General features: G+C 40.3%; 2 protein-coding genes and 1 non-coding gene across 7 annotated transcripts; 2 read left to right on the top strand and 1 right to left on the bottom strand.

The window, feature by feature from the left end:
• Nucleotides 1–231,943: 231,943 nt before the first annotated feature.
• On the top strand, nt 231,944–232,840 carry TAS2R1 (taste 2 receptor member 1). The gene is given in 1 exon segment (XM_061187649.1): nt 231,944–232,840. A coding segment is annotated over 1 exon segment (897 nt).
• Nucleotides 232,841–310,873: 78,033 nt separating this feature from the next.
• On the bottom strand, nt 310,874–310,943 carry LOC133091629 (small nucleolar RNA SNORD123). Its single transcript, XR_009700960.1, has one exon. It is a non-coding gene; the product is annotated as a small nucleolar RNA SNORD123 (small nucleolar RNA).
• Nucleotides 310,944–313,658: 2,715 nt separating this feature from the next.
• On the top strand, nt 313,659–806,178 carry SEMA5A (semaphorin 5A). 5 transcript variants are annotated; one of them, XM_061189117.1, is made up of 23 exons: nt 313,659–314,127; nt 439,441–439,535; nt 490,455–490,651; nt 541,497–541,596; nt 558,383–558,428; nt 627,250–627,312; nt 640,223–640,321; nt 641,912–642,125; nt 660,457–660,742; nt 665,488–665,623; nt 675,205–675,409; nt 705,740–705,947; nt 720,991–721,108; nt 729,390–729,571; nt 735,478–735,621; nt 745,838–745,985; nt 778,600–778,825; nt 780,068–780,286; nt 783,770–783,940; nt 785,473–785,628; nt 787,036–787,083; nt 791,863–792,074; nt 799,245–806,178. In XM_061189117.1, the coding sequence occupies exons 3-23, from the start codon at nt 490,531–490,533 to the stop codon at nt 799,362–799,364; spliced, it is 3,222 nt and encodes a 1,073-aa protein (XP_061045100.1). In that variant the 5' UTR covers nt 313,659–314,127; nt 439,441–439,535; nt 490,455–490,530; the 3' UTR covers nt 799,365–806,178. The 5 variants fall into 5 exon arrangements, with proteins under 5 accessions (XP_061045100.1, XP_061045101.1, XP_061045102.1 ...); XM_061189119.1 differs by lacking the exon at nt 313,659–314,127 and adding an exon at nt 315,222–315,398; XM_061189118.1 differs by lacking the exon at nt 439,441–439,535.
• Nucleotides 806,179–1,153,433: the final 347,255 nt, after the last annotated feature.

The raw sequence follows: 1,153,433 nt of genomic DNA, 5'->3' as shown, positions 1-1,153,433 counted from the left end.
TAAAAAAAGAGAAAGTCCTCTAGTGTGGGGTCTTCGATGAATCCAGCTTAACTTTGGAACAGGCATAAAAATAATTTAAAAAAGAAGAGGAAAAAAAGTCCTATGGCAGTTATGTCCTGCAGCTTGAAGAAGGTAGCAGAGATGAGGTCTTAGTAGGACTTTGAGATGCCACTCTGGCCTTAAAGGTCTGACTCAGAGCATGAAACAGGACCCCAGAATCTCCACCTGAGGGATAAATGCTGGGCAGTCAGTGAAGAGAAATAAGGTTATTTCTCCACTTTTAGATTTTGCAGATTTTTAAAAAGACAATCACAACAATAGTTTTTCCTGATCAACCTAACGTTGTCAACATCTCACTTTGCCATATAGGATACTGAATATAAAACAAAGTAAAACTAGTACCATCTACTATCTCTATCATTTTATAAGATAAAGGACTTTTTTAAAACCAAAGAAGTAGGATGGGCATAATCTCAAAGTGGGAACAGTCCTTCCAAAGAAAAATAGTTGGCAAGTTTATACCAACAAGGTAAGAAAAATAAAGGATTTTGTTTAAAATATCAAATGCAGAGAAAATACATTATACAACTTTACATTGTATATTTTGCTTTTACAATAATTTTGTCAGTTTAGGAAGATATATTTGATGCTGTGAAATCAAGTGACCCTTAGTTACCCAACTCATTCCATGTGATGCTTTGTTTTTATCACAGTTGACACTGAGAATTGGGCTGGTATGGAGTTTTGATAATATTTTACATATGTGGAATATTTTCTGCAGTCTGAGAGGAAGTTAAAAACAGTCTATTTTTTCCAGTGGCTTCTCTCACTTTCCCTGTGCAGGACCAGAAGAAAGCAGGCCAGATGCTTAGTTGTATGGGCTCCAAGGGGGTCATTTAGGATTGCCAGTCTGAGGTCTCCAGCGTCCATCACAGACAAAGAATATACCCGAGAGGGACCCCGGTGCCCAGGGAAGGATGGTCAGTGGGTGGCACAAGTCTGGTACAGTGGGTGAGGCCTGGGGCTCAGAGGTGGACTCCCAGGTTGACGCCAGGACCTCTACTTGTTAGCTTCAAACTCAGGACAGGTTACCTAACCTGAATTCTTTATTTCCTTGTTCGTAAAGTGAAAATCAGAATAGTCCTACCTCATTGGGCTATTGTGGTATCTTTGAAGTTCTTAGGACCACTCTTGACGTGCCATACACCCTCAAAAGACAGTTGCAGTTATTACAAGACCAGAACATTACCTGACAGATTAATGATTAATGGAATAAATGGATGACCTAATGATAACAGGGCACCAGTGAATTTTAGGATTAGACATGCTGTTTCTTCAAGTCAGTTATGCGTCCGACAGTGTGATTATCATCTGTTGCTTGCATATGTTATTTCCCCAGCTTAATTAACAAATCATTTCTTCATGTGCTAGAATTAAACTATTTAATTAATTTACCTAAATCATCTTTGGTTAGTGGCCTGGGGGCAGGATGAATTTACAGGTGAAATTTAATTTCTGGACATATTGGTATTTGTCTGCATTCACGTATCATGTTTCAATTTTAGATAGAAAATTCCAAAGTTGTCATAAGGGCCTTGGAAAATAAAAAGTGTGAGGGCCATTTGGAAATACTTGATTGAGTATCTAATTCCAGCCTACTCTTTCTGTTACCCAAAGTGATGGGTGGTTAGAGACTGGACTAAGGCTTTTGATTTTTGAATGATGATTATTGGTTTTGTACTGTCTTGACCAACAGGCTTTCTCAAAGGGGAAAATTATGAAAATTAGAACTTGTCGTCATAGATATGATTCTCTCTTTGTTAGTGCGAACTACTTTGGAGAAGTCATCCTCCAATCAAGCTAATGGTGACAGTCTAGAAAATAAAAAGTTAAACGGCTGGGTGTGAATTACATTGCTATGTCTATTTGCCGATCACTGTACCATCACTGAGCTCTCTGAATTACATGGAGCCTTTTGGGAAAATTGCAGGAAATATTTTCTTTCTTGTTTTTTAAGGCCACAATACTGTAAAAAGTGTTTATAAGCATGGAAGCAAAAATAATATATATAAATAAAGGTACTTTTGTTGACTTAGAAAAAAAACTATGTATTATATTAGTATATTTGCATACATAGATATAACTTTATTATATAATAAAATCTATACTTTTGAAGTTGGCAATGAGTCAAGATTATTTGCAATCACTTTATTCCTATTGGTTTTCTTTTTCTGCCCTGAGCCTATGTCCATATTGGAGATTTACTCTTTGATCATTGTGTTTGTTAACAATAGACAAATTATGACACTTTGGTTGAATTTCCCATTTCCTAGGATGTATTTATTTGGTGGTGGGCAGGGCATGTCTTGTACACATTAAAAAGCTCAGTGGTAACTAGTGCAGCCACTTACCCACAGAAAATTTTTGACAGTTGTTAAAACGAATACCAGTTATCCTTGGACTGTCCTCCTTTGTCTGGGCACCATTTGGAGCAGAGGGAGAATTTCAGGAGGCACCTTTTCACCCATGAAGGGAGGAAAGTCCTGGGGTAAAATTCCTCCTGTGGACACTATGGGTCTCAATGAACACGCTCCCCGAGGCCAAGTCTGAGCAGTGGGGCAGGCGAGCGAGGGGTTCTCTGTGATTGCTCTGGCGAGCCCGGGCTGGGGTCCTGTGTCTGTGTCCAGGGATGCAATTGGGCCAGGCAGAGCGGACACTGTGGTGAGATTTGAGATGTGCCAGGAAGTCATTCTTCACCCAAACCTTCCTGTGAGTAGTAATTGTGACATTGACTATAGGAAAATTGATGCTGATGTGAATGCAACCAACTTCTGAAACAGCAGATGTTAACTATTCTCTGGACAACCTTGGAAAGGACATGGTCAAACAGACACTCCCTGAGAGCCTCTCCTCCACCCACCCTGTAATCATCAAGAGTTGTCTGGGGAAGAGACTTTGCCCCGACTACTGGGGTCTTTAACTGGCTTCCTTATCATAATTCCCTCCTTTTAAAGATTTCCTCTCATAATCCTTTTTGCTCACATTCCCCTGATGTCCCCTGGAACTTGAATCTGGCTCTTGTCTCTTGCTCTCAGGAAAGGAAAGTGCTTACCAGCTGCTCTCTTGAGAGCTAACGGAGACAGACTTGTCCAGAGCCTTAATCATTCAAACCCCGCATCATTCAGCAAAATTCTAGAAACGCTAGTTCTTTTATTTCATTAGATTCTCTTGGTAGTTAGGTTTTCAAATGAATGCTCTTTTAAGAAAATTAATACCTTGCATTTTAAATTAGCTTAGTTCCTGTGACATTTTCTGTTGCTGTTTTCCATAGGCATAGTGACTTTGACATGGCCGTTTCTCCCTGCAGTGTGCATTTCATCCTCTCATCCATTCTGTCTTTATGGAGAATACCCACTGAGCTGTCAAAATGTAGCTTAAGCATCCCTTCCTCCATCTTCTGGGAGATCTGACCACTTCCCCTTTTGAACACTCATTGTATGTCCTGACTTTGTTCTGTATTCACATTTGTCATTCTTTATGGTACTTATTTATTTCTATGTCTGCCACTATTTACTGGATGGGTTCCATGTGTTAACTATCTTCATATCCCTGGTGTCTAACAGGATGTATGTAGTAGATGCTCAACAAAGTCTTATTGTCTGAACCCAGAAATTGAAAGGATTGTGGACAGAGAGGAGACACACTATGCGATAGCTAGGATTAAAAAGTTTAAGTGGAGGCACGAAAAAAGTGAAAAGTGTAGGTGAAGAGGAGGTGCTGAGAGGCAAAGCAGTTGGTTTGTTTTTAATAGGAATGTTGGAATCACCCAGCATTTGGGGTAACTCTGATTTATCTGAGAGATAAGTAGGCTGTTCAGCATCCAGTTTTAGAGCCTGAAAGGAAGATCGAGGCCAAAGCTGTAAATGTGTGAGTGCTCTGTACATAGGAGGTATTTGAAGCTGTAGGTGTGGATAAGAGTTCCCAGGTAGAAAGGATATCATGAAAAGAGTAGAGGGCCCAGGAATCTAAAATCATGTGCTTGCAAGTTTGTCAGAGGAAGAGAATAAGAAGTAAACCCCATGACAAATGATCAGTAAAAGGCAATGAAGTCATGTTTCCAGAAAGATGGATGGTCAACAATGTTAGTGCTGTTGAAAGATCAAATGAGAACCAAAGAAATACCTGGTAGAACAATGAATAAATAACAAGTCAAGTAAGATAAAGAGTACCTCAAACTTAATCTATCCGAATCTGAAATCATTTTTGTTCCCAACTCAACTGGTCTGTGTTCAGAGGTCTCCAAGACCACTGCCAAGGTTTGGGGATTCCCTAGAAGGACACACAAGACTCAGCATATAGTCATACTCATGGTTATGATTAATTATGGAGAAAAAGGATCCTGGTCACAAGTAGCAAAGGAAAAGGCATATGGGGCGAAGTCTGTGGGAAATTAGGTGCAAGCTTTCAAGAGTCCTCTTCCAAATGGATTCACAAAGGATGCACTTAATGTGCCCTAGATATGGGTTATGACAACACGTGTGAAACGTTGCCAACAAGGGAAGCTCATTAGAGCTTTAGTACCCAGGGTTTTGGCTGGTCACATTGGCACCCTCTGTCTGGCACGTACTCAAATTCCAGACTCCCAGAAGGAAAGCAGATGTTCAGCATAAACCAATAGTTATTATAAAATGTTTAGGCACAGCAAGATACTCTTATCAGTAATGACAGGAGCCCTCCAGAAGTCAAGTTCTCAGACTTCAGCCAAGGGCTAAACTTGGATAGCAGTCAGGCCTACTGTGTTAACTCTTTACTGCAGAGTCCTTTTCTAGAATCCCTTGTGTTGGTGAATGACACTATCACCAATTCTCTTAAGCAAGTCAGAAACCTAAGCATCTTCCTAAGCCAGCTTTTGGCTGACTGTGTGGTTTTAGATCCATGGGGAATAGTGAGAAAAGCTATAACACACATGCACACACATATACATATATATGTTTGAAGGCTTCAAAGAGATACAAAGACAGTGAGAATTTCTGGGGCTAAGATACAGAATAAATGAGAAATAAAGAGAGGTGTTTGGCATCTACAGTTGCTTTTGCCCAGAAAGCAAATGCAAAATCAGAAAACAAATGTGGCATCCGAGAAGTTAAGATTCTGAGCAAAGCCTTTGGTAGTGTCACAAGGCTGAAGAGTCAAAAATTGTAGTGAAGGACCTTTTAAGAAGAAGGAGAAGTCCTATAATTGCTCCAGGTTTTTGGTTATTACACGAAAGGCCTGCACCCTCAAAGTAAGGCTAAACTGAAAACATCCCATAACTCACAAAGACTGAAAAACAACTCTCAACCAGCTTAATCCTAGACAAGAAAAAGATGATCTGCCAGAGGAAAAATTAAACACACTTGGGAGGGTAATAACCTTATCCAAAGCCTTGAATAGTCTCTACAATTTTTTATACACATTTGGCACCCAATTAAAAAAAATCCAGGTATACAAAAAGACTTGACCCAAAACTAGAGAAAAAAAGAAGTAATATAAACATACCTTTAGGCAATAAAAAATTGGAGTTATTGTACATGAACACTAAATGTCTGTAATTAATATGTCCAAGAAATAAAATTGAAAGATGAGGAATTTCAGTAGAGAATTAGAAACCATAAAAAGATTCAAATTGAAATCCTATAATGGAAAAATAAAAATAAATAAAATTGAGATCTTAATTGATGGACATAACATCATATTTGGGTGAACTGGAAACAAGCTGTAGAATATATCCAGACTAAAGCATAGAAGGACAAAAGACTAAATATAAAGAAAAGAAGAAACATATGAGACATAATGAAAAGACGTAACTGTAGTTCCAGAAAAAGAGAAGAAAGAAAATGAACAGAAGCAATATTTGAAGAAAGAGTGGTCAAGAGTTTTTCAAAACTTTGGAAGGACAGCAAGCCTCAAAATCAAGGCCTATGAACCCCAACAGAATTAAGACAAAGAAAATCAAGCTTTAAACACATCACTGTAATTTCTAAATACCAAAGACAAAGGAAATCTTAAAAGCATTCAGAGGTGTTGAAAATGCAGAGGACTTTGAAACAGCAAGGCCAACAACTGACTTCTGATGGGAAACAATGGGAGTCACAAGACTATTGAACAAGTCCCACAAAGTGATGAAAGAAAATAACTGTGAACTTAGAATGCTTTATTCAGCAAAATAATCTTAAAATATGAAGGTGAAATAAAAACACTTTCAGAGAAGCAAAAATTAAGAATACTTTCCAAAAACACATGAAGGGAGTTCTTTAGTCAGGAGGAAAATGATCCCAGATGCAGATATAGAATGCTGAAAGGAAGACTAACAGAAAATGGAAATGGAACTAACTATAAAAACAATCAAAATAGCATATCAAGATGTTTAACAATACGTGTTAATTACAAACATGAGAAGTAAAGCACAAGTTTTGGAAGCTGCGTAAATGGAGTGTATTAAGTACTAAGTGCACTTCATTGCATTATGAATCCACAGGTACAGTGGGAAACAATCATTCACTACCACTGACCTTGTTTTACTGATTTTACATCCTGCTCGTCCCTTGAATCTCTGTCCTTCTCTCCATTCCTGCACCCACATCTAGTCCAGGCTGTAGACGATCTCTCTTTCCTGGAAGACTGCAGCCACACCCACTGGCCTCCCCACTTTCCCTCTGCAACTCATGCAGTCTGTTCTCCACCAGTAGCCAGAGTGATCCTCTGACAGTCTAAGTGATTCTGTCTCCATAATCACTTCTTTCTTGTCCAGATCCTGCTCTTCCTCCACCGCCTGGATGTGGTCATTCCTGCAATGCTCTCTGACCTGAGGAAGGGAGAAGGTATGTAGATTCCTACTCTTTGCTGAGCTGCCACAGCGCCTGGCTGGTGCCCTTGTGATCACAGCCCCAAGCTGGTTCCTTGGTCACAGGGCAGTTTGGCATCCCTCTCTTCTTTTGTAGCAGGGCCCTCCTGTGGGTCTTAGACTGAAGTTTCCTTCTTCTATCTGTGCCCTGTCACTTTCCATCCTTCTGGAATCCCTCAGTTTCTTGTTCAACAAGGAATGCCTTTCTTCTTTACCATTACATTAATGGGTTAAGTTTTTAAATGTATAGGAACTGGGTGATGATGTGAAGGCTGTAAGGTAGGCAACTTCACATTCTAGAAAGGGATGGGAAACTTCTACAGAGGCTTCCTATTTTCATGAGGTGGGGAAAATATGCTCCATCTCTTGCCTCTCTCTCCTACACACATGGTGTGCCACTCGCTCAGACAGAGTAGGGCTCCCTGGCTGCTCCCTCAGGTGTATGTTCCAGCACATCTGAGGGTCTGTGCCTGCCACCCTGAGGAAGGCTCAGCAGGACAGGGTTTCCCTCTACCTATCGCCAGGAGGAATTTTCCTTAGCTTGTTTTGTTCCAGTTCAAACTGGTGGATCCAGATGTCTTTAGCTGTGTGGGTAGTAAGAGTCAGGTTTTGAATAGAAAACCCTTGTTTGGCCTCAGTTCTAGGCCATGTTCTCTAACTGAGCATTTACTAGAAAACCCACTTCTCTCCTGGTTACTGGGGACTTGCTCAGCCATTAATTGGGTTCAGACCATGGACTCTATTTGGCTAACTGTCCTTTGAACACATTCTTTATGGTCCAGAACTTTGGGAGGAGAGGAGTGTGTTCATACTGGTCCTTAAATATCAACATCACCATCAAAGTGACATGTGATTGCTGTTTATATGATCATCTTCATAGCTTGCTCTTATGTCTTGGGCAGTACTGAGTCCTGAGCACTGAGAGCAATCTACCATGAGTCAAGAAACATGGGATTAGCTCCTAGCACCAAGAAGAAAGGTCAGTGACCATCTTTGGGCCTCAGCTGCTCTCTGTGTGAAATGAGAGACTAGGTCAGCGATGCCTACTTCAGAATCTTGTTGGGGAGATAGTGTTTGGTTTGAAAAGCTTATTTAATATTGTAGTATATATTTATATTGGGGGAAATTTTTTCATTGTTTCTATTTTTTTTCTTCTGCTGGTGTCTGGTTGTCAGCTGTGTGATATGATCCTGCATGGTTTGCTGCAAGGACAGCACTATACTCCATCAGCTGGGTGTGGATGTTACGGTTTCTGAGGGCCTGGTCCCTCATCTAGCCATAGGGCATGCGGGGGATGTCTGATGGGTCACTCATACTCTGGGTATTCGTATTGGCCTCAGCAGGCTGGCTAGAACCTCTGTCCCTGTTTTCACTCATTTCTTCTCTGGTCTAAAATCTTTATGTCTGATGAAATCATCCTTAACCATTGGGGCTTAGAGACCTCTTCGTCACCCTCTGCCTCTCACTAAGCTTGCTTCCATTGTTCCCATTACATACTCTATACAATATGAAACTCTAAAGCCTACTGGCTTCTCAGGATATAGAGCAAGGCAGAGGTGAGGTAGAGCTGGGAGCCAGCATCTTTTGAGGGCATGCACATTTATTGTGCTTATTAAAAGTATAGTTTTTAAATAAAAGTCTAAGAGAAAGATGGACTGCACACCTGCTAAGACCCCTCCTATTGTAATGTAGTGAATTCTTTTTTATTTTATTAATTAATGTAATTTAATTTAATTTTGGGAAGAATACTTAACATGAGATCTACTGTCTTTACAAAATTTTAAGTCTACAATATAGGTACAATGTTTTAGGCAGATCTCTAAAGCTTATTCATCTTGCTTAACTGAAACTTTATGACCACTGATTAGTAACTTCTCATTTCTCCAATCCCCCAACTCCTGGAAACCATCATTCCATTTTTGATTCAACGAGCTTGACTACTTCAGATACCTCCTGTGAGTGGAATCGTGCAGTATTTATCTTCCTATGACTGGCTTGTTTCACTTAGTACAATGTCCTCAAATTTCATCCACATAAAACACTGCAGAATTTCCTTCTTTTTAAAGACTGAATAGTATTCCATCATATATATATAACACAGTCTCTTTATCCATTCATCTGCTGATGGACTCTGAAGTTGTTTCCATATTGTGGCTATTGTGAATAATGCTGCAATGACCATGGGAGTGCAGATTTCTTTTTGAGATCTTCTTTCTTTTAATTGAGGTGTAACAGACATTTAACATTACAGTAGTTTCAGGTGTACAATATAATGGTTCAATATTTGTATACATTGTGAAATGGTCACCACAATAAGTCTAGTTAATATCTGTCACAGTTATAAAAATTTTTTTCTTGTGACAAAAACTTGTAAGATTTACTCTCCTAGCAAACATGCAATTACTAGCTATATTATTAACGATAATCACCATGCTGTACATCACATCCCCATGACTTACGTATTTTATAACTGGAAGCTTATACCTTTCAACCCCCTTCACCCATTTTGCCCATTCCCCACCTCCTGTCTCTGGCAATCACCAATCTGTTCTCTGTATCCATGACCTTAGTTTTTTTTGTTTGTTTGTTTTTGTTTTTAGATTCTACCTATAAGTGAGATCATATGGTATTTGTTTTTCTCTGTCTGACTTATTTCACTTAGCATAATGACCTCAAAGTCCATCCTTCCTATCACAGATGGTAATATTTCCTTCTTTTTTATGGCTGAACAATATTTCATTGTATATATATACCACAACTCCTTTATCCAGTCACCCACCAATGGACACTTAGGATGTTTCCATATCTTTAGTTATTGTAAATAATGTTGTAATGAACATGGGGTTCATATATTTTTTCCAATTAGTATTTTCATTTTCTTTGGATAAATACCCAGAAGTGAAATTGTTGGATCATATGGCAGTTCAATTTTTAATTTTTTGAGGAATCTCCATACTGTTTTCCATAGTGGCTGCACCAATTTACATTCCCACCAACAGTGCATGAGGGTTCCCTTTTCTCCTCATTCTCAACAACACTTGTTGTTTTTTGTCTTTTTGGTAATAGCCATTCTAATAGGTGTGAGGTGATATTGTGGTTTTGATTTGCATTTCCCCAATGGTTAGTGATGTTGAGCATCTTTTCAAGTATGTATTGGTCATCTGTATGTCATCTTTGGGAAAAAGTCTATTCAGGTCCTCTGCCTAATTTTTAATTGGATTTTGTTGTTGTTGTTATTGAGTTGTATGAGTTCTTTATAAATTTTGGATATTAACCCATTATCAGATACATGGTTTGCAAATATATTCTCCCATTCAGCAGGTTGCTTTTGAGATCCTTGATTTCAATTCATTTGGGTAAATGTCCAGCAATGGAACTGCTAGATTATTTATTTGGTAGTTCTATTTTTAATTTTTTGAGGAACCTGAATACTGTTTTCCATAATGGTTGCCCCATTTTTCTTCTAGTGGATTCTTTATAAACTTACTTATGCCTTGGAATAGCGGGTTCAGTGACAAAACATATGCAGAAGACTCTGCAGTCTGATGCATTGAAGGTGCTCTGTCAGACTTATTCAATACTTCTGTTCCTCCCCGATGGTTTTTCTACAGATGAGGACAACAGAGCAAGTTGCCCACAAACTGAAGGTTCTAGCTCTCTGCCTCGTGTCAGGCTTAGATCTAACTTTGAGTTTTAACAGCAGCAAAATTTGACCTCAAAACACAAACCTCTAGTCTTTTAGCTGGAGATGGATGCAGCAAATATAAGACAGTAAGAAATGAGTTGAAAACTTGACTCATTTTTTAGACTTAAAGTTTCTTGTTTTTAGCAAGTTAAATGGACTTGAAGGAGCCTATTTGCTTCTAATGGATTTGCCAGTCCCTCCTGGTAATCAGATTGCACGGGGCCTGCTCTCCTTTATCATCTGGTAGTCATTTTCAGAGCTAGTGAGACACCATGGGGGATTGTCTCTGGCAGGCAGTTCTCTGTTTGATTTGCACCATTTGTCCATGTGCATTTTTATGCATTTGAGGAACGCACATCACATCATCACTGAGCTTGATTCTTTCCATCATGCCTAAGTGTGTGTTAGCTCTGGGGTGAGGACCCCACATGCCTGGCTGCCCTGGAATGTGGCCCAGCAAGTATTTTGTAGCAATGCTTCAGGCTGCATTAGGGCCAGCAAAGGAGCTGAGATAAGCATTACTTCCCTGTGCAAACCCACTCTCTCCTCCTAAGTTTAGGAGGGGAAGAAAGAATCCCCGCATGAGAGTACAGCATGTGCAATGGTAGCATGCCCATTGCTGGACGCACACCCATTCTGTGCCGTTCTGCAGCTACTTTGCTCCCACCCACTCCTGAGAACAAATGCACTCTACTGCTGTGTCTGGAGTCTCATTTTCTTCCTTTGGTGTCAACTTGGTTCTGTGTGAACTGAGCAAGGTTAGCCCCAGACAAAACTTTGAAACAAGTTCCTTTTCTTCATCACCACCAACCCAAACAATATCTTCCAGTCCTCTGTGAAGATAGCACACCATTTCATTGGCCAAATACTTCTTTAGTAGCTACTATGTGCCTGGAATTCTTCCAGACCATTGATTTGCCTCAATGATCCAAACAGACAAAATCACTGCCCTTAGAGGGTTTATATTCTGACAGTGACACAGGCATGAATGCAGGCCAGTCAAAAGTTCAGATGACCAGAGGGGACAGTCAGTAAAATAATGAGTGCTGTGAGCTAGTGTAAACCTAAAGGAGTGGTGGGGACTGTGGCCACCTGGAGAGGGAAAGTGCACCTGCTCTTCTGTGGGAATGTTGGCCCTTTGCATCTCATCTTGAGAGAAACTGGAAATCTGAATGTATAACATGTAAAATCTCTGGTTTCTTAAATGTTGGTAACTAGCTCAAAAGTTTTAAAAACATTATCAATCCCTAAATCCAAAACCAGACAAACAACAAAAACAAAAAATCATCTTTGCCAGATTCTATCCATCACAGTCAGTTTGTGACTTCTGTGCTGTAGGTTAAGCAGTTAAAATGGGCTTTTTAATTTCAAGTGACCAATAGATTAGGGAACATAGTTCTTGAGAGGCAGCTGCTCAGGTCTGTCTCCTGCTACAGGAGACATAAGTGACCAATGGTCCGCTTTATTCACTCCCCTTCTTGCCCACTGGCACAGTTATACCAAGGCCACCCTTGCTGCAGGCTGCAACCAGCCAATGACTGGGCATGGCTGGGTACCAAAGCACGATGCAGACTCCTCCAATGGGCGACTTTGTCTCAGGATTGCCCATAGACTTGGCCAAATTTGGTTCTTCCTGCGGCTGAGGTTCTTGCTCCCCAGTCTTTCTTCCTTCCTTCTCTCCTTCCAGAGTATCAGACCTGCATTGCAGTCTCAACCTCTTCCTGCCTTCGCCTGCTCTCTCCCAATATATCCCTTGCACGTCGAATATTCAGCAGAACCAAACTAACACAAGGTACCAGAAGTTCTGATTGAATGGGAGTCTCCTTTCTAATTCTGGTTCCTCCTTAGCTTGTTATTTCCTATTGTTTTGTTTTGTTTTTCCTGGCTTGTTACTCGATGCCTCAGATAGTTTCAAAGGCACCCAGAAGCTGGGGAGATGAGCTGCAGGGCAAGGAGATGGGCTGGAATTCAAGCGGGTGGGGAGGAGAGTGGAGCTTGGCAATGACAAAGTTCCGAGGGTGGAGGTAGCACAGGCTAAGAGGTTAGGGTAGACAGGTCTGGACAGTGGGCTGCGATGGTGGGTTGTGTCTTTCCTGCAGAGGGCAGTGAAGGCCTTTCCCAATAACCAGCTTTGCCATCTGATTCCTCAAAGGTTCAACTGAATGTTTTCGTATAGTTACAGAGCAAAGAGGTCATGGTCTCCCCTTTATTGTTTCTTCTTTGGATTCCTTTCCTGTCTGTCTCTTCTCCTTCTTATCCTTGTCATCACTCCCCTCACTTAACACTTAAAACACACACTCAAACACAGGTGAGCGCACACACCACACACACACACACGCACTTCCAACTTAGGTCTCCGGAAGTTCACAACCTGCCAGATAAGACATTAGACTTTGGGGGTGTTACACAACGGGATTGTTGACTTGATATTTTATAACAATGCACTTGGTACTTTTAGCTCCTTTATACTGATGTTTTCAGTCCATTTTTATTTGTTCAGTTTTTCACTGAATCCTGTGAGAGGTAAGAAGCATCGTCCTTGCCATGATGATGGTGATGCAGACTTGAACCCACTCACTCTAGTACTCAGGGGCCGTCGTCCAGACAGTGTAAAGACTTGTCAATGCATGTTTGTTGACAGTAGCTGGAGTAATATATTCAATTCTGTGGAAGAAATAACCAGCCACTGAAGTTTCTAATGGGCAGCTTTCATCCGGTCCCTCAGCATTGCTTTGCCTGTGAGTGTGTGTGACTCAGGACAGAACTGCTTTGAAACCAAAACAACAGACCCTCCCCAGTCACTTAGGTTCTAAGAGATCTGTGGCTTGTAGGGAGCAGAATGCAATAATCAATGGGACACTCTAAGCAAAACCATCTGGGGCTCTTACATCAACTTGAAAAAAATGCACCTTCGAAAGAGTGCTGAATTTTCAGTTCTTAAATGAGGATGAACCTACTCTATGAGAAGGAAAATGTGGTTTGTACGTGAAATACATCCACTGGTGGGCAGAAAGTTCTTGTCCTCATTTTTAATGCCTTAAGCTTTTTCTTTCTATAGACTAACATCTCCCACCACTCTGTATCTTTGCTTTTATTTGATTTCTGCCATAGATTTCTTTCTCAGCTACCTTGACCATGTGGTGAATCCAGCCCAGGTTAGAGAGGATTGGAGGTATATTTTGGGGGCCAAGGGGAGTGGCTGACCTAAGACCCAGGGTGCTGCTAAGTGAGGGTTTAATTGTCCCCGACAGACAGGAAAAGACCATTATAATGAAAAGATTCTTGAGCTGGTAGGGAATTAGTAAAAAAAAAAAAATCATTTAAGAAAAGACTGTTATTGTTCTTGCATCTGACACTTTAAACACAGCTATTAAACTCGCCTACTTCTTGGTGACTGAGACAGGAAAACCAGCAGTCGACACCAATTCATATACCCAATTGTGCAAGATTTTCTGTGGCTTACCTGCTACCTACCAATTCTTGTTTTCATTTTTGAAGTCTGAGACTTCCTAGAGACATTGCCTTTTGTCAATTATTTTTCTTGGTTTTATTGTGGAATATAACACATACAGAAAGGGCTTACAGTTGATATGAACTGCTGTTTGATGAACACTTATAAAGCAAACAACCCCATAACGGCCACACCGTCGAAGATACAGAGGCTTACCAGGCTCCAAATTTCCTTCTCAGATCTATTGCTCGTCCAGGGGCTAACCCTTGTCCTGGTATTTTCAGTAATCATACCCTTGCTTTTCAAAAGTATTTTTGTCTCTTATAAATGCATGGCTAAACAATATAATTGAGATCATCCCATTCTTGAACTAAACATAAATGGAATCAGAGTGAACGTGTTCTTTCGTCTGACTTCTTTTACTCAATACTGTTTGTGAGCTTCATAAAGATGTTGTATGTGGCCGTCATTCATGCATTTTTATTATTATAGAGTATTCTATCCAATGACTGTATCACCATTTAAAAATAATTCAAATGACTTTTGTCGGACATTTAGATTGCTTTCATTTCAGCCTTGATACACATATCTGAGTTAACACAGTAGAAGTCCCTCTGGGTTGATACCCAAGAAAAATATTGCTGGGTCCCATGATATATTTATCTCCAACTTTATTAGATAATGCAGGTTGTTTTACAAAGTATTTATACCATTTACACTCCCATCAGCAGTGTATAGGCTTCCACTTTGCTGCACATCCTCATCAACACTTAGTATTGTAAGACATCAAGTTTTGCCAATTTCATTTGAATTTCCTGATTATGTAGGGGGTTGAGCACCTTTCCATGTGTATTTTGGACAATTGATTTTCTTCCTTTCTGAAGTTCTTATTCTAGTCCATTGTCCATTTTGTTTTTTCCTTTGGAGTTGTTTTTTGCTTTTTGGCTTGTAGAAGTTTTTTATATATTTTGTACAGCAGTCTTTTGTTAGCTATAAATGTTGCAAAAAGCGTCTCTTCTGGTTTGTCTTCTTTTTAGCTTTAGATTGCTTTTTATGAACAGAAGTTCCCAATTTCAAATCAGGGACATTTATCAATCTTTTTATTGTTGGTGCATTTCAGGTCTAGTTTAAGCAATCCTTATTGACCCCAAGGTATCTGTCAAGAGCTGAACCGTGTCCCATCCCCTCCCTCATTTATATGCTAAAGTCCTAATCCTCAGTTTCTCAGAATGTGACTGCATTTGGAGATAGGGCCTTTAAAGAGGTAAGGTTAAATGAGATCATATAGGTGGGCTCTAATCCAATCTGACTGCTGTCTTTATAACGAAGAAGAAATTTGGACCCACACAAAGATACAAGGGATGCACACATAGAGAAAAGACCATGTGAAGAGGCAGCAAGAAGGAGACCATCTGCAAGCCAAGGAGAGAGGCCTCAGAGGAAGCCAGCCCTGCTGGCACTGTGATTTTGGACTTCCAGCCTCCAGAACTGTGAGTAAATAAATTTCTGTTATTTAGGCCACCCAGTCTGGGGTATTTTGCTGTGGTAGCCTAAGCAGACTAATACAGTATTGAAGATATTCTCATACATGATCATCTAAAAATTTTATATTTTTGGTCTTGGCATTTAGCATTTAAATTAAACTGAAATTTATTTCTGTTTGTAGTGTGAAGCAAGGGTTCAATTTCATTTTTTTTCCCTTAACGGATACCTAATTATCTCTGCGCAGTTTACTGAAAAGTTCATCTTCAGTCACTTATCTGCAACGCCACCCCTTTCACTGATCTAATATCCACATAAACATGTGTATGTTTTTAGGCCATATATTCTGTTTCATTTGTCAGTTTGCCTGTGTCTGCACCAAGACTAATGTGTCTTCATCACCTAAGATTTATAACAAGTCCTCATATCTGGTAGAGCAAGTCTAAACCCCCTGTTCTCCATCAGTGTCTTGGCTACCCTTGGGCCTTTGCATCATCTTATATGTTTTAGAATCAGCTTTTCAATTTCCACACATGTCCACACACACATTAACCTGCTGGTGTTTTGATTGGGATTGCATTTAGTGTATAATTAATTTGAAGAACTGACATTTTAAAAATCTTTAAAATATTGAATATTTTATTCCACGAACATGATAAATTAATTTATTCAAGTCTTTTAATGTCTTTCACTAAAATTTATTGATTTCCTCTGAAGAGGTGTTGAACATAATTTGTTATATTTATTCTTTATATTTTTGATGTTACTGTCAATGGTATCATTTTTAAGGTTTTACTTATTGTTTATTGTAATGTATATTTCCAAATATACGTAAAATTATTATTTCATATGTATGCAAAATTGATATTTTACAACCTTATTGAGGTGTAATTGAAGCATGATAAGCTATATTTAAAGTCCACAATTTGATCTGTTTTAACACGTATATACCCATGAAACCATTACCGCAATCATGGTAAACATTCTACCAACCCCACAAGTTTCCTTGTGCTCCTTTGGAAGCCACCTCTTCCTCTGTCCTGTCCTCATGCTACCGCTTACGTGCTTATTGGCCACTTGTATAGCTGGTCCCCGACTTACGACGGTTCAACTTGTGATTTTTTGACTTTATGAGGGTGCGAAAGTGACACACATTCTGTAGAAATTATACTTTGAACTCTGAATTTTGATCCTTTCCAGGGCTAGTGATATGTGGTGTGGTACTCTCTTGTGATGCTGGGCAGTGGCAGTAGCCACAGCTCCCAGTCAGCGACGCAATACACTTACACCATTCTGTACCCAGACAACAATTCTGTTTCTCACTTTCAGTGTAGTACTCAATCAGTTACATGAGATACTCAACACATTACTGTACCATAGGCTTTGTGTTAGGTAATGTCACCCAACTGTAGGCTAACAACCTAACTGTTCCTTGCATGTTTAAGTTTTGCTGGGCTAAACCATGATGTTTGGTGCATTAGGTGTATTAAATGCATTTTTGACTTATGATATTTTCAACTTACTGTGGGTTTATCAGGAAGTAACCCCATCGTAAGTCAAGGAAGATCTTTATTTTTTCTTTGATAAAGAATAAGTCTTTCGCCCATTTAAAAAATTGTGTTCTTTGTCTCAGTACTGACTTGGAGTGGTTCTGTACATGTTCCTTAGACAAGTCCTCTGTCAGATACACATGTTCCCAATATTGTCTTCAGCTCTGTTGTCTTTTAGTTTTAAAATTACATCTGTTCAAGAACAAAAGTTTTAAATTTAAATAAATTCCACTTTATCATTTTTTTCCTTTTCCATTTTATGCTTTTTGAGTTCCATCTCAGAAATCTTTGCCTTCTATAGGGTCACAAAAATTTTCTGCTATTTTTTCTTTTAGAAATGTTATAGTTTAGGTTTTACTCTTTGCCTATGATCTATTTTGAGTTAATTTTTATAAATGATGTGAAGTAAGGGTTGGGGGTATTATTATTATTATTTTTTCTATATGGATATCCATTTGATCCAGCATCATTTGTTGAAGACTTTCCCTTCCACACTGAATTGCCTTAAAAAATTTGTCAAAAATTTATTGACCATATGTTTGTGGATCTGTTTCTGTACTCGCTAGTCTGCTATTCTGTTTCATTGATCTATGTCTATCTTTTTGTCAGAACCAAACTACGTTGATCATTATTGCTTTATAGTAAGTCTTAAGCCAGGTTGGGTAAATCCTTCATCTTTGTTCTCAGCTACAAAATTTCTTTGATTATTCTAAGTTCTTGCATTTCCATGCACATTTAAAAATCGGATTGTGAATATCTACTAAAAAACCTGCCAGAGTTTTGACTGGGAATGCACTGAATCTTTACATTAATTTGGAAGGAATGGCATTTAACTATATTGACTCTATTAACTATATTGAATCTTCCAGTTTATGAACGTGGCATGTCTCTGTACTTAATTCTTCTTTAATTTCTTTCAGCCATGTTTATAGTGTTTATTACAGAGGTTGTGATGTCTTTGTTACATTTATCCCTAGGTATTTTATGTTTTTTGATGTTACTGTAAGTGTAATTAAAACAATTTTTATTTTCTAATTGCTTGATGGTAGTACAGCATCGAAATGTAAAGTACAATTGATTTTTGCATTTTGCCCTCATTATTGGGCAGACTTACTAAACTTATAATTTCTGATTAGCATCTTTAGATTATTTTGGATTTTCTAAAGACACAACTATACTGTCTGAAAATAAAGAGATCTTTGATACTCCCTTTAAAATTTTTTTGTACATTTCCTTCCCCCTCCCCCCTTTTACAGTGTTACTATACTGGATAGGACCTAGAATACAACCTTACACAGAAGTAGTGATAACAAACATTATTATTCTATTCCTGACAACAAGGTGAAAATTTTCATCATGTTATTATCAAATAGGAAATGACTTTTAGATTCCCCTTATCATGTTTGGGAAATTCTCTTCTATGCTTTGTTTGTATAAATGATTTTATGAATAGATGTTGAATTTTGTCAGTTTGGCAGCATCTACTGAGATAATCTGTAGCTGTTGGAAATGAGGTACATTAATTCAGTTTCTAATATTAAATCAAGCTTGTTTTCCTAGAATAAACCCATTGACTTATTCTTGGATATTATATACTCTATTTTTAAAAATAAATTGTTTAATCAATGTGCTAATATTTGTTTAGGATTTAAAATTCTTGATATCAGGAGTTTGAGTTTTCTTGGTTTCTATCTATTTATTTTTAATTAACCTCAGGAGAAGTTTTACAAATAAGGCAGCATTCACAGGTTCTGGGCTTTAGGATGGAGAAATACCTTTTGGGGGGCAACCATTCAGCCTACTACAGGCATATATGAATTAAAATGTTTATGTCTTCTTGGTGAATTAAATCTTTTATAACTGTATATATAACTTTTATATATACAATTAGTATACAGTTACTAGTCTTTTATAACTTTATAAATCTTTTAACTAGAGATAAAGAGGACCCTCTTTATCTCTATCAATATTTATTGTCTTAAAGTCTATTTTATCTAATGTTCAAACATCCGCGGCTTTTCTCTTTTGGTTAGCAGTTACTGGCATATATATTTGAATCATTGTCTCCAGTCTTCCTGAGTCCTTATATTTTGGATGTATCCATTATGCACAACATACAGCTGGTCTTTTAGAAATCTATTGGCTGATCTTTGCTCTTATCTGAAACATTTAATCCATTTACATTTAATATAATGATTTAAATGTTAGGGTTTAAATGTATCATCTTTTTATTGCACTTTCAATTTGCCTCTTCCTATTTATATTTCTTTTTCATTTATCTCTTGTTTTATTTTTGTGTGACTGAGTAGTTCTTATTAATCTATTTTTTCCATCTTCTTGTTTTGAAGTGATATGTCTCTGTCTTTTTTAGTAGTTATTTTAGAAATCACAACCTACATACTTAATTTATCACATTTTAAATTTAATCAATATCAATAACAAAACAGTTCATTGTTGTATATTTAATTATATTTCCCTTTAACATCTTTTTTTTTTTTTTTTCCAGTTCCTTACTTTCCTTTTGTGGTTACTTTCCTTCTGCCTGAATCATATATTTCAAGATTTCCTTTGTGAAAATCTGCTGGTGGTAAATTATCTCAGCTTATGTTTACTGAAAATATGTTTTACTCTCATTCTTAAATGATATTGTGACAGTTGGAAGTTATTTCCCTTAAGCTTAGTTGAAGACATTATTTCACAGTAGTCTTGATTTTATTACTGCTTAAGGGTTCAGCTGCATTTAACTGTTGCTTTTTTGATGGTATTCTATTTCTTTTGCTTTTAAATTTTCTTTTTCTTTTTCTTTTTCTTTTTATCTGATTTTACTATGATGGATATTTATGTAGATTTCTCTTATTTCCCTGCTTGGGATTTGTTGGGTTTCCTATATCTTTTACTAGTTTTGAAAAATTCTCAGCAATTTTACTTTTAAATGTCACTTATGCTCTGTTCTCTCTCTATTATTCTTTTGCAGTTCTGTTTAAATGGATGTTAAGTTTTTCTCACACTAACCACCACACTTTTCTTTTTTCTTTCTCTCTCTCTCTCTCTTTTTGTTTTTGTTTTTGGTATCTGTCTCTCTGTGCTGTATCATGGATAATTTCTTCTGGGTTATCCTCCAGATCATCAATTCTACATTCACCTGTTTCTAATATGTTGTTAAACTTGTCCATTCATTTAAAAATTTTTTTCCTATATATTTTTTTATTTCTAGAAGTTGTATTTGGCTGTCTTTCAAACGTGCTAGGTCACTTTAAAAAAAAACCCTATTCCCTACATGTAGTAATCATAATTATTTTATAATCTATTTCTGACGATTTTAATACTATAGTCTTGTAAATATAATTCTGCTGTCTGCTGTTTCTTCCTAAGCTTTCTCATGGTGATTTCTTTCCTGGTGAGCTTGGTTGTTGGTGTGCTGTTCATTATTCTCAGAATTTTATTATGGTAATCTTTTGAGGGCCAAGAGAAAGGTGATTTTCTCCAGAGAGGATATGCATTTGCTAGTGTCAAGTTCTAAGAGTATTTCCAGTTTGGGATCACCATAACCAAGTTTGTAACTTGAGGATACCTGCATTACCCAGGCAATGCTGTAAAGGTTAGCCCATGGCTATAATTTCTTAGGGATATTTTTTCCTTTCTTTTTTACCTATGACAAATGGGGCCAAGACAACCTCCTCTACAGTTTCCTCCATAGATGTGTAAGAAGAGTTTACTTGTAGCTCACTGTTATTCTTTTTTATGAGGCGCTGATCCCTCTGCCTGAGGAGGAACATACAGACTGTTATAGAAATATTGTTTAGGGGGTGTTATGAGTTGAATAGTGTCCTCCTCAAAATTATATGTTGAAGTCCTAGCTCCCAGTATCTCAGAATGTAACCTTATTTGGAAATAGGGTTATTGCAGATGTATTTAGTTAAGATGAGATCATACTGAAGCAGGGTTGGTCACTTAGCCAAAATGACTGGTATCCTTATTGAAAGGGGAAATTTATACACAAAGACACACTCATGTGAAGAATGACACATGAAAATGAAGACAGAGATCAGGGTGATGTTTCTTTGGCCAAAGAACACCAAACACCAGCCAGCAGACCTCCAAGAGCCAGGAGAGAAGCATGGTCAGATTCTCCCTCAAAGCCTCAGAAGGAACCAACACTGCTGACACCTTGATCTTGGACTTCTGGCGTCCAGAACTGTGAGACAGTAAAATCCTGTTGTTGGAGCCACCCACCACTCTACTTTGTTACAGCAGCCCTAGGAAACTAAAATGGGAGATTGTGTGAGTTACATTGAAATGAAGGACGATTAAAAAATAGTAGAAACCCTTTCAATTCAGACCAATAGAAATTATAGGGAGTTGGGTTTGGGGTTATATGTTAGTACCCCCTTAGACCTTCTCTTCACTCTCAAACATGCTTTTTCTTATTGTGACCCTCCATCATGGATCACTCTGCCTGAATTCTTCTGCCTCAAATACTCTCACATGTCCATTCCCACTTTGCCAGGAGCCACTGTTACCCAACAAAGTTACATTCCTGTAGAGGCACCCTTAGTTATCCCCAGTTAGAGGACCCAGGGACCTCCGATGGTTTCATGTATATCCAGGGATAAAACCAATTTTCCATTTTGGGATATCAAAGATTACATGAACTGGTACAGGCAAAGGCAGAACTACTTTGTCTTAAGTGCCCTACCCTCCCTCCCAGGCACAAAGTGAAAGAATGATTTTTATATTGTATTTTCCAATGCCAAAACACTAACTAGCTCGGCTAGAAAACTTTGAGATGGTTACCTGGGAGAAGTGTCACCCTCATTCATTGACTGGGAATAATGCCAAGGGGATGAATGAGACATTTTTTTTTTCCTACAAGAGGGAAGCCAGAGATAGAAGCGACCAGTTCAAATCAAGCCAAGGCTGAAAATCAGTGTCATTTGTCACCATCTGAAGCTATACAGGGGTGTCAGCATTGTGGATGAACCCACCAATCCTCATGGGCTATTTTCTAGCTGTCTCATTTTAGAGAGGATTTATATTTTAGAGTCTTGCTACAGATTACTTCTGAGACAGATGAAAGGAAACAATTTATAATTGTTTAACATGTGTGCACAGGTCAACATATACCACCTCCAAATTATCTGCCTTCTTAGGAATCACAGTTCTTTGGAGATTTATAGAAGGCACTGGGTTTCAATCACAGTATTAAATTCAGTGACCTTCAAGGGAAACAGGGAGCAAATTACAGCTTCCTCAACTTGTACATGCCAAGAAGGAGTTGGCCATTCATCCTGCTACCAGACAAACGAACATTGTAGTGACTTCCTGCCAGGGAGAGTAGAGAATGAAAAAAAAATTCTGGTCAGTGAAGACAAGTTTGGACACACTTATGATCTACAGTTAAGTCATCCAAAGATGCTGAAATCAAACTCTTGGACTAATTCTGACAGAAAAACCAGTGGGTTCTGAATACTTTTGAAGCTCTTGAAATGCATGTAAATAAAATTAGAGATTAATTTCTTCAAAACTTGTGATGTAAAATATTCCAGAGGCCAGGTCTTGACCCATTATTAAAAATAAACTTGCTTTTTCCTTGCAGAAAAATATTTCGAGCACAACTGGGATGCAGAGTAGAGCTATATGTTATCCTCCATTGTTTAATCAATGCAACATTCCAAGCTGTCACAGTGAGATAACCCTTCTACAGCAGATATTTAAACTTCTCTTCTATCTTATTCTTTTTCAATGTCTCTGAGCCACATTTATGATGGATGCTTAATCCCCAGTCAAGTCTCTGCCTGGAGCTGTCTGGAAACAAGGAACAACTTAAAAGGCAGACAATAAACAGACTGTATGGATTTGATCTATACAGAAGCCCCTGGCACCCCTAGTGTGACCAGCAAAGCTTGGGGTCTTTAAAGGTTTCAGCTTCCAAATGTTACAGCCCTGAATGAATATTTATAACCCATTTTGGAGACTGAGCATCTTCTAGTACTGGGCAGCATATTGGTCCAGTAACTGGGTCACCTGCTGGCCATTGGCCAGTTTTGCCAGATGATCTGCTTTCCATTCTGTGGCTTCCCTGAGGTGCTATAGCTGTTTGGCACGTTCTGCCAATGACCGACTGGGAAGTTCGAGCTGCACTTCTTGCAGCCAAATGAGTCATGGGTACATTAGAGTTTGGAAAGTAAAAGTAAAACCACAAATCCCAGTGGAAGAACTTACTTGTGAGATCTACCGTGCAAGATCAATGCAGTTCCTATTTGTTTTTAGTGTCTCAAAAAAGACCAGAATTAAAGTGCTTTAGAGTTGTAGGTGGTATTATTTCTTTGTCAGTTGCAGGCTTTTAAAATTGTAATGTATGCCAAAGGCCGCATTGGCTGCTCCCTAGGCTGACTGTGTTGCCTAGCCAGTTCAGGCCGTCAGATTATTAAGATAACTCCTGAGTAAATAAAGGTTTTCAGCCTGGGTTGGGACATAACTGCAACTGGGTTATCAATAAGGTGGCATGTTGAGCGCATTATTCTTCTCTCTGAGCCTATGTGGTTGGAACATGGTTTATAGATTTTGGCTCAGATGGGAAGTTTAAACTTTTATTCACCCCTGTGTGTGGAAGCACACCAGGCCCTGGGAGGAGTGTCTGTCCTCCTGCTGCCTTGCTGGCAGCCCTAGAAGCCCCATTCATGGATTTAGCTGCTGCCTTAAATCTGAACTCCACCTGGAAGGAGCATCTACCCCAATCCACAGGTACCACCAGCCAAAGCTTTAAACGGAGACAGAATGTTTTCTTTCATCTCTTTCTCATCCTTACTCCCTCCTCCAGGTCTGGGACTCTTTTTTTTTTTTTTTTTTTTTTAATAAGAGTAGCATTTAGTAACAGGAAATATAGGGTTTTGGTTTTCCTAATTCTACTCCATCCTTTTCCCTCAATTTTACAGCAATTCTTAAATTTACTTATTTTTATTTATTTATTTATTTTTGGCTGCATTGGGTCTTCGCTGCTGTGCACGGGCTTTCTCTAGTTGCAGCCAGCGGGGGCTACTCTTCTCTGTGGAGTGCCGGCTTCTCACTGTGGTGGCTTCTCTTGCTGTGGAGCACGGGCTCTAGGCACGTGGGCTTCAGTAGTTGTGGCACGCAGGCTCAGTAGTTGTGGCTCATGGGCTCTAGAGTGCAGGCTCAGTAGTTGTGGCGCACGGGCTTAGTTGCTCCACGGCATGTGGGATCTTCCCACACCAGGGCTTGAACCTGTGTCCCCTGCATTGGCAGGTAGATTCTTAACCACTGCGCCACCAGGGAAGCCCTGGGACTCTTTAATTAATGGTTTCTCAAATTAGAATATGAGGGTAATTCCCTTGCAGCATCTCACATAACACAGCAGTGTGCTTTTGCAGTTTGGATGGGGTGACACCATGTGTGAGAGACAAATCTTTTATTGGGAGCTCCAAGTGGATGTGCATGCTTGCTACCCAGCACACTTACATTTGTGCCCATCTGTTTGGGTGGCAGGAGGCCTGCGGAGGGTGGCGCAAGCCAGTTCCGAGAAGGCTCGTTTGCCAACGGAGGATCTGGTTCAGAGGTGCGGACTGCAGAATGCGGCATGCACCAACACTCCTGCCAAGAGTACCTTCTGCTTGGCAGCAGTGCCTGAACGGGGCAGCGTGCTGCTCTGCAATGGGCAACATCTGCCGGTGGGAAACTGGCAGGAGATATGCCCTCTGTGATTGATCCCATTGCACACTGTCACCCAGCTCCCTCTAGAACAAGCTAACGGTGAATACCTCACAAAAGCAAGCCAGTTCTAACATCACTTACTCTTTGTGGAAATATTTATTGAATGCCTACTATTTGCAAGTCATTGTGCTAGGTGCTCCTGGGTGATACAGATGAATTTGAATGGATCCCAGCTTTTCGAGGCAGACACACATGTTGAGAGTTGGTTGACTTGAAAGGAACACTAGAAGCATAGAGACGTATGCACCAAAGCTACAGAGATGTGCAATCAGAGTCCAGAGGATGCTCAGCTGTGGGGCTGGGCAGTGGCGTGTGCACTGGGCCGTCAGGGTGGGGAGGATTTGCATCTGTGGTTAGGTGGGAAGGACCACTCCAGGTGGAGGGGATGGAGGGAATTGTATGTGCCAGCAAGAGTGAGGGAATGTAGCGCTTGACTGGGGTGTGGAGTGAACCAGGAGCCGTGAAAGAGGAGGGAGGAAAGATATTCTGAGGACAGATCACAGGAGGACCAGGCACCAGTTTGAGAGTTTGGCCTCGGAGAGCTGGTCAAGACAGAGCTCTATTGCCTGTGGGTGCGGGGAGAGGGGTAGGGGGGAGATGGGGGCTTGGTTAAGTGACCACAGCAACAGCGCTGACCCTCGGTCCCTCGGTGCTGAGAGCCATATTAGGGCTTCATCATTTATCGCTTAGCCGACACTTCCTGAACTCCTTGCGACAGGCTCCTTGTGTGGACCACGCCAAACCTGGCCTCTCCACCTAGGTGGGGAGTTAAATCAAGAGACCTTTGCAACTCAGTTCAATGAAATAAGGTCAAAGCTACAGGAATTCCTGTGGAAATCTGGGAATCCAGAGATGGGGGTGTAGAAGCAGCCAGACGCCTGAAATGTCACCCACAGAACAGGAGACAGCATGACCTTCATAGCTAGGGCTCCTGGGAGGGTCCCAGCAGTGTGGCTTTGGGCAAGTTGCATCACTTTTCTTGCCTCACCTTCATCACTTGTAAAATGAGCCTAAAAGTAGCACCCACTTCATAGGGTTGTTCTGAAAACTAAATGCGCTAGTGTATGTTTAGGGCATGGAAACATGATTGTCCTCCAGGGTCTGACCAGGGCACGTGAGCTGTTGTTGGTGTCATTGCTGCAACACACAACCAGGGTGGCGTTTCACCGACTACTCATTTCTCGTTCATGCGTCTGGGGGCTGCAGGATGTCTCTGCTGGGTTTGACTTGCTGGACTCAGGCTGAGGGTCTGGTTTAAGTCTGGTCCACATGTCTCCATGGTCTAGATCCCAGGAACCCCTCCCATCAGAGACATCACGGCAGAGAGCAGGAGTGCTGGGGTCCAAGCCAAGCAAAGTGTCCCCCTCGGCAAACATCACACCTCCTCACATTCCACAGCCAAGAGCAACCTCAGTGGGGGAGGGAAAGGTTGGAGGTGGGGAGGGGTAGTGGATATTTGGTAAATAATAACAATATATAATATCTGTCATGAAAGCTTTCCTGGAAGAGGTGACAGAAATAGATCAAAAAACAGTTGGGTAGGCATGTTAACTAGAGGTGAAAACCACAAATATAAAGAGGTAAAATTGAGCAAGTTGCGACCGTGTCGTAATGAATTTTCTTAATTTGGAGTAAAGTTGGCATTGCAGATGACAAAAAAAGATTAAACTTGAAGTAAGGAGTGTTCCTGTTGTTTAAACTCGGTTCAGATGCTTACAATTTGGGGGTCTTTGTGGTTCCATTTGCCAAAAGTAGGGAGCTAGATTAATTAACCTCAAAGTTTTCTTCCAGTATTCTGTGATTCTGTTATAACTAACAGCCACGGAGAAAGAGGGGTTGCTGAGATGGACCTTTGGAGGAATAGAAGATGTCTAATTTGGACGAAAGCATTTACTGTTAACCTTGGGAGTTTATTTTTGAGTAAGAGTTACTACCGGCTCTTGATTAGTGGAAAAATACTCATATGGGACTTAGAAATGTTCACGAGCTCTGTGTTGAATGATGCAATCTTTAGTATGTGGCAGAATCAGCTGGAGGGCTGGTTAAAACACAGATTTTTTTTGGTCCCGCCCCAGAGCTTCTGATTTGGTAGGTCTTGGGTGGGACTCAGGAATCCGCATGTCAAAGAAATTCTTGGGTGATGCTGCTGCTGTGGTCCAGGGGTCACACGTTGAGAACCACTGGTGTCAGGGATGTCGCTGGTGTCCTGCCCAGATGCCCTCCACCCATCCCCATCTGCTCTGAATATAGTCACACCCCATAGCTGTCCTGTCTCTAGGGAGTTGCCCTAACTGAACCCTCTGGGAGGTAAAGCACCCCACCCAACAGGTACACACTATCAAAGGCTTGTCCTCTTGTTTCAAGGTGGAGTCAACTCTGTCTTGTCACTGATTCTCCAAAGCTTCCCTGTGACATCGACTCAAGCTAATCTCTGGTTGAGAACATATTTTTTGTTAGCATTTTGACCTTGCTGTCCTGGGTGTCCCCCCCTCCCCTTCTCCTGAGAACACCCCTTCAGTCAATCACAGGGATCAAGAAATTGTATCTCAGATTCTGCTTCTAGTGAAACTTACTTGAGACAGATGGTCTAGAGCTGGGAGAGCCCCAAACAAGGAAACCCATTGGTATATTGTTCAGGGATTTAGACATTAGGTGATGAGAACACAGTTTTGTGGAAACAGAAGTAGGACAATCCAAATAACTTTTGTTAAAAAAGAAGAGCTAACATAGATCCACTCACCACGTGTAATATTTTATATAAGATTAGACATGGGGCAAAGGAGAAGTACAGAAGTTTCCCAGGTGGTTGACATCTGAAGTCTGTGAATATGATGAAGCTCTCTGTAATAATGGACAATTTGAAAAGGTGGTTTTGAGAGAAGACCAACTTGGGTTTTAGCTTATGAGAGTTTTGGATGTTTTAGGGTTGTCTGTGAAGGTTGCCTGTAGGTACCTGCATACACAGAGCTTGAGAGAGGGTGAACTGTCGGGGCTGGACTGCAGCTTTGGGAATCATTTTTACACTTTGTAGTGAGATTGTGAGGGTTAATGAGGTTACTGAGACATTGAGCAGCAGAGAACAGATGGCCTGGGACAGAAATTTCGAGGCTGCCCACTTGGGTTATATCGAAGGGAAAAGCAGACTTTAAAAGAAAGTAAGGAGACAATCTACACGAAATTATAAAAAAGGATCAGTGAGGCTGGAAAATGGGGGACCCATTTTGTTTTCAGTTGGTTAACTTTATTCGACATATGTTGAAATATTGGTGTTATGAACTTCTGAGCCCTTGAGCAATTTTAGGCTTTACAAGTAGTGTTCATTTTTGTCTTGTGTGTGTGTGTGTGTTTAGTGATTGGTTTAGACATGAGCAAACATTTTCACCTAAATGCAGTTTCTCAGAATCCTAAATAAATATATTCAGAGAAGGTGAACACTGAACATTTTTTAAGAGGAGATAGGCATGCAATTATGGGCAGATGGGGGAAGGTTATTTCAAATGGCCTTTATTCAGGCTATTTTATCTTATTCCAAGAGAGATGGGAGGTGTGTGTGAAGGCAAATCCATAGAACTGAAGTGTCAGGGAAGCACCAGTAGTGTGACTCAAGTTTATCCGACACTCATTGTGTGTAGGGCAGTATCCGAGAGTCTGAGGAGGAGTCCGGGATGAGTAAGACATGACTGCTGCCCTCCAGACTTGTTTTCTTGTCCCCAAGAGACAGGGTCTTATTTAGGGAAACAATGTACAGGTATTAATCAATAGGTGCTCAAAGTTTCAGGACCTTGTAAACTTTTGCACATTGTTATTTTCCCCTTGAAGTTCCCATTTTCTCCACTGAAAGAACTTTTTTGTTCTCTAACCCTTCACTGGAAATCTTCTTGTTTCATATAAATCTCATCTAATTATATATATGGCTCTCCTCCCTTTTTTGCTCTTCTAAAAAATAGTTTATTGCTTCCATTTTCTAGCTCCTTCCCTGCAGTAATTGGTCCCAGAGTGAAACATTATCCTTAAGCTCGTGCTAATATAAGAGTAATATTTTTTCACTTCTTTCAGATTTTATTTAGCATTTGACATTGTCTCTCCTGTTTTTGTTTGGTTTATTTTTATTTTTGTTCTTGTTTTGGATTGCTTTCCCAGAATATACTTCTTTTGTTTCCAGGATATTTTTGACTATGTTATCCATAATCATTAAGTCTGTCAGTAAATCAAATTAAAAAGAATAACAGTAATACTCCATAGCACATAGAGGACACCTTCCAAGTGTTTTCTCATTTCATCACTTACTTTGGTCCTTAGTTTAGGCTTCATGTGCAAACAGGTTCATTTTACTTTGGTTTCAGCTTCTATGCATCCTCCTTCTTTTGCTCTCCTGATGTGACGCTAGCTCTTGTCTGTCACATTTCTGAAGTACTTAAGGCTCAGTTTCATTTGAATTAGTGCACCATACTTGGTGCCTTGCATCTTTTTCAAACTTGACAACTAAGACACACTGAAGGACTGTCTTATCCCTGGAGAGCACTAACATTTCTTTTGCCTTCAGTTAGGAGCTTAAGCAGAAACTGATTTCACTTGCGTCTAATTTATTCCACAAATATTATTAAATGTTTACCACATGCAAAGCACAAGCCCAGGTTCTATGGGGGAGATAAAGCAGAATAAACTGAGCTTTTTATTTAGTAGCACAAATGAATCTGTCAACGAACACTATCCCAATAATACCCAGTACAAGGCAATATGGAATCAAGACTCTATGAGGGGTATAAGGTCAATGACAACGGAGTGTTGAGAAAAAGAAATTGATGGAATTCATTGAAGGTAATTATTTTCTAGCAAACAACGGAGGAGGAATTTAGTCTGTTGATCATTCAAGTCAGCTGAGCCAGCCCCACTTATATTTCAGTACAGACAGTGGTAAGCTGGTAAATGTTTATCAATGGATTCTCTGGGGTGGCTGGGCGGGGGCGGGGGGGGGGGGGGACAGTGCTTATTGCGGCAGTTGTGCATAACCATGGTGTAATACTCCCAGTACAGCTGATTTCAAGCTATCAATCTGATGTTACTGGACGTGAAGTTGGGAAGAAATGCACGGAAGTGACTCTCCTAAGCCAGTGTGAGCTGGCTCCATCGCCCCAGAATATGGGCCAGAAATAACTACTAATAGAATATTTTGAATTTCTTAAATTTTTTCTAAATTCACCATTTGTTCCCTGTAAGGAACAGTAGTAACTAGTTGAAAAAGAAAAAGAATCCCCTGTTTTTGTACAACCAGAGCCATGAAGAAAGACCACATCTTTTTACTGGGTTTGGTTTACCACTTTATATCCTGAGAAGAAAAGTGGGCACAAATAGAAAAAAGTAAGGTCAGTGGACTTAATCTGGGGGGCCTTGGGCCTCCAGGAAGAAAAATAGATGCAATGGTATAACTGCGGGTGGCAGGAGTGGGCTCTGGGGTTAATTGTGCCCTACATAATATGAGATATTGGCCACTAAAAATGAACAGAATTCATTATTGCGGATTCTAAACAGTTTATTATATGTTTAACAGTGGGAAAAAAACCATGGTTTCATGTAAAATGTAAAAGCCCCACTATGAATATCTAATGACAGCTTATTTTGACTTTTATTTCTGTATCATATACTTAATGTGGTGACATTCATGGAGAATATAATATTCATGTGCTCTAGTTTTTTATTTGTTATTACTTCACTTATACATTTCCAAGTATCCTCACATACTTCAGTTTTTAAGGATTGATGTAGGTCTGTATGAGTTTAATAATGGGAAAGAATCTAAGATACAGACACAAAATGGTGGAGCTGATAATAAAGCCTGGTTGGTACGTGAGGAACAGCAGGAAGCCCAGCGGAGCCTGGGATTTAGAGGGGTGTGTCTTAGCTCAGGCTGCTAGAACGAAATAGCATAGATTGGGTATTTTGAACAGCAGAAATTTATTTCTCACCGTTCTGGAAACTAGGAAGTCCAAGATCAGGGTGCCAGCAGACTCAGGCCCTGATGAGGGCCCTCTTCCTGGTTTGTAGACACCTGCTTCCTTACTGTGTCCCCACGTGGCCTTTCCTTGGTGCGTCGGGGGTCTCCCCTTATGACATCATTTAAACGTAATTGCCTCCCAGAGGCCCCATCTCCAAATACTATCACATTGGGGATTAAGGCTTCAGCATATGAACTCTTGGGGGTGGGGAAGAGCACAAACATTTAGCCCAGGGTATAATAAGAAATAGGTTTGGAAAAGTTGGTTAAGCTCAGATTACAGAGGACATTTCGAGGCCAATAAGGAATGAAAGTAGAAAAAGATTTGAAGTTAATTGATACCATTAATGTCATTGATCATAAGGATATCATGATCAGTGATATCCTGGTTCTGTCCTCAAGAACTGGCTGGCTTAGGAAAGACTTTGACTATAATCTTTTTTTTTTTTTTTTTTGTAGAAGAGTGTATCCACTGCAAAAGGCCTCAAGGAAATGCAGAATACAGAATTCATAGCTGATGAAGAAGTTGCCCATGGTGCCAGTCAGGTCTGTGCAGATTTGCAAAGAGTTTGCTGCTGGTCAACCATGAGGTTAGTACAGAAATTGAGAATAAGCATTTAGAAACTTTTGTTTGCTGAATTTTAAAGAGTTGGACTCACATTTTATTATTGTATTTATTTTTAATAATTTATTTTTATTGTACTTTACAAAGGTATTGATCCATGGTTTCTTGGAAATTAAGGATAATACATTAAACCTTTATTAATGAGCATTTGAGAAGCACTGACCTGGTAGGGCCATTAATAGCAGACTCTGAGGTTGTTCTATTCTTGTTCAAATCCTCACACTGTCAGTTGCCATCTACTTAACCCCAGGCAAGTTATTTAACTTTTCTGAGTCGTATTTCTTGGGATAATGGTACCCACTTTATAGGATAGAGGCAATGTGAGTGTTAATTGAGATACTCTATCTAAAATTGTCTGCCCAATGTTTAGTATTTAGTGTTTAGATTGTATTCTGTAATATATATTATTATTATTGTCTCAGGAGTGCACATGAATAGTGAAAGAAATTTAGCAGAAACTGGATTTTTTTTTTAACATCTTTATTGGAGTATAATTGCTTTACAATGGTGTGTTAGTTTCTGCTTTATAACAAAGTGAATCAACTATACATATACACAGATCCCCATATATCTTCCCTCTTGCACCTGGATATTTTTAAGGTGAGATTTTTGTCCTAGAAACGCTCAAATCTTTCCTGACAATTATCCTTTCACCCTATTAGGTTTCTGTGAAAGTAACATATGAAACAATAGATAATTAGGAGTCAAAACACCACTTTATTAATAGTTGCACATACACAGTGCAGAGCTGGTAAAAACCTGAGTTCATCTGCTGAACAATTATTGAACAAACGCATCCTGAGGGTCTCCTGTGTGCCAGGCAGTGTGCTGGGCACTGAGGATTCAGTGGAACCCAAACCAGACATGACACTTGACTTTACAGAGGAGGGGGAGGGAGGAGAAGAGGGAGGGGGAAGGGAGGAGAAGGGGAGGAGGGAGGGAGGAGGAGGAGACAGACTAAAACAAAATCATTCCATAAATAAGTGGATACTGTAACTGAAATTACAAAAGAGATGTACTTGCGGCCATGTAACAGGGATTTTTCCTGATTGGGGATGTCAGGGAAAACTTTTAGAGGAATTGTGCTTATATTGAAATTTTGAGAATGAATAGGCATTACCTAAGTAAAAATTAATGTGTGTAGAAGAACTGCCTGTGCAAAGGCCCTGTGATTAGGGGGAGTAGGACAAACATCAGGCCTAAACTGTGGCTGTAGTACAGCTAATAGGGGATGGCGTAGCATGAGATAAAGATGGAGAGCTTGGGTTTAGATCATGCGGCTCTTTACAAGTCACTCTAAGAAAATATTTTTTCCTAACAGTAATGGCAAGCCATTGAAGGGGGTTAATCTGAGGAGGCTGATGTAAATGCCCACTGGTTATACACCCGGTATAAACCCCTCTCCTTGAGTATGGGTAGAACCTGTGACTTTCTTCTACCTCATAGAATAAGGTAATGGGATGTCACTCTGATGATAACATTACACCACATTAGACTCTGCCTTAACAGACTAGAGTAAGACATTATCCCCTGGCTTGATGAAGTGAGCAGGCATGTTGAGGAGGTTCACATGACAAGGAACTGAGACCTGTAGGGTCTGAGGGCAGCTTCTAGTGGTCAGCCAGCAAAAACCTGGAGCCCTCAGTCACACAGCTGCAAGAAGATGAATTCCACCAACAACTTGAAGGATCCTAGAAAAAGATTCTAACCCAGCCAAGCCTTCAGATGAAAATACAGCCCAGCTGATAACTATATTGCAACCTGGTGAGACCCCAAGGAGAGGACATAACTAAGCTGCGTCTGAATTTCTGACCCAGCTGTGAAATGATAAATTGTGTTATTTTAAGCCACTGAGTTTTGGCAATTTGTTATGCAGCAATAGAAAACAAATACTTTATTTTAATGTAACATCCCTGTGGTTGCTTTTCGAGAACAGATTGAAAGAGAAAAGAGTGGATGAGGACAGATCAGTAACATAGGTGAGAGATGAAGTAATGGTGGGGAGATGGGGAGATGGAGAGGAGTAGAATGATTTGAGAAACATTTAGGAAGTACTGAGTGGAGAGGGTAAAAAGAAGGGCATGTAGGAAGTGATTCCTTGGATTCTGGCTTGTGGTGGATCAATGACTTTCCTGAAAAATTGAGAAAATGCAGATTAAATATATTGAAAAAATATGATTAAAGACATTGAAGAAATACTGAAGCAACCAAGACTTGAAAGGCAAATAATCCAGAGGAAAGGGAATTACAGAGAGGTAAACTAACTTTCTGTGAGCTACTTATTTCTTCAGAACATTTACAGTGGGTGAGGGGTTGAAAAACCAGGAGGAGATCCCTAGATATAAGGTAGAGAAAACAACCAAACTTCTAGCATGAGGTCGGAGGACAAAAATCTGTAATTTGAAATTGCCAAGGTAGGTAGAACAGGAGATGCCAAAGTCTTGGAAATAAGCATAGCATAGAGAAGTAAGTCCAACCTTCAGTGATTTCCCCCCTCAGGATATTTGCCTGATTATTAAGCTGCTCTGGGAAAGATGCTAAGAAGCTATTAAAAAGCAGAAAAGAGGTTTTGGCTGTCTTGAGGTTTTCAGTAGACAAAAATTGGAGGTCAGGACTTACCAAGGAGGAGAGGCGCCAGTTAAACATCACATACCCCAGGCTTCCAATTGGGACCAATGGATAGCTTTATCCTAGAAGTAGAAATGAACCAGAGACAGACAGAGACTTACAAAAACTTCTACCTTGCCTCAAATCAGTTTAGCATGGGATTTGAGCTTAGATTAGATTCAGGTGGTCTGTTTCAATATAGACTGCCTACCAGAATGTAGGGTGAACTTTCCCTGCAGGAAGATAATGTGCTCTAGAGACTTTTCTATTTTTAGTAGATAATGCCTGACTTTCAATAAAAAATTACCAGACATACCAATTAACAGGACTGAGAAAAAAAGACAATAGAAACAAACCCACAGATGATAGAGTTTTCACATATGTACATGAAAATAACTGTGCTTTAATTTTCCAACTTTCTTTTTCAGATCAACTGTTTATTGATTTTTTTCCCTAAAATACTATATATTTAAGGAAACTTCTAAATTGAAAAGAGTTGACAAATTTTGGTAAATCTATAGCAAAGGAATGAGAATTTCTGCTGGTAAGTTTTCATGACAAACACAGTTATGCATCCGCTTTCCAAACAAGACATCAAGCTCACTGGAAACATTGAGTTAAATGTATAGCTTGTGGTGGTGGCAGCCATTTCACTGATGTTTGCGTTACACAAAATAAAGTTTCGCTCTCCCTCCCCTGCCCTGTGATTACAGTGTAGCTTCCTGCCCCAGCATGTCTGCTCCATGATAATTAAGGATGCTCTGAAGAAACCCTCATGCTATGGAGTGAGACCCAGGTTTTGTTTGTTCATAAGGAATATGGTCAACTGTGAAATCTGCAACTGCTGGGAACACATGGGAGCTTGTACAGTGTTCTGCTGTGGAAAGGACTAAGGCTAGTTAGAAGTTGGACCTACAGCTGACCAGTGAGGATAGACTTCCCTGTAGTAGGCTCCATTTAAATTTGTGCAGCCACTATGGAAAACAGTATGGAGGGTCCTCAAAAAACTAAAAATAGAACTAACAAACATATGATTCAGCAATTACATTCCTGGGTATATATACAAAAAAAAAATTAATTCAAAAAGATCCATGCACCTCAATGTTCATAGCAGCATTATTTACAATTGCCAAGATATGGAAGCAACCTAAGTGTCCATCAACAGATTAATGGATAAAGAAGATGCGGTAAATATATACAATGAAATACTATTCAGCCATAAAATGAATGAAATTTTTCCATTTACAACAACATGGATGGACCTAGAGAGTATTATGCTTAGTGAAATAACTCAGATAGAGAAAAACAAATACTCTTTGTTATCACTTTTATGTGGAATATAAAATATAAAACAAATGCACATATAAAACAAAACAGGAACAGACTCATAGATATAGAAAACAAACTAGTGGTTACCAGTGGTGAGAGGGAAGGGAGGAGGGTCAAGATAAGTGTAGGGAATTGAGAGGTACAAAATACTATGTATAAAATAAATAAGCTACAAGGATATATTGTATAGCATAGGGAATATACCCATTATTTTGTAATAGCTTTAAATAGAGTAAATCTATAAAAATTTGGAATCACTGTTATACACCTGAAATTAATATAATATGGTAAATCAACTATACCTCAATTTAAAAAAAAACTGTGCTTGATTGTCTGGGCTGGAATTTGACTTCACCTTACTTTCAAGATAATACATTAATCTGTTGCTGTTTCATGGATGCTGGCAAAAGACATGAGACTCCTGGGTCAGAGGAAGGACTTTATTGCTCTTGGCTCAGCAAGCAGCATGAGCATTGGCAAATTTGCATTGCTCCTTTCCTCTGAAGTTCCACAGGGGTAATGTGATATGGCGCAGATGAATGCTACATATTCAGTGGGTTTGCATGACAGCTGAGGAACACTGAATTTAGGAAATCCCTGCTTTATAGCTAGCAATAAGAAAGCCTACTCTTCGTCCTAGAGAAAGACATTGCATTATTCCTCAAAATTGCTGGATGAAAATGCAATCTTGAGAAATGGTCTAGGTAAAGGGCGGCCAGGGCCTTTCATTCTTGGCATCCACAGCAGAAAGAGAAAGTGATGCTTAGAGCCCAAGAGAGATTGCCTCTCCCAACATGCTATGCTCCAGAAAATAGATGATAGAGTGGAGAATGTTACCAAGTACTGAAATCTGTAAAATAGAATCATTTGAAACTCTAGAAGTAAAATACTCAATAAACACAATTAGAAACTCATTGGATGAATGTAATAGCAAATGTAACCAATCAGAAGAGAGAATTAGTGAACTTAAACTAAGAGAATAGAAAATATCCAAGCTGAAGCACTGAAAGGCAAAAAGTTGAACACATATAAAGTAAGAAACATGAATTACTGTGAAAAGTGTTAATATATGTATAATTGTTGTCCTCAAAGAAGAGAGAAAGAGGCATAAGCAATCTTTCAAGAGAAAATGATAGATTAAACACATTCAACCCCATATTCTAGAAGCTCTGTGATTCTCAATCTTAATAAATTTAAAATATTGCAATAGTACTGCAAAAACCAAATGACAAAGAGAAAACACTTGAAAGAAAGCAGAGAGGAAAACAAGACACAAAGGAGAAAAAATAATGACAGACAACTGACTTCTCAAAGAATATGATGGAATTCAGATGATAGAATGACATCTTTAAAGTGCTGAAAGAAAATAAAGACCAACCTAGATTTTTATGTCTTGTGAAAATGTCTTTTAAAACTCAATGTGAAATAAAGACATTTTTAGATAAATAAAATCTGAGAGATTTTGCACTAGCAGACCATCATGGAAAAAATTCTACAGGGAGTTCTTCAGGCCAAAGGAAAAGAATCCCATTGGAAAAACAAAAATACAGTAAGAAATGAAGAGCAAGAGAAGTGGTAAATATAAATGGATATTGACTCTACAAAATAATAACAAAGTTTTGGGATCTAAAATATATGTAGAAAATACAGAATTAAAATGCATGACCATGATGTTTCAAAAGACATGAGTGGGTAAATGGAATTAATGTTTCGTAACGTTATTTGGAGAATAACGTTACAAAATCTTACTTCATGTTAAATTTTAAAGAGTCAAGGATGCATGCTGTAATCTTTACAGTCACCACTAAAAGACAGTAAGATAACGTATAAACTAAAAACAGAGGACAGAGATAGGAAAATATAAACAGAGTGAATATTGGTGTCGTTCATTCAGATGGTGAACTCTGGAAGAGTTTTAAGAGGAGATGTAAATTTGGTGGTTGGATGAATTAATGTGGCTCTCAGAAGAGATGTCTGGGCCAGGGATAAGCTTTTTTGAGGCATCTGTTTTCCAGGTAGAATTGAAGAAGAGTGAGGAATATTCTATTTGCACAGGTCAGTCCTCAGTTTATCTCACCTTCTCTGTGGCTTACAGTGAAGTGACTGATGGAATGGGTAGCAAATCCCCAGGAAGGAACCAGATGCACCTGAAATACAAGGCAGTGAGGGGCACAAGAGTCGAAAGCTTCTAGTGCATAGTCATCTCTTTTTCTGGTAATCACGATCCATCCACAGTCACCCTCCTAAATGATTGGATTTAGAGCTCTTCTTGGAGTACAGAAGTTTTGAAATGATGAGTAGAACTGGGTCTGATATGAGAAGGGGGGTGAAAGTTACTTTTCCCCTTGAAATGTCATAATGAATAATATATCACATTAAATATTCTATATTAAATTAGCCAAGATATAAACACAATTGTTAAATGTTGGAAAGCAAGAATAATGACTGTAATTTTAAATATATAATTTCCTGTAATGGACTACTTTTTAAAAATTTTACATAGGTGTGTTTACCTTTACACCCCCTGACAAAACTGTACATAAAAAATACCCATCTGCTTTTGAGTCTTGTGAGATACTCAATACCTCTGGTGTGAAACTTGGGAAGAATTTTGCTCATTCGTTCTTTATTGACAGCATAACTGAGCTTTGGGTCATTTTGCCTTATTGGGTTCCTCAAGCACAATTTCTCATGTTTTGGTGCAGAAAAACACCTTCCCCATGTTGAAACTGTCAAGGGTGTTGTGATCGTAATTTCAAGAAGTTCCATCATTTCACTGAAAGCTTATCTTCTTTATTTTGTCTTAAGGAAAAAAAGAGTAATGGACTAGATTTTCATTCACTTATGAGATCTGCTTGTCTTTATAAAAGACTAAGGCTGTCTTTAGTGTATTTCATTGTTTTCTAAAACAGGATTTGTTTTATTGCTGATATTATGTATGAATTCTTACCTCTTGCTTTTCACATGGCAGCTTGAGAGTCAAAAACCTGGGAATTCAGCCTAAATTATTTTTCCTTTTTGCATGTGTGCAATGAGTTCCCATCATCCTCTCCTGCCTTCATGCCCACCCCCTCTGCTGCTATAACAAGACCTGGTTATATGGCACACCTGTCTCCTTGGATTCCCAATGGCAAGCACAGCATCTTGGTTCCCCTGGTGCCTGTGCAGCTCAGTCTCCATCACAGCAGTGGTGACAGAGGCTTGTCTGATGCTGACTATGTCATGGTCCTGAGTTAAGAATTTAAAATTTAAAACATGATGTCTGCCAACTACAAATTGGCACTTGCCATCTACCTCCACAAGGGTTAAATCATGAGCTGCTGCAGCTGCTGACCTTCAACAATCCCTGAAAGGGGTTCAAGGTGGCGATCAGGAATGAGGCATTCTCTGCTCTGGGAAAAACTGGCAGAACAGGTCTTCAGATAATTAGATATTTTCAGGAGAAGATTTTATGAGCCCAATTCTTCCATCTCCTGGTATCTAGAAAAGCACTAAAATTTTTCATGGTGACATCTGCTCCTCCTGACGACTAGCAGTAACCTTCATAAGACTAGCAGAAACCTTCTGCAAAAAATATGAGCTTGATTGCAAGTACTCCCCCTTCACCAAAAACATATATACTGACCTTCCCCCCTACCTCTATGGAGCAGTTTCTCAGAGCTATCTGAAATGCTGTCTTCCAGGCTAGAGTCCTCATTTTGCCCCCCAAGAAACTTAACTCTCAACTCTCACTTTGTGCATTTTTTTTTCAGTTGACATGTCTTTTCACAGGCTTCTGCAATAAGTGCTCCAGCCTGCACGTACATATCCAGTTAGTCTGAAACTCGAGTCTCCCAACCTCTCCACTCACATGACATTTCAGATCGCTGGTTTAGTCCGCTGCTGCTGTTTAAACACCTAGCAGAGAAAACACTGAAGGTCAGTTTTCTCGATGTGAATCATTTCCAGCTCTGAAGATGACCTTAAGGGACTGAGCTTCCTTCACAATGAGATCATCGCACCTTACTCCCTTCCTAAAATATTCATATCAAAGAATTCTTTTCCCTGGGCTTGTTATGGTGTGATGCTGAGGAGAGCTGCTCTTTCAGAACGAAAGTGTTGTTCAGTGTTTAAAGCTCCCAGAACTTCTGATTGATTTCATCTTGAGAACTGCGGACATTAAAATCAGAGGCAAATGTCAGTGATAACCCCCAGTTTCTGAAGAACAGAAATCTCTACATCTCGAGGTGTCACTTCACATTATTTATGCATAACTTGCATACCACAAGTTCTGTTTGCAGCTTTTTCTTTGCATACTTGGGGCAAAAAAAAAAAAAAAGGGCTGGGAGATGTCTCGGCTGTCACGATGGGTGGACCTCTCCTCAGGCTGTTTAGATGAGGCACCTGCATTTTAAGACGAATATTCTAGCCCCCTCTCCAATCTCCTGTGCTCTCACACACTCTTGGGGACTCTTGTTCCTACACTGAGTTCTCAGACTTGGGTTCTGGGGAAGAACCAGGAGCCCACTGATGTTTCTGGAGGAGGTCAGGGATGCAGAGTGTGAGTGGGGCAGAGCAGGGCACCCCCAAACTGCCCAGACACTTTTACAGATTCCCAGGCCCCAGCCCCAAACTAGAGAACCAGAATTTCAGGCACTGTGCCCAGGGGTCTGTGCTCTTTGAAAGCTCCCCAAACGGATTCTGATCATCATGCTGGTTTGGAAACTGCATCCCTGGGGCCGAAGTCCCTGCATATCGCCCATGGGCTTGATGGAGACGTTCACCATAGCCAAGGCTTGGTCTGTGGTGTGATGAGATTGAGGAAGCAAGCCTGGGACTTGAAGATATTAGAGAAAAGGGGAGACCATTAGAGACACACACTGTCTTACACAACAGCAAGCAGATGTTTCTTTCAACACCTCTTTATTGTGTACCTACTATGTGCCTAGTGCTTTTCTTGATGCTGGGGACACAGCAGTGAACAAGACAGAGAAGATCCCTGCTTTCAAGGACCTTACAGTCCAGTCAGGCAACCAACCAACCAACCAACCAACCAAGTAAACTGTTAGAGCCACTTCCATCTACATAAACTAACAAATCCAGAAACATTCATCAATACACCCTGATTGATAAATTAGGACCAACCCAGTGTTAAATTTTATGCTCTGTAGTCTAACAACATTAGAATCTATTCTCATGTACATTCCCCAGGTTTCTGCTAATATAAATGGGCAAAATCTTGAAATTCTTCTTGAGTACACGTCATTTCCTCCTGGTCAGACTTTGTTTATGCCTCTAGAGCATGAAGGGCACCAGGGGTGGCTGGTCTATTTATTTTGTGGAAAGTTTATCATTAACTATCAAGAAAAGGCGATTTCCTAATTCTGCCTCTCACTGTTATCTCCTTATGTTCAATGTGTATCCGATGAGCAGCAAAGAATTGTTCTTGCAGTTAGATGTCCAAGCATCCCATGATAATATACAGTAGTGGTTCTCAACTGGGAGTAATTTTGCCCCCCAGGGGACAAAGGGCAATGTCTGGGGACATTTTTTGGTTGTTACTACTGAGGAGGGGAGATGTTAATGGCATCTAGCGGGTGGAGGCCAGGGCTGCTGCCTAACACCCTACAATGCACAGGACCGCCCTTCACAATACAGAATTATCCGGGCCCAAATGGCTATAGTGCTGAGGTTGGGAAACCCAGATATAAAGGGATGGAATGATGATAGATTTTATTTAATGCTGAAGCTCAATAACACACAGAAACCTGATTTTATCTGGGCTCTGATGATGAATTTATTACAGACTCAGTGTCAGCTAACATTTACTGGGTTTCTCCTGGATGACTTCCTGCACAATTATCCCAGACACCCTGGGCTCTAGGCATCACCAGCCAAGTTTTATAAAGAGGAAACTGATTCTGAGAGGTTTTTGCCCAACCTCAGAGCACCCCTGAGGGGCAGAACAGGAATTTGAACACTGGATCTCTGCTTCCGAGGCCCAGCTCAGCAGGACACAGCTGTCACGGTGGCATCACGGGCTCCTTATTTGGCAGGGTTCCTCTTTCACAAGGTGTCGTTGGTCACTTGAGGTCTGGCTGTGTGATGTCATTCACGGCATCAACAGACTGCTGACAAGTGGTACTGAATTCTTTTCTTTCAAAACTGGCTCTTTTAGAGACTGAATGAGTGACGGCAAGCAATTATTCCTTTCTGTCTTTTGCCTGTCTTCTCTGGTCTTATTCAGAGGCACAAAAGAACGTTTCTATGGGCGTAAGTGCCAGCGGATGGCTGTGAATGGGTCTGAGCCACATGACTCGGAGCAAATGCTGAACAGACCATGTCCAGGCATTTCTCACAAGAGGCCGTGGCTGCTTGTCTTAATTCATGAGTGTGGTGACGGCGAGGCCCCTCCTGGCCACAGTGGAAGGATACTCTGGGAGACCCCTGGCTAGGGACCTGGACTCTTGGGCCCCAGAGCATCACAAAATCCTGTGTGTACATGTCTCCCCTTCACCAGCCCAAATACTGCCCCGTGCTGCCCTGTGCTGGCTCCTCGAAACATGCAACTGCCTTGGAAAAGGAAACTTTTCATTCCCTTTGCATTTATGAACCTTGCAAAGCTGGGGCAGATGTTTCTCTGAGACCCAGCAGTGCCCCTGGAGCAAGGGGGCAATCAATTTCTAAGCTATTGCCGGGCAGCTCAGGCGTCATGAAAGAGACTTAATCTCCAACGATTAAACATTAAGTGCTTTCTAACATTTAAACATTAGGCTCGTTTTATGATTGTGAAAACAGCAGTAAAGCAAGGGGGAGAGAAGTTTACTGCATCTTAGCTTGTGCAGCAAATTGAATTTCTATCGACAACAAGTGCTTCTCCCCCAGAAGAGCCCTCCAAGTGCCTGGATGGAGAAAGATGGGCAGAGGTTTGTGGGTTTAAAAAATACAGTAATAACATTTATAGAGATAAGGCTGTCAACACTGCCCTTAATACTGCAGATTAGTTTTGACAGTCATCTTTATGATGCACGGGGAGAGGGATTGCCCACATCCCGGGGGGATGTCTACAGAGATGAAACTAGACCAATGCAACTATTTAATGTGGTTGCTATCCTGTGTTTGATCTTAAAAATTTTTTTTTCATGCTATGAACTTTTTATCCATAGGTGTGAATTAGCATAAAGAATTAGCACATTTAAAAAATATTTTATTTTATTTTATTTTTATACAGCAGATTCTTTTTTTTTTAACATCTTTATTGGAGTATAATTGCTTTACAATGGTGTGTTAGTTTCTGCTTTATAACTAACTGAATCAGTTATACATATACATATATCCCCATATCTCTTGCCTCTTGCATCTCCCTCCCTCCCACCCTCCCTATCCCACCCCTCTAGGTGGTCACAAAGCACCGAGCTGATCTCCCTGTGCTATGCGGCTGCTTCCCACTAGCTATCTATTTTACATTTCGTAGTGTATATATGTCCATGCCACTCTCTCACTTTCTCCCAGCTTACTCTTCCCCCTCCCCATGTCCTCAAGTCCATTCTCTGGTAGGTCTGCGACTTTATTCCTGTCTTGCCCCTAGGTTCTTCATCACCATTTGTTGTTGTTGTTGTTAGATTCCATACATAAATGTTAGCATATGGTATTTGTTTTTCTCTTTCTGACTTACTTCACTCTGTATGACAGACTCTAGATCCATCCACCTCACTACAAATAACTCAATTTTGTTTCTTTTTATGGCTGAGTAATATTCCATTGTATATATGTGCCACATCTTCTTTATCCATTCATCTGTCCATGGACACTTAGGTTGCTTCCATATCCTGGCTATTGTAAATAGAGCTGCAATGAACATTGTGGTACATGACTCTTTTTGAATTATGGTTTTCTCAGGGTATATGCCCAGTACTGGGATTGCTGGGTCATATGGTATTTCTATTTTTAGTTTTTTAAGGACCCTCCATACCATTTTCCATAGTGGCTGTATCAATGTACATTCCCACCAACAGTACAAGAGGGTTCCCTTTTCTCCACACCCTCTCCAACATTTACTGTTTGTAGATTTTTTGATGACGGCCATTCTGACTGGTGTGAGATGATATCTCGTTGTAGTTTTGACTTGCATTTCTCTAATGATTAATGATGTTGAGCATTCTTTCATGCATTTGTTGGCAATCTGTATATGTTCTTTGGAGAAATGCCTATTTAGGTCTTCTGCCCATTTTTGGATTGGGTTGTTTGTTTTTTTGATATTGAGCTGCATGAGCTGCTTGTAAATTTTGGAGATTAATCCTTTGTCAGTTGCTTCATTTGAAAATATCTTCTCCCATTCTGAGGGTTGTCTTTTGGTCTTGTTTATGGTTTCCTTTGCTGTGCAAAAGCTTTTAAGTTTCATTAGGTCCCATTTGTTTATTTTTGTTTTTATTTCCATTTCTCTAGGAGGTGGGTCAAAAAGGATCTTGCTGTGATTTATGTCATAGAGTGTTCTGCCTATGTTTACCTCTAAGAGTTTGAGAGTGCCTGGCCTTACATTTAGATCTTTAATTAATTTTGAGTTTATTTTTGTGTATGGTGTTAGGGAGTGTTCTAATTTCATTCTTTTACATGTAACTGTCCAGTTTTCCCAGCACCACTTATTGAAGAGGCTGTCTTTTCTCCACTGTATATGCTTGCCTCCTTTATGAAAGATAAGGTGACCATATATGTGTGAGTTTATCTCTGGGCTTTCTATCCTGTTCCATTGATCTATATTTCTGTTTTTGTGCCAGTACCAAACTGTCTTGATTACTGTAGCTTTGTAGTATAGTCTGAAGTCAGGGAGCATGATTCCTCCAGTTCTGTTTTTCTTTCTCAAGATTGCTTTGGCTATTCGGGGTCCTTTGTGTTTCCATACAAATTGTGAAAGTTTTTGTTCTAGTTCTGTGAAAAATGCCAGTGGTAGTTTGATGAGGATTGCATTGAATCTGTAGATTGCTTTGGGTAGTAGAGTCATTTTCACAATATTGATTCTTCCAATCCAAGAACATGGTATATCTCTCCATCTATTTATATCATCTTTAATTTCTTTCATCAGTGTCTTATAATTTTCTGCATACAGGTCTTTTGTCTCCTTAGGTAGGTTTATTCCTAGATATTTTATTCTTTTTGTTGCAATGGTAAATGGGAGTGATTTCTTAATTTCACTTTCAGATTTTTCATCATTAGTGTATAGGAATGCAAGAGATTTCTGTGCATTAGTTTTGTAGCCTGCTACTTTACCAAATTCATTGATTAGCTCTAGTAGTTTTCTGGTAGCGTCTTTAGGATTCTCTATGTATAGTATCATGTCATCTGCAAACAGTGACAGCTTTACTTCTTCTTTTCCGATTTGGATTCCTTTTATTTCTTTTTCTTCTCTGATTGCTGTGGCTAAAACTTCCAAAACTGTGTTGCATAATAGTGGTGAGAGTGGGCAACCTTGTCTTGTTCCTGATCTTAGTGGAAATGTTTTCAGTTTTTCACCATTGAGAGCGATGTTGGCTGTGGGTTTGTCATATATGGCCTTTATTATGTTGAGGTAAGTTCCCTCTATGCCTACTTTCTGGAGGGTTTTAATCATAAATGGGTGTTGAATTTTGTCAAAAGCTTTCTCTGCATCCATTGAGATGATCATATGGATTTTCTCCTTCAATTTGTTATATGGTGTATCACATTGATTGATTTGCGTATACTGAAGAATCCTTGCATTCCTGGGATAAACCCCACTTGATCATAGTGTATGATCCTTTTAATGTGCTGTGGGATTCTGTTCCTTGGTATTTAGTTGAGGATTTTTGCATCTGTGTTCATCAGTGATATTGGCCTGTAGTTTTCTTCTTTGTAACATCTTTGGCTGGTTTCGGTATCAGGGTGATGGTGGCCTCATAGAATGATTTTGGAAGAGTTCTTCCCTCTTCTATATTTTGGAAGAGTTTGAGAAGAATAGGTGTTAGCTCTTCTCTAAATGTTTGATAGGATTCACCTGTGAAGCCATCTGGTCCTGGGCTTTTATTTGTTGGAAGATTTTTAATCACAGTTTCAATTTCAGTGCTTGTGATTGGTCTGTTCATATTTTCTATTTCTTCCTGGTTCAGTCTTGGAATGTTGTGCATTTCTAAGAATTTGCCCATTTCTTCCAGATTGTCCATTTTATTGACATATAGTTGCTTGTAGTAATCTCTCATGATCCTTTGTATTTCTGCAGTGTCAGTTGTTACTTCTCCTTTTTCATTTCTAATCTATTTATTTGAGTCTTCTCCCTTTTTTTCTTGATGAGTCTGGTTAATGATTTATCAATTTTGTTTATCTTTTCAAAGAACCAGCTTTTAGTTTTATTGATCTTTGCTATCATTTCCTTCATTTCTTTTTCATTTGTTTCTGATCTGATCTTTAAGATTTCTTTCCTTCTGCTAACTTTGGAGGTTTTTCGTTCTTCTTTCTCTAATTGCTTTAGGTGTAAGGTTAGGTTGTTTATTTGAGATGTTTCTTGTCTCTTAAGGTAAGATTGTATTGCTATAAACTTCCCTCTTAGAACGGCTTTTGCTGCATCCCATAGGTTTTGGGTCGTCATGTTTTCATTGTCATTTGTTTCTAGGTATTTTTTGATTTCCTCTTTGATTTCTTCAGTGATCTCTTGGTTATTAAGTAGTGTATTGTTTAGCCTCCATGTGTTTGTATTTTTCACAGATTATTTCCTGTAATTGATATCTAGTCTCATAGCGTTGTGCTTGGAAAAGATACTTGGTACGATTTCAATTTTCTTAAATTTACCAAGGCTTGATTTGTGACCCAAGATATGATCTATCCTGGAGAATGTTCCATGAGCACTTCAGAAGAAAGTGTATTCTGTTGTTTTTGAATGAAATCTCCTATAAATATCAATTAAGTCCATCTTGTTTAATGTATCATTTAAAGCTCGTGTTTCCTTATTTATTTTCATTTTGGTTGATCTGTCCATTGGTGAAAGTGGGGTGTTAAAATCCCCTGCTATGATTGTGTTACTGTCGATTTCCCCTTTTATGGCTGTTAGTATTTGCCTTAAAAATTGAGATGCTCCTATGTTGGGAGCGTAAATATTTACATTTGTTATATCTTCTTCTTGCATTGATCCCTTGATCATTATGTAGTGTCCTTCTTTGTCTCTTGGAATAGTCTTTGTTTTAAAGTCTATTTTGTCTGATACGAGAATTGCTACTCCAGCTTTCGTTTGATTTCCATTTGCATGGAATATCTTTTTCCATCCCCTCACTTTCAGTCTCTATGTGTCCCTAGGTCTGAAGTGAGTCTCTTGTAGACGACATATATATGGGTCTTGTTTTTGTATCCATTCAGCCGGTCTATGTCTTTTGGTTGGAGCATTTAATCCATTTACGTTTAAGGTAATTATCAATATGTATGTTCCTATTACCATTTTCTTAATGGTTTTGGGTTTGTTTTTGTAGGTCTTTTCCTTCTCTTGTGTTTCCTGCCTAGAGAAGTTCCTTTAGCATTTGTTGTAAAGCTGGTTTCATGGTGCTCAATTCTCTTAGCTTTTGCTTGCCTGTAAAGATTTTAATTTCTCTGTCAAATCTGAATGAGATCCTCGCTGGGTAGAGTAATCTTTTTTTTTTTTTTTTTTTTTTGAAAATGATAAAGGCATTACCTGTATTTGAATTGAATTGCACATGAGAGAATATATATGGGAAAATTATTTAGCCGAATTCTCTGATTTTTTTCTTGTACTTTTTTTTGTTTTTTTTTAAGAAGACAATTTCAAGAGTTATATTGTACTCACAATTGTTTCCTTTTTTTTTTGTTTGTTTTCTTTTTTTTTTTTTCCACACACACTGTATTTTATTTTTACAAGAGATAAATAGACTGACACCAAGCATTGTACATGGATGACCACAACAAAAGCAACAATGATTGCAATTACCAAACATGAAACACACTCATACTATGTCATAATATTGACATTCAGTCCAGTAATCCTCCACTGTAACAGCTCCTTTACTTTGCAGTGAAAATTGATTTGTATATTCTTTGCCTCTGAGTTCTTGTGGGATTTTTTCTTTTTTTAAATTCAACCAGAAAGTCACAAAAATTATACTCATCCTCATCAGTTCACTCAGTCCCATGTAATTAATTTTTTTTTTCATCTTGATCTTTTGTTAGCACTTTTATGAGCTCATCAGTTTTTCATTAGAGTTCTGAAAATGCTTATTCATTCAGTTCAGCAGTACAGTCAGGTACCAGAAACCTGTACTTGTCAGAGTCTTTTCCATGAATTTCCTGAAGATGAAACCCTTTTATAGGAACATATTTACAAAAGCATCAGAGTACACCCAGAACTGTCTGTAAATGACAAAAGACTTAAAAATGACCACGGTTAAAGATTTGATGAAAGTTCATAATAATGCAGTTGACAAGAAAATTAGTTATTTCTGAGATATACATTTTAAAGTAATAACTAGGATTATGACTTATAACATTATACCAGAACATATAAGATTTTTAGAAATTTCATGTAATGTCTGAAACATTTATATTAACATATTTCCATACAAATAACCCAATGAAAGTTTAGTATTAGTTGTTTTGTTTGTTTGTTTATACTGCAGGTTCTTATTAGTCATCAATTTTATACACATCAGTGTATACATGTCAATCCCAATCGCCCAATTCAGCACACCACTATCCCCACCCCACTGCAGTTTTCCCCCCTTGGTGTCCATATGTCTGTTCTCTACATCTGTGTCTCAACTTCTGCCCTGCAAACCGGCTCATCTGTACCATTTTTCTAGGTTCCACATACATGCGTTAATATACAATATTTGTTTTTCTCTTTCTGACTTACTTCACTCTGTATGACAGTCTCTAGATCCATCCACGTCTCAACAAATGACTCAATTTCGTTCCTTTTTATGGCTGAGTAATATTCCATTGTATATATGTACCACAACTTCTTTATCCATTCGTCTGTTGATGGGCATTTAGGTTGCTTCCATGACCTGGCTGTTGTAAATAGTGCTGCAATGAACATTCGGGTGCATGTGTCTTTTTGAATTACGGTTTTCTCTGGGTATATGCCCAGTAGTGGGATTGCTGGGTCATATGGTAATTCTATTTTTAGTTTTTTAAGGAACCTCCATATTGTTCTCCATAGTGGCTGTATCAATTTACATTCCCACCAACAGTGCAAGAGGGTTCCTTTTTCTCCACACCCTCTCCAGCATTTGTTGTTTGTAGATTTTCTGATGATGCCCATTCTAATTGGTGTGAGGTGATACCTCATTGTAGTTTTGATTTGCAATTCTCTAATAATTAGTGATCTTGAGCAGCTTTTCATGTGCTTCGTGGCCGTCTGTATATCTTCTTTGGAGAAATGTCTATTTAGGTCTTCTGCCCATTTTTGGATTGGGGTGTTTGTTTCTTTAATATTGAGCTGAATGAACTGTTTATATATTTTGGAGATTAATCCTTTGTCCGTTGATTCGTTTGCAAATATTTTCTCCCATTCTGAGGGTTGTCTTTTCGTCTTGTTTATGGTTTCCTTTGCTGTGCAAAAGCTTTGAAGTTTCATTAGGTCCCATTTGTTTATTTTTGTTTTTATTTCCATTATTCTAGGAGGTGGATCAAAAAAGATCTTGCTGTGATTTATGTCAAAGAGTGTTCTTCCTATGTTTTCCTCTAAGAGTTTTATAGTGTCCAGTCTTACATTTAGGTCTGTAATCCATTTTGAGTTTATTTTTGTGTATGGTGTTAGGGAGTATTCTAATTTCATTCTTTTACATGTAGCTGTCCAGTTTTCCCAGCACCACTTATTGAAGAGACTGTCTTTTCTCCATCGTATATCTTTGCCTCCTTTGTCATAGATTAGTTGACCATAGGTGCGTGGGTTTATCTCTGGGCTTTCTATCTTGTTCCATTGATCTATGTTTCTGTTTTTGTGCCAGTACCATATTGTCTTGATTACTGTAGCTTTGTAGTATAGTCTGAAGTCAGGGAGTCTGATTCCTCCAGCTCCGTTTTTTTCCCTCAAGACTGCTTTGGCTATTCGGGGTCTTTTGTGTCTCCATACAAATTTTAAGATGATTTTTTCTAGCTCCGTAAAAAATGCCATTGGTAATTTGATAGGGATTGCATTGAATCTGTAGATTGCTTTGGGTAGTATAGTCATTTTCACAATGTTGATTCTTCCAATCCAAGAACATGGTATATCTCTCCATCTGTTGGTATCATCTTTAATTTCTTTCATCAGTGTCTTATAGTTTTCTGCATACAGGTCTTTTCACTCCCTAGGTAGGTTTATTCCTAGGTATTTTATTCTTTTTGTTGCAGTGGTAAATGGGAGTGTTTCCATAATTTCTCTTTCAGATTTTTCATCATTAGTGTATAGGAATGCAAGAGATTTCTGTGCATTAATTTTGTATCCTGCAACTTTACCATATTCATTAATTAGCTCTAGCAGTTTTCTGGTGGCAGTTTTAGGATTCTCTATGTATAGTATCATGTCATCTGCAAACAGTGACAGTTTTACTTCTTCTTTTCCAATTTGTATTCCTTTTATTTCTTTTTCTTCTCTGATTGCCGTGGCTAGGACTTCCAGAACTATGTTGAATAATAGTGGTGAGAGTGGACATCCTTGTCTCGTTCCTGATCTTAGAGGAAATGCTTTCAGTTTTTCACCGTTGAGAATGATGTTTGCTGTGGGTTTGTCATATATGGCCTTTATTATGTTGAGGTAGGTTCCCTCTATGCCTACTTTCTGGAGAGTTTTTATCATAAATGGGTGTTGAATTTTGTCAAAAGCTTTTTCTGCATCTATTGAGATGATCATATGGTTTTTATTCTTCAATGTGTTAATATGGTGTATCACATTGATTGATTTGCGTATATTGAAGAATCCTTGCATCCCTGGGATAAATCCCACTTGATCGTGGTGTATGATCCTTTTAATGTGTTGTTGGATTCTGTTTGCTAGTATTTTGTTGAGGATTTTTGCATCTATATTCATCAGTGATATTGGTCTGTAATTTTCTTTTTTTGTAGTGTCTTTGTCTGGTTTTGGTATCAGGGTGATGGTGGCCTCATAGAATGAGTTTGGGAGTGTTCCTTCCTCTGCAATTTTTTGGAAGAGTTTGAGAAGGATAGGTGTTAGCTCTTCTCTAAATGTTTGATAGAATTCACCTGTGAAGCCATCTGGTCCTGGACTTTTGTTTGTTGGAAGATTTTTAATCACAGTTTCAATTTCATTACTTGTGATTGGTCTGTTCATATTTTCTGCTTCTTCCTGGTTCAGTCTTGGAAGGTTATACCTTTCTAAGAATTTGTCCATTTCTTCCAGGTTGTCCATTTTATTGGCATAAAGTTGCTTGTAATAGTCTCTTAGGATGCTTTGTATTTCTGCGGTGTCTGTTGTAACTTCTCCTTTTTCATTTCTGATTTTATTGATTTGAGTCCTCTCCCTCTTTTTCTTGATGAGTCTGGCTAATGGCTTATCAATTTTGTTTATCTTCTCAAAGAACCAGCTTTTAGTTTTATTGATCTTTGCTATTGTTTTCTTTGTTTCTATTTCATTTATTTCTGCTCTGATCTTTATGATTTCTTTCCTTCTGCTAACTTTGGGTTTTGTTTGTTCTTCTTTCTCTAGTTTCTTTAGGTGTAGTGTTAGATTGTTTACTTGAGATTTTTCTTGTTTCTTTAGGTAGGCTTGTATAGCTATAAACTTCCCTCTTAGAACTGCTTTTGCAGCATCCCATAGGTTTTGGGTTGTCGTGTTTTCATTGTCATTTGTCTCTAGGTATTTTTTGATTTCCTCTTTGATTTCTTCAGTAATCTCTTGGTTATTTAGTAACGTATTGTTTAGCTTCCATGTGTTTGTGTTTTTTACACTTTTTCCCCTGTAATTCATTTCTAATCTCATAGCGTTGTGGTCAGAAAAGATGCTTGATATGATTTCAATTTTCTTAAATTTACTGAGGCTTGATTTGTGACCCAAGATGTGATCTATCCTTCCTGGAGAATGTTCCGTGCGCACTTGAGAAGAACGTGTAATCTGCTGTTTTTGGATGGAATGTCCTATAAATATCAATTAAATCTATCTGGTCTATTGTGTCATTTAAAGCTTGTGTTTCCTTATTAATTCTCTGTCTGGATGATCTGTCCATTGGTGTAAGTGAGGTGTTAAAGTCCCCCACTATTATTGTGTTACTATCAATTTCCTCTTTTATAGCTGTTAGCAATTGCCTTATGTAATGAGGTGCTCCTATGTTGGGTGCATATATATTTATAATTGTTATATCTTCTTCTTGGATTGATCCCTTGATCATTATGTAGTGTCCTTCCTTGTCTCTTGTAACATTCTTTATTTTAAAGTCTATTTTATCTGATATGAGTATAGCTACTCCAGCTTTCTTTTGATTTCCATTTGCATGGAATATCTTTTTCCATCCCCTCACTTTCAGTCTGTATGTGTCCCTAGGTCTAAAGTGGGTCTCTTGTAGACAGCATATATATGGGTCTTGTTTTTGTATCCATTCAGCAAGCCTGTGTCTTTTGGCTGGAGCATTTAATCCATTCACGTTTAAGGCAATTATCGATATGTATGTTCCTATGACCATTTTCTTAATTGTTTTGGGTTTGTTTTTGTAGGTCCTTTTCTTCTCTTGTGTTTCCCACTTAGAGAAGTTCCTTTAACATTTGTTGTAGAGCTGGTTTGGTGGTGCTGAATTCTCTTAGCTTTTGCTTGTCTGTAAAGCTTTTGATTTCTCCATCAAATCTAAATGAGATCCTTGCTGGGCAGAGTAATCTTGGTTGTAGGTTCTTCCCTTTCATCACTTGAAGTATATCATGCCACTCCCTTCTGGCTTGTAGAGTTTCTGCTGAGAAATCAGCTGTTAACCTTATGGGAGTTCCCTTGTATGTTATTTGTCGTTTTTCCCTTGCTGCTTTCAATAATTTTTCTTTGTCTTTAATTTTTGCCACTTTGATTACTATGTGTCTCGGCGTGCTTCTCCTTGGGTTTATCCTGTATGGGACTCTCTGCGCTTCCTGGACTTGGGTGGCTATTTCCTTTCCCATGTTAGGGAAGTTTTCGACTATAATCTCTTCAAATATTTTCTCTGGTCCTTTCTCTCTCTCTTCTCCTTCTGGGACCCCTATAATGCGAATGTTGTTGCGTTTAATGTTGTCCCAGAGGTCTCTTAGGCTGTCTTCATTTCTTTTCATTCTTTTTTCTTTAGTCTGTTCCGCAGCAGTGAATTCCACCATTCTGTCTTCCAGGTCACTTATCCGTTCTTCTGCCTCAGTTATTCTACTATTGATTCCTTCTAGTATAGTTTTCATTTCAGTTATTGTATTGGTCATCTCTGTTTGTTTGTTCTTTAATTCTTCTAGGTCTTTGTTAATCATTTCTTGCATCTTCTCAATCTTTGCCTCCATTCTTATTCCAAGGTCCTGGATCATCTTCACTATCATTATTCTGAATTCTTTTTCTGGAAGGTTGCCTATCTCCACTTCATTTAGTTGTTTTTCTGGGGTTTTTTCTTGTTCCTTCATCTGCTATATAGCCCTCTGCCTTTTCATCTTGTCTATCTTTCTGTAAATGTGGTTTCTGTTCCACAGGCTGCAGGACTGTAGTTTTTCTTGCTTCTGCTGTCTGCCCTCTGGTGGTTGAGGCTATCTAAGAGGCTTGATGGGAGGCTCTGGAGGTGGGTAGAGCTGACTGTTGCTGTGGCGGTCAGAGCTCTGTAAAACTTTAATCCACTTGACTGTTGCTGGGTGGGGCTGGGTTCCCTCCCTGTTGGTTGTTTTGCCTGAGGCAACCCAACACTGGAGCCTACCCGGGCTCTTTGGTGGGGCTAATGGCAGACTCTGGGAGGGCTCACGCCAAGGAGTACTTCCCAGAACCTCCGCTGCCAGTGTCCTTGTCCCCACGGTGAAACAGAGCCAGCCCCCGCCTCTGCAGGAGATCCCCCAACACCAGCAGTTATGTCTGGTTCAGTCTTCCCCAGGGTAACTGCTCCTTCCCCTGGGTCCCGATGCACACACTATTTTGTGCACGCCCTCCAAGAGTGGGTTCTCTGTTTCCCCCAGTCCTGTCGAAGTCCTGCAATCAATTCCCACTAGGCTTCAAAGTCTGATTCTCTATGAATTCCTCCTCCCGTTGCCGGACCCCCAGGTTGGGAAGCCTGACGTGGGGCTCAGAACTTTCACTCCAGTGGGTGGACTTCTGTGGTATAAGTGCTCGCCAGTCTGTGAGTCACCCACCCAGCAGTTATGGGATTTGATTTTACTCTGATTGTGCCCCTCCTACCGTCTCACTGTGGCTTCTCCTCTGTCCTTGGACGTGGGGTATCCTCCTTGGTGAAGTCCAGTGTCTTCCTGTCGATGATTGTCCAGCAGCCAGTTGTGATTCTGGTGCTCTCGCAAGAGGGAGTGAGAGCACGTCCTTCTACTCCGCCATCTTGGTTAATCCTCCGAGTAATCTTGTATGTAGGTTTTTCCCCTTCATCACTTTAAATATGTCCTGCCACTCCCTTCTGGCTTGCAGAGTTTCTACTGAAAGATCAGCTGTTAACCTTATGGGGATTTCCTTGTATGTTATTTGTTGTTTTTCCCTTGCTGCTTTTAATATTTTTTTTATATTTAATTTTTGAATAGTTTGATTAATATGTGTCTTCGTGTGTTTCTCCTTGAATTCATCCTGTATGGGACTCTCTGTGCTTCCTGAACTTGATTAAATATTTCCTTTCCCATAGTAAGGAAGTTTTCGACTATAATCTCTTCAAATATTTTTTCAATCCCTTTCTTTTTCTCTTCTTCTTCTGGGACCCCTATGATTCGAATGTTGGTGCGTTTAATGTTGTCCCAGAGGTCTCTGAGACTTTCCTCAGTTTTTTTCATTCTTTTTCCTTTATCCTGCTCTGCAGTAGTTATTTCCACTATTTTATCTTCCAGGTCACTTAGCCGTTCTTCTGCCTCAGTTATTCTGCTATTGATCCCGTCTAGAGTATTTTTAATTTCGTTTATTGTGTTTTTCATCATTGCTTGGTTCTTCTTTAGTTCTTCTACGTCCTTGTTAAATGTTTCTTGCATTTTGTCTATTCTATTTCCAAGATTTTGGATCATCTTTACTATCATTATTCTGAATTCTTTTTCAGGTAGACTGCCTATTTCCTCTTCATTTGTTAGGTCTGGTGTGTTTTGACCCTGCTCCTTCACCTGCTGTGTGTTTTTTTTTGTCTTCTCATTTTGCTTATCTTACTGTGTTTGGGGTCTCCTTTTCACAGGCTGCAGGTTCGTAGTTCCCGTTGTTTTTGGTATCTGTCCCCAGTGGCTAAGGTTGGTTCAGTGGGTTGTGTAGGCTTCCTGGTGGAGGGGACTAGTGCCTATGTTCTGGTGGATGAGGCTGGATCTTGTCTTTCTGGTGGGCACGTCCACGTCTGGTGGTGTGTTTTGGGGTGTCTGCGGCCTTATTATGATTTTAGGCAGCCTCTCTGCACATGGGTGGGGTTGTGTTCCTGTCTTGCTAGTTGTTTGGCATAGAATATCCAGCACTGTAGCTTGCTGGTCGTTGATTGGACCTGGGTCTTGGCGTTGAGATGGAGATGTCTGGGAGATTTTCACCGTTTGATATTACATGGAGCTGGGCGGTCTCTTGTGGACCAATGTCCTGAACTTGGCTCTCCCACCTCAGAGGCACAGCCCTGACGCCTGGCTGGAGCACCAAGAGCCTGTCATCCTCACGGCTCAGAATAAAAGGGAGAAAAAAAAGAAAGAAAGAAAGAAGAAGATAAAATAAAATAAAGTAAAATAAAATAAAATAAAGTTATTAAAATAAAAAATAATTATTAAGAAAAATTTTAAAAAGTAATAAAAAAAGAAAGAAAGAAGAGAGCAACCAAACCAAAAAACAAATCCACCAATGATAACAAGTGCTAAAAACTATACCAAAAAAAAAAAAAAAAAAAACAACAGACAGACAGAACCCTAGGATAAATGGTAAAAGCAAAGCTATACAGACAAAATCACACACTGAAGCATACACATACACGCTCACAAAAAGAGAAAAAGGGGAAAAAATATATATGTCGTTGTTCCCAAAGTCCACCTCCTGAATTTGGGATGATTTGTTGTCTATTCAGGTATTCCACAGATGCAGGTACATCACATTGATTGTGGAGATTTAATCCACTGCTCCTGAGGCTGCTGGGAGAGATTTCCCTTTCTCTTCTTTGTTCACACAGCTCCTGGGGTTCAGCTTTGGATTTGTACCCACCTCTGCATGAAGGTTGCCTGAGGGCGTCTGTTCTTCGCTCAGACAGGATGGGGTTAAAGGAGCAACTGATTCGGGGGCTTTGGCTCACTCAGGCCAGGGGGAGGGAGGGATACGGATGTGGGGCGAGCCTGCGGCGGCAGAGGCCGGCATGACATTGCACGAGCCTGAGGCGCACCGTGTATTCTCCCGGGGAAGTTGTCCCTGGATCATGGGACCCTGGCAGTGGCGGGCTGCACAGGCTCACGGGAAGGGGATGTGTGGATAGTGACCTTTGCTTGTACACAGGCTTCTTGATGGTGGCAGCAGCAGCCTTAGCATCTCATGCCCATCTCTGGGGTCCACGCTGATAGCCGCGGCTCACGTCTCTGGAGTTCCTTTAAGCGGTGCTCTTAATCCTTTCTCCTCATGCACTAGGAAACAAAGAATCAAGAAAAAATCTCTTGCCTCTTCGGCAGCTCCAGACTTTTTCCTGGACTCCCTCCCAGCTAGCTGTGATGCACTAGCCCCCTTCAGGCTGTGTTCACACCGCCAACCCCAGTCCTCTCCCTGGGATCCGACCGAAGCCCGAGCCTCAGCTCCCAGACCCCGCCCATCCCAGTGGGTGAGCAGAGAAGCCTCTTGGGATGGTGAGTGCTGGTCGGCACCGATCCTCTGTGTGGGAATCTCTCTGCTTTGCCCTCTGCACCCCTGTTGCTGTGCTCTCCTCTGTGGCTCCGAAGCTTCCCCCCTCCGCCACCTGCAGTCTCCGCCTGCGAAGGGGCTTCCTAGTGTGTGGAAACCTTTCCTCCTTCAAAGCTCCTTCCCACTGGTGCAGGTCCCGTCCCTATTCTTTTGTCTCTGTTTTTTCTTTTTTCTTTTTCCCTACCTAGGTACGTGGGGAGTTTCTTGGCTTTTGGGAGGTCTGAGGTCTTCTGCCAGCATTCAATAGGTGTTCTGTAGGAGTTGCTCCACATGTACATGTATTTCTGATGTATTTGTGGGGAGGAAGGTGATCTCCACGTCTTACTCCTCCACCATCTTGAAGTTTTCACCGCCATCTTGAAGCTCTCGCCTCAGATTCTTATTAGTTATCTATTTTATATTTAGTAGTGTAAATATGTCAATCCCAATCTCCCAATTTATCCCACTACCCCCGCCCCCCCACCCCCGCTTTCCCCCCTTGGTGTCCATACGTTTGTTCTCTACATCTGTGTCTCTATTTCTGCCTTAAAAACTGGTTCATCTGTACCATTTTTCTAGATTCCACATATATGCATTAATATACGATATTTGTTTTCCTCTCTCTGACTTACTTCACTCTGTATGACAGTCTCTAGGTCCATCCACGTCTCTACAAATGACCCAATTTCGTTCCTTTTTATGGCTGAGTAATATTCCATTGTATATATGTATCACATCTTCCTTATCCATTCGTCTGTCAATGGGCATTTAGGTTGCTTCCATGACCTGGCTATTGTAAATAGTGCTGCAATGAACATTGGGGTGCATGTGTCTTTTTGAATTATGGTTTTCTCTGGGTATATGCCCAGTAGTAGTATTGCTGGGTCATATGGTAATTCTATTTTTAGTTTTTTAAGGAACATCCATACTGTTCTCCATAGTGCCTGTATCAATTTCAATTCCCACCAACAGTGCAAGAGGGTTCCCTTCTCTCCACACCCTCTCCAGCATTTGTTGTTTGTAGATTTTCTGATGATACCCATTCTGACTGGTGTGAGGTCATACCTCATTGTAGTTTTGATTTGCATTTCTCTAATAATTAGGAACGTTGAGCAGCTTTTCATGTTCCTCTTCACCATCTGTATGTCTTCTTTGGAGAAATGTCAATTTTGGTCTTCTGCTCATTTGTTGATTAGGTTTTATGTTTTTTAAATATTGAGCTGCATGAGCTGTTTATATATTTTAGAGATTAATCCTTTGTCCATTGATTCGTTTGCAAATATCTTCTCCCATTCTGAGGGTTGCCTTTTCGTCTTGTTTATAGTTTCCTTTGCTTTTCAAAAGCTTTTAAGTTTCATTAGGTTCCATTTGTTTATTTTTGTTTTTATTTCCATTACTCTAGGAGGTGAGTCAAAAAAGATATTGCTGCAATTTATGTCAAAGAGCATTCTTTCTATGTTTTCCTCTAAGAGTTTTATAGTGTCCAGTCTTACATTTAGGTCTTTAATCCATTTTGAGTTTATTTTTTTGCATGGTGTTAGGGAGTGTTCTAATTTCATTCTTTTACATGTAGCTGTCCAGTTTTCCCAGCACCACGTACTGAAGAGACTGTCTTTTCTCCATTGTATATCCTTGCCTCCTTTGTCATAGATTAGTTGGCCATAGGTGTGTGGGTTTATCTCTGGGCTTTCTGTCCTGTTCCATTGATCTATATTTCTGTTTTTGTGCCAGTACCATATTGTCTAGATTACTGTAGCTTTGTAGTATAGTCTGAAGTCAGGGAGTCTGATTCCTCCAGCTCCATTTTTTCCCCTAAAGATTGCTTTGCCTATTCAGGGTCTTTTGCATCTCCATACAAATTTTAAGATTTTTTGTTCTAGTTCTGTAAAAATTGTCATTGGTAATTTGAAAGGGATTTCATTGAATCTGTAGATTGCTTTAGGTAGTATAGTCATTTTCACAATATTGACTCTTCCAATCCAAGAACATGGTATATCTTGCCATCTGTTTGTGTCATCTTTGATTTCTTTCATCAGTGTCTTATAGTTTTCTGAGTACAGGTCTTTTGCCTCCTTAGGTAGGTTTATTCCTAGGTATTTTATTCTTTTTGTTCCAATGGTGAATGGGATTGTTTCTTTAATTTCTCTTTCTGATGTTAGTGTATAGGGATGCAAGAGTTTCTGTGCATTAATTTTGTATCCTGCAATGTTACCAAATTCATTGATTAGCTCCAGTAGTTTTCTGGTGGCATTTTTAGGATTATGTATAGTATCATGTCATCTGCAAACAGTGACGATTTTACTTCTTTTCCAATTTGTATTATTTCTATTTCTTTTTCTTCTCTGATTGTCATGGGTAGGACTTCCAAAACAATGTTGAATAATAATGGCAAGAGTGGACATCCTTGTCTTGTTCCTGATCTTAGAGGAAATGCTTTCAATTTTTCACCATTGAGAATGATGTTTGCTGTGGCTTTGCTGTATATGGCCTTTATTATGTTGAGGTAGGGTCCCTCTATGCCCACTTTCAAGAGAGTTTTTATCATAAATGGGTGTTGAATCTTGTTGAAAGATTTTTCTGCATCTATTGAGATGATCATATGGTTTTTATTCTTCAGTTTGGTAATATGGTGTATCACATTGATTGATTTGTGTATTTTGAAGAATCCTTGCATCCCTGGGATAAATCCCACTTGATCATGGTGTATGATCCTTTTAATGTATTGTTGGATTCTGTTTGCTAGTATTTTGTTGAAAATGTTTGTATCTGTATTCATCAGTGTTATTGGTCTGTAATTTTCTTTTTTTTTTTTTAGTATCTTTATCTGGTTTTGGTATCAGGGTGATGGTGGCCTCGTAGAATGAGTTTGGGAATGTTTCTTCCTCTGCAAGTTTTTGGAAGAGTTTGAGAAAGATGAGTGTTAGCTCTTCTCTAAATGTTTGATAGAATTCACCTGTGAAGCCATCTGGTCCTGGACCTTTGTTGGAAGATTTTTAATCACAGTTTCAATTTCATTACTTATGATTGGTCTGTTCATATTTTCCATTTCCTCCTGGTTCAGTCTTGGAAGGCTATACGTTTCTAACAATTTGTCCATTTCTTCTAATTGGTCCATTTTATTTTTATAGAGTTGCTTGTAGTGGTAGCTGATGATGGTTTGTATTTCTGCAGTGTCTGTTGTAACTTCTCCTTTTTCATTTCTAATTTGATTGATTTGAGTCCTCTCCCTCTTTTTCTTGCTGATTCTGGCTAAAGGTTTATCAATTTTGTTTATCTTCTCAAAGAACCAGCTTTTAGTTTTATTGATCTTTGTTATTGTTTTCTTTGTTTCTAGTTCATTTATTTCTGCTCTGAACTTTATGATTTCTTTCCTTTTGCTAACTTTGGGTTTTGTTGTTCTTCTTTCTCTAGTTCCTTTTGGTGTAAGGTTAGATTTTTTATTTGAGATTTTTCTTGTTTCTTGAGGTAGGATTGTATTGTATAAACTTCCCTCTTAGAACTGCTTTTGCTGCATCCCATAGGTTTTGGGTCGTCGTGTTTTCATTGTCATTTGTCTCTAGGTATTTTTTGATTTCCGCTTTAATTTCTTTACTGATCTCTTGGTTATTTAGCAACGTATTGTTTAGCTTCCATGTGTTTGTGTTTTTTACATTTTTTCCCTGTAATTTGTTTCTAATCTCATAGCATTGTGGTCAGAAAAGATGCTTGATATGATTTCAATTTTCTTAAATTTACCGAGGCTTGATTTGTGACCCAAGATTTGATTTATCCTGGAAAATGTTCCGTTTGCACTTGAGAAGAAAGTGTAACCTCCTGTTCTTGGATGGAATGTCTTATAAATATCAATTAAATCTATCTGGTCTATTGTGTCATTTAAAGCTTGTGTTTTCTTATTAATTTTCTGTCTGGATGATCTGTTCATTGGTGTAAGTGAGGTGTTAAAGTCTCCCACAATTATTGTGTTACTGTCAATTTCCTCTTTTATAGCTGTTAGCCTTTGCCTTATGTATTGATGTGCTCCTATGTTAGGTGCATATATGTTTATAATTGTTATATCTTCTGCTTGGATTGGTCCCTTGATCATTATGTAGTGTTTTTCCTTGTCTCTTGTAACATTCTTTATTTTAAAGTCTATTGTGTGTGATATGAGAATTGCCACTCCAGCTTTCTTTTGATTTCCATTTGCATGGAATGTCTTTCTCCATCCCCTCACTTTCAGTCTGTATGTGTCCCTAGGTCTGAAGTGGGTCTCTTGTAGATAGCATATATGTGGGTCTTGTTTTTGTAACCATTCAGTGAGCCTGTGTCTTTTGGTTGGAGCATGTAATCCATTCACATTTAAGGTAATTGTTGATATGTATGTTCCTATTACCATTTTCTTAATTTTTGGGGTTTGTTTTTGTAGGTTTTTTTCTTCTCTTGTGTTTCCCACTTAGCGATGTTCCTTTAGCATTTGTTGTAGAGCTGGTTTGGTGGTGTTGAATTCTCTTAGCTTTTGCTTGTCTGTAAAGCTTTTGATTTCTCCACCAAATCTGAATGAGATCCTTGCTGGGTAGTGTAATCTTGGTTGTAGGTTCTTCCCTTTCATCACTTTGAATATATTGTGCCACTCCCTTCTGGCTTGTAGAGTTTCTGCTGAGAAATCAGCTGTTAACATTATGGAATTTCCCTTGTATGTTATTTGTCGTTTTTCCCTTGTGGTTTTAATAATTTTTCTTTGTCTTTAATTTTTGTCATTTTGATTACTATGTGCCTTGGCTTGTTTCTCTTTGGGTTTATCCTGCCTGGGACTCTCTGTGCTTCCTGGACTTGGGTGGCTATTTCTTTTCCCATGTTAGGGAAATTTTCGACTATAATCTCTTCAAATATTTTCTTGGGTCCTTTCTCTCTCTTTTCTCCTTCTGGGACCCCTATAATGCAAACATTGGTGCATTTAATGTTGTCCTAGAAGTCTCTTAGTCTGTCTTCATTTCTTTTCATTCTTTTTTCTTTATTCTGTTCCACGGCAGTGAATTCCACCATTCTGTGTTCCAGGTCACTTATCCATTCTTCTGCCTCAGTTATTCTGTGATTGATTCCTTCTAGTGTATTTTTCATTTCAGTTATTGTGTTGTTCATCTCTGTTTGTTTGTTCTTTTAATTCTTCTAGGTGCTTGCTCTCTAATTCTTCTAGGTCTTCGTTAAACATTTCTTGCATCTTCTCGATCTTTGCCTCCATTCTTTTTCAGAGGTCCTGGATCATCTTCACTATCATTATTCTGAATTCTTTTTCTGGAAGGTTGCCTATCTCCACTTCATTTAGTTGTTTTTCCGGGGTTTTATTTTTTTCCTTCATCTGGGACATAGTCCTCTGCCTCTTCATATTGTTTATCTTTCTGTGACTGTGGTTTTCTTTCCACAGGCTGCAGGATTGTAGTTCTTCTTGCTTCTGATGTCTTCCCTCTGGTGGATGTGGCTATCTAAGAGGCTTGTGCAAGCTTCCTGATGGGAGGGACTGGTGGTGGGTAGAGCTGGGTGTTGCTCTGGTGGGCAGAACTCAGTAAAACTTTAATTCGCTTGTCTGCTGATGGGTGGGGCTGAGTTCCCTCCCTGTTGGTTGTTTGGCCTGAGGTGACCCAGCACTGGAGCCTACAGGCTCTTTGGTGGGGCTAATGGCGGACTCCGGGAGGGCTCACACCAAGGAGTACTTCCCAGAACTTCTGCTGCCAGTGTCCTTGTCCCCAAGGTGAGTCACAGCTGCCCCCTGTCTCTGCAAGAAACCCTCCAACACTAGCAGGTAGGTCTGGTTCAGTCTCCTATGGGGTCACTGCTCCTTCCCCCTGGGTCCTGATGCACACACTACTTTGTGTGTGCCTCCAAGAGTAGAGTCTCTGTTTCCCCCAATCCTGTGGAAGTCCTGCAATCAAGTCCTGCTAGGCTTCAAACTCTGAATCTCTGGGAATTCCTCTTCCCATTGCCAGACCCCCAGGTTGGGAAGCCTGACGTGGGGCTCAGAACCTTCACTCCAGTGGGTGAACTTCTGTGGTATAATTAGTCTCCAGTTTGCAGCACATTCTTTAACATAAAGAATTCTGTACCCTGGGCATATTTTTATTCTGTTTGTGTGTGTGTGCAGATTTCTTTTCTGGAACTGCACATGTCTGCCAAAATATAGAATCACAACACTAGCTAATATTTACTGAGTTTCTTCATGGGCTGGACACTTTTTGGTATGAGCACTCTGCTCGTGCTAATTCAGGGCTCTTAATCTTCAGAGACAGACTGTGCCTCTGTTTTCCAAGGAAGGAAGAGGAAACAGGATATTGAAGAAATGCTGGGGAGTAGCACGGCTGGGACTTGACCCCAGGCAGTCTGGCTCCTGAGTCTAAACTCTGAGCATCTTAAACTGGACCATGTGCTTCTTGCTTCCCTTTCTGAACATGCGAGGGGACCTTGTGCTGTTATGGGATTTGTGACCTCCAGGCCATGGACCTAGAAAGTGAAAGTGGAGATTAGGGGAGTGTTGGGGAGTCAAGTAACCTCCATACTGAGCTAAGAAATCACCAGCCGAAGGCCACCCCTCCCCACACCAGCAGGAATCACTCACTTAAGTTGTTCTACTCTCTTGTTTTACTTGCTTGATTAGTAAAGGTCTTGCTTGATGTGTAAAGGTCATCTTTAAGTTAAGGCGTTTAGAGCTATAACAAAAGGATTGGCTTGAAGGAACTCAGTTCCCACTCTCAAGGGAAGCATATGCATCTTATATATTAATTCATTTTCTTAAACCATATAACCTGCATATTAAGCTATTCTTGACCTACCAAAACAGCAATTTCATATGATGCAACCATATACATGCTTATGTTTATAGTTATAAATACAAAGGAAACAACCCTTACTCAGATTTGGTGATTTGGTGGGATGATTTTTCCTTTATGCCATCCAGACATTTTTCTTCTTTTATAGATATTTATTCTTAGTCCTCTTCCCCTCTTTTGGGATAACAGCATTCCTTTTTACCTGATGTTAATCGTCACCCAGCTGTCTTCTAGTTTGCATTCAACCATGGACTGTAGGTCGTCCTTTTATTTTTAATCCTTCTTTGTCATTTTACCTTAAGTTAGTCTTCACAACTTACCAAGGAGAGTCTTCTATAGTAAAGGATATTCTTAGCAATAATGTTGAAAAAGTTAAAGGAAGTTACATAACATAGTGAAATATTTTTAGAGCCCTTCAATTCTATTATCAATATTTTGGCTCATTATATATTTTCATTTCTTTTAATTAATTTTGTTTCAAAGTTTGCCTGCTTGCATGGAGTCACTTGCTCCATTGATGTGTCATGATCTTTTTTTGCTCACTTTACTCTGTTCACATGTAGGTGATGTGTCTCAGAGGGAAACTCTTTGAATCTCAATGGTTAACTGTCTCCTCTGCTTCAAGGAATGCATAATCATCATACAGATTAGGATTCTAATTTCAAGAGAAAAACTACTTTTCCAGCGTGGAACGGCTGTAGGGAGAACCTTGGCCAGGAGCAGACGTTGGCAGAATTGTCAGCCTTCTTTCTCAAGAGTCTGGCCTTTTGCTTCAATTCATGATTCATCTTTTTAGTAAAGTTTCCAAACATTAATCCATACTTATTTTCAATCATGAGTCTTCGATTGTATTTCAGGACAAGCACAGTTGTCCTTTATATGAGTTGCCTCCTGTATTCTGCTAAAACTCATCTCTGCTCCTTTCCAGTATGTGCATAAGGACAGCATGAGGAAGTCTGGGAGTAAAGGAAGGAAAATGTTGCTCATTTATTTTATTGAGAACTGGTGCAATGCAAAGAGGTCAATGTATGCATAGTTTCATTTATCCTTATGTTTAATCAACAACAGAACTATGAGAATGAGACCCAGAGTAGGTTGTAGATCAAAGAGGATGAGAACCCAACCTGGAGATGAACTGGACTTGCTAACAGGTCCAGCTATTTTATATAAATAAAAGAATAAATGAAAAAGCTAGCCATGGTGCTGATTGGTTCTGTGAAACCATGAAGGGCAGGTCATTTCTCTCAGCCTGTATTTTTTTCCATTAAAAAGTGTCAGAGTTAAACTAAGATAACTCTAAGAATCTCCTAACAACTTAGTGATCCTATGAGCTCTCTAATATGTCAGAATTTTCTTTGGAAAGTTCTTAAACAAGGACCTTGAGATCTTTTCAGGAAAGAGTAATAAATATAATTAAAGAGTTGGTAGGTAAGACCTGTGAATAAAATGGTTAAAAAGCAAAAATTATTGTGCCTTGGCAAAGAAAAGACAAGAGGTTGATAATAATTTTAAGATAACACAGTAATCTAAAAAAAATGAATCTAGTAAGAAGTCTGGCTTGTCTTTAAAGCTAGTATGTTATGATTTGAAAAAAATGCAATATGTTCATTAGAGAGAACTGTAAAATCACCAAAGAATTCATACACACAAAAGCAAAAGCATAATTGAACCCCCAAACTCACCTTTAATCTTTCATTGATTTTTTTTTTTAGCACTTTTCTCTGGTTAAAAAAAGTCTAAATAATGTTGCATATATTCAATTCAGTGTCTTGTTATTTTGTATTTATATTAAAATGAGCATTTCTAAATGTTATTTTTTGTAAACATTTGTATGGCTACGTATTAGTCTTTTCTGAGATTGTGCCACCATTTATATAGTCATATAATTTTTTGCTTCTATGATAACCCTGTAGAAAATATCTTACATAACACTTTACTCTAGATTCTCACTATTTCTCCATAATGGGATATTATTCCTGAGCTTCCTGGATCAATGGAAATGAACAAGTTTGAGGTTGTAGATTATATTGTGAAATTGCCTTCCAGAAAAGTTCTATCAAGTTGCATTCCTAAAAACTATGTGTTTTCGGTCTCACCAGTGTACTCTCCAGCAATTATAATTATAATTTTATATCATATTTTAATTATGTAATTATGTTATAATTAGAGGCTAATTTGATAGAGAAAACTATTACTTGCTTCAATTTTCTCTCTCTGTCTATCTCTCTCTCTCTCACACACACACACACACGAATACTTTTACACACACACACACACACACACAAATACTTTTACATAGTTTGTTAACAAGGTTCCTTTCTTCTTTTTGTAAATGTCTCTTTAAGTCCTTTATCCATTTATTTGTTGATGTCTTAGTTGTTTTGACCAGTCACCGGAAACTTAGTTTTCCCAAGGACCTACACACATGAGATGATTTTTAAAAATCCATGGTGCATAGGAATTTATTGGAAAGACTAAAACCTCTGAGTGAATGCAGCCTCAGGGAAAATGCCACAGCTTGAGCAAGTCACTTTTCTTCTCCACATCTGTATTCAACTCTGTTAAGTAGGTATCAAATGAGATCATCTTAATGACCACTGAACTATGCTCTTGGAGAAGATGGAAAAAAGAGACTTCAGAGTTAGTGGCCTATCGGTTGGAAATACCAGAGCAATGACTCTGATTTTGGTATCAGATAGACCTCAAGATCCTTTCCAACATGATTCCAGCAAAGGAATCTTCCAAGAAAGATTTGATAATTTGATACCCAGATGTCTGCTTTTATCTATCTATCTATCTATCTATCTATCTATCTATCTATCTATCTATCATCTATCTATCCATCTATCTACCTATCTACCTATCTATCTATCCATCTATCTGCCTATGTCTTGTCTTTCTTTATTCAGTAACTCCTTGAGCAAGCCTAGTGCTCTTAACACCTATCACTTCCCTCCCCAGACAGAGCTGTAGGTGTTGTACACAACAGCCCTTGTGACCTCATACCGTTGCTCAGGTAATCTCCCCCATCTCTGTTGCCTTGTCTTCTGAACCCCCTGTTTCTGCTGCTGTACTGCCTCTGGTTTTGACTTATACTTCAACTATACCTCTCTGTCCTGATCTCTGCAGGGTCTTCTTGTCTGGGTTACTTGGACAGTTCTAGAGCTGAAAGGACAGTTCCTGTCCCTCCAGGACCTGACCCCTCAGCTGGGGTTTAGCAGCCCAGGTTTCTGCCTTTCCAGCAGGGTGCTGAGGCAGAAATTAGTAGGGGTCATTTTTCTCTCTTGCAATCGAAAGCAGAAAAAGAGATGTATCTGGATTCTAATTTCAACAATTATAGTTAAATTAATTGGTCATCAAGAGGAGATTTTCATTTTGAATCATATAAATGACTTTTGAGGATGAGAAATGTTTTTGTCTATGATTGCAAAGATAGGTTAAAGTCTCAATGTCTTGAGATGTTCTCAGAGGAATGACTGGGTAGCATGTCTGGAAGCCTTTCCTGTTCCATGATTCTTGTCTCTTTATGTTACCCACTTGTCATGGCATGGCATTTTTGTTTTGTTTTTAGTAGGAATTATCAGAGCTATAGCTTAATAAAACAAGAGCCTTTAATGCCTTTGATTATTCAAAATTTTTATTTCAGAGCTTTTGCAGAAATTTTGGCCTCTGGTTAAACAATCATTACTTTGCAGTAATTTTTCTCCCTAGCAGTATGTAAGCTTACATTTGCTGGCTTCTCTTTTGACATAAATCCATTTATTTCAAGTTCTCAACACAGCTGAGGTTCTTTATCAATGGCTAATTATCACTCACACTATGCAGAAACACATTTCCTCTGTATTCATGACATAGCACTTCTGTAATCTTAGCCTCACAGTGAATGTGCCTGCAGAGAAGGGTCCATATACCAAATAGATGCAATAAAACTATTCTCTACTAACCTGAAATAATACAAGAGATTATACCTTATTTTGGGGATCTTGTTATTAAGTGTGATGTTTCAAGGTTAATGCGTCATCTTTCTGATTTACAGGAGTTTGGGAATATGAATATATGATAAAGTATGATTTACTGCCTTTAATTAAGAATAGACAGCTATTTACAATGATCTGGAATCCAACTGTATCATTCAGAATGATTTTTTCCCACCTATCTCTACATGACGCTACAAGTTAGACACTCACAAGATTTTTTAGCTTCAAGCACAGAATAATGAGGATATGAATCAAATCAGGAAGTTCCCAAAGAACACTTACATTTAAGGGGTAAGGAGAAGAGGAGACTTCAAAGGAACCTGAGAATTTGGTGGCAGGAAAATCAAGGAGCGTGTTCCATGGAAATGAAAAAGAGAATGTTTCCAAAAGGAGGTAAAAGCCAAATGCTGCTTAGAGGACACACAAGGTTAAGGCTAAAATGTGTCTCAATTAAAAAAAAAAAGTTAACTATGTTTTAAGGTCAAAAGTAGTACATGATCACTGGAAAAAAAAAGCAAACTGATGTGTAGCTATAAAAAATATCTTGTCTGAGTTTTTAAAAGATGCTAACTTATCTATAATATATATTAAATGAAAACTCTACTAATTAGTAAAGTTAACTTTGCAAGAGTGAGACATTTTTATTTCTTATGTACATATTTGTAAAAACAAACAGTGAAAGAATAAACAAGGAACCAATGAAATAGTTACCTACTGAGACATTTCAGTGTATTCCTTCTTACATCAACTTTTGAATCATATAGGTATTAGTAAATTTTAAAGCAAATTGAAACAGATATATTTGTATATCAAATTGGTAACATAACAGAGAAAAGATTTATTTCAAGTGACTAATATATAGTACTAAATATAAATCTTTAATATCATTCATCTAAAGATAAAAGAGTTGTAAAAAATTGTAAAATTCGTTCAGTGGTTTTATTAGTAGTTATAATATTAGTGTCATTATTTTAAATTTATTTTATATATGTTGTAAGATAAAGCTAAGAACAGTGTAATGGTAAAATTAAATTGAAAATAGCTTATATATTTATAATTTAAAAATTACATTTTTTATTTCTGTCCACTGATATGACCTAGAAACAATATCACCTCAGTTGTAATGAGCACCCCTAACAATCAGATCTTGGCCTTTAATACTGATACTATTCACCCCAGAGGGGATCATGGCGTCTTCGATAAATGACTTATTTCAGGCTAGGAAAGGTACAACTTGAGACTGGAACAGCTTGCTATGCCAGAGAGCAAGGAAGATTTCTCAGATTAGTTGACAAAAAGACACAGGGTTAAGCTAGAAAGTGCTCCCATTGGCCAGTCATAACAATTTGAGCATAAAAGTGATTTTGGTTGATTTCTATAGGGTGTATATGTGAAAATCCATGCATCTATAACATTTTTTTGGGAGAGGGTGGAAAAAACTTGCTTCTTCTATCTAAAGAGCACAGTTACACATACAGTACATAAACAGATATTCAGCAAACCTGTAGTATTCAAATTTTGGGGTAGGGGGCGATTGGAGAAAAAGTCTAAAATGTCTGAAGAGGGGATGAAGATGATAAAAGAAAAAAAGTTGGGAAACACTGTGATATATTTCCAAAGTGCCTCCTCTCAAGAAATGTCACAGCGTTTTACACTCCTACCAACAGAGGGAGACTTGTTTCCTTTCTATTTTTAAGTCTCTAATCAAAAAAACAAAACAAAACAAAACAAAAAACCAGAAAAATCTGTCTTTGTTCAAGTCCTTTTTCTTTTAATAGTGATGTTTTGTAGTTATTTTTTGAAAAACATAAGTTCGTACCTTTCTTATTCTGTTTTTCCAAGTTCAAATATTTTTTTTTGGGGTGGAGAGGATGTTTTCATTTTGAGAGAGGGGTCCAGTTTTAGCCACTCATCACTGTCTACTTTCTACAGCAGCAAAAGCATTTATCCCTCCTTGCAATCGTAACTTTGTCATAGTATCTTGAATCTCTTTGCAACCCTACTCCACCATCTCCCATTTATTATCATGCTCTTGTTTTCTCATCTTTCATTTTTGCCTTATGGATATTCTGCAGGTGTTTCAAAATAGCCAGACCTTGCATTCCTCTAAAATTGGCAAACAATGGCTGCAAAATTCATCTGTCCAATGCAAAAGGTTCATCCAAGATCTGTTCCACCATTGATCTTTCAGATTTGAAGTAGTGTTTTCATTGATACTCATCATCAAACAAGGAAACATCTGTTCCAATAGAGTGCTTGTGAAGAAAGAAGGCAAGCAGCAGGTGTTCTTGAATCTTCTCTCTGCCCATTTGTGAGATGAATGGATCTCTCCTTGAATCTACAGTTGGAAGGGGGTGCTGTTGATGTTCTCCTGCTAGGATTCCCAGCCTCTAAGTCTTTCCTCCTGTACATCTGTTCTCCCGAGAGAGACACTGCCTGTGTAGTTTCTTATACTCAGATCCAATGAAGTATATGAAAAGCTACAATTCTTGGCTTGCACTGCTGTCAAGACTGTCTCTACACCCTCCTCTAAAGATTTATCCCTGAGACAGCATCAACCAGAAAGCACCAAGGTTCTGCTAGCATCTTCCTCCTTACTTCCTGCCAAGCTGTTTCCTGGGATTTGTATTTCTGTGTAGATATCAGTTGACAATGGCAAGACAGCATAGGAATGTTGATGGAAGTAAAGCCCACTCATCTGCTGGTGCTTCAAGAGTGGCCTGGGATTATGGGCCAGAATGTCAGTGTCTTGGTACACTGTTTAGGAGGTGGAAAATATCTTCTTCTTTTAGTCCTTTTGTTTTCACTTTTAGAATGAATTTGTTTTATAAAGTACCGTTTGAGGTTTCCATGAACTGAAGCCTGGGTGGATTTATCTTAAACTCTTTGTGCTACATATGGCTATTTCCTCCAAGACTGCGGAATCAGTCTATCCCTCATTTTTAGTTTTTAGTGCTATGAGTTTTCGTGCTTCATTTAGGACAGAAGTTGGAAGAAGCTAGACACTATTTCAAGTTGAAAATGATTATGTGATCTTCATAACCAACATTTCTGATGGTTCTATGTTACTTCATTAAACTGATGTACCATAGTTGACTTAATGATTTCCCATTGTTGACCATTTGATGTATTTCCCAATATTTACTATTATTATGAATAGTCCTGTAGTGAACACCTTTGTGCATAAAACTTTTTATAGGCTGTGAACATAGGTAGATGTTCTGACATAGCCTGGTTAAGTCAGGGATTTCTTCTTGTCCTATGATTTCTGTTTCTCCTTCTTCGATAGAAATTCAGCTCCCGTCTCTCAGTCTAAGACAGAGATTGTATCTTCCAGTCTTCTTTTCTAGTGATTTCCTTTCCATGTGACTAATTTCTGATGAATGGGGTGTGAGTGGAAGTGAAAAGTGCAAACTCCAGGAAGTTTCTTTAAAGGAAAGGGATATCTGCTTCTTTCTCCTTCTTCCAGTGATGGCTGGAGACCCAATTCCACCTTACACCATGAAGCTGAATAGTGGCAACAAGGTGAGGTGGGAAAAGTGGAATCCCATATGGTTTCATGTCAGTGCTGGTCTCCTTACTGACAACAAATACATTTCTATCTTAAGTATTAATTTTTGAGGTCTTTGTAACTTGCAGTTGTGTGCAATCCTACAGTATACCTGTGGTAACATGAAGGTACTAGGTTTTAATGTGTGATCGGTAGATGGCAAGAGAAAATAGAAATCCTGGAAAGTAAGGTAAGAATGTGCCTTATATAAGCTTGACATTTCAGAGTATTTTCCTCTATGATTAATCTGGCTTATAAGATCTGCTTAAAGGAACCTCAGGTCAACATGCTGCACCCATCCATGCCTATTTGTTCACACCTTTAAATGGCATGGAGCAGATACAATTAGTCCCATTTCTTACATAATAAAACTAAACTTGGCCAAACTGGGACACTTGCTAAAATTACAGGTTTTTGTACTAAACCCCAAACTTTTGGGGTCATAATATCTGAGAATGGAGCCCAAAAAGAAGTATTTTTAATAAATTTACTGACCAATTCTGATGTGCTTCTACTCAATTCTTCTTTATTTTGAGATTATTGCTATTTGCCCAGTTATTTGCTCTCAACCTATAAAATTAAGCCACATGAAATGGATCTGGAGAAACATGTGACTTGACCTGATAGCCTCATGTTCGAGGGATGGTGAACTCAAGCATATAAATAATCTTTTGTTTTAAATACCAAAAACTCAGAACCTTCTCTTGATGCAGACTCATTGAGATGTCTCTAAGTATCCCTTGGCCATCCCTAGACCTCCCTCAGCAATCCTCATCTGAGGTTACATAAGGGCTACAGCCTTCCTTCCTGTTGAATCAAACTTCCTTCTATCTACCTAAAATAGCAACTGAGGAGCTCTAAAGAAAAGGGGGGTACACAATGATGAGGGATACAGATGCATTTCAATTCACTTGGGTATGTTTTCTCTAGTGAAAACTCTCTCTCTCTTTGAATAATACATGGCATTGAAGTCATTAAATCATCATGTTCCTTGTGTCCCTCTAGGAAGATTAGTCCTGTGAATTGAGAACCTTTGAATGTTTATTTCCTTGTGTTTACAATTTTGGGGTCTCCTGTTAGGGGCATGTTGTGGGTTGCTTTCAAAAAGCAGCTACAATGATTCCCCTCCCTGTATCCCATGCCTCACAAGGTGATGCCATGGTTCCTCCCATTGAGAGGTGGAGCTTATGTCTCCACTGCTGGTGTCTGGACTGGGCTGTGATTCATTGATCGCAAGAATGTGGATGAAGTGGCCTGTGCTGGTTAAGAGGCTTAGCTCAAGAGGTCTTGCAAGCATCACTTGTCCACTTGGAAGCCTGCTGTGTTGTGTGAACATGACCGGGCTAGCCTGCCAGATGAAGAGAGAGATGTGGCCATCACCCCAATCCCCCAGCTCACAGCCAGCCAACCTACCTGACCTGCAGCTGAATGTGGATGCTGAGTGAGCCTCGTTGAGCCCCAGCCCAAATGACTAACCTGCAAGAATCTTGAGCTACATAAATGGCTGTCATTTTAAGCCACTAAATTTGGAGATGGTTAAATTTTCAGCAAAAGCCAGCTGATAGAGGCATCAACATGGCTATAGAACATGACAAAAGGCTCAGGGTGACCACACCAAAGGCACACGGTCTTGCAAAATTCTCTAACTCTGAGTTAGGGAGGACATTTCAGACATGAGGTGAAATGTCTTCACTGAGAGTCTCTTCTTGATGTAGCCAAGGTGTCTACCTGTACAATGTAATTTGGTTAAAAAGGTCTTAGTTGTGTGTAAGATGGGCTTGAGAATTCTACAGCCTCTGCTGGTCGTCCTGAGCATCCTGTGTCTGTTCATCATCTTCTACTTTTTGGCTGGAAAGAGACACAGTGATTATGGGGGAACGTGCCCAGGTAATTTTCTCTCTTCTTCCTCTTCCTCCTCCTCCTCCTCCCTCCTCCTCCTCCTCCTCCTCCTCCTCCTTCTTCTTCTTCTTCTTGTTCTTCTTCTTCTTCTTCTCCTTCTTCTCCTCCTTCCCCCTCCCTTCCTTCTCCTCCTTCTTTTTCTTCTTCTCCTTCTTCAGATACAATTCACATACAATAAAATTCACCATTTTAAAGTGTAATGTTCAGTGATATATTCACAATGTTGTACAAATATCTAATTCTATAACATTTCCATCACTCCCCAAAGAAACCCCATACTCATTACCTCAGTGACTTCCTAAACTTTTTTTCAGTTTGCAGAGTTTCCAAGATGAATTTTTTCTACATCAGTTCTTACTCTGCAATCAGAAAATGTGTACATTTGTGAGTCATGTAGGATTTTCATTGAAAAAGTCAAACTTTTTCAAGGAAACCAGAAGGATTTTTTTTCTCAAATAGAAGAAATATGGAAATAAAAGCAATGTGAAAATTAAAAGTGGGTACATGTAAAATAGAAAGTAAAATCCACTCTCACTCCCATCTCCATGGAGACAACTGCTATTTTCAGTTTAGGGTATATTTTTCTAGGAGAAGAGGATGTTTTTACAGATATTAATGCTCATCTACACATTCCTTCAACTTGTGACATGTGAGTTTGAAAATAATTTTCATCATATTCTGCTTAATTTTGTAGACCTCAGAATCTTATTAAAGACTTTGACTCACATAAAGTACCATATATAGGGAGACATTTTGTAGGTAATGAAAATATCAATAAATTTGGAAAAATTAAATATAATATTGAAATGTTTTATTATAAAATACTAACTGTATATTGCAGAAAATTTGGGAACTACAGTAAATAAAATTAAAATGACCCTTAATGAGACCCACCCTAAATTAGCCACTGTTATCATCTTGGTGTATTTCATTTAAACATTTATTTTGCACATTTTAATTTAAACTTTAAGAATTGGGATGAGCTTGGTAGAAAATTATACTTAAAATATATAAATTATCAACTATATTATTATTAAAATCATGAACTGCTTTGATGTTTCATGGTTCTCATACATATGTGTGGATATCTTTTACGAAAACTATGAACAGGCTGAGAGAACTTGATGATTAGAATGTCTCTATAACAATATTGCTTTGTATCACACCTAATAATGAAATGTTTCTCCCTAGATAAACTATTTCTGGCTATCTCTGATAAGTAACTCCGATGAGTGGTAGCACGACACTATCCTGAGAAATGTCTACAGAAAAAAAGCAATAGATTTTTCAATTTATGCTCATCCATGATTCAAAGGCTGTTTTTATTACAAGGATTTTATATTGTGCTTTAATTTTGTTCCATTTCTGATCATTGTTTCATGTTTATTCCAGGTTTTAAAACCTTATTTTAACAAGAGTATGTTTCAGATCTTCACTGTCTTTGATTGAAAGACAATGAAGCAAAAAAATCAATTGTAATTGATTATCCCACATAGTAATATGTTATTTTATGGGCAGATTAACATTGTATATTATTTTTTCAAGAATAATGTGCTAGATGGATTCAGGCTTAATACCATATTCATAATTGATCATGTTGAAAAGGGGGAAAGAAAATAATCAACACAGGGTGTAGGTGACAGTTGATAAATTATAGATCACAAAATATTCAATCTTTAATGAAAACTCATAATTTTGTTTTACAATAAAGACATATAACCCTTGAGAGAGGAAACTTACAACTTGATAAATTCATCTCTTTTGACACCTAACAGTTAATTCCTCAATCAGTTCAAAGTGGGGTCCCTCCATGTGTTCAGGCTATTGGCAAGTTGAAGCATGCACATATATTTTAAAAAGGATTAAAATGCCAGTTTCTATGATGGTACATTTCAGGAACATTAATGACCCTAAGAGGGTGACCACTTCCTATATATGTAATTTCAAAGGAAGTAGAATTATAGAGTCCTGGGAAATAAATATAGATTTGCTTTAGCTTGAGTTTCCTGAAGGGTGAAAAATTTTGGAACAAATATAAGCCATATTCATTTTGTGGAGTTTATGAACTAGTTTGCAAATGTAACCTGAAGAGAAGCTAAAAATATATGTGGGCTGTTGAGTATGTTTATGCTTGTACTTGTTTTTACTAAAGTTTTTTTTTTTTTTGCCAGGCACCAGAATTTAGTCAACGAACAACACAGACCTCTGTGGTTACTTGCTGTGGATCCTCTGCTATCCTTGATAGCTTGCATATGTAGCAGAAGGAAATCTTTCTCTAAGGGTCTGCAGATCTGTAGAGCTTTCTCTCTCCTTTCTGTGAGACATCTTGGCTTTTCACTATTAAATAAAAACATAGGTTGTATATATATTTAATTGTACATACATAAAGAAAAGAAAGAGAGAGAAAGAGAAAGAGTTCACTTATACCAATTGTCAATCTGAGCGCAAGGTTTCAGACATGGAGTTTGTTTCTCCATGCTGACAAGTATCTGATCCATACTTCTGGTGCTTCCCCTCCATCCTGTAAAGTCTTTAGATTACACTGCATAGATTCTCTGTTGGTTACCCCAATCTGCCTTTCATCTCCAGTGTCAGGGAACCTGATGTACTACTTTGATCAGTTACAATCTTCTTTTCCATTCTTTCTTTAAGGGAAGTTTATTTGGAAAGCTTTTAGAAAGCTTAATTATATTTCCTTTTATCCATCTCAAAATAAATAGCATTTCATTTACATGGGCCATGTGTTCACCATTCTGCCTTGCCTCCTCTGACAGGACATGGGAGAGGGAGAAGGAGAAACATTGCATTAAGTTGTATATTTCATGCAGAAATTTCAAAATGTCCTGACAGATTGCAAAAATAAATGCTAAACAATAACAGTGTTTACACTCAGTAATGAGATAATTTATTAGTAAATTAGTGGGACTTTGCTTTCTTTGTTTTGCAAATGAGGAAGCAAAGTCAGAGAAAGGATATTTTCTTTTCCCAAGGTCACACACTCTTTCTCTGACAGAGCCAGGGAAAGAAATACAATTTTTCCGTATTTTATCTTCTGCTTAGTCCATTGAGCCTAAAATTTTGTAAGTAAAGATGGATCATAGAGAAGGTAAGTTATGTCATTGTTGGATGATTCAAATGTATCCATGTTGCTCTTCATTCTAGAGTAAAAAAGAATGTAGGACTGACTCATTAGTTTGCATTTGTAGACAAGTGCTTCAGTGATTTTTAATTTTTATCTGAAATGCAGAATGGATCCCTTATTTGAACTTTCATAGGCTGTCTGTATGAGAAAAAGGCTCAGGAACAATGGAATTCATCGTAAGGAAAACCCTGAAACAACCTGTGTTTGATGTTCAAAAGTTTTACTCCAGATATTCCAGCTTAGATAAAAGAAAATTCTTGCCATGGAGTTTCCTTAAAGTAAGACAGAGTTTAATTAGCATTTTGTGCTAGTACTTTTTTTTTTTTTTGGCCTTTTTTCCTTTTACTTCTATTGGCTAAGAAAAATCAGGCATCTAGGTATCAATTAACAGCAAATCTGTATTTTAATGTCGACATTTTCAAAAGGCCAAAAATGTCTAGCCAAGTCCCATTGTCACTGGATTCTATTTCGGAAAGAAGTCCCTTTAATTTCAAAGGGGATTTTACTTCAAAGCAAAAGAAAGAAAAGGTGGATGAGTATTTTGGGAAAGTGCTTTACCTGTAATGATGATGGCTGAGTCACATTCAACTGTGCCTGGGTTGAAAAGAAAAGAAGAATCATGCAGTGGCAGGCTTGTATTCCACAAAGCATTTTAAACTTGAAAACCAGATTGGAGTGAACTAAAGGGAATATTGTGGTTGAGGAGATAAGAAGAAAACATCTCGGAAGGGGTGTTTTAAGTTATTTGCAGATGGAAAGAGAAGTAAGGTTGGCAGTGAAAACCAAGTTAGTTGATGAGACCAATGAAATTGGAGGTTTAGGAGGCAGTGATGGCTATGACAGGATGTACTTTAAATTCCATAAACATGATGAATAATGTATAACAATGATGAGAGGCCAAGTGTAATTCAATGGAAGTAACATGTCAATCTATTTACAGCTAACCATGGCCTCTATGCAAGATGTATCACTTAGGATATAGGTTAAACTACTGTAACAAAAGGACCCTAAACACAGTGGCTCCGAAAAGATAGACTGTCTTCTGTAACAGTCCAGAGTGGAGCAGTCTACGGTGCTCTGTTCAGAGAGGTGTGGTTCTACCAAATCAACATGTGGTTTCCACTCTGGACCAAAGATGTCTGCTCTAGATCTAGTCATCCGCAGGCCAGCAGGGATGGAAATGGGCCAGGAAGTTCACCCATATCCCTTTCTAGGGTCATGAGCTAAAAGTGGAACCTGCATTAGTTTGCTAGTGTTCCTGAAACAAAGTACCGCAGACGGGGTGGTTTAAACAACAGAAATTTATTGTCTCTCAGTTCTGGAGACAAGAAGTCCAAAATCAAGGTGTTGGCATGGTTGGCTCCTTCTTACGGCTTCGAGGAAAAAAATCTGTTCCAGGCCTTTCTCCTTGCTTAGAGATGGCCATCTTCTCCTATGTGTCTTTATGTCATTTTCCCTCTATGCATCACTCTGTGTCCAATTTTCCTCTTTTTATAAGACACCAGTCATATTGGATAAGAACCTACCCTAAGGACCTAATTTTAACTTGATTACCTCTATAAAGACCCTATTTCCAATTAAGGTCATATTCTGAGCTACTGGGGATTAGGACTTCAACCTGTGAATTTTGGGGGTGACACAATTCAGCCCGCAATGATATGCCTCACTTCTGCTCACATACTGTTGCTAAAATTTAGCCAGGTCCACAACAAACTGCAAGGGAGGCTGAGACATGTAGTTATCACCTGGGCAGCTAGATGCTCACGTAAAATGCAGGAGAAAGGAATTTATGGAAAGCACAGTCTCCGCTAACAAACCATTGTCTTTCACCAACCATGAACTGTCTATGGGCAGGGACCGTGTTTGTTTTGGTCACCACTCGTTTCCTGTACCTACCATGGTGATTCATAACTAAGGGGTTTCCCCAATTTTTTGATGATAGACTAAGAGTTGCGAGCAGCCCTGGTGCCCTGATGAGGGTTTAGTGTCACTCTCTACCCTCAGCTCTCGTTGGAAGTTCACATACAGGTGTGCATTTAGACCCCCCCGAAGTCTCAGTCCCATTCTGCGAGGATGCTGCAGGGTTAAGGGAATGTGTGGGACAAAGAGTACGTGGAGGGTTTCCACTGTTGTTCCTGCCAGCATTTCTTCCACGTTCAGCATTCCTGACCCACATGGGAGACAAGGCAGAGGAGTTAGTGGGAGCTGTGAAAGTGGTGCTGACTGAGAGGTCACAGGGACCAAGGTCACAAGCAGTGCAAAACGAGCAGAAAAAAACACAATGGCTAAGTTCCCATCTTCCTACAGGCTGACATGTTCATATCTTGCCACAGAGGACTCACAGCAGCCAAGAGAGAAGAATATTTTCAGAGAAGGGACTGTATCAAATGCTAATGAGAGGTCAAGTAATAGCTCAATCACTTCCTTTGGTTTTGGCAGATGGAGACTTTGGGGAACTTGCTGAGAGACGTTTCCTTGGATGGTGGAAGCAGGAGACAGATTGGGGTCCTTTGAAGATTGACTGGGGTGTAACTTTCTCTGGCACATGTGCTAAAAGTGGGCTTGTTCTGTCCCAGAGACCATGGCAAAAATCAACCTATGGTCTACATGTGTTTCACATACATGCAAATCAATAATAAAATACAGGATAAGCGAAGGAGAGGAAAAGGACAAATGGGAGAGGTTCCGTGCAAGGTTTGTGATCATGAATCAGCCTGATTATATATCTAGTAACTTTAGTTGTTCACTTGTAGGTGTGCCAGAAAGTTGGCATCATCCAGGATTAAGATGTGGTTTTTAAATGAAAACTTTCATTTTGAGACAACTGTAGAATCACATGCAGCTGTAAGAAGAAATACAGAGAGATCTCATGTAAGGATGAGGGTCTTGACAGGTATTGACAATGAAAGGAGAGAGGTGGGAAGGGCAGAGAGTGTCATCGAGGTGGTGGTTTTTATTAGTGGATCAAGGACTTTAAGCTGGACATGCAGAAAAGTGAAGTGTAGAGAGTCAGCGAGCAGAGAGTGAGAAAGAGGTGGCATGAGAAGGACTGGGTGTTTTGGTGCATCAAGACGGCTGAGCAAATATTCTAGAAGTAGAAGAGGAAGAACTCAAAAAAATGGATGACCGAAGTTCTGATTGAAATTTCTGCCCATAATAAGGCATGACTATCGTGCAGGTGGCCGAGGGGGAGGGGAGAATGGTCACTGGAGGCGAGGAGGCCAAGGGACCAAGAGGCTAGGAAGTTTGAAGAGTCATCCAGAGGAAGCACCAGTCACCCAAGCCAGAATTTTGGAGGTCATGCTAGGGCCTTCCTTTTCTTTACTTCCTCCGTGCAAATTCGTTAAGATTTTACCTCCTAATTCTTGCTTCTGCTCCGTGTTTTCCATACCCACCTCCTATGCTCAGTTCCTCTCTCCCCAGGAGTAACCTCACACCTCGTCTCCTTGTCTCCAAGCCTCCCCCTGACATTCAATATCCACCCAGGCACCAGGGGGATGACCTTCAGCTCATGACCTTCACAACCATGACCCGCCAGACAGAGCCCTCGTTTGGCATCCATTGGTACTGCAGGAGATTTCCCTATCTCCCCTTGCTTTCCACCTGGTAAAGTGGAGCTGCTTGGAGGTGTCCACACATCTGCTTGCCCTTGCGCTTCTCCTTAGTTTGGCCAGTTCTTAATAATCTTCCATCACAGGCCTGTCCTTAGTCCTTGACTGTGTCAAGTACATTCCCTCTTGCTCTCGACAAGACAGAGTCCCCAGTACAGAGCTCCCTGTACTGGAGAGCACCCCTGCATTACATTGGGAATGTGTGCTTATGTGCCCTGAGTAGACTGCAAGATTAGCACAGGCAGAAAGCATGTCTCATTCGCAGTGATCTGAACCCAGATAAAATTACCTTAATTACCTTCTCTCTATACTAGGATCTCTCAGCTTTGACACCACTGACACTTGGGGCTGGATCATTGTCTTGTTGGGGGCTGTCCTGTGCATGGTAGGATGTTGAGCAGCATCCCTAGTCTCTACTCACTAGATGCCAGTAGCATCTCCCAGTTGGGACTGCCCAAATGTCTCCAGCCATTGCCAAATGTCCCGCTGGGGACAAAATCACCCCTGGTTCAGAACCTCTGGTATATACTAGGAATACTCAGGAGGAGGAGATCCCAAAGAAGAAAGAAACAAGCCTGCTCTGAGGTTCACAGCCAAGTTCGTGTGTGAAGGCATCACCTCTGCAGTCTCTACCTTTTCCCCAAGTCGCTAAGTCTCATCTGTTGTTTCACATAGGCCAACGTGTATTCAAAAACGCTTGTTGGATTTTTTTATAACAAAATAATCTTTTAAAAAAGTTTCCACTGAAATACTGTGTCAGTAAGTTTGTAATATCCTCAAAATGCCACTGAGAGGAAAATGCACTTGAGAACACACGTATTAGCGCGTTTGAAGCTGTGACAGCCCTCAGGATGTAGCACTCACTCTTCGGAAAGGACAAGTCTTCAGTTTCTTTAAAGTGGAGCGAAAGATGCCGCGAGATGTTTCTTTCTTTCTCCTCTTCCTTTTTGACTTAAATGCTTAATTGGAAGAATTATGCCCCCTAATTTAGTAATGCAGTGACAGAGTTGCAAATTATTTCAGAGGATTCGTGAAGTTAACACGGTATAAAAATACACAGCTGGATTGTTTTAGTAAAAGAGATAATTAGTTATGTCCGGACTGCTGTATATTTCTCCTTCTTGTTCTCATTGAAACAAAGATGCTCTATGGTGTCAGCCACCAGCTGGTGTAAAGGGCGAACCCTCTGTCTGATGATACCCTAAGTTTTCGGCCTTCTTAGCAAATCTTCCCAATTCCATGCAGCCTGGTTAAGTCTCCTCTACTTGCTAAGCGAACTCTCCTTGGAAGGTTATCATGTCAGATAACTGGGAAGAAGCGGTTATCATCACTATGTATGACATGGGTGGGAATTCAGGAGTGGGAGGGACTGTATTTTGGAAAATATTTTGAGTTAGGTGGCCTCCCATTCATTTAGTGATCTGAAAAAGATATGAGGTAAGACCAATGCTTTTCCACCTTTGTAGTGAGAAGGTGTTTTTCTGTGTGTTTGCACAATTCAGAAATATGGAACTTTCTCGGCTGCTTGGACTTAGGGGCCAGGACAATAAATTTGGGTTTCCCAAAATGTCTTATGAAGGGACTTCATCTTTGGCATCATTTAAAATCATTTTATTTTATTTTATTTTTTAATTTAATTTTTATTTTATATTGGAGTAGAGTTGATTTACAATGTTGTGTTAGTTTCAGGCGGAGAGCAAAGTGATTCAGTTCTACATATACATATATTCATTCTTTTTCAGATTCTTTTCCCATATCAGTTATTACAGAATATTCCTTGTGGATTATCTGTTTTATATATAGTAGTATATATGTGCTAATCCCAACCTCTTAATTTATGTCCCCCCACCCCCATCCACTTTTCCCCTTGGTAACCATAAGTTTTTGGGGTTTTTTAATTTTTAAAAATTTTAAAAAATTTTAAATCTTTTACACTTTAAAGACGCATCCTGAAAAGTGACCAGATTACAGTCCCTAATGGGGATGAGATGCATGATGAAAGGGCAGTGCAAAAGCAGCTTAGAAGGAGAGGCCCTCTTTACATGGTTTTGTTGTGAAGGTCATCACGGGCAAGGAATCATCTGAGTGGTGCTCAGTGGGAATGGTGCTTGGGTGGGTTTTGAAAGACAAAAGGGAGAGGAAAGCTAACTCTGGAGAGTCTACTAAGGAATCAAAGGGACCTGGAGACGTGGAGTCGAATAGACCTGCCACCGCCCTGGGTTCTGTGGCTTTGGCGAGTTGTTTGACTTCTGTAGGTTCAGTTTTCTCATCTGTGAAATAAGGAGAGTAAGAGCTGTCTTGTGAGATCCTTGAGATCCTGGCACAGCGCTTGCACCCAGCCAGACCCTGCACTCACATCACAAGGGCCCTCGTCTTATGTCACCTCTGCACCATGAAGAGCTCTCAGCTGCAACTTAGAGGCATTGGTTTATTTGAAAACATTTACATGAGGGTTTTTCTATTTGACTGAAGGAGAAGGAGGGTAGTTGGGGCCATTAGGGTATGGAGCGGTGGGAGGGAAGGAGATTGGGGTGGGAGTTGGAACAGCCAGGAGGTGTCTGAGTCCTGCTTGACCAACAGATCATGTCTGAGCCAGAGAGGAGGCTGCGGGCAGAGGGCAGGAGCAGCCCTTCCTGAGATTCTAGAAGACACTGAGCAGGGAAGATCTGATGCCCTGTGGGCACAGTACAGCAATGTGCAGGGCTGCATCTTGCCCATACAGTGTTTTTGTTCAAATTAGTGTCTTGGTTCAAGTTAGAACGTGCCCCTCCTCTGCGTGGTCATCATCATACATGGGGCACTGAGCTTAGCAAGCAGAGCACAGATGGATTTCACCTCCTACTCCTGTCCCCTTGGCTGGGTGTCATTGTGCAGTCAACAACCTGTACAACTGTACATGGAGGCTCTAGTGTCCCAGCCCACTTGGTGGGGCTACAGTTCTGCCTGGGGAATCCCCCCAATAGGTGGGGTGGATATTTCCTAGTTCCTCTTTGGGTATATGGGCACAGAACAATGGTGAGGTGCTTGCAGTCCTTGACCTTTTGAAGAGGCGGGAGTTCCCCCGAGGATAATCCTGTTTGCTCACCTTCATCCATTATCCCCCAAATAGGATGAGCATGGTGAGGTGAGCCAACTGTCCTGTCTTGGGAAATGAGGTCTGTGTTTGTGTTGCATGTCCCAGGCTGTTGTCCAAAGTGGGAGAAGTGGCACCATGGCCCGACGTGGGAGAGGAAGAGGAACCCCCTTGGGCATGAGTCTACCTGACTGAGAAGACCCCGCGCTGGCCCTTCTCTGGCCTGACAGCAGACATCCTCATCTGTGACACCCTCGTCTGTGACTGGGGTAGTAATAGGAAGGAGAGCCCCTCCTGACGGCTAACAGGGAGGGTTTGGGAGAGAGAGTGCCTCAGCCATCCATGTGGTCCTGGACTTGCCTTATATCTGCACAGTCACCTACTCTCTATAAACTGAAGTGGGCTTCAAACATGATTTGATTATTATAAAGTAATGACTTATGCTCATGAGTTAAGCTGTAGGAGCTGCTCTTCCTGTTGAAATGTGAGTAGTCAGTTAACCAAATCTCACAGCATGAGAGACGGACAGTACCTCAAGGGTTGCTGGTCACTTTACAGTTTGGGAAACTGAGTCCAGGAGCAATCAGCCTTGCCTTCAGTTACACAGCTAATTAGGGATAGAATCGAGACGAGGACATTAAAGTCTTTTTTTCCCAATAAAGTGTTCTTTCTATAACATTCTCTACCAAAGATTAGAAAGAAAATCCTTCCAAGTCTGATAGATTTTTTGGTAAGAGCTTTATTGAGGTATAATTTACATACCATAAAATTCACTTGCTTTAAGTGTGTAATTCAATGATTTTTAGTAAATTTACTGACTTGTGCAAGTTTCACCACAATTCAATTTTAGAACATTTCCACTAGACCAAAAAGATCATGAAGGCCAATTTGCAGTGAATTTCCATTCCTGTCCCCCCTCTCCCAGCTCTAGGCAACCACTAGTTTGCCATTTCTATAGATTTGCCTTTTTAAAAAACAATTTTTTTCATATTAATTGAATCTTACAATATGTGGTCTTTTCTGTCTGGCTTCGTTCACTTAGCATAATGTTTTTGAGGTTCATCCATGTTGTAGCCTGTATCAGTACTTCATTCCTTTTTTTTTTTCCTTTAAATTTTATTTATTTATTTATTTTTGACTGCGTTGGGTCTTTGCTGCTGCGTGCGGGCTTTCTCTAGTTGCATTGAGCGGGAGCTACTCTTCATTGCGGTGTGCAGGCTTCTCATTGCGGTGGCTTCTCTTGTTGCGGAGCACAGGCTCTAGGCGCACAGGCTTCAGTAGTTGTGGCACACAGTCTTAGTTGCTCTGCGACATGTGGGATCTTCCTGGACCAGGGATCGAACTCGTGTCCCCTGCACTGGCAGGTGGATTCTTTTTTTTTTTTTTTTTAATTAATTAATTTATTTATTTATGGCTGTGTTGGGGCTTCGTTTCTGTGCGAGGGCTTTCTCTAGTTGTGGCAAGTGGGGGCCACTCTTCATCGCGGTGCGCGGGCCTCTCACTATCGTGGCCTCTCTTTTTGCGGAGCACAGGCTCCAGACGCGCAGGCTCAGTAGTTGTGGCTCACGGGCCCAGCTGCTCCGCGGCATGTGGGATCTTCCCAGACCAGTGCTTGAACCCGTGTCGTCTGCATTGGCAGGCAGATTCTCAACCACTGCGCCACCACGGAAGCCCCAGCAGGTGGATTCTTAACCACTGCGCCACCAGGGAAGTCCCTTCATTCCTTTTTATTACCAAACAGTATTCCCTTGTATGGAATGGCTATACCACATCTTGTTTATCTATTCACCAGTTGATGGGCATTTGGATTGTTTTGCCTGTTATTAGTAATGCTGCTATGAACATTTGGCACAAGTCTTTGTGTGGATGTATCAGTAAATTTTTAAAGGGAATTTGCAAAGTGTTTCAAAGAGAATTCGTTATACCGCTGAAAACAACACCAATACAACATCCTTCTTCCCTCCTCTCCTAGTCACAGGGTATTACACAATTATAACAGGGAGAAGAGCTGGAAAACCATCAGTGACATAATCAACATCATTAGATCGTTGCCAACAGCCTTTATTAGGCTCTAATTCTTCCTAATACCTGGGATGGGTAGGAGCTATATTTTTCCTATAGACTGAAATTTTTTGCTATTAATTTATACTCTCTTCTCTCTCCCTCTAAAAGGAAGATGTTTTTCTCCTTCTCAGAAACAGTGAGAATCTTCATCAGAGAAGGTGATAAATGTGCAAGCTTTGGGCTATGTTATCTTCAAAGTCCCCTAAGTGCCCTAGGACCAGCCCCTGAGAGTACCCCCATTACCCTCGACACTACTGACATTGGACTCTTTGCAGTGGAGGGCTGTCTTGTGCATCGTAGGGTGTGTTAGCAGCGTTCCAGCCCGCGACCCACTGGACGCCAGTGGTAAACCTCCCAGTCGTGACAACAAAGACTCCAACATCCCTGGGGGCTGGAACACAATGATCCCACTGGAAGGAGATGTTAGGGGAAGGGTCTGAGACCACCTCCTGCCCTGCTCTTTCTCTGGAGGGGGCTGAGGATTGGTGATCCAGCCAGGCCTCTCCCAGACCCTGGAGGATCCCACGAGGGTGCTGAAGGCTCAGAGACAAGGGGGTCTGTAAATGGGTCCATGTTACCCATGACTGGAGCAGCATTAGGTTCACTATGAAGGGAAACATGTTTGGGCTCAGAGGAGGACGTTATGGGAAACGAGGGGATGAGAACATGGCAGCCTGAAGGGGAAATAACTTTTTATTTAACTCTGATGTGAAGTTAACTGCTGCTTGAGTCAAAAACGGCCGCCCACCAGATGGCCACGTCTGCCACTTAGAGAGGAACTGGTGCTCTGTGTCCCTGGCAAAGGGGCACAGGGACACTTTGATCTTTTGCAAAAAAAAAAAAAAGAGCAGTTTTCCACACGAAAGGTTTTCCTGGGTGTTTTCAAATGACACACTTTTAAAAGACTTCTGGGCCACTCCCTTGTTTTGGCTTAGGACGGAGCTCTGAATACTTCCCCCGAAGAGGGGAATTTGGGGATTTTCATTTGTAGGACAATCACCCAAATTTTCAGGGACTGAGAGGTGTCCCAGGACACAGGACTTTCTGGGCTAATGCCAAGACCTTGCTCAGAAGAGGCAGCGTCCTGCAGCAAGTCCTACCTGTGACCCTGGCTGGCCCTGTCACCTTGAAAAGCCCTCTCCACCCTGAAGCTGCAGGGTCTTCTCATGGAGCATGGGTGTGGTGACACATGCCTGCGTTCCTGCGGGGCCGGCCCATGGGCGGGGCGGGACGGAGGCTGTGAGCAATGAGTCAGTGCAAAGGGTTTTGTCCAGAGTGGAGGGCGATGGAAGGCACATCAGTACAGTGAGTATTCGGGTGCCTACTGTGTGGTCTCATCCAAATTATCCTACTGAGCTGTTATATACTCTAAATTAAGTTCTTTATCCAACACGTAACTTGGACATGTTATCTCCTGTCTGTGGGTTATCTTTTCATTCTCTTACTAGGGTATTTCAAAGAGCAGAGGTTCTTAATTTTGGTGAAGTTCAACTTATAATTTTATTTCTTTTATGGGTCATGATTTTGGCATTGTATCTAGAAAACCTTTGCCTTACCCAAGGTCACAGATTCTCTCCAGTACTCTTCATTAATTCGTATAGGTTGCAGTTTCATTCTGTTGTCATTTTCCTTCTGCTTGAAGAGGTTTAAAATGTTTGGTAGTGCAGGTCTGTTGGTGATGAGTTCTTTCAGTCTGTGCATATCTAGAAACATTTTTTTTTTTTTTTTAGAAACATTTTCATCTCCTTCCGTTTGCCTGACACACCGCATGGTTGACTCTCTTGCTGTACAGTTGATGCTGAGTCTTGAAGAGTAACTGGAGGCCCCTGGCAGCCCCTGACATCTCGGTTGGGGTTGATTTATCATCCACTTGCCCGCAGAGCTAGCTCAGAGAGATCCCAGGAAATGGACAGAGGTCAGGGGGTTTGGCAGTGGGGAGGACCTGGGAAGTATCTGGAGTGCTGACCTTAACCTTTTTGACTGTAGGGCCCTTAGAGAACAGGGTGGCAGCTGTTCTCTAATGGGGATCCTCTCTCCATAAGTATTTACATGTACCCCACTTGGGCACACAGGTTCAAGGACTCCCCCTTAGACCCATCCATGGTCCCCTGGGTATAGGGATTGGGATAAGGACCCTGACCCAGAGCTTGGGGGCTCTGTGAACTGGGCAGGGTTCCCACATGAGGGATCCCTGAGAGCACAGGAAAGACCAGAGGGGAGAAACTTGAAGAAAGGCACTGTGCTGGAGAAAAGTGTTCCTACTTTGCCCGGGGCGGGTTCTCCAGGGGCTGAGCATGACCAGGGGAGGCAGGTTAAGCATGAAGCCCTAAAATGCCGCATCTTCTGAGTCCCGGAGATGCTGCCTGAAACCCTCTAAGGCTCCTGCCTTCCGTCTTGGCTCCTTATTCTCCTGGAGGAATAAGGCAATGACGGCTTGATGTCAGGGGGACTTCCCTGGTGGTCCAGTGGTTGAGACTCCACACTTCCAGTGTGGCCGGGCAGGGGTTCCATCCCTGGTCGGGGAACTAGGATCCCACCTGCCTCGTGCCGTGGCCAAAAAGAAGGCTTGATGTCAGGGAGCTGAGAGTAGGGGGACCCCAATATGCTGAACACCTACTGCGTGCTAGATGTGGTGATGAGCCCTTTTCTTGTTAAAGAGCTTTTAGCTTTTGAAGCCATTGCTTTTCTCTCCAGCCCCAAGGGGAAAAAAAGCTTCCTAGAAATGCAATAGTTTTAGCTGTCCAGTCTAAGGACACTTGACAATGATGCTGGTGGAGTGCATGTGCCTCCAGTTTTCAAGTGGACATAAATAAGAGCCAGATTGTAAATTGCTTCTGGTTGCTATGTAGCAAACACTGATTAGACAGCCAGTGGACGTGCTTCAAGAACCAAAATGCTAAAAATATCATTATTACATTATTATTGGGTGGAAGGTGAATGGTTGCAACATAGATACTATACTAAAAAATATAGCCTTCAATGCAGTAGGGGCTTTAAAATTCACTGCAATATAAGGATCACTCTTCAAATGACTATTTAAAAAAACCAAAACAACCCTACTGATATTTCAAAGCAAAATGTGACCTCTTTCTGAGTCTATTTGAGGTATACAATAGTTTAGATTTTTTTTAAATGACATTTTAGTAAAGATTTCATCTGAGAAAAGACTACTTAGAATAATTTTGTTTAAATCAATGCTCAGTTCTTAAAGTGGAAAATTAATTTTTTTCTCAAGCTGTTAAGTTAAAATGTCAAATTTTGTTTTAACTAATAACTTTAATAATTCTGGTATAAAATAAAATAACTGCTTGTGCTTATGAATATTTGTTTAAACAAATTAAACAAATAGGATTAAACAAATGGAAGTCACCTAAACAACCAATCAAACTTAGAAACTTAATTAGTTAAATTTACTTAAGCATTTTAAAACTCTACTCTCGAGAAACTTAATTAGGTAAATTTACTTAAGCATTTTAAAACTCTACTCTCGAAATTTAATATATCTGAAATATTTCATATCTCCCACAGGACAGACTTACAAATCTAATATGTAAATTCCTTCTAAACACTTACTCATCTCTTATAAATATAACAAGTGAATAAGCCAAGTTCTAATAAACTATCAACAACTCTTTACAAACTTAATCAAATTCTCTTCCTTTCACACTGAAACCACAAGTCTACAATCAACTGAAAATTTCAAATCAAACCCCTGGGCCAATATGTCCTATGCTCTGATATGCTGAAATCCTATAGATTTTTCAAGTGATTTAAATGACACAGATTTTTTTTTTAAATGATGATTACATAATTCATTCCTAAATTCAGTACAGAAGTACTAATATTGTGGGTTAGATTTGTCTCATTATCTCTGAACTTTTTTCTTCACCTTCCTGATTACAAAGTTGCTTAACTGTCCCAAGGGAGCTAACTTACCTTTAAGGCTCAGTTCTGGAAAGTGGTTCAAGATCCAGGGTATGTTTGCAGAGTCTGGACCCAGACAGAGATCTGGCACCATGTCCAGAACAATGGGCTCATAGGCGATAGGACTTCTCAGAGCATCACTTTTCATGCTTCCTGATGTTTCGTGCTGTCTCTTTACCCACTTTTTAAAAATTAACATCCTAATGATTCATAGCCTTTAATGTCTTGACTTAAATTGATAAGACTCTGCACCCTTTAAGTGTTGCATCTGGTTTCTCTTCAGTTGACCACATTCTGCATCCAACGCCAAAGGGTTCATCTCCCTCAGACTGTGGACTTGATGCCATCCTTAATGAAGAACTGCAGCAGAAACCTACACCATGGATGCATACAGGGTATTTGGGCTCATTTTATTGTGTCTTGCAAGGGCTGCTTTATTATTACAGCCTCACAAGCTAACACTCTCCTTTTCCATCTGTCCTTAAGGTTTTCCCATTTGTGGTATTTGGTTTCCTTTGAAGTGATCAAAGCTTTGTTTTCTCTTTGTTACTTGAGTTGAAAGAACTATCTATTTACCGATTAGCCCTTAACACCGTGGGTAGCATCCAGTTGTTTCTAGAATATACCTCAACACATATCCTATCTCCCTTGACCCCCTACCATTCCTCCATAAAATCTACAAAAGAAAAATAAAAGGGCTCCATTATTCTGATTAGCACTTCTTTCTGGGACTTTAGTTGGTTGAATGTGGTCCTTCGCAGCCTCTTGGTGGCCTTCACGTTCTATTTGTAGATGAGCCCAAGGACATTCTCTTTCATGAAGGTGCTCTCTTTTATGCTATGTTATCCCTACCAACATAGGGAAGAGATTTGGGCTTCTTGCTTTTAAAGATTTAAAAAGAAAAATAATTAGACATTGGATTTTATTTTATTCATTTATTTTTTGCCGTGCCGCGCAGCATGTGGGGTCTTAGTTCCCCGACCAGGGATGGAACCCGTGCCCCTTGCACTGGAAGCGTGGAGTCTTAGCCACTGGACAGCCAGGGAACTCCCTGGGCTTCTTGCTTTTAATCTTAAGATTGTCTTCACTTCCAAGAGCATACACTTGGATTTGAGGTAAAATGAACATTTTGATCCAAATATCACCAGTTTAAAGATGAAAAGTGGAAAAGATATAGGGGCCTCAACTTCTTCCTCCCAATCAGCTCTATTTTATCTCCCAAAGTAAAGATTCCTAGAGAGATCTCTTCTCATTACACACATCACTTTCCCCATGAGATTAATGATCACTGCCACATTTCCTCATAAGTCGTCAAGCAGGAGTAGTCTTTTGGGAGCTTCCCAAAGATGTAGTATTGACACCTGAGCAAAGAAATGCGGGGTCGCCAACATTCATACTCACCTTTGAATTTTTTATCCTTTTGGAATAAAAGGTCTGTTGTCAGTAGCTTCAGTGCAAGTAATTTTTCCTCTTCAAAAGTCTGGTTGATTGTTGTTAACATTTGTAACCCACTCAGATGGTTAGACATTTCAAAGTTAGAATACATGAAGAAAGTCTTCTTGCTCCAGTAATAATGTAATCCACCACAGGTCTTCATATTAACAAGCTATCAGCTGAAACAGATGGGTTCGTTCTATATCTATGACCTTGACAACCTAAGAGGTTTTTAAAAGAGCAGAAGTTCACCACCTCTTCAAAACTGCCATCTGTGAATACATATGTTCATGCATGTATATACATATATATGTGCATACATATACATGTATGAAACTTAAATTATACGGCTTTAATTACATGGAAAAGCAAATACTATCAATATTATATGTATATACCCCCCCATATATATACAGTAAAAAAATACTTAGATTAACTCAGAAAAAATGATAATAACACCAAAATAGTTAAATGCTATTCCAAATATTCTGCCCATTAGTGGCAATATTTTTACTGCTTACTTTCTGGTGTAATTTTAGGCTTCCTTTACACAGACCCACATGATGTCATCATAATATAGAAACATAATTTTGAAGTAGAAGAAGAAAAAACTAAATTCAGGTAAAATATCTTCTCATAAATTTAAAGTGTGGAAATAAAATCACCAAAAAAAAAAAAAGCTAGTCATACTTCAATCCAAATATAGTAAATCCCAGTGTCTCAAGGAACCCAGTTTGAAAACTCTTGATTTTAGGTTGTCTACCCAGATTCAAGTGATATAAAGTAGGAGGCAATCTCTTTTAACTATAAATAATCAGGACCTCTTTCGAGAGATAAAATAATCCAAGAATAATTCTAAAAATGTGTACAAAAATGAGCACACTTTTGTATCTGTGTAGCACAATTAATAAGTTTCATCCCATAAAGAGCATCTTTGTAAACTCAGAATCCCAGGAAATGTGGACAGAGGAGGGCAGGTGGCAGTTATTATTTTTAAGCCCATTTAATAGAGCAGAACACTGAGGCTCAAGGAGTAATCAAATCAGATCAGGAGTCCTGGGTGTGCTACTCAGATCCTGACTCCTGGTGGCTCTAAACACTATCCAACCTCTTTCTCTTTCCTGCCCCTAAATTTGAACATATTTATGTAGTGGTCCTGAGAGTAACGGCGAGGATTCATGTGCTCACAGGAGACCTTGACAGCTCTGTGCCTAGCTCACAAACAGCTCACTTCACAAGTAGATCTTCTGTCCCCCACTGCATCAGAAACCCCACCCACAGTCACCTAAGAAGTGTTTAAAAACACGGATGCCCCAAACCAAATGAATCTCTGAGGGTGGGGACCAGGAACCAGTATTTTTTAAAAAACATCTCCAGGTGATTTTAATGTGCAGCTGGGGTTGAGATACCTAATCTGTCCTTGTCATCACACTTCCTCTGATGAATGGAATAACCCTCAGATGTTCTTTCCTCTTGTCCTGCGTGCTGGGGCTCCAGGATGCAGAGAGGAGTGGGGAGGGGAGTCATTCTATTGTCCCCATGATCCATGCACGCGTGTGTGTGTGCACGTGTGTGTGTGCACATGTGTGTGTGCACGTGTGTGTGTGTGTGTGTTCATTCTAGCGTAATACACTTCACAGCTCTGAGGCCGATGCCATTTATAATACTACTTATCACACTTTATTGAGCACAGGATCACCTGCAGATCTTGTTAATGTTCTGAGGCAATGGGTCTAGGTTGGGGTCCAGCAGTTTTGCATTTCTAACCAGCTCCCAGGGGACATCAGTTGCTCTGAGCCACAAACCATACTTTGAGGAGCCAGGATGCAGCGCACTTAAAGACTAATCAGTAAATCTTACTTTACACACACACATACCATTTTTCGTTGATTGTAATATTTCAATTTTTCCCCACATTTCAGTAAATGTGCAATCGTCCAGACGATGATGTCTTATGTTTGCTGTTGACCAAGAAAAGCCAACACAGCTGACATTGCCCATGTGCAGGTAGACTTGGTCCTGGCTGTCACACTGATGGTACTTCAGTGAGTCATGAGTGTGATTAGTAACTATATAGTTAAGTTTGTCTGACGGTTAAAAGATCTCTGAAAATTACCTACGATTTGGCATTTAAAGGAAAATTTATTAAATACACAAAAAGGCATGAAAACAGAGTAGCAGGGTATAATGTGTTGTTAGTAAAGCAAACATGGCTTTTTAGTAGAATGGCATAGTCTCCTATTTCTCGCAGAGGGACTGCCAAAGGCTTAATGGCGGATTATAATATTGGTTCAAGACACTTGCTGCCCTTCTCTACCGGATCCCTCCCTCCTTCTTGCATCTACTTGTAGGAGGAGCTTACGTCATGCCAAATCATGCCACGCTTGACCACGTGACTTCCTTTGGTCAGTGGCGTGTGAGCAAAGTGATGCATGTATTCCTGAACAGAAGACTTAGGAGCCATCACACTGTTCACTTTCCCTCTTCCATGAGAATGGCACGCCCCTGGTAGGGGTCATTCTCTCAGTCTGGTCCCCAGAATGAGGACCTGTGGAGGTGAGCTGCCACAGCCAACCCGAAAGCACACTGAACCCAGCGAAAACAGAACCTTTGTTGTTGTAAGCCCCTGGGATTTTGGTGATGGTTTTTACCATACATAACTTATCAAAAGCTGACTAATAGAGGGGCCTAAGAGAAGAAGTAGGTGGAAATAAAGTACTACGGAAATCTATGCAGACGGATTGCCTATTGCAGGGCCACCAACGCAACCGAAAGTGAGAGAAATCGCCAAATCCCAGAGAATAGAACAAAGGCGTTCAGGCAAGGAGAGAATGGTGTGATCAATTCACGCATCTAATTCACAGACTGTCATTAAGGCATCCCTCTGTAACCTAATTTACAATTTGTTTTTCTCAGTCATTTGAAAAATAAAAGTGTGTCTTGCAATCATGTCGTCTTAGAATTCATGAAACAGTAGCTGTCCCACTTTGTGGCGCCATGTTTCGTTTTGTTTCACATGCTGAATCACTTGTGCCCATTTCTCAAGCATTCTGAATGAAAAATCTGCCAGAGAATTTGTTCATTTCAAGGCAGTTTAATGAAGAAAAGGACTCTGTGTATGTATATCCTACAAGTAAGGAATAAATAGTGCTGTTTTTAAAGCAAATGTCAAATTGTTCCTGGAGGGAAGATCTAAGGCCTCCCATTGTTTCCTTGCTTTTGAAGTCATTACTTTGTCTCCAGTGCCCCAGAGGAAGCTCTCCCGCTCACAGCTGATGCTCCTTTTTCTTATTTAGATGGCAATTTTTTTTAAAACAATGGATAAGTTATTTGGATGTGAGGGAGGGATAGGTCAAGAGAGTTGCGTCTGCCAACTCACTTTTGTTGTATTTGCTTTCAAACAGGAGGGGACAGTTATCATCATTATGAAATCGTGATCCATATGAGAAAATAGATACTTAGGGTACACAGGTGCCTGTAAAAACTCAGGCACTGTTTGTGCATAGCTCTTACCTATGGGTTGGGGGGGGAAAATTAATCTGAGACTGCACTTCTATATTTCTTTTTCTCTTAATTTTGTCTCTATATTTTGAAGACAATTTATTCTTGTTTTAGAACACAAAACATTTTCATTTTTCACTCACAACCTCCACTCTGTAGTCTCTTCCAAAATACCCTAACAGCTTCTAATGAGTTGAATGTGGTTCAGCGGAAATCAACCCACAGGCTACACAAGACTCCACATTTCCCTCTGAGATGAAAGGCAAGGCAAAGAGAACTATAATTATATTTCCTTTCGGCTTCCTATCTCCTCCTTTATTCCTTTTTTTTTTTTAAAAAAAGAGACAAAGATCTTAATAGAAGTGCTTCTACCCTCACATACCTGTTGGAAACTATTTAAATCCCAAGAATTAACTTTCGAGGATTTTTAGGTCAAAGATAAGGGTCAGCCAGACTTGATGAGTGACAGCAAAATAACTGGATGCCAGCGGGGATTAGTTGAGCCGTATTAGAGATACACAGCAGAAGTGAATGGATATAAACCACTTGTACAGCTCCAACTTGACTTGCCCAAGTTGATACAGTCAGTCATCCTTAAGCTGCCTATAGGGTAAAGAGTCAACTGAAGTTCTGAAAAGCAGCTGCTGTGTTTGGACAGTGCAAACAGCCAATTTAGAGCATGCAGGCAGAGAACTCCAGTTAAGCCTGCAAATCTGGATAGGGCACGCATATACCTACTTATCTGTGTGATCCTTCAGCAAGAAACCATTAAGTCTCTGCTCTCTCTTAGTTCATCTGCAATACGAAGGGGCGGACAGAGATGATCTCTTGACCCCCTTTGAATGCTGACCACCCTGTGATTCCGCTCCATCCTCATCCTGTGGGACCCTTGACCGCCTTCAACAGGCTCGCCACGTGCCCAGCACTGCAGAATCTCCTGGAGCGTGCCACATTAAGCTTGACAGGGTACATAAAGCATCCGCCAGCCAAGCGCTGTTGGTCCAATTGCTGTCATTCTGCAAAGTCTAATCCAGAGTGCCACACGATTGTGAGAAACCCTGGATAAGAACTTCATCTTTAACAGCACGCGCTGCACTTGGCAGGAGAAGTTTGCCCTTGCTTCGGCTCCAGCACTGTTTGCTCAAATGCAGACGCTCTCCAGAGACCTCTCTTTCAGACTTGATTGTTGGTAAGGAGTTCTGGCAGTGTCTCTTGCGAAGTTGCTGGAAAGGAGTAGCCCAGGGGTTACTGAGCACACAGGAGATGTTCGGTTCTTAATTGTCTGGGAAGACAGTCAAGGAATAAATTACCAGGTTCTGATATTTCTGAAGTGTCACTGCCATTTGGCTACTTCGCTTGCAAGAGATGATTGGCAGGTCAGCAAATGTTTGCAGCCATGTTTCAGGGCATTGCAATCTCCCCAAGGGAAAGCCTTTCATCTGAAGGGCCACTTGTAGAAATTGAGTATCTTATATTTCCAACAGGCTGGAAAAAATTCCTGGCTACTAAGATGCTTTTATGTTACTTGGCCTTTTTTTTAAAAAATTTCAGCTTTATTAAGGTATAACTGACACATAAAATTGTAAGATTTTTAAAGTGTACATCATGATTTGATACATGTATACATTGTGAAAAGCTTCCCCATAGAGTGTTACTTGGCTTTTTAAAATAAGGACAAAGGGGGGAAATGCAGACAAATTTATAAACACTGTATAAAACGCAACTAATTCTATATTGCCCTCCTTTTCCATAATGTTCTCATCTAAGATTTTGGATGCTACCATCTACAAAGAAAATTCTCTTTTAAATGTGTATACCTGTCAAGATTATACATTTCCCAATATTACAATTGATGATATTGATATTACAATGCTTCCTAATGTGGTCCTGCTTCCTGACTTCATCTCACAATCATTTGTTGATGGGCCACCTGCTAGCATAGGTGATGGGAACCTGAAAAGAATGGGCAGAATCTCTGCTTTTAGGATGTTCACTGGTGTCAAGTGGAGAACCTGCACCAGAACAGATCACTAAATGCAATGCAGTGAGTTCACACCTTAGAGGATCATAGGGAAGCTTCACTGAGATAGACCATGGGTTGAATTGCCAAGAACAATCACAGGTCTTTAAGGAAAGATTCCTGGAAGCGGTAAGGACACATGAAGGAACGGAGGAGAGAAATGGTGTGGTTTATGCAGAGAAAGTTCAGTTCAGCTGCTGCAAGAAAGTGCAAGAAGTAATTGGAAGGAAGGCTAAAGAGCGAGGTGTGGATCAGATCATAGAAGGCTGTGTTGCCACTTGAAGGAGGTTATTTCTCATCCTTAACTTTATCTTATTTCACAAACAGCCCTTCTAGTTTTTAGCAATTTTAATCCTTTCCACTTCTTAAACTAAAGATTTAATCCTTTAATCTTCTAGGGATGTGGGTCTAAACTTCTGCTGCACATTAGAGTCACTTGAAGAGCTTTCTAGAATCTCGATGCTCAGCTGCATCCAATACTATTTAATTGGGATGCAGGCATCAGTACTTTTAAAGCCTTCTGGGTGGTTACAATGTTCAGCCTGGGTTGAGAACCACATTACTATCTGCTATTTAAGGAAGGTAAGAAAGGCAAATTCTAGGCAACACTCACCTTTGAAATTCACATCCCTTCCTAATTGCAATGGTCCTTTGTCACTTTTTGCATCAAGGTTTACAGCATCTGTCAAAGTCACACATAAATTTACAAGTAACTAAAGGAATGGAAATTTCATATGGCATCTTTGTCAAAAGCTCTCAAACATCTTCCTAGGAAATATTCTCCCAGAAATGGCAGGCATACATAGCAACTTTAGCCCTGGTAAGATTTCACGGGTCACCACTGTCCGCCCTCAGTTCAGAGCCTGAAATCCCAGGTTCCTGCCTCTCTCACCACTTCCTGATGACTCACTGCCCCATCGTGTATGAGCTAATGTTTCTATTCTGCCCTTAGAATCTAGACCCTTTTTGTGTAACACATCTGGCTCTAAAGTCAAGTCATTGATTTTAAATAAGCAAAGGAGAATTAAAACAGTTCTCTGCAGAGTGGCTGCATCCTGGATAGCCAAAACTTCAAAAATTTTTGGTCTGCTTCGTTGTTTTGTATCTTTTCAATAGTCATGAAACTTTGCAAGGTGGGTTTGGGAACAACCGAATCTAGATTTTTCTGAGCCAGTTCTAGCAAATGAGATGAGGTTTCTCTTATGAAACCCGAGTGAAGTTCTTGCGGGATCAGTAGATTAGGGGTTGACTCCTCAGTCTGACCACTAGGCTACACAGCCTGGTGTTCACATCCCAGAGACCCCTTCCTTATCTGTAGGTGAACTTCACCCCCTTGAACTGCTAGGATAACTAAATGTGATGGTTTATGTAGAATGTTAAACACTAGTCTCTTGGACCCTAAAATGTCAGTGTCTTTCTCAGGCAGGAATGAGATTACTTAGGTCTCAATTCTACTGGAGTTAGAGTTGACATTTCTGAAAAATGCTTTAGCTGCAACTCAAAGACACACGTGTTCATTGGCGAGCTATCCTATCTCAGGGGCCGTGCTAGACTCAGATAAACAGAGATAATGGAAGAGCAGCCCTGTCCCCAAGTATCTTAAGATAATCACGGTTAATGTTTGTCTAATGCCCACACTGTAGAATGTATTACACAATCGTTAAAAATAATGATAGAGAGCCTTATTAGATGGCTTGAAGGGATTTCTCCTAGATGTTATGGTGCGAGAAAAACAAGGTTCAGAAAAGGCACAGCAAATATTTTAGTTTTTAAAAAACTAAACCCTCCCCTGAAGATGCACATTTACATCATAAGTGTATGTCTCCAAAGACATGGGCAGGAACCTATGGGTAAATATAGGCATCTGGAAGGATACAGGTGTCAACATAGCTCACCTGGTAGTGGGAGTGGGGTGATGGGGGGAGCTGGGGAGGAGGTGGTAGCAGTGGTGAAAACAGCATGTAGGGTAAGATCTCATTCAGGTAAAAGTATGTGTATGTATGGCTTCATAAAGAGATGCATTCATTTTTTGTTGTTGAAAAAGACATAAGTTCTTTAATTTAACATGGGAGACTGTTATAGGCTGAATTGTGTCTCCCAAAAAAGATACATTGAAGTCCGCAGCTTCAGATTATGACTTCATTTAGAACTGGAGTCATTGCAGACGTACATGGTTAAACTGAGATGAGGTCATCTGAGTAGAGTGGACTCCTAATCCAGGAGATTAGGACCCCTGTCCTTATACGAAGATGGCCAGGTGAAGACAGACGCATGGGGGAGCATCACATGAATGATGCTAGCACGACAAAGGAGCACCAAAGACTGGCAACCAGCAGAAGCTGTAGGAGGTGAGGAAGTGTCCTCCCTTAGAGCCTTCGGAGGGAGCATTGCCCAGCCCAAACCTTGATTTTGGACTTCTGGCCTCCAGAACTATGAGAGAATACATTTCTCTTGTTTTCAGCCACAAAGTTTGTGGCACCTGGTTACAGCAGCCCTGGAAAATTCATACAGACACAATTCTTGATTCTGTTTTATAACCTGACCTTTTTCATTTAACAAAATATTGTGAACATCTTTCCATGTCATTCAAGTTTCTGCTACAATATCCAAGATTAAATTTTATCTGTACTCTGAAAGTATGGCTGCATTTTGTGTCCTGTAAATTGACCTTATAAAGTGAACTATGGGCCTTTCTGCTCCAGTTGGGTCCTCAAGGGCAGGTTGGGGATTTGGGGAGGGATCCTTTTCACCGATGCTTAAGTAGAAGGCTGGGACCCTGTCTTATTCCTACTGCCTGACTGTTATCATTTCTTCTTTGCCTGTGTTGAGTGCAGGGCACACTCCAGGCCTTGTACCAGGTGCTGGGAATACCTGTGCCTGAGGTGTGTCCTGGCATGTGGACTCTTGGGAGACCTGGGCAGAGTGCTGTGGTCCAAGCCTGCCCCAGGAGCCCAGGACCTGCTGGAGATCACAGGGCCTGGCAAGGGTCTGTGCAGACAGACCTGGGCCTGCTGACGTCCCAGGGACTCAGAGGCTCTCCCTTCCCCAGAGGAACCCCTGAAGACCAGAAGTAAGTTTCTTGCTAGTCTGGTTAGATGGATTCTCAGAGTCAAAATTATATTTATTTATAGAAAATTAAGAATGAATGATCATAGTAGACCTTTCTATGGTACAAGATTGTCAGTACCATACTTTGTTCTTTATGTTAATTAACTTATTTAAACCTCACCACTTCCTAATGCCCTAGGTACTGTTGTCATCCTCATTTTACTGATGTAAAACTGAAGCAGAGAGAGATGAAGCCACTCGCCCAAGGTCACAGAGCTAACAAGAGGAGGAGCTGGGACTTGAATGCAGGCAGTTCGGCTCCCAGGGGCTCAGTCGTGACCACTGGATGACACAGCCCCAAGACTCCTGGTCACTCCAGGGCTGAGCAAGTACCCGTTCTGAAGGTGTCACGTTCATTAACTCCTTAAGTGCGTGTGGTTTCTTCTGAAATATGAGCTTGTGAACTGAGACACATTTTGGCTACTGTATATTTCACAACATTCTGGCCTTCCTGAGATGATAACATACAGTTTTGGTGTTTTACATTTACATTTTAAAGCTCTAGAAATAACCAAAAGAAAAAAAAAAAGAAAACATGGAATAATCTTATTCCTTTAAAAAGGTGTAGAATACTTTTATTCTAGAGGAAATCAGACCCAAAAGCCTATTCAGGAAATGGTCATGCAGAGAAGAGGACATGGGCTTGAGGAGTTCAGGTGAGACATGAGGAAGGACTTCCTGTAGGGGCAGGGCAGGCCCAAAGGTGATTAAGTAGAACTGCACCCCTGGCCCCAGTGGAGTTCAGATGGACACAGTCCCGAGGACGACTGGTTTCCGGAGGATGAGTCTGGCTGGGGTGTCCCCCGGGCCAACCAGGCCTTTGCATCAGCTAAGCTGACCAGATGCTCTTGGGAGCAGCTCCTGTTTCAAGGGCCACTTGGGCCTGCTGACATTACTGCTTTTCTTAATAGCTAAGGAGTTAAAGTCGAATCATTGAGATGATCTTTCCACGTGCCTGAGTGAGATGATTCACGTGTATGAGGAGAGACACAGGTTGTAATGATTCTTTTAGGTGAAGGGGAGCCAGCCTATGCAAGCATTTAAACGTCCAGATTTAAAAGTCAGAAGCCAATCGAGGGAAGAGAGGGGAAGGCAGTGGGGCTGCAGCAATTTGATGGAGGCTGGAGACAAGCCCCTTGCACAGCCATCGGGAGGGGAGGACCGTCTGCAAACCTCGCAAACGCCTGCCCTTTGTCAGCTCCAGCAACACCCACCGGAGAGCCACAACTCTGTCTTCTTGTTCAGGAGTTTCTGCCCTTCCCCAGCTGTCCTCATTCGGAGGAGTTTTCCTGGTTTTGATTGCAGCGTGTCAATTGTTAGCCCTTTTGCCCCATCGGTTTCCAGATAAAAATCATTCCCCCTTTCCCCAAAGGATGTTTTTTATAAGTAGGAATCCTTTTCCTTGACAATACAACATTTAGTTCCAGCATTAGAAGGAAAAGAAAAAGCTATTGCCTTTAAAAGTGTTTTGAAGTCACGGATGAGGTAGATGCGAGTTCTAATACGCATACCTTTTAGTCTCTGGCTAATGTGCTCTTGAGTGATGGGAAGACAGGTCTCCGATGCCTGGAGATGGAGCAGCTGATAGATCCAGGGTTCTAAAGGGATGCCTGGCTGGGTTCCGGGGGCCTCTCTTTGACCTGCTCTGAGGCTCAAATGTTCAGGTCAGTTTCAGCAAGATCAGGACTTACTGTGTGGGTGGGACCTCCCCTACCCCATCGGGGTGCCCACCCAGGAGAAATCAGCTTAATATGAGCATCTGTTTTTATTTTTTAATTGGAGTATAGTTGCCTTACAATGTTGTGTTAGTTTCTGCTGTGCAGCAAAGTGAATCAGTTCCACTCTTTCTTAGATTTCCTTCCCATTTAGGTCACCACAGATCATTGAGTAGAGTTCCCTGTGTTATACAGTAGGTTTGCATCAGTTATCTATTTTATACATAGTAGTGTATATATGTCAATCCCGATCTCCCAATTCATTCCACCTCGACTTCCCTCCTTGGTAACCATAAGTTTGTTCTCTATATCTGTGACTCTATTTCTGCTTTGCAATAAGCTCATCTGTACCATTTTTCTAGATTCCACATAGAGGTGATACTATACGATATTGAGCATCTGGTTTTGCAGGGGAAAGAGCAGAGTGGGGGTGTCTGTAAACTGGATATTGTGTTGTTAAAAGTAGTGCTCATTTCCAAACCTTCCAGAAGCCGGCAAGCCCAGCCCACTGCACCTGGGCAAGAGGATGATGAGCTAGTGCAACTCGCAGGAACTGGCCTGTCTTTCATCCCTGAAGACCATCATTAGTCAGAGGAGCTCTGCCATGGTCTGATTGTTTGTGTCCCCCTAAAATTCGTATGTTGAAGTCCTAACCCCCAAGTCATGGTATTAGGAGGTAGGGACTTTGGGAGATGCTTAAGTCATGAGGTTGGAGCCCACAGGAATGGGATTAATGCCTCATAAAAGAGAGCCCGCACCCTTTCTGCTGGACTAAGACAAGCTCCCAGCACCCCCTAAAGATGGGCACCTGCCCTGTGCCAGGGACTGTTCAAGGCACTTGAATGAGAGGCAAGTCCTTGTCCTCAAGGGGCTTCTACTCTAGCGCAGGAGAGAAATAAGGCAAAAACGCATCAAGAAGATACATTCACAAGACGGCTCATTCCTTCCACACGTACCAGGTGTCCTCTGTGCATATGGGAGATGTCATGTAAGGAACAGAAAGGCTGCCTTCTAGGGGAAGGGCTAGACCATGCAGGTGAGGAGTGAAATAAATGTAGTGAGGAGGTTATGGACCCAAGGGAGAGTCAGAGCAGGATGAGGATGGTCAGAGCACTGGCGCGGACAGGTGTGCAGGTTGGAATAACAGGCTCAGGAGGCCTTGATGAGAAGTGAGATGCAAGTAAAGACTTGAAGGAGGAGGGAGTGAGCATGTGGGTATCCGAGGAAGAGCATCCCAGGCAGAGGGAATGTTCTGGCGTCAAGGTCCTGGAGATTGTCTGCTGTATCTAAGGAGCACCAGGGGCCAGTGTGGTCAGAGAGGTCCACATAAAGGGCAGAGCAGAAGGTCTGGTCAGTGAGGGAAAGTGAGCAGATCCTGTAGGGCTGGTGGATTGTGGTGAGGATTTGCCTTTTATTCTGAGCGCAAGGTGGAGATGGAGTGTGGTCCAGAGCAAAGAAATGGCATGTTTCAGGTTACATCTGAAGAGGATCACTCAGGTTGCTGTTGAGATTAGGGAACAAAGGTGGAAGCGTTTCAGATGCGATTACAGCGTCCAGGCCAGAGGTGACGGTGCTGGGGGCCAAGGTGGTCTCAGAGGAGGCTGTGAGAAAGGGAGCTTTAACAAGATTTGCTTGAGGGGTGTGAAAGGGAGGCCTTAAGAAGGACTCAGAGGTTTAAGAATGGAGGGCTGGACGGATGAAGTTGCCACCAAGTGAGATGGAGAAGTTGGCAGTAAAGTTCAACTTTGAAGATTGTGTTGGGTCTCCAAGTGAAAATATTGAGCTGTCAGATACACAAGTCTGCGGTTCAGGAAAGTGGCCTAGACTAAAATATGGATTTGGGGAGTCACAGCACATGGATGGTTAGTTGTATGTGTCCACTTGGCTAGGCTATAGTACCCTGTAATTTAATCAAACACCAATCTAGGTATTGCTCTGAAAGTATTTTATACACATAGTTAGATGTAGATGTGGTCAAATCTGTTGACCTTAAGTCAAGGAGATTACCCTCAACAATGTGGGTGGGCCTCACCCAATCAGTCTAAGGCCTTAAGGGCGAAACTGAGGTTTTCTACAGAAGAAGGAATTCTGCCCCAAGACAGCAGCATCAGCTTCTGTCTGAGGGTCAAATAATTTTTTTTGGTAAGATGAGATGATTCATAGCAGGTTTCTATGCTGATGAGGATGATCTTAGAGAAAGGGGGGAGGTTCATAATATATTTAGGAGAGAAAGGGGGCCTGGCTGGAGCAACGCCCTTGAGTAGGGCAGAGGGGATGGGAAACACAAAAGGTTGACCTTTGATGTAGCTAATCGTGGGTTTCTCTCAAGCAGTGTTTGTCAACCTTGCACCTGCATCAGAATTCCCCAAGGGCTTGTTCAAACAGAGTTCTGTGATGTGGCCTGTGAATCTGCATTTCTTACAGGTTCCCAGAGCCCCTGATGCTGCTGGTCCAGGGCCACACTCTGAGAACCACGGACTTTTGTGAGAGCAGATGGAAGGCAGAATATGTAAACACAGATGTTTGGAAGAAGAGAGATGGCGTCGGGACAGTCTGAACATCTTCCTCGGAGTGCTTCCAGTTTCCTAGTCAAGTAGAAAGCCAGGTCACTAGCTGAAAGTGGGGAGAGAAGATAAGGTTTTGGGAATTTGAGGAAAGAGGAAAAGTTGGTGAAGCAGTCATTAAGGAGAAATGGGAAAGTGAGTAAACCAAGGTCGATAGATCATATGCTTGACATTACTAAAGTTCCACCTGAGTTTCTTCATCGTGAATTTCAAGTGAGATCAGTCAGTATGTGTTTTTCTCCAGCTACATTCAATTGGCAGAGATGGATTTCAGGGTAGTGGTTTTGCCAAGCAAGGATGACAATGCATGAAGCCAAGAGAGTCAAGGATATGGGCAAAGAAAAATTGTAATGGTCACCCAAGGAATGGGAGCCGAGTAAGGAGGGAGAGAGGGAGGAAAGGTGGAAGGGCTGAGGCGTTGTGGAAGAGAGGAATTCAAGGAACTAAGCAAGAGTCCACAGGCTGGACTATAGGTGTATTGAAATTGCCCAGAATAAAAGAGAGTGGCATTGGGAGAGTGACACTGACTTAGGAAATCATACCTGCTAGAAATGAGAGGGAGAGTTGGCAGCCTCATTAGGGTTAGTGGGTAATATAGTCTGGGGACATGAGATTCAAAGCTGGGATCTTTAGGGAGGAGACAGAGGGATGGTGAGTATCATGAATGGAACACAACCTAGCAGTGACATAGGGAGAGTGGCTGGGACAGGGGCAGAATAGGACGGTCAAGGCAAATCCTCTGAGCAAGTGACATCTGGGCTGAGTCCTGTAGAAGTCAGCCCGGTGGAGAATGCAGGTGGAACGTTCCAGATAGAGAGAGTACACTGGCTCCTAGGAAGAATGTAACTGGAATGTGTGGGAAACACAAGGATGGATGGACGTGTTGGATGGTATTGAACCAAGAGGGTCCTGGTAGCAGATGCAGTCAGAGATGGTGCAGGAGAGAGATCACGCTTGTGCGCCCCAGGAAAGAGGGTGGATTTGATTCTAATAAAAAGTGGAAGCCAATGCAGGGTGAAGTGGAAGCAAGGGAGCCATGTGATGTGTTTATGTTTGTTTACCTTGGCTGCCGCCGAGGAGATGGGCTGTGAGGGGACGACAGTGGAAGAGGAGAGACCGGTCAGGAGGTCTATTGAAGACCAAGACCCTGTGAGATGGTGTTCACTATGTGCCCCTCAGCAACCCCAGGAGACTGGGACATATTACTACCCCCATTTTACAGCTGTGGAAACAAAGGCACAGATTTAACCCAGCTAATAAGGGGCAGAGGTAAGAGTCAAACCCTGGTGGTCTGGGTCTAGATGTGAGGCTCAGAGCCAGGTGCGATGCTGCATCTGTTGGGTAAGAGATCTGGATGGCTCAGACGCGGGAAGAAGTAGGAGAGTTGGTGAGGAGAGAGCAGGATCAGGGTATATTTTTGAGATGGAACTGGCAGATATGAATTACACATGAACTGCAGGGTAAAGAGAGAAATGAAGGATGGCTTCTAGATTTGAGGTCCGGGCGACTCTGTGGGTGGGTAGTACCATTTGCCAAGATGGGAAGAACCATGAAAGGAGCAAGTTTGGAGGAGAAAATAATAAGCTTTGAATATGATAAGGTATGCATGCCTTCCAGAAACTTCTGTGGATCTGTGGCGTAGGGAGTCGGATGCGCTCATTGAAGCTGTGGAGAGGCTGGGGCTGGAGAGACGGATGTATAGATCGTGTATAGATGTATAGACAGATGTATAGATGTATAGATGGACCCATGGAAAGGAGGAGACTGTACATGAAAGAGAAAGAAGATGGCGATTGAGTCTGGGACTCTCCAGCCTCAGTGTCAACGAGAGGGGATTTCAGTGAGAGACTAAGGGGGAGCAGCCAGGGATGTGTGAGGAAACCAAGGGGGGGTTCTGTGAGCTCCCAGCTCTGACCAGACTGTAACTAACCACCCCACCCCAAGGACTTGCTAACCCTCTCTCTCTCAGTGCTTTAACCTCTGCCGATACTGTGCGCTTCTTCAGCTGAACTCATGGCATTCCTTCCCTGGCTATTTCCTGAATTTGGGAACAGACAAGGAGCGACCCTTGATCGGAGTCAACCCTCTAAGATAGGAATTGCTGGGACAGAAGAGAAACTCAGGCTCACCCAGATAAACGTATCAACACAGTGGTGCAAGGTCTAGCCCACATTGGGAACACCAGCCTGATTTTGTATTTGGCTGATGGTTGTGTATGGGGACACCACAGGCTGGGGGATGGATATGGATCTGTGATCACAGCCTTATCAGGGGTTATGAGACCTATCCAACCAAGGTGGCTCCTGGGATCCTTTGGGGGATTCAGAACCGGCCCAGGTAGATCTGCAACGTGGGAAATCCTACATCATGGGCTGTTTCGTGTTGTTTTGCGTCCTGCCTTCTTTCAACATCTCTGTTTTGTTTCCATAAGGAAACCCCCAAGAAGGAGGGCCTGAAGTCTGTCTTAGTCTGATCCTCAGCCAGCTTCAAATTTTTTTAAAAAAGAGTAAAATTAAAAAGTAAAACATTCTCAACCACTCTTTCCCACATGTTTGGTTTCACACAGTAACTGATTTTGAATCTAAAGTAAGCATTTGTAAACATTTATCTAACATCTTTTTGCATTAAAAATATTAAACACCTACATAGTCAGGTTTATCTAGGATTCTTGAAGGTTTTCAGCAACGAAATTGAAATATTCCATTATGTTGCTTTTCTAGATGGATGATAATGATTTACTCTAAAAAATGCATTATAAGATCTTTGGCTTTTGTGCTGTATTCTTGTATAAAGCTTAACTATTTTATTTGGAGATGATGAAGAATAAATCTGAAAGGCCAAGTAGCATCCTGGCTATGAATAACTCATCCATATGTGATCACAGAGCACCAGACAACAAGAAAGGCAATTCAGATAAAATATTAATAGAATGAGATGAAAACGTATTTCTCATTGCCTTAGGCCACCTATCTGTGCATTTGACACACTGATGCTTTTGTCTTAGTGTAATCTAGTCTATGTCCTTGTGGGACATGAAAACACAGTTTTAACGATATGCTGTAAATTTATTCCAGGAGCACTGATGTGAGGACTTGCTGTAGAATTAGGTACTGGATCATTTATTCTTGTATTAGGTCTTCCATTATTTTCATCTCTGTATGTCTTGCTGTCATGTTTCTGCCACCATGATGAAGGGACTCTTCAAAGCTTTCCATGCCATCTGGCAATCCAGCAAAGGATGGGGTTGTTTCCTGCATCTAGAATCCCCTCCCAAATGGTGGGACCCTAAAAATCAAGTGTGGGTGTGATATTCCCACGCCCATGGAGAAGTAGCCGTTGAAATATTGATCAGGAATGGGCTATTTTTTTTTTTTTTGATACATCACTGACTACTTCTGTTGTATGTGTGCAGGTTTGGCTGGCATTTATTCATACCTACTTTGTGCTACAGTTGTATTTGGCACTTAAAATATGTGATTTTAATTAAATTATTCCATTTAATTCCATCTCAACTGAGGGGGCATATATTATCTGAGATTCATAAAAAAGCAATAAATTTGTCTGTGTTAATATAAGAAAAAGTGATAGTCAAAGTTCAATGCTGTTTTAAGCCTCACGACCAACACTTCACTTATTTTTTATTTAAATTAATTATATACTATTTTTATTATTTTAAAAGCTACATATGCTCATTATAGGGAAAATTTAGTGGTATGAAGAGTAAAATTAATGTTGCGTTTCTGCCACCCAGAGACAACCACTGTTAACTCATTTATATGTGAACTTTTAGCCTTTCTCTAGACGTGTGTTTGTGTATGTACGTTATTTTAACATATTTAGCTTCATGTTATAAATAAATTTTATATTCTACTTTTCATCACTTGATATTGTATTGTGAGCATGTTCCCATGTTATTAAATTTTCCCCAGACACAGTTTTTATAAATAAGCTCATGGCTATATCATGATTTATTTAACCTTTCCCTTGCTAGTGGCTGTTCAGGGGGTTGCTCCTTTCTTAACTGAATTTTTAAAAGATGCCATAAAAAATTTTTATGCATAAATCTCAGTTGAAATCTCTGGTTCTTTCTTTAGGTCTGGCTTCTAAAACTGGGATCACTGGGTCCTGGGCCATCTGCTCTTGTTTGATACATCAGGAGAAATTGTTTCCCATACAGATGCTTCTCTGAGTTAGGACAGAGAGGGTGTGAATGACCTGGAGGGGGTCACTGATCAGGGATAATGGATCCATGATCACAGCCTTATAAGGGGTTATGAGACCCATTCAACCAAGGTAGTCTTCTTTGAGGTTGACAATGAACATACACGTTAGTAAATACATTCTAATTCGTCTTAAATTTGCCTTTTCCTTATCAGAAATTCTTCCTGGACCCAAGCGATAAGCTGACTGACTATGCTTCTTAGTTATGCTGGAAGTGCGAATTTTGTCTTTACAGGTGGTCTTTACATACCTGTATTTAATACCTGTATTTAAATAAGATGCTGGGAGCAGCTCAAAAAGGCTAGCCAGAAGTTATTTTAATCTTAAAAACCCCAATCCTATCAGGGCATTTTAATCTGAAAGATACTTTCAAAGGTGACCTTTGAAATTTCTATAGAACTAAGTGTTTTCCTAAAAAGCAATGAAAAATGTTGGAACAAATATGAGAAGTAAGTCCTACCAGGGAATGAAAAGTAATTGCCACACTTTTATGAGGATTTCAGATGCACAAGTGATTTATAATCCTTCCCAGAATTAGGGTAAAATAATGATGAATTTTGCATTTAATTTTTCAAAACCCAACTTTGTCTCCCATAGACTATCACCCCTCTTCTCCCAGGGCCCCTTGTTATCCTTCTGCAGTCTGACTGTTAAACACATGACCTTTTAATTTATTTTTGAGTAGCATCCCTGTGGAAATCTAGGGAGGATAAAGGCTAGGAAGTCATTTCGATTTTCCCTTCAATCTTTTGTGTCTTCTCTTTTATCCTCCCTAAATTGTGAAGTAATTAGATTCTTACATTATTTTCCTTTTTGAACTTCTACAAACATTCATTTTTATTTTCCATATTGTTTTACTAGCTAAACAATGCCGCTCTAGATTGGTTAGGAGCACACAGCAGTTCATTTGAAAATCGTCTGTTTCATATTTATTTCCTACTCCTTTGTTCCTGGCAGAGTCCAATGCCCCATCACTGTGGATTTGATGGATTTAATTCTCTGTTGTACCCCGGGCTCCCGGTACTATCTCTCTTCCTGTGATTCCCTATGTTCCCCCTGATTCTCACTTTCCTCTCCTCTCTGCCCCTTGGCAGAGCAGGATTTCAGATGTTGGTGCACATCTGGTGCATTTATAGACAATCCCGTATGATTGTTTCTTTTTCTAGATTTTCGTTGGGATTCATGGAGTCATGGAATGAATGCTGGCATTGCTGTTTTCTCTCATACATAATATATCTAACACCCCCTTTTTGTGACTTTCTCAATTCTACTTCTTCAGTTTATTTTAAATCCTACAAAACTAATTCTCCAAAGGTTAAGCTTAAACAAGGTTTTGATATGGGCATTATTGAGGAAGAGTAAAAGTGAATTTAAACTCATGCTTCAGCGGCTACCTTCTGTTATCACAAATCCACATATATTTTTCTCTGAAGGGGCCATGTATAAAGAGGCTTTCTGGAATATTATCTTTTATTATCTTGGCATGTGTTTGTAGAAGAGAATTCCATTGAGAAATGGCAATGGGACATATTTTTTCTTTCTTTTTGATAGGAATTCCCCAAAGAGAATTCTTTCTGTTTCCAATTTAGGCAAAGCTTCTCATCCCAGAGGAAATATTTCCAACATAAGGTTAGAGACAAGGAACTCTTACAAATTGCAAATCATTCTCAATGGCCAGAAGGGTGTTTTTGAAAGAGATCCTCTTCCCAAGCAGTGCGAAGTTTGAAGTTTGTCACCCTTTCCTTTCTGAATTTACCAAGTAGGTGTCAAGCCCAGATTTGTTAACAGCTTTTGTGCTATCTTTTAAAAATGAGGAACGAAAGGAAAAGATTCAGATCATTGCGAACTTTCACACAGAAACCTAATTTGGAAAAGGGAAAGTTCCCAGCACAACATACCAGCTCTGTGTTGCAACGTACACACACACTTATGCAGGTAGTAACGCAAATGGTGTCTTTGTTGTGGGTTGGGTAAGATGCATTACCAACGATATAATTTAATTGGAAATGCTGTGAAATCTAACATATTTTTATCCTCTGTGAAGCTGGTGATATAAACTAGGTTTTAGTAATTGTAATAATCCAAGATGGGGTCCTTTGGCTCTTCTGAAAGAATAAGAGGTACAATATCTTGTTTTGTGCCTTTATGTGTAGAAATTCCTTTCAATAGATATTTTGCTTCTTAGGGTTCTTTTACTTTGTGGGCTGTGTAGGCGGGGGTGGGAACAGTGAAAGGAGTGCTGGATAGGCTAGAGATCCACCCTTGGCAGCTTCAGCTTGCTCGGTAAGTGTGGAAGGAATTTAGACAGGATATTCTTCTATCATTAGCAACGTGAGGCTGAAGAAAGGGTCTCACATTCTCAAAATAGAAGAGAGGGATGTGGTGTTTTGGAGAACTCTTCTGGCTCTTTGAGGGCTCTGAGCATTCAGGAAAATAATGGTGGGTAGTGCAAGGCTCGAGGGGACTCACATACACTAGCCTAAAGACAGTGCCCCTTAACATCCTCCAGGCTCCTATTGTTGCATCTCTTCAGAGGAGTACATGGGACTAGCTCCAGGATTTGGGGATTTTGTTAGATTTCAGGGTTCTGGAAAACTGTTCAGTGGAGCTCCACAAAAACTGGGTAAAGTAGGCTTCATGAACGAAAACTGTCTGGAGCCAAACTAAATGTCCAGATATGGTCTGAACTTTTATGTCTGGTTTTATTGCAGCGATTACTGGGCTGTTTAGTAACAGAGTAATAATTACTGTCTCAGTTCTTGTGTTTGATGACACACACACATCGTCAGAGAACAGGCACAGAGAGTCATAACCCACTGAATAACTGAGCAAAGGCACTAAACATCTATATAAAAAAAATTTCAAAAGGCAGGTGGAGTTTAGAGAAAAATGATAAATAGCCCTTGTTTAAACTAAATGCATAAGAAAGAAGAAAATTATCAAAATTATTTTGCAAAGGTATTAACACAATTTTCTCTATCCTTCTGAACCTTTGAAGTAGCATAGAGATTTAAGTCTTCCATTTTATCATTTGTATAAAGGAAGGATAAATTCCCCATTTTCCTTCATCAAACTATACAGTTTTTTCTTTCTGTTATTAAAGTACAGCCATCAAGTCCATCTTCTTGATTTAGGTCACTTACCAGTTAATACCTGACTCTTAACTAGAATCCTTTCTGTCATCCAACTCCAAAGAAAATCTAAAATGAATACAAAGTAATTTTAAAAAGCATATGTTGGGCTTCCCTGGTGGCGCAGTGGTTGAGAATCTGCCTCCTAATGCAAGGGACACGGGTTCGAGCCCTGGTCTGGGAAGATCCCACGTGCCGCGGAGCAACTGGGCCCGTGAGCCACAACTGCTGAGCCTGCGCGTCTGGAGCTTGTGCTCCGCAACAGGAGAGGCCGCGACAGTGAGAGGCCCGCGCACCGCGATGAAGGGTGGCCCCCGCTCGCTGCAACTAGAGAAAGCCCTTGCACAGAAACGAAGACCCAACACAGCCAGAAAAATTTTTTTTAAATAAATAAATAAATTTTTTTAAAAAAGGAATTTACACTTGTTACTACTATTAAAAAAAAAAAAAGCATATGTTGTGCTACTCTTTCACAAGATTATTAATTCCTCAGGGGAAGGTGTATTTTCTCCTCAATTTGGCCACAACCTTCTCAGAGTAGCAATGTTAATTTATTTGGGTTAACATTTTTCCATAATGAAAGATAAACCATTTATAAAGAAGCCATTGCCTTTTGTGTGTTAACCTTCTGTCCTTTGATTTTGTTATACTCTCTTATTGGTTCCAGAAGTTATTTTGTAGATTCTTTGGGATCTTCTGCATAGACAGTCACATCATCTACGAATAAAGGTGGTTTTATTTCTTCTTGTCCAATCTGTATAATTTTTATTTATTTTTCTTGTCTTATTGCACTAGTTAGAATTTCTTGAATGGCATCTAATAAGACTGGTGAGAGAGAACATCTTGCCTTTTCCCCAGATTAAGAGGAAAGTATCTAACTATAAATCTTTTAAAGGAAAAACATACGCAGAACACACTTTGACGTAAATTGCAGCAAGATCTTTTTCAATCCACCTCCTAGAGTAATGAAAATAAAAACAAAATAAACAAATGGGACCTAATTAGACTTAAAAGTTTTTGCACAGCAAAGGAAACCATAAACAAAATGAAAAGACAGCCCTCAGAATGGGAGAAAATATTTGCAAGTGAAGCAACCGACAAGGGATTAATCTCCAAAATACACAAACAGCTCATGCAGCTCAATATCAAAAGAACAAACAACCCAATCAAACAATGGGTGGAAGATCTAAATAGACATTTCTCCAAATAAGACATACAGGTGGCCAAAAAGCACATGAAAAGATGCTCAACATCACTAATTATTAGAGAAATGCAAATCAAAACTACAATGAGGTATCTCCTCACACCAGTCAGAATGGCCATCATCAAAAAATCTACAAACAATAAATGCTGGAGAGGATGTGGAGAAAAAGGAACCCTCCTACACCGTTGGTGGGAATGTAAATTGGTACAGCCACTATGGAGGACAGTATAGGGGTTCCTTAGAAAACTAAAAATAGAGCTACCATATGATCCAGCAATCCCACTCCTGGGCATATATCCAGAGAAAACCATAATTCAAAAAGATACATGCACCCCAGTGTTCATTGCAGCACTATTTACAATAGCCAGGACATGCAAGCAACCTAAATGTCCATCAACAGAGGAATGGATAAAGAAGATGTGTTACATATATACAATGAGATATTACTCAGCCATAAAAAAGAATGAAAAAAAAAAAAAAAAGAATGAAATAATGCCATTTGCAGCAACAGGGATGGACCTAGAGATTATCATACTGAGTGAAGTAAGACAGAGAAAGACAAATATCAATATCTTATGATAACACTTATATGTGGAAACTAAAAAAGGGGTACAGATGAACTTATCTACAAAACAGAAATAGAGTTACAAATGTAGAAAACAAACTTATGGTTACCAGGGGGTAAGGGATGGGGGAGGGATAAAATGGGAGGTTGGGATTGACATGTACACAGTACTATGTATAAAATTGATAACTAATAAAGACCTACTGTATAGCACAGGGAACTCTGCTCAATGCTCTGTAATGGTCCCTATATGGGAAAAGAATCTAAAGAAGAGTGGATATATGTATATATATATAACTGATTCACTTGGCTGTACCCCTGGTACTAACACAACACTGTAAATCAACTATACACCATAAAAATTTTTAAAAAATAGGAAAGCATCTAGTCTCTATATGATGTTAGCTACTGGTTTTTGGAGATGTTTTAAACAAAGTTGAGAAAGTTCCTGTCTTTTTTCAGTGTGCTGAGAGTTTTTGTCATGACTGGGTGCTGAATTTTCTTAATGCTTTTCTGCATCAATTGACATGATTATGTTATTTTTCTTCTTTAACTTGTTGATATGATGAATTACAAGGATGGAATGTTGAAACAGCTTTGCATGTTTCCTAAAACATTTCCCACTTCATTGTAATGTATAATTATTTTTATATATTATTGGATTTTATTTTCTAATTTTTGGGGGGATTTTAAAATCTGTGTTCATGAGAGATATTAGTCTGTAGTTTTCCTTTCTTGTAATGTCTTTGTCTGGTTTTGACATCATGGTAATGCTGCCCTCATAGCATGAGTTAGATAGTGTTTCCTCTACTTCTATCTTCTGGAAGAGTTTGTAGAGAATTGGTATTATTTCTTCCTTAAGTGTTTGGTAGCATTTACCAGTGAACCCATCTGGGTCTGGTGCTTTCTATTTTGGAAGGTTATTACTATTAATTTAATTTCTTCAATAAATACAAGCCTATTTTAAAAACTTCTTGTATAAGTTTTGGTAGTTTGTGTTTTTCAGGGAATTGGTCCATTTCATCTAAGATATAAAATTTGTGGACATAGAATTATTCACAGTATTCTTTTGTTAACCTTTTAATGCCTGTGGGTTCAAGAATGATGACTCCTCTTTCATTTCTGATATTGATAATTTGTGTCTTCTTTCTTTTGTGTCAGTATCGTGAGAGGTTTATTGAGTTTATTGATTTTTTTCAAAGATCCAGCTTTTGGTTCCATTAATTTTCTTTAAACCATTTATAAGAAAGGAGGAAGTAAAAGGCAATAGAAATGAGTAAAAGGAACTGCACGTTGGTTTACAGCCGCACTCTGGTGAAGCCGAGTATGCACTCTAAATCTTATGCCAGGTATAATGAACAGTGGTAAACTACCACTTTAGAAATAGTGACAATCTGGTTTCTTTTCAATGTCATTCCAGAAAAGTTTAAATATGGGTGACCTTTGCTTTGAAGGCACTAAGTAATGTATCATTTACCAGAAAAACTCAAAAACTATTTTTCAATCATAACTGTTTTTTTCCTCCCAGGAAAAAAATTTTAAACTTGAGTTTGGGTAAGAATAATGTGGAGATTATTTAAAATGCAAATTTCTGATCTCACCCAAATTCTACTCAGTATGTCTGTAGAGGGGACCAGAAAATTATTATTTTGAAGGGGGGGTAAGGGAGTTTTTAAATATACAATAAGTAATTCCTTACAGTGATTTGAAAAAGTATGAGAACAGATGAACAAATAAAGCCTAGTGATTTAGGATTTACTTTTGTAAAATCAAGTTGACCAATATTTAAATGTTATACTTGCATTTTAAACATTATAATATAAATATAAAAACACAAAACATCCAATGTTACACACTGATCTCCCATGCCTGACTTGGATTTAGATATTGAGTATTTTATATTCTATAGAAAGGAACTTTCAAAGTTTTGTCAATGCTTATACACTATTATTCCTCATCAAAATCTTCATAAAATCTAAAAGGCTGGTATTAAAAGTAGTTATTTGTCTTCTTGAATATTCTAAAACGTGCCAATTTGGATTAACCTTCAGATTTTAAGGGCTTGTAGGATATACAAAAAGTACCCAAGATCGTTTTAATACATTTAGGATAAGTTTGTTTACAGTTATGACAGAAATACTTTGGACTTTCAGATGTTGAAAAAAATATCCTAAGCACACATAAAAGGCATTTTAGGCCAAGTTACTTATTAGTAGAAATAACACACCAGAAAATTATTAATTGTGCAAGCACCCCAGTTGAGCACAATGCAGTGGCCTGCTGACCTTTCACTGAGAACGTTGCCATTGACCGTGGAGCTGGAAAGGCCTTCAGAGTGCATGCATCTTGACCCTTCATTTTATGCATGAGATACTGGACCTCTAGAGGGGGCAGTGCTGTTAGTCAGTGTCTGTGCTGGAAACAGCCCACGATTTCTGCTTCCTTGTACAATGATGTACTGCTCAGGACACTGGCAATGATTGTCCAGCTTGATTATCCAACTAAATTTTGAATGTACTTTAACAATTATAAAAATCAAATTTTAAATAAGGAACATACATAATTGCTTTAGAAATTATAAAGAGCATGTGACAGATATGATGTTTCATCAACAGGATTAGAGAATGGTGTCACCGCTGTCTGCTTTGACGTCTACAGTCAATACCTACGACTTGCGGAAGCTGTACAAAATGACATGGTTCACTAATCCAGCTGAACATTCTAGACACAGATGCTTACATATCAGAGTTCCCTCATTAATTGAAGAGGAAAATAAAATCTTTCACACGTGTTTATATTATGTTCTTAGGAGAGTCATGGGTTTACATTTGAAAACTATTTTTTCTAGCTTGGAGGTCCCACTGAGATGTCAGGATTTACCTGGAAAGTTGTCTTGCTGGAGAAGTGTGTGCCTTGGACTGCTTAAGCCTGTGTGGGGTTTTTTTGGTTTGTTTTTTGCTTGGCTTCCAGTCTGAGTTCCAAGAGACCATAGAACTTTAACATTGTTGATGCTCTATTTTATTTTCTTCTTTTTCCTTGATTTTGTGTTTAGTCTTTGTTTCTGGTTCACACAGGTGGTTCACATAGAAGCTAATTTACTCCCCATTGGAGTCAACTATTGAAAATTTGGTTCTATCACCCATGGTTTATTAATTTCTATAGATGGAGGATAGTGATCTATTCTCTCTTGGATGACATACAACAAAGGATTCATATTTTCAGTCCTTTTTGTTTGTTTGTTCGTCTATTTTGAATTCTAATTAAGAATTTCTGGGACGGGGCACAGCTTTTTGAGATGTGGACCACAGAGTTTTTGTGTGTCTGTGTTTACTTTTGACCTGAGACTGATATAGTAGAACTGAAGCTGTAAGTTCTCTATGTGTCTTCATGTCTATGTGTCTGTGTGGGTAGTTGAGAAAGGTATTTTCCTCTCATTGTGTTAGCAGGATTTTTTCCCCTTTCTCCAGAGAATATTAATGACTTAGGTTGTTATGTCACTTAAACTAAAGGAGCTCCCTTCTGATTGTTTATAGAGGTAAATATACACTTATATAAATAAAATATTCTTAAAGCTCCTGCAGAATAATGAAATTGAATTTCTAATAATTTAAGAGAGTTACCCTTAAAAATTATATTGCTAGATCAGAAACATTTTAAGGATTCAATTTTACATAATTAAGATATAGGTTTGGCAAATTGGACTGGTATAATAATTATGGTTTTCAAAAGAAGTCTGTGTCCTTTGTCTCATTTACCAGTATTAACTACATAAAAGCATATATGTTATTTTAGTTGATTGATTTTCTCATTCACAAAGAGCATAGTCTGAACTTCCTAAAATTATGCCAGTTTCATGATCAAACAAGCTAATAATACTCCCACACAGTGTTAAAAATTATGAAAAGTAATTTGTGCTCAACTAAATTGAATCATTATTCCAGCAAACTTTTTATATCAATAGTAATTATGTTTTGTAGTGTGTCAGCTTAAACATAATTTCCAAGGTCTTCAGGTAATTTAAAACCTTAAACTAATATTAAATTGAGCTAATTAATGGAGAATTCTTAGATAGCTAGATATTTTCTAAGTGATATGGAATTCTGAAATACTAATGTCTAAGCATAATTTTAAGCTTCATATTTCTATATGCTACAAGGGTCTGTATCTTTGGGTCATGTTACTGAATATGTTCATTTGTGCTACCTTAAGAAGGTATAAAAGCAACGAGTGTAGAAGTAGAAAGCTGTGTTAAGTATACTCACAAGCAATGTCATCCTGCTAAAAAACTACAGAGTGACAGATGGTTCTCAGTCATATATTCTCTAGTTTTCTCTGTGAAATAGAAAATTTTCACGCTGGTCAGGAGTTATAATTAACGTGCGTGACTGAGACTATACTACAAGCAATGATGATGGAGAAATGCAAGGGGGTGTGTGCCTTTATTTTCTAAAGAAAAAGAGTAGTTTTGTTCTCATGTGAGTCAGTTCCTTCCAGAGTATGAAAGAGCTTGAAAAAAGGCAAGACCCAAAAAATAAATTTTATTTGATTCGGTTTATAACAACTGAATCTGAAAAGAAGGCATAAGTTAACATTTTAGCTAAGGTTGCTCAGTTTTGATGGGTTGGTTTCATCAGTTTACTGCATAATACCTTCATTTACAAGATGAAAGAAAATTCTTTACCTTTTGCAAAATCTGTCTACATAGCAGAGAACCTGTGTCTACCAGAACAACTTTTTGTGCATTATGTTAACTATATTATGTCCTTGGTTGTTAAAAAAAAAAAAACCAAAGAACAAAGTTTTCTCACTGTGAAAGAGCTGAGGTTCTTTACGAGTTTCTTACCTTTTATGTGTATTTCAAAACATTTTGTTGTCACTTTGATTAAATAGGTCACCATGCAGTTGGTTCTCAGGCACCTATGATCCAATCAAAATCAAGTGCTCAAAATCTCCTCTGACAGCTGTTTTGATTTTTGCCTTACCAAGATCGGCTCCTATATTTAGAAAAAATAAAATAAAAACTTCAGGATATCTTTTACACCTAAAACTATGTTTGAGATTTTGCAAAGGCCCCAGAGCAATCTCCAAGATTTATTTTTTACCTCGTAAAATGAGAAACACTAGAAATAATTGTTATTTTAATGTACTATATATCTCTTAAATTAGCTCAATGCTATCGCAAGAGCTACATGGGAAAAGTCATCAAATTAGAAGAGACGTTTAGCCTTCTCTTGAGTTTGTTGATGTACAATGCTATTAGTATAAATATTACAGACAGTATGTGTCTTCTGAGAAGACTCTGGAGGTTTGTCTTACTCTCGGGGGAATGCACTGATCCAACCCTTATGAAACAACTATGTACTGTACTCCAATAGGGAGTTTATTCTCTTGCATTCTGATATTATTGATGATACTAATCAATAAGTCTTTGTCATCTACAGGTAATTTTTATTGTTTTCTGATGCTGGCCTGAAGGCTTTACTATAAGGTACAGGTGAGCAGTTCTGTCTATAGTCTTAGATCCTCATGGAAATGACTATAGCAGGTACTTTGATCTATTGATTCTTCAAAGTAAAGACTCTTGGGTACAGGTTTCTGAACTGACATCATTTAAAGGCTGTCAGATCCTACCACTGGCCTGAGGCAGGATCTCCAGGACTCTTCTTAGTCTGGAAGCAGAAGGCTTCATGAAACAGGCTGGTGACCCACGATTCAGCAGAAGAAGAGACCGAATGAACTGATGACAGAAATTTTGTTGTGATTAGTTGCTTGGAATTTTTAAAATATTTGGTTAATGTTCTATTTTTCATGTTTATATTAAGAGGTCCTTTTTCTTTCTGAATCATCACTAACTGATAAGTAGACTCTGCTTTTGTAAAGTGAAATAAAACATTTTGAAATGATATCTGATTCTCACTCATCCCTCAGAAATCATCAATTTTTACTGAGTCTTTTCATGGCAATATAGTTATTTACGTAGGCGTAATGCAAATCTCTCCACCTTTTTACCAGAATATAATTAGATTGTGCAACCACGGCCCCTCAAGGGGTGTCATATTTGAAAAGAACGGTTATTTAATCAAGAATGGCAAGCTATTTTAAAGAAGAAAGGTTATCTCTTAGGGTTAGCCTGACTTAGAGTCCTGGCCTTACAGATAGTGAGGAAGGTCACTTCCGGTTGGGCCAAGAAACTTAGCAAGTTTTGGGGACATTGAGAAGGAAGGAATTCACATAAATTTGTAGGCCTAGTCAGTGAAATCTGGTAGAGAAAGTTTCTTTGAATTTTGGTTTCCTAGCTTCTGGATAGCAAAAGACAGAGGCTTTAAAAAATAAAATTCAATCTCCTTATGAAAACTTTGAGACAGAAGTTAATTCTGCAGCCTTAGTAGTAGCACAGAATGGCATGGTTCTCAATTAACAAAGCAAATACATGGTTAATTAGCCCTTGGGCAACACCTATGGAAATAAGAAGGCCAAACCAATGAGACCAGCACTTTTGTGATCAAGCAGAATATTAGCAGATGGTGTTTATGATCCCCAGGGCAAGCTTGTTGGGAACATTTTTGAAAAACTTTTAAGGTTGTCCTTTTAAATACAATGCTGGGAATTGTCTAGCAGATCCTCCAGAGTTACTTGATTATGTAGAGGGATGTACCTTTGATTGCCTTTGTCTAGGCTATACCACAGCTCTGTAAGTTGTAGAAACCTGGTAGAAATGCAAATGACTCTTGTCTACAGAAATGCAGATGAACTTTGTTAGTGATACAACTCATTGCTACCCTGTAGAAAAGATGATCCAACTATCATTACAAAGATTACATTTTGCGTCTAGTTTTGCATCTATCAGCAAATTTAGCATTTTTGATATTCTACATATATCTGGTCTTGAGCCTCTTCTTTGAACCAGTTACATATGTTCATTTTATATTATACAACAGTTGTGATTTTGTGAATTTGAAAATGATCCTTTTGAAAAATCATCTTTAAACAGTCTGTCCAGTTCACATCGTTCATCTAACACCAAGCAGCTCATTGGATTTGCCTGTTTCTGAGTCCATGTTTGGAGCACTCTTTTGATAATTCTGCTTTTGAGGTATGCAGGAGTGGGGTAATGAACCATAGGCTTTGTAATTAACCCACCTGACCAATCCCATGTCTCATCAAACAAATTCTAAAACCCAAAGTGGAAATTATAGGAAGACAATATTGGACAAGAATTTAATGCTGACATCTTAGCTAAGAATCCCTAAATGAGAGTTGTGTGTTCAAGCACAAAAACAGTGTGTGTTAAGTTAGAAGCCTGAGGCTGTAATACTGAGTACAAAAGTTCCTTCATACTTATTTTCTGCCATTACCAAAAGTTAATCTTGGCTGACAGGACACTGAATAACAGGACACATGCTCACCTGTCCTTGTGAGAATCTGCACATTCAACCCCCTTCTCAAGACCAAAGAAGTATTCAGCCTCACCCCAAATACACTCTGAAAATGCCAGGATGGAAAGTGTTCCTAACTGAACACAAAGCGTTGTTTTAAAAAAAGATTTCCAACCTCTGCTGTATGCCTGTGGATATTGATCATGCTTTTGGGTCATATTAAATCTTTTCCTCTTTCCTTTGTTTCCTTGGGAAACTACCAACTGTAATACTCTGATATCTTAACCTTCCCAGATTTGTTTCTATGTACAAATTAAAGTTGGGAGCAATGAAAACTTTGTAAGATTATCTGTAATGTACTGCCAAGTATTTAATGCACAATTGGTCAAAGACCCAATTAGAGTGCAAGTAAAACTGAACCTATGGTTAATTAAAGCAACTGGCCAGTGAAGCTGAGAGCTGGCGGTTTAGGTACCTTAGGACATGTAAGTCAGAAAACTTGGTCCATTAAGAGTGGCTCAGAATCATTTTAAAGTTTGTGCTTTGGACAAGAGTTTGGGCAGAACAATTACTAGTTATTTAAATAGGTGTTTTAGGATTTGGCTCCAACTTGAGTAGTTTAACTGTGTCCTCTCACTTCATTTGGATGAAATTATTGTCAACCTCATGTTCTGTATAGAGTCACTGAGAGTAAAATCAAAATATGAAATGTAAAGCAAGTGAGGGACTCATTACTGAGTAAGTAATGGAAAAAGAAACAGAAAATATTATTTGTAACATATGCTTCTATGGCCTTCTGAAGATGACATATTCAAAAATTTTAAAAAATAAGATGCAGATTCAGATTTACATACCTCTATTGAGTGTCAACTATACTAAGACAATTTTATTGTTTTATGAGAATATATTATATGCTTTTTCATCTGGCCAATACATTGACCAGAAATGAACATAGGATCATCAAATGTTAGATCAGGCAGAATCATTGGACATCATCTAGCCCACTGGTCCTAACCTTTTTCTTGAGGGGAGAGATAAAGGATGTTTTGGTGCTTTATGAAACCTGTGAATCCTTTCTGTAAAAATAAAATCAAACATACAAATATATTCCAAAATTTGCACAGTTTTAGCAGCTCTCATGATATATCCATATATCACAGGTTAAAAGGCTCTTGATCCAGTTGCATCAATTTACACATAAGAAACCAGACTAGAATATGTGGCCAAGGGCCTCCAGTCAGTTACTAGGAGAGCATGGTCTGGGGTCCCTGACTCTTACATGCTACTCTAAGTAGTATGTAAGAGTCAGGGGAGTACTACATCCTGTGCGCCCTCGGCACATCTGTTCAGGATTGGGTATTATGCCTACCTCTGTCTCGTTGTTTTAATCAATCAGCAAAGTATTTCAAAGATAACATTGTGTTTCTGCCCCTTCTGTGACAGTTGTGTAATAGCTTCTTTTTTTTTTTTTTTAAGAATTAAGTCCAGACCCTTTATTTATTTATTTATTTATGGCCACGTGGCATGTGGGATCTTAGTTCCCCAACCAGAGATCTAACTCGTACCCCCTGCAGTGGAAGCACAGAGCCTTAACCACTGGACCGCCAGTGAGGTGCCTGTAATAGCTCTTTGAAAGCTACTCCACAACGTTTTGTATGTGAGGGCACATCCAATCACTACTGCTTGAGGTCTGTGACTTGCCTTGCTTATTCTTGTAAAGCTAATGGTTCCTCTTCTCTAACCTGAGAGGAAACAGCTATCTCAATCTGATTGCCAGCTGGTGGTTAATTTCGCAGTTTTGTCATTTGATCACTGCTTTTGGAAGTGCTCCAGTTTTCTTCACACCAAAAAGGAATTGTGATGAGTTATGTGCTGTTTCTAATGATGAAAGTGGCAAAGTGACCATTTTCTCTCTAGCTATCACGTAAATCACATTATACTGATTGCTGGGCCTCTATGATAGAGACTTCTGGTCTTTACCAATATTGGGTTTTTCTTCCTCTGGAGTAATTGAGGGGATTAAACTTCCCAGGCCCATTGTAGTTAAGCAGGGCATGTAACTAATTCTGGTCAATGATTTCAAGTGGAAATGACATGGGTCATTTTCAGACCGAAGCATTTAAAATCTGGGTAACTGAAGAGAGTTTACTAAAGGAGTGTGTTGGATTTTAAGTTTGCAAACATGTGGGCTAGGTTTTAAGAAAGCAGCACGTGATGGTGGTACACTCTGGTCTAGTAACAGTAGGGAGGCATTACAGCACCTGGGCTTGAAAAGACAAGAGAAAGGGTCAGTATCAGAATGCAGAGAGAGAGAGAGAGAGAGAAAGTTCTGGTCCTCAGTAGAGGGATGCAGCCAGGCCACCATGACGCCACAGACTATGAGTGGAGGAGTAGCACCCCGAACTCATTTAGCTTCTCCTGGTGTGGTACACCCCATCGGTCAAATGCAACGAGAACCAGAGAACAAGATCACACAGATCAGACTCTTGCGACTGAATAGGATGGAGAATGCTGGCAAGGGGCTCTGGAAGGGCAAAGGGAGCTGTCCAACACAGAATCCTTTAGCACCCTCTCCCCTGCAGTGGGCACCATGGAAGAGACACGAGTTCAGAGCAGCCTGGAGGGCTCAGCTCCATACTTGGAGGACAGCTGTCCTGAAGGGTTGCTGGATCCACCAATAAGTTTGCATGCGCAAGAAATGATCTCGCTGTGTTGTCAGTGAGATTTTGTTTGTTTGTTTGTACTTGACTAAGACAACCACTCTGAATAGGCACTTAGGCACTTTGCAGGCGAGGAGTTTTGGTGTTCCTCTTGTTTGTGTGCAAAGATAATAATCCCTTCAATGGCTGGATGGAGGAGTGAAATGCACCTCCTTGTTTCCCTGTGGATTTACAAAGCTTCATTATCCCGTTCAAAACCCATAAAGGGGATTTTGTTACTGGCTCAACCTAACCTCAAGTCTCCAATGAGTCATGTGATCAATATTCCTGTTCATTCCTTTTCGTTCTTTCAGTATCTGGAATATTATGCCTAAAATATATACATGACATACATGACCAATAATTCAAATTTTGTGCAGTGTCAGCCACGGTACTGTGCCATGGTCAATTTTTCAGAGTTATTGATCACCCTTTTATCCACTTAACCCCTGCCCCCTTTTGGAGGCAGCCTTCAGTGGTTGGGTCTACACTCCAAGGTGACGGCCATGCTGGGTCATTCTCCAATGTTGACATCACATTCGACAAAAGCTGCTCTTGTACTGAGATGGCTGTCCCACAACTTAATAATGTGTGAGTTCTTTCTCCTTGTTCCTTTTTTTTTTTGTTTTTTAATATTCCTGTCCCAGTCTTCCAAGAAAAATTCTGTATTTTCCAGAACTGTTCCTGGATCTTTTATGATACAAACCTTTGAATCTAGAGAATGGTTAGAGAGAAAAAAGCCTGAGAAGTAGGAGGAAAGAGAAAAGAATTTAATGAAAGAGCTTCAGTTTATATTCATAACACAGAGTCAGAGAGCAGGAAATGAGAAGAGGATAAGAAAGTGGTCACAGGCTGGGTATGAAGAAGCATGTTTGGTGTCTGATGTTTGAGAAGCTCTGGAGAAACTATAGGAGTGAGAGATTCATGGGGGAGTAGAAAGAGGTTTGAGAATTTTTTCTTTGTATTATGAATGAGATTTTCCATCATGTTGAACATCAAATAAGTTTGCAATCCCTTTTTAAATTACTTCAGACCACTCGATTAGGGTTTTAAAAATTCAATCCTATGCTAAGATGGTACCACTTGAGGACGTTGGATTTATTAGTATTAAAATTTTGGTTTAAATTCTAGAACATCTATCTCTCTTTTCAAAATTAAGCATTTAGATAACCTCAGCTCCTACTTAACAAAAGAATAAAAAGCAAACAGATGGCAACTTTATCCGTTTTCCTCTGTCAGACCTAAAAACTGACCTTCAATCTCCTACATCCATCCTTTCCTCACTCCCTCTCACCAGAGCAGAACACACGTCTCGGACCGCCATCCATAGCACATCCCTTCCCTTCTGTTCTGGATCCATCCCCTCATGATAATAGTTATCTCCTAGTCAACCTAAATTATCAACCTCATCTTCTCTACTGCCCTCTTCAGATCATTGTTTCTCTCTTTTAAAAATACAGTGTTTTTTCACAATTCCCTATCAGTCGACTTCTTCCTTCTCTTTTTTTTGTCAAGCTTCTTGACTTCTTTTTCCCTCTTCTTCCCCTTGCACTCATCCCTCCTTAACATCCTTCAGGACACCTCTGTCCCCACTTTTCCACTAAAAACATTCTCATTCTTGCTCCTAATGGTATCCCTATTGCAAAACTCAATGCCCACCCTTCCATCTTGCTCCATCTCTCAGCAGCATTTGGCACCTTGGATTACATCCACAATCTTGAAATGGTCTGTTGGCTGCCGTAACACTGAATTCTCCTGGTTTTCTTTCTCTCTGGCTATGCACTTAATCTCCTGTGTACATTCTTCTTTGATCCTACCCCTTAAAAATAGTGTTCCCCAGAGTTTTCCCCTAGATTCTTAATCTATACATTTATCTTGTGTACTGTCATACCCAATGGCCTCCATCTGCATTCAGGTAATGATGACTCTCAAATCTATGTTTCTAACAAAATCTGTTCTTTGAGCTGGAGATTGATATATCCAATTATTATTATTTCCCACAATTGTTTACTGTCCTCTCCCCCATTACAACCTCAACATGTCCAGATCAGGGCTCATTATATTATGACCAAGCATAATATATCTCATACTCAACCATAGTATCTCATGCTCTGCACCTACTAAATGCTTATCATCCACCCTGTTGTCCAAACTCAAAAATTGTAATCCCCACTGACTTCTTTCCCTCCCTCCTCCAGTCACCAATTCCTGCCAATATTACCTCATAAACTTTCCTAGAATTCATCCTTTTCTCTCCACTCCCATGGCCACTCTCCAAGGCCAAGCCCTTGAACCTCTTGCTAGCGTTAATGCAGTACTTCCTACCTGGTCTTCCTGCTGACTTTTTCAAACAATTCATTCTCTGTACTGTGCCTAGAATGAGTTTCCACAAACTCAAATGTTATCGTGTCAATTGCTTGGTGCCACTTCAAACCTTATAAGATAAAGTTCCTTGTAAGATGAAGTTTCAAACTTTTATCACCCCAGCCTCATCTCTTGAATAAAAATCCGTATTTTGAACTTTGAACAAGTGGATTTTTCTTTAGTTTAGTGCAGTTGCAAATTTCAAAGATTTTCTGAAACTTCGCCATTACATTGTACAAATATTCATAAAACATAATAACTGAGTCAAAGTGGAGAATTTAAACATGATAAGCAGTTCCTGGATCTTAAGACTGAGCTTTGTGTTTTGTTTTTGCCTAGTAGGTAACCTAACACAATCAGTTTCCAAGGATTAGATTGTGGACCTCTTTGGGGGCCATTATTCTGCCTATCATAGCTATGTACAGTGAGACAAAACTTTCCTTGTGGAGCTGATAATCCAGTGATACCATGTGAGACTCAGCAGCTTCTTAATTTACACCCACACTTGTAATAAATAATCTTGATTAATAAAGTATTTACCAACCTCCATTAGCAAGTTTTAATGAACACACTACTTTTTTGTGTATGAATTTATGGTTTCCAAGGTTGTGATCTCACCTGGCTGAAAGGAGTACTCACGCTTCTTCTATTATTTTCCCATTTTTGTATTATGTTCTATAGAAACTGAAGAACATGCCATTTTATTTAATAATTTCCTTTACATATTTAGGGAGTGCCTATGACTTCTGAGCCCAGTTTTGGACACTGAGAAGGGGAGGGTTTGCGGAAGTATGGAAATGTCATAGATGTAATTAACACAAACAAAGAGTTTGACAGTCATATCTTACATAATCTAAGAAATGTCAAAGGATATACTTCCAAGGATCCAGGCTTGATAAGTTCAAAGAAGGGAGAAAAAAAACCGTATCCTGAGCTGGTCTTGGACAGAGGGGAAAGGAAGAAGGGCACCCCTGGTGGAGGAATTACAGGCAATTTGGGTGCAGAGTGGTCTGGTCTAACATTTTTGTCAAAGTGTTCAAACATGAATGATCCAGAATAGTAGGTGATACCAAATTAGACGCATTTGGCTTTAAACTCTGTTCTTTCAAAATTGTTTTAGGAAATTATGTTCCACTTAGGAAAATATATAAACGAAATGGCTGTCCTAAACATAAAAATGTGCTAACAAATTTATGTATTTTTAAATCAGTTCCAAACAGAATATTTCCCCCTCCTCTCCCCCTCATCACTTGCCTTCAGGAATATCCACCCAGAAACATCTTTCTAAAGTTCTACCATGAGAGGGTTTACTTAGTCTGGGTGAGAGATCTTAAGATCCTCTAGAAGCAAGTGCCAAGTGCGTGTCATGTACAATTTGCAACATTCTTAGGTTCTATAAAATATTCATATTTATGCAATTGTGTGTTGTATAATCCACACTCATTTATATTTCCATGACTTACTGGGTAATGACACTAAGTATGCAGTTGGCAGAGAGGAGTGAAGTGACAGTCATGACGATTTTGTCAACAGTAGGGTGTTTGATTGTAAACTGTTTCCATCAAGAAATCCTCCAAGTTAATTTATTTTGTCTGTATTGCCAGTGGAAAAGAATAGCACTGCTCAAGGCAGACTGTGAAACTTAGAACTCTCTCAACTTCATTAGCATCCAGAGGGGAATCCTGGGAGAGAGAAGAGCAAAAGGGAGTTGCTTCTGGTGCTAATTAACAGTAAAGGCAAACAATGTAGTTGGTAACGTTAATCTGGAACTTTTTGCAAGTACAGTCTCTTTTGTGCGTTGTCTGGTTGGAGAAAATGGAAAAGAAATGAGCACAAGCATTTTTCTGCATTACTTATTGCTTTTCACGTGTCAGCAAATTTGAGTTTGCCCTTCTGATTGGTTCCTGACAGGGGCTTTTGTTTATGTTAATAATGTCTCCCAGTCACTCCTCACATTTGAATTTACCACTCTCGTCTCTGACCCTCTATGTCACCAACTTCCCCTGTTCAGGTCTAACCTAGACATGCATCTCTCATTTATCTTTTGGGTTTTCTCTTACTTTACCATTTAGGGCTTCAGGCAGGTAAAGATTTTCAGCCTCTCCTGTGAATGACACTGAATTAGGTTCAACCAAGCCTCACCCACCTCCCATTTCAAATCTTCTCGGCACATGAGGTTATTAATGTGGCACATGGTGACAGCAGTAATTTGAGTTAAAATAAAGTCTGCGTATGGAAAAAAAAACAACTAAGTATTTTCTTAAGAAAATCAGTACTAAACTTTGCATTGTTTTTCACAGATCTTAGCTATAGAAGTGAGGAAAACTAGGAAGTTAGGGTCAAATTCAGAGATATTTTGCCCATCTGAAGTATTTTCCCCTCTAAACTTGGGTTTTTCTGTTTTTGCATGTAGAAAATATCATGTTAGAGAGATAGATTGTGTCTAAATATTTTGGGGGGAGTACAGTTGTTTCACTAAAGACTCAGCATGTGTTTTGTATGATGCTTCAGGAGTAGGTATGCAGGTAGAAGTTCATTTCCATGACACCTGACACCCGGCTAACGTTTTCACAAGGGTGATTCTCAGCAGTGAAGGAGACAGGTGAATGCTCTCTTTCTATGTCTATTCCTTGGAGATCATGTGTTCACAAAACATTGAGAGATTAACAGGAAGTCTTTTACTTGAAATCTTGTTTGTGCTGTTGTATGTTACATGACACAGGAGAGAAAGCCTCATTAACAACGACACTTACACTGTAGAGCAGCCCCGCCTACAAGAGGGAAGGCATCTGAATGGAAGAGGAGCTCCTGGAGCTCCAAGGCACTTTCAAGGGTCAGTTGGCTCATTTCCCTCCCTCCCCCACTGCGTTCAAGTCAGCTGCTGGTCAGCCTGTTTTCCAGATGTGGGGCTGAGACCCCAACAGGTCCAACGTTGGCTGGGTATCTCAGAGGTGATTGATGACAGATGAGACCACAGGTCCCCTGTCTGCCATAGATGACAATCAACTCACAGTTCTGTCTTCCAACGAATGCAAAATAAAATCGCTCTTTTTTTCATGTAAATCTTTTGTTTGATGATTTTCTAATATCCCACAAATGTCCTTATTTTAATGCATTTCACATCAACATTTGACATTAATAACATCTGTCATTCTGGGGAGAGTGTGGGTGTTTTGCCGTAGATAAGTAACTTAGAACAGCAGGAATCTGTTGGTGGCTTTCAGGCACTGGCTTCAGTGGGACACTTTGGAGTGTTGTGGGCTGGAAAATTCACTGGGACAAGAGATGGGAGATGGGTTGCACTGCCAGCTGTGGGCCTTTGGGGAATCTCAGTTTACTTGGATCTCTTTCTCTGATGGGTCAAATGAGGGGAGTAAGGTAGACTGTCTCTGAGATCCTCTTCTGATTTTAAAGTTCTCTGAGTCTGTGGATGCTGAAGGAGTGTGTGCTTGTGTTCTGACCACCCTCTGGGACACCACGTTAGCAGTGATTTGTGGTATTTTAGTGGAGGGAAAGGTATAATGATCCTACCCAAGTGGCAGAGGCTGGTTGATGAAATATGGCATGGGAAGAGAAAAATACCTAATTCTTGATCAGAATTTAATGAGAGGTTGCATTGGGGCTAAGCTCTGTTTATAGTAAGTCTCACCTGAGAATGATTCTTTTGTTAATAAACATCTTTGAGTTTCTCTGCTGCCACCAGGATGCATCAAAAGAACTAATTACTCAGATTTTTGTTTAACGGTGCTTATCTTAATAAGTTAGGCGCTTCTGAGTGAAAACAATAAAAATGAAAATGATTATAGTGCAGTGCAGCAAAATCAGGATATTTGCATAATCAGAAGTGAAGGCGTCGCAAAGCCAGCAACATGGACTTGCTGCTGGGCGGTGTTACCTGCTCGAGGGTTCTGTCAAATTCAAGGCACAGGGACCTGGAGCAATGGAGGTGTCTTTGCTTATCTCTTAGCTTCTGTCTCTGAACCTGTACCTGCTCTGAAATTGTGCTCCAAAAGCTGCTCTTGGCTCTTGGAAGGCATCAGGTGACAAATTCCAATGGACATCCCAGTGCGCTAAAAAAATCCCACAACTGGGGCTTCCCTGGTGGCGCAGTGGTTGAGAATCTGCCTGCCAATGCAGGGGACACGGGTTCGAGCCCTGGTCTGGGAGGATCCCACGTACCGCGAAGCGACTGAGCCCGTGAGCCACAATTGCTGAGCCTGCGCGTCTGGGGCCTGTGCTCCGCAATGGGAGAGGCCGCGATGGGGAGAGGCCGCGATGGGGAGAGGCCCGCGCACCGCGATGAACAGTGGCCCCCGCTTGCCGCAACTAGAGGAAGCCCTCGCACAGAAACGAAGACCCAACACAGCCATAAATAAATTAATAAATAAAATTTAAAAAAAAGAAAAAAATCCCACAACTGAGGTAGTTGTTGATCTCCAGTGTGAAATTATCTTTAACTAGATTCCACTAACTTGCTGGTTTTGAAATTCGTAAGGCAGTGTTTTAAGAAAGAGAGAACTGTACCATGGTGCCGTACTAGCGTCACTGAAAAATGATGCATGAAATAGTGCTGCGTGGTAGAAGTACTGGAACTAGAATGGGAAGATCCAGACTGTATTCCTGCCTTTATTACTTATTGGCTGGGTCTTTGGGGCAAATTGTATAATCTCTTGGGGCCTTATTTTCTCAACATTTCTATTCACCTACAAATCAGTCCTAAGAAAAAAGTTTAGTGGTCAAATAAGTGAGGGAAATCCTGAACACTAGAACACCCATCATTTATATTAGGGCATCAAAGAACCTGAGAAACTTTGTCACGTCACTTCCCAAACTTACTAAACAATGAAACCTTTTTGCATTAAATTCTATCACCAAGGAACACCCCTGAGGAACATGGGGCCAGATGAACTCTATAATCCTTCCCAATTCCATGAGGAGGTCCACAGACACGATTTCTGTGAATTTTGAGAAAAGCTACTGAGATATGAATTAAATCCAATAACAAAGTTAACCTGCTTTTGAAAAGACCTTGAATTCTAGAAGGACTCATTTAGTTGCTGTATTTCATAGAATCTTAAAATGCCACCAGTTATAAAATGCACCATTATTTTATGTACTTCTAAGGAAAAAAATGCTGCTAGTTAAACTATGACATGGCTTCTGTTATAAGACTCATCCTGATTGAGAGATATCTTAAATTCCCTAAATTCAAGTAGTACTCACGTATTTAGAATTAGGAATGCTTTGGCTAGTAGGGCTTGAAAGGAGGAGAAGGAGAAGAGCATTAGAAAGAGATTTTTAAGCATTAAAACCTTTATGTTTGAATCTCTTAAATATAATTTTTGCATGAATAACTTTCACCATAACTCTAAGGAATTGCTGGGAATCATACTTGCCTTTTACAGACTATGCAGCTAAAGATGTAACAAGACTGGGCATCACCAAAGATGACAGAGTGAATTCCAGCATTTTTTCTGGATGTTAGTATGGGTTTACATGGCTCGCATTGTAACTACTTCAAAATATCATTATTTATTAATCCTTAGTTTTACTAATTCCATTTTCAAGTGAGTGAATCTGGAATCTACTTTGGGCTTCCCACTGCCCAATAAATAGTCCCTCCTGTGGCTGGTAAGGCAAAGCCCCTCCCCTCCGGGGCACTGTTGACCCACCCGAAATGCAGGGGGCAGAGGAAGGCTTGAGGAGGTGACTGGGCCAGAGGAACCAGATGGGCCACTGTTCACTGTGAGAGCGACCACTTCACCAGAAAAAGTACCAAAGGGGAAAGACAACTGGATTTGAACTCATAGGAGTGAGGGGGCTTGTGCTCTACAAATAAGCGAATACGGACTAGTGTCTTGGAAAAGGAAGGGCACGGAAGCAAAGGGACCGAATTCCATTACTGAGGAAGGTAAAGGCAGTTTTCCGTGTTTCTAGTTTCCAGTTAGCTTTTTCTAGAACTATGCAGGCACTGAAGAAAATTTGTGTTTTTTTTCAAACTGAGTTAAAACAGTCAGAAAGATACGATGATATGAGTTTGGCTTTTCTAGCAGCTTGACGTGGGAATTACTGGCAGAGCTTATCTCTACAGTGTGAAAAAAAATTAAACTCAAGCCTTAGCATATGTGCACCCAGGGAGAGAGACACCCAGGGCTGTCTGAAGGCCAATCTGCACTGAAGCTTGTTCTCCGAGGGTCTCCAGCAGCTGACATTTGGTTTATAAGTCATTAGTTTGAGTCGACACTAAACGTCAGATTTCAAGGCAAAGTTAGCATGGTGACTGTTATTCCCTGTCACCACCTTAGCATGAACTGGCTCATCAATCAGCAGGTTGGTCATTCATTAGTGCCCTGAAGAAACAGAAATGGGGTCAATTTAAATAATATAACACTCATTGCTGGATTGGTTAATGACCATTCTCAACTTAGACTAAACAAAGGTGGTGCTGTTAGAATAATATTGTGTCACATTTTGTGACCCAAAGTAAGGACTGTGCTTTGACTTCAGGAAAGCTTGGAATCAGGGATCTAAACCCCAGGAGACACTATTTTCTCTGACCTCCTCTCTCCCCATCTGCTTCCTTCACTTCTGTGGCTCATTTTTCAGGAAACAGGACAACTACCAGGGCCTGAGTGTCCCCTCTCCCAGGTCAGGGCACACAGAGACTGGTTTCTCATTTCCAACAGTAGCTCCAGCTCTGGTTGGATCATGTCTCACCCATGGACTTAGAACTCTGAGAATGGAACAGTAATAACTCCGGAAAAAGTAGTAATTTCCCAGGAAGTAAAAAAAATGTCAGACCCTGAAGAGAAAAAAAAATCAAATCTTGCAGGAGAAGGGAAGGAGGCAGGAAGAGAGAGAGAGAGAGAGACACACACACACACAGGGAGAGAGAGAGAGAGAGAGAGAGAGAGAGAGGGAGGGAGAAGTCAGAATGGTGAAATGATTTATATTCTTTCAACCACAAGCATGAGGGCAGCTGGCGTGAAGTGGGTCTCCAACCAGGTGGGAACAGCTGGATGAAGACGGCCCTGTGCATGTTCTTCTCTGGGTCGTCCTGGCATGCAAACCCCACTGATGGAAATAGCATCACATGGGGACAAAACACACGCAAGTGAAGGACTCAGTCTTTAGGAGGCAGCCCCACTGCTGAGAGTCAGCTCCACCCTGGAGAAGGTCTGGGAGGGGTTTGGAACACTTTGGCTCATAAAGAAGGAAGTCATGAAGGGGAGGAATTTGACTTATGAATAGAAAGGCTAATTGAGCCTCTGTCCTTCAGAGTTTTGGGATACTGCTAACTTACTCAGGTTAAGTTAGTGTGAATAACTAACCATTCAGCTGCATGTCCACAATGTCCTGCCTGTTGTTTGTCCACAGGGCCACCTGGAAGGAGCCAGGAAAAGGAACGGCAGCACCTCAACCTCCTTGTGCTTATCTTGTCGGGCTGGAGACCACATCCCTCTCCCACCCTCACCATCACCCCCCAGAGGCTGGGTCTGCCCCAGGAGGGAGGAAGGATGTCAGCCACAACTGACATCAATCAGAAGACTTTGATGTGCCAAGTGCTGTCAAAAATAGTAGTGCTTGTCATGCATTATTTCACCTAATCTCATGAAGACTTAATGTCATAGTTATCACTATTGTTCCCAACTTCCAGATGAGAAAATTGAGGCTACGAGAAGTTAAATAACTACCCGAAGTCACTCAGCTAGTGATAGAGCCACGTTGGTCAGATTCCAGAAGCCCTCACAGCTACATTGGTTCATCATGTGCCTCAACACCCCAGTTGTTAATGGGGAAAGAAGAGTCTACATCCTGGCAGGAGGTGAGATTGTGGGTCCTTTGAATACACTGGGAAAGAACGAAGACCAGGGCCACTGCTTACTCTCAGAATCTATAGGGATAGTGATATCTCTGGCTCTACAATTTGTCCATTTGTACGACTCAGTCAAGACTCTAGTACAATGAAAAATGGTAGAGTAGAGTTGCTGAAATCAACCAAGGTCTCAAAATATATGAATGGGAAGAGTTGAATGAAAGGTCAAGTGTGAACAGTGTGTAGGGAACACCTGATAGAGAGTGAGGGCTGGAGTGAGGCGGGCAGGGTCATTCCTCTCTGTGACCTTGCATGTGATACAGCAGAGAGATTTCCTCTTCTATCCAGGTCCTCTTGGGGATCTGCAAGACTTGCTAGGGTGGAACTCAGGACTGAAATAAGAGACAGTTCAAGAGAAGTGTACGTTGAGCAGGGGAGGTGGGGTAAGTCATGGATCATGTTGACTTAGTTTGGATTCCCAGGAGATCCCAAGACAAGGGTTTCAACACGAGTACTTTGTTGGCCATCCCAAGTAACACCACGTAGGAGGTGGGTTTTTCGAAGCAAGCAAGGGAGAAAGGGTGCATCTCCAAGCAAGTTACCACTGTGGCCACGTGGAGGACAAGCACATTGGGAGATGGTTTAGAGGATGCACCTTAAAGTTATCCCACAAGAGGACCAAGGGCGCTAGGGTGGTGACCCACCACTCTCAACCCAAGGGACATTAATTCCTGGACACTTTGGGTCTGCACCACAGGAGAGCAGATGGGACTCCTGGCTGACCCTGGACCAATGTGTGAGCACAGAGGGGTGGGTGGCGTATTGACGCATGTGCAATCTGTCTTTCTGTGGTTCTCCAGCCAGGGAAGCTACAAGCAAGTCTTTTCAAGAAGGTTGGCGTCTCTCACAGATAAATTCTGACTTTGCCTTGGCGGGTGAGAAAGAGAAAGAGGACCATAGGCAGGGGTACCCATTTCAACAGCACCTGTATGACGCATTGGGACAAACAGTGGACCGTTCGACCATGCTTTTATATGGAACTGTGCACTGAGAATAAGGTGAAACTAGTTAAAATGCAAAGAACACTAGAGGATTTATGATGCATTTTCAGTATAAGGAAAGAAGTATAAGGTCTGCAAATTGGATGAATGGAGTCTTGGCAGGGGTGACAAAGAAAACTGATGCTCAGATGCTAAGTTCTTGTGTCCTCTCTGTCACCCATCAGAGAATGTGGACCAAATATTGGAGGGAAAGTTGGCTGTTTCAGGGCTCTCCATCTAGAACATAAGGACAGGCATATTTCCGTTATATGAGATAGCTGTGCAGGTTCTTAAATGAAATCATGCATTCTTTAAAAAGTTACATTCCTAGATAGAAACAAACACTATTCAGGTCAGCCAAGAGGAATACAATTATATAATTGATTATTTCGGGGTAGCAATTTCTGTTAAGTTAGGGATAGCACTTCATGCAGTGGTTGGGATGTGGGCTGGAGGTGGGTCTTTCAGCCCGGCTTGGTTTCTCACCTGTAAACCTGAGATCAAAATGTACGCATCTCCCAGGATTACCATAGAGATTACAGGGGATTTTCTATGCAAAAAACATAGTATAGCACGAGGTAAATAGTACCATGTATTATATTTACAATACATGATAAAGTATTGGAGTTAATTTTATTTGATCAAGCATTGTGGGATTTTTTTGTCTTTTGTAAAAATTAATTTTATTTCATCATATGCTTATATTATTATGTATTTTTCTCACACCTTGGCAATAAAAAAAATCTAAAAATTTTCCTTTCAGTTGGTATTTCAACAAACATTATTTTGGTTCAGATATAGGATGATGAATTGAGATATGAGTCAGTTGGTTTCAGCAAAGTTTACCCCCAAAAAAGAAACGACGGGATGGTGGGAAGGGGGGAGTTTCCAGTGATAAGATAAAATATTCAAATATATCCCCTGGTAGACAAAACTTAGGAATAATTATGTGGGAAAACTATTTCATTAAAATTTTAAATGTCATCATATGCTCTTATCAGAAAAAAAGCATTACAAGTTTTTGAAAGTTATTTTTCCCTCTTTTCAAGGTGATGATAAGCTGCTTAAAAATTAGATGAAAACGTGAGCCAGTTGCTACTTGCAAAATCAAGCAAGTGGGCCGGGTTTGCCTTGCAGGTGCTATTTCCTGTGTGAGGTTTCTTACGAGTTGGCGTTTTGTCCAGAGGCCCCAAGCTTTCATTTTTGAGCAGTGAGGTAACAGTTGCCCTGTGCCAGATTGTGAGCTGCTTTGAAGGCAAATGCAAATGCTTTGGATTTCTTTCCCCAATATCATGTTTGACTATTCTTTTAAAATTTCCCCAGATCTCTCCTGGGTTCAGACCTGCTGACTATTTGAATCCTGAATCTTTTCCATCGAGCAGTCGCATTGCCTTGCCTGAGTAACTCCACAAATGTTTTCTGTAAAGGACCAGGTAGCAAAAACACTTCTGCTTTGCGGGCCACTTGGTCTCTGTCACAAATAGTCAACTCTGCAGTTGTCACGCAAAAGCAGCCGTAGACAATGCCCAAATGAATGGTTCTGGCTGTGTTCCAAAAAAACATTTCTCACAGCAACAGGCGATGGGCAGGATTTGGCCCCCTGACTGTAGTTTGCTGACCTTTGAGTTATACCATTAGTGAAGTCTAGCAGTTTCTATCGAGCAGTTATTTGCAGCTCTGATGGTTATTTTTATGAACTTGGCTGGGCTAGAGTACCCAGTTATTTAATCACACACTAATCTAAGTGCTGCTGTGAAGGGCATTTGGAATGTTTGATGTGATTAACACCTATAGTCAGTTGACTGTAAGTAAAGGAGATTATCCTCAATAATGTAGGTGGGCCTCATCCCATCAGTTGAAGGATTTAAAGGGAAAAAAACAAAACAAAACATAACCCTGAGGTTTCCCTAGGAAGAAGAAATTTTGCCTCAACACTGAAAAACCAGTTTCTGCCTGAGTTTCTAGCCTGCTGGTCTACCCTAAAAATATCACATTTGTCAGGGCCCCCAGGCACGTGATATATATATATCTATATATATCTATATATCTTAAGATTTGTTTCTCCGGAGAACCCTGGCTGATACAGGAGAAATATGCCTGATGAACTACTTTTTGCCCTGAAGACTCATTCTCTTTTACTGTGTTATTATCTTTACATATTTGTTTGTTTATTCATCCGTCCATCCACCTATCCACTCAACCATCCATCCATCCATCCATCCATCCATCCTTTCAACAATCTTTTCCATCTCAGGAAACCAATCCATCAGTTATTAAAGCCAGAATCCTTGAAGGCAGCCCAGCCTCTTGCTTTTGCCTCTGAAACATATTTCCTTCCCATCCTCACCTTATTTACATGGCTCCATCCTACTCTGAGCCCCCTCTGTGGTCTGTACCTCATTGGCTTACTTGCACAGGTATAGTACACCTGCTTATATGTGCTGCTTTGCAGCTACACATAAAACACATCAGATACCAAGCCTTGTACTTTATTTCCAAAAGCTCATCCTGTGAAGATGAGATTTTTGTCTCAATTGCCATTTATGCACAGCCAAGATGTAAATTTCTTCCCTCAGCCTACCCCCCAAACTCACTATGAGGGTCAAGGAGACGGCAGTGGCGGAGAACCCAAACCTTGGATGAAAGAGGCCAAAGTATAATTTTTCCCTTGGTTCTGCCTGAGCCTCCTCTTCATGTCGCAGTGATCTTTGGAATCCATATGTGTCAAAATCATCTTTAGGTCTTTTGAAAAAGTTAATATCTAAAGATGCACATAGACGAATAGGAATCATTCCCACTATAGCCTATGATTTTATACTGGTATGTTATACAAGATGTCTTTAAAAACATAAAAACAAGGAGTTGTTATTTATGTTTATAAACTCTAAATTTCCTCCCGTAGAATTTCCTCTTCTGAACTCTTGCCTCCTTCATCTAACCTGTCCACCGTTCACACATTCGGCAGTTTCATCACACAGAATTAGAGGGAAATGTCCGTGGGTATCAGCATGAAAAGTGAGAAAAAGGGGAAAAAAGAAGCTTAACACTGCTCGATGAAGTGTAACTCAAAATGTGACCCCCCCCCCTCCACGTCCCCCGAGGGTCACTGAGTCGGCCCACATACTGGCAGCAAACTTTGTTCTTTCAAGTGCGTCTTGGAAGACGACAGTGTCGACGTTTCTCTGAAATAACAGGCAACTGACCATTAACCACTAACATTTTAAAAGAATTTCTAGGCAAAGGTAGACTTTAAAACAACTTTCCAAGAAGTGTATGTGCCTACTTGCCCCATTCTGTCTCTGGTTTAACTCACTCTACCCTAGTTGTCTCCATTCTGGTTCAGGAAGGGACTTTTGCTGGCTTTTGGTTTCCGGAAGCTTCTTCACGACTTCCCAGACATTCTCAACAGGGAGGCTGGTGGTGGTGTGTCGGTAGGGGATGTACCCAGGAATAAACAGGGGCCCCAGTTAGGAGCAAAAGGTTGTCACAGCTGGTCAGGAAGGCGGAAATTAAGGCCGACTGGCGCATCACTTTCTCCAAGCTGCTCGGTGATCGGAAGGCCGAGGCCAGGCCATTGGAACACGGACCCCTACTCTTCAATGATCACCCTGTGATGTCAGAGACCACAGACCTCTCCCTGAGAGCGTCGCCCCTGCGAGGGCATGAGTCCTTCTTGCTTAGACCTTCTTTCCTGCACTCTTCAACAGCCACCCCACCAAACACACACACGCATCCATGGCGAGTCGGGTCCGTGTCTCCGTCAGACCCGGGTCCACCCTGGCTTTACCCCTGAGTGTGGGGTTTTACAAGACGGGATGAAAAGGCCAGGACTGGAGGGTAAGAGAGGCGGCAGTGGATGCTGTTTTCTTCCCCTCTGAGCCACACGGGAGCCTGGCCTGGTCTGGTGACCTGCCTTCTGCCTGCTCCCCTTGGTCCTTCACAAGACCCCCTCCAGGCCTCAGTTTCTCTGCAAGAATCTTCCTTCTCCGGGTTCCAGGAAGCCTCTGGTTTTCTCCAAGAAGCAAGTGTGTTGAGTCTTTCAAACTCCTAGCCCCAAGATCTTGACACTCAGGGCTGGAAAAAGGACAGAAGAGGACACAAGCTCTACGTTCAGATGTGCCAGCTCCCCTCTGCTTCCACTCTTCTTGGCCTGGCCTTGCCTGGGATCGGGCTTCTCTTTCCCTGTGCCTCTGCATCCCAGCGGCTCCCACTTCACGTTCACTACTCACATCCACACAGAAATGGCCACGCTGGTAGGACAAGCTTCCAGAATTCGCAGTGAATTCGTTTTGGGCAAACTTGACTTCTAGCAGACTTCTTAGAGTCCTGTTCTGTTTTCTCCCTTGAATACTTAAAAACACGACACTCAATGGCATTCTTCAGCAGTGACAGTGTAGGGAAGGTTGGACTATTTTGTCTACGAACACTTGGATTTCAGGTAGTGAAAATACTATGTAAACAGAATGTTATATTGGAACTTTGTTTGTTTTCCCCCTTATGTTTTTAGATGTTTCAGTTATGATACCAAGGAAAGCTGTGTTAAAATCAGATCTGCTGTACCTTCATTTCTGTATTTCAGGTGGCACACGTTGTCCATGGCATTGGGTAGATCTCATTCTGCCCTGTCTTGGTGTGCAGGAAATGATATTTCTTTGTTCTTCTGTAATTTACCTTTATGACTCTATTGCATTGGGGTGGTAGAAATGTTTGCCAGCTTGGGGTTATCCCAACATTTCCGGGGTTGTATATAAGTTCTAAGAGGATTGCAAGAGAAGATGGGAGAGCTCTTATAACATTTGGCACTTGTATGTCCAGAATTCTCAGCACCTCCTGTTGTATGTCTGGTCCTCGTCTCTGCATCATCCTGCATCTCTGTATGGCTCACCTGTAGATCCGGCGACTGTCTGAACATCTCTACCAAGGATTTATCCTGCCTTTCCTCCACACACACTGGGCAAGAGCAACTCCCATAAGGCTGAGTGTGGTGACTTCCATGCCATGCTTGGGTGCATCGAGTGTTCAGCCATTCCTGCACCTCACTGCGGTTCCAGGAACTCTGCAAGGCTGCTTTAGTTCTTCCAGCAAGACACCCTACACAAGCACTTCTACTCTGGGTCCTGCTGCTTCCTTAATCCCCATGTGGAGCCGGACCCAAACCCCCAACCACTCTGGAATCCTTGTCCACACCCTCAGGCGCGGATTCTGGGGAGCACGGGTGCCATGCTTTGCTCAGAGCCCTGCCAGCATCTTTGCTCCCATTGTTTTTATGATGATTTTTCTCCTTCCAGCCTGCGGATCCTTATCTTTCCTGGATGAAAAGGTTGGAAAGACTTTTTTTTACTTGGAACCTAGACTTGTAAAACTCTAAAGCCTCTTCACTGCTTTCCGCTGTGGCATTCCTTACCTGAGCTCATGAATTCTCTCCTTCTGGTTTCCCCAGTAGAGTGAAAGGGTGAAAAGTCCAAGCCAATACAGAAGGGTAATGTCAGCTAGTACTGAAAAGTTTTATCTGAGACAAAGAGTTTCACTTTTTCATCAGCTCTATTTATTAAATGACCATTTATTGAAAGTCTCTTTCTGATAGAAATGTACTAAGGTTATAGGATGCATAGGTGAATATCAGACAATACCTTGTCTCTTTAAGGCCTAAAAACTCAGGAAGGTGATGAAAAAAATGAGCTGCCTCGGTGTGAAAAGCGTGATAATAGGGTGTAACCAAAGCACTTTGGTAGCGCAGATCAGGTCACCTGGGGCTACTGGAGCATCTGCATTGTTTCTTGGGTATTGTTTGGAGCTCAGGAATTGCTGTGTCCAGAATTTGAAATTACTGCTTTACCATGGATGTGAAGCAATTTGGTGATGCTTCCCAAAGGGATGGAGCAGGACAATTTGCAGATCCTGTTTTAAACATTGAAAAATGTGTCCCTCAGCTGCTCACGGCTGACATGAAAAGCTTCATCTGTCGGTAGGTACACCAGTGTGAAGACAGGTCTTCCATAGGGAATGCATTGCGCTGATGAACACTCTCTTATCATAAGAAAAATTGCTTGATGAAGGCTTACTGTTTAGTCCCTCTGTTTAGAAGTCACACTTTTAAATTTGGAAAACTATGAGAGATCACACCCAGTAGGCTCTAGGGTTCCTTTAACAGGTTCACCCCATTCTCTCAGGAGTTCCCCCTGCGTCACTATGCACACCGTATGTTTAGGGCTCAATGACCCAGTGCCCCACGTGGTTCATGGATAGGAAAAATTAATATTCTTAAGATGTCTATACTACCCAATGTCATCAATAGATTCGACGCAATTCTTATCAAAATTCCAGTGGCATTGTTCACAGAAATACGATCCTAAAATTTACCGTATCACACAAGCATGTCCAAACTGGACTGCCTGAAGAAATGCCTCCCTGACTCCAGGGCTTAAGGCACACCTTCTCAGGATTCTATACTTCTGGATTTATTGATCTTATCACTGCTCTGGAAGAATTACATTGCAATCAGTATTTTTTCCTAACTTATAAAGTCCTCAGAGAGAAGTTTCTCCAAACCATTTTCAACTTTTTGCCCAGCGTCTAGCCAGGTGGCCGCACGTGGTACACACTTAGGATTTGGCCCTGAAGCCATGTCATCAGAGAACACTTGCTCGTAGATCTCCCTCAAGGGAAAATCATGTTGAAGAAATGTGGTCATTCTTGGGCTTCCCTGGTGGCACAGTGGTTAAGAATCTGCCTGCCAATGCAGGGGACACGGGTTCGAGCACTGGGCCGGGAAGATCCCACATGCCGCAGAGCAACTAAACCCGTGCGCCACAACTACTGAGCCTGCGCTCTAGAGCCCGCAAGCCACAACTACTGAAGCCCGTGCACCTAGAGTCCATGCTCCGCAACAAGAGAAGCCACTGCAATGAGAAGCCCGCGCACGGCAATTAAGAGTAGCCCCTGCTCGCCGCAACTAGAGAAAGCCCGCGCGCAGCAACAAAGACCCAAAGCAGCCAAAAATAAATAAATAAATAAATTTATTTAAAAAAAAAAGAAATGTGGCCATTCTTGTACTCAGATTGGCCGCATGATATCCGGGACTTGTCCGTTGTTACCCGCACAAGGATACAATTTGCCGCCATGGCTCACAGAAGGCGCTAGGTCTTGTTGGAAGATGTGCTTGAGAAAAGCACAAAGACTACATTTGTAGTCCATCCACGGTGCAGCAGAATTTAAACAGTTTTTTTTTTTCCCTTGGAAATAAAAATTGGGAGAAAGTTTCCTTTTGCATATTGAGTGATTCATTTATATTGTATCTCCTTGCAAAGATAGAAAATGGTTTAAGAAGATGCAATATTTCAACATAATAAAAAATTTAGGAATATCTAAGACAAGCATTTTTAGATAGCCAAATAAAGGATAAGGGGTCTGAAATGAAAACAGAATCAGAGGGAGGGTCTCCTGGCAGGTCAGACAGTATTACACATAGTAGGAGGTAAATCACAAATTTAGTTCTGGGCCCGATGAGGTCGAAAAGAAATCAGTCTCAGAATTGAATTTCAAAAAGGTGTAGAATAGTCAGGAAAGTATTTGCTCCACCTGACACCAAGAAAGGAACTATTTCTTCCTTGAGTCTTCACAGGGAAAGTCTTTCTGCAAAGGGATGAACGCGATTCTCAATCACAGGCCTGCAGGAGACTGTCTGAGATGTGCCCCAGGTCCACAGGTCAAGGGTCGTGAGGTCATTCCAAAGGGATGAAGGAAAGCAGACAGAGGAGGCTCTCCTTTATTTCAGTGACGCTGTTCCCAGTTTTACTTTGTTGTGACACTACATTTTCTTTATCTCTGAATCAAATATAAAAGCTTCCCCTTGGACTGAGAGAGTGGAGAGCACTTCTTTCCCCCCAAAATGTGTTTTATTTTTCAAATATAATGGCAAATATAATTGTATATAAGCAGGGATTGTAAAATTTCACCTTTCTTATATATTCTGTTAAAAAGAGTCATTTTACCATAACAGGAAAGTGAAGTGTGGCCCCCAGTACACAGAGTTGTCAATGTCTCCATGCTTGAAAGCTCAAAGCTCCAGCCCTTCCCTACCTGAGGTCCAGGTGCGTGGAGAGGGTGAAGAGAGAGGCCAATTTCTGATCTGGTCTCCGTCAGGTGTCCTGAAGGCAATTGACACTGATCCTCTTGAGGGTGGAATCAGCCTGGGTTCCTTGCTGGTGATGGTCAGTGCGCTTCACTCACACGTGGACGTCTCTTTGCAGATGTGGCCCGGTCGGGGGCTCTCTGTCCTGCAGATGCCCGCATTTCTTTTCTTTATAAATTGTCTTTCTTTTTAATAAAATAAACCCTGAGTATTTTCCTGGGCCTGGCTCTGCTGGAGAACCCTGAGCAGGCTGGTTGGGCCCCGCCCCTGGGAAAGTCATCCCAGATGGGTGGGGTCATCCCTGACCAGTGCCACCAGGGGTGGCCAGCAGCTGTGACAGCAGGTGGAGGGCTCCCCAATGTTCCTAGTGAGGCGGCAGATCCTGGTGGGGCATTTATAGGGATTGAGAAACCTAGGCCAGGAGAAAGCAAGGGGCTAGGGCAAAAGCACACGCTTTGGGACAAAGCCCAGTTCTAGAACAGTGGTTCTCAAGTAGGGACAATTTTGCTGTCCAAGGGACATTTGTCAGCAGACATTTTTCATTGGCACGAATTGTGGTGTCCTACTGGCACGTACTGGGTGGAGGCCGGAGATGCTGCTCAATATCCTACAAAACACAGGGCAGCCTCTCAACAAAGAATTATACAGCCCAGAACGTCGGCAGGGCCAAGGGTGAGAAACTCTGCTCCAGAAGGGAGCACAGAGAAAACTGGGCCCAGCGTGGGAGAGCTTAAAGCAGAGCCATGCCGAGGACAGAGAGAAAGCAGCAGTAGCAGGTAAAGGCAAAAATAGAAAAATTCTTATCGGAGAAGCAGGTACCACACACACACGTGGACCAACGGTAGAGATAAAGGAAGACGGGGTTTACAAATTTCAATAAAAGGCCACTATGGATCTTAAAAAAAAATCAAATGTGCGCAGTCTGGGTGGCGTGACACTGGCTTTGCCCAGGTAATTCATCAGTGTTGCAAACTGGTGCCGGTATATTTGTGGGGAGGGATGTTGGGAGAGCAACCCTACTCTATGCTGAGCGGTTTGCATCTATCTCCCCATTTAATTCCCACAAGAATCTTGTCAGGTAGGAATTGTCATCCTCACTGCAGAGATGTGTAACCTGAGGTTCAGAGAGATGAATGACTTTCCCAGTATCACACGCTGGGTAACTGGCTGAGCTGGGACAGCTGCCCAGATCTGACATCAAACCCACGCTCCTTGCTGCCCTCCTGCTGGAGACCTGGGAGCTTGGGGTCTTAGTGACTTGAAGGCCTTGGGTGTTACGATGATTAAAAAAGAAAAGGCAGGAACGTGGTATTTGGTGAACAGCAGCGAATCTTTTCGTATGGAAATATGTTCTCCAAGTTCTATCTGCTTCTCACCGTAAAGCAAGAATCCCCAGGTTTTCCCCCTTCTCAATCCAGACCCACTTTCCGGGAAAACTATTTTAACTCTTTGAGCTGTTTCCTCCAGTAGTTAGGTCCGTATCACGAAACAAATGTCTTCTGTGATTCATTATTGATATGTAAATATTAAACTATTTATTGACTTTCTATTATGATAGATGCAAATCTAGCTCACACCCGCTCTACCCCACCCCACCCCCGCCCCTTTTGCCTCCTTCCAGTAGAGCTTTACTACTCATTGCAGTGAATTCTATGTAGTTGTGCTTGGCATTGAAGACACAAATGTGACGAAGACACAATCTGTCTCCTTCATGAAGTTTAATCACAGTTGGAGGAGACACACAGAAAGACGCCATTACCTTACAACGTGATAACTTCTGTGAGCGCAGTGCTCACAGGAAGAGGAAAGAGACACCTGATTCTCCCTAAAATGTTTAAGTCAAGTTTTAAATGATGCATAGAGTTTGCCAAAGAGTCAGAAGCGGTGGTGCGCTGAGTGACAGGATAGAGGTACTGGATTTTAAGCAGTAAATGTGCACAAGTTCTAAAGCTTGAGAGAGAATGAGCCATTCAAAGGACCCCAGTGAGAAGGGAGTAAGTACAAGAATCCACACGCAACACTTACACACTTAGTACAGCACTTGACAGGGAGGACATCTGATAAATGTGGGGTGATGGTTCCGTGGTTATTTTGGGTGATGATAATTTTGTTGTTGTTGGTTGGGATGGTGGTGGCGATGTTGTGGTGGTGATTGATAGGGGCCATGGTGGCTTTGCTGCTGCTGAGGGCAGTTGTGGTGGTGGTTTTTTTTGTTGGTGGTGACGGTCGTGGTGGTTTTGTTGTTGTTGGTTTTGTTGTCATTGGTGGTGGTGGTCAGTGTGTTGTTTTTGGTGGTAGTGCTGCTGGTGGTTTTGTTGTTATTGTTGTTGCTGTTGGTGGTAGTTGTGATGGTGTGTAAGAAATTGTCCACGGCTGGACCACAAGGAATAAGAGCGGCTGGAGTTGAGGTTGGCCTCACCTCTTCAATTTGTCTTCTGTTCATAAAAAGATGTGCTGTGGGCCCCCCGTGACACAATGGAGAGATGGGTAATAAGGTTTTGTCTCTCAAAGTCCACAGTGACAATGCACTCTCCCCTTAGGAAAAGACTACAGGCACCTAATAATTAGATGGTAAAATATTGGAGCCTTAGAGCTATCGACCTCAGCTGTCTTTTGATAGAGCATGGGCACGATCTTCATGGCAACCGCAGAGAACCATTGAATCTATCCCCAAGGTTTAAGAATTTCAGAATGTCAATCCATCTGCAAGCTGGATTAGCAAACTTGGAACCCTGGGGCAGCAGATGGTGGGAAGCTCCCAAATGCCAATGCGACCCCAGACGGAAATATTTCTGTGCACACTCCTGATCTCCACCCTGCTTTCCCTCGCGTCCATCTGCTTTGGAGGCAGGTGGCCCATTCGAGAACTGGGCAAATCTTTGTCCTGTAGCAGAGGCACACTGATGGGCTGCTCTGTTGGGCCATTTTGCAGCCTGAATGACCATCTCTGTGTAAGCAGTATAGGCCGAGCTGATGGCAGCTGGCAAGGGCCTAATCTGGAGTGATGGTGCTGGGTATACGCCAAGCGTCAATTTTTCAGCCTTGGCATCACTATGCGTTGTGAATACGCCTGCTCACTCACAATGTGCTTTTGACATTCTAAGTACTAGGTGGCATTTCTCTGTAGTAAGCTTAGGAGGTTGTGTGAGGGATCAGTTTTGCAGAGACTAGCATAGGCAATAGAAAGAAAGAAGATAGAACCATAGGTACTGGATACAGGTGAAAAGAATATGGGAATTTAAACATTTGCTTTGCAAATCTGAGGCCAACCCATGATGATGAGGCTTAGCATTTTAATTTTTTTCAGTAGAACCCTCCAAAACAGCCATTGCTCGAAAGGCAAGTGTAGTGCTTTGGCAAGAATGCAATCCACTGGGTTTCTCTAGAAAGCTGCAAGTTCAACCTGTTCGCCTCTTGGAGGTTAAACCCAAATTTTCTTATCGTGTTTAGTACAATGTAGATGTATCAGTTAGGTATTTGTTGCATAAAAAAATTACACTGTGTTACAACTGACTAACCTCGGTTGTTGGTCTGGGGGCCTCAGTTCCTCTCTGACTATTGGCCAAAGGCCATCCTCAGTTCCTTGGCCCCCTCACCTCACAAAACAGCAACTTGTTGCAGCAGAGCAAACAAACCAGAAGAACCAAAGAGAGAGAAAGGAAAAACGGGAGGGAAATCAGTCTTGTATAAGCTATCTCAGGAGTGACATACCATCACTCTTGCTGCACGCCACTTGTTAGAAGCAAGTGATGCCCAGCCCACCCGCAAGGGGAGGTGATTACACGAAGGGGCTAAAAATATTCAAAACTAAATCTGTCAAAATTGAGTAACACATCTGAAGTGGATGAGCAAGAAAGAGAAAAAAAAAACAAACTCCAGCAACACTCAAACTATGATGATGATAATACTTTTTGTTGGACATTTTTTAAAGGTTTTATTTATTTAGTGCTTACTGTGGATTAGTCAGGATACTAAGGGTTGTTTTTTGTTTTTTGTTTTTAAGATTTTTTTTTTTGATATGGATCATTTTTAAAGTCTTTATTGTATTTGTTACAATATCGCTTCTGTTTTATGTCGGTTTTTTGGCCACGAAGCATGTGGGACCTTCGCTCCCCAACCAGGGATCGAACCCACACCCCCTGCATTGGAAGGCTAAGTCTTAACCACTGGACCATCAGGGAAGCCCCCTAAGGTTTTATTTATTCAGTGTCTACTGTGGGTTAGTCAGAACACTAAGGGCTTTTAATACAGTCTTCCGTTTCACTCGTATACAACCCTGCAAGCTTAGGATGGGCTATATTTTATGGATGGAGAAATGCGGTCTTGGGAGAGTTAAGATGACAAAGCTGGTTAGCAGCACCAGGGCTGTGACCCAGCCTAACCCCAGAGCCTGTAGCTTTAACCTTTATGCTCCACAGCTCCTCCATATTTCTGGTTTTAGAAAGTACTCTCATATATAGTTTTCTTCTGGACCATTTGAAAAAAAACAAATGCATTAAAAAATGTGTGTAGCTTTTGTATCAAACATACTATTCTCACAAGAGCCATGTTTTGGAAAGCTCCTTTGCTCTTTGCTGGTGTATACATTGCTCCTAGCCTGTCAGAGAACTTTTGCCAAAACAGGCTTTATTAGCTGTCGATGTGAGCAGCTTACCCACTGGCAGGGAAAAGCTCACATACACACCTGGTTCTCAGCTACCGCCTCGGGAAGGTGGGGATGGGGAAGTGAGGGGATGGGACATATGGGGGTCCCAGTGGAGCCACATCACCTGTAGGGTCCAGGGCAGCACAGTAGCCACTGCACATGCCCAAAGGAACTGGAAATGACGGCACCAGGAGAAGTGCGGGCAGCAACCCCCCAAGTTCAGTGTGACACCCCTGAAGCTCCCCAGAAATGTGGGGTGGGGAAAGAAATCTAAAAACCTTAGAGAGTGGAAGATCTGGCCTTCCATCCCCAAAAAGACAGGCTCTTTAAAAACCTCCACGTAATGGATATTCCAGGTGGATGCTCTGTCTGCCCCCTTCCTGACACCTGTACTTACCTGTGTCCCCACCATGAAGAACACTGGTCGGTCCCCAGTGGCTCCTCACCAGGATGCCTGCATGCTTCCGCTGCCATCATTTCAGTTACAGGGACCCTTACCAAGAGCCAGTTGAGACAGTTTCCAAGTGGCTTCATACTTTTTGCTTCTAGAGGGTTTCAGACCCATCCTTCCCTGTGGCCATATTGTTTCCGGTGAGCCTTGGCCATTTTTCCCACTGGAGACTGAGTATCCTTCTTTGCTCCTTGACTGAGTTTGACCTTCGATTTTCTTTAGCAAATGGCATGTGAGTAGAAATGACAGTGAGCCGGTTTGGGGCCCAGGGCTCCAGAGACATAACTAATTTCTATTTGCTTTCTTGCCTTCTGCCATTGCCATAAAAGCATGTCCCAGCCAACCCACTGCTCCATGGAGGATGAGACACACACAGAGCAGACCAAGACTAGCCTGTAGCTTAGAGCCATGGCCAGAAAATCTCCACCAAGATCAGCCAAACACTTCCTGTATGCATATAAATATACATCTATTCATGTACACATAAGAATGCATATACACATACGTAAACACATTTTTGAAGACAGTCACAGTAATTTCAATCTATTCCCATAAGGTTCTTTCTTGCCTTCTCCATTTCCCATATAAACATGTCCCTTCTTCCATAGTGAGAACTCTGGTTTCCAAAAATATTAGCATGTTTACTAAGTTGCTCAGTCCCATAATATATCTAAAATAGTGTCAGAATTGCTTCGTCCATATCACTATGATAAATAAACTTGCTGTTCCTCTGTATTTGGCTTATTCCACTTAGCATAATGTCATCTATATCTATTCATGTTGTTGCAAATGACAGAACTTCCTTCCTTTTTTAAGGCTGAATAATATATCATAGTCTGTATAGAATGTATTTTCTTTATTCATCTCTCAGTGGACATTTAGATTGCTTCCATGTGTTGGCTGTTGTGGATAATCTACAATGAATATGGAGGTGCAGATATCTCTTTGAGATCCTGATTTCAATTCCTTTGGATATATACCCAGGAGTGGGATTGTTACATCATATTTTAGTTCTAGCTTTAATATTTTGAGGAAACTCCATATTGTTTTCCATAGTCACTGCACAAATTTACATTTCCACAAACAGTGTACAAGGGTTCCCTTTTCGCCACATCCCTGTCAATACTTGTTTTCTTTTGTCTTTTTGATAATAGCCATTCTAACAAGTGTTAGATAATATCTTGCTGTGGTTTTAATTTGTATTTCTCTGATAATTAGTGATGTTGAGCACTTTTTCATATATCTGTTGGCCATTTGTATGTCTTCTTTGGAGAAATGTCTATTTAGTTTCTTAGCCTGTTTTTAAATGGAGTTATTTGGTGGCTTTGTGTGTTTTTGTTTTGTTTTGTTGCTACTGAGTTGTAGGAGTTCCTTACATATTTTGGATATTAAATCTTTGCCAGATACATGATTTACAAATATTTTCTCCCATTCCATAGTTTGCCTTTTCATTTGTTATTTCCTTTGCTGTGCAGAAGCTTTTGGTTTGGTGTAATCACACTTGTCTATTTTTGCCTTTGTTGCTGTGCTTCAGTGTTATATTCAAAAAACCATTTCAAAGGCCAATGTCAAAAAACTCTTTCTCTATATTTTCTTCTGGAGGTTTTACAGTTCCAGGTCTTATGTTTAAGTCAAATCTATTTTGAGTTGATTTTGTGGATGGTATAAGATAAGGGTTTAATTTTATTATTTTTCATGTGGATATCCAGTTTTCCCAACACCATTTATTGAAGAGACAATCCTTTCCCCTTTGTATATTCTTGGTATCCTTGTCAAAGATCAGTTGACCATATATGTGTGGGTTTATTTCTGGGTTCCCTATTCTATTCCATTGGTCTGTATGTCTGTTTTTCTGCCAATATTATACTGTTTTGATTACTGTCGTTTTGTAATATATTTTAAAATTAGGAAGTACAATGCCTCTAGCTCTGTCCTTCTTGCTCTATATCGCTTTGACTGTTTGGGGTCTTTTGTGATTCCATATGAATTTTAGGATTGTTTTTTTCTATTTATGTAAAAATTTCCATTAGGATTTTGATTAAATTTATAGATGGCTTTACAACACTACAATTTTTAAAATAAATTAGTAACATGAATCCTTTTTTCTATAATATATGTTGTCTCTTCTTCCCATTTGTCTTTTTTGACATTGCTTATGTTGTATTTATGCCATCCAAAATTTTTATTTTATTTTTACAGTTAAACTTAATCTTTTATGGCATTTAATTTTAAGTCATACTTAGCAAGCCTTTTACGATACTCAGTTTATAGGAGAATTTACCCTGTTTTCTTTTAGTATGTATATGCATATAGTTTTCTTTTTCACATTTAGCTCACTTTTCTGTTGGGAATTTATTTTTATGTATGGTTTGAGGAATGGATCTAATTTTATCTTTTTCCAAATGACTGACCAATTGTCCCAATATCATTTATTAAAGAGATTATTGTTTTCCCAGTGATTTGAGATACCTGTTTGCATTTTTTTTCCCTTTACTTTGCATTCTGTTCCACAATTCTGTCTGCTCCTGTGCCAGTACCACCCTGTTTTAATTGTATAGGATATGTATTATGTTTTAACATCTGGTAGGCCTATTCCTCCCCACAAACTCCCCCACCCACTGAGCTCTTCCTTGTCAGTGTTTTCCTAGCTATTCTTGTGTGTTTATTTTTCTAACTTGTCTAGCTCCATTGAGAAGCTCCTTAGAATTTTTATTGGGATTGCATTACATTTATAAATTAACTTAGGGAGTACTGACATCTGGATAACATTGAGACATCTGAACGAAGAACAAGGGATGTTGTTCTTTTTGTTCAGTTATTCCGCAGGATACTTATTTCCCCCTGTTATTTCCTTTTTTCCCTTCACTGCCTCATCTCCAAGGATTACCATGTCTTTTCTACATGTCATCATCTCTCCCACAAGTAATGCTTCTTTGAGGCTGTCTCTCTGGTCTGTCCCACTTCCAAGCTCCTTTTCCACAGCAGTCTTATGAATCTCCAACTCCTGACTGCTGTTGAGTAATTTTGCATTTATAATTTCACCTCCTCTTTCTGGGGCTGCTTTTTTCTATACTTCTTCTAAGCCCTCTATTCCCTCTGTTCTTTTTCACAGCTGTTCCCAGTCTCCCCTCTCTGCTCTCTCCATCCACAGGTTCTCAGAAGCAAAGAGTGGACAGAGGAGCACCAATGGAATTTGTTGCTGTTTTTCTCTACTCTCAAGTAACCTAAAGGTTGTGGCTTTCTCTGTCTTCTGGCAGTGCTGAAGGCATGAGTTCTTTTAAGTTTCATTTCTTTTCCTTATTGATTTCATGGTTGTTTTGGAAAGGAAGCCAAGGTTCAGAACCTTCCCATCCTTGTTCTCCCAACCCTGAAGACTGTATTTTTAACAAGCTTGATATCTAGGCAAGCCTAGAGTTAAATTTCAAATCAGAAGTTGTCTTTCCCCCAACTGGAGAAAGACTTGAGTATGTTCACAGACTATGGAGTAAAAAGAAGGTGCAATTTCAACTGATGAAGAAATTCTGTGCCTCTACACAAAAGGGGCTTGTTCAGGGAAACTTTGAGGGCAGAGATTAGGGAATCCATTTAGTCCAATGTTTGGGTGATTTTGAGGAAAGAATTTCAGGAGTAAGTTCAGGTAAAAACTATAAAACATAGACTTGGTGGAAATCTGGATTTGACTTAATTTGACTGCCTTCCCTGAGGCTTTGTCCCACTATAGTAATTTAGGCACTCTAATTTAGGTTGTGTTTAAATTAATAAGATTCACAAATGAATGGCACCATACACTGCTCCCCACACCCTTCCCTGCCATGTTCTGACTTCTGGCAGTAAAAAAGTATCTGACTTGTGAAATTGGGTGTGCCACTCCCTATTTAGGGGATGCCATAATAACATGATAGGATGTAACTGGTTTACTGTGACCTCTGAACTCTGAAATATACAAACAGGAAATGACTTCATTTTCCCCCCACTCATATTTTCAATCTTGCTCTGTTGGAGTTTCCCTCTCTGCCCACTGAAGACATCTTAGGGAGATTCATAGTTTTCTTGATGCTTTGGCTCAGTTTTAGAGAAGATTCACTGTCAGGCATTACAAATCTAGTTAGATTAAAAGCTTGAATCTTACATTCAGTGTAGAGCTGCTCCCCAACCCCAGCTCAGGGTCCCGTAGTGGGGAAGGGAGACACCTTCTGCTCCAGCCCTCCTCTCCTGCCTTTTTCCTTCTCCTCACCTCTCCAAGACAGAAGCAGGGCAAAACTGAATGGAAGAAACGGGACAAATCTTCAGTGCTTGATGCTGCTGCAATCCACCTGCCCCCTCTGTGTGATTGGTTCTCCAAAGTTGGTACTTCTTTTGAAGGTGGTTCTGTGGTTGTCGGGCAGCCCCATAGAGGCCTCTGCAAATATATGGGTGAATTCAGTGGGGGACCTTTTGAAATCCTCCTTCTGCTTTTGTTCTGATGGTATACCCACGGCCTCCTGGTGAGGGGACCCTCACTTCAGTAGGCTCCCTATGGGTGGGTGCTTCCAAACTTCATGGTTTGGCCACCATCTCGAGTATCCTTATCTTTCAAGATGGTGGGCACAGAAGGGCCCCAAGTGGGTCCTCTCTCCCTAGCTCTTACACTGCACTGCTCCAGCCAGCCTCTCATCTTCCAAATTCTCCAGGAGAGAAGCAGGCAACAGTTTCTTCTTACATATACCCCTTAATTCTAAGAAACACAGATCTAACCCTCCCAGGAGCTCCCTTTCTTGCTTTACTTAACATGCAGGGCATTGGCTGTAATGGGTAGAAATATGCCAATCTCTCCCTCTTAAAGTGTGTATAGTTTCTTCTGATATCTCTTCCTGGAGCTTCCTTTTCCTTAGCTTGAAAGGGTGGGCAAGCACCCTACTTCCCTCTCTCCTAGAGGGACAGTCCACAGCAATCTCCTCCCTGGTTGTCAAATCTTGCTTTGGCTCATTCCCTTCAATGAACTCATTTATTCACATATATGTATGTGTGTATATAAATATTCTATATAGCATATATATGATGTGTATATATATATATGATATAGATGTATAAGTTGCATATTGCACACATATTGCATTATCATGCTAGACACAGTTTGGTCACTAGACTGGCTCTTCAGTCTTTTAAAAAGTCCAGAGGAATGTGTTAAGCACTTTACTTTGGACCACGAGGGGCTTTCCCCCTATTCGTTTGACGCTTCAGCCAGAATCCTGAACCAAAGGGAAGGGTGTCAACCATATTTTGTTACAAACACCTTCTACCATTTTTGATCGTCTCTTGTGTGCCAATCCCTATTCCAAATGCTTGAACTAATTTTCATTTTGTTCCTGTAAGGTGGCTTTTATTTACCTCCTTTTACAGAGTAGGGTACTGGGGTTCAGAGAGGCAAAACATTTTGCCCAAGATCACACATCTGGTGAGGCCAAACCTGGATATGGCTGGAGCTCTGTCTGATTACAGAGACTGTGTTCTGTACTTCATCACAGCATCAGATGGTTCAATAGCATCAAATACATTCGCTAAATGAAAGCAGACTTCATTCTCCTGAAAGTGCTGATGAAAAAGTTCAGTTGGGACACTGAGTTTGTTACCATGAACGCTGGTGTGGATAACACCAGATTCCCTGGAAACCATGAAGATATTATCTACATCCTATTTACAGATGTAATACCAAGTAAAGACTGCAAACTACTGTCCTTCAGGGAGGATAATCAGCCCATCATTAGTGACTTGTTCAAGTTTCTGGTTCCTCAGTGCATGCTGATTTTTGACATAAAGCCATTTATGCACATGGCATAGGCTGCATGCAAGGCTCTGTGCTGGCTGAGAAAAAAAGGTTTGAATGTGTAGGTCTGTCATTCAAAGAGCAGAACCAGTGCCACCTTTGCTTTTATATGTTGACATGAAGATATTACTCTATTCGCCTTAAACAAAATAATTTTTAAACAAATAATTATACTGACAGTAGAGGAACAAAAGGAATTCTGACTCTGAATTTGTTCATAGTTCTACCCTTTTTTGGATATAAGCCAATGTTTGGTCTTTAGCTGAAACAGACATTTAACCATCAACCATTGGTCAGAAAGATCAATTTACCCTGTTATTTTAACTCCCTCATCTTTCCTGACTATACCACACACATTTTTTCTCACTGACCTTCCAACATGTTCCCAGCTTTCATGAGCTTTGTACTTCAGTTATTAAATTACGAAAGAAATGGAGCAAAAGGGCTAAAATATATTTCTCAGAAATACAGCTGTGCTAGCAACTGGCGCCGCGTGTAAAGTATGTCTCTTATCAAACTTCTCATCACATTTCAGCAAATAAATCTGACTCTCTGTGTCTAAAGTTATTCTCTGTGTGTCCTCCTCAGTGACAACATGTTAGGATTCATCTGTTTATTTCTTCATTCACCAGACAGAACAAGAGTCAGTTCCTACTCTGGTAGCCACATAAAGGAGATCGTTATATTCCAATCTGACATGTGCATGGAGGGGGTACTGCAAAGTAAGTGTCATCAGGGAGGACCTCGTGTCCCAGGCTGCATGGTCATGGGAAGCTTCCTGGGCAAGGTCATGGCTGAGCTGAGTCTTAGAGGAGGAGACAGTGATGGTGGTGAAGGTGGGGGCAAGGTGACCTGGGTGGAAGGAGGTGGCGTGACTGAGGCCATGGAAGATAGAATCAGGAAGGATGAAGAAGGTGGGTGTCTTACTCTGCTCAGGCTACCATAACAAAGTACCAAAAGCTGGGTGGCTTAAACAACAGAAATTTATGTTTCCACAGTTCTGGAAGCTGGATGTTTATGACCAAGGTGCCATCAGGGGTGGTATCTGTTGAGGGTTCTCACCTTGGGTTGCAGGTGGTTGCCTTCTTACTGAAAGTTCACAGGGTCTTTCCTCTGTGTTGCTGTGGAGCAGGGGAGAGAAGAAGGGACACAGACAGAGATTACTCTATCTTTCTCTTCTTATAAGGACACCCATCCCAACACGAGGGTCTCACCCTCATGACCTAATGTAATCTTAATTACGTCACAAAGGCTCCATCTCCAAATATGATCACATTAGGGGTTAGTGCTTCAACAATATGAATTCGGGGAGACAATTCAGTCAATAGTAGTGTGTATATTAGTCAAGGTTTTCCAGAGAAACAGAACTATATGTATCTGAAAGGAGAGAAACAGAATTGGCTCACACGGTGTGGAGGTTGGCAAGTCCAAAATTTGTTGGATAAGCCAGTAGGCGAGAAATTCAGACAAGAGTGGATGTTGCAGTCTTGAGTCTGAATTCCACGTGGCAGGCCAGGTAGGCTGGACAGGGTTTTCTATGTTGCTATCTTAAGACCAAATTGCTTCTTATTCACGAAGCCTCAGTCTTTGCTCTTAAGTCCTTCAACTGATTGGGTGAAGCCCACACACATGATAGAGAGCAATCTGCTTTACTCAAAGTCCACCAATTTAAATGTTAATAACATCTACAAAATCTTCACAGCAACATTTAGACTAGTGTTTGACCAAACAACTGGGTCCCACAGCCTAGCCAATTTGACACATAAAACCCTCTCAGTGGGTGATGAGTCAAGGAGTGGTGAACATGATAAATCAGTGATCTTGGGCTGGATTCCAGAGAAGCTGAACTGTGCTAATGAACTACCATTGCCCTGTAGATCTGGGATCATAAACACAGATGCCTAAGGGAACCAGGCAGGTAAGATAGATGGGTGAATTGAGACCTGCTTATATTTCTTACACTTTGTTTACATACTAAACACATGAGAACATTCTTTTTTATAAAGGTGGTCCCCCAGCTGCTTTTTTAACAGAGACTTGTTGGTCTATTTTTTCCCCATTTTGGACAGGCACAAGAGTATGTCTCCATTATGCCCCAAATAATGGTACAAGCAGGGATAAAAAATGGCAACTATCATGTGTCCTTACTACCATTGAAGGAATAATAGTGGAGGACACTCAATGAATTGGAATTGAATTTTTAAAGGAAACATTTATTTTTAAAGGATCCCCTGGCCCAGCACATGGTGCTCTGTAGACATGGGGAGCTAGTGTGGCCAGTTGTTCTGATGTTTATGCGACATCTCCTAATTTGAAATGTCAGTTCAAAATATTTAAGTCTGCGGACCAAACATCACTTGCTGGTAAGGGCAGGTCCTCTGCTCTAAGTCGTGGGGACTACTTACAGGTTTTAAACAGGACAATTTCACATTAAGTGAATTCATTATCTATTGCTGCATAACAAATAATCCTCAAATGTAGTGGCTCAAAACAAAAACATTTATTATCTCACAGTCTCTACAGATCAGGAATTGGGGAGCAGCTTTTGTGGGTGGTTCTAGCTCAGGGCTTCTCATGACTTGTTAGTCAAGATGTCAGCTGAGGGCTTGACTGGGGATGGAGATCCACTTCCAAGCCCACTCATGTGGCTGTTGGTAGGAGGCCTCAGTCCTCGCTGTGTGGACCTCTCCATAGAGCTGCTGAGCATCATCAGGACATGACAGTTGGCTTTCCCCAGAGCAAGGGATGAGAGAGCCCAAGATGAAGCCACAGTGCCTTGTATAATCTAACCTCAGAAGTGAAATTCCATCACTTCTGCCATCTTCTACTGGCCACCCACCACCCTGGAACAATGTGGGAGGGACTACATAGGGTGTGAATACCAGGAGGCAAGGATCATTGGTGGCCATCTTTAAGTATGGCTACCACACTAAGTATTGGGCTAGCATTTATGTAGAGGATAGATTTGAGGTAGGGACCTTTTAGGAGAATATTGATTCAATAGAATGTTGATGAGGGGCTATTGTAATTAAAAAAAAGAAAGAGAAACTGAGTTGACAAATACTTAAAAAATAAAATCATTGAAACCTTGTGACTGATTCAATGACTCATTTCTAATCAATAAGAGAGTCTGATGGTGGGAACTTCTGGGAAAATTTTTCTATCCTGATCAAAGAGAGAGCTGAAGAATGACGGTACTAAAATTTCCCTGGCTTCTTCCTGAATTTTCCTGTCTTTGAATATAACTGTGTGGGAATGTGATGCATGGAGCTGTTGCAGCTATTTTGTGACAATGAGGTGACAAATCATTATATTTGATGTGGTGGAGTGGGAGGATGGGCAGACCTTGAGTGTCTGGTGATATTGTTGAGTCACCAATCAACCCTAGAACTTGTTACATTAATAATAAATATCTTAAGAATTTAAGCCACCATGAGTTGTCCATTTTGTCATGTGCTGCTGAAAGCATTCCCCACATATAGGGGGAGAGAGAGGCATTTCAAGCTCTAAGACTGATTGGTTTAAGGCTAGATTAAATAAAAACTATGCAACATTTTTGTTTCATAAATAGTGTAGATGATGGTGATGTTTGATAAAATGAAAAAGATAAAAGGAGAGCAGGGTCCAGTCCATATGAGTTCTGCTGAAATTGACCTGCTTGTGGGACATCCACATGAAAAAGACCAGCAGGTGATGGTTAAAGGAGAGAACCATGCTTAGTTCATCTTCATATTCCTCATGTCTAGTATGATGCTTAACACATGCTGAGGAAGTGAACAAATGAATGAAGGGAAGGATGCTGAGAGCCTAAACCAAGGTAGCAGTCATGGGGCTAAAAAAGAAAGACTACTTGTCTTTGTTTTGCTACAAAACTCCAATGTAGATGGTGAGTGACAGACCCTAGTGAAGCTTTTAATCAATGTGTGTGAAATTTAGACTGTACAAAAAGAGAGACATCACTGTGTATGATAATGCATTGCTTTATGAGGCTCTTCATTTTCTGTTCCCTCTCTATGTGTATTTCTTTAAATGGTAAGTTGCCTTTGAAGAAAACGGTATCTCCATTTTTTCACAGAAGAAAACTATGTCAGAGAGATGAAAATCAAGTGAACAAAATTGAATCTGCCATGTGGCCCAGCATTTCAAGGATTCTTATTTGAGAACCGAAAGGAAGTGACGGTCTGTAGCCAAGCAGGTTCTGCCATCCGTATTATACGTTCACTCTCATTTAAACTGAGTAGCCTGAAAGCCTCAAAGTGCTGGTTGGTCAGCTAATTTCATTTGAAGGATATTCTATGGGATCTTCTTTTTTTCCCCTTTGGACTTTGAAGTTTATTTCCATTTTCTAGGCTACCTTCAAATGATGACATATCCTAGTAGGAGCTTGTACCATAAAGACAGAGTATTATGGTCGAGTCCTTTCTGTTCCCTCACTTTCAATAGACACTAGAGATAAGAGTTACAGATGGAGGCCTCACGGCTGAGCTCAGCCAGCAACCCTGAGTGGGAGGCAGCCCCAGGCAGAGAGTCACATGTGTCTGCAGTGAGAAAATAGTGTGGTTTGGACCAGCGAGTGCCACCGGGGTCTCGGTAGGGGTCTTCACAGCTCTGGTACAACAGTTAATCTGAGTTATTTTGCATCACTTCCCCACAGGATTGGTGCCCTGGTTCCAGAATGTTACACAGTGCCAAAGCTCAGGGACAGATGGGATGAGAGCTCCACAGTGGCTCTTGAGGCATCACTTAGGCTTTGTAAGTGGTAAGTTCAGGTGGGCAGGCTCTCTGGTCTTCCAAGCCCATTTGAGGTGTAGAAACATTTGTGAGGCCATCCAGGGTCCTGAAGGATGAAGACCAGACATTCCCCACCATGGTGTCTTCTAGGGATCTGGCAGCTCCACCTGGCATTCGGGGTACAATTAGGAGACCTCTCTGTTCTCCCTGGGCTCCTGCTTCTTCAGCCCTCTTCCCATCTCTACCACCAGCAAGAGGAAATCCTTCCCTAGCCTTGAGGAAATCCTTCTCTTCTCAAGGGTTTGGAAATTTTGTCTCTGGAATTCTCTCTTGGCTTTGGAGCAGCAATAAAGGTCTTGGGATCTTTCTGTCCTTCACTCTGTCACATCCCACCCCGGAGGCAACAATGCGCAGAGTAACTCATAGGTATCTTGCATGGGAAGACGTGAGGAAAGACGGAGAGTAAAATGAAGGAAAAAACCCCCATACAAGAAAAACAGCATCATTTAATATCTCAAAATATCCCTTTAATGTCAGGGTCTGCTTTCACCAGTCCTGCTCAATGAAGGTTCAAAATTTCACTACCTTATTTGTAAACCAGGCCTTACCAAGCCTGAAGCCCCCTCCCCACCAGTAGCCAGTGTGCAGAACTAGCCTCGATGCTCTCTGCTCTTTATCAGGCAGCATGTGGTGAGTTCTGAGCACCCAAATAGCCTCTGAGCTCTATTTTTCTGCCTGCCCTTCTCAGTTACTCAGATACACCTGGGTCTGCAGGGCTGCACAGCGCAACTTCTGTTTGGTTTCCAACAGTATTTCCCCCTTGATGAGAAAGGTGGTTTTCCCTAAACCCTTGCCTGGTTGCATGGAGCATGGCCCCCGCATCTAACACTCACTGGCCAGGTCCCCACCAGTGTTTTGGGGTTTGCTCAGAATATTACACAGGAGATGGGACCCCAGCACTCCAGGAGTTGCTCGGTACTCCCTGTCTATCCACTGGATGGTTCCTTCTTATCGATGTCTTGGCCCCAGTGGAGCCTGACCTGGGCACTGAGGTTTGGGTTGCTGGCCTTAATGGCCAGGCCAATTCCCCTGGCCCCCAGTATGAGCACAGCTCAGCGTTCTCCTTCACCCCACTGCCCTGAGGTAGCCTCGGCATTCCTTAAAGCTGCGGTGACCACACTTGAATTGTTAGCACCATGGAAAATGGTGCTAGTTTGTAGTAGCAGCCCCAGAATTATTTGTTGAGGGTCTGAGGAAGGTTTAAAAGCAAACACCCATCTTCTGGGCCTAAATTCTGATGGAGATCAAAATATTACATGTATTTCGAACAGAGCTGATTTTAGAGAATGTGTCTTAGGAAGGAGGGCCAAAGGGACTTGATAACTCCTTCCCCCAAACTCGGACTGGACCTTGGAAAAGCCCACCCATAATAGCTTGGGTCCTATTGAGGAAACTTGCTCACCCAGGTAGCTGCATCTCAGTGGTTCCAGTTGGGTGACTACCTTGTGCCCAGACTGTCCTGATTTAGCACTGAAAGCCCTGCATCCAGAAACCCCTCAGTCCCAGACATGCTGGGGAAGTTGGTCACCCAAGACCCCTAGAATCCCCTGGGCTCAGGACTAGGTTGACCAAAACGATGATTAGGATTTGGGGATTTTTAGATACAATCAATAGGAACAGAATTTCAATTTTAGTTTACATCTCTGAAGTAATATGGCTTCTTTTCACTACGTAGTGATTAGAAAAGCAATATAAGCATAGTCACAGGAAATAATTCAAACAGGACGAAACAGTTCAGCATAACAATTAAAAGTCATCCTCCAGGGAATTCCCTGGTGGTCCAGTGGTTAGGGCTCAGCACTCTCACTGCCGAGGGCCTGGGTTTGATCTCTGGTCGGGAAACTAAAATCCCACAAACCTCAGGGGTGTGGCCAAAAAAACAAAAATAAAACAAACAAACAAAACCATCCTTTAGATCTTCCAGCCATTAGCCCGGGGCTCTCTCAAGAGTTTCCTGATGATAGTCTATTAACATTCAATGCATATAAATGCTTCTTTATACACAGGTATACATGCATTACAAACAATTTTCCACATTTTTTTCCTTGCAGTAACTCTATTTTGAAGTTCCACCCCTAAGAACACATATACATTTATTTAAATTTTAAAAAATGACTGTATAGTTTTCTTCCCACCAAAGAGCAATGTCAAATTGGCCACTTGTGGATATTTAGCTCGTGCTTTCTGCTATTATGATCTGCAGTGAATAAACTAGTAAGCACATTTGTGCCCATGTACCTACTGGATAAATTGCTAGAAGTGGCAATACCACCGTATATGTCCATTTTACATTCTGACAATTTAGAAGTGTTTACAGATACATTGCACCAATTTACATTCCTATTGACAATGCGTGAGAATGTTTTCAAACTCTCTTATCATCTCTGGGTATTATCAAACTTCTTCATCTCTGGCAATCTGATAGTGAAAAATAAGCTATAATTTTATTTGCGTTATTTTAGTCATAAATTAAGCTGAATCTCAGTTCACTGCTGGCCTGAATAAATTGGTCACTAACTGGCCACTTGTTTGATTTGTGTGTGTGTGTGTGGACTAATTTTTCATATCCATTTTTCTCCTTCTTTTTGAAATCTGCATGCTTCTGCCTCTTTAAAAAACCTATAGTTTTAGGATGATTTTATTTGCTTTCTTCATCATGAATTGCCTTTTGTTGTTCTTTGAGGGTATTAACTGTTTACATTTAAATACTTAAATCTCACTGAAGCTCATGAACAGTCAGCCTGCATCTCATGGGATCTATTTCACTTAGCAAATTAGATTTATAATATCTAAACTTTTTTCTCAGTGGAGCTGTTGCTGCAGGAAGTGGATAAAGAACATGGGTCAATAAAAAAGAAGATACTCTAAGGAGGGTTAAGTTTTTGAGGGAAGAAATGGTGATACAGAAATTTCAGATGAACATAACGTAAAATAAAAAGCTAAGGCATTTTTAAACTCATGGGGTCCGACACTTGTGATCTGAATTCAGATTTCATCCTAAGTTTTCTATTGTAGGGAAATCACTGCATTTGTTTTTTTCTTGTAATTTTTTTTACCCGTCCATCAGAGTGTCAGTTAATATTTCCTATTTAATTTAAATAGAACATAGTACAGTTAAAAATTTTCTAGACTAGGAATTCAGAGTAAATAACTCTTTGTTTGATTTTACTACAAATCAGCTTTATAACTTTGACCACTCTGGAATCACTTTCCACTATAATAAAGTTGAATCTTTCAGCCCTAAAATCTTGATCTTATAGGATATTACTTGTTCCCAGAGGAAGAATTTCATCTAGTGGCTAAGACACTTCATCTTATAAGAATATGAACAAATTCTCCTTCAAGTCAGTCCTGCCTCATCATCCACTCAAATCTGAGCAGTTGTGGGCACAGATGCAATGTCAGCCAGGCTCTGAGTCTTTACCTGGAAAATGAAGGGATTGCCAAGTTTCCCAAAAGATCTTGGCTTTCATGTTCTGAGAACAGTTACATGGTTTCTTGGTAGCCACTTAAGTTCTGTTCAATGGCTGGCCATCCTAGCTTACCAAGGGTTGGTCTACCTCATTTCTTGCAGTCACTTCTGCTGAGTGGGATGAACTTTTGTGTATTTATGGTTGGATCCTTTCTGCCTGGATGTTGCCCCTCTTGCCTCCATGTGGCCCTTGTTGCTTCCCCCAAACTGGTGGTCTCATAGCTGTTCTACAAAGTGAGGGTTCCCTAAAGTGACTGTCCTTCTACTGGATGCCCAATTTGACCAGTCTGATGAGCTCCGTTTCTAAAGCACTGATCAGTGTTGTAGACTTATTTATTCATTTTTTCCCCAGTCTTCTCTTTGGGGGATGTTGGTTTGAAAAGTACTAGAGTCTGTGTCTCTCCTGAACAGTATCACACCCAGAGTCACCCCAGCCACAGACCAGCCATGGCCCCTGATGGAATGCCCGTGCCTCCTCCTCCTCCCTCTCCCACCCCCTCCTCCTCCTCCTCCTCCTTTGGACATCTTCTCTCTCCAATAAGAACTGCCCTCTAGTTGTTGGCAGAGGGGGTGCCCTTAATCCTGGTATTATGAGTATTCTGGTATTAGAGTCCCAAATCTCTACATCTCCTCTCAGGAGAGCAATCAAGTCTCCAAGAGTACCCTGGTACATGAGGCTGGAAAGAATCTACTGGGGTTTAGCTTTGTTTTGGCTTTAAGGCGATGATGTTATGGGACTTCCCTGGCGGTCCAGTGGTTAAGACTCCGTGCTCCCAATGCAGGGGGCGTGGGTTCCATCCCTGGTCAGGAAACTAAGATCCCCCATGCTGCATGGCACAGCCAAAAAAAAAAAAAAGAGGCGATGATGTTAAAGGAGATATTGTTTAATTGGCCCTTTCGGTGCTTCTCTTACTGGTCTCTCCATTTCATCTGATTTTATTTTCCCCTTTGTTGTTGGAACTTTCCTTTCCTTTTCATTTCTCGTCACTGTTGGCTCCCTTAGCTCTGTCTCTCTTGTGTATTTTTTCCCTCCCTCACTTTTGTTGGCTCTCTCCATCACTCCACCATCCCTTTAAAACCTGCCTATCTCCAGCACTGCATCCTTCTCTCCTCGTCTCTTCTAGCTTGACAAGATCATTCTGGGTGTTCTCATCTAAGCCAATTTTTTAAATGACCAATTCATGTCAATTAGCTATTTCCATGTAACAAATCACTCCCAAACACACAATGGCTTGAAACAATAATTATTGAACCCATAGTTCTTCTGATGAGCAATTTAGGCTGGGCTCAGCTGGGTGAGTTTCTGTGCACTTATAAGTTTCTACTTTATGAGTTTATTTTTGTTTCCAAGGATCTGTCACATGGTTTTTCACCCTTGAAACTATTTGCATTTGGACCAGATAATTCTTTGTTTGTGTGCGGGGGTGGGGGGCCTGTCTTGTGCATTGTAGGCTGTGTATCAGCATCTCTGGTCTCTACCTGTTAGATGCTGGTTACAAACCCCCTCCTCAATGTGACAACCCCAAATGTCTCCAGACGTTGCAAATGTCCCTTGAGGCTGGGATGGGGGAATTGCCCTTGATTGAGAAGCACTGACCTGTTACAATAGCTGAAAGACTGAGAACTGAATAAACGTATGTTTAATAAGTGAATGCGTTTTTTTTTCCCCACAGATGCAAAAATTTTAGAAGCATTTGACACTTATTGGACAGACGTTTGATAGATTCTTACCAGGAGGAGTATTTCAAGGCTTAAAAGAAAGAGAGGAAGGAAATAGCCTTGCAACTGACTGCCTTAGAGAAATGAGAGGATGGAGGACACACAGCTCTAACAGTAGATTCAGTGCTCACCATCTCTTCTAAAGTTTTCTTGAGATGGGACATCTAAATTTCATTCCGTTCTACATAAAGTGACCTTTGGGCCAGTTTTGTCCCCTGCAAGTCATACTCACCTCATTCCAGCAGAGACTTTAACTACATTAAATTTTAAAATAGTCCATTCTAAAAAAGACTCTCTAACTTTTGAGAAATATTTTTATCATGAATGGTAGCAATGTGATTGCAAGAAAGAAGAGAAATTTGTGTAAATTTGATTTGGGAAATGTTTAATAATCTTTCAAGACATATGGAACATGTGAAAGCCTGTTGTAATAAGAATTGGAAATTTTTTTCCAATATATGAAGAAACAACTTTACAAAAGTATTTGGAGTTAATACACATACAGGTATGCTTTAACATTTGTATTTGTTAAATCATCATTGGTTCTAATTTCCAGTGTTTAGGTTTCCTTCAGTTTATGTATACCGATCATTGGTTTCTTGCTTCACAGAGAAACAAGCATCTTTTTCCCTTTGTCATTGTACCAAGTTATACTCATATGCAATATTAATAAGACTTTTGAAACACCAGTGTCACCCCATCACATTTTATTTTTCTTGTCAGAAAAGTAGTTTGCTCCATGCAGTAACTCAAAGTTATCCAACCTAGTGCCAGAAAAGTTGCTGTTCATCTTGCCAGACATATGAAGAGAAGGAATTTCAATGAAAGAAGAGTTCAGGGAAGAAAGAGATGAATATCATTACAAGACTCCCTATGTGATATGTCTGCCATATTGCGAATGAAATAGTAACCCCTTTTCAGCAAGAATTGCTTACCGCCTATGTACATGGGGAAATGTAATTTGTTTTTACCACTTCTACTTTTGAGAGACTAGTTGGCCAGTGGTGTTCCCCTATATCAGAACTGTTGAACAGCTCCATCATTCTTTTGAGAAATGTTGTTGCAATGCTGGTGTTTCCTATATGCTATGGACTGAATTATGCCCGCTCCCTCACCCAGAATTCACATGTTGACATCCTAACCTCCAGTACTTCAGAGTGTGACTATATTTGGAAATAGGGTCTTTAAAGAGAGAATTAAGTTAAAATGAGGTCACTGGAGTGTGCCCTAATCCAACAGATTGGTGTCCTTATAAGAAGAAGAAATTAAGATACAGACATGCACAGAGGGATGACCATGTGAAGACACAGGGAGAAGATGACCATCTACAAGCCAAGGAGGAGGCCTCAGGAGAAACCAACCCAGCTGACACCTTGATCTCAAACTTCCAGCCTCCAGAATTGTGTGAATATATTTTCTGTTGTTGAAGCCACACAGTCGGCGGTACTTTGTTATGGTAGCCTTAGAAAACTCATATACTATATTCCAAATCTGTTGTGCAATTGTGTAATATAGAGTCCTTAAATTACTTAGAATGACCTCCCCAGTCTGTCTTTTCTACTGCTTCCTGACCAACTCTACACATTGAAAATAAGGGCAAAGATAATGAAGGGCATCTCCATGGAGATACATGTATATATATATTTTTTTCTTTTTTTTTTCCCTTACATCTATGGCTAGTCTGTAACTGAATTCTATCAATACATTGCCTAGATCACAATTTTCATTATTTGTTAAATTGTACTCATAATGGAACTAGAGTAGACACAGTTTCTGGTCCGAAAACCGCATTATTTCAAAATTGTGAACTTGATGAATGATTCAATTACAATGTTAGGAAACATAAGCTGGATTCTGAATCAGAGTCATTTTTAAAATCAACTCACTTAGAATCTTGATGAGACGACAATGATGAAAAAGATCAGAAAAAAATCTCACCGTGTTCAGAATTTTATGGATTAGTTTTCTTTGTTTAAGGCAGAGTGAAGCTCTGTTTTTCATATATTGGGATTAGGTTAAACACCAGAATTTCTTTGGAGTTTAAAAGATACTAAAATCGATTATCAGAGAAATGGCAGGCTACCTTTCTCTGAAGAACTTTGAAGAAATAGGCTCAATTCTTTTCCATCAAAGATGCATAGTTTTGGTTATTCCTTGGGCTGATGATGACCCACAGACCCTGCTAACTTTATGTTGGTATAAGAAAAAAGTGAATGATTACTTCGAAGGTGTTATAGGCCTTTAGCTAACAATGTCTTTGTAGAGGGCAAAGTAGTCAAGAATCAGAAACAGCATGTCACAATTAAAAGAATATAGGCTTGTTGAGAGAAGAAAGGCAAGGTGGCCGAGGGACAGTTGGCCTGTAGCACATCAGGGTCCTATCAAGCTGCCCACAAGTATGACCAAACAACAGAGCACTTGACTTTCCGGTGAGTAATGTAGGTCCACAGGGGGAAGTGTGTTTAGAGACAGACTTTTAGATGCCAAAAAAAAACAATCACAGAATCCCGGAGACCATATGAGTTTTGGTGATAGAATCTCACTTTGGCTTTTGATGTGAATCTCTGTTATTTGGTAGTGGCTCAAGGCATTAGGCACAAGTAATGAAAGAAGATTGTAACATTGCAACTCATATAAATCTTCTCCAGAGGAACAAACCATCCTTAGAAGTCAAAAAGCTGCATCAGCTACATATTAATAGGAGCATGAAACATCAGAGGGAACTGATTTTTTTCATGGATGTTCAGCTTCATCACTTTGACTTTGGTGCATAGAGTTAATTGCACCTCTGATTGGACTTACAAGGTAGATCATTCTGTATGTTTACATGAACTAGATGCTTTTAATCATTATGTTTGTTCTATAGTTTGAGGGTGACTGTGAGAACAAGTTTATTTTTATATGTCTTGGCCTATTCTCACTGAATTCACAGTTTACCTATATAATTTTCCTTTTAAACAGCTTGTTGAGATATAACTGATGTACAAAAAAATACATATATTTAATATATACAATCTGATAAGTTTAGACATATGCACACACCCATGAAACCATCACCACAATCAAGGTAATAAACATATCCATCACCTCCAAGAGTTTCCTGCCCCTGTACCCACTTTTTCAGTGGTAAGAACACTTAACATGAGATCTACCCTCTTAAAATTTTTAAGTCTCCAATACACTGTTGTTAGTTATAGGCAGTATGTTATACACTAGAGCTCTAGAAATTATTCATCTTGCATACCCGAAAGTTTATACCCAGGAACAAAAACTCCCTGTTTCTCCCTCCCCCCAGCCCCTGACAACCACCATTTTACTCTCTGCTTTTCTGAGTTGGATTATTTTAGTTACCTCATATAAGTGGAATCATGCAGTGTTTTTTTCAGTGTCTGGCTTATTTCACTTAGCATAATGTCCTTCAGGTTTATCCATGTTGTTGACTATGACAGGATTTCCTTCTTTTTTAAATACTGAATAATATTCCATTGTAAGTATATATCCTTTATCCATTCTCTTTATCCATGCATTCATGATGGGCATTTGGGTTGTTTCCATATCTTTGCTATTGTGAATAATGCTGCAATGAGCACAGGAATGCAAATATCTCTTCGAGATCCTAATTTCAATCTATTCTTTGGGATTGCACCACCTGACATTTCTCTTGAAATTCCTCCAGCTGGGTGTTACACACGCTGAGGTAAGCTGGGATCTATTTTCAGCTTAGTTTTTAAATAGGAAAGTCTCCTTTACTGTAGAACTCCTTTCTTGCAAAAAGAATAACAGGCTGTCACTCCATTTTCACTGTATGTACTAAAATATGGGAGAATGGGGCAAACGAATTTGGAACACAAACACTGAGAAAGAACATATACAGAGTCATTTTCTTTGAAAATCTTTTTTTAAAAAATAACATTCTTTCATGAAATCTGTGACCTCTGGCTGTATCTGCATACAGTTTAGCCACTTAACTTTGGGGTTCACAAGAATTTCACAAACTGTAAAGGATGCAGTTTCCAGAATATTCTCTGCCTTCAAGGGGTGTAATTACTAAGAATTTGTTGTCATTGTTGTTAAAATAAAATCTGCTGATTTTATTCTCAGGTGTGTTTGTATTTGTGAGGATATCTACCTCCTTCCTTTTAAGTTTTCCTGCACATTTTTAAACTTTGCAAGTCAATGGAAAAATTTGTCTCATGTTCACTAAAAACAAAACTAAATACTACAACTTTACAGAAAGACACTTTTTGTACAACCGTTGAAATAGATTAACCAGGATTTTAGGATTCCAATTTTGATATTATGTTGACAATGTTTAAAGGTGGCATACATCTTATGTTATGATATTGCTGTAGCAATCACATATAAATAATTCATTTGAAAACTATTAATAAAGAATACCTAAGCTATTTATACAAGCTTATTCTTTCAAGACGTTTTGAATCATGTTTTTCAAGTCCCAAGAAAAAATACTACTGGGATTTTGATTAGAATTCCATTAGAACTATGTATTCACTAAGGAAAATGGACATGTTAAAATATTCATCATGTTCTTATCTGAGAACATAGCATGTTGCTCCTTCAGTTTTTTAAAAAATATTTTGTCTTTCACAATAACATTATCTTTCCTTAATGAGGTTAGTCCTTGATGCTTTATGTTCCGAATGTGCTGAGAACAAGTTGCCTGCCTATAAAATATTTCTGGGACAGAGGCTAAGATTAATTTTTGTCATCTTTACTGAGTTTTCTTTCTAATTCTCAGAGATTTTTTTTTTATTGATTTTCTTGGATTTTTAAATCTCCTTTTTTGCAGTTGGTAATAACTTTTGCCTTATCCTTCCTAATGGTTACATTTTAATTTTTGTTCTGTGTCTTATTGCATAAATCAGACTTTCAGAATTATATAAAATAATAACAGCAATGATTATCTTGTTCTTTATTTTAACCAGCGAGTCCTTAGTATTTTAAGATTAAGTGTGGTAGTTGTTGGTTTGATACTTAAAAAAATCGTCTTATGAAAGTAATCTTTTATTTGTATATTACCCAAGCTTTTTTTAAAAAATAGTGTTAAAATAGTGATAAAATTCCATGAATTTTTTTTTTTTAGCAAATAGCATAATTCTTCATTTTTCATATTGGTTCTCTTAATTTATAAAATTATATTAGTGGATTTCCTAATATTAAACCAATTTGCATTGGTGGTGTCAACTTTCTTTTCTGGGGTACTTTTTTTCAAGGTATAATTAAATTGTATTTAACACCCATATTTCCAAGTGAAATTAGACTTGAGTTTTCATTTATTTTGTGTTATATATGTTACACATTGGTCAAATGCTCTTCTGCTAGCTTGATAAAACGAACTGGATGGCTTTGTCTATTTTCCTATCCTCTGAATTATTTACATATTATAGGGACTACTTCTTTCTTTAAAGTTTCAAGGAACTCATCTGTAAAATAGCTCTGAAATCTTTATGGTGTGTAGTGTTTTGTAGCTTTTGTTTCATTCAGAATACACACACATATTTCCTCAGAAATAATCCATTTGTTAAAAAACAATCTTAAATTCCATTGTAGATATTATATGCTGTATTCTTTGTCCAGCTTTATCAATATATAACTGACATATAACTTTGTGTAAAACATATTGTTCTGATACATTTATATGATTACCAACATGTCATCAGTTAACATCATATAATTACCATCGTGTCACATAACTATCATTTCTTTTTGTGGTGATAACATTTAAAGTCCACTCTCTTAGCAACTATTCAAGTATATTATCAAGTATTGCTAACTATAATCACCACGTTGTATATTAGATCCCCAGAACTTATTCATCTTGTAACTGGAAGTTTGTACCCTTGAACAAAATCTCTACATTTACCCCGCCTCCAGCCTATGGGAACCAACATTCTACCTTCTGTTTCTATGAGTTTGTCTTTTTTAGATTCCACACATAAGTGATATCTTATGGTATTTGTCTTTCTCTGTCTGCCTTATGTCACTTAGCACAATGCCCTCAAGGTCCATCCATGTTGTCACAAATGACAGGATTTCCTTTTTCTCAAGACTGAATAATTTATCATTGTATATGTATACACACATCTTCTTTATCCATGCATCCATTCATAGATACTTAGGTCGTTTCCACATCTTGGATATTATGAATAATGCTGCAGTGAACATGAGGTGTGTAGATATCTCTTCCAGATCTTGTTTTCATTTCCTTTGGATATATGCCCAGAAGTGGGATTGCTACATTATATTAAGATTCTAGTTTTAATTTTTTGAGGGACCTCCATAGTGTCTTTCATAGTGAGTGCATCAGTTTACATTCTCACCAACAGTACACAAGGGTTCCCTTTTCTCTGTATCCTCGCCAATGTTTTTTATCTCTTGTCTTTTTGATAATAGCCATTCTAACAGGTGTAAGGTGATGTCTCGTTGTGGTTTTGATTTGCATTTGCCTGATGATTAGTGATGTTGAACATATTTTTTACATACCTGTTGGCTATCTGTAGGTCTTCTTTGGAAAAATATCTATTCAGAGCTTCTGCCCATTTTTAATTGGATTTTTTTTGTTGTTGTTGTTTTTGCTATTGAGTGTATGAGCTCTTTATATATCTTAAATATTAACCCCCTATGAGGTGTATAATTTGCAAATATTTTCCCCCATTCCATAGGTTGTCTTTTCATTTTGTTGGTTGTTTCTTCTCCTGTGCAGAAGCTTTTCAGTTTGATGTAGTCCCACTTGTTTATTTTTGCTTTTGTTGCTTGTGCTTTAGGTGTCATATCCAAAATATTGCTGCCAAGATCCATGTCAGGAAGCTTTTATCCTATGTTTTCTTTTGAAGTCTTATGGTTTCAGTTCTTATGTTTAAGACTTTAATCCATTTCCAATTAATTTTTGTGAGTGATATAAAATAGGGGTCCAATTTCATTCTTCTGCATGTGGTTATCCAGTTTTCCCAAAATCATTTGTTGAAGAGACTATCCTTTCCCCATTGAGTATTCTTGGCTCCCTGTCAAATATTAGTTGACCGCATATGGGGTTTAGTTCTGGGCTTTTGGTTTTGTTCCATGAGTCTAGGCCAGTACCATACTGTTTTCATTACTACAGCTTTGCAGTATAATTTGAAATCAGGAAGTATGATGCCTCCAGCTTTGTTCTTCTTTCTCAAGATTGTTTTCACTATTTGGGGTCCTTTGTGGTTGCATGTGAGTTTTAAGATTGTCTTTTGTATTTCTGTGAAAAACGTCATTGTAATTTTGATTGAGATTGAATTGAATCTTAGATGGGTTTGGGTAGTGTGGACGTTTTAACAATATTAATTCTACCAATCCATAAATGGATATCTTCCCACTTGTTGTGTTTTCTTCAATTTCTTTCACCACAGTCTAGTATTATTTTAACTGTAACAAAATCTTCTGTGCTTGGGGGACAATTTCCCCTTTCATTTTCCTGATAGTATTTATTCCTGTTTTATCTCCTTTTTGTTTCAAGAGGTTATCTATTTTTTCTTTAAGACAGTTTTTAGATTGAATTTGAATTCAATTATTTCCATTGCAATTGCTTTCCCTTCCTCCTTCTTTCTTTCCTGCTTTCCCTTCTTGTCCTTCTCCTTCTTTTTCTTATTTATTGTTCCTTCTGAACTTCCTTAGTTGATTGCTTTGTTCACTTATCTTTGTTTTATCTCATCGGTAATGAAAGCATTTAAAGCTGTGAACTTTCCTCTGATTACATACTTGGCAATATGCTTTAACGTTTTATATGGTCTATTCTCATTATTATTATTATGTTTATAGCTTGTGATTTTGATTTTATTTTAAACCAATGGTTATGTAGGTTATTTTAAAATTTGATGTATTTACAAAAGTTGTTTAACCTTCTATTTTCAAAGGGAAGACTAAAATCTCTCCTTTACCTTGACTCCACCAGGTAATAGGAAAAATCACAGAAGTTCTACTCTCCGTCTGCCTTTAGTAATATATCCTGAGACTTTCAAAATAAATTATTGTCATTAACTTATTATTTTTTGTCTTGTGTTTGTTTTCTTCTGTACTGTCAGCAGCCCACTTAAATTCATCCATTATATAATTATTTTCTACCCCATTATTGTGGCTTATTACTTTCTTTAGTGTATATTTTATGTAGTTCACTTAAACACTTTTCAGGTAAACTCTATTTCATCCAGTGTCTTTTTCACTGAAGCCTTTCTCTTTGTGTTCTTCTCCTTGTTGTTTCTCAGCAGTGACATCTTCTAGCTTCCTACTTGTTTTGTCTCCCTCACACTCCATTTCCTGAATCATGCGTCAATTGCTATGGTAAATATTTGACTGAGGTCGGTCCCCCTGCTGCATCTTCAAGATGCCATTCCCCCTGCTCATCCTGAGGGGATTTCTCACCGGTGCTGCTTGGGTGTGAGGGTCTTTTCTTCCTGTGGTCATCCTCAGCTGCAGTCATGGAGACCCGCCATTTCTCTAAGTTTGAGTCTCTGAGCTCCAGACAGCCTTACTCTCCATCCCCTTGGGGGCACCCACACAGCTTTTTAGATATTCAGAGGGAAGTTCTGTCGATCTTTACAGCTTCAATATCCAGCATCTAGGTTGAGCTTTCCCCCACCTTCCTTAGTTCATTGTGTAGGGAATATGGAAGATCATACAGACTTTCCTTTGGCCCAAATTTAACTCAAACCAGTTCCATATGTCTCAGGGTTGATGCAAACTTTTTCCAAATGCTGGAAATAGAAGTGTAACTCTGTCAGATGTAGATCTAGTTTATGAGTTTTCATGTTCCCTTGTATCTTCAAAGTTGTTTTATTGAGAGAGGAATTGTGGCTTTCTTGAGGCTTTCTCAGGGCTATCGTGAGATGACAAACTGAAACAGCAAAAACAATAATGATATTACTACTAGTTACAGTAAAAACAGCAATGACAGAAATGATTTTGTTAAGAGCTTGCCTGAGCAGCAGGCGTGAATTACTGAATTACTTTATTAATACACTCTGTGTAATAGATAATATTATTCCCTCCTGTTTACAGATGAGGAAAGGGTCACAGAGAGGTGAATTTGCCCCTAAGCCACACAGCAGGTAAACAGTGGTTGGAACATCCAGACAGTTTAACTCTGGAATCAGCACTGCTGACCGTGCACTGGAACAAGAAAGAATTTTACATGTTACTTAGTCTACCCCCAGAGCACAAGAACAAAACTCTGAACAATGTCATGGAATTGAGAAAAGTCCTTTCATGGTGAACTAGTGAAGTAACATGATGGAAAATTGAAAATTCAGTGAATTCTAAAGACAGCTACTAAAAAAGAGACAAATTTCTGGAATGACTCCCATGGGATAGTAATGATCAAAATTAACCTAACTAATCCATATACGAGAAAGAGCTAAAGAATAATTGTTTTACTGGTTTTCAAGTTAATTTTCACATACCATCCTCTTCAATGCTTATGTTGTAACTGTCACAACTGTCTACCAAACATCATCACTTACAAAACTAGATTTAAAGTGAGATAATAGAAAAAGATGTAAAATTAAGATCAAACAACATAAACCCATTAGAAAGCAATTGGCCCTTTAACTTTTCCCTTCACAGATTTACGGGTGGCAAGAAGAAGTAATATACTTCAAACACTAAATGGCACCTATTAAAATGTTGCAAGCCAAAATTAATAAAAAGTTTTATTTTATAAGTAGGGTAACACAATCCCCTCTTCTTATTCTTTTTACCTTTATTTTTGGAAGAAAATATTAGTTTCAAGGCCTTAGTTTCGTGGCCCTTAAGCTAAAGACAAGAAATCACTGTGGGTTCGTCTCTTGTTTGATTTGCAACTACTTAAATTTCCTTTGATCTCAACTTAATTTCTTCCATATTTTTGTGAATTAAAAACTTGTTTGATTTTGTTTTTTCCACTTGTTACAATTTATCATCTGCCTTCTTGTTGTCAACAGCTGCGAACATCTTTAGAGGCTGCACTTAAAAGGGTTGATTTTGTGATTCATTTGTGTCTTAATTTTGGCAAAGGGGACCTAATTAGTTATAAATCTTCCCTTGTGAATTACTAAGAAGCAGTTTCCCTGCATGGTAAAACTAGGGCTGGAATAGCTTTGTTAAAATTGATGCCACACGGGAAAAAATTAAAAAGCTAGTAATTTCTTTGAAGATAGTCTATGCTTGAATCTTGGAGGTGAGGGTTATTGAGCTGGTTTAATGCTATCAAAATGTATTACACTCTAAATTGTTCTTGAGCATAAAACTGACCATGTTATGTAGAAAACAAACTTCTGGTTACCAGGGGATAAGGCGGGGGGAGGGATAAATTGGGAGATTGGGACTGACATATACACACTACTATATATAAAATAGATAACTAATAAGAAACTGCTGTTGGGACTTCCCTGGTGGCTCAGTGGTTAAGAATCTGCCTGCCATGCAGGGGACACGGGTTCGAGCCCTGGCCCGGGAAGATCCCACATGCTGCAGAGCAACTAAGCCCGTGTGCCACAACTACTGAGCCTGTGCTCCAGAGCCCGCGAGCCACAACTACTGAGCCCACGAGCCACAATTACTGAGCTTGTGCTCTAGAGACCACGAGCCATGACTACTGAAGCCTGTGCACCTAGAGCCCATGCTCCGCAATAAGAGAAGCCACTGCAATGAGAAGCCCACACACCGCATCAAAGAGTAGCCCCTGCTTGCCACAACTAGAGAAAGCCTGCACACAGCAATGAAGACCCAATGCAGGCAAAAATAAATAAAATTAAAAAAAAAAAAAAGAACCTGCTGTATGGCACAGGAAACTCCACTCAATGATCTGTAATGGCCTATATGGGAAAAGAATCTTAAAAAAAAAAAAAAAAGCGAGTGGCTATAGGTATATGTATAACTGATTCACTTTCTTGTACACCTGAAACTAACACAACATTGTAAATCAACTATACTCCAATAAAAATTTAAAAAAAGAAAAGAACTGGCCATGTTATTTAAACTGCTGTATGATAACTAACACTACACACAAACCAAACTCCAAATGGACCCATGCATTGATTAACTGCTGGCTGTGTGATAAAACATATTTTTTAAAAAAGGCAATGTAGTCAGCAAACTCAGTTTGGCAACAGAAAGCATCACAACAGAGATCGTGCTACCACTGGTCAAGGGATACAGATAACAAGAAATTTAAGAAAGGCATTTGCCTCTTTATTGTGCCTCTCTATTGAAAAAGGTTTGAGGAAGCTTTGTAAAATGGCTGAAGAAGCCAAGTGTTTTAAATCGTCATTGTACAATGTATCTATCTGTATTTAAGTTTATATATATTTATTTTTCATTTGGTGGACTGAAGGCAGACAGCCATCTCTGATTCACCATCAACTTTGTGTTTTGCTCAAGCCCAGGGCTCATCCACTGATGGGTAGCAGCCTTTCAAAACTCTTCTTGTGGAAATAGCTGGGTGGGGAGGGAAACGGCTTCTGAATTCAACAAGTTCACACAGGCAAGAGAAATGATTCTTCCTTTAACATGGGTCTCACACGTCCTCAGTGAACGTCATCTTTCTTGGTAAATAAGTTTTTAGAAATAAGTGAGAAAGTCAGGGTGAAGAAAAAAAAAAGTAAGATGGCGCCAGGATGAGGCTTATGGATGAAGAGGTGAGCCGCAAAGCCAGCTCCATGTCACGCAGAGAGAACATGCTTTGTCATGTAATTCTTGGCATCCATAAAATATAAACATGTTATTCAAGGGAGGCGCAGCTCTTCTCAGTCCTCTCATTGCTTCATGAAGACAGTGCCCTGGGATGTCATGAGCTACAGGGTCCACTATAGTTGGACCACAAATCAAGTGAGAATCGCCCTTTGGTTCAGTATCCCTTACTGGAAGCAGATGGCATCAAACCAAAGTGCTATTTGGTTTGAGCATCTTAACAGGTAACCAAACTATGTGCCTGGGCTCTTCGATAGTCTGAGTTAATTCAAGAATAAAAGCTTAATATTTAAAATCATTGTGTTTTATAAGAATGGGCTATAACCCCCATAAAATTGTACGCAAAAATTGAGTGTGTAGCCTTATGAAATTCCATAAGGTCAGCAGGCTCTGGAACAGAGACCCGCACGTTTTAAGAATCACCAGTCTGGAGGAAGGGTGGTCTCTGATTCTCAGGCAACCCTAGGCCAATATTTTTTCTCTGAGTTGAGGTATTGGTAACCCTTGACTGGAGGCCAAGGTGTACTCTGCCTGGCACGTAGAAGGCTGGTGTCCTTGACAACCAGAGAAGAAACACAAGCTTTGATAATCACTGGAGCTGGGCTCAGTGTGGCGTGGAAGCTAAGGACACAGCCCAGGTATAAGGCCACTGCTCTTCTTCATGAGAATGAGAAATAGCTGAGGACAGAGGCCAGACTTCTTTTTTTTATTGAAGTATAGTTGATTTACAATGTTGTGTTAATTACTGCTGAACAACAAAGTGATTCCGTTATACATATATACATTCTTTTTTAATATTCTTTTCTATTATGGTTTATCACAGGATATTGAATATAGTTCTCTGTGCTACACAGTAGGACCTTGTTGTGTATCCATTCTACATATAAAAGCTTACATCCTCTAACCCCAGCCTCCCACTCCAGCCCTCCCTCACCCCCTCCCCCTTGGCAACCAGCAGTCTGTTCTCTATGTCTGTGATTCCGTTTCTGTTTCATAGATAGGTTCATTTGTGTCATATTTTAGATTCCACCCCCTCCAAACAATAGAGAAAGGATGGCCCACAGGCGGCGTCTCTGGCTGTGGCCCCGAGGCATTCGAGTCCCAGGGAAAGGGCCATGGGGGGCTGCACTTCACCCCTGTTTAATCCTCCTGGAATGTATCCTCTGATCTGCCCATACCTGAATCTCAGCTTCGTTTTTAAGGGACAGGTAGTCTGTAGACATTTTTTTAAGTCTAAGCTGAGTAAGTCCTATTTGTAGAATCAGAAACTAAGAAAAGACCTCAAACAAAGCACTAGACATCTCATTTTGTTTCACCAAGTAATCAGCATTGCAGGGCTCCCTCGTCCTGCCTGTTCCCTGACTAGAACATTGGCCCACACTGGTTGGCTCTAGAACATGACTTCGCTTCACCTCTTCCATAGTCATGCCAGCATTACTTTCCCTTCCCCTTTTATAATCACCTATAATACAGACTAAAGGCGCATTTCTCACCCTCCTGGAATCTTCCCAGAAGCTCGGAGACAGCAAGCTCTGCACATTTAGGAAGGTGGCATTTGCAAGCCTCATGCAATCGAAGAGTGTGGGTGCTGTTTCCTGGGGCTGCTGGGACAAGATACCACAACTGGGTGTCTTCCGACCACAGAAACTTATTCTCTCACAGTTCTGGAAGCTGGATGTCTAAAATCAAAGTGCTGGCAGGACCGTGCTCCCTCTAAAGCCTCTGAGGGGGCGGTTCCTTCCTCACCTCTCCCAGCTCCTGGTGGCCCCAGGCGTTCTTGGCTTGTGGCTGCATCACTCCAGTCTCTGCCTCCATCTTCACGTGGCTTTCTTCTCTGTTTCCTGTGTGTCTGTTTCCTTCTGTGTGTCTCTTCCTAAGACACTTGTGAATCTAGGGGACACCAGCGTATTCCAGGATGATCTCATCTTGAGATCCTTAACATCATTACAAATACAGTCCCATTCCCAGGCCCCAGAGTTTGGGATGCGGACGTATCTTTTGGGGGGACACCATTCAACCCACTGCAGTGCACACACCCCCCTCCCCCACACACACACGCACAGGACTGAGTTATCTCCTGGGGTTACACGCATTTCTGGAAAGAGTGAAGTATGGTATTAGAGGGAGGGGCTTTGGCCTGGGTTTGAAGGATCTGAGTTCAGCTATATGGTAGAGTGGGTAGTGAGAAGGGTTTTCTTCGTTCATTTTTTCATGACCTCCCTTTTATTCCTTGATTGTTGGCAGAGGATGGCTTGCTCAGGGGGACGAGTCCCACCAGCACGATGGAGGCAAAGGTGTTGGAACTGAAGCCAGTTGTGTCTTATTGCACGCGGTCAGCAACCTCAGTGGGCATCTCTGCCTTATTTATCTATCTCTCCATCTCCACTTTAGAGTTCAGAAGTAAGATGGTTGGTCAAGGGAGGCATCAACACTTTTAACTGAAAATGAAGGCAGACTTTCCTTTTTCCCTGACAGAAATTAAGGCTGACTTGATTGGGTTGACAATGACTCATTCGACTCATTAGATAATAGAAAGGCGATTTTCCGCAAGCTGAGTTATGTCCTTAATTTTAATGAGAATAGATTTAAAGCACCTGATAAGACAAAAGCATTTGAGGGCCACCACTTTGTGTCTATCCAGGGCTGCCACTTGTGTTAGAGTCTCTGCAAATGTTATCCCCTTAAGTTGGTCAGTGCACAAGCTGTGTAGTCAGACTCACAAACCTGGACATTTTATTTTTTAATTATTATGCAATAATATAATTCATAAAATCTTATTTTCCCAAATGCTTGTGAGTATATCAGATTAAACAAAGTGTTTCTTCAGGAACGTCATTTGATAAATCTTGGTAACTTTTTTTTTTTTTTTTGGAATGTGTATTCCAGAAATTATAATAATGTAGTGATAATAAGGTAACAAATTCTTTTACCAGTTAGATGAGTTCAAATCCTTTGCTTTCAATGTAGAGAAGGTCCTAGTCATGTTATTAGGTTATTAAAGATAACTTTTGATGCCATATTACTATATTGTTTTGATCACATAATTTAGACAAATTTCAATGAATTGAGTGAAAATGTTTTAACAAAACTCTCTATATTCCTATCTATTTATTTATACAAACATAGTTTTCAACATTTGACATTAAATAAGAATAGAATTGGTGAGGATTCTTAGCTCATTCTATATGTGAGAATAAAAGACAATCACTCATCACATTAAGAGACGAATCTGTAATAATATTTTGTTTTTGGTGAATAATATCAAAGTTGGTATCATATAGTTTTTCTCAATTATTTATTGTAACATAAATTATAATAATAGAAGAAATCTTTAACATTTAGAAACTCATAGACTGAGGAAATTTTTGAAGATAATTTATATGTATCTCTATATCTATCTATCCATCTATCTATATTTATTCCAGAGAAGTATGATAGAGTAACCCATAAAAGACTCTCCAGCCTAAAAAATGTATTACACTACAATAAAAATCTATGGAAGAAGAGCCCAAGGAGAAAAAAGAATGAGAGAAATTTTCCAACTGTTAAAAAAGAGCTTATTGTTATATATGTAAATTTAAATGGATGATGGTAGATGTTAACTCCCTATACAATAGCTTTCAATCTTGAAAATGTACCAGAATCATCTGGATGGCTTCTTAAACACTCCTAGAGTTTCAAATTCAGTAGGTCTGGGATGGAACTTGCAAATTTGCATTTCTAACATGTTCCCAGGAAATTCTGATACTACTGGTCCGGGGACTACACTTTGAGAAGGATCACCCCTAGGTATCTGGAGTCCATTGGATATTTGGATATTTTTACAGGAGTGATTAATTGAGTATATGGGCAAAAATGTTAAAGGTCACAGGATAGATAGATAGATAGATAGATAGATAGATAGATAGATAGATAGATAGATAGATGGAAGGAGACTGGCCAGGCCAGAACAAAGCAATAGGGTTGATAAAAGTAAGTAAATGGGCAGGAATCAAGAGTCCTCTGTTCAGAGTGGTCCTGGAACAGCTTGCAGGGGCACCTTAGTTAGCTCAAGCTTTTAAATGCCCTATATTAGCAGATGCAGGTGGTGCCCATGTAATGATGGTCAGGGCCATCTTTGCTGAGCACTTTTTCCCAGTGTCCAGTTCTAAGTGATCTGTGTCCTGTACTCAGGCAGCCAGTCCCCAGGCATGAAGCTGCCAACATGGAAAGGCCCTCAAGTTCTCCATTTTGCCCTGATTTGCCTTCCTACAGCCACAGTTTTTACAGTGTGGTTACACAGTGGGCTTCTGGACCTGGTGGGAATGATACCCTATGGAGCATCTACTGGGCAAGGTTCTTCACATTCCTAGCATTTCATGGCGTTTGATGTGATCCCCATAATAAAGATGCAGACGCTGAGCCTTCCAGAACTTAGGGGACTCACCCCTGCCCCCAGAATTGTGTGGAAGTGGGCATCTACTTAACACCAAAGTCTGTCTCTTTCCTCTGTCTGCATTGTCCAGCGTACATCAGAAATACATGCATCCACATATAAGCAATATCGTATGACATGTGGAATCTAAAAAAATGGTACAGATAAACTTATTTACAAAACAGAAACAGAGTCGCAGATGTAGGAAACAAACTTATGGTTACCAAGGGGGGAAGGGGGAGGGATAAATTGGGAGATTGGGATTGACATATACACACTACTATATATAAAATAGATAAGTGATAAGGACTTACTACTGTAGAGCACAGGGAACTCTGCTCAATACTCTGTAATGACCTATATGGGTAAAGAATCTAAAAAAGACTGGATATATGTACATGTATAACTGATTCACTTTGCTGTACAGTGGAAACTAACACAACATTGTAAAATCAACTACATGCTAATAAAAATTAATTTAAAAAAAAGGAAAGAAATACCTGCATCCAACTCACCTATGGTACTTGTCGAAAATGCAAATCCCAGCCTTGTCTCAGATTTATTCAATCAGAATCTTTGAGGGATATCTGGGAATCTCTATTTTTAAAAACAATCCCAACAGATTATTCTTTATTCAGTAGACTTCTAGAATTGCCCTATTTCTGAAAAGGACACATTTTCATATAACCATGTAAGACTTCATTTAACCTGCGCAAGTGATAAATCAACCCTCCGTACATGGCAAGAATATTGAAGCTTTGTAAAGGTCACTCCATTAATGGTTTAAAGGGTTCCCAGATTTCTATTGATAGATAATTAATATCACTTAGCATAGTTATCTAAGCATAGGATGAAAAATTACATCTTTGTTCTGAGGTTTCTGGTACTCAAATCTCCCAGGCATGGGGCAATGGTTCATTTGCTGCTTTGTTTTGAAATAAGTTTTTGGTTACTTTTTTCTCTATGCAAGAGTCCGTTCTCCCATGTCAGTGACTCCGGGGATTTCTCGCAGTGCCTCTTTTGATTGGACCTAGGCACATCCAGCACCAAGCTACCCACGAAGTTCCCCATCGATTCTCATCTATAGAAGGGCTCTCACCTTCTATTCCTCAGTGCCTCATTCAATTAGAGTTAAACAAAGCAAGTGCTAATTGAAGACCTACTGCAGGCGAGCCGTCTCTGCAGGCGATTCAGAGAGCCGTAAAGGAGGATGCGACACCAATTCTGCCTTCTTGAAGCTTTAGAGAAAGTACAAGGATGGAGCTGATGACACCAGGAAATTTACTGTCATTGGACAACCATTTCTGCCCTGCTCTGTGCATGGCCCTTGGAGATGCTGGGGACTATGCTGCAGGCACAAACGACTCTGTTGGCTAAAGGGAGTAGGACAATATAAAGCAGAAAGAACGGATCCATGCTGGGATCCTTAAACCTTCATCTGAACCCAGGGCAGGCTTTGCCTGGCCCTTCCACTCCCCACCACGGTCCTTCAGTCTCATCAAGCAGTTCTCCTGGGGCTCTCACTGACAGGAGGATCACAAGATAGAAGTGCATAAGGACGCCAGCATCACCTGAAAGTCAAAAACCTTTCCCAAGTAGAGTGAAAGCATCCACGCTTCCCCTTTCACTGGTGGCCCTTGTTTCATCTGGCAATGGTTTAGTATAAGCAACAAAACCACGGATAGAATTCTCTGCAGCCTGTAGATATTTATGCTCTTAAGACTCATTTCCAGTGATGTACTGTTATGTCATAATGCACTGGCTTCTGAGAGATCATTAGATATGGCAGGCTCTGTAAATTGACACACCAAAGCAAGTTCCATTTGTTCTGTGGGTTTTTTTTAAAAGGCATCATAAGTTAGTGACTCCGAATTAAAGTACATCATATATTAGGACATGTATTTGAATTATATATTAATAACTCAAGTTATCTTTCTCTTGTCTATACAAAAACATCACGATTTAAAATTTTTGTTGAATATTTTATATGTGTGAAAAATACACACACAAGAGGTAACTAGATATTTATATTGATGGGTAATACAGAATAATAACAAATACAGAAAAACAGGTGGAAGGATATAAAAATAATCCATTAAACTGTTACCAAGATATAATTACTATTAATGTTTAGGTTCATTTTTATAGTAACAAGTGTTTTAAAATAAAATTGGAATTTTGGGGTATATAGTACGTTAAATTCTACTTTAAAAAGTTAACATTTTATTAGGAGAATTTCTCCATAACATTAAGTTTTTTGAAAAGCAAATTTTCCCAGGCATATAGTGGCTAGTTTCCAGTACATGGATATAATGTTATTTGTTTGGCCATTTCCTCGTACGTTGGACCTTTAGATGATTTCTTTTCTTCGCTCCTATTTTTTCCCTCCTTCCCTTCTTCCCTCCCTCTCTCCCTTCTTTCCTTCCTTCCTTCTTTCCTTCCTTCCTTCCTTCTCTCTTTTTTCTTGCTACTCTTGTAAATAAAGTTACCCTGAACATCACACTACAGGTCTGTGTGTGATTAATAACATGACAAAGCAAAGTCTCAAGGAATTTCTCAGGATTAATGGCCCCTAGGAAGGAGTTCACCGTGGACCAGATCTCCCATCTGGTAATCTAGTCTCTGGGAAATGCCTAGTGGTAACAGTAAGGACTGCTGGATCAACATTCTTTTTTCTTTCCTCAAGAATAAGAATTTTTTTTTGTTTTTTAGATTTTTCCCAGTGGCAACAGCTTTGTCTTCCTGATGACACTCTGGCATTCAGGACAGTTATCTGTTTTTGAGTTGCTGATGAATAAATCTAGGAATTGAAGATTTTATGAAACAGAGGCATTCAATTGCTGTTTAAAAGATACAATCAAAATGGCGTGATCTGTAAAGTTTGCCTGCATTACGTAGAAACACTTAATTCTATATATAGGACAATGCCCTATGCTTTTCTTAAAAATGATTTGTAGTGGGCTTCCCTGGTGGCGCAGTGGTTGAGAGTCTGCCTGCCAGTACAGGGGACACGGGTTCGAGCCCTGGTCTGGGAAGATCCCACATGCCGCCGAGCAACTAAGCCCGTGCGCCACAACTACTGAGCCTGCGCGTCTGGAGCCTGTGCTCCGCAACAAGAGAGGCCGCGATAGTGAAGAGGCCCGCGCACCGCGATGAAGAGTGGCCCCCGCTCGCCGCAACTAGAGAAAGCCCTCGCACAGAAACGAAGACCCAACACAGCCATAAATAAATAAATAAATAAATTTAAAAAAAAAATGATTTGTAGAAATAATTAGACTTCTTCCTTGGCACCCTATAGTGTGACTTATACTAGTATATGTCATTTATCAACTGCCATCAGCTCTGGCTGGGTGGTTTGCACCAGCACTATACACAGTCCTACAAGACCTGATGCTAATATATAACAACAAAACAAATATGCCCAGACTTCAGCCCAGTTGTTAAATATGTGACTAATCCCAGTGGGCTTGTGGTTCCAGCGTACTTGATTTCCAAGAGACATTTTGTCCAGTTTCATTTTTATATTTATGATATAACATAATACAATACTATAAAATGTGATAGTGTAATAGAGCTTACTATAAATATATAACTATATTATAGATATAATATACAAATATTAATTATTGTATCTTTAGCACTCCAAAAGTGTTTTTCCTTGACATATTTTAGTCGAGATGAAGTGTTTTCTATGCTCCTGTAAGGTTGTATTGTGTGGTCAATTAATCCATTTCAAAGAGCAAAAGTCCACTTTTTTTCTTATAGTCTCCCCTTTGATTGCTTAAATGATAAAACTGCTCTCTAGTGCTTTCATCAGGAGAGAATATTACCAGGTTATGTTATAGGTCCCGTTCCCTGTAGATTTGCCTGTGAACTTTACCTTGATGCCTCTCATACCTACCCCTGGTGCAGATCCAGTCTACCTTTGCTCTCCAGACCCACACATGCAAAGGCCTCATGCATGTGCCCTGTGAATGCACCCTACTTTCAGCAAATACAGTCCGGACATGTATGAGCTGCAGAGCCAGTTCTGAACCCTCCAAAGTCTCTGTTCTTTGGGGTGTAGATTGCAGTGGAGGAGGGTGGCAGGGATATCCTACCAAAACCTCAGGCTCACTCAGTTCAAACTGAACTTGTTCTGGGCTTAGCTCAGACCTGCTCTTCTCCCCTAGTCCCTGTTTCAGTTTTTGGCACCTCCCTTGACCCATTCTTCTAATCTGATAACAAAAATGTGCCACGCACTTGGCTAGATGCTGGCAACATGACAGTAAGGCGTATAGAGCGTGAGCTGACATTCTGAAAAGATCACAGCGAAAGCAGAAGGTGCGGAGGCATGTACATGCAGCTCTGTGGATGGGGGGAATAGCGGGTGAGAGAGCAAGGTCCCAGCTCGGGAAAGCAGATAGTTTTCATTTCATGTGCAAACTCCAATCAATTCATCGTGGCTGCCTCGAGCTCTGGGTTGAGAGGGCTCCATCTAGGTTGAGACAGAAGACTGCTGTGATCAATTAGTGATGTCTGCCAGGGGCAGTAGCTAGAGGTATATGGTCATGAATTCTAAGCATTTACATCCTATATTCCTAACATAGATTGCTTTCTAACAGAACTAGGGGAAACCACCACTGGATGTTTGCCTGAGCATAAGAATGGTTTGCTGAGTTGTGTTTAAAGCCCCTTGTGCCCCAGGAGGACTCTGCTCCCCCAGGGTAATTATATCAGTACTCAAACCTTCCAAAATTGTGGCTGCCAAACTGTACTGTGTTTTTTTAATGTATATGACTAGTGAGTATCATCATCTTAATTTTTTAAGGTAACGTACACATGGGTCTTAAATCATTGTGTAAAAGGCTGTCCAGAAAGACTTGGAAGCTTATGGAGTATGGTATTCTGACTGATGGAGGATGATAATAATATGACATTATAATATTACATTTTTATAATGCATATGATACTATAATACATATAAACCAAAGATTTTAGGGAAAAACACAAATTTTGTGAGTTCAATTGTACAAAAGGCAAAGAATAAATAATACTTCAAATGACATGGTTCTGAGCTCTTGTAGTTTTGTATTAGACTACATTCAAAGATCTTTCCACGTCCCTGGTCATCTCAAAATTCAACTTATTTCTGTTGGTTGGTTCTGTTAATCAAATGGATTAACGACGCCATTATGTGTCATATTATGTAATTTTCCAGTCAATAGAGGAAGAGATTTTGGAAAGTGAGCTCACTGGAAGAAGTGGAACAATAGTGGCCCTCATTCCCTTCAGTTTGGTGTGACTAGTTGGGGCTGGATGCTGAGCCAGGCGTTTTAGACCACCCTTGGCTTACCTGGAAACCACATGGAGACAGTTCATATCTAGTTTGGTTCACAGTGGAGCAGCTCTAAGGGTCTCATCCTAAAGAAGGCAAAATGCAGCCAAGTCAAGCCCTTCAGAATTCTATATGCGTGTCAGTTGCACCATCTTCACTCTGTGATTTTTAGTTCTTCAGGATCTTATCTCGTGTATTATATTTCTGTTTTCTCCCATAATCCCTGTTCTTTCCTTTTTTCCTCTGAATTTCCCACTGTGGGTAGCAGTACTTATCACTTCACCAGGGTAACCTACTAACTATTCACTACAGGAGGGAGGGAGCACGGCTGCCTGAGAATTAGAAAGAAGACCCTGACCAGGTTGAGCAGGCACCTCTCTTTCCACTCTTTGGGCTCTGCCTGGAGAGGTAACAATACAGGTCTGTGCCTCCATGCCTTACGTTTTATAAGAGCAGATCCCCATTCCCCAAGGGGAAGCTTAGATAAGCTTTATGTCTGCTTAATTCTGGGCAAGGTGTAAAGAAGCTGCCTAGCTGTAGAGCAAAGTCATGTTCTCCCAAATCAGCTTTATCGGCAATAAACTTGATGTTTTGTACATCATCAGCCTGACCCTTGGCCTGTCTCTCCGTGGTTCCTAAATTTTGACAAGGATAAATGTAGTGTTAGGTATTAACCGATAAAACTTATATCTTTCCAATACAGCCTCTCATTTAATGTGTCCTTGAGCCAGTCATTAATTCAGTTCTGTTCCCATGAATGTCCCAGATGCTGTGATAATATTGGAGATAAAGAAAAAACAAATGAAACATGGCCCCTGTCCTCAATGATTTCATAACTTGGCAAGGATACAGACAATTAAAAAAATTCAGAGAACCACATGTGAAGGGCTTGGAGAGAACTAAATTTTGGATGCTCAAAGCATTTCCAACTGTAATGTGGCTACAAATCATCTGGAGATCTTGTTAAAATGCAGATTCTGATTTTGTAGGCTTAGGGTGAGGTAAGAGTCTGCATTTTTAATGAGCTCGCATGTGATGCCTATGCTGTTGGTCCTTGGACCACACTGAGTGGCGAGTAGCAAGGATAATACAAAAAATTGCACTCCCTAAGAGCCAAAGTGCACAGAGAAGGTGCATTCACTCAGTCCATTCTGGAAAGGCCAGGGAAGACTTCTCTGAGGAGGGGACAACTAAGCTGAATCTTCAAAGATGAGCCATTTGTCAGGAAAGATCTGGAGTAAAGGAATTTCCAGTTCCAGGTGAGGAACTGTGGAAGAGAGTGATTTTTTTTTTGTTTTTTGTTTGTTTGTTTGTTTGTTTTGGTTGTTGCTGAACCATGAAAAGCTCCCACATGTGTGAAATGGAGCGTGTATTGGAAAGAGGAGAAAATAAGTGATGGAATTCAGTGCTAAGGATGGAGTTTCGATCTTATCCTGCAAGTGACTGGAGATATTAAAGAACTTAAAGGGAATTTTCATGATCTAATTTAAAATTTTAACAGACTTTAATTTTTAGAATAGTTTTAAATGTACAGAAAAATTGAGAACATATTACAGAAGACTCCCATATTTTCCCTACCAATCTTCCCCGTTATTAACATAGTACATTGGTTACAATTAATTAACCAATATCCATATATTATTATTTATTAAAATCCATACTTTGTTCATATTTCCTTCATTGGTATCTAATGTCCTTTTTTTTGTTGTTGTTCCAGGATCCTATCCAGGATACCACATTAGATTTAGTTGTCATGTCTTCTTAGGTTTCTCTTGGCTCTGGCTGTTTCTGAGACTTTCCTTATTTTTGATGACTGACAGTTTTGAGGAGTATTGGTCAGATATTTTGTAGGATGCCCCAATATTGGGATTTACCTGGAATTCTTATCCTGATAAGACTGGGATTATTGGTTATTGGGAGAAAGACCACAGAGGGAAAGTGCCATTTTCATCCCATAATATTGAGGGTACATAATATCAACATGACTTATGACTATTGTTATTGACCTTGAACTAGTATTTTTCAAGTTTCTCTATGGTGAAGTTACTCTTCCCCCAACCCCTTTCCAAACTGTGCTCTTTGGAAGGTAGTTACTATGCACGATTCACACTTAAGGAGTAGGAGTTACACTCCTTCTTGGGCATAGAGTATCTACATAAGTTACTTGGAAATACGCTGCGTAGGAGATTGGTCTCTTCTTCCCATTTACGATTTTATTCAATCATTTATATCAGTACCGACTCATGAATACTTATTTTACTCTTCAGAGGCTATCTTATTTTATTTACTTTACTATTCAGTGCTTATTAATTTTATCGCTCACACTTTCCAGCTTTGTTTATTGGGAACTCTTCGAGTGGCACCTATGTCTTATTGACATAACCCATCATGAGGGTGTTTCCTTTTTGGTACTTTCTCATTATCTGGGACTACAAGAAGCTCCAGGCTTACCTTGTATTTTCCCTGCCCCAGTTCTAGAACCAGCCATTTCTTCAAGGAGCCCAGATTCCTTCTATTGGAAGATGGTATCAGATACCAAGATTTGGGTGCTAGGGGTGTTCATTGCTCCTAGGGTGTTGTTTCTTTTAGGCTCTCTCAGGTGATAGAACAAGGAAATAAATGGGTATATATTAACCTTCATGTATACGCATAGCTATAAATATTTCTGTAGGTAACAATTTACGTTTGTATTAGGCTAAACATAAGTTCACACTCATGTCTCCATCTCTAATCCAGTACCACAGGCATCATTCTAGCCTCCTCCCTGTGCTTACCTGTAAATTCTCAGTCCTACAGTGAGAAACCTGCCTCCCACCGCTTGCCATTCATTTACTTATTTGTTTAATTCCAGGGTGCATGTAGAGCAGTATCAACGTTAACCCACACCGCATGGGAAACAACTTTATCAACTAGGGTACTGTGTTTATGAGCAGTTCCTTTGGCCTTTAGTATTAGAGACTCTGCTCATTTCCAAAGTCACTTAGGTCAGCAACTTTTCTCTTCTCCCCTTTTAATGAGGGCGAGGAGAAATTATACACATTTGTAATAGATTTAGATTCTCTTGTCACATTCTGTATCTCTTATTAGGATAGCCCAACATTCCAAATGATTTTTTTTAATTTTCATACACTAAGGTTCACTCTTTATCTGGTAAAATTCTATGGATTTTGACAAATGCATAACATCATATATTCATCATTATGTTATCATAAAAATAGTCTTATTGTCCTAAAAGTTTCCTGCTCTTCATCCATTTAATCTTCTATCCCTCTCCCTGAGCTCCTGGCAACCACTGGTCACTTTATGGCCTTTATAGTTTTGCATTTGCCATAATGTCATATAGTTGAAATCATACAGTATCTTGCCTTTTCAGACTGGCTTCTTTCACTTAGCAATGTGCATTTAAAGTCGCTGCTTGTCTTTTTGTAACTTGATAGCTCATTTATTTTTATTGCTGAATAACATTCCACTGTATGGATGTACCACAGTTTATCCATTCACCAGTGAAAGAATCTTGGTTGCTTCCAGCTTTTGGTGATTATAATAAAGCTGCTATAAATATTCATATGCAGGTTTTTGTGTGGACATAAGTTTTCAAGTCAGTTGAGTAAGTGCTTAGGAGCACAGTTGCTGGATCATATGGCAAACTATGTTTAGCATTTAACTTTGTAAGGAACTGCCAATCTCCCTTCCAAAGTGGCAGTATTGTTTTGCATTCCCACCAGCAATGAACAAGAGTTCCTATTGTTCTGCACCCTTTCCAGAACTCAGTATTCATAGTTTTTGGATTTTGTATGTTATAATAAATGTGTAGTGGTATCTACCTGGTTTAATTTCCACTCCCCTAATGAGAAATGATGTTGAGCATCTTTACATATGTTTATTTTCAATCTGTATATCTCCTTTGGTGAGGTGTCTGTTCAGATCTTTGCCCATTTTTTAATTGGGTTGTTCCTTCTGTTATAGTTTAGTTTTAAGAGTTCTCTATATATTTCAGATAACAGTCATTTATCAAATAAGTCTTCTGTAAATATTTTCTTCCAGTCTGTGGCTTGTCTTTTAATTCTCTTAACTGTGTCCTTCATAGATCCAAAACTTTAACTTCAATAATGTCTAATTTATCAATTTTTTTCTCTCTTGTATTATACTGTTGGTGTTATATCTGAAATTCTTTGCTAAGCTCAGTCACATATTTTCTCCTATGTTTTCTTCCAGAAGTTTTATAGTATTGTATTTTGTATTTAGATATATGATCTATGTGTGTTAATTTTTGTGAAAGTTGTATGTCTTTGTCTAATTCACTTTTTCTGCAATATGAATGCCCAATTGTACCAGCATCATTTGTTGAAAACACTCTTTTTTCCCTGTTAAGTTACCCTTGCTTCTTTGTCAAAAATCAGCTAATGATATTTGTATGGGTCTATTTCTGGGTCCTCCATACTATTGTGTTGATCTTTGTATCTACTCTTTCACTACTCTGTCTTGATTACTATAGCTTTATAGTAAGTGCTAAAGTCAGGTAATGTCAGTCCTCCAACTTTTTTCTTCTTCAGTATTGTGTTGAGTGTTCTGGATCTTTAGCCTTTCCTATAAAGTTTGAAACCAGTTTGTTGATATCCACTAAATAACTTGCTGATATTTTGACTGGGATTGTGTGGAATCTATATATCATGTTGGGAAATATGGATATAGTAATAATATTGAGTTTTCTAATCTGCAAACATGAAATATCTCCCCATTTATTTATAGATTCTTTGATTTCTCTCATCACAGTTTTGTAGTGTTCTGTATATCCATCCTATACATATTTTGCTAGATTTATACCTAAGTATCTTATTTTGGTGCTAAGTAATTTTTTTTAAGTTCAAATTCCAATTATTTATTACTAGTATATAGGAAAGCAATTGACTTTTGAACATTAGCCTTGTATCCTGCAACTTTTCTATAATCACTAGTTAGTCTCAGGAGTATTTTTGTTGATTTATTTGGGGGATTTTCTACACAAACAATCATGTCATCAGTGAACAAAGACAGTTTTAATTATTCCTTCCTAATTCACTTACCTTTTCTTTTCTTGTCTTATTGCACTACCTAGGTTTCCCAGGATGAAGTTGAATGGGAGTGGTGACAGATGACATCCTTGCCTTATTCTCATAATTTAAATTTTAAATGATGAATTTCTGAGTTACATGAGAAAAGGAGTAGAGGTAGAAAAGGAGGCAGTATTGCAGTAGCCTAATTAAGAAATGATTTTCAAAATTGTGGAAGGGAGAATTTAAAGGAGAAGATGGATTCAAGAAAAATGACAAATCTATAGAACCTGGTGACTATCAGCAAGTATAACGTAGCTGGCTTGGACACTGAAGCAGTGAAGCAGCACCATTCATCAAGAGAGGAAACTCTTAGAAGTATTAAGAATTACCCTGAATGCATTTACATATATTAAACTCAATATTTACTAATCTTTATGAGGTGGATACCATTATTATTCTCAAATTATGGATGAGGAACAGAAACATGAAGAAATTAAGTAACTTACTGAAAGCTACCTAGTTGTACAGCAGGAACTAGATTTAAATCCAGACCATCTGGCCCCAGGATCAATGCTCCTAACCATATATAATTCTTATATGCATGTAATACTGGGTGAAAATTAATTCAGTCTTTGGCATATATGTTCTAGGAATATGTGGGATGTTTAAGTGGAAATGTACTCATTTGTTTCTTAAGCTATGCTGTTGGTACATTGTTGATCATTATAGTATTCTTCATACTTTTTTGAATATCTGAAATGTTTCATAATATAATATTCTATTCAAGATTAATGGTATGAAAGTATTGGCTTGACTCTTCTGTAGGGCCTGACATAGCTTGCAGGTAAAATACAGTTATTGGGGCTACTCCATATTTTTGTTATATGTATGTCTACTCTCAATCTCAGTCAGCATTGAAAACCAGGAGAAAAAGCCATCCTGATGCCAGAAACTGTGAAAAAGGAGCATAATTGCTGATGTCATCTTTTGTGAGGGACCAGCTCTCCTCAGAACTGACTGAAGCAATCCTAGGAGAATCTCCCAACATTCTCTGAGTTGGGCAGAGAGGTTGGAGGCAAGGGCAAGCCATGAGCAGTGGTTGGGAGCACAAGTATCATATGATGATTTTATAGTAGTTATTAGTGTAGAAAAATTGTAAATAGATAAAAGCATAAACAAGCATGTAATAAAAAAGAAATCATAATGCCTACACACTTAACATTTGTTATATCTCCTTCCAGTCTCTTTCTCCTACATGTATATTTAAATTATTAGTACATTAATTTACTTTTTTAAGCTTAAATTTTAAAGCAGAGACTCTACTCACATCTGTTAAAAATATGTGTTTTCAGTTTCTAACACAATACCAGGCACATGGTAGACATGCATTAAATATTTATAGGAAAAATGAACTCTAGAAATCAATACAAATATTTCATGTCTCATGAATTTCCAGTTTGGAACATATCAATTAACTACATAAAATGACCATTTTAAAAAAAATTTTGCCTTGAAATTGACTTTTTAATTAATATTGTTATTCCTACTTCTCTTTGTTTAATTTCATTTGCCTTACATATTTTCCCATCATTTTATTTTTAAGCCATATATTATTTTTTTAAGTGTGTCTCTTTTTGAATAGCATATAGTAGAATTTGCTTTGTGACTCTGTGAATCTTTTGTTTTATAATTGAGTTCAACTCATATTTACTGTTGTAACTGATATGTTAGTTCTTACTTCTGCTTTCTTTGTTTTTGCTTCCTGTTTCCTTTTTTGTTCCCTCTCATCTGCTGATCTAGATATTGTTTCCTGTATTTTTTCACTCTCTAGCAAGTTGAAGACATGCAACCTATTTTTATTCTACTATTATTTAGTGTTAAGGTTTTACCAGTATATTTATACTGTAAATATGCTAGTATGAAAATATAACATATAATTTCATTGGGAAAAATCTGTTTTTTTTCTGAGTATCAGCTCCAAGAAAGGAATAGTTCTTGTTTTTCTCTCAATCATCTGATAAATTACCAAGTGCTATTTCACAGATGAAGACTTATCCTTCCCAGATATCATGAGTATTAATAAAGATATTTTGTTAGACATTAAGAGCAGTTTCCATAGCTGTGGTCAACCAGGGGACATGGAATTGTAGGGCAGATGCAAGCTTTGTAGATACCTTCATATTATACATCAGAGCTGTCCGTGGAGGACATCGGCGGCTATGTCAGCTATAACACCATAGTTATAGCAAGGGTCTTTCAATCACAGAGATTGTTTTAACTATTTATTAACTATGTTGTGATTTTGCTCTCAGTCAGAGCAGCTGCTTCAATAAATAAAACTCTCCAAATCCTCTCTAAAATGAAACTTTTTTAAGAACAGAAAAATATCTTTTTACAATTATTTTCCCACTTAATAACCTGTCCGGAAATAGGTTCCAAAAAAAAAATCATGAAGTCCCTTTTATATAATTTTCCTGAATCCATTTCAACTCCTCAAATGATTAGTGAGCATCTAATTCATAGAAATCATATTCCTTATCCCCAAAAGTAGGTTGAAACTTGGTGAAGATACATCTTACAGTATTAGCTGAAAAGTAGGGTGGTGTTACAATCACAAATACTTCAACTTTTAAACAAGTTATAAACTATCATGGTGTAATAACATGGGAAAAATCACTTCTCAATTGCTGTCCTCTCTGTCTCTTTCTCTCTCCCACCTTATGTTCATTTATTTTTATTTATTTAAAATCACTTCTACGATGTTTGCCATATGCCAGGCAATGTTCTCAGGCTTTTACAAATATTAAGTCACTTAATTCTCATAACAACCCTTAGAGGCGGATATTGATATTACACCCATCCTACAGATGAGGGAACTGAGTATTTGACTCCAGACAGGACGACTTAGAGTCTGTGGATTTAGACATTACACTCTACCATCTCACTAGCATCCTCAGAGTTTACTGTTTGTGTTTCCACAGCTCAGATCTAGATTAAGGTGAGTTTAAGGAGGAAGTGGGACATAGCTCAAAGAATAAAACAGATTTGGGTTTACAGCCTTGGTCTGTCCCTTACAAGCTATGAAAAATGTGGGTAGGCAGAATTATATCCCTAAGAACATCCCAATCCTAATCTCCAGGACTGAAAATGATGAGATACCACACCCATGAATATGTTACCATACACAGCAAGGGGACTTTGAAATGTAATCAGGATTACTAATCAGTTGACCTTAAAATGGTTAGATTATCCTGGATTATCGAGGCGGGCCCAGTGTAATCCCAGGAGGGCTCAAAAGCAGAGGCAGGAGAGGAAGTCGAAAAGATTCAAAGTACGAGAAGTACCCGATGTGCTGCTGTTGACATGAAGACGGAGGATGCCGGGTGTCAAGAAAATGGGGACCTCAGTCCTACAACTACAAGGAACTGAATTCTGCCAACAATGGGCCTGAGATTGGAAGCAGAGCCTACCAGAGAGCCTCCAGAAAGGAGCACAGCCTGGCCAACACCTTGATTTTTAGCCTTGAAGGATTCCAAGCTGAGTAACCAGTCCTGCTGTGTTGGGCTTCTGACCAAAGAACAGTGAAATAGTAAATTGGTGTTTCAAGCGACTAAGTTTGTGGAACTTTGTTACACAGCAATAACATACTAATACATTGACCTCAGACAAGTTCCTGAACCCTGATGAGTTTGTTTCCTCATCTGTAAAGAGGGCTTTATGGTAGGTGTGTTCTTTGAAGAATAAATGAAATCATTACATGACAGTCTGGCATAGCACCTGACACTTAGTAAGAGTTCAATAAATGTGGCTGCATTTCACAGGTATAAAAAATAGATTGTAAGAGTCAAGAGTGAAAGAGAGAAACTAAACAAGGGAAATGGCACTTTAATTGAACTTTGAGAGGTAGGCTGAGTTTTGATAGACAATCCAGATTACAATTAAACCAGTAAAGAATTGAGAGGAGAAGACTCTACAGTTTACCCAAATCTATCACTCGTGCAGAAGTATGAATTTGCATTTTAATAGGCAGAAGAACATTAACTGATCTCAGACTGTGGCATCTTTTGGAGGCAACTTTCAATCCTGGAAAACAAAATAGGAGCAAAAAAAAAAAAGGAAATCAGTATAGAATATATACAGTAGTTTGTAGCCCATATGTTCACACAGCCAACTGTCAGGGGCAGGACCAACACAGGGCTCATTTTTATTTCACCTCTGTACCATTTACTCTGTATGTGCAAATGAGAGCTAAAAAATGACTGTGTAAAACACAAGATGCACGTTCACATCTGTGATTGACACCTGGTATACGTGGTATGATAACCATCACTCTTCTACAGAACTCAAAGGAAGTCTTGTGAAATGAAATCACTGAGATTTTAAACAGCATTAATTCAGAGATTATGGTTCTGCTGCCTTGTTGGGAAATGCCAAAAAAAAAAAAAAAAAAATGTAGGAGGGAAGGCAATCCTGAGAGACACGGAGGGTCTTCTTAGGTTCCTAGGACTGCCACAAAAAATCACCCCAAATTGGGTGGCTTAGAACAAAGGAAATTTATTCTCCCACAGTTCTGAAGGTGAGAAGTCTGAAATCAAGGTTTTGGCAATATTGGTCTCTGCTGGAGGCTCTGAGAGAGAATCTTTCCTTACCTCTCTCCTGGCTTCTGGTGCAGCTGGCAGTCCTTGGCTTTCCTTGGCTTGTAGATACATTGCTCCAATCTCTGCCTCTGTCTTCACGTGGCCTCCTCCTCTTTCCTTCTGTCTCTTATCAGAACACTAGTTATTGGATTTGGGGCCCAGCTGGGCAATCCAAGGTGATCTTATCTCAAAATCCTCAACTCAATTACACTTGCAAAGACTCTTGATCCAAATAGTCACATTCACAGGTCCTAGGGGGTAGGACTTGGGCATATCTTTCCTGGGGTTGGACACTCAAATCCTTAGATGGACTATTACCTAAAACCTATTGAGAAATAGCATAAACCTTCTTAAATAAATGTGGAATTATACGAGGAAAAAGAGAGCAAACCCAATGTGGCTAATTTATGGCGGTAGCATTTTAAGTTAAAAAAATTCTCTAATTTAGATTTCAGGTAAATATTAGTATAATCTTCTGCATGAAGAGAAAAGCTCATTCTTAGAAGAAGGAAGAAAAGATTAAGTCCCTGACAAAAGTTGGGTCATTGTATGCAACTAGAATTTATAAACCTCTCCTCCTACTACATTCCAGACTTGTAAAGATTCCAACATAAAAAATAATAAAATATTAAGAAAAAATACAATTAAAAAATACAAACTATTTTCTACCTTCATTTCAAAGTTTTAAAAAATATTACCATTAGTTGGGTCCAGCAATTCTAACTGGTGGTCGAGGTGATTCAGTATTTGGTTTGCCTTTTTTTTTGAAAGCACATATGTTGTTTGTAGAATCATCTTTACTTAGCAAGTTTGCATGAGAGCAAGCTAACTTCTAATTATTGTCTTGATAACTTTGTTAAAATATTTGTAATAATGCTTTGTAATGTAGAATCGTATGCAAATATAAAGTGGAATTTCATTGGCCAAATCAAGTCGCATGACAGCATTTAATTTTACTTGGGTGGGGGACTAACCAGCACTCAGAAAGAGAAAGAGACTGAACATTTGTGAACACCCGAGCTACCGCAGCTTGGAATGTCCAAAGACTTACTACAAAATGGCAAAATATCTTTTTCATCAGATTGTGGATAAAATCCTTCCATATCTGATCAAAGGTAATTGGATATTGACAAGCAAATTCCATTTTCATCATTATCTCTGGAACAAACAGGAGAGAATTAGTCTTCCTACTAAAATTTCTTATGGAAAAGACAAAAATACTATCAATTTTGTTATTTTTCTTTCTCAACAGATAGAAGATATAATTTCCAGAACACTGATAGCATTCTGGACACTTCCAAATATTTGAGCTATCTGTGTGAAACTAACAGATTGACAGGGTATGCATGTATGTGTGTGTGCATATATATTGTGTTGCTTATTAGCATATATATTTGCTCGTATTTGAGTTCCCCTCTTTGTAGGCACATGATAAGGACTTTGCCTCCCATTCCTCTGAGGTCAGGTGTGGCCTTGTAACTTACTTCGGACCGTGACTGGCTGAAGGTGACTCATGTCACTCCTTGACAGAGCATTTAATTGCCCGCAAGACACCTGACTGGTATCTTTCCCTCAGCTATGGTAACCAACCCAGTGTGCTCTGCACCGAGGAAGAAATCCATCACCCCACACTTCCTTATGAGGAATAATGTGGAGCAGAGCCCCTAGCAGACCAAGGTGGGCATGCAGCATTAGTAAAAATAAATCTTTGAGATTTGGGGGTTACGATAGATTATGAAAATAGCCATAAATTCCTCCGTCACCTTCACAATGTGAATTGTTGCTCTTCTCATCAAGGGGTACATTTTCTTTCTCCAGCCCCCAAAACTGGGCAGAGCTTGTGACTTTCTTTGATGAATAAACTGAGAAGTAACATTGAGGGAGTCCCCAACAAAGGTCTCTTGAGGCCTCGTAACTTCTGCTTGACCTCCATGCTGCCTTTGGACCACCCTGTGTAGCCAGCATCCATAGGGAGGGACCATGTGCAGAGAGAGACCTGGCTGACAGCCAGGATCCACCTCCAGGCATGGGAATAGACATGCCTTGGACCATTCAGCCCTGGATGGGCCACAGAAGACTGAACTACATGAGTGACCCCAAGCAAAACTCACAGAAGAACTGCCAGCTGAGCCCAGCCCAAACCACTGGCCCACAGAACTGTGAGTGAATACAATTTTGTTGTTTTGAGCCACTAAGGTAGTGTAGCTTGTATGTGGCAATGGATAACAGATGCAGCTTAAACTAGCTTATCCTGATTAATGCGTGTGTGTAGTTACGTGTTTGTGTGTCATATAAATGTGACTATATTATATATACACATACATATATGTATCGTTGTGTGTGTATAGTATAAATCTGTATATACATTAAGTATATACATATACACATGTACTGATGTGTATATGTCAACATAATTTTTATCAGCAGACTGGGTCAAGAATGTGATTCAGTTTTTATTTTATAAACAAAGAAATTCATATGTTCACTGAAATTTCCCTCATTCCTATCAAGATAATCTTAGCAGATGGCTAGATTAAAGGGGTCTTAAAATTTGGACTTGAGGAAATCATTCTCTAATAGTTGATTCTTCTGCAGACAAATGATATTAAAACCAGATTGTGAGGTTAGAAGATCAGTATCTTTGTTTTTCCCTCTACGCCCTGATGCATTCCAGAATACACTATGCAGTCATTGCCAGATGTGATTGAGACCACCTTCAGGGTCAGGAAGATAGCATCCATTCTCCTTTTGGAGTTCAGGATTACATCACTCCTAACTGACACTGCTGTGATTAGTCAAGCTGGAATCACTTGGGCTAAAATGCAGCATGGAAATCCACTGATGCTTTTAATATATTTGAAAAGTTAGTATAAAAATTATAAAAACATTTCTAAATTATCTCAACTGAGGAAGGGGATTGGTTTACAAGACAGAACCAGAGTTCAGGCTGATTAAAGTCTTCAACTGGAAAGAATAGGATTGGTTAAAGTGGAAAGTTTTTTTTTTTTTAATTGAAATATAGTTGATTTACAATGTTGTGTAAGTTTCAGGTGTATAGCAAAGTGATTCAGTTTTACATATATATGTATATAAATATATATTCTTTTTTCAGATTCTTTTCTATTATAGGTGATTACAAGATATTGAGTACAGTTCCCTGTGCTAGACAGGAAGTCCTTTTTGGTTATCTATTTTATATACAGTAGTGTGTATATTTTAATCCCAAATTCCTAATTTATTCCTCCCCACCCTTCCTAATTAGTAACCATAAGTATGTTTTCTATGTCTGTGAGTCTATTTCTATTTTGTAAATAAGTTCATTTGTATCATTTTTGAGATTCCACTTATAAGTGATATCATATGATATTTGTCTTTCTCTGTCTGACTTACTTCACTTTGTATGATAATCTCTAGGTCCATCCATGTTGCTGCAAATGGCATTATTCATTCTCTTTTATGGCTGGTAACATTCTTTTTTATGGCTGAATAATATTCCATTGTATATATGTGCCACATGTTCTTTATCCATTCATCAGTCGATGGACACTTAGATTGCTTCCACGTTTTAGCTATTGGAAAGGTTTTAATTAAAAAGGAAATTTGCATGAAAACTATGTATTCGTTTTCTGTTGCTGCTATAGCTAATAAACACAGATGACATGGGTTAAAACTACACACATCTATTATCTTCCAGTTCTGGAGGTCAGAAGTCCAGTCCAGTGTGGGTCTCACTGGGCTCCAATCCAGGTGTCAGCAGGGTGAGTCCCCTTCTGGAGGCTCTAGGGAAGAACCTGTTCCCTTGAGCATTCAGGCATTGGCATAATTCAGTTCCTAGAGGTTGTAGGACTGAGGTCCCATTTCCTTGCCGGTTGTCAGCGGGGAGCCGCCCTTACTTTCCAGAGGCCTCTCTCAGATCTTGGCACACTCTCCCTACCTCTAGATCTTCCTCATGCTGCCATCTCTCTGACTCACTCCCCTGCCTTCCTCTTCCAATTTTAACTCATGCAATTAGATTGGACCCACTCAGATAATCAGGGTAATTTTCCCATCTCCAGGTATGTCCCTTAATCACATCTATAAAGTCCATTTCACCACATAAGGTGACATATTCACAGGTTCCAGGGATCAGGATGTAGGCATTGTTGCCAAGGGTGGGGCATCATTCAGCCCCTCACAGCCTACAGAGAGGCATAGGATGATTAGAGGTGTAGGTCTTAAATACCTCATAACTACTGGGTCTCACTTCCCAGTCTGGGCAGTTTGGGGAATGGATTAGGATATCTGGGGAACTCGGTGAATGCTAGGGCATGCTCTGTGTAAGGAAGAATGAGGTTCATGTGTAGGCCTTATTTTTTGCCAATTTGTTTAGAAATATATCGGACTTTTCCATAATACCTTTTATTTATTCTTAAAAAGCATGTTTAACTACCTCCTTCTATGTGGGAATTCCTTCGTAGCTGAATGCTTAGTGCTTTTCATTCCCCAGTCTTGAGAGACTCGCTGGTGAATTCGGGGCTCAGGGTGAATCTGAGTCTTGACGTCTGAGTCTCTTCACTGCAGAGTGAGACAACCTGAAGGATGTCCCACAGTCTCCTCTCCTGACTCTGTGGGGAATGGTTCTGACCCAGACAGGTCCCCCTCTTTCACGGTAAGCACAGGTGAATGGAGAGTGCAAATAGCAAGAGAATTTATTTGGGACCATTGTTTGGATTTCGTTCAGAGGCAGGATGATAAATACAAAAGGGAATCCAGTAATAAAATGAAGATCTTCTATTGGGCCTGACCCCTTATGACCTAACAAAATGCTCATGTCATGTGTTTTCCCTTCTAATAGCTTTGGATTGTTGTGCCATGGAGCCATCACTAGGTATGTGCTCACTCACCAAATTCTTATACGTCAGATAGACCTGACTGTGGAGCCAAATGATGTCATGTGGTTCTGTCCACTGGCCACCAGCATGGTAGCTCTCCAGGGTGCTCACAGGGATGGAAGACCTCCCAGCAGGAGGAAAGCAGTCCCATGCTACTGCCCTGGCTGATTTTCTAAGCAGTGGAAGGTCAAGCCTGAGATCATTATTAAGGAGGCAGTACTGTCATCCTTCCTGGAGGGCAGCTGGTCTAGGTCTTGAGTGTTAGGCATAATTAGGGAAGTCCAGGTGGCTTTTCAGAAGCCAACCTCAGTCATTGCAGTCCCAGTGTCTTTAGCAAGAAGGAAGCTCTCTTTCCCCTGGGGCAGGAGTTCAGGGCGGTCCCTGTGCCCCCACAATGGTCACCAGAAGTCTGGATTCAGCTGTCCAATTTGAGAGTCCAGGGACTGGTTTTGTCGGTTTTCACAGAGATTATCAAATCTCCTTGAAATCTTTGGGAGTTTGAGCCATTTAGGAAAGTTAATAGCAGGCAGATTTATTAAACTGAATGCCGATTTGCTAATTTGCCACAGGGGATAGACTTTGCAGGCGTAAGGATACTTATATCCAAGGCAACCTCTCCAGGAAAAACAGATGTAGACCAAGAGCAAAGGGAGCACGAGGGCTTTGTGGGATGTTGTATTCATATTGTGTCTTCTATGACTTCTGAAAACGAGGCTCTAGTGATTAGAAGAACATGTTGTGCTGTTCAGGCGGTTTTACAGTAAGTGATACCCCTCGGTTTTCCATTGTTCTGGACTCCCAGCAGGCTTGTCATGGGAAGGCATCATCTCATACTTGCCGCAATGTAGTTGAATAAGTAACAGCTTTTAAACTGGATTATCTACCAACTTTGCTACCAATCACTGCTATATCAATAGGAAGTCATTTGTGGTAAATTAATTTGATCCGTGGGTAACTCATCCATTACTAATTGTTTACTAGATTTAATTCCAGAAAGTACAGGTACTTTCTGGAAGTAGCTGTGCACTTTGTTGCACCCCTTCGTGTCTGCAGAGCTGCTCAGCTTGTGGGTCTCAGACCGAAGTATTGGCACCACCTGGGAGCTTGACAGACATGCAGGTTCACGGTCTACTGAATCAGACTGTCTGAGGACGGAGTCCAGGAAATGGTGTTAATGAATCTTTTGGGTGATTCTTCTGTGCATCAAATGGTTAAGAGCATGGATCCTAGGGCCAGACTGCCTGGGTTTGTATTTTGGCTATTCCACTGCAGGCTGGATATTCTGGGGAAATTACTTATAACTTCTCTGAGACTCAAGTTTCTCATCTGTAAAATGGGTTTAATAATGGTTCTTACCTCCCGGGGTTGTTGTGAGGGTTAACCAAGTCAGCCCAGGTAAAGTGTGTTCTGAACAGTACCTGGCAAATAGGAAGCACGTGCTAAGTGTTTGCTATTATTATTGCTTTCCTTCCAGGGCTGATAGAGTGAGAATATACAAGTGTCTGCTTCACTGGTTCTGATTTGCTGAGAGCTCAGCCTCTGAATGGTGGTGATTGAAGGCTGAGGAGCCCCAGATATGGCACAGGAAGAATAGGCTTGTATCTCCAAGCCCTCGGCCACACCATTGAATGTATCTGATGAACATTTCTTCACCACCACTGGCCTGTTGGTTTTTAAGGTCACTTTTGTCTTTGAAACTTTCTTTCTAAACATCATCGCAGTCTCTTGTCCTGCTAGGGTAACATCAGGCAAAGTGTAGGCCAGTGTTCAGACCAATCAGGGCAGGAATATTTGTAGTAGAAGCAAATAAAACTTTTAAGGAGAGGATCTCAGTCATCTGCTTTTCATTTCAATACTGAGAGATTGAACTTCAAGGTGAAGCCCATCACTGTAAAGATAACAAAGCTTCCAAAGCACAAGGTTAATGTTCTGGTTCTTTAAAATTGCACAAATAAGTCATTTTCGTTGAAATAAAAATTAGAAAACACCAGGGGCTTCCCTGGTGGCGCAGTGGTTGAGAATCTGCCTGCCAATGCAGGGGACACGGGTTCGAGCCCTGGTCTGGGAAGATCCCACATGCTGCGGAGCAACTGGGCCCGTGAGCCACAACTACTGAGCCTGCACGTCTGGAGCCTGTGCTCTGCAACAAGAGAGACTGCGATAGTGAGAGGCCCGCGCACCGTGCTGAAGAAGAGTGGCCCCCACTCGCCGCAACTAGAGAAAGCCCTCGCACAGAAACGAAGACAAAACACAGCCAAAAATAATAAATAAATTAATTAATTAAAAAAAAAAAAAAAGAAAACACCAGATTAGCAAAAGGAAAAAATTCACCCATAATTCCATTGTCTGGAGAAAATACCAATTAATTTTTTAGATGTATGGTTCTGCAGGTTTGTCTGGATATATATTTTAAATTGAATTTAGATTATACTATGTTCTCTTTTTAACTGGGTTTTAAAACTTAACATATTGTGAATGAGTTTTTAACACGAATAATTATAGGTTGTATATCACTGTTAATTATTGAATTGTATTTTATTGTAATTCCTGATTTATTTAATTACTCCTTTAGGTATTTTTAAAATATTTTTTTCATCTTATAACCAATGAGCAATGAAATCTCATGTTCCAATATTCATGGACACATCTGATAATTTCCTTAGAACACATTCTTAAAGGCTGACTTGCTAGATCAAAAGGGCAAAGCATTTTGAGGGCTTATATTAAATGTTGCCCAATTACCTCTCTCCTCCCAAAATTATACCTGTTTCTGCTTCCACCGGTAGTGGGTACAAGTGCCTTAATTTAAAATTTTGCCAACACGGGATATTGTGCTTCATTTTAATCTTTCCCAATTTAAAAGTGCACTCTCAGTCGATGAAACATCAAGAAATATTGATTAGGAATCTGTATGTCCCAGGCACTCAGGCTCTATCACTGTCCTTACAGAATTGATTATCACAGCGATTGTCAGAAGAAAGCTGCACCTTAAGTGCAGTAAGGTGAATGCCCTGCAAGGGAGCATGCATGGCACAGCATTGCAGAGCCAGGGTCCTTCATCAGAACTGGGAGTCAGGAGAAACTATCGAAGAAGTGACATCTGAATTGAGATCTTGAGGATTAATAGGAGTTACCCAGACTTCAAGCTGGGAAATGGTGGTCCTGGAGAAAGAGTGGAAACCCAGTGGCAGGAGGAAACAGGGCAAGGTCAGGACAAGGCATGCAGTTGTTTTAATTTGTATTTCTTTGATTTCTAGACAAGTTGAACATTTTAAATACTTATTGGTCATATATGTATATCTTTCTTGTGAACTGTTTATTCATATCTTTTGCTTAAACATCCAAGGGTTTGGTGTTTTTTGGTCTTCTAAGAACCCTTTTAGAGTTATATTAACCTTTGGTCAATCACACATTTAAAATAGTGTTTAGGGCCTATATACTTCTTTAATAAATTGCCTATTTTATAATTTTTGTTCATTCAGTGGATTTTTTTTTTTTGTCTTTTTAGTTTTGAGATTTCTTTCTAAAATAAAGTATCCACTCAGTCTCTTATACATAAAGTTTTTTTTTCTGGTTGTTACTCATCTTTTAATATTGTTTATTGTTTTTTTTGATCCCACAGAAATTTAAAGTCATATTTGTCAGCCTTTCCTTTCAATATTTAACCCTCCTCTACTTAATAATTTTATTAAGATATAATTGTCATATTATGAAGTTTGTAGTTTGTTGAGTTTTGACAAATCTATGCACCATGTAACCACCACTGCGATGTAGTTGTGGAATATTTCTCTCATTACAAAAAGCGCCCTCCTGTTCTGTACTAGTCAATTATCTCCACACACCATGCTCTGACCACAGACCACCACTGTTCTGATTTCTAGCATCAGAGACTCATTTTGCTTATTCTAGAACTTCACGTAAATACAGTCACACAGTATTTACTTTTTCCACCCAACATAATGTTTTTGATATCCATCCGTGTGGTTGCACAGGGCAGTACTTTGTTCCTTTTAATTCTGAACAGTAATCCATTGCATGATTATATTTCAGTGTAGTTATCTATTCATCCAAATGTCTCTTGGTGGACATTTGATTTCTTTCATGTTTTTGGCTATTATGAGAAAGCTGCTATGAACATTCTTTGTACAAGTCTTTCTGTGGATATATGCTTTACCTCTTTTGGTAAATAAAGAGATAGGAATGAAATTACTGGATCACTGTGTATGTCTAACTTTATAACAAGCTGGCAAACTATCTTCCAGACTAGCCATATCATTTTCACTCCCACCAGCAAGACACTTTGTTCCTCATTTTCGCCACTTGTTTCATTTTTAATTAATTTCCGTATAAATTCTGAGGCAATAGGAATCTGACTTTATGTCTCCCTGGGGGCTTAGCCGCTTACCTCAACAATGCTCATCAAAGAGTCCACAGCCCCTCCATTGCTTTAAACACCCAAATGCTTTTATATACATTTTTCTTTTTCTGGACTATCATTTATTCTCTGGTTTTCTGAGGCCAATGTTGTTCCATTTTAGTCACTGTCGCTTCATAATACATTTCAATATCTGAGAGTGAAAGTCACTCCTCTTTACTCTTTTCTGTCATTGTTGTTCCAAAAGGTTTCTGGCTTCTTTTATACCTTTAGTTTTCCTTGACGTTTAGGATTATTTCCCTAAAAGTTTGATTTTTATAAGTCAAGGAGTGATGGAAGGATAGAGAATAAAATTAAGAGATTGTTCCAGCCTTCTGTAAATTTTTGCCCAAGGGAATAACAGCTCAAAATATTATTATTATTTTACACTCAAGTATTTTTTAATGTGCAATCTCAGTAGTAGTCATCTAAATGCAAATTAAAACAATCGTTATCATATGTCAGATTGTAAATCAAAAGAAAAATGTAAAAGACAATAGTTGTTCCGTATAGGTGAGAATGCAGGGAAATGAGTATTTTTCCACACTGGTTTTGGGAATGTAAATTAGGTAAGCATTTTGGGAGAACACTTCGGCAACATCAATAAATTTTTTAAAATTTCATACACTTTTTGCCAGCAATTCCATTTCTCAGGATTTCTCCTATATACCTCTGACTTCTAGCATCTAGTGTTACTAATAACAGTCTAGTTTTCATTCCTTTCAAGTCACCTGTCCCTTCCCCCAACTTTGGAACTTTTTAGGAGTTTCTGTTTATCCTTGTTCCAAATTTCATGGTGATGCATCATGTTGCAGGGTCTTTTCCCATTCATCTCAGTCACCCTGCAACAGGCCATTTCAATTTGGGCCATTTTGGCAATGGGAAACTTTGTATAATTTCTTTGATAATTGCCTTTGCTTTGGTTTTCCTTTTCTTCTTTCTGGAACCCCTGTAACATAGATGTTGGCCATCTTTTTTTTTTTTTTTTTAATATTGGAGTATAGTTGGCTTACAATGTTGTGTTAGTTTTAGGTGTACAGCAAATTGATTTAGTTATATAAATACATATATCTATTCCTTTTCAGATTCTTTTCCCATATAAGCTATTACAGAGTATCGAGTAGAGTTCCCTGTGCTCTACAGTAGGTTCTTGTTGATTATCTATTTTATATATAGTAGTGTATATATGCCTATAATAAAAATATTACTTTTTAAAGAAACAGGTGTATTTTCTACACAGCAAATGCAGGAAGGATTTTTGTTTTTGTTTTGAATTCCATACTGAGTTGAAGTTCAGGAGTCCTTTTAATTAGACCTTCAGGCACTATGGAAATTCCTATGGAAAGTAATTTTAAAAGTTCTCGACTTCCTGGAATCTATTTTTGGAAGGGAATTTACATTTCTTGTTAATTTGCTCCAGATAAGGTTACAAAACTCTCAAGGCATATGACCAAAACAGCCTAGCTGAGCTGTCAGATCCAGACCTTGCTGGACGTCACCCACGGATGGAGCAAGTTGTTACCTGGAGATCACTGACTAACCACGAAGCCACCTGCAACTTTACTTCATGCTCAGAAGTCACCGTAGGACCATGAGGCTTGGTTTGGGGAGAAAGAGTGGCTGTGTTCCACATCAAGGAAAGAAGAGTGGACTTCGAATATTTAGGAATAGCTCTTATTTGGGGACTAATTTTCAGAGATGTTGATTAAAATTTAAGACAGTAATTGATGCAATAGCATGTTGTTTTTTCCCTTCACATGTGCTGGGTGTTAAGATCCTAGGAAATCCAAATAGAAAAGAGAGTTAGTGCAGATGTAGAGAAATTGGAACCCTTGCGCCATGTTGGGGGAACGTAAAATGGTGCAGCTGCTGTGGAAGACAGTCTGGCAGTTCTTCAAAAAATGAAAACTAGAACTAGCATATGATCCAGCAATTCCACTTCTGGGTATATACCCCAAAGAATGGAAAGCAAGAACAAGAACAGATATCTGTCCACCCATGTTTATAGCAGCAATATTCACAATGGCTAAATGGTGAAAGCAACAGAGGAACAGATAAACAAAATGTGATCTCTACACACAACAGAATACCATTCAGCCTTAAAAAGGAAGAAAATTCTGACACTTGTTACAATAAGGAGGAGCCTAGAAGAAGATGTTATGCTATGTGAAATATGCTATGTAAAAAGGACAAATACTATATGATTCCACTCAGATGAGGAACATAGAGACAGAAAGTAGATGGTGGTTGCCAGGGGCTGAGGGGGCAGGGATGGGAAGGTGATTAATGGGTGCAGAGTTTCAGTTTTGCAAGAGGAAAAAAGTTCTGGAGATGGATGGTGGTGATGGTTGCACAAAAATCTGAATGTACTTAAGGCCACTGAACTGTACACTTAAAAATGGTTAAAATGGTAACTTTTATGTTACATATATTTTGGTACAATATAAATAAATCTTTTTAAAAAGCCAATAAAACATAAAAAGATCCTAGGAATTCCAGGTTCTAAAAAAACTTTCAGGATCATTGTATTAGTCATGGTATATTAACTGTGAAACAAACAATCCCCCAAATTTGGACGACTCAATGCAATAAAAGTTTATTTCTCACTCATATTTCCGCCCATTGTGGGTTTGAAGGGGGCAGGTGGCAGTGGGGATGACTGCTGCATGCGGTCATTCAGGGAACCACATTCTTCCATCGCGTTAGCCCACCTTCCTCTGGCTTTTTGGAGTTCTCTCTATTCAGCCAGGCAAAGAAGAAGACGGTGAGGATAGTGCTTGGGCAGTTTTTACAGGCCAGACGTCAGAGGGGCCCATATCTGTCCTGGTCATATTCCACTGGCCTGAACTCCATCACAGGGAGACACCTCACGCAAGGGACACTGGGAAATGTAGTCCAGCTGTGTCAGAGGAAGAGTGGGTCTCAGATATTCCTGGGAACTGCGGGTCTCTGCTACAGACATTGTGCAGGACATAACAACATGATAAGAAGATCAGTAACAATCCTAGCAGTCAGAATTTTGTAGGAAAGATATTTCTCATGGAGAGAAGAGAAACATGATGTCTACCCGATCAGTCCCACACCGCTGCCTTAGCATGATAATATACAGTCATATGACTATACATATAGTTATTTCAATTAAGCCACATTTTGATATGAAGATCGGTTGCTTCAGCAACTGACCTCGAAGCTTCTTCCTGACGTTCCAAGTGAAGTGACTCTTACCGTGCTAGTCATTACTAGGATCAGATCAAGTTCATAGAAGTGATGGTCCAGAAACTTGACAGGCACCACTTGTACAGATGGGAATATGGAAACCCAGTAACTAGAGGCTCACTGCCAGGTTCTAGACAACTTTCCCATCTGTAGTGTAAGCTTGGACAGTCATTTGTTTTTCCCTTTTTTATAATGCAAGTGCCCGACTTAAGCTTTGATGCTGAGGCATCCCCTTCAAAGAAAGCTAATTCGAGTAAACACAATTGTAGCCACAGGACTAGATGGAGATCAGGCTGCGTCCTTGCTCTGAGGGTCCTTTGCTTTAGAGAGCCCAGCTGATTTAGATAACTGACCATTTGGGCTACTTGTTTTTTTCCCTTCCTGTTCTATAAATTCCCCCTCTCATGTTTTAAATTCCCAAATAAATAGTGGACCCTTGAAACCCTAGACCTCCACCCTCCATCTCAATAAAATCAGAACCTCAGGCTCACCTCACCACCCACCCATCTTCAACACTGCAATGTGGCCCCAGGTGTGCTGTGTAACTTCCAGGTCTTGTAAGTAATAAAACCTCTATTTTTTCAGTTTCCTGATGGTTATTATTGAAAAATATCTTGCAATCATAAGAACCATAAGGGCTCATCCAACTCCAACACTGGTTATCAATAGGCTGAGACCAGCACAAAACGCCATCCAAGATGCTCTGGAGCTGAAGTGGAGGAGAGTGGATAGAGGGGCTTAGGGGGCTGCAGAGCCCCAGCCATAGCTCCTGTGGATTCTAAGTTGGCTCCTGGTCTCTGGAGTGTTCATTATTCCTGAACCCTCACCAGGGCTGCTTAAGAAACACCAATATCTACACAGTGCTGAGCTGCACTCATTCAAAGGGAATGAGCTATAAATTCACCTGTATTTATATTATACATATATTCATAAAATTTTGGGTCTGGGTTATAATTTTTAAAAAATGAAAGCTTTAAAATTTGTTGCAGATTTCTCCATTAAACATGCCCACGTTAAAATGAAAAATCTTCATGAATGTGAATCACTTCCCAATTTATCTTGTTTATCAGCTCGGAATTTAGCATGTTGGGTGATTTTAAGTAACACTGTGGAATTATTTCACACTTTTCTTTCAGAAATTTTCACTGCCTATTTCTGGATTGGCTCTCTTCTCCAACCCAAGACCTTATCCTCCTCCATACTGGTACCTGTGTGAATAATTATTGACCCCATTATTTAAAACAGTAGTCTCTGCATAGATTTGTGTTAATTAAATCTAGTAGCTGCATTGAGGATCAATTCAGAGATGTATGTATGAAACTGGAAACATTGCCCCTCACCCAGGCTGCCAAATCAATCACCCTAAGAGCATCAGTCTGATGGAGTCTGATGAGAGAGCATGTTCAGTTCTTCCATTTGGGATTTCTCCACACCACAGCACAACACAGTATCTTCTGATACTTTCCATACTCTGAGTCTGTCTGAAACACATGAAGTGATCTTGATATTTGCTAAGTGTTCCAAACAGTAGCCATTATAATAATTATTACCCAGCCAATCTGCAGGCGGCATTCTCTAGTGGACTTTCCACAGTGTCATTGAGGAACAGAGGTATTTTTATTATAAAAATTTAATGATGCATCCATTCATCAAAGAATTTTTAGCACCTACTATACGTATCAAGCACTATCTAGTTACTGGGGATACATCAGTGAAAAAATTTTTCTCTTTGTTAATGGAATTTTAGATTCTAGGAAGAGGAACAGATAATGAAATATGTTCGGGGGGAACCTTCAAGACGGCAGAGGAATAAGACGTGGAGATCACCTTCCTCCCCACAAATACATCAGAAATACATCTACATGTGGAACAACTCCTACAGAACACCTACTGAACGCTGGCAGAAGACCTCAGACTTCCCAAAGGCAAGAAACTCCCCACGTACCTGGGTAGGGCAAAAGAAAAAAGAAAAAACAGAGACAAAAGAATACAGACGGGACCTGCACCTCTGGGAGGGACCTGTGAAGGAGGAAAGGTTTCAACACACTAGGGAGACCCTTCACTGGCGGAGACTGCGGGTGGCAGGGGGGAAACTTTGAAGCCACAGAGGAGAGCGCAGAAACAGGGGTGCGGAGGGCAAAGTGGAGAGATTCCCGCACAGAGGATCAGTGCCGACCAGCACTCACCAGCCCGAGAGGCTTGTCTGCACAACCGCCGGGGTGGGCGGGGGCTGGGAGCTGAGGCTCGGGCTTCGGAGGTCAGATCCCAGGGAGAGGACTGGGGTTGGCTGCGTGAACACAGCCTGAAGGGGTTAGTGCACCACAGCTAGCCGGGAGGGAGTCCGGGAAAAGGTCTGGAGCTGCCGAAGAGGCAAGAGACCATTGTTTTGGGGTGCACGAGGAGAGGGGATTCCTTCCCTGTCTGCCTGCAAAGGGCAGAGCACCACCCAAATGAGCTCCAGAGACGGACGTGAGCCTCAGCTATCAGCACGGACCCCAGAGACGGGCATGAGACGCTAAGGCTGCTGCTGCCACCACCAAGAAGCCTGTGTGCAAACACAGGTCACTCTCCACACCTCCCCTCCCAGGATTCTGTGCAGCCCGCCACTGCCAGGGTCCCCTGATCCAGGGACAACATCCCCGGGAGAACACACGGCACGCCTCAGGCTGATGCAACATCACGCTGGCCTCTGCCACCACAGGCTCGCCCCGTATTCCGTACCCCTCCCTCCCCCGGCCTGAGTGAGTCAGAGCCCCTAATCAGCCGCTCCTTTAAACCCCCTGTCTCAGCAGGGAACAGTCACCGAAGGCAGCCTACACACAGAGGTGGGGCCAAAACCAAAGCTGAACCCCAGGAGCTGTGCGAACAAAGAAGAGAAAAGGAAATCTCTCCATGCAGCCTCGGGGCAGTGGGTTAAATCCACACAAACCAATTTCATATACCTTGCATCTGTGGAATACATGAATAGACAATGAAACATCCCAAAATTGAGGCGGTGGACTTTGGGAACAACTGTAGACTTGGGGTTTGCTGACTGCAAGTGATTTGTTTCTGATTTATGTTTATCATAGTTTAGTTTTTAGTGACTGTTATCATTGGTGGATTTGTTTATTGGTTTGGTAGCTATCTTTTTTTAAAAAATTATTATTATTTCTATGTTAATAATTTTTTTTTCTTTCTTTCTTTCTCTCTTTTCTTCTGAGCTGTGCAGCTGACAGAGTTTTGGTGCTCCAGCCTGATGTCAGGCCTGAACCTCTGAGGTGGGAGAGCTGAGTTCAGGACATGGACCACCAGAGACCTCCCAGCCCTAAGTAATATCAATTGGCAAGAGCTCTCCTAGAGATCTCCATCTCAAAGCTAAGACCCAGCTCTACACAATGGCCAGCAAGCTCCAGTCCTGGATGCCCCATGCCAAACAACTAGTAAGACAGGAACACAACCTCACCCATTAACAGAGAGGCTGCCTAAAATCATACTAAATTCACAGACACCTCAAAACACACCACTGGATGCGGCCCTGCCCACCAGAAAGACAAGATCCAGCCCCACCCACCAGATCACAGGCACCAGTCCCCTTGACCAGGTAGCCTACACAAGCCACTGAACCAACCTCACCCACTGGGGGCAGACACCAAAAACAATGGGAACTATGAACCTGCAGCCTGTGAAAAGGAGACCCCAAACACAGTAAGTTAAACAAAATGAGAAGACAGAGAAATACGCAGCAGATGAAGGAGCAAGGTAAAAACCCACCAGACCAAACAAATGAAGAGGAAATAGGCAGTCTACCTGAAAAACAATTCAGAGTAATGATAACAAAGATGATCCAAAATCTTGGAAAGAGAATGGAGAAAATACAAGAAACATTTAACAAGGACCTAGAAGAACTAAAGAGCAAACAAACAATGATGAACAACAAAATAAATGAAATTAAAAATTCTCTAGAAGAAATCAATAGCATAATAACTGAGGCAGAAGAACAGATAAGTGACCTAGAAGATAAAATAGTGGAAATAACTACCACAGAGCAGAATAAAGAAAAAACAATGAAAAGAATTGAGGACAGTCTCAGAGACCTCTGGGACACCATTAAACAAAGCAACATTTGAATTATAGGGGTCCCAGAAGAAGAAGAGAAAAAGAAAGGGTCTGAGAAAATATTTGAAGAGATTATAGTTGAAAACTTCCCTAACATGGGAAAAGAAAAGGTCAATCAAGTCCAAAAAGAGCAGAGTCCATACAGGAAAAATCCAAGGAGAAACACACCAAGACCCATATTAATCAAACTATCAGAAATTAAATACAAAGAAAAAATATTAAAAGCAGCAAGGGAAAAACAACAAATAACATACAAGGGTATCCCCAGAAGGTTAACAGCTGATCTTTCAGCAGAAACTCTGCAAGCCAGAAATGCGTGGCAGGACATATTTAAAGTGATGAAAGGGAAAAACCTACACCCAAGATTACTCTACCCAACAAGGATCTCATTCAGATTCGATGGAGAAATTAAAACCTTGACAGATAAGCAAAAGTTAAGAGAATTCAGCAGCACCAAACCAGCTTTATAACAAATGCCAAAGGAACCTCTCTAGGCAGGAAACACAAGTGAAGGAAAAGACCTACAAAAACAAACCCAAAACGGTTAAGAAAATGGTAATAGGAACATACATATCAATAATTACCTTAAATTTAAATGGATTAAATGCTCTGACCAAAAGACATAGACTGGCTGAATGGATAAAAAACAAGACCCGTATATATGCTATCTACAAGAAACCCATTTCAGACCTAGGGACACATACAGACTGAAAGTGAGGAGATGGAAAAAGATATTCCATGCAAATGGAAATCAAAAGAAAGCTGGAGTAGCAATTCTCGTATCAGACAAAATAGACTTTAAAATAAAGACTATGACAAGAGACAAAGAAGGAAGCTACATAATGACCAAGAGATCAATCCGAGAAGAAGATATAACAATTGTAAATATTTATGCACCCAACATAGGAGCACCTCAATACATAAGGCAAATGCTAACAGCCATAAAAGGATAAATTGACAGTAACACACTCATAGTAGGGGACTTTAATACCCCACTTTCACCAGTGGACAGATCATCCAAAATGAAAATAAATAAGGAGAAACAAGCTTTAAATGATACCTTAAACAAGATGGACTTCATTGATATTTATAGGACATTCCATCCAAAAACAACAGAATACACTTTCTTCTCAGGTACTTATGGAACATTCTCCAGGATAGATCATATCTTGGGTCACAAATCAAGCCTTGGTAAATTTAAGGAAATTGAAATCGTATCAAGTATCTTTTCCGACCACAATGCTATGAATCTAGATATCAATTACAGGGAAAAAACTGTAAAAATAGAAACACATGGAGGCTAAACAATACGCTACTAAATAACCAAGAGATCAGTGAAGAAATCAAAGAGGAATTAAAAATATACATAGAAACAAATGACAATGAAAACATGATGACCCAAAACCTGTGGGATGCAGCAAAAGCAGTTCTAAGAGAGAAGTTCATAGCAATACAATCTTACCTCAAGAAACAAGCAAAATCTCAAATAAACAACCTAACCTTACACCTAAAGCAATTCTAGAAAGAACAAAAAAAACACACCAAAGTTAGCAGAAGGAAAGAAATCATAAAGATCATATCAGAAATAAATGAAAAAGAAATGAAGGAAACAATAGCAAAGATCAATAAAACTAAAAGCTGGCTCCTTGAGAAGTTAAACAAAATTGATAAACCTTTAGCCAGACTCATCAAGAAAAAAAGGGAGAAAACTCAAATCAACAGGATTAGAGATGAAAAAGGAGAAGTAACAACTGACACTGCAGAAATACAAAGAATCATGAGCGATTCCTACAAGCAATTATATGCCAATAAAATGAACAAACTGGAAGAAATGGACAAATTCTTAGAAAAGCACAACCTTCTGAGACTGAACCAGGAAGAAATAGAAAATATAAACAGACGAATCACAAGCACTGAAATTGAAACTGTGATTTAAAATCTTCCAACAAACAAAAGCCCAGGACCAGATGGCTTCACAGGCAAATTCTATCAAACATTTAGAGAAGAGCTAACACCTATCTTTCTCAAGCTCTTCCAAAATATAGCAGAGGGAGGAACACTCTCAAACTCATCCTATGAGGCCACCATCACCCAGGTACCAAACCAGGCAAAGATGTCACAAAAAAAGAAAACTACACGTCAATATCGCTGATGAATATAGATGCAAAAATCCTCAACAAAATACTAGCAAACAGAATCCAACAGCACATTAAAAGGATCATACACCATGATCAAGTGAGGTTTATCCCAGGAATGCAAGGATTCTTCAATATACGCAAATCAATCAATGTAATACAGCATATTAACAAATTGAAGGAGAAAAACCATATGATCATCTCAATAGATGCAGAAAAAGCTTTCAACAAAATTCAACACCTGTTTATGATAAAAACTCTCCAGAAAGTAGGCATAGAGGGAAACCTACTTCAACATAATGAAGGTCATATATGACAAACCCACAGCCAACATCATTTTCAATGGTGAAAAACTGAAACTATTTCCTCTAAGATCAGGAACAAGACAAGGTTGCCCACTCTCACCACTATTATTCAACATAGCTTTGGAAGTGTTAGCCACAGCAATCAGAGAAGAAAAAGAAATAAAAGGAATCCAAATTGGAAAAGAAGAAGTAAAATATTCACTGTTTGCAGATGACATGATAATGTACATAGAGAATCCTAAGATGCTACCAGAAAACTACTAGAGCTAATCAATGAATTTGGTAAAGTAGCAGGATACAAAATTAATGCACAGAAATCTCTTGCATTCCTATACACTAATGATGAAAAATCTGAAAGAAAAATTAAGGAAACACTCCCATTTACCATGGCAACAGAAAGAATAAAATGCCTAGGAATAAACCTACCTAAGGAGACAAAAGATCTGTATGCAGAAAATTATAAGACACTGATGAAGGAAATTAAAGATGATACAAATAGATGGAGAGATATACCATGTTCTTGGATTGGAAGAATCAACATTGTGAAAATGACTATACTACCCAAAGCAATCTACAGATTCAGTGAAATCCCTATCAATCTACCAATGGCATTTTTCACAGAACTAGAACAAAAAATTTCACAATTTGTATGGAAACACATAAGACCCCGAATAGCCAAAGCAATCTTGAGAAAGAAAAACGGAGATGAAGGAATCAGGCTCCTGGACTTCAGACTATACTACCAAGCTACAGTAATCAAGACAGTATGGTACTGGCCCAAAAACAGAAATATAGATCAATGGAACAGGATAGAAAGCCCAGAGATAAACCCAAACACATATGGTCACCTTATTTTTGATAAAGGAGGCAAGAATATACAATGGAGAAAAGAGAGCCTCTTCAATAAGTGGTGCTGGGAAAACTGGGCAGCTACATGTAAAAGATTGAAATTAGAACATTTCCTAACACCATACACAACAATAAACTCAAAATGGATTAAAGACCTAAATGTAAGGCCAGACACTATCAAACTCTTAGATGAAAACATAGGCAGAACACTCTATGACATAAATCACAGCAAGGTCCTTCTTGACTCACCTCCTGTAGAATTGGAAATAAAAACAAAAATAAACAAATGGAACTTAATGAAACTTAAAGCTTTTGCACACCAGAGGAAACCATAAACAAGATGAAAAGACAACCCTCAGAATGAGAGAAAGTATTTGCAAATGAAGCAACTGACAAAGGATTAATCTCCAAAATATACAAACAGCTCATGCAGCTCAATATCAAGAAAACAAACAACTCAATCCAAAAATGGGCAGAAGACCTAAATAGACAATTCTCCAAAGAAGATATACAGATTGCCAACAAACACATGAAAGGATGCTCAACATCACTAATCATTAGAGAAGTGCAAATCAAAACTACAATGAGGTATCACCTCCCACTGGTCAGAATGGCCATCATCAAAAAATCTACAAACAATAAATGCTGGAGAGGGTGTGGAGAAAAGGGAACCCTCTTGCACTGTTGGTGGGAATGTAAATTGATATAGCTGCTATGGAGAACAGTATGGAGGTTCCTTAAAAAACTAAAAATAGAACTACCATAAGACCCAGCAATCTCACTACTGGGCATATACCCGGACAAAACCATAAATCAAAAAGAGTCATGTACCACAATGTTCATTGTAGCTCTATGTACAATAGCCAGGACATGGAAGCAACCTAAGTGCCCATCGACAGATGAATGGGTAAAGAAGATGTGGCACATATATACAATGCAATGGAATATTACTCAGCCATAAAAAGAAACGAAATTGATTTATTTGTAGTGTGGTGGGTGGACTTAGAGTCTGTCATACAGAGTGAAGTAAGTCAGAAAGAGAAAAACAAATACCGTATGCTAACACAAATACATGGAATCTAAAAAAAAAAAAAGGTTCTGATGAACCTAGGGGCAGGACAGGAATAAAGACGCAGACATAGAGAATGGACTTGAGGACATGGGGAGGGGGAAGGGTAAGCTGGGATGAAGTGAGAGAGTGGCATGGACATATATACACTACCAAATGTAAAATAGATAGCTAGTGGGAAGCAGCTGCATAGCACAGGGAGATCAGCTCGGTGCTTTGTGATCACCTAGAGGGGTGGGATAGGGAGGGTGGGAGGGAGACGTAAGAGGGAGAGGATATGGTGATATATGTGTACATACAGCTGATTCACTTTGTTATACAGCAGAAACTAACACAACATTGTAAAGCAATTATACTCCAATAAGGATGTTAAAAGAAAAAAGTTAATATGTTCAATAGTGTTAAGTGCTATGGAAGGAAAGGAGACTGAAGCGGGGGCGGGGCGGGGGGCGTGAAGAGTGATGATGGTGTGGGATCGGGAAATCAGATAAGGCCTTTTTGATGAGGTGACATTTGACCTGAATTAGGAGAGGGCCTGAATCGTGTGGCTATAGAAGAGTGTTCCAAGCATGTTAAACTCAGGCTACCTGGATAGCGACACCTGCACACCACAGGGTCCATCCTGGCATGGGGTACACCACAGCCAACAAAAATCCCTGCAAAACCAGAGGCATAAAGTCCCATTATCCCTGATGTGGCAGATCTGGAGCTTCATAGAGGAACCAGGCAACTCTATAGAAATGCCAGCATGGATCCATGCACTCTACACGGCCAAGGGTACATGGGAAATGCACTGCACAGGTGAAATTGTTATTTTGCTTTCCCCCCCTCCATTTGGTGTTCAGTGTTTTCAGGGGCAAACACTGTTGATGATTTTTTTTAAAAATCCGATTTCTTTCATTTGGAAAAAATTTTCCTATGGTGAAGCAGCTATAAATAAGTCCAGCATGTATATAATAAGATGATAATTCTGTAGCTATGTTAGGGAAGATTTTTTCTATCACCTTACTTAGAAAACACAAAGTTTCTTATGGATGTACTCTTTATTTGTAGATCTTGGGTAAGAATTGGCTGTCTCTAAAACACCTCCTTGGAAATCACTAAATGTCTTTTATTCCTCTATTACTAATTTTATTTTTTGTATGAAAATTTCCAGCACCAATTGCAGACTGTATAACTATCTCCATTTGGGCTGTAAACTGCTTATAATTAAATCTGCTTTTTAATTGCATATTTATATGCAGGCTATTATACCTGGTTTAAAACAGACAGGCATATATTTTAGTACTCTCAGCTTTAGATAAAACATAAATGCCTATTTTTTTTTTTAAAAATGCAGCCTTTTCTCCAAAATGAGGCATATTAGCTGTTCTGTTAGTCATGAATCTAACTTTACTTGAATAAAATTTTCTTTTGCTTGAAAGTATTGACAAGAGTGGATGCAGTTTGCATAGTTTGACCTCTTCAGTCACAAGTGCAAAACAAATGTAAATGTGGCTCCACTTTTAATACACTTTTGCGTAGCACAGAATACCTTGCTGGAACATGCAGTGCATATTTGTGTGTCATTAAAAATCCATATTTGAGATAGAATTTGCCCTAGGACATGTGACTGCTGGCTTTTGATTGAATTACAGGAAATTGGGAAACTAGAAGCTGATAAAGTTACATTCCAGAGAGACATCAGCCAGGAGTAGTTTGGAAAGATAAGATGTAGCTTGAGTAACCCTGAGACGCTACACTGAGGCTACAACATTGGAGTCGGCAAGCTCTTGCACAGATCTTTTGCAAACACTCCCAACTCTTGTTAACTATACTTCTCTACGTAACATTTGCTATATTATGGCCTCTAAAAGAAAATAGTGGCAAGTAACTTATTTCAAATGCAATCGTGAACAGTTTCTTGTTTTTTGTTTTTTAATTTATTTTATTGAAATACAGTTGATTTACAATGTTGTGTTTATTTCTGCTGTAGGGCAAAGTGATTCAGTTATACGTATATATACATTCTTTTTCGTATTCTTTTCCCTTATGGTTTATCACAGGATCTTGAATATAGTTCCTTGTGCTATACAGTAGGACCTTGTTGTTTATCCATTCTATATGTAATTGTTTGCATCTGTTAATCCCAAACTCCGAAGCTATCCCTTCCCCGCCCCCTTGGCAACCACAAGTCTGTTCTCTATGTCTGTGAGTCTGTTTCTGTGAACAGTTTTTTGAGTAGATAAATTAACTTAATCATTCTGCTGCTTCCAGACTTTGCTAATGAGGCATATGAATAAACACATAACACAGTAGGTGGCCAGGAAGTATTTGTTCAGTGGACAAATAAATAAGTGCAATGTCAAAGACCTGTGTGTGCCAAGGTGCTTGGTACATTTTCTGAATGAAGTAGTTAGTGGATCTTTAAGATAGCTTTCAGTTGTTAAATCATTCCTACACTGCTTTGGTCAGGTCCATTTTTGATGATGACCCTCAGAATTAAGCAGATGTTTCTAGCTCCCTTTTAGCAATGAGGAATGATGGACCTCACAAGAAACTCACTATCAGAACCACAAGATAAAAGAGCTTTAAATCAGAGTCAGGAGTGAGCTGATGGAGAAGGGGCTTTCCGGATGAGACAAGCTGGAAAGGAGACCCTTCAAGGATGCTTTGGTACTGATGCTGCTTCCCACCCCTCTACATGAGTGGACAGCCTTGCTAGGACTGAATTGAGGTTGAGATCCAAATGTTTGCTAGATGTCACTGGGCGTAGATCATTATTATAGATTCTTCCTACTTGATGATACAAGTCCCTATCAAAAAAGGGCAGAGGTGTCAAAAGAAATTGAGGTCTTCATTTTGCCAGGACCCTGCTTTGCAAAGAATGTGTCATGCCTTACTGCTGTCCCTCCAGTAGTGGCGATTATGGGGCCGACGGAGACCTAGCGAAAGTAGGTGGCCTCTGCTTCTGCTTGGGGTAGCCATCATGTCCCTCAAGGCCCAGTGCATGGGAGCTTCATCTAACCTTACAGAGGGTGCGGTTCTGGCCTCTTCCTGTCACACTTCAGCCCACCTGAAATGTTGCAGAAGCAATGCAGATCACTTCCGTTGTAGACCTGATAGATTATTTAGGGGGAAAAAAGGCATGAAAATAGGTTTTATAAATCAGTTTTAAAAGTGGTTAGAAACTAAAATGAGGTCTAAATGTCTGTTCCTGGCAATCTGGGTCAACACAAGAGATCTGAGCTGCATAAATTAACAGTCCATATAATTAAGATCATGTATCTCTCTCATGTGTCGTGCTGTTCTCCCCTCCTCCCCTGCTCCATACCACTGTATATCCACGGTCATATTTACTTTCTCTTTCTCCGTTTTAGATCAAAGCATGATGCATTCGGAATATCTCTGACAACAATTACTTTGGGGTATATTTGATCTCATCTTGTTTTTATAGCCAAAATTTCTTTTTTCATGATTGTGTGAATTCTTAGGAGGAAGTAAGTCTTGTAAATCACTGTATTAAGCCATAACTAGAAAAAAAGAGTCACCTAAACCTAACAAAGAGTCACCTAAACCTAACAAAAAAATTAAGCTACTCCTGATTGCTTAATTGTTAACATTACCCAAATCTCCTCTGCTACAGTAGAATCTATGATTATCTAAAACATGTTTTGTGCATGGAAGGAAGAGCAGATTTTAAAAATTGGTATTATCAATTTAACTATAATAAGACAATATTCAGATTGGTGGGTAATTGAGGAAGGATAATATTTCATAAAATGAAAATTCTCTATCATCATTTATTATATATGTAGGGAGCCTTAAATGTACAAGGGTAAGTATTAATGACAACAGAAAATTATAATGAAAGGTTGCCTTTGGGTTTCCATTTCTAATATATTACCTTGCAATTTAAATTATGTTGGACCAATTTTAATCTATGAATGGCTGAAGAGCCTTGGGTACCATTGTTAAATGTTCTTTTTTTCTCACATTTGGAGAAAAGAATGCAAATTCCTGTGTCTATACTTTACAGTCAACATTGGTGGGATACAGGTACATATATGGGGGGTTTGCACATCTCTCCCCCGAAAAATGGTCATTAGTCATGCCTTGGAAGGACCATAGCCACCATGTTGCATTCATCAATGTCCTACCATTATTCCATCCTGCTCCCATGAAGGCTGCCCTAGTCACAACTAGGAGAAGTAAATCCACAGTATCCACTCTTCTAGAATACATCTGACTATTCCCTGGAATAAGTCAAAGAGAATTGTATATCTTTTCTGGGATTCTGCTTTCTCTTTCTTCATACAATAAGGAGTTGGCACAAATAAGCACTAATATCCTTTGCAGATCTGAGGTGATATGGTTCTGTATTAAGTTTACTGTATTGAATTCAGAAAGTCAAGTTCATGTTTTCTTTTTTTTTCACTCCCTCTGAATCAGTGCGATTCATTCTATTTCCCAGTCACAGGTTGTATCTTTCATCCCACTCACGTGTCCCAGAAATGTTCACAACAGGTAGATGCTAGACTATGGCGGGTAGATGGAATAATATTCTGTGCCCGAGGAAAACCATTACAAAGATTATGTAATACTGAAGTCTGACTAGCAACACCTTCGTAAAGCTGAGAAGCTTTGTTTATTTATATTTTCATTGTTGTTCACTCAGCAGATGTTTCCAGAGTATCACCGTATATATCCACACATATATGTCTTTTCTTGGATGCAGGGGATGGGCCATGTCCCCAAACCACAGGACATGGGAGACCATGAAGCCTACTCCCAGCTGCTGGGGAAACAAAGCAAGAAGCAACAATCTGGGTCTTCTAGAAGTTGACAAAATTATGTCTGGAGAAGCCTGTCTTGAGGGGGAGAAGGAGAAACAAGTCTTTATGCATGAAAACACAGAATGCCCAGTCCTACCATTTCATTGTAATTCCTAAGTAATATCCTTTCTCTGTGGGGCAGGAAAAAGAGTCTCAGGTCCTAGGTTAAAAGGGAACCATTCAAGATTGGACCAGGGCAGAAACCGCGCTATGGTTTTCAAGACCACATATGCACCGTCTTCATCCATGTGTCCAGTCTGATGGTTGCAACCAACATATACGCCAATGCAGATTAAAGTCTATAGGACCATGCATCCTCTGAACAAAGTGTAGCCATTCAGTGTTCAATGCCAGTGACAGTCTATGCAGTGTGGAGTGAATAAAACTGATGTCCATATGGTAACCTCATGCTTTGTGAACTCTTCCTATAGCACAATAAAACCCTGAGCTGTTCAAGTGAGTTTGTGACGGGGAAGGAATCATTAAATGTATAGGGAGGGCTTCCCTGGTGGCACAGTAGTTAAGAATCTGCCTGCCAATGCAGGGGACACAGGTTCGAGCCCTGGTCCGGGGCGATCCCACATGCCGTGGAGCAATTAAGCCTGTGTGCCACAACTACAGAGTCTATGCTCTAGAGCCTCCAAACCACAACTACTGAAGCCCGAGTGCCTAGAGCCCGTGGTCTGCAACAAGAGAAACCCAAGCACCACAACGAAGAGTAACCCCCGCTCGCCGCAACTAGAGAAAGCCCGCACGCAGCAACGAAAATTCAACGCATCCAAAAATAAATAAATAAATAAACTGGAAAAAAAAATGTATAGGGAAACCCCAGAAAAGAATTTTTTTATTTTTTCTAAACAACTCTCCTACAAATATGTTTGAAAAAACTTTGAATTTAGTGAAGAGAGTACTCAACTTTAACTTCACAGGTTTGGGCCCTAGGAATATCACTAAACGCCTGGCTATAGGAAAGTCACTTCTCTGGCTCTAATTCTTAAATGTGAAAAATGAAAAGCACATCTCTGCTTTTCTATATAGCCCACAGCTATTATATTATAGTACATCCAGTGTGAGAAAAACCCACCTCAAGCTTTCTTCAGCAAAAACTGGGAATTTAAACGTTCATTTAAATGTCAAGGCCAACAGTATACGAGGGCTGACTCTGGAGGCTGATGAGTTCTGAGCACTGGTCTTGCTCTCTCTTCTCTGGGCACTGATGTTCGTTGCATAGAGTCCATTCTTTGGCAGGTTCAGGTCCCTCCTCATGGTGGCAAGATGGCTGCCAGCAGCTTCAGGCAAACATCCTATCTCGGACAGAGAGGCTCATTTTGCCCAGTCTGCTATATCAAAAATTCTGGGATTCGTTCTGACTAGATGAATTTAGACCTCATGCTCATCCTTGAATGGATCTCCCCTGGGCAGGTGTGTGGTTATGTTAACTGTTAACACTTGGTCATGTGCTTCTTCCTGGATTCAGAGATGAGGACAGCCCCAAATAAGAGACATAACAAGGATGGAGTGCGGGGGTGTTGGTTCCTCCAAAGGAAGTCAGGGTAAAGAGGAGGGAACGAATGCAGGGAAGGCCAAAAATAGCTGTTGTCCAACCTTTATCCCTAAACCACTCAAAGGCACTTCCACTGAGCTTTAACGTGGGAGGAAGTGATGCTTAATGTTTAAGGACACAAATAGTATTTAATATCAGATTTGGGTCCACATCTTGGAAATATTACTTTTTAACTACATGTCTTTGGGCAATTTCCAATCCTCTGTGCACCTCAATTTAATCATCTGTAAAGTGGAGATAATGTTGATTTCATAGAGTCTTCAAAAAGGCAAATTGATACTGTGTCTGTCAATTGTTTAGCATTTTAAGAGCTAAATAAATGGTAAGGATTCTGCTCTTTCCCAAAAGCTTCTGGCTTCAGATTCTTTCACTGCGAATTCTTTCCATTCCCCAAGAAACAGATAATTCCCATGCAATTTAAATTGTTCTGGTGCATAGAAAATAAGAAAAGCTTAACAACTTTTTGATAAATCTAGCATAACATGGATAATCAAATTGATCAAATATAGCACCAGAAAAATCTCCGGACCAATCCTCCCTGTAAATAAAGGAGTGGTATTTCTAAGTTAAACAGCAAATAGAATAAGCCGTATATAATGAGATTAGGCTCCCATAACTGGTAGGGTTGATTTCAGGGTTGCAAGTATTAACTCACGTACTCTGCTCTCATTACCCTTCCCTCCCCAGAGAGGTGGCATCAGACAGGACAGTTGGAGTGACTTGAGTGCACAAAATAATTTCTTATTTATAGAACTTGGGCACTCCAGTTGGCAACCTCTTCCCTACATAATCTTGTCCAGCCTCATGGACATGCAAGTAAATTCCAAGTGCATATTTCTAGCCCTTGTGACTCCCCCAAAACTCCAAATTTATCACCCACTGCTTAGTAACAGTTTTTCCTGGAATAGGCACGTAAGACTGAAAATGCCTACAATAGAGCTCTTGATTTTAACTTCCCCCCAATCTTCCCTTCTTGAAAAATGACACCATTGCTCACCGGTGGGGCATGCCAACAACCCCAAAGTATTCTTGATTTCTCTCTTTCCCTTACTCCCCCTATCAAAACCATCTTAAATCCCTGCTGGGATTTCAAATCCAGATATTTCTTTCCACCCTCTTCTACCAATCTCATCTGGGGCAACAGCATCCCTTGCCTAGTGTACCGCAGCAGCCTTCAGACTGGTCTTTCTGTTCCCACTCTAGTTCTTTCCTGACTCCCAAGTCTGTTCTCCAGAGGAAATGCTTTTCTTTTCTTTTCCTTTACTTTCCTTTTTTCTTCTCTTTTCTTTTCTTACAGCAGTCAGAGTAAATGTTTCAGAACATAGATCTGATTATGACAAATGCACCCCCTCCCCTGCCAAACACATACACTCACACAAACTTTGCAATGGTTTCCCATCACATGAGGATGTAACCTAGTCCTTACCGTGGCCCAAAGCCTGACATGATCTGGCCTTGCCTGCCCCTCTGTTCTCCCTTCCTTGGGCTCTTCCTTTTGCTCATGTTCTCCAGGCACTGCAAAGTTTGGGCCTTTGTTTTTCTGGAGCACTTCAAGCTCTTTTTTTGATTCAAGGGGGCATTGCTGTCTCCTGCCCTCTCCACTTGAATGCTCATTCCCTCGATATCTATAGATGATTGCTTCTCGTTCAGTTCTCTTTTCGGTTATCACTTCCTCTCTGGAGGAGCCTACCTTCCCTGACCATGCTCTCTAAAAGTTCACCTCTCTCTGCATTACCTGGAAGTATTTATTTCCTTATTTGCTCAATTCTCATCTTCTCAACTAAGATGTAATGTCCAAGATGACAGAGGCTTTGTCTGTCTTGTTCATTGCTACATGTTCCATGCTTAGAATAATGCCTAGTCATAACACACCCAATAAATATGTGTTGACACATAAGGAGGGAAGGAGGGAGAGAGGAAGGGAGAAGGGAAGGAAGAAGCAAGGAAGGATTTGAAATTCCCCAGCTCAGTTCAGAGCTGAAGACAAAATCGTGAGAACCAGTGGTTACTCAAGTGATATAAGTGCAGCATCCCTTTCCTCATTGTAACTAACAAGGGAATCTTGCTTGTAAAGCACTTTGAGTTCTTTATGTGTAAGACGAATTCAATGTATTACATGGCTCCATTATTCTACTTGCTGTAATGCAAGTAAATTTCAGGACATTGAGGGGAGTAAGGAAAAGCACAGAAATATATTATCAGGATAAATAGAGCAGAGGAGGGACAAGCATCTGGGAGTGACCTGAATATTAAAGACAAAAATCTTAGTCCTAAAGATCAACCTCAAATTCAAGTGGAGAGAAGCAAATGAATGGATTTAAAGAATTCTTAGTCTGAAAGACTCTGGAGCTTTTCAACCAAAATGTTGTGAATTTTAGATGGAATAAATTCCATATAGGCTTTCTAAGGGCTGAGCTATTCTACAGGGAAGGTTCAGAAAGGATGTCTGCCTTGGTTTGCCCAGAGTCTATTTCTTTCTTATTTGAACAATCTTATTAAATATACAATAACGTTAATACAGATGCATGTTCCTTAAAGCAGGAATTGTTCCCTTGATAATGAAGTGGGAAGACCCACTTGGGAAAGGTATTAAAACTATCGCTCACTTTCATGATGACACTAATCCCAAAGTAAATGTCCGTGTTCGCTGGAAAGCAGAAGGATGATCATTATAGCCTTCTACCTGGTGAGAAGCTTGCCAATGTCAATTTAACCGCATGTGAAAAAAAATAGCACTTTCTTTGGAGGAGCTGAATGATTTGAATATAAATAAGCGACCCTCTCCGCCTGTCAGTTACCTCAAGAATATTTAGTATTGTCTCTTTTAATGACTGCTCATTACAGATGAGTGCAAGTGAGCAGATTTAATCAGGGTAATATGGGGTAATCATCATGTGAATTCCTCCACATCAGGATTTGTTCCATCTGTTCCGAGCCATTTGTCCATGTAAAACTGTCACCATTCCGAGCTGATGACTGACAGGTGAGGCCAGACTTCTGTACGTTTTTCATCTCAGAGTCAGAAATTCTCTGATGTGTCCTTCTCACTAAAACAAATGGCTTCAAAGACACAAAGCGGTTCTGTATTCAGGACCATTTTCCTCTGTTTGGTTTGCTGCGTTGCTCATTAAAATACTTAGCTCACCCTCACTTAGCACAAGAGCACAACCAACGACCATGGTTATCTTGATTGATGTGCTGGACTCTAAGGGGAAGGCTGCACCAGGCGACCTCGGAGGTCTTCCCACGAGCACTGAAATGCAGCCTCCGGGGCCCAATGGCATCAGTTCCACAGCGGCAGGAAGGCTGCGCGCCGGGGACAGACGTTTCTTATCCCCCCATCCTTCCACGGAACCAGTGCGCGTCTCAGGCGAGTTGATGCGCCTTCAGTAGCCTTTGTGTGTGCTCGCTGAGGAGACTGGTGATGGAAATTACTGAATGGAAAAAAAGTGTAGCTTAAGCCTCATGAATTTTTATTTTTTACTCCTCGAGATTCCTGCGCCAGAAGACCTGTTCTACGTGAAATACAGTTCTCTATGAAGAATTACTGCTACTCCCCAAGCTAGTTCTCACAAAAGTCATAATAGAATATTTGAGAACCAAATACCCACTCCAGGTGCTTGAATTCAAAAGACAAACAGCACATGAATACGTAGAATCCGGCATGGTTATTTCCTTTAAGTCTTCGGTGTGCTGTGCGTTACCTCCGCTGGTTCGAGTCGGTGCTGAATAACGATGTTGCTGGTCTAGACTCAGAACAGAATTTTTTTTTACATTTTTTTCCCCTTTAGTGTTACCATGACTTTTTTGCGAAACTGAAGTGCGCAGACCATGCTGAAGGGCTCAGTATGTAAACGTCATGGCAAGACTGGGGAGAGAGGGAAGAGGCAAGTGCTGGTCCTGTGACCTGATGTCTTTAGGAACAGAGAATTAGAAAACAAAAGCTCTCTTTTAAAGTGACTTTGTAATATTTTTTTCTCTTTCCTTTGCTATGAAAACCCTAATATAATTGAGTTTTGTTCTACTTAAAAATGTACCATCTGCCAAACACCAAAAGGGAGAAGGAATTCTGGAGATGAGAAGAAAACCCAGATGTGCCCTCCCAGAGTCTGCAGGGTACAGACAAGGACCCAGCATTTGCAGGCAAAGTGACAGGCACAACAATGGAGGTTTGATGGAGAAATCACAGAAGCTGTAGTCACTGCTGTTTTGAGAGCTCGTGGCTTCCTCATTTCATAGGAGGATGCCCTGCCCTTTTCACTTTTCCTGCCTGCAGAATGTAAAATTGGTAAGTTTTTAGTATTTTTCCCTTTCCATCCAAGGGAGAAGAACAAGGTTTATCCTGATCGTCAGACTTGAATCTGGATCACTTTTGATAGGACCCACCCATGAACCACCTCCCTCGACATCTCCTTGAAGATGTTCACGGCTGTTCCCTACAACTCATTGAAGTTGTAACACAAAGAACAGAGTAGAGTCCTAGGTGGCACAGACACTGCATATTCAGAGAAGAATCACAAAGAAACCTAGGCACCTGCTCTCACCTCGAATGGTTTCATATGGTTTCCCTTCCAGTTTTCTAAAAGTGAGATTCATCCTAAGAGACCTTCAGGACACCTTCAGACAAAGTAACAAGTATCCATAGGGACATATGCCCTATTTGGGGCTCTGCTGGGTCCATTGTGATCAACTGCTAGGTTGGAAAAGCTTCTATTCCACAAAGGTTTAATAAATCTCTCCCCACTTTGTGCTCTGTTGGTGAATTCTACAAATACTGAATTTAGTTTTATGCCACACTGTACAAGGTGACTTGCTTTTATCTGCCTTTAGTTTCTGAATGCTTTGAGGAAAGAAACTGTTGTATCCACCTTTGTCCCCACATGTTAAGACAGTGGTGTTCAATGGGGGGTGATTTTGCCACTCAGGGAACATTCGGCAAAGTCTGGAATCACTTTTGGTTGTCACACCTGGGGCAAGTGGTGTACTGCTGGCATCTAATGCTTAGAGGCTGGGAGACATGCTATATTGCACAGGACAGCATCCACCAACACCCCTTAAATATCCAGCCCCAAATGTCAACAGTGTCAAGATGGAGAAAACCTGGTTTAGCATAACACCTCACACAGAATACATTTTAATAAACGCTCATGTAATTTTTCCAAAAACAGTCCGTAAGATAGTTATAACAACAAATTGAATCATGTACTTTTTTATCATTACATTTTTCCTGGAACAACCAGCTCATGTCATAAAATTGTCATAGTTTTGAAAAACTAGTAGGGAAAAGGTTTCAAGCCCTGTATTATCCTGCAGATGGTTGGCTACTGATGGGAATGGTGCTGAATGGCTCTTATATTACCTTCCTTTAAGCTTTTGACCTACTGTGTACACAGACCTGTAAGCTTAATTACTTTGCCATTATAGTATGTCATGCTTTGTGTTTTATCACATATGTTTTAATATATATCTCTTCTAAATTTTAGGTGGTCCTAAATTGCTCAACAATTGCGTATTGGAGAACTACTAGTTAGGAGGCTTGTGTTGCCGATTGTACTACATCATTATAGCACAAGTGATGGTTTCAAAAAAGAGTTTTCTGTAAAGAATGCCTCACAGGCAGGACCTTCAAGATGGCGGAGGGGTAAGACGTGGAGATCACCTTCAGCCCCACAAATACATCAGAAATACATCTACACGTGGAACAACTCCTACAGCACACCTACTGAATGCTGGCAGAAGACCTCAGACCTCCCAAAAGGCAAGAAACTCCCCACGTACCTGGGTAGGGCAAAAGAAAAAAGAAAAAACAGAGACAAAAGAATAGGGATGGGACCTGCACCAATGGGAGGGAGCTGGGAAGGAGGAAAGGTTTCCACACACTAGGAAGCCCCTTCGTGGGCGGAGACTGTGGGTGGCGGAGGGGGGAAGCTTCGGAGCCATGGAGGAGAGCACAGCCACAGGCGTGCAGAGGGCAAAGCGGAGAGATTCCCTCACAGAGGAGCGGTGCCGACCAGCACTCACCAGCCCGAGAGACTTGTCTGCTCACCCGGCAGGGCGGGCGGGGCTGGGAGCTGAGGCTCGGGCTTCGGAGGTTGGATCCCAGGGAGAGGACTGGGGTTGGCGGTGTGAACACAGCCTGAAGGGGCTAGTGCACCACATCTAGCTGGGAGGGAGTCCGGGAAAATGTCTGGAACTGCCTAAGAGGCAAGAGACCATTGTTTCGGGGTGCTCGAGGAGAGGGGATTCAGAGCACCGCCTAAACGAGCTCCAGAGATGGGTGCGAGCCGCGGCTATAAGCGCGAACCCCAGAGACGGGCATGAGATGCTAAGGCTGCTGCTGCCGCCTCCAAGAAGCCTGTGTGCAAGCACAGGTCACTATCCACACCTCCCCTCCCGGGAGCCTGTGCAGCCCACCACTGCCAGGGTCCTGTGATCCAGGGACAAATACCCCGGAAGAACACACGGCACGCCTCAGGCTGGTGCAAAGTCACGCTGGCCTCTGCCACCGCGGGCTTGCCCCACATACCATATCCCTCCCTCCCCCCGGCCTGAGTGAGCCAGAGCCCCCGAATCAGCTGCTGCTTTAGTCCCGTCCTGTCTGCGCGAAGAACAGATGCCCTCAGGCGACCTACATGCAGAGGCGGGGACAAATCCAAAGCTGAACCCCAGGAGCTGTGCAAACAAAGAAGAGAAAGGGAAATCTCTCCCAGAAGCCTCAGGAGCAGATTTGATTAAATCTCCAAAATCAACTTGATGTACCCTGCATCTGTGGAATACCTGAATAGACAATGAATCATCCCAAATTGAGGTGGTGTACTTTGGGAACAAGTGTAGACTTAGGGTTTGCTTTCCACATCTAATTTGTTTCTGGTTTTATGTTTATCTTAGTTTAGTATTTAGACTTTATTATCATTGGTAGATTTGTTTATTGATTTGGTTGCTCTCTTCCTTTTATATATATATATTTTTTCCTTTTTCTCTTTTTGTGAGTGTCTATGTGTATGCTTCTTTGTGTGATTTTGTCTGTATAGCTTTGCTTTTGCCATTTGTTCTAGGGTTCTGTCTGTCCATTTGGGTTTTCTTTGTTGTTTTTTTAAATTTTTTTTGTTTTTTGTTTTTTATTTATTTATGGCTGTGTTGGGTCTTCGTTTCTGTGTGAGGGCTTTCTCTAGTTGTGGCAGGTGGAGGCCACTCTTCATCGCAGTGCGCGGGCCTCTCACTATCGCGGCCTCTCTTGTTGCGGAGCACAGGCTCCAGACACGCAGGCTCAGTAGTTGTGGCTCACGGGCCTAGTTGTTCCGCGGCATATGGGATCTTCCCAGACCAGGGCTCGAACCCGTGTCCCCTGCATTGGCAGGCAGTTTCTCAACCACTGCGCCACCAGGGAAGCCCCTGTCCATTTGTTTTTTAGGGGTTTTTTAGTTTGTTTTTTTCAGTATAGTTTTTAACACTTGTTATCATTGGTGGATTTGTTTTTCAGTTTGGTTGCTCTCTTCTTCTTCTTCTTCTTTTTAATTACTTGTTTTTATTTTAATAATTTTTTAATATTTTTTATTTTAATAATTTCTTTTCTTTTTTTCTTTCTTTTTTTATCTTTTGCTCCTTTTTCTTCTGAGCTGTGTGGCTGACAGGGTCTTGGTGCTCTGGTCGGGTGTCAGACCTGAGCCTCTGAGGCGGGAGAGCCGAGTTCAGGACATTTGTCCACCAGAGACCTCCCGGCCCCTCATAATATCAATCGGTGAGAGCTCTCCCAGAGATCTCCGTCTCAACACTAAGACTCAGCTCCTGTCAATGACCAGCAAGCTCCAGTGCTGGACGCCCTATGCCAAACTACTAGCAAGACAGGAACACAACCCCACCCATTAGCAGAGAGGTTGCCTAAAATCATAATAAGGTCACAGATACCCCAAAACACACCACCGGCCATGGCCCTGGCCACCAGAAAGACAAGATCCAGCCTCATCCACCAGAACACGGGCACTAGTCCCTCCACCAGTAAGCCTACACAACCCACTGAACCAACCTTACCCACTGGGGGCAGACACCAAAAACAATGGGAACTACGAACCTGCAGCCTGTGAAAAAGAGTCCCCAAACACACTAAGTTAAGCAAAATGAGAAGACAGAGAAATACACAGCAGATGAAGGAGCAAGGTAAAAACCCACCAGACCAAACAAATGAAGGGGAAATAGGCAGTCTACCTGAAAAAGAATTCAGAGTAATGATAATAAAGATGGTCCAAAATCTCAGAAACAGAACGGAGAAAATACAAGAAACATTTAACAAGGACCTAGAAGAACTAAAGAGCAAACAAACAGTGATGAACAACACAATAAATGAAATTAAAAATTCTCTAGAAGGAATCAATAGCAGAATAACTGAGGCAGAAGAACAGATAAGTGACCTGGAAGATAAAATAGTGGAAATAACTACAACAGAGCAGCCTAAAGAATAAAGAATGAAAAGAATTGAGGACAATCTCAGAGACCTCTGGGACAACATTAAACACACCAACATTCAAATTACAGCGGTCTCAGAAGAAGAGAAAAAGAAAGGGAGTGAGAAAATATTTGAAGAGATTATAGTTGAAAACTTCCCTAATATGGGAAAGGAAATAATCAAGTCCAGAAAGTGCAGAGAGTCCCATACAGGATAAATCCAAGGAGAAACACACCAAGACACATATTAATCAAACTATCAGAAACTAAATACAAAGAAAAAATATTAAAAGCAGCAAGGGAAAAACAACAAATAACATACAAGTGTATCCCCAGAAGGTTAACAGCTGATCTTTCAGCAGGAACTCTGCAAGCCAGAAATGCGTGGCAGGACATATTTAAAGTGATGAAAGGGAAAAACTTACACGCAAGATTACTCTACCCAGCAAGGATCTCATTCAGATTTGGTGGAGAAATTAAAACCTTGACAGACAAGCAAAAGTTAAGAGAAAATTCAGCACCACCAAACCAGCTTTACAACAAATGCTAAAGGAACTTCTCTAGGCAGGGAACACAAGTGAAGGACAAGACCTACAAAAACAAACCCAAGACAATTAAGAAAATGGTAATAGGAACATACATATCGATAATTATCTTAAATGTAAATGGATTAAATGCTCCAACCAAAAGACAGACAAGCTGAATGGATACAAAAACAAGGCCTATAAGACACTGATGAAAGAAATTCAAGATGATACAAACAGATGGAAAGTTACACCATGTTTTTGGATTGGAAGAATCAACATTGTGAAAATGACTATACTACCCAAAGCAATCTACAGATTCGATGCAATCCCTATCAAACTACCAATGGCATTTTTCACAGAACTAGAACAAAAAATTTCACAATTTGTATGGAAACACAGAAGACCCTGAATAGCCAAAGCAATATTGAGAAAGAAAAACAGAGCTGGAGGAATCAGGCTCCTGGACTTCAGACTATACTACAAAGCTATAGTAATCAAGACAGTATGGTACTGGCACAAAAACAGAAATATAGATCAGTGGAACAGGATAGAATCCCAGAGATAAACTCATGCACATATGGTCACATTATCTTTGATAAAGGAGGAAAGAATATACAATGGAGAAAAGAGAGCCTCTTCAATAAGTGGTGCTGGGAAAACTGGGCAGCTACATGTAAAGATTGAAATTAGAACACTTCCTAACACCACACAAAAAAACTATGCTCAAAATGGATTAAAGATCTAAATGTAAGGCCAGACATTATCAAACTCTTAGAGGAAAACATAGGCAGAACACTCTATGACATAAATCAGAGCAAGATCCTTTTTGACCCACCTCCTAGAGAAATGGAAATAAAAACAAAAATAAACAAATGGGACCTAATGAAACTTGCAAGCATTTGACAGCAAAGGAAATCATAAACAAGATGAAAAGACAACCCTCAGAATGGAAGAAAATATTTGCAAATGAAGCAACTGACAAAGGATTAATCTCCAAAATATACAAGCAGCTCATGCAGCTCAATATCAAAAAAGCAAAAAACCCAATCCAAAAATGGGCAGAAGACCGAAATAGACAATTCTCCAAAGATATACAGATTGCCAACAAACACATGAAAGGATGCTCAACATCACTAATCACTAGAGAAATGTAAATCAAAACTACAATGAGGTATCACCTCACACCAGTCAGAATGGCCATCATCAAAAAATCTACAAACAATAAATGCTGGAGAGGGTGTGGAGAAAACGAAACCCTCTTGCACTGTTGGTGGGAATGTAAATTGATACAGCCACTATGGAGAACTGTATGGAGGTTCCTTAAAAAACTAAAAGTAGAACTACCATACAACCCAGCAATCCCACTACTGGGCATATACCCTGAGAAAACCATAACTCAAAAAGAGTCATGTACCACAATGTTCATTGCAGCTCTATTTACAATAGCCAAGACATGGAAGCAACCTAAGTGTCCATTGACAGATGAAAGGATAAAGAAGATGTGGCACATATATACAGTGGAATATTACTCAACCATAAAAATAAATGAAATTGAGTTATTTGCAGTGAGGTGCATGGACCTAGTGTCTGTCATACAGAGTGAAGTAAGTCAGAAAGGGAAAAACAAATACCGTATGCTAACACATGTATATGGAATCAAAATAATAATAAAATAAAATGGTTCTGATGAACCTAGGGGCAGGACAGGAATAAAGACCCAGATGTAAAGAATGGACTTGAGGACATAGTGGGGGGAAGGGTAAGCTGGGACAAAGTGAGAGAGTGGCATGGACATATATACACTACCAAATGTAAAATAGATAGCTAGTGGGAAGCAGCCGCATAGCACAGGGAGATCAGCTCGGTGCTTTGTGACCACCTAGAGGGGTGGGATAGGGAGGGTGGGAGGGAGACGCAAGAGGGAGGGGATATAAGGATACATGTATACGTATAGCTGACTCACTTTGTTATACAGCAGAAACTAACACACCATTTTAAAGCAATTATACTCCAATAAAGATGTTAAAAAAAAAAAAAGAAAGACTCACAAATGTTAAGTAGAATCACACCTGTAGGCACAATTAAATATTCATGGTAGAGATGAAGGATTAAGAAACTTCCACGGCTTATGTAGTGGAGGAGCCCTTCTCCCAGCCTTGAAGATGATTCCACCATTCGCTTGTGGTGAAGTTGAAAGCTAAGTAGACCTGGAAAATGCCAACCCCATCATTAAGAAGCAAATTGTTGCCAGAGTCTCTTTCTTATTTTACTGCCTTGGAACTAAATTGAGAAAACAGTGATACAAACAAATGTCCACCACATTGCTACCTCATTGCCTTTATTGTTAAGGGTCATGTCCTCCAAACGCATTTTAATCTAGTTGAAGAAAAATAGAAAACTTGAACAATCCAAACTGTCCAAAAATCTATAGCTATATCATTTTTTACAGTAGGTGATTTTTCTTCTCAAAATGCTGGAGTCTCACCTCACTAGCCACCTTTGTTTGGCAGTGATACAATTTCTCGTTGGGGTTTTAGTAAATGGCATCGTTGTGGTTGTGAATGGCACTCACTTGATCAAGCAGAGAAAGATGATTCCATTGGATCTCCTTGTTTCCTGCCTGGCGATTTCCAGGATTTGTCTGCAGCTAGCCATCTTCTATGTTAACCTGGCTGTCCTTTCCTTGATTGAATTCCCTCAGCTTGCTGAGAAGTTCGTAATTCTCACATTTATAAATGAATCGGGACTTTGGTTTGCCACATGGCTCAGCCTTCTCTACTGTGCCAAGATTGTCACCATTGCTCACCCACTCTTCCGGTTGAAGATGAGGCTATCCAAGTTGGTTCCTTGGCTGATACTTGAGTCCCTGCTATATGCATCTAGCACGGCTGTTTTCCACAGCAAACACAGATGGATATTTCCCAAAGAACACTTCCTGGGCCTTTTCTCCCCAAATGCAACCACTCAAATCAAAGAAATACCTGATTTACAGTTTGCCTTTCTTTTTGCTGAGTTCTCATTGCCATTACTTATCTTCCTTATTTCTTCTCTGCTCTTGATATTTTCCCTGGGGAGACACACCTGACAGATGAGAAACACAGCAACAGGCCCCAGGAACCCTCGCACATGCGTGCACATCAGCCCTCTTCTCTCCATCCTGTCCTTTCTGGTCTTCTATCTCTGCCACTCCATGACAGCTGCTTTGCTCTTTTCTCAAATTTTCAACTTTAGAAGCTTCATATTTCTGTTCTGCATCTTGGGGGTTGGTTCATACCACTCTGGACACTCTATTACCTTAATTTTAGGAAATCCTAAAATGAAACAAGGTGCAAAGAAATTGCTCCTTCACGGAAAGCGCTGTCAGTGAGAGAGAACTTTGATCCGATCAAAGAACTGGCAGTTCAGAGAGTTAACAGTGCCTACCATGCCTCCCTAACCAAACGAAGAAGTCTGTTCATAAATATACAAAACATCATCTAAAGATTATTTGTCCAACCTGAGACATTTTTATGGATTCTCTCCTTTTTCAAAGGGTTACACTGATTTTCAAAGCATAATGCATGTTGCTGGATTACATCAATGTCAGTACCCTTGCCAGATGTTACCTAACTGGTGAAGACTGGGTAAGTGTTACAGGGATCTTTCTGTATTATTTCTTACAACTGCATGTGAATCTACAATTATCTCAAAATAAAAAGTTTAAAGAAAAAGGGAAGCACAGGTTTGAACTTGTGATGGCAGAAAGATGCACGAATGTCGTGGGGACCCTGTGTGTCTGATGCCTGGTCTTAGATGATTTAGCCTGGCTGGAAGCGCTGATTGCTCATTTCTTGTCTACCTGGATATTATTTCTGCACTGTTTGTTAGGGTCACAGACAATAGAACCATTTTTCCTCATCAGATCAGAGAGGAAGCTGAGGACAGTCTGGCTTTCTCCGTCCTTGTAAGCAGACTCACCTGCTCCATGGTGCCAAGATCCTAGATGCCGTGGTGACGTGTCCCATCAACTGGTAAAAAGGCAGACAGATGGAAGAGGAAGAGAAATCAAGGGCTGAACTCTTATTTTCCATTTCCCCTAATTGGACACACCGAACAGACAATAGCTTGCAAATATATTTCACTCTGCACTTGTGTTCTCAGCTTTGGGACCCTTTCAACTGATGGTGGCAATTTGGAACTCCTACCACATTGCATGTCTTCCAATGAAGCGACATCAGTAGGTGGGTGGGCTGGGGGTATCTCCATCTGCTTGAAGTCACAAATGCATTTTCTATTTGACGATGATGTTGGATGCTAGCTAAGATATATATGTATATTTCTAAAACAACTTCAGAACGTTTCTGCTCCCAGTGAAGCAAAAGACGTTCCTCATTTTGGCTATAGCTTAAAGTTCACACATGATGACAGAAAATGTGTTTAGGTTTGGATTTGCCGATCACCAATAATGTGGATTCAAATATTGGTTTATAAGCCTAAGACACGCAGGCGTGGTTGTTCTAAACTGAGGTCTTTGTTTCAGAAGATCCAGGGAAGTATTCATCTTCCTGGGTGTGGGAAAGCTCTGAGGCTATTCTTCCTCTTCCCACAGAGGAAGGAGCAAAATAACAGCCTTGGTCTTCCCGCTATTTTGTTTTCCCATGTCCCAATAGGTGGGAGGTTTATAGCTAACTGTGCAGTCAGGTGGTCAACTCTGGGAAGAGCAGTTGTGTAATGGAGGTGATGATTGCCCCTTCCTTTGGAGGGGACAGTGAGGGATCACTTTTATTTTCTGTACATCTCAAGTTCAGATGCCTTATCCTTGAATCATGGTGTGTATACCTGCAGGTGGAGAAAAGGAGAGCAGAAGAGATTTCAAATATTCAGGGGAAAACTTGTAAATATACCACTCTCATGTGACTTTTTTACTCAGAAGCCAAATTCTCATTCAATTTCATGCAACTCCTGCTTTAATAATGCTGGTTAATAAGATGAACATAAAGGTATGATTGTTTGTATACTTAAAAGTTACCAAAGTTATAAAAAAGATAATGCATGCTAAAGCAAACTCTTCTAGAAACACTTTTGCAGTCTACTTTCCTAGAAATATATTTCTTCCAGAAACGTCGCCTAGCTATCACGTTGATGGGTAGTGCGTGGGACACTCATTGCTCCATCATTGAAGCAAAACTAACTGGGTCTTCTGTGTCTCTGGAGCCACCCTTATGTGGACTCCCTAACCTTGACAAATTGTTTTTGTCCTGCTCATTTAGCATGGGGTTAGCCTCTATCATGGTATGGCATTGTCCTCCACCCCGTCCCTGAATTTTTTGAGATGGAGTGGGGCACAGTTTCCCAGGAGACTTGGCTGTGGGATCACATGCCCATGGGTCCAGCCAGAGGAGTGCTGCCTGCAGGATAAGGAGCTGTCCACCCTTCCCCTACTTCCTGTGGCCTCCCTGCTCCATCAGTAGCAAAGGAGATGCGCAAAGAGGCAGGCTCTCACTGAAAAGGGGGCCAGCAATAGCATCCCATTCCATTTCAGAGAGAGGTCAGACACCCCCAAACCAGGAGACAAATGTTGCCACTTCGCGTCCCATTCTCCATTCTGATGTTGACCCCTTCAGTGCCCAAGGTCCAGGGATTCTCCGAGGTTTCAGTGACCATAAGATTGTGACTCCAACCAAGAAGGTTAAATCTGTGTGCTTATAGCCACAGATTTCTCAAAATATAAATGCTGCAACAATTTGACTCAGGAAGTAAACGCAACAATTTTAAAACTCTCACAGATTAAGAATGCCTTTTAAATTCTCAGTCTCTCGTTCAAATGTAGCAACGGCTTGAAGTTAGAATAGTCTGGACCTAAAAATGGGAGGAAGACATTAGCATTTAATGTTTGCTTGTCTTCTTTAGGTTAGGGACCACCCATTCTAGAGACTTCAGACAGTTTAAATATTATGCCCCATATGCTTAAGTACAGTCGTTCTTGTCAAACTATAAGTATTCTAATTTTAGGCTTGGGAAATCTGATTTCCACAACTTTTGGGCACGTATACCTACATCTCTTTGGGTGAGAGGAGGGATAGGTAGTCAGAAATATCCAAGAAAGAAAGAAACCAGCCAGATCATGCAAATCAACTTTGGCAATCAGTGGGATAACAAATGTTGCAGACAGATGGCACTCATATTGGAGAACAATCCAAATGACAGAGGCAGGGAGACTCACCTGTTTTAAAGAGGATCTTGCTAGGGTATGAGTTTGGAATCACATTAGAGATTGTATTAACACAAACTTAATGTCAGTGGTATATTCTTTTTGAAAGAATTATTCTTTTGCCACCTAATCATTGTAGACTGTCATCTGAAAACTTTATGCTGGGAAAAGGGTAGGGACTGAGAAAATCGGTCACCACGAGCTGAAAACATGAAGCTTTTGGGGAGAGTCAACAAAAATTCAGATAGCTCGTGGGCTTTTGTTTCACTGTCTTCCTATGTAAAGCTAGCATCTCCCCCTCTCTCTCTCCTTGATACATTAGACCATCCGATGCATCACTCCATACCTTTGCAGGATGAAATAATGATTGGGTTTAAGATGTGATTTAAACATTTGGCGTCGTATCTGTGACATCTGGATCTACTTAATCATTCTGGTTGGGGGTCAGGTTGGTGATTTTAGCCTGTAATTCAAAACATTCAAATCAATGAAGTGTGGGTTTCCTTTTTTCTTTTCGGTGCTCTATTTGTTTCTGTTTTAAATGTTTCTCCACAAGATCAGCAATACGACATAATTTTGAATAAAATATCTACTTAAATCTCTGAAAACATGTCTGTTTTTAAAATGATGACTGAAGATTCATTTTATTTCAACCTCAACATTCCTGAGCAAAAACACACGTTGTGACTGTTTCAATTTTTGAGGTTGGAATGCATGTTCTTAAGTGAAATCTTTAGTTTCTAGTAACTAAAATCTCCTCCTCTATAGATTTGTATAAGTCATATAATATAAGCACGCACTGTGTGTTAACCAGGTAGAATTTGAATTTAGGAGTATCTAAGGCCCCGTAGCTAGACTGGGCTCAGCACTTGGTAAGCACGCTCTGAATGACCTAGATTCCAGAACCACTGGGGAAACTTCAGCTTCTTCTGAAGATAAGCAGGTGGAAAAGGATTGGAAAAAAAAAAATAAGTGGCTAAAAGCCAGCTGGGATATTGTATTACTAAATATATGGAAGGCCCTCTGGCCGCAAACTCACTCATTTGGACAGCAAGAGCTATGCTTGTGATTGCAGATTAACAAGTTTTACTTCACTTGAAACCCGGAGAATTGGCTTCCAGAAAGCATTGACCAGCTATAGTCAAAAAACTTGGTTTCATGACAAATATTCTCTAGCATATGCACCACTGCGTGTCTGCTGTCATACTTGAAATTCTTGAGTCAAGGACTTGTGCCTTTGATCACGGAGGCATGATGTCCTTAATGGCACCAGTTGATGATGGATGTGGAGAGCAGGTTCTATGGGAGGAGAGAGGAAACCTTGAGCATAATAATTTAGATTGGGAGGCTAAGTAGATTTGTGTCATACCTTATAGAGATCAGAAACTAATCCATACACAAGACAAACCACTGTCTTCCAAAGCCAGTAACTTGGTCTCCTCAGTTCTTGCTAGAACTGCCCCTGCTTATTTGGGTCATTTATGCAACGTCTGTGCAATGCCGTAAGCGCAGTAGTGAGCTGAGCCTCTGTTCCTTGATCTGTAAAATGGGGATGATAATGATAAGTACCACGTGCCTAATAAAGTTCCAGGTATGTAATTGTGAGCAGTAGTGAAGGCAAATCCCAAGTAAAGGGGCTGAAATAGATACGGTCACAGGGAATCTCCAGCAGCACCTTGGGGTGGGGTGCGGGGCATTGGGGAGAAACTTGTTGAACAATAGAGGGTCATATTAAAGCCTGATTTGGAATCTAGACCCAGCACTCGTGAGCTGGGTGACTTGACGAGCCTGAAGCTCATGTTTCCCCATCTTTGAAGTGGGCACACGGATTATCCCAGGCTGAACGAGATACGCTAATGAGCCAGTGGAATCCATGCCTGGCTGCTGCTAGTGTTGTTTTTTGTTGTTAAACCATATGTAACTGCTGAAATGGGGCCATTTTTGATCTGCTGAAATGACAGTTTCCTACGGTTCACCCCAATAATCAATCAAACAAACAATCACAGAGTTTGGAGGAGAGCTAATTCCAGATAAAGGAAGCAGCATGTGTAGAGGTATCTGGCAAAGAAAGGAAATAAAAACATAGAAAAGTGCAAGAGTGAAAGGAGGAATGAAGGGTGTATCAGGCTGCTTTGCTGCAGTAACAAGTGGGGCCAGCGTTTCCGTCCTCGCAGCCACGAGTTCATTCTCATGTACGTTGCGTGATGGCTGTGAGTCTGCAGCAGCCCTGTTGCTGTTCTGAGTCCTGAAGGAGCAGCCCCTGTTTGGGATGCACTGTTCTTGAGGCAGAGGGAAAAGAACGAAGGCTGAGGAGTCACAGGGCAGTTCTACAGCTTCTTCCATATCCACTCCCAGGGGCAAGTGGCCAAATCCAACATAAAGAGGGGAGAGAGATGAAATCTTACACCAACTATTTGAGAATAAAAACAATTCTACCATATGGGAAAGTAAAATGGGGAAGCTGCTGTACAGAACAGCTTGGTGGCTCCTCAGAAACTTAAACATAGAATCACCATATGACCCTGAAATTGCACTCCCTGGTATATGCCCAAGAGAACTGAAAACAGAGACTTGAACCAACACCTATAAACTGATATTCACAGCAGCATTGTTCACAATTGCCAAAAAGTGGAAACAACCCAAGAGTCCATGAATGGGTAACAAAAATGTGGAATAGGGGCTTCCCTGGTGGCGCAGTGGTTGAGAATCTGCCTGCCAATGCAGGGGACACGGGTTCGAGCCCTGGTCTGGGAAGATCCCACATGCCGCGGAGCAACTGGGCCCGTGAGCCACAACTACTGAGCCTGTGCGTCTGGAGCCTGTGCTCCGCAACAAGAGAGGCCACGATAGTGAGAGGCCCGCGCACCGCGATGAAGAGTGGCCCTCACTTGCCGCAACTAGAGAAAGCCCTCGCACAGAAACGAAGACCCAACACAGCCAAAAAAAAAAAAAAAATATGTGGAATAGACATACAATGGGATATTATTCAAACACAAAAAGGAATGGGATTCTGATACATGCTACAATATACATGAACCTTGAAAACATTGTAAGTGATAGAACACAGACACAAAAGGACAAACCCTGTATGGTTCTGATGCCGAAAGCTTGGCGTTTTTGCACCAGTGTCGAAGCCTGGAGACAGCTTTGGGTGAAGTAGAAAAGAAAGCTTTTATTGCTTTGCTAGGCAAAGGGGGACACAGCGGGTTCCTGCCCTGAAAAACTATGTGTCCCAAGCCGGGAGGATCTGATGAGGAGTTTTATAGCAAAAGTTCAAGGGTGGAGTTGCTGATAAGATTAGGGTGTGTGCAGGGCCTGCACTCCTCTAATCTGGTCTCGGTAATCTTCTTGATGAGCTTCTCTGGTTCCTTTAATGTAGCCTCAGGTGGTCTTTCTATGGTATGAAGAATGCTGACATCTTAAAGCCCTTAAAGACATTGTTATGTGTATCCTTTGAGGTGGAACCAAGACCCTGCCCCAAGGCTGCACTGTTGTTTCTTGGCTGCCCCTCCCTTGTCTTTTCATCCCCTCCTTTCCTGGATTAGCAGCTGTTGAAATCTGCCCTTTGGAACTCAGGGAAGATCTTGGAGGCTGGAGTCAAGAAACAGGAAACAGAAAGGCTTCCATGCCCAGGAGCCCCACAGGGTCCTGCTCGGCTTCAGTTCCACTTATATGAGGTACCTAGAGAAGGCAAATTCATAGAGACAGAAAGTAGAATAGAGGATACCAGGGATTGGAGGGAGGAAGGAGTTATTGCTTCATTGGTACAGAATTTCTGTTTGGGATGATTAAGAAGTTCTTAGATAGTGGTGATGGTTACACAGCACTGTGACGTACTTAATACCACTGAATTGTACACTTAAGGTGGTAAATTTTATGTTATGTATGTATTACCACAATAAAAAAATTCTATCAGAAAAGGAAACAGGCAAGGGCTGGGTGTACTATTTTCTTTTTAGTTTAATTTTTATTTTATGTTGGAGTATAGTTGATTTACAATGTTGCGTTAGTTTCAGATGTACAGCAAAGTTATACATATACATATATCCATCTTTTTCAGATTCTTTTCCCATATAGGTTATTACAGAATATTGAGTAGAGTTTCCTGTGCTATACAGTAGGCCCTGGCTGATTATCTATTATATATATTGTAGTATGTATATCTTAATCCCAAACTCCTAATGTGCTGTGGTATGGTTCATGGGCAAAACAAGTCAGAGATAATTCTCCATCATGAATTAACTCACTGTTAAATCTTACATCAGCCTTCCTCATTAGAATCAGCTTGTACGAATAGATAAATATTACGAACCCAGATGCTTTTAGAATCTAAATAGATAATTACCATTCGAATAGGAGATCCTACTCCACTAAGTACGCAGGCTTTTACAGGACATTGACCCTAAGAATATGCAGTGGTTGTTTAGAATAGAGAAAAAAAATCAAGTCCTCTGACATCACCTTCAAAAAGTTCATCTCAAGGGTCAAAGACAAATAAACCTAAAAAGTAAATTTCTTTTCTTTCTTCCTTCCTTCCTTCCTTCCTTCCTTCCTTCCTTCCTTCCTTTCTTTCTTTCTTTCTTTCTTTCTTTCTTTTTCTTTTCCTTTTTTTTTTAATAGGCAGAGGGCACTTGGGGCAAATTGCCAGGGAATGGAAATTCTTACCCCTCAGGGCACCGAAGTTGTACTTGATTGGCTATAGCAGAGAATTTTAAAGGCTGATTCAGTCACTGGTAGCTAATTCAGAGAGAATAAACTGATTACAAACGGCCTGCTTCCAGAACCTTCAAAATAAAAACACTTCCCTGGATGGAACCAGTATCTGTCAACGTGAGCCCCCAAATGGAGCAAGCTGGGGTGCCTCTTTGGGGATCGTTGACCTTGTCCAGTTATGAATGTGACTAGCGTTTAGTTCAGCTAGCTCACCTGGGCAATTTCAGCTGAAAATGTAGTACTTTTTTTAAAAATTATTAGCACCTTTAATTATTATTTTATTTATTTATTTATTTTTGGCTGTGTTGGGTCTTCGTTTCTGTGCGAGGGCTTTCTCTAGTTGAGGCAAGCAGGGGCCACTCTTCTTTGTGGTGCACGGGCCTCTCACTATCGCGGCCTCTCTTGCTGTGGAGCACAGGCTCCAGACGCGCAGGCTCAGTAGTTGTGGCTCATGGGCCTAGTTGCTCCGCAGCATGTGGGATCTTCCCAGACCAGGGCTCGAACCCCTGTCCCCTGCATTACCAGGCAGATTCTCAACCACTGCGCCACCAGGGAAGCCCAGTACTTTTCTTTTTTTCCCTGCTTTGTTACCCTCCAGGTTTCTGCCCTTGCAAATCGCAACTGCTTCTTCATCCCTTCCACCCAGATCTACTGGAATGTGCTTATCAGTTACAGGCTGAGCCTCACTCCTTCTGAAGAATTCCTGGAGGGATCCGGAGTATGAATAGCTCTCGTTCTCCCTGTTTTTACAGGAAGAGAATGAACGGACCTCGTGTGAAATAACTCTCCAGCATGTTCTCTTCGGGGCTTTAAATCATACTGGAGAGAACAAAAATAAAATAAAGCAGAACAGGGCAGACAAGCTGGCAAAGACTAACTGAGAAAGGCGCCTTGGGCCCTCGGGGCTGAGCCTTTGCGGCCAAGATCAAGTGAGACCTGACCGTTTCCCTGTCAAGTGTGGGACATCCTGAAGGGACTGTGGGCTCCAAAAGTCCAGCCGTCCTCTCAATGGGCTGGAAGAGGGGATTTTTACATTTTTGATTAGATTTTTTAATTTACTGCAAATAACGTAAAAACGACTAACAAGCAGCGAAGAAGAAAAATCATCCAGAATTCACATCCTAATAAATCAGCCATTTGGATCTGTCCATGTTCCCATTCAAATGCTGTGAATTAAAATATTTAATTTTTACCTTATTATCATCATGGCAAAGATATATTTTTATAAATTTCATTTCCTTTATTATTTTTTTCTTTTTGATTATTTTAATGACTACAGAATATTCTGTTGAGCTGATATGTAGCACCATGCCTAGAAACAGAGGCAATTAACATATATTTGTTGAAAAGATGAATTAATATATTTTTACTTATCTACTTCCTTATTTGGGGCATTGAGTGTGCTTCCATTTCGACTATTATTTTCAATAATGTTTAATGGCTCTTATGATTTTTCCTACTCTTTGCATAATTTCATTAGGAAAAGTTCTTGGAAATAAGATTCCTAGGTCGGTGACTATTAAGTGCACCAGCAAATTCCTTTATGAGAAGATTGTACAGATTTGCTGGACTGTCACTTCGTAATGCATAAGACAGCTGGGTTTTTTATCTCCTGAGCAGCACTCTTTGGTTGACTTTTTTTTTTTAATATTTGCTAATCTCATAGGTGCAGAGAGAGTGAGAGATTTCAATTTGCAAATCTCTTTTAAAATCATTACCGAGTAACTTTCGCGTTTTATCTTCATTTTAGAAGCCTTTTCCTACGGCCTGACACAGAACTGGATCCGCTTTTAACGTTTCTCAAGAAACCTTTTTTCAGCGAGTCGGAGAGTTTCAAAGTGAGCATGGGAGGCGTCCTGTACTGGCTCTGTGTGGCAAAGGGGACAAGTTTGAGTCACTGGACTCTCCCTAACCACTTAACCACCCGCAGCACAGAGCCTGGCCCATGGTGGCTGTCACTGCGTGCTGTCACTAAATTCTTCTAGGGCAGAGGCCCAAGGCTCAGGGTGGACCCTGGCTGGCAGGGAAGGCTCTCAGGCGGGATGTGTGTGGAAGACCGTGAGGTTGTTATTGACAATCCTCCCCGAAGCCCTCTTGGGGTTGGCAGCTACCTCGTGCTTCACATCGGCCAGTCTGTCCTCACATGGTCATCAGTTATTTATTAAATCTTCATGGTGGCGTGCAAGGCGGCTTCACTTTCATCCTCATTTTCCAGATTCAGGATGGGGCCCTGGGGATGTTGTTTGCCCAGGATGCCTCGGCCGTTGGGATCCAGGCTCAGGTGATCTGATTCCACAGATCGGAGGGCTCCTTGCTCGGAGGGCTGCCCTGCAGTGCTGGGGCACAGGGACACCCTGGGCTGGGTGTGAGTCCTTCAAAGTCTTACCTGGAGTGACGTTTACCCAGAAAGAAGGTCACACGTGTGTCAAATGATTACACCCTCTCTTCTTCTTTATTGTTTAGAAATTAATATTGAATCAATAATACATGGAAGTACCAGTGATGATGAAGATGATGACGGGCACTAATTGTCCTGATCTTAGTATTTTAAAAACTGAGACCTGAGTAGGTTTTTGTCGACCCGACTACAAATGAGGAGACTGAACCCCAGAGATAGAGTGGCGGGCACAGCCATGACTCCCAGCGGGTCTCCTAACTCATCTGCATGAGGGGCAGGATAGCAACGCCGGCCCTGAGGGCGCGCTGAGGGTGGGATGCTCAGCAGCGGGTGTGGCACACAGGACCATGGATGACAGGAGAGAGAGCAAGCGGAAGCCACGTGTGCAAGAAAGTGGCCGGGGGTGGGGGCTTTCAGGAGAGAGGCTGGTACGTGGGCTCAGGGTCGTCATAGGCGACCAGGGGCAGGAGGAGGGGCGCTGGGCAGGGAGAGATGGGAGACCCTCTAGATGTGTTGCTGGGACAGTGACAGACAGGATGGAGGGTCCAGGGCTGGCTGGAGTTCACCTTGAGCAGGAGAAGGAGCTAAGAAGGAGGTGGAGAGGGACCTTGAGAGCCACCTGTGGGCCTCGTGTTTACTACAAAGTAGGGGCTGAGGATGGAGCCGCAGGGCCACCGCAGACCTGCGCTTCCGCAGTCAAGCACTCGGGAAATTCCCAGTGCCCTGGCCAGCAGACTGGCTGGAAGTTTCCGCAGAGCCTCTGCTGGTGGATTTTCACAATATGAGGGACCCTCAAGTCACACTATGGGGGTGACACGACCCAGGGCAAGGGGCTGGCCTAGCCCCCTGAACAAAGCTGATTTTCCAGAACCTCTCCATCAGTTTAGCAATGAGCCCTGTTTCCTCATGTACGTTCTTCCTGCATCACTCAGGTTTCTCCAGGTATAGGTCAACATTTTCCTTCTTGGATTAAACTGAGAGAAAACCTGAAAGGGACCGTGGAGGAGACCCTTTTCCTCGTTGATCTAGACCAGGTTTCTCAACTTCAACACTATAGGCACTTGGTGCTAGGTAATCATTCGGGGGAGACAGGCTGGCCTGTGCACGGAGGTGATGAATGGCAGCACCTCTGGCCTCTGCCCTTTAGATGCCAGGAGCGGGACTTCCCCTCCCTGATGTGACAGCACGAAATGTGTCCAGTTGTTGCCAAACGTCCCTCAGGGGCAAAATCGCCCCCGGGTGGGAACAACTGTCTTAGCAGAACTCGTTTATTTTACTCTACAAAGGGAAAATGGACTAATAAATATGTAGATGGACACTTGTATAATTTAAAAGTAATCTGTGACTATGGTACTAATTATACAATTAAATAATAGAGCACTGAGTCTCTGTGAATATCACCTTCCAGATAAAACTCAGAACTGTGCCATTTGAACCAGATTCAAATTCTGTTCTTGTCTTTCTCCCAGAAGCTTTCCCCTGGACATGGTCTCCCTTGTTTCCTGTTTCAAACCACTGTTTATGGTCTCTGAGAAACAGCTGTTATATCCCCAAAATAAGGACATTTCAGTGGTATGGGTACGTACTAGCCTCGTGCTTTTGTTTGTAGTTCCTCTTAAGGAGGACGCTGTCCTTAAAGCTCGGACAACACCAGCTGATGCTCTGCGTGGGTTTTAGAGCGCAGAGTGCAAATGGGGGCAACTGCAGTGCAGGAAGACCAGGTCAGACGCTCCTCTTCCGCGGCGTCCGCTGTCTGCCTGCCGGGTCACTGGGGGTGCAGACAAGCCTCTGCAGAGAGTTCAAGGGTGTCTCCAGCACCGTCATCCATCACTTCTTTAGATGCGTTCGGGGAGAGGTCAAGTCAAGCAGGCGGGCTGTCCAGCCAGCAGTGCTATTGCCCTTCGCCTCCTTCCTGAGAAGCTATGTGTGGCCACTCTCAGAGCTGGGGACAGCACTTCCCCCTGAGGAGGGATTGTGTCTTATCTGATGGGAGCCCGTGCAGACCTCCCTGCAAATGGCGACAGGTTGATTGCTCTCTGGAGACTCTGACCGTGCAAGCAGGGTGAATGTCACAAGGAATGTTTGTGAGTGTAACAGTGTGCAGTGCTAGTGTAACAGTATGACTCTGGTTTTGTTTTGTTTTTTTATAATTTTTATTGGAGTATAGTTGATTTACGATGTTGTGTTAGTTTCAGGTGTACAACAAAGTGAATCAGTTATACATATATCCACTCTTTTTTAGATTCTTTTCCCATGTAGGTCATTACAGAGTATTGAGTAGAGTTCTCTGTGCTATATGGCAGGTCCTTATTAGTTATCTATTTTATATATAGTAGTGTGTGTATGTCAATCCCAATCTCCCAATTTATCCCTCCCCCCGCTTTATCCCCTGGTAACTGTAAATTTGTTTTCTACCTCTGTAGTTCTATTTCTGTTTTGTAGATAAGTTCATTTGTACCCTTTTTTTAGATTCCATATATAAGTGGTATCACATATTTGTCTTTCTCTGAGTATGATTCTGTTTTAATTTTTTTTTTTTTTTCTCACCAGAATGCTAGGGGGACCAAGACAGACAGCTGGGTTAACATGTAAGTATAAGTCTTTACCAACAGAAAGATAAACCGCGTCCTGATAGAATTGAGGGCGGGAGAGGTCTTTCCGAGCAGAAACTCAAAAGTCAAAAAATTCGCAGATCTGATGACAGAAACATTTCAAACATCTCTACAGAAAAAAAATCTGAAAGATAATCATCAGAATATTGGGAAACAATCACAGCCTATACAACAGAATTAATATTAATATAGTAAGAACTCTCAGAAGCAACGAGAAAAGATTTAGTGTGCTCAACAGAGCCGGCAAAAGATAGGAAGTAGGCGATTCAACTAAGGCTGGAAAATACATGAGAAACTTGTACCCAAAATGCAAACTGGAACAGCAATTGGGTAGAACCGTAGTTTAGCTGGCAGGTAAACAAAGATGCAGAAGGATGCGGTAGCCAGAGCTGGAGATTCTGCGGGTGGAGGACGTGGTGTGCGGGTGGGTTTGGTATCAGCGTAGAGTTTTTGAGAACCGTTGGCCATTGTACCTTGAGACTGGAAAGTCTGAATACTTTGACCTGGCAACTCCACATCTAAGTACTTAGTATCAAGAAATAATAAGTACTCCAAACAAAAATTTAGAAAGCTTCATGACGTGAAGCTATGAAGGCAAAAATGTGGAAAACCCTAAATTACTAGAAGAGAGTTTAAATAAACCCCAGTTGAACCATACAATGGAATAATCCTGAATCTATTAAAAATATTTATGTTGACCTACACTTACGGACATGAGGATGTTTATAAAATACTAAAGGCAAAAAATAGATTTAAGGTATTATATATGATTTTATTTATGTAAAATATCTAAGTATACTTACATATACTTATACATAAATATATAGAAAAATTGGAACTACGTGTATCAAAATATCATTCAGTAGCTATCTGTAGATTTGCAGATCAGAATGATTTCATTTCTTCTTCTCTTATCTGTAGTTTCTAAGATTTTGACAGGCAACATGTATTATTTGTGTAGTAAACTAATAATAAAAGCAAAATAATAAAAATGAAAAGAGACCCTGTGACTCTTGAGCAGCCTTTTCACTACCTATTCTGATTCTTGGAACTTGTTCGAAGTGGATGACTCTTTCTGACTTCCCACTTTCTCCCTTACCTTCAAAGCTGGGCTTTGGTCTGAATCCTCCAGACTCTCCTTTAACTCTTTCTCTCATTTTTATCAGGCCCACATCCCATGTTAACTCCTGCCCAGCCGTTCCCCGCGGGACCCAGCTCCTTTAGGCTTCTGGTTTCACACCAAGAATGAGTTCCCAGAAGCAGAATTGAAAGCAAAAGGAGGCCTATGGGCACCAGCAGCTGCTCTAAAATATGTAAATCTGGTTTATCGCTCTGCTGCTCAAAATCCTCCATTGTCTCACCTTCAAATTCAGAATTAAAACCATACTCTCCCTGTTGCTTATAAGATCCCATGAAATCTGAGCCCTGGCACCTCCCTGAAGTTTTTCACTCTCTCTTTACCTTACCTGGTCTGCATGGGACACAATGGTCTCAATGCTGTTCTAGTTAACACACCAAGTCCATTTCCACCCCAGGGCCTTTGCACTTGCTTCCCTTGGCCCAGAAAAATGCATAGTCAGCCTCTCTTCCTCACTTATTCAGGTCTCTGCTAGAGTGTCACCCCCGTTAAGAAGCCTTTCCTGATCATTTAATCTAAAACAGAACCTTCCCCATCATTCCATTTCCCCTGATTTACATTTATTTTTCCGTAAAGCTCCTCAATCACCACCTGATGAGTGGTTCGTTGTTTGTTTATTGCCTCTCCTGCCTGCAACAAAACTCCATCATGGGGAGATTTTGGCTTGTTCTTTGCTGTATCCACAATTCCCCCCCCCCAAAAAAATTCCTGGTCCATATTTACTGGTGAAAAGAAAGAGAGGGAACAATAGTAGAAATTAATGAACTGGAAGACAGAGAAACAAAACCACAAAAGCAAAAGCTGTTTTTAGAAAATAGAAAATAAACTACTGAGAAAGCAGGTTAAATCAAAAAGAGGAAGACGCAAAGAAATTATATTAATGATGACAAAGGAGGTAAAACAGGTAAAGGAAAAGTTTTAAAAATTATAAAAGACTTCCCTGACCGACTTCATACAATAAATGGAAGATTCCGCTGAGTTGGGGGCCCTGCCTGCCCTGACGCCCCCTGCTGGCCATCTGTACACAGCGGGGACAGGCCCAGCCCAGGTGAGGTGCGGGTTGAAGCTTATACAGAATTAGATAATGACATGAGAGAAAAATCACACAAATTTACATACTAAAAAGCTGACAAATATCACAAAGATCGTAAAACCCAGAAAAATCACGTGACATTGTTATTAGTAGTAGCCATAACCGACTTTCTGCCACACGTCTGCAATGCTCATTTCTCTGGGTTTTCCTTGTACATTTTTATTGCTTCCTCCTATGGCAATAATTTAGCAATATCATTTTCTGTAGAGAGAACAGAAAGCTAATTCCATCTTTCCTCCAGCAAGGTTGACAGAAATTTGTTTTTTATTGTTGATAGTTTGGAAAAGCTGCTTTCGGCGCCACCTCCGTAAATGGCAATGTCACAGTGGTAACTTTCTGTGCAGTTTCTTGCTTAGTGTGTCCTCCCAGCAGGACTAGGGAGGGATGCAGAGTCAAGGGAAGCCCTCGGGGACCTTGGGTCTTTCTTGGCAGGCAGGTAGGATGGGTTCAGGATCAGGTCAAGTCCTCAGAGGTTCACAGCCTTCATCCCCCAGGCTCTCTGGATATGGCCTCCCCCAGTCACTGCCTCAGTGGCAGGTCCATCCTCCCACCAGGGGTGGTCCTCTCCAAGCAGAGGACAGAGCAGCACCTTCAGATCCTTCTCCTTGAGTTCAAAGATGCTCCATGAATCCACAAGAGACAGGCTGATGCTGGGGCCACAGGATGGAACATGGTACTGGCAGTTTTCTGGTCCCCACAAGCAGGGCATAAAGGTGACCCTAGGATGGGGCAGTGCTCCATGCCTCTGGCCAGCAGCTGGAGCTGCTGAAACCTCCCTGCATCCCTGGAGGAGAGCACAGCTTGTGTAAGCTTCGTTCTCTTCATGGCAACCTCACTGCTGAGCAGGAACCAACTTTGGAGCAGGTAGGAATGGTTCAAAAGCCTGCAGGAGGGACAGATGGGACTGCCTTCTAGGGTAAGGGGACAGGATTTACTGCCATGGTTATGCTTCCAGGTGTTCTTCTACATGTGTTCTTCTCCTGGTCCTTCTTCATTCCTGCCGAGTCCTGGTATTGGCCATCAATCCCCTCCCACTCCTTGTACCCTAGACAAGAATGCTCACCTTGCTTTTACATCTGACATTTAACTGTTTGTTTTCTATATGTTTTATGTCTTTTTTTGTTCCTCTATTTCTCTATTACTGCTGTTTTTTATGTTAGATACCTGTATTCTAGTGTACCATTATAATTCTATTTTCATTTACTTTACTATATATTTTTGAGTTATTTTCATAGTGGTTGCCCTGGGGATGATAAGTAATGTCTTATCATATAACAATCTAGTTCAGATTATATCAATTTAATTTCAGTGTTATGCAAAGACTTTGTTCTTGTACGGCTCCATTCCCTCCCGCCCCTGTGTGGTATTATTGTCACAAATTACATCTTTGTAAACTGTATGCCCATCAACACAGATTTATAGTTATTTCCTTATGCTGTTGTCCTTTACATTTGATAGGAGGAAAAAAGTTACAAATAAAACAATCATTTATACTGTCTTTTATATTGACTTATGTTCTCACCTTTATTGGTGCTCTTGATTTTTTTGTGTGGATTCAAGTTGCTGTCTGATGTCCCTTTACTTCAACCCGAAAGACTCACTTTAGTAGTTCTGGTAGTGTAGTTCTGTTAGAGACACATTATCTCAGTTTTTGAAATATGAGACTATATTCATTTCTCCTTCATTTCTGAAGGATAGTTTTGCCAGATATAGAATTCATGGCTGACAGTTTTTTTTTTTTTTTTCTGTGCTTTGAATATGTCATGCCACTTACTTCTGATCTCCATGGTTTCTGATGAGTAATCAGCCACCAATCTAAAAGAGGATCATTTGTACAAAATCAGTCACTTATCTCTTGCTGCTTTCAAGATTCTCCCTCAGTCTTTGGCTTTTGACAGTTTGATGATGATGTATATATGTGGATAGCTTGAGTTTATCTTACTTTGAATTCCTTGAGCTAATTGGATGAGTAGATTGTTTTTCATCAAACTTGGGACATTTTCAGCCATTATTTCTTCAAATATCCTTTCTGTCCCTTCCTTTCTCTCCACTCCCTCTAAGATTCCCATTATTCATATGTTGAGAATTTTGCTTGTGTTCCACAGTCGCTGAGACTATGTTCATTTTTCTTTCTTTTTTTTTCTTTCTGTTTCTCAAAATAGATAATCTCAATTGACTATCTTCAAGTTCACTCAGTGTTTCTTCTGCCTGCTCAGAACTCAACTTCAAGAGCCTTGAAGTGAATTTTTCATATTAGTTATTGTACTTTTCAACTTCAGAATTTCTATGTGATTTTTTTTTTCTAACGACTTTCTCCAGTTTATTTATTTATTTATTTATTTTTGCCTGTGTTGGGTCTTCGTTTCATGCAAGGGCTTTCTCTAGTTGCGGCAAGCGGGGGCCACTCTTCATCACGGTGCGCGGGCCTTTCACTATCGCAGCCTCTCTTGTTGCGGAGCACAGGCTCCAGACGCGCAGGCTCAGTAGTTGTGGCTCACGGGCCTAGTTGCTCCGCAGCATGCGGGGTCTTCCCAGACCAGGGCTTGAACCCGTGTCCCCTGCATTGGCAGGCAGACTCTCAACCACTGCGCCACCAGGGAAGCCCCTCTATGTGATTTTTAATGATTTCTATTTCTTTATAGACATTCTCTATTTGATAAGACATCATTTTTTTCCTTTAGTTCTTTAGACACAGCCTTCTTTACACTTTGAACATATTTGAATAGCTTATTTAAAGTCTTTGTCCATACTCTGGTTTCTCTTCAGATCATTTAAATCTTTCATCTTTGTCTAATAAGTCCAATGTCTGATCTTCCTCAGAGACAGTTTCTATTGATTGCTTACCCCCTGCCCACCTGCTGTGTATGGACCATGCTTTCTTGTTTCTTTGCATGTCCCATAATTTTTTGTTGAAAATCAGACTATTAAAATAATATAATGTGGCAACTCTGAAAATCAGATTTCCCCCTGCCCCCCACCCCTGCCCCACCCTGGATTGTTGTTGCCACTGTTGTTTGTCTGGTGACTTTTCTGAGCTAATTCTACAAAGTCTGTATCTTCCTCATGTGTGGCCACTGCAGTCTCTGCTCAACTTAGCGGTCAGCTAGTGATTGGACAGAGATTTCCTTAAATGCCTGGACACCGATGTCTCCCAGTTTTTTTTTTTCAGGCTGTCTATTTGGCATTTACTTATCAAAAGGCCACAATATAACTTTTATTCTCGGGAGGCAAAAGCCAGAATGAAAACAAAGACATGTGGTCATATTTCCAGAGTGAAAAACAAAACTTTTACAAAGTTGACAGATAACATTTATTAAAACATGTCATACACAGATGAACCGGTTTGCAGGGCAGAAATAGAGACCCAGATGTAGAGAACAAACATATGGACACTAAGGGGGTACAGAGGGGGGCTGGGGGGTGGTGGGATTAGGATTGACATGTATACACTAATATGTATAAAATAGATAACTAATAAGAACCTGCTGTATAAAAAATAAATAAAATAAAATTCAAAATTTCAACAAAAACCATGTCATACAAAAGGGCATGGTCTCTTGTATAAGAAGAAAATATTAAACAGTAACGTTCAATTGAGTAAAACATGTGTACACTGAGGACAGCAATATATAAAGACAAAACTATTCAACTTTTGCAACACAGGCATAACATTTCACAAAATATCCATAAGATATGCACCTAATGATAATCTGTTTATCATGAAATGGTTTTTTGGTCTAAGAGTCACCTGACTTGCATAAATAATTATCTATTGATAGAAGAAATATTGGGAACCTCATAAAAGGAAAGAAAAGTCTCCCAGTTTTTGCCAAGGGGCTCTATATGTGTTTTGAGGTGCTCCTTCAACTCTCAGTCAGGCAGTTGATAATGTTGCCTTTGCCTTCCTTTCCTGCTTGCGCAGAGCTTCAAGGTCAGCCAAAGGTGAGAGCAGGACCTTCTTAGGGCTTTCCTGAGCAAGCACACCATCCAGGGCATGTGCGCTGTCTTTCTAGATTCCCAGGAATATGTCAGAGCTTTGCTAAGCCCCTATGAATTTCTCATTCCCCAGTGTTTTCTCTTAAGCTTTTTGGTTAGTCTAGGGTTTCTCCCAACTGTTATCCACCACCTCAGGCAGCTACAAAGTTAAACATGTCAACATTAATTGTTTTCAACAAGCATCCCTTGGGGAGAAGGCTTTTTGCACTAGGCAAGCTCTAAGTCAGGTTAAATGCAGATAACCCTGCAAGTGAGATCTTCCAGGGAACACTGAGACAGGTCGAATAATGACAGTTATTTGGGACCGGGGCTTTGCAAGCGCCCCAGCTCCGTTCTGTTACCTCTAGTGTTTGCTAGGTTGCAGTGGAAATACAGGCTTTCATTTTTCAAGGTCATTATAGATCTGGAGAGCAGGGGATGGGACTAGAGCAAGTTAAATGCCATGAAGCTCACTGGTCTTACTGAGATTTAGCCAGTTATTCTCTAATAAATGCTCCTCAGATTACTCCATGCCTTTGGTTAATTTCCAGAGTTCTGAAAAATTTGATTCTGACAACTTTTGCCAGTTGTCTCGTTGCTTTTATGGAGAATAGAATATTTGGAGAAAAGAATTTCCTGCCTTTTTCACTGATGTCATTTAACTTTCTTTTGATACATGAAATATCTTAATTATGCTCCTTTTATGTAACCTCAGCCTGACCTGATAGCTCTGTTCCTGAAGGAATTTGACCCTGATTCTTGGTCCTTACTTATCCCCCTAGGCCCAAGTTTTCACTGTCCTATAACATGAGTACACTCCTAAAATGTGTATTTATTGATGGTATTCAAACTAGTGTATATACTAGCACCACTAAAGTTTGTATAAGGAAGTTTTATAGTGAAATATTACTCCAAGTGAGGCCCCAACCAGCAGTGTGAACATCACTTGTGAGTTAATTAGAAATTCAAATTCTCAGGCCCTAACCTGATCTATTAAATCAGAAACTGGGAGTGGAGCCCAGATAACTGTTTTAACAAGTACTTCAGGTAATTTTTATGCTCACTGAAGTTTAAGAACCACTGGAAAAGAGAAAAGTGTATAATTTACTGCAGTTAAATATTCTAATCATCTGAGTAGCCATTTATTCCCTATCTCCACTGAATTGAGTGATCTTAGATGAGTTACTTATTCTCCTCTGTAGGCTTTATATCCAAACCTGTAAAATGATGGAGTTAATATATAATCAAAGAGATAAGGGGGTTATTTTGCTTTGGTTTTTGTATGGTATCTGAATTCCCAGTCTTGCTTAGAAGTACCTTCCCCTCTTAATGATTATTTTTAAAAAAAAAGCATAACTCCTGTATCTTATTATATCATTAAATGGGTTGTACCTTTCTAGATCTTTAATCAATCTAGAAATCATTTTTAAATTTTGTATAAATGCATATATTTTTTTCTTTTATAAATTGTTAGCTATTTGTCCTAGTATCATTTATCATATATTAAAAACTTAAGCATTTTTGGTTTGATTTCTGGACTCTATGTTCTGTTTTACTCATCAATTTTTCTATTCCTGTGCCAGTATTCCCAAACTATATTGTTTGGATTAGAGTAGCTTTAACATACATTTAAGTATCTGGAAAATAAGTCCCTTATAATTTCTTTTCCAAAACGTTCTCAGAAATGATCAAGGTTATTGTTCATATGAAATTTATAATCAGTTTGTCTAATTTCAAAAGCAAGATCAGAATACTTAAACAACCATTAGGATTCTGATTGGAGTTGCATTAACTTTACACACTGATTGGAGATGCATTTATGATATTCAGTCTTCCTATTCAGGGATATGACATATCTTCATTTACTGAAGCTTTCTTTTATGTCATCTATAAAATATTAATATTGAAAAAATCTTATGACTTCCTTGATAAATTTATTTTTAGTCATTTTGTAGTTTTAGTAGTTGTCATGAATGGAATCTTTTACCATTTCAACTTCTAAATGGTTATTGAGTAAAACTGTTGGCTTTTTCAAATATTTATCTTATATAGTGACACCTTCATATGGTGGTGTTTTAAAAAATTAGTTCTAAGAAGTTTTCTTTTAGTTAAGCCTCCTGAATCTTCTAGGTATAAAATCACATTAGCTGCAAAAAGTGATACTGCTTTCACCTCTTTTCCAATATTTACACAGTTTACTTGATTCTGGCTTATTGCATTAGCTAAATTCTTCTAGAAAAGACTGAATTTTAGTAGGCAAATCCCTGACCTTGGTCCTGTTTCTAAGTGTGGTAAGAATACATTTAGGATTTTACTATTTAATATAAGGTTTTATAATAATATCTGGTATTATTTTAAAAATCATTTTAAGAAGTTTTTATTTTATTTGAAGTATTTAATTAGAAATTCTATTTTACTTAAAGTTTTTAATCACAAAACTTTCTTCTTGATTAGGTTTTCCTCAGGATATGATGATATAAATATTTACTCAAATTTTTATTAATATATTTAATAATATTTCTAGATTCCTTAAAGTTGAACCATTTTCAGCAAGCCTGGAATAGAACTTTTGTGTAATGCATGTAGTAGAAGATATCATAAATAAAATTACAAGGTAAGTGGGAGGTTTAGAGAAATTATTTTCAATACAATGCATACAAATTGCACACTACATAACATATGTTATATATAGTATATATTCACAATATATACACTATATATGTTATATATTATATATTTAGAATATATAATATAATGTGATCTCTATTAATAAAAAAATAGAAACTAGACAAAGGATATAAATAGACAAAACAAAGATGAAAAATACAAATGAGCCAATAAATATATGAAAATATACTTAATCTCACTAATAATTTTTAAAATGTAAATTAAAATGAGATGCAGTTTTGCCTTTCAAAATGGCAACATCTAAAAAGGTTAATAACATCAAGTGTTAGAACATGTGTGGGAAAAATTGATTTCTTCATGTGTCTGTAGTGGGAGTATGAATTAGTACAACCTTTTAAAATATAATTCATATATTAAAATTTTTAATATGTATATATGATAATCCAGCAATCTTACTGCTAGGAATCTATACAAACACCATATTGTGAGTTGGCAAACATAAATGTGTCAGAGTTTTCACTGCTACATTGTATATAACAGTTTTAGGAAAATCTCTCAAGTGTTAATTGATAGGGAGCATGTTAAGCAAATTATGGTGTAGGATACAGTACCACGGAACATCATGGTTGTTGATAAGAGATTACAGGTCTAAAGTAACTAGTGCATACAGCAGACTTCCATTCTTAAATATGAAAGTACATTGTTGCTTATATGTGTATAGATTCTGGGGAGATGTTTTCACAAGGCTAGGACAGCCAGGATCAGACCAAGTTAGTAGTTGCAAGTAACAATAACTAATTATGGCAGATTCAGCAGAAAAGAAGAGACTGAAGAGCCCTTGATATTCTTGAGACATCTGAGAAATAAGCTCCCCACTTACAGGAACTGTGTCCCAAACCATGTACAAAGACTGGCGTGACAGTGACAGTGGGACCTTTGCTGTCACTAAGCTGGGATGCTACAGTGTGCACTGCTTCCAGGCTTGACCACAGTCGCAGCTGCCCCAGATCCCACACCACTTTCGTTCCAGGGACTAGGTAGGAAAGCGCGGCTTCCCCCAGGAGCCACATGCCTCCACCAAAAGTGGATTCCATTGGAGCCTCTTTTCTCAGGATGCTCTTTCCCAAAGCAGGGCCTGTGTGTGAGGATCAGCTTGGTGGAGGCTGGAAACACGTGGGGTCCAGCTTCCAAGAGCTGGGACCCCAAGTCCTCTGGGATCTGCCTTAGGGAGGTGGGACTCATGGGGCTAGAAATGCCCAGACATACCAAGGGTGTTCAAATTTGCTGTGAAGCCAGAAAATATGATGTGTCCAGCAGAGATAGGTTCCAAACTAATGTAGACAGTGATCATCTCTGGAGGGTAAAAACAGAGGGGTTGCTGTGGCTGGAATTCCATGGTAGAATTTCAGGGAGTGTTGATCACATTGGGATGGCACTTACAACATGGAAACACTCCTTCGGGGTGGAAGGATGTGTGCATAATATACATATATACACAATGGAGTTATTTTAACCTATTGTGCTTTTCATTATTTTTCATATACAAAGCTAAAAATAAATTAAATGAGCTAATTGGGACCCTTTGAGTCCTGTAACATTTTTATTCTATTATTGCAATAGAATAAAAATCAAGTGTAAAGCACAATAAAATTCAATATTAAAGTTTTTGATATCACTGTATTTCACTTATACATTATACAGCTCACTGAGAGCAAAAAGTAACTTGGAGTCTTCGAGTTCAGCAACTGGATTTGTGAAACACCAGGTCCCAGATGGATTTAAGTGATGTGCTTTAGCCAATGTGCTGATACGTGATAGAGCCTATTCTGGGATTTCAGGTTCTTGATTACTACTCCAGTGTACTATGGTGATGGCCAGTGAGACCACCAGTTGGACTTCATCTCTTTCTAGTTCTTTCTAATCATGAAAAACCAACAGCTTCCCATCCCATGAAGAATGGAATCCTGGTTCCTTATAGGATCCCACACGCCTGGCCACTGTCTGAGTCTCTCATCTGCCTCGTGATCCCTGCTCAACCCCACCGACCTCTTGCTCCTGGAGCTTGCCAACCTCATTGTCACCTGAAGATCTCTGCACGTCGTCTCTTTGCCTGGAATGTTCCCTCCTCCCCCGGCCCCAGGGTCTCCACATGACTCACTTCTTCATTCCATTCCACTTTGTGTTCAAAGACCTCCCACTCAGTGAGGCCTTCTATAACACACAGTAGAAAACCTTACTCCCTTCCCCCGCATTCTCCAGCCCCTCACCTGCATTGTAGCAGGATCTCCTGTTCTTCCTCGGGAAGGTTAGCTCCGTGAGGGAAGAGACGACTATGGTCTGAAGTTTCCGTCTCTGCCAAGCTCGTATATTGAAACCCTCACCTTCAGAGATGGTGGTAGGAGGCAGGGCCTTTGGGAGGTACTTAGGTCATGAGGGTGAAACCCTCATGAATGGGATTAGTGCCCTTGAAAGAGAGGGTCTAAAGAGATCCCCAGCCCCATCTACCATATGAGGACACAGTAAGAAGGAGCTGGCTCTGAACCGGGAAGAGGGCTCTCATCAGAATACGACCATGCTGGTGCCTTGATCTTGGACCTCCCAGCATCCAGAACTGTGAGAAATAGTCTTTTTTGTCTATAAGCCACCCAGCCTGTGGTGTTTTGTAACAGCAGCCTGAATACTGCCTGATTCACTCCTGGTATCGACCGAGTGACTGCACATCTCAGTCCTTCAGTAAACAGAGGTAGAAGCGATGAGCCATGGCATTAGTTAAGGAGACCACCAGCTGAACTGAAGGATATTGAATAGACTTGCTTCCTTCATAGTTCTTTTGCAGGCTTCTTTCCTGTGGAATCCACCTCCTGTTGAGCTACTATCAACCAAACACACATGGAGCTGATTTCAATACCAGTCCTGTGAATAACAAAGACTCTTTTCTCCACACTGGCCTCTTCCATTGAGCTCCCAGTCCCCGTGGCCTCACCCCACTCACGAACGCAGTGAGGACAACCAGCCATGCAGCTCATCATTCCTGCTCTGAGCATCTTTGCACAATATTGTGAGTGGCTCAAAATCTTTCTACCTGCCTACTTGGGATCAGCTTGTCCACCTACATTCTTCAAATAGCTCCTAATAGTTCCTAATTATTTCTGCTGCTTGAGCTACACTCTTCATAGTAATTCACTTCTGGATGTAGCAGTCCTCAGATCAGCAACAAAGAAAGGTCCAGACGTCATCTGGTTTGGTTTTTTTTTTCCCCTCACTGAATCCTTTTTATTAATGTCCATTCAGTTTCTATGCATTCAGTATCTGAAAACTAAATTCAGCAGAAAGTGCAATGTCATAGAGTTTTCTTATAGAGAAATTGCTCATGGCCTCACAGACCTCTTCCCGACCACACCAAGACATTTTACTAAGAAAACACCCTAAACTTTCCCAGCTTTGATTGTAACAAAAAACCCAAATATTTGTATTTCTTTGTCTGGTGTCCTATACAACAGAAAACATGTAGGCTGCTTAAAAAACATAACCTGAGTCACTGTTGGATTAAACAACTGTGTCAATATTAGCCCACAAACTGGTGTTCCATCTTGTTTAAAGTGACCTCTTCGATTACGAAATTGAATGTCTTATTGTACCTTCACCTTTTGACGCCATGTGCTACAAGCCTCTGCAGTTCTACCAAGCATGGAAAATAAAGGTTAACGTTGTTTCCATTATTCATTCTGTGCTTGACACAGGGTGGAATATCACAGGAGAAATGAGAAATAAGAATCTTTGCCACAAAGAATCTGTGGTCAGGGAAATCATGAGTAGGGGTCGATGCCATGGTTTATACCAGAGCATCGAAGAGAAGCATTTCTGTAGGACAGAACTTTTAAAGGAAGAGAAGGACAGTGCTCTGTTATTCCTGCAAGGGACAGGAGTACCAGGGTGGAAAATAGGAAACCAGGGAAAATCCATCCATCTAGTATGGAGTGATGACTGCAACCAAGTTTGAGAAGATTAAGGGACAAAGGGAAGTAGGGTATCTTGTAAGTGGAAAGCTTCTACACTGAGAAGCATCTAGGTAGAGGGGAAGAAAACATGACTTATCTCTCCATCCTGCTTTAGGAATTCATCAGCTTTTCCAGGCCATACTTTAGGCAAAGAGGAGAATGAAACTGATGTCAACCCAGAGGGAAGACTGTAGCCCATTATGACAAAGCAACGCAGATCTAGATGTTGTTCATCCTTACCTTTGGTTACCATATTTTTAATTGGGTGCCATTTTTTTTCATTGGGTGTTCCTCCCCCCACCCGGATGCTATTTTTAAGGCAAAGATACTCTGCCTGCAAAGAGGCTTCAAACTCTAACTTCAAAACTTCCTGATAGTGTCCCAATTTTGAGTTTCACAGCTCAGAGCTGTGAAAAGCTCTCATTCTTTTTCACTCTTCAGCATCTGCACTCTTTCTTATGATTGCACCTTGCCTGCTATGTAGACGCTGTTTTGGTGGCCCAGATGCCCTTCCTGGGCCAGCGTCCCCAGCTGCTGGGAGCATTGGCTGCTAAAGATTCACCGATGTCCCCTGCCTTTCCAGAGCTTCCACTTCCTGGAGCCTGTATTGGTTCTTAGAGAACCCACAGCAGAGAACCGGAGACTGGGTGGCTTAAACAAGAGAAATTTATTTCTCACAGCTCTGGAGGCTAGAAGTCCAAGGTCAAGGTATTGGCAGGACTGGTTTCTCCTAAGGCCTCTCTCTTTGACTTACAGGTGGCCATCTTTTCCCTGTGTCCTCATATAGCTTTCCCTCTGTGTCTGCCTGTGTCCTAACCTCTTCTTCTTTCAGGGACACCAGTCATATTGATTTAGGGTCCACCCATCTGATCTCATTTGACCTTAATTACCTTTTTAAAAGCCCTATTTCCAAATGCAGTCATATTCTGAGGTCCTGGGAGTTAGAATTTTAACACATGATTTTGTAGGAAACACAATTCAGCTCATAGCAGACTAGAAGTCTTTCCTTCTTTTCCCCCTTTCTCTTTTTCTTTCTTTCCTTCCTTCTTTCAAGAAAACCCTTTCTAAAGCTATTTGGAGTCCAGTCACTAATAGCCTCTGAGTATTTGACCCTGAGACAGTTTCCTGGTCAGTAAGCCTGCAACCACAAGAACTGTTCTACTAAAACTCTATCTGCTTTCTTTCCCAAAGTCCTCCTAAGATGTGGCCAAGGAGGGATGTGACACAGACAATGAAGTCCATCTTAGGGAGCAAAGCAGGAGTCAGGGAACCCCTCCGAGGTCACAGAACCAGCAAGTCCAAGAGCTCACTCTATCGCTCGGGTGGGGCTGTTCTCACCCGGCAGTAGGTGGTGACACCACAAGGGACCACCTCTGCCATTACCACTCACCCTTCTCCTGAACGAGAGTCCCAGATGGATAAAAAGTAGAGACTCTGTACTGGACCAGAACAGACCCATTTCCTGTAGCCTTCCATAGTTGTTCAGCAATTCCTTACATGTTGAGGGCGGTATCATAGCCTCATTAGGCTGACTATGACCCCCAAAGACACCACGTCCTAATTTCTGGTGCTTGTGAATATGTGACTTCACATGACAAAAAGGACTTTGCAGAGTGATTCAGTTACGGATTTTACTGGGGAGATTATCCTGGATTACCTGGTGGGTCCAATGTCATCATAGGATCCTTATAAAAGGGGACTGGGGCGGGGGGGGGATGGTCAGAGTCAAAGAAGAGGTGACAGAGAAGCAGAGATCAGAGAGGAAAGAAGATGCTGTCCTGCTGGCTTTGAAGATAGAAGAAGCGTCCACAAGCCAAGGACTGCAGGGGCCTCTAGAAGGCAAGGGGCAGATTCTCCCCTTGGAGCCTCCGAAGGAGCACAGCCCTGCCAACACCTTGATTTCAGCCCAGTGAGGCTGATTTGGGGCTTCTGAGCTCAAACTGTGAGATAATCCATTTGTATTGTTTTAAGTCACTAAGTCTGTGGTCATTGTTACAGCAGTGATGGGAAACTCATGCAGTATGTAACGGGTATGGATGTGTGTCACAGTGCTTTAGTCCAAGAAACACATTAATTTCTAACATGTATGTCATCCTAGAAATATAGAATATCATCTCATATTTAAACCTAGAACTAAACTGGCTTGAATTGGGATGATAAGGAAAGGTGTTTTATGAGTCAGTATCGATCTTTCTCCTGGCCTAGGATCTCACCTGTATCCTTGAGGACTTAGGTGATGCAGACGATTTACAAAGGATCTCCTGACTTCAGGCTCTGACAAGAACAGCTGAGGTGCCCATCATCTAAACCCACATTCCAGGCTAACCGTTCAGGCGTTAGCACATTATTATTATAAAGAGCCAGGTAGTAAATACTCTAGACTTTGTGGTCTCTGTCACAACCATTCAACTCTGCTCTGGTAGTGTGAAAGCTGCAATAGATAATACGTAAACAAATGGACACGGTTACACTCCAATGAAACCTTATTTAAGGAAACAGGCTGCAGCCTGGATGTGGTCCACACACCACAGTTTGCAGACTTTTCCTTGGACCACCCAAAGGTAGGCAAACTTCCACTCCCTTGCAACAAATCTGGTGACTTGGATCTTCCATGCAGCCTCAAAGGGCACAGCTCTTAGGGGTAAGTCTTCAAGCCATTACAAACTACCTTAATAGGTGGCTACAAGATGAGGTGCTCCCTGGAGGCCAGGTGTCCCCAGCAAACTCCCCATCAGTATCCATCCCCGAGCCCCAGTGCTTCCTGCCATGTGCGCTGGCCCACTCTCCTCTCCCTGTCCCTTTCCACACCTCTTCTGCAAGGATCCAGCTCTTTCCTTCCAAGAGCCCTTTTCCATTTGAGAAAAGAAAAGGAAATATGCTTCTTTTCTTTTTATAACCACAGGAAAAAAATTAATGTCCTCAATCGGGTTATCCTGCAGTTCCATATTATTTACAGTCTGTTGGGTAGACTTAAACTGATGATTCAGTAAACTATAAGTAGTTTTCATTCTATATGAACAGCCTTTATCAGTCAATCCCTTTGTGCCTTAAAGAGTCACAGACAGCATTGCAGATAAACATCTAGACGGCATGCAATGTAATTGAAAACAGTCCAGGTTCTAACAGCCAGCGCTGGGAGGCTGGGTGACCAGCTTTCCTTACATAACAGCCCATTAACCAGGTTTATTCCCATCTGGGTGCACCACGCAGGCTGCCCTTGGCCTTTCCCTGGTTGTCTGCTCTCCTCTACAGGTCATTGGTGTGGTTGTAGGACTCCCCTCCGTCCCTGGTCCAAACGATTGCATTTGTAGATATGAACAAAACCAAGCTAAATAGGCTTATACAGAGGAGACAAAGCAGTTGTCCTGGGTTTCAGGCACCTGCCTTTTCTCCCTTAGCGTCAAAACAAAACAAGCTCTTTGGGGCTTAGTGAATACACATCTATTCTTTGGCTTCCCACCTCACACAAAGCTGATAGCTAATCTGTTAGTATTTGGACAATGTTTCCAATTGCTGTGTATTGGACTTAATTACAATAAAGAAAATGTTTAATGGGTTCATCTTGAACAAAATGGTGCACTTAATGGCAATTTTAAGAATAGTTTTATTCAACAAAGCTTCGTGTTTGAAAGAAATGAATTTATAGCCTCAGAAAAAAATTTTAGCAAAGGTTATAGAAATGACAAACTATGCTATTTTCTTCCCTTTTTGTTCTCTTGCTATTCAACCTTCCTTCACCCACCCACACTTATTGAAGAAGAGTCTTTGCCTACTGACATGCTAGCTTACCTTCCCTGGCAAGAGCTTAGGAATCAACAGGAGGTGAACAAAGGCTCTGGAAATCACAGGTAGGCTAATTGTCAAATCATATTTCTTGACTTTACAGTATAATCTGAATGAATGGGAAAACTGCAGAGACTCACAGTGGAGGCAAGTTAATCCGCCGACTAGGAAGACAAGCTAACAATTGCTTCTTCTACAAGTTTGCAAAAAGAAAGAGTACAAATGGATAGAATGTGAGCAGAAAAAGATTTTTCTTTCTTCCATTATTTGGAAGAATCTGTTTAACTTATCTGGAGAACTTGAAAACTCAGGTGTTTGAAACTAGGAAGGATGAACTATCTTGCTTTCTTTTCCAATCCTCCAGTTTTATATAATTTTTTTTAATGAAATCAGGACAGAAAAAGTGTGATGTGTCGTGCTGACATTGCTGATTAACTTTTGTCAGTTATTCCTTTAAACTAAGGAGAAAGATATATGATGAGAAGTAAGTATTGATTGTCCTATAGAAAACACTAGAAATACGGCTCATGCTTATTTTTGTTAACTTAAGAAATAAACTATAGGCTTCTCTTCTCCCAGGAATTCAGGAATTGCACTCTGCTGCATGCATGGATACCCTTCAATTTAATGTATGCTGTACCAACATTAACTGGAAGCTGGAAATGGCAAAGCAGAGATTGTGGATAATAGTATTCATTCCTCACAAGCCATCTACCTAGTCCCCTAACAAGGTAAGACACCACCTGAGTCATCCAAATTAAAAGAGCAACATTATCCTTTATCTCCAAAAGCATTATTTTTTCCCCTGAGTCTGTGTTCTATTTTCTTCATAAAGTAGGAGTTGTGGGCAATAGAATAATTTATTTCCATCATATGGAACCGTCCAACTTTCCAGAACACTACTGCACTTGCCATTGTGGAGACAGCCTTTTTTTTTGTTTTGGTTTTTTTTGGTTTTTTGTTTGCTGAAGACAAGTAAAAAATAACTGTTCTTTGTTGCAGTGCAGACACCTATAAAATTTTAATGTTCCATAGGAAAAAATTAAGAACTGGGAGACTAATATTTAATAAATCAGAATACCAATTTAAAATACAGCTTAGTTTCATGTACTTGTTAAAAAAGGGAGAAGATGGTCAGGAGAGAGGAAGCAAAATGGAAAATGAGAGCAAGAGGGAAGAGAAAACCCACAGAGGGAGAAATGGGAATTAAATAGAAGGAGAAAAGGCAGGTCTCAGGCCACTCTGGCTGCTCCAACAAAAATACTCTAACAAGGGACTTCCCTGGTGGCCCAGTGGTTAAGAATCCACACTTCCACTGCAGGGGGCATGGGTTTGATCTCTGGTTGGGGAACTAAGATCCAGCATGCTGTGCAGTGCAGCCAAAAAAAAAAAAAAAACTCTAACACCACAGTTCTGGAAGCTAGGAAGTCCAGCCTCAAGATGCCAGCAGAGCTGGTGTTCGAGTTCTGATTCCTGTACAGCGGACTTCTCTCTGGGTCCTCCTGTGGTGAAAGGGGAGAGGGAGCTCTGGGGCCTCTTTTATCAGGGCACTAATCCTTTTCATGAGGGCTCCACCTTCATGACCTAATCACTTTCTAAAGGTGCCACCCCCAAATATTCTCACATTGAGGATGAGGTTTCAACATAAGAATTCTGGAGGGGCACATACATTCAGCCTAGAGCAAGACACAGGGCTGTGGTGGGAAGGAGGAGAAGAAAGCAGGGTCTAAATGTATAATATTATAGAGAAGCTGGCAGCAGGGCAGGAGGATGGTCAGGGAACACGATGAATGAGCATAAGAAGAGATAGAGGGAGGGTAGTGGAAACTGTACTGTGAGGTACCCAGCTCACCCTGCTGCCACCCCCGGACCCAATACTTGTCTCTGGAGTAAGTTATACCATGTTGTCACGAGGCACTACAACACTGGTTATTCATCCAGCAAATATTTTCGGGTGCCTATTCCTTGCCAGACCGTGTTCCAGGTGCTGGGATACATCAGTGAGGCTCAGGTTCAAGTGAGACATGCAGTGCTTTCTCTACTAGGAAAAGCGTTTTGTTTTCATTATAAAATTCTAGAGTTTATATTTCAAAGAAAGATTATTTTACCCCAGATTTCTTAAGCCTTTGCATCCACAGGAATGATTAAGGGTTTAAAGTTGTAGCCTGCATTTTTGGTATGAATTAAAAGGCTTATTTCATATTTGAAAGCAGCCAGATGCGTTTGGGATTTGATGAGGGGTTTGTTTGGGGAGGGTGGGGAGAGGGGGCTGAGGAATAGGATGAAATTATTTCATGAACCTAAATGTTACGTTTGGAAAGGTGCTCATTTCATTGTCTTGGCCCTTTTTTCCCTCTGAAATCAAATCCACATGTCTTCTTAGTCCAATTGAGTCTCAGAAAGCAGAGTTCTTGGCACTGTTATGCAGGGAATTAAGAGAACCTTCAGGTTAAATAAAGGTGTGAGACTCAATTCTCACTTTTGCAACTGCTCTTATCAAAATGTCAAGCTTCTCGGTTGGTTCTGAAGGCGTGGGCCTTGGTATCCCCCCACACTTGTGATGGTTGACATTGCAAGTGAGTTGTTACACAAGGAGCCGTTGCGCAGTTCATTAACACTGATTGCTTCTCTAGATTTAACTGTGTCCGTGGCAGGTCACTCTGGGGTCATCCCTCTGGGGCTGGCGTATGGCCAGGGTGACGGTTGCATGGGAGGATGGTGTCATCCCAGAGATACCCTAGATGTAGCATGCAGCAGAACTTGAGTGGAGAGTGGGATTTCCAAAGGAAAATCCCTTATGATTTCCTGTCCTTATGCTCGAGAAATTATTTTGGAAAAAAATACTGTTTGATAAAATCTTTTGGCAACAGATACTCATTTTCCATGGGAAGGGAGATTTCTTTGAATTATTACACATGTTCAATTTTAGTAAAATTCTGGAACTGGATAGATGTGATGGTTGGTACAACATTGTGAATGAACTCAATGCTACTGAACTGTAGACTTAAAAAGGGTTAAAATGGTCAATTTCATGGGATTGACATATACACACTATTGTATATAAAATAGATAAGGAATAAGGACCTACTGTATAGCACAGGGAACTACTCAATAGTCTGTAATGACCTATATGGGAAAAATCTAAAAAAAGAGTGGATATATGTATACGTATAACTGATTCACTTTCCTGTACTACTGAAACTAACACAACACTGCAAATCAACTATACTCCAATAAAAATAAATATCAATCAAGCAATCAATCAATAAAATTGTCAATTCAATGTTATCTGTATTTTATCACAGTAAAAAATTAGTTGGTTGAGTGTATTATAAAACAAGTTGCAAGAAATAATTAGGCATCAATATAATAATACTTTTGGTTTTAAATCAATGGGAAGAATGAAATAAATTCACCAAATTTGAAATAATTTGCTTAAATTAGGCTCATAATTTAGTATGATTTGATAATAAAGCAGATTCATAATGGACATTAATTTCTTCTGCCCATAGCTTCTGAGTTTGTCTTCTGATGCGGGAATATTTTTTTAAAAAAGGGACAAAATATGACCAAAAAAAATCCAGAGCTAATCACTGTATCAGGAACTAAGACGCGAGTAATCAGGCTCCTATGAGATAAATTGCACCATTTGGCATATAATCCACTCTGTTTAGGAAATACAGCATTCAGAGGGAATGTATCTGGTAAGAAAAAAACATCCTTTTAATCTTATCAGAAACAGCTCTGCACCTGGAGTTTCGAGCAGCGCGTCTCCCTTCATTAGAGTCTCAGCTTCCAAAGCCCTAAAGGACTCCATTTGAGGAGAAGCGAAGCTATTTACAATCATTTTTCTCCCTTTGCAAGCCGAGCCATGTGAGTATTGAGAAGCAGCTCTATCAGATCCCCAGGCAGAATGAGGGTTTCTAGAAAATGCAGAAACTTACTTTTATGACAAAATAATTCACCTGAAAAAATTAACAACTTATTCCGAGCCCCTAATATCTGCAGTATAAAATTCATTTTTATTTTGTTTTCTTTTAAACTTTATAGAACTGCAGAGACCATGCATATGCTCAGCTGACCGCTCTGGTAAAGAAGAGGTTGATTTAGTATATAAGGGGCAAAGCCTTAGTAAATGTTTCCAAATTTGATTTGAGGGAGGGGGGGTGGATCTGGACATTAATTCAATGATACTATCAATACATTTACCAGGATCTTAACACCTCACAGCCTCCTTAGACAATGAAATGCAGAGTCAGCTCTTTCTAATGTTTAACCTAAGGTGACTCTGCTATTAATGAAATAATTTCTTTTTTCTCCTCTCTAGGAAGACTGAGGAAATCTATTTACATATTATCAGCTCATCTACTTAATGTCTGTGGACTGTGTCCCCCTGTTCCTTATCCGTAAGCTAATAAATACAGAACCTTTCACATCTCCATCAAGAGATTATTTCCCCACATTTTGATTATGCGGTCATTTTTCTTTAGGCGTTCTTTAGGGTAATCCACTGGACAAATTGAACAAAATGGAACTAAGTTATTGTTGATCACCCAGGAGACCCTCTAATTATGCAGAGTTAACACGTATATCATTGCCTGGATGGAATGTTTCTCAGTATGACTATACTCACCCATTGAGAACAAGGGTTGGTTCCGCTCACCTTGCTGACTGAGGGTGTGTCCTCCCCCTCATTACAGAAAGTGCTCCTCTTTCAAAACTACACCAGGGAAGAAAAATAAGTGATGATTGTCAGCATCTCGTGTTCTCAGTTCCCCCAAAGTTCCCCATGTGGGAGACTGCATCAGCACCCAGTCTTATTCAGTGCCTTGAAGGGGACCACGTGACTTGTCTTTGCCAATGAAATACGAGTGTGTTTGGATGGAAGCTTTACGAGCCAGCCCCCTGCTCCCTTTCCCTCATCTGAGATGATGAAAGCAGGAAGCCCCTGGAAGCCAGGGTCTCTGGGATATTAAGATGAGTGGAGCCTGCAGCACACAGTGTAAGCAAGAGATAAACTATGTCATCTACCACTGTGATGTTTCAGGTGGTTTCTACAGCATTGTCCAATCTATCTTGTCTGATACCTCACCAATCACAACTGGAAAATTTTTTAAATTTAATTTTTATTTTATATTAGAGCATAGTTGACTTACGAGGTTGTGTTAGTTTCAGGGGTAGAGCAAAGGGATTCAGTTATACATATACATGTATCCATTCTATTTCAGATTCTTTTCCCATATAGGTTATTACAGAGTATTGAGTAGAGTTTCCTGTGCTATGCAGTAGATCCTTGTTGATTAACTATTTTATATATAGTAGTATGTATATGTCAATCCCAAACTCCTAACGTATCTCTCCCCCTACCCATCCCCTTTGGTAGCCATAAGTTTGTTTTTGAAGTCTGTGAGTCTGTTTCTGTATTTTTGGTTTTTGTTTTTAATATTGTAAAACAATGATACTTTATTTTATTTTATTTTTTTAACATCTTTATTGGAGTATAATTGCTTTACAATGTTGTGTTAGTTTCTGCTGTATAGCAAAGTGAATCAGCTATATGTACACATATATCCCCATATTCCCTTCCTCTTGTGTCTCCCTCACACCCTCTCTATCCTGCCCTGCCAAGTGGTCACAAAGCACTGAGCTGATTTCCCTGTGCTATGCAGCTCCTTCCCACTAGCTGTCTATTTTACATTTGGTAGTGTATATATGTCAGTGCCACTCTCTCACTTCGTCCCAGCTTACACTTCCCCCTCCCCATGTCCTCAAGTCCATTCTCTACGTCTGCGTCTTTATTCCTGTCCTGCCCCTAGGTTCATCAGAAACTTTTTTTTTTTTAGATTCCATATATATGTGTTAGCATATGATATTTGTTTTTCTCTTTCTGACTTACTTCACTCTGTATGACGGAATCTAGGTCCATCCACCTCACTACAAATAACTTGATTTCGTTTCTTTTTATGGCTGAGTAATATTCCATTGCATTGTATATATGTGCCACATCATCTTTAACCATTCATCTGTCGATGGACACTTAGGTTGCTTCCATGTCCTGGCTATTGTAAATAGTGCTGCAATGAACATTGTGGTACATGATTCTTTTTTTTTTTTAACATCTTTATTGGAGTATAATTGCTTTACAATGGTGTGTTAGTTTCTGCTGTATAACAAAGTGAATCAGCTATACGTATACATATATCCCCACATCTCCTCCTTCTTACATCTCCCTCCCACCCTCCCTATCCCACCCCTCTAGGTGATCACAAAGCACCGAGCTGATCTCCCTGTGCTATGCAGCTGCTTCCCACTAGCTATCTACTTTACATTTGGTAGTGTATATATGTCCATGCCACTCTCTCACTTCATCCCAGCTTACCCTTCCCCCTCCCTATGTCCTCAAGTCCATTCTCTACGTCTGCATCTTTATTCCTGTCCTGCCCCTAGGTTCTTCAAAACCATTTTTTATTTTATTTTTTTTGATTCCATATAACACATATCTATGTGTTAGCATATGGTATTTGTTTTTCTTTCTGACTTACTTCACTCTGTATGACAGACTCTAGGTCCATTCACCTCACTACAAATAACACAATTTCGTTTCTTTTTATGGCTGAGTAATATCCCATTGTATACATGTGTCACATCTTTTTTATCCATTCATCTGTCGATGGACACTTAGGTTGTTCCGTGTCCTGGTTATTGTAAATAGAGCTGCAATGAACATTGTGGTACATGACTCTTTTTGAATTATGGTTTTCTCAGGGTATATACCCAGTAGTGGGATTGCTGGGTCATATGGTAGTTCTATTTTTAGTTTTTTAAGGAACCTCCATACTGATCTCCATAGTGGCTGTATCCATTTACATTCCCACCAACAGTGCAAGAGGGTTCCCTTTTCTCCACACTCTCTCCAGCTTTTATTGTTTGTAGATTTTTTGATGATGGCCATTCTGACCAGTGTTAGGTGGTACGACATTGTAGTTTTGATTTGCATTTCTCTAATGATCAGTGATGTTGAGTATCCTTTCATGTGTTTGTTGGCAACCTGTATATCTTCTTTGGAGAAATGTCTATTTAGGTCTTTGGTCCATTTTTGGATTGGGTTGTTAGATTTTTGATATTGAGCTGCATGAGCTGCTTGTATATTTTGGAGATTAATCCTTTGTCAGTTGCTTCATTTGCAAGTATTTTCTTCCATTCTGAGGGTTGTCTTTTCATCTTGTTTATGGTTTCCTTTGCTTTTAAGTTTCATTAGGTCCCATTTGTTTATTTTTGTTTTTATTTCCATTTCTCTAGGAGGTGGGTCTAAAAGGATCTTGCTGTGATTTATGTCATAGAGTGTTCTGCCTGTTTTCCTCTAAGAGTTTTATAGTGTCTGGGCTTACAGTTAGGTCTTTAATCCATTTTGAGTTTATTTTTTGTGTATGGTGTTAGGGAGTGTTCTAATTTCATTCCTTTACATGTAGCTGTCCAGTTTTCCCAGCACCACTTATTGAAGAGGCTCTCTTTTCTCCATTGTATATTCTTTCCTCCTTTATCAAAGATAATGTGACCATATGTGCATGGGCTTATCTCTGGGCTTTCTATCCTGTTCCATTGATCTATCTTTCTGTTTTTGTGCCAGTACCATACTGTCTTGATTACTGTATAGTCTGAAGTGAGGGAGCCTAATTCCTCCAGCTACATTTTTCTTTCTCAAGATTGCTTTGGCTATTTGGGGTCTTTGTGTTTCCATACAAACTGTGAAATTTTTTGTTCTAGTTCTGTGAAAAATGCCATTGGTCATTTGATAGGGATTGCATTGAATGTGGAGATTGCTTTGGGTAGTATAATCATTTTCACAATGTTGATTCTTCCAATCCAAGATCATGGTATATCTCTCCATCTGTTTGTATTGTCTTTAATTTCTTTCATCAGTGTCTTACAGTTTTCTGCATATGGGTCTTTTGTCTCCTTAGGTAGGTTTATTTTTCATGATTAGTATATAGGAATGCACGAGATTTCTGTGCATTACTTTTGTGTCCTGCTACCTTACCAAATTCATTGATTAGCTCTAGTAGTTTTCTGGTAGCATTTTTAGGATTCTCTATGTATAGTATCATGTCATCTGCAAACAGGAACAGTTTTACTTCTTCTGTTCCGATTTGGATTCCTTTCATTTATTTTTCTTCTCTGATTGCTGTGGCTAAAACTTCCAAAACTATGCTGAATAATAGTGGTGAGAGTGGGCAACCTTGTCTTGTTCCTGATCTTAGTGGAAATGGTTTCAGTTTTTCACTATTGAGAACGATGTTAGCTGTGGATTTGTCAAATATGTCCTTTATTATGTTGAGTTAAGTTCCTCTATGCCTACTTTCTGGAGAGTTTTTATCATAAATGGGTGTTGAATTTTGTCGAAAGCTTTCTCTGCATCTATTGAGATGATCATATGGTTTTTCTCCTTCAATTTGTTAATATGATGTATCACGTTGATTGATTTGCGTATATTGAAGAATCCTTGCATTCCTGGAATAAACCCCACTTGATCATGGTGTATGATCCTTTCAATGTGCTGTTGTATTCTGTTTGCTGGTATTTTGTTGAGGATTTTTGCATCTATATTCATCAGTAATATTGACCTGTAGGTTTCCTTTTTTGTGACATCTTTGTCTGGTTTCGGTATCAGGGTGATGGTGGCATCGTAGGATGAGTTTGGGAGTGTTCCTCCCTCTGCTATATTTTGGAAGAGTTTGACAAGGATAGGTGTTAGCTCTTCTCTAAATGTTTGATAGAATTCACCTGTGAAGCCATCTGGTCCTGGGCTTTTGTTTGTTGGAAGATTTTAAATCACAGTTTCAATTTCAGTGCTTGTGATTTGTCTGTTTATCTTTTCTATTTCTTCCTGGTTCAGTCTCAGAAGGTTGTGCTTTTCTAAGAATTTGTCCATTTCTTCCAGGTTGTTCACTTTATTGGCATATAGCTGCTTGTAGTAATCTCTCATGATCCTTTGTTTTTCTGGGTGTCATTTGTTACTTCTCCTTTTCATTTCTAATTCTGTTGATTTGAGTCTTTTCCCTTTATTTCTTGATGAGTCTGGCTAATGGTTTATCAATTTTGTTTATCTTCTCAAAGAACCAGCTTTTAGTTTTATTGATATTTGCCATTGTTTCCTTCATGTCTTTTTCATTTATTTCTGATCTGATCTTTATGATTTCTTTCCTTCTGCTAGCTTTGTTCTTCTTTCTCTAATTGCTTTAGGTGTAAGTTAGGTTGTTTATTTGAGAAATTTCTTGTTTCCTGAGGAAAGACTGTATTGCTATAAACGTCCCTCTTAGAACTGCTTTTGCTGCATCCCATAGGTTTTGGGTCATCGTGTTTTCATTGTCATTTGTTTCTAGGTATTTTATGATTTCCTGTTTGAGTTCTTCAGTAATCCCTTGGTTATTTAGTAGCATATTGTTTAGTCTCCATGTGGCTGTATTTTTTACAAATTTTTTTCCTGTAATTGATATCTAGTCTCATAGCATTGTGGTCAGAAAAGATACTTGATATGATTTCAATTTTCTTAAATTTACCAAGGCTTGAGTTGTGACCCACGATATGATCTATTCTGGAGAATGTTCCATGAGCACTTGAGAAGAAAGTGTATTCTGTTGTTTTTGGATGGAATGTCCTACAAATATCAGTTAAGTCCATCTTGTTTAATGTGTCATTTAAAGCTTTTATTTCCATATATATTTTCATTTTGGATGATCTGTCCATTGGTGAAAGTGGGTTGTTAAGTCCCCTACTATGATTGTGTTACTGTCGATTTCCCCTTTTATGGCTGTTAGCATTTGCCTTATGTATTGAGGTGCTCCTATGTTGGGTGCATAAATATTTACAATTGTTATATCTTCTTCTCGGATTGATCCCTTGATCATTATGTAGTGTCCTTCTTTGTCTCTTGTCATAGTCTTTATTTTAAAGTCTATTTTGTCTGATATGAGAATTGTTACTCCAGCTTTCTTTTGATTTCCATTTGCATGGAATATCTTTTTCCATCCCCTCACTTTCAGTCTGTATGTGTCCCTAGGTCTGAAGTGGGTTTCTTGTAGACAGCACATATATGTGTCTTGTTTTTGTATCCATTCAGCCAGTCTATGTCGTTTGGTTGGAACATTTAATCCATTTATATTTAAGGTAGTTATCGATATGTATGTTCCCCTTACCATTTTCTTAATTGTTTTAGGTTTGTAATTGTAGGTCTTTTCCTTCTCTTGTGTTTCCTGCCTAGAGAAGTTCCTTTAGCATTTGTTGTAAAGCTAGTTTAGTGGTGCTGAATTCTCTTAACTTTTGCTTGTCTGTAAAGGATTTAATTTCTCCATTGAATCTGAATGAGACCCTTGCTGGGCAGAGTAAACTTGGTTGTAGGTTTTTTTCCTTTCATCACCTTAAATATGTCCTGCCACTCTCTTCTGGCTTGCAGAATTTCTGCTGAAAGATCAGCTGTTAACCTTCTGGGGGTTCCCTTGTATGTTATTTGTTGCTTTTCTCTTGCTGCATTTAATATTTTTTCTTTGTATTTAATTTTAGATAGTTTGATTAATATGCATCTTGGCATATTTCTCCTTGGATTTATCCTGTATGGAACTCTCTGCGCTTCCTGGACTTGATTGACTATTTCCTTCCCCATGTTAGGGAAGTTTTCAACTATAATCTCTTCAAGTATTTTCTCAGACCCTTTCTTTTTCTCTTCTTCTTCTGCGACCCCTATAATTCTAATATTGGTGAGTTTAATCTTGTCCCAGAGGTCTCTGAGACTGTCCTCAATTCTTTTCATTGTTTTTTCTTTATTCTGCTCTGTGGTAGTTATTTCCACTATTCTATCTTCCAGGTCACTTATCCGTTCTTCTGCCTCAGTTATTCTGCTATTGATCCCTTCTAGAGTATTTTTAATTTCATTTATTGTGTTGTTTATCACTGTTTGTTTGCTCTTTAGTTCTCCTAGGTCCTTGTTAAATGTTTCTTGTATTTTCTCCATTCTATTTCCAAGATTTTGGATCATCTTTACTACCATTACTCTGAATTCTCTTTCAGGTAGACTTCCTATTTCCTCTTCATTTGTTTTGGTAGGTTTTTACCTTGCTCCTTCATCTGCTGCATATTTCTCTATCTTCTCATTTTGCTTAACTTACTGTGTTTGTGGTCTCCTTTCACAGGCTGCAGGTTCATAGTTCCTGTTGTTTTTGGTGTCTACACCCAGTGGCTAAGGGTGGTTCAGTGTGTTGTGTAGGCTTCCTGGTGGAGGGGGCTGGTGCCTGTGATCTGGTGGTTGGGGCTGGATCTTGTTTTTCTGGTGGGCAGGGCTGCATCCAGTCGTGTGTTTTGGGGTGTCTGTGAACTTAGTATGATTTTAGGCAGCCTCTCTGCTAATGAGTGGGGTTGTGTTCCTGTCTTGCTAGTTGTTTGGCATAGGGTGTCCAGCACTGGAGCTAGATGGCCATTGGGGGGAGCTGGGTCTTAGCGTTGAGACAAAGATCTCTGGGAGAGCTCTCGCCGATTGACATTACATGGGGCAGGGAGATCCCTGGTGCTCCAATGTCCTGAACTCAGCTCTCCCACCTCAGAGGCTCAGGCCTGACACCCGGCCAGAGCACCAAGACCCTGTCAGCCACAGGGCTCAGAAGAAAAGGAGAAAAAAAGAAAGTAAAATAAAAGAAAGTAAAATAAAATAACGTAACATAAAATACAATAATTTTTTTAAAAAATTAAAAATTATTAAAATAAAAAATAAAAAAGTAATAAAAAAAAATAAAAGAAGAGACCAACCTAACAAATCCACCAATGATAACAAGCGCTAAAAACTATACTATGATAAACATAAACAGGTCAGTCACAGACAGCAAACCTCAAGTTTACAGTTGCTGCCAAAGTCCACTGCCTCAATTTTGGGTTGATTCATTGTCTATTCAGGTATTCTACAGATTCAGGGTACATCAAGTTGATTGTAGGGATTTAATCCGCTGCTCCTGAGGCTGCTGGGGAGATTTCCCTTTCTCTTCTTTGTTCGCACAGCTCCTGGGGTTCAGCTTTGGATTTGACCCCACCTCTGCGTGTAGGTCGCCTGATGGCGTCTGTTCCCACCCAGAAAAGATGGGGTTGAAGCAGCGGCTGCTTAGGGAACTCTGGCTCCCTCATGCTGGGGGGAGGGAGGGGTACAGTAGTCATAATTGGAATGCGGGGTGAGCCTGCAGCGGCAGAGGCCAATGTGACATTGCAACAGCCTGAGGAGCGCCATGTGTTCTCCTGGGGAACTTGTCCCTGGATCATGGGACCCTGGCAGTGGCAGGCTGCACAGACTCCCGGGGGTGGGGGAGCACATGTGTGGATAGTGACCTGTGCTTGCACACAGGATTCTTGGTGGCTGCAGCAGCAGTGTTAATGTTTCATGCCCATTTCTGGGGTCTGAGCTGATAGCCAAGGCTCGTGACTGTCTCTGGAGCTCATTTAGGCAGTGCTCTTCCTTCTGTGGGCATGTGGGGTAGGAATCCCCTCTCCTTGTGCACCCTGAAACAATGGTCTCTTGTCTCTCCAGCAGGTCCAGACTCCCTCCTGGACTCCCTCCCAGCTAGCTGTGGTGCACTAGCCCCCTTCAGCCTGTGTTCATGCAGCCAACCCCAGTCTTCTCCCTGGGATCTGAACTCCAAAGCCGGAGCCTCAGCTCCCAGCCCTGCCGGGTGAGCAGACAAGCCTCTCAGACTGGTGAGTGCTGGTCGGCACTGATCCTCTGTGTGGGAATCTCTCCGCTTTGCCCTCTGAACCCCTGTAGTTGTGCTCTCCTCCGTGGCTCCAAAGCTTCCCCCCCGCCCACCCTCCATCTCCACCAGTGAAGGGTCTTCCTAGTGTGTGGAAACTTTTCCTCCTTCACAGCTGCCTACCAGAGGGCAGATCCCATCTCTATTCTCTTGTCTCTGTCTTTTCTTTTTTCTTTTGCCCTACCCAGGCACGTGGGGAGTTTCTTGCCTTTTGGGAAGTCTGAGGTCTTCTGCCAGCGTTCAGTAGGTGTCCTGTAGGAGTTGTTCCACATGTAGATGTATTTTTGATGTATTCGTGGGAAGAAAGGTGATCTCCACATCTTACTCCTCCGCCATCTTGAAGGTCCCCCCTCTTCAAATATTTTCTCAGACCCTTTCTTTTTCTCTTCTTCTTCTGGGACCCCTATAATCGGATGTTGGTGCATTTAATGTTTTCCCAGAGGTCTCTGAGACTGTCCTCAATTCTTTTCATTCTTTTTTCTTTATTCTGCTCAGTGGTAGTTATTTCCACTATTTTATCTTCCAGGTCACTTATCCGTTCTTCTGTCTCAGTTATTGTGCTATTGATTCCTTCTAGAGAATTTTTAATTTCATTTGTTGTGTTGTTCAACTTTGTTCTTTTGTTCTTTAGTTCTTCTAGGTCCTTGTTAAACATTTCTTGTATTTTCTCCACTCTATTTCTGAGATTTTGGATCATCTTTACTATCATTACTCTGAATTCTTTTTCAGGTAGACTGCCTATTTCCTCTTCATTTGTTTGGTCAGTTATACATATACATATAAACACTCTTTTTTAGATTCTTTTCCCATATAGGTTATTACAGAGTATTGAGCAGGTTTCCCTGTTCTATACAGTAGGTCCTTGTTGGTTATTGATTTTAAATATAGCAATGTGTACATGTCAATCCCAAACTCCCTAACTATGGAGTCCCTGGGCTCCACTCAGCCTACCAAGGGATAGGAAAGAAAGCCAAGGCGCTAAGGGGCTCCTCCTGCTCCAGGATAGCCCAGCTTCCACGTTCCTGAGACCTTATGCTCACATCTGTGGATGAGCAAGGACAGAAGAAGATGAACATCCAGGGAAACTTCTGAGTCCTACATGCCATCCTGAAGCTCCATGAATGCAGGGTTGGTTTATGCTCTTATCAAGGTGGCGGAACTAAGCCAAAAGCACACCCAGAAGCTTTTCTCCTCTCTCACAGAGTCCTGTGTCCCCAGCACCAGCTACAGGTGCCTTTACATTTTCTTTATTTTTTCACTTTATTTATTTTTATATGATTTTATTTCATTTTTTCTTCTTTATTGAAGTATATTTGTTTTACAGTGTTGTGTTGGTTTCTGGTGTACAGCAAAGTGGTTCAGTTTTGGAACCTACCTTGTAGCGCAGTGGTGAAGAATCCACCTGCCAATGCAGGGGACACGGGTTTGAGCCCTGGTCCGGGAAGGTCTCCCATGCCGTGGAGCAACTAAACCCATGCGCCACAACTACTGAGCCTGCGCTCTAGAGCCCGTGAGCCACAACTACTGAACCCGTATGCCACAACTACTGAAGCCCGCACGCCTAGAGCCCATGCTCCTCAACAAGAAAAGCCACCGCAATGAGAAGCCTGCGCGCCACAATGAAGAGCAGCCCGTTTGCCGCAACTAGAGAAAGCCTGTGCGCAGCAACAAAGACCCAATGCAGTGAAAAATAAATAAATAAATAAATAAAAATTTTTTAAAAGTGATTCAGTTTTATATATATATATATATATATGTGAATATATATATATTCTTTTTCAGATTCTTTTCCATTATAGGTTATTACAAAATACTAAGTAGAGTTCCTTGTGCTATACAATAGGTCCTTGTTGGTTATCTATTTTATATATAGTAGTGTGTATATGTTAATCACACCTTGACATTTCTTTAAATGTCCACAGGATAAAGATGTTCCTCCAAACAAGCAGAAAGAGAAAACAAAGAGTGAGACACAGAGACTCCATCTGGTCTTGATGGGGTTTTGCACTGATTATGGAACTCCAGTTTTTATTTTATTACTTATGTGTTTTACAGAAATTGGAAGGAGGGAGTCAAAGTCGTTCAGGCATGAGCATAAAATCCTGCCACCTGCCTGGGATGTGCCTCCTGCTTCCACTGAGACAACTTCTAAACAGAAAGGAAATAACTTTTTTGATACTTGATGATGTTAAAGCCTTGTTGCATTCTCATCCCTAAAGTTTTTTAACCCTCATAGCCCTGAAACGCAGACATTGTTTCAACTTTACAGATAAGGTAATGGAGGCTCAGAGAGAGTATTTGCTGAAGATCACACAAATAGTAAATGACGAAGATAAGATTTATTCTAGGTCTGTCTGACTCTAAAGTTGATGATCTAAAGTGATATCAATTTTGAAAGAAGATGTGGTACATACATACAATGGAATCTTACTCAGCCATAAAAGGGAATGAAACTGGTTCATTTGCAGAGACATGGATGGACCTAGAGACTGTCATACAGAGTGAAGTAAGTCAGAAAGAGAAAACCAAATATCGTATATTAATGCATATATGTGGAATCTAGAAAAATGGTACAGATGAACCTGTTTGCAAGGCAGAAATAGAGACACAGACGTAGAGAACAAACACATAGACACCAAAGGGGGAAAGCGGGGATGGGAGGAATTGGGAGATTGGGACTGACATATATACACTATTGATACCATCTATAAAATAGATAACTAATGAGAACCTGTTCTATAGCACAAGGAACTCTACTCAGTGCTCTGTGGTGACCTAAATAGGAAGAAAATCCAAAAAAGAGGGGATATATGTATACATATAGCTGATTCGCTTTGCTGTACAGCAGAAACCAATACAACATTGTAAAGCAACTATACCCCAATAAAACAAATAAAGTGCTACCAATGTTGGTCTCAAATATCATAATGGTCCTCAGGACATAGATTTTTATTAACTCTATAAAAACTCTATGACTTCTTTCACAAGCAGCAATTCGATTCTGTGCACGGTACTTATCATACTGGCCCTTCATATATTCTTATTTTTGACAGACCTTTTAAAATATTTTAAAGGGTTGGTTTTCCAGTTATGGACATGTAGGCAGTCTCAAAGTCTCTAGTGAACCAAAATATTCTTAGCGGACTGGTTTACTTTGACATGAGTAGTTTTATCTCCAAACTCTACGGTAAGAGAGCAATTGACGATCTCACCGTATTTTTCAGTGTGGCAGGAAACCATTCAGAAGTAAAAGAAAAAACTCCTTGGGCACATTTGTGTGGCAGATGAAAATGACCGTCTTGTGCCAGAAATGGATAATCCCAGGTGTTCTTCATTCACATCTCTACCTAGATCTGAGACTTGGCATTGAACTTCCCAGAACTTTGGTTAAACTCTCTTGGTCTTGTCTAATTCCACACAAAGTGTCCAGAGAAACCTGCTTCCCCATGCCTTGGCTGCAAATGGGTTATAAATGAGTTTTTAAAAATCTGAATACATCTGAATCCGAAAATTCTTTGAAGCTGCTGAGTCTGCAGATGTTCAGATGTCTGGAGAGAGAAAGTCTTGCCAAGAAAAGAGCATTCCAAATATATCGGCTACATGGACTACACTTTCTTGGGTGAGGTAGAGGAATTACCTACATAGGGAAATTAAGATGGGCAGTACACAGAATGTGAGTACCTCGAAGGTTTTCATAGTAGATTCCCCAATTAATACTTATCATCTTTATGGAGTAGCTGTAAAATGGAAGTAGCCAAGCTTTATGGAAAGTAGATATAAAACCAAAGACTTTAAGTAACTAGCCTGTGGCCACACAAATCAATGCTGGGAGCTGAGAATAGAAACCAGTCCTCCGACCTCTTGTCTGAGACTCTATCCATCATCCCTGTCTCCCTGGGACTAAAATATACCCTTTCCTTTAAAAACAAATGAAACCCGTATGATCCAATGGAATTGAGTGTCATTATGGTAACTGTCATAGCAACCAGATTTAGAATTCAAAATATAAACTTTGATTTTATATTTTGGGAGGGCACTGGGGAGATAGTAGTAAGAAGCCCTTCTCCAAGTAAATAAATAAAGTTTAATTCTTCTATGACTTGAATCCAAATGCTTGTATAGAAAGCTTTAGTGATTTGAGCTTTAGAACTTCCAGATGGGTAAATATAACTTTTTCTCACAGATTTTTTGCTGTTTCTCTGGTTTAACAAAATGAGAATCCTATTTTAATTCTATGGTTATCTTTACAGTATTCAAGGTTCTTTAGAAACTTGATGATTCAATATATACTTAATACATTTTACAGGATTTCAAATAATTTCTAGTCGGGATGTAATTCTATGTATCATCATAATGAATAGGCAAATGTTCTTCACTTATTTTTTTTCTAGCATTATATGATATGATTGCTTTAAAAAAGAAAATTGTTCTCCAAGAGTAGTCCCTAATGAAAGTGCTTTGCATGGTAAGAGGTTATAATTATATGCAAGAGAAACCTCAGTTGCTCCCCAGTTCCACCTTCCCCTTTTCCTAATTTTTTTTCTAATCTTTTTGTCGCTAAGCCAAATGACTGCTTACCCACATTCATCAGAGCTAAATGTGGCCATGTGTTTTGGTTAAGGAAATGTAAGTCGGAGTGTTTTGTGCAAGTCACAGGAAGTGTCTCTAAAGGAACCAGGGCCACCTTCTTCCTTCCTGGACCATGGCTGTGACGGCTAGAGCTCTGGCATTCAGTTGGGACTCTGAGGTCCTGGGGCACATTCTGGGGATAGCAGAGGTGTCGGCTGGACAAATCCTGTGTCCTGAAGACTTAGGGGAGCAGGCTCATGCATGCCGTCACTGTTGCCTCTGGACTACTTTTACAGGCAAGACAGGTAACATATCTAATTTGTGTAAACCACTGCCAATTTGGGCTTTCTGTCCCATACAGCCGAACCTAATCCCAACAGATATAAATGATGTAAGATGGCATTATTACTGTTGGGTTGTTTTATCAAAATCTAACCTTCTAGGGTCACCAGAAGGAAACAACCCATCTCGTCTTTTCTATACCCACTCCTCCCATCCACATCACAAACAGTGACCAGTTTCCCTGGACTATGCCTGACATTCCCACCAGCCTCCCTCAGGGACATTTACACCTGGCGTGGGTAAGAGGAGTTTGCAGCCCTCTCTGCAGAGAGCAAACAGCCTTTGATGACAAGGATGTATTCCTAATAAGCTGGCTGTCCAGGAAGTGTGGGGATGGCCAGCTACTTCATCAAGGTGCAATCTCCAGTCTGTGAAGCACCCTGATGAAGGCACCTTGGTACAATTAATTTATGATCATTACCGACCTGAGGTTTAGAATAACCACAGAACGGCCACCTAAGGCAAGTGGGTGACATTCTGTGAACACAGGCCTGATGCCCTTGTCTGTCTCATCAGTGCTGTGCGCCCAGCCTACATGCCCAGAACAGTGCTGGGGGAAGCCCCGTGCTGGTTAGCTAGTTATGTTAACCAGCCTTTAGGAGCTGACTGCTTTGGAGAAATGCAGACAGCTCTCTTGGATCAGATAACAAGTTACAAAAGGACCTGGCATGGACACATATACACTACCAAACGTAAAATAGATAGCTAGTGGGAAGCAACCGCATAGCACAGGGAGATCAGCTCTGTGCTTTGTGACCACCTAGAGAGGTGGGATAGGGAGGGTGGGAGGGAGGGAGATGCAAGAGGGAAGAGATACGGGAACATATGTATATGTATAACTGATTCACTTTGTTATAAAGCAGAAACTAACACACCACTGTAAAGCAATTATACTCCAATAAAGATGTTAAAAAAAAAAAAAAGGACCTGAATTTTTGGAATAACTTTGTCAGGGAGACTGTGTCTCACACATGTGCTTCATCTTCTGAGTTGAGGCCCCAGCTGTAACCTGACCTTGGGCAGAGGAGGAGGAGACTATCCAGGTGTGGACAGTTGTTATTAACCTCTCCAGGTGCAATGCACACCACTGGACACAAACACGTCACCCTCCACCGAGCTGAAAATTCAGATCTGCAGCAAGGCACAGGATGATTTTCATTGTCAACACAATTTACTTTTTTTTTTTTGGCTGCATTGGGTCTTCGTTGCTGTGTGCGGGCTTCCTCTAGTTGCGGTGAGCAGGGGCTACTCTTTGTTGTGGTGCATGGGCCTCTCATGGCGGTGGCTTCTCTTGTTGCGGAGCATGGGCTCTAGGCGCGTGGGCTTCAGTAGTTGCGGCATGCGGGCTCAGTAGTTGTGGCTCACGGGCTCTAGAGCGCAGGTTCAGTAGTTGTGGCGCACGGGCTTAGTTGCTCCACGGCATGTGGGATCTTCCTGGACCAGGGCTCGAACCTGTGTCTCCTGCATTGGCAGGTGGATTCTTAACCACTGCACCACTAGGGAAGTCCCACAATTTACTTTTAAGATGAGGAAGTCTAAAAGCAAGTCGCCCTTCGGGTGGGTTTTTGGTACAATAAGAGTAAGCAGCAAATAGGCAAATATTTGCATTTCTTTTGAAATACGAAAGCTTCTCTTATTTCAGAAACAGCCTTTTGGGACAAAAAATACTTTATCAAAAATACTACCTAAATATATGATCTCTGCATGAACCTAAATATGCATTACACAATGCTCTAGATGTTAACCGTTTAAATGGCAAAACGTGCATTTATATATGAAGCTATGTTACAAATACAAATATTAACCTTATTTTTTTATATTAATTTTATTAACATAAGCCATAAACTTAAAAGCTCAACCTCTAATAACTTTGATTTAAATAGTAAGAGATTGTTCCAATTCAGTGATCAAGTTCTCTGATTTTTAAATCTGAAAGATTATTACTAATCATTCAACTTCATCATAATTGTGGTTTAAGGGTTTTTATGTGGAGAAATTACTATCTTTTTTCCTTGAAATCCCCAAATGATGATTTAATTGAATCTTTTTCTCTTCCATATTGTTTTACATGATTTAGCAAGTGGAATGCTGGCTCTCTCCAAAAGTGTTTGCTCCCAAAATAAGGAGGCCAATTATTTGCTGGAGGTTCTGAATCTACCAACTTTGGAAGTGTTGCCAAATTGTACATTCTTCCAACGTGCTATGTCATAATCTCAGTGCAGCAAACCGGTTACACTCATTTAGATGCACCTCTAGGGAATCTACTCACACGTTGTTTTAAATGTTTGGTTGTTTTTGCTGGCTTATAAATGTTCCGAAGAAAAAGAACCTGGCTTCTGTAGAAGGCAGTTATAAACTGGAAAACTCACCAGGAGGGGAGGTTTCTGAATCAGTCAGTTTTGAAGAAGGGAACGAAGGGTCAATTACCAGCCCAGGTTGAAGAATCTTGGTGATGCAAAACAAGGAGAGCAGAAAGAATTAGAGAGACAGAGAGGAACCTTGGAATGAAATGGACTTGGCATTGGAAGTAATAGGGGTGTTGAGAAGGTCTGTGATGTCTTGGAAAGGAGGAAAAACAAAAGCTACGTGTAAAAAAAAAAACTTTGGTCAAGCTTATATCTGATAAGCATTATTCATTATTCAGGCATCCTGTGATTGTTACTAAAGCTTATATTTCTTTTACTATGTGCTCTCTTTGGACCGTGCTGCTTTTAACAAGAGCATCTACTTTGATGAATCTGTGTTTTAGTTTCTTAGTGAACGGGATCTCCCTTGACAGATGAGCCAGGGAAATTGAACTGGTAGTTTATTCATTCAATGATTCAACAAAATTAATTGAGCCATATACATTTTTATATCTGTATATTTACAGATTTCCATGAATAGTCAATTATCTTTGCATTGCCTTGAGTAACTAATACAATATTTGGCTGCTTTATAAAGATCTGTGAATTGTATCAAGTGTTTGTAAGAAAAAAAGCACAGGTTCGTATATAACCTCCTCTCATTTGAGAAATGCCTACCTGTTGGGTTTGCCAGCTCAGGTGGTGGTTCTCCAAAATGCAGGCTGCATTTGTAGTGCTCCAAATCTCACCTTCCCAGATTCAAATCTAGACATTGTGATCTATTAGCTCTGTGACTTTGGGAAGCTTACTTAACCTCTCTGGGCCTCAGTTTCTTCATCTACAAAATGGGGATAATTGTAGACATATAATAAAGATGAGACATTGGAACAGTGAGAATGGCAAATTTTTACCTTTGGGCGTAAAACCCGATTCTTGAAATTACTAGAAAGATAGGGAAGAAGAAGGATATTTCCTTGCCTCATGGGAGCATACAACCTAGTTTGGCAACAAGAAAATATACAAAATTATGAGGAAAGGTACCTCTGAATATACAGTGATGGCTATCAGGTTATAGGGAACCTGTGATAGGTGTTATTAGTTGCAGTTTTTTGGATTTCATCTGGGTTTTAAACTAAGGGTCAGATTTAAATTCACAATGAGAGTTATACATACCCATAATCCCAATCCCATATCCACAATTCCAAAATTCAAAATGCTTCAAAAACCATTTTATTCATAACTCACGTGGCTACAAGAAATGACCTAATAAACTTTTTAGTGAAAACTTGACATGAACTGATGTGAGGCTATTTATAATTGCTATTATCCCACATCGTGACTATTTCTAGATATCTCTATACTGGTGTATACCAGTTATCTTAGTGCTATGCAAAGAGGGACCCCAAAACTTATGGCTTCGAGCAGCAATCACAATTTATTATCTCTCAAGATTCTGCGGTTTGAGGGGCTCATCTGGGTGACTCTTCTGCTCCGGCTGGTGTCAGCTGTGGGCGAAAGTCATCAGAGGTCCACCTGGGCAGGGACTTCTGAGATGGCTCACTCACACAGCTGGCAGCCAGTGCTGAGCCGGGCCTTGGGCTGAGATGTCTCAGGTCTCCTCCGCAACCTTCTCTCTGTGACTCATTTGGGCTTCCTCAGAACAGCAGTTGAATTTTGAGAGGATGAACTCCAAGAAGATCGAAGAAAAGCTACAGCTTTCTCAAGGCACAGGCTCAATGTTTAAGGTGTCACTTACACTGCCTTCTAGTGGCCAGAACGAGTTACACACCGGCCCAGATTCAAGGACCAGGGTAATGAACTCTACCTCTCAATGGGAGACGTGGTAAAGAATTGGTGAAGTGGGGGAGGGGTAAATTGGGAGACTGGGATTGACGTATACTCACTACTATATATAAAATAGATAACTGATAAGGACCTACTACTGTATAGCACAGGGGAACTCTACTCAGTACTCTGTAACGACCTATATGGGAAAAGAATGTAAAAAAGAGTGGATATATGTATCTGTATAACTGATTCACTTTGCTGTACAGCAGAAACTAACACAACATTGCAAATCAACTATACTCCAATAAAAATTAATTAAAAAGAAAAGAATTGGTGACCACTCTTAACCCACCACAAGATGCTATGTACTCTACGATACAGGCACCAAAAACCTTTGTAAACATACATCTCCAGCCCCAGGAGCTTTGGGTGAAGATCTGTGCATCCTTCCACTGTGTGCTTTTAGCCCAATCAGGTGCATGCCGATGTGGAAATGCACCAACACCGAGACTGACATCTTCAAATATTTTTCCTAACAGAATGTTGAATGTGTGAATGTTTCCCTTCACACATGTTTAGGTTAATATCCAAAATGTCTTATCATAAATTTAAATAATTGCAAGGTTATAATTTCAAATGTCTTGTCAACATTGGAAACTTAGAGTTAAAACCCTAATATTTTCTCTTTTAAATATATTTAAATATATTCAGTGGAATCTCAATCCCAAAGTGATCTGACATCCACCACCAGCTATCTTTACATGAACAAACTCTTCTTTTACAGGAGAAGATTTACATCATTTCTTTTGCTCATTAAATTTGCATTTCCATTATGCTTCTCTACAATATAAATATGGGTCTGTATTTAAATTTAATTTTCTAAAATATCATGTGATATTTTAAAAACCCTGCTCTACATTTTGAATAATTACTTCCAGATTTAGTTATCATCACAATAATTACTATTGCATAATGGAACAAAAATGAAAATGTCTCACAAACCTTGATAATTATAAGAAAGAACATAACATTTTATTGAAAAAAATGCATCATTAGTGAAATGGGTGATTTTTTTTCCTTCTTTTTCTTTTCTTTTTTTTGTTCTGTTTTTTTCTTTTAGTTCATATATCTCTGGATGAATATTACCTATTGCTAAAATGAAAGAGGATTCAGTATCAATTCTATTCCTATTATGTTGCTGAATTCTTTGAACTCTTCCAAGCTACACTTCAGAAATCATATTATAATCTATCATCAAAAATTACTTTCAATATTTGATGAGCAGACAATTCAATTAAGTTCTCCTTTAATTTTGTTGAAAAAAAATTGGAAACCAATCTGACTTATTATCAAGTCATTAGTATAGACTCATTTCCCCATTTCTCGAAGTGTGCATCTCTGAGACAGCTACCTTGGAAGATCAAGGAACAGTGAGAGGAATGCTTTTGTTCAGTAAAATGACTTTTTACCCCTTAAAAAGCTAAAGAACCGCTGGGTCCCCTGGGTGAGCAGAAAGCACAAAAAGGAGTTGGGGAAGGGAAGTGGAGAGTATGGTCTCTGGGGCTGTGAGTCATGGCTTCCAACAAGGAAAGCCAGCTCAATGTCTATGTTTTAATAAATAGGGCACTACCAGGAGAACAGCTCCCTGACTGACCCATAAACCAGAGCATTCTGAGGAAATGAACAACAAGTTTAACACGTTGGAGAGAGGGGTGGAGAATCAGTTAACAACACAATTTATTTCCCTTTGGAAAATCCTTAACAAATTTACATTAAAAATTACAGGTAATTAAATTAAATACTTTATACTGACCGGAATGTAAAATGAGACTTCGTGCCTAGATCCTAGTAGGAGAATAATGAATATTTCTGAATGAATGAATGAGATAATTGAAAATTATCTGAATTCCTTCCTAGGGAATAACTTTCTGAGGTCATCAGATTCAATATTTTTATAGTATCTGAAAGAAGGAATGTGTGATTTGCATGATACCATGTTTGTCCCCACCCCCAAATCATGAGTGTAGACTGAAACTCTCCAAATGGGCCCAGTAGTACTAGATGAACTAATTAATTAGCAAGTGTTTATACAACAGTGCTTTGAGAACTGGAATGCAAATTGTTTCTATAGAAAGATGGAGTCGGATTGTGAATAATTCAGTGCTGTATGTAGACGTTATCCCTTGAATTTCAAAATAGAATTGACATATCATTGACATAAAAGAAGGTCAGTGTTTTTAAATATATGGGGGAAAAAATCATAAAGTATATTACCCCACCAGGTGATTATGGCAGGAAACTAGCTATAAACCCCAAATTGTGCTCCTTTCTTCCACAATATAGAGACATTATGGTAGGTGGTTGCCCAACTTAGGACATTTTTCAGCTCAGCTTTCTATCCACGTCTGGCCATGAACCATTTCTCTCCAGTGAGATATGAGCAGAAGTGATGGGTATCACGTCTTCGCTGGGGTATTTAAGAAGCAGAGGAGCCTTATCCACTGTCTTTTTGCCTTTCTGCTGGTTGAAAACAATACTTCAGGGGTCCAACACAGCACCCAGGAATGGTGGAGCCACAAGATGGAAAGTGTTAGGATCTCTGAATCACAAGTTAGAGGAAAACTGCCTACCAACCAGGAATTTCTCCTTGTACTATTACACGAACAAGAAGGAAAAAATCCCATTATCTTAAAACACCCAAATGTTGGGTTTATTATAGCACTGCCCTAATAAAACCGAGGTATAGGTTGAAAAAAAGTATACAAATAAAAAACAACTTAAGTAAATTAATGCATGGTAGGTTTATATTTTATCTTTAAGCAAATATAAAGTGTTTATATTTAAGGAAACATAAGGTATACGTGTGGTTATATTTTCCTATTGACTGGGAGACTCCAAGGTGCCTCTTTTACTGTCAGGACTACACTCATACGTGCTAATTTTCCTGCAATTAAAAATACTTAAAACTTGTTGTAAAGCAACTATACTCCAACAAAAATTAATTTAAAATAAAAGGAAAAAAAAGAATATACTATATGCAATGTCACAATTAAAAAAAGACAACAAAAACCTTTCACAACTAACCTATGGATTTTATCACATTGTGAATAATTCTTTGGAAAATATTGTCACTCCAGCGTGTATCAAACAAACAAAAATAGCAGGGTGTCACTTTATTAAAATGATTAAGATTTGATTAAGCAAAGTCAGAGTGATGGCATAGAGTGAGATGAACAGTTGTTCTGGCCATGGTATCTGTTAATTGTACTTGGGTAGCACTGCCGCTGGGAAATGTGTCGGCATCCACAATTGGCAGTGGAAGAGGCTGCCTGGCCTGAGTCTGCCACCCATCCATCTTCATTCAGCCTCCTTCCTAAAGGCCAAGGTTATTGATACTGTAACAAGCAGACTGACAGGCTTTATCAAACTTCTGTTTAGAGTCCACTGATCAAAGGAGGGCAACAGCTTTCCTGGCAATTTATACAAATGACTTTGAATATGTGAGTTTAAATGTTGATTTTTAAAAAAAAAATAATCTGTTGAGTCTTCATATTTTTATCTGGGGTAAAAAGAGAGGAATAGGGCAAAGAATACCAGTGTGTCAATTCTCCTCTAAAATTAACTTATATAAAACAGGAGAGGGGACTTCCCTGGAGTCCAGTGGTTAAGGCTTCGCCTGCAGCGGGTGCGTGTTTGATCCCTGGTCAGGGAGTTAAGATCCCACATGCTTCGTGGCCCAAAAACCAAAACATAAAACAGAAGCAGTATTGTAACAAATTCAATAAAGACTTAAAAAAAAATGGTCCACATCAAAAAAAATAAAGAAAGAAAAATAAAAACAGGAGAGAAATCAAATAACATTTGAATCAGTTACGGGTGGATATCCCATTCTAAACTCACAGATATCCAGCTAAAAGAACTTCTGAATTTTGCTTCATCTTTGAAAGAGTCAGTTTTGATTACTCCCTGAGAAAATCACAAACAGCACACATTACAGTTAGGCAGAGTGCAAGCAAGTTCTAATCACTGGGTACTTCTAAATTCAAAAGCATTAAGAATTCTTTTGTTGTTTACATGCTGTCAGCCCTTCATCTTTCAGATTTTTTAAACTTTAATTGACAAATACCTTTGACTATATTACATGACACTTCACAGGCAGAGCATTGCTTTGTTCTCCTTATGGGAATAATCAACTAAACAAAGAGTTCAGTTATTCCAGAATCCATCCATCAGTTTTCAGAGTTTGCTGTAGAGACAACCCCCGAATCTCTGGTTTATTTCTCACTCACACTTGATGTCCTTTGTGGGTCAGTTTCAGGTATCTTCTTTCCAGCACCAGAGCTGGAGGAATGGCCCCTGATGGGGACATGCCATGGATTTGGCTAAAGGAGCAGAACGAGAGAGGTGGGGCAAACACTGCGTGATTCTTGGAGCTCCTGCTCAGAGGTAGCCTCACACCTGTCAGCTCACACCTGTCAGCTCACACCTGTCAGCCACTGCAAGTCACACGGTCAAGTGGGAGAGGAGGAGCCAATAGTTGACAACAGTAGCAAAAGCTATCCCAGTGCAATCTCTCGGTCACAAATATTCCTTTACCCACCTCTGCACACAACAGACATCACCCTCTTGCAGAGGAAAATATTCCCCAGAGCCCTTTCAATCAAAGTTCAGGATTTCACAAAGTCTCTCCATCAGGTCTTATCTGGAGACCCAAGAACAAGAGCAACAACAAAAACAAACAAATGGCCAAAAAGTTATCTTTGAAGAAAAAGCACACAATAATCACTCTTTTTTTAAGGAATAGGAGGCACACATCAGTCACATCAGCTGGGCAAAGTTTGCTAAGTCTCCTTACCCTGGGGTAGGGTATTGTGATTCTTGAATTCTTTACAAGAGTTACTGATTTGCTATGTTGGAACTTTACTATTGTTCCCCTCAATGCTATTGAAACACAAATGGGTTCCTTAGCAAGTGGTCCAACTATTTTAAAAAACTCCCTAGTTTGACTTTGGTGTGTTTCCCCAGTTGTGGCTGGGTAGGGTGTGTGGAAGGTTTTCTTCTCTTGCTAATGTTATGACTGATACAGAAGCCCAAAGACTGACATATTATGCATGACACCATTATCTAATAGTGTAACCTTACATGTCCCAGGGGAAAACTCATGATCATTTCCGGGCAGTGAGTAAGGATTTTTGCTTTTCTTTTTAATATATTTCTATCTCAAAGGTAGAAATGATAATTCCTTGGTGTGCCTCCTTTCCATTTTGTATGAAGATTGAGGTACAGCCGTTTCCCTAATCCGCAGAGAAGGCTGGCAAAGTAGAGAAAGTAATCCAGGGCAGGGGATGAAAGACTGCAGGCTCTCCTCACAGCTGGGGCAAATCCAGATTCCAGAATCAGGACCATCAAATAAAGAGACTGATTTTGATGCAGGGTACTGGTGAGTGTAGGGTTGGATCAGATAAACTTACTTTATTTCCTCTTGTCCTTTTTGCAACTTCATTTTACTCTCTTATCTTGCCCCCATAAGCAGACACGAGAAGGCCCATAAATCAGACTTAATCTTGATTCAGAACTTAAATAATAAAGAAACACAGTGGGTTCAGTTCCATGGAAGTGTAGGTAGAACTTACTCAGGTGGGTCATAAAGGGCAGAGATACAGTAAAATGTGGGTAGCTTGGAAGGAGCTCTTCATTTGGCTTTTCCCCTATTTCTGAAGCTCAATAAACGTGGACAGTAGAAGAAAGATGAATTGACATGAGACTGATTTCATCGTTTAACCTGAAATGAGATCTAAAGTCCATGCTTCCCAATTAGACTCAGGTGATCAGGCCTGGCACTGAGGGGCTCTGGGGAAAGGATGAAATCTGCTCGTGACGCCTCTCCTATCCCCTCCTTTCTGGACCCCTGGATGTTCTCCCTTTAACAGCTCTCCTCTTTCCCACCACCCTCCCCCATCACAAGCACTCTGGTTCCTCCAGACAATCTGGGAATCTCAGGTTCCCTGGAGGAGTAAATCCTCTTAAAGCCAATCATTCTGCTGTTTTAACAATCAGAGCAAGAGCTACTTGAGCATCTCGAGTTAAAATCACACAGTGGTGTCTGATGACTGCTTTTGTGAAATCAGCTTTTAAAATGTTGCCTATTCTTCTGCCCAGTCACTCTCTAACTTCTGGTGTTTTCAGTTTTAAACTTTAAAGGTGATATTTCCACCCTTCCTTGCTTTGTGAGTCTTTCTACCTTCTGGGGTCAAAAGCAGTAAAATGCTGACACAATCTTAGTGTTAAATAATGTTCAACCCTTGCAATGTTTGCATTTTAGAGGGGACCACAGGGAGAGGGAGGAGGTGGGCTCCACTGGTGTAATTTAAGACTCGCGAGATGAGATGTCCTGGGTTGGAGGCTTTTGCAGGGAGCCCTCACATCAAGGCTGATTTATTAGACCTTATATTTATCCATCCATCCACCCATTCAAAAACAAATATGATTGAGCACTTAATATCAGCTTGGCACTGTTTTCAGGACAAAACAGGTAAAAATCCCTGTCCTTATGGAGCTTATTTTCTAGTGAAAGTATCCTTTTCCTAATAAAAATAGAATGTATAGTTTGTTATAAAGTGATAGGTGCCCTGGGGATGGGGGACGAGGATGGAGCTCCATAGAGGAACTAGGTGTATGGGGGGGGGGTGACATTTTAAATGGAACCATCAGGTAGGCACCACTGGGAAACCGACACGTGGACAAATGCTTGGAAGAGGTGAGAGCGTGTAAGAAAAAGTTTGACCCCATTTTGATGTATGGCTGCTGACAGCTTCCAAGGGAACACCGCTGCTGTTCCCTCCCCATCTGCCCCAGATGTCAGCGAAGCGGTGGTGCCCCAGGAGGTCTAGCCCAAACCCCTGCTAGAAGGAGCTGTGCAGCCCGGGCAGTCACACAGCCTTGCTCAGATCGGCTTCACACTTGGTTTAATGCTTGAAGCCACATCTAATGGCCACATCTTGAAATTCTTGATCATTCTTGAACATGACCCCCCCCCCCAAGTTTTCATTTGCACTTTGTCCTGCAAATGATACACGTAGTCCTTTCTCCCAGATCTGAAACAGAGGTTGAGGGAGTTCTAATATCATATTCAAACATGGCCTTCCAGGTTTCAAAAATAGCACCTTTTAACTTTTGAGATAATTATAACTTTTGAGAAATTGTAGATCCACATGCAGTGGTAAGAAAATCTCCAGCGAGATCCTAGACATGATTTACTTGGTTTTTTTCTAATGGCAACATCTTGCGTTAAAAGTATCTTTTTTTTTTTTCAGTGTGAGGATTGAGCATCTTTTCTGTAACAGCTTATTAGTTGCATTTACATTTTTAAATATTTAGTAAAGTGGGCCTCTTTTTACTGTTCATTCTGTCTATAAATGTTAGGAGATAGTTGCAAGAAACCTTTGAAAAATGGTCCACGCTCCTCCATTTCTTCCCTCACCAGCTCTCAGACTTCCGCCCCTCTACTCCCAATAACTGTTCTCATCGATTCATGTGATTAAATCCAGTGGGTGTGTCTCTGTTTAGCTGACCTCTCAGCAGCATCAGTGGATTTGATTTCCACCCCTTCCCTGGACCTGCTTCCTTCTCCTGGCTTCCAGGTAACTGAGCCATCCCTGGTTTCCTCCTATCTCATTGGGCACTCCTGAATCCATTGCTCGTTCCACCTCCTCCCACCCCCGAATCCAGAACTCTGAGCTCTGGGGCTCACTCCTTGCACTTTGGTCTTCCCCATCCCTGTATCCCTGTTCTTAGCCTGTCCAATCATATCTGAACTGAAGACTCCCAAATCCCTCTCTTCAATTTCAGACTTGTACACCCCAACTGCCTGCCCGAGGAATACTTTGTATCACCACTTTGCACCAAGACAACCTCATTTCTTAAACCAAGACTAAAAGCAAAATAATATTAGAAAGAGAATATACATTATTTTAAGATGTACTTGCTTGACCGTTTGCTAATCGTTGCCCAAGAACTGCTAACATTTTTCTGCTTTTGTTTCTAGATTACATTTTACTTTATTCTTCTTCTTTGAAAACTTCAGGAATAATTTGAGATGCATATTTCTTCTACTCTGATATGAACTATGTATTTTAAAATTGGATTTTCTGTTTTTGCATTATTTCCAGCCATCTGTAGCTTTTAACATTTGAATTAAAATTTATTTTGAAATACCTCACAAATCTAATCAATTTATAAAATGTTGTAAATTTTTTTTCAGGCTTATTCTTCTAAACTGAAGGCAGGTGGAAACTGTACTTTTATATATATATATATAATATATATATACATATATATATTATATGTATATAAAGCCCATTTCAATGTCAGTACTCCAACCTGACCCTGTAAACTGATGGGTGGGAAAGTATTATTCTAAAAATACTAAGTAAAAATCAACCAATTTGTGCTTATGTGAAAACACTGCTCAGAGCCCTTACAGCTCTACCCAGCATCATTGCCTACGTGGGGCAACCAGCTAACTGGAATGTCTAATCAATCAGGAGAAAGATTTTTCCACTAAATGAGGAACAGACACAATTGAAGTAAGTTAAACCAGTTGAAAGTTTTTTCTACGGAAGTAAAAAAATTGTTAAATATTGGCACTTGCATCTGGTTGAACCTAATATGTACGGGCACCTCAATATGAAGAGTGATGAAATTGCTAACTAGCAGAACAACTCAGAAAGAGATGATTCCGAACAAAGGAAAAAGAAAAAAAAGAAACAAAAAGGAACGCAAAATACGAGTCTTCAATAACGACAAACAACTCAGGGAACATCCTGACCGTGAGTGGGACCCCTCCAAGCCCAGAGCCAATGTGGTCCCCATGGATCCTCCTGGCAGTGGGCAGTGACCAGGAGGGACCAGCCCTGGTCATGGGAACACAGAGCCATCCTCTCTGTGAGCATCTCTCCAGACATGTACATCAGGGGAAATGGGAGTAAAAACTCTAGAGCCATGGAAACCCAACTGATAGCGACAATATAATCATAACAATGGCTTTTGTTGTCCTTTTCATTGACCATAAAGCTAACCCATGTTCATTGTGAAAAATTGAGAAAATGGAGAAATTCATGATGGAGAAAGTGATAATCACTCATCTGTATACATACTTCTAGTTGTTTTGTCATGAATACTTGTATAAATACAAAATCAGGACTATATATTTTACATACTTTTACATACTGTGTATTTTTACAACCAGTGTATTTCACCTATGTCATAACATAATTACGTTGTAAATAATTTTCATAAGAATGTCATAAGCAGTTTCCCATGAGTTGAAATAGGCTTTGAGAAGAAAGTGAGGTTCAAATGTTTCCATACTAGCTATGTAATGGATGGAAAAACATGTATTTATACTTCTCTTGTGAGATATTTATGTTGCTTCCATCTTTTTACTGTGTATAACTGTGCCACTGTGACAATCTCTGTCCCCAACTGTTGTAAACCTCTTACTATTTCTTTAAATTAATTTGGAGTAAAATGGTGTGTTCATTTTAAAAGCTCTTGCTAAATATTTCTCTTCATAACATTTATATAAATTTACATGCCCATCAGTCAGAAAAATAAGAAGGTAAAATACATATTTGATAACCTTTGTCAATTTGGTAGATGAAAATGATATTTCATTGTTATTTAATTTTTTAGTAAAAATAATGTGTATGTTTGATATCTATTTTCTTGGTCTTTTTATGAATTATCCTTCATTCATCTTTTATATGGGATTTTCTTTTTCTTTAGCACTCTGTGTATTTAGCATCACCCAGGTGGTCCACGTCTTCGTGGTATAAAGTCACCCTAGCTTTAGGGACCCAATCAATTATGGAAACTTAGTCGCCCCCAGATTGATTGCCAGGAATCAGCTCACTGAAAAGCATCCACTCCCTATTACTTCTGAGAGACCCCAGAGGAATTCCACCACATGCTAATTATTTTTATTTTTATTTTTTATTATTTTATTTTTTTGTGGCCATACTGCATGACAGCAGAATCCTAGCTCCCCGACCAGGGATTGAACCCATGCCCCCTGCAGTGGAAGCACAGAGTCTTAACCACTGGACCACCAGGGAAGCCCCCCGACCACATGCTAATAAGCCGAGCTAGTGAGCTGCCATCACCACCTGCTGTTTGACTTCTGTCCACCTTGGTCTGCCTCCCACTTGCCATGTGTACCATCAAGACATCATACCGGGAAACCATACAGCTGCCATCAATGGGCAGGAATACTCTTGGGAATAAACAGAGAAATGGTCTTCTCTAGGGTGGCAAAGCAGTAGTGTCATTCCTGTAAACTCTGCGGATGGCTGTCCTTCGGGTGCAAGAATTTGCCAGGCTTAAGAGAGGGGATGAGTAGCCTGGGAAGGGAGGTAGAACAGCTGTCTATACCTAGGAGCATCTGGGATCCAGCTCAAATAGCCAGATGTACCCTGATATACAAACACACTAAGGCTTTGTCTGTGACAAATGTTGCAAATATTTTCTTTTAGCCTGTTGCTTCTGCTGTAATTTATTAGGTTGAAGTATGTAACTTCCTCTACATGAACAAAATAAGGAGTTGACTTCTTTTTATGGAAACATGGTCCACTAGGTATTCTGAAGTGCAGAACACCAGGAAAGGCTGGATAAAAATAAACCAAACTTCTTTAAAATACATAGCTGTGCTCACAACAAAGTAAGGAAACCCTCAAGGGTTAAAAATAAAGAGAGAATAGAAATTCACTTGGTTGCTTTGTGCGAACTGGGGGAGAGGGTAGGTAGGGCAAGCCTATCTTGGTGAGCAATAACCAAGGGGTTTAGATTTTAAGGTCACAGGAAATAAGGCCTTGGGGCATGCAAGAGGGTATGAGGACATTGTTTCCCCGCCCTCCACCCCAAAAGCCCTTGATTGGCTATATCCTCAGTGAAAGGGACTGTGAAACGTCCACTCACCAGCAAAGAGACAATAAAGTGACTTTCTCCTGGGCTCATGGTGGGAAAAACTCTTCTCTTAAAAATTATAACCCTGAGCTTTCTTTCACGAAGGTTTTGAGTTTGATGTTACTACACATGGGATCCCCAAAGGAGGAAATTAACAACAACAAAAACATAACCCCAGTCTGGTATCACTCCTGGGAAACCCCAAACCTTCTCCAAGGGACATATTTTAATCCAGGACACTCAGGGTTTTCACAGATAAAGTCCCACTGAGCACAAACTCACAATCTAAACTTAAAAATCACAAAAGAACAATCTACCATGTGCACAAGGGAGCAGAAAACACAAACAGTAGATTCAGACAGTAGAAAAATAGGATACTGAGGACAAAATTAGCCTACTTGAGATGACTAATGCCACAGAAGAAAGCAGAAAATAAGCTCAGTGTTCTTACAAAAAGACCACGTACATTCTAACAATGAAAATTATGCCCATTGAAAATAAAAGCCCAATGGGCATGTTAAAATAAGGAGTTAAACCAGTTGTATCTGAAATGAGAACTTCAAGCAGTTACTTAATGACTTATTCACTCAATTTAATGTCATTTCAGATAGAAGGACAGCCTGTTCTGGCATCACCCAGGGTGGATGCCCACGTCTGGGAACAGAGGGGAGATCAAATGACAGTGGAGGATGAGGTAAATTGCCCTAATATTTCGAATAAGGAATTTCCTGAAATTTCCTTGTTGGCAATATTGCCAATATTCTAGAGGAGGGAGATTCAGAGGTAAAAATGTATAGTCGCCCTGCAATTACATCCATAAACTAATTATAGGTTGTTTTCTAAATATTTATGCTTCACATTAAAAAGATTCCATGATGTGGCAGGAGTTCCACGATATCAACTTCCCTTCCTTCTCTAGCAATAAAAACCTTGAGTTTTGTCTGGGCACTAAGCCATGCTGAAAAATTAGTTTATTCTTAAGATTTAATTCTGAATAATAGGATTGAAGAGAAATGATGTGTGAAATCTCCAGGGACATAGCATCCCTTGTTCTGCCTCCTTACTGGTGGACATGGTCCTAAGAAATGTTGAGCCTTGAAGACCAGAGAGTTACCAAGGCATGGCAAGGCAACCAGGAAAAAGGATCCTGGGTGCCTGGTGACCCTGTGGAATAGAGATACCAGTTTAGATTCTGAGTGAGAAAGAAGTCAACTTCTAAGCCATCATAAATTTGGGTGAATCTATAGAGCAGAATTTGATTCCTGGGAGTGCAACGTTGCCTTTGTTAGAAACTAAAATTGATGTCATTGTCTTAGAGGAAACATTTTGACAGTGGGTGGCAAAGACACAGATCTTGGAGGCTGGAAAGCTGGTGATCCTTGTTATGCAGCGACAAAACATTCAGTGATACTGTTTTCTGCAGTATCTTGGGAGGTAAAACACATGCCATCACCACCAATCAGGAAAATGATAAGAAAATTCAGAACGTTGGTGCGTTCTGCCTGCTACTTGACACATAGGAGAGGTGAATTACAACTAGAGCCAGCGAGACATTCAGCAAAAATGGAAGGACCTCAGCTCTGCTAAGTCACCTTCTCTCTTGAGGAAGCGACTAACTCCCCTGTAGTCAATTGAGTTGACTAAGGTTCCTCTTGGGACTTGGTAAGGCTGATAAATCCACACCCTACCCCAAACTGAAACAGTGACAAGAGGTAGCTTAGAGAAGACGACAAAGGCAAGAGCTCGTAAATTGTTCTCATTCTCCTCAAATAAGGAGTTTCCTGTCAGACAATGGGAAACCAGAACGAGGAAATTTCCTTATTTCCTTGAGACACCCTCAAGGCAGTCACCATTTACTTGAACTCTGGCAGAGCACCGAGGTGAGGAAATAAAAATGCTGAATTTTAAGGTTGAAATGGCAGTCACTGCTAAGTTTTTCTGAGAAAAGCGTGTTGTTAGGGAAACCACAAGGCGAGCCTGCGTACATATGTGATTGGTGACCCACTGTCATCCTGTTGGAGGTTGTGCTTGCCCCAGCTGGATCACACAGGCTAAGGGACCACAAGGGCAAAGGGACTACACAGGTACACCCAGCAGACAAAGCTATGCAAGACAAAGGACGAGGATGTCCTTCCAGAGAGCTCTGCCCAGGGCGTCCAGATGAAGTGACCAGAGACTTGACTCCACTTCCTGGGCAGGGCAACTTCAGAAGGATGTGCTAACCAGTAAGAACCCGTGGCTGCTATTTGTCTTCCACTGGGAGATTTTTTTTTTCATTGAAGTTTCCTGTTCCTACTTTACCATTGTATATTGGATGTGATGGTTGGGCAGAAAACTTATCTTTTAATGTATACTTGCTAGACTAGGGGACCAAGCCTGGACCTGGTGAAGACAGCACACATTAGGAGGCGAATGCAATGACAATATGGGATTGCCTGCCTGGGGTAGGGGTTGGATGTGTCTTCACATGAGAAGATGATTAGGCTTCGATATTTGGATGGCCAGAAAGGCCAATTAAGACAGAACTAATGCAAAAGCAATAACCATTGTTTCTTCTATAGTATGTAATTCCATACACTATATTTAGCTGGGCACATGGTGATTCAGAATCTATATCTGACTGTGTAACTAAGTTCCAGCCAAGGTCATGTGTGTGCAGCCTCCAGGGCATGTCCACATGAGAAAGAGTATGCATTCCCTTTCTCTTCCCCTCCCTTCTTTCATGGCTGGAATTTTGGGGTGGTGGTTAAACATGTTGGACCGTGAAGACATGGGAAGCCCACTACGAATGGCCCCAGAGAGGAGCCAGGCTCCTGAGGAATTTTGGAAGTGATCTATCATCACAGCCCTGGCTTTTCCTTTGCCCCCAGGGTTTAAGCCCCTGTTATTTTACGTCTCTGTCATATAAAGCCCAATTAAATCCTTGTTACCACACATAGCGAGGTTAAGTCCTACTTGAATAATTCTTTCATGGTCTTTGCACAATATTTTGCTGACAGATCCAAGTAATTATGAAATCTCTGAAAATGGGGGACTAAACTCAAATGTATAGCCAAATAATTATTATAGATGCGTGTACACCTGTGCACATACATGCCCATCGGAAGGTGAAGCAGTGAGAGGTAAATCACAGCCCCTTTCCTGTAAGGAATTAACGGGGAGAGTGAAGCACAGGGGCGGGGGGCCTGGTTTACGTGTCAGGAGGCCGGGATCAGATGTTGCTCTGTCCCCAACTGGCTCTGTGAATCCAGAAGGGACACGTCATCTCTCCAGCCTCAGTGTCTTCATCTGTGTGATGAAGTTCAAGATCAATGATCTTGAAAATCCCATTTGGCTCTCAAATCTTATCTTGACATTAACAAAGTAATATTAATTTTGCAGTTTCCTAATCTGCAGTTATACATTCTCGCCTTCAACTCCATCTGTTTGCCGACCTTGGGAATAGAAGCCATTAAACTTGGAATAAAAACACTTAGAAATTAAGTTTGCCTTTTTTTTTTTTTTTTTTTGCGAGGGCTTTCTCTAGTTGTGGCAAGTGGGGGCCACTCTTCATCACGGTGCGCGGGCCTCTCACTATCGCGGCCTCTCTTGTTGCGGAGCACAGGCTCCAGACACGCAGGCTCAGTAGTTGTGGCTCACGGGCCCAGTTGCTCCGCGGCATGTGGGATCTTCCCAGACCAGGGCTCGAACCCGTGTCCCCTGCATTGGCAGGCAGATTCTCAACCACTGCGCCACCAGGGAAGCTCCAAGTTTGCCTTTTTTGTTATGAAATAAAATTAAAGTGCCAAGAGTGTTTTGTCAGTTCAAATTAACATTTGGACACAGGACGGCCCTGACGCTTGGGTACCAAACACAGCGAACAATCTTTTCACTCTGCTGCTGCATTCAGTTTTTCCCAGAATTGGGAAAAAAGAAAAGAAAAATCATGCTTTGAAGCTAAACAAGATTCCTTTTTCTTTTATTTCAAATAGTTTGGAGAACATTTAAATTTCCCACCCGTTTTTCTAAATAAAGAGAACCGGGGGCCCTGATGCCCTTATGGTTCGGCCAGGGCACTGAAATTTGTTAAGTGGCTTGCTCCTTGCCTTACATCTGGCTACTTACCCCGAAGGGGAGTCAGTCCGGACAGGTATCCTGTGCTCGAGTTATTTCTACACATGTCCAGTCAGCCTTAACCCAATCTTTTAACAGTAAGATCTGTTGTTGCCTAGATTGCTAATGCCTTTTGTGAAATCCTATAACCTACAACTCCTTTTGTCTCCAGTCTTTAAGGAATATTTTGACAGGCAAGGGCTTCTTCTATGGAGAATGGCAACTCCGAGCAGGCTACATTTAATGTGACTTGGACAAAACTCAGGACTGTTTTAAAATGTAGATTTTCCTTAAATTTGTGAAGTGGGAAAAATTAGCTACTATACCATACAAATGATTTCCCCACACCGGGTCATGTCATGCTCTGAGTCTGAGTAATTTACTGAAATCCTTAGTATTTTTGTCACATTCTAAAAAATGTTAGAAATAATCTAACAGAGCACTAGAGTCATTCATTTTGTTTTCACTCTACAAGAAAATAGTTTTGAACTCCTGGTAACATAAGCCACTATGCCGGCACCTGAATACCAAGAAGATAAAATCTGGTCCAGGTCTGAAAAGCTGATGTTCCTGAAACAAAATTCCTGAGAGTAAAGACTGCAAGGGGAAGGAGATGACAGGGATTTAGTTATAGGAATGGCAAGACTTTATGGTAATTCTGATTTACCTTCAGAAGATAACATGCAGGCTGTGTGTGCTAACATTCCCCGTGGCTGCCGTTCTCAAAGGGCGGTCCCCAGACCCACAGCATTGGCATCACCTGGAGACAGGTTAAAGATGCAGTCTTGGGCCTCTCCCAAGACCTAATGAATCAGACACTCGGGAGGGTGTTGGGCACCAGTTTGGTTTTAATGAACTCTCCCAATGATTCTGAGGCATGTTCAAGTTTGGGTGCCACTGGGATCAGCCACCCGGGGGCCAAAGGTGGCCCTCCACCTGCTTTTGTAAATAAAGTGTTATTGGAACACAATTCATTTATCTCTTGTCTGGAGTTACAACAGAGACCCCCATGGCTCACAAAGCCTAAATATTTACTACCTGGCCTTTACAGGAAAAGTTCACCAACCTCTGGTCTAGTGCATAGTAGAGGTGGTGGAGAAGATCCAGCCTCAGAGGACAGCCATCTGAATCCCATCTATGCCTCCCAGTTGTCTGATTGTGGGGAAAATGACTTAATCTCTCTGTGCCTCAGTGTTTTCATCCATAAAGTGGTGATAATAATCGTTTCCAGCATGTAGAGATTTTGTGAGGACTTAGCAGGTTAATAGCTTAAACCTTTAAGCCCAGAGCCTGGTAAACAGGAAATACTCAACACACGTCAACTATTGATACATGAAAGACACTGTAAGACACTTGGCTGGGGACTGTCTGAGCCTCAGATGTTTGTGACTTCACCTGAGCAGTCACCATAGATGATGAATCACATGCCCTGAACAGCACGAGGCTCTGAGGAATGACATAGAAGACAATCCTGCCTACTCGGAGAGGGTAGTAGTATTGGGCTCGGTGGAGGCTGGCAGGTGTGGCATAATTTTCTGGGAATGAGGTGAAATGAGACTTTATGGTAATTCTGATTTACCTTCAGAAGATAACATGCAGGCTGTGTGTGCTAACATTCCCCGTGGAATGTTAACACACACAGGCCATTTCCTCACCCACCCAAGAGTCTGACATGTTTCCCCGGGGTGAGCTGGAATGATATCATCTCCTGGGGGCAGTGAAAGGTGAAATAAATATTATTGTAGCTCCTATGCTTGCATGATTAAAGAAACATGTCTGTGCCGGTTGAGCTGAGAATTTAGGGTAGGGAGAGAGTAAACAATGGTCAAAACGGTCTTGGTGCTACTCAATGGGGAATCCTTTCTCAGTCCATATCCCACAGCAGGTGCTTTCATCCATGCACAAAACTGCAAACTCTGATCCTAGCAGAAGAGAAAAGTGTGTGTATGTGTGTGCATGTGTGTGTGAGACAGAGACAGAGACAGAGGCTCTCATAATACAGGCAATCTCTAAACTAATAATCGAGGCAACATTTTGCAGGAGATACTACAGATAAACAAAATATTCTATAGAAATCAATTGATAAAAGTTGATTTTTAATGAATTTTGGGGCAAGGTGAGCAAATATTAAGAATCTGCTCTGATTATATAAGATTCTAAACAGAAAAACGTGTCTCTCAATATAGCTTAGTATGGAATGAGTTGCTCTATAGGCTGCTCAGAGCAAGAATTCCAGAAGCTTAGAGATGGATAGAAAAACACTCCCAGTTGAGCACGCAAGCCTTTGTTCTATTGGATCGTTTCTTCCTCGGGACGATCAGAACCACTCACGATTTAGAGAGAAGCAAGCTTTTGAACTGACAGTAACCCGAGTCAATATGGGCTGTGTTTCAGACTCATCCAGGGAGCTTTTTCAAAATCACATATCTGAACTCACCCCCTAGGGACGAATTCACTGGGTTGAGGGTCAGCCTGGGCTTGTGTTTGTTGACAAACTCCCGAGATATTTCTGATTAGTCACACTGGTTAAGGACTGTGATGATCAGTTCCTTCTAGAAGAGATACAGGAGATTAACATCGAATTCCATTGCACAGTGATTCAGGTTTACTGTGTTGAAACTTGTATGAGAAGTTTAGTACAGCGGGAAGAGGGTGGCGTTTGGAGTCCAACCCTTCTGGGTTCCTCTGGTTATTAGTTTGTGGGTTACTTCATAGAGGCTCATTCTCTCTGAACCACATTTTCAAACTCTGTAAAATGAATAAGGTGGTGCCCCTTTCTCGTGGCTGTTGTCTGCTCACCTGCCTGCGTCACCCTGCCTCTCTCACTGAAGGCTCCTCCTGGTGAATTCAGCATCTACACTGATCACACATCTAAGATGCTGGGCTTCTGTTCCATGACCCATCTGTCCTCCCCACTTTCAACAACCACTAACTTCTCCCCCTTGGCCCCCGTCTCCATGGAAACACCTTGATGCACTGCACCTCCTCAACCTCCCCCTCCCCCATAACAACTTCTCTGCTTCACTTTCAAAGGGATCCCTTGCAGTGATTCCTGACTTTATCTTATCCTGCAGTCCACTGCCACCATCATTTTTGTCCCCACGTCCTCCTTAGTTGGCTTCCATTGCATAACTGTAAAGTCACTTCCTTGTAAACATCTTCAGTTTTCCTGCTTTTCTCTTTTTCCGTTGCCTGGAGAAACCATCTCCTGGTTGGACCCAATCACTGGCCTTCCCCACACCAGTGCCTTGGCTGCTGAACTTTGCTGGAGAAAATGGCACAAGCACGTGGATGGGGTTCATTTTATGATGACGACCACAAGCCTCATTTGTCATTCAGTGCAGCATGGAGATCCCAGAAAGTTTGTTTTCCTGATTTCCAAGATGCTGATTTCACAGCTTCTCTTCTCTAAACTTCATGCCCTCTACCTACTCCCCACCCAAACCTGACATCATTACTTCACTAGCAAAACAAAAGTTATCAGAAGGGCAGGCGTGCATCTGTACCAACAAAGCTCCATTCCCGCCTGTGCCTGGTCTCTCCCTGGCCCTCTCTCCTATGACAACGCTAAGACAAACCCCTGCTCTCTCCAAACACAAATTCTATTATCTCCTATTTTCCCAAGGACTTTGTTCCTGGTATTATCTTTTTTCCTCTATTACATAGGCAATTTCTTTCTGTCTCTGAAGGTATTTCAATCCATGTATAAACATGCTTCAAATGACCCACTTTAACAAATAGCCCTCTGTACACACATCTCTCCAGCTGGTACCGGTCCTTTTGTTCCTCTTCAGGACAAAACTGCTCTAATGAGTTTTCTTTGCCTACTGTGTGCACTTTCTTACTTCCCATGAACCTTCTTTATTGAATTATGAAATCTTGTGAGCATACAGAAAAGGATAATAATCTAATGAACACCCACCAAACCAGCTTTATCCAATCTTAACATTTCTCAATGTTGCTTCATATCTTTTTTTTTTTTAAATGGAAAACAGAATCACAGATAAAGTTGGTGTCCCTTGTTTATTCTTCTACAATCTCCTTCTCCCCTCCCTCCCCAGACATGAATGTTTATCATTTCTGTTGCTATTTAACTACTGTGTATATATCCATACATTATACAGATATGATTTTTGGTTGTACTACTTTATATGAACTGGCAGTATACTGGATGTCCTCTGAAACTTTGCCCACTGGGCTGTATGGAATGTACATTTTCACCTTTATAGAGGTGGCCAAAATGCCTTCCCAAGTGATTGTACCCATTTACACCTCTAAAGTTCCCCTAGTCAATATGTGATAGCAGTTGGTATTGCCAGACTTTTTCGTTATCGCCACTCTGATTGGTTTGGCATGGTGCCATCTTGCTTTAACTAAATTTCCATGATTATTAGGGAGGTTGTATTCTATTCTTATGTTTATTGGCCACTGAGCTTCCTGTTCCATTTGCACATTTTTCTATTGCTTCCTCCTTCTCCAGTGGATGGGTGGGAGTTAGAAGATATATTCTGTCTACCATCTTTTGTCATTTGTATGCACTGACAATTCTCCCGGGCTATGGCTTGCTTTAAGTTGTATTTTGTCATATGCAAGTTCTAAACTTTAATGTTGTTTGCTGTATTGATCTTTTTTATTTTCTTTAAGACTGGTCTTTGTATCTTATTTTGAGAACTGCTTCCCTACCCGGAGGTCATATAGATAGATGCTTAACATGTTTTTCTAAATGTTTGAATGTTCTGCTTCTCACTTTGGCTTTAATCTACTTTGAAGTTATTTCTATGAATGGCTTGAGGGAAGTATCTGATGAAATGTTTTTGCATCGGGATAGTCAATTGTCTTAGACCCATTTGAGCCCCACCTCTCCCCAGTGAGCCCCTTTGTCGCATGTTAAAGCTGGCATACGTGGGCGTCTGTCTATGGACCCTCTGCTCCATTGTTTTCTCTGTCTCTCCCTGTGCCAATATATAAATGTCATAATTGCTATAGCTTTATGAACAGTATTGATATCTAATGACTCCCATCTCTCTTGTTCATTTTCTACAGAAATTACTTAACCACTCCTAAACATTTGCTCTTGCTTTGCTTATACATTTTAGGATCTACCTAAGTTCCATAGAGCCAGTCGAGATCTTGATTGGACCTAGGTTGTATTTAAGGATGAATTTACGGAGGATGGACATTTCGAAATGAATATGTCATGTTCAAGATATTATACACTGAATCATTCCACCCTTAAATGTGAGATAGGATTGATTTATTTAGATCAACTTTAGGATCTTTAAATTTAGTTTTATAAGTTTTCCACAAAGGTTCAACATATCTTTTGCCAACATTATTCCTAGGTAACAATTGTTTTTTTTGGTTAATGTTATCTTTTCTAAATTATATTTTCTGCTATTTGCTGCTGGCTTATGGGAACACAATTGATTTGTATGTTGAGATTCTATCTAGCAACCTTGCAGAACTTTCTCTTTATTCTAATTATTTATCTGTAGATGTTCTTAAGTGGTTTTACTGGAGACACTTATACAGTCTGTAATTTAAAGTTTGTTCCTTCCTTTTCAACCATTGTTTCTGTGTTGAATAAAAGTGTTGATATGTGCATACTGGTCTTGATCTTCTCTTTCAAGTAAATATCTCCAACTTTTCACAATTAAACATCAAGTTTGTTTTTTTTTTTTTGTACATAGTCTATTAGATTAGGTAAATTTCTTTCTACCACTAGTCTATTTTTTTTGAATTTTTGAATTTTATTTTATTTATTTTTTTATAGAGCAGGTTCTTATTAGTCATCATTTTTATACATATTAGTGTATATATGTCAATCCCAATCTCCCAATTCATCCCACCACCACCCCCCCGCCACTTTCCCCCTTTGGTGTCCACATGTTTGTTCTCTACATCTGTGTCTCTATTTCTGCCCTGCAAACCAGTTCATCTGTACCATTTTTCTAGGTTCCACATATATGCGTCAATATATATTTGTTTTTCTCTTTCTGACTTACTTCACTCTGTATGACAGTCTCTAGATCCATCCACGTCTCTACAAATGACCCAATTTTGTTCCTTTTTATGGCTGAGTAATATTCCATTGTATATATGTACCACATCTTCTTTATCCATTCATCTGTCGATGGGTATTTAGGTTGCTTCCATGACCTGGCTATCGTAAATAGTGCTGCAGTGAACATTGGGGTGCATGTGTCTTTTTGAATTATGGTTTTCTCTGGGTATATGCCCAGTAGTGGGATTGCTGGGTCATATGGTAATTCTATTTTTAGATTTTTAAGGAACCTCCATACTGTTCTCCATAGCAGCTGTATCAATTTACATTCCCACCAACAGTGCAAAAGGGTTCCCTTTTATCCATACCCTCTCCAGCATTTGTTGTTTGTAGATTTTCTGATGATGCCCATTCTAACTGGTGTGAGGTGATACCTCATTGTAGTTTTGATTTGCATTTCTCTAATAATTAGTGATCTTGAGCAGCTTTTCATGTGCTTCTTGGCCATCTGGACATCTTCTTTGGAGAAATGTCTATTTAGGTCTTCTGCCCATTTTTGGATTGGGTTGCTTGTTTTTTTAATATTGAGATGCATGAGCTGTTTATATATTTTGGAGATTAATCCTTTGTCAGTTGCTTCATTTGCAAATATTTTCTCCCATTCTGAGGGTTGTCTTTTCGTCTTGTTTGTCGTTTCCTTTGCTGTGCAAAAGCTTTTAAGTTTCATTAGATCCCATTTGTTTATTTTTGTTTTTATTTCCATTACTCTAGGAGGTGGATCAAAAAAGATCTTGCTGTGATTTATGTCAAAGAGTGTTCTTCCTATGTTTTCCTCTAAGAGTTTTATAGTGTCCGGTCTTACATTTAGGTCTCTACTACTAGTCTAATAGCTAAGAGGTTTTTTAAAATGATAAATATATGTTGAATTTTATCAAAGCATATTATGTAGCTTCTGAAATGATCATACTGTTTTTCTTTTTTATTCTGTTGATGAGGTGCTTTATATTGGTATATTTCCTAATGATAAAACATCCTTGAATTTTGGGGAGTTTGGTCTATGGTTTTTGTATTCATTGGAATAACTTTCATAGAATAGGGATTAATTGTGCCTTGAATATTTGGTAGAATCTTCCTAGAAAACCATGCAGGCCTGTTTGCTTGTTCTTCTTTTTACTGATTCAGTTTCTTTAACGGTTGTAAGTGTTTTTGGATTTTCATTTCTTCTTTAGTTAGTTTTCTAAAGCTGATTTTTTTCTAGTGAGTTACATGTCTTTTCAGAGGTCTATTTTATTAATCTTTTATGATTTTTTGAAAACAGTTTTGGTATTGTCCATTCTCTCTATTGTATCTTTATAGCCTATTTCATTAAAATGTGATAGTAACTACATTATTTTCCTTGCTCTGTTCTTTTTCTGGGTTTTTTTTTTTTTTTTTAAAGAAATGGAGGCCTTACTTGATTTTTTTTTTAAATTTTTAAATTTTATTTATTTATTTATTTATTTATTTTTTTATGGCTGTGTTGGGTCTTCGCTTTTGTGCAAGGGCTTTCTCTAATTGTGGCAAGCGGGGGCCACTCTTCTTCGCGGTGCGCAGGCCTCTCACTGTCGCGGCCTCTCTTGTTGTGGAGCACAGGCTCCAGACGCGCAGGCTCAGTAGTTGTGGCTCATGGGCCCAGTTGCTCTGCGGCATGTGGGATCTTCCCAGACCAGGGCTCGAACCCGTGTCCCCTGCATCGGCAGGCAGACTCTCAACCACTGCGCCACCAGGGAAGCCCTTTCTGAGTTTTTGAGTTAGACATTTAGCTTGTTAATTGCCGTCCTTCTTAGAGTTCTCATCCCCCCAAAAAACCATTTTTTTCTATTTCTTTAAATTTGTATCTATATGAGATGGTGGATGTTCACTAAACTTACTGTGACAATCTTTTTATGGTGTAAGTCAAATCATTATGCTGTACACCTTAAACGTATACAGTGCTGCATGTCAATTATATCTCAATAAAGTTGGAAGAAAAAAATTTCACTGCTAAAATTTCACTTAAGGCTAAATTTCTCTGTAAATATGACTTTACCTATAGCACGTAAGTTTTACATGTTCTATTTTTATGCAACATATGAATTTTTCTGATTTCCATTATGTCTTCTTTGTCACATGTGTTATTAGAAATATGGCTTACAATTGACAAATGTGAAGTTTTCTAAATTCTTTTTTAAATTATTAATTTGTAACCTAATCATGCTACTAACTATTCAGAATTTATTGAGGCTTGCTTTGCAGCCCCAGACTTGATTAATTTTTCTAAATCTTGCACGAGCATTTGATACATCCATTAGAATAACCTTGCTAATTGCTTTTCTCAGGATATCTAAATTCATACTATTTTTTTTCCTGTGGATCCGTCAATTAGTGAGAGAAATATGCTCCATCAATGATTGAGGATTTGTGATTTTCCTTACAATACTGTAGATTTTTACTTTTTATATTTTGAAACTCTTTTGTTAGTTGTATACGTATTTGTATTTCCTAATAAACTGAATCTTTTTTAGATAGTAAATATTTTTACTGAAAAAGATTTTAATCTAAATATTTGTGTTTCTGATATTAGTATTTGTAAACTAGCTTTATTCTGACTGATGTTTGCCTGATGTATTTTTTCCCTTGGTGTTATTGTGCTTTCTGATATAACTAGATTTTATATATTTACTTAATTTCTTCTAGTTTTTCTTTCTACAATTTTTTTCTTTACACTTGTCTTCGTTCCCTTTCCAGCCTTCTACTGGATGGATCAAGTTGTCTTTATTTCATCTTTTTTCCTCTCTACTGTTTTAGAAGATTCTATCTGAGGCTGTTCTTTTGCAATTACGATTACTATCCTTCATATTTTAACAACTGTGTATGAGTTAACTTCTAAAGTTAAATATTTCTGCTTTTTCCTGGAATCTTACTCTCTTCCCCCATTTTCTTGTTAGTCACTACTCATCCTTCCAATGTCAGCTCAAATGCCACCTTCTCAATGATGCCTGTTCTGACTCCCCAGACTAAAGCAGACACTCCTAAACTTGCCTTTCATAGCACTTCCCAGGGCTTATGCTGACACACTTGTGAGATCACTCATTGATTCCCACCTCCCCAAGGGAATTCTGAAAGGGCGGGCATTGGCTGTGTTGCTCTCCCTTCTACTCAACCTGCATCCAAGTGCCGGGTACATGCCAGGCAACAAGCTATACTGAAAGCAGAAAAGCAGCGTGAGAGGGAGGGATGGAGAGAAGGAGGGCTGCATGGGGGGTAATGCTGAGAGATGAACCTGCAGGGATGCTGGATCTGGAAGAGTCTTACATGTTCTGTCAGTTAGAAACCCCATTCTTCTGCGAAAACCAGAATAGAGACAATGATGGATAAAACAGAAGGGAAAGTCATTTCTTTTTCATGTTACGAAGTCTGCAGGTAGCAATCCCGGGCTGATAAGGAGGCTCCGTAAAGTCACTAGGGATTCAGGCCTTTTTTTTTTTTTTTTTCTTCCCAGCTTTCCTATCCTTAGCTCATAGCTTATATCCTAAGGTTACCTTACAAATCCAAGATGGTGGCTGGAATTTCAACTATCACAACCAAGTTCCAGGCAGGAATCTGGAAGGGGGAGGGAAGGGCAAGAAAGAGCACACCCAGGTAGGTGTTGCCCCCCTTTATGAAGCCTTCCTTAGAATCTCAGGGACTTATATCTTATTCGTCATGGCTAAGTTCCACGGTCAAACCTAGGTGCAAGAAAAAAAATTATTTTCAAAGCCAGGAAGATTGCAGTTTAAATATAATCAGGGGGTCTGTGTTATTAAGGGTGATGGGGGCAGGGGTTGCTGTTTGCAGATGATCACTGTGGCATAGTGATATAGACTAGGGGTGACAGGGAGACAGGTAAGAGGAGGGGTTGGTGTTTTGGGTGAGAGAAGTTGACATTCTGTATTAAGGCAACAATAACGGGAATGGAAAGGAGGGTCTGAAATGAGATTTGACAGACGGTGCGACAGGATCCTTAACAGTTCATCTTCCTGCTGATTTGCTTCAGAAGACACTTTGCCTACTGGTGTAATTTCACTTAGTAGATATTCTTTTCATTGAACTCAAGATCATTATGAGTTGATCTCCCTGGTAAATGATGGAATAAACTAAGACAGACTAATTTGTGTTTCTAAATCTATGTAGGATAAGCATTATTTTTTAAAATATATTCCCAAATGTACTTATTTCCCCACCAAAGCTCTATTTCCAAAGACAGAGGAATATAGAGGACATTAATAAGTATCAAACATATATATATTTTTAAAAGTACAGTCTTTCTTTGCTTATAGATACTCAAGATATATACAAGGCTCAATGTCAGAAAATTACACTCAGAAGTGTTTTATCTCCATGCTGCAAACCATTTGCATTTCCTCTAGGTATTCCCGCAATCTTTTAAACCTAGCATTTCCCCATCCCCCCCTCCCCCTGCCCATACAATACTTATAAAAAGGCGACTTGAGGTATTTTGAGCATACCGATTTTATTTTAAGGAAAGTGGGTTGCTAGAAAAATATATCTAGACATTTAACCATAAACACAAGGAAAAATACTTCAGATTTCTAGAGTACTTTGGTCTTCTGGATACATAGCTGAGGTAAAACACATCTTTTATTAATAGACCCTTACTGAAAGTGAGATTAATTACTAAGCTTTTCTAAGTAAAAAATAAGTGAGCATTTCTTGTTGAATATATGCTCGGATTGTTGTATCCTTGAGTTCTTGCTGAGGTCCGCAGTAGACAGATTTTAAGCAGGCTGTTCCCTTGAACGTGGCTGTGAGGTCTGGGAAGGTGGTTTTCACCTGTGAAGTGAGATCAAGAGAGCTCATTGGTGAGCAGAGCTCACCTGGATGGGGCGAGGGCCAGGTTACTCTGTGCTAACCTGCACGGAACAACCGGCAGTGGCAAAGCATGTTCACCTGACCAGACGTGGGAAGCCTGAAGCAGGCCCTGGATGGACTTGGGTGGAAGCTGAGACTTCAGAGAAGGGGACACGATGGAATGTCCAGTGCACAGACTGGCAGAGCGCTGGTGCCCACGTGGTTGACCTGGTCCTTCCATTTAAGGTCCAGGAAATTGCACTTTGTCCCATGTCCATGCTCATTCTCAGATGTGCCATAACTATTCTTTCTGTTCTGTCCTAGTTTCTGGGCTGCTTTTGTTGAATAAAACTGGTCTGCTTACCTCTGCCAGGGGAGTGGGCTGCTACACCAAAAGGGGAGTGAGCGTTTCTTGGGTTAAAAAAAACCCAAAGAGTTTCTGGGGAAGCTCAAGGGATGTGAGTAGGAGCTGATGACTCCCTGAATTCTCCTTTCTCAGTGATTCTTCATCTGTAAAAATTCTGGGGAGCATCCCAAAGTCACCTGCAACCTTAATCATGGGTCTTCCAAATACTTAAAATTGGTGAACAAAAAGCAGCATTGCGCAATTTTAGTGATGCTCAAACAGATATCTTTTTATCAATGTTTGGCCATTTTAAGAAAAAAAAACTGATGGGGTTGATCAGATGATCCAGCAGTTGTTTCAATTCTTAAACGCCATGGATCTAAAAGAAGGAAAACAGGGGTGAAAAGAGAACATATGTTGATGGTGATTGTAACGTGTTCCCGCCTCATTGGTAGGAAAATCCAGTTACGATGTAAATGTCTAGAGGAGTCACAACTTCTGGGCTGAAGTTTTTCATGATATTAATATAATCTCATCGCATTGTAAGGATCACAAACAGCAAGGTTTCCCTTTAAGGTCACTTGTGACCCACAGCAGCATCATGAGCTCTTCTGGGTGATGTTCTCTGCAGCCCCCTCCCGGCTTCTCTCCTCTAAGGTGGCAGTTTAACCATGAGGCTGGAATTCAAGCACAAGAGAGGGAAGTAAAGACAAGACAAAATCAATTACTTATTTCAGAGACACAAGAGATCCTTCATAGTTCCACCCAGAAACTGAGGTGAATCAGGAAATGGATGGCGTTTTTCAAATCACATGAATCAGCGCCCCATAATTCATCATTTCCACCACGTGTTTGGTTGGATTTCTCATTCTTTTACATTAACTGCACGGCTTACCTAACACAGTTTAGGGAAAGCTATGATTTCATTTTTAAAGGAAGAGAACTAAACAGTTTTGTTTTGAAATGATCACCTCCAGTTTTGACTGCGATGTGTAGCAGCTTAATGCCAGAATTTCTTCAGTGAGTAGTTCTAAGGAAAAAATCCCAGAAATTGCATTTGGAAAAAGGAAACACCTGTGGATTCTTTTAAATAATTTTTGTTGTAGAGAGCCTACTTCTGTGTTGGGCCCTGGGTGAGTATTTCACCTATGTCACTTTCTTTTTCCTTTAATGTTTACAAAGGACCTATGTGCCATCAGGTTTGTTTAAGCTCCTGATGAAGACACTATACCTCAGAAAAGTTCAAGACCTTTCTCCAGGTCACAAGGCAAAATCATGACTTCAGTTTAGTTCCGTTTTGCTTTAAAACTAAGGATGCACCCTAAATTATTATTTGGTTTCTCCCATTCCTCATTTTTATTATTAATGTATTTGTAATTCATTATCACTAAAAATACACATTTTAATAATGCTTCGGTGTAGTCTGTAAAGTACCTGTAAAATCGACCCCCCCAAACATACACATAAAGTTACATAACTTATTGAGTTAAATGTTACTAGCCCTCCTGGGTTATGGAGTAGATAGCTACTTCCTTCCCACTGCTTAGCTCTCTATATGCAGAGAATTTTTTTTTTTTTTAACGCCTTTAACTGTAGTGCTGAGGGGCAAAGAACAAGGAGTAGTTAAACACATTTGGGTTCCAGTTTCTTTCTCCCTTTGCCCTGGCGTCTGGAGGATACAAGGTCGGCATATTCACCCAAGGGTTGCAAGGTCAGGTGTAAGGCAGTGTCCTCCCTCCCCTCCCCACCTCCCCAGGGACAGAGCAGCCGGGCTAGACCTTGGCCAGCCTCCTCCTCCCGGGGGAGCGCTCCTGGGCCTCTGTGCCACGTAGACAGGAGAATCGGAATGTCGGGAATGGAGCTACTGCCCCACGTGTCAAGCACAGAAGGAGGCGTGTTAAGTTTTTCATTAAGGCCCCAGGAGCCCGGCAGCTGCCAGGCACCAGGCTGAGCGCCCCCAGCACAACCCAAGGAAGAACGCACCTCCGAGACCCGCCCAGCTACTGACATTTCCTCCGGACGTCTTAAAGGAAATCCGAGTGAGGCCTTGAGTACCCACAGCAGCTCCATCACCAGCGCTACAGAGAGACTGGAGTTCTGAGGCTGGGCTGAGCTTCCATGGAAACCTGCGGAACTACTTTCATTTAATTCTTTTATTAAAAAAATATTTCTAGAAAATAAAGACAAATCAATGTCAATTTGATTTTCGATTGTTTTTCTCTTGGATCTGCGTGGCTACAGCGGGAGCCATGACACCTTGCAGCCAGAGATGGGTTCTTTGTCTTGTAGATGAACTCAAGGGCACAGTCTTGGGCACGCTGGGCCACTCCCACTATCGGGAATCCCAAGACCCGGCCACTGGCCCTGGAGCGGCTGTGTGAATGTGGGCCGTAGAGCTTTCCATTGTCACTGCGGTAAGAGGGTCGTGGTGGGGACGTTCATGAGTTTCATTACGCAAGGGAAACTTGAAAGCCACTCTCTGAGGCCGAGATGGAGAAAAAAGGGCCCAGAGAGACTGTTCCCCACCCCCATCCAGAAGGAGAGGGTCAGGCGCGGCCCTACAGCTTTCCCTACCGAAGTTTTGCAACAGAGTATCAACAAATTTTGCAACAAATTCCATGAGTCTTGAAAGGTACTCTGCTTTCCAATTACGAATCTTTTCACCTGAGTACTTGCTCGATAAAGGCGAAAGATCCGGCAAAAGGGCAGCAAGTATCAGTAACATTTGCCCCATAATTGGACGAGATGACTTTGTCCATCGGGGGGCCCCTCTCTTAACGCTCAGCGTGGCCACCTGGGGACCCCCTAACCTGCCTCCCTGGTTCGCCGCATCTGTTCGTTTCTCTAACTCAACTCTGCCGAAATTGACCCCATCTAGCCGGGAGGCGCACCCCCAAATCACTCCTCCAAGAACCCGCAGCAACTCCCTCGGTCTTTAAGAAGTTTCCAGCTCAGAGCGCGCAGGAGGATGTCGCACAGAAAGAACAAAATCACAGACTCGGAGTCGGGAGGACCCCGCGGCCCCTGCCCCCGCTCTCATCACACGGCCGGATTCAGCCGGGGGACGCGCACGTACCTGGAGCTGAGGCCGGCGGAGTGGACGCGCCACATCTCGTGTCTCCGCCCGCGCTGCCTCCGGCCCTTTATGCCGCCCCCGCACTCTCCCCCCGGCCCCCTCCCCCCGCAAGAGCCACGTCGGAGCTGCGGGACCGGGGGCGGAGGAGCTACAGAAAGTCTCTGCAAGGCGGGGGAGAGGGAGTCCCCGAAAGTCCACGCTCGGGCGCAGTCGCACTGGGCAGGCAGCAGTGGCGCCCCTGGAGTCCGGGGGGACGCCGGGGGAGCGGAGGGGGTCCGGTCCCGGGAAGGGGTGGTGCCAGGAGATGGGCCCAGGGAGGTCAGGCACGGGGAGGGGCGCTCGGGTTTCAGCCGGGCTGGGAGGAGGAGGAGGAGAAGGAGGCGCGGCGGCGGGGGCGGGGCAGGGGCGGGGCCGGGGGCGGGGCGAGGCGGCCCCGCGCTCCCGGCCCGTGCTCCCCGCGCAGCTCTACTCGCTGGGAAGGCGGCGCCGGCGGCGGCTGCTCTCCCTGCGTCCGCTCCCGCACGCCGCGCTCCCGCCGCGGGTGGGCTCCGCAGCGCCAGGCCGCTCGCGGTCCCTCCCCGGCGGCGGCCCCCACCCTCCACTTCTCTCGGCTGGGGCGGCCCGGCCCTTGTGGCGCATCCGAGGGGCTCCCCTCTCCCACTCGGGCTCCTCTGCGGAGCTGGCTGGAGCACCCAAATTTGCCTCCTCGTCCGACGACCCCGTTGGGCGCGAACCTGCTCAACCGCGGTCCGGCCGTGCGCCCGGGGACTGTGCGCCTGGCGCTCGAGTCGGCGCCCCAGCCCGGAGCGCAGCGAGTTGGGGGTGGCTCTGGGGAAGTGGCGGGGGCGGCGGCTGCTGCCTCGACTTCCCTCGCCGGGCGCTGAAGAAGACCCTCAGAGCCGCTCCGGGTCCCCGGCGCTGGATGACTGGCACGAGGAGCGCGCCTCCCACCTGGTGAGCGACCCCCCGCCCCGTCCCCGCCTGGCCGTAGCCGCAGCCCCGACCGAGCCCCGTTGGGGCCAGGACCCGGGGGCGGCAGTGGTCGGCGGGTGGGTCGAGTCGATCTCGGGCCGGGTCGATCTGCAGGCACTGGGCGGGGGGCAGCCCGGGGGCAGGGTCTGGACTACCGTCAGTGCAGCGGCGCGCACAGTTGAGCTAGTACACTGGTTGGAAGTTTGTCTGCCTTTGCAGAGGTCTGAGTGTGCAGAGGTAAGGAGCGGAAGCGACCCGGTGGGCGCCCGGGCGGTGGGAGAGAGGGCACCCCTACCCAACACCTCCATAAGGTGCGCAGTGGAGGTCTTTGCACGCAGCCGGCGCGTGTCCAGGCTCGCATCGTCGGGAGCTAAAGGCAGGGGTCCCGGTGGCCGACACTTCTTAGTCCGGTAATCGCCGCCTGGGGCAAGGTTTTTCTGGTCGAGTTACTGGGGCTTTGCGGCGCCCGCGAGAACCCGGGAGGCGGTGGGACTTGGGCTCAACTCCACCGAGCGCTTTGGTTAATGCGGGAGACTGAGGCTGGCGGTCGCCCTGAACGCCGCGGCCGGGGATGTAGGGGCCTGGGGAACCACTTGCTCCATGGGCTGTAGCCAGGCCAGTCCCTTTCCGCGGGCATCTCTACGGCGCTCCACGATTTCGCATCCCCTGGCTCAGGATTTCGGGGCCGGAGGGAAGACGTGCGAAGGAGCCGCCGCCGAGGAGTGATCTCCCCGGGATCGCTCCCCGCGGCGCTCGGTGCCCGGCCTAGCGCAGTCAGATCCCGATTCCCCGGGCTTTGGCGGGAAGCGCGTTCACCTCCTCGCCCTTTCCTCGCTTTGCACCTGGATGCGGCTGTTCAGAGTTGGGATTTAACTTTCCTGCACTTGCGGCGTCCCCGGGATCCCCGGCAGGGGGCGCTGAGAGCGAGCGCAGGAAAAGGGCGAGAGGATGCTAGGAGCACTGTGCTGGGTGAGTGGGTGGAGGTCCGAGTCAGCAGAGCGAGACCAGGCGGCTCTTGCAGCAATTTCACAGAGGGAGGGTGGTGGAGGAGTTGATCTGTTGACCTGAGGGAGCTGTCAGCCTTGTTAGAAGAAGGGACAGGAAAGGTGGTTTCCAAACTCAAGGCCCTTAAGTAGAAAGACTCCTTTCAGAGACAAACGTGTCCTTGTAAACTCTTCCTGTTTGTGCATCTGTCTTCCTCCCTGTGACCGCTGTATTTACTCAGAAAGAAATCGAAATTGAGTGAAGATAAGGTGAGTTATGTTTAATATTGACATTAAGTTCTCAGGTGCACATTAGTTAAAATGCCAGGAGTTACAAATGATTGTCGCATCTTTTTTTTTTTTTTTAATTGAGGTTTATGTTGAATCTCGTATTTAAGCAAAACAATTGTATGTCACAGTTAGCTTATCCAGAAGAGCTCTGTCACGATGGCCACCTTTGGAAACGACAGATATGTATGTTATTAATTATAGAGTTAGTCTTTCCTAAGGAGACACAGAAAGACGAAAACAGACTTTACCAGGGAAGATTTTTAACACCTAATTAGGATTGCTAAATTAATTGCTAGTTAATGCCACTTTCATTATTGAAGAGAGGGTAAAATTTATCATACACTATTTTGAGCGACCAATTCACACTTTCAGTTCAAGCAGATAATACCTTAACTTGTGTATCATTTAAATAACTTTTGCTGTCTATGTCTGCGTTTACTGCAGAGGAAACAGGGATTTTGTACCCCCAAAGATTTTTTGCCATGCTTGTCTTAAATGAAAAAGCAGTCTGAAATGTAACTGCTTGGGCCCCTTGAAGCAGATTTCTTTTTTCTTGAGTTTCTTCCTTGCAGAAACTTTGCCACGAAATAGCAGCTCACGCTCATCATTTGCACACTCATGGAATCGTGGGGGTGATGAACTGGTACCTGCTTTTACATGCTTTTAGCCTTGTACGTACTTCCTTAATAGGGAGAAGATGGATGATGCTAATCATTTTATGCCTTTTACAAACTGCACTAACTTATTTGGTTGCTTTAATGGCAAACAGCTGTGAGATTCCTGCTGCGAGCAAAGACTTTGGTCTCCTGGGTGGTAAAGCTTGCCTTTGTCCAAAAGAAGTTTCTGAGATGTTCAAAACTAGGTAAAAATAAGCCTGTGCTCTTCACTGCTGTCTCCTTTTAAAATGATTCCTTCTCCATGTCCGGATAGAATGAAACACAGAAACGTATAGTGCAGCGGCTGTTAAAAGGTGTCGGCCAGTGGGGCATGATGCATTACGGACGTTCTAATCTTTTGCTTAAGTTTTAGCATTTGTAGACCTTCTGAATCCCCACTCACAGCTTTGCAGTGAGAAATCTTGCTTCACTTTAGATTCTTGATCGGAGATGTTAAAAAGCAGCAAACTTTTCTCTGTGTTGTATGCTAATTGCTCAAAATAACAGATGCTAGTTCCTTGGGACTCTCTCATATGCCCCTGATACTAGAGAGAGCTGCTTAGCTGAATCATTACATAATTTTTATTAACTTCGTGATTATTTTTAATGATTCCAAATGTCTGTTTTTGTTGTTATAAAGTCATCGAAATTAAGGCTTTGCTTCTGATATGCATACCGGAAAGTGGCAGAGGGGGGAACAGACCTTTATTAAAGGTCCAGCCAAAGGTCTAAAGGCATTCCATTATGTAAACAAGTGATCAGCAACTCTAGAGTTAACTAAGGTTAGGAACTAATCCCTAACAAGAAATTTGGATCACAAATCCTCCAGTTTGTGAGACAGGACAAGTTAATTAGTTTATAATATGTCAGAGTCAAGGATTGCGTTTATGGAGTAGTCTACGCACAGGTGTTTGAGAAAAGTCCCACATCCTGCTGTAAATCCCCCAGAATTCTTGATTCTAAAATCACACCATATTTGTGTTTAAAAATGCTCCTGACATTGTTGCTACAGGTACGCAGACAAATTGCTTAGAGTATAATTATAACACCAAAGTGACACGTTTTTACGTTTAGAGTTCAATAATTTTTAAAATGTAGCTTTTGCCCTCGAGCAAACTGAGTTACACCGAAGTGCAAAGTTTGCGTGCAGAACCTGGTAGACTTCTGCCCACACGTGTCTATTTGCATGTTTATACAGAGAAAGTGAACGATTTTCTTGAGTCCCAAGATGAGTACACATAAGCACTTTAAGTTGTTTATACTATCTTTGTGTACTGTTGTTGATAACGTAGACACTTTCACATATGTCTCCGGCTACCTTTTAAAATTGAGATGCAGAAGTTTTGTTGAAAATTACTGGCTTTTATCACTCTGCTTGCTGCCTTGTAGAAACAATCAGCTGTAGATAGGGGGCAATCTGCTGTCTCTACTTCCTGCACAAATTGGTGGCATCTTAAAGATAAATTCAACAGGTGAGGAGTAGCTAGTTCATTGGGAAGCAGTTTGAAGAAGCAGCTTTTGTTGTGCTTGATAAAGATATCACTGATTTCTTTGATGAATTTACCGGGTACTGGTTATCTTAGATATATATAGAATCAATTTCTAACGGCAAGAAAAGAGGAAAAAAAATTAAAGCTGGAATATACGTAGACAAACTTGTTTTGATTCAGAATTTATGCCAGACAGAGCAAAGCAAACGAAAACTTGATCCAAGAGAAGGTCCAGTATAACAAGTAACTTATTATAACATTACTGGTATTGACACAATTAATCTTTGCCATCTAAAGGTTCTAGAGCTAGGGAAACTTGGCTCTGAATTTCGCAGAGTATTCTGAAGCAACTTCAAAGACAAGTTATATAGTTCCCTGGGGTGTGACATTTAAAATAGGATGAACCCAATGGTGGGCTCAAGAAAACAGAAAATTTTCTCAAAGGAATTGCTGTTGCCTTTGTCTTTTTCTTTACCTTCTTTTATTGTCCGAGATGAATGGTTGTTTGACAAGAGCAAAGCTGAGCACTTTACTTCTCTTTCCTAAGTTTTAAAATATATTAGCGTAGTACTGTTGCATTTGGAAAAAATTAAATCATTCCATTCTTTCCTCTTTTTTTCCCTACATACACTAGAATTGGCTTCCTGATTAATATTGAAAAACACTATATTTTAGAAGAGAATAAAGTTTTAGAGGGTGAATTTCTTTTATTTCTGGAAGGCCATGAACTCACTAATCTTTATCTTCCCATCTGTCATTCATTACTTGTCACCATCTCTCTGGGGAATCAGCTACACTAGGATTCACGTAGAATGATGAGGAGGTACACATTGGAACAATTTTATTTTATGTTGCATTTTTATGTCCATTTGAGAGTAGATTACATTACTGCAATAGGTAATTCAATTACAGATATGTATGATAAATAACCAGGAGACTGATGCTATCAGAAGGCAACTCTACTGGAGAAATAATACTGTATTTGCTGAGATGTGAAATTAAATAAGTTCTAGGCAAGTGACAATCAGGATTGAGCAAGGACAAATTGTTCACAGGAAATAGAGCCTCTTTCAATCGGTTCAAATTCACCCAACATTTGGCAACGATATATGATATGCCTATGCAAAGAAAAACAGAGTCAAAAAAAAAAAAAAGCATTAAGAAGAATTCTGCTAAGCCGTTTCCTTAAGTTGTCTGCAGAAACATAAGATGGTTAGTGCCTGCTGTGACTTCCCGGAAGAGATCCGTTTCTCACCAACTGACCCCAATACAATTCCATACAAAGAACTTCCCTTTCTGTAAAAGAAACTGGAGATGTGACACATCTTGGGGAGGGCTTCCAAAGCTGTGCTCAGTCAGCCACCAAGGATGCAGCTGCCCCGCGGCCAGGACTACTCAAGCACTCAGTGCCAGGCCAGCGTCCCCGACAGAGGCCAGGGACATTTATGGCTGGACATCCTGCAGCCAAATGGGCTTTCGCATCACACCCTGCTTCTGTGATTCCTTTTACATGGCTGAGATTTAGATCTGCTGTAAAACTTTACCGATTGTAAAGCTGACAACATTGTTTGTAACTGGTGGCATAAAGCAAAAATAATTGCTCTGGATGTTAACCTGCCTTTCTTTGTTCAGCAGACATTGCTCTTAAGCCATGGTTCATGCCAGTCGAGGTACATGTGGGAACTGAGTAAGAATTTGCTTCTGAGACGCTTGTCAAGTCAATTCCTGCCTCTTCTAGCTGTGGACTTGACTTTGGGAAAGTTAGTGCTAGGAAAGCTGGGTAGAATAAATTACCAGAAGCCCGGGCTTTAATAGAGTACTTGCCTAATTGGGCAGGGCAGTTGGGAGAGGCCTCAGCCTCCGATGAAGCACTTGATGGCCAGGGAGAGGTCCCCACGGAACAGGCCCGCCTACTGTGCTGGAGCGATGTCAGCGGTGGTTGGACAGGTTGCAGGCCAGCTGCAGAGGGGTGATGAGGGCAGCAGCAGCTGACAGTGGCGTAACTGTCCCCGTGTGACTGAGGGGTGTCAGATAGAGGTCCCGGGAGGGCCCTGCACAGAGGATGCGGGCGGAGCATGTGGATGGACTTGGAGACGGCCAGGCGGCAGTGGTGGGTCAGGATGCCAGGCCTGCCTCGCCCCTGGGGGTCCTCCCCTTAGAAGCAGGTCCTCCAGAAGATAGAAGGGGAGGAGGAGCCAGGAGGTGGGGTAGGACTTCCCTACCAGAGTGATGAAGATGTTGGGTTGCTCCAACCCAACATGCTGTATTTCTTAAAGACTTTCACCAACAGAGAATGGAAGCCCAGCAGTCACGTGAGACTGCCACTGGTGAGTCTTCCATGTCTAACACAGCGCCTGGCACACAGGCTGCCCTGGGTTCGTACGTGTGGTGAGTGAATGAATCGGTAGATGCCTTTATGTGGTATATAAATAGTACAGACTGTGATATAGTGTCCTGGATAAAGGCTGTGACTTTACTAAGACTTTGGGGGCCAATCGTGGAAGCTAAACACTATTCAGGGGGAGAAAAGTGTTTCAAATACCCCCAAAGTGATTTATTTGCACAGTCTTGAAATAAAGATGTCTTTGTGAGCCAAAGACTGTGCACTTCACATATCCTAATACAGGGCTATTTGCACTGCTGTAAATGCTTGTTCCGCGAATTGATGACCTTGCTGGACTTGGAGATTAGCATAAAACACTTTGTGTGTATTCAAATAGTTTATGTTTATTAAAACATAAAAAAGTGAAATTCAGGGATGTTGTTTACTTATTGAAACCAGCTCTCCTCCCCTCGCCCACCCATAGGCACAAAAATTCCAGGGAATGTATTGTATCCTCATGATGTATTTTCACACATTACAGAGACTTTTAGAAATTCTAGAATATTTTAGAACTAGGGAAGCCTTTCTTATTTTATTTCTGCGAAGAGGCCCATAAGCCTTGTCACTTAGTTGGATTTATAGATTTAATAAGCTGAAACAGACGAGTGGATAAATAAAATGTGGTCTAGCCATACAACGGACTACTATTCAGCAGTCAGATGAATGAACTCTTGATAGAGGCTGCGGTAAGCGGGAACTTGGAAACATTGTGCTTAGTGAAAGAAGCCAGTCACAAAAGACCGCATGTCGTATGATTCCATTTATAGGAAATGTCTAGAAAAGGTAAACCTGTGAAGGCGGGAGGCAGATTCGCAGTTGCCTGAGGCTGGGGCTGCAGGTTGGAAGGCACTGCAAATGGGCAGGTGGGACTTTTCAGGGCAATGGAAATGTTCTAAAACTGCATTGTGGGGACAGTCACACAGCTCTGTACATTTACTAAGGATCGTCGAATTGTACACTTACGGTGTGTGAATGTTATGTCATGTAACCTATACCTCAGTAAAGTTGTTTACAGAAAAAGAAAACTGGGACATAATCTCTAAAGTTAGAGTACGTGAAACCGCCATGGCCTAAACAAATCCTGCTGTGTTTCCTGGGAACTGTGTCTGTGTTTCCAGGATTTTCACAAAGCCCAGTGCCTTGGCCACCAGATGCCAGGATGAGCAGCATCTCTTTGATCCCGCGGCACTTCCTGGGAAGTGTATCGGAGCTGTGATCTCTGTCATGAAAACAAGCAAACCCAGGTTGTTTCCAGATGAGACCATGGAACCGAATCAAATCCATTAAACTCATCGGCCCACCTGGCTACTCAATGTTTGCTACACCCCGATTCCCAGTTGTTGGTTAGAGGGTACTTCTCTTCTGCCAGTTTTATTGGTACATGGACATCGCTCCGGGAGGGGGGGTGGAAATCTTTGAAAACATACAGTCTCCTGATCTCATTAGAGCTGCAGGGTCTGGGACTCCCAGAGCATGGCTCTGCTCGCCAAGGGATGCTGCTTTCCTGGGTTGGAGCAAAGTGCACGACACCTGCTTCTGTATCCTTGTTCACTTAGCAGAGCTTTTGCTTCCCCTGTTGAGGTTACTTCTAACAGCCAGAGCCAGTGGCAGAATGCAGATTTTTGAATGCCCAGAGCCTGAATGGTTAAAGTGGAGAGTGCCTTTTTTTCCCCCCATTAGAAGAAGAGCCATAGGATCACTTCTGGCTCTTTCTATTTTTCTTTGACATGTTTTTGCAGTTTAAAGCACAAGCTGAGATTAGGTTATGGGTAGAGATACATGTGAATTGCCTATAATTTCACTCTCTTGCCCTTCCCTCCTCTGCTTCAACTCCCTCCCCCATGTGAAAGGGACTTGCCAGGCTTTGTTTAGACAGTGGCATCTCCAGTACCTGGCTCTTTGCTCTGGGGATTCAGAGCTGCTGCTGGATGCTGTGATATCATAGGTTTCATCGACGGACATGCTCTTTGGCTCAGTCTTGTTCCTGGGCTGCTTCATGTTGGCTCGTATAGGTCAGTCCTCATCTAGGTCAGTTACAAGTATGACGGGAACGCAGTGGCTATTTAATTTCATCCCAGCATTTGTTTCACATCTGATGGTGCTCTCGAGCTGGGAGAAGCATGCATCGGCTTATCAGGTGAGAGAAGCACTTGTGAGAAGGCAGTGGGAACCTCTCCATCCCTCAGCCTTACATCCTGATGGAAGAGATCGGAAGCCTTGGAGCTATGCTTCTCAAGGCCCTTCCTCTTCTCCACCTTGAACTCTGACTTCCCTGGCCCCTGGTCACAAAGCTGGTGCCAGGAAGGTGAGGATACCTGAACCCAGATGCTTGAGTTGACAGTATTTCCCGCTCTACCTGTCTATCCCCACTTTCCTTACAATGCACATCTGAAACCAGTGTAAATGCCCCTCGTGGATGGAAATTGCGCCGTAGTCGGGGGCGGGGCTGGGTGAGGGTGGAGATGGGAGGTCCCGGAGCTCTGCACCTCCAGGCCGGGCACACGGGCTGTCAAGGCTTCCTAAGCAGACTCCCAAGTCAGGCCTGGAGCCAGATGTACCCCGTCTGCCGGCAGTGATGGAACCCCTAGCTTCTGTCGCCAGCTCGTGAAAGGAAATCATTCAGGAAACTGCAAGCTGGTGAGTAAGAATTGCAAAGCTTCATTCACTCGAAAGCTGACGCCTGAAAATTTTATTTAAGTTCGAACAATTTCTCCAGGCCCACCTGCTGGGTTTCCATCTCCTTGTGGTTTATCTTGGTGCAGAGGAAAGTCCGTGGTGGTAAAGGGCTCACAGGGGGGATCTTGGCGGACACGCCCCAGAGATGGTACTGGCAGAAGGGCCTTCTGGATGTCCCACACCGCACTCATCCCTGACCCAGGAATCTGTGCAGTAAGGTCCACTTCTTTTGAACTCCGTGGAGTAAATACCAGTGCTTGGACGTTAGTTGCTAAAGCTGTAAACCCCAGTTAGACCGTAGAGGGGAACAGTCAGTCTTCATAGTGGTTAGACACCTTGTCAATTCAAATACCTTGAAGACACTTTTAAGAAGAGTGTCTGTCAATGAATTAATTGTTTATTGAGGGAAGCTCAAGGAAATCAATGCTTTGAACTTGGACCATGGCTAGAGGGGAGACTGACTTGCCCAACATGGGGAGGAGAATACAGAGAGTAACATACCTTACATTTTTGATTAGGAAGAATAGTACTTCCCAAGGCCTACGTAGTATTTAAAAGGGACTTTTTTTTTTTTTCTCATATAATGAAAATAATAACAGAAGATCAAACACTTTAGATTCAAACCCACTTTAGAAGTATATTTGATTTATTTGTTTGGGTTTGTGAATGGGAGTAGTACTAGCTTTGGAGTGAGTTTGGGAAAGAGAAGACCAGATAAACATTCTTCGTTTCATCTTTGGGACCCTGAGTTCCTTGATAATCTTTCAGAAGAATCTCAGTTTTTCTTCTGGTGGCCAATTACTTAACTCTTTTCTGTCAAGAGGGAAAAGAATATCATGACCTCTTACCTAGTAAGTATGGATTAGAGGAGAAACTCAGTCAGGTGCAGATCTTGTTTCATACTTCTCCAGAGTGTCACCCAGATATTTGTCCTCTATCAGAATGCCCAGCTCCATTGGTGCATTGGTTTGGGCTCAGCATGAAGAAGGGACACAGAAAGGAAAAGAGTGTCCTGAATGCTGGAAATCCTTCTGCACTCCAGAGAACATTGGTTCCGTTTAGTCTTTTTTTTTCCTTTTAATAAATTCTATACTGACTTTTTCTGTCCTCCTCCTGCAACCCAGACAGTGATCCTTTTTTTGCAAAAGCAATCACAGCTCCGATCCTTCCCGTCATCAGCGAGCTTGTGATCTGCAGAAGAGCCACGGAGCACCATGTCACACATTTACGTGGGAGCACAGCCCCAGTGGACTGGGACACTGGCCAACCTGCCCCTTGGAGTGGGTGCCATGGAGGTTGTGACCCACAAAGCGAGGCTATGAGTTCAGCCCCGGATGATCTGTAATCTGGAGTCTCTTTCATTTCTGGTGGTAGTGCGTGAACGTTGATGCAGGTTTTGGATTCGCCGCTAAGTGCCTTTCAGTGGGCTTTTAATTTTTCGTTTTTAAATTAAAAGTGTATGTTTGCTGGAAGAACTGGCTTCGGGGCCCAGATTTCCTGCCTGGAGGTTGTTGGAGATGGGGATAAGTGGGAAGAATTAAAATCGTGATCGGAGGCTTGGCAAAAATCATCATTAAGAGGCCCGGGCAAAGGGCACAATTAGCGCACGGCTCAGATCGGGGACTGATGTGGGAGACCCGCAGGGCCAAGTGCCCTTTGTGGGTTCTTCTTTAATTGCACCTTTGAGTGAACACCCAGTTTAATTAAGCCTGCGGGGGTAGATTTACGAAAACAAGTCAAAAGCACGTTAGGGAAGGCTGCTTGCTTGAAAGAGTGTGGGAACCCTCGTGTTTATCGCTGTTAACTCTTCAGGTGAGTGCTACCCTATCTTTTTATCTTATTTAAAAATTTTTAAATTTTATATTGGAGTATAGTTGATTAACAGTGTGGTGTTAGTTTCAGGTGTAAAGCAAAGTGATTCAGTTATACATATACATGTATTTATTCTTTTTCAAATTACTTTCTCATTTAGGTTATTAGAGACTATTGAGCAGGGTTCCCTGTGCTATACAGTGGGTCCTTGTTGGTTATCCATTTTAAATATAGCAGTGTGTACACGTCAATCCCAAACTCCGAATTCATCCCTCCCTGTCCCCCCCTCCCCCCACCTTTCCCCTTTGGTCACCATAAGTTTGTTTTCTAAGTTGGTGAGTCTGTTTCCGTTTTGTAAATAAGTTCATTTGTATCATATTTTCTTTTTTTAGATTCTGCATATAAGTGATATCATATGATATTTGTCTTTCTCTGTCTGACTTACTTCACTTAGTATGAAAATCTCCAGGTCCATCCATGTTGCTGCAGATGGCATTATTTCATTCTTTTTAATGGCTGAGTAATATTCTATTTTTTTGTTTTGTTTTGTTTGTTACAAGGTATTTATTTATTTTGAATTTTTGAATTTTATTTTCTTTTTTTTTTATACAGCAGGTTCTCATAGTTATCCATTTTATACACATCAGTGTATACATGTCAATCCCAATCTCCCAATTCATCCCACCACCACCACCACCCCCCTGCCGCTTTCCCCCCTTGGTGTCCATACGTTTGTTCTCTACATCTGTGTCTCTATTTCTGCCCTGCAAACCAGTTCATCTGTACCATTTTTCTAGGTTCCACGTAGATGCGTTAATGTACAATATTTGTTTTTCTCTTTCTGCCTTACTTCACTCTGTATGACAGTCTCTAGATCCATCCATGTCTCAACAAATGACCCAGTTTTGTTCCTTTTTATGGCTGAGTAATATTCCATTGTATATATGCACCACATCCTCTTTATCCATTCGTCTGTCGATGGGCATTTAGGTTGCTTCCATGACCTGGCTATTGTAAATAGTGCTGCAGTGAACACTGGGGTGCATGTGTCTTTTTGAATTATGGTTTTCTCTGGGTATATGCCCAGTAGTGGGATTATTGGATCATATGGTAATTCTATTTTTAGATTTTTAAGGAACCTCCATACTGTTCTCCATAGTGGCTGTATCAATTTACATTCCCACCAACAGTGCAAAAGTGTTCCTTTTCTCCACACCCTCTCCAGCATTTGTTGTTTGTAGATTTTCTGATGATGCCCATTCTAACTGGTGTGAGGTGATACCTCACTGTAGTTTTGATTTGCATTTCTCTAACAATTAGTGATGTTGAGCAGCTTCTCATGTGCTTCTTGGCCATCTGTATGTCTTCTTTGGAAAAATGTCTATTTAGGTCTTCTGCCCATTTTTGGATTGGGCTGTTTGTTTTTTTAATATTGAGCTGCATGAGTGTTTATATATTTTGGAGATTAATCCTTTGTCCGCTGATTCATTTGCAAATATTTTCTCCCATTCTGAGGGTTGTGTTTTCGTCTTGTTTATGGTTTCCTTTGCTGTGCAAAAGCTTTTAAGTTTCATTAGGTCCCATTTGTTTATTTTTGTTTTTATTTCCGTTACTCTAGGAGGTGGATCAAAAAAGATCTTGCTGCGATTTATGTCATAGAGTGTTCTTCCTATGTTTTCCTCTAAGAGTTTTATAGCGTCCGGTCGTACACTTAGGTCTCTAACCCATTTTGAGTTTATTTTTGTGTATGGTGTTAGGGAGTGTTCTAATTTCATTCTTTTACATGTAGCTGTCCAATTTTCCCAGCACCACTTATTGAAGAGACTGTCTTTTCTCCATTGTATATCCTTGCCTCCTTTGTCACAGATTAGTTGACCATAGGTGCCTGGGTTTATCTCTGGGCTTTCTATCTTGTTCCATTGATCTATATATCTGTTTTTGTGCCAGTACCATATTGTCTTGATTACTGTAGCTTTGTAGTATAGTCTGAAGTCAGGGAGTCTGATTCCTCCAGCTCTGCTTTTTTCCCTCGAGACTGCTTTGGCTATTCGGGGTCTTTTGTGTCTCCATACAAATTTTAAGATGATTTGTTCTAGTTCTGTAAAAAATGCCATTGGTAATTTGATAGGGATTGCATTGAATCTGTAGATTGCTTTGGGTAGTATAGTCATTTTCACAATATTGATTCTTCCAATCCAAGAACATGGTATATCTCTCCATCTGTTTGTATCATCTTTAATTTCTTTCATCAGTGTCTTATAGTTTTCTGCATACAGGTCTTTTGTCTCCCTAGGTAGGTTTATTCTTAGGTATTTTATTCTTTTTGTTGCAATGGTAAATGGGAGTATTTCCTTAATTTCTCTTTCAGATTTTTCATCATTAGTGTATAGGAATGCAAGAGCTTTCTGTGCATTAATTTTGTATCTTGCAACTTTACCAGATTCATTGTTTAGCTCTAGACGTTTTCTGGTGCCATCTTTAGGATTCTCTATGTATAGTATCATGTCATCTGCAAACAGTAACAGTTTTGCTTCTTCTTTTCCAATTTGTATTCCTTTTATTTCTTTTTCTTCTCTGATTGCCGTCGCTAGGACTTCCAAAACTATGTTGAATAATAGTAGTGAGAGTGGACATCCTTGTCTTGTTCCTGATCTTAGAGGAAATGCTTTCAGTTTTTCACCATTGAGAATGATATTTGATGTGGGTTTGATGTCGTACATGGCCTTTATTATGTTGAGGTAGGTTCCCTCTATGCCCACTTTCTGGAGAGTTTTTATCATAAATGGCCGTTGAATTTTGTCAAAAGCTTTTTCTGCATCTATTGAGATGATCATATGGTTTTTATTCTTCAGTTTGTTAATATGGTGTATCACATTGATCAATTTGCGTACATTGAAAAATCCTTGCATTCCTGGGATAAACCCCACTTCATCATGGTGTATGATCCTTTTAAAGTGTTGTTGGATTCTGTTTGCTAGTATTTTGTTGAGGATTTCTGCATCTATATTCATCAGTGATATTGGTCTGTAATTTTCTTTTTTTGTAGTATCTTTGTCTGGTTTTAGTATCAGGGTGATGGTAGCCTCATAGAATGAGTTTGGGAGTGTTCCTTCCTCTGCAATTTTTTGGAAGAGTTTGAGAAGGATGGGTGTTAGCTCTTCTCTACATATTTGATAGAATTCACCTGTGAAGCCATCTGGTCCTGGACTTTTGTTTGTTGGAAGATTTTCCAATACAGTTTCAATTTCATTACTTGTGATTGGTCTGTTCATATTTTCTATTTCTTCCTGGTTCAGTCTTGGAAGGTTATACCTTTCTAAGAATTTGTCCATTTCTTCCAGGTTGTCCATTTTATTGACATAGAGCTGCTTGTAGAAGTCTCTTAGGATGCTTTGTATTTCTGCAGTGTCTGTTGTAATTTCTCCTTTTTCATTTCTAATTGTATTGATTTGAGTCCTCTCCCTCTTTTTCATGGTTTATCAATTTTGTTTATCTTCTCAAAGAACCATCTTTTAGTTTTATTGATCTTTGCTATTGTTTTCTTTGTTTCTATTTCATTTATTTCTGCTCTGATCTTTATGATTTCTTTCCTTCTGCTAACTTTGGGTTTTGTTTGTTCTTCTTTCTCTAGTTCCTTTAGGTGTAAGGTTAGATTGTTTATTTGAGATTTTTCTTGTTTGTTGAGGTAGCCTTGTATAGCTATAAACTTCCCTCTTAGAACTGCTTTTGCTGCATCTCATAGGTTTTGGATCGTCATGTTTTCATTGTCATTTGTTTCTCGGTATTTTTTGATTTCCTCTTTGATTTCTTCAGTGATCTCTTGGTTATTTAGTAACGTATTGTTTAGCCTCCATGTGTTTGTGTTTTTTGCGTTTTTTTCCCCGTAATTCATTTCTAATCTCATAGTGTTGTGGTCAGAAAAGATGCTTGATATGATTTCAGTTTTCTTAAATTTACTAAGGCTTGATTTGTGACCCAAGATGTGATCTATCCTGGAGAACGTTCCGTGCGCACTTGAGAAGAACGTGTAATCTGCTGTTTTTGGATGGAATGTCCTATAAATATCAATTAAATCTATCTGGTCTGTTGTGTCATTTAAAGCTTGTGTTTCCTTATTAATTTTTTGTTTGGATGATCTGTCCATTGGTGTAAGTGAGGTGTTAAAGTCCCCCACTATTATTGTGCTACTGTCAATTTCCTCTTTTATAGCTGTTAACAGTTGCCCTATATATTGAGGTGCTCCTATGTTGGGTGCATATATATTTATAATTGTTATATCTTCTTCTTGGATTGATCCCATGATCATTTTTTAGTGCCCTTCCTTGTCTCTTGTAACATTCTTTATTTTAAAGTCCATTTTATCTGATATGAGTATTGCTACTCCAGCTTTCTTTTGATTTCCATTTGCATGGAATATCTTTTTCCATCCCCTCACTTTCAGTCTGTATGTGTCCCTAGGTCTGAAGTGAGTCTCTTGTAGACAGCATATATATGGGTCTTGTTTTTGTATCCACTAAGCAAGCCTGTGTCTTTTGGTTGGAACATTTAATCCATTCACGTTTAAGGTAATTATCGATATGTATGTTCCTATGACCATTTTCTTAATTGTTTTGGGTTTGTTTTTGTAGGTCCTTTTCTTCTCTTGTGTTTCCCACTTAGAGAAGTTCCTTTAGCATTTGTTGTAAAGCTGGTTTGGTGGTGCTGAATTCTCTTAGCTTTTGCTTGTCTGTCAGGGTTTTAATTTCTCAATTGAATTTGAATGAGATCCTTGCCTGGTAGAGTAATCTTCGTTTTAGGTTCTTCCCTTTCATCACTTTAAGTATGTCATGCCACTCCCTTCTGGCTTGTAGAGTTTCTGCTGCGCAAGCAGTTGTTAACCTTATGGGAGTTCCCTTGTATGTTATTTGTCATTTTTCCCTTGCTGCTTTCAATAATTTTTCCTTGTCTTTAATTTTTGCCAATTTGATTACTATGTGTCTCAGCGTGTTTCTCCTTGGGTTTATCCTGTATGGGACTCTCTGTGCTTCCTGGACTTGGGTGGCTATTTCATTTCCCATGTTAGGGAAGTTTTTGACTATAATCTCTTCAAATATTTTCTCGGGTCCTTTCTCTCTCTCCTCTTTCTGGGACCCCTATAATGCGAATGTTGTTGCATTTAATGGTGTCCCAGAAGTCTCTTAGGCTGTCTTCATTTATTTTCATTCTTTTTTCTTTATTCTGTTCTGCAGCAGTGAATTCCACCATTCTGTCTTCCAGGTCACTTATCCGTTCTTCTGCCTCAGTTATTCTGCTATTGATTCCTTCTAGTGTAGTTTTTATTTCAGTTATTGTATTGTTCATCTGTGTTTGTTCTTTAATTCTTCTAGGTCTTTGTTAAACATTTCTTGCATCTTCTCGATCTTTGTCTTTATTCTTTTTCTGAGGTCCTGGATCAACTTCACTATCATTATTCTGAATTCTTTTTCTGGAAGGTTGCCTATCTCCTGTTCATTTAGCTGTTTTTCTGGGGTTTTATCTTGTTCCTTCATCTGGTGCATAGCCCTCTGCCTTTTCATCTTGTCTATCTTTCTGTGAATGTGGTTTTTGTTCCACAGGCTGCAGGATTGTAGTTCTTGCTTCTGCTGTCTGCCATCTGGTGGATGAGGCTATCTAAGAGGCTTGTGTAAGTTTCCTGATGGGAGGGACTGGTGGTGGGTAGAGCTGCCAGTTGCTCTGGTGGGCAGAGCTCAGTAAAACTTTAATCTCCTTGACTGCTGATGGGTGGGGCTGCGTTCCCTCCCTGTTGGTTGTTTGGCCTGCGGCGACCCAACACTGGAGCCTACCCGGGCTCTTTGGTGGGGCTAATGGAAGACTCTGGGAGGGCTCATGCCAAAGAGTACTTCCCAGAACTTCTGCTGCCAGTGTCCTTGTCCTCACGGTGAGACAGAGCCACCCCCCGCCTTTGCAGGAAACCCTGCAACACTAGCAGGTAGGTCTGGTTCAGTCTCCCCTGGGGTCACTGCTCCTTCCCCTGGGTCCCGATGCGCACACTACTTTGTGTGTGCCCTCCAAGAGTGGAGTCTCTGTTTCCCCAAGTCCTGTGGAAGTCCTGCAATCAAATCCCGCTAACCTTCAAAGTCTGATTCTCTGGGAATTCCTCTTCCTGTTGCCGGACCCCCAGTTTGGGAAGCCTGACGGGGGCTCAGAACCTTCACTCCAGTTGGTGGGCTTCTGTGGTATAGTTGTTCTCCAGTTTGTGAGTCACGCAGCCAGGAGTTATGGGATTAGATTGTATTGTGATTGCGCCCCTCCTACCGTCTCATTGTGGCTTCTCCTTTGTCCTTGGATGGGGGGGTATCTTTTTTGGTGAGTTCCAGTGTCTCCCTGTCGATGATTGTTCAGCAGTTAGCTGTGATTCTGGTGTTCTCGCCAGAGGCAGTGAGAGCACGTCCTTCTACTCTGCCACCTTGAACCAATCTTAGTAATATTCTATTGTATATATGTACCCTGTCTTTTTTTTTTTTTTTTTAAAGGAATTCCTTTATTTTATTTATTTATTTATTTATTTATTTATTTTTGGCTGTGTTGGGTCTTCGTATCTGTGCAAGGGCCTTCCCCAGTTGCGGCAAGCGGGGGCCACCCTTCATCGCGGTGCACGGGCCTCTCACTATCGCAGCCTCTCTTGTTGCGGAGCACAAGCTCCAGACGCGCAGGCTCAGTAGTTGTGGCTCACGGGCCCGGTTGCTCTGCGGCATGTGGGATCTTCCCAGACCAGGGCTCGAACCTGTATCCCTTGCATTGGCAGGCAGATTCTCAACCACTGCGCCACCAGGGAAGCCCTGTACCCTGTCTTTTTAAACCTAGCTGTTGGGATGGACCTTGATGTCTGCCAATTAGCCATTTTGCCTGCTAATGGCCATGTGACCCAAATATGTTACAGTTTATGTCAGATTTTTAAAAAACCCCTGGTGAAGGAGACCATCAGTGCCAGCCAGATCCATCCCTGTGTCTTTCCTCTATGTGGGAAGAAAACAATTTGTATTATAAATGTGTTTCTATCAAAGAATTTGCATTAGATATTTAAGAATTTGTTGAAAGCTAAAGGAATTCATATAAAGATATAATTAGAGGTACATTTGAAACTTGTAAACTATACATGTTTGAAATGCTTGGCTTTTCTGAGCAATTGGGAGGTTGTTAGCTGTTTCCTTTTCCTACATTAGCTTCCAGATGATTAATGGGATTTATTTAATTAAATGTTCACATTTAAGTGAAGTGGAGGCCCAGGGAGTGTTCTGAAAATAGTATCAATTGTTTTCTGTTGATCTACAATATGCACTACGGCTTGCTTATACTTAGAGAAAAGACATTCAATTTTATATTAATAATCTTTTTAAAATTATTTAACTGTTAGCTCTAAAGTGAAAAATCTGTTTAAAAAATTCTTGTGGGCAACCTGAGAAATTCCCTATCATGAAATGCTACTCCTTTACTGCATTCCTCAGGAAGAAGGCAGTTTTGAAATGAGAAGCACGTTTCTGTGGCTGCCACAGTAAGTTGAAATGTTCCGAGGGGTAGCTGGGCTATTTTTAATGAGTTCCAGTGTATCCTGTGGTGGCTGATTTCCAATGATCCAAAATTAGTCATGGGATCTTGGCCACCACAGTGTCTGGGGTTCAGATTATCAGTATGCTCCATATCTTTAAATTGTCAACCTAAATCTACCGCTAGCATTGATTGCTTTGGTCAAACAATATATCATTCTTTGGAGAAAACAAAAGGATAACCTCTCATTGTGAGCTAAGAGGTCAGGAGCTATGGAATTACGTGCTAGGCAAAGTGGGTGCTGACTAAAATTGGGAACACTTTCAGACTTTTGGAAGGTGACAGTCTCTTGGTGATGAGAACAGTTAAATACCTAACAGGGACATTTTAATTTTATTGGTAGGGTCATAAAAAAGAACAGCTGAGATTTTTTTTTTCCTCTTCTGTTTTGTTTACGTGAAAAGAAGGTCAAAGGAGAAGGTTGACGGGACCCCTAGGGCAGGAAAGGCTTGATGATCACAGGGGTCTTTCATCTGTAGAAAAAGGAGAGATACAGTTACCGTCCTGAAAAGATCTCTTCTTACACATGTTGCCCCCAATCATTCTAGAGACAAATGACCAATTCACTTCGGAATAGTTAAGTTTACATTTCCCTGTGTGTAGAGAAACACTTCCGTATTAAATATATTCACAGCATACAATTATCCTTTGCTGTGTTCATTGATGACTGTTTTTCCCGAAGGTTTTTTGTTTGCTTGTAAAGTAATCTATAGTTGATAGAGGATGGGCTAATTTTTAATAGCTTTATTCTGACAAACCCTTTCTGTTGTTTTAATTTAAATCGACATGGCAGCCGGGAGGTGGATTTGATTCGAAGGAAGGGAAATGCACTTGATTGAAGCATAGTGTCTTATTTGTTGACTGTTGACTGCCTTCTAATTGATATAACTATTCCATAGAATTGCAGAATTTGGGGGACACTGTTGAGGCTGTCCACTGCATCTCTTTGTCTGCTAACATGGGTGTTGCATTATAATGTGGGCCATTAGTTTATACTGTAGTCCAGCTCCAGAGGAGCACTGGGTGAAAGATGACATTTGGTCATCCAAGAAGTGTTTACCAGAAACTTCCTCTGTGCCAGATCCCAGGCCCTGCTCTGGGAATACAGAGTGGGTAGAGGACAGAGATGGTCTCTGCTCTCTTGGTGCCGATTTTCCAGGTGGATGTTCCTTGTCGTGGCATGGATGCCATTTTTCTCCGGTGTTCCTCAAGAACCTGAATGATGCTTCAGGCACCATGAAACTTTGAAGATTGCCTAGAACCTCGAGCCAGCATGAGGTGACAGCAGGTGGAAGACAGGGGCATGGGAACATTTGGAACACCACTCTTGTCTCCACGCCCTGGCAGAGCTTCCTTCCTTGCTGGCACTAAAGGGAGCTGAAGAGGTTGGGAAGATGCCCCACTGGCACGGACACAGGGTTGGTACTTGGTCCAGGGCTTTGGGGAGGACCCTCCACTCTGGGTGCACAGCTGCACCCATTCAGAGCACGTGTAGCTGGGATATGTGCCTTCAGATGTGGTTCTCTGTGAGCATAGAGGGCCTGGAACCCAGAAATGGCTTCAAGATGGCTAAGGGAAAGATGGAACTGTTCACAGCTTTCCCTTCAGGATCTTAGAGAAGTTTGCAGGCATCTCCGTGGGGTGGTTCAGAGTCCTTCCTCATCAGGGCTGGATGCCGAGACCTCTGTATGATTAGCTCATTGTATGATTTGGAGAAAGGTGTTTATGTCACTGGTTCCAAATGTGAGATAGGTTTCTTGGTGTGTTTTAAGAGACAGAAATCACGTAATCCCTCTTCAATGCAGAACTGTCATTTCCAGTGTCTAATGCACTTTGCAGTCAGGATAAAGAAGGGACGCTGACCTTTCCCGAAATTGAAGAGACTCAGGATGTGAAGAGGGAGATTGGCGCTGGAGCAAAGTCAGATAACTAAGCTGCTTAAGACCCACTCCTGGCCAGCCTTCCCCAGGGATGCCCGCACACTTTGCCTGCCTCTCTCATGCTGATTTCAAGCCCCTTAGCATAGTGTCCGGGTTTATGTGAACGCTCCTTTGTAGAGGGATTTCAGCTTGTTGGTCAAGATCCCTAGTTAGGCCATGTGCTGCTGGAGAGGGTCATTTCTGTCTTCCGGAAGTCTTCCTCCCTGTATCCCAAATGCTCCCTTTCTTTGAGTTGAGCCATCATCAGTGGGTTCCATGACGACAGAATGCCAATGACTGTTTAAATCACTCAGGTTGTGTGCCGATGTGGTCCATCCATCATTTCTCATTGCAGAGATGTTTGTGAGCCAGAAGAATTAACTCACTTCTGTTCTATTTTCTTCCCTTTGTCTTTTATATAAGCCTGAAAGAGAAGCACCTCGTTTGGGGATGAATGTTAGCAAATATCTTGAAAATAAAGGGCCTATTTTAAAGGAGCCCGCTTTTTTTTTCAGGACATTGTTTGAGACTTGAAGAGTTTATTGATGATGTGGGTTGTTTCCTTTTGGATGTTTAATTTGGATAAAGGTGTTGATGTTATAATTATCCATCAAGTTATATGCATCTGTGGAAGCCTCGAAATGTAAACAAAAACGTGGCTGTTAGTTTAAAAGGGAATATCTGAACTCTCCTCCTGTCACCTGCAGCCCTAAGTGAACATAATTTTTTTTTAAACACATGGTCTGTCTCTTCATGGGATAACCCAACACAGCAAAGAATTGCCAACTAGCTTTTTTTTTTTTTTTTTTAACATCTTTATTGGAGTATAATTGATTTACAATGGTGTGTTAGTTTCTGCTTTATAACAAAGTGAGTCAGCTCTACATATACATATATCCCCATATCTCCTCCCTCTTGCGTCTCCCTTCCACCCCCCCCATCCCACCCCTCTAGGTGGACACAAAGCACTGAGCTGATCTCCCTGTGCTATGCGGCTGCTTCCCACTAGCTATCTAGTTTACATTTGGTAGTGTGTATATGTCCATGCCACTCTCTTGCTTTGTCCCAGCTTAACCTTCCCCCACCCCGTATCCTGAAGTCCATTTTCTACGTCTGTGTCTTTATTCCTGTCCTGCCCCTAGGTTCTTCAGAACCATTTTTTTTTTTTTTTAGATTCCATATATATGTGTTAGCATACGGTATTTGTTTTTCTCTTTCTGACTTACTTCACTCTGTGTGACAGATTCTAGGTCCATCCACCTCACTACAAATAACTCAATTTCGTTTCTTTTTATGGCTGAGTAATATTCCATTGTATATATGTGCCACATCTTCTTTATCCATTCATCTTTCGATGGACACTTAGGTTGCTTCCATGTCCTGGCTATTGTAAATAGTGCTGCAATGAACATTGTGGTACGTGACTCTTTTTGAACTATGGTTTTCTCAGGGTATATGCCCAGTAGTGGGATTGCTGGGTTGTATGGTAGTTCTATTTTTAGTTTTTTAAGGAACCTCCATACTGTTCTCCATAGTGGCTGTATAAATTAACATTCCCACCAACAATGCAAGAGGGTTCCCTTTTCTCCACACCCTCTCCAGCATTAACTGTTTGTAGATTTTTTGATGATGGCCATTCTGACCGGTGTGAGGTGATACCTTATTGTAGTTTTGATTCGCATTTCTCTAATGATTAGTGATGTTGAGCATCCTTTCATGTGTCTGTTGGCAATCTGTATATCTTCTTTGGAGAAATGTCTATTTAGGTCTTCTGCCCATTTTTGGATTGGGTTGTTTGTTTTTTTGATATTGAGCTGCATGAGCTGCTTATAAATTTTGGAGATTAATCCTTTGTCAGTTGCTTCGTTTGCAAATATTTTCTCCCATTTTGAGGGTTGTCTTTTTGTCTTGTTTATGGTTTTCTTTGCTGTTCAAAACCTTTTAAGTTTCATTAGGTCCCATTTGTTTATTTTTGTTTTTATTTCCATTTCTCTAGGAAGTGGGTCAAAAAGGATCTTGATGTGATTTATGTCATAGAGTGTTCTGCCTATGTTTTCCTCAGAGTTTTATAGTGTCTGGGCTTACATTTAGGTCTTTAATCCATTTGGAGTTTATTTTTGTGCATTGTGTTAGGGAGTGTTCTAATTTCATTCTTTTACATGTACCTGTCCTGTTTTCCCAGCACCACTTATTGAAGAAGCTGTCTTTTCTCCACTGTATATGCTTGCCTCCTTTATCAAAGATAAGGTGACCATATGTGCGTGGGTTTATCTCTGGGCTTTCTATCCTGTTCCATTGATCTATATTTCTGTTTTGGTGCCAGTACCAAACTGTCTTGATTACTGTAGCTTTGTAGTAGAGTCTGAAGTCCAGGAGCCTGATTCCTCCAGCTCCATTTTTCTTTCTCAAAATTGCTTTGGCTATTCGGGGTCTTTTGTGTTTCCATAGAAACTGAAATTTTTTGTTCTAGTTCTGTGAAAAATGCTATTGGTCATTTGATAGGGATTGCATTGAATGTGGAGATTGCTTTGGGTAGTATAATCATTTTCACAATGTTGATTCTTCCAATCCAAGATCATGGTATATCTCTCCATCTGTTTGTATCGTCTTTAATTTCCTTCATCAGTGTCTTATAGTTTTCTGCATATAGGTCTTTCGTCTCCTTAGGTAGGTTTATTCCTAGATATTTTATTCTTTTTATTGCAGTGGTAAATGGGAGTGTTTCCTTAATTTCTCTTTCAGATTTTTCATGATTAGTGTATAGGAATGCAAGAGATTTCTGTGCATTAATTTTGTATCCTGCTACTTTACCAAATTCGTTGATTGGCTCTAGCAGTTTTCTGGTAGCATCTTTAGGATTTTCTATGTATAGTATCATGTCATCTGCAGACAGTTACAGTTTTACTTCTTTTCTGATTTGGATTCCTTTCATTTCTTTTTCTGCTCTGATTGCTGTGGCTAAAACTTCCAAAACTATGTTGAATAATAGTGGTGAGAGTGGGCAACCTTGTTTTGTTCCTGATCTTAGTGGAAATGGTTTCAGTTTTTCGCCATTGAGAATGATGTTGGCTGTGCGTTTGTCATATATGGCCTTTATTATGTTGAGGTAAGCTCCCTCTATGCCTACGTTCTGGAGAGTTTTTATCATAAATGGGTGTTGAATTGCGTCTAAAGCTTTTTCTGCGTCTATTGAGACAATCATATTGTTTTTCTCATTCAATTTGTTAATACTGTTTATCACATTGATTGATTTACATATATTGAAGAATCCTTGAATTCCTGGGATAAACCCCACTTGATCATGGTGTATGATCCTTTTAATGTGCTGTTGGAGTGTTTGCTATATTTTGTTGAGGATTTTTGCATCTATGTTCATCAGTGATATTGGCGTGTAGTTTTCTTTTTTTGGGACATGTTTGTCTTGTTTTGGTATCAGGGTGATGGTGGCGTTGTAGAATGAGTTTGGGAGTGTTCCTCCCTCTGTTATATTTTGGAAGAGTTTGAGAAGGATAGGTGTTAGCTCTTCTCTAAATGATTGATAAAATTCGCCTGTGAAGCCTTCTGGTCCTGGGATTTTGTTTGTTGGAAGATTTTTAATCACAGTTTCAATTTTAGTGCTTGTGATTCGTCTGTTTATATTTCTATTTCTTCCTGGTTCAGTCTTGGAAGGTTGTGCTTTTCTATGAATTTGTCCATTTCTTTCAGGTTGTACATTTTATTGGCATATAGTTGCTTTTAGTAATCTCTCACGATCCTTTTTATTTCTGCAGTGTCAGTTGTTACTTCTCCTTTTTCATTTCTAATTCTATTGATTTGAGTCTTCTCCCTTTTTTTCTTGATGAGTCTGGCTAATGGTTTATCAATTTTGTTTATCTTCTCAAAGAACCAGCTTTTAGTTTTATTGATCTTTGCTATCATTTCCTTCATTTCTTTTTCATTATTTCTGATCTGATCGTCATGATTTCTTTCCTTCTGCTAACCTTGGTTTTTGTTGTTGTTGTTGTTCTTTCTCTAATTGCTTTAGGCGTAAGGTTAAGTTGTTTATTTGAGATGTTTCTTGTTTCTTGAGGTAGGATTGTATTGCTATATACTTCCCTCTTAGAATTGCTTTTGCTGCATCCCGTAGGTTTTTGGTCATCATGTTTTCATTGTCATTTGTTTCTAGGTGTTTTTTGATTTCCTCTTTGATTTGTTCAGTGATCTCTTGGTTATTTAGTAGTGTATTGTTTGACTTCCATGTGTTTTTATTTTTTACAGATTTTTTCCTGTAATTGGCATCTAGTCTCATAGCGTTGTGGTCGGAAAAGATACTTGATACGATTTCAATTTTCTTAAATTTATCAAGGCTTGATATGTGTCCCAAGGTATGATCTATCCTGGAGAATGTCCCATGAGCACTTGAGAAGAAAGTGTATTCTGTTGTTTTTGGATGGAATGTCCTATAAATATCAATTAAGTCCATCTTGTTTAATGTATCATTTAAAGCTTGTGTTTCCTTGTTCATTTTCACTTTGGATGATCTGTCCATTGGTGAAAGTGGGGTGTCCAACTCCCGTAATATGATTGTGTTACTGTTGATTTCCCCTTTTATGGCTGTTAGGATTTGCCTTATGTATTGTGGTGCTCCTGTGTTGGGTGCATAAATATTTACAATTGTTATATCTTCTTTTTGGATTGATCCCTTGATCATTATGTAGTGTCCTTCTTTGTCTCTTGTAATAGTCTTTATTTTAAAGTCTATTTTGTCTGATATGAGAATTGCTACTCCAGCTTTCTTTTGATTTACATTTGCGTGGAATATCTTTTTCCTTCCCCTCACTTTCAGTCTGTATGTGTCCCTAGGTGTGAAGTGGGTCTCTTGTAGACAGCATATATATGGGTCTTGGTTTTGTATCCATTCAGCCAGTCTATGTGTTTTGGTTGGAGCATTTAATTCATTTACACTTAAGGTGATTATCGATATGTATGTTCCTATTACCATTTTCTTAATTGTTTTGTGTTTGTTATTGTAGGTCTTTTCCTTCTCTTGTGTTTCCTGCCTAGAGAAGTTCCTTTAGCATTTGTTGTAAAACTGGTTTGGTATTGCTGAATTCTCTTAACTTTTGCTTGTCTGTAAAGGATTTAATTTCTCTGTCGAATCTGAATGAGATCCTTGCTGAGTAGAGTAATCTTGGTTGTACGTTTTTCCCTTTATCAGTTGAAATATGTCCTGCCACTCCCTTCTGGCTTGCAGAGTCTCTGCTGAAAGATCAGCTGTTAACCTTATGGAAATTCCCTTTTATGTTATTTGTTGTCTTTCCCTTGCTGCTTTTAATATTTTTTCTTTGTATTTAATTTTTGATAGTTTGATTAATATGTGTCTTGGCATGTTTCTCCTTGGATTTAACCTGTATGGGACTCTCTGTGCTTCCTGGACTTGATCAACTATTTCCTTTCCCATATTAGGGAAGTTTTCAACTGTAATCTCTTCAAATATTTTCTCAGTCCCTTTCTTTCTCTCTTCTTCTTCTGGGACCCCTATAATTCGAATGTTGGTGCATTTAATGTTGTACCAGAGGTCTCTGAGCCTGTCCTCAATTCTTTTCATTCTTTTTTCTTTATTCTGCTCTGCAGTGGTTATTTCCACTATTTTATCTTCCAGGTCACTTATCCGTTCTTCTGCCTCAGTTATTCTGCTATTGATCCCTTCTAGAGTATTTTAAATTTCATTTATTGTGTTGTTTATCACTGTTTGTTTGCTCTTTAGTTCTTCTAGGTCCTTGTTAAACGTTTCTTGTATTTTCTCCATTGTATTTCCAAGATTTTGGATCATCTTTACTATTATTACTCCGAATTCTTTTTCAGGTACACTGACTATTTCCTCTTCATTTGTTTGGTTTGGTCAGTTTTTACCTTGCTCTTTCATCTGCTGTGTGTTTCTCTGTCTTCTCATTTTGCTTAACTTACTGTGTTTTGGGTCTCCATTTCGCAGGCTGCAGTTTCGTAGTTCCTGTTGTTTTTGGTGTCTGCCCCCAGTGGGTAAGGTTGGTTCAGTGGGTTGTGTAGGCTTCCTGGTGGAGGGAACTGGTGCCTTTGTTCTGGTGGATGAGGCTGGATCTTGTCTTTCTGGTGGGCAGGACTGCGTCCGGTGTGTGTTTTGGGGTGTCTGTGGCCTTATTATGATTCTAGGCAGCCTCTCTGCTAATGGGTGGGGTTGTGTTTCTGTCTTGCTAGTTTTTTGGCAGAAGGTGTCCAGCACTGTAGCTTGCTGGTCATTGAGTGGAACTGGGTCTTAGCGTTGAGATGGAGATCTCTGGGAGAGCTTTTGCCATTTGATATTACATGGAGCTGAGAGGTCTCTGGTGGACCAATGTCCTGAACTCGTCTCTCCCACCTCAGAGGCTCAGGCCTGACACCCCGCTGGAGCGCCAAGACCCTGAGAGTCACCTGGCTCAGAAGAAAATGGAGGAAAAAAAAAAAGAAAGAAAGGAAGAAAAAAATAAAAGAATGTTATTAAAATAAAACATTTAAAAAATTATTAAATGAAAAATGTAATAAAAAAAAGAAAAATAAAGAATAAAAGAAGAGAGCAACCAAACCAAAAAACAAATCCATCAATGATAATAGGTGCTAAAAACTATACTAAAAAAAAAAAAAGGACAATCTTAGGACAAATGGTAATAGCAAAATTATACAGACAATGTCACACAAAGAAACATATGCATGCACACTCAGAAAAAGAGAGAAAGGAAAAAATATATATTTTAAAAACAAAAAGGAAGAGATCAACCAAATCAATAAACAAATCTACCAATGATAATAAACTCTAAATACTAAACTAAGATAAATATAAAACCAGAAACCAATCAGTTGCATACAGCAAACCCCCAGTCTACAGTTGCTCCCAAAGTCCACCACCTGAATTTGGGATGATACGTTGTCTATCCAGGTATTCCACAGGTGCAGGTACATCAAGTTGATTGTGGAGCTTTAATCCGCTGCTCCTGAGGCTGCTGGGAGAGATTTCCCTTTCTCTTCTTTGTTCGCACAGCTCCCGGGGTTCAGCTTTGGATTTGGACCCGCCTCTGCGTGTAGGTCACCTGAGGGCGTCTGTTCTTCGCTCAGACAGGACGGGGTTAAAGGAGCAGCTGCTTCGGGGGCTCCGGCTCAGTCAGGCCGGGGGGAGGGAGGGGTACGGAGGAGGCGGGGCGAGCCCGTAGCGGCAGAAACCGGCGTGACGTTGCAGCAGCCCGAGGCGCGCCGTGCGTTCTCCCGGGGAAGTTGTCCCCGGATCACGGGAGCCTGGCTGTGGCGGGCTGCGCTGGCTCCCGGGAGGGGCGGTGTGGAGAGTGACCTGTGCTCGCCCACAGGCTTCTTGGTGGCGGCAGCAGCAGCCTTAGCGTCTCATGCCCGTCTCTGGGGTCCGCGCTGATCGCCGCGGCTCGCGCCCGTCTCTGGAGCTCGTTTAGGCGGCGCTCTGAATCCCCTCTCCTTGCGCGCCGCGAAACAAAGAGGCAAGAAAAAGTCTCTTGCCTGTTTGGCAGCTCCAGACCTTTTCCCGGACTCCCTCCCGGCTAGCTGTGGTGCGCTAACCCCTTCAGGCTGTGTTCACGCCGCCAACCCCAGTCCTCTCCCTGCGATCCGACCGAAGCCCGAGCCCCAGCTCCCAGCCCCGCCCGCCCCGGCGGGTGAGCAGACAAGCCTCTCGGGCTGGTGGGTGCTGCTCGGCGCCGAGCCTCTGTGCGGGAATCTCTCCGCTTTGCCCTCCGCACCCCTGTGGCTGCGCTCTCCTCCGTGGCTCCGAAGCTTCCCCCCTCTGCCACCCGCAGTCTCCGCCCGCGAAGGGGCTTCCTAGTGTGTGGAAACCTTTCCTCCTTCACGGCTCCCTCCCACTGGTGCAGGTCCCGTCCCTATTCTTCTGTCTCTGTTTTTCCTTTTTTCTTTTCCCCTACCCAGGTACGTGGGGAGTTTCTTGCCTTTTGGGAGGTCTGAGGTCTTCTGCCAGCATTCAGCGGGTGTTCTGTAGGAGCTGTTCCATGTGTAGATCTATTTCTTATGTATTTGTGGGGTGGAAGGTGATGTCCACATCTTATTCCTCTGCCATCTTGAAGGTCCCCTCTCAGTTCAACCTTTTAATATTTAAAAAGTTTATCTCTAAGCTGTAGATTTCTGGTTTAGTGCTTCTTAGTTTCAGTCTCTGCTGGAAATACTCAGGCATCTCTCCTCCTTTGGTTAAAGCCAGTGAACTCCAGAATAATCAGTGGAGCATCCTTAACTGACAGTCTCTCTCTCTCTCTGGCGTGTGGGTTCCGCCCGACTGGCTTTTGGTATAATCCCCAGAAACAGTCATGTCTAAGAGAGCTAGATGATGCGGGGATCAGGAACAGCAAGTGGGTGTTCTGAGTAAATGCCCCCAGCACTTCTGTCTGCCCGGCTGATTCTTTGACTTTGCCTTCTCTTCAGAGGTCACACTGGCCACTGAGCCTTTTGGAAACTATGTGGAGTCTATTTGAACACGACACCTTTTGGGTTTTATGGTGGTTAAGTTTCAGATAACTACTCCAAAGGCTACACTTCTACATGATCTGAGGGAAAGTATAAAGCACTGAGAATCTGGGTAGTGAAGTAGCAAAAAGAGAACTTAAGCATACATCAGGTTGCTCCCAAAGAACTTTTTTTTTTAATTTAAAAATTTCTTTATTTTTTGGCCATGCCATGTGACATGGGGGATCTTAGTTCTCCGACCAGGGATCAAACCCACACCCCCTGCATTGGAAGTGTGGAGTCTTAAGCACTGGACTGCCAGGGAAGTCCCCTAAAGAACTTTTATTTCACAATCCCCCACCCCCTTCTTGCTGAAGAACTTTAAACAGAATGAATGAGTAACTGGAGGCCAGCTTCAGAGTTACTTGCAAATGTGCCCATGGAATTTTATATGGATCAAAATATCAAGAGAAGGTCAGTATTTAAATGCAAGTTATCAGTTTATAATGTGGAAAAAAAATTCTGGCTCCAGGTCAGTAGATATCTTAATCATGTTGGCCTAGGCCTCTAGGTCAAAGTTTGAAATGTTCATGGTATAAAGAGCTTGCATGTTTTATTTTGTTTTAATTGAAGTTTATTAGTGGTAACTTTGGTTCAGTAGCTCACCGTGAAATGAAGGCCACGGTTCTATATCCTGAAGATGTTGGGAGGAGCCATGTCTCTGCTGGGGAGTTGGCAGAGAAAGAGGGAGCTCTCAGCTGCCTCCTGGGTCTGGCCATGTGGCATCCTGACCTCTCGGAAAGGTGCTGACAAGGCCGGCAGCCAGAAAGAACACCGTGGGACGTTTGCTTCAATGATACTGGTGGAAACATGTGAGTCAAGGCTGGCACCCTGACCCAGGCAGCTCTTCATACCCGAGGCCTGGCTGCCATCCCTGGACAGTTCGTCAGACCATGATGTAGCTGACAGCTGGTTGTGCTTTCAGAACTGGAAGGGAGACTCATGGTAATAGCCAGAACCATCTGGATACAGCGCTACAACGAGTCTCAAAGCTCAGAAGAGCCTGCCCTCTGTCTATCTCTCTGGATTTTCTGGAAGCACCAAGACCTGCAAATATAATTGCCATATCTTACAAATTACCTAATGGCAACAAAAGCAAAAATAAACAAGTGAGATTCCATCAAACTCAAATGCTTCTGCCCAGCAAAGAAAACCATCAGTGAAATGAAAAGGCGATCCTGTGGCATGGGAGAAAATATATTTGCAAATCATATACCTGATAAGGAGATAATATGCAAAATATATAAAGAACTCATACAACTCAATATCAAAAGCCAAATAATCCAATTTAAAAATGGGCAAAGGATCTGAATAGACATTTTTCTAAGGAAGACATACAGATGGCCCACATGAAAAGATGCTCAACATCACTAACCATCAGGGAAATGCAAGTCAAAATCAAACTGAGATAATACGTCACATCTGTCCAAATGGCTATTATCAAAATGACAAGAAATAACAAGTGTTGGCAAGATGTGGAGCAAAGGGAACACTTGTGCACTGTTGGTGGGAATGTAAATTGGTGCAGCCACTATGGAGAACAGTATGGAGGTTCCTCAAAAAATTAAAAATAGAACTATCACTTGATCCAGCTATCCCACTTCTGGGTATTTATCTGAGGGAAAGGAAAACACTAATTCGAAAAGATATCTGCACTCCCATGTTTATAGCAGCATTATTTGCAATAGCCAAATATGGAAACAACCTAAGTATCCATGAGGCATGAATGTATAAAGAAGATGTGGTGTATACATACACACACACACACACACATTATTCAGCCATAAAAAATGAGGAAATCCTGACATTCATGACAACATGGATGGACCTTGAGGGCATTATGCTAACTGAAATAATTCAGATAGAGAAAGACAAATACCGAATGATTCACTTATATGTGGATTCGTAAAAAACAACCATCAAAACTCCAGAACTCATAGATATAGAGATCAGATTGGTGTCTGCCAGAGGTAGGGGAGGAGGGTGGGCAAAATTGGTGAAAAGTGTCGCAAGGTACAAACTGCTAGTTGAAAAAAGAAAAAAAGGAAAAGACTGCCTATCATAAAAGCTTTCCAGACCTCTGGAGCTGAGTCCTACTGAAATTTCCTGTAGATGCCTGGCTTCCAGGTCAAATTGTTTTCCTGCCTGGGAATTTAAGGAAACAATGTAGTTCTCTTATTTTCAGCTCAGGACCCTCTTACCCTTTCACTCTTCTCAAAAGAAAATACATTAAATTGATAAACTCATTTGTTTCCATGAGCTATTTGCTACGTAGCAAGTAATCTCATCATTTAGTGGTTTAAGACAATATTTTGTTGTTCCCTCTCACAGTCCTTTGGGTGGGCTGGGCTCAGCTGGGTGGTTCTCCTCCCGTTTCTCCTGCAGTTGTGGTCATATGGCAGCTGGGGCTAGCGGGCTCGCCTCATCAGAGACTTTGTAAACCTGGATGTTGCAGATGGCTTCATTTGGACATATGGCCTCCCTCTTCTCACATGAAGGCGTGGGTTTCAAGAGGCAGAAAACCCAAGTTTCCAGGCCCTTTAGAGGCTGTACCCAGAACCAAGGATTTCCACTGTATTCTATCGCTCAGGGTGGTCCTAGGGCTTGCCCAGACTCAGGAGGCTGGAGGAGTAGATTGCTTACTGATGGGCAGGTGCACTGCAGAAGATCATGTGTGGGGGGCAGGGTGTGTTGAGGCCCTCTGTGGAGAAGTACCATCCGCCACCCCATTCCTCAGTGTATGAGAACTGACAAAATAAATGTGTAATCGCTCGCTTAAGTCAGTCATCCTCGACTTCATTTCTGTAGACAGGATTTGGAAGCCAGCACACGGGTACTTCAACAAATACAACATGCAGTGGCCAACTTATAAATCACCAAATGGGTGATCCTTTTCACTCAAATGGATTTTTTTTACTCCACGAGGAAGATTAGTTGTAGGATTTCTTTAAGCATCAAGGTCTTCTAAACCTTTTCACTGTAGGTTATGAGATGTAGTGGTTATGGGAGTGGGTTTTGGATGGAGATGGCTGGGTTTGTAGCTCAGTTCTGCCGCTAAAGAGCCATGAGAACTTGAGGAAGGTACTCAATCCCTCTGTGCCTCACTTTCCTCAATTCTGAAATGATAAGAGTAGTTCCTGCCTTGTAGGGGCCTTTGTGAACATTCGTGACTGTTGATGCATGTAAATTGTCTGCTCCATAGTGAACGCTTTTAATGTTAGAAGGTATTAATTACTGTTGTGATGATTCGATGAATAGACGTTCTCTCAACAGGCCATGGTGTGGGTTAACATCTTCCTATACTTTAGAGCATGTGGCACAATGCCCTTGGCTCAGCCCCGCTCTTAGGGCACCTGTACGGGAATGCCACACAGGGCGGAGGAAGGAAAGAAGGTGGGAGGAAAAAATGGAATTGGCTAAAAATAAAAATTGTTGGAATGGAAATTGTCGCTATACTCTACATGAAAACAAGTATCTCTTTTTTTAAATTAAAAAAATTTTTTTTTAATTTTTAATTTTTTTAACATCTTTATTGGAGTGTAATTGCTTTACAATGGTGTGTTAGTTTCTGCTGTATAATAAAGTGAGTCAGCTATACGTATACATATTTCCCCATATCTCCTCCCTCTTGCGTCTCCTTCCCACCCTCCCTATCCCACCTATCCCTAGGTGAGGAAAAAATGAAGGAAAGGTTGGTGATGTCTTATCCTTTTGTTCTGGTATCTTCTGCTTGCCACCGCACATCCTGTCTGAGCCTTGTCCAGGCTCTGGAAGGTTCATCTGCATGGACCACATCAAAGGCCGGCCAGCTCTCTGCTTCTGGCTGGCATTCCCCGATGGGAGCCCTGGAGAACGGCGGAAGGAGGGCTTGTGCCCCGAGAGGTCTCCATGGGCTGGCTGCACCCTTCCACCCAAGGCCTTAGCGCCCATCAGGGGCCTCCACACAGGTTCTCAGGACTGGGAAATGCTCCCTCCTCCCAGGGCAGCAGGCCCGGTGATGGTAGCTGAGCCGGCTGTGACTAGCCCTGGCTCTGAACTATGCCTTGTGTGTTTCCCTCCCCAGCTTCTCAGGTGGATGTCACTGCCATCCCTGTATGGTAGGTAGTCATCCTGTTATTTGAGTCATCACACAAAGCTCACATAAAGTCACATAAAACACTAGGGGTATTTGTTTTTCTCTTTCTGACTTACTTCACTCTGTGTGACAGTCTCTAGGTCCATCCACCTCACTACAAATAACTCAGTTTCATTCCTTTTTATGGCTGAGTAATATTCCATTGTATATATGTACCACATCTTCTTTTCCATTCATCTGTTGATGGACACTTAGGTTGCTTCCATGTCCTGGCTATTGTAAATAGAGCTGCAATGAACATTTTGGTACATGACTCTTTTTGAATTATGGTTTTCTCAGGGTATATGCCCAGTAGTGGGATTGCTGGGTTGTATGGTACTTCTATTTTTAGTTTTTTAAGGAACGTCCATACTGTTCTCCATAGTGGCTGTATCAATTTACATTCCCACCAACAGTGCAAGAGGGTTCCCTTTTCTCCACACCCTTTCCAGCATTTATTGTTTGTAGATTTTTTGATGATGGCCATTCTGACTGGTGTGAGTTGATATCTCATTGTAGTTTTGATTTGCATTTCTCTAATGATTAATGATGTTGAGCATTCTTTCATGTGTCTGTTGGCAATCTGTATATCTTCTTTGGAGAAATGTCTATTTAGGTCTTCTGCCCATTTTTGAATTGGGTTGTTTGTTTTTTAATATTGAGCTGCATGAGCTGCTTGTAAATTTTGGAGATTAATCCTTTGTCAGTTACTTCATTTGCAAATATTTCAGAAAGAGAAAAACAAACACCGTATGCTAACACATATATATGGAATCTAAAAAAAAAAAAATGGTCATGAAGAACCTAGGGGCAAGACGGGAATAAAGATGCAGACCTACTAGAGAATGGACTTGAGGATATGGGGAGGGGGAAGGGTAAGCTGGGACAAAGTGAGAGAGTGGCATGGACATACATACACTACCAAACATAAAATAGATAGCTAGTGGGAAGCAGCTGCATAGCACAGCGAGATCAGCTCGGTGCTTTGTGACCACCTAGAGGGGTGGGATAGGGAGGGTGGGAGGGGGGGAGATGCAAGAGGGAAGAGATATGGGGACATATGCATATGTATAACTGATTCACTTTGTTATAAAGCAGAAACTAACACACCATTGTAAAGCAATTATACTCCAATAAAGATGTTAAAAATAAATGAATAAATTCAATTGGAAACATAAAAAAAAAAAAAATTATTGAGAGCCTCCAAAGTGTTTTGGTTTTTGTGGGTCGTATTTATTGCTATGTATCAGATTATAAATTAAAGTTGAAAAATTGAAAAAAAGAATTCTGAATTCCTTTGACAACTTTGGGAGGTAAATTACTTTTTCTTTTTGTTTCTGTTTTTGTTTTTCTCATTAAAAACAAAAACAAAAACAAAAACAAAAACAAAACACTAGGGGTGAAGCAGATCATGACACCAGAAAGACGATCGTGTGCTGAAACAGGACCAGAATCCTGGCCCTTTAATCGCCCAACTTCACCAGCCACTAGTGGGGCTGGAACCAGGGGCCTGAACTGGCGGCCTGAAGCTCAGTGCTCTTCAGTCACTGGTGGCTCTCGGGGAAGAAGTCACCTCTGGAAGGTACCTAAGGGCTGGCAGCATTTCCATTAGAAACTGGGAGCAATCGTGTTCTACATCAGTCTCTCTAAGCTGGATGATTCTTATTTTCCAAACTGAAGTCTTCGCTGGGCAGTGGATAGCTGGTTTATGTAATGAAAGGCACCTGTACGCTGTGAATTAGTTTTGATAAAACCAGTAAACTATTTTACCCTGAACAGTCCTCATAAATGGGGTTCAAGATATATGTAATTTCAGATATATAAACATGCAAATATCTATTTACTTACTGGTTTGTACACCCATATCCCACTTGGCTTTCTAGCTGAATCCTCAGCTTCAGTGTCTGTTACCACAAGATTGAAATGTGCTTTTGGAAAAGAGGCGGGCTCTCCTGACACAGACAAATGTCCCTCTTCCTTTCAATGTTTTTATATCTTTGGGAAGCATTTGGTAGCAAGAACTTTGCAACTCAATGTACAGGACAAATAGAAGCTTTGTAGCAGGTCATATTTTGGATGAAACGTGTGGCTTATTAATGAGGAAGAAATGCTCCTTTTGATTACTTTTCAATTTGATAACCCAAAGGGGTTCCCAATTGTCTGAAATGCCCCAGAATTCTTTAAAATATAATTACTGCAAACATTGGAATAATTATTCTTCATTATATAATCCTACAAAGGGCCAAAAGGATAGATATTCCAAATAATACACTTTTTGCTCTAGATTTAATTATTTCACATCTATAGAACTTCTCTCCCTAACGTAACACATCTATCTTGCCTTTGTCCCGCCCCTCTGTTGATTCGTGCTTAAAGTAAAAAGATACCATTTCTCCGTCTGGTGTTCTGGGAATTTTGACATCCCTGAAAACCTTACCAAACTTTCCTCATTCTAGCTTCACTTCACCCCAGGGGGCTCAGCAGAGACAGTGCCTGGAAGCAAGTGGTGGGGTATTTTTGGTTGTCCCAGTGACTGGGGGTGCCATTTGGGGCATTTGGGTCCCAAGGGCCAGCACAGCCATTATCATCTGTTGCCATCCCTTGAAGAGTCCTTTTTCCCTCTGGTTCAGAATCCGGCTTTTTCTCAAGTTCCAGCTCAAGTCTGGGCTCTCAGGGAACACATTGCATTCATCTTGCCTGCTCCTGAACTTCTGTTGACCTTGCTGTCTCTGCCAGTCATTTGATGTAGCTATTAAGTTAAACAAGCTTGCCTAAGTTTTCTTGTAAAGGGCCAATTGGCAAAAATTTTAGGCTTTGAGGGCCACGTGATCCCTGTCATGACTACTCAGTTGTGCTGTTGAAGCATGAAAGCAGCCGTTGGCAGCATGCAAAGGAGTGGGCATGGTTGTGTTCCAATAAAACTTTATTTATACAAACAGGCTGCGGTTCAGATTTGGTCCATGGGCTGCAGTTTTTGATCCCTGGCTTAAAGCATATGAAATAGCTATTTTTGTAGTTCAAAAAAGGTCAACTGTTGGCAATTTCATATGGTTCAAGCTAATACATTGCATACTTTGCTGTAAAGCTCACTATCATCTGAATGTGTCTCATTTCTACTCCAAATACGTCTGAATCTCTCTCAGCCTCCTGTTTTTATTTATTTTTATTTTTATTTTTATTTTTTTTAAGCTTTTTAGTCTCCGTGGTGGCCAAGTCAAAGCCTGAAATATTTTGGTCATGCAGCAAGTGTATGTTTAGTTCATGATGAAATGCAGAACCCTAAACTCAAAACCCCTTCACTGGAAGAAAACTTCTAGCTTATTAAATATTTTTGGTTACACTAAAGATGTTTATATTTATAATCACATTAGTAGTGACTGAGATTTCCTAAGTCTTTACACTATGACCAGGGAGATTTTCGTAATTGTTGTCGTGGTTGTCGATTCTACCTATGTTTGTTTTCTAGCGTGACCACACCACACACATGGTGGCTTAAAGCAATGGAAATTCGTTCTCTCACAGATTTGGAGGCCAGAAGTCTGAGATCAAGGTGTCAGCGGGCTTGGTTCCTTCCGAGGCTGCGAGGCAGAACCTCTTCCGTGCCTCTTCCTAGCTTCCTCGCTGTGGTTGCCCGCAGTCCCTGGTGTCCCTTGGCTTGTAGACGCATCCCCCCAGGCTCTTCCTCTGCCGTCAGGTGGCATTTGCCCTGTGTATATCCCTGTGTCTCTTCTCATGAGGACACCAGTCACTGGATTAGTACCCAGTCTCATCCAGAAAGACCTCATCTTAATTTAGCTAATTATATCTACAAAGACCTTATTTCCAAATCACATAGCATTCTGAAGTTTCAGGTAGGCATGAATTTAGGGGGACACTGTTCAGCCCAGTATACCATCTATGAGGGAGGGATGCGGGGTGCCCGGTGCCAGAGATGGCGCCTTGCTGGCAGCCTGATGGTTGAGCTGCCTCAGGTCCACAGAGACTTTCCTGCCTCTTGGGGTGGTCCCAAGTTACTTGCTTTGGACCTAGAAGGGAGAGTTATGTTTTTGAGCACTTAATGAACATTTGCTGATTTTAATTTGCCTGGGAGCCACTTCTTCCAGACCAACTGCTGACAAAATAGAGTCACCCAGGAGGTGATTATGATGCAGTAATGATGACTGATAATTGATAATTCACTGCTGAAACACTGACTGATGTCACCTTCCCTTTGGTCCCTCTTTATATCTTTTTAAATATTTATATAATAATTTAGAAACACTTAGAATGTGTTTAATGGTTTTGATTTCTGAGCTTTTATAAACAATCACATACTATATAGAGGGGTTACAATTACAGCTAAGATTTGAAAAGTATGCAGTGAAGGTTTCTCACTTTGTAAATGTTTACAATTCCTGCATTTTTATGGGATCCGTGAGCATGATTAAGTTTCTCATTTTAGAAATTGAAACCACTTTCTTCTAAGGAAGGTGATGGTACAGGAGCTTACGTCTCTAACAGGACCGTGATATGATAAGGCTCTGGAAATAGAGGTGACATTTAAACATTTAAAAGAATGCATCATTGCCAATGTGCTTTATTCAGTTTTTCTACTCAAATCATATTGTCCTTTGGGGAAGCTCAGTTGGGCAGTTACACAGTTCTCTTATGTATGTTTCAACTTTGATTTCATTTTTCTCTAGATTGGAAGAGTTAATTCCCATTTTATCTAAGTAAAGGACAGATTTCTTCAGCTTCTAATAGATTTTAAATACTCTTTTATTAGCTATGTAAATCAAATCTCTTATCACTTACAAATTGCTTTATCCTGTAAAATTGCTTATATCTTTATTTTACTTAAGCTCAAAATATGCATGTGCATAGTGGTTTGAAAAAGAAAAATAGTTACCTCCAATAAATTGTTTAAATAATGTTATAAGCAGCTGCATGGTCCTGACTATGTAAAAAGCTGTGTGAATTCAATTTCAGCAGAAGGTCAATTTGATCAAGAACTGTGATGAAGTTCCACAACTAAAACATAAAAGGGAGAAGCTGAATTATGTTAAGGCTTGTTGGTTGGAGACCACGTTTAGGAGATTTCACTTTCTGTTAAATATTATTAATTCTATAGTTATGATAAACCTCAAAGGCTTAGTTTAACTTTCCAGTTTAAAATTGCTCATTTTGGAAGCTCAGGAATTAAAACCATTCAGGAGAGTGGGGCATCGTTCCAGATATACCTCCTTTATTCTCCCTTGGCCCCTAATCTTTTCCTCATTTTCTCTCTCGTATGCACACCTGGCTGCTCCAGAGGCATGAGATCCTTTGTTACATTAGCTTGAACTTGCTTTACTCTCTGGAAGTTGTCAGCATCCTTTATTGAATGAATGATCCGTGGATGTAGGCGCTGTGTTTGGCTATGAAGGTGACAGAGGAGGGAAGAAGTGAGGTCTCTGAGAAGGTTTAATCCAGGCAGACAGGGGGGCTCTTATACAGAGAGGCCACCTTGAGCCCATGCCCTGGAGCCTAGAGAAGGCGCAGGAGGGGCTCGGGGCAGGTGTGGCAGCAGCCCTACCTGAGCGTCTCAGGTACCTGCGTGAACATCCAGCAGACAGTCTCACCTGTGACCTCCTCCCTCGAAGATGCCAGGCTGGCCCCCCTCCCTGGAGTCATGACAACCATGGGAGCATCAGGACACACCATGGACATATGAAAGACACGCTGACACACATTATTGATGCAGGAAAGCTTGGAACGAGTGAAGGCAAGAAAGTACTTGAGTTGAAGAGCATTCTTGAAAGACTTGAAGGACTGTTGATAGGGAGGGAGGTTTTCCTTGTCATTTGTGCCCCAGAGGAAAGAACTAGGGCCAATGGGGAAAAAAAACATAATAATTTAGAGTCATAAAGGAATGGAATGGGCTGGCTTTGAGCGTTCAAATAGATTTGATAGACCACTCAGCAGGAACACGCAGAGAGGCATTAAATCCTGAATCATTTATTCCATAGTTGTTACATATCCATCATTTTTGTTTTAGTTTGTATTCCAGAATCGTTATTTCTAGACAGAGAGCCTTTGCATATTTTTAACAAAATAAGCTTGAAATATAAAATTTTAGGATAGTTTTAGATTTACAGAACAGTTGCCAAGATAGTACAGAGTTCCCATATACCATCTTATGTTAGAGTGCTACGCTGGTCACCAGGAAAAACCAGCATTGATGCATTGTTGCTTTATTATTAACTAAAGTCTGTGCTTTACTTGGACTTGCTCAGTTTTTCCCTCACGTCCCTTCCTGTGGGACCATGTTTCAGGATCCCACCCAGGATCCCGCACTCAGTTGTCATGTGTCTGCTTCGGCTCCTCACGGCTGGGACAGTTTCTCATCCTTGTGCATGTTTGTGATGACAGTTCTGAGCAGTGCTGGTCAGGTGGTTTGTAGAATGTCTCTCAGTTCGGGTTTGTCCGATGTTTTTCTCTGGACTAAACCGTAGTTAGGGGTTTTGGGAGGAAGACCACACTGGTGAAATGTCATCCTCTTGGGTATCAAGGGTCCAGCTATCAGCATGACTTGTCACTGATGATGTTGACCTTTTTTTTTTTAATATATTGCATATAGATTAGCACAAGCTTTTTTTTAAAAATAATTAATTAATTAATTAATTTATTTATTTTTGGCGGTGTTGCGTCTTCGTTTCTGTGCGAGGGCTTTCTCCAGTTGCGGCGAGTGGGGGCCACTCCTCATCGCGGTGGGCGGGCCTCTCACTGTCGCGGCCTCTCTTGTTGCAGAGCACAAGTCTCCAGACGCGCAGGCTCAGTAGTTGTGGCTCACGGGCTTAGTTGCTCCGCGGCATGTGGGATCTTCCCAGACCAGGGCTCGAACCCGTGTCCCCTGCATTGGCAGGCAGACTCTCAACCACTGCGCCACCAGGGCAGCCCGATGATGTTGACCTTGATTACCTGGCTGAGATGGCATAAAATATGGAATGATATACAAATCCAGAGTCTCTGGAGGGGTTCAAGGCCCTAAACAAGCTCCAGCCTGCGGTCCTTACTTCCCCCAACTTCCCGCCCTCACTGCCCCAGACCCCTGTGGCTGTCCTTCCCTCCGTGCTTGCGCAGAGTCTTCTTGTTCCAGTGGCCTCAGCATCCCATCTCAGCCCTCTCCTCCCCACCCCTCTTCTGCTACCCTTTGTCCTGCTCTGTTTTCCCCATGAGGCTCATCACCACCAGCGTCCTGTGTAGGTTATGTGTCCTGTGTAGGTTATGTGTCCTGTGTAGGTTATGTGTCCTTTTGTCAAAAGAAAGGTCACAGCCTTTAGACCACGCTCCTCTACATCTGAGGTTACAATTTGGGGGTGAATAAAGCCTGATCCTGGGCCACGGTGATGGGCCTTCCTCCAGTACCATTGGTGCAAATCACTTGGCTTTTTTCTGCCAACTTTTCTCACAGACTTATACTCGGAGAATTGTGGGGTTCAGTGGCGCTGTTTTCCTTCAGCACTTTTCTTCACAAAGGTCTGAACTTTTGGTTACTGTATGTGTTGTGACAGTATTTGCAGAAGCACACAGTCTAGGAGTATTGAAATGGGTTTCAATCAGGGAAATGCATCAGAATCTATCAGAAACATGTTACTCGAAAGCAAAAGGAAGAGGGTATGTAATCGATGTTTTAGATCCTGGATAAATGATGCATTAGCATGTAATGATCATGTGATAGAAAGCACTGAAGTGCGATCCCATTTACAGGCCAGAAAAACAGCCTGTGCTGGTCTCAGCATGGTCTTAGCTCTCTTGGGCCCTACTGGTTTCAGTACTTAATTGTGTGGATTTTGTGATAGCTTGTTGGTTTTTGGTTCAGTACACGCACCGCGATTGGAAACCTATCTAAGGAATTTTTCCTTCTACTAAGACACAGAGCACTCAGTGGCAAACCTCTCAAACGTTTCTTTCAGTGTTAATTATGTGGTTAGAAAAAATAAATGAGCCAATTAGAGAATTAGCCCCAAATTAAAATGACGCTGAATGGCCACAGCAGCTAGTTCAGGTTGTTTTTGTGTTTTGGGGGATGGAAAGCTTTTTCTCGCTTTGTAAACCCTGAGTTGAACAACGGAAAGTTCAAGGGCATTGTTCTATTTTAATGCCACATAAACAACCAGCATTAAATTAAAGAAATTTCTGGGGGGGGGGGGACAATCCATCAGAAGTGTGCTAGGCACATAGTAGAATCAAATATTTAATTTTGAAACGTTTTGGAGTTCTTTTTAGATGTCAGTTGAAAATGAGGCACTCGCTTAAAAAAAAAGTCACAACCAGGAGCGCTTCGCAAACAATGTCAGTGTTTATTTGCACAGTTTGCCGGTAAGTAATGACACAGTGATGATTAGCGGTGGCGTGTTTTGCAGAGAAAGGAGGAAAACCAAGCACAAACACGCAAAATGAGGCAAAAACTCACATAAATACACTAGGAAGGATGGAGCTCAGTGTTATATTTATGTCTTTATAATATGCCAGAGTAATTCATTTAACCCAGAGAGCGGGAATTCAGATGGCAGGTGCCCCAAATGAGCCTTCATTTATCCAGCCCCCAAAATATTTTCTGCTCTGATGTGGAATGAAAAAAATAAATGAAAGATAAACGTGTCGTTCTGGACTGTAAATGTATCATTGAGACTCATATTTACAATTTTTTAAATTGTATCTTTCCATTTTGAAAATGGAGTGACCATTTTCTCCTGGTGGGGCTCCACCAAGCATCAGGCAATGCACAAGCTGATCTGAAAAGGGAGCTGGTCTGAAAGTGAGAGAGAGAGAGAGCATCAAACAGATAAATGGGAGAATCTACAGAAACCCATGGGGGTGTCGCTTACGGCAATGGGATTGGATGGACAGACATCTGTAGGCAGTGTGTAAATTCACATTAACATTGAAGTGTCCCTTCTTCATTTTCTCTCTGTAAATAATATGCCAATTTAGATTGATCCTTCCATAGGAAATCTATAGAAGACCAACTGAGTAAACATATAATGGGCAGGATCCTTGAGATCATTCATCTTCTAAGGTGTAAGTTAGACACTTCAGAATTTACGTGAATTCCTTAAATCTTGAAAATTGGTGAGAGGCCGCCCTACTTACCTTCAACAGTTAATTCACCTGCAAAACAATATGCCTTTCACCTAAAGAATGAGCTGACTCAAGTAAGGGCCCATGTTGTCTTTAGACGACATGAAAACCTAGATTTAAATGGAGTCACACCTAAATAACCCAAGGGTAAAAATATGTAATTTAACAATTCCACAGCAAATCAAACCATCTGTGAAGGTGCCTAAGTAAAACATTTGTGTTATTGTCTTCTGCAAATTGGGATATTTCTGGGAAAAGTTTCTGTGGATTTGCCCATGGTTAATTTTTTTGTGTGTGAGGGAAATAGAGTTGCCCTGCCTTTTGTAAATTGCAAGTCATTTTTGAAGTTTTTGTCTGGTTGCCATAGTTACTACTCATGTTTCTTTTTCATGGGATGGTGCAAATCATTGCTTGTCTTGACCTTTCTCACCTTTTGCTACCATAAACCCTGACCAGAAGGGGGAAAACTCCTTTGTGTTAGTTTGCTTTCTTTTTTTGTGTTCTAAGTCTGCAAATGTGAGCTGCTATGCTAACAGAAAATCAAATGGGAGGGAGTCGCTCATTGATAAGCTGCAGTCCCTCGATTCTCTTGTGATATTATTTTCTTCATAATGAGCTGGGAAAATAATCTTTGTAAACTTTAATGATGCACAAAAACTGACCGTTGCACTGATTAATTATAGTAAAACTCATCCTTTTAGCCAGGGAATTCCAAGTCATTGCTAGGCTAGCCTCATTAATTAGAGAAATTAATTATAGTCAAAAGTTTGAAAAAGTAAACTATAAGTGACTTTTTTTGGTCTTGATTGCACTCCTGGTTTTTATTCCACTGCTTCGCCTCCTGAAAGGTACACACAGAGGATCTGAGGATGCTGTAGAAATGCAGATCCTGATCCAGGGTTCTAGGACAGGGCCTGAGATGCTGCATTTCTAATAAGCTCCCAGATGAAACTGATGCTACTTGTCTTGGGCCCTCAAATTGACTAGCCACAATTAGGCTACACAAAGCTCCAGAGCCCTGAAAAACCTGTGAGTAAATTCCCTTTTCCTCCTCCACAGACATTTAGTGAACAGGCTAGGCAAAATTTCTGCTGAATCTTACTGTTCTTTATTTAGAAAAAAATGTGATTATCCACAGGCATCGCAGAATTTGTTTTTCCACTGGTGTTTGGTTATTTGAACCAAATAACCAAATAATAATATTGGTGACAACAATGATGGGCTTTTTTTCCCATCCACCTAGACTTGGGAGTTGGTTTTTTTTTGACTGTACTACAACCAAGAAGTTGTAGATGTTCCTGTTTTGATGTCATTGAGAAGAAAGTAAATAATCAGGAACTGATATGACTGACTTTTTTCTCTGTTTCCTTCCAAAGAAGCTGATGTGGGAATAATACCAGGATTTGGTAGAACTGAGAGGTTCTTTTCAGTTCAGTGGTACTTGTGTTCCTTCCATTGGGATATCACGCACATTTCAGAGTCTAACGGCGGAGGGCATGTTCTTTAAGTAAGGGTGTATGTGGATCCGTGGTCCCATGATGCCTCTCAGGGCACCCCCTGTGTCCCATGAGGTGTCACTCCAGCGTGGCTCCAGGACTCCTTGGTCGCTGCTTCTCCAGTTATGTGCCCAGGGCAGCCAGACCTGCTCCCACTCAGCTGCCCCTTGACCCTCTTCAAGGGGCGTCCCTACTCTGGGGCTCCAGATGCTTTGATGAGGCAACATCTTTGGAAATGGTCAACCATTCAGTAAATGGAAGACCTTACAGACCATCATGCCTCTTCGCACTGGGTTCCTTTTGGGGGGAGAGTCTTTGGTTCACACTAAAGGGAAGGCAGTTTTCTAAATTTTTCAAATTTGCCTGATATGGGCTATAACCCGTGTAACTGAGTATGTGGAGGGATCACCGTGAGATCGTGTGGAAGCCGTGGGTAGGAGGGATCTGTTTTTCTAGGGATTCTAAGTGGGACCCCCTCCACCCAAGCAATGGAGCTCCCAAACCCCTTACCTGTGGAGGCCGTTTAGTTTTCCCTGCCGTTAATAAGACGACTCCTGCTCTTCGTGGGTGACACATTAGGCGCACGGTATGTGTATGCATGTATATACGTGTGCATGTGAACATGTGTGTTTCTGTGTGTATGTGTGGGGTGTGCATATGCACGTATATGTGATCTGCATGCCCTTGTGAATGTGCATGTACATGTACGTGCATGCATGTTTCTGTGGTGCGTACAGTTGTCTTTATACATGCATGTGGCATATGTTTTTGTGTGGTGTGTGTGTATATGTGGTATGTTTATGGGTATATGTGTGTACATACGTGTGGTGTCTGTATGTGGGTTTGTGTCGTGTGGTTTGTGTGGCACGTGCGGGATGTATGTGTGCATGTGTGTGAGTGGGGTGTATGTCTGTGGTGTGTGTGTATGTGTGCGTGGTGTGTATGCGTGTGTGTGTGTGTCGTGTGTGCGTGTGCGTGCATGTGTACCTCCTCGCGGGCAGGGCTGGAGTCAAGTCCAGCCTGGTACCCTTTGCAGTGCCTCGCATGACGCTTTACATCGGGTAGGTGTACAGAAGGGTTCTTTGGTTAAAGTGAGTTGAAAGCATGAGTACTGCGTTTGATGGAATGAAAAGCGATTGCTTTCAGATTGAATCCACCAATCTCAAATAACAAATGAAGGAGCAAACGAACTAATAAGAGAACAGAATTCTGTCACTGGTTTGTCTGTGAGGCACCACTCCGATGGCATCTGATGGAGTGAGGTCTTGGGACAGAGAAAGACAAGTATTATGTGATATTACTTATGTGTGGAATCTAAAAAATAATACGAATAAACTTCTAGAATTCTTTTTATGCTAAATGTTTTAAATAAAGAAGTGGTTTGGGGTGGTGGTTAAAAGCATGGATTCTGGACACTAATTGTTTGGACTTGGCTGGGCCACTTACTAGCTGTGTGACATGGGGCAAAAGAGTTAACCTCTCTGTGCTGTTTCTTTATCTGTAGAATGCAGATGGTAATGCTCATCTGTTAGGAAGTTTGTTAGGATCCATGAATTAATATATGAATTAATATAAAAGAGCATATAGAACCCTGTCCGGTGCACACTATATATGTATTATTTTTATTGTCATCAACAGCAACATTATTCATCTTATTAAACATTAGAGACCGCAGAGTTACATAAAATATTTGTGACCAGGGAGACTAATTTTTCCGGGGTGGAGGAGAGGCAGTTATATTCTGATCACAGTAATGTGTACTTTACTTATTTAACCTCAGTGGTCCCCTAACCTAATGACAGTTAAATTAGCATACAGGGAAGAGCCAGCAGCACACATCAAATTCTACCTCGGAAGCCTTTGTTCAGAAAGTGCAGGATAGGATGGGTGCTCTGCCCTCCAGAGCTGACCAAGTTCTTGAAGAGATGGGGTGCTTGTTCCAGAAACTACCGAGGGCCATGGCTACAGGACAACATGTCACCAAGGACACGCAGAGCTACCTGAGGAGCCTAGACATTTGCAGCAACAGAATAAATGCAACCAGAAAATGCGTCCAGGGGAGTGATGGAGCAGGAGAGCTTGTGCGGCGGGCAGAGGCATCAGGCGCTGCTCAGCAGGTGGGGTGCGGGGACAGCTGGCCCACCCACCTGAGCAGCTGCAGACCCTCTTGTGTCTTCCCTGGCTGTGACCTTCCAGTAGGAATGAGCTGGGGGCTGCAGCGTCGTTCACACGGGCCCTTGTGACCTACTGAAGTTGGTTGTTTCATCTGGCCTTTGTTGAAATAATTTAAAATTACAGCTGGAAAGTTTTATTCCTTCTGACCTGTTAGTTAAAAATGTAATGTTAATCAGCTTAGCAGTACCTTGAAGATAACCAAGGGTCTGGGCTCAAATATCCAATTTATTTATTTTGTAACCCAAATAGCCCATGATCACATTCAGATGATGATATTTTTCTCTTACATGCCATGACTGTAATGTGTTTGGGCAGTGGATTTAATGTTAAATTAATACACTTTTATTTTTTTAGTGACAGATAGAAATTACCAAATAGGACCAATTTCTAGCTGGGTTTTGACTGCTGTTATAAAAATATGATTTGAGTGTGTGGGGAAAACATTTTGAGGAGTCTGACTTAAAACTTTCCACCCTCTCTGTTGGCAGAATGAAGGAATCAAAGATCCCATCCTGTAGTTTTTCTCCAAGAGTTTCATAATGCACAGGGTTAAAGATTAAGTGGGAGTGGAAATTAAACTAATCAAAGATTTCAACAATTTGATTGTTGTGATTAGAAAGCATGTATTCATTGGGAAGGTGACTAGCAAATAGTTTGGAAGGATGATACTGAGAGGTAAACGTATACTGCTGTGCTAGGCGGGATAGTGGACCCCAAAGAGGTCCCCCTCCTAATCCCTGGACCCTCTGAATGTTACCTTACATGGCAAAAGGAACTGGGCAGATGTGCTTAAGTTAAGGGCCTTGAGATGAGAGATTATCCTGATTATCCATGTGAGTTCTGAATGTAATCGCAAGGGTCCTTGTAAAAGGGAAGCAGATGAATATTTGCTACAGACAGAGAGGAGGAGGATGTAAAGATGGAGCAGAGAGTGATTTGAAGATGCTCTGTTGTTGCTTTGAAGATGGAAGGGATGAAACCAAGGGATGCAGGAGTGTAGCGCTAGAAGCTGGAAAAGGCAAGGAAACGGCTGCTGTCTAGAGCGTTCAGTGAGGCCCTGCCGAGGTATCTTGGTTTCATCCCAGGGAAGCCCATTTCAGATTTCTGACCTCCAGAAATGCAAGGGAATAAATTTAAGTTGTTTTAAACCACAAGTTTATCGTAATTTCTTACTTAGGAAACTAATATGTCACTTTACTATCTAATTAGTAAGCATTGCATCTGAGGGCATTGAGTTTTTAAAAAATAAAATTAATTTTCAAATGTATAATGGAGCCTGTGTGAAACTATAATAGCTATAGTGATTGGAATAAGGGGAGAATTAAAATGCGAAAGTTCAGAAGGTGACTCGGGGGTATGGATTGGGAAGGCTTTGGAAGTAGACAGGATCAGTGATTCTTTAGTTTCTTGGCACTTTATGGCACAGCCCTGTGCTGTGCCATCTGCTTTGTGTAAGGGGCTGCTACTGCCAGGGCATAGGACAGTCAGAGACTGTAAATTTTGCTGAGGATGTGATACTCTCTTTCTTCCCAACCTTTCCCTCCTCTTCTCCCGCTCCGCCCAGCCCCCTCAAACAAATATGTGTTCCCAGGGGCTGATGTTTTCTGGAAGACTACTCTCTAGGATATATATATTTTTAAAATTGATTTAACACATTTTAGAAAGAAAAACAAATTTTTAAAGTAATTTGATGAAATCTAGAGGATTTGATAACCTTCTTGGATGAGATGCAGAGATAAGATTCTCTCTGGATTATTTTTTTCCCCTCTAAAGATAGTAAAATTCTCCAGCTTAATAATGTTATAGGAATGAATCATTAATGTTCTTAAATTTACCAAAACACACCTTAAACCCATGTGACCGTTATTTTTTTTTTTTTTAAGTTCTTGAGATGGGAGATTTATTTTCCTAAAAGATTTTAGTGGGAGAATTCACATCGACAACCATGAACGCACTTTCTTCCTTACTCTGCGTAGTTTTCTTTTGCATCTCGTTTAGATGAAATAAGGCAGAACGTTCTTACTACTTGAACTTGGCTTCATTTTATTGTCCGTTTTCATTAATGCTTTTCTTGCTTTGGCACACAGCACTATTTGGTTCACAATGCTCTAGAAAAAGCTTAATTACTGAAAAACTTTGACTGCAATTCAGGAAGGACATGCAGAGGAACATATTTGTTCAGGTTAAGTTTACGTGACTTTCAAAAATAGATAAAAATAATCTGCCGCTAAACTAAATGGGCGCTTTTGTTGAAAGGATTTGGTTGTGAGTGGAACAGAAAGAGATGGGATCTAAGGCATTAATTTAAAATGCCTTAAAAGGAGAAGCAAGATGCATCACTGTGTTCCTGCTGGCAGGAGACCAGGTTCTTCTTGAGGTCTGTCCCTGGTGCCAGAATACTGTCCACAGCAGTGGAATTGAACATGAGGGTTCCGTTTTAAATCCACTCCGTGTGCATTGAGATTGCTCAGTTGCTATGAACACGTAATTTAAAAAAATAAAAAGAAAGGAAATAACTCTAGGTTATGAATTAGAAGACCAGGGTTTCTACTTTTTGAGTCATCATTTCCTACCCACATATTTCTAGACAATCCCTTCAAGGCATGAACCTCTGTTTCTTCATTTGCAAAATAGCAGTCTGCACCTTGCTTCCTACTTAGGATTCTTTGGAGGATCTAAAAATTAGGTCCATGCAAACACTTCATAAAATACAATTTTATGTAAAAAGAAATGCTTAATTGTGAGGGTGTTTTGAACATGGCTGAAGTAGAAGGAAGGTAGATTTTTTGTACACTGGTTTACTTTTTGGGGTGAAAGTGAGAAGAATTGGGTCTTCTCCCATGCAGTGAAGCAAGGGAGGTGGACCTGGGCTAGGTCAGCTCCTCTCTTTTCTGAGAGCCACGGTTGTGACTTCCTCTAACTTTTGATGTCAGGAGCCTAAGACCGATGAATACCCCTCTGCCTTCATTCATCCCCAAACTTATGTAAAGCATGTTTCCAGATTCTCCATTGTTCATTCCTGGCTAAGAGAGAACGGGATGTCTGTGCAAGAAGAACAGATGCGACGAGAAGTCACACTTTGTCTGAGGAAGGTATTGTTTGCATTTGTGTTACATACTATTATTTATCGTAATTTCCCCTCAAATCATTTGTTTCCTGGTTATTAACAGGGTCATTTAGCTTTGTTTTTAGAGTATATTTGGGACGTAGGTACCAGACAAGTCAGACTGGAACATTTGCAGGTTGGACGGAGGGGTCTTCTGAGAGAGTTGGTGCCCTCAGTTTCTTTCATCAGGGCTGTTGTGTCTCTGGTATATCAGAGATATTTCTTTTCTTGGATTCTGAGAATCTGGAATGATATTCACAAGTACTTACGATGTCAGAGAGTTTTCACCCTTGTAGTTGTGGTTGCCTCTTGAATCATCCAGATAAAAAGGTTAGACTATTGTAAAAAGGATATATCTCCTCGACTTACAGTGAACTGAGAACAGGACAGAGTCCAATTCTGTATCACCGTGAATAACGTAGATTAGAGGAACTTCTTTATATTAGTACGTCATGGAATCTCTTGAATGCGATACACTCTTGCCTAGCTGTGGAAGGACTGTGTTACACAGTGGGAAATACACCTCTAAAATTCATCACCCCAAGAGTTAAGGAATCTATTATGATTACTCACTGTACCTGAACTCCGTAAGGGCTTGGATGAGCTCATAAATTAAAGAGCCATTAATGGCTACTGAGAGAATTCAGAATATTTCTAACTCACAGAATGTGGACTGAAATTTGAATGACTTAAACAGCAACTTCCAATTATGTGTCTGTTGGAATTGATGTGTTAGGCTGAATGGGCTATGATTCCATTTATTGTAGCAGGTTTTTTTTTTTCTTTCTTTTTTTTTTTAATGTGTGTAATGGTTGTTACCAAAAATATTTTCCAAACTTGTTTAACTCAGTTCCTTGAATTGCTATCTGAAATTATATTTTAAAACGTTTCTCACCTGAGGGATTGGAAAGATAATTTTAGGTTGAAATTCTTGTTGGGAGGTAAACGGAAGGAATTCTGTTGTATATCAATACATGTAAAATATTGTTAACTTTGCATTAACTTGAGACAAGGGTCTGAAGTATAAAATTTAAAAAATTTTTAAAGAACATGCAGTTTTACTCATTTCAGCCATAACTGTAAATGGAACAAGATTAACAAAGGATCCCTTAAAAAGTATCCCATCACCCAGAGATGAGACTCCTTTGCTAACCAAAAATACTAATATTTTGTGATGATGTATAAATGAGCTTTTACAAAAAACTTGAAAAATCCAGGTTCTAAAACATGTTATTTACCTCCCAATAGTTTGTGCTTACTAATTTAGGAATAAAACAACACCTCTGAATCATATGAAATTGCCATTTTGTAGGTCAAAATTTGTCAAATATTAGAGATTTTATATGATCAAGTTCACTTTAATTTTTCCAGTCAAGCAACAAACATTTATTGTAGTAGATTATTACTGTCTGCCAGAGTGCTGGCAGCCTGTAAATCCTCAGTGGACCCTTTGTTGAAGGAATAAATGAGATAGTAAATGAATGGAAGACTGAATGGGTAAATGCGTATGAGTTTGGGGCTCAGGATTGTACCAGGAGCCACGGGGCTAAAGTGGTATGTCTTCCAGTCTTAAGGCTTTTTCTTTCAAAGTTTTTTCCAGATTCCATGAAGTTAATTTTTCCTATCACCCTGACCTATCACAGAGAGTCCTTGTGTGGACATCTTATCTGAAATAGGATGGCTATTCCCATGAGAGAGCTGCTGCTCCTTTGCCTTTTTTTACGTTTTCATTCTTATCAGTATTTGAAATCATATGCTTTCTAGTTTATATATTGTTTTTCTTCTGTGTTCTCCACTAAGGTCCATGATTGGAGGCACCTTATCTTATTCAATAATATATCTCCAGTTCCTAGAAGAGTGAGTGGTACGTGGTAGGTTCTCAGTAAATATTTTATGCATGAAGGAAGAAATCATTTGAAAAGAAACTGTCTAGTGAAATGAGCTGATTTGTATATCATCTTCCCCAGAAACTAAGCATTAAGATGAAACTCTGAGACTGCTGACAGAATTTAGAATATTAGAATGATAACCCCCTGGGCCCATGTGGATGGGCTGACACCACAGTACTGTAGGGACCCTGGGGCTCTAGAACCAATATTCTTTCATCCAACATTTTTTTGTTGAGTGCCCACTAAGTGCTGGGCAATGGATGCTTAGTGGGTCTTGGAAGAAATGTAAAAGTGGACTTCCCAAGTCCTGTCCCCCCATCCATTTCTTATGTCCTCAGCCCCCATCGTCTGCTGCCTTCCACTTTTAATAATGCAGCTCTGGAGAGAGGTAGTGGGCTTCTCCTTGCACCTACCCCGATACCTTCTGCTTGTCCAGAATTGGTCAATGGTTGCAGATTACTTGGTCTCTCTTCTCTTTCAGACGCATGATTTCATTGTCAAATACTCTGCTTTTACTGTTGCACCCACAAGGGTTCTGATAAGCATCCTCTAGGGTTGCCAGTGAGACTCTGTCTTGAACCTTTGTCCTTCATTATAATTCACTTTACATTTGTCCTTAACTTTAAGCTCTTACTTTGTAATAAGTACCAAGAACACAGTAGTGGACAAGACAGATATGGCAGTAGAATCTCACAGAACTTCCATTGTGCCAAAGAAGATGGGAAAGTCACAGAGTAACTGCATTGAAGTGGGAGGAGGGTTACTGAAGGGAAAATAGAGAAAGCTCCGGAGTGTATAGCAGTGGGGAGGTGGCAGGGAAGACCTTAAAAAGGAGGCCATTATGTAGACACCCCAGGGAAGGAGAGGACCTAGGTGGGGCGGTAGGAGAGGCAGAGGGAGCTGGGGTGCGAGAAAGCTTGGAGCCGCTGAAGACCTGGAAACGTTCTGTCCGTCCAGCGTCTGTCCTGCTACCGCCTGTCCCATGGTCAGTGGCATGCATCTGTGGGATTCTCCAAACCATCTGTTCTGCACGGTGGAGAATGGATTGGAGGAAGGCAAGATTGGAGGTGGGGAGACCAGTTTGGGAGCCTCTTCAATAGCCCGTGCCCAATATGGTGGCAGCTTTTATTGGAGAGGTAACAGTGGGTGAGAGGGAAATGGTCCATTTAGCAGGAATTTAGGAGGCTCAATGTGCAGGATTTGGTGACTAGTGGATGTGGTAAGAGGAGGGGCCTTTATGATGGGAGGTGACACTCACTGGTCTCCTGCTTGATCCTTAGAAGAAGGGCTGCTCTGTTCCAAGGTGAGCAACTAGAGAAGGCATCTGAGCTTTTGCTGTTGGTGGGGCTTGGGGGGAATGAATTCAAATATTTGGCTCTCAAGAATCAACCCACTCGCAGGGACTCATCTCTCTCCAGTTGATATGATAGCTTTATGATCATGTTCTAGAAACAATTCCCCACACTGTCTTTCTAAAGTTTTCCTTTGTGCTGGAAGAACAGCTTTCTGTGGTGGACACTTCTAGGGTGGAAACTGGGTCCTGCCTGGGGCACCATATGGCAGTTATAGGAGTCTGTTTCCTTCCCCCCAAGGCCGACTGAGAATTTATGTCATGGGCTTTAGGTGCACCATAGTACATCAAATATGGAAGCCAGGAAATAAGGAAGGACCTCAGGAGTACATCCTGCACAAAGTAATAAGCATCTGTAACCATATTGTGTAGAAGGCATGGAAAAGCAAGTTTGACAAGACAGCCGATTTATTCTGAAGAAGATGATTAAGGCATGTGTGTTTCCACAAGATGATGGCACTCATAAACGGTTAGCGAGAAGTCATACTGCGCCAGATGGCATTTGCTTTCTAAGACTGCTCACATCCCCTCTCTCCAAGGAACTAGTTAACATGTAAATCTGCCCCAAATATTCTGGGATGGTTTTAACCTGAAGACCTGATAGTCTGGGGCGATGGTTAAAAACTCAGTCTCTCCAAAGCACGTGCTCCTTTATCCTTTATGGCAATAAACATAATTAGATCTAATTGTGATGGAACACAACCATGTCATTGCTTAACGGTATTTTTTTCCTAGTAAAATAACACCTTTGCTACCTCACTAATTTCATCCTGTTTCTAACAAGAGCGGACGTTTTTCTACGAGGAATTGACACCCATTTCATGTTATTATTGGTTGTAGCAAACTTATAATAAGAGCAGCTTTAAACAAATCCTCAGTAATTATTTAATTCTCAAGCTTATTTTGGCACAAGCTCATGCTTCCGAGAAGTTACAGTGGAGTGCTCCCCAGTAAAAAACATGCTGGTCCTGGGATGGCGTGTAGGTGGGAGACAGGTCTTCAGGATAATAGTGCGCTCTTGGGAATTGACGCTGGTTGTGTTCTGAGACCTCATAACTGGAATCTGATGTTCCAGAAGCTCCCTGTTGGCCTTGGCTTTTAAAGACTTTGTTTTGGATGGATTTCATCACCTTCTCAACATGTCTACTTGCCACCTTTGCCCACAATTTGTAAGGGGCGCAACAAAGCCCCACAGGGATTCCCCACCATCACATATGGCCTCCTCCTTAAATGGGATTCTCTGCAGTTGTCTCTCTAAAAACTGGACCATATATTAGATTGTCTGATGATAGCTATTTGCAGCCCAGAAGTTTTTTAAAAAGACCTTTTATATTGGTATTAGGTTAAAAAAATAATTTGGGAGTTAAACATCAGATCTGTTTAACAAACTTGGAACCTTAAGTGTGTATGAATACATTTTATAGCAGTTAAATGGAGACATGAGCAAACTAAGAAGTCAGGTAATTTTAGCAACTCCTAACCAATGGTATGAAATTAATACATGTAGCCTGATAAAAGAGTGTCCCCATTACAGCTAATATAAAATTAAGCTTTTTCAATTAAATTGGCCCCTGTCTAATGCTAAATTAATCTTTAAATGATTGCAAGAGGAAGCCTGAATTCTCTTCTTTCAGCTGTCTGAAGCCATAAATCATTCTGGGTGGATATGGTTTTTTTTCCCCTTAAATTAATTAATTAATTTATTTATTTATTTATTTTTGGCTGCATTGGGTCTTGGTTGCTGTGCGCGGGCTTTCTCTAGCTGTGGCAAGCGGGGGCTACTCTTCGTTGTGTTGAGCGGGCTTCTCATTGCGGTGCCTTCTCGTTGTGGAGCACGGGCTCTAGGCACCTGGGCTTCAGTAGTTGTGGCACGAGGGCTCATTAGTTGTGGCTCGCGGGCTCTAGAGCGCAGGCTCAGCAGTTGTGGCGCACGGGCTTAGTTGCTCCGTGGCATGTGGGATCTTCCCGGACCAGGACTTGAACCCATTTCCCCTGCATTGGCAGGGAGATTCTTAAACACTGTGCCACCAGGGAAGTCCGGGTGGATATGTTAATTTAATTATACTTGAAAGTTTCCCACGGGGTTGAGGACCCACCTCGGTGGCCCAAGGTGCTTTTTGGGGCATATTTCATTTGGCTGTGTTCTTGGTGAATGTAGGGAAGGGCTGCTTGTGTGACATTAATCTACCCAGATAAATTTCTGATTGCTCGCTTTGAGACTATTCTTATCATTAATCTCTGAAATTCTAAAGCTGGAAGTGAAAAACAATGGAGAAAAATCATGCTCCCCATTCTCAAGCCCACGCTGTATCTCCTTGCAGCAGTTAGAAAAGAGATCACTGTCTTAGCTTTAAGAATCTGCTCTTCCTCTCGGGAAAAGATGCCAGTGGAGATGTGCTGGGTGCCATGGGCTCTGCCTCTCCAGGTCCTCAGGCCTCAAGGACTGGGATTAGTTGGGAACAGGCACTGGCTCTCTGGCTGCTCTACTTTCTGGAAGAGGGTGATTAAGCAGCTCTCCTCCCACTGCTTCAGGGAAGTCAAATGGACTAAAGGAGAGTTGACTGCCTCCACCATGTCATCAAAAAGTTCCGACAAGCTGTGGACCCGTCCCCAAGGGGAAGGTGAGGCTGCCGTCTATCTTACAGACTGCCTCCTGTTCCCCTGGCAGCGAAGCTGTATCTGACAGCTCCCACTGGTAATCAGTGAAAGTCACTGATGAAGTGAGGTTGTGATTTGAAAGTCTGAGTCAGAGACATGTGAAATATAATTTAAAAAATTCTACTAAATGGATTTCTTCATTGGATAAACTAAGCCCAAATGGGCTCTCTGTTGAAATCAAGATGCATTTACCTTCTGTGAACAATTGAAATAAGAGCTAGATCCAGGATAGGAGGAGGAAATTGGGCATCTCATCCTTAGTCCCCTCCATGTGAAATTGCTCAGTCATTATTATAGTAATACTAGATGTTTCCAGAACTCTTTTTTCCCCCACATGTTATTTTATATTTCTGCCCAGATAGAAGGAATATAGCGAAGCTAAATTAGACTTTTAGTTCTTCAGCAGTCTGAATTTTGTTGCAATTTTTGGTCAGGAGAAATTACTAGGTGATGAACTTTGATTTCCATGAAAAATGCAGTTACTGTAATGCCAAAGATGACTGGACATCAAGCTGTTTGCTTAGACCAAGCATAGGGGATTATGAAAACAGAGGGGAACGCCCAAGCATTTGAAGGAGGTGATAGACTGAAAAATGACGACGGGATAAAGAAGAAACCCAATGAATTGCCCCTCAGCATTCGGTTGGCACCATGATGTAATCCACTGATGTCATCAGTAGCAATATGGCGTCTCTGCTCAGGACTCACCAGTGACAGAGCTTCACGTGGCCTGGCCCTTGGCCCCTTTCTGTCCTCATTCACTGCCTTCTCCCTTGCACCCATCCTCTAGCCACGCTCACCCACATGCTCGTCCCTGAGCTGCCAGGTGATGCGATGGCTCCTGCCTTCCTTCAGGAAGGGTTCTGCCCCACTATCACCTGCTCTGGGGCAGCTCCACTGACTGCTCCATCTGTGGTCCTACCCATCATCGCTCTCTGTCCCTCATCATACTTTGTTGTTCTTAGCACTGATAACCCACCATTACATCATATATCTATGTATTTATTGGTTTATTCTCTGTCCCCTGGCATGCAGCCGTCCTCTGTGAGAATGGGGATTTTGTCTGGCTCCCTATGCATCTCTGGGGCTGGCAGAAATTTCTGGAAAACAGTAGATGCTCCAACATTTGTAAAATGAGTACTGTATTTGAAAGAATTAACGTTGTCTTTTGTGGAAACTATAAAAATAAACATTTGTATTTTCTTGGCTTAATAACATTAACATGGAGAAGATTACAGTTCATCATCTGTAACTGGTTAACATCCTTTAAGAGTCATAGTTAACGTCAACTGTCATTTACTGAGCACTTTCTCTGTGCCAGGCATCTGGACACTTCCTGTCTCAAATGATACCAAGTGTTGGGTTTGAAAGAAATTAATGACTCCATCTTTATCCCATTGCAACAAGCAGTTGTATAATTTCCCCAGCGTCGGGCAAGAGTGATGTCATCTAGGAGTAGGGCCCCTGTGCTGACTTTTATCCATTACAAGCTGTCCTCTGTTGGAAGTGTTTATTTTAAAATTTTGAACATACATAACTTTAGTATGTGGTTTGAAATGCACATAGCTGGTCCCCATGTGTGTTTCAGAGCATTTGAGGGTAGCCCCAGGACATGGGCAGTCTGTTCAGTGTATATAGTAATGGAATGGACGTGGGCATTGTGACACCTGCCTTCTGTGTTTGGCTCTGAAATCCACTTACTGGGAGTTTTTCATGGAAATACATAGCCTCGGAGGACACCGGCTGTCAGGTATAGAAGGCTTTCCCCATCAGCCTGCTGTGAATGTCCAAGGAATAACCTGTGCTGGGGTCCTGGGGCTCTTTCAGCCTCTTCTCCTCAGCTGAAGCCCTCCCTTCTGCCTTAGGTCACGCTCTGTGTTCCTGTGGAGGAAAGAGCTGCTGTCCTCCAGCAGGGCACCCGGCACGGCGTTAGAAAGTCTCTTCCCCATGGGGTGTGGAGATCAGAAGTCCCCCCTCATACGCACACCTAGTCCTGCAAGTGGGTGGGATTATAAAAATGTTTTAAATACTCTCTTTCCTCCTCATCTCTTTTTGTTTGTTTAAATGTGGGAGAGGTCAGAGGCTCTGTTTCCTGTACTGACAGCTCTGTTCCGGGGATTCACACATTCTCTGTACTGTCATTATTTGGGCACGTACCATGTACAGAGCACGGTGCAAGATGATCAAGAAGACGTCTTCTCTGGGGGAAAACTTTGCAGTACTGGTTGAGTCGGGGCTTAGCGTTCCAGTGTCCCTTTGTGGAAATATCCAGGAAATCAGAGAACGGAACGAACCCTGTTAATTCCCCATGCTTGCCTTCCCAATCTTCGCTTCTCTTTCCTCTTTCCTCCCCCTTCCCTCTGCGAAGGGTGTTTCATTACAGGGTTGCCTCTGTTTTCCCAGGCAGCTTGTCCCTGATGGATTTCAGACTGAACTTCCTCCTCTCCTTGAAGTTGGGGGCTGCCGTGCCGGGGCCTCCCGCCAGGACCTCGCGCTCTGGTTTCGCTAGGAGCGCGCCAGGTGGCAAGCTCAGCACGTGTTTCCTTGCACAGGAGGAGGCTGGCTGACACTCAAGGAAGCCCGTGGAAACTCTGTAAGCCTGAGATGCAGGATGTGTCCAGATACTCGGGCACGACTGGAAGGGAGTCCGGGCCAGCGCTCTGCTCTTTCTGGCATGCGGTTTGCTGTCCGTCCTGTCGGCCTGGCCACCACGTGCATGTCTCAGTTTCTTCAGTCACGTGCACTCAGGAACCTGCTGGCACAGCCAGGCATTCTTACCCTGGGCCACCTGGTGCCTCTGATATGCACACGTATTGATGAGAACGAGTCCTCAAGTGTAAGCACAGCTTGGTCTGCGTTGCAGATAGGTGGCCGCTTCTGCTGTTATTTAAAGGCCAATTATGCATGGAAATGTTTCCTGGCCTCCATGTTAAGTGCTACAGAGCAGTGAACTCTACCCTCCAGGAAAAACTATCCGTGCTGCATCCAGAGATGTGTTCTTTTTCAAAATTATTTATTTATTTATTTATTTTCTTTGGCGTATAGTTGCTTTACAATGTTGTGTTAGCCTCTACCGCACGGCAAAATGAATCAGCCATACACATACATATTTCCCCCCCCTTCTGGATTACCCTCCCATTTAGGACACCACAGTGCATTAAGTAGAGAAACCTGTGCTATACAATATGTGCCCATCAGTTTTTTTCTCAGTTCTTAACAAAGATCCTTCAGATGCCTCTGCAGTATTGCCATTTTTATTTAAAAAAGGACATCTTTAAAAAAAATTTTGGGGCTTCCCTGATGGCACAGTGGTTAAGAATCCGACTGCCAATGCAGGGGACACGGGTTCGATCCCTGGTCCAGGAAGATCCCACATGCCGCGGCGCAACTAAGCCTGTGCGCCACAACTACTGAGCCTGCGTGCCACAACTACTGAAGTGCGGGCACCTAGAGCCCGTGCTCTGCAATAAGAGAAGCCATGACAGTGAGAAGCCCGAAGAGTAGCCCCTGCTCGCCGCAACTAGAGAAAGCCTGTGCACAGCAACGAATTCCCAACACAGCCAAAAATAAAAACAAATACATAAATTTATTTAAAAAAATTTTTTAAGTTGAAGCATAGGTGATGTACTGTATAAGTTACAGGTGTACAATATACTGATGCAAAATTTTTAAAGGTTACACTTGACTTATAGTTATAAAATATTGGCTTTATTCCCTGTGCTGTGTAATATTTTATACATAGTAGTTTGTACCTCTTCTAAGGGCAGAGAGTGAGTTTGCTCAGAATGTTCATGATTAGATGTTTGTCTGTTTTGGTTTCTGCGGTAGCTTTGTTTTCAGTATTGTCCTTATGCCATGAAAACAGTGTACATACCTGAATTCCATCTTATGTTTGGGAATTACTGCAGAACAATCTAGAAATTGAACAAGTTACCTTTTCTGCAGGTAGATTCGAGAGCTTTTTACGTTTCCCCTTTTGTAACAGTTTGGAAAATGTTCAGCCACATGTATCTGCAAACTTGATTTATTGCAGATTAGCCAACTAAGCCCTGTGTTTTTCTCATGTAGCACGCTGCATGTCCAGAGCCTTTTGGGTGACTTTTGAGACCCAGGCTCCTCTCTCCCTCCCTCAGCCATCCTTGGTGTGTGGCTTTTGTCTTCATGCCTGGCACTTCGAGGGTGAAAGAAGGCTGCCCCCACCTCCAGCTGAGAGCCTGTATTCCAGCAGGAAGAGGGGCAGGGCAGCCGGTTCTTCCTCCTCTTAAAGAGCTTCCCACAGTTCTCCCCAGTGCCTCCTGCTGGCCTCCCAGTGGCCTGGAACCATCCAGGGTCACCCTGATGGCAAGGGAGGGGGAGGTGGGCATGTGGCTGCCCCAGGACTGTTGAGTAGGGATGATTGAGTTGGGGGAAGGAGAGAAGGGATATTGAGAGGGCAACGCCAATGTCTACGCCATGTTCCTGAACTCTTCCAATTACTGACGTAGCTTTTGGATGCTTTCTTTTGCCCACTTTGTATTCTATTTTTTTAAAAAAATTCAGCACATAGAAAAACATGCAAAGAAATGCGTGTCTATACTTATGTATATATACTTTATAATAGAGTATTTTATACACACCACTCATACAGACACATATGTATATTTGAATTGCCTTTAGAGTAACAGGTGACTGATCAGCAATCTAGTTCTTTTATGTCAGCATCCTACATTAAAAAAATTTATTTATTTATTTATTTATTTAGGGCTGTGTTGGGTCTTCATTGCTGCACGCGGGCTTTCTCTAGTTGCGGCGAGCAGGGGCTACTCTTCCTTGCAGCACGTGGGCTTCTCATTGTGGTGGCTTCTATTGTTGTGGAGCACGGGCTCTAGGTGCAGGGGCTTCAGTAGTTGTGGCACACGGGCTCAGTAGTTGTGGTGCACAGGCTTAGTTGCTCCGCGGCATGTGGGATCTTCCCGGACCAGGGCTCGAGCCCGTGTCCCCTGCATTGGCAGGCGGATTCTTAACCACTGCGCCACCAGGGAAGTCACAGCGTCCTACCTTTTAAATATACATATACATGGATTTTATTTCTATGGTATATTATAATTCTAACAGCTTAGAGATTAAACTGTGTTAGCAACCGTTTTGACACAGTTATATGAAATTGCTAATGTATTTTGTGAATCAGGCATGTTTTTATTGGAGAAAAGCTGTTTTAAAATGTTGGTAATTAGTTTTTTTCCATTGTCTTTGTGTGACATCATTCTAAATATCAAGAAAATCAGTGTAAGAGATTCTAGCTTCACACAGGGGCTATTAAATCAGTGTCTGGTTTTTTCATAAAGGCAGGGATAACTAATTCTTTCACTGGGGAATTAATTTATTTTGATCTTTAATGAACAGTTTAGCTTCTGAAGATATCGATGAAAGATTCTTTCGGAATAAAGGCCCAGCTTAGAAGGGATGTGTTGGCAAGCACCAAAAAGGCAGGGAGAGACCCACAGGGGAGCAAGGGAACTCGAAACTAGATCCACCGATGTTTTCCTTTTCTGAAACAAATAGCGAGGACGGGGCCAGGCACAGACCACAACCTGAAGTTATGCAAGTAGGGTTGCCTGAGTTAGCAAGTATTTTAGTGTAAGTATGTCCCAAGTGTTGCTTCGGGTCTAGTTATACCAAGACGTTGTTTGTTATTTATCTGAAATACAAATTTAACTGGGTGTCCTGGGTTTTCTCTGGCGCTCCATCCTCAGGGCACCTCTGTATGGCCACTGTGCTCCATCACCGTGGATCAGCTCAGTGCCATCCCCAGGGCTGGAAGGGTGGTGTCTGGACCAGTCGGGAGAAAATGAGTGCTCTGGGTAGAATAACAAGGCACACTTTGATTAAAAATGCACACATATCAAGAGCTAGTGTGATTTTTTAAAAAATCTGTATTATTTTATTCTATTTTAACAAAACAAATACATGTCTATGGCTTAATAAAACATACACACAGACAGAAAAATGTTTGGCCAGTTATATACCAAAATATCAGTATTATCAGTGGTTACTACCAAGTGATGAAATTTCAAAGCCTTTGGAAGGTTTGGTGCTTTGCCACATAGATCTGCACATGTGTCTTATGAACAGAAGTTTTCTTGTCATTGGGAAAGAGTATCGCTTCTGAGGCCTCATGGGGATGACAGCTGCCCCATCGTCATGATCGGTGTGGGGCGACTTTACAAAGGGTGGAGTCTGAACCGTGTGTTGCATTTAATAATGAATTATAATAACACAAAACGAGCTGAGGATTAATCAAGACTTTATCAACTGGTGCTGAATTGCCTCTGATTTGCATCTGGCTCTGTGTGGTCGGCCTGTTGCCAATGACTTATTCAAAAACAATTGCTTTGCAGTTTCTTCTTAATTGCATATGTGGCGCTGTCGGGTGATACAGAAGATATTAAAATACGAGTAACAGATGGGTGCTTGTTTGTGGAGCTTCACATCCCATATATTTTCTCCTTATAGTTTTCTAATTACTTATATACCTATTCCTGTAAAATTAAGCTTTTCTTTCTCAAGACAGCATTAATTTCAGCCTTTTTTCCCCTCACTTTTCCTACGCTTTCTTTCTTTTGTGCACAGCACGTGGGAGCCTAGTTCCTAGACCAAGGGTCCAACCCGAGCCCCCTGCATTGAAAGCGTGGAGTCCCAACCACTGGACCACCACGGAAGTCCCCCTACACTTTCTTATCTCTGTTTCTTCTTGTCACCTTCCTGTGGGACGGAAGAGTCGCTGTGCCCTGGAGTTTGGCTTTTGTTATTAGTGGGTGGAAGTTAATGATACATAACCAGGTTGAAACACTCTGAAGGTAATGGCGATATTCACGTATTGATGACAGTGGTTTTGTTATTTATCTGCAATGGCTGTAGTTTCCTTATCCTTAATGATAACAGAAAAATAAAATACTAAAGAATCGAAGTGTCCATTTCTGGACCGTGGGAAAAGAAGTCAGTCGTCAAACTTTATGCTCCTACATAGATTATTTATAGAGCCTGCTGTATGTAAGGCATTGGCTGATATTCAGAAATATAGGTGATGTTTCTCTGATTTCAGATAGCTTGCAGTTTAATGGGGGGAGAAGAAAACATATATCCAGATAATTAGATCAATGAGGCATTCTTCATGTTGCACAGGCAGCAAGCTTTCTTTGTGCCGTTACTAACAGTTTAATTCCTGTGATTTTGTCGTGCATTCATTACCAAATACACCCATTATTTTTGTCTGTTCCTTTTGACATTTGCTGACTTTTTTAAATATGGGAAAAATAACTCAGGTGGGGATAGAAAGCAAGTAAAGGAACGCCAGTAAACTATTTGATGTTTTCCCTAAAATCCTTGTTTTTCGGATGTTCCATAAAGGTTTTTGAAGTTTTAGTAGTAGTAATGCTTTGTATTCCTGTGACCTCTCCTGCTGGTGGTGGAAGCAGGTGGGGGGCAGTCACCCCTTTTTTATGATCAGTGCTCCCACCTCCCTGGCTCCACCAGGTGGCACCACAAAATCACAAGCATCCTCACACCCTCGGGAGAGCATGGGACCTTTCTGTGCTTGTATTTACACCCACTGCTTTGCGTTTACTCATTGGGTTGTGGCATTATCATAATTGCAGCATGCGTACATTTTCGTTACGTTCCTTTAGCTTGCAGTTACTGATATATCTGTTTGATAGAGTGAATTCTGTAATTGTTAATCATACACACAAAACAAATACACAAAATAAACACAGAAGGAAAACAAATGCGAACTATGCTAAACCCAACCCAGCTCCAGCCATGCTAAACATCGCCTTTTGTGTTATGGTTCTTGTTCAACTCCAGCCGTCCAGTCTTGAGTCATAATGGCCCCAGGCGGGATGTGTTTATTTGGTCAGAGCTGGTTATTGCCGTACTTGGATGGCATACCCATGGGAAATGCGGAGCTGCAGAGAATGCCTGTTGAAGATTTTGTGATCTGAGGCTCAGCTACTGTTTCACGGTTGTTTTGCTCCCTGGTGCCGTATTGTGGGCTGGGAAATGGGCCCTGCGGATACCTCATCTCCCTAATGGACCTGCCTCAGTGACAGAGCGCCTTCCGTGTTAGAATCCACACAGGAGTCTGAGCGTATTGAAGAATAACTGCAACTCTGCCTTTTAAAACAATGTCATAACTTCCAGAAATTTGTTTTACAGTTTCTAAAATTTATTTCTGAACTGAAAATATGACAAATTTTGGTGTAATTTTCTCAAAAGAGCTGGATGGAGGGTGAACTGAAAGTCATTTTCCTTTCTGGTGGCATTGCCATATTTTAGACTCTTTGTGTTTATTTATGATAACGATGCTATCAAATGTATTGTCATAATTGTGCTGTGATTCTAGAAACTGTCTTTCGAATATAGGTAACAAATGCATCTTTGAGTGTGGGCTCAGAATTTGTACTCTGTGGGCAGTGATTGCACCCAATTTCAGGAAATGGTTTCTCAATTCTACATGAAGAGATAAGACATCCCATCAGGGTAAATTTCGTTATTAAACATTGTAAGATTCGTAGGTTGACAGCAGGGATCTTGGGAACACCTGGAACCTGTTTCTGAGCATTTACCATTTGACAGGTTCCAGAGGGAGATGAAAGTGCAGAAGCCAAGGCCAAGGCCAGGTACAGAGCACCTTCTTGCACCTGTGCCCCAATCCCAGCTTAGTCTCTGTCTTCTGTCCCGCCCCCTCCATTTCCTCTCCTCCCACCCCTCACCGCCATCTGAAGCAAGGACACATTTGTTGTTGCATTAGGAACTCGATCCTCAAGCAGGCAAAGCTTCCTTCTTCACCCATTTCCCTGCAAACCTCTGCTTGAATCTTGACCCCTTCACTATTGAGGCAAGGCCAATCTGGGGAAAAAGATCAACCAGCCTATATAAAAGAAGCAAATACGGGAGCGCAGAGGAGCACGCGTCAGGAGCTCCCCAGTGCCCGGGACTCTCAGGCTTAGGGGCTGACACCTGGCTTCTCAGGCCGGCGTCAGCTCAGGGAAGCTGCTGGTGTTCACCTTGGTTCCAGAGATAGGGAGCCTGAGAGCCCCACCCAGAGCTGCCGGGCTGCCCAGCTCCCGAGTGGCCCCATCTGCCCTGTTCCTCTTCCCTCATGTCCTTACTTCTCTGACCCAGTGGAAAAGAAGCACTTTCCTAGAGTACAGTGAAGTGTCCTTTCCCTGGAACACACCTGTTTAAAACACCTTTGAACTTGAGCAGATTAGGAAGGGTGGCTGGGAGGAGCCAGGAGTGTTCCCGGCCAGCATCCTTCATCTTTGTCCAGCCTCTGTCCTGTCCCAAGTGAGGAGTCGGCCAAGGGATCCATGAGAGCTCATCACACCTAAAAGGTGAGCATGAATCTCCAGTGACAGCAGAATGTGATAAATGGTCCTCCCAGCTATCTTCGTTACACGGGTTTTTTATAATATCAAAAGAAAACTGTTTGTAGGCAATGGAAACATATTAAGGATGCAGGAATAATTTTCAGTTACTCAATAATTTAATACTCAGCTGTTATCGTTCAGTTGAGGAGAATAAGGGGCAGTTCACTGAACATTACTGGCTGCCTTCATTTGGAGCCTAAACTCCAATGACTTACAAGTGATGTACAGGGTCAGATGGACTGTGCCGGGGGTTTGCCCTCGGCCTCTGTGCAGTTCACTTGGGGTGAGGTCTTGGTATCCATCACTGTACCCAGCTCTGCATGCATCACATCCCAACCATCAATACACAGTTTACAACTTAGAATCCAGTGCAGCCCATCTGCTTCTGAGCACTAGCCAGGAGTGAGACGAGAGGCCACCCCGTGATGGGAAAGAGGGACTGACATCAGAAATATGCAGTTTTAGCAAGAAATTCATGAAAGCAAATCAGCCCAATGGTTAAGAGCAGCAACTTTACAGGGAGGCTCCCGGCTGAATCACTGCTCAGACTTCCTTGCTGTGTGACTTTTGTCAAAATCCTGACTTCTCTGGCTCATATTCTTCTTCCGTAAAGTGAGGACAAGAGTTAATACTTCCTTTTGGGGCTGTGTTGAATCTGAACCATCACCGTCATGCTCAGATGCCTCCTAGCTTGAAGTGCTGGCTAAATATTAGCTAACACCATCTTTATTGGGAACCTCCCTTCAGACATTTGTCACCAGAGTAGCTATGACACTCAACCTCAAGTCTCAGATAATGTGAGTTGTGCCCAATTACTGACATGTCCTAGAAAATAATGACCTGAGCTCTGGTACATCTTCCATCATTGCCATTATAGTAGCATCTATCCCCAGGTGAATGTGTCACACAGGGTAGACTCTATATTTGAAAATACCATGGAAAAGCAGGAAGCATCAAAAACATGCAGGTCTGAGACTTCCTTGGCAGTCCAGTGGTTAGGAATCCACGCTCCCAGTGCAGGGGGCACGGGTTTGATCCCGCACGCTGCGGGGTGCAGCCAAAAAAAAAAAAACAATGCAGGCCTTTTTTTTTTTTTTTAAGGTAAGGATAAAAAGATATTTGAGCACAACAGCTTTTGAGGCAGTATGAATGATGGTGATGCTTTCCTTGAGAAACCACTGGCGTTAAATATACACAGGCCAGTTACCGTTAGAAGTCATCGTTTTCTGTCAAGTGTGAATGCTGATTGTCTCCATATCCTGATGGTTTCACCAGCTCCAAGCGTTTCAGAGAGAAATATCATGTCCCTGTAGGTCTCTGATACACTAAGCTAAAAGGAGAAAGAAAAATGGTACCATATGATGTTCTCTTTAATAAGGCGCTGCATTTAGAAGCCCATACCAGATTAACTAATTTAAAAGACAAATATTGGATTCGTGTGCAAGGCTATTTTAAGGCCTTTTTTTCCATGCATATTAAAAGGTAAATGAACAGTGATTATCTCAGGCTGCTCAGAATATTGTCCTTCCTGGAAACTGGTAGCACAGGGTGCATGGTTTTTTTGACTTTATAAATATTCTCATGGACTAATCTGTAAATTAGGAAATGTATACCTAAAAATAAAAAAATGAAGACTCAAAGCAGCCGTAAAAGCTCAGCATGCTTTAGTAAGTTACCAACTGCTCCAGGGCAGTGATTTGGGTTGTCTGTTGGTGGGCAGGTTGGTGTATTGACTGGACAGAGCATATGCTTCAGATTTCAACAGCCCTGAATTTTGAATTTTGATGCTGCCACTTACTTAGCTGGGTTAAATTAGACATGTTTTACGATCTGAAAAATGCACATAATATTATTTTGGGGGACTGTATTCACTGCAGCTTCAGTGTTCCAGGTAGCTGCTTCAAACAGTTTCATGGCTTTTAGAGACGGTCTTGATGGAAGTGTCTAGTGCTTCCTATGGAATAAACTTCTATAATTATATTATCCTTAAGCTGCCTCCAAAACACATTGTATCAGGATATGCAATCATACATTCTTCATTAAAAGACTTCACATTTACTCAAATGGTCATTCAAGAAATATTTGGTGCCCACTGTGTGCCAGGCATGCTGGGGATCCGGAGTTTACATTCCTCATGCAACTTACATCACAGAGTGTGTGGACAAGGGAGGGGTAGCTGATCATTGATGAGCAAACAGGTGAATATTCAGTCTATCAGGGGCAAACAGACTCTGTGAAGAAAAATGAAGCAGCCTAAATTGTGAGACTCCATTTCTGTCCTCTCCCTTCTCCAACACTGACAATACCTTGGAAAACCCTGTCGTGTAAATTGCCTTCTCAGAGGTGGGGAAAGCTCTCCCAGAATTTTAAAGGACGGGTTAATTGCGTGAATTGTCATTACTTTTTTTTTTTTTTTTAACATCTTTATTGGAGTATAACTGCTTTACAGTGGTGTGTTAGTTTCTGCTTTATAGCAAAGTGAATCAGTTATACATATACATATGTTCCCATATCTCTTCCCTCTTGCATCTCCCTCCCTCCCACCCTCCCTATCCCACCCCTCTAGGTGGTCACAAAGCACCGAGCTGATCTCCCTGTGCTATGCGGTTGCTTCCCACTAGCTATCTATTTTACTTTTGGTAGTGTATATATGTCCATGCCACTCTCTCACTTCGTCACAGCTTACCCTTCCCCCTCCCCATATCCTCAAGTCCATTCTCTAGTAGGTCTGTGTCTTTCTTCCCGTTTTACCACTAGGTTCTTCATGACCTTTTTTTTTTTTTTTTTTTTCTTAGATTCCATATATATGTGTTAGCATACGGTATTTGTTTTTCTCTTTCTGACTTACTTCACTCTGTATGACAGACTCTAGGTCCATCCACCTCACTACAAATAAGTCAATTTCGTTTCTTTTTATGGCTGAGTAATATTCCATTGTATATATGTGCCACATCTTCTTTATCCATTCATCCGATGATGGACATTTAGGTTGGTTCCATGTCCTGGCTATTGTAAATAGAGCTGCAATGAACATTTTGGTACATGACTCTTTTTGAATTATGGTTTTCTCAGGGTATATGCCCAGTAGTGGGATTGCTGGGTCGTATGGTAGTTCTATTTTTAGTTTTTTAAGGAACCTCCATACTGTCATTACTTTTGGTGAAACAAAGTATTCAGCTTGGTTGAGAGGAGCCACGTTTTATGTTGGTCTCTATAGGATGTATCAGGGCAGGTATCGGGACCTGTTAAGCAAGTCTGATGGCAAAATTTTCTTTTGCCTTTAAAATTATAAACAGGTACTGTAGTGGAGCTGGCATGGACTTCACTTGTAGTTTGCTCTTAACACCATGATAGATTTGTTTTCGTTAGTAAAGATGGCTTGGAAATAGTCATGTACATCTCATTTACCTATTCCTCCCCACCGAGCTCCCCTCTACCACATTTGATATGGTTTAAAATCTGGAAACATCTGCATTTTGACTGGATGTTGGTTAGATGGTAGGAGAAGGCAGAGAAGTGACACATTTTGCACTTTGGATCAGTCTGGACTGGCCCCAGCTTGGGGTCATGCAAGGGTCTGCTCATTCCCCGTCCCTATAATTACAGTGTGATGAAGGTTTGAGGGAGGCGCCTGAGCTGGGCGGGAGCACCTGCTCTCACCTCCTCAGGCTTCTCCTTCAAAGACCTTCCTGTAGATGTGACTCTTAGAGGAACTGCGTGCACCAGTGTTATTCTTGCTAATAAAGCGGTCGAGATGATGCCCCAGGATACTCCCTTGTAATGTTCCCCGTTGAGACTGCGTGGCCACTGGAATCTCTTAGAAAGCCCTAGACACTCTTGAAGACAGTCCCTAATAAGATGTAAAGAAGACTCTGTTAAATGGCCTCTTGAATTTTTACAGGAGCTCTCCCTTCAACTTGGACAGCTTCCTTTGGTGTAAAAAAACGGTGTTTTCATATAGAGCCTGTTTGACGAACTTGTAGAAAATACACTTAAAACTAGATTAGCAGCTCTAGGATTTTGACTTGAAAACCAAGAATGTTCCGTGACACCCATATTATTTCATTAGAAGCATCCATGGGAGTGCGTTGAGTCTGAAGCGAACGCTGTCCGCGATGAAGCCCAGCATTTGTGGTTCACTATCAGTTTACCATTTTGTCAACCGTATTTTTCTTTATCTGTACAAATCTGCCCTCTGCTTTTGGAAAGAGACCCTATCTCTGTCTTTTAAGACTGCTGGCTATGCAAACATCCTTGGAAAGATAGTCCAGAACAAAAGGTGTCAGTGCATCTTGAGATGAACACCCTAGTGTTCACAGCAGCACTATTTGTCGAGTCAAGACACGGAAGCAACCTAAATGTCCGTGGACAGATGAATGGATAAAGGAGATGTGGTATATGTACAATGGAATATTACTCAGCCATAAAAAAGAGTGAAATCATGCCATTTGCAGCAACATGGATGGACCTAGAGATGATCATACTAAGTGAAAAAAGTCAGACAGAGAAAGACAAATATTGTGTGATATCAGTTATATGTGGAATCTAAAAAAAGGATACAAATGAACTTATTTACAAAACAGAAACAGACTCACAGACGTAGAAAACAGACTTATGGTCACCAAAGGGGAAGGGGGGAGGGGTAAATTGGGAGTATGGGATTATCAGATGCACACTACTATATATAAAATAAACAACAAGGACCTACTGTATAGCACAGGGAGCTATATTCAGTATCTTGTAATAAACTATAATGGAAAATAATTGGAAAAAAAAATATAGTATAGATATATACATATATATGTATAATCAAATCACTTTGCTGTACACCTGAAGTTAATACAATATTGTAAATCAACTATACTTCAATTTCAAAAAAAAGGAAGCATGAGATGCCCACAGAGAATTGTTCACCAACACTCACAAGTATCCATTGACAGCTCTTCTTGGGAGCTCAAAGGTTTGTGACTTCATCCGTCTTTGTCCTTGTCCAACTGATTATTCCTAACTTTTGAAAGTTTTTCTTTGATCTCCCCACAAAGCTGATTATTCTCTTCTTGTCCTAACATGGCATCATATCATGTATTTCTTTTTTATTCACACCAATGATATATTTTTCTGATGTCCTTCTTAGGCCATGAACATCTAGAGGGCATTCATGTCCAGTGTCTAGTACCATGCTTGCTACTTAGCAGGCTCGTTCATGCAAATAAATGTTTGTTGAAGGAATTGATGAATAAGTATGTTCTTGATTCTTTTTAGCAAAAAGAAACATTTGGAATATCTGCTGTTTATTTATTGATAGGAAGGATAAATAAAATAAAGCAGCAGTATTAGTAGAAAATTTTTCTGAAACACTTGCACATGTATTTTCACTGCAAACCCTAGCTGGACCTTTAGGAAATGGCTAGGTTTTGTTCCTTTTAAAACTCGTCCATTATTGGTGATGTCAGATTGTCCCGCCCATCCTAGGAGAGTTGTCCACTGGAAGACCACTAGCCTTCTGATCCCAGAGGTGATGGGGGGAGGTGTTGCATGTGCAGGAGATGCCAGCCGGCTCACCCCACACTGTGAAAGGCAAACCCCTTGCCGCCAGCTTCTGTAGTCGATCACGCAGCTGTGGTCCAGATGGGAGCAGGACGGTGACTAAACACTTTCTTCTAATGAATGTGGGACCTTCTCTGCACTTTACAGTTTACATGCACTTCTTACTTTTACTCTGAGGATAAATTCTCAGACAGCTAAAACCTTAAATAAATGCTTAGAAGAATCTTTGCAACTTGAATTCATACTGCAGCTTTAAAAAATAAATAAATAGTTATTTTATTTTATTGAAGTGTATTTGATTTACAATGTCACGTTAGTTTCAGGTGTTCAGCACAGTGATTCAGTTTATATATGTGTATACACACACATATATATAATATATTCTTTTTCAGATTCTTTTGCCTTATAGATTATTATAAACTATTAAGTATAGTTTCCTGTGGTATACAGTAGGTCCTTGTTGGTTATCAATTTTATATATAGTAGTGTGTATGTGTTAATCCCAAACTCCTAATTTATCCCTCCCCCCCTTTTTCCTTTGGTAACCATAAGTTTGTTTTCTGTGTCCATGGGTCTATTTCTGTTTTGTAGATAGCCTAAATCCTAAATGTCCATTGACAGATGAATGGATAAAGAAGATGTGGGATGTGTGTGTGTGTGTGTGTGTGTGTGTGTGTTTACATGCACACACACACACACACACACACTGGAATATTACTCAGTCATAAAAAAGAATGAAATAATGCCATTTGCAGCAGCATGGATGGACCTAGAGATTATCATACTAAATGAAGTAAGCCAGACAGAGAAAGACAAATATCATATGATATCACTTATATGTGGAATCTAGAAAGAGAAAAAAAGATACAAATGAAGTTACATACCGTAGTTTTTGAACTGGCATGAAGGAAATTTTTAATAAGAAAGAATTATTACATTTTAATTATCAAATAACAAATCACATATCTCCTGTGCATTAACTAAAGAGCAGAGATATATTCAGAAATACAAACAAAGAAAATTACATTCGAAGCTCATTTCCTAGTTTTTCTAAGTAGAGCTTAGGGAAAAAAGGATAAGTTGCTAAACTGGAAGAATTGAGGCTAAAACTCAAATAGACTGATTTATTATTTACTGTCCAGTTTTAAAAATATTAGTTTGCTTTGCCAAGAATCGCTTAAAAATACACGAATATCCCTTGACTATTCCGGCTGGGATGGTCCCTGCCAGTCCATTCCTCAGCCTCATGCAGACACGTTTGTTTAGGTGACTACTTACTGGTTGAGGGACTAGTTACTCAACCAGGTAAATTCCTCACTGTGGGCTCAGTCTTGCTCCCTCATATATTCCAGCATTTCCTACTGGGCCAGACACTTGGTAGGGAGTCAACAAATACATACCGAATGGTGGAAAACATAGATTCTCTTTCTAGGCACGGTCCTTGCTGCAAATGAAGGAGTGAGTCTTCTTGCTTTGGGAAATCGTGAAGGTCAGGGCAGTAGAGGTACCTGTAAGAATCAGCTTTTCCCACCCAGAACATTTCCAGCTTTGCCTCCTTGACTTTCTCTCTTGTGAGAAGGCTTCACAGGTAGCTCTTGAATTTGCTCTTGGGTGAAGCTGTTATTCAGAGACCCTGTCCTTGCCCATGCCTGCCTGCTGACTCCTAGTAATGGCACTTTAATTACTGCCTCTGGGTAATTAATCATCTCGTCGGAACCCCAGGTAGGGCTAAAGATGTCACAGCCCCATGGCTTAGAAGGAACACAGATTTTTGTTGTACCTGAAATAATGGCAGTCTCAAAGGAGATAAAGAATTTCAGCACTTTGAAGTATTTTACAACTACTTTGGTTTTGAAGTAGGTTCATGCACCTAAGTACAAATATTGTTCTTTCCCTGAAATTCCTAGTTTTCCCTTCGGAATGAATATTTTAATACATACAATCAGTTCGCAAGAATTTTTAAAGTAAAAACGGCCAAAAGGAGCGTTTATTATTATTTCTTAGAGAGGGAAACTTGAACATTTTAACCAGATACTTTGGAAAGCATGACTTTTTGAATGTGAGTTGATGCCACTAATATACGCCAGTCTCTAGGACAAAATACTTGTTTTGGAAATATATCTTGAATACTGTCTAAATTTAACCTGTGGCATTTATTATTTGCTGGCTGCAAATAGGAATGTGCCACATAGCCTGTGTTTTCTCATCTAAAATGATGGCAATCATGATCTCATACAAGATTCAGAGTTAGGAGGTTTAAGGAAATTTTGCAGACTCTAAAGTACAATACAAATATTGGGTCGGCGGGGGCCATGAGAGAAGGGGAATTGGCGGAAGCTGACTCATCAAAGACCTAATAATCAGAAAATCGGAGGCCTGGGGCTAGGAGCAGGGTTGGTTAGAAAGCTTCCCAGGTGAGCCTGATGAGCAGGCTGGTTGGAGAATCACTGGTCCATCGTATCAACGTGTCTCCTGCATAGATTCTGATCTGATCAAGGGTCCGGTCTTTGGGAACTCACTTGGAAAGCACAAAGATTATATTGAGATTATATTGAGACTTATTTCTTTCATTATACAGTCTACCTTGTCAGTTTCAGAGTGAATATTGTATTGCCTTTAAGTTTATTTCTATAGTTGTCTTGAGTCTGAGAGTTAAAAGATTAACTTCTTGGTATCCTTTTAGCTCTCTCTCAGCCTCCTCAAGTAAAGCACCTTGAGGTCAGGGTCTACACCTTGCATTTCTTTTATATATTATTATTCGTGTAACACTTGGCTAATTACGCAAAAGGAAAGAGCTCTGTGGATAGTTGCTGATTTAATTTGGCTTTATTAAAAAAGGGATAATTAAGCTCTGTCTTTATGGAAGACATTTGGAAGTACAGATCCAGATAAGAACATGGCTCACTCATATTTAAAAATGTATTTTTAAAATTTCACTAAAAATAGGCAGAATATTTAGCACATGCTAGAAACAGATGCTACTTGTGAGGAGTATGGTGACCCTACATCTGTTGCGTTGACCCTGAGTGCACTGCGAGATAAGATCAGGGAATGTGTCGGTTCGCCGCTAGAAAACATTTTTTTGAAAACGTTCATTTCTACAAAGGTCAGTTCTGAGCTGCCGCTGGCGTGTGTGTCACTTCATGAGGTGCTGGCCTCTTGCTGACGTTGCATGAAAGCCATCACCTGGTTACATTTTTCATCTTTGTTTCCCGGGAGTCAGGGACAAGATAGCGTGGGAAAGTTCCTTGCAAGGAGGTAGCGCACATTTCTAAGAAGAGAAAACACAATATGGACTTAACTTGGCACATTTGTAGTTGGGAGGAAAATAACTTTAATCCCATTATCAAAGACTGTCAGGCCCTAATGAGATTTTTCTCTTCTTGTTCCCTTGTTCTATTCTGTTTCTGTAAAACAGGCTTTTAGCTCTGTTTTATAAATAGACTGTACTGACATTCTCCCCATAGAAATAAATGTGTTAAAAATTAATTATTAATGTTACCAGGGCATCATTCTAGAGGAGTCTTGCAGTAATCAAATGGGGTTTATGTGGGTAAGATAGAGGGAAGCTGTTTTGAAAAACTGTAAGTTTTCTGAATAAATAGGTGGTGATGACAGTATGCTTTTTAACATTTTTTTATATGTGTATATATGTATATACACATATGTATTTATAAATGTATAAATTATACATTTATATATATAATTACAATTATATGTATTATATAATTGTATTTAATTTATACAATTATACATTATACATATAATTATATGTATTATATAATTAGATTTATATACATATATACATCTAATTATATAATACATATATATAAATATAATACATATATATGTGTATATCTATATGCACACATTTATTGATAGGCTTTAGTTTTGAACAGTTTTAGGTGAACAGCAAAATTGTGTGGAAAGTACAGTGATTTCCCATATACCCCCTTGCCGCCCTGTATACCCACAATCTCCCCTGCCATCAACATCCCCCATCAGAGGGTACACTTGTTACAGCTGATGAACCTGTATTAACGCATCATTATCACCCAAAGTCCATTGTTTACATTAGGGTTCACTCTTGGTGTTGTACATTCTATGGGTTTTGGCAAATGTATAATGATGCGTATCCATCATTGTACTACCACGTGGGGTAGTTACACTGCCTTAACAAAGCCTCTGCGTTCCTTCTGTTTATCCTCCCCCCTCCCTAACCCCTGGCAACCACTGATCTTTTTACTGTCTCCATAGTTTTACCATTTTCTCGGTGTCATATAGTGAGACTCATATAGAATGTAGCCTTTGCAGATTCAATTCTTCCACTTAGTAACAGGCATTTAAGTTTCCTTCCAGTCTTTTTGGCTTGTTAGCTCATTTCCTTTTAGCCCTGAATAATATTCCACTCTCTGGAAGTACCATGGTTTATTTATCCAGTCACCGACTAAAGGACATCTTGGTTCCTCCCATGTTTTGACAACTCTGGATAAGACAGTATGCTTTTAAAGGAAATCTCTTTCATGGTATTTTCTTTTAAATAAAGGTTTCTGTAAAAATGAAAAGCAAGTGGAATTTGGGTGTTGCAGAAACCAAGGAGACAGTGAGGAGAAGCTTGAGTATTGGGGATGTTGAGAGGCATTGGTTCACCTGGTGCCCAGTTCCCTTGTGTTAACTTCTTACCCAGATTGCATTTGGTGTGGAACCTGGTTTCCCTATTCAGATAGTTAATGAGGTCTCTTTAGGACTTCCCAAGAATCCAATAGTGTAATGATTAGACAAACACTTGTAATGTTATCCAGATGTGCCTTTGAATCTCCACTTGTGAGCCAGCTTCCCATTTGTATGAATTTAAGCAAGATTCTGAATTTTCCTGAGTCTCGATTTCCTCTTCCAGAAAAGGTGTCAGTAATGCCTTCTTGGTGATGTGTGCAAAAAGCCTGGCACACAAGTGGTCAATGGGAGATTACTGTTCTCCATTGAACTATCACTTTCCAGCTTATTCTAACATTTACTTCTTATGTTGTTTATTGTCTTTTTTTCCTCTATAATAATATGAGCACCATGAGAGCAGATCTATTTATCTGACTTGTACTGATGGATCCCCAGTGCCTAGAAAAATGTCTGATACACTTAATAAATAGCTGTTGAATGAGTGAATGAAGTTTCCAAAGGAGCCGAGGGGCTTTATCGAAGCTGCTCGGTGCCTTTTGTCTATATTTCAGGAAACCTGACCACAGATATGCCAAGGAAGAGTGTGAATGTCCATAAATTAGGACCACTACGGGAAAGTCAATTAATTGTATTCTCCCCAAGAAGCATCAGCAGAGCGGCCCCATTCTCCCACCAGACGTGGGATTAGGCTTTAGCGTCGGAGCTTTGAGGCTGGTTATTTTAAGAGCTGCAGCAACCCTCCCCGCCAGCCCCTGTGAGTACAGTAACTGGGCACCACCCTGAAGGAAGAATACACTTATTTATTTATTATATATCTGCCTTATTAATGTTTTTGAAATAAAATGCTGATGGCCAAGGCATAATATTAGTGTAAAATTATTTTCACAGGATGTTTTTCCTGATACAGAGAAATTAATGATGGATCACATGAAAGAAGAAGATGATCTTCTATTTTTCCATCTTACTCACGCCTCAAAATCTGACTTATAGTCTCCAAAAGCTGCAGTGTAAGGCTAGGGTTGTACTAAAACAAAACTCGTGTCAATTTAAATAAGATGTATTATGCTCGCCTTTTGTTCTCTGCTGCATGAGGCCTTTAGTGAATTCAAATGGGGCCTTTTTAATGTTCTCAAATTGCAAACGTTGCTCTTCTTTAGCAAATGAGCAGAAGAAAGTTGGCAGTCCTATTTGTTGAGTGCATTTGTTTTGAAGAAATCAGCTCAGACACTTTACACATAATACGTTTGACTATTTTACCTAGGCATTCTCACCAAGGAATTCAATTTGTTTGGGGAGCAAAAGAGAATCATTCCCGTCTCTAATTATAAGTTTCTCATATATTTCATTTCAAATGGTCTGTGCCGATTGGCTCACTTGTGTATCTTTTCCATGATCACGTAGCAAGAGGAAAAATGCCAAAGACAGCGTGAGGGTAAAGCAGTGCCAACTAAAATTCAGCATTACATAGCTAAAAATTGGAAGTCTTGAGTGGTGTTTGAAGGCAGTGTATTTAGAGCAGAGCCTCACTTGGGTAACCTATTAGATAGAAATTTGTAATGAATCGTAATGGACGGTAGTGTTAGAAATAACGCATCCGTCCATGTACAGAGCTGTGATTGCTGTTCCCATTTGGAGCTGCTCTCATCCTTCTCCCAGCTCTGCTTCAAGGGCACTTTCATTTCTTAAGTGTTAAATACCTACTTCACTCCTTTATTCTATTTGAATTATTTTGACCATGCTATTTGAAGAGTGGTTTTTCTCAAAATTTCTGATACTCAGAATGAACACGATGGACCATTCACAGCGTAATCCACAATATCTAGCACGTACCATCTATTTGTGGCAAAATACATTACCACCATCTCCGCCAAGCCCTGGCTCTCTTCCCAATGGCAGCTTCTTGATTACATTCTTGAGCCTCACAGAGGACCTGTCTTCTAGGAGGGACCAAGGGGATGCATTTTATGGAAAGGCTGATGTTTTGTTCCCTTTTACGCAATTTTAATTGTAATAAAAGAACCGTTGTAACTTGGGCTAAGCATAGCACCTGCCATTTAATAAGGGCCTGTAAACAGGTTTTATGAAAAAGCTAACATTTTGTTCTCTTTTGAACAATTTTCGTTAGAACTAAAGGCTGCCATTGTTAGTTTCATTCTGCATTCAAATCTAGTTTTTTTTTTCCTAACTGGGGCAAAGTGCTGAAAGCACGCTCTTTGGATGCAATGTTGGTCTGTGTCACCTCCTGTCTGGACCTGGGGAAAACCTGCAAGAAGATGGTGTGTGAGCCCCACCAGAGATTTTGGGTTGTTCAAAGAGGGCTGATAGTCATGAAAATGTTAAGCAGATTCTTGCTGGAGCTTAATGCAAAATAAATAGCAACAGAAACCAAACCTATCAAACCAGTCAACTAGTGAACATTTCAAAAGGTGCTTTTGCGAACAAGGCCGTGTTGACTTAAAGTCCAAAAGAACACAGGAGTAGAGTTCGTACTAAAATTTACTCACTTCAGAAGGAACTTCATAGATTTCTAACATTCTCCTTTCCACGATTTTTAACCCGATGGTGGGTTTCAAATAGATTTAAATATCTTTCTGTTTCCGGAAAACACTCTGCAATGGGCAAATTTTATTCCAAAATATAAAAAGAAAATAACTGTAGTAAATACTTGTGTTCTGGGGACACACAAGCAGCACATTAGAGAACACGGGCCAGGTCAGTTTAGAAATTAAGCTGAGGACACGGTCTTCGGCAGGTGTGTGGCAGGCATAAGCTCCATACAGGTGCTGGTATCAACAGACACAGGGCTGAGACTAGTTATTGATTTTCCTGACCTGAGAGCAGTAATGAAAAATATGGTCACAAATCGTAGAATATAGTGACATTAGAATATGGCAGGTCAAAGTGGTCTTTCACGACAAACTTACCTGTGACAGGCAGCGTATTTAACATGTGGAGTTATTTTATAAGTGGTACTTACAAGTTGTAAAATGCTCATGGGCCCATCCAGAAATGTGGGAATTCCAGCTTCAATTCAGTTCACCTGCAGGTAGAGATGCCCCTCTAGACAGATTTCATCTTTCCAAAGAGGGACCAAAGAGCGAGTGATTCAAGCTGAAGTGCGGATGGAGTAGCCTCACAGGTGAGCACTGGTAGAGCATATGTTTCCAGGCAGAACATAACTACTAAGAGAAATGGGGGGCGGGGGAGGTAACTGTTCTTTGCCCATTAAAGTGGGAAAAGGATGATGCTGGCTTTCCCAGTGTGATTTAATGCTGTACTGGAAATTTTAAGCAATGCAATTAGATAGAAAAGGGGATAAGAAAATATGAATGTTGAAATAGAAAATGTAAAATTATTCCATGTTATGTTGTGTTTTGGCCCCCAAAACACAAGATAATCAATTACAAGTATTGGAAGAAATAAGAGTTCGGTCAGGTTACAAGTTACAAAATAAATATGCAAAAGTCAACAGTTTTCTATTCACCAGCAATAAATGATGAATGTATAACAGCATAATGTGACCCCATTCATGATGGCAGCGCAAATACAAAATATCTAAGAATTAACTTAAAAGAATGTGTAGGACCCATATAGCTCTTTGGTGACTCCTGATATTGATGTTGGTTTTCCTGAGGTTCTTGGTCATTCGATCATCCTAAGAGCCTGGAATCTTCTATCTGTGGTTGCTGTTTTGCTTTCCGTAGTTGGAGTGCATTGACTGAGGATAATGAGGTTGGGTATACAGTAGGTCGTTATTTTCTTGTGCTTCCTGAGTGTCAGCAGTCATTCAGGGCACCTTCCTGCCTCTTTGGTCCAAGTACTCATGCCGGTGGTTCCATCCCAAGAGCAGATGCTCATGCTACTTGCCTCCGGGTGGAGGTGGAAGGGACCATTGTTTAGAGGTTCTGAATGGGGATCCCCAACTAATCCCCAAGGCCTTCGTTTCTCTTGCTCATCATCGCATCTGTTGCTTCTGAACTTGGAGAAGCCCTAGAGGTACCATGGTGTTTCCTAGCAGTCTTTTCGGGTCGTATTTGAGGCTGCGAGTTCCTCTTTTTTTTGTTAAACAATTTATTTATTTATTTATTTATTTTTGGCTGTGTTGGGTCTTCGTTTCTGTGCAAGGGTTTTCTCTAGTTGCGGCAAGCGGGGGCCACGCTTCATCGCCGTGCGCGGGCCTCTCACTATCGCGGCCTCTCTTGTTGCGGAGCACAGGCTCCAGACGCGCAGGCTCAGTAGCTGTGGCTCACGGGCCCAGTTGCTCCGCGGCATGTGGGATCCTCCCAGACCAGGGCTCGAACCTGTGTCCCCTGCATTGTCAGGCAGACTCTCAACCACTGCGCCACCAGGGAAGCCCCGAGTTCCTCTTTTTATGTGAGCTGATTTCCTTTCTGTCTTTCAGGGATTCCTAAAGATTTCTGGCCCGTGTGACATTTTCATCTTCTAGCACTTTCATGAACAGTTTCTTTTAAATGCACACGTCCTTTTCGTCATCTCCAGGATCCCAGGATGGGAAGAGGAGGCAGGTACCCAGGGTCAGGACCCTGAACTATACATGGTTGCACACAGTTTTTCCTGGGTAGGATTGCCAGATAAAATACAGGGTGCCCATTTGAATTTGAACTTCAGATAAACAATGCATAATTGTGTTAGTATAAATCTGTCCTGTACTTAACCTAAAAAAAGTATCCACTGTTTATCTGAAATTTACATTTAACCTAAAAAAACTGTGTGTCGTTTATCTTCTATTCAAATTCAACTGCACATACTATATTTTTATTTGCTGAGTCTGGCAACCCTAGCCATAGGTGTCTGGTGAACAGAAGCTGCACTGACTCTACAGGAACATGTGTGATGGAGAGTAGGGGCGGAGGAGATAATGACCCATACTTTAGGGACCCTGAAGGATGGACCTCCCTAGACCCTGACAATGCAGATGCTTTAGATCATCCACTTTGAGAACTGGACCAAATGAAATGGTAGTTGAACCAAGACTGACTTACCTGGTATTGTCTGGTGCTTTCTTTTTTTTTTTTTTTAATAAATTTATTTATTTATTTATTTATTTTTGGCTGTGTTGGGTCTTCATTTCTGTGCGAGGGCTTTCTCCAGTTGCAGTGAGTGGGGGCCACTCTTCATCGCGGTGCGTGGGCCTGTCACTGTCGCGGCCTCTCCCATTGCAGAGCACAGACTCCAGACGCGCAGGCTCAGTAGTTGTGGCTCACGGGCTTAGTTGCTCTGCGGCATGTGGGATCTTCCCAGACCAGGCCTCGAACCCGTGTCCCCTGCATTGGCAGGCAGATTCTTAACCACTGTGCCACCAGGGAAGCCCTGGTGCTTTCTTAATGACTGCTTCACAATCAGTCTGTTTGTGCTGCTATAATAAAATATCATATGCAGTTCTGGAGGCTGGCAAGTCCAAGATCAAGGTGCCAGCAGATCCAGTGCCTGGTGAAGGTCTTAGTTCTGATTCATAGATGGTGCCTGTGCACCACGTCCTCATGTGGTGGAAGGGCAAGGGAACTTTCTCAGCTGCTTTTATAAGGGCACTAATCCCATTCCTGAGGGCTCCACCCTCATGACCTAATCAATTTCACCTCCTAATACCATCACCTTGTGAGTTAGGATTTCCACATGTGAATTCAGGGGAGACACAAACATTCAGACCATAGCAATAATTAAGTATATGAATGATTCAGATAACTGTGAATAAATGAATTTCCAACAATAAATATTGCTGATATATAATGATAAATGACACTTCAAATGGGATACCATATAGTCTACTGAGTTATTTCTAGTACTTTGCTTGAAATGTTAAAATACTTATTCAGTCGTATTATTAAAACACACTCTTTAATTACAGTTCTTTTAGAGTTTCCACTTAGTATCATTAACTTCAAAGATGTTGAATGTTGACTGTGACAGCTAGCTAAATAGTTGTTTGCTTACAGCCTCCTGATGATGTGCTAAATAAGGAGTGTGTTAAAACAAAGAGATCACATAAGGAATTTTAACATTTTTCAGACTGTGGGAGGCCAATGAAGTAATGTTAGTGGCTAATTATTATTGACATATTTGTAAAATGATTCTAAGAACTATAAATATAGCTTTCGTTTTTTATTTAGCAGAAGAACATGGAGTGCATGCTTTGCCTTAATCTTTGGAAAAAAGTTCTGTATAAAATTGCTTGCATTTTAATGTTTTCAGGTTAGAAATTTGTTCCTTTTTCCTCTGCAAAGTCTGTGGATATCAACAATTCATTTTCTCCTTTTTTATTATTCTCAGGGGACATCATTTTGAGTTAGTATTTCCTGGGACCCCTGCATTGCAGAGTATGATTCTGTGAATAAAGAATTAGCTCCCATAAATAAGGAAACACAAGCTTTAAATGATACATTAAACAAGATGGACTTAATTGATATTTATAGGACATTCCACCCAAAAACAACAGAATACACATTTTTCTCAAGTGCTCATGGAACATTCTCCAGGATAGATCATATCTTGGGTCACAAATCAAGCCTTGGTAAATTTAAAAAAATTGAAATCGTATCAAGTATCTTTTCCGACCACAACGCTATGAGACTAGATATCAATTACAGGAAAAGATCTGTAAAAAATACAAACACATGGAGGCTACACAATACACTACTTAATAACGAAGTGATCACTGAAGAAATCAAAGGGGAAATCAAAAAATACCTAGAAACAAATGACAATGGAGACACGACGATCCAAAACCTATGGGATGCAGCAAAAGCAGTTCTAAGAGGGAAGTTTATAGCAATACAAGCCTACATCAAGAAACAGGAAACATCTCGAATAAACAACCTAACCTTGCACCTAAAGCAATTAGAGAAAGAAGAACAAAAAAGCTAGCAGAAGGAAAGAAATCATAAAGATCAGATCAGAAATAAATGAAAAAGAAATGAAGGAAACAATAGCAAAAATCAATGAAACTAAAAGCTGGTTCTTTGAGAAGATAAACAAAATTGATAAACCATTAGCCAGACTCATCAAGAGAAAAAGGGAGAAGACTCAAATTAATAGAATTAGAAATGAAAAAGGAGAAGTAACCACTGACACTGCAGAAATACAAACGATCATGAGAGATTACTACAAGCAACTCTATGCCAATAAAATGGACAACCTGGAAGAAATGGACAGATTCTTAGAAATGCACAACCTGCCAAGACTGAACCAGGAAGAAATAGAAAATATGAACAGACCAATCACAAGCACTGAAATTGAAACTGTGATTAAAAATCTTCCAAAACACAAAAGCCCAGGACCAGATGGCTTCACAGGCAAATTCTATCAAACATTTAGAGAAGAGCTAACACCTATCCTTCTCAAACTCTTCCAAAATATTGCAGAGGGAGGAACACTCCCCAACTCATTCTACGAGGCCACCATCACCCTGATACCAAAACCAGACAAAGATGTCACAAAGAAAGAAAACTACAGGCCAATATCACTGATGAACATAGATGCAAAAATCCTCAACAAAATACTAGCAAACAGAATCCAACAGCACATTAAAAGGATTATACACCATGATCAAGTGGGGTTTATTCCAGGAATGCAAGGATTCTTCAATATACGCAAATCAATCAACGTGATACATCATATTAACAAATTGAAGGAGAAAAACCATATGATCATCTCAATAGATGCAGAGAAAGCTTTCGACAAAATTCAACACCCATTTATGATAAAAGTCCTGCAGAAAGTAGGCATAGAGGGAACTTTCCTCAACATAATAAAGGCCGTATATGACAAACCCACAACCAACATGGTCCTCAATGGTGAAAAACTGAAACCATTTCCACTAAGATCAGGAACAAGACAAGGTTGCCCACTCTCACCACTATTATTCAACATAGTTTTGGAAGTGTTAGCCACAGCAATCAGAGAAGAAAAAGAAATAAAAGGAATCCAAATCGGAAAAGAAGAAGTAAAGCTGTCACTGTTTGCAGATGACATGATACTATACATAGAGAATCCAAAAGATGCTACCAGAAAACTACTAGAGCTAATCAATGAATTTGGTAAAGTAGCAGGATACAAAATTAATGCACAGAAATCTCTTGCATTCCTGTATACTAATGATGAAAAATCTGAAAGTGAAATTAAGAAAACACTCCCGTTTACCATTGCAACAAAAAGAATAAAATATCTAGGAATAAACCTACCTAAGGAGACAAAAGACCTGTATGCAGAAAATTATAGGACACTGATGAAAGAAATTAAAGATGATACAAATAGATGGAGAGATATACCATGTTCTTGGATTGGAAGAATCAACATTGTGAAAATGACTCTGCTACCCAAAGCTATCTACAGATTCAATGCAATCCCTATCAAACTACCACTGGCATTTTTCACAGAACTAGAACAAAAAATTTCACAATTTGTATGGAAACACAAAAGACCCCGAATAGCCAAAGCAATCTTGAGAACGAAAAATGGAGCTGGAGGAATCAGGCTCCCTGACTTCAGACTATATTACAAAGCTACAGTAATCAAGACAGTTTGGTACTGGCACAAAAACAGAAATATAGATCAATGGAACAGGATAGAAAGCCCAGAGATAAGCCCACGCACATATGGTCACCTTATCTTTGATAAAGGAGGCAAGCATATACAGTGGAGAAAAGACAGCCTCTTCAATAAGTGGTGCTGGGAAAATTGGACAGGTGCATGTAAAAGTATGAAATTAGAACACTCCCTGACACCATACACAAAAATAAACTCAAAATGGATTAAAGACCTAAGGGTAAGGCCAGACACTATCAAACTCTTAGAGGAAAACATAGGCAGAACACTCTATGACATAAATCACAGCAAGATCCTTTTTGACCCAGGTCCTAGAGAAATGGAAATAAAAACACAAATAAACAAATGGGACCTAATGAAACTTAAAAGCTTTTGCACAGCAAAGGAAACCATAAACAAGACCAAAAGACAACCCTCAGAATGGGAGACAATATTTGCAAATGAAGCAATGGACAAAGGATTAATCTCCAAGATTTACAAGCAGCTCATGCAGCTCAATAACAAAAAAACGAACAACCCAATCCAAAAATGGGCAGAAGACCTAAATAGACATTTCTCCAAAGAAGATATACAGATTGCCAACAGACACATGAAAGAATGCTCAACATCATTAATCATTAGAGAAATGCAAATCAAAACTACAATGAGGTATCATCTCACACCGGTCAGAATGGCCATCATCAAAAAATCTAGAAACAATAAATGCTGGAGAGGGTGTGGAGAAAAGGGAACACTCTTGCACTGTTGGTGGGAATGTAAATTGATACAGCCACTATGGAGAACAGTATGGAGGTTCCTTAAAAAACTAAAAATAGAACTACCATACGACCCAGCAATCCCACTACTGGGCATATACCCTGAGAAAACCATAATTCAGAAAGAGTCATGTACCAAAATATTCATTGCAGCTCTGTTTACAATAGCCAGGACATGGAAGCAACCTAGGTGTCCATCATCGGATGAATGGATAAAGAAGATGTGGCACATATATACAATGGAATATTACTCAGCCATAAAAAGAAATGAAATGGAGGTGTTTGTAATGAGGTGGATGGAGTTAGAGTCTGTCATACAGAGTGAAGTAAGTCAGAAAGAGAAAAAGAAATACAGTATGCTAACACATATATATGGAATCTAAGGAAAAAAAAAAAAAAGGTCATGAAGAACCTAGTGGCAAGATGGGAATAAAGACACAGACCTACTAGAGAATGGACTTGAGGATATGGGGAGGGGGAGGGGTGAGATGTGACAGGGTGAGAGAGTGTCATGGACATATATACACTACCAAATGTAAAATAGATAGCTAGTGGGAAGCAGCCGCATAGCACAGGGAGATCAGCTCGGTGCTTTGTGACCACCTAGAGGGGTGGGATAGGGAGGGTGGGAGGGAGGGAGATGCAAGAGGGAAGAGATATGGGAACATATGTATATGTATAACTGATTCACTTTGTTATAAAGCAGAAGCTAACACACCATTGTAAAGCAATTATACTTCAATAAAGATGTTTAAAAAAAAAAAAAAAAAAAAAGAATTAGCTCCCAAAGAATTGTCACACTTAGAGTCATATTACTTTCTATCTGTTCAGGCACATGTTGGCTGCACTGTCTGTGTCAGGCAGAAAGGAGTAATTGATCTTGACAGTATCTATATCTTTAATAGGTTTTCTATTTTTTCTCTAATCCCTCACAGCTGCTTTTTTTTGCTTCCCCCGAAATCTTAGAGTATTTTTTTTTTTTTTTAAACTGCACTTATTTTGTGACTTATGCTTTTCAATCTTTGGATCCAATTTACTTTTCTCTTCTGAACCTTTTGATATGTAAGAATTTAAGGCCTTGGCTAGTACATAAAAGGGCAAGGGGAAACCAGAAAATAAAAGAGAAATAACACTCAGAATTCTTATTGCAGCATTTTCAGCTAACTTTATTCAAATGGTTAGTAATTTACTCTCTTGTGTCTGTACATGCTTTCTGTCCTGCCACACTTCTTTTTGGTACATTATATTAAGTCTGTATAGATAATGTGTACTTTTTTATGCACTCTGAGCTTTGTTTGGGCTTTTGTTAAGGGGTGGTATTTTCTGTGCTCAGATTCATTGACTTCTTTCTGTTCCCTTTACAGTCTGGCTTGTCATTCACTCCTTTAAACATGATTGGAAACCAGGGCCTGGGTTGCCAGGTATGTTATGAGGATAGGCATATAAATCTTTGCCTTACTGAGAAATTGAGAGAAGAGTGGGAAAGAGAGAGAGAGGTATGAGGGAAGTGAATGGTAAAGGGGGAAGTAGAGGGAGAAGAGGAGGAGGAAGAGAGAATAGGAGAGATTGAGAGAGATGTGGAGAGAGACTAGGAAAGAAAAATGGAGAAGGGATGGAGGGATCCCCCCAAAGAGAGAAAACATAGTGGGAGGGAAGGAAAGGACAGAGAAGGGGGTGATAGAGGGAGAGGTGAAGACAGACCAGCAAGTCTCAGAATGAGAAGGTGATAACCTTTGGTCTGTGAATGCCATTAACAGGAAATCTGTGCATAACTAAAGTGCATCTGAATCCAAATTAGTGGCTTGATAATTTCATGCAATATTTAATGCAATAGGGTCACAACAGGAAGAAAATGAACAGTCCTTTGAGGTTTGGATTTAAGTTAATATGTGCTCGTCATGAATTTTTAAATTCCTAAGAATTTTATAAAGTCAAGTGGAGAGAGATAAAGGAAAGAAGCTCCGTTCAACGACCATGATCAGTAAAGCCCAGCTGTATCAATATCAAAGCCCCTTACAGAGCAAGTCCCCACACATGGGAAATGGGTCTCAGAGCCCCAAACCGGTTCTCCTTCAGTTCTTACTTCCTTTGCCGGTGGTGGGCCAGGCTGGGTCCATCCTCTCACCTCCTGAGAGCCAACTGTGTGCATCTCTTCCCATTCTCGTGTCCAGTGACCTCCTGCTGGTAGCTTGAAGTGGGCCCTGGTGGGAGTGTTTACACCATGGTAATTGGCAAATACTACAAATAAGGGCTCCCCAGGAAATCCTGTTATTAAACATTGACCAGCAGGCCTCTGGGTGCCCCTTATTTTCTTCCAGTGACCAGTATCCACAGCACTTGTTACTGGGTGCCCACAAGGGGCTGTTTCCCCTCCCACCTCCCTCCCACCCAGAATGCTGACCTCTAAGGATATCCACTCTAGGCAGTGGGTATCTTGTGGATATCTTGATTTTTCTCTCTTCCTCAATCAAACTTTATTTGCTCTGAGTTCCATTCCTATAAGCTACTGCTCTGTATTAGGGGGCTTCCGATTCCATTGGTATAAGGCCCTGCGACTGCGTTGAATTAATAGGATACTGCTCCTAGGTGCCACATTTAAAAACATGACAAAGGTCTTCTGGAGTCAGACAAACCCATCACCTAAATGGAGGCGATGCCAGGCCCTGTTCAGCCCTCAGGTCACAGCAGTGTCATCCGAATCTGCCTGTGTACATCCCGGACCTTTGGCAACACAACCAAAAACACATTAAAGGACAAAAGAAAAGTACATTTGGGTAGACCAGGATAATTTTTGAGGTTAGTGAAATTTCATGAGGAGCAGAGACTCTTTATGTTTTGTTTACTGAAACATCGGTTCAATTTCAGGGAAACAGAAATGGTTTAGAGATGTGACTTCCACTTTGTGCCTTCATCAGGGCCATGCGACTGACCCTGTGTGTCCACGGAGGCTGAAATAGATGTGTCTGTGCATTTGAAATCTTTCTTTGGGGGGTTTGTAGGGCCATGCTCTTTTGTTTAGAGAGGAGGCCACCTCCTCATTGGAATCTTGTCAGTGGCCTTTCAGGGAGCAGCTGGTCTCTGTTAGCGTCTGGCTTTTCCTGGTGCCTCCGAGCTTACAGGCACCTCTCCTTATAAGTAAGTCAGAAAGAGAAAGACAAATATAGTATAATATCGCTTATATGTGGAATCTAGAAAAATGGTACAAATGAACTTATTTGCAAAGCAGAAAAAGAGTCACAGAGGTAGAAAATAAACTTATGGTGACAAAGCAGGGAAGGAGGATGGGATGAATTGGGATACTGAGATTGACACATATACACTATTGATACTATGTATAAAATAGATAACTAATGAGAACCTACCATATAGCACAGGAAACTCTACTCAATGCTCTGTGGTGACCTAAACGGGAAGGAAATCTAAAACAGAGTGGATATATGTATATGTATAACTGATTCACTTTGCTGTACAGCAGAAACTAACTCAACAATGTAAAGCAACTATACTCCAATAAAAATTAATTAAAAAAAATATAAATCTGGCCTTTGAACAGATGAGTAGAACCAAAAAATGGGAAAGGAGACAGAGAAGGAGAAAAGGAAGTGAAGTATAGACTAGAAATGGAAACAAGCAACTAAAAAAAAAAAGACATTTCTAAATCTCAGCAGTTTAGGCAGAAATCTCTAGAATTTCCATTGGTTTGTCCCAGTGAACAAAAGTATGTATGCTTAGATAGTCTTTTTAATGGTGATTTTTTTCCCCCCAATTTGGCAATCACAGCCTATAGGGCTCAGAGATGACTTCTGATTGATAGGACACATTGTGACCTGGACCAAAATAACCCCCTCCCTCCCAAAAACGTCCACTTCCAGGACCCATGGTTCTCATATCCTAAATTGAGAGCAAGGTGTAAACAGAACAATCCTGCATTTATGATACCAGACGTATGCTTATACCATGTTTTCCAGTCTCTTTCAGTGGTTAAGATAGGATTGTTCATCACTAACAGTAATAAACCGTGTCTGTCCACATGTCAGCGCATCTGAATTTCACCTCGTGGGATTCCTGCCTGTCCTGCCCTGCCCTGGACTGAGGATGGAAAGTTGCAAGGGAGTGGAGCGGGAAGGCTGCGGCCAAGGTGTCTGATTTACACACCCCTCCCGTGCCTCTCTGTTCCCTGCGAGGCAGCTAAGTGATGAGTCTCCATCTCCTCCCAAGGTGGTTTTTACCTCCTCCACAGGCCAGGGGACCACTCACACCTCACATCTTCCAGCTTGAAAGGCTATAAGAGCAGATTTGCGATGTACAATATTCCTGATTAATTGAAAAATACACATGGCTTATTCCCACTCACAAGAGCAGGGTTGCCACCAAAAACGAATCTAATTCGCTATAAATAACCCTGAGGTTTTATTGCCTGCAGCCTTTGCTTTATTGAATTACTAGTGCTGTGTCCCCCACCAGGCCAGCAGTAGCTAATGACTGATTTGTCTGAGGTGGTTAATATTCTCCAATCAGTTGTAAGTAGCCCCGAGGACTTATTTTGCTAACTTACAGTTTATATTATTGGCTCAGCTCTCACAACGGCTCTGGATTCAGGAACATAGTAAAAATTAAGCAAGTTGTAGCATTGCATTTTTAAAAACAAACAAAAACATATTTGGTTGTTTTCCTTTGGTTTAAACTGGTGGTTCTTTAACTGGGGGAGATTTTGTCCCCCAGGGGATGTTTGGCCATGTCTGGAGACACTTGTAGTTGTCACACGTGGGGTGTGTGTGCCAGGTGTGTCCAGGTGGAAGCCAGGGATGCTGCCAAGTGCACAGGACAGCCCCTCACGGCAGAGGATCATCCGGCTCCAAGCACCTGCAGTGCCGTGGTTGAGAACCCTTGGTCTAAACAGATTCTTAAGGAGAAAAAAAAAATGAGCATTTATCAGAGAGCTTCCTGGGTGGACATTTCATTCATTCTTTGAGAGGCATTTTGTGAACCCCAGTTATACTCAGGTACCGGGCTGGCAGCGGGGGTAATGATGTGAGCCCCAGTTATACTCAGGTACCGGGCTGGCAGGGGGGGTAATGATGTGAGCCCCAGTTATACTCAGGTACCGGGCTGGCAGGGGGGGTAATGATGTGAGCCCCAGTTATACTCAGGTACCGGGCTGGCAGGGGGGGTAATGATGTGAGCCCCAGTTATACTCAGGTACCGGGCTGGCAGGGGGAGTAATGATGTGAGCCCCAGTTATATTCAGGTACCGGGCTGGCAGGGGGGGTAATGATGTGAGCCCCAGTTATACTCAGGTACCGGGCTGGCAGCGGGGGTAATGATGTGAGCCCCAGTTATATTCAGGTACCGGGCTGGCAGGGGGGGTGATGATGTGAGCCCCAGTTATACTCAGGTACCGGGCTGGCAGGGGGGGTAATGATGTGAGCCCCAGTTATACTCAGGTACCGGGCTGGCAGGGGGGGTAATGATGTGAGCCCCAGTTATACTCAGGTACCGGGCTGGCAGGGGGGGTAATGATGTGAGCCCCAGTTATACTCAGGTACCGGGCTGGCAGGGGGGGTAATGATGTGAGCCCCAGTTATACTCAGGTACCGGGCTGGCAGGGGGAGTAATGATGTGAGCCCCAGTTATACTCAGGTACTGGGCTGGCAGGGGGGGTAATGATGTGAGCCCCAGTTATACTCAGGTACTGGGCTGGCAGGGGGGGTAATGATGCGAGTGGGCGTGAGCATCATGCCCTACACGTTCTGTGGGCAGCTGCATCCGGTGGAGGTGGGCTAGTGGGGGAACAGCCACGCCCAGCATGACTCCCGCCTTGAGATGGATAGACAGCAGTCGTGATTCATGGTGGGGACAGAGAGCAGATATGCCTCCTGCTCTGTATTCCTGTGTGAAGTGAGAAATAATGCCTCAAGAGGGACTTTACAGCTTAACATGAAAACCCTGTCTCACATGGCCAGTAACATCCACTTTGATTTCTCACTTTATCCACATGAAAGTTCAGAGCACTGTACGCAACGTTCCTGCATGGCTGATGCTGTCACAGATGAGGAAACTGAGGCCCAGGAATGGTAAGCTGTGTGTCCGGCTCGCGGCTGACAAGCAGCGGGGTCCATGCCCATCCCACATCTCTGCTGTGTCTTCTCTTTGAACCTGTTGGGAAGAGAAGCCCTGTTATTTCCAAATGATAGCAGGCATTTTTATTTTGTCTTATTCAAAGGTATGGTAAAGAATAATGGAGAATATATCAGCTGAAACGACACACATGCAATTAGAAACGAATCAGGCATATTGTGTGGAAGCTTGGGTGAGTTAGGGGTGCGTTGGGCCAATTCAGCTCAAGGGGCAGCTGGATCGGGCTCTGTGTGCGTTGCAGTCTTGACTCACGCAGCCTCCTGCCCACGGGGCTGTTAGTCTTCCAACATCCTCCTCAAGTGTCTAGCATCTTGCCTGGCGAGGAGGCATCAGATCATCTTCATTAGCTAGAAAACAAATATAAAAGGCAGCTAATAGTATGAAAAGCTGTTTAGCCTCACTCATAATTAAGAACATTTAAACTGTCAACTGATTTTCATCTATTGGATTGGCAAACATTTTTAAAAAATGGAATGTGTGCAAGGACTGATATGAATGTAACAGCCACTGGGCATTTTAGAACGTATCTTTCAAGGTTAACTGACCAGGCAGTAACATGTCTAGGAATTTATCCTCTGTTTATGCTCAACTAATTGTGCAATGGTAGAAGATATTCACTAATTTCTTACTTTTAATGGTAGAAAAATCCAGATGTCCACAAGAAGGGACATTTATAAATGGTTTATCAAGGATGGAGTAATACATGTCCTTTAAAAAGATTGGGGCATATCTATTTTTGCAACCATGGAAATATGTCTATGATGTATTGAGTGAATGAAGTAAGTTATAAAATAGCATGTGTAAATCTTTTCGTGTGCACATTTTTGGTCATAAATACATGGAAAATGAAAGAATATACATTAACCTGTTCTCATTGGCTAACTCTGTAAAATGAATTGGATTGGGAGGAAGGAGGGGAGATTTTTTTGCACTTTATTATAATTCTATACTTTTAAAGATGACTATTATATATTAGTTTAAAATGGAAAACCTTTTCACCCAGAACACATTTATTGAGCACCTATTAATCGCCATGTGCTCTGCTCAACACTGATGGCACAAATGTGAATGAGACATTTTTTCCTGCTATAGAGTAGCTTCCAGGCAAACTTTAAAAAATACTTATTGGCCAAATTAATCCCATTTTCTATTTTTGTGGTCCTCAGTTACTTTGTTGCTCAGGACAATTAGGTTAAAATAGAAATAAAGTTATTCGGTACTGTGCAAGTGAATTGTATTTTGCATGTTTCTGGAATAGTTTTTGAATCATTATGATATAGGAAATAAATGTTATTTTAAGAGCTGCATTTTCATCAAAACTTACTCTGTGTGCGTCACAGTCTGAAATGCATACATTGGAGAATGTGTTCACAGAGAGCCGATTACGTGGTGGGCAATGGGAATGGATTGATGAGCAGGATGCATGTGGTTCTTTCTTCTTTTTTATTTTCTTTTTTTAAAATAAGTTTATTTATTTATTTAGTTTTGGCTGCATTGGGTCTTTGTTGCTGCATGTGGGCTTTCTCTAGTTGTGGCGAGCGGGGGCTACTCTTCGTTGCAGTGCGCAGGCTTCTCATTGCGGTGGCTTCTCTTGTTGTGGAGCACGGGCTCTAGGTGCACGGGCTTCAGTAGTTGTGGCACGCGGGCTCAGTAACTGTGGCTCGTGGGCTTTAGAGCGCAGGCTCTGTAGTTGTGGCACAGGGGCTTAGTTGCTCCGTGGCATGTGGGATCTTCCTGGACCAGGGCTCAAACCCATGTCCCCTGCATTGGCATGTGGATTCTTAACCACTGCACCCCCAGGGAAGTCCTGGTTCTTTCTTTTAAAGTCTAGTTGAGGAAATAGAAATGAAATATGGAAACAAAGAGTTGAATATATCATTAAAATTGAGATAATGGGAAATGAGCATGCTGGATTTTGACAGGGCTGTTCATAAGAGTCTCTCTGAGGAGAGGACACTTTAAAGTAGACAAGAAGAATGGGAAAGAATCAGTCATACAAGCAGTGGGGAGCTTTCCATGTGTGAAATCATGGAGACAGGAAAAGATCTCATATGACCCAGCAGTTCCGCTCCTGGGCATAGATCTGAAATAAACAAAAACACTAATTTTGAAAAGATATATGCATCCCAATGTTCATAACATTATTTACAGTTTCCAAGATATGGAAACAATCTAAGTGTACATCAACAGATGAATGGATGAAGAAGATGTGGTACATATCTACAATGGAATACTACTCAGCCATAAAAAAGGATGAAGTCTTGCCATTTGTGGTAACACGGATGGACTTGGAGGACATTATGCTAGATGAAATAAGTCAGATGGAGAAAGACAAATACTGTATGATATCGCTTATATATGGAATCTAAAAAAATACAATAAACTAGTGAATAAAACAAAAAAGAAGCCGACTCACAGATATGAAGAACAAAATAGTGGTTACCAGCGGGAAGAGGGAAAGAGGGGAGGGGCAATATAGTGGCAGGGGAAAAAAAAGGGTTATTATGGGATTATATGAAATCATGTGTGTGAAACTTTTGAATATTGTAAAGTACAATAGAATTCAAATAATCTTCCATTCAGTTAAAAAAAAAAGAATCCAGTGGTCGAGAGTTGGCCAAAGTGGACTGGTGTGGCCAGAGTGAAGGCAGGGCCGGCGGGCAGGGCCTGGATGGCAGGTGACAGGTGGTCCTAAGGCTGCATTGCCACTGTGCATGGTGGAGAGGCTGTTTGCACCCTGTGATGGAAAAGATTCTGAGATGACGGGCAAAATCCAATTAACTTTGAGGTAGAAGATTAATTCCATAGCGCCTTGCACATGGGTGGGTATTCCTCTCCTAATTACTTGGTGAATGGATAAATCTCTAAAACATGTATAGACTCTTCCAGATGAAATATCAGAATGTCCTACAAAAACAAGTTAAGGTGCTTCTCAGATGTGCCTATGGACTTCTTGGTCTTTTTCAAGCCAGACTCCTGTTTCCTGGTGGGAAGGTCTGTCCTTGCCTTTGATTCACATCTGTCACAGCTGGTGTCCCCATGTGTCTGGCTTCTCCCCCAGAACCCCACTAACTGGTAGATGATTTGGTTTAACCCTGCCCTCAGGCTCAGCCCTACCCCACACGCCATGTTCAAACTTGGCCTCAGCCGGGTGTGTGAGAGCCGCCTTTTTCGAGGTGTTCTGACTCAATACACAGTCATTTCTGCTCACAGGCACATCTGATTGTCAGATCAGAGCCAGCCCTAAGGGACTGAACTCTTCACCTTGGAGAGGGCCTCTTTCTCTCAACGTCCGCAGCTTTTTTGTTTGTTTGTTTTTAACATCTTTAGTGGAGTATAATTGCTTTACAATGGTGTGTTAGTTTCTGCTGTATAAAAAAGTGAATCAGCTGTATGTGTACATATATCCCCATATCCCCTCCGTCTTGAGCCTCCCTCCCACCCTCCCTATCCCACCCCTCTAGGTGGTCACAAAGCACTGAGCTGATCGCCCTGTGCTATGCAGCTGCTTCCCACTAGCTATCTATTTTACATTTGTTAGTGTATATATGTCCATGCCACTCTCTCACTTCGTCCCAGCTTACCCTCCCCCCTCCCCATATCCTCAAGTCCATTCTCTACGTCTGCATCTTTATTCCTGTCCTGCCTCTAGGTTCATCAGAACCTTTTTTTTTTAAATTCCATATATATGTGTTAGCATACGGTATTTGTTTTTCTCTTTCTGACTTACTTCACTCTGTACGACAGACTCTAGGTCCATCCACCTCACTATAAATAACTCAATTTCCTTTCTTTTTATGGCTGAGTAATATTCCATTGTAGGTATGTGCTACATCTTCTTTATCCATTCATCTGTCGATGGACATTTAGGTTGGTTCCACGTCCTGGCTATTGTAAATAGTGCTGCAGTGAACATTGTGGTACATGTCTCTTTTTGAATTATGGTTTTCTCAGGGTACATGCCCAGAAGTGGGATTGCTGGGTCGTATGGTAGTTCTATTTTTAGCTTTTTAAGGAACCTCCATACTGTTCTCCCGAGTGGCTGTATCAATTTACATTCCCACCAACAGTGCAAGAGGGTTCCCTTTTCTCCACACCCTCTCCAGCATTTATTGTTTGTAGATATTTTGATGATGGCCATTCTGAATGGTGTGAGGTGATACCACATTTCAACGTCCGCAGCTTTTATTAGCTCTTCCTTTAACATATTGTCCACCATTTTTCTAGTATTTAAACTCTTTGGTAAATCAACTATACTTCAATAAAAAAAAAAGCTCTTTGGCATAGATAGATATAGATAGATAGATGATAGATAGATGATAAATAGATGATAGATAGATAGATCGATGTAGATATAGATGTAGTTTTTTTTGGAGGCAGATAACTATGGTATGTGTCCTGCATGCTCCATAACAAGCAATCACATGCAATGTGCAGTGGGCATCATGGCCGTGCTTCTCACCAGCATCTTTGGACTCCTTGGCATCACTAATGGTGTCACTCTGGTGACCCTGTCTTTTGATCACTGACTCCCAACTCTGCTATTCCAGCTTCCAGCATCTGGGCTCCTGCGCTGCTGATCTGACCCCCTGCCCCCAGCCCAGGAGGGCATATGGGGTCTCCAGTCCTTGGCTATGGTTTCCCCAAGACCTGTGTGCAGATGCTCGTGTGCTCAGTACGCGTCAGCTGGCCAGGCTGGGCATTTGTCAGCGTCCTTGTGCCGACCCACCCTGGGCCATCACACCCCCATCTCCTGGATTGCTTTGTTCTCTCTTCCTTTCATCCTTTCCCCAGGCTCCTCTTGCCCTCCTTCTCCTCCCCATCTCTCCCCCCCACCTTCTCCCTTTCTTCACTCCTCTCTCCACTTAATATATTGTACCCTAGTTTTGGCCAAAATTTCAGGGTCAGATCCTTAGGCCCTACATGCTGTTTTCCTTGGGTGGGAAACTTGGTCTTGGCTGTCTGATCCCCAAGTGTCTGGTCTGATCCCCTGGAGAGTCAGAACCCAGAGTCACAGCACCTTGCTGTTGTACTGGTCTTTGCTGGGCTTATTGGTCAGTTAGTAGTCCTCATTTTCACTACTGATTTCCATATTCTGCCAATAGGTTGTACTAATGAAAGCTGTATAATTCACTCTAAAACTGATGCTTACAAGTAGTTTTTTTTAAGTTCTTTTTTTTTTTTTATTGTTATTTTAAATCATTCACTTGACTAGGTGATCTGGTAGTTCCTTCCCTGTTGATGTTTATCGTTCTTGTTAACCATGGCAATAGACAGGAAAAAATAGAAAAAAAAACCAACTTAAGATATGGATCAAAGAAATGGCCAGCAGTAAGGAAACAGTTATATAAATAATGTTGCATAAATAACATGAACGTTATGCAGTTGTTAAAAATCCTGCACTTAAAAGGTTTCACTTTATATGCCTGGAAATATATTTTATGCATATCTTTTCAATAACTATATATATATCTTATAATAACTATATATAAAGCCTATATAAATTTATGCAGTATATGTGCATATATATATAAAATACATTTCTAAGAAAAAAGACTGTAAAGAAATGCAGCAAAATGATAATAGTGATTATCTCTTGGTGGTCAGATTGTGAAGTATATTTTTCTTTTTTTTATACTTTTATAAATGTCTACAATGAATATATGCAGATTACACAATGAAGAAAAAAGAGGCCTATGAAAACATTAAGAACATATCTGGAAGTGAACAAAAATTACTATTATACAGTTTTTTTTGACTGCTTTCCCCCATCACCTCCCAACCTTCTTAGCCCCCTTGGGTTCTGCTGTTTTAGACAATTCCTTTGGCTGTTGCCCCAGACCAAGCTAAGGATTATTTCTGTGCCTATAGAACAATCCAGGAAAAAATACAATACAGCCTCAATAGGGCTGACTCTGTTCTTTGAACACAGGGCAGGCACTTTCCATTTCATACCTTATTTGCAGAGCACAGAATAGATTTCCAGAGTCACGTAATGCTATCAGGAGGTGCCATAAAAGAACAAAAATCAAAACAAAAAACTCTTCCAGAGCACTATATGATGTCTTTTCTATGCTCAAAAATGATAAGAGGCAGATAGAAGAAAAACAAAAGCAAAAACAAAAGCAAACACTGCCAAGCTTTTAGAGAAAAAGCAGAAGAAAAATTTCCCAAAGGACAGATGCCTTCAGAAAACATGACTGGCTGTATGTACTTTTGAGAGACAAAAGTGAGAATTTATAGCTTTTTTAAAATTAAAAATTGTAGAGCCCCATTCTTAATAACTTGCGTTTAGATCTTACACAGTAAAGAGTATTTTACATCATTTTACTAAAAGCAGCAACTTGTTACTTTTTCTACTTTTCTGTATTATTCCTTCAAGCGAAATTGGAAATAAAAATGTACCACAGAGCATTTAATTTTAAGTAAATGAGCTTGCTTGTAACTGTATCGTTCAGCAAGGTTGTTAATGAATCTTGTTAAAATGAATACATACAGACTTAACTGGTTGACGAAACTGTTAATAGCAACAGTTATTCGACATATTACACATGACTTGTAAAACTGAATTATGCTGCATGTTTTGGATATTTTAACAAATCTCTCTTGCTTATTGTAATCGAACCCCAAACCGGTTGCTTTGACAACAATCTTTTTGAATTTTCTGAAGTCGTGTCTAGTTCTAAACCTGGTACTGTAGCATTTCCTGTGTCTCTGGTGGTTATGGGTTGGCGGGAAGAAGTCACACCATTCTCTCCCTCACTGACTCAGTCAATGATAACAGAAACCTCTGGGAGGTGGGGTGTGCATGCCCAGTCCCAGCAAATCTGTTCTGTCCCTGTGCAGCATCCCCTGAATAGATCTGTCTCCGGGCGCCTGCTGGGCAGTGCCGAGGGGAGACCCATAGTCCTGCAGGAACCTAGGAATCAGCCCGGTTGGTTTTAGACCCCATCACGCTTTCATCCTCAAGTCACCTACATCACTCTTCGTGTAGACGTAGGGGTGTGATCCTTGGAGGTGAGGGAATTGGGTTCTCCTGGTTCCTGACCTGCAGGAGAGGGAGGAGAGTCTGCTCCCACCTGGTCCTGAACAAAGTTCTCGCTTCCAACTTCCCATTGCTTTGGAAAAGCCTTTCTCCTTAGCCACCTACTCTCATTGAGAAAGTCCTCAATCACAATTATTAATGTTTTGATCAAAAGTTGGGCTCTTTTCTCCATCTTCTGAACTAGTCTGACAGATTACTCATAATTATATCAGCATCAATTTGATGGGTTAAGTTACAGTAACAAAGGATCCCTAAATTTCCATACATTAGCTAGTGTCTGTTTCTCATTCATGCTCTGTGTGCTTCTGGGGTTTCCAGAAGCTCTGCTACCCCGCTCCTCACTCGTGGTGGGCAGGCTGACTTCTGGGGCCACTGTCACCTGGATTGTTGCTGGTCATTTTGATGGGGAGGGAGAGAACATGATAATATGGACCACTGTCTCTTAAAGTCTTCTACCCAAGGGGACTCCAGTCCAATCCACTTATATCAGCCAAAGAAATTATCTGTCCATAGCCCACTTCAAAGAGGTGGGGAGGTGAGATATTCTACCAGGTGCTGGGAGGAGAGCTCCAGGAAGACAAGTGAACAGCTTTCACAATTAGTTTCGTTTGTTTGTTTTTTTATGTGTCAGGCATGGTCACCCTAACCTTTTCATGTGTAGTATCATCTCATTTACTTCTCCCAACAGGTAGGAACTGTGATGATCCTTATTTTACACACAGGCTTATACAGGAAGTGCACGTGCTCAAAGCTACCCGATAGTGTTGGACAGAGTTGGTTGTGGCATCTAGTCTTGTCTGTTTCCCCGGAGCCGTAGCTCTTAGCCATTGCACGAGGTTGCTGCAGAATTCTTTTGAGGCCAGCACAGCAGGGACGAGAAACTTGCCATTCCCGGACCTTCTCTAACTGTGCCTGCCTGGGTAATGCAGCCCAGGGAAACACTGTAACATCCTGAGGATAGAGTTTGCAGCGCGTGGAAGCCAGATTATTTTCTATCTCCTTCTGAGTCAAATACCTGAGCTACATCCTTATCACTTTGTCTGCAATGATAGGAGTTCTTATTAGAGGGCATTTCTTGAGCGTTTACCATGTTTTGGGCATTGGGATAATCCCTCTGCTACACTGTCTCTCTCTCTCTCTCTTTTTTTTTTTTTTTGGCTGTGCCACGTGGCATTCGGGATCTTAGTTTGACCAGAGATCGAACCCACGCCCCCTGCATTGGGAGCGTGGAGTCTTAACCACTGGACCGCCAGGGAAGTCCCTGCACTGTCTCCTTCACTCTTACTCATCCTCATTTAAGAAATGAGGAGTGGGTGGCATGCCCGAAGTCATACATGTCATAAGTTGCAGAGTCAGGACTAAAGCCCACAGTTGTCTGACTCAGAGCTTGCCTTTGAAACCCTTTGTGCCTTAGGGTATAAGTAAAAGTACTCCAAGTACCCCGGGTTCTTACAGAGCACTCCTTCAATACAGGCCTGTTAGAGGTTCATTGCAAGGTAAAGGTTGCTTTGGATCTAGGATTGAAAACTTTTCTGCCATTAGTATTTGAAGAAGAGGAGGGACAATAGCCGTGATGAAAAGGGCCACTTACCCACACTGCTCAGAGTCTACAGCATGGTTAGGATTCCCATTTATATCTCGGTGGGAGGGAGCAGACAGCCGGGGGCTGCCATCTTGGCTCCAGCATGTTATGACCAAGTTAGAGAATCTCTGTGAACCTCATTTTTCTCAAGTGTAAAATGGGGACACCTTGCAAGGGCCTTGAACGTGAATTGTCTTCCATAGTCACTTAATGAATGGGGGTGGCTTTTTGGAGGAATGGAGAGATGTTAGTTTTCTCCCTTGGCTGGCAGCCCTCACTAGCCATCCCAAATAAGCATTCCATCTGACTGAAACCTATGTTTCCTTGAAACATGGCTTTATGCCAAATGTTCTAGCCATGATTGCAACCCATTGCCACTCTTAAGCCCCACCAGTAGAGGAATTTTGGAGGGATCAGAAAAATTAACCTCTTAAAGCAGGCAAAAGTGGAAACTGAAACAACATTCTGGAGAATAGTGTGGTAGTATTGATACATATAGGAAAAGCTTTAAGTATGTGTGAATCCATTGACTCAGTGATTCATCTTCTACAAGTTTGCCCTAAGGAAATAATCAGAGAGCTTTATTTGAAAGGTTTCTCTAGTGTCATGCTAGCACTAACTGGAAACCACCAAAGTACCCAGTAGTTGGGGATTGGCTAAATAAATGGATACCACCATTTGATGGATTGTTATGTAGTTATTTAATCCATATGTTTGAATAATATTCAAGGAGTTGGGTAAAAATAGGTAAAGTAACTCCAATTTTACCTAATAGAAATGTATTTACATACCTAAAAATTGACAGGTAGCACATGCCCCCCCCAAAGGTTACCAGAGGTCATTTATAATCCACCAATAAGAGATCCCTCACTACTCTTATTTTCTTTTTACTTTTTTGTATTTTCCAAAATTTCTCACAATATAGATAAATATTCAGAAAAATATTATAATTTATTTAAAAGGAGATTGAAAAAAACCACTAAGGATGGTTTAGTACTCATGCCTAAGCTTTTCGGGTTGCCATGGAAGCAGTATGGGGCAACGTCAGGGAGGAGGCCTGGGGATCCTGGTCCAGCTCTGGATGAGATCTGTCAAAATCATTTAGTCTACGTTCCGACAGTAGAGGAGTCGGCCAGCGCCTCAAGTCAGACATTTCTAATTTGGCAAAATTACTGTCATTTACTGTTATTAAAGCTACAACAAAAAAACAATGTCTGCTTCTTTTATTTTAAATAAAATCTGATCACAAGTTTCATTCTGAGTAACGAAAGACTCCTTAGCTGACCCTCCTCGCATGAGTCAGTGGAGCCTGCCATTCTGAATTTGGACTTGGTGGTCACCAAGACATGAGCAACGCTGATCTTCCTATAGCTCCGAGCAAAGCTTCTTACCCCTCTCTGCTCTCCCTAAAATGGGAATAATGATCCCTGTTTGCTTCCCTAGCTCACTGGGGTGTTGTAAGGATTAGTGGGACTTAGGACTTTGAAGTTTTAGTGCCCTGAATGGTGCGATTACTAATAAACCCGTAAAACTTTCATCAGCAATGTTCCCCTATTTGTAGCATTTAGTAATTCCGCACAAGGAAACAGCCTCCTGCAGGCATGGTGCCAGGCCCACGCCGGACCAGGATGGGCTCAGGCCTGCCTTGGCCTCTCCACCCACCCTGGCCCCTACCACCAGGCCCAGAGCTGCTGGGACCTGCCTCAGCTTGATTCTGCCTTCTAGGCTCCTGAGGCTTATTTACCAAATTCTGTCCAGGTAGAAAGCCACCCATGCTTACAGCCCTCTAGTCTGTGCCAGGAAACAGAGACAGTTTTCCATCTAAGCTGCGGGAGTTCTGCAGAGTGGCACGGCCAGGTGGAAGCTTGGAATCCCCCAGTGAGTGCCCTAGAGCTCCTACCTGTGGAAGTGGAAGATGCTCAAAGTCATAATCCGGGACTAAGTCAAGACTCAGCTGGGCTCAGAGCAGTTCACGCAACTCAGTTCCCTGTTTCCGGTTTTGGATTCCTTTTGTTTATATGGCTCGTGAGATGAAAAGGCCAGAAGCTTTGTGTCTGGGGAAGAGGATTGATTTGGACACTCATTTGTGAGGATGCCTTTGCCTGCTGTCTGCTGGTACTCACTACAAACAATGAAACTTGTCTCTGCATTGGGATTGCCAGGCCTCATTCTCCTTCTCCATCACATCTGCGCACTCCTGTGATAAATCTGAGACACACTGATCTGAAAACACAGGTTCCCTCTTGGCAGTGACTTTGAAGAGTATTTTAGAAATGCTTGTTGGGAGTGGATGCCAATTATTTAATGCAGTGTCGGAAGAGGAAGAATGAGAAGAATCCGCCAACTACTCAGGTGAAACCAGTCCCGGTTCATTAACTCTGAAATATTTATGATAAACATTGAAAATAACAACTTTATAGTAACATAAGAACAGATTGTATTCATTTAGGGACTCTTTGGTAATTGGATTTCCTTATCTTTGTATATAAACACATTTACCTAGCTTTCCAAACTAGAAATCTCAGACTCATTCTACATTCTATCCTTTTTTTTTCACACCCCTTCTCTAATAGCTGCCAAAGTCTATCTCATAAACCACACCACCCCCAAAATTCTAGCCCTTCTTTTCCATTCTCTTTCTCTGCTTTGATAGATTGAGGTATCATTCCTTCACTGGCCTCATGACTCCTCTTAGTTTTAGTGGCTTAATCCTTGTTTCCACCATTTAGTGGCTTAATCCTCGTTTCCAAACAATCCATGTGTCCTCCCAAGGGTAATCAGATTACCTTTATAAACAGCCACTCAGATCTGTGCACCCCCAGCTCTGAGACCTCACTGAATTCCCATCGCTCTTGAGATAAAGTAAGAAGCAGACTTTCCTTACATGCAGGTCCCTTCGATAATGCCAAAGAAAAATTGTACTGGAGAAGTTAGACTTTAGGTCAGGAAGACTTTATTCGAGGCTATTGCAATAGGGGTCAAGACAGTTGCAACAGAGGAGAGGGACTGAACTCAATCCCACTGAAATGAAAAGTGGAAGAGTTTGTAGGCGCTGGGGAGAGCTAATGCAAAAGTATTGGAGGGCGTTAAGGAGGTGGCCGGCTGGTGTGATGAGACCACCTGTGTTTACTAATTGGCACCCAGCAGCTAGGCTCCCACCCTCCCCCAGAGACTGGGAGACAGGCGCCCTATCTTCCTTGAGGATCACATTTCAAAAGGATGGCCCCTGGGTCCTTGAGACAGACAATCCTGGGTTTGTAAATCTGGCACGAGGCTGTGAGAAGATTTGTAACTCAAAGGGGCAGAGAAAGAATTGATGACTCTAAGTTTTCTAAAGTAAATGTTCTAAGAAAAGGGTGGTCAGGGGCCCAGGGTCAGGAAGAAATGTGCCTAAAGTTTAGTCAAGCTGAGGGGAACTTTAAGGCCTTCCTGGTCCAAAGCTGAGCATGACTTTAACTTGTAACCTCATCTCCAAACTCCCTGCCGAGGTGTCTACACTTGAGCCACACGGAACTTCTCACGGAAGTTTTGTTCTTGCTTCTCCACGTTAGTGCCTTCCACGCTCTTCTTCATGCTTCTAGAACTCCAGGCAGTGACTAGGACCCAAAATGGTGTAATTAAATATCTACAGGCAGTCGGCCCAATGGACTGAAACTGATTATATTAACTTAGCTCATTGTGGGTGATTGAAACTGTTCTCTGATGAATAAATTTCTCTCACCTGTTTCAAGATCGATACATGGAGGCTTTGGGGGAAATCCTGAGATTTCAGCTCTCGGAAAAGTTACTGTATTTTAACCGGAAAATCAAGGAAATTCACAAATAAGAAGACAGTTTCCTAGGAATCACCTGGTAACCTGTTAAAACTGAGACTCTGAGGCCCCACAAGTAGAGATTCTGATTCAGTGAGTCTGGGATGGGCCTGGGACCCCGCATTCTGATGCTTCCTTACTGATTCTGATGGGCAGCCAGAACCCAGTACTAAACGACTGCGTGTCATCCAGCCTTCGAGTGCGTTCCGGATGATGAAACTGGGACTCCTGAAACTGATGATGCAACGAAAGGTTTTGGGTGATGCTAGGAGACCCGTGGAACCTGGACATGCACCTCTCCCCACACTACTCCATGGAGGCATGGTGCAGCAAACCTCCAGTCACGGGTGGTTGCAGACCAGCGGGTGGGACTTGCCGCCCGCATCTGTTTGAAAGGAGGCCCGAGTCCATTAGTCGTCATGATCTTGTTCTAGGGCTAAGGTCACCTCACAGCGAGCAATCATTTATGGGCACTTGTGTCACTTTCACGCATTTTCTCCCCGTTTCCACTCAGAGTAGGCGGCGATGGTCAGCAGGCTTCAGTGCCAGTGCCGAGAGAGGCTGGCATTGGTGGCATCATGCCCCTGGAGCCAGCTTCCCCAGCTGAGGCTCCGAGGTTCAAGCCCCAGTTAAACTTCAACTTGATACAAAGCAGAAATAGACCCACAGACATAGAAAACAAACTTATGGTTACCAAAGGGGAAAGGGGAGGGTGAGAGATAATTTAGGAGTTTGGGATTAACATACACACACTACTATATGTAAAATAGATAACCATAAAGGACCTACTGTATAGCACAGGGAACTATAGTCAATATTTTGTAATAACCTAAAGGGAAAAGAATCTGAAAAAGAATAGGTATATATTTTCATATATATATATGAATATATATTTGTATGTATAACTGAATCACTGTATACATACATATATATGTATGTATAACTGAAACTAACCAATGTTGTGAATCAACTATACTTCAATAAAAAAAATAAACTGCAATTTGACTAAAAGATAAACAAAAAACTCCTAGTTTTTTGGAAAATATATTGAATGCTACAATTTTAAAAATATGGAAAGTTATTAAAATTATTTCTTAAATGATGAAAAGGAGTATAGCAAACAATTTAAATGGTAGAAAAATGTAAACGAGATCCCCCGCCCCAGAGACAAGCAGGATTAAGTCTCAGGGTTTTCTCCAGAAGTTTTCTAAGCAGACAGAAACATACCACACAGACTCTTTGTAAGAAATGGGAACTTAGATATTGTTCTGACTCCTGCTTGTTTTCATGTAGCTCTTTGTCTCAAAGATAGTTCTAGGGCAGCAAATAGATTTACCCCATCCTTTTCAATGCCTGCATTTGAAAGTCATACCATCCTATGCTTCTAGCCCTGTGACTCTCAACCAGTGGCAATTTTGCTCCCCAGGGGACATCTGGCAATGTCTAAAGACGGTTCTGTTTTCATAGCCCCGGGGGACAGTACTGGGTGCTGCTGGCCTCTAGAGAGTAGAGGCCAGGGATGCTGTCAATCTCCCTAAATGCACGGGTAGGTCCCTACAACAGAAAATTAGCCAACCCCAAATGTCAGTGCTTCCACTTTGGAGGAAATCTGCTATAGCATCACTGATTTGAAAACTCCTCAGGATTTGCCTTTAGAGTGTAGCTTACCAACCAGTAACAACAACATAGATAACATTTCCCCAAAGCCACAAAATATAGACCGTGAAAACGCTTTCGGGGGTGAGGGGCACTGCTGTGTGGGCAGCGTGTTCCAGTCTGGGTTTGATTGATGCATCTGTTGGTTTGGAATGACTTCGGTGGTTTCAGCGCCTACTATGTGTATATTAAACATTCCTTGTTATTTCCTATTGCAAGGCTCTGCTGGAGGAGAGCTAGCTCCTTGGGGACAGAGGAAGGTCGCATTGGCAGAGGAGACCTTGGTGGCCTGGAGCACCCGCCAAACCTATAATTTCACAGGCAAAATGAGAGTATCCATTTTTAGCCCCAGATTTTTGTATGCTTTAAATTCTGGCTGCTTTATTTTTGTCGCAGCTCTGCTGTGTTTACTTCATACCCAGGAGAAAGGATGTTTTCTTTATAGAATGATTGCTACTGACTAAGTTTAAGAAAAAAACAAACTAATTTGCTAGGAAAACCATGCTTAATTATTAATATTGTCCAGACCTCTTGTCCTTCCCAGAGGCTATTGGCAACTTCTCCCGTTTAGGTGATACCTTACGTTTGTGTGTAGCTTTGTTTTTTTCTATATCTAAAGCAACTCTTTCAAATGCAGTTTATCACCAAATCTCCCTTCTCTTTTTGTTTGTTTCAATGAACTTTTACCTAGTGCTGGTTGTGTTGGAAGCCTTACTTTGCACTTGAGAATCCTTTGTTTTTTTTCGGGTCATGTCTTTCCCAAATAAGACTTTCTTGTTTTAAATAAATTGAGTGTTCCCCATAATATGAGTCTTTTTGAGAGCCTGGTGCATCCTTCTTTTTTGGAAGACTTGCCGTACATGTAGTTCAGGTTTGGGATACAGATGCTCCTAGCGCTAGAGTGGAGGTCAAGGTTGGTCATAGTGGTCTCCAGTCTTTAGGCCAAGATTGTATGTAGCAATGCAACCATCATAACAATGGAAATATATAGGGGAGTAAAAGACAAAGGGGAAATATATAGGGAATAAAAGATAAAGACATTTGTGTTTTTTAAATTAAAAAAATTTTTATTGAGGTAGAGTTGATTTAGAGTGTTGTGTTAGTTTCTGGTGTACAATAAAGTGATTTAGATATATATATATATTAGTTATGTATATATTTATTTATATATATTCTTTTTCAGATTCTTTTCCATTTTAGGTTATTACAAGATATTGAATATAGTTCCCTGTGCTCTACAGTAGGACCTTGTTGTTTATCTATTTTATACATAGTGGTGTATATCTGTTAATCCGAAGCTCCTCATTTACCCCTCCCTCCCCCCCTTCCCCTTTGGTAACCATAAGTGTGTTTTCTATGTCTGTGAATCTATTTCTGTTTTGTACATAAGTTCATTTGTATCATTTTTTAAGATTTCACAAATAAGTGATAGCATATGATACTTGTCTTTGTCTTACTTCACTTAGTACGATAATCTCTAGGTCCATCCATGTTGCTGCAAATGGCATTATTTCATTCTTTTTAAAGGCTGAGTAAGTAGTATTCCATTGTATATATGTACCACATCTTCTTTATCCATTCATCTGTCGATGGACATTTAGGTTGCTTTCATGTTTTGGCTATTGTAAATAGTGCTGCTGTGAATACTGTGGTGCATGTATCTTTTCGAATTAGAGTTTTCATCTTTTCTGGATATATACCCAGGAGTGGGATTGCTGGCTTATATGGTAACTCTATTTTTAGTTTTTTAAGGAACCTCCATACTGTTCTCCATAGTGGTTGTACCAACTTAGAGTCCCACCAACAGTGTAAGAGGGTTCCCTTTTCTCCACACCCTCTCCAGCATTTATTATTTGTAGACGTTTTGATGATGGCCATTCTGACTGGTGTGAGGTGATACCTCATTGTAGTTTTGATTTGCACTTCTCTAATAATTAGTGATGTTGAGCATCTTTTCATGTGCCTGTTGGCTGTCTGTAAATCTTCTTTGGAGAAATGTCTATTTAGGTCTTCTGCCCTAGAGCTTTTAAATATCATTTCTGTGCTAGGAAATCTCTATGCTAAATGCACGGCAAAGCCTGTGACTAAGAAAATAAGCATTTCCACAAATGATGTAAATTACAGTAGACTGTCCGTATTTGGTTTACTTAGCCATCTTTGGGGTTAGTTCCAAGGAGATGCCTTGTGCTACTTGTTCAGCAAGGCTTAGGGATGTCTAAGACAGCAAACAGAGGGAATAATTGGAAGCTTACTCCCCATAAGAATAGCAAAATAGATGATAGATAACCAACCAAATTTATGTTTTAAGGCAACAAATAATCTAAAATTTTTCAAAACATAATGACAAAGACTTATCAGTTTATTATAAGTAGAGGAATACATGGCTTTAATATAGTATTTATTTTCATTTGATTGTATTGTATACTTTCAATGACAAGAGAAGAATAAATTCTATGAACTAAGGAATTCCATAATTTCTGGGAGCTAGAAAATGTAAACATGGAACATTTGGTTCTGTTTCAAATTGCTAAACATGTCAAGATGAGAAAAACATTTCCCCCTTTTCCTCCCCAAATGAAGATGTGATTGAAAACATTTAGCTTTGAGTAAGCAGCAAAATTTTCCTACTTGGAAATCTAGGATACTATATTTTATTACATGCATTTTTAGACTCTTTAAAAGAATATAGACAGAAATCAGGTGTTTAAACATCCAATCATGAGTTTAAATTAACTCATAAACATGCTTTAAAAAATACTTTCATGCTTATTGCTGTGGACACAACTGTGTCCCTCCAAAAATTGTATATTGATGCCCTTATTCCCAATGTGGTAGCATTTGCAGATGGGGCCTTTGAGAGATAATTAGGATTAGATGAAGTCATAAGGGTGGGACACTCATGAGGGGATTAGCACCCTTGTGAGAAGAGGCACCAGAGAGTTTGCTTCTCTCTCTGTGCCATCTGAGCAAGAAGGTGGCCGTCTGTCTGCAAGTCGAAAAGAGAGCCCTCACCAGGGAACTGAATCAGCTGACACTTTGATTTTAGATTGCTAGTCTCCATAACTATAAGAAACAAATCTTTTTATTTTTTATTTTTAAATTTTACTTATTTATTTTTTATTGAAGTATAGTTGATTTATAATGTTGTGTTAATTGCTGCTGTACAGCAAAGTGATTCAGTTATATATATATATATATTTATATTTATATATACATTTAAAAAATATTCTTTTCCATTATGGTTTATCATAGGATTTTGAATATAGTTCTCTGTGCTATACAGTAGGACCTTGTTGTTTATCCATTCTATATATACAAGCTTACATCTGCTAACCCCAGCCTCCCACTCCATCCCTCCCCAACCCCCTCCCCCTTGGCAACCACCAATCTGTTCTCTATGTGTGTGATTCTGTTTCTGTTTCAAAGATAGGTTCATTTGTGTCATATTTTAGATTCCACATATAAGTGATATTATTTGGTATTTGTCTTTCTCTTTCTGACTTATTTCACTTAGTATGATGATCTCTAGTTGCATCCATGTTGCTGCAAATGGCATTATTCCCTTCTTTTTTATGGCTGAGTACTCTTCCATTGCATATATGTACCACATCTTCTTTATCCATTCATCTGTCGATGGACATTTAGGTTGTTTCCATGTCTTGGCTGTTGTGAATAGTGCTGCTATGAACATAGGGGTGCATGTATCTTTTTGGATTATTGTTTTGTCTGGATATATGCCCAGGAGTGGAATTACTGGATCATATGGTAATTCTGTTTTTAGTTTTCTATTCTGACTGTTTATTTCAACACATCCTGCAGTCTAAATATACCTCCCAAACATGAAACAGTCTACATAAAACAATTTAGCAATACCTTTCTCCTGCCTGTTCAGACAACCAGATCCTTCATTTATACTATTGTTAACATCAAAATCAAAATCTCCTAGTGTGCGTTCTCAGGAATGCTTTATACAAACTATCAGAATTTTGAAAATAAACTTTGACAATAAGAGATGTGACATTTTTTAGTAATCACAGGTCAATTTAAAAGTGAACTATCCATGGTTAGTAACTAATGATCAAATGTTGCTGTTTTGATCATATGCAACTTTATTTCTCTTACTAGGTTAAGGCCTTGCTATCTTTAGAACCAATATGGAGTAGTGAGTGGAAAATGAGGATCAGCCATCTATTGACACAATGCTTGATTTTGTGCTGTAGTTAAAAATAATCTTATTAAAATCAGTCACTTAAGAAATATATATTTATAGTTTGTGATAGACCAGTTCAATGGAATAGTATCCTATATATGCTTATTTTAAATAAAATTGCTTGTATCATTCTAATGGGCTGTATCAGTTATCTTATTAATATATTAAAATAATGCAACAAACTTAGTGCCTTAAAAGAACACATCTATTATCTTACTGTTTCTGTGGGTCTGGAGTCTGGATACAGCTTCTCTGGCTTCTCAGCAATGCTGCCATCAAAGGCAGTTGACTGGGGTTGGGGTTTCATCTGAAGGCTTGACAGGGAAGGATCTGCTTTTTGGTTCATTTCCTAGTGGTTGTAGGACTGAGGGTTTCACTTCTTGCCAGGGGCTTCCTTCAGCAACTAGAGGCTGCCCACAGCTCCTCGTCGGTGAACTTCTCCAGCTTGGCTGTTTGCTTCCTCAAAGCCAGCTAGGGGGAAGGAGACTCCAGCAAGGCAGGTGCTGCACTCTAATATAACAGAGTCATGTAATCACTCATAGCTTGTCACCTTTGCTGTGTTCTGTTGGTAGAAGCAAGTCACAGGTCCCACCTACCTTCAAGTAAGGGGATCTTGCAAGGCAGGTACCCTGGGAGCTGTCTTAAAGTCTTCCTGAAACATGATCCATCAATATCTTTCTGGAAGACATTTCCAGTTTTTAAAGAAAACAATGTAATTATGGGAAATTTAAAAATTAGATATTAACCCTATAATATATAAAATGCACTATGTATTTAATTATTGCCACCAGCATTGATTAAAAATCTTCCTGGTCCATCTTTTATCTTGTGAAAATGGATGAAATCAAGAGCTTAGTCTTCTAAGACTACCTGAATCGGTTTTCATCCAGCATAGCTTACCTTCTCCTGACTGAAGCTGATAGTAGCATGCGATGGTTTTAAAGGATGTCACTGTTGATGCAAATTTGATTATAAAATGTGTACCCCTTTGGGACTCCCTGGCTGAGCCTCTCGGCTTCTTACACCTGCCTGTTAGCTGTCATTGGGTCCCCCAAGTAGTGATGCTCAGACATGTTCCATGGAGTTAGCACTGCCATCCACGGCAATCCGAAGCTCCTTGTAATATATTTCATAGAAAATTTGACTTTTACATATGGACAACCAGCCGTTTGCGGACACTTTCCCTGGTCCATCCCGGAGCTTCAGCTAATGGACTCATCATGCAGCCCCAGAGCAGTTTGCAACCACCTTCTGTGGACTGATGCGCGATCTGACCATTAGCTGCCTGAACCTACATGCTGGACCACACGTGGATGGGTGCCTGCGTCCATATTTCATTAACTGGTTTATTACTGATGTGATTACACAGTGGAGTAGCTGAACATCTGAGGAAAGTGCCTCATTGCCAGATGCTCCTCTTAGTTTCAGGCAGTTACCTCAGGTTTATACTTTCTACGTTATGCTGAATCGTTGAGAAAGACCAAAAGACTGGTCTGATTAATTTTTAGAAGGTAGCCCACTTGAAGATTTAGAACAAAACTATTATCACTAGGGAAAAAAATGGGATCCATTTGTCATCAGCTCTCTGGACCTTTCCACATGGTAAGGCATAACTGCTCCGCCCCATTCTCATATGAATAGAGAGATGCTGATTTTTAGAGAATAAGTTTCCTTTTCCTTTTGTACTTCATATCAAAAACTTGTCCTGTGACCCTTTCAAAACATGGTCCTTATATATTAGAGGACATCAAATTGACGTCTCTTAGTTTTTGCTTTTTTTTTCTGGAAAAGTTGCTAGGAGAAAAAAATGTCATGATAGGCATAGAATGAGTCTTTGCAGTTGCACAGTACAGAGGAAGAAACCAAATTCCCAGACAACTAGATTTTCTAGACCTGAAACTGGCATTAAAGAAAATTATCTAAACATACCAACTTCATTTTATAGATTAAACAATGAAACCCACAAAGGTAAATCTGTGGACACAGGCTCATAGAATAAGTTAACCCTGGCCCTCTAGGCCGTCCCTTTTTTGGTTTAAGGAACAAATTCCATTTGTTATAGTGATAGAATTATTGAGTACCAACTTTGAGCTAGGAACTTGTTATGCATAGTTCTGAAAGCTCATAACTTTCTTTTAACCTGATTGCTGTTATTTCCCTGCTTTTACATGGGAAACAACTTAAGAAAGGTAAAAAACAAAACAAAATAAAAAACCACAAAAAACCGTGTCCATTGCTACCCAGGTAGAAAGTAGTAACAGGGTTTTAACTTGGGTCATGGCGCCATTTCTAGTCTTCTGGGGAGCCTTTTTCCAACTTTTCTTAGAGAAGAAAGAGTTGTGGATTCATTCAGGCACAGCCATTATGGGTGGGTGACATGTTCTTCTGTTCTTTTTAAAGTAACTTGGAAAGTTCTGGGCCATGTACTTTCAGGAGTTGAACTTAGAAGCAGCAGGTTTTTAGCAGAAACAGGGAGACCAATTATTTCCCAAAAGCTCTGAAATAGGTACATGGTTGGGCTGATTTGTTAGGATTGATTCAGAAAATTTAGGGGGTAACAGTATTAAGCCCTGGGGGCTTTGAGGCCTGTTCAAGACTGAGGAAGTTTCCATGGGGAGAGGAAAGGCGAGCTGAGTCTCTGTAGAGCAGTCTGAGTAGAGCTCTTCTGAGGATTTCCCTGTTTGATCCTATTCTCTTTTGGTGAGGCAGGCCCCTCTGTTGTCATTTAAACACCTCATTGAAAGGCAGTTCTAAATGGTTTCTAAAATGAGGTCTGGTGAGGTTCAGTGCTCCTTGAAGTTCCCCAGAGCTGGGTTTCCCCCTTGCTTGGAATCACACTGTTTATTTTTAAAAGCTTTCGCGGTTCGACCCTTCTGGTTTGTTATTGCAGCTGGACCCACTTAGTCCTCCCTTGTCTCCTCCAGCCCTTTTGTGGTTTTTGGGGTACTGTTTGGAGCGTTAGGACTGGGTTGAAGGGACAGGAGACCAAGGCCACGGACACATCTGCTTTCTGTTAGCACCCAGAGTCACAGGTGCCCCTAATGGGGCTCTGCCCGCTCACCAGAAACATTTCTCTTTTCTTCTCCCCTCTCCGTGTTCTCCTTGAATTCCCTTGAAAGTCAGGGTTTTTCATTTTCTCCTTTTGTGATGTTTTGTTCTCTGCTTTCAATTACCCACTCTTCTTCCCCAGGCAAATCCTGATTCTCACCTGCACTCAGATTCCTGGCACTTGTCTTTATAGCAGCAATTATTTGCAGTGGGTTGTAGAAGAGAGATTAAACTGCCCAGGAAGACACAGTGTGACCATGACACGTATGTCCCTCCCTGGCCCAGCTGGGGACAGAGCAGCTCTTTGTTGAGCTGGGTAACAAGGAATTCAAACCCTGCTGGAAGATGAAGCTGGTGAGTAGAAATTCTGTGGGGAACCTAGAAGGATTTACTTTAATTAGAATTTATGCCCCGATCTAAGTCCCGTAACTGCGGGCTTCTTGGAAACAAAGAGCTGACTTCTGCAGTAATTGGCAGATGGAGACTTGATTCTTTCTAAGCACCTTCTCTGGTCGTCCTCAAACTCTTTTGGAGCACGTTCTTCTCTCTGTGCTTTGTGCCTCTGAGGCTCTCCAGATAACGTGTACCCTGCTGACTCACACTTCCTGGAAGGGTCTTCTGAAAGTTTTAGTCAAATACCAACCGTTTCTCTGCTTTTCAGCTCAAAATTTTAGTGGTGCTTTAGCCTTCCTTTCTTGCTGCCACTAGATCTCTCCAAAACTCTCAGTTAACGTATACACACGTCCTTATTTTTAGCGTCTAGTATTCGGAGAGAGCAGGGACTTTTTAGAGCCAGCTTTGGCTGAAAAGCCAGATGGAATAGTCATTAAAAACAGAATTCTCACGATTTCTTATTACAGGATTGCTCGATCCCAGTCTGAAACCCGTTTCCTGTCCTGGCCTGTTCATGTAGGTACATTACCTCCTAGTCTCGAGAGCTAAGCCCCTGATCTGCTAACTAACCAGGAAACTCCTTGAGAGGTGTGGTTAGTCTGCAATAATCACAGCTTCAGGTGTAGGCAAGATACAGCCCTGTCTGATGCTGGTGAAATAAAAATGCAGGTACCTGACTCATATCCATCATTCTTGGGTTTGATTTATCATTTATAGATGATTCTGATTTTCTCTATGAATGTGTTTGTGGAGCCTACCGGCTTATATTTTTGTGATCATGGTTGAAAGTACACCTTCTGAACTTGGGAAATTGTTTGTGCATTGCTTTTTCAGTATGTTTTCTTAGTCTGAGGGCACATGTGAACCATTTCTGTTCTTTTCACTCTCTTTCTTTGGACAACTCCCTGTGTATAGGTGGAGGTGGGGGGAAGATGCTCAGTTTTCTTTCCTTTCATTATAAAAGGAGGAATGTAGTTTACAAGGAAGTCAGTTCCATTCCAAAAGGTAGTAATTATAATTCTTTTTTTAATTTTTTTTTTCTTAATTAATTTATTTATTTATGGCTTTGTTGTGTCTTCGTTTCTGTGCGAGGGCTTTCTCTAGTTGTGGCAAGCGGGGGCCACTCTTCATCGCGGTGCGCGGGCCTCTCACTATCGCGGCCTCTTTTGTTGCGGAGCACAGGCTCCAGACGCGCAGGCTCAGTAATTGTGGCTCACGGGCCCAGTTGCTCCGCGGCATGTGGGATCTTCCCAGACCAGGGCTCGAACCCGTGTCCCCTGCATTGGCAGGCGGATTCTTAACCACTGCGCCACCAGGGAAGCCCTATAATCCTTAATATTGTAATAAAAGGGGAGAATTTTCTAGAGGAAAAAGCCTGTAAAACCATAAGGAAACAAGAAAGTAATGGCTTTGGGCCTTTTTAGTTTATGGCCTTTATGGATTGCTTTGCCTATTTTGTTTTTTAATGTTAAAGGTCTCAGTGTACTTTGTAGTGTAGTGACTCAATTGAATTAAGACTTGCATGGACTAGGAAAAAAAAACAGTACTCGCCGGTCTGTACCAGTTTAGCGTTTTCTCCTTTACACCCTGTGTAGCAAGAAAACACTTTCCTATTTGACATGTGACCGATGGGAATATGCCAGAGGGCCAGTGTGATGTGTTTGGAACTTCAAGTTAATAGCCTCGGTTGTCAGGCATCTATTATCTCAAGTGTAATGAGACACAATCAACTCTTTAGACTGTCATCGTCCTTTAAATCGAGGGAGCAAGGATCATCATCTGCTGCAGAACCCAAGGATCTGGTTCACATCATATAATGAGGGCTCTAGAGAGTCCTGCCAGCCAAAGCCAGAGCCCCCAGTCGGCAAGCAAGTGACCTTGGCCACTGGCCTGTCATCCCTGATGCCCGGGATCATCCCAATGTCTGTTTCTGCGGGGTCTAATTGTCACTCTAGAAAGATTAATGCCAGACAGCCAGGCACCAGGGGCTCCCACAGTTCGCTGCTAGCGTGATGAGTTCTGGGCTCCTCAGAAGCCAGAGGGTCAATAGTTTTCTTCTCAGGAACAGTCAGGTAGCTTGTGTCTTTGGAGTTTCCATTGCCTGACCCCTCATCTCCGTCCATCGAGGTGGCCCCTCCTCTGTGTGACATACACTCCACTCACGCAATCCTGCCGCCCACCTTCACATCATCTTATGTCAGCCAGCGTCTGACATTCCCATGTAGAGCTGGGACATGGTTATGGTATTCTGTCTTTTGTTCATGACCTTCACTATTTACAGTCTGTCCTTACGGAGGACTCATAGTACTCATGCCCTGTAAGTTCATCATGAACCCTGAATTAGCTAGTCCTGAATCATTGCTCCTAGGGGACATACAGGGCTAGGTTCCTGCGAGCTTCTGGTCCCAACATCTTCATCAACCTACGAATAAAGAACCTCATTTTAATGCATATTTCTGATAAAGACACCTTATTTAATATATAGTTGATCCTTTACCTTTGCACTTACAGCCAACAGCACATTTTGTGGTAACAAATATGTTTTAGCCAGTAGGCGAATTCACAAATATGGAATCTGTAAATGTGGAATCCGTGAATAATGAGGATTGACTGTATTTTCTTTTTCTTTCATGAATATCAGTTACCATTTGAAAGAAGTAATGTTTGGAGTTGTCCAACTCCGTTTGTACTCTGAATCCCATAGGTGCAAAGTAGATGTTTAAGCTCCTGGTAAGGAAGCAGGGTTTTCTGTCAATCCCTATGTCCTTGGTATTTGCAGCATCACTGGTGGAAGACTTCCCAGCCTTTGAAGCAACTCTCAGACATTCCTTCTTCCTGATGGAATTAGACCTCTTTGGACACTTTCCTGCCTGTCCTTGTGTGGCCTCATTATCTCTGGACATCAGTGCTTCTGCTTTGACCTGGAGGAGAACACTGATTTTAGAGCTTTTGTAATAAATAGCACCTTGAATAACAAGCTGAGTGAGGAAGCTAGGCACATCTACCGAGCAAGTGACGACAATGGTTACTTTGCATCTCTAGTTTCTCTTTCTAAATTTTGCTTAGGGAGAGTGTGGCTGGAAGGTAAAAGAAAGTTTCATTTGCTCCGGGTTAAAGATGTGGCCTTATTTGTGGGAGCCCACCGTGATTCTTCTTTTAACAGGGCTGTGAAACTTCCTTCTGAAACACAGTGCTGGCCTCCGTGCCCTGGTGGGAGCCATCAGGGGCCGGGCTGGAATAATCTGGGCGGGGATGCTTTTCTGCTTGTGAGATCGTGTATTGGCACGTGGGCTGGCACGCTGGCTGAGTTGCAACAGAGCTTTCTCCCCGAGCTGCCGACGTCTGCTGACAAGCCAAGGACGGCTCTGAAATTCCTGCACAGCATCTTGCTTTGGGAAGCCTGCGGTTCCTCGATCACTGTGTGTCTGTCAGAGCAAATTGAAATTGAGGAGAAGGGGGCTCCCTCTGGTGATTTCAGCAGGGATGAAGATGTCTTCTGAGCAGTTCCCAAAGTGAATGACCTTGAGGAAGGAGAGCTCGTGTCCTTGTAAGTTCTCTGCCCTTCCTTTCTTTAAAGGTCTGTTGTAGCCATAAGGAGCATTGTAGAGCCCGTGCGGGCTGTAGGACTGACAAAAGGAAAAAGTGCTGGTGGGAAAGGTGAAGCAAGGGAACGAGGGGAAGAGTCTTCCTATTGACAGTTTGTCCTTTGATGGCAGAAGGACTAGGTGTAGCGCTAAAACCTTCCAGTTATTCAAATTTCCGCCATGATGATTATTGTTTTCCTACTACTGTATGGTTCAGATAGAACCAAAACTCTTACTTGGTGTCCACACTTTGTCAGGTGCCTTGTCTGCCAAGTGGAGTTCCCGTCTGCCATCCATGGCCAAGAGAAGAAGATGATGATGGGGAGGTTGACCTCTCCCAAGGTTCACAGCAGAGGGGAATCATGAAAGCTGGGTCTTTCTCATCTCAGGATGGTTACGATCAATTTGCATCTTTTTAGCTTCTGTTGAAAGACCCCTGTGTCCCCCAGAATATGCAACTAGGAGAGACCTAATGTGCTGGGGGTGAGGAGTTTGTCAAGGAATGTGGGTAAAGACTGTGCTATTACATCAAGCTATGGTTTGGTGGTTTACCTTAGGAGTCTTTGAGACAAGCAGCTGTCACCAAAATTTCATGCCACTTTTCTGATTTACAGCTTCTTTTACAGTATTTGGAAAGGCAGCATGACTTGAGAAATTGTCAGTAAATAATGCATAGCCCTGCCCAAGGGCAATCTGAAACACATGACGACGTAAATGGCCAACAGGGCGAGATGTTGTGTTCCAAGAATAATAACGGGTCTTATCACGCCTTCCCACATTGCTATCAGCTTTCCATGCGAATGAGGGGTTCTGTTTATGGTTTAACTTCCCTGGTGTTCACAGTGACGGCTGCATTGATGGGATGGTCCATAATTAGACTGTAGTTCCTCTGGTGAAATGTGTGAGGAGAGAGAGACAGATTTTGCGCTAACACTGTGCTGAGAGGCTAGCTGTCTGCTGGTCCAAGAGAGGGGACGTGGATGAGAAACCTGATGTGACAAGAATGTCTTATTTTAACATGAGTATATAGTTTGAAAAACAAAATCCCAAAGCAAGGACAAGTCTGTGTCCTGCTGTCACTTGACTTTATTTTCTGTATCACTGTTTTGTTCTCTTCACTAGAGTCATATAGACCTTTCTTTAAAGCGGGATTCAATTGTTAGGCTCATTACCCTCATGGAATAGCATCACTTCTATAGGCCTAAGTATGAACGGAGTCAAAAAACATAACATTGAGATAAAATGCACATTTTAAAGTCAAGCATAAAATGTCCCTAAGCACAGATTGATTTTCTGGTGCTAAATTATCTAAAATGCTTTTAAGTTTTTAACTGGGTAAGGCACGTCATGATTTCATGTTCATGTTGGCCAGAGCCCGTTCATGTTTTCTAAAGCTACGTGTGACATGGAAAACTGGAGGGTGAAAGGGAGCTGCTTTATACTTCCTTCTTCTGCAGTTAACTGGGGAGAAGGGACATAGGGTGAGCAGGCCATCAGCCAAGGGTCAAGTATGTTCAGGACACTGCGTGGGTGAAGGGGCCTGAAACCCGTGATTGTAGAGAGAATGGAAGCCCAAGAACAAAAAACTGGATTTTGTTTTAATCAATCGCTGCAGAATTGCTACGTAGGAAAAACTCCAGTTCAAATGGACACTATTAGTTCAGAACTTAGAGTAATTTTTACTTAGCAATTCACCTGATAGCTGTGAAAAATGGGTTTACTAAGGGAATTAACAGTATAAGCGTTTGATTTACAAAAAATAATGTGTATATCACTAAGGAAAGGCATTTTCCTGACTAGTCACTGTTGACCACCGGGTTGGCCTTGTTCTCCTGTCCTGACTCTGTTCACGTGAGCGGCCATCTCTCCATGGGGACATCTCTGAGCATCTAGAGAGGTTTTGGGGGGAGTGGGGGCAGCTCCCCCAGGGAGTCTGCAGAAGGACCCTTGTATATGTCAGTCGGCTTAATAGATAAGAAGAGAGCAATTTTGGCTTCTTTACGCAGGAGAGTCTTGGATAAGTTTGGATCTTACAAGAGCATAAACAGGATGTAAAAAAGGGGACCCAAACCTGTAGGGGTAACGTCAGAAAGCTGCCTCTGAGACTTGAAATCCGTCTAAAGAGATGAGAGGAGAATTTTATTTTGAGCAGAGATGGGGTCAAGACAAGCCTCAAGCCTCTGGTCCAGTAAGGTGTGACTTCCTTTCCTCGGGACTTTCTCTCCCACACAGCCGCCACCCACCATCTCCTACCCGGGCACCTGCTGAGCACCTGGCATCTTCTAGACCTGGAGGAGGGCCAGGCAGCATCTCGATCCCACCTAGGTTTGGCGTGCTCTGTTTTTCTGGGTGATTTTGATTGCTGTCAGATTGGATGATGTGATGCCAAGTTGGAAGAGTATCTCAAGAAGCTGACTTTAGGATTATTCCCCCAGGTCCGTGGGTCCATTATCATCTGCACACGCCTGGAAGTAAAATGAAGGAAACCTTATTGGATGTTTGCCCATCTACCTAAGCCTGGGCTTGGGGACTCAAAGTTGAATAGGACAGGATGAGTGCCCTTGATGGGGGAAGCAGACAAATAAACAACAGAGGGTGATATGATATAACCAGAGGCGGGTACTGGGTGTCCTGGTCACAGAGGAGGGGTGACTGCATCGCATGGGGACACAGGGGACACGTGGATTTCAGAGAACCAGCTGGGATGCAGGAATGGCTCTTAGGATGATTGGCTTGAGTGACAAGGTTGAGCCAACAAGATATAATCCAAAAGGGCAAGAAATACAGAGTTCTTGATTCAGATTCATAAATTAACTTCATACGTACCACAAGGAGGGGAGTTACTTTCTCAGTAGCTTGTAAAATCAAAAGAAAAAAAAAACAAAACAAAGCAATGGCAGTGGTCAGTTTCATCCTATCTATCCAAAAGAGGAGGGATTTGTCTTCTTGACAGTTTATGAAAAGGAAACCCAAACCCATCCCGCGGTGGAGGCAGGGAGAAGGGACAGGGCAAACAGTCACTGGGGGTTTGTATGGGTCAGACATGACCTGGATTACTCTCCCTGTGTTGTCACATTTGCTGGTAGAGCTTGTCAGTGGAAAATAACGGAACACAATTTTGTAAAATGCCGTCTGTCTTTCAAACCAGTCTTGTTTCCTTTCCACTTAGTCCAGCGGAGCAGGGCTTGATTTGAATGCGGTGGTTAGCAACTGACTGTGGCTCCTTTAATAGTCAGTAAGCTCAGAAGTTTCCCCATTATTCAACACTCCTGTCCCAGGTCTGATATTTTGGTCCATGGTGTCACTAATCAAGGGTGGGGAGAGAGATGCAGGTAGGGGGGACGCCCTTAAGTCAGGGTTGTGGGCTGACATGTTTAAGGGTGCGTGTTGCAAAGAAAATGGAGAAAATATCTTTGATTCATACAAAAAAGAGTGTCTTTTCTACAGCAGGTTTGCATCAGGACGCGCCCGGCCTTCTGGTTCCATTTAGCGAGTCCGATTTGATCAGATCTTGTCCTTGCTGGAGGCTGCAGGATGGGAAGAACGGCTTCATGACTAATCTAAGGCAGCTGACATGGTTGTTTTTAAACATTAGTGAAGCTATGCTGGTTCTTCCTGGGGAAGACGTTTCAGTACAGTTTGTGCTGAAATGGGTGACATGACTCATTGCCAAATGTAAAGAAATGAAAATCTTTTTAGTCCCTACATGTGTAAACACTCTAAACACAGCCATGTTTATAGGAAAGTTAGACACCATCTGGTTCAATACAGAGTAGCCTATTTCTTATTTTTATCACTAATTTATATTAAGAGGCTGGCAAATAGAACAGAAGTAGATTTTGGGTTATGCAACACACCCAGGGATTCATATAGTGTTAATCCTGCTGTAGCCTCAAAAGCATGAAACAAATGCATCTCTGAGCAACTTGGCCTCTCGCAGTAATAAAGAAAGGAGTTGTCTTCTTTCTTAGTCTTGGAGCCCACCTTTGACAATGGAAGACCCAACAGGTCACTGGGACTGATTTCAGCAGGTTTTAAATGTCCATTATTCTTCATGACTTTGGAGATATGAACGTTCTGAAATGATTTCAGTGCATTTGCTGGATTTAAGCCAAAAAACAAGGGCATAGTTTCACTGTTAAATCAAAACACGATTTGCTTGGCCCGGGTTGCTGTATCCCATGTAAAACAGCAGCATTAGAGTCTGGGCACATAAAATAAATGAAGACGTGGAGAACCCAGAACTGACACAGCCCAGCATGCATATTGGATTGGCTTGTATGGGTTTGTACTAATCTGATTGTCCTTACTGAGTTAAAGGAAAACATCTTTATGTTTCTCTCTACTGAATTGGAGAGAGAGCATCCTTTGTAGCTGGAAAGTTCCAAAAGACTTCTTCTATCTGTTCTTTTTTTAGGAAAATATTTTTTGAGTGATTTACTCCGTTGCCGTTTCAGTAACAGTTCATTGTGAATTTCACAGTCTGCCATCTTTCCAGGGATAAAAACCGTCTTCTCCTTCTATGCTCTTGCATGAGACCTTTGTCTGCCTTAGCTCAGCTTCGTCCTGAGAAGGTTTTGGTGTCAGTTGTGAGTTTAATCTGTGGCAGGCATTTCCTTCTTCCTATGTAATGACCAAAGGGCTGATTTAAGAACCCAAGCCCGTCCTGTTTTCTTTAACAGAAGTAGCAACAGTAGTTAAGTAATTTTTTGAGTTAAATCTTGAATTTCGAGCCCAAGTTGAATCTTGAATCTCTTTTGTGTGGGCAAGCTACTGCTTACGGGGTAGTCTTCTTGAGCGTGTTGTTCCGAATAAGTAGGAATTGAGAGACCAGATTTTTCAAAAAGTCTCAGACAGCCTTCTTTCTCTGGGTACTGATATTCTAGTCTACAAAGGACGGATCAATTTAGCTGTCAGAATGAAAGCTGAGAGGCCAACTGCCCATGCAAATTAACCACTTGTGCAAGAGCGTCAAAACTGCCTGCGTGAAAAGTGAGGCTGTCCTTTGAAAACTAGGCACATGGCAGCAGAAAGAAAAAAGTAGTCACCATTCGGAGACGCTGGTGTCCTTAGAGAGCCGATCTTAGAAGCTGCCCATTTTGAGCAGTCGCTTAGTTTTGGGCAACTTGTTTGCTTGAATAAAGTTGTCATTTTTTGCTCTTTCTTTCTCTCTGCTCCCATGCCTCCTGGCAGCTCAGAACATGTCTCATTGTCTGGTGTGGGAGCAGAGGAATAGAAAGAGTTTTTTACACAAGCTTTGTGTCAGTTACTGAGGCAATATATTTGTTCCAGGGTCAGCAATTCCTACCAGCTTTAAATACTCACCAAAGGATGAGCTACAGGAAGACGAAATGGAAAACAATTGGGTTTCTTTCTTCCCAAATGTTGTTAGGATTAGTCAACGCTTTGAGAAATGAAATCCCCAATTTCCGCCTTCCCTTTTCTGTAGTTCTCAGCTGTGTCTAATATTTCTAAACCATCACATTTCACAGTGACGACTGTCTGATGGAGAGAGGGGTCTCGGCGCAGATCTGGGTGGGAAGGCTCCAAGCAGGAAGGGTATGTCTTTTCCTTGTGCATCTTGCTCTTTGGATACGACTGTCAGAAGTGTCTCTTCTGCTCAGGGAAGTAGGGTTTACCTCTGCTGGTCTCAGAGCCAGATGACTGTGTTGTGAAATGACCCAGATGTGAGGTCCTGTGTCCCCACGTGAGGACACACTGTCCTTGAAGCCTCAGCCATTGCTAGGGCTGGTCTCCAGGGGTTCCTACTCTGGCCCTAAGACAGCCAGAGATTTAAAGAAGGGAAATGGTGACATTTGGTACTTGTCTTTTCTAAATGTAGGTGAGATAATTATCAAAGAGATTTTTTACTAAGTGGTCTTGATCAACATGTGGCATTATTTGTATAGAAATGAATTAGTTGGTTATTAAAGAGATTATTTCTGATTTGGGGAAAGCCAAAGGGTGAATTCCTTGAGGACAGGACTCTTACACGCAATGATGGCATTATGTATGCCATTCTTTGATACATCCTCAACCCAACTGTGACACAGGAAACTGTCTGATTGGCCATGTATACTGATGTGGAAAGTAAGGCAAAACATCCATTTTGCTTTTTCAGATACAGTATTGTTGTGTAGTTACAACTCTAAAGATTTTAAATGTTTTTTTTCTCCCCATACGTTTGTTGTATCATGCATGTTTGTGTAAGATCTCTAACCTTCTAAAGCCATAGCTGTTTGCACTGATATTGTCCCTATGGAACGCTACTTGATTCAGACACTGTTTGTAAACAGAATTTGATGGGGGTGCAGCACAGATTCCGTAACACTGGCCAGTGCAGGCAAACCTCGAGGTGAAGGAACACCTTTCCAAAAAGAAAAAAATCCTAAGAGTTGGGCCACCTCATCACATCCTTTTCTAACACTGCTTTCAGCATTTATACATCATAATGTCAAATAATGTTCAAAGTTTGGATGGGGATATTGAACAAACAACAGACCTGTCTTAAAAACAAAACACTTTTCAAAACGTGAACCCTGACCCCATCTTAAGTGTAAAGCGGTTGGCTGTCTTATATCTGGGGAGATCTGGCCCCGTGGACCAGCCCCTGACACCAGCCACCATCTGCCCGGAGGGGAGGGTCAGGTGGCTGCTCCCCAGAGCACGCTCAGAATGGCCCTGTACAGACCGCTACCTTTACCAGATGCTTTGTTCATCACCTCAAGCTTTATGTGCATTTGGCTTTTCGTCTTCAGTCTTCACGTTGTTTTCTTGAATGCTGGGATTTTTGCTTAGGAACTTAGGAGCAGAGGCTCTGCCCTCGTCCCTCTTGCCTGGAGCCCAGCCTGCCTGCGATCACTTATGTTCTTAGAAGTCTGCACCTTTCAGAGCGCCCCAGTGTCTCTGCAGGCTGCTGCTTGTGTATTTACTTCTCTTTCCCCTCCCTGCTTTTCTAAGTGTCCTTCTTTCCTCTTTCCCTCTTCCCCCTCTCCTCTCTACCATTTTTGCTTTCCTGCCCCTTTCCCTGTTCCTGTTACCGGCACTTTTCTTTTTCTGGATGCCTGGGGGTTTCTGATGACCCTCCCAGCCCACAGGAGCCTGCCTTACTTTCAGGCCGCGTCTTTCTTTACCCTCAGTGTCTGCTGTTGATTTCTCCAAGCACCATCCAGCGAGACACAGGTGTTTGAAAGGGAACGGCAGAGACTGTCAGAGGTGACCTCACGCAGGACCGTGAAGTCAGGGACAGTGTCAGGGAGGGGAGCGGCATGGCGTGTACAGAGACAGTCAACCCATTTTCTTCAACTCCTTGTGCACCTCTGAGTGGTGTTGGACGAGGGAGGGAACAACAGTATCCTTTACTTATTTTGTATCTTCATTCCTAGTGAAAAGATTCTGATTCTCAGAGCTTGTTATTGTCTTAATTTCAAAGACATTCATTCCTCATGGGTCCATACTCAGTTTCTAGACTGATGTTCCTATACAACTAATGTTTTGCAAAAATGGGCTATGATTTATAGTCTTTTAAAAAAATATTTTAAAACCTAAAGTTCTCTTGTGGCAGCTTTTCGCCCGTGGTTCCTCCCATTCTTGTCTATTCTCTGCAGAGCTGCCATATTGATTCTCCTAAATACCACTCTCATCCTGGCATTTTACTGAGGCTTCCGTGACACCCCCTTCCTTTGGATGAAGTCTCCTCTCTTTTTCATGTTAACGTGCCCTAATTGTCTGCTTTTCTAGTCTATTAGCTCCTTGGAGCTGCTCCTTTGAGCCTTCTTCCAACTTAGCTGTGCATGGGAGTGGCCTTTCAGATAGACTGGCCTTGCCTGCTCCCCAGCTGGTCCGCATATTCCTGATGGCAGCTTTTTTTCCGTGGTGAGGCTCTAATCGAGAATCATGAGGCAGAGGACGCAGGAATTGTTTCTACTAAAGTTGATATTAAGTAAAAGAGAAAATAATAAGGGTAATATGGAATCGAGTCAAATGGAGACATTTATATATATTAATAAAACATAAGCAGTTTCTTATTTAATGGGGAGTTAAATATCCACTTTAAAATATTCCAACCTCAGTCAGAGATGACCCTCTGGGGTTTTGTAGCTTCTTAACCTTTTGAAGTTTCCCTCAGTTTTCTGGAAAATACGTCAGTGATTTACGGTTTATACATCAGCTAATTTATGACCTCACTGGGGGAGGATGGGAGAGCTCAGCTTCCAGACCTGAAGGGGCCAATATCCGTGACTTCAGCTTAGCCTATTCAAGGTCACTGCTTTGTTGCTGTGGTTTCCGCTCCTGACCCTACACTGCTTAAAACATGTGGTGTCATGTTGAATGGTATATATTCCTTTAGAGGGTGGCATGCCTACCCAGGCAAGGGTTTACCCTCCATAGTAGAAGGTCCTGATGCTGTTTGCTTGGCTGTCATGGGCCAGGGTGGTAAAATGTGCTTTTCACCTTTGATGTAACTACAGGCATAGTTACAGCCTTTCAGGGTGTATGTCCCTGGATCCTGCTGCTGGAACTAGTTTCTGGTTTAGATTTCAGATTCTAAAGGGAGTCCTGTTGTCCCCCAAGCTGTGTGAACTCTCTATGGGCATTCTGTGCCTTGAGTGTTGCCTTTTTCACAAGGAAGGGACTCGCTTTTGAAGTCTGAAGTTTGGGCCTGGAGTGTGTGGCTGTCCAGGTTACAGGCTGTCCCTGCCTGGATTCAGCAGGGATGTTCTCTTCCTGTGGTATTTGTCGTGGGGTTGTGTCAATGCTTCTGGATTCTTCCAATGTGTTTTTGGCCTCTGTGTCCTTTGCCGTTTAAGAAGCTGGCCATTCTCTGTAGGCGTGACTCTTGGATGTCCTAGCTGAGAGGCCACATCAGCTAATTTATGATCTCACTGAGGGAGGATGGGAGCACTTAGCCTCCAGACCTAATTAGCAGGCCTGTTTTTAATTTAATTCTGACACATGGGAGTCTGTAGGAATTGCTGGGTATTCATGGCAGTAACCAGTGGACCTGTCCAACTTTATTAGTTAAATTTTGATTAAGAGATAAACAAATGCAAAGAAATTTTAGTACTAATTGTAAAATAGATTTTAGGGCTCAAGAGAAGAAGTTGTTGTATTCAAGCATGCTGTTTAATAAAGAAGCCTCAACTAACGTATTTGTTGCCACACCCAAAGGAGATATTATTGGTGTTGTGAGAAAGGAATTGGCTGCTCCTAGGAATTTTTTCTGGGCTGAGTATGCCTTCTTACCTTGGGGAGAGCTCCTTTACTCCTCTTCTGGCCTCAAGGATTTGCATCTGTATCTCCTCCTTTCCAAAGTATGAAGTCACAGACTTTCAAAGACTCAGCTGGGACCTCATAGGGATCGGTGATGCTGCAGTGCATGAGTGCACCTGGGCTGTGGCGCCTTCCCAGGCAGTTCTGAATAAGTTCTGAATATGTTGGATCACCCACTTGCTTCCCATGAACTTACCAAAGGCACCTCATGGAGACCAGGAGCCTCATAGAGAGACATTGTCACCAAGCTACTGCCCTCTCACCTCTGAACCTCAGGACTTTCAAATGGCATTTCAGCAGATAGAAAATCTTATAAATTTCCAGATGCTGTAATTCAGTTGATCTTCTGCAGGCAGATGGCCTTTAGATAATTACTAAGTAGACAGTGTAGGAATCATTGCATACAGGGATAGCCAGAATGTTCCAGAATGTTCTGGGAACTTCTTCTCCCCCTTTTCTCATCATCATCTTCAGCTGCTACTCAAGTGTTTGTGTTGGGATAGGCAACATCAGTGTGTTTGACGTTTATGGCAGCCAGAAACTGCGGAGTGAAGAGAGTAGAAAGACAATACATGAACTAGGACAACAGAAAAAGCATGAGCCCCCAAATTGTAGTATATGAAGTGACAGGCATCCTTAAATAGTAATGGACAAATTTCTTTTTTGAATATGAAATGGAAAGTAATCCATTTCTTCAATTTCTGGCATACATGGTTCTAGGGAGGCTGGTGCTTTGTGGTAGTTTTTCATCACATTCCGATATCAAGTTTTCAGGATTTTTATGTGTTAAATTGAAAGAGCAGATTGGATAACTTTACTTGGTTTTAGTAAAGTGAATTATTTTTATGGTTTACAATTCCTTTTTAAGATAAAGCTATCATATTGTGCATCAAATAAATTAATATGTAAATAAAAATACAAGCTCAAAATCTAGTATAGTTTATTCTATACCTTCTGCCTTTATCTCCTATTTTTTGAAATGCATTACTTAAGGTACTATATATTCCCAAAAACAGAATGAAAGAGCCATCATAAAATGGGTAGATTCACGCAACCTGTCTGAATTTGATGTTCAAACTGCTAAAAGTAATTCAAATAGGTGTGAAATGATGGTCCTTTCATTAGTTTCATGAGATTTGTTCTCATATATTAACAACATTTGAATTTTTATTTCTTCTTTTCTGAAGAAAGAAGTCCATTGGTGCATGGGATGCGAGGCTAGGGCTGTCACATTTGTGATTCCAAGTTGTTCTGTTGTTCTGTGCTAAGCCTTACAGCGCCAAGGCAGCTGGTTGTGCAGGGCATTCATGGAACTTTCCAGAATCGATAAAACATGACCATGGCCTCTTTTAAAATGGGTTAATAGAATCTCTGTTCTTTTTCTTTTCTTTTTTGAAGCACTGGTGTGTGAGAGTTGGGTTGCACTGCCCGAGTGACTGTGGATCCTTTGTGTGATACATGATCAAGGAAACGCTCTATCCCTTCCCTCCTTGGTAAGTCGGACACTCAAATGGGAAATGAAGAAGCCAACAGTTTTATAGATTGAGGTACTGCGATGGTTGATGAGCATCGCTTATCTCTGCTGTTAAAAATGGCAGTGAATGAATGAGCAGGCTTCCAGAAAGAAAGTGAAAGCACAGAGAAGTTAAGTAATCAGCTCAAGATCTCACAAGCGGTCAGAGGCAGAGCTGTGATGTGAACCCATGTTCTAAGCCCTAACCCAGTACTACCTCTTAGCACTTAGAATGGCTCCTGAGAATAAGGACAGACACACTTTTATTCTGTACTGGAAATACTCAGGTCCTTAAAGAAAAGCTCACAATAAATAGTAAGAAATCAGTTTTTCAAACAGCAGTCTGTATCAGGAGATGGTAAACTTTTTCTGAAAACGGTGAGGTAGTAAACATTTTAGGATTTGCTGGCCATATCATCTCTGTTACACCAACTCAGCTCTGTGTTGTAGCCTAAAGCAGCCACAGATGATATATGTAAATGAGCAAACGTAGCTGTGTTCCGGTAGAACTTACTTACAAAGACTGTTGTCAAGCTGAGCTGGATTTGGCCCCCAGGCTGTAGTTCATTGAGCCCTGATCTGCATGCAGTGCTCAAAGATCCCAGTGTAGAGAGTGAGAGTTTTTTAGTGGCCAGTAGGTATGAGTCCTTTAACAAAATTTAGCTTGGATGCTCAGAATTTAATCATAAGCCACTTTTAATGAAGCCTACTGTAGCTGAAAAAACCTACTCCATGGAGTAAGTGCATTTGGTGTTCCATGCTTTCCATGGTCGGCATGCCCCGAGTGTGTTAATCTAAGTCCAAGCACCTAGACTATAGCTCTGCTCAAAACAGGGCCTGATCAAGAATATTTTGGTAATCCAGAATGTATAGCTCATTTACAAGATAAGTTCAGATAGCATTTCCTATTTTGGTCTCCATATAATTTCTAAATGTGACATTTTTATTTTGTAGCCTTATACATGCTGCTACTTATACATATTAGGGCAAATATGCAATTATCTTGGGCTGTCTTATAATTATGTTGCACAGAAGTGTTCTGGTATCAGATCTTCATCTTTTATTCTGAGCAAAAGCAGATGTTTACAAGAGTCAAGTTTGAACAAGATTGACATACTTAAATCATGGGATAACATGGCCATACCCTTGGCCACATACATCAGATGAAGTGGGTTTGTGTTTTGTTTAACTTTTTCTTACAAAAGGATACTTCTGACACCTCAAGGCTTGTTTGACTCCCTACCTCACTGCTTATCATCTAGCAAGACGGGTAAAGCAAAGCCAATTAATTTGTGTTTCTTGAAGGAGTTTAAGCAGGGACCTGTCCTATTCGTTCGTTCATTCTTTCATAGAAATAAGTAATTGTAGCAAGCCCGTGAGCCTGATGTAGGATCACTTTTGAAGATATGCCTTTTTCCAGAGCCACTCGTCCCTTGGTACTTGTTCCACAAGTAACGGAAAAGTGTTCTTCACTTTAATGGCAATGATATAAAAAGTAAAATTCAGATTATAAAAGTATTGGAAAGCTGTGTATGGTACCTTATTAACTGGAAAAAGCAGGTTGCAGAATAATATATTCAATATAATCCCATTCATCTTAAACACACACACACACACCGTCTCTGCACATAAGTGGCTGTGTGTTAACAAAGTCTGCTAGAACATACATCAGTACATACCAGACTCTGAGTAGATTATTTCTGGGGTTGAGGGTGTTTGCCCTTTATGAGCCATATATTCACTATCTAAAATTTTCTCAGGAATGTTATATTTTTGCAGTTTAAAAATATGAAAAAAAGGATTAAAATAGTGAATGCTAATTACGGAAACTATGTAAAAGAAGGGGAAAATTCACCCATAATGCCTCCACCAAAGACAATCACTGCTGTCAGTTAATGTAGTCTTTTGTGAGTGTTTTACAGAGTTGAAATAACACTAGACATAAAATTTTGCCTATATCATCTTATTGAAAAGTGTTAATAAATCTCATTTTAATGCATCATAATATTCTATCATGTAAAGGCACTATACTGTAATTTACTGCTTCTTCTTTGCTGGAGGTATATATTATTTTCAGTTAACAAAAATCATAGACAGTGTGAAAGGATCGTGACAAGGGGAGTGTAGCAGACACCTGGATTCCACTGCTGCTTTCTGGTTTTTTACACCTCACACTATCACTACCTTATGAAGAGTAGAAATTTTGGAGCATAAAGTAGATGCTTCATAATATCAGCTATTATTATAAAGCTTTTTTTAAAATTGAAGGTTAATTCATTAAGTCAGAATAGCTGTAGTTGCTTTGCTATTTCAGAGCCAGTGAGTTTTAATCAGATTGCCAGTCGGCTTTGCAGAAGTGTCCTAGACGTTTATACTTCACCAATAATATGTTAGAGAGTTTGTTTTGCTAAAACCTTACTATCATTATCATCATTAATTTTTTAATCAATTTGATAGTATTGCTTCCTTTTATATGTTCTGTTGTTTAGTCATTATGGTATTTGGTAGATTTGTAAAAATTTTATGTGATAATTAACCACTTTTTGAGAAGGGGGAGAGAGAGGGAGAGAGAGAGAGAGTAGAAGGGAGAAAGGGAACTTACATGTGTGAAAGAATTGTTAGTCCTTATTTTATACCCGTTTAGTTCTTGAGATTCAGCATTTTCTTACAGATATTAACAGAATTTATTTTTAAGAATATTAACCCTTTGTTGTCATTTCCCCCCCACTCTATTTGCTTGTTAACTTTATCCTTTTAAGTTTAAAGAAGTTCGTTTTAGTGTCGCCAAATAGTTCCTTCATAATTGTTTCACCAGTGCTTAGAAATTTAATAAAAATTTTCCTTTGCTTTCTTCTGATGTTATTAAAAATATTCAACTCTTTCATTCAGGGAAGAGTTCAGTTATTTAAGAATAGCTATCATTTTTTTGTAATTCTTCTCATAGTTTTATTCTGCCTCTCTTTTAACTCTCTGACAAAAGTTATCTGACAATGTTAATCTAAGGAATATGTTCAGACAATCAAAATATTTGTAGGAATGAGAGATCTCAACGACACATTGCTTCATCCTACAAATAGAGACCAAGTTTACACCCAGACAACTGAAATTCTTTCATTCTTTTACTTTCCTCTTTTGGTTAGGGATTGGTTAACTTTTGCATTTTACCTATTTTTTTAACAACTGTATTTCACATTTTTTATTTAATAGAACTTAACTCATTGTGTTGAGCAGCATTAAGTCATATCTCAGTGTTTTTCCTCTTGTTTCATTTCTGTACCTAACTTTTGGTGTTTGCATTAAATGTTCTTTGGTGCATCTGAAAGACCAAGGCAACAGTGGTTGAATCTCATGTGTATTGGTTGATGTCTTCACTTGTTGACTTTAAAGCACTTACCTAAAATATTAATTTCATTATTAATTTTCATGTGCCTACCATAATGGTTTCATAGTTTATAAGTTCTAAAAGATAGAGAATTAGCTAGAGTTCTCTTTCTGAGATGGACGTGAACCTGGAAAGATTGAACCCCAACTCAAGTCTCCATCTTTCCTTAGTTTTCTAGATTTGTTGGCTGTAAAATTCTGAGTGTTGCTGTCATTGTTTCAGGTGGTGCCACTGTGCTGATAGGAATTCTATTTTGTGGTATTTGCAATGCATTTCTATGTATATTATTGACACAAGGTACAGCCCTTGCTTAAACACACTGAGTGGTTGTATTTGGGGATCAAGATTTAGCCTGTCATTCTCAATAAAGTCTGGAATACTAAAGCTGTGGTCTCCACATCTTATTATTCTTGTCCCATTGTCTAGTAAGCCGGATGGAAAATCTCCATGAGGCGATCTGGAAAAGCCCCATGCAGATCTGATCTGTTTTGTCGTGTGCATCTCACTACACATTAGCCAAGTCCACGGACAGGAGAATTGTCTGCTTCCATTATCCACGCGAGGAGGCATCGGAGCTGGGGAAACCTTGCTTTCTCTCCTGTTCTCTTCCCTGTTGGGATTTTGGCCTTTTTTAATTGCTTGTTTAGGTGAGTAACTGCCAAGTGTGTTATTGTCCTGGCTTTGTGACTACTATATATATTTGTGAGTCACAGATGTGTGGTGAAGTTCAGAATCCATTTTCTTTCCTTCATTTTGTGTTTAAGTCGGGCTGGGAATGGCATATGTGTACTGTTCATTCTCAGACACCGATCTGAGGGGCAGAGGTGTGTGGGGTTAATTGCTTGGATTTGAAGCTTTACGTGTGTGTGTGTGTGTGAGGATACTGCCCCCTTGATTAAACTGTGCGTAAGATCTTTTTTTGGCAGAAATCTCCAAAGGGCATAAAAATGACCCCGTGTTTGGATTTTTGGATTTCATGGGACTTGAGGTTTTCCTGCCTTGTGGTCTCCAGATCAGAGTATTGGAGAGGCTTCTATAGCTGCAGGGTTACAAACCTAATCAATTCATGTTTTATCCACTGGGGCCTTTCATGCGGTTTTCATGTGTGTTTGTGTCTGTTTTAGCCTCCCAGGCCACAAAGGGAGCAGAGTCATTTTGTTTTGTTTGCTTTTGCGTAAAGCTTGGGCAGTAACCACTCTTGGTTAAACCAAAGCAGAAAAAGCAAAGGTTGGAAAGATGGTCAGGAGATTCTGGGAAGTAAATACCACCATATTCTCATATAACAATATTTAAAAATAGTGATCAGATCTTCCATTTCCAGCGTTGAGGAATTAGGTGGGTATATCTAAATTGTTTATCATTGCTCAGAATTTTTTTGGGGGATGGGGGGGAGGTGACCGCCCTGCTCACAGCTTCACAGCCTTTGAGAGCTGTTCTTCCTCCTTCCATAGAAAGTCACCTCCTTGCTACAGTGATGGTGAGGCTCTTGCCCCAACTGGCCAATCACACATCCCACCTGGTGGCCACTCTGAACAGTTCTACTTGAGGCCAAGACTCCAGCTTGGGCACCAAAATCCCATTCCTTCTCTTCTACTCAAAGACCCTTTCTTTCTTGCGTCATCAGTTTTTATTTTCCCCACTCTGTTTGGATCTTTCCAATAGGAATGCAAACATTAAACCATTAAAAATAAATGAAGTGTTGACTTGAATTTCCCCTCCAGCTATGACCCAATTCTCTTCTTCTCTGTACAGAAAAATTCCTTGAAAGCATTTGTTTATTATCCTCAATTCCTGTGTGTCCACTTCCTCTTGAACCCACTTGGACCACACGGTCCTTCCATCAGTCCTGCTATGTTGCTACATCCAGTGGTCGACGTGCAGACAGCATCACACATGACAGTCAGGGTCAGCAGCGTTCGTACAGTACAATCCCTCCTTCTCAGCTCCTTGAAGCACTTGCTGCATCTGGCTTCAGGACACCACCATTCCCTGGTGTCACTCCCACATCTCTGGCCATTCACCTCAACTGCTCATCTCCCTTCCCTATTGGAGTCCGAAGGGCTCAGTCCCTTGACTTCATCTCTTCCTCCGCCATCCTCACCATTTGTATAAGTTCTGCCCTACCCATAATGTAGGCTTCATGAGGGCAGGGATTTTTGCCTAGTTTGGTCATTGCTCTATCTTCAGGCATAGCGAATGGCCTGAGACATAAAAGCTGTCTATGTTTATTGGTTGGGTAGATGGATGGATGGATCTTTGGGGATTTTTCAAACTGGATAAGAAAAACCCTATTTCTTATTTGGATACAGAACTGGAAGTACATGAGATTGTCTGCAAGAGGAAGGAATGGGATTATTCACCCTCTACCCCCAACCAGAGTTTAGTGTATTTGGTATAATTTTCCCCATATTGTCCAGCAGGTGGGTACTTACTTGTTCACCCATTCTCAGTTCACATGTCACCTCCTCTATAGACCCTTATCTTCTCTCTCCATGGCTAGATAAATTACATGGCACCTCCTTTGTGTCCCCATGTTCCTGGGCATGTCCCTACAATGGCAATTTAAAGTTGGATTCATTGTACTGTTCCTTGTAAACATGCAGTCTTTCCTTTTCAGACCAGGAAACCCTTGACTTGATTGTGTTCATCTTCCCAGTACTTAACATACAATAAGCACTGAATATGTACCTGTTATTTAGTGAAGTGATTCCGACCGAAATTTTGTAAAACATGATTTACTCTAGTGGTCCTTAAGAGTGTGATAAGAATGTGCTCCTCCAGCCTTCTGATTATGCTATGTTTGCTTTAAGATGCTTATTTCATGATTTTGCAATAATTAAATAATTAGATTTGCGGTAGCCATTATGGACTGTCCCCATATTGTCCAGCTGAGGCCATTCATTCCACTGTTTTTCCAGAGTCTTTGCTGCTTTCTGGTGTAAGTGCACATCATTCATAGCACTTCTTAGAGAGGAAAGAGTGCACAGTCCTTCCGGAGTCTGTTTCTCCCTGATGGTTGTCTATGAGTTGAGAAGATAACTGGAAGAGAAGTTGACAGTAGTCTAGTATCACATAGACCAAGACCAATGGCCCCCTCCACTATGCAGTAGGATCAGATGTCCGCTTCTTCCTGGCATTTAACGTTTCTTAAATTGGGTGTTCAGACGCACTCTTAGTATCGCACTGGAATTTCATCTGTATCGTCTTCAAGGAGTACGTATTATTAAATGTAAAAATAGCACAGAGTAGCATGACTCTTAGGTTATGGGGCTGACCAGGCTCAGAACTCCGAAGTCTTATTTCCTGTAAAGCAGTTATCACGGATGTGTATGTTCAAACAACAGCACGGATGTGCCTTTACGGAGTCCCTGCTATGCTGGGAGCACAGCTCTGAGTCAGTTGAATATGTATATCTGTAGATAGATAGATAGGTAGGTAGATAGAGAGATAGATATAAATAGATACAGATAGGTTGATAGATATATAGGTTTGTAGATATAGGCACAGATAGCACTAGCCTTGAGCTCATGAAGGTCACTAAGGCAGGAATACAATCAATGAAATAAATGTCTAAAACAGTGTACTAAAGCCCAGCTTTGTGGCTTAATTATGGGTTTCTGATAAATTAATTGATAGCTACTGAAGGATCCACAGCTATGCAGCACCTTTTAAATAATCTTTCACTGACTTGTTGCTACAAGCATGTGCACATACACGTACACACACAATGTTTTTCATTGGATGGTGTGCACCGCTGGCCGCCATTTTTATCACCCATCCCTGAACACATACACATGTTCTGAGCTGAGCTGTGACCAGCAGGTAGGAAGCTTCCACAGGCCAGGCACACAGTAGGACCCAAAGAAGAAGGAACAACATCAGTGAAGCATTGAATGACCACATGTTTCCCATACAAATGCTAATTCTGAAATATCTTCACTGAAGCAAGCACATTTTTAGTAGGCAAATCTAGTTCTTTTCTCCCAACTATGACTTTTCTCTTTTTTTTCTGGAATTCCTTCTTAACTCTATTTGATGTGTAGTTATATGCTAACTTGATCATTCCACTGCTATATTTCTAGGAGCTGATTACATTTCTTTTGCAGCTTTCTATTCTATGTGCTGTTATGCTCTTCTAAGATTATTTCATAATCCAGCTGTAATTAGGGTGGTGTCAAGGTCTTAGAAGTTTCTTCTGGGATCTCATAATAATAGCAATAATAAGAAAAGTGAATTATGATGGTCTAACTTTGTTCTGTGGTTATAATGTTAAGTGTCATGTACATTCTAACTTTGACTCTTATTTTCTGGTTCAAGTTGTGTCTTTATGGAAGAGCATTTACAAGGTCATTTTTGTTTTCTTAAGCAAATCCTGACTGGTCAGAGATACCTACAGCTAACATTTCTAACCACAGGTGCATGGTTTGTGAAGACTATTGATTTGGAGTAGGTTCTTCTTTTTCCGAATGCAGGCCAGTTCCCCGCGCGTAGAAAGGGTGGAGTGTAAATATTCTATGTCACCTCCACCTGCCTGCATGTTTGGGTCTGAAGGACTTGGACCAGTTAAAAAGAGGAGGTCATTGAACAGCCCCTTGTAATGTGGAAATGATAATAGAAATTTGATAGAGGTTCTCCAGCATTTCATAATATGGAACATTTTATAAACCACTGGTGCTAACTTAGCAATAATTCATACCAGTGGCTCAAGTTATTTGAGCACACCCTACATCCCAGGCACTGGTATAACTACTTTATTTATATCGTTTCATCTTCTCAGCAACCATACACAGCAGGTTCTAATATTATCTGCAGTTTAGAGATGAGTAAACCAAGGCATGGAGAGGTTAAGAAACTTGCTAAGGTAATTTAGAGGTTACTCCAATGCCGACCCCAGTGAATAATATATAACTTTTGAATCCAGAGTGTGTTTTACCCCCTTTATTTTATAATGGTCACCAAGGGAGCTCCCATGGCAGACTATTACAGAGAAGAATTATAAAGCAATAGACCCACCTATCCTAAATGTTATTTAAAAGCAGCTATAGGTTTCTGCACATAGTATCTTGGTTTTATTTCACTGAGGCAGCAAGTATTTTGAGGGTTGGAACCCACTCTCACTGTGTAATTTCCTTGCAGAAAACACATGATTGGTGGTTAATCTTAAACAAAAATCCGTCATGGATAAAACATCTGTATAAACATATGGTGCCTCTGAAGCATCTCTTCCTGTACACGGGGGTCATCAGGGGCATCGCAATTAATGTCGGGTTGGAAATTGTGTTTCTATTATTGTTGTAACGCACTAACCACTTTTCTTGAAAATTGCAAGGAAAGTGACAAGGAGAAATAACCTGTGTCCACCCACCCGTTCTCTCCAAACAGATCTTTATTGAGTACACACAGGGTAGGAGACTGTTTTAGGTATTGGTGATATACTGGCAAATAAGAAGCCTCCCAGTTCTCATGGAATGTGTGTTTAGGGGGAGAGTTAGATTATAAACGCTAATGACATCACAATAAATGAAAAAGTAACATATAGTGGTAAGTACAATGCGGAGAATCCAGAAAGGGTCATGTGATAGGCAGTGACTAGGGGGCAACTTTGGGCCACCTGTGCGCAGTGGGGAAGGGGAGAGTGGTGTGAATTGAGAGCAAGAGGTGGACAAGAGTTAGGGTGCGTAGGACTTTGTAAGACAGGACAGGACACCTCGATATTTATTATGGGCATTGGGAAGCCTTTGCCAAAGTAGCAGTGGGACAGGATTTGTTTGCATTTTTAAACTGTCATTTAAATTTTCGTGGTCGCCATGGAGAAAATGGATTGTAGAGCAGCAAGAGGGGAAGAAGGACGACCAGCTAGACGGCCATCACAGGGGACCGGGTGAGGCATGATGGTGGTACTGTCTAGGGTTTTGCTGGAGAAACTGGATGGATGTGGCATGTTTCTAGAAGCAGGGTCAAAGGTACTCTGGCGGTTTGGGCACTGGGGGATAGGGGAAGAAAAATTAGGAGCCATAGTAAGCTTTAGGTTTGAGTAAGTTGTTGGATTGTGGACCATTTACTGAGAGAGAAGTTCTGGGGACTTGTGTAGATTTTGGAAGCAAAGTCAGGGATTCTCCTAGGGTCATGTAAATCTGGGGTTGAAGGTCAGAGAGAATAGGCTGTCATATATGTGAGTCTGGACTGTCTGGGGATGATTGGGACCAGAGATCAGTATTGTGGAGTCACCTCCATATTTGACAGTATTTCAAGTCCAGGCCTTTCACCCAGGAGAGACTGTAGAGAGTAAAAGGGCACCTCAGGCAGAACCGTGGGTGTTGGAGGCTTTGAGCAGGGGGCTGGTATCCGTTGGAGAGCACTTCACAATACTCCACTTGACGTACTAGTGCTTTGATACTTCAGAAGTGATCTTAAAAGGGACAAAAAGTCCCAAAGGTAATTCTCCCCTTGAGGGATTTCATTCAACGTGTTAGCAGCACAATTCTTCACTGTTGTAACCTAAAATGCCATTCTGGTTATGGGCAATAAGGTCATATCCTTAGAGTGAAGTACAGTATTCCCTTGGTACCTGCAGGGGAATAGTTCTGGGACCTCCCGGATAACCAAATCCGAGGATGCTCAAGTCCCTTATATTCAATGGTGGAGTGCAGTGAGTACAGTTGGTCCTCAGTTTCCCCAGATTAATCTGTGGTTGGTTGCATTGCAGATATGGAAATTGCTGATAAGAGGGTCAACTGTATGTGATGTAATGTAATTTCTTTTCAGCCTTTATTTTGCTTTTTTCTTCCAATCAGCAGTTCCAGTTCCCACCGTTTCTCAAAAGCAGTCTCTTGCCAGTTGAGTCTTGGGAGGCATGGGGCAAGGTGTGACGTGGGTTTTAACGACCTACCCAGTCTTCTTTATTAACAACATGCTACTTTCTGACATTAAAATTTTGTGCTACTGTTCTCTCATCCCTCACTGTGCTCTTTTAATTACTATAATCATATATTTTTTTCCAGGGACCTTGGGCTAGTGAAAGTTCAGTATTTAGGAGGCCTGGGGAATGTTTTTGCCAGTGAATTTCACATTCTGAATGTCAGTTCTGGCAGCCGTCTGCATATTTGTTGACTAAATGAATCTCTATGAGCATTTGCAATGTGCTGGGTAAGAGACTCTATGACATGCTGTTAATAATAATGCAGCGGATAATGATGCAGGCCAGAGAGCCACTCAGTGTCTGATTCCCTGCAAGGATTCTAGTTAACCCCACTTGCATTGTTAACACCTTTTGTAAAAGGCTCAAAGATACAAATCTTAGGATGGCACCAGAATTTTATCAGTGGCTTAGAATTTTGATTTCTGTCAAAGAGAAATGCATTGAGCCGATTAATGTAAAGTTGAGGACTCTCATTTCTCCTAGTTAGTGAAAATAATATTTGGCCCTGGCCATTAAGATTCCCCGAGACGGATGTGTTCTGCTGTAAGCCAGGATATAGAGCTGTAGGTTGAGAAGTAATGGGTTTGAGCATCCAGAATCCACACAGAGACCGTTGTGAAAAGGACACCCATTATTTGTAAGGCACAGTGATGAAGCACTTGTTAAAACTGATGAGCTGAACTAAAGAATAAGTCACTTTTTCCAGTGTGTCATTTCCTATCCTTTTTAAGACTAATTTTATTCCACAGTTTTAGGAATTAGAAACACTATACAGCATCTTTAATGTTGATACCAACGAGAGTCCGATAAAAATTCAACAAGATGAAACAACCCAATAACACTAAAAGATGCTTGCAAGGATCAGCTAAAATGATAAATATATTTCTCTCCCACTTTACCACCTAACGAAAAAGCCTGGGACTTGATTACTTGCAAAATTCTGGGAGATGACAGAGCTGGAAAACAAACTCTCAATGAAAATGTCAGGAACCGGTTCTCTGCTGGACTGTACCTCACGCTAGCCTTCTCGTTTCTTTCTCTCTAAAGTAGAGAAAAACCCTGATGCCACATACCTTTTTTAAAGAGACAGAAGTTTCTCCCTCGAATTCGCCCCATTTCATATACACAGCTACACTGCTTTCCTTTTGGGATTCCTGATTCTCCCAATGCTGGAGATAGTTTCTGAGCTAAGCATACCATGTATCTGTTCTGGTCAAAAAAAAAAGTCCATCCTCTGGACAGCACAGAGTAGTATTTGTAGCTGAAAACTCCCAAACAAACAATCTGCCCAGATTTAAGAATTACATAGCGCTACATTTAGTAACATCCACCCCAAGGGGCAGGCAGGACCAGCCACATTATCGACTGTGTGGGTAGTCACGTTCGTTCTTCTCAGCCAGGGAAGGGGAAAAATGACGTTTGTGCCAATGATGAAGAGTGTACTTTTGGACATGTCGTTTTATTTATACTGGATCCTTTCCAAGTTTATGTTTCAGTGGGTTTTTGAGTCTTAATTTTAGCAGCTGCAGACTGGGAATTTTCTGCTGATTTCCTCTTGTTTTTTTGGCAACCGAAGGACTAGAATGTAATTTGGTTGCCATTTAAAAAAATTATCTATGCTACAAGATAATGTAAACAATCTAACAAGTTGAGTATCACATACAGACAATATTTGTAATGCATATGATGGCCTTAAGGTTAATATCTCTAATATACAAAAAGCTATGTAAATTGATAAGAAAAATTCAAACAGCCCGCAAGCAAATGGGCAAAGATATGAATAGGCAATTCACATATGAGTAAATTCTGATGTCCAGTAAGTAGGTGAAATAATGTTCCATCCACTTACAACTATCAAAAAAAAAAGAAAAGGAAAAGAAAAGAAAACACTTGCTGCTGGTAGTAAGGATGCTAATAAAAGAGGACTCTCACCCATTCCTGATGGAAGTGTGAATTGTTTACATGTTGGGGAAAGCAGTCTGACAATTCTTATTTAAAATGTACACATTCTTTGAGGCAGCACTATCACTTCTGGGAATATAGAGTATAAAAATGAAAACACCAGCATACCTGTATAAGGGTATGTACATTTGGTGTCTATAGTACCTTTGTTTTCAGTGCTCTCCTTTGCCCCCAGAAATCTATAAAAACTAACCCAAATATTGAGTATGTATCAATTGATTATAGATTATGTATCAATTAGATTATAAGAATGCCTATGATATGATGCAGCCTAATTTAAAGACTAATTTAAATCACTCCTGGTTAACATGGAGAGATTTTCCTAATCAGCGAGAAAAGTAGATCTCATGTTATAAAGCAGAAAGACCTTCATCCCCCAAGTCTGTGTACCATGTTTGTGTGTGATATGTGACTATGGGGAAAGATCTAGACGGGTATCCACCAGACTGCTAAGGATGGCTCTGTGGGTAGGGGGAGAAGCAGCTTCTGAGAAATGGCCCTACGGTAGGCATTAAGCTTGTGGAAGTATGAAGACTGGGGAATCTGGGGTCATGAACACTAATCCTGTTGCACTGGATGTAGATGAGGTCTGGTTATAAGTAAGATCATCAGAGAGTCTTTGCATTTCTTTAAGGTGCTTAAAATAATTCCGACAAGGGGTGTAGGCTCTTCTTCATCCCCCAGCCATTGCATCCTTATGTCAGGAATCCTTTCTCACTGTCTTTTCATAGCATTCATTCTCCTTTGAAAGTTCCCTTCATAGAAGGCAAACATTCACCAGTAGCGCATTAGAAATCCTAAGTCTGCCCTTAGGTATTTGATGTCAGATATTTAATATTTCCCCTTCTCTCCAGCACATGAGTAACCTGGTCAAGTCAAAAATGCTTCCTGGGTCTCCTTTTCCCTTTCTATGTGTTCAAATACCATAATTCTCTTGGGTATTATGGGTAGTGACAAATATTATAATTCAGGTAAATTATAATGGTCTAACTTTTTATCAAGAGTTGCTGCATAAACAGAAAGGTTGAACCTCATACAGCCTCCTGCACTGCTCTGTGAGTGAATGCTGCTGTTATTACTTAAAAGAAGGGAAACTGGCAAGGGGGTGGGGGAGAGAAAGATGCACGGTGACAATATGTATCATGTGCATGGTGACATACATGTGAGCCAGTGACAAAGGTGGGCATCCCCATGAGTTTCAGTAGACTCTCTGGTCTACTTTTGGAAAATGTCCAGTGCACCGTGCTTGGTTCATGATGGTTCACTCCAGTGCCATGTGAGCACATGTACCAGCAAATGACACCAAGGAGAAATGCAGTGGTGCTGCCCTTGAGCAAATGCCCTTCCAGTGTTTGAACTCCATCTGGAACCAATATGGTAGCCAGGGGCCCAGCAGGGCACATCCTGAAGCCAGGGGTTTGGCTGCAGATGTACTAGTAGGGCTTTGAGGATGCACATCAAAGAGTGTCTGCTTAGTTGTAACTTTTCTCTATGTGACACCACAGACAAACAAAAGTTGTTCTTAATTTTCCCTTCTGAAAACTTGATTTGTTTTTACCGGTTATATGTTGATTTAGTTGGGCTTTGCTGTATCTTGACATACATGGGTTCTTGAGGAAAGTGAAATGCTCCCCAGATTAATAAACAGAAGTCATGTGGGTGTCATTTATAAACATGTAAATCTGCCGTGCACTTGTGCATGGATGTAGACCCCAGGAAAGCTGAGGCCTCCTGTTTTTTGTTTGTTTGTTTTTGTTATTTTGGCCATGCCACGTGGCATGTGGGTTCCTAGTTCCCCAACCAGGGATCGAACCCATGCCTCCCCCCCACAGTGGAAGCACAGAGTCGTAACCACTGGACCCCCAGGGATGTCCCGAGGCCTCGAGCGTCATCCCAGCTGTCAAGACACTATCGGGTCTGTCCATGGGCTATGACTTCTCGGGCACCCACAGCATTACAAAGGTTGCCCAGCTGTACCCAGGAGACAAGGTAGCTAGGAAGTCAGCATCCAAAGTCTGTCATCACCTTGTCCCCTTTGATGCTCAGCTCAGAGGCGCAGGTTTCCCTCACTGAGCGTGACTGTGAGCATGATTTTGCACCACCCTTCCTCTGCCTCTGCCTTTACTTCCTAAGTGAGGCACACAGTCTGGCCAAGACATGTTCTATTTGTCCTTTACTTTGTCCTAAATGGTTAAGATGCTCGTTGGCCTCCTGAGCCCCTCTCAGCACCAGGGTGTGTCAAGTAAACCCCGTTACTCGTTCTCATTAACATCAGGAGCGTATTTAGGACAAGTTTTTTGCTCTCTGTGTATAAAGACAGATATCAGAGTTCCTGATCTTAAGGATCTTGCCATTTAACATGCCCTCAGTATTTGTCATCTAGGGAGGGCAGTTGCCACATGCAGAGGATAAAGAACACTCCCGTTGGGTGGCAGGGATTTCGAGCAAATGGCAAGGCTTTGATTGGAATCATGGGAGGGCATCTGATCATTGTGGACTGAAGTCCAGTGCTGCTCCTACTGACGAAAAGAACTTGGAAAATGGAGCGTGTGCCCTAATTTTGCTCCATCTTTCATATAAACGGTGCTATGGACTGAATGGTAGTGTCCCTCTGAAGTTCATGTTAAATTTCTAATCCCAATGTGATGATGTCAGGAGTGGGGCGTTTGGGAGGTGATTCGATTCTGAGGGTGGAGCCCTCATGAATGGGATTAGTGCCCTTATAGAAGAGGCATGAGACTGCTTCCCCCTCCCCCCTTTCTTTCCCCCCACCCACCTCGCTTTCTGTTCACTGTGAGGGCACTGCAGGAAAACAGCCTTTGTGAACCAGGAAGAGGGTTCTTACCAGACACCAAATCTGCTAACATCTTGGTCTTGGACTTCCTAGCCTCCAAAGCTGTAAAAATAAATATTAGCTCTTAAAGCCACCTAGTCTAAAAAAAAAAAAAAAAAAACCACCCAGTCTCTGGTAATGTGTTATAGCAGCCCGAGCTGACTAAGACAGGAGGGGTTTAATAAATGCTAAAATGAAGTTATCAAACAGAATGACTGATAGGCAAGGGTCATGTGGATCTGAGTATCTGTGGCGATAAAGATACAGCACAGAAGTGAAGGAAAAATGTCTCCAGAGACAGGAATGCAGTTATGGAATCAGGTGGATTGAACCTTCAGGATCATTCTTATTCCTCTTAACTTTGAAAACTGTAAGAAGTAATAGTCGGTTCCTACTTTGCAGGTTATAGGCAGTGCCAAGGAATAACTGGGGTCAGATGGGTATGGGTAGTTGAGAGGAAAAATGCACAAACTGAGATCCCATTCAGGGCTTAAATAAATGTAGGTTTACGTGAGAAATTAAAAAAATGTTTTAGCAAAGCAGATGATGTGCATTAAGTAGAAACAATAAATACATTCTGTGTATACAATCCAGTGGAAACAAATATTTAATTAGAAGTTGCAGCTTATGACGTTGAAAAAAATATTCTTTGAAAAACAATTGTTCATGAATTGTGTCCAACTGGTTTTTATATTCTAGTGGGACTTCTTTGGGGTAAAATGTAAAAGCAGCAGCGTCTTGAAATAATATAGCAGAGAGTTGAAATGCTTGCTATAAATTGCATCTCTTATTTTTTACATGGTAGAATAAAAAGAGAATCTGTATAGGATATAAAAGATAATTAGGAAGTTGTCCAATGACTGTAGCAGGCTTCCGATTTTAGCAGCTGAGAAAAGTTTCAGTGGTAAGGAGCTTATACTTTTCCATAGCTTACAGCTTGTGAGCTATGGAGAATACGTGTCACAGGCAGGGGATAAGGAGCTTTCCTGTTGGGACAGGAATTGTGAGCAAATGGCAAGGCTTTCATTGCAATCATGGAGGGGGTCTGATCATTACGACTGGTAATTGGTCGTACCAAGTCCTTCTCTCCTCACAGGGCACAGTGCTCCCTAAATTGAATGGTTTTTTTTTTTTTTTAGGCTGGAGCAGTTTCTCAACCTTGTCACTACTTTGGGTAGGATAGTTTCTTCTTATGGGGGGCTTTCCTGTGCACTATAGGAAATTTATCAGCATCCCCAACTTGTACTCACTAGATGCCAGTAGCATCCCCTGGTTGTGACAGCCCAAATTGTCTCCAGACATTCCCAGATGTTCCCAGGTGGAGGGACTAAAATTGCCCTTGGTTTTGAGCTATTGATGTGAATGCACTCTACTGAATTAAAAGCAGGACAAATCTAAGTCTTGAAAACGTTGTGTGTATTCGTGTAGCCATACGTCTGTGAAGGCCAGGGCTTGGACTCGATACACTGCAATTTTCCTGTTGCCTTTGACAGTATTCCCGACCTTGGGCCAACAGCTTCTAGCCAGTACGTGGGCGAGACAGCCCTGCCTGGGGAAGGAGGCGATCAAGACCCGCAGCTAACAGTGTCTGCTCTCCCCCGCCTCGGGGCCCTGGGAGGCTCGCCTGGATCTAGTTGCTGGGTAGTGCGGGGCCTGCCTTTGATGAATAATGACTTGGGGGCTCACCCCGTAGTTACCAGTGATCAGATATGGGTTAGAGTCGACCAACGCTGCCACTGGTTAACCCCTACCTTCTCTGGCTTCCTACATCTCCAAATCTCAAGGCTTTTCTCCCTCATTTATGGATTTTAGAGTGGAAAGGGTGGAACAAATAAAATTCAACCCCCCAACTGAAGGTTGAAGAAATTAAGAGTAAGATTTTCTAAGAGCTTGGAGAGTTAATCTATGATCTGATGACCCTCTACCATCATTTCATTTGCCTCCCTTATTTTAACTGACAACCCTCCAAAACAACACAATGATTAGAGTCAAATATATACTTGGAATGTCAAAGTGAGTTTTTTTGATGTTACCCCTGAGACCCATGGATTTTACTGAGCTGAGTGAGCGCAGGTTAGAGCTGCCTTTGAAAGGACACAAATTTTTTTTAAAATTATTATTATTTTGTTGTTGCTCAGCTTTCTCAACTGTGTTCCCAAGAAGAATGTTTTCTAACAACGGAAGATTACACAGTCTGTATCTTTGCGCTAAATCAGAGACCTGATGCGAACTCTAGCACTGCAGAACATGATGTGAATTTGGGAAACTCTTTGAAATAGAGTGAGGCCGTAAAGCAGTGAGTGAATTATAACAATGCAGGCAGTAATCATTTTGATTTGATAGGTGTTCAGCATGTCCTCTATTCCATACATTTTCCATTTTATTTAAAGGAAAATTCCACCCAATTTGCTTAGACCCACCGTCTGGAAGTATTTTCTCTATTGCCTTTTGACACCTTGCCAACTGAAAGAAAAAAAGATAGAGGATGAAAAAATTATAAAAATACTGATTTTAAAGGAATGTGAAAAGAAATGCTAATTTTTCATCTTTAACACATGCACTAAGTTAAATTAAGATCCTTTAAGTTTTCTTTGGTAAGTGTTTGTCCTCTGGTATGTGTAACAGAGTGTTTAGATTCCCGTCCTTCCTCTTGCTGTCCTTTAACAACTCCGAGGCCCAATACTTCTTACATGTGTCTGTGTTCAGTGATCATCTTTACTGTATCAGGTAGGAGAGCTCCATTTTACAATTGATGAACCCTAGACAGTGAGCAGTCAAGGTCCTCTGGTTGGTACAGCTTCTTGTATACTGGCCAGAGACTCTTTTTTTCATTCTTTGATGAAATTTTGCTTCAAGAAAACAGTTTTCTGAAAGCTGCATCTTAAAAGTAACTACTGATTGGAAGCACTTACTGGATAAGTCAAGAAGTGGTCGATTTAACATTTGAAAAATACAAGTCTCTGTTTTATTTGGGTCAAATGCCCATCTGCTTACAGATCCATCATCACCCATGGGGACCAGATCTCCAACTCAGCATCGAGTGCGCTAAGCTTTGGGTGGCAATGAATCACACAAAATTGAGACATATGTATGAAATGCTGTAACATTTATTGAATAGCCATCTATGAAATGGTGTAATATTTACAGCAGACCTGCTATGTGTCAGGCATGGTTCTAGGAGTCTTTTGAGTGTTATGTCAGTCATGCTGAAAACCCTGCAAAGTAAAGGATTTTATTCCCATTTAATAGATAAAGCTGAGACACAGACATTTTTAACTTTCCCAACATAGAATCATGAAGGTAGATTCATTCCAGGATCTTCTAACTTAAAAACCCTTGTTCTGATTTTGGGAAATATTCTTCTCTTAGTTGTGAATGATACCTGCGGTTGATATTTTCTTCTCATCAGTAGATCTGGTAGGTTTTGCAAAGGTTTTTGGATGACTTTCTTGTATCATTGTGTGAAGGTTTCTAGTAAAGAATGTGGCCAATGTTTTCATATTATGATTAGTAGACAATAAAAGCATCATTCAAACAAATGCCTTATAAACATTTGAAAATGGACATATTTCCATCTTAATATTTATGCAGAATTCATGATATTTAGAGCACTGAATGTAAATTTATGTTATAAAATCTAATCAGAGGGACTTTTTTATTTTATGCTCATTTGGAGACAATATACTGTCTAGGCATCAGCAGAAAGAGCTGGAGAAAAACTCTCATCTCAGATGAAAGTAATTTTTTCTCACTCATAGTGAATTGCTAGATCTTGAACATAACTGAGTAAGGTTTTCCATATCTTATGCTTCATTTATTGTAAATGAAATTAATTTTGTTTGATGGTATTCTTTAAAGTCTCAGATACTATTGCAATGAAATATGATGATTATAATAATGTCTATTTATGCATGTAATATGTGTTTTCCTAAAATAATAACATAATCAATTTTCATTTCACAGTGACAAAAGAGTTGGGTATCCTTTTAGATAAACAAGAAATACAGTAGATGATAATTTTGAATCAGATTCTACTAGATAGAAAAAAAAAAGTTAGAGATGTTGTCTCCTAATTTCTTCAGATGAGTTTTACTTTATAGAGATTTTACATACCTATATTGGGACACACCTTGCTTGCGTTCAGTGAAATTCATTTAAAGGGGAAGTAATAAGCTTTGTACATGCTAGACTGTTGGGGAAACGCAGAGTACAGAAATGTTTCAGAAACAAATAAATTATTAATGCTATGTAATTTGATTTTTATTAAGCAGATAGAGCTTTTGTTGTCCACGTATAACAAAACATTGTGAAATAATATCTGCTATCATTTGTCTTTCCGTTCCTGTAACTAAGTATATGCAACAGGGTGGAAATACATCATGACTTAATTTCTCCAGTTTATGCAGCGATTTCAAGCATTCATTCTTACTCTCTCTTCTAACCTTCCCTCTTCTACCCACCTTCTGTCACACACTCCAGCTCACCTTTTCATTCTTTCCAATTCATACTGTTGTAAGTCTTACGCTTCTTCCTTTAGGAGGTCGGACTCAATGTACCAGAAGGTACCCCAACATAGCAATGTACACCAGCCCATTGATGTGAGTCCTAGCTCCACCCTCCCCGATAGCACGGGCATGCCATGTAAGCCTTACATACTCTTCGCCTAAACTTTCTAAATCTCATCTAAGTCTGCAGAAGCCGGTTGAATTCCTTCTCACTCTTCTCAGCCCAACTCCCTTATTTCCAATTAGTCCCATCTCTAGCAAGTATATACTTTTACATTTGCTATCATAGGTGGTATATGTTTAAGTCATGCCCTTTCTCCTTCCCTGGAGTACTCTAATAATGATTTAGGGAAAGATTTTTGCCCACTGTCCTGTCATTGGGTAATTTTATATCCCATTCTCCTGGGGACGTGCCTGTCATTCCCAAAGTTTTCTTCACTCTGACCCCAAGGAGCCCAACACCTGGCCACCTGACCTCATGGCCCCTAGCTGGGAATGCAGATTTTGTTTTACCACCTACTAGCAATAATTCCACGTACATTTCACATGGTGGGTTATATGGAATGGTAAACACTGTGGATGAAACACCAGAGATTGCTGATGGATGGATGGATGGATGGATGAACTCTGTGTTTTGGTAATAAAGTCTCTTTATACAGGAAAATATTAACAATGGGGACTGTTCAGTATTGAAAACAATAGTAAAGTGGTAGAGGAATCACAGTAAAAGTGGTTCATAGTTCCTTGCTTTATATGATGCTCTTAATATGAACGTCTAAAGATTATTCTTAGTCAATCAAGATAGCCATTCCGAAGATAAGTCATTTACATATAGGATAATCTGGGAAGTGGTTGACTATATTTTGTTTTCATAGAAAGAATTCTCTAGCTTAATTGGAACAAGCAGCAGAAGAAAAAGGTAAAGGAATCCATGACAAGATTGAATTTCCACCCATCATTTACAAGGACAGGACACAGCCTTCTTGAAGGAGACTGTCTTTTAATTCCAGGGATGGATTTAGCTAAGACCCTGTGTCTCATTCTAAATACAGCTCTAGTACTGGCAGTCACAATATCATTTGACCTTACTTAGCCTCAGTTTATCCTCCTGTAAGTTATAATTTGTGGTATTTTCTAATCGTAATTGTATATTTAATGTAAGTCTTTCTATTTGGTGGGCACAAGTTTAACTTTCTTTCTTTCTTCTTCCATCCCTTCCTTGTGGGTAGTTCACAGCACAGTTTAATTCTTTGAGTTGGGGATGAGCCATCCTTCTGGCAGTGGGTGAAACATGGTAATGATGTGACTTGACTATCAGTCTATGGGTGACTTAAGAGAATTGCCCAGCTTATTGTAGTTGAGGATAGTGTACGTGAGACAGGTGGCTTTTATCAGGCTGCAGCTAGGGTCACACTTTTGCTTTCACTTCATGTTGCTTGGATATGGGCTGGAGATGTATGGCCCCTGAAGTGGCTGAATTCAGAGGATACCCGTGGTATAGACAAGGCACAGAGTACAAATGGATGACAAAGAGTCTTCTCTTACTTGACTGCTTTAACCCAGTGGCCTAGCTAAGTGTCCAATTAAGAAGATTTATTAAAGTCTGGAGCCCACAAGATAATCAGCAGCATAGCAGAGAACATGGCAGAGACATGCCATTTTATTTCGTCCTGTCCATCGTGCAAACATCTGACGCTGTTTCTTTTGGCTGGGCTGGAACAGCTAGCTTTAGTATGCATGCAGTTGGAGAATAATTTTTGGAGTGGTGCTGTAAGCTATTTTATTTATGGTTACACAGTGTACACAGTTTTTCAAATTATCACAGGATGAGATGCGAAATGCCTTTTATGAAAAAGTCCAGATGGAAATTGTCATTTGCTGTAACTCAAGAATAAATAAAGTGAGTAGGTACAGAATGCTTTGTTGTGGAAATGTAAGCAGCTTGTATGCCTTTTTTTCCTTACTTGCAGATTGTTTTATTTACTTATTTATAATCTGTGAAAAGAATAGCCTGGATGCTTTTCAAGATTAAAGACCAATGACATGGAAATCCCAATCCTGGGGAGATTGACAGCTGACTGCCCAGGGAAACCAAACATTAAAACAACTCCAGGAAAATGGAACAAAATGCTTTGAAAAGGTGAATAAAGAAAGGTCCTACCTTTTGGAGCCCATGTAATATCAGAGAAAATTTATTAGTTACACATAGGATATTTTTAATAAGATCTTAGGCTCTCACTGGAGTTCTTTATTATTATTGTTATCATTTTTTACTTGCTAATAAATAGACTGACACAACCGTACGATTTCTTTTGTCCTATTGTAGGTGTAGGTACATGCTTATCTCTTATTTATACACTTTCCTTTATTTAATAAGAACAAATGAAAGATGCCAGAAAATAAAACCTCTAGCACTAACTTTTTTTTTTTTTATAAATTTATTTTTTTTTTGTTTATTTATTTTTGGCTGCGTTGGGTCTTCATTGCTGCGCGTGTGCTTACTCTAGTTGCAGGGAGCGGGGGCTACTCTTCGTTGCGGTGCGCGGGCTTCTCATGGCGGTGGCTTCTCTTGTTGCAGAGCACGGGCTCTAGGCACGCAGGCTCAGTAGTTGTGGCACACGGGCTCTAGAGCGCAGGCTCAGTAGTTGTGGCGCACAGGCTTAGTTGCTCCGTGGCATGTGGGATCTTCCCGGACCAGGGCTCGAACCCGTGTCCCCTGCATTGGCAGGCGGACTCCCAACCACTGTGCCACCAGGGAAGCCCTCTAGCACTAACTTTTAATTAACAGTTTCTAGGAAAGAAAAATTCTCATGATAAAATAAAAGCTAGAAGAGTTTTTTCCTATCAAATTATTATTGTTACAGGAAGATATGTAACATTTTTTATTAAGCTTGCATCATGCCTGGATATAGGGGAAAAAACCCTAAGCAAAGGATATAGGATCACATTTAATCTCAGTATGAGACCACAGAGCAGTAGGGGGTCTTACTCATTTGTTAAAACCACAGTTTTTCCAGAAGTCTTTTTCTCTGCCTGGAGATTTTGGTTTGAGCAGCTGCATGAATGAGGGACGGGAACCATCCTGGTAAGAGCACAGACGCCCCATCTCATGCCTCTGTTTGAGGCACTTTCACTCCGCGGCCAGGTGTGTTCAATCATTTCTCAACAACTCCTCAGGGAGGGAGGAATACTTATCCGCAGGGAGGAACTTAGTCATGGAAAGGTTTAAGATGTGAAGGTCTCAAGGTCAACCCGTAAATCAGTTACGGAGCGGCCACCTAGGAGCCGCTGTGTTTCCTCCACACGCAGGTAAATGACCCTTCCCAGGTGTGGGCTGGGAGGGAGAGCCTGGGGCTGTGGGCGCACTGGACACCGATGGACAGAAGGACAGAGGACCCGGCTTTTAGTTCTTGCTCAGCCATCAACTCAGATCCCCGAAGTGTTTGTTCTAGTTTCTCCCTGGCCAACTGTGCCGGTGACTTGGTTGCCCAGATTTGCCTGAAAAGGGCTTTGGACTCCGTAGCTGAGACATACGGCCCCGGATCCCAGATTTCACACTAGGATATTTGACCCTGAAGGTTTAGAGAGAGAGGCATGTTTCAGTGAGTGGTTATCTTTTGGCTTTCCTGCGGAATTGTTTTCGTGTGTCTTTAGCCACGTCTCTAAACTGTCAGATAATAAACTGCACTTTTATGTTTTTGTCGATTAGCCAGGGTGCCAAGGAATAATCGAAGAGTGGCTGGTTGGTACCAGAACTCCTGTGTTCTTGTTTCAGCTCTGTTATCAGCTAGCTCAGTGGTTCTCTGGCAAACGACTTTCCCTCTTGGGGCCTCAATGTCCATGTCTGCAAAAAGAAAAGGTCGAAGTAAAATCGGTTTCTAAACTGTGTTTAAAATGGCCCCAGATTTTCCCCAAAGTGCTCTGGGTGGAGGGGTCAAGGCTTTTGAACATAGGGTTCTGTTGTTAGGAAAAAAGGCTGCAAATCAGCAGACCGAAGGTTCCTGGAGCTCAGTTTGAGTCTGTGACATTTATTTAAAAAGTGTAACTTACAAAACAAAAAATATTACATATTACAAAAGGTATAACATAAAATTAGCTTTGGAACTGTTTTCAGTTTAGAGTGGCTGCGGAGTGGAGTGATTTAGAGACCCTGGAGAGACTGCTTCCTGGGTTCGAATCTCAGCTCTGCCGTTTACTATGACCATAGGCAAGTTTCTTAATGTCTCCATGCCTCAGTTTCCTCATCTGTGAAAAGAGGACCGTAGCTTCTGGCGATAACGGTTTGTCAGTGTAGGTTCACTCTGGGGGAGGATGTTGACCGTGGGGAGGCTCTGCATGTGTGAGGTCGAGGGGCACGTGGGAAATCTCTACCTTTCCCTCAATTTTATGATGAAATGAAAGCAGCTTTAAAAATATAAATTAATATATTAATTATCCATAATTAATATATGTAAAATTAATATAAAGTCTGTTAGTTTAAAAAGAGGATAATAACGATAGAAATTGTTTCATTGGGTTGTTATGGGGCAAGATGGTTAATAGCTGTAAAATATTAAGAATAGCACTTGGCACCAAGAAGCGCTGTGTAAGAGTTAAATAAATGAATGCTCATCCACTGGAAAACTTGTTTTGTAACATGGAGAGAATTTCTGCAATTTGTGAACAGTTTCAGTATTTTCTGAGTGTCCAATGTGTTTGCACCTTGGCTTCATAAAGTGGTAGATTAAGCATTTGTGTAGAGCAGAAGTTGCAGGCCAAGAGAACAACTTGGGCAAGTTTTGGAAATGTAGACGTTCTGGAAGTGGAAAAGTCTAGTGTGGGTAAGAAGTGTGTGCTGGGAAAGTTTAGTGGGCTTATGTCCAAGAAGGGCTTAGCTTGTGCTGGAGCACAATGCAGGGTTGCAGGATTCCTTGCTATAGGAATTGTACCTTCCAGCTAATGGTAGTGGTGATCGTGATGGTGGTGGTGATGATGGTGGTGGTACTGATGGTGGAAATGGTGGTGGTGGTGATCGTGATGGTGGTGGTGATGATGGTGGTGGTACTGATGGTGGAAATGGTGGTGGTGGTGATCGTGATGGTGGTGGTGATGGTGGTGGTACTGATGGTGGAAATGGTGGTGGTGGTGATCGTGATGGTGGTGGTATTGATGGTGGAAATGGTGGTGGTGGTGGTTGTCATGGTGGTGGTATTGATGGTGGAAGTGATGTTAATGGTGGGGGTGGTGGTTTTGATGGTGATAATGGTGGTGATGATGCTGGGGTGGTGGTGATGGTACTGGGACAGGACAGGAGACTCTCCTCTTTATCTTAAGTAACTATTGTGCTGTCCCCACCCAGAGCTTCCAGGCCAACTGATAAGAAAAGGCTCAGTTGACTCTTGGGACTGAAGGCAGAAAGCCCTTAGCTGCAAGGCGAGAAGAGAGGTGGGGATAGGCAGTTAGCTTTCTTTCTTTTTATACTTCATGGCTGACCCCTGTGAAGGTCATATGGCCTCTTCTGCAGGTGCGTACTTGGCTTCTAATTCCGTTACCCATCTGCAAAGCGAGACAAAAGCAGCCAGGTAGCTGAGAGATCAAAGGACGCTTCCTCAGGACATTCAGTGTTCCTGTTCAGGTTTTTGAAATGGATTAGGTGAAGGCTTTGCTTACAAATTTTGACAGTGTTCATTTCATTTACCAAACTGTGCTGTCTTTGTTACTGTGGTAACAAGCACATTTATCTGGTTTCCGTTATATAACTGTTTTGTGAAACCCACAGTTCACTGTGGCGAAATTGTGTGTTGTAGGGATTAGGGTACAGTTTGGATTAATATGTGCAGCACATTCTGTTTACAGGATCATATTGGCACAGTAAATAGACAAGAAAATGGAAGCACGAAGAAAAGATTGGAATGCTCCCTTTTTACGTGTAGTCCTTCTGTTATGGCACAACTCAGAAACTTCTTTGAGATGCTAGCTTTGTATGTAGCAGTGATTCTCAGTGGGAGGGAGGGTGATGCCAGGCCCCACCCACGCACCCAAACCAGGGATATTTGTCAATGTCTAGAGACATTTTGATTGTCAAGACTATTGTCTTGAGCTACTGGCATCTCCTAGGTAGAGGAGACATTTTGATTGTCAAGACTATTGTCTTGAGCTACTGGCATCTCCTAGGTAGAGGCGAGCAGTACTGCTAACCAGCCTCCAGTACTCAGACAGCTCCCCCCAGCACCATCCCTGCCCCAACAAGGAATGATCCCATCCAAATGCCAATAATGCTGCGATTAAGAAACTCTGGTATGTAAGTGTTTATTCTATGAGAAATTTGATAGAATACATGTTTCTCATTCTAGAATCTCTTCTTTTCCATTTTCCAAATTTCATGACAGTGAACATCTAATCTTTACTTAAAGACCTCTTTGAAATCTGTGTAGCACAAGAAACCTTCTTGCATTGGACTAATTTCTTTTTATATCTTCTCTGTCTGTTCTCTAGATACAAACATTTCCAGTTTAAATGTTAAGGCTACAGCTATCTTACGCATTTCCACTTGGTATTTTTATCAATTCTTAGTAATCAACTTATGTATGTGTTTATTCTCCCCAAATTTGGTTTTTTTTTTTTTTTAATAAATTTATTTATTTATTTATTTATTTATTTTTGGCTGTGTTGGGTCTTCGTTTCTGTGCGAGGGCTTTCTCTAGTTGCGGCAAGCGGGGGCCACTCTTCATCGCGGTGCGCGGGCCTCTCACTGTCGCGGCCTCTCTTGTTGCAGAGCACAGGCTCCAGACACGCAGGCTCAGCAGTTGTGGCTCACAGGCCCAGTTGCTCCGCGGCATGTGGGATCTTCCCAGGCCAGGGCTCGAACCCGTGTCCTCTGCATTGGCAGGCAGATTCTCAACCACTGCGCCACCAGGGAAGCCCCCCAAATTTGGTTTTAAGCTCCTTAATACTGTGTAAAGCTCTTTGAATTATTTACAACATTTAGTTTAGTGCTATGCATGCTTTACATATCCAATACACATTTAATGTTTAAATTGGATACTTGAAGCGTTCATATAAATCAAAATACTATTTTTTGATATCCATAATTCCTTTCATTGAAGAGAAAAATCAGTGTTTCTTTTACTCTCAAAGCAGAAATACATTCAAATCTCACTGGATTTGAATATTGACATGAGGATAGTTTGTTTCATGTCTGAGGAAATATTTTTAGCTTTCTACTTTTCTAGGCTTTAATTACTGTATTTATTTTTAATAAATCTAGGGTAGAGTCTTTATGAGACTATTCCCGCTAGCCAAACTTTGAAAAGCCTGTGTTATGCTTTTTCTTATGATATTATAAATAGATATCCATGACTTTGCCAAACTTAGTGATGAGTAAGCAGTTGCCTTTAGGAAAATGTATCTATTTGGACGGTTCCTGCTGTTGGGCATGTGAAGCCCTCTGAGACAGAGCTGATTTGGTGATGTCATTTTCACTGTGTTCTGTTTATTTAATTTCTAACAAATTCTTTCTCCCATGTCCATTTCTCTGACTAGTTAAGCCAGGGGTCATGAATTACCATCATCATGGGGAATTAGAAAACCAAAGTTCCTTTTTTCCTGGTAGGTAAAGGGAGAGCCCAGACGTTCATCATTCTTGGTCATTTCTGCTGGCCTGTGGGTCCCTTTCTCCTGCTGGCCTGTCATATGAGCGTGTAAGATGCAGGCTGTGCGTACTTAGGGCAGCTGTGCTGGTGTCCCCTCTTACAGACATTGTCTATCCACACACGTCTTCCAGGTGGTCCATTCAGCAGTAAGGAGTAATGGGTGATATGGAAGAGAATCTAGAAGATTCAAAGTCCCCCTTTTAAAAGGCCATGCAAACGAATTCATGATTACTGACCTTCAGCTGGGCACCAGGCACCCTGGCAACCTTGTGCAGGTTATTATATTAGCTCATTTAGTCCTTGCAATCATCCAGTGAGGTGGGCGTGGTATCCTTATTTCACCTCACAGAGCTGAAGTCACTGAGCCAAGGTTTGTATTTCTGTGTTTGGCTCACGTCTGCCCAGCTCCAAGTAATGTATTCTTCTCACTGTGTCTCTCCACCAGAACCCCACTGGCTTTTATACATTATAAATCATTCAGTTCCATGAGAGTGAAGAAAGGTGACCAGGTGTGGAAGGAATGCTGTCCTGGGCCTTCAGAAACTTACCTTTAAATATGGCTTAAAATTAGGAAAGGTGTTGCGTATGAATGGAAAGTTTGAGAAGCCCTGAGATAGACCAAGTCATAGCCCCTGGATGATAGGGAGGATTTTTGTGAGAGCATGTAGGACAGTCCCCGTTGTGGGATTCCTGCAGAATTTTGGACCTCTGGGGAGACCATTTTTCTGTGAAGCCATTTTCTAAGTGTTATTCAGATTCTCTGAAGGACACAAATGCTGTAACAGCAGGTGTTTTGAACACCCTGCTTTGTTTCCTGAAGTGTGCAAACACAGTCTCCGGGGACGTTCTTGGAGTTGGCTGCTCGGGCCTGTTATTTCACGGTAGGATAAAATAATGAGTATCTTGATTAACTTTCTGTAACTCTAGAAATTGCTTCCAAACCACATGGCTCCTTATTAAATCACTGAGAGAACATGCCTGAGAGCTGGTTACCCTCTAGTCACCCTTTCTTTGGGCGGCCGGATAATCCCTTCTGGAATCTAGTACCTGTTGGAAAGAGGGAGACAGCAAAACAGCCCATTGCTTGTTGGTTTAGGGTTGGAATGCCAGCATCCCCCTTACATGAGTTAACCTTCGGAGGTCACCTGAGACGGTCTACCTGGAAGGCCTTAGTGTTTGTTCATTCATTTGTGGTTATTTTCATCCTGTGATCTCAAGAACTAGCTATCAGAGCTGAGTCTAATCATGATTTCTGCCTAATAAGGGGAAATTATTTGTCTTCAAATTATGTGCCAATGGGACACTGGAATGATCCTTTATAAGAGGAGCCTTCTAATCACTCATCATTGCAAATATACATTTCAAAATAATTTGATTAAATAAGGAACCTAGTGATATAGTGTTAGAGACTTTGAGCTGTTACTAAATCTTATAAATGGTTTAGCCTTGGCTTAGAGATTTATCACTGGTGTTAGCAAGTTATGGGTAACCAAGCTGCAGTTTTAGGCCTGCTTTTCTCCCATATATATATATATATATATATATAGGAGAAGGCTAGTTGAAACCACTTGACTTTATGACTTTGATTAGAAAAAAAAATCATTGATGTACCCTGCTTAGTTTAACCTCATGGCAGGCAGCTAATGAAAGCATGTATCACCATGGTTAGGGGAAATATGACAACTCTGGGTTTCATGGATGAGGAAATTAAGAGAAGGGCCATATGTACGTCTTCTAAAGATGATTCACAGTAGGACACTGAGCCTGTCTTAGAACTTGGATATAAACGCCATGTACCACCTTTACTGTGTTTCTGACCAGCTCCAATAGTAGAATAGGAGAGCTGTGTGTGTACAGTTTCTGTTTGTCTTTTCTCTCATCCTCTTCTCTCTTATTGTTTGTTTCTAAGGCTTAAACCTCTGAGCACTGACAAGGAATACTCAGCAAAGAAGATTAGCCCATTTTTCAACAGAGTATGAGATGGCTTGAAATGAGGGGTTCCAATTTTCGTTACAGTGTGACAGCAGGTGTGTGTTAATTATAGTATGCTAGTCAGTGTGAGATGCTGCATGTAAAGAATTCAATATTACAATCTTCACAACAACCCACGGGGAAAGTCCAATTAATATCCTCATTTTGTAATGAGGCAGTTGAGCTTTAGAATGGTTAAGTAACTCACCCAAAGTCACTCATCCAGCAAGGGGCAGAAACTCAGGAAGGCTGATGGTGGAGCTGGACTTCCCAACCACTCCTGTACCTCCTCATTTGTCTCACAAACATTGACTGTGTCTCCATAATGTTTAATATCTAAGTTGTCTATTGTGATAAAAAAAAAAAGTCTACTAATATGACTGTCTCTGCCCATGGGCTGATGCTGTACTGAGGATACCAAGTCCGTGAAGAATTATATCACTTTGTAAGTGGAATGATAAAAGATACATGCAATGGGTTTTGAGTGCAAGGTCCAAGGAACAACTACTTCTCATGCGGGATGAGAGTGGGTAAATAAACACACTCTTGCAGATGCATCTGAGGTGGGCCTTCACAGGATAGGAGTTGTAGTTGGGAGAAGCCATTCTGAGCGTAAAAAGTGAAAGAGGTGTGTAAGGGTAAGCATGCTGGTGTCTCAAGAATGCTGAATCGTGCGTGGTGCCTGGTGGAGGGTGAGACGGGAGTTTGGAGTAAGATTGTATTGCGTCTTGCCAGCCATGCTCAGGGACTGTCCCCAGGATCAAATGCAGAGGGTCAGGACAGAGGCGTTTAAACCATGTTGGGGATAGATGGAAGAGAAAGAAAAAGCCAGTCATGATTCAACCAGAACACTGGCTGGGGCAGGGAGAGAAGGGCATTCACCATGTACCATTAATATATGCCCGGTGACGTGTTGGGAGCATTAAAAGCATGAGCTTGTGTGGTCCTCACACAAACCATGACAGTTAGATGGTCTAGTATTTTAGATGAGGAAAGAGAGTTGGCAAAGGTTAGGAAACTCTTCCAAAGTTCTCAATCTAGAAGGTAGGCTGAATTCAAACTCACATCTGTCTGATTCCAAAAGTCGTTGGAAAGACCTGTGGAATAATCTGATTTGAGATAAAGCTTAGCATCTCTTCTAAGATGGAGGACGAGTTTGAAACATGCTGCTTCTAAAAAGTCCAGAGAAGTGTCAGTAGACAAGATAAGATGTCAACGTCCTTTGTTGCTCTGTGACTGTATGTTTACGTGGAACTAATTAGCCCCTGGCCATGGGCAAAATCACTTTATTAATAATAAGATATGTGGGTGTTTCTTGTATCCTCCTTCACGGGTTTTGACATTCAGTGAAAAGAGTGGACCAAGAGGAAAGGGTTTAGACATCTGAGTCCTGTGTGTGTGTGTGTGTGTGTGTGTGTGTGTGTGTGTGAGAGAGAGAGAGAGAGAGAGAGTTTGTGTGCAGAGTTAATCATTTTAAGCACGTGGTTACAGCAGATAAGGACACAAGTCTCCATGCTGTAGACCAGTGCAGAGGACTGTCTAGCGAGCCACATACGGGGCCCACTTGGATTGGGACAGGCTTGCATTTGGTTTATCAGAGCGTGCTGAAGACACGCTGGCCTGCTCAGAGACACTGCTCTGGAAGGAATGGTGACAGTCAGGAGAAGAGGCAGCTGTTTGTTAGGGCTGAGTTGTGCTTAGCTAGCAACCCCAGGCCTATTCTTATCCTTGAATTCCTTAGGAAAACTCCCATGTGATGAGAACCCTGCCCAGAAAATCCCCATAGGATGAGAATCTTGCTCCGTGGTCTAGGAATAGATTTGTAAAGATACGCTGGCTAAAGATTTATATAGGGTTGTGATTTGGGGAAAACATTACTCTTTTGTGATCTGAAATGCTAATTTGACAGTTCACAGCACTCTGTGACCTCATGCTGTGGGGACAGTGGAGGGAGGGGTGAGACTAATATTTAAAGGTTGAGAAGAGGACCAAGGGTACAGATGCCACCCAGCCACCTTCATGCTCATTGGTTCTTCTGTTTACTTTTCTCTTTGGAAAATGAGAAATACAGTACTGGAAAAACTTTCCTTAGCTATCTGATATAATTGCTCTCACACTGGAAGAACACTGGGAAAAGAATAGGAATTTCTATTAAATATGTTTGGGTGAGGAAGTGTGGGCATAGTCTTTGGAGATTGTCCAAAGGTGCATGCACATGGCATGTTGGGGACATCAACTCTTGGGCTTAGAGCCAGGTCTCCACCAATACAATTATTAAGTAATAGAATATAAGTAATATAAATGATGACGTAATTCCTAATGATGGATAATATAAATTATAAAGTAATTTTTCATTATAAATAGTGAAAGATATTTAAATTTATTGCAGAGTCAGTTGTTTCATGAGTATGTATGTGGCAACAAGCTATCTGGATAATTAGTGCATTTCAACCTAAAAATCTGCTTTGACCTCAAAGTATTGAATAACAATGTCAATTTCAGATTGGGTTTTGTATGGCTCTTTTACTTCTTTATACACCAGTAGTTCATCCACCCCTGCCCCCCGCCCCCATTTATGTCAGCCTAAGGGGAACCCAGCCTATGAAAAGCTCTATATATGAAGACGTCTCTCCTTACTTACAGGGTCCCCACCATCACTACCACCTCCATCACTGCTGGGGACCCTCCTCCCCTAAACTGAAAAGATCCCCTAAAATCCCTCCTGGAAATCAGGTGTACACAAACCTTCTTTCTCTACTCCGAGCTTCATCATCACAAGAACATGGTAGCCTGAGTTGGAATTTGGAATTTTTTTATAATAGCTTTACTTGATATATAATTCACATCCCATAAAATTCACCCTTTTAAAGTTTGCAGCACTTTTTCATATATTCACAGAGTTGTGCAATCACCACCATGTAATTTTAGAATATTTTCATCACCTCTGAAAGAAAACCTGTATCCATTAGCAAAATTTCCTCATTTGCTTCCCCCAAGCCCCATATATTCTGTCTCTATGGATTTACCTCTTCTAGAAATTTCATATGAATGGAATCATAGAATATGTAGCCTTTTGTGATTGGCTTCTTTCACTTAGCATAATGTTTTCAAGGTTCATCGAGGTTGTGAATGTATCAGCACTTTATTCTTTTTTCTAGCTGAATCATATTCCATTGTAGGACATTCCACATTTTCTTTGTCTAATCATCATTAAATAGTTGGTGGGCTTTCACATGATTTCCTCCTTTTTGGACTGTTACGAATCATTCTACTATCACCACTCATGTACATGTTTTTGTGTAGATATATGTTTTAATTTTTCTTAGGTATATACCTAGAAGTGGAATTCCTGGACCATTGGGATTCATTTTTACAGAGAGACAAATAGTTTAGTACCATCTTACATTTGAAATGCAGCATACACTCTACACATTTTTTAAATGTGGGACTTTCTTCAGTGGGGTTGGTATTCTATGGCTGCAAAGTTGTCAGTCTGCCTAAAGCAGTCGGTCATTATACCATTGGCGACACAGGATAGCACAGTGGTTTTTGAGTCAAGCACATGTGAATTCACGTTCTGGCGCTCCCCTTTCTAGACGGCTGATAACCTGCAGCCAAAAGGTTTTGAGTTCTCTGAGTCATAGTATCTTGACTAGATAAAACGCGGGTCTGTGATTCACAAACTCTCACAGCTTTTTCCAAAGTATTTCTTGTCATTGCATGCAGAAAATGGTAACATTGTGTGGGTAGATTTGGTAAATGGTGGAGACTACTTACCTAGAGGCAGAAGGGGGTGGTCCCCGGCACACCTGGATTGCAGGTCTTCGGTATCCTAAGCTATACCGGGCTACTCACCTGTGGCTCTCACCTGCTAGGAAATTGTTTTCTCAATGTGTCTGTACTCTTGCCTTTTCCTGTAACCTCTTCTGTTCTAATCTCTGAGAATCACCATTAACGACTAGAGAAAAATATTGGACGATAAACTAAGCTTTTGAAGGGTTATGATCTCATTGTATTTTATCTTCAGTATGGCGCATGGGAGAAACTCACAAGATAAATGAAGACTCCAGCGACATGCTTTTGAACACTTTAGCTCTGACTTCCATTTAGGAAGCTATGGATGACCACTGCAAACGCCCTTCATTTGATCTAACATTTGATACCACACCATCGTCATAGTTTTTCTAGGCCTTCGAACATTATCCTGTTTTTCTCGATTTGTTTTTTTCTGCGCTGGCTTCAGCCAGCATGTCTTGGGTCACTGTACTGCTTAGGTAATGAATCTAATTTAAATTCTAGTTTCCTACTGTGAGCAAAATCTTTGGCCATGAGGAATTTCCTCCAGAGAATTTGGGTATGTCGTCTTGTTCTGTTGTATTTTTCTCTGAAGCTTACAGCACTGATCAGCTCTTCTCTGAGAAGAGGACCACTCAGATGTAGTAGGTGCTCCTGAGTTAGGGGGATGCTTTTCAGATGGTGACCTAGCTCTGATGAGATACAAGAATCTAGTCCTTTTAAAAATGATTAATGGTTGTTTTCGAAACCATCTTCCCTGTTCTTGCTAGCATCTTCAAGCATGACACGTGTAACAAATGTTCAGAGACTGCACTTATTAGATAGAGCTGCTTCTGTCCTCTGGTGATGAAAAGAGTCAGAGAGGGGACTTACATTCCCAACTCATCTTGATTCTTCTCTGTAGCGTTTTCTCAGTAAAAGAATACGTAAACACTTCTGATGATGATAATAATTACACATGCCTATCTGCAGTAAACTTGCAAAACAACCCCCAAAAGTATTAAAAAACTATGCAGCACCGCACATCTCAGATGATTCTAATGATCGGGTGTATTTTCCTCCAGATGTTAATTGTAACAATTCAGATCCACGTTGTGGTGTCTGACAATTATTGAGCACTTACAGTGGGGTTGGCATTGTTCTAAGTGTTTCACATTGGTTAAAAAATTAAATCCTCAAAGGTTATCTATACTTGAAGACAGAAAGACAGGCCATACAACCAGCAAGAAACTGAACTGGGATTTGCATCCAATGTCCAGTCAGACTCAGCACCCAGGCTCCCAGCGTTTGTGTGTTTACATTTCGGTATGAGAATGTCTGTGTGTCCATGCATGTGAGCTCGCATTTGTGGGCGTGCTCTGTGTGCACACATGCACTTGTTTATATGCTAGGCACGGAGTTTAGTTTTCTGCCCATAACATTTAATATTGTATCTTGAGTATTTCTCATGTCCTTAAGATTTCTCTTAAAAACAGTATCCTCTTACTGTTTTTCTCTTAAAAACAGATCAGACCTTCCTGATCTTCTTTATTTGTATATTTCCCTTTCCCTAAACAGAAGCTTCCAGATCATGGTTGTAATACATAATAATCAGACTAGCAGGGATATATTTCAAAGTAAATCTTTGTTGACTTATCTGATGAATTCCTTTGGAGAAAGTCCTAGAGATGAAATCGCCAAAGCAAAGTGTATGAATACAATTAAGCCCCTTAAGATTTTTCTGTGTGTGTGTGTGTGTGTGTGTGTGTATTGGTGTATCAAAGAAAAAAAAATTGAGTTTTGTCAAGCAGCCATCGCCACCGCCAAGCGCCTAGTTGTTCACATTTCAAAAATAGCAATTGTTAAAGCAATACCGGATTCTGCAAGGTGGAAACAAGCTTTTCTTTTGGACTTCTTAAATACGTAGCTTTCTTCCATAACTTGCCAATTTATTATGATTCATGAGATTAGTTACCAACTAGATAGATCTGTCCCTGCTGCAAAGGGGTGTCCTCAAACAGCGAGCTTTGTGCTTGGAAAACAGCCGACTTTCCAGAATGAAGTGTTGGTGAGTGAAAGCACAGCGTCATCCACCTCCAATCTTATCTCTGTGGGTAAGGACCTGCTTCTTGTGGTCCTGTGGTTGTAATCAAAGAGAACCGCGTGAATTTTCCAGAATAGCGAGCTTAACCATAACATTTTGCCTCTTACATATAGTGTTAGGGAAGGTACGTCACTTTCATCTAGGCACTCAACCGGAAACACAATCTACTGCGTATCGACAAAACAAACACGTGAGCTAACTTTCCTGTAATGATTTCACAGTATGTGCTATTTACCAAGCCAAAGGGGCAACTTTGAGAACAAAAATGCAGGATGGCCATGTCAGGATGGAAAGCATTTGTCAAAGCCTGTCCGCCTGATCATTTCCTCTCTGTATGAGCCGAGGGCTTTGCATATTATGGTTTATCTGCCAAGGCTGATAAAACCAATCCCATTTTCTTAGTTAGAGGGAAGATTTCCTTTTTTTCCCAGGTAAAATGAGTGTAGTAAGTAAAGGAGTTGGAGGTCCCAGTTGTAGAAATGTCTATACTGACTCATGGTTTACACCAGCATGTCATGTGTTTTCATCATAAGTGTGCTTCACCCGACTTTAAATGAGAATAATAGGAATTTCCTGTTTTGTTTGGAGAATCCTTATGGGAAGTTGGCTTCTGCTCTGTCAACATTTCTACCTTCTAACCATTCCCTCTTTAAACATGCCCTGCTTTCTGTCCTGCCCTCAGCTCCTGTTCTCCCATCATCTTCTATCCCTTATCCCCAGTGAGTCAACCTGAGCTGAATCTAAAGATGGACATTAGGGCTCCAGTCTCATTAGTTAATCTAGAAAACACATCTCACCCCATTCACTTATATTAAACCTAAATATTTTTACTCACTTTAAGTTACAAACTAAATCAGTGCTTGTTGAAAATTCAAACAGTACAGAAGAATATAAGATAGCCCCACTGCCTAGGAGTAAACACAATTTTCTTTCACCTACAAACATATAAACATAAAAATCATCTGGTTTATTTCAGTCAAAAATGGGACCCCTCTCTTTCTTTCTCTCTCTTTTCTCTCTCTAGAGATAAAGAAATATCTACACTTTATTTTTTCACTCAGCATCATTATTGGATTTTTACGTCCGTGTACAGAGTTTTACTACATTGGTTTTACAAGCTGTATACTATTTAATAGGATGGATGTGCCATGATTTATTTGATTTCATTACTTATAACTTTGGTCTTTAAATTTCATGCAGATAAATGTGTTTACTACCCCCATTCTCAGTAAATTCTACCCTGAGACTTTATTCTGTTTCTCTGCCCCAAATGTGATCTTTTTATTTCCAATTCAGTCACATGATTCCCATGCTTCCAAAACTCACCTGTTCTCCAACCTCCTCCTATGTTAGCCGGACCCTTCTTTCCACTATTTGTAAGTGGTTGGTTGATCCATTCATTCAACAAATATTAGACATTTTCTATGTGCAAAAAAATGTGGTGGGCTTTGAGGGGCTACAGTAGCGAGTAGGGCAGAGGCTCTCCTGCGTGGTCCTCCCATACAGCAGGGATGCCATGTCACAGGCAGAAGAAGCTGGACAGTGTGAGCTGAGGGCTGTGGAGACAATTGTAGCACAAGGAGGCTCAGTGGAGGCATCCTTGTTTCTCACTGGTGAAGTGGTCATGGGACTGGGGGAGCTGGTGTTTGAGCTGGACCTCAGAGGAGGCATGAGGTTCTAATACAGACATAGGAGAGTGTGTTCCAGGCAGAAAGGTGGAAGTGGACAAGCAGAGTGGGTGGGGCTGAGGAGGATTAGTGAGTCTAATTGATCCAAGTGGTTTGATCATGGAGAGGTGATGAAGTAGTGAATTATCTCCATTGTTCATTCAGTTATTTATTCACTTTCACGTGAGCACGACTGTGAAGTTTCTGTTTACATTTCCTTGCTTTTTAAATACATTTTTTATGTTTTATTTGTCACATTTTTAAATTGTCTTAGCACATGTTTCCATGATATTTATTATCTTTGTAAAATGGAAATATAATTGATTTACAATATTGTGTTTAAATATAGTCTTAACAAATTCAAATTATTGTTTAGTTTTGCTTCTTTGTATATTTGCCATAAATAGTGATTTACTATATTATATATTATTCTTGACTTTTTCTCTCACTGTGATGTTTCTATTATCTGTTTATGTTGTATATAGCTGGTGTCCATCCATTTTCCCCATGATATAATATACCATAAAATTTTCCATTCTCTCAGTGGGCACCTGTATTATTTCTGGGTCTTTGCTATTATGAAAAATGCTGCTATGAATGTTCTTTTACAAGCTTCCTGGGGAGGTGTGGAATTTTCCTAAGGCTGAGGCCACCCACCATCACAGCTCTTTTTAAACAGTGAACTGATTTTATCATCTCTTTGTAGGAAGACACTAATTTGGTGGTTAGAGATTTTCTTTTCCTGCAAGATTTAAGAAGCGTTTTTTTAAAATAGCTCTTACTTATTAAAACTTTTTTAGTGCTTCCTCATCACTAGGGAATTTTCTATGTTCTTTCAAATTAACTCGTATAATCTTAAGCTATGGGTTTTTATCTCCATATGACAGATAATGGAACCTGAGACATAAAGTTATTGTTGGAGCTAATTGGAACCCAGGCGGTCTGGGTCCAGAGTCCATGTTTTCAGCATCTCTGCAATGCTGCCTCTCCCAAAGTAGCGGTGGTGGGCAGGGCGGCTCACCAGGACATTGTAGGCTGAGGGGTACCATAGGTAGTTCTTAATTTTCACAAGGCAAAATCAAGCAAGCAGGCATCCTGCAGCAGTGTTTAGCCCCCTTCACTGTTAAGGAACAGCGTGCCAAATTGGTGCAATCTGTCATTGCTTTTCCTGGACTTGTATTTAGGAATCATTCTTTTTGTGTTTCCATTAACATATCCACCATCACGTAGCTTTTAATATTTTGAAGCGCAGAATTTAACACACTTGGGGATTACTTGAAACCACGGAGACCTTTATTGTAATGTCCTCAGTAACCTTTCCACATTTCAGGCTAATGAACTGAAGAATAAAACACCATGTGTTCACAGCACGTCTGCGTGTCCCCGCATTGCATTATGTGCTAATCGTTCGATGTTTTTGTGGCGGCTAATTCATGGTCTTCGTTGACTTGTTCTCCTGAAATCTCACCTGATAGATTGATTCCTTGTGAGGGAACTTGTAGTTTTCCATGGAAACGCTCCCGAAACTTGCCGTGAGCACTCCTCCGCGGCACTGGCAGAAAGTATCCAGGCCTTTACAATGCTTTTTCCATCACTTAGATGAAGGCTGTCTTGGTTTCTCTCCCCTCTAGGATCTAGTCGGTCAGTCGATAATACTTAATATCATACTGTCTTCTGGGCCCTGGGGACATCCAGCCAGCAAGACCCAGGCTCAGTCCTCCAGTTCTGATATTCTTGTGGGTTAAACAGGCCATAAACAGATACACATCAGTTGAGTGATTTCACGTAGTTTTGAGTGACTGGAAGAAGTGAATGTAGAGGAATCTGGTAGAGGGGAAGAGGCTGTGCTTCAGCTGGCCTGGTTGGGGAGGCCTTTCTGAGGAGGTGACATTGAAGGACACCTGAATAATGAGAAGGAGGCCCCTTGGAAGGACCTAGAGAAACAACCTCTGGACCTAAGGACCAGCAAGTGGCATCTGAAAGATGATGAGTCGGTGGGTGAAAATACCAGAGAGATGAGTGTATGCGTGTGCGTGGCCCCGGCACGGTGCATGGGAGCGCTGGCGAAAGTGCAGAAGTGGGTGCGGACAACCCTTTAAAGAATACAGATATTTTATTTTCGTGGATTCTTTGTTTCCAGCTGCATTGAGGTACAATTGACAAATAAAAATTGCATATATTTACAGCCTACAACATGATGTGTTTTTTTGTTTTTTGGGTTTTTTTTTAAGAGCAAATAAGATGGGAATTTTATTGGAAAATTATCTAAACAATTTTATGAAACTTATGTAACTTCGATAACAAAACCTGAAAAAGGTAATACAAAATCACAACTGACTTAAGATCTTAGTAAAGTGAATTAAGCAGCTGTAATAAAATAACAGTCCGCCTTGATTTAGTTATAGTTAGGCTTGTAATGCAAAGGTGCTCCAGTATTAGGAAATCATATAAACATACCATATCATTAGGACAAACTGCAATGTGATGTTTTGATATATGTACACCTTGTGAAATGATTATCACTATCAAACTAAAGAGCATATCCATCACGTCACCTAGTTACCTTTGTGTGTGTGTGTGTGTGTGTGTGTGTGTGTGGTGAGGACATTTCAGATCTACTCTCTTAGCACATTTCAAGCACACAATATGGTATTATTAACGATAGTCACCATGCTGTCCATTAGATTTCCAGAACGTATCCAGCCTGCATAACTGAATCTTTGTACTCCCCGTGTCTCCCACTCCCCAGCCCTTGGCAGCCAATTCTACTCTCTGCTTCTCTGAGTTTGACTTGTTTAGTCTCTTTACAAAGATGGCTCTGGTTGTAACGTAGATAATAGGCTTTGTTGCAGGGGAGGCAAGAGTAAAAGCCCCAAGACCCCGACTAGAGAGGCTTCTGCTGAGTCCGGGGGAGAGAGGAAGCGGCTTCACGTGGGATTGCAGCCATGGAGGTGAGAGGGGGCCAGGTGCGTGATCCATAGGACAGGGTTTACTGATGGTTTAGAGTGGCAGGTGGGGGAATTAGAGAAGCCAAAATGACTCTAGCTGTGATGGGGAGGACTCAGGCGGGAAGCAGATTTGGGGAAGAGGGGCAACTGAGGGTTTGTTAGGTCCATGTTTGGTTGGAGGTAATTCTCCACACTCAAGTAGAAGAGAAGAGAGGATGGAAGTTGCAGTGTCAGGGTCAGGTTGGAGCTGAGATATACATCTATGTTCACCTGCTGATGGTTGCTCTTCCATAACTTGAGCTCCCAGGAGGATGTGTAGATGGTGAGCAGAGGGTGACACTAGATGCTAAGCCCATCTCATAGTTGTTCAAGGGCTGGTGCACATTCATCACTATCTAGATTAAATTATGATCAGTGAGGTCTCAGGCTCCAGGACTGGTGAATGATACTGCCAGTCACTTCGTGAAATTTCTGTCCCCGAGGAAACACATATTCAGGCCCAACTGAAGTCAGTTGGTAGAAATAGAGCACCTGCTAATTTTTTTTAGCCAGAGGATCCATGTGTCTAGCAGAGCTCCCGATTCCTAGTCAATAAATGATAACTGCAGAAACGAGGTATACACTGGGACGGTACCTTCAGTGTAGCGAGATGACCATGGATTTGGAGCCAGGGATGTACCTGTTAGAATTGTTAGCTCTTCCATTTATCTGTGGGACCTCCTTGAGTCTTCACATCTGTAGACTAGGAAAGAATGCTAATACTTATTTTACAGGCTTATTTCAGGAAAACAAGAGATGTATTAATGCTGTGCATCAACATATAACCTTCTTTGCAGTTTCTTGTATTTTATTGTTCTCCGATTAGCGGAATCTTTGATTTTGATATGATGTGGCTCGGTATTTTTTTCTTGTGTTGAGAACTTTTAAGATTTACTCTCTTAGCAAATTTCAAATATGCAGTACAATATAGTTATTTTTTATTTTTGTAAGGATTTCTTATTCTTGTTTTTAATAAACGGACCCCAAAATTGTAATTAGTGCTCTTGAGGTCTATCTTTTTTGTCCTTAGACCAAAGAGTGTGACACATTTGAACTCAAATGAATCAGCTTTGGTGTATTGGTCCACTGGCCTAATAGGTATCATCAGACATCACACACAAGGGCCATTCCCAACTGAAATCTGAAAACACCAATCAGAGGCCTTTTCACTAAATAGCCTAGTTTTCCCAAGTGTATCAGTAGGCTATTATCTGTAAATTTATCTGATACAATTTCAAGGTATTTGCATTTTCACCCTAGAATAATGAATTTGATGAATTTACTTCTGCTGTGAATTGTAATATCTTCCTTTTTTTTTTTGTCTTTTGATTTTTCAAGTGGTTCCAGCAAATTATGGTGTGCCAGAATAATTTATTCAAACCCCTCAGGGTTCACACACTTCAGTTATATCTTCCATGTGCTTTCATGTTTCCAGACCCGGGAGACTTCCTCTTTTTAGCTGGTCTGCCTATAGTAATCCCTTCATCCCTTTGACCACTAATTGGAAAATTATGACATTTAGAAAGGACATTTCTCAAAACCATGGGAATCCTCATATTTGGACCAGATGTTAAGAGAATTTTAATAGAGGAATAAAACATCTGTGACAATGAATAGCAGAGTCGTAGAAGGAAAGGGAACAAGAATTGCATTTTAATGGAAGCATAAATATTGATTAGAAGGTAGAGAGGTGTATGTTGATTTACATTGTTTTTCTCCATTAACTCATTCCTCAGGTGGTAACTTTTTGTGTCTACTACATCCTGTATTGTCCAGAGGTTGAGATTTTCACAGCCTATTTTAGAATGAGGCACATACACAGGCAATTGTAGTTCAGAGTGATAACGACTATAATAGAAATGAGTGTTGATGTACAGAGGGGCCACATGGGGATGGGGGGGAACTGGGAAAAAGTCAGAGAAGGCTACTCAGAGATGAACCTTAAGAATTGGAACTAGAGGCAGGGAAACCTGTCAAAAACAGCTGACAATGTAGACGTGAGAAATAGAGAGGGTTGGTTAGGGTGGGGAGTGGGGCATGATTCTAAATATGGGTAAAAGGGAAGAGTTGTCAGAACATAGAGACAAAATGACACGTGACCTTTGGGAAGATGAAGGAGGAGAAAATGGTGGGTGAGTCCTCAAAGAGAGAAATTGGGGTGGGGTGCACTTTCATTTAAAGGGAAGACGGGAGTAAGAGTTCTGGATGCAGTAAGCACACAGGGAGATTGGGGTGTTAAGGAAACCAGGGAGGAGAGGGTTTGGGGAGATATTCAGTAGGAGAGGTCATGGGCGCAGATGCCATGGTGATAGATGTCCAGTTGCATCAGCTTACCGGACTTGGCAATCAGAAGGCGACCAATGATGCTGACCAGAGCAGAAACGTTGGGGAGCATTCTTTTCTTCCTGCCAATGTTGCATGCTTTTGCAGGTCATCATAGACATCACACCTTCTAGGTGACAAGAGACAAAGTGGCCCTCCAGCTCCTGCCTATCTTACCTAAAAATGAACGGGAGCTATGAATAGTAATTGTCACATTATGAGAATCATTTATAATGTGATTATTTTGTTCTGTCCCTATGAGTTTCCTCTCTCTAGATAAATCCTTTAGAAATTGTCAATATAGTTATGTTGCCTTGAAAGACACGTTATTTAAGGGTTTTTTTTTTCCATTCTTAGAAAGTATTCCTGTTGATTTAGCTAGCACAGAAGTAGATTGAATGAACCTTCACTTAGTTTTAAAACCTGCTGACAGATAAAATTAATATTGCCTTTGTGTAAATAATAATTTTATCTAATGGACTTCATTTATTTTTATGGTCCCTCCAGGCGATCTGGAGCTAAACAAGGGGAAAAAGACAAAAGTGTAATAACAATTCCCTTTGAAGAGAGATATAAAATAAGGTCACTGGAGCTGAACCATTATTGAAATGTGTAAAATACGTCAATGTTTGCTTTTTCCCATTTTATTCCATGCAGTCATTTTATATAGCCATAAAATCCTATCTCATCTCAGTTCAGATACGATGAAAACCTATGAGTAATAAAGTCATTTTCTTACTCAGTTACCTGAAGGTGGCATCTGGCAGTGTTTCTGTCCTTGAGGGCGGTCAGTGTTTTCATTAAGACATTCCTAAAAACGTTGCACTAATTCATTTGTGTTAAACCTCTTTTGGCTGAAATTTGGCAGTCACGGTACATGGGTTAAAATAATATAAAGAGGATCCAATTTTCATAAAAATGTACCTAAAAAGTGAAGATGCAATATGTCTGGTGAACATCCTGATTGCCCTTATAGACTCAATGCAATAACAAGAAAACTTTAATTTTGCTTTATTTCCCAAAGAATAAAATGTTCAGTTATTGTTTTTGAAAAAGGTTAGAAGAATCTATTTACTTGAACACTGTGCATTAACTTAAGTTTATTGTTTTATTGATTCCTCATTTAATCCCATTTCCTGCTCAGTACCTAGAGTGTCTGACATTACTACTAGGAAAGAGCACAGATTCATTCAACACGTTCCTTCCAGCCATGAAGACACTGAGGGCTTGGATGCCCCCTGACCTTTATTCCCCCTTCTTTGAACACTTGAACTTGAACCCCTTCAGAAGCCATTGCTTCTGTCTTCTTCATCCATTCAGAGGGATTCCTCCCTTTTCTATGTTCCCTAAGACTTTGCTCCTACTTCTAGGATAATTTGGTAATTATCAAAAGATGGACTTTTACTTGCTTGACTACTCATACCTGTGAGCTGGAAATGCCCAGACTGTGTCCTGTTCTGTGTTGGAGGGCTGTCCCTTGCCCAAGGTGGCATCCTTCAGTATGACTGGCTGGATTAATGTTGCCCGCTGTTTCCAGGCCATGGGTTCATCTCTTACGCTTTACTCTGGGGAGAAGACTATGTTTCTGGGGGTAATTCGGGTTGTTTGAACTTGTGGCCATAAATGTGTGGTTTTACCAGTGTGAGCAGGAAGGCTGAGTGTGCCAGGCAAAGGGCCAGAGGGTTTTGCTCCTGTTTTGACATGGCCTGACACTGCGCACTTGATCTTACCTTAACCTGTAAGATCCGTTCAGTCCATTTGAGCCTTCGCTTTCTCTGCTGCAAAGTGAAGGGAGAGATGAGGTGATCTCAGCCGGCCCTTCCACCTCTCAGATTCAGTGAGTTGTTGACTCACTTCCTGCCTCCTGTGTGCCAAGGGGCTGCATAAACCATCCGACAATGGTGCTTGTTCAGTGGCAAGGGATGGGTGAGTTCTGGATGATGCTAAATAGAACGTCGGCTATGTGATTTCTGATTCATTCAGATGGCCGATTCAGCTTGTTGGACTGCATACATTTGGGGCTGTAACTGCGTGTTCAACCCGTAGCACGTTTACGATACAAAGGAGAAGTCAAAGGTTAGAAACGCGAAAGGTTATATGACTTTCCATGGAACCCTTGATGAGGAAGCAGGCACTGTAATTGCTTCATCAGGGTTTCCCAGAAAGGATCTGCCACCTTGGCTGGAGTAGGCGGCCGCTGTGTGTGCAGAAGGTGGAGGCCAGCCTTGACCTTGGGTAGTGGGAAGACTCGGGGCAGAAGTGGGGCCCGAGGCGTCAGCAAACATGCAAAGAGTGTTCAAGGCTTACCCGGAGGACCGTGGCTAGGCTGGAGGGGCTGAAGCGAAGCCTTGGCACTGGGAGTAGTGGAGGTGAAATTAGGAGGAGTTGGTCCGTTGGTGGAAGGGCAGAGTATTCTCTTCGGAAAGCAGTGGAAAATCCTGAGAGGGTTTGAATAGGGCAAGGCTGTTTACCTGGCAGCTGCTGACGACTGTGCGGTAGATGTCGTAACACCATGTTTGGCTGTGCCAGGGTGTGCGGGAATGAGGCTCCGTGGTTTGTTCAGATGATGGACTGATTTCTTCAGTGGTTCTGCTGCTTTCGGTTCGGGCTGGGGCTTTAGTCTCTGGGGGAGTGTTTCATCTGATCCCGTGGAATAGGGCCAAGAGATGGATGGAAAGATGAGGGCAAACACAGACCTTTCAGAAGAGCTGTCCATCCCCTTCTTATAAATCCTGTCGTTGTGCTTCTGATGTTACAACAGACTGTAACTTCTTACAGTTGAGATGCGCACGCGAAGCATCTTCCCAAGGGCTGCTGTGCTCCAGTGGGTGTGGGGCTCGGCTTCCTGGTCCTCTCCGAGCAGCTCATTGGTCAGTTCTCTCACCTGACTTCTCCATCTTGTCTGCAGTGGAGGTCCTAAAGCCATCAGGTAGGAGCCGGGCTGGCAGAGTTTCTGTGGACTCTCTGAGTTGCGCCCATGGATCTGGCCACTTCCAACTTTACAGTGGGTCAAAGACTCAGAGGAACACCAGCCTCCCCTGAAAAAAAAGTACATGAAGCTTATTTTGGATCTGTTTTTATTAATCACTAGTTAGACTTTGTACCTGAAGCAAAACTTCTTGTGTAAGCTTTCATTCTTTTGATTTCTATTTTATCTGACAGCAGTTTTTTTTTAACTAAAAGGAATAGTTATTTTCTATTCTCCAAAGCCTATTCATTTGCAGTGTGGGTGTGAATGAGAAATGTTATTTATTGCACAAACATGTATATACGGAGTTTTGCTTATTTAGATCGAGCTTATAGAGAGAACCTACTCCCACATCAGGAAACTAAAGGGAAGGCTGCAGGGATTTTGAAGTAGATGCAACAAAAATGCTTCTGTTTTGTAGCCCAAAGTGGCCTGCTGTAATAAATCTTCCTATTGGCAAAATCAACTTGTTTAGTATTAAGTCACCAAACATATTTTTAATTTTCCAGAGGTGGTAGGATGAAATTCGAACAACTTTTATTGAAATTGATCCTTTGAAAATTCCTTCATCATGTATTTCCCCGATGTAGCAAATAGTTATAATTAATGTGACTTTCGTTTTTATTGAAATTTTGCTGAAATGACTCGATACGAATTCAGTTGGGTGATTTATATAAGCATATTTAAAAATAATCTTTCAAGTGATGATAGCTTATTTAATTTCTAAAGAGGGAGAGGTATTTTGATACATACAAATCAGAGATTCTCATCCAGGGCGATTTGACAAAGTCTGGAGCCAATTTTGGTTGGCACAGATTGGGGGGTTGCTACTGGCATCTAGTGGGTAGAGAGGCCAGGGATGCGGCTAAATGCACAGAACAGCTCCCAGAACAAAGAATTACCTGGTTCGAAATGTCAATAGATTGAGCACTAAAATCTCTGATATAAATATGCTTCTCCCCACCCCACCATATCCCACTGAGAGGTGAGAGTCCAGGATGGAAGGACCTGATATTTAGATCTGAGCCTGTTTTGAGCAAAAGACTATTCAACAAGTTAGCTTTGCATGGTAGGATGCTCAGAAAACCCTGATCTAAATGAAAACTGTGAACGCCCCTCCCTGGTACCTTACCAGGCTGACTGTTTACAGTACCTTTATTTTAAGAAAAAAGGTAACGTGTTATAGTCTGAAAATTATAAACTTCTAAAAATCACCTGTTCTCATTAAATGTGCTTCCCTTAGCTTAACATGGCAAACATATAATTTCATCTCATCCCCAAAGGACCATGGGTCTGTCCTATTTTAGAAGCTCTTTCACTTGACAGGGCATTTTCTTCTCTAATCATCACTTTCAACATCCCAGGGAAGGAACGTTTCAGGCACTTGTGTTATTCTTCTTCACCTTTCTTTCAGGAAGCAAGATGTTAGGATTGAGATGGGAATGCATGGCTATTGGATATATAGGACAGGTCCAATTGGCAGTTGTCTGTGTAACTTGTTTCATGGTTAACAGAAGAGTATTCTATGTTGGTTTGGGTCTGACACACTGAAAACTATCTGCAAGAGAGGAATTTGCTTTTAGCCCTAGGGTGACCTGAGCTCAGTCTCAGAGGTCGAGATGGCCATGCTCCCGTCCATTTCTGTGATGGATGCTGTTCAGTGGGAGTTGATGTGTCAGAGATGCTGCTCTGGGTGCCTGTTGGGTGCCAGGTGTGGGTGTAATTGCTTGGTGTCCTGCCTGCCACAGAGCTAGCTAGCACTTGCTGAGAGTTCACTGCTACTTTCATTATCCTTCCCATAATTTTTTATCATCACCATTTTGTTTTGATGTGGGGCAGTGATACTCTACCTGCAGCCCTTTCCCGAGTGGACTGGTGAGGGTGCTCCAAATCTCCTTGCTCTGAACAGATCAAAATTACATCTAAAACATCTCTAACAGGACTTCCCTGGTGGCTTAGTGGTTAAGAATCCGCCTGCCAATGCAGGGGACACAGGTTCGAGCCCTGGTCCGGGAAGATCCCACATGCCGCAGAGCAACTGAGCCCATGCGCCACAATAGCCCGTGTGCCTAGAGCCTGTGAACCACAGCAAGAGAAGCCACCACAATGAGATGCCCACGCACCACAACGAAGAATAGCCCCTGCTCGCCACAGCTAGAGAAAGCCCGCGCGCAGCAATGAAGACCCAACACAGCTAAAAAATTAAAATAAAAAAATAAAATAAAACACCTCTAACAGGTGTTACTCTTTTTAAACTTAACTTCTTATTTTATATTGGAATATAGTTGATTTACAATGTTGTGTTAGTTTCAGGTGTACAGCAAAGTCATTCAGTTCTACATATACATCTAGCCATTCTTTTTCAGATTCTTTTCCCATATAGGTTATTACAGAATATTGAGTAGAGTTCCCTGTGCTATACAGTAGGTCCTTGTTGATTATCTGTTTTATGTATAGTAGTGTCTATGTGTTAATCCCAAACTCCTATTAAGATCTGTCATTTGGTAAAATGTCATGTCATAAGTCTCAGGTCAGAGGGAGAAGAAAGATGGGCTGCTTCATGTATTTGCCTCCAGACTGGCGTTCAAGAGCAGTCTCCAGTTTCGCAGACTGTGACCCCTTTTCCAAGAGTGAAATTAATCATACTTTTAATTTTATAACCCAGGAAAAAATAGCACGTGTGCCTCCATTGTCCATTACAATGTACTGGCCTGGTCAGGGATTATGGACCCATTGGACAGATGCATCCTTGGCTCCCAGTTTTCCTCTCCATTCCTTCCTCCACGTTCATGCTCAGACTCTCTCTCTCCTCCAGAAACCATACTCTTGCCTCATCATGATTTGCAGCCCCTTCACTTTTTTCTCTGCCTAATTTGAACATTTCCATCCATGGGAGGATTGAGTCAATGGGGCGCAAAATTTGGAGACTGTGAAATTCGATGTACCCTCCACTTCGTGTTTTCTCCATCTTGACATCTCACCATGTATTCGTGTGCACACCCCTTTTTAAAGAAGAGGCCCCTCTCCTCCCTTTCATAACCACCCTCTCTACTGGAACCTTACTAGTTTGCCACCCCTGTTTTTCTGGATCTTATACCACCTCTCCCTCTTAAATCTACAATCTCTTCTGCACTCACCACTCCTCAGAAAAGAAGCCACATTTAATGATCTGTTTTCTGTACCCTAAAATTTTCTGAACTTTGGTCCTTCAGTGCTTACCTGATTTCATTGAATTTTCTGGGGTTACCTAGCATTCAAGTTACCACAGATATTCTGTCCCACTTTTGCTTCATCTGTTCCCTTCTTGGTTTCTCATGTCATGGATTCTGTCTCCTGTTTTTCTGAAACTGACCCCAAAGTTGACCATTGACTGTCCTTTGACTAAAGCCAGTAGTCTTCGCTCTACCTCAGCAGGGTACAGTGGACGAGGCCTCTTTTTATTTTTTATTAAAAATTTTTTTAACATCTTTATTGGAGTATAATTGCTTTACAATGTTGTATTAGTTTCTGCTGTATAACAAAGTGAGTCAGCTATGTGTATACATATATCCCCATATCCCCTCCCTCTTGTGTCTCCCTCCCACCCTCTCTATCCCACCCCTCTAGGTGCTTTGGTACCGAGTTGATCTTCCTGTGCGATGCAGCTGCTTTCCACTAGCTATCTATTTTACATTTGAGACCTCTTTTTAAAATGTGTTATTTCTATCCTCCAACTTAACTTGGCTCCCATGGTGCTGTGTTCACTTGATGCGCTATATCTGTTCTCTTGTCTCATCTTCGTGTGGTTACTTTTCTTGAACAAATTCTAAATATTCACTTCTCTTTAGTCCTTTTTTTTCTCTCATGCTTTCCCTTGGTGAGTCTCAACCACACCCATGATTTTAAACATTCCAAAGATTATATGCTGTCTCTGAATTCTCTTTTTTCCTGAGCATCCAACCTGGATTTTCCACAATCTGCTGCATTTCCTTAAATATTCTCTTGGCATCTTAAACCCAACATGCACAAAACCAAATGATCATATCCTCCTCTAAAACTTCTTCTGTTGATTATCATATTTTAAAAAATGGCATGACTGTCCTCAAAGTGACTCACATTCTTTATCTTCAGTCCATCTGTGCCTCTTTGCTTTCTGTTCCTCCCAATTTAACAGATTAGAACAACAACCATTTATTATATTTCACACTTCAAGGGTTAGGAAATTGGACAGCGCTCAACTAGTTGATTTCTTTGCTCTTGTGATACTAAAGTCACTCAGTGGGTTTCAGCTTTACTCATGTATCAGGTGCCTTGGTGGGGCTGGCTGGGAAGCTGGGCTTAGTGGGAAACATCACCAGCAGGACCTATATGTGGTCTCCCTGGCATGGCAGTTTCAGTGACATTGGGTTTGTGACCCAGTGTCTCAGTACCCCAGAGGAGACAGGAAGTAGAAACTGCTAGCCTCTTAGGGTATGGGCTTGGAAACTAGGGTATCATCACTTCTGTTGTATTTGACTGAGCAAAGCAGTCAGAGAGCCAACCCAGATTCAAGACAGGGGGTGAAGATCCAGCCTTCAGTGGGAGTATGGTCGAAGAAGCTCTGGACATCTTTAATTTTCTGTACTTTGCCTTACCCATCACACTGAGTGTTTGCTGGGTTTGCCTTAATTTCTGTTCACATTGACCCCACCTGAAGTCACAGCTTCCTTTCTTTCTCTTCTGAACAATTGCTGTATCTTCAACTTAACTTCTCGACCTTTATGCTCTTCTTTAGCCAATTTCCTATGTATGCTATGGTGAGAATGATTACTATTTCTTCTAATGTTAATATACTGTGGTAGCTTATTGCCTAAGAATAGAGACCTCAGACCTTAGTATCATTCACCTTCCAAATCTTAACCCAACATTCTCTCTAAGCTGCTTTGCAGTTCTCCCCTTTCTATCCCCTGGGGTCAAGTACAGTAAACACATGTTGCCTACTCATTCCTCTTGGCCCTCAAGTGCCTCTTTTCATCCTCTCCTGGATTACTTCCAGAAGTCTCCATCTGTTGAAATCCTCTTTATCCTCCACTATTAAACTCAAATATGAAGTCTTCCTTTGACCCACCCTTGATCTCTCTAAATAGCAGTCGTACTCTCTCTCCTAACCCCCATAGCGCTCCTGCTTCTTTTTTATGATTTTCTAACAGCTTGGATTATAGTTATTTTTATGAGCCTATCTTATTTTAAAGCTTATTAATCTTTTAAATTATTCGTAATCTTTAAAGTTTCCCAGCTCCCAGCACGGCCATTTCATTTCACCCAGTAGGTGCTCCATCTAGGTTTTATTTGATCTCTAGCCAAAAACTTTGCAGGCAGGTCATCTGTAAATTTCAAAGGAGAAATGCACCCACCGTGGATGATTTTTAAGAGTTGGGTAGCATAGTGTTAATCAGGTTATTAGTCAAGGACAGTAGTCATAGCCTTATTTAATAGGGGCTTTTGTACTTTGAAAAGGGAAGGGGAGGGATTCTTAGGGCTTCCACATATAATCTGCATTTGCACGACGGGGCGAGAATGATGTTCCAAGGGAAAACCAATTGATGATCACAACTCTGAAACCGAATTCTTCATGGGGGTGGGGACGATGACAACTTGATAGAGCTTAAACTTGAACATTCCTTCTTTTATAGTCAATGGGTTATCTCATAAAATTATTGGGAGGAAAAGAGGTCTAGATTGAGACATACATCATTACTCACACATTTCTGAAATATCTCCTAGAAAAAGGTGTGTTTGTCCAAGCACGGCAAGGCTCTTTTTTTTTTAAAGGGCGTGATGGGGCTTTACTGAAAGACCACCCACCAGAAAACGTGAACCCATGTTAACGCACTTGTTCTCTTTTGCGTGTTTTAGGCACTTTCCCCACATGACGGGACGACGAGCTTCTGGTTAAAGACAAGTGTCCAGAGCCTAAGGTCTCCTGCCCACCATGAAGGGACCCTGCGTCATTGCGTGGCTCTTCTCAAGCCTGGGATGGTGGAGACTCGCCCAGCCGGAGACAGACGCATCTCAGTGCCAGAGAGCAGAGCACCCGGTCATTTCCTATAAAGGTGAGGGTCGAGCACGCTCTGATTGCAAAGGCACCATTTAAATGCTCGTTCCATACTCAGAATAGCACTGGTTATCACTCTATTATTCTGTGAGTCTTGTTTTAGACATTGTTTAAAATCAGAGCAAAAATACAAAATCCCCCATCACAAGAGTTTCACATTCTGAAACTGATCACTATCTTAAGAAGAATCCAAGCTCAGAATAATCATAGGCAGAAAGTCCCATTGTTGAGGCCACTTTTACTTAACAGGTGCTGTCAGCCTCCTAGGCATTTGAACCGGGGGAGAAAAATGTGACCCACAGAAATAACAACAAAACCAAGCAAAACAAAAAATTCTTCATTTCAGCATTTCCCAACAAAGCCTTAGTCCCACCACACAATGTACGCCTTTGTCTCTATCTGGCATTGCGTGGCAGACAGAATTGGTTTACTGTCTCAAATATGCCTACATATCTGTAGGATCAATTGATTAGTGTGTATACACATTCTTTTATTCTTTAATTCATCAAAATTTATTTAGGGTTCTTTACACCCTGGACATTTCTAAGCATTTAAGGTGATAAGCAAACTAGTCTTTGTCTCTGTCCTCAAGGAACTTGCTCTTATATCATGAAACTGAGTATAATTAATCAGACATTGTATTTTAATAATTCATCCAATGAATAGTTTTGTGGTCTGTTATTTTGTAACTTTTATATCACAAAAAGATTTGAAATATATACAAAAATAGAAGAGTCTAAGGAACACCCAGCCCCTGTATTTATTCATCCCTGGCCCACCTTTTTTCATGTATATCCCCACCCATGCTCTACCCACATTCACCAAATTATTTTGAAGCAAATTCAAGAAATGATATAATAGTGCCATAATATTTCACTTCTTGGCTATCAAAGATAAGGAATCCATGATGCCATAATCATACCAAAACATCAGAAACCCAGACAAAAACCAATGCCATAAAATTAGCAAACATCCAGTGAGTCCTGTGAGAGCCCTGATGGTCACAGGAATGCTTGTGCCTTGTTCTGGTAACGGTTGAACTGAGTCAGGAACGGAAGGACCTTCATCTATTCAGTTGGCTGGTGTCGTCTATTGCAGTTGGCTGGTGTCGTCTATTGCAGTTGGCTGGTGTATGTCATGAGTCTCTTCATCCTTCACTGTGTTTTGTTGTTGTTGCTCTCCCCTTGCAAATTAATTTTTAAAGAAACTTGAATCCATCGTCCCGCAGAGTCTCCACAATCCAGGGTTTGCCCAGCGCTTCCCATTGCTGTCATTTGGACGCTCTTCTGTCCTGAATGTGTCTGTAAATTAGGAGTGATACCCAGAGGCTGCCCAGATTCAGGTGTGCATCTTTGTGTCTCTGCTGTGTCATGGATGGTGCTGCGTCCTTCATCGGGATGTGAATTGATCAGTCATCGAGGATCACGGCCTAAATCTCCTGATTCATTCATGGGTGAAAAACTGGGAGTTTTTAATTTTACTATTCTTTTTGCATTTAATGGCTAAAATATTTCTACATAAAGTAACTTTCCCTCCTCAACTATTTGAATATCCTGAGGGTGCAACTGACATAGGAAAGGCAGAGTGAATGCTTATTTTTCTTCCCTTTACCATTTTTGTAAAGAGCCTACTTAGTTGGTTCTCCAACATTATCCAGAGGGGACAAATAAAATGTTATGTTTGCTTTTTTTTAAAAAAAGTGGTTGTTAGAATTATTTTTAATACATGGATTTCAGTATTTGGTATATTTCCATCACTTGCAGCTTATGTTCTTACAGATGGTGAAATCATCACATTTCAGGCCTAGCGGAGCCTCTTGAGGTTGGCCCCTGAGTTCTTTGGCAACAACCCAAGTGGCCTTGGATGGCTTGATTATTCCCTGGGATAATAAGACTCCTCTTATCCATTTCCTTCTATTGACCTGAGAATCAGCCATTTTTATCTGATTCAAGCATAGGGGTGATCAAAGTCAGGTGTTTTCAGTGTATAGAGCTAAGGAAAACGTTCTTTAAAACGCACCAGAAGTTGCTCTGGATACTTCCAGCTCATCTCCAGGACTCGAGAGACTTTCTGATCCTCTTCCATTTTATGTCTCTATCTTTCTCTCCTGTGCACAGAATCCTGTCTCTGCAGGTCAGCATAATTATTCCTTTGCCTTTTCCTGTAATACATACTTAGTCATTTCAGAATAACAGTTCTGTGCAACTTTAGTCCTTGTTGACTACAGAAAACCCTTTCGGATGATTTTTCTTCTTTTCTTTTAGTCCTCAGGGTATAAATCTCACCGGAAAATTGAAGCAAAATTAGCACCTTGAAATTGAAAGAATTTCCCTTTGTAAGGTTGTGCCACCAACTCAAAATCCAGTTAATTTCATTTGTTTAATTTCACTTGATTTTTTCGAGGTTTTCAAAATTTACATTACATTATTCTGTAGTGTTTTAAAGGCAAATTAATAAAACAAACGGTGTTCAGAGAAACCGTTTTCCTTACCTTGTTCACTCTCTCTGCCTTTAGCTCACCTTTTACTTGTTTATAGTTTATGCTTCATTTTAAATATAAACCAAACTCCACACACACATACACATGCACATATATATTCATACCCTCTTTTCTTAAAAAGTAGCATATATACAGAGTTTTCCCTATCTAGCATTTTTTGACATCATGATATACCCTGGAGTCCACGTCCCAGTAGTATGGATTTATGTCACTTCTTCTCATAGTCACATAGCTCTCCTCTATGTAATGAACTCTAGTCTACTCAGCAACTCCCTGCTGGGAGAAGTGATCATGTATAGTGTTACAATGTGTAGTGCCTCCTGCACTTTTGATATTTTTGCAAGTGTAACATTGACAGAGATTCCTGGAATTGGAATTGCTGGGTCAAGGGGTGACTGCAGTTGTGGTTTTGCTAGATAACTGCCTGATTCCCTTTCATGAAGGTTGCACCATTTTGCATTCTCATTGCCCTGGATAGGAGTATCTGTTTCATACTAGACTTTCCAACAGAGTGCACTGTTCAGCTGTGGGATTTGGGAAAACCCCATAGCTCATAAATGGCATCTCAACATACTTTTAATTTTCATTTTTAAAATTTGGACTGAACATTCAACAGACATTTAATAACTGCCTATATATGTACCGGGGTCTGTGCTAAATATGGAGGAGATAGAGGTAAAAAACCTAGTTCCTGTTAAGGGTGTAGAATATCTCGAGGAATATAAACCAAAAGGACCGTTGCATTACACTGTATTAAGGGTCCTCTCAGGTGTCTTTGCCGGGTGCTGTGTGAGCCCAGGGAAGGGGTGTCTGAAGCAGACAGCCTGGGCTGTAGAGGAATGGTTAAGGAGGTTTTCTAGGATGCAGCAACGCCAGAGCTGAGTCCCAGATGATTGTTAGAAGGTGTTTATGAATCTCATGAGGGGAGCACAGCAGTTTTTGGCAAGTGTCGAGTACAGTAAGCCATGAAATGTTAGTTCAGATTACAGAGAGGAAGTAGAGGGAGATGAAACTTACAGTGAGGATTCAATAATGCACGGCATCAAAAGGCATCTTAAGAAGTCCCCCTCGGGCTTCCCCGGTGGCACAGTGGTTGAGAATCTGCCTGCCAATGCGGGGGACACGGGTTCGAGCCCTGGTCTGGGAAGATCCCACATGCCGCGGAGCAACTGGGCCCGTGAGCCACAACTACTGAGCCTGCGCGTCTGGAGCCTGTGCTCCGCAACAAGAGAGGCCGCGATAGTGAGAGGCCCGCGCAGCGCGATGAAGAGTGGCCCCCGCTTGCCACAACTAGAGAAAGCCCTCGCACGGAAACGAAGACCCAACACAGCCAAAAATAAATAAATAAATAAATAAAATTTTTAAAAAAGAATAATCAATGTCTTAAAAAAAAAAAGTCCCCCTCTTGTCTGCACAGGCTCACCTTGGAGGATGGAGAAATGCCGGCAGGAAGAGCAAATTCTGGGGCCGCTGCTGTGACCAAAGGGAGCAGCGATGAGGGCCTGAGCTGCGGGAGTGGTAGCAGAAATGTAGAGAATTGGGTGGATTCTGGAGATGTGAAGAGGGAGTTGTTGATGTTTTAGAGGATATAAGACAGGAGGGGGCAGGAGGCACTGAGAGTGAGCCCTGAGTTCTTGGCTGTTGATTCCAGACGAAATAAAGAGAGAAGGGGAATCTGAAATGATGTCAGATCGAGAAAGCTGAGTTCCTAGCTGCCATCGGATGGAGTTAACTAATTGAGAGCAGGTATCATGGGAACCAAGAAAGGAGAGCTTTTCCAAGAGGGAGGTGGCCGTCAGAGTGTCAGATGATGCAGCCAGTTCAAGGCACCTGTGGGCCAGAAGGTAGTGACAAACTCATCCTGATTTGCCCGAGACTTTTTTGGAATGTAGCACTGAAAGCCCTACTATCTTCTGGGAAAACTGTAATGGTCTATTAGTTTCCCAGTATCGCTGTAACCAAATACTACAAACTGGGTGGTTTAAAACAATCACAGTATCTTCTCTCACAGTTCTGAAGGCTAGAAGTCCAAAAGCAAGGTGTCACCAGGGCCACGCTCTGAAAGCTCTAGGGAAGAATCTTTGCCGCTTCTTAGCTTCGGGTGGCTGTCAGCAATCCTTAACGTTCTTTGGCTTGTGGACCCATCACTCCAGTTCTCTGAGTCTGTAGTCACGTGGCATTCTCTCTGTACGTCTGTGTTCTGTGTCTGTTTTCTCTTCTTTTTATAAGGACACAAGTCATATTGGGTTTGGGGCCCACCCTCACCCAGCATGACTTCATCTTAATTAATTACATCAAAGCCCTATTTCCAAATAAGGTCACAATCATCACAGGTGCATGAGGTTAGGACTTCAACATATCTCTGGGTGGGCGTGGGGTGGACACATCAACCCGTAGCAAACGGCATTTATCAGAGCAGTTTCGCAGCAGTGCTGGGGATAAAACTAGATGCTCATGAGTGAAGGGATAAATGTGAGGTGAAGAAATAGACATAAAAATAGAGGATTACTGTTTCAGTTGGCAGGGACATGAGGACAGGGAACGGCTTTTAAGAGAGCATTACTTAATCATCCTTAAATGGTACTGGTGAAGAGAGAAAAGACAGGGGGAGATAATTGACTAGGCAAAGTCCCCGGGGCTATAGGAGGGGATAGGATATTGGGCAGAGGTGAGGGATTAGCTCACAGGAAGGAGACCCCACCTCCAGCCAGCCCAGAGGGAGGGAGGCCAGGGCACCCAGGATGCAGGGCAGTTAGAGGGAGGGAGTACCTGGGGACCTCCGTCTTGGCTGAGAGGGAGTATGCAGGCCATGGGCCAAGAGTATGGGTGCTTTAGGAACGAAGTGCTTCTCTTAAGAAAGGATAAGACTGTTGATCAAAAACAAACATAAAAGATTCCCTGTGGCTGTTTGGAGCCCAGTCAGCCCTTGAAATGGCTCCTGTTATAGCTGAGCAGGTGGCCATGGCTATGCCCCATAAACACTCTTCTGTGCTCAATACAGGAAAGTTTGAGAAGGTATGATCAAACACTGATAAGAGAGAAATAAAGGAAGGGCTGGATCATCTTGATGTTTACCATCTTGGTTTCTGGGTACATTTAAAATTTCATGATTTAGCATTATACGTTGGAGGCACCCTGCACGGGAGGCTTCTCAGGAAGAGTCTGCAAGAACATCTCAGTACAAGGAAGCACATTTCATTGAAGTCTTGATTTGATTTACCTGGCTGGGCAGAAGGTGCTGGCAGGATCTTTTTTCCCAGGCTTGGTAAAATATTTACCACTTCGGGCTCCGCTTGTCTTGTGGAGTTCGTTGCTCAACAAGCCCTAACAGCTTGCTGTGTTTGCAAGGGTACTCCCTTGACTGCATGTTCTGGAATATTTATCCCTGCTCGTGCAGTGGCTGCTAAAACACCCTGACCCGTGACAGACGCACCCTTCACACTTACGTCCTTGTCGTTTGCTTAAATGACTGTTCCAATAAAGGGGGGAAAGTAGCGACCCTTCAAGACAGCATGTTTCTCAGCACGCTTACTGAATCTCATAACTGTATCCGAAATGAGTTTTAAATGTTTAATGTCCACTTAAGGCGATAGTGCCATATTCTGCTTTTGTTTGTTTATTGATTAAAGTTTACCCAGCACGCTCGCCATTTAGAGAATGTGCTCCAGTTATAGGAATTGGGCAGTTTCACATAACACACAGAGAAAGACCACCGCTGGGGTGAGTCATTCTGTACTCAGGCTTACTTTGCCTTGCAGCTTTAATATCATGAGTAATTTGGAGGCCTTCTTTTAGTGTCTTAGCTGACAGCACTTAGTATTTTTTTTAATTTATTTCATTTGAAATATACTTGATTTATAATGTGTTAACTCCTGCTGTGCAGCAAAGTGATTCAGGTACACATATATATAAATATACATATATATGTATATATGTGCACATTCTTTTTCAAATTCTTTTCCGTTATGGTTTATCACAGGATATTGAATATATTTCTCTGTGCTCTACAGTAGGATCTTGTTGTTTATCCATTCTATATATAATAGTTTGTATCTGCTAATCCCAGACTCCCAATCCATCCCTCCCCCACACCCCCTCCCCCTTGGCAACCACAAGTCTGTTCTCTATGTCTGTGAGTCTGTTTCTGTTTCGTAGATAGGTTCATTTGTGTCGTATTTTAGATTCCATATATAAGTGATATCATATGGTATTTGTCTTTCTCTTTCTGACTTACTTCACTTAGTAAGATAATCTCTAGTTGCATCCATGTTGCTGTAAATGGCATTATTTCACTCTTTTTTTATGGCTGAGTAGTATTCCATTGTATATATGTACCACATCTCCTTTAACCATTCATCTGTCAGTGGACATTTAGGTTGTTTCCATGTCTTGGCTATTGTGAATAGTGCTGCTATGAACATAGGGATGCCTGTATCTTTTTGAATTATAGTTTTGTCCACATATTTGCCCAGGACTGGGATTGACAGCACTTAATATTAATGCCCAAGATGACTTCTGCCTGCAGAATCAGGCCAGGTGCTGTTAATTCTCCTCTCAGCTCCCTGGGATCTCTATCTGTAACTGCTGGATGTTCCTGCTGAGTGTCTTCCTACTTCTGGATTTGTTGTTTGGCCTGAGAATTGTTTTGGAACTTATGGAAGAACCGTATGGATGCTTGACACTAGATTAGCAACATTTGGCCCCAGGTCTGAGGGACTCGAAATGGCTATTCCAGCTTGGGCCATCACTGGGACCGGACTGGGATGTGGCATGTGGCCCTCGAGTTTAAACAACTGCCTTATCCCCACATGTAGCCTTGGGTGATTGAAAAATCCATGACCGAAAGGGGCCAACCCAGGATTTTAAACTCGGGTTCTATTCCCATACCACAGGATGAATGATTATTTTTCACGGATCCTGTGTTTTTCTTTCAAAAGATATAACTATATTCCATTGCCTTCCTGTTAAAGGCATTGATGTGTTCAGTGTTGACAATAAAAATGTGTGGCAAGTTTTGTAACTCTTTTTGGCTGTTCTTTATGTTAACTCACTGGGAGCCCCAGCTCTTCCCTACCTCCGAGAGGCTGTCTTTCTCCCAGTCTGGAGGGTGTCATGTACACATTTCCTCTCTCCCTGTTAACTGCCAACCCTGCCCATGGTCCTGCCTCTTACCACTCTTCCCTTGACTGGCTCACAGACCTCGGGACCACTGGCATTGCTTGGCTCACCACCTGCTCCCCTTGGGGCTCCATACCTGTTCTGTGGCTCCTTACATATGTCCCAGGATCCCACGCCTGTCCCGTGGCCTCATGCATCTCCCATGGCTCTATAGCTGTCCTGTGGCTCTTCATGTGGCCTCACAGCCCCATGCACGTATCAAGGCTCCATGCCTGTCTCGGGGCTCCATACCTATCCCATGGCCTCATGAACATCCCAGGGCTCTGTACATGTCCCATGCTGCTCCATTTTCTCTCTGGGTTTTTGCTGTCCGGTGTCTCATGCCCCAGACAGGCATGTGGTTTCATGATCCCGGCTGGATTTTATCTCTTTTCCTAGGATCTAGGACGCTCATTACCACAGGAGGGGCTGTCGTAGATAATTTCTAGAGTCCCTGTCAGATTTCAGAGATTTCAGAGTCTTTGAGCCTGTAAAGACCTTGATTAAAATTGCTTACAGTATTTCTCCCTGTTCTTCTAGTCTCAGATCTGCCATTTGACCTTTATAAATCATAAGTGTGTATGACTGCATGACAATGGCCCACTTTCTCCAAGGAAGAATTAGGAAAATTTATTTTAATTAAAAATAGATTGCATAAAATTCATTTTAATATTTTCATGTGAATCTGATTAAATAATAGCAAGATACCGATTACTGTTGAAAAGTGTCTTGAACTCAATGCTTTTCTTTGTAAAAACTAAAATTTACATAAATCAAGTGTGATTCTCTTTGGTTTCGTAACGGGTTATGAGTTATCCTCCTTTGCGTTTATTTGGGAAAGAAAAGTGTTGTTATGGATCCTATAAAAAAATCCTTTGACCCATCAATAATTTAACTTCTGTTATCATGCAAATGACTGAATGTTTCATATAATGTAATCTCAAAGTTACGTGGGCAAAATATTTGAACCTATATGCAAATGAAACAACTAAGGTATAAGTACACTGCCTATCCTATACGTTAAGAGCTACACTTGGTAATACATTTTTTATTTTAAAGTCTGTTGCTAGTTTGCTATCTGAAAAAATGGAATATTAAAAAACACATTACTTTTCAACTCTACAATGTAGGTATGTAATTTTCATTCATGAGTGCATAGAGGTGTTAGAAGAAAATGCACTCATTGTAAAACCACTATGCATTATTCATTGAGTGAATTGGTTGCAATACCTGTGTTGTACTTTTATGTTTATTGATCTTCGATTGATGAAAGCTGAGGGTCCCTGTTGTATGTTTTTTATAAACAATAATTAAGTTCTGATGAAAATAATTTATTGAGTTTTGAGAATGATCAATAACTTTTGGATTACTTTTGTGTTCTAGCGCCACTAATGAAATAATTTGTAAGATTCCACATCTGTATTTTATCTTGAGATAATCAATTTTTGATTGATTTGTCTGGGTGGGGAAATAGTTTCTATTTTTCTGAGACTGCAAATGGAATACTTTATAAGTTAAGTAGTTCAATGGGATTGCATTAAAACTGGGGATAAGAGTTTGTGAAGTTATTGTCAGGACTCTGATTTAAAACGATCATTTCATTGGGCCTCAAATGGTATGTTATTGTATTTTATTTATCTTTAAGCATATTATAGTCTTTCTAAGCATTAAATGGGCAATTCATCCATTTCTCACAATGATGGTAGATAAAAATCTAATCCTTTTTTTATTTATGAGTAAGAGTTGGAGATTAAATGTAGGGTGAATAACCTTTTAATTAAGCAATACTTTTTCTTGGATTTATGACTTCTTGTCTTCTTCTAATATCAAGGCAAGGTAATCTGCCATGGTCACATTTGAGGAGACAAAACATTACGCCCACTTCAGCAGACAGCAGTGCTGAAATTTTTCTGTTATCAATATAACAAAGAAAAGACTACACTGAGTTTTCTAAATCTTATTTAGTTTGTGTACTAATTTAATCAGCACCATAACCTTTTACTTTCCTGAAGCTTTTTAAAGAAAAGGAGTTATTTTTTAATTTCTCTTTTGCTTTCCCATTTCCCTCATGTGAGTCAGGGATAGACTTCAGAAAGCCTCATCACATGGGTCACATGAGGCAAGAAGCATTCTCATTCATAATCAAGAGTGCGGTGATAATGCATGCTAACATGCCAAATGAATAGATTCTTCCAATCTGCAAGATGACAAACTTGTCGTAATGCTATTTGACCATTCCCACCTTGAAAGCACCTCTGGACTGCGTGTTAGATAGACTACAAACCCTATTAAATAAAATCAGTGAAACGAGACCCTGGTGCCGGAACAGCTGGACTGGCAGAGTTCCCCTGGTGGCTCTCAGAGGGTGATTAACGATTGTCATTCTTATTCGTAGTTTTGATTTTTGTGCCACTGGAGTCCCTCACCTCATCACACAGAGTCTTTAGCTTCTGCTTGTTTGAAGATAAAACCAGAGCTCCAGTTCATTAATAATTCAATCCATCTTTATTGAGTGCATATGATGTGCCAGAAATGGTTTCAGTCACGGGGTTACCCCAATAAGCGAAAACAGTAGAAATCTCGGCCTGTGCTGAGTTTATGTTCTATTAGGGGAGACAGACAATAATAAGATGATATAATATAGACCAGGTTATATGGTGCTAAGGGCTGAGGAAAAACATAAAGCAGGGAATGCGTTAAGGAGGGGAGGGGTCTTGCAGTTTTCATCAGGGTAACCAGGTGTGCCCGGCATTTACCTGTTGCCTCCGTCCCCACAGCTGTCCCTTTTATATTTCACTTTGTACAACTGGTCAGAGAGTCGGTGAAATTTCTCAGGCTTCCGACCCAGCTGGGTTCCTGTTAGGATGTGTGAATGGGAGGAACCAGCAGTTGCTGAGGAGGCTGGAGGAATAGTGAGGATCATGTTTATGCCTGCATAGCGTGGCTGAGGACTGAAGCGATTCTAAGTCCCCAGTTGGGGAGCAGGCAGTCACAGCTTGAGTCACAGCTGCTTGAGAAGAGCACAACAGCAGGAACAGGCTTATGGGGTCCAGCCCAGCTTGTTAGCAGCTGCTCATCTCTGCGTGTCATGCATTCTTCCTTCGTTCTTGTACTTTATCTTCCAATACCTTTACAACCAATTCCCTATATTAAGTGTTCTCTGTTTGAGGTACCTAGGGTGGCTTCTCTTTTCCTGACTAAATTGTGTGGCATACAGAATGACCCATTGAGTCAAGACTTAAGGAGGTGAGGGGGCAAGCCATGTGGATAACTGAGGAAAACATGTTCCAGGCAGAGGGAAGAGCAAGTGCCTGGGCCCTGAGGTGGGAGGGTACTTGGCAGGTCTGAGTAAGAGCAGGGAGGCCAGTGTGGCCTGAATGGAGGGAGTAATGTAGGTGAGATTGGAAGGATAATAAGGGCCACGTTCTGTAGGGCCTTTATGAATTTGACCTTTATTTGGGGTGGGGGGGACACTGGAAGATTTTGAGCAGAGGAATGATAGTGTAAGGCACTAACATGACTTAAAGGGTCACTCTGGCTGCTGTGCTGAGGACAGACTGAATTGTGGTTGGGCATGTGGGATTTAGAGCAGTGAGAGCATTTTGGGGGCTGGTGAGTGATCTAGACTGGTGATGGTGGTGGCTTAGTTGAGAGTGTTAACAGTGGACACCAGGGAGAAGTGACCATATTCTGGATAGAGTGTATTTGGAAGTCAAGTCCAAAGTATTTCCTTTCAGATTGTATATGTGCTGTGAGAGAAAGAGAAAAACAAGAGAGACTCTAAGGCTTTGGGCTTGAGTGATTGATTAGAGTGGAAGTGCTATTTACTGAGATGAGGAAGGTTGTAAGAGAGTCACACTTGGAAGGAGTTTGGGAGGCTCAGTTTTGGACATGTTAAGTGTGAGATGTTTCTTTAGCATCCAAGTGGAAATGTCTAGTAATCAGCTGCATATACAAGTCTGTATTTCTGGGGAGCGATTTTTTGAAAGCTCTATGAGGCACAGCAATTTGGAAACTAGCAGTGATGAAGAGAACAAGAAATCTGAATATTTAGTCTTTATGATTTTTGTCTGGATTTTAATGTTAGTTACTGTATAATGCAAAAGTATATTGAGAAGTTATAATTTAGTAGTTAAAGAGAAAACTTCAAATCATTGCATGGATGGTTCAAGCCAGATTCAAACATTTTCTGAATTAAAAAAAAATAGACTAGAATAATATAAAGCATGACTCATTCAAATTTAGAGCTCATTTGAATGCTTTTATTTCTTAATTCCAAAGGGTCAGCCCTACTTAAAAAAACATATTTACAAAAGTAAAGCTCCAGCATGGAAATAATAATTTCTCCATTTCAGAGTGAGAAAACAAAATCTTAGCTGATAAATCCATGGATAAAAGTATAAATCCCTAACACAAAATAATTAGTTTTAGAACTATAAATGCAAACCAATGCAAAATATATGAATGTGTGAATTCTGCTTTCATGATAGAGTTTTTAACCACAACATCTAATACTAATTTTGCAAATTGTATATGAATTGACAGAGATTTTCTGTCATATATGTTTCTTGTTTGACCAAGATTTGGTAAACAGATGATTTTTAATTTGAAAAATGATATAGGGGACTTTACTATCTGACCATGATGGGAAAAAGGGATTTCATTTACCTTCGTGATTTAAACAAGAAAACCAGACAAAATATTAGCAAGTACAGTTTTCAGACAATGGACAACAGGCAGAGGATGGCACAGGATTGTAATTTCTTAGGGAAAGGAAATAAACAAGATGAGTCCTACGATTGGCTCAACTCACTGAAAGTAGTTTCCAAGACATAGCACAGTAATGGAGAATACAAACATAGATCAGCATAAATCAAGTCTCAATACATTAAAAAGGATTGAAATCATGTCTGTGTAATCAATGAGCACATCAGAATCAAACTAAAAATCAGTAACAAAATGGTATATAGAAAATTATATTGGAATTTAAGCAGTATAATTCTAACTGGCTCATAGGTCAAATAAAAAATTAAAGGGAAATTCTAAAATATTTTCATCTGAATGACAATAAAAGCACAACTTATCCAAATTTGTGGTATATAGTAAAGCAGAGTTCAGGGTGGGGGGATTTATATCATTATTTACTTATATTAGGGATGGAGAAAGATCTGCTATCAATGGTTTTGGGATCTTCCTTAAGGAAGTGTACAAAAAAAAAAGCAAATTAAACCTACAGGAAACAGAAGGAAGAAGAAAATGAAGATGAGTATAAATCAGTTTAAGTGGAAATAAAGAATAATGAAGATCAATGAAACTAAAACCTAGTTCTTTAACAAGACCAATAATATCAATAAACCTTTAACTAGATTGGTTAGGAACAAGAGAGATATATATTTATCAATATTAGGAATGAATGAGGAGACATCACTACAGAACCTACAGAAGTTAAAAAAGATTAATAGCAAGCAATGAACAACTCTATGCCAATAAATTTGACAACTTAGATGAAGTGGACAAATTCTTTGAAGATAAACAATCTCTCCAAGTTCACTTAAGAAAAGTCAGATAAACTAATTCTGTATCCATTAAAGGAATTAAATTTGTACTTAAAACTCTTCCAACAAAGAGAACTTCAAATCCAGATGGCTTCAATAGTGAATTTTGACGAGTACTCAAGGGAAAAAAAAGGACACTGATTCTACTCTTCCAGAGTAGAAGAGGATGGAACACTTCTCAGCTTATTTAAGAAGTCATTATTACTCTTACCAAAATCAGACAAGACATTTTAATATATAAAACTATAGACCAATATCTCCCACAATCATAGGCACAAAAATCCTTAATAACAGTTCAGCAATCGAATCCAGCCATTTGTAAAAAAGATAATACATCATGTCCCAGTGGGTTTTATTGCATAAATATAAGATTGCGTGGGATTTCCAAGGTTTAACACTTGAAAATCAATGTAAATCAGTGCATTAACTGACCAAAAATATTTTTTTAAATTCATCTCAATAGATATAGAAAAATCATTTGATAAAATTCAACACACATTCATGATAAAAACTAGAAGTAAAGGTTGTTGCCACACATGACAAAAGGCACCTTAAAAAAAATCTAAATATAATATTTAACGGTGAAAGCCTGAATGCTTTCCCCACAAGGATGTTTACCATTACTATTTTTAGTGCTTTTAGTTATCATTGTACTAGCCCCTGAGAAAGGTAATATTAGATAAATAAATAATATATTATAATAAAAGTAATTTAATAAACAAATGGCATACAGATTAAAAAGGAAGAATAAGAGCGGTCACTGAAATTTTAAAAAGACCTATTAGAACTATTAAGTGAATGTCTCATGATTTCCAGATACATAATATAAAAAAAATTCAATTGCATTGTGATATACTATCACTTAATAATTATAAATGGAAATTAAATTGTATCATTTATAGTAGCTCATAAATATGAAATAAGGATATCTTTAACAAAATATGTTCAGGAGCCAAACATTGAAAGCTACCCAACATTACTGAGAAAATTAAAAAGACCAAAACAATTGGAGATAAATATTTATAGATCAGAAATTTAATGTTAAGATATAAATTCAACTGTAACATATGCATTGCAATCTATAGACTCTTACAAACCCAGTGAAAAGTTCATGTGCTTTTATTGTGTAAATTGAAAACCTGATTTTAAAATTTACATGGAAATACAAAAGACTTAGAAAAGCTGAAAGAGCTTTTGAAAAAGAGAGTAATTTTGGAAGTCTTACAGTACTTGAATTCAAGACAGTGTGATGTTTGCACAAGGATAAACATAGAAATCAATGTAACAGAAAGCAGAGACCAGAAATAGACCCACATATATACTGTCAATTAATTTTCAGCAAAGTGGCCATGGTAATTTAATGAGGAAATATAGTTCTTCCAAAAAATGGTGCTGGAAAAACTGGACCTCTCAATGCAAAAATTAACTGAAATGGATCATAGACCTAAAGTTAAGAGACAAACTTATAAACTCTCTAGAAGAAACTTTTTGAAAAAAAAATTTCTCAGACCTTAGATTAGGCAAAGATTTGTTAGGATACAAAACAGCACATAAAAGCAAGTTTGATAAACTGGACCACATAAAAATTAAAAACATTTGCTCTTCAAAGACACCATTGAGAAAAGGAAAAACAATCCAGATGCTATGTGAAAATATTTACAAAACACATATCTCCTAAATTTCTTGTGTCCAGAATATATAAAGAAACTCTCACAACTTTTATAAATGGACTAGAGATTTAGGCAATTTGAAAATACTAATGACAACCGTGGTGAGATATCCCTACACATTGAGCAGAGTGACTAAAATTAAAAAGACTGATAATACTAAGCATCAAGGAGGATGTGGTGAAAATGGACCTCTTATGCTTTGCTGCTGATAATGCAACATGGTGCAGCCACTTTGGAAAACATGCAGTTTCTTCAAAAGTTAAATATACACTTTCCTAAATTCCAGCAAACTCACTCATAGCTCTTCGTCCAAGGATAATTAAAAAGTTGAATAATGTCTACAGGAAGATTTGTACCCAAAGGTTCACAGTAGCTTCATCCCATCTAATCCAAACTGGAAACAACTCAAAAGTCCATCAGTGGGGGTGGACAAATTAATTATGTAAAATAGAATACTACCAGACAATACAAAGAAATAAACTACTTAACACAGACAATGAAATGGATGAATCTTAAAAGTAGTATACTAAGTGAAAGATTCCAGATAGAAAAGACTACATATTCTGTGTTGTCCCATTTTGTGAAATTCTATAGAAGACCAAACTAAAGTAGCAGGATACATATTAATAGTTGCCTGGGTACAGGACAAGGGAAGGAATCCACTGCAAAGGTTCCTGAGAAAATGTGTGTGTTGATGCAATCATTTTATGTCATGATTGAGGTGGTGGTGATAAGGTTTATACAGTTGGTAAAAGTAATTGAATTTAAGTGGGTAAATGTTATTGTGTTTAAATGATACCTCAGTGAAGTGAATTTTAAAAATTATGTTAGTTCTCACAGGGAGCTCTGCTCAGTATTCTGTAATAACCTAAATGGAATAGAATTTGAAAAAGAATAGATACATGTATATGTAAAAAATAAATAAATAAAATGGAAAAAATAAATAAAAACTATGTTAGTTCCAACTGTAATGGAAAAGAATGGACTTGTCAGAATGTAGGATCAAATTGCTTAAGAAATTGCCTGAGTTTGTCAAAACACAGTGAGTGCCATATTTCCTTGGCATTCAGGCCAAGCATTATGTGAGAACTTTATGATGAGAAAAATAGTTATGTGTAATAATGTTATGCAACATTTAATAAGACGTGTGTGTATTATGTATGTGTGTATCAGCAGAGCTACTTAAAATCCAAGATATTCAGGTCTTCAATGGAAAACCACCACATAAGCTTTTAATCATTAAAGTTTTTCCCTCCAGCGCTATTTTAAAAGCCAAAAACCCTGTAGCGCAGGTTAACTTGGTATAAGAGAGGTAATTTATATAGAAAGCTGCTTCTTCAAACACTGCCCCCGCCCAAGCATAATCTTTGGAGGAAAATATTTCTGACTCATATGTACTTTGAGAAGATGTCATCACATCTGAGAACTGCTGATTTGTAAGTTACTTTTCAATTTAAGAGATAATACTACTTCTTGGAATTAGCAGCTATTAAAAGCATAGCGAGGAAATGAGAGAGGCATGCATTTAGCTACAATAATTTTGGTCATAGTGCATATAATACTTCTTTATTCTTTACAGGGCTGATTTTCTATAGGTGGTCCTTTCCTTTTCCCTACTTCTACAGTTAGAAATGGGGCAATTAAAGGACCCATTTGTGTGAAGCAGCGCTGTCCAATAGAACTTTCTGTGAGGATGGAAGGACGTTCTGCCCTGGCAAACATGGTAGCCATTGGCCACGTGTAGCGGTTAAGGACTGAGATGTTGCTAGTGCAACTGAAATAATGAATTTGAAAATTTATTTAATTTTAATTCACTAAAATTAAAATATAAAAAAGGCATGTATTCGTGGTGACGACCATGTTGGATAGCACAGGTACAGACCTTTGGCTTCTAGCACTATGTAATAAATATTAGTGTAGGCTGCTGTTCCTGTGTCTATGCAAAGGCCCTGTGTCCTGGCATCCTCTCTGAGTCAGTTTTTTGGAAAGCATCATGGTTCATGTTTTAAGAAAACGGGGCTAGAGAAAGGAAAATTGTGTAATTGTTATAATTCTGCTATTAACTATTTCTCTAATGTAACAGAAATCTCTTGTTGTCTTTCCTCTTGATCTCAGTTTCTTTAAATGATAAATGAGTATACTGGACTATTATATCAAATGCTTTTACCATACTTATGATGCTTTTGCTCTTCAAGCTAGGATAATAAGGTAGCCCAAAGGACATTTGGGACATGCCTTAGGTGTTTAAGAAAACTCCCTCCTCTCTTATTCCTCAAACAATAGTAATGTAAAGTTCTGTATTATAAAAGCAAAATAGAAATTGAGATTTCTATTGACATTGTTGACGTTGACAACATCTTTATCACAAATGTTTAGTAGGAAAAACGAATTTATTTCATATATAAAGAATGGTTTGCCCTTTCATTTTCATATATTTCCACAATTAATTAATGTATTAAAGTGGAATTAATTTCATTTTAGACATGGCACTTTTTCTATCTAGAAACAAACAACTCAGAGGTGAAATATTAATTTATATTTTAAGTCACTAACGCAGTGAAGTTTAGAAACTCCTACTCTGAAAGCTCACTGGCTGTTAAACTTACAATATCAGTTAGAAATATCTTGGCTGCAACTAACAGACAGCTGACCTAATAGTGGTTTAAATTATAAGGATATTTATTGTTCCCTGACTAGACTTAAAGAATTAGGCATCCAAGCTCAGAAGTGTCAGCAATGTCCCAAGCTCTGTCATTTTGCTCAATCATCCTCATGGAGTTGGCCTTTGATTTTTGTTTTTATTTCATGTTTGGATGGCTGTCGGCAGCATTCAGAGGCTGGCAGCAGCAGGAGAATGGGGGATAACCAACTTCTTGACCCATCTGTTTCATATCAGAAATCAACAACAAGTGTAAAATCTTTCATGGGAGCCATGTGCAGAATTGTTTATATGCAAGTGGCCAGAGCTATGTCACATGGCTGCCTCAAGTTGTAAAGGGAAAGGAAGTGTCTGGCAAAATGGAATGGGAAAAGTCATGAATTAACCCCTGAGTCTAGTAGGCCTGGGAATAGAGTGAGATGAGGAACTCACCTTGGGTGCATATTTAAGAGGCATCAAAAAAAACTCAGTAATTAAGATACGTTAATGCAATATATATTTTTAAAAATCAATACAAATGACAAAAAAATCCATGATGAATAAACTATCCAGATTTTAAATAGTCAAGATCAGTACAGTCTCCTTCCAAGCCCTATGGAGATCCAATGTCTTTATTTAAAATATTAATAGTTTGTTCTTCATGAGCTTTTTTGTGTTAATTTACACCTTGAAAAATATTGCATTAAATTATTATCTTGATTGCTGAGTTTTTTGGCACCCGCTTAAATTTCACAAGGGGGAACTGTGGAACTGTCGAGCAGCTCATAGCTTTTGTCTCCAGAGCTGTGCCCGTGGTTCTTGTGTATCTGTCCCATGAATAAATCATTATATATGCTTCAGAGAATATTTTATAGTCTAAAACCCTGGTTAATAAACAGAGTGTATACTCTATATTTATTTCTGAACAGGAGTAGTAGTCAATACTCTTTTTGACTGAAACACTGACTAGACACTCTCATGTTAGGAGACAGAAAAAATTTCCCCTAGCAGATTGTTTCCAACCAAATCTGAGACACCATGAAGAAGAGCAAGAATTCCTCACTTTTGTATTTTCTCGTTTTTTAAAAGAAATATTGTTGAATGACTTGAGACAAAAGATGATTCATGAAAAGTTTGAGAGGGTAGAAAGATCTGTTGGTGCCTTTTCATGTCTCTTGAAGTGGGCAGTGGGAATTTGAGTCTCTTTGAGTGACTAAGAATGTCCTCAAAGAACTCATGTTGCAAAATTGTGGAAATTATAATTATGCAATATGAGAGCTGGTACAAAAGAATTCACCCTTCCTGTAATATTAATCTCACTCTATCTTTGGTCTGATTAACTCTTAGGTGATATTGATAAGCTGTTTATTTGAAACCTCTTAGGCTTTTTTTCCCCTCAAGGAACCTGATAAAAGCAAGGCTACCATCTCTCACTGGGAAAGCTTTAAAATTCTATCAGTCTATTCCTTATGAATACAAGTAACCCTCCTACGATGAAAATTTCATATGAAAAAATTTCATCTAGCCCTGTGAAGCCTGTCTAATATAGATATGTTGTGAGAATTTCCTGCAAGGCTATAAAATAAGTTTGTATTAAAGGTCAAATGTATTATTCACACCATTTATGAGATATAAATTCTTCAGTCTCAAATGTGTCTGCACAAAACTGCTCAGTGTCTTCTCTGATTTAATTCAGCTTTGAAAGCTCTTGAGGGCAATGTTTGGAACTGAGGGGAAAAAAAAGGAAGATCATATGGAAATAATTTTCATAGTTGGTTGTTAAAGATGCCTGCTATGAGAAAATTTAACGTACACAGCAGTGAAAGAAAAAGTGGGAAGATTATAGTGAGCTTTGCATGTGTTTATCATTACTGTTCTTATTTAAGACTTCCCCTTCTTCCTGAGCCAAACCTGAGCACCCCTGGTTTTTTCAGCAACCTTTTTTTTTAAGCAACCAATGAAATACTGTGTTTCTCCCAGCTATATCCTGCCTCATGCCCTGCCTATTTCCATATACTCATTTTTTTTCTGATCACTTGAGATGCCTTTTTATTTTATTTTACTTTTTTGATTCAGCCATCCCATTGCATGAATTAAAAATTGTTTTCATTGCAACTGAGCAACCGACCCATTGCAGGTCTGTAGCTCTTGGCAAGAGCCATGTAACTGTTGCCTAGCAGGGGGGCGGGGCTGGGGCATATAATTAGATAATATTCCATCAGCGGCATGTTTTGTAATTCTCAAACGCTTTGGGTTTCTTCTGCGTTTATACCTACATGAAACTTCAATTGATGTCGCCAAGAATTTCACACTCCAAGTGAGAGAAAGATATCTCCCAAAGGATGTGTAATTCTATTATGTAGCAACAGCTCTTGCTGTGACTTCAAGCCAAGCAAAAGCATTTGCTAGAGCTGGAGCTACTTTCCAGCCAATCCCACCATGTGGCCTTTTAGAACTTCTCTCATCCCAGCAATTTGCTTTTGACCTGTTCCTGCCCTACCATATAATGGTGACCTCCCTCTTCCACTGCGGTAGGTGAGGGTAGAAGCCGTAAGTGTTTTTAGGTACAGATTCTGCTCTTTGTTTTTATCATCTGCAGAACGTTAGGGGACCAGCGCGCATGGAGAGGACAGAAGCCGTCTTCAGATGGAGTAAAACAAACGATTCTATCAGCACTTGGCAATGATTTCCTGTGTGCTGTGTTTGTTCATGTGTAGATTAGAAGGACTTATGCCTTTTATAGTCTGAGACCCAATTCCTCTGGCCACAGAACCACACAAACAATGTCCGAATAACCTAACACGATTATAAGATCTCATGAAAAATCCTACTCTAATGAAATGTACTGTGGAGTTCTGGGATCTTTAATGAGTGGGTTTCCTAACCATATTAAAGGAAAGAAAAACGCAAAACAAAACAAACAAAAAAAATAAGACTCATTCACAAATAGCGTGCCTACACGACCAGTAAGTCACTGAGGGATCCTCCTGAGTACTCCCTAGGGCCAGGTGAGGTGCCGAATGGTTTCTGGGGAGGTCATAATTTCTCCTCTACGCATTTACAGATGGTTTTGCATGTAAAAATAAAGATTTGAGCAACTATACTTCAATAAAAAAAATTTTTTTTAAACCCTCAAAGCAGAATTTTGTAAAAAGAAACAGCAAAAAACACCTCAAAAATAATTGCCTAATTAAAAAATATTCAGCAACTTAAGACTTAAAAAAGTTCATTACTTTCTAGCACATATTAATTTCATACACACATCTTTTTTTTTTTAACATCTTTATTGGAGTATAATTGCTTTACAATGGTGTGTTAGTTTCTGCTGTGTAACAAAGTGAATCAGTTATACATATACATATGTTCCCATATTTCTTCCCTCTTGCATCTCCCTCCCTCCCACCCTCCCTATCCCACCCCTCTAGGTGGTCTCAAAGCACCGAGCTGATCTCCCTGTGCTATGCGGCTGCTTCCCACTAGCTATCTATTTTACGTTTGGTACTGTAAATATGTCCATGCCACTCTCTTACTTTGTCACAGCTTACCTTTCCCCCTCCCCATATCCTCAGGTCCATTCTCTAGTAGGTCTGTGTCTTTATTCCTGTCTTGCCCCTAGGTTCTTCATGACCTTTTTTTTTTTTTCTTAGATTCCATATATATGTGTTAGCATACGGTATTTGTTTTTATCTTTCTGACTTACTTCACTCTGTATGACAGACTCCTAAGTCCATCCACCTCACTACAAATAACTCAATTTCTTTTTACGGCTGAGTAACATTCCATTGTATATTATGTGCCACATCTTTTTTATCCATTCATCTGGTGATGGACACTTAGGTTGCTTCCATGTCCTGGCTATTGTAAATAGAGCTGCAATGAACATTTTGGTACATGAATCTTTTTGAATTATGGTTTTCTCAGGGTATATGCCCAGTAGTGGGATTGCTGGGTCGTATGGTAGTTCTATTTTTAGTTTTTTAAGGAACCTCCATACTGTTCTCCATAGCAGCTGTATCAATTTACATTCCCACCAACAGTGCAAGAGGGTTCCCTTTTCTCCACACCCTCTCCAGCATTTATTGTTTGTAGATTTTTTGATGATGGCCATTCTGACTGGTGTGAGGTGATACCTCATTGTAGTTTTGATTTGCGTTTCTCTAATGATTAGTGATGTTGAGCATCCTTTCATGTGTTTGTTGGCAATCTGTATATCTTCTTCAGAGAAATGTCTGTTTAGGTCTTCTGCCCATTTTTGGATTGGGTTGTTTGTTTTTTTGATATTGAGCTGCATGAGCTTCTTGTAAATTTTGGAGATTAATCCTTTGTCAGTTGCTTCATTTGCAAATATTTTCTCCCATTCTGAGGGTTGTCTTTTGGTCTTGTTTATGGTTTCCTTTGCTGTGCAAAAGCTTTGAAGTTTCATTAGGTCCCATTTGTTTATTTTTGTTTTTATTTCCATTTCTCTAGGAGGTGGGTCAAAAAGGATCTTGCTGTGATTTAGGTCATAGAGTGTTCTGCCTCTGTTTTCCTCTAAGAGTTTGATAGTGTCTGGCCTTACATTTAGGTCTTTAATCTATTTTGAGTTTATTTTTGTGTATGGTGTTAGGGAGTGTTCTAATTTCATTCTTTTACATGTAGCTGTCCAGTTTTCCCAGTACCATTTATTGAAGAGGCTGTCTTTTCTCCACTGTATATTCTTGCCTCCTTTATCAAAGATAAGGTGACCATATGTGCGTGGGTTTATCTCTGCGCTTTCTATCCTGTTCCATTGATCTATATTTCTGTTTTTGTGCCAGTACCATATTGTCTTGATTACTGTAGCTTTGTAGTATAGCCTGAAGTCAGGGAGCCTGATTCCTCCAGCTCCGTTTTTCTTTCTCAAGATTGCTTTGGCTATTCGGGGTCTTTTGTGTTTCCATACAAATTGTGAAATTTTTTGTTCTAGTTCTGTGAAAAATGCCAGTGGTAGTTTGATAGGGATTGCACTGAATCTGCAGATTGCTTTGGGTCGTATAGTCATTTTCACAATGTTGATTCTTCCAATCCAAGAACATGGTATATCTCTCCATCTATTTGTATCATCTTTAATTTCTTTCATCAGTGTCCTATAATTTTCTGCATGCAGGTCTTTTGTCTCCTTAGGTAGGTTTATTCCTAGATATTTTATTCTTTTTGTTGCAGTGGTAAATGGGAGTGTTTCCTTAATTTCACTTTCAGATTTTTCATCATTAGTGTATCGGAATGCAAGAGATTTCTGTGCATTAATTTTGTATCCTGCTACTTTACCAAATTTATTAATTAGCTCTAGTAGTTTTCTGGTAACATCTTTAGGATTCTCTATGTATAGTATCATGTCATCTGCAAACAGTGACAGCTTTACTTCTTTTCCGATTTGGATTCCTTTTATTTCTTTTTCTTCTCTGATTGCTGTGGCTAAAACTTCCAAAACTATGTTGAATAATAGTGGTGAGAGTGGTGAACCTTGTCTTGTTCTTGATCTTAGTGGAAATGGTTTCAGTTTTTCACCATTGAGGACGATGTTGGCTGAGGGTTTGTCATATATGGCCTTTATTATGTTGAGGAGAGTTCCCTCTATGCCTACTTTCTGGAGGGTTTTTTATCATAAATGGGTGTTGAATTTTGTCAAAAGCTTTCTCTGCATCTATTGAGATGATCATATGGTTTTTCTCCTTCAATTTGTTAATATGGTGTCTCACGTTGATTGATTTGTGTATATTGAAGAATCCTTGCATTCCTGGGATAAACCCCACTTGATCATGGTGTATGATCCTTTTAATGTGCTGTTGGATTCTGTTTGCTAGTATTTTGTTGAGGATTTTTGCATCTATCACACATATCTTTTTGACCAGACTGGTGGCTAAAATAAAAAAGATTTATAAAACTGTAAAAAAAAATTAAGATTTGAGTTGGAGATAAAAGGCTTTCTACTTTAACCTCAGCTCCTAACCACTGAAATCATCTCACATTTGGTATTTATCTAGCATGGAGGCCCCGTAAAGAGATTAGGATGTGTGTGGGCTGGATCCCCAAATCATGGGGCACAGAGATTAATTTTGTGTTCACTTGGTTTTTATTTTCTTTATTTATTTTTTATTTTTTGATATAATGAATGGTTAAATGAGATTTACCTTAGTAATTTAAAATCTATTTTTAAAAAGCAGATGTTAAATAGAAAGTAGGGCCTTAAAATTACACAGCTCTTCCCTGAAGTTTTAAAATGTGAACATTTATGGATATGAAAATGTCAGGAATAATTGTCTCTGTTCATTTTGGGGTAATGTTCTTAGTTCCTGAGGAATTGATGCAAAAACATAAAGAAGACAGTTCTTATTTAAGGTTTCCAGCAAAACAGTAAACTGAGTTTATGGGAGAAATCCCTCACCCTCATATAATGTCATTAAAAAATACAGAGATGCTCCAAAAGCAAAAAAGGGAAAGTCTTGGGGGACGGGTATCAAACATAAGAGTCAGGTCCGGAATTCTCAGTAGGAATCCAAGTTGAAAAGCCTTAGGGGCTGAGGTTTTAAAACACGCTTAGCAATAGAAGAAGTGGGTGGTGGGGGTCCTGATGGGCAGGAAGAGTAGAAACTCAACTTCCAGTATAAAGCTACAAGCCACAAGTCCTACCTGCCAAGTGGAAGTTCAGAAGAAGCAGGGCCCTAGGAAGCAGGGGGAGGGAAACTGGCTGTGGGTGGAAACAGACCCTTGAAGGGGAAATTCAAACACCACGCCTGCTTTATGGGATCCCATTGTGGATCCAAACATATACTACCCTGTGAGGGAGGAGCCACAAACAAAGAAATTGACAATTGAGAGGAAAACACCAGATCTTGGACACTGAGAGGGCCCTCTAGTGTTCTGCTCTCTAGAAATGCCTCCATCATTCCTGGATCATAGGTTCTTGCGGGACTAACTCTTGCTGAAGATGAGCTCAGAGTCAAACAAGACATAACATTGAGACCATAAATCACCCCAAGAGAGTCAGCAGACACAGTCAATGCAGAACTTATACCCTGAGACCCATATAGGAGACCAACCCCCGACAGATTTTAAAGTGTGTAAGGGTTACCCAAGTAGAATCTAAATGTCCAGCGCAAGAGGCCAGGGCGTAGATGAGACACAAAACAGATGTACCAAAGAAGAGTATCTGAATTGGAAAAATATCCTGAGGAAATCTGTGCAAATGTAGTACAGAGAGAAGGATAGGTTAATCTCTCTTTGAATTCAGAGTCAGGGATTCATTTAAGTATTTATCTAGAAATCATAGCACTTAAGAAATAGATGACTCAGTCCTACGTCACAGAAAAAAAAGAGAAGTCTCCATGGTCTAATTTTTATCACTTTCCCTCCTTTCTCTCTAAAAAGAGCCATATATTCTTCCCTTATTTTCAATGAGAAAAGTATGTGATTCAGCATAAACTTGGGTTTTTAGAGGGTGAGATTTCTGTTTTACTTGTTATTGTACCCAGAACAAGGACTTCACAGATATGGTGGAGAGAATGACTTTATATTTAATTCTTTGCTTTCAAACGGCTTACTTTCTCCAATAGGATAAAGAAAATTAAAAAAAAAAAAAAAAGGCATTTCAAAGGTAAATCATAGACTGAGAGAAAATTATGAAATAAATAGTATTCATTATTTGTGGGTTTTGCTCTTCTTTGCCTTTTAACTCTTAGAATTCTAGTGTTCTTACAATGTGGATAATAATATTTGCTTCATTCAAGACTTTTCAAGATTCAGGGATGTATATTGTAGAATAACCACCTTTTTTCTTAGCTTAAAGCCTAAAATATTGTGTGCAATAAATACATACCATCACTGGTTTTATTATTTTCGTTGTAATTTTATTATTTTCACCATCATCCAAAGTAAAATTCCTCAAGGCTTCATTTCATTTGGTAGCTATTGTCTTGTTATAAAAAGCAAGGTATGAGTTGTAATAAAAAATTATTTGTTTTGGGGAATACTGTTGAGATAGTTCTTTTCTGTCTCTGTCTCTTAATCTAACCTCTCTTTATAGTTGCCTTATTTTCTTAATATATTTATTTCGAAAAACACCTTTGCTGATTTTTAGACTATTAAAATGTTGTCTCTTTTGAAATATATTCAATCTGTCAAATTTCTTAAGATCTTGCTCACTGTACTCTATTAGGGTTGCTAACAGAATCAAAATCCCATCCCTGTGGATAGCGCCCTAAACATTATTTCCAAGGATTTGTGCCCCTGCTTGATGCTAACTTGGGACTAGTGTCCAAACAGTACAGATGAGATATGATACCCACCACAGAGGTGGACGGTGGTTCATTGGGTGACTAGGTCATTGAACTGCCCAAAGGGCTCAAAGGCCATTGCCAAGAGATGATGTCACAGTTGAAATTCTTGTTTATCTTGAATTTAAAAACTAAACAAAAATTGTTTCTTATTATCTGCCTATAAAATTAGGACAACAAAAATTCTAAAATCTGTTACCATGACCTCAGGAGAATCAATCATGAAGGGTTGTCAAAGGAATAGCTTTCTTATCACAGTCTTGAATTCCAGATCATTCTGCCTCAGTGGTTTTTATGAAACTGGGTGGATGTTTTGTCCTCAAAGTGTAACTTTTTCCATGGTTTTTTGTTGATTTTTTTCCCTTGCCCTCAAGAATATGGTTGAGTTACACTAACGTGGATATGTCACTGCTCAACAAGCCACCATGGTGTGGTGTCAAACGTAAAGACAGAGCAAGCTGGCATTGATGACTTTTTGAATTTTTTAAAGGAAGGGGCAAAATTGGGTGTACGGGAATAATTATAATGGGTATGAAAGTGCCCTCTATGAGAGAAAGGACTCATTTCAGATTCCATGGATGTCATCTTGTCATCAGTTCAGCTTTAATCTGAATTGATATTTGGAAGTTCCCTCTCTGGCCACTTCATTATTTGGGCCACTGTGTTACAAAGGGAATCTATGGCAGGAAAACAGTGCTGATAATCATGACAGGTTATGAAGAAAATAAAGAATAGCAGTCTCGAATTCTAACAATGCCTCACAACCCAGCAACTAATATTTATTGAGTCTTTTATAATACATACCACAGGTTTTTAGTCTTCATGAAATTTCTATAACGTGGCACTGTCTCTACCCTTTTATGTAGCCCAGGAAACAGGCTAAGAGAAATGAAGTAGCTTGCCCACAAGCCCGCGGTGCATATGTAGCCGAGCAGGGCCTGGAACCCTGACCTGTTGCGATGCATAGGTCAGGCTCTAAAATTCTGCAGCCCTTAGCGTTGGTGGGAAGGAGCTTGTTCTATGCTGCTCCAGCCTTCTGTGCATGTCTCAGTTTGTGTGTGTGTGTTGCAGGTTGGGGGCGTGTGGGTTGGGTGCCCCTGAGGAGCTGGGGGCCTGGATGGGAGGGATGAAGGCTCCATCCTAGCCTACATATGTATGCTGCCCCTCCTCAGGTTAACGGAAGCTTCTCATTGCCCTGCTGGCTGCCAGATTTACAAGGGGCTCTCAGCCAGTGCTGTGCCCCTGGAGTCAAAAAGTTTGAGGCAGGAGTATCTCATTATGTACCTCATGCCAAAACAAGGGTCTCCTTTGCTAGATTCCAGGGGTCTTTATTATACTACAGAGGGACAGCCCACCCACATGTAGTTGAAAGAACTCGTCTACATCGTCAGCTTTGTCTTATATTCCAGATTGATTGTTTTCATCGCAGAGCGGCTACCTAAGGACTGATGTTCATTCATTCATCTTTGTGTTCAACATTCATTCATTCAGTTATTCATTAAACTAGCATCCGCTCATTCATTAAATACATTTTTCCCCGGTGGGTGCCTGCTTTGTGTCAGCCTTTGTATTAGGCTCTGGGAATACGGGAAGCGGGAAGACAGTTGCATGAACAGGCAAATTGACAAGGCATCCTGGGTTCTGATAGGGCAAAGCTTGTGCCATGTGTGCGCGTGGGACACATCCTTTCTCTTGTCTCGGGAGACTCGGGCTTTCCCGAAGAGCTGCCGTCAGAGCTGGCATCTGCAAACAGGTAACAGAGCTCCAGGTGAGCAAAGGGAGGGGAGGGGAGGTCTGGAGAATCCCTGGAGCAAAAGTCCTTGATAAAGCTAGAGCCCTAAGTGCAGAGAGAATGGGTTGGAGAGGAGCCAGGTCGGTGTGGTTCTGCTGACGTTTCTTCCAGGGATGTTGACGTGGGGTCACAGGCAGGGGACACTGCAGGGCCAGGGCACTGAGGGAGCAACCCTCCGCGCAGCCAGGGGAGGCACGGCCCACAGCAAAGCCACGGCCGGGGGATGGGGACAAAGAATGCACATTGAAGAAGTAGAAGCAACAGGATTCCATGAATGGGTGCGGGGGGAGCGTCACTGCAATATATTCCAGGGTAATTCACTGCTTTCGGTTCAGTTTAATTAAAACCTGACCATTCCTACCTTTTTAGTTGAATTTCAGCACTGGAACATGTATTCTCGTAATTCTTGTCCCAATAATGTTAGTTAAATAACTTTGGTTTAAAAAGTGGATTAGCAATATATCCATAAATATTCATTGATATTATACTGTATGATGTAGAGATAAAGAACGTTTGCCTTATAAATTTTTTTTAAAATTTTTATTGGAGTAGAGTTGATTTACGATGTTGTGTTAGTTTCTGCTGCACAGCAAAGTGAATCAGTTATACAGATACATAGATCCACTCTTTTTTATCTTTTCCCATATAGATCATTACAGAGTACTGAGTAGAGTTCCCTGTGCTCTACAGTAGTAGGTCCTTATCAGTTCTCTATTTTATATATAGTAGTTTGTATATGTCAATCCCAATCTCCCACATTATCCCTCTCCCCTTACCCCTTGGTAACCATCGGTTTGTTTTCTACATCTGTGACTCTATTTCTATTTTGTAAATAAGTTCATTTGTATCATTTTTTTAGATTCCACCGATAAGCGATATCATATGACATTTGTCTTTCTCTGTCTGACTTTCTTCACTTGGTATGATAATCTCTAGGTCCATCCATGTTGCTGCAAATGGCATTATTTCATTCTTTTTATGGCCTTATAAATGTTAAGACATGAAAGATTCAGATGACCCTCTCATCTTTACACTGGGCATCAGATGATTTTTCTGTGTGTCTCCCTTTAGTACAAATACTAACACAGTCACAAGAGACATTTCACCTGGGGCTTTTCGTCTTCACGTCACCAATTCAGTGTTGGCTCCTTGGGTCACAGTACTACTCTCTCGTCACCCTAATCCTTTTAATAGACACAACATTTGAAAAGAGGCTTATATTTATTCCTAGAGTTTATAAAAATATTGTCAGGATCTCTTATGCTTGGGCATCTTGAATGTAGTAGTGTTTATGTTTTGGGAAGAATAAAAATAGAAATGTTTATAACAGGTGGGGAAATTTAAAAAAGAACTAATGCAAGCTAGAGTCATAGGCTTGGTCGGTCCCGCTTGTGAAAACAATTCTGCCTAATTATAGCCCTTCCAGAAGGACAGCATTATTATACTGACCATATGCAATTAACTTGACTTTTCTTTCTCTCCACATGAAAATAGAACTCTCTGCAGTTTCCCCCTCATTTATTCTCAAGCAAGGACTACATTTTTTTTTTTTTTTTAGTGGACACAGTCCAGCATTGGTCTTTTCTTCAGGAGTTCTAAAATCTCTGTATGGCATTAAATTTAATAGGTCTAGTATATCAAAGATGGAATTATAATTATGAAAAGTCAGTTAAAAGGAGGGTGAACGGTAAAATGAAATGAGATTTTTAATGGCTTGCCGACAGTTGTAATTAATAAGATGGAGATCTGGCCATGCATGTGACCTTCAGGCAGGAAGCAGACAAAGCCTGGTGTGAATGGGCCCAGGAAGGAGAAAGAGTTTTCAGAGGAAAAGGACTGTACATCTTGCCAGCTTCTGCTGCCTCTTCTTTCAGGGCTTTTTCTTGAAGTTGGGCTCATTGGTGAGGTCAGGAGGTAGCTTGATGGTCGTCATATCAAGTGCATCATTGGAAGAGACAAAGTGAACCAGGCTATGGGACCCCAGGGAGAGGGGAGTTCGGCAGGGACTGTAATTGACAGGCCACGTGTTATCTTGCTCGGAGTAGGAAGCTGCTTTTCGTGACAATGTTAATTCGTGGGTCTGGTCCACTTCAGTATCTGTTTTACACGGTGAATTTCTTTGAACACCCATTGCAAACAGAGAATAATACAAAGGCCTGCTGGCTTTAATGCCTAATGCACAACTTCCTCGCTCACCCAGTGGGTTCCTGAGGCTATAGAAATTGTTTTTGTCTGATTAAACTCAGGTCCCTTTGAACTCCATGGGGGTTCTTTTCTGCTTGCGCTTCTTGTAACTGTGTGCAAAGCCTTTTTTTTTTTTTTGGTCTGATTTGGAATCCAAAAGAGCCTTCAAGTCAGCCCACTCCACCTCCTTCATCCTTTTCTTAAAGCATAAAGATTTGTAGTTAGTGAAACATCTGTTACATTCCATACCCTGAGGCGAAGACAGGCAGAACTAAATTTTCTTCACACACACGTACACACACAGACGCACACGTCGTCCTTTTTCTGCTCATGCACACAAAATGGGTGTAACAACATAAAAAGGCAGAAACAAATCAGAACAAATATCTAGTAACTGGTTCAAAAAGGATGTTAGTTACCCATCTAATTACCACCAAAAGAGCTTATGTCTTTCAAGGGAGCCCACGGAGAGGAAATGCACCTTCAGGGAGGCTAGGAACCTAACTGGACCTATAAAGGGCAAGGAGGCACATTAGAATGTATATTTATGGTGCTAGAAACAGTATCTAAGTGGGAGGCACTTAAAAGCACATATGCGATAAAGGGCTTACGGGTTTCAGGGAGGGGGTTAAGTAGTCAAATTAATTCTAAGATCAGTACCATCAGGGCGATTAGATTTGAAATTCTACAGTGAACTCTACAGGAGCTGGAGATGAGGGGGGAGGGCTAACATGACCCTATGAATGCAGAGTGTGGAATTCCTTCATTCATCCTTGCATGTGTCTATTTGTCCCTTTGCTCAACATTCCACAAGGCGTCCTGCTGACTTTCAATGCGGGAATGACTTGCTTCCTTGAACATCCCTGTCGAAAACCATATCAAATACCATCTCTGTGTGGATGGAGGTCAGATTTCTCTCTCTCAAGTTCAACCACTCCTGAGCCCCAGAACTGCCCCGCGCCTACCTACTTGTATCGACACTGGGATTTCTAGTGGGGATCTCCACTTAGATTTCCAAACTCCCAAACTTATTTTCCTTCTAATCTCTCCTATTTCAGAAATGTCCCCATAGATTGAGTCGTCTAGGGGAAAACTTGGGTGTCATCCTTAATTCCTCACATTTCCTTCTTTCCCCAATCAGCTAGTTCAAAACCCCTCCTACATTCATCCCTTCCCTCAGGCTCCCCTGGACTGCTGAGGTATAGCCCCCTTCCTGCATTCTAAGTCCCCTGGGGTCCTTCTCCACGCTGTAACCATAGGCGCTTTAAGAAGTGCAAAGCTGGGACTTCCCTGGCGGTCCAGTGGTTAAGTCTCCTCACTTCTGACGTGTTCACTGCAGGGGGTGTGGGTTCGATCCCTGGTCGGGGAACTAAGATTCCTCGTGCTGTGGCCAAAAAAAAATTTTTTTAATAAAAAAATTAAAAAATGCAAAGTAGCTCATGCTTCTCCCTCTATCCTCACCCGCTTCCCTCACACCTTGGCTTCCTTGTGCCATAGGACAGGGGTTGGGGAAAACTGCAACGCATTGCCAGATCTGGCCCACCTCCAGCGATGTGAATATTGTTGTATTAGAGCCTAGCTACACCCACTCATTTGTATTTGCTTGCAGTGACAACAGTAGAGTTGAGTAGTTGTGACTGAGACCACATGGCCTGCAAAGCCTAAAATGCTCTCTGGCCCTTTACAGCAAGAATTTTCCAATCGCTCCTGTAGAATTCAGTCTGAACTTTTCACCTTCACCTGCAAGTCGCTACCTGAGCTGGCCCTGCCTCCCTCTGGCCTCTCCTGGCCTCAGCTCTCAGGACACGCACCTCGTTTGTGTTGCCCGCTGACCCTGGCTCATGCCCACCTCGGGGCCTCTCCCCAGACAGGTCCCTCTCCTGGAGTGCCCTTCTGCCAGGTCTCTGTGTGACTGTTTTTGTCACCCAGGTCTCAGCTTAAGTGTCCCCTCGGCAGAGTGGTCTTCTCTGTACTCTGCGTAATGTAGCTCCAAGCCGCATCCTAAAAAGTCATCCTTTCAAGTTACGTCGTGGTACTTATTAGTTATGTACCTGATTCTGTCCTCCTCACTAGTATATGCATCTAATGAGAGGAAGAACCTTCTCTGTCTATTATCCCACCGTGTCTCTGGTTCCTAGAACAGGGCCAGACGCAGAGTTGCTACGTGTCTGCCAGATGAAAGCCACCACATGCCTGGTAGTGGATGGTCCAGGGAGGACACATGAGTGGGATCGAGCAGTGATCAAAGTTGACCATGGGGAACGCCGTGAACATTGGGCACAGAGCAGGAAGGGTCTCTGAAATCATTTGAGGTACATCAGGGAATGAGAGTGTGAACTTGTGAAGAAAAAATTAAAACAAGATTGGAAATGTGACTGTGACACTGAATTCACAACTCTCTCCGAGGAGTTTAGAAGTCCAGCTCCTGGCTTGTCCACACAGGGCTTGGTTGCCTGCTGGGAATGAGAGCAGCTCTTACACAATCAGCCTTATGGTCCCTGTCAGGTTAATACCGGAAATGAACACAACCACAGCATCACCAAACTAAGCCCAGAGTGGACGAAACAAAGGAAAAGAGAGCATTTATCCTCCCTAATCTCCTCTGACCGTGTACCACTTGTGAACTCATTTTTGTGGAGGTTGGTGATTTGAAGGTGTGGAGTGCAGAGCTCTCTGGGGGATGCTGGGTCAGGCAGAAATCCACCTCTGCTGGGAATAAAAACCCATAGATGTCAGCTTTTGTTTCGAATCTAAAACACTTTTTTTTTTCAGTCTAACATCTTGAGTGTTTGACTTGGTGCTGCTGGTCCCAAAGTAAGCCTGGGAGGGAGATGCATAAGTTTTCTGGAACCATAGATAACATCAGCTGATAGGCCATGCTAGGAATTTCAAAAGGCTTATTTATTTTTTGGGGAGGAAATGGAAGTATAGTAATTAGCTGGTATTTCAAAATGATTCTGTGCAGGGAACACTCAGCTTTTGTCCATGAGGAGAATAATGATGTTCTGTGTGCCTTTTTTTGCTTCAGTTGAAAGATATTAAAGGACAAATGAAACTAATGGAATAAAATATTCTGGAAATGCTATTAATTATGGATGCTAAGTGTTACAGAGCGAATCATGTAGGATGATTGATTACTCCAGATTTCTCATCCTTAAAATGGGACATTTGAGTAGATGTGTCTAGAGGTTCCTTCTTACTTAAAGGTTGTGTATTATTTTTTGTGTCTGTTACTAAAGAATTATACGTACTATGTTTAATTATCTGTAGTACATATTTATTGAGCTCTTCTTAGTTTATGATCTTCTAGGGCAGAGGCTGGAATACATTTTTGTTGCTATAAAAGGGCAGATAGTAAATATCTTAGACCTTGGAAGTCAGACAATCTGTATTCAACTTTGCCAGTGTAGCCCAATTGCAGCCCTAGAATATACATAAAAGAATGCTCTGTTCCATAAAAACTTATTTACAAAACAGGCAATGGGTCCAGGGTGGCCCATTTACCATCATTTACTGGTCCCTGTTCTAGAGCCTAGATATCAACAACTTTACCAAATAGTAAAAATGGCTTTTAAAGATAAATATACAACATTATTTGTATATGAACTTGTTCACATATAAAACAATTAAAAGAATGGCATAGTTCATAAGTGCCACTGAAACATAATCAACAACCAAGAGGTATTATACAGGTGATATCTGGTGGGCCAGAAGGGATAGAGAATGGCTAGTGAGGGTTATTAAAGAAGGATACAGGTAGATTCTGGGACTGCACTGGGCCTTGAAATGTTCAGCATTATATTATTCAACGTTCATTTTCATTTTCAAATGCATATTCCTTTGAGGCCTATTGTAGTACATCCTAAACACAGATATTAATAAACTTGCACCCTACTCTTAAGTGGCTCCCAGCCTGTGATATTTGTTAGAGAGCAGGAAGGAAGGTCGTTCAGAAAAGGTGGAATCGGGTTAGCAAAGTGGGGAAGTGGGAATGAGTTCAGTGAAGAGCTGATTGTGGTGCAACTAGCGGGGGTTTGTTGGGGAAAAACAGAAGAGAAGTGAAAGGCAGGGGGGTTTGAGAGGGGCTGACGGCCAGCAGAGGCAGTTGGCCGTGGCCCATGGAACCTTGCCGGCAGAGGAAGCCAGGGCACGCAGAGTGCAGCCTTGCCACTTGAGATTGGATGGCCTTCCAAAGGCTGTCAGTGGAAGTTCACAGGGACATCATAAACTAAGAATGTGCCTTCAAATGTGTGTGTGAATTGCACGAGAGGACTGGGACACTCATGCCTTGGAAGCTGACTTTCTTTTTTCCAACCCTCCTAAAAGACCTCTCCAAAGCAGTTGCATTTTGGCTTTCTTTCTTCATTGAATATCAGTGTTAATTATTGAATAGAACAATGAATACTCTAATGGAATGTCTGCTCATTTTCGTTAATCTATTGTTATCTTGTTGGTTTCTGTGGAAGAATCCAAGGTAAAAATTCCTAAGCAGAGAATTTCTTGTAGTGGATTGGAAAACAAAAAGAAAAAGAAAAACAAAACAAAACAAAACACAGGACAGGGGCTGTAAAATATGTGAAGAAAATCACAGTGAAATGTACTAATAATATTATGAATAACATTTACCTGTTTTCCAGCCATAGATCGATTACAACTCACAAAAAGAATTTGGTGAGCTTGATCCTAGGAAAGAATTGCCCCTTTGGAAAAGCTGTAGACAGGCTACCTAAGAGAGTCTTAGCTGTTCAAGGGAACTAGTATCTCTTCTTAGAAAAGCAGGTTAAATAATCCTGTGATATAGGGAGAGAGTGATTTCTGTGTATTTCTGACTCACCTAAACCCACATGTCTGTATTTGAATACCTCCCAGGAATATTTATATGGGTCTTATTATTTTATTTACTGTGATTATCATCACAAGGGGGATAACCTCTGAGTTAGGGGTCCCCCAAACTACTCTCAGTTTCAATGATTTCACTAGAAATATTCACAGAAGTCAGCAAAGTTGCTATACTCATTGTTATGGTTTGTTACAAAAAAGGGATACAGATTAAAATTAGCAAAGGTACAAGGCACATAGAGCAAAATCCAGGAGAAAGCAGGTGCAATTTTCTATTTGTTCTCTCCCAGTGGAATCATCTGGACAGCACTCAATTCTCTTAGCAAGATGCGTGACACAATGTATGGAATAGAGCCAACCAGGGAATCTCACTTGAGCTTTAGGGTCCAGGGTATTTTTTATTTTTATTTTTTGACTCAGTCAGTAGGCATGGAACACCCATGTGGCTGACCTTAGTTATTTAGACTCCTATCCCTATGGAGGTCAGACTGATACACCGTGGTCAAAGGTCTCCAACATTAATCAAGGCTCCTGCGTATACAGAATCACTCTTATCAGGCAGGGTATGCCAAGGTCTTAGAGATTATCTCCCAGGAGCTGGTAAAGGATCAGACTTTATTCGGAAAGTGCAGGGTTTGAATGCCCCAGACCTGCTGAGTCAACCCGTTTCTGGACAACCTCTCTCTGGATTAATAGCTTTCTGACAGAGGGTGTTACTTTTTCATTTGGTTTTGAATGGTTCTTCATGCCTTTCTAAATTTGGCAGGGGTCTTACACCCTGAGTAGGTATTGACAGAATGTGATTTATTAGGTTGGCCAAAAAGTTTGTTCGGGTTTTTCTGTAACATCATACAGAAAACCCGAACAAACTTTTTGGCCAACCCCAATACATGAAAGTGAATATAGTTCTAAGAGGAGGCAAAACTGATGTCAGATATGTGGCCTTGTCCACAGGATGTTGTCAAAAGATTTAATAGAGCCATCCTCGTGGTAAAATTGTGAGATGGGTGAAAACCACCCTTTACTGCCCCCGGTGGTGAGGTTGGGAACTGGTATTTCTTGAGACCCTCCCATGCTTTAGGTACTCTTCGGGCTGCTTCCTGGGAATTAATTTACATATTCTTCCCAACACATACTATTGTTCTATTATTTTCCTGTTTTATTGTTTGTTTAAAAAAAAAATAAGGCAACTGGTGCTGGCAGTTGGTTTTGAGAAGACCCAGAGTTAATTTCCTTTTCAGTAATGGCTGTAACAGAATCATGCCTCTATATTACCAAGGAGGCGCTTTTCCTGATACCTTGGATATGTGCTGTCTCATGAGTAGCCACTAGCCATGTTTGGCTACTGAGCAGTTGAAATGTGTTAGTTCAAACTGAGGTGCACGGTAGGTAGTGCAGAATACACACTGGCTTTCAGAGACTTAGAACATACACATGCAATGAAAATGTCTCCAAAATTTTTATTTTGATAACATGTTGAAATAATATCGTGCCTATATGGGTTAAATAAACTGTATTGTTGAAAATCAACATTTTTCAATGCCGCTACTGGAAAAATTCACATGTGTAGGTAACAATATATTTTCATTGGCAGTGCAGCCTTGGAACATTTATCATCACACTTTCCTTGGGACCAGCAAGCATTTCTCTTCTTTGGCTTAACTCTCTCGTGTATATATCTCACTTTTTAAACTAAATTATAAATGTCTCGAGGGCAGAGGTCTGTCTTATGTAACTTTGTATCCTAGCCAGTACCTACGGTGGGTTCTTCCATGTAGCTGGTACTCAAGAAATATTAGTTGACTACGTAAACTATCTAAGAATATTCTTGGTATATATTGTCTTAATGCTTAACCCTAAAGCTCCTGGAAAAATCCGGGTCTCTTTTGGAAATCATTCTAGTTCCGATGTACAGATAGAATCAATACTTGTGCAGACACCACCTTGGGACTTTTTCAAATGTCTTCAAATGAGGATACCTCCTGGGACAACCCTGGCTTGTCTCTTGAGTGGTGGAGGCTTCCTTCTTCCCCTGACTCCTGAGGTCTGTGGCAGTAGAGTCTTAAATGAGAACATATGCTGTTTCCACTAGCAAGGAGACAGAGAAGAAACTGAGCATGAATTGTCAGAAAGAGATGTTAGCTTCAACAGATGATTTATTTTCTTAAAGCCAAAGTCTGGCGATTCCTGAGTATGTGGCAGAACAAAGTGTAAGAACATTTTAAAACCAAATACCCTAAGGTTCCAAGAAATTCCTGAAACTGTCTCCTGCAATCCCTGTCGTTACCCAGTGGCAAATGGCTTTACTTGTGCCTCTCAGACTTCTGGTCATGACTGCCTACACGCAAGCACACGGCTGACTCTTGGAATAATCTAAGTGCCTGTTGAATAGGAATCGCTCATTTTTATACTTCTCGTCATATTAACATCATTTGTAATTCTGAAGTTGTAAATCTGAAGGAAATTACTTTTTAGTGTCCTCTGGCACGACGTTAAGATTTTGCAATTAGAATTTATAGCCCACAGTCATATGCTTCAGGTCACAAGGCAAAATTAAGACCTTCTGCACCAGGAAAGTTTCCTATGGGTGACGCAGGGTGCTTATAAGCCAAGCAGAGTTCAGGGCAGGACAGCCCAGGCACCAACTTCACAACCTGGAGGACAAAGCCAGCCACAGGCCAGGAATTTGAGGGTCTCGCCTAGTTTACGTATGAATTTGCATAATCTTTTAACTAAAAAAAAAGAAAAAAATCTTCCTTGATGGATGGATGAATAGAAATTGCTTCTTGTGTGAGCTATCCAGCAGTAAAAACCTGCCACTGATTAGCTTGGTTCTTATCCTGCAGTCACCAGCAATAAGTGCTCTAGATGGCTTAATGAAACAGGTTTCCACTATCTTAAAAGTTATAAACAAAAGAGAAGGCAACGCCCCCTGCCAGGTGGATTTTGAACCCAGTGCACTAACAACTTTCCAGAAGCTTCTCTTTATACCTTGCCAGGTGTGTCTCTGGTAACCGCTGGACAACTCAGAATTTGGGGGACCAGAGAAGCCTGGTTCTCACCTAACACTTACATTTAGATCCTGAGAATGAACAAGTGTTTCTGATATGGCCAGAAAATCATGCAAACGAATGAAAAGTTGGGGAAACAGTGGAAATCACAAATCCTACACTTCATTCAGAAAGGGAGTACATTTCATTTCGTTATGAAATGGTAGTTGATCCCACTGACATTTTGTTTCCTAAGATTTTTCTTAAAATACATACCCAGGATAAGTATGAAATGCATTTATTTAGTTCTGTGTTATCCTGCAATTATCTAACTTTGAGAAATGCTATATCCAAAAGTCACACAAGAAGTCCTTCTCAGGGTGAAGCATGCCCTCAGCCTGCCCCTGGCCAGCCTTATCGAACAGCTACCCCCTGATACAGGCTCTCTGCTTTTGCCCTTCCTAAAATAATGTATGCATTCTTTCCTATAATTTAACTGATTTGTGGTTATTATGTAATGTCTATTTATGTTGTGAATACCTATTATACCATGGATTCCAGGCTGTAAAACATAGCCTAATTTGAGACTTGTGGTTTTTAAGTTGCGTTTGAGTTAAGAACACCCAAATCAGGAGCACTTCAAGAAAAATGAACTATCATAACTTTTTGATTTCTTAGAAATCCACCAGGCAGGCTGTCCAAGGTGAAGCAGTAAATTTTAGAAGAACCCAATTCCAGAGCACAAATATTTTGTACAACTTGCAGTTTGTGGATTTTTCCTATAGTGAACCTATGAGAAATGGATTATTATATGTCATTGCAAAGAAACATATGAAGAGACTTGATAAAACACTGAACTCATGGTGAGCAGATATGCAGCTAAAAACAAAACGGATCTGGCAAAGCACTGTTAGCATTTTAAAATGCTGTGTTTTATGTGTCATGTTTGCAAATAAAAGTGTAAATAAAAGATACTTTATGCTTTTTTGGTAGTTGTATTATTTCGCTTTTACTGATATAAAAATCTTTTAATTTATCTAACAGGTTATTATTGAATATTTTTGTTTTATTTTAAAGAAAAGTTCACATCAGTGGAACATTTTGATCGTTTCCTGTAGCAAGTTTTTGAGACCATTATTTTCCTCTTTACTGAAGTCTTCAGTGTGTAAGATATATGTGTGTGTATATATATTTATATCTCTCCACATATACTTATGTAAATACATATGTATACACACATATGTGTATATATGAATGAACATATTAATGCCTGTATCTAGATATAAATATGTACAACTATATATCTGTATCTAGATATATATGTAAGTATATACATATTTATATATCTGTGTATGTATATATGTGTTAATAAACATATGTAAATACACATGGATCTACCAATATATGTTTGAATGTAGAAATATATACTTAAATATAGATATAGATATTTTGGTCCCTTAAAATGCTACAATTTGGAAAGTTTTATGTGCTCAGGTAAGTCTGACAGAGACCAGTCCATGGTTTTCCACTTGGGTGTCCTCCTGCTGTGATGGAGAAGAATATATATTGGTAAAGAAGTCACAGGACTTGAGGTTTTCCACTTTGCCACTCATTGGCCTGTGACTCTGGGGTCATGTAACTTCTTTGCCCTGAGTTTTATCAACTATAAAATAAGGAGGGTGGATTGCAGGATAATTAATATCATGTCCTACTGTAATTACTTTCATTCTACTAAGTCCTGGGTAGGAGTTATCGTTAAAATAATTGAGGTTGATACATTTGGAGAAACAAAATTGGCCTGATATTTTCCAATCTTTCTACAAAACTAAAGTAAGGCATAGCATATTTGCATATTTCTAAGTTAGCCCATGTAACCAGGACTTGTCCTGGAAAAAAATGGTGAAGGAGGTACATTTTGCACTTTTGCCATCTTCTTCCTCTGGATGCCTTGTCACCTGTGGCGGGCCCTGGCTTCTTTCTGCTTTCCTCTGGTACCTTCTTTCTTCAAACTGTGCCCTGACCGGTAGACAGCCTGGGCTGGACCGTTCCTGTCCCTCATTGGAAAACTACCACCAATTCCCTCCTTTCCACTTCTTCTCTCTTTTGGTGGGTGGCGACCACCGTTTTCACTAAATTAATCCATGCTGATATATTACTAGGTGCTAAGGATTAATGTACTTTATACATGCCTTGGAAAGTTGATTTTTAATTTGGACCTTATGGAAATATTGCCTTAGTCCTATCCTGGGTTTAAATTCCAATTAAACTGCTTCCCACTTTGTTGCATTTGGCAAGATATTTAACTTGTCAAAATCTCAGGGCTTTTTATTAAAAAAATTTTATTTCTACAACAAAAATTACAGGTCTAGCCTCATAGGATTATGAACATTAAATGAAATAAGACGTTGTTAACGTGTAAAAATATCTAATATAGTTCCTGAAACCAAGTGAACACTGAAAATATAGATAATAAAAAATAGCGTGAATAAGAGACATCAGTTATTCTGATATACTTTTCCCCAAGCATAAATGTTTGTGAATTTACTTATTCCCTCCCTGATGATGTGTTTTGCAATTGATCTGCCACTCAACAACCAGGTGAGGCTTTGGGGCTGTAATCTACTATAATCCCTTGAAGAATTTCAGACAGGACTTCTGAACTTCTGACTTTTGGACTTCAACAGCAGAATCTTACTGTGATTCTTACTTATCAGGCTTTAAAAGGCTTTCTTAACATACCACCATCACTAACTTGGACAGCTTTAGAGCTTTTGCTTTTTTTTTTCTAAATAGTAACTTTTACTCCTTTTCCTTTTTCTCTTCTTTTTTGGTGGGTGGGGAGAGATGAACTTGAATCTGTTAAACTAGCCTCTAATTTATATATGCCAATTATTTAGACCAGATTTAGTAATAGATACATGTTCATTAAAGTCATTATTTCTTGAAGCTGTAACACTGAGCTCTTCTAAAAATTGAATTGGTACAGCTTTGCTAGACTGTTTATAAAGCAATCATGTGGGTGCCTATATGGTAGTAAGAGAAGGCAAATATGAATCATAACAACTAACCTTGCAATAGAAAGTCATTGGCACAGGCCATATTTCAACAACCATGTTTGTGTAATGAATGGATTAGCTAGGATGATTAATATCAAATATTAAAAATTGTCTATAAAATATTCAATTTGAATTTATAGGTTTTTATTTTATGTCACTACTTGACTTTCAAACAGTGGTCATATTGGCTGCCATATTTAAGTTCCATTTCATCATATGGTTCTTTCAGCAAGATCAGAAGAGAGGGATGGGGGGGAAAGGTAAACTCATTATTTGGGGGTAATTAGACATATTAAGAAAGTCAGGGTTACTGAAAATTGTGTCTTCCCAGCTCCCCATGTGCTGTGTGCCCACCCTGCTCTCCTGTCCATCCCTGACCTTTCTTCGGCATCTGGTGGGCTTGTTCACCACCATCTGCCCTGGTGCTCTCTCCTCTCCTGCCTTACTTGACTCTGTTCTCTCCTAGCTCTACTTATGCATCCATACCTGTTCATTTTCTGAGTCCTTAGAAAGCAGCATTGATGAATTCTTCATGCTACTATGGACATCTGTTATTGCGGTGGAGAATTCTACTGGTAGATTTTCTGATGTCACACTTGTTGAGCCATCCCTGTGTCTCTGGGATAAATCCTGTCCCATATGAAATAGTGCACGTGTGTGTACCTGTGTGTGTGCATATCACTGTGTGTCATATGCTAATCTAGGTATTTCCTTAGGAATGTGTTCAGCCCTGTTCTTAAATGAGGGTTGCCCAGGATTTCCCTTTCTTCATAATATCCTGTCCAGCTTTGGTGTCAAGATTATGAAGATTATAAGAGCTTCAAAACTGCAGAGAGAAGAGAAGCTTTACCCCTTTGTCTAATCTCTGAAATAATTTGTATAAAACTGGGATTATATGTTCCTTAAGGAGTTGGCAAAACTTACATGTAAAACCAACTGAGCTCTTTTTAACATACTGTGCTTGGGAGTTTATTACGTATATTGTTTGGCTGTTTGAATCTGTAATAACAAAAGAGTGTAATAAAAATGTGTTTTAAAAGGTTTTTTCTTTAATGCCGGGAGTATGCATATTCTTACAGGCAGAGGGGAGGGGACTTGGTAACAATGGAGATGATAGAGGAAAAAAGAGGTAATTTAGGGATGGGATTAAAGAGGAAGGAAGAGATGGGATTGAAGAAAAGTTGGAGGGACTGGTCTTCAAAAAGAGAATGGAACACTGTGATTCTGATCTTATATAGGAAGTCGAAAGGGTATGTAATGATGCAGGCATGTTTTCAGTTAGAGAGATGGATTGGTGCAGGAACTTTCCATCAAGGCCCTCATGGTAACCAGTAACATAGAAGATTGTGCATTATGCAAATATCGTGAGATATTCCGACCCTCTGGAGGGGGGACACACAAGGAAATAAGAAAAGAAGAGAATATGCAGATTGACCAACTTTGATCTAGTGTTAACCATAAAAATATACAGTTTTAATGGGGGAGCTCATTAGAAATTTAAATAAGGAAAATTGAGCAATATTGACAGAACTCTATGATGTGAACTCGTTTCCCCCTCTTTATGTGGCTCCTTTTATTACTTGAAGTTACTTTAGGAAGTAGCGTAGTCACTTTCCTGTCGCTCAGTATAGGAACCAAAACCTGAAATCTGTCTCTTCATCCTGGTTCCTTTTGATCACTCTCTTGCAATTCTTCTCAATGAAAAGAAAGATGGATGCATGGGAGAAGCGTTAACTGTTCTTGCCCTGCCTTTTCAGTCTTCTCTCCCCTTATGTGGCTCACATTTCCACTCTGGAATAGAAGGGTCAGCCCTTGGCCTTCTGTTCTTCCCTCACACAACCTAGACATCCTCAATGCCTTGAATATGACATGTGCCCAGCTCTGGCAGCTGTGAGTTTGGGGGGCTGGAGCCCTAGAAGTGCACTCAGGACTGTAGTTCTGGCAGGGCTCCCTGGTCATGGGTTTCCAATCTGTCGGATGAGCCTCTCGAACTAAAACAACTCGATTGACACTTCTAGGTCTTAGGGAAGCTTAGCGATGACTGACTTTGGTGGCAACATGTCTCTGGAAATTTTTCATAGGTAACATTCTGCCTGGTCTCCCCTGAAGCCATTAGCTTTCTCTAAAACCAGCCTTACCCCTGACATCTATGTCTCAGTCATCATTATTCTTGTCTTCATTGAATCTCAAAACTGTTTAGTTTTCTTTAACTTGTTCCCTTTGGCCTCTTCTCCAATTGGTTATCAGGCCAACCGGACTCTCCCATCACATCTTCTTTGCATTTTCATAGCCATTACCTAAATTGTATCGTTTTTAGTTTTTAAAGCTAATACTCTTACCTCCATTCCCTCCTCTTTCCTGCCTATCAATGGCTCATTTGTATTCCTAAGATATTTGCTTTAATGTGTCGAGTGCTTGCTTGCAAACTTTTCAGAGCCTTGCTATCACAGATGAGGTCAAGTCCAGACTATTTAACCTGTAAGTAAATTATTTTTTAAATTTTATTTTATTATTATTTTTTATACAGCAGGTTCTTATTAGTTATCTATTTTATACATATTAGTGTCTACATGTCAATCCCAATCTCCGAATCCCACTGCCGCCCACCCCCCTGCTTTCCCCCTTGGTGTCCATACGTTAGTTCTCTATATCTGTGTCTCTATTTCTGCCTTGCAAACTGGTTCATCTGTACCATTTTTCTAGATTCCATATATATGCATTAATATACGATATTTGTTTTTCTCTTTCTGACTTACTTCACTCTGTATGACAGTCTCTAAGTCCATCCACCACACTACAAATAACTCAGTTTCATTCCTTTTTATGGCTGAGTAATATTCCATTGTATATATGTGCCACATCTTCTTTATCCATTCATCTGTTGATGGACACTTAGGTTGCTTCCATATCCTGGCTAGTGTAACTAGAGCTGCAATGAACATTTTGGTACATGACTCTTTTTGAATTATGGTTTTCTCAGGGTATATGCCCAGTAGTGGGATTGCTGGGTCGCATGGTAGTTCTATTTTTAGTTTTTTAAGGAACCTCCATACTGTTCTCCATAGTGGCTGTATCAATTTACATTCCGACCAACAGTGCAAGAGTGTTCCCTTTTCTCCACACCCTCTCCAGCATTTATTGTTTGTAGATTTTTTTTTTTTTTTTTAGATAAAGGAAGGAGGAATTTATAAATTAATTAATTTATTTTTGGCTGTGTTGGGTCTTCGTTTCTGTGCGAGGGCTTTCTCTAGTTGCGGCGAGCGGGGGCCACTCTTCATCATAGTGCGCGGGCCTCTCACCATCGCGGCCTCTCCCGCCGCGGAGCACAGGCTCCAGACGCGCAGGCTCAGCAGTTGTGACTCACGGGCCTAGTTGCTCCGCGGCATGTGGGATCCTCCCAGACCAGGGCTCGAACCCGGGTCCCCTGCATTGGCAGGCGGATTCTCAACCACTGCACCACCAGGGAAGCCCTGTTTGTAGATTTTTTGATGATGGCCATTCTGACCGGTGTGAGATGATATCTCATTGTAGTTTTGATTTGCATTTGTCTAATGATTAATGATGTTGAGCATTCTTTCATATGTTTGTGGCAATCTGTATATCTTCTTTGGAGAAATGTCTATTTAGGTCTTCTGTCCATTTTTGGATTGGGTTGTTTGTTTTTTTTTGATATTGAGCTTCATGAGTTGCTTGTATGTTTTGGAGATTAATCCTTTGTCAGTTGCTTCATTTGCAAATATTTTCTCCCATTCTGAGGGTTGTCTTTTGGTCTTGTTTATGGTTTCCTTTGCTGTGCAAAAACTTTTAAGTTTCATTAGGTGCCATTTGTTTATTTTTGTTTTTATTTCCATTTCTCTAGGAGGTGGGTCAAAAAGGGTCTTGCTCTGATTTATGTCATACAGTGTTCTGCCTATGTTTTCCTCTAAGAGTTTGATGGTGTCTGGCCTTACATTTAGGTCTTTAATCCATTTTGAGTTTATTTTTGTGTATGGTGTTAGGGAGTGTTCTAATTTCATTCTTTTACATGTAGCTGTCCAATTTTCCCAGCACCACTTATTGAAGAGGCTGTCTTTTCTCCACTGTATATTCTTGCCTCCTTTATCAAGGATAAGGTGACCATATATGTGTGAGTTTATCTCTGGGCTTTCTATCCTGTTCCATTGATCTATATTTCTGTTTTTGTGCCAGTACCATACTGTCTTGATTACTGTAGCTTTGTAGTATAGCCTGAAGTCAGGGAGCCTGATTCCTCCAGCTCCGTTTTTCTTTCTCCAGATTGCTTTGGCTATTCGGGGTCTTTTGTGTTTCCATACAAATTGTGAAATTTTTTGTTCTAGTTCTGTGAAAAATGCCAGTGGTAGTTTGATAGGGATTGCATTGAATCTGTAGATTGCTTTGGGTAGTAGAGTCATTTTCACAATGTTGATTCTTCCAATCCAAGAACATGGTATATCTCTCCATCTATTTGTATCATCTTTAATTTCTTTCGTCAGTGTCTTATAATTTTCTGCATACAGGTCTTTTGTCTCCTTAGGTAGGTTTATTCCTAGATATTTTATTCTTTTTGTTGCAGTGGTAAATGGGAGTGTTTCCTTAATTTCACTTTCAGATTTTTCATGATTAGTGTATAGGAATGCAAGAGATTTCTGTGCATTAATTTTGTATCCTGCTACTTTCCCAAATTCATTGATTAGCTCTAGTAGTTTTCTGGTAGCATCTTTAGGATTCTCTATGTATAGTATCATGTCATCTGCAAACAGTGACAGCTTTACTTCTTCTTTTCCGATTTGGATTCCTTTTATTTCTTTTTCTTCTCTGATTTCTGTGGCTAAAACTTCCAAAACTGTGTTGCATAATAGTGGTGAGAGTGGGCAACCTTGTCTTGTTCCTGATCTTAGTGGAAATGGTTTCAGTTTTTCACCATTGAGGACGATGTTGGCTGTGGGTTTGTCATATATGGCCTTTATCATGTTGAGGAAAGATCCCTCTATGCCTACTTTCTGGAGAGTTTTTATCATAAATGGGTGTTGAATTTTGTCGAAAGCTTTCTCTGCATCTATTGAGATGTTCATATGGTTTTTCTCCTTCAATTTGTTAATATGGTGTATCACGTTGATTGATTTGCATATATTGAAGAATCCTTGCATTCCTGGGATAAACCTCACTTGATCATAGTGTATGATCCTTTTAATGTGCTGTTGGATTCTGTTTGCTAGTATTCTGTTGAGGATTTTTGCATCTATGTTTGTCAGTGATATTGGCCTGTAGTTTTCTTTCTTTGTGACATCTTTGTCTGGTTTTGGTATCAGAGTGATGGTGGTCTCTTAGAATGAGTTTGGGAGTGTTCCTCCCTCTGCTATATTTTGGAAGAGTTTGAGAAGGATAGGTGTTTGATAGAATTCGCCTGTGAAGCCATCTGGTCCTGGGCTTTTGTTTGTTGGAAGATTTTTAATCACAGTTTCAATTTCAGTGCTTGTGATTGGTCTGTTCATATTTTCTATTTCTTCCTGGTTCAGTCTCAGAAGGTTGTGCATTTCTAAGAATGTGTCCATTTCTTCCAGGTTGTCCATTTTATTGGCATATAGTTGCTTGTAGTGATCTCTCATGATCCTTTGTATTTTTGCAGTGTCAGTTGTTACTTCTCCTTTTTCATTTCTAATTCTATTGATTTGAGTCTTCTCCCTTTTTTCCTTGATAAGTCTGGCTAATGGTTGATCAATTTTGTTTATCTTCTCAAAGAACCAGCTTTTAGTTTTATTGATCTTTGCTATCGTTTCCTTCATTTCTTTTTCATTTATTTCTGATCTGATTTTTATGATTGCTTTCCTTCTGCTAACATTGGGGTTTTTTTGTTCTTCTTTCTCTAATTTCTTTAGGTGTAAGGTTAAGTTGTTTATTTGAGATGTTTCTTGTTTCTTAAGGTAGGATTGTATTGCTATAAACTTCCCTCTTTGAACTACTTTTGCTGCATCCCATAGGTTTTGGGTCATTGTGTTTTCATTGTCATTTGTTTCTAGGTATTTTTTGATTTCCTCTTTTATTTCTTCAGTGATATCTTGGTTATTAAGTAGTGTGTTGTTTAGCCTCCAAGTGTTTGTATTTCTTACAGATTTTTTCCTGTAATTGATATCTAGTCTCATAGCGTTGTGGTCAGAAAAGATACTTGATATGATTTCAATTTTCTTAAATTTACCAAAGCTTGATTTGTGACCCAAGATATGATCTATCCTGGAGAATGTTCCATGAGCACTTGAGAAGAATGTGTATTCTGTTGTTTTTGGATGGAATGTCCTATAAATATCAATTAAGTCCATCTTGTTTAATGTATCATTTAAAGCTTGTGTTTCCTTATTTATTTTCACTTCGGATGATCTGTCCATTGGTGAAAGTGCAGTGTTAAAGTCCCCTACTATGATTGTGTTACTGTTGATTTCCCCTTTTATGGCTGTTAGTATTTGCCTTATGTATTGAGGTGTTCCTATGTTGGGTGCATAAATATTTACAATTGTTATATCTTCTTCTTGGATTGATCCTTGATCATTATGTAGTGTCCTTCTTTGTCTCTTGTAATAGTCTTTGTTTTAAAGTCTATTTTGTCTGATATGAGAATTGCTACTCCAGCTTTCTTTTGATTTCCATTTGCATGGAATATTGTTTTCTATCCCCTCACTTTCAGTCTGTATGTGTCCCTAGGTCTGAAATGGGTCTCTTGTAGACAGCATATATATGGGTCTTGTTTTTGTATCCATTCAGCCAGTCTATATCTTTTGGTTGGAGCATTTAATCCATTTACATTTAAGGTAATTATCGATATGTATGTTCCTATTACCATTTTCTTAATTGTTTTGTGTTTATTATTGTAGGTCTTTTCCTTCTCTTGTGTTTCCTGCCTAGAGAAGTTCCTTTACCATTTGTTGTAAAGCTGGTTTGGTGGTGCTGAATTCTCTTAGCTTTTGCTTGTCTGTAAAGCTTTTAATTTTTCCATCAAATATGAATGAGATCCTTGCTGAGTAGAGTAATCTTGGTTGTAGGTTTTTCTTCTTCATCACTTTAAATATGTCCTGCCACTCCCTTCTGGCTTGCACAGTTTCTGCTGAAAGATCAGCTGTTAACCTTATGGGGATTCCCTTATGTGTTATTTGTTGTTTTTCCCTTGCTGCTTTTAATATTTGTTCTTTGTATTTAATTTTTGATAGTTTAATTAATATGTGTCTTGGTGTGTTTTCCTTGGATTTATCCTATATGGGATTCTCTGTGCTTCCTGGACTTGATCAACTATTTCCTTTCCCATATTAGGGAAGTTTTCAACTGTAATCTCTTCACATATTTTCTCAGTCCCTTTCTTTTTCTCTTCTTCTTCTGGGACCCCTATAATTCTAATGTTGGTGTGTTTAATGTTGTCCCAGAGGTCTCTGAGACTGTCCTCAATTCTTTTCATTCTTTTTTCTTTATTCTGCTCTGCAGTAGTTATTTCTACTGTTTTATCTTCCAGGTCACTTATCCGTTCTTTTGCCTCAGTTATTCTGCTATTGATCCCTTCTAGAGAATTTTTAATTTCATTTATTATGTAGTTCATCACTGTTTGTTTGCTCTTTAGTTCTTTTAGGTCCTTGTTAAACTTTTCTTGTATTTTGTCTGTTCTATTTCCAAGATTTTGGATCATCTTTACTATCATTATTCTGAATTCTTTTTCAGGTAGACTGCCTATTTCCTCTTCATTTTTTAGGTCTGGTGGGTTTATGCCTTGTTCCTTCATGTGCTGTGTGTTTCTCTGTTTTCTCATTTTGCTTTACTTACTGTGTTTGGGGTCTCCTTTTTGCAGGCTGCAGGTTCGTAGTTCCCGTTGTTTTTGGTGTCTGTCCCCAGTGGCTAAGGTTTGTTCAGTTGGTTGTGTAGGCTTCCTGGTAGAGGGGACTAGTGCCTATGTTCTGGTGGATGAGGCTGGATCTTGTCTTTCTGGTGGGCAGGTCCATGTCTGGTGGTGTGTTTTGGGGTGTCTGTGGCCTTATGATTTTAGGCAGCCTCTCTCTAATGGGTGGGGTTGTGTTCCTGTCTTGCTAGTTGTTTGGCATAAGGTGTCCAGCATTGTAGCTTGCTGGTTGTTGAGTGGAGCTGAGTCTTGGTGTTGAGATGGAGATCTCTGGGCGATTCTCGCTGTTTGATATTACATGGAGCTGGGAGGTCTCTTGTGGACCAGTGTCCTGAACTTGGCTCTCCCACCTCAGTGGCACAACTCTGACGCCTGGCTGGAGTACCAAGAGCCTGTCCTCCACACGGCTCAGAATAAAAGGGAGGAAAAAAAGAAGGAAAGAAAGAATAAAATAAAATAAAATAAAATAAAGTTATTAAAATAAGAAATAAAAAATAATTATTAAGAAAAAAATTTTAAGTAATTTAAAAAAAAAAAAACGGACAGAACCCTAGCTTATTCTTACTTTTTCATTCCATACATTTAGTATTGCCTATACATTCAAGGTACTGTACCTTGAGCTGCAGGCACTGCAGTGAGCAATCCAGACATAAGAGCCTTAGTGTTCTCTCCCTAGAGCAGAGAAACTGATCAGGGGCCCCATAGGAGTGAATATGAGCAATATCAGTTACAGCCACAGGGGGCACCATGTCTCCCACATGGCACTCTTGCTTCCTTAGGACACATCTGTTCTGTGAATCTCTGGTCAGATCTCTGTTTTCCTGGTCCCTAAGCCCCCCAGTCATCTCTCCTTTCTATGTATGAATACTTCCTGTAACCTTACAAATACCTGTAAAGATCTTGTATCTATAGATACTGTGTTTAAAGAAGATATTTGTGCTCCTTCCCTAACTGAATTAAAAACTCCTGGAACAGATCATTTATTAACATCTTTTTATAGCTCCAGGACCTTTGTACTTATTTTGCAATAAATAAGGATTTTTTAAAAAATTGACTTGCCTATAAAGTGAAGAATTTTATATAAAATACTAAAAACAATCAAGATACCATGAAAATATCAAAAACCAAATACAGATCTCTATATAACTCAACACTGGTTTCCTTTAAGCAGAATAGAACTTTCAGTTCATGTCAGTTTTTTCCCCCAATAACTGATAGTAGAGAAAAGCCATATTTGTTACACAAAACTATTGCTTGGAAATAATCTACCTCATTTACGTCAACAAAGGCCTTTCTACAAGACATGTGTTAAGACATGGGCATATTTCCATATTAGATCTTTTTTTAGCATCTGTTTTTGTGGAAGAGATTATTTCTGTGCTACACACTTTTTCCGCAAACCAATAACTGTGTCGATTTGCCAGTTGTCATGCACCTGTTTAGTCAGTGTGATATCACTCAAAATATTAAACTCAAGGAAAAAGACAATCAGATCACATGGTTAGTTGTCAAGGATAATGATAAGGTTCAGCACAAATGGCAGACAATTCACTGAAGATTTTTTCTGTGTCAGAAATGAGCTAATGGAAGTTGCAAAAATGGCTAATAAGGCTGAGTTCTATCCCTCTTCAAATACTATCATATTGTAATAATCGGACTCTAGGCTGGAGGTCATTTAATAAGAGTTAACAGTGCTTTTAAAAAACCTGTCTCTAAAGAGTGGCTATTTTCTGATTTCCCTTAGAAAAAAAATGCAAATGAGGCCTGGAATTTACTGTGAATTTCTCATCTAGAAAGGACTGAGTGTGTTTAACTAGTCTAATCTTGGGGCCCAAATAGAAATCTAAAGGACAGGGAAATGGAATGTCCACTTTGAAAGAAGGCAAATGGTGCTCCTGTGGCTTTTGTGATTTTTCCACATCTTTGGCTCCTTCCCATCAAGCTGCACAGGAAATGGTCTTGTTTGCATTCAGTATTCCTCTAATGAATCGTGTGAATGCTGTGTTATTTTCTGCCCAGTCCAGAGGCGAAAGGAAAATGCACATCTGGCTTGTAAATCACAACCAAGAATTGATGCTTTGCTCCCTTTTTATTGGGTGGCTGCCCTCTATGTTTTACACATTCTCAGTGTGGATTATGTGACACCCTGACAGAAACCTCCAGTGGCCCCTAAATGATCACCTGGGGGAACCTTCAAATCCTCTGAAATGTAATGTTTGCTACCTGATGTGCATTGTCTGTGGTCCCCAGAGGGGGGAAAAAAAATTCATTTTTATCTTTTTATTTATTTTTCCTTTTTAGAAATTGGCCCCTGGTTGCAGGAGTTCAGAGCGAAGAATGCTGTGGATTTCTCGCAGTTAACATTTGACCCGGGACAGAAAGAACTTCTTGTAGGAGCAAGGTGAGAGAGCTTACATTTTGCCTCCGCAGATATTTTCGGACTTCATTTTACATCTCTGCAGTTACACATGAGCTTCTCTGCCATAGTTGACGAGTGCTAAGTAATGTTTCATCTAAGAATGAAATTCCGTACGAATGTCATGAAGTGTGCTACATCTAATAAGACGACTGCTGCTCTGTATAGCAAGAGTTTATTGGGTGTTTCCCAAGTGCCAGGAGCAGTTCTAACATGAATTCATTCATTTTTTCCACCTATGAAACCTGAGAGGTAGGTATTGTCACCATCCCTATTTTAGAGGGGAGGAAATTGAGACAGAAGGTGGATAAATATGTTACACCGGGGACACACTTATTATGTTTAATCAAAGATGGACCCAGGTTTCAGACCCAGACAGTTTGACTCCAAAAACCATGTTGTTATTTGTCAGTATACTCTTCAGCACAATTCTAGACATCAGGAGACCTTGATGCCCATTCCAACACCCATCACTACCTTTCTTTGTGACCCCCATTATGATAGTTACCAGTCAATTGAGAATTCAAGGGAGTTGTTATTATTTATCTCTCTTAAGGAGCACGTGCTCCTGTCTCCAGGTCAATGCCTGACCTTCCAGTTTGAAGGTGAGGCCACTGGAACCCAATCAGAACAGATCTTGTGTTGCATCCCTCGTATTTACCATGACTTCCTTAGAAAACATGTGTAATCCCTGCCTTCAAATCGCCTATCCTGCCAGTGTGTTTTGAAGATGATGTTTAAAAAACATTTTATATTCATCTCTTAGGAAAAATGATGTAATAACCCAAAGAGATGATTTGTAGATTTGGACTCTTCTGGCCTTCAAGGAAAGCACTTTAGGCAGAGGAGTGCACATTATCTGTTTTGGCCAAATGTACTAGATTATGAAACATACCTTTCATAGCAAGAGAGGTTGTGCAATTTCTATATGAGTGAAGCTAAATCTGGCTTAAGCTCTGGACAAACACTGAACAGTTTCTAGAATCACTGCTTTTGCTCTCAGATCTTAAGAAGACCTTGTTCATCCACCCAACACTTGAAGACTCAAGACGTACGGTCATAACTTAAATGAATAGACAGAAGTCGGCTTAGTTCCTGGCACTTAACGTGTCACTTGTATCTCTTTTAGTGTTTATTGAGTGAACAGTGAGTGTGGATTGCGTGGGCTTACTTGATATTCTTTTACTTACTTCAGCCCGTTGGGACTACCTGGGGGATTTCTAATGCTGACTTCCATCAAATTCCATCACTGGGAGCCTGGACCGTGCACTGCAGGGCTTTTTAACTGGTCTCCTGGCCTCCAGATTTTCTCCTCCTTCTGCATACCATGGCCAAAGTCATCTTTTAAAAATACACGCCTCAGTAGCTCCTACTGGAGCTCTTATGACTTGTATGCCTTCACTTATGTTATAGAAATACTATTTTCTCCAGGGATCATCTGGGTTAATTTGGATTTATTCAGCTCTCTTGGTGTGGCCCATCAGACCCTCTGGCTTGTCATCCTACATCCTACAGAGACACACTTTTCATTCTCACATAGTCCAGGCACGTGGAATTATTTATGTTGCCCACAACTATAGAATGTTCTCTTTCTTGCCTCTGGGATTTGGTCATCTCTTTTGCTTTCCTAGAATATTAGCTACCCGCCCACCCACATCTCAAGTTATCCACTGGGTGAACTCATACTCATTGTAAAGATCTGGCTCAAGGGTCCTCCTTTGGGACTGAGCTGCTGTGTTCCCTGCTCTGTACGGTTCTGTTGGCACACCTGCCATCTCTCTTCATTACTGTACTTATTGGATTATTTCTGTTCATGTTTCACTCTCCCCTTTCCCATTCTCAGATAGTGACGTACCAGATGGTAGAGGATGGGGCTGTCTTTTCTTGTTTTCTCTAAAATGTAGCACACTTTCTCCTCCGGGTAGAAGCTCAAAGCTATCTGTTGATTCACCATATTTATTTCCAGGATTTGATTTGTATGTGTGACCCTCTGCATTTGGTAGGATACTTAGGGAAAGGGGCGCTGGAGTTGTAGCAGATTTATTCCACATGCCTACAGTTGGGCAAGACACAGGGAGTAGCAGTCCCTAAACCCCAAAGCTAATCCCTAGGGAAAATGGACTCTCACCCTTAGCCAAGGGGAAGGGCCCCCTGCTGAGATAGCAGTTGCAAATATGACCTCAACTGGTGTAGCTGAGTCCTGCATGTCTCATTCAACTCTAAAGAGCTTTGGAAACAGTTTTCCTGTGAGCTTGACTCAAAAGACTCTCCATTGTTTCTGGAGGTCCTCAGCACTACACAAACAGGGCAGTGTCACATATATGCCTACACTCTGCAGGTGGTAGGCTTTTTGGTCAATGACACAGATTCTCCTAATGGGGATGTGAGAAGCCACTGAGAAAACTAAGATTTGGAAGAGACATCACCGTAGTTCTGTCCTAACTGCAGACAGCACCTGAGAATTGTCCCCAGGGGACACCTATTCCTGAGAGTCTCCATCCCAGTATCCCTGGAGGGCTCCATTCCATTGTTCCTTGAGGCCTCCACCCCAGCCTGCCTGAAGGTTTCCTGCTCAGTGTCCCTGAAAGTCTCCATTCTAGCATCCCTGGAGGTCTCCATCCCAGTTTCCCCAGAAGTCTCTATCCCAGCATCCCTGGAGGTCTCCATCCCAGCATCCCTGGAGGTCTCCATCCCAGCATCCCTGGAGGTCTCCATCCCAGCATTCCTGGAAGTCTCCATCCCAGCCTCCCTGGAGGTTTCCATCCCAGAGTTTCTTAAGGTCTCCATCCATCTCATTTCACCACAGTCCCAGACCAGCCATGGGAGGGATTGGCCTACCCACTGAGTCAACCCAGCTTGCACTTTGGCATGGTGACCAGGAGCAATAGGGTCACCAGACTTAGCACATAAAGGTTCAGGATGTGCAGTTAAACTTGAATTTCAGATAAGCAACCCTAGGCGCATGGGCTGTATTTCTGTTCTAGAACAGGACGTGGTACATTGTGGATACTGAGTAACGAAACGAAAGAAAGGGGTAGATGGACTTGCTTAACTGCATGACCTTGAGCCCATTTCGCAGTCTAATTTTCTTATCTTTAAAGTTGATATAATTATTTCTACCCCTTTCAGCTGTTGTGAGGATTAAGTGAAATAATCCAGGAAGAGAGATTGTCACAATGACAGGCATCCTGTAAGCGTGCAGTGGTGGGGCAGCTGTGTGGGTATCTGTGGGTTTCGGCATGCGTGCGCATATGCATTTCGGGCAGATACCACTGAGTGCGGAGAATAGCAACTTTACCTAAGATACTTGGTGGGATTAGGCTCAGAAGGTTTGAGAGGGAGTGTGAGCCAGTTATAAAACTTTAAAAATAATCCAGCCCTCAGATTCCTGTTTAGGAGGGTTTGACCTAGCAAAAGAAGTTTAGATAGCAGGTGTATATTGCAGAAATCCGTAATGGTTTAAATATATGAGCAGTGGAAAAATACAGTGATAGTATTTTTGTTTCTTCATAGTTAGCACTAGGCCTTGTAAAGCCATTTATTGGATGGTTTCACTTTATACCAGTGATACTTTATGTTCCTGAAATTGAAATCAGTTAAAAATTCTTTGCAAAAAGAAGTTCTCCTGCTGCAAAACAAAAACAAAGACAAAACAAAAACAAAAACAAACAAAACCAACCCACAAAGCCACTTCTCTTTAGGTGATTTGTGGTTTTCTAGTACCAGAAGGTAGTTGCATCTGAATTCATGCAATTTCTGGAAGGATCCTTAAATTTACCATTTCCAAGGTGCACATAATCTTTCATATTATTTTAAAAGCATTGATATTCATATTCTGTTTTACCCATGCCTCTTTAAAAACTAATAATGTTCGTATTTTCAGTGATGAGACTCAGGCGCTTTCATTTTAGAGAATGTAGAAAATACTGTAAAGCATAAAGAAAAAATACAATTTCAGAAATAATCACAGTTAACCTTTTCAGTAATATCCCCTCAGTATTTGATTTCTGTTTGTTTATACTACTGGGATAATATTTTATGGATGATTTGTATACTTCTTTGTTAAAAGAACCTACTAAAAGCAGTTTCTACTTTATATATTCATGAAAATTCCAAATGAAAGACTATGTTGATGTTTAGAGGTTTTTGTATAATTATTAAAAGTAATGATAGTAATAATAGTTCACAAATTTAATAAAAGTTTCAGTTTCACGGTGTATAGGATTGTAACAGCAGATCTAAGAGAGTGATGACATTTTATTCTCCAAATGAATCTGTCTTTAATGTTTTGGGTTCAGTGTATACATGACAAGTGATTCTGTGCCGAATTCAAATGTTATTCCAAATGGCAACTAACTTGATCCATACACAAAGCAGTGTTTGACAATAATCAGGGCATTTACAAATTAGCCATATTTTTGTAAAGTGTAAAGCTATACAATAGTAATGAAAAAAAGAGCTTCTCATCAAAGAGAAAGTGAGTTTCTTTCAGCTTTTCTGTTTGTTTCTTGGTCTTTCTTCATTTTCTTCCTGTAAGTTGACTTCTGGTTATCTTACTCTTCTCTAACAAGCTTCAGTGTAATAGAAACATATCATTGAAGGGCATAGTCTTGCAACCTATGGTATTTTAGGAAGGACACTCACCTGTGAGCTCTCGCACAAGTGCCTGTGAGTCCAGGAGGCCCACCCATCTGCCGATGATTAAGGTGATGGGATTGAAGCTCTTAGACCCAACACTGGGTCAGGTGAAAATCATAACTGATGACAAATATAAGATTTATGTATGTCTTGGGAAATTTTTAATTTCAACTCTATTAAAATGGGAACATTATGAAGATATCAATTGAAAGGGTAGCGGGGATGCATGGGTCTCCTCCAACAGCTGACCCATGTGAGTACCAGCCCAGAGCCGTGTGTGTGCCTTGTACGGAACTCTTTGACTTGCCATTACAGTCTATAGACTATTTCCGTATATTGGAAGATATTTCTGTACACGTATCTGTGTGACAAATAGTACGGATTTCTAATCAGCATGTTTACTACTAAAAATAAAAAACTAAAACCCAAGTGCTTTCAAGACAAAGCTCGGTCTTTCCTACAGTCACAGCAAATTGGTCTTGACAAATTTTAGTGTATTACTTTAAACCATTGTTTTGTCCATGGTTTGAATCTTCAGAAATAAAGATAAAAAGGAAAGATTAACTTACTTTTTGTTATGCTGGGACTGAATTTGCTTTAAGTATTCCAAGCATAAGTTCTCATGAGATCACATTAAATGAATGAGCAGGCTTCTATGTAATTAGTGTAAATTCCTCCTTTCAAAATGATTTTGCCATTGGTTCTAAACAAGTGGAGCTACATTTTAGAGTCACGTAAGTGTCACCTTTGAAAACTGACCAATAGAATTCTCTCTTTTTCTGGTGGTTATAATTACTGTTTTTCTTTTAAAGTTTTACCTTGGCATTAATCTGCTGGAAGCAGTCTATAATTCAAAGAAAAACTGGAGATTTTTACGAGATCAGCAATTCTGCTTCCAGTAGCCACAGCTTCTTTCCGTTTTCCAAAGGACACATTTTAGTCGAGTTTATACAATTAAAGGGAACTCTCGCTGAGTGGAGTGAAATCAGCAATTAGGAGTGAATCCAAAAAGCAGTAAACCCCCATCATGCAAAGAAATCCGAGGTAATGACGATGTTGACATTGTATTTACATTAAATATGACTTAGGAAAACAGCTGGTGAGGAGAGGAAGGATGGAGCTGTCATTTCTGCTTTTCATTTTTAGCCCACCCCAACAGGAATTTTTTTTTAAACTGTACTTTCAGGTTTAAATATTTCCTTCTCCCTGTTGGCTCTTGATTCATAGCTGTGTTTTGCTCTTAAGATTCTCTGTGCTTATCTTCCTCCTTCTCCCTCTTCTCCCCTGTCTGCCAATAGGCCCGTTTGATTAATTAACCTAATCTGTGTTAAAAAAGATAATCCATTCTTTGTCTACCTGCTTTGGTACCTTTCTGCCCAGAATTTACCAACAGCAGTGTACCTAAGTATCACCCGGGGCATTCATTCAGAATGAAGCTTCCTCTGCCCCTCTTTCCAGCTCTGTTGATACAGGGGGCTGGAAGGTGGTCCCAGAGTGTGAGCTTTTAACGAACAGGTGTGGTCTGCAGATACTCCTGTGGGAAAGACGTCCAACCATTGTCTGCCTTTCGCTGTTATAAAAAACAAAATAATCTCTGCATTTTCTTCTCTGCTGGAGGTGGGGAGAAGATAGACCCAGCAGAATCGTGACTTATTAGGTTGTAAATATACATACAGTCTTCCCTTTTCCCATATTCCCTGAATGAGTCAACAAAGGAGCGTGATAAAAATTAACCAGCCTCTCTGAGTGCATGTGTGTGCTACAAGTTTTGAGTGTTGAGAGCTTATTTCCTAGCCAGTCCCACATGGGGTCCATCAGAATTTATTAGTTCACATAGTTACTCTTCTTTCATCAAATATTTATTGAACCTACTGTGTGCCAGGGAGTATCCTAGACACTGGGGAAACGAAGATGCAGCGGTCTCTACCTGATAAAGACTTTAGAGCCTAGTGCAAGAGTTGGCAGGCTAAGGCCCCTAGGTTGGCCTCCTGATTTTGTAAATAAAGTTTTATTGGCACACAGCCACATCTGTTCATTTGCATATTGCCTGTGGCTGCCTTCCTGCTTTCACTGTGGAGATGAGTAGTTCCAACAGGACCACAAAGGTGCAGTATTTGCTACTTAGCCCATGAAAAGGTTTCCTCACTCCTGGCCTGGTGGGTATGGGGAATACAAGCAGTTAAGTTCTCCAGGGAGGCCTGAATAAAGGGCCCTGGAAACACCAAGAGGAAAGAAGGGTGATGGTCCTTGGGGGTGAATAGGGTGCACTGAGAAGGTGCTTTTTCAGTTGGGCCTTGGAGAGGAATTAGGGGTCTGGCAGGTGGGAGAGAGTCTTCCTGCCAGAAGGACCATAGAATGGGGAAGTCAGAGATCCTGATGACACTGAAAAGAACTCACCTTGACTGGACCTGTTAGTGACTGAGAGGAGGAGTAATTGTAGATGAGGCTGGAGCATTAGATTTTGGAGCAGCTGGGATTTCATCCTCTAGCCCAGTGGTTCCAATTCCGGCAGTCAGGAGAGTGGTCTGAGAAATCTTTCAAGAATGCTGATGGCCATGCCTCTCCTCAGAACATTTGAATTAGACTTTCTAGAAGTAATGTTGGAATGTTAGGTTTAATCAAGCCTCTGGTAATCTCCTGGCCTGGAAAATTTGAGAACCTCTGCTAAAGACAGTAGGAACTCAGGAGATTTCTAAGGCCATACATTTACATGCTCAGATTTGCATAGGGAGGTGCTTCCACCATACTGCGTGCAGAATGCACTAGAGTTTGGAGGTATGGTTAGCAATCAGGGGCTGTGGATCAGGAGACAGTAGTGAGAACTTAAACTTAGGCAGTGAGAGTGCAAATGGAGATAAGTCAGATTTGAGAAGTATTTCAGAGCTGGGTTTGACAGTGGTTGATGGCCAATCACGATTGGTGGCTGAGGGCAAGGGTCAAAGATAAGATTTGGGAGTGAGATTTGAAAGTGAGGCTTGTTGTAATGACATCAGCTGGGATTGAGCATTTGAGAAAGGAGCTGTAATTCTTCGATTATTTGAAGTTACATGAGAAAAAAATCTCAGATTTTACTAACTCTGAAGATAACCCTGAAAAATAGTGTATATGGAGATAATTTGAAGAGTGAATATTCCTAGGAAAGCATAGGTTAAAGGAATCATAGAATAACACAGTTGGTGTTTTTTCAAATGAAAAATGATCTCTATTAACTGAAAAATGAAAGGAACAAATCAAATACCCAATGGACCAGCAAAAGCAGAAGTCATGAGTTAAATTTAGAGAAATAAGTCACCATCTGTAATCCTCAAAGCACTTAGAGATTTGCACATAATATTTAGAACATAATAAAATTTAAATTATCAGTGTGATTATTGACAGTATTGATTAATAACTTTGTCCCTAAATGTGCTTATGGGAAAAGGTTTTTCTGGTTTCATATCTCTGAAATTTGCTAACAACACTGGTCTTAATTGTTGCATGCCACTAAAAATCCACCTTTGTTATTTGATTCTACTTGCAAAATAGTAAGAGGTTATCCATCTACTTCTGTGCCTTTTAATCTTGGTCTTTAAACATATAAGAGCACTATTAAAATGGTTTGATTTTGATGTATTCTTTGAAACCTATATATAGTAACCAAGACTTTTCAGGGGTCTGGAATAGACTTTTTGGGCTAGGTAATGAGATAAGCCAATACAATTTTGGGAGAGTGAGTACTAGACACATATGGTAACAACAACAACAATAAAATCAGAATTATTTAAAATGTTTTATAGCCTAAAGTACATATATTTATTTTTTTTTGAAGAGGGGTGAAAAAATTCTGACTGAGGAGGTAGCTCATAATATGACATTATAATATTATACATTTGTCACCATGTTTCAAAATATATTAGCAAAGTAAAAAAAATCAGCATTCAAAAACTGTGATCTGAATGTGATCCCACTATTTAAATATAGCACTATATCTTTAAAATAACTTGGTAATATTAAAACTGAATTAAACTCCCAGAAACTTATGGGAAAAGAACATTAAAGAGATATTTTCAGAATGGTTATAATAACAGAAAAAAATAAAGGCTCCTAGAATTTGTTTAGAATCAATCAGCATAGTGAAAGTCTTAGGAATAGCAAGTATAGATAGGTTCGTGAACTACATGACAAGGTTACATGCTGAAATTAAATCTTCATATTCTTAAAATTTTGATGTGACTGAGATATTAAATATTTACATGTAGATAATTAAAATAATTTTTATGAAAACATTTTGTGCTATAAAGGGATATAGTTACTACTTTAGCTTCAAAGTCACACATTTATATTTTAATCTTTAGGTCTATCAATGCAACTGAAAATTCGGGTGTCATGTAGGAAGTCACAGTGTCAGGCTCTGTGCCAGTGGGATATTGACAAAGTTAGGATAGAATCGTGCAGTGAACGGAAATCACAGAGCGGATGAAGCTGGCACAGGTACAGGTGAGACTAGCTTCACTATCAGATTTACCCAAATGGTCACTGTTTACGTGCAGTGGGTATTCTGTCCTCAGATTGTTTCATCATCAACAATGGTCTAAACTTTTATTAAACAACAAACATAAGTTTCTATCACTGTTGTTTAAAACATTTTTTATAGGTTTACTGTCTCTTTTCAATTTACTTGATTTTCTTAGTGCCACGTGCAAGTCTTTCTTTCTTAATTATTCCATCTTCTGGGCCTCAGTTATAAGCAAGCCTCTAACCTACATGTTCAATAAGAACTTGGAATTTTTTCCTTTAATTTTATAGCTATATTCATCAGAGACCAATTGAGTTATTCTAAGAGAATGTCATTTTAAAACACCTGTGTCTTTCATAATTAATGGAGGTCAGAGTTGAGTTTTATAGTGTCTCTAGATAAAATGAGTCATTTAGTTAATATGCGCATGATGGCTCAACCTTTTCTTTAATGCTGGCTGAATTTTCTTACTTTACATGAAGACACAAATGAACTTTGTCTATTAAGGCCATCACTGCTACCTCAGAGAATATGTTGTTGTACTTAGTGATTTGCTGCTAATAGGCCACTGGGGGATGTGATGAGAGGCAGGAATGAGTTATTCAGTCCTATAGTCAAAAAGAAATACACTCTGGTGAAGAGGGAGACCACACACTCAGGTATCTAGTGGGGGAAGGATGAATAGGCTTCACAATTGTCAGTTTGTATCTGCCAAATTAAATGGCTTTGTGATTTGAATTATTCAGTTTATTGGATTTCTGTATTCCTCATATATCACTCCTAAAAGTAATACGGTTACTACATTTGAATGTGCAATGTCAAATTTTATTCCAAGGCATTTGAAAAAAAGTAAGTTCACACCAAGGGAAGAAGATCCCATACTTTCATTTACTCTGGCCATAAAATTGAACCTTTACAGCCTGGTTAAACTCTTGCTTTGTACTTCTATGATGAGAGGGGGGACCTGGCAACAGAAACTAGCTCCCCTAAGCTACACAACTAATACGCTCCTAGAATCTAATCTCTTAACCTTCTGCACCACTGCCTTTCTCCCTGAAGAATATGGCAGTATTCCTCATCACTACCTATTTACATCTAGGGTGTTAGGAAGATTAATGAGGCCACTTAAATACTTTGGGTTGCTCAAAGCATTGCCCTACTAGAGAAACTGACCTTGTGTGAAACATTCGGTTAGCATTCCCTTTGGCTGGGAGCCAGAAGCATTACTCCTTCTTGTCGGAAAGGTTGGTAGCCTTTCTCGTGAACCTCACATATATTGTTTTTCCTCCTCTGTGTGCTTACAATTATAAGATAAAGTGGTTGCCTCTTCTGCAGTGCCCTGGAGAGCAGCCACTTTCAGGGGACCATAGATCTTACTTTAGTGCCCGAGTGACCCAGCATTTGGGAGTATCCATTTTTTATTCCCTTTAGAAGATTTTCTTTCTTTTTGTAACCTTTAACTTCATAGGTCGTTGACCTAAACTGTGATGGATCAAGCTGTCTTGGGAGATTTCTGGTCCCTCATGTTGCTAGCTGAGCTGGAATTTTTCCAAGCAAAAATACTTGGCATTGTATTTGGAACCAAATAGTTTGAGGACAGGGTTTTGAGAATAGTAGAATCCACTCTATGTTTTGTCAGATTCTGAGGTCCAGGGAGGTGATTAGGGAATTCCACAAATTTTTCATGTATGTTTCATCTTTCACAATTTTTAAAAAATTGTTGAGAGGAGCTTCAAGATGGCGGAAGAGTAAGACGTGGAGATCACCTTCCTCCCCACAAATACATCAGAAATACATCTACCTGTGGAACAACCCCTACAGAACACCTACTGAACACTGGCAGAAGACCTCAGACTTCCCAAAAGGCAAGAAACTCCCCAGGTACCTGGGTAGGGCAAAAGGAAAAAGGAAAAACAGAGACAAAAGAATAGGGACAGGACCAGCACCTCAGGGAGGGAGTTGTGAAGGAGGAAAAGTTTCCACACACTAGGAAGCCCCTTCAGTGGCGGAGATGGGAGGTGGGCAGGGGGGAAGCTTCGGAGCCACGGAGGAGAGCGCAGCAACAGGGGTGTGGAGGGCACAGCGGAGAGATTCCCGCACAGAGGCTCGGCGCCGAGCAGCACTCACCAGCCCGAGAGGCTTGTCTGCTCACCCGCCGGGGCGGGCGGGGCTGGGAGCTGAGGCTCGGGCTTCGGAGGTCGGATCGCAGGGAGAGGACTGGGGTTGGCTGTGTGAACACAGCCTGAAGGGGGCTAGTGTGCCACGGCTAGCCGGGAGGGAGTCCGGGAAAAGTCTGGAACTGCCTAAGAGCCAAGAGACCATTGTTTCAGGGTGCGCAGAGAGGGGATTCAGAACGCCCCCTAAACAAGCTCCAGAGAAGGGCATGAGCCGCGGCTATCAGCGCGGACCCCAGAGACGGGCATGAGATGCTAAGGCTGCTGCTGCCGCCACCAAGAAGCCTGTGTGCGAGCACAGGTCACTCTCCACACCGCCCCTCCCTGGAGTTTTCTTAATTTCACTTTCAGATTTTTCATCATTAATGTATAGGAATGCAAGAGATTTCTGTGCATTAATTTTATATCCTGCTACTTTACCAAATTCATTGATTAGCTCTAGTAGATTTCTGGTAGCATCTTTAGGATTCTCTATGTATAGTATCATGTCATCTGTAAACAGTAACAGTTTTGCTTCTTCTTTTCCAATTTGTATTCCTTTTATTTCGGTTTCTTCTCTGATTGCTGTGGCTAAAACTTCCAAAACTATGTTGAATAATAGTGGTGAGAGTGGGCAACCTTGTCTTGTTCCTGATCTTAGTGGAGATGGTTTCAGTTTTTCACCATTGAGGACGATGATGGCTGTGGGTTTGTCATATACGGCCTTTATTATGTTGAGGAGAGTTCCCTCTATGCCTACTTTCTGGAGGGTTTTTATCATAAATTGGTGTTGAATTTTGTCTAAAGCTTGTCGTGAGTAGTGCTAAGACTTGAATTGTCTCAAAATGATTTGTAAATGCACCTGTGAATGAACAATGATGACGAAATAATTGTACTGTAAGAATGATTCCTCTGTGTGTGTGTGTGTGTGTGTGTGTGTGTGTGTTTGGTGCCAGTTAAAATAGAAAGGGACATTGGATGACTGGTGACGCCATTTGGCACAGTGGGATAAGGGACAGCAAAGTGGGGGGAGGGTCTTGTTTCTAATCATAGGACTTTCTCTGAATCCTAATAATCTTGGATAAATCACAGTGCACCTCCTAATTTGCAGAAGTTTCCTCATCTAAAAGTTGAGGGATATATACTTTCTAATGACAACCTAGCTCCAAATTCTTGGGTTCTATGATTTTTTTAGGTCAAAAAAATGAGGATGGGTTAAAAAATCACCACCTTACATCTTGTAACCCAGGAAATACCAAAGGAAAAGTTCAAATCTTTGGTGCTTCTCTCTATTAGGGTTTTGGGCATGGTGATGGTCGTGGTGGTGGTGGTATCTCATAATTACTGTGTTGTTTTTCCTAGTAAGCCTGCCCCTCTTCTCTGCCTCTTCTGTTCACCTATTGAATACCTCTGCCATACTGATTGATTACTGATGAGATGGTTGTGAGGGTACCATAGTTCTCAGGTGTCTGGGGAAGGAAGAGTAAATGGTTGAAATCCACCTGGGTAATGCCTGGGGGAACAGAGGGGTCCCTTTTCAGACTGTTGGGACCTGAGAGGCAGAAGTGGCCAGCAGAGTTAGATTTTGTTGGGGAGATATAGGCTGAGAGTGTGGCATGTTTGTCATCGTAAATCAGTGTCTTCCTGTCTCAGTTCATTTGGGCTGCTCTTACAAAATACCACAGACTGGTGGCTTATAAACAACAGAGATTTATGTCTCACATTTCTGGGGCTTGGAGGTCCAAGATCAGGGTGTCAGCCTGGTTGGGTTCTGGTGACGGTTCTCTCCTAGGTTGCAGGTGGCTGACTTCTCGCTGCGTCCTCACATGGTGGAAGGGGCAAGGGAGCTCTCTGGAGCCTCTTTTATAAGGGCACTAATCCCATTTGTGAGGGCTCCACCCTTATGATCAAATCACCTGCCAAAGGCCCTACCTCCTAATACCGTCACCTTTGAGGGTTGGATTTCAACATATGAATTTTGGGGAGAAATCAACATTCAGACCATAGCACTTCCCCTGTGAAAAAACCTGAAAACGGGACCCAGCATTTTCGGAGAATGAGCTCTATACCTCCTTCAACCCTTAGCACAACGAGAGAGACTGAACTTTTCTGTCCAGTCACCCTGCCCATAGCTTTACAGAAAATCATGGACACTACCATCTTCTTTCCTCAATGATGTGAAGGCCTTCCAGCTCTTCCTTAGTGTATGAGAGCTGCCTTTCTAGAAAGTTCCCAGAGACAGATACTGTAGTGTGGGCATTCATGCTTGTATACGTGTATGTGTGCGGGGCAGGGGTGGGAGGAGAGAAAGAGAGAGAGAGAGAGAGAGATAGCCTTGCAGTATTATCAAAGCTCTCAACTAATTCATTGATTAAAAATATGAATGGCTTTTTTTGGGGGAATATTTGTAGAAAAAGTTTTTCTTAAAAGAGCCAGTGAGTTGGAAAGAGTGTGATGACTGGGTCCCAGAACCAAGACAAGATAAACAGTGTTATCTTCTTTACTAAAAATCCAGTGGTGCCGCCACCATCCCTACTGACAACAACCCCAATACCCGAACACACAGAGGTAAATATGCCCACTTATGCCCATAACCTGCCATTGCTGGAGGGCGGAAATACTCTTTCCTTCTCCCTAAATGGAGAAGATGCTGAGAATTTCAACATGGCTGGAAATTTTAATATTTTCCGTAAACTGCCTAGAAGTAGCTACTATTAATTGAGTGCTGATAATGGCTCAGACACCATTCTAAGTGTTTTCCTTGGCTTTAAACCTCACAACAACATCAGGGGGTAGATATGACTATTAGCTCCGTTTTACAGTTGAAAAGATTGAAGCATACAGTGCTCAGCTTCCCCCCCCCCCGCCCCCCCCCCAGGTTGTCTGGTGGCAGAGCTTTGGCCTTTGCACAAATGTTCTTTTTTTTTTTTTTAACATCTTTATTGGAGTATAATTGCTTTACAATGGTGTGTTAGTTTCTGCTTTACAACAAAGTGAATCCGTTATACATATACATATGTTCCCATATCTCTTCCCTCTTGCATCTCCCTCCCTCCCACCCTCCCTATCCCACCCCTCTAGGTGGTCACAAAGCACCGAGCTGATTTCCCTCTGCTATGCAGTTGCTTCCCACTAGCTATCTATTTTACATTTCGTAGTGTATATATGTCCATGCCACTATCTCACTTTGTCACATCTTACCCTTCCCCCTCCCCATATCCTCAAGTCCATTCTCTAGTAGGTCTGTGTCTTTATTCCCATCTTGCCACTAGGTTCTTCATGACCTTTTTTTTTTTTTCCTTAGATTCCATATATATGTGTTAGCATACTGTATTTGTTTTTCTCTTTCTCACTTACTTCACTCTGTATGACAGACTCTAACTCCATCCACCTCACTACAAATACCTCCATTTCGTTTCTTTTTATGGCTGAGTAATATTCCATTGTATATATGTGCCCCATCTTCTTTATCCATTCATCTGTTGATGGACACAAATGTCCTTAACCACTAGGCAACACTGCCCCCCGTAGTGGAGGGGCAGGGACTGTTGGCAGCTTCCTGCAGCTGGAAGCCCGCGATGAAGCCAGCCTGAGGGTAGGGAGCCGTGGCGCTCATAGAGGCAATGAGTGCGAGTGCGTCCGGGCCAGTAATTGCCTCTGGGGCCTCTTCTAAGCCCCTCATCTGAAAGATTTATCTGTGTGTACGTGTAGATCTCTAACGTCTCTTAGAGCAGTTGTACTGGTATCTGTTCCACATCACGTGAGAGCCTGGCGACTCTTCGAACGCCAGGAGGCCTCCAGTGGCGTTTACCTTGGCAGCTCGGCTCCGCTCCCCCGTATCTGCGCTGAGTTCTCATTCCTTCCGCCGCAGGAAGACGTTTCTGGTGGAAACCTTGCCTCTCCAAGGGAGCCGACTAAACAGAAGTAGACTCTGCTGCCACATTCCCTCCTCAAAGGCATCCTGAGCTCTGCGTAGAGGGCTGATTGGACTGTAAGGAAGGAGAGGGGCGCTTCCCCCAATGGCTTTGTGAGGGAAGCGCCACGTGCCACGCACTGCTTCTCTGGTGGTGTTTCGGAGGTTAAATTGGAGGCTCAGAAAGAGTGTGGTGAACAAGCCATTGTAGTGGTTGAGGAGGCAGTTTTCTGCGTGCAGGATGGCAGTGTTTCCGTGGCGGGGGACACATTGTGAGAACCCTGAGCGCGCAGGGGGCGCTGCCTGGGACTCGTGAGCCCGCCCTAAAGCTGAACGAAGTCCCTTCTCTTCCTCCCGCAGTGTGCGCATGCGTGCTAGTGGTAGCAGCCAGCCCGGGATGGGGTCGTCCCTGTTGATTTGTGCTCCCCGTTGCATCCACGCCATAGGGATGTTTCTTGGTTCTCTCAGGGCTGTGCCCATGGCCTGACGTGGCTGTCCCTTGTCACCTCTACTGGGACAGCGTGTTCACTTCTGACATCTGCCCGCCTTCCCAGAGAATGAAAGTCATTTACTTTTGTTTCTTGCTGGTGCTGGGAGAGTTTTGTTATTCTCCTGACGCCATAGTAATCACCTTGGACCAGTCCATTATAACAATAGCCTCAGCTTCTCCGAGACCCCTCCCCACTCGTGCGTTCTTAGGGGCTGCTTCCCACTGCATGCCAATTTCTCCCTGCCGTCGTTGTTCACACCTGGGTGGACTTTCTCCTCCATCCATCCCTGGGTTGCTCTTCCTGCTGCACCAGCTTCTCATCTGCGTGATGTTAAGGAGACGTTCGTTCATGGCTTAAGCTGGAGGCCAATCCCTTGTTTCTAAAAGTTACAACAGTACAGTCCAAAGTCTCGCATGACTGCTGTCTACATTTTCCCCCCTGCTCTGCTGATGTCTGTTGTGTATTTCACCGCTCTTCCCCTTCGTTGTTGAAAGCTAATCGCTTCCTTTTCTCTGACTTCCTCTTTCACGCTTGGTCAGCCAGAGCTGACTCTTTCAAACAGTCAGACAGACAAGTTTGTGCTTCTAAACTTATTACACACTGAATCCATCCAGCGAGGCAGAGCGGTGTAATGCTCAGACCATTGGTGAATTCAAAACCTGGATGTGTTTTAATTATACAACATGGTGAATGTAGGTGATCTGTCAAGATGAAGGCTCGTGAAGAGTGGTTTTATATCATCGTGCTTAACTTAAACTCAGTTTCAGCATCAAAGACCCACTTCCGTTTGTCCATTTCACATCAATTAAGAGAGCTGATTAATAATTTAGATATACCTTAGTCCCCACCACTTTATTCCTTAGCTTTCTCACCAGTCTCAAATGTGTGTTTCTGTTGACGTATTGAACGTCTCTTTGAACTCTGAGTTCCAAGGAAAACTGTGTTACACACAGTCTTAGCAGGAGATTGCTTTGGAAGCCAAAAATTGTTGTTTTTCTTCCCCTTGTTCTCATAATTTTTACAAACTGTAATTTTTTTAGATCTATTAAAAATGAAACTGCTCTCTTTTTGTATTTTGTAGAAACTACCTCTTCAGGTTACAGCTTGAGGATTTGTCTCTGATCCAGGTAGGTGCAATTTATTTTTCTCAAACTTTCATTTTCCATCTCAATTAGCTCCATGTTTGAGGGGATGAAGACAGATGTATGTAAAGGTATTAATCAAGCCAGAGCAGGCCGTTCCTTCCTCAGCGGGTCAGGCCGCGGGACGCCTGGCTGCCCTCTTTGACATGAGTCATCACCAGCTTTAATTCCCAATTAGCCCTTTTCCTACTGTGCGGCCTCTCCTCCTTTCATGGGTATCATCCTGATTTACTCTTCACCAAATGACAGATAATTCAAAGGGCATTTCCTCAATGTTAGGAAGTGGTCTTTTCCCTGTAGTTAGAATCATCATTGATTATTTAGTGTGATGCATCCAGCCACCATATTCTTGTAAAAATCAACCTCCTTTAGAAAAGCATCTTTGTTTCCTCTTTATTATTTATAATTAAATAAATATGACTCTACGGCTTAAAAACCACATATAACAAAGAATTAGTGACGATAGATAAAAATGAAATTTACCTACTTGTGTTTTTTTTGCGGTTTGGAGGAGGAGGAACCTGAGATGCTTATGCCTGAATGGAGTGTTTATTTTAGTGGCAGATCTGAACCACAAAGGCCCACTTCGCCCTTTTATTCTTTTAGAAGGGTCTCCTTGGAGAAGGACAGGGTCATGGCATAAATATCCACTTCACCAAGATTCTGGAATTCCCCATGGAGCATGCCAGAATCCTTGGGCTGTGTGTAGTTTGGAAAAATTCTTTAATCACCCTCATCTACTAGAGTTCTAAGAAGTGATTGGAGAGAAGTTTATATTATTTTCTTCTCTTACATGATGCTGATATTTGTGAACATTCAGGAAACTTTAGATCTAGGGTTTAATATTAGATCTATGTTTTATTCACCCGGGCTTTAAAATAAGCCAATACCCCCCAGAAAACTAATATTGGTAAAGCACTTTGAAGACCCATAGACCTGGATTTTGTTATCTAGCTCTGTGACTCCCAGCAATTGTGGGTTTCCTCATCTGTGGAATGACCACAAAACACTACCAACCCCATACTGTCTTTGCTAGAATTAAATAAAGTAAGGCATGCACAAGAGATAAGGCATAGTACTTTTGCAACAAATGTTAATTGCTTTTGTCTTTTAAAAGTGATAACAATAAATAATAACTTCTTATAATTATTTCATCACACTGGACAATGAATTATCTTTCCACTGCAATTTGGTAATATAAGTGAAGTCTTTAAATGAGTTGATCATTGGTAAAATTATGAGTGTATTAATAAGAACTCAGAATGATCAGCAGTTAATGCAGAATACCATTTTAAAGCTCTGGTTTTAAATAATCTTTTATAAAATATATAGATCATTCGATAAGATTATGCTCATTTTGATTCTCAGGGTATAGTATATTATTTGGTATATTGTGTGTGCTGAAAAAGTGAAATGTGCAGATATGTGTGTGTGCCAACGTATGTTTCCGTATACATGTGCATTGATTTCCTAGTTTCCCAGCTCCTTTGGCTGAGAGGGTCTAGGATATTGTCATTCCAATAGCAATGAGCACACTTAATACCCAGTACTTGGTTTCTAAATTTCATTCTCCATTAAAACGAACCAAGCCTTGGGACTTCCCTGGTGGTCCAGTGGTTAGGACTTCAAGCTACCACTGCAGGGGGCATGGATCTCTGGTCGGGAACTAAAATCCCACATGCTGTGTGGGCAAAAAAAAAAAAAAAAGAACCAAGCCTTCTTGGAGAAGTAGCTGATTCCAGGGCCTGGACAACCAAAGTTCCAGATAAGCCTGGAAGATTTTGATGTTTCAGAAATTAAGGGAGTATTCAAAGAATGATGAGAGCAGGTCAAAAGGATCTAGGAGCCAGCTTGACGTGGGCTCACTGAAGAAATCTGGGACAATTTGATTGTTAGAATAAGTAATGATAGTATCAGGTTATAGCACAGTGAATCAAATATGAGTAAATACTATGAGTAAATACTAACATAAAAATAAATGAATAAATAAACAAATGAGACAGAAGGGACTGCTCTTCCTTACTTTAAAATGCCAACTAATAAATATTGAAGGAATGATTTGATTAGAACATTAAAATTTGGCAACCCTCACACTAAAAACTGATTCAGGCAAAAATGATCAATGGATGCAAAATTTGTGGGTGAGAGTTTGATGATGACCAAGATATCTATATAGTCTCAAAGTCTCTACCTATAAAATACGTATTAATTGCCAGAGGAAAACTTGTGACTTGATAATGAAGATAGCTGGCCAGTACCATGATAACCAGCTAGTTAAAGGCACTTTCACTAGGAATGGGGCAAAGAGTTAGTATAAGCTTCCTGATTAGATGCACTGAAAAGGCCACTGCAAGATTTGCATGATACTAAAGCCAAAAATTATAACCAGTTTCATCATGAGGAACCATCACACAGACCAAACCTGAAGGCCATTCTACAAAAAACTGGTCTCTACTCTTCAAAAATCACTAAGTCAAAAGAAAGAAGAGCTATTCCATCATAAAGGAATAAAAAAATACACATGTCAACTGAATGAAACATTTGATTCAAATTGCATCTTGGAACAGGAAAAAATTTTTTTCTTTTTATAAAGGACACTCTTGAGACAACTGGTGAAATTTTACTGTCTGCGGAGAAGATAGTAGAAATGTATTAATATTAATGTCCTGACTTTGATAACTGTAACGTGGTTATGAAGGAGAATGTCTTTGTTCTTTGGACAGACCTTCTGAGATAAATAAGGGTGAAGAGTATCATTTCTGAAACTTATTCTGAAGAGATTTAAAAAATTACCGTATGTGTATATACATATATGTATATGTGTTTATGGGCATACACATGCACACACACACACACGCATGCATGCACACAGAGAGAAAGAATGATAAAACAAATACGATAAAATGTTAATGAGGGAACCCTAAGAATCTAGGTGAAGGGTTTATGAGAGTCCATTGAACTTTGCTTGCAACTTTTCTCGATGTTATTTCGAAATAAATAGCTGCAAAAAATCAGGAGATGCATTTGCCATTACTGTGTGTATAATGTTATTTTAGGGGCAAGGGAACTAACTGTAGTTTCCTCATTATTGCTTCTCATTGTCATGACTACCTTTTGGTGGAAATCAGGTTGAGGTTACTGATGAAATTGAAGTGTTCTTATTGAGGTTTGGAAAACTCATCAGCATCACCTCCTGGTAAGAGAAAGCACAGTCTGCTGACATAGGGCCAAGCAGGACGACAGGGGCTTTCTGAATGGAAGCTTTGACAACACGGCCCTAATAACAGACGTCAGACCACACGGTGCGGTGGGTACACACAGCGCGACCCTCCTCTGTTGTGCTTCGTGGTTGTGTACGATGCTCTGCAGCCTACCTTTCACTCACTGTGGAGAGAGGACTCTGGGAATTCTTCAGGACAGACTGCTTTTTCGTACATGTCTCCAGTTAAGTTGTCCTTTTGATTTCTATGAATACTTTATTTTAAGTTAAATGACCGTTTCTAAGGGTGACAAAAAAGACTAGGCACACTGATCAAGAAAGGGCTGTACTGGTGTTACAAACAGCACTGTCCAGTAAAGACATAATGTGAGCCTCATGGGTAGTTTAAGATTTTCTGATGGTCACATTGAAACAAGTACAAAGAAACAGGGGACAATTTTTTTATTGAGGCATAGTTGATGTACAATATTATATAAGTTTCAAGTATACAGCATAGTGATTCACAATTTTTAAAGGTTATATTTCATTTATAGTTATTATAAAATATTGGCTATAGTCCCTGTGCTGTACAATATATCCTTGTAGCTTATTTATTTTATACATAGTAGTTGGTACCTCTTAATCCCTTTGGGGGAAATTATTTTTAATAATATATTTTACTTGTTATATCTCAAATAATGTCATTTTCACATGCAATAATTACAAAAAATTAACGAGACGCATTTCTTTATTTTATTTTAATTGTATTAAGTCTTCGAACTCTGGGGTGTATTTCACTCTTAGAGCACATGTGGGTTTGGACTAGCCACCATTCAAGAGCTCAGTGGAGCTGTTGCTACCCAGTTGGACAGTGCACTTTACGATCATGGAGAGTAGAAGTGTTTATGACTTGTACGCCTTCAGTTACGTTGTAGAAATATTGTTTTCTCCAGGGACCATCTGGATTAATTTGAATATAGTAGGCTAAAAATTTTCTCCTTCCTTCTCTCTTTGAAGATAGAAAGTGATTGTTGAAACATGGGAAAATGAGGAAATGAAGATGAGGCAGGAAAAGCAATTTGCATAAACAGTGGAGAGAATTAGAACTGAGAATCAGTGACAGCCCTTATTTAGCACCAGACAAGGCTTCATTTGACCTGGCCCCTCTCTGCCTGACAGCAGGGTCCACTTCCCAGTGGCAGCTCCCCATCACCTCGGGATGCTTCCCTGTGTCTGTAACGCCAAGCTGCTTATAGCTTCCCAGACTGGAGGCCATTTCCCAACTTTTAGCATCTACTCATGTCCTCTTTCTCGTGAACAATTTTAACCCCATCCTCTTCTCGATCTAGGAGAAGACTGCCAATCCTTCGGTCTCACTTTAACTGTCACCTCTTTGTAACCCACCTTGAGTCTGTTTGGGCTGATGACCCTCGGGTGCATTTCATAGCCTCAGCCTTTATTTCTGATGAGCCCCTCTTGTCTCAGATTGAAATTCACTCTGTGCTGTGAGGAGGGTTTTATTTCTTGTCTCCTCAGTATTAGATGAAAGTAGATCATTAGATGCAGTTACCTGGCAGGTGATAGACTCAAGACAGATGTCTGTGAAAGTCTGAATCCCTTGATATTTAATAAATATGTTCACTCTGCAACTTTTTAAAACTTATCATTAGTAGGGCATGGGTGAATTTCATATTTGTGTCCCTAAATTCAAGAGAAGGAAAGTAGTGAAACCCAGCTTCTGGAGCAGTGAGGAATGCCTGCTGGAAGAGGCATCCTACAACACACACGTGCACACTCTCACCCCACAGGAAGTTTCTAGGACAGTACAGGTAATCCCTGACTCTGATCCACTCCTTTCTTATGTACCAGTCACCTGTCTGCTTGATACTGCTCTGCACTTTTCTTCTGCCCTAAATTCTTCTGCCTGGACTTTGTTTTAGGATCAGTAATGAGAAAGCAGTTGTTGAACAAGGTTCCTTTTTTTTCCTTCTATTTAGTGACTTTCACAGAGTTCTAAGCACCCCCCGAGTCAATGACCCCGAATTTGATGCGCTAGTGTGTGTACTTCAGCCAGCACAGTTCCCAGCTGCAGCGGGGGCACGATGCACACCCGTGGTGCATCCTTCCATCTTCCCTTCCTCACACCAAGGTGGTCCCCACACAGTGACTTGTTGATCCCAACTTCTGTTTTTAGTGAGAGGAGAAGAAGGGTCCCAGCTCTTGTTCCTGCCTGAGCGGTGAGGGCAGGGTGGGCCATGGGCTGCCGGCATTATTCACAGGAGCGCGTTGTCCATCCAACGTGGTTGTGCCTTGTGGCTCAGCTTGTGGAACCGTGCGGAAACCCACTGATGAGAAAAATGGACTTTTGTGAAGTGGCTTTAGAGTGAGAAAACGAACTGTGAGGTCAGACTGCCTGATAAGCTTGATACTGACCACAGTCTGGAACGGGCATCAACAGAACCCCGAATCAAGAGTTCTTTTTCCCTTTTTCTCCCTAACAAAGTTGAGACGTCACTCGTGGAGTTTCTGAAGCAGTCAAGATTTGAGCAAGGATCGGGTCGGTACTTGGTTATTATTACCCCCAGTGAACATTATCTGTTTGAGGGAAGTCTCTTAGCATCACCACAAAAATATTCACATATAAATATACCATGAGGTGGAAAGGCTCTATATGGAATATTGTGATTTTCAAACGTACCTCAGTGTATTAAAGTGAAAGACCAAGAGTTGCTTTGAAGGAAACAAAACCTGTTTTTCATCAATGACTGGAGAATCAAATATTCATGGGACGTCATTTATAAGGTGTCTTTCCACTTGGAGGCTGTGATGAATCTCCTTGCAACTCACCGTGTGCTGAAATGTAGACATCACGTCTTGGAAACCAGTCACTTTCAGGCACAGTGATAGAGGATGTGGAGGTTTCCCATCAGGCATCTCTCCTACTTCTTGTCATGGTAACAGATCCGGCTCTTCAGCATCACTTTTCTTCTTGCCTTGATCACAGCGGTTATGTTACAAGAACAAAGCTTTTTGGAAAGTATAAAAATGCAGCTGGCCCTAAGACAAATTGACAGCATTTGCCCATCTGGGATCGTGCCTGGGATGGCCCAAGGTAGAGGTGCGCTGAGCACGGTCCTAAGAACACAAAGAGACTGCAGCTCATTTCACCTCAATGTCTTCCTAACAGTCTTTGGGAAATAGCTCAAAATCCATTTTTATATTGTTTTGTTACTGAGGGAAAGGAATTCACAGCTTGTTTCTCACTCATGACTGCTGGAATAAGCAGAAAAATTGCAATCTGTGTTCCAGTTTACCACCTGCCTCTCTCTGGTTTCTAAATTGAAAACTGTTAAGTCTCTGACGACCTGGTCAATATCGGTGGAGAATTCTCTCCAAAGTTAAGGTAAATGTTAACTTTGTTTCTTGTATATTTGGGTTTGAGGAATTGCCTTTCAACTCCAGTCATTTCTAAATCGGTGTTTCTCAATTAGGGGCTGTTTTACCTGCTGAAAACCTCTGGTTGTCACCACTGGAGGGGGTCGTGCTAGTGGCATCTAGTGGGTAGAGGCCAGGGACACTGCTAAATGTTCTACAATGCACCGGTCAGCCCCTCCCTGCTCAACAAAGAATTTCCTGGCTCGGAATGCTAATAGCAGCAAGGTTGAGAAACCCTATGTTAGGTTTTGAAGAAGCCACTTTTTGAATCTGTGATGTTAACATTTCTTGATTGAATCCAGAAGATCTTTGATATGCTTGGGGAATTTTCCTCTTTAGATTCCTTTGTATATTTAACCAAACACGTGTATGAGCCCTTAGTGGCCATTTCTAAACAAGCTGCTGGGATTCTTGAGTATAAATTGCTTCCTTTTACTAATATGAAATTAAATTTAAAAATAGAGTCAATTTATAATACCAGTACCCTCTCTAATGGGTCATAACAATTTGATACAACTACCTTCTGTTGGAATTCTTCTGTATAATTTAAAAATGATATTTTAATTAGTAATTTAGAGTAACTATTCAAATGAGATATTTGTATTGATTAATTTTTTAAATCTTGTCTTATATTTATATTGGACAAGGGGAGACTGGTCTCCCATGTAGTTATCCACAGTCATGGATTCTAAACTTGCTTTTTTGCCTTCTTTATCAAATATATTCTTGAAATCATAGTGTTATAGAAGTGGCAGGGATCTTAGAGATTAAAGAGCTTAGAGATCTTTATTAAAACCTTTCAGAGTTTCAAAAACTAAGACTTGACGATCATAGTTACAGTTTTACTGGAACACAGCCATGCCCATTCACTTGCATATTGCCAGCCCATGGTCATCATTAACACATCTTATTGGAACACAGACATGTGCATTCCTTTGGATGTTGTCTATGGCTGCTACATCAACTGGGTTGACCAGTTGTATCAGGTACTGTCTGGGATACAAATCCTAAAGTATTTACTATCTGATCCTTTAAGGAAAAGTTTGTCACCTTGTACTAGTACAGATCAAGTTCTCAGTGAGTATTTCCTGGTGAGTGAACACAGGATAATGCAGTGTAATTCTTTGTCTTTGTTTTTGCTTTTCTTCGGACAATATTTGGTTGTTTGGACAACAGTGTTAATTTTGACTCCCTGGGCTATAATTTCATGGTCCTCCCTAGACTGTGACCCATAGGTTGGGAACCCATAGTGTCACCACTCACCCCCAGATTCTTGTCTCTTCCCCTCCCTTGGTGAAAATACCCTGTCAGGAGCTGTTTTATCTACCTGTTTATTGAAACACATTTACCTTCCTTTTCTCATAACCTCCTGGAGGATTTATAGTTGCTGATGTACATTTTGTGTAGATGAGGACTCAGATTTTACTAGTTTCAGAGAATATTAGTCACATTGAATTAATGCTGTTGACAAACAGCCCTTCACTCTCAGTGGCTAAACACACACTCAGAAGCCTTATTTCTTACTTACATGACGGTTGTCCAGGGCAGCAGCTGTAGGGGCTCTGTTCTGTGCTGCCATCCAGGAGCCCAGGGTGTTCTGCCTGTGGTGCCTCCATCTTCAACCCACGCCTCCAGAGCAGCGTGGAAGAAAGTGTGGAGGAGCATGCAGAGGAGATCTACATGGGCCATGCCAGGAAATGGCATGCCTCGCTTCCGCCCAGTGGCCACCACTAGGTCACGTGGCCTCAGCCAACTGCAAGGAGGCTGGGATTATAGTTTGTCTGCATACCCGGGAAGAAGCAGAAAACTCAGAGCTTCAGACATCCATCGGCATGCATTAGCATTTTCTCCCAGAAGGTGCTAGAAAAACAAGATTAGCACCTAGGGATGCACTTAACTGATCCTGTTGTCTGCGCCTACCCTCCGCCATTCCAGCAATTCTAATTTTTTTACTACACACACAGATTTATCCACGCTTCTAACATTTCTGTAAATAACAAAGAAGGGATACTTTGAACAAACCACTTAACCTCTTTGGACCTCAGATGTCTTGACGGTGCGTTTGGAGAGCAGAGTCAGGGAGAAGAGTAGGCTGGATCACCCCTGCAGTCCCCTTCAGCATTAAAATCTTAATATGTGCCATCCTTCTGCCGACTCTTCTTTCCATCACTGCTTGAATGTGACTCCTGGGTTCCTCCTTCTTTACGGAAAACTTTCCCTGTAATGGGAAACTTGGCATTGTGCTTATTCAATGTAACTTTAATGACCTAATTTGTCATAAGATAATGAGGACAACAGTAATAGGAGACGGCGTTTACTGTGCCCTTACTGAGTACTCAGCTCTTCACGTACATCATCTCAGTTTTGTTTTCTCAGTGGCACTAAGGTGTAGGTATTATTTTCAGTATTTTACAGAGGAGGAGTTGAAGCTTGGAGAGTTTATGTGATTTAGCCAAGATCACCCAACTTGTATTGATTAATTTTTTAAATCTTGTCTTATATTTATATTGCACAAACTATTTGCACAAACTGGTTTGTGGCAGAACTATGATTTGGATTGGGGCATGTTGGGCCCCAAAGCACAGTCTCTTAATCACTTACACTCTACTTTATCGTAGTCATTAGTGCTGACTGCCGTACCACCTGTGGTTGACCACTGGCATACGGTGGATACAGTTGTTAATTTACAATTATAATTTGTATCTGGATTTTCAGTCGGATTCCCTGGAAGTCTGACACAGAGATTCACATGCTTGTGTTTTACTGAAGGTGTGTTCTCAGCAGGTGAATATGGCAGAGAAAGGAACAGGACGAGAATTTACTCTCAGCTGGAGTCCAGCATCAGCCTGATCCCAGGGGAACTCCAGAGCATGAATGGAATCTCAGTTGGTCCCCTCTGAGGCAAGGGGATGGTGATTTATCCCCCCTTGTCCTTCAGTCATTAGCAACAGGCTTTTGAGTTTGGGCGGGGGGTGGGTGGTGAATCTCCTGGCAGAGTGGCTCTCATCAGCCAAGAGCAGTTCTCCGGAGAAGGGGGCAGCCTGAGTCAGAATCCGTCAACACAGCAGCCAGAGGAAGGTGCACTGGCTTGTAAGGAGAGCTGGGCAGGGCGCCAGGAGCACTCACTATAGTATGTACCTCAGTATTTGTAGGTATCTTACTTCAGCTTGTCCTGATGTTCTAGACCCTGACTGCACAGACACTGGTCCCCACCACCAAGAAAGCAAAATGTTTTTATGTCTTCGAGAAAAAAAATGCAACACATACTTGATTATTGAATGCATTCTGTTGCGTTGTACACGCCTTACTTTTTAATAATTTTTCCTACCCATTTCTGAATTTATTCTTCATTTGCAGCCTCAAAAACTAAATTGAAGATGCATGGATATTTTTCTTAGTCATGTGTATCATTTAGTTTCATGCAACGAGGTCAAGCAGTTTCTGTAAGCCAATAGCAAACACTGTCCGACAGTCACAGGCTGTAGACAAATGGAGGGGTCCATTTCGTTTATCTAAAATGCATTTCTACTTCTATTTCAAAAGTGGCCCCAGTGCCTGACGTAACTGTTGAACGATGAGCATATGCTCACAATTCTCTAGTCTGTTTCTTTTTCCTTATTTGTGTGCCTCTCCCAAAATGCTGACACAAACAGATAAGCCAACGTACCGGGAAAAGCCTTCGTTTCAAATTTAAGTAATGGATTTCTTGTTTGGGTAAGAGATTATGTATCCTGGAAGCTGGAGTCTCCCGGCTACCTAGGGGCCAAGGGAAAATGAATAGCAAGGGAGAAATATAAATGAAAAAATGTGAGGCACATTGGCCCACCTACCGCTCTCTGGAGTGAATGGATTGAAACTCTTGACTTGGTGATTCTTTAACATTCTTTGTCATCCTGAATTTATTCAGTAACTGTGATGGAGTTGGAGAGAGTAACTGTGGATAGAGCTGTGAGGGGTTCTACCTTTGCTTAGTATATACCCATCAAACTCTCCTTCTGCTGTTCTCACATGGCTAACCTTTTAGAGTTTATATACTACTTCTTCAGTAGGTCATAATATTTAATCTATTTGCATCATTTGTTACTAACCTGGAGGCTACTCAGCCTCTTTCGAATTATAGGGTATGATGTCTGTTATGATCTTATGTGGGTTGATTGTACAGTTTAACTCTTGAGGTTCAAGCCTATTTTCAAGATTTGGGGGCAATCAATTATTATTTACATGTTTTCTAGAGGGCACAGAGGCAAGTTACCCTATGAGAGTTCCTACTATAAATATTCTATTTATAAGAAATGGGTATAACTATGTATGGAATTGTGTTAACTTTTGCAGTACAAAGACCTTGTAGAGTCTTTTGCTGAAAAATTTTAGTTATCATTTTAATAAAGGAGTGTTGAACTCAAAGGTAGTCTTAAAGTATAGGCATCAGTTTCTGGTTTAAGAAGGAGGAGAGAACCCATGTACTGACCTTCCATCCATCAAAACTTAGCATTTAAATAAAGATAAAGGTGCATAAAGGGAAAAATTCTGTGAAGAATAGAAATGGAATTATATATATATATATATATATATATATATATATATATATATGTATATACCAAATTTGAAGGTGTTTTTGAGAAACAGATTTTTGGAAATTTGGAAAGATAAAAAACAGAGAAAATTGCAATACAAAACATGATGGTAAAAGCCAGATAAAACCAAAACTAATTACTTAAGGTGAATCAGTAATAGTTCAAGGAGTATAATAGGATATTAAAGAAATTCCAAATGTTATATTCAATGAGAATCAAGAAAATTTTGTAGATATTCAGTGAGAAATGGAAGACTGAACACTCAGGATTATCTCAGTTCTTCTCTGACACACCATTCTGAGGACATAAGACATATTTTTTTTAACGTTACAAGCCCACAAGAACAAGTAAAATTGGAGAGAAGATAAAACTATTTGAGGTTTAGCTAGAGGCTGAGCCTCCAGTAGACGGCTGCTGCTCAGAAAGGGAGAAACCAGTAGATATTTTGGCAGTCACAGAGAGGTGTAGTCACAAATTAAAGACTTAACAGATCAAATGGACTTTAAAATAAAGACGGTTACAAGAGACAAAGAAGGACACTACCTAATGATCAAGGGGTCAATCCAAGAAGATACAACAATTGTAAATATATATACACCCAACATAGGAGCACCACAGTAGGTAAGGCAAATGTTAACAGACATAAAAGGAGAAATTGACAGTAACACAATAATACTGGGGGACGTTAACACCCCAGTTACATCAATGGATCAATGGACAGATCAGACAGAAAATCAATAAGGAAACACAGGTCTCAAATGACACATTAGACCCAATGGACTTAACTGATATTTATAGAGCATTCCATCTGAAAGCAGTAGAATACTCATTCTTTTCAAGTGCACATGGAACATTCTCCAGGATAGATCACATGCTGGACCTCGGTAAATTTAAGAACATTGAAATCATATCAAGCATCTTTTTCGACCACAACGCTATGAGATAGAAATCAACTACAAGGGGAAAAAAACTGCAAAAAATGCAGACACGTGGAGGCTAAACAATATGCTACTGAACAAGCAATGGATCACTGAAGAATAGGCTATGAGAGCAGAGTCCTCATGAATAGGATAAGTAACCTTATAAAAGAGACCCCAGAGAGATCCCTTTCCTCTTCCACTGTGTGAGGTTACAACACCATCTATGAACCAGGAATCCTGCCTTCACTGGACACCTAATTTGCCAGCACCTTGATCTTGGACTTCTCAGCTCCCAGAACTGTGAGAAATAAATTTCTGTTCTTTATAAGCCACCCAGTCTCTGGTATTTTGTTACAGCAGCCTGAACAGACTAAGCTAAGACCATTATTATTACCTCCAAGAAAAAATAAAATTGTTTTGAGAAACTTATCTTATTCCATGGCACATCTGTGAGTATGTGTGAGTATACATCTGTGAATATTGTCATAGTCATAAATATGTAAACATGGAGTATCCAAGCAGAATTATAATAAATCCATACTGAAAAAATGGAGGTGGAAGGATGTGTATGTGTTGATGGGGGAGTGGGATAAGTTGGAAAAGGAGCCAGTAAATGATATTTTTAACTGAAGCAATCAAGAAACAGCAATGAAACCGCATTATTTAGAGACTTGGAGATAAATGCCAAAATAGACCAGTGAAAGAGTTGGAAGTTCTTACTTAGAACAGTTTATGGGCCACAAAATAGAGGGCTTTCTGTGCTTAGCACAGTCTTCTGTGCTAAGCCCTGTACTTGTTTAACTTTAGTTAAAAAAATAATATAAAGAAAGATACTCTATCCATAAAGCATGAAAAGGCTGCCATGGAAAGGAGAAAACCATTATCAAGAAAGAATTCATAGAAATAAAAATATGGTGTCTCATATATACAATTCATCAAAAATATGCAAAAAGAAACTAAAGGGTTCCATAAAATGCCTTTAAGAAGAAAGTAGATATTTTTTATCTAAATCACAAGGTTAACAACTGGAAAGTGGTTAATTATATGATGACTATTTTTATCAAAAGGAAAAGTAGAAATGCAATTATAAATTCTATGGGAAAACAAAGATAAATAATAAATATACAAGAATATACTCCAAATATAAAACAAACTTTTTAAAAACAGGATGTAAACAAATATAAAACAAATATAAATATAACATATAACAAATGTAAACATAAAATGAATATAAAACAAACATTTTAAAATATAAAACAAACTTTTCTAAAAACAAGAATATATGCCAAATATAAAATAAACTTGGAATGATTTTTAGTATGAGAAACTGAAAGCAACAAATGTGGATAGAGCATAAAGACTGCAGTTTTTATTTGTATGTAATTTCTTAGGATTTATTATAGTTAATGACACAGTCAATTTTCAATAATGTTTACTTTTCCCCAACAAGTGATTTGTCTTTTATGAGTGGGATATTTTGCTGGATAAATCCTCATCTTCTGTCTTCTATATTTCTTTGAGAATCAAGCTAAAAGCAAGCTTAGATTTTAAAATTGGTCCCATTTCAAAATATTTTATATAGGGTTTGTTAAACTTTGTAATTGTCAAGAACTGTTTTTTTACTTGTTTCTTCTGATTCTTCTTAAATAACTGACCCAAGTTTTACTACCTGGAAACATAAACATGTTCTGTAAAGAAATATGTGGTTAAAAAATAAACAGCAACCTTAATGACCTCATCCTATACGTGTTTAAAACTTTATTTTCAAAATTTAATGGTATCTTTTAGGAATGTTTTAGCAGTTTATATGTATGGTGAAGAAATATGAAATTTAGACGTTCCTTCAATTTGATTTCAAGTTCCTTTCCTTTTTTATATTTAATTTATATTTATTATCTGAAATAAGTAAGTTAACCAGTGCTCATCTCTATGTGGTGGGTGGTTTGGATTCTCCTTTTTAAACTTTACTGTAATTTTCATAATCGCCTGCCATATATATGCATTATTTCTAGTATCACCAAAGGCTAATAAATTTAAATAGACTCATGAAGGAAAAGAAATCTGATTTCAGAACTTCTTGCTGTATTATAATTAGAGTTTCTTGAGGGGTCCCTATCTCTTCCTCTCAGCTTGAGCCCAGTAGAGCAGTCAGAGAAGAAACTCTGAGAGAATGGATACATATCTTCTTTTCCACCCTCAACACGGTTCCCTGCAGTGCCAGCAAGTGACACTTCAGATTTCAAACCTGCACAGCAGCTGTTTCTGTCTCAGTTCTAAAGCTTGGGCTTTGTCTGGATGTGGTTGACATTACTGTCAAGGCAGCTTAGATACCTGTGATCTGGGATCACACCTTGATGATCATTATGAATTTGCCCTGAGAAACAGCCCACAATGGTCATGAGCAGAACATGACAATGAGAATGAAATTAAACGCTGTTTCCACCACTATCTGCTTCTTAGTCCCACCATAAAGGTACAGCAGGTCTGAGATTCTGTTTGGCTTATGTGATGGTTCAAGTACATGCAGTTGACCCTTGAACAGCATGGGTTTGAAATGTACAGGTTCACTTATGTGTGGATTTTTTTCAATAAATACATCCTGCAGTACTACATGATATGTGGTTGGTTGAATCCAAGGATACAGAACCGTGGATACAGAGGGTCGACTTAAGATATTCCATGATTTTCGGCTGCATAGGGGTCGGTGCCCACCCCTCGTGTTGTTCAAGGGTCCACTCTAATGATTTTCGAGTATCTAGAGAATCAACAGCAGGAGGGTTAACTGAAAGAGTCCACGTTTGAGCCTGTAAGGGGCATATGTCATTGCCTTGCTTGTTTATTTTTCTTCTGGGATTACCAGGACCCCACCACTCTCTGTGATTCTGGCCGTATTGCCAGTGACCTGGTATGGTAGGTTGAAAATGGGCCCCTCAAAAGATCTCCATGTCCTAATCTTTGGAACCTCTGAATGTTACCTTATTGTGACAAAAATTCAGTGAAGTGAAGAATCTTGAGATGGGGAGGTTATCTTGAATTATATGGGTAAGACTTAAATGCATTAATAAGTGTCCTATTAAGAGTGAGGCAGAGGGAGATTTAACACACACGTGCGGAGAAGAAATCCGTGTGAAGATGGAGCAGAGGGAGACTGGAAGAGGTTGGCCTTCAAGGTTGGAGTGATGTGGCCACAAGCCAAGGAATGCAGCAGCCACTGGAAGCTGGATGAAGTAAGGAAGAATTCTTCCCTGGAGCCTCTAGAGGGAGCTTGGCCCTGCTGACACCTTGATTTTCGATCCAATGTTACTGATTTCTGACTTCTGATCTCCAAAACTTTGAGAGAATAAAATTTTATTCATCTACACCACCAAATTTATGGCATTTTATTACAGCAGCCACAGGAAAGTAATGCACATGACCTCTATTTCTTATATCTTGCAGTCAGGCTGGTGACCCAGGAAGCCTAATAAGAGTATCCAATCTCCTTGCTCCAGGGTTCTGTAAACGACCCAAGTGCAGCTAATTAGTGGCCTTAAAGGACTTTAAAATATGCCCTGAAAGAAACAAGGCTAATCTCTTTTCTTTGCAATCATGAGCTTGAAGGATGATGTCACTATAGGCTACGTGCAGCCATTTTGTCACCATGTGGTGTCTGCTGAAGAATAAGGCCCAACAGAGGCTATCATAACTAGAAATCAGCACTGTTGAATTCTTACAGCATACTTTGAATCCCTGGGCTTGTCTGTGCTTGAATCTGGGTTTCTCATATTGTACTTCCCAGTTACAAAATATTTTAAACCTTTTGCTTTTGGCTTAAACCAATTGGAGTTTAGTTTTTATCACTTGTCACAGTGATAGGGACAAGTTCTAAGGGCTTGGTTAAAATGATTTTAATTTTGACTGATGTTAGTGTTAAAACTTCTCAAGATAGATTAGAATGCCAGTGTACTCTTATTTTAAGACTCCTGAAGCTTATGAATTTACCACCTAAAATTTGTCTACCCTTTGAGAAAAGAGGCTGTCTTAGAGCATTGGGTCTAAAGTGTGATTTGGGTCACCAAGTGTGATTGTCTTCTGTTTACAATAAACGTTACCATTGGTTAAGGGAGTCACTTAGCTCTGAGAAACACACTTGGCTTATAAATGCAGATCTCAAAGAATTCATTTGGAAGTCACATTTAGACCAGGCAGTTCTGTCCTTTAGAAAGCATACAAGTTAAGTCTGAACATACGATCCTTTAGGTGGCATATGCATTTCCTAGGGCTGCTGTAATAAATTACCACAAATTTAGTGGCTTAAAACAAGAGATATTTATTCTCTCACAGCTCTGGAGGTCAGTAGTCTGAAATCGAGGTGCCAGCAGGGCCACACTTCCTTCAGAGGCTCTAGAGGAGGAACCGTCCTGCCTCTTCCAGCTTCTGGCGACTCCAGGAGTTCCTGGGCTTGTTGGTGCATCACTCTGTTCTCTCCCTCATCTTCATTTGATCCTCTCCATGTGTCAGAGTGTCTCAAATCTCCCTCACCTTTCTTGTATAAGGATACTTGTCATTGGATTTAGAATTCATCAGATAATCTAGGGGGATCTCATCTTGAGATCCTTAATTAGACTTGCAAAGATCCTTTCTCCAAATAAGGTCACATTCACAGGTTCTGGGTAGATATATCTTTTTTGTGAGGCCGCCATTCAACCCAAAACGGGTAGAATTCAGGGGGTCTTTAGAAGACATCTTTCCGAGTTTATGCACCTTTGTTTCAAAGAGATCCTACCTATTCATGGTGCTCTGAGGCTTCTCCTTGTGCTATAGCTGCAAGCATTTTTTTAACGACTCTTCCTTTTTTCCTCTGTCTCAGGGTTTCTTAACCTCAGCATTATTGACATTTAGGTCAGGTAATTCTTTGGGGTTCTTTTCTGGGGGGGCTGTCTTGTGCACTCTAGGACGTAGGGTAGAGGCATCAGGCCTGACCTCTGTATACTAGATGCCAGTAGCACCTCGCCTCCCATTTGGGACACCAAAACTGTCTCTAGACATCACCAAATGTCCCCTGGGCGGCAAAATCGTCCCCACTTGTGAAGCATGGCTCTATCCCCACGTCACCCAATGATGATGATAAATGTTTTCGACAGAAAGGCAAAGAGATAAGAAAACAGGAAATTGGAGAGCACAGAGGCAAATGTAAATTCTGCCTTTCCTGTACTTGAAGTGAAAGGAATGGATTTTCTCTGGCAAAGCAAATGCAGTACGGAAACCTGCCTTTCTGACCCTTTTCTGGTGTGGGCATACCTTAGACATACAAGGAGGTTGATGGTGGCATAGAGCGTATTTGTCCTAACGCGCATCTCAGTGATATCCTGGGAGATGACTTCTTGAAGATGATCACAGCTCGGCTTGCTGTGCTACACCAGCGGATGCTACAGGTATCCTCACATCCCTGAGGCAGCTATGGGAGAGCACAGCGTACTGGAAATGCCTTTGCATACGGTAGTGGGGAACTGAGAGGGTGGGAATGCAGTTTTCCTTCTGTTTCTGTTTTGTTTCAGTACAGTAATGTGTCAGGGTGACAGCCTTGGGGGCTTATAGTTCTCACTTGAGCTGGGCCCCTGAAGGGTTTCAGGAGCTCTCCTCCGTTGTATTTCATACATTAGGATATCCGTTGTCCAGCCCCATAGGGAAAAAGGAAATGTGAAGCATAGCTCTTCTCTCTGCCATTTGTAATAATCACTGCCCAGTTTTTCTTGTAAATATTTTTTGACTTTTTATAGTTTCCGTTAGGAGGGCAGAGAAAGGTGTTACACATTGATGGCCTCCTTCCCAAAACCTGTTCAAATGACAGGTGTTTACAAATGATGAAATTCTGCCTAAGGCTGCGCCTAAGGGGCTGCTTAAAGTTGGCACCTAAGCCCCACCCTGCGAAGGTGGACATCGGCTGGGCTGCCAGTGACACTCTTCTGCCCTGTTCTCCCCCCTCACTGCCCTCCCTCCCTGGTCCATCAATCAGTGCCCAGCCTGAGACAGCGAGCTGATAAAAATGCAAGGTCAGCTCTGAGAAAGTCCCCAGGACAAGATGGGCATCAATTAATCATTCCCAACTTTCCTGCTTCCTGAGTGTTGGCCTGATCTCCTCCAGCTGAATTCAAACCTCCCACCTGTGTCTCCGTGTGCTGTTTCTCCTGTTCAGACCCTACGCCTTTGTCTATATTCTCCTCCCAATCAACTCCTGGCAACTATTATTTTAATTGTCCTCTGCCATGCCAGCTGTTGCTTCATTACGCTCCTGTCCCTGTTCTAATTTGCTCTCCTCCATCCCAACAGAATTAGACTAGATGGATGGGTGATCTGCAAGGGCCCGTTTGGCTCTAAGATTATGAGATTTACATGTTCAGTTGCTGTGGTTGTCCCCTTCTTCAGAACAGTTAAGCTCCCTAGCAATGTTTAATTAATATTGAGGGTGCAACAAATCTAGCTTATTCTGTGCCTTTAATGGCCAGTTGACTGTGCGCTTGGTTTATCAAGCCTGTCCTAATGACTAACTGAAGCGATCCCAAGCTCCTAACAGCTCCATGAGGCAAGTATTTACTTAGGCTAATGGCCTCCATTCTACAGTGGGCAGAGCCAAGGACTATGAGAGCTCATTGCTAAAATATTATGATAATGGTTTGGAAATCATACAACAATGGGGCCATTTTAAAGTGTTTGAAATCTTGCCATCCGTTTTCACTAAAGATGTCACTATGTAATTTAAAGCTGCAAAAATGTCAGCTACTCCCACAATCTTGAAAAAGCACCTTAATTACAGATATTTTCCTTTAAAAACCTTGTTCAAAATTCTATGCCAGAAAACAGAACTCATATTTAAGATTCTTTTAAAAAATGGAATCAGTACAACACTAGGAAATTAAACTATGTAAATACTTTTTGTTATTTATGCATTTTTGGTTGTTTGAGAGAACTGTTCAAAAACCTTTCTAAAAGAGGTTGAATTGGGATGCTTTTATTCTAACCATCTGTATTAGTTTCCTAGGAGTGCTGTAACAGAGCAACCAAACTGAGTGGTTTAAAACAACAGATATATTCCCTCACAGGTCTGGAGGCCAGAAGTCAAGGTGTCAGCAGGGCCGTGCCCTCACTGAAGGCGCTAGGGGAGGGTCCTTCTTTGCCTCTTCCAGATTCTGGTGTTTTCCACCAGTCCTTGGCATCCCTGGCTTGTAGATGTCACCCTAGTCTCATGGCCATCTTCTCGTTATGTGTCTTCACATCAGCTTCGCTCTGTGCTTACCCATCTCTGTGTCCAAATGTCTCCTTTTTAGAAGGACCCCAGTCATATTGGGTTAGGGCTGGCCCTAATGACCTCATCTGAACTTGATTACCTCTATAAAAACGTTATTTCCAATTGAGATCACATTCTGAGGTACTAGGGGTTAGGATTTCAACCTGTCTTTTTTGGGGAGGGGCACAATTCAACCCTTAACACTATCAATATCATTTTTAATGATAGATGACATTTTGGTCACCTAAGTTCTTATCTACATATTCTTTAATTCTGCACACGTGTGTGAACAAGTAAATCAACACCTACCCCCCACCCCTGGTGGAATAGTTTAGTTGATGGTATGGACTTTAGAAAAAAGTATTTTTTTTTTAAGTTGAATTTATCACTTTTCAACAGCATTCGGCTGTTGTTAGATTTTCTTTTAGGTAACCACCATGCCACCTTGTTTTATTTCGTTTTGTTTTTTAAACGAAGTATAGTTGGTTTACAGTGTTGTGCTAATTTCTGCTGTACAGCAAAGTGACTCAGTTATGCCACCTTGTTGTTCATCTTTTCCCCACCCTTTTGTTCCCTCCTAACGGAGCATCCAGTGATGCTGGCTGTCTTCTCTGAAATTTAACTGTTATTTTTTGCCTGTCATGTATCGCTTCCTTTGTCTTGTCCTCCAGAGGGAGATCCTGTAGCTTCTGCCATAACTCAGTTAAAGCTCCTTGAGGAAAGGAGAGTGCTTTTACATGTTTTTTTGAGCCCATGCAGTTTGGAGCATGATGACCGAGGCACAGAATGTACTCTGTCTTTCCCTCCCCTTATCTCCTTTCCCTGTTTCCCTGCCTGATATTTTTGCTGTCCGTACTCATCCTGAAATTTAAAAATTATAAAATATTGCAGAGGTATTATTTCATAAGCTAATCCTGAAACTTAAAAATCATAAATAAAGTATTCCATCTGGACCAGGTTACTTTCTGTATGATGTTTTACATTTATATTTGGTCGGAGACTTTCTAAAATGCAGATTTCCTTTTGTAATTAGAAAAAACAGGTAACCAAATTAACTTTGAGCATCAAAGTTATAAAGTGTAAAAAGAAAAAATCTGGCATTATAAAGATTTGACCAAGCACATAATAATACAATGTCTTTTGACAACTGAGTATAAAATGGAATTACACATAACCATAAATGTAAATGTGTTCCCTGAGTTAGAAAAGAATGTGTAATTTATTTACCTTGGTAAATAGAGATTTCACATTGATGGCTTTTTTATTAGCCTTGCATGTGTGAATAAAAGTATAGTCCTACAGTATGGAGGTTCCTTAAAAAACTAAAAAATAGTTACCATATGATCCTGCAATCCCACTCCTGGGCATACATCTGGAGAAAACTCTAAAAGATAATGCACTGCAATGTTCATAGCAGCATTATTTATAATACCCAAGACATGGAAGCAACCTAAATGTCTATTGACTGTTGAATGGATACAGAAGATGTGGTATATATATACAATGGAATTTTACTCAGCCATAAAAAAGAATGAAATAATGCCATTTGCAGCATCATGGATGGACCTAGAGATTATCATACTAAGTGAAGTAGGCCAGACAGAGAAAGACAAGTATCATATGATACAGTTTATATGTGGAATCTAAGAAAATGATACAGATGAACTTATTTACAACATAGAAATAGACTCACAGACATAGAAAACAAACTTAAGGTTACCAAGGAGGATAGAGGGGTGGGGGAGGGATAAATTAGGAGTTTGGGATTAACATATACACACTACTAAATATAAAATAGATAAACAACAAGGACCTACTGTATCGCACAGGGAACTATATTCAATATCCTGTAATAACCTATAATTGAAAAGAATCTGAAAAAGAATATATATATATATGTATAACTGAATCACTTTGCTGTATACCTGAAACTAACACAACATTGTAAATTAACTATATTTCAATTTAAAAATTTTAAATGCTTAAAAAAAAAAAAGTATAGTTCTAACCATAGGTGATTTTTCCCACAAGGAAATCATAATTAAAATGGCCTTTATCATTTTAAAGCATGATTGAAACAAATATATATGATCTTAAGCTCATTGCTCATGGTCAAGGAAACATGAATTTTCTTTTTATACACAAAAAGAAAATGCATGATCCGGGAGCGGTAAACTTGAGAAGATGTATAGGCTTGAAGTGAATTGGAAAGGAGGAGAAAAAGGTGATTGAGTTTGAGCAAAACCCTTTAGTGTACCTGACACGTACGCAATAAGTAAATTGCTGGTGAAATTATTTGTCTTACTGTAGCATTGTTATCTTCCTGTAAATTTCAGTTAATTTTGTTTTTACCTTTATTAGGTCATAAGTCAAATTTCAAGCCCCAAATTATTAATTTTTTTCCATAGCATTCAAAGTGGGAGTGAACTCTGCCAGAAAAGGCACATTAGTTTTTAATAAATACATTTGTGAAAAGTACCATTTTTCAAATAGAACACAGGGACTTATCTATTTTCGTGGAAAATGTATATTTCATAGTTACAGAGTATGCCACATCCTATACATTCAGCCTGATGCTTGGAGAGCTCTGTATAAATATATCACATTTAGCTTTTTTAGAAAGAAACCTGTTTTATCGGGTTTTGACAAATTTCAGTTTGTCATAGCAGTTTTAATATAGCCAGCGTATTTGAAGATTCATAGGTCAGCCTGTAAGACATGATAAGCCTATAAATGGAGGTATAGATAGTATATTAATTACACATTTCATACACTGATAACCTTTTCCTGACCTTCTAAAATGACTGGTGTTTTTTAGACCCTATTCCTTTCCTCATGCGGGATTCAATTCTGTATTTCCTTGCCCCAGTTATACATCCCCTTTTAAATTAACATGGTAGCATTTGAAGTTTTGAGTCCTTAATTATCATTCATCCCATTAAAATACCCTTTAGATGATAAGTAATAATCTATTTCCTCCACTGGTTATCAGAGTTGTTATTTGGCAAATAGAAACTATATTTTCTTCTAGTTCTACCTAGAATTGTTGGGTGCTATTTGGATGAGGACAGTGATTTCCAGCCAGATCTTCCAGATATAATTTTCTGAAGATATTTAACCATAGAAGGAGGTCACATTTTCCTGAATCTTACTGATATGATGGTGACCTTAGCCAATATTGAGATATCATTGTGGGGGTGTGTGTGTGTGTATATATATATCTGTGTGCTTAGAGCTCAGCATGCATTGCTCTTAGACTCTTATCAGGGCTCCTATTTGATAGACACCATCTTTATCCTGATTTTGCATTTGAAGAAAGCTTGTCAGTATTACACACCTGTAAACTTGGTGGACTCCAGATTAGATCTCAGACCTCCTGGCTGTACCGCATGTTCTTAACCTTCTAACATAAATACTGAAGAGCAGGATGGGGGGACAGTGGCTTTTCTTCCTCCCCTCCCCATCATCCGTCCCCTTCCCTTTTAGCTTCCACATACCACCTGAACCACTGGAAAATTCTACCAAGCACTCGCTGTGAATTATTTGGTCTCTCATCTCTCTCTTTGTTCACTTAATTCTAACTCACAAAGGTTAGTTTATTTCTGTGCACTGCCTTTCCACTAGCATGAATGTTACAAATGCAAGTTAGGACAAGAGGCTCACTGATTTTTTAACACGGTGGTTCTAGAATCTGTTAGATCATCGGATTCACTTGAATAGACTTTTAAAGGTGGAAATCCCCAAATCCCTTCCATGCCTACTGAATAAGGATTGAGCCATTGGGATTCCTGCTTTGAACACGAACTTTGGGAAAGTTCATGAACATGAACTGAGCACTGGTGTCAGTCATACTCTGTGGGAAAGGATCCACACATGGGCTGTGAAAATAGTGCATCTAAGCCTAGAAGTACCGGAGAGCAGTGAGAAGAGTAGGGTTGGAGGAGCTGGATGTTGGGTGGGTTGAGGAGATGGAAGATGGGAAATTCTCCTTTGATGCTAGTGACCTTGAGTGATGGTGAGGCATCCTGCTGGCTGTCCAGTGGGTATTTGAAAAGGCAGTTCAAAACCTTAGTGGGGATAGAAAAGGAGAGGGAAAGAGGAGGAAGACAGAGCAAATGAAAGTGAAAGAGTGAGAGAGAAAATGAATGAATAAGTGGATGAATGAATGAATTACGGACCAGGTAGGTCTGGAAGTGGGGCTTAGATTGTTGGCTCACGAGGAAGCCAGTTCTGCCTTGAGTCCTCAGCGTAAAGGAAGAGGCAGTGGTCTGCTCTGTGGATGAGGTCTTAGGACTCCAGTGTCCTTGGACAAAGCAGGTAACAGGTGCAGGGTTGGGAGTTCTGAGAGGCTAAGCAGGTAGGCTGGTCCTTGGATCTATGAAGAGCTTTTGGCCAAGGCATCTGGACAGCACTGAGTATTTGGATATGTGAAGCAGGGAGTTTGGCACCAGTGGGTATGACATGACGGTGGCATAATGTCAATCCTCGTGTGAGGAACAGCAGGAGGAATCCAAGAGAGAATGGAAGGATGAGTTCCAGTGTCCATCTCGTGGTGTCCGGCAGCACCATGACTTCTGAGCCCAAGGCAAGGGTTGCTGCCCGGGTCTGGGGCAACTTTGCTGATGTCGATGGAGAATATCTCATGGGCGTGTCTGATTCCCCAAAGTGATACAGGTTGCATGTGCTGAGGCTTATTCCCTGGTGTAGCCCCTGCAAAGAGTCATGGCCCTTCCAGCTCTCAAATTCTGAGCAGCAAATTGGAGCTGAGCCGGGTGGCGGTTAGAGGGTCCCTGCATCACAGATGCATGGCGACCAGCCCAGTGCCTTCTGGCCATCTTTCAACGACAAGATTTGGAGATTATCCACTGCTGTGAGTGATCTGAGCTTCTGTTCCCCATTGCATTTTCTTGTCTCTTTTCTCCCTTCGATTATATGATTAATTAAAAGCCAACATTTTTTCGAACCACTTATACCTCTGTTGGCAGAGGTACTACCAGGTGATAAGTCAGAGAGGGTGAAATTTATAGACTGTAATTATGATATGCAAATCAAGAAAAACATACTTTAGAGAAAAATATAGAGCTGACATAGTTAATATAGAGCTAACATAGATGCCAATAGCATTCACCTTTTTACTTACTTATTTATTGATTTTTGCAAAAAATACCAACATCCCCTCCATCTCCACCTGAATATCAGTGACTAACCTGGGTTAACAGTTTCTGAATTCTGAATACAGTGTGTAGCATGGCTAACGTAGGCGTATGGCAGATCAAGAAATGATCTAAATAAATTTAAATTTGGAGGAAGAGGAGAGAGAAAAGTGAGAAAAGGAAATTAGATGAGCAAATGGTATAGGAGAGGCAGACATGAAAGAAAGATTCTGCAAACTGTGACAAACTGAGGTGTGAACAGTGTGGAATTTAATGACATGCATTAGATTTATTATTATTATTGCAAAAAAGCAGCCATTAACCAGTCGTCCATATAGTGAATATAAAACAGCTGGCTGTCAACACTGCATGTTCAAAAATTCACATTTGTGTTTCTCTCATGATAACTTTTTCTTGCAATTTAAAATTAGAGAGAGTTTGTTTTTCATATGGCTCTGGAGGGGGAGGTGGAAAGGATGACTTCATAAACCTTTAAGAAGTCAAAGACGTTGAATGAAGACATTTTCTCAGAGGGAAACAATGATTGATTGCTTTCAATCCCTCACTTCAAGTTTTCAAGAAACAGAAAGCATAAGGTAAATCATATTGACAAATAGATATCAGGTGCTGGTTTGCAGTGCGTTCTGTCAGGGAAGAAAGGGACGTGAGAACTCAGTTGAATCTTATGTTCTAGTTGACAAGGTAAGATTTATTCTCCTGCAAAAGTAATAGTAATAGTGGTAGTGCTATCCCAGGCCCTCTGTGATTAAGTGCCAGTGTGTGACATCAGACAGGGGAGCTCAGAGCAGACAGATGGGATCACTGACCATGGACCAGACAGTCAGAGGAGACAAGGCAAAGCTCAGATAACCTTCCATACCAGGGTTCCTTGCCACACTGGTATTTTGGGCTGGATAATCCTTTTTCATGACAAGGGTGGGGGAGGGAGGAGGCTATCTGCACATGCCAGTGCCTTTCCCCCCTAATTATGACAACCAAAATGTCATAGGCATTTCCATATGTTCCCTGGAGCCGGAGGGGGGCTATTGAGCTACTGGTCGAAACTAACAGCAATTGCTCAGCTTTTGGAATTACCCACATGACACGAGCAGTTGAATACCTACTACATTACTTAGGACATTCAAACAAATATTATTTTCTGTGCTAGTTTTTGTTTAATAAAGTACCATGAAAACTATTTAAACTTACAAGGAATTCTAGAGTAGTTCATCTTCCTATAAATTCAGCAAAGTTTAGCCATCTGGCATTTCATCTACAACTTCTGTATTAATAACTGGAGGCAGTGCAGAGGAGTTTTGGAAAATGTTTTCTGGGTGCGCCCTGTCTGTGTGTGTGGCCTTGGGAAAGTTACCTAAACTCACTGTGTTTCAGTTTCCTCTTGGGAATAATTGTGATGCCTTCCTGCAGATTTTTCTGACGAGTGAATGCAGATAACACTGTGCAAGCAGCCTGGTCTGTCATAAGCACTAAATGGGTGTCACTATTATTTTACTGTTTTAATCGCGAACTTTACAAATCAAGTGTATTCTGGTAACTGCTGTATTTTAAGATGAAGACCATAAATGGGCTGGGAGACTCACAGAATTCATTGGTAAATTTGGGGCCAAAGGCATTTGCTGAGGGAGAAGGGGGCTTAAACATTTGCATACGTTTAAAAACATCATTATTTTAATATTTGGCATCTTCTAAGTACCACGAGTGTCCCTGCCTCAGTTATGGCTCTGCCCAGCTGGGCAAAGGGAGCCTGGGCAGGCTGTTGAGACAGGGGTGAAAGGCAGCTTGTCTCTGGGGCTGCAGGCTGAGTGCGGACTCCGCGGGAGGGTGGGCTTGACATGAGCACCTGTGATTAGCAGGGAAAGTGTTCCTACTAGACACCCAGAGTTGTGGCAGAGTCCTTGCTTCGGTTGGCTATTGATTGCTGCTTAAGACAACCGCAAAACTTAATGGTTTAAAACAACCATTTTATTGCTATTTTGCTCACAATTCTGTGAATCGGGAAATTCCAAAAGCCTAAGTTGGGGAGTTGGTGTATGACCAACATGGCATCAGATGGAGGCCCTTGGAGCCGGAAGTTCCTTATTCAAGCTGGTTTATCCACTACTGTGTCTGCACTTCATTGCTTCTTGGGTTACCTCTCTCTCTCTCTCCCCCACTCCTCCTCTTTTTTCTCCTCCTCTTTCTGCTTTCTTCTTCTTCCCCTTCTCCTCTTCCTCCTCCCCCTCTTCTTCTCCTTCTCCTCCTTCTTCTTTGTCTACTTCTTCCTCCCCTCCTCCTCCTTCTCTCTCTCCCCACTCTCTGTCCCCCAGCCCCCCACTCTTCCCATCTATCTCCTTGCCTACCCCTCCTTGTCATTTTATCCCCAGGGGACTCTCCGCTGCTCTCAGGACAGTCCTACTTCTTACCTGGCAGCTGGCTTCACGAGGCAGGAAGCTAGGCTGTCAGGCCAGTTAGGACTGAGCAGGGAGCTCGCGGGGACAGGGCCACTTATGTCGTATTGTATTGGTCAAGCAGTCACAGGCCTGTAGGGATGCCAAGTGGTGGAGAACTGGACTCTAGTTCTGGAGGGGGGATCTGCGGGTCCCATTGCAGAAGGGCCCGTGGTGGGGAGACACTGTGGAGCCATCTGTAGGGCTCATGGTCTGCCTGTCTCTTTAAGGCCTGTGTCCTGTGACTCCGCCTCCCATAGATTCTGACCCCATTGACCAAGGATCTTCATTTTTAACAAACACCCGGAGGTGAGTCTGATGCAGGGAGTCTAGAGTCAAAAGCAATTATTTCAAAAATAGATGGGAAGAAATACTAGAATTTCTGTTTCTATTATTTTTATATAAAAGTAAGTAGCATAAAATTTACTAATATTAATATGCAAGGTGATGCCGGTGCCCTCGCTTTCTCAATATGTTAAGATGCTGACACACGTAGGGGTCAGTTTCTGGGGTATCCTGAGGGAATCATGGACAGATGGGGAAGGATTTTAGTTTACAAGTGCTAGGAAAGTGAATTTTTGCATTATGTTATTTATGTGGTAGGATCTTCATAATGTTTTGTAATGAAGTGTGGAGGGACCGTTACTTTGTGTTCCATAGAGAGGTTCCATAGGTATTTAGTGGCAACATATTTTTTAAATTGTCATATTAATATAATATATTAAACATAATTAAACTTAACGTATGTATATACAAATATATGAATGTGTGTCTATCTATCATCTATTGACTGTCTAGCTATTCAATATCTATCCATTCATCTATTTATCTATCATCTATCTATTCAATATCTATCCATTCGTCTATTTATCTATCTATCCATCTATCTACCCATCCTTTCTAAAGAGAAAAGTGGTCCAAATTTGCTGAACTTTATGTGATTTTTAATAGTGTGTTAAATAGGTGTTTTTGGAAAAAATAAGAGAATAATTATTTTTTTCTAATAATTAAAAATAAGAGAATAATTCAAGAATGAGACAGAATCTGCTTTTCACAAAAAGCTAATACAATGGAAAAGTAATTTTTTAATCAGACACTTTAAAATAATTCCATCCTTACAGCAATTTGTGGTTTAAAATGAAATAAAAGGGACTTCCCTGGCAGTCCAGTGGTTAAGATTCCATGCTTCCAATGCAGGGGACGCAGGCTCGATCCCTGGTCAGGGAACTAAGATCCCACATGCTGCACCGTGTGGCCAAAAAAAAAGAAAGAAAATGAAATAAAAGTGTCACTATAATAATGGCCTTATTCGTACTTTAGATTTGGAAATTTAGAAAATTCTTTTTTAAACATTCTTATCTACACTTTTAACTTGGTTGTAAAACTTCCAACTGGAGGGTTTCAGTGTACTTTGTGCTCATTTTAAACTTTTCTTATGAGTTTTCAAGCAAGAGATTTTAGGATGGAAATGTACTAGCAAATTTCAACACACAAAAAAATCATCTAATCAGAAGATGGGTTTGAAAGAAATCAAAATTTAGTAAGAATAGTCAAGAATGCAATTGGATTTACCCGTCTGTTTGAGATGTCTACTTTAGTTATAACAGTTTTAAACTAAAAGTCAAAATAAACTGAATGTGAAAACAAACTCTCTAAACAAAATTTTAAATCACTGTATCACTATATCATAAATTATTATTCCAAGATTTTAAAAAACTTGTTCAGTTAAAATATAAAATAACATTTGTTCTATATAATATCTTTCACTGTATCTGTATGTAATTCTTTTAAAATGTAATGAAAATATATATGTACACATGCACAGTTGTGTGTATAATATGTGTGTATAATATATAAATGATGAAATATATACTGATAGAGAGTAAATGTCAAAAGTCTTCCTGATAAGAGTGTATGGGCAAAACATTCTGGGAAATACTGGTAGTCATATTAAAGATGTTTTGTGAACATCACATACTGGTCTCTAGGAAGCGTAAACAACTGATTAAAATATAACTCTGCTCAATATTATGTAACAACCTAATTGGGGAAGGAATTTGAAAAAGAAGAGATACATGTATATGTATAACTGAATCGTTTTGTTGTCCACCTGAAACTGGCACGACATTGTTAATCAACTCTACTCCAATATAAAATAAAAAGTTAAAAAAAAATATTACCACAGCTAGGATTCTCTTTCCAGCAAAAAGCCACTTCATTTAAAAATATTTTTTAGACAACAAAACCTTTGCTTGGAGAACATGATTAAATGTTCTCTGCTATTTTGTTTGCTTTGTTTTGTCATTTCGACTTTTTCCAAATATCACATGGTATTAATTAGATCTAGTTTAAAACTTGTGAATTCCCTACTGCCAGATTAATTGTAATCTTATCAAGACTACTTTCAGCCACTTCATTATGCAACCTGTTTTTGGTAAAATTGGTTTTTAGTTTAATGTTGGTAAAAAGAACACCCTTATTCTTGATTTTAGAAAATGAATTTCATTTGTGAGACTGTGTTTGCTAGAAATACAAACACCATTGAGAATGGCATTGCATTTATTTTCTCCCGTTTCATCACCCTTGAAAGAACATGTACCTGTGCTGGGCATCTTCTCTTGCCCCTCCCAGTACACTCTCCCCTTCTCCTTGGGGCCCTGCTGCATGGACCACTTTCATATTGCTGTGCCTTCAAGCTTCCGGTTGGTTGGATGGGGCCAATGGAGTAGTCACATAGAACTTGGGTAGAGAGGAGAGGGAGGCCAGGGTTATCATTCCCATAGGGTTACCTCAGACTGACTGTGGCTCTTGACCAAAGGCCAGCTTCCCAAGGCCTCAGATCACAGAGCTCTGTACTGCCTGGCTCTCTCTTTAGGGACCCAGTATTCTCTCATTGTCCGTCTGGACCCCCTGGTAGCCACTGTGGACTCTGGTGTTTCCTTCTACCCACTCACATTTTAATTTATAGTCCTCTTATTAAGCTTTCCTCAAATTATCTCATGTGATGATGTTGCATATTTCTTATATGACCCTTGATTAATAAAGTATCCTATAAAGGTATTTTATGATTTTCCCAGGTTTGGAAGTATTTTAATTCTATTTTAGAACACAGCATATATATCATGTGTTTCTTTTAAATTAGTCTTATTTATTTGCTAGTTCTCTCTATCCATCAAGGTTTTGAAGAGAGACAGAGATTTTAAGAATCTACATTTTTAATTGAGTTGAATAGGACAGCATTTAAATTTTTTAAGTTAGGGTTTGAGGAAAAAAGATTTTCAAAGTGCTTTGCCATATTTGATTACAGCAAGAGTTGGTAATTTTTTTTCTGTAAAGGATCAGATAGTGAATTTTGAAGCTTTGGCAGGCCATGTGATCTCTGGTGCAGCTGATCAGCTCTGCCATGTGTTGCAAAAACCAACCACAGACAATATGTAAATGAACTAAGATGGCTGTATAAATAAAACTTTATTTATAGTAATAGGTGGTGAGCCAGATTGGCCTGCTGGCTGTGGTTTGCTAATTTCTGTACTGGAGTAACACAAGGTTGGGAAATGGATATAATTCCTTTCAAAAGCATAGAGTTTTTAAAGGCATATAAATTACAAAGCTTCACAATGGATAAAATTATAAAAACTTTGCCGCTTAAATTATTATTTAAATTCTATTTACAGAAAACTCCTAGTTATATTCGTCTAAAAATAATTACAGTGTACAAAGAAATACTTGCCTGTAAGAACTACGTATGTATGAAAAGAACTTGAGTAAGTGCCTAGTTTGTTTGAATTGAATAATATTTAGTGTATTGTGTGAAGCCTAAAAATAACATTTGATACTTTTGCTGACTCTGAAACCACTTAACAGATATTTAATTAACCTTAGCAAGCGTGGATACAGATGGTATTTTTCAGATCATGCTGATGTTTGAGTTACATATAAAAGTGAATGTCCTTATTCCTTTTCTCCATGTGTGCATGTGTGTTTGTGCATGCGTGCACGATCCATTAGTTCCTGGTCTTCAGCATTGCTGACCACTGCAGAGTGTGTGCTGTCTCCTTCACTGCAAAGGGTGCATGTAGAACAAAAGCAATGGGCCGAAATGGGCTTGCATGTGTTGACTGTAACTAAAGAAGGGGAATGTGTTCAAAGATTGAAGGGTCCAAAGTCAGAGTACGGGAGGACGCTGGCCCCAGACAGATCTCAGGAGACTCACGTGTGTCTCTTCATGGATTGTTTTCTTCTCTGCTGATTGGCTTTACTTCAGGTGTTGGCAGACATCAATTTACTGTTTTGCAGTCTCGTGTGTGTGTGTGTGTGTGTGTGTGTGTGTGTGTGTGAGAGATAGGAAGAGGTTGACTATGAACATTTGAATAAATGATTGTTCAATAAATGATGATCGAAAGCAAAGGACTAAGGAATATCTTATTTGGAGTGGAATAGGTTAACTGTCCATGCCTGGTCCAATTAGCTAAGACCAGGAAGCAGACTGCCCATGTCTTTTGGGGCCACTCTTTGAAGGAGTATTTCCCTGGCACTGAGCGTGGGGAGCTGAGGAGAAGACCACCAATGTCTATTCTGTTGCCCAAAGCAGTATGTGAGAATTCCAAATAAGGCCACAAAGATGGATCTGACCCTTTTTAACCTATTGGACTGCATGGTAGAGAGAAAGGTCTACTTTATTTTCCAGAGTCTATGGAAAATAAAGCTATCAATAAAATGGTAGGAAAAAACTATTCCATATATATATGTGTATATATAATTTTTTTAAATAGCTCTTTAAGAATTGTAACTATTTGAAAATTTGACTTTATGTTGATACAATCAGGTGAGGGTAACCCACCTACATGCAGCACACAGGTACATTTCAAATATAGCTTCATGAGAAATCTCTTTGTAATTTCTTTTCAATATAATATTACAGATAGAATTGTAGCGCTTTAATTTAGCACCTGTATTTGGTCAGGATGGTGGTATAACTCTCTAGTATTCTTGGAAGCTTTATACAAAGAATTAAGTGTCATTTAGTGCAGCTCTATAGAAGATTTGCCTCAAAGCTTGTACCTTCTCCCTCAGTTTTCTTGGAGGCATTCATGTGTTTTGATGGTATTTCTTCCACTCCCCATGAAGCAACCCCCAGCAGAGCGTCTGGGTCATGATTCATCATAGGACACCACCTCCACAGGGGGAGACAGTTGTTCTGAGACCCCCTGGGAAGTGTGCTCCTCACCTGCGCTCCTGAGATCAGCCCTCCATGCATCAGAGGTCACCACTGCCCGCCCAAGATGACTGTTTGGCAGAGAGATGGATCAGGTAGCCAGAAACAGCTGTTCTGGAAACTAGAGAGCTGATGTCTGAGTTTGGCTTAGAGAAGAACCAGGTCTGGCTGGTTTTGAGTCTCATGACTCATGGCTTTAACGGGGCGACTATGGTTTGAGTTAAACGATGTGTTTAATTTGGACATTAGGATGTAGAGAGACTAAGTAAGGAGTTCCTTGTTAATCCCGTGTGTCTTTGGAGGGCAAGAGCTCTAGGCATCTTGGCCTTTCAAGCTAACTCACAGAGGCCGCTGTCTTGGCCGGTTCCCATCTCAGTGACTGACGCTTGGGATCCCCTCCCAGATGGTTTGCAGAATCCAACACCACACGATGGAGGTAGGTGAGTTGCATCCTGAAATGCGAGCATTTTGTGGGCAGGAACATTTTCTAACAAGAGATGCTCAACATTCTTACTAGAGTGGAAGGCATCCTAGGCTTAGTGGATGGAAGGCAAAGGAGACCTGTGAGGAGGTGTAAATGCTTCTAATTAAAGCCGGGGTGGAGGCTGGGGAGGTGTTGGAGGCATGAGGAATTTAGCACACAACTACAGATGTTTCTTTCTGCCTTCCTCTCCTTTGGTGTTATTATTAGAATAGAATTATTAGGAAACGTGAGCTTTCTTGCTGGACCGGCTGTCCCAGACTGGCCAAGCATATCTGGCTGGCCGAGGGGGAGCCCTCTTTCCTGTGCTACCATCACATTTCCTGAGGCTTGGCTGTGAGGACTGATCCCTCCTCCCCCAGCGCTGGAGTAGAACTATAATTGAAGCAATGTGTGGTGCGTTGGCACAAGGAGAGCTATTTATTAAATAGCTTTTTGAACTGGTAGGCTTTTTGAACTGGTAGGTATCCGTTTTGAACTGGTAGGCTTCTTCCAGCTGAAAACAGCGAGAACAAGGAAGAAGGCTGTTCTTCATTTCACATAAAAGCCCCCTAGGTTCTCACTAGCCCATGATCAGGGAGTGTGTTCCATTTGTGATTTTCTCAAAATGTGACCCAAAGAAAGAGTTCTTGAGTTAGAAAATAAAGGAAAACAATTCCATCACTAGTGATTGTTAATAATAATTGATAAATAGTGTCTAATTTGAATCAACCCGATCCGTCCTACAAAAGGAATGGAAGTAATTATATTCTGGTCTTTCCTTATTCCAGGGTTCAGTGCTAACTCCCATAGGGCCATCTTCTGCACATAATTCATTCAGGGTGTGTCAACGTTGATACTTTTCAGGCAAGCAGATCTAGGTTTGAGTTTACATTATGAAAATGAAGGTCTTTGGCTTTCCCTTTGTCACTATTAGTTTCTTTCAGAATTCTATATTAGCTACTGTTTTATAGTCTTCTGAAAATGATTGCATTGCTAGATATTCATTACAATGTCCTTTCATGTGGAATTGGAGTATTCAATCAGGAAAACACATTTGATACAGACAAAATCATTATATACATATTTTTACTAAAACCATGGATCGTGTGCATTAAGGTGTATAGTAATTAATTCCATGCATCCCACGTTCTGTGTTAGGTACTTTGACCATGAAAACAAGGTGAAGTTTAAGCACTCTTTGAGATGGGTAAGAGGGAACTGGGGGAACCACTTGGGGGCCATCACTGGAGAGAGAGGGGCATACCTGAGGTTACACAGGTTCTATGTAACCATGAGCATACCCAGGGCAGTCGCTTACAACTTACTAATTTGCCTGTGTTGTGGGATTTGGTTGAAGATATGTCGACAGGGGCAAGCTGGTCAAGTACCTAGTTTTCCCAGCCAAGGAGTGTGGTAGAGAGAATTCTAACTGGCTCCCAGCATTCGGCCCCCTGGTGGACATGCCCTATCTAATCCTCTCTCGTTGAGTGTGGGCATCATTGTTAAGATCATAGTATTCACTTCCATGATCAGGTTACCTTATATGGTAAAGGGATTTTGCAGATGTAATTAACACTAATGAGTGGAGTATAAGTTAAACAAAAAGGGATATTATCCTAGGTGGACTTGACCTAACCATATGAGCCCTTAAAAGGGACTCCAAAGTAGTGCCAGATGCTCTGCTGTTGACCTTGAAGAAGCAAACTTCCATGTTGTGGAAAGGGCCACACGGCAAAGGTTGATGAGCAGCCTCTAGGAGCAGAGGGCCTCAGTCCTACAACCTCAAGGAATGGAATTTTGCCACAGCCCTCGAGTTTGAAAGAGGATCCTGAGCCTTAAAAGGGATCTCGGTGCCAGCTGACACCTCCATCTCAGGCTGGTGAGATCCTAAACAGAGTTAAGCCACATCTGGACTTCTGACCCACAAGAACTGTGAGCTAATGAATGGGTTGCTTTAAGCCTCTAAGTTTATGACAACTTGTTAGAAAGCAATAGAAATCTAAAACAAGAGTGCATTTGTTTTCTGTTGCTGCTGTAACAAATTACCCCATAGTTAGTGGCTTAAAACAGTGTAAATTTTTTATCTTACCCTTCTGGATGTCAGAAGTTCAAAATGGGTAAAATCAAGGTGTCAGCAGGGCTGTGTTCCTTCTGGAGGCCGTCAGGGACAATCTTTTTCCTTTTGCCATTTCTAGCTTCTAAAGGCTGCCCACATTCCATGGCTCATGGCCTCTTCCATCTTCAAAGGTAGTGATTTCATCACCCTGGGTTCTGCTTTCTCCATCACACCTCTTTTTCTGACTCCGACCCTCCTGCGTCCCCCTTTCACTTACAAGGACCCCTGTGAATATATTGGACTCACTGGATAATCCAGGATAATCTCCCCATTTCAAAGTCAAATGATTAGCAGCCTAATTCCATCTGCAGCCTAAATCCCTCCTTCGCCATGTAACCTAATGCATTCTCAGGTTCCAAGGGTTAGGGCATGGACATCTCTATTCTGTCTACCACTGGGAATTCAGGTTTTATGTCGTGGAATTGGGGACGCACACATGCGACATGGTGGAATATGTGTTTCAGAAGGACCATTCCGATGGCATGGCAGGGAGCCCAGTTGGGAATTCCTTTCTCCATCTGGCCAGGTATGACTGCCAGAAAGTAGGTAATGCCTCAGTGTACCTATGGTCCTTGAGATTACACTATTTCTGGAAATGGTAGTAAATTAAGTGGATTTAGCTATAAATAAATGTTGTATAATATAGATTTCCCTTAATACTCATTTCACAAAGAAAGAGAGTGTGTCATTTTGTACATGTGTGTTCCTTTGATTGAAAGTTGTGGGAACATGCATTTATTGCATTTCCAGTCACTGCCTTTATGGGGTCCTGGGTCTCCTTCACTTGCCTTATTGAAAAGCCCAGGGACAAATCCATGGCTCACTTCCAGCATGTCCACAGGCCTCACTGCTTGTTCTGGCTTCTCATCCTTCCAACCTTAATTTTCTCTTTGCTTCATTTTTCTTTTCATACTTTCCTCTATTTGTTGGGTCTTCGAAATTTTATTTGTATTCATTGTTGTTTTAAAAGTGTGTTTGACATTAATCTATTTGCTCCAGAGAATGAACCCTGTTTGACCTGAATTCCGATGATGCTCTGGTGGTCAAGTGGGAAGGAAATGAGACACGAGCCGTCTCTCACTTTCCTTAAGAGGCCCCCATATTCCGAGAGGTTAAGTGACCTGACAAATGTCAAATAGCTGTCTTCTCCCCTGTCAGGGACAGCAGCATTTCTTGATCTCTTTTAATCCAGTTTCATGGTTCTCTTTACCTTACTGTTTAGAAATATTTGTAAGAATCTGGATATTCCTTAGTTACCTCTCCATAGCTCTGTCAATCAATGAATCAGTAGAAAATCAATAAAATATTCAATAATATGGGGATGGGATTTACTTTTCCTATGAACTAGGGTTTCTCAACTTTGGCACAGTAGACATTTTGGGTGGATAATTCTGCATTGTGGGACTGTCCTAGGCATTCATTCTACCATGGTTGGCAGCATCCCTCGCCTCCACCCACTGATGCCAGGAGCATACCCCCTCCTAGTGTAACAACCAAAACATCTCCAGACATTGCCAAATGTCCCTAAGGGGGCAGACTCATCCCCAGTTGGGACCACTGGTATAAACATATCCGAGAATAGCAGGGAAAACATAGTTTGCCTAGGAGCTGTTGGCTGGATTAATTTAGGTGCTTGAGTGAGGTGAAGAATATTTTAATTCCAGTAGAGAGGCATTCTGTGTTAGAGGGAAAATGGAAATTTTATTCTGATAGAAGTAAATAGGCCATTATCGAAGTAGAGTAATTGTCTATTGCTTTTGTATTTTGTTATCTCAACAGGTCAATCTGGTAAAGGTAAATTTAAAGATCATTAAATATTAGAAATTAAATTTTGATAACCCATCTTAATTCAGTAATAATATATTTGATTTTCTCATCTATAAAATGAGGATGACAAGGGCACCTACCTCACAGCGTTATTGTGAGGATTACATGAGACCCACAAAGTGGCTTTTATTTTGCCTAGAAGCTCTCAATTCATGTTAACTAATATTATCAACCGGGAATCGTGTTAAGTTAATGAAGAGATTTTTAAATTATAAGGTATAAACACAGACACATATCCACATAGAATTATATATTTATTTATTTTAAAAACAACTTCACATTTCCTAGTACCTTCTTCCTAAGCAAAAGTTCCAGATAAAAGAAAGGTTCATCACCTTGTCCTGGAGAAATCTCTGTATCTGACTTGAATGAGTCCAGGCTGACGTTCTCCAGTGGTTCATCGAGGGCCAAGCCAGCAGCGCTCAGGACGACCTGAAAAGGTGTTCAAAGTGAAGGCTGCATGTCTGAGCAGCCAGGACTCGCTCCCAGCCCTCTCACACTTTCTTTTCTGACCAGAGTCTAGGGACGTGGCTGTGATTGTTTCAGGTTGACTTATGAAACTTTACTGCTCAAGTGTCTGGCCATCTACTTCTGAAATTTTTCCTTTCTGCATACATTTGTAAAGTTATTGTGTTTGGCGGGGGAGGGTCTCCAAGCCCCCCTCCCCCCCAGCTTCCGTGGTTCTCCAGGAGAATTCACAGGACTCCACACACAGCTGTGCTTAGGGCTGTGGTTCCTTACGGTGAAGGATACACAGCCATGTCTGTGGCAGGAAAAGGCACAAGGGGACAGTCCAGGGGAAACCAGGCGTGAACTTCAATTGTCCTCTCCCAGGGGAGCCATGCAGGATGGGCTTCATCCCTCCAGCAACAGATTGTGAAAACACCTGCGAAGCGCTGCCTACCAGGGAAGCTCATTGGACTCAGTGCCCAGGGGTTTTATGAGGGCTGGTCACATAGGCACCCTCTGCCTGGGACCTACTAAACCTCCAGACTCCTTGAAGGAAAGCAGGTTTCCGCATAAACCACCTTGTTCCATAAATGGTTTAGGCGCAATGAACCATTCTTCTTGGGAAATGGTGGAAACCCTCCTGAGATCCAAGCTCCCAGATACCAGCTGAAGGCCAACTTTGCAAACAGGCCCTTCTAGGGATCACACTCTCAGATCTGCTCTACGGACTCCTTTCTGTACAGTTATTAAAAGGGGACTGGAGTTTATTGTCATGAGGAATTTAATTTAATAGCACTGGATCCCTGAGTCAGAAAAGACCCTTAGGGCTTCCCTGGTGGCGCAGTGGTTGAGAATCTGCCTGCCGATGCAGGGGACATGGGTTCGAGCCCTGGTCTGGGAAGATCCCACATGCCGCGGAGCAACTGGGCCCGTGAGCCACAACTACTGAGCCTGCGCATCTGGAGCCTGTGCTCCGCAACAAGAGAGGCCGCGATAGTGAGAGGCCCGCGCACCGCGATGAAGAGTGGCCCCCGCTTGCCACAACTAGAGAAAGCCCTCGCACAGAAACGAAGACCCAACACAGCCAAAAATAAATAAATTTAAAAAAAAACAAAAAACAAAAGAGTTCTCACTTTTAAAAAAAAAAAAAAGAAAAAAGAAAAGACCCTTAGAACTACCCCTTACTTTATGCCCATGTAGATTTTTTATATTTTAATCCAGCATAAGTAGAAGTAGAGAATATATGTTGAGAAATCCTATACACATTTATAGAAATCTTAAGATCATCTTTTATCATACAAAATGTTGCATTCTATATTTTATGCTTTTTTTTTTGCTACTATTACATGAATAATTGTACTTAACATGTTTATAGTCTATTTTAGTGAAAATACAAGAGTATTTTCATGGACATTATCTCCTTTGAACTCTGTATCACTGTTTTTTGGTAACTAGGGCGTTTATTTTTTTTCCATGTTTCCAGATGAGCAAACTAACTTAGACAGGTTAGACAATTTGCTCAAGGTTGCATAGCTAATTAAAAAAAAAAAAAAAAGAACACACAAACACTGTCCTTATATTGCTCTCTGAACTCCACACCTTTCTCTAGTGTCTTGTCCTGAGTCAGATAAGAGTCATACCTGCAACACAATAGGTTGTTATTAGCATTAATTTTTTGTTTGTTTCTTTCATGCCTACCAGAGATAGTATTAAACTTTCCCTTATATGTCATCTACCTGCCTATCTCCTTTCCTCCAACTGCCACCAAGGTGTCTCAAACTGGGGATGGGGATTCTATTCTTGGCAGTTTGTTGCAGGTGAGGCCTTTAGACAGTTCCGTGACATAACAAATTTGAGGCATGAGGCTGTCAGCTCTTCATCTAATAGTTTTTCTCCTGGTACAGTTCCCTCCACGCCTGGCTTTCTGTGATGATTCCAAGGGATGCATTTTTGGTAGTTCCTTTAGTCTAAAGATTGGATCTTACAATCTAGAGGGGAAAAAAATGTGTTTTTGCTTAACATCTCAGAAGATAATGGTATGATGCAAATGTTGTACACCTTACTAGCTTATTTATCATGAAATTGTCATCGTTTCTAAAACGCGTTGAAATATACCTACTTCAAAAATAAATTAGTATGTTTAAAACAGAGATAAATATACTTTATCCCCAAATTATTAAGCAATTACAAATCAAACAGTTGGGGATGATTCATTATCTATATACAAGGTAGCATTTTAAAAAATCATGATAAATTGCAGCAATCTGTTGAAGTGTTGAAGGTGCTTATTTATAAAGTGTGATATAAATGAAATTTGCCACAGTGGAAGGAAAATAAATTCTTTATTGACATCCAATCATCTCTTTCCCTCACTTCGAGATTCAATATGTCCTACCTCTGCAGCGACGCTTACCGCTCAGGGACAATGATAGTTATTAACAAACATGCCATTTTTAGTTCCATTGTCATTAAGATTTTTTACATTCCGGGTTAGTGTCATCACATTACCAACAAATTCTGAACTTTATTGCAAAACAAAGGATAAGGAGTAAGGTTTACATTTCCTTCCCTGAGAGTTCCATGACCTCATTTTCCGTGTTTTCCTCAGTGAACGGGTGGTCTTGCCATTGTCTGTTGAATCAGCCTTCCAGACTGAATTGCTAACTGCGCACATCCTCCACACACAGAAAACGTTTTGCAAGTTCATTCTCCAGGTTTCTAACCTCAGCCTCTCAGTATTTTCACCAGTGATTCAGATTAGGATTTAAAGGATGTGCTAAAAATATTTGTGTAAAGTCGAAAATGAATAAGTTGACTGACAGTTTTAGGGTCCATTGGTGCTTAACAGATGACATCTTCCAAAATAATATTTAAAAACAAGAACCAATTACGTTAATCAAGAATAGGAAATAGCATAGGTTTTTCAGGAAACACAAATCAACAAAATTTACATGGCTCTTAAAAAAAAAAAAGCAATCGTGCTTGTCATTAATCAATGTACAATATTATGATACAGAATGTGTTGCCTTAGCTTTTTTGTAACAAATCCTATCATGTCTGAAGTATCATGTGTGTTTTCGGATGTTATACTGTTTAAAAATCTTTTAGACAAAAATAAAGAGACTAGCATTATGAAATTCTGTGTACTCAGCAGTCAGTTTAAAAATTTATCCACATATTTTGCAAATCTTGTTTCATCTACTCCCTTAACCACTTCTCCCACACCCACCCCAAGCCACAGATTATTCTGAAACAAATCTGAAACAACATGTCATATCATCTCCCAACATTTTGGTTGAATGCTATACTTTTGAGTCACAGGCAGTCGGAAAGAAGAGAGAGGAAAGGGACCAGAATAATAAGAGGAATCGGATACCATATTATCGGAGAAATGAGAAAAAGAACTTGGCTATACTGGTCTAGAGAGTAGAAGACCCAGGAAGACGATTTAGGGGTCCATAAACAAGAAAGGGACAATCATGTGGAAGAAGGTTAAGAATTTATCTTCAAGTCTCCAAGGCATAGAACCAGAACTAATAGGTAAAAGCTATGGGGTGATCGATATCAGCTCAGTTAAAGAAAGAGCTTCCTACAGCCAAGTGGGCTGAAGATTCAATGTAAGAAACTGATGTTTTCAACCAACAGGATTTATCAAGTGGATAGGGCAACAGCTTGGCAGCGTGACATAGAGGGGCAGGTAGAAGGGATTTAGGTGAGATTGAAGTCACATGGCTCTCTCCAAACCCAAGAGCCTGTGAAGTATGGTTGGATTCTCAGCTCAACCTCTTTATAGTTTTATGAAATAGGAATCTAATCTTTCCTGAATATGAAAGCCAGGTAAGAGCTTCATCCTACTGTTTGTAGTGGGGGTACCTAGGGACATGGAAAGATCCTAGTGTTTTGAGCCAGCAACCTAGCAATTCACCTTGATTCTGCCACTTTCTAGCTGGGCAGGGTTCAATGAGATATCTTCCTCAGCCTGCTAATCTTTAATATGGGATTTTTAAGGAGTTCTCTGAAAATCTAACAAGGGGCCATAATTTAAGTCTCTCTCCTTTCTTGTGTACTCAGTTAGTTGCTTGATATTTAGTGTTTGAACTTACTGTTAAATGCCCAGAGCCTCTGAAACCTTCCATGTTAATATCGCTTTGATACAGTTGAATTTGTATTAATTTGTTCAGCAGTCTGACCTGGGGGTACAATGATGAGTTACACAAGGTCTGTTCAGAGGGAGGCTAGAGTGTGGCAGGCATTCTGGGATGGATCGAATTCTCTTCATCACTCTGGGAGAAACAAGGATATTTTTAGTCTAACCACGCTTGCCTCCTCCTATCGAAAGAGAGTAGTTGCAATAATTTCACTGCTGTAATCTTCCTACATTCTTTCTCAAGAGGGTGGGAAGAGGTTACTTTAAACATAACATATTGTTTTCTAGTCATGTCTTAAGGGACCTGATAAAAGTTTCCACTGTAGCCTAAAATTACATTAAATAAGAAGGGCTTATTCAATAAAGCATTACATCATTATATTGATAGAGACTTGGTAAATGTGTAATAGTCACATTCATGGAGACGTAGCCCTCTAGAGATTGTCACAAATAACAGAGTATCCCCCAAATTATATGTTTCTATTCATCCTCTTTATTAACAGTATTTACAAGTAGAGGTTTGCCAATAGATTCTATTTATAGGATACCTAGAAAATACAGAAACCCTCTCAATGCTTTGGAATGTGCCCTGGTGAACTCTGACATTCTGTGTTATCTGAAACATCAAAACAAAACACAAAACTGTGGCCAAGACTGTTCTCTTCTTGGAAACATCAAGCTGTGTTCAGAGACTTGAAGGATCCAGCTTCTCCTGTGATGCCCTCAGGGCAGACGTAGAGCCGGCAACATTCAGCGCTCACACGGTGAGCAATCAGTGAGCACTGATGTCCTTCGTTCACCAGCAGGTTGGGAAATGTAAGATAAGTGGGTTTTTTGGTGGAGGTGGGAGAAAATGTGGGAGAGGCTTGGAAGGAGGGGCTGCTGTGGGAAGAGGAATACTAAAACTTAGCAATTCCTCTTTAGTCGTCCTCCGCAAAGCACTGCCCTTCTCCTTCCCACATTTTACAGATGCCAGGCCCTCAACATGAAAACACGGCGTGCCAGCGGAGTGCCTCACATTCCTGCAAGCGCGTGGTGGGGAACAGACTCGGGCTTGCTGCTCCCATGTCTGGACCCCAGACATTCAATGTGGGTGGAAACGAGTCCTGTGAAGGTTGGAAGGAAGCTGAGGGGGCAGCTCAGTTGAACTTGGTTTAGCCTAACCCTGGAGGTGATGTCTGTTTAAACTGCCTTCTTTCACCCCAACGGTGAGAGAGGAGATCCCCTGCCATCGGGGTTGTAGAGATGGCTGAACACAGGACACCCAGCACTGGACAGATGAGATGATAACAGTTTGTGAGTCACGTGTACTCACAGCTGGGGTAGGAAGACACTGCAGCCACGCAGGGCCACACTGGGAACAGAGCGAACAACCGGGGCTGTGGGAAGCAGGCTTTATAGTATCAAAGGGTGGGGTGCCCCTTGGTTCCCACAGGAGGATGTGACGGGCTTGTTTGAATAACCATGTGGGCTGACAGGGAACTGAAGCCGCGGCACAAGGATGAGCAGGAACAGTGCCTGGTCCTGTGATAGGAGGGTCATTTGGCTAAGGGACCTTATTCACTGGAGCAGCGCAGCAGGAGAGCTTGGCAGTGACACCATTCGAGACCCTCCAGGTTTCCCCCAGATTTGGAGGCAGCACATAACAGTAGACCTTAATTTTAGGCCTTACACCACTACACTCGACAAAAAAGAAAAAATGCACTTCTTTGCAATCCCAATGGACCACTCACACATTGTTTTGGTCACTCAGCTCATATATTAATACTCTTTCCCTACTTTCCTATTCCTAAATATTAAAGTGTGTATCCATTACAGTGGAGAATCCCAAGAGTCAGATTAGAAGGAATTTTAGATCAAAGACAATCTTATTCACCTTTCGGGGGCTCCAAATAAGGGATAAATTACTTAGTAGAAAAAGACACTTGATTCTCGGCCACAGGCCACCCTCCCTCACTTCACTTCCCTCCACGCTCGAGGCAGCAAATCTTGAGAACATCACATATTAGGTAACAATGAAGGTCCTTTGTTAAAGAGATATTGTCGTTATTGAGAGGAAGGTAGCTTTCTTTGTCCTCAAATAGGATATACAAAATTATAAAACTAGAGATGCACTTCCTTTTTTGTGTTTCCATCTCAGTCTCCAGCATCCACTGAGGAAACACTGAACGTTACCCACAGGTGAAGTGAGAGGGAGGGTGTAAATGTGAGGATGCCCCACTGCTGGCCAACCTGGAATCTCAAAACTGAGGACCAGAGGATATTTTCTACTCAAGTCATTCATCTGACATCAGTTTTGAATTTATTTCCTTATAAAATGGTTCCCTGAATGTGTGGCCACGTTTTAACTTCAAGTGCTTATTCTGGTACCTTATTCTGGGATTTTCTTAGAACGTTATTGAAACAAAATGCGTTTTTTACTTGGAGGCCCGGTGTTTAATGCCTTCCAACTCCCTCTTCCTCGTTGTCACCCTCTTAGCTTCTAGGTTACCCATTTCCCCTCTTCCTCCTGGCCTCTGTTTTCTTTCTCCCTTCCCTCCTTTGTTGCCCCTGTTTCTTTCTATCATCTTTATCCTCATTCCACAAGCCCCATTCCTCCTGGCTTATAGGACTGTGTTGGGCAAATGTGAAATGTTCTCAAATAGGAAATAATAGACCTAAACTAAAACTTAAGTGATCTATTTTGAGGATATGTTTTATTCTCTTCCAGTCTTACAACATAATTCCCCAAAATAGACTTGAATTTAAGTTTGTTTACATCTTTCATTACTGACCCATATTTCCTAAAAAGAAAGTAGGCACATAGCCACCATTTGAGAGTTTCCAACCCTACAATTCGCTCAAAGACAGCAAAAGTAGATTTACAAGCTAAATTCACCTCTTAATCTCTGCAGGGGAGACAGGGAGAGATGAGGTGAGCATGTGTTTGCGAAAAGAGAAATCCTCATGGGACTTGAGGTTGTTTCTGCAACGTTTCTGCGTATTAAAAAACACCAAAGTGAAAGAGGGAAAACCCATGCCAAGATGGACGTCTTTTAGAGCAGCTCATGGTTTAACACCCAAGTGTAATCAATAAGAACAACTTGATTTTCACCACGTAATCACATGGTGGGGAACTAGGACAAGTCATAGGCATTGAAGAGCATGTTCTCTTATGTTTTGCAAGCTAAATTCAAGCCATAGATAAAGGTTAAGTGGCAACATACATGTGTTCCAGTGTCTTCAGTGAACCTGGGGGACAGAGTGAAAAAGCAGGGACAATTTTATTCCTTTCATTGTCTGATCTGTGTCTACTCACAACAATTCTGACATCAAATGAGGGGTATTTTTCCCACACCAACAATTCTCCAGCTCTCTTGACACCAACTGGGTGTCCTACAATTCAATTCAATTCTGACACCAACTTCCTGGAGTTCTCCAGACCCTGCAACAGTTTCAGGACTCAGCCCCACTAGACTGATACCTGCTTCAGAAAATCCAGGTTGTCATCTGTATTCTGACCAACAGGTGTAAATCAAGGCTTTGCACCACCCCCTCCTCAGATTCAGTAATTTGCTAGAGCAGCCCACAAAACTCAGGGAATCACTTTACTTTTACTCATCTACCAGGTTATCATAAAGGATGCAACTCAGGGAGAGCCAAACGGAAGGGATGCATCGGGCAAGGCAATGGGGTGAGGGTGTGTGTGGCAGAGTCCATGGTCTCTCCAGGCACACCACCCTCCCAGCGCCTTAAAGTGGTCACCAACCTCAACCAGGAAGCTTTCTGAACCCCATCATTTGGGCATTTGTGGGAGGTTTCATTACATCAGCATGGATGAATAAATCATCTTTGGGTGTTCATGATTTAACTCAATCTCCAGCCCCTCTCCCCTTTCCTGCAGACGGGACTGTAAGTTCCAACCTTATAATCACAGGGCTGCTTCATGCGGCAACAAGCCCCCATCCTGAAGCCATCTTTGGGCCCATCCAGAGTCATCTTATTAGCATAAATTCAGGTGTGGTTGAAAGTAGCTTGTTATGAATAACGAAAGATATTCCTATCACTCAGGAAATTCCAAGGGTTTTAGAAGCTCTGTGTCAGGAACTGAGGGTGAGAAGGATAGGACAAAGATCAAATATACATTTCTCATTGTATCACACACTGATAACAAATTTTCGTGAATTCTTCAATGCATAGCACTGTTTGTTCCAGCTTTCTCCAAATATTGCAATAAGCAACTTAATATTCTGAACAGACTTTTTTGGCAGATATCTGTATTTTTTTTTTTTTTATTCTGACTGAATGGATTTAGCTTTTCAAATCATTTGGAATTCTTTAAGCATTTGTTTGAAATTTTATTTTCAAATCTCCCCCAAAGCAAAGAACAATTTCTTGTCCACACACATGGAAAGATGTGTTACCATGAACCTTTTAAGAATATAAAAAGCAAACTGTTGCCCAGTAGCTGTTTGCATTTATCCCTTCCACTGTAGCTGTATTTCCAAGTTAAAGACAGATACCTGAAGGATTAGAAGGGGATTAAAAAGGATGTTTCTTTAAATAATTAAATTTAATTAAGGCTCTGTATTAAATGCCATCCATAAATGCTTCTTAGTACTAACCAAACTTGGGTCTGCTAGCCTGACGCACAGGAAAGCCAATCTACTGACACCAGGTTGTGGGGGGGGAAAGTACAGTGTTTACTGCAGAGCACCAAGCAAGGAGAACAGGCAGCTCATGCTCAAAAGACCCGAACTCCCTGATGGCTTTTAGGGAAGGGTTTTTAAAGGCAACATTTGGCGTGAAGGCTGCAGCTCATGGACCTTCTTCTCATTAGTTGGTGTTGAGGGAACAGGGTGATGTTTCTGGAATCTTAATCATCAATCTTCTGGCTCCAGCCAGTCTTGGGTCTACGTGTTGTGGGCAATGTATGGTCACCATCCCACCTGGTTGGGGGTCTTATTTTCTGCAGAACAACTCAAAGATATGCATCATAAAGATTGTTATGTATAACCCTTGAGGGGAAACTAAGTCTCTGTTTTATCACTGAACTGTTGTTTAAGCTATCATGACTTTTCTTGCTTGACCACTTTTCCTTTTGCTTTTTCTGCTTCCCCTCACTTCCCTAATTAGTAACTAGGAGACTAAATCCTTTTCTACAAACAGGAGATGAGGGACAGGGAAGGGCTTTTGTGCCCAGGAAGGCGCCTCAGGGTTTTGCTCCTTTCACTCTCCCGTTTTCTTTGATACTCTTTAATCCTGAGGGAAATAGGAATGGGACAAGGAAATACAGTTTTGGATAGAGAGGTTAAACAACCTTGGCCTGGGAACTCAGTTTTAGGTGTGCTCAGTTTCAGTACTCACTATGACCTCTTGAGATTTTTTGCTGCTTTTTATACCCATTAACCAATAAGGAATAACAAGGGAGAGAGAAATGAAAAGATTCCCTCAACTCACATTGCCAGTGTTAACAAACTCAGGTTCGGCTGTTCGCTGCTCGCAGGCCAATACTCGAGAAACAAGTGTTGGTTGGAAAGGAAAGATTGCTTTATGCAGGAAGCCAGCAACCTGGGGAGAAGGCAGACTAGTGTACGAAAACGAACTCCAAAGAGTCTGCGTGACCGTGAAAGTTTTAAAGCAAGAATCATCTGGGCAGTGGGGTCAGAGCCTTCGTTAGCTTCCACTGTGTGCAGACTTTCTTCTGATTGGAGGTGAGGTTGGAGGTTGGAGGTGAGGTAACAGGGCAGCGTTCTGGGAATCTTGTGCTCAGCCTGAAGTTACCATCCTCCATCTGGGTGAGGACCTTAGTTCCTGCAGAAGAACTCAAAGGTATCGTTACATATATTCCTGGAGGAGGAACCAGGACACTTTCCCAATGCTGCACTATTGTTTGTTTGTTTGTTTTTCTAAGAATATAAATATGAATTTTTTATTTACAATCTGAAATTCCATATTCAGAAATTTATAGCTTGGACACTTAAAACTCAGTAACTATGCCAATACAAATGTATTTAAGCTTCCTGACACTAAGTCAAATAAATACATACTTGTTAGGTAAAAGAAAAAAAATTTAAAGATACCCTGGAATTTAAATTAAAAAAAAAAATATTAAAGATATATATATATATGAATGCTGCTTGGAGAGTTCTGGTTAAAATACTTGACTGGAAGTCAGAGTTCAAAGTACTTTATAAAACTGTATCACTTGCTTGCCTTGTGCTATTTATTTAAACACTTAATGTCCCATTTCTCAATCAGTGCAACCTCTTTTGCCATATGGCACCAGGATCAGGATATTATATTATCATGAAAGCTCAGATCCATTTTGTATTTGACTCGAGCTCTTTGATAACTGTTTTTTCACTTTCTGGGGGTCAATCCAACTGGCAAAATAAAAACTCTTAATCTAAATCAGTAGCATAGAGCTCACTGGCCTAGTGCCCTTGAATAAGTCATTTAGCTTCCTTCTCTTGTCTGAACTATAGTTTCTTGACTTCTTCTCCTTTGTTTCTGCATCCCCTCCCTTCCCTGATTAGCAACTGTTTGAATCTGCCCTTTGGAGCTCAGGGAAGGTCAAGGAGGCTGAATGAAGCCTGTTTGCTACCAACAAGAAACGGGGGGCGTGGAAAGGATTTGTACCCGGGCGGGTCCCACAGGGTCCTGTTCAGCTTCATCAGGATTCTGCTCAGCTCTCCCCACCCCCAGGCAGACCCAAGGATGGTTGGAGCAAATGAAGAGAGAGGGCCCGTGGTGGTAATGACTTGAGCCTTGAGTCTGCAAGTGGAGAGGACAGACTGACAGACAGACCTGCTGTCTCTCCCCTTGTTTGGCAGCCTGCCTGCTTGGCTGTCAGTGTTCGTTACGTAATATAACACCATCCCTGAGACTGAGTAAGTCTGAGCTATACGTTTTTAACCCAGTAGTTAGGATTTTTGTTGTGTAGTGAAATTTTGGTTCACCAAGCCGTCTCATTTAAGAACTAAAATGAATACATAGAGTCACACCTCAAACTAGCATTTGGGGAACCTATTTGTTGGGAAAAGGGCAAGACTTGTAACTTCTCTAGAGATTCTTTCCAAATCAGCATGAACGTTTCTATTTGATTTTAGCGGTGTGACATTTGACAACTCTTCTCCTCAGTGATCCTTCTCAGCCAGTTTTCAGTATTGAGTCGAAATGAGTCTTCAGCAGGGGCAGACCTCTGGGTTTTTGCTGGAGGCGCCGGCGGCTGGTCGTAGGGTGCAGTGATATCAGCCGGGCCCACCCTGTCCTCTTCCAGCCTTCTCTCCGCCTCCTGGGGGCCCCCGTCGCTGTGTGTAGAGTGGCCTAGCGCCCGTCTCCCTCTGCCACTCTTCTGTAACCTACTCCCGCACCGTGTGGACACATCCCACTGACGCCTCGTGATGCTGCTCCTGTCAAACATCTGGAAGCCACGGCCAGCACCACTGTCCGCCGCCGAAGGTCCTGGTGCCGGGGTTCGCGAGGGCTGCCTTGTGGCTCACGTGGGGGGGAGGAAGAAGGTAGGGGGCTTCATTTTTGCTAAACGTTATTCACTGACCTCATCTGTTGCAAGGAGAAATTATAATCCATTTTTTAGAGCCATACAGAATCTGAGTCCCTAATATAAACCACACAATTTGTGCTGGAGCTGTCTGTTTGGTTTTTTGTTTGTTTGTTTGTTTTGGCTGTGTTGGGTCTTCGTTTCTGTGCGAGGGTGTTCTCTAGTTGCGGCAAGTGGGGGCCACTCTTCATCGCGGTGCGCGGGCCTCTCATTATCGTGGCCTCTCTTGCGGAGCACAGGCTCCAGACGTGCAGGCTCAGTAATTGTGGCTCACGGGCCTAGTTGCTCCGCGGCATGTGGGATCTTCCCAGACCAGGGCTCGAACCCGTGTCCCCTGCATTGGCAGGCAGAGTCTCAACCACTGCGCCACCAGGGAAGCCCGAGCTGTCTGTTTTGATGAACATTTTTAGATATGACACAGAAGCTTTTATTTCATTTGATTTGCTTTCAGTGAAACTTAATTTGGTAGGAGAAAAAGACATACATATTATATATATATATATATTTTATATATATAGTTGGCCAGGTATGCTGAGCTTTACTCTTTCCTGTTATAATAATTGTGTGGCTCTTTCTCCAGTGTAATAGTACCTGTACCATGTATCCTATTGAAAGCAAAAAGTGAGCTGATTTTCATCTGTAGAGCAATCTGAATGTCTTACTACAGGCTGCTATGAGGAAATAATAGAGATGACAGCTAAGAAGTTTTCTCTGTGTTTTTTACCTTGCAAGGGAGTTATTCTCTGATGCGAATACTCTTGCCAGATGCAAAACTCTTCAGGGCCAGGTGGTGATGGCCACCACCCCGGTTATGCCACACCCACTCAATGGGCAGCAAATCCATCAGGACGAGAATGAGCTTTCCAATGCCTAATGAAGACAGAAGATCCCAGGCCCAGCTGCTACTGACTTACTTTGCCCTAGAGTTAATAGAGAGCTTCACATCCATCTCTTCATATCTTACAACAATCTAATGAAACAAGAAAAACAGGGATTATTATTCCCGTTATATAGATGTGCAAAATGATTTGCCTAAACTTCACACTCATCTTAAACCTATGGTCTTGAAACAAGGTTCACGTGATAACAAATGCAATGAGGTTTTTTGCCTTAAAATTGTTACCTTCCAGGGGCTTCCCTGATGCTTCAGTGGTTAAGATTCCGTGCTTCCACTGCAGGGGGCACGGGTTTGATCCCTGGTTGGGGAACGAAGATCCCACATGCCACGCCAAAAAAAGAAAAAAATGTTATCTTCTGTTCAGAAAGTGTCTAAAGGCAAAGTCATTGTGCCTTCCTGAACTCCTAGATTCATTTTTTTCTTTCAATATTTTCTTATCAGGATGTCCTATGTGGCAGGCAGACTTCTGAGTGCAGGGAGTAAAGGGGTGAGCCAGAGAGAAGGACTTTCTTCTCTTAGAAATTTGATAACCATTGGAGACAAACATTTACTCAATTGATAGTTAAGGAAAGTATTAGAGAATCAAATGCAGTGATACGATAGGCAGTGTCTGTGGGGCTCTGTAGATACGGTGGTTGGGAAAAGCCACCCTTAGAAAGCGATGTTTGAGGTAATGTCTGAATGTTGGGGAGTCAGGCAGAGGTGAGGGGAGGAGATTTCTGGAAAGGGAGACCAGCAGATCCAAAGGACCAGAAGAGGGCATGACCTTGGTGAGCCAAAGGAATGTAAAGAAGTTAGGAGTTACTGGTTCCTAGTGGTCAAGGGGCAGAGGAATGGTATCACATGGTCAGAGAAGTGGTGGTAAAATCTCATGAGGTGTGTGAACAAGGCCAGGGACTCTGGATTTTATTTTAAGTACAGTGGAAAGCCACAGGAAGGTATTAAATATGGTCTAATTTTCATATTAAAAAGATACTTTTTGTTGAGGTGTAGAGAAGGGGTTATAACGGGGCAAGATTGGAGGAAGAACACCAGTTAGGAAATTGTTGCAGTAGTTTAGACAAGAGATACTGGTAAAGAAATGGATGGGTTGATATCTTTATATATTTGTTACAGTTAATAGGATTTGCTGGTGGCCTGGATGTTGGCAATGAGGAAACAAAAGGAATCAAGGATGGCTCGTATATTTTTTACTGGAGCAACTGAGTGGGTAGTGATATGGGAACACCGTGGGGAGAAACAATTTGGGACACACTGAAGGAAACCATGCATGGTGATTTGGATACATTCAGCTGGAGACCCCCTTTGATTATCCCATGGGATATATCCAAGAGAGGGTTAGAAGAATGAATAGTTCCTGGCAATGGATGGGAATGGAGAGACAGTGTACTGATGGTTTTTACCATCATGGGACCAGGTCATCGTCCTCAAGAAGGAAAGGCTGAGAGGAAAGATGAGAGTGCCAGGCAGAGGCCACCATTTGGAGGGAACACAGCAGAGGAAGAACCGATAAAGGAAGCTGAGAAGAAGCAGCTAGTGAGTGAAGAAGACAACCTGGACAGTAAGAGTTGAAGAGCGTGGGGAGAAGGTGGTTCTGGAAGGAAAGAGAGGTCAAGTCTCTAATGCTTTTGAGAAGTCATTAACAAAACGCTTAGACTGTCAAATGCTGTGATGGACGCTTCACTCTGTTCTGCAGGAAAACAACCTGCACTGAGTTTTCTCGATCCTAATGTCACCGTGCTCTGGCCATGTGTCTTTGCGTTCCAGTAAATCATCTCTCACTCTGAACAAGTGTTTCACACAAGGGTCTTGGTTTATCCTCAGTTATAACGGTAGTACGATCGGCAGCTGGGCATGGACCCTGCCTGTTAATCAGCATGTGGAATGCAGATTCGTGATTGTGTGAGCTATTGCAACTTCTTGTTCCATTCCCTTCCCAGAAAAGAACAAAACAGCAGCCAAATCACAACCTCTGAGCCACTCTTATATCACTATAGCCCCTGTGTTCCCAAGCAAAGACAATATAAAGCTCAAAATAAACGTTTTGTCTTTACCTCTTCAGCTTCTTTCCTGAACAATAGAATACTTTTTCATAGCACCACCACCATTTGAATGCAGCACCTCAAACTAATCTCAGACAACAGACTCAAGACGTTCTGTCCAGAGCACGCGAGGCCTTTGGTATTTCCCGTCTCCGTTATGGAGCCTGTACTTATACATTCTGCCCACTTCTACACCTGATTCTGCCTTATTCAGGCTTCTTGAATTTGACCTCTTTGCTTTATCCTCCATGGGCTTAAACTAAGTAATGTTCTTTCATGAGTTGTTTTCTGTTTTCTCATTTTTTCAATCCTTTTTCCTCAGTCAATTTCTGAACTGCTTATCTGATCGTATTCCTGACCTTGGGCAGTTGTTTGCAATGCTCCGTGCCTTAGTTTCCCCTGCTTCATACAGTGATTAATGTCTTAATATAGGTAAACTATTATATTACTTTCCTACTTAAATCCCTTAAGTGTAAAAATGTCTGTTTTCAAACCGCATCATCTAAGAAACTTCATGGTCCGACCTTTTCTCTCTTTCCAGCATCAAAGCCTGCTGATCTCCACCATCCCTCAGGGCCTTCAGCCATACAGCGTTCTTGCTTTTCCCTGACCCTGAGATGCCTTTTCACTTCTCACGGACCTTGCACATGCTGTTGCCTGTTTCCAGGAAGCATCTGCCCCTTTCATTTACCCGAGGAGCCTCCCTTTTCCCTCCAACCCTGCTCAGATGCGAGCCTGGCTGAGCTTCTTCATGTGACACTCCATTTCCTCTACCCAGTGTGTTCCTTTCTCCATGCTTTCCCGGGGTACACTTTTACTTCCCAAGTTGTGTTATAATCACTCTTGACTTTTCTGTCACCTCTGCTAGGCTCAGAATTCCTAAAATGCAGGAGGGTTTGGAAAGGAGCCCGTTGGATCCCAAATTCTGTCACAGGCAGAATATTCTTTGTCAGTAAATATTAGATAAATAAGTTTACAAGTTGTAAACTGGGTTAGGTAGAAATATGACTGGATAGTTAACATTGCCTGTCTGGGGGAGGGGTGTTTTCTTGGCATAGAACTAATTACAAATGATTAAGGGTTACACAGTGCTTTTATCCATATTTCCTGTTTCACGAGTTCATTAATATTAAACACAGACAAGCCTCAATGACTGTCCTTAGTGTTGTTAAGCATCAGAAGAGAAAGTTTGGTTTGCCGTCTTAGGACTATTATGCAAGGATAATTTTGTTTATCTCTGATGTAATGGCAACATCAGTATGTAATGGCAACGCAGAAGCTATGTCCTGAAGCTAAGAGTTTCTCCCTCCTAGGACTCATCACTGTTTAAAGGAAAAGCAAGAACTGAAAGAGAAGCCCTAGGGATGAAATGTAGAAATGCCCAGGGTCGGATATTTAGAAAAGGTGAAATTCTGAGGTTTTGTAGGCCACATTTGGACTTACTGCATCCATTTTTTAAATAGATTCAATTAAAATTGGGTAATTAAGCATTATATGTTGGTTGAATCACCCAGATTGTGTATTAGCATGAACACAAATCTAACCAATGACAAGTGACATTTGTCAGACCACCATAGAAGATAAACCAATCAAAATGGTTACGAATAGACTGAAACGGTCTTTGAATGTGCAAAGAAAAATGATGAACACACTCGGACAGAGATAGTTCTCGAAACCAGAAATCATTTCTAAATTTAAAAAGCAATTAAATATTTTATCATTGCTATTTGAATGTATGTGTGCATGGCTTGATTTTCACAGCTACAATAATCCTAAGAAAATAATTAAGAGACCTAATTATCCATCATCATAATCCATTAAACCAGTTTCCCTTGGGTGAGAGCACATATAGACGTGTACGGGAAAAAGTGATCCTGTTTGGGAAAACAAGTAAGAAAAAACAGCTTCGCTTAATTATTCGGCCCAATCAGACCTGTAGGCCTCAGGAAATAAGGAGGATCACTCGTTAGCATCACTTATTTCAGGGATGTTAGGGCTTTTTTAGGGTATGATTGTGCTAGAAAATACTAAATTTAGAGCCAGTGCTTTTCTACAGCCTGTGTGATGGCTTCCGGAGGAAGGTTTGGCTTCCCCCTTTAATGGTGGCAGTGTTGACAACCTGGGCACCATTTAGGAAGACTCTGCAGGGCTGGGTCCTTTGGTAAGAGGACAGCAAGGGGAATCTTGAGACTGTTTGGACACAAGGAAGAGTGACATTCTAGGAGAGACCAGTTAGGCTAGCTCCCAGCGAGTATAAGCACCCAGGAGTGCCCCAGGCCCCGTGGTTCCTCTTCCTTGTCTTTCCCAGCCCTGGTATGGCCCCTTCAATGGCCCTTCACACCTCCTCAGGGCTTCCCTGCTCTGTGCTGGGGGAAGAAGGGATTGGCCTCTATATTCCACGTGAGGAGATGGGGACCTACCTTGGGCTGTAACAGGAGGAACATGGAACCTTACCATCTCAGCCTGGAACTTGCTGTTTTCTTGGCTGTGCCCCTGTAATGGGTGGGTCTGTCATACCCTATTCAGGACACTGGGGGTCTGTTGACCTGGGTGCTTATCAGCTTGCATGATATCTCTGTGGGAGAGTTTTTACTTTATTCCCTCAAATCCAACATATAAACTCACACTGCGACTATAACCCAGTTTGAATTACCTGTATGTAGTTTAATAATCTTTACCCAGATGTAAGGTGCCAGAGGATGATGGGATTATATGCACACTTATCCTCTCATATATGCTCTATGTCTTACCTTGAATATTATTTCAAATGAGTTTGAATAATTCAACAGAATTGCAGAGTGAGAGACTATTCTCAATTAAATTTACTTTTGTGTTCTCCATGCCCTTTCAGAGCTCAAATGGGACGGGCAGGGGGATGCTTGCCAACGCGTTCAAATGAATGAGTATGTGTGGTCTGGAGTCAACGCTGAAACTATGAATGGTTTTGTCAAAATCTCAGTAAAGACGGAGTGAACAGGAATCATCATCTCTTCAACCAAATCATTTTATTTCCCATTTTCCCACCAAGAGCCTTTCTTCTTTTTATTACAAAGAGAAAGCAACACATTTTATTTCCTCTGACAAGTTCAAAGCAAGCAAACTCCATCTTTGCCTAGGACTCTGGTGAGGCAGGAAGGCATTAGGAATCTGGGCAGTCCTAGTGCCCTACTCTCTAAAAGAAGGGACCATAGCCCGCGGGCGAACATCAGAGATGCTAAAGCCAGGTGGCCTGGGTTCAAATCCCAGGTCATCTGCTTAATAGCTTGGATAACTTTGTACGTTGTTTACCTTTTTATCTACTATGTAGGATGAACTTAATACTAGTGCGTGCTTTATGTGACTATTGTGAGGGCAGGGCGTTGTAGTGATGGGCAGGAAAACAGCAGACATCATCCCCATCAGGAATTCTAGAATATTTTCCCCGATATATCTTTCCGGCAGGTATTTGAGGGTGTTTTACTGTCACTCATTGTCTGATTCCTGGTTTCTGCTGTTGTATTGCTCCTCTTGTAACATCGTGTCAGCTCCAGATTGACTGACAGCTTTCTGCATACATGTTTGTCTGTTGGGTCTGGTTGAACTCACTATGCTGATTCAAAAGGTAGGCAGTAATGAATTCGTTCAAAGTCACAACTTGAAAAATCAGAGTCAGACCCAAATTGTTCCCTAAAAATGGCATTAAATTTCCTCTGGTGATATTGAGAATTATAGTAATTGAAACCCAAGTATACCTGAAACTCCAGCGTGAATTCTGAATTTGGCTGATTAGGAAGTGAATAAATATTTCACTTTTTAATAGCATGTTTCTTTCTCAGAATTTTCCACATATGTGAAAATCTAAGAGAAATCTTCCTAACAGACACGAAAACTTTATCTTTTCTATTGTATTTTTCTTATTTTTTCCACTTACAAATTTCAACTTCTTGAGCTTTATTAAATGTCCTGTAAGTCAAGGGTTATAAGTTTTCCCTCATTTTTCATTTCCATTTGTGTCATTTTTTTTTTTTATATCATCTCACTTGCTTATCTCAGGATGCAGAATTCTAAGCAAATAAGTCATTATTGTGTGACTTTGAAAAATAATTTCTTTTACTGAACTACTATGAATTCCTATAATGTTAGTGATACCTTTCATGTGATGAATATGGTTTGCTTCTCTGGTTGTTGTTGTTTTTTCTTTAGGTGGTTTTGAAAAACCAGAATTTATTACCAATGAACTAAAGTATGTTTGATTCAAAAGTATGATGATCAAAACATCATATGAATTCGGTTTTTTGTCAACTACTTTGCTATTTTGATAGTAGATTTACGGCTCTATTATGTTTCACTTCAAACGGCATTGTAAACGTAGTGTAGTTTTTCTGAGACTGGAGTTACTTGTGGGGTGGAAAGAAGGCAGGCCAGAATTGTGCACAGTGCTTAGCCCAAACCTAGCCAGAGGAGTGGGTGGAATCAGTTTCATATTACAGTTTAGACAGATTTGAGCTACTGACGTCCACCAATTGTCTGGCCTGGTGAGTGGGCATCTCCCCCCCCTCACATCTACTTTTTCAACAGGCAATGCTCTTCCCACTACTAGGTGGCTGGTCACTCAGCACTTCTTCTGTATCCCATTGTCCCTGCTTATTTCAGGCCCTCGACATCTGCCCGCTGGTTGCCTGCAGTGGCTCTATGCCAATCTCCTGTTCACCTACCTCTCTCCTTTCCAAGCCTTGTCATATCCCCAGAGACTTCTTTCTCAGTTACTGATCTCACCATGCCAACGTCTCGCTCTTATCTGTGGCTTCTTGTAGTTCAGGAAAAACATCTGAACTCCTTGGCATGGTTCGTGAGGCCTGTCCTGAGCTGCATCCAACTCAGAAAGCCACGACCCTCTCTGTTCCCCGCCCCAGGGACTCAGGTCCTCACACAGACACACACTTTCTTCCCATTCCAGGCCTTCATAATGGCCGATTCCTCCCCTTTTCATGAACATCCGCCCCTCCACTGTCAGTTCCTTCACAGTCGAGCTCGAGCCTTGCCGTCCTGGGAAACTTCCCTTGATTCATCCCTAAACACACCTGGGTCAGGTGCTTTCAGCCCTCCCCAAACCACTGCAAGTATCCCCCCAGCAGACCTTGCATAACAGAAACTGCATCTTTCCTATGTACAGGGACCAACTCAGATGTCTGGCAGAAACATGGAGGTGAATTTCTTCATCTGATGACGTTAAAATCATGTGTGTGTGTGTGTCTGTGTGTGTGTGTGTGTGTGCGCGCGCACGCAGTGCATATGAGTAATTCATGTGTAATTATGTCTGCATTCATTTTTCTATGGCTGCTGTAACAAATTAACACAAACGTGGGGACTTAAAGCAACAGAAATTTATTCTTTCACATTTCTAGAGGCCAGGAGTTCAAAATGATTGTTATGGAGCTAAAATCAAGGTGTCTCCTGGGCCGCGCTCTCTCTGGAGGTTCTAGGGGAGAATCTCTTCTTTGCCTTTTCTAGATTCTGGTGGCTGCATGCCTTCAATCTCGGCCTCGTGGTCACATTGCCTGTTCCTTGCTGTTTGTCAAATGTCCCTCTGCCTCCCCCATAAGGAAGCATTTGATGGTATTTAGGACCCACCTGAATAATACAGGATAATTTCCCCATCTCAAGATCCTTAATTTAATTTAATTTAACATCTGCAAAGTTCTTTTTTGCCCTACAAAGTGGCGTTCATTGGTTCCAGGGAATAGCATGTGAATATCTTTTGCAGGGGCCATTATTCAAATCTACCGACAATGCCCCACCCCTAGACATACACGGATTTGTGTTTGTGGATGCTACTCAGAGCCATAGAGATGAAAATCAAATTCCTTCACACAAAACTGGGTAAAGTTGTGACACCTGGCAATTAATTACCAACTCAGGCTAATCACAGAGCAAAAGATCTACTGAGAACGGATGGAAAGGGGTAAAGGGGAACTGAGTGATGTTTATCTCAAGTTAGTGTAAAATTATAACAAAAATATCCTTTTTCAATCCAAATATCTTAGACATTGCATATGTCAGAAAAATCACCAGCTCTTATTCTGATATTTGAAATACTTTTGGCCTTGTTTACGAGATAGAGCTCTTTCTCGTCAAAGTCTTTAGTAACAGTTATGATAATATTCCCCCGGTACGTAAATAAACTGATTATACTATAGAAGAGAGACAAATTCTTGAAGAAATAAATGGCAAAATCACACATTGCTGTTGAATGCTAAATTATTTATTTGATTGCGTAAGTTCAAGCAGGTATTCATAAAATTATGAGACTGTTGAATATTAACTGCGAAGTGAATATATCAATAATGTTCATTAAGTTCTCCTTTAACATTGTGGTAGTATTATAAATAATGTTTCTTGAACAGAGGTATATCACCCTGTTACACATTTTATGTAAAATAAGAGAGAAATGTAACTGCCCAAATATATACCAGAAAACAAATTTTAATGTTCATTTCTCTCAGCTGCAAACTAAAATTTATGGAACTGATGCTGAATAAGGCTGCTAAAAAGGGTTTTCCATATATTTTGTGATCTGGCAAATAGATCAATATGTTCTGAAGTTGAAGTCAAGTCAATCTTTGCAGTGGTAGGGTGCATCTCAGGAAGCAAGCGTTTATCACGTGAATAATAAATGAATTCTGAGTGGTTCAGTTACTGTAAAATAACTCCCCAGTAAGGATCCATAATCTGGCCTTTATAAGTACTTCAGTGAATCCAGTGACACATTCTAACTCAGAACCATGGAGAAAAGGAATCAGGTATGAGGTTTGTTTTCGTGAAGCTAGTTTCAAAAAAAGATAGAAAATATTGATGGAAAAATTAAAAACAAACATCTATATATTTACATTTATGTTGACTATTAAGTTCACAGTTCATGTAGAATGCCTTCATTAGGACTTAGCCAGAATACAGTATAGGACCAAAACTGATGAACCCAATAAAAGTGACCTCATGCTTCAAGCAAGAGAAACCTAACACACACCATCACAAATGTGTCTTGAAAAGACAAAAATATTTTTTAACATCAATAAAATAAAACTCTACGTCAGACAAAGAATTACAGGAGTCTTTGGGCTTCCCTGGTGGCGCAGTGGTTGAGAGTCTGCCTGCCAATGCAGGGGACACGGGTTCGAGCCCTGGTCTGGGAAGATCCCACATGCCGCGGAGCGGCTGGGCCCGTGAGCCACAACTACTGAGCCTGCGCGTCTGGAGCCTGTGCTCCGCAACAAGAGAGGCCGCGATAGTGAGAGGCCCGCGCACCGCGATGAAGAGTGGCCCCCGCTCGCCGCAACTAGAGAAAGCCCTCGCACAGAAACGAAGACCCAACACAGCCAAAAATAAATAAATAAAAATAAATAAATTAATTAAAAAAAGATTTACAGGGGTCTACATCTTTATTTGCTGCATCTTCGTGCTGTGGTCGCTGAAGATTCCTTTGGAATCTTTTAACTGTATTCCTAAATGAAATCTTGTTGTATGGCTGGGAAACTCATTCCTGTATCAGGGCCAGAATTGTTTCTCTTCAGTTTTCCCAATGGATCTAAAATGTGACTGCCAGTAGTCAAGTGCTCTACGTAAGAATGCTTTGGTCAAAGCCATACTACAAATTTAGCTTTGTGAAGACACTTCCAACACAACATTAATTACACAAAGTTGTTTACCCTTCCAGTCGATTGAGGTCCTACAGAGCATCCCATGCCAATATGCTGCTCCTCCTATATTTTTACTTTTTACTTTGCAAGACCTCTTGTCATTGTCCTGTAAAGTCTTCAAGTAGTGTTAAAAGGCTCAGCTTGGTCTGATATTTTTCATGACTATATAATCAATTTATTCTTTTCAGGGTACTTCTTTGCATGTGCAGAATAAATGTTACATTAGCTACAATGTCTAATTTTAATTCAGTTATTATATATCTATTTAATTTCTAATGAACAGGACAATTTTGGTTGAACATAACAAATTTTGTGATGTTTGAATTGCGTCATCCGGGTGATGGAGGACGTAATTGTATGTTTGAAAACTTGGCATTCGAAGCAACAGTTTTCAGACATTTGGGAAATATGTAGCTAGGGAGCTGGTCCTTGAGAAGTCAGTCTACTCTGATTTCAACACTTTTATCCCATGCTTGATTGATTTTATATACAAACACTTTAGCAAATTTATGTATAAAAATACTAGTCATTTCTCTAGTAATTAGATGCTTTTGCCTACATTGAGGCTAACAAATTGGACAATATGCCATTTTTCAAACCAAACCCTCTTGGATCCATGAAAATAATTTCTTTGAACCTAAGAGCAGCTGCTCTTACTAGCCTTACCTTCCAGCAACGCTTTCATTGATGGCAACATTTTGGAAGGATAACAGTTGTTTGGTGCATCGGTGTCTGACAATCATAATTCTAAATATTACACCAGATATTATAACGTCCTTTGATACTGGCCTCCTTCCTAATGCACGTTTTTTCACAAAATCATCTAGAGGAAGCTCACTGATGTTCAGGAGTAGGGTTATTAGAACTCATTTTCTGTTACTTTGTTTTTTCTCCATCCTCAGGTTCATTCCAAGCACTTTAAATTGCTTATCAAAATGCTTGGTTCCTTAGAACCAGATATGCTTCCTGGAGCCCCAGTATTCTATAGATGCTAAGGGATTTTATGCATGGCATATGTTTTAATTCTATTACTGAAAAAGTAATTACATTAGAGTATACCATATACAAAATTTTAAGGCATTGGCGGTCCTCAGTGAAATAACTTTTATTGTATATTACCTGGATAACCTGGTTTATTGTGGAGCAGGGAATAAATTGTCTGCTATCATTTCAAATTCTACTCCAAATTAACTGAGATTCAGAGGTGACCTTATTTAATACTACTTAATTTGTATAAGTCAGTATTATTTCAAAAGTAAGCAGCCGAAACAAAATACAGAAATGACTGGATGCTGAGAGTGCTATGACTCAGTGGTCACTTGGCCTCACATTTTTAAAATGATTTAATGCTATTATCTTGCATTATATTTATAACAAGAATTTAGTAAATACCGCTTTTGCATTCTTTTATATGAGATTATGCGTAAGAATTTACTTAACAAAATGAGTCTTCTGCAGAAAACGTGTGGAAATCCATGCTCTAGTGCTCTAGTGGATTCTGCACCCACCTTGATGTCCCTCTTCCTGTTGTCAGGATGCAGGGAGGGGTTTGGAAGAGGAATCCTTGAAGGGTGCTGGCCGCGGAAGTGCAGGGCATGGTAGTCTTGCCCAGCCAGCTCAAGGGCTCCAAAGCCTCACCTGTCCCTTCCACTCGGGGGCACCTGGAGCCACTTCCAAGGCTGCACGTGGAGAGCATTCTATACCCATGCATTTATTCAGCAAGTGGATTGTTGAACAACTGAGTTCTTGTGTGTGAAGCATTGTTCTAGGCCCTGGGGACATAGAAGTGAACCAAAAGGACATGATGCCTATCCAAGTGGAAGTCACCTTCTAGTAGGGGGTGTGGAGAGTAATTGCCACTTGACCTGCATAATGATATAGGCCCCAGTGAAGAGGTAACGCTTGAGCAAAGACATGCAGGAGGCACTAGCTGGGTGTGGGTCCCAGAAAGTGGGGCTAGCTGGTGCACGAGCCCCAGGGAACAGGTCTGCCTTGTCTGAGGATCAGGGCAGGGTGTGGGAGTGAGGGTACTAGGAAATCAGAGAGAGAGAAAATAAGCGGCTCGACTTCACAGAACATTCCAGATGCCTTTGGCTTTTACTCCAGGTGAATGAAGGGCCCCTGGAGGGCTGTGGCAGAGAGGGGATGGTATCTCGACATCCGTTTTAAAAGCACAGCATTGCGCTGTGTCAAGAGCAGACCGTGTTCTCATATTCAAGTTGTGTAATTTCACAAAATCAACCGAAGGTTTTTATATCATACCCTGGCCATACAGTTGTTAACTCTAGAATTTCATTAGATGAATCATGTCCCCTTTAAAATCAATACTAGGACCATGAGCAGGTCCAGAGGCTTTAAAAATGAATACATTCCATGACAGGGGAATCGATGGCGTTTATGATTAATTAATATTTACTGAATGCCTACAGCTCTGACCTTAGATGTGCACACATTTCTGTGCTTTTGGTATATATTTTTCTAAATTGTGGGAAAAAGAAAGAAACTGTGGCAATCAGTAATGAAGGTCACTTACTTTGACAATTTCAGTGAAGGGAGAGTGGTTTAGAGCCCAGGCTTCCCTCCAAGTTACCAAATTTGAATCTTGGTGCCCCACTTACTATTTTTGCGGCTTTTGGAAAGTGGCTTATATACTGTCCTCATCCGGAATATTACCGTAATGGTATTTTCCACATAAAATTATAGAGAGACTTATACATGAGATAAACGCTAGGTGAAAGCACCTAGCGCTGTGGTTAGCACGTAACCAGTCTTACAAACTGTTATCAGTGTTCTGATAAGATTTGGAAGCTAATTTGCAGCAGAGCAATGGCCCTCAGTGTGCTATCAATTGTCAGTTTCAGAATTTGTTATGCCACGATGTCTGGCTGTCTGTACCGTGTTGAATGGTGTCCCTCAAAAATTCATGCTCACCTGGACTCTCAGAATGTGACCTTTTTAGGAAACAGAGTCTTTGCAGCTGTAATTAGTTCAGATAAGGTTTTACTGAATTGAATGGGCCCTAATTCAAATACCAGTGTTTTCACAAGAAGAGGGACATTCGGACAGAAACACACAGGGGAAACACCATGTGACGACAGAGGTGCGGACTGCAGTGATGCTTCTATAAGCCGAGGAACGGCAACGATGGCCGGCAGCTACCAGAGTCCGGGAGAGGCCAGGAAGGGATTCTTCTCCCTTGGAGACTCCAGAAGGAATCTACTCTGGCTGATTTTAGACTTCTAGCCTTGGGAACTGTGAGAAAACAAATTTACATTGTTTAAAGCCCTCTAGTTTGCGGTGCTTTGTTACAAAGGCCCTAGGAATCTAATACATTGTCCCCTCAATTTAAAAAGCCCAATTAGAAAACAAAAAGCCCCAATGAGCATTTCACAGGTTGGCAGCTCCACCGGGCAGTGATCAAAGGAAGTTTGATTTGGTATCATTCTGTGGAAGAAAATCTTGGGCTTTGAAATAAGGATTTAAAAAATAGTTATAACACGTATTTATGGGACTGTCTGAGGTTAGATGTTTCTCTAATGTTGGATGACTTCAGTTTTGTAAGAATCAAAAAACAGTAGTTAAACAATAAATGCTGGAGAGGGTGTGGAGAAAAGGGAACCCTCTTGCACTGTTGGTGGGAATGTACAGTGATACAGCCACTATGGAGAACAGTATGGAGGTTCCTCAAAAAACTAAAAATAGAACTACCATACGACCCAGCAATCCCACTTCTGGGCATATACCCTGAGAAAACCATAATTCAAAAAGAGTCATGTACCACAATGTTCATTGCAACTCTATTTACAATAGCCAGGACATGGAAGCAACCTAAGTGTCCATCAACAGATGAATGGATAAAGAAGATGTGGCACATATACGCAATGGAATATTACTCAGCCATAAAAAGAAACGAAATTGAGTTATTTGTAGTGAGGTGGATGGATCTAGAGTCTGTCATACAGAGTGAAGTCAGAAAGAGAAAAACAAATACCGTGTGCTAACACATATATACAGAATCTAAAAAAAAAAATGGTTATGAAGAACCTAGGGGCAGAACAGGAATAAAGATGCAGATGTAGAGAATGGACTTGAGGACACGGGGAGGGGGAAGGGTAAGCTGGGACGAAGTGAGAGAGTAACATTGACATATATACACTACCAAATGTAAAATAGATAGCTAGTGGGAAGCAGCCACATAGCACAGGGAGATCAGCTCGGTGCTTTGTGACCACCTAGAGGGGTGGGATAGGGAGGGTGGGAGGGAGACGCAAGAGGGAGGAGATATGGGGATATATGTATACATATAGCTGATTTACTTTGTTATGAAGCAGAAACTAACATACCATTGTAAAGCAATTATACTCCAATAAAGATGTTAAAAGAAAAAAAACAGTAGTTAGAATATATGATGAAAGTCCCCTTCCACTTCTCTGATTTGGAGGCCACCGGTAAGAATGAAATGGACTTGCCTATATTTGCCATGGGCATAAGTGCAGGGGTATGGCAAATTGATATTAAAAGTGAACGAATACACCAAATATCCACTAAGGAGTAAAGGCAGAGAGGCAAGCTGGACAAATCCTTCCAAAGTGACTCAACTCTACCCCTTTATGTCTTGCTGCAACACGAGGCATGTGGGACCTTAGTTCCCCAACCACCAGGGATTGAACCAGGGCCCCAGCGGTGGAAGCGTGGAGTCCTCACCACTGGACCGCCAGGGAATTCCCAAGTGCCACTTGTTTTGAACCCATCATGTGTGACCACTAAAAGCCATTAGCAAAGAAGATGCCTTTGCTCAAGGATAACTAGATTGACACTTGAGTCAGGTCACATAAAAATCACAACTGTTTCAGGTTCCGACTCTTTTGCCCTCTGCTTCTCTTTTGAACACATACAGTCTCACGTTCCCTGGCAATTTGTTTATAATCGCCATGACAATTTAACATTCTCCAGCATTTCACAGAAATCCATGCCATAAGAATATGAATGCAAACATATTAAAAAAAAGCCCTCAGGTGGTTGTTAATTTTTGGCACTGTGTAATTAAACTAGTTTTTTTTTTTAATGTTATCTTTTGCCAGTATCTAATTAGCAAAGCCATCTGCTGAAAGAGTACTGGCCCATCTGCCTAGAATGTTGTTCTCTTCATTTTTATGAAAAGTATCTGCCTTTGCTGGTCCCTGTCTAATTAACTTCTCTCGCTGCAGAACGTGATTAATACACAACTTTGTTTATATACTTCCGAGAACTGTGGATTTATATGTATGTAACTCGATCGTAAAAGGAGCCAATCTTTTTCTTTCTCACATCTGATTTACTCCTGAGGTCCCAGTTCTGTTTATCATAACCTGAGCAAATGTGTGCGCACGACAGGGAGGTGTGTACGGTGTCATGAGACAATAGGTGCTTCCGTACATCCCCAGGGTTTCGGCAGGTATAAACTGATTTTCTGTAAACCTACTCGCTTTCCTTTTAGGTCTGTCCATAGCATTGTCAATTCCTGAAAGTTGATGATGTTGTAAGTTCCAGTGTCCCACTGGATTCTGAGATGAACGTGACTACTGTAACAATGAAAATGACCACAGGTGCATTCTCAGATTTAGCATGATGTTATCTAGGCTGATGGAATTCACTTATATTTTATTGTACACTAATATCTGATGTGTGCAAATGTTATCTGTATGTGTGTTTTTCCTTCTGTCACTCATTATCTATCAGTGTCTTGCACTTAGTAGTATTTAATGAATATTTATTAAATGAAAGAGAGAATGGTGAATGCGTTTGTGTAAAGCAACACCTCTGCAAACTGTTGAATAGCACAGATGTTATTTCTAACTATTTACAGACAAAAAAAGCTGTGCCACAAACAGGAAACTCTGTGTCTTTTAAAATGTAGATGTTTCAAACTCATTGCCTTTGGCTATCCAAGTAAACACATTATCACTGCTACGTGTCTGCTGTTGAAAAATATAATGAAGGGGATAATGAAGTAAATACAGAATGGAGTAGAGAATTAAGATTCCTTTTCTCTACTAGGCTCTGGTGCAATAGAAAAAGACAAGAGATGACAAAAATTAAAGATTTAATCCCCAGGATAGAAGATCATGAGTCTTGCATTGAGATCTGAAATGTAGAATGTAGAACCCCCCTTAGCCTTTGTTTTGACTGTCATAAACATAGGTTTGGGTGGGTAGAAAAGTGTCTTAGAAGGAATCAACCAGAAAGATGGCTTCGTAAATCAATAGTGGGATTTGTTCCAAAATTATGATGCATGAAAGAATAACAATGAATCTCCATTGAGAATAGAACAAGAAGGCTGGATTAAAGAAGTTTAATTGATTAGAATACATCTTGTGGAATAAAGAAAAGTTGTGACCAGGTTAAAACGTAATCTAATTCAAACAGAATAACTGAGTAACTTTGAGAAATCTGGTACTGGAGAGTTCCATTGATATTCATATTTCTCTCTAGTGAAAGTGTTTTTCTCCATTGCTGCCAAGTGGTCAAATAGGTAAAATCTAGTTTGCTGAGTGAACAGACAGTAGGCGATTCGTCTGGAACACCCAGTTTTAGGCCAATCTGGAAAAGACACATTTTCCTACTCCATTGTTTTTCAAATTCTGTGATATCCAATCACATGTGTTCAGCTACAATAGGTAGTTCAGTTCCATTCTTAATATAATTTCCCTTTATCCTGCCTTCTAGTCAGGTAGAAAGTGAATCAACAGAAAAGCTATACAATCATGGTCTTTAATTAATTCTGGATTTGAACATTACTGGAAAGTTGATATATTGTAATAAAAATGCCTCAGGAAAGTGACTTTGCTACTTTTAATAACCGTCTTCAGAAAAATCTATAAGATTTTTCCTATTTTCTGTTGGCCTAATAAACTTGTGTGAGCAGTTGCTCTTTCTGGCTAAACTGGATAAAGCAATGAAATATCTTTGAGAACTCTCACATTTTTTTCTATTACTATCCCCTTCCAATCCTTGGCCAGTGCTTATCTTGAAAATGCAAAGGTTACTTGGACATTAGGCAGACTTGGGAAGCTGATTGTTTGCCATTTCAGCAGAAGGATTTGAAGAATTTTGATGGCATTTGATAAATATTCTTCTTGTAACTCTGGGACTAACTCTGCTCCTTGCAGCTCTTAAGTTTACTGAAGGCAGCATTACTATTTAACTTTCAACAAAATCACTAAACCAGTGAGAGCCACTAGGAATTCCTCTTTATCTAAATCATTTCACTGAATACTTTTCCTAGTAATTATAGAGCACAAATTCCTCTTTGTGATACATAACTCTAAATCCTCTTGACGATATAAAATCCAAGTTATTATGGGGTCTGCTTTGCTAAAGAATGTATCATAGTGTATCAATTCTGTTTTGAGTTTAAGTAAGGGCGAAGGCATGGATATCTCTATTTAAATGAAAACAACAGAATGAGCTTTTATACAGAGATCTGCTAAAGGAAAGCTCCACTCAGAATAACAGCAGTGCACTTGTTTTATCTGTGCTTCATGGGGATATATAATTATGCAACTGTACGTGAAGTTCTTATCTCTTCTCTGGAGGTGTCGTCACTTCTCATAAAAGTATCTGTCATTCTAGTATGGAATTCAAGTCATTTGTTTGCATTAGATGCTAATTAGCTGTAACCTTATTGTTGCCATTAAACATTATGAACAGGAAAACATCACAGGAAGAATGAACAAATTCTCTTATCAGATGTGGACACAGACAAAAATCTCTAAGTCTGCACAAGGGAAAACAGTTATAGTATTGTTTCTGTTTGAAAGGCACTGAAGTGGTTCTCTCTAGAACACTTTTCTTATGAATTCATATTTGCCAAGTAAGATAAGATATGCAAGATGCAGCGTTTTATGTTTTGATCTCTGTTATGTAACATTCTTTGGAGAACAGTAGATATTAGATAATGGTGTTAATATGACTTTGTTATTCTCCTCAGTTTAGGAGAATTAGCAAAAAAAAAAAAAACCTTCTTTTTAGAAGTAAGGGTGAAGGCATTATTCTCTTTCATAATATTTGACATTAGTATTTTTTGGCTTAGTTTAGTTTATTGTGTAACAATAGTCCAAATTAAAAACAAATTGTCCCTCACTTTGATTTTTTCTGATAAGGATTTAACTGGTTCTTCAGAGATCTTGAATTCTTCAGAAATCCAACTCTAATAGTAAGATTGAACATAATTGTAATAACAGGTGGACAGAATGGAGAAAACATTTTTGCCCTATAAAAGTCCACATTCCATAAAATAATGGAAAAGATAAGTATCTCAGATGCTTAAATCTTTTCAAAATATGATTCACAGTCTCAACATATTGGCCATTAATGTTTGCAGGTATCATTTCTTCCTGTGAAGTAGGCGCTGTATGTTATCGGTTTTTTTTTGTTTGTTTTTTTTTTTTTTTTTATTTTTAGCTGTGTTGGGTCTTCGTTTCTGTGCGAGGGCTCTCTCCAGTTGTGGCGAGCAGGGGCCACTCTTTATCGCGGTGCGCGGGCCTCTCACTATCGCGGCCTCTCTTGTTGCAGAGCACAGGCTCCAGACGCGCAGGCTCAGTAGTTGTGGCTCACGGGCCCAGTTGCTCCGCGGCATGTGGGATCTTCCCAGACCAGGGCCCGAACCCGTGTCCCCTGCATTGGCAGGCAGATTCTCAACCACTGCGCCACCAGGGAAGCCCACTGTATGTTATCTTAACTAATCACAGGTCCATTTGTGGGTTAGCATCAGATGTGAAAGAATGCATATCACATTGATCAGCATGAGTTAGATTTGGAAAGTGAGGGAAAAAATTTAAAAGTCGTGGCTCTAAGTATTTAGCCAGAGCTAATAACTGTATAAAAATTATGGGCATTGGGAGGAAGTAGTAGATGGGCTTTTTCATGAGCTGTTTATTTTATTGACCATTCATCATTTATATATGTCTTTGGGGAGTAAGGATATGCAAAATTACTCTTGCTTCATTATCTGTGAATATTGATAAATGACAGACTATTAAACTAAGATATACACCTCTAAATGAGCATTTAGATCATTTTGTTTCAAGGCTTCTCTTTTCAGCATCCTATGACTCTCTTCCGTAGTTTCACTGAAATGAGTGTTTCTGTAATCAGTGAAGTAGTCACCAACTCAGGGCGTGTGCTTCTCTTATAGTGACTAGTTTTAAAGCACGTTATTACTGCGTAAATGAAAATACTTAGGGGGTGAGTCCTTTAAAATGCTTCAATTTGAAAGCTCAGTATAAACCCACGTGACTGAATTCCATGTTTCTGGTGTAAATTCTATGTTAGTAAGAAAATGTTGGTGCCATGGTGTGCCCACCTTACCTAATCTGGTTACCGATACCTTATTATTTTTTTCCCTTTTATTCAGTCAAAGTCCTTTTATTCAGTTGTTGTTGTTTTGGTGTTTCCTATAGGCTGTTGAGTGGGAGTGTGATGAAGCAACCAAGAAGGCCTGTTACAGCAAAGGCAAGTCCCAGGTAAGGAAGACGCCATTATGGGTAGTCATCACCTTTTTGAAGGACAGTACATAGAACGTTTAATATGAAGGCTATTCCCGCTTATGATGCCATGGAAACTGAAAAAAGAAGCAAGATTCAAAATATATGCACAGTAAATTCTCGAGGTTTTAACATTGAAGCAAGATTAACAACAATCAGCTGTTAGGATTCAGAACATATGATCAGATCTAATTTGCACTCCCAGTCATTAGAGTAAGATAAGAAATTAATTGGTTATGATGTCATTTAGAAAGATATGGGCTTGAATTTTGAAAATACTGTTTTAATTTCCCCCAATCATATCTTACAGCTAACTCTAGAAAGTAACTATATGATAAATATAATTACTATATCAAAAATGATTTGAGGTTTTTTTATAATTCATCTTAACATGTGTTTAAAATAAGCTCTCTGTCTCTCCATATGAAACCCTACATGACCAAGTTCCTAAGGAAAGAGCAGATTATAGCTAACGTTGGAAATACATTTCTCGAGCTACGGTGCACATTGCAGGCCTACTTTCACACAACTGGTGGGCTCGGTAAGAGACATGAGTCTCTTTTCCAAGGAAGTCTGGTTTCTGAGGAAATCCCACTGGATCATCTTGAGGAAACTCTTCTGCAGCTGGTGCATAAGCTCATTATGTCTCATTCTGTTAGTGATCATCTAATACTTTATTGGAACGTGGACCTTTCCGATGTGACTCACACTTTGGGTCACCGAGTAAAGCAGACGCACAGGGAGGAGCAAAGAGGGCTCACTGCACAAAGTGTGGTCCCAAGGCCAAGGGCTTGAGGAAAAATACAACAAATGGAGAGGGCGCTGGTAAAAGATCCGTAACACCACCTGTGTTTGTCCAAGAGGGTTACGCACTTTATTTTACCCAATTTCATTTCCTGTTGCTTTGTCTTTTCACTCAACAGTTTTGAGGGTCAGACATGGAGGCAGGTCTCAGCAAACTTAGTCGTTGGGTTTCCCAAAACTAGGAAAGAACTAGGAAGTAAAGAACTAGGAAGAAGGAAGGAGAGAAGGAAGGAAATGTGATCTTAGCTAGAGAAACCCTTGGAGACATTTTAAAAAGGCAGAAATTGATGAATGCTGTTTACTGAAAGATACCTAACCTCAGAAAGTACCTCTGAGATAAATCATCAGAGGCACAAGAAGATTTAAAAGTGGCACCAGGTTCCAAAGAATCAGAATATCGTCTCTTAAAATACCCCCCAAAATAAATAAATCAGTACATAGTAAATTTATTTACCCCTATAACAAATCCAGAAGAGTTTGTATAAATTATGTATGAAGCCTTTGAAAACGTTCTTCCTATTTGGTTTTTCCTCTCCTCCCTGTAACGCTTACATGTTTGGTATGACAGGTGGATTCCTGCACTTTTTTTTGCTCCTCACTCATCCTGGAGCACAAGAAATTCTTCAAGTAAGACCCCCGTAGTGAGGAGTGAAAGCTGGGGAATCAGATCTGCCTCGGGGGGGAGGGTGGGAAAAACGACTTTCTTTCCTCTAGCAAGATCCACTGATGGGAAGCATTGGCCTCTCTCTCCAGGGCTCTCATGCCCACACTGTCCCCTTTGTCTGGTGACATCAGTGCCCCCAGGGTCCCTGGGAACCGTCTGTGACCTCATTCTGCCCATGCTTTCTTTTCCCTTTTACTTTTCCTCTTTTCTCTCCTTTCTCTTCTTGTCTTCATCTTCCTCTGGTACTTTAGGTCTTCTTCCTCCTCTTCCTTCTTGCTGGGGCTGTGGTACACCCACAAGCAGCACTATTCAGTTTTGGGAAACCCAGCCAAAATCTTTGTGGACACCTGCCTGTCTTAAGGCCTGTCTGGGGACATGTGTAGTTGGTAGCCCTGGGTCGGGGGGTGACTGGGCCTCCCTTCCCTTCCGAGGCCCCATCTAACTGTTCCTCGCCTGCCTTGCCCTCCCCCGCCCTGCCTCCCTCCCCCATATCCCTGGACTTGTGTGTCCCCTCTCCTCAGGGGTTCCTGCCTGACCTGTCCCACCCCACTCTGCATCACTTCTCAGTAGCCATTTGTATTTCCTGGTCAGGCTGCGTTTTAATTATTCAGCCCCCTCCCCTGAGCTGGGCCACATGAATTCTTGTTGAGCCCAGGACACAGCCTGGAGTGGCTGTTTGACTCCACTCCACTAAGGAGCGAGCAAACACGTAAGCCTTCATCTGGCTTCTGCCCTCACCACTCCCGACGCTGGAGCCACTTCTTGTTGTGGAGTCCCTCCTGGCCTCTACCTGCCGGATGCCGGTCATTCCTCTCACCCATCATGACAACCAAGAATAACCAAGAATGTCTCCAGACATTGCCGGACAGTGACTTGGGTGAAAATCCCAGACGTAATTCCCAAGATGGTATTGTATTGGCAACTTTTACATTGTCTGTTTTGAATTTTGCTCTCCCTTTAAGAGTACTTTCATATTTCATCTAGATCACACTTATTTATTCATTTCACGGGCTTTAAAAAAATGTCCTCTCTGTGGACTTCGGTCTCCTGTGTGTTAAAGGAAAACATTCAATTACTTAGTCTAGCCAAGGTTTCTACTGCTAATAGTCTACGAGTCTATCATTTTAAAGCAATCCGTGGGGTAGCCTTATACGAGGAGATTATTACTCCTTGGGGTGAAAAGTTCCTTCTGCTGAATCAAAATCATCCCATAGGGCTTCCCTGGTGGCGCAGTGGTTGAGAATCTGCCTGCCAATGCAGGGGACACGGGTTCAAGCCCTGGTCTGGGAGGATCCCACATGCCGCGGAGCAACTGGGCCCGTGAGCCACAACTGCTGAGCCTGCGCGTCTGGAGCCTGTGCTCTGCAACAAGAGAGGCCGCGATAGTGAGAGGCCCACGCACCGCGATGAAGAGTGACCCCCACTTGCCACAACTAGAGAAAGCCCTCGCACAGAAACGAAGACCCAACACAGCCAAAAATAAAATAAATAAATTAATAAAAAATAAACGAAAAAGCCAGCTTCATCCTCTAAAAAAAAATAATAATAATAAATAAATAAAAAATCAAAATAAATTAATTAATTAATAAAGATAAGCCCATATGGTCACCTTATCTTTGATAAAGGAGGCAAGCATATACAGTGGAGAAAAGACAGCCTCTTCAATAAGTGGTGCTAGGAAAATTGGACAGGTACATGTAAAAGTATGAAATTAGAACACTCCCTGACACCATACACAAAAATAAACTCAAAATGGATTAAAGACCTAAGTGTAAGGCCAGACACTATCAAACTCTTAGAGGAAAACATAGGCAGAACACTCTATGACATAAATCACATCAAGATCCTTTTTGACCCAGCTCCTAGAGAAATGGAAATAAAAACACAAATAAACAAATGGGACCTAATGAAACTTAAAAGCTTTTGCACAGCAAAGGAAACCATAAACAAGATCAAAAGACAACCCTCAGAATGGGAGAAAATATTTGCAAATGAAGCAACTGACAAAGGATTAATCTCCAAGATTTACAAGCAGCTCATGCAGCTCAATAACAAAAAAACAAACAACCCAATCCAAAAATGGACAGAAGACCTAAATAGACATTTCTCCAAAGAAGATATACAGATTGCCAACAGACACATGAAAGAATGCTCAACATCATTAATCATTAGAGAAATGCAAATCAAAACTACAATGAGGTATCATCTCACACCGGTCAGAATGGCCATCATCAAAAAATCTAGAAACAATAAATGCTGGAGAGGGTGTGGAGAAAAGGGAACACTCTTGCACTGTTGGTGGGAATGTAAATTGATACAGCCACTATGGAGAACAGTATGGAGGTTCCTTAAAAAACTAAAAATAGAACTACCATACGACCCAGGAATCCCACTACTGGGCATATACCCTGAGAAAACCATAATTCAGAAAGAGTCATGTACCAAAATATTCATTGCAGCTCTGTTTACAATAGCCAGGACATGGAAGCAACCTAGGTGTCCATCATCGGATGAATGGATAAAGAAGATGTGGCACATATATACAATGGAATATTACTCAGCCATAAAAGGAAATGAAATGGAGGTATTTGTAATGAGGTGGATGGAGTTAGAGTCTGCCATACAGAGTGAAGTAAGTCAGAAAGAGAAAAAGAAATACAGTATGCTAACACATATATATGGAATCTAAGGAAAAAAAAAAAAAAAAGGACATGAAGAACCTAGTGGCAAGACGGGAATAAAGACACAGACCTACTAGAGAATGGACTTGAGGATATGGGGAGGGGGAGGGGTGAGATGTGACAGGGTGAGAGAGTGTCATGGACATATATACACTACCAAATGTACAATAGATAGCTAGTGGGAAGCAGCCGCATAGCACAGGGAGATCAGCTCGGTGCTTTGTGACCACCTAGAGGGGTGGGATAGGGAGGGTGGGAGGGAGGGAGATGCAAGAGGGAAGAGATATGGGAACATATGTATATGTATAACTGATTCACTTTGTTATAAAGTAGAAAGTAACACACCATTGTAAAGCAATTATACTTCAATAAAGATGTTTAAAAAAAAAAAAAAGATAAGCGCAAACAACCAGCGATTTAAAAAAAAAAAAAAAAAAAAAAAATCGTCCCATATTCTTCCTTAAGCTGTGATCATTGGTTGTTTGATGCTTAGAAATTAAGCAAGGTAAAACCAGAGAACACACAGGAAAGGCCACCTTTCATGCCTATTAGGAATATATCTTTGATCCACAGAAGGGACAGATCATTATTATACATAATTGAGGTTTCCTGATACACAGAAAGAAAATGAGCAAAACAAACATTGTCAAAGAAAATCGTACCTTTAAGTTCCACCTGTTTCTGGTTTCAATGGGCTAAGAACAATGGCAAACCTTAGTAATTATAAATCGATTCAAACTGTGTTTGTGGATGGGATTTTTTTTTTTAAAGACGAATACGTTAAGACAGATGACAATGAATTTCAAAGTGCCAATGTGAGAAAGAGAAATGGCCTATTCTTTTAGGTTGCATGAAGTACACTGATAAACTCACAGACGGTTTTGAACAACCTACGCTTGGTTGAAATAGAATTCGGTTTTGTAGCAGAACCATGTGCAGTGAAGTTCATGTGCACGAAATGATGTGATAGGTCTATGAAGGCGGCAGCCTAGGCAGCGCTGCTGGGCTGGTCCAGGGGTGGTGAGACCAGAGGGACATCCAGGGCTCTTCATTTTCTGTTACTAGTTCCTTTCCCTTATTTAGCATCTCTGTGGCTTTCTTAAAGTGGCACCTGGCACAGCAGCCATCAGAGACCTGAGCCCAGCTCCTGGAACACAGAAGGGAAGGAAACAAACAGCTCCGAAGGTCTAGCCCCTGAATTCAGAGTTCATTCAACCCCGATTTCCCTGTTCTGACAGTTCGAGGAGCCAAATCAGAAGACACTTCCATAGAGTCCATTTGACTGAAATGTAACATCTCTTTGGGGGAGTGGAATTCAGATTTTCTTAGTAGCCCTGAGTTTAGAAATAAGAATTCAATTGTTTTCTATTTTTGTTGGCGTTAGAGTAATATGAAAACTTACACACAGATTTACAAAGTTCCCCTTCTCCCTGAAATAGAGTAATGCAAAATGTGACATCTCAAAAATGAGAAAAATGCCAGCCATTTTGTCTGAACTCATTTTTTCCTACCCTAAGAAAAGTGGTCTGTGCTTCTCCACATAATGCCTTTTACTGCAGAGCCAAGAATGTGGAGCGTGGATGAGGCGCTGGGCCTTCAGGGGTGGTACTGCTTGCGCCCACTCAGTCCTCTGGGGAGAGCATTCCTCCGCGGGCTGCAGAGGGGAGAAGAGAGAGGGCACATTTCCTCGTGTTCCCCGTGTTGCTGGGACCGACACGGACATCATTTCACGTTCAGTGGATTAAAATGACCATTTAGGGAATCAACGTCAAGAAAATGTAGCCAGATCTTTGATTTGGGACTGTGTAGCAGAGAAGGGAGGACGGAGACTGTCAATTCTTGGTGAGCTTTGAATTCTATTTTACTTAAAATTTTCAGCTCACTTGGGAGAAAGGGGGTGACTTGGCCTGAAATGGCTTAAACATCCTATCTATGAAAACAGGAGTGGGAAATCTGTGTTGTTTATGGATTCAAAAAGGGTTTATAATAAAATCTGTCATATTTAGTTATTTTTGAAACATCATTATAGACATTGGCTTCTAGAAGTATTTAAATGTGTTTTACACAAATATTATTTTAAACATAAATAGTCGATTCTCTTGTGATCTAACAAAAGCTCCTTGTCTGCTTGGGGTTATTATGTCTAAGCCAAAGCCCTTCCCACCGTGACCTTTAGGAACTTTACAGAGGAAACACAACCGATTATTAAGGGAATGAAAGAGCTCCTTTAGGCACGTATTATACTTTATAATTTTCAAAAGATTCTCGTTTGTGATCTCATTTCAGTATTTTTAACACCAAGTTCCTAGAACGATTTTGCAAGTTAGTGGGAGAGTTTTGATTAGAAGCCAGTGCTCTGTGTATTGTTCTTCCTGCTGTATCCTGTGGTCCTGCTTCCCAGCTTGTCAAATTCTGCTCGTAAACAGGTAAATTCCAGAGAAGAAAAACATGATGCCATCCCGCCTGGGAACCTGGTGATGTAGGGGGTGAAACAACATTTTCATCCAAGGTGCCAATATTTGGAAAGCTGTGAGTTAACTGGTGCAGGCAGCACTCTACAGAACTGCCTTTATTCTGTATAATTGCTCCAAAAATGGAGGGTTCTTTAAGATTAGGTACTAACAACGTGCAGATTACACATACCAAATTCTGGTTCATAAAATTGAGGTTCCCTAACAAGTTACCCTTGGAGTCAGCTCAGTTGAAAACAATCTCATTATGTAAATAAATATATATAATATACTTTATTAATACACTTATATAGCATACACTTTTAATATATATTCATATATATATGTATCCGTATATTTATAGTTTTATAGATATACATATAAATATCTATATATATCTAAATATGGATATAATAGTATGTCTATATATTTATATAACTGCTTCTGTAATATGTATGCATATATATTCATGTGTAATACATATGTCTCATATATATGTATATATGTCTTATATATGTGTGTGTATGTGTTTTTATATATATATTTACATCTGATTGGATGGTACGGTTTTTCAAGATCCACCTGGTAATCATGACTCTTGTTGTATACATTCAGCCTAAAAGGCACATGCAGGTACTATAAGTTGCTCTTCTGCACTTTGGATGCTCACAAAGGTATGGCATCATTAAGGAAAGACACACTGCAGTCAGTGGGAACGCTGTAAAGGCTGTTGGGCTCCGCCCTCCTCCTCCTCCCTCAGATTGATGAGTGGGTGATGGGCTGGGGGTTGCTGAGGCTTCGTCCGTGTTTATAGGTCATCCTTCTACACAGTTAGTCTTTCTTCAAGCAGAACATCTGTTTGGGAAATAAATATGATGAAGTGCTGCAGGGCAAACCCAGTTATTTCATGAAGAAAATTGTTCCCAAACACGTGCTCTCCCTGCTGGGGCCTTGGTCTTATGTCCTTGAGATCAAGTGGGCATCGGCTGTGGCATCTAAAAGCTCTTTCGGTGAGTCAGCAACTGTGCATGTCCGCTATCAATTCAAGCAGGAATTGCTTCAAAGTCAAGGACAGGTTGAGCCCCCTGTGGGACTGCAGGCACGAGCGGGTTATTTTAATGTTTAAGTGCTATTATCAAAGTGAGGTAGATGAGTCTCATTGTAACAACAGCAGCCATGTGCTGGCAGGCTCCCGGGAGCCTTGGGAATGTGCACTGTGTCTTCTTGGAAAACTGGAATTCCTTAAATCCCCTTATGCCGTTTTTGAGCTACAGAAATGGGATAAAAGAAACAGATTCTCAGGTGAGATTCTTATCATGGACATTTAGATAAGCTCATTTAAAAGATAAACCTAGAGTAGAACCTCCTAAAAGGACTTCTATGTTATATTTTAAAACAGGTGGTCCAAGCAGTACTTCTACTAGGTTCAGATAACCCGTGAAAAGCCCCTGTCTGTAGCAAAGACTGACAAAGTGATTGACTCCTGATTTTCCCACAGGAGAATTTGGATTTGGGGATCGCCATCATGAGCAGACTCAGTATTACGGGGCCTGGCACTCAGGCCATTTCCTGTCATTCTTAATTTTGACTCTCTGATTCATAAATTTATCTTCTGCTCCAAAGCAAAGTACTTCTGCTTTCTTCCATTTCTGTTTTTACATTCTGTTTTGCTTGGACTTTCTCCAATCTCTCATCAAAAAAAAGAAAGAAAGAAAAAGAAAAAAGTTGTTATTTTCAATGTATTTATTTGGTTAGGATTCACATCCAGTCTGCTTCTAGATAGAATCAGTTGAGCAGTTTGTGAATTAACCATGAGGGAACATTTAGGGGAGTGAAGCAGGAAGGGGCTGAGCTGAGCTGACCCAGACTGTGTGCGAATGAGTTCAGCTCTGGACAGTTCAGAAGAAACACGAAAGTATCACCCCACCTCCAGTGGTTCCTCCTATTGGACACAGAGGGTGAGCAGACCTCGTCCAGCCTCACTGGTGATGAGACAGAACTCTTCCTCCCCATCCTCCTCCCTGTTCCCTCCAAGCTTGCATGCTGGGCTTACCTAAAGCATTACCCTCCGCAGGCCCCATTTACCATAAGCAACTATGGCTTTCACGGAGCTGGTGCTGCCTGCATCCTCTTAGTAAAGACTGCATAAGCCTCCATGTCCGATTGTCCTGTTTCCTGACATTTACCTGCTTCCTTCCCTACATCCTCACTCAACTTGGGGGAGCCTCTCAGCATCGGGGAGACACATAGCACAGGTAACCTTTCCCAGAGGGTACAGTGTATTCTCGTGATTTCCAGAACATACTTTTTAAATTCTCTGTTCTAATTCTCTAAAAAAAATTTTTTTATGTGGACCATTTTTTAAAAGTCTTTATTGAATTTTTTACAGTATTGCTTCTGTTTTATGTTTTGGTTTTTTGGCCGCGAGGCATGTGGGATCTTAGCTCCCCGACCAGGGATCGAACCCTCACCCCCTGCATTGGAAGACGAAGTCTTAACCACTGGACCGCCAGGGAAGTCCCTCTCTGTTCTAATTGAAATAATATTGTGCCCTCCCTCATTTACTTTTTTCCAAGTTTTTTTTTTTTTTTTTTTTTTGATAGCCAGTTGGGTTTGTCCCTCTGCCTGACACAACGTCAGCATCCTGGGTATCACATCCCCAGCCATCTTTCTAGTTCTTCATCAAGTTTGTGATGGGCCTTCAGGAAGGTTAATGACCTACAGTCCTGTTTTCACTTTGTCTTTCTTTTGGGAGGTTAAGATAAACACCACATCTGTTATCTTTATTGTTTCTCTTCCCAAAATTGATTCAAGGCCCTTGCTTTTTCTTCACCGGGTCCGTAAGACTCAGCCATGAGAGCGCGTCTTTTCAATGGGGATGATTCTCTTGGAATAACTTACCCTTGGCCAAGTTCACGGTGATATGACTGCCTCTACCGCATTTCTACCTGTGTCAGTCTCCTGCTTTAAAAAAACGAAAAGCGAAAAGTTCTTTTACGTTTTGACGCATTCTTGAAAGAGTTCTAAAAGCAGCAACAGAAAACAAACAAAATCCCCAAGTCTCTCCACTGTCTGTAATTTTCTCTCATTCTTTATTATAGTGTCATTGTTGTGTCTGCTTTGTCCATTCTGGCCATCAAGAGCCGTCTCAGCCCTGTGTTCCCCGAGTTGTCTTTCTGGAGTGCCCTCAGACGCCGTTAGGTCTGGTGTTTCCACCTGGCCTTGATCCTGTCTCTGCAAACTCTGTGCCCGTCTGCTGTCTGAGGCGGCGTACGCCTCCTCTGTGTTCTCCGAGTGAGAACTCCCTGACCCTGGGAAGGGATAACGATGTGCCTTTTTGAAGTCTTGTTTTGTTCTTTCTCTTCAGAACTCTCCTTCCCTTTCCCCAGGTATAAAAGCAAAACAAACAGAACAAAATAAGCCTCCCCATCAGGTGTACCTTTCTCAGTTACTCAATTTATTGTCTTCTGTTGACACTCATTTCTTAATTCTTCTAATAGTTAACTTCGATCTTTCATTCTGTCCTTTTTATTTTTTCCTCAAAGTATCTTCAGTTTAGCAGCCAATGATAGTTTGTTGCTTTTTTTTTTTCACACACACACACACACACACACACACTGTATTTTATTTTTACAAGAGATAAATAGACTGACAGCAAGCATTGTAAATGGATGACCACAACAAAAGCAACAATGATTGCGATTACCAAACACGAAACACACTCATACTATGTCATAATATTGACATTCAGTCCAGTAATCCTCCACTGTAACAGCTCCTTTACTTTGCAGTGAAAATTGATTTCTATATTCTTTGCCTCTCAGTCCTTGTGGGATTTTTTTTTTTTATTCAAACAGAAAGTGACAAAAATTATAATCATCCTCATCAGTTCACTCAGTCCCATGTAATTAATTTTTTTTTCATCTTGATCTTTTGTTAGCACTTTTATGAATTCATCAGTTTTCCATTAGAGTTCTGAAAATGCTTATTCATTCCGTTCAGCAGTATAGTCAGTTACCAGAAACCTGTACTTGTCAGAGTCTTTTCCATGAATTCCTTGAAGATGGAAACGCTTTTATAGGAACATTTTTGCAAAAGCATCAGAGTACACCCAGAACTGTCTGTAAATGACAAAAGACTTAAAAATGACCACGGTTAAAGATTTGATGAAAGTTCATAATAATGCAATTGACAAGGAAATGCAGTTATTTCTGAGATATACATTTTAAAGTAATAACTAGAATTATGACTTATAACATTATACCAGAACATATAAGATTTTTAGAAATTTCATGTAATGTCTGAAACATTTATATTAACATATTTCCATACAAATAAATCAAAGAAAGTTTAGTATTAGTTTTTGTTTGTTTGTTTGTTTTTTTATACTGCAGGATAATTTGTTGCTTTTATTGTTAGTAGTAGTATTAGGAAAATTATCTACCATTGATATTTCACTTTACAGTTAGAAAACGAATTCAAATATTTTAGCTCATTTTATACCCACACCTAGGCCATGCCACAGGCTGAGTTATGGCAAATCAACATTTCGTGGAGACTGAGGCTCCATTCCACTGAAGAGAGCATTGCTGTGCCGTTAGATCCGGATCCTCCTGATTGGGGAAATGTGTGTCAAACCGATATATCATCATGCAGCATCTTCTAGGTCTGGTTGGTTGGTCAGTCACCATTTCCTGTTCATTTGCTGGAGTCTGACTTTGCCCTTTCACACCTTGCACTGTGGTCCAGGCACGGAAGCAGGAGGGACTGAATTACGGAAGTAGTTTCCTTACCTGTCTCCTGAACTGCCATCTCACGTTTCCACTAGCTTCCACATGGTCCAGAGTGGTCCTTCATTTACAAACATCACCTCAGGTCAAAACTGCATGCAGTAGCACAGGGAGATCAGCTCGGTGCTTTGGGACCACCTAGAGGGGTGGGATAGGGAGGGTGGGAGGGAGATGCAAGAGGGAGGGGACATGGGGATATATGTATATGTATAGCTGATTCACTTTGTTATACAGCAGAATCTAACACAACATTGTAAAGCAATTATACTCCAATAAAGATGTTTTTAAAAAAAAAAAAAAAACTGCATGCAGTGAAAACATAAAACGGTTCCTTCACATTCAGAATAAAAAGTAAACTCACTGGTCTGGCACACCTGGCCTGTGTCTGGCTCCCCAGCTTATGTCTACCTCTTCTGTACACAGTGAAAGCACTGTGCTTTCTCCAACCGTGATGCCTTGTCACAGCCCATTCTTTCTTCTGAGAATGTGTTTTCCCTCCTTTGCTCGGTAAAATCCTGCAAGTGTCAGGGGGTACCTCCTCCAGGAAGCCTCACCAAATCCTACTCTTCCTTTGAAACTTATCTCAGGTGTCATCTCCTCCAGGAAGCCTTCCGACACCTCCTCCTTCCCCTCTCCTCTGGAGTTAGCAATATGCTGTTCTCCGGTGCCTCCTCATTAGAGTATGTGGACAGTCCGTGTATTTTAATTTTGCGCTACGGGCCTAGATTGTGACTTCTTCCACAGTCTCTACCAAAGAGTATCTAATCAGTAAATGCTTGCTGGCTGAATGAATGAAGAGCTTTCTACCTGAAAGTTCCTGCACTACTATGACCATGCCCTAGATTTATATGTATGTTTTGCAACCACAGAAAAAACATTCACAGGTCTGAGTCATCCCTCAGCATGAGCTTTCATGCCTCATGTTCCAGACATCCTTTACTTATTAGTTATATTTTAATTTTTCATCAAAGAATCAAACATGTTTATAGATTCTTGCTGTGCATACATTTTGAGAACTTTATGTAAAACTTCTTCCAATTTGCAATCAGAGTTTCACATGTGACCCTAGCATCTAGAGAAGCATTCACTGTGTTTTTTCAAGTTCCTGGGGAAGTTTTCTAAGACACTGTTTCATGAGCAGTGTTTATTTGTTTTCCTAATATATGTCAAAGGCAATTTAGGGCTCGCACTGTTATCAGCTACAACTCAAAATGAAAGCCCATTCATCAAAAGAAGACACATGCTTTGAGATTTTAACTGAACGTGTATTTATATCTATCTTTACAAATATCCTCTATTGAGCAAGTGTGCAGAAAAAGACTATTTTAGAGTTCTGTTGTTATTTTTTGGTCAGTATCCGAGAGGAATTTTTGTTTGTTTGTTTGTTTTTACTGGTTAATTAACATCTAATCTATTAACTAGACAAGATGTATTCATATTCACCGTTTCTCTTGTGCTCAGGCCTCCTTAACGAGTTTCTTGTGATTTTTTTTTTTTCAGGAGGAATGTCAGAACTACATCCGGGTACTGTTGGTGGGTGGCGACCGGTTATTTACCTGTGGAACCAACGCTTTCACGCCGGTCTGCACCAACCGCACGGTACGGCTTCAGGTGGAGCTTTGAAAGATTGTAATACCGGGAAGATCCAAACATTCTATTAAAACCCTAGTTTTAAACGTGTTTCTATTCTCCAAAGAGTTGCTTTTTAATTTTAAAAAACATCTTTTGTCAAACTGAATAAATATTTGATGTACTGATCTATTACTAATAACACTATTGTATAAAGAACTGGTAATAATTATAGCTTGTTTAATTAAATTTAAATATGCTTTCAAACTATTTCTACCAGCTCTTTTCCCACCAGACCCTAAACATAATCCTAAACGTATTCTTATTTCTTTTTCTTCTTTATTGTAGGAAGGCTGTTAAGTATTAAAATAACCTCAAATCATAATCCAAGTGAAGAAAATACAGTTTACAAATTGGATGAGAAGGGTGTCAAAAAAATTAAAGCAAACTAGCAAACAAATGGAACCCTAGGAAAAGTAAAGTTATATGCCACCCTCTGTCTTTTTATTTTAACCTGTCATTATTGACAGGGGAATTTTCAGCATCCAGGTCTTACACCCGTAGAACTGCCGGGTTATCAGAGCACACGTGTAATCGTCCTAATTTGGGATATTCATTTGATCTTCCTCCAGGAACATGATGAAGAAATATCACTATGTTAATTTCCGGGTTACACACTTTCTCTCAAAACCTGAGCTTACCATCCTCTTTTACTATTCATTATTTTCAAATACCATTCAGTTATTGGAAAGAAAGGGAGGATGTTGATGATAAGAAGTGATGCTCACAGAGAGATCCCTAGGTACCATGGCCTGTCCTAAGCACCTTACAACTTCATCCTCACGTTCACCCTATGTGGTGCTTAACCTTTGGGTCACCACTTTATAAGAGTCTGAGGCTTAAAGACTTTAAGTAGCTTAGCCAGGGCTACACGTCTAATAAAGCAGGCAGTGTATCTGAGCCCCCCTGCCTAACCCTCTGCTCTCGTACCTCTCAGGTAAGAGTAAAGAAACCAGCGGAGCAAAGATTCCCTCCGCATCCAAAGAACTTTTCTCATTCAGTGGTTGTTCAGCTCCTCAAATGCTGGATTCCCACCACTTGACTGCAAGACACTGAGTTGCCTCTCTGAAAACTAAAAACTAAAGGCTTGGAAATTTGGGCTACGTGGTGCTAAATATCCACACATCCTTACCCATGAATGCAGTTTGGGGCTATTCATAATATTTCGATTCACTTTTATTGATAAAATCGTACCTAATTCTTATTGCAGTTTGTATTTCTATAAATATTGAAGTTGGGTTGGAAAAATCTGCACTGTCCCATGCATTATAAATAAAGTCATAGACAATAATCTAACTTCATCTTTTGTGAGTATCCAAAAGCCAGAGGTTCAGTAACTCTCAAAGGATGATGAGAGAGGTTGATCGGTAGATTGTCTCAGGATGACCACCGTGTACTGTTCTCATCCAAGCCAGAGTGCAGAGGTTTGGCACGTTGTTTGAGCCCCAGAGAGTTTATCATGCATGCTTCATTTGCAATTTGGGTGGATATGCTCCGTTAACGCTCTTAAAGGGGTTTCCTGGGGGATAATTTGTTTCTCTGTCTCGTCCTCACACCTAGCTGAGTAACCTGACGGAGATCCATGATCAGATCAGCGGCATGGCGCGCTGTCCTTACAGCCCTCGGCACAATTCCACGGCTCTCCTCACGGCGGGCGGGGAGGTCTATGCAGCCACGGCCATGGATTTCCCCGGACGCGATCCCGCTATTTACCGAAGTCTGGGCGTCTTGCCCCCTCTCCGCACCGCGCAGTACAACTCCAAATGGCTCAACGGTAAGTCTTGCCTTCACTCCCAGTTTCCCCTCTCGTTGGTCTGTGATGCCCGGTGACTTGGTGCTCAAAAGCAAACTGTCACCGTTTCTAAAAATAAAATAATTTCTTCATTTTCTAAAGAAATCAAAATGTAGCCGGTTTTAGATTTCAGTGTGGAAAGGCATCAGATGGCTCTTTGCCAACTCAGAAGAGAAGTGATATTCTCCACACTTAGGACATGATAATAAAGCTGATACTGATATGAGCGTTCCTCAAACTGAAGCTGCTTTTTCATATTATGGTTTGCAGTTTAGGAAATCAGATGTCGTGTCAAAGATATCTGTAGCCTCATGTGCATTCTTTCTTAACTTCTTTATTAGATACCTAAAAAGGGAAATTACTAGCGTTTCATGAAAGTTTCAGACAATTGTGTAAAAGAATGTGTTTGGCTTCAGGTAGCTCCAAATAGCTTGACCAATTTTTTTTATTTAATTTTTTATTTTATATTGGAGTATAGTTGATTTACAATGTTGTGTTAGCTTCAGGTGTACAGCAAAGTGATTCAGTTCTACATATACATGTATCCATTCTTTTTCAGATTCTTTTCCCATATAAGTTATTACAGAATATTGAGTAGAGTTCCCTGTGCTACACAGTAGGTCCTTGTTGATTATCTATTTTATATAGAGTAGTGTGTATATATCAATCCCACACTTCTAATTTATCCCTCCACACCACGTTTCCCCTTTGGTAACCATAAGTTTGTTTTCGAAGTTTGTTTCTGTTTTGTAAATAAGTTCATTTGTATCATGTTTTCTTTTAGATTCCACATATAAGTTGACCACATTTTTTTAAAAAAAGGTATCAAGTCATACAACTAGAAGGTCAGGGTAGGTGTCTTCAGAGTTGCTCACTTCAGTGACTCAAGAGTTAGTAAGGGACCCAAGTCCTGTCACCACTGTCTCTGCCACCCACAGTCGGTCAGGTTGGCCCTCAGGCTAGCTCTGTTCATGGGTGCAAACCTGCGGCTACAATTCCTGGTACTGCATCCAGACATGACTGTATCCAGTGGAAGAAGAACCACGTTCCTTGTGTCCTTTTTTTTAAAGAAATCAGAAACCCCCAGAAGACTTCCCTTGAATCCTGGGCTAGAATTTGGTCACTTGCTCAATTAACAAATAGAAGGTGATTCCAGCCACCCAAATTGAAATTAAAGTTGGCTAGGTACTGAGACCTGCCAGCTGAAATTCAGCCCTCTGCATATGGGTACGTTCATGTGTGAATATGGTTACACACACACACACACACACACACACTAGCAAACACAATGTTATTGATAGATGTATGCACCACATGTAATCCATTCCCTCAATCGTTTATTTGATAGTTTGCATAAAGATGAAATCTTGTAATTGCCATGATAGTATTTGCTATTTTGAGCTTTCAAGTCCTACAAAGATTTACTGGCTTTTCATCGAGTACAAGCTCATTACTGTAGACCCGAGTTTCTCACCTCAGAACTATTGATGTTTTGGGCCAGATAATTCTTTTTTGGGGAAGGGAGTTTGTCCTGATTATTGCAGGATGGTTCGCAGCATCCCTGGCTTATACCCACTAGATGCAATAGCGTGGCCCACCTCCTGAATTGTGACAACAAAAATTTTGTCCAGAAACTGCCAGATATTACGTGGGGAAAATATTGCTTCTCTTTGAGAACCACTGGTTTAGAATGATCACTTATGCATATTTATGCGTATGTGTATATATACACACAAGCATTTTGTCAAATAAGATAGTCAAACCAGCCATCACAGTTTGCCTTTAAAAGACTCCCTTGTAGAGAAAAGAGTCTTCATCCAGTTTCTTCAGCGAGTTGAATGACTCCGTGAGCTTCCAAAGGGCAACGTGAATTGTTTTCTCAAACCAAAGCAGTAACTAGATTCCCTATGTTAACATTATTTCTGTTGAACTGGTTTCAACTGGACCTTTCGACTCTCTGTGGAAGGTCTCCTTTCCGCTCTGATGCTCTCTTTCATCTGTGTAGCTTAAAGTTCTTTCTATTCATTTGTTGAGTTTTACTGGCCAAGCAGTTTCCAGTTAAAAATCAAAATGACTTACTCCCCAACCACAAGCATTGCATTTAGAGTTTGCTGAAAGCAAAGTAAAAATTAATTCGGAGTACAATCTCTTTCTTTTCCCAGAAGCGACACCCTGAAGAATATCTTGGGAAAATAATTCAGGTTATGGCATGAGTTAGAAACACTGTTTCTTTCCATGTGACTTAGATGCCCAGGCTGATCAGGTGCTCAGATTCTGTTAACCCTCTGGGTGCAATCTTTCCCATATGAGAGTCAGGCGATGTCATAAGGACAGTTGAAGAGCTCACCCAGGGTTTCCACAGTCACTGTAGGCATATATGTCCTAAAATCATAAATGATATTATCCAGCAACTGTGGCCATTGCAAATAAGTCCAAGGTGAACATGGCGGAGCCGTCACTCCGCTCACGGTGTCATCATAACTGGCATGGCACTGAATTGTCCCGCTGTCCTCAGGGAGCGTCGCCCTCTCGTTCCCCACCAGGAAGGCCCTCACTCCCAGGGCAGAGCGCAGAGAGCCCTGAGGGTCCCAAGTTCTTCTGTGTTGAGTGTTGATTCCCTCTCCTGTGTTCTCTTGGGACACTTTCTTCTTTTACTGAATGCTGAGGTATCATTTCTACCTCTGATTGGCCCTGGTTTTCTGCTCTGACCCTCCCTCCAGCATAGATTCTGGCCTCTGAGCCCCACTGAGCTCTGCTTCTGTGCCCCTGCTGAGCCTGGACGCAGGGACATTTATTCTCATGGTCCTCCTTGGAATCCACACTTTTCCTCCCATCTGCCCTTTGACCAGACACCCTGTCTCTGTTCTTTCCGCTGTGCTCTGGAGTAATTTTCTTTCTTTACTGGAGGTTGGTGCCTTACCTGTTATCCTTTTTTTCCATATCCTTAAATTTCTTACTCTCTGGTGATAATCACCATCTTTTTATAAAAATGCTCAGATCTCCTCCCTCTTCTGTGAGACAAAGACAAAGAAATGCAATGAAGCTAAAAACACCCTTAGTTCTGCAGTATCCAAGAAGGGTCCTATTTCCTGTGTGATATTAGGTACCCACTAAATGACGCTCATATTCTTCTCCCGAGTTTTCAACTGATTGAGGATCAAGGCACAGGAGTCACCAAATGGAGATCAGAGAGTTAGGTTTGTTCTTGATAGAGCTTAGTGTTGGAAAATCCCAGGGCTGGTGTGTTAAGAATCTGCAGATTATGACCTGCTGAATGAAGAGGTGCAAGCTTCCACGTGGGGTTGGCAGGCAGCTGCCTCAGCACCCGACCTCCCGTTTTGGGGACGTGAAAACCCTGGGGCTTTGATTGAAGGTGCGATTTCAATACACTCGCGCAAAGAAAGTACAGTCACAAGGTTTATTACTTGCACATCCCAGAACCCAGGCCCCAGGAGCTGGGGAAGGGCAGCCCTCCATCCCAGGTCAAGAGCAGGAGATAGAGAGGAGGGTAGCAAACACCTGTTAACTTACAAGGTTATCTGGGCAGAGGTCACTGTCTTTTCGTGGGCTCAGTGGTCATATAAGAAGGTAGGGGATGGAGGCTTTGGAGGTGGAAAGTCCTGCCGGTAAATCGGTGCTCACCCTTCAGGATGCTGATTTGTCTCAATTCTTGGTTTCCTCGTTTGCAACCTGGAAATAACTTGCCACCGGACCTGGCAGTTGTGAGATAAAAAATCAGACCATGAAGATATGACGAATATTAGTGGCAGGCAGCAGGGACTCGATAAATAGACGTAATTACTGTGAACTCCCCAAAGTCTGATACGACATCAGATGCATAGTGGCAGTGAGTAAATGTCTGTTGGCTGAGTGCGTGGAGGAACATTTTGGGCTGTGGTTCCTGATTACTGACACCTACCAGCCTCTTGTTTCCTGTCTTTCCTGACACTGACAAGTCTCCTCTGTGCTTTCCCCACTGTGCCCCCTGCCACCCCTCTGCGCTGGACTCTCCTGACTGCCCTGTCCTGCTTCTGCCACATCCAGGTCCCCCAGACACATTCCGCTCACTGCCCAGTCCGCAGTACCTCCAGGTGTTCACAGGGCTCAGGGTCCCTGGGAGGCCGTCACTCAGCTGACAGCTGCTTACAGGTTATGATCAGCAGAGCTCATGTCTTTGGTTTGGACATTTACCAGTTTTTTGCCAACATTTCTCTGTTGACGAAAGAGAACTTTCTCGGCAGGGGAGGTGTGGAGGACAGCACCTATGAACCGTGGTCAGCAAAATTTTGTCTTCAGCTTCCCTGCTGTGATTAAATTGTGTATAGGATAATTTGCCTGTACAGGGAGGTAGACCCTTTCCATAATTGGGTTAATTAACTCATATAGGGCAAACTCATGGCATGACCAGTACAGCGGTCACTAGCGTGTCTTGTTCGCCTCTGCCAGCCCTGTGCAGGCATCTCCCTCCTCAGCCAGCAGTCAGGCACCGACCAACTCCACTTCCTCAAGCCATGCCTTCGGCGAAATTTTGGACGCTGGCTGTGTTTGTTTTGTTTGTTTCCTAGGGTTGCTGCAACAAAGTGCCACAAACTGGGTAGCTTAAAACAGAAATGTGTTCTCTCAGAATTCTGGAGGCGAGAAGTCCAAGATCAAGGTGTCGGCAGCCCGTGCTCTCTTTGAAGACTCCAGGGGAGGGCCCTTCCTCACCTCTTCTAGCTCCATAGCCCTCAGCATTCCTTGGCTTGTGGCAGCATCACTCCAGTCTTTCTCTCTGTTCACATGGCCTTCTTCCTGTGGCTCTGTGTCCTCACATGGCCGTCTTCATATAAGAACATGGGTCCTATTGGATTAGGGGCCCCCCTTATTCCAGTATGACCTCATCTTTACTAATTATATCTGCCATGACCCTATTTCCAAACAAGGTCACATTTATAGGTACCAACATATATTTGGGGGGATGATACAATGCAACCCGCAATAGTGCCCTAATCAGGAAATGCTCAAGTGTTGAAATCTTAAACTTCTGTGTCTCATTTTCCAATGACACTGTTACATCTCTTTCTGTGTTGCGGGTGAATCCTCTGGCCACTCAGTCTCCTGGTCTCAGCTGTGTTCTCCTCGTTCTCTACAGACAGTGTTGTCTTCTTGTTCCCAATAATAAGCATCAGAAGTCCTCAGGTAGGGCTCACAGGATTGCCGTCTTCGCCCAGGGCAGAGCCGGCCTGCACCCGTTTCCTCCTTCCATGCTCCAGAGCACTGGGGTGGACAGTGCATCCACTTAAACTGTAGCCTTATCCACTGTGCATCCCTCCTCCACCTCACGATCTCTGGGGAAGGGGTGCCTCTCTCTTAGGCAGCATTCTAAAGTGGATTTCATCTCCCTCATTCTTTGTCTGAATATCTCCCTCAAAGGGCTGCAGTGAAGGCTTGGCAAAAATCAGCACTCTGACCCTCCAGAGCAAGAGAAGCACACAGCACAAAGGATGCTCTTCAGGATGTCAGAACACGTAGACAGAACATGGAAAGTCATGACCCTTCAGGGACCCAAGCCTCTGGGGACCTCCTTTGCTTCAGGGCTACTCTTCAGGCAAATGGTGACATCAGGCTGTCCAGGGTGACGTCCTGCCAGGATACAGAGAGCCCTGAGTAAGGACCTACCAAGCCTCTAATCTTCCCACCACACCTCCCAGAGACCCAGCATAAATACTACGTGGTAGAGTTCCAACAACCTGCCCTGAGCAAGCTAAGTGCCTTGGATCTAATACCAGAGTTCCAGGTGCATTGTCTTATGACACCACCCCCATTACAGCTGTCCACCAATGAGTGGGTGTCCCGCCTGCGCCCCTGCACCGGTGCAGCAAGACCCAGGTGGTGGCCATGCCATCAGCTGTCAGCAAGGGCTGACGTGGAGAGGAGAGCAGGGCTGGCTATGACACCTTCATCGGGTTTTCTCTTTCCCAGCCTGTGTGATCTGACTCCGCTGCTACTTTGCCCACGTGCCCTCTCGGCATCCTTTAAGGCGGAGTGTGCGTTTCCCTGGCTGCACCGTGCCTTCCTCACCATGCTCCTTCCCACGTGCTGTTTATGCTGTTCTTTCTTCCTTTGAGTTTTGCCTCCTCCGTAATTCCTGCTCCTCTGTAGCTTCAGTTGGAGTTGCAGTTTCCCCAAGACTCGGTGGGTCCCTTTCATCCCTTCTTGACGGGCGTTGTGCGTGGCTGTCTTCACCCCACAGTACTGGAGCGCGTGGTCCCTGTCCTGCTCCAACCCCACTCGCACCCCCATTTCACCTGCAGAGACAGCTGAGGCGCCGCTGGCCAGCCCCCAGTGCTTCCCTGTGCTGTCTCCTACCCACGCTTGCTCCTGCTTTAACCTCTTACGTGCATTGCCACTGGCTCCCTCCTCTCTTCCAGGGCTTAGCAGACGTTTTCTATAAAGGGCCAGAGAGCGAATATTTTAGATTTTGCATTCGTATGGTCTCTGTTGCAGCTTTCAATTCTGCCATCGTAGCATGAAGGCAGCCATCACCAATGCATACACGAATGCTGCGTGCACATACAACTTTATTCATAGCCAGCAGGCAGGATCTGGCCTGAGGGCTATAGTTTACTGGTCCCTGTTCTATCTGGAGAGCTCTCGGCCCCAGGCAATCCAGCTGGCCGGTGGGTTTAACTCCATCGTCTTTGCTCAAATGCCGCTTCTCAATGGGACCTCGCCCCTGACCACCTTATTTGAAATGACCCCCTCCTCCATCCAGCCCTCTGGATTCCCCTTAGCCACGTTAGACTTTTATCCTTAGCGTTATGCTATTTTAGTACTTGTCTCCTTTCCTCCACTAGAATGAATGTTCCCCAATGGCCAGGCTTACTTGTTGGTCACTGATGGATTCCATATACTTTCAACAGTGCTGGACACATAGTAAGCACCCAATACATCATTTTTGAATAAATGAACTAATAGATGAGTAGCTTACATCTTTGTTTTCCCCACCCATGAGTTTCTGAATTCCTTGAGGGCAGGGATTAGGTGGGATCAAGTTTTGTGTGGTCAGCATTTCATATAGTACCTGAAACACAGTTGAGGCTCCATCAATATTTGTTGAATGACTAGGAGATAGGCACGTTTCATAAGTAGCAGAAATATGAATTTTGTTGTTAACAAAGGGAATGTGTCATATTAGTTGTAACCCAGAACTTTAAAAATATAGATTTGTATGTTTGAAACCGATGCAGGTCCAAACATTTAAAGAATCTTCTTTTGCCATTCTCATTTGGACTCCCATTTTCAACCATTACGTATTCAGTTAGTTATCAAAGACAGTGTGATTAATTGGATAATGTTCTCGAGGAATTTGAAACATTGAGTTATATGTTTGGTCATGACTATAAGTTTCAAAATTGGATTTTTTCCCCTGTGCCAAAATCACTCTTAAAACAAACTTATGTGTTTAGAGAAATACCTTAACAGCCTTAATGCATTAAAATACTAATTGTTAATAACCCTTATTAAATGATTATGGTAAAGCAAGGTAATAAATGTTTAACGGTCTATGCTTAAAATAGAGAAGCTGTAAAACTTGCCTTCAAGAAACTGGCAATCAAATCGGGGAAACAGTCAACCCATGAAAACGGGAAAAAAAATACATCTCCAAATTAACATTGTACAAATTGAGTTTGTGGGTTCTGGGGGAACTGCTTGCTTGCACATGGGCTAAAACCTCGGTAGGAACTTGGAAAAAGGAATCTATCAGTGAGCTTTCAGCATGGACATCTTCGGGGGCCTAATCTCACTGGCAGGCGGCATCCTGCTTATGTTCCTTCCCTGGAGGCAGCGTTTGTCTCTCTCCTGGGTTTTCTCCACGAACTCTGCTGCTTCCTCCCATTCTCTGAGATTCCAGCCTTGACCTCACCCTGGAGGAAAACACACTTGAAATCCATTGTATCATTTTTAATGAGCTATTATGTTTCCAGTTAAGAAAACTCTGTCTGTAACAATCTCAAATTCTCCTGGTTTGAAATAACTCTATTGATGATACCCACGCATTAAATAGACTCTTTGAGGTCTTTAAAATACAACGATTAACCTTCTAGTGATTAAAGATAACTTACTTGGAGGGAGAAAAATCCTTTCTGTGCTTAACTCAAGGAAAAATAGTTTCTGCTTATCATGAAGACAGGTGCTTTGTGGAGCTCCCTGCTTCTCCCTGGGTGCAGACAACACTTCTTGGGGGTCCAGACACGGCCAGGCTGGGGTGACCCTGTTGGGCTCCATCCTGGGGACAGTGAGATCACTTTTGGCAGTCTACACAGTGCAGTCCCTGAAGGTGTGAGCAGTCTGCACTAGGCTCTCCCTGGACAGACAAGATTTGCTAAAGCAGGAAATTCATAAAGGCAGGCAGAGTTCCCAGATGAGCAAAATAAAGACAAGCGGGGCCTGGGAATGAAGTATACTTGTTTAGGAAATCTGAAGTGTTTATCAAGGAAAAGAAGCTAGGTAAAACCCAGAACAAAAATCACGATTGTATAGTCAGCAGCCTAGTTTTGTACTTTACCAGACAGCACCTGGGGAGATGCTTTCAGAGGGGCGTCCTTGTGAACAGTGGGCTCTGTTCAGTACTGCAGCTGAAAGGCTAACAGCTGACAGCTGACTCGTGAAGCTTCAACTTGTTAGGGTGATGACACATGGACTTAGAGCATGGGAGCGAAGTTGTGTGACATGAGACCCAGTATGACGAGCTGCCCTTTTCTAATTTTCAGGCTTGATCAAGCCTATCAGAGGGCGTTGGGCAGATTGTCTATCTTGGGCGGGATGGATGTAAACACCCTTTGGAAAGAGTGTTGTAAACCAAGTCTGATGATCTTTATAGGGTCAGAAAAGAGTTTAAATAAATGGCCTCCCTGCATACCATTTGCCTGTCTGTGCACCTGCTGGAGCCTCTGGTACATCCAGTTGTTACTCCAGGTGCAAGGGGGAGTCACAGTGGCTCTTTACAACTTACCAGGTGGATGGGAGACTCCATATACGTGTTATCTGAACCAGGGCCACATGCTGAAGCATGCACGAGCTAGGATTTGAAGACAGATCCTTCCCCCTCTGTGGGCTTCTGGCCTCCCCTTTGTTTAGTCAACATCTTAGGAAATACCGCCACCATAAGCTGCCTCTGTCTCTCTCCTGATGTCCACATTTTTATGCACAAGTTGCCATGGAAGCGGGATACAGGGACTTTGGAAATAGTGGCCGGTGCTTCTTGATTGGTGAAAGCTTGCAAAAGGAGATGGAATGAGCTGGGGTTATTAAACCCAAAGAAGAAGCGCCTGTGGGGTTATTTAACACAGCCCTTTATGGACACAAACATCTGGTAGGTGACAGGAGGGAATCAATTCTTGTGGTACTCTTTGAAAATAGTGTTGTGTTCTGTCCTGGTCATCGAGTGCTGAGTTCCTGAAAGTTGAGCAGCCACAGAATCCCTTTAGTCTTGTGATGAAGGCTCTATACTTGCCAATAAGTCATTTTGTTACCGAACTCAGGTTCGGCTGCATGTCCCTCAAGAATCCAATACTGAGAGACAAGTGTTAGGTAAAGGGAAAGATGGCTTTATTGAGGAAACCAGCCATTCTGGGGAGAAGGTGGACTCATGTCCCCAGGAACCAACTTCCACTCCCCAGGTTTTGCTCAAAGATTAAACAGGGAAAGGAGGAAGGGGCCACGTGCTGAGGAGAGAGTTGCAGGGTACATGATCAACTCGTGGATCTTTTTCAGATTGAGCGGTGGTGAGGTAGCCAGGAGTCAACATCACTGACCTTCTGGTTCCACCCAGTCTGGGGTCTCCATGCTTGTGGGCAGCGTACAGTTAATTTCTTCCACCTGGTAGGGACTTCAGTATCTGCAAAACAGCTCTAGGGACATGGCTCAGAATATTATCTATAGCCCTTGAGGAAGAACTAAAGGTCCTTGACTTTGTTTAATGGCTAAACAATTATTATTTTGTCTTGCTTGACTGTTTTCCTTTGCTTGTGTATTTTCCCATTTCTCTGATTAAATTTATTCTTTGGCCAAATTTTTTTTTGTACATACAACAGGCAGGCAGAGGACAGCGGGGGTGGGGCGTTTGTCCTGGGAAGGGTCCTGCTCAGTTGCAATTTGGACTTCCAATTTACACATTTCAAAAGAGAATGGATGGGGCTTCCCTGGTGGCGCAGTGGTTAAGAATCCACCTGCCAGTGTAGGGGACGCGGGTTCGAGTCCTGGTCCAGGAAGATCCCACATGCCACGGAGCAACTAAGCCCATGAGCCACAACTACTGAGCCCACGCGTGACAACTACTGAGGCCCACGTGCCTAGAGCCCATGCTCTGCAACAAGAGAAGCCACCGCAATGAGAGGCCCATGCACCGCAGTGAAGAGTAGCCCCAGCTCGCTACAACTAGAGAAAGCCCACGTGTATCAACGAAGACCCAGTGCAGCCAAAAATAAATAAATTAAATAAATAAATTTATAAAAAAAATAGAGAATGGATAAATCCCACCCTTCCTTCCCCCATCAAGATATTATGAGGCCAGAGGCACCAACTATATACACTAAGACATATGGAGACCTGCGTAAAAAAAAAAAAGATCCACACAAAGAAGATATGCCCCATTATAGAGAACACAATATGCTATATAGAAATTTACTAGTACTTATATAACCACTCACAAAAATATTTTGATGTTCATTGTCTAGACATCATAGCTGTTTCCTGGTGACAGTCCTGGATCACTCCTGACACCTGGCATGATTATTAACATTACTCCTTTTCCCTCTTAAAAGATTTCCAGTTTGGATCATAAATCATATTGTCATCCTGTTTATAAGATACTCAGTTCTCTGTGTTTCATTAAATTTGTCTCCATATTATTCTATTAAACTTCTTGTTTTCCCTCAGTCAATGGCTGCTCACATTTTTTCATTCACTGCTGAACATTGGATGGTATAATCTCTGTGTTTTTGTCTTCTTTCTTGCCCTGGTCCTGATCAGCTCAGGAGACAAAGACCAAGCCATCATACGAGTTTACTTATTCTAACTGCACAATGTTGTAGCCCAGTATTTTCTTTCAATTAAATCTTGCACGTTTTCCTCTTAGTCTTTAAAATATTTTATAGGCATTAAAATATCTCTAAGATCTTTGAATTAAAGTTAATATTCCAATTTAAAAACTCCTCAAGTTTTACAATTCTGCAGGTTAAATGATTAGTTCCTGAAAGAAGTGAACCTATACATTTAAAACATAATCAAGAAAAAATAAACATGGTCAATGGAAACTTGCAGCTTTGAAAATGTTCAGAAATACATAGTCATGAAATTACTTATAACTAATTGAGCCCTGGACTGTTTGATTTAGTCGAATCTTACAGGAGGTTGGAAAGGCTGCCAGGGGCTTGGTGCTTGGAATGGAGTGAGCCAGCAGGATAGAGAAGGATGTCTCTGGCCCTGTGAGCTAGAACAGGTAGACAAATAGCCAGTTAATGGAGCTCCTGTTGACACTGAGAGAGGGAGAATGCTTGGTGAGAGTTTGGGCTTCTAGGGTACAAGCTGATGTACAGGTGGCAGTTCTCATTTAGGAAGAGACAGCAACGTGTCCCTGTGGTACAAGTTGCTCCTACTTGAACCAGCAAATCTATGTGAGTAACACACTTTCAACAGATTATGGTCCCCGGAAGAAGGAAGGAATCATGTTTGCTGGAGCCATGTTTCTAGTCCTACCGAGATGATTTAGCAATGGCCTTCTTTCTGCCGGGTCCTCAGTGAGTGAAGGACCTGGGGCTCCAAAGCTCATGTTACTATGTCAGTGATCACTAAGGACACGCTTGGGCCACGTCCCACTCCCACCTTCACCTGACACTGCCACCACACACACGGGAATTTGGGTCATAAGCTTGTCTTTAAAACTCTTCCGCGTCTCTCCAGTGGCCCTTGAATTCCAGATTCCTCTCTGGATCGCTGGCCTGGCCCAGCCTTCTGCCACCCGTCCTATTGATTCCTTCCGTGCCAACACTAGCTTCCTTCCGTTCCTGGCCACCCTTAGGGTCTTCTCGCCGGCTGCTCTCTCTCCTGCTCTTGGCCTGGAGCCCCGCCCCAACCTGGCATCTGCCCTTTCCCTGCTGCCATCCTTTCTGATTCTCGAATTCACCTCACTGCCCTGGCCCCATGGTCCTCCTCCTCATTGTGATGACTCATTGGTCTGTGTCTTGTTTGTTGCCTTACAGTGGCCTTGAGGGCATGGGTTGTGGAATACCCGGGGCCCAGGACAGTAGGACAGCCCCACAGTGGGTGGTAAGGAAGTGCCTGGTGATGGAGGTGCCCTGGCTGGCATGCAAGGCTCCACCTCTACCACAGACCCTCCACCGTGTTTGGTTCCAGAGCTGCTGAAAGGAACACAGACCCTAATTTGATATACAGAATGCAAATTTAATGAGTTAACCTGTTAAGTAAATACTGATGGTATGTTTACCAACATAAGCATTTGTATTAATTTATATATTTTTGTATATGTTTATTATTAATTTATGTATTTATTATTTATATAATAGTTTATATATATAAATAAATAGTGACCTATATTTTGATGATTAGCGACCAAGTGGTACGCACTTGGCATGCATTGCCTTTGACTTTTCACAATGATACTACATATTGGGTATTGTTATCACCACTCTAAAAGGAGGAAACTGAGAATGTAGGTTGTTAAGTAATTTGACTAAGTTCATACAGCCAGTAGGTGGAAGTATTGAGCCATATATACATATACCTCAATCCTATACATATGTATGTCACACACACAAAACATACACACGCAAACATGTATATCTATCCATCTATCTATATCTGTTTATCTATATCTCTATCTATATATCTATATATCTAATCTTTTCCTAGAAATCTTAAGGAAAGAATTTTAGTATATCAATGGCTTTTAAACCACTTTTTACTTAATTTAATTTTGGTTTAATTATCCCCTCTTAATAAATCTCTAGATAAAATTAGCTTTACTTTGGAACCCCCTGCAGCACATGTTCATGTAGCTGTGACAAGGGAAACAGTGTTCACAATAAAGAGTACCTGAAATCCAGGAATATGCACAGAAATGGTTTTGGTTGTAACCGACATCAACAAATTAGGGAACTGAAAACCTCTGGCTCACTGTGTGTCATGTCTAAATTGTGTCCATTAACTCCTTTCTTTTTGTGGAATGGCTTGCTACTTTAAAAACTCAGCCTGGCTTTATTTATGTTTCTCAAATTCTGATCACCTTTAATATATACATGTTTGATTACTCATTATCATTATGTGAAGTTCTACTAAATATAAATTATTAAAAAGGAAATCAAAAGTAAATCATGAAATAAAAATTATAGCCATCATTTATTGCGAGGCTACTTTGTACCAGTCTCTTTAATCCTTAGGTTGAATTGTTGTACAGGATAAAGGAACATTCCAGATGTCAGTGGTCCAGCCCAGGGTTTCAAGCTGGGATGGGCAGGGTCAAACCCATACAGGCTCCACCTCCACCATTTTCTAGTCTGCCTTTGACAGGTGTATCACCAGGTGGCCTTTGATTGCAAAATAATTTTGATAGATTTTGATGCTAGTAAGATTTTTATAGAGTTGGAAAATTGGAATCCCTTTCCTTTTAATGTCCATTTTCATCAATTTAGACAAATATTTCTATATCAAGAGCCTCTCAGTGATCTAGTCAATCATCAGATTGGGCCATTGAACCTGGTGCCCCTCCAGACAGATGCAGTAGGCATTGGAATAGACAGGAGACAGGGGGGAAGGGTCCATCCGCATGTTCAGTGTTTGGTTTTACGTGGTCAGAATCTTCTCAAAGACGTTGATGCTTTTGCTCTCCTCATTGCTCGTGTTTATTTATATTGTGTTTCCCTACTCAGTACTCCCATCCGCATGGTCGCTATTATGTAAGTCAGTGTGCCAAATAAAAGTCCTCATATCATGAAACACAGTTCTTCTTAAAACCTGACATATTTTGTAGAATACTCTGTAATCCGTAACTCAGTATGTCTGCAAACATGAGGGAAAAAACAGCTTCTCCACACATATATTTGTAATAAGCTGACACATACTCATGTCTGTTTTTATTCTGAATTAGCAGCACCTTCTATTCCTGTGTAGCTCTAATAATAATAATGAATAAAGGAGCTCTTTCATGCACTCACATTCATTGTAGACAAGGAGGCCATTGACTGGTTTATGGCTCGTTCAGTTCACTCAGGAGTGGCAGATACTAGCTTATGGTGAATTGCATTTTAACAAGAGACAGAACTTAAACAATGGAATGGAAACAATATGCATCTTATTATCCTGCCTGGTGAGACTCAAACATCCCCTACCTCCAGATTTAGATCTATAAATGCAAGAGCTACTTGGCTGTCTATTTAACAAGTATTTCTGCTTTTCTTCTATCTTTGGAAAAGGAATAGGATGCTGGCTGAGTTTCAGAAGGGTCTGGAGCCTCCTGATGTGACAGCAGGTCACCCAGTCAGGGCCCATCATCCTCCTGCAGGACCACTGTGGGGCTGCATGATGTGTTTCCAAAGGTAGTTTAGCTCCCCAACTAAAATGACCTGTAATATGTGGTGAGTTAGAGAAACACATACACTACGTACCAGGCACAAATTCTTCCCTTGTTTCCCCAGCAGGAAAAAATATACTTGAGCATTTCTATCTAAAAGGCTCTTTGTCACCCTATCATAAAGTGGATTTGGGGTGGTTTGGAGAGACATTGGAGGTTCTCCATGGAAAGAGGAAGCCGTGGGCTAATCTGCTTGGCATGATTCAGTACTCCTCCCATATGAGATATCTGGGTGAGATTGTTCCGTGGGTAGACAGTGAACATGATGAACACAGATAGAGGCTCTCACGGTCCCTGGTGGGCACTCCCGGGCTCTGGTGGGCACCATTGGAAACGTCATCTCTGGAGTTGGGGCAAACGCTTCCCAGCAATATTCTTGTTTAATAAGCCCTTGGATTGTTGGCTTCTTCTTCCTACTCTTCTTTCTGTGGCATCCTTGACGTCTCTAATAGCTCCAGGGTAAAGATTCATCTGGGCATCTGTCTTCCCCTCTGGTCTGTTTCCAAACCCTCCTCCCCTTGGTTCTGAGTAAACCCACTCACCATTTTGGTTTCTAAAGCATTGCCCAGAATAACAAGTCCTGTTCTTGAATGTTGTTAATGTCACTGATTGTCCTCTTGCAGTCCATTATTTTCTTCAGTGTCGTATAATGGTACGTGTATAGGCTGTGAGGTCAGACGGTCTGGATTCGGGACATAACCCAACCCCCATTGCTGGTTGTGTGAACTTGGACAGGTTCCTTAACCTCCAGGATTTAGTGTCTTCATCTATGAAATGGGAGGAGTAACACAGTATCTCCCTCTATAATTCCTGTGCGTTTCCTGAGCTTATGAAGGGGGAGCGCCCAGCTCAGAGCCTCACACAAGAGTTTAGCACTCGACAGGGTTTTTAAACTATAGGCCAGCCTTGAGCTGGAAGAAACCAAGGCAGATCTTTTTACATTTCCAGCTCCTCGACTTCCTACTCAAGACTTCGTAGATACTGTTTACTATGTGGTTTTCATGCTGTTTGTCCCCAAGTTAATAGCAGAAGAAGGTAGTCATGAGGGTGTTTGATAAACCTTGTGGACTCTGCCTCATACCTTGTCCACATGTGCTGAGACCTGTAGCTAGACACACCTGCCCTGCATCTTCTTTCTTTGTTTTCTTCATTTTAGATAAGGTTTGTTGTTGTTGATGATGGTGGTTTTTTGTTTGTCTTCAGTACAAGGATCAAACTGCAGTCTGGTTATATGAGCCTGGCTGCAGAACCTGCTCTGATACGATTTAGCCTTCTCTTCAGAATTAGACATACATGTGAATATTATCTTCAGAAACTAAATAGAGTTTTGTAATTGTTTCCTACCTTTGCTTTTGGGATCTGCTTCAGTGAGTAATTCTCTTTGGGAGACTCACAGTGAGCACAGGTTCAAAAATCCCCCAATATTTTGCTTTACTTTCCAAAAACACAAGCCGGAGATGTGTAACCTCCTGTTTTTGTGAGCGTCTTTCCAGGATATTAAAGCATACTGTACGGTAAATATTTCTAACTTCCATCTCATACCTGTTAATGCAATCCAGGGTGTTTGGGGTTTTTTTTTAATATCCATTTCAAATTAAAGCAAGTGATCAGCCACTATGTTTGACAGTTTATAAATTAAAATCAGTTCTTATGAAATTCTCTATTAATGTACTTAAAATGACTTAAGAACAATATCATGGGCTGAAGAGAAAAGTACATGACATATACAATGGAGAATATTTGTTACATTTTTAGAATGTGAAGTTGAATTAAATTGAAACATTTTGTGATGACATCAAATATTGATTGAAATTCAGTTGAATTTGACTGAAAACTGGCTGTAGCCTTTCTGAACAGAATAGCAGGGTTCTCACTACCACCTCCCTGTCAGCCTCTGAATCACTGTCTGCATTTCAGGTGAGCCTGTGGTGGGTCTTCCTCTTAACATTAATGGGTCATTTTGTAGCCAAACATATTTTTAGTTGTCCCGCCAATAGCATGTCTGTTGGTACAGTCTGATTGGATCTGGCATAGTACAAGGCCAGTTGAATTGTCCTACAAAACTAATTGTCCCTGAAATATGTCCTTGTGGATATAGTTGTTGTGTGTATCTTTCCATTAATTTTGAACACCAAAGGATATTGTCCTATTATCCTAATTGCACCATAAATTAAGACACTTGCTAATTGAGTGGAAAGCTCTTAGCAATAGAGAGAAGAGTAAGAGTCAAACCTGGTTATTAAAGATCAGTATTAGGGCACACCTGTGTCTGAAAGGGTATCATCCTTATTATCAATAGACTCAAACAGGAAGTTGTGAAGATAACACTTCCAATGCTATGTATGAAATTCAGTTGACAATCTACAATAAATTCCTGAATGCCTAATGAGCGTGGTGATTAAGTAAAAGTTTGCCATAATTTTTTCATTTCTAAGTTCCTAATTTTAATCTAATCATGGGGTCAGAAAGCTTCCAGACAATGACTCCATCTCAATACACTTTCCTCCTTTAAATGGATGCCCCAGAAACCCGGAAATAAGAAGATAAGAATTGATCATCACATTTACATGGTCACCATAGTAACAGGAATTGCTAAAGCTGATTCAGGACACTAACCTTATAGTTTCAGTTTTCACAAATGGAAAACATTTTTAAAGTCCTTACTAAAAGCACATAACTTATGTCAAAGTCATGCTTGTGTATATAAGTAAAATCAAAGAATTTTGGTGTCTTCTACACAAACATGATACCAGACTCCTGTATTCTGAATCACATTTCATGTTTTTAATCTCATTTCCTCCCACTGTTTCTTTTTCTTTTCACATTCACATAACCTTTATTATAGTATATTGAAATAATTGTTCTATTTTATTGTTATCGTTGCTAATCTCTCACTGTGTCTAATTTATTTTTCCTTTCTTTTTTTATCTTTTATTTATTTATTTATTTATTTATTTTTTTCTTTTAAACATAGCAGTGTGTACATGTCAATCCCAAACTCCAAATCTATCCCTCCCCCACTGGTAACCACAAGTTTATTCTCCACGTCTGTGGGTCTGTTTCTGTTTTGTAAATCAGTTCATCTCCCACTGTTTCTGAAGATTATGTAAGAGTATACAAGTGAAGTACTATTTATGGCTTTAAAGTGTATTGCAAATTTTTGCTGCCCATTTTTGGTGGTATTAATGTTATGTACGTAAGTGCTGCCTTAACTCAGGATGTTTATCCTGCCTTAACTCAGGATGCTTATGTGTGATGTTTGGAATCACGCTGGCAATTTCCTGTCGCTTAGAGCTCATGTACTGAGTTCTATCCAGTGGCATAGACCATTAAGTTACTCTCAGGGCCTCCTGTTTCTTCTATAAGAACCGTGGGTTTCCGCACAAAATCAGTTCTCCTTGGAAGAAATACCGAGCAGGCAAGACACAAAGGAGTAGCACATGGATGTTGAAACTTTTCTTCTTTCCTGTTTGGTTTTTTTTTTTACCTTTTTACTTTATATTGGAGGATAGTTGATGAACAATGCATTGGTTTCAGGTGTACAGCAAAGTGATTCAGTTATACATATACGTGTATCTATTCTTTTTCAAATTCTTTTCCCATTTAGGTTGTTACCTAACATCCAGCAGAGTTTGCTGTGCTGTCCAGTAGGTTGAGACTTTTCTTCTTTCCTGTTGTTTCTAGAACCAAACTTCGTGTCCTCTTATGACATCGGGAATTTCACCTACTTCTTTTTCCGCGAAAATGCCGCGGAGCATGACTGTGGGAAGACCGTGTTCTCCCGAGCTGCCCGGCTCTGCAAGAACGACATCGGGGGCCGGTTCCTGCTGGAGGACACCTGGACCACGTTCATGAAGGCCCGTCTCAACTGCTCCCGCCCTGGCGAGCTCCCTTTCTACTACAATGAGCTGCAGGGCACCTTCTTCCTGCCTGAGCTGGATCTGATCTACGGCATCTTTACCACCAACGTGTACGTAACTGGAAATCATTCCTCCCCTCCTTTTCTACTCCTTCTGAATGAGTCTGCTGTTCTCTGACCTTTGAGGTTTACAAGTTGCTTTAAAAGTAATCTTTCTTCTTTTACTGGGCTAACAGCCAAAAGAAATTTTGAGTATGAATTAAATGTTACAAAAACTGATGCTATTTCTGAGACTGGTATTAGGAAAATAAAGCTAATGAGAAAGATCTATTCTTATGTCATGGTAGCATCATGACAAATTATTCTCTGTAAGTTTTTCCTTCCTGATTTACCAGTGTGCTCTGGGCACTTTTTGAAATGCTGGAATGTATTAGATGTCTTTTTTTCTCCTATACACGAGTCACGTCACGTGTATGTCACCGCATAATGAAAGCAGTGTTGTCTGGAGAGTTTGATCTTTGAGATAATGTAACTCTTACCTGGACCCCTGCTCATGTAGGAAAGGCACCTTCTCATTTTCCCATAGTTGCATTGTAAACAATTGTTCTAGATGATGGCTAACTTAGGCATTTCTAGAATGATGATTCTACTTTTTAAATATTTTTGTAAAAAATTACAGTATTTGATTTCTTGTGGGGAGGTACTTCTATTTGGACTAGGCAAAGCATATGAAGTTGCCTGTCTTTCATTGCCTCTTTGTCTGGTGGAGTGTAGATTACCCCACACTTAATGTCCATTCTTAGCTGATGTGTTAAGACTCCACAAGACCACACCCCACCCCCAGGAATCACAGAGGCTCTGAGCTCCACTTTCCTCAGCATTGGCTGTGGGAACGATGATTCTGCAGTGTGGGTCCTGCTTTGCATCACCTTTGAAATCTCTTATCTGGTGACCTAATGGTTTGGACAAAAGCCAAATATCTGTATCCAAAGTAAAGAATGTGAATCGGGATGGGTTAAAAGTGCTGATCCATGGGGTGGGATGACCAACCATCTGGGTTTGTCCTGGATTGCACAGCTTTTAGCACCAAGGACTGCCCTGCATCCTGGGAAACCTCTCAGTCCTGGGCGAACCAGGACAGTCGGTCACCCTGTGATGTCTCCTCAGCTTCCCCGGTCTTGCTAACTTACTTTATCATCTCTTCTGCAATCAGAAGCTTGCCCATGAATTGCATTTCTGAAGAATCACTTTATCTGCATCTTACTTCCTTGTTACTCTCCCCTCCTGTTCTTCCTACAGCTGAGCTGAAGTGTTAACGTTCGCTTGATAATGACGTATACTCGTGAAGGGTCTTCTTTCTGACATGAAGTTAGGAAAATTAGACTAAAATGGACGGCTCCCTCCCCGTCCCCAACCCCACTACACCCATCTTTCCTGTAAATCTGGTTTTCAACCCCAGAGGTTATTTTCTCTCCTTGATAAGTTTCTTTTGAAAAAAATCAGTGTATAGTTTCTGAAGTTGATTTGCTTTCCGAAACCTTGCTTAAGAGGTAGTATAGGCTGCACAGACGGATGTTCTCTTGCTCTGTTGACATCAATTTTACACACAATGGGAGCTTGGCTTACTGAGCTGGTCATTCCCCTGGCTCCAGGCAAAAACGAACAATTTAAAAAGTTATAAAAGTACTGTGTCTGGGCCCTTCCAAGAGGGTGGATAGTCAATTTGGATACTTGCAAAAATACGTTTCAGACTATTCCAGATTAGTTGTTCAGTGTTGCAAATGCCCATCATGTTGGAAATCATCCTATATGGAGCATCTATACTAACAGAAATAGAATTGCTAGACCTCCCTTTCTCTCTTGAATACTTATTCTCCCTAGGTCTTGGGAACAACTTTCTGATCTTTTCATCTCAATCCCATAATATGTTCTGCCTGTGCTCCCTCTCCTGTCTCAGCCTTGCTCTTACCCTCTCGGGAGGTGACCGCATTCTTGGTAAGACTTGCTCCAAATTGAAAGAAAATGACGGTTCGAGGTACCGGTTATGTCCTGTCTCTGAATTGATAACTAAAAATGCCCTGGCTAAGCTTTTTGGTGCTTTTGCTCATAGGGCTGGTTTGTCCCTGTATATTCATCAAGGCCCCCAGCACTGGGGAGTGGGGAGAAAGTTCACTCTTCCCGCTCATTGTGTCCCTAGTGCTGTGGGGTTTTCTCAACCCCTGGGGCATGAGTTGGGCTGCAGGAAATGGTACACTCCTGCAACAGAATCTCTGAAGGTTTTGCCTGTTTTTTTCCTGGATATCTAAAAACGCTGGCTCTCAGGTAATATAGTAGTAGGAGTCGGGGAGGGCGAAACTTTTGATTTCTCTTCCCTCCTTAGAAGATGAAGAGCTAGGAGGAACTTCTCTACTTTTCTACCAGTGGCTTCCAGCAGATTAAGGAAGGAAACTCTAAGTTCCCATATTGTTGGGCTCACCAAGGGCCGGGGGGCTACCTCCACTTTTACCTGCCTGGGCTCTAAACAAGTAAAGAAATAAAACAGAGCATTAGATGAAGGCCACGTTATCACCATGACTACTGACAGAGGCCAGCTTGTGATACGTGATTGAAGGTCTGTTAGCCAAATGGGCTTATGACTACCGACCCCAGCTTTAAGCAGACGCATCCACAAGGTCACAGTAGTCTAGACCTGGGCTGGCCTCCCCTGCGTGCAGGGACAGGCAGGAGAGGGTGAACGAGCAGTTCTAGCAGGCAGGCCCATCCCAGGAAGCGCGGGGGAAGAGCTCCTGCGGAGTCACCCGTGTCCTTGCTCCCCATCCTTCTCAGGTCACCGCAAGTTAAAGGGCAGAGGGAGAACAGGAAAGTGTGTGTGTATGTATGTGTGTGTGTATGTGTGTGTGTTGTGCACATGGCATACATGTGCTGTACCGATGGGCCTCAGCTCACTGGGGGGCAAAAAGAAGTGTCCACCAACACCTGTCAGGGATGCTCAGGCTGGCAGCCACTGGGACATCCAGAGTGACACCAGAGACCCCGCCCAGCCCCCTTCAGAGTGAGTGAACACAGTGAACTGAGAAATGGGATGCCAACAGGGAGACGATAAGTTTCTTCACTTCCTGGGAAGAAGCATAGCAATGGGGTCAAAGGTATGAACCCCCGGGCCCCATGCAAAGCAGGTGTAAATCCTGCTTTACTTCCCCTCAGCCTGTGACTTGGGTTCAGTAACCTCCCTGTGGTTTTGTTCCTACATCTGTAAAGTCAGGCTGGTCTCAGGGTCTAGAGGTTCCCTGTGATAAATAAGATGCTCCCTTTCAGGCACTTAGCAGAGGGCTCAGGGAGGTATTATTAACACTCCGCCCTCGACTGTCACTGTGCCAGGGCCAAGGCGTGGTCACCTGGTCCCCAGGTAGAACCCCTCCCGTGGGTCTGGCTGGCCATTATTGCTCCAGCAGAGCTGTCTTCGACTTCTCGCTGAAGTCCAGTCACATGTCCAAAGGCTAATTCTTCCTTACACAATTTGACTTATCTTCTTAAGAAAGAGTAAAATTAGCAATATGAATAAGTTCATATTTATCATTTATGAGTTTATTTGCCGGCAGTGAGGGGTACGCATCTTCCCGCCAGACTCTCTTCTCTGTGCTGGAGCTTCCAGAGGGAACACGCACCCCTGCTCTCAAGGCTCTAACCTTCCATGGGGGTGTTTTTTATTACCGTCCACACAGAGGTGTCACAAAGAATTCAAAAATTTCCCTTTTTGGTACCAGCCCACCTGGAGTTTCAGTCCAACTCCCCCATTTAGTGGCTGGGTGATTTGGGGCAGGTGTCACTGGGTCCCAATTTCCTAACAATGAATTTCCCCTACCTTATGAAGCTTAAATGAGTTGGAGTTTGTAAAGCCTTTAGAAGGTGTCTACCACCTCTTCAGTGTTTTTCAGATGAACCAAGTTTAAGGTAGATATTTCCATTTTGGAGTTTCTTGACTTTTTCTTTGATTCAGGGGGGAAAAAATGGATAAGTAGACATGTTATTGGCTAAAAGCATTAACACGAAATTTTAAAACCATAGCTGAGCTCACAATGCAGATTTATTTAACAACAAAAAAATATTGCTGTTTCCACTTAGTAAAGGGCACGGGACTCTGAGAGCCTCTCATTTATAGCCTTCAATCCTGCACAGCTTGAATTCTAAATTAAGGCTTCAAGATGTCCTGTGTCGGTGCTGTGTCAAATATTTCTCTCTGACCCTTTGAATTTAAAATTCGTTTTAAATTAAAAAAATATATATATATATATAGATACATTATATATACATATATATATATGAAGGGTCTCTGACAGGCACTTTTTGCAAAATGCTTTTAGTTGGTTTTTTTTTTAAAGGATAACATATAACCACAACTATCTGGGGCTTTTTTAAAAAGCAGCAGCAGCAGCTTGCCCCACTGCCAGCTAAAGTAAGCAGATGAACAGGTGGGGAGAGCCCTGCTAGGCTGATGAGGAGTCCATCCACGGGAGGAGAAAGTCTTTTCCCTTCAGGAATTCAGAAGGCATAACATACAGCTCCTCAAAAGGCTTTGTCACTCCCCTTGTGGCTGGGTGAGTTCATCTCATCTGGCAGGATTACGAGTGTCATAACTGCTAAATACCCTTGTTCCTAGAGTGAAGTGTTTGTTCCCCTATAAAGAAACCCCAGGGGGACACCGTTCACTGCTTCAGCTTCGTCCTTGGGGTGTTTAGGAGACTGATGGTGAGTCTTCCCCGAGAAGGTGCTTCCTTGGCACCCAGGGCCCGTGGGAGGACAGCGGTCACCGCGGGGCTTTCTGACCTGCCCTCTCCTTTCTCTTCCTTGGCTCCCAGGAACAGCATCGCCGCCTCCGCCGTGTGCGTCTTCAACCTCAGCGCTATCTCGCAGGCCTTTAACGGGCCCTTCAAGTACCAGGAGAGCTCTCGGTCTGCCTGGCTGCCGTATCCCAACCCTAACCCCAACTTCCAGGTAATTCTGGGGACAAAGGGGCACTCTTCCGATCATCCCCCCACATAACATGCAGAGTCCTTGTGTAAACAGACTGGCTGGGGCTGTGTAACCCCCCAACGCATGCACAGTGCGGCTGTGAGCCCTGCCACCCAGCCCCTGGGGACAGCCCCACACTCGGCTTGTCTCATGTAAATAGACCGAGGCCTTTTGTCTACTGAGGCGCCCGACCGAAAAAGGGCCTTTTGTCAGCTGTGACGCCTGAGCCTGGACTGAAAAAGGCCAGCATAATGCAGCAGGTTGCGAGTCCAAGCTTCAATTAGTACTAATGATGGTGGACTCTGTGTCCCCAGAAGCTCTGACTCCTAATGAATGATGCTGTGATGAACGGGGTCCAGGACACAGAGCAGTGGAGAAGCACAAACAGAATTTGAGCTCTAACTGGGAACGTGGTGAGATTTCCCGTTGGGGTGAATGGGATGTGATGGGGCAGCTGTGAGGGAATAAAGAGCAGGTGGAGGCCATTCATGTACACATCACAAAATTGCCGCATGTTCAAGCTGTAAGGGGCTCTGTACATCTCCTCCCATCTACCCATGTTCAGGAGAAGCTGAAACCCAAAGAGATGAAGCCATCTACTCATGTTTGGTCAGTCAGCAAGTGTATTAGTCAGCTCGGGCTGCCGTAACAAAATACCACAGATGGGAAATTTATTTTCTTGCAATTCTGGAGGCTAGAAGTCCGTGATCAAGGTTCTGACCAATTCACTCTCTGGCAAGAGCTCCCTTCCTAGCTTGTAGACGGCCACCTTCTCACTGTGTCCTCATGTGGCTTTTTTCCTCAGTGAACATGGAGTGACACTAATCCTATGAGATCAGGGGCCCACCCTTATGACCTCATTTGACCTCAGTCACTTCCTTAGAGACTCCAACCCCAAATACAACCACGCTGAGGGTTAGGGTTTCAACATATGAATTTTGGGGAGACACAGACATTCATGCATAACAGCAGGCTTCCCTTGAGGGCCTTTCTTCTGAGAAGAACTTTCATAGCATTGTCATCATCGTCATCATGGGTGTAATTTTTAGAACCACCAAGTTCCAGACACTGGGCTCAGTGCTTCCCATGTATCTTGTCGCATTCTGGCAACTGTGCTATGATCGGTAACAGCTTCTCCCACAGACAGAGACGGGCGTCCGTTGAACCTCAGAGCACGTAATTAGGCCGAGGACACTGGCTGATTAGTGGCCGAGCTGGGCTCCCAACCCCAGTCCTCAGATACAAAGCCTCAACCTCCTCCGACGAGAGAAACTTTAGTTTTTGTAACTAATCAGTGCTAGAACTGGGTCCTGTATCCAGGCTTCCAAATTCTGATGGGTTTGTCATCCCAACACATGAAACCTCTCTGGCTTTTGAGAAAACTGCTAGTAGGGAAAAGTTCAGTTACTTTACACTTTACTTGGACTTTGGCAGGGACCATTCAATTCTAATTGTTTTGAGGTTTTTTTTCCTAAAGATCACAGGGCTGGCAATTGGGATGGGTCTACACGTCCACTTTACCACTTACTGCTTTACTTGGGAAAATTATTTAGCATCTCCCATCCTAATTTTCATCAATAAAATGAAGAAGGAGGACTATTTTAGGATTATTTATTTTTAGGTGCTTTGTCTTATTTTCTCTTCTCAGCAGCTCTATGAAGTGGGTATCATTAGCCCCACTTATAAGTCAGGAAACTGAGTGATCAGATTTATATTGGTTATCCAAGCCTCGCTACTAACCAAGTTCAGTACTAGACAAAGAAATTCGGGCAAGCTGACAGTTCAGTGGGAACCGAACATGAAGTAGTCGCTTTTCCTGATATATACGGTTTATGTAATTATTAACTGAACACTGACTCTCTTTGCCCCATTGGTGAGTCTTTGCATCTTAACCCCACTTGTGTCCCCTGGATCTTGGGGAAAATGTAACTGTTTAAAAAGGCCCTTTGTAAAAACCATGAAGGTGAAATATATCATTCCCTTTAAGAAAGTCCACTGTAAAATCCTGAAGTTTAAAAAAAAAAAAATTAACAAAGATGCTCACCATACTTATAGGGTTCTTTTAATGTCTTGACGTTTCAATTGCAAATGTCTTCACGGTGAACAGTGACTTAACAAACTTTGTGATGCCTAACCAACTCCAGGCAGTGGATAACTTTTAGCCCCTTTGTCTGGATATATTTGTAGCACACAGCAAATCCCCTCATTTCCTGAGTCCACGGGCATCTGGTTTTATAATGCCAGGGCTTACTCACGTTTATGAGATGGGAGTCGGGCCATGCAGTGTGATGAATGAAACCTGCAGAATGTGGCCTGCCTTTCAGGCAGGGAGCTTGCTTAGCTGAGTGTGTCTTCTTTGGGTAGCATTTAAGATTTGCACAGACCTAAAAGCTTTTGCACGGCAAAGGAAACCATAAACAAGACGAAAAGACAACCCTCAGAATGGGAGAAAATATTTGCAAATGAAGCAACTGACAAAAGATTAATCTCCAAAATTTACAAGCAGCTCATGCAGCTCAATATCAAAAAAACAAACAACCCAATCCAAAAATGGGCAGAAGACCTAAATAGACATTTCTCCAAAGAAGATATACAGATTGCCAACAAACACATGAAAGGATGCTCAACATCACTAATCATTAGAGAAATGCAAATCAAAACTACAATGAGGTATCACAAGAGTCATGTATCACAATGTTCATTACAGCACTATATACAATAGCCAGGACATGGAAGCAACTTGTGTCCATCGACAGATGAAGGGATAAAGAAGATGTGGCACATATATACAGTGGAATATTACTCAGCCATAAAACGAAATGAAATTGAGTTATTTGTAGTGAGGTGGATGGACCTAGAGTCTGTCATACAGAGTGAAGTAAGTCAGAAAGAGAAAAACAAATACTGTATGCTAACGCATATATATGGAATCTTAAAAAAAAAAAAAAAAGGTTCTGAAGAACCTAGGGGCAGGACAGGAATAAAGACGCAGATGTAGAGAATGGACTTGAGGACACAGGGAGGGGGAAGGGTAAGCTAGGACGAAGTGAGAGAGTGGCATGGACATATATACACTACCAAATGTAAAATAGATAGCTAGTGGGAAGCAGCCGCATAGCCCAGGGAGATCAGCTTGGTGCTTCGTGACCACCTAGAGGGGTGGGATAGGGAGGGTGGGAGGGAGACGCAAGAGGGAGGAGATATGGGGATGTATGTATATGTATAGCTGATTCACTTTGTTGTGAAGCAGAAACTAACACACCATTGTAAAGCAATTATACTCCAATAAAGATGTTAAAAAGAAAAACAATGTGTTGATTTCTGCTGTACAGCAGGGTGGTTCAGTTATACATATATATGCATTCTTTTTTTTTAGATTCTTTTCCATTCTGGTTTATCATAGGATATTGAATATAGTTCCCTGTGCTATACAGTAGGACCTTGTTGTTTATCCATGTATTTACTTTTAATATTCTATATTTCTAACATTACTGATTTATTACATATGTTGCAAAATCATATAAAAATAAAAGTCACGAAAGATAAGATAAAAGTAAGGGGTCAGCAATCTTTCTGTACCCTAACAGATTGTCAGGAGATGATATATTTGAAATATGGAAGTATAATTATCAGCATCAGACAAACATCATTCAGTAACAAGCTCCACTTAATATTAAAACCAATGATCCATATTTGAAATTTAGATAAAAGCTACTAAAGACTGAAAGGGTGTCAGTGAATTGATATGGCCTTGATTTCTAGTGAGAAAGGTCAATCTGTCATCCCAATCCAATCAGAGAAAAAATAAAATATTGAGGTTCTGGATTATGGTTATTGGGATAAAATATTTTTTTATATTTTAAAATATTTATTATAGGAGTTAAGAGGTACATATTTTAAAAATTTGAAGTTGGAAGTTAATTTATACACCTAAATTTTATATTTGGATTTTTTTTTTTTGGTTTTCCTCTGAGGAATTAATTTTTCAGATATCTTCTACTCTTGATACCAGTATGTTTGTTTTTTAAAGTAATTTTTTGATCTTTTCCTAGAAATCTTTCCCTATTCCTAGCTCATGAAGATATTCTCCTATTATTTCCCTAGAATCTTTATTGTTTTAACTGTTACTTTTAGATTTACCATCCAACTGAAAATAATTTTTGAGTATAGTGTGAGCTGAGAGTCGAGATTTTGTTTTTTTTTTTTCTTGGTGGATATCCAATTGGCCCAGAACCAGTTTTGTGGGGCAGTGGAAATGCCTCTCCCGCCACTATTTGGTACCACTTTTTTCACTAATCATGTGTCCATATATGTAAGGATCTGTTTCTGGACTCTGTTCTACTTCATTGATTTATGTGTCTACGCTTATGCCAATACCATACTGCCTCGAATAATAAAGTGTTATAATAAGTCTTGGTAAAAAAAAAACAAAGATTTGCACGGAACTAAAGTTATAGATTATGGTGATTCTTTGTATAATTCCTGGTGCAAGTAGGTACCAAATGTTTTCTTTCGGTTTACCATACTTGATAACCGTGCTAACTTAAGGCAACCTTACTGACTTCCATGAGACCATCTAGGCAGGCATAGGGTGGGAATATGTTTTGAATTAAGGATCCCTCCACTAGTTGTGTATAAAGGACCTTATGTTTGCAATAACCAACAGTTAGAAGTGGTTAGATTTTTTTTATTATTGTTTGCCTACTGACATTTGGAATTTTATGCAGTACTTATGTACTAGAAGTGGCTAATTAATTAGGAGAGCAGAAACATGATTCAGGTTCAGGAGGAAGAATGGGTTAGGAGGAACAATGCATAATTTTTCAAGATTTGAAATCTGTTTCAAATTTGATACAGAAATCTCAATTGAAAACAATAACAAAACAAAACAAAGTATTATTTTTATCAGTTGCAATCTAGAAACCACGGTAGGTGGTGCTGTGAAAGGCTGCCCTGTTAGAGGCTGCAGTCCCCAAAGTCACCCAGGCTCTGAGCCCTCACTAGGAAAAGCATCAGTCACTTCCAGAAAACATTATTCAGATCCAGTGGCACACCTGCAGTGGGACAGACTCTGGTGGTTTTGATTACCACCAATCAAAAGTGATGGAGCCAAAATGGAAAACAGACCCTCAAAAGTGGTCAGGCAGACGAGGAGGCCACTACTGGAGGACCAGATGAAGGAACTTGGCCAAGCCATCACCCTTTGGTACAGGATACATGTTTGCAGCAAGACGGGAGGAAGGGTACCATCAAAATCAGGCACTCTCAGCATGAGGCTAGGTGATCGTGGACTTGCCCACCAAGGGTTGGCAAGCTAGGACTAGGATGGATCTGTCATCCTTGAAGAAAATAAACAAGAATGCAAGTATTATTGTATTAAGAATTAGTACAAGTATTGATCTTATTACTTTCAGAGGTGTTAGCAAGACAACCATTATGGATGGTAAGCCACAGGAGGGCGATGGCTGTGTTTTTACTACTTTTATTGTTTTCCTCTTGCACAGAGTAGCCGGGGTGTCACACAGACACTGCGGGAGCCCGCTGTATAAGGCACAGTGGGAAAATTTGCAGCCCATTAGAGAGCTAAGTGGGTTCCTTATGATCCAATAAATATATGCTATAAATTTAAATAGCTTCCAAAATGTTTGAAAAAGAATCCTTGGGTGAGATATTCATTATAGACTGGCAAAAGAAACCAGGACATTGTAGAGTATAGAGTATAGTTTAAAACCAGTTGTTGGCTAAAGATTTTGTCTGTCAGTTCCAACCTGTGGGTTTTTTTCCCACACCACCAAGCAATTCTCCAACACCAGCTGGGTGTCCAACAAGTCAACTCAATTCCGACACTGTTCACCCAGAGGTAGCATCAGATCTGACAGGTGGAGGGCTCAGTTCTGCAAGACTCTCCTTGAGCCCCACTTCAGACGCCATTCTGAAGTCCAGGGAGTTACCCGTGCTTCTGACCTGCGGGCTACAGGTGGAACATTCCAAGGTTCTTTGGGTTCGTTAATTGGCTGGAGAGGCTCACAGAACTCAAGCATTTTACTTACTAGATCACTGGTTTATTATAAAGGACACAACTCAGGAAGAGCCAGGTGGAAGAGATCCACAGGGCAAGTAGGGCAAGGTATGGGGAAAGGGCGTGGAGCTCTTTCTGAGGTGGGTACATTCCCTGAACCCCCACTTGTTCACCAACCCGGAAGCTCTGAGAGCTCCATCCTTTGGGGTCTTTATGGAGGCTTCCCTATAGGCATGATTGATTAAATCATTTGGTCATTGGTGATGGATCCAACCTCCAGCACCTTTCTCCTTCCTGGAGGTCAGGGTGGTGGGACTGAAAGTTCCAACCCTCTAATCACATGGTTGGGTCCCCTGAGGACTAGCCCCCATCATTAGGTGAGGTCCAAAAGTCACCTCATTAACATAACAGAAGACACCTGTATTGCTCTCATCCCTTAGGAAATTTCAAGGGTTTTAGGAGCTACAGGGACAAAGACCAAATATATATTTCTTATTGTAAATCACAATATCACAGTGACAATTCAGGTTGCTGATTTAAGTAAGATAAAGCGTCGTGAAAACGACAAGGAGCTGTCGGGGTTCCTGCTCTGAAGCCCCAGCCCACCCAGGCCTCTGCGTCACTTAGGTCCCCAGATTCTTCAAGAGCAGCCAGAGGTCCTCAGTTTTATATTATGTCTCCTGATTTTTCTGATGCCAATTTTTTACACTGTGCATAGAAAACAAAACCTGCATGCAAAACTTCACCCAGCAGGCAGATTGCTCGTTGCTACCTGTGACTTAAGTATTGCTGCTGATTTCAGGAATAGAAAACGGCCAAACACTGTCACTCTCAGAACTAGAACTCACCTGGATAGACTTCAGGGCATTTTGTAACACATTTGTCAGCAGGCAATGTCTCTGTCCTCCAAGTGTTACTGTTAAATACGTTAATTATGTAAAATCTCCTGGCACGCCCCCCTGCCCCAATACAACTGCTATGTATTCACCCACTGATTCCTTCCTCCCTTTATTTATTCATTCATTCCCTCTGGCCCCTGCAGCTCAATGGCCCATAGAATTGCTGCCCTGCTACTAGACGGACGCATTGACCATTTACCATTGTTTGAATGGCTTCTCTGTGCCAGGCACACGGCCTTGTTCCTTGGCCCTTACAGGCACTTTCAATTAATTTACAAATGCTCTCCACTGATAGTCTCAGTTGGCCTCACAGCAGCCCTGTGAAGGGAGCAGAGGAAGTGTTTTTCTAGCCACCTTATAGGTAAAGAGGCAGAGGCTGAGAGGCAGGGCCTCACCTGAGACCACAGAGCTGTGCCCTTCACCTTTACCTGACCATCCCACCACCTGGTACCTGGGGCCCCCTGCAAGGGTGTGACATTAAACTAAGCATTGGACCAGTCTTGGAATCCATTTTGCTCCAAGATACTTTAATTCTAAATCAGCCTATCATTTTATGGCATGTAGGATATTTTATCAAGTGCTACAAAAATACCGTCTATTCTTAAAAAGCCATTTCCATCTTATACTTTTGCACCTCTAACCTATTATAAAACCAAGTATTAGAAATGACATGTTATAAAGGTAGTTTCAGATGGTATGAACAGGGAAATTCATTTCCATCAAACCTACTTCTTTGAAGTTCTGCCGAGGATCAGCCTTTATGGGTACCACAATTTAAAGTTCATGAAAGAAATGAGAAAGCTTGGTGATAATTTTCTGAGTCTATGTTCTGCCCCAGGAAAGCTTTGCTTGCTTTCCTACCCCTCTTTCAACCTCATCCTTGCCCAGGACCATCCTACATAACACCTGCCAGCCTTTTCACAGCACAGCTCTGAGTTTAATGCTCAGCGATTTCCAGGCCTAATTTTTTTTTCCCTGTGTATCACAGATTCCTCTTCGTGGTGATTCTTCTACCTGAGGATCTTCTTCCTTCCTTCCTATTTCCTTCTGATTTCTTCCTTTACACTCTTCTCTCTGCCCATCTCCCTTCCTTCCTCACTTCCTATATCTTACTCCCCTCTCTTCTTGAAAATTCATCACTGTTGGGGAGAAAGAAAGTTTCCTCTGCCCTTCTAGATTCTTCTGACCAGTCTAAGAATTAAATTGACATGAGACAGATTAACAGGAGAAAATCCAACAAAAGTTTAATAACACGTATACGTGGGAGGGACCCAGGAAAACTGAGTAACTCACCCAAGTGGCCGAAACCCTCATCCTAAATACCATCTTTAGCTGAAGATGAAAGAGCATGTTGAGCGCAGTGGTTTGAGACTTCAAAGGGGAGGAGAGCAATTGACCTGGAGAGAGAAAAGCAAATGCTTGGTAAATAAGTGTTTGCTGGGCCTACAGAGACAATGGGACCCAGAGGGGGCTCTGATCTCTAGGCCCTGCTGAGTTTCTCCCACCACACTTAGCCCATATTCTTTGCTGATATCTCTGGAGATAGCTCTGTTCCAGGAACAGGCCCTCCATCTAAATTTTTTAGGCATTTAGGGGGAAGGTCAAAGTTTCTTCCTGAGTCTATTGGGCCTTCGTTGTTTTCAGCTCGAAATAATCCACATGCCAGAGAGACATTTTGGGGTGGAAAGTTTTGCTCCCCCGCCCCATGTTTTTTCTCGGATGCTCGACTCTATGTGAATTTTTTGCTTCTTCTAGCTCAGAATATGAGCACAAAGCAATAAGGCCAGCACAGTGTTTTGTAGCCCATGTAAAAGACAGTAGAACAATATCACATAGTTTACAGATTAAAATGACCTAATTCTATCTCCGTGGAATCCATATCTTTCTTATAAACCCGTCATTCCAAGGAAAAGTAGCAAATCTACGTGATGCATTTGATTGCTGTGTTTTCCATCTGGGAACCTGATTTATCTGACAGATTGAATAGTGTGCACTTAGTCAGACAGCTCCCAAGGGACTCCACAGGTGATGAGGAGATTTTCTGTATATGCTGTTAGAATTGAAGTTAGCAACGACTTCTACTCCATTTTTTTCAATGCTCTGATCATTCATTTATTTTTGTTTAACTTTTTATTTTATATTGGAGTGTAGTTGGCTAACAATGTTGTGATAGTTTCAGGTGTACAGCAAAGTGATTCAGTTAAACACATACACGTATCTATTCTTTTTCAAATTCTTTTCCCATTTAGGTTGTTATACAACACTGAGCAGAGCTCCCTGCGCGATCCAGTAGGTCCTTGTTAGTTATCCAGCTTAAATATAGCAGGGTGTACATGTCAGTCACAAACTCCCTGACTATCCCTCCCCCCGCCCATCCCCTCCGGTAACCATAAGTTGGTTCTCTAAGTCTGTGAGTCTGCTTCTGTTTTGTAGATAAGTTCATTTGTTCTCATCGTTCATTTATGATGAGAGTGGAGAGACTCCCCAAATATAACAAGTTCAAACCTAAAATGGGAGGAACACCAAGGAAGGGGACTTTGGCGGAAATGGAGAAGGGAGCACATTGGCCCACTCAGGTGTTCAGACTCCCAGTCGCCCTTCAGCTGGGGTGGCTGGTTCCAGTAACGGCATGTCTTCTTCTGCAGTGCGGCACCGTGGACCAGGGCCTGTATGTGAACCTGACGGAAAGGAACCTGCAGGACGCTCAGAAGTTCATCCTGATGCATGAGGTAGTGCAACCAGTGACTGCAGTGCCCTCCTTCATGGAGGACAACAGCCGCTTTTCCCACGTGGCCGTCGACCTGGTGCAGGGCAGGGACGCGCTCATCCACATCATTTATTTGGCCACAGGTAGGAGCTCGCCCTCCTCTGAGGAGCTTTCTGTCATCTCCTGATTTTGTGTTTTAAATTCTAAACATGAGATCTCAATGTCAAGCTTTGGGCCTGTCTTCTTTCCTCCAAGCAGCAAAGCCCAGGATGCTTCCTTATCTTCGTCATCCTCCGAAAATAATCTCATCATCTTTTTCCACTGTGTTAGTTATAATTTTTATTGGAAAACCAATGCCTGATTTCTTTCTTTCAATTTCATTGAAGTATAGTTGATTTACAATGTTGTGTTAATTTCTGCTTTGCAGCAAAGTGATTCAGTTATATATGTGTGTGTGTATTCTTCTTTGTGTTCTTTTCCATTATGGTTTATCACAGGATATTGAATATAGTTCCTGGTGCTATACAGTAAGACCTTGTCGTTTATCCATAATATGTATACTAGTTTGCATCTGCAATCCCAAACTCCTAATCCTTCCCTCCTTCACCCCCCCACTCCCCCTTGGCCACCACAAGTCTGTTCTCTATGTCTGTGAGTTGGTTGCTGTTTCATAGATATGTTCATTTGTGTTGTGTTTTAGATTCCACATATAAGTAATATATGGTATTTGTCTTTCTCTTTCTGACTTACTCTGCTTAGTGTGATAATCTCTAGGTCCATCCATGTTGCTGCAAATGGCATTATTGCACTCTTTTTAATGGTTGGGTAATATTCCATTGTATATATATATATAATCATATCTTTATCCATTCATCTGTTGATGGACAGGATGTTTCCGTGTCTTGGCTATTATAAATACTGATTTCTTAACTAGTATTTCTCAACTACTCATAAAATACATCTTTTCTTGGCAAGACCATTTCAATTCAGATAATTTAAGACAGTGAAATTTGTTAGAGGACATTGTCTGGTGAAATATTATCCTGAGATTGTCATATGATTTCCAATTGGTTTACAAACAGTGCTCACAGCAATGTATTCCTGTTGTAGGATTGTAGGTAGAAGCATTCTGAAGAATATGTTTGGGGGCATAAATAAGAAAATATTTTACAGAAAACACAGGCAACAATGCTTATCAAATTATCAGTGACAACTAGACCTCTTCGGTTTCCACAGTAACTCACCTGTTGAAGGCAGGTTCCGTCTCTGTTCATTACGTGAACAGTGCCGGGTGCCCGAGGCCGGCCTCGTGGCTGGGTCTTAGTTTTACAAACTTGTCCAGCTCTTTCTTGCTTCAGGTCCTCCCGTATAGAAAATCCCGCTTTGTGAAGTCCACCCCATCCCTACATCCTCTGTCCAGTGTTTTGTAGAGTTGGCACTTTTTCATAGAACACAGTTTCCACTGTTGTTGTTAATAATATCTTATATCCATCAGTTGGTTAATTTTATTTACAAAGTTGCTAAGATTTACTGAGCTTTTACTATTTTGCGGTTCATCTGAGCACTGATGAGTGAGATGGTGAGCAGACCGGCAGCATCTTGCTCTATATTCCTGCGGGGACAGCACATAACGAACCAACCACTAAGGAAATCGTGAGAAGTGATGCCAAGCTTATGCAGTGGGTGTGACTAAAGTGATGTGATAGGAGAGCCAGGAAGCCTCCTGTGCTTGGCCGATGAGGTTAAGCTGAGAGCTGACCAAGGAGGAAGAGCTGGCTTTGCACAAGGAGGGACACAGCCAAAGAGGCAGATGCAGCAGTGGTCAGCTGTGGCCGGTGCTGCTGTGTGGTCAGTTCAGCTAAGGACAGAGAAGTGACCATTGCATGACCAAAGGAGGCCACTGGTGCCTCTAAAGGTCAGTCTGAGGGAGGAGTGGGGGACAGGGAGGGAGCATGGAGGAGGTTAGGGGGAAACAGCTACCATGAGCAAGGCTTCCGGAGGCTATTCAGTGAAGGCCTGTAGAAGATTGATGTGGTAGCCTGAGGGGTTGGGACCTCAAGTCTGTTTTAAGAGCAGATAAGGAATTACCATCACAGTGTCTATCTTGCTCACCAGAGTCTAAGAAGGAACCATGACCCTTTTTCTGCTATTTTCATCTTCATTCCCCCATAGGGTGTGGTAGCTTGAGGAATGAATGAAATGGACCTTTCCAAAATTTTCCTATTTTGTTTTTTCCCGTAAATGTTCTGGTTGATGCCACAGAGAATAGAGTCCTCTTGGAAATCTAGGAGGCTGTTGAGTTCCTCATAGTACTTGGAGGAGGGATGGTGAAGGGAGATGCGCTGGCCCTGAGCAGGCCTGGGTAGGTCAGCACAGAGCAGCCTATGTCCTCAACTTGAGAAACCTGACCTAGTCCACAACCAAGGCCATGGGAAGGTCATGTTTGTTTCCATTGTGCTTATTGGTTTGTAGATGGCCGTCTTCTTGCTGTGTCCTCACTTGGTGGAGACAGAGATCATCTCTCTCCTGTCTCTTCTTATAAGGGCACTAACCCCACCATGGGGCTCCACCCTCATGACCTAATTACCTCCTAAAGGCCCCACCTCCAAATATCATTGCTTTGAAGATTAGGGCTTCAGTGTGAATTTTGGGAGGACACTCACATTCAGTCCCTAGCAATGAGCAACTTGTTCTATCAACTTAAAACATGGCCACTGGGATAAAATATTTGAGGATTTTTATCATAAACAACATGTTTGAACAGAATCTAAATCAAATTCCAACAGAACAACTTAGATAAATTACCAATCTGAGATTAAATTATAGTCAGCATCTGTGGCTTTTTAAACAGTACAGCCTTCTAGAAACTTGCTTGCTCAAGTCTGTTTTGAATGATCTCACGATTGGGCTGCTGCTCTTCCCCTCCCCCGCCGGTTCCCATCCCCTCCCACGCTAAAGCTAGGGGATTAGCTCAGCCTGAAGTAGCTATGGTTACCCCAGGCTGTCTGATCCTGGCTCCAGGTTTGCAGTTCTCATTCTGATAATGATAGACCGCAAGCCACTCAGCAAATAGGTCCTACAGAGATTCACTTTTTTGTTCTGCAGACCTGATTTGTTGCTTTTGTTTTAATCTACTGCCTGTTTGTAAATTCAGTCATGGCATAGAAAGATGTTACTAACAGCAATCACAGGATGGGATTATGGGGAACGATGCCATACATAGAACTCTTCTGCAGTTTCCACAACTCAGTAGTCAGGTTGTTTGTTAAACTCAAGGGGAAGGGGTTTTGCAGTGGGTGAAGGCCCCTTCCAGCAGGGAAATAACCATGGATACACGGGGTCCCAAAGAGAGCCCTGCTCCCAACCACATGAAGGGACTCAGGGCAGACATGCAGAGTTCTCCTAGCATCTGGATACATAGATGGTATTTAAGTTTGTTTAGACTAGCTTGATGATTCTAACTTTAGGACCTCTTAAAGTACAAATTTCATGTCTCAACCAAGTTCTGGATCTTTTTGTTTATCTCTTATAGCACCGATGAATACATTTTGAAGGTGATCTCTTCTTTTACAAGTTTTAATTCAGAATAAAATTTAGCTTTAAAGGATATCATTTTTAATGATCCAGCAGATAGCTTTCTTCTTTATTTCCAAGGCATTGAAATGTAAAAATGGAATATTAGAAAGAATATCCAAAAACGCCAGTCTGTTTTAACTAAACCTGCTAAGAGCTGAACAACTCCTAACAAGTAGGGATGACAAAGATTACAGAATTTGACCTTTAAAATTCAGAAGGCTGATGTTTCTGTGACCTTTTATTTATATCTTGCCCAAGTAGTTTACATCCAGTCAAACCTTGGATACATTTGAGAATAAACTGAGTCCACATGCTGTACCTTATTCAGGAATTAATAAGTACTCAGCCGACAGAGCATGAGGGTAACATTCACAACCAGTCAATGTGAAGATGGAATACTTCCTAACTTGCTAATAAAATCAGTTTGATATCTTGGGTTTGGGAATCAGGTTTTGTGATAACTTATTTTCTCTCACCTAGAGTTTACTTGAATAAGCACAAATTGGAGAACACCTATCCATGACCATTTGAAAGCTGGTTAATTTTATTTGTCAGTATTATCTAAAAATTGAAGTGAAAAAACCTCTGTTCATTGTGCAGTTCACTTTGCTTCTTGCAGCTTGAATGGCATTTCCCTGCTGGCCACCAGGGAAGGCTGTTTGACTCAGGGCCTGTTTGACTCAAGGACCACCCCCCTGAGTCAAACAGCCTTTCCCGGACCCCTTCTGGGTCTGTTTTCATGCTACTCCCATCTCTCTCCTGTTGGAAATCCGGCCGCGGTTAGGCACATTATCTAGGCCATGACTGTGCTGATACTTTGTAAGTTATTCCTTTGAAGGTCTTCTCAGAGCAGGACGCAAAATGGCATTGGTAACTCCTTCAGGATATTTATGACTGGAGATCTATAAGTGGCTGTGTCTTATATCCAAACAGCTGCTCAGTTCCTCTCTACAAAGATAAAATTAGCATCATGTTGACCATCGGCGTATTCTGGGAATCTTGATTTGCAGAACCCTGTCTCTTCTGGCACTTCTCCCTCTGTGATATTCCTTTGCCAGTTCCATGTGTTCTCTCTGCCCCTCACCTATGGCTGTTGCTCTGCCCTTAGCTATGGTTGCTCTAATTCTATGGTATCTCCCTCGAAATACCATTCAGTTTCAGAGTTTCTACTGTCCTCTCTAGGGTGAAATATGTTACTTTATTTTCACTTGATCTCAATTCCAATATGTCTACCAATCTGCTCCTTCTCCCATATGCTTTCTTGCTTTTGTTCATGTACCACATTCTATAGTTTTGAACCCTCTGCCACCTCTGCTAACCATTTTTTTTTTTTTTCCATAACTGTTTATTCCCTTAACTCAAACCCTTCTTATTTCTGGAGCGCTATTTTAGACCAGTGTCTGTTCAACGAGGGCATGAGAAATGCGGGTTCCTGAGCCCAACCCCATGAGATTCTGATTCAGCACAGAGAGTGGGGTGTTTCTAACAGGATCCCAGGTCAACTCAATGCTGGGCATGTCTGCTCCATATTTAAGTACTGCTGTTCTAGAGGAAATTATAGTTTTGTTTTGTTTCTTTCTTTTTTTTTTTGTTAACTTAGAATCACTTCTCTATAATAAATGTACCTTGCCTCTCTCTGTGCTTGGGCCCTGACATTATTGTGATTGATTTCTAATTGTTTGTGATGCAGATATAAAATCTGTTATCCAACATGAGCAGAGCAGACATGTTTACAGTTCATCTCCGTAGTTGCTGGTATGATTTGCTAACTAGTTAGCAAAACAGATGTGACTTGATTTGAAAGAAAATATTTTAGGATGCAGCAAGCTGATACAGAATGATTAAAATATATCAGGCTAAAAAAAAAGTCAGAAATCATAAGTAATAGAACTTGGTGGTCTAGGCAGGGACAGACAAGAGTACCAGGAATGATTTCTCTGAAATAAAGGAAGAATTGAGGCTGTACATTTCAAAGCACACCATATTTGAGCAATATTGACTCAGAATAAAAGAACACTGAATGTAGTCAGGTTAAGTCTTTAAATTGCAAAAGTAAAGAAAGAATTATTCAGGTAGTCAGGAGAAAAAAATACCTACAAATGGAAAAAAGAGTTAGGTGGCTCCAGAACACTCTCTGACTGCATAAGTCTGCAAAATGTGGTCTAAAAAAAAAGAAAATATGAATCAAGAGTATTATATTCAATCAGGAATAAAGAAAACAGGCAGACATGCCACAAAATGAAAATCTCAAGCAATAGAATAAATACCAGGAGTGTCTTTTACAAGCACAAAACAAGGCTAATTACTGGCTAGATTCAGCCAAACAAATGATGGAGAAGCTTTGAGAAAGAAAGGAAAACAAAATAAACCAAAATAATGGAACATTCAAGACCAGATTTCAAGTAAAGCAATATATGTAAAAATTGGAGGAAAATTGAATGTGACTCAAGAGTTTCATTCTAGGCTAATCTTTCCTTCAAAAATAAAGGTACATGGAGAATTTAGGGATATAGCATCTATCAAAACAGAAAACCTTGATTTCTAGTTAAAGAAGAATATCAGAACGGAAATATCAGGAAAGAAGTCATGGAAAAAGGGTGGGTGGTGAGCTGAGTATCCATTTTAATTTCAGAGGAAAGAAAAATTAAAGTGTCCTATAGAACATGAAGGGCTCTGAGAGCTGGTGAAGCATCGTGTGTACAGAACACTCAGAGAAGGTCCATGAACTGGACATGTCTTAAGCCCCTCCTCAGATTTCCTTGGCCTTCCTTTCTCCTGGACCCTCAGCCATTTGCTCCATCTCAGCTGCCACCTGGGCTGATAAATGCCTGGGCAGGACCATGAGGTTCTTCCCACTGATGCTGACCAGCTGGTGGCCAGGCCCTCGTACCACTTCTGGACATGGATGAAACATCACACCACTGGCCTGGGATGTGGCTTCTCAAGCAGATGCTAAAGGATCTGGGAGATACAACGCGGAAGTACAGGGGTATTAACTCCCTTGAGGCTAATCTCAACCAACAAGAGGCAGGATATGGGAAGGAACCACCTAATAAATTCCTTTCTCTTTTTTCCTTCCAATGGGCTATTCAGGAACTCAATGGGTTCTTCACGTAGCCAAGCAGATATCTCTTTGTGGCGCAGCATACAGGAGTGGCCCATGGTGACACTTCACACGGCATTACTCCCCTCTTCCCGCTCCATCTCTTCCCTCACTCACACAGCCCTGGGGTTGTACCCCTAATGATGCATCAGCTCCTAATCCTTGCTTCATACTCTGCTTTCTAGGCAGTCACACTACGGAAGAATTCACCCAACCATGTAAAGTTGTCCAGTTACAAACGAAGGCAGGGATAAATGATATATGCTCTATAGACCATATTAAGGCTTTAATCCAAATATAATAATAATAATAATAATGAATGAGGGACAGACCCCAGTATTGCCTTGAACTAAAGTACATAAGACTTAAGGACCCTAGGGAAATCTTTTTAGGCACCAAAAATTAAGTAATACATTTACTGTTGCCGTTACTATTATCTCCCTTAATATTTATAAGCAATTTGTAACTACCTAAGTGTCACAAGCAAGCATTAATTTGTGAAAATCTGGGACTTCCCTAGTGGTCCAGTGGTTAAGACTCTGAGCTTCCAATGCAAGAGGCACGGGTTCAGCCCCTGGTCGGGGAAGTAAGTTCCCACATGCCATGCAGTGTAGCCAAAAAAAGTATAAAAAAAAATTTGTGAAAATCCTATAGGGGAAAGATTTTTTACAATCACTCCAAATTCTGTCCTTTTCACTGGAAATTGGAAATCCAAACCTAATCTGGATTTTCTCTATATGTGCCCATTTATGTAAGGCGTTCCCTAGGCTGAAAGGGAGCGTTGTGTCGTTCTAGTGCTTATTTGATAAAACTTAATGAATTTTGAGTTTAATGATAAAGTAATTGTAGTGAATAACAACAATGTAGGAAAATTCCAATTACCTGGTGTTATGGTTAAATTGTGTTCCCACAGAGTACATGTTGCAGTCCTAACCCACCAATAGCACAGAATGTGACCTTATTCGGAAATAGGGTCTTTGCAGATGTAATTAGATAAGATTAAGTCATACTGGAGTAGGGTGGACCCTTAATCCAATATGACTGGTGTTCTTATAAGAAGAGGAGAAAGACACGCACAGGAGAACGACATGTGACAACACAGGCAGAGACTGGATGTGGCTGAAAGCCAGGGAATACCACTGATGGGCAGCCACCACCAGAAGCTGGGAAGATTCAAAGAAGGATTTTACTCAGAGTCTCCAGGGAGCATGGCCCTGCCAACACCTTGATTTCAGACTTTTAGCCTCCAGAACAGTGAGATGATAAATTTCTATTGCTTTAAGTCATTTAGAACTTGGTATTCTATTATAGCTGCCCCAGGACACTAATCCACCTGGGTATACTTTTTCACTTTGCACCTGATCTTGCAGCCAATTTAAAACATTAGCCTGGCTTTCTCCTGCTCCCCTGACACTTCTCAATGTCCTAAACTTAACAAACAAAATTAGCATTTTATATTAGGATCTGATAAACTCTATGAGTGTATTAAGCAGCATTATCTATTCATAAATTCTCCAGGATCTTAAGTCAATTAGAAAACATGGGATAGATTTTACACTTCACCTAATATTATAATAAATTGAGGATATGACTTTGTATTTATGCATATTTATAAATACAGTAACAATCCATTCATTATCCATAAAAAAACACATACAAAAAAACAAAATCAGTATTTTAGTATTACTTTATGTCAGGCCCAATTAAAATGAAAAATCTGTTGAATACAATTTAATATATGCCAAATCACTTAAAATGGTATAACAACAATTAATTGTTTTGTTTTACTAAATATAGGAACCTTAATTTTTGCTTTTTAATGTGTTTTGGTTTTAAACATGTTTTCTGAATAATTTTAGTACTTTATGCCTAGTTCCCCAACCACAAAATAATCTGAAGTTATACACTAATTAGTAAATGTCCCAATTTACTCTAAATTGATGCAATCCTCTTCTGCCTTTAGAGAGGAGACAATTTTGCTGTTTTCTTCTCCGTCTGCTTTCTCTCTCCTGCCTTTCTTTGTTTTAGACCCATGTAAATCTTTCATTCTCTCTTTCCTGTTTCACATGATCAGGATTGACTGACAGTTGCCCAGGTAGTAAAGCGCTGCAGTCTGTGGACGAAAGAAATAGAAACCATCTCTCTTCACCTCATCTTTTCATATAAATCCTGCCCAATGTGCATTTTTGATATAACACCTTTAGATGTCATGGCAGGTCCTGCGTCATGTTCCCAGGCCTGCTGTCCTCCTGTTTCTACAAAATTCTAGTTAGTATATCATTGTTTCTGTGTGAAATGATGTCATAACTCCAAACAGGTTTTGGCAAGATCCACCCAATATCCCAGGTTTTCTTGTTTTGTGAATTATAGATGTCCACTTCTGCAGGGAAACATTCAGACCACTTACTGTGAGGAATTTCCCTGGGGGTCCAGTTTTTAGGACTCCAAGCTTCCACTGCAAGGGGTCTGGGTTCGATCCCTGGTCAGGCAGGGAACTAAGATCCCACAAGCCATGCCGTGGTAAGGCGAGTCTAATGTAGGTCACCATTTTTTGGAATACATAATTTAGGATATGTTTTTGCAGATACTTTTATCCTGGAAATTCAGTTATGAGAAGACTCACTTGTCTGCCAATTTGATGATGAACCTGCAAGTGTTATTATAAAAGAACTTTTCTAGTTGATCTTAAAAACCAACATCTCCATAGGTAATAAATCTCCCAATTAAATGGCTACTTCATCCTCATTCATTTCATTGTCTGGGACAAAACACATTAAATACATTGTATAATTATTACCAACACTTGTTAACTACTTCTCTTCATACAAAACTTGTTAAAAGGGATTTTATCTAAATACATATATGTAATCTTAGCAGTTTAACACAACTTACGTGTATTATCTTGCAGCTTCTGTGGGTCAGAAGCCTGGGTTTAGCTGGGTCATCTGCTCAGGGTCTCACCAGGCTGCAGTCGAGACGTTAGGCAGGGCTGCAGTCTCATCTGAAAGCTGGACTCGTGAAGAATCCACATGCAAGCTCATTCAGGCTGTTGGCAGAGTTCATGTCCTCGTGTCTGTGTGACTGAGGGCCCCAGGATTTTGCTGGCTCTTGGTAGAGGCCACTCTCATGTCCTACAGGCTGCCTGAAGCTCCTTCCCAGCCAGTCTTCTCTGTCCAGGCTGCAAAGAGCCTTTCTTCTCAGGGAAGGTCTTGCCCCTCTTTGAAGAGCTTTCACCTGATCAAGTCAGGCCCACAAAAGGCAATCCCACTGTAACTCAAAATCAACTCATTTGGGATCTTAATGACACCTGCAGAATCCCTTCCCTGTTGCCATATAATGTCACCTAATCACAGGAGTGACATACCATCATCACAGGTTGGGCCACTCAGGAAGAAGGGGTACATATATATATATATATATATATATATATATATATATACACACATGTAATTGTGGAGCCACTCTAGAAATTTGCTACTACAGGAAGTCTCTTGAAACACCCACCCCATACCTGCTACCCACTCCCACCAAACAAACAAACAAAAGAGCTCCTAAATATAAGTTTCAATTGTGAAAGTTTTAAATTAAATATAAAATGTTTCTCCTTGGGGCAAACATCTACACTTTGAATTACTAGGGCTGTTCATATGTAAAGGGAAAAAAACATCTCTTGCTCTAGTTTGAGCTGCCTAGTTGCATCAATTATTTGTTCTGTGCCTGGTCACCTAGACCCGGCTGAAGTGCTCATGGCAGAATGAAGTCATTTTTCATTGGCTCCGGCACTCCATGAGCTAATGTCTGCACTGGAAAAAAAAAATCAATAATGTAGAAGTGGAAGGCAGGGGGGAAATGCCATATATTCTATGGCATTTAACAGATAATTCCCTCACAAGCCAAAAACAAATAAACAAATGAAATATCTTATAACATTAAAAATGTAAGGGCCATCAGCATGTCTGCCTTCTCTCTCTCTTCCTTCCTTTCTTTGTACTGTGACCTTGAGGCATGGGCCTTTCCTGACTATAGAGATAAACACACACCCTGCCAGGAGAATCCTTCTGACATCACCCTACAGGCGGGGAGGCGACTGCCTATCTCCCCCAGGGGCTGCTGCCTCTCTGACACCCAGTTATTCCAGGACTACTGGGGAACTCTCAGGATTCCCACAAGAAGAGCCTGTCGGACGCTTGAGGTTGACATGGACCTCTGTGAACACACAGGATCAGGCTGCAGTTTTGTGATTCCTTTGGGAATGCAAGGAACAGACTCTTAGGACTCTCCCACCCCTCCACATTGCTGGTGAGCACTAAAGTAATCTGTGAAATTGCTGTCAACTGGCCCACCACTGTCATTCTCTAAGCTGTTAAATCAGAAAGCGACATTCTTCTTAGTACCATAAAATCTGGAATAATTTGATTCTGTTTATGATGTGTTAACAAATTGAATCTTTGCACTAGGAAAACTCGGGTTCCACTCGGCCAGAGTGCTGGCCCCTCTCACTTTTTGAAAGGAACATGGCCTTCAGCGTAAATCATTCTAAAATGATTTCATCTAACGCGCAGGAGGACATGGTAATGGAAGCTTTGCAGAGGTGTCGGGTAGCTTGGGCCAAAGTGGACCCACATCTGATCACGGCAGCAAATTACTTGTAGGATTGTTTACGCCTTGGCTTTGGCCATCTACCTTTTTCATTCCTCGTCTGAGCACTTTCTACCTTCCTTACTGGCTTGTATATATGACCCTTGCCTAACAATGATAACCAAGCATTACTAAGCAGATTTAGGCCATGGCCTCCAGGTAATTAAATTCTAAAGCAGACAGCAGTGCACAGAGAAGGACCAGGAACGAATAAGTGCGGTCTCCACCGAAAGATGAACTATCATTAGCAATGACGTTATATACAGGCTTTCTTCCAGAAGTCGTTACACAAGAGAGTGACTGGAAGAAAATAACACCCCATCATTTCTTTGCAGAGGAGATGTGGGTAGAGAAATCCCTTAGTGCAAAAGGAAGCGATTTGACAGACCTAGGAGTGAGAGAGCACTAAGGTACAGGGGGCGAGGTATACCTGTTAATATTATACTTCCCACCTGGAGTCTATTAACGGAAGTGGTGAATTAACCCAGGTGGAAGGAATTCATCCTTCCGCCAGAATGCCTGCAGCAAACTGGGATTGGTGCAAACAGCTTGATGGTGGTGTGATTATTGACAGTGCAGGTCTGCAAACAAACCTGTGTGGGTGTGGGAAGCCGTATTTGTCGTTTGCAGAGATGTCAACATCAGAATTTCTTTTCATTTATTTCTTGCAAAAAAATTGGATAATCCCACGGTGCTACTAAAAAGCTGTCCAACTATTTGTTTATAATATTTTCATCCCCCTTTCCTCTTTGAAATATTGAAGTGGCCAAATCGATGTTTCTTAAGTAGGGTATTTTATGGTCTTTAAACAGAATTGTCTTTCCAAAAAGATGCTGCAGAGGTTCTTATCAAGGAACCATACAATTCTCATAGTGTTAAGAATGGAATAATTTTTTAAGCCAATGTCCCTAGGGGCAAATGCTCTTCCTACTTGGTCTTATCTGACTTACCTGTTGGATAAGTAAGTATTTCCTTAGAGAAGCTGAGGATGTGACTTTTGCTAATGAGACCTTGTATGAAGAATCAAGGCAGCCCAAACCTAACCAACTCCTAAAGTCAAGAATATCAGAAATTATAATTATGTACGAAGTTACTCTTGTAGACCAAAGATAAATGAACATGAAGGAAAAAAGTACCTTCCCCCGCTGTGCATTGGCTGATAGTAAATGCTAAATCAATGCTGAATAAATGCGTCGATGTCCATCTGGCCATCCAGCCATCCTTGCAGTCATCCAGCTCCATTGTCATTGTGTTAACTAAGCCCAAATATGAAAGAAAGAAGAAAAAAAACTCTGAGCTTTTTCACCATTTAAGAGCATTTAAATGCAAATTCACTTTTTGACCAAGTGAATAATTATCATCACTTTTTTTTTATTTCTGAAGGCTACAAAAGCTTAACTCTGTTTGAAATTTTTAAGGCATTTTGAGATTAAAACAATGTTCAGAGGGCAGTTCTTGTTATCTATTTTCAGTCTAATCTTGCCCTGCAACTGAGTATAATGAAACTGATTAAATATGTAATTTTTTTAATTTGAGGAATTAAACTTGAGTGGAGAGAAAGGAAAAGAAAATTTGCTCAAGATAGGTGATTTTTTTCTTTAACTAGAAAATATGTGTTAAGCATTGTTATCATGTGAGGCTAAACTATTGAGAATTATCTATAATTAGTATAAGTTGCTTACAATGATCCTGAGTTAAGACCAGTAGAAGTTGGTTTTCACACCCCCAGAACAGATATGAGGTTTTTATGCCCTCAATTTTCATGTATTTGTGTTAATGATAAAAATTTCAATAATTGTCTCGATATTCAAAATCTCATAAAAAACGAAATCCTTACCTGTAGTATTGAAAGTGATCTCAAAGATTAATTATCAGTGTAGGCATTTAATGCAGGTCCTCACTGATATAATCAATTAATTTTAAAAATCTGACCTTGACCATAGCAAAAGAACACTGGTTCAAAGTGAAAGATAGCCCCATCGGCAGAGACCTTGACTTGTCCTTGGTAAACTGGGTCTTTAAAAGGCAGTCTTCACAATGCACTGTTGCTCTTTGAGTTAAATTTTAATTTTCTGTTTTAAATTAGAAATTGTATTGCTTACATAATGTTGGCATTTTTTTTTTATATATATATTGTGGGCAGCATTAATTTCTCTCTGCATGGACTGGATAAGAGCCAGTTGTCCTGGTCTTCATTGAATTGCTGACCTGTGATTCACCTGCAGCTTGTCTTCAGGACCCTCTAACTTTCAAAGCTGGGGTTCCTTAACCTGTACCTCTGGGTTACTCAGATTCTGGGGCCTTCCTGCCTTGAGCACCAGGTGTGCCAGGAACACGAGGGCCCGAGCCCAGTGCCAGGTCTTCTTTCCCTGGCTGGGCTGTGACCCCTCACCCAGTTTTAGTGACTGGGCCTTTGACATCTTCTCTTGTGACCTGTGATCCAATCTTCTCTCCAGTGTCTGAGTTGTATCCCATCTTCTCTGATATGTTCTTATCCCAGGAATCAGAGGGCCATTCTTGTGCCCTGTAGTGGGTGCCCACTCCTTCTGGTCATCTCCAGACACCGACCTGTTGCCCCCCTGGTCCTCTCTCTCTTGGTGTCTGATTGGGACCCTCACCTTGGCCTTCATGGTTGGAGGATGTACAACTGATGTTGGGACCAGGCTGGCCCTCAGCCACTTGAATCCTAGTTAGAGGAATTCTGTTAGGACTCCTAATTTGTCTTCTGCCTGAGTAAGAACTGGACTGGGATGCCATGTGGGTCACAAATCGGCACCCACAGAAATTTCGGGAGCCACATCGGAAAGTCAGCGCCGAAGCCGGCAGGCCGAGGGCCCCGGAACCTGCATCGTTAGTGTGCGGCATGTTTAGTGGCTGAATACCTCAGCTTTTCATCTCAGGTAACGAGTCACAATGCAAGCCTATTCCCCTACACACAGACATTTAATGACATGTATCATGCCTGCCCAGTGGAGACCACCTGGGACTTGCCTGCCCCTTGAATATTTGGTTCCTTATTTCAGACTCCCAATTTCATGGCCTTGGAAGTCCTCAGCTCTTCCCACAATTTCTGTTTATTAATTTTGAGCTTATGCTCACGAAGTCCTGTGTATCTCAGGCAGACTGTGTTTCTCACGCTGTCAGACACAAAGTCAGCTCCTTCTCCAGATTGTGTTTAAAAAGAGCAAGACACAGCAAGTATTGTGTGAGTTTAGAAGACGCCACGAAGGTTCCATGGTCACCGGGAAGGTTTATTGGCAGTTTCCCGCCATCTCCCTGCCTTCTCTCTCCCACCGCTTTATCTTTTCACTCTTTCTCAATAGGCTCCCAACGAAAATCCTACCCTTATCTCATCTGGAGCCTTTCTTCCTTGACACCCCTCCCCATATCCAGGTGCAGAGGACAGATAAAGGGGAAGCGTGTCAGCTCGCATCTCAAGCTCTGTTCAGGACACGCTCCAAAGAACACCTGCCTCCATCCCAGAGGAATATTAGGGAATAGGAGTGTATGCACCTTATTACATACTTATAATGCCTTTTGTTTTTAATACTCACTTCTATTGTAATATATTTGCATCCAAATTATCTTCCTATGGTGTAAGCGTGTGTGTGTGTGTGTGTGTGTGTGTGTCTTGAGGGGGGTGTATAGCACATGGTATAAGAGATACGTGTGTTCATCCACCTAAAAAGCCAAGTTTGCAAAGGTCAAGAATTGCATTCTATATAGTAGTTTTCCATTTTTAAGAAGTTTTTTTGGGGGGAAATTTTAGACTACTATTTTAGATATATATTTTATGTATAAGGAGTAATAACATGGGCACACCAATTTACCCACCAGCCAAGTCACACAGCAGAGCTGCACAGGTGTTCTAAAGGCCCCCCTTTTCACCACCCCCCCAAACCCATGCCCTCTTTCCAAAGTATTCACTACCCTGAATTTTGTTTTTATTATTTCCTTGCTTTCTTTTATAATGTCACCATATTTTATTCCCTACATGGCACAGCTTAATTTTATATGCTTTTGAACTTTAGGTAAATGGATCTATGTATATTCTCTTAAGATTCTCTTTTTAAAATTTTGTTCAACATTTTTTAAATTAACGATTCATCCATATTCACGCACACAACTGAAGTCCCTTCATCTTTGCCACTATATACAGTTTTTCATTATCTGCCTGAATTTAAGGTCATCTTGTTGATTGCATTTGGGTGATTTCTGGTCTTTTGCTGTTATAAGTGGTGCTGCTACATCTGTCCCTGCATCCCTGTGCACATCCCCTGGAGCCTGTACCAAGAACTGTGTCCAGGACAGGGCTTCCCAATCATGGCAACCATAGAAAATGACATTCTGTACATGGCACATTGGAAAAATCAAGGTTACTTGCTACCATCGGCACCAACCCAGCAGGGCAAAGCTGCCCACCCTGCCTCAGGAGTGGAGGAGGTCTGTATCATGGTATATGTGTAACCTAGTCATGGCCCATGGGCTGGGAAGCTGAAGTTGCTGATTCACAGGGTACTGGAATCTTCAATTCTGCTACACTATTCCAAATTGCTCGCCAAAGTGTTTTGCAGAGCTCAGAGCTTCATTACACTTGATCCAGTTTGTGGCATTGCACAAACACATGTAAACTGGACTGTTTCCCGGTGTTCATTCCCTGGCTCCAACCCAATGCATCACCCTTCTAAGGAACATTTAATCCTACACGTCTGTGAGCCACGGTCCCCAGTCTTCCCCACTTTGGTCAGGACACCCTCCCTCCCCGACCTGCCCTCATTTCCTTCTCTGCCAGGTGAATGCACATTCATCTTTCAAGGTCCAGTTGAAAAGTGTAGACTTTCCCTTCCCCATCCTCTCCTCAGAGACTGGTTAAGGGTTTCTCCCTCTAGATCCCAGAGGCACAGAGACTTGGGAACAATGACCTGGCTTGAGAGGGTCAGAAACGCCCCACAGAGGAGAGGGGGAACTGGCCCTTGGAAGGTAGGGAGATGGTTGCCTGGTGGAGAAGGTTTGGACAGACCTTCCTGGGAGAAGGCACAGGATATGGAAAACCTGCAGATATAGAAAGGCATGGAGCGTTCTGAAAGGCATAAGTGTTCTGAAAGGCTGGCATTGTGGATAGAGAGACAGAAGATGAAGCTAAAATGTGGGATGTGTCAGACTGAAAATTTTATCCTAACAAATGGAAAGGGATTTCATATGCATGAACAGATTTGAGCCAAAGGGGAGACACAGCTCAGTTTTGGGATATGCTGAGTTCCAGTTTCCTGTGGTAGGTCTGATAGTCGGTTGGAACTCCTTCTTTGAGGCCAAAGAGAAATGTTCGGATCAGTAACAGAGACCTCAGATTGGCTTTGAAGCTATAGAAGTGGATGAGATCATGCCTGAAGAAAGCATGTGAAAGTCTAACTCCCAAATAGCTTGGAAATACCATATGCTAACACATATATATGGAATCTAAAAAAAAAATAAAGATTCTGATGAACCTAGAGGCAGGACAGGAATAAAGACACAGACATAGAGAATGGACTTGAGGACACGGGGAGGGGGAAGGGGAAGCTGGGACGAAGTGAGAGAGTAGCATTGACATATATACACAACCGAATGTAAAATGATAACTAGTAGAAAGCAGCTGCATAGCACAGGGAGATCAGCTTGGTGCTTTGTGACCGCCTAGAGCCCTAGAGCGTTGGGATAGGGAGGGTGGGAGGGAGACGCAAGAGGGAGGGGATATGGGGATGTATGTATATATAGTTGATTCATTTTGTTATACAGCAGAAACTAACACACCATTGTAAAGCAATTATACTCCAATAAAGATGTTAAAAAAAAAAAAAAATAGCTTTGAATCTCAGCCACTAGTTCATAATTAGTGTAATGTAGTGATTCAGGAAAATGACAAAATAATTTTCTTATTCCATTGAGTAGAGAGCTGTCTTTTTTCTTCCAAATTAATGTTGCAAAATTACAAAAGTTCTTTGCATAGATTTTTCTCAGCCATCTCAGTCCACACCTAATGGGACCAGGCACAGTATAAATTTTACCACTGGGGGTGAGAGGCTAATTTAGACTACGTGTTCCTGCCTGGTGACTGTCAGAGAAGGGCTGCTGACTTTGCCAACTGGGTCATTGTTTTGTAATTTAGATACAGTAAATCTAAGGCAAGTAATTACCTTCTAGAAACTTGAATTGTCTCCTTAGCAGAATGATGAGAGTTAGAATTAAGCTGTGGGGTTAGAGGAGAGCTTAGAAAAGATACCCAGCGGACTCTATTAATTGCACTCTCGTTTTAAGTGGAATATGGTTTTTATTCACAGAAATAAAAAATTTATTTATTCACAGTAAATAAAAAATTTACTCCACTGGTAAATTTCCTAAAAGCACCAGCTTATGATTTGGAGTACTTAAAGGAGTGTTTTGTTTCATTTTGTTTTTCAGTAAGGCAGTAGAGCTATCATCCACCCCTCTGCCTTATGTGCGGCCAGTACTGACAGAGGCAGGGAGCTTGCTCATTTTAGACAAAACTTGGGTAAGGGTTATAATCTATAAGCTAAACATAGCAACAAAATAATAATACTGAATTCTCACATAACGCATCCTGCGTGCCAGGCACTGTCCGGGCCTTCTGCATAGATAAGCTCACCGCATGGCCCCTGGCCTGTGAGCTGGGCCCCAGGGTGAAGGAGACACAGATGCGAGCGACCTGGACACAGGAGTCTAACCTGGATCATCGGGCTCCAGGGTCGTCACACGGAACCATGTGCTCTGCTTGAGAACCTACTGTGTGTCAGGCACAGACACCCGTGAGATCACAGTGAATAAGACAGGCTAGGTCCCCCAGCACCTGACTACCTGGAATTTGTATGCCGAGGGTTAGGATGCAGGAATATGGTTTAAAAATAATACTTTGGGATAAAAGAATGTTGCATATAATTTATGACTAGGATGTTTAAGCTGGCTGACATATCCTTTTTTGAGAAAAAATAAGCCATTAGTTGAATCTGATAAACTGAGTTAATTAAAATCTCCTTTTCAGGCATACCCTAGCCAAGAAGGCTTGTTTTCTTCTTTTAATTCCCTTTTACTATATAAATGCGATACTGAGCTCCCAGTGCCAAGACCAATTTAATTCATTTACTCAATTATGGGTTAAAAGAAAGAACTTTTGACACATATTAGCTGTCTGCTACTTTGGAGTCACAACTGGCTGAATTGATGAACTTTATATAATGATCTGTTGCTATGGCAACATGCTGCCCAGTGAGTGGAAGAGGGCATTTCATCATTACCTCACTGATAATGCTCAGAACAGTAACAGATGCAAATACAAAGCGCTTCCTTTTACTCTGCAGTAACTCTGGGTCGATGAGACAAACACGAAAAATGTCTCTTGGATACAACAGCAGAGAATCAAATAGAGTCAAATGCACAATTGGAAATAAAGTAATTCAGCTTCCCCTTCCCTGATTAGTGGCCTTGGTGTCCGCAGTGAATCTCCAGCCCTGTCACGGGCAACCATGGTCAGAATTGCCTGTCCCGTTCACAGGTTTAATTTCTGTACTGGATTCAGCACATGGCAAGTTGAATAATAAACATCCCTTTAAAACACAACAGAACTTAGAAAAGTAGTAAGAGGAGAACAGAGTCAAGATAAAAGATTTAACCGTCCAGGGCTTTGCAATAATCCTTCATTTTTATATCACATTTCCCTGAACTAGCCCTCTCTCTGTTTCATGGTGTGACTTTTTCCCTCTCTTAAAACAAAAATTTTCTATGTATCCAGTATGTTACAGCTCCACCCTCTTAAGTGTTTTATTGCACCTTAGAGGAAATATATATTTATTCTGTGTTTTGGAAGTGCTTCGGGCTGCTATACTCAAGAAGAATTGATTTCTCGGCCTTTTTTCGTCGTTCGGGGTTCTCAAGTTCATTAGAGTTGATGCCGCTATACACATAGGACCATAAGACATGATGACTTTTTTCTTTAAGTATTGTTTCATTGTTGAAGCTTTAATGAATTGCAGAAGGCTGTCTGATCGTATACAAGTACGAGAAATCAAAAATTATTATTTTTATTTATAGCAGTAGTAAATGTTATATTGAGCTGATCATATTTCTTTTCCTTCCCTCTCCTTCTCCCTCCTTCCTTTCTGCCTTCCCTCTTTACAAAAAAAAAAAAAATTATTTTCATGAACCCTCGAAATTTCAGTGAAACTAAAACTCTAGACATCCTCCAAAAAGAAGTTCATTATCATCAATGACCTTTCCCTCAAATACTGGAAAGCTCATTCCTGATCACTCATTTAGTTCTAATTGTCCCCCAAAGATCACCAGGGTTGTTAGCATAAAGGTTGTGAGCAAGGCTTCCGCTATTTGAATTATTTTATAATGTTTATCAAAATGCATCAGTTTTCCACAATACTACATGTTCTGTATCATCTCCTGCTGCGTTTCTAGCCCAGGATCATATGTATAGGGGATTAAGTGAAATACATGACAATATTTGATAATACCAGGCTGTTACTAAGATGAATCTTATGTTGCAATCATACAAGGTAAAAAGAAAATTGTCTAACATAGTTTATAATGCCTTTGCATTAGAATTTGAGTCATAATATCGCAGGGAAATGTGGAAAAATAATTTGCAGTCCGGTTTTGAAATTGCTTTGAGCAAGTTACCTGGGTGACAAAATCTTCTTACTCTTGACATGGAGTCCCTCTAATAGTCTGCTCAGGCCGCCTTAACAAAGATAACAGAGCACTGCAGATTGGGTGGGTTAAACAGCAGAAGTCGATTGCACACAGTTCTGGAGGCTAGAAGTTCGAGATCAAGGTGTTGGCAGGGTTTATTTCTTCTGAGACCTCTCCCCTTGGCTTGCAGACGGGCATCTTCCAGATGTATCCTCACATGTTGGGTGCACAAGTCTATGTCTTAATTTCCTCTTCTTATAAGGACACCAGTCACATTAGATTAGGAACCACCCACATGACTTCATTTTACCTTAATTACCTCTTTAAGGGCCCTATCTCCAAATACAGTCACATTCTGAGGTATTATGAATTAAAACTTAAACATAAGAATTTTGATGGGGTACAATCCAGCCCATAATAATCCATATTTTATTATAAGGTATATTTCATACCAAATGAGAGATTGCTATATTTGAACATCCCTATCAAGATGCAGAATAGAATCTTGCTTAAACTATTGAATCCATGTTCATTAGCAAAGTGATCGCTGAAATTTAGAGAAAGACCAGCTATTTTCCCCCAAAGTCAAAAATATAGTGAATTTTCAACCACTAATAACTGAATTACATCCATTCGAGTTTATATTACATACAGCTTACATCACATAAAGCAATTAGTGGTTAGAGAGTCATTTTTCTTGTAAAAATTTTTTGTTTAAACCAATCTTTTGTCACCTTAAATCCTCTTTTTTAAAAGAAATAACTGAAATAGAATATTCTAGGCATTTTTCATCCATTTATTCTCATGTTTCCTTCCTGAACTTGAGGAAATGAGAGTCCCTAGCCTGGTAGAGAAGTCAGATCTGTCCTGGCACCACTTATATATTAGTTACGTGTGTAGGGAATTCTGTGATAAGATAAGCGTGTCTGTAAATCATAGCTTAATCTTTGTCTTGAATAACCACTACTGCTTAATACGCTGTTTTGTCAGACCACCTGATCTTTTAAGAAACTTATCAGCCATGCTATTACTGATGCACCATTATAAGGATTGTATATTATACTTTCCATATTTTCAAAACAAAAATACCTTCAAAAATTTAGAAACCAGCACTTGATTGATATGCAGAGGACCTAAATTTTGGCCCAATCGTCTGATCTTTGGAACTCAACCTTTCTGGGCTTTGCTTTCTTCACCTGCAAAATTCAAAATATTGTTGTGGGTCCCTTCCAACTCTAATGTCCTACGACTGTTTGAAATTTTAGTTTAGAAAACATAATGATGGTAGATGATTTGCAGTTAGAGTGCCCATACCAATGGGATCTCTCACATTCTTCCCCAAGGGCTTATCTTGGATTCCGAAAATTGACTGAATTAGGAAAATAAAAGTGGTCTGTAGTTTTCTATTTGTACGTCAAGTTTACATCTATGCTTCTCTTTCATTGTTAGCTTAATTTTGGTATAAATACATCAGTGTTGTTTTCTTTGTTTCTCGTTTGCACTGGCTTTCATATGTTGATTATCCAGGCTATGAATGATGAACACTCAGGTCGCCCTCACCAGTTCTGTTTGGGAGGGCAGTCAGGGTCATTGGTTTTCTCAGAAAAGTGATACAGAAGCTCTACTCCAGAAGAGTAGGGACAAGCTTAACCTCTAATTAAAGGAAAACTCTACAAAGCAAATGAACAAAAACAGAAAGAATCTTCTTTAGTGGTTGTGCTTACTTTGTGGCAGTCCATAAGGTTCTGATATAAGCTGACAATAATTGCATTCACTCTCATCTGTCATTTGCCTGTGGGCACATTACCAGCGGGTGACGCCAGGTGGCCAGGTGAGGGGTTAGGGGCCAGGTTCTAATATCAGGGCTACACTCACTGGCTGGACAACCATGAGCCTTCAGTTAACCTTTGAGGACCTACATCATCTTACCTGCGGTAGGAGCTCTAGTGCAAGGATTCTCAAACATTTGTGGAGACGGAACCTTTTGTTCAGTGATTCTCAGCCCTTCCTGCTGGAACCCTTTCTTCAGTGGAAATCATGTGGCAAGGCTAACTATGTGAAATGCAGGGAAATGAAGCTTGCCATGGTTCAGTGATTCTCAGCCCTTCCTGCTGGAACCCTTTCTTCAGTGGAAATCACGTGGCAAGGCTAACTATGTGAAATGCAGGGAAATGAAGCTTGCCATGGTTCAGTGATTCTCAGCCCTTCCTGCTGGAACCCTTTCTTCAGTGGAAATCACGTGGCAAGGCTAACTATGTGAAATGCAGGGAAATGAAGCTTGCCATGGTTCAGTGATTCTCAGCCCTTCCTGCTGGAACCCTTTCTTCAGTGGAAATCACGTGGCAAGGCTAACTATGTGAAATGCAGGGAAATGAAGCTTGCCATGGTTCAGTGATTCTCAGCCCTTCCTGCTGGAACCCTTTCTTCAGTGGAAATCACGTGGCAAGGCTAACTATGTGAAATGCAGGGAAATGAAGCTTGCCATGTTGTGGGTTATGAAGCTGTTGCCTGTTTTGGGGAGTGGTGGGCACCTGGCTCTTCAGGGCAGTACCGGGCCACCTCTCTACATCTCTAAGCTGTCTAGTACCATAGCCATATCCTGATGTGACTGCTGCACACCCGAAACGTGGGTAATCTGAACTGAACCCTCATTTCAAACACTTAGTAGAAAAAAAGAATGCAAAATAGCTCAAGCATTTTATATTGATTACATATTGGAAGATTGTATACTATTTTCGATACATCAGGTCAAATAAAAATTTGTAATTAAATTTAATTCACCTGCTCTTTTTTTTTTCTGTTTTAAATGTGGCTGCTAGAAAAATTTTCAATTACTTGCATGGATGGCGCTACAGTTCCGTTGGATGATGCTGGTCTAGACCCACTCTGTGGGCTCTCGCCTCCAGCCATCAGTGCTCGAGAGTTTTGTGGGGATTCTAGTCATTGTTGCTTCCTCAGGTCCCATGTGCAAGTCGCTCTGTTCCCATGAGATGCGTTAGGAATGTGTCCTGGCAGCTTTCTTTACTACCACACTTTGCTCTAAGAACATTTTTTCATTGAAACCAAAATATTTTTTTTCTGCAGAAAAACATGCATTTTTGTTTGTTTGGTTTTGTTCTTTTTTTTTTAAATTAATTAATTTATTTATTTATTTTATTTATTTTGGCTGCGTTGGGTCTTCGGTGCTGTGTGCGGGCTTTCTCTAGTTGCAGCGAGTGCACTTCTCATTCAGGTGACTTCTCTCTTTTTTATTTTTTAACATCTTTATTGGAGTATAATTGCTTTACAGTAGTTTCTGCTGTATAACAAAGTAAATCAGATATATGTATACATATATCCCCATATCCCCTCCCTCTTGCGTCTCCTTCCCACCCTCCCTATCCCACCCCTCTAGGTGGTCACAGAGCACCGAGCTGATCTCCCTGTGCTATGCGGCTGCTTCCCACTAGCTATCTATTTTACATTTGGTAGTGTATATATGTACATGAGGTGGCTTCTCTTGTTGCAGAGCCTGGGCTCTAGGCGCATGGGCTTCAGTAGTTGTGGCTCGCGGGCTCTAGAGCACAGGCTCAGTAGTTGCGGCACAAGGGCTTAGCTGCTCTGTGGCCTGTGGGATCTTCCTGGACCAGGGCTCGAACCCACGTCCCTGCATTGGCAGGTGGATTCTTAACCACTGTGCCACCAGGGAAGCCCTGGTTTTGTTCTCATTTTACTTACTCTTCCCCTAAGGTGCTTGGTAGCTCATTAGCTATAGGACGTGCACATATTTTCCTGTGGGTTGGAGGTCGTGGAGCAAACTTCAGTGTTTCATGGATCATTTCTTGTCGTTGGAATTTTGGGGGGGATTTCTTCATGTCCTTTTCAAGTAGCACTCCAGTCTTCTGATAAGTTTTATGTAAATATTTCTTCCCCAGAAGTCACTTTTAAAATTGGATTTATTACTGTTTCATGTGACAGTGTTCCAGCTTTACCTTAGTATACCATTTTGTTTATGACTTTTGCTTTTTCCTTTGGTCATTTTCCTAATGGCTCAGAATACTGAGGTTGAAATGAATACCTCTCTTATTACGATAATCCAGTTTTGCCTCTGTGTTTTCCACCTGCCATCAGATGTGCCTCTGGTCTTCCATGACTTTATTAGTCACCAGCAAAAATCAATATTAGGAATTGTTTGGACCTACAGTCTGATGATTTGTGCCCAGAAGAGTTCTCATATCCCTGGCAAGCACTTCAGTGAAGCCCTTCATTTGTTCAAGGTCTGGTCTGGTGACGGTGCCTTGCGTGGCTGTTGTTTTGGGGGGTAGTTGTCCCTTTCTCTTATTCCCAGAGATACTGCCTTTTAAGTGTACATACAACTTCTGTTCATCCAGACATGTTTGATCTGGCTCTGCATGCCTCAGTCTTTAGATAGACGGTGTAAGGGAGCGCGGACGTCAGTCACCGTGTTTGCCTGTCTGTGCCTGGATTGTGACAAGGAATGTGGTCCTGGTAACCAGGAGACCCCAGTGCTTTCTGAAGCAGCTGCTGACAATGTTTGTCCTTCACGTGGGCAGCTTCCGATGGCTCAAGATGTTGCCTTCCTTCTAACTACCTCCCGACTGGTTACGTTTCATGACTTCCGGAAGATTTCATGGAATAAAAAGAGTATGCAAACAATCTAAATATAACTACCCTTTCCTAGGTATCACACTGGCTTTTTAATTAATGTTTACTTGGGGTCCACTGTTACTTTCTCTTGTTCATTAGCATTGACGTGAACCTCCATTTCATGTCTGACTCCCTTACAGGATTTTGAAAGTACAGCTCATAGGAAATATATATCAGTTCTTCTACTCTCTGAAACTCAGTTTTCTCATCTGTAAAGTGGGAATACTCATGCATATATGTGTTACATCCTCACCAGCTTGCTGAGATGATTAAATGAGATGTGGATATAATAAGGCTGCCAGATTTAACAAATAAAAATATAGGATGCCTACTTTAATTTGAATTTCAGGTAAACCATGAATAATATTGAATTGGATGTACTAATACTAAAAAAAATAATGGTTTATCTAAAATTCAAATTTAAGTGGGCATCCTTTATTGAATCTGCCAACCCCCTAAAGCATAAGCATGCTTCCTGTCCTGCTGAAATTAGGCAAATATAAGTTCTTCAGCACAATATTTACATTTTCATGTAATTACAACTATTCACGTCTTTCAAATGGCAACCATACTATCAGCTTTCATCAGCCTGAAAAATCTTGCAGTAGCTCTCTTTCGCGAGTAGCTGTGGTTTTCAATTTTAGAGATAAACTACAAATATCTGACCCTCAAATGTGTGTCCATAATGTAATTAGTATTTCACATTCTCACAAAAAGGTGAATATTATGAGAATTGGGGCCAAGGCAGTGCCAGCCCCGTGGTCTTGCCGTCAGCTCCGATTCTGCACTTCCAGAAGCTCTCTCTCCTCCTCTCTCCTGGGGGAAGTAATCTGCAATTGACAGGAAGTGCCAATTTTCTCTTTCCTTTCTGATCTCAAAATTTTACAGACTGATCGAGAAGGTTTTCTGTATTTCTAGCATTGATTTTTTTCCTTCCACTGACTTTGATTAGAGTACTGAGTTTCAGGTGTATATGGTTTTATTTTTCTATGGTGAATTTTCAGAGCTGATATTTTCTCAGCTGAAACCAATGAAAATGATTTTCCTCATTCATATTTAGTTTATGACACTTTTAGTTGAAATATTTGGGAATTGGGGAAATACTGTTACTTGTTTCACCTTCACACTGACTGATCTGACTGATATCGTACCTCTCATTAAATGTTGCATGCAAACATTAATCAGGAGTCTTTTTAGCAAATGTACAAGTGATAATGACATTCCCATAACAGTTGCCTTCCCTCCTGCCTTCTTCCCTCCTGTCTATGTTCCTTCCCTCACTCGTTAGTTCAGTCTCTCGTCCAGCACATATTTATTAATCTCCGTGGGCCACAGTGGTGGCCGCTCTGCAGACATCAGAGGACAAAACCGATAGTGTCTGCCCTCATGGAGCTTAATAACGGCAAGTGTAGATGCCACAAAACAACTAAATTAGTAGTTAAACTGTGGCAGATATTATAAAGCAAAGACAACAAAACATAAAAGCACTCTGAGGGACCTCCCCGAGTCCTGCTGTTCTGTCCTCTCATATGAAGTGGATCTTTGTTCCTTGGTTTCTTAGGAGCCAGGCTCTGACTTCCTGCCTCTGAAAGAAAACAAAAAACAAAAAAAACAGCTTTGCCACGTCCTTGCTCTGTTACCAAACCAAACTTGGGTCCATTTGCCCGCATGCAGTAAAGCTGATTTACTGACACCAGGTTGGGCTCGGGCCTCACATGGCCCATGGGTGACTTGGTCCCGTGTTGACACCTGATGCAGAGGGTCCGAGGCAGGAGAGGGCTGTGGTCGTGCGTGTGTCCAGATGCGCACGCCAGAGACAGTGAGGAGAGTAGGGTGAGTGTCTGGGGGCGTCCAGGTGAAGAAGGTATTCTACACTAAGGTGACAATGTGTGAACACTGAGGCCAAGGTGCAGGCTGAGGGAGGGCAGGCGTCGAGGGAACAGAAGGGGGCTCCTGGGGTCCGGATGTGCTGACCCTGCTGCCAACAGCACGGGGAACTTCCACGAGGCTCCTCACGTGATCGGGTGGCTCAGAGTGAAGAAGACCCGGCAGAGGCGTAGATGGTGAACGAGCACCTAAGTCCACGCTAAGTACCCTTCTCTGAAATGCTAAGAAGTCCTCCAGTTTTGTTGGATCCCAGTCAGCTGGAAAGTCAGATACGTGTGCAGAAATACACACTGAGAAGTTTTGATCAATGATGGTTAGTTCTTTTAAATCAAATGGTTAAAGATCTTTGAAAATTTGTTTTTTCTCCACACAATTGCTTAAGAATTCAAAGTGCATAGGAGCATATTGACGTTTGAATTGTTATTGATTTGGTTTCTCAGAGTAATAATCCATCAGCAAAATAAATAATAAACAGCCAGGAGTCTCTGTGCACCTGTTGAATAGGATTTAGTTCTCTCACCCATGTTTCCCATGAAAATAGCGTGGTAACCGTCAAAAGATGACAGTTCGCCACCTGGACTCCCGCCTCTTCTGTCCCTCCTCACCTACACCCCTGCATTGCTCTAAAATGTTCTGTTTTATCCCAAGAGTCTCTCTTTTTAAAAATTTTATTGGCGTATAGTTGATTTACAATGTTGTGTTAGTTTCAGGGGTACAGCAAAGTGAATCAGTTATACGTATACATATATCTGCTCTTTTTTTTTTTTTTTAGATTCTTTTCCCATAGAGGCCATTACAGAGTATTGAGTAGAGTTCCCTGTGCTCTACAGCAGGTCCTTATTAGTTATCTATTTTATATAGAGTAGTGTGTTTGTTCCCAAGAGTCTCTTACTTAAGACTCATCAGAGCCTCGCAGCTCACTGGATGGTGGCAGGCCCTGGCTCCTAACTTCTGTCTCGGACCGTGTCCTATTGTCAGGATGTCCCAAAGGGCAGCAAAGGCTCCGTGCCTGTCACTGGTCCACAGGAGGCTGGCACTTCCGTCTGCCGGTGGAGACCTCCTCCCAGGGTATTGGGGCTGAGACACTACGCGGAGGTCACCTTCCCTGAAGCTGCCATCTGTTCCCATCCCTGCCTTGGTGCCGGGCTCATCTTTGATGCTTTGCGCCATGCAGGCAGGAAGACCCAAACATCACTGGGTTGAATTTCCCGCCAGCTGGAAATTGTGGTGTCCAAGTCAAAATTAGGTTGAGTTACACAGTAAATACATACAAATTATTTTGCACACTTTAAGTGCGAGCATTTGATAAAATGCTGCCTTGCTGCGTAGACTGCCCCTGCCTCTCTCTCTCTCCCCCCTTCCCTCTCCCTCCTCCCTCTCCCCGTCTCTCCCCCTCTCTCTGTCCCCACCCACTCCCTTGCTGTGCGCTCACAAACACACACTCTTCCCTTAAAGAGGACCCAGCAATCCCACTACTGGGCATATACCCTGAGAAAACCATAATTCAAAAAGAATCATGTACCACAATGTTCATTGCAGCTCTATTTACAATAGCCAAGACATGGAAGCAACCTAAGTGTCCATCAACAGATGAATGGATAAAGAAGATGTGGCACATATGTACAATAGAATATTACTCAGCCATAAAAAGAAACGAAATTGACTTATTTGTAGTGAAGTGGATGGACCTAGAGTCTATCATACAGAGTGAAGTAAGTCAGAAAGAGAAAAACAAATACCATATGCTAACACATATATATGGAATCTAAGAAAAAAAAAAAAAAAAGGTCATGAAGAACCTGGGGCAAGACGGGAATAAAGACACAGACCTACTAGAGAATGGACTTGAGGATACAGGGAGGGGGAAGGGTAAGCTGTGACAAAGTGAGAGAGTGGCATGGACGTATATACACTACCAAATGTAAAATAGATAGCTAGTGGGAAGCAGCCGCATAACACAGGGAGATCAGCTCAGTGGTTTGTGACCACCTAGAGGGGTGGGATAAGGAGGGTGGGAGGGAGGGAGACGCAAGAGGGAAGAGATATGGGAACATACGTATATGTATAACTGATTCGCTTTGTTATAAAGCAGAAACTAACACACCATTGTAAAGCAATTATACTCCAATAAAGATGTTAAAAAAAAAAAAAAAAAAGACAGGTACTATATTTTTAATCTTCCCAGTACACATAGTAATCCTGTTTGTGCTTGAACTTTCTCAAAAGTGACATGTTTAACCAGCTAACCTAAAATAAAATTAAGCAGTGGTTTACTAATACTGCATACATTCGTGTATGCATAATTTTATACACTATTACATGCATAGTGCTTATAGCAGTCAGTTCATAATAAATGTTCACTGGAGATGTTTCAGATATACGTTTCTTAATGAACTCAGGATAATATATATCCACCTAGGTATTTTCTCTCTCAATGTAAACATCCTTTGTCTCTAAGGACTCTCCTAGGAATGAAAAACTGGAAAGGTATTTTCTGTCTAAATCTCTTGTGAGATTAGCAGATTGATCGGAAGCCTTGAAGCCAGAGGTTCTTGATTTTATTTCCTGCTTTAGATGACTTGATAGCCTCATTATCTGTGTTTACAGAATAAGAATTATAATGTTTTGAAACTCAGATCCCCATGGGTTTTATGAAGTCAGTGCCCTCAGGGTGATTTGAGGAACTTGTGGACGGCTTTCAGAAGTGCTGCTAGAGGGTTGGGTCTCATTCCCTGGACTTGCACACTGGCCTTGGGGGCCTCACCACAGCGCACGAAGGACAACAGCAAGTTTCAAGTCTGGGTCCCAACCCTGGGGGTTGGCTGCACCACGCCCCTCCCTGGTGGAGAGGACTCTTCTCTGTGTCCATCACAGCCACTCTGGAGAGTCTGTGTGGTTCCAGGGACACTAGGACACTTGTCCTCGGGCAGTGCTCATAGCCAAAGTAAGTGAGTGTAAGCACGTGGTGAGCAGAAAACCTCGAGTGGGGAGGGGACCGGGTCAGAAATGGATGTTCAGGACTTCCCTGGTGGCGCAGTGGTTGAGAATCTGCCTGCCAATGCAGGGGACACGGGTTCGAGCCCTGGTCTGGGAAGACCCCACATGCCGCGGAGCAACTAGGCCCGTGCACCACAACTACTGAGCCTGCGCGTCTGGAGCCTGTGCTCCGCAACAAGAGAGGCCGCGATAGTGAGAGGCCCGCGCACCGCGATGAAGAGTGGCCCCCGCTTGCCGCAACTAGAGAAAGCCCTCGCACAGAAACGAAGACCCAACGCAGCCGAAAATGAATAAATAAATAAATAAATAAATAAATTTATTTAAAAAAAAAGAAAGAAATGGATGTTCATTAGTACAGGAGAGAAGAAGCCGCGGCGCTGAGACCCAGAAGAGCATCCCAAAGAACAAGCTTCGGGGAGAGAGAGAGGAAGGAGGGGATCTAGCCAGAAAGGCAGAGAAGGATGTACTTCCGGGGCAGGAGGGAAGCAGGTGGTCCTCTGCTCCCTGCGTATCTGCAGCTGTCCCTCATGCGGGGTCTTCTGTGCTGGGGCGGCAGGGCCAGCTCCTCTGTCTCTCACTGAGAATCCAAGGATTCCTCTCACCTGATGCTCTCCAGGGGATGGTGCAAAGCTGGCTGCGTTGAGCCGCAGTGAGCTTTACTGTGCTCTGGGTCTCTAGACTTGCATCGGGACCGGGCAGCTAGTAGCCGAGGGGTTCCTCGTCCTTGGCTGTGTGTCCGCACCGCTGAGAGCTGGGACAATACTGGCGCCTGGTCCCACATACAGTGGGGCTAATTGCACAGGTCCAGGGTGGGGCCCTGGCATCAGCAGATGACCCTACGTGCAGCCAGGCTGGAGAAGCCCGGGGGCTCAGCTGGCGAGTGGCTGGTGAGACCCGTTGACCTCACTTTCTTCTTTCCCTGTCGCCTCCGCAGATTACGGCACCATTAAAAAAGTGCGGGCGCCCCTGACTCAGACCTCGGGCAGCTGTTTGCTGGAAGAGATGGAGCTCTTCCCCGAGAGGCGGCCGGAGCCCATCAGAAGCCTGCAGATCCTCCACAGCCAGAGCGTCCTGTTCGTGGGTCTGCGGGAGCACGTGGCCAAGATCCCACTGAAGAGGTGCCAGTTCCACCACACGCGCAGGTAGGGCAGCCCCAGGGGACCCTCCGGCGTGCTAGCGCCCCTTGTCGAGGTGCCACAAGAGAGAGGAGAGGGCACAGGAGCCCCGAGGGCTTTCAGATTTCCCGTGGTTGGATGGGATGAGGACCTTAGCATCCTTGTGAATCCTGCATCCCAAGATGCAGAGAGTTCTGGTGCAAACCAGGTGGTTGTGATGACAGTAACACGTCAGTATCTGTGGAGGAGGAGCCACTGTATAACATCTGTAAGCAGATGTCAGGATGAAAATAAATTTTTCAGTGCGTTATAACATTCAGTGATGATGCTGGTATTTGGTGTTCCTGAATTAATCTGCTACAGGTATATATATACACACACACACACACACACACACACTTTTTTTAACCTGTGGCCACCAAAGTATTTTAAACCGCACTTTCTCATCTAACACATGTGAATTGCTGTAGAATCAAATGGGAAAATATATGTAATGTAAAATGCAAATGGGCCAAATGGGTATTCTTATGTAGAAGGAAGGTTTTTATGTTTAATAAAAATCGTTACAATATTCCTTTCTAGATGATTTTAGACAATGAGGTATATAATGTGATGCCTCCTTTGGTATCAGAGTGTTGAGAAATAAATAACATTAGGGACCTCCCAACTAATAATGATGCTGTTGTGATAAATAGTAACAAATAGTGATATTGATTAACAACTATCTTTTATATAACACCTTTTCCCTAAATTTAACCAATGGCTGCTTGAAGTTTGTTCTGATTTGTGTTTCCTGCAGGACTAGCCTAGGGCAGGAATTATTCTAGCCCAGTTGCTGATGGTTCAGTGGGCAACAGGGAGGGTTGGGGTCTTGTGAACAGGAGTGTCACAAGTTAAATGAAGCTGGAAGGGCACCAGTCCTCCAGCTCCAGCCGAGCATGCTCTGGGGGGACATGACAGGGGATAACAGGCAGGAAAACAGGCCTGTGCCATACACAGGTATTTCTGGTGCTGAAATGGGAGTTTCTGGTTTGCAAAGCACGAGGCAAGTCACCTTTTTCCTGGTGCTCTGCTAGCTCAGCAACTTGTAGGTGCAACTTAGGCAACTAGGTCCTGCATCAGGTCAGGGAAGCCAGGCATCATCTGCCCACTCCTGTCTCCTAGGCAGCTGCACTTGAAGTTCAACCATGAATCCACAGGCATTACCACCACCAGGCCCAGCCGCCCAGGAGGAGTTGACAGTTCCCCCTTTTTCTTTCAAGGAGAATAAGCCCCTTGCCTGTCTTTATCAGGCTCCTGGGAGGACAAGATTTTACAGTTATATCTAGAGCTGAATCTCCCTGCTGTTTGCCTGTCCACTCGCTCAGAGAAAAGCAGTGAGAAATGATAACTTTATTGTAAACTTAGAGACAGTGGTCTTCTGTGTGCTCACATCCAGAGTGGGTTAGTTTCTATATGACCCTTAAATATTCCATTAGAGAAAAGAATATCTAAAGATTTCAACCCAAGAGTTTCTCTGGATTTCTCCCAATGTTTCTCTGCCATCTTCCTCTTAAAGAAAGATAGGAAAACTTCTCTAACACTCATTGCAGGAAAAAATCCATTTTTAAGGAACTGGTATCTACATGACCAGATCTCTTTTTTATAAATTATGGAGAAAGATAGTGTGGATTTTTTTTCTGGACAAAAGTAATTTTAACTTTCAAGAAATATGCCTAAAGAAGTACACGGCATAGGGACAGGATAACAATTGAGTAACAATAAGTACTCATTTCTTTGTTAAATATATTTTTCATAGTACAATGTAAGTAATTTTGTTATCAGAAAATCATTTTTATAAATGAATTCTGAAGTGTTTAGAAGAGAAATTGAGCTTAACTAAATTACCTGTCTCCTTCAAAATCACATTCACATTGTTCATTTTTTTGAATATCTGTTTTTCAGAGGCAATGCAGTTTGATATCAATCAAAATGCTTATAAATGATAACAGTTGATACAATTTCCCAAGATTCTTTTACATGTCTGGCACTGTGCTAGATCTTATCCCCACTTTCCTTCATCATTACACCCTGACAGTAAAGTCAAATATCATCTCTATTTTTCAGATGAGGAAATGGTGTCTGGGACTTCTGGCATCCTACCCAAAGTCACATAGCTCATGTGATGTGAAACCCAGATTCAGAGCGGGACTCTCTGACCCCCAGGCCCAGACTTTTATCTTTGGTTCACTGTGTTGCCCCTGGTACAATGAGGACATCATGCTCAGTGGTCAGATTTCAGCAGGGACGAGCCATTTGATGGCATTTTTCATGGTGTTCTTGCGAGCCAGAGCTGGTTAGTACCAGGACAGGCTGAACTCAGGTGTACTGACGAGTACTCCCAGCTTCTTCCCATTAGTGCCTGCCTTATGATGCCCGCCACCAGGCTGGGTTAAGGAGACCAAAAAGAGGTTTTGTACCCCTGGGTTACTGTAAAATGAGTCTCCATTCTCTAGCTGTTCTAGAGGTGACCCTAGACCCAGGAGGGGCTGAAAACAGTGCACGCCTGCGCCATCCCCGCTATGCACACATTGAAACTTGGAGCCAACGGCACAGTGTTTTTAACTTCCCATAGCTGTTTTCCTCGGGAAGCTGTTTGGAAAGAACAATATTTTAAAAATATATTTCAGTTGAGTTTGACCTCAAAAACTGAGCAAAAAGATTTTGTTTTGATTTTAACCTTTTTTTTTTGCACAACCCATTTAAGAAATAGCATGGAAAAACTATGCAAATAATAAAGCAACTCATCAGACTGGATGGTGACTTCTGGGGATGTAGAGTGGGAGAGAAATTTTACCTTTCCTGTGTATCCTTGGTACTCTAAGACTTACTTACCACACGCATGTGTTAGTTTCATGAAATGAATTAAGATTTGCTGAATTCTGAAGAATATGGGAATCTGGAAAGGGCTGCATATGGGTGTAGCATGTGAAATGGAAGGTAGGTAAGCTGACACCACCCTCACCTGAGGCCGGTACCCAGCCAGGGGCTCCCAATAGCAGCGTGAAAGTGGTAAAAGGTCTTCATAGGGATGCACAAGGTGAAGCAGACAAGAATAGCCACTAACTTAATTCCTACTGGTGTAAGTACCAATATAAAGTCATAACTTGCCACTTGGAGGAAAACAGACTGGCCAAGAGCTGATAGAGGTCTTATCTCCCTGCTTCAAGAAGAAAAGAATGATCACAGGACTTGAGCTGCAATAGTCACGTCCAGAAATCAAGCTGTTATTCCCCACCCCACCACCCCCAAGGAAATAGTGTAACCTTGCAGTTAGTCTGGCTGATTGAAGCTCCTCGGGTCTAAGGAAAGGAAAGCTTGGGGAAGTGGTGACGGAAAGGCTTTTGATTGAGACTTTAAAACCATTTTAAGGATTGTGCATTAATTAGATCAGTGGGTTGGCAAACTTTCTCTGTAAAGAACCAGACAGAAGATGTTTTAGGCTTCCCAGGCTATAGGGTCTCTGTTGCAGCTGCTCAACTCTGTCCTTGTAGCATGGAAGCAGCCACAGACCGTAGTGAGTGGGTGTGGCTGTGTGTCAGCAAAAGGCACACAGGTTCATCCGGCAAAGGAAGGATTCACTTTTAGATTCAGTCAGTTTATTACTTATGTAGACAACAAAAGTAAGAGCAGGAAAGGTGTCAGCTACCCAGGTCCCTTATCCCACAGATGACACCAAAACAGAAGAGGCCAGATGACAATGCACGGGAGAACTTGGGCCCCATGCTGCTGAGGGGCTGATTCTGTGCTGCGGTTTTATAGCCTGCGGCTGCACCCTAGTAGGGGCGAGAGTAGGGGGCAAAAAGCCTTATACCTCATTAGAACCCAGGAGGCGATGAGAAACCGTCTCCTGACAGCCTTCCTGGAGCACAGGGAGGTGGGAGGAAAACAGCTTTGTAGCAGGCGCTCATAATCCTCCCATGCGCATGATCGGGAGGGTCCCAGGGCGCTCTGCGGAAGCTTAGCTTAGCTGTAGTTAAGCTTTGCCCTATGTGGAGACATGAAAAGCCGCCAGGGCACCAGGGCCAAGCATTCGCCTACCCTGTGTTTCAGTAAAGGTTTAGGGAGCAGGCTGGATTAGGGCCATGCACTGTCGTTTGCTGATTCCTGAATTAGATTATTATCATGTACGCCTTTTGAATGAATGAATGTGCCTTACATCATTACATACACTAATTTTTAAAATTAGGCGTTAAATTACGTAAATTAAGTGTTAAATCACATAATTTAACTCTAAACCCTAGTAAATTAACAACAGAGCGTTTTCTATTCTTCAGACATTCATATATTCTTTATTTTTTGTTTGACACCCACCACAATTCTGAGGTAAGATAAACCTATCAGGTTGTAGCGTTAACATTTTATAGATGAGGAATCAATCGGAATCAGAGAGAGAATGTCCAAAGAATCATCAGTCAGAGAACAGAAATTAGAATTCTTCCTTCAGCCCTTGGGACTGTGAGCTCCTGAAGGCTGGGCATTGTCTTTCCAGGTTCCGTACAGCCTTCAGCACGTGTCCGGCCTGAGACAGGCTCAGTAAATACTTACCAAATTAACAAATGGATACTCTGCCTCTCCCCTTTCTGTTATTTTTCTTTATAACCTAAAAAGAAAACCTCAATTCTTGTGTAACAGTAAAGCTCCCTTTACAGAAAAGTGTAATGATATAAAACATTAGCCAAAGGATTGAAAACCCTTAGTCCTTAGGTGTTTATTTTTGCTTTGCTGTAAAAACTATTTGGAGAGAGAAGAAAAGCCGGGAACTGGAAGATTCATAGCCTGTATATAACATAAGAGACATGGCTTCTAAATTTTGCTTTATAAAACTGGAGGGAAAGAGGAAACCATTAAGAAAAAAACGTTGGCTCCATTTGTGAATGGGTGTCTAGTCATTCTTAGTTCAGTCAGCCTGTAATAAAAAAGTAACACCTTATTAAGAAAAGTAGTGTGGAAATTAGATTACTGCAGGATATTTATTGCTTGAAAGAGCTACAGTTTAAAAGGTGGAGTTAATAGGTTGTCACCTTTATTAATTACATATTCTCTAAAGACAGCATCTGCCTGATGGGAGAAACACAATGTATAGAGAGAAATTGCAGGATCCCCACAAGGTGCCCCAGCAAGACAACCTTAGCCATTCAGTTATGAATCATATAAACATCAGAAGGACATTTTGAAATGTACCCATTTTACAAAGTAAATATTCTCCCTTCAAAATAAACTTACTATTTTCCTAATCTCAACATCTTGAGTTTTTGTTTGCTTTGACTTTGGTGTAGCCTCTAAAGACTGTGGATTTTCCTTTGTTAATTCACTTATATTTATTGAATCTTATGTGTACCAAGCACCAAGCCAGGCTCTGAGTGTATGATGATAGATGAGCCATCGCTGACCCTGTCTTCGCGGGGCTCAGAATCTAATGAGAAATTCTGACATAAATAAAATCTCCCAAATATCTCTTGTGGATTCAAGCCAAAGGGCCTTGGAGTTACCTTAGACTTTATCCCCAAATTGATTTATCATTAAAGTCTGACCCTGGACTCCACTAGGACCTAATCTCCAAGCCTGCCATCGCTGTCCAATTATTTTTTTAAGCTATATCTGAATCACAACCAGTGCTCCAATCTTAAATTTCCAATAGTAAGGGAATTAATTACCAAGTTATGATATACTGACTCAGTGGAGTATTCACTCAGTGGGTTATTCTGAAGGCATTAAATGATGACAATGAAGACATCTGTATGATATGATGTTAACTGAAAAAAGCAAGACACGTTATTTGCTTGCCATCATTAATACTGTTTAAAACATAGAAGGAAAAGACCGAAAGTATACATGCCAACATGCTGTTCACAACTCCAAAATACATGCCAACATGCTAATTACGACTGTGAAATACATGCCAACATGCTATTCACAACTGCGAGATACATGCCAACATGCTAATTACAACTGTGAAAGACATGCCAACATGCTAATCATAGCTGTGAAATACATGCCAACTTGTTAAATGCCTGCCAACATGCTAATTACAACCATGAAATGAATGCCAACATGCTAATTACAACTGTGAAATACATGCTAACATGCTAATTACAACATTGTAAGAGGGGGTCCGAGGTGGGCTTGGGCTGGAACACAGTGTCTTCCAGAAACTCATAAGTTACACCCCCAAGTCCTGGGCAGGGTGGAAAAGGAACAGTCAAAATGTGATATGTAGAACATGAACGTGCGTGAACTAGACTAGTAAATTAAGAAATGTAAGTCATACTACTGTTCTGTAATAATCAGGGGAAAATGTAGGTTATATGAGGTGTGACACACAATTTGGGAGGGATTCTCTATTCTAAAAGGAATTCTCTATTCTAAGGAAAAGAATATCAAATTATAAATACAAACATGACGGAGGCCAATCACAGAATCTTTTTTTTTTTTCCATCTATCAAACATTTTTTGAACAGTTCCAGGCAAGCTTTATTCTGAATGCAGGGAATACAGAGAGAAATCAGATATGGCTGTGGCTTTTTATTTGGATTTTTATTGGAGTATAGTTGATTTACAATGTTGTGTTAGTTTCAGGTGTATAGCAAAGTGAATCAGTTATACATATACATATATCCAGTCTTTTTAAGATTCTTGTCCCATATAGGTCATTACAGAGTACTGAGTAGAGTTCCCTGTGCTATAAGTAGGCCCTTATTAGTTATCTATTTCATATATAGTAGTGTGTATGTGTCAATCCCAATCTCCCAGTTTATCCCTCCTCCCTCCCGCTTGGTAACCATAAGTTTGTTTTCTACATCTGGGACTCTATTTCTGTTTTGTAAATAAGTTCATTTGTACCATTTTTTTTAGATTCCACATATAAGCAATATCATACGATATCTGTCTTTTCTGTGTCTGACTTCCTTCACTCAGTATAACAGTCTCTAGTTCCATCCATGCCACCTACAATCACAGAATCCTAAAGGGTCTCATGAAGTAAGGAAGTTCAAGCTTCCTTAGCTTCATGGTAAATCCACCTTTGACAATGATATAAACATATATTTGATCCAGGTAGACAATAAAAGCAAAGAAAATATTTGAGTGCCATCTTGTAGAGATGCTATAGCCACCCAACAGTTTCAGGTCCCGCTTCCTGTTCAGTTTCCTAAAAGAGCACGTTTCTGTCTTCTAAATGGCAATCCAAATAGTCACTTGGATAAAGTTTTAAAATCAGTACAGTTACCAACCTTTTTACCTCAGTTGTGTTTGAGAAGCCCAACTAAAGGGCCCACACTGCGAGGTTTCATTATTTAACGTCTACTCTACAGGTCTCCTGCTTTTGAGCTCCCAGATTTAACGCTATGTAAAGAACTCCATGGGAAAGCTTGGGCTGCAGCAGTTTTTCTCAGCTCCAGATCCTTGCATCTGAGTGATCCTGAGCAGAAACACCTTGGCTTTTATACCCTGAGCTCCTCCTAAGGTTGTATTTGCAGCCTGGTCCAGTGAATTAATGATTCTTAAGGAAATCATCATCCCTATGTGTCTGTAAAGCAGCTCGCATACGGAAAGATCATGAGCTTTGGATGCAGGTGGATCCTGGATAAGCCTTTGGCTTGGTGTGTGATTATGAGGTTACTCAGTGTGTTACTAGAGCAAAAAGACAGAGACCATATAATGGGTCTGGCAAATAAGAAGAATCCAATACGAGACGGTTCCTCTGCTTTGCTGCTTGAGCATTATATTCAGTTCATGTACGTCCTGCTGAGCCCGTGCTGCTCTCATACACGTGATCTGCCTTCGTTGTCCAGACATACTTCACATTGCCTCTGGACCAAACAGAGGGCGCACTGACCTGTTGTGAATTGGTTCTTCCACCTTTAAACAACTTCACCTTGTCTGAGATGTACAGGGCCCATCAGACCAGATTCTGCTCCTTGCATTAAGTTATTTACCTCGCTCTGGTCTGTCTGGGCAAATGGATTTTCTGGCGGTTGTGAGACTCTACCTCGAACACGTTCTGTGTGTAGGTGAGTGATGTCAGCATGGCCCCAGCCAACGGGCAGGAGCATCTGTCGGTGGGTATTCAGTAATCCCCTGTCTCAAGTGAGCAGGTACATACGCATACAAGCGGGGCTGATGGAGGCTGAACAGGGCCGGGTGTGAGGAGAGCCAAGTGCTTACCTTTGCCCGTCCCAGTGGTTGGGAAGGGCAACAGAGAATCCAGATGCAAGGTGGGTACCACACGTGCCTCAACTGTTCTGCTGAGACGGGCGGATGTCCTTCCTGGGGTGGGCTGTGCCCCACGGGAGGACGCCTTGGCCCAAGCCTCACTCACTCAGTCGCAGGCAGACTGCTAAGTCAAGTGAATTATAAGTAGCCAAAATAATAATAATAATAAAAAAATTTCTCTGGACTTATTGTGCTCTAGGGTTTTGTGTAAAACTTAAGATGGATGACTTGACACTTTGTACAGTTTTCAGGTGTGACTGCTGACCCTTCAGCCTCTCCTGTGTCTTCTGATTCTGCCTACTAAACCCTCATGTACAGAAGGGTTTCTCTTGAAGAAACATGAGATGGGCAAGAAATAATTGTGTCTTCATTTTTATCCTTGACTGGCTGGAGAGGAGAATAGACTGAGAGAGTGGACTTGGAGAAACCTATAATCACCTCTAGTTTACAGACAACAGAAGATCAAATACCAGAATGTAGGCTTTTCCCTGAACGAAGAGGCCAGTGGATGCTGTTCTTTCCCTTCCGGGCACAGGGACACAGCATTTTCCAAGTCACTTCTGGAAATTACTTCAACATCCCTGAGCTGTGAAGGGCTCATGTTTAGTCTCTGTGCCCCTTTTGTTCCTGAGTACAAAGCTGCACAGGCTGCCTTCCCTGGAGAGCTTCCCTCAGGGGGCAGAATTGGCCTTTCCAGAAAACTTTTATGTTTGTTCTAGAGGAAAGTCCCCAGTGACTAAGGCCCACCCAGAGGCCAAAGTAAACAGCTCAGGAATCTGTGCAGGAAAATTAGGTGAAATGGGACTGTCCGTATCACATCAGAAACCAAAGCTGACCGCAAGTGCTAGATTTCCAGAAAGCATTTTTGTTTTGCTTACTCCAAATGCCCTCTACTTTTTTCACTGTTTTTTTAAACTATCAATTTTCCCATAATGCCTCACTGTAAAATTTTTGTATCTACCTAATAAGATTTTTTTTTTCTTTTGGCTGCATTGGGTCTTCCTTGCTGCGCACGGGCTTTCTCTAGTTGCAGCGAGCGGGGGCCACTCTTCATTGCGGTGCGCGGGGCTTCTCATTGCGGTGGCTTCTCTTGTTGCGGAGCACAGGCTCGAGGCGTGCAGGCTCATTAGTTGTGGCACGCGGGCTCAGTAGTTGTGGCTCGCGGGCTTAGTTGCTCCGCGGCATGTGGGATCTTCCCGGACCAGGGCTCGAACCCATGTCCCCTGCATTGGCAGGCGGATTCTTAACCACTGCGCCACCAGGGAAGTCCCTAAGATTTTAACTAAAAACCATTTGCTTAGTATTACTGGCAGTACAAATCAATTATTTAAATTTGATATTATTTAAATTGGTATTTGTTTTAAGAGCAATAAGAAACTAATATGAGCAACTCAATAAAAAGTGTAGAAGATAAAGTTGAAGAAGTTTCTCAGAGAGTACAACAAACATAAGTTGATTCTAGAATGCGTGAGACTGCTCCTACAGCTTGGGGCTAGAAGTAAGGAGAATCAGTAGAGACGCAGTGACCTCGTAGCCATGCAGTTAACATGTATTGAGGACCTACTTCCTACAGGGCACTGCAGTCAGTGATAATTCATACTGTAGTCAATACGGAATCGCCATCATCTAAGGTTCATTCGTAAATAATTCACTTTAACATGTTGGAAAGGATGCATGAAGAACTATAGTTTTTTTAAAAATTATTATTATAATAATCTTTTTTAAAAATTAATTAATAAAAAAAGCAAATTGAAGTGTGAAAAATCCTCATTTAATTTAATCAGTGTAATTTAATGATAAGCCAATAGCGAACAGTTTTTAATATATTAAATGTTAGTGACTAACTGAAATTTTAGTTCATTAATTTCCTATACAAATCATAGCATGTAACATGAATATTTATTAAATGCCTTTAGCAAGTTATGTAGAATGAGTGTAAACATATATTTTTACTGGTAATTGCGTCTTTGCTTACTTGGCATGTGTCCTAACTTTTTAAAATGCTGTTGCAATTGTACTTGTATCTCAGCTCTTCTTGGGAATTATAAATTCGTCTTCTAGTAGATTTCACTATCTGACACATCCTACTCACCACAGCCAAATTTCCCTTGCTTAAGCAAAACCCCCATATTTTAATCACATCAGTACACTTCTCTGGAATCTTAAGGAAACTTCAACCCAGCCAAGCTGCTCAGCTCACAGGATCATGCCATGTGCACATGACTCCTTGTTGTCTTTCCTAGAACCACTATGACCACGGATGTGCTTCTGATTCAGCCAAACCCCAGCTGCATTCAAAGGCCAGCCTAAATAGCACCTCTTCCCGAAACTCTTCTGGGCCACAGCTCTCTCCTCTGATTCCTATAGCACCGGTTGTCAGGGCTTCTCAATAGTCATTCCTCACTAGGACATTGTCAAGCAGTGGTCATGAACGTCGTCTTCCCCCCTCACTAGACTAAAAGTTCATTCCTGATCCTTGTGTCTTCAACACATGGCACTGTGCTTGCACATGCAAGTAGTAAAAAAAAATCATTGTGAATGGATCCAGACATGTAGCTGAAATACTTTGCACCATTTAATGGAACACACTGTGGTGTCTCACATCGCCTTATTAAATAAAGACCCCGTGGCATTCACAGATTTAGTATTTTTGGTATAGAATGTTTTCAAACGCTCCCAGAAGTTGACAGCATATATTAATTTGTAATTATGTTTATAGATTAAGTAGAGTAAGTATATGCAGCCCATCTCAAAAAAACTTTGTTTTTTTTCTACCACATGATGTAAGTTAATCCTGAGAACAGCCCAGTGAGGTATTATCCTAGTTTTGCAGAAGAGGAAACTGAAAAAAAAAATATGTTCCAGTTGGATTTTCTAATTGAGGGACTTGTGGATGTCTTAGAATGTATTCCTCAGGAAGGTTACTGTCTAATTGGAATTTTCCAGTCTTATTTTTAGTAAGATAATGTTTTTAATGCAACTCAAAGTAAAAGCAGATCCTGAAGTATATGGTGACATAGCCGTTAAGAATAAGGCAACTGAGATTGTCTTAGGTATTAAGACACTATTATTCACGAATAGATAAATTGTTCTCTCTCAGGGTCATCACCATGATAATACAAATAAAAATACTGACATTTGACATGTGATTTTTGTACAGAATTTGGGAAGCACTTTAAAGGTGCAGCACTTACAAGGGAACCTAAATGCTTAGGGAGGGAGGCTTGAGGGCTCAGCAGATTCTACACCCCAAGCTTCCGCCAAAGCACCACCTCCATTTATTAGGTGTTTCTTCAAACTCTCAAGTTCACTCCCTCCTACGTTGTACACTTTCCCTATGCTGGTCTTCCTGCCAAAACACTCTGTTTTTGCTGAAAAGTATCACGTCAATCACTCTGTTCCTCTCATTGGTCCCAGCTCAAATGTCTCTCCCCACATGTTTCCTCATCCCCCTTTTGTTTTTTCCTTTGCAACTGGCTGTTGATATTTATCGGGGCGGTTGTTTAATGTTCATTTCCTTCACTAAGAGGTGAGTTCTTTGGGTACAACTGACTGTGTCTGTTTTGTTTCCCGGTACACCCAGGAAACACTCTCAAAATCAGTTCAAGGCAGGTGCTAAGTATGTGCTGAATAAATGAATGATGGAAATACTTTTGAAGTCCCATGTTTAATGAATACATGTTGTTGATAAGGCAAGAGTTCTTAATATCAGAAATAAACTGACATAATGGCAGTTAGTGTGACAGAAACAAGCCAGATGAAGTCATGGATACTTAGATAATCTAATATGCAAGGGGATCATATTCAGTAATTAGCTTCAGCTTTGCAGAAATACAGTGAAAGATTTTGATGAATATACCCATTTATTACTATTACTCAACAAATAGCATAACCGCAAACTTTAAAAGTAAAGGAAGTGTTTATATAAACTGTAATGTCATTAGATTAATTTCCTGTAAGAAAGAAAGTTGTTTATCCTTCTAGAATTAAGGCCTACATCTAAATATACATTTGCTCTAAGATACACTTTCACTAAATGTGTTCTCAAATTAAACCTCAGATTCTGACCAACTTGTTTTCTGAATTCAGATACTTTCAGATACCAGGGTAATATATCACATGAGAATAATCTAAGGTTCTTAACAAAATAAGAAAAAATTTATTAAAAATATTCATCACACAAAGAAAAACATTTTCAAAGTGGACTAAAGAAAAGCCACTTTCATGATGGCTACATTCATAGGAAGTCTGTGATTTTCCACATGATCTCCTTAAGGGACACACCTTCCAAAAATAATAAGTTATGATGACTGGTTTTTCTTAAGGTATAATTTAGAATAAAGGTAGAGCTCGTCAGAATGTTCCCCATGGTATGAAACATTTTAAGTGAGGAAAACATAGTTAATATAAACGGTATTTTTAATGAATGGGCACTTGTGATTGTAGAGAAGTTTTAGTATTTTAAGTGTAATCTTAAGAATCTACAGAACCATCCGCAGTATCGGAAGAAAGAGACGTTATTACAAGCAGCTTTTCATTGAAAACAGCTTAAAATATTCCATGTAACCCTGTGGCGTTGCTTCAGTTCTACAGGCAGCTTTGCAAGGGGGAAGCCGCCAAGTTAGGGACTTGGTGGAATTTCCTCGTTTTTGGAAGTTTAAGTTTGTCTCATGGTCATACTGCTTGAATAAGAAACGTGAAACGGAATTCAGACTTCTTGAATAATTCTCGAAGGGTAGCTTTGCCCTTTTTGCCCCCCGATGGGAAAACGGGATCCAACACGGAGAGGATTCCGATGTGTGATGTACACCGTGGAATCCAGCAGTGATGCCAGTTCGGTAGGACTGGGGCTCTGGTCCTGCCTACCCAGTCAATGCCCTGGAATCGGAAAAGATGAAATTTAAGAACAACCAACGGCGAGCGCACAACGAGGCTTTCCCAGATAAGGCACCGCTCAGGCTGTAGGCAATCAAATAACTTTCGAGCTTTGCTTCTCCATCTTCCCTGTAGAAGCCGCTCCTCAGCCCCTGTGGGCGGAGCCTCCTAACCAGTGCCCCCTTGGCACTGCCGCATGTTTGCTCAAATAAACTCTTGAACAGTTTAATCGACCTCAGTTTATCTTTTAACAGGTACAGGGTCACTTATCAAAAAGTTCCAGCGAGGTTATGGTGACAGGTAACTGTTTCACACTCCTTGCCACCCCTAGTCCTGCTGTGAGAAGCGCCAGTTTTAACCGTTTGAACTTCTGGGGCTGGTTAATACACAATAATTGCATGGTAACTTAATCAGTAATAGTCTTATACCTCTATTGCTTCATTTATTATCTTTAGATGTATCTTCCCCAGCTGTGGAACTTGGACTTCTCCTTTCTCTGCTTCGATTTTTTCGTTTTAAAACGAGAATAAATAGAGTAGCTGATGGAGGTACTCTGTTTAAAGGTTTTATGAGGTTTACATGAGCAAATCGAGGTCCAGTTCTTAGAACAGGGCTTTATGCAAGGTTTACATATTTGATGTGTTAATAAGGGGTTTTTAATATCATTAATATTAATGACTTATTGTTACTTCGACTGCCTCCCTGGCCCCATGTTTGATGACTGTGCTATGATTTCTAGTCCTACTCTTGGTGAACTGGTAACTCTGTAACAGATTCAGCCCCTTGTAAGCTCTGCCCTAACTCAGAAGACCTTGGCGCTTCCGTGCTAACTCACCTGCCTTTCCTCACAACCCTTTCCTGCACACCTGACCTCTTGACCCTTCAGAGAGAAGGTGTCCAATGCCCTGCATTTCTGTGGGGTCATCTTCTGTATAATTTTGACTCTGTCACAGTCATCTCTGTCTGTTTCCTCCCTCCCCACATCTACATTATATTGTGTTTATAACCTAGGGGCTGAAATCTCCATCTAATGATGCCCATGTTGTATATGAACTCTTTCGTTTAGACAAAGCTAAAATAAAATATCTACCATCTATAGTATTTCTGATATAATATGTTGAATATTGTAGACAGGGCTATATTAAACCACTATTAAATGGAAAATTTTAATGCATTTTTAAGCTAGGTACTCAAAAGGAACACTTCTCTATTTTATTAAATTTGAACCAACCACGTTGCAGGGGTTGGGGTGTATTTGTTTGTCCTTGGGCAAATTTTAGAAATTTTCGGTGTCTCCTTTTTCTAATCAATAAAGTTATAATAATAATACCTCCCTCATTAGAGTTGTTTAAATGGTTAAATGACATAATAATTTTATATATCACAGTAGGTGTTCAACAAATAATACCCATTATTAAGGGGATGAAGATGATTATAATGATAGTAGCGATGATGGTGGTGGTGGTGATTATGATGATGATAAATAAAGTGAAAACATGAATACATTCCTACAAAAGTTGTTTCTGTATAAAGGATGTAATCATTTTATATATCACAGTAGATGTTCAACAAATGGCACCTGTCATTAAGGGAGTGAGAATGATGATGGTGGTGGTGATGACAACTAGTATTTTGGAGCCTTTGCAAGATTCTGACTCTAGATTGTTCATGACACCAAAAGGCATCATGTTAGCATGGACAATCATTTGGTTGTCAGCCCTGGATCTTAAAAAAAAATAGATATTTCAAATAAAATTAATTTATTTAATTTTAATTAGATACTTACTGGTGTATGCAGTTAGCTATGTTCTCTACTGTGCAGACAAAAACTTTGTTTCTCGTAGCTAGGTCCCATGTCAAGTCCTAAGAGTCAATTCTTAGCTTGCATCTATGGTACTAGATAAACCTGCCTTTCTCTTGACCCTTTGGTGTGTGTTTCCAGCGCCTGCATTGGGGCCCAGGACCCTTACTGTGGCTGGGATTCGGTGATGAAGAAATGCACGAGCCTGGAGGAGAGCCTGAGCATGATGCAGTGGGAGCAGAGCATCTCCACCTGTCCTGTGAGTGTCCGTGTGTCCCGCTCTGGAAACACTGTCCGTGGGAACCAAGCTGTCCTACAGTCCTAACCCACGCTTCCGTGGTGTCCATGCATTTCGTAGTAGAACCTTCCTCGCAAACCCAGTCTGTGCTCTCTTAACTTATTCAGCCCCTCCTTGCACGGAGCCACACGGGATCCTGCTGGCACCTTGCTGTCTGTTTTGAAGAGAAATATCTTAAGAGAAAACAGTGCTGATTTTAAAATGGAACGCCACATCTCTGTTTTATTCTTGGATTTTTATCTCCAGAGCTTGGTGTGGACTATTTTGCCTTTTGTAGCATTAATAAAATAGCAACTTCCACACCCATCAATATCCCTTGGGAGCTGTAATTCCAGAAGCTGAGAAGTAGCGCTTTTGAAAGAATAAACTAAAGGATATTATGATGGAACCCCACGTGGGACAGTCTCCTCACTACTGCTCAGGGTCCCAAAAAGTCCTGGGAGAAACAGCCTAATATACATTCCCACAGGGAACCCTGCAGAATAGGGAGAAAGTCCCCTGTGTTTAGAGCCGGACTCTGAATCCAAGAAAAGAGATTCCACACTTTCCTTTGCCAATTTATTTGTTTGCGTCCTCGCTTGTAGGATCCAGCCTTTCCTCCCCTTTGTCTCTAGAGCCCTCAATCAAGTCATTCCAAGTTTTTTCTGTTCTCAGAGAATATGAGCAGCAGCTATTAACTTCAACATATTTGAAAATTTAGTAAGTCCCTTTGCCGTCACATCACTGCTGATCTCCATGCTGTCATTTCTGGCCTCACCTCTGCAAGACAGAGGTGAGAAGGCAAGGGACACAGGCTGTTATTTTAAATCCGTGCTGTTCCTTCTGTTCAGAACTGCCTGAGGCATCTGAACAGTCTGTCCGTTTCTTATCAAGGAACCTGCACTTTCCATTATCTGAGCCACATGTCACAAAGCCTGTCCTTCGGTTCGTAAGTGAGAAAATCAGGCAGAGTGTCATGAGGGAGGCAAGGGCTACTAAACCAGTGTTGTTCCCCAAATGTTGGCAGGAGATCTAGCCCTTTCACTGCAGAGGGGGGTGTATCACCACATCCAGGCTCTGAGCAAAGCCTTGCAGTGGGGTTAGCTGCTAATCCTTTCGGTTATTTAGCTTTGGGTCTCTGAATTTAGAAGCAAACTTTTCTGCAGTGTCTTGTGAAATTGGTTAAAACATACCACTGTCTGTGTGAAGTTCCTTCTTAATGTCTGAAGCACACTTTAAAAGCACAAAGGTGTTCGCCTTAAATTCTTTGCAGCTAAAGAAAACACAAAGTGCACTATCTGAAATGTAGCTCTAAAGTTCAGACACGCACTTTAGAAGAATCAGCGCATCTTCTTGAAGATGTTTGACCTTACAGTTTTAATGGTAAAAAAAAAAGGCGGAAGATAATAGCAGTTCTTCTCAAGCAGTAAAGCCATTGGTCCAGGACTTAAGGCTGTTTTAGTGGATATCTGGGACATGCTTAGTTACATAAGGCGAAATACACACTCATCCACTTAGTTTATAACAAGTACGTCTTGTATGTTTCTACGGTCAGAAAATGAAAGACCTGGTATTTGAGAAGCGACAGGAGGTTTATCACTAAAGTTGCTTCTTTCTGCTGAGAGGACAGCTTCTGTTATAAACTCAAGGAAGGTCAGAGGGCGATGTGGACCTGCGCTGGTTTCACAGCTGCCCCTCCACCATCTCTGTTTGAAAAATGTAGTTGCGACGTGATCTCTGATTCACTGTCCCTAAAACATACATAACAAGGTCTTTTTTTTTCTGGTTTGAGGTGATTTCATTACACAAAACCACCTCTGTCATCTCATCCAATGTAATTTGTCATTTATCAAGATACACTACTGATAAGAATATGCAAAGCATCCGACAACAGACAATAAATTATATCACTTTTAGCAAACCACAGGAAAGAAAAACATATATTTTTTCTGACTTATATAGGCTACCAGATAGAAAATGGGAAATCCCATATTACCCAAATATTGTTTTAATTATACATCCCTTTCAAAAAATCTCTTAGAAACAAATGAGTTAGAAGAAATGATTAGCATTAATATAGAGCAGACTTAGAGAAGTATTTTTAAAAGCTATTAAAATAGTAATTTGCTTCTATATATATTTTTTTTTTTAATTTTTGACTGAAATGGAAGAAAGGCTTGACTTTATGGGCCAGAGTACTATTTTCCACTTAAAGATCCTTATTTAAAAATGTTTATGGATTTCTTTTGTCCAGGAGACAAGGCAATAGTTGGCCGACATATTGGTTAACATTCTCTTTTCTTATATTATTGTAATTAAAAACAGTGTTCTCCGTTTAAGAGATTTGAAGTACTCAAGCAAGATCTAAATTTACATACCTAGAGTGATTCAAGTAATATATACGTCCTGCATAACTTGCAATATTGCTTAACAAGGATAGCATAATCTTAAAAATCTACCTGGGCTTTATTTATGCGTGAATGTCATCCACACCCTGCGTGGACATATGGTTATTAGCATACCATGTCATACAATGAGTCTCTATTCCAAAATACGTCGTGCAGTGACTAGCAAAATACATAGACCAAATAAGCACTTAAATGTGTTAAAATAACAGATTCTTCCCTGGCTACTGTGTAATTATCATCTTTGGAGTGAAAGGAGAATTTAGCAGTGATTAAGCCCAGAGCCCTTTATTTAGATGCCAGTACCATAGACCAGAGACTAAAGGGTTTACACAAGATTCTGAAACTACATTGAGAAAGAAATCGACTTAAATCCAGTACTTCTGACATTATTCCTAGTCTACAAGACGATGTCATTCCCAGCTGTCAACATCTCCCAAAGCAGTGGCTGATCAGTGGACTCAGTGATCGGTGACCCATTAGTCATCGGCATATTATGTTCAGATAGCCTGAGAGGTATCACTGAAATCAACTGTAAAAGAAGGAAAAGGGAATTGAGGTTAATTGGGTGTTTAGATCATGTGCTCGGTGCCATGTTAGGCAACTTTCAGTGGAGTATCTCATTTAATGTTCATGATGTTATTGCTTCCATTTTGTCTCATAGATGGAAGAAGTGGGATTCAGAGGCAATAAAGATTACCTCTATTCACCCATCTTGCAGAGGCCACACAGAGTTCCATCTTAGTTCTCTTAAAAGGTGCTATCTTCCCTTCATGTACTTCATTTATACAGATAGACTTAAGGACGATATTAAGTTGATGTCATAACATGAGACAAGCCTCTCCAAAGAGTGCATCCAATATCCTGTTTTGTTACAGTCTCTGACCAAAAGTACATGAGCCTTTAAAAGTAAATAAAGGAAAATCTTTTAACTTCCGAAAAAATATCCAAATAGAAAATATAAGACTTCAATTTAGTCATAAGAACATGATGGTTGGAGAACAGTAAGAACCTAAAGATATGCTCCAGGGACCTCTATGCTCATCAAATGCATCTACATCCTTCATCAGTTGGGAATTAATGAATTGAACATGAATAAGTCAAAAGTGGGATTAAGGATTATGCTTGTTAACAAAAGTTGGATCTAGCCAGCTCTTGGAAGTCCATTATTTCCTAGGTGAAGGGAACTTTGCTGTTGCACAACTGGTGGTAAAAGTGTATGAAGCTGATTTCCATACGACTCTCATCAAAGAAAGTTCTCAGAATCACGTTACCCAATGAAATGGCTGAGATCACAGGCTCTGGATTAAGCTTGTTTAGACTGATTTTTGGGTCTTTTACAACCAGAGTGACTTTGAGCTAATTCAGTGACACCTGGGCTTCAGTTTTCCTATTTATAAAGTGAGGTGTACATTCTAGGGATGCTGTGAAGATTCAGGGAGATAATACCTGTCCGTCACTCAGTGCAGTGCCTCACCTCACTGATAAACTTAGCTTCTACAAAGGCCACCTCACCTGGCACTCAACTTACGGCCCCGCAGGCCCCTTTCCACGAGTCACTGACTTATTCTTTTAGTTTGCCAGTTTCTACCTATTTTCCCATCATAAAATGTCCTCTTCCAACATTCCGAATGATTGCTGCTTCCATCTTCATTCATTCATCACCATCATATTGTATTTCCTCCTGACTTCACAAATCTTTGATTTTTCTGTATTCACGATCTCTTGTAGTTATAGAGATCCTAACAATCTCTGTGCTGTTTCCTTTGCATTTTAGACAAGGAAACGGAAGCCAAGGGGGATTTAAGAGAACTAACCCGTCTTTGCAGGTCCCCAAATCATCTGCCCCTTCAAAAGTTTCTAATCAGTACTGGGGGGATTTGTAGACATTCAAAAATCACAAGGACTTCCCTGACCTGCATGACCCTTCTCACCGTCACAGACAAGGAGGCAAATGGAAGGAACCGGAAGTCTCAGAGAGCCTCTGGTGATGGTGATGCTGGTCTGTGCTAGTCAGTCCACATCCCCTCCCCACCCCTGCCCCAAGGGCCTGAGCTTCCCCACTTCCAGACTGTTCTCTCTCTCCTCCCAGGCTTTCTTGTTGTCTTGGGTCTAGCCAGTGTGCACCACGGGCAGGAGAAGGAGGCTGGGGTCCTCCTGCCTGCCCTCCTTCAGCTCAGCCTGCAGCTTTGGCCAGGGCTTCATGCCGCATCACAGCCCCTGTCAGGCAGCCCCTTCCCAGGCTCTCTTCTTCCCTCAGGCCCCCATAACCTGTCCTCCCCTCTCCCCAGCCGGCCGACGGGATGAGCACGGTCGTAGCTGCCCGTGTTTCTGCTACCTGCGGCTTCCGCATCCCTTGATGGGTCCCTTAAGCCCACCCACACCTCTGCCCAGGTTGCCTTCATCACGTTCATTCCACAGTCCTGCCAGGACCATCATAAATGCAAGTGCTTACGACTTGGATCTTCATCTCTGAAACCTCACTGGTATCATGAAGCCGTGTTATTTTATACTCTGTAACTCGTGGGCTCCCTGCACCTGAACCTCCAGCAAACATTCTAGAGGCTTCTGGCTCCTTCTGGGCTGGGTTGGAGTCTAATCCACAGCAGAGCAGGCCTTCAGAGAAGGAGGACATTTTTGATGTAAAATTTTAGAGTCAGCATGATGTGATAAACTACATGGATGGTGATATTCTCTTTTGATTGGTTTTTTGTGTTGCTTTAAAAATTCACTTTTAAGCTCCTTAGGTTTTTGCACGATTTTCCATGAGCTGTGACATATATGTTTGTGTGTGTGTTTGGGGTGTAAGAGGCACAACTATGTGCCCCTACATCACACGCAGAGCAGCACCATGGAAGCACAATCCAGTCCTGTGCTCTGATAACCCCCCCTTTCCACAGTTTATCTGTTCACCCATAACCCGCTCAGTAAGGAATCCCTCATATCCTGTACAAAGCCAGCCAATGGCCCAAGCCTACCAGGAAATTGAATAGAAGTTGTGAAATGTTTTCAATGTGAAACTGTGTCAAGCAGTAGTAGAAGCCCCCCTTCTCCTTTTTATCCCCCTATAAGAATCTTTGTCCCCAATTTCCCCTTCCAGCTGTTACCTACATGCCAGAAGCAGATGGGGAAAACTAGGGAACTGGCTTCCTTGTGGCCCAGATATGGGTCTTGTCGGAGGTAGAGCATCATTTGGATGCCTTGAGGGAGGCAGGTAGAACCATATTTGCATTTGTGAAATCGAAATGGAACTCAGCATCATTTCTGTGTGATCCGTGCAACGCTTTTACCTCTGGTCGGCCCATAACTAGACAGTAGTCCCTGTGCGGACCACTTGACAAGCACTCAGGTGCCGTTTTCCTTAGCCTCCGAGCACAGCCCAAGGGTAGAAACTCTCATCACCCCTCTTTACTAGGGAGGGATGGTCCCCCCCACCCCTCCCCCCTCCCCCCCTCCCCCACCCCATAGCACAGGTAGCTGGTGCGTCAGCCCCCATGCCCAGCCCCGCGCGGCGCCCCGAGGGCAGAGCAGCAGAGGGGGGCTCCCCAGACTCAGAGCACATTCACAAAGTAATAGTAATGATCAACACGATCAGTCAAAATAATATGGACCTATACTGTGTAGATATTATACAAATACACTGTGTGATCACTGTTATTACTGATGCTGGCTCCATGAGCAAGGGCTTCACGCTTTTTATGGTGAGCACAGTCATAGCCACATTTACATAGCGGGCAGGTGTTTGGACTTAAGAGCACCGTGAGGACTTGTGAGCGTGGTCAGTCCCAGTGAGAGCATCAGCTGATCCCTTTTCTACCTGCACAAGAGCCCTTTCGGCCAGAGGCAGCAGGAGGGCTGTTAAAGGATGGAGGACGAATCCTGAAACTCCCAAGTGGCAGGGCCTTTACTGCTTTAACAACAAATTCAGGGAGAGATTCGTGGTGTGAACCCCCTTGTCACGCAAGGGTCTGTTCTCCAAGAAAACACGGGGGTCTGCTTATGGTCAGAGTAGGAGCTGTATTTTTATCCTGGTGGGACGGGGGAGGTTACAGGACCTTAGAAACGGGGATATTTTCCTCTTAGGAAAAATCTGCCTTTGTACATCCCCTCACTCTGGGTGGGATCCAGTGAATCACTCTGAATCCAGAGGATCATGCAGTTTCATCCTTTCCCTTTTGTCCCAGCTTCTTATAGAAATAGCCAGGTGTGGTTAGTGGGAGTATAAAGCCTTGGAGTATCGATAAGAAACAAGAGGGATAGAGTCATAACTGTGGCAGCTGGAGATGGGCAACCAGCCAGGTCAGAGGAAATGAACACACTTAATGTTTACTCTTTCCTGTTGTATTTGGATACAGATCAGAGGTAAAGCTCACTTGGATTTTCACACACGAAATATGGTGTCAGCTTTGTTCTGAAACTGTGTCGTGCAGGTACAGGTTGCCCCAGAGAAATTAACTGTCTCATCTGTGGAGTCCTCTCCTGTGTGAATGATGAGTCTTTAATCCCCCAGAATCATCCAGGGTGGGAACATTTGGGCGAGAAGGTGGGGCAGCAGGCAGCAGAGAGTAAAGTGAAAGCACGTAACTTACTTGTAATCCCTTCTCTTCGTTTGTCATATTTTCTAAGAAATGCATAAGGCCCCATGTTAAATTTAGGAGGTTTGGACTTTAGGCCTTCTTCTGTCCCTTTTCAGAGGGGAGATTCCTTTTTGGGGCTGGATGATCTGAAGGCTGGGCCCCATGACTCTCAAATCTTGAGGACACTCTAGCTCCTGAGAAAATCCCCTGGCCAAATTTACGGTGACATCGTTCAGTCTCGCACCTGCCCTGGACCTAGTCACCATGGGCCGGGGGGGGCACCGCCAGAGAGGCCCCTCCCTTCCTCCCTCCCTGGAGGCCCTCAGACCATCCATATCACAGAGCTTCCGGGCCCCCTGCTCAGACCCTGCCGTGGCTCCTAGCTCAGCTCTCCGCTTTGCTTCCTCTGGACCAGCTGCCCGCGTCCCCGCGACATTATAGCCTGCTTGCCCTCAGTCCCACACAGCAGCATCATTCCCCTCTGTCATCACTCAGGCTGCTCCCCTCCTCAGCAGCCCCGGCCGACTCCTTCACCTGCTGCCTCTCTCATGCTTCGGGGCCCAGCGCAGGCTCCTAACCACCCTTCGGGATCCTGGGAGTTTGCCGAGAGCCCCTTCTCCGCCCACGGCCCCTGCTCAGAGCTCCATCACTGGATTTACTTGCAGTAATAATTAGCGGTCCAGCTCCTCCTCGCCAGCATATAAACTCCTGGAGGGTGGATATAGGACGGGTTTAACGGGGATGCACCTAACAACTAGTAGGTTCCGGTGGCTTAATACACACTCTTTTAATATGTTATAAATTAAATGTTGTCAGTTTGAGGTGACTTTTGAGGCCAGGCCTTAAATAATGCTAGTTGACCAATCTTTCATTTTTTTAAGGTACATGAAAATGCAACAGAGTAGTACATATGTGATTTTTTCAGTCCAATTCTTCTTGTTCCTTGCGTTTCTCACATGAGTGAACAAGCCTAATGTCGCTTGATTGACAAGTCGTTACATCCTTCCCTGTCCTCCCCCTCCTCCTCCGCCTTCTTATCCTTCTTTTCTTCTGCCCCCTCCTCCCCTCTGCCTCTTTTTTCCCCTCCCTCTCCTCCATCACTGTCTCCACCGATGACCTCTGCTGCTTTACTTCAAAGTACATCCTTGTTCCTCTCTTTTTAATCGTAATATGAAATATTCCAGATGAGTTCTGATGGTCTGTGGGAGACCTTTCATTTTTTCTCTATTATGTTTGCAGCCTTAACCCTTTCTGACATCCATGTTTGTATCTGCTTCCTAGATGAGGAATCTCACCGTGGATGGGCACTTCGGCGCGTGGTCTCCGTGGACGCCATGCACGCACACCGACGGCAGCACCGTGGGATCCTGCCTCTGCCGGACCCGCTCCTGCGACAGCCCGGCCCCCCAGTGCGGCGGCTGGCAGTGCGAGGGCCCCCGCATGGAGATCGCTAACTGTTCCAGGTGTGTCCCTCGCAACCCTCGGGCCTAAACTCACTTGTGAGCTCAGCCTGCAGAGGAATTTAGGAAACCACTTCTAATACATGCCTTCCCTCTTCAAGAGAAATGTCAGAAAAAGACAGGGACACTTACCACTTAAAAATGATGTGATCTATGAGAGCAGATTTAAAATTACAAATTAGATTTGTAATATACATATATACATATTCATATATACAATATACATATGTATATAACTGAATCACTGTACTGTGCACCTGAAACTAACACGATATTGTAAATCAACTGTACTTCAATTTAAAAAGTTACAAATTAGATTCTAAACCTGTTTATATGTTGAGATAAATCTAAACCTATTCATGTGTTCGTTGTTAGATTAGGGAAAGTATTTTGAGTGTGCACGACGTTAGAAGAAGGAAAAGCATAAAATTTCTGAATGTTTAACTAGACCCTGCTCATCAAGTTTTTAAATGGGAAGGTGGCTATCAAATCACTATGGCATTTAAATTCCCTCACACATTTAAATAGTGATGTAACAGAAATTATACCTTTGCAACTTTTGAAGCTTTTTTTTTTTTTTTTTTTTTACTTTTGAAGCTTTTGATGAAAAAAAAATTCGATGCCAACTTACAAGTAGTTGAGAGATATCTAGTTTATCACCATTCTTTTAGGGGGCAGGTGAGAAGCTTGCTATGAAGACCACCGCGCCCGAAAACCACACTGTCCAAGTACAAACATTGTGAGTGACAGCTGTCCCATCACAGCTACATCACGGGAACTTTAGTTGCTACCCTAGGTCTGTCCTTTACAGATTCAGGAATATCACTCCAGGGGCCGCTTCTGAAACTACCAAAACTATCCTACACTGGCGCTCACACTCCAGAGGAGCCCACTTCTAACAATGCATATTGCTTTCCAAATGTGCATGAGAGTGGCACTTACTGGTATATGGGCTGTTAGGGGTAAATTTTGGTTGATGAATTAAGGGGTGTCCAAGAATACGTGAGCTGATACCCTGTGCATGCATCTCTGTCCTTGCATGGATTGGGGGGTAGTGTCTGCCTTGATAACGGAGTAGGATGCCTTTCCCTGCTCTGAGTAGAAAGCTGCCTAGAGCAGCTGTCTGCTGTCAGCAGCATCACATCTGCTTGACGTGACTCTCTCATGAGTGTACATTTCAGTATGCCTGAGGGATAGGAAGCTGGGACTCCATCATTTACAGAAACAGGCCATATCACAGTGTCGTATGTGTCACCAGATTCTATCTGAGATTTGCCTTCTTTCTTATGAACCACCTCACGGCAGGGTCTGGAGAGACGGCCCATTGCACTCACTTGCTTCTAACCTTTGGAAGCCACTGATGCTGTCAAAGGAAAGAGACAATGGAGCAAGTAGATTAGGCCGGTTGGCAGCAAATGTTTTTTGTTCTAGCAGCAGGGGACTCCTAGTCTACGTATTCCTTTGAAGTCATCTACCCAAAGTATGGTAATCTAACATCAGAGATTGTTTTTGATGCCCGTTATCAGTTGATAACCTGTTTATGTTGGCCTCAATTTTGTTGGAAGCAAAAAACTGGAAACCACCTAACTTACAAACCCATATTTTTTGGCCCAGTCAGCAACGTCAAGTGCTTCCTCAGTTTGTGCAAAGTACATCCAAAAGTCTTTGCAAAGGCTGATCAGGGGATGCTAAATTAAACCTGTTCTTCTTTATTTATTATTGTGATTGTTTAATCCAGTACACTCAGCAACTGTTGGGAAATTCAAACTATTGCTAATTCAATACCTTTCGCAAATATAATATCTTTGATCAAATGCTTTTATCGCATCACATCATTTAAATTTGTTTTCTCACTATCTTGGAGCCGCAGATTAAAGGCATTCCATTTATGGAAAGGAACCCACAGTATAAGGTAATTAGCTAAGCCAGACTTTATTGTCAAACCAGGGTCAAGTCAGACTTCCTATCAATCAGGAAAATCTGGTTTAATTTTATAATTAAAATGAACACAGGAATGTGTATATCACTTCTGAATTCTAATTCCTGGGGCAGGAGGGAGGAACAGAGAGAGAGAGAGAGAGCTGTAACTAGCTAAGCAGAAAGGTAGAACGTCAAGGAAGGCTTGGAGCCTTGACAGGACTTCGTCGTCTAAATACAATAAGTCCGCAACTTTCAACGTTTGTTACCTATACCTTCTTTTTTTTAAATTTTTTTTTATTGAAATGTAGTTGATTTACAATGTTGCGTTAGTTTCAGGTGTACAGCAGAGTGATTCAGCTCTACATACATATATGTGGGACCTTAGTTCCCCGGCCAGGGATGAAACCCGCAGCCCCTGCATTGGAAGCGCGGAGTCTTAACCACTGCGCCGCCAGGGAAGTCCTTACCTATACCTTCTTAGGGGACTTTTCTCTAGGAGCAAAACCTGTGTCTGTCCTGGGTTGGTCCGGAGAACCAGTGCCGGCGAGATCGTCTGTGTGCGGGAATGAAACTGCAGAGGGCTCTGAGCATCTGCCGCTGGGGTGGGGGAGGGGAGCAGGAAGCTGGGCAGAGCTGGGCTGCAGGCCGCACAAAGACCTCAGCTGGCCGCACAGGGAGCTCCAGAGCTGGCAGCTCCTTGATGCTCTTAGATCCTCTCACCTGAGAGTCGTAACCACCAACACCCTCAGCATCTGGAGAAAGGCAGACCACAGCGTCCACTACTGCGCACTTTGACAGTAGCTGGGAGATAGAAGCCAAGTCCTTAATCACTCAGCTCTGCTCTGCGCTGTACTCTGAACGTCCCAGCTTAGCTAACATCTACTGCTGGGTAATGGAGACCGGAGTAAACCACCCGGAGAATGGTTCAAATAGTGTGATCCGTGGAGTAGGTTTCCTGTCTCCTTTGTATATTGTTTTGTTGTTGTTTGTTTGATTTTTCTTTTACAACTATACTCAATTTGGTCCTCCCTTCCCTGCATCACCTATAGCACTGTGACCACAGCAATATTTCATATTTTAAAACAAGCACCAGGACACCTGAAACTAACACAACATTGGAAATCAATTATACTTCAATAAAAAAGGTAAAAAATTTTAAAAAGCAAGCACCAGGAAAGCTTCTTGGATCAGTCTCCGAACTCTTCCACCTCACTTCATGTAGGATATTTTTTTAAGTGTTATCTTCTCTCCAGGAGCCTATTTAGAATGCAGAGGCCTCTGGGCGAGTGTTCTGTGACATCACTAACACTGAAAAGCACGTTGGGTGACCACACCATATGGGATCCCAGGGCGTGAGGGCACTGCCTGCCCAAGAGGAGAAGGTCTGGCAGATAAAGAAAGGCAAGCCACAAGGGTGGATTTTGCGCTCTGCTCACCTTTTCCGTAGGCCAGCTCAGATCACTCCACAAAGCTGAAAGGAGCCCATCAGGGCTACAGAGATTAGATTATTTGTGTTATTACAGAAAACAACAGCACATCAACCTTGCATTATGCGCTGCATTATTTCTATAAAGCTAAGTTGGTTTCCACTGATGCCTGGCAGAAACTTTATAAAAGCCATAGAACTGTTATTGTTGGAAGATTATAGTCAATGAATAATATTCTTTTTTATATTGTTTCATGGGAAAAAAGGACTATCACAGGCATTACTGTGACTTGTTTATCGACACCTCCTCTGCTCTGGTTCTAGTTGTGGAATGTCATTCACTAAGCAGAGCCATGATACAATTAGTGGTTATTTTAAGACTAAAATTCAAATAAATGAGCCTGCTTTAGTAATGTTTTAAATGCATAAGTGGATTGTTTTGGACTGACTTAATCACAAAAATGATCCATCTGCTGATGTATGCTTACTTCTTTGGTTGCCTGCTACTACATCTGCCCCCAAGCAGCGTTTCTAGTTGTGCAAACCCAGCTCCATAGCATAATCACACACATGGACAGTATATTCATTTACTCCCTCAGGTATTATACTCCTATTATTTACAAACACTTCCATTTACCTACCTCCCTGTATACAGATTGTAAGTAGACTGTCTAATCAGATGTCACGTTTGTTAAAAGGTTTAGGAAATTAAGAATTTCCAAACAATTTTGGAAGCAGTGTTTCCTGCATTATCTAACCATTTTTTTCATATATAAAGAAACTTTGAAAGTAAAAATGTCATTTTATTCATGTTGAAATTGCTATTTTTGCATGTAATTCAATGAATTACTTGGATACTTTTTTAAATTGTGTAGGTAATGATGTATAAGATACTAATTACTTATAGAAGCAAATTGGGAAGTCTATTTTGTGTTAGTTTGGTTAAATTATCACAAAGCAGCTTTGTTATTATATTGTACATTGAGGTATCACTTTATATTTTATTAAGATTATTTTTAAGTTTCAGAAAATAAAGTAGGGAAATATGAAATACACTAAGTATTTTCTCAGAGGAACTTTCATTTGAAATTGTGTTAGAAGTTACATATGTAATTTGTTGTTTATACCTTGAGCTTCAATGGCATAGCTGTGGACCGCCATGCTTTTAAAGGAACACATAAAGTAAAATAAGAATTCATGTGAGTTGATTTTTTTCAGTGGAAATATAAATCCTATAGATGAGGGTAACAGCTATTTAGAAACACATATGCAATTAGAGAAATAAAAAAAAATTCTACATGCAGTAAACCATCTATGTGGGAGCTTGGACTCTGGATTTAACAGATATTTTAATACTTAAAAATTTTTTTTATTCCTATAGCTTGTTTTTAAATAGCAGGGACAAACTGCTAAGGGAGATATTTAAATTATAAATATTCTACATGCAGCCATTTTAAGGAAAAAATACAATATCAAACAAAAATTTTCTCTAGCTGCTAGTAGCAGTTTATTTTATAAACCACTTTTATAAAAGTGGTTCATTTTCTTTTTCTTTTATTTTGCATTTTTAATATGTCTACCTTATTTTATATGTATAACAACATAAAGATATATGCAATTTGCACTTCCTATTTATATACTACGTCTTTGTCAAATTGCAAGAAAATAGCCAAGAATCTGAATTTAAAATACCCATTCTTCATTTTTTTTTTTTAATTTTATTTATTTATATTTTTATTTTTGGCTGTGTTGGGTCTTCGTTTCTGTGCGAGGGCTTTCTCTAGTTGCGGCGAGCAGGGGCCACTCTTCATCGCGGTGCGCGGGCCTCTCACTGTCGCGGCCTCTCTCGTTGCGGAGCACAGGCTCCAGACGCGCAGGCTCAGTAGTTGTGGCTCACGGGCCTAGTCGCTCCGCGGCATGTGGGATCTTCCCAGCCCAGGGCTCGAACCCGTGTCCCCTGCATCGGCAGGCAGATTCTCAACCACTGCGCCGCCAGGGAAGCCCCACCATTCTTCATTTTTAATAAAGCTTGTTTTAAAACTTCGCACATTTTGGTGCTCTTTATAAATATGAATGCCATCAAGAAAGTTACTGATTTTCATGATGTTAACAGATTTTTAAAATAAGCATTTAGATGAGTATTTTGTTCAAATGTGCAGTTTTCATAGATGATAACTGACATGGTACAAGTCAACTAAATTCATAAACTCTCAGGTTTCAGGGATTCATCTCTAATTGCTTTTCAGTGAAATAACATTATTTTTCGTTAGTTTATCGTTTAATGTTTTCATAACTAAACTTTCTTAATTGTTCCTAATATTGCTAAAACTTGACTCTCAGATTTTCTACTTTGATTCTAAAATCAGATACGTGGGGAAGAAAACCTCACAGTGATTGAGGTTCCTGTGATAGGACCTTTATTCCCATGGCTCTTCGCGGGCTTTTCCTTCACAGCCCCCAGTCAGTGGTCCGTGTCGGGAACGTGTGAATTTGGGGGCGGGTGCAGACAGAGGCTGGGCTCCGAGCCAGTTGGACCCAATGACCCCGTGGCTTCCTCCCCCAGGAGTGGAGGCTGGACCCCCTGGACCTTGTGGTCTCCCTGCAGCACCACCTGCGGCATCGGCTTCCAGGTGCGCCAGAGGTCCTGCAGCAACCCTACTCCGCGGCACGGGGGCCGGGTGTGTGTGGGACAGAACCGCGAGGAAAGGTATGTACCCTCTCTGCTCCCGGCATCGCCATCCTCGCGCTTACTGTCATCCCAGCGTGGTCGGTTCCCCTGCAGTTTTAGTTTGGATCCGGCTCAGCTTATCTGTGGCATCCCTTTTTGTTGAGCTGAATGGCCCTCCTCTTTTTCTGACATTCTTTAATTTTGACCGAAGCTTGGGGTTGACAGCATCATTGGGCCGCCGTGGAGCCTGCACAGTTCATTCAGCTGAACAGTTCCCAAGGGACTGGATATCCAAGAACACTGGGCATCTCTGTGCTGGGCTCCCCAGAGACTAAGCGTGTGGGTCTGCTGAGAATGATCGTTCTTGTTGGAATTCAGCTAGAATTGAATTCTAGTCTCAAACCTCCAGTTCTGAATAGGGCCTGAGCTGGTCCTGGGTCCAGATGCTATTGTTCGGATGAGGTAAGTTTTCCATCACAACTAAATTAAGCACTGGCATGTAGGTGAGAACATAGTCAGTATTTTGGTTATATTTACAACTATGCACTAGTCTATTAACAGGTACCCTCAGTGAAGCTGCAGGACAACCCAGAAGGGGGGGATCCTTTTCCACGTGTATTTTAAGCTTTCCGCACATCATAGGGACATTTGAGTTCAGTCTCGCATTTAACAGTTTGCTGCTTTCTATAGACTCAGACATTTGGTTTTGGCCTCATAAAATCTACAGTTGTCATAATTGACTCTTTCTTGCATATTTAAAGTACACTCTCGTTTATGGGAGAAAATCCAAGTAGGTGAATTTCACATCACTTTCAGGATTCTTACTCTCCATATCACGTAAACTTATCCTATTGATCCATGAGAAACAAGCTGGCTTTCAGTACTTTTTAATTAAAATGTAGTAAGGCTTATAGCCGGTGAAATGGGTTCAGTGGGAGCCTCAGGAAAATACTGTATGCAGTTATTTGCTATGTGATTAATATTTATATAGACAAAACCACAGGCTTAGTGTATAGATAATTCTCTACTAAATATTTATCACAACGTGAAATTAACTGGAATCATTTTTTTTTCTTTCTTCACTGTGTACCTAAATCACCAATTAAGACTTTGTTCTTTTGACTCAGAGAGAAGAATGAAGGATGACTTTTACAAAGCAGGGTTGGTCGTTTTTGTAGTAGTCCCCAGTGACAGACTTGCATAAGCTTGTCATTTCCAATCTGACACCAGTTGATAAGTGGGAAAGCCGATTATGGGGAAGTTATCTCCCTGCTATTTCCCAGCATTATAAGATTTAAATTGGTTGGAAGTTGTAAAATGCTATACGTTGTCACGTAATAGAGCCCATTCAGGCAAAGTCGCCTTCATCTGTGCGAAGCCACTCCTAGAATCACGGCACCTCCACAACCGCACACCTGTTATCACCTTTCCCAGGCTGAGCTCGCAGGAAGGAAGAAGCTGGTTAATTCTGTGGTTAACATAGGTGTATGTTCTGTATCCATTTATGAGTGTTCATAAAGCTTCATTTTCAGAAAGAGATCAGGATGGCTAATGTGTTTGGGGAACTTACACTTAAAACATTCTTATTTTACAGAAGAAACACTCATTTGGGCTAGATGAATATTTGCCTAAGAAGGGAACATTGGGACTTAAGTAATAGACGCCTGGATGATAAGAACAAGGCCTGTGGCCCAGGGAAGTCTCCCTTTGGAACTGCCTTTCTAGGGGGTGTTCAAGAAAATAATGAAAACTAGAAAAGACAAACACATGATATCACTTTCTTGGTCTTCACAAACAAACGGTTCTTAGGTTTCTTTGCCATGTTATGCAGGAAGTCTCTCTACCTAAGTAATATAAAGAAACAGCATTCTGATTCTGAAAAAATGGAAATTTGAGAACCAAACTCGAGATTAAAGGAGAACCTTGTCTCCCTGAGAAGGTACAAGGGATGATGGACTAGACATACACAATCATTAATGAAATCACATTGTGTTTATTTGAACACCGTCAACCGTAAAGAACGCCTGAGTGGCCACAAATGAATAAATTGGCTCTCCTGGGAAAGTCCCGAAGTTAATGTTAGGACTACAGTCAGTGACTTTTGATTTGGGATAAAATCTCCAATATATGAAAAATTCAATGAGAGCTTTATTGCAACAGAGATCTCAGAAATAGCTACATCATTTTTTCTACATAATGGATAAAGAAAATATGTAACTTATATTCTAGATGTATTTAAAAAGTCATGGGCATTTTGTTTTTCTGCTCTAAAACTTCCTGGAAAATGATTTTCTTGAGTAGCAGAAACTGAATAGAAGCGCTGACTCCTAAAAAGGCTACCACCAAAGATGAAGCAATGGATCTCTGTGTATAAATATTATCAAAATGCAAATGTCATTGTCTGTATTTGTTTTCTCCTGCTGTGTGACACAAACTTGATGGCTTAAAGCAACACACATTTATCAACTCAAGTCTCAGTGGACCAGGAGTTCCTACATGACTCATCTGGGCTCTCTGCTTAGCCAGAGCTGAGGTCTCATCTGAGGCTCAGCTGGGGAAGGATTTACTTCCAAGATCATGTGGTTGTTATCAGCATTCAGTGCCTTGTGGGCTGTCAGTCTGGGATCTCGGCGTCTCACTAGTTGTCAGCCTGAGACGGTCCTCAGTTTCTTGCCAAGTGAGCCTTCCCAATATGGTCACTTGCTTCCTCAAATCCAGCAAGGAAGAGAATCTCCTTGCAAAATGGACATTACTCTCCTATGTAATGTCATCACAAAGGTGACAAACCACCACCATTCCATATTCTGTTGGCTAGAAGAAAGTCACAGACCCGGTCCTCAATCAAGAGGGGGACATTACACAGGATGTGAACATCAGAAGGGCAGGGATCATTGGGATCACCATATAGTTTATCTGCTAGCGTCGATTATCTGTCCCTGATGTGTACAAAATGCATTTCCCCCCTCCCAAGTTTCCACAAAATTTTATACCATTCAATCATTTCCCCAAAGTCCAGAACCTTATGTGAATGAGCCTTCCTGGGTGTAGTTCATCTCAGTCTGTCCATCTTTAAAATGAGAGACACGTTATCTGCCACCAACACACCCAGTGTACCCATGGTGGGACAGGCAAAGGGTTACAGCTACAGATAGTTCCGTTGAAAAAGGGGGGAAATGGAAAGTACAAAGAAATTTCCATTGAAATTCTGAAATCTATTCAGACAAGTGTATGGAGTTGCTTGATTAAGTTTCAAGGCTTGGCCATGAGTCTCCACAATTCTTAGCTCTGTGTTCTGGGCTCTCACTTCTGTTCCCTGAATCATCCTTCCTTTCTCATGAAAGGTAGCATGTGCTTCCAGCTGGGCAGTTTAATCAGCCTGCTTCCTGCCAGTACAAGTTTGGGTTTCCAACAGCCTCATTTCATTTGTACTTTCTCCATACATTTCAGTCTAAGCTGGTGATCTTTTTGCTGAAATAAACTCTGTAAGTCTTTTGTGAATTTCCTTGAGGTTTACTCCGCTAAACAGATCTACACCCATAGATCTTTTTGAGATAGCCCTTCTCTACCTGGGATTCCTGCTGAGATGGCTGAGGGACAACACCCTCCAGCTTGCTTGTGACTGAGAGGATCTGCGACTCTTGCTCTTGACCTTTTGAAAGGACTCCTTGTATGACTGAACACTACTCTGATCTTTTGATGTTTCTGAGGTTTTAAAAAAAGGTTGTACAGTCACATCCTCAGCTTTTTACTCTATGTCAACCTTTCCTGACAGTGCTCAGAAGCTGCTTCTTCGTTTTAGCATCTTTCGCCATCAGGAGAGGCCAAGAATTTCCAAAACCATCCAGACCTGCTTCTTTCCATTTAATATTGCTTCCCTCAATTATTTTTCCTTCCACATTTTACTATAAGCAGCAAGAAGAAACCAGGCGACACCTTCAACACTTTGCTTGGAAATTTCCTTAGCTATATAACTCAAGTCACTCTTACGTATTCTGCTTTCCATATAACTGCAGTGACAAATTTGGAAGCTTTCTTCGTTGTATGACAAGGGTCTCCCTTCTTCTAGCTTCTAATAATATGATCCTGTTTTCTTTTAATTTCTTTATTGCGCTAAACATATATATATATAACATAAAATTTGCCATTTAACCATTTTTAAGTGTTCAGTTCAGTGGCATAATTACAGTTACAGTATTGTGCAACCATAACACTATTTCCAAAACTTTTGCATCACCCCAAACAGGAACTCTGAAACCAAAAAGCAATAACTCCCTATTATTTCCTCCTTCCAACCCCTGATAACTTTTAATCTATAAATTTAACTATTTAGGAGATTTCATATAGTAGAATCATACAATATTTGCCATTTTTATGTCTGACTTATTTCACTTAGCATATTGTTTTCAAAGTTCATTCATGTTGTAGCATGTATCAGAACTAAATTGCTTTTTAAGGCTGGATAATATTCTTCTGCATGGCTGCATCATATTGTGTTTACCCATTTACCTATCAGTTGACATTTGGGTTATTTCCACCTTTTGGCTACTGTGAATGATGCTGCCATGAACACTGGCATGCAAGTATCTGTTCAAGTCCTTGTTTCATTTCTTTTGTGTATATATGTAGGAGTGTGTGTGTATATATACGTATAGAATTGCTAGGTCATACATGTTTAGCTTTTAGAGCAACTGCAAAATTGTCTTCTACATTGGCTTCATCATTTACATCCCTACCAGCTATGTACAAGTGTTCCAATTTCTCTACATCCTTGCCAACACCTGTTATTTTTCATTTTTTGATTATAGCCATTCTAGCAAGTATAAAGTGTCTCATTGTTGTTTTGATTTACATTTCCCTAAGACAAATGATGTTGAGCATCTTCTCATGTGCTTATTGGCCATCTGTATATCTTTTTTGAAAATGTCTAGGCCTTTGCCCAGTTTCTAATTGGGTTGGCTTTGTTGTTGTTGAGTTTTACTTCTTTATTTTATCTCCTTCTAAACCTTCGCTGGCAGCATCCTCAAAGTCTACATGTATACTAACAGTCTGTTCAAGGTGATTTGGGTTTTATCTACCATGTTTTTCAAAATTCTGCTTGCTTCTACTCATTCTCTAGTCCTGAAGCCTCTTTCATATTTTTAGATATTTCTTACAGTAGCACTACATGCCTAGGTGCCAAGATCTGTCTTAGTTGTCATTCACAATAATATTACTTCACACTTAGCTGCCTAAAACACCACATGCTTTATTGGCTCACAGTTTCTGTGGTTTCGTAGTCTGGACAGAGCTTACCTGGGTCCTTTGCTTCCGGGTCTCACAAGAGTGCACCATGGTGTAGACTGTGGCCACGGTCACATCTGAAGCTCAGTAGGAGAGGGGAGGTGACTGCTTCCTAAATCCCGTGGTTGTCAGCCACATTCAGTTCCTTCCGTGTCGTTGGACTGAAGCTGTTATCCAGAAGCTGCCCTCAATTCCTTGCCACCTGGGCCTTACGCATCTGACTGCTTACTACTTCAGAGCCAGCAAGGGAGAGAACTTCTTGAAAGAAGGACATTACACTGTTATGTAACATAGTCATGGGAGTGACAACCTGTCATCTTTGCCATATTCTATTGGTTAGGAGCAAGTCCCAGGTCCCACCCACACTGAGTGGGAGGGGTTTACACAGGATGTGAATTCCAGGAAGCAAGGCTCATGAAGACCATGCTCGAGTCTTTCCACCGCATTACCAAAGTTAAGAGACCCAGGAACCAATGGGGGTTTATTATATGATTTTTCTTCGTCTTCATGGGCAAGTTTACTTAATCCTGTGATGAACCAAAGTGATGCTGTTTGCAAGTCATTATCATCACTCTATCCTACTGGTTCCCTTAGCTTTCCCTTGGGGTAAAAAATAATATTATGGAGGACTCAATACATGTACAGTTTCTCTGGTGCCACAAAAGATTAAAATAGTTCTAACAAACAGTGCTCTGATTGGTTCAGGCTAACAGAGGTTTCAGTGAGAAACCAACATGGATTGAACCACCACAGAACACAATTTGTAGCATGAAGAAATAGGACAAGGAACATGATATGGTATTGAAAGTCTAGTCTATACAGGATTATGAAAGACAATGCTCTTCACAGAGACTAGGTTTGCAGAACAATGGATAATTTCTGCAGAAATATTGCTGGGCTATTCATTCATTTTTAAATGCAAAATGAGAATGAACAGTCATGGGCAAAATTAAAATCCTAATTTTTAATGCATCATGAAATGCATCTGTGACTGTCAGTGCTTTAAGATGCTAGAGGTCCAGGAGAGCAAATAAAATTTCAAAACTGTCTAGCTTATCATTTGGTAAAAGCCAGCTATGTGTTAAGGACCAGAGAATGAGGAACCAGTGGCTGGTCTACTGTGTAGCTATTTTATCCATAAATTAATAAAAATCCTGCACACCCAGAGTCACCAAGGTAACTAAGTCTAGACGCCCATTGTTGTTTGTAACACTAGAGGCCCCATCAGCAGTGTAACAAGAGGTACGTCTCTCAGTGGCACGTGTTTGTTGGGTGAAGGAGTTAGGGGGGCAGAGGGACAGTACTCCCTTGAAATTGCAGAGAATCCAGAGTTAGGAGCTTGTAAGGACTTAGCCACTGAGCAGACTCTCCCAGGTTGAATTCGTGAGTGAAATCCAGACATAAAGGGACAGACTGGCAATTTCTAGTTCCCTCTGACCTCCCTTGCAGAGGGCGACAGTCACATATCCTGGTGTGCCTTTTGTCATGGGACTACTATAGAAAGAGAAAGTGAAGAGGGAAAGCACATTGCTGACCACCTAAAAATGAGGCCAAGTAAATCATTTATAACACTGGTTGAAATTTCTATGCTACACGCAGTTATCAAATTCTCCAGCTGTGGACTTTCAGCTGTAATAATACACTGAGCGTATCCAAGGGAGGGCCTGCTGTAGGCAGAGATGAGAAAGGATTTATGCACTATGATTTATTTTGCTGTGGGGAAGTGGGAGCTCAATTGCTGTGCCTTTTATTAAAAGTCGAGGGTTTTATAAGTATTTTTAGTAAGATTTTCCTTTGCCCTCCCTACTCTTATTGTCGGTTTGTTTTTGTTTCTGCAAGCTGAAATTCATGTCAAGGAGTCGAGGACGTCCAGATCTTTTTAAATATGGGCAAAATCACCTTGGAAACAGGAGGTGGCCTTCTATCCACAATGAGAGAAGCTACACATGGATATTTTGAATTAAATGCTGAAAGTTCTGATGTTCTGAGTTTTCTTGCCTTACTTCTTCCAAACGCGTTCTTAAAGCAAATGGCAGTTGCCTCACAGAACAATCCTTGCACCAACATGTATGCTAATAATCACTAAGGAGTCAGGATGCTTTGCTTTACTTATGGTAACTCTACACGTCTGCACAGGCTTCCTGAGGTCAGATGCTTTTCATCTATTGTGTCCTCAGTGTTGTTTTGGCTCTTCTATCTAGAGGTCACACTCTCTTAATTAGAAGCCTCCTTCCCCTTCCTTCCCACATGTGAAACTGTCCAGAGTCCTGAGCTCCGAGACTCAGGGCCCCAGAGGACTATCTGTCTTAAACAATCAAGCATGCAAGGAAGAGTGATAACTATTCAGTTTCACTGGCTACTCTTTCATGTGGAGATTTCGAGACCTAACCATTTTCCTGATTGGTTCTCGACTCTCTGAAGGCTCCTTCCACTGTGAAATATCAACCCTCTCTCCCTAGAAGTAAGCATGCCTCCCACTTTCATTGGAGAGGCTGACTTTGGACTCTGCTGTTCACTTATTTGCTTTTCTGTACGTCCACACAGCTGCCATCTTATTCCCATTCTACCAGACGCCATGGATGTGATGTCCCTTCCCTTCTCTTGCCGTCACCATCCTCTTTGTCCAACTTGGGCTATCTCTCCGTCAGGTGGCTGGCATCTGTACCCTCCTGGCCAGCATCTGCCCCATAAACTCCTCCTGCACGTGACCCCTCACCCTGAGGCTTTGGAGGCTTAGACCCCTCACTCAAGCATGGAGAGCTCCCCTCATCTCAGGGGCTCCAGCACCAGCAGGATGAAGAGACACCAACTTCTGTAGTCCAGCCTTCACTCTAACTCTGATGGTGCTATTTTGTCTCTGGAGCTTGGTGGGATTTCCTTGCTTCCTTGCAAATAAAGTTCAAGTTCTTCCACCCTATTTGTGTAAAGAGAGATCATTCCACTCCTTTCACCTTTTTCTATTCATGTCTCCTCCATCACCTTTTTGCTTCACTCTTCCCGCTCCTACCTTCTGTTCGTTTCCAGAATGTTCACTCTGCTTCATCCTGTTGACTCCCTTCAGCTTGGCCTGGCTTCTTGCTTTTCATGGCTGTACCTGTTCCGGAATCCATCACATTCTTCATTAAATGTCCCTGGTTTGATGGGAAGACAGTTGAATCGTATCAACATTTGCTGTCAGGAAACTACGCTCCCCGAATTACCTCTCTTACATTCTGGGAATCAGCTGTTTACCTCTATGTTTTGCTCATTAAGATAGATAGTGTTTTCTGACTATGGAGAATAGTATGGAGCGTCCTTAAAAAAATAAAAAAAGAATTGCTATATGATCCAGCAATCCCACTCCGGGGCATATATCCAGAAAAAAACTCTAATTCAAAAAGATACATGCACCCCAGTTCATAGCAGCACTATTTACAATAGCCAAGGCATGGAAGCAGCCTAAGTGTCCATGGACAGATGAATAGATAAAGAAGATGTTGTATACATATACAATGGAATACTACACAGCCATAAAAAACAATGAAATAATGCAATTTCTAGCAACATGGATGGGCCTAGAGATTATCATACTAAGTGAAGTAAGTCAGAAAGAAAGACAAATACCATATGATATCACTTACATGCCAAATCTAAAATATGGCACAAATGAACTTATTTACAAAACAGAAACAGACTCACAGGCATAGAAAACGAACTTAAGTTACCAAAGGGGAAAGGGAGGAGGGATAAATTAGGAGTTTGGGATTAACATATATACACTACTACACATAAACTAGGTTAAAAAAAAAAAAAAAGGACCTGTATAGCACAGGGAACTATATTCAATATCTTGTAATAAACAATAATGGAAAAGAATATGAAAATATATATATATAATGTATATTTTATATATATGTATAACTGAATCACTTTGCTATACATCTGAAATTAACACCACATTGTAAATTAACTCTACTTCAATAAGAAAATAAAGATAGTGTGTTCTATCCTGCACATCCTGGACTTGGGTCTGTTTCCCTGTATGCATCTCAGGTTGGACACACCTGTGATAGGGAAGTACTCTTTGTGCTCTTGAGCACTTTATGAGACACAATTGCCAAATGTGTCTCACTAAGTTTGGCTACATTCAGAATAACATCTTCTTCCCTATGAGCTGTAAACCTGTGCATCGCCAGGTTGTTTCCTTCTTATTTTTTGTTTGTTTCCCTCACTTCGCTTTATTTCACTTGTAGTATTAAAGACGAGGAGAAATTTGATCCTTCTAAGGCTAAGGAAAGCCATGTATATTTGGCTAAAAATTGGCAGTATGAATGTACATGTAGAAGTATAGTCAATCACTAAAATATAGGACTAATTGTCAATAGTAATTCAACTCTTTTTGGGTAACAGGTGGTCATCTAAATCAAGGTAGCTAGACATCATTCTGAGAGTCTACAAATAACTTTAAAAATACAATAACTTGGCAGTATGTGACTTGAAGCTTCATGCTAAAATTAGACTAACTTTTCTTTGACTCATATTCGTAGGATTATGGGCCTTATTTGATTCGACGATGAGAAATGAATTCCAAATACAATTTGCTGCCTTTATATTCATAACCTACTTTATCTTTCAGTGTTTATGTTTAGAAGATAAACTCCCTACTTAGGTATTTTCTATGTGTTCTCATTTTTTGAGTGTCTATTTGAAGGGTTTTTTGTTTGTTTCTCCTCTAATTGGCTGCACAGGAAGATCCATCCTGCATTGTGAGTCTAACATTTTTTCGTTGTCTCCCGCGCATCCCATTTGTCTGTGCACACACAGCATGGCCAGCGCCACATCCGCCTCCTTCCCTGGGTGACCACCCGGAATACGAAACGCCCCTCACGCAGAGCATGCCCATGGGTTCAACATCCCGTGCAGGGCCAGAGTGGAAAGCCTGTGGCCTCACGTTCCACTAAACGCTTGCTTTTTCCTCTTGGTTTCCTCATTACAGATACTGCAATGAGCATCTGCTGTGCCCCCCCCACATGTTCTGGACAGGCTGGGGTCCCTGGGAACGGTGCACAGCGCAGTGTGGAGGCGGCATTCAGGCTCGCCGCAGAACCTGCGAGAATGGTCCTGACTGTGCGGGCTGTAGTGTGGTGAGTAGTCCTCCTCATCCCCAGCCCACAGTCTAGAGCTGGGAGTCCAGAGTCAGCACACACTAGATGCTCTGCAAACGCAAGGTGTTCTGCAAACTCTGAATGCTCTGCAAACACTAGATGCTCTGCAGGGACTAGGTGCTCTCACACACTAGATATTCTGCAAACACAAGATCCTTACCAGACACTAGATATACTGCAAACGTTAAATGCTCCATAGACATGACACATCCAGGCACTAGATGCTGTGAATCATGTAAGTCTTTCTGGTTAATGAGAATGTCTGGAGGAGATACTGGAAATTCAGAGTATCCTGAAGGCTGATTGGAATAAATATTCTCATATAAGATACACTGCCCCAGGAGTTTTCCAGTTCTCATTTCTGAGCTAGTACAGAAACTTCAGTCTGCTTAACTCTGGGCACTATATTTGGTTTGGGAAATGGGATACGGTCGTCATACTGGGCCCGCGCTAAGTTATAAAATGCGGACAAACCGGAGACACTGAGGATTGAGAAACTTTATGGGGCCATTGTCAGAGCACATTTGGTGCCAATTCTGAGGGAATAAAAGACAAATGATGGTTTTGTTTTTCTTCTGCCTTAACGGGTCCTATTTCCCTTAACACTTTAGACTCTCAAATAAAATTCCACTTGTGCAAAGACCTGTTGTTGCTCGTCCTGTGTCATCTGTCAGAATGATTGAGCACCAAAGGCGGCTGGGCTTTTACTTTATTTGCCTGCCCCTGGTGCTGGCACTGCAGAGTGGCTGCAAAGACAGTGCAGGTGTTTTGGTGGAGAGGTTCAGCCTGAGAAGGTCTGGCTTGGCGCCCTTCCTCACTGGTCTTCCAGTTGGTCTTTGCAGCAATTTTATAACGTTGGCTCATGAGGCTTAGGAGGTTTCTATGTGGCTGTAAAGTTTGTTTTTGTGAGATGCAAAGACTACACACTCCAGATAACCTTGGGAAATTTGGAGAGAAGAAGAGGATTATTAGATGCTTTGCCAGATATTACGCCCAACCCAAGGAGATTTCTGTTATTGGGATTTGCAATTAGATTTCTTCCCCTTTGCACTGGCAAAGTTTGCAGTAACTTTAATAGAATCTATCACTGATTATAGGGGCACTTCTTTCCAGGTCACCCTGAACTAACTTTCAACCAAGGAAAATCTTAGTATTCAGTTTCGGATGATGTATTTATTGATATTTCAGATGCTAAGATTTTAAATTATTTATGAAAATGTGACAGGTAAATCTGTGAACATTCACATGTTCTAGGAAAACAGTTCAAATGTGGTAGATTTATTCTTTGCTGAAATATATCAGTCCTGTTCCCGGTGGCTCGACATCTAACACTGGGATCTCCACTCCCATATCAAGGTTTGTCTCCTCTGCTGGGAAACCACAGGGATGGATGACCTGAGTTGATCGTGTACTTTAGTCTCTAAAACTTTGCAATACGAAGAACTCAGAAAACATTTCAAGTCATTCATTTTGTTATTGCAAACTGACTTCAATTATTACATTTAAAAACAGTTTAATGAAAGAAAAATTACATTAAGGAAAGAGTAGCCTATCTCCTACATAGTCACTGGAGTATGTGTGTGTGTGTGTGTGTGTGTGTGTGTGTGTGTGAGATACATATGATTATAAATGTAAAAACTGAATGTCTTTCCAAAATGTTCATGTATTTTGGCTTTATTTGTGTCTAAATTTACAGAATTATGGTTTATGAAAAAATATAACATCAGTTTTCAAATCCAGAGGAATATCATGAGTGTCTCTAAGAAGCCTAATATAAGTTTTTAGGTATTTTAGTTTAGTTTTCTTTTTCTTTCCCACCATAGTTAATCTACTGGCCATGTCATTCCAGGAAGGTAAGTTTTTAGGTATTTTAGTTTAGTTTTCTTTTTCTTTCCCACCATAGTTAATCTACTGGCCATGTCATTCCAGGAAGGTGTTATTATGGTACACTGGAGCAATCTATTCTTTTACGATAGAAGCACAGCATTTATTTTTTTCCTGCATGGTTTTTTTTTCTATTTATTCCAGTTTCCGTCTCTTCTAAGGCAGGAATGCCAAATGATGAACATAAGCAGAATGAAGGAGGGGCTTGGTTTCTCTGGATTGCTTAGAAAATGTATCCTATCAATTCAATTCGTAAGATTTTTTAAAAAACAATAATAGGTATTTAGGTAAAGTAATATGTTGATCATATTCTAGTTGCAGTTTAGAAATCTTTGGCCACGAAGTATGTTCGTTTTTGATGTTTTGTCTTCTACCAAGATAGTGGCACACAACACTGTAAATCAACTGTACTCTAATATAAAATAAAAATTAAATTAAACATTAAAAAACAGAATTAAGAAACAAATGTAAGGACATTTTAAATTGGAAAAAATGGTAGTGGCTGTAAGTATAGGTAATTTATGGATTTTGGATTCATGAAATTGATTATCTGCTTGCTGATATCTGGCTGGATGACAAGTCAGGTGATATCTCTGAGTCTCTGTCTCCCCTACTAAGAAGAGGGTGATCATTCATCCCTCCTAGAGCTGCTGTATCAAGTGCGGTGATGCCCGTGACGTTCAGCCACAAGGTCTCACCTTCCCTGTGAGTTCTCTTTCCTACTCTCATTTCTTTAATTGTTATTCCTGGGTTTCAGCTGCTTCTCTGAGCCCAAGCTTATTACAAATGACTGTATACTAATGGAATGTTATTTACACAGTAAAGGACAGCTTTGTGGAAAATATAACAACTTGAATTTCCTGAGCACTACAGCAGCCAATAAAAAAGGAGTTGGTTTCAAGTTCAGGTATGAACGGGATAAAAAGACTTGAGAAACTTTTCTTGCTCCACCATTTTTAAACTGAAGTTTCATGAAAAGATTTCCCATATTTCACCTGTGAAATTCATACATCCTTGTCTTTGATGAAACCTCCACGCCTTTATTTAAATCTCAGTAAGAGATGGTCAGTTCGGACAGTTAAAGACCCTCATTGAGAGCCATTTGTTTTTTCTGTGAAACTCTGTTCTTAAAGTTCCAAATGTTGATATATCTCTTCACAATTCTGATTTCAGTTCTTTTGGTTAAATATGTAGAAGTGGGCTTGCTGGGTCGTATGGTAGTTTTATTTTTAATTGTTTGAGGAACCTCCATGATGTTTCCAATAGTGGCTGCATCATTTTGCATTCCCATCCAAATCATGCAAGGGTTCCAGTTTCTCCACATCCAGAAGAATTGAAATCAGGATCTTGAAAAGCACTCTGCACTCCCATGTTCATTGCAGCACTATTCACAATAGCCGGGATGTGGAAACAGCCTAAATGTCTATCTACAGATGAATGGATAAAGAAAATGCAGTATAGATGTACAATGGAATGCCACTCAGCCTTTAAAAAAGAAGGAAATTCTGCCTTATGTGGCAACATCAACAAACCTCGAGGACATTAAGTGAAATTGGTGCTAGAAGTGAAATTAGCCGGTCACAGAAAGGCAAATACCATGTGAGTCCACTTACAGGAGGTATCTGAAATAGTCAGATACATAGGATCAAAGAGTGCAGGTGTGGTTGCCAGAGACGGCATGGAGAGGGAAATGGAGAAATCAAGTTTCATTTAAGCAAGATAAACACATTCTAGAGGTCTATTCTACAACATTGTGCCTTCTGTCAACAATACAGTACTGAACCCTGAAAAATTTAAGAAGGTGGCTCTCATGTTAAATGTTTGTCATGTTTACCATGACAAAATAAAATAATAAAAAGTAAAGTCAAAGAAAAGTAAGTTCCAGATGTTGAAGGCTTGGGGGCCCATGGAGCCTTGGGTTGTTTGGGGAGCTGATTGACACACACAGAGGGAGGGCCTGGATCTTTTGCAGTCAGTTAATTGTGTGACTCCAAGGCCCACCTACTATCCTCCGGGCCCCTGTCTTCCTCTGCGAAGTGCAGGACAAAGCCAGCTAGAGTCCAAGTTCCCTGGCCCTGAAATGACTGATTCTGTGATCCTGGTACCCCTTCTCTGGACCCTGGTGGCACATGTGTCCTTCCCTGGTGGCGGAGGCCTCTGATGAGTTTGGAATGAGATACATCAGGACACTTAATGGACAGACATTTTCTCCCACTTCCAAGTAAGCTTGTCTAGAACCCACAGGAGTGCTGGGTTCCTCCGGTCCCCGCTGCTCCTCCCCAGCTCTCCACAGCATCCCTTCACACCTGTGGCCTCCCAGAGCGGGTAGGCAGGTGAGAGAGGAAAAGCCACCCCCCAGCTCTGCCTCTGAGTCGGCAGGACACTTGGGGCCCTGTTCCGCGTCTCCAGGCTGCATCCTCGAATGCAAACACCTGGCTGTCTCGGAGGATACACAGAATGTATGAGATACATGTCTATATATCCTAGCTCAGTGACAAAGCAACATAGGCAAACAGAAATAGAAATTGTCACCATCATTATTGGCATCAAGTCACAGTCTCCAGGAAAACTTTTCTATTCTTGAATAATATACCATTAACAAGTCACATTTTATGTTTTTCTATTTAAAATTACTTTTATATTAATATTTGTATAATTTGTATTTATACAGATATATAAATTTATATTAAATATAAATTATTTTATGTTACCTATATTTGGCATATGTGTTTCGCTTTTAACCTCTTTTGATAATATCTGGTAACCATAATGATGATTGTCAGATCAAGTCTTATAAATCCTAACTTACTGCATAATGTCACATGAATTACTGAAATGAGGTTATCACTAGACAGACTCGAGTTGTTATCCAGGCATGTTATGATAGACTGGACTCCTGTGTCCTATAACAAAGTGCTCACAGTAACCCTGGATGGCAATAGAAATAAGGAGAAATGACGTTGTTTACTGAGCACTGGCTGAGAGCTGGGTGCAATCTATCTGCTCTCATCCTGTTACAACTCTGTAAGTGTGACTCTACTACACCAGTGCTTATGGATGAAGGAAAGTGAGACAGCCCAGGGTAAAGTGCCCGAGGGTACTGAGCCTGCCCCTAGAGGGGTGGGCCTCAGGGAGAAGTGGCACCATTCTGCTTACTCTTTCCTTCCTACCTGCGAGAAGGTGGGCTGAGAGAGAGGGTCAGGGTCTGTTCCAGGTCCCACTGCTGGGATTCAGGCCTAGATCACAGCAGTGACTTAGAAGTTTGAGGTTATAATTATTTTACGTAAAATTATTAGATCATTTTAGAATAGCCACTTGGGGCTTAATTATCTTTGGCATATTTTTGTTTCATTTTTAACCTTTTTCGGTCATATATGATAGCCATGATGATAATTGTTATATCAAGTCTTACAAATCCTAACTTACTGCATGATATCAAATGAAATGTTGAACGGAAGCTATAACCGAGCACACTGGAGTTATTATTTAGGTGTGTTATGACAGAAATTCTGTGTTACATAATCAAATAATTAACTTTTATTGAGCACCTACTGCCATGCAATGTAGTAAGAGTGATCAAAATAGATTATGTTTATTTTCCCTGTGTCCCTGCTAGGCAGTTTTCATTATTATCTCCACTTGGAGATGGGAAAACTCAACTTGAGAAAGATTAATGAACTTAGCCAGTACCCAAATGCTAGTGGGTGACTAGGCCAGCATTTGAGAACTGGTTCTTTGGGCACAAATAGAATTTAAGGACACAACTACATTTGCATAATATTTTTTTGATTAATGTTAAGTAATAAATGATAAGATTTTATTTTTCTTTACTCTTATTAAGTACAAAGTGTATCTTAAAAGAAGGAGGACGGTTTTTTTTTTTTCCCATAACGCTTCTCTTCTTCATTAGCACCCTTGATGTCCATAATATTGCAATAATATCCTTTCTGCCAACCATGAGAGTTCCATTAATAGATTCTCATGAGCATGGAAATTAATTGAAGTTGAACTCACAAGCCAAATCTTAATTATATGTTTTGTTTGAAAATTACAACACAAGAAAGGAAGAAAGACAAAATGTTATAGTATGTAAATAGAATTGCTTCTCAAATTAATGCAACTCGGAATTCCCTCAAAGGTTTAGCAGATGTGTGAAAGAATAAAGCTAAAGACTGTCACATACAGCAAAGATTATTCAAAAGCAGAAACAGACTTAGTCCTGCCAGCACTATATTTATTACTGAAATATCACACATGGTGTAAAACAGTTGACAAAAGCTGTGATTTCACATATCAGCAGGGAGCATATAGGAGAGATATCTATATCCTAGATACAAAAGAACTGGACCACAGAAGCCCCTGAAAGGTCTAGAATAAAGACATTAAAATCAATATATGCTGTCAAAGGGATTCCGTGAAGTTTAATCAGAGTTGATATGACACGCTAACACTTGTTTGGGTCAAGTAATGGCACCATGGATACATTTAGAAGCAAGTAAAACCTGGCAGTTGGAAGTTTAAATAGGTTGTAATGTATGAAAATAATGACAATATTACAAAAATAACTTGTTTTTGTGTAGCACAGTGGAGTTCGCAAAATATTTTGAGAAATGTCATCTCATGTGTTCCTGGTTTTCCAAATAAGAAAATCTGGGCCCAGAGAAAATAGTTTATGGACGCGAAACCCTGCGGTTGTCAGAGCAAAACCCTGGGTCCAGGTCTTCTGCCGCTAAGGAGCTGAAAGGTCCAGGATGCTGTGGCCTCCTCAGAAGATGCTAGAACAAGACCTGATTAACTGACAGGAGCTAATGTCCCCACCCACAAAGCTGGATCAGTTAAAAAAGGAGTTATTAGAAGACTCATTTCCTTTTCTCCTAAATTATAAAGTTATCTTTACTGCCCCATTTTTTTTTTTTTTTTTAGTAGTAAATCACCTTCAAGAGAATAATAACCTCCTTGCAATGGCACCTGCTTCTCTTCAGATGGGATAGCTGGCACCTCCTTTCTGCATAAAATATAGAGGAAACCTTAGCTGGGAGAGACTGAAGTTTTTAAACCTGAACAAGTAGTTTTTGCGTTGGCTGCTTGATGGTATGGGTGGTTGGTTTCCTTTGCACTCCGGTTTAGTGTTTCCTCACTTTTAAAGATGGTTTTCTAGAGATCCACAGTCCTGCCGTGGAGGACAGGAACATTTTTACGAGGAGGTACATAGCACGTTTTCTCTTTGTCCAATTATGTTTGTTTGCTTTTGTTAAGTTTGTACAAGGTAAGCCCAGCTTATGCTAGATTGAGGTACTTGGACATTGCCAGTTTACATTAAGATGTATGTGTTAGTTAAAGGGTTATTGTTTCACTTTGGACCAAGATCCATTTCTGCATGTTTATTTGCTGCCCCAGCAATACCTTGAAAGCTCGGTCACAGACGCTGACCTTTCGCCTGGGCTTCTTGCATGGGCTCCTCATTGAGCTGTCTGGAAGCTCTAGTTACTTTAATGAGCCAGTGGCCCTTCTGGGTTAAATACAACTAGCTTTATCCATTGTTTATGAAAATACCATTTCATAATTCTAAAAAGGCTACTTTCTGAAGTACAATTTAATAAATAAAATTAAGTAAAAATCAAATAGTTGATTCTAAATCAGTGGAAACAATGAAAAGTTTTTATAGATAAAAATAATATTTTTCATCACTATCACTCTTCCACTGCACTGTGCTTATAAAATGCATTCACGTGTATTTCCACATATTCTTCTGCAAGGGGAATGATCGCTCTCCCTAGCTAAAACTGGCTGGATATTACACCTTCCGAAGCATGGGAATGCAAAATTGGCTTTCCTTTGTTATGTGAGATCTCAGTGAAGAGTTTGCAAAGATGAAAGACTGTCAGTGTAAAAATGCCACATTTTGTTAAAAGAGGCTTGAGTATTTTGAAAAAGTTAATATCAGTACACAAAATCAAGTAGTAGTACCATGGAGAGCCGAAGAAGTGTAAGCATTCTGAAATTTAGAACTGGAAGTTTGGTCATCAAGTTTAAGAATGATGTATGATGCAGATGGAGAGAAGAGAAAATGATGGATTGTAGGAGTTAATCCATCAAAAGTCTGCCTCTAGAACATAAAAATTATTCTACAGTCTCTGGTAATTATAATTGGTGTGGAGATCTGGAGCATTTCACAAAAATGTTTTATTTACAGTGTTGGAAGTGTCTATTGCCCAAATTTCTTTGCAAAGAATCAGGTTTGTTTCTGCCTATAACAATTCAAATATAGTGATTGCAAAGTTAGGTGAAAAGAGAAGTTTTCATGAATAGAGGTTTTCTGTTGTAATAGTGACTTAAGTGAGACAGATGGACACACACACGCACACAAACACACACACAAATTCTTCCTTTACAGTTTACCAATAAATTCCATGATAAAGATTTTCCAATACCTGATATTAAAATACCTAAAACTTACTTATGGAAACACAGTAACAGTATTCTCAGCCATAACAATTTCCACTAAATGGCCATGAGCTTAAAAATCTTTTGTAGGCCTACTCAAATACACAGTACACAGAGAAGAAACTGATTTTCTAATGGCGTAAATAAATACTCAGCTATAGGAAACCCAGGCCTCTTTTAAATGATGCCAGATTTTTACCTGCTACAAAATGAGTAATTAAATGTGGCTTTCTAAATTTAAAGCCTTAGTAGAAGTTCCTATAAAAACAATCAGGGAATAGTCTTTTCCAAATGCATCTTCAGTCTTTGTAGGCCTGTCGACACTCTGGGCTAATCGTGGATTATCCACAGAGAACACTCCTGGGGTCGTTTAGTCGATTTGATGTCTCTGTCAATTTGGACACTTATTTTTGGTCAATTTCTGTAGCTCACCTTGTCTTCTTCTAGTTGCGCCGGGCACTTGCCACTGCAATTAAAGAGAACGCTCTCTTGGAGTCTGAACAGGCTTTGCTTGTTCATAGTTTTAAAAAGCAATTTAGTTATCCTGTCGAATTGGCCTTTATCTGATGTGCTGTGTTGCCGTCCTTCTCATTTGGAGTTGAGGACTTCCTGTGCTCCATGTGCAGTTTATAGCATCAAGGATGCGCTATTGCATTTGGGTATTTCCCTCCCCGCCCCCAATTTTTAAAAATCACATTTCAGTCCAGCACCTCACTGCACAGGCTGGGGCCATGTTTCCAGGAGATATTTTCATATCTTACAGTATCTTGCTCCATGGCTGCGTGAGAACATTCTGTCCATCCAGCCGTCCCAATCTGAGACCTGTGGTTCTACTTGAGACTAACTCTGCTCAACCAACTGATGGGAAAGATGGAGGGAAGCCGGGGTCTGATCTACAGTAGGTTCTATGTTATAGAAGCCAACATACTGCCTCAGCTGACTCATTTCTAAAATCCCCTCTAAAAGCAAGGAAATAAACAAGCAAACAAAAGCCTGGGGAGACATCCCTCTGATCGGCAAAGCCTTTTGTCATTTACTTAATTGATTGTGCCTCTCGTGGTGCTGACTCAGGTTTGCAAGACCTGCATACATCACAGTCTTAAGAGATGTTTGCATGCACTCATACTAATGTAGCTAGAATCTGAGCATCTTAATTTTTTTACTCGTGTTCATGCCATTATTATTGAATAACTATTAAGCTTCTGCCCCATGACGGGCTCTGGGGATACCACAGCGAGTAAGGGACTCATGGTTCCTGCTTAAAACTTGGGAAGGATTCTTCACTTGTGAAGCTTAACCTGAACTGGTCTATGCACAAGTCTGTTCATTAGTTTGTTTTGGTTTGTGCGTGCTGTCGTTCAAAATATTCTTTAGTGCCAATTTTGATTTAGCAAGAGTGAGGTGTGTTGTAGAAAGAGTTCACATGTATGCTACTATAGCCAGAGAGTTTTAAAATAAGTTTTGATCATATTATACTTGTCACTTGGTTTTATTCATGGCCTACAGTTCTTCCTTTTGGAGGAAGTAGCGTAAGTGTTTAATTATATCAACAATATGTTTTAATTCATGTTTTGCTTAAGATTTGCATTTCCTATTTTTTATTATTTCATCTGAGTGCCTCCAATGGAATTACTGAACATGTATAATTTCAGTTGTTAAAACAACGCACATACATAATAATTTTCAAAGCAACTTGTAATTAAGTAAAGAAGGAAGTAACAGATGTTGGAACATGAAAAAAAAAATGGTTTAAAGCACTGAGTATTTTTCACAGATGCCGTGGTTTCTTTCTTCCCAAGTGGTATCCCTTTATTAATCCTCAAATTTTCTAAGAATAAGAGCCTAGCTCAGAACTCTTCTATGTGCATACAAGAAAGAATAAAGAAGCTACTTCTCCATTTAGATTTTTTTGTTAATATTTCTAAGTAGAAATACAAGGTTCCATTGAGAAGCTTTCAACATTTGTCAGAATAATTAAAAAGCTGAATTATTTTGCTCTGTGATCTAAGGATGTGCTATAATAACAGACATTCTTAGAACAGTTGTCTGTTCATTTCACTCCACGGCATGTTTTTTTCAAGATCTGTTTGACATGCAGAATCTCATGAGGTTCTGGTTTGAAAGAAATAGTTGCAATAAAGGCTCTTGAAGATGGAATTGGCTTGTACCATGTCACATTCTTGCATTATTATATAAGCCAAGCTGCGTGAGAAAGTAACATCCTACACACTACTATTTGGGATCTTGCTTCTATCATGATGTGAAAGGTTTTCCACATCTGTTCCAGTCTATCCTAGTCCCATGAAATTGCCCAGTTTACAACTATTGAAAAGCAGTCTTTCAAGGAACTCGAGTGTCATCATGTGGGAAAAAGAAATGGCAGTGGCTGTAAGAAAGAAGCTGTGGAATCTACCTTATAAAATTATTCAAACTCCGCAGAAGCACATGAGCCATCGCCTCTCAAAAGAGAGAGAGACAAAAATAGCAGGGGCAAACAGATGGAATCCAGACATCAGGGCGAGCTCTCTGATGTTCGCCAAGCAGTTTTCCTTAGGAAGCTTATGTAATTGATTTCCTTCTCTTCTCTTCTTGCCGCTGCTAATAGCTTTTAGGGATAAGCCTTGACATCTGAAAGTGAAGGGTGGAAAGGAACTCTGCCTGTTACATGAGTCGTGTTTGATAATTGATTTCCCTAAAGCTTGGTGTGATCTCATATGTAATTGTTAATTTCTAGACAGTTTTACATATGGAAGAAAAGAACATTCTCATTGGCTTCAGTTACTGATTTCATGTCTTCCATTCTACCCTCTGTAGAATTTTCAGATCTTTTCATCTCTATAAGTAGTCAACCAAAAATGTTGACTATTTACTGTGTGTAAAGAACTGTACGAGGTCCTATGGAAGATGAAGGTATGCAGATGCATACAAGAAAACTCCGAACCAAGGGAGAAAAATATAAATCTTATGGCCAGAATATAAGGAAGAAGTCAGGAATGCCAACGGAACCATTAAGAGAAAACAATGAGTCCAGAGGAGGGAGAGGTTACTACCTCTGGCTGGCTGGGTCAAGGGTCCCAAAGGTGTGGCTAGGATTTGGCCAAGTTGAGATGGGAATGGGAGCTTCTCTGTGAAAGAAACATGAACGAAGGCTGTGAATCAAAGGGCGTGGGGAATACACTGGGAGCCGTAAGTAGTGTCATTTGTGTGCTTGAGGATGCATAAAGGAATATGGCAAGACACAAACAGGGAAAGTAAGGTGTTTCATTCCTGAAAGGTCTTGGGTATCAGACTAAAGGGCGTAGATAGCCATTTGACTCTTACTTGCTACTGCCGTTACATAATTGGGGCTAGGATAACTTTCTTGTGTTAATATTTCCGCAATATAAATCCATCAGTGATTTCAAGCAGGTAAGCCACATCATGTTTTCAATTATTTTTCCTTACAGCAAAAAAAAAAAAAAAAATCGTCTAGATTTTACTATCTAAAAGCAGCCATCTAATTGTAAATACATACCTGACGTTAGGCATGCAGATCTGTGCGGGTGTGTAGCTGTATAGTCCTTATTCTGAAATTTGCTACTTTCCCACAATCGTTATTTCGACTTTAGTAGGTGCTTCTAAACCTAGGAAAACATAAATTAAGGTCAGTGTTGCCCCCAAATATGTCATAGAAACTTGAGTTTAGTCCTATTTCAAAGGGGAAAGTTCCATAACATTAATATGAGATTAATTTGTTTTTAAACTTATTAATACCAAAAAAGAAGATATTTGAGACTTTTAAAGTCAAGGACAATGTCTATTTTATTTGCAATTGTATCCTCAATACCTAGCAGAGTGTTAGAAAATGAATATATGAAACCAGTTATTAAATTTATGTACTAATTTTTTTAAAAGATGATGGCAATTTGGCAAAATGTTAGCAACATCTTTTCGAACGAAGTGATCATTCTTGTGCATTATATTGTTTTTGTCTACTCTTTGGTTCTTTCTTACAGTTTCTTATAAAGGAACGTATTTTGTGGTTATTCTTTCACAGAGACTCTTCGTACCCCGATGGAGCTGCCTTTCGTTCACGTTTAATTTTTCTTTCCATGATATTAGCTTATGAACATTTCATTTCTTGTTCATATTCTTAAACTATTTCGAATTCTTCCTAATTAGTTTTACAAGGCTGCTCCAAACGAATCAAATTTAGCACTGAAAGCCAGTATGCCTGCAGTAATAATGTAGGAAGTTCATTAAAATTGGTTTTGATATTAGATTATGCTTGGCAGTGACCTTCCAAGACCTTATCAGACCCCCATAGGCAAGACTTGAGTACATATGACTATTACAGAGCACCCAATTAGAAAAGAAAATCTGAATTTAATATTTTAAAGTTGCACGGATTCCAATTTGGAGCTCTCCTCTGTAAATAAGGAATTAAATGTAACGGCCCTGAGCCCTTTGCGGAGCATCATCCTGCATGCTAGGCAAATGCTGCATTATTTCCCTCGGTGCACTTCATGCTCACAGTCAACGTTAAGTCGAGCTCTATCCCCTCGACAAGTGAGTCTTGAGCAACTATGAGTATGAGCCACGGCCTGGGATGTAGGCTGGGTGGAATATGAAGCTGGGTAAGTTGCTATTCTTGACCTCAAGGAGCTCTCAGCCTGGGACGAGAAATACTAACAACCCCATAACATCAACTCCTGGTAGACAGTGCCATATTGAAGATAAGCTACAGGTGTCCAGAGGATGCAAGGAGTCAAGCTTGCAATTTTAAGCCCCCTGTACACGGGATGGGTTTCCCTGGACAAGCCCCACCTCACTATTTTAGGAGAAGTCAGTTGGGTGTTTTAGGGGTGACTGAGAGTTACGAAGACGAGTGCTCAGTGGGACTTCGAATACAAATGGTGTCCCCATTAGTTTGCTCCAACAGGAGGGGTTGGCACTAGAATTGGCTGAGGCCCTGGCGTTTCCCCGAGGGCGCACGTTGGGGGGCCTGGCCTCTGGTACCCCCCATGTATCCACTGAGGAGCTCCCATTGTTCACCCTGCGGAACAGAGATCTGCCTAAGCATCTCCAGTGCATTTGTTATGTTTTCCATGCACTGCGGATCTCATTGAAGCAAACGGGTCCTTTAGCCTGCACAGCCAGTAAACTGGAAATGTAAATACTTCTGGTCCATTGGGGTTGATTTTATATTTTGTAAACCCCAATTCCTGGGGCTGTTAAGGAGGTATCATTCCATGTGTGTGCCTTCGTGAGGATTTGTCAGCCTTTTGCTTGGGTGCATATTTCTTAAATGACCTTCTCAGGGCCTCTCCTGCTCTCTCTGTCTTGTTTGTCATCCTTGGTGCTCATAGATCATATTATTCTTAGATGTGACCCAGGAGTCACAGCATAATGAAAGGAATCTGGCCAAAGGAAATCCAATTCCATCTTGATACAAATTGTCAATTTGTAAAATTCTGACTCTTCACTTCTATCTTTTACTGGGATCTTGGCAAAAAAATATATAATCAATAGAAATTGTAACTTTTTTCCCAGTACTCATTGTTCCTTGTTCTTTAGCAGAACTTACAATTTCCCTTTTGTTGCTTTTAGACTAATAGTAGGGGAGGCCTCTGAGTAGGTGTGGCTGTGAGTTTACTACACATTTATGGGGTTTTGCCTCATTTGTTTGAAAGGAATCTTAATTAACTTTCAGCATATGTACTCAAGTTAAAAAAGATAAGGGTCTAGTGTTATAAAAGACATGTCTGGGAATTCCGTGGCGGTCCAGTGGTTATGACTTCCGCTGCAGGCAGCACGGGTTCGATCCCTGGTCAGGGAACTAAGATCCTGCATGCTGCGAAGCGCAGCCAAAAAAAAAAAAGGTTTACAGTCTGACACTTTGCAGACATTCTATTTATGTCTCAGTGGAAGACAGAACTTTGCTTGGCACAGTTTTAAGTTGTCAATCATGTCCTTGTAACTGGACCAGGGTGAAATCATTGGTGAGCCTGAATTTCGAGAAAGCTGGGTGATGCTTTTTCTGTGGTCCTCTCCACTAGAGAGGGGAGATTCCCCAGGGGGTTGGGGATACTTTGCAGAGAACACTGTGAGATTCCAAGCCGCCAGCTGCAGATGCCCTGTCTCTGTGGCTCAGCCCTGCATCCTCAGCACCTTCTCGGTAGCTGGCACAAACTAGCTGCTCAGTGAATCGTGTGAAAGGCGCTGGCAAAATTCAAATGAAGGGAGAACTGTCACAAATTTAAACCAGGAGCAGAGATCAAGCATTCTCTCCAGAGGTCCCCAAACAATCATCATATTTGCAAGAAGAGTCGGGTCTTCATCATTTTAAGTTGTATTTGTATCTCTCTCCCTCACTTAAACATTTGTGTCCCTTTTCTCGTGGCCACCTCTTTGAGTAGGGGAAAGGCATTAAAAATCAGAGCTAGTGGTGCCAGCTCATAGAGATGGTGGCAAGGATTCTGAGCAGTAGACAGAAAGGCGCAATTTGTTTAAAAGTGAGAGAACCCTGTAACAAGTTCTCCCAAGATAAGATATCCAGTGGTTGAGTTGCTTGGTAAATGACGTTGACCTTGAGGGCTAGAAATGGATGAGCCCCAGAAGCACTGCTAACCTGTAAGGTGCCTTTGCGTGAAGTAGTACATATTTCCCCCTCTGAGGGTCACAATGGCATAGGCTCAGGTCTTGGCAGGCAGCCAGCATGTTCTTTTGCTCCTTCCTCTGAAGACAGACAGCCCTCTGCCAAAACTCATGGCTTAGGAAAAGATGCAGGCTGAATTTCAGCCCTCACATGCCCCTTTGCTAGGACCTTCTTTTGTGCAGTGTACATATTGTGCAACCTTGTACGACCTTAATTCATCAGACTTTATGTATAAATATAAACTTTACATATATAAATATTTACATTGCACTTATATGTTCATATTCATAGTATGACATTTATAATGATCAAATGGAGAATCTTATAAATAATATATTTTATATTAATAAGATTAAGAAGAAAGAATGTCAGAGTCATTCCAATAGATGGAGAACAAATGTTTGATAAAATTCAACACTCATTCATAACAGTTTTTTAAAAAGTCAACAGACAAAGCATAGATGGGAGCTTTTTTAACCCTACAAAGGATACCTATTAAAATGATACAGCAAACACCATCACACGTAATGGTGAAAGGTTAGAAGCTTTTCAATTAAAGTCAAAGAAAAGCCATGGATTCCTGCCAGCACTGCTAATGTTAATATTATTCTGGAGATCATGGCCAATTCAATACAACAAGGCAAAGAAATAAGAGTTGTCAGGTCAAGGATGGGAATGATCTATCCCAAGGATTCCTGTCAGCTCACTTACCTGTGTCTCAAAGATCAGGGGCTACTAGTTGATGGCCAGTCGTTAGCTGTAGGCCAGACGTTACTGTGTACTTGGCAAGGGGCACCACGTTGAGCCCCTGTAGGTGGCATTGGGGGCAGGGCTGGTGCTCAGCTGGACGAGCTCCTGGCCCCTACCCCACTTGAACCATGGCCGCTTGATCTTTGTCTGTTCGTGTATTGTTTATTGATTGAAAGATCATTCCGTGTTTTTAAAGATTTTGCGGACCGTTGAGGAAAAGTTATCAAAAATACAGGTGCTAAGGCTGGTTTTCAGATGCATGGACCCCGTTAGTGCCATATTTGATGGAGGAAGGGCCGGGAGGTCTTCTGCTGTGTGACAAGCAGCAAGTGTCCAGTGCTGAGCTAGAAACAGAGCACGAGAACTAGGTAGCAGGTGTCTTCATAGATCACTGGAGACACCCCTGTGCAGGCAGGTCCTTGTGATGCTGCATCCTTCATCTGTTACTTTCCAGGGCACAATGGTGACATGAAGGAGGGAGTGGTATTTTCAGGTAAATATAGGAGAATCATATGTTACAGTAAAGGCAGCAGCAGCAAAGGCAGAGAGGCCTGAAGCCACAGTATGTATTTGTGGGTCTTTAAGACAGTGCCACATGGCTCAGATACAGGCCACAGGATGGGAGGGGTTGAGCCAGGGCAGTGGATCTAATTTTCTGAGTCTGGAAAGCTGAGCACTTTGGGCTTTATCCTGCTGGTAACATGGAGTCACGGAAATGCAGTTAACACTAATTAGCCAGCGTTTCTCGAGGCTGCCGCCTCCACCATTCAAACTGTCTTACTGTAGAGCCTCCTTGTATATGACCTTGACTATAATTTTGTGAAATTATATATATATTTCATATATAACTGCATATTCTATATATTAATACATATTTAGGCTTCTAGCTGCTGGTGTCATTCCTGCCTGCCCATATAAACTCTTGTTGGAAAAAACCGCACATCTCACTCCCCTGACTGTAATGTTCTGTCTGAATATGGGCTAGGACCTTTCATGGTATAATAAAGCCAAATAACCTCTAACACTGAGGAATGATCTAAAAGAAGAAAACGAAACTTTTTTCTGTCACAACGTAAGAGAAAACTTAGATGTCTATAGTGGCCCTAACGTACCGCTTATTTTTCTTATTCAATATACTTATATTTGTAGGAAAATTAAGCAATTTAGAGATACTTCAGTCATATTTTGGAAGGACAGGCATTTTTATTCAGCCACCTTATGGTTTTTTCTTTGCCTAAATGAATATAAATTGAAGCAGAAAGCAGTCAGTAGTCTTGCTTAAATTTTACAACATTTCCTAGAAGAGAAAAATGAATTTTAAAGTCATTCACAGTACAGAATCCTAAATATTTTAACTGGGACATTTTCTATAGTCCTGAAAGATAACTTTAAATTAGAAACATCCCTGCTTTATTAAAGAAGTAACATTCTAGAACAAGAGACTTGTAGCCACATTTATTGGTTTAGATAATCTTCATATAGGAACTTCCACATAAGTGACCTCCATTATAAGTTTTTCTATTTTCATATATATATATATACACGCACACACACACATACAAGTGTGTTTATATAGTGACAATTGGGGGAAAGTTTTGTATGGCTAAAATCTAAGGAATGTACAACTTACATCAGGATAAATAAGTATCTTTGACTAATATATGGATTTGATGGAATTTTACCCACTTAATAATTTAATCACCATATTGTATATTAGGAATTTATAGATGTTCAAATTATATTTAAGTAGATGAAAATCCATAATGTAGATCAGTCTTTAAAAGTTGATTTGGACAATTATTTTTTATAGCAAACTTCTAGGTAAACTGTTTTGCATCATAGCCACATGTTAAGTATATTAAAGGCCAGAATTGTTTAACTTATAAGTTTGAACTTAACATCCTGAATGTCCTAATTCTACCGCAGCCCTCATCGACGGGAAAGCAGCCACAGCAATGCCGGCAGCCAGGGTCCGGCCAGGTTTAGGAAGCAGGTGTGTACAAAGGTTTTGCTGTCCAGCCTTGTGGCACAGACTCCCAAGTCCTCACAAGTGCTGGCTGTTCTCTTTGCGATGTGCTCCAATCAGCTTAATGATCCATTGTCCAGAATATCACATAAATGGAGGGAGAAAGAAGAGCACGAGAAGCAGGGGCATAAGACAGCAGAGCTGTGACTGAAAACTCAGGTTACAGAAAAAAAAAAATTCAAGCAAATGTGAGAAATGTGTTTAGGCTCTGGAAAACAGCAACAGCAACAAACCGAATGCATTAATAGTATTGTCAGTAATAAATAAATTTAATTATAACCCCAAGACATCAATAAACCGTTAAATTAAGTTCTGGGAGAGAAGTTTATAAATCTGAGAAATAAATCCATCCAGAGCGGTCTTAGACAACTGATTGTGTTACGATGTTGTTACTTCATTTAGACAGAATATTCATTCTTGTGCTAGTTTATTTGAGAAACATCATTCACTTTTGTGATAGGCTATTTGGAAACGATATTAGGAAAGTCGTTATATATTTATATTACCGCATGGAGATTGTGACTCTACCAAGAAAGAGCAGCGCCTTTATCCTCAGGTTGAAACGAGACTCCTTTGCTGGGAGATTGGTGGTGTCTTGTGAATGTAGCTCCCAGCTTTGAGAGGAAGGCCAGTAGAGTAATGATGATCTGGAGACACCACCCAGGCCTTGGAATGACCCTTGGCCATCAGTTGTGACCACAGTCGTGAGCAGATTACTGTCGCACTTTCCTCTTTTCATCAGGCCTGCTGCTGGGACCCTGTGCATACATTCTGAACATTTATAAAATTGGGGCATAATGAATTTTAACTTTATTAAGAAAAAATACGGACACATACCCAGCTCTTTTGACAACTTATATTTTAACCTGTCGGTTTTTTATTTTCTGTAGTCAAAACTTGAAACTTTTCTTAAAGTGGATAAGATTGCACTGGATAAGATTGTTTTGTATTAGCAGTGACATTGTACGATGAAGGCATGGATAATTTAGCCAGAATTGGTTGCTCAAGGCAGCTAAGCTGTTGGGTGGAGTAATACACCCCTCGGTATAAAACTGGTCGGTCTGTCAGACACAGAACCCCAGGCCGAGTGGCCCATGGCATTGGCCACAGTGTCAATTACTGTGTCCTCATGTGATTTAAGATCAAGTCCCCCCTGCATCTTAATTCTCATAACACATAGTTGGTGTGGGACTTAATGGCACTTTCACGTGTCTACCTTGAACTTCCCCTGTTCATTTTCACCACTAACATCTAAGATCCCCTGAGGATGTAGCTTAGCATCTTGCACGAGTATAGATGCTCCAACAGTGATTACTGGAATAAGGATTAATGGATGAGCGGATGGATGGATGGATGGATAACATGATACTTCTATTTTCATGACTGTGTTGTTCATTGAAAACGTCATTTGTACAATATTACTTTGACTTTTAATTTCAAAAGTATAATTGTTTAAATTTAGGTACTTAGGACATTACCCATAATTTCTGGCAGGAAAGATTCATGAGGTAATAGAAACCTAGTTAATCTGAATTATAAGAAGAAAGTCATTTAAACAACTTTATTTGAGGAACATAATTTCCCAAGGTAAATTGGCCAAAAGAAGACCAAAAAAAGGGTTCCTTGTGCTTTAAATTCTAAGCAAAGCTGTTGATAAAACATACGTGTTTTTCATTTCCCAGATCCATTAAATGATGGGATCCCAGCTTAGGGAGCCAAAAGAATACCCAAGAGTTCTGAACATTTCCATACTGGTGAAAGGAAATGACAGAAGAACTTTGACCTTAGCAGTGAATGTTCCAAATGCGTCATTCATGGTGTAGGAATTTTAGATTAAATAAATGCTCCTACTACTATCTTTTAGGACATGAAATCTTAACTAATTGTTTAAGGAATGTGAACTGATAAAAAGTCAGCTTCATGTAAACTCAGTTAAGAACAAATTTCGAAGATAATTTTCTACTGGATGATCACATTACCAAGGGAGTGAAATGATGTACATGGAAACTTGGATGCAAGTTAAGTTTAAACTTTTTTTGCCAGTTAGGTAAATCCATTCCCTTGTGTGTAACCTTGCTGGGATCATTAGGGGTTTTTGTGACCATCCGCATTTTCTCGGACAGAGGATGCTTTCTCAAGATTGCTAGTGACCAACTTTGCAGAACCCTTAATATTTTCACGTTCTGCATCCCATCTTCATTTCCAGGCTTCTGTGCAGACCAAAGATGCCCCATATGCCAGGATCCCTGCTAATCACTGTGAACACCTTATCTTGTTAACACTCCCCGATAATTATGATGTGTTTCTTTTTATTTTATTTATTTATTTATTTTTATTTATTTTTGGCTGTGTTGGATCTTCATTGCTGCACGTGGGCTTTCTCTAGTTGCAGCGAGCAGGGGTTACTCTTTGTTGCGGTGCACGGGCTTCTCATTGCAGTGGCTTCTTTTGTTGTGGAGCACGGGCTCTAGGCGCATGGGCTTCAGTAGTTGTGGTACATGGGCTCAGTAGTTGTGGCTCATGGGCTCTAGAGCACAGGCTCAGTAGATGTGGCGCACGGGCTTAGTTGCTCCGCGGCATGTGGGATCTTCTCGTACCAGGGCTCGAGCCCATGTCCCCTGCATTGGCAGGCGGATTCCTAACCACCGAGCCACCAGGGAAGTCCCAATGATGTTTCTTTATGTGCCCATTTTTCAGATGAGAAAGCTGAGGCCCTAGGTTAAGGTTAAGACCTGGTGGCCTCTCCTGGTTATCACATAAGGCAATGAACTTGGAAATGAGCAAAGAGTTTCACAATGAGAACTGATTAGCCCACTTATAAATAAACTCAGACTGGAAGTCATTGGAGGAGGAAGACAAATGAAGTGCCAGCTCCCTATACATCATACACTTTCTGGAAAGCCGCCCACCAACAGACTTGAAGGAGAGGGATACACACACACACACACACGATCATTTTCTAGATGGCTTTCCTGATTAGAACATGGAGTCAAGTGGGCTAAGGATTTTATGAACGTAGGACTGCATCCTCAATCTTTTAAATCCTGGTTAGGTTTGGCAGAAGAGGGATGACTTCCATACAACTTCAGAACTCTGGGGATACACCCCTATTTTCAGTTTTGAATCAATGAAGTTGATTGTAGAATCAGTCCTCCGATGAGAAAACTGCTCTCACCTTTTGAGAACTCGTTTGATTCCAGGTAGCATCCTCTCTGACAGCATTTGCTAAGGTGCCCTCTATTCCACTCTGGTTCCCTGAGAAGCTCTAAAAAGAGGGCTCCAAGGTCAGCTCTGAGCACTCCTGGTTTGATGAAACCCGTTTAACTCTGTTGAACCCAGGGCTTCTCAGTCCCTCCTGACAACAGATGCTTTTGTCTCTGTAGCGCCATGAGCACCCCATGAAGATACACTTTAGGAAAAGCTCTTCCATGGAAGGAGCAGAACACCATCTTAAATTCTGTTCGTGCCCTTAAACAAAAGACATTTACCCAACATTATTTCACTCAAACACAGTGACCTAAAGTTCGGGGACTGAGGTCCTCGTTTTCTTCTGGCTGTGGGTAGGAGGATGTCGTCAGTTCCTATTGGCTGCCCTCAGGTCCTAGCCACGTGGTCCCCTCACAATGTGGCAGCCAACATTTTCAAAGCCAGCAGGAGAATCTGTCTTTTGTCCACTACAAGGAGGTCTTAGATTAGAAGGAACCTCACTATGCCATCATTTTCACAGAACCCACCCACACTCACAGGAAAGGGATTACATAAGATGTGATACCCAGGTCTTGGGGCTCTTGGGGGCGTGTGAGAATTCTGCCTACCAGAGTCTGCGAGTGGGTGCTTACTGTCAGAGCACCCTTAAGGTCATAGCTGTGCCATAATCAAGGAATCAGGGTGGAGGTGACTAATGACAAATAGACCAGCTGCTCCCAAGGCTCCAAGTAGGACGACTACTCAACCCTCCATGCCTGACGAAAGGCAGAAGAAAACTGATATCTTTAGGAATTTCGCCAATTGAGTAAGCAAATAGAAAAAGACATTACAATTCTGTTTTGGCCTGCGTTCCTTTAGCTACACAAGCAGAATAAAGAAAAAGTAAAAGCATCCAAATTATCTAAAAGAGGAAAATGGTATTTAATTATTTTGCAGTCAATGGTCAGGTAAAAACAAGTTGTATATATTTATCAACACCATCTGACTCACATTTATTTTTAATACATTTCTCAAAAGCTCAAAACAAATTATTTTAGAAATTAATTTATATATAAAATAAATGTTTATTTATCAAACCACAGACTAATAACCAGGTGTTGGTAAAATACCAACGGTTGCCTAGGCTGCTAAGTAACAGCTTTTAATACATTTAATTTTTTTAATTAGGGTTTGCCCAAACCATGAGTATGGTTTTAGCCTGTGTCTTCATGACTGAATTTTCCATAACCACTCCATTATTCTAATTTGATTTTGCATCTTCTTGCCAAGAAATTAAGCCACTTTAGCCCACACAAATGTGACTATATGACTATAACCATAACATCCAAATCCTGTGATTATAGGGAGTATTCTCTTTCTTTTCTTAAGCCATGTTTTTCTACAGTTGTATATGTGCAGTGAGGTGGTGAGACACACACACACACACACACACACACGATCATTTTCTAGTAAGAAAGCAAGTGACTATTGTTTTTTTGTACTTAAAAGAATCCAGGGCAACTGCCCCCATGTATGTGTAAAAGCAATGCCCCATGAGTTGTCCTTTCAAAGCCTCAATCTTAAATAACACAACGTCAGTTTGGTTTGTGTTATTTACTCTTGTTCTTCCGAAATTCCTCATAAGAACCCTTAAAATATGTCCAAATATTCTGAAGCAAGTATGTTACAGTTAAGCATTTTTTTTTCTTTAAAAATGGAGGAATGGAAATAAAGGGTGGACTTTTTTGCTCAAGGTCACCCATTTCAATGGTCAGTTTGAGAAGGAAACGTTTTTCCCAATGGTAGGCTTTCACTCCTAACTAAAAGTAGTTTCTCCTCTTGTTGCAAGGTATTTGCCAGAAAAAAAGATATCTGAATTCTTGATGTTCGCTCTCAGGGACTAAGAATTTAAGGGCATGATAGTGAGAGAATAAACTAAATAAATGGATCTTCTCATTTGAGATGTAAGTTTATAGAGTGCCCACAAATCACAGCCTCTATAATAAAAAAGATTTCCCGCGACAGCACTGATTTTCTTATTCTCTTGGGATTTCTACAGTGTTATAAAAAGGAATGCCTAAAAGTATGTGTAAGGAGGAAAGCCAGCTCCATTTTTATAGATATACACACGCATATAATCTAACACACACAGGCACACACATCTTTTTCTAATATGAAAGCAGAGGAATATTTTGCTGCTTTTTCTGCACTTAGAAGAGTGCAGGTTGACTGCTTGTTGAAAGTATTGATAAATGCACCCATTTGAAAGCCCTTGAGATGTTCATCTCAATCCTCTCCCCCTTTGGAGCCAGAAGTGCTGCCAGTCACCCAAATGAGGAAGGAAGTTGCATCAGCCCCAGGCTTTACCCTCAAAAAGCTTGCAGGCTTTGGAGACCCTTAGGCAAACAAGTGATACGGTGAAGATTTATGAACGTGGCCAAAGAGAGGACTGTGGCTACCCAGAGAAGGTCTGCTGAAATGCAAGCAGTTACTGCAATAGAACAGTGGGATTTTCTACTTAAAAATATTCACTCTTTTTGTTCCAATATTGCTTTCACATTTTAAAGAGTATTTCTATTTTATTTCATTGGGCCTTTAATGACTAAGAATAGTAATGGAAATAAAACAAGAATATTCTTTAAAATCTCTAAATCAGCATCCCCTCTTCAAAGTAGCTAGCGTAGACTGTCATGTAGCCTTTGGATATCAAATCGTTTTACCTTCTATGAACCAGATTCAAGTGCGTGCACTGAGAATTTATTTTGGGTTGGCCGACTAAATTAAAAGCAAGATTGTCGATTCCAACATGTGTCTGTTAAGTCCTTTGAGATCATCTTGTGTAACCCTTCATTTGGCGTTTGTTGCAATGTGTTCTGCTATAGGCTGAATGCTTGTGTCCCCCCAAAATCCATGTGTTGAAAACCTAATGCCTAAGGTGATGGTATTAGGAGGTGGAGCCTGTGGGAGGTGATTAGATCATGAGAGTGGAGCCCCCATGAGTGGGATTCGTGTCCTTATAAAAGAGGCCCCAGAGAGTTAGCTAGCCCCTTTCATCATGTGAGGATACAAAGAGACATCTGTGACCCGGAAGAGGACCCTCACCCAACCATGCTGACACCCTGATCTTGGACTTCTAGCCTCCAGAATGGTGGGAAATAAATTCCTGTTGTTTATAAACCACCCAATCTGTGGTATTTTGTTACAGCAGCCTGAACGGATTAAGACATGTTCAAAAGATTGCCAAGGATTATACAGTAAGTTAGAAGGTGGCCTTGGGGCTGAGTGCTCCTTCCACCAAGGCATCCTGTGACTCACAAACATCTCCAAACCCCATGGAAGATCATTTTAACTCCTTCGTGTTCAAAGACCTGTATCAGCGTGAAAATGCACTGAAGCTAAGGAAACTGATTGTAAGACGAATAAGATTATGAAAGAATGCAGTTGATGCACATGTATATGTAGGCTAAACAGGCAGTTGCTACACTGGCTGATTGCATGATAGAAAATAACATTTTCTATCATACAATGTGGGATGTGGGATGACAGGTAAAATTGGCTTGATCACGCACATTTTGTATTTATGAAACATTTATCTACAAATACTTAGTAGTTACATTCGGTCTCAAATATTCCAACATGAATGCCATAAAATAACTGTAATCTTAGTTTGTGTGCAGGTACGTGCAAACACAACGGTTTTGAATATCACTTCTAAATTAGCAAAATAACCACCATTTTTTAGAAAGAGAATTGTTTTTCAGTGACCACATAGTTTTTAATATTTTATTGGGTATGATTGGTATACCATATACTGCACGTTTAACATTTGATAAATTTTAACAAATATGTACATCCATGCAACCATCAACACAAGAGAATGAATGTGTTCATCAACTCAAAAGTTTCCTTGTTCCCTTTCGTAACCCCTCCCTCATATACCTCCCTGCCCTCCCTAGTCTCAGGTAACCACTCATCTTTTTAATTCTACATAGTTTTCACTTTTCATGATTTTATGTGACTGGAATTATACATTGTCGTTCCTTTTTTGGGAGCTTCTTTCACGCAGCACAATTCCTTACAGATTCTTCTATGTTGAATATAACAACAGTTCATTTCTTTTTATTATTGAGTAGTCTCTTATTTGGATATGATTTGCTTAGATATTTACCTGCTGATGGATATATGCATTGTTTCCAGTTTTTGGCTATTGCAAATAAAGCTGTTGTGAACATTCATGTACAAGTATTTGTATGGACATATCCTTTCATTGCTCTTGGGTAAATATCTAGCAGGGAAATGTCTAGGTCATATGGTAAGTGTATGTTTAAGCTTTTAGCAAAGTGTCAAATAGTTCTCAAAGCAATTGTGTCATTTTACATTCCTACTAGCAGGATGTGAGAGTTCCTGTTGCTCTGCAAGCTCACCAGCATTTGATATTGTCAGGTTCGAGGTTTCTTTTGTTCTGTTTCATGTTAGCCATTCTAATAAGTGTGTGGTGGTTTCTTGTGGTTTTAATTTACTTTCATTCTTTTTTTTTTGAATTTTATTTTATTTTTTATACAGCAGGTTCTTTTTAGTTATCCATTTTATACATATTAGTGTATATATGTCAATCCCAATCTCCCAGTTCATCACAGCACCACCACCCCACCCCACTTTCCCCCCTTGGTGTCCATACATTTGTTCCCTACATCTGTGTTAATTTACTTTTATTCTTAAAAAAAAAAAAAAAAAAAAAAAAAACAACGATGTTGAGTACCTTTACATATGCTTTTTTGCCATCTGTATATCTTCTTTGGTGAAATGTCTCTCCACAACACTTGACAATGCTTATACTTTTTTTTTCTTTTATTGTTGAGTTTTAAGTTTTTAAATGTATAATGGGTATGAGCCTTTTATCAGATAACTGATTTGCAAATATTCTCTCCCATGTGTGACTAGTCTTTCATTCTCTTAACAGTGAGTGTCTCTCAAAAGTAGAGGTTTCTGATTTTGATTAACACAACTTATTTTTACCTCTCTTATGACTGATGCTTTTGGCATTGTATCTAGGAAATCTTTGCTTAACCTAAGGTCACAGAAATATTCTCCTAGGTTTTATTCTATACGTTTTATGCTTTTAGATATTGGTCTATGATCCATTTGAGTTTATTATCATGGGTAGAGCAAGTTATTGATCAAAGTTCAGGTTTTCACATATGGATATCAAATTGTTCCAGCACCATTTGATGAAAAGAGTGCTTTTACCACTAAATTGCCTTTGTACCTTTTTTGAAAAATCAATAAGCCATATGCATGTGGGTCTATTTCCGGGCTTTTCATTCCACTCCTTTGCTCGATCTTTCAATCTTAATGCCACAGCATTTTGATTATTGTACCTTTATAATGAATCTTGAAGTCAGGTTGTGTAAGTCCTCCAACAATGTCCTTTCTTTGCAAAATGCTTTTGCTATTCTATTGATAGATACTTTGTATTTCTATGTGAATTTTAGAATTAGCTTGTCAAATTTTATTTTTTTAAGAGGCCTTCTGGAATTGTGACTAAGATTGCATTGATTCTATAGATCATTTAGAAGATTAAGTTTGCTTTAAGTGTACAAGTCATGCACATATTTTATGAGACTTATTCCTAAGTATTTCATATTTTTGATAGCATTGTAAATGGCATTCTTTTAATTTATGATTCCTCATTGCTAGTACATAGAAACAGACTTAATATTTTATATTGATCTTATATTCTTCAGCTTTAAAAAAAGCATGCAGGCTTTAACCTTTAAGATGTTGCTTGTATGTTTTTAATAAATGTCCTTTGTCAGATTTAGGAAATTTATTTCTATCCTCGTTGATTGAGAGTTTCTATAAGGAGTGGGTTTGGGCATCTTATCAAATGACGTTTCTGTATCTATTGAGATGTCCATATGGGTTTACTTTTTAGACTGTTAATAAGGTGAATTACCTTGATCCAATTTTAAATGTTAATGAACCTTGCACCCTTGATATACTCCCTACATAATTATGAGCTATTGACCTTTTTAAATAGTTCGGAGTTTTGCTTATTAAAATCCTGTTAAGCACTCCTGTGTCTAAGTTAATGGGGAATATTCACATGTAGTTTTCTTTCCTTCTTATGTCTGTGTCTGGTTTTTTATATCAGATTAAAGTTGACCTCATAGAATGTTGTGTATAGTTGATTTTATTTCTTCCTTATATCTTCCATGTTTCTACTTAACAGGTTGTCTTTCTTCTAGCTCCTTGGACATATGTAATACAGTTACAATAACAGTTTTAAATATTCTTAACTACAAATTCTGTCATCTGTGGCTTTTCTGTGCCAATTTCAATTGACTGATTTTTCTCCTCATTGTAAGTTGTGTTTTTTTAGCAGCTTCTTTGCATACCTGGTAATTTTACATTAGATGTAAGACACTGTGACCTTTTCCTTGTTGTACATTGGACACTTTTGTATTCCCCAAATTATGCAAGAGCTCTCCTTTGGGACAAGATCAAGTTATGTGGAACTAGTTTGATCTTTTTGGTTTTTGCTTGTACGCTTTGTTAGTTGAGATCAAAGCAGAGTTTAGTCTGGGGTGATTTTTCCCCACGGTGGAGACAAGACCCTTCCTGGTACCCTAACTGATGCGAGGAGAATTATGAAGCTTTTCAGTCTGGCTCTTCGGAGCAAGCAGTATTCCCAGCCCTATGTGAGTGATGTGCACTGTTCCCTCTGATCTATTCAGGTGGGTCTCTCCCCACCCATGTGTCATCTCTTCATACACATACGTTCACGGGTTTCTACTCAGCTGAATACCTAACGGGGGAGCTGTGCATACCTGGAGTTTCTTCTTTGTGCAGCCCTCTCCTGCTGAGAACCCCGGGCCCTTTGGCTTCCTTTACCTCCCAGTTCTGTCTCCCCAGTCACTAGTCTGTGCCTGGGTCTCTTCTTCCTCCACCATCACCTGGAAGCCTTCTCAAGTTTGTAGGCTGGGTCAGTTGCGGAGCTCACCTCATGGTTCCGAAACTTGGTGGTCTCTGTCCTTCGTTGCCTAATGTCCGATGTCTTACAAACTGTTGCTTTATGTATTTTAAAGTTATTCTTGGTGAAAGAGTTCATCCCATTTCTGTTACCCCATCTTGGTTGGAAGCAGAAGTCATTCCGTGGCATTATAATTTTGAATGCGCTGTCTCCCTTTTCTTTCTCTTCCTCGCTGGGACCACTAAACTAATTTCCAGGATTTCCTGTCAATCTGGGCTCTGCTTCCGCAAGCTCCTGGGATCACAGATCTACCTCTGTACATATGCTTCAGTACCTTGGCCCTTCGCGAGCACAGCTGCATTACTCTCTTGTTCCTCGGGTGCAGAATGGCTTTCTGTTTCAGAGTGTAACAACTTAGTTACTGAAAGAGAATTTGATAACTACATATGGAAACCATACGTAGTCCATACGAGAATATATTTAGTTCATATATTCAGCTATTGAGGCAAACACTTTAAGGGTAATTTTCTTATTTTGTGCTAAACACATGGTATCAAAATTTTTCTTGGATTGTTACCATCTATTTTACTTTCAACCTATGGAATATAAGATATTTTCGTTTTCTCAAAGGAAAACTAAACAGCAAAACGGGGCCCTGCTTAACCATCTAATTTTTCCCCAGATTTATGCAGATTCCACCAGAATGGGCTTATTTGTGAATTGATTTATCCATTCACCAAAAAATTATAGTATTGTACTTAGGACTGGTAATATAAAATAAATATGGCAAAGTTCTTCCTCTTCACAAATTTACAGTCTGTTTGTGGAGGCAGACTTATAAATACACAATTAAATGTCAGTGAAATACACGCTTTGATTCTGTGAAACAGGACTGAGATGACGGTGGCCGGAATTAGAAAAGAGACAGTTAAGATGGGGAGGAGGGAAGGAGCCTAAGAGGCCGTATCTATAGGACTTGGCCTAGAGGTGAGGGAGAACAGGCAGGTGCCTCCCAGGTTTCCAGATTAAACTTTCAAATGGATGGTTGTATCACTGTTGACTGGGACAGACAAAACATAGGCAACATGTTAGGAGAACTGTTTAAAATCGATGTAGTAACCATGTTTATTTTTTCCTTTGTTGTTCTTGACCTTTTTCTTTTCTTTTTTGTCCTTGCATCAGCTGCTGTCTTTATTTTTATTTTTTTCCAGCTTTATTGAGATATAATTGACACATAACAATGTGTAAGTTTAAGGTGCACAATGTGTTGATTTGATACATTTATAAATTGCAAAATGATTACCACCATAGCATTAGCTACCACCTCCATCCTGTCACAACGTTATCATTTCTTTACTGTGGTGAGAACATTTAAGATCTACTTTCTTAGAAATTTTCAAGTATATGATACAGTATTAATAGCTATAATCACCATGCTGTCAATTAGATCCCCAAACTTGATAATCTTATAACTGAAAGTTTGTACCCTTTGACCCACATTTCCCCGTTTTCTCCAACCCCTGGTAACTTCCACTCTACTCTGTGTTTCTCTGAGTTTGGCATTTTTAAATTCCACATATAAGTTGGAGCATACAGAATTTGTCTTTCTCTGTCTGACTTATTTCACTTAGCATAATGCCCTCAAGGTCCAACCAAGTTGTTGTAAATGGCAGGATTTCCTTCTTTCTCGTGACTGAATAACATTCCACTGTGTGTGTGGTGTGTCTGTCTGTCTGTCTGTCTCACATGCTCTTTATCCATTAATTTGTCACTAGACACTTACATTGTTTCCATATCTTCGTTATTGTGAGTAATGCTGTAATGAACATGGAAGTGTAGATATCTCTTTGAGATCCTGATTTTAATTCCTTTGGATATATAGCAGCAGTGGGATTGATTTATTAACCATTCTTATCTAATATTTTCCACCAGAAGATTAAGAATCCTATGTGACAGGTATAATAATTAGCTCCCTGAAATCCCTTTTAAAATAATTTCTCTTTTTAGCATCAAATATAATGCTGTTCAAGTTCCATTCAAATTTGGGTTTGCTTGGATTGTCACCATCTCTCTATTTTACTTATAGCAGCAGTTGGCTGAGCAGTATGGCTCAGTTAAGCCATACAACTACTCACCACTGAACTGAACCACTTTATAATTTTGGTCATTAATATAAAACAGATCAGTCATACCGTTTCTCAGTATTTCATAATTTGATATTTTAAATGAATGCATCATAATCAAATCTTAAAAGGCAGATGAAAGGAGAGGTCCTGAGACTCCTGTTGGATTTTGTACGGTGAGGAGCTAATGGAACATAAGAACAGACTTTGTTATCAGAGGTTTAGGTCTAATGGGCCTGAATTGATCTTCTTCACCCTTGAGGTGTACCCACCTCTGGGACATGTGACAGCTGCCGCCATCCCCCCACCCTTCTGAGCATTTTACCAGTACACAGAGGCCAACCCAGGCTTTAAAATATATTTTCTATTCATCTGTTTCAAAAAAAAAACTTCATCTCCATAGAAGAGGTGAAATTTCTAGTGCAAGGGAACTCAGAATTATTGGGAGGACCCTCTGTGTTTGTTTATTGAGACATGGGATCTTACTATTTTGTAGGTGATGTCAAACTTGTTAATGCTAAAAGCAGGGGTCCATAAACAGCATATGTTTTAAGTCCATTTAGGCAAGGAGCCAGCCGCCCCTGGACACTTGCCCAGCCAGGCTGACGCAGAGTGATGAAGGGAATGCATATGGCATTTTCAATCTGGGGCTGGCAGTGTTGCCACACAGTGGGCCTGGAAGGTCCCAGACAAGGCCGATTGCATTCCTATTACGTGGTCTCCTTTCCAGTGAAAAAGAGCACACACATGTTCTGTCTAGTATTTCACATGATTGAGTTTATGGCATCCGTTGGGGTTATTTTTTCACTTGAAAGGCAGCATCCAAAAGATGCCATAATAAAACGTGCTGTAAACAAAGGAAAATGAAATCATCTGTCTTCCAGTGTGTGTTGGTGTGGGGATGGAGAGCATCAGTGTGGGCCAGGGAAGGGAAGCAAGAGGTGTTAAATGAGGAACGTGGTGATGATTACTCTACATGTTTTCTGTTAGAAGCGTATGAAGTCACAAACATGAAGAACCCTCGAGTATTGTCCCTTGTAAAAAATTTTAAAAGATAGACCCTGCGTAAAGAAAACTAGTTAGACTAATTAGAATCATGACAAAATAAATATTTTAACAGGCTTCCAGTTAAAGCTTCTGGTGTGGATACACATGGCTACTTTCTCTCCTACCAGAATTCATTTATACAATATTACCGAGACTTTTTTACTTTCAAAGCATAAACCAGCCGTCACGGTTCTTACTGTGTCCAAATACCTGATGGGGGGTGAATTCATGACAAGTTCATAGAAACTAGACAACTACTCCGACAAACCAGGCGAGTCCTTGAGTCGGACTGGGAGGGAACTGGACATGAAACAGAAACCAATCAGCTCTCTGCACCAGTCATCTGTAGATAGTGTTCGTCTAGCGATAAGTGCAAACACTGGATTTGGATCTAACCAAAAGTGCAGCATAACTACATTAAGATGATGGGAGATGGGAAGGCTGCATCAGGGTTGGAGACATAGGGAGAGGGGTAAAGGGGTAAAGAATAAAGAGCTAAATCTTTTCCCATAGTGCACAGTTAGTGGACAATGCCTGATACTGGACAATTCTTGTTGTTAGCTCTAAGGGATAAGTATCTAGATATTCAACTGAAAGAGATGGGGGAAAGATAAAACAATTCTCTTTTTCATAATCTTAGAAAGCTATTTAACTCTTCCTTTCTATGTATGTTTAACATTAATAAAATGATTTTAAAAGTATGGCCATAATTGAATGTATTATATGTTGTGGGTTTTCCCTCTAATGAAACATCTAGTGCCATGTTCAAGGTCAAACCCTGTGCCCCTTAGATTTGGTCGTGTTTCTGGAGACATAATGTTTAAAATTCTTGCCAGATTAAGAGACCTAAATTTACAGTCCTAAATTCCACCACCCAAAAATGGCATGTCCCACTTGCCAGGGTCCTCACCACTGTGCTTACAATGGAGGTATCTGGTACTGGGGAAGGGAGGTGAGACTGAAAAATGCCAACAACGTATTAACTAGGGAAATCTTGTGAAAATTTCTTATAGACCAAAAGTTATCATGTATTGTGTTATCAACTGGAAAGCTACCATTCTAACACTTTGAATCTGTGATCCAGAGCTTAAAATATGAATCTCAGAGTGAACATAATGAGGTCCAAAAATCAAATTCTGGTTCCCTCATTTTAACTATAATCTTAAAAAAAGATAAATAAAAGCTAAAGTTAACGTCAAAATATTCAGGATTTTGGGTCACTTATCAAGTGAAAGGAAGATGATTTGGGGGGAATCACCATTTTTATTCACATACAATTACATTTATTATCTCATTCTCATTGTTGATGCAGAAACTGTGCAGATTCCTTTGCAGTTAACTTGAACACCGAACATTCTCTTAAATGCCTAATTTGACCAAACAATGTGCTTTTAACTTTGCAGAGTAGCTGGTGGGTGTCAGGACCTAAAGTTTTAGAGAGCCCTCTCCTTCACTTAAGGAAGGATGCCCCTGCCTCTATTTCTGCAGTATGATAAGCATACTTCATGTGTTTTCTCCTCCAGGAGTACCAGCCTTGTAATACCAACCCATGCCCTGAGCTGAAGAAGACCACACCCTGGACACCCTGGACGCCTGTCAACATCTCTGACAATGGGGGCCACTACGAGCAGCGATTTCGGTACACGTGCAAGGCCCGCCTGCCTGATCCAAACTTGCTGGAAGTGGGAAGGCAGAGAATTGAGATGCGGTACTGTTCTAGTGATGGAACCAGCAGCTGCTCCACCGACGGTGAGTAAGCGACTCTGTAGGGACTGACTCGCTTCCAGGGACAGGTGTTCTGTCTTATCTCTATGCTCATAGAAGAGCCCAGTTAAACTAAAATTTAACTGGGCTTCCTGTATTTTATTTGCTAAATCTGGCAACCCTGTCTCCAATTCAATCACTTATTCCCTTATTTCAGAGCAGGCTGTGAACTTACTTCTTATGACATCAAAGTAAAAAAAGAGAAAATGAATGACATTGTTTCTTTAACTTTATTCTCTTATCTGAACATATATTTTTTAATCCTTCCATTCTCAGATACATATAAAACCACCACTAGTATTCATTTTAAATGATATAAACTAAGGAAAAATTTTGATACACATTTATAAAAGACTTCTTATATTTCCTCCAAAAGTGTATTGTGGGCATGGCTTAAAAAATACTTCATCCTTCTTGTGTCTTAATGGCTTCAAGTTCTAATGACTAGCCATACGTTTTGGTATTGATATCTTGAGATTACAAATTGGACTTGTTTGCCTCTGACCACATGAAATGAGGCTAAATTGTGTGTTCTTTATTGATTAACCACAAACTACTCTCTCATCAGAGAAAAAGGTTTCTAATCTATTTTCTCTGAATCTATTTTCTCTCTGCCTAGGTTTCTGAGCCAGAATTTTTAAGTAGACAACCAAGAAACTTAACAATGGATAGAACTCTTCACACATCTGCCTTCTCACATTTCCCCAGAACTTCATGGCATACTTTGAGAGTTTTTTGTTAAAACTTGTGTCACACTGCCTACCTTTGAAAAAAATGACTGAATATTTTTTCATATTTTAAGTCAGTAGGCATTTCCATCAAAATGAACATGAATTGCACAAGGACAATTTGTTGTAGAATTCCCAATGGAAGTGAGAAAGGTGTATTTTCTTTGTAAGAAATTTCTCAGAACAATAAGTGACCTATTACCCAAAAAACCCTATTCCTTGTATAAGGACTTTGCTACATTGACAAATTGAGTTCTTAGTTGCACCCCTGTTAATAGCAACTGCAGAGAAAGAAGCTTGAGTTATAGATTATCACGCAAACTGCAATTTTATTTTTATTTAGTTTTGTGCGTCTGAGGTGTGTAAAAAGTGTTCCACTGATATTTGAGAGTATAGCTGCAGAAGCAAAGCAGACAGTGCTACAGAATGAAAGTTAGTTTGGACTCTGGTTACTCTAAGAGTTCCTAACAGAATCGTGCTTTGGCCATTTCCCTTGCAGGCCTTTCTGGTGATTTCCTGCGTGCTGGGAGATACTCTGCCCACACCGTCAACGGGGCCTGGTCAGCCTGGACCTCATGGTCACAGTGCAGCCGAGACTGCAGCAGGGGCATTCGCAACCGGAAGCGTGTTTGCAACAACCCAGAGCCCAAGTTTGGGGGCATGCCTTGCCTGGGCCCCTCCCTGGAATACCAGGAATGCAACATCTTGCCCTGCCCAGGTGAGTCGATCGAGTAATCTGGAAAAGACCGAAACATCAAGGGCCTTGGAAGACTTTCTCACTCAGCTTCCCTGGCTTTATGTTTGAGACATAATTTGTGGTAGATAAATAGATAGATATAAATATAGATGTAGATGTAGATATAAGTGTAGACATAGATATCGATGTAGATATAGATGTAGATATATAACAGTTGTAAATATAGATACGGATACAGATGTAGATTAAGGTATAAATATAGATAGATATAGATATAATCTTCCAACTGCATTGGTATAAAGACAGATATCTCCTAGGCTGGATTATGTTCATCTATTTCTTCTGCTTTAAAAGAAACTGAAGCATTCTCAGGAGCCCCTCTAAGGGATCGTGGCCCCAAGCACTGCACCTCTTGAGAAGTGGGCTGGGCTGCCATGGTCCAGAGAGAGGTGTCCTGTCTTTAAACTGGAGGTTGGTCCCTTCCAGACTCTGATGCGCCCAGCGCCCCCCGGAACTGACCTCCCTCCATACCACAGAGTCCTCACCAGAGTGACAGTTATCAGGGGTGGCCCAGCAGGACCCTGCCAAGCCTGTCCCTGGTGCCCTCAGCCGACAGGGGTCTACATCCTCCTGAGGTCAGTCCTCTGAACACGCAGCATCCTCTCCTGGAGACCCACAGGAGCTGTGTTGTCTGGGTCTTCCTCCTGACCCCTGGCTTTTCATTCCGCGAGATTCCCACACAAGCGCAGGTTAATCAAATGACCTTAAGGAGCTCCCTCGCCTCCGCTCAGGGCGTTGTGTGCTAATACAGCCCCGAAGGCTCCTCTGTCGCCTTTAATGCTCTAATCATCTGTGCCTTCCTCTTGCCCCGGCTCTGAGTGCAGCTCTGTCACCTTGATCGCTTCCCCCTGACCTTCCCACAGTCAGAGGATCTCTAATTAAACCCGATGCCTCACGGCCATCCTGAGTGCTGGTCTCTGGCTGTGCATCCTGCCTTTTGACTTTGTCAGAGTGACCACCCAAGGAGGGCAGGACCATCTCACTCACAGCAGTGCCCTCAGCTCCCAGCGTGGGCCTGGCACACACTTGAAATAGCTCTCAGTGATGGTTGTTGAATGATGAGAAAATAAGCAGTTGGTTACTTGATCTTCCTTTCTTTATTCATGCAGTTTTTCAGCAGACATTTTTGGATCACCCGCTGTGTGCTATTCACTGAATGAAGAAAGACACAGTGACCTGGTCCAGGTCAGAAAGGAACTTAAGAGTTTAGTGAGGAAGCATCCTGTGAATACTGTCAACCCAGTTTGGTTGGGTTGATGACAAGATGCAGTGGCTACATCATCTGGGGACCCATGGAGCTGGAATCATGGCAGCTATACCGAGCAAGCTGCCCCTGAACTGGGTCTTGAGGGACAGATGGGAGTTGGCCATATAGACAAGCAGGGGTGGGGCATGAGGGGTCATTCCAAATACTGAGTACATTGGTTTTAAAGGCACAGACTGCTGCAAATATAGCATCTTTTTCAGTCAGTACAAACAACTTTCTGAGTTCCTTAAGCAAGGAACTGGCTTGTAGCAGTACTTAGTGAGCATCCATTAGATGGATGGATAGATGGATGGATAGATGGATGGATGGATGGATGGATGGATGAATCAACATGTACATTGAACTGAAAATACAGTTCCCAGCTTTGTAGCTGGGTCACTCAGTAATGTCCCTGCTCCTCCAGCTGCCCCACTCCTCCTCGGCTGTCTCTGTCTGTTTCTCCAGCCTCAGGAGATGCTTCCCTCCGAACTACCCAGCTTTCCTGGCCAAGCGATGCCGAGGGGCTGGGAAAGGTCACAGAGACATGTCTTTCCCACAGCCCCAGCCTCGAGAGTGTAAGGGCTCCTCCCCGGGGGCTGAGAGGGGACCCCTGGGGCAACATGATTAGATGAGGATCCATCCTGTAAAGTGGGGGAGGGAAAGCCACATGGGAAAGTCAAGATCCCTCCATCCACTCTGCCTCCCCAGGCTCCAGACACAGGTCCATGCTGCCGTCGGCTGAATGTACAGACTCTCCAGATGCTCGGATGCTGCCCTGGCCTTGGAGTGCAAGGCTCAGGCCCATGTCCGAGACATCCCATTAACATGATCTAGTGGCTGTTTTTATTTTCGTTGATTTGATGGTCAAGGCAGTATCATGTACGCATAACCTTAATGTCTTGAAATAACTCTGTCCTCATCTTCTTTTTGAAAGCCAAGATTCCATAGAGGGTTGTGAAAATATTCAAAGTGGCCCTCCTCACTTTCCACTTGGGAATGCATGAGTTCAGGGGGTTGAGTGGGGCAAATATCAATTCTCTCTCCCACCTCCTAGAAAATTCCTAACACAGGCCAGGATGCAGCTCAACACGGAGGGGTTGGAAGAGCTCAGATCTTTGGATGCTGAACAGCCCGGCCAGTTATAGGCTATTTTTACTTCATTTAGGACTCTTTCCTCCCTATGCATTTACTCCTCCTTTGTCCTCTTGGGTCCACAAGAAACAGTTACAAAGGGGTGGTATATTTTCTTTAAAAACAAGTTTTCTCATTATGATTAAGTTTGAAAATAAATCGAAGACCTGAGAAATATAAAAATACCTCTTAAATTAATCAATGAAAAATTTGATCTCCAATTCTAATGTGGATCAAAACTTGCAGTAAGCTTTGAAAGTTGAGCCCATGTTGAAATGATCCTTTTTCTTCTGTGGTTTGGTCTAACTAGTACTTTCACCGACATAATTTATTCCCAACATTGCGCAATAGCTTGGTCTTTCTCCATCACTCCTTTTTCTCAATTTGTGTTTGATTCAGAACTGATTCCAGACCTTGGCCGACAAAGGACAGCAGATGGTTCTTTGTTCCTAAGTCATATTCCAATTCAATAAGATAATTTATTTCTTCTTTCTTATGAAAACAGTAAGTGCAAGGAAGAAGGAACAGTGAGTGAGAATCTCATGGAGGGGAGACCTTTTGAATCAAAGTGAATTTGGACAGGTGTGTGTTCTGTGGATGACATCAGTTAAGCACCTGCTAAGAACACTCCTTGTCTCTCTGTCCATGAAATCTTTGAGTCCACAGTTTGTTCTGTAAACTGCAAGTGACACAAAAGGAGGATAAGACACTGGTTCTGTCCTGGGCGGCTGGCAGAGGTCGCGCTAGCTGGGGCTTCACCTGCACAACTACAGAACCGGGTTCATGGTCTTTCCCAGGGACTGGGTTTTGTACTACAGATGCACGTGCACTCCTTCGTCATCCTCGTGCTTGCATTTTACATGCTTAGAACCATTTCCTGAAAGAATAGGAGGAACTGAAAAAACGTAGGGAGGAATGTGAAAAGCCAGGTGGAAGATCCTGAATCCCCTCCTGTGATGGTCAGTGGCGCGCACAGCGCGTTCGCACAGCGCAGACTCTCTCTGTAGCCACATCACGTGGGTCAGATGTGGACTTCAGAAGCGGTGTGACTTTGTGTCCCTTCCCAGTGGATGGCGTGTGGTCTTGCTGGTCCTCCTGGTCAAAGTGCTCAGCGACATGTGGAGGTGGACATTACATGAGGACCCGCTCGTGCACAAACCCAGCCCCCGCCTATGGAGGCGACATCTGCCTGGGCCTGCACACGGAAGAGGCTCTCTGCAACACGCAGCCCTGCCCCGGTAAGCACCCAGGCCAGGCCCGTGCAGACAGCAGGGCAGACTCACCCTTTTCCTGATATACAAATGGTGAAATGATGAAACCACATCACGATAAGACCAAAAGAGGGGAACACATCAATGCCGCACTATTGCCGGTGAAGTGACCTCGTAATACATTGTTCTGCAATGGAATCATTCTCACCACGCTGTAGTTGCAGAACTAGTTACAGAAACCGGTGATAACCAAGCATTCTTAAAATATTTAAGCTGGTAATGGGAGCTGACATTTTGTTGCTGAGAATCAAGGTGGGGAAGCAGGAGAGCCCTTGTGAAGTGGCTTCACAGGAACCCCCCCAGGACCGTGGGCATTGGGGTTCCGGGCTCCGAGGCCAGCTGGCCCGTGTGCCCAGTGGATGCCCTGCAGCAGCCCTCCCCATCCAAGAATTAGCTTCGTTTTCTGCCATGTAGGGACCACTTCGAATGAAAATGAGACAATCTCTTCTGAGTCTAACTTCGACTTTGAAACACACACACACACACACACACACACACACACGTTTTTAACTAGCTCCTGCAGACTTTCCTTGAAGGTTCCATGTACATTGACAAGTGCCTAGAAACCAGATTCTCAGTCATCCCCAAAACTGGCACTTTGCACATTTCTAAGGAAAAATTATACCCTTTACAATGGATCAAAACACAAGTTTGGTTGCCAAATTTAATTTAAAAAGAGGAAAAAACCAAGCTGCATAGAAAAACATTATTTTACATTATTAATATTTCATAAATAATATTGAGAGTTCATTTTTTTTAACCTCCTTACATAAAATGAGTATTAATTCTCTCTTTTCATACATCTGTAGGTCCGGGTGAATTTAACACATCTTAGCGAATCTTCCTTTTTGGGGTAAAGTGACTTTAGCTAGTTCATCTTTTGGCCTTGACGACGTGTGTGTGGATCCTATGTGCTTCAGTGACAGTAAACAAGGGATAGAGTGAATTCTACCACGAGTACAGCCTGCCTTTGGTGTGCTGACCCTGCAAAGTTGTTTTCACAACTGGAAAGAAAGTATTTGTAGTAGCTTGAACCCCTTTCACAACCAGGACTTTCTCATTAACACACTGTCATTTCTCTTGCTTGAGCACTGAGGCCTGTAGAAATTTTCTGGAGAAGGATTTGAGCATGACCCCGTAGGAATGGGGTCTGCATTGATGATCTCTTCCCCACCAAGGAAGGGTCACGCACAGCCAGGCTTCATGCATTAGCTTATGGAGTGTCTAATACAGTTAATTTAGAGCATTAAAATAATGTGAGTTTTAGAAAATGTATTTTAAGCACATTATTTCTAATCAAAGGTATATGAGTTCTTTTATTCTTGCTCCTTTGTATTTTATTTACTGGACTGGTCATAAGATACGAGCCCATCGTATTTATACACAGACCCACTATAAACATCATATGAAACCTTAATGTACATAAGCTGACCCAACTTCCAGGTTGATGGATCTTAGTGGGTCTTGTTGCCGCATCTCCTGTCTTCTGGCCGCTGCAGAGAGCTGGTCGGAGTGGTCAGACTGGTCCGAGTGTGATGTGTCTGGAGTCCAGGTCCGCATCCGCCAATGCATTCTTCTGTTCCCTGTGGGCAGCCAGTGTTCCGGAAACACCACGGAGAGCCGGCCCTGTGTTTTTGATTCCAATTTCCTCCCAGGTAAGAGAGGAGATGCTTATTAGTGCGAACAAAATCATTTCCAATACTTTGAGAGGCAATGATTCGTAGGTGGGAGTTTTATCTGTTCTATGAGGTCCTGTTTGCTAAAACAGAAATGATTCAATCAACTCTTTCAAGGTGATTATAGATTTGTAGATAACTGCGTCTGTAGACTTGACTTTAGGCCATGAGTTTTAAGGTTTTTTTAAGCACAATGTCTTCTTCTACAATTTATTGCCTATAACACAGTCAGAATAGTTTGTTCAAAAAATGAAAATAGGTTATTTGGTTACTTTAATATTAAGTTAAATGCTTTGGCAAGGTTGTGCATATGTGTTTGCACAGAGAAAAGAGGGCCATTCTCTTCATACAACCTTAGTTTATTTGGGAAAATGGAAGGCTGTCCTTGCTCTCGTCTTGGAGAAGAGGTTGGCTTGGCCCTTTGGCTACAGCCTTTTCCATGTGAAATCGATGTTTAGTTATTAGTGATAGCTAGTCACCCATCACAGGCTCACTGAAGGCACAGGCTAGATACTTACAAATCATTTCATATATGCCCACCGTGTGCCTTAGCAATCTGATGTGGACCAAAAACAGAGACTAACCTCTTACAAGGTAGTAACAGGGAATGCCTTGTTTTCCTTTGCTAAAGGAAAGATATTATTTTAGAAAAAACTATCAGCTTCAGCCTCAAAAGGCACCTCAATCTTCTGTGGTCTAGAACTGCAAGAGTGTTTATTGTTGTTTCCTTTTCAACCATAGACATATTTTTAATTCTTGTTATCGAATGAGAAATCAATACAGGAGAGAATAGTGTTTCTGGACTCTTGAAATGGTGTTTATCCTTGGGGTTAAACATTTAGGTGGATCTCTCCTTTTATTGGCATCCTACTTGTCAGTTTCACATGGGGCATGGCAAAGATCATGAACGGGCTCCGAGTAGGAAGATTATTTTGGCAATTTCCTCTGAGCTCTGGTGGAGTGGTCCCCCTCCCCAGGGAACGTGACAACACTGACTTTGATGAGACAAAAAATCTGAGGCAGGAATACTACAGACAAACACTGTGGGGTTCCACAGCTGGCAGAATACATTGTAACAGAAAATCAGCACATATGCCAGCCTTATTTTGAAACTAGTGCCCTGGTTTCAACCCAAGGGACCATAGCATTTTCTTTTTGTAATAATGAATCTCACCCCTTTCCAATCAAGGTGACCTTGACCAAATACATCTCCGGTTGGTTAAAAAAAAAAAAAGAAAGAAATATGTTTTTAAAAACAATTAATCAGGCTTTTGGGAACTGACTCACATAAAACTCAAAATCATTAGACATTTCATAAATGAATCATTAATGTGATCTTCCTTCCCTACACCCTTTATACATTGTGATTAAACTTTGTTTCTCCAGAAGTATCTGTGGCAAGATCCAGCAGTGTAGAAGAGAAAAGGTGTGGAGGTAAGTTCTTTTTTTTAATTAATTTCAGGTATTTTCCAGTCATTTCTCTTCCCATATGTTTCATATGATGTTTCTGCTGCTGGCCAAGAAAAAAATAAAATAAAACTGGAGAAACTCCTGAATCCAAACACGTTATATATTTTGGCAGTAGAAATGCTAAGGAGTTCATATTTGACATCTGGATCAGTGGGTCTCAGGGGGTCCTTAGACCAGCATCATCAGTATCACCTGGGAACTTGATGGAAATGCAGATTCTCAGGCTGCACCACCATCTACAGATGAGAGGGGCCCAGCACTCTGTGGCTTAATAAGCCCTTCAGGTGAGTCTAGTGGACATAAGCTTTATGGCCCAGTGATCTCGGTATTAGCTACAGTTAGATTTCCTATGAGTAAAACAGAATTCAACCATTTTCTTTATATTTAGAGTGCAAATCCATGGAAGCCAGCCTCAAATCTCCAAACTGCTGAAATGATAAAATGTCAGAATTTTATTATGGGCAAAAGGCTATACCTATATCTCCAGAGATATTTTTCTAACTTCCTGCAACCCTGAATGACGGAAATCACATTCTCTGGGTCAAATCCATAATGCTTGTGGACTTTCCCATCTAGTTCTAGCCTGTTTGGATGGGAGGGGCCGGCTGTCCATTGATCAGAGCCCAGCCCTGGTCCACCTTTGGTGTCAGAGCCAATAACCACACACAAGTCCAGCATCTTCATGTGTGTAGCTGATGACTCTTCCTAACCATTTCTAACATAATCCATGCCAGCGGGAAGCCCCAGGCAGCTCAACCCAACGGGCTTTGGTCTGTCACACTCAGAAGGAATCTGGATTTCCATCGGTGTGTTTTAGGAATGTACTTGGTTATTGACTACACTGGTTAAGAATCTGCTATCTGGTACGCTCTATCTGTCAGCCATCTGTTAATCCATTTGTTCAATCATCTTTCCCGAGCACCCACTCTGTGTCAGTTTTGTGAGGGGTGTTGAGCTTATAGTGGGGACTCAAACAGCCCCAGCCCCTCTGGAACCAAAAGTCATATCCCAAGAGAGCCCTGTGCCTGAGAAGGGCAGTGTCTGGTGTCTGACTGGGTCAGTTCAGTGAGCCACTACTTGGGGATCCGGCTGCAAGATGAATGTTGGCTGGTTCACATAAAAAGAATTATAGCTGTAGTATTTTTAGGTCAGCAGTCACTGTGTGCCAGACACCGTAGAGGTATCCTGTTTCATCCTCACAAAGAGCGTTCGCGTGGGTGCCGCAGCCCACTGTTCTTTACGTAAAACCCTTGGAGGTAGAGCAGGGTTTGGAAGTCAGCATTCTTCAGATTATAGATGGGTAATACGGGTCATATAAGGTATGACACCCCGAGGTCTGGGGGTTGCACTCCGTAACCAACCTCTTTAATGACGTTGCCGTGAAATGTGGGTGAAGTGAAGCTGCTAATCAGTGCTTCTCCTGGCTCTGCAGCAAACGATCAGGTCAGGTCAGGCTTCGCTGCCAGGTGAGTGATAAAAAATCAGTTTTTAGAGAAATTTTCATTTGGGGAATTGTAGAAAAGGAATAGCAGTCACGTCTTTTTATCTGTATTTTATAAATAGGGATCATGAGGGTCAGAGAGATGCGGTCCACACAAACAGTCGAAGTGAAGCCAGCTTTGGATCCAGGCAATGGGATCCCAGCGTGAGCTTTAAGCCCGGAGCACCACGGGAAAAGGGTCCTGGTGCTGAGGGTCCCAGAGGAGGGTATCTGGGGTATGCAGCTACAGCAGCCCTGGCCAGGCGACACTCTTGGACAACACCCGGGGTCGCCACTGGAGCAGAGCTTGTAGAGAGTGTTCCTGCCCTGAGGGAGGTCAAGGCAGAACCTGGGGGCAGCCAGCATGACTGGCCCGCCAGGCCTAACACAAGTTCAAAAACCGCTTTCCTCGGCCAGCCTTCTCAGGGTTAAGATACGGGAGTCCTGCCAAGGCCTTGAGCACCCAGGAGGACATGATGCCGAAGGCTCATTGCATCCTAAAATGCAGCTTCTGCGTGTTTGAACCAGCTGTACCAAAGGCTGCACCAAATCAAGCCTTGAAGTGCTATTGATTCAATCATAGAAACTTTAATTACTCTATAATATTCAGAACCAATCGTATAGATCTTAGGCTGCTGACATTGACACAGCAGCGTAGGTGGGTAAGAGGTCAGATGGGGCTAATTGGGGGGGGCTGAGAGGTAAAAACATCACCTAGCAAGGATGTTTGGGGGTGCTTTTTTCAGTTTGTTGAAAAGAATCAAACTTTGCACAGAAAATCAGCCAGTTGAATCGACTGGGTAGTTGGTCTCTATTCTAGCTTTACTGACCAAAATCAACAGCAAAAAGCGTTGTATTCAAAGCAAAGAGCCACGCTAAGCAGATTCAAGAGATTTAATAGGCTCGATGTTTTGCTTATGCAGAAAGAATGTAGGCCTATTGACATGTTCCAACTTAGCTATTTTTAGTTGCATGAGACACAAAGACTCATCATAAAGATGTCAGCTGGCCCCAGCCTTCCCCAGGCACCTGCAGGAATGATTCATTTGACTAATAACAAAGTACCTGCATAGGGAGAGAGTCATACATCTTCTATATATTATTTTATCAGTGCAGCAGAAGTACTTTTATCCATATGCTGCATTGACCCTGGGGGGTCCAAATGGCTAAAGTATCGAGAGATGACAACAGGTATGAAGTCACTCTTGCTTATCTTGAGGGCAGCTTCAGGGTTAGAGTAGAAGCTTCTAGCAGTTGCTGGTAGAATGGCCCCTGGATGCTTTATCCAGCTGTCCCAGGTTCAGCCCTAGAGTCTTCAGACAAAATCAGGAACAGCCAAAGATTTAGCGATTCCTTTCACTTGGTTAAACCAGTGACAGGATACTCAAGAAGTGAAAAACTGAGGTGGATGTCAGGGAGTGGGTGATATCTGTGGAATGTTCTAGTAACGTGCTCCTGGATTATCCAGCTCCAGGTGCGGAAGACACCTGAGGCGCGTGTCAGGAGTCACCTGTTCGGAGTCTCAGCGTGGGTGGAGTACGTTGGTGACGGTTCACAGAGAACAGAGGACAAGGCTGCCTCTCCACGCGGTGTTCATCCACCTCCTGGAGCGAATCTATCTCCCAGCGCCCAGGGCCCCGAAACACAGTGTCCAGGAACAGCAAAGGGGCACAGCTTAAAGGGAGAAGCTTAGAGGGTTTAGGGACGGATGGAGGATGCTCCACCTGTGCTGTGGATCCCAGGTGAGGCGAGGACAGCTCAGAGAGTCCTCGGGAAGAGCCCAGGTGTTTAAGGAGAAAACATCCCAGAACCTGGGTGTGGTAGACAAGCTCACGGGTCTTCGCTCCCCGAGAGCCCCGGGGACCTCCCCACGTGGCCCAGTGGTCTCACCCGGCATCCACAGGGGTGCCCAGCAGGCATCTTCAGTGGTCCCATTTGGGTGCAGGGAGAGCAAGGGTGTCGCTCAGCCCTCTGGTGGTGCATGGAGGGGACACCTGGGGAGAAAAGCCAGATCCCCAGGATGTGCAGTGGAGACATAGGGCCAAGAACCCTTAGGCAACTGGTTAGCTATACGGTGCCAACACAGCATAGAAAAATTGAGGTCCTGTTTTGCTTTACCTGATTTTCAATAATCTCAGCTTCATGGTCATGGCTCAGATGTTGTCTTTATTCCCTGAAAGGCTTAAAATTTTGATTGTAAGGTGTTTTACCAACACACAATGAACATCTTTTTTTCTTTTGTTGCTCTTTGTCAGAGATTAAGCAGTTCTTGGTTAAGCTACCTTGATGTCACTCAAACCAATCCTATCTTAGAGACATGAGTCCATGTCAGCTCGTTTTGTCAACATTGTGTGTTTATAACTCAAAGAAAGTAACTTAAAGATGCTATTAGATAGAAAAAAACACTAAAAAAAGAGGGTCATTTCATGACCATCATATTCCTTTGACACAAATCCTTTGTTTCTTTGGAGTAAGCCATTTTCTTTATAAGGTCTCCAAAATACAATGTGAGTGAAAAAATGGTACCCAGGATAATATTTACAACACGCACACACTGCATGCAAGTGCGCAGAGTGTCTCTGGAAGAGCACAGGAGAAGGTGGTAACGCTGGTTCCCGCTCAGAAAGAAAAAAAGATTTATTCTTGTATATCCTTTTGCACTTTTTTTTCATGCAATCAAATATTATACAATATGTGTATCTTCATGTTCCAAAAAATGTAATGGAAAACATAAGAACGATAGAATCGGAACAAAATTTAAATAAAATGAAATGATAAAAGAGGGGGAAATAGTCAGGCTTGCAGGTGAGCAGTGATTGGAAGTACTAGATACATCCTTGCTTTGTTCCCGGGACACAGCCAGGCTGCAAGCAGGGACTCAGCCTGTTCGGGAAAATGGAAAATATGTTCCCTAGAAACCCCCCCAGACCACAGATCATGCTGCACTTGAAACAGAAGAACGGTCTCTTACAAGCCTTTAAAGAAAAAAGTGTCTCTGCTAGCGTATTGGGTGACCTTTAAAAGATCACCATATTATATGGTGGCTATAATCCATAAGAGCGTTGACTTAAACTACACTGAGCTCGCTGCAGAGAAGTGTCTTGGCGGCCACGACATTTCAAAGGAAGGCCCTATGATTTCCTGAGTTTTAGGAGGACTGTGGAGCTTTCCATTGCGTCCTTCTGTTTTCCTCTGAGCCCACTGAGCTGGGGAGGAGCACATCCTTTTCCAGGGTGGCCTCACTTTTGATGTTGTCTTCCCAGAGTTCAACTTGTTCCACATGATCGCCGTGGGGCTCAGCAGCTCCATCCTGGGCTGCCTTCTTACGCTGCTTGTCTACACCTACTGCCAGCGGTACCAGCAGCAGTCCCACGATGCCACCGTCATCCACCCCGTTGCGCCCGCCCCTCTCAACACCAGCATAACTAACCACATCAACAAACTGGACAAGTATGACTCGGTGGAGGCCATCAAGGTAAGAGATCAGCAGCCTCTGCTGCAGCCAGGTGTGCAAAGAAGGCAGGTGGACCCTGACGGCAAAGCTCACTGGTGGTGGCATAGGTGACAGGGTGGGGGACAAGGTAAGTGGCTCCTCTTATATTTTTTTATTTTTATTTTATATTGAAGCATAGTTGATGAACAACATTGTGTTAGTTTCAGGTGTACAGCAAAGTGATTCAGTTTTACATATACATGTATCTATTCTTCAAATTCTTTGGATGACCTGCCTTATTTATTTATTTATTTATTTTTTAACATCTTTTTTGGGGTATAATTGCTTTACAATGGTGTGTTAGTTTCTGCTGTATAACAAAGTGAATCAGCTATATGTATACATATATCCCCATATCTCCTCCCTCTTGCGTCTCCCTCCCACTCTCCCTATCCCACCCCTCTAGGTGGTCACAAGCACCAAGCTGATCTCCCTGTGCTATGCAGCTGCTTCCCACTAGCTATCTATTTTACATTTGGTAGGGTATATATGTCCATGCCACTCTCTCACTTCATCCCAGCTTACCCTTCCCCCTCCCCACGTCCTCAAGTCCATTCTCTGCGTCTTTATTCGTGTCCTACTGCTAGGTTCTTCAGAACCTTTTTTTTTTTTTTAGATTCCATATATATGTGTAAGCATATGGTATTTGTTTTTCTCTTTGTGACTTACTTCACTCTGTATGACAGTCTCTAGGTCCATCCACCTCACAACAAATAACTCAGTTTTGTTTCTCTTTATGGCTGAGTAATATTCCGTTGTATATATGTGCCACATCTTCTTTATCCATTCATCTGTCGATGGACACTTAGGTTGCTTCCATGTCCTGGCTACTGTATATAGAGCTGCAATGAACATTGTGGTACATGACTCTTTTTGAATTATGGTTTTCTCAGGGTATATGCCCAGTAGTGGGATTGCTGGGTCGTATGGTAGTTCTATTTTTAGTCTTTTAAGGACCATCCATACTGTTCTCCATAGTGGCTGTATCAATTTACATTCCCACCAACAGTGCAAGAGGGTTCCCTTTTCTTCTTACGCTCTCCAGCATTTATTGTTTGTAGATTTTTTGATGATGGCCATTCTGACTGGTGTGAGGTGATACCTCAATGTAGCTTTGATTTGCATTTCTCTAGTGATTAGTGATGTTGAGCATCCTTTCATGTGTTTGTTGGCCATCTGTATATCTTCTTTGGAGAAATGTCTATTTAGGTCTTCTGCCCATTTTCGGATTGGGTTGTTTGGTTTTTTGATATGGAGCTGCATGAGCTGCTTGCATATTTTGGAGATTAATCCTTTGTCAGTTGCTTCATTTGCAAATATTTTCTCCCATTCTGAGGGTTATCTTTTCATCTTGTTTATGTTTTCCTTTGCTGTGCAAAAGCTTTTACATTTCATTAGGTCCCATTTGTTTATTTTTATTTCCATTTCTCTAGGAGGTGGGTCAAATAGGACCCTGCTGTGATTTATGTCATAGAGTGTCCTGCCTATGTTTTCCCCCTACGAGTATTATAGTGTCTGGCCTTACATTTAGGTCTTTAATCCATTTTGAGTTTATTTTTGTGTATGGTGTTAGGGAGTGTTCTAATTTCATTCTTTTACATGTAGCTGTCGAGTGTTCCCAGCACCACTTATTGAAGAGGCTGTCTTTTCTCCATTGTATATTCTTGCCTCCTTCATCAAAGATAAGGTGACCATATGTGCGTGGGTTTATCTCTGGGCTTTCTATCCTGTTCCATTGATCTATATTTCTGATTTTGTGCCAGTGCCATACTGTCTTGATTACTGTAGCTTTGTAGTATAGTCTGAAGTCAGGGAGTCTGTTTCCTCTAGGTCCGTTTTTCTTTCTCAAGATTGCTTTGACTATTCGGGGTCTTTTGTGTTTCCATACAAATTGTGAAATTTTTTGTTCTAGTCCTGTGAAAAATGCCATTGGTAGTTTGATAGGGATTATATTGAATCTGTAGATTGCTTTGGGTAGTATAGTCATTTTCACAATGTTGATTCTTCCAATCCAAAAACATGGTATAACTTTCCATCTGTTTGTATCATCTTTAATTTCTTTCATCAGTGTCTTATAGGCCTTGTTTTTGTATCCATTCAGCCAGTCTATGTCTTTTGGTTGGAGCATTTAATCCATTTACATTTAAGGTAGTTATTGATATGTATGTTCCTATTACGATTTTCTTAATTGTTTTGGGTTTGTTTTTGTAGGTCTTTTCCTTCTCTTGTGTTTCCTGCCCAGAGAAGTTCCTTTAGCATTTGTTATAAAGCTGGCTTGGTGGTGCTGAATTCTCTTAGCTTTTGCTTGTCTGTAAAGATTTTAATTTCTCTGTCAAAACTGAATGAGATCCTTGCTGGGTAGAATAATCTTGGTTGTAGGTTTTTCCCTTTCATCACTTTAAATACATCCTGCCATTCCCTTCTGGCTTGCAGAGTTTCTGCTGAAAGATCAGCTGTTAACCTTATGGGGATTCCCTTGTATGTTACTTGTTACTTTTCCCTTGCTGCTTTTTAATATTTTTTCTTTGTATTTAATTTTGATATTTTGATTAGTATGTGTCTTGGCGTGTTTCTCCTTGGATTTAGCCTGTATGGGACTCTCTGTGCTTCCTGGACTTGATTGACTATTTCCTTTCTCATATTAGGGAAGTTTTCAACTATAATCTCTTCAAATATTTTCTCAGTCCCTTTCTTTTTCTCTTCTTCTTCTGGGACCCCTATAATTCGAATGTTGGTGCATTTAATGTTGTCCCCGAGGTCTCTGAGACTGTCCTCAATTCTTTTCATTCTTTTTTCTTTATTCTGCACTGTGGTAGTTATTTACACTATTTTATCTTCCAGGTCACTTATCTGTTCTTCTGCCTCAGTTATTCTGCTATTGATTCCTTCTAGAGAATTTTTAATTTCATTTATTGTGCTGTTCATTATTGTTTGTTTGCTTTTTAGTTCTTCTAGGTCCTTGTTAAATGTTTCTTCTGTTTTCTCCATTTTATTTCCAAGATTTTGGATCATCTTTACTATCATTACTCTCAATTCTTTTTCAGGTAGACTGCCTATTTCCTCTTCCTTTGTTTGGTCTGGTGGGTTTTTACCTTGCTCCTTCATCTGCTGCGTATTTCTCTGTCTTCTCATTTTACTTAACTTACTGTGTTTGGGGTCTCCTTTTCGCAGGCTGCAGGTTCATAGTTCCCGTTGTTTTTGGTGTCTGCCCCCAGTGGGTGAGGTTGGTTCAGTGGCTTGTGTAGGCTTCCTGATCAAGGGGACTGGTGCTTGTGTTCTGGTGGATGAGGCTGGATCTTGTCTTTCTGGTGGGCAAGACTGCATCCGGTGGTGTGTTTTGGGGTGTCTGTGAACTTATTATGACTTTAGGTAGCTCCTCTGCTAATGGGTGGTGTTGTGTTCCTGTCTTGGTAGTTGTTTGGCATAGGGTGTCCAGCACTATAGCTTGCTGGTCGTTGAGTGGAGCTGGGCCTTAGCGTTGAGATGAAGATCTCTGGGAGAGCTTTCACTGATTGATATTACATGGGGCCGGGAGGTCTCTGGTGGTCTAGTGTCCTGAACTTGGCTCTCCCACCTCCGAGGCTCAGGCCTGACACCCGGCCGGAGCACCAAGACCCTGTCAGCCACATGGCAGACATCTCAACAGCCACAAAGGGAGCAAGCAAGCATTTTCTGACGTGCCTTTTAAGCTTTGCTGTTCCTGTGAAAAGGTGGCTTCTCATTTTGGGAATTAGGTTAAAAATGGGACATGGAAATGGCAACAAATAAAATGCTGGAAACTATTGAGTGATTGGTCACCATCCAGATCTGCCTCCGCTGTGCCTCAGCATCCAAAGAGCGGTCCCACCAAAGAGAAGAGCTCGTGCTGAGGACCTGCACATGCTGAGCAGTGAAATGAGGGCTGGGATTGGTCAATCAGATATACAGGTCCAGTACCGGAACCCCCAGGACGGCATCCTGAGAACAATTGTTACATTATCATAAAGACTATCTTCTAATAACTTTGAAGCATAATGAAGTTTTTTCAATTCTGTGTAATGTTGATGCTGGTGCAATTGGTGGGGGGAGGTGATGCATTGTGTTAAATTTCCTGAGTGGGTGATTAATAACCCAGTGTTTCACCCAGAAATTTAGAGTGAATGACCAGTCTCCTTCTTGTTCTAAGGCAGAAAAGGTGGAAAAGGGGTGAGCCTGACAGATCTAGGTTCATGAGTCACTTACCAGCCAGGTAGACTTCTCCCAGGTATTCATACTAACTGAGCCTCCATTTTTTTCCTTGGTGAATTGGAGATAATGAGAATAAAGTGAGGTAAATTATACACAATGCCTTGAACACTGCCTGGCAAAATAAAAGTGGTTTTTATTTGAGGCATTTTGCATCCTGGTTCAGAGTACAAGTTACTTACTTCTTTGAACCTCAGTTTCTCCATCTTTAAAATGGGTTAACACTATGTACTCCTGTATCATTGTTGTGAGGTTTAAATGGACTAAGGTACATTTGGAAGCCCAGCATCCAGCAAATAGCAGCTGTTGTTCTTACTGTGTCTACACAAGAGGTCAGGAATGTGGCTGGAAAGACATCACAGGCTCTTGTTACTGCACCCAAGCTCCCCTACCACCCACGTGAATGCAGGGAGTTCTCATGAGCTAAGCTACCTTCTTTTTTTTTCTTGTTTTCTTTTCTCTTTTGTTCTTCCATTGCAGTGTAGTTGATTTACAATACTGTGTTAGTTTCTGGTGTACAGCAAAGTGATTCAGTTATACATACATATTCTTTTCTGACTCTTTTTCATTATAGGTTATTACAAGATACTGAATCTAGTTCCCTGTGCTATACAGTAAATCCTTGCTTTTTATTTTATATATAATGGTGTGTATCTATTAATCCCATACTCCTCATTTATCCCTCCCCCACCTTTCCCCTTTGGTAACTGTAAGTTTGTTTTCTATGTCTGTGAGTCTATTTCTGTTTTGTAAATAAGTTCATTTTTATTATTTTTTAGATTCCAGATAAGTGATATCATATGATATTTGTCTTTGTCTGACTTACTTCACTCAGTATGATAATCTCTAGGTCCATCCATGTTGCTGCAAATGGCAATATTTCATTAAGTTACCTAAATTTTGATATTCCTGTTAAGTTGGTGGTTCCCCTTAATATTCTTAGGGAGTACTGGATGCCCTCTCTCTGCTATGATGGTTTCCTTTGAAATTCAGTTTCCTTCCCATGTGGGAGTACGGAATATCTTCAGCCCTTACAACTGCCACTGGTTGGAAGGTCTTGTGTGCTGGGAGCTGCAGTGTTCACACTTGCCCTCCCCACCCCCGCCATGAGGCACCCACATGCACAGAGACGGAGCCAATTCACTTTTACTCCTGGGCCCTACTTACAGCAGGATCCAGAGTCCATTGGCACCTTATACTGATCAGATGACAGAACCAGGAAGTGAAGCACCAGGAATTAATAATGCCCCACACACCCTCTCAGAACCAAGCTCCCAGAGCGTGAGGAGGAACATGATCTCCCCTGAGCAAGACTCTTCAAGAAGAAACCTCCAGGACCCAAGAATGCAGCCCCTCTCAACGTGATCCCAACCCATCAGCTTATCTGTGGTGACTACTACTTAAAGCATCAGAAGATAATTTAGCTGGTCTTCTGTTCTCACTGAAGATCCAGTAGGCACTTCATCAGAAATCTTGCTGCTCTGAAGGCAAAGTACTGCTGCCTAGTCTCTAATGAATCTTTCTAGAACTTTCTTCTGACTCCTTGCCCAGACAAGTCCTGGGCATTTGGGCGTGCCTACGATCTCACATCTTTATTTTGGTCCTCTTAAAAGTTACCCTCTTTCTGGGACAGTTCAGCTCTTTAAAAGTACGGGTAACTTTCATGACTGTTAATGAGGAAGAGCATCTGTGTCAGAAATGGCCGCGGTAGTCACCTTCCAACAAGTGTAGAAAATGAAGAGAAATTAAGAATCTCATGCATTTATTTAAATATGTTCCTTCAAAATCTCTTACCAATGTACCATGACAATCCAAAAGCTGCTTAAACACCTATTCAGTTATAAGTGGTAATATTCAAAGTGTTTATGAATTTGAAATCACTAGAGTTTTAGGTTTCCGGGAGATTTTGATTTAGGTTTTCTAACACTTGGAAACTTCCTGACTAAAGTTCAAAAGTAGACTTTCTGAGTAAAGCTCAAAAGTAGTCTGGTCTGAAAACCTACCAGTCTCATTCTAGTTACCAGGCAAGTCCTCAGCAAATGATGTGAGGAAGCAACTGAGAAGTGAGAAAACACATTTTAAAATAATGGAGCCTTAGGAGAGAGCTCGAATTCCACATACAGTGGGCTCTTGAACAATACTGAACTGTGCGGGTCTACTTATATGCAGATTTTTTCAATACAGTAAGTCCCCTACATACGAACGAGTTCTGTTCTGAGAGTGCTTTGTAAGTCCAATTTGTTCGTAAGTCCAACAAAGTTAGCCTAGGTACCCAACTAACACAATCGGCTATATAGTACTGTACTATAATAGGTTTATAATACTTTTCACACAAATAATACATAAAAAACAAACAAACACAAAAAGTAAAGAAAACACTTGAATCTTACAGTATAGTACCTTGAAAAGTACAGTAGTACAGTACAACAGCTGGCATCCAGGGGCTGGCATCGAGTGAACAGGCAAGAAATAAAGATGTTGTACCACTGTACTCTATACAGTACTGTACAGTAAAGTACACAAAAGCACAACCACTTGTAGAGGATGCACACATGTGACAATGTACGCCAGACACGTGAACTAACTTACGTGATTGGACATGGGAACGCATGTTTGCATCTTTGAAAGTTCTCAACTTGAAGGTTCATATGTAGGGACTTACTGTATTAAATACTACAGTACTACACAATCGGAGGTTGGTTGAATCCAGGATGCAGCACTGCGGGTACAGGGGAACCTCAGATATGGAGGAACTATGGATCTGGAGGGAAGACTATAAGTTATACTCTGGGTTTCGACTTCGAGGAGGGTCGGCGCCCCTAACACTCGCGTTGTTCAAGGGTCAACTGTAATTGTCTCCTAACTATAGTCTCTTTCTGAAATACTACTTACTGAATATTCCTAAATCTTCTATTTCATTTTTTACAGGCATTTAACAAAAACAACTTGATCTTAGAGGAAAGAAACAAATACTTCAACCCTCATCTCACTGGGAAGACCTATTCTAATGCCTACTTTACAGATCTCAATAACTATGATGAGTACTAAGAGTTCTTCTATTTTTGGCTTCCTGTAACTGCCCCAGTTCCTCAAGGCCTGTGCTCCCTGACTGCCCATGTCTCCAAGACTTCAGAGATGGAGTTTGGATACATCTCAAGTGCATTTCAAGCCACGAGTGTCCCATTGCTGCCAAAAAGACACGTTCTTAAAAGCAACAAAAATCTAATCGTGACATTGTGAAAATCTGGTCTACAATTCTTGATCATTGTTTAATGAGCCATGGTGTGCAGGTTTCTTTTATTGTGTTCAGTCCATTTTTCTAACAAGTCAGTTGTTTTCTTGAGCTTTTTCATAACTGTACCACCCACAATGGAAGGGGTCTTTAGAAATATGAACATCTTCTTGACCTTGAGCGTAAATCTTCATGATGTTTTAATTCAAGAAAATAGGCACTTTATATGAGAGCCTCCCCACCTCCACACGGTTTATAGTATTGATAAAATGAAGAATCTGAATGTGGCCATACAATGACTCACCATGGATCTCCATCTTCTCAATCTGGATGATACCGTGTGTGTTTGGACTTGGAATGCTTCTTGCCTGAGGACTCCCAGGGATTCAACCTGGCTTATATCTTCAAAGGTGATGGTATGAGGTGTGAGATGCTCTACCCTTGGTCTTGCTGCCGTTACTGTATTGTCCCTGGGGGAGGTGAGTGTAAAGAACAGAGGTACAGACACGATGAAGGGGGAACGTGTTCTACATGCTGTTGTGAAGCTCGCCTTCTTCTGACTTGTGGATTTCATGGCATTTCAGGGAGCTCCTTGTCGTGCATCGGCCTGGTAGCCCACCTGTCTGGTCCACAGTAACATCCTAAAGAACCACTCTGTAAAATAACCACTTGTTTAGCATTTGGATAACAGACTCTACACCTCCCCTCTCTCTGCAAAGAAAAATCTTGAACATTCATGATACTAATGAAGAAAGTATTGAAAGGACTGAAATATAATTGAAAACAACTTTTTTTATTTTCCATGTTACGGAAAGTATTGAAAAACCTGACATTTAATGAAAAGCAACTTTTTTATTTTCCATCTCCCTGATAGAACTAATGTATGGCCATCAGCCCCTACCAAGAGCATTAATGATGTGTAAAGCTGGCTTTCTGCAGCTTGTTGCTGTACATATTGAAGTGCTCCCCAAGTACCAAGCTGTCATTTGCTGCCTCTAGTTCAGGTGAGGAGGAGATGTTTAGCTGCGGTGCCTCTTGTTTTTTATCTCAGTGCTGCTTTGCCATCCATCCACTCCCACTTCTCCTTGCATGGGGGCAAGAGCATTTCAAGAAGTACCTTGAGAAGTCAGGGTGTTTGCAAGTAAGGTTTTTAATGATCCCATGGTTCTGAGCTTCGATCATTCATAAGCATTTCAGGGTGTTATGATACTATTCAGAGGGGTCCCCAGGAGAAAAAAAAAACAGGATAAATTACTCGCAAAAAACTGATGCATAACATATGGCAGTTAGTTGAATAATTATTGAAAGTAAGAACAAGATTGAAATTATTCATTTTATGCCTCTGGGTGTCGTGATAAAGGCCTGGGTGGACATAAAAACATGTTCTTATTGATAAATGAACCTTCAGATCTGGGAAAACTTACAGTGTGGGCATTGAGGGACACAGACTCTTAGCCTACATAGGTTGGTTAGCTTTTCACCCTATCCAATTTAAAGATTTGAAAAATCCTATGTTTAGTAATGAATGTTGGTGAGTTCAAAATATTCTTATATGCCCAAATTTTCAGAAACGGATCTACTAAAATTAAAGTCTAAATTGTAGTTGGGCTCTGGGAGGTCTGATAGATTTCAAATGAATGATTTTCCGGGTCTTTCCAGTGAGAAGTTCATGCTACATCTCCCGTATTCCTTGTATGCTGTATGAGATTGCTCTGTTTCTACGCAAAGTCCACACTTAGGAAGTGAAATTTAGCCAGGTAGTTTTCTAATTGTCCTTGGGTTGGATTTTCATTGGATGCTTCAACCTGTCTCATCACTTTCCTATAAGAAAAATGTCCTCATTTGTGTAGCGCATTTTAGCCGGTTTTTTAATTCCTCCCCCGCAATATTTTCAAAGCTTAAAAGTTCATTCTCTTTCCCCTAGGAAAGAGGATATTGATATTTTAAAAAAGCATCACTGGTCTTGATGGGAAATGCTTCCCAAATGACATCAAAGTTGGTCTTTAATCAATCTTGTGCAATGACTAGGGAAACCACCCTTCCCTACAACAGAATTTTCGTGTTGTTGATTACATAAATCTTTACAATTATCACTGCAAAGAAATTCACTCATTTTTGTTCCCTGACACTCTATTCAAAAGAAAATTGTTCTCCTCTCTCTCTCGTCCTCCTTCCCTCCCTCCATCCCTCCTTCTTACTTAACAGGATATCAATTTGTTTAGTTTTAGCTATAATCCAAGTATTTTAAGCATCTATGGAATAACTTTTGTTTTCCCATCAGTGTAGAGCTGTTGCTTATGTGTCTATGCTTCCCCTCCGTACCCCTCATCAAGCCCCCATGTGATGGGCTTTCACATTGGTACCTACCACTTCTGCTGGAACCTTCATAAAGCACCTCTTCCTTAGGCTGGGATGGTTGGGATTCCTGGCAACACTTGTCACATTTTAAATTACTGTGTGACTTCTTCATTCTCTTTATCTTTTCCCTCCCTCCCTTCCTTCCTTCCTTCCTTCCATCCTTCCTTTCTTTCTGGTACAAGCGGTGCAGATAGAGACTAATATTTTTAAATTGCATCTCTCTGAGCCTAACATCAAATGACATTAATCACAGTTTAATTTCTAGGGTTATTTCTGGATACAATTGAAGTTTGGCTGGTTTTCATTAGGAAACTGGCTTTAATCTCACATTTAAATTCTTTGGAAGTGATTCCCCATGCTCAGTGCTTTCTCTAGACTAGACTAGTCACTGTCTAATATCAACCCTGCAGTGCCACAGAATCCCTGCTTGCTGCATAGCGGGTGACCTTCCCCAAATAGCTCTGTAGATGATGGCTTTGATGACACTGAGGGCTTTGTCACCCCAAATGACATGGACTCCATGAATTCTGAGGTGCTCTGGGGGCGCAGGATCAGCCTCTGTTGCGTAAAGACCCAGCATCCCCAGACTTGGGTGTTTCTTTACCCAGTTGTCTGATTTGCTTTAGGCATGTTTCTGTGCTGCTGCCCCTGGAAACTTACGGGAGGATCTTAACTTCCCTGCTCCTTCAGAGACATTTCACTAAGCCTATAGATTCTGACTAGAATCGGCATTGATACTGGGAAAAAAGAGGGTTCCCTGTGTGTGTCAAGGGTGGGCAGAGATTTTAAAGGAGCTGAGAGGAGTAAAGGGTGAGTGGACGTGAGGGCTCCCTGCCATGGAGAAGCCTCTGTCCCCAGGAAGGGTCAGCCCATGGGAACGGCGTGAGCCAGGGGTCTGGCCCCATTGACTCACCAGTGATGCCAAAGAGAAAGGAAGCGAATGTGGGAGAAGGTGACCTTGAAAAGAAGGGGACCTGGTCCCTCCCAGCCGAGTGTCCTGGACAGTCCCAGGTGGGGACCCACGATCCACTTGCACAGCCCTGTGGGCTGATCCCTGGATCTTCCAGGATCAACTACCCAGAGTGCAGGCGAAGGTGCCTCTATTTCCTTATTTATTTGCAAAAGGGTGAAATTCATAGGAATCAAAGGCTGTGTGGTGAGAGTTCCCACTGGAATCTTTGGTAGAGTTCGTGAGTCACATGCCTTCAAAGTTATGGACAAAGTCTCAGCAGGGGAATCCCAGGGGCTACCTGAAGGGATGCTGTTTGTGTATCCGCAGATCAAAGGAGATTTTATTTAAAGATGTATCAAGTCTGCACTCAGCTAGTCATTTTGTGTAAACACGTCCTTAATGCACATTGGAGGTGCAGCCTCCTTAGTGTCTGAATTTACAAATATCCCAGTGCCCCTTTTTGAGATTTCCGTCACTTTTAGAATCAATCATGTCCATTACCCCAACACTGTCAAACCACTTTCAGCATTGACTTAGCGCTGCGGGCATCAACTTTCCTTAGCCCCAGGGTGTCTTTTATATTTCAGTGGAGTTTTCTTATGTGTGGCATTTTGGGGTAACTATATTTAATTCTGTCTTTCTGTTTCAAAAAGTGACTCTGGAACATCTATCCAGAGGCAACAGGTAGGGTAGCAGTAGTGGATGCCAAGCACTGAGTCTGACTCCAAGCCGCTGCTCTCCATGTGGCAGGGCTGTGCTTAAATCCCACAGCTCCAATAGTCCTCGTTCATGAAGGCAGGGAATTAAAACACTAACCTTAAATCTACTCATATGCAAACTCTCTGCTCTTATTTTTTAAGATGATGCAAATTGGAGTACACAGATCTCATTGGCCATGCCCAGCACATTTATTCCTTCTACTGTTTCTATCATTTCATGGTAATTTATGTTGGCTTGGTGATTCATGTTGACATGACATTACCAAAATTGATTACCTCTGATTACCTATCCTTAACTATTATCAGACACTATAAAGCCATTCTGATCAATGGGTGTGAAGTGGGAGAACATTCATTTTGGCCTGAGAAATGTACAAAAGGGAATGCCAAATATTTCAAGTGTATTACCATGTAAGATAAAATATTTGGAGACCAGTGGCCATTGTGGAATTTATTTCTGCTGTTCTCTCCTATTGAAGTCATTAATATTAGTTGATTTAAAGATGTTTTGTGACTCTATAAATACAGAACCAATGCATTCTGGTTATCCATTTTGATAACCTGATAAAACACAAGAAAATATATTGCTTTCATCCTTGCTTATTTTCTCTTTTGGAAATTGAAAAGTAACAAACAAGACGTAAAGTTGGACTATTGGCAGGGATTTTTAAAATGACTATTCCATACTCTTTTTTATGGTTTTATGTTAAAGATGTGTTATAGATATTTTTGTAGCAGATGGATCAAAGTGGGATTTTTTTTTAATGATCATAAGTTACATCATCAAAAATTTGGTACATGTTTCAGAAGCATTAGGAATGGCGACCTGTTCTCTTTTGAAATGTAAGTTCACATTGCAAAGGGTCTAAGAGCATCATCAAAACTAAAATCAGGGCTTCCCTGGTGGCACAGTGGTTGAGAATCTGCCTGCCAATGCAGGGGACACGGGTTCGAGCCCTGGTCTGGGAAGATCCCACATGCCGCGGTGCAACTGGGCCCGTGAGCCACAACTGCTGAGCCTGCGCGTCTGGAGCCTGTGCTCCGCAACAACAGAGGCCGCGACAGTGAGAGGCCCGCGCACCGCGATGAAGAGTGGCCCCCGCTCGCCGCAACTAGAGAAAGCCCTCGCACAGAAACGAAGACCCAACACAACAAAAATAAATAAATAAATAAATTTATAAAAACAAAACAAAACAAAATCAGAGCCTGACATGAGTGTACTGTTCCTAGTGAAAGCTGTCTCATATAGTATTTTCTAAAGACCATATTAGTTCTGCCATAGAAAAGAAAAAAAACCCAAAAAACTATCAAGCTTATTACCCATGATTCAGTACCAATTCTCATTCAGGCAAACATGTTTTACTTTGTTGCCATGATGACAGTAACTAGTGAAAGATACTTTAAGAAGACCAGAAGGGAGAAAAATTGAGATAGAAAACCACTCTATGGTATTTCTTAAACTAACATGTTGGATGGGCAATAAAATTCATTCCACCTCTTCCATATCAGTCAGAAATCTGAGGCCAGCAGTTCAAACACAATCCTGTTCTTTCTCATATTTTTGGCAACTTAATGCCAAAAATGGCCCAAATATTAGAGTTCAAAATGATCCCAGTTTTAGATAAACACAAGCTGGGAGAGCAAAATCTGGATTCCAGAAAATCCAAACTATCCTCCTAACATGTCACTAAGAAAGAGCCTGATGAGTAAGTGCAGATGGTTTAATTTCCTATTACAAGTTGCCAGTGCCTTGTTTAAGATAATGATTTGTCATTTCATCTGGATATTATTGGTTGAAAGCAGAGGACTGATTGGCTATACTTTGAAGAAAATCATTCTTATATGCCTCTCTGAACTCAGGAATAGAAAATGAAGAAGAAGCACATCATTGTCAGATGTGATTTCCACCCGCACTGGGGCTATGATGCCAGAATGGGTGCCACGGTGTGTTCAGAATTTAGGTGAACCCAGCCTTCCAGAAACTGACATCACTTTAATTTTACATTTTCCAAAAAACACCTTAACGTTTGTTCTGTAGTAGGAATGTCAATGGGATGCCTATAGAAGTTAGAGGGTTTTGTTACTGTCTGTCTTCAGGCAAGTCTGTAGATACAGGAAAATCAGACATAGGCTGGTGATGACTGGCACAGATATGGTGAGTGGAATGAGAACCACCTAGAATATCGCCTGCTGTTTGTTTGTTTGAAGTCAATGTCAAAACTGCTTCGTAAGTTCACAAAGTTTTCATTCTTAATTTGGGTTAAGAAAGTTAACAGTGTTTTCTCTGCTAAATTTGATTCCTTTTCCCCTGTATCATGACTGTTGGCCAAAATCAAACTTGAACTTCTGCACTTTGGAAGAAAGCACCCTATGAACCTTCAACACAAGCACCTACATCCACCACCAAAATTCTACACTGTCTGCAAGGGAAGTGCACAAACTTGGTCCAATGTAGGATTCTTCAAAAGTGTGTTAACTGAATTTGTGTGTTATGCCACTTGATGGGACTTCTGAAGATGTTATGAAATGTTAAATGCCTCATTCTGTGTTAATTTGCTGTTGCTGTTCTGTGATACAAAATAAACGTATTTGGGATTGTTTCATTTTTTTTCATGGAACCTTCTCCGAAGCCACCTTGACCCCTTGGTAAACTTACAGAAAGTTACTGATCTTGAAATTAATTTTTAAAAGACCATATATATTAATCATAATGGAGATTTTTTAGAATGAGGTAGCACTGTCTCCCCTTTATTGGAATGAGAAAAACAGAGCTTTGTTTGCCCTGGTGGAATGCTTATGGATTTCTGGGTATTCCCCCTCAGGACCAATGGGGGATGGGGGATTTTCAGTCCTTACATTTGACTTTCAAGGTTTCACTGGAAACCTTGTTGTTAAAAATGTGTAATACCGATTTCCAGTGGTCTTCATTTTTTTCTGTTTATCAATTCACTGGTCTTAAATGCTCACTTGAGAGCTGTCCAGGTCTATATCTACAAAAGTTGTTTAATGACACCTGGTAGATACATTGTTTTCAAAATCAGTTTAAGACATCAGCTGAGGCAGTGCAGGCAGGGTGCCCATTGCCTGCTGCCCTGGATCAATGTCAGAAGTTCAGGGAAGGGGCGGGCAGGTGTCTCCCAACAAGTCAGCAGAAACCAACTCTCACGGGCTCCCAGCCTCAACTCAGAGGAAAACGGGCATATTTTTGACCTGGTATCCCCAAAGTGAAAGTGTCCCGCTCACTCACTGCTCTTGGCGTATTGCCAGGTTCTATAACCCAAACCTCTGCATCTTTTATGAATAATAAATTCATGAAGGATGATCCCGAGTATTGCCAACCGTCCCCCAAGCTTCCTTCCATACCAGCCCCCTCTTCATCTCTATCTGCCAACATTTTGGGGACAAAATAAGAGAATCCTGATTATGTACAGTAAAAAAAGTATTATATTTTTTGTACTTAAGCTTTATGTAAATAGTTTGTCTCATTCAATTGTAAGTTAGCATTGAAATAAATTCCACCATTTAGGAAACAATTTAGTGGCATTTTTCTTTGCGTAGCCTCAGTGGCCCCTGTGTCCCCAGATGTGCTGAGGCGCGATCACTACTTGAAGGAGAGCGTTTCATTGGCGTGAGACTGCAGACCTCTGGGGAAAACCCCATAACATGCTCCTATGTGATCAGATGCCACAGCCTCTTGTGTGGAGGCCAAGACAGGACCAATCAGCTTCGTGATGATTCTGTGACGCCGTAAACAACTTTTACAAGTATTTCTATGGACAATAGGAAGTGTGGGCCAAGGAAAATCGATCAGGTTTTTCATTTACAAGGAGTTGATAACCTGTACTGTTGATGATCGGTTTACTGTTATATTAAGCTCGCCTTCTCTACAGCACACCATATTCCATTCTTCCTTGCATAAAACAAGGTTTTTCTAGAATGAACCGCTGACTATTAGCATGAACACAGCTAGAAGATGCCTGAAAGATGTATTTCAGTATTCATGATCCCATTAAATCTCCTTCTCTCTCTCCATATATATATATATACACACACACACATATATATGTCTAATATATACATACATGTAAATATAAACATACATGTGTATAATTTCACATATATATAATTTCCAGTTGAGCACAAAGCTGAAAGGCCCATTTAATATGGATACAAATATTAACATAATAAAATAAAGCTATACAAAAATATAAACTAGTGAAGCGCGTGATAATGATTAAACTACTTTTAACCCCAACTAATGAAATATTAATTTTTAAAATCTGCCTTTACCCAGATGATCCAGGCTGACTACACATTAAAAGACTTCTCTGCTTTTGGAAGGTTGGATGTCCTTTAGTGCTAAAAGGGCAGAAGAATAATTTCCTACAGCTTTTTGGGAGGTCTATTTTTCCTGATTAGGCAGGCTGACAATCCAGGAGATTATTAGTTCTGGCTGCATATTAGTATTATCTGGGGACTTTAAAAAAAATATATCACCCAGACCCAATCCCAGACCAAATCAGTTTGGATTCTGAGTATATGTATTAGATGAAATATTAAAATCTTAAAGCATTCCATGAAGAACCTACATTTGACTGTTTGTTAGTTTAGAAAGTGAGTGGAATCAATGCGGTACCACAATTCTCTTCCTTGTGATTTTTTTCTGAATCTTTGTATTTACAGTGATGTACTCTAATATTTAGACATTCTCACCCAGTGCTCATGTATCCATCTCCTCTTTTTAGAATCTACTTCATTCACTCTTAACAAATACAATTGAAATGTCATTTAAAATCCCTTTCTGGACATATTTGAAATATACAATGTAAATTTCCATTTAAAGCTTCACCTTGAGCCCAGCTTGTGAAGAATAGTAGGGATGATTGAATGTATTGACAGCACAACTGTAGAGAGTTAATGTAAGAAGAAATTTTCCTTAAAATAGTATCTGAAACTATGTTTATTTTCTGGAATTATACTTGTTTATACTTGGTTTACTTCTTTAAGGAGTTTGTTTATAAAATCAAACAGAAAGTGATGTCTGAAATGGCCTTTCTCTCATTAATCGGCTTGACATACATTTTCCTCCGGAGTATGTGAAGCTCTCACCCCACCCCTGCGATCGCAATCAGAACCAGATCTGAAAGCAACAGGAACACATTTGGTAAACATTTGATAGTTCTGGGCAGTGCAGAGCTCCTTAGACCAGTTACTAAAAGCATAACAGAGGAAACAAAGTCAAATGGTAACCCTTTGTGAAATGATCCCTCGTAGAGTACACAGGAAGTGCAAAAGTTCATCTCTAGTTTCAAAAGCCATTATTAATATTTTGAAAATGAGTCTTACCATAAAACACAGAGAAAACTTTGCTGAACTCTGCTTTTTCAATCTTAATGCATGTGAGCTCCATGATATTTGTCAGGTATTTGCCATGGCCTTTGCCAGAGGGTGAATTGTTCGTCACAGTGGTGGTTTTGAAAGCAGCTCTGTTGCCCCTTTGCTGTTTGCCCATTTCTCTTCCCCCCTAACCTTAAAAGAACCTAATTACAAGAGTGCGATCACTAAGCAACTGAAACTAACTCCTGACTTATGCTCTCCTGAATGCTCACCATGTCTTGTCTAACCTGTTGATTCTTCCCCTAGATAAAAAGAAGTAAGATTAGCTTTCTACCCCCAGTAGGCCCCACTAAGCAATACTGCAGGCAGATCACTCGGGCAGGATAACGTCTGAAGAAAGAGTCAGCCCGTCTGCACGCAATGGAGATGCAGAACCCAACCTCCTGCCTCAATGATTCACTGAGATGCTCCCCCCACCCCACCCCATTTTTCCCTTTAAAAACCAACCTGGCTGAGCGGAATCTTCGGAGTTCGTCTCTGGACACAAGTCCACCATCTCCCCAGCGCCTTTCCTTTCTACTGATTAAAGCACCTTTCCTTTCTGCTGACACTTGCCTCTCCAATTATTGGCCAAACCTGGGTTTGATTACAGTTTCATGGGCCACCTTTCCTTAGAAAGCTGGGAGCAGTGAAGACAGCCACACTCGAGTGCTGTGCAGAGGTCTGTCCACAGGTCTCTTGCTCTTCAGTTCCTTCTTCCTCTCTCCCACCTCAGCACTGCTGTCACCTCCTTATTCCTGCTACTAGATGCCTGAGACAGGCGCCCCCTGGTGGCCAGGCCTCGCCCTTCCCTGAGAGAAGCATGGTTGAGGGAAGCAACATGGCGCCAGGACGTTCCCATCAGGAGGACAGACGGGCAGCCAGGACTAGACAGCCATCCAGTGAGAGGATTCAAGTGCACACACTCGCAGATCAGCACGGCAGCTGGAAAGTCCCCATTCTGAATCTAGGAGGTGCTCCTGTTTGCTGGAGAGACAAGGGAACCCACACTCGTACACAGGACAGCTGCAGGGGCTCCATTCTGAACTGGGAGAAACATTTTCCATGGGCTTCAAGTCATTCTAACCTAACTCTTTGTGACACATGCATTTTGTAGGACATATTCAGGATAGATCCCACTTTAAAGCATCTGGAGCTTATGTAATTTGAGTGTCTTTGAAAGAAAAGGAATACAAAATTCACACTATGAAGTTAAGGATGAAAATTAATGTTCATTCAGATTTAGAAAAGAAATCTGTACAAACTTCAAATTTAAAAAAATTACGACAGAAACTACATATGTAATAAATTGAAGAAAAATAACAGAGCACGTGTGTTAACTGCCAGACAAAAACTATTCTACTGAGAGAATAGAAAATAATTATTAATCAAGGTTGATTACGTTGTTATGTGTAACCACATGTAAAATTTTAGGATTTTTGTCAACATTTGGAACATTTCTACCAACTTTCCTTCATGTACAAGCTAAGGGAGTAGGATGATTACCTACGCAGACCAGCTTATGGCTCTGTTTCCAAATCTTTCTTCACTATTCACAGACTTGGGGGCTGTGCACTGCAGGACAGGCCCTCCGATGCCACATCTTTGTGTCAGCACGTGGATGACATGACGGAGGGAGGTTGAGTGCTCCCACATCGACAACAAGACGCTGCAATAACATCACTTTACATGGAGGTGACTGCAAACCACATGCACACTCTTCCCGAAGTCCAACTGAATGTATTCCCCACCTCAGTTTCCCCACAAACCCTCCCAGAAATGCCCACAGTCACTCCAGTGCCCCCTAATAGAAGAGGAAATGTGATAGGGGGGTGGGGAATCAGGATGGAAAGAGAAAGGAGTCTTACATGCAGTTGAATTCTTTACCTGATCACATTTTAGAAAATCACTCCTATTTTAGAAAACCACATGACATATGCAAGTGAGGGGATGAAGCATGTGCTCCATTCTCTCCATGATACTCCATCTCTGGACTACTAGGCACGAGGTCTGTGCTGGAAGATGGGAAAACAGAGTTGGCTAAGACAGCTGTGCCTTTGGATCCCTGATGACAGGGAGGCGGTGTTGGGCTGGGTTCAAACAGTGACTCTGTCCTTATGGCTGCGACCTTGGGGCTGCCTCAGTGTCTCATCTGTAAATGGAGATAACAAGACCATCAATCCACCTTGTTTTATGGCACTTCATAGATATTGCGTTTTTTACAAACTGAAGGTTTGTGGCAACCCTGCACGGAGCAAGTCTCTTGGCGCCATTTTTCCAATAGCATTTGCTCACTTGGTGCGTCTGTGTCACATTTTGGTAATTATCACCATTTTTCAAACCTTCCACCAGCAAAAAATTATAATTCACTGAAAGTTCAGATGATAGTTAGCATTTTTTAGCAATAAAGTACTTTTTAATAAAGGTATGTATTTTTTTAGACATAATGCTATCACACACTTCATAGACTACAGTATAGTATAAACATAACTTTTATATGCACTGAGACACCAAAAACTTCGTAAGACTGGCTTTATTGGGATATTCACTTGATTGCAATGGTCTGGAATCTAATCCACATCTCAGAGGTCTGCCTGTTTTGAAAGGTCCTTTTGATGATTCATCGAGTTAACACAAACAAAGCACGTAGCAAAAGGCCTGGCGGCATACTATTATTGCTTTTATTGTAAATGGAAGGATAATGTGAATAACATTTGAACGAGTGTTACTTTATTGAACACTCCTTGGGGCAACTAGGATGTTATACAGTTAAAAAGAAAAAACAAAAACAAAAACCCACAGCATTTGAAGAGGGGAAATGTGCTTTCAGGCCAAGTGATTATCAGAAGAGAGACGTGTCCGTTGCAGGGAAACAGAGAATCTGGCTGGTCAGATGCACATTTAGGGGATTGCTCAAGGGTCGACAAAACACAGGCAAGTAATGATTATCCATGGTAGAGGTGCCAACAGGAAGGGAACATTTAGATTCTCGATTGCTCTGTTCTGTGGCTATAGAACAACCTGTATCCTCTCTTCACGGTATAATGGAAGGACTTGCTCAGACACATGGTATTTTTACAGCTCTTGGAAAGAAGGCTTTCTGTACCTCTAAGGCGATAGTCTCATGATTAGTATGTATTATGTAAACAAACAGTGTGAGGTACTTTAATATTTTCAAGAATTATGGAAAAGATAGATTTTTTGTGGTCAGTAGTCAAGGTTGCTAGTTACCTTGGGCTCCTTGACCTTGAGATAACCAGAGAAAGGAACAAGTTTTTAAAAGACAGGTAGTTTTGAATATTTTAGTTGTTTCTAGTCTATTTTTCTTTTGTCAAGAGAAATGATGATGGGAAGCCCTAAGGGGTAAAAAACAACAAAAATCCAACCTCTGAACTTCAGAAAGTGGAGACCAGGGTCATCATGACACCACACAGGCTGCTTGAGAACTTGAGAAAAACCTGCTAGAGAAAACATATTTTATGACCCGGGTATTTTATGTTTTCTCACTTGGTCTTTCGGTTTGATTTTTCACTGCTTCAGTTTTTTCAGAAGTTTTATGAAAATCAGGATATGGAAAAGTTGTAAAATACCAAAATTCAGACAGCCTGCGTCCTGGAATTTCCCAGAAGTGTTCCCCTGCGTGGAGGGGGCTCCAGGTAAGAGGCAATCCATGAACAAGTGAAGTCGGCTGGAATGGAGCCATGCAAGCTGCACCCACAGGAGGGACTCTGAAGCCGCTTGGTGGGGTCTTACTTGCACAGACTCACATAAATACAAAGTAGCCTTGGCCAGATTCTGGTGTTTGAGAGCAGCAGAGAAAGAAAACTTTGTAGAAAACAGAACTAAATGTAAACATGTCTTTTTAGCTATTGTGATTCAGTCCAAAGGAGAGCCACTCACAAAAGAATTGAAAGTCTAGACATTTGACAGCAAGTGGCTGCCCACTGCCCTGACGATACTGTCCCCCGAGGAGGACAGAGCCAGGTCCAGACCCAGCTTGAAGACCGGGGGCAGCACCAGCTTCGGGTGGCAGAGCCTCTCGCCAATCCGGCCAAGGCATCCAAGGGAAGGGCCTTGACATGTGACCAGAACCTGGGCGATGACATTTCTTTGGAAGGAGAGTGGAGAGCCCACCACAGCCGGTGATGGGAGATCAACGTAGGAAAGTGGGTGAAAGCCCCAATCCTGTGCCTGGAAAGGGGCTCAGGTGTCGCTCTGATTGGAACGTGAACCAGGATAACACTTTTGAAATGACTTAGTTTGCATTTCTGACGCCAGTCTTCCTGTTTGTTTGTTTGCTTGTTTTCCTCTCTTCCTGTCCCCTTTGAACTGAGGCTGGGCCGTGAGTCTTAGTGCTCCAGCCAAGCTGTGAGTGAGGAGGAAGCCAGCAGAGGAAACCGAGTCTTCCTTGCGTCCGGTGTGACCAGGTGACACAGAGGTCCCCGTGCCCTCCCCCGATGTATAGGGGAGTCGGGAGGGTCCCGGGCCTGCTGTGGTGAGAAGCAAGGGGGCCCCGAGTTGGGCACAGGATGAGGCGGGCAGACACTCTGAGAGCCCCGCAGTGAGGAGGGCTGAGGCGTGATGGGGTCAGCGGGTGGGGGGAAGGAGGGCAGGGCCGGGGCTTCTCAGCCTGGAATCTCGGAGCAGCCTCAGCCAGAACAGAGGCCGCCGCCCAGAGAAACAGCTGGCTCTTGGGTGAAACTACTTTTGTGAGTGTTTATGTGCTTTTGAAGGGTTTTAAAGAGAAGGCAGGCATCTTGGGGCGTCTTGGAGAGCACAGTTTTGGTGTGGTGATGAGAAGTGGCATGAGTTGGGGAGAACACTGTCTCCCCCGCTCTGTGCGGGCCCAGAGCTCTCCGTCCCCTGAGCCCTGGGCCTTGGGGACCAGGGCAGTGCCCTGGGCGGGACCACTGGCTTTCTCCCGGGGGGGTGTCGAGTGGTAGCGAGTGCAAGCAGAGGCAGCAGGAGGTGCCGATCTGAGGGAGGGCAGTGGGCCCAGGTGAGGAGAACGGGGCCCCTCCCTGCGGTGTGGCCACGGGTGGGCGTCCTGCCCTTGGACCCGGCCCGGGGCTCCCGAGGTCCTGGGGTGCAGGTGGCCGCGGGCCGAGCACCTGCGGAGCACCTGAGGGCAGGTGAGGGCGAAGCGCTGAGCGCGCAGGTGTCCCTCAGCTGCGGGAGCACATCTGCTCCAGCCCGCCTGCTGCCCGTCACGCTCGCGAAGGCACCCGGGCCAGAGATCGTTCACCGGGAAACCAGACGTGACTAGAAACGGGCGCGAGCGAGCTCCGGACGCACGGGAGGACAGCCTCGCATCGCCGGGCGCAGTGGGCGGAAGGAGTGCGGGCCGGTTCGTGCGTGATCACGACAGCACAGCCACCGCACGTGCAGTGGGAGGGCCTGGAAACCCCTTCAGAAACGCCGGCACCACGTGGGAAACGCCTGGGTTGAGGACGGCCAGCCGGACGGCGGCGTCGGGCATCTCAGCAAGTTTCACAACTGCGCCCACCGAGATGTGATCGGCACTCATCGGGAGATGCCCAGATTCGGCGCTCTTCTCCTTTCCTCTTCCTCCTCCCATTCATCCCTAGGTCCCTGTCCTCACAAGAGGGGGACCGCGCGCCAGATCAGGTCGACCGACGGCATCCAAGCGCCTCGTCCCTGGGGAGGGACCGGCACCTGCTCGGATAAACGTAACGCAGCAAAAGCATCCCGTTTGCAGCAGCCGAATTTAAACACACACCGACTCCTTCCTAGGAGCAATCCCATCGGAAGATGCCTTCCTGAAAATGCACATCTTTGTCTAAAGTTATGCAACACTGGAATTCGTGGAGCTGGGGTGACTGCTGGCCCCGGCTAGCAGGCCACTCTGCGGCTGCTGCGGGCACAGGAGCGGCGAGGGGCGGTCAGAGCCGATGCTCACAGCCCTGGGCACCTTGAAGGAGGAGAGGCGTCCGGCTCCGCTGTGAAGTTGCCGGGACCAGGGAGGGGGGGACTCCTGAGAGATGGGGCCCCGCGGCCGCCTTCCCAGCAGGCGGGGACTGAGCAGAGGAAGGGCAGGTGTGACAATCGGCAGCTGTACGTCTAGGCAAAGCAGCGAGTATTAGCTGAAAGGAGGAGAGGATGCCTGGGGCACTTTGCAGTGAGGCCGGGAGGAAGGAAGGAGTTTGACGGGACGGAGCGTTTCTGCGGAGCAAGGTGAGAGGAGAGAGAAGTTAGAAAGATCGGGAGGGGCCCGCCATGGACGGCTCTGGGAGCCTTTGTCAAAACCACAAACAACGCAAAATGAGTGGCCTTATATTTTTGTTTGTTTTAAATTGTGCAGCTCCTTTCTTTTTAAAATAAAATTTATGTGAAGCACAATTAGAACAGTTAAGAGTGGAGCTGGTACGGCGAGGCATAGGGAGACCTGCTTCTTCCGAGCTCTCACCCATGGCCAGGGCCGCAGGTACCGTCCAAACCCCCAACCACACGGCTGCCCTGGGAAGAATCGGCGCCCGGAAGACATCACCGGGAAGGGATGGTCCTTTCACAGACCTGGAGGCAACAAACGCAGCACAGCTAGGGGAAAACGGCTTTGTGATCTAGAGGGAGAAAGAAGGAGGGAAGATGGGTGTGCTGAGAACACGGAAGGCCCCTTGGGCAGGGGCTGGGCTTGTGTTGGGCCCTCGGTCCTTGGCAGTCAGCAAATGTCAGGTTGCCAGGCCTGGAGACCAGGACACTCACCAGGGTGAGCTCTCAGTGCTTAGAAAATAGCCAGCTGTCCTGTTTATCTTAAAACCCATCACTGTGAACTTTATAATGTGGTCAGGTTATTTTCTGGAAGCTTTTCAGAAAACAATTTTCAAGAGTGTAATAAAATGAAAATGGGACCTAGGTAACAATCAACCCTATTATCGAACAGTCTAAGAAGTTTTTTGGGCTTGTGAAGGTGAGACAATGAGATGTTACCCAACCCAGGTGGAAATGCCCTTTGAATCTGTTTCTAGTACCTGAGGGGTGGCAGCTCACTCTCCTTGCCCAGCTTACTGTGGCTAATGGAAAGAAAAGGATTAGATGCGTGGAAACAACGGAGAGGAAGGGATTAGGGAAAATATCCGGCATGTCTCAATCCTACATCTCTACTGCCATAACTGGGCATTGTCATTTACAAAATTTTGATAGCCTAAAACAAAAGCAAGTTAACACATGTAACTCACAAATGGATTCATTAGAGAGAATATTGCCAGTTTTGTCTTGAGAAGACAATCATTGTTTGTTCCATTACATTGGATTCTCCCTTTAACGATTATATGTGCTTTGAAGAGGAAAACTATTTCTTTTGGAAAAGCAGGTCTGCATTGCTCTTATATCACCTGTAAAGTACTGTAACCAGTGCCTACCAAGTCCCCTATTTCTGTGCTATCCATTCTGCACATAGTCAAAGAGTGTCTCTAGGGAAATAGAATACATTTACAGAAAAAGCTGTGATACTTCAGGTTTTCCCATCCAGAAAGTTCTACCATAAAGCCTGCTGTCTCTTAAACTAAATGCTCTATTAAAGCAGAAGGTTGTGCAAATTAGGCTTGAGGTTATAGACATTCTTGTAGAGTAGTAGGGCACCATGGACCCAGGTAATACCTCTGCAAGGATGGTATTCTTTTGTGCTGGAGCAAACTAGAATTGACCTTGTCATATAGGGTCAGGAACTGGGAAGTCAGGCCAATCCATGACATAAGGATGAACAACCTGTGCTCACTACTTAGGAATCCCAGGCCCATGTGAGAACTAGTTCTGGGCTATGGTTGGAAAAGTGTAGCCCATGACAATGAAGAACCCACAGCCTGTGTGATGTGCAAAAATCTAATATAGAAATAAATGTTGAAGGGTCGTCTATCATGATAAAATCTGCTCATACTCTAACAAACTTAAAAGCAAATCTTAAAAAGATCAAAGCAATTGAAATAAAACATAATTGGTCATCAGAACAAGTCCCAATACTCTATACAGGAATAAAATAAAGTTCAACATTAAACAACACAAATTTGCAATTTTCAGTGTCCATTAACACCAAGCATGCAAAGAAGAAAATATGACACAAATATTTGTATGCAAAATTCATAGCAGCTTTGTTCACAGTAGCAAAATGGTAAAAACAGCCCGAATGTCCAGCAACTAGTGAACGATAAATTGTGGTATATTCATAAAATGGAATTCTGCTTAGTAACGAAACGGAAAAAACTGCTGATACACACCAACATAAATGAATCTCAGGAGCATGATATTAAGTGAAACAAGCTCTACACACAAAAACATTACGTGATCTATGAGTCTGTTGATATGAAATTCTAGAAAAGGCAAAATCATAGTAATAGAAAACAGATTTTATTTTTATTGAAGTATAGTTGATTTACAATATTATATTAGTTTCAGGTGTGCAGCATAGTGATTCAGTATTTTTATGGATTATACCGCATTAAAAGTTATGAGAAAATAATGGCTGTAATTTCCTGTGCTGTATAGTATATCCTTGTTGCTTCAGAAAACAGATTTGGGGTTGTCTGGGCTGTGGTGGGAAGGGAGCTCCTTCTTTCTAAGGGAGCTAGAGGAACATTTTAGGGTGATATAAATGACTCTAATGGTTAAAAGAATGTATATATTTGTCAACAATGATGAAAGTTTACCCTCAAAATTTATTTTGTGTTATTTATATATTTCAGTAATGCCAATGGAAAAAATTTAGTCTAGAAACTGATAAAATATTGTGGACCAGACAGAGACAAATGTAAAGTTTCATTATAAATTCTCCACACCAGGGGGCAACGTGTGTCTCCCTGAAACAGTTCTCACACAAGGTAAGGAAAGAATATGGGCCCATAAGAGAAGATCCCACCTTGAGAGAGATTCAGACACTGCCATTAGTTGATGACCATTTGGGTTATTTCTAGTTTGGGGCTACTTCAAATCTTATAAAATGATTTGAAAATAAGTATGTTTAAGATGTTTGAAAAGATAAGAGAAATGGTAGAGTCTATAAGCCAAGAATAGGGCATGATGCACAAAGAAAATGGAAATTCAGAAAATCCATCAAAATTCTGAAAAAAAACCCTATAATCATTGAAAAAGATCTCAAAAGAAGGGTAAATGGTAAATTAGATATGACTGATGAGAAGACAGTAATTAGAAGATAGAACTGAGGAAATAAGACAAAATGAACCACAGCTATGAAATACAAAATAAGAGTCATGACAAAAACAATGAAAAGATTTAATATACAGCTACGTCTGTGTATTAATACTCAAAAGCACTGTCGGATACCAGCTTATACTATCTTGCTTAGATTTAATGCAGTTGATAGAACTAAAAGGATTAGACACACTCAGGGAAAATAAAGAGGAAAAGATTTAGGGAAAAATATCCAAGACATATCTCAATGTCCCGGTATTCTATAAATCAATAAAACAAATGACAAATTCTGGAACAATAGTTTGTCAAAGAGAGCTAACTGTCCATAAAAGATTGGTGTTCCCCAATTATAGGCCAGAGTTGCTCCTGGGAAGTGGCTATGCCGAGAGAGACTTCATTTCCCTATCCTAGTGCCTTTAAGTGAATCGGGTAAGGATTCTGACCAATGGGCTGGGAGCAACGGAAAAGGATATATCTCACTTCCAGGGTGAGTCTCTCAGTGCTGACCAGAGGTGTCCGTGAGTCCTTGGGAGTTGTGTGTTGGCTAAGGCATTGGCATTGCCACTGGGGACCCTCAAAAGACTCAGGATAATTAGTTGCTGATATACCAATATATCAATAATTCATGCCCCTCCCCCCGCTCTGCCCCGGCTCCTGGCCTCATTGCCCCGGATAATATATGTACACAAGAACCAAACTCTTATGGGATTTGAGCCACTATGCAATTTGAGATCTATTCTTTCAGTCAGTTAGCTTACCCTAAATGTTAACACACATCACTTAAAATGTCTCTTTCTATAGAAACATGCTTCCTCTTTCAGGCATTTAAGCCCTTTGATCTTTTAAAAAGATAATTGTAACATTTTTCAAGACTGTTTGTTCGGTCAGTTCCCTCTGCTGTATCATTAGAGATAAGCAATGTTTAAAATGACTCTTATTCATAAGAAGATCTTGAACTTATACCATGTATATTTTCTCCACGTTAGCCCAAAATAATCAAAGTACTTACTAGAAAATAGAGGTAATTTCTTAAAGAGACAGAGATTCTATGTTATGGTTTTGAACTGCTCAAGGTCATGCCTAGAGGGAATTTCAGTACCTTTAATGTCAAGCCTCTGTGAAAAATCACTGTTGGGTTCATGGCGATTATGCATTGATGAGAAATGGAAAATATAAGGTTCTAGCATCCTCTAGGAAGATAAGATACTTTAAGTGCTTTCAAGGAGAGAAACCTTCTAAAAATGGAAGCCATGATTTGAGGTTTTAGAAACTTTAATTACCAACCCTTACAGAGTCTAAAAAATCTCACCATGTTTCCACTTGCTGCTGGCTGTGGAGCCTTCACGGCACCTACCTGTAGTATGTCTCATTGCACTTCTCAAACTTGGACAAGATAGAAATGATTCTAAGTCACAGATTTAAGGGAGGAGAAGGTGCTGACACCTATATGTAGAAGCATACTAAAATAATGACCATGTTAAGACAATAATAGCAATGTTTATGACATTCATTCATAACTGAGTTATATTAGAGTAAATATGAACATATTGAGTTATATTAGAGTAAATATGAACATATTGAGAACATAGAGTAAATATGAACAATTGAACATAAATTTGGCAGACGGTAACTTCAAAGAAAGGTCTTTGGGCTAGCAATCGGCAGATCCAGCCTCATTCCTTGATAAACTATTGTGATATGTGCATGCAAAATGGTACGGTTTCTTTGGAGAACTGATCATTTTCTTATAAATCATATATATAGGTGTGTATCTATATACATATATATAACATATACGACTCAGCAATTGCACTCCTACAGAAGTGAATTTTATATTCACACAAATACCTGTGCACAAACGTTTATAGCACCTCTATTCAAAGTGTTTCTACTCTTCTTAGCAAGTGGTCTTTGCCCTCCTGCAACTCCAAGTGTTATCTCTACTCCAGACAGGAAGAAGGTAAGAGGGGATGAGGAGGAAAGGGTGGTCTGCTGTAGAGCAGCAAAATATTCCTAAGAACTGTTGTCAGACGGCCGCGCCATCTCATCTGGTTAAACCTCCAGGTGCAGGGGAGGTTGGAAAGTATCCTTCTTTACCTGGTACACTGCAATTCTAAACAAAGGAAGGATTCTCTTGGGAAGAAGTGCAGGAGGGTGAATATGTGGATAGAAAGCAGTACCTGCCATATAAACCTGTCATCCAGAGATGACTGCTATCACTTAATGTTCATTTTATTAGGAATATACAAATGTTTTTATAAATACAGACTTGAATACCATTCAAACCATTTCCCCCTCTCTTAACACTGTACATGAATATGTTCCAGGAAACAAGCTGTTTGCTTCTTCATCATGTTAAGTGGCTCCTTTTTTCACGTCAGGAATGTACAACCCCTATTTGGGGGAAGTTAGGTAGTTTCCAACTGTCATTACAAACAAGGCTGTGATGACTATCTTTGTAAGTACGTCAGGATATTTCCTGTAAATGAAGTTACGGTCAAAGTTAGGCAGGTATCTGAGGCTTTTGATTACAAAATTGCCCTTTAGAAACGTTATTCCAATTTGTATTTCCACCTGTTTTCCAAGTACCTTCTCTAGTGCTAAGGGGGATCATCTTTTTAAAAAATCTTTGTAACATCCTTCTGGAATTGTGAGCAATGCTAAGAAGATGCAGATAGTTAGGCGAAGCTGAGGTCCATCTGTATGAAAGGCGTAAACCATCTCAACTGGAAGATGACCAGAACTGGGTCTGGGACAGCGGTGTGTTGCGTGAAATAATTACGTGGTTGGCAGTCTTTGGGTTGCCAAGTCCCTAGCGTGTTAGTGATGGAGCATCAGTCCTTTGCCGCAAGGATCCCTTCCACCCCAGTGATTTTTGAAAGACCTTCGAGGGTGCCCCATGTACCCTCACAATCCTGTACCTTTGTCCTCCTCTCTTGGCAACGCCCTGCACCCCGCCCCGCGCTGTCCCACCGGCTCTGCCTGCAAAACCCCTGGAAGACCCCCTGCTGTCCCAGTCTCTGTCTCAGAGCTGCCGGACCTCCAGGCTGCAGGCCGGTGGGGAGAAGAAGCTGGGAGGCAGGAGGGGTCTCCCCACAACAGGGTGCTTTACTTTGTGACTCTGGACACAAGGTCAGCGGCTCAGCATCCCAGGTGACGAAGCTCTTCAGCCAGGTAGGCAATCTGGAGCATCTGAATCCTCTCTTGTTGGGAGGCTTAAACCAGTTCCAGGGACCTCAGCAAGCAGGTGTCCCTCGACCCCTCAAAGTTCTCCTCTTCTCAGTTTAGTCACCCCTCACCAAAATATCCCCTCTCCCCTCCCATTTTCAAACTCAAACACCATGAGTGTGAATGGAATGAAAGGATGCTACTGAGGGGCTGAGAGGGGGCTGACCCCCTGAGCAAACTGCCCTCTCATGCGCATTGGCTTTTATGCTTCCGTGAATTCCTTAGACACCCGGTGCAAGTGGTCAGGGCCATGGATTTTCTTGGCAAAGGAACAAAGTGAAACGTGGTTAGCCTGCAATGGATGGAATGCATTTTAAATAAAAGCAGGGTGGCGGCTGGTGGTGGTGTTTCACTTTGGAGCTCTCTGGGGGTGTAATAGAGCCCAGTGAGCAGCAAGGAGCAGTGGTAACGTGGAAAGTGCAGCAGCCTGGGAAACGGGTGGACCTTCCTTCCTTCCTCCCTCCCTCCCTCCTTTCTTTCTGTTCTTTCTCTCTTTTCTTTCTTTCTCTTTTTTTCTTTCTTTCTTTCTTCCTTTCTTCCTTCCTTCCTTCCTTTCTTTCTTTCTTTCTTCTTACTAGCTCTATAATTTTGACATACTTACTTAACATCTGTCTTTGTTTCGTTATCTAGAAGATGAGTATGAAACTATTACTTGATCATAACGTCATTAGCAGGATTGCATGAGCTAATGCCTGTAAACCTCCAAGCACACTGTTTGACACCTAGAAATGCTCAATTACTATTATAAATTAGTATTTTTACCTGTTTTTCTACTAGGAAAAGTAATAAACTTCCAGCTTTGAAGTTTCTAGTTCCTTTTTCTTCCTGGCCCATTCATCCCATGCCTCACATGCTCTCACTATGGATCTTAAAACCTTTCCCTCATAAGGTCCCTGTGTCCTCCAAAACCCAGCGGGCAGGCCCCAATTTTCCCCTCTCTGTGAAAAATATTACAGACTCCTAAAATATGAAAGTTTGAGAAATCTTATTATTAGTCTGAAGCTGTAACATCACTTTGGCATTCAACAAACAGATAGTAAATGTTATATACGTGTTTGGGCAATAAAATCTAACTGGAAATGGCAGTGTACCAGCCTGTATGTTGCTTCTCAACATGAAGCCACCTAAGCTAATTTCATCCTTAAGCCATGCCTACTGTGGTATGTCCCATTATTACCCTACCTCTCAGATCAGAAAATTGAAGCTCCAAGAGCTTAAGTAACTTTTCCGGAGTCACATGGCTCATGAGGGCGGGGCCAGGATCTGCACCCAGGCAGGCCTGCCCCCCAGCCAGTGCTCCTGGCCACTGTGCTCTGATACCTGCAAATGAGATGTTTCTATTTATTCCTCAGCATTAAGTACACTTCACCAGTGCAGCGTGGATATTCACGAGCTGGCAGCTGGAATTGTCTTGATTAGGACAAAGCACACGAGGTCCCCCACTCCTCTTGCTGGTGATTTATTCAGGCTGGGTCAAGCCAAATTGATTATGTTCAGTTTCTCATCCCATAAAATGGGGTGAATAATCGCAGCTATTGCATAAGGTTGTTAGTGAGGACTAAGTGGGTTCATTTAAAAGGAGAGCTGGCTCTAGATAAATGTTAGCTATTATTTCTTCTGCAAATTAATATTCATTGTTGGTTACAATGGACTGAGCTTTGTGCTGTATTTGTCTGGAAGAAATATTTTGATAAGAAAGCCACTTCAATTCATGAGAAGGCCTCCAGAGACACACTCAGAGAGAGGGATTTGGAATTCTCCGGACAAAACTCAGGAGGGGAAAGAGGAGCCCTGAGACCCAGTCAATGAGGGCAGAGCTCAGCTGGAAAAACCGCTGGAGTTGAAGGTGAGGAAAAGGGACTTGGATTCTTAAATTGTTTGTTTAGGGAATTTGCTAGAAAACCTTCCCTCGGTCTTAGTTTGATTCAGAGAGACTAGTCAAGATGAATTCGGTGACCACTGAAGGCACTTGCTCTGTGTTTGGAGATGACTCAGAGGAGCACGTCACCGGACCAGGATCAAAGGGCAATCAGGGCAGAGCACAGGATTTAGGGGAAGACAGGAAGCTTGGAGTTTCTCCGTGATGGATAAATTTCATTAGGATATTGACTCTGATTGTGGGCATATGGTAGTAATGAATGACAGGGAAATGCAGTATTCTGAAGACTCCATGAAATCGGCCTTAGCGGGGAAAAATAAGATTGTTACTGAAGTGAACACAGCACTAGGGGCATTTCTGGAAGAACCGGGTTCCATTGTAGTTATAATTTCCCCACTGAATGAAAAGTCCTTTCATAATATTAACAAATATCAAACAGTTTTATTGTGCCAATAGATTGTACATTTATTCAATCAACAAACCTTTCTTATACACACTTTATGCCAGGTATCCTGCCAGGTGCTGGGAAGACACTGATTAATAAGACAGTGTCTCTGTTCACGAGGAGGTCACACTGAGCAGCTCTGCAGGAGAGAAACAATACAGTGTGGTCAGTACAAAGGGCTCGAAGAGCAGCTGATGCTTGAAAGAGGACAGGCTTCGTGGAAAGGTAATATTCTTGTTGCCCTTTGAAGTGAAGAAGGATTCCGCTAGACGTGAAGAGCAGCAAAGCTCGTGTGCTGGATATTCTCCATCTACTCCTCCAGATCTGTTCTCCACCTATCTCCACTGTCCTGTGCCTTTATGCACTGCTTCAGTTGGTTCCTTTGTCCCTAGGATTCCAGCTGAACTTGTGCAATGAGAGGTCCTAGGAGCAGATCATAGCTTGGGAGGAAAAGAAAGTTTGAATATTTAACCTCAGTTCACTGCCTACTGGACCATGGGTAGACAGTGGGTGTGGTCCTTCACTGAAGGGCACTGCTTCTTATGGGTGACCTTTTTCTGTAGCTACAACTCTCTCTTTGGGTTCTGGAAGCTGCTCTCCCCCCTTGACATACACCTACGGTGGGTCACAGCCTTACAATTGCTAAATTTGGGGTGTTAGAACATCATTTTGGTTCTATTTTAACCTTGCACACACCATTATCAATACCCCATTGGAGTGTGTTAATTGTTCTTGGGAAACCTACTGATGCAGCCTTAAGTATATACCATGTCTCTGAAATGTACAGCTTATGCATAATGGTGGTTGTTGATTTCCTCAGAGAATGTGTCCTCCGATTACATCAATCATAAACGCCCCATCGTGCTTAGTTTTGCACTCAGTATCAGCCATGATTTGGGTCTCAAAAAGGTAAACCTGCAATAGATAGGAATTATGTAGTACCTTTTTATTTCTATTCAAACTCTGTATTTGCTACTCTGTCGATAGCTTTAGGAATAACTTATTCTTTATTTTTAATTAGCAAACTGTTATGATAGAGTTTGAAGGAGGACTATATTTAAGCATATTCTCTAAGGAGTAATGCAACTTAAAAACAGCTCATTAGCTACAAGAATGTTAACTAGGATATTAAAGAAACATTTGAAATTATTAAGTGCTTTTACTGTCTCTTAAATTATGCCAATATAGAAGAGACAACTCAGTGGTTCCTATATCGCATAATCAGTTATTATGAATCATTTAAAGATCAGGAAAGAGTGGTTATTATTAAAAATTGAAATTAACTTTGCATAACATTTGAGGAAATGTTTTACATTCATGATCATATTACTTTTACTGACAAGAAATAGTACATTAATGGGTTTTAGCTTGCACATCAAATGAATGATTCTTAATCCTTCCACCACCATGGGAGAGATCAAATTGTATGTACTTTCTATTATGAGGTCATCTCTTCTGTTTTCAGCATTTTCACATCATGGAAGCAGCTATGACTCTGCAAACAACACATGGGTTAAAGTCAAGGAGTATTTAAACCAAACTGGCTGATTCTCCCTTGACTTCTGGCTCCCTTTCAAATATTTATTTATTTATTTATTTATTTATTTATTTTTTAGTGTTTCCCCCAGATTATTTATTTACAACTTTGTTTTTCTCCATGGGGCACAGTGTTCCATAGTACATGGTTTGGGAAATCCTGTCTAGAATCCTGGGAATGAAAATGAGTGGCAGGCAAATAAGGGCCATGTTCTAAAGGTAAAAGAGGTCAGATCGAAAGTAGACTGGATATGAAAGGTGAGCTGGCTCCCTTTCTTTTCAAAGAAGGCTAAATGTCACGTGGGTTTTCTGATCTGCAGGAGTTTGAGTAAGTTATCCATTTATAATTTGTGTGTCTCGGGAGAATGAGGGGGGGGGGCAGCTGGGTGTTATGTGTTCTCATCAGATTCAAAAAGAGGTGGTCATTCTGGGAAAAACTGTCTGGGACATATGATACTATATAATATGTAATCATCATCTTGTATTTAAATTTTACTATTTGCTCTTCTTCTTACAAATTCAGGCAAAGCTATAAAGGAAGTTAGATAAGTTCTGAGTTCACAAAGCTTATGTATTTCATATAGAAACAACTAATCCCAAGTCCATACCCACAGCCACATCCTTTATGTGACTCTCAGACACCAGGCTGGTATTTCCCCTGTCCTAAATCAACCCAGGGCCAGGGATCAGACAACTAAGGATAGCTCCTGTGCCCCAAAGCTGGCTGGAATTATTAAAACTAGCAAATCCTAAACTGTTTACTCTTCCCTGCCTTGCCTTTCCCCTGGAGATTCCAGTAAAGACTCTGGTCTATGCCTTCCCCTCTCTCCTTTCTCCCTCCTGAATGACTCTGATGTTTCCCATTGTGGCCTGCGTGGCACGCCGTGCCTCTCATTTCTAAGGAAACTGTGAGTAACGTTAAACTTTTAATGTCATTGACCTCTGCATGTCGTCACTGCACTGCTTTTATAAATTAAGACCTACACACAAATCATCGATACTCTAAATCATCAGTGATCAAAATAAATGGTAGCTATAGAGGGACTCATGTCCACAAAAAAAAGCCATGTTATTTTACACTTATGTACAAATTCAACACAGGATTTGGGGAATACAGACATGGAATCTGGGGGTGCTGATGTGTCCATTGGCAGAGCATCTTTGGGAAGATTTTGAAAGTTGTTCTCTATTTCTTAGACAACATGGGACACTGGTCCTTCCAGGAGTCCTTGTGCTTATTTTATCTACAAGTGTCCTCATCCATAGTCTCCTAATTTTAAAAAATTAAAGTGCCTTTTGGTCATGTTTTTATTTTGGGATCCAGCCTTTTTTATATAGAAGGCTACACATTTGTTTTGTTTCCTAGCTTGCTTACTTTCTAGGACTTTCTCTCTCTCTCTTTTAAAATTGTGGTAAATATACATGACCTAAAATGTATCAGTTTAATCCTTTTTGAGTGCTTAATTCAATGTCATTAAATACATTCACACTGTTGTACAACCATCACCACTACTTCCAGAAATTTTTCATCATCCCAAACAGAAACTTTGTGTCCATTAAAGAATAATTCCCCTCCTTCCTGCCCCTAGTCTTCCTTCTTTTATTCTGTCTCTACAAATTTGACTATTTTAGATACCTCATATAAGTCAAATAATACAATATTTATCCTTTTGTATCTGGCTTATTTCACTTAGCATAATATTTTCAAGTTTTATCCATGTTGTAGCATGCATCATAACTTCATTCCTTTTTAAGGCTGAATGATGTTCTATTGTATGTATATACTACATTTTGCTTATCCATCTACCTATCGATGGATATTTGGTTGTTTCTACCTTTTAGTTATTATGAATATTTCTGGTGAACACTGGTGTCCAGTTTTCTGTTTGAGTCCCTGATGTCAATTATTTTGGACGTATAACTAGAAGTGGAATTGTTGGATTATATGGTGATTCTGTTTAATTTTTTGAGGAACTGCCGTACTGTCTTCCACAATGGCTGAACCATTTACATTCTCATTAGCAATACATAAGGGTTCCAATTTCTCCACATCCTCATGAACACTTGTTTTTTTCTATATTTTGGACAATGGCTAACCTGTGAGTGTAAAGTGGTATCTCACTGTGCTTTGATTTCCATTTCCTTAAAGTTTAGTGATATTGAACATTCGTTCACTGGCTTATTGGCTATTTGTATGTCTTCTTTGGAAAATCTCTATTCAAGTCTTTTGCTCATTTTTGAATTGGGTTGTTTGTCATTTTGTTGTTGAGTTTTAGGAGTTCTTACATATTCTGATTACTAACATATTATCAGATAATGATTTGCAAATACTTTCTAGGGCTTTTTGAAGATATTCATCCAAATGTTCAAAATCTTCTAAATTGACAATCTCCAATTCCATTTTTAAGCCTCTTTTTAATATTTGAACCTCATTTAAAGAGGAATAAGTCTCTCTTCAATTCAACTCTTTATGTACCCCAGAATATTGTTTTTTAAAAAAAATAAATTTATTTATTTATGGCTGCGTTGGGTCTTCGTTGCTGCGCGCGGGCTTTCTCTATTTGCGGCAAGCAGGGGCTACTCTTCGTTGCGGTGTGTGGGCTTCTCATAGTGGTGGCTTCTCGTTGCAGAGCACGGGCTCTAGGCACGCAGGCTTCAGTAGTCGTGGCACATGGGCTTAGTTGCTCCGCAGTATGTGGGATCTTCCCAGACCAGGGCTTGAACCCGTGTCCCCTGCATTGGCAGGCGGATTCTTAACCATTGTGCCACGAGGGAAGTCCTCCCAGAATATTGTTTGAACTATTTCTGTCCTATTTTAAAAGATATTCACCTTTGTTTTGATTCATCTTTATTTTGTTTATAATTTTATGTTTTTGCCCCGTCTGAACTTAAGAGAAATACTTCCGAAATGGCCTCAGATAATACATTTCCTTTTCTAAAGCCCTCTTAAAACCATTTTCTGATTTATGTGCAGTAAGATTATTTAAATCCTCTCCTGGAATTTCCCACAATGTTGCTTTAACCATTTTCCCCTTCCAAGGGCCTAAGAATGAAAGGAATTACAGACATAGTAGTCCACGACAATAATTATGTTACAAAATCCTGAATTCTGTCACTAATGTCTGTCTTCATGAAACAGGCATAAATACTTTTAAAAGTTAGGGAAATAACTTTAAAGTCCTCAACTCATTTCTAGACCAGGGTATAAATTCATCTGCTTTGGATCTAGAAATTTTAAGAGGAAGTTTTTCAATGTGATTTTTCTTTTCTATTTAAAAGTAAAGACACAAGCAAATCTTGAGCAAAATGTAGCACTTTAAGAAAGTCAGAAGGAGGAACAGAAGGAATGGAAGTGGTATGAGTGAGTGGTGAAGACAAAGTCAGAGGTAGAGAGATGCAAGAGTGTAGGTTTCAGAAGGCTCCGGTGGCAGTGAAGTTTTTTCCTTGGTTTTCCTATAGAATTTTTAAGGGAGGTTCCCCTGGAGTCTTTCTTTTTGTTGATGCTTCCACATCCAATCAGAGAAAGCTGACCATACTGTGTTTCATTTTTTAATCTCTTTTCTAGAGTTCCTCTTAAATGTACCTTTTATATACCAAAACATCTAATTAATGCCCGTTGCAATTCTAGGTCTTCTTTAATGAACTATTGCCAGTTATCAGGGTGGTCACAGGAATTATTTTGAGAGGACAAATATAGGAAACAGGAGTTCCTTTGGAGGAGGTTGTGGCTTTGATGAAGACAAGCTCGTGGCAAACATGAATGAGGCTATAGTCTGTCAGGAGTCTAAACTAATGAATGCTGTCTTGGGTCTTTGAAGAACACAGGTTAGCAAAAAGCCATATGATATACAACCTGGCAGACTGACTTCAGAATAGGTAGTTAGCAACGTGATCTTCTTTCAGGATTTGATAAGACAAGGAAAGTCCTCACATAGACTTGGTTGGTGGTATGGGGGGAAGAGGAGACCTAAACGTCACTGATCTTTGCACAAATTGGTTATTATTCTTGCAGATTCCAAACATCAGTCCATGGGATTCACTTGATTGGAGGCTTATTTGGCCCATGCCTGCATATCCCCTTAGAGCAGCCCCTTGTTCACTCAACAGACATGATACAGAAAAAAATGGAAACATACAAGACAGGACTTGGTACAGATAGAGGAACAAAAAGTAAAAGTGAGACAAGCAGTACAAGAATCAGATTAGTTATGACGATATTTACCAAATATTGCACCGCCCCAGAAAAGGTCAAATTCCTTTATTCAAAAACCTATTTTTTAAAACAAGTTGTAGAATAACAAAATAAATTCAACAGTAAAAGCTCCATGAAATAAGTCACATCTGATATCACTGTTTCGAGACTCATGAGCAGCAGTTCAAAAGGCTTATCAATTGTGGGGATCAAGGGGCCCTATTGGTTCTCCTCTTGTTTCAGGTTTCTTGGAATGAGACCAAGAGAGGCTCTTCAAAGGAATTCGCTGAAACCGCCACTTGTCAAAGGAAGAGGTTACCATGAAATATCTATCTATATCTATCTATCTATCTATCTATCTATCTATCTATCTATCATCTATCATATATCTATCCACTGAGTTTCTTATTTGCTTAAGCAAGGAAGATACATGTTTGTTAAACCCAATCTCTCCAACTAGTATTGGCAGGTTTTAAAGCTGGGGTGGTTAGGAAATGGCAGCCCTCTAGACGTAAAAGTGGCTAATCGTTGAGTTGCTATTTAATTTCAGTGGAGTTTCTTACCCTCCACCGTCATTAATTCCCAATTCACTCTATTTCCAGTTAGATTCTTTCAGGCTAAGTCAACAAGATGCTTCCAAGTTACTTTCTCCAAATCACCTACTTGACCCATCACTGGCTTGCTAACATGGTTCCAGTGATTCTCAGTTTCCATGGACTAATTCTCTGTGTCCAAGCTCCACCTGATAGCTCAGATCTGACACATGCAGGCTTCTTTTCTGTGCCCTTCTGTCCCTGTTCCCCTCCAGGTGCCTCATACATCAGTCAGTGTGTTGTTCCCTTACACTGTGTCACGCGTGCCCTTTTGCTCATACTCTTTCCTCCATCTGAAGTGTTCAACACCCTGGGCTCCATTAAGATAACTTACACCTGTTCCTTCTGACTCAAATCAAAAGCTTCCTCTGGTTACTGATCTCAACAGGGGCATACAATAACCATTCTCACCCCTGAGTTGTAAGTATAGCTTGGTGTACTGGGATGAAGTAAAATCCTGCATTTCTCAGTTGCTGACTCTGCTCTTGGGTGATTTGAGGTTACATCTTCATTAGTGAACTTGGAATAATATCATCTACCCTTTTCTCTTCCACAGATTTGTGAAGAGGATTCACAAAGTTAATGTTTAAGAAGGAACAACCTACACCAAGAAGTACTATTATAGGTAGTTACCTGTCAGGGTGACGTTTTGTGGTTATTTGTGTGTGCATTTATCTCGCAGATTGTAACTCCCCAGAGGAAAGACCAAGGTGGCCACATCCATAAATCACCTCAGAGAGGAGTGTCTTGGACATGAGAATGCCTTGTAACAATCCCCTGCGTCGGTAATCAAGTCAGAGAAGAATATTACCAAAAATAGCTACATCTTATACCTGATAATACTTATATTTTACACATGATACGTTTCAGGGATGTGTATCTTTAAAGAAACTTAATTCCAAATTATAGTTACAAAATTTTCATGATCATTATGAAAAAAGTGACATCTGTAGCAAAAATCAATGTAAAGTGTTTCTATGCTTTAAAGTGACCAAGCATACAATAAACATATTTTGATAATGATTCTTTGATTTTTGTCATCTCATTATTTTTCTTGTGGATTTCAAGGTAATACAATTTAAATGAAATAGAAACCTTTCTCCTCATAAAACAAAAATACTGTCAAAAATTGCATTCACCGTCCTATTCCAGTAACAACTTGATACCTCAGGTTGTGCAGCTTTGGGGGTATACTCCTCTCTTTTGTACGATGTAAGAATAAAATCGAAGGACCTTGGCTTCTGTAAATTCTTCGGAGAAAAATAGAAATCCTGGGATATTGTATGCCTTTTGTTTCCTCATAGGCATGCGATCATTTATGACCATCTTCAAGCTTCTCTGTCCCAGGAAACACTAGCTGCAGCTGCACACATCTCGTTTTAACTCTCTTTCTAGACAGAGGTACATCCTTTACAGTTACAAAACTCTTGGGCATCTGATAGAAATCAAGATGACTGTGTTTGTCTCTAACATTTTTAAAGAACCAAGTACCACAGCTTGCATTGCCTTTGGAGCTAATCTGGTTACAGTCCCATCATTCCACCCCTGAGGAAACCGAAGCAGGAGGGCAAAGTGACTTTCCAGGTCCCAGATGTCATTGGGGCAGAGTCAGGGCTGGGATCTACTCTTCTTGCATTTGGTGTCCTGGGATGGGGTCTCCTGAGTGTGCATCTGGCCTAACACACACTGTAGCAGCCTGTGTGGGAGGGTCTATGCCGGCTGTCTCCCTTCTATCAGTGTCACTCAGGTCCCTAAGGTCCCCCCTCTCAGTTCAGCCAGGCAAAGGGCACGAAGCACCCTGAGCTGCATGAAAACACAGATGACATGCTTGGCACTGTCCTCACTCTTACGCTAGTTGCCTACAGACAAGACTGATCTTCCAGCCTCATTAAGGGGATGTATCAACACACCTGTCTTCTTGGGTTGTGCACAAATTCGTGGAGCTCTGCTGCACGTGATGTGGGTTTGGGATAATAGACAGAACCAGGAGTGCTGAAGCAGAGATGCCATCAATAAAAGCCTGTAGACTGAGCCAAGCATATTTTAACAAAAAGGCAGAGAGCAGATCTGTGGAGCACGTGTGCATTATGACAAGTAAAAATAACAGCAGTTTCCACGCTCTGGAAAAAATGTCTCTCTTAAATATAAGGGAACTGTTCACCAGCAGCTGTTGCCCTGTTGAGGATGGGATGGGATTAAAGCATCCGTGAGGATCCTGGAACTAGTCCTTTCACAGTCAAGAAGCCACGGTGGAGAGTCAACCTCGGAGAGTCAACCTCAGAGAGTCAACCCCCGTCATGGGGGCTGTTTGGGATCCGAGATGATCACAGACTCTGCCCTGCAGAAGCTCATACTTTATTATGTGTTTATGTAAGAACACCAGGGAGACATTGATAAGTTCCAGAAGAGTGGTAAATAGTGATGGCTTAATTCAGAGGAGGGCTAGCCAGGTTCCCACTGGGTCCTGAAGAAGGAAAGAAGGAAGATCATTTCTTCACATCTTCTGATTTCAGCAAAGTAGTATGAGTAGCTTATTAGAAGGGGTTAACTTATTAGAAGGGGCTAAACATGTGCTTTCTGCAACTCAAGTAGGGAAGAAAGTTCCACCTGTGTATTCCAATTTCAAACATGAAATCATCTCATTTCTAGAAAGGCATTGCTTCACTTAAATGCAGTCACTACTCACCCGAAAATGATTATCTCAATGGAAGTCTTGTGTGAGATTGTGAAGTAGAACACTTTGAAGTAAGTATGCATTGAATTCTTAAAATTGGGGAGTATATTTTGATTGATTTAAGAGATTTTAAAATTTAAGATTTTTAAATTTTACGCTGGATTTTAAATCAATGCCCTTAATTTGCTTTCTTTCAACATCAACCATAAATAATCTTTTCCCCAAACTTTGATGATGTCTCTCCCATTTCCATGACAGATGCCCATCATATTAGATGCAAGGACAAACACTGCTATAGAATTTAGAAAAATGGAAGATTTCACTCAAGAAAGGACACAAGGCAGCCTTAGCCTGTAGATTATTTTCTCTCTAGTTAGCATCTATTTTTTCTCTTTTAGACTTTTTTTTTTTGTGAATGAAAGGATTTTATCTTATTATGTCCTTCACATCTAATGCGTCTAACATAAGATACAGCAGGTCTTCCCTGAAAGCTAGATTCAGAAATTTAAAAAATAAACATGTGAATAAATAAATAGAATATTTTTTCCCACTTTAATAATAGACCATTCAATGTGTTGAAATCATATTATAAGAATTCTTAACTCCACATAATTTGAATTGTACAGAACGTGCAAGTTGATGCTTTGCTGCAACTGCTCTAACTCAGCTCCTTGTAGACACGTGGGACTGAATTGCCAGTGATGTGACTAGTAGTGGACAGTGTCCTGCCTTTTTATAAATAAGGAGGAGTGTAGTCATGTTAGTTTACGTCTCTAGATTTTTGTTTAATTAAAGAAAACGGAGAGCAGAAAACAGCTCTAAAAATATAAAAGTTTGGAGAGGAGTTTAGTTCGCTTGTCAAGAGGGTAGAATTTCGTAACTATGAGCTGGGTAACTTATGGGAAGCATGCGTGTTTCCACATGCAAAATAACAACATAATTATTCACAATAGGAAGGACACTGTTAGGTGTTAAAGAAAACTCATCATCACACATTTGGGGGCATTATATGTCCAGGCTTGGCTAACACCACGGGCATCTTGACTCTCACTCCATCTTCATCACCCTGAGTAGACACCCCAGATGTTCAACCAGATCTTATTTTATATCACCGTTGCTAGTAAATTAAGATAGAGTGAAATTAAATTGCCCTCAGCAGAACACATAAGAACTGTAATTTCAGCACAGCACTGGAATTTACCCCCTGAGGTCCACTCTGAAAGAGTCTGTGTCTCATGTTATCGTCTATGGAAATGGATACTTAGTGCAAGTGAGGAGGACATCAAATCTACGTGATATGTGAAGCCAGTGGATTAGAGAGAAATCTGTCTAATGAAAATACTAAAAAGATACAGCCATGAATAGCAGCTGACAAGTAACCACCGTAATTGCTGTTTGTGTGGCCAGTCAGATGACTGCATTGGTAATATTGGCTTCAGGAAAAAGGGTATAGTGACAAAAATGCTAAGTGACTCCAAAAATATTAATTTATTCAAAGAAATAAAGCTAGCGAAAGAACACCCTGTAATATATCTTTAGAGGACTGTAGAATTTATATAAAAGCCAACTTTCAATTAAATAGTAAAAAAAGATTATGTATTCAGACTTGAGTTCACTTTTCACATAGCTTCTAATTTCTGGTTGATGTGGAAATTACTTAGACTTGGTCTTAGAACTTTACTTATTTTGAAGACAAAATTGTATGTGTGGATGGAAGTGGAGCATAAGTGTCGTGAGTATCGAGTTCTTACACAGAACGCAGAGTCTAATTAAACCTTGGACTTGGGGAGAATACGAGAACAAGTGTGAGAAAAACACTCTCCCCACCTCACCTCCACCTAAGAGATATAATGAATCTTAATGAAAAAATATCCTGAGACGCCCTGGTTATGGAAAGTTTGTACAATTTATTTACATAAATTTAAATAGCAAATACATATTGACAAAAGTCACCAATGAAAAAGATCAGCAGAGCAGGCCTGGTGTATATCTACTTGTATTTTTCTCTAATGAAAAGAAAATGTTGGGAGAAAACAAATCATATTCTCGTCTTGAGCTCTGGCACAATCATCAACATTCAGTCAATTATGAAGAGATAAATTGTGAATGGTTACTAAAGCTATGTAACAAATACCCTAAAACTCAGCAGTGTGAAGCAAACATTTATTACAATCAGAGATTCTGTGGGTCTGGAATTCAAACAGGGACCATCAGGGACAATTGGTCTCAGCCCCACAATATCAGGGTCCTCATGTGGAAGACCCAGAGGTTAGAGTCATCTGAGGATTCATTCACTCACATGTTGGCTGGTTGATGCTGGCTTTCAGCCAGTGCCTGGGATTCCACTGAAGGTGAACTCTCCTTGTGGTCTCTGTGTGGGACAGCTTGGGCTTCCTTACAATATGGCAGCTGGCTTCCCAGGGCATGTTCAGCTTCTGCTCATAAGAAAAGAACTCAGACTTAGGCCTCACTTCATGTAGGGAGGCATTTTATGGTCTCCTGCAACTAGTGGGCTGCATTCAATTGCTGTTTCTCTGAACAAATTAAATGTGAGCCTCCACTGCTTGCTTCTAATTCTAGAATAGTTAGACATCTAAATATTTGGTTCCCCTCTGTAGAAATATACAAAGATATATTACCTCAATTTTGCTTATTTTTTTAACCTATATTTGAGTGTGTGTATGCGTCTGTGTGTGAGCTTCCATTTTTTCTATATTTTTGAGTGGAAGGCAGAGTTCTTTGGGCATATTCTGCTCTTTTGAATAGAAGTCTAATCTTAGAAATAATGATTCACTTTTGGAAAGTAGGACAAAGGAAACTTTGAAGAGAATCTGAAAAATATCCTCAAGACCAAATATTCTCAATAGAGAATATTCCATGGAGTGTAACTTGTATCATTTCAAATGGTCTTTAATGGGTCCATTGTCACATGAATGAATGATTCATAGATATTAATCATTAATGAATGATTCATAGCATAAATGGAAGGGAGTAATGCCTAGAAGCAAGCCTAGTTATAGCAAAGGTTAAATAGGTATCATTTTGTTTTTTGCAATGTCTGGTTTTATTTAACATCTAGTTTTATTTAACAAACTCACTTAAACAGGGGCAGAGGGATAACAGTTTAGGAAAATCGACAAATGAAATTTCTTTATCAGAAGTGAAAATTATAATAAATAATTATAAATTAAAAAATAAATATAAATAATTTATCAGTTGATTAAAAGTCCAAGTCAAGAGATGTATAGCTTCCAAGACAGAATGCTAAGTATAGATTGAGGGCATAAACCTCCACTATCACGTTCACTAATGCACATCCACCTCCCAGGACAATTCTCGGCACCTAATAGGCATGTGACAAAATTACATTCAATATAGTAATCAAACGACTGATTGGTGGAAGGATGCTGAAGTGCAGAGAACATAGGTGCTGGGGACTAAGGTATGGTGTTGTAGCCCAGTACTGACACTAACCAGCTGTTTAAGTTTGTAAATATATTGAGCTTTCTGGGACTAATTCTGAAAAGAGGAGAGTAGATCAGATGATACCCAGGGCCCTTTAAGCTCTTACGGAGTGAAATTAATAAAGCACCTAGGAAATATGACTTGGAGGTAAATGGAGACAATGCACAATCTTTGACAAGGACATAGTTACCTCCTCTGCTCAGTCCTGCAAAGTATAGTACATGAGCAGCTGTATTACCAAAGCGCGAAAGTTGTTCCTTAGCAGCTCCCATAAATGTCATATATCCTCAAGTCCAATAAAAGTAAAACAAACTCACCTAACTAGGAAAACAACACTGCTTTCCCTCCTCTTTCCTACTCTTTTCCACTCTTTCCCACTCAGGCCATCCTTGTCCATCACTCTAATAATAAAGGATAAAGTTAGTTGATGAGGGTTTGAAGTAAGGGCCCTTGACAATGGAACTGTGAAAATAAAAAGAGAATATTGTGGGTACTCCAAGGCAGAAGGCTCTGCCTAGCTTCTATATGCCAGAAAGTGGTTATAGCTGAGTGTTTTGCTTCTTTTCTTTTTTTTTTGCTGAAGTTGCAGGGAAGGAGGTCTCCACTGATTGCCTTTTCTCTTGAGTATGCGGTCACATTGTCTGTTTCTTTGTACATCTGGTAATTTTGGATTGTATCTTGTGCATTATGACTGAGACATCATAAAAACTATGAAGTCTGACATATTCCTCTCAAAAGTGTCGATTTAGTTTTCTGTTGTGACTAAACTCAAATTCCCCACCCTGTCTCCCTAGAAATGGACAGTAGCTAAAATCTCTGTTCTGTTCTTTTAGCCTTAGATGAACTTAGCTTAGTCTACATGTAGAACTACATGTGGATAGTTCTGGAGTCAGCCAGAGATGTGGGTAGTTTATGTACAGAATTTGGGGCTCTTCCACTGTGGCTTTCCCAATATCAGGATTTCCTTTCTCTCTTTCCAGCTTCCATGTTCATTTTGAACTCTGTCCTTTCATTTCTCAAGCCAATAAGGCCTTGTGTTTCCATCTGGGCTTTAGACACCCAGCATGGCCCTGACTGAAGCCTGGCCTCAGCTAAAAGCTGTAAAAAATGGGAACTCACAGAGTCCTCTTCTCTTTATCTGAGTTTCTACTCACTGTTCCTGAGTCTTTTGAATGCTTTGCCATTCACAGGCAGATTAACTGAGCTAGGAATTGAAGCAACCACTTTTCCTACATGTCAACTAAGTACATGTTGCCTACACTTCTTTTCTATCTCAGAGATTATTTAAAATTACCACCTCCTACTAGGATACTGTTTGCTTTATCTCTCTTAACTCTTTGTACCCTCCACTCACATGCTTAAGAATGGGAATACTTGGAATTAAAGATGACTTGAAGTTGGCTAGATGCACGGTATAGAATTAACATCTAATATTTTTCATCCAAACTGGGTCACTTTTGAGAGTTAAGGAATGTTATTAATAAGATAACCAATGTAAAATGGCAATGTCTTTGGCAATTGTACTGATTAGGTTCATTTCTGGCTCTCCACTGTATTAGTTTCCCACAGTTGCCATAACAAAGTGTCACAAATTAGGTGGCTTTAAAACAACAGAAATCTATTGTCTCAAAATTGTGAAGGCTAGAAGTCTAAATTTAAGGTGTTGGCAGGGATATTTTCTTTCTGAAAACTGTAGGGAAATCCTTCTTTGCCTCTTCCTAGCTTTGGGTGGTTTTCTGGGAATGTTTGGCACTCCTTGGTTTGTAAATGCATCATTCCAATCCTCCAGTTTCACAGGGCATTGTCCCTGTGTCTCTGCCTTCACATGGACATCTTCTGATACAGTCCTACCTCTTTTTATGTTTCTTTTTTCCATTTACAGTTGAAAATTAGTGTGAATCCAATGTCAACACAACGTTTTGCTGATGTAAGGTATAGACAACCAAAGGCAGCTAAAGTACAAATTTAAAAGGTTATTTCTTCCAAAACAGTGATTGTTGAAGTGGCCCAGTGATCATGGTAATCCCAGTTGCAGGTTTACATTGTACATTGTACCTTAATATTCTCCAACACTGGTAAATATAATTCCCAGTCATTTTTGATTCAACACTAGACTACTTTACAATGTAAGCAAAGATGAATTATAAAGGCTCAGAACCTTATCTTTCTCAGTAAACTTGCTACAGAATAGATTCAAATGCTCAAGGAGTTTGCATGAGTTGAATATTTCATTTTGGTAGCCCTAGTTTTTCATTTATAATAACTGCAGATTGTTCACATCAGATAAGAACAAAAGACTTTAACCTCCGAAAAACTTAGAAGTCTATAACAGCAACAGCATTCAACAATGCATATAATTAGAATATTAGTATGGCCCAATTTTTATTCCACTACAGCTCTGTGTAATAGCCCTCAGAATAACAGTATAATTTTATTACTTCATTCCAATAGTTTTCCTTTTCAAGCTTGTGAAAGAATATCCATTTACAACCTACTTATTCAGAGCATTCACAAAGGTGTCTCAAAGTCTGAATCTTCTTCACTAATTGTACTTTGAGCAAAGTTTTAAATGAGCACTTTTCTCACTTGATTTTATTGCTGACATCAGAAATAGGGTCACAAACCCTTGCCCACAAGTGCAATCTGGATTATGGAGCGCTTTCCTTCGGTCAGCTTATATAGTGTTATAAAAGTGAATTTGAATGCCTGGGGTAGTATTTGTGTGAGCACACGTGTGTGTGTGTGAGTGTGTGTGTATGTGTAGATACAGACCTCTTCATCTTGTATTTTTATTTATTTATTAGAGGTAGAATTGATTTCTAACATTATATAAGTTCCACGTGTTCAACATTATATTTCTAATTTTGTGTATCCTGAGATGTGCTCACCACCAAAATTTTATTTTCCATCTGTCACCAGACAGTTGATGCCCTTCACTCTTTTCACCTTTCCCTCCAGCCTTCTCCCTCTGGTAACCACTACTCTGTTCTCTGTATCTATGTATTCATTTTTGTTCGGTTTGTTCATTTATTTTGGTTTTTTGTTTGTTTGTTTATTAGTTTTTTATAGTCCACATGTGAGTGACATCATGTGACATTTGTCTCTCTCCTTCTGACTTATCTCGCTTAGTGCAATGCCCTCAAGGTCCATCCATGTTGTTGCAAATGTCAAGATTTCATCATTTTTTTTTTTATAGCTGAGTAGTATCCCATTTTATATATATTCTGCATCTTCTTTATCCTGGAAATAAACCCAAACACATATAGACAATTAATTTATGACAAAAGAGCAAAGAACATTCAATGGAGAAAGAACACCCTCTTCAATAAATGGTGTTGGGAAAACTGGACAGCCACATGCAAAAAAAAAAAAAAAAAGAAAGAAAGAAACTAGGCTGCTACCTCACACGGTACACAAAAACTGACTCAAAATGGATGAAAGACTTGAATGTAAGACCAGAAACCATAAAACTTCTGAACGATAACAGAGGCAGTACATTCTTTGACATCAGTCTTAGCAATATCTTTCTAGATGTGTCTCCTCAGGCAAGGAAAACAAAAACAAAAAGTTAACAAATGGGACTACATCGAACTAAAAAGCTTCTGCACAGCAAAGGAAACTATCAGCAAAACAAAAAGACAGCCTACCAGATGGGTGAAGATATTTGAAATGTATCTTCTTATACTCGGAGAAATCACACATTCAGGTTACCTGCCTGGCCCTGTGGACATTTAGTTTAAGCACCTGCTACAAAAGTTGATTTAAACATCTTGAGAGAAAGACAATCTCAGAGGGAGGATTTTCTACAACAACACAAGTCAAGCCTCCAGCAGAGGTGAAATTAGTGACCTTGGTTTCAAGATCCTTTTCAATGTTTAAATCCCAGATGATAAGTACAGGAATTTGGGAGGCAGCGATGCATAAGTGCACAGAACTTGGCTCTAGACTCAGACAACCTGACTCAGAGCGCTGCTCTTGTCACTCACTGTATGTATTTGGGCCACTTTATGTGAACTGATGAAGACCCAGATCCTTCCTCTTTAAAATCAGAAATTGTGGCGGCATCATTACTGGGGTTCAGTTGCATGTGAAATTTCATATACCTAATAGTAATAGTATTCCTTCAATATTACCAATAATAATAGTAAGTAACAATATTATTGGATTATTGAATAAAATATAAGATGAATTAAGATGACTAATTAAGGCCCCAGAAGGCAAAGTTCCAATAGAGATATATTAATACAGTGCAACTTATGTTTTCTCTTTTGCTTAATTTTATTATAATCATACTGAGAGCCTCTTCTTAAGTTTTTTTTTTTTTTTTTGCCCAGGGTTGATTTTCTTAGTAAATAGTTGCTGGGAATTATGTCTGGTTATATCCTCAGTTTACTGGCTTTCAGTGCTGGCTAACTTTACAGGGGATTTATGTTTCTCTTCTAAGACCTCAAGGACCAAACTTTCTAAGCTGCGGTCTGAGAGCAGGAGGCAACAATGGCTTTCGCAGGAGACTGGCCCTGTCTGCTTTCAGGCATGTCATAATAGCTGAGTAAATTGGTTTGGTCTTCTTGAATAAGTTCCTCACAAAGCTCCATAGATTTCTGGACTGAATCCCTTATGATTGTGAAAGTGAGTACAAATGGATTGTTTGGCAATTCATTCCAGTACTTTTATGTGTTAAATTTGACTATCTACGCCTAGATTTTTGGAAAGTTTTCCTTTTAGCCATTTTTTTAATGAAAAAAAAAGAGTATCTTTTTCTATGCTTTAGCAATCTCTTGGATCCCACATGCTTTTCCAAAGATAATCGCTGGAGACTCCACAGCTATGTCCTTATAGCCACAGTTGTTGGCAGACTCACAGGTAAAAATTCACTTGAGGCTCACCGAGTTCCCCAAGTGTCGTATGCAAATGAAACCCCACTGCACACATTGCAGACGATGCTCCACCTGTGACCCTGTCCATTCTGAATGTGGTTGTTTTCACATGTATCAAAGCCTCCTTCCAACTCAAAAACAATCTGTATGACCCTCAACTAGCCACACGACTCCCCACCTTGGGAAACAAGGTCAAAGACAAATTTGCTTATGATTTAATCTAATACACAAACCTTTTCTACTTCTTGAAGCCCAAAGGAGAAAAAACAAAGAAAACAAATCACTAAATGTGCTTTTAATAATTGGTTCTAATAGTGTCAATTTAAGGTTGATCATCGTCACCAGTAATTTAGTTAAATGGTTCTTAACAACTGGCACAGAACGAGGTAGAAGTGGAAACAAAATGGCCTGTAAATTAGCTGTTATTTTTGGATTTGGGAGATGCTAAGTGCCAGCAGAGGGAAGTCTGGTCAGGGGAGAGAATGTCCTGCTCAGAAAGAGAAGTTATGGGACATGGTGATACATCTGAGACGATTAAGAGGAATTTAGCTTTCCCTTATTTAGCCAGATTTCAAATGCTGGGATGCAAGGACAACCATTTTGAAAAATTAGTAAAGGAATAAAAGAACTCCACACCTATTTCTAGGTGTGTAAATTCGCTTGTCCTCAATTTATGCTACTAAACTACTTTCTGAAGAGTAAGTCTGGCTGTGTGCATATGGAATACATTCAATGTATATCAGATAATCAGATGATTTTCTTGTCAACATGAAACATGGCCAAAGAGTTCCAGAAATTATAAAGATTTTAAAATAGATATTTTAAAGAGAGAATAAATTGGTTGTATTTTAAAGTGACTGCATGAAAGGGCGTATTGAGAGAGCAGAGTTTATTCTCACAGAGGGATGGAAACGAGGCAGAGGGTTTCACAGTGGACTAAGTGGAAAGGAAAGTGCTCCTTTCATGATGCAATTGTCATAGTAGTGGTGGGAGAGAATACAAATGCCTTCTGACACATCGTATTAGGACTTCCACATGAAAGAAAGATTATGTGTATCATCACAGATCGAAACTCCGTTTATTTTCCTGATGCAAAACGATTTAACACAATCTAAGAATATCAACTATTCTACTAAGAATCCTAATTTGTTTTACATTGGCAAAGAACACCAAAATGAGGAGATACGATGAAGAGAAGGTGAGCAGATTCATTTTCTTTATAAAAGAGTACAAATCCATTTTTCTAAATCATGACTTCAAAATTACACATGCAGACCCTTGCAGGGACAGCTGTCTCATGGCTGTGTGTGAACACACAGTTCAGAAACTGTGTGTTGGTGTATTTGTGCACGTTTTATTCTTTGTGATAGCTGCACTTGACCTGTTCTTTTTCCCCCCCACCCTGGGGATGGCTCATGTATGCTGAAAGGAGAACCCCTCAAAGGGAAATGGGTACAGCTTGTTACCCATTTGGCAGCTGGGGAAGAAGAGATGCTTATTAAATGCAGTTGAAAAGATTCTACCCAAACAGAAACCCAACTCAAACTAGCTTAATGTAAAATGAGAATTTAATGGCTCCCAGAGCAGAAATCTAGTTCGGGCATGGCTGGACCAAGAGGTTCTAACCTGATCAGCGGGTACCTCTGTTTCTCCATTTCTCCCCTCCCTTGCTTTCTGGATGCGCATATACCCGCATACAGGTGCACACGTGCACACACACACACACACACACACACTACATACACACACAGGTATATATATTTATACATCCTATTGGTTCTCTCTGAAGAACCCTGAATAATACAATGCTGTAGACATGTGGACTTGGGTCAGCAGGAGATCTGCCTGGTCACGGGTACACGTGTATAAATGGGGTTAATAATTCCTGCTTCACAGGGCTTTTACAAGGGTTAGAAGAGACCCTGCAGATGAAGAACCCAACACAGCATCTGCTGCAGTATCAATAAAAAAATCTAACTCAGTTACCAGCACATGTTGGATAAATTTTTGTGTTTATAATGACCATCACTGGCCCCCCTGGGGTGGCCAGTGTCCTGTGGAGAAATTAGACAGTGTTCTGTTTGCAGGACTTCAGGAAAATATACTTACTAGTGATGAACACAGTATCAAGGGAAACGGTGATGCAGTATCTGAAGCCCTGCACAGGAGTGAACCTTCTCAGCGTTTCTGTAAATCATTCCCCGTCCACAATGCACCTCTGGAGCCCCTTCTCTCCCGGTTCACCCCCTGCCATTCTCCCACCCACTCTCCTACCAGCACCCCCAGGGAACACACACTAACAGCACCGGCAGCTGTACTAGAGCCGTTCTCCAGGGGCTCATCTGACAATCCTGTGAGCACTGCCACACACTAGTCAGACAGTGTTTGATGATTCCCTACTGGATCACATCTCCCTCTTCTCAGACCACAAATATTATGAGTCTTACATATCTCTAACTCATATCCAGTGTTAATGATTACACCTCAAATAATCGTATAACTATACCCTAACCACAGCGGGAACTGCAGAAGACACTGTAATTAGTCTACCCATATTTATTACCCCTCTTCTTCCATTTCTAAGGAACCTCTATGTCGTTTGGACAGCCATGTGTCCAGCTAAAAAATCTCAATTTTCCAGGCTGCCTTCTAGCTAGTGGTGACCACGTGACATAATTCTGCCCAATAAGAAAGAATCCAAATTTGGGGGTTGGCCTTCTGGAGAAGCTGCTCTTTTTTGGATAAGAAGTGTCAGACTCAGCTAGCACACTCTTTTCGCCCTTTCCCACTTTCTTTTTTGCTTCCTGGAATACAAATGTGATGCCCAGAGGCACAGCAACCATTCTGTGAACATGAGGATGAAAGTCAGACATTAAGGATTGCAGAACAGGAAGGTAGGAAGAACTTGGTTCTGAGGTTCAGTTTGGAGATACTCCTACCAACCAGAATGCATCTACCCTTCTGGTGCCTCTGGAGAAAATTTAATTAGTCTATTCTCACTATTCAGTTTGCTATTACTTGCAGTTGAAGGAAACTCTGAAACAAGTTACAAAATAATATGAGGAGAAGTATCAGTAGAATTCCAGACATCTTAACAATCATCATGAAAAACAGCAACCAAATGTGACCACAGGCACTTATTAGAAGATAAAACAAGAAGAAACACAGAACTAGACAAATATAAGGTAGTTACTATCTACTCATTTTTCCTTTAACTTACCCCGATTGCATTTAACTTTTCATACTTTCATATTTCACACATACACACACACATTTAGACAGATAGTCACCTTATTTTAAAGTGATACAGTAGTCTCAACATGTTTTACTGGTTATTATGATTACAAGTTTGGTAAAAAGGAAAGAGATGTTAGAAGAAAATAATAAACTTTTCTGCAAAATCAAAGAAGAAATGACATGCCACAATTAGGAAGAACTAGCCTTCTTAGTAGTTACCTTTATTGTCAGATGGCTAGACTGAATGATTTTCTCTTTTGACCTCTTAATGGAAAATTGTAAGGATCAGTGAAAATTCATAAGTGAGGCATGAAATGAAGGCCATTTTTACCTGACTTAATCTCTTTTGGCAATTACCATCTTTGACAGTAACTGCATGATTACAAAATTTCTTCCTCAATTTGATCTATATAATCAGACTTCATGAGAAGTCAATATGAATTGATCTGAATGAATATAAACTGTTATAAATGTTTAATAGCTTAACTCATCAACCAAATCTTTTATCAGCGTTCTATGTGCTATGATCACATAGGAACTAATCAGAGTGGCTTCTGTATTCGAATGAGTTAAGTGATTTTTACCATTCCGAAAGCAACAGGAATCAGACGTGAATACTCTTGCCATTTGGCCTTTTCTTTTTATTCGTATTTGCCTCCTTTTTTCTAAGAATCATGTGTGGGCGTTGAGGGGGAAGAATGTAGGGCAGCAAAGTGGGGGATTTTGTTTCTGTCCTTTTTTCCCTTGGAATTACAAACCCAAAACAATGTTCAGGGGATTTGGAATGAATACTGGATTCCCCTCCCCACAAATTGCAGGTGGCATTTGCCTCACTAAAACAAGCTGTCTTGGGCAGATCGTAATCCCACATATAAGCTTAGATTTCCCGGTTGCTCATACTGGGTTTTCTCTTTGCGTTGTCTGGTACAGGGAGGAGTGTCAGAGAGAAGGTACTTCTGTGATTTCTGATTTTCCTCCTAATACCAGCAGTGCCCAGGGCAATCAGGCAGTCCCAGGAAACCCCTTCCTCTTCAGGAATCTCAGAAATCCTGTGTGTGGGACCCCTGCATCAGGGGGAGGCCCAGATGAAGGGTGCATTTACTTGTCATCTGAAGAGCAGGGGGCGCTGGGCTCTGTCAGACCAGGGCCATGTGTGGCTGAGCAGGGGCTGAGCCACAGACTCTGTGGGAAGGTGTAGCCTTGGGCCCCATGTGGGACATGAGGAAATCCAGGTACCAGCAGGCAGGTCCAGACTTGCCTCAGCAGAAGCTCCACGTAAGAGAGGGAGGCAGCCCTGAGACCTGTCAGCCAGGAGGTTGAGGGACTGGGGTTAAGGCCCAGTGGATCTGTGATCACTGCCAATGCCTGGAGAGCCCAAGGGCAAAGGGAAGGAGAGGAAGGGGGCTGCTTCTCGGCAGCTAAGAAAACAGGCGCTGAAAGCTGTGGGTAGTCACACGTGGAGGGTGGCTGCATCAGTGCTTTCAGACTCGAAGGAGCATTGACTGGCCTCCAGATGTTTTTAAAATTCTGACCCAGGGGTCAGGGTGTGCCCAGGTGCAGCATTTTCTGAGGCTCTGGGATGCTGCTCTGCGCGTCACACCCACACTGGGAGTTCGAGGTCCTCGGGGCCATGTGGGCTGGAGGAAAAACAGTGTCTGGGTGAAAGGCAGGGTTTTCCCAGCCTGAGTCAGGAGGTGGGGGTCCCAGGGAGGAGCCAGGACTCCTAGTAAATGCAGAAGGCAGGTCAAAGTGAGTTGGGTCTGCGGGTCCTTTAGGGGAGAATGAAGAGGGGGACAGAGGATCTTGTCTGCAAATGGATACCTCTGGGGATGCAAGGCTTTCAGCTGGGTACTGAGATGCTTACACTCCATCTGTAAAGAGTGGATTCATTGAATTATTAGGATCTTTATTTTTTTTTATTGAATGAAAGATTCTTTAAATTCTATAGTGCTTTACAATTTTCGAAAGTTTCACACATGTGATTTCATATAATCCCATAATGACCCTTTTTTCCCCACCTCTATATCGCCCCTCCCTGCTTCCCTCTCCCCACTGGTAAACACTAGTTTGTTCTCTAAATCTGTGAGTCTGGAAGCAACTTAAGTGTCCATCAACAGATGAATGGATAAAGATGTGGTATATATACACAATGGAATACTGTCCAGCCATAAAAAAGAACGAAATTTTGCCATTTGCAGCAACATGGGTGGACTCAGAGGGCATTATACTAAGTGAAATAAGTCAGACAAAGGCATACTATATGGCATCACTTACACGTGTAGTCTAAAAAACATAACAAACTAGCGAATAAAACAAAAAGGAATTATCATTATCATTCAAAGTTTGGAAAAGGAACAAATACTTTCTTCAGGTAGTGACTGCCAGACATTGAACCAGGTATCCTAAACCTACTCTTATCCTTTAGAGCCTGGAGAGAGTGATAGCGCCAAAGTCAAAGTCTGGGGAGACATATTGGCTGACTTTGCGTAACTCAGGCTGGGAGGGAGCACAGCAGGCAGGGAGGCTGGGAAGGTCGGCTGCATCTTCCAGGTAAGGGGTGGAGAGAGCTGGGGTGAGAGCACCCGGGAAACCACGTGGAGTCTGCCTGATAAGAGCTGAAAACAATCTCTTGCTTAGTCCAGATTTCTGCATATCCTTGTTTGTCAGCACTGAGATCACATAATTGTAAAGAAAGAGCCAGTGTCTGACTCTCACGTATACCGGGGCCTGATGAGACAGCTGTTCTGCTCAGTTCTGCAGCGCCCCCCCCCCCCCCCACCGTCCAGCACTGCCCCTGACCCAGCCCCAGAGCAGGAGCAGAGCAGCTATTCATCGCAGTGACAGATACACCCACGCGGAGAGATTGGAGGCACCGCACAGCTCACTATAAAGTCAGACTGCAATCCTCCCGCCTTGAAGACTGACTAAAATCAAGAACTCTGGGCTTCATTGAGAAGCAATATAGTGTCTGTCCTAGAATGAACTAGTAAAACACTCAAGGTTTTTCTTCACTCTGAGTAAGACGTAATTCATTGGCCCTATGACTATCTACCTAGCCCCAAAGTTGGGTCTACTGTGATGCTGGTATTTTATTAATGACAGTTGGTGATCTTCTACCATACCCTGAGCTGATTTTATTTGATTGTATTTTATATATATGTAAATAGACTTAAAATAATGTATAATTTGGGTATATTTTATAGGTAAAAAATGTATTCAAAAGAGTCACATCAATTTTTAGAGTGTTTACAAACCAGGAAGAAGTAGACATAGTATAAGGAAATGAGCCAAAGATAAAAATGCAAGCCCCAAATACACAAAGGACCAAGAGCTACGTGGGAAAAGATCCCAGTCTTATTGGAATTCAAAAATATAAAATGCCATTTCTCACTCACCACGTTGGCCAAGACAAAAAGAAAGAATGAAAATATCCCAGGGTTGTCAAATCCAGCCCTTTCGTGCACTTCTAAGTAGAATAATAAACTGACATAACATTCTCGAAGATAATTGCCAAAATATTTCAAGAGCCTTAAAAAGCGTTTGGCATTTACTTCGTCTGTGAAACACGGCAGGATCCCATGAGGTTGGGCAGTGAACCAGGAAGGTGATGTTTCTTCTCATCTCCGCGGCGCCCCTTGCTAGGTTTCTGACTCTGGGTAGAACACGGTGCCGCTGGGGAAGGAGGACCACGTTCTGGGCGGGAAGAGATGCGAAACATTCATTGGGTCCGACTGCAAGAAGTCACTAGGGCCTTACGTTCAGTAGTTTGAACTGCATGTTGGGAGAAATGAGAGCTATGATTGAGTTGGAGAGTAATGGTGAAGAAATGGAGGGACAAAATGTAGCAAATTTTCAAGAAGGTTTTGGTGTGAAATGAGGGGTATGTGGGTAACTGGAGGAATATATAAGGTCAAGGGCATTTTTTTTTTTTTAGGAAGGGAGAATCTTGAGCATTTTAAAATGCTGATGAAGAGATTTAAAAAAAAAAAAGGTGAGGTTGAATATAGAGCAGAAAGAAGATAAATGCTAGTTCAGGGCTGCTGTGAATTGAGGAGGTGGCTAAGTGGATGAGTCCACAGGGTATCTGGGGAGAAGCTTGGCTTAATTCAGGAGCACCTGCTCCCAAGGACAGAAGGGGAGAAAGAAATGATGAATACAAGTGAAAGCACTTCTGCGTGGAACTGGTGATAAAAATCTGACATAGATCAGGCAATGGTTAAATTCCCAAAGATGCTAGAAAGGAGAGCTTCTGTAGAAGTGGAGTTTTAGGAGAAGGGAAAATATTTGAAATAACCCATAGAGAATGGGAAAGTGAATTGGTTATAGTTTAGAGACTCAAATGGATTGGATGAGAATAAATTCTCATTCCATTCTGGGATGTTTATTTTAATCTAAAGATAACTTCTCCTACGTATTTGCTATCTTTACTGTAAAATAAACCATTGATTTAAGTTCGTAGAGTTTTAGTAATGACTTTGAATGAAGATAGAAAGAAAATCCCCTCTGAATATGATGTAGCTTCTGTGTCTATTGGTTATACCTTTTCCCATGTACTATTTTTGTAAGGATCTGGTAGAGTTTGATTTCAATACTGACTCATAAATCTCAGGGGTTTCATAAGACAAATAGATAAGAGACCACAAAATGAACGAAAGAAGGAATGTACAATGATATTGTTCAGTGCCTACTTCTGATTTGGAGAAAAAGCTTTTTTATTCCACATCATTCCATACTAAAAAATAGAAGAGAGAAGGGTGTTCAAAGGAATAAAGAAAAGCTAACTTTATAAAAGGATTACTCATAGTATTCTAGTGAGAAGTACTGGAACTTGTGTGTACTCTCTATTTTATATTTTACTAGAAAAAATCCCAGTGGTTGATTTCTGATCTTTTAATACAGTTGCTAATGAGTTGTAAACTCATTTCAACCCAGTCTTACACTTTGGGTAATGTTCCAGCAGAAGTAAACTTATAAATGAATAATGTTGGTATGGTTATAAATGTAAGTAATTCTATTCTAATTTTTAAATTTAATTTGAGACATTTTACTTAATATAAGCAAATGTATTCTAACTTAACTGCTTTATAAACACAGCTCCAGGCCAGTCAGGTGGGTGGCTTACTCTGTACGGCTCACGTTCATGCAATCCCACACGATCCTTACACTTCCTCCTCATCCTCTCCCTTATTGCTTCCAGCCTCAGTAAAAAGTAAAATATCAACATTGGGGAAAACACAGGAAAATTTACACGAGTTAGCAAAAGCAGATATTTTGGTTCAGTAGAGGTTCCAGCCTGGCACAAACACTGGTGCCTTTTGGAAAAAGGTATTCTATATTACCCTGAGAATCAGGGGCCACGGATTATCGTTACTTGCTAGTTTCAAAGACATCTTTCCTTTCTTTTCTATTGGAGTATACCATATGTACAGAAAAGTGCAGAAATAATAGATGTTCTATGTAGTGAATTATCACAAATTGAACCCACCATGTAAACATCACCCATATCAAGAAATAGAGCATTTCCAGCACATCAGAAGTTCAGCTCTGCCCTTCCCTATCACCAGCTCTTTTCTCTTCTCTGAGTTGGGAAACACTATCTTCGCTTCACGTAGCATAGCTAAGCTTTAATGATTTTTGAAAATTTTATAAGGAAAGTCATGAACAGTAGTACTCTGCTGTGCTTTGCTTCTTGTGTGTTTGACATTCATTCATATTGTGTGTCCATTCTTATCACTGTATAGTTCTCCACTGTATGAATGAACCATACTTTATTTAGACATTCTCCTGTTGATGACTATTTGGGTTGTTTCCAGGTTTCATTTTTCTATTACAAATACTGCTGTTATAACATTCTTATTCATGTCTCTTGGTGCACAAATGCCAGAGAGTTTACAACCTGAATCCATGCTTTTTACTTTTACTGCTACATGGAACTTAGAACACTTTATTTGCTTTTCTTTCATATTTTGTGCTATTGTTGCCATATATTTTAATACTCTAGATATTTAAAACTCAGTGAAACAATATAATTGTCTGAGAAAGTCAATATTCATTTAGGTGTTTTCCCACATATTTAATTCTTTCTCTTGCCCTTTTTCTTCTTTATATCTCTGTCCTCCTATCTGGGATAATTTATTTGGTGTGGAGGTTACAAATTCCACCAGTTGTCATTTGTCTGAAAGTATCTTTATTTTGTCTTTTAAAAATTAATGATATTTAGGTGGGGATAGAATTCTAGTTTGGCATATATTTTATTTCAACATGTTGATGATTTTACTATCAGGTAATCTGGTTTGCATTTTTTCAGTTGAAAAGTTCTGTCAAACTTTTTTCCTCACTGAAGTTTCTATGTTTTTTTTTTCCCCGCTATCCACTCTTGATTTTCTGTTTGTCCTAAATTTTAAAAGTTTTTACTCCAATGGGTGTGTTTCTCTTCATATTTTTTTTTAGTATATACTGTGTATTGCTCATCAGTTTTTGAAAGTTCTTGTCATTAATTTTTTCCTGTACAGATTTTCTGCATTCTCTTTCTTTTCTACTTCTGAAACTCCACTTAAACATAATAATGTTAGATCTTTTTCATCATGAACTATATTATCTTGTATACTCTGAACCATATTTTGCCTCAGTTTTAGTCTATTTTTTTTGACTTGTCTTTCCGCTTAATAATCCTTTCTTCAGCTCTCAATATCCTGTTGTCAAATAATCTATTATGCTCTTAATTATATTTATAGCATATACTTAATTTTATATTTTCCATTAGATTCACTTTTATGGCTTCAATTTCCTTATTGATAATCTCCATTTTGCCATCTAATTTCTTGAACATATTAATATGTGTGTATATAATTTAAAATTTGTGTCTGATAACGTCAATTAAAATGTCTGGATTTCTCATGGTTCTTTGTCTGTTTTCTTCTGTTTGTTTTCTATCATTTGGTCTTATCTCCTGGTGTGTTAAGTAATTTTTTAATTTAATGCCACACATACATTTTTAAATGTTGTAAAGATAATTTGTTATCATCCTTAGAGATGATCTATATTTACTACTGACAAGCAGATAATTCATTGTTGAGTACCAATGACCCTTGAGATTTTGTGAACTAAAAATTCAGAACCCAGTGGCTCAGAAGCAAATCATGAATTGAAACTGATCAGGGATTAACTAACTAGAGGCTGAGCTGTATTCTTCTTAAAGGGTTGGTTCATTTCAGTTTGTTCTTACTCTAGTATGTAGCCCTTCAGGATTTGCACTGAATGCCTGGGTTAATTGTAAGGCATTCTCCTCTTGCTGAGACCTGAACTCCATTTTTGGTGTCTCTAATGCAATGAGACTTCTGGAAGTTCTGCTCAGCTTCTTAATCTATCAGCTTTAGTTACCTGATTGGCTTCTGAGCCAGTGGGAACTAGCCTTTAAAGTTACAAATGGTTCAAGGGAAAAAATCATGTTTCATGGTGAATTTGCTTCTCTGCACTTCCTTTTATCTCTGGGATCTTGGCTTCTCCTGTCTTGGTAGTTCTACAAAGCCTCCAAACAGATATTCCCTTTTATTTTGTCAGTGTTTCTAGTTGTTCTTGGTGGGAGGGTTGGAGTGCAATAAACTTATCTATTGATACAATTATCAGAAGAGTGCAAATCCACCGATAACTTGTTAGAAACCTAGCCAAGCCAACACAAAGTAATATAATGAAAATAGATACTAATATTATTTAAATAAATTTGTGATTTTCATGTACCTTTATCCTTAAACCAATAGAATTCACATGAATCCCCTGTCCCAAAGCACTGTGAGCCAGTGGGCAGAAAGGAGCAGTGAGGAGGCTTAGGTTACTGGGGGAAGAGACTAGAACATCTTGGCTTGAATCTCTCTCCCCCATGTCCAAGCTTCAAGTCCTTTGGGAAAATTATACAACTTTCCTGGCTGATCTTTTCCATCTGTGAAATAGAGCCAATAACCCCTCTGCCTTCCTCACTGCATTGCTATGTGGATAAAATAAAAATGAGAGACTGATATGAGGCCTATGTCAACTTTCTAGAATTATGCAAAGAGTGTTTTAAAACTTTCGTTGCTATTTTTAGTAGAATTTCTTTTCTTTAGGAGAAGACAAACTACACGCAATGTCTCCTTATGATTATGTTGTTCTGTAGAGAGGACAGAACTATGAGAAGAAACAAAATTAGATTTATTTCCTGGGTAATTTAATATTATCTATAGAACCAAAGCAACTCAACATGCCCTATTTTTACCCCCAGTATTTGAAGTTACATGAATTTTAAGGGCTCAGAGGGAAGATAAACACTTTTGGCATCATTGATCCTAGGCAGGTGGCTTAAGGTTCGCTGGTTCTGACCAAACTGAAAACATCTAAGAGAAGCCAAGATAATTTATTCTCCAGTTCTTTCTTCCCCAAGATTGCCCCTCCAGGAGGGCTAAGTGTCTCAATAAAGTCATGAACTGAAGCTCTTGGGAATTTGGAAGCCTGTCTCCCTGTACCACAGGTGGCTTCCTGAGATTCCTGCTAAGTTGGAAACCATTAATCTCCGTGGAGTTGATTGATTCTTAATTATTTACTGCTTTGCCACAATTCAGAATCTTAAGACACATGAAGCTGATATAAAACTTTATTAGTGTTGCTGCGACGATCAATGTATTTCATATGAATTGGCTGATAGGTAGCATCTTCAGTCATAGCAAATAGCAGGTGTAGTTCTATTATTGATGTCATGGAGCAAACTACGTTATTTTTACGAGTGCCTGGGTGAATGAAAGATGCATTACAGAATCAGTCACTGGATACGTTGAAAAGGAAGGAGTATATGGAAACATTTTCTGTGAGAAAATCGCCAAGAGGATGAAGAATTTCAGACAGCTTAAGTACCTCATGTGAGACAACATGCATCCTCCCACCCAGCCCAGCTCCCCAAAAGGGAGTACCATGAGTGCAGACAGAGCTGGAGGAGGGATAATTGAGTTCTTAATAATAATGCAGAGGAGATAACAAGCTTAAATGTGGTGATGAATAAAACCTGAAGACATTTATCTCAGATGCTAGCTGGCTGGCCAGTTTATTGTAAAATTCTGTATGATTTATGTGTATGATTTATGTATCTATAGTGAAAAGTTCCTTTTCCATTCCTTGACAAACTAGTCATAATGCTATTAATATTTTATCAAAATTACAGAGAAATATCATCCTAAGTACATCTATTTTTAAAATGGTTATGAAAACCTGCCATATCTTGCAATGCCCTTGCTATAAAATCAAGTTAAAGAAAAGACAATAGGATAAAAATACAAATAGAGCTGTGAGTAATATAATTACTGAATGCTTAATATATTGAAAAATGTAACATAAAAATGTCTCTGTAAAAATATATGTAGGGAAACTTTAGAAAAGTAGAAGTAACAAATGAAAATGTATGATAATACTGCTGAAGTATAATCACAAAAACTAATAATGATAAAGATCATTACTATAGAATTATGATGATAAACTTTCAATTTTGGGATAAATGAAACAATAATATTGACTGAAATCATTGCCAATTATCACTCTTAGCATCACCCAATACTTTGCTTTAATTGTTTTTTGAGAAATTACTAGAATATTGCTTTTTTTTCCCACGAGGAAAATAGAGTTATACAACATTTTAAATCATATTTGCAAATAATTTTCAAAAGCCATTAGTCAAGCAAAATTTTCTTTTTAAAAGAGTCATGCTATTTCCTCCTGCTCATATGATTGCCTTTCCCACACAGCGAGATACATGATGATGCAGTCTGGCTGTTATAATTTAAGCAAACCTACCTGGCCTTCCTACCTGCAAACTATATCCCGACTCCACTTACCTCCTTCCCTCCCTCTGGGTCCAGTCTTCCCTCCTCTCATCCCAGTACCCAGGATGCTCTCCTCCCCCCTCCCCTCCCAGTAGCGAGAGGCCCTCCTCCCCTCTCCCCTCCCAGGAGCAAGAGGCCCTCCTCCCCTCTCCCCTCCCAGGAGCAAGAGGCCCTCCTCCCCCTCCCCTCCCAGTAGTGAGAGGCCCTCCTCCCCGCACACACCTGGTGGCAGGGATGCTGTCCTCGCTGACCCACCTTCACCCACCTGCTCCCCTCCTGTGTACTCTGTGCAGAGCAGCTGGAGAGACCTTTGCAGTCCTTGACTGGGTCCTGCCGTTCCCCTGCGACAGCCCTCCATGGATCCCCACTGCACGTGGGTTACACAATCTCTCATATGCCCTCTCTCCACCCCAGCTCCCGACATCCCCCCTGCTCTCTGACGTCCAGCCACGGTGGCCCATTGTCTTAGCTGAGGATGTTGGGAGAACTTACCCCTCCCCTTCCCCAGACCACACCAGCCTCACCTGCCTCACCTCCGTTCATCCTTCCCATCTCAGGGTAGACATCACCCTGGCAGAGACTGCCCTGACCTGGGTCCAAATCAGGGCCCCGCCCCCTCCCCAGGTTCTTTTTCATAACTGCTTTTTCATAATTGTTTTCATTTATAGGACTTAACACATGTGCAGTTAAAGTTGTCTTTGTTTTCTTGTTTCTTATTTGTTTAATGTCTGTCTTTTCAACTTGACAAAGGGTTCTCTGAAGGCAGAATAGTGTTCTTTTTGTTCATAGCGTGGGCATTCTCCCTGTCACAGAGTCCAGCACAGAGTTTGCTGTATAATTTGGTTGAAAGAATACGTGGTGGGGAGTGTTCAATATCCATATTCTAAGTTCTTGAAGAGAATCCAGTGAAAATGATGAAAAATTAGATTATTTTATAGTTTGTTGCATATTTTCCTTTATGTTAAATCTAATTCCTCTTTAATTTTCAGAATAAAATCAATATCCTTCATGTGTGCACATGTGTGTATATGTGTGTGTTCAAAGTACTTCCATTTATTGGATTTGAATCTTACAAACATCTGTGGGAGAAGAAAAAAGATAATTATGCCCATTTTGCAAGTGTCTCAAACCCAGTTTTTTTGGTGTCTATGTCCAGTAATTTCTTTGTAGCAATGAACTGTTATTGAGTAAATACTACTCATTTTTTAATTCATCCCTTGCCCCTAATATCAGTACCATATTCTATATGCCTTCATAAATAAGGAAATGAGATCACCCATGCAGCCTCTAAAATATCTGAGATCCTAGAAGCTTGCGACATTCAAAAAAAAGAAAAACAAACAAACAAAATAAACAGAAAAATAATGATTCCTCTGTCAGGCACTTTGAGTACTGTATCACATTTAGTTTTCCAACAATGCAAAGAAGTGAAAATCTCCTTCTCTCTGTATAGGTGAGAAAAATTGGGGCACAGAGAAATAATGGAAATGGCATCATAGCCAAACACGTAAGGGTTAGAATGTGAAGACAGGTGTCGATGACCAAGTTCAAAGCCCAAACTTGTTCCAATAAGCAACATAATATTAGGCCTGTGATAGATATCTTTGGTCCCCCAACTCATTCAAGTGAACCAAATACAACCAAGAACGATTGTATCCCATAAAACACTCACTTTCCACATGTATTATGATCTTAGATTTTTTTAGAAGTGTCTACTAGTTTTTCTGCATATTAAATGTGAATGACATATACTTTACCATCCTACTGAATCAACAGTTTTTACTTGAAGTGAAACAAGCTTGAATAAAGGCAACAAGGCCACACTTTCAGTTGACTTCTTTTTATTTTTCTATAGGTACAAAATTTGGCCTCTAAAGAGCTGCCTATATGACCAGGGACTGGACATGATCTAATAGTTTTCTAAGTTAATAAAGTTCAGAAATTGCTTCCTGAAAGTTTACATAAACATAAAAGGTTATTACTCATTTAATACTTTAAGAATATACTTGTCACTAGTCACTTCCGTCATTATATTGGACTTGCATCAGAAGAGTGACATGACTTTTTATTGAAACATTGTCTCACATTAATTTAAAAGCAATAGAGTTTGTTGCAATGTCTTATCATTTTTGGTATGCCACCATTACGTACCAAGACACTGATATCAGGAAGATCACCCTGAAGTTGAGAAGTTTCTATCTTCTCTGATAATATGCCACCTTATGGAGGAAATTTTCTCAGTTCACTTCAGCAAACAGTTCCAGATTGTCATCTATGTGTCACATAGAATGTTGGGTATGTTCATATATAAGAAGGGCACACATTATAACAAATAATTCTGTCGTAAGAAACCACAGAGGGTGATGATGAATCAGAAGATGGGGACACTGATTCTGGCTGTGCATGAGGCTCCTGACAGAAGTAGCACAGCTGCTCCACTTTAACTGGAGGAAACTAGGGAGGGGAAGGGGGCCCAGGAATGGGGACAGCCAGGCCGGTGATTTACTGAGATCACAGTCTGTTCATACAGTGGTGGGAGCTGAGCCTGTAAAAGAACTGGGCACCTGATTGCAAAGGCCCTGGAGTGTCCTGCTGAGGATCGAAAACACGCTCAAGTTTGAGAACCACTGCCCTAAGGAAGATGGCTTCCGTTTGGCCACTCTGGGCACCAAATTGCTGCAGGCAGAGAACATTTACTAAGGTTCACTCTATTTCAGGCACTCTTGTCAGGACATTGCATGCATGTGCATTGTCTTAACCCTATGAGTTATGTACTGCTGTATCCTAACGTTAAAAATAAGAAAACTAGCAGTTGGCCCAACTTAAGTCACAGAATGGTTATGGACAGAGCCAGGACTCACGTGTAGGTACCTGTTATCCCAACATTAGCGCTTTCATTGGCCATGATGTAACAGGGAAGAGCCAAATCTGGCTACATGTTGGATGTGTTTCTTTTACTTTAATCTTTGCTTTCTTCTGCTTTTGTTCACTAAAAGGATCCTGTCTATATATAATGGCCTGCCTCGGGGAACCCTGCCCCTCTGCCTGAATATTAAACCAAAGTGCCTTTTTTCAGGGGAACATCTGGATCCTGTCCCTGTGGACGGCTACAAGAAAGAAGACATTAACACATTCCCTCCCCGAGGCTGGCCATTCCAGGGGACATTTGCAAAACTTATGGCCTTTTTACTTTACTTCCTCATCTCCTCCCTCTCTCTGTGCTATAAAAGAAACTGGCATCCAGACCCCGATAAGATGGTTATTTTGAGACTTTAGTCTGCCATCTTCTTGGTCTGCCAGCTTTCCGAAAAGGCATATTCCTTGCCTCTGCACCCCCTCTCTGATTTATTGGCCTGTCGTAGGGCGAGCAGAGCAAGCGTGGACTGTGTAACAATGATACCGATGTCCCTTGGTCATTGACCCAGGCCAGGCTGAGCCCCACATCACACAGTGAGATCCGGTCTTCCTCAGGCACAGCTTACACTGCACTGGTTCAACGATATTGATGTTAAAGTGGCTCCATATTAAAAATACTGTTGGTCCCTCCTCACAAAGGTGCTGAATTGAACTAAGAAAATTGTCTCTCTTCTGGTAGGTCTGACCAGGATTTATTTTCCACTGATTCTCTTCTGTTTTCCTGCAACAGTTCACTACCCTAATTTTCCAAAATTTTTGTTGTTGTTGTTCCAGGGCCACTTTATACTCTTAAAAAATTAAGGCGTGATCAAAAGAGCTTTTGTTTATGAGTGTTCCATCTATGAGACATCACGCAAATAATCACGTTTGTTAATATGGCTACCGAGCTCATAAGAAACATTTTTAAAATATCAGGAAGCTGTCTAGCTCACAATGGCCAACATAAAGTTTCCAAAATTCAGTTTTTACTTGAAAGCTCAGATTTTGTCATTGGAAACAAGTCTTGTCAGCTATTTCCTTTGAAGTTAATGCCTCACTTTATTCATTTTTAAGAAAGTATCTGCCAAATATCTATGTTCGAAAAACCATAGTTGGTCTGTCAGTTATTTTTTCAAATGTAAAAGGTGTTCTGTGGAAAAATAGCTAGTATTATTTGTAACTCAAATAATCACACAAGAAGCTTCCCTGGTGGTGCAGTGGGTAAGAATCTGCCTGACAATGCAGGGAACAGGGGTTCGAGCCCTGGTCCGAGAAGATCCCACATGCTGCAAAGCAACAAAGCCCGTGCACCACAACTACTGAGCCGGTGCTCTAGAGCCTGTGAGCCACAACTACTGAGCCCACGTGCCACAGCTACTGAGCCCGTGCGCCTAGAGCTGGTGCTCCGCAACAAGAGAAGCCACCGCAATGAGAAGCCTGCTCACAGCAACAAAGAGTAGCCCCCGCTCGCCGCAACTAGAGAAAGCCCACACGCAGCGACGAAGACCCAACGCAGCCAAAAATAAATAAATAAAATAAATTTTAAAAAAATCACACAAGCGATTTTTCTTGAGATAACCATTACATTTCCCATTTTAACACCCAAAATATTTTTAAAAGGATGTATACTAAAGGGTTGAGATTTAATAATAATAATTTTTACTGCTTCATCTAGGACATTCTTAAGTATGACTCTTTCTGAAATTTGTTTCTTTTGTTTAATGGGAGTATGTGGTAGGGAGGAATACAGCCTGCTAGTACCGTTTCCTGCAATGTCTTCGATTCATGTGCCAGCAGTTTTATCCACCGCTGCTTCTGTATCATTAGTGAAAACATCAATACTGTTTTTTTTTTCTGGGATAAACTATAATTTTAAAAGCTATTCAATAGTTCAAATATTTCAGCACCACTTAAGTCTTGTGTTAAATATTCATTTACTGTACTGGGAAATCTTTTTTAAACGACTATTTGGTGCTCGTATTGGACCAATGTGAGCAGAATAGCAAGTCCTGTCACATCTATAGATTTAGCCTTTTGTAAGGCAAAGTGCAATTCTGTCCCTGAGATATTGACTCAGTCTTTGTAGCAAAATTTGTGAATCAACAAGTTACTGAATCCTGGGAAAGTGACAATGCTTCATATGTTGCACTGTCACCCAGCAGGCGTTCAGCAGTGCATGTCTCAGCTGTTTGTGGTCCCTCAGCCAATACGCTGCAGTAACTCACCCTGGAAGATGCATCCCGGCTTTCTCATTTCTGGTGTGAAAGTCTGTAACAGTTTGTGTCTCTTAATGAGCTCATTGTATCTATACTTAGTATAGTCAATTCCTTTTTCTTTAATCTTTGAATAATTAGTCTCAAAATGATGCTGCAGCTTACCTGGCACCATAATATTATTTAAAATGTTCTATTACATAAGATTCAATATAGTCAGTTATTAAGACCTATGAAGCCAGAGGAAAAATTGTCTGCATCCTATTTTAATATCTTATATATAGCTTTACCCAGTTTCTTTGGAGTAGATTCTTTTCTCTCATGAGTCAGAGTACTCTGACATGGAAGCCCCATTTTTTGAGCATTTTTAGATACAGACAGTGCCGCTACAGTTTGAGAAAGTGAGTGCTGAAACACCTTCTTAGGCCAATGATGGAACATCAAACACAAGGAAAAGGTAATATAAATAATCAGGTATTTTGGGCTTCCCTGGTGGTGCAGTGGTTGAGAATCTGCCTGCCAATGCAGGGGACACGGGTTCGAGCCCTGGTCTGGGAAGATCCCACATGCCGCGGAGCAGCTAGGCCCGTGAGCCACAATTACTGAGCCTGCGCGTCTGGAGCTTGTGCTCCGCAACAAGAGAGGCCGCGATAGTGAGAGGCCCGAGCACTGCAATGAAGAGTGGCCCCCACTTGCCGCAACTAGAGAAAGCCCTCGCACAGAAACGAAGACCCAACACAGCCATAAATAAATAAATAAATAAATAAAATTAAAAAAAAAATAGCAACACATATAAATAATCAGGTATTTTATTTTATTTATTTATTTAATTTTATTTTTTCTGATTTTGTGGATGAAATTTATTTATTTATTTATTTTTACAGAAGAGACTATTTAGAATGAGAACAAATCACAATGAATTATAAATTTTAAAAAGATGACAAGTGCTATAAACTCACAAAATCCAGAAAAATAACACTACAATCAATTTTAGAACATTTCGTCACCCTGAAAAAACTCTCCTACCCATTAGCAATCATTCCCCTTTTTACTTCCCCTTCCCGACAGCCCTAGGCAACCACTAATATACTTTGTCTCTATAGATCTGCCTATTCTGGACATTTGAAGTAAATGGATTTATACACCTTGTGATTCTTTGTAACTGACTACTTTTATTTAGCTTTCATTCTTAATGCTTTAAAGAATCAGCCATGTTGTACCATGTATCAGTACTTCGTTCTTTATTGCCAAATAATATTCCATTGTGTGGCTATGCCACATTTTACTTGATGGGTATTTGGGTTGTTTCCACTTTTTGACCATTATGAATAATGCTTGTGTGAACATTTGTGTACATGTTTTTGTGTGGACATATATTTTCATTTCTGTTAGGTATAGACTGAGGAGTGGAATTGCTGGGTCATATGGTAATATGAAAAGGTAATATAAATAATCTTGTATTTTAAAATAATACATTATCAAATTCTAAAATAAATAAAGGTATAAATAAAATTTTAAAATTTAGAAATGTTTTTCATAAAAAATAAAAATATATTGCAAAAGAAACAAATTGTACTTGCCTCTTATTGTGTTTCTGCATATGACTAAGGAAAATTTCCAGCTGTGAAAATAACTATTACTTAATAATACTGAGGTTAAAGAAAATTTAGCAGGCATAGCTCAAGATAGAACTGGATGTAGGAATACTGAGAACAACTGAGTTAATCTCTGAAAATGTACACACTTATATTTGTATACTAGATATACTACTTTAGAAAACTCTAGAAAATACAGGAATATACAAACATACACTCTACTAGTTATCAGAGTGATGGTGACATCATGCATGGGGCTTCTAGAAAACTCAACTCTACCCGAATGAGAGTAAAATGGGCAAATCATGTCTTAGAATAATTATAAAGATAGTTTTGACCTTGTATTTTGCCTGATAGGGACGCAGGTGCTCCCTAGGGTCCTCAGGCTGCATTTCGAGAACCTGTCATATACTGCTATCCCCGACTACTTCTATTTAGGGGTAGGTGTGTCAATCTTTCTATGGGAACATTGCGTTCCGAAGTGAAAACAAAATTCACCTATTGGGCAGGAAAATTGGATGTTTTGACATTTTCTGTGTAGCACTGTTATAAAACTCCCTGGCAAGGGATATATTCTTCAGAGCCATGGAATCGTCTCCCTTAAAGGGACAAGGTAATCAATTGCCCAAATTTTACAGATAAGGAAAATGAGAGTCCCCAAAACTGAGTATCCCAAAGTCACAGCTAGATGGGTCAAAAGGTGTGATGGATGACCCAGTTTCATTTTATGTCCAACTTGTATTATTTATGGTACTAAAAAATGTTTGAAAATACATTCGTGATTCAATCTGCAGTTTAGAGCATATACGAAGAACTATATTTATCTCCCCAAACCACCTCCATCTGCCATGCCCAGGAACATTGTATGACCTACACTTAAAGAGAAATTCTTCAGCTTCTGCTTCAATTAACCACCGACCCAGCTGAGCTTATGATGTAATAAGAATAAGATAGGATGTCATGTGTTTGGTCTGACTCTGGGATTTGGTGGGGTATGGCTGAGGAAGTCCTCCATTTCGTTTGATGATCTGATCCTATTTAATTTCCTTTCCTCCTTAGTGCATTTTTCTCTGTTTATTCATTATCCTTACACTATACCAGTTTACAAGGTGCTCAGAATAACTGAAACTCTTTGACATGCATACACTGTCAAGAAACGCTCACTTTGCAGAAAATTCTTCCTAGATGGCAGGGGATGTCTTGCCATTCATAACAGTAATTTTCAATACCACCTTATTAAGTCAAATCTGAAGTTCACTGCTATTCCTTGTTGCTGAGTCCTGCTGTTCTTTCATTGACAAATCCTGAAGGTTAAGTGAGACATTCCTGTAAAATCCTCAGCACAGTACCAGGAACATGCTAAGTATGCAATTTTAATGCACAATTACAATCTCTTTTTTCTGAAAATGCAAATTTTACTGCCCTCATATCACCATGGAGTCAGCACAATTTCTTCATGATTTCTACAGAAGACATTTCATGTGTCATGTGTCATATGTTTGCTGCCCTGACCTACCTGTATCTGCTCTTTCAGTTTCCTGGTATCACACACCTTAGATTAATATTTAAGTATATAAGCTCCAATGTCACACATCTTACTATATTGTGTTCAAAATTTATATTAAGCTATAAATATCACCTCTGCAAAATCACAGTATTCAAAAAATCTTTTAAAAAATTTATGCCATAATATCCGAATTGTCTAGTTCTTTTTTATACATTTATGAGGTGTTCCCAATGCAAGCAACTGAAATGCATTTAAATTAAGAATTCAATTATAAATGTTTAATAATAATATTATATGGATGAGGCAATTACTTGCCAATTTTGATTTGTAAACCATTATGAGGCACAGTATCAACCACAGTCCAGAATTTGATTGCATCTTACTAAACCAGGATTTCTGAATTGGCTAAGTTACAAATCATTATATTCTTGATCTGAAAGATTTTCATTGCTGCCAACAAATGCATGCTATACAGAAGATACTTTCAACTAGAAAATAAATGTCCCATAATAGTACCTTCTTGCAACATCCAGAATAAATTTAGTTGTTCTATGATAAATGTTGAAGTGTATATCATTAACTTGACCAATTTTCTGTAGTTTCAGATTCACTAAATGAGTATTTCTTTTGTTCTTTTCCAGCAATGCATAAGAATCTTGGCTTGCACTCGTACTGACCAAGAAATGTCTTGGCAAAGGCTAAGGCAGACATACGGTGGAGTCAGCATTTTACCAGGTGAATGGTTTGGCTGAGAGGCATTTCATCAAAACCTTCCCCTCCAATGGGCCACCTGTCATTTCATTCTGAGCTACAGGAGAGGGGCATTCCCCAGGTGCTTCTCAATCCTTTGTTGGCTCCAAGTTACTGAAAGGAGAAAAATGATAAAGACCTTGACAGGGAGAAAGGAAGACCTTTTTTGCTCATCTCAACAAAAGAGATATTCTCCCCAAGCAAAAGTTTTGTGAACCCACAGAGTAATTCTCCCCGCCTCCCCTGCCCTCCTTCATCTCACATCCAGGGGGATGGGTGCCTGGAGGTGAACTGGTCCCCTCCTTTGCCAGGGGGATGCAGGGTCTTCCAAGAGATCTAGTCTGTACCTAGGCAACCAGGAACAGCGTGCCCTTTCTGCGTGACTATAAGAATGTGACTTATCCCTCCCAAATTCTTCTTCATGGGAGGAATGATAACCCCACTCAGAGTGCCGTTGGGGAGGTTTAATGGGAACATGAAAATGTCTGGTGATTCCAGTTCTTTCCATTCCCTTCCTTGATCTTCTCCTGCACTTTCCGCAGCCTCTGGTGGGGAGAGGTTAAGGGGCCACTGTCTTTCTCACGCTTGGCAAACCCCGGGAAGGTACTTCTAATGGTGCTCTGTGTGCTTTTTCCTACTTAGAAGAAAGCAGCGCTCATGGAAACCACAGAAATCACAAGCTTTCTCAAGGCAGATGCACCTGTTGACGCCTCCTATACTAGCACAAGGAATCCTGTGGAGTCCAGCTGCCTGCAGGCAGGGAGTGTGTCCAGGCAGGTACAGCGGGAAGAAAAGCCAGACACAGGATTCCCATGACACTGTCTGTGAATTCTTGTTTAATCCTTACTACCGTGCTGTGAAGGATGGTCCCATCATCCCCATGCCGTACATGAGGCAATAGAATGCTGGAGAGTTAAATGGCTCTCAACCTCTGCAGTGGCTTCTCTCTACTTCTGCAAAAATAGACAGCATTTGAGCAGCAGAAAAACACATACAGCACTGCTTATTTGGTGATGGTGCCCATCTCCTGCTTCATGGCCACTGTCACAGCAGGTAGATAGACAGAACCACACAATCGTGACACTCTTGTTATTCTGGTGTGCCGCGAAGGGAAATCCTGCTGGACACAGGGAGCTGGAAACAGTAAGAAGACTTAAAAATCTGGAATCAAGTGCATTCTTTCTGCCTTTTAAACAATCGTTGAATCACTCCGTTCTAGCAGAAGCGTATGTCGTTTCTCCATGGTTTTCCTGAGAGTCTAGACATTAACATATATGGCTGTGTGTCTTATTCCTACACAAAAACACACAAATCAAACCTGACTCATTAATAATTAACTTAAGGAGATTGGAAAGAAAAGGCCACACTTCATCCCACCATCCAGTTTGATTTGATCGTGAATTCCAAAAAGCCATAACTGGACTCAAGTAACAACCCCTTGCTCTGTGCAACTCTGAGCAGTTGACACATTGAAAACCTGTCACTAGGCAATTTGTAATTTAAAACATTGTTGTAAGTTCAGCTTCCTGATAGACTTTTGTGACTCACTAGTAGTTCAAAGCTCTCACACAGCTTACATATAAATTATTCAATCTGAACTCTCAGTAAATACACTAGGTTGTGAGGGCAGCTGTTTTATTTGTGTTTCATTAAATAAAGACAATAAGGCTCTTGAAGGGAAATGCAGTTTTCTAGGGTGTTGTGGCCAGTAATTTTTCAAGCTGGATTTAGAGTCCGGGTTAATATTTTTCAACTAAAGTATGATGTATAGACTATGTAATGTAATTAAAATTAAGAGCAGGAGGTTTACTTTTTAATTAATTGTTTCTCAGTTTCCTAGAGGAATCATGCCGCTAATTAAAATATAAACTGAAAGAAATCAAGTGGTACCACATGAAATATAGAAAGTATAATGTAGCGTTTTCAGTTTCCATTGTTTTGGAAACCTATTTGCTGTCAATGGCGGACACGTGAGATTTCGCTTATACCAGAAGGTGTTCCCTTTGCATCCTGCTTCCCTGAGAGCTTTGGGATGAGTCATCTGATGCCAGGCCCCCTAGTAGAGGATCCGTGTCATTGCACGATGCAGGGCGCTGGGGTTAGTGAGCATGCGCCACCTGCAGGGCTCTATCCTAAGCACTTCAGGTGGGCCCATCGTTTGATTCTTACCCATAACAAATCTGTGACGCAGGCACACTGTCATCCCATTTTACAGACAGGGGTATGAGACTCATCAAGATTAATTAAGGAACTTGCCCAAGTCACACGACTAGTAAGTCAGGTGTTCTAGATCCCCAGCCACCCTGTTAACTTTAGTGCTACCTGGCCTCACCTTCACAGTGAGATGGTGACTATGGATGGCTGCTGCAGGTGGGAGAGGCCCTCATGAGGTAGCAGGTGGAAAACTGGGGGTCGCCAAGGTGTGGGAGGTGGAGAGAGCGGAGAGCCTGCAAGGGAGGGAGAGCAGCCAGGGCAGAAGCAAGGCTGGAGGTGGTAACACACAGTGATTGGAAGATGATACCGAGACGGTTCGGGAGAGAGCTGAGGACTTAGGAGAAAAATTGAAGGCAAGGTAGAAGTTAAACTGAAGCCAAACAGAGAATAAACTTGAGCCCTAGACTGAGCAGATGTTAGTTTTTGAAGTTTGTGAGTAGAAAAGGAGGTGAATACAAATAACAATTGCATACCTACTATGAGGTGCAATCATGGTACTGGGTATTAAAATAGTATCTCATTTAAATCCAGTAAATCTTGAAATTGATAAGTTGACCCCCATTTTACAGAAAAGGAAACTGAGGCTAGTAATGTCACGTATTTTGAGCTGCATTGTTGCTTGACTTTTTGCACTGCTGGAAGTTCAGAGATTTCATCTGTGACTTTGGGAAGATGTGTGTTAGTTCAACGACTTCATTAGAAATGTGACCAAACAAGGATGAACAGATTGGGAAGCTGAATTTTAAACACATTTTTCAATGAATTTTAATGGTGTGCAGTTTGAAATAAGCCTATGAAAATGCCAAGTTATTTCATTTCCTCTTAATTCCGTAGGGAAGTTCCTCTGGCTGCCTTCCAAATGGAATGCATTTAAATCACAGCCACTGGCTGACTGTTAATAATGATTCAAGGGAAGGAACTGGAGACCAAAATTCTATTCTAGTATTAATTCAAAGTTGTCTGAAAACTTACCTTCCTGTAATGAATCAGACCAAGCTGAAAGCATGATAAATTTAATTATAATTGACTTTGCGTGGGCATAACCATTCATTTGCATATTCACCAAGTCCCATGGAATAATTTTTCTTACCTACTTGAGTGTTAAGACTGAGGAAGGAGGAAAGCATGGATAATTAAAAGGCAAGCTGGTCTCTCCCAAAACAACCACTAAAGATTTATAGTAAAGTTACCGCTAATAACTTGCCCATAAAATAAAAATGGAAAGGAGGGGGAAAAAAACAAATTAGTATCTACAAATAATATAAATATATATCAAATAGGAGGAAATATGCAAATATATCAATACACTAATCCCCATTTTAAAAATTGGTCACAAGACTGTAGTTGATTATCTCTGGCTCTTTCCTTCCAATAACATTTCACATTTCTCTTGCCCTCAGCCATAACCTAAGCTGGTCAGGGTTCTCTAGCTAGTGGAGTGGTTCAAAATTTCATGCCTCTATAGTATTGATACTCAAGAGTTCTACTATTTTGATTACTGTAGTCTTCCACTAACTTTTACCATTGGGCATGGTAGTATTAAGCATCGGCCCAGAGAATTCCTATGGGTTCTAGAGACAGTCTTCCCTGTCTGCCATTGTGCAGTGATTGCATTTCTTCATGGTAATAAAGATCAATCACTCCAGTCAGTAGAGTTACCCCTTTTCTTTCTGTTGGTTCAATGGCATAAGAAGACCAAAATGTCCAGATGTAGTCTCATTTTCCAATACAGTGAGCCATTGCTGTATCCCTTCATTCAAACATTACCCTTTGGGCAATAAGACCCCAAAACCAGTAGTGCTCAATGTGTCTGGAACAGATAGCAAAACTTTTGTGAGTTGCCTATTAGGGATAATATTGAGAAGAGACATACCAACTTTCAACCTTTGATCCCCAGGCTCATGCATTCTGGCTATGGGGGAGAGAGCACCATATGATGATCTCTGATTCAAAGAATAAACTGCACCTGTAAGACAGAAGAACGCCATTCTCTTAGGGTATTGTGTTCAAACTGGTGCTATACCTGAGTCCCCAGTAAACCATTCCACCATTCATTTTGGCCACCTGCTTCCACGTGAGGGGAAATGTGATGACAGCAGTCCATTCCATGGATATAAGCCCATTGCAGTGTTTACTGGTGTGAAGTGAGTTCTTGATCAAAAGCATTGTTGTGTGGACACCATGATAATAGATAAGGATTCTGTGAATCTATGGATGGTGGTGCTAGCCAGGAAAACCCATATCCAGAATGTGCCTATTCCAGTGAGGGGTTTGCATTATTAGGCATTTATACATATTTTTATAAATATGCAGCCAAATACTCTTTAACCTGTTTTTCCTCTCTTAACATTGTACATGAATTTGTTCCATGAAACAAGCTGTTAGGTATTCTTCTCCATTACGTTAAGTGACTCCATAGTTTCCATGTCACAAATGTAAAATCCCTATTTGTGGGAAGTTAGGTCATTTCCAAGAGTCATTATTACAAACAAGGCTGAGATGACTATCTTTGTAAGTATGTCTTAAGACTGTTGACTGAAAAAAACACACAACCTAAAAGTTGAGAGTTATGTTTTATTCGGTGGAAATTTTTAGGACTTCAAGCCTGGGAGGCAGCATCTCAAGTAACCCTGAGAGAACTGCTCCGAGGAGGCAAGGGGCGACTCAGGATTTGCAACGAAGGGCAGGTACTCTAAACATCAAAAGATTATTGTTAATGATTTATTTTTTTCCTTTGCACTTTTATTTATTTTTTTTAACATTTTTATTGGAGTATAATTGCTTTACAATGGTGTGTTAGTTTCTGCTTTATAACAAAGTGAATCAGTTATTCATATACATATATCCCCATATCTCTTCCCTCTTGCGTCTCCCTCCCTCCCACCCTCCCTATCCCACCCCTCTAGGTGGTCACAAACCACCGAGCTGATCTCCCTGTGCTATGCGGCTGCTTCCCACTAGCTAGCTATTTTACGTTTGGTAGTGTATATATGTCCATGCCACTCTCTCACTTTGTCCCAGCTTACCCTTCCCCCTCCCCGTGTCCTCAAGTCCGTTCTCTAGCAGGCCTGCATCTTTAGTCCCTTCTTGCCCCTAGGTTCTTCATGATCATTTTTTTTTTTTTTTTTTTAGATTCCATGTATGTGTCTTAGCATACGGTATTTGTTTTTCTCTTTCTGACTCACTTCACTCTGTATGACAGAAAACCAGGTATGCCCAGTTAAGGAATTTAGTGCTTTTCTATGTATAGGAAGATGCAAGAGTCTGGGCTCACTGAAATCATTCCTTTGATATGCACCTCAGCTCTCTGGGGCCAGTATCCTGTGTTTTCACATCTTGAGTTTCCTCAGGGCTCACCATGGGGAGTGGCTGAAGTCTGATGGCTGCTAGATGGCAGGTATTCTTTTCCTTCTTGAGTTCCCTCAGGGCTCACCAGCTCACAATCGGAGGTAGCTGCAATCATGTTGACTGTGACATCCTTTGTTTACTGATATGGCAAGAAATATTCCATTTCTCAAGACATTTCCTGTAAATGAAGTTACTGGGTCAAAGTTAGGCATGTATTTGAGGCTTTTTATTTGATTGTTAAGTTGCTCTTTGGAAAGGTTATCCTGATATATTTCTACTTTGTTTCCAAGTACCTTCACTAGTGCTAGGAATTGACCATCAGGAATAATGCTAGGGGAATCATCTTTTTCTTTTTTTTTCAATTTTAATCACTTTGGGGAGTGGAATTCTTCTGGAATTATGAGAAATGATAAGAACATGAATATATTTATTTAGGAGAAAGTGAAGTCTGCTGTATAAATGGTATAAACCACCTCAACCAAGAGACCATGGCAACTGCTCATGGGGACAGTAACATGGCTGTGTGAAATAATGATGTAGTCAGTAGCCATTGAATTGATAAATTCCTTCTGTGTTAGTGATGGAGCATCCATCCTTTCCCCCAAGAGTCCTCCAGTTATTTCTGGAAGCTCTTAGAGGCTGCCCTATGTGTCCCCCAAAACACACAAGACTGCCCCTTTGTCCTCCTCTCTGGGGAAGTTCCCACGGGCTCATGACCTCGGACTACAAAGACCATGGAAGACCCTCTTGCTGCTCCAGCTTCATAAGAACACTGAAGACCCCCAGGTCTCAGAGGAATTGGATATCTAGGTAGGCTGTGCTAGGCAGAGGATGAGAGGGAGAAAGGGTCTGCCCCAGCACTCAGAGGTGACCTTGAAGGACAGTGGTGAAAGAAAGTTCTCCAAGTGGGATTGTAATACTGTAGTTGTTGATTTTTCAAGTGTTACTAGTTTATTGTGCAGACCCACTTGTAAATCAGGCTTGAATCTTTACATTTTCTCTCAACCAATCATCAGGAATTCCCCTGAGAAGCCATAGGAATGAACTGAGGAAAAGGAAGCAATGCAACAGAATGATGAAGGTTCTGAGTCACCTGCTCATGGAACAAAACTATTGAGAAAATTTGTTGCAGAAAATCACAGTAACTCATTAATGAAAATGATGTAGAATACTCCTCAGTCTTAAAAAGAAACAAACGAAAAATCCTCAGATCAATGAAAAACTGAGTTAAAGTAGCCTCTTTGAAAACTAATTACCCAAATAAACTCAGTTATTAAGATAAAAAATAGTATACTTATGAATGGAAGAAAAGAAATATATACTCCCTCTAGTATATGAAACTTGTTCTTTCCTTCTGTGCTTTCACACGGGTACTAGCGACTCTGTGACTTGGGAACATTTGAAGGAAGGACTGATTCTTCTTCAGGAAGAGGCAAAGGACTGTTATGGATCAGAGGACTGTTTGAAGAGCAATTAAAGATGTAATGCTCATCTCATGGCATAGATTTCCCAGCCAGGACATGCCCTTCAACACCAGGTGGCAGGAAGTAGAAATGGTTCATCTGGATATCCTCTTAAATTACAGAATCAACAGCAACACAACATCAACAATAATCCTGGTAGACAGCCAAGCCCAAGCACCAGGCTAGGAAGCAAATATGATTTTTTTATTTTTAAACATCTTTATTGAAGTATAATTGCTTTACAATGGTGTGTTAGCTTCTGCTTTATAACAAAGTGAATCAGTTATACATATACATATGTTCCCATATCTCTTCCCTCTTGCATCTCCCTCCCTCCCACCCTCCCTATCCCACCCCTCTAGGTGGTCACAAAGCACCGAGCTGATCTCCCTGTGCTATGCGGCTGCTTCCCACTAGCTATCTATTTTACATTTAGTAGTGTATATATGTCCATGACACTCTCTCACCCTGTCACATCTCACCCCTCCCCCTCCCCATAGCCTCAAGTCCATTCTCTAGTAGGTCTGTGTCTTTATTCCCATCTTGCCACTAGGTTCCTCATGACTTTTTTTTTTTTTCCCTTAGATTCCATATATATGTGTTAGCATACTGTATTTCTTTTTCTCTTTCTGACTTACTTCACTCTGTATGACAGACTCTAACTCCATCCACCTCATTACAAACACCTCCATTTCATTTCTTTTTATGGCTGAGTAATATTCCATTGTATATATGTGCCACATCTTCTTTATCCATTCATCCGATGATGGACACCTAGGTTGCTTCCATGTCCTGGCTATTGTAAACAGAGCTGCAATAAATATTTTGGTACATGACTCTTTCTGAATTATGGTTTTCTCAGGGCATATGCCCAGTAGTGGGATTGCTGGGTCGTATGGTAGTTCTATTTTTAGTTTTTTAAGGAACCTCCATACTCTTCTCCATAGTGGCTGTATCAATTTACATGCCCACCAACAGTGCAAGAGTGTTCCCTTTTCTCCACACCCTCTCCAGCATTTATTGTTTCTAGATTTTTTGATGATGGCCATTCTGACCGGTGTGAGATGATACCTCATTGTAGTTTTGATTTGCATTTCTCTAATGATTAATGATGTTGAGCATTCTTTCATGTGTCTGTTGGCCATCTGTATATCTTCTTTGGAGAAATGTCTATTTAGGTCTTCTGCCCATTTTTGGATTGGGTTGTTTGTTTTTTTGTTATTGAGCTGCATGAGCTGCTTGTAAATCTTGGAGATTAATCCTTTGTCAGTTGCTTCATTTGAAAATATTTTCTCCCATTCTGAGGGTTGTCTTTTGGTCTTGTTTATGGTTTCCTTTGCTGTGCAAAAGCTTTTAAGTTTCATTAGGTTCCATTTGTTTATTTGTGTTTTTATTTCCATTTCTCTAGGAGCTGGGTCAAAAAGGATCTTGCTGTGATTTATGTCATAGAGTGTTCTGCCTATGTTTTCCTCTAAGAGTTTGATAGTGTCTGGCCTTACACTTAAGTTTTTAATCCATTTTGAGTTTATTTTTGTGTATGGTGTCAGGGTGTGTTCTAATTTCATACTTTTACATGTACCTGTCCAATTTTCCCAGCACCACTTATTGAAGAGGCTGTCTTTTCTCCACTGTATATGCTTGCCTCCTTTATCAAAGATAAGGTGACCATATGTGCGTGGGCTTATCTCTGGGCTTTCTATCCTGTTCCATTGATCTATATTTCTGTTTTGGTGCCAGTACCAAACTGTCTTGATTACTGTAGCTTTGTAATATAGTCTGAAGTCAGGGAGCCTGATTCCTCCAGCTCCATTTTTCGTTCTCAAGATTGCTTTGGCTATTCGGGGTCTTTTGTGTTTCCATACAAATTGTGAAATTTTTTGTTCTAGTTCTGTGAAAAATGCCAGTGGTAGTTTGATAGGGATTGCATTGAATCTGTAGATTGCTTTGGGTAGCAGAGTCATTTTCACAATGTTTATTCTTCCAATCCAAGAACATGGTATATCTCTCCATCTATTTGTATCATCTTTAATTTCTTTCATCAGTGTCCTATAATTTTCTGCATACAGGTCTTTTGTCTCCTTAGGTAGGTTTATTCCTAGATATTTTATTCTTTTTGTTGCAATGGTAAATGGGAGTGTTTTCTTAATTTCACTTTCAGATTTTTCATCATTAGTGTATAGGAATGCAAGAGATTTCTGTGCATTTATTTTGTATCCTGCTACTTTACCAAATTCATTGATTAGCTCTAGTAGTTTTCTGGTAGCGTCTTTTGGATTCACTATGTATAGTATCATGTCATCTGCAAACAGTGACAGCTTTACTTCTTCTTTTCCGATTTGGATTCCTTTTATTTCTTTTTCTTCTCTGATTGCTGTGGCTAACACTTCCAAAACTATGTTGAATAATAGTGGTGAGAGTGGGCAACCTTGTCTTGTTCCTGATCTTAGTGGAAATGGTTTCAGTTTTTCACCATTGAGGACAATGTTGGCTGTGGGTTTGTCATATACGGCCTTTATTATGTTGAGGAAAGTTCCCTCTATGCCTACTTTCTGCAGGACTTTTATCATAAATGGGTGTTGAATTTTGTCGAAAGCTTTCTCTGCATCTATTGAGATGATCATATGGTTTTTCTCCTTCAATTTGTTAATATGATGTATCACGTTGATTGATTTGCATATATTGAAGAATCCTTGCATTCCTGGAATAAACCCCACTTGATCATGGTGTATAATCCTTTTAATGTGCTGTTGGATTCTGTTTGCTAGTATTTTGTTGAGGATTTTTGCATCTATGTTCATCAGTGATATTGGCCTGTAGTTTTCTTTCTTTGTGACATCTTTGTCTGGTTTTGGTATCAGGGTGATGGTGGCCTCGCAGAATGAGTTGGGGGGTGTTCCTCCCTCTGCAATATTTTGGAAGAGTTTGAGAAGGATAGGTGTTAGCTCTTCTCTAAATGTTTGATAGAATTCGCCTGTGAAGCCATCTGGTCCTGGGTTTTTGTGTGTTGGAAGATTTTTAATCACAGTTTCAATTTCAGTGCTTGTGATTGGTCTGTTCATATTTTCTATTTCTTCCTGGTTCAGTCTTGGCAGGTTGTGCATTTCTAAGAATCTGTCCATTTCTTCCAGGTTGTCCATTTTATTGGCATAGAGTTGCTTGTAGTAATCTCTCATGATCGTTTGTATTTCTGCAGTGTCAGTGGTTACTTCTCCTTTTTCATTTCTAATTCTATTAATTTGAGTCTTCTCCCTTTTTCTCTTGATGAGTCTGGCTAATGGTTTATCAATTTTGTTTATCTTCTCAAAGAACCAGCTTTTAGTTTCATTGATTTTTGCTATTGTTTCCTTCATTTCTTTTTCATTTATTTCTGATCTGATCTTTATGATTTCTTTCCTTCTGCTAGCTTTGGGGTTTTTTTGTTCTTCTTTCTCTAATTGCTTTAGGTGCAAGGTTAGGTTGTTTATTCGAGATGTTTCCTGTTTCTTGTTGTAGGCTTGTATTGCTATAAACTTCCCTCTTAGAACTGCTTTTGCTGCATCCCATAGGTTTTGGATCATCGTGTCTCCATTGTCATTTGTTTCTAGGTATTTTTTGATTTCCCCTTTGATTTCTTCAGAGATCACTTCGTTATTAAGTAGTGTATTGTGTAGCCTCCATGTGTTTGTATTTTTTACAGATCTTTTCCTGTAATTGATATCTAGTCTCATAGCATTGTGGTCGGAAAAGATACTTGATACGATTTCAATTTTTTTAAATTTACCAAGGCTTGATTTGTGACCCAAGATATGATCTATCCTGGAGAATGTTCCATGAGCACTTGAGAAAAATGTGTATTCTGTTGTTTTTGGGTGGAATGTCCTATAAATATCAATTAAGTCCATCTTGTTTAATGTATCATTTAAAGCTTGTGTTTCCTTATTTATTTTCATTTTGGATAATCTGTCCATTGGTGAAAGTGGGGTGTTAAAGTCCCCTACTATGATTGTGTTACTGTCGATTTCCCCTTTTATGGCTGTTAGTATTTGCCTTATGTATTGAGGTGCTCCTATGTTGGGTGCATAAATATTTACAATTGTTATACCTTCCTCTTGGATCGATCCCTTGATCATTATATAGTGTCCTTCTTTGTCTCTTGTAATAGTCTTTATTTTAAAGTCTATTTTGTCTGATATGAGAATTGCTACTCCAGCTTTCTTTTGATTTCCATTTGCATGGAATATCTTTTTCCATCCCCTCACTTTCAGTCTGTATGTGTCTCTAGGTCTGAAGTGGGTCTCTTGTAGACAGCATATATATGGGTCTTGTTTTTGTATCCATTCAGCCAGTCTGTGTCTTTTGGTGGGAGCATTTAATCCATTTACATTTAAGGTAATTATCGATATGTATGTTCCTATTCCCATTTTCGTAAATGTTTTGGGTTTGTTATTGTAGGTGTTTTCCTTCTCTTGTGTTTCTTGCCTAGAGAAGTTCCTTTAGCATTTGTTGTAAAGCTGGTTTGGTGGTGCTGAACTCTCTCAGCTTTTGCTTGTCTGTGAGGGTTTTAATTTCTCCATCAAATCTGAATGAGATCCTTGCTGGGTAGAGTAATCTTGGTTGTAGGTTTTTCTCCTTCATCACTTTAAGTATATCCTGCCACTCCCTTCTGGCTTGCAGAGTTTCTGCTGAAAGATCAGCTGTTAACCTTATGGGGATGCCCTTGTGTGTTATTTGTTGTTTTTCCCTTGCTGCTTTTAATATGTTTTCTTTATATTTAATTTTTGATAGTTTGATTAATATGTGTCTTGGTGTGTTTCTCCTTGGATTTATCCTGTATGGGACTCTCTGTGCTTCCAGGACTTGGTTAACTATTTCCTTTCCCATATTAGGGAAGTTTTCAACTATAATCTCTTCAAATATTTTCTCAGTCCCTTTCTTTTTCTCTTCTTCTTCTGGGACCCCTATAATTCGAATGTTGGTGCGTTTAATGTTGTCCCAGAGGTCTCTGAGACTGTCCTCAGTTCTTTTCATTCTTTTTTCTTTATTCTGGTCTGCAGTAGTTATTTCCACCATTTTATCTTCCAGGTCACTTATCCGTTCTTCTGCCTCAGTTATTCTGCTATTGATCCCATCTAGAGTATTTTTAATTTCATTTATTGTGCTTTTCATTGTTGCTTGGTTCCTCTTTAGTTCTTCTACGTCCTTGTTAAATGTTTCTTGCATTTTGTCTATTCTATTTCCAAGATTTTGGATCATCCTTACTATCATTATTCTGAATTCTTTTTCAGGTAGACTACCTATTTCCTCTTCATTTCTAAGGTCTGGTGTGTTTTGACCCTGCTCCTTCATCTGCTGTGTGTTTTTCTGTCTTCTCATTTTGCTTATCTTACTGTGTTTGGGGTCTCCTTTTCACAGGCTGCAGGTTCGTAGTTCCCGTTGTTTTTGGTATCTGTCCCCAGTGGCTAAGGTTGGTTCAGTGGGTTGTGTAGGTTTCTTGGTGGAGGGAACTAGTGCCTGTGTTCTGGTGGATGAGGCTGGATGTTGTCTTTCTGGTGGGCTCGTCCACGTCTGGGGGTGTGTTTTGGGGTGTCTGTGGCCTTATTATGATTTTAGGCAGCCTCTCTGTTAATGGATGGGGCTGTGTTCCTGTCTTGCTAGTTGTTTGGCATAGGGTGTCTAGCACTGTAGCTTGCTGGTCGTTGAGTGAAGCTGGGTCTTGATGTTGAGATGGAGATCTCTGAGAGATTTTCGCCATTTGGTATTACGTGGAGCTGGGAGGTCTCTTGTGGACCAGTGTCCTGAAGTTGGCTCTCCCACCTCAGAGGCACAGCCCTGATGCCTGGCTGGAGCACCAAGAGCCTTTCATCCACATGGCTCAGAATAAAAGGGAGAAAAAATGGAAAGAAAGAAAGAAAGAGGATAAAATAAAATAAAATAAAGCTATTATAATAAAAAATAAGAAAAAAAATTATTAAGAATAAATTTATTAAGACAAAATTTTTTTTTAATTTTTAAAAATAGATTTATTATTTTTTTATACTAAAAATAAGAAAAAAATTAAGAAAAAATTTATTAAGAAAAAAAATTTTTTAATTTTTTAAAATAAAAAATATGAAAAAACTTATTAAAAAAATTTTTTAAAGTTTTTTAAAGATAGAAAATAAGGAAAAAATTATTAAGAAAACATTTATTAGGGAAAAAAAGTTTTTTTTAAGCAAAAAAAAAAAAAACTGACGGACCTAACCCTAGGACTAACGGTGAGAGCAAAGCTATACAGACAAAATCTCACCCAGAAGCATACACATATACACTCACAAAAAAAGGAAAAGGGGAAAAGTTAATATATCCTGCTCCCAAAGTCCACCTCCTCAATTTGGGATGATTCGTTGTCTATTCAGGTATTCAACAGATGCAGGCACATCAAGTTGTTTGTGGAGCTTTAATCCGCTGCTTCTGAGGCTGCTGGGAGAGATTTCCCTTTCTCTTCTTTGTTCGTACAGCTCCCGGGGTTCAGCTTTGGATTTGGACCCGCCTCTGCATGTAGGTCCCCTGAGGGCGTCTGTTCCCCGCCCAGACAGAACGGGGTTAAAGGAGCAGCTGCTTCGGGGGCTCTGGCTCAGTCAGGCCGGGGGGAGGGAGCGGTACGGAGGAGGCGGGGCGAGCCTGCGGCGGCAGAAGCCGGCGTGACGTTGCAGCAGCCTGAGGCGCGCCGTGCGCTCTCCCGGGGAAGTTGTCCCCGGATTACGGGAGCCTGGCCGTGGCGGGCTGCACAGGCTCCCGGGAGGGGCGGTGTGGAGAATGACCTGTGCTCGCCCACAGGCTGTTTGGTGGCGGCAGCAGCAGCCTTAGCGTCTCATGCCCGTCTCTGGGGTCCGCGCTGATAGCCGCGGCTCGCGCCCGTCTCTGGAGTTCGTTTAAGTGGCGCTCTGAATCCCCTCTCCTTGCGCGCCGCGAAACAAAGAGGCAAGAAAAAGTCTCCTGCCTCTTCGGCAGCTGCAGACCTTTTCCCGGGCACCCTCCCGGCCAGTTGTGGTGCGCTAGCCCCTTCAGGCTGTGTTCACGCAGCCAACCCCAGTCCTCTCCCTGCGATCCGACCGAAGCCCGAGCCTCAGCTCCCAGCCCCGCCCGCCCCGGCGGGTGAGCAGACAAGCCTCTCGGGCTGGTGAGTGCTGCTCGGCGCCGAGCCTCTGTGCGGGAATCTCTCCGTTTTTCCCTCTGCGTCCCTGTTGCTGTGGGATCCGCGCTGATAGCCGCGGCTCGCGCCCGTCTCTGGAGCTCGTTTAGGCGGCGCTCTGAATCCCCTCTCCTTGCGCGCCGCGAAACAAAGAGGCAAGAAAAATTCTCTTGCCTCTTCGGCAGCTGCAGTCTTTTTCCCGGACTCCCTCCCGGCTAGCACCGAAGCCCGAGCCTCAGCTCCCAGCCCCCGCCCGCCCTGGCGGCTGAGCAGACAAGCCTCTCGGGCTGGTGAGTGCTGGTCGGCACCGCTCCTCTGTGCGGGAATCTCCGCTTTGCCCTCCGCACCCCTGTGGCTGCGCTCTCCTCCGTGGCTCCGAAGCTTCCCCCCTCTGCTACCCGCAGTCTCTGCCCACGAAGGGGCTTCCTAGTGTGTGGAAACCTTTCCTCCTTCACAGCTCCCTCCCACTGGTGCAGGTCCCGTCCCTATTCTTTTGTCTCTGTTATTTCTTTTTTCTTTTGCCCTACCCAGGTACGTGGGGAGTTTCTTGCCTTTTGGGAGGTCTGACGTCTTCTGCCAGCGTTCAGTGGGTGTTCTGTAGGAGCAGTTCCACGTGTAGATGTATTTCTCATGTATCTGTGGGGAGGAAGGTGATCTCCGCGTCTTACTCTTCCGCCATCTTGCAAATATGATTTTATAAAGATTGACATTGGAAAAAAATACGCAGGGAGACAAAAGAAAAAAAAATGTAGCAGAGCTCAGTATGGAGAATTTTTGTCTTTTCTTTTCAAAGGGATATATTTTTGTTGGAGAAACAAGATGTAGTCAAGCTCTGTCCTTTAAAATGTAGGCTGTCCAGAAGCTGAATGTTTGGTATCTCTAGTTCAAGAAGTCCTTGGCGGAATTCCAGTTTTATGTGTACATGATATAGGGTAAGTGCTGATGTTTTCCAGGAAAAGGAAGTTCATATCCTCCCTTGAATACCTTTTCAAGAATGGGTATTCTTGTGACCCATTTTGGCTTCCTTGCTGTCCTTGTAGTTGGTATAGAAACTGCATCTGAATTCTCGTGCGGTTAAGAGTTTCTGTTTTTGTAGATGGCCTGAAATGCATTCAACTATTGACTATTCTTATATACATTACATTATCTCAAGATTTTTAAGTCATGAAAAGAATATCCAGCTGGTTTTCTCATGAGTCTGATACATTCGCCGTTAGTGGTTTTTTTTTTTTTTAACTGCTATTTAATCTTCACTACCAGTGTATTTGTCATGTGTTTCCCCCATATTGGTGAAGACAATATCTAAGGATTTAAAGTACATGAAATTATATTTAGGACCACTGTTACCAATGTCATTGTTTGTCTATAGGTTAAGTTACTGGGTATTTAAAGTGATTGACTTGTCTTGAATCCTCAACTTTAAATGCTGTTATTTTGCTATTAATATGTCAATCACGTTGTTCCAAGATAGAAAGTACTCTATGTTCTAAAATCTCATTCAGAGTCCATTGGCTCAGAGTTCACAGTAGTTAGACATGCTGTGCTGAACATAACCTTTAAAGCTTCTATGAAAAAAGGAGGCCCTGAAAAAATAATAATGCGAATAAAGAACATTTTCTCCAAGTTAATAATGACATCATACAAATTTTCCTGGCTTTGCTTTAGTAGTATCTCAAGTTCCAACATGGAAATATAACACAAAATAGAATGTAAGTGCTTGATAGTGATGATGAAACCTTGGCCTCTGTGCACCAGTCCCAAATCGAATCTCCGAGACAGAGTTTTGGGTGAAGTAGAAAGGAATAGCTCTATTGCTTTGCCAGGCAAAGTGGGACACAGTGGGACACCGCCTTTGAAAACTGTGAGTCCTTACCCAATTTGGTAAGGAGTTTTATAGCAATGGTTCAAGGGCAGGGTTGCTGATAAGATTAAGGTGTGTGCAGGACCTGCACTCCTTTAATCTCAGGTCTCAGGTAATCTCTTGATGAGCTTCTCTGGTTCCTTTAATCTGGCTTCAGGTGGTCTTCTCTGTAATGAAGAAGGCTAACTCCATTTGTTGGGGGTTTGGTTCTATAAAGAGTCAAAAATATTGCTATGTGTACCCCTTGAGGCAGAACCAGGACCCTGCCCTAAGGCTGCACTATTGTTTCTTGTCTGCTCCTCCATTGTCTCTGCATCCCCTCCCTTCCCTGATTAGCAACTGTTTGAATCTGCCCTCTGGAGCTCAGGGAAGGTCATGGAGGCTGGAGTCTTTTCCTTACAAACAAGAAATGGGGCACATGGAAAGGCTTCCATTCTCAGGAGCCCTACAGGGTCCTGCTCAGTTTCAATAGGGACAAAAACCAAATGTTTCCAAAAATTTATCATATTCTAGGCATTATGCTAGGTCCTGGGAATACAACAATGAAAAACGTGGTGTCCTTAATTTTGAAGAGATCATATTCTAGAAGGAAAATAGAAATGTATTATGTGTTCACTTATGGTAAGAAAATCTATAATAAGGATGTTAATAAAGTGTTACAGTTATACAAAGAAATGATGGATTAAAAGGCATCACAAGAGATATCTGAGTTGGGTCTCTAAAAATAGCTTAAGATTTAAAAGGAGCACGAGACGATATTATTTAAAGGTTTCTTAGACAGAAGGGTGTATGAAGATGTGCATGGTGTGCTCAGATAAAGGTAAAACATTTTGAGGGCTTCCAGGGTAGGACACATGGGGAGAGCAGAGCAAGAAAGCCTTTGGATACAGGGTTCAGTTACTGGTAATATTATTGGGTTGGAAACCCCAAAACTACTTTAAGGTTCCCCATATTATACTCTGCATTTGATAAAGAGCCACCTGAGCATTTTAGGCAGAATGGTAATATCTCCAATTTCACTTCAAAAGAAGTTTCTGGCAGCTGCTTGGAAGTTGAAGGGAAGCAAACCCAGTGGCCTGGGAGAGAGGTGATCAGGGCAGAAACTCACCTGGTGAGGAATGGAGGTGGAAAGACACAAGAGAGATTTTGGAGGTAGAGGGATTTGGGGGAGGGAAGGAAGAAAGATTGAAGAAGGCTTAAACGTTACTGCTTGAAAAGCTGAGTGGAAAGTGAAGAAGGACTTTGGCAGGTAGAGAAAGAGGGTTTCTTTGGGATATCATGACTTTTAGGCACCAGAGGAAATCCCGAGTCCAGAGGAGAGCTGGGGTACCGATTTTCAATCCTCACCACCCAGGTGCTATCAGACAGCCCTGGGAGTTGCATGAGGACATCCAGGAAAGGGTGTAAACCGGAAACCTGGAGAGTCAGGGACAGAGCTTGTGAGAGAGCCTTTGAGGGAGGGGCCGGCTAAAGAAGTGTGACTTTAGCAAGAGTCCCAAACAAATCCAGAGGGGGCTCAAGCAATGTGAAGGGAATTGAGGTCAGGATGGAATTAAACTCTTCAATGTCATGGCTGAAGGAGATGGGAAGTTGTTAGGACCGAAAGAAGTTTTTGTTTGTTTGTTTGTTTGTTTATTTAAAGTTATGTTAGGAAATCAAAGGAAATATCTGAGCATGGAGGAGACATGGAAGCCAGGTTGCTGTGAAATGAGTCGTTAATGATGGAAGATGAAACCTCACCTTTGGAATAGTGGCTTAAATTGCTTGGGTATGAATGAAGCTGCTTGGAACTCCAGGATCAGAAATGCTTAGAAAAGTGGATATGCCAAGGAAAACAGTATGGAGAGAGAGAGAGAGAGAGAGAGAATATTGCTTTTGATACAGAAAACAGATGATTTTAATAACCCTGGCTCCGCTCTAAGGAAGGTAGATTGTGGTAACGGGTAGCTCTGAGTAGATTCCCCCAAAATTCATAAAATGATGCTGGGTGTGCCAGGCAGAGAACATGGAATAAGGAAAGCCTCCAGGAAATACACATCTTCACATGTCAGAGGAAGTTCATTAGCACCGGTGAATCACAGGGTGGTGTCAGTGGTTAGGCATGTGGACATTCACAGTGGAGGGGCTGGGGAAAGTGTCAGATGCGTCTGGACAGTAATCATAGATCCTAAAAAGTCTTCTATATTTGGCCTTTTAAAAAAAAATTAAGGACCATTAAGGACTTTGAAGTTTAGAATGATTTTTATTATAAGAATAATATTCTGACAGACAGTATGACAGTTAATTTTATGTGTCAACTTGACTTAACTAAGGGATGCCCAGATAGCCGGTAGAATATTTGTGGGTGTGTCTGTGAGGGTGTTTCAGGAAGAGATTAGCATTTGAATCATTAGACTGAATAAAGAAGATCAGCCCTCACCAATGTGGGTGGGTCTCATCTAATGCCTTGAAGGACACAAATAGAACAAAAAGGTAGAGGAAGGGCAAATTCTCTCTCTCCTCTTGAGCTGGGACATCAATTTTACCCTGCCCTTGGAATCAGAACTCCTGGTTCTCAGGCTTTCAGACTCTGGGACTTAGTCTAGCACCCCTTACCTGTCCTTGCCACACACATACACACACACACACTTCTCAAATCTTTGGCCTCAGACTGAATTATACCACTGACTTTCCTTGTTCTCCAGCTTGCATATGGCATATTTTGGCATATCTCATCCTCCATAATCACGTAAGCCAAGTCTCACAATAAATCTGCTCTTATATATCTATATATCCTGTTTATTCTGTTTCTCTGGAGAACCCTGATTTATACAGAGAGTAACCAGAGAGCAGAAATAACAAGGAGGTGCAGGTGAGACATGATAGAGATTCAAACTAGACAATGATGCTGAGAAATGAGAGAAGGAGATGGGGAAAAGAGATACTTGGGAGGAAGAATCCATAAAATTGGTGGGATGGATTACTCTGGGGTTATGGTGGTTCCAGGCTGACTTCCAAATATGTGGGTGGATTACAGACATGGCATGGAGAAAGTGAAATTCATTTGGGGTGGGGAAGGAGAAACAGGTTCAATTCTGGACCTGCCAAGCTTGAAGAGCCTATGAAACCTACAGGGGAGCTGTCAGTGGGCAGCTGGCTATGTGCACCTGCAGCGGGTGTACTAGTTAAGGTGATTCTAGCTGCTGTAAGAAACAAAAAACTGATATAATATCTCAAGCATGTGTAGAAGACTATTTATTACTCATAGAAATCCCATTGCTGGTGTTCCGGATTGGCAGAAGGCTCTCCTTCAAGCAGTGATTCATGAGTGCAGCCTCCATCATCTTGAGCAGGTGATTTCCAAGGTCCCCATGCTTGGTGATGGGGAGAAAAGAACACAGAGGATCAAATGAAAGCGATTCCTGTGGGCCATTCCTGTAAGTCTCAGACGTCACTTAGACACACATGCCATTGGCTGAAATCCAGTTATATGGCCATACCTAACTGCAGAGACTGGGGAATGCTGCAGACAGAACTTACATAGACCAGTCTCCGTACCTCAAGGCTCTATACTTAGTATCTTCTCAAAAAAGGCAGGCATTATCATTAGCAGAGGGGTCTAGGTTGAGGTGGAATGAGTGAGAGTACAGTATTATGTGGAAATTAGAGAAAAATTCTAGAGAAAGATTTTAGAGAAAACAGAAAACAAAGGCTGTGCACAAACTCCTGGAAACTAGTAGTCTCAGAAGCAGCAATGGACTATCCATTCAGCAACCAAGTGTGTATTGTACTGCTAAATGCAACAGCATGTATGAATCTCACAACTGCAATGTTGGGGAAAAGAAGTTAGATAAAAGTGTACGTACCATATGGTGCCTCTTACATAATGTTCAAAATCAGGTAGAACTGGTATGGAATAGCAGCAAGCCAGGAGAGCAGTTAACTGTATCTGGCCTTGTGATTGGTGTAGGACGGAAGAGGGCTGGGGGCTGCTGGTCATGTTCTTTATCTCCTTCTGGGTGTTTATTTCCTAGGATGTTCCTTTTGTGAAAATCCATTGAGGTGCACACTTGTGCAGTTTTTATATATTACATTTCAATAAAACAGCTATGTAAAAAATTAAATGTTGTATATGTTTTAAAATTTCTGCTCCCATACCCTAATAAGGAAATTAGTTAATCATATCCTCATTAAGAACTCTCTCTTATTAAGAAATATTGGCCTCTATTCCCTTTTCTCAACATGTATATTCACATCCTATTAAATTTTGCTTATTGCTCTCCCCTAAAAGTGGAAATTATTTTATCCCAAAGAGAAATCTTTCTAGCAGATTATTTTTGGATATTCTCACCTAATTATATTGGATATTTTGATATTCAGAGCAAGCATTTTCTGGTTTGGACCCATGCAAGTACCTTACTGCATTCATAGTCTTGAAACTTATTTCAAACAGTACTTCGGTGTCTGTGGTGGAGACAGCTCTCTGGTCACCAAAGACACATGCATCTCTTCCATAATGTAGCTATTTTTGCTGACCCCTTTTTTTTATCTGAATGGGGTCACTGATTTCTGGTAAATTGGATGTGGGCGGATATAATTTATGTTCATCCAATCTCTCTCTCTCCCCATCAGCTGGGAGGTAGTCAAATGCAGGTGGCCTGGGGACCCACATGTTACATATGGCTGAGCTTCCAGTGGCATGGACACCTGAACGCCTGCACAAAGTTGAACACATCCATTGTACTTTACAGCAGCAGGAAATAATTTTCTCTTATGCTGAGTCATTGGGATTTCTGGTTCACCTGTTTTTCCTCCAAATATTTTGCTTGTCTTACTTGAAATGGTTGTAAATTACTCACGCAGAGTATTTTACCCTGTCTCCTTGCAGGACCTTTGTTTTACAAAGCCCAGGACTTCCATACTCGACCCTACGCTAGCTAAGTAGTCTGTCCCTTAGTCAGTCATTACCATCTGCAATAATATTGGGATCTGCCCAGTTAAAGTCCTTTATTATCTTGCCTTGTAAGGAGAACAAATAAACCCACCTGTCTGGAGAGAGCCTCCCAGGGTTCAGCTTTCAGTCTTCCTTAATTTGCTGCTACTTTGCCTATGTCTTTTGAATGTAGCATCAGTGAAAGATGAACAATTGATGGGCATCAATTCTCAGAGAGGGAACGTGCCCCCAAGTGGCATGATCCAGAGCGATCCTGGTAGTTAAAAATCTGCTGGCACACACAGCCTGCACATGGGATGCCTGTGTTAAGTGTGAGAGAGTGTGTCGTGGGAGAGTGTGTAGTGTCATAAATAAAGACCGACAGGGCACTCTCGTAGGCGTGCTGCTTGTGAAGTCAGCAGGTCATTGCTTAGCCTTTCAGCAGAGCTCCAGGCCTGGGTGCTGGGGACTTTCATTGATGGGGGATAATTTTATTTCTCTTCTCATTAATTGGATCCCACGTGACCGCTGAGCTGCGTGATAAAACAAAACCTGCCTCTCCTGACCCCAATTTGTTTTAGATCTATTTAAAAGAAGAAAGATTCTGACAGGGCAAAAAATAGTTCCATATTTAATTTTGTATTTTCTCTCGGCCAGCACATCTAGCAAGATAAATGTTCCCAGATTTTCTCTTGTGCTCTTTAATTGAGGGAAACATGCATGAAGTAAGGTGCACACTTAAGTGTGCAGCACAGTTAATTCTACGTATTTACATATACATGTGACTAGAGAATATTTCCAGCATCCTGAAGGCTTCCAAGTGCTCCTTCCTACTCTGTATCCTCCTGAAGGCAACTGCTGTCTTGACGTTTATTGCTACAGGTAAGTCCAAACCAGCTTCTTAATATTCATTCGACATTCATCTCACGTTTGCCTGTATCTCTGCTTGTATGGCTTTAGAAAAATAGTACTAAGTAGCTTCTTATTATTCAGTGGTCAAATCTTAATTTCTTCCCTTATGGTTTCCTTTGGTTTTATAGGCATTAAACATGCCTTTGCAATTTTAAGGGAGACCATTTAGGATTAAGAAAAATTTTAAAAGAAGACCATCCACCGCCCCACAAGGGCAGGTATAAGAAATTAGCAAAATAAGGCTAAAGGATGTTTAACTCCTTAGCCCAGAAATGCCCAGGCTGTCAGGGCCTCTAAATGGGGATATACTGAGTCTACAGGTCCATGCCCCGCTGTTCTTAGTGTAGCCTGGAGCAGAAGTGAGCCACGGCTTTAGTGACAATCTCTGATGATTCTGTCATTGACTGAATCCTGAATTCTGGAATCATGATTTTAGAAGTTCATAATTTCTACAGCCTCAGGGTTAAAATGAAGCCACATGTGGGTTTATCCACCTTGCTCCTATTTAATGCCTTTTAGCTCTAACATAAGTCTTGAAACAAAGAAGTGTAGTAGTTCTTTTTGAAAATTGTTTGGATTATTCTAATTTATATGCATTTCTTACATACATTTTAGAAATAGTTTGTCAAATTTCCTTAGAAACCTGCTAGAATTTGATTTGGAATTACCTTGAATCCATAGACACTTCGAGGAGAATAGACATTTTGACAATATTGAGACTCCCTATCCAGGGACAAAATATATCTTTTCACTTATATAGATCTTTAATTTTTCTCAGCAATGATTTATAGTTTTCAGTATATAGCTCTTGAATATTTTCATTTAATTTGTCTTGTTTCATGTTTTTGATGTAATTGTAAGAGATTTTGTTTTATTTCTTCAAGTGTTCATTTGTATGAGTATATATCTCATTTTGTATATTATATATTTATTTTGTGTGTTGACTTTTTATATGCTATTACCCTGCGATCATCACTTATAAACTCTGATAGCGTTAATGAAAATTCCTTAGGATATTCTATGTGATGAGTCCATGACATTATAATCCATCTCACTGCATTACAATGTAATACTTTCCTGCATTATTTCAATGGTTGAGATCTTCAATATAATGTTTAATAGAACTTGTGGGAGAAGACATACTTGAGTATTCTCAAACTTGGAGAGGAAGGATTAATTCTTTCACAATTCCATGTTATGTTTTGTGTAAAGTTATTATTATTATTGGTAAATGATCTTTCTAAAGTTGAGACAATTCCCTTCTAATTCTAGTTTTCTGAGGAATTTTTAAAATTGTGAATGGGTGTTGAATTCTGACAATATTTTTTTCTGCCTCTATTGAGATGATCATATAGTTTTTCTTTTTTATTCTCTCAATATGAAGAATTTAAATAATTGATTTTTAATTTGTAAATCAACTTCATATTCCTGGAAATAACTTCATTTGGCCATAATGAATTAAGCTTTTTATACTTTTTTATACTATATTTATTTTGCTAAATAATAATATTTTTAAAAGGATTTTGAATAAATGTTCTTGAAAGTCACAGTTTTACTTACATTATCTTTGTCTTCCGGTAATGGGGCAATGCTGGCCTTATAAAAGGATTTGTAAAATATTTTACCCTTTTATTTTAAAAATATTGAGTAATATTGGTATCATTTTCTTCCTTAAATATTTGATGGAATTCACCAGTAAGGCCATCTAGAACTGCTGTGTCATTGTAAAAAGGCTTTTAGTTTCAAATTCCACTTCTTTAATAGGCATAAGACTATTCAAATATTCTACTTCTTTTTTTGTCAATTTAGTTTATATCTTTGGAGAAATTTATCTACTTATTTAAGTTGTCTATTTTTTTGGCATAAATTTGTTCATACTATTACTTCACGTCCTTCTAATGTCAACAGGATCTCCAGTGATGTTCATTCTTTTATTTCTGAGGGCGATATTGCTATGGACTGATCTGTATCTCCCCAAAATTCATATGTTGAAACCCTAACCCCCCATGTAGCTATCTTTGGAAATAGGGCCTATTTGTAGGTATTTAGGGTTAAATGAAGCCGTAAGAGTGAGATCTTAATCCCATCGAACTGGTGTCCATATTAGGGGAGGAAGACAGACCAGAGATCTTGCTTTCTCTGCACACACACAGAGGAAGACCACGTGAAGACACAGTGAGAAGGTGTTGCTTGCAGCTCAGGAAGCAAAGCCTCACCAGAAACCACCCCTGGAGGCACCTCGATCTTGAACTTCTAGCCTCCAGAACTGTGAGAAAATACATTTGTATTCAAGCCACCCAGCCTGTGTTATTTTGTTAGGGCAGCCTGAGCAGATTAATACAGTGGTAATGTTTGGTTTTGCTTTCTTTTTTTTTTTTTTTTTTAACTGTAGTTAGAGTTTTATAAATTTTATTGATGTAATCTAAAATCCAGCTTTTGGTTTTATTGTTTTTCTCTACTGGTTCTGTATTCTGTTTCATTGTTTCAACTCTTTATTATTGCCTTCAGTATACTTATTTTTGTTAAATTTGCTCTTTTTCTGTCTTCTTAAGGTGTAATTTAAATAAGTGAAGGTGTCATTGATTGTGAATCTTTTACATTTAATGTGTTTTCTGATATTGTTAGGTTTGTGTGTACTTAATGCTCTTCCTATTTGTATTGCATATTTATGTTTCATTTTTTCTTTTCCTGACTTTTTTTTTTTTTTTTCATTCATGTCCAAGTGTTGTTATAGACGTAAGATTTTATTTTTCTTGGGTAAATGCCTAATAGTGGAATTTATAGTATGAGTGTATATTTATTTGTTTATTTATTTATTTATGGCTGTGTTGGGTCTTCGTTTCTGTGTGAGGGCTTTCTCTAGTTGCGGCAAGTGGGGGCCACTCTTCATTGCAGTGCGCAGGCCTCTCACCATCGCAGCCTCTCTTGTTGCAGAGCACAGGCTCCAGATGCGCAGGCTCAGTAATTGTGGCTCATGGGCCCAGTTGCTCCGCGGCATGTGGGATCTTCCCAGACCAGGGCTCGAACCCGTGTCCCCTGCATTGGAAGGCAGATTCTCAACCACTGCACCACCAGGGAAGCCCTTCCTGACTTTTTTGAGAATGATTTTTTTTCAGTCATCAGCTATTTTTTTTTAATTGGAGTATAGTTGCTTTACAATATTGTGTTAGTTTCTGCTGTACAGCAAAGTGAATCAGCTATACATATACATATACTTCCTCCTTTTTGGATTTCTTTCCCATTTAGGTCATCACAGAGCATTGAGTAGAGTTGCTTGTGCTATACAGTAGGTTCTCATTAGTTTTCTATTTTATACATACTAGTGTATATATGTCAATCCCAATCTCCCAATTCATCCCACCTCCCTATTCCCCCGCTTGCTGTCCATACGTTTGTTCTCTTTGTCTGTGTCTTTATTTCTGCTCTGCAAATAGGTTCATCTGTACCATTTTTCTAGATCCCACATATATGCGTTAATATACGATATTTGTTTTTCTCTTTCTGACTTACTTTACTCTGTATGACAGTCTCTGGATCCATCCACGTCTCTGCGAATGGCACAATTTCGTTCCTTTTATGGCTGAGTAATATTCCATTGTATATATGTACCACATCTTTATCCATTCCTCTGTTGATGGACATTTACGTTGCTTCCATGTCCTGGCTATTGTAAATAGTGCCTGCAATGAACATTGGGGTGCATGTATCTTTTTGAATTATGGTTTTCTCTGGGTATATGCCCAGTAGTGGGATTGCTGGGTCATATGGTAGTTCTATTTTTAGTTTTTTAACGAATGTCCATACTCCTCTCCATAGTGGCTGTATCAATTTACATTACTACCAGCAGTGTAGGAGGGTTCCCTTTTTTCCACACCCTCTCCAGCATTTATTGTTTGTAGATTTTTGGATGATGGCCATTCTAGTGTGAGGTGATACCTCATTGTAGTTTTGATTTTCATTTCTCTAGTAATTAGTGATGTTGAGCATCTTCTCAGGTGCCTCTTGGCCATCTGTATGTCTTCTTTGGAGGAATGTCTATTTAGATCTTCTGCCCATTTTTTGATTGGGTTGTTTGCTTTTTTGATATTGAGCTGCCTGAGTTGTTTGTATGTTTTGGAGATTAATCCTTTGTCAGTTGCTTTGCTTGCAAATATTTTCTCCCATTCTGAGGGTTGTCTTTTCATCTTGGTTATGGTTTCCTTTGCTGTGCAAAAGCTTTTAAGTTTCATCAGGTCCCATTTGTTTATTTTTGTTTTTATTTTCATTACTCTAGAAGGTGGGACAAAAAGGATCTTGCTGCGATTTATGTCAAAGAGTATTCTGCCAACACTTTCCTCTAAGAGTTTTATAGTTTCCAGCCTTACATTTAGGTCTTTAATCCATTTTGAGTTTATTTTTGTGTATGGTGTTAGGGAGTGTTCTAATTTCATTCTTTTACATGTAGCAGCCCAGTTTTCCCAGCACCACTTATTGAAGAGGCTGTCTTTACTCCACTGTATATTCTTGCCTCCTTTATCAAAGATAAGGTGACCATATGTGCGTGGGTTTATCTCTGGGCTTTCTATCCTGTTCCATTGATCTATATTTCTGTTTTTGTGCCAGTACCATACTGTCTTGATTATTGTAGCTTTGTAGTGTAGTCTGAAGTCAGGGAGCCTGATTCCTCCAGCTCCATTTTTCTTTCTCAAGATTGCTTTGGCTATTTGGGGTCTTTTGTGTTTCCATACAAATTGTGAAATTTTTTGTTCTAGTTCTGTGAAAAATGCCAGTGGTAGTTTGATAGGGATTGCATTGAATCTGTAGATTGCTTTAGGTAGTATAGTCATTTTCAAAATGTTGATTCTTCCAATCCAAGAACATGGTATATCTCTCTATCTATTTGTATCATCTTTAATTTCTTTCATCAGCGTCTTATAGTTTTCTGCATACAGGTCTTTTGTCTCCTTAGGTAGGTTTATTCCTAGATATTTTATTCTTTTTGTTGCAATGGTAAACGGGAGTGTTTTCTTAATTTCACTTTCAGATTTTTCATCATTAGTGTATGGGAATGCAAGAGATTTCTGTGCATTAATTTTGTATCCTGCTACTTTACCAAATTCATTGATTAGCTCTAGTAGTTTTCTGGTAGCATCTTTAGGATCCTCTATGTGTAGTATCATGTCATCTGCAAACAGTGACAGCTTTACTTCTTCTTTTCCGATTTGGATTCCTTTTATTTCTTTTTCTTCTCTGATTGCTGTGGCTAACACTTCCAAAACTATGTTGAATAATAGTGGTGAGAGTGGGCAACCTTGTCTTGTTCCTGATCTTAGTGGAAATGGTTTCAGTTTTTCACCATTGAGGATGATGTTGGCTGTGGGTTTGCCATATATGGCCTTTATTACGTTGAGGAAAGTTCCCTCTATGCCTACTTTCTGGAGGGTTTTTATCATAAATGGGTGTTGAATTTTGTCAAAAGCTTTCTCTGCATCTATTGAGATGATCATATGGTTTTTCTCCTTCAATTTGTTAATACTGTTTATCACATTGATTGATTTGCGTATATTGAAGAATCCTTGCATTCCTGGGATAAACCCCACTTGATCATGGTGTATGATCCTTTTAATGTGCTGTTGGATTCTGTTTGCTAGTATATTGCTGAGGATTTTTGCATCTATGTTCATCAGTGATATTGGCCTGTAGACTCTTTTCTTTGTGACATCTTTGTCTGGTTTTGGTATCAGAGTGATGGTGGCCTCGTAGAATGAGTTCGGGAGTATTCCTCCTTCTGCTATATTTTGGAAGAGTTTGAGAAGGATAGGTGTTAGCTCTTCTCTAAATGTTTGATAGAATTCTCCTGTGAAGCCGTCTGGTCCTGGGCTTTTGTTTGTTGGAAGATTTTTAATCAGTTTCAATTTCAGTGCTTGTGATTGGTCTGTTCATATTTTCTATCTATTCCTGGTTCAGTCTCGGAAGGTTGTTCATTTCTAAGAATTTGTCCATTTCTTCCAGGTTGTCCATTTTACTGGCATAGAGTTGCTTGTAGTAATCTCTCATGATCCTTTGTATTTCTGCTGTGTCAGTTGTTATTTCTCCTTTTTTCATTTCTAATTCTATTGATTTGAGTCTTCTCCCTTTTTTTTTTTTGATGAGTCTAACTAACGGTTTATCAATTCTGTTTATCTTCTCAAAGAACCAGCTTTTAGTTTTATTGATCTGTGCTATCATTTCCTTCATTTCTTTTTCATTTATTTCTGATTTGATCTTTATGATTTCTTTCCTTCTGCTAAATTTGGGTTTTTTTTCCCCTTCTTTCTCTAATTGCTTTAAGTGTAAGGTTAGGTTGTTTATTTGAGATGTTTCTTGTTTCTTAAGGTAAGATTGTATTGCTATAAACTTCCCTCTTAGAACAGCTTTTTCTGCATCCCATAGGTTTTGGGTCGTCGTGTTTTCATTGTCATTTGTTTCCAGGTATTTTTTGATTTCCTCTTTGATTTCTTCAGTGATCTCTTGGTTATTAAGTAGTGTGTTGTTTAGCCTCCATGTGTTTGTATTTCTTACAGATTTTTTCCTGTAATTGATATCTAGTCTCATAGCGTTGTGGTCGGAAAAGATACTTGATACGATTTCAATTTTCTTAAATTTACCAAGGCTAATTTGTGACCCAAGATATGCTCTATCCTAGAGAATGTTCCATGAGCACTTGAGACGAAAGTGTATTCTGTTGTTTTTGGATGGAATGTCCTATAAATATCAATTAAGTCCATCTTGTTTAATATAGCATTTAAAGCTTGTGTTTCCTTATTTATTTTCATTTTGGATGATCTGTCCATTGGTGAAAGTGGGGTGTTAAAGTCCCCTACTATGATTGTGTTACTGTTGATTTCCCCTTTTACGGCTGTTAGTATTTGCCTTATGTATTGAGGTGCTCCTATGTTGGGTGCATAAATATTTACAATTGTTATATGCTCTTCTTGGATTGATCCCTTGATCATTATGTAGTGTCCTTCATTGTCTCTTGTAATAGTCTTTATTTTAAAGTCTATTTTGTCTGATATGAGAATTGCTACTCCAGCTTTCTTTTGATTTCCATTTGCATGGAATATCTTTTTCCATCCCCTCACTTTCAGTCTGTATGTGTCCCTAGGTCTGAAGTGGGTCTCTTGTAGACAGCATATATACATGTCTTGTGTTTGTATCCATTCAGCCAATCTATGTCTTTTGGTTGGAGCATTTAATCCATTTACATTTAAGGTAATTATCGATATGTGTGTTCCTATTACCATTTTCTTAATTGTTTTGTGTTTGTTATTGTAGGTCTTTTCCTCTCTTGTGTTTCCTGCTTAGAGAAGTTCCTTTACCATTTGTTGTAAAGCTGGTTTTGTGGTGCTGAATTCTCTTAGCTTTTGTTTGTCTGTAAAGGTTTTAATTTCTCCGTCAAATCTGAATGAGATCCTCGCTGGGTAGAGTAATCTTGGTTGTAGCTTTTTCTTCTTCATCACTTTAAATATGTCCTGCCACTCCCTTCTGGCTTGCAGAGTTTCTGCTGAAAGATCAGCTGTTAAGCTTAGGGGATTCCCTTGTGTGTTATTTTTCCCTTGCTGCTTTTAAAATTTTTTCTTTGTATTTAATTTTTGATAGTTTGATTAATATGTGTCTTGGTGTGTTTCTCCTTGGATTTATCCTGTATGGGACTCTCTATGGTTCCTGGATTTGATTAACTATTTTCTTTCCCATATTAGGGAAGTTTTCAACTATAATCTCTTCAAATATTTTCTCAGTCCCCTTCTTTTTCTCTTCTTCTTCTGGGACCCCTATAATTCGAATGTTGTTGCATTTAATGTTGTCCCAGAGGTCTCTGAGACCATCCTCAATTCTTTTCATTCTTTTTTCTTTATTCTGCTCTGCAGTAGTCATTTCCACTATTTATCTTCCAGGTCACTTATCCGTTCTTCTGCCTCAGTTATTCTGCTATTGATCCCTTCTAGAGTATTTTAAATTTCATTTATTGTGTTGTTCATCACTGTCTGTTTGCTCTTTAGTTCTTCTAGGTCCTTGTTAAAAGTTTCTTGTATTTTCTCCATTCTATTTCCACGATTTTGGATCATCTTTACTATCATTATTCTGAATTCTTTTCCAGGTAGACTGCCTATTTCCTCTTCATCTGTTAGATCTGGTGGGATTTTGCCTTGCTCCTTCATCTGCTGTGTGTTTCTCTGTCTTCTCATGTTGCTTAACTTACTGTGTTTGGGGTCTCCTTTTTGCAGGCTGCAGGTTTGTAGTTCCCGCTGTTTTTGGTGTCTGCCCCAGTGGCTAAGGTTGGTTCAGTGGGTTGTGCCAGCTTCTTGGTGGAGGGGACTAGTGCCTGTATTCTGGTGGATGAGGCTGGATCTTGTCTTTCTGGTGGCCAGGGCCATGGCCAGTGGTGTGTTTTGGGGTGTCTGTGACCTTATTATGATTTTAGGCAGCCTCTCTGCAAATGGGTGGGTTTGTGTTCCTGTCTTGCTAGTTGTTTGGCATTAGGTGTCCAACACTGTAGCTTGCTGGTCGTTCAGTGGAGCTGGGTCTTGATGTTGAGATGGAGATCTCTGAGAGATTTTCGCCATTTGGTATTACATGGAGCTGGGAGGTCTCTTGTAGACCAGTGTCCTGAACTTGGCTCTCCCACCTCAGAGGCACAGCCCTGACGCCTGGCTGGAGCACCAAGAGCCTGTCATCCACTCAGCTCAGAATAAAAGGGAGAAAAAAAAGAAAGAAAGAAAGAAGAAGACAAAATAAAATAAAGAAAAATAAAATAAAATAAAGTTATGAAAATAAAAAATAAAAAATAATTAAAAAAAAATTTTTTTTAAGTAATAAAAAAAAAGAAAGAAAGAAAGAAGAGAGCAACCAAACCAAAAAACCAATCCACCAATGATAACAAGTGCTAAAAACTTTACTAAAAACAAAAAAAACAAAAAACGGACAGACAGAATTCTAGGACAAATGGTAAAAGCAAAGCTATAGACAAAATCACACACCGAAGCATACACATACACACTCAGAAAAAGAGAAAAAGGGAAAAAAATATATATATATATATCGTTGCTCCTAAAGTCCACCTCCTCAATTTGGGATGATTCGTTGTCTATTCAGGTATTCCACAGATGCAGCGTACATCAAGTTGATTGTGGATATTTAATCCGCTGCTCCTGAGGCTGGGGGAGAAATTTCCCTTTCTCTTCTTTGTTCACACAGCTCCCGGGGTTCAGCTTTGGATTTGGACCCGCCTCTGCATGTAGGTTGCCTGAGGGCATCTGTTCTTTGCTCAGACAGGACGGGGTTAAAGAAGCGGCTGATTTGGGGGCTCTGGCTCACTCACGCCGGGGGGAGGGAGGGGTACGGAGTGCGGGGCGAGACTGCGGTGGCAGAGGCCAGCATGACGTTGCACCAGCCTGACACACACCGTGTGTTCTCCCGGGGAAGTTGTCCCTGGATCACAGGACCCTGGCAGTGGTGGGCTGCACAGGCTCCCAGGAGGGGAGGTGTGGATAGTGACCTGTGCTTGCACACAGGCTTCTTGGTGGCGGCAGCAGCAGCCTTAGCGTCTCATGCCTGTCTCTGGGGTCCCCACTGATAGCTGCGGCTCGTTCCTTTAAGCTGCGCTCTGAATCCCCTCTCCTCGCGCACCCCAAAACAATGGTCTCTTGGCTCTTAGGCAGCTCCAGACTTTTTCCCGGACTCCCTCCCGCTAGCTGTGTTGCACTAGCCCCCTTCAGGCTGTGTTCACGCAGCCAACCTCAGTCCTCTCCCTGGGATCCGACCTCCGAAGCCCGAGCCCCAGCTCCCAGCCCCCGCCCGCCCCGGCAGGTGAGCAGACAAGCCTCTCGGGCTGGTGATTGCTGGTCGGCACTGATCCTCTGTGCGGGAATCTCTCCGCTTTGCCCTCCGCACCCCTGTTGCTGTGCTCTCCTCCATGGCTCCGAAGCTTCCCCCCTTTGCCACCCGCCATCTCTGCCCATGAAGGGGCTTCCTAGTGTGTGGAAACCTTTCCTCCCTCACAGCTCCCTCCCACTGGTGCAGGTCCCATCCTTATTCTTTTGTCTCTGTTTTTTCTTTTTTCTTTTGCCCTACCCAGGTACGTGAGGAGTTTCTTGCCTTTTGGGAGGTCTGAGGTCTTCTGCCAGCGTTCAGTAGGTGTTCTGTTGGAGTTGTTCCACATGTAGATGTATTTCTGATGTATTTGTGGGGAGGAAGGTGATCTCCATGTCTTAGTCTTCCGCCATCTTGAAGCTCCTCCTCAAGTTTTGTTATTTTAAAGTTACCTGGTGGATGCTGCTGTGGTGCAACTTGCAGTTATGATAAGATGCACAAGGGCTGGTCCAGCCATGACATTGGCTCTGGTGGAGAAATGTCTGTGGGGACTGTCACAGGTAGTACGGGACCAGGTGAGTACCCAGTCATTCCTAGTCGAAAGCATCACTATCATAGGCTGACATTGATCCAGAACACCAGTGCAAGCTTTGCTCTCTGGGCAGATGCGATGTGCTGAGTGCACATACATCCCAGCCCTGCAAGACTTCTCACCACCCAAGCATCCACATCTTCCTGAACCCCTGCTTTCACCCCAAGGCCTTCTCTCTGCCTTTATACAAATCCTACTCAGTTTTCAGGGCTCAACCTAATGACCTCATCCTCCGTGAAACCATCTAGCAGACTCAGATGGAATTAGTGCTCTTAACACAAGGTTACTTTTTTGCCAATTTAACAGTACTTGGGTTGGCGGTTGACTTGTTTGTGCTCCTCCTGAGCTGTGCAAAGGGGTTGCTTTCAGGTACTGCTAACGTAACAGGTCCATTTGCCTGATGTGCAGCAATCCAAATGCTGAGAACGCAGAGGTTTACAGCCAAGAAAGAGTTTATTTACAAGGCAGCCAAATGAGGAAACACGAGAAACAATTCTCAGGTCTGGCCCCTGAAGGTGAGGGGGGTGGAGTATTTATGGGATAAGCAAGGTGGTCTGAGGCTTTGGAAAGATGATTGGAAGTAGGTAAAACGTGAGGTAACCTGTACAGTGTTTTGCACAGGTACATCTCAGTTACATGTTTATGCATATTCAACATGGATGTGCTTAGCATGATCCGAGGGTGGAGTTTTCCAGTCCTCTGATGTCAACCAGCCATTTATCAGACACCTGTGCAGGCTCAGGTTTAGGGTCAGTGGTCCCAACCAGCCCCAGTCAGCTCTCACTGGGCAGGAGCTGACTCCAAATTCCTATGAAACAACTGGACTGCATGAAGCTGGGAAGGTATGCAGTTAAAGAGAAAAACAGAAAAAAAGAAAAAAAGAAAAGAAAATGAGCTTAATCAGTGAAGGCAGTTTATGAGCAAAGGGGTTTTAATAATCTGTTCCCTTACCTGTTGTTCTTTAAGACAAGTTTAAGAATTTCTACTACTTATCAGCTTCTGTTAACTCTCTGGAGAATGGTTTCAATAACACTAGTTCTTGGTGCAGGTAGAACAGGGGGTTTGCTTGGAAAACTTAAGAGCTGAGAAACAGAAGAGCATGTGTACCCCTGAACTCTCGCTATCCCACACCTTAGTTGCCACGTCCCATGGCCAACCTGCCAGTGTAGAGCGCTCATTGACATTTAGGGTCAGGGAGCAGGGAACACCTGTGTGACTATCACCAATGAATGCTCTCTGTTGTGACAAGTTCCTTGCTAGGAAAGGTGAGCAGTGGCTGGTATCAGCCTGTTCTTCTGCTGAGTTAAGCCAATCAGCTAAGTTACCTCTTTGCTGAGCCCCCATAGAAACGAGAACATAAGCCTCAAGGGCCACCCGGATTTGCCACCTTGAAAAGCAGACGTTAGCTTTGTTTCCTTTTATATATCTTCAGCTCTGGCACCAAGGCATACAATAAATACCTATGATGAACTGGTGGACATCAGTATCCAAATGTCATTACACTCTGCTGCTGTGGACCGGAGAACTCTGCACACGAAACAACACATGAGCTATCATTTGAGGTCTGTAAAAAATCTTTGACATAAGCTTTCATCAAAATGTTCCCACACATTCCTGTTTGCATAACCACTCAGTGGATGGGTGGCATCAGGCCATCTACCACAGGGGTGAGACTCCACAATCAGCTGTCCTTGGGCTGAGAACTGTCCTTGGCACTTCAGCCTTCCATGTCTGGCCAGTATCCCCTCATTGGCTCCGTCGGCCATTCTGTATTGCACATTATTGCCTCAAACTTAATAGCCTCAGTGATTGTCATTCTGTTACTTTATGCTGTACTTATTCCTGAAAGCTTCTTTGGGAATATCCCAAATAGATGATTCTTTTTCTTCATTTTTACCATGTATTTCTACAAAGCAAGTACACACTGTAGAGTGTGTTGAAAGAGAAAGATGCACTTCCAACCATCAGAAAAGTTATAGGACCTGCTTTGACTCTGGCAGGTAACAGTATTGTAGCATCTTCAGCGCAGGAAAGAGAACAGTTTTGCTGTACGTGTTTGCAGCAGCCACTGTTGTTAAGGTTCGAGAGTGTTTGGTATTTCACAGCCCTATTTGGGAATGCATGAATCAAGACCAAAGATACAAGGAACTGCATTTTAAAGTGACAGGAACACAGGGCAAAATACATTGGCAATTTCAAATTTAAATTAGTCCAGCACAGTATCAGCCAGGAAGTGAGCCTGAATTCCACCTTCACAACCAGTGATCTATTCATTGCAGTATCTGAGGTTCAGCAAATACTTTACTGATGTTTAATTAGGAATAATGCCTCCTGTCTCTGTCTTAGTTTACTCATCTCTCGTATATTTTCACAGCCTTAGGTGGAAGCTCCTTTTAGAGAATAAATGTCTTCATTAGTAATGGGTCTTCATTAGCAAGCAGCTGTGCTACATGAACCTTGATATTTCAATTTTTCATGTAATTTTGTGCATATGATCTTAGCTGAATGCCATCTATCCAGTTTATTGCCACAAGTATAAGCTAATACCAAATCTCAGGTATGAAAGTTAAACACAGTAATATTAAATCTCAAAGGGGGAAATTCACTTCCTATGAAGCTTCTCTTACAAGTTCTGTAACATTTGATATCCAAATAGTTGACCACTAAATTGCAAAAAAGATCCCACTGCTTCATTGGTGGTTGCCACTTAGAGTCAAAATTCTTAAACATTCATCCTTAGAATCAGAAATCTCTGGCTCACGTTAACATCTGTAAGTCACAGTGGCAAAGTCCAAGAAATTGACAAATGAAGTCATAAACATGTTTAATAGTTGTCATACATGAAAAATGATCTCTTTTTTGGTAAATCAAACAAGTTGCTCTATCAAGATTATCATGATCATCACACATTTGACTAAGTCACTCTCAGTGGGGCACCAAGCATTTAAAACATCCACACGAAGGCTTCAGAAGTTGGGATACATTGTATGAGTCAGAAAAACCATGTGGTGCTGCAGTAACAAACATCTCTGAAACCTCAGTGGTTTAAACAGTTAAGGTTTCTAGTTTTTACAATGTGAGTTGGCAAAGATGTTTTGCCCCAGGATAATCATTCCATATTCAGACTAACAAAGCTTCATCTCAGCCCAAGTTACCACCATTGCAGAACAGGTGAATGGGAATGTATTAAATCATGCCTCGGCTCTGAAAGCTTCTACTCTGCAGTCATGTAGTTCACTTCTATTCATACTTGAATGGCCAAATCAACTCACATGCCAGCCCACTTTTAAAGAGAGAAATGAAATTCAGCCTTGACATGTGCAGAAGAAGGTGGATAAGACACCCGTTTGTAAATATCTCTAATGCCTGTGACACAAGCTGTTGGTAGAAATGCAGGTTGAGAGGGAACTTCATGGTAACACAGTTTAACACCTTCAGTTCACAAATTGAAAAACCATGAGTGGTGGAGGGTAGGACCCTGTGGGTCAGCCCTCAGATGGCCTCCAGGTTCCTGGTGAAGTCATTCATTCCTGGGTCTGTTAACGTAAAGTGAGGCACCTCCTGGGAAAAGGAAAGGTGCTTGGATTCAATATAATATCCCATCAAGCCCAGAAAACGTTGTGCTTATCAAAAGCTAATTGGAATCCTGGAGAGTATGTGTGAACAGAGGTGCCTTACCATTATTATTTTTTTTCTTGGTGTCTTCAAACCAAGACTCAAAAGAGAAAAGAAGCTTTGGAACAATATTGCCTGAGACCTAATCCCCACCTTGCATGGTGATCAGGGATATATAATCTTGGCTGAACATTTTAATCATTCCAATGTCCAGGTCTGATCACAGAACAAGCAAACCAAAATCTCCGGGTGGGAGCCAGGCATGGGAATACTTTATTCCAGTAGGGATTTTAACTGTGTAAATTCCCAAACTGGCTCTTTGTGATGTCCATCCATGGGCCAAAAGTAAAATACAACAGTTAATCTTAATTGTCACAGGTGCACCATAGGTGAGAGGTGGGTGATTGCCATGGTAACCAAGCCCCAAGCTCTACGACTTCAGGGCTCACATGTATTAGTGCTCTTGCCTCACGTGCATCCGTGTCCAGAACAGAATACCAGTTACCTTCCTCGGTTGACAAACTAATAAGAAAGCATTGCTTTTCGAAAATATTTTTTTCTATAATGTTATTTATCCTCTTGTAAGCAAAAGGCTTAAACTACTGAAACAGATAAGCCTGCTCTCACAAAATCTCCTTGGGTGTGCAGATGGTTTCCAATGACCACCTTCAAAACACACCTTCAAATGCAAAATCAAAATACTGGCGTTTTTTCAAACTGGTCAGTTACTGCCGTGACATCTTCTAGGCTAAAGTCCAAATGAAAAATGAAAAACGCAAGGTAGAGCCACACTCCAGGCATGACAGAATCTGACCTCAATTACTCTCTCACCATGTCGTTATCTCTCACGAATGAGTGGGTGCCCAAGTCCAGGCAAGCCAGAAGCAGGCACGCAGGCATTTGTTTTCACATTGATCAAGCCATATTTCAGGCTTCATGAAATAGCTGTCTCTAAAAATGCCAGGAAGGGATGAGTACCTGGACACCAGTGTCACTGGGATGGGGACCTGTGGTAACAGATGGGAGCGAGGTCCAAGGCTGTTGGCTGCACTAGGACCAGTGGCCTTTAGGCAGCGGGGGAAGCTGCAGGTGAGCTGGTGGCAGCGGTCCATGTCTGTGCAGGGAGAACCTCCACACACGTGTGTGGTTCCTGTGTCTGACAGTAAACTGTCACCTGCCAAGATGAGAAGCCATGACCTCTGAAGGGGGTAGACAGGGTTGTCCCAGGAAGCCCTTGGAACCTTTAGCTGGATCATGAAAGCCCTTCCTGGGACATTCTTGGCACCTGGGATGTCACAGGTCATTCTTGAGTCAGATTTCAACATGCACTTCTGGGAGAGGGGATGGATTATGGGGCAAATCCACCCCTATGAGTTTGAGTCCCATTTTTGGAAAGGCAGATAGAGACTGACCCATCACAGATTTGGGGTGGTGCCCTTTCTTCAAAGTCATGGCACGTGAAGAGGAGAAAATACTGTGTTAGGAGATCAGGTGTGCCCTGACCCACCTGTAGAGCCTTGGGTGGGGTCGGGCGACAGGGTGTAAAAGAAGAGAAGTCAAGGCAGTTGAGGCCTCCTTCCTGTGACACTCGCAGAGGAGCATCTTCCTGTGCAGCATCCGTCCCACTGGGGAGAGCGGGGGAGGAAAAGCACAGGAGGAGATGGGCAGGGGCTGAGAGGTAAGTAGGAGGGAGGGTGGGATGGGGGCAGAGAATGAGAAGTGTGGGAAGGGGCCAGGAAGGGAACTGCAGGGGAGGAAATGAGCAGAGAGACACTAGGTGGGAGGGGTTGGGGGTAGGGGCAGGTTGGGAAGGACTGGGTGAGGCCAGGGAAAAGCAAGTCCAGAGCCCCAAACTGGAGGATTGTAAGATAAACTCTGTTCTCTTTCCACTTGGACCTGGAAAGAGTTGACCTTTGAAAAATGGGAAGAGGACACTTAGATCATGTGTCTAGTGAATGATGTGGTCTCTCTAGGAGGGCTGTTAGGGTCAGTTACAGCCTGAGCTCAATTTACTTATTTAGCCTCTACTATTCCCCTACAAATGCCCTGAATTCCAGCCAAGTTAAAAACTGATGACTTCTAGTAGAATGATGAAAATCCGAAACACTGACAATACCAAATGCTGGTGAGGATGTGGAGCAACAGGAACTCTCATTCATTGCTGGTGGGGATGCAAAATGGTCCAGTCACCTTGGAAGACAGTTTGGTGGTTTCTTACAAAACTAAACATACTTTTACCTTACGATCCAGGAATGTCTTCATTGGTATTTACCCAAAATGAGCTGAAATCTTGTGTCCATACAAAAACTCACACATAGATGTTTATAGCAGGTTTATTCATAATTGCCAAAAACTGGAAACAGTCAATATGCCCTTCAGTAGGTGAATGGATAAATAAACTGTGGTACATCAGACAAATGAATATTATTTAGCACTTAAAAGAAATTAGCTATCAAGCCATGAAGAGACATGGCAGAACCTTAAGTGCATATTACTCAGTGAAAGAAGCCAATATGAAAAGGCTACATACTGTCTGATTCCAACTATATGACATTCTGGAAAAGGCAAAATTATGAAGACAGTAAAAAGCAATGGTGTCAGGTATTGAAGGAGGGGGTGATAAACAGGCAGAACACAGGATTTTTAGGGCAGTGAAACTCTTCTCTATGATGCTATAAGGACTGATACATGTCATTACACATTTGTTAAAACCCATAGAATGTACAACACCATGAGTGAATCCTAATGTGAACTGTGGTGACAATGATGTGTCAGTGTAGGTTCATCAGCTATAACAAACGTACCACTCTGAGGGAGGATGTTGATAATGGGGAAGTTGCTGTGTATGAGGGCAGGGGGTATATGGGAAATTTCTATACTTTTGCTTGATGTTGCTGTAGACTTAAAACTGCTCTAAAAAAATGAAGTCGGTTTTAAACTTTGGTGATTTTTCAAATGTGCCATGAGCTCTTTTCCTGTACAACTTGATTTTTTCTAGTCTATCCATTTACTATCCACATTATCCATATGAGGCTATTAAATATATCTTCATCCTCTGAAAAGCTCCATGGCCCCTTCTCCATGAACTGAACTCCTAGAGCAGGCTATTTGTGCCAACCTTGTGAGGTGTGCTTAGATGACCTTGCATTTGCCTCAATCATTCATATCTACTTCCTATTAGATCTCATTTTAATCTGGAAATATGTTCTACTTCTTATTGCTAATTGTTATTAGGAATGTAGTTTGTAAGATTAAGAGAACTACTGCTTATAGAAGTTATTAAAATTGCCTTAATTAAACAGTAAGGCCAGCTTCTGATCCCTAGTACTAGTTCCTAAAATAATAGTCGGATGCGTGTTGCTTCACAGTCATTTGTTGGTCCTCCTGTTCAGCTCCGTGTCATTGTCTTCACTCAGTGTTGTCCATTCTCCCCTCTTAGCTCACCAGCATCCTCATAATTATACTACCTTTTCTTCTACCCTAACTCTCTCTTAAGAAAGATCTAACAAGCTTATTCATACTAAACTGTAGTTGACTAGTTGACTGATAAACTATTCCATGATCTGCTACTTAAGGGATACAGTATTTCCAAGTAAGAGAAACTAAGAAACTTAAACCCTTAATTTAAAAACTGGGACTCAATATGTCAGAGAGGATAAGAAGCTGCAAGATAAAGATGGGGAACTTTCAGGTAGAATTCATTTTGCTTGAAGATGAGTTACACAAAATACTACTTCTCTGAAAAAAATAAATGTAAATGGCGCATGGTAAAAATTCACATGGTATTTACAGGTGAAACATGAGGGTTCAGTATGAATTTCAGTTTCTCTGAAGCTATACTTTCACCCTGACATCTAAGTGGTCCCATTTCTCTCTCTGCCCTGAGATTTAGGTCAGGAGGAAGATTTTAAGAAGTGTTGCTGTAAGACAGAGAAATTGCTCTCTTGCAGGAACTGACTAGAATCAGGGCAAGTGTGTATATTTTAACAAGTGAGATGAAAATGGAGACTCTAGGTGATGTTGCCTCATAAACAGTCAACTGTGTCCTCATGGGGAACACAGAAATACGCAAGAATCACCCCTCCCTTGAATGACTGTGCTGTGAAAGTGCCAAGGAGGGAAAGATTTCATTTTTTTCAACCCCTCAAAGAAAGCAGCACCGCTCTCCAGAAGCACTATGTGTTAGGGTTCGAGATGTTTCCTTAAGGCTGATATACTCTAATGATATTTCTGTCTGCAGGGTAACAGGTGTTTGAGGGAGAATTCTTGGTTAATGACGGCAGCTAGGAAAGTCTCTGGCATTACATCAATTGTGCCTTTGCTAAAATGGAGATGTGATGCATTAGATGACACACAATAGCTAACAACAGAAAAAAACAGGGGACTGTTGGTGGTTTAGTGCTAGCAAGTGCCTCCAACAAATGGGCAGGCAAATAACAAATGGGTCAGAAGAAAGCTTCACTCCACTGCTGCAAGTTTCTCCTCTTGTCTTACCTTCCCTGGGTGCAGGGAAGGTAAGGTAATAACTATTCCTGGGTGCAGGGAAGGTAAGGTAATAACTATTCAAATAGTTATTTCATTTGGTGTAAGTGAATGCAGGAAACGTATCCTCCTGCTTAGAATAAAGGTAACGAAGGAATACAGAGGGGTATGAGCCAAAATCATAATGAACTGAACACTGCCTGATGAGCGCTAGGGGATGGCTCCTTAGAGAGAGATGCTCAGACACAGTGGGCGATGGAGGGGCGGGGAGGCTGCAGGAGACTGCCGATTGCAGGAGGGAGGGGAGATCCAAAAGGAGGGGACCACTGAGAGATGTCCATGGTGAGATTTTATCAGGGAGAGCAATCAAATATAATCTTCCCTTCTGTGTAACTTCTCTATTCTATATGTATATGTGTATACCTCTAGGTATACATGTGTGTATCTCTCTATAAAAATATATACATATATGGACATATATAGTTTATATAAATATTATATGTATACGTTTAGGATCAAAAATGGGCTAAGGACTGAATTAAAAGTTATATAAAGTAACAATTATAATGAGAGTAATATGTATCAAAAATATAGTATAAGTCAAAGATGTAATTAAATAAAACCTTATATATCATTATGATGTTGAGCCCTTAAAATGGGCTAAGACCTGTGTTAAGAACCTTTACATTATTATCTCATTTAATGTTTATAACATTATTTTGGGTAGAAATTTTCACTCTGTATTCTTACATATAGGGATATTCGAAAAGGTAGAAAATAACATCAAACACATTAAAGCAAAGAGAATAAAATTTGGAAAGTAAAAGTGTAAACTGAAAATGAGATAAAAAGAGATTAAGGTGCTTAAACAAATAAATCACTGATTAATTTGAAATAGTGAAAACATGAATTAAATTTGTAACAAGATGATGTAGTAGACAGCTATGTACATTTCTATGCTAATATAATTAAAAGTCAATGAATGAACGAATGAATGCATGAAAGTATGAATGTATAATGCTCTGATAACAGTATTACCATGTTTAGCTCAAGAAGTACAGAATCTCAAAATACCGGTAATCATGGTAAAATTCTTCAAAATTGCCAAAGAATTCATTCAAAAATGTTACAAGAACTTCCTCTTTTAAAGGGTATATAGTAGATAGTGACAAACTCTTGCCCCCTACCACATAAGCCAGAAGAAAGGTGGACACATTACAGAAATCAAATCTTTAAAGATAAAGGAGAGTCAGAGAGGCGACCAGTTAAACTAAAATTCTCTATGGAGAAGAGCCCTCAATCAGTGGGCTGAGATATGGGACATTATCTTCTTGTGGGCATTTGGCAATTCTTGGAGGGAATGGTCATGATCTTGGTTCAGGGCACAGGACTCTGCAAGAGAAAGACACCAGCAGAGTGGGAAGGCTGCTAGGTCAGACGTCAGGGGGACCCCATTTAGGAGGAGGCTGCTTTTCTCCATGGGGCATTTGCTGAGTGTTGGACCGGGAAGGGAGGGTAAACAGCAGGGCTGCATCCTCTTGGAGTCCAGGAGACAAAGTCCCCCGGAGGAAGAGTCTGCAACAAGCCTAACGGCAGAGCCCACAGGCGACACGTGTTAGAAACCAGAGGAGGACTTGGTGTTACTGAAGCAGCTATCAACTGGGACCTTCTTCATCTCCTGATTGAGCTGAAATCAGCCCCTCATCACATCTGTCTAACAGGACAGGGATCATCTTTTCTGGGGGAGAAAAAGCAGAACAAACAAATAAACCAAAACAGCTCAGACCTAGAGTCTACAGTCTTTTTTATATAAAACTAATGACATATAATGAAGTTAACAAATATTCCATATTGTTATTACTATTAATTCTCCCCAAATAGATTTACGAATTCAAAAATCACAGTGGGTTTTGTTGTTGCTGTTGTTTTTATTTTTGTTGTTGAAAATTACAAGTCCATTCTAAACTTTCTGTGTAAAAACCAAGGACCTAGAATACAAAACTACCTTGAATAATTATCACCAGATTCCAAGTCTTAGGAGAAAGATATATAAAGAATGTTTGGTGAAATTCAGCATCATATGTGATTTTAAAAACTTATCAAATAAAGAAGAAATAAAAGTTAAAATTCTATTACCTGATAAAGATCAGTTGTCAGAGACCTACGACAAAAGTAGTACTTTTTAGAGATACCTTAATAGCTATTCCCTTAAGCAAAGGAGCAAGACAAAGTCATCCTCTGTCCCCTTATTATCCAATGAGCATTCAGTGCATGTACAATAATGCACAGAAGATTCTTTCCAATGCAAGAGGATGAGGAAAATGTATAAGTGGTATAGGGGTTACAAAGGAAGAAAGAACATTTTTACTGTATATATATAGTCTACATAGAAAATTTACTGGGAGGGCACTGTATCAATCAGATTAGAATAAATTATGCTTCAGAACACCCAATTTGAGAAGTTTAACACGGGAAACCTTCTTTCTTGCTGATTCAGTGTCCACGGCAAGTCTGATTGTGTCTCCAGATCAATTATCCTTCATATCCCCCGTATACCAACCATCCAGGCTGAAGGAAGCAACACTGTCCTGTAGCTTCCGTGTGTAACATGAGACATCCTTGGTTGCTGTGAGTTCATTATAAGATCATAAGGAATGGGATACTGATTCTTAAATGCTGACATCTAGAAATCATAAACATCAGTTTTGCCCACATCTCATTGGTCAAATCAAGACACCTGTCCACATCCAACTTCAAGGTGGGGTCGTTTAATCCTTCCAAGGGTCTAGAGGAGAGAATGGAAGTGTGGGTAAAAAGCAGAAAAGTCTACTGCAATCACCTAGAAATAGAACAGTAAAAAAAGATGGACGTAACATATGGAGAAAACTGTGAAATGTTATGTAAAAGAAAAGAAAAAAAAGAATAACACAATGGGGAAATACAGGAATAATCGAAGTAAAATGTTAATTTTATCTATAATAATGTATGAATTTAATAAATTCCAATCAAAATCCTGATAAGATTTTTCAAATCAAATTTGATAAGCTAATTTTAAACTTCCTGTGGAAGAATAAAATTTTAAGAACAATAAAGAAGAATGTTGAAGGAAAAAGAGGACTAGTAGTAATTGACTTAATCAAGATAACATGATTTATCAGAAAATTATAATTACACCATCTTTGAGTTTTCTTCTTGGAGGGATAAATAAATTTTTAAAAAACGGGTAAACAAGAAGTAGAAACATGAATATGCGACCTAGGAATAGCAGAAATGTTGGGGAAAAAATAAGAAAAAAAAAAGTGGTTTTGAGAAAAGTGACTAACCAAGTGGAGAAATATCCTAAATACATTTTAGATAGATTAAACATGTAAATGTGAAAGCACCATTTAAAATGTTTAGAGAATATATAAAATATCTTTATGGTCTTGTAATATGGAATAATTTTTATACAGGAAACAAAGGCTGCATAAAGGAAGAGGTTGACTGCATTAAAATGTAAAACTTCTACATGACTTCTATGTGCCATTAAACCTTGTAAAAGTCAAAACAAAGATTAGAAGAAAATGTTTATATTGCTTATTACAAAGGATTAATATTCAGAATATATATAGGTATCTTACAAATTATCTTAATAATTAATAATAATAAGACAAAGCTTCTTATTAGAGAAAAATATCCAAGGATCTAAACAAAAAATCAAGATAGAACACAAAAGCCTTAATTAAACATGAAATGTTTCTCGATTGCACTAATAATTAGAGAAAGCAGATCTAGCAATAGATAATGGACTATTATAAGTAAATTCTAGCTGGGGTGTAGATCAATAAGAAATAAGAATAATAATTTACTATTAGTGGTTAGATAAATAAGTATAAACACTTTGGAGAATTATTTAGTATCATCCCCCCAAAAAAAGGGGAAGATGCATTGTTCCATGATCCCACAGTTCCACTTTTATGTAGAGACCAAAGATAAAACAAATCACACATTTACAAGGATATATGCACAGCATGTTAAAAGCAGTCTTATTTTAAGTAAGTTTTCATCTAAAATTCCATTGATAAATGGAACAGAAAAACAAAAAAGTCTGAAACATCAAATATTTGTGAGATATTTGGGGAAATTTGAGCAAAGTGAATATTATATAGCTATCAATATAAGGAAGTACTATGATTTTGCTAATAGCAGTAATGGTGCTGCATTCTTATCTGTGAAAGGTTCTTGGGTGAAGAATTTATAGGTAAAATTATATGATGTCTGGGATTTGCATTGTACTCCAATAGGAAGTTAGAGGCTACAAATTAAGTAAGAAAGACTGACCAAATAATGATTTCTAACTCTGCTAGCGACAGCCAACAATATATGAACATGTGTAAGAATATGTATCTGTATATTTCACTGTTTAGGTGAAAAATACACGTGCGTGTGTATACGCACATATACATACATGCATTTAAAATACTTGTTATTTGTGGAGGTTTCCTCACCAACACTCACAAAACACACGTTATCTACCTATTGCTCTATCCATCTACTCACCCATCTGAATGCTTTACTGAAGAAAAGATAAAATTTAATAATAATAATATTGTATGTATGAAATTACAAGTATAGATATATTGCTGGTGGGAAAGTAAATTCAAACAATTTTTCTAAGATATTATTTGGCAGTAATCAAGAGTTTAAAGATCATTATCATCTTTAATTTAATAATCCTACTCTATGCATTTACGATGGGGGATTAATTAGACATCATGTCAAATATTTATGCAGAATATTTTATTATCCTACTATTAATAGATTAAAGATAAAAATACTTACTCTTCATTAGAAAAAGGTTGACATAAATTATGCTATAACAGACACTAAAATGCCTCCTTGGTGTCATAAGAGAAGATTTACATAAATGGAAACACACATTATCCTTTTGAAGGGGATGATTCAATAATCTAAATATGTCTATTACTTTGAATTAGTCTGTGTGACTAATAAAATTCCAAGAAATATCTAATGGAATGTAGTTAAAAATGACATGTTATTCTAAAACTGTAATACGTTAGTACATATATTATCTAAGGTATCAGCAGGATAAATTAACTTGGCTACAGTAACAAGTGACACCCACATCTCATTGATTAGAACAACAAATATTTATTCTTCCCTCAGATCATTATAGATCTTTGCTTTGCATGATTGTAATTTTCATGCCAAACTCAGCCTGATGAGACTTCAACTTTCTGGAAGACGGATAGATAACAAAGCAGAGAGAAAAGAAAATATCAGATGAAGGGCACACTGACTCTTATAGAAATGTCTGGAATTGTCACATGTCACTCTCAATCACATTTCATTGACCAAAGCAAGTTGTATTGCCATGTGTGAGCTCAGGATATCAAGGAAATACAAATCTACTGAGGAAGGACGGTGGTAACTGCTACATAATTATAATCTGCAAAAAGATAAATGGAGGAGCTAGGCCTCCGAGTCATAAAAAATTAACATATATTATTTAAAGCAAAAATATACATACATATTGAAATATATGCACACATATTGTCACATACATCTATACTTACATATTTATAATAAATATAAATATTTATATTATATGAACTATGTATAAAATATTAAACATATAACATAGAATATTATAATATTTATACATTATTTTTATATAATATACTACACACCTTATATATAATCAAAATATAAATTAAATATGTCTAAACTTTATAGGTTAAATATATTTATTTATATATTATTTACATGAATTATAAATATTTGTATTATAATATATTCATATTAATATACTATATATTTACTAATAATTATATTGTAAATTATAATATATAACATATGATATATAAATATGTAATATATTGTATATGTGTTATGTATTATATTATTTTGCATATTAAACATTTATAATGTTTATCTATAAAATGTATAAAATAGTAAATATCTATGATATTAAAATATAAATATAAATATTGAATTTATCCAATCTGAAAACAGAGAAAACTAGATTGGAAAAGAATGACGAGCTCTTCAGGGAACTGTAGATAATATCGAATTATCTATTGTATATGTAATTGTTCCTCAGAAACAGAAAAGTGTAAAATTGGAATAGAAAAAATATTTGAAGACATAATAGCTAAAACCTTTCAAGATCTGATGAAAAAACTTATTTATGTATGCAAGAATCTCAGTAAAACGCAAGCAAAATAAGTATTAAAAGACTCACACAACACATACCATAGTCAAAATGGTATAAACCAAATTCAAAGAAAAGAAAAAAAAGGACCTTGAAAACAGCCAGAGGATAAAAAAGACACATTATGTACAGACATATAAAGATAAGAAAAACTGATTTACAGAAACATTACTTTTTTTTAAGTATTGGATGTTAAAAAATAAAATTTTATCAGCCAAAAAATCCTCCAAAAGTGAGAAGAAATCAAGATACCTTCATGTTAACAAAAGCTGAGACAATTTGTAACACAGGAAATGGTAAGTACAGACTGTCCTTCCGGCTGAAGGCCATGAGGCCAGCTGGAAACTTGGATCTAGAGGTAGGAATGGTGAGCACAATACATGATAAATGGATGATTAACTATAAAAGACAGTGGTTCTTTCTTCTTTATTTCACTTAAAAGAAAATTGACTTTTAAAAGAACAGCACTATAAAGTAGGTTTTAAGATGTATTTAGAGGTAAATGATATGACAAAAATAACAGTAACTCATAATCCTAGGAGGTGGATACTTTATTATCCCTTTTATTACGGAATGGAAAAAAATGAACATCCTGGGTTAAATGGTTTACCTAAAATCGCATAGCAAGTAAGTAGGGTGGAGGCCAGAATCTGACATACCACCTTGCACTATTTCTTACTGTTATTACCACTCTGTTATTAATGATTTTATAGCAACCGTGTAATTAAATCCTCACATTATGTTCATATGGTAAATACAGAACTGTCAAAATATTACATGTCACTAAAGTTATTTAATATAATATTTCAGTTGGTTATATTTTTACAGCATTATCTATGGAAAGGAGTGATATTTTTCTCGTTTCACTAAATGTTTTCAATCCTTCAGAACTCTTCAAAGTTCACTAAGATTTCATTATAATATCTGTTCCAGCTTGAACTTCATCCCCAGAAACCACTCAAGCAAAGAAAATTCTATAAGCCATGGGAGCCTTTGATGTGAAATATTTATCTACTTTTGTAAATCATATGCAGTGACTTTTCACGATAATAACTCACTTGGACCAAGGGAACAGGAAAAGGAACATCTGCTCTCTTATATAATCAGCAGCTTTATGGCAGTTGGTGACCAATTTCTATTACAAGAAATATAGAAAATGACCCTTCAGTTCGTAATAACTACATCCAAAGCAGAGCTTAAAGGTATTAAGTCCAAGTCCTTAGACAATTTTTAAAAATATACTTTTGAAAATGGAGCCTTTTTAGATTTAAGGAACACTTGGAAAGATAGTACACAGAGCTCCCATATGCCTCACACCATTTCCCCTATTATTTACAGCTTACATTAGTGTGGTACATCTGTTATAATTAATGAACTGATGTTGATACATTATTATAAGTCCATACTTTATTCAGATTTCCTTAATTCTTACCTAATGTCCTTTTTTGGTTCTGGGATACATTGAGGCTATCACATTGCATTTATTAGTCAGTCATGTCTCCTTAAGGCTCTGGTTGGCTGTGACAGTTACTCAGACTTTCCTTGCTTTTGATGACTGTAACAGTTTTAGGAGTACTGGTCCCTTATACTGTAGGATCCCCCTCCATTGGGTTGTGTCTATTTTTCTCACACTGGGGTTTTTGGTTTTGGGAGGAAGACCACAGAGATAAAGTGCCATTTTCCTCACATCATATGAAAGGTACATACTATCAACATGACTAATTACTACTGTTAACTTTGATCAATTAGCTGAGGTAGTTTTGTCAGGTTTCTTCACTGTGAAATTACTCTTTTTACTCCTTTCAGTATTGTACTTTTCAGAAGGCAGTTGCTATATGCAGCCCACACTTAAGGCATGAAAAGATATACTTCACTTCCTTGGGGGAGGGTGAGTCTTTTAAACATTTGGCTCTTACGGATTCCTGGAGAATGAGAATGTGCTGGGCAAATTCGAACAAGCAAACAACATGTGGAAGAAGTGATTTATATGTAATAAAATTACACACACATGTAGACATGTAAATATAAACGGATACACATTACTTCATCCAATTTAAGAACTTCTGGTTTTTGAAAGGCAGTATTAAGAAAACTAAAACAGACACTACAGAAGATTGGGAGAAGATATTTACAAGTCACATATTTGATACAGTGCTTGTATCCAGAATATATAAAGAACCCTCAAAACTCAATAAAAAGGAAACAACCTGATAATAAAATGGGCAAAAGATATCAAAACACACTTCACCAGGGAAGATATATAGATGGCAAATATGCACTTGAAAAATTCTCAACCTCATTAGTGATTAGGGAAATGCAAATTAAAACCATAATGAGATATATACCAATTAGAATGGCTAAAAGTTTAGAGATCCCACAAAAAGTATTGTTGATGGTGCAGAGATACACTCCTGAGGAGCACATAGAATGGTATAACCATCTGGAAGAACATTAACATTCACCTATCATATGTCCTAGCTATTCCACTTCCAAGTATTAGGCAACGTAAATGAAGGCTTATGTACATAACGGAGACTCGTATGTGAATGCTTATAGTAGGTTTACTGCCAACAGACAAAAACTGGAAACAATTGATATGTCTATGAACAGGTGCATGGATAAACAAAGTTTGGTACGTCCATACCATAAAATATTGGGAATATTACTCAGCAATTAAAAAGGATGGGCTATTGTAGTAATACACACAACATTGATAAATCACAAAATAGACTGGGTGAAAGAAGTACGTTCTCTCTGTGTGTGTGTATTTACCTATCATCTAATTATATATAAGTCTAGAAAATTTAGAAAGTAGATCGGTATTTGCCTGGGGATGGGAGGCAAACACTGAAGGGAGGGAGAAATTACAGAAGGGCACAAGGACCCTTACAGAGTTGGTGAATATGTTCACTATCTGGATTGTGGTAATAGTCTTATGTTTTTTGCACACATTTTACAGTTTCTATATATGGTTTATTACATGTCTGTTACACCTCAATAAAACTTTTTTAAAGCTCCAGCATATATACATACTTCAAAATGCAAAAGTAAGTCATCTTTCTTTAATTGTCTCCTATAATTTAACTTTCATGCATTAAAACATCTCTATGATGGATTCCTAATGAAATCCAGTGTTGACTGCTTGAATTGCTTACAAATATTTTATTTTTTCCTTCATCTCTCATGTTTAACTTTTAATTAGGCTTAATTTATGATGGATACCTAATTGTTCAAGGAGTGTCCTGTTGAGTGAATCATGATGTTTAATCTAGTGGAGCCTGCAGATGTTATGTTTTGCTTTGTCATCACTCCCGATAATTGAATATTTTAGTGGCTGTTTATTAAATAATGTACCATTATCTAGAGTCTTTGGTTATAACAGTTCATTTAGTGTAGCGACTAAAAGTAAAATTCCTGCACTATTTAGAAAGGAAATCCAAATCCATAAGTGGAATCTCATAAAAGAACCTGCCCATTTAAAAATATTTTATACATTTTGTAATAAAGATTTCTACTCCCATGCCTTAACATTAATCTTGAACACTGGAAAAACTATTAAATAAAAATGGTTTGGGGTTGAAACTATGGCAATGACTGATTCTCAAACTTTCCTAAATATATTGACTATTGTAAATTGTCTGTGTAGCATGAGCTCTGTTCACTTTATTTGAATTTCCCACCTCACAGATTTAGGTTAGAACCTAATCTAATATCTCTGATATGTTATGACTTTGACAATGTTCTTACTTGAATAACCCTAGTGAAAGAGAAAATAAAAAAAACTATGCACTTTCAGTCATTTGCATTTTCAAGGAGCACTAATTTTTTATAATAAACATTTAATTTTACAATAGTTTCAGATTTCAAGAAAAGCTGCAAACGTAGTTTGGGGAGTTCCTGTATATTTTACACTCTTTCCTCTATTGTTTTTTTCTTTATTAAAAAACAGTTGGTTTACAATATTATATTAGTTTTGGGTATAACATAGTGATTCAATGTTTTTATAGATTACATTCCATTTAAAGTTATTATATAATATTGGCTACATTCCCTGTGCTATACAGTATATTCTCGTATCTTATTTATTTTATACATAGTAGTTTGTGCCTTTTAATCCCCTATCCCTAGTTTGCCCTCCCCTCATCCCTCTCCCAACTGGTAACCACTAGTTTATTCCCTATATCCGTGAGTTTGTTTCTGTTTTGTTATGCTTATTTGCTTGTTTTACTTTTTGGACTCCACATATAAGTGATAGCATACTGTATTTGTCTGTCTCTGTCTGACTTATTTCACTAAGCATAATACCCTCCAGGTTCATCCATGTTGTTGTAAATGGCAAAATTTCATCCATTTTTCCATTGTGTGTGTGTGTGTGTGTATCGCACATCTTCTCTGTCAGTTCATCTGTTGATGGACTCTTAAGTTGCTTCCATATCTTGGCTATTGTAAATAATGCTTCCATGATAACTGGGGTGCATGTAGGTGTATCCAGGTTTTTTTATCCAATCAGCCACCCTATGTCTTGATTTGATTATTTCGTCCATTGACATTTAAGTGATTATTGATAGGTGTGTACACATTGCATTGCCATTTTGTTACTTGATTTTTGGAGTTTTGTTTTGTTTTGTTTTAGTTTTTCTCTGCTCTTTCTTCTTCTCTTAGTCTCTTGCTTTGTGGTTTGTTGATTTTCTTTAGAGTTATGCCTGTGTTCCTTTCTCAGTAGTTTTTGTGTATCTATAGTAGGTTTTTGATTTGTGGTTACCATGGGCTTCATATATGTTGACCTGTAACTATATTTACTTGTTTTAAACTTATAATCATTTAAATTCAAACACATTCTAAAGTACATTTTTTACTCCCCTCCCCTACATTTTGTGTTTTTGATGTCGTATTTTATATCTTCATGTCTATCCCTTAATGGTTTATTGTAATTATATTTGATTTTATAAATTTTGTCTTTTAATCTTCATACTAGTTTTTTTTTTTAATTAATTAATTAATTTATTTATTTTTGGCTGTGTTGGGTCTTCGTTTCTGTGCGAGGGCTTTCTCTAGTTGCAGCGAGCGGGGGCCACTCTTCATCGCGGTGCGCGGGCCTCTCACTATCGCGGCCTCTCTTGTTGCGGAGCACAGGCTCCAGACGCGCAGGCTCAGTAATTGTGGCTAACGGGCCTAGTTGCTCTGCGGCATGTGGGATCTTCCCAGACCAGGGCTCGAACCCGTGTCCCCTGCATTGGCAGGCAGACTATCAACCACTGGGCCACCAGGGAAACCCTTCATACTAGTTTTTTAAGTGGTTGATCCACATCCTTTACTTTACATTTGCCTTTGCTAGTGGAATTTTTCTTTTCCTATAAATTCTTACTTCTTGTTGTAGTGTTTTCTTTTCCACTTAAAGAAGACACTTTAACACTTCTTGTAAAACCGTTTTAGTATGGATGGACTCTTTTAGTTTTATCTTTGGTTGTAGAAGAGCAATTTTGCCAAACTCCGGATAGTTTTCAGTGAGAATTGCTCCGCATGTAGGTGGATCTTGTTGTGTCCGTGGGGGGGAGGTGAGTTCAGCACCCTCCTACTCCACCATCTTGATCTCCTTCCACTCTCACCCACTGTTAACATCTTACGTTGTACGGTATATTTATCACAACTAAAGAGCCAATATTGATACATTATTATTAACTAAACTTCATCCTTTATTTGGATTATCTTAGTTTTTCCCTATCCTCCTTCTTCTGTTCCAGGATTTCACCTAGGATAAAACACTGGATTTATTTATCATTTCTTCTTATAAAGCAAGCCCTTGCTACTGTTGAGAGAAAAACTTCCTTCCTGAATTCAAAACACTGTCCTGGATTTGTTCAGTGGAAGTACACTAGTTAGGAGATTTGCAATGCAAATATCTGCCTACTTTATTGTCTCAGTATAATAATTATAGTTGTGTGGAATCATAAAATCTTAGAGACAGATAAGAAATCATCCAGTCTAACGCCCACCCCAAATCATGCATTTGAAATATCTTTTTCCATATACGTTCATCATGCTAATCCCTGTACTGTATTTTAGAGCATCACAAAACAGACTGCCTTTTCCTTCCAACCACAGATCTCTTTAAAGTTGTGAAATTCTTCTTTATCTCTGCTGTGGGTGGACTGTCTCCTGTTGTAACTGGCACACTCTAATGAGGCTTCCAGACCCATCCTGGTGTCCTGCTGACCCTCTCCCCAGTTATTGTAGTTGTTAAGGATCCTCTTTCATATGGCCGAGTTGTTCCCCAGGCACATTCTAATTTCACCTCTTTAGCTTTTGTCCCCATAAGAACTTACATTTCTGCTTAGCACAAATGACATAGACCCCAGTAGGGAATTTCTCTTAGTACATTTATTGGGTTTATTAGATATATTCAGGTTTAGAGTCAAGATGCTATGATAAACAGTTTCACAATCTCTCTCAGAAGTAGCTTATTGAAGCTCTGATAATTAATCTTGCTTTAAAACCTGAGTGCATTGTTCAACACAGTAATGAACTCTTTGTCTGGCCCACTAAATGCACGTGCAAAGAGAAAGCAGAGAAATCATATGTGAAAATAAAGACCAACCAAATGAGAAAAGCAAAAGCTATTTATTCAGAACTTGCCATAGCAAGGGAGTCAGCTACTATCACTTGCATTTTGGCAGACTCAAAGGCAGGCAGAGGAGTGGGAAATTCTATTTCGGAAAAAAAGGGACAGTTTCAGGTGTGCCTTGATTGGAAGCTGTTGGCCTGGGGAAGGTGCAGGCAGGCTCACTAGAAGTGAGGTATCCTATGTGACTGTTAGGGGTGAGTATTTGGTTTCCTCTGGTTGGTCCTAAATTAAAAGTGGGACCAAAAATTAGGGAAGCTGTCAGTTATTAACCAAGACTTTGTTCTTTTTGGCCAATTGTTTATTACAGGGGTTATTGGTTAGCTTCTAGGATTAGTCACTAGAGATAGTGGCCTGACTTCCTACAAGTGTGACACAGAAAGCAGGCTGGCTTCCTGGGCTCTTTATGTGGATAATAGTTTGGTTTCCTGGGCTGGTTGCTGCAGATTGTGGGTCAGAATTCTATTGTCATATATGGTCTGACATTGTCCATTTGTATATACAGTCTGTCACACAATTGATTTCCAAAAATGTTTTTGTGCCCCTTTTAAATTATGCTCATAGCTACGAATCATGGAGATTTGTCTGGCTCCACAGATCCTGAGGTGATCCACACGACATCACTCACAATCTGTGATTCTTCGAGGTTTGCTCCACGCTGTAACATTTCATAAAAGATACGGGGAACAGCTTAGATTGCATTCGGCTTTCAAATCAAATGAAGTATTGTGCTTGGCGGTACACAGATAAGTCTACGAAATAACAAATTTAAATGTATTTCTGCTCTGGGAAATATTCAATGAATTGGAAAAAAAGCAATACATAATGTAGTCAGTTTTAAAGTAGGTCTTGTTATATGGCTGCTCTGGTCCTTTTGGCAGAGCACACATTTGTTTCCTGTATGATAAATCAAATTCACACAGAAACATGGACTTCAGTCCCCAGCAGCTGTGAGAATGCAAGGCTTGCAGGACAGAGCATCCAACAAGCTTAAGAAAGTCAAACAGAAGATGCATAAAAGCGAATTGCAGTAAGAGTAAACACACAGGAGATAATAAATATTTATTTAAAAATCACACTTCTGTGTTTTTACGGAGAATGACTGTGGGGTTCTTCCTTCCCCAGCTGGCACTGATTTATGCAGGAGCAGAACCTCTTTGGAGCCAGTAATTATTTGTTTATGTTCTCCTCCTGCAATTGAATCTGAACTCCTCCGAGGCGGAAAGCGGTTCTGTTGCTGTTGCTGTTTCTGATTTTGTTGTAATTTATCCCTGTCCACACACTCTAATCCCTCTGCTGCAGAAACAAAGGAGAGTTTCTGATTCATGGAAGATGCTGTTAAACGTTTGTTAAACAAATAGGTGCAGAGAAATGAATGGATGAACGACTTTTGTTCCTTTCTCTGGTTTGTTCAAAATGCCAAGAAAACATTTTACATTCCAGAGCTTTTTTACCCTTGACATAGCCCTGTTTAGTATAGATTATGTACTTAATACATTAGATGTCTTTCTAATATTAAATTTGAGAAATGATATCGGTTGAAATATGCTATCCAAACTGAAACACAAGTGTATATGTCTCATTAGGGCTTTTTGGGGAAACTTCGTCCATAAGTAATTTATCAGTGAGGCTTTAAACAAGAAAAAGGAAACCATTTCGTGTATTTAAAGCAGAAAAGATTTAAACAACGTTGCTTATATATGTGATGGAGAAATTGAGAATCTGAACGTGTTGGTGAGGCCACCGAGGGATGAGCCACACAGGACAGGACTTTACTCCTCTGCAGGCTGGAAGCTCAAAGGCAGGAGACAGTCTCCAGAGCCCAGGGTTGGGGTCACCCGGTGGCAGGACAAGCACAGAATTCTGTCTGGATCCACAGAGGAGACTTAGCGGCTGACAAAGACTCCACCAGCAATAGACGGAGGGAAGAAATGCTCTGATTTTTCCCTTCTCTTTACCCTCTCGTTTCCTTCTGGAGCCTCCCATTGGCCAGATCCCACCAGAACAAAGCTGTCATGGGAGAATGGGAGATGAAGCCTGCAGAGATGGACCTGGTGCTAGAAAGTAGCAAGAAGATGGTGAAGAATGGGGTAAAGACCAACAGGTCCAGAAGCAGAACCTGTGGGAGATGCAGGTGGCAATGGTGAATATCTGTCAGTTGAGTGTGACTCAGAGGCTGGTTGTGATCAAGTTGTGAACTCAGTTGAGGAAATCCACTCTGGGGGGAGTTATCAGAAAAGATTGATTCCAACCCTTTTTCCAAAAACTGTGGAAGTCTGATCACATCCCCCAGATGTCTCCAAATTTTCATCAGGGTCCACGTTTCTTTGTCTTTGTTGTCAACATATTACCTCTATGAATTTGATTGTCTTCTGTCTGGTTTAAGATGGTCCTTACGTCATTGCCCTGGTATCATTCCAGACCCAAGAAATAATCCTTTCTGCTTTACTCCCTCTATCTAAGGCAATCACTAAATTGGTTGGAAGGTTCTTTCCTGGAATGCTGGGAGGGCTCACCTTGCACTCGGTATGAGTTGAAAATCACAATGACCTGTGTCTCCTTTTAGCTACCCTGACCCTGACAGTCTCTCACTAACTCCTCTTTACCAAATCAAACTGCAGTTTATTATTTTACCTGCTCTTTTCTCTTCTTCCCTTATCCTGTATTAATTCCTCATTCTTTGTCCTAGAAAGTACCTGGGCACTCACAATTCTTATTTATGTCAAGTATTTAACTCACTCCAGCTTTCATTGATAAACTCAGCTTTACATCCACCCCAAAGTGTTCTGTAGCTCAATAAGAATGCCTCTGTTATAGGACCTTTCCTATGGAAAACAGTAATGATTTTAAATAATTAATAAACCATTATTAACAAAACCATCTTGGCTCCATAAGGAGTATAGGGGAAGTAGAGTGTGTTTAGGGATAGATAATAAGATCTGGTTTTAGAAGTTTAAATTTCAGTTGCCTTAAGATGTTTTCATGAAACTGATCTCTATGCAGTTTGGAAATGTGGATTTAAACCTCAAAAAAAAAAAAAAAAGTCAAAATGCTGAAAGACATTTAAAAGTTGTTAGTGGTAGCTAAAGACATGGGGATGGATAGTATTATCTGTAAATGACACAGAGACGGTGAAGAAATTAGGCCTCATATTAGACCTCTGAGTGACACCAGATAAGGGGAGAGAGTGGAGGAAGAGGAGCAGACCTGAGTGACTGAGAGGTGAGCTGTGAGAAAGCGCTGTCAGTAAAGATGTCAGGGAGAGGGCCATGCTTTCAAAAGGCCAAAGAGCCCCCAAAACATATTTTAACAGCCTACTTAGAAAAGGTCCCTCGAATGAAAAGAAAATCATTGGATATGGCAAATTACAGGCCGCTGTTGACCTTGGCAAATGGAATTTCCAAAAAATAAGAAAGAAACCAAATTGATTTCAAGGAAATAACAGAGTTTGGAACTTAGACAATTAATGAAAGTTAAGGAAGTGGGTTCGGTGGCTCTAGATGGTTCTTTGTAGGAGTTTGGAAGAAAAGGGAAGGATAGAGATAGGTCAGCTGCATGAGAGGAAGAAATGATGAGAAGGTTCAGGAAAGATTTCTTTTAGAGATGATGACTAATAGAGACTGCTTTATGCTAAAGGAAGGGGGCAACCAGAAAGGAAAAAGGAGACACGAGATAGAAGTCATGCTTAATCGTGCAAGGTAAGATAAAGTCAGAGGCACTAGGAGGGGGATTGCCCCTCATCAGGAGGCAATGATATCCTCCTTGTCTGTGTAGAACCCATGGAGAAATAGCTGGGATACAAGGTCTTTAAAACTCCAGTAGTTGACCGCCTCCCACTTCTGCAAGGATCTGAAGGAGATCAGCAGGGAAGAGTAAGCAAATGTTTATCACTCTCTTTGATCTAGGAACACAGTGTGGAAGACTTGTGCCTGGTGGACCAGTCTGGACTGGATGTTAGTTGCACAGACTTGGTTCTGATCTGTACAGGACAGCCAAAGTGAATAAAATCCACTTGTCTTTAGCATCTTTCACACACCTAGACCTGCCCCTCCTTTTCATCCTCCACTTCGTAAGGAGAAGAATGAGATGCTTACTTCTTCAAGTCTTATATAGCGGGTCAAAGACTTGAATTTTTTTCCTCTGGGTTCTTTCCTGTCCATTCTGAAGTTCCAGATGTTGGTTTTGTGCAGATGTAGCCAGCTTTAGCTGATAACTGACTATATAAAAGCCAAAAGAATGTTCAAGTTGACCAGTCCAAAAGAAGAGGGATGATTATGACATGCAGAAGGAGGAAGTACTAAGCAGGATGCAAAAGAAGAGAAATCAAAGAGGAAGAACCCCAAGAAAAAAGATTCTCAAAGGGGTGCACCAAGTGGTTTCTATGGTTTTAATCTTTATGCTGAGAACACTAGTGATTGCACCATTATGTCACAATATTGACCTTGACTTTGAATCTTACCCTGATTATTCCAGATAAAGAAGGAAGTGTGGCATTAATTACACTAAGGGTTGTGGAGTGTAAAGGACTGTCGTAGCTGATCTCTGGGATGGAAAGGTGGTGACTGGGAAAATAGGAATATTGAATGGGAACAGAGAGAGGAGAGCCACTGAAGTAAAGTCACGAACCTTCATCCTATTCATTCATTCTTAGTCAATTGGAGAAATGTTTATTCAAGGCATAATATATGCTTATCCTTGGGCCTAGTAGTGAGAACACTCATGAAGTAATTTGCTCTGTGTTCTGGCAGAGTGTCCAGTCTAGTGGGAGTGGCAGCTAAAAATTAAGTTATAACATAAAGTGAAATATGAGATTATGGCCTGAATATAAGCGTTTACTCCAGCCTTGGGTGGTCAAAGAAGGCTTTCCTGAGAAAGTCATGTCTAATATGAAGACTGATATACCCACGAAGGTGAAAAGCTAGTACAGTTTACCAGGCCAGGAGAGGAGGGCAGGATGCAGATGAGAGAAGGCAAAGGTCCAGAGGGTGGGCACACGGGGGAAACTGACTCAGTCTAAAGCAAGGATGGTTGGAGCCCAGATTCTAGGAGGTGACTGCGTTTGATAAAGTTGCAGAGAGAAGCAGAGCCTAGATTTTGTCTTGAGGTAAAGGGAAGTACTTGAATTGATTTGCATTTTTAGATGAATCTTTCTCAGTTAGCTGGGGTAAAGATTGAAGGAAGCAGACCAGTCACCAGGAGCCTATTTAGGAGCACAGGTAAGAGGTGCCTTCACCAAGGTTGTATCTGAGAAAGTGGAGAAAGGTAAACAAAATTAAGCCATATTAAGAAGGTAAAATTAATAGAGGGATTTTTGGGGGGAAAACTTGGTGTCTTAGTCCATTCAGGCTGCTATAATAAAAATGTCATGTAATGTGTAGCCTATAAACAACAGAAATTTATTTCTCACAGTGTGAACACGGAGAAGTCCAAGATCAAGACATTGGCAGATTCAGTGTCTGGTAAAACTGCTTCCTGGTTCAGAGAGAGCCATTTCTCTCTGTGTCTTCGCATGGTAGAAAGAGTGAGGGAGCTCTCTGGGGTCTCTCTTATAAGGGCACTAATCCTGTTAAGAGGGCTCCACTCTCATGACCTAATCACTTCCCTAAGGCCCCACCTCTTACTACATCACATTGGGGATTAGGTTTCAACATATGAATTTTGGGGAGATACAAACGTTCCATCTATAACATCTGGCTATAACCTAGTTACACTTGCATGCATTTGATTGAAAATATACCTTTATCCTTGTCCAGGATATTTTGATTTGTATCAGAATGAATGCAGAGAGATTAAGTGGAGTGTGGCGTTGTAGTGTAACTGTAACCAGCCAGATGTTAATGTATGAATAAGTATCAAAAAACCATGATTGACTAAATATACATTTGGCTCAGAGTGACAATTTTTATATTAACTTACTAAGCATCTGCTGTTTCACATATTTCATCTCCCATCCCTTAATCTACATAATGAACTGTATCTGCATTTACATATGAGGCAAGGAAACCTCATGAGAATCAGGAAGCTTGGGTGGCTGGCCCAGAGTCAAGGTCAGGGGTGTCTAACTCCAAAGTCCGTGTGTTGGGGGCAAGTCCCATCCCTGATTCTTCATCCCGGGAAGAGCGCTCCTTAGCGTGATTCCCGGCTTCTCCCCGCTCTCCCCGCTGCGCCCAGGGAAGAGCCGTGTCCAGCCGGGACCCTGGGAAGAGCGAGCTGAGCTGCCCGGCGCCATCCTGTCCTGGCCTCTCTGGGGGCACCTGCCCGACCCAGTGAGTCTGCCCTGCAGACCCTGCCCTTGGCCTGGGCGGAGGAGGGAGAGTGGCTGGTTCCCGGGTTCAAGGAGCATCATTCAGGCTTTTAAGGGTTTTCGTATATTTTCTCTGTGGCCTGAGAAAAGCCAAAGGTTTCCCTTGAAATGCAGATGTGCTGGGTGCTTTCTCAGTCTTTTAGTCATTGTTTTGGAATGAAGATTTCTGAAGCATCAGGTATTAGCATCTGGCCCTGGCTTTGCAACTATCTATCCTCTGTGGGGTCACATTGGAATATATTTCTTAGAAATCAACCCAGTTTGCAATTTGAAAGTTAAATATTTGATTCTAGTAAATATGAATGCAAAAATGTACATGCAAAATATAAATGTAAATATTATGCCCTTAAAAATAATGTGGACCACTATAAAGATAAATAAAATGTGAACTATAATCATTTTAGTTTTCCCCTATTAATTCAGAATTTCCCTATTAACAATCATAGCATTTGGGTTGAGAGAAAACCCACTACATTTTGTACAAGCCCTAAAATAATTCACTATATTATAGGAGAAAATGTGTAGGAGAAGAGAGGCAGATCTCCTGCATGTTTATTTGAGCAATTTTCTTCCCCAATGAAACTGTCTTTAAAATTTTTACTAATGACTTAGAAAATAAATGATAACCGTTAAAACAAAAAACAACACGAACAACAGAACCACAAACAAACATCAAAAAACAGTAGAAAGGAGAAAGTAATGAATCATCAGACATTGAAATACTCGACACAGATAAGAAAAATTCGGTGACCTTCATTTTGTACTTTTAATATGCACACATTCATGTATACATATGCTATATTTTATATATAATACAAACATACAAATTATGTGTGCATGTGCAGTAAGGGACATAAGTAATGGAAACAATATGAGACATATTTCCTTACCAAGATACCTGAACAATGTAATTCAGTGTTAAATATCTCCAAATAGTTTCAATTCAAAATTCTAATATCTTATTCCAAAATAGCAGATACTTATATGGGGATAATTGTTAAACTTTCTGTATTATTTAAAAACAGTACCCAAGACAGAAAGAATAATGGCTACACAGAGATGTCTGCACCCCAATGTCTGAATCCCATGAATTTTTTCCATCATATCTTGTTCAGATGGCTCAGAGTTGTATTTCTTTTGCTTACCTGGTGCTCTTGGGTTCTATAATATGTCTACAATCACACGAGAATAGTGTTGCACGGTAATCTGCCATATAGAGCTATAAGTGTTGAAAATTTTGGTGAGTTTTTAAAGAAAGTTATCCTGTTTGTAAAGGCACAATAAAGGTGCATCTTTTTTTTTTTTTAATTTTATTTACTTATTTATTTTTGGCTGCATTGGGTCTTCATTGCTGTGCGAGGGCTTTTCTCTAGTTGCGGCGAGCGGGGGCTACTCTTCATTGCAGTGCATGGGGTTCTCATTGCGGTGGTCTCTCGTTGCAGAGCACAGGCCCCAGGTGCATGGGCTTCAGTAGTTGTGGCACGTGGGCTCAGCAGTTGTGGCTCACGGGCTCTAGAGCACAGGCTCAGTAGTTGTGGCGCACGGGCCTAGTTGCTCCGTGGCATGTGGGATCCTCCCAGACCAGGGCTCGAACCCCTGTCCCCTGCATTGGCAGGTGGATTCTCAACCACTGCGCCACCAGGGAAGCCCAAAGGTGCATCTTATAGAATATATTCAGTAGAGCTAAAACCAAATTTTATTTAGTACAAACCATATTCAGAGTCTCTGTTCTTTTGATTTTGGAAAAAGTCTAGCATGTCCAGTGGTTCTAGGGATTTCAACGTAACATTAAAAATTTGGATATATTTAATCAATAAATTTCAGATTGCTATAATAGTTTTAGAAAACTGTAAGGAATGCTTTATTGATGTGTACATTCTTATGTGAAACACATGGCTTCTCTTGTGCATGCTTTTAAAAATTAAAGAAATGTACACTTTAAAAAAAAGGGGATTTGCCAGATCTAATTAAATTTCTGGACCTTATGATGGGGTGATTCTCCTGTATTATCCAGGTGGGCCCAATCAGATCACATGAGCCCATAAAAGCAGAGAACCTTTTTCTGCTGAGGTAGAAAGGAATGTCAGAGAGATTTGAAGCCTGAGAGGGATTTGACATTGGCTTTGAAAATGAAGGCAGTCATGCACCAGGGAATTCAGGTGTCCTCTAGAAGCTAAGAATGACCTCCAGGCAAAAGCTAGCAAGGAAATGGGGACCTCAATGCTGCAGCCGCCTGGTGATGAATTCTGCCAACCGTCCTCAAGAGCCTAGGAGTGATGTTCCACAGTGTCCAGCAAAGAACACAGCTCTGCTGACACTTTGATTCCAGCCTTGTGAAAGCAGGAGCAAAAAAATCAGGCAAGCCACCTGGATTTCCAGCCCACAGAATTGTGAGGTCATAAATTTGTTGTTTTAAGCCTCTGTATTTTTGGTCATTTGTCATAGCAGCAAATGTGGAACCAACTCAGTACCTGTATTTTATTCTTTATATCTTTCAAAGCAAATGGAATATCCAAGCAGTGTGGTTTACCTTCCCCTAAGCAATCCTACATTCTTGACTAAAACACACAGCTGCAAGAAGGTATGTTTAAGAGTAGCACATTTGCCTCAGTGGCAATGGTTTTTCTGAGTGTAGGCAAGGGTACGATACGCTTCCACAAGCTTCAAATTCCACTACTTGTTTCAGAACATGGAAAGCCCGTATCAAGTTGTCCAAAATACTATGGAGACAATGAATACAAAACTAAAATGGTTGTGGTACACTTAGAACAATATGAGAAATACTCTTATTTTTAGCTCTACTTAAATAGATGTATCTCTGTTTAGATGAGGGCTTAATTTATAATTCATTGATTGGCAATTAGATTTCTTCGCTTTCCTTCAATGCGCCTCCTCTCTTAATGTCTAAATTGGTATATATGAATGCATTCTTTCTTCTTTTCATTATGTTTCTGGGACCTGTATTGGTAGGGTAACACAATACTGTACTTGCATTTTCCATACATCCCCAAAACAAAATCTTTTCAACTATGCCAGGATGAACATTTTAAAATTTCGCCCCAGCATTTACTAAAAGTACTTCACTTCTTCTAAACTCCATGCTCTGGAATATACCATTTTGGAAGTCTGAATTTTTTAATCTAAACATCACACTGATCTTTTAGTTTCAGTATTTTCTCAGAACCAACAACCTGGTTTCTCTTCAATGAGTAATAAATCAAAGGAACTTAAAGCTAAAACACTCATATTCAGCTTCACTGAAGGAGATACCTTTCTCACTGGATACAAAGCCTGGTCACCATACAGCAATATATACAGGGATTTTCATCCGAATATAGTGACCTTACAATGAAAAATACTCTAGTGTTCAATGTGGAATCTTAGTTTTGTCTTCCTTGTTTCTCTCTCAATTCTTTGTAGCACACACCTAACTGGAGAATGTTGGGTTGCCTTTCTGAGGCTGGAGGAAACCAGTGCAAGTCGATGGGTGTTGGTGTAGAGAGATTAAGACAGATGTAAGACAGGCCCTGTACAGATGACCCAGGTAACTTACCAGAGACGTCACTAATATGTGGAACTGCACTCTTCCCCACATTCTTCAATCAAGAGGTTTTAAAAATCCTTCCGGGTCTCTATTTCAAGTCAGTAAGGAAAGCTCAAGGCATAGTCCCTGCTGAAGGTGCTGTTCTTCTTGGAAATGAAAATATCTTGGCTTCTTAAAGTGTTAGAAATGACACTGAAATGCCTTTCTCAGTATTAGCAGGTATGTTCTCTTTGGCTCTGGGTTGAATCTTAGAACCATGGGGGTCGTAAAAGTGAAAATCCATAAAGAAACAAATCAGGAGGAATATTCTTCCAGTAGGATCAACTATATCAATATGTATGACACATATACCGATATGAATAGATAAAGGAGAGGCATTATTTGCATTTTCAGAAAAGAAAAAGCAGCCAAGACCAAGTAATTACAAGGCGGGGTCACAATGTCTGGGAGCACGGAGACCCTGACCCAGCTCTGCCTCTTCTTTGTATAGGTCATCTCCTGACACCATGACCGCGGTGGTCACCGTATGGAGCTGCAGAATGGACCCAAGACAAAGGCCAGCGGAAAGGTTGAAATGTCTCCATCCCTGTTTGCCTGGGCCGGTAGTTCAGCATCATCGACACAGAAACTCCCCCCATGTTGAGGTGCTACCACTGACAGCTCTTAGTTTGTGCCTCAAAAGTCTGTAGTTAATAGACTTTTCTAATGTGATCTTTGATGCTCATAGAATAAGGCAAGATTTCTCAAAATAATTATTGAATGTATCTATATGGGATGTCAATATTTCAGAATTGGAATCACATGTCAAGATGCAAGCCTGAAGAGGAAACCTTGGGTCTTGACTCCTGGGCACAGGTTCTCACCCATGGGACGTTCCAACAGTCTGTCTTCTTTCCTTGTTCCTGCATCTTTGCCTTCTCCCTAAGTGAATGCATTTCCTTCTTCTAGAGAAGTCCTGGATTGAAAGAAGCTGTCTGGGGGGATGTGAGCTGACAACACTCATTTTCTCAGAGAGATTAGGCAGAAGAGGTGGCCGTGATGAGGGTTTTCCTTTGCTCCACGGCAGCCCTTCAATGCCCGTGAGAGAAAGACCTTCCCCAGCAGGGGAGGGGTGTTCCGTCTACAAGGGAAAATAGTGCAGCCACGCTCCCCGGTTAACACTTTCAAATGAGCTCCCAGTGCCCAATTATGGGGATTCCTTCAGGGCAAAACAGAAACAGCAAGTTCATAAATTCTTCCAGTTTCTGTTGATTTTGTTACGTAAGTTGCTTTAACAGGTGTATGGAAGCAGAATCTAAAATGAGCAAACAGGCCTTTTCCAAATCATTTCTTTTTGAAAGTTATTGCCCAGAAGTGTTCAGCATCATATGTTCTGAAAGTACAAAGGGACTAAAGGACAGGCTGAAAAAAGAAGAGAGCAGGACGCCAGATCTTCACAGGTGGTTCTAGCGGACTTTCTTTCCAGCCACACCGCAAGCCCACACCGGCATTGAGAGCTGCCCGCGAGGTAAAGGTGCTGCAGGGCCAGGGCGAGAATGCACGCTGGGACGCTGTGTTTACAAGGGAGCCTATTTTTCCTTTTGCAGGGTTGCCACGTCATTTTCACAGGCTTTCGGGGCCTGTGGTTCAGCAAGACATGTGAGCGTGAGTTAGGGGAAATGCCAGGGTCTGTGTTTTCCTAGGAAAGTGCCTAAGACTCTATGTCCCTTCTCACCACCTTTCCCCAATCCTATAGAACACGCAAACACACACCCCCTTTCACACACACGCTCTCTCACACCCACCTACTCATACTCACTCACAGACACACAAATACACTCTCACGCTCTCCTACACACTTACACCCATCCGCCTAGTCACAACTACAATCTCACATTTTCATACACGGTTCACTCACGTCCACACAAACTCACAAGGTGCTCACACTCACAGACACACTTACACACTCTCATACGCACGCACTCACACTCTCTTACACTCGTCATCACTCAGCAAACACATTTTCAAACCTATGCTACAGACACACACACACTCAGCGGCATTTCCCACCCCACCTCTCCCTCCCCCTCCCCTTCACACACACACACACACACACACACACACACACACACACACGCACGCGTGCACTCACGCACTTGCCCCGCTCTGCTGACTCACCAGCCCCGGGTCTCAGCCCCAGCCTGTGTGGGACCCGCCCCGTCAGAGGCTGCTGGACGTGGAGGAAAGCTGAGACTCCCCGCGTCGCTCCTCGTCCCCGGAATGCCTGCATTCAGCCTCCCCCAGCTCAGGGGAAGTAAGGGCCGCAGAGAACGTGCACCCGCTCCGCCTGCAAGGCTCCCACGACAAGCACTGAGGTGCGCGTCTGTTGGGAACAAGCGGCTTGTGTGATTTAGTCTCACGTCAGTCTTCAGCTTTAAGTGTCAAGGATCCTGGCCTTGCAAGAAATACCCTTTCCCCAAGGTCCTCTAAAAAGCCCCATGGGCACCATTCTTGGATAAATATGGTCATTGTAACTGGCAAAGGGAAAAGCCAGGCACAGGGTCCCAGGGAGGTCAAAGGGTTCTGGGCTGGGAATTAGGAGCCGCGTCTTCAGGACCCAGCGCTGCCCACACACTCTGGGCGGTTGAGGGCCCGTCCCCAGCCTTTCCCACCGCCTCGCCTTTCCCCTCCCGTGCTGACGTGGGAGTGGGGAGGTGACAGAGCCAAGCCCAGCCAACCCCCTGCTCCTCCCAGTTTACTGAAGTCTGTGGTTCTCAGCTCTGACCTTATAGGAGCACTTCTGATTGCCCTTGACATTTGAGTCCTCTCCCTGATGATCTGCTAACAGCTTAGTGTGTTGACTTCTCCGTGAAGTGTGGCCTCTCTCTAGACCTTCGCCCATAGATTCGAATGACGGTCACCCTGAGCTACTCTGTGCAGAGAGCTGGTGCCTCACAGAGCAGAACTAGTGGAAAGGAAAACAAAAACAAAAACAAAAACAACAAAACCCAGCATAGAACAGCTTCAACTCTAGAGGTCAAGCAAAAGCAGCACAGGGCAAAAGCCATGAGGATTAAGAAGTGGCTACAAATGCTAAAGTGGCCGCCTTGGGGGAGCGGGCTGAAGGTCATCACGAGAAGCTGTTCTGCTGTGACTGTGCGTGGGATTCCTGATAACACACCCCAGGTCGTGAGCCCCGTGGAAAAGCATTAACTGAACGAAGGCCAGATTGGGGTTGGCATCCTTTGTTTCAACAAACAGGACGGCATTTCCAACTAAAAGAAATTCACGGACACCATTTACCAGCTGGGAATATTTGAGAAGACTAAACTCCCAGAACCTAGCTTGTTCTCATTTGTGTACCTCACACGATTCTGAGATAATCAAATGCAATATCGCACGTGACAGTGGCTGGGGGAATGTCACGTGTCATGTAGAGTGTTTGTCATACTTTTATTGAAGTCTCACTTTGGGGGTATCCTTTAGACGTCTTAATTTCTGAGCTGGATCCTAGAATTGTCTCAGGGTTTAGTGACCTGTCAACAGCGTGACAGAGAAGGTAGTAGGACTTTCATCTGTCCTGCTCACCTGATGAGCTATTATTTCATTGAACCCCTACAAGCTGTATTAAGAGATGCGTGCTTACACTCCTCCCGTTACCACAGGAGCTTCGTGGGTGTGGGCTCTTTGACAGCCGTGGAATCAAATGGTGTCAAATTGTGAAGAGTCAGGTCAGAGGTCATACTTTTTTCTAGTAAACATTAAACTTTAATTACTTTTAATATATCAATTAACATAATCAAAGGCATTGTGCCTCTGTTTCTTCATTATGGGGGTGGCTGCTTGAGAACCAGGGCTACATTGTATCATCTCTGTTATCATAACTTTCTGGCATATATCAGGCTTTAAAGACATACATGGAATAAGTGAATGATGAATGAATGAAATCAACAATATCCTGATTATGCTTCATGATCATTCATGGCTTCATCTATATCCACAGAAGGTCAGAGATGTGCTGGTCCAAACCCTGTGTTTTGGTTTAAGGAGGAAGAAATCCAAATGGATGGAGTTGACAAGCAAGGCTGTAAAACTACAAAGTTCTAGAAACAAGTCCTAAGGCCCAGCGCAGGGTTCTGTGCCTACCCCTCCCCACACTGCATTCTTCTGTTGATCCTGGGAACGTGGGGAGACTTAGCAAAGTGAAATAAGGAGAAATAAATCAACCAAGAATAGTGCTGACTGTGTTCACTAACAGCCTTGCACGGCTGCTGGGAACAGTCCTTGTGTTGACAGAGTCAGTTCAGATCCAAACTTACTTTTGTTTCCTGAGGCTTCTGTGTCCCAAGAGGTCAGGTTGGGCCTGAATGTGCCATTTCACTAGCATGCTTGGTGTCCCTGGTTGAGGAGTGAGGGTGACCGGGCCCTGAAGGCGTCCGCACCCCAGCACATCCTTCCCTGGGAGGTGACACAAAGCATCCCCTTCGCCCAACACAGAGAGGACTTTCGTGAGAAGAGGAATGAGCCTGGTTGCCTGCCCCGCCTCTGGCAGCTCTCCTGGTCCTCCGGGTGGGGCTGTGCCGCTTGCCTTGCATATCTCTTCCTGTTTGCTAAACTGCTCCAAGACAGAGTCCATTCATAAACTGCCTCACTTCAGACTTCTAGAACTAGCAGAAAAGAAAAAGCTTAAGTATGTGGCACGTGAGCAATCTGATGACTTTCCTTTCACGTATCTGCAAATCCACGTTGAGTCTCATCCCCTGAGAACACGTCCATAAACTAGCTCGTCCTCGGATGCTTTCACCTTCTGTGTGTGTGTGCAGCATCGCTCTTGCCTTAGTGCTTATTGCTGCACCTTCCTGGGTCTTCAGTGGCCCAGCAGGTGGCAAAGGAGCTCCCCTGCACAGCCCCAGACCCCCACTGGCGGGGCCCGGGGGCGGGCGGGCCTTCCCACGGCTGAGGCTCCCCCTGAGCATCTAAGCCCAGCTCCTCCCGGGGCCGCGGGCCTCACTGGCTCTTCTCCAGGGTTTGGAATCGTTCCTGGTGCTCGCGGAGATTCTCCTTCCTGGGATTCCAGTCGCATATGCACTTTTCTTTCCTGACTTAACCTCTCACGTCGGGTTGCTTTGTATTGGTCAGCAGCTTCCACACTTCCCGGAAAGGCGGCTTCTGTCCTGCTGGAGGCTAGCCGATTTGTCTGGCAGCCAAGTTAAACAAGGAGGTACTTTTAGAGCACTTTTGGAATTGTTCTTTTTCTCTTGACATTCAGCTTTCGTAATCATGAGAATTTAGATAACTGCAGCGTTTAACAGAAAGACCCTGGGGCTTTTGAGTTTCTGGAGTGATTCCTGTGACAGTAGCCACCAAAGGATGAGGAAAACGAGGAGAAAGAGATCCATTCATCGTGGGTAATTTGTACCAGGCAGCACATTTTACAGCATCTCAAGAAGACATCTTCCTGATCGGTGATAGAAACAAATGACATTTCTGGTTTCCAGATAAATCATTTACTAATTTCCTTGATTGCTGGGATGATTCAAGGGTCTGGTAGATTCTAAGGACTGGGCTGGTTCCTCATTTCCTGGCAATAAATAACCATTCCTGAAATTTTTATCAAGTAAATTTAACCTGCTGACTCCAAGAGATATTTCAGTTGTTTAATCCTTCTCTAGGAGGAAGAAATAGCAATGCTCAGTGCCTATCTTACTCTCTGCTTCCTCCCAAAATATTAACAAATATTAAATAATAATGAGTTTCCTTTTTAATTAAACTGGCTTCCTGTGTGGGGTGTGCTCAATGAGGCATCACAGCACTGATATACTGTGTAACACACATCCCTTTTATTCAAAGAAATTGGGCTGAAAACCTATACTCCCTTATTGTCACACCTTCTTTGCTCCACTAGCCTCCAGTAGATGAATATAACCTCCTAGTAACTAGTCTTCTAGATGGCCCTGATGAACAATGACCCAATGAACCATGCCTACTGGCATTCACACCCCTTGGGTAGCTCTCTCCTACATTAAGTCAAGCTGACTCTGTGTAACCAAAAGAATGTAGTGTCAGTGATGCTGTCTGGCTTCTGAGACTAAGTTACAAGAAACCTAAATGACACTATGAAACTTGTGCCATGATTTCTCAGACCACTTGAGCTGGTGCAATCCAAATGCCATGTAAGATGCTTGACCCCTTGAAACTACTGTGTATGCAAGGATCCCAAGATTTTTTAACAAATGGAAAGAGGTGCTTGGTCTACCCCCAGCTTTCCTATCTATCTTGGGTCCAGGACCGATGCCAAGCATGTAGTGAAGAGGGCTTCAGATGTCTCCAGGCTCAGCCCTGACCTGCCTCAACTGATGGGGACCCCAAGAAGGAGATGCCCAGATGAACCAGAACTGTGAATCAATTGCCAGAACTGTGAGAGATGACAACAAATTGTTTTAATCCAGTTAGTTGTTACTCAACAATAGATAACCAGAACTTCATAACTGATTCATTGGGGGAAAGGTACATCTGAGTATTCACAAAACCTCCTTGAGTTTGGTCCAATGAAAGTACTAACTTAGTTCATCCACACAATTCCTATCCTTTTAGTAAATGGCCTATATTGAAATTCTTAGTTTTGGCAAATGACATATATATATACATATATATATATATCATACAGTTTCTAAAATGGCCTACAACACAATATGATCTTTGTAGTTGTCATATAAACTTTCTTGAAATCTCGCCATCCTGAAAGGCATTTGATACAGAACACTGATACTCTCTTGGATGCAGAATTTGTTGAATACCCTGTTTGAATTTGTTGTTGGCCTCTTAGAATTTCTGCTGTCTTATAGATTCAAAGCTGTTCTTTGCATCTTTGGAAAAGGTAATACCATTCCTTGAAGGGTTTTTACAGAATGTAACTTTTGGTCAAGTTCATGTGACTCACATACAAGGAAAAAAGGCTGCTTTGAGACTCTCATCTTAGAATCATGACATTTAATGCCAAAGAGAAACATGGAAATAGTCCAATCCAACAACACAAGCTTTCTTGATCCTCTAATCCATTTTCTGTACTCTATGGGGAATGTTCTTTTAGATTCCGAAGTAAATTTAATCATGTCTTGCCCTTAATAAAAGCTTCCAATGATTTTTTTCAGTGCTTGCAGGATAAAAAGAACAAAGACCTTAATACACGCACGATATCTCTGCATGGTCTCATAATATATTTTTTATTAAATAAAAATATTGGACCAATCCCATATTCCAATGGAAAAAATCCAACAGCCTACAGAAATAATTATACATGAACTAAAAATCCAAATATAATGAAATTCTCTCATCTCTCCCTTTTTCTCTCTCCTGTTTACTTTCTGATTTTAACCAGTAATTCCAGAGTAAAAATATAACCCACTTTACTGATGGGCTCTGTTTTCCCAAGAGGGCTGGCACATTTTCTGTCATATGTGGAACTTTGCCTTTTGTAACATCCCACGTATGTTTAATTGGATACCTTTTATGTGATGTTGATGGTTTTTACACAAAAGACTGAGACATTGATGTGCAAGTCCACAGCATTCCTGTCAGTTTTCCATGAGCCAGTAAATCACATTCACGGAAAGCTGCTATTGAAGCTTTGCTCACATGGGCTTGGATGGGGGCTCACGGGGGACATCAGTGTAGAAAAGGAATGTTCTTATGATTCACCTCACCCAGAAACAGATGAAAGTGAGGCCTTGATATCTCAGAAAAATTATTGCAACTTACTGCATAAGTTAGTTGCCTTCACTCTTATGAGTCTACTTAAGCCTTAAGATGTAGACATTTGTTGCTCATGGACTTTAATGAGAGAGCAGCATTGAAACAATTGAGGTAAAACTGCACCCTGGTTGTCGTATCTGATGCTTTTAATCATCCTTCACTCCTTGTTAATGCCCATTTCTCATGCTTGATTCTGTTCCAAACACCCCAAGGGATCCTGGCAGATATTTCTCTCTGGTGGGCTCGCTGGGCTGAGGTCCTCACTCATTGTCATCATCACTGGACGAAACTCAGTGCAGAGAGCTTCCTGCACCCAAGTGCAATATGGGGGCCAGGCTGGAGCCTGGCCTTTATGTTCCCTGCCCAGCTCCCCCTGTGAGGTCCACATCCTCACACAGGGAAATAGCAAATGCACCACAACAGAACTGAACATCAAACTGGGGTTTCACAGGACTGAATTACTATGGGAGATGCCAGCAGCACTGACCTCCATGGAGAAAGTAGATGTTTAAAAATTCTGAACAGGGCTTCCCTGGTGGTGCAGTGGTTGAGAATCTGCCTGCCAATGCAGGGGACACGGGTTCGAGCCCTGGTCTGGGAAGATCCCACATGCCGCGGAGCAACTGGGCCCGTGAGCCACAACTACTGAGCCTGCGCGTCTGGAGCTTGTGCTCCGCAACAAGAGGGGCCACGATAGTGAGAGGCCCGCGCACCGTGATGAAGAGTGGCCCCCGCTTGCCGCAACTGGAGAAAGCCCTCACACAGAAACGAAGACCCAACACAGCCAAAAATAAATAAATAAATAAATAAATAATAAAAATAAAGGAATTCCTTAAAAAAAAAAAAATTCTGAACAGTGCACAGCATTTAGATTTTAAAGCATCGTCTCCCTTTGCCAGTGTTGATTCTGAAACCCTGCACTGGCATCTGGCTCTCCCTTAAGGGGACTGACATCTCCAGGTTGGTGCTCTGTACACACCTGACTGCCAGGAGACACCTGCATACAGGATGGTTCCCTCCACGTGGGTGGTCATTAGGTGTGCTCCATGGCGCCTAGAACACTTTTCACTTTAATGACCATGGAACAAAGGCAGAACATTTCTTTTCAGCTTAGAGTTCATCATCTCGTACAGTTTCTCTTGATGTTAATTCCTCAACCGATTTTCCTCAACGCCTGTTGTAGTTCTGTGAACTAGGAGTGTAATCTGGGTTGATAGTATGAGTCAACAGTTACATTTTTAAAATCACAGGCAGGAAAACATGGTAGACTTGGCTACCAAATAAATCTAAGTAGATATAACAGAAGTAGTTCCTAAATTCACTATACCTTACCCTTCTATGGTTAATACTTAGCATACCTTGGAGGAGAGTCATTATATATTTGCTATAGGCAGACACTTATATTATTGTAAAGTAACATTTAACTTGGGCTTCTTGAGAGTTGCTCCTCTCACCCCATATCTTTGTGTTTAACATGGGTAATATGGGGGAGCATCTGGTGTCAATGATACAGGTGTAGCTCTCATAATTCACACGAGCCAAGGTAATATTTGTGTCTTCATGTGTTTTGGGGACATATCTGTTCCACAGAACTTTCTTTTTCCTTATCCATGAGTATAGTTTATCAGCTCCAGGTTAGTAAAACACCTATAAATTGTAATCTGACATGAGGTGTTTTACAAGCCATCTGTTACTAGTTAGAGTGGCTTCATAGTATCCCTTTGTTTATTGTATATCAAAGTTGATGGAGTGCTACCCTTAGAACCTGACCCTTCGTCACTTGCATTCTAATAACTCTTTCATGAGGGGATAATAAAGGGTTGGTATGGAAGCTAGTATGTGCCCTGATGGTGTCAGAGAGTAGAAAGGGCTGGAGTTTAATTGAGTAAAGTCTTCTCTGAACGTCCATTATGCCCCAGGAGTTGTGTTCTGTGCCAGGGAGACAGAGATGGAAGACTCCTGTGCTCTAGGAGTTCACTGCTCAGAGGAACAGATAGAAAAAACAATGGAGACACAGTGTGATAATCATTATGACAGTGGTTGAACAGGGTCTCATATAGAAGAACCCCCAGCCCTCTACAGTGAGGGTCAGCTAGGTGTCTTAGAGGAAGTGACACCTAAACTTGAGGTTGGGAAACAACAGGAATAAGCCAAGCCAACCAAACAAAAAGTAATGAGCCAAATTGGGCTGGGGAGAGAGGAACAGACCCAGTGCACAGAGACCAAATAGCACCTTAGCAACAGCCTGGGAGGCAAAAAGAAACTTAAAACATTTATAATTTGCATATCTGGGGTAAGAGGTACTTTTTCTCTTTTTAAAAATATTTTATTTATTAATTTATTTGTTTTTTATTTTTGGCCGCGTCGGGTCTTAGTTGCAGCATGCGGGATGTTTGGTTTAGGTGCAGGGGCTCTGTAGTTTGTGGCAGGCAGGCTCAGTAGTTGTGGCACACGGGCTTAGTTGCCCCGTGGCCTGTGAGATCTTAGTCCCCCGACCAGGGAGCAAACCTGCATTCCCTGCATTGGAAGGTGGATTCTTTACCACTGGACCACCGGGGAAGTCCCTACATTTTCTTTTTTTAACTAATTTTTATTAGAATATAGTTGACTTACAATGTTGTGTTAGTTTCTGCTGTATGGCAAAGGGAATCAGTTACACATATACATAAATCCACTCTTTTTTAGATTCTATTCCCATGTAGGTCATTGCAGAGTATTGAGTGGAGTTCCTTGTGCTCTACAGTAGGTTCTTATTAGTTATCAATTTTATATATAGTAGTGTGTATATGTCAATCCCAGTCTCCCAATTTATCCCTCCCTCTGCTTGGTAACCATAAGTTTGTTCTCTACATCTGTGACAAGAGATATATTTTTATTTGACCCCAAGCTTATCTCAGTAATCCAAAATCAAGAAGGCCAGCCCTATATGTATTCACTCCTTTCCTCCAGACCTCTGCTTCCAGGTACCCATGAAATAAAATTTTATTTTCTTGGGGGCAAAAGGAAATTTTTGACTTTTAAAGGGCAATTCTCATGCATCTCTCAATCCTCATCGTGTAAATATTTACCCATGTTATTTAGAATACTCTTGGTAAGCGCCTAGAATGAGAGCTAGACCACCCAATTCTAACTGTTTCCTTGGTATAATTGTCTTTGTGTGTGTCCTGGTGTTTGAGGGATTTTTTAAAAGCCTTTCTCATATGAAGAGTTCAAAGCCCTGTTGAACCCAACAGGTGACAACAAAATCTTTGACTTGTGACATTTACAGAGCTGTCAGAACTTGGTGTGCTGCAGAAGATAAACGACTTAGATGGTCTTTCTTTATCCAGGCTGATTTAGAAGATGTTTATAGACAATTTAGTGTCTCTTCACAATGTGGAACAGTTGATAGTAAGTAGTTCTTCCTCTTTTTTATCATAGGTAGAAAATGAGAAATAAAAAATGAATTATAAGAGAGAAAAAGAAGCAAATATATCTCATCAGAATGTACATGCTGTCACCCTGGTTTTCCCTGGTGGTTTTCAAATAAATTCTCCACTTGGATTCTGGAAGAAGAGTCTGCAGAGAAGTCTCAGTGGTATAGAAAGGGCATTGATCCAGCACTTGGTTCCATTTTTGATTGCAGCCAGGTCCTGCTGCTAACTCACTGAGGGTACTCAGTGCAAAACAGTTTCCTCCTTACTTCAGAAAATGAGGAATTTGGATTAGATAGTATATCTAGGATTCTTTCTGTCCTAAAATTTTGTGCATCTAAGCCAGTGTTTTTTGTGCTTGTGTTTTTTGACTGCTTTTGTTTTTCCTCTAAATTTTCCCCTTTCAGGTGAATGTCAGGAGGTATAATTACCATGGGAAAAATACAGTTTACTGGCCCTAACTACATGCTCACTCTCATTGTAAGCAGTTAAATATATCAACTCATTTAATTCTCCCGGTAACACAAGGAGGTGGATACTACTTATTATCCCCAACTTAGAGAGGACAAAGCTAAGGCCAGGGGAGGCTCAGTAATTGCCCAAGGTCATATCCAGAGGTGATGAACGGAGATTTCAACCCTGGCATATCTCCAGATAGAGTCTGTATGGGGATTCTCTGTTTCTGTAACACTGGGAGGGGACCGCAGGGAGGAAAGTGGTCAGGCTGACATATGTTAGGAGGGTCATTGGTTATATCAGCACCCCTGGCAGCTTTGGACATCAGACGTTTCTCCCATATTTGCCAGGGTCCCCAGGGGCCACGGGTGTGGGTAAGAGACTGGCTCTTGACTGGCTTTACTAGCCAGGGAAGGAGGGGTTTGTGCCATTCAGAACACCTCCAGCTGAATGTACATAAAAAGCAGGTGCAGGCCAAGGTATGAGGAATAGGCCAAGAGATAAAGGTCTTTCATAACATAACCAAATCTTCCAACAGATTCCTTTAATCCAGAGGAGTCTGACAAAGTACTAAGTACTTTGTCCCACAAAGTACTAAGTGGGAACTAAACCCTCATCGTATGCCTAACGGGACTCTTCCTAGTTGTTGCCTTTATCAAAGTTTGCCTTCAGGGGCTGTGTCACATGGTCCTAGTCACCTAAACTTCTCCACAACCCAGGTGGCAAGTGTCATCCATCCCAATTAGTACTGCTGATATTGAAGCACCACAAAAATAAATAAATTATATTTATTTATTTATTTAATTTTTTAAAATTAATTTTTATTGGAGTACAGTTGCTTTACAATGTTGTGTTAGTTTCTTGTTGTACAGCAAAGTGAATTAGTCATACATATACATATATCCACTCTTTTTTAGATTTCCTTCCCATTTAGGTCAGTTTTGTGAATTTTAACTTACAGTATTTTCCTGCTGCCTGAACGTCCCCACCAACAGACTGCGAATACCCCTCCCAGGGGACCAACTTCCCCTCTTGCCCTCCACTGACTGTGACCTAATGACATTCACATGCACCAATGAGACCCCCTCGTGCCCTTTGCTCGTGTACTTCACCTTGACCCCGTTAAAGGCACTGGCCCGGGTCCTCACTCTGGGCTCCCCCACTGCTGGGTGGAGTCATCTCCCTTCATCCTCCCTCCATGTGGCCCCCTCATGATGTATGGTAACTCTGTCTCTCTAGGACCTGTAGTAAGATACATTTTGTGTTCCTGCATCTCTCCTGTGTGTCTTCTTCTGGTCATACCTGACTGAGCATCCATGAAAGAATAAAAAACATCCTCCCTCCTTCCTCCAAGCCAGCAGCATTGTATTTCTCTGATCTATCTTCTGTGGTCACGCAGTTCTCTGACCACAGCCTGGAAAGGTTCTCTGCTTTCAAGGACTTATTTCATTAGATTGGACTCACTCAGGAAATCCAGGATTTTCTCCCCATCTCAAGATCCTTCATGTAATCACACCTGCAAAGCCCCTGGATTTTCATGTAAGGTGACATTCTCAGGACCAAGGCATTAGAATGTGGACATCTTTGAGGGGCATTATTCTGTGTACAACACAGATTTATAGTAAAAAATACAATAACTCTCACTAGTGGGGAGTGCAGGTATATATATATATTACACATAAAATTTGAGGACCAGGTTGTCTGTAACAGAAGAATCGAGGACCCTGGATCACCTGTGACTGGAAGCTGTGGTAGCTAATCCTCAGGTAACAAGGATGTGCCCTCATCAGTACAGCAATATCCTTGGAATGGCCACAGGCCATGTGTAGGTTTGTTACTCTGAAGCTGGAAGTGGCAGTGTTCTCTGTGACTGTCTCCTTCCATAGCTCCCCAGGTTGGACTCCTGTGTTGCTGACTTAAGGGAAAGCTGGACTAGACTAAAGGCCATGTTAGCATAGGGCACATCTGCTGTTTAGATGAACTCAGGTATATATGGGGTTCCCTGGTCATCGGATTAGAAAGGACTTAAAGAGTAGAATGAGTCCTGGTTCGGACCCAGTGAGTTCTTCAAGAATAGAGAGAGGGCTTCCCTGGTGGCACAGTGGTTGAGAATCTGCCTGCCAATGCAGGGGACACGGGTTCGAGTCCTGGTCCGGGAAGATCCCACATGCCGCGGAGCAACTGGGCCCGTGAGCCACAACTACTGAGCCTGCGCGTCTGGAGCCTGTGCTCTGCAACAAGAGAGGCCGCGATAGTGAGAGGCCCGCGCACCGCGATGAAGAGTGGCCCCCACTTGCCGCAACTAGAGAAAGCCCTTGCACAGAAACGAAGACCCAACACAGCCAAAAATAAATAAATAAAATAAATAAATTAAAAAAAAAAAGAATAGAGAGAAATGCAGGTTGGGGTATGAATGGAGGTGAGAAGAAGTGCACTGTAAAAGGGAGAGCAAAGGAAAGGGAAGGTGAACAGACTGTAAATATTTACTCACTCCTACTGTACTATATGCCAGGTTCAATAGTCACAGTGTGAGGAAACAGATCAGAGGTTATTAGCCCAGGGTCATAGAGTTAGAAGTCACTTTTTAAAAAAAAATAATTTTTATTGGAGCATAGTTGATTTACAACGTTATGTTAGTTTCTGCTGTACAGCAAAGCGAATCAGTTATACGTATACATATATGCACTCTTTTTTAGATTCTTTTCTCATATAGGCCTTACAGAGTATTGAGTAGAGTTCCCTGTGCTATACAGTAGGTTGTTATTAGTTATCTATTTTATATATACTGTAGTAGTACGTATATATCAATCCCAATCTCCCAGTTTATCCCTCGCCCCACCCCGTTTCCCCCTTGGTAACCATAAGTTTGTTTAAATACATCTGTGACTCTATTTCTGTTTTGTAAATAAACTCATTGGTACCATTTTCTTAGATTCCACATATAAGCGATATCATGTGATATTTGTCTCTCTCTGTCTGACTTACTTCACTCAGTATGACAACCTCTAGAAGTCACTTTTAATTCCTAATCCACTCCCCCACCCCCATCTCTTACCTCTGGATTCTTACCCTGCTGGGGGCCCAGCCCAGAGCCCAGCCTCCTGGGGCTTGTGTGGTTCACTCCACATCACTGCTCTCATGCTTTTGTAACACACATCACAGTTTCTAATCATTTCCCTATTGATTTACTTACTTACTTGTTTGGACAATCTACTCCAATGGACCTAGAGCTTCAGGAGCACCTAGATCAAGATAGATGCTGTAGGGTTTGTGTCTTTGGGATCTAGCATGGGTCTCCCACACCCTAAGCACCTGGTGGATAATCAGTTGACTGGTGGTCTGAGTGAAGAGGGGACAGAATAGAATTCAGGGAAAACACAGAGGTCTGATGACATTTTCTAGGCTTCACTTGTCCAATCAGTTTTAGGAAAGAAAAGGGTAAACCACCAGTTAGTCAAGATGGACAATTTTTTATCCTGCGAAAATTTTCATTTTGCCTCACTTTTGAGAAGTGGTATAAAACTACACATCTATGAAGCAAGTAAATTTGCTAAAGTAATGGAGACTTTTATAAAAGTAATGAATATAATTTTATTGGTGGAAATTTTTATGTTACCAAATAGGACAAATCAAGAGGTCGTGTGTAGCTATAATTATCTTTTGATTAGGCCGTATTTGAGGTTGTTCCTTGAGAAAGTGAATGTGTTGGTGGCCTGGCCAGAGGCTGTGGCTTTCTCCTTCGTTGCTCCAGGTGCTTATGGCTATTTATCTCGGATGGCCAGCAGGTGCTGGTCCCACAGCACAGAGCATTTCAGTCTGCATTTTCTAAGCTTCCACAACACTAGTATTGTAAATTCCAGTTCTTATTCCTTCTGTGTGAGCTTGTGATTAGGAAGACAACCTCTCCACTTTAAAAAGTGAAGTAAAAGAGTCTGCAAAGAGGTATAATACGAGAATAGTCAGGTGGTCGCATGTGAAATACGTCTGCCAGATGCAAAATTGCCCAAATTGTAGACCCATGAATGGTTAGAATTCCCACAGGTGACATTCTAGAACATTCAGCACCATGTGTCTTAGTCAGATTCGACTTGCTTTGATGGGTCCATTTTTTTTCTCTCAAAGAATTAGGGATTTTGAGTAACACTGTGTGACCTGTGGAGGAAGGCAGGATAGGGACACACGAGTGAAAGAAAGGCCCACTCTCCAGCTCCAGTTAAGCTTTAATTGTATTTTATCTTACTACATCGTGTGCATTAATGCGAACTGCCTTAAAGCCTTTCTGAAAGTACATATTGTGTGAATCAATCAATGGCTTAATCAATCAACAAGTAAACCATAAACAAGGAGCTGCTCTGTGTGACCTGTTTGAATTTGAATTTTCTGTGTTACAAGCTATTTAAATTAATGACTGAAATGTAAGTAATTTCAAACTGTCCTCAGGAAAAATATATGTAAGTAGGAAATATTCCAATTGCATCAGCATTTAGCTCTGCCATTGATCAGTGGGGAAAAAATAACTCAGGATGAATTTTCTGGATTAATTCCCCTGTTATAAATGATAACTTCTGAAAAAGTACATATCGGGAAACTAATGAAATATTTGGTACAATATTATATGATTTTCCACCAAAATCTTTTTAATTACAAAATGCTATTATTCTAATGACTGTTATTTTATAGTGTATTTTAAGTGGTATTTTTAGCAAGACTTTATAGCTTCAAACAAAATGAAAATATAATTAAATGCAGACAATGATCTTAATAAAAGTATTGATACATGTAAAGGAATTAATATTAATTTTTTGTTTTGTATATTAAATTGCATTTACATATTTCATAGTCTATTCATCAAAGAGCAGCATGAACAGAATGATAATTTTATCCTTTTTATGTTTTAGTGAAATAATGTTTTTGTGGTATAAAATTTTGCAATTTTAATAATAATAGAGAATTTCACTCTGAACTTTCTATATTTTGTCTGTGGAATGATCAGATAATTACTTTTTACTCTTAATCTTAATTCTAGACAAAATTTCAGGTCAATTTTCTTTTCGATTTCTCAATGTTTTCATATTAAAAAATAAGTATTTTTTTGATAATGCAAACATAAATATTTTAAAAGTCCCATTTCATATTTATTCACTATATGAAGGATCAAACTGAGGACTTTGAGTAGAAATCATTTATCTTCTGTAGCTGATTACACAGTTACACAATATTATTAAATTAGAGAACTAATTTAATTTAACATAACAGAATATAATTAGAAAATAATTTGAATTTTTATCTGAATAACTCAGAGATCACCATATAAACTTTCTTTAACACTTGTGAACAATTAATATAAGATGCCAGAAGGGATGAGTTTTGACAACTGAATTTAGATTTTCTGGTTTGTGTGTGTATATGTGTGTGTGCGTGTGTGTGTGAGAGAGACAGAGAGAGAGAAGAAATCAAGGAAAAGAGAGAGCAATGAGACCTGGTTGGAGGTTGAGGACATATATTTGCATCTTGTCTATTTAAGTGCAAAGAGGTTTTTGGGTTAGTCAATAGTGATGTACCCACATATGACAATCACTTCAAAAAGACTCTAAGTAAAGTATTAATCTGATTTCTTCACATATTGCACCAAAATTTTTAAATATTTTAAAAAACATTTTCTGCAATACATTACTTCACGTCAGGCTGTGGTTAAATGTGACATGACCTTTTAAAGAGATGGTACAATTGGGAACTGTCTTTTCAGAGAATTTCCTTTGACCTGGGTTAACTCCACAGTGAGAGTGGCCAGGTGTGTGGAAGTCTCCTTTTTCCATGGACACCAGGCTCTACAGAAGCACTCTCAACAAAGATAGTATGTTTCTCTAATATCAGAAATGTCTTCCTTTCCTAAAACTCTTCTTAAAATTACCATAGTGTTGTCCATTAAAATATCTGACTACCGATTTGATGCCTGATTTGGGGTGGGGGGGGACACCTCTTAAAGAGAATCAAGTTTCACAAGGGATCCAGATTTTATACCCTCCTTTTCTGCTAAGAAGTCTTACCAAGTGAGCAAAGACTCCAAAAAGTATAAAATCTCTATTACATAGATATTTAATAACGTGCTTCTGGATATAGTCCTATAAGTTACTCTTCAGTGTTGGCTAAAAGCATAATATAGTGTTCAATGAAGATATATTTAATATCAGGACTTATAAATACTGAATTGCTTATTTTTTTTCTTTTCAAACCATATACATCACACTAGAAAAAAAATAAAAACCACCAAGAAAACTGTACATCCATCTCATGGCACTTTAATCACAGTATTTAAAAAGTGAGTTTATATTTAAAATTTTATTCTTTTCCTTACTTGTATGAAGGTTAATCTATGAAGTAGCATAAAAATCAAAGTAGAATCAGAGACTCCTGTTTTCTGGTCTGACATGTAAGGAGTTCAGAATTCGCCACTACTTCCTGACAACGTGTGAAAAGCTGAGCAATCTGAAAAATCAACAACTCTTCTTAGATCCTTCAGAGATGTGAGATCACAGGGCAAACTGTTGCCTCCAAAATTGGAAAGACAGGCAGATGCAGAGAATCACAACTAACCTACACAGAAACCCCTGAGCAGAAACCTCCCAGGGAACCAGTGCTAAGGTAGGAAAACATTAACAGTAATTGACAAATTGCTGGAGACTAAGTATGGACAGATCTGTGAGTTAAAAACTTCATGGGGCCATGGTCATAGGGAGGTCCCCATTTGTGAGCTTTATTTCCTAGAACTCTAACAGATTCTCACAGTGGAGATCTAAGAAAAATCCCCTTGGCTTCCAGCAGGGAGAGAGGAAAAGTAAGCATCTTGAAATACATCAGAGCATTCTGTCTTCTTAACAAGGTTTGCCTTCAAGAGCAATTATTTTACCAGAGCCTCCCTTACTGGGGTTTTATTAGAGCCTAACAAGCCTGGGGGAAGGGAAATGCCCAACTCTAGTTCCCTCTAGCTTTGAACATGAGGAAAGGGAAATATCCAAGTGCAGCCCCCTCTAGCCATCCTGTCCCACCTAGGAGGGGAATAATAACTGAGAAGCACTGGTGGAAGTTCACAGTCCAGGGGCACTTGCTCAACCAAAGACTCAGAACTAATCGTAGAACTATAGAACACTTCCCTTCCCTCACACCTTACCACTGCATTACTAAAGATCTATTTACTGCAGTTCCTTTTACCCAGTATCATGTCCACCTTTCAAGAAAAATTATAACGCAAACAGAAAGGTAAAAAACACAATTTAATGAGTCAGAGAAAGTGTCAGACAGAGACCCAGATATGGCAGGGATGTTGGAATTGTCAGACTGTGAACTTAAGACAACTATGATCTATAGAATAAGGGCTCTAATGGAAAGAGTAGAAACATGCAAGAACATATGGGTAATGTGAGCAGAGAGATGAAAATTCTAAAGAAAAAAATCAAAGCAAAATGCTAGAGAACAAAAACAATGTAACAAAAGTGAAGAATGCCTCTGATGGCCTCATTAATATACTGTACACAGTTGAGGAAAGAATCTCTGAGCTAGACGATATGTCATGAGAAACTTCCAAAACAGAAAAGAGAACAGAAAAAAAAGGCAAAAAATAATGGAACAGAATATCCAAGAACTGTGGGATAACATAAAATGTGTAACATATGCATAAAAGAATACCAGAAGAAGAAGAGAGAGAAGAACAGAAGAAATATTTGAAACAATAAGGACTGAGGATTTTCCCCAGTTAGTGTCAGATTGTAAACTACAGATCCAGGAAGCTCAGAGAACACCAAGCAGGATAAATGTCAATAAATGTACACCTAGGCATATATTATTCTAACTTCAGAAAATCAAAGATAAAATCTTGAAAGAAGCCAGAGGAAAAAACACCTTACCTAGAGAGGAGCAAAGATAAGAATTACATATGTCAGCTCCTCAGAATCCATACAAGCAAAAAGGGAATGGAGAGAAATATTTAAATTGTTGAGAGAAAAAAACAACCCACCAATCTAGAACTCTATGCTCAGCAAAATTATCTTTCAGAAGTGAAAGAGAAATAAAGATTAACTTAGACAAACAAAAATTAGGGGAATTTGTTGCCAGTTGACTTCTTGCAAGAAATGTTAAAATAAGCTCTTCAAGGGGAAGAAAAATGATATTGTTCAGAAAGTAGAATCTACCCAAAGAAAGGAAGAGTATGGAAGAAGGGATAAGTTAAGGTAAAATAAAAACTCTTATTTTTCTTACCTTTAATTCATCTAACATAACATTTCGTTAGAAATAATAGCAACAATGTATTTGATTATGTATGCAAATATATATATCCTTATGTATAAGTAAAATGTATGACAGTAATGATACAAGGGATGGGAAGGAAGAATTAGGAATTTGTTGTTGTTATAATGTACTTGCACTACCTATAAAGTGGTATGGTGTTATTTGAAAGTGGAGTTGAATCAGTTGTAAATGTATATTGCCAACTCTAGAGCAACCACTAAAAAGGTAAAGAATAATATGACTGATATGCTAATAAAGAAGAGAAAATAGAATCATATATAATGCTCAATTAAAACAAAAAAAAGGCATACAAAGAGTGGAAGATAAAAATAGGGACAAACACAAGGATGACAAATAAAAACAGAAAGCTTTGTGTGAAGGTGGTCAAAAGGCACAAACTTTCAGTTACAAGATGAATAAGTTCTGGGGATGTAATGCACAGCATGGTGACTATAGTCAACAATACTGTATTGCTTATATGAAAGTTGCTAGAAGAGAAGATCTTAAAAGTTCTCATGACAAAGAACGTAATTAGTGCCTATGTGAGGTGATGGATGTTAACTAAATTTTTGAGGTAATCATTTCACAATATAAACATATATCAAATCATTATGTTGTATGCCTAAAACTATACAAAGTTCTATGTCAATTATATCTCAATAAATATGGTAGATATTAATCCAACTACATCAATAATCATTTTAAGTGTCAATGTTATAAGTATACCAATTAAAAGAGATGTTCATAGTGGACCATAAGACCTAAGTCTGCTGTCTAGATGAAACCTATTTAAAATATAAAGACAGATATAGATTAAAAGTAAAGGGAAGGAGAAAGAAAAAAAAAAGTAAAGGGAAGGAGAAAGACATACAATGTTAGTACTATTCAAAAGAAAGCAGAAGTAGCGGTATTAATTTCAGACAGAGCAGATTTCAGCACAAGGAAAATTATTAAGGGTAAAGAGGGGTGTTATATAACAATAAAGGGTCAATTCTCCAAGAGGTTATAGCAATCCTTAATGTGTATGCATCTAAAAACAGAGCATCAAAATATATGAGGAAAAACTGATAGAAATACAGGAGAAATAAATGAATCTATTATAGTTGGAAACACCCCCTATCAGAAATAGACACATGCTACCCAGCAGGCATAAAATCTGGAAGGACATAGTTGAATTCAATAGCACCATCAATCAACTGGATATAATTGACATCAATTGACTACTTCCTCCAATATCACCAGAAGACAAAGCTGGCTAGAGTTGCCAGGACAGAGAATCAGAGAGGAAAGAGCCCCGTAGAAAGAAAGAAACCCAGAGGTCTTCAGAGAGTCTTGATCTGGAGATGTTCACAGAGTATGTTTCACAGAGTGCTGAATAGTGTATATGTATAAATAAACTCCTCAAATCTGGGGGAGGAAACAACCAAGAGAATCAGATAGAAGAGTACCTGCTCCCATGACCCAGACTGCAACATCTCCTAATTCGCAGAGACGGAATTATGCTCAAAGGGTCCTGCCTTCATAGTGAGGAATACTTAAGTCTACATTAAACACTGCCCTGGTCACACCTAACTTATCATAAAAGCAAGACTTGAATGGGTCATTAGTTTTTCCCGTGTCCAGAGAAACTGGACCGATAGAGTTGACCATGGGGAAGAATGCAGAAGAAGCATATCTGGGTGAAAATCACACATTTAGTATTGGGTGTGCTCAGTTTTCAATAGCTAGACACCTAAGTGGAGCTCTCACAAAGGCAATCTGGTACCTGATGGGATTGTTCAATGGAGAGGAGGAAACTCAGGTTTCATCTCAGGTACTAACTTTGCAGAAGGTCTTCCTGGGCCATCTTAGCCAAAGTTCTCCTTCAACTCCATGAATCTCTGACACAATTTCCATTGTATTTCTGTTATGCTCACTAGATAATCTTGTCAGTTATACTTTGTAATTGTCTGTTGGTGTTCTCTCTCTCCATAATGGGATGTGAACCCCTTGAGGTAGGATTTGTGTTTGAAGACCTTTTATTCATGGCCGGAACAGTGCCAGACACAACATAAATGTGTAGTTAATACTGTGGAATAACTGACTGGAAAGACAATGATAAAACAGAGGAGAGGCATGTGAGCTGAAGTTAATGATTTTGGAACAATAAACATACAGGTGATAATTTAAGATAATTTAATTTTGAAAGGATGAGATCCCTCTGGAAGTGAGATGAGAATAGGTCCATGCAGCACCCTGAGGATACCATCCTTCAAGTAATGGACAGAGCAAGAAGAGCTTCCTTAGGAGGTGGACAAAGAGTAACAAGGAACGAAAGGGGAGAACCAGAAGAGTGATCTATCATCAGCTTAGTTTGGGTTCCCCCAAGAAATGACTCCAAATCAGGAATTTGGTGCATGTAATCTATTTGAAGGTGACCCCAGGAACACAAAGTGGGAATAGGGAAAGCCAGTAAGGGGTGCATTAATAAGGGGGCGATCACCATGGGCTACAGGGTAGAGGGCTCTCACTGGGCAACTTCTGAGAGAATGTGTAAAACACAACACAGAATTATATCACTGAGGAGCAAGGAATCTGGGGTTCTTATCCACTGTTCTCCCTCACTTCATGGTAAAGGATTGCTTTTTGAAACATCAACTCCCTGCCACTTGTGTGAGTCTAGACACTCTTGCTCCCAGGAACAGCCCTTAGGCAGAAAGACATGGGTTCATGAGCAATGATGCCATAGGTGTATTTGGAAGCTCTCTTCCAAAGCTGCAGGTAAATTCTGGGTGGCCTTAGGGGATATGGGCATGGACTTGGAGCATCTGCCACATTCACGTTGCTGTAGAGTAGAAGGTGTTTGAAGGAGTTACTGGTGAACTGTGTGTACATGGTAAATCGAGCCAGGATACCCCATAGAAATAATAGGGACCAAGACTCGGGGGTACTGTCCTTAGAACAAAGAATGAAAATATTTTCTCTGGTTATCTTGAGAGGTAGTAATAGAAAACAATTCAGGAGTTATGAGACTCAGAAGGAAGACATCTTTGGAATGGATGTTCCAGGAAGGTTATTTTTCATTGGAAATCACTGCTATATGAGTAGGAAAGTGTGGGTGTAAGTGTAAAGGAAGGGACTTCTGAAGCTAGGCTGTCTGGGTTCATCCTTGGTTCCTCCCTCTCCTGTGACTATGGGCAAGTTACTTTGCTATCTGGTGAGTTGGTTTCCTTACCTTAAAATGGCAGTAGTTATGTCCCTTAAGTTCATAGTGTTATTGGAGGAACTCAGTGAGATTATATTTATTCTCTTGTATGATATATGTCAAGGCATCCTAGTTTTATGCTATTATTCTATATTAAATTTTTATTTTTAATATATTCTATCAAACAAACTAATATAAAATACAAACTTATCCAGGATTATTTGGAATTAAATTTCTGATTAATAGTTGATATGCAAATATGTATTTATTTATCATATATATATTTATCAGAAAAACAACAATTGAGATATAACAGACACCTCTATTTGATGAACTTTGTCAGTAATTATCAATCTTGTATCCACATAATGATTAGGGAAATTTTAAAAATAAATTTATGCCTGAGCCCCATTTTCAGAAGTTCTTAATTGATTGGGATCCTGGGAGAAACTGGCAGGTTGAGAAGCATTCATTTATCTAAGAGTCAAGATTTTGCAGGGCCTTAGAAACATCACTGTGAATACTGAATGTTATGATATACCCCCTGAATTTTTTTTAAAGAGAGAGAATTTCACATAAATAGAAATTTACTACAATATGCCATATGTTATTATTTCTCTGAGATAAAATGCATGCACTATGTTTCTGTATTTTTGAAAGTCAAAAGAATTTGTCATCTTTCTAAAAAATAGTAACCTTTTACTTTATATATATCTAAGATATTTGCAAATATTAATCGAATGGGGACAAATCTAGAAGTTGTTACATTTAAACTCTATTGACTAAACTCAAAACTTGTATGTCACAGGACAGAAGAATAATTATTATTATATCAATGCAGAAACACTTTGATAATGTACAAACATATTTCCAATAACTGCCTGAGGAGGACTGAAAATAATGTATGCTATTTCTGGATAGTGCAAAAAAAATACATCTTTTCATCTTCTGCATAGTTATAATAGCTATAACCATGAATTTTATTATCATAAAGCACTTTAGGAATCAGTGAAGAACAAAACAATTAGAAATGTTTCAAAATTTTAATCATGTATTAAATTAATTTTCTGTGTGACTGCTTATGCAAAATGGAAAGCTGAAATAAATAAAATTGTTTTCTTTAATTCTCCTTTCTTCAATTTACAGTTACCTTCATTCCTAGTATAATTGCCATACTTTTTTTTCCAGCAACTGTCCCTCACTCTATGCACTTTTAAGGAGTATAGACCCATTTTCCAAAAAAACATATTTGGAATGCTCATGAGTTATGTTTTTCAGAAGTAAATTTAGAAGGCTAAAAGTTTGAAAGTCCACAAATTAGAAATTTGATATCAGCTTTACTCTTTAATGAGTTCTGATTCCTTTCTCATAAATTTCTAATTGTACTTTTAGGAGAAGTTGAATTGTATAATAAAAAATGTACCATAAAACTCACTTCAAATGTTCCTCTAGTTCATGGTTTAGAACAAATATCTTAGAGCTGGGAAGTTATCAATAATTATCCACCTCATGCAGAGGCATTACATAATTCTCTTTTAACTTATTTGTATATTTTACAGGTAAGGTTTTAACTTTGCATCTTAACATGTAAGATATTAAATGATTCTTTAATATTTCAATAACACAGGAACTTAGATGCATTAGTACTGCTGCTTTGGAATATGTTTGATTTGTTATTGTATAAAATGCTATTCTGTCTATTACATGTAGTTCTGAAGAGTTCAGCCTGTTTTCAGCCTAAGATAATAAGGAATCAATCATGGATGCCATGGTCAAATTTTCTTTGCCCATTTCAGCTTACCAGAACCACTTACAAGGGAGAATTACGTTGCACTCGTATAAAAGTTTATACACAACTTCTAGGATAAGTTGGAAGATGGAATTCAGGCTATAAGAAGTAAATCTGTTCCCTCCAGAAATCACCAACAGAACTAGTTTTAAAAAAAACGCAAAACACGGGAGAGGCCACAGGAGCAAAGGGGTTTTGGAATCTGGAAGAAGATGATGATGACAGACCTGGGACACCCGAGGCTCCCAGATGATGCTGTGATTTGAGGGAGAACGCATCTACTCTAAAATCATGTTGAGAGAAGGTGGGAACCTCAGTTTACTCAGTTTACATGGCAGATTCTTCAAATGGCTTACAAGCTGGCACCATCTAGCGTCTCAGGGCATGGGAACAAAGGAGCTAAAATAAGGAAGGTGGAAGGAAATGTTTTGATAAATAGTATCCTATAAAATAGACCCATGCCAGCGTTCATCATTTTAAGAGAAAAAATGTCTACTGGAGTCAAAGAACAGATGGGAGAGGGAGAGAGAGAGAGAGAGAATAATGTAAAAATATGAGAGATGCCATATTGACTTGCTGCCATAGTTAAAAGCAAGCATAAAGAAATGTGTTCATGTAAGGAAAGACTTAAACAATGGTCTGGTTCCATGAAAAGACTTATTTATCTGCATGGATCCACATGGAAATTGACGTTTATACAGAGAAGTCACAAAGGCAATAGCGATTCCTTGCTGCCGCTCACTTTTACTCACCTGGACGTAGGCACAAATAGAGAAAACTAAAAAAAGAAGGCAGGGCTTCCCTGGTGGCGCAGTGGTTGAGAATCCGCCTGCCAATGCAGGGGACGCGGGTTCGAGCCCTGGTCTGGGAAGATCCCACATGCCGCGGAGCAACTGGGCCCGTGAGCCACAACTACTGAGCCTGCGCGTCTGGAGCCTGTGCTCCGCAACAAGAGAGGCCGCGATAGTGAGAGGCCCGCGCACCGCGATGAAGAGTGGCCCCCGCTCGCCGCAACTAGAGGAAGCCCTCGCACAGAAACGAAGACCCAACACAGCCAAAAATAAATACAAAAATAAATAAATAAATTAGCTTTAAAAAAAAAAAGAAAAAAAAATTCAGACTGCAGCCATGCTAATCTGAGGTCCATTCAATGGAAACCTTTTCAGGTTTTAATCAATAAGGGCAGAAGGCTTTAAATGTTATATTTTTCTCTCAGTGCATAAGGAACCACGTTGGTTTAAATATTAATAACTGAAAGGAGCTATGTTTTTTTCCCCCTTTAAGTTTTCTAAAATAAAATTTATTGTTGGCTTGAAGGCAGCTAGAGAAATTTTAGGCCCAAACCTAATATTTTTCAAGACGTTATAAGTGACTAAGAACAAGAGTTTAGAATAAAAGTGACTCCTCAAACATAGCTGATTGTATTCCATAGATCTTTCATGCACCTTAGCAGCAAAATGCAGACAGAAAATTAAACTAGAAACAGTCAAAGGGAAAAAGAGATGATTTTATTATAGGATGAAAGTCTTCTAATTCTGACCTAGAAGTTAAGATTTGTTTGCTGATACATCTAAACTCATCTCTACCTCTATGTTCCAGAAATGACATATACATTTTTTCTGATAATAAATAATAAAATTCCAATCAACAGAGGAAGTAATAGTCTCTTATGTGCAGCATTCCCAAGTGTTCAGCCTCCCTGCTTCTTCATATTCTTTAATAATATGAATTTTCTCTTAGTCCTATTAATATGGCTCTAGCAGAGGCCTAGTATTATATTTCATTGCATAAATGTGCAAAACATTTTTTAATCAGTCTCTTATCAAGAGACCTATAGGTTCTTTTATTTGAATTTTTGAATTTTATTTTATTTATTTTTTTATACAGCAGGTTCTTATTAGTTATCTATTTTATACATATTAGTGTATATATGTCAATCCCAATCTCCCAATTCCTCCCACCCCTCTCTTCCCCCTTGGTATCCATACATTTGTTCTCTAGGGAGAGACATATAGATGGTTTTTAATTTTTGCTGTGATGGAATATGTTGCAGTGAAATAATTTTGGAGCAACTCTGAGTACTTTTTCTACTAGGTAACTAGAAGTATAATTTTTGAGTCCAGGGATAAGTCCATTTTTATATTGGATTAATATTCATCTCATAGTTTCCTTCCCACTTGCTGCCTCAATCTTACCAAAACCCCCTGGACACAAGCATTATAGTGGTCTCAGTGGGGGATCAGATGAAAGGACAAAAAAGGGAATCCGGTCAGAGTCTCAAAACCCTGTTTCTAAAGAAAGTGCAATATATTTAGAGAAATGAAGCAATTTCAGTATGGGTGAAGCCCAGGGGAAGCAAGGGGAAATATGGTAAGGGGTGTGGCTGGAAAAGATAACAGGTTGAGTAGATTACAGGTTCTTTCATGCTACATCATCATATTGGATTTTCTCTGAAGTCTAAGTGGAGACTTTGCAGGATTCTGTCCTGCAAGGGACATGATCAGATGTGTGCTTCAGGAATATCACCATGACAACAGTGTGAACAGCACTGGGATAGGATAAGATGAATGGAAGGAGTCTGTTGCCATAAGAATTGATGAGGGATGTAAATTGGCTACAGGAGAAGGGGACTGAGAAGTGGACAGACCTAAGGAATTACAGGTGGAACACCTACCAGCACCAGATCACTTCACTTAGAGCAGAAGACCTACCCTATGATCTCACAGAACACATTACTGAATATAAATTAAGGTGGTTTTAAGAATCTGAGCTTTGGGGTATTTTACTGCCCAGCTGTGATACCTGAAATATTGGAGTTGCTATAAAATGGGCCAGGTTGGCTCACTCTTCCCCTCCTGTCGTCATGGAGAGCAGAGCACTCATGTTAACACTCCCACCAGCAACCATGGAGGAGGAAGAAAAGAGTTCCCTAGGTGGAGAGGACCACAGTAACCAAGGATGGAGGAAGAGATGCTGGGCACGCCGAACAAATGTTGTTTACCACCTAGGGGAGAGTGGGAAGCAAAGAGGCCTGAGGACCAAGGCTTATACCCCACCAGTGCTTAGGTGGCAGAGACAAAACCCTGGAAGAAAATAGAGAACATACAATGGATGGACTCAGAGATCACGGTCCTGAAAGAGAAGGAGGAGAGAGCGTTGGCTCCTTAGATTGTGCAGAGCGGTATATCCTCATCAGGACAGGGTCCGTGACTCATTCCTTTTCTATTGCTCCACAATAAGAATATGTTAAAGTGAGAAGTGGGAAGGTGGACATGGTACCCATCGTGAAGACTGCAGGATTTCTGAATGTATCTTCAGTGGCTTGGTGGACTGAGTGGAATCAAAACCTGCTCTCTACAGACAGTTGTGTCCATAAAGTCTGAAAACATAGATTAATATGTGAAACATCATCTAGGGCATCTTTAGTATAAAAAAATCTCTATTTCCAGGCTCTGTGGATACCCTGAGATGTACTAAATAATAAAAATGACCTTAATAAATTGCTTAGCTCAAAAGTAAGAGAAACACTGAGTGTTGGAGAACTCAAGCTGAATCCCTAGCAGCTTAAGGTGATATAGGATCTGGATACCAGCACAAGGGGATAAGGTTTTAAACATATATCCTGCATAGATAGGGTTCCCATGGGAAGGAGGTTTTGTGGCCTTGAGTCTACCCAAGAAGGGGAAATAGAGCTGACTGCCCGGCACAGAGCCGGAGTTCTTTCAATGTTGCCAGTCCAAATATGTAAGGAAAACCACCACCACCTAGAACTGGCAAAAGAGCTTGCTCTCTTCCCGTAACCCCAGGGTAAGAGACCCTATACCCTCTGAAAATGTAAGCTTCATGAGGACAGAGTTTTTTACCTCTTTGGTTCACGGCTGTAACCAGCATCCAGAGCAATGCCTCATACATCACAGGTGCTCAGTTAGTAGCTGTTGAATTATGGAAAATTAATATTGAGTTCTGGCCACACAGCGGTGTGGAGTCTGAATTTGCATTACCTGCACAGATCAGGAATACCAACCATATGAAGTGGAACAAGACCATACAAAGTGGCCCTGGATTGATGAAACCAGCAACTCTGGTAGAATCAAGGGGAAAACCCATCTGACCTGTTCACTTCCATGGGCACACCTTAGTAAAAATCACTACCAGTGAAACCACATAAAGAATGTGATCATAAGGGAGGAGGGATGGTTTGGGACAGAAGACCTAAGCCACAAAATGTTCCTTTGGAGAAAATTGTTGGGTTTTGTATTGTATAAGCTAGTTTAAAAGCCAATAAGTATCAACCAATGGGCAGTGGAAGGTTAAGATACAATAAAGTGGGGATTGGATGAGGAAATGTAGTCGTTGAAAGTAAGGGTATGAAATTTACATTATGGGGGGCAGGGACAATCTACAACAGAAGAGAAGGGAGAAAAAAATGAGTAGTTACTAACTGGTCACTCAGGAAGTTGAGAAAGGTCTTGCTTCATGGCTCCTATTTTCTGTTAGTGAGAAGTAATGACGTTTTCTTTGAGAGTTTTTTGAGGAGGGGGATCTGGTAACACTCTTACCATTTACATATCATATCAGGTGTGACTGGCACCTTCTGTTGATCATGTCTAATCCTTATGGCAACCCTGAAGGATAGAGGTTATTGTCTCTATTTTACAAGTGAGGAATCTTGAGCTCTGAGAAGCTCTGGAATTTACCCAAGTTAAATAAATAGTGGAGATAGAATTCAAATACTTGCTCTTGTCAATGAACTCTTCTGACTCATTAGCATTCACTTTGGAGAGGAGCAGAGGGTGGAAATCATCATCATCATCAGAGGAGAAAACAGCCTTATGGGATACATAGTCTCTGTGGTGAAGCACTGAGGGGCCAATCAATGCGACAGGACCAATTTGTGGTAGCTCCATCTGTATGATTCTGGATTCCCAAACTCCCACCCAGACCCTGCCCCACCCCGATCAGCTCCTGGGTGTAGGAGGCGCGTGAAATATGGTTGTGTTAATCACAGTCAGGGTTTGGATCAGAGTTGAAGTGGAAAGACAAGGGCAAAGGAATCACCAGGTTGGGTAAGAGAGTTGATTGTGTTTCACTGTGAAGGGCAGTGGATCTGTCCCTAACATTGCAGAACCCATGACAAGGGGACAAACTCTGTCACAGATAATACATATAAACCAAGCTAACAATTTGTCCAATAAAATATGTTCTCTCATCCTAAATTTCCAGATATATTGTTAAAATGATTACATTGAAAAAGAATAAAGCTATGTTTTTTACATAACTGAAAGTCAACAAAATATTAAAATAACTGAAACAAATTATAATTGCCTATGAGTATTCTGTTAGTAGGATGACAATGTTTGGATAAATAATAACATTGAGACAAAATTACTGTTTTTATAGTCAAGATTTTCACACCAATTTTGTGAGACACAAATTCACTTTTTAGTCTATCAATATTCATAATCTAAAAGACTAAAAGTAAAATGTAATTGTATTTGAAGTATACAAAATTGAATTTATTTTCCTCAAACATCTAAATGAAAGGAAATGTGACAAAAAGTTAAACATTAAGAATTATGCATCTAAATTAGAAGAGAATATAAACATAATTATTGAATACAATATTTTATGTCAAATTTTTTATTGATGCTAAAGTTTTATTTAAATTTAAAGAAAATTTAATTAAATCATATTAAATATTTAAAATAAATGAAACCACTTCCTATTCTGGCATTCTGCATCCATTTAATTGCATATAAACTCTGCACATTTAAGATTATTTTAGACTATATGAATTTAAGATTTAAAAGTACTTTGCAAAATGTCCTTCAGCCATCATATGCAAATTGCAATAACTTGCTAATTTATGAGTGCCCTCCATGAAAACTCTCAAGGTTTCTTATTGCACCTCTTCTGAGTCCAGATCCCTTGCCTTGACCTTCCAGGCTCTGCATGGTCTGATTTTCCTTACCTCTCCAGTGTCATCTCACATCGTTATACCCCTCACTTCCTACCCTCTTTATGCTTCTTCTTGCTCATGTGACTTTCTTGTCCATTATTCTATCGTCGGGTCCAGCACAATTATCTAAGAAGAAAAGTAAGTCCATGAAATCTTCAGGTATTTATCGAGGCCTGATGGTACCAGAAGTCAGGAATGCAGAGATGAAGCTTGGCTGCTAGAGCGATGGAGCTTGCATTCTGGTGGTGGAGCAGATCGTGAAGGCCAGTGGAATGGGCAAGTCTAGGCAGCTTGTGGAATGTGAAGTGGGTACCTTACGTGGATTCCTTATGGTAAAATCTCCTTGCGGGAATGCCCATGAGCAGGTCATGGAGGAGCCAGTTAGGGTTTGCCAAGAAAGGAAAGAAAGCACAGCTGGAAGGTGCATGTGTCTGTTGGGGTTTAGGGCAAAGGCAGTAGGAAGGTGGTCTTGTTCATCATTGGACTTCTTGAATTTTTCTGCGAAATCTCTAATAGCAGTGGGAAATGAATGGCAGCGGGAACTCCCCAGAGGCCCTGATTATATAACCTAAACAGTCCTTAAGCCTAAGGGGTCTCCCTTTACAGTTTCATCTTGTATCACATAAATTCTTGTGAAGCTGCATTCTGCTTCTTAGCATTCTAAGAATGTGTTATGTTAATTAAAAAAATGATGATCTTAACTTGTAAGTTTAATTGCCTAAGATTTTCTCCAAAATTTTGAGATAAATCAGTGTTGTAGTATAATAAGCCGTGTTTATCCCGAGACTGCTGACCGCCTCATTGTATTCTCGGGCTCAGACCCCAGTTGGGTGATGATGTTTCCAATACCCTCGTTTTCCTCTCTCCTCCATCATCCCCGTGAGTGCAACAGAGTCAATTTGATAATATGGCTGTTTTAGTGAGACCTGATTCTGTTCATTATTCAGACTGAACTAGCTTTTTGCTTTCTGTGGGGAAGTAAAGGAATATCTACTTAATTTACTTATTTATTCTACAATAAATGGTTATTGCAGCCTATCTGCAAATACGCTCCTGTTTTTCTAATCAGACCCCTGCATCTGAGAGTGAAATGTTTCCCAGTAGAGAAGGAAATGCCCCCCTACCCAGTTGAAGAGGAGGAGTCTAATCTTCTTTGGATGAGGCAGGTGCACTAATCTCCATCCTCAAGCAAACAGGACAAATGGTTGTGATTCATGGGGAATAACACTTAGTGACAATTTTTAACAATACATGACAAATCGGGTTGAAAATCCTGAGATAAGGCTTCTATGTCCAAAACGGAAGGAGAATATTAGACATATCAGAGTACTTGGCTGCCAGCTGTCACAGAGGTATTTTGATTCAAAGATTATGAAAATTACATGTTACTGCCTACTCAAGTGATACAGTGAAGAGAAATGAGACACTTGGATGACGCTTGAGTGTCTTTTGGGCTCTTTCTTCCAGAATTCATTTATTTAAAAAAAAAACAAAACAACCCTTCAAAACCACTGAACGTGGCAAGTGCAGTTGTGAGGTACTGGAGAAATAACAATTAATTTGTTTAAATAATATTTGCGTTTCTAGGTGTCAGGCACTGTCTGACTTGATCAAAGAGAACAGAGCCCCTTTTCATGTACCTTAATTACATTTGGGAGAGGCAGCCTATAAACAACAAACAAATTAACAAGAACAATGCCAATAAGGAGAGTAATAATGAGAGTTTCGATAGCGTTATGTGATGGAGGTGGGGCAGACAACATTTTTCTGAAGAGTGACATTTAAACTGTGATTTGAGTGGCAGGAAGAAGCCAGCTATGTAGAGATCAAGCAGGGATGATAGTTATTCCCAAGGTCCTACAAATGGGCTCTTTGGGGTGGCTGAGGAACAAAAAGAAGGCTCTCATGCCAGATTGCAGTGGGAGAGGGGAGAGTGGTGAGGCTGGAGGCTGAAGAAATGGCAGAACCAGACATACAGATCCTTGATGAGCCAGGGTTTGACATTTACCCTAAATCTGATAAGAATTCATTAGAAGATTTTAAGCAGAAAAGTGATAGGATCAGACTTGCATTTTTAAAAGGACTTTCCATGACTGTTGCATGGAAAATGGACTATGGACTATAGGAAGTAAAGAATGGTTTCAGGTGAAGATGATGATTACATGGGAAGTGGCTGCAGAAGTGGGGGGATATGGGAGGACCCAGGATATATGTGTATTAGAGGTAGTGTCAACTAGACCTCCTCATAGATGAACTGAGCAGGTGAGGAGGGAGGGAAAGTGAAATCAACAATAACTCCTCACGTTTGCTTAACTTCAGCACTGTAGCTTTCTTCCCCACCTCAGCCCCGACCCTGCACACACACACATCTGCTTCCCGCAAAGCCTTCCCCATCCCATGAGTTGCTAACGCCAAAAATTCAGTTGCCCACGCCCAAAATTCAGTTGCCCTGGCCAACGCTTCAGCCATCCTTGTTTCTTCTCTTCCCTGCACATCTCACATCCAGTTAGCTCTACACTGAAAAATGTTTCAATCATCCATCCACTTCTCACGTTTCAAGTGCTAACTACGTGGTCCAGACCAGTATCATGTGGCACCAGGATCTCTCTTACAGCATCCTAGAGTCTTTCTGCTCCTCTATTCTTGCCTTCCTCCGACCTATTGTCAACTCAGGAAGGATTACCTTCCTCAAATGTAAAAGACTGACATGCCACTATAATTTCACATTATAAGTTGAACAAAATCCAAACTTCTTTGCGTGGTCTGAAAGGACCCACACGGTCCTGCTTCTGTCTACCTTCCTGATCCATTGGATGTCATCCTCCTGTTTGTCATTACCTGCCCGTGGTACTGGTTTCTTTTCTTAAATCCTGATTTAAGCACAGTTTGCCCTTCAAGGCATCTATACCTAGGTTGAGTTTCTAAGAATTCTGATTCCAATCAAGATGTGAAAATTGTCCTTTTTTTTTTTTTTTTTAATGTGGAATTTTAGCTGAAGCTCTCAATGGATTTCTTTGTTTGGTTGTCATCTTTTGATGACCTTCAGTGATTGGGAGTGGCAGTTTGCAGACTGATTATCTGAATGTTTTTAATAGGTTTTCATCACATGTGATTTATTTTTCATGCTGGTGTGAAACCTCTGGTTATTAAACTTCTGCAAATTAGCCTAGATAACACATCAGTCCCATAAAAAGAAAAATCATGGACTTCAGTATCAGTCACAACAATGGCTAATGAATTCCCGATTCATGTTCTCAGCAGAAGTTGTGAAATTACGAGTCGTAGGAGATGGAGCAAGCAGTTATGCTTTGTGGCATTATCGCTTTGTATTTTTTCTCTCCTTCTCTAAGTTGTCAGGCTTATGGTAGCTCAGGCAGCACCAGCTACTATAAGGAAACGCACAGAGCTTCGTTTGGACTGGTCTTGAGGTCGGTCTGCTGCTCTCACGCTGGAGAAGCTCTGGGGGGACGTGTTGGGCCCAGTAAGCTCCTGACCAGATGTTCAGTGTCAGAGAATGATCCAAGTGCAAACCAATGATAAATTAGTGAGAGGAACTCAACGCTTCACAGCCCTGTGATTTTAATGTTCTGTACGGAACCACTGCAGCATGCAGCATTTCCAAATTAAGCAAAAGGAAAACCTCCTTCACACACACAATGCAACATGTTTTCTGGAGTGGCTCCTGTTCTCCAGACAGTTTCTGAGCAAGGTCCACAGATGTCAAGCATAGCTTTGTGGAAGAAGAGAAATATCTTAACAGCCATTATCATAGACTTATCTCCCTTCCACCTAAACCTTGACACTAAGAAACTGAACGGATTGGGGTGACTTTATTATTCTCTTTTCTTAAGTGAACATAGGTCCTTTCTATTGCTTCATAAACCAGATTGTTATCACAGAAAACAAAGTGGTAGTAATGGAAAGTACAGAAGCTTGACTTGTATTGAATATTTCCCAAGTACTGGTAATTTTATAGGGGGAACAGAATACGATTGTGGGAAAGGAATCTGTAGAAAACACATGAAAAGGACTTTGGAACCTCCCTAAAGCAATACTATGAAAGTGATTAAACAGCAACATAGACTAAATTACCGAGGTCAGTAATTTCATTTCCCGTCATTGTACAGGATGACCACCTGGAGGCTTCACAGGCAAAGAAAGATCCCCTCTACTCTCCACCCACCCCCAACCACTGCATCACTAACAGAACTTCTTTGCCTATAGATCAGAAAAAAAGCATGAAATTCACAAGCCACTGAACTTTTCCAGAAATAATTTACTCAGATCTGTCAAAGACAACTTAATATGACAGACACAGAGGAGAGTGACTTCTGGTTCAATGTAACGTGCAGAAGCAAATGTCTGGCTGAACATCTTAATGTGTCATCCCCTGCTGGCCCCCAATCCACATATTGTCCCTCCAGGAAAACTAAGGGCAGCCACTGGATGATGTCATCAGGAACATATGAATCTCAGGGGACCTGAGGATGAGAAGGAAACTCTTCATTGCCTTCCTCCTCCTCCAGCTCCACCTTAGCCCAGCCCTGGAGCCTGCAGACATCCACAGGGCACGTCTCACTTTAGGAGAATCACAAAGAGGTTAAACCTCATAGGCAGGCACATTGGCTGAGAATGTTCACAATCCCAAATAGTGCTTTGTTTCCTTATTTCAAATGGGAAGCAACAATGGTGGATTTAAATGTTGATTTAAAATTTGCAGGGGGCGTGAGTTCGATCCCTGGTCAGGGAACTAAGATCCCATATGCCACACAGCGTGGCCCAAAATTTTAAAAAAGTTTAAAAAAGATTAAAAAAAATTAAGTCAAATAAAGTGATTATTTAAATCATAGAAAGCAGCATTTCCACACCCTATTTGTAGGATTTTATGCTTAACAGAGGGGTGAGTTCCTACTGCTTTCTAAGAAGGCTACAAAGTTTATCCAGCCTCTGAGAGAGCTTCAAAATCAATTTAAATAGAGCTCAGAGAAACTGAGATTTGTGTGACCTACTGCACGTCATTGACAAGGTGAGCTTCTGAGCCAGCCAGACCTGGGTTCAAATCTCAGCCTTGTCTGTTAGAGTTGAATGATCATGCATGAATGAATTAATTTTATTCCTCTGCAAAAGATGAAAATAACATATAGTATCAAGGTTGCAAATTTGTTGTGAGGATTAAGTGTAACAATCCACTTGAAACATTTTGCACAGTGCCCCAAGATTGTTAATGTCAGTATATTTAGAAATTTTTTTTCAGTCATTTATGGAAGTAAAAAACACCACCAGGTGTTACGTTGCATCAAATAAACATGCAGCGTTTCTGCAAACTCCAAGGGAAGCTATTTCAACTCAATCAGTGACTCCATTCCTTCGAAAGCCAACTTCATGACTACTAGTAATTTGAAACTCTTTTCAGTCCAAGAAAAATACGGTGTAGCCCTCTCTCAATATTAATTAGATCTCCGGTATAAGTCAGGACCTTATGAAGGCAAACCTTCAAAGACAGTCTCTGCTGAAATGTTGGATAACATTTCTGGGAAGTGAAAATCTTCCTTTAAATAAAGACTGTTAGATCTGGAAGAAATCTTAGAAGTCAGCTTTAAAAAACTTACATTTTAATTAATCTACAGTAAAATTTACTCTTTTGGGGGTATATTTCTGAGTTTCGACAAATGCAGAGAGTTGTGTAACCACCATGAAAATTTATACTGGGATAATCCTTAAAGGTGAATCCCAGATGAACGGCATATGACATATTTTATTGATGAATGGTCTTCCTCTCAATATGAATGTTTCCCGTTATTTATCCAGAAGAAAAAAGGAAACAAAAGTAACAGGGAAGAGCTAAATCGGACTCCAAGTTGGATCTGTCTCTTTGACTTTAACCTTTGCTTTTCCGTTGCTTTTGTTATTATAATCGTACATAACGGCCTGCCTCAGGGAACCCTGCCCCTCTGCAGTTCAGCTCACTGGGAGACCACCTGACCCTGCCCACCTGTGGATGGCTGCAGAAAGGAAGAAACTAACACATACCCTCACCGAGGCTGGTCATTCCAAGAGATGTTTTGCAAGACGGACTGCCCTTTTACTTTACTTCCTCACCGCCTCTGCCTCTCTGATTCTATAAAAGAAACTGGCATCCAGACCCCGATAAGATGGTTTGTGGGGGGACCCTAGTCTGCCAGCTTTCCGAATAAAGTCGTACTCCCTGCCTCGTCTCCGATTCATTGGCCTGTGGTGCAGCGAGCAGAGGGAGTGGACTTGGTAACACAAAGATGATTAGTGATGATAAGGTGATAGGATAGGAAAGCAGGCACATTGCTAGCACTCTTAGTAGTGTTTTCAGTGGCTGCAAGTGCTTTAATATAGACTATGCAGAGCACGTTGGTCTGAGTGCTGAGCCTTTGGTTTCCACGTTCTCAATAGCCACGTCCTCCAGCCACAGAGTAAAGGAATGTAATGAGGCCACTTGGAGCTCATCTAACCAATATTCCCTGAGGCACAGATCCCATCTCTTCACATAACTCTGCAGACTCTGCTAAAGAGCTGGGGATACACTTCCTCAAAAACTAACCAATTCAATTCTGACGAGCTCAGAATTGCCAGAAACTGACCTTCCTGCCAATCCCTCCAGTTGTTTTCAGGTCTGCCTTTGGAACCAGAGAAGCCTGCATGAACCTTTCATTAACTGAATTCCATAGCTATATATCTCTGTTATTTCATATTAGATGAGCTCAAGCATACTTTTTTCACTTGCGACAGGAAGATGTGAGGAGGGCTAGATGATATTTGTACCCACACAGGGATTGCATTAAAAAAGAGGAATCCTGTGCTTCAGGAACCCGAGTCTCTTAAAATAGGCAGTAAACATGCCTACTGTTTGCTTAGAGGGAGACGGTGTCTTTATTTTACTAAGCAGTAAGTGTGCCCTCTATCACTATCTTCCAAAGCTGTTTGCTATACAAACTTCCTTGGAAAGATAGTCCAGAATAAAGTCAATTATCCAATCGGTTCACATGACTCTCAGAAACTTGAGAAATACATGGAGGATTGTCTCCTAACACTTCGGTTTAATTCTAGTGCTTGAATGGATTTACAACTAATCAACAGACATTTATTTACTCAGCCTCCAAATAGTTTTTTTTTTTTTTGCTTTAGTCATATTCTGTGTTCTCTGTCCACATCTTTGAATACTGAAAGTAAAAATCTGAAGTGTTTTCTTTGCATTAAAAGCGTACAGATTGATACTTTCTCAACACCGGTTAGATTTTACTGTTCACTTTTAGTATTAGTATTTTACTGTTCAATGTTGGTATTAACAGGTGTTGATTTTAGTATTCAGGAGAGTGGGTAAAACAAGGCAGTTATGTTGGACTCCCAGAAAGAGACAAATTGCTTAGCATTTCTGGGTTATATGCCAAAGTTCTGGGAACAAGTGGTGACATAGATGTGAACAGAGCAGATTTTAATATTTTCCTTTAAAGTTGAAATAAAATAGCAAGAACATGCAATCCCACTTTGCAAAAGACTTACTGAAGTATCAAAGGGCTTATTCTATGAAAAGATCCTTCAACACAGATTATAAATTTAAAAGAAAAGGTTTTCCTTAATATACAGAAAAAATCAGGACTCTCAATGAGATAAAAACACAACATGATAAAGATTTTACAGAATTTTGGTATCTGAGAAGATGCCTTGGGCCCACAGGAACATATGAGTCACTAAAATATTGTGATTTATAATTAGAAATATGTATTTTGTCTTTGTCCCCATTCCTGGCACAGAACTCCTAAACCCAAACCCTTGGAATTTATAATTATAACAAATACCTTTCAACCACACTTGAGTTTATGTCGATGAGGTGAATTTTGACAAGCACCTAAGGATGGGGGCTGGTTACCAGGGGAACCAACCATGAGATTGGAGGGTTGGAACTTTCAGCTCCGCCCCCTTGACCTCCAGGGAGAGAAAAGAGGTTGGAGATTTAATCAACCATGCCTATGTGAAGAAGCCTCCATAAAAATCCAAAAGGATGGGGTTCAGGCAGCTTCCAGGTTGGTGAACATGTGGACATTCTGATAGAATGGTGCACTTGGAGAGAGCATGGAAGCTTCGCACTTTTCCCCCATACCTTGCCCTATGTGTCTCTTCCATCTGTCTGTTCCTGAGTTATATCCTTTTCTAATAAACTGATAGTCTAGTAAGTAAAATATTTCTCCGAGTTCTGTGAGTTGCTCTAGCACATTAACTGAACCAAGGATGCATTTGTGGGAACCTCCAAACCATAGCAAGTTGGTCAGAAGCCCAGATAACAACTTGGCCTTTTGATTGGTGTCTGACGTGGTCAGCAGTCTTGTAGGACTGAACCCTTAACCTGTGGAATCTGATGCTGTCTTCAGGTAGATAGTGTCAGAATTGAGTTGAATCCTAGGATATCCAGCTAGTGAGAAGAATTGCTTGGTGTGCGGGAAAATCCCACACATCAGAACTGGGTACAGAATTGTAGCCATAACTTGAGAAGGTCTGGAGAAAGGGAGTTCAAAAGTATTTTTTTAAATTGGCTGTGGAGTGATCCTGACTATACCCAAAACTAATTCGTTTAGCCTTTAACGGACAGATTGCCACTTTAATGTAGAGAAAACTGTGATAGAAGGAAGATTACAAATAGCACATTAAAGTTTCAATCAATATGTCTCATGTGGTACATTCAGATTCTGGCCCACTCGTATTTGCATAAGCCCAGACCTGAGCTTTTTGTTTTTATTATCTTAAAAGAAATGCCACTCAAAAATAAGAATCAAAGAACTAATTCAAGGGGATCACCCAGTGTCCTGCCACCCAGATCTTCTTGTTTCTAAGATCCCAGGATGAATGGGTGATGAAAGTCTTTAGACTTTCAAAATTATCATTCTATAATAACAAATAACTCACATTCTATGCAAAATATGAGTTATCTGAAGTTGTTTTATTTCAAAATATCTCCACTTCATTCCCTATTGTCTACTTCCCAGTGGCAGTTGGCAAAGATTCTGAGCTGTTCTGTTCTGTACAGGGTGAAAATGAGATGCTGTTAAGTTTCACACAGCAAGGGAGGGAAGAGAGACTGCTTGAATTAGCTCTCCATCACCCACCCATGGCCCTGGGCCTGCCCGATGGTCTCCAGAAGTCTGGACATTCTCAGAATGTCATGCATGAAGTTAGTGAAATAAATGATCCATTTATACCTCTTAGCCTCTGTATTCTGAGTTCAGAAGGGAAACCTGTTGTGATCCATCTACTTTGGGAATGATTGTTACTCCCAATCCTGTCCTGGTTGTCATGGTAGCCAGAGCTCATGGCAGCATCCAGATATGCAATATTCTGCTCTGTTGTCCCCAACTGCTTCACTTGGGAAAAAGTAATGGCTTATTTCCTGATTGACACCTGAAAACCTATTTATGATTCATTCTCCCACAACTCGTCTTCTGAAAGAGCTTGTCATTACTGACAGGGTGGTATTTGCCTTACATTCTTCAAGTAACTCCAGCCACATCCTCCTATGGGGCCCCCTGGTACCCAGGTTATTTTATGCCATTTTTCTTTGAGGGCCTTTTAACTCACACTATATTGGAAATGTAAATAATCCTCCAAAGGACACTGACATCTCTTTTGAGAGCTTCCTCACAACTCAGGAATTGCAGTGCGGAGGAATCATCCAGAGGAAAAAAAAAAATTACCTATGGAATTTGATTTCCAGTCCCGTGTCTCAGTCTACAGCTTCTGTCAATTACTCAGCATTTAATGAGCTTCTACCATGTGAATAAAACTAATTGGAAGGTCTGTAATCATTCCTAATCTTTCATGCATCATTAAGTGCTGGATATCCTATATTTATATGATGTCTGGTGGCATTTTACTCAAGCTGAATATATCAACATTTATTTTGGATCATTCTTGGAAGAAAATATTATAACTTATTTTACCTATTTTAAACAAAATAACTCATTTAACTTAATTTTTTTGTCATCAAGACTTAGTCATATCTAAAAAGAAATACAATTCTTGGAGTAAAGATTTTTCCATTTTTCCCAATTAACTGTAGCACAAATTAAACCGCTGAATGGCCAAATGAGTGGCTGCCCTGGTCCTAATTCCAGTGAGACCGACACCCTCCCCCAACTCTCTAGATCCCCTTCCTTACATCTCCCCACACTTATACTTTGGTCATTATTTATTTCACAGTGAAACAGTACATGTCTCAAAAAACTCCTTGAATGCCAATTAGGAGGAAGCCTTTCTTGGGAGGAGTGTAAAAACCCAATTCATTACATAGATTATGACAACTCTTAACATCCTTCAGGATATTTTCAGCGGATTCCAACCCAGGCTCTTGTTTGAATAAGAGTTTGGGTTTGCTGGCTTATGTGGTGGGCTTATCTCCACACTTTGGCATTGATTGACAGGTGAAGTTAAAGCCATCTCTCGTCCTGTCCTCCCTAGGCAGGAGACAGCAACTTTATGAAGATAATGGCGTGGCATTATCAGTGAAGAATGATCCAGGTTCAGCCACAATCACAAGTGGGCAGAGAGGTGATTTTCAGTATATTTGGCATAACCAGTTTCATGATCATCTAGTTTTATGAAAGTAGAGTGTTATAATTTTGAATTTGTGAAAAATACTTTATGACATTATCCATATTATGAAAATATTCTGAGAGAGAGAGATTGAGACTGATTTACCCTTCGGTAATGAGCTCCCCAGTACAACACAAAAATTTATTGATTGTGATTATAACCAAGTTCTTATGTGTAAATATGTTGATTTTATATGTTTATATCCTTGTTATTAAAATGAATGATTCCTTTTATACAAACTAAGATGCTCACATTTTTCCCTGACATTGACACTTCTAAACACTCCAGTATTGTTGAACAAATGAATCACGGTGACTGAGCTCTTCTCATCCACAGATGCATGCCACGTCCTGCTTTGTTTACTGAATTATCAATTCATTTGCCATGTTGTGATTGCCTTTTGTGTGAACCAGTCCTCAGTCTTCTAGTGCTGAGATGAGCCTCCACTGGTCAGATTTAAGTACTCTGGAAGACAGAAAACACAAAATAAAAATGTATGAGCCAATAAAACACACCAAAGACAATGCCGGGAAAGCAGTTGGGTCACTTATCAATGTATTGCCCCTCATCTCCAAATACACCCTCATCGTCTTGCTCCGTGATAAAATAACAAGCAACATTAAGTAGTTCTCCTTTTCCAACTAAGAAGATGTTAAACTATGTCAGGAGGTGGGATGCTGGAGGGACACTGCATGAGAAAGGGCTTTAAAAATATTTATACCAGTGGGCTTCCTACTTGCTTGCTTCAAGGCTACCAAAGGTATGCCTGGGGTACCCACGATGGTGCTCACCCTCTAGCAAGCTTTTTTGCAACCCCAGGAATCCTGACCATCATTTTCCCCAGTCGACTACTGACTAGCTCTGATGGGGGCTGCTATCTACTGGGTTGTGTCCACACCTCTTCCAACAGGGTCCCAAATGGACAGCCGGGAGAATGGGTGGAGAGAGAGAGAAAAAGAACCTGAGAGGTGTTCAGGTAGAAAACTGATGGTCAACAGATGGTTGGTCTGGGAACTGGTTTGCTCAAGAACTTGTGAGTTCATGTTTGGATGTGTTAAGTTAATGTGGCAGCAAGATCTCCCAGAGTCTTGACTATTGTGAGCAGTGCTGCAACTGACATGGGAGTTCAGAGATCTTTTCAATCCCGATTTCAATTATTTTAGATATGTACCTAAAAGTGGGATTGCTGGATCATATGGTTGTTCTATCTTCAATTTTTTGAGAGACCTCTATGCTGTTTTCCATAGTGGCTGCACCATTTTATCAATACATTCACACCAACAACGCACAATTTCTCCACATCTTCACCAGTATTTTTTTTTTTCTATAATAGCCATTCTGACAGGTGTGAGGTGCTATCTCATTGTGGTTTTGATTTGCATTTCCCTGATGATTAGTGACAGTGAGTACCTTTTCATATACCTGTTGGCCATTTGTATGTCTTCTTTGGAGAAATGTCTATTCAAATTCTTTGCCCATTTCGATTGGATTAGTTGGGGGTTTTTTGCTATTGTGTTGTAGGAGTTTCTTATATATTTTGGATAGTAGCTCATTAGCAGATTCATGTTTTGCAAATATTTTCTCCCATTCTGTAGGTTGCCTTTTTCTTCTGTTGTTTCCTTTGCTGTGCAGAAGCCTTTTAGTTTAATGTAGTCCCACTTGTCTATTTTTGTTTTTGTTGCCCTTGTCTTTGGTGTCATGTCCAAGAAATCAACCTAAATGTTTATTTATGGATTAATGGATAAAGAAAATATGGTACATACATGCCGTGAAATGTTATTCAGCCTTTAAAAAAGGAAATCCCGCCATATACCACAACATGGATAAAACTGGAGGACATTATGCTCAGTGAAGTAAGCCAGACACAGAAAGGCAAATACTGTATGATTTCACTTACATGAGGTACCTACAGAAGTGAAACTTATAGGAGCAGAGAGTAGAATGGTGGTTGCCAGGGGTTGGGGGTAGGGGGAAATGGGGAGTTGCTCTTCATGGGTATAAAATTTCTATTTTGTAAGATGAATAAAGACTAGAGATCTGATGTGAAACATTGTGCCGTAGTCAACAATACTGTATTGTGCACTTAAAATTTTGAGCGTAGATCTCTTGTTAAATGTTCTTACCACAGTAAAAAATAAAACAAACAACAAAAAACAAACACAAAGGAACAGGAGGAAACTTGGAGGTGATGAATACGTTATTGCTTTGATTGTGGTTGGCTTTGCAGGTGTCTATGTTGGGGTTAACTGACTTGCATACTTTAAATATGTGCAGTTTCTTGTATATCAATTATACTTCAACAAAGCAATGTATTATACAAAACAGTCACCTCCCAGGGTCACTCCCTCCATTCCAGTTCAAAATACAAAAAGAAAAGGTTGACCTCTAAAATGATTTATGGTTTAATATTACCTAATTGAAGTTAAAAATTCTATGGAATATGTTAAATATGAATATTTATAACAAAGGTTCCTACTTTAATACATTGAATTGAATTATATTGGCCTGGATGCCTTTCAGTCTAAATCAGCATTTTGAACTATACAGTCAAGATCTAACCTCACCAGTCTCTAATATTAAATAGCTTCTGGCATTTAATAATGCCAGAATGATTTTTACACATTATTTTCTCAAATATTTTTATACAGCATCTAGGGAGATGGACAAGCCATGGCACATCTCTGGTAACGTTAGCACTTCAGGTTAGTAAATGAGTGGTATTGGTTCTGTTATTTCCACAAATTGTTGAACATATTAAATAAGTTATCACAGTGACTCAGTTAATGCTGTCTTATGTCAGGACCCAGGAAACCCTGGGTTTCCTAAGGATGGAGTGGGGCTAAAACTGAAAGGAGGCTGATAATTAGACAAAATCAATTAGATATTGGCTGATAATTAGACTCACTCTCTCTCTGTCTCTCACACACGTGCGCGCGCGCACACACACACACACACACACACACACACACACACACGAGTCTGCATCATCTGAGGTCTGAGGTTGGGAAGACATCCCCAGGGCTGGTCTATCAGTGGACACAGGGCAAGCTGCACTGGAGTAGCCCACCAGAGGGCACGCACATCCTCATGGCATCAGAACTCCAAGTGGGGAACCCAGAGTTATACTCCCTGTCTACCTGCCAGGGCACTAGGTCAGCAGTAGGGAATTATCTTATTGTTTTCATGCTGTTAATGAATGAACAATTCACAGCTCTGTACATACATGGCTGTCAATATTTGTCATACACTTCAACAACTTTAATTCAAGATCAAGGTCACACTACTGTAGGCACCTCATGTAAGTGAAATCATACAGTGTTTGTCTTCCTGTGTCTGGCTTATTTCACTGAGCATAATGCCCTCCAGGTTTATCCATGTTGTTGTATATGGTGGGATTTCCTTTTTTAAAGGCTGAATAACATTTCATTGCATATATATACCATGTTTTAATATATACAAAGGAGTGAACCCAAAACATGCCTGGTTTGCACCTCATAGGAAACAATAACAAAAAGTGAAAAAAAAAAAAGGGAATTACTCCAGCATGTGTTCTCTTCTGAAAATATCTCCACAAATGTAAATTTCTTATCTTTATGAAGTTCTATTTTCATTTCTTTTATCGTGCCTTTCTCCCTAACCCCCTGATTTGCTGGGTTTTTTTCAGTCATTTGTAGACTAATTTCTTTCCATATAAACAGTTAACAATATCAGAGAGTTTTGTGAACAAAACCTTAACACCCACCACAGGATTTTGCTTTCTCTTCTGTTGTCTTTCAGGTAGCTTGAGATGGAATCTCCCTCTGAAGTCATTTATACAGCTGGCCCCATTAGTTTCCTTTTCACTGTCTGCAGCCAAGTCCCTCATTTCATTTGAATATAGCAACACAAGTGGTACCCAATGATGAACGAATTCCTCCATTCAGCATATGCTGAGCTCTTCATCATTATCAAGGGATGCTTCCTAATTCTTCTTAGAACACATTTCTCTTCATGTTTCCTGAGCTAAATAGTACTATAGTTCTCTCCTTAAGTAAAGCACGTATCACTACGATATGTTTCCAAATAGGAGGAGGTATTTTTCCTGATGTTTCTCATTTGCAATTAGTGTCTACATATTCTACAGCATCATTAAATATTCTCATTCCATATTGTGGCCATTTCTGCAGCAGCATTTCCCAATCACTTCTCAGAATTCGATCCTGGGACCTGAAACACTCATGTTCATGTATACTTACTCCTACCATGTACTCATCCCAGCCGGTGCAGGGCCCCACGCGGAAGAGCCCACACGGGGTTATTACCTCTTCTGATACAAGTCCCCCTGACTCAGGTACTTCTTTACAGGTGCGCTAGAAGAAACCCCTCGGGAAAAGAGAGGAAGCACCCACAGCTAGATAATACATGGTGAATGCACACATTCTTTATGATTATATTAAACAAAACATTATTTCAAAGAGGAAATACTTAACAACTTAAGGAAAATGCCAATGAAAGGTCAAGGCAAGCACTCGTTACATCGATCCATGCAGTTATTCTTATATTAAACTATTTAATGGGTGTATTGACTTTACAAGAGCACTTCTCCATAGAAGCACTGACTCAGACACAAGAATTGCTGTGGGTTTGCCTGACTTTATTGCTTCGATGATATAAATCTTCCAGCTGCATCATCAACTCCCTCTGTCCTCTCCCAGGCAGCAGACAACACCTGCTTCACACCCCTCTCTCCCACCCCTCCTCGGTGCTTGCTAGACTCTCAGCTCCCCAGACCCTCTCAAGGCAAGTTATTAACTCTCACTGAGTCTTCTCCTCATTTGTAAAATAGGAACAACAATACCACCATAAATGTGTTCTTATGAGACTTTAATAAGACAATATATTGAACATAATATATGGAAGATGGATAATCATAAACCCAATAACTTTTAGTTCCTATTTTCTTTTCTTTGGCTTCTTCCTCTGTCTTCTTATTCTCTTCTCAGTCTTTAAAATTTATTTTCCATTGCTTTTGGCTCTCCTCTGGCCCCCCTCCACTTTCCTCCCTCCCTAAATCATTCTCTCCCCCCATGCTTCTCTCCTTCCTTAAGACTCTACACTATCAGCCAATTGAAAGTCACATAGGGATAAGAGCAATTTGCTGCTAAATTGGAATTTCTTGATCTAAACCTTGAGATCATCATTCTAACTTGTGGAGTAGAAACCAGGAAGGTGCATGTGTAAAAAACTGGTCAGCTATTCACATCCTGAGGGGGAAAAAACACTGCTGTCATCTGCAATATAAAACGAAGACAGGGCTTCCCATTGTTGTCAGTACATCAAAATCACTGGGGAGTGGTTAAAAATCCTGTTGTCCGGGCACACATCAGAGCAAATAAATTAGAGTCTCTCAGTGAGGGGTGCGGGAATAGGTAGTTTTACAGGGAAAGCCAACATACAGCAGTTCTGAACTATTTATAAGATTGTAACAAAGACTTTAGTAATTCTTACGCAGATTAGAGTTTGGGAAACACTGATTTAAAGTGACAGATTATATGACACCTCCCATAAATTATAGGGGGATTTAACACACTCAAGTATTATGAAATAAGCTGTTGTTATTTTTAAATAATAAACTATTTTAGGATAGTTTTAGACTAACAGAAAATTTGCAAAGATAGTATAGAGGGTTCCCGTATACCCCAACCCAACTTGCATATTCCTAACATTGCATATATTAGTGTGATACGTTTATCCCAGCTAATGAACAAACATTAATAGATTATTCTTTTTTTATAAATACATTTATTTTTATTTATTTTTTAAAATTTTTGGCTGCGTTGGGTCTTCGTTGCTGTGCGCAGGCTTTCTCTAGTTGAGGCGAGTGGGGGCTACTCTTCGTTGTGGTGCACGGGCTTCTCACTGCGGTGGCTTCTCTTGTTATGGAGCATGGGCTCTAGGCACGCGGGCTTCAGTAGTTGTGGCACGCGGGCTCAGTAGTTGTGGCTCGTGGGCTCTAGAGCACAGGCTCAGTAGTTGTGGTGCACAGGCTCAGTAGTTGTGTTGCACAGGCTTAGTTGCTCCACGGCATGTGGGATCTTCCCGGACCAGGGCTTGAACCCGTGTCCCCCTGCATTAGCAGGCAGATTCTTAACCACTGCGCCACCAGGGAAGCCCAATAGATTATTCTTAACTCAAGTTATTTCATGCAGTTGTCGCAATTTATTTTGGATTTCCCTTGGTTTGTATCTGATGTCTTTTTCTGTCCCAGGATCCTAATCTAGCATACCACATTACATTTAGCCATCATATCTAGTAAGGCTTCTCTTGGCTGTGACAATTTGTCAGAACTTCTGTATTTTGTGATGACCTTGACAGTTTTGAAGAGTATTGGTCGGGTAGTTTGTAGAACATCCCACAGTTTGGGTTTGTCTGACATTTTTCTTGTGGTTAAACGGGGGTTATGGATTATTGGGACAAAGACCACAGAGGCAAAGTGCCATTCTCATCACATAATATCAAGGGTATATAATCTCAACATGATTTATGGCTGTTGGCAACCTTATTCAACTGGCTGAGATGGCGTTTGTCAGATTTCTCTTCTGTAAAGTTATTCTTTTATCTCCTCTTTCCCTGCTGTACTCTTTGAAGGTCACTATGTGAAGATCACATCCAAGGAGTGGGGAGTAAACTCCACCTGAAGGAGGACAGAGTATCAACATAGTTTATTTGGAATTTTTCTGCATAGGAAACTTTTCTCCCCATTTATTTACTTATTCAATCATTTATTTATATTAATATACACTCATGGATATTTATTTTCTACTTTGGGTTATAATCCATTACTTATTTATTAATTTTGATGCCCAGGTTGTTCCAGCTTTGGTTATTGGTTATTTCAGTTGGCTCCTGTGTTCAGTTGACAATGTGTTCTCATTTCTATTCTATTCTTTTCTTTCTTTCTTTCTTTCTTTTTTCTTTGAGCACATAGCTTCTGGCACTACACGATGTGCCTCTTCTCAGAGATCTCATTTACTTTCTTCCCGTACTTTCAGTTTGGGCATACAGCTTCCCAGAACAGAGCAGATACCATACATCATTGAAAAGATTCCTCAATGAATGGATATGCTTGGCATCGAACAATGTCAGCAGACAGCAGCAGCAGCAGAAGAAGAAAAACATAAAGAGTAAATGTAATAACTCAAGGAGCAACACAGTATGGAATGCTTCAGCCTGGGACAGTTTCTGAAATTGCTTTTGCATCATGGAATTATTCAATATGTGTTGTCTGACTTGACATCTCTGAGGCTTCCAAGTTTAAGATGTCTGATAGGCTCTACTAAAAATACATTCATACGTGCATTCATTCACTTAATAAAAGAGGAAAACTATTAACATTTTTTGAAAAGTATCCATTAGAAATTTGTAAAGGAAAAAAAATAGTTTTTTGGAGGGAATAAATATTGAACAACCTATTCACTATGAATGCCAAAGTTAAAAACTCTTACCAAATAATACGAAAATGCCTGAAACCTCTAACATTCTACATGTAAGCATTGTTGTTGGGTGGAGGTGTGGCACGTTTCCCAGTGTCTACTTACATTGTATCTTTATATACATTTTTCAAAGTTAACCATTAGCTGAGGGTGAAATCAGATAAGAGAACCCAATGTATTCAAGCCAGGCTCAAAGTCTGTGTAGACTAATGAAATGCACAGTTCTCAACGGTCCCTCTGTATGAAGTAGATACACCTCGTCTTAAAGCAAAACTCCTAGGACCCTATGAGAGAAATGCAGTCTAGGAAATAGATGTGATGCATTCTTAAATCATGAATCATGGCCTATCTTACCTATTCTGTAACATAAAAATATTATATACTTACGCAAATCTGTCACATATCTTTACATGTTTCTTAAGTTTTCTTCTTTCAAAAATTTTAAATATCATTCCAACTTAAACTCAACTCACTGGATTCACTTTGTGCATATTATCCAAGATTTTCCTACTATGAATATCAAGGTTATTAGATTAATCATGTGATTAATGTATAATAGTCAAATGGTATGGTAAGTAATTAACATTTTAGATTAATAAAGAAAACATTGCTTTTGATTATTCCTAAATAAATTGGCTAATTTTCTTACCTTTATTTTTTAACCTCAGGAGAAATTAAAAAGTTGTGCTTTATCTTTTGGGAATCTTGTTGCCTGAAGACAACGTGAGGTGACCGCTTTTGGTTTTAACCTTGGTATAGCAGTGTGTCCACCAGTCAACACAGAGATAATGAGCTGGCAACTTCTCTGTAGGCTGATGGGCAGGGCTTTCTTTTCTTTGATAAATTATTTAACTTGCTCTCTTCTCTGCCCTGTCACAGAACCTTGTTTCTTTTGTCCTTGGGGGAAAAAAAAATTAAATTTTGTTCTTTTTCTCTTATCCCTAGCTCAGGAATATTTGAAGTCCAAGAGCACAGTGTTAGAATTAGCTGGGTGGAGAAGGCATTTGGAAGGTCAGAATAAGGAGAGAAAAAAAGAGAGGGAGAAGAGAAAGTGGGAGGGAGAGACACACAGAGAGAGAGAATTCTATTTACTGTAAATATATTATTAATAATGACGTTAAGAGATCAATGCACTAATAAATAACAAAGCACAGATTTCCCAATGAAAAACACCGAACTTTTAAAATAAGAATTGACCTCTCCGCCTACCAATGCAGGGGACATGGGGTCGAGCCCTGGTCCATGAAGATCCCACATGCCGAGGAGCAGCTAAGCCCGCGAGCCACAATGACTGAGCCTGCGTGCCACAACTACTGAAGCCTGCACGCCTAGAGTCCGTGCTCCGCAACGAGAGAAGCCACCACAATGAGAAGCCCGCGCACTGCAACGAAGAGTAGCCCCCGCTTGCCGCAGCTAGAGAAAGCTTGCATGCAGCAACGAAGACCCAACATAGCCAAAATAAATAAATTTCCAAAAAAAAAAAAAATTGACCTCTCAAGACATATAAAATACCACCTCTGCCCTTAATAACAATCTCTACAATGACAATACTCATTTTATTGAGATAAATATTTCTATTAGTATCATAAGTATATTCTCCTTTGCAAAACGGTGTTGTCTGGGGAAGAGACAAAATGTACAGAATTTTTAATGTTTCTTTTCATGTGGGTCTTTTTCTTTGATCACTCTCACTCTGAGAAACCAAAGGGCAAAAAATCCAAAATTTAAGAATATAATTTGAGTCTTGTTTCCAAAGGGAGGGAGATAAAAAGAAAGACCATGTCCTTAGAAAGCAGGGTTTAAGATGCTATGGGTAAAATGAAATATGGTGCAGATTGCGGGCTAGCGTGGCTGCTGAACAGAAGTGACAGTAAAGCTTGTAGTACGCTCACCTTCAGGTAGACTCTCCAGCACGGCAGGAACAAGCTGCTGAAGAGCCTGAGATGGATTTTGCATAGGGACTGTATTTACCACTGAACTGAACGTAAGCACTTATTAGAAAATGAAAAATAATAGAAATATCTGATAGAAAAATAGAACATATAATATGCAAAATGACTACCTATACCCATATGAATGTGGAAACATCCTCTTGTGTTTGTATAAATTCACACACGTAGGTACATGCACACCTCTATAACTACACTGTTACAGGCAGAAAACATCACAATTGTAAAAGTGGTAAAGAGTGATTTTTCTCAGGAGAGGGCATTGACTGTGATGCTTTTGTCTTTGTGTTCTGTATCTTTAAATTTTATATCATATGCCGATAATACTTCTATACAGGACAAAGGAGGTATTGTTTCATTTTCTTTATTTTTTCATTCATTCATTTATTTATAATTTCAGGCACATGGATGACAACACCTTTCAAATATGAACTAGGAAACGTGGCTGATTATTTAGGTTAAAATTGAACTAAGAAATGGGGCAGGCTTTCAAATTGACCTGTCAGCGGGTTATCAAGGATGATTAATTCTCTTCGATTATAAACTGCGTGTGGATGAACATGATCTATAATATTTAACTTTAAAATATTAATAATGATAACCCCTCAAAGCTTTAATTAAACTGGTTTGGAACCAGTTTAACTTTCAATGAAAGTTAAAGCATATTATGGGATTAGTTCTGAATTTGAGAAGGTACAGCAGCAATATGCTATGGATAAAAAAGTGCTTCTGGACAAGGCATATTGAGTCAAGTCCTCCGTGCCAACAGACAACAGTAATTGGCATCTTTAGGTGACAGTGTTTATTTCTCGGTCAGTTAATTGTTAAAGTAAAAACATCCCACACACCTGGAGAGCCAAATTGTTTCTCCAGTTTATGTAAAGTGACTTTGGAATTTAATCTTTTGTCATGAAATTACAGTGAACTTTTAAATGAAGACAACACACTTTAAAAAACTCAGACAATCATGTGATTCACTATTGTAAAATTGATTAAACCTCCCACTTAATGTCTCATGTTAAAAATACGCTGAATGGATTTTGGCTGTGAGATGACAGAAAAATAACAGCAAAAATGAATTATTTAGATTCTCAAAGTAGTATTAACCAAAAAAATTTTAATATCTCTAAAATAAATGATAACTGATAAAAAGTCACTTCTGGGTGCTGTTCAAGATAACTATCTGTGATCACTGAATGTCTCTCTTCTGCAAGTTTATGTGAATAACTTCTAATAGGGCCTTATGGGGTTTCTTGCAATTTTTCTAAGTATTATAAAGGTCCAAATTACAGATATGATGTCTTAAACACCCACAAGTACACACTATTAGGGTAAACATACAACAAGCAGTGCAACAGTTTTAACTAATCTGATACAATCTTCATGTTTTCCGGAATCTCTGACTAGTGAACAGAACAGAAGGTTTGGATGAACTTCCCTTCCCTTGTTCATTCCAAACTGTTTATATGATTATGAGCCAGTCCCTCATCCACTATGACCTGAAGCTTTTTTATTTGTGAAATACTTTGAGAAAAAAAATCAACTAAAATATTAAGAGTTGGGGGATACAGGAGCTAAAACATAGCATAGAGAGGAGACAAGGATGATCTTTCCATCATTATTTAACAAGCATATAGGAGATTATGAGTAAGGTTAGTATATAATAAGAGAAATTTATTTTACTTATTCATCTAAAAATATATTAAAGGTTAGTTGTTATTCAGATAACGTGGAAATATATCAGTATATTTGGGGGGTGAGGATGTTTATTGAGGGACAGTTGAATGCCCTTCTAAACTTTTTACAGAAATATCTAATTTAGTCTACATACAAACTCCATGAAGCAGATATGATTCCCCCCATTTTCCAGGCAAGAAAACAGGATGAGAGAAGCTGATCTGCTTGGCCAGCATCACACAGCTTGTGAGAGATTCATCAGAACCAGAGTCCTGTCTCTACGACTGACATCAAAGGGTGCTCTTTTACTGCACCACGGAGGATGAAACCCAGGCCCCTTGAGAGAATGAATGGTTACCTTCTAGTCTCATTTCCTCTGTTACACCATTATATCATCTGCTTTTATCTCAATGATCAGTTAAGGGTTTTGCTTTTGTTTTTGTTTTATATTGGCTGGCTGTGTATCAGCACCTTTCCCACTAAGCCAGTTGGCACAGAAGATGGTTCCATGACAGTAAATGCTTTTCCAACTTGGCTTCTAGCCTTCAAAGTATATTAGAAAGGTTTTAAACTAACATTTTCTAAAATACTTGTGACAAAGAGATTTATAATTATTCACATTAATGAGAGAGAGAAAGAGTGTCCTACATTTATGATACAATTGTAGGTATTTTCATCATGTGCATGGACAGTTGATCTTCCAAAGCACCAATGCCTTACAGGAGAATGAGTTTACCTTTTTTTGCCTAAAATCCTCTTCTTCATAAACCGTTCAACCTTTGACATCTCCTTCCTTCCTGAAACACGATACTTCTCGGCTTCTCTGAGACCTATTCTCTTGGTTTTCCCTTGCTCTTACTGGCCAGTCCTTGAGAAGTTCCTCTGCTGGCCCCAACCTCTTGGTAAAACCTTTACATGGTTGAGTAACCCAGAGTTCAGACCTTGGTGTTTCTCTCTCTCAGGAAATCACATGTTATCTGTTATGAACTGAATGTGTCCCTCTGAAATCCGTATGCTGAATTCCTAAACTCCAGGGTCATAATTTTAGGAGGTGGGGAGTTTGGGGGGTAATTAGGTCATGAAGTTGGAGCCCCTGTGATGAGATTAGTGCCTTTATAAGAGAAGACATGGGAGCTTGCCCTTTCTCTGCTCTCCTGTCCATGTGAAACAGAATGAGAAAACAGCTGTCTGAACAAGATGGAGGGCTCTCATGAGAACCAACCGTGTTGGCACCCTGATCTTGGATCCCCAGCCTCAGAACTGTGAGAAATGAATGTTTGTTGTTTAGGCCACCCAGTCTATGGTATTATGTTATAGTAGCCTGAACTAAGACACTATCCAGTGACACCAAATATATGGGCACAAAATACTGTCTCCACATTGATGACTTCTAAATGTCAATCTCCAGCCTTGACCTCTTCTATGAGCCCCAGACTTAATAAGTAAGCTGCTCCCCGACGTCTACCCTGCAATGTCTTGTTGACAGAGAACTGGCTATAAATAGCTATGGGTGGCAGTCACATGAGATCAGAATGAAACAAATAGGGAAGTTTGACTGTACTAACTTGCATTTGATAAAGACATGCCTAGGAGGATGATTTGGGGAGCAAAACACAACTAGAGGATTTAATCTGGTGAAGGTAAGATTGAGAATCTGGGCTGAGGTAGCTCAAGAGCAGAGGTAAATATAGACTAATGAGAACAGTGCCACATCTGAAAGGCCTATAGTTCCTGGGACATTGCAAAACTTAATGTTCCTAGGAATAGCCTCAAGTCATCAAAGCTATGTTTGCTGTATGCAATTTAAGCAATTAATCTGATAATGCTTTTGAAACTTTAGTTTCAGCAAAGTGGGTATGTTTTTCACTATATTTAAAATGATCTAGAACACCTTAGTATATAAAAAAGCATTTTTTTAATTCCACAGATAAAAGAAGCATTCTTGTTTTTGACCAACTTTTACTTAGTGACAAATTTATTAATTATGTGAACTTTATTGGAAATTAAGTCATTATAAAGCTTCTCCATCAGCTAGGAGAAAAAGGTATTTTCCTAAAGCTACTGCTTACTGAACACCCTTTTTGGAGGGTATGACTGATTTCTTCACCATTCCTTCCCCAGTTCCTCCCTTTTACTTTCCTGTGATAAATATAGTGACATAAAAGTGACAAATTGATATAATTTTTATGAGCCCTCAAAAACAAACCAAAGTAAATATTTAGGAGCAAAGTTTATAATAGGATATTTGAGTGTAAGTTTTGATATGATCAGTTAATGCACATTTCTTTGGGAAATGTATGGAGGGCATAAATTTCTTAATTTGAGCCTTCAAATATTATATAAGCACTTAGACGTAGCAGTAGCCTAGAAGAACACAGGACAGTAACACTCCACTTTTGAATGCATGTACTAGCCACCATGAAATCTACAAAACATTTATATAAGGTATATGCATGAACACCTACTGTCTATTCCTGATTCCACACTAGTCAGAAACACGATAGGTGACCTAGGTGTCTGACTTCAGAGCACCAGACATCAGCTATGTCAAAGAAAAGGAATTCAGATTTGGTTAGTGGGATGCTGGCCCACAAGAATTCAAATCAATACACAAGGGAACATGCTGGGAAATGACTGTCTAACTACAAAATGTCTCTGCAGTCTGGTGGATAAACTGCTTTAACTTTCCCAGTGAATTGGACTTCACGGATGGCCCAGGGTCAGTGGCTGTCATGTGAAAGAATCTAGCTATATTGCCTATTACTGTCAGTCAAAGGCAAACTTGCTATTCTCTCCCCTCAGAATATCCATACTCTATCCTTCCATGCAGACATATTAGCACCGCTAGGACTATCTGAGGCATTTTACATTTGCAGTGAATGAAGATAGTATATAAACCTGGGGATTTCAGGCAATGATATAATTTTATAAATCAGATCGTAAAGATATGATTATATGGAAACATTCATTTACTGTATTGGTAAAAATTAATATTTTTTAAATTAGAAGTGTAAATGGAGTAGAGTAGGACTGATGCATGTATCAATATTTAAGTACCTATGATTTATACTTTTATGCAAATGACAACAAAACCATATGTAGTGATGCTCCAGATAGCCACAGGAAAACATGTCATTAATATTTTATTTTAAAAATGGTTAACATGGCCTCAAATATGTTGAATAATTTTTATGGAATACAAACAATATAAGAAAATTATTATTTGTCAGCAAAATGTTCTGTCTGACTTCAATGATTCAGCATTGTGACAGCAGTTAAATTCATCTCAATAGGGATGTCTGAAAATACATGTATTACGGAACAGAGCGTTCTTTTTTTTTTTAACATGTTTATTGGAGTATAATTGCTGTACAATGGTGTGTTAGTTTCTGCTTTATAACAAAGTGAATCAGTTATACATATACATATGTTCCCATATCTCTTCCCTCTTGCATCTCCCTCCCTCCCACCCTCCCTATCCCACCCCTCTAGGTGGTCACAAAGCACAGAGCTGATCTCCTTGTGCTATGCGGCTGCTTCCCACTAGCTATCTATTTTACGTTTGGTAGTGTATATATGTCCATGCCACTCTCTCACTTTGTCACATCTTACCCTTCCCCGTCCCCATATCCTCAAGTCCATTCTCTAGTAGGTCTGTGTCTTTATTCCCGTCTTGCCACTAGGTTCTTCATGACCTTTTTTTTTTTTTCCCCTTAGATTCCATATATATGTGTTAGCATACTGTATTTGTTTTTCTCTCTCTGACTTACTTCACTCTGTATGACAGACTCTAACTCCATCCACCTCACTACAAATAAATCCATTTCGTTTCTTTTTATGGCTGAGTAATATTCCATTGTATATATGTGCCACATCTTCTTTATCCATTCATCTGATGATGGACATTTAGGTTGCTTCCATGTCCTGGCTATTGTAAATAGAGCTGCAATGAACATTTTGGTACATGACTCTTTTTGAATTACAGTTTTCTCAGCATAAAACAGCAATTCTAGAGTTTTTAATAATGCAAGAGCAGCATTTTTAACTCCCAGAACTCCAATGTAAAGTATCTATCTTCAAAATATATAATGTCATTGTCATATTTGGTTTAACAACATAAGTGACATGCTTAAAATGTTACACTAAAAATCTAAGGAGAAAATTCCAAAAATCCTCAATCTTGACATCTAATTCTTTGTTGCTTTGCTGTAAATGCTGTTCTCTCTAAATATGAAACATTTCCAAGAAAATATGTTTTTTAAAGTACTTTGTGTTTTTAATTTTCTAAGCAAGTTTACCAATAGGGAAATGGGATCCAACTAGTATATTAAACAAATCTTTTTGATACATAATTTTCAGCTGGTGACTTATAAAGACTCATCATCAGAAGTGAGAGGAAGATTAGGCGGAATCTCTGTTTAAAAAAAAAACTGACACAGCTCATATATATCCACTGACAGTGTCATATCCCTAAGTACCTTATCTTGTTTGTGTATGTTACTGCATTTAACAAGTTCTAAATGGGAATAACTAAATGATTGCTTACCAATTTATGTAAAGAAAATATTTTGTATTTAGATGCATTAAGGAGTATTTCATATATCAGTAGAGAAGATATGGAATAAGACCAGGAACGATGTGAAATTTTAATGAATATACAAGAGAAACTCTTCAGGTTTCAAAAGTGCTCCCAAAGGTTCCTCAAAAAATTAAAAATAGAGCTACCATATGATCCAACATTCTCATTTCTGTGTATACACCCAAAGGAAATGAAATCACTATCTCGAAGGGATTAACTGCGCAACCATATTCATTGCAGCATTATTTACAACATCCAAGACATGGAAACCACCTAAGTGTCTCTTGACAGATGGATGAATAAAGAAAATGTGGTATATTCATAAAATGGAATATTATTCAACCATAAAAAGAAGGAAATCCTGTCATTTGTGACAGCATGGATGGACTTAAGGGTATTGAAATAAGTGAAATAAATCAGAGGGAGAAAGACAAATACTGTATGATCTCACTTATGTAGTGAATCTAAAAAAGCCGAACTCATGGAAACAGAGAGTAGAATGGTGATAGCTACGGGTTGAGGGTGGGAAGAAATGAGGAGATGTTGGTCAAAAGGGTACAAACCTCTAGTTATAAGATAAGTAAGTTCTGGGGATTTAACGCACAGCAGGGTAATTATAGTTAACAATACTCTATTATACACTTGAACATTGCTAAGAGAATGTTCTTACCACACACACACACACACACACACACGAAAATTATGTGAGGTGATAGGAGTGTTAACTAGCCTTACTGTGATAATCATTTCACAACATATAAATGCATCAAATCAACGCATTGTATGCTTTAAACTTATGCAATGTTATATGTCAATTATATCTCAGTAAAGCTGGGGAAGAAAGAGTGCTCCTCCATTTTCCAGCTACTGAGACAAATATTTGAAATAGGCATTTGAAAAATTCTGCCCCCTCTCAGTGTTTGGCATTGTTTATCTTACCTAATGACTACTTTAGGTAAGGCAGGGGTAGTAGGGGTATACTCTATTACTTGTAAGGTAACTCTATAGGCATAGACTTGAATAATTCAACTGCTCCAAACACACTGGATAGACACAGTGTCATGAGAGTTTTCCCGCTTGTAAGAGTTTGTGTCTCCTCAATTTTAAAGCAACACTGGGATATTATATGGAACCTGTATATTTTATTAGAAATTCCAACCCTTCCATTTCTATGTACACAGAGATAATTTTAAGCCAAATAAGAGCACTGTGGTGTTATTATTTAGATTGAGAATTATCCAGGATATGCTACTATTTTTTGTTCTTCCTACAGAATCCTACATACTATTTCAAGTATACAATGCTGCAGAGAGAGAGAGAGTGAGAGAGAGGGAGAGAGAGAGAGAGAGGGAGAGGGGGGGGGGAGAGAGAGAGAGAGAGAGAAAACACCCATTAGTCAATTATTTCTTCTTCCTATTTACTCTAGGTATTATGTTGGTGCCAGTTATTAAAATGTGTTCTCCGGATTGTCTTGAGGTTTCAAGTTTATCTTTTTTTAAGTAAACGGTTTAAGTATACAGCCCCCACCTTGAACAACTTGGAGTCAGGGGTGTCGACCTCCTAAGCAGGTGAAAGTTCACATATCACTTTTTTTTTCTTTATTTTATTTTTTTAAAATGTATTTCATTGAAGTATAGTTGATTTACAATGTTAATTTCTACCATACAGCAAAGTGACGCAGTTATACATATATATACATTCTTTTTTCATATTCTTTTCCATTATGTTTTATCACAGGATATTGAGTATAGTTCCCTGTGCTATACAGTATGACCTTGTTGTTTATCCATTCTATATATAACAGTTTGCATCTGCTTATTCCAAAATCCCAATCCAACCCTTACCCACCGTCCCCCCTTGGCAACCACAAGTCTGTTCTCTATGTCTGTGAATCTGTTTCTGTTTCATAGATAAGTTCATTTGTGCCATATTTTAAATTTCACATATAAGTGATATCATATGGTATTTGTCTTTCTCTTTCTGACTTACTTCGCTTAGTATGATAATCTCTAGGTCCATCCATGTTGCTGCAAATGGCATTACTTGATTCTTTTTATGGCTGAGTAGTATTCCATTGTATATATGTACTACATCTTCTTTATCCATTCATCTGTCCATGGACATTTAGGTTTTTTCCATGTCTTGGCTATTGTAAATAGTGCTGCAGTGAACAGCATGTATCTTTTCAAGCTATAGTTTTCTCTAGATAAATGCCCAGGAGTGGGATTGCAGGATCATATGGCAACTCTATTTTTAGTTTTTTGAGGAACCTCCATACTGTTTTCCATAGTGGCTGCACCAATTTACATTCCCACCAACAGTGTAGGAGGGTTCCCTTTTCTCCACATCCTCTGCAGCATTTGTTATTTGTAGACTTTTTTTTTTTTTTTTTTTTTTGATGGAGAGAGCTTTTTATTTCCTTCTTCTTCTTTTTTTTTTTTTTTTTTAGCATAGAAAAATATCTTTATGATCTCTGGGTAGGTAAAGGTAAAAGTCACATATCACTTTTGACTAACCCAAAACTTAGCCTATAGTTGACTGGAAGCCTTATCAATAACATATGCAGTCGATTAACATGCACTTTGTATGTTTATGTATTATATACTGTATTCTTAGAATAAAGTAAGCTAGAGAAAAAAATGTTATTAAGAAAATCATAAGGAAGAGAAAATATATTTACAATACTGTACTGTATTTATTGATAACGTACGTTTATGTCATCTGTTTACAAGATGAATTATCTATCAGCACCTACATCAGTATTGTCTTATACGATACAAAACAATGTAGACATTATATGTATTACAACACTAGACGCCAAAATGAAAAGACCATGTGAAAAAGAAATTCATGTTTATTTGCAGGTATAACGACTTATGCATTGATAATGAAGAAGCAGAAATAAGATTGCTTTAGGGTAGCCTAGTGTAATTGACACAACTGCTTCATGGTAGCTTAGCCTATACTCTAATGACTAAGTCATTATAAAATTTTTATGGCATACAGTATTACAGTCATATTTATAATACAGTATTGGAAACATTGTTACATTAAAAAAAAAAAACCTACCTAGCTGTGATGATAGGCTGATACTCAGTTTCTCCAAGTAAGAGAGAGACACACTGTACAGCAATGTAATTCTTTGAAAGCAAAGTTATAAAGCAGTAAGAAAACTAGCATATTATTAATTTTATATTAAGTATCACTCACCTTGTGCCATGTAAGTGTAGCCTTGCTACAAGTCTTACATACAATGCTCTACACAATGCATACTTAGGCAATGATGATGATGGCACAAAAGCATCTCATACAGTTCTTGCCACACAGTTATTAAATTTCAGATGAAGACACACACATACACAAGAGGTGAGTCTATTAACTGTACAGCATGATATTATTTACTGTTCATTAAGTGGAAGTGGATCACCATCAGGGTCTTCATTCTCATTGTTTTCATGCAGAGCAGGCAGAGGAGGAGAAGGGGGGTGTGTCCTGTTGTCTTGGGGACGGCAGAGGCAGAGGAGGTGGAAGGGGATGCAGGAGAGGCAGGCACATTTGGTGTAACTCTACAGAAATACATTGTAATTTCTGACTTTGTGGCTTTCATTTCTCTAAAAATGTTTCTATGTGGTACCAATCCTTCTTCCACTGTTTGCTTTAGTTTCAGTGCCTATATCATAGAAGGGTCCCCATTGTAGAAGAAGCCAAAAACAATCTTGATTAATTGGAACCCTTCTGCCAGATTGTCTAATGTCAACTTGTTTGCTGGCACTGCTGCTTTTTCCTTTTTTTTTTCTTTTTGGTCACGCCGAGTGACTTTTGGGATTTCAGTTCCCCTACCAGGGATTGAACCTGGGCCATCGGCAATGAGAGTGCAGAGTCCTAACACTGGACCACCAGGGAATTCCCACTGTCACTGATTCTTCTACGTCTTCTTCCTTGTTGCCTAGGCCGGTTCGGAAGCTCTCATCTCCATCAAGTTGTCTTCTGTTCATTCCTCTGGTGGCGTGTCTATTAGCTCTTGAATTTCTCCAAGATCCATATCTTGAAACCCTTCTCCCCTCTGCCTTTTTAGCCATCGTCACAATCTCTTTCATGATTTCTTTAATTGGCTCTGTTGTAAGTCCTGTGAAATCATGAACAACATTTGGGCACAAACTTCTCCAGCAGGAGCTTATTGTTTCAGGCTTGATGGCTTTCGTGGATTTTTCTATAACAATGACGGCATCTTCAGTGGTGTAATCCTTCCCAACTTTTATGATGTCCTCTCTGTCGGGGTTCTCTTCCATAGCATCGACAATGCTTTCCATAGAGTACCATGTGTAATGAGCCTTAAGGGCTTTTATGTCCCTCTGATCCAGAGGCTGAGTTAAAGACGTCTTGTTTGGGGCCAAGTAGACCACTTCAATGTCTTTGGTGTTGAACTCACGGGGTTCTGTGTGGCCAGAGGAGTTGTTCAGTATCAGTAGAATTTTAAAATGCAGTCGCTTAATGATAAGGTACTTTCTGACTTCAAGGACAAAGTATCAGTGGAACCAACCCAGAAAAATGTTCTCATTGTCCAGGCTTTCTTGTTGTATAACCAAAAGACTGGTGTTTTGGCCGCTGGTGTTTATCTTTTCCCTTTAAGGTTTGAAAGTTAGCAGCTTTATAGATAAGAGCACTCCTGATCATAAACCTGACTATTGTTAAATGTGCATCATGTTGCTTTTTTTTTTTTTTAAGATTTGTGCACTCAGCTAAGTGCAAGTTATATCTTTTATTTTATTTCTATTTTTATTTTTTTAATTTTTGAATTGTATTTTATTTATTTGTTTATTTAATACAGCAGGTTCTCATTAGTCATCCATTTTATACATATTAGTGTATACATGTCAATCCCAATCTCCCAACATCCCACCACCACCACCCCCGCCACTCTCCCCCCTTGGTGTCCATACGTTTCATGTTGTTTTTTAATCTTATATGGTAAACTACTTTCCAATTATAACTATACTGGTATCTGGCTTAGCAAAATAGTAAGTGGTGACCCAATCACTGAGGTAGAAACAATCATTCCCCAACATTGTTGAGATGGTTATTTGCCAGGGACTTTCCCTTAAGGCCTGATACTGTTCTATTTTAATTCTACAAAATGCCTGTATTTTGGAAGAAACTTTGTCTCTTAGGACATTAAGATTTTCAGAATTTGGGGGAATTTTTAACCAAATAAAACAGTGAAGTCTAGGTCCTTTCAGATCATGACTGTCACAAGGATATTAAGGGCTGTAATTTAAAAGTTCTAAGGAATGACACTTTGATTAATAGTTTCACCAATACTTTGGGCTCCGTTGCCCTGTAAAACGTGTGCTTGGAGAGAATATTTGTGAGGATGTGCCTGAAGCTCTGCAGACACATTTAATCTATCAGGGTGAACAAAGCCATGTGGCCTTTATTGTGGGACAAGGGGAACCTTGACTAAAAGATGTGAGTGAAACAGTTGTGAATAGTTCTTCAGACGTCCCCACTACACTGTGGTGTGTGTGTGTGTGATCTGAGTCCTTTCCTCTAGTTTGCATGAGTCACAATTTGTTCTCAGGCTCATATGTGTCCATACTTTATAGACCTTGGGAGTCTGAGGGCATGAATCATGAAAGATTCCCAGACCATATTTTTAAGTCTTAGTTTTATTATTGTAAAAACAAACAATTCCCTCTTGTTCGCATACTAGCTGTACTAGCAAGAAAAGATTCTGAAATTTAAAATTATAAGATAATGTGTTTTACAAGATAATTGACCCATTTGACTGGTCCAGGCTTCTCTGTCTTGGATGCTCCAGTAATGTTTTTTGAACTACAAAGAGGAATCTATTACCAACTCATGAAATATTTCTTAGAAAAAGGCAAATATGATGACATATTTTAGGTTAAAGATTTTGCTGATGTTGCTAAGTCTGCATCCTTCCAGAAATATTCACTCAACACACTTTTATTAAATACCCACAATGCACTGGGAGCTGTGACATGTAACTGGAGGAGAACTGACAGAGTCCCAAACCTCAGATAATTTAGAGTCTATTAAAACACATAAACATTTATGCCTTGATAAAAATATACACAAACCCGTAGAAGGCAAAAGCAAAGACTTATCTCTTCTCACAGCCAAATGATGTGAGTGAAATGATAAGTTCTCTGTAACATGGGTCTTTGATATACTGTCTAATGCTAAATTTATGGTGATCTCTATATGATGCTTGTGATTCATCAAGGAAGCGCCATTAGTTTATCTTTTCTTATTAAGCTAAAAGGAATTCTCTGCCACTACATTTCCCCTCTTACTTATGGAAGGATTTTCTTATAGATAAAACCACTCCTTCAATTTTGTTCATCTTTATTTATTGCCTATATTGATGCAAGAGACTATAGAAAATAATCACTTTACAACTAAATACACTTTATGCCATACACTTTGGTAAGAGAGTGAATTGATTCAATCTTTGTGAAAGAAAATTTAGCAACATGTGTCAAAATTTTATTAATGTTAAGACGTTTACCCAATAATTGCTATTCTAGAATTGCATTCCAAAGGCATAATTGGAACCAAAATGGTAGACAATTCATGTTCAAGAGGCCAAAATCTTGGAGAAAAGAGAAGGGTTGAGCAATGAGTTTTCATGTAGTCATATGCAAAACTCTTAGACTGCACAGGTGAAGCATGAGAAACAAAGTTGACAAAAGCTGAACATCAGAGAGTAGTTTTCAGTTGATTTCCAATGTAGAGGAGGTAGAAACTGGAGCTGAGCACCTAAGATGCGCTTTGAACCCCGGCAATACATTAGACTCTAAGTTTGACAACTGAAGAGCTATGCAATAGTAGCAGTGGTGAATCAGTGGTGGGCAGAAGTTTCCAAATTTCAACACAAATTTGAGCCAGATCTATACTGGAATAAAATTATTTGCTTCACTCCAGCTAGCTACCATAGGATAGGGTGAACCTTTTCTGGAATAAGATAATATCTCAAGTTTAAAATGGGAGGGGTTTGCTTAGTCAAAAGGTCTGACTTCCATATAATCAGAATCCCAGAAAAAAGGAGAGAATGAGATAGGAATCTGATAATCTCCCCAAATCAATAAAGGGATCACTCTCTACAGATTCAAGAAGTTTAGTAAGTGCAAGCAGCTTAAATACAAAATGACCACACCTAGACAAGTCCTGGTAAAAAATGATGAGATTATGAAAAGCAGACAGAAATAAAAATATACAGCACTTTCCAAGGAGCAAGATTAAGACTGACAGCTGCTATTGTCAGCATATAAAGGAAGTCAGAAGAAAATAAAATGACAGTGTTAAAAGCTAAAAAAAATAATTTCCAATCTAGAATTCTCCATATCAAGTGAAAACATCTCACAAATATTCAGTTAAAATAAATAAAGACAAAGTGAATAAAAACAGGATTATCACCTGCAGATATTCCCTAAAAGGAATATTAAAGGTAGTTTTCTCACCAGAGTAAAATAATCCAAGATGGAAAAAAGAAATTAGAATAGAATCAAGGACAACAGAAAGAATAAATCTATTGGTAAATGTAAATGAATATTAACATTAGAAAACAACAATAATAATGCCATGTAGTATATAAAATATATGTAAATATAAAATAGGCAAGCACAATAAAAATAAAATTTTAAAAAGTCTTTGATGTAAATGAAGTTAAAGTATTCTCAAATACTAGCATAAGAAGATATAGATAAAATAATTTATTTTAAGATAAAATAATTCATTGAAGTATGTTGTAATCTTTAAAGCAACTCCTGAATGTAAAAGAATGTACAACTAAAGAGCAGATAATGATAATTAATGAATTAATCCAAAAGAAATTAAAAGAGGAGACAAAAAAGATACATCAGATTGGTGAGATCAAAAGAAAACAAACAGTAAAATAATAGATACAGGTGTATTATTTTCAAGAAATGGTATTAAAGAAGTAGAATGTCCCTATATGCAGTGGGGTGTGGGAGGATGGACTCTATCTCACCCCATACAAAGACCTAAGTGTAAAATTGTAAGACTTCTAGAAGAAAATATAGAAGAAAATCTTTGTGACCTTGGGGCATGCAAAAGTTTCTTAGAATACAAAAATCAAAAATGGTAAAGGAAATGTAAATAAAAAATGTGTACACTCCTAAAGATGTCATAAAAAAATGAAAAGACAAGTCATAAACTAGGAGAAGATATTTGCAGCATCTAGAATGTATACCTAGATTATATAAATATGTATAACATAATATATAATATAAATAATAAAAAATTTTACTATTCAATAATTTAAAAACCTAATAAAAATGAGCAAAAGATTTAAACAGACACATCACAAAGAAGACATATGAATGGCCAATAAGGACATGAAAAAATACTGTACATTATTGGTCCTTAAGGAAATGCAAAGCAAACTGTTAAGGAAAAGAAGTATAGCTCTAAATGCCTATACTGAGAAAACAAACACTGAAATTAAATTCACTAATTACACAACTGTATGACTTTGGTGAAAACAACTGAAAAATGCTAAAGAAAGCAGAAGAGAATGGATTACAAAATATAACAGCCAGAAACTAAAAGCAATCAATTAAGTGAAAGATAGAGAAATCTTTGACAAGTCTGATTAAGAGAAAAAGAGAGCAGATGCAAATAAATAGCACAGGAAAAGAGACACCATCTATGTAACAGTAAGAGTTAATTCTTGGTGAGCAATTGTTTTAGGCTTGCCACCGCTCAAAGTACTTCACATATATTAACTCATTTAATCCTTAAAACAATTCTACAAAGTTGGTACTATTATGATTCACACTTTATAGTTGAGGAAACAGAGAAAACTCAGGAGTGGGGGGCAGCACCAAAGCCCAGAAAAATCTAGATTTGGTATCCAAGAATCTAAGCACCTCAGAGGATATTAAAACGGTCTTGTGAGCATGTAAGGTGCAATCACAGAATGAATATTTCAACATTTGTTTTGAAATAAATGAAGGTAAAAATGCTAATGCTTAACTAAATGTCTAATGGAAAATTGAATAGAGCAATAAACTAAGCAAATTGAAAATGGAATATGGAATCTAAGAGCTAAGTGTTAAAAAGGTAAAGGGCTGTATATATGCCTACATACATGAGTTTTGCCAAGGGCTGAGCGAGCTGGTAGTACAGCTATTACGACGGCCGCTGTGGCTACCTTACTATTACTGCCACTCCTGCTTCTACTAACCCCACTCTTGATCTACAGGCATACCTTGTTTCATTGCATTTTGCTTCTTTGAGCTTTTTATAAATTCAAGGTTTGGGGCAACCCTGCATTGAGCAAGCCTATTGGTGCCATTTTTCCAACATCATTTGCTCACTTTGTGTCTCTGTGTCCCATTTTGGTCATTCTTGCAATATTTCAAACTTTCATTATTATTATATTTGTTATCGTGATCTGTGATCAGTGACCTTTGATGTTACTACTGTGACTCACTGAAAGCTCAGATGATGGTTAGAATTTTTTAGCAGTTAAGTATTTTTAAATTAAGGCACGTACATTGACTTTTTAGACATAATGCTATAGCGCACATAATAGACTACAGAATAGTGTAAACATAACTTTTACATGCACTGGGAAACCAAAAAATCTGTGTGGCTGGCTTTATGGCAATATTCTCTTTATTGCGATGGTCTGGAACCAAACCTGCAACATCTCCAAGGTCTGCCTGTAGTTCAAATACTACTGCTCCCCTGATACTACTGCTGCTGCGGCCGTTGCTGCCGATACTAGTACTACTACTACTGTTACTGTTACTAGTGCTACCACTACAACTACTACCACCACTGCTTCTATGACTACTGCTACTGCTACTCCTGTCCCTACTATCCCCACCGTCGCTATTATTACTGCTGCTGCTGCTATTGCTATTGCCAGTATTACTACTCTTGCTACTAACACAAATGCGATTGTTGTTACTATCTTGACCACTATACCACCACCATTATTACTCCTAATTGGTATAATAATTATACCAGTAGCCAGGTTTTAGTACTTACTATGTGCCTAGCTCTATTCGCTTTACACATATTAACTTCTTTAATCATCACAGAAATCCTAGGAAGTAGCCACTATAAATTATTGCAATCCTTCCAGAAGACAACACATATAGAAACATGTTCCGTATTACCATGGCTTACCAATATGCAATTCTGCATTCAGGCACAAGAAAGACTACACAACCCAGCCTCTTAGTGAGCCACAAGTCCACTTCAAGCCAGTGGCTGCAAGACCTGACATTCGGCTGGAGAGAAAGCATAGATTCCTATGCTTTCTCTCTGCCTCAGTGACCCTGAAGGTCTCATGCTCCTGCTGATGAGGCCAGAAAAGGATGAATATGACCTTTTGGATTAAAGTCCCTGAGTGATTTTATGGAGTCCCCTGCTCAACAGCTTTGCATCTATACCATCTGCTAAAAATAGACCTTTCTCGCTTAAGCTACTGAGACTGGGAGTTTGTTCATTACTTCTACATAGTTTATCTTATTCAGATTAATATGTGCTAGCATTAAAATCTGTATATAAATACAAAAATCTGTAAAAGCCTTTACCATGAAATCTAGTAAGATATTAGAAGGACAGCACATAAGACAAAGTAATGTTAATTACAGAAGCACGAGAAGTTCAAAATTAATAAAGCTGTTAATGTGAGGCAATATTTAGAAGTTTACATGAAAAAGCATCTCCTAGAAGTCCATACTCATTCTTGCATTTAACAAAGAGTAAAGGACAAACAATACTTCTCACTAAGCCAAGAGTATCAAGAAAATAGGAACACCCCACTAAAATATATCTAGCCTGTATCTCCTCTTTGAAGACCTTCAGCCATAGGATGGAAACTTGAGTGTGTAAGGCTGCTGAGCTGCAGTGTTTCATATAAATACGAAAAGAAAAAGCATATATTCTCAGCTACATGACTATCAATATAAAAGCACAAGTTTGCACCAAGCCTAAATGAATAAGAAATAATAACTTTACCTAAACTAAACTAGAAATAGCATCTAACAAACCAATTAAAAGCAAGCATATATACTATGTATTAGCAGCTATGATATTTCTCTATTCAAGTGAGTGTTGATCACTATTGATATACCAAATATGATGCTAGATACTGGAGAGGTTTTATATTTTTTTAATGGTCCCTCAAAAAAAACTATAGCCTTACTTGGGAGTTAGATGCTGAATCAAGTAAACACAGCAAAAGACACCCCACTGGGTCTGTTGAAGGTGCCGTGAAATCATAGAGGTATGAGTAATAAGACACATTTCAGTATCCTTGTATTGAAATGACATTGAGGTCCCTTTTAACAATCTCCCAAAGGAACTAGGACTTGAATTGACAGCCTAGAGAGATGAGATGATCTCATGGATTTTTTTCAGTACAATTTTATTCCTTGAAGTGCTTGGTTTTTCCAACAAGAGAAGTCAAGGGTCACAAAAGTGTAATTAATGTAAAATACTTTATTCTAAATGACAAGTGCCAATGACAAAGTTGGATAAGAAGTCAAGGAAAATGACAATTGTCCAGCACTTAAAATCTGTTTTCTCCCCACAAGAATATATAGCTCTGTCAGAAGCTTGTTGGCTTTTAGTGAGGAGAAATATATAAAGCTTAAACAATACACTCATTGGTTTCCATGTACTATTAAAAGAAGATCATGAGAACACCATGAATTAAGCAATACAATCTATCTAATAAACTATTATAAATAATTCTCAGAAATTCATTAGGGTCTCAGTTCTAAATCCCACAATAAAATCCCATTCCCTGTTGTTACTGATGAGTTTTACATGCAGTTGATTCAAACTTTATCTAAGAATTTATTTCCTCACACTAGCGAATGAAATATGTAGTTGGATAAACTTGCTCAGGAGTAATTTAAGAAACACCAGGAGCATGTTGGAACTTTCTAAACGAATAGGTTGAGTGGAATGGAGGTGTTTGGGAGAAGGAGAACAGCCAGCCTTGTCCTAGAGGCAGGCGTGTGGAAAGTCATCAGGAGGTAAAGTTTTAGATCAGCACGGATGTGGAGCTTAAAAAAGTGACTCAAATACAGGAACAAAGTCTCTAAAATGGTAAGATGTCAGCGGAAGACACAGTTCAGATGTAAATGTTATGCCTCAGATACAACAGATATTAAGTCAATACTTGTTAATTGACTGAATGTGATTAACTGAGACAAAAATCACTTGAAAAATACATTTCTGAAACACGACACGCTTATAGGCAAGGCAGTCCAAGACTAGAATTGTTTAGATTTGATAGCTCCAATAGTAGATACATTATCAAAGCAGAGCACTAAAATCTCAAACTAGATTGAGAAGACAGTCCTCGTGTTTCTGTGCTCACTTCAGAGCACAGATGCTAAAATGCTCAGATTTCTTTCAGTTAATTTAAGAAGAAAATATTGAGGAGAGGGTGGATTTCAAATGAAGCCATAGGCACCTCAAAATTTTCAGAGATTCCAAGACACATAATAAACAAGACATAAACTTAATACCAGGCTATTTTCAGAATAATCCATGAAAAACCATCTTGGGCATGGATTCCATGAGTTTCAGAGTGTTAATGTAACTTTCCCCTTTGCACAAAGTATTTGAAATGGGATGAATAACTTAAGTGGATAGTACTGTTTTGAGTGATTTAAGTCACTTTATTTTAATGGCAGATTTAATGCATTAATAAAGTATTCGTGGCAGAAGCGTGTGGAGAGAAATATGCTAGCAAAGCACGAGCAATTTACAATATTGTTACTGAGAACATTACTGCTTCCACTAGAAGAATATTCACTTTAAGTGCTTCATATTTCACTGAAATATGAAGATGCATATTTCACAAGATGCTGAAGTGCATAATAAGCTGTTTATTGGGAAATCAACGGCCATTAAATAAAATTAATTTCTATGAGGTAACAATTTATAACTATTTAATAGTCCAACCACTATAAACTTTATGGCCTGCATATAGATAGGTAGGAATATTTTAATAAATCTTATAAATAAATATGCATCTTTAAGGATAAATCAGTTTGGTAGGGTGATTGACATGTTAAACTATTAATGGTCCAAATATATTATAAATCACTGGTGAGGTACTTTCTTATTGCTGGATATGATCAATAGATTGCTAACACAGGGGTGTGCAAGTTATACTCATTGATGTAGAGCATCTTCAGTTCATTACCATTTTTGGCAGCATTGACGTTTGAGGTCTGAATTTCCTGAAAAAGGAAAAAAAAAAGAGTTTAAATTTTCTGAAGGAATGATTTGTTAAACCACAATTTTATATGACCATGTTTATAAACATAGATCTGGAAAACTCTTTGCCTGTAATAAAATGAAATTATTTTTCAGGAACCTTCACATTCTCCAAACATATCTTTTATCTAATTACTCATTTAAGAAACTTTGTGAGTAAAAATTTATGTTTTCAACATTGTATTCACTTTCACTCTAAAAATTTGTCTTTGTCACATTAACTTTGGTGTCCAACATGGGGGACTATACTAATAGCAGGCTTCCTTTTATCAACATTCAGGAATATTGATGTGATGGGCATGGGTGCAGCTATTCTAGCTGCCATCCTGGCACATGAGGTGTTCTTATAGCTGGAAGCTTTATGCTAAAAGTGGCAAAATAGATAGAAGATTCATGTACATTAGATCTCTGACAACTTAGTGGAGCTACTTTCTGAGCCCTGGACAGCCAGCTTCCACTGCCCTTTTATGTGAGGGAATGAATCCTTATGGGTACAGACGTCTGAAGTCAGGTTTTTGTTACTAGGAGCTGAAAGTAAATCTGAATTGATATAGAAATGTCAGAACACTGTATATAGAAATTCATATAAAATATGATCATGACTGATATGAGTTAAAGATATTTTCAATTAGGAAAGAGAAGAGAGTGAAAAATCGGAAGCTAATCAAATAAATCTTTGTAAATCACTAGCATAATGTGACCATAAGTCACTGAAATCATCAAACTAAAATATTACCTTGTTGAACATAAAATATCATGACTGAGAAAACTTGAATAAGTATCCTTAAAAATCACCTTTACCGTAGACTTATAGAGTATTAATGGTTGCAAAATGAATTTGGCAGTTAGCTGGTTTCCCTACATTATTTTAGAAAACTGTAAAATATACGTTGAAAGAAGCATCACTCATTCATTAGTGATAACTTAAAATGTTACTTCATGAGAGAAAAATATGCAGAAAGAGACTTCTGCATTAACAATAATCCCTTGAAAACATTGACTATTAGAGGATAGTGTTATGGATGTTTATTTCCTTACGCAGATATGTGGTATAATGACCACTCCTATAAAGAGACCCTCCAGGTCTCATCAGAGTTCAGGAGTGTGGAAAGGCAGTTGTTTTAGTATATTTCCTGAAAACAAACAAACGAGTAAGACACTGCCCCAAATTGTAAAAGTAGATAAACTAAAGAAAGATTTTCTTTTAAGTCCTAGAGAGACAAATTATTTCTGTTCATTCTCCAGCCTTTCTCACTTTGCCACTAAGGGGGTTTAAAGGAAGAGCAAGCTTTTATGACAGCACATAGAATGCGAAATGTCACGAATGAGTGTCACATAACAACCTACAATCTCATTTGAGTATGGAAAGCTACATTACAAAATACCATCAGTAGCACACTAAATTGAAAAATTCATAATTCAACAATTTACTCACGTTTCAGTCATTTTTAATATATCATTCTCAAATAAACTGAAGGAGTTTATAGCAAACTGCCCCAAAACAATAATATTCACAAGCAATTTCTAAAGCTGAATAATAAAGTGAGGGAAGGAGAAAAATTAAGAAAATATTATGAAAGAAAATATCTGCATCTGAACACAAAGCTGGGTCTGTCATCAGAGCAGCAGGAAATTTAGTTAATTTTTTAGTATTCTTGACTGATTCTTCCAAATCAACTATTTCCTGTATTCAATTTTAAATAATTATTAAATAACAAATTTATTTAAGAAGAAAATATTGAAAAATGTATAGTTACCAATATACGTGAAACATATTGAACATTTCAATATGTGTTTTGGTAAGGAAAACAAATAGAAAATAATGGACTAATTCACTAATGTGTCTGGGTTTCAATTTAAACATCTTTATGGTGGTTCAGTAAATACATTTTTTTTGCTATTATGATGGCAAGATCAATCTTTGAAAAGATGATTTTAAAAATATAACTAAATTTTACTTGGCAAATAATATTGAACAGGGATCCCTTTATATAAGAGCTATTTGGGAGAAATTGTTGCAACTGTCTCTATCAGACAAAACTTGATTCAAAAAATAATATATTCTAAAGAGTTGAAATAATAATCTAATTGGGTACTGCAAGAAAAAAGTTAGCTTGTGTGAAAAAAAACCCTGCGTTTAATACAGGTGTTGGAAAAGAATTGCATTAGTAGTTTTAAAGAGAATAAATAATATTTGGGAGGATAATGACCCACTAACACTAGTCAGTACTATTTTCATGAATCTTTCTGTAGAATTTGCCACCACCAATAGCTCACTCCTCGAAGATGTTTATTCAGTTACGTCTGCTGGTTATGTTCTGTGGGCATATGTGTGCTTCTTGTGTAACCGAGCAGGACCCTATGAGGCCTTCCCAGAATACATCCCCACCCATGCCCTCCACCTGCCTTCTGTCTGTAGGAAAACTTTAGTCAACGAATAAGTTTAATCAGAGAAGTGAGAAAATGCGGAAAGAAAGGAAAACAGGCAAGCAAGACAAAGTAATAATACTTTAGCCATTAAGCAAAGTCAAGCACCTTTAATTCTTCCTCAAGGACTATAGATAATATTCTGAGCCATGTCCTTTGAGCTGTTTTGCAGATACTGAAATCCCCACCAGGTGGAAGAAGTTAACTGTATGCTGCCCACAAGCACCTAGACCCCAGACCAGTTGGAACTAGAAAGTTGATGATGCTGACTCTTGATTACCTCACCACCAACCAATCAGAGGACTGTCCATGAGCTGATCACGCCCGGCTCATTTAACGCTATAAGACTCCTCACTACCCCCTCCAGGGTGGGACACACAGTCTTGAGGGCATTAGCCCAATGTGGCCCCCTTTGCCTGGCAAAGGAATAAAAGCTACTCTTTTCTACTTCACCCAAAACTGTCTCCACATTTTTATTCGGCACCAGTGAACAGAGACCGAGTTTTGGCAACACTTGCTTATTATTCATTAAAATAACCTGTATTTTCCATGAAGAATTACACACCTTGTGTTTTTAGTGTATGGTGTTTTGGTGGCTAATCCTGGCTTTAGGGGATGGGTATGCAACCCAGGCCAAACCAAAGCAAGCATTGAATTTTTCTTTTTTAACATCTTTATTGGAGTATAATTGCTTTGCAATGGTGTGTTAGTTTCTGCTTTATAACAAAGTGAATCAGCTATACATATACATATATCCCCCTATCTTCTCCCTCTTGCATCTCCCTCCCACCCTCCCTATCCCACCCCTCTAGGTGGTCACAAAGCACTGAGCTGATCTCCCTGTGTTATGTGGCTGCTTCCCACTAGCTATCTGTTTTACATTTGGTAGTGTATATATGTCCATGCCACTCTCTCACTTCATCCCAGGCAAGCATTGAATTTTGTGTTTGGTGTTTGATTCAAGGATGATGCAATCAGAGTGATTCCCAGAATTTTCTTGGAAAATAAAACAATTCTTTCAACTAAACTTGAATCTCTCAAAATGTACACTGAAGCTGCTGATGGTCATCCCAAGGCAGGAATCAGCCTGAGACTGAGGAAATAAAGCTAAGGGAGACCAAGAACAAAGAATATTAATACATCTTTTGAACTGCTGAAGGCATCTGGGCTGAAGCAATCCTCATTCAGATGTCCCTATTACTTAAATGAACTAATTTCCGCCTTTGGCCTAAAAAAATTGAATGGATTTTTACTGATAGGGAACTGAAACCATCTGACTAATAAATTTTGCATACCTCTCCTCTTTCCTGGCTTTTTTCCATTAATTCCAATCTTTCCTTATCTTTACCTTTCACGGATCTCTCTGTACACTTACTGTACAATGTGAATCCCCAGAATTATATTTATGGTCCATTGTTATTCTCTTTCTACATGCCTTCCTTGGGCAACCTTGTCCAAAATAGCAGTTTTATCCAACAGTTTGCTAATTATTCTCAAATTTAGAACTTCAACTCTTATCACTGCCTTCAGTTTTAGGGGCATGTATTCAGTTTCCCGCTGGGATATGGTTATTTGGATATGCTATAAGCACAAAAAACCCAATATGTTTAAATCAAGACTCTTTACAGTCTTCAAATTGTGTTTCCCAGAATCATAGCTGATGCATTCATTCACTCAAACCAGAAATGTTGGAAACTTCCGTCACTATGTTCTTAGTCAATGTTAAATAGATGCATCTTATTCACTGGGAGGGCTTCTTAAAATAGAGATAGCTGGGATCATTGCCAAAGGGTCTCTGATTCAGTAGATCTGGGGAGAGAGTTACTGAAAATTTGCATTTCTAACAAGTTCTCAGATGATGTGGATAGTAACAATCCCAGGACCATTGCTATAACAGGATGAAAATTTTGATGGTTCTTGGGTAGAGATAAGTGAATTTTTCATGTGGAAGAAATGTAACTTATTGATGGACAAAATGTGGGCTCTAGCAGTCCAGCCCAAATTCCTAATCCAAAAATTCAGGAGCAAAAAAAAAAAAAAAAAACTCCCACAAAAAACCAACAACCCCTACCCCCCAAAAAAAATAAATGGTAATTTTAAGAATCTAAGTTTGGCGTTAATTTGCTGTGCAACAATAGTAGCAACCTTACTCTCCCCACTCTCTTTCATGGGCTTTCTGAAATTGCTTCTCAAATAAGCTAGCCATGAATTAGCTACCCAAGGGTAAAAAAAAAATATGAAATAAAAACAAGAAAATATCATATGCCATATGAAGTAGAATTATTGGAAAGAACGGATCAAAATTTAAATAAACTTAACATATACCAAATGCCAGGAAGGATGTTAGTAATATAAAGAAGAAAAATATGTCAGAGCTATATTAGAGGCTTTCCCAATGCACAATAAAATATCTTATAGTCTTGCAGTGTTTAGGAACCAAACCGTAATCTGGGGGAATTCCTCAAACACACATCTGGTCTCTTCTGCATGATATTAGCAAATTACAATAGTGTGTGGGCCCAACAGTCAAGCTGGTAATTTCCAAAGGGCAAAGCTGAATTTCCAACAGTATTTTTAGCGCTAAGGAGATGGATACCCACAGTTAAAATACTAGAAAACTACACCTAGGGAACAGGAACAAACGAGAATAAAAGTGAATAGGACTAAATCCTAGCCCAGTTCCACATCCTGACTGGATTGAGGTTATCAGCCCTTCAACTAAAATCTTTCCTTTTGGAGACAGCTGCATCTGAAGGCCCCAAAGTTTTTTTTTTTTTTTTCTTTTTTTCTATACCATGTCTAACATAAAATAAAAAACTAATATGAGACATGAAAAGGTAAAAAAAATTACATGTCAAATAAAAAAAGAAAAAGAAAACAATCCAAGGAGGCCTGATCATATTTGGTTCAGACATTGGAGCTGGTACAAAAGGATCTATAAAAACATTATTTATATGTTCAAGAAAATATTAAAGAATATATACAAACTATATGAAAGAATGGAGAATTGAGAATTTACAAAAATAGCCAAAGGACATTCAAAAGGTGAAAAAATATATATATATCTGAAACAATGGACTCAGTATTAAACCAGCAGAAACTTATATTTATACATGTATATATGTATGTATGTATGTATTTCATATATAATATTTTTTTATTGGAGTGTAATTGTTTTCCAGTGTTGTGTTAGTTTCTGCTGTATGACGAAGTGAATCAGCTATATGTATACATATATCCCCTCCCTCTTGGAACTCCCTCCCATCCCCCCCTCAGTCCTGCCTATCTAGGTCATCACAGAGCACTGGGCTGAGCTCCCTGTGCTATACAGCAGCTTCCCACTAGCTATCTATTTTACACGTGGTAGTGTATTTATGTCAAACCTAATCTCCCAATTCATCCCACCCTCCCTTTCGCACCCTGTGTTCACACGTCCATTCTCTACATCTGCGTCCCTATGCCTGCCCTGGAAATAGGTTCATCTATACTATTTTTCTAGATTCCACATATATGCATTAATATAGGATATTAGTTTTTCTTTTTCTGACTTACTTCACTCTATATGACAGACTCTAAGTCCATCCACATCTCTACAAATGACCCAATTTCATTCCTTTTTATGGCTGAGTAATATTCCATTGTATATATGTACCACATCTTCTTTATCCATTCCTCTGTTGATGGACATTTAGGCTTCTTCCATGTCCTGGTTATTGTAAATAGTGCTGCAATGAACATTGGGGTACATGTGTCTTTTTGAATTATGGTTTTCTCAGGGTATATGCCCAGTAGTGGGATTGCTGGGTCATACAGATGGCCAAGAGGCACATGAAAAGATGCTCAACATCACTAATCGTTAGAGAAATGCAAATCAAAGCTACAATGAGGTATCACCTCACACCAGCCAGAATGGCCATCATCAAAAAATCTACAAACAATAAATGCTGGCGAGGGAGTGGAGAAAAGGGAACCCTCTTGCAGTGTTGTTGGGAATGTAAATTGATGCAGCCACTATGGAGAACAGTATGGAAGTTCCTCAAAAAACTAAAAATAGAGCTATCATATAATATTAAATAAAATAAATACATAACCAATTTAAAAAGTGAAGCGGGAGAATGGGTACAGAGCAAAAATCAAAGTCATGATGATGCAAATGACCAACCCACATATTAAAAACTTCGGAGAACCCCCAGAAAAGAAAAACACAATGAAAACAACACCTGGGAACATCATAGTAAAACTGTTGAAAATCAAAGGAAATATAACATTTCAATTTGGCATTACTGAAATAATAAAAGACACATGATCTTCAAAGGAAAAACCCCAAGGCTGGCAGCTAACTTCTCAATGGAAGCAATGGAAGTCAGAAACAATGGATTGGCATTTTTATAGTAATAAAATTAAGTGTTAAAGATGTTCCTATGACACAAACATAGCTGGGTCTATTCAGAGGTTAGGTGAATAGCGGGGGATGAATGAACTGGCTCCAGAGTTCCTCCGTGGGCTTGCCTGAGGGTGCTGAAGAGATCAGCTGTGTTTTATCAGGGTCCTAACAGAGAGTGCTCACCAAAAAGGATGGTGACCCTGCAAATTGTTAAAACCAAAACACTATGCTCACAGTCTCTTACCTGGTGCTTACATCTCTGTCTTTTCTTCCTCTTTGAAATTACTCTCCTCTTTTTTCTGCTATGTCTTTTGTCTTTACCAGTGGCATACTTATAAAAATGTGTCTCTAAAAAAAAAAAAATGGTTCTGAAGAACCTAGGGGCAGAATAGGAATAAAGACGTAGACACAGACAATGGACTTGAGGACACGGGGTGGGGAGGGGAAGCTGGGACGAAGTGAGAGAGTAGCATTGACATATATATACTACCAAATGTAAAATAGCTAGCTAGTGGGAAGCAGCCACATGGCACAGGGAGATCAGCTCAGTGCTTTGTGACCACCTAGAGGGGTGGGATAGGGAGGGTGGGAGGGAGGCGCAAGAGGGAGGAGATATGGGGATATATGTATACGTATAGCTGATTCACTTTGTTATACAGCAGAAACCAAAATGACATTGTAAAGCAATTATACTCCAATAAAGATGTAAAAAAAAATGTACAAAAAAATGTGTCTCAATTCAAAGTTATTTTTGGTCACTTCTTTGTATATAAAAAAGTAAATTCTGCCATGCATAAGAATATGACTATGTTACTAGTCAACACATACATTATAAAATAAAGAATATGTAAAATTCAAATACTTGAAACATAAAAAAATACAAATTAAATATTTAACTGTTAATTTCTATCCCTGTAAGTAAAAATGATTAATCTTAAGCAAAGTTTGAGTGTTGTTTGACAGGGTTTGGCATTACTAAAATAATTCACAGCATTTGAAACCTCCGCTGTTTCTGTAGGTTAAATTCTTATGCTGAAAGTTTCTAATGCTACTCAGTATTTTTCAACATAATGTCCTTAAGGAGTTTTATATTCATTTTAATCCAGGGAAAAAAGTGTTCCTATATAAATGCACTAAGGAACTGACAAAAATATGCATCGAAAGATAAAATGCACACGTGAGGAGGTATTAAACACTGAATAGCTCAGTCAAGTGCATATCAGTTTTTTTCATTTTAGTTTGTAATGATTTCATGCAGACCAGAGTTTACATTGGTATTAGCTCTGATGGAGTATTTGCAATTTGAGCTGCACATTCTGTCTAGATCTTTCTGTAGACTTTCAATTATTTAAATAGATTGCTTTAAATAAACTTTACTAGTTTCTTTTATTACTATATAGGAAATACAAAACTATAATAAATGCTAAGCTCTTATTTCATTAATCTAAAAATCTGCCAAAGAACAGAAAGTTGGCATACTATCCTTTAGTATAATTACAGAGTGAATTTAGCATTTTAACAGAGTGAATAACTTCATTCATGTTTTAAAAATCATCAAATGTAGGTAAAATATAGACCAAAAATTGGGGGTATAAAAACATCAATTTTCATTTATTCATCAAGACAATATAATCGTTTTCTATATAAGGCTATGTGATTACAGCTATTTCCTGGTGGACAAATATCAATTTCCTCTGTTTAATTAACAGGTGCAATAACCTGTTGTAATATTCCTTATCATGTCTATATTTTCTTTATTAATTTATAATTAAGTCTTCAAAATGTTTAGTCATGTATGAGATAAAATTACAAGACAATAATTACTGTGCACCTTCTGTAATAATTGATTTCTCCATAGTTAATTATGGAAAAGGCATAGATATCTCAAATAACAGGTTTACCTTCTCTATTGTCATGGAGGCCTAGTGACAAATTAAAATAAGTGCCAGTGACAGAATATATTATCAGATTTTAGATTAAAATAACAACATTAATCTCACTCAATTATATTTTTATTTATTTAATATGTCATAATAATTTAAAAATGCAGTCTTTTTCTAAAAATTAATTAATTAATTAATTTATTTATTTTGGCTGTGTTGGGTCTTCGTTTCTGTGCGAGGGCTTTCTCTAGTTGTGGCAAGCGGTGCGCGGGCTTTTCATTGTCGCGGCCTCTCTTTTTGCGGGGCACAGGCTCCAGACGTGCAGGCTCAGTAATTGTGGCTCACGGGCCCAGTTGCTCCGCGGCATGTGGGATCTTCCCAGACCTGGGCTCGAACCCGTGTTCCCTGCATTGGCAGGCAGACCCTCAACCACTGCGCCACCAGGGAAGCCCCTGCAGTCCTTTTTATATGACCAAAACTAACACAGATGTAACAGCTGATTAGGACAGCTGTGTTACCAGTAACACAGTAATGCCAAGGATGCTACAATCTATCCTGAGAAACTGCCTCTATTACTGTAAGTCACAGTGGAAAGTACACTAGGGAATCTATTCTACCTGGCAGCACAGTTCTGAGAGGGCTGTAAGATGCACCTGCTCTCAAGGTTTGTATACACACACACACACACACACACACACACTTTATGTCCCATTTTTGAGGAAGTTATGAATTTCTGTTACTACCTTTCATTTTAGGTTTTCTTTACAAACACATAAAGTGGCAGGTACTCAATTTCCTATAAGCTTAGGTTGTCCCTGACCTGACTATTCACAAACTCTATATGTGCCACTTCCATTCACCATTGTGAATTGCATTTTACAATTATATGTATGAAAACCCCATACATGAAAAGTTGCTTTGTAGAATTTAAATTATAATATTACTCTCAACCTTAGATTACATGGAAATGTGCTTTTTATTATCTTGTGGTTTATTCACTTTTAAATCCTCTTTGCCTAAAATTTTTAGATAATGCATCTACAAGACAAGACTTTTTGTGCTAAGCTTTTTTTAGAACAAAAAAAATTGTTTGGAAATATATGATCTGTAAAATATCTTTGTCAGAGCTGTAATTATTGCCTACCATAATGCAGTGTTTCTGTTAATTGTTCTCAATTTTAAACAAATTTCAGATAATCCCTGAAGAAGCTATAATTCAGGCAGCTACTAATGGTTAAGTCTATTTAGGTAATAACTCAGATGACCTGGAGACATACAGTAAAACTCTTCTTGTGCTTTTAAAAAGTAGTGCTGCTTTGGGGAAACACAGTGTATCTATTTTTGTAGTAAAATTGCATGTGACATTGCAAGCTAAATATAGAGTAGGTGACTGGGTAATATTAATGGTGTAGATTTTATTTGAACTTCAATAGCGTAAGGGGACAGTAGCATAAGACAAGTAAATTGGTGTGATGTGAATGCATAATTAAGATCCTTTTGCACAGAGTAATATTAGGATATTTAGTTGAGAAGAAAAGGGCCGATCAGGCACATCTGACTGTAATTTCCACTTTTATTCATTCACAAAAATTAATGTGGCAGATATTGTTAGGTGAAGGCAATAAAATATCTGATTTGAGAGCCTTGTTATAGAGACAGAGAAGTAAACACATTACATAAATAATTCACTTCATCCATCCATTCATTCAGAAACCATTCAATGAGATGTATTTAGGTGAATTAAATGTATAACATGTTCCTAGCTTAAGTAATTTTTCAAATCTCCTTCCAGACTTAATAGAATGTGCTTCAGAAAACATAAATATGTTCATTCTCTCATTGCTTACTAAAAGTTTCCACAGGTAACCTCTAATTTTTCTCACAATAATGAGTGAAATCCAAGACTCTATTTTCTAGCCAAACAAGGTTATAAAATGATTTATTTGCAAAACTTCACATAATCATACTATATGTGATCGAGTGAAGCTCAAAAGGGTCTCCTTTATGTTCGTACCAAAATTGTGTTTTTCAGCAAACTTCAGATCTTCTTCATCACTTTATAGTGTAGGTAGGTTTTCTGCAAGTTCCCAGAAATGTGACCATTCCCTTAAGGACAAGGATCATTGTGACTGTCAGCAGAGAAAAGTTAGCATATTAATTCAATACTTTTATACAATAAAATTTGGGGTTAGTTCAGCATTAATATTTGTTATTTAATTAATTATTTATTTATTTAAAAAATTCATTTTATTGAAGTATAGTTGATTTACAATGTTGTATTACTTTCTGGTGTACAACAAAGTGATTCAGTTATACATTTACGTATATACACATTTTCTTTTTCATATTCTTTTCCATTACGGTTTATTACAGGATATTGAATATAGTTCCCGGTGCTATAGAGTAGCACCTTGTTGTTTATCCATTCTGTATATAATAGTTTGCATCTGCTAACCCCAAACTCCATTCCATTCCTCCCTCAACCCCCTTCCCTTTGGCAACCACAAGTCTGTTCTCTATGTCTGTGAGTTTGTTTCTATTTTGTAAATAAGTTCATTTGTGTCATATTTTAGATTCCACATATAAGTAATCTCATATGGTATTTGTCTTTCTCTGTCTGGCTTACTTCACTTAGTATGATAATCTCTAGGTCCATCCATGTTGCTGCAAATGGAATTGTTTTATTCTTTTTTTGTGGCTGAGTAGTATTCCATTGTGTATATATAACACATCTTCTTTATCCATTCATCTGTCGGTGGACATTTAGGTTGTTTCCATGTCTTGGCTATTGTAAACAGTGCTTCTGTGAACATAGGGGTGCATGTATCTTTTCAAATTATAGTTCTGTCCAGGTATATGCCCAGAAGTAGGATTGCTGGATCATATGGTAGCTCGATTTTTAGTTTTTTGAGGAACCTCCATACTGTTCTCCATAGTGGCTGCACCAATTTAATTCCCACCAACAGTGTAGGAGGGTTTCTTTTTCTCCACACCCTCTCCAGCATTTGTTATTTGTATACTTTTTAATGATGGCCATTCTGAGTGGTGTAAGGTGGTACCTCATTGCAGCTTTGATTTTCAGCACTAATATTCGTATCCTAGGAAAACACTAGACTGTTTCTAAGATATTAAAAGTAATCATTCAATGAATAAGAAAATCTAAGGTGTCAACAGTATAATTTATGTTGATAAATTATTATTTCATATTACATACTAGATCCAGCATTACTTTTTTGCCAATTGTAGGTTAATTGAAGTTTTTTCTTTAAATTATTTATTTGTTAATCTAACTTTTCACTCATATTACTCTTCCTCCTTCCGTCTTATGGATAGTCACTGAGAGGCAGCCCCTTCTGTAGCTGGGTGGAGCCATATTGCCTATCCCTGTCAATGGAAAGTGAGTGAAGTGCTGGAGAGGAAAGTGAACATGAGTGGACAGGAGAATATCACCTCATCCTCCCAACTACCAGAGAGCACACCAGCCAGGACTACCCAAAACCCTCTGCACCGTTACACGAGTTTGCATTTTTCTCTGTTGTCTATCACCCCTTTGTAAACACCTCTGTGTTGCTGAAGCAGAGAATTCCCTTCCCTGTCTGGGTCCAGGTTAGAGTTTGCCATTGAGAGTATATGCACATGATTTAGAAGACAGCAGCGGAGGAGCCATCATCCTCAGAACCAGCTACAGGCAGATTCTGGGTGGATGCAGGATTCACTGTGGCTTCCCGGTGATCCCGTGAAGAGAGCTCTCCACAGTGCCACTGACCCCACAGCTGACAGGAGCTTCTTGGAGATTCCTGAGAACTTCTGCAGCTTCCAGGTGAGATTAAGAAACACTTCAGTGTATCAGGCTGCCTGAGACGGTCACGGCAGCTTTCTGGATCTTCAGAAGCTGTATAAGATGCTATTTCCTATCTTAAACCTTTTATATCCAAAATGCTTAGTGTAGCTTCTTTTATCCCAACTGATCCCTGAAATGCATGAACAAATTTCTATGGTAAGCTGCTGAAAGTTTAGATATTGATTATCCCCTGTAGCATTAATCTGTTATAGTTACTAGACATCACAATATTTTTAGAAAATTAAAAAAAATTGACAGTGAAAATTGTTCACCCTTGTAACACTCAGCACATCTGCTTTCTTTTTTTTTTTTTTTTTTTTTAACATCTTTATTGAAGTATAATTGCTTTACAATGGTGTGCTGCTTTCTTTTAATTGTGTCCTTTCTCAATGCTTAACATGAGATGATACATATTTGCATTTGAATTTCTCCAAGCCATGTATTTAAACTTCTCCTAATGTAAATTATTTATATTAAGACTGAATCTTTAATTCATGAACACGTAGTTTAAATTCTTAACACAGCCAAACCCACTTACCATTCTTATGTTACTATCTCTTTATTTGTGAACATTTATAAGATAAAGCACTCTGCTAATTCTTAATACTTAAGTAAAATCTCTCTCTTGAACAGTCTTAATCATTTCAAGAAATTTACCTTATATATTCATGTGATACTCCCTTGAAGTGGAAAAGAATAGGTAAGAGCAGAGAGGGATTATCAATGAGATTTTTCTCAAACTATAATTTTCTAACTGACGTGGTGAAAAGTGAGAGGTAGAACCAGAACTTAATAAATTTATAGAAATAAAGGTTGTCCAAAAGCAAAGGGACCTAGGCTGTGTGCATATTGAAATATACAAACGAATAATACATTATTTCAGAGTAGGTATCTATGATAGATAGAACTGTATGAAAAGATAACAAAATATTCAAACAAAAACTGTTGAATAAATAACAGAATTCAGTCAGTTCCTGAGTACAAAACTAATACGCAAAAATCAGTAACTTTCCCAAATAGAAACAACACAATAAATATAAAGAAACAATAGAATCAAGTTTCAAAACCAACAAAAGTGGGTAAATATGTAGGAATAAACCAAAATACACACCCATTCCATAGGAATACGATTTTAAAATGCTCCTGAGGAATGTGTACAAGATTGGAATAATAAGAAAGCACATCCTATTCTTGGAATATAAAAGGTTTTATTGTATGGAAACCATTTTTCCAGAAATTAGCCTATGCCTTTAATGGACACCAATAAGTGAAAGAGGATTGTTTTTATATATAGATAAACTGATTCTAAAGAACTTTTGAAAAATAAATGTATATGAATTGGTGTAATGTTTCCAAAACTTCAGTGGAACAAGCTTGAACAAGACCCCCTGATGTCAACCACATAACAGAAAGGAACAGTAATTAAAATAGAATGGTACTTGGATTCTGCTTCTGGCCAAGATAGAGCAAAAGGGAGTAGATTTACACTCCTGCCTGAAACAACAGAAATATGTAGACAAATATGGCAAAGCAAAATATGTGAAATAGACATTGAGAAACCAAGGGTTTGGTTCCTCAGAGACAGGATCCAAATGAGGTGAGCAGTGAAATTTCTCCAGCTTCCTGCTTGCGGAGAATTTCCCTGCCTTGGGGCAAGGATTGGGATCGCAGAGGGAACTCAGTGGTCTTCCTTCATTAAGGAGATAGAGCCAGAAATCTGGCGAGAGCAAGGTGATTGGAGTTCTTAGGACAGAACACCAAAGGGGAGAGATCCTGCCTCTAACGGGAACTCTGGAGATCCGTGGAGGACCCTTACTCAGCAGAGAGCTATCAGCACATGCACGTGAGGGAAGACCCTCCTGAAATCACTGGCGAGATCTCTACTTGAAAGTCACACAGGGGTGAAAATTGTGTGCATTCCCAACAGCCACACTCAAACATTTCTTAATTCCTGGGTCATTGGGTGGAATACTCAGAAGGGTCTTGCCTCAGTGGTTTGAAATAATCAGCCCTGGACTAAACAGCTCTTCTCCTGCTTTTAAGTCTTAAAAATCAAGACCCCAAAACATCAACGAGTCTCTAAGTAACTTTCTAAGAAACTGTGTCCCAGAACAAAGCTTAAAAATATTTATAGGGATGCAGATGGGAGAATGTTTCTGATCATAGGTCAAAAGCCTCTAAAAAAAAACTGATGGACTGAAGCACATTAAAAAAGCAGGGAAGAGAAGGGCTGCCTGATACCTCAAAAAGCAAATAAATAGTAATAGATAAAAAACACACACAGTTAAAACAAATATCTTAATGAATGTTTACAATCTATATGTCAAGCACAAGGAGTAGGAAGATGGGTCTCTTTTTATTAATTCTATTCATTCAGGGAGATAAGAATTCAGAGGGATGAATGTGCAGTTTCAGAGCTCAGCTTTGCACCATCAGGACCCAACGGGGCCACAGCTGTGAGAAGAGGACTTGGTTGATACAGGTAAGGCCAAAGGGAAGCGCAGGTACCCTAAGCAGTGGTAGAACCAAGTAGAGTTGAGGGTTCCCAGCAATAAACAATGTTAAAGAACCTTGCCAAGTGAAGTTATCTGCCTTCTGGGGAAGACCATAGAAAGCCGGAGCCTGTATGTTTCTCAGTGAACACAGAAGACAGCTGGAGCCCCCTGCCTGCAGCCCCCTAGGCAGGAGCACGTGGACGGAGCTTGATTCCTGGATGCAGAGAACTTGCCAAGCACGTGAGCTGGTGGAAGTATCCCCACTGCTGTCCCGGGCCTTTCTCTACATCATTCACAGACCAAGATTTTAGGTCTAGCTTGCCTCAGAAAGATGCCCTGCAGTTTCCAGGCTGCTATTTTTTTTTGTTGTCTTAGCATCTTTCTTTTTAGATTTTACTATCTATTAACCTTGTGTCTAAATAAATAACAAAGTGAGAGGTTTGTTTGCTCAGTTATTCATCTGGAAGGAATGTTGCGAGTTTTTTTATAATGTCTGGGAGAGCACTTTAAACTATTCAAGTTGTTCATTCTATATGATATGAAAAAACATAGATATCAGTAAATGCAGATAAACTATGGAGTTCCAGAAAATGATGGCGTTCTCCTCCCCTAGGGCATGGTGCAGGCATTCATAATTATTAGGGTGTTGTGAGTGTTGAACAAGATTTACTGAAAGCCCTCTATAGAGTGGCAGACAAATTATCAAAGAACTTTTGGACAATCACAATTATTTGGCTTCTAGAAACTGCTTATATCTGGATAGACTGTATTTCTGAGAATTTTCAAATGTAGTTCATTTCTTTCTGGCCTAATTTGGCAACTAATAGCATTCTGGGCATACTTATATAGCAAATAATTGTGGATGTACTTAAAACTTGGAAAATCCCTACGTTTTTATTTTATTCCTAAAGGCAGACTTCTAAATTAGTAGGAATAAAGCATGACAATAAGATACAATTCTAATTGAAAGAAATTATTTTAAGAAGCTACATAATACATAGGCTACTTGTAAGCAAATATGGTGATTTGGCATATCCAACATATTTAAAAGAGTCCAAATCTGATAAGATGCCAATCACAAAAGTGGTTATACTAAGGTTTATTTTATTGCTCTTTCCTAAAATCTCATGTTATTGATGCCTAAGCATGAATTATTTACTAGGTCAAATTTCACCTTCATCTGTGACTCTATTTCCGTTTTGTAAATAAGTTCATTTGTACCGTATTTTTAGATTCCACATATAAGCGATATCATATGATATTTGTCTTTCTCTGTACAGCAGAAACTAACACAACATTGTAAATCAACTATACTCCAATAAAAATTTTAAAAAATAAATAAAATCCTGTTACGATAAAAAAATTTAAAAATTAAAAAAATAAACATAAAAAAAGTTTTATGTTGTTTGCTAATTAACAGTCACCTATGAAACCAAGAGGGTGTATGATGCCCACTACAGGTAGACTTTTAATAAGCAAGGAAGGTTAAAACATGTGTTCTTACTCAAGGTATGGAGAACCTATGAAGGAAAATGGAGAGCAGGAAGAGAGTCAGGAGCATGCCCAGCCTCTACTCATTCAGATGAAAACTACATTATATAATCTGGCTTTGCCTAGAGACATCCTGAATGAAGACAACTCAGATCCAGACTCAAGGACATAGCAAACCTAAGAAGAATAGAATCAGGTATAAAGTTAGGAGCCACTATCTTTGTAGAAGTTCAAGGAAATGAGAGACCAGTGGGGACTGGAATTTCAAACAAAGGCTGTAAGAAAGAAGTGGGACATAAATTTGAGGCATGAGGATGTTAAAGATGTCCGGAAAAGGAGGAGCAAACTTCAGTGGTGCTGAGTGTGTGGGGGGTGGGGAACCTTAATGATAGCCAACAGCGTGGAAATATAGGTAAGTCTTTCACATGCACTGAGTCGTTTCATTTCAGCTGACTTTGAGACTGGAACTATCATCTCCTTTAGACGCTGAGACTCTGGTTATCTACCTGTCCAAGGCCACACAGATGCTGACCAGGGCCAGACCCTACATCTGCAGGAAAAAGTAGCCCGTGATCATCAGATCAATACTCTTTGCAGTTTTCAAGTCTGGGCAAAGATGGGGGAGTGGTGATGAGGAGGAGGATGTGAGGACACAGCTGGAAGAGCCCGGTGTGACTAAAACAGGCTTCACATCAACCCTGATGGGGCCAGAGGGCAGTAGTTGAAAGAAGAATGATCAAACATGGACGATAAATAGTAAGATCCTATCACAATTTAATGAGCCACCTCTTTTTAATGTCATCCTAATTTATTACATATTGTTTTCATACATAAGGTGAGAACTCAGCAGCATTCATGACAATGCCAGTCCAGGAAAATATTGAGAAGATAAAGCAAAAGGATGGGGGTGAACTGAATGTAGGACCTGGGGCAGGCAATTGAGTATTAGTGATGAAGTAAAATCGGGATAATACGCCTGGTTAACTTCCTCTCAGCTCATTCAAGAGAATTAACAGTTTCCAGAGGAGCTAAGTATCCCATTACCTCTATTTTTTACTAGAAAAGTTCTCTCAGCAGTGAAATAGAATCACCAGTGAGAAGTGTTTCTAACCATTATTCTGCTTACATGGTTTATTTATTTTCCCCAGCTGACTCTATCTTGGGGTAGAGCTCCAAATTAATAGGTCATTCTAAGCAAAATCTTTCTAGCAAAGTCAAAAGTGTAAAAGTGATTTTACACATTTAGCCTTATCCCAAGTTTGATTAGGGATTAATGTTCTCAGTTTCTCATAGACAACAGCTGCCTAGATCAAGTATAACATGCTAAGGGTAAATCACATAATTTGATTTCACCCAATGGGTTCTTGTGTCTCCAGTTCTATTGACTGGAATTTGGTTTTACAATGTAAAAAAGATGGCAGTTAGTACTTCATTTTTCTTCCTGTTTTGTATTGAATTCCATGTCGATTTATTTGTTTTCCAAGATTATGCCCAGGAAGTGTCCTTTCTGAGTCTGCAGAGATGAAATATAGATTTACCAAACATGAGAGCTTTGCAGGAGTAGTCAGAAGAGTTAACTCATCAGGAAGTGTCAGCATTGCTCTCCTACCCTCAGGCTACCTTCCTCTTGATGACTGTCCTGCTTTCCTGAGACTGACTTTTCATCATCGTCAGAGTGTCAATAAAATCCTTGACTCAGGGGCAAGTCAAGATGGAAAGGTGCGCAGGAAGCAGCTCAGCCAGCCCTGGGCCTGCCTCCAGCCCTGCAAAATATGTTTGTTAGCTACAGTTCCAGTTCCTAGGGGGTGGCACTGGACCATGCCATCGGGCCATGGAGCGCTGACTTAATGGTACAATATGCGCTCTCTTATCAGGCTTGTCTTCTGTGGGCCCACAACTCTCTGGATCTTCTCCAAGTTGGCATGAAGAGAAGATGATAGGATTCAGGAATTGAAGATGTCCCTGATCATCTGCATCTTGTACTTCTAACTGCTAGCCACAGAGCATTCATGCACTATAGGAGGTGTACCAGGACAAAGATGAATTCAGGTATCCCTCAGCTAGGGCACCCTCTCTAGGATCAAGGAGCCTAAAAATCCTAGAGTATAGTCAGAAGGACCAAACAATCCTTATGGATATTGACAGCATTCATAGAATCCATTATCAGTGTTGAAAATGCCTGATCCCCTGGGTCCTTTAATTGCAGGAGGCCTGCGGAGCCCAGAATATTACATGGCTCTGTTTTTACTCTAGGCAAGCCTTTGATTTATCTTATTGTAGTAAAGAAGAACAAACCCGACTCCATATTGGATCTATTCCTTTAGCTCTAACCCTTGTGCTCTGTCGCCTGTGCTTAGTCATGCTGGCTCTGCACCTTCTGTAAAAGAATGTTGCCTAGAGCCTGAAATATACAGGATAGGCCATTCTCAAGGCCCTGACCTTTAAAGGTGTAACACTTTCCCACTGTATAGATAAAAAGTAGCAGAACAGAGAATAACATTTGTCTTGTTGGAAGTTTATAGGAACATTGTTACCAGACCTATGTGGACAGCTGAAAGAACAAAGGATTCTGGCACCAAGAAGTCTGCAGCAGCCAGCCACACTCCCTCCCTTTTTAGTATAAAAGAAGCCTGAGGGGCTTCCCTGGTGGCGCAGTGGTTAATTAATTATGTGAACCTGCCTGCCAATGCAGGGGACACGGTTTCAAGCCCTGGTCTGGGAAGATCCTACATGCAGCGGATCAAGTAAGCCCGTGCGCCACAACTACTGAGCCCACGTGCCTAGAGCCCATGCTCAGCAAAAAGAGAAGCCACTGAAATGAGAAGCCTGCGTGCTGCAACGAAGAGTAGCCCCCGCTCGCCACAACTAGAGAAAGCTCGCACGCAGCAACGAAGACCCAACGCAGCCAAAAATAAATAAATAAATAAATATTTTTAAAAAAGAAGAAGCCTGAATTCTAACTTGGGTAAGATGGTTCTTTGGGACACTAGTCCACCATCTTCTCAGGCTTTCCAAATAAAGTCGCTATTCCTTTCCCCAACAACTCGTCTCTTGAGTTATTGGCCTGTCATTTGGCAAGCAATACAGCGTTGGACTTGGTAACATTATTAGATTTGAAGAAAGGAAAGTGAACAAATACAATGCCAAATAAAGTTCTTAAAGATTATCCAGAGCAAAAGTGACACTCTACAGTCTGGTAACTTTGTTTGAAAAGAGAATTTAAATTAACTATTCACTCTTTTTCATAGAAAAGTGGTGAAATTAAAATGTTGATAGCTTATCAGAACTTTACCTTGCTGTCTTGACCCCGTTTTCACACATGTATGATGTTCATAAATTTCTTATCTTTTTGGAGTTGCTTATAATGTGTTGTAGAAATCTATCTGACAAGGAAAGTTTAAAGTTAGAATATGACACCAGAAAGGCTAAGCATCCATGAGCAAGGTTATAAGGAACCTGACTTGTTCTCACCTGGCCATGAGTCATCAGCCCATACCCCATTTGTCAGCCATCATTCAAAAGTTTAAAATTACTCTTGTTGAATTACTTTTTAATTATTTGTTATAACAGCTCTAATAGGGTATGCTATGAGAAATGGTGGTGTACTGTGACATTTTTAAAAAATTAATTAATTAACTAATTTTTGGCTGTGTTGGGTCTTCATTGCTGTGCGTGGGCTTTCTTTCTTTAGTTGTGGTGAGCGGGGGCTACTCTTTGTTGTGGTGCATGGGCTTGTCACTACAGAGGTTTCTCTTGTTGCAGAGCACGGGCTCTAGGTGCGCGGGCTCAGTAGTTGTGGCGCACGGGCTTAGGTGCTCCACGGCATGTGGGATCTTCCTGGATCAGGGATCGAACCCGTGTCCCCTGCACTGGCAGGTAAATTCTTAACCACTGTGCCACCAGGGAAGTCCTACTGTGACATTTTTAATATCTCTAGGGGACTTATCTAAAAGGTATCCATATTTAGATGTAATTAATTATGTGAATAACCTAAATGTGAAAATAATGTTCTTTTCTTGATTAAGCACAGAAAAAAAAACCAGCAAAAGAAATGGAGTGAAATTGGGTCTACATTCCTAGTTTTTAAAAGCTGATTAATTTTGACCATCTTTTATTCAATCACAGAGATGGAGCTGACATTCACTGCATTTACATGGCCTTATCCCTAACAATCCTGTGTGTGTGGGGAAAAGAACCTTCTTGTCATGATTACACAGCTGATGCAATTTACTTTTAGTTACTGCAATAATGAGTAAAAAAATACATTAAGTTATAATGTATTTTCAAATATTAATCTTTAGTAATCTGTCACTTCTACAGATAATTTTACCCATAAATAGTTTTATAGTTTAAAGTTGGTGCAAGTAAAAGATTAATTTGAATCAACTTGGAGCTCTCTTTATTTCCAGAAGAAGGTACTATTGGTAGTGGATGAGAATTCTCATTCAAAAGGATACAGGTATATTTATATGTATTTGCATTTAACAATAGTCTACCAGTCAATGTCATAAAATCATTTGAGATTTTTTTTTAATATAAATTTATTTATTTTGTTTATTTATTTTTGGCTGTGTTGGGTCTTCGTTGCTGCGCGTGGGCTTTCTCTAGTTGCAGTGAGCGGGGGCTACTCATTGCAGTGGCTTCTCTTGTTGTGGAGCACGGGCTCTAGGCGCGCGGGCTTCAGTAGTTGTGGCACGTGGGCTCAGTAGTTGTGGCTCACGGGCTCTAGAGCACAGGCTCAGTAGTTGTGGTGCAGGGGCTTAGTTGCTCCGCAGCATGTGGGATCTTCCCGCACCAGGGCTCGAACCCCTGTCCCCTGCATTGGCAGGCGGATTCCTAACCACTGAGCCACCAGGGAAGCCCTCGTTTGAGATTTTAATTAATGATTACTTTTAAAAAACTTTTGCCCTTTTGCAGTCACATTCACTACCACATTTTTAGATTCAGAGTATATTTGAAATTTTTACTATAAGTTTATTCTTTTCAATAATCTTAATACAGTTTCCATTGGATAAAATTAAAAGCGATTTAATGGTGCAGGATCAACAAAGTTGTATGATGGGATGGGGAGGTATTTAATCAATTTAAAAACTTTAAAGATAGTAGAGAAGTAAAATAAGAATTCAAGGAATGTCACTTTTGCCATAGAAGTAAAAAGTAATTTCCTGGGATAAAAAGATAAAGGATAAGATTTTTTTAAACTATGCAGTTTGTTTTTTGAGGGAGTAAGGGTGCTCTTTTTAGGGGAAAGGTAATTTTGCCATAAAATGAAGTACTTGGCATGATATATTGAAATTGAAATCCATCTCTCTTCAACTTACGTGCATCTTCAATTTCACCATGAAGAGTTTGTTGCTTTGAATATGGAGAGTTAGTTCTTGTCAAGCTCCATTTCATAGACAAGTCTTACTATCACTCACCCATTCATCATAGTCTTAATGTTAAGTTTTCTGCCTCTAATTGGTTCTGACCAATTTATCATTTTACTAAATGACCACTGCAATTTGTTTCACTCTAATTACCATACCTACTGTTGTAATACTTTGGGAAAAGTAATTTATTGTATATATACTAGAAGGCACACAAGAAAGTATGAAAAAGGCATTCAAGTTTGAAGATAGATGTGCCAATTTTGAAAGGTCTTCTGTGGACTTTGTCTCATTTCTCCTGTGGAAAAAAGACTAATGAATGTACGGACCCAAATAAATCATATATTCATGTATTGCCATATATATGTTAATTTCCCCTACAGTCTATGAAAACTTAAAATTTACTTTGAAAAGGTTGAAATGAATACAGCTATGAAATGACACATGTTCCCACTGCTTTGAACATTTCTTTCAGTGATTCCTTTTTTCTTCCTCATTGCTGAGTTTTTTCTCTACCTGAATAAAAATCGTATGTCATTTTTTTCATTTAACAAAGCAAAATTTTAATTAGCAAATGAATATGAAGGTAGTTTAAAAAATTTCCTCTTCATTCTATATTAAAAAAATCCAATCTTTTTGAATTGCTTATGTAGACAGTTGTCTAATCATATACCATCTTCTGGTTTTAATTTTGATTTTACAGTGTTAAGAATCCAAGCTTATTTTGATGTACTTCTTAAATACTGTCAATGTAATTTGACAAAATCTTGTGCGTGTTACTCATATACGAGGGCAACAGCGGTTTTTCTTCCAAGATCTTGAGATGATGGAATGTTCCATCCTGCTTAAAAACAAAACAAAACAAAACAAAAAGAAGCAAGTAGCTTGTAAGATGTGTTAGGTCTGTGCTGGAATTCAATGGGGAAGAATGGATGAACCGAGTAAATTGTATCTCTGCATGAGGCACTGATCTTGTCACCTCAAATTGAAAGCTATGCTATCCTTAAATTAGCCGCTCTCTAGTAGAATCGTCTGGCTCCATGTTTGTTGTCTGAGGCTCTCAGATAAAAGCTACAGTTGCTTAACTGGTTATTGGCAAGCCCGGTGTTTGTTTGTTCTTCATTCCTGTCTCTTTTCCTGCAGCCTTGGGCAGAAGTCCTCTTCTGACCTCTCTGCTGAGACCTCCTCGTGAAGGGGAGAAGCAGGAAACCTTGAAATGCCTTCCCTAATCTGACTCAGTACCTAGTACTGTTCAACTCTGTGCCCTTCCTCTGACCTCAGGGCCCATAAAACTGGGCCCATAAAACTGCCGGAGCCTCTGTTCAGGGCTCCCTCGAAAGTAAATGGCCCCCATGTCTGCACTGACCACCTGACCAAGGATTGGTGTGCTTCTCCATGAGACAAATGGAACATGGCGAGTTGGCACTTTCTCCAGTTTTGGACACTTGCTTTAACCACAGTAAGTGATTAAGGCTTGCCTCTTTCATTCTGGGCTTCCTGCTTGAATCAGCTACTCCCACACCTGACAGTTTGCTTCTCTCTCTCCCAGGACAGCTGAACTCCTGACACTATGCATGTATCCTACTCTCCTTCCCCTTGCTTCTTTTTCTTCTTGCTTCTTGCTGTGTGTTTTAAATTCATTATATATGTCATATGTTTATCTGATCATCCATCAATGGACGCTCATTTCCGTATCTGAACCTGGAGGACATTATGCTAAGTGAAATAAGCCAGAAACAGAAAGAAAATTCTGTATGATTGTAGTTACATGTGGAATCTTAAAAAAAGTCTAACGCACAAAAGAAGAGAATAGAATTATGGTTGCCAGGGGCAGCAGGGTGGGAAAAATTGGGAGATGTTGGTCAAAGGATACAAAGGATTGGTATTGAATAAGTTCTGGAGATCTAATGTAGAGTGTGGTGAGTATAGGTAATAGGTATACACTGTACTGTATACTTGACATTTGCCAAGAGAGATTTTTAGTGTTTTCCCCCTCCACACAAAAAATTATGATTATGCGAGGTGATGGATATGTTAATTAGTTTGATTGTGGTGTAATCATTTCACAATGTATATGTATAACAAAATATCATGTTGTGCACCTTAAACCTATATAATTTTCATTTGTCCAGTATACCTCAGTAAAGCCAGAAAAATAAGAAACATACACCCCATGTGATTCATGTAGCTCAAATGATCAGTGTCTCTTTCTTTTCCATGGCCCCTGGAGGAGCCTGGCTCTCACACGTGGAAGCTACCATTGCATCGAGGAAATTTCTCACCACAACAAACAGATAAAGCAAGCAGACCGAAACAAATGATAGTTGCTCATTCTATTTAAAGAAGAGAATGGGATCCCCATTATTCCTGGGTTGCAAAAATCTGAGGAAAAATTTTCAATGAATAAAAGTGGGAGATGAGAGAAAAGACAAAAGGTGAAGGGAAACTAATAGCTACAAGGTCAAAACTATCTGGCTTCTAAAAGAAAAGAGGATAAAATGGATTTCATCTCAGGATAGGCAATGACTTTTACATATGGTATTACAAGCATGATCTGTAAAATAACATTGATAACTGGACTTCTTCAAATTAGGAGAAAATATTTGCAAGCCATTTATCTGGTAAAGAACTCATAACCAGAATATATAAAGCACTGTTACAATTCAATAATAAAAATAAAATAATCAAGTTTAAAAATGGGAAAATATTTGAAAAAACACTTCACCAAAGAAGATATGAGGATAACTAATAAGCACATGCAAAAATGTTCAACATTATTAGTCATTAGGAAAATGGAAATTAAAACTGCAGTGAGAAAACTCTGCATACACACTAGAGAAGCTGTAATCAAAAAGACGGACAATACCAATTGTTGGCAAAGATTTACAAAAAGTAGATCTATTGTACCTTGTTGGTAAGAATGTAAAACAGCACTTTGGAAAACAGTTTGGTAGCTTCTCAGAATATTAAACATACATTTATCAGATGACCCAAAAATTCCATCCCAGGTAACTACCCAAGAGAAATGAAAACCTAGGTCCACACAAAGACTTGTACGTGAATGTTCAAAGCAGTATTATTCACAACAGCCAAAACATGTCCATTCAATGTTAAATGGATAAACAATATGAGGCATAACCATGTATTGTAATGCTTCTCATTAATAAAATGGAATAAACTACTGATATATGCAACAGCATAGGTGAGCCTCAAGAAGATTATGCTAAGTCCAAGAAGCCAGAGGCAAAGACTACTTATTATATGATTCCATTTATATGAAATTTCTAGGAAAGGCACAATTATAGAGACAGAAGCCAGATTCATGGTTGCCCGGGGTGGAGGCTGGGAGTGGGCATTAACTGCAAAATAGGCACAAGGAATCTTTTGGGGTTGAAGGAAGTGTTCTAAAACTGAACTGGGATGGTGATTGCTTGATTACTGACATTTTCTAAAATCACTGGGTCCATTTTCAGTGGGTGGAATATTGGTATGCAAATTAGAATTCAATAAAGTTGTTAAAAGTCTTAGCTTGGGCAATGTCATCCAGGAGAATTAGTTGCTTGATGGCAGGGATCTGTCTTAATCACCTTTGGATCCTCAGAGCACTGTTATCGTGGGGAAATGCTGAGCATTGGAATCATCATTGCCTGTGCTCAAATCACTCATTTATTTATCCAGTGATTTATGCATCTAATATTTCTGAGCTTGTTCTTTGTGCAAGATGCTCTTCCAGGTGCTGGAATGTGACAGGGGACCAAAGAGACAGTAACTCGCCTTAAAGGAGTAGCATTCTGGTAGGTGAGATAGAAAAATATAATTCTTGCTATTACATTAAAATACAATATTAGGTAGAGATGAGTGCTCTGAAGAAAAGCACTTATCCTTTCCTAAAGAGTCACAGGAATCCTAATTTAAATTGGAGGTCAGCGGATGCCTCTTTAGGGAGGTTATATTTGGTCAGAGACCTATTCTGAAAGAGAGAGGTATATTCATTCATTCATCCATTCATTCATTCATTTAGAATTTAGAAGAATATAAGTTACAAATAACCCAAATAGTCCTCTTCTTATTATTTTGTATTTCCTTCATGTATATATATGGAGAATTATGGATGAAAAACAATGGCACCCTGACTGAGAGAAGCACAGTGTTAAAAAAACATCCCCTACAGATTTGGGTGGCGTTAGTAGATGTGGGCTAGTACTCAACCTTCCCGTAGAGCTCGTCTCAGTACTGTGCAGACAAATGAGAGAGTTGGGAATCTGACTCTTCACACCAAATTGTCCTGGCTGACGAGAAGTCCTAACGTTCAGCCCAGGCTACACCCCAGGACCACTGAGTCCCACAGAATGGAGTATGGTGCTTGTGGGAGGTTACCTGGGCTTGCAGAGAACTATCACCAGGTGTCAACCTCATAGGGCGGAATTCTGCTCTATGAAGACCACGGTCACCCTCCCAGGAGGTATGGGGCATAGGTGGCTTCTGGGATCCCCTCTTCCGAAGGGCTGAGGAGCTTTGAAGTGTGACTATCCAGCCAGAGCTGAGTTACATGAATTTTAGATTTTACTGACAATTCACCCTCACGTGAGAACGGTCATTTACCATGTAATTTAGACAGAAAAAAGTGAGTATCATCTTAACAATGAGGTTCACATCTGAGTGGGAGCTGGTAAAAGATCCTCACTGCATGTGGACCGGCAAGAAGAGATGCATTGAAACAGACAGTAAATTCCAATTCAAGAAAACACACCAGCGACCTCTGTCCTTCTGTTAACCCCAGTTGTCAAATGTGGTTGGGTTCAAGCTCTTCATTACAGGGAACTTGATAAAGAAGTGATTGATGTCTGATGTTGTGGATTTCCTCAGTTCAGAGAAAGTTCAGTGGCTGCTGTATGTTTCACTACCTTTTATTTGGAGCTTTTCATGATAATGTATATGAACAGCAGAGTATCTTTTTCTTCTAATTTCACAAAAATACAATCTGCATTTTTACATGATTGAATCTGTTGCACCTCACTTATTGCCTGATGGCACAATTTTACTGTATTGCAAAGTCAAATGCCTTTACTTAATTTCTATGGTAGGGATATAATCTAGTAAATCAGACCTTTTTACGAGTTCATTAAGCTTATAAAGTAAACCATTCATTCATTTTAGTATTATAATTAGTGAGATGGAGTAAACTGCATGTCCCTGAATTTCCATCCTGTAAATACTTCATAACAAAAAGTTCCTGCACTAACATAATAGAGGTTGATGCCTTAAGGCGATGATCATTTTCTCCCCCAAACAATAAACTGACCCCTTATTATGTCGTTTGCTTATATTTACTCAGGACACAGAGCCATTTTCCCAATGCTCAAATTTTTTGAATGATTTTTAAAAGCTATGAATGAAAAGCCTTTACTTATATATTTATGAAAGCCATTAAAACATACATCCCCAAGGTGTAGTGTGCCATATAATCAGTACAAAAGGTGCCAAATGTTCTTCCTCTGATAAGGGAATTTGCTCACAATGTGAGCAAGCAGTTATTGAAAATTGACCATGTGCAGTGACTGGTTCTGAGTTTTTTTCCATGTGTACCGTGTTGGTTTAGTTCTCAAAGTAACCTCATCAGGAGAGGAAATTGTCATCTCTGTCTTCTAGATGAAGAACCAGTCATCCTCAGAGAAGTGAAATAACAGCCCTACAGGTACATGATGAGGTCCTATTGCAGCAAAATATGAAGCCAGTGCTTTGACCATTCTTATAAACCAGCTTCCAGTATAATTATAGATTTTTGTCTGCTCTGTTTTTAAACTTCTTTGTAAATTTCAAATACAGTAAAGTTATATCGGGAAGAACTAGCCCCAATTCCACAGGTTGAATGAGGCATGGGTTTTGAATTTTTGAGTTTTTCATGATGTCTCCAAATTAGCTTATTAGAAACTGTTACTCACTTTTCAACATTTATTCTGAGAACATTCCATCTTGGGGGGCATTTCACTGCTGGCAACACACCCACTCTCGTTTTCCCACGGCACCACCTCCACATTTGGACTGAATGAGTCAAAGACCCTGTAGATCAGTGAAAGCTATCGACATTTTAGAAAAGTACTCACCTGTTTCTCAAAAAAATTCCCACTTAAAGCAGGTAGCATACCTTAATTCATATTCAGTATGCTCTAAGCTGCTGGTTTTCATTTTAACTATCTTCAAACATTTCTGGGTATATATTCTTTATGCTGAAGCAAACTTGGGTGATTGCAACTGATTTTTTTAATCTGGGTGACAGATTGTTAAAGTCTGGGCATATGCAAAACTGTAAACAAAACTCAAACCATGTTAAGTAACGGCTCTTAAGGCTTCCTCAGCTAAATGTAAATTTCCTTCAAATGACCCTATGACTCATTATAAGCATATGTGTGAAACCTCTGATGTCAATAAATGTGTAAGCCTATATATTGTGGTTCTCAAAACTATAACCAGAAAACATCTGACCATACACAAATGGCAAATTATTCAAAGTTGCAGTGATATGCTTCACCATTGAGATTTTGTATAGTGAGTACAGGAAGCAGTACAATTTTTAGGATTTTTAAATTTAGGACTTCCCTTGTATCCACTTCTGAAAAGGGTAAATCTAGTGTATTTAATGATTAAAAATCCTTTCTTTTGCTGTAACTTTTTCTTCCAGCTAGAACATACGTGAATACCTTCAGCCCTAAATTCCATGGTTTGAAAAAGTCCAAAGCTTCCGAAATTCCCTCAGACTCTCAGGCATCCCCATTTTGATGGCCACACTGACCCAGTGTTCTTGCACTTTGGCAGTCTTTGGGCCTCACCATGGTGACTCAGACTTAAAACTCAAAACTGTTCTGAATTGAGCAAAAAGTTGCTGTTCGAACAGAGAGCATTAGTATAAGAGCAGACTTTAACGAAGATTCTGTGCATCACTTATAGGAAAGATTTATGCCAGACACCCCACAGAAAACACCAGTCCCATCTTAGACATTTCAACTCTGCAAGGTACCATTTTGGTCACCCTGCCACTGGGTACCCTCTTGATCCCCTCTCTCTGCAAAGCCCTGCTCAGTATGCTGACTCCTGCATCTTCCCTTTGAGCTTCCCCCCCAGAACTTAAATTGCCTCTCCATCTTTTATGCTTTAAATCACTAATTTGTCTGTGTAAACTCATCAGTGTCTTAAACAGAAAAACAACTTCCTTTTAAATATGGTCAACTTCATTCAAAGGCAATTGAGATAATAGATTTCTGTTCACTTTTTCTAATTACTCTCAGATGTCTAATCAACAAGATGACACAATAATTTATACCATGCACCCAGTTACAGAGCTTTAGAAAGGAGAGAGAGACAAGTCCACAATTATAGTTGGAGACTTCAACACCCAGTACCCATAATTGATAGAGCAGGTAAGACAGAAAATCAGTAAGGATGGAGAAGACTTAAAGCAACAAACTTGATCTGATCGACACTTCTAGAACATTCCACACGTCAGAATACACAATCTTAGTGAACACAAAACATTTTCCAACACAGTCATCCCTTGGTATCAGTGAATGCTCAAGTCCCTTAACTAAAATGATGTAGTGTTTGCATAAAACCTACACACAATCCTTCTATATGTCTTAAATAATCTCTAGATTATTTATAATACAAGATAAAGGCAATATAAATAGTTTTAATTTTCCATATATGTAAAAACCCAAATGAACGTTTTGGTCAACCCAGTACATACACTGTAAATGCTATGTAAATAGTTGCCAGTGTATGGCAAATTCAAGTTGTGCTTTTTGAAATTTCTGAAATCTTTTCTGAATATTTTCAATCTGAAGTTGGTTGAATCAGCAGATGCAGAACCTGCAAATATGGAGGCAAGCCATGTAGACCATGGTGTCAGCCATATTATCAAGCATCAATAAATTCCTAAGGGTTTCAGTGGTTTAAAGTAGGTTTTGTGACCCAAATACAATTGATTTGTATAATACTAACAGAAAGATATCTGAGAAACATCCTCAGACATTCTGAAACTAAAACACATTTCTGAATAATACATCAGGCAAAAAGGAATCAAAAGGAAAATTATAAATTTTTGGTACTGAAGGAAAATGAAAATACAACATATAGAACTTCTGAGATATAGCTAAAGCAGTATACATAGGGAATTCTATATTATACTAATAAACTCTTTATTGAAAAAAGAAAGGTATAAAATCAATGACCTTAGCTTTTACCTTAAGAAACTAGAAAAATAATATCACATCAAAGTAAAGTAAGTAGAAAACATGATAATGCTAAAAAAACAGAAATAATAAAATAGATAACAGCAAAACAAATTATCAACAAAATAAAACTTTTAACCTTTAAGAAGATCAATACAGTTGATAAATGTCTAGCTAGACAGATTAGGGGAAAAAGAGAAGATGAAAATTATCAAAATACTCAATAAAGAGAGGACATCACTATAAAAATTTTATTTTTTAAATTTTTTAAAATAAATTTATTAATTTTATTTATTTATTTTTGGCTATGTTGGGTCTTCGTTGCTGCACGCGGGCTTTCTCTAGTTGCGGCAAGTGGGGGCTACTTTCTTCGTTGCGGTGCACGGGCTTCTCATGGCAGTGGCTTCTCTAGTTGCTAAGCACGGGCTCTAGGCGCACAGGCTTCAGTAGTTGTGGCACGCAGGCTCAGTAGTTGTGGCTCACGGGCTCTAGAGCACAGGCTCAGTAGTTATGGTGCATGGGCTTAGTTGCTCCGCGGCATGTGGGATCTTCCCAGATCAGGGCTCGAACCCATGTCCCCTGCATTGACAGGCAGATTCTTAACCACCGTGCCACCAGGGAAGCCCTAAAAATTTTAAATATTAAAAGAATAATAAGGGAATACTATGATTAATTTTGTGACAGTGTTTGATAACTTAGATAAAACTGAACAACTACATGAAATAAATAAATTACCAAACCTATTCAAGAAGAAATAAAAAATTAAGTGGAACTCTATCTATCAAAGGAATTGAATATATAGGTAAAATCCTTTCCGTAAAGTAAACACCAAACCCATATAGCTTCAATGAGAATTATAAGAAACACTGAATTAAGAAATAATACCAAATCTGTACAAACTATTCTAGAAGATTGAAAAGGAGGGAATAATTCTCACCTCATCATATAGTGCCTAATACACTGATATCAAAACCAAAAAAAAAAAATCACATGAAAAGAAAACCACTGACCAATATCCCTTATGAACATCGAGACAAATATTCTAAACAAAATTTCAGTAAATCAAATACATATACATATATGTGTATATATGTGTGTGTGTGTATATATATATCTATATATCTCCATATCCAAGTGATGTTGAGGAAGAAGCAGGCAAAGCAGAATTTCTGCTTCTAACGCCTACTCTTTGGACTTCTCTATCCTGTACTATTGCCTTTAAATTTATATTTTCTGTTTTACCAGTCCCAGGCATTCTACAGATGAAGCAGCTGAGCCTCAAAGGATTGAGTGATTTGCTGATTCTAACAACCAGTTAGTTGACAAGCCAATGGCTCCTTCAACAATACCAACTTCTAATGGCAGGTAAGCCTTGTTTATCTTGTCACCTAGAGATGACTGGCTACCTTTGCACTCACAAGTACTGGTTCTGACCTCTCAATAACAACCATTATTCTTGTTCACTTCATTTCTATCTTTCCTTTATAAGACCCTGTGTGTCCAGACATTGCTGAACTTCTGGTACTACTTTATCTTTTCACTTGGGTTCCTTTCCTGACAGTTTTCTACATCTTGTCTTTGTTTTATTCCTTGTATATTGTGCATGTGTGGGCTGGGGTGCAAGTACAAACAAACAAATGCTAATAACTACAGTTATACTTCCACAAAGTACCTATAGTTAAGGATTTTAGTGTGGACCATGGGCTAGATCTTCAGCAGACTCCTCCTGTCACTCAAACTCAGAATGATGTTAAGAAATAAAATGTAATAATGATAAAGTCCAACAGAAAACAATGCTAAAGTTATTTGCTTTATGCCTGAAAAATAATAAGGACTGCCTAGATAAAAATAGTTTTTTTAGACAGTAATGTCCAAATGATATTTGGTGGAAGTAGGGGTTACTTCCATGGCACAATGCAAGTTGATGAAATTGAAGAATACTTCCAAATTAGAGTCTCATAAATGTTTATAAATGTCTAGAGCCTCATAAATGTTTATTTATGATTTGTTTTTTATGTTAGGGCTGGAGGTTTTAACCAACGAACACAATAATTTTACACATAGCAAAGATAATAAGATGTTTTAAATATCGTTTATTCCATAGTGTTTTTGAGATAAGTCTGTTTGAGAAATAAATACTACCCAAACACCTATGTGCAATAGAAATGGCTCCAAAATGTTATTGTGTTATAGCACTTCTTCACTCTCCGCAAAGTTTTTTTGGAATTTTAAACCAATCCATAGTTTTATTTGTCAAAGCAATTGAATGTCAGTGAAAATGCTGTATGTATATTTTATCTTTATTCATAGATTCATGGGTACATACACAGAATATACATTTTGTAGCTATAAAGTGGATCTTCTAAGTATACAACTTAGTGTAGTTTCTTTATATATGACTTGACAAAAAGGTAGTGGCAAATGTTATCATATTTAGAAGATTTATTCATTTGCATCATGTCAAAGAAATACTGTCAAGATAGTAGTATAATATATTCCTGGAATTGAGGGCTTCGATCATTAAAAATATGAAAATATCCTATTTACTTCTTTTAGGAGGAGAAAAGGAAGGACACCTGATGGACATCTCTGCCAGAAGACCTCCTTGTTAGCTGTGGAAGATGTTTTAAATATTTGCAGTTCTTTAGTCTTCGCTTGGAAGAGCTGGAGATGGAAGAGTTTCCCCATCTTTTCTTTTACTAGAAGTCATATTCTTTAGTATCCTAGTGCAAGTCCTTTAATATAGAAATCTTTTTCTAGATTATTCTCTATCTCCTTTCATCCTGTCAAGACTTTAGGATTTATATTTTTTGGCAAATTCAGTTTAATCTTCTACTTAGCACTTAATATTATTTTATCTTATTTTTATCTTACATAAAGTGATACCCTTTATTCTTCTCTAAACAAATCCTTCCTTGTGAGCTCAGTAGGAAATGAGGAAGCTTATTTTCCCTTAGTTAGGGACCTTGATCTCTTTTCTGTCTTTGCTAAAACCTGTATTGTCAATCTTTCTCTCCAACTGAGTCCTTCAATAAAGAATTTAAACCTGCTCAAGTATTTGTCATCTTAAAAAGAACAAAAAGGAAAATCAGCACCTTCCTTTTGTTCCATGTTTGCTAGGAATTGCAGTTTTATATCTCTTCTCAACTTCACAGCTAAAATCTTGAATTGGCTATACTCACTATCTTTATTTTCCATACCTTATTAATCCTTCAAACTCCTGGTTATCATGAAATTCCATTCAAGTGTCTCTCACCAAGGCTACCATTAGCCTGTAGTCTCTCTCATTCCTCATCTTTGTAAATATTCAACAGCACTTTGTACTCATTGCTGAACAATTTCACCTATCTGGATATTGAATGATAAACTTCATTAAGAAGGAGGCTCAATGATTTGCATATAAAATTTTTCTCTTAGAAAACACTTATGGGCTTTATCCCAACTCAAATGATCATTGTCTAGAAAGGAAAGAGGTAATATTTAAAAATAAATGTAAATAAAGGTTACATTTTATTGGAATTAAATATGTTCAAAGTGTAGAAAAGATTTGTAGCTTTATACTTAGCTTCTAAAATAAAATAAAGTTATTTATTTTATTGTTCAGATATGTCTTTTATACTCCATTATTGATTAGCAATTGATTTAAATTAAGAGATGGGAGAAAGAACATCTGAAGGGACCTGTGATATCAATGGATTAATTAGGTTTTTTAAAGAATATATTTTAGAGAGGTTTCAGTTACTATGACTGCAAAGCAAATGAAGACTTTTTGGCATATAGCTATCATCTTTTATGCTTACAGACTTTATGGATCAGGAATTTGGACCGGGCAGAAAGGGACAGGGTCATCTCAGGATTTGCAGTAAGTAGGGCAGCCTTAAATTGGACTGGAATAATCTGAAGATTTGCCCACCCATGTCAGAGGGTTGAGCTAAGACTCAAACAGATGGGCACTGCTAAGCCTTGGGCATTTCTCCTTCTATGTGTCCTCTCCACGAGGCCTCTCCAGCATGGTGGCTTCACAGTAGGCAAATTTCTTACTAGTTGCCTTAGGGTTTCCAAGGCACATATCTGAAGAGGGAGAGAGTGCCAGGCAAAAGCAGTATCACTATATCTAACCTTGTCTCAGTGGTAATGTAATTCTAATTTTGCTTCTTTTTTCATTACAAATGTCCACATTCAAGGGGAGAGAAATTAGACTCTGCCATTTGTGGAAGGAGCCTCAAAAACTTTACAGGGAGGTCTAAAACAGACAATAAAAGAGCCACTGAAATTCTAAGACAGCAGCCTTCCTGGGATGAAAAACAATGAGCAAGATGTCCAACAAGAAAGAATCAATGTTGTGTATTCAAACCAATATTTCTCAGAAAGACCAAACTGGATACTAATGGATATTCTAATTAGAATCCCATAATGATGGGATTCAAGTCAGGAGAGAATTTTCTCAGATGCAATTAATAATTGCCATAAAATAGTCTATATTATTTTTTGAATAGTCATTGAACATATTGGTATGTACCAAAGTATTTAAATCTAACATTAAATCTAACAGAAAGCAGGAAGTTCTCTCCTACGCTTTTGTTAAATGTCAAAAAAAATACATTTTTACTTCCCTTAAGAACATGGATAGAGACTAAAGTCCTAATTAATTAAAGGAACGTAGCTATAGCTATGATTTTAGTATGCTTCCCTTTGAGTTGTTATAATGGAAAGGTCATTTTTTGCTAACAATAATGAAAAATACTCTAATTCCAATGAAAGTAAAATTTAAAATGAAGACTAATAACTCATGTAATGAAAAAATATAATTTTCATAGTTTATCCAGTGATTGTTCACAGATCATAATGGTACAATGACATGTAAAAATTGTCATGGAAACCAAAACCACAACCATGGAAAAACAACAATAATAACCAAGACTGGCACTATCAAAAAGAAGTTAATATGTCAGAAACATCTATAAGTAATAGTTTTCTTAACCATGAGTTAAGAATAAACACTACCCAGACAGAACTAACACAAATGTAAAGTCAGCCAATTAATAGCTGCTAATATTGTCAATATTGACTTGGTACACCTACTATAGGACAGATCCAAAGTTCAAATAATGAATATAAACTTGTTATTTCAAATAATGTCACTGAAAAAGTGAGAAACAAACATATACAATAAATTGATTATATATTGAAATTAATTCCAACAGCTTTGGGTCTTCTTATACAGATTTATTGAAAAAAAAAGTCCAGTAAAAGCAGATGGCCAGAATAAAATCAGTTACAGAAAATAAAGTCATGTTAAGTACTGTTAACCAAAATTCAAAGAAATGGAGACTTGACTGAAATAAAAAGGCATCTGTTTGGAGTTGGTTAGGACTGCAGCCCATGAGACACAGATTCAAGGAGCACTTGAATTGTTCTGCGAGACTACAAAATAGGGGAGGCTTATAAAAGCAAAACCCACAAGGTCGCAGTTAATTACATGAGTTCTTTATCAAGAATTATACTGAAGCTGGTAAGAGGTAATGGGTGCTTGTTAAGTAGGGATTGGTTGGGGCCCGAAATGGTTGCATAGTTACAAGGGAAACAACCTTGAGAGACAAGGAGGCAGCTAGAAGATATTGTTTTAAAAACACTGGTGTCCTTGGGTTAGGTATAGTTCACAGAAATTTCAAGTTCTCAGTGGTGCAGGGATGTGTCTGAGAACAGAAGCTCAGTGGTTGACCCCCTCCAGTTTTGTATGCCTGAACTATGATTACTCCATTATAATTTCAATTTGTCATTGGTATCTAAACGTCCAATAAAGTGAACAGTGGTATTTATGATTTTTATTGAAACCACGATGATGTTTAAATTTTTAAATTTTTTTATACAGTTTTTAAAGGTTACACTCCATTTGCAGTTACAAAATATTGACTATATTCCCCGTGTTGTACAATACATCCTTGTAGCCTATCTTACACCCAATAGTTTGTACCTCCCACTGTCTCACTCCTATACTGCCCCTCCCCACCCCTGCTGGTAACCAACCACTAGTTTGTTCTCTATATCTCTGAGTCTGCTTATTTTTTGTTATACTCACTAGTTTGTTGTATTTTTTAGATTTCACATGTGATATCATACAGTATTTGTCTTTCTCTGTCTGCCTTATTTCACTTAACATAATGCCCTCCAAATCCATCCATGTTGCTGCAAATGGCAAAAATCATTCTTTTTTATGGCTTAGTAGTATCCCGCTGAACATATCTATATCTATATCTATATCTATCTATATCTATCTATCTATATATATCACATCTTCTTTACCCATTCATCTGTTGATGGACCCTTAGGTTGCTTCCGCATCTTGGCAATTATAAATAATGCTGCTATGAACATTGGGGTTCATGTATCTTTTCAAAGTAGTGTTTTTGTTTTTTTCAGCTATATACTCAGGAGTGGAACGGCTGGCTCACACGGTAGTTGTATTTTTAGTTTTTTGAGAAACCTACATACTGTTTTCCACAGCGGCTGCACCAATTCACACTGGGATAAGGGATTACTATCCAACAAGTATAAACAGCTCATACAACTCAACATCAAAAAATCAAACAACCCAATTAAACAACAGGCAGAAGAACTGATTAGACATTTTTCCAAAAAGGAAATGCAGATGGCCAACAGGCACATGAAAAGATGCTCAACATTGCTAATCATCAAGGAAATGCAAATCAAAACCACAGTGAGATATCACCTCACACCTGTCAGAATGGCCATCATCAATAAGAACACAGATAACAAATGTTGGCAAGGATATAAAGAAAAGGGAACCCTCATACACTATTAGTGGGAATGTAAATTGGTGAAACCACGATGATAGCGAATATAATTTTTAGCTTTTATGAGCATTAGAATAAAAAGTACAATAGTAGCCTGTATAGTAAATTATATATATATATACACATATGTATATATACATACACACATACACATATATATATACACACACACACACATATTTATTTCTAGGGCAAAATGATGATTAAAAAGTAAATAAAGGTAAAAAATATCATGGGAAACAGCATTGTCAAAGCTAGATTTAAATAATCTACATAATGTTATAGCATGTTGGCTTATTTCCTGAAAAAATTCGCTCAGGCAAATGAGGTGCTTATATTATCCCATAAGTGGATTTAGTAAGCTTCTTTTCAAAATGATAAGAAATGCCGCTAACTGGATGTATCAGGTAATTACAAACACGTATAGCCAAATTGTACTTACCTGGTGTACTTTTGTTGCTGTTGTTGTTAGGGCTTATGTCCTATAGGCTCTTATTACTTCTCAAATGCTGGCTCATGAAACCATCTCTCCCTGTGTTTTGTTTAAATACAATCAGCCCTCCGTATCCAAGGGTTTCAGAACTGTGGATTCAAGAGAGGGTGGAAATTTCAAAATTTTGATCTGTGGTTTGTTGAAACTGCAGATGGGAAACCCATGGATATGGAGTGCCAACTGTACTCCGCCATTTTATATAAAGCATGTGAGCATCTGCGGATTGGGGGGAAGGTTGGGATTGGGGGCTGGGAGGGACGGCTCCTGGAACCGCCCTCCACCCCATACAGTGGGACAGCTGTTTTGAACTGAAATAATGAGTTTCTATTCCAGAATCCAGTAGCCTCTGACTTGGCAAACAACAAAAACATCTAGACTTATATTTTCTCATTTCGGAAGACTATGGTCATACTTCTTGACTTATTGACTAGTAACTTCCCTCTCAGCTCTGAGACTCTGCAGATATACCCATGGCTTCTGAATAAATTCAGGGATAGAAAAAATCTATAAGGGTTTCCATTGGAAGACACAAATGTTGAAATTTTATTTACAAATTAGAAAGGAAAATATCACACTCCCTAATTGAGGACAAAAATGGGAACTGGGCCTTGATATAATGCATATTAGACTCCGAAGCTGCTTGCTAAAATCACCTTGCCTGGTGAATACTGTACCCAGCCTTTGGCCAAAGGAAATCAAGAGGTGCTCCATTTAATACCTTGTTTTGCCTACCAGTTTAATCCTGCCAACGAAGTCTTGTACCTTTGAAAGTTTGTTAATATAGCTTATAACTTGTATTTATCTTAATTTTAGCAGCTTTACTGAGGGAACATTCATGAGAAATGAAATATTGCCTGCCATATCAGTAAACAAGGGATGTCACAGCCATCAGCAATTGCAGGCCTCCGACGTGAGCCCTGAGGGAACTCAGGAAGGAAAGAATACCTGCCACCTAGCAGCCATCACACTGCAACCACTCCCTTTGGTGCACCCTGAGGAGACTCAGGATGTGAAAGCACAGGATACTGGCCCCAGATAGCTGAGGTGCATATCAAAGGAGTGATTGCAGTGAGCCCAGACTCTTGCATCTTCCCATACATAGAAAAGCGCTAAATTCCTTAACTTGGGATAACTGGTTTTCTTTAATTTACAATAATCTTTTGACTTTCAGACTCCCTGCCCTTTGTTGCAAAACTTCTATATAACCTGGCTCCCCCCTCGCTTCCTCGGAGCAGTTTTCTCAGGGTTACTTGAGATGCCGCCTCCCAGGCCTGAAGTCCTAAAAATTTCTGCCCAATAAAACGTAACTCTCAACTTTTAGGTTGCGTGTATTTTTTCAGTCTACATTCACATACCACAAATTATCAGGGAAATGCAACTCAAAACTGTTACCGAGTCCAAGCCCGCTCTGCTCGCCACACGACAGGAGACGAGGTGTAGAGGCAAGGAGTACGACTTTATTCGGAAAGCCGGCAGACCAAGAAGATGGCAGAGTAGGGTCCCCAAAAAACCATCTTACCGGGGCTGGATGCCAGTTTCTTTTATAGAACCAGACAGGGAAGTAAAGTGAAAAGGCAGAATAGGGAGGGAGAGGCAGGGAGGAAGTAAAGTAAAAAGGGCCATCGGTCTTGCAAAACATCTGGAATGGCCAGCTTCGGGGAGGGGAATGTGTTAATTTCTTGTTTCTTGCAGCCATCCACAGGTGGGCAGAGTTCCCTACGGCAGGCCATTTACATATGATCATAATAACAAAAGCAATGAAAAGCAAAGGCTAAAGTCAAAAAAACAGATCCAACATGGAGTCAAAATTGACTCTTCCCTGTTACAAAACTACAATGAAAGATCACCTCACACCTGTGTTTTGTTTCAGGTCTCAAACCATTATTAATCAAATTCGTGGCTGGACTGGCCCTTGTGGTTCTTATTATGATTGCCAGACACTCTCAGGAATAACCATCAAGAAACTTTGGGGAAAAAAATGTTTGTTACTCATGGATCCGGAAATGACTGGGGCCGCCCAGGGAGGTACCTGGTAGAGACAGAGAGAGAGAACCCGGGTCTGGGGTTCTGCTTTTATTGGGGTTGAGGGTCAGGGCCTAGGGTCTCCCAGGCTCACGCTTCATTGGTGAATTTACAACCTAAGAGTGGGAACGAAAGTGCAGGAAGATTAAAACACGTGGTCCGAATAGTCAGTTACTGAAATCAATCAAGATCTCTAAAACAAAGGAGCCTTGGGGTAGGGGACTTAGGGAGGAGAACTGAGTCTTCTTTTGTTTGTTTGTTTTTGCTTTTTAAAAATTTTTACTAGCGTATAGTTGATTTACAATGTTGTGTTAGTTTCTGCTGTACAGCAGTATATCAGTTATACGTATATATATATATACGTATATATATATATATATATATATACTCTTTTTTAGATTCTTTTCCCATATAGGTCATTACAGAGTATTGAGAAGAGTTCCCTGTGCTATACAGTAGGTCCTTATTAGTTATCTATTTTATATATAGTCGTGTGTATATGTCAATCCCAATCTCCCAATTTATCCCTCCCCACTCACACACTTCCCCCCCCCCATAACCATAAGTTTGTTTTCTCCATCTGTGACTCTATTTCTGTTCTGTAAATAAGTTCATTTGTACCCTTTTTTTAGAGTCCACATATAAGCGATATCACATGATATTTGTCTTTCTGAGTGTTTATCTCGTCTTGTGGCAGCAACGTGTTTATTAGAGATAGCTGTCTTTGAAGTAGATGCCTCAGGAATCAAAGCTTAAGTCAGGCACTGACATTACAAAAAAGAGAAAACCCAAGGGTCAGGCAGGGTTGACACTACAACCTGTTAATCCTAACAGGATTTTTATTTTTTTTAAAGATTGATGTTGATGAGGATGTGGAGAAATTAGATCCCTTGTGCACTGCTGTTGGTGGGAATGTAAAATGGTGGAGCCATGATGGGAAGCAGTATGAAGAGTCCTCAGAAAATTAAAAAAAAAAAAAACTACTATATGATCCTCCATGATCCAGTAATCCCACTTCTGAGTATTTATCCATCAGAGGGGTATTTGAAAATATAGCACAATTTAGCATGTCTTCAATACTTTTTTTGAAAATCTATCCCAAAGATAAACTAGCAGAAAATTAAAGATATATACATAGAGCTGTTTATTGCAGCACTTTTTGTAATAGCAAAAATGATTAAAACTATGTCCATGCATAGCAGCCTGGTTGCAGGAACAACATTCTCCCAGTGGAGATCTCTGCAGTCATGAAAGTGACTAAAAAAAACTCTACATCTTGTTTTGGAATGATCATCTATATGTATTTAGTCCAGAAAACCAGGGTGAACACATGTGTGTATAGTATTGTACCAAATATCTAATAAATAGGAAAATATGAATATAGTAGATATATTTTAAGTTTTGCCTCACTCGCTTATTAATGAAAGGTAAGGATTGGATCATTCTGAAAACCCTTGGAACATTGTGACTTGATAAAGCAATTCTCACTGGATATCCAGTACAAGTCCAGGTTAAGAAGTGATTGAAACACAGCTTTAACTGGGTTATCTAATTGGATAACTCTAATAAATTTAATATGATCAATTTTACCAGAAAAAAAAAATTTAGAAAATTGGTAGATAATAGCAATTTTTGTAGCAGATTCAGAAGTGAATTAACATTCATTCTTTCATTCATTCAACCAAATAATAAATTTGACTGAATATTCCTGATTTTGATAGGAGATTGTTATCCATGGTGCTAGACACTGGGGATGGAAAGATGGATAATCAAGTGCAGTATGGATAATGGATAATGGATAATCAAATGCAGTGGATAATCAAGTGCAGTAACAGGTATATGATGGATAATCAAGTGCAGTAACAGGTATATGATGGATAATCAAGTGCAGTACCAGGTATATGAGCTGTAATAACATAGCATGGAATACACAATAATAAAATACAGACAGAGAGAGAAGAGCAAGTAACTTTTGACCCCATTCGGTCTGAAAGAAGCAGTACAAGGTCAGAGCTTTATTTGGACAATTTGCAAATCAGTTCTGAAAATATAGATGTTCTTTAAATGGTATAGGTATCTGCATGGATTTTGATCTCTAATAAAAAAATGCCATGACCAAAAATAATAAACTGTTCCTGCATAAAAATTGTTTTATTACTTTTGATTAGGCTTAGGTGTCACCAATGTACCTAATTAAATAGTTTAATTTTTTAAATTTATGTTACTCTTTTAATAAGTCAACTGCAGGTACTATAGTACTGCTTTATGCAATAATCTGAAGGACAGTAATTTAGTCTCAATACATATATTTATCTATTTTATCCAATAAATTATATTTTGGTAATCCAATTAATTACATGCATATATTCACTTGACTACAGAAATTTTCCTGAAGGGGGAGGGACTTTCATTCAGTAAAAATAAAAAAAGTATATAGTACGGTAGAATTCTGTATGTTTTCATATATTCCATGTATGTAACATATTTTATTTTAAAACTTCTAAGTAGTAAACTAAAAAATGCAGTCTAAGCAAAGCAAATTGCTCTCAGCAGACCCTCTGTGCTCAGAGAAATCTTTCATATTTATGCAGAAGGGAATTGACAAAAATGCATATTGTAGTAGGCTGTGGTTGAATATTTTTTCTTAGATTATTTCTGCTATAACATCAATTTACAGTGCATATAGAAAATATTACAAAACATCTTCTATTTGCCCAATTCCCTCCTAACACTTAAAAAATAGATATCCTAGCATGATAGTACATGTCCTTTGATTTGGCTCCATTTCACCTTAAAATGTATCTCACCACTTTTGGTCTGGAACTGAGATCATTAACACTGATTTTCAGCTTCATTACTCTGTGCTGTACACGTGCTGTTAACATGCTCAAGAGAATTGTTGTCATAGTATAACTAAATATGGATTTTTTTATAAATAATTCATGTAAGGTATTTCAAGAGTAAGCTCAGATCCAAGTGGCAGCATCACAGGGCTCAATTGAGATTTCTGGATATTTGTGTTATTTGCATAGGCGTGGCTTCATCTGCGGTGTTTGAATGTATTCTTTATACATGTGACTATCCTGGGAGATGGAAGCAAATGGTAATAGTGTTCAGGTGTGCAAACTGTATTCTCCAAGTGGCTGCAGCGTTATTGCCCTTCCACATCTTCTTGTACCACATGACCTTGTCATGCTTCCCAGGAAGAGGTGGAGGCATGTCCCCTCCCCTTGAATCTGAGTGGGCTTTTTTCTCCTGCATCCAGTAGAATACAGCGAATGGAATCCACACTTGACTTCTGAGGCTATGTCAGAAAGTCATGTAACCTCTGCTTGTGTCATGGGGAAGCTCTCTTTCCTGAGGCCCCACCTGAACATGCTCTTTTTCAGAACTCAGTTATTATGCTGTGAGAAGCCCAAGTCATGTGGAGAGGCTGCATTTGGATACTTGGAGAAAGGTCCTCAGTGGTAACAGCCTTCAGGTAGTATTAGTCTAGGCATCAGAACAGTGAGGGTGGAAGCCACCTTGGAAGTGAGTTTCTAGCCAGGTTGTTACAGCAGGCAGGTAGCTAGATATGAGCAGAGAAATGGGGGCACAGGCCAGGTGGCAGGAAATCAAGCATCTTGTAAACCCTGGGGGTCAATGGGCAGCAAAGAAAAGCAGGAAGCTCCAGACTGAGAGGAAACCACACATTTTGGGTGATAAATGTCCTGGAAGCAGACAAAGAAATGTGGAGAAAGGAGGGAATCTCTTGTGTCTTAATGTAACCTGTTGCTCATTATGCTTTCATTATAATAAAATTAGGCTTGCAGATAAGAAGTACCCATCATGTACTGACACCATGACACTTCTGGACTAAGCTAAATAAGGACAAAAATCCTTCTTCCACTCAGAAAGATGGAGCTGGGATGGAAATCAGGGAATATGATCCCCAAACTCCTCCTTGCCCAGTGAATATTCCACCCCTTCATTTGCATGCCCCTCATAATAGGCTTGCCCAAGAAACCCAGGGCAGCAGCTCCTCACCGGTCTGCCCGCTCTCCCTCTGAGAACATATTCTTGCTTAAATAAATCCTCACTTTACTTTCTTAACCTCCCTATCTCATCTCCAAATTCCGAAAATTTACCAGGAACAAGGTGTCCCATCTCCCTGTCATGAAGGTCTTCTCAGCTGTGCCCCCAGCCCCCAGACATCCAGGAGAGAGATGTGTGTCATCCCTACCATGGACTTCCCAAACTTCTGAGCCATGGAATCCCTGAGAACAAAATAGTTTGTTATACCAGAAAGATAATTAGAAGAACAAATAAACCTAATAGGACCTAATTTTCATTATTGTAAATTACTGTGGGGAATTCATTTAGAAGTACGTTATCAGACCATCGTTAATACAGACATATGTTTGTTTACTTATTTTTGGTAGATATGAGGGGTTACACTGAACTATACAATTTTCTTTTGAACAGTACATATCATTTTGTTTCATTTTAATTTGTGTGGTATTAACTTGAATTTATGAAGATTAAACCTTTCACCTTGACTTCTTTAGTGTCATGCGTAGAGTATCGAGGTCATATGGCATTCTTAGTCTTCAGTTCAAATACTCATGCTCTGGGGATTCAGAGCCCTTGAGATAAAGGTTATGAATCCAGGAACTGAGAGTAACAAAGTAGTCAGAGTGAAAAATCATTCAAAGCAAAATCTAAGAAGCAAACAAACAGCAACAACAACAAAACAAACATCTATGAAACTTCTTTTAAAAAAGTTAAAGTCCATTATGATCTTGAAGTTTACTTGTGATTTGGAAAGTCTATATTCTTCAAGTAAAAACTTTTAAAATAATTTAAAATTTTATACAAGAGAATATTGAAATAGATGTGCAGACTCTTTTCCTATTTTAATCCTAATGAGATGAAAGAACACTTCCATTCATTTTAGGTTTCAACTACAGCTTTTTTATATTCACTGTGTCTGGATGTAATGTGACAATTCAGCATTTATCAGCCTCAAAATTAAAAAATATTGGACAAAAACTTGAACCAAGCGGCACCTACACAAATCTCAAAATCCTGTTGACTTTTCCATAATGATCTTGCCAAAAACATCCTTGATTTAGTGCAAAATTATGCTACACAATGAAAAACCATGCACAGAATAGCCATATGTTCAAATGTCCAAAAGACTTGGGTAGAAATAATTGCTATCTATCATTACATTCTAAAACTTGTTAATTTGGCATCAGCAACAAAAAATATATATATAATAAATATTGGAGGGCTTCCAATATTTATTGGGAGGGCTTCCCTGGTGGCGCAGTGGTTGAGAATCTGCCTGCCAATGCAGGGGACACGGGTTCGAGCCCTGGTCTGGGAAGATCCCACATGCCGCGGAGCAACTAGGCCCGTGAGCCACAATTGCTGAGCCTGCGCGTCTGGAGCCTGTGCTCCGCAACAAGAGAGGCTGCAATAGTGAGAGGCCCGCGCACCACGATGAAGAGTGGCCCTCACTTGCTGCAAGTAGAGAAAGCCCTCGCACAGAAACGAAGACCCAACACAGCCATAAAATAAAAATAAATTAATTAATTAATTAAAAAAAAAAAAGTAATATAAAAAAAAAAGAATTGGGAGATTGGGATTGACATATATACACTAATATGTATAAAATGGATAACTAATAAGAACCTGCTGTATAAAAAATTAAATAAAATAAAATTTAAAAAAATGAAGCAATCTGCGGTCAGCATAGATCGCAGTGAATTAACTTGTTCTTCTAATTATCTTTCCGTTATGACAAACTATATTGTTTTTCTCAGAGATTCCATGGCTAGGAAATTTGGGAAATCCATGGTAGGGATGACAAACTCACTTAAAGGTTTGGACTTGTAGGTGTAACTACAGGCAAACAATATTATAGAACGGTTGTAAAGATGATCTGGTCATCAACAGAACAAAAAGAAAGTTTAAATTCCACGGCTATAACACAGGAATTTTCAAAGCAGATGTCAGTGTGGCTTCACTACTCTAAGCTTCAGTTTTCTTACCCCTGAAAATGGGAATCATAATTTAAAAACAAAAATTAAAAGCACCTAGTTATAGTTAGATACAGTAAATACTAAAATTAATGTATGTGAAAAAAATGGTAATAAGAATGGGAGTTGTGAGCATCCTTCTGTCTCTCTCGCTATGGGTTAAAGAAGAGACTCTAGCTGTCAACCATACATTAGTGACCAGTCCAAGATGCCTTCTGATAACATGGACCAAGGTTGGCCTTGTTTTAGGATAACTGAAGAAAATGAGGAAAAACAGTTTTCTGAGAAAGTGCTGAAGACCAACAAAAAGGTAATATGTTGGAAAATAAACTCTTAAAGAGGACAGACATTTCTAAGAGCTGCTTGGCAATTTTAGAAGAACATATGCCACTTTGTAAAGACCAAACTATGTGAAGGTAAAGAAGTAAAACAAATAAGAGATGAAGTTTAAAATATAATCATAAGCTAAGGCAGTAAAATTATATTCTTACTGCATCATACATCTTTGAAATTCCTGTGCCTCTCTTGCTGTGCTCTAGTTTGTTGCTGGCTTTTTGCCAGCTCTGCACTGCACCCATGCAGTTGATCAGGGTTGGATAAAAATGTAACAACACCCTGAATGGCGCTGTATCTAATTCATGATCATCAACATCAACTGGGCCCTCAATGCTACCTGGTGATCATACCACATATTCTTTTCCATTTGCTTAGCCACTCTCCTATGTGAGCATTTCATACCTTGGGCTCTCTTCTCAAACAATGCCACTTCTCCTTTCCCACACCGACCCTCAGCAGATGACCAGGACCCTTCACTGATAGAAACAACTTTCACAGATGCCCACTAGCAGTTACACCCATCAACCACCATCTGCACCCACCTACCCCAACTTCCTGTTGCAATTATGAACTACGCAACTCCTTTCTAGCACAGATACCTCCACTGGTACATTTGTTCTCATATCCTCTACCTACTCCAGAGCAAAAATTGATACATCTCCCCTCTCCTCTTTCGTTTGTCATCAAAGTTCTCTTTCTACAGGATCATTCACATTATTACACAAACATGGTGTTTCATCTTCTACCTTAAAGAATAATATTCTCTTCACTACACTTTCCCATCAACAACTGCTCCTTTCCTTGCTCCCCATTATAATGACATTTCTCCAAAGAGTTTTCTGTATGTGCTGTCTTGGATTCCTATGTTCCTATTTTCTTTTAAAGCCCCTTCAAGCAGGCTTCACCCCACCATTCCACCAGAACTGTTCTCCAAGATCAGTGATAATCTCCGTGCTGTGAATTCTGAGGATCAATTCTCAGTCCTTACACTATTTGGCAACATTTGACAGAGCTGATCACTTCTTCAACCTTAGTAACCTGGCTTTGAGGGCACCACACTCTTAGTTTCCTCCTTCAGTCTCTTTTAATGTTTTCTCCCTTTCTCCCTGATGTTTAATGTTGGAGAAACTCAAGGCTTCAAGTCCCTGGTCCTCTTTGCTTTCTTAATCAATAGTCTTTTCTTAGATTTCCTTTACTTTCCTGACTTTAAGTGCCATCTATGTACTAGATCACATCTCTCCCTCAAGTTCCCAGGATCATATCACTGGCTCCTTCCTCAACATCCACTGGAACATCTAATACACACCTTAAACTTAATGTGTACAAAACAGAACTCAATAATTCCCTGTAATTGTGCCACCTTCCCAAATTCTGGTGGGAGCTCCATCTTTCCACTTGCTCAAGCAAAAGTATGGTATTCATTTTTGAGCCTCCCCTACCCCTCCTTTTCTCCAGCACTCCACATCTGATTTGTCAGGAAATGTTCTCTGGCAAATCCATCTCAAAATACACTTATGATATGACCACTTCTCAGCACCTTTCCTGATATCATTCAGGTTCAAGCCACCATCATTTCATCCATGAATTACTGAACTAGTGCGTGTAACAATAATAATGGTCTTTGTTTCCAACCATGACCCCCGCCCCCCAGAGTCTGCTGTCAACACAGCAGTCAGAGTGATCCTTTAAACTGTAAATGACATCATGCAAATCCTCTGCTCAAAACCCTCCAAATACCTTTGAGTTTTACTCAGATTGAATTCCTGTCAGCAAGATACTACATAATCTGCTTGTTCTCAGTATCTTCTAACCTATTTTTTCTTCTCTTTTAAATCTATACATATATACTCAATTCCCTGGCGGTCCAATGGTTAAGACTCAGCATTTTCACTGTGGTGGCCTGGGTTCAATCCCTTGTCAGGGAGCTAAGATCCCTCAAGCCATGCCAGGTGGCCAAAAATAAATAAATAAATAAAGTTTAAACAGACAAACAAAAACCTTGCTGGCTCCAATTCGAGTATACTCACTTTAAAAAGCAAGTGATTCTGAATGTTACAAAAAATTATGATGACTTCACTTTAAATTTATTAAGTAGATTACTCTTGTAGGTTAGAATATCAATTAAATGATAAAGAAAATTGAACCTAATTTATACACTTTTTTTCTGGATTTATTATAGAATGACTTGATTATTTTTTGTACTCTCTGAAATACATGGAAATCTAAGTTATTGAGATCAAAATACTCAGGTTTTCCTGGTCAAAATTTTTAATGGAGAATTATGAGCTGGCTATGACCCTTTTCAGGAAGCTCCAATTTCTTCAACAGTTATCAGAGGTCCAGATATAGCCAAAAATATTCCTCTTATTATAAAGTTAATTTTAGTTTTAATTTTTAAATTTTATTCACTATTCTACAAATGTTTGCTATTCATATGCTGTGCTAGATATTGTGTAATCTCATATACATTTCATAAGGTAAAATAATATTTTTTTATTTAAAAAGAAGAAGGTATACTTTCGGACCAATAAATAAAACATACCAGAAATGACCTAGATATCAGATGCAGAGCACAGATGGCAAATACACAGTCCTTAGCAGTTTCCCACCCCTTCCAAGTCCTAATTTCTAAGTGATAACCAAATCTCACTCTGATCCTGAATGCAACATCAGAAACCTACTCAAGCATAATCAAGATACCCAGGGCCTACTGATCACAGAAGAGTGCCTTGGAGAGACTTGTTCGTGAGCTACACCGTCCAGCGTTATAGCTGAGAGGCCTGTGGAGTCAGGTTTCTAGCTAGTTCTAATCAGACTGATTTTTAAGTCAATAGTCATAACACATGTACCTTGTGTATATTTAAAAAGATTGTGTAGGTCCTATTGTAATGATAACAATTCTGAACTTCAACAACTATCAAATCTTACTCTGTTTGCACAATGTGAAACTCTTTCAGATGCTTATTTTTTGAACTCAATGATTTTTCAACCTTTTATATTTACCTGCATTCACCTACATTTAATTCAGTGAGGAAAACTCATATACTACCTAATAATGTACATTAAATTCAATATTCACAACCAATGTGTTAGGTAGTCAGACATTAACAGCAAGGAGGTGACAGTGGCGAAAAGACAAGAGGGGAAGAGTTAAGTCACACCCCAACCGTCTGGGGACCTTCCCCTGACCACATCTAGAATGGGCGAAACTATCGTCGGGTGGTGGGCAACTTAAAGACAGAGCACAGGAACATGAGGGAACGTCCCTGGGCTGCGCATGCCCAGACCAGACAGGCATATGACCCATAGTAAACCCAAACTCATCATACCATCACTATAATGAAATCTGCATGTGGTTCCCCCCCCACCCCACCCCGTGGGCTTTTTTTTTTTTTTTTAGCGAATCAAGGGTAAGGGCATGCGCAATAATGAACTTGTTACATAGCTCGGGACTGTCAATCAAATAATGATCACCTGTCACTCATCCATAATCGCTCCCCCCACCCCGTCCCCCTCCGACCCCGCCGCCTCCTTGCAGAAAGCTCCTTATAAACACCCTTAAGGCTGTGCAGGAGTTCTGGTTTCACCTGGCAGAAATAGCCCGCTCTCCCTTTGCCTCGCCCTTACCAGAAGGGGTAGTCTGCAATTCTTTGCTTGCTATCGCAAGGACCGAGACTGCTGGTCCGGATCTTCCTGTTGACCTCCTCGGTTGAAGCTATTTGACACAATGCACGCCAACCCGGTAACAAATTCACCCACTTTTCTTTTGCCAGGAGGTTGTTAAATGAAAGTTTGTCTTTTATTACGTTTACTTTAAGAATTCAAAATTTTTGCTGTTTTATTATCATTAATTCAACTTTTCATATTCATATGGCTAAACATCCTTCCTTGTAATTTCTGGTACATTTTAATTTACTGGTCCAAATTGTATCTTCTTGTTCCTTTTAAAGAAAAAATGTGTTATTTTACCTTATGAAATATGTATAATATCACGCAAGGTAAAACATCAGGATCATTCATCATGCCCTTATTTTTTTATTATTCTCAATACGATATATTGCAGATTTTCTCCAGTTCAACCGCAGAAATAAATCATTGTATATATTTTGGCAATCTGCTTTAAACAGTGAAAGATAATATGAAAGCATTATCATAAACAGCTTCATCCGAAACAAATATGAATCATTTACCTTATTTACCTGACTATTGAAAATAACTTCACACTACTTGCCTGGATATATCTATATCAAAAAGGAATGAAAACAACATCCTGTCTACATTACACCTATTTCGTTTCGCAGCTTTAATTTTATTTTTAATTCATGCTGAAGTTGCTGACATGTTTCTTTTTCCTGGGTCTTAATGAATTTTTATGATGAAGATGGTGATCAGAATCATTCAGTCCTCAGTAAGGCTTATACGCCTAATCCAGTACAGTAACTGAGCTGGCATGAGTGACTCAGGATCAGCATGCTGTGGGGCATCGGGTCTTCTTGTGAGAAAGGATATATGTGTGCCTGCAAACGTGCGCGCGCACACACACACACCCCCGTATACAAACATGAGTCTTAGAACAGAAGGAAGCCATGCCAGGAGTGGATGCACAACACACAGAAAATGGTCAAATCTTCCTGAGGATAATGGGATATAAGAAAGTCTTCACAAGGAGAATACTCTTCATGTGAGTTCTGGAAATTCAGGTGTTGCTGCAAGGTGGAAATATCCCTGGGAGAGGGAGCATTTTTCAGAGACGCGAAGCAATTAAGTTATCTGGTGTATCCAGGACACAGGGAGCAGTCTGGCATGACTGGTAGCTATGGGTGGGTTATAGGGACAAGCTCAGACTCAGTAAGCGATAAGTTAGGGACATGGGGCCTCCTGAGACGTATCAGGTGACTGTCATTCAGGGAGCCTTTGTAGTGTCATGAATGGGGGATACCATGATTATACTTGTGTCTTTCAGGGGTTATTTTAGAAAATTAGGAAAGATGGACTAAGCAAAATGAGGGCCCGATGGTTGCAGACGGAGCCTCCTCCACAACGGCCCCAGTGAGAAAGTGGGGCAGTAAAGAGAGACGTGAACTACATTTAAGAGCTAGAATAACAATAATTATTAATAATAATTAATTATTATAAGATTAATAATAATAATAATCTAGAGTTATTTTGAAAGTGGAAAGACAAGAGCCAGAGAGGCAAGCTAGGGTTTTGGCTCAAATAAATAGAAGCATATGATGTACAATAAAGATCTAAAGAGGAGTGAAAATAGTGGGACAAAATGACTAGTGTGTCAGTGGTCTCCAAGACCACTCCCAGGTTCAGGGATTCACTAGGAAGACTCCAGGACTCAGGATAGAGTTAAACTCCCAGCTAAGATTTATTACAACAAAAGGAAACAAAGCAAGATCAGTGAAGGGAAAACGTGCAAGGAGATAAACCTGGAAGAAGCCAGACTCAAGCTTCCAACAGTCCTCTCCAGTGAAGTCGCCCAGGATGTGCTTAATTCCTCCAGCAATAAGTTGGGACAGTGTGTGAGAAGTGTCATCTACCAAGGAAGCTTCACTAGAGACTCAGTGCCCAGGGTTTTCCTAAGGGGCTGCTCAAGTAGGCATTCTCTGCCTACCATGTATAATCCCTGACTCCCACGAGGAAAGGACTAGTTCGGCATGGACCACATTGTTTGTACAAACAGCCTAGGCATCGTGAGCCATTCTTATCATTTAGGGGAAGTTCTATATCAGTGCAGGGCACTGTATACCAGCCAAGTTCCCAGACTCCAACCAGGAACCAACCTTGCAAGCAGGTCTTTCTAAGGATAGAAGTCTCAGGTCTGATACGTTAATTCCTGTGTAGTGGGTGGAAGGGAAAAGGTTTGGTGGCTGGATGGCCCAAGGGGATGAAAGAAATTGATCAATCAAAAATGAGGATCACAGTTTAAAAAAAGATGACAAGGCTTCAACCAAGGGTGATGGACTGAAAAAGTTGTATCATTAGGAAAAGGGAAGAGTCGGAGGAGGAGAAGTTAGATGGTGAATCTGTTTTTGCATTTGTTGAACTCTAGGTGAGGATGACAAATCGGAGTGTGGATGTCCAGCACTGGAGATGCAGCTGTGGTGAGAAAACTGGTGAGCATGGGGTTAAAGAATAACCCGAACACAGGTGAGAGCTGCAGAATCAGTGTTGACTTGAAGGAGGGCAATGTTCTTTTTTATTTACATTCTGTCTTTAATACAATTTAAATACATTAGTCATCAATTTTTTAAAATAAATTTATTTATTTATTTATTTATTTTTGGCTGCATTGGGTCTTTTGTTGCTGCGCGGGCTTTCTCTAGTTGAGGTGAGTGGAGGCTACTCTTCGTTGCAGTGCACGGGCTTCTCATTGCGGTGGCTTCTCTTGTTGCAGAGCTTGGGCTCTAAGCGTGTGGGCTTCAGTAGTTGTGGCACGCGGGCTCAGTAGTTGTGGCTCGCAGGCTCTAGAGCTCAGTAGTTGTGGCGCTCGGGCTTAGTTGCTCCGCGGCATGTGGGATCTTCCCGGACCAGGGCTTGAACCCATGTCCCCTCCATTGGCAGGCGGATTCTTAACCACTGCACCACCAGGGAAGTCCCAATCATCAATTTTTGATATTCTCACTTCAATTCTATAATTGGTGGCAATTAGCATGGAAGCACATTTATTTTATCACATACCCAGAAATAACCTTTTGAGGTTTAAGGCACAGGTATAGGCTATAAGAAATAAAACTAGATGCGCACTAATGAGTTACATAAAGAGATAAATTAGGTACTTTCCTACCAATTAAATGAAAAGAGACATTTTTGTCTTGTATTTCATTTACTATTGAATTAGAATTACAAAACATGTAAAAATAAGTATATGTATAAAGCAGAAGATAGTCAATATCTCATGTTCCTTTAAGGTCATCAAAGTTCTTAGAGCCAACCAGAGCCAGAAGAGTTAATTCTATTTTAAGATTTGTTATTCAGAAAGTGATTCAGAAAGTAGGTGTTTTGGGAGCTGAGTTCATGAAAAGTTTTCCTTGAAGCAAGTATGCAGAATATGCCGGAGAACTGGCAGAATTCAGGCACCACTCAGGAAAGATTATTTTGCTTCTGATTCATCAGCAGACACAGGGAAACAATCACTAGGTTCTTTAAAGCTTGGGAGTGAAATTAAAAGATACAAGTGTGTGGGTTCACTGCTTTTTATTAAATAGTGGCTTTTTCTTTAAGTTCTATTTATGGTTATCTAAATGCACAGTTAGGCTGGCAAGGGTGCCACCTTGCGTACTGGGTTTTTTCCCTCCTATGTTCCTGGTACATTAAAAAATTGGTTGTTTTATTGTTGAGTTTTAAGGGTTCTTTATGTATTTTAGATAAGAAGCCTTTATCAGATATGTTGTTTGCAAATCTTTTCTCCCAGACTGTGGCTTGTCTTCTCACTCTTTTAACGTTGTCTTTACCATAACACAATTTTAATGAAGACCAGCTTATCAATTATTTCTTTCATGGGTCGTGCTTCTGATGTTGCATCTGAAAAGTCATTGCCATACCCAAGGTCATCTAAGTTTTCTCCTGTGTTATCTTCTGGGTGTTTTATAGTTTTCATCTTACATTGAGGTCTGTGATCCATTCTGAGTTATTCTTAGGAAGGGTGTACAGTCTGTGTCCAGATAGCCTTCTTAATATTCAATGAGCACAGCATTTCTGCAGACTTATGATGCTGGTGGTTCAATTAGGTTCAACATGAACACAAGGTGAGCATGTTAGGTCTACAGCTAAGTAAATGGGGTCACTGGCAGCCCTGAGAAGCCAATCTTTCCATTCAAACCAGACTTTGCTTTGAACGAGAATTTGCTTCAAACAGAGAAAGAAGGCAATATTATTGTAAGAAACACAATTGATAAGGGAACATAATCATATCTTTTTTTTAAACCTATGTTACTTTCCTGTATTAGTCAACCACTTATGCTAAAAATGATGATGAGGAAAGAGAAAAATAGAATAATCCATGTTTCCTTTTCCTTTCAGTCCTTCCTCACTCATCAATAAGCCAGAGGTAGAGAATGTTGGTAAAAAGCAGGCACATCAAGAAGTGAAGACAAAAACCAAAAAGCAGGTGATTTAATGTTGTACAGTGTTTCTGATAAGAACAAAAGATGCATGTGTGTATGAGATATAAAATGTGAATTGTATAATTTCGGTGATTCTGCAAATGAATTAAATTCTTTTATATTTGAATTTAACATTGGTATTGCATAATATAAAAGTGAATGGTAAAACACCTGCTAATAATTTATAATTTTGACTGTCATTACTTACAGTGACATTAAATAACAAATACAAAAAGCAGTATAACAAATAAAGATACCACAGAACAAAGGAAAAACCTTCATATTTTAGTATTTCACATATTTTTTCTGCTTTTTCAACAAGAAGCCTACATTTTAATTTTCTACTTCATCCTACAAATTATGTAGCTAGCCCTGACCAAATGTTGTTTTTGTACCCTTTCTCTGAAATGCCAGAATTCAGATGATTGATAGGTATTGCATACAATATGTATCTTGAATCAAAATGAGACATAATTTCACAATTGCATACCCTTTATTCTAAAACACAATTTTTAAAGCATTTAATATTTAAAAAATTAGATGGTACCTTATAATTGATGTATTATTTGTAGTATATTTCTTCCCTCAAGAAGAAGCTGATTAAATTAATGAGGGGCCCTAAAACTAGACTTAGATACAAGAAAACCCACAGTTTGCTTAAGTTTTCTCCTTAAATTAGTGCAGTTGAGTCAATGATAAACAGATGATTTCTCTGTGCCTCACTTATAAATATGCCAGTGAAACTTCATAACCAGCTTATTCCCAAACCCTCCCCAGAGCACAGATATGATAAACAGGATTAGAGAAGGATCAGATAGAAGAATCAAGTCCTGTTCCAGTAACTGGAGCCCTGGGAAAGTTTTGAGATGGAAGAAGAAAGGAGAAGAGTAAGCCCCAATTTGGGGGGCCATTGGTACTCTTAGGGAGTGCTTCCTGTCTACTTAGGTAACGTGCTAAGGCTAAATTTCCCTTCAAAACTCTTTGCCTGAATGAGCAGCATAGGCAACTAAAAACTGAGGTACAAGGTAGCCAAGTTGTGTTTCTAAAGGAATCATTTAATATCACATCTGTCCCTGGTCATATCCATCATTGCTAGGAAATAACACACAAGTCATGAGAATATTTGGCCTTATGACCGTCCATGTGCCCAATCATGTATACTTGTTGTTAAAGAGGTATTAACTTTTTGAAAAGTAAAAGTGGGCTGCTGAGAATGAGTAGAGACTATAGCTAAATATCTGAAAATAGCCCAGAAAAAATCCTACAACTGCAACCAAAGCTGGAAAGTCACAAGAGAGAAAATCATCCAACATTAACAGATGGTTTTGAAGTCTTGACACTGAAAGCATGTGATTTTCTAGGTTATAAGCTGTAAATCAAAAAATAGATTGTAGTACATAAAAAGAACACGGAAAAAACAGTTTCATTAAGAGACTGGCCAATTCAACCAAAACTAAGATATACTGAATATATGAGGAAAACTACAAGGTAGTTAGAAGGACTATAAATGACTCAAAATTTGTATATAAATGTTAATATATGGGCAAAGAAACATAAATATCATAAAATATTTCTATTTCCATATTAACATGTCTAAAATAAATATCAATTAAGACTATAGGTTGGTGGACATTTATCCACAAGCATCTTTGTGATGTGGTGAAATGGATCCAAGAATGAAATAGAGCGATGGAAGTGTGTACCCTCTTAAAGAAATAAACAAAACTCTAAAAACCAACAAAGTAGACATTAAAAATTAATGTAGTCATCATCCCAGAATGTGTAAAGAGAATATTGTATTCAAGAGAAAAGGGTATCATAGAGAGGCTAGGAAATTAACATTTTTGACAAAACAGATATGTGATAGGTAGTTTAACTACAAAATAGGTAGAAAATCAGTGAAGCTGGAAAATGGAAGTGAGGAATTTTCTCAGAACACAGAGCAAGGGTGTTAAACTGACAGAATGAAGGAAAAGTTAAGGCATGAGGAAAGAACAGATCTTCGAACATCTTTCTAATGAGAGTGCCAGAAGGAGATAAAACAGTGAATGAAGAGAAGACAATAGTTAAACAATAGAAAAGTGTTTCCCAGAATTGAAGACAAGTGCACACACACGGCTGAGAGATTACTGAGAAAACAGTATCTGTACTGGCCAGACTCACTTCAAATGAGGACCCACAAACAAATCTCAGGAAGACACTCTACCCTATGAGACAACCCTACTACTCTTCCTCAGACCTCCCCACCATACTTGCTCTCCTTAAATTTCAAATCTTTCACATCCTCAACTGAAGACCTCAATTAATATTTTCTAGAGAATATAGCTTTCATAAATGAGAAAATGGTATCTCACTTCTGATCTGCATGACCACCTTTCCTTGTCTGACTACTTTACACAGAGCAGAAAAATAGACAGAGAGAGGAGGACAGATTTGACACACCACACGTGACATCTTGATAAGGGTTTAGACATGATGCACTTGCTAGAAAAACCCCAGGCAAAGCATTTAATCTGGTGCATCAGAGGTATCCCCTGCGTTTTGGACAGCCCAAACCTCACCCACATTTCCAGCCTCCTTGCTCTCCGGTAAGGTCATGTGACAAATTCTGGCCAATGTGATACAAGCAGCATGGCCCCTGTCTCTTCTGAGCATGAACATTTAAGACCTACTGAGTGACTCTCTCTCTCTCTTCCCACAAGTGACAGACTCAAAGTCACATGTGGAGGTGGCAGCATGACAAGATGGAGGATGCCTGGATCAACAAATGCCCTGGAGTGTTGTCTGCAGTGGAACACTTTATTGTGTGATGCCTTGAGGTTCTGTATTAGTTATCACAGAAAAGCCTTTTCAGATTTGTCCTCGGCCCTCCCCTCTCAGTGTCTGCCTGCTACTTCCTGCCATCCCTTCTGATGCCCTGGGTCATGTGAGATTCTGCTTGAGTTTTTGAGAGTTCAGTGTCCCTCTGGTTCCTTAAGTCCTTCCCACAAAGTCTCAGACGGTGTCAGTACAGAAATGTGAACATTATTTTCAATTCGACAAATATACGAGTTCTTTCCAAGTATGAGCCTTCACCAAGAATTACACCCAGTGCAAGAGAATGCAAAGGAGATGCTAACAAGAGCCTCCTTTTAGTAAAAGAGGGGAATGGGGCCAGTGATTTTCATCCCTCTTACCCTCAAAACCAGCCTTGCCATTCAGTTGACAGCAAGAATCTTGTATTTGGGGACTAACAGATGCAGAGATTTGTTTTGGTTGTTGAGAATGAATATGTCCTTCTCAACTAGGAGACACTGGAGGAATAATGTGCTGACCATGGTTAATATGCTTTAGGAGCCTTTTACACTTTGCATCACTTTGCTTACTTAATTTAAGAAAAAAAAATTCAGGATCTTTAGAGAGAATTACATATATTATACATTTTATATATGGAATTATCTTGCCTCTATGATTTTGCTACTCAAAAATGAGTAGATTTTTGTTTAGAATATCAAAAACTTCTAACATAAGGAATCAAAAATTTTTTGTTTACTTTTTAACAGTGGATAAAATCCTACTGTTTCTTGTCAATTGCAAGCAATTATTATGGGGTGGTAGAGCCAGGAACTGACTGTCAGGTGATGAGGGTTGAGAGAAGAGTGCTTCTTATTCTTATGCGAAATGTCATATAATGTTGCTTACATTTTGCTGTGTTGGGAAGTGGAACTACAAAAAATGCATTAAAAAGTTAGAATGCAAAAGGAATCAAAATGAGCAATGTTCCTAATAATTAGGCAATAACAAATGTATCACTTTATCTATTAATTATTTATAATTAGTCTTCCCATACATTATCATTAAATACTCTGTCATTGCTCTCCAATTTGGTAAACTGACGTAGCAAAACAGAAAATTTCTTAGACACTGCAGGAGTAAAGAGAACAGAATGGGACAGTTTCTACAAAATAAAAATAATTTACTGGACAATACAGTGTCTCTGAAGCCATGCTTGGATTCGATTATTTCATCCATCATACACAAACATCAGCTGAAGAAATTTAGCACCTCAAGAGAAATCAGTGAACTCACACTAACGGAGAGTAGGACTTTGCAACCTGATTATAATATGGGAGAATGTCAGCATGTTAGCCTGACAGATGGTGCTCCAGGTGACTAAGATGCCAAATGCAGACACGCTGGATGCTTCCCAGCTAATGGACCATCCATTTGGATGAGCCAACACAGACACTGAAAACGAACCACACAGAAGACCCCCAAACTCCCTGGTGTAAATGATGAAGGCATACATTTGAGAAAGAAAGAATTATTGCCAAATCTTCAAGAGAAAGAAAATGGCTTGGAAAACCAAATATATAATGTAATAGCATTTAATTATATGGAATTTCTGCTTTAGGTCCTGCAGTGAATACTGAGTTAGATAGTTTCTCCAATTCTAACATGAAAATTCCTTCAACAGGAATTAAACTATTTCAACAGAAGCAATCACAAGTTATTGAAAATTACTATTTTCAAAAGTATTATATGTGTTGTTTTCATGAAGTAATCTGTGAAACTTCTTCAAATACTTTTTCTTGGAAATAATCTTTCCCTGGATAATTTCTTGAAATGATAAATACAATATTTATAATCTCTCTTCTTTTTAATATATATTGAAAGTACTCAAAGTATTGAAATTTCCTTTCTGATCAAAAATTGTTGGATTTCTATTTATAACTCATTTTTACTCTTTCCTTGAATATTATGAGAAAAAAAATGTGGACTTCTTGTTGCCAGGCTGTGGATGTGTAGCAGAGGACCCTTCTTTCAAGAATCCAGCTACTGCTTTGAAATTCAGCTTCAAGATTTCTATAACTAACTTGGTATAAGACTGATATTCTTTTGCTTCTGTGTATGTATCACTATTTGAGTTTCCTGTACCACTCATATTAAAATTTTGTAAGCCACCGAACAGGTAAATTGAAAAGGGAAAAAGGACTTCTCCAAGAAGTGATAAAATAGTAATTGCATTAGGGAACATATGATTTTTCAAGCTGCTTCCTGAAAATTTTCTTTCTGAATGTCTTTCTGTATCAGTTTATTTCCTTTTGATTTGAGCTCACTCAAGTGAAACAGAAATAAGAAGTGTGTGGGATAACGTTCTCTCTTATTACAAAGCACGATATGTATCTGCTTCAACAGGAAGCTAATCGCTTCAACTTTGCTTGCGTAACCTGCTAAAAAAAATTACTCCTGTTTTGCATTCTTAAAACCTCCCTTTACTCTACCTTCCCCTCTGCTACTGCCCTACTCACCCTAATTTCCTTAATTAAACTGCATGAAAGAGTTGTCGACACCTGCTGTTTCTATTTCTGCATTTTCTATTCCATCCTCAAGCCATTAGAGTCTGGATGCTGCTCCTCTTTCTAATGGAACCATTCTAATCAAGGCCACCCTTGTGTCATTATACCCTGCGGACACGTTCCCTTTTTTAAACTCAGCTACTTTGCCCCTTCCTCCCTCTCATCCATGGACCCTGTGTCCCCAGCCTTCCCTGGTCTCTCAGTTACCTCTCCCACCTCTTCATCCTTTGCTTCTCCCTTACCAATGAATGTTGAAATTCCAAAGGTTTTTCAGTCCCTACACACTCTTTGTCTCATCTCAGGAAACTTTCTTGCTTCCATTATCATCTGAATGTGGAGATTCTTCAAACATACACCATCATGCCAGTATCCTGAATAGCAGACACACAGACACTTGACTAGCATCCATCTTCATTCAAACTGTTTAGCAGTCATCTTGTCATCTCCCCTGGTCATTGCCACCACTACCCACCTACCCATCATGAACCTGATTTGCCTCCTACCTTGCAATAAATGGCACCACCATTTTCATTTGGTCAGGCTAGAGAACAAGACATAGTGTTTCATCATCAGGCTCTCAACTTCCACCGTAATGCAAAGCTTCATGAAGAGACTTTAATATAGATGTGATGACAATGGTACCCCTGGGTTGCTCAGTGCCCAACCTGCACAGTCTTATGGGGTATGCTGATATTCTCCTTCTTCCTCATCGTCAAAGTCCTTACAATCACCAAATATGTTTAACTCTACTTCTGGAATATCTCTTGCATCCCTCCATTTTTTCCTATCCAATTCTGGTAGGACCTATAGTCATCTTTTTCCTGGACTATAGATCCAGCTCTCTGATTTATCATGAGCCTCCAGTTCTGCCTTTCTAGATTCTACAGCAGAGGGATGGTTATAAACATAATTATGGTACTTAAACTCTTTAATGGCCTCCCATCACTGTGCAGACTATGTACAAACTACCGGGCTCTCACAAGCCCTCCAGATCTGGCCTCTCCTCCCTCATTGTCATCACTATTCCTCTCCAGGGTTCGAGTCTGCTGACTTCCTTCATTTGTCCCAAAGTTGCCGTATTCTCTCTCATCTTTGCTGTGTCCTCCACCTAGAACAGTCTTCCCCCACTTGCATCCTTCACCTCTGGTTCAGTGCTCAATTTAAATATCTCTTTATCAGGGCCTCCTCCTCTGATCTTTAGACCTGGCTGAGTTGGCCCTGGTCACATTCCCTAGTTCCCTGTGTGTCCCCCATTATCACATGATTGCGCTTTACAGGTTTCATTGTCTGTCTCCCAGGAAGATGGGATGTCCTGTTCACTAGCATATTCCCAGCATCCGTCACAATGCTTGGCACATAGTAGGTACTTAACAAATTGCTTCTGTTGATTGAATATGTTCTAATATTTCCTTAGAATCTCAAACATGTGTGAAAAGAGAAGAAATAAAAACTCTAAGGATTTTAGGATGCTATAATTTCGAAGATACTATTCAGATGGCTTAAAGTGTCTTTTCTGAAGAATAAATTCTAGAAGAATAACTTTAAAAAATTTTTAAAAAGGTTATTTTTTAACAGCTAACATTTACAACCTGCAAACAAGTCTGCACTAATATAAGTGTTTTTTCTCATGCAGAGAATCGTGTGACAGCTTTGCTGAGGAAGATAAAGTAGTGTCCTTTTTTATTTCAAAATGTGTTTCCCACTGAAATCTGTAAGATTAAATTTCCCTGAGGGAGGAAAATCTAGATTAATAAGTGAAAAGACTCATCATTTACAAACTTTGTGAATTTTAACATATTTTTTATGTAGACTGTAGACACCTGACATTATGGTGACACATTTGGCATATTACGCCAGGGTTGTTTTGTTTTTTTGCTTTTCCTGTCCGGGGTTGGGAGGGGGATCGTTCATATTGTCTGACACCTTCTTTCTCTCACTTTGTTCATAAACCATGTTTAGAAGCTATAAACCAACAAATATAAAATTGCACTCTTGCTGAATACCGGATTTTAAAAGAAGATGTAATGCACCTGCCTTGAAATGTAATAAAACATTTGTCAAATGAGAATACTTTCTTTATTCAAAGCTTTTGGGTAATTATTTTGAGATACAGATTTGTGAACAAAGGCTGGAGCCAATCACATGCTATCTAAAACAAGTGTATATGTTTGGATGCTTTATCTGGGTTCTGACATTATTTTATTTTATAAATTTTGATGAGAGCCTTGTTAGAGTCTCAGGCTAGGAAGCTTTTAGCTAGAATCCTCCTGGCTGTGACACTGTATGGTGAAGACGGTCTAGTACACAGAGGGTCTCAGCTCTGTGTTCAGGGCTGCGGGTACCCAAGGGGCATGGGCCCTGCCTCTTCTAGACATGGTCTAGCCCCTTAGAGACAAGACATAGATGGCCCACTAGAAACAGTAGAAAGTGAAACCTAGCACATGACCTGGAACTAGGTTTCACTGGGGTAACTGTAAATGCTCCAGAAAGTCACAAAAGAGGGAGATGATTGGGGTTGGAATGAAAAGAAAAGGTTTTAGGACGAAGAGAATCTTTAGACTTTAATGTTTACCTTAGCTCGTGAAGAACAGTGGGAGTACATTTTCAGGTGACTGGTTTGGTGTGGGATAGTGGCTGGAGCTAAGGCCAAGAAGTGATCCCAACCTTGGCTTAGAGCGTGAGTACGGGTTCATTGGAGGGAGCTGGAAATAAGATAGGAAGACTAGAAAATAAAGCTTCATGAGAGTTTTGCCTAATAAAGTTACTCAAAATAACATGTTTATTTCTACTGAGCACTTCCAATAATATTTTAAAATAGGCAACTTTGTGTGAAAGTTCTTTTTGGTAGGAAGTAAAACTCCTCAAGTCTCTATCTCTGAATTCATTTTCCAGAGTGGATTGCAGAAGGATAAACAAACCACTTGTTTTTGTGTGTGTGTGTGTGTGTGTGTGTGTGTGCGTGTGTGTGTTTAATAACAAAGCAAATTAATGAGATTTTTTTGTAAAATATTTAAACATAAATAGATCCAATAAAATTTAAGCTAAGCCATTTAAAGTCTACAGAATAGAGCAGCAGTATTGAAAAACATCAGCCTCCCATCCACAGGACTGGGTGCTGATGGCTTTGGAGCGAGATGCTTGCTCTTAATTGTGGCCAATTCTATTACTGGCCCATTAATTTGGTGTTGAGCTAATCCTGTTGAGGTACCAAGATTTTAAATCAAGTTCAGTATTTCAACAGGATCACAGATGGATCACTATCAATGAAATAATGAATTTAGGTAAATATATGAGAAGTATTTGTTTACTATGGGCTTTTGGGAATATTGTCCTTTCTTTCAGTCACCAGCCCATGGGTGACCTTAATAATGGCAACAGTTGGCTACAGGATGGAGTCACTTTGGGAAAATCAGGGCCTTGTATGTTATTTTCATATCCCCCAAAGCATTGGAACAACCCTGACAAGGAACACAAAAGAACTCAGCCGAAGTCATGTAATGACACAGGATACAAGTCTCACTTGCAAAACAATCAAGCAAATTGAACTGACTGGTTGCAAAGCTGATAAAACTTAGCTTTCACCTCCATATTCTGCATAGAGAGATATCATTAATATCTGTGTGGGAAAAAGAAAAGACTATATTTAAGGCCATTTATTACCGTAATTTAGAGATACTTGTGATTTCCAATTTCTATGAAATCGTCATTAGCCATTCCATCCATTCTCTTTTTTTCTGTTGTAAGAAATTCTATATATTAACCTCATTTTCTTAAAACTTACAAAGTTACCTACTTATCACCAAAATAATTCTACATTTTTATTTTTAGAAATTAAAAAATGAGTATAAACATTTATTTATATTCCCCAAACCTAGAATATACATTTTCTTTGTTTAATGTAATCAATTATTTTTTATGCCATTTATTTAGTCACTTATTATTTTTGGCTGCACCCCATGGCATGCAGAACTTCCCTGGCCAGGGATCCAACCTGTGTGCCCTGCATTGGGAGCCCGGAGTCTTAACCACTGGACCACCAGGGAAGTCCTAATGTAATCAAGTATTGAAGTGATCTCTGGTCACTATAGAATATTCACATTCCATAGCTATAATTTCTCTAGCTTTGTAAATGTTACACAAATTTAGCATTAATGCTAATTTTATTTCTATAGCTTTTAAAATATCATGTGAACATATTTTAGTGCCATATCTAAATGAATTTATTACTCAACTTTTCATGGTTTCTCAATCTCTGAGATACTTATTTTGATTTACCTCTATCTGGAAGAATTTCACTGTTAAGTCAGTTTAGTTTTTCTGAGGGCTTCTAGAGTAATGTTTCCTGAGCTATCTCAGGCTTGGTTATGTAGAGTGTCCTTAAGTCACACATACCCAGAACTTTATAGATGTTGCCTAGACCAATATTCAAATCCTGATAACATGACCTGCCTAATTTTCTCCCTGGATGCCTCAAGGATTTTTCCTTGAGGTTTAATCACTTAACTCAAATATGTGCTAGTATTTAGCATTTTGTATCCAAGTACCATGGAGTATGATGTTATCAATTGACTTGTTGATTCAGTATCTTTTAATTTCTGGAGAAAATTTTAATATATCTTTAAGTATATCTGTTTCATATGCTGAAATGTATAATTTAGGAATAAAAATTACTGTATGTCTTCCATATTCATCCACATTTTCTTAACTTGTGGTTTTCATATATGTTCTATCATGATCTCAAATCTTTCCTCTATGTTAGTGATTTTATATTTATAATACTATTCTGTTCCTTGATCTAATCCATTATTTTGACCTATAATCATGGTGTTTTAAATTATAACTTTATTTTCCTCATTGGAAATCTCCCTTGGCATTTCATTTTCCTATTGTCTTATGTCTAAGCTTCTAATATGAATTTTTTTTATTGTTTCATATCAGGAGATAATTAATAGCATTTTCCTCCATCCTGAGTTAAGTTTTGTCCTAATTGTTTCTGTTTTCTCCTGTCCCCTTTGATGTATATTACTCCTTGTTCTATGTTTGCATATTCAACATCCTATCCTGTTCATGATGATCAAATCTGGGCAGGCATCCTATTGGTCCTCTCGAGGTAATATGCTAGCTATATGACTCTCTTCCCATCCTATGGGGTAGCAGTTTATTTTCTCTCCAGAATTGCAGTGCCCTTGCATGTAGCCTGTGGGAATGACTTGGGTGCTGGAGAGGAGAGAACCCCACCTCGGTGGTCTCCTCTTTACCTAGATCACTTGGCTGTGGTTTTTTTCTTTGAGTATGTTAAATATTCTAGATCAAGGCCATTACCATATACTGTGTTGTGTTTGTGAGTGTGTGTGTGTTCCCCAAGGGTAATACCCTAATTTTTCAAATCATTTCTCAATTCACCATGGAGCTGTGGAATCTCAACCCAGACAGAGGAGAGCAGTCTTCTTGTCTGCTTTCCTAACTCACCACTCGTTTTCACTCATTTTCCCCCAGTCAGAAGAGGAAGAAGTTAACCATGAGTCTTCATTTTGATTATTTGCAAGTCTTAATATTAGTATTAGTGGGCACTGCTGGGACTGAATCAGTTCACAGTACAGCTCTGTGACGCAAATAGGGCTGTGGTTAGGGAAAAAGCCATGTTGCATTACCTTCTCCTCTCCAGAAGGTCTTTTTCCTTGACCATACTTAAAAAAAAATTGACATGAGGTTAGGTCCCTTCCCTGGTTCAGCTGCTGTAGGTGATATTTTTTTCTCATTAACCTTATCTCAATTCAGAGACATCCTTCATAAATAGCTCAACGTAGAGAAGGAAGCATAAAGCCTGTCTTAAGGATTAATAATACAAACTGAAATAAGGCCAGGCTCAGTAAAAGCAAACGGGTCTGTAGAGATAGATTTATGCCTATTAGAATCCCTTTTTTATACAATCATATGAAAGCTTTCTTCAATAGCTTTCATACTTCACTATTCTTTAAGATGAAAATTGCTATTTCAGTAGCTAAAGGTGAAGTCTTATGCCTCAGTTCTATAAACCTAGAGTCTGTTGCCATGATGATATATGTTATTAACTGACAGCTAAAAAGAACAGAAGTTTTGGCCAAAATAAGCAGCCCTATAGAAGTTTTGCTGAAATTCAGTAGTTAGCAGGAATGCCATTTTGTCTGACTTCCTTGCGGTTATGCACATATGAAAGCAAAGTCACAAAGTGAAGTAGAATCTGCACAGGGGGTCCACACGGTATACATTGTAATATGCAAGGCATAAATCATGAGTTAAAGGCACAGGTTTAGACTCATGGATCCACCTATTGATATTGTTCATTAATGACTATTAGTAGCAATGGCGGGTGGGATAATTGGAACAATGATAAGAATAAACACTTCTCACACTTTGGGTGTTGGGTTGATTTCCTGAAGGGGATGGGAGTAAGCTGCATCTTGGCTCACTACCACCCAGGTACAGTCACCCACTGAAACTGAAGAGGAGCATGGAAGACTATGCCACAAAGACAGAATAATTACATATAAGAAAAATCTATGCTCAGGACAACGTTCCTAAAACATTGGCTAATTTAGGATTCACTGTGGGATCTCAGGCCACTTGGATCTTGGCCAGTAAGTTCAGGGTGGTGGGTATAAATCATTACTCTCAACGTTTCCAGTTATTCATGAGAAAATAAGTGTACATTGTACTTTCTCAATGGATTTTATGGTTTCAGTTTTGTTTATATATATTTACTGTTCCCACCTCCAGTGGCTGGGGCATTTCCAACATTTAACATTGAGGGTACTAGATAATCTGAACAGTCTTAAAATAAGAACTAACATAATATATGACAGCATGAATAAAAGTTTTTTATTTGTTCTTTCATTCAACTTAGTTCATTACACTTAAATACAGTGACAATGTTCCATGTAGAGTGTGGGATCTGGACATAGACGTATTAGGTTAAAATCCCAGGTCTTCTTGTTATTAGCAATACATCCCCAGGAAGCCCGTTGTCCTTGTCTACTACAGCTCCTCGGTAATACAGAATCCTAATCACATCTACTGCACGGGGTTGTTTGAAGCAATAAGTGATTTAAAGTAACACTGTTTGAACCATGTCTGGTTCATAACAAGCATTCAAATATATCAGCTCTTCTGTTCCCCATGTGCCAGGGTCCCTTCTAGACAGCAGGAACATATTAATATTTATTAATGAACGGAAGAGACAATCTTTGTCTCCGTGAAATTCAGTTCTAGTGGATAAAGGAGACTCCAAATGACTTCAAAAAGTAAAGACGATAATTATAATTACAGTAAAAAAGGAAAACATAATATGAAAAAAATACATCCAGGCAACGTGATAGCAAGCTAGGTGTGGGGAAGGGCTGTGAGGGTCCTGCTTAGATTGGATTATGTGGGAAGACGTCTCTTCAGAGGAAGCATTTGGCCTGCGAACTGAATGACATGCCAGCATCAGCCAGGTATAGCTCCAAGGGAAGAGAATGCCAGGCAGAGGGAGCTAGAGCCGTAAATGCCACACAGCGGTGCACTGCCGTGTACGAAGAGTGCCTGTGTGCCTGGGACGTGACGTCAGCGGGGAGCTCAGCGAATGAAGGTCAGAACGTCAGACGGTGGCCAACTGATATAGATCCAGAATTGCCCGAGTAAGGAGTTGGTAGTTCATCCTTAGTAAGATCAGAAACCCTGGGAGGCTTTTAAACTGGAGAATTATATGATCTGATTAACATTTTTGAAAGGTCATTTTAGCTACTACGTGGAAGGGACACTGCAGGGAAGGCAAGATTGGAAGCAGGTACCATTCCCCATCAAGCGTCTGGGTTAGAGATGTTGGACTAGAGAGAGAGCAGTGAGAATGCAGAAAGATGCGTAGTTCAGGACCTCCTCAACAGGACACGCTGAGAGATTAGAAGTGGGTGGGTCAGGAAATGACTCAAGTTTGGGATTTCAGCAACTCAGTGAACTCTAGTGCTGCTTCTTAACATGGGGAAATCATAGAACTAAGTTGAGAGATGTCAAGAGTTATATATGGGGTATGTTAGATGTGATATACATATCTGACATCCTAGGAGAGATATCAAGTGTGCAATTGTTTGTAAAAGACCAGGGATCCAGAGAAAGGTAAGACTATAGATACAGATTTGTGTCAGCAGCATATGATGGATTAAACCACTTACGGAGAGAGCATACAGATGAAGGGAAGAGAGAAGAGAGAACAGCAGCCCCAGGCAGGTTTGAAGAGGGGAAAAAAAATCCCAACAACCCAGCAAGTGAGATTGGAAAGAAACAGATAAGGAAGTAGGGAAAAAAAGGTTATTTAGAGAAATAACTGTTGTGTCAAAAATGAGTAAGATGAGAACAGGGAAATAAGCATGGGGCGTGACAACATGGAGGTTATATGAGACGCTGATGAGAATTGTCCTGGATTAAAGGAAGCATGGGCCTCTGCTAATCTTATAAGTGAAAATGTTATTCTATCACAAATGAATCACATTAAGTACACCACATCTAAATTAGAGTTCTTCATTTTATTTATATTTTATCTTCAAGTTATTAATTGCTACAAATATCACAAATATTAATGGATTTGCCCTCATCTAAACGGGGCAAAATCGTGCATGTGTGCTAGCCTTCAACTGGTATTATTTCTACCACTTAACATCTATAAAAATATGACCTTATTTTTACTTACAGTACAATTGTAAGTTCTCATGAATTCAACTTTGCTGGCTCATAATAGTTTCATTTTACCCTTCATTTTTACTCCCCTCCACACTTTCATGCATTTGATTACATTTCACACTGTTAGATTTTTATTTTTTTTTACTGTGATACCATGTTATTTATTTTTCACAGAAGACTAGATTGAAAAAAAAACATTGTACTGAATTTTTGCTTTGTTTTCTTTGGAATCCATGCAGGGTACAATGGATGAAGTGATAATTGATAACCACCAACGCTGGTCAAAATAAGCAAAATTTTGAATTAGACTTGGGAGTTTTCCAAGATATATTACCAAAGGACTTTTCATTCTACACACTGTTAGAGTTTTAAATTCATATATTGTAATCTGCTTATCCTCAGTGGTATAGAATTGAATTTATACCATCAATTTTATTTCCCAGTATGGGATACATTGTCATCCATCAGTCCATGGACAGCCTTATTTTTTGACCCTTTCATCTGCGTCTTTATTTTATTACCCTTTCCACATGGACAGCAACTTGAATATGTTGAATCCTAATCTACTTTCCATGTACTATATACTTATATGTGTACTTATAAGTACTTATATACTTATATATACTATATACTTATATGTGTGAAACACCAGTGTTCATATAAACCAATGTCTACATAAAAACTTCATAAAAGATACTTATAATAAATGAATAAAAATCTATTGATTTACTATATTCTATGGACTAAATTTTGTTCCTTTCATCCAAATTCATATGACGAAGCCCTAACTCCCAATGTAGCCATTGACTTTTATAAGGTAATTAAGGTTAAATTAGGTCATAATGGTAGGGTCCTAATCCAATAGGATTTGTGGCCTTATAAGAAGAGGAAGAGAGAGAGAGATCTCACACACACTGAGGAAAGGCCATGTGAGCATATAGCAGGGCAGAGCAATCTACAAGCCAGGAAGGGAGCTCTCACCATTACCTGGCCATGCTGGCCACCCAGACTTCCAGCCTCCAGAACTGTGAGAAAATTTCTGTTGTTTAAGCCACCCAGTCTATGGTATTTTGTTATGGCAACCCAAACAGACTAAGATACTATGTATATACAAATAAATAGTGAGCAAATAGTGTTTTTGATGTATATGTTTTATAGAAACATATAATTCCATATATAAGAGATTACATTTTTTTCATCCCCAATTTGCTTTTCAGGTAAATCTATATTGATATGTAGACATGTACTACTTTGGGCTATTTTATGGTATTTCAAGATATTTATATGCCAGGATTTATTTGTCCATTTTATTGATAGATCTAGACTTTTCCATTTTTTCAATATTACAATGATGAAATTAGCATGCTTTAGATGTCTTTGAACTTACATGAGCGTTCCATGGGGAGGGTGACCAGATATTCCAGGTTTGCCTGGGGCGATCATGGTTTATGCCTGCTGTAGATCAGATAATTTTAGCATCTCCTTTCATTCCACTATGCACAATAAATTATTCACTCAGAGCTCCCTTTGAGTATATTCCTTGGTAGTGGAACCACTATGTTTTAAGTTAAACATATACCCTGGTTTATTTAAATGCTTGAATTTTGTTTCAAATTTGCTGCATTAGTTCAGGCTCTCACTAAAACTTTGTTTACATAGTGCCTTGGCAATGAGTTTTGTATCTAACTGTTTAAACTTTAACAATTGGGAGACACAGAATAATATTTCAATTTTAAATGTACTATCCTCTCATTTATTAATAAGCCTATGGAGAGATGCTCAAACTTATTGGGTATTCAGATTTTTTAAACTATGAGTTGCCTTTTCAGATTCATTGATAATTTATCTACTGGATTATGTTTCTTTATCCATGTTGATTTTAAGAGTTACTACAATATTTTAGATAATAGTCATTTCTCAATTTATGTAAGAAATATAAATTTCTGGATAATCGCTTGCCTCTTGTTTCTGTTTTTTTCCCCAATTATAATGTAGCTGAATCTATAAAGATTTTCAGTTTAGATACTTTTATTCAAGAAAAGAAAAATAAGGAGCATAAGAATTAGGAGAAAAAAGTCAAATATTGTTATCTGCAGGGTATATTTAAATATGATACATACAAAAATCAGAAGAATCAACGGAAAGACTGATAAAGTGTGAGTACAAAGTAGCTATAAAGATCAAAACATAAACCTAAGGCAATGCAGAAAATGTAATTAGAAAATTCAATAAGGTATACTGTTTGCATAAACATTAGATTATCACACAGCCAGGAATTACCCTAGGCATATTGGCTCTTTAGAAAGTAAGTTATTTAGTGAAATAAAGTGTAGATAAAAGGTGTATGGACAAACATTGTTAAGATATCCATCCTTCCCAAATAAAAAAAAAAATATTAATGTGACTGATAGAAACCTAAACGATTTTGGGGAGACTGGATGGTTTTCAAATTTATGGCAGTACAAGTCTTCCTAGATTTATGAACCAATTCTGAAAAAGAAAAAGAGAGAACTTATTCTACTAGATAGGAGGTAATATTACAAAGCCAAAGACCGGCTTTTAGGAAGATACAGATAAATGCGCTAATAAGGAAGAATAGAAGAAGTGTAGAGTGCAAACCACAGTTGTTTAGAGCCTAGCACCACCCATCAGGATCACCAGGCTGAAAAACTTGCTCACCACATGAAGGACATAAAATTGGATCAATGCCTCAGTCTAAAATTGTTGGAATATATTGTATGAATGTAAGAAGCAAAACACTTGTGAAAAAGCTTAGGACGATATTTAGGAAAATCTTCCCCATCTTAAAGTCATAAAGAAGTTTCAAGTCTCAGAACAGAGAAATTGGCTGATAACGAAAATGTTCATCTCATCACTTCATGGAGAATAAGGCTTTAGAGGTACTGGGTTGTCCAAAAAGTTCGTTTGGGTTTTTCCGTAACATGGTATGGAAAAACCCGAACGAACTTTTTGGCCAACACAATATCTCAGTTTCTACCAGATTAAGTTAAAAATTTTAGCCTACTTCTCCTGAATGAACTGTCATCAAAACAAGCCATTAAGGACACTCTGCCTCTCTTAGCCCTGATGTGGGGTCAGTTCACAGCTTTCTTTAGGCACCCTGTGCTCTCCTAGCACTTATCACCTCTCATTGACCTTAACAAACTCTCTGTCCAACTAGGACAGTCACCCATGATTGTGCCTCCCAGGGGACATTTGACAAACTCTGAAGACATGTTTGGTTGTCTTAACTGGGGTTGGGAATTCTACTGACATCTAGTGGTCGGAGGCCAGGGATGCTGCTAAACATGCTGCATTGCACACAGCACCCTCCACTGCAACAGAGAATCATCTGGACCAAAATCTCAAAAGTGTTGAGTTTGGGTAACTCTGTACTGGACTAAGAGCTTTTGCAGGGCACAGATTGTAGCCTCTGAATTTTTATACCCAGCAGTGAACACAGGAGCAAAGACATAATTGAAACCCAAACATTTTATTGAATAAATTACTAAATTAACTGATTTACTACTGCCAGTGGATGTAATAATTTTTCCCTTATCTTTTTACTCCCTTCACAAGGCCTGCTATTATAATCTCTTATATAAACTTAAAGCTCAGATGGATTGCATTGAAGTATATTTTCACTTCTCAAGTATCAAATTCTATTAAGACTATCATGCTATGAAGACTATCTATTAATACTGTTATTCCAACAAGTGAGAAAGGAACCATTCTGAGCTGAAGGTAATTTAAGGATGCAACTTTGAGACAATAATCTTACAACCAAATAAAAATATTAATATATCGTGCAGCCTTAAAACCACACCCTACAAAATAACTGAAATCAAGACACATGACTAAAGGAAGAACATAAGCCAGCCCATGGATTTACTTACCTAAACTGATCCACAAAGACTCCACAATAATTTTTTTAATCAAAATTTCTGAACTTCACCTACCTTCAATAAAGAAATATAGAAGAAGATATTAAAAGTCCCTTTTATACTCTAGATAACTAAAGAGTAAGGTATATATTCTTATATAAAGGTAACTTACATTTCAAGGTATATACGTTTGAAATACAAAATGTGAAGTGGAAGTTCATTTTTGCTTCCAGAATCTCCAGTAATTTTTCCAAACAAAAGTATTTTCCTACAAGCTTTGTTCTTGCTGTGTAGTAAGAGGTGACACCTTTTCAATGGCCTGAAAGATCTTTGTGGTTCAATTATACAATGATTAGTTTCACTGGGATGATAAGTACTCCAAGGATGCTGGTTAGCCATTGACTCTTGTTATTTTCAGATGCACAGGTTCTTTCCAGCAGTAGCTGGTTTACAGACTAACACACTTTTTACACTCTCACGAGCGTCTGAGCACCTAATTTTACCATTATGAGCGCCAGTCTCTTGTCCATGAAACAAAAGTGACAGATCATGAGTCTCTTTTTATCTGTGGGGATGGGCTTGAGAAACACAAGTACACATCTAATTCCCTTTAAATAACAGTTTCACATATAAGTTCTCTCTTGCTCCATTTTCAAGGAGCATACTCTGTAGATAATGTTAGTTTCCAAGAAACTTTGTCCAACCATTTAACTGGGATGATCCGTAGGGCCAGGTTGATGGATGGGAAGGTCATTCTAGCAAATCTGGTTTATGGGCATTTTTTCAGCAAATTGTGCTAAATAATTCAGCTGACCCACACAGAAGAGATTTACAGCACAGGTGGGAAGAGAAGTGAAAAGGGCTCTGGGCAGATACGAGAAAAGATGTACACAGTGTGTGTACCGTGCGGGGGGTGGGTTCTTCAGAGACGTGTCCTCAAGCACACAGCCTGGGGTCCATCCCAGAACATAAACTACTCCAGTTCTACTTGTGGGTGAGACAAAGTCCCACATGTCACTAAACACCAGGAGTCAGATTTTATGCTGTTTTGTGTTTATGGAATGTGTTTATGGAATGCTCTATAGCTCGAATTCCACACCTTATTTGGAAAGGTTAGTCATAGTATTGGTTGAGATAATGATTGACACATCCTACACATCGAAGGCATGAGGAGAAGTGAGTCCTTTCTAACTCCCTCGCAGGGGATGAGGAGAGAGAACTAAAGACAAGGCCTCCATTCTGAGGAAGTGGAAGGCTAGTATTGCTCACCAGTGAGGTCTCAACCCTCACGAACCATGAGGGGGAACCATCCTGTACAGGCCGGTCCTCCCGAAGGAGCTGGGCACTCACACACCTGTGCAAACAAACCTGTACGCCCAATGAGCAGGTGTGCTGTGCACTGTCAAGAACGAAGCCTGTCTGCAAAGTCTGATAGTAGACCACTACTCACTTTAAGGACTGCAGAAATAATGGAAAACCAAATAGCATTTGGGTTGTAAAGTAACTCCCCTGCTCAAAATGGTTTTTCCAAAATAAGTAAGCTAGTAGACAACTGGAATGAGGTTAGCCTAACCCACTGTCTACAACACAGGCAGTCCACTGATGTGGCACCTGGGGGCAGATCTGGACCCAGTCCTTGGTGAAAGCCACCAGCTTGTCTTGTCTTTATCTTTCTCTTGACCTCTACTCATCCTGCATCTAGAACCACTTCTTTAAAACCCAAAATGTGCTTATCTCTTTCAAGCGGGGTCTACATAACAGGGTTGGCAAAGTTCATCTTGTAGATGGCAGGACCCCTCATATCAACTGCTTTAATCTTCATAGGAGAAAACAAATTTGAGAAAATAGCCCACACCTTTGTTTCTTCTCACTTATGACCACCTCAGTGCAGGTGAGAGACAGAGATGGCCATTCACCTCCAGCTCAGGAGCGAAATCAGTTAAAGTTAGTATATATCCAAGAGGGGATGGAAGGGTCTTAGAGAGGATCCAGGCAGACAGAACGGGGCTTCTGCCTGAATGGAATTGAAGGTTTAGAGAGAAATAGTTTGGGAAAAGTTAAGAGTTAGATCTAAATGAATTTGGAGGATCTGTCCTCTAGCCTCCAGCCCCCCAAGGGAAGATACTACAGAACCTTCTTTAAGAACCAGGTTCTGGGAGCAGAGAACCTGTGGTCACATTCCAGTGAGTGGTCCAGGGAAGAAGACAAGCCTCAGACAAGGGTCCCCTTGCAACTACAGAGGAAGACACAGCTTCATAAAAATCCCAGTGGTCTCAGAAGGGTGAGGGTGTAGGAGAGACATAAAGAACATACCTGGCCCTTACTGCTGGGATGAGAAGCAGCATTTGAAGAATGCTATTTGGAAAGAAAGTGCCGGCATCTTAATGAATTGTGACTCCAGGGAAACTGGTGATACATAAACAGTACGTGAGGCAGCACCAAAGGGATGGGTCACCAAGCAAGAGGCTAGCTGAGGTCAAAGTGGGTATGATGTGGGGACCTCTGACACCCCCTCTGCAGAGGGGTCTGTGCATGGTCTCAGCTCCAGTCCTCTGCTCCTAGCTCAGCTTCCCTTTAAGAGACAAGTGGAAAATACCTGGGACTGTTACTGTGTCTCCTCCCACTCCCCAACTGTAATGTGTACAGGGGTCCCCTAAAGACCTTGTACATCTCAGAGTCTGACTCAGTCATTAGAGATAGCTTAAAAGCAATGTTTTATCTATAAATTACAATGCAAAGCCAGTATTGTATACCTAGGGTTAGGAATTAAAAAAAAAAAAAAAAACAGATGTGCCCAAAATAAAATAAATTGCCCATAGTCTGACTGGAATAAAGCAATTCTGGCTGAAAAAGAAGCCAAGCATCATAGTGGCCAAACTCCTTCTCCACTTTGAGCCCATATTTCCTTGCCATTCAGATGGCAATCAACACCCTCTCCCATCACACTTCACACTTACCTGAAGTAAATCAAGCTACCTGATCACATCCAGATGTGGCAGCTCTGAAGATACCTAATAATATCCTTGTGAAACTCATCCCACCTAAAGTGTGATATAAAATAGTGATGGCACCCATGCCATCGCAACAGTACTCACCTGCATGGATCAGCAACGTCCTTTTACTGATGGGAGAATCTGCAGAAAATATTGAAGACTCAACCTCAGAAGAAAACAAGACTACAGCAGTCATGAAACTCTGAGCCTAGGAGCTTCATTTCCTCATCAAGCCAGTTAGTTTCTTTATACCTTGAAACATATGCTCATTTCTTAGCTGAAATATATTGTGAGTGGTTGTCAAGAACTAAGCTTTTGCTAAAATTGTATATTTTTGCTTTTCTCCTAGCTCAAATTAGAAACATATGTTCATCACCTCTGTCTATGAATAGTTCAGCATGGACGTTTTTCTCATTTTATTTAGAGCAGATCAAATGCCTATCATTTCAAAGCTGACCTGCAAAATATATAACATGCACAATTTCTTAATTGTGTTTTTTTGCAAACTAGCAAATGAACTCAATTAACTGAAAGATAGTTGTGCATCTCAGGGCCATAACTAGTGCAGCCTTCATTCAGGTAGGAGATACTGATGGCGTCTTTAAGGTGCAGAAACCACGTGAAGAGCCTTCAAATTTCAGAGTTCATGTCTGAAGTAGGGACGGATAATGAGATCCAGGAATTTTCATCTCTAAAGTTCTGTCTTTAATGGGGCCATGGCTGAAGCTGAGAATAATAATCATCTGAAGGCAGCTCCCAGCATGGTCTGTGGAGGTCTGGAGGAACTGACACAAAAATCATTCCTGTGTCACCCCAGTGGGCATTGGGCATTGAGTGTAGTGTAGAAACAGGTGCTTCTTGGCAGGGGTGTGGGATCAGGAGCAGTGAAGGTTATCAGAAGCTCAGATGTCATTTAGGGGCATTTAGGAAGGCAGATGGTCATATCCTGGTCCAAAATTGATGCTATGCATAGAGCAGCCTTTACAAAAGCTGGGAATCAAATGACAAAAAAGTTAGATGGTAGTTATCACAGCCTAGGAGCTGAGAAGAAAGTGAAGAAGATAAACCAAATTTATTTATCATGAAACAAGTGCTAGTGGTCTCAGTCAATCAATCTCTCTCTCTCTCTCTGTCTCCCTCTCTTTCTCAATCTGCCATGTGAGGTCACCATGAGAAAATGGCCATCTATGAACAAGGAAGAGAGCCCTAACCAGACACTGAATCTGCTGACACCTTGGTATAAGACATCTCAGGCTCCAGAAATATGAGAAATAAAAGTTTATTGTTTAAGCCACCCGTGATAGTTTGTTACAGCAGCCCAAACTAAGATAGCATGTGAATCTACAATTATCTCGGTAGTTGAAAGGAAACAGATACCATTTTCCTGGTTTAATCTCAGTGCACTGCACTCCCTTCCAAATGTACACCCACCCACAGGAGTCCACAGGCTACAGATAAATCCACAGATAAATCTGTGTATCCCCAGATTTATGCCCAGAGTAAGATCCAATGCCTGGTACTTCATGAGAAATGATTGGCAGCATCACTCGAGAGTATCAGTTGCAATATCTTGAAATGGGAATTTAGGAAATATTTGATGTAACCTAATTAAAATTAATACTACCATAGTGAGCAAAGTTTTCCAAGAAAAGATCCTTTTTACTAAAAATCCGATAAAGTGAGACTAATAATGTCTATTTTACAATTGAGGAAATGATACTAGAAAGGTCACGGGGCTTTCTAAATGGACACCGTTGAGAAAGTGAGTCTCTGTGATTGCGAGTCTCTCATTGCTCTATTCACCATCACAGCTGCTCATCATACAACCATGCAGTGGATCATGGACTAGTTTGCTGTACGTTGTGACATTACTTACAGCACGTGTTGTGCACATATTCTTAATAAAGAGGTCCTCATGCAAGAAGAGGCTCTGGTGAAGTTTCCAGGTCAAGAGCTGAGATGAAAAGAGACCATTAGAAGTCTTTGATTTTGGAGAGACTCTTTCATTGAGACATCATGATAAATTACTTTATCTCTTCACTTTGATATCGTCTTGGGTTGTAATCTATTCAGAAAGTTGTTTCTTAGAAAAATCTACAAACCCAAGAGCGAATCTCTTTGTAATGCTCATATACTGTTTAAATTATTTTTTCTGTTCTTTGGAACTAGTAAAGAACGCTCCACATTTTTCCTGATCACTCAGGGCTATTTGAAATGCACACAGGACCTTGAATCTGCTTCATGGTCCTAATTGAAAACATCACAAAAATACTAATTAAAGAATAAGCATAACTAAAAAATCACATATGAGGCATCTTGGCAAATCATGAAGAAAATGACTTTATTATTGCTGGAACAATATTTGTTTAGAAGTATTTCCCTTCCATTTTATGCCTTTATTGTCAACGTTTATCATTTGGTTAAAAAAAGAATGGATGCATTAAAATGAATAAATGATAGTGCTCCTTTTTTTTGCTTCAGGTTTATAGAGTATCTTCATTAAAGTAAATAAATTTGTTATTTACTGGGATAAAGCAAAATTTCCAATAAAAAGCTTAGTAATTAAAAAATACATGCATGCAAGTATAAGCATCTTGAGTCCATTTTCCACTCTTTTCAGATTAACTTCGGGTAAATTAATTACGCCAGTGTCCTGCTGGGCAAAGTTCTTTCCTCATTACTCTGTTTTGCCCTCTCCTCTTCCTATTGTCACTGAAAGACCTTGAGGCCTAAAATAGATACTAATTATTTTCCACCTTTGCCCCTCACTGTTCAAAGCAGTGCATGATGTTTCTACCATGAGGCCCATTAACACAGAGCTCATTAAAGCCACACAGAATGAATGAACTCACAAGAACAAAGATTTTGTGCTCAGGGTTAAAGCTGAATAAATTACAATATATCCACAAAATAAGAGTTCCAGGGTGAATATCAGTATTATTATTATTATTAAAGTATAATGAAAAGTATAATAACTGTATTATGTCGCAAATAAGCGGTATGAGCCAATAAGCTTATCAAATAGGAAATAAGCATAAGCCTCTGTTAGATCACACAGAAAATACAAAAACATGACTTTTAAAATACTGCTGCTAATACTCGGAAGGACAGTGCTAGAAAAGAAAGACACAGGGCAATCTCTTTCTTGAATGCGAATACGAAAATTCTGAACAAATTGTTAACAAAGTCAGCAAGTTAAAATGAAAAACAAAAACACAAAACAGAAACAGACTCACAGATCTTGAAATCAAACTTATGGTTACCAAAGGGGAAACGTTGGGGGAAGTGATAACTTAGGAGATTGAGAATGACATATACACAGTACTATATATATAAAATAGATAACTAATAAGGACCTACTGTGTAGCACAGGGAACTCTACTCTATATTCTGTAATAACCTATATGGGAAAAGAATCTGTAAAAGAATGGATATATATAGATATATATATATCTATATATATATGGCTGATTCACTTTGCTGTACACCTGAAACTAACACAACATTGTAAATCAACTATACTCCAATAACATTTTTTAAAAAATAAACAAAATAAAATAAATAAGCAACAAGGATATATGATACAGTACAAGGAAATATAGCCATTATTTTGTAATAACTTTCAATGGAGTATAATCCATAAAAATATTGAATCACTATGTTGTACACCTGAAACTAATATAATATTGTAAATAAACTATGTTTCAGTTTTTAAAAAGTAAAAAATAAAATAAACAAAGGAAAAAAGTAAATGCACATGATCAATTTGGGTTTATCCAGGAATTCAAGTTTGGTTTAACAATTAAAAATTAATATGCACAGACACAAGTACACATACGTGCATACACACATGTACACACACACATCATTCTCCTGTGCTTTATAGTCAATTAAGAGTTTTTAAACCAAAGCTAATACAAATAAGGAAAAATTGTATGGGTTTTATAGGAATATTTCCACAACCTTAATAACTAAAAAAATACAAATTACAAAACAATATAGCTAGAAAAATGCTTTGTGTTTAGAAAAACATATATGAAGCAAATTTATTTATTATTTATATATACATTTACATATTAAAGGTTTATATGCATGCATATACAAATTTGTATATATGCATACACATATATGTATATATAATTTCCAAATAAAACTCTGGAATGTTATATCTAAAGTTCAAGGAAGACAGACACTACACTTTAGCATAGCTACATTTGAGGAATATGCAATTTGAGAGAGGTTGACTAATGTGGAGACTGCCCTGTACTTTTTCATGGTGTGGATGTATAACTATTCCCCTGGAGATGACTGTCAAAATGTTTCCCCCCCATATTTTAATATTAAGTACAAAGGTGCAACGAAAACTTTGTGACTATCTTGGTTTTTTCCCATGCAAGTATGTTTTAAGATTTGATACGGAAAAGTGAAAATAATGAATTAAAAGTGAAGCACATTGATCATGTCAATAAAGACTCAAGTTGTCCTTTGTAGGCTGGACCAATCCATCACAGCGAATGACAGTGCTTGTTTCCCTACATTGTCAACAAAATTAGATGGTGCCATTCTTACATTTTTTGATCTTGCAAATCTTACAGAAAAAAAAAAAATCTTGAAATTATTTTCACATCTCTCGCTCTCAGGCATAGAATTGGACCCTGTGTCTATCTGTGGATCCTTGAGGTTTCCTCCTTTCTGAATTTTCTTTCTCCACTCATGGTCCCCTGGTCTATTGGATTTTTATGCTTTTTGAATACTCTAAATATTAATCATTTTTCCTTATACATGCTGCAAATATTTCTTGTCTTTAGTTCATATTTAAATTTATAGTGACTTTGTCTTATTCAAGCATATTTTCATGATGTCAAATTTACCTTTGTTTCCTTATCGTTATTGAGATAAAGGGAAAAACTCTCATTTTTTATTTGCTTACAAAATTATTTTTACCTCAAAATTAAAAATTAATTCCTTTTATTTTCTTATAATACATTTATAGCTTTGCTTTCTTTTATATTTATTACTTGGTTGCTTGTGGAATTTATTTTTGGTATTCCTTTATTCATCACTGATTTGAAATATTATCTTTATGATTAATTGCTTTCATATATATATATTATCTCATTATTATGTTATTGTTATTATCTCATTGTGTTTCAATGACTGAATTTCATATTCCTATATCAATATCATGTTTTAATTAGTCTGGATTTATAATGTACCTTGCTACTTGGTAAGGCAAGTCCCTTTATTGTTTTACATGTCTTTGATTATTGTTGGGGATTTTTTTTAGATGAATTTAAAATTAAGTTATCAACTGTATAGCACAGAGAACTCTACTCAATACTGTGTAATGACCTATACTGGAAAAGAATCTAAAAAAGAGTGGATATATGTATGTGGATAACTGATTCACTTTGTTGTACAGCAAAAACTAACACAACATTGTAAAACACCTTAGATAAACTAAAATAAAAAAATAAATTATCAAGATAAATAAAAGAGCTCCTGGGAAATTTTTATCAAAATTTGCTGATTTTATATTATAATTATGGCCGGATTGCTTTCTTTTCACTCTTGAGTCTGCCTAAATGGGAAGACAGTATATCTCTCCATGTATTCAGGGCACAGATAGGTTTTATACAGTTTAATATTTTTTGTTTGTTTTTTTAACTTTTAATTTTATATCAGAGTATAGTTGATTAACAATGTTGTGTTAGTTTCAGGTGTACAGCAAAGTGATTCAGTTATACATATACATGTATCTATTCTTTTTCAAATTCTTTTCCCATTTAGGTTGTTACACAGTATTGGTATTGACTTGTATACACTGCTATATTTAAAATGGATAACCAACATGGACCTACTGTATAGCACAGGGAACTCTGCTCAATATAGTTTAATATTTTTTAACAAAAAGATTTCAACATTCCTTGCTGGGGTTTATTTTAAATATTTTGTAAGCCGTTTTTGGTAGCAATTGTTTGCAGAGCTGTTTTCTTGTTCTTATAATATCTAAATGGTTATTCCTTTATAAGACTATTCTTTGCCTTCCATTCCTAACCCATGCCAACCCACCAAAGTTGACAATCTTAGGGGTGGATTTTCAAGGTCACTGCTGTAGGTCACAGGGACTTGATTACACAAGGAACTACTGAGAAGCATCCAGAAACCCTCTGTTATTGTCCCCCTACATGACAGGGGGCTGAGTTCACACAGATATGGCTACAGCCAAAGTTGTACCAAGAAATGAGGGGATACAGTTTGAACACCAAAGGCACTTCACCTCTTTCAAGAGCAAACTTCAAAACCTGTGTATTATCTGGCCATATATATGTATATGCCTAAAAGAATATCATTTTGCTTTGCTACCACTTTGTTTAATTTTATTCCAAGGCTACTTTACTATATCTAGTCTTCATGTATTTGGGTTTTTTTTTTCTTTTCTCAATGTTGTTACAAAATTTAATTCATGCTACTGCTTGAGGCTGTGGTACATTCCTTTTCAGGACTGTTTAATATTCCAAGGTGTGAATCCATCATCCCGTTGCCATCTGAACTGTTTGCTCTTATGAACAACCTCTTGAATATTCTTAACTTCTGGTAATAGGAGCTAAAGTTTATCTACTAATATAATTCCTGAGCTGTAGAATTTACAAATTTTCAACCTTACTAAAAATTATCAAAATATGTTTAAAATACATTTTAAACATATTTGTATAAAATTACTTTCACAACAGCTATCAAGATTACATTAAATCAAATTATCACCACCATTAGAGAGTTTTAGACTCCCTAATTTAACAAAATATTTAACAAAATTATTTTTAAAATATTAGATGCTCAGTGATTTATGTTTTTAACAGGCAGTCCAAGTTTCAAAATATTCTATTTTTTTATGTCCTTATTCCTCAGTGAAATCTTCATGTTTCAATTTCATCACTATTTAATCTCAGATTTAAATATGGTAACAGAAATCTTGAACTTGCCCCATTGATCATATTCACTCTTTGAAAATATCAATAAGAATTCCACAAAATGTTATATTTGACAGGAAACTGTGTACTGGGTTTCTTTGAGAAAATTTATAATATTTGTGCTCATACTTAGCCTCAAAATAGCCAGTGGAATTTGACAGAAACAGTAAATTTTGGAACATATTGCCATGTTGTTACTAATATCACTGAAGTATCTTCAAATAAATGTCATTCTTTAATAAAGTTGTTGGCTTGTATGGTATGTCAATCAATCCCTTTTTAAAGATACTATTTTACTATATTTTGATATTCACAACTTTAATGTGAGTTACCATTCCTGCAGTAATTACTGCTATTATTTTCACACCCACAGAAAATAGTCTTTATTTTTGCCAAAATACATATTAAAATAATGAAACATTTAAGAGTTTGTTCTGCTATTGTATTTGTGTCATGTTTTTCTAAAAGTCATACATATTGCTTACATTTTACTGCATTAGACTATTATACTAAAACAAGCAAAATGGATAGACAGTGGAATTGTGAAATTTCTACATTATCTCATCCTTTAATCCAATTCATCATAGCTTTGATGGACCGTCTTATGTTCTTCCCTGAAGGGTCAAAGCAATGATGTGAGCTTGCTCACCTAATACTGTTATTATAATGGCAAAAGCAAAACATTTAATATGATTTTTTTTTCTTGTATATTTTCCTTCATTTGTGTTGTGAAAGTTTTTTTTTGAGTAGAACTTAAAGTGTATTTTAGTTTTAAATTTTTAGCTACACTTGACAACCTTTTCCTTGATTTGATCTTAGCCATTACACCTGGTTTCTAGTTTTCCTGCCAGTTCTTTTCATTTGGGGGCCCTTCAGGGTTTCACATTGATTTCTCATCTCCTCTCAATCTATGTCTTCTGTTCTCACCTACAGGCTGAAGGCTCCATTTTTATATTTTTGCCCTGATCTCTCCACTGAGATTCAGACACATATATGAAGTTTCTGAAATCCATTCACCATGTGGATCATTTCTATTCCCTACATATACGCAAGCTTGGGTCACGGCATGGACATTAGAGCTATTGTCCCATAATTTAATCACTGAAGTAATTCAAGGTAGATATTTTCAATTCTACTTTACATTGAAGGAACTGAGGATTACCATATATAAGTAATTTTCTAAAGATTATACAAATGGTAATTGGTGAAGCTAAAACTCAAACTAGGGTCTATCTGATGCCCAGGTTTTGTTCCTTTCAACACAACAAATTACTTATAACAGACAGACCGAAAAAAGGTCTGGATATAAGTGCTATCCAAGCAAGTCTTCCCAGCACTGGGCAACCTAGTAAAGGACCCCTTGTCCCCACTCCAACTCCACTTGAAGCTTGGAAAGGTGTTGACTCCTAGGAGGGTAGACCTGGGTCCGCTGGTAAAGGTTTCTTGGAAGCCATGCAATATAAGCTTCCACCACTGCAAAGTTTGAACTTTCCATAGAAGATGGGCAAACCCCTACCTATTAAAAAAAGACCCCATTCCACTTGGGAAATCGGTCCTTATGACTGAGGGCCATTGTATAATTATCATGGAAAAAACATATCTTTCATTAGGATCAATCGCAAGAGGATAGAAAGAAATATCAACTAGGAAGTGCAGAATGACGAAGTCTGGAGAAATTACAAATGAATTCTCTCTGCAACAGGAAAGCCACTAAAATCTAAGCATGTAAGTGAAGAAGGCCAGCTTAGAAAGTTCTGCCGATTCACTAAAATTTGAGTTTCAATGAGTCAAGGAAACAAAATCATATCTCAACTGCTGTGTTTTCAGTGCTTGGCTCAGGGTCTAGCAAGGGTGTGGAGTGTAGAAGGTGGGAGACTCAGTAAAGCTTTGCGCGTGGTTTAATGAAAGAGTGGGGTAAGACAATAATGACAAAGAGTCCAAAGAAAAATTATTGGAACTTCTTTATATGATCTTCATGTTGACCAAGGAAATGAGCCAATCACAAATTCCTGTTTTGTATTTCCATACAAGTTCAATTGATAAACTCTAGGCACTAAGGATGAGGTTGGATCAAGTACAGACTTCCTGCCTTGGGGATTAAGATGTATAGTTCTGTCTCACCTTGACCAGAAGCATAAATGCTCCTATGGAATGTTATGTACCACACAATTCATGCACAATTGGTGCCTAGTCCTTTTTAAAGGTCTTTCTGCACCATTCCCGCTCTTGTAAAATTCACCTCCATGTGATTCTTTGTACCTTTCTCTTCAAAGACATTTGCACCAATGATTTCTGTGTCCATCAGCTCAGTTATCAAGCCCAACTTACCTACAGAATGTGGGAGAGGAATGGGAGATAATATTTCTTCTACCATAATAGCCTTAATTATAATCCATAATCATTGTCTATTTCAAGGTTTCACACATAGAGTTGTGTTCATTCTTGTTTCATTAAATCCTGAATTCTATATCCCTAGTCCCCATAAATGTTTGTTTTCATGCATAAACAAAGAAAAATTTTAAAATGAGGGCAGCATATCATTACACTGCTTCTGTGAGGTAATGACAGGGTTTTAGGTGAGGGAACTACAGAGAGAGGGAAGGATTTGAAGATATTGGGTCATATGCTTGTGGACTCAAGCAAGTCTGAAATCTGTAGGGCAGGCTGGCAAGCTGGAAATTCAGGGACGATTTGATGTTGCAGTCTTGAATCCAAATTCTGCAGGACAGTCGGTGGGAAACTCAGGTAAGGTTTCTGTGTTGCATTCTTGAGGTAGAATTCCCTTTTCTTCAAGAAACCTCAGTCTTTGCTCAACTGATTGGATGAGGATGAGGCCCACCCACATTATGGAGGGTAGTCTGAATTACTCAAAGTCTAGAGATTTAAATGTCAATCACGTCTAAAAATCACCTTCACAACATCTAGACTGATGTTTGACCAAACAACTTGGCACCAAAGCCTAGCCAAGTTGATGCATAAAATTAACTGTCAGTCACAGAGAGGTTAAGTAATTTCCCAAGGTTGCACAGCTTGGAAGTGCCAGAGTCATACCTTGAAACTAGTCAGTATACACGGAGTCCACCCATTCAGCCACTGCACTAAACTAGACTGCTGCTCTAAGTTGTGTATGTGCGGATTTCCCTGTGTTCTGTCTTAGGAAATCAAATTTCAAAGACCAAAGAAAAAATTAAAAAAGAAACACTCGATGACAAAACCCAAACATAGAAAGTAAGCTAACCATGGACAAGCACAGGGTTAGAAGAAACTCAAACAATTTCAAAGTAGTGATTGACAGTTCTCGGCTTCCTGTGAGCAATCACCATTCAGAGTACAAATTTTCTTCAATTAAAGATACGGTGGCAGAAGAAATGCTGTATCATGGAGGAGTGACAGATGTGTTGGTAACAGCAGGCACCTGGGATGAAGATAAGGCTGTGGATAATGTTACTGCCTCTGTTCATAGGATTCATGGGGGATTTAATTACCGGAGCCTTTTCTCCTTCTCTGTACATTTTCATGAATTAGACATTGAGTTCCAGCCATCATCTTCAAGCCTCTTACAATTCTCTGGCTGGAAAAATAGCTAAGAAAATATCTGTGTCTATCATAAAAGTAAGTTTAGAAGACACTAGAGACACCTGATGGCTTATTTATGATAAACATTCAGGTATTTTTTAACAGAATCATCTATTTTAAATAAAGATGGTGTGATTATGTTCTAAATCTTCCTGGAGAGCTGCACATGCATATAATGAGGCCTGGAGAGAGATGAGGTATCAGGTATCTTAGTAACTAAACCTCCACCTAATAACTGAAGATAATAAGCAGCAGGAGGTCCTGTCAGTTAATTCATATTGTGGAGAATGAAAACATAGTTATTATGAGGAAGAAAAATCATAAAGGAATTTTCACAGCTACGGTGAGCAACACACACACACACACAAAGCAGATTCTGAGATAATCATCTTGGATCTAAATTGTACCTTCCTCTCACTGAATAAAGGACTTTGTCATTTTACATGTTATGGTGGCAGACCAGAATGAGAGAATTGAAATCAGTGAAACAGGAGGTAAGAAGGTGAGAGCGTGTTGGGGGGAGAGAAGGGGAGGTGGAGAGAGAGAGAGAGAGAGAGAGCGCCTTTATTTGCTATTTGCTTTTTTATTTTTCAGAATTTAATCACTTACTTTTTTTTTAACATCTTTATTGGAGTATAATTGCTTTACAATGGTGTGTTAGTTTCTGCTGTATAACAAAATGAATCAGCGACACGTATACATATATCCCCATATCTCCTCCCTCTTGCGTCTCCCTCCCATCCTCTCTATCCCACCCCTCTTGGTGGTCACAAAGCACCAAGCTGATCTCCCTAGTCACTTTTTAAGAGCTTCATAGGCTCTATCTGAACAAAATATCTCAGGGACCCTGGGACCTAGAAAAGGCAGTCCCTGTAGTTGCGCAAAGCCATCGCCACTAAGGGACGTCGAGCCATATCTTGAGAGCCCAGGACTTGGGGCCCGTCAGTCAAAGCTCCTCCTTCTTCTTGGCTCTGCCTCCACCCGGGAAGGTGCAACCCACAGACCCACTCCAGCTTCTCTCAGCGCTCCTCCGCCGACCCTGAAAAGACAAACCACCTGTGCGAACAAACTCTTACTGGAGCGGCTATGCCCGGGAGTCGGGTCCTGATCAGGGACTTAGGGAGACAGGTCAGGGGCCTGAATGACTCCCTTTAGTATTATTCGTAGGACATTACTCCTAGTAACTAATTCTCGTTTTTGTTTGCCTGGGAACGTTCAGTTATGACGGGGACGGTTTTGTTTGCTTTATATAGAAGTATCGGCCGACAGACTTTCAGCACGTTGAATAAGGCATTCTACTGCTTTCTGATCACCATGGATTCTGATGAGACACCAGCCGTTTAGCTTATTGAGGGTCGCTTGCATGCAATAAGGCGCTTCCGTTTTGCTGCTTTCGAGATTCTGTTTAGGTTTTCAACAGTTTTAATACAATGTGTCCTGGTGTGAATCTCTTTAAGTTTATCCAATTTGGAGTTCACTGGGTTTCTCAGATATGCAGATTAAAGTTTTTCATCACATTTGTGAAATTTTAGGCCATTAGTATTTTTAAATTTTCCTCTGCCCGTTTCTCTACCTCTTCACCTGGGACTTCCATTATGCATACATGTACATTCTTATTGGTGTCCAGCAAGTGTCTGAGGTGCTTTTTATTTTTCTTTATTTTTTTTCTTTCTGTTCCTCACGATAGATAATCTAAATTGATCTAAATCGTCCTATCTTAAATTTCAATGATTCTTTTATCTCTTCCCTCAAATATGCTTGTTAGTTTTAGTTTGTGTACTTTCAACTCCAGAATTCTATTTGGTTTTCCACTACCCCTCTTCCTCCAATTTCTATTGCTGCATTTATATTTTCTATTTGGTGAGACATTGTTTCTATTTTCCTTCAGTTCTTTAGATACCTAGTTCTTTGAATACACAATAGCTTCTATCAGATATTAAAGCATGTATGTGGAATCTAGAAAACTGGTACAGATGAACCTATTTGCAGGGCAGGAATAGAGACGCAGACGTAGAGAAAGGACATGTGGACACTGGGGGGGAAGGAGAGGGTGGGACGAATTGGGAGATTAGGATTGACATATATACACTACCATGCGTAAAATAGATGGCTAGCGGGAACATGCTATAAAGCACAGGAAGCTCAGCTCGGTGCTCTGTGATGACCTAGATGTGTGGGATGGGTGGTGAGAGGTGGGAGGGAGGCCCAAGGGGGAGGGGATATGGGTATACATAGAGCTGATTCACTTCATTGTAGAGCAGAAACTAACACAACATTGTAAAGCAGCTATACGCCAATTAAAAAAAATTTTTAAAAAAAGAATCACAATTTGGGGGGGGAAAAAAGTCTTTGCATAGTAAGTCCAACATTTGGGCTTGCTCAAGGACAATTTATGTTTACTTTTTTTTTTTCCCCCATGAATCTTCCTTTTCAGTTTCCTTGCATATTTAATAATTTATGCTTGACAAAGTGAGAGAGTGGCAAGGACATATATACACTACCAAATGTAAAATAGATAGCTAGTGGGAAGCAGCCACATAGCACAGGGAGATCACCTAGAGGGGTGGGGTAGGAAAAGTGGGAGGGAGACGCAAGAGGGAGGAGACATGGGGATATATGTTTATGTATAGCTGATTCACTTTGTTGTACAGCAGAAACTAACACAACACTGTAAAGCAATTATACTCCAAAAAAGATGTTAAAAAAAATAAATTAATTAAAAAAATAAAATAAAATGAAAAATATAATTTATTGTTGAAAATTGGATATTTTAAAAAATATAATGTGGCAACTGTGGAAATCAGCATCTTCCCCTTCTCAGGGATTTTTTGTTATTATTTCTCTTTGCTTGTTTACTGACTTTCCTGAACTAATTCAACAAAGGCCATATTCTTTATTGTGTATGACAACTGAAGTCTCTGTTTAGTAAGCTTGGTGGTCACTTAACTCTTTGACAAAAGTTTTCCAAAATGACTTAAACCAGTAAGTCCCCCAGCTTTTGCTGAGGGGCTCTCTGTGCATGTTGGGGCATGCTTTAATTTCTCCAGCAGGCAGTTTACAACTTGGCCTTACCTTTTAATCCTACTGTGCCAAGCCTCAAGGCTAGCCACAGGTGAGAGATTAGAGTTTTTCCTTTTAAATTCTGTAGTCAACTTCTTGTTTGTCCCAACTGGTTCACCTTAGGCAGCTTCAGTGTTAAACAACTACTGCTAATTGTTTTCAAGAAACAATCCCAGGGGAAAGGCTGTTCATACTGACTGAACCCTGGGTCAGGAGTAGGCCTATGAGTTGGGGTATCTATTGATAGAAAATTGACAGACCAAATAATAACAATTCTCTAGGATGGGGTTTTGGGGAGTTCCAACCTGTTGTGCCCCTTTCAGTGACTTCTAGAATGCTGTTTTTCATTGCTACGATGATTGCTAGGCTGTTCATTTCTAAGGCTATCATGGAGGCTGATAGAAATCGGCCAAGTTACATTACATTAAAACATCACTGTTTTTAACCAATATTCAGTTATTATGTAGAATAAATTTTTTTAAAACTTGGTTAATTTCCAGAGTTTTGAAAATGTTGTTGTTGCCAATTTTTGCCAGTGTTCTTATTGCTTATATGGAGGAGCAGATTTTAGAGGGTTGTTGGTTGCCTTTACAGAAGTGGCATTTACTAGCTGATTTTTAAATGTGGGATGCATTAAACTTTTTAATACCACCTTCCTTATGGATCTCCAGGCCATAAGATGAATCATATGACAGATGAAGAGTAAGAAGAATCATTTGCTGTTTGATTGTACATAATGTTCACCTTCTGGACAATGGCAGGTGAAACATCTATGGGCTTTATTTGCAGAGGTGATGTCATCTTTGAAAAATCTTGAAAATTTGAAAAAAACATATAGCTCAATATTTTTCCTGAGGTCTCTCTGTCAGAATAAAAGTCTCTGTAATCATTTGTCCAATGCTTATTTATTTTCTCCTTATCTGTGAAAGAATTTTGTCAAAAATATTGCAAAATATCTGAATTCTTGAGAAAGGAAGGTGAATTGTAATATTTTTGTAAAATGTACCGAAAGTAGAAATATTATTTATATATACAGAGACACAATTGCATTCTCACAGGGCAAAATTTAAAATAACATAAGCCATTATTCTTTTTAAGTTCAGCAGTTAGAAAGATGTTGAATAGATATCATGACTTTCTGTACCACAAAATATATGCTTTATTTAGAAAGTTTTAAACATATATTTTATTGATCAAAATTACAGTTATCTGTTTTTCTTACTTGTAATTTATGATAATTTTGTGAATAAAACTCAGTCTGAAATTAATTATTATTGGGCTGTCAAATAGTTCAGCACTAAAAAGCCAACTTAGGAAAAATTTAGCTAATTTCAATTTTGAACTTAAAGTTAAAACTTGGTTTTATCTCACTCCATTCACTGCATCAGCCCAAAGAATATCAGTCTTTGTGTATGTGTATGTGTGTATGTGTGTGTGTGTGCATGTGAGTGTTTTACCCTCTCATCTAGATAAGTGCCCATTATTTCAGTTTTCTTACCCAAATTTACAGGAAAGGGTGCAAATCCTTCTAAGCTTAGGTGTAGCTCATGCATCTTCCTGGAAACTTATTATATTTTATCTTTGCCAGGAAATTCAAAAGACTTGCCTCCAAGGTTTTGAAACTCAAAAACATTAAATATGTCAGTGTTTGTTGTTTCAGCTTAAGTCTTCAGTGCTGTCTAGAACATTTGGCATTTTTTGTTTGTTTGTTTATATACATGCCATTGTCTTCTTAACTTGGAACCACTCTCCACTTTGCCTGATTTATGAAGGTGATCGCTCAGTTCTAAATATGAAAATTATAGTCCCCTCTTTGATTACACTGATTGATCTCAGAGAAGTTGGTCAAGTAGGAGAGAATATTTGAGAAGGAGGGCTTATATTGTCAGGAGACCTTACCAGACAGGGAGATCTGGTAAGATACACGGCCAGATGACAAGAAGGAACATTGTGTTCAATGTCATTACGTAAGCTTTTGCTCAGATTAAGGAGTCTCCTGCTTTCTTCCTGGTTCATGGTCTCATCATATAACCCTTCACTACATGCAGAATAAAAGTACTTACTAGGACACATTCTCTCCTTTGCCTGGGGCGCCTCCCTGCTGATCCTAAGCAGTCTCCCCCACTGCCTGCTCCGGGGACCTCTCTGGATCACAGCTTGCCCCTGACCAGTCCGGGTTTTTGTGCTCATGGTCATCTCTGATCTAGCCTGCCCCACTATGGCCAGGCCCCCAGAGGTGACAAATAGACAATGTTTCAATACATACATTGCTTTCCAGTCTTTGGAAAAAAATGCAACTCAGTTCTCCAACAGAAAGGCTTCAGAAAAATGAATTTGAACACAAAGAAAATAATTGGTACTTGTGACAGATGCTTTTTAGAAGTCTGTTATGGAGGAGAAGGAAGAACTTTCTAGAAGGAAAAAAAGGATGCAATGACAATTGAGGTCTTCCAGATCTGACTGTGAGAATCCTGTGATCCCAGACCACCAGACGGAGGCCGAACTGGTCCTTCTCCATCTCCCAGCAAATATCCTGCTGTTCTCAGTCCTGGTTCAAACCAATTCAAGCATAACTTGTATTTATCTTCTTAAAAGGTACCAGTGTCCCCTGCTTTGTATACAGTTAGGGAAGATTAACAAAAAGCAGACTTACGTATCCAATGAACTATCACACCTGAGAGTTTTCCGTGAACGCAAAACACCACAGAGACATGCCATTCTGCCTTGCTGATCTTCCTTCCAGGGTAAGCAACTGAGGACTTCTTGTCCCCTCTTAGTGACCAGACTTCTGCAGCAGTGTTTGCAAATGTCAGGATTTTCCCGTGTCTCTGCTGCAGATGTCCCCAAAGTAGAGAAAAACAGGGTGACCTTCATGTGTCCCAGGTTTCCAGCAAGAACTCAAGCTCTGGTTTAGTAAATATATCGTTTATGATAATATTTTATTTAATGAAACAAAAGTTTTGCTGTGTTTTTTCTCTTAATACAGAAAACTCCACATTCAAAAGATGATTAATATTCAGACAAAATATGTTCTCAAATGTTTCCCCAACTCAGATTCCCATAATACAAAAGGATGCCTTGAAATCCAGGCAAAAGGATGCTCAAAAATGTGTCTTCCTGCCACAGTGTAAGCTACTTCCATCCAAAGATCTATGCAGCAAATGATCAATTAAAAAACCCTTACATTTATTAGTAAAACCTGCAGGAGGCATGACTGAGGTCTGGGTAACTATGTGCAGAAATGTCTTCTGTAGCATAAATACCAGCAATATTGTTTAGCCTATTTTGATTCTGTACCTACTTAACAAAGAATGATACAGGTGGCTGGTTCCTGAGAGAAATATCCTGGTTAAAATGAAAACTTGGCCAAGTTCATAGAAATATTCACAATAGAGAGCAATTTAAAAATGGAACATATCCCAAAGTTATTGAATGCTACTTCTTCCTTGAAACCAATACGACACTCTGTTGTACCGAGTTCACATTTATGATGCTGTTAAAACACACACTGACCTTTAAACACTGCACTTAGGTACAATTTATGACCCAAACAAGAAAACACAGTCTATGGTGTGGCTGACACTGGAAACTCTTTTAAACCTGTAAGTCAGTACAGGCCAGCTACACAGGATCTTGGACACAATAGATTACAGGAGTTAACTAGTCATAAGCCACAGGTTCTTTTTGCAAAAAGAATATTCACGTTCTTGTAATTAGAGAAACTAATTGGCGTCTAATAATGCAAGTGTATTTCCAGCCAGCAGGCCTTGCGCAGCAGTAGCGGTGTGGGTGCACCCGTATCAGATGTGGACCTGCTCCCCAGTGCCATCCCTGGGCTGCGTCCTTCCTGGGGGCTCCTCTCCACAGCCCGTCTCCCATCCCCGTGCCCCTAACTGAGCCACACCGCCCTGGGCAAGGAGCCCGGTCCTTCAGAATCCCTCCGTCCACATCTGTCACATGGAGATGATGCAGTCCTGTACCTCGTGGGACTCTCATGAGGAACAAACAGGATAACTCGGGAGTGGGTGCCTTGTAAACCCCAAAGTCTCCTCCTGGACCCTCAGCTCCGTGTTTGCCCCTCTGATGCAGCAGCCGCCCCCATCCCTCTGCCCTGGGACCAGTTTTAGGTGTGAGCAGTGGAGTTGTTTGCATTTTTCGAAGCACTATGACCTCTTCCTGACCCGCAAGCCTCCTTCCTCTACCATAAATGTATGTGCCACTAAGGAACTGTAGATATTTCAGACAGACAGAATTAGTAAGACATTTGGTTAAAATCAACCTATTTCCCTCTTTCCAATAGCTTTGAATTTCAATTCTTTCAAAACAGCCAGTAGAAACAAAAGCGTTGTTGAAGACTGGGGGAAAATTCAGAACTTAATCTGATAATTTTTTCCTTCTTTAATGTCTTCCTCAAAGAATTGGTGTTGACCTCTGCTCTAGGATACATGGCCGAAAAAACGGTCGAAGAGCGCTACCATTTCCTAACTCTGCAGAATCAAAACACTCCGTATGAACGAATTAAATTTCAGCAGTTTACTCAAATTTTCATATCGAATGAAAATCAGAATGCACACAGTAGGCTATGGGGTCTACCAGTGCATTGGTGTGCAGTAAGGATTCCACCTGCACCGCAGAAGGGCTGTGTGCACCTGGGCACGTTCCCGCCCTCTCTGTGCTTCTGCATCCGAGGGCAGCGGGGGGTAAGTCCACCGGCCTGGTGCGCACTGAACGCGCCGTCGCACGTGGATCCCTGAGGACCCGGTGGCCCACAGAACACAGGGGGCACTTATTGCCCGAGTTCAAGGATGAGCCCCCGGAGAACTCATCCCACCCACCTTGTGCTCCTGTTCACGTGTCCTTATTAATCCTTAACTCCCGGGACTTTCATTATTGGCTCACCGTCCTGTCTCCTTTTGGGGACTCAGAGTTTCACGAGGGCGGGAGCCATGACTTTCTCCCGTTTGTCTCCACCATTATGTTGCTGGAGAGGCGGCCGGCAAACGATTGTTGAGTGAATGAATGAGCGAGTGAATGAGGTTCTATTCATCAAAACGTCCAGTGGTTCCGTAATTGACCACAACCTCATGGACCTCACATGGAAAATCCCCCGCAGTCTGTCTGCATCCCACTTTAAAGACCGGGCTCCTCTAGGGATACCTACTGCGGCTTAGTCCTGAGACCACATGGGCCATTCCTGCCTCCCAAAACAGGCTTTGTGTTTTCCTGCTTTTGATGATTCTTTCTTCTCCATTGTCATGTACCTTCATCCAAAGCAGTCATTTAGAGTTGGTCAAGTGCATCCAGAAATATACCCTTAAGTATATTTTGGAGATTTTAAGGAAATAGGCCTATACACAATTTTTTAGAATGTAAATCAATGCATTTAAATTATCAATTAAGTATGGTTAAATTTTACTTGTACCATTAGATAACATGACTAGACTTTTGCTTTATAATAAAGTCATACACTTATTGGGGAGGAAATTAATCCCTATTTTCATTTTGGAATACTGCATTATCACTCATACTCCCTTGCAATATAGAAAGTTCAAAGAAGAAATTTAACATCAATAATTATCTCGTGACCCATAAATAACCATTGTTAATGTTACCTAAATATCATCCTACAATACCCTCTGACTAGAATCATACAGAAGAATGAATAGAAAAACAATAATATAAAGATATATATTTGATTATACAGAACAATTGCAATTAAATATTATATTTAATTTGGTTTTACTTGAATTTAGAAGATGCAATGTTGAAAAAATTGTTGAATTTATATTAGATCTCTCTTAACTTTAAGAAGGAATAATTTCTAGAAAATTCCCTAAGGCTAATAAATAGGATTATCACAAACATAAAATTTGGAATTATTTTTGTTGTTGCTATTTTAACTGTGTTTGAATTTTGGATGGCCTCAACTGATTTCCTACTATGACCCAAGAGTAATCTACCATATTAATTTGTAATCAATATTAGAACTATTATATGCCTATAACAGAAGTAAAAATGAGGCAAATTAGTTGAGATGTCAGAGAATCCATCAGGACAATCTAGAGAGTCTAATAAGTTTAGACAGATGATCAGATATTCCTCTTAGTTTAACTTAAATTGTTTTCATTAGGAACTGGTGTATTTTAAGTAACATATTAGAGCTTAGAAGATAGCCTGCTATATAGTAGGTGTTCAAAACAAATTTTTTAATAAATTAATACACGTTAAAATAAAATAACAGCTCAAAATTCAGAAGAAAACTTTTAAAGGTAAATGCAGAATTTTAAAAATGCCTTAAGTCACTTTTTTAAAAAAATTTATTTATTTATTTTTGGCTGCGTTGGGTCTTCGTTGTTGTGTGTGGGCTTTCTCTAGTTGCGGGGAGCAGGGGCTACTCTTCCTTGCGGTGCGCGGGCTTCTCATTGTGGTGGCTTCTCTTGTTGCGGAGCACGGGCTCTAGGAGTGCGAGCTTCAGTAGTTGTGGCACGCAGGCTCAATAGTTGTGGCACACGGGCTTGGTTGCTCCGCGGTATGTGGGATCTTCCCGGACCAGGGCTCGAACCCGTGTCCCCTGCATTGGCAGGCAGATTCCCAACCACTGCTCCACCAGGGAAGCCCCCTAAGTCACTTTTAAGAGTTATATACATAGAATTTCTTTTTATTCATTGAAAAGTTAAAAAAAAAAAAAAAAAAAAAAGACTTAATTTCAGATATTACCTATACATTTATAAGTTTTGCCAGGATGGGTCTACTTTTCCAATGCAATTAGTCTGTATTAACATAAATCTCTAATAATGCCAAGGGAGACTACAAAATTAATTATTGTTTGTCAAAAAAAAAGATGATTATTGGAAAAATAAAGGGCATGTGGCAGCCTTCACATTTTAGAAGCTCATAAAACAACTTTAAAGGGAAAACAGATCATGCTCACAGCCCTGATGAACAAACTGGAATAGCCCTGTTCTTTCCAGAAATTCATTTATCCTTGGGTCATGGTATAATGGTTAATTGACTCTGAACACTTAAGTTATTATACATTAACTATCCATGACTTTTTTACTTCTAAATAGGCATTAATTATAAATTACTCTAAAGGTCAGAAAAAGATTATAACTCAGAGGTGATCAAATTAAAAAATCCTCCTTGAAGAAAGTAATCAATAGCACACGTGCCACTTACTACTTTTCTTACCCCTGGGGACAAAAACAAGCAAATACACAATCAATGCATTACTAGTCAACAATCAGTGAACCATGTTTTTAATGTTTATAGCTCGTTGTTTAAACCCAGTCTTGCCTCTATTTATGTTTTTACCTAAATGCATCTGCATGATTAAAAACTGGTAGTTTTTGAGACAATGAACAATTGTTTAGAGAATCTTTCCAAATATGGTAAATAGCTACATGACCAAAATGTTATAGAAATTTGAAAAAGGTTGAAGAAATAAAAAATCCTGGGCTGTCACTGCTCTCAACTGCAATAAGAAAGTAACTTTGAAAATTATTGTCCAAAATTGCTTTCGTTTTGAAGTGCACATGCCAAAGTATCTTTACCTCATCCTACTTTTACCATTTTCCAATTTATTCCTTTCCCTTACTCAATTTTCCAGTGATTTCTTGCTTCCTGTGGCTAATCGTAATCTTCTATAGTTAGAAAGGATAGAACCCATAGTTGAAGAAAAAAATAAAAGTGGGAACTCTCATCATCTATGTTAATTTGAATGAACACTCTCTTTATAAACAAGCATATCATGATTGCAAACGTTAAAAAGAGTTGAGACTCTGGTTTCTCCGTTATTCTTGCCTGGGAATTTCTGAAATCCAAAGGTTGGACAAAACTATAAGGTTGAAATCTAGAAAATAAAAGAGATCAAACAGATTAGGAAAATTTAATACGAGTATTAATGGAAAGCAAAAGTAAAGTAAATTCATGTAAAATGTATATGTTTTCAAGTTCTAGTTAGTTTTGAATATATTTCAGGGACATATTAATCAAAATGTTAAAAACAAGTTAAAAATTCTAAAAATTGTAAAATCACTGTCAATGTCACCAATTTTCTTAGCGAGCTGTCTAGAAGGAATGGTAGTTATTGAGACGACAGATTCCATCCCCTGCTTCATTTGGAGGAGCTGAGTTGCTGGTTTTCAAGATCCTGATCTAGTCTATTGGTTTGCTAGGCCTGCCATCACAAAGTACCACAGACTGAGAGGTTCAAACAACAGAAATGTATTTGCTCTAATTATGGAGGCTGGAAGTCTGAGATCAAGATGTCCACAGGGGTGTTTCTCCTGAGGCCTCTCTCCCTGGCCTACACATGGCCATCTTCTCCCTGTATCTTCATATCATCTTCACTCTGTGTGTGCCTGTGTCCTAATCTCTTCTACAAGAACACCTGTCACATTGGATTAGGACCCACTTTAGTGACCTCATCTAACCTAATTACCTCTTTAAAGGCCTTATCTCCAAGTACAGTCACATTCTGAGGTACTGGTGGGTTAGGACTTAGACATACGCATTTGGGGTGGGGGCAGGGACACAATTCAGCTCCTAATATCTAAGAACGTAATAATTTATAAAATTCTCAGTATATTTTCTTTGTCTATATCAGTGGTTATACAGCTATCTGGAAAGATTAAGTCACTCATTTGAAGATAATAAAAATAGAATTCAAGGTCTCAGTAAGTTACTGTAAAAAAATACCCACACAGATAATCTGCTGTGATGGGGTTATGCACTGTTCTCACGAATTTTCAGAACGATCATAGAAACTGTTTAAGGATGGAACTTATTTCTGAAATTTGCATAAAATTGGTGACACCAATCACATTGCCTTTTCATGAATATTTATAAACACAGTCTCATATTATGTATTTATACCTTTTAATTCAATAAAGGATAAAGGACAGGCAATAGTGTCATGCCGTGCTAGCTGTGCTCACTAAAAACACCACAAATACAAGAAGGGCAGGGTTTCCAAAACATAGAATGTATACAGAGCACCTCAAGAATAATTATTTTAACCAAACATGGAAAAAAGATAAATAGCTGTGAAAATATAAAAAGACTACTCTACAGCAGGAAAATATTTCCCACTGGTTTAACTTTACAGAATAATTTAAATGCCAGGAACTACTGTATACTCTATATAATCATATGCATTCATTGCTTAAAGAGGCAGTTGATTTATCATTTATATTTTATCTTACACAGATGATTACATTTATTTTGTTCATTTCTTCAGGCTTTATATTTTGAAAATATAAAATATATATAAATATATGTATATATAAATATAAATGTATATATGGAAAACATAGGAAAGGAGCCTGCAGTGTTATCCGTAGTTCTGTGTATAGTTAGAAAGGGAATAAAAAGTTCCTCAAAGATAAGAAGAAAATATGCTGCATTTCTTGGTCTTAATTGCCTGAGGGAACAACAGCAAAATCAGTGTAATAAAACACTCAGAGATTGATGGTGGGCTCTCTGAAGATGGAGATTCTCAGAAATGCCCAGTGGGACATCATGGAGCTTCCCCATACCCAGTGTTTGGGCTCCTGGCATATTAAAAATGTATATGAATGTCAAAACAAAATTTTAGAACACACAACCATACACACACACACACACACACACACACACACAAATAATATCATTATATATCATTTGAAGAAAAGGTCATGTTAATTTGAAGGCTTTTGCAGATATGTTCCCATGACAACCAGTCCCCTATCCACGGAGGCTCCATCTCCGCGAGATGGGCTCAGAAGCAACAGAGCAGCTAGCTCGTTACTAGAAAGCTGTGGTTTAATCATGACTGTCACGATTCCCACGTGTCTTTATCTTCATTGGATTAGTTTCCTATGGCTGCTCTAACAAACCACCCCTTGGGGGCTTAATACAAATTCATTTCCTTACTATTCTGGAGGCCAGAGGTCTGAAATGGGTGTCCCTGGACCAAAATCAAGGTGTTGGCTGGGCTGGTTTCTTTCTGCAGGTTGTAAGGGAGAATCCATTTTCTTTTTCTTCCAGTTTCCAGAGGCTGCCTGCATTCCTTGACCCCTGGCCCCTTCCTCCACTGCCAAATCCAGCAATAGTGTGTCATGTGCCTTTCACTCCTCATATCTCTCTGATCTCTTCTTCCTTTGTCCTATCCCTCTAACTCACTCTCCTGCCTCCATCCTCTTCAGCTTTTAAGGGCCTGTGTGATTACATTGGGCCCACCAGGATAACCCAGGACAATTGCCCTATTTTAAAGCCAGCTAATTAACAAACTTACTTGCATTTGCAACCTTAATTCCATGTAACATATCACATTCACCAACTGTGGGCATTTTGACATGGAGGTCTTTGGGGGGTCTGTTCTACCTACCTCACTTATATTTTCACTAAAAATAAGTATATTGGCCAATGACTCTCATAAGTATGAATTAATATATTCAATAAGCAAATAAAGTCAGGAAAGAAATAGATCATATGAAGTAATTGAACTTTGGTAAACTGGGTGGGGTGGCTCGAAACCCAAGGAAAAAGAAATGAAAAAAAGTGATACCTGGAGAAATAAAGACGTGGACCCAGTGGTGTAAGAGCTCTTCCAATTCTCTCTCTCTCAGGTCTGATGTTCCTTCAAGCACAGGAAGAAGTGTGTAGTATTCTGTAGGAAAAAGAATATGTATTTAGAAGATGGATAAAGGCAGAACAGGAACAGATAAGGCAGAAATATTTCCTAGAGACAAATACAGCAAGTAGAAATTAGTTCCACTTAATTTTTCAAATCTCCTTTGACATAACTAGCCAATTAGGGATCCAAAAAGCAAAAGCAAAAACCAAACATGATATGTTACTTTTTGTGTGTGTGTGTGAGGTACCTACAAAGCAAATGCATAATTTATTTGGAGTAATAACCTTCCTTTTTTTTAAACATCTTTATTGGAGTATAATTGCTTTACAATGTTGTGTTAGTTCCTGCTGTATAACAAAGTGAATCAGCTATCCGTATACATATATCCCCATATCCCCTCCCTCTTGTGTCTCCCTCCCACCCTCCCTATCCCACCCCTCTAGGTGGTCACAGAGCACCGAGCTGATCTCCCTGTGCTATGCGGCTGCTTCCCACTAGCTGTCTATTTTACATTTGGTAGTGTATATATGTCCATGTCACTCTCTCACTTCCTCCCAGATTACTCTTCCCCCTCCCCATGTCCTCAAGTCCATTCTCTACGTCTGCGTCTTTATTCCTGTCCTGCCCCTAGGTTCTTCAGAACCATTATTTTTAGATTACATATATATGTGTTAGCATACGGTATTTGTTTCTCTCTTTCTGACTTACTTCACTCTGTATGACAGACTCTACGTCCATCCACCTCACTACAAATAACTCAGTTTCGTTTCTCTTTATGGCTGAGTAACATTCCATTGTATATAAGTGCCACATCTTCTTTATCTATTCATCTGTTGATGGACACTTAGGTTGCTTCCATGCCCTGGTTATTGTAAATAGAGCTGCAATGAACACTGTGGTACATGACTCTTTTTGAATTATGGTTTTCTCAGGGTATATGCCCAGTAGTGGGATTGCTGGGTCATATGGTAGTTCTATTTTTAGTTTTTTAAGGAACCTCCATACTGTTCTCCAGAGTGGCTGTATCCATTTACATTCCCACTAACAGTGCAAGAGGGTTCCCTTTTCTCCACACCCTCTCCAGCATTCATCGTTTGTAGATATGTGTTACTTTTAATTAGAAAATACATTTAGAGGTGATGTTACTTATTCCGTTAGAAAAAGAAACCATAAGAAAGTTGGAAACAGCTGTCTTGCTTCTTCTAACGTTCTTTTCACTTTAATCACCCAATGATATTCTTATAAAAATTAACATTGAAAAGCTAAAGAAAACTTCTCAGTGAAAAACAAGGGTGTGAATTCATTGTGAGTGAATGCAGCTTTTTACTTAAAACTAGACCCTTCTCCTCAGGTCTCACAGGGCTGATGCGGAACTCCTTGCCTGTGGAAAGCCTGTTGGGGTCCAGCCCTGACGGTCTCACCAGGTTCTCATGAGGAAGTTAGACAACGGCTTATTACAGCCTGGACTTGTTCTAGGAGCAGGAGAACAAACCTTTTCCAAGGCTGGTGAGGGGTGTTCTGAGTGTGAAGTCCGAGGTCCTGAGTTCCCTCAGGCAGGCTCCTAACTTCTCTGATCTGTCTCTTCATTTAAATGTTGAGATAATAATAAGATCTGCTCCACCTGTGTTCTCCGTGTCGTGGGACAGACTAGTAGGAACGAGTGAGAGATGCTGAATTAAGGTTTCTAGAGAAACAGGACAACTAGGGTGTATAGAGAGATATGTAAGAAGAGATTTATTACAGGAATTGGTTCACCAGGTTATGGAGGTGAGAAGTCCCAGGATCTTCTGTCTGCCAGCTGGAGAACCAGGAAAACTGCTGGCGTCATTCCATTCAAGTCCAAAGGCATAAGAACCAGGGGAACTGATAGTGTGAGCCCCAAGTGGAGTCAGTTGACCTGAGTATCAGGGGACAGAAGGTATAAGTCCTGGTCAGAGTCCAAAGACTGGAGAACCAGGAGCACCTGTGCCTGAGGACAGAGAAGATGGATGTCCCAGCTCAAGCAGAGAGAGTGAGTTCATCCTTCCTCCACCTTTTTGTTCTATTCAGTCTCTCAACGGAGTGGGTGGTGCCCATCTGCATTGGTGAAGGTGGTCTTTTTTACTCTGTCTACTGATTCAAATGCTAATATCTACCTGAAATGCCCTCATGGATACACCCAGAAATAATGTCTTAACACATCTTTTAACCCAGTCAGGTTGCACATAAAAGTAACCATCACAGATGAAAACCACTATACAAATATTATTGTTGATTTAGAAATTATGTGCATCTTCTGATATGTAACCCAACTTTGTAGGAGCATCAGTGTAGTCTTGCACATCATCATCAGCACTGGACACATTTCTTACTGCATCCTCACTTTAGTGGAGAAAGATTTTCTGTGAAGGGAAATGACATCTCCCATCCTCCAGTTTCAATCCCCACACACTCACCTGCTAACAACATTTACTGTCCCCTGAGTATCAAAAACATCAACTTTACATGTTCTGGACTCTGGTAGCAAACCTGAAGAATAATAAAAGGAAATAAATATTTATAAACAAGAAGAGCAGGGGCTAACAATCCATTACAGAATCACTGAATACATTTTCTGTAAACATTAAATATTTTGCAGGTAATTGGTTGCTGTGAAAATGTGAAAAATGTCAACACATGCCATTCAATTGTAAAACGAGAGTGCACACACACATAAAATCCAGTACTCAGTGTTCATGTAAGAAAATAAATATGTGAATGTATTCATAATTATACATCTAGAAATGACTTTTCCTCCTCAAACTTCCTAAACCATCAAAAAGCGATTTATTTTTTCATTTTTCTTGCTGCCTAGAAACCTTTAAAATTTTAATCTCTATTGTTTTTCAGAAGATGTATTACTTGGGCAGTGGATCTGGGTCAGGAAAATGAGCCCCTCACATCTCTTGTTTATATTTCATTTCCACCTGGATTGTCACTGACACATGCCGCTTTCAATAACCAACGAAAAGTAATTATTGAGTCTCCAAAATCTCAGGTTTGAGTTTATAGCCTGGGCCTAAAGTAATGCCCTCCAATGATGCCCAATGTCCCTGGAATTCCCATTGTGCCCAAAGGCAAGTGATTTCTTTTTGATCTTCCTGGCACATCGCCCCTCAACAGATGCCCTCAGAAATTAATCCAAACTCTAGTTCAGAGCCCATCGTCAAAATGCCGTGAACTGAAATCCTCTTGAGCTCCCTAATCAAAGGTTTGGAAATTATGGATGGACCTAGAGATTGTCACACTGAGTGAAGTAAGTCAGACAGAGAAAGACAAATATCATATGATATCGCTTATATATGGAATTTAAAAAAAATGGTACAAGTGAACTTATTTACAAAGCAGAAATAGAGTCACAGATGTAGAAACAATCTTATGATTACCAAGGGGGAAAGGGACGGGGAGGGATAAATTGGGAGATGGGGAGGGATAGATTGGGAGATTGCGACTGACATATACACACTACTATATATAAAATAGATAACTAATAAGAACCTACTGTATAGCACAGGGAACCCTACTCAGTACTCTGTAATGACCTATATGGGAATAGAATCTAAAAAAGAGTGGATATATGTATATGTATAACTGATTCACTTTGCTGTGCACCTGAAACTAACACAACATTGTAAATTAACTATACTCCAATAAAAATTAATTAAAACAAAAAAACCAGTACAATATAAAAACAAATCTTAGAGGAAATTTCTCAAGTTGAGGTCTAATTTGTATAGTTGGCATTAAATTTCCTGGTTTCAAGTCCTCATGGCATATATTTCTGAACCCATTTTGCCCTGTTTTTGGCCCCTTTTTTAAGTTTCTGATTCCTTTTTCAACCATGACCTATCTGTGGATTACACCCCTGGGCAGGGGGAAGGAGGCAAGGAGGGGCATCTGAAATGGTGAGGACCTCACCCAGTGTCTGTTAAATTCAAGTGCTGGAAGTGCAGTGGGTGACGTGGGCAGATAGAGAGGGAGTTACAGAACATGGGGAGATACCTGCCTCACAAGAGACTGGAACTTTGGGTCCATCTTCAGAAGACTGAACTGATTTTACTCCTGGTTTTTATTCCCCCTCCTCTCCGGGACACATCTAAGCTGACACAAAGGAGGTATCTCCAATAAAGTAGCTGTCTACCATCCATCATCCGTGGGGCATTTTGCCATAATTGAGTGAATGATTGACAGGAAAAAGTGGTGCCTTGTTTGTTATCTGTTGGTTTGTTCTCAGAAACTCTGCACAATCTTAGCAAACATGCATGGTAAAACAAAATGGGGTAAGGATCACAATGACTCCCAATGTATCACACAACTATAACACGTATAACACAGTTCCATGGAGCCCCAGAGAGGCTGCCTGGCAGCAGTGATCATCAGTGAGTCAAAGCTAATGACACAGATGCTGGCTGACTCCCTCATCCCCCAAACTGTACAAACACAGTTCATCTTTCTGTGTCAAAAAGAGAACACATTCTCCCCCCCAAAATTGGTCATTTGATGAAAGCATTAGTGTGAAGGAACTGATGGTGAAGTTGTTACAAGATAGATGAAGTAAGGCGTTTTCACTGAATGTTCTATTTTAAACCCCCATCTGACAAATTTATGTTCCTGACTCAAATCAGTTTCTCCATAATCAGATGCTTGATTTGAGTTTGGGATATAAATTGGAAATTAGGGATCAACACCTATGAAACGAATGGGGAGGTAGCAAGATTAGGCAGCAGGAGAAATTGAACTGTGTAGTAGATTGACAGAGCTGTGTTCAACCCAGGCACTATTTCTTGAGGTGTATGCACTAAAGCCAGTCAGTAGTCTGAGAAAACAGTAAGAAATGTCAACTTAAAGGCTCCTTAATTTTAGAAAAAGGAGATGAAAAGAATAACATAATTATACACTATTCAAAATGGCAGATAAATGAGGAATTAATCAATTACATCATATACAAAAGTTACACTCCAGTTTCACATCAGGATGATTTAAGTCTGTTTTTCATCTGAATATGTCCCTTCGGAGAAGTCAAGAACTTGAGAAGTCAATCACAAATAAATAGTTACTGAACAAATGCTTTAAGACATTAATTATTGAGGGAAATATTGATATATTCTCAAGTAACTTGATGAATGAACCAGTTAAAATAATATTAAGGCAAAAGGATACAAAAATAGATCAAAGAAACAGAATAAAATGTCCAAAAATAGACCCACACTTATTCTGACTATTGGTTGTTAATAAAGTTTTCAAAGATATTCAAGAGGAAAAAGAAAGTATTTTAACAAATGGGGCAAAAAAATGGTTATCTATATGGACAAATTTACCTCACTGTAAATTGTAAATATCTTATAGAGATAAATTGATGCTCATCAAAATTAAACATTTCTGCTCTTTAAAAAAATATTTTAACATAATAAAGAACAGGCCAGAGTTTAGGAAGAAAATATTTGCAAAGCACACATCAGATGAAAAACTTGTATCCAGAATATGAAAGAACTTTACTCAATAATCAGACTCGTATAATAATATGAGAACAACATCTTATATAATAATGAGAACAACTAACTCAATTTTTAAAAATTGGCAAGATATTTGAACAGACATCTCACCAAAGAAGATATGAGAATGGCCAACAAGCATAAGAAAAGATGCTCAGCATCATTAGGTGTTAGGAAAACACAAATTAAAACCATAATATGATACCACTATACATACCATTATTATAGCTAAAATTAAAAGGATTGATCATTCCATGTCTTGGTGAAGAAGAAGGATGCCTGAAACTCTCATGCTTACCTGGTGGAAATGCACAACGATACAGCCAGTTTGAGAATACAGTTTGGAAGTTTCTTACAAAGTTGAACGTACATTTACTATGTGCTTAGGGGACTCAAACATCCCACTCCTTAGTATTTACTCAGGAGAAATGAAAACAGATAGCTACAATTAAACCTGTATGTGTATATTCATATTATCTAATTATAGTCAAAACCCAGAAACAATTCTAATGTCCATCAACTGGTAAGTAGATTTAAAAAACTGTAGTATATCAATACAATCCATGCTGCTCAGCAGTAAAAAAGAACAACTACTACAGATACACATAAAAACATGGATGAACCTCACAATCACTATTTTAATATTATACTTGGAGAATATTCCACAAAGTGACTTGAGTTTACTTACAATACCCAAAACTGAAAACAGGCCTAATGCCCATCAACAGGAGAATTGATTAACACATTGAGTTATATTAATTCAATGAATTTCTACTGAGCAGTTGAAAACAAAACTTTTGATATGCAAAACAACATGGGTAAATCTGAGTGAAATATGCCAGACATAAAAACATTCACACTGTATGATTATAGTTATATAGAGCTAACCTAGATGAAGAAATAAGAATGGCGGTTGCCTCTGGATGGGGATGAGGATTGGCTGGGGAGGAATGGGGGTGGGGATTTCTGGGAAGATAGAAGTGTTCTATATCAGAGCAGGAATGCACATTGCATGCCTGTATGCACTTACCAAACTGTGCAGTGAAGACGTGTGCAAAGTTTTTTCTCAACACAAGTAGTACAAAAAATAAGAATCAAATTGTGAGGGGTGGTAGAAAAAAATAGCATTGCTTCTGTTTAAATATGAAAGCTCACTGGAATCTGTAATAGCTTGTGTGAAATGTTTTAACGTTGAAGACACAAACCACCTAAGGTATCTGACAGATGAGAATCTTCTCATATACTCACCCTGATTATTACCCACAACTTAATGTACTCAACAAATTTCCACTTTTCTGCCTCTGCCTCTGCTCACGTCATTACTTTTCTCTGGAATAACGGCTGTTTCCTTCCCCCTCTTCTGCCTATTGAAATCCATCTCATCTTCAAAGCCTGTCTCAAGTATCACCTCCCCCAGGAGACTTATCGGCTTCTTGTCCCTGTGAATTCTAAAACAATCATTGTTACCCATTCTCCAGGAGTTTTCACTTTATCTTCAGGAAAAGGTTTGGACTCAAGTTTCTCCTCCCTTACTTTGAAAGTTTTCATGGTGTCTGTAATCAGCTTGTGTGTCTTTTCTCTGTATCCCTTATGGTGCCTAGAGAGGCCCAACACGTGATTGATAAGTGACATAGATGTTTTCTGAATGAATCAAAGAAATGGAATACTCATTAGCCTTGCTTATTTATTTATCACAAAATAGTTTCGTCAGCCTGTTGATCCTTGCAGAATAAACTCGCACACAATTTATGTCTTTTCTTTGTTCATTCTGGTCCCTAAGTCTATAGACGGACGCCTGCTCAAACCTGTGACTCTTCTGCACGAGGTCTCTCATCTTGTTTCACCTCTGCCTGTCACCTCTCAGACCAGCTTTCTTTTTTGAAGTTATTTGATGGATTAATATTCCGATCAGGGAAAAGTCCTTGGAGAGAGACTGCCCACTGGATGTACAAATCACAGATAATGAACTTCTAGCAGTTCATTGGAATGGTCACCCAAAGGAAGGTACCAACACATCTCACTTAACCACCTCACAAAATACAATGATTATTCCACTGGATCTCAGAAAACACAATTTGCACATTTCAACATGTAGATATTACAAACACTCTGTCCTAGAAGAGACAGCAGCATAGATTCCAAATCATCACGTGGTTGAGTCAGGATTGTGAAAATTATTCATGAACTTACATCTGGTGTGTAATAGGCGTCTGGGATGCAGGCTGCTGATATGTTCTTTTTGATCACATTCCTGAAGGCAAGACCCCAGCCCAGGGAGGTCAATGTTAGGTCACTGCCAGATTTCATTGCAAGGCTCAGAAAAGCTTCAGCCAGTGCAACAGAGCCTTCTCTCAAGATACAGCTCACAGAAACATAGACAGAGCAAGCCAGTAATGAGTACCATCAAGACTCGGGGTCAAAGATTTTGTCAAAATGCCAAACTTGTGAGGTTTGGTGTATCCATAATGTAGACAAAGCACATTGGTATGACAGCCAGCAAAAGAAGCAAGGACCTGTTATTTCTGCGGTCAGGGGGAAAATCACTTAATTACATACCTGATGGGATTAAGAATTTCAGGTGATGTGGGGAATGTAAATTCAAACTCACAAACCAACTTTTATTTTGCTAGAAATGATGTAAGTCTGCTCTTCTCTGATAAAAACTGAGATTTTGTTGTTGTTTTGAATTAGAACATTATTAGTGAAATTCGGTAAAGTCTCAGGGGAAGAGGAAATTTTTGTTTGTCATCCTTTCAATCTCTCGATAAGTACAGCATTTGTATTTTTCCTTTGCCATAAACAGAACAAAGATGAATAATGATCTCTCTTTACAGAAACACTTCTCCAGGGCAATGTGTTGAAACTGGGGTGAGAGAAATTCTGAGATCTTAGATGATCAGTTTGCTAAACCCCACAACTTCTTGGAGCAGCCATGCTGCATTTAAGGGGCAAAGCAATGAAAGCTGTGTTTGTGACATACGTGTCAGACCCCATTTCTGTGCCTTGTGGAGCCTCCACAGTCTTCGGGCTGAGAGACTGAATACGCGGACCATATATAGCAATAGAACTCTGACCCACCCACCATCTGCAGCAACCAGCCCAGGAAACCAATCCATTATATAAGGAACCAGTTTCAGAAGCCAGCCTGCTGGCTACATCAGACTTGTAGGAAGTCAGATCACTGTCTCTAGCAATAATCTGGGAAGCCAAACAATGACCCCTGTAACCATTAGCCCCAAATGGCCAGGATTTGATTAATAACTGACAGCTTCCCTAATTTTTGTCCCTACTTCCCACTTAGGACCAACCAGAGAAATATGCACCCTAACCAGTCACAAAGGATGCCCTCTGCTTCTAGTTGGCCCACCTCCAGTTTCCCCATGCCGAAAGCCTCCATTCAGGGCACACCTGAAGCCTTCCTTGTTCTCCACTATAAGACATTTCTGCCAAATGCAAGTGATGGTGACTGACTCCATTGCTGTAGCAAGCTGTGAATAACTAGGCAGTGCTCATTCCCACCAGCTAGTCTTTATTTCCACAACTCTTTCCTTGACTGCCCAGACCTCCCTGATTCACGCAGGAGCATCCACCAACGTCCAGGCATTTTGTCACCTATTAACACCTCCCCCTACACGCATGCTGGACCCACTTAAACTTGCCTGTCCTCATGAGCAACTTCACAGGACTTGAATGGGAACGAGATAGACTCATTAAAGGTAAATCTGAGGTAGCTGTTGCCCTAGAGAAGCTGCAAACTAAAGAATCAAAGAGCTGACAGTGGCATTGACCCCAGTGTGGAGGGCTGATGGGGAAGGCTGAGAGAAGAGGAGCACTTAGGTAAGGCCCGCCCACATTGGTCAGGTTCTGCACACTTGACCAAAACAGAGTCTAGACCTGTAAAAGGTGTATTATCCAGGCCTCCATCTTTTAGGCCATCAACTCACTTTTTTTACTTTGAAGTGAAAAGGAAATATATATATATACACATATTCATATATTTTTATTTATATATTTATATGTATTTATATATTTATATTATATATATTTGTTTTATATAGATATTTGTTATAAAATTTTATAATGTAATTGGGTAACATGTTCTAGGTGCCTACTTTTTTTTCACATTTTTTGGTACAACAATTTTGTTCTTGATGTTAGAACTTTCTAAGAATCTATTTTTGAAAAGATTTATACACAGACATTGATAGAAGGGTAATTTGTAGCACAATGTGGAAATGTATACGGTATGATGGGAAGTGAAAATTAGTGTGTAGGGCTATTTACATCACACACACACACACAAGCACACACACACATTCTTTGATCAATAGCAATACTAATTAATACTGCTATAGCATATCAACTCATTTACTCCTCCCAGTAACCCAAGGAGACACGTATTATTTCATCCTTGTTTTATATACTAATGGAAGTTAGGTAACTTTCTGAAGAGTAGGCATTAACATATGTTCATTTATATTGTCTATATTCACTAACATTAATCTATTTTAAACTATGGTTTAAAAGTTAACACTAATAAGTCAGAATCCCCTTAAAAATATTGCCCTCAGTTATGCAGGTGGTTCGTGACTTAACATAATTCCACTTCAATTTTTCAACTTTATTATGATGGGAAGGTGATATGCATTCAGTAGAAAACATACTTTGAATTTTGATCTTTTCCCAGGCTAGTGATATTTGGTGTGATAGTTACTCTCTCCTGATGCGTGGCAGTGGCAGCAGACACAGGTCCCAATCAGTCACATGATCACGAGGGTAAACAAGTGATACACTCACAACCATTCTGTACAGACAACCATTCTGCTTTTCACTTGCAGTACAATATTCAATCAACTGCATGAGACATTCAACACCTTATTATAAAATAGGCCTTGTGTTAGGTGATACTGCCCAACTGTAGGCTAATGTAGGTGCTCTGAGCACGTGTAAGGTAGGTTAGGATAAGCCAAGATGTTCTGTAGGTCAGGTGTATTAAATGCATTTTGGACTTACAATATCTTCAACTTATGATGGACTTATCAGGATAACACTTAGAAGTTGAGGAAGATCTGTAGTTGTAATAAATTCAAATGGGTTTTAGCTAGCAACAGTTACATAGTCATTTCATTTGATAATTAACACTACTTTTCTTCCTAACGAGAGTTCTTGAGGAATCATATTTTTAAAATAAATTCCCCAAGGTAATTGCTGGGGAAGTATTTTAGTAAACTAACAAATGTATTATTTAAACACTGCTCTGATATTTATTTCCAATTGCCAGATAAACATATTGTGTATATATATATATTTTTTGAATTTTTGAATTTTATTTTATTTATTTTTTTATACAGCAGGTTCTTGTTAGTCATCCATTTTATACACATCAGTGTATACATGTCAATCCCAATCTCCTTATGAAGTTAAAGCCTTTTGTTTTGACTAAGATCCAAATTCCTCTTTCCTGTCTTCTTTTCACATGTTATGTGTATCTCTTTTAATTTAGTAGTTTATCAAATAAATAATTAATTCAAAGCAAAGTAGAACTCTTCAAAATATATCTTTTATATATGTCTATACTTTTAACAATAACAAAAAATACTTTACATAAGTTAAATGTTGCTGCCACCTTTTGAAGTGTTTTTATTGTTACTCCAAAGGAGCATGAAATAAATAATAATACTGGGGCCATGCTCAATGGTGAGACGCAGAAGCGTTATGGCCCCTCCCCTGTGTTTCTGCAAGATTCCCAAATTACTCCAAACGTGAAAAGTCATGTTCAGGATTGGGAACAGACAAGCAAAAACCACTGAACTCTGCATATTCTCTGATGGAAACTTGTGACAAATTGCTCTTGTTCCCAAGTCATAGACTGAAAATATTTAAAATTAAATGACTCCTCCAACATCACTGCCTAAGAGGGACACAATCATCAAATGCCACAAGGATCAGCCAGAATTTAATCAAACCAGTCCGTGTGCTTGGGGGCAGGTGGTGTTTTGCAATGTAATTATGGGGGCGGTGTTATCACCCTATTTGGTAAGTGTAGCACAGAAACTCCCCGACTCCCATCAGGATCTCTGCATGGGAGAGAGGAAACTCTAAACTCTAGGATTCTGTGTGAAAGTTGGCTTGGTGCTTAGAAGAATAATGATACTACTGATATGATACTATCTGGTCAATATTAAATTCTATTTGCTTTTTAAAAGTATAGCTTTAACTATAGACACGAAAATATTCACCAAAATTTCTTTTTCTCACAGCGTAATCAAAATAAATTTTCTTCTATTATTCTCTAGGAAATGAAATATCACACTCTCAGATTTCAGTATACTTCATATTATGGGTTACCCCAAATAAATATCCGGATATATTTTAGAACGACACTCTTGGTTTCAGTATATATACTTCCATTTGTATAATCATAAAAACATCACTACTCTGGGCCCGATATTTATTTTTTCTAATGGAAGGAGGGTAAGAAGATAATATCTAAATCTAAGTCCTTATTTGAATTTTTCCAGATATGTTTCTGTGAAAGAAAGAGAAAGAGAAAGAGTTCAATACCCAGTAGTTGCATGATATCTCTAAGTATTAAATTTTAATTTTCTCAGTGAAAGAGACAGTATTTGATTCCATAGCCTTCCTAATTTTTTCAGAGCTCATAATTTAGTGCATTTGCATAAAATGGGGTGAGAAATGTTGGCTAACCTTTCTTTTACTTGTAATATTCCTTAAGAAAAGTTTACGGTTAGTTTACAAGACCCCAGGGCAGGTGTTAATATTAAACAGTGAGAACATATGGTAAAAAGATGGATCCATTGTGACCTACTTTGTCATAACACCATTGTTAAGGTTTAAAAACTAAAAGAGGAATCCATGCAATAATTTTAAAGCAATACTCCCAATAGTGCCAGAATCTCTCAGGATTCCTTACACTGTTGATTTATCCTCAAATTTTCTTTTCTATTAAAGATGCTGATAGTTGGAATTAAATAAAAGCCTTAGACAATAGACGCAGTTTTTGCCTTTAATGCAATTTCAAAGGTAGACATCCCAAATTTACCAGTTGCCACTAATGTTTTCCTGAGACCAAACATCACACGTTTGACAAAAAGAGATATACTTCCACAAAGCTGCTATGCAAAAATCAACAGCAATTACCAACAAGAAATACAGACTCAGGACCAGACAGCAGTAAAGAACACAGATTTCTCTTTTTTGGAGCCCTACAGGAGATTTCAAAATAACATATTGAGAAGCAATGATTTATAATCCCCACCCTTAATCTTCTAGCCTACAGAAATTTTTCCTTAATATAGGAGCTGAAAACTACAGTTTGCATAACAGTCTGTTGTTAGGTTTTATCATTATAAATCTACACCTTTTTGAAATATCCTACAGCCCTGGGAAGAGGTTCACAGTACAATTATTGTTTTAAAGTGTATGACGACAGCAAGAAATCAAAACTGCCTTTTAGGGCTTCCGTCAGCTATCATGCCCAGCTGTGCCAAAACATCCAAATAGTGTAAAATATACACACTTCTTCAAGAAGTCTTTGCATCCCTAGAAATTACCCACTGTCTATTACAAAACTGGTGATCAACAAATCTCTGTGTAGTGCTGGTTTTTGAAGATGAGGTATTAGTTTCCTAGGGCTGCTGTAACAAAGTACCACAAACTGGCTGCTTGAAACCACAGACTTTTATTGTTTCACAGTCCTGGAAGTTAGAAGTCCAAAATCAAGGTGTCAGTAGGTCCACTCTACTTCTGAAAGCTGTAGGGGAGAATCCTTCCTTTACTCTTTTTTCGCTTCTGGTGGCTGACAGTCCTCGACTTCCCTTGGCTTGCAGCTTTATCACCCTAATCTCTGCCTTGTCATCACATGTGTGCCTGTGTCTAAATCTGAATTTCCATCTTCTCATAAGGATACCAATCATATCGGATTAGGGTTAACACTAATGACCCCATCTTAACTTGATTATATCTGCAAAGACCCAATTTCCAAATAAGGTCACGTTCATATGTACTGGGGTTTAGTGCTTTCACTTTTCTTTGGGGAGGACACAATTCACCCCATAACACAAAGCATTCTGTCCCCCATTTTTGTTGTGTCTCCTTTACGCCAAGTAATATGTTGAACATTTACCTGCCTCACAGGAAATGTGTTGGCTAATTGCAGGATATGTACACTCTTATTACATTATGAATCTTTGTTCACTAAATTGTAAACAAAACACATTGTACGTTGTCCATGCTCCCGTGATCATCAAAGCTGCTCTTAACATTTGTAACTTTCAGGCAGAGAGACAGCTGAAGCTCCTGCCTTGGTTTCTCAGGGCAACATCTGTAGAGTATCATCCTCTTCCCCCAAACAAAAATTGGGGCAAATTGTACAATACATCAGCTTTGTGCCATTCTTATTGCAAGAGGTTGTCCATGAGATGTGCTTTGAACACTGAACATTGGAATATCTGAGTAATTTTTTTGATACAGAAAATGGAATAATATAAATTGGAACATCCCTTGCAAATTTGGGATGTGCGTGGCTTTCGGATTAAAGAATGCAAAGAATATAATAAAATAGAAAGATCTATTTTTACAACAATTAAGAAGCATCTGGACACATGCAAAAAAAAAAAAAAATCAAAACTTGAAGTAAAAATGAGTAAATCCTCTTAAGTCTAAAGGAATAGCTAAGGACTAATATTTTAGCTCTTACATTCCAAAATCTTCTCAGAGTAGAAGCATAAGTTAAATTTTCAAGGAGGCTTTTTAAAATTTGGCTTTTTTAAAACAATGTTCAGCAATTGCTGGACAGACCTCACATACGACTTTGGCAATGCTGAGTTCCTAGGTGTCCCCAATGTGGCTACCTCAGTTGCACATATTAAAATATAAATTTTCTGATGAAATAGGAAATAGAAGTAAGAATTCTGATGAAATGTGAAGTTGATGTATCATTTAATATTAGTCACCTGGTAATTTTAATCATGACGCAGAAATTACATTTAATTATGCAATGTATGTATGGAACACTCCATATTCACACACTGTACTAAGGAGAACAAGAGGTCTATAGATTTCACAGGATATTTTCAAAGACGCATGGAAACTTATTCCTCTGGGCTCCTGGAGACTCACTGGAGGGAGGTTTGCAGGAGGTGGAAGGTACGGTTTGTGGCCGTAAAACTCAGCAAAGTTAACTGATTCCAAGGAAATAGATTCCATGACCGGGGCCACTCCATTGCACGCTCCTCAGAGCTGTGGTCTAGATCCTGGTCATGTATGTAACTCCAGGTGAGTTTTTGTGCCTGTTTTTGAGCAGATGCTGAGTTAGAGCTGATATAACCTGAATTTGTTGACAGCACAATGTGGTCAGTGTGGAACATGTACACACTGTCCTCCAAACCCATGCTTTGTAAGGAAACTGGTTTTAGAATCAGAAAAAAACCACAAGGGAAAAGGCGATGACAGTGCTTTGATGTTCCTGGCTAACTAATGAATTCTCCCTCCTTTAAAAGGAGTCTAGGGCTCCAAGGATGGAAAACTAAGTCCACATGTTGGCGCTCTCATTCTCTCCCATGTTTCCCACTCTGGTGGCCCAGTAGCAGGTAGAAAATTACATACCACAACTGGAATCAAAAGAGGGCACAAGTTAACACTTACAATTTTGGGCCTGCCCAGAATCCATACTTATTTTGGTAATAACAACAATTTTTCTTTTTTTTTTGGTCATGGGTATTTACAGTTTTAGGCCAGCCCAACATTCACTCTGCCTAAGGTAATAGTGTCTCAGTTTCCTATGAGAAGCAAGCCCTCAGCAGCTAACCCCACTTTTCATGGGACTGAGAGGGTTCCCAGTGTGTAGGACTTTTAGTAATAAAACTGGGTAATTCCCAGGAAAATCAAGAATTGGTCATCCCATTTCCCCCAAATCCTGCACAGTGAGAATATCTATCCAACTGCCCTCTCCATAACCCCTGGTTACAGGAGATAGCATGAGACTTAAACAAGGCCAATCAGAGTTTCCCTGTTCTGGAACTTGAATCTTGACTGGGAGATAGAATCAAGGATAAAAATACATGAAACTCTGCACCTTTAAGGGACTGTCCATTGCATCTCACTTCCCAGGACCCCACTGTTCTCTGGTCCTTGTCCTTCTGAGGATTCATTGTTCAGCCTCCCTGAATCACAATTAGCCAGAGTGGCAGTGTGTCAGTTGCACTCAGGAAACTCTAACTGGTCCAGAGAATGACACCTGCAGCTGAGGTGGGACAAGTGAGAGATGCTAACTGTGGGCTTGGCTGAGGCAAGACACGTGGAGGAAGCAAAGGTCATTTTTCACTCCAGGTTTTTCCCGAGGACAGAGCAGGAAAGCCTGCTATGGGTTAGCACAGCAGTTTGTTAAATTTTTTGCTGTTGTTGTTTTGGAATGCAGACCAAGTGTCAATGGTGGCTGAACTTTCAAGGACTTGATAGAAAACATTTAAGGCATTGGAAATAAATTAGAAAAGGGAGAAAACACAGCTTTGCTGAAAGAAGACCTTTCTCCCTAGGACCGTAATCTAAGATGGCCATTGAGTTCACAGTATTTAATGTTGGAAAAGTCCAACTCCCAACACCTAAACTAAAATTGGTACTGTTGACATAAAACAGATAAACTGTCAGATAGTTCTCCAGTAAAGATGGATTTATCTGGGATCAGCAGAGAATTGCAATTCTGGTCTACAACCATGGTGAGCCACGTGTAAGTCCCCTCATAGCCAGGGAAGCAGGGCAATCCCATACAGGGGAAAAGAAAGTTGGGAGGGCCATAGTAAATAAAGAGTCCATGGCTTTTCAGTGGCTGGGTCCTTGCTAGGAAAGAAGAGGCATCTTCCTTCTTCCTCTTGGACTCTGTTATAGTCACAGGGCATGAGAGCTCCCCCTTCTGGTCTCCTGACTCTATTTAATTGAGGTTTCTGTTTATTAAATTTTTACAGTGCCAATAGCAGCCCCAGGGCAGGAAATATATCTGAAGATGCAAAGGGCATCTGGCTCATGTCTGCTTCTCCCAGGCACAATCCCTGTCTAACAAATATCAGAATTGTGCATGGCCTCATCTAGGATTCCATCTCCAGACAAAGTGCAGACTCTCCATTGTTTCTTAACCGTTGTTTTGAGGCAGAGAGCAAGGTACATATTAAACTGAACTTTGTGGAGCTGGGCCCATATTCAGGTCTATTTCTAAGAGGCAGAATATCCCAGACTTGCCCTTGATCCAGGAACAATATATCAGCATTGGTCCCTAATTAATTGTGTTGACCAAATGCAAATCAACAGAAAGCCAATCTACCTTCACAGGACTGTTTTCTCAAAGACACAGGGGGTCCGCTGCAAACAAAGAATTGGGGTTGCTTATACCCTATGGTGACCCTGAGGCCCCAAACCTGAAACAGGTTTAGAAACAGGTTTCTAAGTGGTGCTTTTCCAGAAGGGACAGCCTCCCTGGAATCTCTCCAAAGGGTCCTTGGAGAACAACAGACAAGGGAAGGGATTCCAGTGGGCAGGGTTACCACCTTGGAGCCGACTCCTCTGCCAGGTCAGTGAGTCCTGCTCTTCCAACCCAGCAGGACGTGGACATTACTCAGGACCCATCACTGTTGTCTTGGTTTATAAGCTGTGCCTCTTTCTTCCCTTTCCCAGGGACACCAGAAGCAGTGCTCTAGGTTCATGGTGACTGCTGCCTTTGGGAAGGGTAAGAGAAGAAGGAAACTGGGAAAGGGTTCCAAAGCTCACTGACAAAATGTGGACTTTCTTCTATCTTCATGTGAGGAGGTCGTTTTACAAGTTGGAGCAAAGAGCCCTCCAGCTAGGTTCCTACCCTCCCACAGAGACTGGGGGGTAGGGGTGCTACCCTCCTTGATGACTGCACTTCAGAGAGATGGCTCCCAGGTCCTTGAGAAAGGCATCCCTGGGTTGAAAAACTGGCAAGAGGCCTTTTAAAAATTTACATCTCAAAGAGAAAGGAAAACAACTGGTAAATTTTCCAAAGTAAATGCTCTAAGAAAAGGGAGGTCAGGCCTGGAGTCAAAAAGAAGCCTGTTTAAATTTAGTCAAGCTGAAGGAAATGTTATAAGATCATCTTGGTCTTAACATTCATATATATATATATATATATATATATTCATGTTTATTTATCTATAGTAGTGGTTTGCTTCTAAGATTTTCCCAGTAGAAGATGGTAATTTTCCTTCAGTCTCTTTAAGCTTCTGGAGAGATTCTTGACATGGTTTCAGTGATGTGACTCAGACAGAAATCAGTTAGAGAACAATGTGGATCAATTATAAAATAATACATGATAACCCACTGCTAAATTGTGTGGATCATACGAAAGCCAAAGGATTTTAGAAAAATCAAGAGCCACCATGCATGAGAACATTTGCAAGGCCACACACTATGCATGAGAACATTTGCAAGGGCAAAGTCATGAATTTCATTAGTGTAAAGAGTCTAAGAGATTTGTAAATGCATTTCAAATGCATTTACTGCTGACACACCCTAGACTGAGTGAAAATGGGAAGCATTTACTCCTTTGTATTGTAGGAAAGCCTCAGCTAGTGGGTCTTGGATTTTCAGTGACGGCTGTTTTCTTTTGGTACAAAAATTTCTCTGCTTGAGTGTAGGCAGAATGGGAGAAAACTCTATCCAAGCGTTTGCCTCATTGTATCATTGGAGGCATTCTTTCTGAGCAGGATTCGTCCTTCACTTTTTACACCTTGCTCTTTAAAAGGCGTCATCCAGATCTGACACCATCATTTTATAAAATATGAATAATATCCTAAGGACTGTCCACTACATTTTACACACCAAATTTCTCATAGGAAATTTAGGACTGATTCCCAATTTGGTTAGTCTAGGAAAGGGCCGTGACAGTGCCCTATAAAAATCGCAGGTTAAGAGAAGGGAACCTGGATTCAGTCCCACCTCTGCCACTAGATTAGGTAGACTTTCCTTCTCTCAAGGCCTCAGGTGCTCACCTGTAAAATTCTATGCCTGCTGAATATAGTTTTATTTTTATCAAACAGTTGCATTATCATCAAAGAGTTGCGTTATTATGCAACTGTAGAAACGGAGGCACAGAGGAATTAAAGGATGTGCAGGAGGCCCTAGAACAAGAAGAGAAGGCCTGGGGCCCAGGTCTAGCTGAGCCAGAATCAGGACATACCTTCCCACCAGGTGTGATTTTAAACAAAAGCAGAGCTGAAGGCCCTAAGCAAATGTGTCCCCTGCAACTGGATATTTCAGTCAATGGGGACAGCACAGTGTTAAGGAGGATACAGAGTTTATAAAACAGTGTCTAAAGATAAAATAAAATTTGTGGATCTATGCTGAGAGCAGCTCTGTGCTAGGTGAGGGAATAAAATCAAAAGGTTTTGTAGTTAAGATCAGGTTTTAACCCTATCCAAACTTCTGTGGCTGACTTCTCTTTACTCCGGCAAGTTTGATCTATGTTCAAAAGTTTTGCTGGCTTTCAAATGGCTGAAGTAAATTTATTGAAATGTTTGAGCTAAACATTTCTTTGAAGACCACTTATGTTTAGAAAAAGAGACTTGGTAACACACTATGTCCCCCCAGTAAGCTAATGCAAGAATCCTAAAGATCAAAATTCCCCAAATCTGGCAGAACAGAACTTATTCTCTTGGGCTGACCCCCTGTAAAGCTCCTAGGATACAGCTCTGTCCCTCCTGGGGATGATGTTTCAGGAGTAGCTGGTGCTGGGCCTCCTGTATGCTGTATTATTTTACTAAACTATATTTGCTTATATTTTAATCAATTTATTCACAACCTCTGAAGGTTTGAAGTTTTCCAAAGGATATAAATAGTTGAAAGATTCTTATTTCCTAGGGCCACAGTCAACCTCACTTAATAGCGAGAACTTATGGTGTCTGAGTTCCCCAAATAGCATATGGTTGATTTAACATGTCTTCCTTAATTCAGAACATCATAAAGAGGAAGGAAAACCTACTTAATTTCCATTTCCCATAGATAAACTCTATTAACATTTTTCTATGCGTAATCACACTTACATCTGTTTATTAAGTAGGACTGCTTAAGTAGGACTGCATGCTCCTTTTTTCTATCTAATACTATCTTATACTGATGCCAATTAACATAAAAATATACCTGTATTTAGTTACTTCAATGTCTTGATATCCATCCCCAGTATTAAACTGATTAAATAATATGCAGAATGTGTCCATATGTAAATTAATACCCCCAGGATATACATGCTTTGTTAAAACAGATGACTAATTATAGGCATAAAGAGTAGAATGTAAAGAATTAGTAGCTACTGACAAATAAAATTAGGCTGATGTACGACATATTTTGAAATATATAAAGCAGAGCAGTAACAGAATGAAAATTCACATATTAGGCATAGGACTGTTGCTATACACACATTATGTATTTGAATGAGAGTGTACATTGTATGTCAGACATAAAAGTTGTACAGAACCATAAAGTAGAAGTATTATGGACTGTTGTCAGAAGACCTGTGTGGGATTCTGGAAAATATGGGTTTTAAATTTCATCCTAGTGAAGCAGGAGATCAAGCTGCTTTCCCCAGACATTGAATGAGTGAAACACCCATTAGCAATGAAGATAAAATATACACAACCTTTCACACAAACAAGATACCAATAGATGGTGAATTAAACCAACATTGCTGTTAGAGACTTCTATCAAACAATACTGTGAAAATGGAAGCCAACATATGCCAACTACCAAATAAGGGAATTTTGATAGAAGTTCAATTTGATGGCAATGACCATGAATTGGAGAAGTATTGACCATAATATTTTAAGTGGAAAGGGCAAAATATGAAATATGATGCTTTCAAATGTAGCAAGAACTGAAAATACTAGTTGGAAACAATTATTTTGATTTCATTTAGTTTTACCATTTTGACAGAATTTAGCAAACCCCTCAGTACATTTATTTTTTATTATTACTTTATTTTTTAAGAGCGGTTTAAGTTTCACAGAAAAATTGGTGGAAAGTTACAGAGATTTCTCATATACCCTGGCCTGACACATGCATAGACTCACACACACATAGACTTCCCCATTAAAAAACCTTTTCCAGGAGATTGGTGCATTTATTACAACTGATGGATCTACACTGGTTTATAATTAATCAAAGTCCATAGTTTACATTAGTTTACATCATGGTTCACTCATGTTGTTGTACATTCCATGGTTTTGTACAAATGTATAACGACTTATATCTCTCATAATTGCATAATTCTCTGTGCTCTGCTTATTTATCTCTCTCTCCCCTCCCCAACCCCTGGATACCATTGATTTTTTTTCCTGTCTTCATAGTTGTACCTTTTCCAGAATGTCACATAGTTGGAATCATATAGTATGTAGCTTTTTAGATTGACTTTTTTCACTTAAAATATGAAGTTAAGGCTTCTCCATGTCTTTTAATGGCTTGATGGCTCATTTCTTTTTAGTGCTGAATAATATTTCACTGTCAGGTTGTGCCATGCACCACTCACCTACTGAAGGACATCTTGGTTGCTTCCAGGTTTAGGCTATTATGAATAAAGCTATATACATATTAAAATACAGGATTTTGTGGGGACTCAAGTTTTCAACTCCTTTGGGTAAATACCAAGAAGTGTGATTGCTAGATCATATGATAAACATATGTTTAGTTTTATAAGAATTGCCAAACTGTCTTACAAAGTGACTGTACATTTTGCATTCCCATTAAAAATGAATGAGAGTTCCTGTTGTTCCACATCCTTGTGAGCATTTGGTGTTGTCAGTGTTCTGGATTTTGGGTTTTCTAATAGGTGTGTAGTGGTGTCATTTTTCTACGCATTTCACAGATGACGCATGATGTGGTGAATATTTTCATATGCTTATTTGACATCTGTATCTTCTTTGGGGACTTGTCTGTTAAAATATAGGCCCCACTTTTTAATTGGGTTGTTTGTTTTCTTATTGCTGAGTTTTAGGAGGTCTTTGTATGTTTTGGATAACAGTACTTTATCAGATGTGTCTTTCGTAAATATTTCTTCCCAGTCTGTGGTTTGTCTTCTCACTCTCTTAACACTGTCTTTCTCAGACAACACGTTTTTAGTTTTAATGAAGTCCAGCTGATCAATTATTGCTTTCATGGATTGTGCCTTTGGTGTTGTATCTAAAATACCCTGGTCATACCCTAGATCATCTAGGTTGTCTCTTATGTTATCTTCTAGGAGTTCTATAGTTTTAAGTTTTACATTTTTAAGTCTTTGATCCACATTTTGAGTTAATTTTTGTGCAGAGTGTAAGGTCTGTGTCTAGATTTTGTGTGTGTGTGTGTGTGTGTGCGTGTGTGCGTGTGTAGATGTCAGGTCTTCCAGTACCATTTGTTCAAAAGACTATTTTTCCTCCATTGTGTTGCTTTGCTCCTTTGTCAAAGATCAGTTGACTAAATGTATATGGTTCTATTTCTGGGCTTATTCTGTTCCATTAATCTATTTGTCTATGCTTTTACCAATATCACAGTGCCTTGATTATTGTGGCTTTATAGTAAGTCTTAAGTTGCAGAGCATCAATCCTCCAAATTTGTTTTTCTTCAATATTGCTTTGGCTATTCTGGGTCTTTTGCCTCTTCACATAAACTTTAGAATATGTTTTGATATCCACAAAATAACTTGTTTGGATTTTGAATGAGATTACATTGAACCTATAGATCAAGTTGAGAAGAACTGACGTCTTGACAATATTGAGTCATCCTATCCATGAATATGGAATATCTCTTTATTTATTTAATTCTTCTGTGATTTCTTTCATCAGAGTTTTGTAGTTTTTCTATATAGATCTTATACATATTTTGTTAGATTTATACCAAATTCTTTCATTTTGTGAATTATAACAACAGAATCCAGAAAATTTGAAAAACGAGTTCAAAATTGCAAGCCTCCTAATTTGCTAGAAGTGATCACTTAGAGAATGGTCACAGTGAACTCCATGGGTTTTCTATGAACTTTGTAAATATTCCAATATGCATTAAACATAGCCTTTTTAAACCACAACCTATATGAATGTAAGTCTGATATTTAATAAAGCAAAGTTATTTCTGCAACAGATATTGTTAATATATTACTTTGCAAGGGCTGTCATAAGAGCATCACAAACTGGGTGCCTTAAACAATCCAGATTTATTTCCTCACAGTTCTGAAAGCTAGAAGTCTGAAATTAAAATGTAGGCAGATTTTTTTTTCCTCTGAGGGCTGTGAGTGAGGATCTGTTCCAGGTCTCTCTCCTTGGCTTGCAGATGTTTATCTTTGTATTCACATGGGGTTCTCCCTGTATCAAATTTCCCTTTCTTATAAGGACACCGGTCATATTAGGTCCTGACCTAATGACCTCATCTTAATTCTGTAAAGAACCTATACCAAACGAAGTTAAATTCTGAGGTACTGGAGCTTAGGACTTCAAAGTAGGAATTTATGGGAGAAACAATTCAATCCATAACAATTAGTATATTTAATTCAGCTGTTTATCAGCAAATGAGTCAAATTCTATGAAGATTCTAATCAAAATATGCAATTTAAAATGTGTTATATTATCATGAAGCATCATGTTCGTTGTCAGTGCTAAGAAAAATTTTGAATATAAGGTAGACATTTCTGAGACTATTTCCATACATCATACGTGGCAGGGGCCTCTGTACCTCTACCTGGAGAGACACCCAAAGCTCTCATAGTCTTCTATTCTGCCCTCTCCATCACTCCCAATAAATCTGCTATCGAGAAAGAGGGTGATAATGCTTGCTATTTTTTCTTTAACTTACTTTTTAGAATTGTTAAAAGTGTGTATGACTGGTTATATTTACAATGTTAGCATCCCACACAGGAGTATTTGTATTTTAACAGTACAGCAAATTAAACAAAAAAAAGATGAGTGTATAATGGTGGAATATTTTTTCAACAAGGATACAGCACAAAAAGATTATTCAGATAACACCATGTATTTCTTGGGGTTGTAGGTGGAAACTTATTCAACCTTCAACCCCCAGTTCCTGGCATGTGGTTGACCTTCAATAAACAGCTGATTAGAAAGCAGGAATGAATAAATTATCCAGTAGGCATATAGAGTAGAGTTACTGGAAATGATATCCCATGTAAACCAAAATTAACGCTAAAAAATTACCTACTGCTTTTATTAGTTAACCAGTCTCATCTCCATTTAATTTTTACTCCCGTATTTAGCCATTTTTAAAAAATTGTCAAATCTTTAAGTCTAGCCTTTTATATTATCTGATTATCTTCATGCCATACAATGATGTCTGCTTTACATAACCTAAACTTTCTCAAAGTTACAAAAGCTTAGCAAATTTTTTTTTTCAGTTTGCTGATGTTTCACTTAGGATTAAAAATAGTGTTCATAAGTGAGAATGGCCTATATAATTTTTTTCCTTGTACTTCTCTTGACTGTGTTTGAATTCTGCATTATGTAAGATAATGGAATCTTTCCATTTCCTATAGTCTACATTTCACTGTAGAGGGATTTTTTTTTTTGCCAAAATTCTTTTTTTTACAGCTTTATTAAGATATAATTGATATACCAAAAAACATATTTAATGTACACAACTTAAAGAGTTTTGGCATATACACACACCCGTGATACGTTTATTACCTTGTTTATGGTGATGGTATTATGGGTTATGCATGCATCCAAACTCATCAAACTGCATACATTAGCCAGTTTTATAACTCATTGTCTATTCAGCATCTGCTTTCTCATCCTGAACCTTCTAAACCTGCCATTTTAACAGCTCAGTTCTTTCTGTATTGACAGTTTTCATCCTCATCTTGCTCAGTTATCTGTTCAATGGCTTCAACACCATGGTGACTCCTACCATTTTGTCTGGCAAAATAATTTTAAAATGTCTATTTTGATTTATTTTAATGCCCTTTGTGGTAGTCCTTTGTGATTTCTCTTACCCCTGGTAACTGCTGCTTCCTTCTGTCAAAGCTCTCATGGGCCACTGGTCAGCGTCTGAACCGGGATTGGGGGGTAGGGAGATGAACAAGGTAGACCTTCCATGCTCATGTGTGACTCAAAAGCTAGTTCTATCTTCTCTGAAGCTGATAACAGAGAATTGGAAGATAGTCACCTAAGGAAAAATCAGTACAAATATGTAGAAAAATATTGATAAAATAATATGTGAGGATTCAGGACTGAAGGTCTATAGAATCATTGCAACAATTTCTGTAAAAATACACTGCTTGATATTTGGCACCAAAGATAATGGCCATCGACTATTTAGAAAGTTAATGGGAAAACCATGGTCCTTCAAATTAAGAACATCAGAAATATCATCTTTTATTCTTAGGGGAAAGTCATGAGGAATGAGAGTATTCATTAAAATTTTAGTTGACAATAATTTTGAAAACTCTTTCTGTGTGTAGCAAGCTCAGACTTGGGCTTTACTTGACTCTCTTGTGATGTATGCCCATTGCCTATAAAATCTCTGAAGAGGTTTTTTTTTTTTTTTTTAATTTTTATGTATTCAGCAAATATTTATCTAGGCTCACTAGGAGCTAGATACTATTCTAAGAGCTGTGTCACAGGGGAAACCTCCTCTCATAAAATCTACGTTCTATTGGGGGGGGGGCGTGGAAAAAATAATCAGGTAGACAAACAGGAAATTATCATATCAGAGCTCTAGAAAATTGAGTAAACATTGTATTTTGCAATTACCCTGGTATAGCTAGTAATTTATTTTTGAAGACTAACTTGTTGAAAGCTGGTTAAATTCATTTTAACCACAGTAGAGAAGTCATTCTCCCTTCTTAATTAGCAGAAAGTTGGTGAGCAAAATGAACTCCAAGACAAGCAGTTTATAAATTTAAGAGAAATTTAAGTGACAAAGGTTTTGGCAAGTTTACTCGATATATATACTGAGGAGTGAGCAAGATAGGTGAAGGAGGTCAAAAGGTCCAGTTATGAAACAAGTAAGTCATGGGAATGCAATGAACAGCATGGTGACTGTAGTGAATAATCCTGTGCTGCATATTTGGAAGTTGCTAAGAGACTAAATCTTAAAAGTTCTCATGACAAGAAAAAAAATTTGTTAACTATGTATGGCGACGGGTTAACTAGACTTCTTGTGGCGATCATTTTGTAATATATACAAACACCCGAGCATTATGTTGTACATCTAAACTAATATAATGTTACCTGTCAATTATACCTCAATTTAAAAAAAGGAAAATATTGTTTTTAAGCCCAAAAGTCTGTGTTAAAAAACAGTATTTTGAGAGGGGGTGAAAAATAAAATAAAATAAAAGTTTCAAAATTAATTAATTAACGACAATGAAAAGATACGGAGAAAGTAGAGATTTAATTTTTTTAAGGAGAACTGATATGTTCATAGTCTCTGTGTTTCCTTATGTCTATATTAATTTAATGGTTAACTCAGAATTTTGTATTCTAAAAGCTCTTGTATTGGTTTCTCTTCTTCTAGTTCCCATTTTCATTATGAAATGCTTCATAAATGAATTTATATGAATTACATACGCAACTAACATAACAACACAACAAATGCTCACATACCATCCACTCAACCTGATATATGGGCAATCCCCACACCTTGGAAGCCCTCTGTATTCCTTCCCAATCCCATTCCCCTTCCTGCCTCAGGAGGGAGCCACCATCCTGAAATTCCTGTTTCTCACGTTGCTTTTTTTAATAGTCAGTACATAGTAGTCTTATAATATATGTATTTGTGTAGGTTTATATAGCTAAACAAAATGTGTTGAAGGTTTTTAAACTCTACATATGTATTCTGGGATTTGCTTCATTCGGTCTATGCCACATTTGTGAGATTTTTCATGTTGATGTGTACGGCTATAATCACTCTTCTACAAAATTGCCCATGTGAAGAAATAGACAAAAATTATTTTTTCTATTTTACTGATAAGAATTGGGGTAGTGTCCTGTTTTTGCGTCCCCAATGCCAATACGAACTTGTTGTGCACATGTCCTTGTGCAGGGGTGTAAAGTCTCCCAGGTTATCTACCTGGGAGCATGGCTGGGTTATGAGCTTGCTCTTCTTCAGCTTGACTGGATATAACCAAACCACTTAATGAGTGTTGCACTAACTGACACTTGTGGATCACCTCTGCTCCATCAGAGCAGTTACTAGGAGCTACTGGGTCTTTCACTTGTCTCTGTTTATTGGTAATGAGACATCCTCTTGTTACATTTTTTTTACTTTTTCAAAATGTTTTTATGATGGCATATACTTTCTATAACCTGAAAAATGGTTTTAATAAATATTTAAAGAGGTGTAGAATTTACATTATACTTAATATGTTTATACTATATATATTAACTTATCAACATTATAAAAATTATATCTATACACTTAATATATTTTTGTCCCCTATATTTCTTGATAACTTCTACTCCTAGTTTCTCTCAGAATTTTTTTTTAATTAACTGCTACCCATTTCCCGTTTCAAGTAGAATTTTAACCAAGGTTGGATAAAAGATAGGTCGTATAATTTATTTCTGGAATCCTAAGAAAAATTAAGGAAACAGGGTGGTGTGTTTGAGAACATCAGGGGCTACTTTATATGGAGTAGTGGGGCCCACCTCTTTGAGGAGGTCACATGAAACTTGAGAGCCAGATTAGAGGGAGTTGACCTTGAGATTTCTCGGGAAGCACCTTGGGAATGAGAAACACTCAAGCAAATGCCCTGAGGCAGCAACAAGTTTGGAGATTCAAGGTTCTCAGTGGAGGTCACTGAAGCAGGAGCTTCATGGGTAAAGGTAAAAGTGACTGGAGTTTGAGAAGCTTATTTTTATGCTTCTGAATTCAGCTCAAACATCACCTCCTTAGAGCCAAGATCCACCTAATGTAGGGCTTTCTCAACCTGTCTTTTTTTCCTCACCTTGACTATTTCCTTTGGAAAACTTACAATTTCTGCAGTAGTATTGTTTGTTACGTACTGACTAGTTACATAATCTGCTCTCTCCCCTCCACCGTGAGGGCAGGGACTGTGTCATCCACGTTCACCAATGTATCTATCCCCAGAGCCTACACAATAGTTGCTCCATAAACATTTCCTGAATGAAGGAATGTGATGGGAGCCTGTTGTGCCTGTGTCTCTCTCTCTCTCTCTCTCATGTGCTCAGTTGTGGAGAGTTTTGAGTGAGTTCCTTCAGGGAATCTTGACTTTCAAAAGGTGGTTGTGATTCTGCAGTTGCCAGTAGGAGGCTCAGCAAGACCTTCCTGTGGATTTCCCTTTGGAAATGTCACTGAGATTGGTGATGAGTCAGCGGTGGGTGAGGCATGGGGAGTGTTTCCAGTGAGGACATGATGGAGTGAGTCTGGGGCCTCATGGAGAAGGTCAACCCGAAGCCTGGCTGCTGCTGAGAACCACCCTGGGGCCACTAGTCGCAGCCCTCTGAGGTCTCAGAGGTCTTCCCTAGGGTAGGCAGCCCTCAGGGGAAGAGGTCTGCGCTGATCTATTCAGCATGGACAGTGGAGAAGCACAGGTAAGATGTACCTAAAGAGGCAGCCCAGGGAAAGAAATATACACTAAACACTCAAAGCTGCTGTGCTTCTACACAAGAGCAAGTCATTTGCCAGTTCTTGGCCTCAATGTTCTTATCTGGTAAATGGCCCAGTGGACAGATTTTGTAGGTTGCTTTCCACTTGAATGTTCTAGAATCGAAGGAAGTATCCTGAATGGAACTCTGGTGTGCTAAAAAGCCAACGGATCTGTTTTCAGAAACTAATAAAGTATCAGAGTTTAAAGGGCTTTTAGGATGTTGTTACTCATACAACATACAGAGGTAGAAGGGGGACCAGCGGCTAGTCCACGTAGTAGAAAGAGGGAATCATGTGGTCTCTTTATTGGCTTAATGTTAAAGAGTTGTGGACAAATGTAGGGCACATTCTAGAATCTGACAAATACACGTGGCGAATCTGATAAAAAGAGCACTTTTCTTCTGTTTTTCAAGATAAAGTGTTATGTGATAGAGATAAATATTTTGATAGTGGAAATTCAGCTGCTCCAGATCAGGATGATTATTTTCTATATATTTAATGTGATCTTACATCCTCAGATAATGAATTTAAATTACATGTTACACTTTGCTGAGAGGGAAAATCCATTTGCCTGTCAGTGATATACATTCTTGGTATTTGCCAGACAGCTTCTTGTGGACAAACGATAATCGATTCAGACGGGCAAAATCACATTAAATAATTCTACCACTTAATTGCAATGAATTTATAGTAGTTTAGAATCAAGAAACACATTAGCAGAAACATTAAATTATGAGGCAATCTCCATTTTACTTAATACTCATTAAAAAAAATATTCAGCTGTAGAGTCTCAAAACATTAACTTGCGATAAATAGAAATAATGAATGTGCCTGTTCTTATTCTTTCCACTTAAATGTACATTAGATTAAATTTCCATTCGACCACTCTATCAATAAATGCATAAATCTAGAGATATCTCCCAGGAGAAGCCATTAAGTTGGATTATTTTCTAATGTGAAATGTAGATTTGAGGTAAAGAGCACGAGAAACAAAAGAGCATATCTGTGTTTGCTCCTCAAAGGGGCTGATAGATAAATGTGAGAGCATCCCAGGTGAAGTCAGACTGCCTAAGTTCATGTCCACTAGCATTAAAGCCAGGGCAGAGAGGTCACATGGGGCTAAGTTTTAAGCTGTTTTGTTGTTGTTGTCATATTTGTGGTTTAATTGTTGATATGATTTTAGTTTCTCATAACTTTCATTTAGTATTCTTTCACAATGTAAGAGGAAGGGGTTTATGCATGTGAATGCATGTGTATGTACACACTGAGTGACTCTGTGTGTGTGTGTGTGTGTGTGTGTGTGTATGGGGCTGTGTGCATGGAATTGTATACATAAGACTGTGCATGTGTAACTATGCCTATTTATACTTTATTTGGGTCTTCGTTTCTGTGCGAGGGCTTTCTCTAGTTGTGGCGGGCGGGGGCCACTCTTCATCACGGTGCGCGGGCCTCTCACTATCGCGACCTCTCTTGTGGCGGAGCACAGGCTCCAGACGCGCAGGCTCAGTAGTTGTGGCTCACGGGCCTAGCTGCTCTGCGGCATGTGGGATCTTCCCAGACCAGGGCTCGAACCCGTGTCCCCTGCATTAGCAGGCAGGTTCTCAACCACTGCGCCACCAGGGAAGCCCTATACTTCATTTGGAAGATTTAGATTTTCCAACATAAAATCTGAGCATTAGTGTAAATTTTTATTTTTAACTGTAAATTATACTTCCATATTCCTTGGTCTTTTCAGAAAATATGCAACATCAAAAAGCAGATGGGGCTCAGCCACTAAGGCATCTTAGGTTGGCCCTGGTTGAAGCCATTCATTTATAAATTTTCATAGTTAGTGGATTACAAACTCATTTTTGTCCAACTGCATGTATTAAAAATCATAATCAGTCCAATTCATTCTTCAACAATAATTTAGTTCTAAATATTTAATCTAATGTTAAAGACATAGCTGTAGGAGCTAGAGAGAAGCCATAGTGGGAATCCCTTCTGAATTGGAAAACAAATACTTATACATCTGATTTTTTAAAATATTTTCACAAAGTCTTTTTTTAATAGTCATTGGTCATTCTATACCAGAAATGTAGAGATAACTGTAATTAATTTATTTAAAAGGCTACTTTTGAGTAATGCAGGTCTATGGTTTGCCGCATATTTTGGAAGAAGTCAGGATTCTCTAACCATCCATTCAGTGTCAAGAAAGGAACTTCATCCTGGGAAGTTACAGGTCAGTAGACTGGATAGAAAGACCCTTGGGGTACCTGGTCAGATGCGTGTAGGTGCAGGACAAAAGTAGCATCTCCCATTCTGTCACTGAGTAGTTGTGAGTGTTGAGGGAAGTCTTTGTCTCAGTCTTCTCATCCATTAAATGCAGATAATTATGCCGATTTTTCTAGAGTTTGCACTGAGCAGTGAATATCAAGTCTAAGTGTGTATATGTGTGTGGTTGGAAGGAGTAGATTGTGCACGTTAAACGCCTGCTATGAAAGACAGGGATGCCAGGAAGAAAAGTAGGCACAGAACAGTGACAAGTGGAGCCGAGGAAAGCAAACAGAGAGGAAAGCAGCGTCTGCCCTCTGTGCATGGGTCCTCTCCAAAGTCTGGAGGAAGGGGTCGGGAGAGCAGCAGGAAAACCCTTCCCAGAGGAGATGTGTGCTGAGGAGTTTGCAGACAAGTACGAGGCCAGCTTCCAAGAAACTATATGCAGGGAAGGCCAGATTATCAGTTTGATTAATTAATCTCTAAGAACATAATTTACTGCAAGTCTTATGCGTGGGAACAAGGTATCTGAACTGAGATTTGCATCTGCAAAGAAACCAATATTAAGTGAGAGGTCTCTGAAATAATTAGGTTTCAGAGAAAACTATGGTGACTCCATATCTAGGCCCCAAATCCCCACTGCCTCAGTGCTGAAACAATAACTGCAGAAAAGGTTTAGATGGGGAAAAATGAACAGTTCCAGGATAACAATGGCATTTGAACTGGGAAGTGTGTAAAAGATAATGACCTCTCTCTATATATATATTTGAGAACTTGACTCTCTCTATTTCGGAGAGTCCAAAACATAACTGGGGAAGCCTCAGGAAAGAGTTGCAGTTCAAGTTCAAGGGCTGTCTGGAGGCAGAATTTCTTCTTATTCAGGGGAGGTCAGTCTTTGTTCTGTTAGGACCTTCAACTGATTGGATGAGGCCCATTCACATTATGGGGGGTAATCTTCTTTACTCAAAGTCCAATGATTTAAATGTTAATTTCATCTTTGAAAACACCTTCCCAGAAACATCCACAATAATGTTGGACCAAATATCGGCACAAGTTGACACATAAAATTAACCTTCACAGTAAGGCTCCTACACAGGACTTTCAGACTTAAAAAGCAGAAGGTTAGGACAACCTGGAATCTGGGAAACATGAGAGACAAAACGAAAGGAAAGGAAGTCATTTCCAGGTAGTGGGGCTGGATGATTCAGATACAAGCAAATGTGTCAGAGTATAACACAAGATAATTACAAGTGAATGACACTGGATTGCAGAAAACTGAAGACAAAGCTGTTGAGTCTTTGAAAAAATAATTTAAAAAAGTAAAGTTTGTAATGGAGAAGAAGTAGAAGGGAATTGAATTTATGGATTTGTTTTTTGGGGAGAGTTGGTGAATTTGGGAGAACTTTAATTACAAAATAAGAAAGTGGTTAATTTGAAGAGGAAAATATTGGGAGTATCTTTGGAGGCCAAAGCTATGCATCTTTCTTCCCCTTCTGAGTTTGGCACCAACTGAAGACAGATCCAGGATTCTGATAGATGTAACCATGTATAGATAGATCCAGGATCTGATAGATATAACCTCATGTAACCATGGTTACTGCTGCCCCAACTGATCTAGATGTGTGGCCACTGTGGGCTTCCTAATATTCCACCAGGAAGGAAACATGTGCAATGACAGCCAGAACTGTACAGTCTCAGACCAGTGGCCACCCTGATAAGCCAAACACACACTGGACAAGAGCTTCCAGGGATAGCGGATCTGGAATGAGGTGAAGTCCAGATATCCAAAGGCACTCAGGCTCAGTTCAGACTCTGGAAAGTCTCTCTGGAGGGAAAGAGAGAAGTTGGAAGTGTTCCTTCAATATTCCCATTCCGAGGAGTGGAGTAAAAGTGTCCTTGCCAATTTCTGTGGTGTATATAGTCCCACAATGGCGTATTTCAAGCTACTAGCTTGATGTCAACCAGCTCACAAAATTCCTGAAAATTTCACAACTGGCCCTTGGGAGTCGGTACAAGCTGGCCCTGCACAGTATCAGGCTGTACGTTACTCTGCTCAGTATTCCAGGCACTGAAAAATATTCCTTCTGGAAGCTAGACCGCCTGTTCAAAGTGAAGAACTGAGGCACCAGATTTTTCAAGAACTCGTGCTGGAGAAAGCTAAATGTAGGCTGTAGACCATACAAATGCACTTTTGAGAATTCAGTAGCTTTTCTTTGGAGCTGCTGTGTCCCAAAATACCCAGAATTCATTTCTTGGTACATCTGAGTTGTGCTCGAATTCACACTTCAGAAGACAGTCCTATAATTTTTTATCGGTCACTATAAAGTTTACTCGACCACAGCCTATAAGAAGTTTTAATAGGAAATCCAGACTAGATAATTAAATTAATTCTGTGTCTGTGTATTAAGAATACCTTTCAGGCCCATCATTCAATTAAATTCAGATAAATATGTTTTGTGGACTAGTGTCCATGAAAATACGAATCTTTACACCCATACAAAGTTTGTTTTCTTAGTATCTAACATTTAGAAAAAGTAGCTTGTGCCTGTCTGATAGACTTTATAAATGGCTATAATTTGGTCATTTTACTATATATTGATTTTCATGAAAATGTATGAATTGCTTGCTCTTGGATTAAAGTTGGTAATTATAAATTTTATTTACAAAGATAAATTTGGTGAAAAAAGTTTTTAAAAATCCAGAAGAATAAGAAACAAAAATAGCTGTAGGAATTTTAAAAATTAAATTAAGAAAGAATCAATTGTCCTGAGAAAAATTTGACTTTCTCTTATTGCCTCTTTATTTCTATTTGAACACTATGCATTCTAATGCATTCTTCGACTTCTGCACTACAGTACTTTGTTTTTGCAGTTAATTAAAAAGATAACTAATAATGCTATTTGATCATTGATTTTGGTTGAGAATGGCTGTTGTGTCACAGGCATGAAAATCATAGAGTGAGGGGTGTGTCTTTTACCTTATGGATTTTTTCACTTAGCATAATGTTTTCAAAGTTCATCTATTTTGTAGGATATACAGGACTTTATTTCTTTTTATTGAAGAATAATATTCTTTTGTATGAATATACCACATGGACATTTGGATTTCTTCCACTTTTTGACTCTTACAAATAATGCTGATATAAACATGCATGTACAAGTTTTTGTGTAGACATATATTTCATTTCTCTTGGGAATGAAACTTCTGGGTCATATAGTAACTCTATGTTTCAATTTTTGAGGAACTTCCAGACTGTTTTCCCATGTAGATTCAATGTTTTACAATGAGAGTTCCAGTTCCTCCACATCCTCAACACTTGTTATTTTCTTTTGTTTTTTAATTTAATTTAAACATCTTGGTGTAAGTGATGTGATCTTTCATTGTGGTTTTGATTTGCATTTCCCTGATGACTAGTGATATTGAATATCTTTTCTTGTTCTTATTGGCCATTTGTATATCTGTTTAGATCCTTTTGCTTATTTTTACTATTTTTTTTTTTTTTTTTGAGTTGTCAGAGCTCTTTATATATCCTGGTTAAAAGTTCATATCATATATATATTTTTTGAAAATTATTTTCTTCCTTTCTGTGGACTGTTTATTTTCTTGATTGTATCATTTACAGCACAGAGTTTTTAATCTTGATGAAATCCAGTATAGCTATTTTTGTTGTTGTTGATGCTTGTGGCTTTGGTGTCATATATAAGACGACTGCCTAATGCAAGGTCACAAAGATTTACCCCTGTGTTTTCTTCTCGGAATTTTATAGTTTTAGCTTTTACATTAGGTTTTCAATCTGTTTTGACAACTTTCCGTGTGTGGTATGAGGTAGGGGTCCAATTTTGCTCTTTTGCATATGCACATCTAGTTGTCCTGGGACCATTTTTGAAAAGAATATTATTTCCCCATTGAATTGTTTTGGTACCTTTGTCAAAAATCAGTTGATCATAAATGTGAGGGTTTATGTCTGAAAACTCAATTTCCTTTGACCTATATGTCTGCCTTTATGCCAGTACCACACTGTCTTAATTGCTGTGGCTTTGCAGGAAGTTTAGATATCAAGGTGTGTGTGTGTGTGTGTATGTGTGTGCACTTAAAAGTTTGTCTACAGATATGGTGTATTAAAATAATTGATTGTCAGATGCTAGACCAGCCTTCCATTCCAGAGATAAATCTCATTTGGATATGATGTATCTTTTTGTTTACTGGTATTTTTTTTAGAATTTTTGCATCTATATTTATAAGAGACATTGGTGGGTAGAATTTTTCTTTGTCATGCCATAGTCTGGTTTTGGTATCACGTTAATACCAACTTTATAGGATGACTTTGGAAATGTTTTCACCTCTTCTAGTTTTTAGAAATATTTGTCAAGAATTCTAATTCTTTATTAAATGTTAAGTATAAGTCATCTGTAAAGCCATCTAGGCCTGGCATTTACTTGTGAGACGTTTGTAATGTACTAATTCAATCTGTTTACTTGTTGTAGATCTAGTCAGATTTTCTATTTCTTTTTGAGTCAGTTTCAGTAGTTTGTGTCTTTCTAGGAATTTTTCCATTTTATTTACTTATTTAATTTGTTAGCCTATAGCAGTTTATAGTATTCCCTTATAATATTTTATTTCTCTGAAATTAGTATTATTATTCCCTTTTTATTCCTGATTTAGAAAATGGAGTCTTTTTTTTCTTATTAGTCTAGCTATAGGCTTGTCAATTTTGTTGATCTTTTCATAGAACAAATTTTGTTCATTTTCTATATTGTTTTTCTATTTTTTATTTTATGTATTTCCATTCTAATCTTAAGTATGTCCTTCCTTCTGATTTATTTATGTTTAATTTCATCTTCTTTTTCCAAGGTTTTATGGTGGAAGGTTAAGTTATTGATTTGAGTTCTTTTTTTTTTTTGATATACTCATTTAAAACTCTGTATTTCATTCTCACTACTGTTTCAGCTACAGCTCATAGGTACTGATATGTTTTGTCTTCCTTTTCATTTATCACAAAGTATTTTTAAATTTCCTTTGTCATTTCTTTTTTGAATCATTGGTTACGTAGAAGTACATTGTTTAATTCCCATATAGTTGTGAATTTCCTAAATTCCTTTTTGTTATTTATGTTCAACTTCATTCTATTGTATTCAGGGACATAATTTGTAGGATTTTCGTACTTTTATATCTATTGAGGCTTGTTTCTTGGTCTAATATATGGTCTATTCTGGAGAATGCTCCACGTGCACTTGTAAAGAATGTGTATTTTGCTGTTGTTGAGTGAAGTGTACTATAGGTGCCTGTTAAGTCTGTTTTATTCCACAGTGTAAGTCTTCTATTTCTTTACTTATCTTCTGCCTAGTAGTTCTATCTATTACTGAAAGTGAGGCATCAAATTTTCCCACTATTAATGTTTTCAACCCAGAAGTACTTTGTTATGATTATTACTTTATATATTTTCACATATTTTAAAGAAGCTGAGAGAAGAAAGGAGAACAAGTATATATTTGTAGTGTTTGTATATGAACCTTCTTATTTATTAGTCCTGTTTTTTTAGTTATTCCTGTGTATTCAAGTTACCAAATGATGCCAGTTCTTACTCCAATATGGCTCTTTTCTATGCATCTCCTTGGTGCTTTTACTGTCAAATATATTAAAATTCTATAGTTTATAGGACCAACAATACAACTTTGTTTTATAAATTGCTCTTTAAAACAATTATATAGGTATTACTTTTGTAATAAAAAAATAAGACTCTCCTATTTAAAAAGGATTTATTGCTGTGATTAATACAGACAATGGAATATAATGCAGTGATAAAAAGAAAAGAGCTATAAAGCCATGAAAAGTCATGAAGGAAGCCTAAATGCATGTTACTAAGTGAAAAAAGCCAGTCTTAAAAGCCCCCATACTGTATGATTTCAAGTATATGACATTATGGAAAAGGCAAACTATGGAGGCAATGAAAAGATCAGTGGTTTCCAGGGGTTTGGGGAGAGGGAGGGAGGAGTAGGTGGAGCCAACTACTCCTTATGACACTACAATGGCAGATACATGTCATTATACATTTGTCCAAACCCACAGAATGTTCAACATCAATAGTGAACCCTAATGTAAACTATGGACTTTGGGTGATAATGATGTAGCAGTGTAGGTTCATCAGCTGTAACAAATATACCACCCTGGTGGAGGATGCTGATAGTGGAAGATGCTATGAATCTGGTGAATCATAGCCTGGTGAATCAGGGAGAGAATCTGGGAAAAAGTCACTGAGACTCGCCAAAATCCCATGTGTAGCTTGTACTCAGCCTCTTCCAGTGGAGATGGTCCCACACCCAGCAGGAGTGAGAAATGTATACCATACAGTGGATGTTGACCATATACACCTTCCTGGGTCATCCTGCCTGGGAGGGGGCACTCAGCAGGCTCACAGCTTCATTTACATCAGCTTCATGATGCAAGGCAGGGTGGGACCCCCAGCCATCTCCTTTCCTAGGAAAGCGGAATCCTAGTTCCTAGGAAAACAGAAAAACTGTCCTAGGAAAAAGGAGTCCTAGTTCCTCAAATCTGCCTTTTACCAAAGCAGAATAAAACCATCACGTGACTGGTGCCTGCTGTGGCTGGAACTGCACCAGCAACTTTGCACATTGCTTCATCTAATCCTTCCAAACCACCCAGGGAGGAAGTCAGTCCCATTCTACAGAACAGGAAAGTTGATAAAATTCCACAGTTCTTTGGAAGGGGGATTTTATACAAGTCCTGAGTCAGTCTTCCCTTCAGTATCACCTCCTCCTTCAGCATACCCCGAGTTCCTCTCATCCTGGGGCACCCTCCAGGTCCATCCCTGGGGCTTCTTGTAGGACTGACATTGACCTTTCTTGCCTGCTCTGAGACAGAGAAAATGCATAGCCTCTACTCCAGGGTGGTACTCACTGTGGCCCTGGTTCCATCAGTGGACCTGATGGCACTCCTTCATGTAAAGCATCCCCCAGCCTGGCTTTCAAGGCCCACCACCCTTCCACCTCCCCCCTCACAATCCAAGGCTCCAGCCCAAATGACCCATCCAGAGTTCCTTTGCACAAGCCCTGTGCCATCTCATCTCCCATTTGCTCAGCCTGGATTGGGTGTGTTTCCCCCATTTTCACACACACAAACCCAGCCTCTTCTTAAGATGCACCTCAGATTCTACTTTGCCATGTCAATTTCATTATCTCCTAGTGAGATGTAAACTCTTCCCTTTATTGAATTCCCACAGCACTTAACCTGCAGTCTCTCCTGGCATTTATGACTTCCCACTCTGATTTTGTGGGCAGCTCCACCCCCCCATTAGGCCATAAGCTCCTCACAGTCTGATTCTATTGCATGTTCCAGGGGTACCCAGCACAACGCTGGATTTGGCTAAAACTCAATAAATACCTTGTCATCCTGGGTTGATCCTTAGGCATTTCGCTCCCAGAGCTCCATGTGCAGAGGGTCGCCGACCCCAGGCTCCCTTCTCCCCTGGCTCCTGCCAATGGGGCAACTGCAGAGCAGGAGGAAGGAAGAAACCAGGAAACTCCCCACCTTTTTCCTCTGCTCCAAGTGTCATCTCTAGTAATGGCTGGTCTTTCTAGATCCAGCTTCACTCAACGGGCTGGCCATATCTTAGCTTCTGCCAGGCAACCGCAGTTCCTGGGCTCCAGAAACACCACGCCCTCTGTGAGTGCCCCCAGACTGTGTGGAGAAGTTTCTTTAGCTGTCTTACTATCTCCCATTGGCTTCTCCCATCTTCTATTTCCTGTGTAGCTAAATCTCTAAGATTTTCAATGCTGAGATTGTTTTTTCTTTCCTTGGTTGGAGTCTGACTGACACTGATTCTGACTCTGGGGATTTGGGACATGTTTAAGGGGCCAGTGGGTGAGGTGGCTGAAAAAGGCAGTGGGCAGTCTTGAGTTGTCCAGGCAGTCATCGCTCCTGCCTACTCTCAGAAGAGACCAGCTTACATCATGTCCACCCCGTGGTCATCAGTGATTATCTGCCAACCTGCTAACTTTGTGCCCTGGGACGTCATACTTTTGCATCAAAATCATTGAGGAACCATGGTACAATCTGTTTAACAAAAGGATGTTTCATTCACACTGTCATTGGCAGCAAATCCCTGAGAAATAAGCAGGCAGGGCTCTTTCCGACCTGGGCTTGCAGTGTTAATGCCTGGGCGCACCCAAAGGCAGGCGGAAGAGAACAGCAGTGTCTCAGTCTGCCTGAGCTGCTATAACAAAATGCCACAGACTAGGTGCCTTAAATGACAGACATTTATTTCTCACAGTTCTGGAGGCTGGGGAGTCCAAGATGAAGGTACTGACAGATTTGGTGTCTGGTAAGAGCCTGCTTCCTGGTTTGCAGGTAGCCACCTTTTGCTCTTTTGTAAGGACACCGATTTCATCATGAATGCTCTAACCTCACGGCCCAGTGACCTCCCAATGGTCCCACCTCTAAGAACCGTCATACTGAGGGTAGAGCTTCAACAGGTGAATTTGGGGGAGATACCAACATTCAATCATGGCAGGCAGGATACCAGCTGTACCAGGACATCACGTCTGGTTTCTGTCTCCAAGCTTCCTTCTCCCAGCTCCTTTCCAACACTCACTAATCCATGAGAACCGTGGATGTGGCAGTATTTCAGAACACTTTACTGTATTTTTTTTTTCAAAAATATGCAATTATAACCAGAGCTTTCTCGAATTTTCCCCCCTCTCTATCCTCTCTGTGAAAAGATCTCCTCCTTCCTTCTCATGACCTGTGACCCCCTTAACTGCTGTGTCCTGCTCTTGGCTTCCAAATATATCATGCTAGCAACAAATTATGAGGCAAAATGTTAGACGAGAAACAAACCATGATAAGATGACAAAGGAAGCTATTTTTACTTTAGGGAGGTCTTCCGTTTGCCAGTAGAAGTCATAAAGTAAAAATAAATACAACTCGGCCCAGCCCTGGAGTGCACAAAGCACACACTCCCAGTAGGTCACTTATGTTCTTGTCATTGCTTGAGGGTTTACACGTTGGACATGACTGTAAGAGAGATGACACATCCAGCCTCATTCTGACCACGGAATTTGAGTGTTTTTCCCACAGTCCTTATGCTACTCCTCATCTCTGTCCCCACTAATGGAATGAGGGTGCAAATTTGACTAAGAAAAAAATGTGCAAAGAAATTTTAGTCTCTTTCTTTGTCCAAAACTTATCTTTTTGTCCTGTTGAGCTCCATACCCAAACAGCTTACTCGGTGCCCAAACATCTTACCAACAACTCATTTAGTTCATTCAGAAATTGCCCAGTGTCTCTGAGGGCTGCCCTCCTTATTTCTCTACCTCATGGAAGTCCAGGTTTCAGGGGAGAGGATATTGGACTCACACATCATTGTGGGGTTGGGGAGAGGGGTTTCCTTGCCTGAGTTTCCAGGGGTGGGAAAAGCAGAACCAATGTCTCCTATTCTTCCTCCCCACAGTTCCTTGGCCAGAATAGAGTGGACTTCTCTTTGATTTCTACTGTCCCAAGTAGGAGAAGAAGTATGTTTTTGAACTAGAGGAGAATTTTACAGACTGGGTTATCCAAGTTTATTCCTTAACATTTCTAAGGAGGAGTTACACAGGAATATGAAAAATTCTCTCCTAAAACAGTATTTCCAGGAGTAATACTGCTGCCTAAACACATTGTGTGTTCTAAAACTGAATTTTAATTCATTTTTTCCCCCTTTCTTGATTTTGTATCAAATCCTTCTGTGGAGCAAATTTTTATCAGGAGAATAAGTACTCAGAATAGCAGCAGAGAAAATAATTTTTACTAAGTTTTCAAATATTACCCTGTAACCCTAATGCCTGTATCCCCACATGAGAAACACCCCCTGCCTCATTCCCTGCTCCTAAGTCTCAGACAGTTTCCCTGGTGCTTGGGCTGAGTTATAATGACAACCTGGACCATTGTTGTGCTTGTATAAGGTGCCAGGTGCTGAGCTAAGTGCTGCATCAAGTTATCACGTTCATCTTCACAATCACCATGTGATAGAGCTATTGTTAGTTTCATCTTACTGAGAAGATAACTGAACACAGACACTATGTGAGACAGAAATAATAAATAATAGAGCAGGTTTTAAAATCGACATGCTTCACTATTCACAGTAGGCAAGACATGGAAACAACCTAAATGTCCATCAACAGATGAATGGATAAAGAAGATGTGGTACATATATACAATGGAATATTACTCAGCCATAAAAAAGAACAAATAATGTCATTTGCAGCAACATGGATGCAACTAGAGATTATCATACTGAGTGAAGTAAGTCAGAAAGAGAAAGACAAATACCATATGATATCACTTATATGTGGAATCTAAAATATAACACAAATGAACCTATCTTTGAAACAGAAACAGAATCACACACATAGAGAACACACTGGTGGTTGCCAAGGGAGAGGGGGTTGGGGGAAGGATGGAGTGGGAGGTTGGGGTCAGCAGATGTAAGCGTGTCTGTGTAGAATGGATAAACAACAAAGTCCTACTGAATAGCACAGAGAACTATTCAATATCCTATGATAAACCATAATGGAAAAGAATATTCAAAAAAAGAATGTGTATATATGTGTCTGTATGTGTATAACTGAATCACTTTGCTGTACAGCAGAAATTAACACAACATTGTAAATCAACTATACTTCAATAAAAATAATTGATTAGAATCAGCATGCTTTAGACTCAAACCTATTATCATAGAACCCTACTAAACATGTTCTTCGTTGAAATGTATTTGCCTATTTTTATGTGGGTAGCCATTACTTCAATGTGAGTGTCCTGGGACCAGGGAGGCTACAGTATTTATAACTCCAGCACCTAGCAGAGGGCCTATGCTGTAATAGATGCCTAACGAATGTATGCTAAGCTATACTAAGCTAATGAAAGGGCATAAACAGATGAAGATGAAGAGAAAAGGCCATATTGCCCAGCACTGGATAGAGGCAGGATAACTGACGACACAGGAAAGCTCATCTGTAGTTTTATGGAAGCTATGAAAACACATAGGCATGACTGAAAAGGCCCAGTTAATGGAGCAGGCAATAATGCAGAGCCCAGAAGAGGAGGGTGACGGAAGGCTAGGAAAATCAGGGCTATGCGAGATGGACAGACTCACAAAGTGTGAACAAGCTTAAGTTCAAAAAAAATGATGGGAGGAGAGAGACAACAAAGAGTAGAGAAGAGAATGAACCCAAAGCACCTGGCATATTTTAAAGGCCCCGGATTAATCAATGAGTCTGAAGCAGAGATTTGGTGGAAAGAAGAGTTAGGAAAGAAAGATGAAAGTAAATGCTGGAGCCATATTGCAAATGGTCCTAAATCTCCTGACGTTTTGTGAACCTGACAATCAAAGTGGATCAACTTGCCTGCAGCAGGTTGGATAGAAATGTATTAGGGAAAGGGAGGAGGAGGCTGGGAGGGAAGCTAGAGGAGTAATAATGAAGTCGGGGTGAGTCAAGGAACACTTGCAATGATCCAGGTATCAGGATGAGTGTCAGGTGAGTGTCAGGTGGTGGTGGAAGGAGCAGAAATTACAGAAGGAAAGGAGAACATGAAGAATTCTCTGCACACGGGGATGGGGAGTGCAGGGAAATGCTGAATCCAAAGTGACTCCGGTGAAGGCAAACTGTGATAATGCGCAAACTCCTGACCTGAGGAAATGACAATGTGATTGGCAGACCAGACAGAGCTGGTGGGAGGAGCTGGGCTCAGCCTCCTGAACCCTCCTCAGTCCCTCCTCAGTCATGTGATGTGAGGAGGGAGAGAGGGTGTACCTGCCCGTCAGGCCCCCAGGACTGAGCTGGCCCCTGCTGGGGTCGGGAGCCAGTTGGAACCCATGATGCTGTGGACGTGGATAAACCAACCGAGGGAGAAACTAGAGAAACAAGAAGGGGTCTTGTTTCTACCCAGAAGATGTGTAACTGCACATCATAAGTGTTCAATAAATATTTAGGGAACGATTTCATAAATGCCATCATTTCTGAATTCAGTCTTTCAATATATTAGGTTTGAATAAACCTGTGTTGGTTGGTGCTGTTGGGTTTCCCACTTTGTACAGTTATGGTAACAAACACCACTAGGAACCGACGCATCACTTGTAATTTCTAATAGACGATTTACAAGTGCCGGTGATCTGTGCTGTCAGGTAGCACATCCCACTCGTGTGTCATTCAACCCAGAAGCCCGGGGATTGGGACCCGCCCTGTTCAACCACCTCACACAGCAGATCTGGCTGTGATCAGGGTCATTCCCCTGGGACTTTTCAGTTCCATGCAGGGCAAGTTTCCAAAAGATAGGAGGAAAAAATAACTTCGACGCCATCCAAAAAAAAAAAAAAAAAAAGTGTACTTTGATAACTCGAAGCTGCAATGGAATTTGACACCTGAACTTTATAGAAAAAGAATGAGTCAACGTTATCTGGCGAAGTTATGACCTGTAAAGGGTGATTCGGCTAAAATCCTGTGTCAAAATGGCAGTCGGTAAGGTTGTAACATTGAAAATAAATTGGGTGACGTGGGTGCTTTTTGAATGAAGCGACTCAGCAGAGACACGGCCCCCGAGGGACCGAGGATCGGCTGGTCTGGCCAAGCTCCTGACCTTCCCAGACCGTGTCCGGAGGGGCCCGGGCTCCGTGGAGGGAACCCGGCGGCGGGCGCCTGGGCCCCGGGGAGGGTCGGCCCCGCGGGAATCAAGAGACGCCTCGGACCCTCGGGCACAACTTTCTCGGCGGGAAATGCAGGAACGGGCCCAGGACCGCCGTTCCTGCACCTGAGAGCCTCACAGATTCACTTTCCACCCTCCAGCTCGGGGGACACGTCGGCGAGGCGGGGGCCTGCAGCCCAGCCGAGTGAGAGAGAGACTGGCCGTCCGCAAAGGGCACACCTGGCGCAGGTAAAGAAGCCGAAGAAGCTGAGATCCGTAACATCGCTACTTAGGAAAACTTAACACAGCTTCGTAGGTATCCGCTCTCTTATCTGCCCAGTTAGGGCCCAGTGTGTTTCAAACCAATAAGGAAACTTGAGGCTTACGCTCAGAGCTGGAGGCCTGTGTCTACACCCGCCGGGGCGCCGCGGGTAGCGGAGCCTCTGCTGGTTTCAGCGAACGTAAGATGCCCAATGTTGCCTAAAGGGGGCGCCGTCCGCAGGGAGCGGCGCTGAGAGTACACAACAGGGCATCTTGGTCTTTTATTATCAGCATCTGCTTGCTACCTCTAGACTCTTATCTGTTTCTTTGGTCTTAGCAGAAAAAAAAAAAAAAGACATTCGTGTTGTCTACTACATTCATGTAAATCAAATAGTGATTTATAATTCAGCGGATGAGTTGAGTCATATGAAGTTTGCAAGAAAATAATCATACCTGTACTCTCACATATAAACGTCCATACATTCGTTGACTTGTTCATCCATGAAACCAATAGGGATTCATTATAAATTCATTTGCAAGGCTGAGTATTGGATAGGATGGGGACAATTATATACACATTGGGGAAACCTGGTAGAGTAAAAAGTTCAGCTCTGGGCGTTGTTACTGTATTAAATAAGATAATAGAATAAAAGTACTAAGCATTATTCCTGAAACCTAATAAGCACAGAAAAAGTGTTAATATTTCATCTGTTTGTAATCTTGAAAACCTCTTATGGATGCCACCGTGGAATATTTAAAAGTGTTCTGGAGAAGGGATAAAGAATACTAGACAATGACAAAAGAGAAAAAATGAAATAAAGGTCAATAAGCACTTGCAAAGAAAAAAAATGGTAAGAAATGTCTACTCCCTAGTATAATGTTACAAATTTTAAATAATAAAATAGCAGTTCCCCCTTACTGGGCAGGCAAAAGTTTTTTGGTTTTGTTTTTTCAATTGCAACACCCAGAATGAATTAGGGAGTAGGTAAGGCAGTGGGTACACTCATGCACAGTCAGTATGAGGCGAACTGGTTCAGGTTACCTGGAGGCCCTTTACCACCATACACCAAAATTCTCAAACAGTGTGTCTCCTGCCATTCAATCTCTAATAATTCGCTCTAATAAAATGATTAGAACGTTTAAAAACATTTTGTTCATCTACACTCCTAACAGAGAAGAGGTAATGGGGTCTAGAGTCTCAGAGGAGGAACTGGGTTGGGTGGAAGGAAATACATGCACCCCAGGTAACAGGAGGGAAGGATGCAGGTAAGGTCGGGGTCAGGGCAACTGAGGGCGTTCGCTCCTGCTGTTTTCCATTTTCTCTATGGGCTGATAGTGAGGGCAACAGAGGCGTCAGGGATTTGAGGAGACTGGAGACATTTCGACATAGATTGGCTGCGATGGAGAAGAGAGAAACTGGTGATCTGTGTAGAGGGAGTTATGTGCAGTGGTGGTGATGGTGTGCATGACTAAGCATGGGTGAGACATCCCAGGGGTTAGGCTTATGGGGTCCCCTTATAGAAAAATCTCTTTAAAGAAAGACAACTCGAAGCAGAATTGTTCATTTCAGATTGCACAAATCCTTCATGAAATGGAAAAAACATCAGAGCATTTTTATTAATTTCTGCAAATTGACAAAATGAGAGCCATTTTAAACGTATGTCCACTGAATGATGGTCAGTCACACCAAGCCTTTCTGCCTGTGCAAAATGATGTGCTCGCCCTGGAAATGAGGGCAAGTCTGGACCAGGCTATAGGATTCGCTCTCATTTATACTCATATCGGAACATTATGGAGAGCAGCAGGTTAACAGGCTTGTATTTGTCAATCGGTCTCAGATCATCTGAGTTGTATAGGGATGGCCTGAAAAGGTAACAAAATGAGATGAAAAGGAAATTGCAAGAACATGTCCAAACAAGTTTAAATCCTGTGTGTGTTTAGCGCCATGGGTCAGAGTCTAGGACCAACAAGGCTCTGAAATCTGGATCCCATATGGATCAGTTAATTTCTCAGAGTGCTTGTCCCGGTGCTGGGAGAGAAAGGGGCTCCTCCAAGGTTGGGGTTTTGTCAGGCAGGTACTGCCAAAGGACAAGGGCCATTGGGAAGGAAGTGAATCCAGCACAAGCTCCTGGTGACAGGTGGAGGGACCCCAGGGCCTGACCCCTTCATGATGTTAAAGGACTAGGGTCTGGGCAGTAATGGAGCAAGGGGTCAACCCACTACCCCCATAGGCAGCCAGCGCCTCTACATCTATACAGCCTAGAATTAAAGCCTGAGAGATCCCGGGTGGACCCCGCAGTCCAGGGAGAATGAGGAAGCTGGGTGCCACTCTTGTCCATCTCACAGACTCATTTTATTGTGAAAGGGCCAGGGAAATTTTCAACAGAAGAGAAATACAATCTTACTAACACATTATTTCAAGGGCTTATACCTCGGGCTCTTATTAAGGTAGTGACAATGGATCAGCTTTCTCTAACTCAGATGATCGGAGGAGGCGTTTCTGGGAAGGACCTCGGTCTGGGGTGCCTTCTGGGAGCATGTATCAGAATTCGCATCTCTGAGAAGTTATTTGACCCATGTGGGATCCTGATTTCAGAGCCCCGTTAGTGCCAGCCTCTGACTCCTGAAGCTAACTAGGACATGACCCTAAGTCGCTCGGAAATGTGCTGGGAATGCATTTCTCTATCTCATTTTATTTCATTTCCTGTCCATCCCTGTACAATTCAGGTGATCTGAGACCAACAGACAGATACAAGCTTGTTAACCTGCAGATCCTCCTAATGCTCTTAACATGAGCACAATTAAATGTGAATCCTACAGCCTCATTTCCAACGTGAGCACATCATATGCCACAAGCAGAAAGCCCATTGCGTGAGGGGTTTCCTGGACTGAATTTTGTCCCCCCAAAATTCATAGGTTGAAGCTTAATCCTCAATGTGACTGTCTTTGGAAATAGAGCCATTATGAAGGTAATTAAGACTAAATAAGGTTATAAGGGTGGGACCCTAATCCAATAGGACAAATAAGAGGAAGAGACACCAGGAGTGTGTGCTCACAGAGGAAAGCCCACACAAGGATGCAGCAAGAGAAGGTGATGGTCTGCAAACCAAGGACAGAGACCTCAGGAGAAACCAGCCCAGCTGGCACCTTGTTCCTGGACTTCTAGCCTCCAGAACTGTGAGAAAATAAAATCCTGCTATTTAAACCACCCGGTCTGTGGTATTCTGTTATGACACCCTGAGCAGACTAAGACAAGAAGCCGTCATTACATGGGACATAACATTAAAAATGGTCCTTCTCATTTTGTCAGTTTGTAGATATTAATAAAAATCCTCTGAATTTTTTTTTCAATTTCGCAAAGGATTTGTGTACATCTGACATGAGCATTTCTGCTTAGCATTTTGTTTCTTTAAAGGGGTTTTCCACAAGAGGAAGCCATAAGTCTAACCCCAAGAGGAGCCATAAAGATGGTTTATGAAGATTAAAGTGACCCCTGCTTTAGTTTTTCCCAAGGCACTGATCAAATGCATCATCTTGAGAATGGTGTGGAGAGGAGGTCTGCACTTCAGGGAAACACTCTCAAGATCTTAAAGCACCAATGACACTAAATCCTCCTGGGCCTTGGGCTATTCCCAGAACCCAGATGTCTCCACGGAGCTGGGAAACCACAGGGAGTCTGTGTCCCCTTGCCTGGGAGATGGTGCCTCTGAGATCCAAGTGGCTACAAACAACAGGAGCTTTAAGATTCCGAGTGGTACTGTGCAGTGATTACTAGAGATAAGGTTCACGTCCCTCATGGGATTGCAGAGGATTAGCTTAGGAGAGAAACTGGGAAATTTTACACTGGCTTTTAAAAAATTATTCAAATGTCAATACCTCTGAAGATTAGAAAACAAACCATTTTGGGCTGTGTATCATAATTGCTACTCTGAAATTGATATTCATATTGGATATTGGAATTGATAGTGATATTGATAGTGATATTGGATAGCTACCAGTATTAGTAGGTGGAGTAGGTCCTACATACTGATTGATGATTAAAGCTAATAGACTATGAATATTTACACTGCTATTGCTGATATGGCCAAGAGGACATGGGCAATTGGGAAATTGGCAACAATCAAAAGGATCTAAAGGATTCCATCTCTGTGTTCTGAGGCCAATTCAGCCACACGCTAATTCACATCCCTCTAGCACCCCTGACCAGTGCAAACTGTTTAGCAGTGTGACTGCCTTCCAGGAGGTGCTAAGACCTGCCATCATATTATGCTCCAAAGTCTTCACTTCCGAGCTGGATCACAGGTGAATTTTGATAATACTACAGCAAATGTTGTCTCAAAATAGCTTCAAACAATTCAGTGAAACAGAACTCTTCATTACCAAATTCCACAGCAATTCTCCCAAAATGTGACTTGGTCTTTTTGTGTACCTGCTGTATAAGGAAACAAAGCAACACAGACGTGAAGTCTTGTTTTAACCCATATTATAACTCCCTTTCACTTCTCATGTCAGACGCTATCTTCAGTCTTTGAAATCACTTTTATAAGGAAACAATCTAATATGAAACGAATAGCATTCTCTGTCCAAACTCTCATACTTTCTTACATAATGATATTAATTTAATTCCTTCCTCTGTGAAGCCATAATGTTCCTCAGAATAATCTACCCAATATTTCCAGCAGTTCCACCAGCCCTCAAAACCCTAGTGTGTGAGGGCTTCATTTTAGATAAATTGATTGTCACAATATACTCAACAGTTTGCATGAGTTACAGAATGTGAATCTCTGTTGAGTAGGGAAACTGTTGGGGTTTTGAGGTCACTTCCCAACGTGTTCCTACCCAGGGTGGAGTGGAGAGCAACTGGAAAATGTATCTTAGATCGGATGGCAATATTGAACTCCTGAATTAGGTGAAATTTCCCACCCAGTCATGAGCAGAGCTGGGCCTCCTCATGGTGTCGGTTGGAGAGGAAGAGACTGTCCCCTTAAGCGTTTCCACCAGGAGGCCCTGCCTTAGCTACACCTGCTTACCAAGCCCTCTGTGGACCACAATGCCTTTTCAGGTTCCTGTGGCCCAATGTCTTTGCCCTTGTAGTTCAATGTCAAGTGACAGCTCACATCCCTACCATTGCTTATGACCACCCTCAAGATATACTCATTTGCTGGTACCCAAGTGCCTTTTTGGTTTTATTGAGAATGAATGGCCTGTGCTTGGTCTAGGCCAGCTTAGCTCTACAACTTTGTTGCAGCCTGTGAGAATTGGCTCTGACCCAAACACATGCAGCCATAGCCTGTAGGGACCTTTAAAATAAAATGTCATGTGGCTGTGGGGTTGAGACCTCTTTCCCAGAGGCTCTAAACCAACATGATCAAAAGCTCTACATGGTCTAGTCCCAGTAGGACCCTCAATCCCAAGTGTGGTTAATACTGCCCCTCTGTGGTATACATAGAAGTGTGCAGAGCTATTTTGGTTGCTATAATGCCTGAGTGGGACACAATGGGGAGGAGGGTAGGTTTACTAAAAATCCTACAATGTGGGGGATGGTAATCTACAATAAAGAATGCACCTACCAAAACGTCATTAGCGCTGCCACTGATTATCACCATATCCTAACATCCACTGATTATCACTATTTCCAAACTGAAATCCCCCCTCCCCTGAACAAATTATGGTTCCCTCCCTTAGAACTAATGCCTTCTTCCTCTGGGTCTCATATAAGGGTAATCTCGTCTAGACAGTAACATAAAACAGCTATCAAAAAATGCTAGCTCCTCAGCATAGAAAACAAGGTCCACTCAAGGCTGAGCATCTCAAATGATCACCGCATCAAATGATCACCGCAGCATGCTATATCCTCCCAAAGGAGAAAATAACTAAATTCGTTCTCCGCCCCAGTACTCTTGATAGATTTATGAAACCACCCAGTCTAAATTAAATCCTATGGCAACAGAGCCACTGTTGCTTCACATTAATATTGAAGGGTGATCTGAATAGCTATGAAATCTCTGCTTAGGAAAGTTTAAGATAAAATAAATTTAAAAAAAATCCCCATAACTGAAAAATCAGGAGTCCAGAGCTGGAAAATGAACTTTGTGACCTAATGGTCTCCAAGGATTGTAAATTGTCTTTTTTTTTTTTTTTTTAAATTCTGCCGTTTGAGACAGGTCTTTTGCATCTATATAGATTAAACTCTCTTACTTAATTCGCTGCTTGTTTCCTTTTGGATTAGTGGCGTTTAACACAGACTATAATTACTATTGGTTCTCTGTTTGTCCCATCTTACTTGATCTTAATGTCAATTCTGACCAAAGTTTGTTAATAATTGCTCTACCAACTTCACTCATTAAGAATGTTATTATTAGTTTTACCAGCACCAGAGGACCATACATCCAAATGAGAAAAGCATTTTCCCAATCAAATCAAAATCCAAATTAGATTTTGAAAGGACACCCAGGACTGCCTGAGCAAACAGAATGCTGAATGTCAGTCCCAAATGATCAAAGTCCCAATTTCTCATCAACGGAATGTGTGACCATACGAAGCGTCTGCCAAATGGACCTTGATGATCCAAAGCACGGTTACTCTTTCCACAGTGTAATACTGAGAAGGAAGCTCAACTCCATTCTGAATCTGAATATGGATTTCCTTTTGGACTAATTGATGAGCAAATTCCATCTGTTTTTCCCCCATGAAGTTCTAGAAAGCTTTTCGACAGATGTTAGCTTTTTGACAGGTGTTCAAAGAAGAACAATTGTGTACTGGTACTTCACATATCCACTTTTTCTCCCGCGGACCCACCCCACCCTCTCTGACAAACCCTCAGTCATGGGTCTGGTTGTTCTCCAGCTCTGGTCCTATTTATTAAAACTGTGAATTTAGGGGAATGGGAGATATCCAACTACAGTAAAATTGGATAAAGAGCGCTGGCTCTTACCTTAATCTTGGAAATAATCCACACAACGATGGCCTTTATTAGAAGATTATAGTTCTGAAACAGTAAAAGATTCAGGGTGTCAACTACAAATTGGCACTTGCCATCTACCTCTACAAGGATTAAATCATGAGCTGCTGCAGCTGCTGACTTTCAACACCCCCCCTGAAAGGAGTTCAGGGTGGAGAGCAGAAATGAGGCCCTCTGTGCTCTGGGAAAAACTGGCAGAACAGGTCTTCAGATAGTTAGATATTTTCAGGAGACAATTTAATGAGCCCAATTCCTGCATCTCCTCACATCTAGAAAAGCACTAAAATCCTTCAGGGTGACGACTGCTCCTGGAGACTAGCAGTAACTTTCATGAGATTAGCAGAACCTCCTGCAAAAAATATGAGCTTGATTGCATGCACTCCCCCTTCACCAAAATCACATCTATACTGACCTTCCCCCCCTGCCTCTTGGGAGCTATCTGAAATGCTGTCTCCCAGGCTATAGTCCTCATTTTGCCCCAAATAAAACTTAACTCACACCTCTCATGTTGTGCATTTTTTTTTACTTCGGCAAGGGAGTGGAGAAAAGGAGGAGATTTGGAGAAGGGTGACGAGCCTCCACAGGAACCCTGGAATCACAGCGAGGTGGCCACTGGGAACAAGGCCAACCCTGACACATGGGTGTGACATTCCTTACAAGCACAAACAACAATTCCATCGGTGGGTCAGCCGTCACATCTGAAACAGCTAGTGGGACAAAGCAGGAAATGGATTCCATGCCATCTCACTCAGATTGGATTAGAGGTTTCAGCCTGATGTTTTCTTCACTCCAAGGTGTGTATTGGCTGGCAGGAGTGTAATTTTTGGCCGTTACTTTTAAGGGGGTAACAGCACTTCTGAATTTCTGCAAAATGTATCATTGCAGCTCAAGAAAAGAAGAAGAAGAAAAAATACCTGAGCATGTGGGGTATTTAAATTTGAATTTGTAAATTTAAATCCCCTAGACTTAGATTTACAATATTTTTATTTTCATTGAGCAGGAAGGCTGCAGGTTTTGTGTAACCCAGCCTTTACCATCTCAGGAGAATAATGATATTTGTTCAGTGCTGTGTTAAATTCCCAATTTGAGAAAGATTAGAGTCAATCTTAACTGTAATTCATAATTTATTTGATGTGTGTATTCAAACACATGGGAGGGTGTCTGAAATGCTCTCAATTTTATACATATTATACTGAGAAATGGAATATTGCTTGCCATATCAGTAAACAAAGGAAGTCAGGGTCAGCAGTGATGATGTGATTTGGTGAGCCCTGAGGGAACTCAGGAAGGAAGGAAAGAATACCTGCCACCTAGCAGCCATCACACTGCAGCCACTCCCTACTGTGAGCCCTGAGGAAACTCAAGATGTAAAAACACAGGATACTGGCCCCAGGTAGCTAAGGTGCATATCAAAGGAATGATTTCAGTGAGCCCAGACTCTTGCACCTTCCCATACATAGAAAAGCGCTAAATACCTTAACTTGAGATATCTAGTTTCTTTAATTAACAATAATCTTTTGAAGTTCAGACTACCTGCCCCTTGTTGCAAAACTCCTATATATCCTAGTTCTCCCCTTACCTCCTCGGAGCAGTTCTCTCAGGGTTACTTGACATGCTCTCTCCTGGGCCTGAAGTCCTAAAAATTTCTCCAAATAAAACATAGCTCTCAGCACAAATGAACCTACCTATAAAACAGAAACAGACTCACAGACAGAGAGAACAGACTTGTGATTGCCAAGGGAGTGGGGGAGGGGAGAGGGATGGGCTGGAAGTTTGGGGTTGGTAGATGCAAACTATTCCATTTTTTTTCTTCATGTTTATTGAGACATAATTGACGTACAGCACTGCGAGTTTAAGGTGTACAGCAAAATGATTTGACTTACATACATCATGAAATGATTACCTCACTAAGTTTAGTGAACATCCATCATATCATATAGATACAAAATTAAAGAAACGGAAAAAAAATTTTTCCTCGTGATGAGAACTCTTAGGATTACTCTTTTCTTTTTATTTTCATTGGAGTATAGTTGCTTGACAATATTGTGCTAGTTTATACTGTACAGCAAAGTGAATCAGCTGTATGTATACATATATCCCCTCTGTTTTGGATTTCCTTCTCATTTAGGTCACCAGAGATAAACCATAATGGAAAAGAATATAAAAAAAGAATGTCTAGGTGTGTATAACTGAGTCACTTTGCTGTATAGCAGAGATGGCACAGCACTGTAAATCAACCACACTTCAATAAAAAAAAAATAGTAATAAAACATAACCCTCAACTTTTAGGTTGTACATATTTTTTAAGTTGACAATACACACTCATTTTGTCTCTCCCCCCTCCTGCTCTTCCCCCATCCAATACGAGAAATTGTTTATGTTAGAGGTAGAGAATCTGATATAGATATATAAGCACATATAAATGTCAGCATAAAGCATAAATTATTTTATGATGATTAATGACAGGCATCTGAGGAGTGAGGAAACTAGAGCCTGTTGAAAGTTGTTACCTGCAGGAGCATGACGGGGGGGGGGGGGGGGGGCAGCTGGGGCCAGGGGGAATCTCCAGACGGCTGAACACGTGTACAAATACTTTTCAATTTAGATTCTGATACAGGGTTTGAATTTTAATATGTTAAAAATATATTTTTAATCTCAGATTGTTTTTCAGAAGGGTGTGATTTCTTGTGGGCATCTAATTGCAAAATGTCATTTTTGAATGTCCCTGAGCCAAGGCATAGTTCTAATTGAGAAAAGTTTTCCCTCTTAATTTAATTGCCTGCTACTTTATGATAACGAAAGGCAGAAGATTGCCTCGGTTTTAACATAAATATCCAGGTTTCATCATTTCCCCGTTTTAGGACCCCTCTTTCCATATGCATTGATTACCTGGGAAATGATCATGCCAGCTGTACTTTTTGCCTTTTTTAATACTGCAGTTTGTCAAGATAAATTGTGCTTTTTGGCAAATCACCTAACACTTGCTCTGGAAATTTTATTCAAAAATAGAATTTTTTCATCTCCCACAACATTCGTCAGACTCTAAGCCTGAGGCGTCCGCTGGACAATCTCTATTCTTTGTCGTTACCATTTATTTAAAAGCAGGTTGTTGAGTCTGCACCACATTCAGTCCCTTGTGCCAGGGACAGACATGGTTACTACGTGTGCAACCCCTGTTGCCGGTGCAGGATGGTCTCTCTAACCTACCTTCATCTCTTTCCATTAAGGATTTCCTGCTGATTCCACCTCTGGTAATAGCTCATTTATAGACATAAGGAGAAGCATCTTCATTGTACTTTGCTGTCTGCCTCATTAGACAGTATCATCGTATTGCCTTCCACTCTTTGGGCTCAAGCTCACAGCAGAAAGGAGAATTTAGATGGAGAGGAACACAGGCTTCTATTCTGCCTACAAATTAACTCCATGTGTGATAGGAAGTGGCTGAATCTAGAAGAGAAAAGACTAATTGATTTGGTTTTCAAAGTCTGTTAGAGACAGAACAAATGCAACACTGGTGAAGGGACAAATAGGTGATTACAGACAATGACCCCACCTGAACCTGAGGACCCTCTCAGGCAACGTGCAATGGTTGGGATCCCAGGGCTCCTCCCTCTCCCCCTACATTTTCTCATTAATGAAATTCTGTTCTTAAGGTATTCATCTGAAGCGGGTGGTGTCTGTCAGTCCCTTGAGGCAGGGCATACACTGCTTTCCCAGCAGGAAGCCCCACTGGAGACCAATCACCATAGCACCCCCTGCATATGGGAGGGGGTTATGGTCTCATGGGTCATTCCCTAGATAAGCCTTTCCCTTTCTTGTTCTACAGAAATCTATTGCCTAAGATGCTCCATAGAAAAAAAGTCTGGGGTCCAGTGCATATGGGATACCATGAACATCTGTGTTTCCTCTCTGAAGTTGAAAGCCTTTTAGTTGATTCAATCTTCTGATTAAACTCATAACAAATAACTTGTTTTAACAATTCCCCAAATGTGTTTGGTATTTGGGAGGGGTGATAATGCTTATTAAGGCTCTATTAATGTAGGATTTTATGAAACTGATATGGGGAAATAGGCTGTAAATGGAAACTCCTGACCAAATGGATTTATGAAAACCAGTCTTACTGAGTAAAATATAATCCAGGGAATGAGATACAGAGGAATTTTTACTCATTCTTTTAACCCTAAGAATATCACAAATTGCATTATAGGGAGTAACTCCATATTTACTATATCTGATATGTTTTAGAACTGGGTGAAGTGGTCATTTCTTCCTTATTTACCCCTGACATAATTGTGCTGGAGTACATCTTTTTTCAAGGGTCTGAGAACAGGGTTGGAGAATTGGTCTGTGTCTTGGCAGTCTTTCAAAATTGTTGGTGATTTTTCATTACCCATGGATTGCTGATAGTTTAAATTGAGTGAGCTCCCATATAGGACACATCAGAAACAAATGATAGAAAATTCAATTAAAAAGATAAAAGCCAGTACACTGCAAAGGTCAAATATTTTTGTGGAATTTTTGGTGTCTTGAAAAAAGCTGGAGCATAATACATATTTTGGAGGATCTCTCTCTGGCTGATAAAGAGGGAAGATGCTGGAGATGATTTTCTTGAACATAAGTTTAGTGTTTATAGTGAAAGAAGCCCAGATTCCTGCTCATGCCGCATGATCAGAATGGTCATTCAAGATCCACCCTAATCGCTGTCTCACCATAGTAGGACTGTATGTGGAAGGAACAGTGCAGTGCCTTCCCTTGGGGTGGAATGCACCTCTCTACCAAATTGGCGATGGACTTGGCCATGTGACTTACATTAGCCGAGGGAACATTACTGGACTTGATCAAACAGAAGCTTTAAATGTGCTTGTGAAATTGGGCTTGGCTCTTGGGCCTCAGGTGGACCCTGCCCTATTCAGCCTGTGCCCCCCAAATGAAGACCTGGAGAGCACCCCAGAAACATTCTGGAGGCCTGGAATGTATGACTTAGCTGAGCTCAGCCCAGACCAACTTAACCACAGCTCACCTGCAGACCCAGGACCCTTGTAAACTACTGAAATTTTGTGGTTGTTTCTTACACAGGAAAAATTGACTAATACTATGGCTAACATTTTTTGAGTATTAAGTTATGCAAAAACTAAAATTTCTGGCATAAGTATTACATAGAAAATTCAAATTGCAGGTATAACTTTGATGATATTTCCAAAGTTTGCAATACCACTGGGAAGAACACAAATAGGAATAAATATTAGACATTTTTTATGAGGGAAGAGTGAAAATAAAAAAAGAAATGAAAAGTATTTAAAATTTTACCCTATATGTATCTCTAGGAAATAGCATTCAAATAATATGAAACTGTAATTAACCAGTTTTTAGAAAATGTCAGTAAAATTTAAGAAATTTTAAAATTATTTTAATTTAATAATTATTTCAAATTCAAATATTTTTGAATATTTGTAACTTTCACACATGTGTTTGCAGAAAAATAAGTTTTAAAAAACTTATTTACTTGAAAATCCATGCTCTATAAATAAATTAGGTATGAAGAAACCTAAGCCTGGTATATTTTAATCTGGAGCCAGCGGGGTGATAGTTTATAGGAGGGGTTGGCATGAGCATTTCATTAACCATGAAGAAAGAATAGAAAATGAAGCCAGGATGAAACCCCAATATTAAAAGTGGAAAAGAAGAAGCTTGCAAAGGAGATTGAGAAAGAGAATTCAGAGAAAAAAAAACAACCCGCAAGATCAGGAGAGGATGGAGTCCTTGTCATCTGGATGCTAAAGGACAAAGTGTTTTGGAAGGAAGACTAGGTCATTGAGTCCAATCCTGCAGCGGGCTCAGGAAAAATAAGTGATGATGTGCAGTGACATTTGACAGTGTACGGGTTCTAGTGTCCTCGGCAAGGTCAGCTTCATGGAGCAATGGGACATATGCTCTCCTGTCAAGATTGAGGAGTGAATGATGAAAAGTGAAGCCAAAACAATGCATGTAGGTCCCAAGACAGCATCTGAAAACCAAAGAAAAGTCTTTAGGGCAGTAGGCAAAGGGGGAAGTAGGATTGCAGGAGAGTTTTTCTGAGGCAGGAAATGAACACGAACCCATGGGCAGGAGGAAGCAGAGCAGCAAGTGGGGAGAGGTTAAAGATTGATGCAGAGCTGGGATGATTCATGAGGTGAGGTTCCAAAGGATCAGGAGTGTACATCACAAGCATAACGTGGATGACAGTCCGTGGTCAAAATCAGAGCCTCCTCCACTGAGCAGGAGGTAAGGAAAGATGAGAGCAGGTGCCAGAAAGTGTGGAATCAGGGTGGGTACAGCTATGGAAGAAGTTTGGTACATTCTTCATAATTCCTGTATTTCCTAAGTGAAGTTGGAGAGAGAGTTTTCTGAATGGTGATGGGGGGTAGGTGTAATAGTATAAAAAGTGTAAAATAGTGATTGACTCTTAGAACCATTTTAAATAGGGGATGGTGATGAGGGCTATTCAGCAGGACTGCCAGGTAGCACTGAGGAAACTTGGAGATTAGACAGTGTGAACTTTCAGAGGTCCTAATCTGCAAGTATGTATTCTCTAAGAGTGCTCACCAATCTAAGGATGGGTTGGGGGGAGATTTGGAGACTTCATTTATCCAGAGATGGAGTTTTCTGTTGATGGATAGTGAAAACCTGTGGAAGGTGGAGAACTGATACAGTGAAAACTGAATGACCATCAGTGTAGTGAAACCTGTGGTCCAGGTGTATAGAGAATTAAGTAAAGCCAAGAGGAGAATGATTGGAAAAATGAAAGAGACGAGGGACTGGACATCTCAATAAGGTTTGAAATGATTGTGGTGGGAGAGGGAGAGCAGGAGAGCTGGAAACATGAAATGTGGTTCAAGAGGGAGATGTGACACTTTACATTCTCTAAATGTAATGCCGTTTCCTAGGTTGAATCTTGGAACAGAAAAAGGACATCAGTGGAAAAACTGGTGAAATCCAAACTAAGCTGCAGTTGAATCCATATGATTCACCAATGTTAATGTTTTGGTTTTGGCAAATGTACCACAGTTATATAAGATGTTAATATTAGGGAAAACTGGATGAAAGGTATACAGGAACTCTGTACTATCTTTACAACTTTTCTATAAATCTGAAATTATTTCAAAATAAAAGGCTTATATCTATATATTTTTTAAATTTCATGTTTCATGTAAAAAAGCTAAAAACACAGACATATAGACATGCACATTTCAACCTGATAACAGGATTTGGGATCATCCCTTGTTTCCACATTTGAATGGCAAAATTTAGAGTCTGACTATATTCCTCTGAGCAACAATACCCAGCACAGAAATGGTTTTGTTCTTACCACTTGCTTCTTCATGGGTCATGGAGAACTCTTAAATTTCTAGAATCATGACTGGTAGCAGTAGTAGTGGGCCTGCAAGAAGATCGCCAGTGGTCCTCACTTCTTTAATGTGGTCCACATGCCATCACATTGAGTCAGAGCTGGCCTGGTGTGATCAGTGAAGTTTATGGAAGTTATCACTAGGTCATTAAAAACATTACACTTTCCACCCTGGTCTCTCAAATCACTTTATTTGGGCTAAACCAGACACTGTTCTGTAGG

The sequence above is a fragment of the Eubalaena glacialis genome, chromosome 4, assembly GCF_028564815.1.
Source record: "Eubalaena glacialis isolate mEubGla1 chromosome 4, mEubGla1.1.hap2.+ XY, whole genome shotgun sequence".
NCBI classification, from domain to species: Eukaryota; Metazoa; Chordata; class Mammalia; order Artiodactyla; family Balaenidae; genus Eubalaena; species Eubalaena glacialis.
The sequence above is the reverse complement of the archived record's forward strand: the minus strand, read 5'-3'. Positions and strand labels throughout refer to the sequence as shown.

Bases quoted from the DNA above. Each gene is read 5' to 3' on its own strand.
- SEMA5A (XM_061189118.1), top strand. From the start codon at position 490,531: ATGAAGGGACCCTGCGTCATTGCGTGGCTCTTCTCAAGCCTGGGATGG. The intron at 721,109-729,389 runs GTGAGTGTCCGT...TCTGCTTCCTAG, and splicing joins AGAGCATCTCCACCTGTCCT to ATGAGGAATCTCACCGTGGA. The intron at 783,941-785,472 runs GTAAGCACCCAG...TGGCCGCTGCAG, and splicing joins CAACACGCAGCCCTGCCCCG to AGAGCTGGTCGGAGTGGTCA.